Consider the following 918,086-nt stretch of genomic DNA (forward strand, 5'->3'; position numbering starts at 1 on the left):
ATGTGTGTATTTATGTATATGGACTTCTGTTATTTTTTATATATACTTCGTGTGTATATATTATGTAACATTTTGAATTGCAAATACGCCTATTATAATAGGAAATTCCGCCGCCTTTAGACGTGATTACGGTAAGAATTGTAAACCATGCCATACCATACTATATTCCGTGTGACTATACTCATTGGTTCCCTTCAGATGTTTTATGGTCAAAGAATAGTGCTGATTGGTGCACATACAGTGGCGTAGCTATCGTAGGGCCAGGTGGTGCAGTTCATCAGGACCCCGGAGCTCAGGGGGCCCTCTAACCTAAGATTGGGAAAGAGCTTTGAATCGATATGACGTATGGATTTAGCCCACTAATGATAAGTTCGACTCACTGTATCCTGTATCCTTTTCTTATTTCTATCTATATTTTTTAAGAATAATGTAAGTTAAAGTGGGGGTGGAAAGAGGGGGTGAGGGCCCGATTATTTTTCTATGCATCAGGGCTTTTGCCCACCTAACTACGCCACTGTGCGGCTTCTAGAAAATTTATGGTCAATCAGCATTGCAATAACATCAGTAAAATTGTGGATATATAGTGGATAGTGCATCGTCACAAAAGAAGAACAATAAGGCTATCAAAACGTAGAAATATCTATTTTAACTTATTTTTTTATTGCTAGTAAATATTTGATTAAATCAATAACGTAAGTCGATGACTAACTTTGATTCCAATAAAGATCAACTTTATGGAAAAACTTGTCGAAACGATTTTTACAACATGCTATGTCATTAAATTATGAACCTCAACATTATATACATAAGCTTCATTTACGACTTTTAAGTGAATTAACATATATATGCTTCATTTGCGCATAATAATTATGGAAATTAGATATATTTTTGATACCCATGAACGAGAGGCTCATTGATGTGACAATAAGTTTATATGTACCTAATCGTAGCAGTTTTTTAAATTGAACAAAAATAAATTATCTTTAGTTGAATTACTTTATTTATTATTATTTAAAATGATAATACTATTTGCTTCATCGTGTACTCCGGATTAATGCTCGTGAGCCAGTGCTTGTTAAGAATAATTAACATTTCTAACGTGACGACTTACTATGGTTTCTTAGTAGATGACAAACAGTCTTCTAAACAGTCAACAAACAGTCTTCTTCTCGTGTTGAATTTAAGATCGGAATCTTACAAAAGCTATAGACTAAAGACACATATATTTTCTCTATCTCTATTTCTTATATCTATTCTCTTACTCGACACTCTTACCCCATCGCGTATTAATTACGTAACATTTAATTTAATTAAATAATGTGCCTGGTTCGCAACGAAAAGGCAATTTGCATGTGTTTTATTGCAGACATAAAAACCAACCTTTTTTGCGGGATCTATTAATATACTATTTCACAATGTTTAAAATGTTCGCATCAGAGAAGAAAAAAACTAAGTTAATGTGATATAAATACACAGGCTCCCATAACAGGAACATTAAGGACTCAGGCTGAGAACAAGTTTTGTATGTAGCTTATCACTTATTGGGAGACCTGTGTGATAAACGGGCGATTCGAAGTCCAAATTGAAATAAAAAAGTGTGGGACGCGATGCATTCTGCCTATACTCTCAACGTTCTATTTTTAAAAGCCCTTAGAAACAACATTCATTGACTCGTTACGTATTTTTTTAATAAAAAATAAGTTATATTTAAATTAATCGAGTGTAATAATACGTGCTGGACGTAATCGGTCGTTATATTTGGAATAGAGCCGATATTTGGGGTTTCCTATCCGGATGAGCCCTAGTAACTTTAAAAATTTGAGTAGGTTTTTATATGGCATCGGTCATCGGACGGATAAGTGGGCCACCTGAGGTAAGTGCTCACCACTACCCGTAGGCATTAGCACCGTGTGTAATTTTAACCATTTCTTACATAACTAATGTGACACAAACTTTGGGAACTAAGATGACATCCTTCAAACCGGAATATAACAATACTTAGTATTGCTGCTATGCGGCAGAATATATGACGTGGGTGTTACCTACCCAGACGGGTTTGCAAAAGCCCTATCACCAAATGAAACATGATTACTTTATTTTTACTATTTATGTCATACTCGGTGGAAAATACCACGCTGTAAGTTGCATGATTGGGATGAAATTTAGTCACTTGCCTAGCCGTGGGACCTTTATAGGGTATTATTTCACTTTATTATTTAGTTTTGTTGTTGTTACTCTTATTTTTATTTTTTACTTTATTCATTTCACATATCTAAGATACACAATATTTAAACCCAATCCTTCTAAAACATAGAATCAAACTAAAAAATATATTACGATTAGTAGTCTGCGTAATTATCTTATGTGGTCAGAATTAATCCATTCATCCTCGTAAGTTAAACTAATGCCTACTTAATACACTCACACACATACACAACACGGTTTGCACCCATGTAAGCATAATACGTATAGCTATCTATCTTATCTATCTATATCTACAAGAGCTTATCTATCTATATCTACAAGAATGCCTCCGTGTTTAAATAAGTTCATGTTGCGTGCCAACTGCCAAATGATATTTTATCACATCTATCAATAAATGTACCCCCATAATTTAAATGTATTGTCAAGAATACACATGTCGGTAAAATAAGTAGCTGTAATTCCCGACATGAGTATACCAGTAGATGGCATAGTGAGTATTACTAGTATACATTTGCAAGTAAAATTGCATGCAATACTGCGTGGTATGGGCATACCTTACCGTCGAGTTCATTCTTTTTCTTTTTAGCATGTGGTTTGTTATTGACGAACGACGTCCATTAATCAAAGCGTTGAATATTTCTTTTAGAGAAAATTAATACTTTTATTAAACATGTATTACGCATGTACAATTATCCGATCACGTTTCACAAAACATTCAAAATGATAATGTTTTCTAGGCCTAACAAGTTTTAAAGGCAGACATTTTAAAACATGGTTTTTAAAAGGATGATTTATATTAATATTAAAATATATGGACTTATCAGACGACATTCTGTTTAAATTAAGAAAACATTAAGATAAACCAATTAGCTAAGAACGAGCGTTAATACTCGAATATCAGATGCCGTATCGTGAGATCAAGTTGACGAAACAAGTTGCAAACGATAAGCAGCAGTAATGCGATATCTTGACGTCTAAACTATACGGCTATACAACGCGTATACTTTTATTATTTGATTTATGTATCAATCGCTCAAACTTCAGCCAATCGTAATACATAGCTAGACATGTGCCGCTTCCAAGGTGCGCTAGAGCTCCCGGTTCTAAGCCTTTCGTATCCAGTCGGGTTCCACCTTCTTTAGGTCATCATTCCACCTAACTGTCGTCTACCGATTTTGCCGATCCGCGGTCTCTGTTAGTTATATTAGTATAAAATAATTCTTTTGAAACACAATGTGCATAAAAAACACACGATTTTCGTGTCATCGTCCGTTTTTTATGCAATCTCCAGTGCAGGCAGTTAGCCTAGCCTAGAGGCAGCGAACCTACTAATAGCTTTGCTCCGTCTATATAGCTTAGAGAACATGTTTGTACTAGGGCTCTTGCTAAAAATATTTATCTTATATAAATATTGAAAATTTTTGTTACATTTGTTAGTTTGTTTTTATTTTAGTGAATTAGCGTATCGCGTCGATTTGGAATTATTTAACGCATTGACGTTTTGCTTGGGAGGTCAATAGCTTTGTCAAAATAAACCAAATCTAAAAGAACATTAATTTTGAAAATTGATATAATTAATTTAATCACTCAATAAATTCAAAAAACGAACAACACACGATCATTAAAAAAAATATCTGTGGCCTGGGAGCCAAAAGGGCAAACAATAATAACCGTTACTATTGTAAGACTTCATTAGAATTTAATATTTAGTATTAAATTTTATATATTATCTGCATATTACAGCTGACTATCTGTCACTTTGTATAATAATGGTTATAATATTATCTTTTTATCTGGCAACATAAATATTGACAGATACTCGTCATGGCGGGAAAATCGATTATATACATCTATCATATATAATTTAATTATTTATTTTTTTTAATTAAAAAAAAAAAGATACCGTAAGAAATATCGTTTTATTTCTAAGTTAACGAAGTTTTTCACAATTGGTAATTAGCCGAGAAGGCCCAGTTGTTAGAACGCTGTACGTGTATCTTAACCGATTACTGCGAGTTCACCCAGCGAGAACCCAGGCAAATACCACTGAATTTTCTTGTTCTTAATTTGTGTTTATAATTCATCTCGTGCTCAGTGTAGTATATACGTATGTATTGTATTTGCATAATCAACTCTACCTTTAAATGTATCTCACGTTTGGCCAGCTGTGGAAAATGGAAATGTTCTTTTTATTTTTTTATAGCAAAACTTCCTATAGATAAATCGCGTAAAGTTTTAGATTTTTTTCGAAAATTTTATTATTAATTAATATTACAAATTAATTTAACTAATTTACGTCTGATAATTAGCACAAGTTGCTTCCTATCACCTATAGCTGATACCCGATGATATAGATATACCCGATATATATATATATATATATATATATCTATATATATATATATATATATATATATATATATATATATATATATATATATATATATATATATATATATATATATATATATATCGGGTGATATCAGCTATATTATTTTACTACTATTATTAAACTACTCTGAGCTTGTGCGAGTGCGTGCACAAGCTTAGAGTAGTTTTTTGTACATATTACACAATATGTGCTAAAAATAAAATAAATCTTAACAACCCAGTTAAGATTCCTAAAAGCCATGGCCGTCATACTTTTGCTTACTAACGCAATTTCGATAAATAAGGATTAAAAAAAAACTTTACTGAAGTAAACTGAAAAATATGTAATTTCTTTAAAATAATCAGTAGCTTAATAAAATCGTCATTAGGGAAACCAGCATGTTTTGAATAAATTCCTTGCCTTCATATTCTAAGAAAGGCGTTGTGAATAGTTTTAGCACGAGAATCATACTTTTTGCTTTAATAGTTTGTCAAAAGCTTTATAGATAAATAGTCAAGATTAACGTTAAATGCAGTATGACTTATGATACAGATATTTAGGAATGATCTCATTAATACATAAATATATATATACATTTTTTTTAGAAAATTAGGCGGTCTGGGAAATGGGCCTCTTGTGTTCACCACTGCCCATACAAGCATTGGTGCTGTGGAAAATTGACTCATTCTATATAACTATGGGTGTCTTCTGTTCTTTTAGTTTAATACTTTCTATAGAAGGCCAGACATAAATGTGATGTTAATATCGCGGGTTTGATCCCAACCCTTTGAATTTTGACTTCAGCCACATCTAGTACAAGTTTGACACATACGACTAAATCATTACTAATTTCATCAAATGAAAATATCTTCTTTTTTAAATGAAAATTAGTAAGTGCGTTCATAAATACGTTACGTCGCTGTGATATGACACGTTTGGCGACATCGTGCGTCTATAAACAAATACAAACTTTCAATAAAATGACTTGAACCTATTTGAGCAGACAACATACATGACACCCGTGGAGTTGTAGACTCTTCAACTGTGAAAAACCTTCAAACCTATCACACCAAATTATACCATATGATCACCAGTTAAGTATCAGAATGTTGTAAATAGGTTTAGGTTATTATTGTTTCGTATATCGGATATATGATCTGCGTTTTTAATTCTCTATTGGCGGCTTCCTCACATGAAATTTTACACGGTGTGAACGTATTTCGACCAACGGTTATTGACTTTTTAATGAATGACTATTATAGAAGCCAGTACCGACTTCAGTCAATAATATATTTTTTCAATATAATTGAAAATTATATGATATGATTTGTATTAAGCTATTTTTATTTACGGGGGAGTACTTTACTAACAGTATTTTTCGCACTCTCCTATATATCACTATCTGACATTATTTTACGAGTTAAATTAAATGTCTATTAAACTCCTGGTCCTTATTAATAATTAAAAAATAAATATTAATCACTGAGTGAAGGATTACTGTATGTTGCAAATGAATATGATAATTACCTTTCAATATTTTGAAGATCGACAAATCTTACTAACAAAGTTTTCGTGTATCTATTAAAGTTTTGGCAGCGTCCGTTTAGACAGACAGACAAAATTTCTGTGACTAAGTTAACATATTAAGCAATTTAAGAACACACGAAAAGGAAAGCATGAACAAAGTATGTTATAAATATGCTTATATCAACACCTTATCATTCCACACATGCCGGCAGACCACAATAGTTATAAAATATACATTTTAAGCACTGGTTATTGTTTACCGCGATATTAATTCGTTATCTACCGATAGTGTAACATTGATTAATCAAACTCGCATCAATCGCCTACCCGGCATTAGCTCATCAATGTTGTCTCCGACTATCCACTTTGAGAATGGCTCAACCATTTTTAAACGTTAATTAAAACAGTTTTTGTTCATTCGTAAATAAATTGACTTATCTTCTTCGCCGGTAATTCAATAGACCAGTATCTTAATGAAACTTTTATTTTAATCTAGTTATAAAATTCATTAGTTTTGTAAGTTCTATTATGATCGCTACACGAGATTTTTTGATAATTAGAAGAAAAGTTTGTTCATCTATACATATAATAAAATTGGATTGTCTGTTTGTAATATTAAAATAACCCATTTTTACTAAATGCATATGTATGCATACACGGTACATATACTAAAATAACATTTTTTACAATTTTTGTCTGTCTGTCTGTTTGTTCCGGCTAATCTCTGGAACTGATTTCGACGGGACTTTCACTGGCAGATAGCGGATGTAATAAGGAGTACCTTAGGCTACTTTTATTTTAGAATTATATATAGAATAAAAATAAAATCACCCTACAATATCTAAATAACTTAAATAGCTTAAATTCAAATAACGCGCACAAAATCGCGGGTACAGCTAGTATATAATAAATCGGTACAAAAAAAAATGTATCTCCATGACCTAAGTCGACGTGAATGTAATTGAAGCCTCACCTCATGTTTTTCTAAGTTAATTTATTCTGATATCTGTATTAAATAAACGGGCAGATGTTTGTTTTATAATTTAAAAAGAAACTAAAGTTTAAGATAAAACAGACGTTGCTTATAAATCTATCAATTTAGGTTTTATCTGACGATGAGTTGACATTGCTGAACAATTGGACCACTGATTAAACTACCAGGCAATTCTCAATGAACAATAAATGATAGCTTTTACGTATTTGGGTTTATAAAAATGTTAGTGTGTATGTGTAATTGTGAGTGTGTTGCTTACATGTTTGCATGTGTGTTCTTACGTGTGAGTACTTTAGAGTCAGTCAGGATGAAAGTACGTTCTTGAGTGAGTTCAAACACGTATGCAAACATGTATGTAATAATCTTAAGTTTTAATTTTTTTTAGAAATTAATATACCTTCACCAAGCTCTTTTGCGTTTGATTTTCGCAATAGAATTATGAATCAGTTTAACTAGAAATGAATAATTATCTAATTGTTGACTATAAATCATATATAATTTCAATAAAAATCATGTCAAGAATATGTAACATAAGATACAAGGCTAAAAATCTTTATGCGGTTAGAATAAATGATCGGAAATTGTTGGTAAATAATGCGGTTCGCCTCATAGCTAAAATTTCTCGTGGTTTAAAGCATATTTCCATAAACTGTGATAATATTTAAGTTCTTATTGATTAAATAATTCAAACATATATATAAATTAAAGATTAATGGTTTAACTTAAAATTCCATCCAGACTCGACGCCAGGTACTTAAATGATAGGACGTCACCCTGGGGCAGAAAATAGATGAAGATGAGGCCTTTCGTGTCCTGTTTTTAGGAGGACGGTACCCAGGATGGCCTTGTTCTATCGCACTAACGCAGAGTGAAGGGTATGATTACCTTTGCACTCTGAAGACAGCACCGCCAAACCACGAGCAGACCGATTCGATCCGTGTCGAAGCCGATCATCGCGGTGGCTTTAGTTAGTGAGAATAAGTTTTATCTTGCAGAAGATATAGTTTGGTAGTCGTTTCTCAATATATACTTGAAAATCTAATAGACATGCGTAAAAACATAAATTATTTTTTTTGGAACTTTGACCTGCACGCTATTAAAACAAGGAAATTAGTTATTCTTTTGTGGGATAATTTTAACGCTTTTACAACAGGATGCCAAAACGTTCAAAATTATTTTATTTCTAGGTCAAAAAAGGCATCGGAAGACCTTTTGGATGGTAAAGATTATTATAACATTAACGACTTTAAAGATGACAGCACGCATTGAGAATGAAGCGATCGGTGCCCATTCCAAAATTTATAATTTTCCACCGTCTCAACCAAACCAAAGGTTGGTTGACCTATTGTTATAATAACAGCATGGAAGGTTATTATCACTCCAATCCTTGTTTAAGATATGCGTGTTCTAACCATATCATCTCAGCTAATATTAACACTAATCAAATTAAAAAAACTTCAACATCATAATCGAATTGTTTTTTTTTTCTAATGTATGTACATACTTAAATGCAATCAATCTCGCATTAAGTAACTGTGACTCATTTATGTAAGATATATACTGTTGCGAACTATTCTGTAAGCATTCTACAGTCACGTCGTTTTTATTTATATTTTTATGATTTAATGAACGTAAACTATATTAACACCATGAAAACATTTTTTAAGTGATAACTTCTTATGGGAGGGTAAACCGCTTCGTTACGTAACGCATTACGGCGCCAATCTGTGTGGCTTTTTCTACCTTACGCATACGGCAGCGGTAGGCTCCTCCTCTCTCACTGTACCCCACAGCGCTAGTCGTATTTCGGATAGCTTAGTTATCACTTCTATCGGGCGTCCCAAGACGAAAACGTTTTTTTTTTTGTTAATCCATTGAGCATAAAAATTGTCGACAATCTAAAATTCTAAGTCTAAAATTCCCTAACCAAATATATTAAAATCCTCATATAAAAACAAAATACAATATAGAAAAAGTAAACGTGAATACGGAAATACGCCATTAACTAGAAAATGGAAACACATGTTCATTCCCTATTCCCATTCTGGTATTCGGAGTGTGTATTAGTCTCGCAATCCCTCAAGAAAAATTTCAGGCGCAGAACTAACAGTACTTCTTGCTTTCCGACGCACGGGATTAAAAATCTTCCTATCTCCCATCGGCTGGAGAGAACGTTTTGACAGAACAAAACAATAACTATTATTAGCTCATCAAAGGCTTTGAATCTATGACCCGATTTCTTGCCGCGTGAGCTAGCTACTAAACGAAAAACAGCGCATCATTAGCACATCACGATAGGCGAAAAAATCCTGGGTACGGTCATTATTTTATTTTTATATATGCATGTTATATAATATTATTGCAATCAAACCAAATAAATTTAACTGATTGTCAGTTTAATGATTACATTTTGATTTAATATAGATCTTGATTGTTCTATTATTATTAATTAAACTTTAGTCATTTGGTTTATATTATAATTTGTGAAACAAATAATAACAGTCTATTTTATTATTTACATAAGAATTATTAACACTAAGACCTAACTATATATATATATATATATATATATATATATATATATATATATATTTCAAGTAAAAATTAAAAATAGTTACTGTATAAATCATGACCACGTGCAATGGTGGCAAGAATGCTAGCAGCATCCGATCCTCTTTGCAAAAAACCAGCTCTCCTATCACCAGTTGAGACAATAAGGCGAAGAAATCATCAAGGTTTTTGCAAGTGTAGCGTTTGCTATTGTTTTTATATGATTATTTTTTTCCGTACTAACTGTTAGGAATATATCTAAATCTCATTGTCTTTTGTGATTTAGTATATGACAGTACGCCAGAACGCTATGTTAGAATATAGTCTTAGAGGAATTAGTATATTAAGTAGATATAATGAATAAACAGTTTAAAGTGGAAAACTTTTTATAAAATTGAGGTAGGCCACCTGCATAAAGTGATGTGAAGTTTACAGGTAAAACAGTGTTTAGATTTTGTGTATTGTATGCAGTGATATACACGCAAATAAACAAATACATTGTATTGTAAGTTACAAGTTGAATAAAATAAATAACGAGAGGTATCATGGGACACCCGGTTGGAACGAAGTTATATTGCTTTTGCTATATATTATTTATTACAATTTCATTAGCAGCCTGTTTCAAATTCCCCACTGCTGGGTAAGGCCTCCTCTCAGTTTGAGGAGAAGGTTTCGACCATGCTGCTCCAATGCGGGTTGGTGGAATACACATGTGGCAGAATTTCTTTCAAATTAGACACATGCAGGTTTCCTCACGTTGTTTTCCTTCACCGTCGAGCACGAGATGAATTTTAAACACAAAATAAGCACATGAAAATTCAGTGGTGCCTGCCTGGGTTTGAACCAGAAGTCATCGGTTAAAATCTCAGCTCTCTTATATTACAATAACAAACACAAATAATTAATTAACAAAGTTTAATAATTATTAAGCGACATTTTTTTTTTATTGAAAATCCCGTGTGAATTAAATCAATAACAAAACATAAGGTAAATATTGTAAACTATATAAATTAGATAGAGACAGAGAGAAAGAAAAAGAGAGGGAAAGGTTGCCTGGAGGCCTAACGCTTTTCCTTACGTGACGATTACTGTCTGTTCACCCAGTAAGCCGCGGAAAAGAACTACGGTTCAATACGAAATAAATAATTCAGTAAAAGGTAAATAAAACACATAATTGAAAAAAAAACTATATTTACAAATGAAATTTAAAAAAACATTTAAAAAAATAATCACGGGACAACAAAAACACTTCATACAAAATAATACGTATATATAGTGTTGGAAAACAAAACACGATCGATTTGATTATCTATGAAACGCACCGATGTCGTAAAAATTAAAAAAAAAAACAACACAATTATAGTTATTAATATATTTATTCATTTATACATTTTCACATTTTAACAAATATCATTACAGCCTAGAAAAATTATAACTTTTCGTGTCATAAAAAAAATGAGAAGAAATAGTTATTAGATAATAATTAAATCGTGATAAATAATACACACATAATAAAATAAATATTAATCGATATAAATATTATTTTCGACGAAAAACTAAAAAAAATATAAAATATACCAGGGCGCTCAAACATATTTTAAGCGAGCAATTATATTGATACTTTTGCTGCCAAGGAAACGAAGGTATTCAATATTATTTCTAAGACGATAAAAATATTTTATTTAAATATATTTTGTCTTATGGCTATAAAAAAGATGTATATGTAATTATGTTTCTAGCAATACAAACTTCAAATAATTGCCTAAGCGTACGTTTTAAATAAACCTTAATGTCCAAATCTAATGACAATTTCATTAGATTTGGATTTTGGACCTTCGACATAAACTCAATCCAAAACAAAAATCACCTTTAAAATAACATATATAAAAATATATTTTCATTTCAATATTATAATTATTAGTGTTTTGTAACTTACAAAGCCATGTAGTTATTTAAGGGAAAGCACGGTTCCTGGAAACACAGTTATCTAGTTCAGTATACACTAGGTATAATTGTAACTATGTAAGTTGGTTTTTACAAGAAAGTTTTCTAAATAAATTTGAATACGTTTAAAAAACCAGTGTTTGAGATATCATAACTCAAATTCAAAAGCAATTCAATATAATTTATACAATATATAAATCAATGCTTACTAAATTATGCTATGAACGCCCCAAAAGACAATTATTATACTTAGATTTAAATGTATATTATGAATACAATTCATAATTTATCAACAATTTACATAATATATTATTACTATAAATTTATATCGTGCCGTTTAATCTTTTATGATTTCAATATGTTACATATTTATCTGGGTTTATATGTTTAGGTTGACCGTCCACCGAGTAATTACCGCTATTAGCGTTACACCATAATTTTATGAACATTATACTTGCAACATTAACTAATTTATCCAACAATCATTTTTTCAAATATTTAGAATATAAAACAAATGAAAAAAATCAATGAAAAAATCTTACTTAACAATTAAGTATTTTCAAACAACCAAAAATTGATTTCTAATATTAACATTCCTAAAACATTTGTCTGCTTTACTACAATATTTAAGAGGAATTCATTTTCCAAGTATAAAACATAATACGCGTGGAAATTATTACTGACAAACATCAATTAAAAGTTGTTGTGATTTCAAACCCATGAGCAGTGAACGGTTCATAGGAATAATAGTTTCAAAACATCTTCCTAGATTGCATTGTGAATATTTCTATGTGTCTCGATAGTGTTTTCTAGTAACTTCAAGGGCCCTTACTTACCCCGGCGAGTGCGCCAAAGTAAGGCGAAGTAAGCGAGCAGACGAAACCCGACGAAGAGTAAGATCATGTTGACGACGTCCATAGTGAAATCTTTCTGCAACGTAAATAATTAATATTATTAATATCCTCAATTATTGTTTGCTTATTTCCTGATTAACTGTTTTTTTTTTTTTAATTAGAAAATAATAACAGTCGAAAAGTTTACCAGTAGTGAAAATTTACCAATTCAAATATAATTAAACCGATCAAAAATTGCGTGCAACCAGTACAAGTAAGAGAAGAGAAGAGAAACAGACAGAGAGAGCCTTTGTTGTCAGAAATGTTACGTTACATACAGAAATATTGGAAGTTTCTCAAGTGAGTTTAAAGTCTTAGCTCAAAATCTTACCTCAGAGAAGCTTAGTGTTGTTAAAACCACTTCTCCACTAGCGGGACAGGTGAAATTCTCTCTGGTGCAGGCGATACTCTCAACTCCAGACCATTGGTTCACCAGTAACGCTTCGTTACCATATCTGAACCAAGACAGATAAGATATCCAGCCTAAATATGGTGGCACCGATCTGGGAAATTAAAGAAAAATTTTGGATTAAATTGTCTGTTTTCCATATCACTTAAAAATTCAAAACTAGGCAAGTCCTAAATTTCGCAGATATGTAAAATCTTACCCGGAATTCAAGAAGAACCCTCCGAACAACATGAACGGGATGATGATTGGTGGTCCTACAGAGGCCGCCATGCTCACGCTGCTGCTTGCGCAAGATATCAGGTAACCTGAGAACCATGTTTGATTATAAAATATGTATCTAAGCAATTTATAAACCTTAAGTTATTTACCTCATAGTAATTTATTTCATTTCATATTATGATTCTTATTTCAACACTCTATTTGCATTTTTTTTTAATTTTATATGAATCCTTTACTTTCACATACAAAATGTGTGAAAAGTACATATACATTTACATTTTGCTGATGATACTTCTTTAATTTTTAAAATAAAAAGACGTCTTTCAATATATGACGATGTGAACAATACTCTCTCTGAAATAGTAAATTGGTTTAGTGTTAATAATTTAATGTTAAATAGTAAAAAGACTAAATGTATTAAATTCACTACTCCCAATGTAAGATGTGTCAAAACGTGTGTACGTTTAAACAGGGAAGCATTAGATGTTTTAGAATCAACAGAGTTCCTTGGTATGACAATAGACTCTAAGCTCCCCATATAAATAAATTGGCGAATAGACTCAGCTCTGCCGCCTATGCGGTAAAAAAAATTAGACTTTTGACTGATGTGGATACGGCTCGCCTTGTGTACTTCAGTTATTTCCATAGTATAATGTCGTATGGCATCCTACTCTGGGGTAATGCAGCTGACATTAATACTATTTTTGTACTGCAGAAGAGGGCTATTCGTGCAATTTATAACCTGGGCCCAAAAGATTCGTTAAGAGGTAAATTTAAAGAAATTAAAATAATGACTGTCGCTTCTCAATTTGTTTTTGATAATGTTATGTATGTACGCAAAAACATAAATGATTTTCCCAGAAATTGTGACGTACATTCTGTTAACACTAGGAACAAGAATAAACTTGTTACTCCAAGTACTCGATTACACAGGCTTAGTAACTCTTTTTTGGGGCAATGTATACGTTTTTACAACAGGATCCCAGAAAATGTTCAAAATTATTCAATTATAAAATTTAAAAGAATCGTTAAAGAGCGTTTGTGTGCTAAAGGATATTACAACACTAATGACTTTTTAGTTGACTGCACACCTTGGAAATGAAATGATCGCCTCCAGGCTGTTTCAAATAACTAAAATATAATTATCATTGTACATGGAAAATGGTTAAAAAAATTAAATATATATATCCCGCTAAGTTTCTTTCGCCGGTTCTTCTCAGGTCTGAGGTGCTAAATTCTGAACCGGTGGTAGATTTTTGACAATCAATAAGCAAGTGTAAACACTTCTATATTGAATAAATATTTTTGACTTTGACTTTGATTCTACGTATAAATATATATATATATGTATGCGTAGAATTGACTGAGTTTCTTTTCAGTTCTACTCGATAGTATATGCACAAAAATTATCGCAAATAATCACCCCTATTACCTTCTAACGGGAATACGTCGAATTACCAATAATCCTGTATATATATTGTATAAACCAATTTTTTAAACAATCTGTAATTGTGAATATGTTTCGTATACCTGCACGAAATTATTAATAAGATTATATGTTTTAAATAAAAAAAAAATGTTTATCACAGTTCACAAAAACTTTGCTAGCCAAAAAGTACACTCTAATACGGTTAATCATATTCTTAATCCGCGCTTAATTTAGTTCGTTGAACTCTTCACGTTGGCTGTCAACAAGCTTCACAAACCACTAAGTAACGCTTCATCGCGCCACCTTATATTTTATTATCAACCTGCCTTATATAAAACGCTACGGTGTAATGGAATGCCTATTTTTCTGTATTTCGTTCAATTAGAAATAGATAAAATTCTTACAAAGTAACGATAAAAAAAAAGTTCTCTTTTTTTAAATAAATGCTGGTTCTTACTTGAAATACACGTAAAAAAAGTATTTTGTAATTTACTTAAAAATTTAAGTCAAACATTTATATTACCCAGCCCTAACGACAGGCAGTAAAATTATCTGCTAGTAAATAATTTCCTCTTGGAGAAGGCCTGGAGCTTATTCCGTCGTCCAATGAGGATAAGTGAATAGAGGCAGAAGTCATTAAAGTAGAATTTATCAATGATAAGAAATAAAAACTACATTAACAAGTATAACAACCAAAAGGTCGCAAGATACAAAACCGCGTAGTAAGTAATCCTTAGATCTACACGCGTACATATTTTTAGAGTTACGTATATACAATTTAAAAACGGAATCCTTTTAGGAATACTTTCTTGTTTAATTTTACTTTGGTAATCGGCCACAACCTATTTTCACCGAATCTCCTGAACGAAAGCTATTGAAATTTTCTTCTCTCACAGATTTCAATGACCCAATCATAAAATACACAAACGTATTCTGATTTTTGAGGTAGAATTATGGTTGAAAAAAAATCAACAGCTTCATGTGGCATATAATACATTTCACTGGGTGCTAGGTTTTTATTATGTTAACTACCAACTCATCATATTCTACTCGTGTGAAAGGTGAGTGACCCAATGTAACAGGCGCAAGGGACATAACATCTTAGTTTACCAATGTAAGAAATTATTAACACTTCTTATAGCGACAATGTCTATGGATGGTGGTGACAACTTACCACCAGGTGTCCTTTTCGCCAGTCCGGCTACCTATTGCATAAAAAAATGAAACAATAATCTAATTACAAATACAAATATATTTTTTTGCTTTTTTGATTAATGTGTTTAACGATTTCATTAACACCGTTATGTTTCCTACTTTGTAGCTGAAACGTCACATAAGAGCTGGTCACAACTTCGATCATGGCGCAAGGAAGCTTCACATAAAAAACTACATTGTATAATAAAAAAGTTGTCCGTTCCTACTACGTACGAGTATAACTCACACAAATTTACCCTTATAACTTCCCCTTTTAGTTACAATTTCCAAAAATCCTTTTTAAGTGAGCGTCTACGCCGCGTAAGGACGTTACGAGTTTGCCAAGTTTCAAGACGGACCTATAGTTTCAGCGATCCCGTTATGTCAGTCAATGGTAATTTGATTATTAACATATATAATATATTATACGCATATATATTTATACAAACCAAATTAAGTCATAAAATCGTTAAATAGTTGAAAAACTATATTTTTGTTTATTCCACCAACCCGCATTGGAACAGTGTGGTGGAATATGCTCCTAACCTTCTCCTCAAAGGGAATGGAGGCCTTAGTCCAGCAGTGGGAAATTTACAGGCTGTACATGCACATGTGTGTATATTTATGTTATAAAAAAAAACTAATTAATTATAATGAAATATTGTATCATTATCACTGAACAAGAAAACCTAAACATGAAAGCTTATAAAAAAACCTATCAGACATACATAAGTTGTTGATTTCCTAGGAAACTGTATTCAGTACGGAACACTCTCCATACGTGTTCGACTAGCACTTGACAGCTCTTATTATTTATCATATTAGCGCGATTAAAGTGCATCTAATATATTCCACATAATATAAATTACGCTTTCAGAGCCGCGACTTTGATCTCGAGTCTTATTATTACTGTAATGGAATATATATTAGTATTTAATTGATAATAACGAACTCAATAATTAAATTTACATTTTAATTTTCATCAGAAGTATTTAAATATATATAATATGCTTGTAATACGATTTTAATCGCTCTATTGACAAACGGTTTAAGCAGATAATAACCATTTTGTTATTATTACGCAACAATTCATACAAGTTAAGCAACATTTTCAAGTTTCTAAGTCTTAAGTACAAATTAAATAAATTACTAGTACACAAATAAGACATCAACAGACCTACTTATGTAAAAAATATTTTATATAAAATGTTTGTATACTTTTTGGGCGTTCCAAATTACACTATAGTTGAATGTTGATGGCACTATTGCTTAATAGATCGGACCCTTGATTTGAAAAAACCGGTTTTATGTTACAAGAACCTCCGAAGGGCCGAGGCTTTTAAGATTACGTAAAACTAACTAATAAATTATGTGTCTTTTCGTATCGTCAAATCATGTTATTAATTTCTGGAAGCTACTAAACAAATGAATATTAAGAATGTTTATCAAAGTATTTTTATACTGCTTAATCATTTTATTAACCCGCATGCGTTGAAGTATGAGAAAAAATCGGAGCCTTATTTGAAATTTGTTAACATATTATTGATATCAATATTTATCTTTTACTTTTTGTAAAATGAAACTTTTTCTTAAGAAACGGCATCAAAACAGATGAATTACTAATTACAATTTTTTTTTTCGTGCGTGTGCTATTATGTACTTTTAAAATAGTTATTAATACGTATCGATAAGATACAATAGATCATCATTTGACTTCAACTTTAATACGGTTTTTTATTTTTATTATGTTACCTTTACACCACCTTTACCCACTTACCTTAGGGCCGTGGTGCGTCACACCACCTTGCCCTGTAACAGCTACGCCATTGGTTGTTTAATGAATCTAGAATTAATTAAATGTGTTAACTTACCAAACGAAGTAGCAACGTTGGTGATCAATGCGGCCAAGCCTGATGCAATGAAGAACCTCTCCGGCGCAGGATTGAGGCCTATCATGTAGTAGGCTATGGTGGTGAACACGAGTGGTATCGTGGCGAAGACTGGCGCCTCCGCCAGGGTCTTCGAGAGGAAATAAACATCAGCTCGATACATCCCCGAATGGTGTTCTCGGATAAATATCGGCAATTCCGAACAGAAGACCTGAAATATTTTTTATATAGAAAAACGTGATGCCAATTTTATCGTTTTTTTTTTTGTTTTAATATTATTGCAGTATTTACTTGTGTAACTTTAATTTATTGTCAACGTTGAAAGATATTTCATTATAATACATAAACATATACCAAGGGGAGTGGAGACCTCGTTTAGCGACTCGACGATCAAGCATAATATAGTTATAAAGTTATTGTTATATATTATGTTATTTTACCGTATAGATTCACCACTTTTTTTTTAATATTTTTCAATATATTGATATTTTATATACATGTATTATCTTTAACGAGCCTTGGTTGTATTTAAATATATATAAATATTATTAACAAAAAAAAGATGTCCGAAATCTTTATAAAAAATAAAGTAAATTGTCACACTCACATTGATTACAGCGAAGATGTTCTGGAAGGTCATGTTCGTCAAGAACATGAAAATCGCTCCATTAATATTCATCACACCATCCTGGTCTAGACGTTGTCCAAAATAAATAACGCCGATAAGTAATGATACCATCTGAAAATAATACGTCATTAAATTTCTATAGTAAATTTCACAACAGAGCAATTTCATATAACTACTTGAGAAACTCGGTAAGTGGAAGTAGGATTACATGGTCATTAAGTTATTAAGCGTTATTTCATTAAATGGTTATACTTGGTTCATTAAATGTCATGTGTTTTTAAACAAATCAAAAAACTAAAATATTTATCGCTTCACTGCCAAAATATCTTCCAGGAATTCGCATATTTTTTAAATTGATTGCCAGTATAAAATAATACTCAATTAAATCCATTATTTTGGAAATTGTCCTGCGTCGGAAGTCGAACCTGTTTCCCTTGGGTTTTGCAGCCAAGCTGCTCTGCAATTAATCTTTGCATCGTTAAATTCTCTGCATGATATATGTATTCGTTTTGCCTATATCTTCAGAATATAAAATATTATTTTTATGATTTATAACATACATAATAATTAATTAATAATTAAATTCTTATCGTGAATCACTTCTTAACCTGTTCGTTTTCTTACTAGATAGCCTCAAGTTCTTTCCTTAGTTGTTCGATAACTAAAAAAAAAAATAGCTAATAGAAGAATAAAAAAGTTTTCTTACAATTGTTTGCAAAAACCGCACTTTGATCAGCATAGGTTCCTTAGTAACGGAGAGCCATGAACGCCACAGTACCGCCCTGAACTGCGCGCACCACGACGCCTTGTACGGGGAGCGACGCGCGCGCATCGACACCGCGCTCGACCACGCCGAGTCCGCCCATCCGGAGGATATTTTACGCTATGTATTCAAAAATTAAAATTATTTTTTTCTCTTGACTAAATTTCAACCAGGACGAGAGTCTCAAAGTTATTTACGCAGAACATTACAGGCCACAACAATAGGCGCAAACACTAAGAATGTTTTGATTGTAAAACGTAATAACTTTTTATTGCTCTGGGTCAAGAAATAGCCAAAGTAATAAAAAAAATGTACCGTTTCTAAAATACGTTAGTAAAATATCGATTCGTTATCAGGACAAAGTTATGGTCGTTGCCAAATATTCAGTGTATTTTTGCTTAGTTACTTCTAGTTTAATTAATACCAGGATATAAGTATTATATATGCGGGGTGTCATCTTTGGCCTTTTACCTCATAGTACAAAGCATTTTCTGCTTCAGCTGCTAATTTGCAGCCGTTTTCAGACTTTGCAAAGGCAGTGCACACGGTGTCTATCGTGTGCCGTGTAGTATCCTCTCGGCCTGGAACTCCAGCCAGAAGTTGGATATAATGATCTGCAGGGTTGTAGTTGGCAGGACACGCTGCTCCAAGTCTACAATACATTCCATTCATCACTATAGTGCATAGTTTTATCTCACGTTAAATTATAATATTGTAAGAAAAGTGATAAAAAAGAGATGTGTCGTGGAACACCCGATTGGAACGAAGTTGCATTTGCTGTATATTACGTTTCAAGTAACAGACAATAAAATAAATTAACAACATTTGGGAATATATAAATGACAACAAAATTTCTGTGTGAATTAAAAAAAAATAATTATATAATATTATATGAAACCGTATACAATAGAAAGAGATAGAGATAAAAATGTCGTCTACGGGGGTCGTAACGTTTTTATTTCCTTAGATGACGATTTCTGACAGTTCAATCTTCAAGCCGCATAAAAGAACTTCGTTCCATAAAGCTTTAAAAGTTGAAGTCGAAAATTAAAATTGAAGATATATTTCATTATATGTTTCATAATATTATTTAATATTAAATACTTACTCTCTGAAGAACTCAGTAGCCTGATCTGGTGATCCGAGGAAAGCTACTCTACCATCAGCCATGATGAGCAATTTATCAAACATGGCGTACAGTTCGGAAGACGGTTGGTGTATCGTTACAACTATGGTTTTGCCTTTTTTCGCTAAGCCGCTAAGTACCTAATAAAGAAAACATTTGCCAATATTTAACATCAAATATTATTGCTAACTAAAAATGAAGCGTCGTCGTTGGTTTTAACCTTATAAAAATATATTTAAATAAGTATCAGCCCGTAAATGTTCTTGTGCTTAGCTAAGGCCTCTTTTTGAAGAGGTGGTTTGGAACTTGTTCCAACTCGCTGATCCTGATGAGTGGTAGAATTTCACATTCAGGTTTCATCACGATATCTTTCTTCACCACTGAGCACGACATGAATTGTAAATGCGAATTTACACATGAAAATTCAGTGAAGCTTTCCTGGATTTGAACCCGCAATCATCGGTTAAGATGCACGCGTTATAATCACTCGACCATGTTGGCCTAAAATATGAATCGTTAACTCGTAATCGTTACTCAACTTTAATTGTCAATATTTTCATTGGACTGACTTGACGAACTAAATAGGCCATGCGAACACTTTTCAGTAATTAACTGCTCCTTTGTCAATAAACGTTGGTCTATAATGTAGAACAAATCATTCCAAACACCGTCAATGTACTGGGAACTATGAAATTTAAGGTGTACTTCCTTACCTTCGCCTGGTTCTATAATTACAGTACACCGTTGTCATAAAAATATATTTTATAGTTGTCGAATATTAATGTATTTCTGTTTCTGGACAGAGGAACGCACGTGGTGTAACTTGTCTCTTACCTGGATGACATTTTGCGCCATGAATGAATCCAAGCCAGAGGTGGGTTCGTCACAGAACATAAGCGGAGGGTCCGTTAGAACCTCGCTTGCGAAGGAGAGCCTTTTCATTTCACCACCAGATATACCCTTCAGTCGTCCGGGGATTCCGATTACTGTGTTCTGACACTTAGTAAGCGCCAGCTACAAAAAAAGAAATATTTTGTTTGAATTTGTGTTTTTTTAGTAAGTAATATAATTACTAAATAAAACAAATTCATCAATTCAACTCAATTTTATTTTTGTATTGTCATTTTACTACATAATCAGACGTGACACAATTTCTGAATAATATGGATATTTCTTAGAACATTCGTCTAACTTTTGTTCATGCTAATTAAGCTTTAAATTTAACAGTATCGAACAGAACAAATATAAATGATATTTTTTTAATATGGTAATATTTTTTATTCTAACATTACACTTATTTTTGATATTCTGATAGATTTAATCAGGGTTCTCTGAATAGTTGAATTACACCTAATGTTCACATATGCCTTTAAAATTACGCTATTTAATATTTTATTTATAAATTGCCACGTTGATCTAACAACCAATTTAAAAGACTGTAGATGCTAGGTTCAATCAATCGATTGAGTAAATAAATGGATAGGTGTTAGACTATTCCGACGTGAAATTCACAGGAAATTCACTGAAATTCACTGCAATTTTGTAGTGTTTACAGTCGTGCACCTGAACTGTTTGGTCGTATCGAATTATAAGAACGGAAATATATCTCTATATCTTTCATAATTGTATACAACCATGTGTTCAACAATAGTGTCTTATTATGTTTTGCGCATTTAACTAGTCTCCCTTTAAAATTGCCAAGGCTGATATCAGAGGACATTGACATAATTTGCTTAATTAATTATTTTTTATTCTAGTTGATTTATTTTTGGTCTTGAAGAAATTTACACAAAATAGAATAAGTGTGTTTTTGTTATCACGCTTACGATTCAACCATCAATGAAACAGCAACTTTGAGACGTATAAAAAAAGAAAATTTAGTATCATTGAGAACTATTTCGTAATCTAGCCACAGGCTAAATTAAATATATAAAATTGGGTTGTTAAAGTTACATAAAACAGACGAGCAACTTGACAGATATCGTTTTTAAAGTAGGCGAACGCGTGCAGTGATACAACACAATGGGATTATGTCGTCCATACTTCTTCGGTTACACGCCTTTAATCCAATTTCGTTACACTATATTTTAACGACCCTCATTATATGTGATAATTGTTTATCACAAAATTACATCATAGTTACTTCAAATTTTTACTTAGCAACAGAATTAATAAAGGGCACATTGAGACATTCATTAATGCTAATGAACATAGTCTTTGTGTTATATGACTGTATTGAATGTTCATATACGATTGATATACCTAATCATTTAATGTTATATTATTTTCTTGAGAGTAGTCAAGCGTAATAGTATTAAATAACACATTGTTGAACAATATTGCCATACGCTCCAGTTCTCTATTTAAAATCTATACTCCAAGTTATTCGCGTAATATTATGTGCAAAATTTATGTTAGTAAATCCATTATTGTTTCGATTTCAAAGGGCTAGTAATGCTGGTATTGTAATAGTATTCTTTACCATTGGTTACCACAAATGATAGTTACATTGTTACGGTTAAACTTTATTACTCATTTTAATAAAATTAACTTCCACTCATGATAGCAGAAAAACTATTCTGTAAGACAAAATGATACACGATGTTCGATCCGATTTTAAAATATTAAAAACGTAATTGCCATTTTGATGCGTGTTCCTTCAAATAATATAATTCCATTTTTTGACTTGACGAATATTACACGATTAAATTAAATTCATAGTTATCAGTTCGACATTCAGAGACAATTTCTGTGTTCAATAAAATTACTTGACGTTTCCTTACAAACTTGAGAATCCACTTTTAAGATATTCACGCTATTTTATCATTAATATATTATATTCATTTTTTGTGTTACTAGCCTTATTTTTTCTTTAACATCCGTGATACCGTATTGTGCTTAATTTCGCATATCAAAATAGATATCCTTTACTGGAAATTCATGATACAACTTTGTCGAATTTTATGTCCATTTCTTATAGGCGTACAAATAAAAAATTATTATTGTAATGAAACCCGTACTTGTTACATATGATATAAAAAAAACCTGACTAGTTTCTTTCGTCGGTTTATCTCAGGTCCGAGATGTTTATTTCCGAACCGGTGGAAGATTTTTGCCCATGAATAAGCGAGTGTAACGCTTCTGTTATGAATAAAAATATTGACTACAGAATGTCTCATGAACGTTAAAATTAAAACATAAGATAACCGAAGCAAGTACATATAAAAGGTTTCTTACAAATATTATCTATTTAAAACGATATCTGTGTCTTTAAACAATAAACTTTTTGTTAATGAAAACAAAGAAATGATTGATTTATCGAACGGTATTTGTAGGAAATAATTTTTGTTATATCAAGTCAAAAGTCAAAAGTCAAAAATCTTTATTCAATATAGAAGTGTTTACACTTGCTTATTGATTGTAAAAATCTACCACCGGTTCGAAATTTAGCATTTCGGACCTGAGAAGAACTGGCGAAAGAAACTCAGCGGGATATATATATTTTTTTTTTTAACCTTTTTCCATGTACAATTTTAGTTATTTGAAACAGCCTGGAGGCGATCATTTCATTCCCAAGGTGTGCAGTCAACTAAAAAGTCATTAGTGTTGTAATATCCTTTAGCACACAAACGCTCTTTAACGACTCTTTTGAATTTTATAATTGAATAATTTTGAACGTTTTCTGGGATCCTGTTGTAAAAACGTATACATTGCTCCAAAAAAGACAGACTGGCGAACGTGCTACCTGATGGTAAGTGGTCACCACCACCGATAGACCGGTACTGTAATAAGAAATGTAAATCATCTCTTACATAAATCGCCAATGTGCCACCTTGGGACCTCTCACCCTTCATACCGGAACACAATAATACTAAGTAATGCCGTTTGGCTGCAGAATATGTGACAGGTAAGTAACAGTAACATTCATTAGAAAAGGAAAATGTGAGAGGAAAACCAGTCATTTAATTTATATGGTATAGAATTTTATGTAGAATACGTGATGAATTGCTGGTTACGTGTGAAATCATAAAGGTAATAAATTTTATATAGGGTTCCTATAGCAAAGTTACAGATGTGCAATTATGAAAGCCATAATATATTTTGTGTTAAACAAACAAACACGGTTCAAAACTGTATCTTTTAAAAGATTTTATTTAACTTGCATTGTCGTTTATCAGTTTGTTTTGGTTAAATGTTGTAATTGAATAAGAGCAGCTTCCACTTATCATACGGAACTCAAATTTTGCGTGATGGTTCATATCCTATGACAATGAGTTTTAAAGGCAATGAATTGATTCTATACCCGAACTCTTCAGCGGTTTACAATATAGACGAGAAAATTTGTATAAATATTTCATCATGATAACTTTTTCTAAGTTTCACCATGACATGACTGTATTGTACTGCATTTGGGGTTTAAAACAACTCTCCATTAACAACACAGACACGAAATTTCGTATCGGTACATCAAGATTTGCTCCTGAAGAGCGAACTCCTCAATGATTAATAGTACAGACACGACATAACGTATACGCTCAAACACAGATTCAAGCAAGGATCGGGCCATTGAAAATTTATAGGGATTTTGTGGGAATAGCCACCGTTTCTGTGATTTGTCAGATGAAGATTATCACCACGAATTAATGAGCTATATAATGCATTAAATATTTTTGAATCATAAAAATAGGACTACACATATAATATGAATAATTCATCCCATATTAAATCTCAAATAAGAATCACCACCAAATTGAATCCGACATATTGAAATAATTAATTAATATATATACATATATATTTTATAGTTCATACTTTACCACACATTACATTACATACAGGTAACAATGTTGTTTTTTTATTTATTGGCATATAATTTAAATTACGTAGAAAATAAAGCATAATATATTAAATGTCAATCAAAGCTGTTTTTGCTTTAGTGACATTAACAAGATTGAAGTCTATGAAATAATGAGCGAATGATGGATACTTCCCATCTCACTTTTTTAATTTTTATTAAAAGACTCGACTACAATTTTATTGAACAAAAATATAATTTATCTTACACGTACAAGTCTTAACGATGTTATTACTTAAATTTGTTTGATATTAATCTATATGTGTATTTTATATGTGCATCAACTACCATTTACTGATACCATTGTCAATCCTCACTGACGTAGACTTAATGAACACTGAGATTTTTTTTTTGTAACTTAGTATGTATTATACACGTACAAAGTCGGGACGGGCTATTAGTATTGTATATAATATTGTTTGTTTTTTTGGTTTCATGGGCGATGAAAGTAAAATTTCATGGTCCGATTTGTGACCCACTTATATGTGACATTTCTGCTACAAACTGGCACACATTATGTTTTTAATTAAATCGGTAAAAGCTTTAATCAGAAAGCCAAAAAAATATTATCGTTTATCAAGGCTACTTCGATAACAATGTCCAAATAAAATTAATATTGTATAAATACGGCTACTTTAACGATAAAATGATTTAAGGCTGTTACAAACAAAATCTTATCTTATAACTTTTACAGGTGACTAGGAGGCCATATTGTTATTATTATTAAAATAGAACTAAAATACTGCATTCTTAATGGTATTCGGTAGCGTTTTTTTTTAATTTTGTTTTGCTATTAATGTAAATAACTGTACAATATACGTTTATTTGCCTTTTCGTCGCGCGTCACATAAATGTTAATTTATCTTGAAATAGACACCTAGATGAAGTTTTAATGAACAATTTACCTGTTACGTGTAATTATTATAAATATAATACCTACGTTGTGTGGGATCATAACTTTGTAACAATAGATTTAATCGCAAATTATTCAGTTTTAAAATAATTATTGAAATAATTTTCAAATAAATAACATTCATTCGATGTTTGATATTTTATTTTAGCTTAAAGTTTTTAAAGTGGTCTTGAGTACTTATAATGTGATATAAAGTTATCAATTTTAGGTTTTAATGCACCTTATAAGTGGAATTTATATACAAAACCTGTTATATACTTTATCTTTTACAAATTAAAAGTTTTTTGTAGAAGGCAAACCTGCGAAATGACCGTATTATTCTTTGTAATCTTATCCTTCAGACATCGTCAAAGATGAGCTACTTCTTACACAGTCAGTGCAACCTTGAGATCTAAGACGCTATAGACATATCAACTTGTGCCTGCAGTTACCCTGGTTCATTCACCATTAATGTCGGAAAACATTACAAAGTATTCTAGTCGGTATAATAAGACCGTTAAGTGAGTCGCACCTATGGCGACTAGCCTGCACATATCTTGCCAACGGCAATGGTTTTTTTTAGAAATGCAAGCATGTATATTGAATAATAAAAATTGCAATAACAGTTAGTATCTAATAATTTAGGTAGATGTTGGAAAGGATTTAAAAGTGAGTGCAAGGGTGATACTCACCCAGACGGATCTGCAAAAAGTCTCTGAAACTACCAAACCCCGTTTTACCTCCTTAGAGGTGGACTTTTGTAAAAGCCGGATGGATTTTGTGACTAATCAGTAAGTAGTATTTCGCTTATGTATATATTAACTTATTACCATTTATTACAAATTAACATATTTATACATATATATAATATATTCGTAATGGGCACTATCCTGTTGTATATAAAAAACAGATTATAGACAAAGATGATAGACATCATTAATTAAAATAAAATTATATTATATTTATAATAAAATACAAATGTTAAAATTTTATGCTAAGATGATGTAATAGGCAGGTAGATTTGCATTGAGAATAATTTATTTTTAGAAGCTAATTTTAATAATATGTTTTTTGCAGCCGTTTTTTTTTTTTTTAGTTTTTATCGTTTCGGTTAATTATCGCCGAGATATATTTAGAAAATAGCAAAATAAAGATATTTGATTTAAATTCATTTAGATATTAATTATTTTCCATTTATAGTATCGTTAGTAGGTTGGGACGATTTTGTAGTAATTTTTCTTTTAAACAAAATTTTCTTAGACAAATACTAATTTATAATATACATTTTTTGGCTTAATTTTTGTACATGTTACTGTACACAGTAGGAGTAAATTTGTAGTAACAATTTTCGCCAAATTGTAAACTGTCGAAATATTATGAACGGTGCATGCAGTTATGTAACTGAGATTGGGATTTTATTTAAACTATAAACACAAAATTTATCTGTCTAGACTTACTCTAAACTTTATCTTATTATAACTAACGTTCCATACAAGTTGACCTTTGATTATTTATATATCTAGACAGAGGTTGGCACTAAAAAAAAACGGAAATATACGAATATCTGGGTTTGCATGCCATGCAGCCGTTTGCAATTCGGTACAAAATTACCAACATTGTATCGATATTTGTTAAAAAGTAAATGTTTTTATTTTTTCTATTTAGTTTACTTGAATAGATTATTTAGAAAATTAAAAAATACGTACTTCAGATATGACTTCTTGTACTCGACGCATGCGCTGTGCGTATGGTATATGCCGATCCATTCGGACGAGTGCCTGTGAATAAAAAAATTATTAATAAATAATACTTATTAGTAACAAATTAAAAGAACTTAATGTTCTGCTATATTCGTTGCTACATATTGGTGTAGATACTAAATAAAATATGTTTATTGTTATAAAATAAATGATCTAAACAGAAACCGACATGGCTTAGTGGTTAGAACATGTCAGTCTTAACCAACGATTACGAGTTCGCATGTGACCACCAATCCGCATTGATGGAATTAATACCAAAAACATAGTCAATACGATAGGAGGCCTTAGCCTAGCAGTGGAAAGATGAATACTTCATAATGTTTATTACTTTTTTTTACTTTTTTATGTTAATTCACCAGTTATTATGTAAATCTTGAAAGTAGGTTTAAACAAGTTTTAAATAATTGATAAAGCTTAAACTTGCTCTTTAGTCGCCGGTGTGAATGCAACGCAATACCAACTAAATATAATTCTTCAAATTTATCGCCAAAGAAAAGCTCAATTCTCTAAAGATTTTAATGAGTAAAGCCGAGTCTTATATCGTGACGGCATACGTCTGACGCTCTCTTATACCGGCACCGGCTCTTTCCACCGCTTCTTGCTGCTCCCTACTCGCAATTCCCAACGAAGTATAAGCTCCACGTGCGTACGTGGTGCGTATACTTCGTTGATAATATAATTATTATAATAAGAAAAATTTGCTTAACAAATGAAAAACATAATTTATTAATTTCAATACCCATCAATTTAGATGTCTAAATTGATGGGTATAATAAACATGGTGTGACGGCCAAATTTTTAATATTAATATTTTAAATAAATATACTTGTAGTCATGCGCTTGCAAAATTTTTTAATTTCGTATGTATATCAAACGTGATGTATATATTAATCATAATTCATATTTAAGACAGGCTAATTATAGGCTTATGTGATTACGTACATCAATCAATTGAACATTATCAGACAATATTTTACATCTTATATTTTAAATACTATTAGTATGTAAAAAATTACATACACATTTTCTCAGGTTGACTAAAGAAACCAATAACCTATTATATAAAAACTACTAGACCATAAATAGTGTTCATTATTATGAATACGCGAGTAGATTAGATGTATTATTCGAAGGAAAACAGCAGTCACTTAAAATAGTTTAGATGAAGGCAGAGATAAAACGAAACGTCAATATCTTGTTCGATAACATAAATGATTCTATCCGGATTAACATTAGCTGTTATAATCGATTTAGGAAACATTTATGAATTTTTTTGAGATTCTGTGCTGAAGCTGATCTTGTACAAGAAAAGGATTTTTATTAGAAAACATTTAAAAGTTTAATTAATAAATAAGTAATTCAATGTATTTAATCCCGTGGTTGGTGAAGTTTGTATATCTTGCAGGCCACGTTCTACGAATCACCTATTTGTCTTTCGAAACAAATAAAAGAAAGTGATCCTCAATAATACAAAACTAATCGAAATCGTCGTAATCCAATTGCAAAATACAGTAGAACGATTATCCGAACGCCGATTCACCGAATCGCCTATAATTCGAATAGGTCCGGTAAGTAATTTTTATGTTTTGTTAAGACCTGATGGGGTTGCAACTTACTCGATGTTCTTACAACTCAAGTGATCGTTATTGGAGAATTGTGTTTGTTAAACTTAATAAAGTTTATTTATTCTATGTGTGACAGATCGTTTTTCTTTATTGCCAGTCTATGTCCGATTATCCGAATCGACCCCGGTCCCAATTAATTCGGATAATCGGCGCTCTACTATATATAAAATTTTATAACTAACTAGCTAAACCTGCGGATTTACTCGCGAGTAATTTGATTTTTTTTACCTATAGCACACAAATCGTCACCCACGAGGGGTGAATTAAAAAAATTGTCTATGTCCCTCTTCTCGACACAAACTATCTCCATAACAATTTTTATCTAAATCATATGGTTCAGTGATTTAAGCGTGAAGAGGTAGCAGACAGAGCAGAGCTATAATATTAGTATAGATATTGTAAATTGCTATCGAGTATACAGCTGCAATAATTGTTTAGTGACAGAATAATTGCGTAATTAGGGGTGCACCCATATAGAATCATTGAGCCATTATTTCTCACCCAGAAATGGAACTGCTTATCAATATCCTAGCGATACTAAAGTGATAAAGTGTAGTTTTATTAGATGTAAACGTTGCTGAACTATGTTTCTCGGGTGAATCGGCACTGAACCATTGTAACCGACAACAAATCGGTCGCTGTCGAATGTTGAAAACCTGTTCGAGTATGTAAATTCGTTTCGAGATAATCTTACAATATGCCTACTTTAATCTTCTAAATACATTTTTGTTTATTGTCATGTCGACTTATTTGAACAATTTATAATTTAATTTAAAAAAAAGGGAAAACTACAAGATTTAACAGTTGGGCTATTCTGTAACAAGAAACTCGAAACTCACCGCAAAACACGAGCTTGAAATGTAAGAATAACTATAATAATTAAAATAAGATACATGTATCAAACTGCCGTATCACTGTAAGTCGGTTGTCAATATTTCACGAGTGAGATACGAAGTGTTTTCTTACAGAATCGCATTGCAGATCTTGTACTTTTAACATTAAGAGAAACTTTAAATTAATTGAATCAGATGTTTTAGTAAAAAATAAAGTCATTTCTTAATCTGCTTAAAAAAATAAGGTTATGTGATTGCCCGTATTTTTTGTAAACAAGCGATTTTTTTAAAACCTACACGACTTTCTTTTACCGCCTTTAATGCGTGGATCAAATCTTGCAAATGAATTTTAAATTAGTTTTAAACAAGTTGAAATTAAAAATGCACACACACACACTTAGTAATGCCAATACTGTCGTATATTTTTTATTCGTTTTAGGTGAATCTACATACGTGGGATCAAGTAAAAACTTGTTTCTTTTTATGATTCTTTCAAGGAGGTAATATATTAATTATGGAAAAATTTTACTTACTAAAATATTAAGTTAGCATGTAATAAAATCGGTGACAAGGGTGTAAACTGTGATTGGATGGGGAAATACTGCTAACGTTCTTTTGAGCCGAGATGGCCCAGTGGTTAGAACGCGTGCATCTTAACCGATGATTTCGGGTTCAAACCCAGGCAGGCACCACTGAATTTTCATGAGCTTAATTTGTGTTTATAATTCATCTCGTGCTCGGCGGTGAAGGAAAACATCGTGAGGAAACCTGCATGTGTCTAATTTCAACGAAATTCTGCCACATGTGCATTCCGCCAACCCGCATTGGAGCAGCGTGCTGGAATATGCTCCAAACCTTCTCCTCAAAGATAGAGGAGGCCTTTATCCCAGCAGTGGGAGCAATAGGAAAATTTACCGGCTGCTAATGAAATGTAAAAATGTATCACAAAAGCCTGTTAGTATATTTCTATTTATTCATACTAACACTGACTGGTTGCTTAACATCTTACCCTGAGGCCATTTTAAAACAGTGCATTCATAATAAGAACTATTATGGAAACAAATAAAACTTACCTGCCTTTTATATTATTAGTATGATATGAAATCTCTTACCTCTGTATTCGCTACTTTAGTGACGAGTATAAAACAGTTATTATTAAGGTGGCTAATTAAGGTGGTGGGGACGGTAGGATGATCAGCTAATCTCGGTGGACAATGATATCTTAATCTTTCTAATTGTGTACTTTGAGCTCTTTTTATTAGACTCTCCTCAGCTAAATATCTAATTCGCATCCGAATCCGCTAATGCTAATATTCTTGCCACCATTCCACGCGCTCATAATTTGTATTGGTAGTTCTGTTGTTTATTTGTGTACACCTAGTTTGAGTCCTTAATATAAAAATAGTTACTATCAAAATTATCAATAAATGTTTTTGTACCTTCTGATGTAACCAGCGCCGATTGTGAAAAAAATCATAGCGATTTGCTGGTACGATACGGCTTATTATCACACAAACTTATACATTATACACTTAACGCTATTTGTATAATTTACAGTTACCGTATATGATTTTTGAAATTACTTCCACTTAAATACCTTCTTGTTTTCTTGTTTTTCTAAATAACATGTCATTATGCAAAAAAAAATATATAACAAAACCCTAACAAATTAATGACGAGGCATATTTTGTTTTGATCCATTGATATTCGAATCTGTATATATGTGTGTGCATGTTAATTTATCTATAAGTATGTGTGTGTGTGTGCGTGAGCGTAGAATGAGCGGCTTAAAATAAATGCAATATTAAAGTTTACGTGACTCGTCTTTATCAACTAAGAGTGATGATCATGATTGCACAATATATACTCATATAATTATTTTAAAGCTAGTAAGTCGTGATACAGGTACTAAATAAGTTTATAACATAACATAACATAAGCAGCCCGTAAATGTCCCACTGCTGGGATAAAGGCCTCCTCTCCCTTTGAGGAGAAGGTTTGGAGCATTTTCCACCACGCTGCTCCAATGCGGGTTGGCGGAATACACATGTGGCTGAATTTCGTTGAAATTAGACACATGCAGGTTTCCTCACGATGTTTTCCTTCACCGCCGAGCACGAGATGAATTATAAACACAAATTAAGCACATGAAATTTCAGTGGTGCCTGCCTGGGTTTGAACCCGAAATCATCGGTTAAGATGCACGCGTTCTAACCAGTGGGCCATCTCGGCTCTCAATAATAATACGTTTACAGGATTAAACAAATTTTCTTTCTTAACACATTTCAAATTATATTCAAATAATATTCTTAAATAATTATATTATTATTATTATATAAGTATATCATCGCAGATTTAACCTATAAACAAACTGGTAGCTATGAAAATATTCGTATAAGTTTCCGGCGATTCGTGCGTTATATGCGAGTACGACATTATGAATGGAATTTATTAACAAATTCAAGTTATTTACGAAATTCCTGTTTGAATTAATTTAAAGTATACATACCTTTGAAACTGATCGAGAGTCAAGGTGTCTGCGAGCAGTCGTAAGGTGAGTCTACATAAGATTATTCTTGATATAAAACCATTTTAAGTGGATTTGAAACGCATCTTAGTATCTGTTTACTTAAGAAGTCATGAATGTTTTAAAATAAATAAATAAATATTGGACAACATCACATACATTACTCTGATCCCAATGTAAGTAGCTAAAGCACTTGTGTTATGGAAATCAGAAGTAACGACGGTACCACAAACACCCAGACCCAAGACAACGTAGAAAACTAATGAACTTTTTCTACATCGACTCGGCCGGGAATCGAACCTCGGAGTGGCGTACCCATGAAAATATTGAGTTTTAATTATATTGTATATTTTCGAGACTAATGCCGAAAATATGCAATTATTGTACTTAACAATGTACAAATATCTATAATTTTTATATTAATAATGTATAATTTATAATACTATGCAAAATAAAAATACTACATAAAATAAAGGATTTATTTTACATTATAATATGCTAATTGCGGTAATAACTAGCGTTGGACTGAATATATAACTCAGTGCATTAGTTGTAATAAAGCTACCTACCTACCTATATATTTTTACTATTATTTATGTTTTTTAAGATGACGTCCGACAGAGAAGTATGGAAGAAGAAGACATGCTGCGCCGACCCCAAGTAAAATTGGGATAAGGGCAGGAGAATGATGAATGATGATTAATGCTTGCACACAAACCACAGTACACATTAATATAGTTTAGTTGGAAACTTCTGCAGGGGTTTCTAGCTCGAAGTATATTTCCTACCCCCTAAATAAATAAAAGAGTAACTCAGTTAATATATATTATATTAACTAAGTTGCTTTTATATTTTGATTTTGTACGTCACGGAAAGTACATACTGTTGGTTAGCAGTTCTCCAAAGTATTGACTCGTAATTCCGTGACTACTGTCGTAATACTACCGTAGATGTATAAAAAAATATATTTCCTCAATTATCTGGCTTCACTTACCTAACTTCTTAATATATATTTTTGTCTCATTCTGATGAATTTGTTTTACGATTTTAAAATTTAAATACAGAGTATATATTTTGTCGCGTGATAGATTATACCTATCAACCGGACGGCGCCGATATAAATTACCTATAAATCATAAATAATTACACAGAAAAGCAAGTAATAATACCTTACAGCAATAGCACTGTGTTATAATGACATGATAGGGTTATTGGACTCCTTGGAAATGACACATGCACTTCGCAACTTCGGATAACCAGAAGTCGGAATGCGGTTTGAGAATAAGGTAGGATTTAACATAACACGATATAAAACCCTTACCGTAGTCGTTTAAAAATTCTAATATGATTTAAATGTGTGTGTGAGAGAGAGAGAGAGAGAGCTCCTCTCTCTCTCTATCTCTCTCTCTCTCTCTCATTATTTTTCATGATTGGTTGTTGTAGAAATTGCAGATATTAAGACCTTAATAATGTTAATACAAACTTCTAATAGACAATGACCTATTTTTCCTTATAAGAAATACATATAATGCAAACATAAAGAAAATTAAGATTATATAGAAAAATTGTTTTAAATCTAAAACATATTTTCAACTAGCTGAGCCTCCGTAGGCCGACCTTACCCGGATGAAATTTATACAACTTTACCTTTAGCACACAAACCGTCACCCCAATTTGATCCCCTCGAGGGGTGAATTAAAAAATATAGCCTAAATTTTTCCCCGGGACTCAAACTATCTGCATACTAAACTTCATCTAAATCGGTGCAGCGGTTTAAGTGTGAAGAGGTAACAGACAGAGTTACTTTCGAATTTATAACATAGAATATATAATATAGATGTGTCATGTATCGGTTATCTGTTTAGGTTATGGTTTAAGCAAGCCGGAGCAATTACTGTCTGAATTGACGCAGTATTGACAGCTAGACAGACACACGCAAACATATGAGTTTAATTTCCACGTTTGTAATTTAAATGGAATAATAACATTTAGTGACAGAACTGTCTTTAAGTTCTCAACTAACACATTTTTTGAAATAATATGCTACTCAGGACTTGCTTGTTATCAATTACAAGCGTAATTGATAACAAGCAAGGCCTGAGTAGGCTATTAGTCGTTCTTTGATACTTTGATTATTATTTATATGTCTAGATAAACTGTCAAAGCTGACTGACTAAGAACGCGGCGAAAAATAAAGATGACGCTAAGGACCACTATACTGGTAAAGTACTACGACGTTTGGCGAATGTCAAATATAAAAAAAAAATTCGTTGGTTTTAGTTATTTAGTATTATTCTGTAGTATTTGTATTTCAAAGTAAAATTAATTTATTATAATTCTCTAAGGTGATATTTTTTGCCTTTAGCAGTGACATAATTCAAAATAAATAAGGAATGTAGTAATAAATAAGTATTATATTATTGAGTTATAATAAATATTAATTTCAACAAGGGTAGAGAGAGCGGCATCGGAGAGCGTAATGCCATTTGCCGTCTCGGTCGATCACACGAGGCGGTCTTGCGCCCAAACAAAACAAACTGCTGATACGTGTAAGTTTTTACAATAATCGTGAAATTTCTCCAGTACAACTTGCTTGCCGCTGAGATTAAGTGGCTTGTTTTTGCTTCCGTACCCAAAACATATGTATATATAAAACTTCACTCACCTGGAAAATCAAATGTTCTCGCACAGTCAGAGTGCCTATGAACAGATCCTGTTGCTGAACATACGCTGATAACGCTGCCATGGCTTCAGGAGTAGCAGGTTGTCCATTCAGGGCTCTAGTCCCGCTGGAGACCACGCCACTAGGGGTTCGGAAGGTTAATGTGTTAAGCAGCGTGGTCTTGCCAGCGCCAGAGGATCCCATGAGGGCGAGGAGTTCGCCTGGATACGCAGCTCCATTGACTGAACAAAAAAAAATACATACATATATACTGTAAATGTTAAAGAAATTCCAACGACGCTTTTTACACTATCCTGTAGGACATCATATACATATATCGATTTCGTTAGACGAGAAACATTAACGATTATCGGTGAATAACGAGCTGCGCTCTCAGATATCGTTTCAAGTTTTATGCTTCTCTAATTGCATTCGTAGAACAATTCCTGGATACATACAGGTATTCATGTAACATCTCGCCGTCTCACTCTCTCTGCATCTGTATGAGAGAGAGACTATATTTGTATGTCACATACTACGTACGTTTTATTAATATATTATAATGCAATGATATTAATCAAGAAAAGGTAACATGCTTAACGATATATTTTTTAAGTTTGTTAAGGGCAGTTTATTTGTGGCGATCAATATCAATACAATGTGTTAGCTGATACATATTTCGCAACCACTCGACGAGTTCTTAAAACCCGTTTCTCCCGAAACGTTTAAGTAAATGGTAAATGCATAAATGGACCCAATAAGAGTACCTACAAATGCGAGTATAAACGTCTCTCAATATCATAAGTCTCATACTCTTTTCTTTATCGACTTTAATTTGAGTATTATTTAAATATTAATAAAAATTAAAGAACAAACATTAGCCTTATGACCTCCACTGGTTTCAGGAAGCCTGGTTCATATTTTACCAGAGAGAAAGGAAGAAATAGGAATTGCGATTAAACGTGATAATGCTGCCAGCATTTTTAACAAACGCGGTCATGGTTTGTATAGAAACTGTTTTTATTTTTTTATTTGTAGCCTTATGTAAATAATTCTTATGTAATGTAATTACATAATATTGTTGTATAAACATAAGCACTACTATATTCAGAATTAAATAAATAATAATTACAATTTAGTATTCATTAAAAAGTATAAATATGTTTAAGATATCCGTATCGTATCCGAAGCGTACAAACACGAGCGACAGTTTAAAAAAAATGTGCATGCAATTTCACCCAATTAAAATTATAAAGTGATCTCTTGACAAGATGGACCATTATGGCATATAACAACATATGTGCTTTCAATTTAAAACGTTTTATACGAGTTTAAATCTTAACACTGATCTTGATAACGCCTAAGGATTCATCATTTTTGAAAGGTAATGCATAAAAGTAAATGGTTTAAAGTTTGAATGCACCTTTGTAAGCCTAAGCTTTGAGTTTAAGTTCTCAATTTTATTTTGTATTTTTTTTTTAAGTAACAAATCTCTAGAGACGTCTTTTTCGAGCCTCTAATGTATTTTAATGTTGTTTTGGTTGAGTTTATTTTTAAAGAGTTAGAATATTCTTATTACCAGGCAGCATCACATAATAATTACAGAATTACAATTATACCTGTCTATCATAGTGTATTTTTCATCCTGATTGTGTGTTGTCTTTCATTTCTATTTGAAAACAAGCTAAACGATATTAAGTAAGTAATTTAATATATTTAAAATTTACCATTTCTAAGTAGCTGTTTTCTCTGCTGGAACATGCGGTCAGATGATCCTCTCCAGAAGTTCCAGAACTTTCTGTTTCTCGACCTATCTTCTGTGGCAAAGGCGTTGACGTCAGCCCAGTTGTATGTAACCTTCTCCGCACAACCAATAGCTCCATAGCTTCTGCTCTGAGGAATTGCCAATGTGACCTCTCCACCACTGGCGCGAGGTGAATCGTTCGGTGAACTACCCTGTACAAGCAAAATAATGTTACACTTAACATTTATAGCTATCTACAACATATTTTATACACCGATACAAATAATATCACACGATCTTAAAAACTATGATGAAAAGTTTCAGACCTACTTCTTTATAGTAAACAGCCTTTAATTGTACTGGTTGGTGGATTAAAACCTACTTTCCTTTTAAGGAGTTTATTTCACCGCAATAAACGAATCCACTCCACGAATTTCATCAACCAAACGCTTGTCTTGAGAGCCTTTCGAACTCATTTCACCACGCTGGTCAATGCGGTTTTGTGACAGAACTTTATTCGGTACATACAGGTTTTCTCATGAACTACTTGGCCATCTCGGCTATCATGAAAACGAAAGCGAGACAAAATAAGTTTGTCACATGGGCTTACGTTAGTAACTGAAATAGCACTGGGTAAACCTCCAATTAGAACATCGGTTAATATTACGCCAAAGGGTTTATGGTCCATATCTATGTAACGTTATTTATAATATAGAAGGTTATGAAAATCACGCATGCAATTATGTCACGTAAAGAGTCATTGGGTTATACTTTTGTCCATAGAATTTAAAATTGGCGTTGACTACAATTTCATGCCTCGAGAATCATGTAAGTAGTAGCTTTGTAGTCTCATCGAATTATGAAAGTGAAGAAATAGATAAGTACTTGAATTTGCACATTCACTTGACCACTTTAATATCTTCTATAAAGTAGTTTCATTAATTATATAAATTAGGAATATAATATCTATCAACATTTAACCTTTATTTCTTTCATTTAAAGATCTACTTGAAAAGCTTGAGTACTAAATCAATGTTTACCGTTAAGTGGACAGATCAATCATTTGTTAACCATTTTCTTCAGTCCTTTATGTACCAAAATATGATGTTCATGATAAATAAAAACTAAACACGTACAAATTTTAAATATTTTTTTTTTTTTTTTTAAATATAAACTCAATTCGAATATTTAATGATTAACATTAAATACTGTTTTAAATAAACATTAATAGACGCTGATACTAATAATTAGGTACACCATGCGTTTTCAGATTGACACTTATCCAATCGCAGGATCTAAACGACTGTATTTAGCTGACTTGATATGTACCAAAGAATGACAGATTGAAAGAATTTATTGAAATCGAAAATTGAGAACATTTTGCAGATCCACCGTGTAAATGAACAATTCACAAATCAGTATTATAATTATTCCTTACATCGCCATGCGTCACCAACCTTGAAAGCTAAGATGCTGCGGTTGAATCCAATCTCGGTACAATTGTCAGAAGTCAAAACATATTGTAATTTTTATTTATTCCGATTTAATTAAAATACATAATTATAATATACGAGGTTTCGTTGTGACAACCGAGTTATAAGGTAGAAGTTGTTTTAAAAAAAAATCGAATCGTTAATGACCGTATAAATATTACCTTCATAATAAATAAGTCAGGAGTTAGGACTGCTTTGAAATAATTATTTTCAGAACAACAACATAGCATTCACAATTGTCATATTCGAAATTTACCCTAGTATAAGTTTCATGTATATTTGTTTAGTAGTTTTTCAGCCATTGCAAAAGAGTCTCTTAATTTATTAGTATATATTTTGTTAATTATTTATTTTAGCACCGATATTAATTATTTAGTAAAGAATGAAATATATTTTTTATCATTAAAAAATCTTGCTTAATTTACCTTATCATACAATATAAAGTTTAAATAATGATTTCATGTTTATTCACTTTTATTTTAAAGAGATTTAACGAAATATCGAAATCAATTAAGTTTTTGAAAGTACCGTTACATTTTCGAAACCTGTACTTGATATTGTGATTCGAATATACTCATTTCGGGTTTTCAAAAACCTTACTTTCAAGTTACAATATAGTAAAAATTACGAAAGTAATCTTGATACCATATTTAACAGTATCGAAACATAAACATGTTTTTGTACAATCCGTTTTTCTTGCCTATGTTACTTGATCTTGAGGCAAGAAATCTGTTTATGTACATTGAATGTCACTTATGATAGTAGAAATAAAAGAAGAAGAACAATAAGAGACAGAGTACGAAGCTTAGCTATTTTGACATTTATGATTGGTTACATTTATGTATCTTTTAAATATCTGAATACCGAGTTAAATATATAATGTTTGTATATTATCGTGTTATCAAATCAAATTAAAGTCTTATGTATATATTATTAATATTAATTCAGTCAAAAAACAGCGTTTAATATTTTACCGCTTTTGAAAGTTACGTAATTATTTCAATATTTTGTTTTTAAATCTTATTTGGAATATATATATAGATGAGTGTATAGGATATATGGACTGACTGAAAAAAATCCAAAATAAAGCGATTTTACTAATAACAATTTCAAGCCGTAGTTTTACGAATTAGGCTCCAAATTCATCCCTGTAGCAACTTTTCGTTAGACACAATTTAAAAAGACAAGACGTTAACGAAATCCTACGCGGTCTGAAGTATGTGATCGGTGTATGGGGCAAGGTACCCTTCGCTAATAAATCAATAATAACAACACCAATTCCAGAATTATTTTTAACTAGGCTTATTAATAAATGTATGTCTTATGACAAGATAACGTTAATAATAAAAAAAGCGTGGTAGTGTCGTTGATTTTCAGACAAGATATATATGAATTTAATTGTTTATATAAGTTTATTGAGTCTTTCATTAAAATGTTGGATAAGAGAATCTATTGAGTTTCTTGTCAGTAAAAAGTGCTTGTATGAGCCTTCTTTAATAAAGAATATTTTGACTTGATCTGATTTGTTTTGTATAACTTCCACCTTATTTTATTTCTTAATCCATGTCCAAGTTCAAATAACCACGACGCAAAGCCGTAACGTTCTCGATTACTCAAATGTGGTAACCTTATCCGAACATTAGAGGGGCCGCTAATATCGATCAATAACCGAATACGATGTTCATATTGCGTGCGACTAGCTAGATTAACCAACGACTTGGTGCAAGCGATTTGTGTCGTTCCTTCATTTAAAAGTCACTTTTCGATATTTAAACTACGAAACAGCTGATGAGGCATTCAAGTATTTGCTTTGTAATATATTATTTTATAATCTTTCATAGCGAAATATAAATTTGATGTTATTTTGGTTGGCAGGGCCGGCGTTTACTATCTAGGCGCCTCGCGGCTGGTCATGCATTCGGCTCATTTTTATTAGAACAGGGTCGAAATGGGCCGCAATTGCCTAGCTGGTTCTAGGGCCGTCTTGACCCTTCTGGGGCCCTGGAAAAATCGGACGACCTTTTCTTTCGTACGTAGCGTAAGTTTAGAACGGTTTAATCGAGGACTAACTCTAACAATAGCGGCAGAGGATCGAGGTGCATAACCTCAATAATCTACAGGATGCAGAAGGCTCCAGACATCGCACTGTTGGTTGGCTAAAAATATTTGAAGACGCTCAAATCTTGTCATAGATCTTGCCCACGCTTCTGATTATGCTGGAGCAGATCGTTCTCCAAAAAAATAAATTTATATAAGTTTTTTAATCAAACTAAATCAATGAATGAACTTTGATTGGAAACTAAGCCTAGAAATATGTAGATAAATTCAAAAGTTCCAATAGACGGGTTTTTATTTATATTGAATTCAGTACCACGATTATCGTCAGTCTGGAAACAATAGCGTGTTCCTTAATGAGCTCTGTGATTGATAAATCTTTTAATTAGCAGTGGATACCGATGAGTTCCTGTACCCCGTATTTGGAATATGACGTTTTTCGAGTATAATACAAGTAAGAGCTCATGAATTCTTTTTTAATGTATAATTATAAATTCCGGAACTGACTGAGTCAAGAATATTAAAGTTTTTACAGTCAAGGAAATGTACGACGCAACGACAACATTAACATATACCTAAAAGACAAAACAATGTATAATATTAAATATCTTTTCGGACACAATATTTCCAGTTAGAAAACTAGTTTAATTATTAAATTAACATGAGCACGGTGAATAAATTAAAATGCGGTAAGTTATACGAATACGATAGAGAATTATGCTTAAAACAAGCAATAATTGTGTAATATTCACGCTGATAATGAAAATATTTGAAATAAGTGAATAAAAGATTAACATGCTAATGGGCTTAAATATGTATATTCGTATAATCTTATTAACCTACCCCTAATTTATAAAACACTAGAGAGGGCTTTCAGAAGCCCTAACAGTGAACAATCATGCTTGATTGATTGTTCAAATAGTTTTTTCTAGGATTTTTAACTTTGTTTGATTGTACATGTAGATTACTAATAAATTGTATGTTTTAATTAGTTGCATCCGATATAATATTCGTATAATATAATACATACGTATTCAGATATTTAGGTACATCTATTTATGTTAAAGTACCATTAATTTTGAATATTATTATAATAAGCAACGACCCTAATATTATTTTAGTAGTTATTCTGTTAAGATGTTATTATAAGTACAGAATTGTAATGTATGAGGTCCTTCACACTTCCTTGCCTCGAAGACTCATTAAAGCTGTGATTTCCCCTAAATAAATTACAGCTCGTAACCGATTGCTGGCCCTTCGGACTATGATGTGATATGTGCCTACATATTTGAGTATTGAATATTATATAAAATATATTTTTACTTTTACATATAAAGTTACTTTAATATTAAAGTGAAAGTAACTCACAGTTTTTTATTTTGAGACTCTAAAACAATAACAATAGCAAAAGAATATCCGTTAGTAGCATTATCTTCTTTGTTCTTAACGCAAGTTAAATTATTAACAATACCAAGTCACATCACAAAAAATATGAAGATATAGTTAAGGTCGTTACTCAACACCTTTTAATTTTTTTTCCTCTTTCGATAAAAGATCATGGTCTAACGCCGACACGGCGCCACCATACAACGAATTAGTAAGATTATATTTTTAGTTATCATATTAATATTTTTTTAAGATTTTGAAGTAACTATTTATCTTATTGTATTTATACTTTTGATAAATATCTATTTTTATTCATGAATCATAGAAGTCTACATTTAAAATTTATATAACAAAGCTATCAGCCTGTTAAAGCCTGTCCCCCTTTTTGATGTGAAGGCTAAGGCTTACTTCGCTACGCAGCTAAAATGCTGGCTACGGATCACAGGTCATATGAAATATTTTCATGTGAAACATTCAGGTTTCCTCGCCATATTTTCCTCACACACATGAATTATAAACACATTAAAACTCAGAGGTGTTGGTCCGAGTTTTAACACTCCAACTCTCGGCCATCTCGGCTAGTTTTTTAAATGTATCTGTAACTTTTATGAGTCAATCATTTCCATTTGTTTTCATTTGTACAAAACAAAATTGTTCAATTATCGTAAACATAATATTTAATTATTTATACGTGTATATTTATTTAAACCACTTCTTATAGTAACCACAAATCTACTGGGAGGATGCCTTTTTTTACTTTATTAGTCACGAAATAGGATTATACTAATAATAAGATTTTATTTATATTTAAATTATTATCTTAAACATTAGCTCTAGTGCGATTGTGGAAATATTTTAATTCAACAACGAATCGCTTTAATATGCAAAATATTCATGGTGTATTGAATTAACATTTAATAAAATAAATATATTTACAATGCTCACGAAACATCGATGTTTTATAATTAAATGTCAGATTTTATATAATGATAAAGGCAAGGCATAAACATTTTGTGTTAATTTATTGTAACAGTTTATTAACATTTGTTTTAAATTTCTTTGTAATCTAAAACCTTATTTTATGTAACATCTGTACTTGTTATAAATACGTAGGTACGGAATAATATAACATTTATTTTTATTATAATGTAGGATTTAGTCACGAAATAGAAGATTATTCGAAACATCTTAAAGCAGGATATAGGCGATTGCTTCGAATTGGACACAATTAAATGAATTGGTTCGGCACATAGGCCAAAAGCGCTATAAATGCTTCTATTCTTGTGGATCTATGATATGAAACTAGTAGTATGAAATTTGTTATAACATGTATCGCTTGACGATTATTTTATGCAATGAATACGTAGTTACATACTTATCACTTCCAAGAAGGTTCCTTATTTCATCTATTTGAATATCTTTGAATTAAATGTATCTTTTGTTGGAACGAAATCTTATTTATTCAACACGGAAATAATATTAGAATATAAAGTACATTCTTTAACTCGTTTTTTATTAGTTTCAACGATTCCACAATAATTTCACATTACATTACGATAACCATGGAAACCGCTTGAATTTTTGGGTAAAATGCCATACAAAATATCCATCAGTATAAACACCATGCGGCGTTAAAATAATGTAAAAAAACATCTTATTAATTATAAAATATGAGCCATAAAGATGAGCCACAAGTTTTTTTTTAAGTGTAGTCCATTAAACATTAGTTCAGTAAATGTTACTTTCTTGCGTAAATTATATATGAAACAAGTAACATTCAAGAAAAGTCAAATATAGTAATTTAATTTTCTCTGAATAGATTTTATAACTTATCCTCATAATTTGGTGACATTAGAATAGAGACACTGTTTTAAAACCAGCGGAACGGGATCATTAACAAAAACTCGTTTTACTTTTTCTATAACTTGGCCACTAACGTAGACGTAGATACCTTCCGATGCTTTAGCCTTGTGTTAGAGTCGCCGTATCTATCCAAATAGCGTGGGATTTGAATCACTAATGAAACTATAATGTATTCGCCGGACTTGATTGTAGCGAAGATGGGTACTAGTTGTTTGATATATAAATAAAATACGTAAAATTAAGTTTATATGAGTCGCATCGCTCATGTGCTTTTTTAATAAAAACAGACTGTGCCGGACATAGACCCATACATTAAATCATATTCAAATATTTTTTTATTAAATTATTACTTAAAAGTCAATGACCACCATTAGTCATTGACGTTGTAAGAAATATCATCCATTCCTTACATCGCTAAGGCGCCACCAAATTTGGGACCAATGATTTTATGTCTCTCTATGGTATGGTACCTCTACGCTCACTAACCCTTCAATCCAGAAATCAACAATATAACTTTGGCAGTAGAATATTTGATGAGTGGGTGCTACCTACTAAAATAGGCCGGCATAATGATGTTTTATTTAAAGTTAAGCTAGAATTACAACTACAGAGACACGACTGTACATCGTAGGTTAATATATATTTATTGTTATTCACAGTAAGCTATATGCGAAAGGATTTGTATAAATTATATTATGTAGTATATGAAATCTATTTATTACAACAAAAAATATTGATATAAGCAGGTTTAAAAGCATCTTTGATATTTTAAATTAAGTAAGACCAAAGTAAGGTAAAATTGGGTCTACTAAATAAATTAATAATATTTGTTTAAAATAATATTGTCCATTTTTTAATGTGATGTTCTAATAATAATGTATTACTAAAAATCATTAATAATATAATATATATAATTAAATAGACAAATATTAGAACATCGAATATAAGTTAAAAGGATGTCCGATAATCTCATAGTTAATAAATGAATTACATTAAGTATGAGTATTAAAAAAAGGAACCCAAGTTAGAGCTAAATGAAAAATTACCATACGACAGAGCAGAGTTGAACCGGTTTACATTTCGTCTGGATCAGAAAACGTTCCTTAGCATTTAATAATTTAAACGAATTTCGACCAATGGAAGTCAAATAATTGAAAGTAAAATTATTTTATAAAACTAAGTATATAGCACGTGGTTGATATTCAGCCTTTTTTAGGAATAGATTTTGTACACAGTACCTTTCCAATGATAAAAGTTCATTTCACTTCTCCTTATGAAATACTTATAAAATATTCCATTAATACATATTAAATTATTCGATTTAGTTAAATAGCCTTTTCATTATTTTATATGTATGCGTTTAATTTATTTTAGGCGTTATTTAATACTATTTACTTTATTATCTTAAAAAATTAGTATCTACTTAAATATAATAAGTAAAATAAATATTATGATCGCCCTTCGTTGTGAAATTTTATAAATAATATAAAATAGGAAATTTTCAATTAAATATAAAAATACTATATTAGTATATTAGACGCACAATAAATATTTTTAATTACCTGGGGTGAATTGCTGTAAGTCACACGTTGATTATCAACAGACGAAGAAATAAGAGGCTCATGCTCCTCACCTCCGGCAGTCATTTTGAATAACTTTTTTAAAAATAAATTCGAAAAAAAATAATAATTTATTTTTAATATATCACAAACATGATAACACTATTTATTCTGTTTAAAAAAGTCACACACGTGTTTATGGTAATATTTGGTTTGGCGGGAAAGACGGTGCGTGCGTCTGTCAAGTGATGTGTAACGCTAGGCGGTACGCCCGGTACTGTGACCGTACTCAACAAATATAACAGTCTCAACATTTCTCGCCACAATTCACACATTTAAATGACATAGTTAGTTTAATTTCTTATATTTTACGTTTAATTTTTCTGTTTGACGATCTTATAAATGATAAGAGCAGATGACGTATCGCACTAAAAGCATCTAAATTCCTTTGACTTATAAAATACATTTCGACATTTTCCTTATTTAAAAAATAATAATATTAGGAAATTTATTTCAAACAATTATTTAATAGTAAATTAAAAAAATAAAATAAAAGCACAGGTAAGTATGTAAATGTTTATTCAAAAAAAAAAAAACATATTTGAGATAGCAAATAATTATTCGGTAAATTATTTATACAATATTTTTAAGAATATCCTTTATTTCTTTCGATACTCGTATGATTACAAATGACACATGACAAAGGAACTATTGTATGTAGACTTGAAATGTTTTATGAACCTTAATAATAAAATGCCTTATCAATATATATGTTATGAATGAGTGGTGACCCATTCTCATTCATAACTAAACATTGGATTCTATACGTTTACAAGGTAACATAGCTTATATATACAGAAACAAAAAAAGGCGCAGAAATAAAACCTATTTTTAAATCGAAACGTGATCAACTATTTGAGTCACCTAGTACAAGAATGTTTAAAAAAAAAAAACTGTCTTATGCTTATGCTGACTTAATATGCAAATGTATATAATCCGATGTCTTTACACAACATAAATCTTACGAACTATTTCACGAGACATACACTTTCAATAGTAATATTTGGTGAATATTTCTTACAAAAGCTGGATATTTTATATTGGAATCATGCTATTCATACCGAGATATTCACAACGTACATAAAAATACACTTTCAAACTAAATATATTCATTGTAATACGTAAAAAATAAACAAATAACATAAGTAGCTTCATTACACGGAACGAATTTATAATTAAATGTTGACAGCCGTTATGCCAGAATATTTAAAACAATAGTGACAAAACAACAACATAATATTCATCTAATCACAAAATATTAATTAAAAAAAAAACTTAATAAAATAAAAACTAATGTTGCGATCAATACGAATGACGAACATTTTTATTTCATTACCTGTTAATTTTATTGTATTGGCTGCATAATATTGTCTCATTTTCCTAAATGTGGAAAAAGCTTTTAAAAAAAAAAAAATTATCTCTTTCAGTTACAACGAGGCTGTCAAATATATATTTTTCGAAGCCATGTATATATCAACGACTACAACAAGCGCTCACGTGCCGCACATTTTATACATAAATAAACCAGTATTTACATTGCACATACGGTTCGTGTACTTAAACGTAATTTTTAGGTTATTTAGCACTGCATAGGAAGAATTGAGTTATGACTATTTACCGAATACATTTGTTATAACGATTGATACAAACTATCTCCAAACATCGACGTTTAAACTCGAGATGTGACCAAGCCACCCGAAACCCGTATATGAACACTTTTTGCTTTATGTTGAGTGAGGTAACATCTCCGCGTTGGTCACTCTACAAAAGTCGAGATCAAAATTGTACATAAGTACTATGTAACGGTGTTTTGAGGCACGTACGCATGTCTCGGGTTTAGACATTGATGTCTGCACAGCTATATTTAGATGGTAAATATGTTAATAAGATAATTACTATATGAAATAGATACCAGAATTGGGGACGCAATTCGGACGTACTTTTTTATCTTTCTCCAGATATACATCTATTTGTTTTATAATACGCATCGAAAACAATCAAATATCAAATAGTAAAGTTTAAGAAAGTAAATAATGTAATAAAATAAAGCGAGAGTTCATTCAATTGTTAAGATTTAATCAGACAGCGTGAGCGTAGAGTTATCACGCTTGAGTTTGTAAATATGGCGTAAACAAATATAAATCTTTAACGTAACTATAAACAGAACTAATGAGTCTCATCTCACTAGCAGAAGTACATAAATGTTTAAACTTATAATTAAACAGTCATTTGTTTATCAAAAACATCTTAGATGCGCTTTTGTCTTTTTTTGTGGTTATGAGAAAAGTCTTAACTTCCGCAACCGACTGCGCAACGTGTACAGTCAAGTTCAAATATTTTTAGGATTTTAATATTTATGTAACATGAAATGATTAAACTAGAAGCAACAAAAGTACCATAATTATGCATTCATTACTGTGATGGTCGTTTTTGTCAAGTACTGAGTTATTACGACGCTAACGATCTTACGCTTCAACATCGACACTAAATACAAGCTTAGACGACAGCTATACATTTACAACAAAATATTTTATATACCTAGAATTAACCATTCATAATATTGAGAAATCTAATTAAACCTAATGTTCTTTTTTATTGCAATAGTCATTAAAGTATTAAAAAAATCGAAGTAATGATGACATCACAAATTTAAAATCATTAAGTTTTTCGACATTAATTTAAGTTTTTTTTCTGTTATAAAAATACAAATAATGTAATGTAATTATAATCTAGAGTCTAGACTATACAATTTTTATATTTTTATTGTGATATCTACAACTTTATTATCAACTGCTGCTCGTTCCGATTTCACTCAACACAGCGCACGCAACGAAATCTTTCAAAAGGAATAATTTTCCCCCGTTTTGATATATGGTTCATTGATACTCTGCTCCTATTGGTCATAGCGTGGCGTTATAAATGCTATACCTTTCTCGATATATGGACTATCTAACATTGAAATATTTTTACAAATCGAACCAGTAGTTCCTAAGATTAGCGCGTTCAACCAAACAAACTCTTCGGCTCTGTAATATTAATAACTTATGTATTTTAAATTTACAGTTTCTGGTATTGTTTATTTTAAAATTGTATTCAAACATCAAATGTACTTTATTCAAGAATGCTCTTATGACCACTTTAGAATCGTCGTTATCATTGTTCTCTATTACAAAAAAACCTACCTAATCTACACATAACTTTCATAATCCCATAAAACATTTACTTCGCTACACCACATTTTGTCGCTTTCACGCACATACGTTAATTAATTAGGTTAGAAAGAGACAAACTTAAATACTGCCATAAGGCCGAGGTTGCACAACGTTGTTCTTTTCCTCGACTTCGTCAACAATCTTTACTATTTGTATATTATGAAATTAAATTTATATTAAATACAATTAACGAACATGTCTGTGGACCTTGTAATTTTAAGATAAGCACGAGTTCATTATTAATTTAAATTATTAAGATTAAGACTTGTGTAATCATGCAAATAGTAACTACCGAGTTTCTTGTGGGCTATTCGCGAAAGAATCTAATTCGATTTAAAAAAAAACACGATTCAATATTGCTAGACGTGCCAACTAGCTTATCACAAGTGCATATTTTAATAAATTTATTTTTATTACATTAGGCTGAATATAATATTATCAATGGTTTAAAATTAGAAGTAAACCTTTTGTCTTGGTGCCTTTGCCGTTCAAGAAAAATAATATATAGAGACAACATTAATATTAACTGTCGAAATAAGTAAAAACTTATCCATACGAACTAATATTTAAGATTTATTATTTTTGTATAATCTTTCAATGTAATATTAGTATTATTGTTTAATATTTGATCTGTGCGCAGATGTCCCGCTCAGTTTAAGGCCTATTTCAAAACACATAATATTTGTAAACATTACAAGTATTATCTCTGCCGCAGACATGACTGATAACATTAAATGCACGCTTTGTAGAGATATAAGTGGGCTCTTAAATATACCGTTTTAATTAAATGTTCAAAAAGTTAATTACATTATATTTTCTTCATCACATCACATCTCTCATGACTGACTGACTGACATTCAGAGCCTAAAGCCTGTAGGTTTAGAAACGTTTAGATTTTTTTTATTTCAACTAGGTGAACAGTAGGAAAAGGTTTTTGACAAATGTCTTGAAAATACGTGTTAAGATATTTGTATCTAAATGTAAAAATGCAAATTCTATCAGCGTTCGAGGATATTTGTGCTACGAAATTTAAATGGTCAATTAAAAAAAATGGAAACACGCGTCGCGTCAAACGGCAAACAAGTAATAGGTAGATCAGGCAACTGAAACACTCCAGCATTTTGATTGCCATATTCTGACCAAAAATGAATAACCATTCGACTGTTCAGTCAGATGGTTCTTAAGACGTTTTTAAACTGTATAGAGCATGTGTGTTTCATTGCAAGTTGTCTAAAAAGTAAACAAAAGACGACCACACAGACGTTTTGGTGTGAATTTTAAGTTCCTGATAACACTCGCATCGGAGCAGTGTGATGGAATAAACTCTAAAACCTATACGCAAGTAGAAACTATTTGCCAAGCACTGGTACATAAGAAGGCTGTTACTTTACTTTTTAATGAAATTCAATCAGGAAATATAGCTTCAAGTAATTTATATTTTTCCAAAACAAAATATACCAACAGAAGCATCTCAATTATTTTGTATATAAATATTAAGTATGAACTTTAAAAAATGTATGAATTTGATACAATTATGTCAGACTGACCACGGCCGTCTCACATATCTGTAACCAACACGTCGAACCAACCGCATTTATTCTATTTTTAACATATTCGCTATTACTTTGGTATCGATAAAATTTATAAATCAATGATATATCTGCAATATAATACGATTGAAAAAAAAAATACAGAAATAGGACATTCATTTTTAAACAAACAGGATTAATCGGACAAAGAGTAACAACTTTTAAATCTTAAATTTGAATATTAAAATTATTAATTTGTTTACAATTACAATAAATTCATAATTGGAACGGGCTCACCTCACCAACTAAAAGAATGAAGTCGAAAACAAACTATTTTGATTTAATTATTAAAGCAAGAGATCTTTCAAATAAATGCATCGAAACAAGGAACCACTACATTCATAAAGAAACCTCACGCTCGATCAAAACTAATTTAAATAGTCCTATTTCAATATATATTTTTTAAAGGTATTCTAAGATCAGTCCTTCTAATACCACAAATGTGAAAGTGGAGCAAGCGCTCGTGTCATTGTTTACGGGTTTGAATAAACATAGACTCTGGTCTAAAAGTTTGATCCTCTCTTCTCAGGAAGTTTTGGAACTTACTCCACAACAAAACAAGTCAAATCTAGCTCCACGCAGTTTAAATGTCACAACTTGCTTTACGGTGAAGAAAAATTCTTCCAAAAGTGTTCATCAAACACACATTGGAGTAACAAAGGTGGTAGAAGGACATGGTCAAGAGAACAGTTCCCAGTTAGCCCAGCAGTGGGAAACTAGCAGGCTGTTATATTTTACTCTACTATGTTACAGATTACTCGTTTCTCATATGTATTTAAATGCATTATATCGCCGCTAGTAAAACAACAAAAGGTTAGACTCATGAAACTCCGTTATTAAATTAAGAAGGAAAATAATATAAAGAACATCCTCAATTCTGATATCTATAAAAAGCACATAAAATTCGATAAAAATTTAGAGGAATTGAGTAAAAAACGTATTCATATTAAACACGAGTGCTAAACTAAATTCCAACTATCTTTAAATACAAGCTAAGTTTCGTAACAAGTGGTTCAGTACACGACACCATGAGGTAGCCTGAAGTTATTAAAAAAAAAAAACTTACGAACAAAAACAATATGATCCTAAACGTTTAAGATATAATACTGCTACAACTATGATATCTATAAGTTTTAACCTTAACAGGATTCGTTTTGAAAAGCTATAATAGTACTAGAGACTCGCTGTTAAGGGACACAGCACAAGAAATGTTACGTACAGAGTTCGAAGAACGTTGCGTCGTTACGTCAAGCTTAAATGCCCTTTGTTACCACGTATTAGAGTATTTTATTGGTAAACCTTGCAATATTAAATTATTTGTAAAGTATTTAAGTTTCTTTCATCGGTTCTTGTCAGGTTCGAGGTTTTTTTTTCGAACAGGTGTTGAATTTTTTAAGATCAATAAGGTAGTGTAATGCTTCTATATTGAATATAAACTTTGACTTACGCAGGATGACGTAAAGTCCTTGCGTTTGTATTGATAAATATCATTTGTACTGCGGCTTTTTACCAACATTATTAAAAATAACATCTTTGTTATGTCGCAGCTTTTGAAGTGTCTTCCTCTTTATAATAAAATACATCGATATGAGCGTGGATCGTCAGTGTCGCGGTCCATAAGACCCGCACGTGCAACAGAGCGCGTCATATGCGGCGTCCTGCTCACACAATTTATCACCAGCGAGTCTTTAATACTATCATAATAACGTACGCTACTTAACATATTAAGAATGAGAGCATTTGCCTAAATAACATGCTAGAATGAGAGGGCAGAGCAACGACGGTTAAACATTCCATATAAATATAATTTACGAACCAAAATCACTTACATACGAATATCTTAAAATTAATTTTCAATAAGATATATTGCGAAAATTCTAACGATCTGTTTCCATTGTACATTTCGAATCGCACTCGCCCAACCTAATCCCAGCGCTAAATAATCAGTCTTTCTAAAACCTCACTTCTAGGCTCGTGTCGATTCATTCGGATTTCAATCTGCATATACCTTAATCGATTTTAATTTAAATGCTTACACGCGATAGAATCCAGTGAAAAACCGTGTATTCAAAGTAGAGCAAACATACTCCTACACACTCAAGGCCACGATCTTGTCCATATTTACCAAACTCGCATGTACGTATAATACCGTCAACGTCACTTTTATGAATTGATCTATTTAAATAAATGGAAACAGATACCTCTCGACAAACCGCGTTTATATCACAGCCAAAACGACCGTCGCAGCTCGATGCCCATCTTATAATGATCCATATACATCACGTGACCACATTTTTATATAAAGATATGCTATAGATGCGCTATATACCGTTACAATTATACTAAATGACGCTATTGATCTTCAAATGGAATACTTTCCAAGCTATGTAAATCTAATTTACCGCACGATAAGACCAAAAATGTGTATATAATATATATACTTAGACAAATACAGATTACATAATCACATTACATAATTATTTTAATTTATATCATTTCACAATAGGTAATTTTTATTTATTAATTTAAATATAGCTTTTAGTATGTATGTGTAATGAATCGTTAATTTATTTTCATTTTGTTCTCTGGTGTTTTATAATCTGTGTAGTTTTTTTTTTATTGGCAATCTTAATATAATTCCGTACATTAGAAATTTATTTAATGAATAATCACAAATATTGAAATAAATATGTCTCACAGATACAAAATACCACAATACGATGTCAAATTTCATAATTAAGCGATAATGTTACTATGTCATTATTCTAATACGCTAGAAAATTCGGTAACATTGTATCATACTCAACAATATTAGTTATAGATTTATCAACATGATTAAATTCGCATAAGATTACATCTACAATATTATATTAAAACCAAGCGAAATGCCTATATTGTGATATCCGATAATAAGCCTAATGCATATAGTTATAGAGTCCATAACGGTCACTGAAGTTCATTTACAAGGCCCAAACTCGGACCTGACGCGCACTGCCGGCCCTTGCAATTTGAACCTAAGCGTATAAGGAATGAGGTCCTCGTTATTTTTTCCTATTCACGGTCTTATACATTTTCGATAACAACGTATACCTTATACAGACTCCTGCGGTATTCCAAATTCAAATTTAACACACACTTTTGTTCGAATTAAATTTCAACCATAACAATATAATATCGATCGGGGAGTTTAAATTTCGAATTAAACCTCGAACACGCACTGTTTGTACAGTCTATCAAATCTGAAACTTTGTTTAAAGAGTAAGATTCACTATTCAAAGAGTTTTTATGGTGTTTAGTTTTCGAATATAGTTTATCGCACAATCATTCGAATTTGAACCTTAATTTATATAGAATAAGGCTCACTCTTTAAAGAGTTTGCGGGGTGTGTTTAGACGGCTGCCGTTTGAGCCGCCTACTGACGGGTCACTGTCAGTTGTTCTTGTCGAAGTTATGAAGCGCCCAGTTGAAGGAGGCCGTCCATGAGTTCTTGACGGCTTCGATGAATTTCAGTCTAAAATGCTCCATCGCTTTCTCTTCGGAGAGGTCCATTACCTTGAGGATATAGGTTTGATATTTTTAAGAAAATATTAATTAATACTTAATCACTTAAAATATGAAGAAAAACTATATTTGTTATTTATTTTATAATATTAATAATACGCCTAATCCTGTTATATTTGCTAGTAAATTACATAGTAAAATAGTATGGAACGAGAACTCACCAAAGTTTCTCTAAGGTACTGCAAATCCTTTTCCGAACTGAGTTCCGGCAAGCCGGTGGAGATCATCATTGAAAACAGCGATAGGATGAGATGTCCGTGCTTCCGCAGAATTTTGAACGCCTGGCCAATTAAAAAATATATATGTATTACAGTATTAAACAAAATCGGTTGCGATACGATATTTTGTAAAATTATGATACTACCAGAAAACATGTTGGAAAAAATGGCCTTATATGTATAAAATTGTTATAACTTTTCAATTTATGAGGTTATTTTCAGCCTTAGTACCTGGATACTGTTTCGTATACTATTCCAACGATTCATGATGATGTTATGAATTGATATTCTGTTGCAGACCGTCCAGAGCTTAATAGAACAGATCATATTTTTGATAATATTCTTTTTATATTAACTAGTTGTCGTGTAATCGACCGCATTTTAGAAGTCGGTCGTTTGGTATTGGGCATAAAAAAAGCCTGTAAGAAATATTAACCATCTCTCACCCTGGCAATGCGCCACCAACCCTGGGAACTAAGAGGTCACCTCAGAGCAAAGCAAAACCAGAGCAAAGTGAGAGCAAGGCGTACCGTCTCGCAGAGGTCGCGGAAGATCTTGAAGTCGAGCTGCTCGTGCACGCCGCCGCGCTGCCCCTTGTTGATGACGTGGATGAAGTCGTGCGTCAGCACGAACGGGACGCGCTCGCGCTTGAAGCCGTACTTCTGCTTGAAGTGCCCCAGGAAGTGCCCGAAGTCGATGTGGAACAGCTGCCGGACCGAGCCGTTAGTGCGCACCGAGCCGATACGAGGGATGGTCCCACCCCCAAGTACGATTTTGTGTTTTTATAATTATTATATTTGCGTTTTAATTAAAGGAAGAGTAAAGATGTCAACAATTCGATAAACTTCGACCTCGAATCGAAATCATCTTTAAAAGGCAGATCTGAATAATCGACGGTATCCACTATGTATTTCCTTAATAAATGTAAAATATCGTATTGGAAGTAATCGATGTTGTTATCGGAGATTTGGAAGCAGAATTAAAGTGAAGCACGTAGCGGTAGCAGCGTCGGGTACCTGTCCGCTCTTCTTGACCATGATGTTGTCGGGATGCCTGTCCGCGATGCCCAGCACGTAGGTCGCCACGCAGTACCCCGCACAACTCATGGTGAACTCCTCCACCGCCTTGTTGAACGACTCCTCGCTGGGGTTCTGCTTGCGGAGCCATTCTGTAATCAGGACGGTGTATTATAGTAAAATAAATATGTTCACATTTTATCCGTCCGAAGACGAAATATATAATTGACTCATCTTTGCAAACTTAAGTTACATAAAAAATTTCTTCTTCTAAATATCAAAATGTATAAAAGTTCTATTAAATAAATAAAGAATATTTTTTTATAATTATAATAAAGTATATGTTTTCTAAATTAAATACTGAATTATAAAAATTCTGATTACAAAATGGTTCTCAATTCAATGGAGTGTCATTACTCTATTGCGGTTTAAACAATCACAAAAGATCGCCGCACAAGATTCTCCATCGCATAAACTAATATAGAATGTAGGGCGTGAAAGCAGGACAGACATACCCTCGCAGATAATTTTAGTCAAGTTGTGACACTCACGGAACAGGTTGGCCTTGGAGATGGTGGAGGCTGCATTGAAGAGCGCGCTCTGCTTCTGTATGTTGGCGACCGTCTCCGCCTCGTCGACCACCTCGATCATACCCACTGCGTACTCCATCGAGATGCAGTTGTACGGGTTCAGTCTAGAAACATTTACATCGCATAAAACTAACGTAAAAAGAGAAGCCAGGGCAGCAGAACTATATGTAATCAATATTTAACCGTTGATAACTTCAATGAGAATAGAAATCGAAGCATTTGGTCCATTTGAAGCCTATTTATCGATTACATTTTGGCTAAGGGTACTGAAGCGTAAACATTGCATTCATTGGGGATCGGAAGTAATGGCCCATAAACTACCATAAAACGAGAACATAAAATTACCTAAAATCATATCCTGCATTCTTCCACAACCTGTCCATGATCCTCAACATTTGCAGCGTGAACATGTCCTGTCGGAGATCATCTCCAATCTTTAAGATAATGCGGACGTCGGATCCCGTCGGATCGACGTTTTCGAATTCGAGTAAAAGGGGACGCATCTTGCTGTCCATCACTCGACATCTTTCAGGCCTAAAATAAATAAGTTCGTCATTATTAATTTGAATTATAATATAAGGTTTAATTATGTTATTTTTTTTTTGGCTTTGTTCTCATAGACTTGTGAATGGGCCAGCAGTCAATAAGCGGTCCGCTCATGGATATGGGCAGTGTAACAAATAGGGGGCGACGCACTTGATCCTCTTGCAGACGAGGCTGGGCGTGAGCGGCGACACGAAGTCGCAGAGCGTCTCGACGCAGTGCTGCTCCTGCAGGTGCTGCTGCAGCGCCGCGCGCGCCTTGGAGATCTCCTTCTTCTTGCGCACGCACTGGCTGGCCCCTGCGCACGCCAACAATCGCACTCGGTCAAGTTAAGCAACAGAACGTTGATATATTATATGAAGGCCACAGTCCCCATCATTCGATGTGATATTTTGAGCATTCCTCGGAGTCGGAAAACGTTATATTTGATATCATTATAAACACTAGCGCATTTGCTGCAAACTAAGAGAGCACGTTTGATTCTTGTTACTGCAGCGCTACAGTTCAATAGTTTAAAATTCTTCTGAACTCACATTTGAGCTTATCCAGGCAGGTGATCTGCCGCATGAGGCTGTTGATGTGGTCTTGACAGCCGCGACAGTACGCCTCCAGTACCAAACCGAAGCGTACCGACACCGACGGCACGTGCATCTCAGATCTGATGATGAAAATAAGTATTAAAAGACTTAAGAAACTTACTATATTTTGTTATAATACATATTTAACAATACTAGACATTCAAATAAATAATATTTTAGCTGGCATGGCATGTCAATCATGTTACATTATATATTACCTTAAATGCCAGAAGAGATAATGTCCGATGGTCATGTTATTGAACGCTCGTTGCAACAGAAACACGGCAAGATCGCACATTAGATACGACTCATGTTTCAAAGCTTGGACCAGTTGCAAAAGGTATAGCAGGAGATCTTCGTCACTGTAATAAGGAAAATGTAATTAATGTGGCTATTTAATTTACGGTGCTAGAGCCGGTAATTGTAATTTTTTAGTTATATTAAGCAACTCCATGGCAATAACGCGACATTGTCAGTCTGTTAAATCCATGTCACCCATTGAACAATAACCCAGGTATTAAGTCTCTAATGGAAAATAAGCTCCAATGAAAGGCGGTGTACGTCGAGATGAAGGAAAGTATTTGCGCCTCATACAATACCGTCTGCATAGACTCAACAACCCCTATAGTTACAGGTAACCAGCGTAACCCTCAAAAGCATTCCAAAGGAGAATTAATATCGGGTATACATATAGCCAGCCGCAAAAATGTGACATGCCTTTTCTTACAGTGTCATAAAACAGTCTATAGTCTATCCTAAAGTAAAATAAACAACTTGTACATTGAATTGACGCGATGTTTGATCGAGATATTTAAACCAACTATGATAATAATTATAGATTCGCACCAAAAATAGAGAATTCTGCGCAGTTAGTTGGTCGGGGTAAGGGGTCGACCGGTTGAGGTGATCATCACTAAAGCGTATAGCCAGTACCTGATCTTGGCGAGGCACTCGACAGCGAACCCTCGCACGGCGGCATCGGCGTAGGCGTAGTCCAGCAGCTCCAGCGCCGACTCCACGCGCAGCATGGGCCACGACGCCAGCGAGCGGGCCACGCGCGCCGCCTCCGAGCGCTCCGTCCACTCCACGCACGACAGCAGCTTGGGCAGCAGCTCCGGGGCCAGCTCGCGGAAGTACTCCCTGGGGGGCGGAGGTTTAGATGATATCATGGACTATGTGTTTAGAAATGTTCATGGAACATCTGTCTGGCACCAAAATTAAGACAAAAAGTTTTGAAAAAAAAGATCAAGAAAACCGCCATCATATATTATATATTAGTTCTTACCTCGACGCCCAAATATCTTTCTTTTCCTGTTCGTGCATTTCATACATAGGATCCTTTTCGGCGGTAGCTCGAAGTTTCTCGAAGTCCTCGCTCAGTCGCGCCATCACGTCTGGGGAATTGTTCTCCAGTTGATCCGCGTACGCTTTGACTGCCTCTTGCTTGGGAAATAATATTGGGTACTGACAGTCGTAGCTGTAAAACATAATACCATTGATTACTTATGGTTCATATAAAGTTTTATTAATTTACAACAATTCAAAAAACTTCTATAACATACTATTGAATAAAGTTATTTCAAACTTCTTATAATTTTTAGTCTATTAATTCTCAATTTTCTTATTTACCATTCATCGGTTACCTTATATATTTGTCGTCCGTTAATGGACTAACACAAATATTATGACATTTTAATAATAATAATAAGAACTGATGACAGTTTAATAAATATTCCACTAGTTTAATATCCAAAACATATGAAAAATGTTCAGCTAGCTGAGTATGAGTTCCAAACTTTTTCCTCAAAATAACAGGATGATGTGAAACATTTACAGGGTGTTCATTTAAGGGCGATGGTACATAAGTGATACCATATTCCACCTTCCACTCACTTAGAGAAGCGTACTTGAAGAGCAGCACAGGAATCGATGTTGGGGTTGGAGACCACAGTACCCAGCGGGTGTAACAACAGGTCGTCCCCCTGCGTCTCGTCGGCGACGTGTGTCCACATGAACAGGGTCACTCCGTCCGTACGGAGTTGTTCCTTGTAGTCGAAAATCATTGTGTTTGCCCAAGCCAACCTGTTTATGGCGTCCTGCAATACAAAGTAGTAATTAAGAATTTTAATAGAATGTTATTGATGTAGATTTCTGGACTCAGTACATACTAGATTTATGGACTAAATACGACTTAATAAAGTGTAAATATTGAGTATCTCCCCAGATAATTTGAATATTACTAGAAAATTAGAAACTAGGCAATTTATTTTAATAAAAGAATACTTAGAACTATACAATATATTTTTAAAACAATTTAATTTAATTGTCTCTTTGAATATTTTTATGTATTTACCTTATTCGCGTCTTTCCCTCTTCTTTTATTCTTGGCTTTGGATATCTCATATATGACGAAACAAAGCCTCGCCATTCGTGGAACATTACATACTTTGATCGGAAACTGAAGTTCTTCATCCCACTGTGCTTCACCCTCTTTCGAAACAACTGCTAATCTGGTCTTCTGTGGCTCGCATAACGACTTGCCTCCATGGTAGATACCAGCTTGGCAAACAACCTTTAAAATAAAAACGTATAAAATCCCCCCTGGTTCCAATAACTATTATGATAATATTTCTAAGAATTTAAATCCTAATATTTATTTTAATAGTTTTACTTTTTTTTTTTTAATTCACGGTCATTAACATTGGAGTTATTTAAACAATTGCTTTAATTTTTTTTTAAATTATAATTAAATAATTATTGTCAGCCAATATGATAAATAGAACATGTTAATCTTAACTGCAGAATACAGATAAAATCAGTTGTGGTCGTTCTGCATATTTTCATATAATTATTTTGTGTTATTAATTAATTATGAGGATAACTGCAGTTTTTGGGTTGAAATAACCATATACTGTTATATGTTACCATATATGTTACCTCAACAAGTCTGCCGGGATCAACGTTGAGTCCACCGACCGTTTGTACCATACAGGAATAATTCCTCTCAATCTTCCATGACGACTCGTAGTTTTTCTTTTTCCTTATTGTGTTAGATTGTTCTGAGGCAAGTCGCCGTCGCTCGGATAGTGAATAATATTGAAACTCACAAGCAACTGCAAGCATATGATTATACACAATCAGTATATTGCTGAGCCGAGATGGCCCAGTGGCTAGAACGCGTGCATCTTAATCGGTGATTTCGGGTTCAAACCCAGGCAGGCACCACTGAAATTTCATGTGCTTAATTTGTGTTTATAATTCATCTCGTGCTCGGCGGTGAAGGAAAACATCGTGAGGAAACCTGCATGTGTCTAATTTCAACGAAATTCTGCCACATGTGTATTCCGCCAACCCGCATTGGAGCAGCGTGGTGGAATATGCTCCAAACCTTCTCCTCAAAGGGAGAGGAGGCCTTTATCCCAGCAGTGGGACATTTACGGGCTGCTAATGCTAATGCTAATGCTAAAGTATATTGCTCTCCTTCATTTTGTTACCATTTGATCAATACAAATATAAAATGTCTTTTGTCATTTAGTGCTTATACGAATTGTTTGACAATCCCAGTTATTTTGATTTTCAACAATTACATTTTGGAATCAAGAATAAATTACATTTTTAATTAAGCCAATCACGTTTCTAGGACAATAAAACATTTTTAGTGTATTATCCCCAAGGAAACAATATAACTAATACGAATCGAGTTATCGTGCCCTGCTTATTTTATTAAGTATTACGCGTATTCAGTCTATGCAATAGAATATTAGTAAGACCAATTCAGTAAAGAATCAATTATGGAATATTCATATATTTACTTCAATATAACATAACTCACCGGCTATTTTATCCATACTGACAGTCATGACTTGAGGGACACCATCTCGTGATAGCATCTCTTGTATATAAAGGAACTGTATAAGGGGGTGGTCGCCCAGCAGGTACTCTTCCCGCCCGCAGACCTACAGCCAAACGTAACACAGATTTAGAATAAAATATATTATACATATATTTTGTAGACAGCAACAACAGAGGAATTAAACTGCTTTATTGTAACGATCTGGTATTTGAACCCAGAACCTCATCTGCTGCCCTGCTAATAAACTAGGAGGTAGGAGGGCAAATAGAATAGGGTAACAAAAGTTTCAAATACTAAACTCTATTTTCATACCGACAATGCAATTAATAAAACTTTATCTATACTAAAATTATAAATGCGGAAATAACTCAGTCCGTCTGACTTTCTGTTGCTATTTCGCGGCCAAACCACTAAACCGAATTTGACGAAATTTGGTATAAGCAAGGTTGAACCCCAAGGAAGGACATTGGCTCTTTATTATGCCTTACACCTGACGACAAATCGCAAACGCAGGCGAAGCCGAGGGTGACAACTAGTTTAAAATGTAAAGTCTATTGTACTAAGCAAACTTTGAAACATTAAAAATCTTTTCTCACCTTGAGCACATAGTTACGCGGATGTTCTCCGCGCATGTTCAGCGAGTTCGCCTTTTTTCTTAGTATTGTTTCTATATGCTGTTGAGGCGTTAAGCCAACTGGCACGTTTGATGTAAAGGAAAACTGCAATAAACGACATACTTGATATTAGTTTTGACAGAAATATTAGAATTCGATTATTCTCTGATATCGCCCCCAAGTTCTTATAACTTTGTCATGTTTCATGAATATACATATCCTTTATTACATTCCGGAAAACAATTTTGAAAAAAATTATAGCGCTAATTATTTAATTTAGTAAGTTCAATGTATTCTCTCATATTATATATCGAATCAATTTGAAATATTATCATATAACTATATAAGCCAATTTAATTTAAGAATTTATTCAAAACCTCTAATCTGCGACATTGGACCTCCTTCTGAATTATCTATATTTTATAAATGACACTGGCTTCGAACTATTTTTTATACAGTAATGTCATACGTCAATGATTATATTGCTAAGCTATGTAACGATTTTGTTACCTAATTTATAAGTAATTCAATAAATCAATAATTGTATAATTGAAATAAATCTCATTATTTCTCAATAATACGATTTTGGTTAAACCTATAAATCGTTTTAAAAAAATGCTCAAATCACATTATAAGCTTCAACAAGATGTAGATGGAGTTGAGCCAGAGATAGAGGAATCTTTACATTTCGAACAATTAGGTGAGGCTGTGGCAGAAGAAGAGCAAAAAGAAATAGTTCCCAATGCTTTACCATATCCAGAGAGGAAGCTTAATCGATCCGAAATAAGCGTTCGTCTGACTCTGCTTGGCAAAACAGCTGAAGGCGATGGGTAGTTTCGAAATTTTCCAACTTTTTAATAGTACTCATTTATTAATAGAACTCATTCTAATTTTTTAATAGTACTCATTTATAGAAATTCTGTCGTTTTTTATTAGCCTACTTATTTATATTTGTGGACGTCTTTTAAATATATAAATCAAAGTTTAATTTCTTAACTGATTTATTAACTACATTAACACCTTCATGGGTATGATGGAAGAAATCTCTTCTTGTATTTTATCCTTTGTTTTCTTTTGAAATACGAACTACAATGTACATTTTATATGTTTTATATGGATTTTCATCATATTTATTAGACATTGCGACAGTACTGAGGCTGACGTGTAGACATCAACATGATAAATCGCTAACAAAACCCAATATAATTTATTAAATGGATAAAGTACGTTACGATGATACGTAAATACGTTTAAGTGTACTATTTAATTTTACAGCTACACGTATCTAAAGGCCGTATGTACTGGGATGGGTTTAACAAATATCAGCGCGATTAAATCGTTCCAACATTTACAATTCGTTGATGTATCCAACAACAATTTGACTTTAGAAAACCTTCAAGTTGTCACAGAACTACCATTTCTTCTTCTAATTCATGCTGATAAGAATCTTCTAAGCTCGGCTGGTTTGAAAAAGACGAAGTACATGCAAGTGATCATTATGAATAACAATAAAATAACTTCTGTGCGTGATGTTTTCCAACCAGAGCTATGCACATTAGAAGTCGGCTACAACAAAATTAGAAGAGTAGATCTACATAGTATGCCAAATATAAAATGTTTAGACTTTCGATACAACTTGATCGAAGACATCTCGAATTTTGATTTTCCAAACTTAGACAGTTTATATTTAGCTGGTAACAAAATTACTAGTCTAAATGGTATAGAAAAATTGCCGAATCTAAGAATTTTGCACGTGAGAAACAATCCGATAAGGATCTTAAGCGGATTCGACCCCGAATTAAAGAAATTACAATACGTAAATTTGCGCAACTGCAAAGTTTCAACTTTAAAACAAATTAAAAAGTTACGGGTTAGTACTCTTGATTAAAGTAAGAATCTAAAAATGGATATTGATTACGTTTGTCGTGAATTTTATAAATAAATGTATTTTTATGTTCTTTAATTAGTTGTGATTTATGACATTTTAACCATAAGCAGTTTTGACTTGATACTTGCTATTCAATATTTCCACAACTAATAAATAAAAGAGGTAGTCTTGTAATATAAGCGACATTTTGATAGTATGGTTTGCCATTCCAAAGAGGTCGTAATTTATTTCTATAGGTACTACCCGCACTAGATACTCTTGTCGTAAGGGGTTGCCCTTACATGGGTGGAATAGGCGAAGAGGACGCAGAAGTAGGTGTCGAAGAAGAAGATGAACAATTAAGAATAGAAGTTCTTGCTTCACTTCCAAAGCTTAAGAGGCTTAACAAAGGAACCATTACACCAGAGGAGAGGTAAATGGCTAAAAATATAAATTATTTTCTGGCCTTTGGTGTTATATGGAAGTTTCTTTATGTCTAACTACACTAAAGGTTAAACCTTGTTTGATTTTGCGTAGGCAACTTTTAGAACCTTTCTTGAAAATTAATAGTTTATTATTAATTGCCTAAAAACAGGACTGAAGCTAAGGAACTTATTAAACAATGGATAGAAGATGGTGAGACTAATGAAGAAGAAATATTGGAAGAACAGCATCATGATGACGAAGAATCAAATGTTGACTAACATTATTTACTAAAAAAGTTATTACATAGAATATAGTCCCTGATTTTTATTTGAAATCTTTTATTTTTTATTTTATTGTACATAACTTTATTTTTTTATGTAATTATTAACATTTTTAAGAATTTGGTTTTTGTATGGATGCTTTATAAAGTTTTCAATTTAGGTGTGTACAGCCTGAGCCTCCAATGAAAGTAAGAGTTGAAATAAACAAACAATAGATTTACATATTAAATGTTATCTTCTAATAAATAATAACTCTGTTATAATATGCAAGTGGGCCGACATGGCCCAGTGGTTAGAATGCGTGCATCTTAACCGATGATTTCAGGTTCAAACCCAGGCAAACACCACTTAATTTTCATGTGCTTAATTTGTGTTTAAAATTCATCTCATGCTCAGCGGTGAAGGAAAACATCTTGAGGAAACCTGCATGTGTCTATTTATATTTCAACGAAATACTGCCACATGTGTATTTCACAAACTGCATCGGAGCAGTGTGGTGGAATATGCTCCAAAAACCTTTTCCTCAAAGGGAGAGGAGGCCTTAGCCCAGCAGTGGGAAATTTTCAGGCTGTTAATGTAATGTAAAAATGTATCACAAAAGCCTGTTAGTATATTTCGATTTATTCATACTAACACTGACTGGTTGCTTAACATCTTACCCTCAGGCCATTTTTAAACTATGTGCATTCATAATAAGAACTATTATGGAAACAAATAAAACTTACCTGCCTTTTATATTATTAGTATGATATGAAATCTCTTACCTCTGTATTCGCTACTTTAGTGACGAGTATAAAACAGTTATTATTAAGGTGGCTAATTAAGGTGGTGGGAACGGTAGGATGATCAGCTAATCTCGGTGGACAATGATATCTTAATCTTTCTAATTGTGTACTTTGAGCTCTTTTTATTAGACTCTCCTCAGCTAAATATCTCATTCGCATCCGAAAGTCGTTGACTTCCGAACTTCTTAAACTATCAAATTCATTTAAACCTGAAATAAATTTTTAAACATTGTCAGTTAAAAAGTGATAGTCAACATAATAACTAAATCATTTCATTCATATATTTTTTTTAAATGAATTATTCATTCCAAACTATATATATTTCAAGATATAATATTAATGGTTACTGCTAACTATATTTTATGTTTAACCAAGCAAATTAACTTGGATAGTTTTATGTAATCATGAATTTCGGAAAATTTAAAATATCCTCTACCTTTTCCAATTAAATGACTGATCTGTGTATTCAATAAGTGTTCCCCAGGCCTCTTGATGGATCGCTCAATTATCATGAGCACCCCAAACACAGGCCTAATATCACGGACCCTCTTGTTTTCATCGTCTACCTCTTCCGGAACCGCTAAGGAATTTATGAATTGGAATACATAGCCAGACATCTCATGCAGCATCCCAAATAGAGGCTGCTTCCCCGCCAAGTCCCATAACTCCTAAAAGTTTAATTCATTTAGATATTTCTGTCCCATTGTGTTAATTTTATTTTTTTCAATAAACATTGTATCTTAATATTTATAATTATCAAACAATTTTTTTTTTATAAGGAACAAAAAATTTTCATCATTTGTATCTAAAAACATTTGTTGTCATAAATAAACAATATCATTTTTCACTTAAACTTAGACATAAAGTTAAAAAATCAATGACAAAATGTATTACATTTTATTAACAATCCTTTTATTTATTTTCTTAACAGCTTTTACAGCTAACTCATTTCTTTCCAGCCATAAGTGGCTTGATAATAGGAAAACAAACTTAATTATCTACTTTCTAAATATTAAAAGTCAAGTTATCTCTGTACACATTACACAATAGTTTGACCTAGTTCTCTGGAGCAAAGGAAACAATGTGTTGACATGCATCATGAGTCATGTTGATCAAATCTACAACTACTTCTACTAACCTCCTTAATATCTTGAAGAGTTGCATCCCAACTGACTGTCACAGGAAGGTATATAGAATTTGGCATCAGGCATGTTAACTCAACATAATCGGACGGCGTGGCCGACCAATAATCCCACGTATATGGGCAACTCGGTGCGGGAACCATTGTTTTGGTATTATTCTACCAGTTCACACAAATATTGTTGAGATATACAACATCTTAACACTTTCACTGATAAACGACTCACATAGCAACCGCCTTGTTATTTTTAACTGAAAAATTTATGCGGTAAACATTAGTCATTTAAATTAAAACTATGATGTTGAATCATAGCATTTCCTGGTATTTTGATTAGGGGACAAATCGCCATTCGAAAAGAAACTGTCAATGATATTACACAAACAACATCGATTAAAATGTCATAAACACTCTTTCTCTCATTACCTCTTTATTAAATGTTTACATAATTTATAATATGACACGATCCAATAAAATCACTCAAATATGTTTCTGAGAAGTTGTAAATAAAGATTAAAGATTACGTGCAACATCTACGGCAGGTACTTATTGTGAAAAAAGTTGAATGAATTGCTTATGGTAACAAACAAATATTTTCTTCTGAATCTGTTATTGACTACTAATGCTATCTCTACACGTTTATCTTTTTGACGTAAATATTGTAATGGTCTTACTATATACAACTGTTATTACCGATATGAGTAGATCAATAAATAATCATAATATTGAAATTTCATAATGGTTTAAATACACAATAATAATCGTCAATTTATGAATTAAGTTAAGACTAATTCAATTCAGAAATAAAATATTGTTTTTTTGAATTTATTAATGTTATCAAATCTTATTACAAAGGAAAAACTATCCTTTAATTTTGTTAATATTCAAAATGGTTTTAGAGCTAAATATTAGTTTTTGTATTGTTTTATTGAGAAATTAACTCGAATGAATCTTAACCTAAATTATGGCAATGTCGAAAAAAATATCAATGACATATAACTCGTGATAAAAATTTTAAATTTTGGATATTTAGGACTTGAGATTTGTCATTGAAGGTTATAGCGACGTTATGTATTTTGCATAAAATGTTTGAGCATTCAGTTAAAGTTCCCAGACATTATAAAGTAGCGGCAAATATTTTTAAGAAAGCTTATACAGAAGGTGGCAGTGTTAAAACTTTGTTGTACGACGAAAAACTTAGGCATTTTGTAAGTATATGTATAAAAATATAAATAAAACTTAATATATATTAAAGTTTGAAGGGAAACTTGTATAAATTATATGTATTTGCAGAGAACTAATGTGCTTTACGCCCTCATAACAGAAACTATTAAACATGCTGTCGATATAGAAAAGATTTTTGAGACTTGTGAAATTTTGACAAAAGAACCGCGTTTAGATCCTTGGCTGGCAAAAGTTTTAGCCGCCGAATTGCTTTATGGAAAAAAGGCATTGCCGGGAAAAAGCAAACCTGAGCTAACAATATTGTCTTATAAAGAGCAGTTAGAAAAAATCATACCAGAACAACAGGATGACTTGAAATCTAAAGGTAATTTTTTTTTTTTTCTTTTACAGATTAATTCTGCAATATAGTACAGCACAATGGCTGAAAATAAAGAGGGTCCTCTGATACCGAAACAAACACGGATGGCTGCTTTGGCATTGGCAAATTTATTTTTGTACAGTGTTGCCATGTTTACATTGCCATTTGTAGCATTCTTTGGTGTTCGTCACATGCTAACTGACTACTATCCTGTAGACACATTTATACGAACTTGCTGGTCTGTTGTTTCAGCAGTAGTTGTAGTGAATATAATAATATGTCTTTATGCCTATAAAGCGTATCATGAAAAAGAGTATGATGAGCATGGCAATGAAATTGATCAACATGATTATAAACCAATAACTGAGCCAGAAAAAAGTTCATTAAATGTGAAACAGGATTGATCATGTTTCAGTGTCTTAAACATTCCGCTGCACTTTTGTTCAGTATTACTACCAAAAAATGTCTTTGTATCACAAAGTATGTATTTAAGTGCAAATAAATAGTTTATTTATAATAACCTCTTTTATTTAGTAGATAAATATATTTAGGAAATGAAATAAAAGTAGTTTATATCATATCATAACCATAATAAATAGAGAAACAGAATAAATTAAATACTTGGTGGATTTATAACTTACTAGCTAAAACTCTGTATGCATTGCAATACCTCTTTATTTTATTTATATCTAATTTTCTGATACTACTTGTGAATGTATCACCTATTGTATGCATGGTACTATCAGAAATTCCAATACAATCTAAAAAGTTTTAACTGTATGAATTGCAGTACTTGGTGTAGACCGAAAAACATTGTTGTCAAATGTATTCAGGTATTTTTAAGCCATCTTAAGTTTTTTTAACACTTATCTTAGACAATTTCTTTGAAATGAGTAGGATACACTTTTTTTATTGTTTTGTACACAAACAATCTTTTTGTTCTTACGAGTTAAAATAAGTATTATAAATATAACAAAAAACTAGATGTATATTAGTAGAGCACAATAGTACATATTACTAATGATCACTTGTTCAGTTGTTCGCAGACCTCGCTATGTGAGAATAAATACAAACCTGTTAGCCACTTCAGATGCGATCAGGGCCTTTCAAGATGAAGGCTACAAGTTCATTAGATGCACATCAGGAACGTACGATGATTATTTGCAGCAAATTCAAAGACTAACAGAATATGACTTTACTCAAGATTATCACATCAAGACCATGTTCGTATTCGCACCGGGAACCAAACTACATGAACATGATTTGTATTTGGAAAATCAAATTATATTGCAAGATAAGGTAAGTTATTATAATGATCTATTAGTAAAAAAGCTAAGCATAAGACAAAACAGTTCAGTGTCGTTTTCTCTCCTATTTTCTTATGATAATCATTTGACAAGTAGTAGTTTTGTTTGGTAGTTATTTACGAGCTTCAGTGTTATCAAAAAAGGAAATTGGAAACAGACTTATTTACTATCATTTGTGTTAGAGTTTGAGATCAGTTGATATAAATAAAATATTGCTTAGTATTTTCATAATTTGTAGACTAACATGCTTTAATAAGTGTCTATTTATTTTGATTTTTACTTTTATTTTAATCCAACATCATAGTTGAGGTTTAGTTTAAGTTGTATTTTTTAGGATTGAACATAAATGACTTTTTCAATATGCTTTCATTTTTTTATTTGTTAATGGCGTATATTACTTGATTATCTTAATCATTAATTAACCTACGTTTAGGCCACGGCTCTCGCAGTGCATCTCTTGGCGCCGCCAACAGGAAGCACGGTGTTGGACATGTGTGCAGCTCCCGGTATGAAAACTACCCAATTGGCGGCGTATTTAAGAAATCAGGTAAATAATTATTGTATTTTATTTATGATATTTGTAACTAGTCCTTTTTAATTGAACTATGGAAGGTAGTCTGGCAACACCATATGGTTGGTGTACTCTATGACTGAAAGACAATGCGCCGCCATAATTACAAAATTACTTTCCTTTCCAACTAACAAATAACAATACAAAGTATATAGTAGATGATACATACTTGGGCGTATCAAATTGTCTAGTCAGTTCTTTTAATGAATACCGAACTTTGTTAAAATCCTTAAAATTTATCAAAAATAATTGCAGTATTACGTAAATTAAAATTGAATACACCTATATAACAATAGAAAAGTAACTTTTTATAATCAATATGGCTTTTTTAATTTTATTTTATTTAACAGGGTAAAATTTACGCCGTCGAAAGAAATGAAGACAGGTACAAAACTCTTTGTGATTTTGTGGAGAGAACGGGTTCAAAATGCGTAGAGACCCTACATAAAGACTCGCTAGAAATAAGAAGAGGTGATTGTGACGATGTTGAATACATTCTTCTGGATCCTAGTTGTTCAGGATCAGGTAAGCTGAAAAAAATGAAGTGTTCTAACTTACTGATAGATAAACGAGGAGAAAATTGTGTATTTGCTTGTTTTTAAATCTATCACGCTCGATTTTCTGATAAAGGTCAATTAATATGTGGAAAAATAAATAAATTGTTTTGTTTTCAAACTGTTGACACTGTCCAGGTCATGAGTTCATTAGTTATTGTTTGAACTAACAAAAAATGATAGATTGAGTAACAGATAATTTATAAATATTATAGATGTAAGAAATGTTGGCGCCAATGGAATTTATTTAATTAATTAAAATAGAACTATTAATTTTATTTATTGCTGAATAAATAAACATAATGGTGCCAGCATTTAAGACATAGTGTTTCAATTTATGCCTTGCGAAGCGATCAGAATCTAGTTAGCTTATAATATTACTTATTATATTATGTATTCATATAATATTATATTATTAAATCTAACTTTGCTTAACATCATTTGCCTTAATCTTTAACTGTTAAACAGTGACAGATGACCAAGTAATTCTTCATAAACTAGATATCTATAAGACATAATACATAACTTAAATTACTCAATAGAATAAGTACATGTTTAATTAATTATGTGATATTTTATGGTGTTAAATAAAGTACATTTGCTATCCTTTTCCTCTTAGGTATGGATCTCCATGTACACAACTATATCGAGGACACAAGATTAGCTAGACTAACTTCACTCCAAGAAAAGTTCTTAAAGCACGCAATGAATTCGTTTCCAAACGCAAAACGAATAGTATACAGTACTTGTTCACTATTTCCCGAAGAAAATGAAAGGGTCATAACAAACGTCGTTAAAACTTCGAGAGCCAAATGGCGAGTGCAAGACGTGAAAGAACTTCTAAAGGGTCAATGGAATAATTTCGGTTCCGGGATGTATGGCAGCATGGGAACAAGATGTCTATATGCGGTTCCAAATTCAGATTTCACTACCGGCTTTTTCTTAGCAGTCTTAGACAGGGATCCTAAAGATATGGAAAAGTCACAGGAAAGTGCAGTAGAGGCGAAAAATCACAATAAAATGAAAAACGAAGACACTGTTATAAAAGTTACAGAAGAAACCGATATGCTCTCTGAAATTGAAACAGAAGAAAAGGACAATAATAAAAAGAAGAAGAAAAAGAAATTTAATGTAGAAGATACTGATTGTCTTGCCTCAAATATCGAAGAAGAGTCTGCTGTGCAAAATGAAGATGAACCAAAATTATTAGAAAAACGTAAAAAGAAAAAGAAGGAAGTTTTAGGAATGTCAAATGAAGATAACGTAGATAATACTGAAATCATGTCTGCGGTGAATGAGGAATGTAATGATGTAGAAACGAAGAAAAAGAAGAAAAAAAAGAAAATCAACGAAGAAGCATCAACATCTGAACAACAAGTTGTAAAGCATGAAGATATAGAAATTAAGGATTCTGATAGTTTAAATGATAACAATGAAATAATGAAAAATAAGAAAAAACGAAAATCTAATATAGAATCGACAATAGATTTAAAAGAAAACCAGGAGAACAGCGTGTACACTGACGAGCCAGAAAATATAAATGAAACAACAGAAACTAAGAAGAAGAAAAAACGAAAAAGTAATGAGGAATTTTCAGCTGATATAACAAATGAAGAACGTTTGAGTAAAAAGGCAAGTAAAAAATATAATATTGAAATCCACGAAGATAACGTTAATGACATCACTATAACTGATAACAATGAAGAGCCCATAAAAACAAAAAAGAAGAAAAAGAAAGACAAAACGCATCATTTAACAGAAAATTCCGATGAAGTCAATGAAAAAACCGACAAAAAATTAAATGAAGATGAAAATGTTGATAATTTGAATAAAAAGAGAAAAAAAAAATCGAATAAACATGTCGATAATTCCGAAACAATTGACATTAGTGCAGAGGATGCAGCTCCAAAAAAGAAAAAAAAACGCAAAGAGTTGTAATTTAAAAAGTATTTTATTTTATATTTTTCTAAACTCTAATAAAAAACGTAATTGAATCAAATTATTTTTCTATTTTAATTATTTGATAATAGTTTTGATGTATATTATACGTTTATATCAGATTTCAAATTTGATTAATGCGGCTTATCATACGTGAATTGTATACCGAAACCTAAGAATATTAAAAGAGGCAAAATGATGATTTTAATCCTATTGCATATTATAAAATGTGAATTTCTGTAAACCACCTTCATTCAATATATAAGCAGTACACTTATTTATTGTTTGCCAAGAAGAAAAAGAAAGATGTTTATAATTCATCTTGTGCTCGGCAGTGAAGGAAAACATCGTGAGGAAACCTGCATGTGTCTAATTTCAACGAAATTCTGCCACATGTGTATTCCACCAAGCCGCATTGGAGCAGCGTGCTGGAATATGCTCCGAACCTTCTCCTCAGAGGGAGAGGAGGCCCAGCAGTAAACGAAGACTTACGAACATATGTTATCACTTCATAGGAGTTTATCAAACGTTACAACAACTTAGTTCCCCTGTATCTATGCCGTCCACTAATTCACGTTTGTCTATACGTCTATAGAAATAATTAAAATAAAATCTGTTTGTGATTTAGAAATAACAGCCCATTCTTAATTAATGTGGCTTTTAGGGAGTTACCATAAAACTAAATTATTTTTTCATTCAAAAAATCGTTTAAATATTATCGTCATATTCTGAATTGCATTCTGGCGAGATCATCGATTTTGTTAAAACTTAATAGTTATGTACACACATATCGTAAATAGGAATATATTTTCTATCTTAAAAGCTAATGTATACGCAAAGTTACTAATAAAGATATCGAACCAAATACTCTATATACGTACGTATTTTTCGCTTAGATTAAAAAATTGTTAAAAACATGTTTATCACATGTTGATATCAAAAAAAAAAAATGGCATGTAGATATAGTAGGTACAAGGTAGGTAATATATAACTCTTTAGAGAAATAAATATTTAATGTAGTCACCTACTTAACTGTTAAAACCCGTGAACTCTACCAAGTATGTAATAGGTTACATTTTAAACACTAATAAAAAATATATCGTTGCTGCTACACGCTTGTTTTCGTGTCACGGAGTCGTGCGACTCCATTTCGAACGATCAATCTAACCGCATATTGTAGATTTATGATTAACATGTATTTAAATGGTAATAAAATATTACAAAGTTTTTTTTTTAATGTAGGCTAGCGACGCCTTTATAAAATGACTACATTATTTTATTACATAAGTACTAAAATTTAATTCTTTTTTTCAACTATAAACTTGTGTTGAGATTGAGTTTAACAATAAATAGGTAGTCTAGTTAAGATTGAGGTGGGACGAATACATATGACGTTCATTGAAATTATATATATAACTATACTTTTTAAAACCTATTATCCTTTGAAGTCCATCGCAGTTCAATCGGTAAGTATATAAAAAAGCACGTTGCATGGTCAGTGGGCACAAACTATAAGATTGGGCTTAATATAAAAAAAATATATGTTTATAATGTACCTATATATTTATAAAATTTATATCGTTTGATAAAGAATATTCCCGTCTCAAATAATTTGAACAGAAGCTATCGAAAAATTGGCAAAAGTCAGGAAATAACCTGAATTTGCTAAACTATAAGCTACTACTAAAACTAATATAAATAGAAAAATGACTTGCTCGTAGAAATAGATTGAAATTCAGCTGCAATATTTGCCCCCGACATATTATCAGATAACGTTTAATTAAAACTTGCAAGAATACAAAAATATCATAAATCCTCAACACTTCTATACTGTACTTTTAAAATTTATCAATAGGCATCAAAAGTCAACTATGTGCGTTTAAAAATGTTATAATAAAGGTATAAGGTATTTTAAAACGGCATTTAGTGCTTAATATTTAATCGTTAACAATATACAACATGTTTGATATTATTTGACCCTAAAACAAGCTACAGATACATATTTAATTAAACTTTTTTAGGTCTCTCAAAAACGACTTAACTTACGTATCACGAAATACTACCAGACCGGTAAATAGACTACCTGATGGTATGGCCCGCACCACCCACCTGCAAGTCCCGATGTTGCAGATGTCATGTAATCACTTTTCATCAGATGAGCCTCCTGCTCGTTTGCCCCCTATAACATAAAAAAAAGAATTATCTAGTAACTAACATAAAATGGCAAAAGCAGACTGACAATTGAGCCATGTGATTGTTAGTAATAATCAATAACATAACTATATTATTTCCATAAACATCCAATATGGCAGTCAGAATCAAATTATACTTTATTCAAGTAGGCTAATAGAAGCTAATAGAAGCTTTTGAATATAATTTTACAAAAAAAAACAGATATGTGCATTTATAATACCTAGGTGTTAATAAGAACATACTCATTAAATAATTTATTTAAGAAAAAAGCGTTGATATTACTTTCTAATTACTTATATCTTTTCTGTAAATACCTGCTCATTATAAAATAAAAACGTGCTTGCAATACAGTAGATATTGATATATTTTTTTATCTAAGCAGTTTTTTTAACAATTATCTTTTCATTAGCGTTTATCGTCTGTGCTAACGTAGAAGTTAAACGTACAGACCCCGAATTGGCTCAAGGACGTGAAATCAAAGTTACAAAATAATAAAATTAACCTCGAAACGAATTTATTGTGACCTAAATCGCAGCATGAAATACTAATTAAGAATGAACATTAAAACAATTAAGACAAGTGGATATTTATTCAGGACAAATACCAAATAAAATGTTAATATAAAATTAGTATATAACTTACTTTTTTATTAGTATAAATAAGATCAAATGGCTTTTTTTTTAATTTAGAAGGTGGGCATCTTAAGCCATACCTAATTGCGGGTTTAAGCCCCGACAAGCACCACTGAATTTATAGATGGATAAATTTGTATGTATAATTCAACTCGTCAAAAACAACGTGACGAAGCCACACGTTGACTACACGTGTTAAATTTCATTGAATTTCTACCACATGTGTATCCACCAAACCGCATTGGGGCAGCATAGCTCCAAGCTTTCTCCTCCTTTACTCTTTTTATAAAGTTGTTCTTATAACCAAAATTGTATTTAACTGAAACTAATAACACGAAAGGTTTGATTGTATACCAGTCATCAGCTCCAAAAGTGTGCAGTTCAGTTCAATAATTTTCTTGGAACAAGTCTTGACCCACATACATACTAACAGCTAAAGTTGTATACAAGCTGTAAAATAGTTATTATTAAATTGGACCTACTTACGCAAAACAGAACCAATGAAAAGATTTTTTTTATGAAAGAGCAGTTTTAGTTATAAGTAATATATAATATTTATAGATGTGTTATGATACACACACATAATGTATTCGAATAATATTTACATACACAAGAGATTTGTCAAGTGCATCATGCTACGATTAAAAGAAGACACCTAATTTAAATTAATAGGAAACGGAATTATCACATACAAACAAATTATATGCGCTTGTTATAATTGCGTTCGGAAATACATACCCGTCAAAGTTACAAAACTGGTCAAGTAAAGTTTATATTGATTTTAAAATGTTGATATATACTTTAATAATTATTATTACAGTATGTTCCACGGCGTAAACCCTCTGACATAGCCTTCTGGCATATTTTTGAGATTTAGTCATAGACAATTTTACTGTATTTTTTAAATATTATATTCCTAACAGTTCATTTCATCTAGATTTTCGAAGTACCTAAAGTATTTTAAAATAGAATTAGGTATAATAAAGATCATAATTTTTCTAAATTAGATAGTGCTTGTATCTAAGTTAGAAAAATTATGATCTGCCCTTTTTTCGTGTAAAAATAACGTGATATTGAAATTGTTTATTTCTGCAGAGATTGCCAAGATATATGCGTTTGACATAAATAGCATATAGGCTAATACTTCTCAGTCAACAACTTCTATTGCCTAGCAACGAGATGCTGGGCGTGTCACGCAGATGGGCGGCGCTATATGCTTACTGTATACGCCAACCAATCACGAACGGATGCGCAATTATTATGACAGTGTCAGTCACCGCATGTCACCAATACTTTTTAATAATTAACATTCGAAATTATGTTTTACTGCCAACGTAGAAAGCTTATATTAGCTTGACAATATATTTAATGGTTTAAAGCTTCCGTTATTGGCTCCCTTTATATCGATGACACCCATCAAATGAATAGTTATAAAATTTATACCTACGTTTTAAATGATCTTGTGATGGGACAAGTGCGTCTGTTTGTGGATTAATGTTGCGGGTTCGAATCCAGACAAAAATCATAAAACTCAAGGGTATCTAGTATTAAGCACTTTTGCGAAAATGGTTTGGATCTTACTCTACCACGTTGCAAACTCTGATCCACCACGTGCACGTTTCCTCACGATGTTTTCCTTCCACGAATAAAAAATAAAAAATTAGAATCGGAATGCAATGGCACTTACTGCGGGTTCCAACTCAGAATTATCGATTAAGATTCACGTCTAGTAACCACTGGGACATAACGGCTCGGATACCTAATATGCATATCTACTAACTCGTTGACTGTAGTTGCTGTGTGATTTTGTAAATCATTCCGTGCACTGTTTACATATTTTCCTACTTCAGCATAATAGGTTTGTTTTCATAATATCAGCAATGTTTGTTTTTTATTATTGATTAACTATTTTACCTTTCATGCAGTTATAAAATAGATAAATACCAACGTGTCTAATATTTATCGCCCTTCATTAAAAACGCTACGAGAGCTACGAATGTGCTACGAAATATCTGCTTACAACTATTTTACCCTGCTGCGAGTAGCGGCGGCGCTTTAAACAGGCAAACCTACAGTTCAAAATCAACACCCTACTACAGTGTTCGGTCAAAAGGGTTTGTAAGCCAATATAATTACATTTAGTTACCAGCTTATTGTCATCGTAAAGTGATTCACATTTCATGCTAAGCCAGCGTATGATTGAATCTGAATCATTACAAGGTCAAAAGGCTCGTAGACTTCCTAAAAAAAATCATAACTACAAACACGTGCAGTTTTGAAAAATAAGATAAACTCGCTAAATAATATACGTTTTTTTTTTAAGTAAATAATCTTCGACATTAGCCTAATTATACGTCTACATATAATGTAATAAATACAATAAGCAGTTAGAAATTGTATCGTTTATGCAAATATGTGTGGCACGTATGTATGGAAAGTACCTACTTGAACGCAATAAGAAGAATTACCGTATAATTGGTTATTATTATGCACACTTTGCTCTAACTTTGCACGCTCAATATAGAAAAATATATATAATTTAAATAATGTACCGATATAAAACTACTCAAAACATGCAGCTTTTGTGAATGCAAATATAATATATGAGTATATTCTTGTCTACCCATCTATGATGCCTTTAAAATTAAGTATAACAGTCAATTACAGTTAACAGTTTATATCCAACTGCTGGGCTAAGGAACTCCTTTTTTGAGGTTTAGAACTTTCAACAAAATAGCGGCTTGGTACTTTCAATCTTATTATCATCCTGTAATCAACTATTAAATAAACTTGTTTTCAAATCAAATATAGTTCCTATATATTAATAACACTTCTTGTTTCAGTAACTTAGTTAAGTTTACATAACGTTATAAATTCCCTTTAAGACTGACCTTTGAAGTCTTAACCGAACATTAATATTAGGGATTTGGTAAATCATTATTTTTTACATATTATTGTGTTATAATTCGAATAAATATTTGTACATTTGTTTAGTTACGTCTCGCGATTTTACTTGCGTCTATTCTGTATTGTAGGTACTGTTTTTTCACGAGTGGGTGAATGGAGTCACGAATGGACGTAAGGGAGTGGCACCCATAAACATTGGTGTTGTAAGCCGATATAATTTTTATAATTATAGCCAGTATTAGCCGTACCTATATCGCCAATGCACCACCAATCTAAACTAAGATGTTAATCATGTATATTGTGCCTGTCACACTAGTTCACTGACCCTTTGAACTGGAACACAATAATACAAAGTATTGCTGCTTAGAGTTAGAATATGTAATTAATAGGCGGTAACACCGTCCTCAATAATATAATAATAATATATGAATAGTATTTAAAGTTAACGCAAAAAGAGTTTTTCACATCTGACAGGCAGTACACGACTAGCGCGTTCGAACAAACAAACTCTCTATTTTTTTTTTTATATTAAAACAGATGCAAAGCCGATTCGAAGAACTTAACAAGTCACCTTGCGTGTTCGTTGAAACGTGAAAATCACATTAATTTAACGTCTGAATAAATCAATTTAATATTGTCAAAGAAATCATTTAAAAATAGTATATAATAACCGTAAGTTAGTCAAAGTGTGACATATTTCGGAAATAATATTAATTATTTTTTTTAATTGTTTCGTATAATTTTATTAATTAATTACATAAAAAAGTGCACAGTTCATTATATAATTACAAAACATCAATCTAAAAATGTCATAAGATTGTAACTACTAACTCTGTCCCTAGTACGTTATTCGATAAAGCCTCTTTCACACATATCGTAAGCAAAGATATGTCTTTGATGAACACTACGAAATTGAATGGTTTAAAATTTATTAATAAATTAGTTAAGACTAAATTGAGACTAAGAATTAAAATTTAATCTTAAATAGAAATGGAGGTACTCTTTTTTAATTTTAGTTTTAACCTAAGACCTCAAGAGTTGCAGCCGAGCAGACTAGACCTTGGACCAATGTCCATTAGGTGAAATGATTTGTCTTAATGTTATCATGTTGATGATAAATTTAAAATATCGCGTGATATGTTTGTAAACTACCATCAACCATCCATCTTCATCAATTTTATTTTATCAATTTGCATTAAAAATATTTAATGTTGTTAATTTGAAATTATTATTTAATTCTTGATAATTCGTATGTAAATATAATTTTTCTATATTTTTTTATAAAAAACTACTTGAAATTTACTCTTTTGTTTATTATACATTTCAATACGTGCAACAAATTACCTAAAATTATTAAACATTATATAATAATTACCAAATAACAGTTAACGTAAAAAATATGAGCACGCCACGTGAAATAAAAAGTACAATCTAGCCCTATACATAACCACGACCAATTGACCGAGAATGTTTACAAAAACGGCAAGACCGTATCCTATCGATATTATAAATTAAAGTTTTATATAATAAATTATATATTTAAAAAAATGTGTAAACTTCTTTAGACATAATGGTTAAAAAAAAGTATTAATCCATCAACAATGCAGTATTTCATACCTTCTTATTATATTTTGTTATATGTACTTCCATGTTATTAAAGTTAATACATTAATAATAATGAACTAAAATGTGTATGAAATCGTTATATAAAAAAGGAGCACAAAACAATTAAATCCATTATTGTAAAGCACACGCGCCGCTAGAACGTACACGGGGGCGGTGGCCGCCACCCCGCCTCGCTACCACCACAGAACAGTCACTCGATCCCTTTCTCAAAACATAACCGGACGACTATGCCGTTCAAACTCCTTTCACACACATTTTATTAAAATAATAATGCCCATACCATAGTGGGCCAACGATTTATGCCAATAAGTGTTAAATCAGTAATTATTTCAGCAAAAGTAGGGCGATCGTGAATAGGGAATGCTTTGTTTTGGCGGCAAATCTCGGCCATACGTTCTGATGCTTACTTTGATACGTTCGATGTAATATTAAGCTTTGTGATTAACTGTGATTATCAGTACGTTCTCAGTGTTCCAAAAGGTAGTTCATGACTTCTGAAGAACCAATGGCGTCTGCGGCTGTGGTAAGTAAGCATTTAATTGCTAAAACTATTAAGTAACCTACTAGGTTACTTTTAAATTCTAATTCTGACTAGTTTTATTTTTTAAATTAAATTAAATTAAATACTTGCTTTGTTATACTGCTAAAATTGTGCATACTAATACTAATAATTTATTAATACGCTTTTTTTATGCTATTAAAAATGTAGGATTTCATTATTTAAGTCTTAAACAATTTACGAAATTAAAAAAGTTAACGTAACACTAATTTGTAATAATTTTCTTGATAACTAGTTTTTTTGTAAATGCGAGTGAATCATATTATTTTTATGGTTCATAAATTACTCACAAACTACTTAAGTATCGAAATTAAATAATTCTAAAGAAAATCGTGACTACAGTTACTTAGTCATGCGGCTAGGGCTGAACTCGTTATCTTTATCTGGTCGATCTTAAATGAATAAACGCCAGCCGAATATATTTTAACTCAAAATAAAATCAATATTAAGATGAAGAACTTTGAAAACGACTTTAATATTTAATGTTGTGTCGGGTTACCTTTTTTTTATCCAAGTTATTGTTAATGTTTTATTTTAATTAAAATAATTTAATGTTTCTATAAATCGTTGAATATAGTTTTAAAAATGATAAATTAATATTTTTACTGTCAAATGTAGAAATTAGTAAAAACATTTATTATTTAACAATTAAAAAGTTAATTGTCAGCTAAATGTAACATTTATTGCTTTACATTTAATTCTAAATTGTAACATGACGATTCAGTACTTGTATTCAAGTATTTTTATGACTACTACTTGAAGAAAGAATATTTTGATTTTGATATAAATATATACATTTAAAGCTCCTACACTATGCGTTATATAGCAAAGTAGCAACGTAGGTATAATTATTATAAATTTTCATGAATGAAATGTATCCATCACATGCGTAGTATCTATCAGTTGATAAACGAAGTAGGCGCAACGCGAGGCGTCCAGTCGACGGCCGAGAGGTCCCGCGTGATGTCGCGTCGAGTAACTAGACCGCGTCAAAACCTCCGTCCTCAGGTTGCCGCAGAACCGGCTCCGGCGCCAGAACCGGTACCTACGACCGAACAGGACCAGCAACCACCTTCCGATGACGAAAAGTCATCTGAATGGCGTCCCTCCCGTCCAGCATCACCACCTCAGAGACAAGATGACATCTCCGAAGGCTCGGAAGCCACGGTTCGTCCGGTGAGACCGGAACCGACAAGCCGCTATGCTAACCTAAACTACTGGAAGGCGAGAAGGGTCACTTTTTACAGAAATGGAGATCCATTCCATCCTGGTGTCGAATTCCGATTTAAATTGGGGAGGGACTTGGTATCTATGGACGCGTTACTCGATAGATTGTCGGAGAGGTTGGAACTCCCCAGAGGAGCGAGATTCATCTTCGGAATGGATGGTGATAGGAAGTACCGACTTGAAGAACTGGAGGACGGAGCATCATACGTCGTTTCTTCGTATAAGACTTTTAAGGTAATTTTTTAATATATTTTATAATTCCCGATGTCACAGTTTCTTATATCGCAAACAACAAATTGTTTTAATAACAGACGTATCATTTAATACATTTTGCTACATAATTAGCTTTATGTGCGTGACCCTTAATATGGGTTACGTTTAATTGTTTAATTCATGCGAAATTATTTACATATATATGTTTAAGTATGTATATACGACACATGAAGTACAGCTTAAAGCTTCGATTAAAATAATTAAGTGTGCACGGTTAAAAAAGTGTACAATGTTAACAATTTTGACAGATGGTATTTAGGTAAACGATGGCTATAGCCTGGCGAGGCCGCGTCCTTGTGATGTGGGTCACAGGATAAGAACCACGCACCGTCTCCGACATTTGCATTTTCATTGCGCACCAAACTTTACTCAAGTCGCTAATTGTTAACGAATACCGCCCAACAATAAGTCTATTATTTTCCATGGAACAGGAAATTATACAAACAATTATGCGGACTGTTTGGTTGTTTAAAGTAGCTTAAGTGAAAATAGTTTCGATGTTGCCGACTAAGAAATTTCTTTGATCGTATTATAGATTATTTTAATAACTAAAAGTCAAGAATTATACTGTTAAGGCAATAAAAATAATCATTTCTATAGTTTTAAATGAAACGTGGGTTTATGAACGCAATATTCTTTACAATTGAACGGCTTACGTGGTACATAGAGCAAACTTGGCAACGACATCGAGCCGAGGGCAATGCACCACCTTGCACTTAATATGCACCAAGGCAGTTCAACGCATAACTTTATACGTAATTTATAAAAAAAAACCACTGAAGAAAATTTTCTCGAAGATTTTTTATCAACAAGAAATCCTACTATACTTAGGCTTATTAGTAATGCTTTTGATAACAACGTCCATAATTTTAAATTAATATTCACAGTTTGGGTAATAAAATACTATATATAAATCTATATTAATAAATGAAATACCGTTACCGTTTAACGTATTACCTAACTAAAAAAAATATCAAACCAATATACATAAAACTGATACCGGAAGATGCAGTGCGTTTCGAAGAAGGTTTTATTTTGTGCACGGCATACAACGTCTGCCGACGGTTTTGACATAAAATAATTAATTAATTAAATTAAATGTTGGTTATGAACTTGTAAGAATGGTAGATTTATTTTTCCCTCTAGGTAGAAAAAGATTAATGAAATATTGAGCTTAGTGGTTCATATATGACTTTTAAAATTAATGACTAACGTAGATTTTCCTTCATAACACATCTTCGTCGCAACTAATGGCGTTTGCTCAATTATACCTCTGCAGAATTATAATCTGTCATAAGCGTTATCGAAGAAAGCTTGAATATATGAATAAGTAAACAGAGAGGGCGGTCACCGCAGGTCGTTTGTTTTCTAGGTTTTTGTAGTTTTTACATTGAGTGAGTGAAGGCGTATTCACGCAATCGCGAAATCTTTCAAGTCTTACATCATACAATAATTACCAAAATTACTTATTTTCTTTTTAAGTTTTTGTATATTTATTTGCTTATTTATGCTCATTATATATTTTATTGGCCCTACTACCAAAGAAATAGTAATGGTGAGCAATATTTATATACTTATAATCTTTTTCATCTTAATAAACTTGAAATAAAACTAATCAGATTCTGAGAAAGCCTATTCATAAATAATTTTCTTAACGTGAATTTCCCTTTATATTTATCTCACCAATTTTGATAATTATATTCTTGAATAGAATAAAAAACTAGGATGGAAAACTAGGGATTCGTCACTTGTTTCTGTTTCAATGTAGCAACGATTTTTGTAGGATCTATCCATATTAAAAACTATAATAATGTAATTAAGTTTCGTTCAAAACTATACATCTTTACATATAATCGTATATATAATCTTTTTTTTTTTAATATAAAGTTATTTACATTAATAAGACATGCATACGCATAAATAACTCGTTTATCTATCTCCTTTTTTATATCAGAATTAAAAAATATATGAGCATGAGATGACACCATTAAAAATAATAATACAAAATTAAATTAGCTATATTTTGCTAGAACGCCGTAGCGACGGACGTCGTAGACGTAGAAGTGACGCACTGTGTAGCACCGTAGCACTTTGTAGCACATGATGTTTTGCATCTTATAACTTGAAATAATTCCGAGTAGATTTATAGGTAAATTGTTTATTTTACGTATCGAAGAAGAAAAAATGTGTTCTTTATTTTGTTATTGTTTGTTTAAGAAATAGCAATATAAACTTTTTTTTGTACTCATCAACGGTCTTTCGAATCGTATAAGTATCATTCACTGACTTTTATAATAAAAATCCATTAAAAATTGCAAACATTTTCTATATTCACGTTTCAATATAAACTCTTTAGTGAAATTGCTTTTATCACTATTCGATGTGAATTTATTAGACCTAATAAGCTATTAAATATCGCTAACACAAAAATGCGGCGTCTTAACGATCGCATGAAGTTTTGTAAAGTCATTTCGAAAGCATATTTAATTTTTGCCTGCCACGTTAAACATGACTCACACAGTTTACAATATTTTTTTATCATTTAAGTTACGAATCCACTTATTATTAGTATCGTAATGTTATTTTGCGAAAGCATATAGCCTTCCTCCCAAAATAATCTTTATTTTATAAATTAGGAATCAAATCAAAAATCTTTTCCGTCCGTCGTTCGTCATAAGCATGTTTTATAACATTAAAAAAAAAATTGAAATAGCCTAGGAATTCCTTCTCAAGGTGTGAAATCCTCTAAACATTCATTAGTTTTGTAATCCTTTGACAGATAAACGTTCCTTAACGATTCTCAGAAGTTTGCAATTCAATATATTTGAATGTTTATAGGTATCCTGTTGTAATAGCGCATTGTGCCACACGATTATTAACCCTGTTTAACGGGGTAATACTAGCTACAAACATATGACTGTTTCGAGAGTTAACAGTATGAACATCAGATGGAAAAACATTTTATGTTTTTGAGTTACATACATACATAAAAATTGTCAAATAACGGAACAGGCCGGATTTCGGGGCGGATACGGCACCATAGACCACATCCACACAGTGCGGCAGATTACACAGAAGTCCCATGAGTATAATCGGCCTCTGTGTCTTGCATTCGTGGACTATGAGAAGGCCTTTGACTCGGTTGAAATTTGGGCTGTTCTGGAGTCCCTGCAGCGTTGCCAAGTTGATTAGCGATACATCCAAGTGATGAGATGTCTCTACAAGGCCGCCACCATGTCCGTCCAAGTACAGAGTCGGCAAACGAATCCCATACCATTGCATCGAGGAGTGAGACAAGGGGACGTTATTTCCCCCAAATTGTTCACTAATGCAATGGAGGACATGTTCAAGACGCTGAACTGGAAAGGGCGTGGCATCAACATCAATGGCGAGTACATCTCTCACTTGAGATTCGCAGACGTTATAGTCATCATGGCAGAAACGCTGCAGGACCTACAACAGATGCTGAATGAGCTGGCCGATTCTTCTACGCGCATCGGCCTACGGATGAACTTGGGTAAAACCAAGGTCATGTTCAATGAACATGTTCTACTGGAACCGATTGCGATACACGGTACCGTCCTCGAAGTTGTTCAAAAATATGTCTACCTCGGGCAGATATTGCGATTAGGTAGAAAGAACTTTGAGGATGAGTTGAATAGAAGAATTCAGCTAGGTTAGGCAGCATTTGGGACACACACACATACACACACATCAGCCCGCATTCGTCCACTGCTGGACATAGGCCTCTCCAAATGCACGCCACTGTGGTCTATCTTCGGCAACTCGCATCCAGCTCCTGCCAGCCGTCTTGCGCAAATCGTCACTCCATCGTGCCTGAGGACGTCCTACACTACGTTTGCCGAGACGCGGTCTCCACTCTAGAACACGTTTTCCCCAACGGTTATCGGTTCTACGACAAATATGGCCAGCCCACTGCCACTTCAGCTTACTAATCCGGTGGGCTATGTCGATGACCTTGGTTCTCTGACGGATCACCTCATTTCTGATGCGATCCCTCAGAGATACTCCGAGCATAGCCCTTTCCATAGCACGCTGAGCGACTTTAACCCGGTGGACCAGCTTTGTCGTGAGTGTCCACGTTTCGGCTCCGTATGTCATGACGGTATGTCAATTCCCAGCATTTGGGAAGTTACGACAAATCTTCACATCGTCGATCCCACAGTGCCTTAAGACGAAAGTCTTCAACCAGTGCGTCCTACCCGTCATGACATACGGAGCCGAAACGTGGACACTCACGACAAAGCTGGTCCACCGGGTTAAAGTCGCTCAGCGTGCTATGGAAAGGGCTATGCTCGAGATGATCCGTCAGAGAACTAAGGTCATCGACATAGCCCACCGGATTAGTAAGCTGAAGTGGCAGTGGGCTGGCCATATTTGTCGTAGAACCGATAACCGTTGGGGAAAACGTATTCTAGAGTGGAGACCGCGTCTCGGCAAACGTAGTGTAGGACGTCCTCAGGCACGGTGGAGTGACGATTTGCGCAAGACGGCTGGCAGGAGCTGGATGCGAGTTGCCGAAGAAAGACCACAGTGACGTGCATTTGGAGAGGCCTATGTCCAGCAGTGGACGATTGCGGGCTGATGTGTGATATCATAATAATCTTACACAAAATCTTTTATTTGAAACAGTATTTTTAATTCAAAAACAACATGTATAGACTTGGAAATACTTATGAAAAGTTCACATTGAGAACTCAGAGAAGACTTTACGTGTTTCTGGATTGATTTTGATATTTGATTTGTATAAAACTTAAAAAGTAAACACATAGACTATTAAAGTTTTATTACATATCGATTAAAGCATATATTGCTAACTAGATCATATCAGACAAACACCATAAAGAAAGAAAATGATCCACAAAGGCGGTCTTATCGCCTCAAACGATCTAACACACAACCTTGGATAAAATAATTTTGATTACTGAACAGATAATATCATCTTAATCAGATTCTTATTCATTATTAGACTTTTAATTTTCTAATATCGTATTACAGGCGAATGATTGAATGATCCTTTTTACAAAAAAAACCTTTTTACGAAAAGTTTTGGCTGTCAACTGATATTGTTGGCTGTTGACAATACAATCAATGTCATCGAAACCAATAAAAAAAAATTGCGTCATTCATTATTTTAAATAAACTACAAATACACTATGCTACAAAGTTAATAAATAATATTAAATACCTACAATTAGTTATAATAGAAATATATCCAAGTTCAAAAACGAAACAATACTTACGTGTTAGGATCGCATGAAAATGCATAAGTTGCACTTTTCTATAGACCATTCTATCGACGGGTGTCGAAATTAGGGATATAGGTCAAGCATCGGATAGTGTTTAAAGGCTAGTGCATGATATTGCGAAATTACAAGGAAGTTTGTGAACGTTTAAACTATCGACTTTATCGTTTGTATGATCTACGTAAATACATATGTATATTCGTTATTTTGACAAAATATTAAAATTACACTTTTTGTAATTTGCTAATCGATTTGAAGTAACAATTATAAATGTTGAATTTTTTAATATATTATCGTTCGATAAATTACTTTGATCGTTACGAAATAAGCGAAAACATTTTTAGTTTTTTTTTTTGTTATTTAATCATTTAAATACGAATATTTACGTTTTGTTAAATCTAGAAGAGAATAAATGTTCATTTAATTTATAACAATAATTTATTATGCGCTCTGTGTGTCAGGTAAGATAGCATGCACCTTAACCAAGTAACGACCCTATTTCAACGACAGGGAGTAGTTCTTCCGATATGTCAATGTCGTTAATGTTGTAAGTATCGTGTTAAGCAAGGCGCATCCATCAATACCAAGCATAAACAACAATTATTTAACAATGGTAGTATGGTGGCAGAAAGCTAACCTTCAGTAAATGCATTCTCGAGAAGAATTTGACGTTTGGTAGAAAGTTTTGAACTTCTACCAAATCATTTTCCTTGCAGTGTTATAAATCACTGCACTGACACACAATAATAAACTGGATTTGGTCAGGCAAATAATGGTTTGGTAAAACAATTACATTCTATACAATAATCAATTAATAAATAGTAATTCAGGAAATGAGATCAAGGTTCCACGTTCCAACCTTCGCCTAATTTCACTTATAATTTTAAATGCGTAATCCTGAATTAGCTTATCGAGTCGCGTGTCGCTCGAAAGCCTTTCCTTAATATTTTGAACACGTGAGACCCCCATAAAAGTCTTAATTGTGTAGTAGGGTCTCGATATATATCGGCTTTGTACCATAATGTTCGGTTAAGGGTTGCGTGGATAAGCCGAGAGTGACCTTGGTCGCCGTCCAGCCCCTGCCGCGCCAAAGCGGTATTCAAATCTAAATAGTCGTTGAAATCCAACCGTGCTATGCGCATATCTTTATCGTTTTAATTTGTACTCTATTTCTATCAGCAAAGGCTGCTTCTAAGCTTATACTTGAAACTGTTAGGTCGTTTTGTAATGTGTAAGTAGAGCTTTGTTTTGTTGGTGCGGATTCATCAGCTGTTGTAGTTGGGTCTAGTACCCTATATGGCGGCTTGCAACAACGACGTATCTCTGAAATCGTTTTTACATATATTATACAACTAAACATATCCAGTGAAAGTGCCGATATAGTGACAGTGATACCCATAAAAACATATAATATTCAAGGATTGTGTAGGACTCTAAACAAACAATATAAAATATTTTTTTACATTAATCCTTTTATGGTTTCTCAGTGCTAAATTTTAACGTATTATAAATATTACTTTCACTAGTTATATTATCGAGCCCATAGTCAACGTAATTTCAATATATTATTATACAATTAATAAACAATTTACATAATTAAATACACCACGATACACTCACCAAAAAAGAAAACTAAAAGTAACTATCGTATTAAAAAAAAAAACATATTTATTCACAAAGTGAATTATTTAATACCGATTAACACTGTTATTTACATTTTCAAAATATATTACAATGTAATTCAATACAACATACCTACTTAGTTTCGAAATAAAATATCTTATATTTATTACACGTAAATGTATATTTTAAAAATAGTTTTAATTATTCAAACAATATAATAATATATGAAAGCATATCATTCATGGTTATTATATTTTCTTAATATCATAAAAAGTACACGTTGTTACGTGACTTGAGAGAAACATTCGTCGCGTGTGAAATACGATATTTACCGTCGACAGCCCTAGAAGCCCTTATAACGTTAAATATATCGCAAAAATATATTTTCTTTGTTACATATTACGTGTCGCGAGTTGAATGCGTATGAAATTGACGAAAGGCATTAATAAAAAGTTAATACTATTGTTGTCGAGGGTATTCGTTTTTTTTTTTTAAATTCTTACGACTTACTTTGTGATAGGGCTTTGTGTAGGTCTGTATTGGTCACATCAGACATTACTGCCACTGTTTGACACATACACTTTGTACTGTTGAGTTCCAGTGTTAAAGGTAAGTGAGCCAGTATAATTACAGGCATAAGGTACATAACATCTTAGTTTCCATGTTTAGTGGCGCATTTGCGATGTAAGTATCGGTTTATATTTCTTCATGTGGTGACCATATTCTATCAGGCGGTCCTTTGCCTGTTCGCCAATTTAGCAAATATAAAAAAGACCTACCTCGTTGTAATTGGTTATAGACCTTGGTTCTGTAAGATATATGAACTATTATTTCAGGCCATATATGGTTAGTTAGCTTAGGCCCCTTGTGTATGTAGTCATACTGTCTCACTATGCAAACCGAAACACACCAATACAAACTATGTTTATTTGGTAATAATGACGACTAGATGAGTACAATGTCGTACTATCAGTCTAATGTTTTTTTTATTACGAGTACGTGTGTATTATCTATATGATACATATAATTTTTCAAATCTAGTCAAAAAGAACTTCAGTTTTCGGGTTCTGCAGCAACAAAAGATAGGGCTATCTAGGGCCGACTTTCGTTTACCAAAGAATCAGTCAAAACTGTGTTTTTAATTTTATATAATCGTTAGGCTAACAAGAAAATGTGTGACCTGACGGTGATTGGTTACCACCGCCCCATAGCCATTGCCGCTGTAAGAAATATAGAACACATCGCCAATGCGCCACCAACCATGGAAACTAAGATGTTATATTCCTTGTGCCCGTAGCTACACAACCTCACTCACACTTCGAACTTGAAAACAACAACACAAAATTCTGCCGTTTTTCAAGAATATCTGCCATGGTACTTACACAGAAGGGCATGTACAAAGCCCTGTCACTAAGTTGCTTCTCGTAAGAAATTAAAAAAACTTAGGCGTAGTTGCTCTGGCTCCCAAGATTATCTGCTCTGCTCTGTCTGCTCTACCGCCAAGTTATACAGTACAGTACAGACCGAAGAGCACGTATCCCACTGCTACGAATACTAGCTTGGTCTACCTATATCTTTACTGCGGCATGAAAAATACAAAAATAAATATGTGTTTAAAAGACTTTCCTATAAGTTAATTTAATTGTATCGTGGCAGTCAATCTCAATCCAGTTAATTACCTTTTGAAGAAGTTGCATATCTAAGTACCGACAATTTATAAAATGTTTATATAAAAATTGTAGTCGCCCGTTTGCATTTTAACGGTTGGTCAACGGATATATAAAAAGTAGCCATGGCAAATTTCATCAAATTCGGTTAAGTGGTAAAGTCGTGAAGGCGTAACAGACAGACATACACAATTACTTTCGCATATATATTAGTAAAGACATATTTCAATTAAAAATTGTTTTTTTTTTTTTAATATAGGTATTAATACATACATTATGTACTTTACAGTTAAATTAAAGTAGATATATTTTTTTCCATTTCACCAACCAAAACAAAAAAAATGTATCTTATCAATTGTTGTGTCTCAGTACTACTAAATTAATGTTTGAAAGTCCTGTTAAGTTTTTATGAAGTCTCTCGCTTACGTATTATAAATAAAATATTTTTATTTAAAATAATTTTCTACTTTATATAGTTTACTCATAAAATAGCCATATAGAATATATGGCTATTTGAGTAATAAAACGAAATTACAGATTCAACAACATACAAGTTGTTAAAAAAAATTGTGACCTATTTATCGGTAGGTCAAATATAATCACACATATGATTATATTTCAAATTTATTAGATAATATAAAATCTACACGGCCGCAGTTAATCTCTCAAGGCGACCCCAAGGTAGAACAAGCGGCGAGCACCCGTAATTTTCTGTTCAAATCAAGTATCGTAAGGTTTACACTTTGTATGCAAATGTCCGCGATGCACCGGATGGCTGGACCGACGTCACTACCGCATATGTATAAGCGTAAACAATCACAGTCGCCTTCATAGCTACTTTATGTTAAAGCAGCTGCTTAGTTCTGAAAAACGATAAATCTTATTTATTAACCGATCGCGATAAGTTTTTGGACACTTTTGTTTGGTTAAAATAAATAATTTAATATTATATTCAATCTAACCGCCCGTCTCGACTTCGTCCGGGTAAATAAGAATTTTTATAACCACACGATGTCCACCTACCGGGTCCAATCTACACCATCCTTGGACTCACAAAAAATTCGTCCAAATAGGTTCAGCCGTTTAGGACGAGTTTAGTTATATAAACACGTACAGGAGATTTTTAGAAGATAAAATATTAAATAGTTTATTTTACGGTTACATAAAAATTATATAGGTAACCTATTATTCATAAACATTATTTGCAAACCATAATAGTGATGTTGTCCAATATTTATTTATTTATTTATTTATTTATAATAGTAAGCGTAAAGTATCGCTATCACTATCTTTAGTTTTCTGTGATGTATAAAAAAATGTCCAAACCGATTACAGCCACGGGCAGGTGATATTATTATATTACATAAGTGCGATGTATGTGTACAAACTCAACTACACTTATTATTATCTCACTCTCAAAATCCGATGGGAAGTCAAATCCACATGACTGGTATGAATTCGGACGCAGAACTTACGCCTTTTTATCCAATAAGGGAGTATTACACTGTCAACTTCGAAAGTTCGAGTGCATTATCAAAATTTACAAAAAAATCCAATAACGCTATTATTTACCCTTATGTTGGGATTTTATCCCAGGCGTTCTTGGTCTGCAATCTTATACCTACGAGAGAGTGGAGACTAAAACAAGAAGACTTTACATGTTAAGATAAACTTTTCTAAGTAAATCCACTCGTGAACAAAACCTGCACTTGAGTTCTTGAACTTGAGTAAAGGTGACGAACGCTACTGACATTTACAGACTATACAAACGTGTTTATGCCTTCTCATTGATAAATAAAATAATAGTATACATTTATTCAATGAACATAATCAAAGAACTTACCGCACTTTCTTAATTCACATTTTTTTTTCTAGAAAATATTCATATAATTGTACCGATAAATAAATAACTTAGTAATAAACAGAAATTAAAACTTAAAAAAATTAAAGTGTAATAAAATCTTAGCAGCTTTTAAACTTGCATTAGAGTCTAATAAAAGTGTGAATTGGGCTTTATATTAAACATTTAAATAACACAAATAGAAAAGTAAGACACAAAAGTGTGGCGCCCGCGCCGAAGCCGCTGGTGCTCGCCAGCTAGCTCGATGCTGGACAGCGACGAGGAATTTCCTTTCACTGTCATATCACTGCCAGTTTACACACCAGAGCCTCCTGTGAGTATACTGACTAGTCGATTTTATTAACACAAAAAAATAGATCAATCATATATACGATAGAATTGTCATAATTATATTTTCTTCGCTGAATATAATTCAGCTTATAATGTTTCCCTTTCTGCGCGATAGTTTTTTCTGTTACGAGCAGATGTCATAAAGCCCTTGCGATATTGGATGTCGTAGTATTGCACATCAGAAATATTTCAATTAATGTTTTTATAATAACAGTTTACACGAGATGTTACAGTATCTTATTCATTTGTCAGTAAAAAATCTAGTTAAAATCATACTAATTCCATTTGTATGATTTTAACTAGATACTATTCCAGTATACCGTAGAAAAAAATATTTCGGATTCGCGTGCGAACAGCAATATTTTCATCTAAATAGTGTAATTAAATACGAAATATTGGTTAAAATACGCAACAAAAACGACAACATTAGGTATTTATTACATACCTACACCTACACACAAGCATACGATGCAAGCATAGTCGACTATTATGTATTTATCGTTGATGTGTAAGTGTACGACCAAAGTATGTTTAGTTTACATCAGAATAAAAATTATTTTTTATCTTTTCATTGAATTTTCGAAGTTTGAAATTTGAATTTTAAACACAAGACTTTATACACTGGAGCGATAAACGTATTACAGTTAATAATAGCATGTCATTTAATTTTGAAATTTTAAAATCTCCTTCGTCAAAAGTTGGAACTGTTCTTTTGACGAAGGAGGTTTTATAAATCTATTTCTCACAATGGTGGACAGAAATACAATATTTAAAAATTATTACCCATTATATATAAAGCCTATATATCACTAATCTACTTACTAAAACAAAATATTCCACGCTTAATTACCAAAGTAATTAACGAATATTTTACATGCTTGTTTTGTTTTATCATAATCTAATGTTTCTTTATGCATATTTAAATACTTGCGTGTGTTTTGTTGATTCTGAATTGTAATATTTATATGTTTTAATAACGAGGTGTTCTGAAAAATATAAATAAAAACAATTCACAAATTTACCTACGTATATAAATTTCAAATTAACATTTTCGATAACGCTCGTTAATACAACTTTTGCCTTACGTCACTATTATGCAATACAAAGAAATCATTACAGAAAGACAAATCAAAAACATTTTCATTCGACTTGAACCCACAAAACACCGCAGCGCGCGGTTCGCTTGCTATGCAGCAATTTCTGACGTGACCTCGTCCGCGACAAATTTTCTCTTCGTTTACACGTGAATAAGTCGAACATCAACATTTCACAAGAAATTTTCCTTAGTTACCTAAATCTTAGTAACGCTGAATGCGAAGGGCTCCGAAGGCCGCAGTGATTGTATGTTCTAATTACACGCATACGACGATAAGAGTTGTCCTTGGCGAACGGTCAGTACCATCGGCCAAGGACGTCAGCATAATTTGACCGTTATCGTGGCGGTATTGTTTACCATCGTCAGTGGTTACTCGTCAGTTGCTCAAGTCGGTTGAATTTTGCAAAATATCGCGAATAAGAATTCGGTACTACGCTAAAAGCGCAGTCAATTTGCATATCACAGATAATATGGTAAGTTACATTTGTTTTGAAAATTCCATATATAAAAATAAATTGACAATATTTCTTTAAACATATCAAAGCTCCTTCGTATCGATGTAAATGTGTAGAGAAACAATAAAAAGTTCTTAAGAATTATATGCAAAACAACATTAATCATACAATGTTTTCTTTATAAATTCTTTCGTTAGCGACGCAGGTAACTTAGCATTTATTTCACGCTAGTAATGTAATACTTCGCATGAAATCGGCCATCATAAGTAAACTAGGTTAAAAGCCGTGGTATTTACAAGAAATAAAAAAAAAATATTCATCGTCTTCGACTAGGTTAGCGAAATTCTTGGTGTAATACCCATAAAATAGTCGAATAGACGGACTTTGAATGCCTAAAAATTTAAATATTATGCTTATAAATTATTATTAAGAAGTTGAACTTAAATATTTGGCTTAAAATTTATTTAAGATAAATAATTAATAATTAGTTTTAATTTTAATTAAAACTTTTATGATTTTTTTAAAAAATAAAACCCAAAACTATTATAGTAAAGAATATTTCTTGTAACTTTTAAAATTCATAGAAAATGGGCGTGAACATTTTTTGTCATTTATAAAAATAACTTATAATTGATAGATCATTTACGCTTAGCAAATTTCACAATTAAGCCTCGTATTGCTTGCTCGGTCAGCATAATATACGAAATTGTGTCAGGGACGCAACTTGGATCTATTTGGTATGATTAATACAATTAATTAAATCTCGAAAAGATATTCTGTCAAGTAATTTTGTAATATAAAATTAAAAAAGAATACAAAAATGAAACATAAAACTTGTAATTTAAAGATTGGCATCTTTTTTTTATTTATAAATATTTAAAAAAGAGAACATTCATTGTTATAAACAATATACTTATGAGTTATGACAACTCTATTTAAAACCTATTACAATTAATGTATTATTTTTATACCATTAATGACCTATATGATTTATAATATAGTTTATATATATGTGTGTTATGTATGCAGGCTGCCAGTTACGGGAAAAAAAACGGTATGTGGTACGGCGGGACGGCGACTGGGACGAGCGGTTGGTCCCGCGCTGGTACACGCAAGCAATCCGTCGCTGAATCTGATGCCCCACCCCCTGGTGGTGGCAAGTCTACTAGTGGAAGAGTAATTAGGATCATAAATAACATGGATCATTCTATTCAGGTAAAATTCATTAAAATATTGTTATTTTTTTAAATTTAATTATATTGTAACTAAATTTTACAGTTAGATACTAATAGTAAAAAATAAAGTTCATACGTACAACCTCTATACACACACACATGTATAAACGTATAACGATCTTTTGCAATGGAAACTTGTCACACTAAACATATTTTTGTGGCCGTTTCAAACATGGTATCAACCTTTTCTTGTATACTTTTGCTTATAAATTACACCGTGAATGATTTAAAAAGATAAAAATGTTGTATTTTTAAAAATACATGCAGATCATTTGTATATTTTCATTGTTCGTTATTTAATAAACAGTTCATTTGAATAAACTAGTCGTTTGCTTCGTAAAATTTTATTAGCAATTCAAAGGATACTTTATCGCCTGACACGTTAAATCGTAATGTTGCACGAAACAATTAAATTTGAATTTCACTTTTATTCTTTTAATCCACACCGTTATCAGTAGCCCACCGAGTGCCATAATAACTGTGACTGTAGAATCGTTTTCTTAGAAATTTGTATGTGTTTTAATAAGACATTTTCAATAAACCAGTCCTTGAGTTTGTAAAACTATCGTGGCTTTAGGTCTTTTAGCTATTGAAAGCTATTATTATGACTTCGTTCCGCAATGAAACAATTCCGTACGGATTAATGGTGTGAATTAATTACATATTTTTTTTAGTGTCGTGTTTTGCTCAATCTTCGCACGACACAACCATTTGAAGAAGTTTTAGAAGATTTAGGGCAAGTTTTGAAAATGAGCGGAGCAAAACGAATGTACACAATTACTGGACAAGAGGTAATAAAATGCAGCGTTTGTGCAGTCGTGAAGCTCTTACCATAATACATTTGAAATTGGCATGTAATTGATGTATTTTATAATAATTTGGATGAATTATTTTCAATTAGCGGTAGGGCCTAGCCTAGATTTTGTATAGGGCGTCCCCTCTAGGCGGATAAGTCAACCACATCCGTGGTGCTTATATCGCGCTTGAAGACTGTGCAAAGCTTGTAGTTTATTTCAAACATATTGTTAAGTAAAGTTATTTTATCCGGCTTATTTTTTGTTAACCAGGTTAGGAGTTTTTCTCAGCTACGCAATGAATTCGCCGACGTAGAGACATTTTATTTAGGTACAGCAATGGTACCATCGGCTCTAAGTCCGGGAATAAGTGCTCCACTGCCAATAGAATCTCCGATACGAAGGTATTTATCAAATTATATTAAAATTAAATAGATGCTATTGTTTGTAATTGTGGAATATCGGGAAATGAAAATTATTTTGATTATGATAACAATTTACAAATCATTTTCGTATCTACTTTTTTTAAATAAATCTATTTTATAATTATTTTTTTTTGTAAAACGGTTTTTTTTCGAACAATTTAATATATTAAAACAGATATTAAATACATAATATTTTTTTGTATACACAATGTATAACTATAATTACTGCACAAATAACGACAGAGTGCAATTATTGTCGGAATGCTAGCAATATAAATAAAATATAAGCTAAGGCGATCCCATTCACTGAGTAACGGAATAACGAACTAGTCGTTTTGCCACCAGTGAGATCAACGAAACGATCTATAAAATTTTAAAGAGATGACAATATTTAAAATGATTGCCTAAAACATATTTTGGTTTTAACCTAGATCACGTTCAAGAGGAAATGTAGCTGCACTGCCAGTATCCGAGGACACAAGAGGACGGCGTGCGAGGAGCAAAAGCCGTCCAAGAGTCCTTTACGCCCCAGAGGGAGAAATTATCCGTAACTCAGGTATTTGTTGTCATATAACGGTTAAATATATTGTTGCATATATTTTGTATATATGTATGATGTAAAATTACGTCTTCAGATTACACCCTTTTAGAAGTACTGAAAGAGGAACCCATCAGGGTGACGATTCGCGGATTACGACGAACATTCTATCCGCCTATCCATCATGCGCCGATCGACAATACGCCCCCAGAAAAGAAAATGCAACTCGAATGGGTGTAAGTAAAATTAATATGATAATGGTGATTTTTTCCAACGCTGTCTCGCACGAACTCGTCTAACAAATAACATGAAACGGACAGACATGACACAGAATAACGGTACTAAAATGACTATGAATATATTCGAATAAAGTAATGTTACGTACATATTACATATGTTTTCACCTTTAAAAACGTATTACTTTGAATGTCACCTATATCATTTGTTAATTTTAAGGGTTTAGTGATAAGTAACTACAAGCACAAGGGACATAACATCTCAGTTCCCGAGGTTGGTGGCGCATTTGTGATGTAAGGAATGGTTAATATTTCTTACAGCGCCATTGTCTATGGGCGGTAATGACCACTTACATCAGGTGACCTATTTGCTCGTCCGCCTACTGATATCATAAAAAAAAGTTGATAGTGTTTTACTATTTAGAAATTTGAGAAGACCTCTGCCCTACATTAAATACTTAACAAACTATACCTTAAAAAAAATATTAAGTCCGTCCTGAAACTAAGACTTTCTTTCTAAATGAAAGAAATTGGTGGTACAATAACCAAAAAATCTTAACTCTTCTTAATATTAGTATAACTCAAAATAGTATGTCATAAGTTAAGCAGCACTGTTATATTATTTTTATTAATAAGCAATATGAACTAAGTCCATCTAAAAGGAATTAATTATTCGTAATAGGTACGGCTACCGTGGGGCAGATTCTCGGCGCAATTTATGGGTTTTACCGACCGGAGAACTGTTGTACTACGTCGCCGCGGTTGCAGTTATGTACGACCGAGACGAAGAATCTCAGCGACACTATATTGGACATACGGAAGATATTCAATGGTAAGGACTTTAGGTATAAATAGTTTAAACGGAATTCAAAATATTGTTTAAATATTTTATATAATCGTCATAATACTTAATGTAAATGTATTAACGGCAATAATTGGAATAATATATTATACGTCTTAATTTTCTATCTTCCATGTAATCATTATTTAAAATAATATTCATGATTATAAATAAGAAATTAATTGTCATAATAAAGAATAAGTATATTTCATCATAAAATAAAATATTTTTTAACAAACTACAAAAGTCTCAGTTAAAGTTGAGAACTGATTATATTATTAACAAAATGACTTTATTGTTTTTTAGACTTCTGGTTCGATGATAACAATTTTGGACTATCCGGGTAATTTATTTAATAATATGTTTTATGATTTTAAATATTTAAATTTCAATCTGTAGTATGGAACTTCATCCGTCACGGGAGTTAGTAGCGAGCGGACAGCGTGCAGGTCGCGGTCGGCGTGCTCAAGCGCACGTGCGAATCTGGAGCACGGACACGCTGCAGACGCTTCACGTGTTCGGTATGGCGGAGTTTGAGGCTGGCGTGTCAGCTGTGGCGTTCTCGCAATTGGTGAGTTACATTAGTTTTCAGTTTAATTACTTAAATGTGAGTATGATTACTATGTTTCCGCCAATTTTGATTCATTGATTTATTTTTTGATTGACATAAAAATCTATGGTGTTTGTGTGTTGGTGCGCCCAAGCATAAAGCCGAATGTCGTGACGGGAAACGACATGACACCTCTTAAGCCATCAATCAAGTGCGACGCACTCGCTCTCTACTTCCTCGTACTACTTACTTAGTTCGTTGATATACTTATATTATTATAAGATAGATATAGATATTATAGATAATAAGAAAATTTGTTTATTGTATAAACGAGATTCTAAGTTTTTATTTAACTCCATATTTTTTAATACTTTTAATTTTCAATTTGGACGTTTCACGTCTTTCAGGCGTTCTGCGACGACTTTGTAATTTCAAATCTGCAGAGTGATGTTCACGTTTTTTTATAAATTTGTAAATGCCATAAACTAAAAAGATGATAATTAAAAAAATATAAGTATTATGACTTTATTTTCTTATTTGTAGTGTAGTTTTTAATTTTATTGTTCTACTTGTACTTCAATAAAACATAACAGAACGAAAAAAAACCACCAAAATTGTGGGTTTCTAAAAATACAACGGGTAATTATTGTTTTTCCTAATCTTTCCGCTAATACTAATACTAATTTTTTTTCAGAACGGTGGTAGCTACGTGTTAGCTGTTGACGCTGGCCGTGAAAGTATTTTATCGGTTTGGCAGTGGCAATGGGGACATTTACTTGGCAAAGTTGCGGTAAGTTCGCTTACGTGAAATGCCTGAAATGTAAATAATTTTATTGTACTCATAAAACCATTTTGTTCAATTGATACTGAAATCGAATAAAAATCTACTAGGTTATCCTATAGCGTACTTGCATGAGCAAGTACGCTTCGGATAACATAGTTCTTTTTTTTTCAAATTTATACTTAAATCTTTTAAATGTTTGATTTTTCCGCGGAATAATTTCGGTACATCAGTGAGGCGAGGTGGTCTCTAAAAAATCATTCGGAAAAACTACTACTTACACTCAGGAGTTCGTAGCGCTTACGGCTGATATTATGCATATAGTATGTATTGAGAAAATTTAAAGAGTCCAAAAGGCTCTTAGGTTATCGATACATAAGGTTAGGGTAAGGTCAACATAAGGTTTAAAATTCAATAAATGTATTCGTTTTGGTACTGTGTGAAGTAGTTCATGAGATAAGAATATTAAACATAGTATATGTAATATTCTTATCTCATGATTAGTTGTAGAAAAGTTATGTTAAAAGTTTATTCTTCCAAATTTTTAGAAAAATGCAAATATATGAAACTTTTAAAATTGACTGCAAAACACCACTATAATTTACTGCGAAAACAAAAGGACATTTTAGTTTTATAGCCTTTGTCATACATAAGTTCCGGAGCTCAGTATACCTATAAATGACACGTTCGCTACGATGCCGCTACGTGAAGTAGGGGAACTACATGAGCGCTACGAAAACATGTCCTTACAAAATTCAATTTTAGTTTCTATGTTCATGCAAGTATAACTCAAATTCGATTAACAAATAAAAGATCTGAGTTTACATGGAATTATTGCTTAGCAACAAAAGAAAACGGTGGAAGTTGAGATTGACACAAACCTTTGATATTTTTTTAAAACACAGTCTTAAATTGTGTGTCTATTTTATAAATGCTATAATTATCGTCATATTATTTATAATATGAATAAATAATTTACAAAAAATAATAATAAGTCGACCTCTCTTTATACAACATTTATTCTAAATACGTTATTAAGATTTTTATTTGAACTATGACTGTATGTTTAAAGTGTTTTTATAAATAGAGATATTAAATACAAGTAAAAATATGATAAGTATAAATCTATGTCCGTTACTTAATTTAATTTATGTTTCAGACCCTGCAAGAGGAACTTACTGGAGCAGCATTTCATCCTCTCGATGACAATTTGCTGATTACACATGGTAAAGGACATCTTGCGTTTTGGAACAGGCGAAAAGATGGATTTTTTGAACGAACAGACATAATAAAACCGGTACATATACCTACTCAAATTTAATCAATGCATTCACATTAACATATAAAGTTTAATGTCGTGCATTACTAATAAAGTGATGTGTATTTACTTTTTATCGGTTTTACTTTATCGATTCATTTTCTCAGCCTGCTCGCACACAAGTAACGGCTTTACAGTTTGAACAAGACGGTGATGTAGTGACTGCTGACAGCGACGGATTTATAACTATTTATAGTGTTGATAGTGATGGAGCGTATTTCGTTCGGATGGAGTTCGAGGTATTAAACATCTAAAATTTATAAATTTATTATCAATTTTTAGAGAAACTCTTAATATAATACATTTAATTTAAGGCACATATAAAAGGCATTAGTTCGCTAGTAATGCTATCAGAAGGAACTTTAATATCGGGCGGAGAAAAGGACAGAAAAATTGCAGCTTGGGATTCCTTGCAAAATTATAAAAGGATAACGGAAACAAAGGTAAATTATGTTACTGAAACCATTTTTTAAATTCATCAGATTTTATACCAAAAATATTTCGAATATATTACAACTTTCTAGGAAAAATTATTTAATTCTTATTTACTTAAAATTGTTAAGTCAATAACGAAAACTGTTTATATTATTTCAGTTACCTGAATCAGCAGGTGGAATTCGCAGTATTTACCCACAGAGACCTGGCAGAAACGACGGTAATTTATACATTGGTACAACTAAGAATAATATAATGGAAGGTTCCTTACAGCGACGATTCAATCAAGTATGTAAAAAAAATTTAAAAGAAACACCCATTACTTTTGGGATCAATCATAAGTCAACATAAATTATCATAATTTCATAGGTAATATTTGGACATCATAAGCATCTAATGGGAGTAGCTGTTCATCCCGATGACGAAATGTTTGCCACTGCTGGTCATGATAAAAACATCGCTCTTTGGAAAGGTCATAAATTAATCTTTGCTACGCAGGTAAGTAAGATGAAAAAGTACATTAAACTTAGGTACGTTTCTTCTCATTTACTGGGTATAAAATAATAGCCCTTACATTACTTTCAATAATAATTAGTTTTATCAACTGCATGCAGATTTACTCACGGTTTTTTTCTTCTATTTATAATGATATTTTTTTTATTAATTATATTAATTTAATTATATATTATTAACAAAAATTAAGCACGGACAAGTCTTCGTTGTACTCATCCGGAATAGCTTAAAGCACCTATTGGGTTATTTTTTTATCCCAGTAAAGTAAGAGATCTTCATTGTACAACTAACATACTGCTTCTAAATCCTATTTATATTATATACATTTTGTATAGGTTGGATATGAATGCGTATCCTTAGCGTGGCATCCTGGAGGTGGCGCTCTAGCTGCAGGTAGTACAGAGGGGCATTTAGTAATATTAAATGCCGAAGCTGGAGCTCACGTTGCTACTTTAAGAGTATGCGGCTCGCCCTTAAATTGTTTGCAATATAATTCAGGTAAAATTCTAAATGAATTTTAATTTATAGTAAACTTTTTCCAAAACTGCTATTTTTATATTTATTTTCTAGCTGGCGATTTACTTGCTATTGGATCACAAAATGGAAGCATCTACTTGTTTCGTGTATCACGTGATGGTTTTTCTTATAAGAAATCGAATAAGATTCGGGGTGCACAACCACTGGTCCAACTAGATTGGAGTCTCGATGGAAGCTATTTGCAAACTGTTACTGCTGATTATGATCTGTCATTCTGTGAGTATACAATATTTTTATATAATTATATATATTCCCGTAGTAGCAGTTTTCAAGGCTGCAAATTCGGGAGTCTTGTATTCAAACCAGATCAAGCCAATAAAATTCTCAGTACCTCAAAGTTTGAAAACACCGCCAGTGTTAACACTATCGTGCATAGAAAAAATGGTAAAACCGTTGATCTTTTACTTATTTACTTGTTGACTTCCAGGCAGGATTTTTATACATCATATATTAATTAATTGTATTTTTATATTTAATTTTTATACATTTTATACATCAACATATAAAAATGCAAAGTCATGTTAGTCAAATACAATTATATACGTATGTATATAACATGACTTTGTATTTTTATATTTTAAAAAAGAGTACAACTGAGTTTCTTGCCGGTTCTTCTCGGTGGAATCTGAATCCTAATTCCGAACCGATGGTAGCTTCACTTAACATAGCTTGTTAAATGACGATTCATAAGTGCTTACAAGTAAAAGCCTAAGTAAAAACCTGAATAAAGTATATTTTGATTTTGATTTTCTTGCACCTCAACTCTCTTTGTCGTCGGTCGTGTCAGACCGCCTTTTCATCTAAATTGCTTGCCGGATTATAAGACGAAGAAAATAAAAACCTCATCAGTATTTATACCTCACTTGAGCACTATAATACCTCCTGTACAGTTGGTCATTCCCGTTGTTAATGAAATCGATCATGAGGATGTCACATATACAATAGCTTTTCCCGACTAACTGTTGCACGGCCTAAACTATAATGTATTGGATATAACATTAACATTTCATTTTTAGGGGACATAAAAGCATTGTCACCAGAGAAAAGTCCTATAGCAATGAAAGACGTAAAATGGTTTACATATAATTCAACAGTTGGATTTTTAGTGTCGGGTAAGTGTATCAAAAAGCTTTAACAATTTTTATTTATAAAAAAATGTATAAATGTTTTTAATATGTACTTTATCAAAACAGGAATGTGGAATAACCGCTTTTATCCTATGACATCACTTATAACAACTGCTAGTCGTTCTTCTGCCCATGATCTTCTTATAAGTGGTGATTCTGATGGGTATTTACGCCTGTTTAGGTGAGACAAAATTTTTATCTATATTTTTTAATATTTTATAAAATGAAACTCCTTCGTCCATCTTTTCTTAGTGGTAGTGCTTTGTGCATGCTCGTCTAGGTAGGTACCACCCACTGATCAGATATTTTACCGCCAAACAGCAGTACTCACTACTGTTGTGTTCCAGTTTGAAGGGTGTGTAAGCCAGTATAACTACAGGCTCAAGGGACATAACATTAGTTCTTAACTTAGTTCCCAAGGTTGGTGGCGCATTGGCGCTGTAAAGAATGGTTAATATTTCTTACAGCACCATTGCTTATAGGGGATGGTGATCACTCATCAACAGGTGGCCCAATTGCACGTCCACCAACAATATCATAAAAAAAATAATAAAAAAAATCAACACTGGCGCTAAAAGCCACCAACTGTGGTATTTAACATATAATACCCATTGACCCTACTGCATTACTTGCTTAACAAACTTACACGCTTTAAACAGTAACACGTGAATTGATATTATGTAAATATTTTTAGGTATCCATGTGCTAGTCCAAAGGCAGAGTACAATGAAGCAAAAGTGTACTCGGGATCAGTTTACTCTGCTCGATTTCTGTTTAATGATCGTTGCATGGTAACTTCTGGTGGATCTGACGCTGCTCTCATGTTATGGGAATTGGTAGATGATTAGCAACTAGCGGCGCCGGGGCTGCGACCACCGGCCGTCGTTGTGGCGCCCCCTACTCCCTCCCCACCGTCCCCTGCGCTGACTATGTACCCTACGTTCCGAGTTCTGAATTTCGAAGAGCTAAATTAAACGGAATAGTGGATTTTGGAGGATATTTCTATTTGATGATACAAAGAGGAGATACTGACGAGAATGTATGAACGACGTATTTTGTCATTTCATATTTAACGAATGAAGGAATAATTACTTTGATTAAATAGAAAAAAAAAATACAAAAAAATATTAACCACGACTACAGAGTCGTTACAACTAAAAGAAAAAATATTATAAAATATATTTTGCGTCATATCACACACTGCCATTTTAAAATGCATGAATAAAATAATCAAATCATGCATCGAAATTAACACATAGAATTTATTCAAAATAATTGGCTTTTAGATATTTAAGACATTTTTTTGTCATGAACAAAACTTAGTAGCTATTAGAGGTTCGAGTGTATTTTTGAAATAAATAAATAATGATTTGTCAAAATTTAAGTATTTATGACTTCTAATATTAATCAACGATTGGCTCTAAAGTATAGGCTTATTAACAACTTGAAATTAAATGATGTTATATTAAATAATATAAATGAATTTCCAATAAAGTCGATTAGTATGTAATATGATAGAGGCACAATTTCGATTATAAACTTCTCATAAAAGGGATTTGATACTGTTTACACGTTTGCACAATTATTTTATACAGCAAATGTTTGTGGCGGGCCACTTTCATCTGTAAAAAGGTCAAGTTCAATTTGAAACCGACTAATATACACATTATATTAAGTGTTTTCTACGGTCACAATAAATCACGAGTTACATTTTTTGTACGTAAAGTCCGAAAGAGATATATATGCATTATTTTCTTTTCGAAAATATTTGTTAAAATATATTTATCACAAATTGTTTTTTATCTATTATGATGTTATCTGTATGAAACTGTTCTTAATCATCAAATAAATTATGTATTTGACGTATTATTATTGTTTTTCATACTGTTGATTCTATTAAAGTAATTACTCTACACATGTTTGTGTTTTATTTATGCAAATCGCTATCGCTCACAATTAAAGTCTGTAAAGTGAATATAAAATATACATAATAAGTTAATAAAATATTAAACAACAGCGAGTAAATCTCTGACCACTAGGCAAAGTATTTATTTATTATTATTATAGGCCTATTACTATAGGCCTATCGATAACAATGCAATTATCATATGAAGTTGTGACTTCTGTAATGTAAGAATACTTGTAATCAAGTTTGATTTTTAACAAAATAGTTTAGTTTATTTTTAGTTATGAATCGACATAGTTTTTCCTAATATATTCGGAACTCTCTACCAAAATTATTAGCTAGCCTACCAGAAAATATTTGAAATATTTCATGTAATATCGATTTTCGGTTTTATTTTTTATAGTCACTAATATATATAATTATGTCATGTCATTATGTATACGAGCTGTCAATGTCACTTGCGATTTTGTGGTTAGAAATTTACTTTTAGTGTCAGTCGAAAAATAATCAATAATGTTTTTTTGTAGTCATTACTTAGAACGTAAAGACCACGTAGCTGATTAGTACAAGAAATATCAAAATATTGTGAAATACCAAAAGTTCAAAATGAAACCACGACCCTGTGGATGTAAGGGCTGCAGAACGTGCCTTGTTTGTGAAACGTATTACGGCGCAGATGGTCTTAAAAACACAATACCTCTTGATAAAGGGAAGAGTTATGTATACTGTCCCCTGTGTGATAAAGCGTGGAGCGGCTGGGATATAGACCTGTACAAACAACATCCAAATCATGAAGGTGAATCGATAGAATATCCGGGCGTTTATATAAAGCTGGACTTTATATCAAAAGCCGAAGAAGATCAACTTATAAATAATATCGATGAAGTTCCCTGGGACATTTCGCAGAGCGGGCGGCGTAAACAAAACTTCGGGCCAAAGACTAATTTTAAAAAGCAAAAGATTGTAGCTGGTAATTTTGATGGATTTCCTAAATTTTCCAAATATTTACAAGATAGATTTAATGATGTCGACTTACTTAAAGGTTATGAAGTGATTGAGCAATGTGCCTTAGAATATGATCCTAATAAAGGTGCGTCCATCGATCCTCATATAGATGACTGTTGGATATGGGGTGAGAGAATTGTCACAGTAAATGTCTTATCTGATTCTGTCCTCACTATGACACCTTTTAAAGGAGATAAAAAGAAATACAATCTGATTTGTGCGGAAAGCTATCCACCTGTAGTTCACACCGATGGCAGTATTAATTTAGAATTTATAGATAAAGGACCAAGTATGTTAGAAGTTTGTAAGCCACTAAAAGACAATGATGTAATAATAAGAATACCGATGATAAGGTAAGTTAAGTTTATCAACATTTTGTAACATTTTTTATTTAGATAATAGTTATCTCGTTCATATGCGCTAGCTTTCATTGCTTAACCAGTTTAATTATAGAATTTAATGTGATATATAAAATTCCTGTTGTATAATATTGAATTAATACTTATCACTAGTATACTAGCTGCTCTAAAAAACAGTGTTGAATTCAAATATTTATTATATAATAATTCAGGACTCTTTATAATTTAAATTATATATTTACAGGAGATCACTTCTAATTATTTACGGAGAATCAAGATATCACTGGGAACATGCTGTTTTAAGAGAAGACATTAAAACAAGGAGAGTGTGCTTAGCTTACCGAGAGTTCACTCCACCATACATGAACAATGGAACTCATAATGTTATTGGTCATGAAATCAGAAATAAAGCAAAAAATTTTTGGGATCACCAGGAAAGATATAAAAACTGTTTGCAAGATATAGCTATAAATAAGTTAAGTATATAATATACATATAGTTTCTCTTAGTAAACTTGCCCCTGATGCAATTATTTAAATCAATTTACATGTATTGTACAACATTTCTAAATTAAAATGTATTGTGTCTTGAAATAACCATCTTTTATTTCACATTAAATAATCAACACTATAAAAATGTGCTACATACTATAAAATGTACACAGTGCAACCTTTGCTATGAAACAAAACTTTATAAAAAAAAAAGAATAATAAATTATTATTTATGTCAAAATAATGATAAATACATATTTTATTATAAAATCTATGATAAAATACAGCTAAATAAATTAAAATGAATAAAGTAATTCTTCATTTAAGCTGTACTGCACTCATGATGTGCGATATAAACACTATCTCCTATATTGTCCTCTGTGCGGTGTGTACTTTGTTCGTTCTCTTGCCGCGCCAAAATCATTTGCTCCTTAATTTTCCAAGTTTGTAGTGTCTTTTCACTTTTCATCTTCCGGATGCATCTTGCTAAAAGGAGCGCAAATATAACGCCCAATAACTGAAATTAAGAATAATATTAATTATTTCATGTAATTTGTTTAGAGTTTTGATAAAATTCTATCAATCAGTTTTAAAGTACATATTAAAAAGTTTTAAAGTAGTATAAAAAAATATGTAAAATAATACATGTGGAAGAGTGCGAGGAATTGCTTCATTTATGTGCTAGTTAATCCAATACTAATGAAGCTAATGTAAAATAAGAAAGTATTCTCAAAAAGCAAGTTTTAAGTCATGAGAAGTGACAACTTCAAAGTTTATCTTTGAAATTGTTTTCAACTTGTGTTATTGTCACAATAGAGTCATTGTATTTTTTTACTAACTAAACTATATACTGAGTATTACTACAGAGTCTTCTGGCATTGACCCCAGTCCCTACTCTAACAGCCTTCTGGCATGTTGTCAAATATTATAGATACTCAAATCAAACTCGAACTAACCAAAGACAAGTAGATTTAGACATAGACAATTTGAATAACTTTTGCTAATTTTTACATTCCTAATAAAATTAAGAATAATGTATTTATGATTTTACCTGTATAAACATAACAGATACACCCAAAACGCCAATCACACTAGAGTTCTGCACGAACAAATTGACCAGCGCGGCTTTGCAGCTGTTAGCCCTCATAGTTGTACAGAATTCATCTCCTCTTGTGATACAACAGGTCTCAGGTACCTTAACTACCACTTGGTCACCATTGACATGAGTAGACACGACCACTGTTGTTTGGTTAGATGAGAATTCCATTCCGACGTAATCCAAGTAGGAATTGCTTCCGCAGCAGTTCAGCTGATGAGAATTTGAATACATGTAATTGATGAATAGGAGCTTTCTTTGGGTATAATTTAATATAGGAATCAGGCAATGTCAAACAACCTGACTAATGAGCTGTAGAATGAACAGAAACTATGAAATGACAATGACCTTTAAAAAGTCAGAAGTTAAATTGTTTTTTATCTCTTATATCCACCATTTAGACCTGAACAACGTGTACTTAAATAATTGTTGGGATGGTAACCGATTTACACGAGTTTGCATTTGACTCACCCTATCGCTCTTGACCCTCGGTTGAATGTAAGTAATAGGTAAATTTTTAAGATTTATGAAATAGATAGGCGGTGAAATAAATTGACCGCCTGTTAGCCTTTGCCAAAAGGCGTTGGCCCTCCAACAAACTCAAACCACTATTGAAACCACCAATACGCCACATGCTATGGTATTTAACAATAAAATATAAACACTGACTTACTCATTCTTTATACTGCAATCATTTTGATAGATTTTTTTTTTGTTTGAATATACCAATTAGGTATACTTATAGGAAAACTTTTAGATAATATGTTACTTACGCAAACTTGTAAACGGTCAATCTCCATTGCAATTTCTGGATCGGCGGCATATTTTGTTACTGGTATATAAATGTAATTTCTCAGTGACTGTGTGTCTAACGTAAATGCAAGTATCACAACAACCAATTTTCCTATTAACATCAGCGCCAAAATAAATGCATACTGAAATACAAGATATATTTAATTATACAATTGATTTTATTTTAGCCAACAAATGGATTCGTCTCAATCGCCAACCGACTGAATTATTGTTTTATGTTTATGAAAAATTTCATTTGCAATTTATTATTCCTCCGACGTTTTTATAAGATAATTATTAAAAAACTGAGTAAATGGGCAGTATTTAACAAATCGTAGAATCGTCTAAGATTCAAAGTACAGTTAATATAAAAAAAGTTACAATATAACATACCAGGTTGACCAAACATGTGCTTTGTTTTAAGCTACCAAAGAATCCAAATAGAGTGACGATGAGAAGGAACATGCCCATGATAATGCTGAGAATAGAGGGCGTAAAGAACCGGCCCGTTTTGGCGCTCTCGTAGAAGAACGAGAATGTGTGATAGTGGGAATATACGGAGAATCCCAGGACGATCATTAAACCTGCTATTATCTGAAAGTTAAATCATAATTTATACATAATATTTATTCCCTGGCATATATATAACTAAGTACTTAAATACTTTCTTTAGATTCTTTAGATTCTAAAAATATTCTTACAACATCATTCATAATTTTATAGTATTATTTAATGTATCATAATATTATATGAAAATTAATCGAAATCTAACTAACGAATTTTCATAACTTTCCATGGCATAATTTGAAATAAATTTGTCAGAACGATCCCTATAAAGAATCAAGACCTAACCTTATTGTCGTGAGAGAACTCGATATTCTTTACTTTTTTTATTCTAAAGGCATCAAAAGCTACAGAAGAAATGTTTATTACATTGCGTATGATTGACCAATGTATTGTTCTATAATTTTTTTTACAATAATACCATTAAAAAAAAATTGTAACAATTGGGATGTAAGAATTATAACATTACCTTTTAATCTTATCGGTTTTATATTCTATTTTTTTTAATTCGTGGTTTTACGAAAGTTTTCAATTAATTATACATATAACTATATGATATAATCCACTATATAATCCATTAAGGATTATCTTGTAGCCGATGATGTTTGGTATTCATTTGTTAATTAAAAAGATTGATTAATAAAGGTAGTACTTATATAATGTATATATACTTAGATATAGAAATAATACGTCATTTTATTAATATTATAATGTTATATCAGAAAAACGAATAAATTAATTTCTAAAACTTGTTAATAAGAAATTTACTTATAATTTATGCTCTAAGTAAACTCGCATAATATATTTCCGAAAAGTCGAATCTGTATTTTGGTAATATTACTGTATTTAAATAAAATAAACAGTAATAAAATTATGATTGTATTTTTAAAATAAAACGTGACATACAAGTAAAATTAAGGCAAATGGCAAGCGAACTAATTCATACTCCAATGGCTGATAACATTTATTGATTCATCCTTTGATTATTAATTTGACAAACAAAAAAAATTAATGGATTCATCATTAAAATACTTATCTATGAATGCTATTTACATTGTCATTTTTTAAAATACTTATGAAATGGATCACTAGATAAAATCATATTCGATAAACAATAAGGTGCTTTTCGATTTTTATAAATAAACCAGCCAAAACATTGAATGTAATTTATGCATCGTAGAAAAAATGTTTTATAGTAATATAGGTATTATGAGTTTGATGCAGGAAAGTCTGGGAGTAGATTGATTTAATTCTATATGATTTAAGATTCACATTATGGTATTATTGATATATCTAAATTATTTTCTATATCAAAAAATATGGTCAATATTATTAAAAGTGTAAAGTCTTAATCCAATTATAAAACTATATTTCGATATATATAGACATAGAACTCAGTACAAAATAGAAAATCATAATAACCGGAACAGCTACGGGTAATTGCCCTGTATGTTCTTAGAATCATATGTTATTGATAGGTAAAGTAGGTAAAAGCACTTCATAAATACGTATCTCTTGTTTCGTAACATATAAATATAGTTTCTATTTTCAGAATAAACTGAGTGAACCATCCACAGTAATTAGTATGAGTATAAAAGATATAAACAAAAATCCAAAGAAAAAGGAAAAATTTATTTATTATTAAAGATTATAAGGTTGTCAATGAAAATAACAATTTCTATGGACGCAACTTATTACTATTTATATATATGAAGTATTTGTAAATTTGTATTTGTTCCCAATTTATTAAGTTTATGTTTATCAAGCCTTTTTTTTCGTTAATTTCATAACATTCTCTGAACGCTCTCCCTTTTTCTAGGATATATTAAATCTACTCGCTCAATATTGTAATAGTATGCAGCCTGTAGGTAGTGTATCGTAAATCGAGACTTACTACTTCACAATTAATACCTTTTATTTAAATATTACACAATGATATGAGAACTTTATACAATTATATACTTTATTGTTAAAAATACTTACAATAAACATAGTAGTAATCGTCAACAACAGAAATCTTATAGACTTCATGTTGTACTCAGTTTCAGTCTTGGTAAACTTCATTTTTTGTGTATTTTGAATTTCCATTATTCACTTTAAACAGCACTCTCCGCCGTACTGTGTGCACTGAAACCACAAATAAGGTATCGAGCCTCGTATCTTGATAGATGCTGATAACGCTTTTATGGATATTCGGCCAAAGATTAAAAATTCAACGAAACGATTATCATACACTTTTATCAAAAATCGTTGACGGGAAATATAAATCAGTTATATATTTAATGATAATACGCTAATTGATATAATTTCGCTGGATATTCGACTTATTTTTGTACGTTACAGAAGTAATAACATTACGAGTACATTGGGACTGAATAGTAGAGTTTAATATTAGCTCGGCATTGTGTAATATGAAACAATGATAATGGAAGAATAATATCGTAGCGCGGAAAATTCTAGAGAAGCATAAACTGTGAAGAAAATCATCATAATAAATTACTACAACAAGCATGTCAGTCACCACTCAATCAAATTCACATATACTTACCAATGTATTTTGTTTTTAAATTTCGATGGGATTTCTTTTATCTCTTCGAAAGGATTTTCCAGTATCAATGAATTTATGTTACACATTTTGTAACTATGGATACAATTTTTAACCGACTTCATCAAAAGAAGGAGGTTATCGATTCGTTTGTCTTTTTTAAGCGACTTAAAAAAACGAACGAGGTTAACAATTCGTTTATATTATTTTTGTTTCCTCAGAGCTCTGTCATCTATGTACCAATTTGTTATTTTTTTTTTGTTGAGAATATACGTCCCATTTGGTAAAAGTGAAATTTGAAGTCGATTATTTTTTTGTTTGTTTTATTCCAGAATACATAGCTTACACATATTTTTATAGTTAAAATACATTTGAATTATTTCTATTGATGACTTAATTTTTTTACTGATAGATAATCGATAGGCGCTGTTTATTAATTTAATTTAAAAAAGTTCTGTGAAATAGCGAAAGGACAACACCTTTTCAGATACTTGAATACCTCAAAATAAACTTCTTGCAATCTTTGTCTTTTTTAAAAAGTCGCCCGATAAACTCTATCTATAATTTCAAATAGTTAAATATGTAAGGATAGATTTGGAAGGATGTAAGGATGGTTATGTAATTCACACTACTGAGAAAAAAAAGAGTAACTATTGAGTTTCTTTCCGATTCTTCTCGTTAGAATCTACATTCCGACCCGATGAAAGCTTTACATTTAATACAGTTCCAAAAAAAGTAAAAGTAAAAGCGTGCTTATAAAATAAAAACCAACTTGATTAAAGTATATTTTGATTGATTTGATTTAGGAGCGTCAATGCCGTATTAACCGTTTTCACGGGACTTTTTAAAGGGATTATGATGATAACATATTATTCAGTTAGGTACTTAAACAAAATATACTGTATTAAAATTTAAATTCTTATTAATAGGATCTATTGAAAAAGTCCTAAAAAAGCTATATTATTGATAATAATATTACTGATATTTCGCAAATTATTAATTGAAAATTCAAAAATTTGAATTGTATAGTGAATTGAACGCTGTTTTACATATAAAAATGAGTTTTAAGTTATTTCTATAAACACTAAATAAACTAAATTGCCTTCTTTTGGAATATCGATAAAAAAATGTATTCTCATATTAGTAATGATTACCAAGCTACATGCTCAATGGTTCAATGGCTATATATGGCTCAATGGTTCAACCTTAATGGTTCAAACTACATCGTCAACCGAATAAAAATATACGCAATTGTGAATATTAAGTCTTTGTTTTGTAAAAAAAATTTTTTTTAATTTAAATTACAATTAATTATTATATATTTATTTTTTCCAAAATTATCTATCAACATTAAAACGCAACGCCCAAAATCGCTCACAAAGGGACGTATCGCTCGTCGTTGCATGTCACACACATACGCACACGCAGTACACGCAAATAAGGCTAAAAATGACAGAATTTGAGGAGCGACAATTGGAATAAGCTCTGAAATACCTCTAATGTGAAGCTTACTATTATAAATGGCACGTTATTTTGCTGAAACAAATCTTTACAAGATAAGGTTATAAATTTGGCAAAAGATTTGGCTCTTTGGTCGGTGACCCACTAGTATAAAGGCATTATATTTTTAAACAGCAGACAAGTTGAATCATTATATAATGATTCTAACGTCCAAATGATATATAATCTACTAATTTGTGCTCGTAACAGATTGATTTAAGAGTTAGACTTTGTATTATTGTTTTTCTAATTGCAATAACTGAATATAAAAATAAAATCAACCTAGAAGTAAGTTTGTTTTTATTATATAAAACAGAACGAATAATTTGTTTCTTTTATCAAAAACACAAAATTATTAAACCGACTTGTTATTGACTTCTTGTAAGTCTAGTGGATAGATAAATATGTTACAAAAAGATTAATAGTTTTACACTATGTAATCGTATCCGTCATACACGGATATTGCTCATATTGTTAACAAATTCTTTTTAATTTTAAATTTTAATAACCAGAACTACTTATTTATTTTTATTTTATGATTTAGGTTGACGGACGAGCAAATGGGCCATCTGATGGTAAGTGAAAGAAATAGTAACCATTCCTTACATTGCACATTCGCCACCAACCTTGGAAACTATGATGTTATGTACCTTGTGCCTGTAGTTACACTGGCTCACTCACCCTTCAAACCGGAACACAACAATACTGAGTACTGCTGTTAGGCGGTAGAATATTTGATGAGTGGGTGGTACCTACACAGACGAGCTTGCACAAAGCCCTAATACCAAATAATGACTGGCTTGAAAATTACGTTACTTACATACAAACGTCGTAGATATTATCGAGCTAGAATGTTTTTGTTTTTTTTTTTATTTAATTTGATACAATAATTAGATATAGTACTGAAATATGACTTAGGAAATATCTTCGCATCGATCTATATTATCGTCCGTCTGTGTTGTTCGTTCTGTACAAAGAGGACCTTGTTTTATAAAGTACATACGACCGGTAAAGTTATTTATGTCGATAAAACACAAAACAAAAGCAGTGTAGGCATGATAATACTCTGATCCATATTGATATGGCTTGATAGCATTATCAGTTATTCATTTAACACACGAACGTAATACTTATGAATAATAAAACTATGTACTAAGTATGAAAAGTTCGAATAGACACAAAATTAATCAATGAAATCATAAACGTGCAGCATTTTGTGATTTTTATTTTTTATTATTATAGGTACTTATTTTAAGTACGAGATACGGCTTCGTAATTTCAGGTTATATTAAATAGGCGATTACTTTTCCTAAAATTTAGGTACATATTTGCTAGCATATCTAAATCAAGAAAGTATTACTATACGTATAAATATTCTCGTGTTGAACCCTTAGTTTTACATTTAGGTATATAGGCTTAGCACGAAAGTTGATGGACCGCGTTGCGATAACAACTGTTTCAAAATATAATATTTTAGGGTCCTTTTTTCTTATGACATACCATCTTAGTTCCCAAAGTTGGCAGCACATTGACTATGTAAGAAATGGTAAAAAATCCATACGGTGCAAATGTCTATGGGCAGTGGTGACCACTTACCATTAGGAGGCCATTTGACTACATGCCTAAGGAAACCATTAAAATAAATTATATTGATAACATAAAACATACATGGATGAATAATTAGATATAAGTTGTTGATTTAACTTTCTCAATGATTACATTCAGATTTTTTGTTGAAACATATTAATAATATATATTAGGCTCAGTACAATGTTAGGTATATAATTGACCAGCGACCCGCCCCGGCTTCGCACGAGTGCAATGCTGATACTAAATATACTACAGAATGTCTAACAACGTTCACAGTTTTTCAGTCATTAGACAATACAAACCGCTATGTCCCTGCGTTTTAAATATGTAATATCTTCGAAAATATTTATTTAAATTACATACTGTAAAGGGTCATATTGATCTATATTAAATTCACAATGTATTTAAGGTACTTAATAGGATAAAAATTAATGCTGTATTGCTTTAAATCGCTTTGAAAATAGACCTTTATTTCCCGTAAATAGTAAAGGATAAAAAATGATCATTGTGTGTTTATTCCTAAGAGATGGACATATACTATCACAGACTTTTTTGAAGATCTTTTTAAGGTGTACAATACTGTAGTACATTTTTTTGATCTTTCTCGTAGAGTTAAGTCAGCGTTTGCAATGTAAGCGCAAAAAATGTGTTTATTTACCACATCGCTTTAGAAACCTCTAAAATTATCATAAAATTGAATCAATCTATTGATTATAAAAAACCACATCAAAATCTGTTGTGTAATTTTAAAGATCTAAGCATATATAGGGATAGACAGCTGTAAGCGATTTTGTTTAATACTATTTATATAATGATAAAAAAAATTGACGATTCAAAATTGTTTGTAAAATCTTACTTGAATAAAGTATAAAAACAATGTTTGTGTAAAAGCAGCAATTTATTTAAATTAAGAGAATTTTATTACAATATGGTCTTTGAGAATAAGTGAGAATGAATGAGAATAAAATGAAGAATCGCAAAAAAAATCGAGTCCTTCAGTCTGTATTGATGTTTTATAATTTAAGCTGTTCATAAATTGAATAAAGTAGCGACTTATAGACCTAAATGACACAACTGACAAACATAAAAGAACGCCGAATATAGGAAAATCATAAACAAACAAAATGTGTTTAAATTTTATTTAATAAAAATATTACATTCAATTATAATCGCGATAAATAATAACATAGATCATATCGAATAAAATAGATAGTTATTTCAATATTCATATCACTTTATAATACAACTTAAAAATTTTAATCGTAATTTCAAATTACATTATAAAAAAAAAAACAGTGTTCTATTTTCAAAAATAAAAGTATTAATAGTATCCAAATGTGTTTGTTTAAAAATTAATTATTACTATTTTATTCATTCTATAATATTCTAAAATTAAAGTGATACTCGGGGCTGGATTATTCATTAGGCATTTAGGCAACTGCCTAGAGGCCCTGAGATGGTTAATCCGATCCTGGTGATAATAATTAGCATTTTTTTTTAAATGCTATTTTCGCTAAGGTATAAATATAAGCCTCGTTTTAAAAATAAAATATGGTCCACAATCACGTTTAATAATACTTAGTCCTGTTAAACGAAATTGATATCTACTTGGAATGTTAATAATCTCTTAAAATATTTACATAATAAGTTGATTTAATTAAACAATAATTTTAATTGAAAAATACATTTTGTACTTTATTTTTCTAACTACTTGTAAAGGTTAAAATGTGAGGGAAAAAAAACGAATAAAATTCTATTTATTTTGTGTACAATTCATTTTTCCCGTTCAAAAGAAACAACGGACGAAGTATATTCGTTCGTTATTTGGAAAATGTTTGGCCGTATTAAGCGTTAGTTTGTCCATGGAATGGGACATAAACAATAGGCGCGATTTTTTCCTTCTCGGGATTAAGAGAAGTGTACGCGTTGACCATGCGCTCCTGAATCTCCCATCGTCTGCGCTCGCGCTCAGACTTCGCTTTACGAATGGAACTGGCCAGCGAGAATGAGAATAAAATGCCGATAACCTAAAATAATACAAATAAATATATTTCAGATAAAAAACCCTTAGAAACCAATTTGAATGGAAATTATAGGTTTTTTTGTAGATAAAAATCGTTGCATACCTGAATAAATGCAATCGTCATGGCGCCTGCACCAAGCAAGCCTGCGCTCTGGTAGATCAAATAAGTGATCCTGGGAAGGCAGCCATTAGCATACAGTTTAACACACTCGTCAACTTCTATGTCCCCAACAACTTGGTAGTGTGTCTGAGCGCAACAGGAGTAGGGGACAGTGATGTTGGCCACGGAGATACCAGATTTATCAGTGGGTACTTCACCCCAGTCAAGGTAACTGTCAACGCCACAGCAGTTCAGCTGAAAATGAAATACACAAATAAAATGTCATAAAGCGATTTAAAGCAAAAACGTCACTTATTACACTTACAACCTTTTTCATTTTTGTATCAGCCGAGATGACCCAGTGCTTAGAACGCGTGCATCTTAACCGATGATTTCGGGTTCAAACCCAGGCAGGCACCACTGAATTTTCATGTGCTTATAATTCATCTCATGCTCGGCGGTGAAGGAAAACAAACGTGAGGAAACCTGCATGTGTCTAATTTCAACTAAATTCTGTCACATGTGTATTCCGCCAACCCGCATTGGAGCAGCGTGTTGTAATACGCTCCAAACCTTCTCCTCAAAGGGAGAGGAGGCCTTTTAACCCAGCAGTGGGAAATTTACAGGCTGCTAATGCAATTACAAAATGGATTATTTATACAACGTAGTTAGTTCTCAAGTAACGTTTTAGTCAAATTAGCGTATATATTTTTACATACCCTGCTTTGAATAAAGTCGAAGGCATCGGTCACTTCTGGTTTGTTGTAATACGAAGGTAGTGTCTCTCTCAAATTGTCGTCCAACATATCTGCGACCTGTGAACGCAACGTGTACGCAGCTATGGCAGCTGAGATTTCAAGCACCAACACCAAACTGAGGATAACTGCAAACTGAAATTTACAAGGCATGCTAGGGATTTACTTCTGTAATTAAAATTAAAATAATAAAAAACGCCGTCGTGTAGTGAATAAAAAATAATAATATTCCGACTTCATTAAATACATTTATGTTCAATTTCCCTAAAGGGTTGTACGTAGTGTATTTATGATAACAATTGTTTCAGATTACCTTAGATTAGAAAATATACCTACTTACTGTAGGTATATTTTCCCTGGGAACATTTATACCGTTACGAATTCGTTATTCGATGTTGAAATAAATGAAGTTAGCAAGCTATATAGGTAACTCTTTATTTAATATACACTATTACTGATTTCATATATATATGATGTTCATTTAAAGCCCAACAGTAGTTTGATTTTATTACGTAATGTTTTTGAAGGTAGAAAATTAAAAATACTTGTACATGCAGTGGCGGACGAAGCCCGTTAGAGGTCCGGGGCGGCAAAGTTGAATGAGGCCCCCCATTCATTCATGGATTCCTAAGGAAGTACCCACTATAAAAACGGGGATTCCCCATATTGGACGCGTTCAGCAAAGTTAAAAGAATATTTAGAGTGTAGTGTTTTGATCTTGTTGAAATTATGTAAGTACTAAGCACATTTTTGAAGTCTTGTTTTGGATTTGATCAGGGGAACGTGGATGGACTTGGGAACCCCCCAAGACTGGAGGCCCGGGGCGAACCACCCTTTCCCCGCCATGTTTGTCCGCCACTGTGTACATGGACTCTGATTACTAACCACACTTGTGATTCAAATTACTACTGTTATAGGAATTGTACCAACTTTTTCCTTTGAAAGAGCGAAGTTAAAAGATAAGGAATGGTCCTTATCTTTTAACTGGTAATTTAAATGATAATGGTATCATATTTGCACTATATATCACAGCTGTTCTACTATCATACAAAAATAATCATCATCAACGTGAATCATTATTATCTATTTCCTTGGTATTTCGTGACAATACAGTACTTTAATAATAATTTAGCAAGACAATTTCCCTTTATAATTTATCACTTTGTTGCCTTTATTGTATTTCTTGTGATCGTTGCAGTACCTTTTAAAACACAACTTAAAAAAATAATCAATAAATATAAAAGTAGGTACCACCCACTCATCAGATATTTTGCCGCCAAACAACAATACTTGTTTACTTACAACTAATAGTTGTTTGTTACAACAATAGCATTGTTGTGTTGTTAGTATTACAGCGTCAATGTCTATGAGCAGTGGTGATCAATTACAATCAGGCATCCAATTTGCCTTCCATCCACCTTCTCGTATATCATAAAAAATAAACCTCTCGATCTAAAGAAATAAAATCTCGAATCGATGCGATTTCCCGTCATGTCTGTGGCCTCAATTCACGGTTTTCTTCTTGTGGATGGTGTGCCATTTGTATCCTTGTGTATCCGCGGGGCATCTCAGATGGAGGGGTTGAATACGGTACGGATCAGATCCACAATTCTCCTTCCGATCATATCCTTTTTGACAATGCGTAATGTAGTCCAATAAACCTTCCGATAGTTGAATGTCCTAGAGTTATTACTTTTCAATTGAATTTATATTGTTGTAGAGTAATATCAAATCGAACTGTTATTTGCAAACATACGTTTAATTGTTTTATAAAAAAAAAACGTTTTGTGTATTTACAATTTCCAAATATCTTTAACTTACAATGTTAACCAAGCAGGTACTCTCCTTTAAGGCACCGATGCAACCAAACAGCGAAACGAAGAGCATGATGACTCCAATGACGATGATAAAGGTCGCTGGTGAGAATAGCTGCGTGTCCAGGAAGAATGATACATCATAGTAGATTGCGTAGATCGTTGTACCCACTGAGATTATTAGAGCTGAAGTGAGCTAGAATAGAAAATATACATGTGAACAACCATCGGAACATATACGCTCGTTATATATAACAACACTGTAAAAATATGTAACTTTAAAAGGCAAAAACTTAAAATCAAAAATAAAAGCTAATATACCGAATTTTAGCGGTACTTCTAAACACTCACATTACTATGTGAGTACGAAGGCCAAGGAAGCCAAAGTAAATACATACCCAAGGGACGTAACATATTAAATCTATTAGTGTTCACCGAATATATAATGATAATAGTTTATTATTTACGTAACGGCATGTCTTCGTAGACACTCTTAGTTAACAACTTACCATAGTCTAGCTCATAGCGAAATAGAGGTTGTTCCGGTTCTTAATTTTTTCGGCCCTACATATGTTGACAATAAATATTCATCTGTTTAGAGATAATCACATCTTTACTTTTGCTATGGGCTATAGTTTTACAAAGTTACTCCATCATATATCGAAATAGTAAATAAACTACCTCACGTAAACTACTGCCAGGACAATTTAGGCTAAATAGGCAAGAAAAGATAATGTCTACGTGAAGACTGGGGAGAAGCCGTCATCGCTACGCGCACCTTCTTCCCTTGTTATAAGCCCCGTTCTTAGGGTGATTATCTGCACCCCGTGAACCTCTCTAGCTTAGAGGATAGCAATCAGACTCTATAATCGTCGACTAGTCCCACATACACATACCACCTCTACACGCGGGGACACGTAAATGCATTTTTCGATTTTTTGTATGAAATAAAATTATGCGTTCAAACTTATGCAGTCAGACTAAACTTCATATTATGTCTTGGCTTTTATAAAGTAATATCATATAGTTTTTATTTACATAAGAATTATTAACATCAAGGATTAAACTTAATTGTATATAGTTAAGGACTTATTTAAATACATATTTTTAAATTCATGTTTCATTTAGCTGTGAAGTCAATGCTCTTAATACTTGCTAGGTGGGTGTTTAATGTAACACTTTCTTTAAATTGAATTATTTATATAAATTTTAATAAATTGACCTTAAAATAAATAAGAAATAAAAAAACTCTAATGCATACATATATAATCTAATGAGTACATTTATCCAAATAAACATGAATACAAGACGTAAAAATTTGATTATATACAGCAAATTATTAGAATAAAAAAAAATTAGAGGTAATATCGACCTTGCGACACTTACAAGGGCGTTAGCGGTTATGCGGCTATAGTTTGTAGGTACATGGTTATTGATTTTTCACGACTGACATATCACATGCATTGTTTACAAAGCAACATGATAAAATGGAAACCACATGAGAATTATTACTTTGTAGAAATACTTTTCTTTTCCTATAAGAATTGAAATGAATCATCATTTCATCACATCATCATTGAGATTCCGTGAATAAAAAATATTTAAAAAATCTTCTTTCGAGATACTCAATGAAAGGCTGAATTTGTTTTCAAACTATAAAATTGTGTTACTGTGACTAACGCTTGTATTGTGACTTATATTATTAAAACTTAGCTTAGAAGATATTATTTAGGAAATAGTTCAGTACGAATGGAATTTAGATTTACGTATTCCTTGCGATTTGATAATAGCACAGATTTATTGTGCGCTAATAACAGTTCTCGATTAATATATCTTTATTTATAATACAAAACTATTCCGCTTAACTACCCACTTATGTATATCCACTTTAAGTTTATTCCCAACGATCAAATAACATTTACGTCGACGGTCAAAACGCACTTTTTTAAATTAAATTAAGTTCAAATTTTAAAACTCAAAATTGCGGATAGATTTACATGTATAAACTGACACCTCTCTCTCTCTGTTACCTCTTCACGCTTAAATCGTTCAACCGATTTTGATGCAATTTTCTATAGAGATAGTTTGATTGTCGGGAAAAGGCAGGTTCAGCTAGACGTTTATAAGCACACATTAGTTACAATTTTAAAAACTATGAGTACTATGAGAATGCTTGCATATATATGAATGGTGATGCTGTAAATCTTCGTTCTCACGAAATTCGATAAAAATGTCATAGTAACTTAATTCGAACTGGTTTAAAAGTTATAGGTTTTTAAATAGTAAGAAAATTAACACATCTTCAATGTTGTCGGCAACGTTACCCTACCAAAATCTCGCAAATGTTTGTGAAGTATGTAACCAATATTTTTCCTTGCATGACGTCATATGGATATAACGCATACTCACCGTAATAATATGAATTAACACGTCATAATTATATCTAAGGTTCTCATGTGATTCAGTTTATTTTGTAAGCGCCTCTGTGCTCGCCGGAATCACTAAGCGACTCGCAGGAGGCCCGCGCAAATTTGAATAGATACTTTTTTTAATATCAAAAACTGACTGACAAGTCACATACCCATGAAAATTAGCACTGCAAGAAATATAAACAACTTCTTCCACTGTTAACGCGCTACTAGATCTTTAAATAATTACATACAACATATAACATATACTACTAAAATTTCTGTAGGTTGTATGTAAACAATACCTGATATTCTTTTGAGTTTTGATAAACAGTCATAAAATACAAAATCAATACGACTGTCTATAATTTCTATATATATAAAGTACTACTGACTACTTCCCAAGTGCTTATGTTAAAACAGTTGAATAATTTATGGCGTATCAGTATCATTGAAATGTAAATTGTATTGCGATTTGTTTATGTTATCTTGCTCTTTATTTTCATTACGGATAAGAATGGTTACAGTCCTTGTATATCACGGTTTCATATGTATTATTAGCTTTGCTGATTATTTAAAACAAAAAATATGTAACATTTTAAAGAATAGATACTAATTGTTCTTATATTAGTGGTCACTGCCAAACCATCACATATATGCAAGATATACTAAGTACATATTACGTAAATCTTTTGGCACACGTTGGCTATTTTTGCTAACTAAAGTCATAACAATTATAAATATAGTTGTATATACTACTCTAATACTAATTCTTATCCGAGATGTAATCTTCAGTTTTGGCACATTCCAAATAAGAAGCTGGAGTTGCAAACGGGACTCCGGACAACCTGTAGTCACGACTTACAATAGATATTTTTGTTATAAAAAGTGCATAACAAACTAATTGTAAAGAACTGTAAAACATTTATAAACAGCGGTTTGAGTACCCCATATTATAGTAGTATGGTATTATATAGTCAGTAACGAAGAAGATCTTATCAAAACGATCTGGTAGATTCCGATATAAGCGCGTTCAAACAAACAAACATACTCTTCAGCTTTATAATATTACTGAAGATTTTCCTTGTGACCGATTAAATCAACCTTCAAATAGAAAAACACGGAGCATTAGAGTTGAAACAAAAGTTGAAATAGAAATTCTGTGTTTTGTTTCTTTTATTAAACACAAAGTACTCTCTTATCGATGACGTCATGTTTCTAAACATAATAAAAATATTGATACCGCTATTAGTCATTTATTATTATTAATAAAACTTACACAACATTTACTGACCGCACTGGGTTTAACGGGATAAAGTAAAACCGATTAGAACATAGGCTGCTCGGACTATATATTAAAAGAAGACCCTCATATAAAAATATCATTGCAAGAACCTTCGATACCTACGTACTGGGTAATACAATCGAGTTTATACCGAATTGCTATAATCTACGCTATACCTGAAACGATGCCACATCACACACTGATAAGCGGAACAAATAAAATTAAATAATGTACCTATGTCGACAAACTCACCACGAAAATAGCTGTAACACACAACAGCATGTACTTTATGCATCTCATGCCGACTTCTAGATTATTCTGCGCCATTTTAGCACAATCGCAATGAACTTTAACACCTTCACTGGACGACAGTTAACAATACACTGAAAATTAAGGCGACACTTTTCAGGATCGCTATCAACTGATATGCTATCGCGTGCTCGACTCAATGACAACTAAGTTGTTTTAGTACGACTCAAATTTTCTTCGGCCAATTAGCGTATGTATTTTGTAAGCTATGGTAAATACTAATAATACTTCGCGTTAGTGTTTCCAATGTTGACGGCGGTGGCCTCGAGTTCATTGGTTAAAACAAGTGACGTCAGAGCTACCCACATTGTAACCACAGTAAATATGAAGTCGTTAAAGGAAATTACATTTAAAAAACGTGTAATTTGTTTGCTTTGTTGAAAATATGATGCATAGTAGTGCTCAAAGTATGAGTAAATAAATTATAAGTTAACTGTCACTCAATTTGTATGTTTTAATATTAAAATATAATGCGGAATACGATACAAAACATTTCATGTATTTAAAGGATTTCAAGCGGTCAACAGTACCTAACATAAGACTGGACCACCGTTAGACACCAAACATGATAATTGACGGGATCGCGGCTTCATTTCCGGGCAAGCATCACCGATTAATTTATGCGATGTAATACTTTTTTAATAACATCTCTCATATATGCGGTGTAGAAAACATTGACAAAATTCTGCCAAATTATTATCTACCAAAACATACTGAATCAGCGTAGTAGAATAAACTTCTAACTTTCACCTGAACTAGATAAGGTTATATAGGTATTACTTACTAAGAGTGTTACCCGCTAAGAATTACAATAAGTGTATGTAATAAAACCTCTAGTGCGAATATGCATCTCTGCCAATAATCTTGAAGTGAAGATAAAAATTATTTATTAAGTATTAATATAAATTGATCACTCTTTGGGATTGATTTCTGCAGACGTCTGTAGCCAGGTTCACCTCTTCATATATTCTGCCGCCAACATCAATACCTAATATAGTGATTCCAGCTTAAAGGGTGAGTGAGTCAGTATAAGTACAGGCACAAAAAACATAACATCTGAGATAAGATCTCAAAGTTTGTGGCGCATTGGCGATGTAAGAATCTTCCAGTTTCAATGTCTATGGGCGATGTTGACCACTTGCTAGAAAAGAGTACTAGTACTTCTGAGCAACTACTGAGTTTCTTGCTGATTCTTCTCTGTAAAATCTACTTTCCGAACCGATGGCAACTTTAAATTTAATTCAAACTGTAACATGCCGATTGAAAAACTGCTCTTATGAGTTCTGCTCCATTTTCCAGTCCACCTACCTGTTTTCAGTACAAAATATGTTGTTATCAAATAAAATCCAATTTAAAAAGCAAAATCGAAAAATGTATCAATAGGTAGCGACATCTTACAGTGAATTTGACTTATTTATGAAAACTATATGTCGCCCGCGGCTTCTTTCGCGTTTTAAAGTTTGGTCGTCAGGTATGAAGGCATAATAAAGTAGCTTATGTCCTTCCTTAGAGTCCAATCTTGCTGATGCCAAATTTTATCAAATTCGTTTCAGTAGTTCAATTTCATTCGCACTTACAATAATAGTTTAGAAGCATAGATTGAAAAGAAGTAGATAGGTACCACAATACATTGGTTTTGTTATAAATTAACTATTCCATTTCATCACCAATGTGACCCCAACCTTAAGGACTTAGATGTTATGTTCCTTGGGCCTGTAGTTAAATGGTCCATCCCAAATAAAGTACGACAGTAACGTAAAATAATGTCGTTATTTAATGGTGACACTATAATATTTCACAATATTACAATATTTATTGCAAACAATGGTAATACAACGACAAGAACAAGAAACACATACGATGATATTGCACAAATCTAGCGTCCTCGTCCTCCCATCCGGTAACTGTCAAGGCTGATAGGACAAAACGAATGAATTCAAAAAAAATTCAACAAAATTGATAGAGCTATCTTTCAGCTACGAGTATTTACATTTGATATGACAAATCTTCCTGAAATAATAATTCTAGATTATATGTTATGAATACGTTTATAAATATATTGAACAAAAAAGGATCGAAATGAGATCCTTGGGGAACACCAGACGGAATAGGAATGCACTATGATGTTCTGAACGTTACCACATATTATATGACTGCATGCTACTTCATGGAAATGTATTTTTAACCGTTATAGTAATTTTGTATTCCTTCTTACTATATTTTATTTTCATAATTATTACAAAGGTAATTAGTTTTAGAGTTTAATCTAAAGCTGATCGAGATCAACTTTCTGATTTTATTAGATTTTATTAGATAGTTATCTAACTATCTAATAAAATCAGATACAAGATAGCTATCTACAAGATAGCTTGATCTTTTTGACAGATTTAAATATTTCTGATCGACATAACTTTGCAATGACGAACATATTATTTTCTTAATTTAATGATTTTAAAATTTGTAAAAATATTTAAAAAAAAATACATAAGTATAATACAAAAATAAGTTAAAAAAAAAATTATTTCTAATTTTCATTACGTATTCCATCGTTCCATCGACTGTTATATATGTTATATTTTCTGTTTCTCATCACTAGCCCGTTTTTCAAAAAGATCAAGCTAACTTGAACAGGGTATAATAATCGTACTATAATTTTCCTTTCGCTACTAATAACTATGACCACCACTTAAATAATAATCAAATACACACACAAGGCTGCATTAAATAGTCGTAGCCAAATAATGACATTAGGGACAATTAAAGAATATTTCTATTTGAGAACTAGTAATTGCTTAAATGTTCTGTTAGTCAAAGTCAAAAGTCAAAAATCTTTATTCAATATAGAAGTGTTTACACTTGCTTATTGATAGTCAAAAATCTACCACCGGTTCGGAATTTAGCACCTCGGACCTGAGAAGAACCGGCGAAAGAAATTCAGCGGGACTTTTTTTTTAACCATTTTCCATGTACAATTTTAGTTATTTGAAACAGCCTGGAGGCGATCATTTCATTCCCAAGGTGTGCAGTCAACTAATTAGTTAATGTATTCGTAATATTTCCGAAATACACTACTTAACAAAAATATATTTAACTATTATTTCAAATATAAAAATAAAATAATTTAAACGTAATACATAAATCTGTCATATATGTATAAAATATTCCATATTTTACAGATTGTGTACTTTTTTTTAAAGTTTTAGGATTTTTAATATAAAGGCAATCGATAATTTGAATATATGTTTTCCATTCTTGAACTCACGTCTTGATATTTTTTTTTATTCATAAACATCCTAACTAAATAATTATTAGTCAACAATTAAAAGACATATATTCCATAAATCTATCTTAATATTATTTGTTTATCTCAACAGCACGATAAAAATATTAACAAAGAAAACAATATATATTTATGTTACAATTTTATAATGTTTTTATTTTATTTTAAAATACACCTAACAATTAAAATAATAAGTGTTAATTCTATTACTTTATGGAAACTCTCTCTCTCGTCTCGTTATGTTAGCCAGCCATACAGCACCAGCAACAGCTAGAGCCTAAAAAATAAATTACAGCATAAATCTCAGAATCTGAGCCATGAATAGATGTGACATTTAATTAGAAACAATAAAAAATAGCATATCATTTGCTTCCCCATCCAGTCCCATTATTGTTATTATATTGTTAAATATTATATTGTTAAATCCAAAATCGGTGTTGTAGGTGAACTAAAATGCGACTTATTTATAATAAATGTTATGCCAAGAGCAAAACTAGTTCAGATCTTTGTAATAATGAATAATATACGACCGAGACTTAATATGCTCTGCAAGAAGTTATATATCAACAATAACAATGACCTAAATAATGCAAACGACTACGACGAACGGCAGACTAATATCTATGGACGTCTCTGAGACATGTTTAATCTTCAAATACTTAAGAAAAATATCTATTGCATTGATTATTACCCACCTGCATTAAAACCAGAAAGATTCCCGATATTCCAATAGCTGCAGCATGTGACTGAACCCAGTTACCGAAGGCTTCGGAACATCCAGTGACGTATGCAACGGTTGTGTTGCAAGTGAAAGTATTAATAGCACCATAGACGTGATTGCAACAGCTTACAGGAACACCTCGAGTCACGCTGGTATTCAATGAACTCAGCCAATCGCTTGAGTTGATCACGCCACAACAAGTAAACTGAAAATTTAATACAAATATAATGTAGAAACTACTACAACTCGCCCATCAACCTCTAATTGCTTGGGAGCTTAGTTTACCAGGCAGCAGCAATTTGGTAAATATGTGATATGTTTGGATTCAACGCTGAGCTCGAGATTAATTTTGATAAAAACAAATTAAGCGAAATAACATTCAAATTCTTAGGATAAGTGCAAGTAAAATTAAAATCTCTTAAAAACTAAATATTATCGTATTCTATTCTCGAAGCAATTTTCGCTCTTGCCCGAAACAAATTTTTGATTTGCCTTTGACTACATCCAAAGAAGAAAAAAAATTATGACGATAATTTAAAAAAATCTATAAGTTAGAAAGTATTGGGTATTAAGACGTTTCACCCTTTTCCTTCTAAATACGGAATTTCAAAACGTGATTTCAAAACTCTTAAATTAAACTCCATGTAAAACCTTATTTCCTATTTTCTACTAAATTTCTTTGAAGAATGTTTATAAAAATACGAAGAGCCTTACATCGGACTGTACTTCATCCCACAGCTTGGTGACTTCAAAGTTTTTGTTAGGGCCATAAAGATCCATGGTGCTGATGAGCTGCTTCTGCACGAGTGCCACTGTGTTACCGCGCAACACATATCCTGCGATACACGCTGACAGTTGAAATATGAACATCAACAACATAGATCCGGCAAACTGAAAAATGTGTAAAATTTTGTAAGTACTCAATAATCACATGATACGAGCTGATAGATATACGAAAATTTCAGATTGCCTTTAATCCTCCATCTACATACTTTAATTTCATTATAAATCATAAAGATAGAGAGAAGACCTTCACAAAGACGAAGTATCTGTTCAATTACGTCATGCATTGATAATATATTTTGCTATTATTTTAGTAATTAAATGAGAAGAAAGTTTAAAATAGTTGGATACATCTGTTTATAATTCTCATGAATTTTGAACATGTGAGAGGTTTTTCTTTCATTTATGATATTTACGCTTAGCAATAAAAAAGTAATCTCCTTCTAAGTAGTCTACTTTATAAGGAGAAGCTTTGAGCAAGCTCAATCTACCACTCTGCTCCTTTGCTTTACTAAGTATTGTTGTTTTCCGACTTGAAGGATGAGTGAGTCAGCGTAACTACAGGCACAAGGAACATATCATCTCAGTTCCCAGGGGCGATGGCATTGAGTATGTAACGAAAGGTTATATACATATAGGTTCATACGGGGTCAAATTCTATGGGCTGTACCGACAACTACTATTAGGTGGACCATTTGCCTGTTCCGTGTTTTCATTTTTTAACGTATGTTATAAAAAAAATATCTCCATAAAAATCATAACATTTACATATTTCGTATTGTAATCAGATGTCATATTGCAGCGTTTATAATACTTATCATAAAACAATGCGAATTGTTTTAACTTAGGCACTTGAACGAAATTAGATAAATGCAATATCGATGTATTTCAAGAGTTTGCGCATAAAGATACAAATTTCAAGTATGTGCATATTAAAATCTACTAAACCTATAACTATTTATTTATTTTACATTCGCAAATAGTTAATTAGTTCTAAATATAAATTTCTTCGATCTGTCTGAGAGAAAAAAAATTGGAACTTGTAAATTTTTTAATTATATAATCATATTCGTTAAAAAAAAACATTAAGCCGAAAACCAGACAGTGCGGATGTACCTAATGCTTTTTATTTATTTCATATGAGTACATGTATATGGAACTTCCCTTTAAAATAGAACAAGAATAGGTACAATTCTATAACGGAAATAGGCCGTTCGTCGCCCAGACAATAAAATGTAAATACCAACTAATTTTAGTCGTGACTTACATATGAGCTGAAATGATTATTTAAAAAAAGAATCTTTAATTATTAATTTATTTAAAACATCTTAATAACGGCCTAATTAGGTCTTAACTTACGTACGTATCTTTAATAAATGTTAGATATTTTTTCTAATAAAGACTACTAAACTGAATTACATTATATATGTATTGTATAGATTTGTTTTTATCTGTGGTCACTTACCGCTAGAATCATGTAATAGTTCTCCATAAATGCTCCGTAAAAACCAGCAAAAGAAATGAGGAAGATGATAATACCAGTCGCGATGCAAAACGCGGGAAGGGAGAAAAATCTTTCTGACAGAAATTCATGGTAACCATTGTACGCGGACTGCACAGAACTACCCACGGATAGTATTATAATTCCAGTAACCTGAAACATACACTGTTAATAGCACTAAACACTTTATATAGATACAACGTTTTTGTAATCACTTCACTTACCAGAAATAGAAAATTAACTGTTATTAAAGTATATTTAACGGTGGTGAATATTTTAGCTAACATTTTGGCGCAGTAAGAGCACAAACGTTGACTTCCACGTGACAAGTAACCGATGTATAGTTTTCTCTTGGATATTTTTATCACTATTATAATCTTGATAAGGAAAACAAGCTGATTTATCTCGCGCCACACTCCCGTTCAGCGGTTTGACTATTCGACATTATTGTGAAATAATAAAGCGACCTTCAATGTAAAGTATTTTAATTATAATAAACTTACTTAAGTAGATAGTAGAATTGTTTTACAATTTACAAAATTACAGATTTGAAACAATAGTTAAAAACGAAAAAGGATTAATTCGAAATTAGATTTTTTATTTTTTTATCTTTAATAAAAACACTACCGTAGGTTGTGTAAGAAGCAAAAGTAAAACATAAAATAACTCAGAGCACTCCACAATTCACTATAAGATATCGTTTTGTTTTCATGCAACCGTTCAGACGTTACGATAGGAACTGGTACTAATTAACTAAATGTACATACATTTCTGTACATGTATTGTCATTAACATTAACATTTTTATCAAAGTTAGTGTTCACTCGTCGTCTTCACTACTAAGTTTATGTATTATGTATGATTCAACGGTTCATTTAGCGTATAATGTCAACTTTAAACTTAAAATAATAAATATATTTAATGTTTGGCAAATATTTAAAAGCTATCTATATCTGAACTATTATATAAAGCTAAAATGTTTGTTTGTATGAATGTGCTAATCTCAAGACCTATTTTAAAAAAAATGTAAGATAGCGCACTTATTAATAGCCCAGTTATAGACCGACCGACGATACTTGGATGTGGAAGAAATAGTTTATTATAAGCCTGTCAATTAAATAATCACAGAAATGTTGAATTTGATTTTCGCACATTACGTAAGCGTTTAGATCACGCAAAAACAGAAAATACTTCAACTGTTTACTATTTATTACGTCACACAGACTGGAGCTCTACAAAATCGTTAAATAAAAATATGTAGGGTGCAGTGACCAGATTACATGAACTTAACAAAGGTTTTTGAATATTTAATAAAATTACTGGATTTTATAAAACATAAATAAAAACCGAATTCTTGTATTTCAAATACTCTTTTCATTTCATTGAATATTTACTAAAACTATAAATGTTTTACCTAATAAAAAACAGTATAGTAACCATGCTTAAAGAAAATGCACATATGTATTAAGAACCTACCTGTGTATAGTAAGAAGCTTATGTCAAAAATAAATAATACCAAACAAATATATTTAATTTATCTTTGTAAATTCAAATAGAAAGCGTTACTATCTAGGCATTAGGAATTATTGAATTGTGTTTTATAAACATTCAACAAAAACTTATTTTCATTCTTTCAACGAAATAGGGGAATTCAAGAGTATCGAGTTAATCTATAGATCATAACGTTATACTAAGCTGTACTGTTATTATAAATACGAAAGTAACACGGTCTATTTTTCTTAAACGCGAAAAATATAATCCATAGAAAATATCGATCGGTTTGCGATTGCCTGTGTACTTTTCGATCTTTGCATAAGGTATCGTAATTAGAAAAAAAAAAACTGTATTTTACCTAATGATGTAATGGATTCGTCTGTTCTATTGTAAGTTATTAGTATATAGTCTCTAACTTCATAAAAACGTAACGTCACGACGCAGAGCGAACCAGCTCTAAATGCTGGTAATCATTAAATAACCTACACTTTAATTATAATTCTACTATTAATAATGATACACTTCATAGCAATTAATGCAAAAATCAATTAATAAGTTTTAAGTCAACTAAATTTCGTATATAAATTAATGTTGTTTGTCACATGGTGTCACATATAATATCTATTTATTGAATTTTGAACTGTTTATGCAGTTGAGTATTTAGGATTCAAGTTCAACTTCTTCAAATCTTGACCTGTAAGCCAGCCATGCTGCCCCAGCTGTTATTAGTACCTGTAACAGATTGAGATTTAAATTGATTTCTGAAAAGTAATTATATTATGTATAGAAGTATTACAGATATGAATTTCATGGGTACACCGTACGGTATTACGTCATAATTTATATAAATTTGACATTTTAACTTGTATAAATTGACAGATAAGATAGCTATCAATTTCTCAAAGATCATCGCGCGAAGTTGGCACTGTTTACATAACGACAGAATGTTAAAAAACAATATGTTAAAAAGTTACATGAAAGATTCTTCATTACATTAAACTTTTCAAATCTTGTCTGAGATCATTAACGGAAAAGTTAAATGCAATGAAGTTAAAAACGTTTTACTATTAATTCCCTATATACGAAATATAATATAATTATTACTCTCTTAAAATTATCCGGCATAGACCCTTCGGCCTTCCGCCATACTGTAAAATATAATAAAACTAATTAAAGACAATAAGATTTAGACTTAGATAATTATATTCCTTTTTAATTATTGGCCATATTCCCAATAATAACGACCATACCATTATCATCACTAGAACTAACCTGTAAGCTTGTGACAAAAGCCCCAGTGGCGCCAACAGCATAGGCGTTATACCCAAGCCACTCTCCAAGTACGTTGGCACACCCAACAGTGTACGCATTTGCCGCTGTACATTCGAAGGGTGATATAGTACCATAGTCAATGTGACAACAGCTTATGGGTATTCTGTTATTGTTCCAATCATGGCGACCAGCGATGCCACAGCATTTGAACTAGGAAAATACATTTAAATATACATATAATTAGACCTAACTCTACCTGACCTTACTTCTATACCAAATTATAGATTTATTAATATGAATTAATTATACTCTATATTTACTATCTATTCTAATTTTATAAGCCTGAAGAATTTGCCTGCTTGTTTGTATCTGCTATCCGATTCAGATTATAAAATATTTTGGCGCTAAATGTGCATTTGTTAAAAGAGTTTAAATACGACAACTACATATATGTACATATGTACATATACCATATTCCTACCCACAGATACGAAGTTTGTCTTACTACGACATAACTAAAAGATTAAACAAATCCACGAACATAAATAAATCAATCTTAAATTAGAAATTGGACTTATATCATAAATATTATATCTATGTTCTATATATCAGAAGTTCACTTGGTAATGCTTTGTACAGGCCTGTCTGGGTAGGTATTACCCACTCATCTCATACATCTACAGGCACAAGTGACATAATATCATGGTTCCCAAGGTTTGTAGCTGGCCCAATTGCCAATTGAAAACAACATTAGTTACTAATTTTTAAACCTAAATTATAAATAATAATAAAATGGACATAATAATGTTAATAAGGTTATAATATAACAATAAAATGTAAATACTGTAACTGAATTTACAGCGATTTGACAACTGATTCCCTTAAACTTACTCCCATCTGTAAATCATCCCAAACAACAGCATTCTCTCTTCTACTCTCATAAAGCTGTAGACTTTGTGACATCGGAGACCTTATCTCATTGGCTGCATCGTTTTGGAGGCCAAATCCCAGAACCGTAATTGTAATCTCGAATATGAGAATAACCAAAAGAAGCACAACATACTGTAAAAATATACGTAATAAATATTATTTAAACCCATCTTATTTATCTTAATGTATCAGTTCAATAAATACTGTATGAAAATAAGAAAATAATATAGATAGGTATAATTATAACAATAAGTGTTATTTCTCTTAAAACGCTACACTATATCTAATCATAGACATTATGACGATTCCATAGACAATTTCTACTTTTAATAACTAGTAAAATATATTCCTAACAATATATATCACTATATTGAAAAGATAAAAAATGAATGAACCCCTTCAATAGCTGGCCAAAGAATTTTTTTGTTCGTAAGAAGTTTTGGAATTTACTCTCACACTGCTGAAGTGACCTTGCTGGGCACATGTGTGGCGAAAATACCTGGCGATGTTTTTCTTCACCTCTAAGTACGAGATGAATTATATACTCATGAAGCACAAGACAACTCATTGCTGCTTGTCTGGATTTGAACTCGCTATCTTCTTATAAGATCCACACGTTTGATGAACTTGGCCATCTCAGTTATTATTAAGGAAAAGTAAAATAATCATTTTGCAATCCTAATCGATTAATATCAAGGCCATAGACTCGTAGATCACAAAATCAAAAGACAAAGTCAAAAAATTCTATTAAAAATATGTAGAAGCAATACACTTATTGATTGTCAATAAAATCTATCACCAGTTCAAAACTGGCTAATTGAACTCAGCCGAACTTACATTGTCAAGCATTTATAGAGAACTGTCATTTTTCTCAATTTCTTTAAACTTGTAAACACTTTACTAAGTTAAAATGCCTTATAAAATAATATAGCTACAATAAGTGAACCGACTATTTTAGATTATTGTTTCGGTAACATATTATGTATCTTTATAATTTTAACACTTAAATATAATATACTTATTGATGAATACATATAGATAAGCCATGTAGCTACTTAATAGTCTACAATAAATAAGATCACGTTTTAAATAAACAAATTTCTAATGTCTATATACAACGTATTACTTACCCCAGCAATAAAGTAAAATTGTTCGGAAAAAGCTCCATAAAATCCAAGTAAAGAGACAACAAAGATGATCACAGCAGTTGCGATAATAAAACCAGATAAAGTAAAGAATCTGTTTGTCATCAAGGTATCGTACTGATTAAAAGCAACCAGAACCACGACACCGACGATCAGAAGAGTTATTCCAGTTAGCTACAATAAACATTAATATTATAATAAAAAAAATTAAAGGGAATTTATTACATAAATGAAAAGACGTTTAGACAACTGCTCTTACCAAAAATAAACCATTTATGGCTGCTAACAAATACCTTACTGATTTTAAAAATTTTGGTACTTGCATTTTTATGAGACGTAAGCACTTATTCAAACAAAACGTTCCGCGGACTACGAAAATATATGTGATAAGGTAACTGAAACTGTGATGATAATATTATATCAATCTTATAACTATCCCATATCTAAGTTATCTTGACATATTTCTTCTAATCTTAAGATGATTTTAAATAAACGCTTTTTAGGATTCATTGATTTTTTAAATATAATTTATCAAATAGCGCCGGGCAGCGTAATTTCGCATATCTGTATTAAAAATCTTCAACTTTATTATCACAGTTTATGTTTTATATTATTATGAATCAAAATTTAACAAGGTTACATATTTTTTTTATCAATCGATGCTAAGAAGAAAAAGAATATATTTTTTATTTACATAAATAAAAGTAAGCAATATATAGAATGGCAACCTTAAGCAATATAACGTAAAACTGTTGTAAGCTGGTAACATTGACAATTGCTGTATTAGTTTCGTGGTTGCTGGCTGTAAAATCTTTGCTTCATCCAAAATAATAATTTAATTTGGCGGTAAGCTTACAATATTATTCGGAATTTGAAACTTATTATTATAGAAATATATACTCTTAAATATGTAACAAAAGAAAGTAGTTGACGAATTTCACTATCGTTGAAAGTTCGTCTGGCTGAGTTAACAACGCAAATCGATGTTTTGGCTTGTAATATGCGCAGCGAAAGGGACTAAAAGCTATTCTTTTGTTCCAGAAAAACTTTTATAATCAGAAAAGAAAATAAAGTGATTTAAAAATGGCTATTGGTGCAGGAATGTCTTGTGTGAAGTACTTGTTATTTTCCTTCAATCTGCTATTCGCCGTAAGTAATATTTTTCCTTAACTTTTTTACTTGAAGGTACACAATATGGAAATTTGTAACTTACTGAATATATTTATAAGACGTGTCCTTTAAATCTTAATGAAGTTAGAAATGCCTATTTGTTTATGTTATTATAAACAAATAATATTATGCTGAATTATTGCACAATATAATATTTCGTATTAAATCCTTTCTACGAGAGGTTTACTAATGCTAATATTTAATTGAGTTTTAAAAACTTGTGTGACAATAATTTCACTTGTGACATTCGTAAATTACAGTTTTGAATTTTGCTAACATATGGCGATGCATATCACGTTTTTTAAACTGAAAACGAAGGCCACACAAATTTTATGCATTAATTTATCAAAGCTGTTTAAATAAAATCAAATCATTTCAATAATTACTGTCCTTAAATATACATCATAATAATTTGCCCTGATACATAACAATTCTTTTTAAACATTTAAATTAAAAAAAAAAGGCAAAGAAGCAAAATTATTATTTTTAAAATATGACAAAATCTAATCTTATAATAATAAAATGACCTGCTTTCAATAAAGTTTTGTACTGATTTTGTTTTTGTTTTTAGATAACAGGATTGATAATACTGATAGTTGGTGCCAAATCAGAAATCAATGCTCATCCCTATGTTAGCCTAACGGATGAGAGTTTCTACACATCAGCTCCGGTTATTCTGATCATCGTTGGCCTGATTGTGTTTGTTGTTGCCTTCTTCGGATGTTGCGGTGCTGTTAAGGAGAACCATTGCATGATTGTTACTGTAAGTTATTTTTTTTTTAATATTGACTTAATTTGTTATTTCTCTTCAAATGTGAACACTCTTTTTTAATCAAAGTATAATCACTTTCGACTTAGTAAAGAAAACTAGGAATTCTGTCAACGGAATGTGTCATTCGTATACTCAATTTCATTAGTATATTGGAATAATGCTGAAATAAAAAAAAAAAAACCTACTATGACAATAAATGATAGCAAATGATTCCAAATTGAAGCTTCAGACGAACAAAGCCATAGGCACAATATCATCGGTATTATCTATATTGGTATTATCTTGTTTTTATTGCATGCAGTACTTGTAAACAATTCCATCTGAAATGTCATTCCGAGTCTTGTTTATTTTACATTGATAACATTATGAATAATACGCTGATTCAGGTTATTGTATATGTAGAATGATTCAAGCATTGAGACATATTTATAAAACATCTTGATTCAATTAACTTTCTGGTATAAATTGTGACATTTTTTTTTTTTATTTTAAATATAAGAGCCATCTCTTTTTATTTTAAAATGGTGAAGATTTTTCATATGTAGGAGTCATAAATCATATTAAAATTAACAATGCTCGGCCACCCTTATGGTCAAAGTTGATTTATCCTGCTAATACCCCAACTCACTTATGTATTTGACTCTACCTATCGAGGTCTTCCGTAAGATGAAACTCGAAACTCACACTCACTCACATCTTAGAATGTAATATGTGACATTGACTATAATAATTGAGCATACACGTAACAAGATGACGTAGACTTAGGGAGACCTAAGTCGGCTGTCAACATTACGTGACTGAGATACGAAGTGAATTCTTACAGAATCACACTGCTGGTCTGTAGGAACACAATACCTTTCTCCAATGTCAAAGAGACGAATATAATTTAAATAACATCGTAGTCATGTTTCGTGCAACGCGGTAATACAACATGAAATATACTTGATGAAGACCTAGTGGCGCATCGATCTCTTTGGCTTCAGTGGTCGTGGGATCGATTATTGTGATACATGTGTATGTACATACGTGCTTGGTCGTAATAACTATCGATCGTTTAAACTGTACGTAACCCATCATGACTCATATATGTGGGTAGACTGACCGTTTGTTTACCTCGTAGTATTTTAAATAAAAATAATATTAACAACTTAGCGGACATTGATTAATACTAAATTCTTCGTAATTTGTTTCAAATTACGAACGATCTTAATTTCAAAGACATTATTAAAAACTGTCATAGTTTACCTGCGCTATGTCGTAAAATGAAATTAAGATAATCACAGTTTATTAATACCCTCATTATTGTTATTGAAATGAGAATTCCTCATTAATTATTACGAATGAAAATAAATAACTAATTGATCTTTCGAAAACTAATGCGTATTTAGATAATGGAGTCCAGCAATATTGCGTAATAATTATAACATTATTGGTTCTTTATGAAGTCCATTCTCTGTTTTTGCTATCTCATTATGATAGCGGAAATCGGAAATGTTTCTACTATTCGAACAAAACACTCATATTTATACTCATTGAGCCGTTCTAATGGTCAAACAATTGAATAAACACTAAACTATACTATAACTTATTATGTATATATATACGGAAAAAGCTGAGACAGGATCGAGGTACATAAAATAATAAATAACTAGCGAAACTTTTCCTTTAATCAACAGATTTTAATAAATTTCGAAACCTATGACAGGTTTTTTTATTTAATTTCATTGTAAACTGACTACGCCTGTTCGCACGATTTACATTTGGTTTTTTTTATACAGCCATAGCGCCGCTCTCTAAGTGACCAGTAACTTATTTTGCTCTCTAAAATATTTTTTTTTTTAAATAATAACAATTTAATGTAATCAAGAATCCTCTTTATTTTTTTGCTCATCTACGGTTGGAGCTCTTCAAAATGAGACCATAACCGACTTTATGTGCAGCTGTCGTCCCATAATCACTGGGACAAAAATCGGCTTACGCTATTAATATATAAGAAGAAGCAGTCTGTACACGTGACATGAAACTTTTGTATCAGAAATGCTTCTTAACATTACATCGTACTCGACTACGTTTCATTAAACAATTATATCGTGATATCCAGAAACCAAAACGTTAAATAAATTGCTTATCTGTAGTTACGCGTTTCATGTACGCGACGAGATTGGCTTTAGTATAACTTAATAAAAAAACAATAGTATCAAAACATTTAAACGCAAATCTCCATCCAGTGCAGAAACTCAGTAGTCATACATATATCCATTAACAAGATACTCCTTACAATTCATCAAGATATTATAATTTTAGGATTAATTAATCCTTCGGTCAAACTTTTTTAACTAAAAGAATTACTTTCGAATTTCGTTTTATCGGAAAATATATCCAAATATCTTTCGACGATAGTCCGACAATATTAATTTAAGGTATGATTAATGATATGTCAAATCTAAGATCAATAGTAAGTATCCGCTTTTCGGAAGCTTCCTCCTTTTTTAATTATTATTATCTAATCTATAAGCAGCAGTCCTAGATGTTTGTCTGTGTGCTCAGATTGTAGTCTGATAAGAGCGAGGAATTAGGTTAATTACACACTTTTTTTTTGTCTTGAACGATTATGTAAAAATGTCCGGCATGACTCACTATTTAAGGCATAGGTTAAACTTGAAGACAGATAATTTAGAGTAAGTCTTCGTCTTATCTCTATGTCTACATAGTATAAAACAAAGTAGCTTCCCGTTCCTGTACGTTTTGGATCTTTTAAACTGCGCAACGGGTTTTTAATGGGATTTCATCAATAAACAGAGTAATTCAAGAGGAAGGTTTATATGAATAATATTATACATTCATATTATGGTCGAGATAAGCCGAGGATTTCAACTTTGCTGGCTGGAAAATATAAGAATGTTTCTTTTCATGTTTGTTCATTAAGCTAAAATTTGTATATAGCCTTATAATTATTGTACCCGTATGAAGCCGGGGCGGGTAGCTAGTAATATAAAGAAATGCGTATTTATATTTTGCATAATATTTTTTTTTGAAGACGCTGTATCAAATCAACCTGTTCCTAATCTCAATCCATCAAGAGAAAGTTTTTGTAAAAAGACAAAATATGTATCACTGATAATTTGCTAATATATAGATATGTATGTATATATTTTAAATTTCCGCCGGCGATACCGTTGCGATTACATATATATTTATATAGTATCGCGTCTGACCATAACGCTCGGGTGTCTAGACCATGGACATAATTATGCCACAGCAAGTAATTGACCGTAGTTAATTAGCACAGCACCTTGAGTACAATAACCGAGGGGTGCGAGTGCAGACAATTCAACTGGTCGGTATGAAATGAATACTGACCCTACAGGTTTACGCGTATATTAAATTGTCACGTATATTGACATTTAAGTGGATTATGGAGTTATTGAATTTAGTAGTATTATCAGTTTAAACCTTCTTAATGAATGGAAATGATAGTCCTCTATGCGTTTAAGTATTTATCCAATTAGGATGTAACTTTGATTAACACCTCTTGTTCCGCGTACGCCAGCTTGTCTTTATAGAAGACAGCTTTGACAAAGATATGTCGAAAGTTTATGTTCAATCGGTTGGATGATACTTGACAAATACTACGTCATATGATAAATATCATTTTGTTAATTTTATTATGAGATATAGATGATTTAAAAATAAAAAATGTTCAGGTATAAGTGTGGTTATATTTATACATAATGTAAGATTTACACTTGCACTTGTATATTATTGTTTCAACGACAGATTTTACGGCGGAAATCCGATTAGTTAAGTTACAAGAGTTCATTATTAGGGCTTCCGTTATTCAACTATTAAACAATACGAAACACGCGACATTTCTCATTGCCCCACTGCTTCTAACTTAAATGCCTTATTGTGCTTAAAGATTGAAGTTGAACTTTAATTTTGAAATTAAATTAAATCAGATCCGTTCTTTGTTTGTCTTAAAAATTAAGTATTTCACAAGAAAATTTAACGTTTGTATAATGTACGTACTAGCGAATGTCAGGTATGCGTTTTAATGTATTTTTATGTCACTTCATCAATGTCTCAGATCAGAACACCTATTTTACTGTGAGTATAGATAAGCATCGCGCCAGAAATCCTTACGCTACTATCAGACAACATACGGATGAATCATCTAGCACTCATACGGAAAAAAACAAAGAATTTCATTCATTTATACTTACATATAAATATTTAAATTAACCATTCATTTAGACGAAGAGCTTAAAATCACGGACAAAAGGTATTATTTTAATAAATAACATACAAGCATTTCGCCGTGACGAAGAATATGATTTGTTTAAGATCTAAAGGACATTTAACTCCCTTGTAGTGCAATATATCGTGTAGTATTACATATAACGATTAATTACAGACCACAACATAGATATTATATATCGGACTAACTCTTTTGTAATTTTATCACACGTATCTGGATCGGGTCAATATAGAGAAATTGGGGGGTTTTCTGATAAGAAATAATCAGTAGGAACTTGAATTCTGGAAGTTGGCCGTCTTCCATGCTACGTAAAGCTGTTGACCCAGCGTTAAAACTCTCCGATCGTGGCGGATCACAGTCCCATCGGATTATGAGAGTAAGGGAGTGTAAAGTACACCTATGTTTGTGTATATATGTTTAAAAACGATATAGACTCATTGGCTCCGTTGTAAATGGCTGCTATGAAACGGTCAATTTGAAACGGAGGGAAATCAATCAATCATTAGTATTTATACCTTTTATTAGTAGTTTCGATCGCTTGGGTAAACATTTTTGTACCCTTTTTTCTTTGTTGTGTAGGAACGTTAATAACCTCATATCGATATCCACTTGACTTTTCGAGACGTATTTCAATGCTATAAGAGTTTATTGATGATAGTCGATAACTTTTTTATTTTCTACGTAACTTTAAACATTTTAACTTTTTTAAACTTACGTAAATCAGAGCACCGTGTATAATTGTTTCTTTTTTTTATAATAAAAAAACTTATTTTATTAAAAGTGAAAGTACGATTGTATGTATGTCCTTTATTTGCATTTTAACGTACGGGTATGTCTTGCAAGGCTATCGCTGTCCGCGTGTGTGATGAAAATCAGAACTTAAAATGAAAGTATGGATTTTCGTTAACTTTAGAAAAGAGGTAGCTTATACTCTGACTTGACACAGCCTACTTACAATCCCATTACCCTTCTCCTAAACGGTGGAAACTAGTAAATATACCTTTGTAAAAAAGTTAGATGAAAATAACTGGCATAAAAGTATTAGCGTAAATTCTTAAGAATCTAACTAGCCTCAACTCCTATTAAATGTATCAAACGATACATATGTTTCGTAAATATTACGTCACGGTGTCTTCATTAACATAATTGGCCTGCATTAAAGTGATTTCGAGCAAAACTTGTTTGACGACATGACACATACGACTGGACCGTACGAATATCGTTATTTTATAAATTAAATGTTGCATTATAACCGGTAAAAACGGTAAAAAAAAACTGTTTTAATATGCCCGAATTGCTTTCGCCGATTCTTTTTGAATCAGAATATTTATTCGAATCGGAAATCATAAATCGTTAGTAGATACGTGTGTATGTAAATATTTAAATGACCTCTTCCTACAAAGTTGGACTGATTTCGATGATATGTTTTTTTTGGTGTATATGCGTGGATACCAGGATGGTGGAGAATTGAGATTCAGTATCTTGGTGGAGTTAGAGATCCGGTAGATGGCGCTGCGATCGGAAAGTAAATACATCATATTCGTATTTAACTTGGACTAAGCCAGGAGAGCCGATGTAGCCCAGATGTTAGAACGCGTGCATCTTATCATCATATCAGATCATACCATATATTTAGTTGGAGACACAAAAATAATCTGTAATCTGAAAGGCTTTTGGCTACGAAAGGTAAAATTAACAATATTACTAGCAGTTAAAAGTAGATCGCGAGCAATTGTAAAGATCAGAATCCGTGACCTTTGACACCGTTGCTCGTCTCATCTCCTAAACGGCCGCTTCCTTTTCTTTAATTTGACGTTAATAGGTCCATTTGAAGATGTGCCTTTGTGTGTTTACGAAAGGTGTTGTGTGTCATTATCTCTTCTCGTATAGGCGATCTTATTAAATATCGAATTACTATATTTAATGAGCGAAATTCAAGATATTTACAGTATAACGACAAAAACGATCGAAATTTTTATGTACAATGATGACGATCGCTAAAAATTAAACCCCGGTCATATCACAGCTGACGAGAATTGCAGTAAAACTTGCACAACCTGATCGTGCAAATATTGAAATATAACCTGATTAAAACAGCAAGTGCAGACGAATAATTAATTGTCCAAAGAAACATATGAACATTATCAACGAGTCTATACTACATTTTTGTGGTTACCATAATTGAAAGGTTAACATATGCTCAATACAAGGTCACACAGATAAATCAGTCGAGTATTACTCGTTGGTTTCATAGGATATATAAATTCAAAACATATATTATTTTTAACCCAACATAATAGATGAAAACTATTAACCGCTGAGTGTCTTGCGGGTTATTTTCAGTTGTATCTTCATTCCGATATACGATCCCAAAAGATATCTTAGTTGTATATATAATTTGAACAAGTTCGTTTGTCAAGATATATTTTGAGACTAACGTTTTAGAAAATAGGTCGGTTTTTATATATAATTCACATCAGCATTAGTGCGGTCGATAAAACGGCTCAGCGTTCGAGAATATTCTTTTTTTAGTAACACATATACTCGTATATTTAATACTAGATACACTGTATTCATTGATTATGTATTGTGCTCTCGTCTCTCTCATCTAAGAAATTAATTGGGTATAATCGATTAATTACTTGTATAAGGTTATTACGTATTGCGTTAGTCTCGCCAGAGATATCGGACGTATCTAGATACATGTTTTAATAACATCAAAAACTACATTTGAGGCTGAGAACTAGTAGTTAAAAACCTGTTATGTTTAAAATCATACTGTGACGTCATGGAATGACATTAAAACCTTGTTTGTTTGTTGCATTGTTATATTATTATACGAGCCATGACAATAAAAAACACGCTCTTGTCAATGTAATGTATTAAAAACTCGGTAATATATACCAAATTAATCTAAACTCGAAATATTTACTATTGTTTAAATGTAATCATTGCGCAGGACAATTTTTAGATTTAATTTAACTTATTTTGTTAGTTACATAAAACCGATGCAAATTTATTCGAAACGCTTAGAATATAATACTTAATTGAAGCTCTAAACATAAGTGAACCTAAAAAAATATTTTCATAAAAATAACATATGAAATCGGTAGATATTCATTAACATATTTGATTTATATACAGTATCGTGTATATATGTGTTTTTATAACGAACGGACACAAGTGCTCCGATAAGAGCTGTTTTCAAAGCACTTGTGATACGCGTTTACGATGCTCGCTATCTAGTACTGAAGCTGAAACATAAATAACTACAATGTATACAACTATACATGTTCATAAATCAATGCACTTAAATAATATAATTAATATTTTATGCTCTTCTACCGTTTTTTCTGATCCTTCTAACTCGACTTATCTCAAACTTTACATAGTAAAACAGCTAAGTAACGATAAAATATTTATTTACATTTCACTCTAAGAGGTTAACTTTTAAGTCCGGTAATGCTAAGTATAAATAATATGTATTAAAACTAAAATCAAACTTAATATCCGCGAGATTTTAGTGTTATATGTCGGTATATGTGTTTAAAAAAATTTTATAAAGCAAGTAAGATATAAAATAATCGATATTCACAATGAGACACTCGTGTTATCGATTTAATTGTATAAATATTATGTACCTATTACGAACAAGAAGGTTTATAATTATGACTAAAGATGTGATTCAGCTACTATCTGTAAAATCCCTAAGTATAATATCGATTTTATTTTCCTTAATCGTTCGCATGAACAAACCCTTTGGTTTTAGTTTATTAAATTTATGATTAATCAAAATATTCTATTTGTACAACGTATAGACATATTTATTCGCAATTCAATTCGCAAATAAAAAACGTATTTATATAAGAATTATTAACGTTAAGGCCTATAAACTATATACAACTAAAAATTAAAAAATGTTATTGTACAAATCAAGACCGCATGGAATGACAAACATGCTAAAATGCATAATTTCCTCGTTGGCCTCCTCTGGCCAAAATAAACCATACCTCCTCCCACCAGCGGAGGCAATAAGGTGAGGTGTTATACTTCATTAAAAGCTTTTCGATGCCAAGAGATATTCAATATATCATAAGAATACAATTTGTGAAGGCAGTTTTTTTATATGGGTAGGCGGATGAGCAAATGGGCCACCAGGTGGTAAGTGGTCACCATCGCCTATAAATAATGGTGCTGTAAGAAATACATATAAACCATTTCTTACATCGCTAATACCCACCTTGGGTACCAAGATGTGATGTCCCTTGTGCCTGTAGTTACCGTGCTACGTCACCCTTCAAACCGGAACAAAACAATACTGAGTGCTGCTGTTTGCCGGTAGAATATATGATGAGTTTCAAGGAAACCTGCTTGTGTCCGATAAGATGGCATCTGTCACATGTGTATCTACCAACATGCATTGAACCATCGTGGTAGATTATAAGAGACTTTCGCCCAGCCATGTACCGTTCCCTTTGAATGGTTAGTTTTACAAGAAAAAGTCAAGGAGAAACATTGCTTAACATACAGTGCAGTTTAGTATTTTATTTACCTATATTTTGCAATGTTAAAGATTGTTTACATTTTTTTTGTAAAAACCCAGTAAACTTATATAAAAAATTATCAGTTTATTTATTGAGTTCGATCGTGATATTTATTAAAATCGGTCATTGTGTGTATTTAAAAAATGCAAATGTCTTAACAATGGAGCGATGCGGTTCATTGATGACTAACCTTGGCAAGGTGACTTTGCAGTTTGCTCCGTTATAACTAGACTGTTACTGTGAGAATTATACGGAACACCTTTTAAAAACAATGTATGCCCATTGATTGCGCCTTTGGAAATCATTGTATATGCAGAATGTGTAATTAAGAATCGAATAATTGTTGTAGTTTAATTAAATTGGAAATTAATGATAACTTGTCATAAAAGCAAATTAATGCCTCAGTTTCTCTTGAGTCGTAGATTTCTTTCAGCACGTAATGAATTGCAAACTGGTACATGACAATTCTATGGAGCTTGAACGCACCTGAACCTACGAACTTGGTGTCGATATAGGTATTCTAACCACCAAGCTATCTCGTCTCTTATATAAGACGTAACGTAAAATAGTAATATGCAGCTACGTGTCCCCTCTTAATAGATAACAACCGTACCTACTGCAATTTATCTATCAAAAACTTGCTTCTTAGACGTACATACATATTTCAATCGACTTCAGACATAAAATTTAGTTTTTTGTTTTATCACAAATCCATTCATTTTATAATTCAACAAAGATTCATCATCTAATTATTATTGTGACAGATCCATTTAAAAAAAAAAATATACATATGCATTTGTACTAGTCGGAAAAAGTATGCCAAATAAAATAATATTCATTAAAGTTTAACAAATGATTAAACAACTAATTACAATAATAATTTTATAAGTACATAATAATGTTAAATAAATAGTTTCGGTTATATGGCTATAGGCTTACTCGCTAACACCATACAATTATGGATTACTAGAATTAATCTGCTTTGGATTGGTGTTAGATAACCTATGTCTTTTTCTGACAATACCCCTGGAGTATATGCAAAATTTCATCATTATCTTTTAAATAGTTAAGACGTCAAAGCATAATGAGCTAGCTTCCTCATTTATAATTTTATATAGGATCTCTTTCGTTTCCGTTCTTACCGATAAATGTAATCAATGTAAACGCATAATTTCACAATGTTCTCCTTTTTAGTTTTCAGTGTTCCTGCTGATGATATTCATAGCTGAGCTGGCGGTCGGCATCGCTGGTTATGTGAAACACACGGAGCTTGAAACATCCATAGTCCGGACCCTTAACGCATCGATCCAGCAATACTCGACCGACCCGGATATCAAGAAAAACTACGATATTATTCAAACTGATGTGAGTTAAACTTACTTAAAACAACATACATAATTCGACCTTAGATTAGGAAAGTGGACCTAACCTTGTGGACCTTTTATACCGGAGTGGACTCTCTTTATTAGTTTATTTATTATAGTATATTCTGCATAAATATAGGAAATTAACTATTTAAATCGGTTAATTAGTTCAAAAAATATATATATATCAAAGGAAAGCAACGGAAGTCGTTTTGGTCCGAAGAGGATTGTCTTGTGTATTACTCTAAAAAAGTGAGTTTAATTAATATTTAAGTAAGTACATGAAAAAAGGCGGATAAATGGACTAACTCCTAAAAACTAAAAATATGAGCAAAACAAAATATTTAGCTGTAGAATTTCTGTCATGGCCTTACCGAGTCCGCCGTGAAAAGGCTTGGTACACAATGGTATCAAATGTACACGAAATAAAGTGAAATTAACTGATTCACAAATAACTATTGTAATATTATAATGCGTGTAATAGTTTCCCTTGACATAGAAATGTTCTGCAATAAAATCATCGTGTGACCGCGTCAACTTCCTGTAAAATCATTCTTAAAATACCTACACAATTATTTGTATTGTGCATTAAACTATTATACATCTATTATGTAAAAAAAAATATTCCGTTGAAAAAATACATACTTCATATGATTTATTTTGTAATCAATATAAGAAGAAATTATTTATCACTTTGGAAAAATGTAGTGAATCTAAAAATTTAAACCTGATGTATTTTCATGTTTTCGAATCATTTAAACATCAATTCTGTAACAGTCAATTGTTTTTAACGAAGTCCTTGGAAGCCTTGAGTGTAATACTCCACTGTCACTGAGATATAGTATAATGCAAATTAACAATCATATATTTCTCTTTGATAGTCAAGATGGTTCTGTCTCGGAGTTTTTACATCAATAATTCGCTAGTAACCTCGTTCTCCGCGATGATGAAAAACTTGGGAACAGTTGCCTGGATCAAATAATACAAGTGTATTTTACAATGCAGTGGTGTTCTGTCCTCGAAACAGTAGATAAACTCCTAGACCGAAAAGGAGACCTCTGAAGACTAGAGTGGGTTTTGTAACTGTACTACTTTAATGAAGCTTAAAAGTTCATTTATGTCCAAATCATATAACGATTTGCTTATATGAGAATTTACATCTAAAGGTTAACTTTTTGGGTACATCGCAAATTCACACACAAGATAATTGACTAGTAGAGAGTAAAATTAAGAAACTATACAGTGTTAACTGAATAAGCGCTCCTGATTTAATTTATACTCAATTATACAATGTACACATTTTTTGAAACTCAACAGATGCAATGTTGCGGTATCTACGGCGTGTCGGACTGGAAGGCGAGCGGACAACCCATCCCCGCCACCTGCTGCGCGGGACAGGAGATCACTAACAACATAACCATCGAATGCACTCCGGACTCCCCCAGCATCCACAAGAAGGGCTGCCTCGACCTGATCCTCAACTACATGAAGGAACTCGCGCTCGTGCTGGGTGGAGTTGGACTTGGAATTGCATTTGTGCAAGTGAGTATCTTCATGTAGAATTAAAATCAGGTCAGATCGAGTAATCTTACACCTATAATTGTTTAATTTAAAAAACCGCTGACTTTCTTTCGCCGGTTCTTCTCAGATATTTATTTTTGGCAATCAAACAAGTGGCGTAAAGATTTTGCATCTCATGATCTCACCTAATGTGACTTTCTCGTTGAATTTGCCAATCTTACACTAAATACCTTTGTGACTCTTTGTTCCAATAACAAACCAAATGCGACTTATTTTCATAGTAGATTAACACTAATAGAATATCGAATATTCTGCGCGATCCTTTAGTCGATAAAAATAAATCCAGTATTCGAAAGATTTATGTGGTTCTTACATGATTTTATTTAATCAAATAATATAATCATATGATTATCCGGTAAATCGCAATATTAAATTAGTAAAAAACGTAAATAATCAATTTTTATGCTCAGCTGTGAAGTACGCATAATTCTACATACGACAGGTTGCACTTTGTTACCAGTAACAAAAACCTATTCATTATTTTTGTCAGCTTGTTTTTATTTTTGTCAACAATAAATAAAGTTTCATATTAAAAAACCTATTATTTCGTAATAAAAATAAAAGTATTATCTGATAATTTATGTGGTGCGTTGTTTCAGCTGCTCGGAGTCATATTCGCATGCTGTCTCGCTCGCTCGATCCGCAGCCAGTACGAGACCGTCTAGATAAGTTCGGCGTCATCAGTTTTATAGCGATTCCATAATAATAATTTATGTATTAATTGATCTGTTCATAACATGTTGTGATTAAGTGAAAGTCTAATATTACAATATTTTGTTATTTTTTTAATTTGTACATTTAATTTTATAATTAATTATTTTTATATTTTATTAAATACAGATATATTTCAATAGAGAAATATCTCAAGACTTGTATACTTCATTATTATCAGTTTAGAAGGCGTGAGGCACAAATATCACACAAGTGTGCTCAGGATAGAAGACTGATTTTCGAATAGTAACGGTTTCAAATGCCAAATCAATTTCATCACATGCACTTCGTATGATATTTAATGTTTTAAATTTAAATATTTAGAATTTAGTAAATGTATTCTACTGTCTCTTCTACGTAGATTCGTGCACGATGTTTGTATTGGAGGAGGTTTATGAGATGCAACAGTTTGAGATTTATTTTGTATCAAATTTTGCATCTTATAAACAATTTTTGGAGCAAAGTATATTGGAAGTGTTTCTTAGTATTTATATTTACATTAATAAATCTGTATATGGTGGTAGTTGTTGTTTTAATTATTATATTATTTAACTTTAAATAAATGTAGCCATACTGAAACTAGAATAAGTAACTGAAATTCTGCACAAAATCGGTAATTAAACTGAGAAAGATTTTTGTTCGCTCCAAAACTTCATACATGATGCCAGAGCGGAGCTGCAACTTGGTGAGCCGTGCTAGCCTTGTATACACGGGAACATTTTGTAAATAAATTATTTTGTGGAGATTGTAAATTAATGATTAATTTAGTGCAAGAGGGAGGCATAGTAGGACGAAAATGCTGACTGATTTTTTTTACATTACATTAGCAGCCTGTAAATTTCCCACTGCTGGGCTAAGGCCTCCTCTCCCTTGAGTTCTCCTCAATTATTATACCATATTCCACCACGCTGCTCCAATGCGGGTTAGTGGAATACACATGTGGCAGAATTTCGTTGAAATTAAACACATGCCGGTTTCCTCACGATGTTTTCCTTCACCGCCGAGCACAAGATGAATTATAAACACAAATTAAGCACATGAAAATTCAGTGGTGCCTGCCTGGGTTTGAACCCGAAATCATCGGTTAAGATGCACGCGTTCTAACCACTGGGCCATCTCGGCTCTTATGCTGATGTGCTTAGCATTACCATGTAATTAAATCGCCGCCCTGGTGCAGCTCATCTGCGATTTTAATTTGTCTGCACTAACTTGCAGTCCGACTTCGTGCTCAGGGAGCCTAAGTATGTAGGCACATTTTGAAATAAGAGAAATAGAAAATCATAGGTTTGGTTTGAAGGTCATAATAAATAAGTTGCTTGGATTTTCGACTAAATAAACACGCATTTCAAGTTCTCTTCAAGTTGTGAAATTTAACGCTGACGGTGGTGAGATTTTAAAGAATATAAAGTCATGATTGAAACAGCCTACATCTTCATGTTATTGTTGAAAGTTCTCTTTCGCTCGTTATTACTGAATCTCGCTAGAACTTTATTCCCAACTTAAAGTTGTCAGTCTTCATCATCAAATATATTTAGGCAAAATGACATACCAATTAACCTCCGATCAAGACAATCCTTTAGTATATTATTTGCGTACGTTACATAAGTCACTTAACATATAATTAAGCAACACGTGTCGTGGCGTAACGAAAACAGTAAAACAACATTTAAGTGTCTAGTTACACACATTTTTATTTTCCTATTTTATACCATGATATAAATTTTAACAAAGGATGATTATAAGGGTTCAGTTTATGAACGTCAAGTTACGAGGAACATCAGTCGCGTTGAGTACAGCTGTTGTCTTGCAAGCAACACATTTCGAGTCACAGTATAAAATAATTTCAAAATCACATTGACAAAATATATCCCAGTCACGAATACAGATGCGGTATTCTTCTCATTTTTTTATTGTATGTCGCAAGCATTTGAATCTCACAGCACCAGTTTCACATAAACGAAATTAAATTCTAATTCTTATCTTTTTTTCACAATGGTATCACCAAAACATTCATATACACGCGACATACACTTCGCTAAAAATTACACGGCTAAGTTTTTTTATACTTTAATTCTAGGGTTAAGACATACATTACCTAAACAATAAAATAACTTACAATCTAATAACTGTTTACACACTAAACGGAATATTTTAGATAGACGAGTCGTTATATAATCGGAAGTGGAAGCAGAGAATGCCTGGTTAGGTTTTGGCACGTCCGGTGCAACTAGTTACACATTCAAACATACCAAGTCCATTACAATTGTTAACATATTCAAAATTGTTATTTTCAACTCACTTTGATATGTTGATTTCATAAAAAAGATACTCATCACATATCACTGTTGAATTTAGGAATCAGGGTCACTTGATAGTTGAAAAAATTGCAATGGAAAAATATTTTTCAAAATCTTCATTGAATAAATAAGTTTTATATAATAAAATACTATGCTGGATGAAAGTCTAATATATATAAAATAACTCACGTACAAAAAAAATTGCCACAATAACTATATTAATTAGATACATAATAGAACTGAACAATAATTGCACTCCTAATACATAAACAATTGAAATTCGATAGATTTCGAAATTTTATTAAATTTACTATCTAAACAATGGACCGAATAGGTACGAAGTTAACTAAATCACAATGTTTTTATATAAATTAAATATCGAGCTACAGATATTAAATAAACTCGATACCTTTAGAGACTGTATTCATAAGTACTATTGATTTCAGAAATGACGACTAGATCCAAAGAGCTCATTTAATTTTTACCTGAATGCTATACCAATTATAGAAGTACTTATCCTAGCCTATTTCAAAGAATTTGTTCAAAGTATGAAAAAATACATTCTAAATAACCTCACATTTCAGACTAAAATTCACAAATAATGATTAATGGTTTTGTTGTTGGAAATGTAAAATGTTGAAATTTAAATAGAATCAGCTCTCAGTTTTTGTTTTGTACACATTGTATTCATATATGTTGTTTATCAAATACAATTAGAAAGCAGCTATGACTATTTTGTTTGGAAACTTATAGATATTTTTGTCTTGGACTCCGTTTCTAAAATGTCATTTGACATTTGTACCCAGTTTCATTAATACAAATTTTAAAACTGCGAGTTTGTTCTCTATGCGAATATTTATAATGAAAACAATGACAACTTTAAAAAATACGTCATTTTTATTATTTTCATTGTATACTAAAAGCGAAAGATTCATTTATTAAAACAAATTAAAGATACATCCATAACTTGAAATTATTGGCAAATATTTGGAAACATCGAATTAACAATGAGAGACATTGCTTCATGTACTTGCACATAAGAGTAGTAACTATTAAATAGTTTAGTTATGTACCGACAAAGTGATTGATTGATACAAACGAGACAATTCATTGGCAGTCGAGTAGTTATTTAATAATCTTATAATTAACCATCCAAATCACATATCTATACCAACCAATTACAAAAGCAATCAGTACACCCTGCAATAGACGAATGCTACTAATTCCCATGAAATATTTGGGAGAGATACTTAAGTAGTACAAGTTACAAGTGTTTGAGATCGACACATAATTGTGGCATAAATTGACCCAATCACTTTTAAGCCTATGTAGATATATGTTTCGTTTAACCTATCGCAGTATTCGTATAACACGGGCGATATAGGTCAACAAAAAAAAATTTATAACTAAAAAACTCGTCGCCTAAAATAATAGTCATACCGTTTCGAAGCGATAAAAATTCACATTAATTGCAACTAAATATTGACAAGCCATTCTAAAGGTACGCACTTTTTTCAATGTTTTAAATTGTAAATAGTTACTTTTAAATATTATAGACTTTCGTAATATTTAGAAATATCTAGAAAAACATTTATACTGGAGTAAAATAACAAGTGTTTCGAAAAAACAATTGAAAAACATGCATACCAGTAAATGGGTAATGTTAGCTTATATTAACGTGAACAGGATGGAGTTAAAACAGAGTGGTATTGAGTATGATAGTTTTCCATGTAGCAGGCAAAGCAATCATGTCGCATAACGCTTAGTCCAGAGGCGCGCGATACGATCGTGTTCTTCTCTGTTTTGAAGATACTGCGTCGCAATACTGCCCACTAATGGATCAGCTGAAATATTAAATGTTATATCAGTTAGTTGCAGTAGTTAGAAGAAAGGAATCCTAACCAAAGATCACAGGTTCAAACCAGACGAGCATCATCAAATTTTCATTGCTTAATCTCTATTTTTAATACATCTTGTGATGTTATACGAAGCTGTGAGGCAACCAACATGTGATGAATGACAATTATCTACATATGTATCTACCAATAAGCATTAGAGCTGTGTAGTGGAATAAGCTCGGACCATTCTCTTTAATTGGAGAGGTCCAGCATTGTCGCATACTATAAAGGCTGGTGCTTTTATAACATTATCAAAAATCAACTAACAACATTAATTTTTTATTTCTGTAACAGGCATGACAACCATCAATAATACAAACACAGTCTCACATTGATAATGAGCAATATAACTATTTTAAATGAAATAAATTACATTTACATATATAAAGTTGTAACAAATATTAATCTGAACTTAACTTTAATTTTATTTACTATAAAATTTTGGGTATTTCAAATTGTCATTGTAAGACAGAAAAACGTAGATCTACTTGATTGATGTACTGACATGTGCCCGACTGAGACACTGGCTAGCTCGAAATAATTTTCCATTCAGAACATGACAAATTCTAAAAACATATTTAGAACATGATAACTCTCACTAATGTGTAAATTTTGGCTTTCTATAGAATCATTTGAGAACTCATACAACTATATGCACATAATGTTTATCCAATACTATAAATAGCATCATATCATATCATAATAAATATAATACTGTCAAAATAAATACAAAGTTTTTAAAATGAGGAGCTACCCCTTGTAAATTGTTCCATTACTAAGCTAAACTAAACTTCAAATTAATGTTATTATTTATAATTGCTCCAACACTACATTCTACTTTGGCATGTTCAGGTTAGTAAGTTCAAAGCAGGCTGTTTGTCTCCTGCTATTTTATAGTAGTTAAATAAAATCTTTATATTATTCTAATCCTAATCAGCGGTAGCTGTTTGATCCTTGTAATGATATAATATGTAAGTTAAGTGACAGTAAGCAGATATATATATTTTTTAAGATATTGCTCTCATCAACATGAAAAGTGTTTATGATATAAAAACAAAATGACTATGTTATGTCTATGTTATTGTTTTATATTTTTTTGTAAATTCAATATAATATTCGATGAGTTCATATTCCTAGTAGTACAATAGTAATATATTATAAGTATTATAAACCTGAGAAAATTATTCAATGTATGGTTAATTAAAAAAAAATTATGATAATAAATTTACCTGGATTACAATCAGTCAAGAGTGAGCATATGGACAGAAGAACTTTTGAGATAGTCAAAGCTGGTGACCAGTTGTCTTTAAGAATATCTAGACAGATCACTCCCTGGCTGTTGATGTTACAATGGTATATCCTAGTTCGGAATGTCACCTGAAATTATTATCTATTATTTAAAATTGAGTTGTTTATATGTTTTGTTGACAACTTGTTGATAAGTCTTATCAAAGCCAATACATTGTTAAATCTTTATAAAAATTCAACTAATACTAATATTTATTGATAATACTAATAATAAATGTATAAATATAAACATATATCTTCTTAAAAGAGAATATAAACTATAAACCATCCAAATATAACCAATAGTTTAAGAATTTCATTAAAGAGATTAGATTAATTATTCGAGTTTTTACAAATATTGAAAATATTTTATGTCTTAGCAAAATTATTTCTATTAAGAAAATATTAGTTCTCTAAATTTTCCCATGTCTTTTATAGAAAGGAAATAATTTATAATTTAATCCTAAATATGATAAAACTAAGTATATAAAAAGGTTTTTAAATAATATATATCATTTTGTTAAATTTAACTTGCCTTAGGAGGTTTGAAAGGGTATTCTGCTGAGAAATGAATGTCGAGAAAGAAGACTCCACCTTCATACACTGAGCCTGGTGGTCCAAGGATTGTTGAAACCCACTCATACAGGTTATCACCTTTTGGTCCCGCACTGCAATTTGGTGGAGGGTCCAGAGTGATTTCAGCCAATTCCTTTTGAATCCTTTTTGCAGACGTACCAAGTGCTTTCGACATTTTTGGATTTGGTTTATTCTCCTTAGATTCTGGTTTATTCTCCCCAATAGCTCCGCTTGAATTGCCTCCGCCTCTGCCGCGTCCTGTGCCACTTCCTGATGAACCAGATGCACCAGACATTATCTAAAAGCATCAAAAAACTCATTCTGCTAAACCAAAGAGCAACTTGTTAGTAAGCCAATATAAGCTTGTGTTAAGTATATGAGACAACACTGACATTACATAAGTCTACTATTTACTACACCATTAACAAAATCACAAGAACACAATGACCTATTTAATACATAAAAGTGAAATAATGAGAATATTAAATAAAAAAGTAATACAAAAAGCAAAAAATAATATGAACGAATTTATATAACATATTCTGGTAATTGTATTTACTAAATTAAGAACCTGGACCTTTATCAACTGATATCAAGACTAAGCATTAATGAATGTGTTTAAGTTATATTGTTAAGAAAAGTATTAGATATTACAAATATAAACATTGATGTTTAGACTTTTTTTTTCAAAGCAGAATATCTTCTTTTTTTTTAAACGAATGAACAATGACTAATTACTGAACATAATATAGAGACGATTTATCACTTGTTTTGGAGGATGGAAGTCTTCAACGCTTTGATTAAGTATTGAAATAAATAAAAAAAAAGTATTTTCTTGTAAAACATCAGGACATCTTTCGAACAAAGAAATTCTTCCTTCGTGTGATTAACTCCCTTCTCAAGAACAAATAATTAAAAATATATATTATAATTAAACGACAATTAACAAAAGAAAGTAAAATAATTGCCTAAACAAATATTTAATGGAAAAAGATTATTTGTACCTTACGAATAACAGTCGGCCATCTTGTGGGCTTGCGTTATCCGATAATTTACAATTTTTTGGCCAACCACTGTGACAATTCTAATAACTATATGTATCCCAAAACGCAATCAATAGAAGACAAAGGAACCCATCCAGAATATGTACAATTTGTGTTATGATAATAATTCAAACTCCGTGTTAGATGCTCCGAACTGCAAAGCGCAAATAGGCAGCCTGTTACTTTTCCAGAGGATAATATACACACAATTTAAAAGATCTATAGAAGTTATAAAATAACTATGTTATACCTTACTAAAAATAAATGTTGATTTGGCCTGTTTTCGTTAAAGATGTTAGAGCTTCAATCCTCTTCTACCACATTTCGTCCATTTGTACATTACCCTCACCAGCACAACTGAAAGTCACAAACGCACACACGTTTGTCACAAAAACAAATCTTCCTCATTCAAAATTATGCAAAAAAATAAGTGTTAATCTCAATTAACTTACGTGTAGATATATTTAACCTAAGATTGTATTTATTTGAAAAATATTTATCGAGTAATAGATTATTTTCACAAGTTCACAATGCACAACCACTTTCCGACATGTTTATTAAAAAACCGGCATGTTGCCATATGAAGATTTTAACATTAACAAAAAACAAACAAAACAGATTGTTTGGTATACTTTCTTCATGTTTTAATCCATACAAAAAATATTGTAACTAAAATAATAACAAAATATTACGGCATATGAAATAATAAATTGAATAACGTTAGTTATTTAATTAATTAATTAAGGTGCCAAATGAAAATTACAAAGTTTCATACGTATTTTTTAAAATTAAAATAGAACTTCAATGACTTTAAAAAGTATTATGTGTTATCATTGCATATATTTTAATTTTAATATTTGATAGTAAATTTTGAATAAAATACCTGAAATTTTTAATGTTTTAGGATTTTTTGTAATTTTTTACATAAAATTACAATTAATTTTCTTCTTCAGACATTTGTCCCTTTGTCTTTTCATTTCGATTATTTGAGGGAAAATATTTCAGAACCTTGCAACTCTTGTTTTGGTCTGACTCTGACAACTTGAGAGTTTGACATTTAATGTGATCAAGAGTGTAGTGATACCTATTATAATTTATAATAATATTGGTATCATTTGGAGTTAATAAGACTATTTCCATTTAATACATATATTTTAATATTTTAGTTGTAAAGTAAAAAAACGCAAGATGGGAAAACGTCAACATCAAAAAGACAAAATGTATTAATTTGTTAAGCAACAAAACTTTATGGAGTAAATGTTCATTACAAAATTTTATTTACGTATTTATTGTTATAGGTACATTACACACACTGAATGGACCACTATTTATGGTGGAAAAAGATCAGGAACGCTTATAGAAGAGGACACATCATTTAAACGACTCCCTTTTGATCACTGTTGCTTATGTTTACAACCATTTAATGAACCATTCTGTGATGCAGATGGAAATATATTTGAGTTGCAACCCGTAATACCATTTTTGAAGAAGTTTAAAGTTAATCCTGTGACTGGAAAGGTAAAAGCATGGTGGTAGTGTTACTAGTTTGAATTTGAATAGCTACAAAATTAAATAATCTAGCTTAATTTATATAAAAACATATTCTTACTTATAATTTTTGTCATAATATTTTATTATACTTATTACAAACATATGTAGTTTTTATTGTTTGTTTATGTTGAAATTCAACATGACCAATAATGCTATTTATTTTCTTTTAAGATCTAGTTAATTTTCTCAGGAATTTCATTTTCAACTAGAGTGAAAAATATAGTATAAAATTAATTTTTAATTGACTATGAACTAAATGCTTGTTAAATATTTTTTATATTTACTTTCAGAAAATTGACATAAAGAGTTTGATCAAACTTAACTTTTTTAAGAATTCAGCAGGAGAATACCATTGTCCAGTATTATTTAAACCATTCACAAAGAACTCTCATATTGTTGCTATTAGTACCAGTGGTAATGTCTACTGCTATGAAGCTGTCGAACAACTCAATATCAAAGGGAAGAATTGGAAAGACCTCATTAATGACACACCATTTACAAGAGCCGATATCATCACTATACAGGATCCTAATCACTTGGGAAAATTTAATATATCTAATTTCCATCATATAAAAAACAGTTTGAGGATCGAGACTGAAGGTAACAGTGCTTTTATCAAATTGTTTATTACAGTATATATAACCTGATTAATATCAACTGTTTTTTAACATTTAATTATACACATACAATATAATAATACATCAATTATAAATATTTAATATGAATTCATATTGCATCCAAACCTTCTCCTTGATGGGGTAGAAGGCCTTAGCCCAGCATGTTTATTTACCGGCTGTTACTTTTTTATATTGATTTTACATGTTCTATTCTAACTACCATGATACACTATGCTGTAAAAAACCTGAGAGAAGAATATTCTGCTTAATTGCAGTGTTACATATGGCTGCAAATAAGCACCTACATTCCGGAGCATCTTTAATATAACTATAATTTATTAAACAGTAAACAATAAGATATTTTCAATTAGCATACATTTTATAATTCTTACTAAGTGTATGTTTTATATATGTTATGTTTATATTTGAATGAGGTAATTCAAAAGAGATTAAGTCACCTTTAACACTTTCACAGAGGAGATTGCTCTGAAGAAAGATCCCCATGCCAGACTAAAGACTGTATCAGCTGAGACAAGGGATATCCTACAAGAGCTTGACAAAGAATATAAGGCACCTGAAAATAATGAAGTTAAAAAGGAGGAAGTAAGAGATCTCTTGCTTATGTTTTACATTTCATTTTCATTAATATCTGCCAAGATTAATTTATATATGTGTGAGCTGGCAGTAGGTGAGACATGTAAACTGTATAAGTCAATTAAATTATACATGCTTAGACCATCAGCCAGCTTGAGGAATGGCATTCTAGAAAATGCTTCAAAATTTCTTCAAGATGCCTTTTTTGACATTTGTGTTCAGTTACTACTGAATACCTACCTCAATTAATACTCTTTCTACTCTTATATCAATACAATTCTGCTAAAACATTTTGTTAACACAAAACCAAAAAAAAAATGAATTAAAAATTTCCATTGCTTTTTTATTGAATTGTAATTCCTCCATCTCCATATCATTCCGCTTATACACCACTAAATCCTTTGTACAAATCATAATTTGTAATATTTTTATTTTGCGTGGTAAATAACTATGTTTTAAATTTTCTATAGTTAGCAGATAAATTCAATGCAGCTCACTATTCAACTGGTATGGTGGCGGCAAGTTTCACATCAACAGCCATGGTACCTGAGACAACGCACCAAGCTGCTATACTGTGTGAGGATGAAGTTAAATATGACAGAGTTAAGAAAAAAGGTAAAGTATTTTAGCAAAATAATGTTGTTATAACCCTTAACCAATAGAATGAATGAGTGGGTTGTACCCATCAAAATTGGTCTGTACTGAGTGTGAGGTATGGTGAAAATGAATACATTAGAATGAAAAAAAATATTGTTTGAAAATATATTATATAAAATGGAGAGTATTATATTTACGGAGTCCACACTTTCTTCATTTGCTACTTTCCTCTGGTAATCGACCCGACGACGCATGCGAGACCCCAAAAGACTATGCATATATATATATATATATATATATACATTGCAATACTTAAGTTTTTTATAAGATAAAAACGGTGTATTGGAAATTAGATAATGTCATCGTTTTATGTTAACTATAACATTATTTAGATTTTTAAATGCAACTTTGTTAATTATAATTTTTTTTAGCTAAATAAATCGTATATTTTATTTTTATTTGTTTAAGGATATGTAAGATTAGTAACTAATCTCGGACAATTAAATTTTGAATTATATTGCGACGTGACGCCTAAAGCTTGCGATAACTTCATAAAGCACTGTCTCAATGGATACTACAATGGAACTAAGTTTCATAGATCGATAAGGAACTTTATGGTAAGTGTATAAGTAGAGTTTGCATAACCCATATTTTAATAAAACTTTTAACATTTCTCTGTCCTTTTTGTTTTTCATAAAATTAAATTCATATTTAATTTTCATAATTAGAGAAAATTAAATATTGATGAAGTAGATGATGAATTCACTTGACAAAGTTTTTGAGGCAATTTGTATGAAGTTTCATTTGGTTATTTAAAAAAGGAAGAAGTTATGTAACTATATTCCTCTATGATTAGATTCAAGGTGGCGATCCTACTGGAACAGGTTTAGGCGGAGAGTCTATATGGAAAAAACCGTTTGAGGATGAACTAAAACCGAATCTGCACCACACTGGGCGCGGTGTACTCGCTATGGCCAACTCTGGTCCCAATACAAACGGTTCTCAATTGTAAGTCGATAATATATTGCACCCTAAATATCTTATTGTTATTTAATTCCTAAACAATTAAAAACCCCAATATTTTTTTTACAATCCATAATTAATATATTTTAGATCTTGACCAATGTCTCAATGCAAGGTTAACTTAACTACTGCCATTTGGAATAGACTTTACAGCTTAAAAAACAAATCCCGAAACAAACAGAAACTTTTTTTAGTTTCAAGCAAAGTGTTTTATTATATATATACATATTGTTCCAGCTTCATCACATTTCGCTCCTGTAAACAATTGGATGGGAAGCATACAATATTTGGCAAATTAGTTGGTGGATTAGACACATTAAGTGCAATGGAACAGATTGAAGTAGATAATAAAGACAGGCCTATACAAGATATTATCATTGAAGTAGCTCAGGTTTTTGTTGATCCATTTGCTGAGGCTGAAGAACAGGTGAGTCTGACTTTACTCTTATATACATATATATTTACTATACAACTGTTTGCAAATATTTTTTCGTCTTTGTTATTTAACGATAATTTGAAATTTTTGAAGTGACAGTATGTATTTAAATTATTAAAAGTGATGTTAATGTAGAAATCCATTATCGTTAAACATTACATCATGCAATATAATCATAAATATATACTTTAACATTATGCCATATTTTTATTGCTTGCTTAGGTATAAACTGCATGTTAATCTTAACTTTCTATACCACTATAGCTGTAAGTTCATACTACTCATTATATCAACTACATTTATACATATGTGATAAAAATATATTTTGGGGTAGCAATTTAATCATATCAGTAATTACTTATTATCCCTGAAATTATTCTGTATATTCAAAGATTGTTATATTTCATAGCTTGCTTTGGAAAGGGCTGAAGAAATGAAAAAACGCGCAGCAGAACAGGAACTCGGTGTTAAACCAAAAAAAGGCTCAACACAACCTCTCAAAGTATTTAGAGATGGAGTCGGTAAATATTTGAATTTACAAGAAGAACCCTCAACAAGCAAACCATCAGTAAATCAAGAAGTTCCTGCAAAGAAAGCTAAAAAAGATGGTAAATATAACTTTGGAACCTTCGAATCATGGTAATAAAAATAATGAGTGTATATATAGTAATAATAAAGTATATTTCAACATTACATACATTTATTTCGTACCCCTAATACCAATATTAAACAAGTAATTCATACTAATCTTATACAACATAGAATGTAAATTAGTACAATATTGTTAACAATGTTAAATCTTATAATTATGATACATGATTTGATAAATACTGATGACAACTCAAATACTAGAAATATTTACAAAATTATCCTTTGGAAGCATAGCCACTAATTATTTATGTTCGCAATCCATCCAACTAGCTTTCATGGTGGCTGTAAGCGTATTTCTTTTGTAGGTCAGTGTACATACCTTCACACACCCCAGGTACACAGGACATATTGATAAAACTTTTAAGAATGTTTGTGTGCTATAAAGCTATTTTATATATGATGTCGTGCCCTGGTAATAAATGATTAATCCAGGCCATTTAAGAAGATTAATTACAAACACAATTTGTCAAAAAAAAATATAAGGACTAATGTATTTATTTCCAAATCAGTTGATTTTTGACAGTCTATTAGCAAGTATAATGCTTCTTATAATAATAATTTTATCTTCAATGAAATATTTAAATAATTACCACAATTACTTCAACTTGTTGTTTCAGAAACTACAGATTACTACCTTATTCATAATACAATTAATATAATTCTAAAATGCATATCTTTTTCCTTTAAATTTCTAAACATTACAATAACATTTGCTACAGGCAGTAAATCTGGTGCAGTAACTTAACTAATTGTCAAGAATGGTAAAATTCAAACCTTTCAGTTAAACTGCTATTTAATTAAAATTCTGACGACGACGAACAGTTCTCTGCTTGTCAAACCTCATTTCCATTTCTTCCAATACTTTTGGTGTGTAACGGACGACAAGTTTTACAGATCCCACGGCCTGTTTTAATAATTCCACAGCCTTTTCATGATTTTCACCTTCTACTGACACACCATTGACAGATAAAAGCTGGTCTCCTCTTTTTAAGCCTCCATGACGATCAGCTACACCACCGGGTATAATTCTTGAAATATATATGGGGGAATTTTGTTCCTTGCCACCCATGACGTTAAATCCAAGCCCCTCTTCCGTTTTAGGAAGTTCAACAACGCGGGGATGAGCATGGCCTTCTGCTGCTGCGAAAGCTGCTACTGTCGCTTTAGCTGTAGCAGAAGCCCGAATATCCGCCGAACCTTGAATATCTACTGTCTCATATACATGCTCATAAACTTCTCTAACAGCATTTAAAAAATCACTTTGAAGCACTTTTTGCAATGCAGCTAATTTTGTAGCAGGTACTTCGCCACTTTGTTGAAGTTTTTCCAACAGTTCTATTGCTCTTTTAATATCTCGTGCTAGAGTCAATTGCTCCCCTGTAGTACTCATTTTTAAATTTGATGTGTGTAGGACTTTTAAATGGGCGTGTTTATTACTGATGTACTACTTCTCAAGTTAATCGATACGGATACAAAATACATTTACATTATCTGATCTGCCATTCTGTCAGACTTAGCTGTCACTTTGACAACAAAATAAAATGTACATTTTCTACATAATATCTAATGTTAATGACATTTTCAGCTATATACGATACTGAAAACAAGAATCATAATATCCATTAATATTTTGGAACATTTCTTATAATGTATTAATATTATTTACATTTAAATGTTTTACCAAAACGAACGAATATTAGAACGCAGCCCAGGACAATAGTCACAAAAAAGGACAATTTGTAAATGTGATAGTGACAGTTTGTCAGGTGTGCCAACAATTAAGAATTTGCCATATTTGGCTAATATTTTCGTGTATAATTTTGGTGAGATAAGTGTATATTTATAGCATCTTCTATACGAGAGAGCTCATTTTTACATTTCGATGTATGAATTAATGTAAGAAAAAAAATACTTTATATATTGTATTAGTGCGTCAGGTGTAAGAAGATTTCGTTACCATGGATGACTTAGGTAAGTAAGCTGTTATCACCATATAACCTGTTTGTCTCGCTCTCAAACCGAATGACGTGTTTTATTTAGAAATGTAATCACCGTTTGTTTGCAACTGTGAACAAAGATTTTTCACTATCCTAAATATTAATATCTAAATTACACGTACTTTAAAAATGTAAAACAACAATTATTTCGATCACTTAACGTAATAAACAACAACTGAAATAATAATTTGTTTACCTGATTTCAAAACACTTACGAAATTTTAATAAATTATCATTTTTTCGTCGAACTACTGATATTACATGATAAAAGATAAGACTTATCATTTTTGTGATGCATAAAATGCTATCACAGTTTGGGTCATTGACCTTTTTCTATTCAAAAATAATATTATTTTTCGTAAAAATATAAAAGTTAATAGTAAAATATGTTATATTTAATATTTCATTTAAAATGAATAGTGTCTGAAACTAACGAGAAAAATAAATGATAATAATAATTATTTTATTTGGAATAGATTAAAATGAATTGGGTACAAAATTGTGGGAATTAGTATATTAAAAACTTTTGTAATTGCTGATAACTTAAAAAAATATATGTAGATGAAATTTATAATTCTAATTTTATTGTTACATTACATTTAGAACACATGTTAAATTAGATGTTTATTCTCATTACAGTATTCTTTCTGAATTTGGTATTTAACAAAATGGGTAAACAAATACTATAAAAATAAACATGTAAAGGCAAGATGCCTTATTGTCAACGTTATCATATGATGAAAGTAAATACTTTTGTAATATGGATCCCAATGAAATATGCTAAAATGCTTTTTAAACAAATAATTTTTCAATTTAACTGAAAACAAGTAAGTACTGGACTTATTTTTTGTCAAACTCTTGAAGAATTGTATCTCATTTATTTATCAAAGCCAATAGAAACTTGTCAATCATTTCTAGTGATTTCTGGTTTAGACCTCTCTTTAGTTTATTGGTTTGTTCTACAAATGATCAACAGAGTGCTAACTAGTGTGTTGATTGAATAATAAAATATGTTAAAATGTTATATTGGTATGAAAAAGGGTAAATATCTACATGTGTTAAAGCATGGAAATGATCTCAGTTTTTCCTTTTAAGAAATGCCAGCCCACATTGTGGAAGGACTATTGTCTAAAGAAACAATTTCTTTGAGAAACCTGTAGACTCAGCATCTCCTGTGATTAATATGTAAACACATTGTGAGCTTGTCTTGTATAGGACTGACTTCCGATATTTTAACTTGCGCTTGACTTGATACTGAACCTGTATGCAAAGACAGTGACATGTGTCAAATTTGATACAAATGTAGGCTCTCTTGATGTATGGTTAGCTTCTTTCAGATATCTCCTTACTGTCCATGAACTAACAAACAACCTCTAACTTGTCTCAGCTCCTATTGTGGGTGTTCTATTAACGAAAACTTAAATCCTCTTGCAATATAGCAGTGACTGAAGCAAATTCTACTGAAAATCCAATTTCGAATAAGAAGGCATGTAACCGACGAAGATGTATTTAATTTAAATTCAATTAAATATCGGAGTATCTGGTAAAAGAATTGTACCTGTTGGCTACTGTGAGGTGTTTAAAGAAGGATCTAATGGAGTACGTAGTATTACGCACGTATCACGGACAGCGAGAACTAGGCGTCAAAAGGATTAACGTTTTACGAGAGTTATTCATTCGGTACTTTCATTCGGATGAGATCATTTAAAAAAATACTGCGTCGATTAATATGATAATGTCGTCATAATGAAACGAATACATTAATCCTACGAACTTTTTATGCGTTAATTTATCTATGTGTTTTGAAGTAACATTGGTTGCGAATAAAGTCGACGATTTATTTACATGTATACTTATAGAATTAATTAAAAAAATATATATATAAGAAGTTGAAGTTACTAGTCATAGACATTAATGATTTATCGAATATATTTGTAAAGTTACTTAATATGCATTTCTGTAATTCTCATGCGAATAAAAGAGTCGTTTTATTTTGGATTATTTAGATTTAATATTTAAAAATGTACAAAACATAAAGTTTACCTTAATAATTTATTATTTCTATAAGTTTATTAAAAATAAACTTATAGAAATAATTTATTCATAACCTGATCGTAGTGGACAAAGATTTTCGTAATAGGTACTTTACTTTACCTTGTGACACATGAATGATGGAATGTTATGATGTTGAAACGAATCTGATTTTATAGAATATAAATAAATGAATTATCAAGCATCTGTACCAAAAAAATAAAAAGCTTATTGTAACTAGTACTAAAGGATATATTGAACAAATTATGATTTCTTTAATTATTTTTTTCTAAATTATTAATATGCTTATTACAAACGAATACTGGGTATCTAAACGAAATACTGACGGACTCACGACGAGATCCGATTGACTTGAAACTTAGCATAGTTACTCCTTTCGCGACGTAGACGCTCAATAACAACAGTCTTTTGGAAGTTGAAACTTTAATTAGAGGTAGTGGGAGACCCGTACAAAGTTGAGACGGACAACTAATACACATATACAAATACTCTATTTCATCCATAACAGAAAAAAAAAAAAACAAATAAATAACATTTGACAGCAAATTGACGCGATACCATTGGTCGAGAGCTTGATTAATCTATTATATTCACTACGGATTTGCAAAAAATGGCGTTTTGAACGTCGACGAAGCTGTTATCGGAATTTTGGAAGGAAAATTAAAGTGGAAATAAGTAATAAATAATAATAATAAAAGTAATAAAGTAGTAAATAAGGTTGCATTATAAATAAAGATATATTAATCATAAACTCTTAGTAGTGCACAATATCGCTGTGTTATTAGCAAATCGCATGAAGTACGTAACAATACTTAGGTTTGTTTATCTTTTTTCCTACTCCCATTGGAATAGGCTATACATATATATCAACATATACATACACATACGTACTATTCGTTGATTACCTCGTTGGTATTGTGGCTAGCTTGATAAGGCCTCGATTCTCGAAGTCATATTGAGTACCCGGTCCGGAACAATTATATAAAATTTTTGGGAACAGCCAGGCGTCTGGAAGCTGTCAGTGCTTTCACCACGCGCCTTGGAAAGTACGTAAATCATACGCCTGAACTGTTTCCGATCGTGACAGATTGCTGTCACATTCATTATTAGTGCAAGGGAACAGGGATTCCGCCTGTGCTCCCTTTAAAATAGCTGCCGTGTCTGAAATCGACCAGGAGGTATACGCAGGATTATGTATGACTAGTTGTCGCGCGCAACTTATCTCGCCTTTTAGGGGTTGATCGTCAATTGTTAAGCATAAAAAAGTAGCGTATGTCTTTTGAGTTTAACCAAATTTCATCAAATTCGGTTGTGGTTTGGCGGTGAAAGAGCAACAGACAGACTTATTTTCCCATTTATAATATTAGTAAAGATGTTATGTAGTTGTAGGTACGATGATATGTCTTCTCTTTTACACTAAAATCAACATTGCCAAAAATCTAAGTTAATATAATAAAATATATACAGAGTATATATGTATATTTACATAACTATTTTTATTTAAATAAACAGGAATCTATTGTACTTGTTTAACTGAAGATTTTTTTTTTTGTGCGTATTGAGGGTCGCTCTTCTATTTTTTATAATTATAATATATATTTATATATATATTTAATTTATAGTAATACCTATATATAGTATAAAAAGTAAGGTTTATCTCAAAAGCAAATTTAAATGGGTTAAATCCATTAAACATATCTTATGTGATAATATTACGACAGAAAAAGAAATCCCTATCAATAAAAAGAAAATTTTTCATGGTCACCTTCTATAAAATGTAATATCGCCGTTGCGTAAAACAAATCATTATTGCTTTTCATTATATTGGCATGATTAATGACCACCTTTGATGCTACCCCACCCAGTAATCTAATAAAAAGCTAATGGCCGCAGGACAAGGCCAGGCATCGATAGACTTCTAAATAGTAAATATATTTATATAGTTTTTTTGCCGTTACTAACAATTCAACTCAAAATATTTTTATGGCAAAGAATATATTTTTTTACGTGACCTATATGAAAATGCGTGTGTGTGTCATTACATACTAATCAAAATCAAAATATACTTTATTCAAGTAGGCTTTTTTTACAAGCACTTTTGAATCGTCATTTAACAAACTACAAGGTTCGAAATGTAGATTCTACCGAGAAGAACCGGCAAGAAACTCAGTAGTTACTCTATTTCAACATTTAAAAATACAGTCATGTTAGTTAAATACAATTATATACATACGTATATAATTATCCTGTATATATTCTTGCAGTATTAACTCCACGCTTTTTTATCATCTGTATAATCTTGTATTGAATAATATGCCTTCTTTACCAATGTATTTTTTACAAATGATTTGAATTTATGAAACGGCAAAGTTAAAAATGTTTGCGGAATTTTATTATAGAAAGGGATACCTTGCCCCAAGAATAATTTATTGACTTTGCGGAGTCGGAATCTTGGCGTTCTAAGCTTATCCTTACTTGTTGTGCACATACGATGATTATCACTGATTTTATCAAAGTGATCAATGCTACTGTGAATATAAATAATATTGTTCTAAATACATTGTGACGCAACAGTGAGTATTCCTGCTTTGTTAAAAACATCCCGAAGAGAGTCTCTAGCTCTAAGATTATAAATAGACCTGATTGCTCTCTTTTGTAAAATAATAACAAATTCAATATCTGCAGCATTACCCCAAAGGAATATGCCACATGACATAATACTGTGAAAATAACCAAAATATACAAATATTGATAAATATCAGTTTGTTGTCTAACTTTTCTAACCGTATGCTGTGGAGCTGAGTCTTCCTGTCAGGGACTAATTCTATTCTATTCCTAAAAACACCGTAGTATGGGCTACATCAAAGCCGCCGTTTAAAGATATATTATACTTTTGCTTTCTAACATTGGGTAGGGTAAAAGCTACATATTTTGTTTTTTGATCATTCAAAACTTATTTACTGTAAACCAATCGTATATCAAATATCAATATCTGTGATAATGCACCGTTCACATCGTCATAGTCAGTTTTTTCCTGTCCACCTTAAAAATCAGTGAAGTGTCGTCAGCAAAGAACACTATATCTCAAATACCTTTAACATAGAAAGGAAGATCATTTATATATACTAGAAATAGAAAGGGATCCTTGTGGAACACGCATTTTTTAAAGAAGATCCAGAAGTCAAAGAGTAACTTATGTCCGGCCTCTGAGAGTATGCGTACCTAACTCTGTTACTAAAGAAGCCTTTCAGCCCAACATACATAGCTATATGTTATGTATACTGTCTGTTGGTAATTCATATTTTAGATTGGAATAGTTTTATACTTTTTGAAGTATGGCGATGATGGGTATTGATTTAATTTACTTGAATTGGTTTCGCAGTATATGCGACAACTCGTCGTGGCGCAATGATTAACCTCTAAAGGGATCATCTTCATAAAGGCCCTTTAAATAGCATTTAGATATTTATATACTGTTATTGTAATGTAGTCTGTAAAATGACTGCATTGATTTAAAAAAATACTGTAACTTTGAACCGTATTTTTTAAGATCCAATATCCAAAGGAATTGATAAATTAATTCATTCGTCACATATCTTAATGTTAACTATAAGATCAAACGAAATCGGCCACTCAGAAACAGACACCATGATCCCAATTCTAAACGAACTGATCTTAACCAATGACTTCAGGTATGATCCAATAAAATACTTTAACGAACGTTATATTTTTAGGAACATTGGTCTAATTGTCATATAGTTAGCTTTTACAACTTTGGACTTTTATCTTGCTGACTTTGGACAATTATTACTGGTGTTTTCTATAAATTCTTATAAGACGCTCCGAATAAGGATGTATTATACTTGTAGGCCCACAACAAAACAAAAAGTTTGCGTTTGATCGTGTCTGTGAGAGTGAAGGAATAGATAGTGCGTCTGTGTTTTTGGACATATTTGTGCACTATATCTTCAAAATGGGAATAGTAAAACAAATAAAAAACTTTTCTGTTTTGTTTGAATGTTATACTAAGCCTGAACATTCTTATAAACGTAATCAAAGCGTCATTCAGGTTAAAGAGTAAAATGTCCATTACACATCTTTATTAAGCTACGTCAAGTTTGTTCAGATCATGTTGAACTCAGTCCTTGTCTTCGTGTTTGTTGTACAAATGTCCGTAATCAACATTTTATTACGCTAACTCACTAGAACCTTAATAATAGTTACATATTTAAATAAAAGTATTGATTAAAAGTACTCTTATAAATTAAATATATGACCACCCGAGTTGTCGTATATCTTTCCCTTCATTACATATACCGTTAATACAACGTAACCCCAACACGACAATGGCTAATTATATTATTGATGTTAGGGTTGCCAGGAGACGATTACGGTTTAATTGTAGTTTGTAAAGCAAGTATTATATGTACATATTTATTTCAATAAATAGATTTTATAAGATTTTTTCATTTGAATCGTTTGTTTATTTGGATAATATCGGGTTGTTTAAAGTGTGGCAGCCCTAACTATTCCCCCTTAACAATTAGCCTGATTATCTGTTGTTCAGGTTCGTTAGAGACTGTTGAAATACGTGAATGACACACCTACCTCATAATAAACTTATCACATATTTCAGTGCCCTGTTTAGTTTATTTCAGATTTCAAACATTTGACATTTAACTAACGAACTTAACGACAAATTGAAAAGTTCACTTCGAATGCTCGCTGATTTCGTTGAGCAATGGGTATCTGGTTCGAATAAATGTATAACTTGACAGTGGTCTTTCCTAACATAAAATTCTAGTCCTGTTATATGGTTTTTCTTGGCGATTACATTCAAATGCCAACAGACCGAGATTAAACTGTATTAATTCTTTAATTCTTGTGGCAATTGTATAATGTGTAACTGTGAGCTCATGAATAAACCTGAAAATACAAATTGCGTCATAGCACGTCACGGGCAATTTTCTGATGAGTTGCGTGTTACGTTCCCGATGTCAGTCAGTTCGACGCGTACACCGTACCGTGTTGTTTGATAACTGCGACATATTTCCACATCAGCGGTAACTCAGTTTATACTTATTCGTTAAAGTTTATATTTGATATTAATTGAGAAAGTTCTATGGCAAGCGCATCATTAATCATTTACATATATTTCAATTGAATGTTGCGAAACAAGGTTGGGAGTTAAAGCAAATTTTCTATCATCTAAATCTAGGAGATTAAGCCATAAGGTCAAGTACCATGTTATTGCTATGCCTTTTATGTTTTTGATAATGTTGATTGGATCTATCTTTGTTACGGTTACCCTTGGTTGTTTTGTTCTTGGCACAGTTTCAAAACTAGCCGAAGTCTAGACCGTTTGTATATGGCATCAATGACCTGCACCTCGTTAGCGAGATTGTATTAATTTAAAAGATAAAGTGATCTGGTGACCAATGATCGATTCAACTACGGTAAGTTACAATTTTGCAGAATTCCATTATACTTTGAAAATTATGTTCTTCCGTGCCTTTAGGAATAATATTTATGAAATATTATTCTGGTAAATGGTATCTAAATTAGTGCTAAATTTGTCACAGTTCCGATCATGTGTCATTATCATAGATTTATATTTTATAAATAGACAATCTAAATTGACCTTTGCTGTTAACTAAAATGGTTTAAGGACACTTATGATTTAAAACTGCGAAGGTGAAAATTGCGTCTATCACGTGCCATTTTCCTATTTGCTAGGTAAGTGGGTTGTGTTAGTACCGCCGCCGGCTGAGTCCAGAGCAAATATTGACTTCCTTATTAGTGCCCTCGAACAATAGATGCATCGTAAAAACGACTCATCGTTAATTTTCGAATTGTTGGTTTAATTAGCTTTGCGATAGAAATCATAAAAGTTTTCTGGGACGCGTTCGATTTTCTTGTTATTGAACGTTTTAAGGAACGTGTTTACGAGTTTCAGTATACTTTATTGTTTGTATAAGTGAATAGATCAACAGTTTTAACTCCATGTGATTATTTTAAAATGAGCATTACTACAATGGTTCAGAAAAGGTAATTTCTCAACTAGAAATAAATTTAAACTGATATATAAGGCATATTACACAATATAATATTATATTCATAATAAAAAAATAATTAAAACTATTTTGTTGAGTTCCCGGCATTAATTTGTTTGTACATTATTGATAGACTCTGTATTTATAATGCTGGAAAAGAGTACTGAGTAACTATTGAGTCTCTAGCCGATTCTTCACCGTAGAATCTACGTTCCTAATCGATGGTAGCATAAAGGTGCTTTTATAAGCCTACTTGAATAAAGATTATTTTTATTTTTGATTTTAGAACGCAAAGTGTATTCTGTAACAACTCGCACGTCTTGAAATGTTGAAATTGCTATTTTGACGCGTCTTTAAATACAATAATTAATATAATCAATATTGCGTATCGCTTTCTGACATTACACGACTTTGTTCTACGGTTAGTTTCGAGTTTGTTCTTACTAAATAGATCTATGTTTTTAAACTGAGTAACACCTAGACGAAGAGAGAATATGACTCGAAAATAAAAGTAAAAAGTGTTATGGTTAGTGGTGGTAGGGCTTTGTGCAAGCCCCTCTGGGTAGGTACCACCCACTCATCAGATATTCTACCGCCAAACAGCAGTAACCAGTATTGTTGTGTTCCGGTTTGAATGGTGAGTGAGCCAGTGTAACTACAGGCACGAGGAACGTAATATCTTAGTTCCTAAGGTCGGTGGCGTATTGGTGATGTAAGGAACGGTTAATATTTCTTACAACGCCATTGTCTATGGGCGGTGGTGAACACTTAACCATCAGGTGGCCTATATGCTCGTTAGTATATTTGAATGGTTCTTTGAACAAACTAGTCATTCTCTATAATTATATCAGGATAATAAATACTCCGCTCGTTACGTGGTCTAACTTAAAATATTCTATATCGTTAGCTCATAGACAACCGATATTTGCATCCGCTTATTTACTTATTTAAATAAGACAAGACTTTGAAATGTTTAATATATCATCCACATAGAAATTGTAAATACTGCTTGTTCGATCTCAAATCATTTACAAAGTCATAATACTTTAACATCCTATATATATTAAATATTGGGTAATAGCTTTACAATTTATTTTTAAAATTGTTGTTTAATAAAATTGATATGTTGGAATCTGTAGATGTATTCTGTAAGAAGAAATTCGAAACTCACCGCAAAAGAAATTCGTGAAATCAGAAATGATAAGTGACATTGACGAAAATTACTATGATAGCATACGTATCAAAATGGCGTATCACCCGCAAATCAGTTGAGAAGGTTTCATCAGTGAGGTACAAAGTGAATTTTTACAGAATCGCACCGCTGATCGAGATATTTACGAGACCAACAAAGAAACATTTAAATAAGAGAAGGTTAATTTAATCTATTATATTTAGCAGAAAACAAAGTAAGTTTAAGTAAATACGATAATAATAAGTGCGCACGAGTTTGAATCTTTTTAATTGTTATTTATGATATTATTATAGATTTAATCGTCTCGTTCAATTGCGATTTACTTGGAATAATAGAACTGAGATTAAAATTAGCATAAGATAAGAAAAGAAGATGTAAGCGATCGATTACAATATCACCATTTAACATTCATAGTATTTCTTAAGCTTTGGGAATACATTAAGAGATTTTGTCAATACGTTGAAGTCGTATCAATTATCAAAATGTCCCATCCACGTCGTATATATTTAAACCGATCCGTTGAAGGGAATTCCAAAAATTCATGCAGTCCGTCTTACTCAATAGAAGTTACGGTGAAACTTTCAATCACGAATTCCCGAGCGGTAAATTCTAATTTAGTTCTTCGGTCCCGTCTCGTAAAGATCTTATGAAGTTTAAGCGTTATATTGTTTTCCTTTGATTAATTTACTTGTATTTAATTTATTTTTAATTATTACATTATGTCACCCGATTATTGACACATTTGTTTTTTTTTTTTTACTTTACGTAGGTGGACAAGCAAAGCCACTTGATGGTAAGTGTTCTCCAACGCTTATAGTCATTAGCGCTGTAGGAAATATTAACCATTTCTTAGCACAGATGCGACTCCAACTCTATGACCTAAGGTGGTATGTCACTTGTGCCTAGCGTTTCACTGGCTCACTCACCCTTAAACCGGAACACAACAATCCTAAGTATTGCTGTTTGCCGGTAGAGTATCCGATGAATAATATAATTTATAATTTTCAATGCTTAACGCTCCGCCTTGTATATTAAAATTTATTTATGCATGACTATATGATTTATGTGATGTAATAGCTTATTTTTAAAACGTGGTCATTTTAAAATAATTTATATATATTACAAACAACATATATTCATTTATAGTATGTTATATGTATTAAATGGCGTTATTTAGTTGTGGGAAATCTATATCAGAAAGACGTTGAGGTTAATAATTGTATATATTTTTATCGTTTAAATTTTAATTAAAAAAATGATTAAAAAATTAGGTCGGTCATTTGTTTTATTTTTAATACATTAATATTGCGTATATTCTTTATTAAATTAGATAATCGCTATATGTATGACAAACCCTTAATTTCATGGTTCTCAGCAAATCGCACTGTCAAACACATCCGGCTATACGATGCGCACGAGTCACTCGGGGGGCTTCCGCACGTCACTCTCACTCGGTCACATTTCTCCTTTACGATGCTCGTTAGAATGAAAGCCACAGCACTTTGATCTAACGCTCGACTAAACGACTTCTCATAAGCGACGTTAATTACTCTTTAGTATTTGTGCTGGAACTAAATTAATTATAACCCCTATATTTCAGAGAACATGCCGTTAAAATATTAATAAGTGTTATACGGTTGAACAAACATTATATGTTGTAACTTTTTACGGCGGGTGTTTATCAATAGCTAGAGACAAAATTACGACTCGACTTAGAAAAGGCATTGTATATCGATTATTGTAATAATTTTTTGGTCATGTTATTATAAATAATCTCCAGCCGGTGTGGCTGGAGTACCCTGAGTCGGCGCCGGCGTCGCTCGCAACTCTACGATACTTTAGTTGTGACTGGGACGCGTTGACGAATACTCTGCTCGCTGCACACCTTGCTTCGTCGCCGCGACCTCGCCCTCCTGACATTGTGTCTTACTTATCACACATCGCTTATCGACTGCCGATACGAAAACATCGATATAAATTACGTTATCACTAAAATTGCGTCGGTTGTGTACTTGCGACCTCGAGTTATTATTTAAATTTCAAACATAGGCTTATCAGTCTCATTAAAGGAAAGTTGCGGGTGATTCCTGTCATAAATATTACTGTTTGTTTACTCGGATCAAGTGTAGGCTGTGATTATGGTGCGCTAACCGTAGTGTTGTTCCCGTGGGTGTTTTAATTCATAAATTATCATCGCTATTTGCCCAAGATGGATCGGACAATGTACGGCAAGGTGCTGCCAGGCACTTATTACCCGTTTCGCTGCGCGATGAAGGAGAACGGAATATCGCCGGGCTGTGAGTATTATTTTCATTTAATTTAATATTAAACATAAGTGGTGTAATGTAATAAATGAATGTTACTCGTGCGTTTGTTTACTATCACGTGTCAGTGTACAGCGAGCGCGTGTTTTAGTTACAAATGATCGCATTCACTTACGGTTTCACTTAACCATCCGGTACGTTTATTTTTATTATAAGCCACGGAAGAGCAGCGTAACCATTAATGAATAGTGCATCATTGTATTTATTTACTTTATGATCGAGTGAACTCGAATAGAATAGTAATAATCTTTTGTGTATATCGTGATAGTTGCCAGGTTTTTATTTATAGATTTTATATATAACTCCAAAACGTCACGTATGTTCGGAACATGTTTAGAGCTAATTGTAGTTTTTTACGTACGTAATATTTTCACTGATAAAATCGTGATGAAGTCATCACATTGTTGTGATATGGATTAAAATGTTTTCAATGTCAAGTTTAAGATATATATTCTTATATTCCTGGTGGAAGAAAGTGATAACACGTGCTACAGTTCACTCGAAGAATCTAATAGTCGTTTACTTGTTATGATAAAGAAACGTTTACTTATAAGTTTTGATTCAATTATCAAGGACGTAAGTGTAACATTGTTTGTTCTTTAAATACCTACTTATGTACCGTCGTGTCCGTAAATGTAACTAAGAGAAGACATCACTGTTGCTTGGGGAAAGTATGTACTTAATGTTTCTTGAAATTTATAGTTTTTTTTTTATGTTCTGTTACGTACTGTTACACACTTATCGGTAGAAATATCAGATTTTTTTACTTCAGTGCCTGTTAAATTGCGTTTAAAGTTACTTTGTTTATTCTTATTAAAAAATATTTCCAGTTAATCACGTTTTGACGGATTTTGTTTTTATTTGATATGTCGCTATGGATTAGCGAATTAACGACTTTAAGAGCTCTCGACACGGCATGTTTTGATCAAACCTCATGGATTTCATTGTTCGACCACCCGACGATTTATGAATAAAAGGTACAAGGAGTCGTCAGATCATGTCTTTTACAGCAAATGTCAAGTATTCAAACCCGCCTCTAAAATTTATTCTAGATGGTTCGGGTCAATGAAAAATTTATTAATTTTTTCTTTGCATGATTTCAATATAAAAAAAATAAAAAATATATTGTAATTGTTATGTTATCTGTACTATATTGTCATTACGCGTGCACATAGTTTATTGTATTTAGTGGTTTTATTTCAAATAATTATAAATTATTTAAATCTATATACCTTCAATGTTTTATGTCTTCGAATATGAACCAGTTTATTTTCTTGTTTCTATTAAAATAGTTTAAATAGCATGCTCGGCCGTTTTCCACGTTATACTGCCTTTTAATCGGTGTATCTAAATAATGTTATTCTATAGCAGAATACATTTAATGTGTTGCGAATTAAAATGTAAATTTTATAGTTAAACCGTTGGTACGAAATCATGACAAAATAACTGAATATATAAATAATTAACGAAGTGTAGAGACAGATAATAAATATGTTTTATCGGTTATAGAATTAGATTAATGAATTCTTTTACTTTTTTTTTTATCAATAACATTTTTTTAGCATTAGCAGCCCGTAAATGTTCCACTGCTGGGATAAAGGCCTCCTGTCCCTTTGAGGAGAAGGTTTGGAGCATATTCCACCACGCTGCTCCAATGCGGGTTGGCGGAATACACATGTGGCAGAATTTCGTTGAAATTAGACACATGCAGGTTTCCTCACGATGTTTTCCTTCACCGCCGAGCACGAGATGAATTATAAACACAAATTAAGCACATGAAATTTCAGTGGTGCCTGCCTGGGTTTGAACCCGAAATCATCGGTTAAGATGCACGCGTTCTAACCACTGGGCCATCTCGGCTCAATTTTATCAATAAACGGACCATGAAAACTGCGGGCAACACATACATTAGCTACCCGTCATGAGTTTTACCGGTATTTTTTTTATTAAAAAAACATATCCTGCAACCCGATCGTAGCACCTATCGGATCGAATCTAAAACATACACCAATTCATAAACACAATATTTTTTTTATCAATATAGGTACAGTTTACCAATTCAGTGATAAGCACGACTCCCGTACATAAAAATTATATTATTTATTTATAAGTTCTTATTGACCACTACAAGGTTTTTCAGATACAATGAATCATTGCGATTTAAGGACGAACACCACATGTTCTCAACGCTCTTTTGTGACCATGATAAATGATAATTCTAGGAAAATGCGTTGTATTCAATAACGCGTTTAATTCATAAGCAGCGAACTATTTATATAAAAAAAAATATATTAAGTACTTACTATACTGTTATCTGAAGGTTTTGTGGTTTATAATTCACGAGAAAACTTTTATTCGTCAACATTTCAAAGAATTAACGACCGTTTATTGTCAATAATCATTACATTGCTTGGAAGTTTTAATGAGTTAATGTGTTCTATTTTTTTAAATATGACTGGTTTGCATAATAAATGACGTCTATAATTATTATTTTTTATAATTTAACTTACGAAAGTCAACATACAGGATATACTTGGAGTCAACATTAAAAATAAAAGTTTTGTTGTAATAAACATTTAATATTTTATTTTAAAGGTGTGTGCATGAAATGCGGATTTTTTTTAACTTCACTTAATAATGACAATGGCTTTAATTTAAATTACAAAATAAATGTACACGTAATTTATGTTTTAAGTAGGTGGTACCCACACGTAATATTTTACTGTTGCGGTGTTCCGTTTTGAGTGAGAGCCAGTGTAACTACAGGAACAGGGCAGTGGTAATATGAGGTATGATTAGTATTTATTACATCACCAACGTCTATGGGCAGTGATGACCACGTGCCATCAGAGGAACTAATTGCTAGTCTGCCTTTCTAATCAGTATAAATCGTTATATTAATATTTACAAAAGAAATTGTAAAACTATGACAAGTTCGAAATTTAGATTCTACCAAGAAAAACCAACTCAGTAGTTAATGATACTGTTTTTGAATGTTTTTTTACTTTAGTATGTATAATTTCAACTTGCAAATCTCTTTATTTATTTTAAATATTTTATTTTCTATTGAATAAATATTGAATATTGTTTTGGACTGACGTAACAAAACAACACGATGACGGGTCCAATTATCCTGTTATTTAATATCTGCGTTACGGTTGCGCTAGCAAGTTGATATGCAAAGGTGCTCTAATTCATCCTGTCGTCTGCGCACTGCGACGTGGTGTTAATTACATGCGCATATAACTCACCTGGCATCTGTTTGTATCATTATCACAAAGTGTCTCGACCTTGTCATTATGCACGCGTGGTCAACTTGCAAAACTATTAAAATATAAATCTAACATGTGGTTCCCGAGGAAATTTCATGTGCAAACTTGGAGATCGGAGATTTTTCCACGTTTCCACTAGCTATTATGCTCAATCCTTTAGGATCTTGGGAATCTCGATTCTGAAACACAAGGATCGTGATGCGACGATGAAGGAAAACATTAACAATAAATCCCTTTTAAATCGTAATTGTTTTAACTCAACGATACCATAAGTTTAATACATTAAACGAATGCACTTCACATAAAAAATATCACGATAAAATTAAAATAAATTTGTTTTCCGTCATATTGTGTAACGGTAGTTATTTCGAATTGCCTCATAAAGATAATAAAAATAATGTTATATTTAACTGTTTCAAACTTTCTTTTTACCAAGAATATCACTTATCACTTTACTGACTTGGTTGAAGGGCTTCATGCAAGGTTGCCTGTGTGGGTACTATTCATCATACATTCTATCGCCTTAGAAGAATGAGTGAGCCGGTGTAGTTACAGGCCCACGGGACACATTTTAGTTCCCAAGGTCACCAACCTTGGTGATGTACTATTTACAGCACCAATGTCTATGGGCAATGGTTTCTACTTATCTTCAGGTTACACGTTTACTACAAAAAATACTATATCGCCTTGACACATTCTGCTGTCATAATATAGCAGGAAAGAGTATATAATTCACACGTTTAAAGGGAAACCTGTTTTCATTGGGCCGTGTTATTTTCAAGCTCGTGTATAAACGCTGACGGCTGACCTTAGTGAGGTCGGGTGACATAATGCGCGAGCGTCGCAGATGGTTTTGCTCTTTTTATCCTTGTATAGTTTTAATTGTTTGTATGTCCATATGACACGATCATTCTAATTGTTCTAATTATTGTAATCATTCAATTAATTTATGGTAATATCGGTCAATGCCTTTTATAATACTTTATAGTAATAAGGCAGTCCCAACTATAGTTGGAATTATAATACTAACGATACGTTTCATCGTAAAGGCACCAACATCTATCAAACATAACAGCTAGAGTTAAGAATGCCCATTGCACCTGTAACAGAGAATTACTTCGTATTGCTGTTGGGCCGAGGAATAAGTATTGAACGGATAATAACCATCCTGGTAAGCCTGCATAAGGCCCTACCTAGTAAAATGGTATGTCGTGGTAGTTCGACTTTGTTTTACCAAATATCAGACAGATATGTTAATGAAAAATCATAATATTATAATCGAAAATTTAATTAAAATTTAATTTTGAATGTCAATTACGTCTTATATATTATAAGCGTAAGCCGATTTTTGTCCCAGTGATGATGGGATGATAGCAGCACATGAAAAAGGTTCATTTTGAAGAGCTCCAGCCTTAGATGTGCAGAAAAATAAAGACGATTATTGATTGCAATTTATAAAATTGTTATGATTTAATAAATAAATTATTTTAGAGAGCGGAATAAAGTTACTGGTCACTTAGAAACAAATGTGAATCGTGCAAACAGACGTCGCCAGCTTACAATGAAATTAAATAAAGAAAAAATCTGCTATATGTTTCGAAATTTGTAAAAATATGTTGAATTGCCCATTTTACCCACTAGTTTGATGTTAATATTACTATTAAATTAAATAATATACGATCCGAAAATATTTCTCTCTAAAATTTCCAACACAACTAAATGTTAATATGCTTCAAGTTATCAGATAGATTTAAATCGTACTTAGGATATACTTAACATACAATAATATATGCTAAACATATGTTTGCCTTATGCGAAGATATGAGCTTCATTAATATTCCGGGTAATGTGGCAAATTAATTAAGTATTCCTAGATCATAGCGAGTCGTGTGGTCTAGTCCTTTGGGATTATCTTGGAGTTATTTCAATAGATCTCAGGTCCTATGTCTTCATGCCGCTTAGGATATTGTGTGGCACCTATTGTTTGAATCATATGTTGACTTACAATATTGTAACAGGGAAGCAATGCTGTTTGATTACATAAGTGTGTATGTGTTACATATGTGTGTTAAGATATGTGTTTGTGATTTTATTCGGACGATCATTTTTTTTAATTATAATAATTTTTTTAATTGTTTGTAGGGTTTCGTGTAAACCCGTCTCGGTATATCAGCACTCGTCACACATTCTACCCCTAAATGGCATAACTTTTTAGTTCTGAAGGTTATTATGTTAATATATGAGCGATGTAAGGAATGGTTAATATTTCTTACTGAGCAAATGTTCATGGGCAGAAGTAACCGCTTACTATAATGTGGTCCGTCTACCAGTCCGCCGAATTATTGTAAAAAAATCATGTTAACATTATTTTTTTTTTGTATATGAGATGATTGCTATAGGAAACGTCATCATCATAATAAATTCTCTAGTTTTATAAGATAATCTATGCTTATATTATAAATGCGAAAGTTAATCTGTGTATTTTTACCTCATCACGAATAAACCAAAGATATAGATCGTTACGTAATTTGACATTGAGCTAGCCTGTGTATTCATTAGTACATAGGGATATAAATGACGAAGTTTTTGAAAAACAAATGACGTGGACAGAATCGCGGGAACACCTTCATGAATGAGTAACAAACATTATACCGAGGTCAATGTTTGGCTTTTAAGGAAGAATATCCACTGATCTGAAGCATTTATTTCTGAACCGGAGGTAGATTTTTTAACAATCAATAGGTAAGTATGAAGATTTGAATTTAGAAATAGGTTTTTTCTTGTAGACTTCTCTTTCCAATTATTTCAATCTCTTATATGCCAGTTATTTATATGGCGTAATAAATTCTTGAATTTGCGAAAGCGAAATAATTCTTAAATGTTCATTTATCGTTTGCGATATGTTAAGTTTGATTGAAACACTACCATAAGTTTAAACTAAACTTCCAAGACCATAAACAATATGAGAATAAACAATTATACATTATCAGAAAAGGCCTGCTGACTCATTCCACTACGGAAGGTCAGCTGAGACGAAAGCCTACCAAATAGGGTTAGCAGATATGTTGCCCGGTAACTCGATATACATATAGAACTATTAATACCTACGTGAATTATATACATTCATATATCATTTTTAGTTTCTTTAATGATATTTTATTTCGTTGTCACTTTGGAGAAGAATACTGAAGAGATATCTGTAAGCAACAGAGAGAAAATGATTAAATAAAGTAATGCTTAATCTATTAACAATGTATAGCCATAAATCTTTAGTTTTATGTAAATAATCTATTTTGTTATTTGATTATAGCGTTCTTTTGTTATTTATGTAAAAAAAAGTTCAGTGTAAAAATAGGATAATACGCAATTTAAATGTATTAAACCGATTTTTACTGGGTGATTTTTTATTAGGCAAGTACAAGTGATTCCTAAAATACTTAGTTTAATATAAATATTAGGCACGATGATATTATTTCAAATGAATTATTTTTATTAAAAGCTTTAAAATACGAGTTTTAAAGTGGACAAATTCTAAAATTTATTTTCCCAGTCGTATAAACTTTGTTGAATTGTGTTCGATTTCCAAAAAAAAAAAAGATTATATAAAACCACAAGAATCTCAGTTAGTGTTTTTCTGTGTCATAATATTTTAAAAATAGTTTAAATGCTACTATTTTTAAAATGCTATTAAAATTAAGTTTGGGCGGACGCGATCGCGATTTTCTAAGACCATTTCACTTTAACGCTTGCGTAATAAAAAAAAAATGTGTTTACTATCCCAAAGGAATATGTACGTATATCGTTTGCGGTCTCGGTAGAGTTGTCGTTTATATTTTATCGACTTCTTTTATTACAGCTCCACGTGGACTCGATTTATTTCAACATAATTATTATATTTATACGTTCCACTATATTTATTCTTCTAGGAAAGCACCACGAACATATACATATTTAAAAAAAAGGGTTAAATATGTGCCTTCAAAAACGTTGATGCCAAATAAAAATATACATAAAAAAAATCTTTTCCATAAATTTTAAATTGACTAATAAATTCGACTAAATACAGATTCACTTCAGCTTCCAACCAATGGAATAAAAAACGTTTCTTATATTCTGCAATAAAATGTTAAAAATAAACCGCGACGATAATAAAAATTTTATCCAGTTTTAACTGGCAACATAAAGGTTCTAGACGGTGTAGATAATATATTGGCCGAATAATTAACACACACAAGAATTGATTACGAGTGTGTTCTAAAACTATCCTTTTATTTTAGGCTCTTTGTTTTATTCTAGCGCTAATATAAATTTTAACAGATTTTATCTCGCATAAAAACTGAAACCTTTATAACGATACCGCCAATCAACACGAAGAGAACCCAATATCTCAACACAAGTGCTCATAAAGCTGGATACATTTAAATTGTTTTGGTTTCGTTTCGCATAATTTAGTGTATCGTTAATCGTCTTGATGGCCGTTCGTTTGTTACAAAGAATTGAGGATATTTATTGACAAACACGTAACAAATTATAAAGTTATCAACTTCTTGAATTTTCTTGATATTTTGGTTTTTAGGTCATGTATTCATGTTATTTTATAATATAATATACTTACTTGCTTTTATCGTTTAGGTATGTTAGATCAAGTGAGCTGGTTTAATTTTTGGTACGATTGGTTTATCACAGTTGTGCTGTCAATGAAATCTGTTGTTAGTTCTAATTAATTAAAATTATTAATATATATATGCTCGATGAGAAAAATATCTTTATTAACGTATGAATAAAGTAAACAAAAATTAAACTTTTTAGTGTAGTCGTTAAATTTATATTTCACTCAATGTTGACCTGTATATGACCATGTGTGGAATTGTATGTGATAAAAGCATGAGCCACGTTTTGGATTTATTGATCCAAAATTGATATGTTTTTTTTTTTTTATATTTTTTAATGGCAATTTTTAAGTTATGAACGTTTTATCCGTTTATTTTAACATCTAATACGTTTTAATTAAGTATGTTGCTATACTAATTAAGCCTAGACTATTTCATTAAATATATTGCTAGGTATTCAGGCGCCCGGTTTTTACCGAATCCGTAGCATCTGGAGCGACGCACGTGTTTCATTAAAAGTCTTTGACCAAGTGAGGATTGCTTAGTTTAGCGGAAAAAAAATAATTATTTTAATTAGAGATTAGCCTAGAATTAAATTAGGAGCAACTGATTTTTTTCGTAACCAAAAACGGCGACTATAAGTAGATACTTCCTATCATATCTTTTCATAATGTTGCTTAAGAGACTAACCAAGGTTTGCGCATCAACTTCTGCTCTATACCGTCTTCGACGCAAATAGCTGTACTATAATATTGAATGCCGTTTTCAGAATTCAAGCATGAACCATTTACATTATAAACACATTATTAATGAATATCAAATATTATATAGTTCTATTTTTAAATATATATATAAACTAGTTGTCGCCCGCGTCTACACTCGCGTCATGTGTTACGTATATAAAACAGTAGCCTATGCCCAGCCTTGCGGTTCAAGCTTGAAGCAATTTCATCGAATCCGGTTCAATGGCTTGGCCGAGAAACCGTAACATACAGACAGAGTTACTTTCGCATTTATAATATCAATACAGATGGTTTAATGAATGGACTCATAATTTTGTTATTAAGTATAGTTTTATATATGTGTGTATCTGAATAGATAGACTTGCTTGTTATAAAAAGGTCAATAACACTGACTCATTCAGTACAATAATTTTTCTGTATTGGTTCCTTGCCAATTAGTTTTTCATTAGCAACATTTGTGCTACGAATGAGTTAGGATGTTTTTGTTTCAATCGCCTCTTTTATATTTTGTATCAATTTTTTTATTATTGTTTTAATTCTTAGATACAAATTAAATGTTTATTTAAATCTATTTTTTTAAAAACATCACATTGTTGATTGCATGTAAAGCAAATATATTGAATCCAAAAATGATTTTCAATAGTTGTCGCCCGCGGCTTGCGTCCGTTTCAGGGGTTAGTCTTCAGGTGTTATGCATAAAAAAGTAGCCTATGTCTTTCCCTGCAGTTCAAGGTTGCTTCATACCAAATTTCATTAAACTCGCTTCAGTTGTTTCGCCGTGAGAGAGCAACAGACAGACAGACAGATAATTTCTCATTAATTATAATATTAGTATAGAGTTAGACTTTTAAAAACGATTGTCTTAAATGCGTATAAACAAAACATTTACATGAGATATCTTGAAATATTATTATTGACAAAAATATAATTTACTAAGTTAACGTAATAACAACATAAAATAACTTCAATACGGATTAAAATTTTAAATATTCTTGGAATAGTGACAAGAACGCAAACAGCATTTGTACATTGATTCATAATTACAAATATATTATTTTTATTGGTAACAAGCGATGTATTGATCGATATTTATATTCAACTAGCTGAATCTGTGGGTTTACACGCGTATATTTTATAAAACTTTAACTATATCACACAAATCTTACATTTACCCTTCCCGTCCTTCCTTGGGACGACACAAACTCTTTACCAAATTCCATCTATATTGGTTCAGCGGTCTAAGCGTGAAGAGGTAAGAGTTACTTTCGCATTTTTAATATTAGTATAGATCAGTGATGGCCCAGTGGTTAGAACACGTGCATCTTAACCGATGATTTCGGGTTCAAATCGAGGCAAGCTTCACTGAACTTTCATGTGCTTAATTTGTATTTATAATTCATCTCGTGCTCGGCGGTGAAGGAAAATATCGTGAGGAAACTTGCATGTGTCTAATTTCAACGAAATTCTGCCACATGTGTATTCCACCAATCCGCATTGGAGCAGCGTGGTGGAATATGCTCCATACCTTCTCCTCGAAAGGAGAGGAGGCCTTAGCCTAGCAGTGGGAAATTTACAGGCTGTTAATGTAAAAAAAATGTAATAGATCAGTAGATAAAATTTCTTGTAATAGTTAATGTTACCTGTTCTCCTACTGCTGGTAATATGATAATTTGTTTGCCTTAAACTATAAACGATAGTCTATTAACGAACTTTTCTTACATCATTCGACTTATAGTGTGTACTTTACCTATAGTAATTAAAGTACTGTAAGATTCTACTCCGTAGATGGTTTTTACTTTGTAGGAAATGGCTTCTGAGAAAATAATCATTGAATAACAACGGAAATTTCTGAATAGAACAATGACAGCTTTCATTCTCATGAAAGTAATTAATCTTCTCGTGCAGTTTTAGAAAGTGTCGTTTCTTAGGTAGAAACTCCTTTATTTCCTGAAACTAATGTATGTACTTTTTCACGTGTATTTATATACTGCTTTCAAGTGTAACTCGTCTAGTAATTTCCGTGTGATTATGATACAATTTTAATTGATTTTGGACTTATTATTAAAAAATGGAGTTACTTATAAAAAAAATTATTTTATAATAGCTGTTATTCGGTTGATATTTCCGTTCCTCCATAATGTTTTCGCCACCTTGTGTGTTGTTACTACTATGTTAGTACCATGCCAAATATGTCATGTAATTAGACGAACTGGTAAATGGGCCAACTGATGGTAAGTGTTCACTACTGTTCAATCACATTGTTACTTTATGAAATATCAACCATTCCTAATATTACCAATACATCTCCAAATTTGGGAACTAAAATGTTATGTCTCTTGTGCCTGTAGATATACGGTAAGAGAGCCCACTTACCCTTAAAATCGGAACACAACAACTCAAGTATTACTGTCGGGTAATAGAAAATACGGTGAATAGTTGGTAACCTACCCAGACGGGCTTGCTCAAACTCCTACCACGAAGTCCACCGTCACCTTTATGCAAATTGTATAATATGCCATTCATCCGATTAGCGACATTAACGCATTACGATTTTTTGTGTCCCTTGCCAAGCTGTCTGGCCAAGCTATATGATATACTTTTTTTGTATTCGAATATTATATGATGAATATGAAACATACAAAAATGGCAGATTCAGTTGCTTGATTGATGGGCAAATGCTTGTCAACTTTCTCGAACGGGAGGGGCTCTTCTTGATGAACTCCTTCTTCAAGAAGCAGCCCCAAAGGAAGTGGACGTGGCAAAGCCCCGACACTATGACCAAAAATGAGATCGATTTCATCATGACGGACAAAAGGCACATATTCAGAGACGTCTCAGTGATCAACAGGTTCAATACCGGTAGTGATCACCGACTTGTCCGAGGCTCTCTGAATATCAATTTTAAGGCCGAGCGCGTCCGTCTGATGAAGTCTACACTCCGACCATCCCTGCTCCAAACCATTGCGGGATCTGAAACGTTCCAGTCAAACCTGGAGAACCGATTCGCTGCCGTGAAAACCACAACAGACGTAAACCAGAACCTCAAAAATGTAGTGAGAATTCTCAGGGAAGAAGGCACGAGATTTTGTAACATGCAGCGTAAGGGCAGAAAGTCCAAACTTTCGGAAGAGACTTTAGGGCTAATGAAGAAACGTCGTGAAAACCCACCTGTCACTTCGTCCGAGAAACGGCAACTAAACCAAGAGATCAGCAAGCGCGTACGACACGACCTCCGGTGCTCCAATACTCTTACGATTGAAAGAGCCATCGAGCAGAATCGGGGGTCTAAGGTGTTCGTACAATCTCTTGGAAGAAGCCACCTGACGAAGTTGACCACAGCAAGTGGAGAAGTCGTTTCTTCCAAGCCGGCAGTTCTTTCGGAAGTAGAGGACTTCTACGGCCGGTTATACGCATCGCATGCATCTCGACCTGATCCCGAAAATGAGGATGCTAGAGCTACATTAACACGCCATTTCACCGAAGACCTGCCAGAAGTCAGTATTGGCGAAATCGAGATTGCTCTTAAACAGCTTAAAAATGGAAAAGCCCCAGGAGAGGACGGCGTTACAACAGAGCTATTGAAAGCAGGAGGTAAACCCGTACTGAGGGAGCTCCAGAAGCTTTATAACTCTGTCCTCTTCGAAGGGAGAACTCCGGAGGCGTGGAGTAGGAGTGTGGTCGTCCTGTTCTTCAAAAAGGGAGACAAGACCCTGCTGAAGAACTATCGACCCATATCCCTAATGAGCCACATCTATAAGCTGTTTTCAAGAGTGATCACGAACCGTCTTGCGCGAAGATTCGACGAATTCCAACCCCCGGAACAGGCCGGATTTCGGAGCGGATACGGCACCATAGACCACATCCACACAGTGCGGCAGATTATACAGAAGTCCCATGAGTATAATCGGCCCCTGTGTCTCGCATTCGTGGACTATGAGAAGGCCTTTGACTCGGTTGAAATCTGGGCTGTTCTGGAGTCCCTGCAGCGTTGCCAAGTTGATTGGCGATACATCCAAGTGATGAGATGTCTCTACAAGGCCGCCACCATGTCCGTCCAAGTACAGAGTCGGCAAACGAATCCCATACCATTGCATCGAGGAGTGAGACAAGGGGACGTTATTTCCCCCAAATTGTTCACTAATGCAATGGAGGACATGTTCAAGACGCTGAACTGGAAAGGGCGTGGCATCAACATCAATGGCGAGTACATCTCTCACTTGAGATTCGCAGATGACATCGTCATCATGGCAGAAACGCTGCAGGACCTACAACAGATGCTGAATGAGCTGGTTGATTCTTCTATGCGCATCGGCCTACGGATGAACTTGGATAAAACCAAGGTCATGTTCAATGAACATGTTCTACCGGAACCGATTGCGATACACGGTACCGTCCTCGAAGTTGTTCAAAAATATGTCTACCTCGGGCAGACATTGCGATTAGGTAGAAACAACTTTGAGGACGAGTTGAATAGAAGAATTCAGCTAGGTTGGGCAGCATTTGGGAAGTTACGACGAATCTTCACATCGTCGATCCCACAGTGCCTTAAGACGAAAGTCTTCAACCAGTGCGTCCTACCCGTCATGACATACGGAGCCGAAACGTGGACACTCACGACAAAGCTGGTCCACCGGGTTAAAGTCGCTCAGCGTGCTATGGAAAGGGCTATGCTCGGAGTATCTCTGAGGGATCGCATCAGAAATGAGGTGATCCGTCAGAGAACCAAGGTCATCGACATAGCCCACCGGATTAGTAAGCTGAAGTGGCAGTGGGCTGGCCATATTTGTCGTAGAACCGATAACCGTTGGGGAAAACGTGTTCTAGAGTGGAGACCGCGTCTCGGCAAACGTAGTGTAGGACGTCCTCAGGCTCGGTGGAGTGACGATTTGCGCAAGACGGCTGGCAGGAGCTGGATGCGAGTTGCCGAAGAAAGACCACAGTGGCGTGCATTTGGAGAGGCCTATGTCCAGCAGTGGACGAATGCGGGCTGATGTGTGTGTGTGTGTGTGATTGATTTGCTACTGGTAAGTCTGTTTATGGTACTATTTTGCATCGATTTCTGACATCAGAACAGCTGAGATGTTTTGCGAAATGTGAAGTAGATAATGCAAAAGAGGACTCTCAATTACTTTCTTAAATAGCTTGTCTATTGCAAACCCGCTGCAAACTCGGATGAATAAATAAATAAGTTGTCCGATACTGGTTTCGTATTTTTCAATTACTTTCTATTACTCGAATAATTCTAGAACATGTTACGTAGCGGGATGAAAATTTGTTAATTCAATCATGGCAGGTATAATTCATGATAAAAAAATATTTTTTTATAACCTCACAAAGACTAAACCCCTGAAAATAAGCTTAGATAATAGCATAGACAATTAATATACAAAAAAAAACTCATCACGTAGTCTACCGTCAAACAGGAATGCATAATATTGTTGTGTCCCGGTTTGAAAGAATCTTAATTCCCTATATTGATGGCGTATTGAAAATTTAAGGTATTGTTTAAATTTCTTTCAGAGCCAATGTCTATGGGTGGCGGACTTTCAACGAGGTGGACCATTTAGTAGTCTCTTTACCTATTTCAATATTTAGAAAATGATGTTCACTCAATTTTAATCAAACTTTTAGTCTACTGAGGCAATAAAGATTGTATTATTTTTTTTCTTCCCTCACCATTAAGGGCAAGAATTTTACAACACAGGAATAAAGCATTTAGAGTCACAATTTAATAATTTAAATGCAACCTTTTTATTACCCTTGAATTCGATTATTTTTATGTTTTAACCGCATTTATAAGGTCCTTAGTTACTGCTTACGGACATAACCACCGAACCATTTTCCGACATAAATACCTTCAACCTTCACCTTATATCAGGTAATGACTGCAATGCATTCAATGCAGTATAATCATTCATATATGAAAAACAAGAAATTGGCAATGTATCACCTTTTTTGGATTAATATTATTTTTGTCGTCCTTAGTCTATTTTCCATCGGCCTCGTGTTTGTAATGTAAACATTGGGAAGCGTAATGTTTGGTAAAATACTGATATCGGACGTAATTGTTTCTTTGACACAAATATATTTTAATTAATCATTACTTATCACATGACACGGTCACTTCGTCCATATATATGTAAATATTATAAAGCTGGTGCTAGTTTTTGTTTGGTTTAATCTTTGATTTAATCTTTCAATTTTTAGAAGGGTTATAAGTTACTAGCGCAACGAGTCGCACGGGTGCAATTTATTGATAAATAAAATGATATGATATATATTATTAGTGATAAAAAGATTAAGAACATTAGTTCCGGAAAGTATCCCCAACATACAAACGAACAAATTTTTATGATATTGTTTTTGACACGCCGAAAATAATGTTTCGTTTTAAAATAACAGTATATTTTTAGCGTAAAATGAACATTTATTTTCTTACTAAAGTCCAGTCGTTCAGCACCTAGCTCGAAACCCAGGAAACGTCGACTGATGACTTTTCTTCTTAAAATACAGATTTGTTTCGTCCACTGAAACCGGTGAGCGGCCTCATTAAGACCCGCTCTCACGCCAAATACTCTCCTACATCGCCCTTTATTTCTGTCACTGTATTCTTATTTTTGTAGCTTTGTAAAAAGCCCACTTTATCATATTTTCAACACGATCTTATCCGCACTTCCCTAGTCTGACACACAAATTTTTTACTACTTTGCGTGTTTTAAAATATTATGGGAAGTGCTTAAATATCGTAAAGTTAACGTCAAGAAAGTGAATATTTTTGATTTTACGAGTTCAATAACATGTTTGTATCTTATATATTAATAGCGTAAGCCGATTTTTGTCCCAGTGATTATGGGACGACAGCTGCACATAAAAAATCGGTTATGGTCTCATTTTGAAGAGCTCCAATCGTAGATGTGCAGAAAATTAAATCCTCTTGATTGAAATTGTTACGATTTAACAAAGAGTTAATTTTAGAGAGCGGCACTACGACTATATCAGATGAAAAATGAAAAACGTAAACAAAATTAATGTAAATTGATATCCACAAACTCCAATTCTAACTGACATCAAAGATTTCATTTAGATAAAGTTTCATCATTTTGGCGCCGAATGTGGATGAGTAACTTGCAGTTTACAATGAAATGATATCAAATTAAAACCTGTCATAGATTTCGAAATTCCTAAAAAATATTTTGAATAAACGCGAAGATTCGCGGGAGACCCACTAGTTTCGAATAAATAATAGAAGTTATATATTCTGTATGAAAATCAAATAATCCAACTCACGAAATGATAAATATCATAAATAGTCGCATAAATTGTACTTATATTTTGTTAGATACCAACCCACGTAGGGACGCAGGGTACTATCTAACAAAACGTAGCGACATCGGGCATCATTTACGTTTCTTGTTTATAACCGGACTGACAATTTTTAATCGACTATCAATAACTAAATAAAAACTTATTTTAAAAATGCAACAAAATATATCCGACCTGAAAATATAAACTAAAATCTCCACAACAATATGGAATCTTAAAAAAAGAACAGTTAAATAGATGTTACTCCTGACAGTCTCAAATTAAAAATATAGAAGCTCGAACTAAGGTAAATCTTAAGATTTACCGTAGTTTGAACTTTTACAGTAACATATAGATTACAATTTACAATATAAAGTACTACCACCGGTAATATACATTATAACTTTAAACAGTATATATAAATCTTGGTGGTAGGGCTTTGTGCAAGCCCGTCTGGGTAGGTACCACCCACACATCAGATATTCTACCGCCAAATAACAGTACACTGTATTGTTGTGTTCCGGTTAGAAGGGTGAGTGAGCCAGTGTAATCACAGGCACAAGGGACATAACATCTTAGTTCCCGAGGTTGTTGGCGCATTGGTGATATAAGGAATGGTTAATATTTCTTACAGCGCCTTTGTCTAAGGGCGGTGCGACCACCTACATCAGGTGGCCCATATGCTAGTCGGCCAACCAATGCCATAAAAAAAAAATTGTGTCGCACTTTATCGGCTTTTAGTTTGAAGAAAGAAAATAGAAATATTTAGTTACTTTGTAATTTTTGCAACTGTATAATAGCGCCATCTATTGGTTCACGGACTTAACATCTTGTTTTATTCGTGACCTTATTCTTCGATAGCATTATTATTGCTCCTTGAAGTTCAACATCTTTACGCACGATGGCGCTTATCGCAATAAAAAAAATAAACTACGCAAATAAACAAATTATTTTTATGGAGTACATATCAATTTTTATTTAGTATTTTATTAATTATAACTTAATTAAAATATTATGGACGGCATTTTTTTTCGTTTACCTATTATAAGCATTATTGATCCATAACTGACCTAGCGCATTTTGTCCCAGTGTGACGTCACAAGTTCATTAACCCCGTTCAACACAACCCTCGAAAAGACTATAACACCACTAAAATTATTTTGAACAGAGTTTGTTCATGCAAGCACTAGATTATACATATAAAAACATCCCGATACAAATAATAGAAATTCTAAGTAATTAAATTATTATTATTATTTACGTGGATTTTTAACTCCGAGAGCTACGATTCGTAGAATTCCAATAGTGCGGTAAAAACTAAATCCAGTCAGAATTTCCAATCGATTCTTGTTATCCCGACATTGAAATACAAAACATATGGCGGGAGAACGCATTCCAGTGCGAATATTCTGGACTATTCATTCAGTACCGCTTTAATCCTTGAACAGAAAATAGTGTTCGAATTTTAAAGTTTGGTGATCGTGCGCTATTTGTTATATTTTTTTTTTTTTCAAAATGGCAGGTGAGTTATTTTGTATTCAACCATCTTTTAAATTAATTTAGCTTTTTTATTTTATCTATATTATATACAGTTGTTAAAATTTTTATTATTTTTTTGCAAAAAAATGGCACCATTAATAAAGTCCGAATGGATTCAAAATAATATCGATAGTGGTGTGGCAGAATGAGGTGCTACTTATTGCCAACTATCAAATAATCAATGAAATATATTTTTTTAGTGTGGTATTAATAGAATATTTAATAGTAATCTATTTATCTAACACCATTACTTACTTACAAGATGCTGTTAGCTCTCTTGTTAGTAAACAGGCGCGGCATACATTCCAATGCAACTCTATAAAGGAAATTACAAGAAAATATATGGCGTTTTAGGACAAAAACTCCTGTTTTAGTTTGTATAACGATGTTTATGTTTATATCAAGAAACATATATCTTAATAAAAAAACGATTTGCGACATTTTATTTTTCAAAACTTTTAGTTTACAATAACAGTTTTAGATTTCATTATTAAATAAGCTATCTGATGATAAAAATCTGCTTCGCCTTTAGACACGGACATGGCAAGAATATATATATACAGACAGGTCCCTGTTCCATTTTTTTTTCTTTGTGTCTTACGGCAAGGCAGTTCGGGCAAATGGATCACCTAGTGAGTGATAACCACTGCCCATAGACATTGGTTTAGTATGAAATTGTAACCATTCCTTATATAGCCACAACCCCATGGTTGTATCTAAGAAGTTATGTCCCTTATGCTTATAGTTACACTGACTAACTCACCCTTCAAACCGGAACAATAGTAGGTTGAGCTGTTTGGGGGTAGAATATATAATGAATGCTTGGTACCTTCCCAGGTGGGCACGCGCTAAGCCCTACCAAGTACCAACCACTACGTTATAATGGAAATAGTAAATATTTAAAACTTTAAAGTAATAAACATCTTGAAATTATTACGATATGTTCGTCTTATATGTGCTATCATGCGATATGTGTACGCGCACAGCACAGCCCATAAGCTTGCTATAGCAGTTCAGTATACAGAATGCCTGAAAGCGAAGGTGTGAAAATTTCTAGGGTCAATTCTGTGACGTACATATAATATCTCGAAGAAGCTTAGAGTACCTCATTTTTTTTTGTTCAAATCAATCAAATATAGTTCTTGGCCGTTTATAAAGACAATTATTATTATTTTTAGGATCATGATACAAGATCTTCTATTACGAACAGTTTGTAATTAATGCTAAAATGCTTAAACGGCCTGTGTGTTCTTTCTCTTATGATAAGAACCTTGAAACTTGATTCACACAAAAAATGAAAAAACGATACTACCGCGTCTATTTTTAAAAACGTTAGAAGGTATATTGTTTTTTGTAATAAACATTTGTCAAGAGATTTTAACGCCTTATATATAAATAATAATTAAAATACATTTTGTTTGTAGAATACTTAGATTTTTTATATGTCAAGATAGAGTACCTACACTACAAAAATCTAAATCTTAAATAAATAAAAGTTACCTTATTTTAGTAGTGTGCGTGTACTTAGTCGCCAACTGTTGGCCACTGGCTATCTAGTCACAGTGACAGTCTATCTAGACATAAATAATCAAAGCTACAGTAATATTTAAATAAAGTAAATGTATGTGATTTTCATGAACAATATACACATGATTGTAATTGTACTTAATAAAGCAGCGAGTTTTTTGCCGGTTCGTCTCTACATTGACTCGTGACTCATTTAGTATACTCTAAATTTACCAACATTTGTAAATTGTATTTACTTGACGAAACATATTTATCAAAATATATTACTATAAAATACTAATATCGTAATTATTTTAGTATATCGTAGTATATTTTATTTCTTGTTAAAGTTTTCAAATAGGCGGACTCTTCAGATAGTTCAAATTTAGAGTAATTATTGTAAAAAGTACGTGAAGCCGAAAATGTTTGGTTTAAAAATATATTGTTATGTGATATATTTAATAATAGTTCTTCATAACTAATAATTTTTAACTAAGTTTTTATTCACGACATGCTGTTCGAATTTTCGGTCGTATTGGATGCCATGGTCGATATCGAAACCAAAGTGTAACTAGTCATTAGTCAATTTTCTTTATTAAAATTAGTAACATTTTTCAGTAATGTTGTATCTTGAAGTGCAGCGTGTACACGTAATATATTAATTAATTATTCAACCTTATAAGCGAATTACCAATTGTGTTAGTATATCTACTAAATAATAAATAAATAGCTTTTAGACTGTTAATTTTTTTATTACACATTTCGATTAAGCTATAACGTAAAATAAACCCACATAGCTAAATATATTTAAATAAATTAATGATAAACTTTAACTAATATGGTCAGTTGTAAGACGAGGATTTCAATATGGCGACATTAACTTTTTTTTTTCAAATAGAAATTGAATCTTAGAAGTATATATTTTCTTTCCACCATCTAAGTTTAACTAATTTGCTGATTGTATTTTATCCTTATCTATTACCAGCGTATATAACGTAATGGTATTTTTAATTAATTAAACTAAATTTTGTTTATCACGATTCAATGTTATAATGATGAGGCTATTTCTCATACACGCCTAAAGTCAAGCTTCCTTACATGGTCATCACCCACTGAATTGATAAAGGTGGTTTTATAAAAGTCATAAATTAATTCTCAAATCATAATTATATAACACCGGTTACTATGCCTTAATCCTTCGATTTACAAGAACTCGCGGTTTCTCTGAAATAAAGTATTTAAAATGTTTAAAATGTGCCTGTTAATCTATGTCACCTCTCAGCTCAGCTCACCTCGGATATACCGAAGTTTGTTTATGGTTTGTTGGGCATGGGAGCGGCAATGACCATGATTCGTTACGGTTTGTTCTTCGTCATCGTCATTAAAACGCTTTTGTTTGTGTCGATTTTAAAAGCGTGTAATTTTTTTTTTTTAGCATATTTTACCGCTTCGGGTACAATCAAGCTCGGTCTCACCGATATAGGAAGCAAACAGGAGAATTCTTTGAAATGCCGATCGCGTCCCGCATTACCTTTCGCGGTTGCTTCCGAGAAAATTAGCTCGAGATCCGCTACGGAGCAGGCTGCGACCTTCCAGCCTGGACACTAGTTACGGACAGATATGTTCGTCGCCCACACGTCCCCATTTAACGCGTAATTCCGTACCACAATGAATCGAAGATCGCTTGAAGCCGTCCCACAGAATGTTACGCCTAGGTACAGCGTCCGAACCTCGTCAGTCGTAGCTTCGACATCAATCCGTTAACGCGTGAGCCTTTCCAATACTGGTTCATTGTCTTGGCGTTTATAAGTTAAAATATTGAATTCTTATCGGATATTGTGAGTGAGACTCTGTTCTGAATCGATTGGTAACAGTTAATGATATGGATGTGTGAGACGAATTAGGTAATTAGTGTTGACGGCGCGTGTGTAATACTCCTCGGTGACTGTAACGCCAAGTTTTCTTTCAACAAGAGTAATTACAAGCGAAACAATACATTTATACATTATTCATAGGCGGTTGCTTTTGTCATTTTATTTTTGTTAAATATTATTAAATGTTGAAGTAATTGTTTGGCCGACATTTGAGATTCTAGTACTTTCGAACTGCTGATTGTATGTATTATAAATGTCAACAGTCAATCAAATCATGAAACCGTAGCATTTAGGCGCCCCGAGTCTTTATTGTTTATGGTCTATAAATAATGAGGGCATAGCATTATACAAAGGGACAATTATCTTACAAGATTTATGTAGCCGTATAACCAGATACAACAACTAAGTTAAAGCATATGTATTATTTTTATTTTTACAAGTATTAGTTAAATATATTCGAGACGCCTCTGTTGACACTTGTCTGTTTAAATTCTTATCAATACCAGATAATAGACTCCGTTTAGAACAATATGTCCGTGTATCCTCTGCCACAACCTTCTCGATACGGTGTGAAATTTGACGTAGATCACTACTGACAGCTTCATGCATTATTCATTATTGTCGCTGTATGATGCTTGTAAACAATATTTCATAATGATAACGTGTTTTTAAAAATAGAATGTGCGAATTTCGAAAATAGAGTTTCAACATAATAAACTTCAATGATAGCGTGTGATATGTTTTTGAAATATAATTTTGACTACGTCAGACGTGTATTGACACTGAAATATTATAATTTATATTTTCTATGAGTAAATATTGTATATGGTAACCCAAACACGCTTAAAAAATACCGTAGCTACTACATACTTAAATTAGTAAAGCAAAAAGCTCTGTATAATCTTAATATTTAAGTATTATATCTCCAAGGGTGAACTTCATAATAAAGTAGAACACAAATCAACTTGATCCCAAATCAATCAATATATTGGATCTTTATTTCTTGACAACGTCATAGTTGTCTGAACGGAAACATGAGTCAGATTACCATTTGAAAGAAGTATTAGCAAAAAATAAGGCATTAATTTTCCGGACAACATACTGTTTCGACTGTTTTAGAATTTAAACAAATGAAATAAAGGACAAAGAATTGATTAATTTATAGCATAAATTTAAGCTTCAGTGGTTTGTTTCGTTTAGTATTTTAAGCGGAAATATCCCAAAACAAAATTAAATTTCAATTTTCTAACTAAAAACAGCTATGACAGTATATCATTACGATAATATGATCTTCAAAGGCTTTTACGATTTATTGCTTTTATTTAACATACAGTAGCCTTGGACCTTACGCCCACTCAGAATCCCACATGTCGTTTTTAGTATCAATGGAATTGATACGGAGAAAAAATGTAACGTCAAAATAACCTAAGCTTCAATAGCGTATTGGTATAGTGGTCGACCGACTAAGTGAAAGTCGCAGGTTCATTAATTCCTTGGGTTCTTCGTACCCACTTCAGACCAAGTCAAACACTTATCTGAATGTTGGAATATTAGTAATGTAGAATGTTGTTTTTTTTTTTTAAAGATGTATGAAGTATCAATGTCTATATTAATAAAAGAGAAAAAGAAGGTTTTAGTATAAATATCAACGCTTCACTCGCTTTGAATTTTCACCACTGACGAGACAAGCGTGAAATTTATGTTAAATTGTACAAATTGTAAGAACATAAAAATGTTTGTTGATTCTTGATTAGATAAATTAAGTGAGCAGTTCTTTTGACAACTGCTTAAGTCTTTTGTTTGTAAATAATTCACAGTTATTTTTTTATAGTTAATACCTTTGTCTTTGTATATGGAATTTGCAAAAAATAAAGTTTATTCTTTAGTAAAGACTACATAGCATATTTAATGTTGGGTCTCCCTAGTGAGCATGATACATACTCCTGTCAGCAATTGCAAGAATAATACAAACTAATTTTAACTCACAATGCAGCACAGGATCTAAAAAGTTATATCGCCTGTGACTACAATTAACTGACATTTTTTTATAAAAAAAAGTCAATTTAAAAGGATAGAATTTAAACAGAACATTTAAATTGAAATTTCAGTTAACGGCCTAAAATTAGGAGAGTCTATGATTAAATATTTTACAACCAATTATTTATTTTTTTCGTTATCTTTTTATCGACTTCGAAACTAAACAAACGTTTTCATAGGGATGCTTCCGAAAAACGCCTTGTAACAATTCTGCCATCCGTACTCGAAATGAATCTTCTTTAATAAAATACTGGTCGTTCGACGATATTATTTATTATATGGTACATTGAAATAAATGTTAAATTTTATCACATGTGAATAAATAAATACAATGAAATCCTGTTGTAAGAAATTTTATATAATTGTATAAATATTGTTTGCAATTTGGTCAGAGAAGTCTTGAAGAATTTCGTCTTAAACCAATACTGTGGATCAATTTTGTTTCGAGTCGTTCCCACGAACGTAATTTTCCCGGGGATAATCAAAGCTTGACACGCAACGCTGTGCCACTAATTATAGGAAACAGTTTTCAAAAATGGAATCCTCTATTTTTAAAAAAATCGTGGAATTTGTATAACTTATTTTATAGTTAAGATGTTAAAAGATGGAGAAAATCTCCGTCTGTTTCTCTGGCTGATGGTCATATTTCGAATCTTTCATTTTATTAGGATCTAGTTTTCGGACGATAACAAATCCAAAATAATCTACGACATCACTTCATAAATGAATATTTTAAGATTTGTATCCATAATATTTAACTACGAATAGTTCTCGGATAGCTTTATAAAATTATTTATTATCTTTCGTAACTATGTATATATATACTCCATTACATATTTTTAATTTTATTTACGTTAACGTAACGTTCACGTGAGTTTCGCTGGGTTTGTAGGGCGTCGCCCGCCCACCACCTCCGAATACAGAATGTTTATGTAATTAGCAACTCTATTGTCAATTACAAATATGAATAGGCCTTAACATTGGTCTTTGATTCTTTATTATTTTATATATGTTTGTTCTTTATTCCCATCTGCCTTGCTTTGCCTCTTCCATCGGTTACACAACCCGGCTAAAATATCAATGGATTTTATTATACCTGTCAGAAACCTATTATACTTTGAAATTATTTAGGTTACAGCCTATTTGATTTTCAGGTTAAAGTAAATAGGTTAATGAAGTCTGTTGACGATATTATGAAATATAACGTCAGTGGCATCAACCTGATGACCGGAATAGAACGTCGCGTAACGTTTTCGCCAGCTCTGTAGTGTGACCGCGCTATCATCCGGTATCGCTCGCGCCTCAGATAACCCTTCGTCTCACACACCAAATTAACCAGTCTACTCCTAGTCGTAGTCGTACCACGACTGCCTGAAAATTTGATCTGCTGCGCCTTTTATACCCCACACGTGAGGGATGGCGTCCGTGCGCACGCGCTCCGCATCCCCTAAATCTGTCTCGTTCTCCCCCGTGCTAGAGAGAAAATACAGTGTACAACGTGGATCAGTGGAAAATTCTGAACTGAACTCAACGGATTGGAGAAAATATTTCAGTGATTTCAGTTCATATCTAGGTAAGTGCATATTATAGCGGATTAGTGAGTGACCTGCAATGAGTCAAGTCGCTTTTATTGTACGACCTTGTTCTATATCGGTAACGTGTTACTGGAGCGTTTGGGAGTCGATGCCGTAAACAATTTGCGCAATCGCATGTAATAGATCATAAATCTTTTAACCGATTATCCCAATCCACGTTTTTCAGAAAATAAAAAATCAATATAAAAAAAAATATATATTCTTATTCACTGTTATATTAAGTTAAATTTTACCAAAAAGGATTCTAAAAATTGGCATGATATATATATATACTTGAAAAATGAAAAGTTGAAAAGCCTTGAAAATGCCCTCAAAAGACCTAAAACCATCTTTATGTCCAATGCGAGTTATATATAAATAATTCGAAGTAAACACCATATTCACACAAAGTCAATCATAAAAATGCTACGATTTGGACCAGTTTAGACACAGTTAATATATATACATTATATTATTTATGTAAGTGAATTATTACGACCTCGTTAATAAGCTTTGTATAGATGAACAACAATTTATGTTCCTATCAACAGTAAGCTGACATTTAGAAGAATTTTGACATTTATTGATATTTAGTCTGTGGCTTACAAATAAATAAATTAAAGTTAAAGTAATGAGAATCATACATTTGGTCAATTTCTAAATTAAACAAAGCGCGATGGTCGATATCAGGGACGTGTCAACTTGCAGATAACCTTGCGGTTTGCTATCGTATAGCGAATTGATCGGTCTCACAGCATTGTATTGACAATATAAATCACATTAAACACTTTCATCGTCTTCCATCGAAGCTTATTTTCACGACTTCCCTTATCTAATGTCTTATTTAAATAATTTAATAGTTTTCAATTTACTTGATTTGAATAATTGATCAAACGAATAGATGCAACATATAATTGATTATTGACTAAAAAAAAACCATTATATTTAAATATAAGTATATTATTAATATGTTAAATGGGTTGGTCTTGATTTCGTCAAACTTGGTCTTAAAAAAGAACGAAATAATTAAGAGTTTGGCAAAAATATATAGTTTTTATAATAAACAAATACTTTAGAAATAATCTCTACAGTTTCATATGCTTATCGGGATTAAGAGAATCAAATCTAAAGTCTAAAGTGTCTAAATGGTAGCATAATGTATACTGCGAGAACAATAAAGTAATAGAGAAAATAAAAAAAGATTTATATATTCATACACACATATTTTTTTAAATAAAGTTCATAAAATCAAAGAAGTGTGAACTGATTGATGAGGAACAGGTAAAGACGTGGAAATAAATGTGGAAGTGTATGTCGAAGAGGGTTTTATAAACATAAAAGTATTACCATTTTATTGTATAGAAATATTCAATAAAAGTAATCATATAACAGCTTTATGATTATATATATTAGATAAGGTTGTTTTAATTCAATAAATAATAATTTATTATTAATGAATGAGAACATGTGATTACCATTGGTTACGATGATTGTGGGTTTAAATCAGGGCGAGCAACACTCATGTTCATGTGGTTAATTTGTGTGCATAATTCATTTCGTGCTCGGCGTTGAAGTAAAACATAGTGACCTACATGTGTCAGGTGAAGTACTGCCACATCTTTATCCACCAACCCACATTGGAGCACGGGATGAAATGAGCTCCAAACTTTCTCCAAGTGAAATGAGGCATCAGCCCAACAGTGGAAAATTTACAGGCTGTTTCCTTATTTTTACTTTTATTTGTATGACTTCAATTGTATTATAGATAAACATACAAAGGTTGTTATTTACAATATCAAAATGCTTCTATAGATTAAATTTACGTATTAGTTTAATAAAAATTTGATCAACGTGATTATTGTTGCTTATAATCGATTTTGGTGTTATTTTATTATATAATTGGAAATTGGAACTAAAACAAAACTTTTATTAATTTTCACATAACATAACATTTTATCACAAATACAAAAAATTGTCCCAGAGCACATAATCATTTGGACTTAATGAACACATACTTAAATGTATTGCTTTCTTACAAAAATGTCATCCAAATATAGTGCCTACAAAAATATTATTTCTATTACACATAGTAATATATTGCTTTTAGAAATAAGCAGGCGCTCGAGTGTATTACTTCGGCTGCCGTTTTTAATGACATTAACATACAATTCCACAGAAACACGCATATACATATTATTTTTTACATTAATATAAGTTTAAGTAAACGAATTTGTTGACATGTTTTATGCCAAAATACATAGTTACATGACAGTCTTGGTACTTTGACCTAAATGATAGAAGTTTATCAGTTGGTTTTAAGATCTTCATTATTTATATTACTTAATTGTTTGATTTTTGATAGGATCCTATCTTAAATTAGGAAAGCCTTGTCATGTATCTTATCTTTGCTATTTAATCACAAGGCAGTTGCTTAATAAGTAACTTTTGTAAGCCGGTATCAGTACGGAATGTGAGAACCTACAATTTTGTTCAATAAAATATTTTATCATTACTCCTACTTCATAGATAATTCTTTCTTTGATCCATTCAAATGTATGTTTAAATAAATTTGCTTAAAATTTTATATTATTGTTACAATAAAGATTAATTCAATTTCAATTCTTAGTTTAATGGCTTTTAGTTGTGCCACAGATAATAAATATTAAACAAAAAGTGTAGGCACCACCTGCGTCAATACATTACCTATATACCTCATCCTTAACCTACGACGTTATTCAATCCATTTCTAATAGTATCTTTTTTCGTGGCTTTTATTTGTGCCGGTAGTGCACAGATTATTTTGCCAATATCTCATGCGAGTCATACTATCTTAGTATACTGAAACTATTTAAAGTTTATTACAACGTCAATTTTATTCTTTTGATAAAAAATGACCGACGAAGGACCAGCCTAATAATTGACAAGATATACGAGCTTATCAAAATTTGATAAAAGTAACACTTTTCAAACTTAACTGTTCGAAACAGTTTGAAAAGGCAAGAACAAAATTATAAAAAAAATTAACAGCCATAGGCTTCTTCCTGAAATTGTTTTTTAATAACACTGTAGGACCTTCAATCACTTGCCATTTTCTTTTTTGAAAAAATATAGATTAAACATAATTACATTCATATTAGATGTTATGTATTAACATTTATAAATTAATGAGGCAATGCTTGAATGATCAAAGTCATTTATGTTATGATATTATATTACATATTCATGTATGTAACGTATATTTACATAATTTATTATAAGCGTGAAGAAATAATATAAACTATATATTTGAAGCGTATCCGTGTACAAAATAATTTTGCATAAACTAAAAGCTTAAACCAAACTACATGAAGTATTCTCGTAGACATTACATAGGTTTGCCTTTTAGGTGTTCAAAAAAAAGTTCATGTCTTTGTCCTATATCTGACCGGTACTCAATAAACATACTAATTCCTTGACTCAAAGCCCATAACAGACAAGCGAGACAAATTCCGCAAAGCAAGCGTCATACCATGACGCGTCGTCATTATAACAGCGCCGTCAGCACGACCATTGATGAGCTTCCACCTTCAAGCGCTTAAAGCGCTTTACCGACAAATACTGAGTAAATATTTATTTATTTATTCAATTAAAAAAGATTAATTATTTAATTAAGAGATTTAGTAATATTATTATGAAAATTATGTTTAGGGTCGTTAGCCAAAATAAACAATTGTTATTATCAAATGTAATGGAGATAGAATAAACATTGGTAAGTAATTGATAACTTGATAAGTACGGGAAATTAGCGCTTTAGTCAATATAAATAGTGAATTCCTCAATATCTGTGAACATAAAAAAAACAATGTGTTAGGCCGTGCGTGATTTTTGCGGTCTGCGCTCGAGGTGAATCAGTACTGCATAAGTCCATAAGAGAGTCGCGCGCGCCTTAGCGTTTGAGGGCAAAGGATATTACATTTATATTTAGAATCCTTTAAGCCGCCCTTTATGTGTAACTTATTTATTAATTGAATAAAAACCCTTGCGAATTCTTAGTGAGCAGTTTTAAAGTGTGAGATTAGAGTACCTCCTTAAAAATAACAGTTTTGTTTTCAATAGTTATCGTAAAAATGTCAAAAGCACATTATTCGGTAAATGACGATGTTTACGGGAAAATATTGAAAAGTCATACTAACTTGCAACCTCAAACGGATTACGAAGATGTATACGAAGCCGTCGAGGGACTAGGTACTTTTTCAAAATTTTTCATATAAAAAAATCTAATTTCAATTAATTATCTTGTTAATACAATAACCTAATTTTCATTCCATAAAAGGGTCATTGACTTTGAGTGACAGAAACCATAAAAATTTAAGTGTAACGTTTTTGACTGAGAGCGTTCTGTCGTATCTCATGAACAATGCTCTTCTATATGCAAGTTGACCGATAAGAATTCACGAACACTATGATCATACACCAATTTTGTCGAATGTGAGATTCGTTTGCTAACTGTACATAAGGTTGTCTTAAGAACGTTGAACTCATCCGAAATAAAACTTGTTTTTTATTATAATCAGGACAAGGATGGACGAGAATTTTTGTACGTGTTTACGTAAATAATAATATACGAAATAGAAATATAAAAAAGCGTTAAACACTTTAAATTTTTATGACATTTAAGTTAATTGTGAATGCAATGCGAGTTTATTGAAGCCAATTAGAAGACCCTCGATTTATTTTAACTAACATGACATCATGACTAACGAACCATTACACTCGTATCTGAAATGAGCCAAGTTGATGTTACTTTATAGTTACTAAACATTACTGATAAGTATATAGTTTCTAGGAAGATGTTATTGTAACAATAATAATACACTTTGTCGTATAAATAATATAATGATTATCATTAAGGGTTTATAGATAAACCAGCTGTCTTTCCCAACTTCGTCCGGGCGAAATAAGATATTTTTTTCTTCCCACACGCGGCCTCACTTACCGGGTCCACTATGAAGCATCCAGGGATCCACTCTTTTTTGAGAAATTGGTCCAATCGCTTAGGAAGAATTCAGAGCAAGCAATGCTTGTTTTAATGTACACTTTAAACCAATTGTATTAACGAGAACTGTTTTACCGCCAGTACTCTTTATCATAATTTACAAGAACATTTCATCATTTTGCAAAATAAAATTTAATGTAAAGCTACCACCGCACCGGTTTGAAATGTAAATTATAATCTCAGAGAACCGGCAACAAAGTCAGTTATTCAAAAATATACACATGTAATAAGCGTATGTATGTCGCTACACTGGTTTATGGTTAGACAGTGTAATTAAGTGCTCCAGGTGTGTAACATATTAGTTCATATTATTGCCAGTGCATTGTCAATTTAAGAAATGGTTTAGATTTCTTATAATACATGTACATGGGCGGAGATCACTTACCATAACACTTTCTCCTCAGGGAGTGGGAGTGGGAGGTTTTAGCCATATATAGGCATTTACTATACTATATGTATATGCAATTAAACAGCATTAAATATGCTTAATGTTGACAATGAATTCCGAATTTTATTAGTCAGTATTATCAATGAATCAACTAAAATTGATCAAATAGCTTTATTAATTTTGAAATATAACAATTCCAGATGCCCTGCTCGCTGACCTCCAGAACTCGATAAACCCTGGCAGGGTTAGTAGTCCCGGTGGTAGAACAGGATCACCTGGCGGTCGAACCAACTCCCCTGGCCGAACCGGTTCACCCCTCGGTCGTGGTAGCTCTCCGGGACGATTGAGTTCACCTGGAGGTAGCCTCAGCTCACCAACTTCAACCGGCTATGGTTCTATCAATGGCTCAAGAAATATTAGTTCGGACTACGCTAAACCTGCTTCTGTAAGTATTTGAAATATTATAAGCCACTCTGCCATTTATATATTTTTATACACACAGTTAATTATTATACAGTTAATTCACCTTTAATTTGTGTGGGTAAATACTACATAGAATCACTTGTATTTTATTCCCCCTGGGACACACACAAAACAACACAGAATAACAGATATACTAATATTGTTCACCCTAAGCAATCTCCTTCAAGCTTTTATCCGAAGTAATATTAAAAATATGTGCGAGATCTCTTAACAAAGGTTTAATTTATTAAATATTGTGTGACTTATTGGTGCTTATTACATTGTACCAGATCACTGAAGTTAAACAATGTGACACGACTAAAAGATATGCTATCCTTATTAATCCCACACATACAAAAGAGATAGCAATGCCGATAGCCGTTGAATTTGGACTAGTTTATTTTTTATTGAAATTGATAGTTTGAAAATCGATTGCAAAGAATTTTATCTATGGGTAGCCAGGCAGGTCTTTACCCTGATAAGACTTAGGCTTATAAATGATACTTTAAGAGTCTTCTTAAGTCTATGAAACCAAACATGAAGTATATATGAGACTCGATAAATATTTACTCACACGCGTCGGTAAATTCGTAAAAATACCGGATTGAAATCCATAGAAACCAAAACAAAAAAAAAAAGTAATTTCGATTGATCTGCACCGCACCGCAAATATACTTTATTTAGCACACCAGGACAAATAAAATGGTTTTACTTTTATAATTAAATGAATCAAACGTATTTTTTAAAACAATTTCTCATAGGTTTAATGAGAAAAATATTATACAAATACCTGAAGATTCTTTTCTAAAACCTATCTGAAGGAACTTCACAGGATCATATTGATTGTTATCTCTTTCTCATGCTTACACTTTGAAACAACACCATTTTAAACATAATAATTTTTGGTCCGACAAACGAGGTTGAGGTTCCATTGCGCAGGAAAAATATTAGTCATAGACAATGTAACGACAATATTATGTCAATTGATTTCCTTCTACAATAAACATTTAATATGCTTAGTAATACATAATAATACAGCAATATAAGTATATTGATTAAATAAAGGAGACAGATCAAATCTATTTAAGAGTTTCATAGAGTAGAGAATTACAAATCGAAGTGAGAAAGATTTTTTTTTAAAAATAATTAATAGCAAATAAGTTACACGATTATCAATAGAATATTTTAAAAGTGTTTAAATTTATTAAAACTCTTAATGTTAAATGTTCGCTTTATATATTACAAGTTCTACTACAATTCGAATTAAAGTTATTTTATTTCTCTGTAAGGATATTGTCAAGACGACGAGCGAGCAAATTCTTTTGTGAGAGCTCTGTCAATAAAATTTATGTTATCTTAAAAATAACCATACCCCCTTAAGATTCGCGGAATTCCGATGCGATGTAGACTATCGCGGCTTTAATTCTCAGTAATAGGTATAAGCGGTTTATATTTTATCGAAGCTTTTGTTCTATTCGAGTTTCATTTGTGTTCATCAGACATTCTTGTAAAGCTTTCATCGTTAGGAAATATATCTACATCGGAATATTTTAAATTGCTGGCTTTGGTCTACATTTATACATAATTTATATTAACATAGATCGTATTTAACTTGGCTTCGTCATCATTTACTCTATTGACATTCTTTGATATAGGATCTTATAAAGACAATGACAAAGAAGAAATTCTAAAAAGTTTAGACTGATTGAGAAATAGACTTCCTGACTATAAATTGAAAGTGGGCGTAGTTTGCGACGTATCTATTGCTTCTACTACATACAACGGCTACTCTTGTTTTACATAACATAGAATATTTACATTAAAATAAGTGAAGCAATTAAGTTTATTCAAGCCCCGATAATCGTTAAAAACAAAACCAGTTCATGAATTAGTCTGTTTCAAATAAGACTATGCATCTTTTAAAATTTCGAGTTAAATTAACGGATTTCGATTATTATTTTTACCCATATAATAATTATTCGTTTAAATGAAATTCCAGGAATAAAAGCGATCTCTGGATTTATTAAATTTAAAACTTAATCGACGAATTGGTTAAAAAAATAATCGCAACAGAAACAACTGCGACTAGTTAAAATTCCAATGTCATGTTTTAAATAAAATCAAATTGTATTTTATTCAATTTTACCGCCATGGTAGTTTTTTCTGTTTGTGTTGAAAATATTCAAACGATCTTACATACATACATTAGCAGTCTGTAAATGTGGAATACACATGTGGCAGAATTTCGTTGAAATTAGACAAATGCAGGTTTCCTCACGATGTTTTCCTTCACCGCCGAGCATGAGGCACCGCACCACGAGATGAATTACAAACACAAATTAAGCACAATTAAGAAAATTCAGTGGTGCCTGCCTAGGCTTTAATCCGAAATCATCGGTTAAAATGCACGCCTTGCCAACTCTGGGCCATCTCGGCAATGATATTACCATTTATTAAAAGTATTTTTTTTTATATTCGTTGTTTAATATATTTGATGTACCAACATTTATTATACATATTTCGACATATTTCTTATTTAACTGTAACGGATAGAACGTATGTACGAGTGTATCGAAGATAATATACGAAAGATCAAAATTACTACTGATTACAGACCGTAACATAAGTTGAGTTACAATTGTCTCTATACTTAACTTTTCTTGGAATTTGTGTCACCTAATCTTATTACAAACGTATATATGTATTGCTTTCATCCATAAACACATATCATACGCAAATACAACACTATTGAATGTGCTGTATTTAATATGAAAAAGAAGTAGATATTGATGTGATTAATTAAGATTAAACAAATAAATAATAGAAAACATAGAAGTTTTGCTTCTTAAAGAAAATTGATCGTCCTTAAACTGATGCATAAAATCAATCTTTAAATCTTAGAGAGTGTTCTGTATTCATTGTGTAGTACTTGCTGTACGTGACTGATGCACAATTTCACAACGCAAAAACCCTTTTATAATCATTACAAAAACACACACAAAGAGTCATTTTTTTCTTTTTAACAAAGCGTCTATAATAACAGGACTACATTGCATGTCAATGTCAACAATGGAACTCATTAGCGGCACAGTTGATAAATCCCGCTCTCCTGAGCGATATATTTGTTAAGGTGATATCAGACGCATTCACTCTGAAGAACGTTCACTCGAGTGAATATTCATTTCTATGCCGAATGCCAATATCCAACATCGTTGGATCGGTTCGCTAATGAATTCATTTGTCACTTTTGTTTTTTTTTTGTTTAGGCTTGTTACTTTAAGTCAAATGAAAGAAAAATAAATCTTCTCATTCTACCTTTAGACTCTAGCGTTATTTAGGTTTTAATATTCGATTTACCTTCACAAAAAATAAGTTAATACTATCGACGCATGACGGTGCTAAAAAAACAGATTAGTTTCAAAATAACACGCACAATAGGAATAGTACGAAATTCGCTTGCCTTTTTGTATACATATGTATACTTTACTTAATATAGTTTATTAAGTATATAAATATAAAAATATAAAGCGCCATCTAGTTTATATTAGAGGAATCGTTTAATATACTAACTAGTAACAATATTAAAACGATCTGGAAAGTAGCCAGCGACTGGCAACATTTAATGTAGATGTCGCTAAGCTTTATAAAAACGACGTTGATGACGTCAATTGATGAAGATCTCGTTACTTAGGAGCAGGGATACTATGGATTTCCACAACCGTAACCGACTTTATCAGCTATCCGAAATAAAATCTATCCGAAACTGTCACCTATAAAAAAGTCGTTAATTATAAAAAAAATGTATAGTGTTATACCTAAGGGGTTTTTCTGAGATATCGAACCTCATATCGAATAATAAACCTACAAATAAAGTCGTACTGCTCCATTAAAATTATTTCTTTGCAGCTTCAAAATAATCTAATATTCGGAACTGTAATCGGATCGTCCGAAATAATTTTATATTCGTAACCGTATCTGAAACCGGTAAAATATTATTCACATATCCGTATTCATATCCAGATCCGACATTATATATCCATAACATCCCTACTTAGGTGTAACAGTACCTTCGAAATTTCAACCTATTCTGTTCTTGAAAGGTTTCCAGCTTATTCCAACGCGCTAATTGGTGGGGGGGGTGTATGATAGAAATTCAAAGATCGAAGCTTAAATTTCAAATACCCTAGACTAAAATCTATTCCAGATTAATGTGGTCATCACGCTCATAATTTATTTTAAATGCGGACGTGTGTACGTTAGTCACTCTCTTTTAACAAAAGTTAATCTCGAATACAGTTTGTATAAAAATCACGCCAAACGAACCTGTAATGTACTTATAATAAATTAAATAAATTATTTTTTGATAAAATACTAGCATTGTAAGTAAAATATTTTACGATCGCTAATAAATACATAAGTTTTTTTAATTATGATTCAAAAGTGTTTGTAGTACCGTGTTTGCCTCGTTGGTCTTATGAGGATATAAGGGGATAGTTCTCAAGGTCGTGTTTCTAACCCAGCGCTTGAACTCTTTCCGTCCGTGTCGGGTTTGCGATCACATTGGACTATGAGAGGGAATAATTTGCAACATTGTGCGCTATAAAATATCCTGCGTGGTTGACTGGTATCCCTCGACATTGGCCAATGTTCACAATTCGGTCAGGACAATACCATTGTATTTATCAAGTATCAAAAAAATATATCGCATACTGTATTGTATGTACTATAATAATAATCGAAATATCTTTTTGTCTACAGCCAACCTACCAAAACACAACTACAGTTCACGAGAAGATTGCTCCGGCCAAATACAGCACAAACTACATTAATGCCCCCGGCTACGGCAGTCATTCCCCTGGGTACAATAGTCAGTCTCCTGGGTTTACGAGTGTGTCACCTGGCTACGGGAGGACCACCGGCCGTGCCAATTTTTCGGAACTTGACACTCTGTTGGATGACTTGAGCAACGCCAGATACGGAAATTATGCAGAGAAAACCACATTAACCGAAAGAAATGGTGAGTGTTCTTTATCTACTTATCTGTATATTTTAATTTATTTTTCTTCTCATTTGTCATGTAATGACATCAATAATATAATAAGGATGTCTCTTCCAAGTCTAAATGAGATCACTATTTTAGCGATTAGTCCGCTGTTGTACATATTATTTACATACATTTAATCCCTAAAAGATTTACGTGTAAAAGAAAATTATTTTGTTAAGTGTTTTCTTACAAAAATATTCGTTATTAAATTGTTGAAGTGATTTGATATTATTGTTTTAAGTAATTTACGGTTCAAGTCAATGTTTAAATTATATACGCTAGATATGAAGATAGTTCTAAAACACTCCTTAATATACCTTTGAGTGATGTGTTACTCATTTTCAAGCAGTTCGTAAACTCGATATGTGATCGAACGGAAGCGTTGTCACTTAAGATATAATTATAATGCCTACACTTAAGTTAATCAAAAGAGCTACAACTTAATGTAATGCCTTCTTTATTTCTTCTTTCTATGACATAATACATATTTTTTTAAATGAATGACAAAATATTTTTTATAAAATTGAGTACACATAATCTAATTTACTGTCATAATTTTTAAAATATTAACTTTCACTACTACTACTAATAGGTATTTTCCTTATAACTAAGAAATGATTGACCATAATTTCGTAGGTATACTAGTCCTAATTTATATTACGAATTAAGTTCAATTTTTAAATTAGGGATTTATTTAACCTTAAAATTTCAATTAAATTTTACCCTTTAATTGAAACTGATAAAAGTATTTAAATGTATTCAGGCAATCGTTACTCATAGTTCAATTAAAATAGCATAGAATTATAATTCCGGTCATAATAAAATTAAATAGATCACATCGCAGCCCACATACATAGTGGACATATTTTTGGCCATATCCTGAGCTTATACCTATAAAAAATGAATGTTCTCGTCGTCACTACCAGTTTACTTTATGGTAACGTATATGGTATTTATGACTTACCATCAGGTGGACCATGAGTCCGTTGGCCTACGTATATCATGAAGAGGCATAGTCTTGCATGTAAGATTTTCTCGTGCCAAAACTTTTGCACTTTATTAATTCGTCTTTGTAACAGATCGTTTTAAAAAACTATCAAATCAGATCGACGTTGCGCAATATTTTATTTTTTACTATGAAGTGCTCTTTTCATCAAACGTACAATCAAAAGTAATAAAATATAAGGAGTGTTCCTTAATTCTCAATAAAAATAATATTAAAACTTTCTCTTTATACTATTATGTTACTCGTTATAGACATACGTATGAACCATTTATACAAAGTTGTTGTCTTTGGCAAGGCCGGCTTTCCCTCCCAGACACTGAAATAGAGCGCCGATTTAATTGCACGTTGTTTAGCTTTTGAATTTATGCGCGTGCGCCGTTTGTCTTTACTTTGAAGTGTTTTATTTGCTGTTAAATATGTAACAAATGTTAGCTCAACTTTATATACTCTTGTCTTAAATAAAAAGTGTATTCAATGCACTTTTTTAAATAACAACTCCAGAAAACTTTTATTAGGAATTCAATCTTTTTTTTTTTTTGTTAAATTGGGCAAAGGATTTCTTAAGCGGAGAAAAAGCGAGAATTTAAGATTTTCACATTGAATTAATTGACGAGTTTCTGTAAACGTGAATAGATATTAATTATAAGGAAAAACTTCTAGAGATTATTCGAAAATCCAAATAAAAGAAATAATAACTTTTATATCAAAGATGATATAATAATACGTGACACTCATTTAACCACCAATCTTACAATATGGTCGCCGTAACGACATCTGGCACTGAGCTGACAGCGAAATTTCAACACACACGACATTGAATTGCTCTAATGTTCTCAACATAACTATAATTCATGGAAATCCAGACTCTGTAACAATTTAATTGCGTTCAACTTTAAAATTATTGTAACATCTTCGAAAAATTCATATTTTTATACTAGTTTTATTTTAGAAGATAGTAGCAGTTTTTTTTTGCTAATCTTGTGTCTAATTGCATGCGTTGAATGAAATACTAAGAGGCATTCTTGTCAAGTTACTTCATATTTTTAATATTTATATTGTTATTACTTGGAGACATTTACTTCAAAATAATTTAGTCCTAATACTATACTGGGTGACTTTTGCACCTAATATATGTGTCTGTAAGATTGCGTTAATTAATTATTTACAAATGTTTAAAAGATCAAACAGAGACAAAACATGGACCAGTGATTAGATGACGTGAATCCTGACCGATGATTCTAAGCACCACTGAATATTCATGTAATTATTTTGTATTTAAATAATGTGAACAAACCTGCATTTGGCCTATGAGATTCACCAACCATCGTAGCAGCGTGGTGGAGAAAGCTTAAAAACTTATCCTCAGAAAGGAGAAGAGGCCCAGTAACAATGTTCCAAACGCGTAATGTTTGAATTAATAATATTAAATTAATTAAAATCCTGCAGGATAAACCAACGAATAATATAATTATTTCAAGATCGATATTATCGGAAAGTCGTCCTCTGAAGAATATCCTCTTCTATATTGTGAATCATATAATATGAGGTCCATCTTATTTAGTACTGATTTTAATTAATTAATTATTACCAATTTTCAATTGACCGTCGTTTCTTGTATAGCTTAGATTATTTTTTTAAATACTTTTTGGTATGGAGTTTTAATAAACATAAAAACTGCTCCAAGTGTTATTTTTCTATCCCATATGTACGCAAATACTTACCTAATTGCATATCCTTTTTATGTAGGATTTGGTTAGTAAAGTATTGATTTCGTTTTTAATTATTAATACTAAAGCCGTAATAATAAAAGAAGTATAAAAACCGTCGAAAGTGTTCAGTAAGATTAAAATTAGCCGGTCTTTTTGGCCTCAAGGTAAAGTCTTTGAACCGCAAGTTAAGAAAGAACAAAGAGGCCGCAAAACGATAAAATAAAAATTGAAGAAATATGTTTCATGTTTTTATGATGATAATTACTCTTATTTTTCTTTGTCTCACGAAGGTTTTATTTTATTTTTCTTTGAGTGAATCTTTCAATACGTATGATGGAGAATATATAGAATGACAAATTATTTATGGATAAAATATATCACTGTCTGTGTAAATAAAACCCTTTATCCCAATGTTGAGTAGAGAGATCAGGTTAATATAGAAACAGTTATACATATATTATTATTATGTTGATATAAGTTAAGACTGACCATTGGTACGTGTGGTTGGTAGAGGAGAAGATCGTTAGCGTCTCGCCTTGGTGTCGTATCCTCTGACGAAGGCGGAAAACGTTCTGCCACCCATGTCTCCAAGTTATGTTCGTCAACTCATTACTTAAACACAATTACATCTTATAGCTAAATAACTATCATTATTTTTTTTTTATAAAGTACACTTAATAAAGGACCAACAATGTATAAGACATAAAATAATGCGTTACAGTCATCTTTTTCGGTTACAAACACACAACGCTAGTGGCCAATAGTTGGCCAGTGAGTACACACACATTAGTAAAGATGTATGTATAGCTGTTATGCACACCAAGATATTAAATTTAGCTCGTTTGTTTTAGTTCCTTTGTAGTGTGACACTATCTAGAAGTATAAATAATATAAGTAACAGAGTGGACAATGACAGGCGGCTGCCATGCATAGTGCTACGCCAATCTATCAGTCCTCTTCATCAGGTCATCTAAAAAAAACATCTAGTCTATCCAATATTATGTTAAAATTGTGTTAACGTAACATCGCCCCCCCCGAGAACTTGGCAATAAGCTTTCTCGTTACCCTTTTAATTATTATCATTGAAGCGAATTTAAGCGTTTTCTTATAGTTTTGGCTTTGGTTTTAGATATTTGTTTTGTTTCAATGAAACGCGTGCGATCCATGTTTTTCTAATTTGTTTGATATAATACTTGGCAATGGCGAAGAGGCGAGTTTCAATCTGAATAATTAACTATTAGGATCTATTAACAACTTTAACAATTATTAACATTAACAACTTACTGGTGATTTTGACAATTAATGGTAAATTAATCGCCAATATACATTGTTGCCTATATAAACTTTAGGCATACTTTGACTTCGCGATAGGGCATCGTGCAGGCCCGCCTGGGTAGGTACCACCCACTCATTAGATATTGTACCGCCAAACAGCAATCCAGTGAGCTAGTTTAATTACAGGCATAAGGGACATCTTAGCTCCCCAGGTTGCTGACGCGCCAATGTCTATGGGTGGTGATGACTACTTAACAGCAGGTGGCCCATTTGTTCGTCCGCCTACCAATATCATAAAATACGAAAGACGACTGCATCTCAAAAAGCTCGTAAAGCCGTTGGTCTTTTAACATTGCGGTTCCGATACGTTCCCAATTCAAATTTGATCGAACTTCGACCGTAACCGATAGTTGTGTTGGTAGAATAGAAAAACGGCTAATTTGGCAATGATTACGTTTCGATTCGATTGCGATAACGTTTGCGACAACTTGTTCGCAGAATTTACCTCCAAATCATGAAAATGGTGAATTTACCCCCCAATTATTATATGTCCCGAGCAGTTGGCTAGTCTTAGTCTCTCTTGACAACAACCGACGTCACCAAAATAAATAGAAGGACGTCATTAAAAAAATATATATGTCAAAACGAAATGGAACTCTGGATACTATTTTATCACGTGATATACAAGGCGTTACAAGTATCGCACGATTGCATTGAATAAACAATTTAGCGGTGATGTCAGCTTAATCAACTAACGGCTAATCGCATGCTTGCTATAAATAGATTTTGCTTATAAAACTGCAGCTGCTTGATACCTAATCGATGTTAGTATCTTTTGACTGCGATTTATCCAAGATTAAACAAATAAACGCAGATTTTGGCATCTGATATTCGTAGTAGATGTATTTGGTGCTTGATAAAGATTTGTATTATTTTGGTATTGAATGAGTAGGACTTAACAAACAAACATAAAATATGTCACTACTTTTTTTTTAAAAAATTCTTCTCGTATTCTGTGATGAAGAGAATCATCGTGAGATAATTCATGATCATAAGGTCCATGTCTCATCGTCATCAATTTCATAACTAATTTTAATTAAATTTTACCATCTTTGTAAGAGCATTGGATCAATTAAACTCCAAACCTTCTCATCAAAGTGATTGGAGGCCTCAGCCCTGTAACTGTCATACATATTTAAATGTTACGTTCACTACTTTACTTTTTGAGACGAGTGACTCAAATTATGTATCTGAATTTTAAGTAAGTTCAACAACAACGATTAGATTTCAATTTTGTACACATTATTGGTGTTGATGACAATACATTCTAGTGTAGTATATTTTTGTTAGTAAATCGATTAACTCATAATTCCGTAAGTGTTATTATAAAATAAATACGTCTTAACTACGGTAGTACCTACTAAATAAATATAGGTAGTTTAGCTCTGTAAGCTTATTACTCAGATGACAGTCATCAAGTCTTGCCCGCTGTCATACGAATGATGATAATGGACAATGATAATCATAACAGCATTATACATATACAACAGCAACATTCAGAGTATTAGTATCTATATAATAAAAGTAGGTAAAGACAAAACGAACAGAACATTATTCAACTGTGTTTTCAAACGATTTCTCAATTCGATTGTACTTTTTTATCTATTGATATGTTTGTTGTCTCAGAATTTCGTAATTAGTGCACCTATTTGCGAATACATTTTTTTAGTTTGGACCCATTTAAATTTGAAGCAAAATTATCACCCCTAAGGATGAAAATATACGGGATTAAATTTTTTACGTGCTCTTATTATTTTTAATTTCCTTTCTCAGACTATTATTTATTTGATGTTGGGTTTTTTTGTTTAAATTTGTTTTGACTACCATTCTGGATGACGGATAAACAAGTATTCACTCTATTCTTATTTCTTGTGTCACTTAAAATAATTGAATTCAGTAGATAAATATTTTAACTGTGAGTGAACTATCATTATCTCTCATTCATTCATTAGACCCGATAGCTCAGTAATGGTTATTTAATGAAACAATCTTCTCAATCCACCTGTTTCAGTTCTCAAGAAAAGTCATGCCAGTTGAATGTATGTTACGTATAGTTGCTTAAAATGTTTGTTAAAATAAATAATTGTTATTCAATAACATTTTTTATTGTTACAGATGGATATTCTCGTACGAATGGAGCTACTAGTCCGGCTTCGACGAGACCCACCGTAGATTCTCTATTGGATCAACTAAGTACCGACGTGCCCAATGGGTAAGTCTAAACAGTAAGACTATATCTGTTTAATAAGACAATTCGTAAATATCCTTCAACTGAGATGTTCTTAGTTCACTTTGAGTTAGTTAACTAGGATAAAAATGATGTGACTGCAACAGCTCTAGATCTCGAACCTGAAAGATAAATGTTTTTGTTTTTTTGCCGTCAAGAAACGCTCAGTTGGCCGGAAATTGGCAGTGTTTATACTCCAGTGCCAGAATATATCTAAGGCCATTGGAACTGTGCCTGAACCCTTTCCGATCGGATCGGACTTCCTGCGCACTTGGCTAGTCACCTTTGAGATTTCTTTGATTAATTTTATTAAATCAAAAATTGGAAGGCAACCTGACAACCGTAACGCCTGATATAAATGGCACTGTAAGTAATATTAACAATTCCTTACATTGCATATACGCCACCAATATTGGGAACTAACATTCGATGTTCCTTGTTCTTAATTATAAGAACTGGCTAACTCTGGCTCGTTCGCCCTTTCGACCGGAACACAAAACTTATAAGAACTTATTATTTATAAACACGTGTTCCGATGATATGTAGGACTAAATAATAATAAATATATACATGTAAATATACATTGAAATGAACTAAAATATAGCGCACATCATTACATAATATAAAACAAAGTCGCTTGACCACTGTTTGTCCCTATATATGCTTAGATATTTAAAAATTACACAACGGATTTTGATGCGGTTGTTTAGATTGATTCAAGAGGAAGGTTTTATACGCATAATACATGCTCAATATAGTAGAGAAACACTGATGAGTTTTAGAGGTTTCTAAAGTGATGTCTTAAATAAACACATTTTTTGCGCTTACATTGCAAATGCTGGCTGAACCCTACAAAATAGATCTAAATATTCAGTACACCTTAAAAAGATTGTGATGGTATATGTCTATCTCTTGGGGATAGCCCACGACAACTATTTTTTATCCTTTAATTTTTACGAGAAATAAAGGATTATTTAGGAAGCGATTTTAAGCAATACAGCATTCATCCTTATCCAATTAGGTAGCTTAAATACATTGTGCATTTAATATAGATCAATATGGCCCTTTACATCATATTATTTAAATGAATATTTTCGAAAATATTTCAGATTATAAATGCAGGGACATAGGGGTTTGTATTGTCTAATGACAAAAAAGCTGTAAACGTTGTAAGACATTCTGTAGTACATTTAGTATCAGCATTGCACCCGTGCGAAGCCGGGGCGGGTCGCTAGTAAAACATAAAGTAAATATAATAGATTTAATAGACCAAATAATTATGACTGACAACGCAAGACGTGCCAAAGGCGTGTAACGAAGTCAACTTTCATAATATTCTCGTTTCGTTGACATGTGTTTGAGTTAAAGAACTGCCAACAATATACATATATTACAGAAAGCATCAAAATTTTGAAATTGACTACAACTGCCAATATTTCTCAATGCAAGGAATATTCATTTATTTTTTAATAATATTATATATAAATTATAGGATAGCATTATTGCATCTACTTGGTTGTAGCTTTGTGCAAGCCCGTCTAGATAGGTACCATCCGCTCATCATGTAGCTCCAGGCATAACTGACATAAAATCATAGTTCCCATAGCTTGTGACCCCTTGGCTATGTAAAATCGTTAAAATTTCTTACATTAGCAATATCATTTGAAATAAAAATATGTTAAGAAAAATGTAAGCGCGTCTATCACTTACAATAATGAATCCTTAAAAATGTTTACCCGTTATTTATATTAAACCAGAGGAAAACCTTCCCGGTATTTCACTGATTGACAGTTTTCATCGGAATTCCGAACATTTATTTTTTAATTATTATTAAAAAATACTCTAAATTTATATTAAATGATATTGTCCATAAGCAATAAATCATCGAAACAATAAATATTATAACTATAAATAATTGTATTTCACATATATCTCATGGAGGAGAGACCTTCGCTGAGCACTGGGACTTTTACAAGCTGTTATTCATACAAACTTTATTGAAAACTATTTTAAGCGATCAGTTTTTTACTACAAATACATTTATTAATAAGTAACTAAAAAATGCCAAGATTCAGAAAATTATATCATTTTTCCTAACTATATATTAAGTATAATACTTCTATAGTGAATTTGATTTGATTGTCAAGTTAAATTCTACCACCCGGAAAAGAAAATACCCCGACTTACTAAGTACTCATCGGGCATATTTTTAGTAAGAATCTTAAATTTAAATCTTACTTTAGTCGATGTCTTTAATCTATGTAACTATATTATAAATTAATAAATTAAATTACAGACTGTGCTATCGGTCGATAAAAATATATATTATGTAAAAGCCTCTGTAAAAATGTACAAACTCAATGCCTCCAATTCGAAATCAATTTCACGTGTCTTCCAACATGGCTATGGACAAGTGGATATTGGCGCGTGCACGGAGCCGTGTGGAAACGTATTTTCGTGGCGTATCCGCAAATAACGCGCTACGTCACACGCTTGGTGTAATAATCGCTAGGCGATTGGCCAGCTGTCTTGTGGGACAAGAAATATATATTAGGGTAGTGTCAGAACGAAAGACAATAGTCGTTCTCATAATTCCTTAGATACATTTAAATTTCGTAGCGACACTTAATTAATTTAAACGTTTATGTTTGTTTAAATTGTATCTAAATGTACATATATGATTCGTATTTGGAACTTTCTTTTTATTTTCAATGTATTTTCTTGTCCTCCATAGAGTGTAAGCAATTTGTAAAATATTCTTTTACGACTTTAACCCACCTCAGTGCAAGACCACGTTGCATTGCACTACTATTTCGAGAAGTCCAAAGCGTGGGTACCAGGTGCAATATGTAGAATAGGTAGGCGTACGGACAAATGCCCAGAGATATTGCATTAGCAGCCTGTACTTTTTTCACTGCTGGGATAAGGCCTCCTCTTCCTTTGAGGAGAAGGTTTGAAGCATATTCCACCACGCTGCTCCAATGCGGGTTGGTGGAATACATATGTGGCAGAATTTCGTTGAAATTAGACACATGCAGGTTTCCTCACGATGGTTTTCTTCACTGCCGAGCACGAGATGAATTATAAACACAAATTATCAAATGCAATACAGTGGCGCTTGCCTGCCATATCAATTTCGTAGAATATCTGATGAGTGGATGGTACGCACCAAGACGGTCTTATAAAAGCCCTACTACCGTGCAAAGTACATAATATTTTAGTTTGAATAATGAGTTTCTAAAGTTTTTCTTACAGAAATAGAGATCAGTTTTCAAGGCGTTAACAGAATTTAATGTATATTTTGTCGTACATTCAGATTTATATTTAAAGGACCCTGAATATTAGTTCGCGTTCGAGCAGATGTTGATTTACGATTTCCGCCTGCTGTCGAGCTGAAGTCGATATGTAATAAAATAGTTGCCATTCTAAATCTGAGCGACTGTTAGAAAAGTTCATTGACTTTTCCTTATAGTCGAGAGTATGTGTTTGCGAATTTATTTTATTTCAAACTTAACTTAGTAAACGTGAAGATAAATCTTTTAGATTAATTAAGGTGATTATTTAGTTCTTTTAGTTTTAAACTTTCGACAGTAGGTTAGTTTCGTTTCGGATTTAACGTCCCCTCGAGCATTATTCAGGCCACAATTAATCTTTTAGTTTTACATAAAACTGTTCATTCATGTAAAAAGCTTAAGTTTTATTGATTATTTATTTATAACATTTACTAAAACATGGATTAAAATAAAAATATAACGTTAATTATATTGCACACAATCACTTAACTAAATTGACAGGACTGGTTTACACCTTACTACCCCTCCAAACCAATCAAGTTACAGTGACATAGGTAACAGGGGAAGCTAGAAGGTAGTGATCAACAGCCTTTAAAGTGAAATACCTTTTAATCCTGTAATAAAATATATATTAGATTAATTTAGTAAAATAACTATACTTAAAAGATAAAACCAAATTAACGATAAAACAAATTACGACAAGAGTACCAAAATGTATAAGTTATTTCATGATAACACTTCTAACACTCACTATATACATAAAAATTGTTTAAAAAAATTTTTAATGGTCGTAACCCGATAGCTTGTACATCTGGGTACAATCGTAGTCTCTCAAGATAGCCCTACCAAGAAAGACGATATATTTAATTTACATCATACTTAATCAAGGAAGGAAATAGTTTAGTACTGATCATTAAAATAATAACAATTCAATAAAATAATTTTGCAATTTAAACTAATTATTTATTTACATATAGTAAAAAACAATCCTGCATACGCCTGATGAATTCGTTACAATACATTTCGTCATGCTTACGTTTTAATATCAAATAATATTCTATAAATCAACTTCTGGAACAATCCAACCGTAATGATAGTCTATATTTACATTGTAATATTATAATAATTGTTCTTGGCACCATAGACTCCTGCGCACGTCTCTGAATAATTAGTAAATAGCGTTTCTACGTTTAATACACCTGGCTAGGCATTTCCGAATGATATATTAAACGAATATGTTTTCATGTATTGTTAGGTATATGATTTACTAAATTGTTCATTTGTAAGGATATAAATCAAATCAGGGTGTGTCTGTCTGTCACGAAGATTACCATAGAGACGTAATGCCAAGTACATATTCAGCCAATTGGCCAATACGTCGTTCTGTAAATAAAGCTGAAACAATCTATCTGTCTGGTTATTTTGATTGATATTTATTTTAATGACAGCTGTCTCCGTTCGGAAATATATCAAAGTAGTTGTCGCCCGCGTTTTAGAGGCTGGGTAAGCTTGGCGTTAGGTGTAAGTCATAAAAGAGCCTATGTCCTCCCTTGGAGTTCAAGCTTGCTTCATACCAAAACAGCTTAGTAATTTGGCCGTGATACAGCTACAGACCGACAGAGTTATATTGGCATTTATAAAATTAGTATAGATTAGCTTAAACTTTCACTACCCATGTTGGCAACGCTTTGTAAACCCCAGGAATGGTATTACGCTTCTAACAATGCCAATGGCAATTTATATATAGAGGCGATCACTTAAAATTAGGTCCACCGAGTAAGAAAACGTCTGCCTTCCTGCTATTAATAATAAAATATCATAATTAGTTAATCATTTGTATACAATACTCTTAAACCTATTTTGGATATTAAGATGAGTCGTACGATGATCATTCAACATTATTGGATCGATATACGTAATCTATGTTATCTATGGTATGTGGAAAAAGTGATATACCGAGCATAGATATAATTATATCTTGTGTTAAGAAAAGGGGTAAAAATAATTTTGTAATTAATTATTTTATTTGTTACCAGTCGGGCATCAGTATCCCCAGTTCCGCCGTCATCGTCTGGCACCTTACCACGGCCAGGAACCAAGCAGGTTACGGTGACCGTCCAGGAAACCGTGGTAGAACCGGCGCAACCTCCGCAACCGCAACCGCAGCCATCAGTGGCCGCAGTAACGACAGTTCGTCACCATCACGCTTCCAGTGCTACTAAAGAGCTTGACGATCTCATGGCGTCTCTCTCTGACTTCAAGGTTAGTTAAACCTAGTATAAGTTTAGTAAGGCCTAGTTCTATTAGGGCTTGAATTTTAACGCTCGGGTACCACATGCCAGGGATTCAAAAAGATAGGGCAAGACTTTAGGGCCGTATGCGTAAGGTTGTGAACAAAATGACTTGAATTTGTATTTAAATATTGCATGCAATTATTATATTATGCGAACCGAGATAGCCCGGTGGTTAGATAACCTAAATCTAAGACGAATTATTGGTTCAAATCGACGCACGCACCACTGAATTTTCATGTGCTTAATTTGTGTTTAAAATTAATGTCGTTCTTAACAGTGAAGGAATACATCGTGAGGAAACATGCATGTGTATACTTTCTTTGAAACTCTGTCACTTAAATTAGCTTCTGACCTTTTTAAACAGAGAGGAGACTACACCGGCAGTGCCTATTACTTTCGTTTTTTTTTTTTTTTTATATAATGCTATATTGTTATCCAAAATATCATCAGTTACTTCGTTATACCTTTTCCAGTGTATATTGTCATAAACAAATATACTAAGCTCACCTAAGGTTAGAAATTACGTACGGCGAAATCACATCTATGAACCTTATTGTGCAGATAATCAAGGATTATAAATCCTGAGAACACATTTAAACAACATAATTGTTTGGTCGCGTTGGTATTGTTATTGGTTGGCGAGTTCACAAACTCGATTCAAACTCTCAATAAATATTAATAGTGTTTTTTAACTTAACATTTATTATTACGGCTAAAAATTACAAATGAAACCAAATATATAATGTAATGACATTATATTTATTACATATACGTTTGATTTCGATGTCTATTAATAATTCGTTTTAAATTAAACGTTTATATGTATAATTAATTATGTTGTTTAGAGTAATAAGAAAATCTCAATTTGAGGACAGCGCCAGCTGCCAGAAAGATACTTGACCTGGTATCAAGAACACGATAAAATAATTCAGTGAATTGAGGTCTTCGCTATCTTAATCCGAATTTCATTCATGCACAATGTCAAAAGTTTCAGCGATGTGCCAATTTTATATTAACTTATCTCTGTTTAAATTAATTTTATAATCAGTTATCACATGAATCATCATTGTAAGGTGTTATATAGGGCGGCTGCTGTCATGGCCACCTCGGCACACTGCACTACACTTTTCCGTTTATTATAATATTTACTACTCGCCTTTCTTGGTCCACGGCTATTTCCAGCCTTGTGAGCAGTCGTCACTCCAGCACTCGCGTCGTCTCACTCACACCCGCCGAAACGCTCATATCTAAAGATAGTACGGGTGTTACATCACAGGCGTAGTGGGGCTGTGATCTTATAATATTAGAGTACATAGACAAAGATTTCACTAGCACCGCATTCGCTCCAGACCGCTTCGTTCGACCAGTTACCTTCAGTACGTTACCGCGAAATATAAACTTCGAGTTGGACTATCGAAGCCCAAATCGAAGTTTCATTGACATTGATCAATTTCTCTACTGTTACCAAAATAAATAATAAACTCTGGATCTGCTATATTCGTTTTCAAATTCTTAGGTAAGCGGTGCAGGTGCAGCTCCAGGGGGAGAAAGCGGTACCCACGTTTACCGAGAGAAGCGTGCTTGGCAGGAACAATACCGCAGCAACCCGCGGCAACCCGAATCCGCATCTTTAGAACATATGCTCGGATCTCTCCGAGCAGACATGAGCCGTCAAGGAGTACAAACCCCCCAGAAGGGATGCTGCAACGCCTGCGAGAAGCCCATCGTCGGACAGGTGGATATGAAGCTGCAATACGAAAGTGCAATATAAATTGTTAATAGTGATAACGGCCAGTGAACATTTTAACGGTTGTCTGTCTCAGGTCATCACAGCGTTGGGCCGCACTTGGCATCCGGAACATTTCACATGCGCTCACTGCAATCAAGAATTAGGCACGAGGAACTTCTTCGAGCGCGACAGCAGACCATACTGCGAGCCCGACTACCATAACCTCTTCTCGCCGCGATGCGCTTATTGCAACGGACCCATTCTCGACGTTAGTGTCAACGGCCAAACTATAATCTGACACTAACGTTGACAGATCATTGAGATTTCGTTGTCTTTCGTTTACAGAAATGCGTGACAGCTCTCGAGAAGACTTGGCACACGGAGCACTTCTTCTGTGCTCAGTGCGGCCAGCAGTTTGGTGAGGAGGGATTCCACGAAAGGGATGGCAAACCATACTGCCGGGCTGACTACTTTGATATGTTTGCGCCCAAGTGTGGTGGTTGCAACAAACCTATCATGGAAAACTACATTTCCGCCCTCAACACTCAATGGCATCCAGACTGCTTCGTCTGCAAGGTCAGTATCTCTATACTTGTAACACACTCACGGAATCAATCGCAGCTGGTAATAAATGACAGGTAGGTACAATATTTACATTACAGGAAAAATTCCCTACGCCAGGTTGAGTATACTACCCAATGTTTTCTAACAAGTTCGTTTAACTACTGAACTGTTAGAAGAATTACAATAACTTAATTGATGTTTTGGTCTCCCAGGACTGCCAAAATCCCGTTAAGGGAAAAACATTCTATGCCATGGAAGGAAAACCGGTATGCCCAACTTGCGCCGGTGTAGATGAAGAAGAATAAAGGATGAAAGCCTTTCCCCCCTCAAAATGAATGCCCTCCCCCACTTTTTTTACAGCTATGCTCGTCGGCATGACGGAGAGATGAACTACAAATGAATGAACATAAACACGACAAAAACACAGATGCTATTTAATAACAATCGCAATAATTTCTAGTCTTTAGCATATTTCATAGGGAATCGTAAATTATGTAATATATTTTTGTAATATTATTGTAATGTTAAGGTTTATAAAATAAAGAGAACAAAAATTAAAAAAAAAATAATAAAAAAAATAACAACAAAACAAAATGATAATGAAAATGAATGGAATAGTGGACAGTGTCGTGTCCCTTCACGCATTGACCGCCCGTCAAGGTCACCTGCGTACGCGCATCGTACGGCAATGACCTCTTATCAATATACATATATACATTGTTATCCACCCGGAAGGTCGATGTCTAAAACTCAAAGAAATGGTAAACGGGGTCAAGTGCTAGGCGTGTAGTGTTTCCCGGCGGAACGTTGCCGAAAATAAGTCGCGTATGACGTCACTGGCGTCGCAGCCACACCGGCTAATGTGGATCGGGCCGATTTGTTTATGGGCCAGCCAATGATTCTCTATTTATAATATGGTGCAGTCTTTATATGCACTATCGCTAAGCGCAAAGAAATTAGAATTTAAATAAATTGACTCGAAATAAATGCATGCATAAAAAAAAACATACATATTACAGATTATATAAAGAAAAACAACTTCAAAACGATGTCTTTTAACGTTCGCAAATAAGTTTCATGAAAATAGATTAATGTTTAAAAAAAAAGTTGATAGATAAACGTAATATCGGTGGATTCGTGCCAATGGCGTGTTACAGGAAACTAAATCAAAAGGAGCAATTTAACAATGTCGTTATATTCCTGTAATAATAACACATTTATTTGTTTTCAGATTCGTTTATTGAAATCGCAATGAATTTATTACATAAGTTACGTTTTTGTAAATATTTTTACAAACGTTTTCAACATGCCTATATTTTTTGTTTAATCTCGATTACTAGTAAATTTCTCACTGAAAAGTAATATAATAAAATGACTAATTACGATTTATAAGTGTTTGTAAAAGCCTAATTAAAATAAGTTACATCACATTTTTATATTACATATTTTATATACATTATAGATTATTATGACATAAGTCAATACCTATAGGTAATGTTCGATCATACGAATAGCTACAAACTACAAACACATTCTTAATTAAAATTTCAAATAAACCTTGATTGTAGGTGGCTAAGCGGATTATAACATTGTACAGTTTTAATAACGACGTAAGTCGTAAGTCACAATACTGGGCAAAACCTTTTTTACGTCAGTAGGATCATATATATAATAAAAAATGATTTCACATCAATTTTTTATTATGTATGTAGAGATAGATGAGAATTTATCAATCGATTATTGAAAGATTTTATAATTTAAGAAATCCAATTAGTTAATTAGATTTCTTAAATCAATTAGTCACGGCATATTTAGTGAAATCAGTTTTATTCCTAAGGCGCGCCCAAAGGCTTAAAATCAAAATTATGATATAATAAAGTTGATAGTATCGTTGAGAAACCGAAAGTTCACATAGGAGCGATCACCACTAAGCCTTATCATGTTTATAATTCGTTCAAATTAAATATTTAAGCAAGAAGTTACGAATACTAAGATATTAATTGATTTGGAACTTGGCTTGTTATTAAACAGACTAACTGTCTGTTTCGGAATGATAAGCAAAGTTACCCTAAACTAATCTGACCAAATAATTAACCCTATTACGTCATCAGGTGACGACGACCAAAAGCTAACCTTGACCTTTGAGATTAAATTGAAATTATTTAAACTGTCTCCGACGAGCAGTTCAGAAACTTGAGGTCATAATTTTATTAGATCTCCTAAGAGATAAATGACTCGCAATAAAAGCAAAATTTTGTCAATCTGTTACATTCTATAAAGTTTAAAATTTCAGTCAAACTTAATGTTCTGAAAAAAATATATATTTTGTTAAATTTGACAAGCGTATTTTCTGGAACTCCAAATTTTCTAAAAAATTACTACAAATTAAAATGTGATTGTACTACATTATTTTATTTAAAAAATATACTAAAATAAAATAACAATAAAGAACATTTATAATATTTCAGGAATGCCGTGAACCTTTCCACGGGGGCTCCTTCTTTGAGCACGAAGGGCAGCCCTACTGCGAGACCCATTACCACGGCAAGCGGGGCTCGCTGTGCGCCGGCTGTCACAAGCCCATCGCCGGCCGCTGCATCACCGCCATGTTCCGAAAGTTCCACCCCGAACACTTCGTCTGTGCTTTCTGCCTCCGACAACTCAACAAAGGAACCTTCAAGGAGCAAAATGACAAACCATATTGCCACGCTTGCTTCGATAAGCTTTTCGGATAAACTCTATAGACGCCGCTTTCCTATAATTACTTTTCGTTATCTGTGGACTTTTATGTCAATACGCAGCGGATGTTCATATTTCTTAACTCAGGATTCGAAATGCGTAGATTTAAATAAGCGACTTATTTTACTTTCTGCATATTATTTTTAGAGAAATGTATAGTAATAGTCTATTCAAGCTTTAGTAATAACAAAACAACGCTATATAATAAGTGAACCACGGCGCAGTAAAGATAGTAAATTATTTTATACTTTTAATAAGTGGCACAGATTAAAAACTTTATTTAAAAAAGGTATTCTATTCTATCTTAAAATATGTAATAAATATTTCTTACAAAGAAACAAATTTCGCATAAAAAAAATGCCGTAGATAATGTTCAATTATATCTATATGATCAAAGATTAAAAATTATAAACTTGCTCACTTATAAGAAATTCTATTGTGTACATATATAAATCAATTAATAAAACTTTGAAAGTGCTCGGACTGTGTCGTAATTGACGTGTGTCAAATTGAAGGTATTACAAATAAAAAAATAGATTTAGTTATTAACATGTGATTAAATAAAAATGGTGTTCGAAAATTATGGTACTACTTTGAAATTAAATGTCGTTAAATGTATTGTGATTTCCTAATCTCGGTCTAAATAAGTCACAGACGTTGATATATAGAAAATGTGACGTTCTATAAATTTTAAAATTCGAAATATAAATAAAAATGCTATCTATTTATTATTAAAGTATATATATATGCTAGCATTTCGAAAAATAAAATTTTATGATTTATTTCATATGGCAATGAAATAAATTAGGATATAAGATGATCCAAGTATATAAAATGTTGGTTTGTAATATACATTTATTATAATTTTTACTCAATACTTTTTTTAAGTTCTTATCTTCCATTAGATTAAAGCTGTACAGTTTATTGCTATTGTTTACAAGTTACATCATTACCGTAATTATTGAAATGATGACATTGCACAGTATCTGCAAAACCTTGTAACCAATCAACGATGTTTTTGGATGACAGTTTGATTTTGTTAGCCAATCAGCTTTGAGTTACGTTGCCAAAATGTCTTTATTGCATTTACCAGCGAATGCGGGAAATAATGTGACACGTGACACGTCTGAATAATATGACTACTATTAAGAGCAAAATGTCTAACTCATGTGTTATTTGAAGACCAGGTATTTTTAACCTTTCGAATGTAAATTAATAAAAGTAGAGATTTTTTGTAATTATTTAAAAAGTACTAAACATTAAAGTTATACCTGATAAAGCAGCGTGTTTCGTACAAGGTTGTTAATACACAGTCTGGACGTTTATCGACGGTGTTGATTGTCTTAATATAAATAAAAATAAAAACCCCAGTTACAAATATATCGCTTTCAACAACCTTTTCACAAGGTTTGGGCTACTGTGCTTTGCCTATATATTATACGAGTTTTATTTTTATTTAAAACTTGTACTATTATGTTATCGCTTTTAGATTGATAGGATTGAGTGCCAAACATCGATAGGCAGTTCCTACTCACGGTGAACTATATTTACTTCGAATGTTTTATTTACTTTCTAATACCATTTGAAGAAACCTATATTTTGTTTTAATTGTTATCATTATAACTATGACAAGATTCTTAAATTTTAAGTAAACCTACAATTAATATTTATTTTATGAAACAAAGTGTCTTGTCAAATTGAAAATGAAAATTGTAATATTTTATTTCTACTACTTTTCTTGAGTAACGCAAAAGTATTGCAACATTCAGACAAGTGAATTACAAAATATTAACAATGTATCTTCGACTACTACTGTAGTAACTACTGAAAGCCATAAAAATAAATTAATAAAATGTAAAAAATAGTAAAAATTAATTGTAAAGTCAAAAATGCTGTATATATTGTTATATTAATGTTTTGTCTCTATTCACCGTGAGTAGACTCCATTTTCTGATCGGCTCGATAACTGTGTGTGTGGGTTACATTAACCACGAGAAATGAAGGTTAGATTATATAAGAGACAAGTTTTTATTGAATCTGTAATATTTTAACAAATATATTTAATGTTTTTTTGAATATCTGTGACTTTTATTTTTAATAACTTGTAGTTCTTCTTGGTCATAAAATAACACTCGCTTGCTTGTTAGATCGGAATGATTGTATTTAAAAATGTGTCAGTATATATACAAAAACTTACAATAAAAAATAGAATAAGATAATTACACTGGATATTTATAACTAGTTTGTCCAAAGAAAACGCTTACATTTCTACCAATAAAAACGAATACAATTTGAAAAGGATAAATAAATATTATCATTCAGCCAATTTAAAGTTATACTAATGTATAACTTATTTACTAACTTAACTAATTAAAAGTTATACTAATGTATTAATGTATTAATTGGCTTTTAATTATAACTTTTAATTTCTAAAATATGTTCAACTTTAATAAGTAGAAAATATTTTCGTATGATTTCGAAAGAGCGCGACGGGTGAGCGCCGTATTCTCTTACCCGTTTTCGCACTATATTTACGAAATGCAGAATTTTGTTTGATTACTCGGAGCGCGTCTCTGGACAATGGTATATCGACGATCGTATGTGATTATTATATAAATCCTACAAGTGGAAAGACAAACAAAACAGCAGGTTGAATTATGCAATTTTATTCATTTCAATCAATACCGCATTTAATAGAACGTTGACAAAAGTTGTTAAAGGCAGTGAATCATATATGAGGTGGTACACCTACATGTGATGTCAATAAATATGATTTATTAAACTTATAATATTAAATTGTGTCTTAGGAGCGCTTATGCCGGATTAGCCGTTTTCACGAGATTTTTTTAAAGGGATTGTAAGCCAAATATTTATCAGTTACTTTTAAAAAAAATACTGTACTGTTGAGTCTGAAAAAAATTTTCAGTGTAAATTGCTGCTGTTGAAAATTAGTTGTAGGTAATGTATTTCTGTTAACACTCCATAAACGAGCAGATTGCCTTCACTAGAATGTATTGACAAAAAAAATGTATTCCTACATAATTATTGAGAAAAAAAGGAATTTAATCGTCGCTTACTACCCTCACACATACATAAACATAGCTAACACCTGCACCAAAAAAAAATAAAAAACATGGTAAATATCCCGTTTTAAATATTGTTAGTAATAAAAATAACCATGTTAATTTATAATCTTATATAGACATAGCTGTTTTCTACTGCCTCCCTGTACAGATATAGCGCGGCTAAGATGTTTTGACTTCAAGTATTTATTTATTCAACTAAAAATATGTATATTTAGCGTACAGAAATGAAAAAGATTAAAAAAAACTCAAGCATATAAATTACTTAAAACAATTTATTAACAAACCAAAAATAATAACGTCGAATTTATCTTTACAGAAATGTATCACCAAATCATACATATTGAAATAAATTACTTACTCAGTTATAGTTCTTATAAGTCCAAAATAAAACACACTTTTAACAAATTAAAATTCGCGTCAATATAAACCTTACTGTCCGCGCCCAAAATGAAAAAAGTATTGGGTGCTTAATAATAGAATTTGTGCGCTTTTGTTTTTTTTAATTTGGTTTAGCCAGTTGACTGAGGAATCTCCTAAATATATACATACATACATATATTTCTGATGACAATATATTTTAACCGACTTAAAAAAATGGTTGTCGATTCTATTGTATTTTTTATTATTGTTTAGTTACCATTTGTAATTACACTATCAGTGTCCTTAACGGTGAGGGTAATATTATTCTTTATAGAATGTAATTTTATTCATTAAATCATACAAAATGTGGACTACTGGATTAGTTTTGACGAAAATCTGAATTTCATCCGAAGATTGCAAGTTCAAACCAGTTTCATTTGCTTAATTGACTTTGTATTTGTATGTTTATAAGTTATTACGTGTTCAACGATGAAGCATAGAATGGCGAGGACCTTTGAAACCTGCACGTAACAAATATCCACCAAACCGCATTGAAGCAGCGTGGTGGAATTAGCTCTTTACCTTTTCCTAAAATGAAGAGTATATAGGCCTTAGCCTAGGAGTAGTAACTTGCATACATAACATTTAAGAATTACAATTAAAATATAAAATAACTCTACTTCAGTTCTACTTGAATAACATTTTGGTTTTGTTTATTTTTAATAAACTAACTAAAATATACGAAAAAAGTATTTATTAAAGGCTAAATAAATAAATGTACACGATAAAACAACAACAGTTACACACGTTACCTTGAGATTACTAGAATTTTCTGTGCCAATCGATAGTGGTCATCAATTATTCCTTATCGGCGGCATCAACATTTCCAATCAATGTATAATGGTTTTAACGTTGGGTTTTACGTTGTTTTTCAGTAATTTCCCTAAAACCGTTTTATATGACTTTAATTATTAATAAAGTGACTATGACTTGGTAATTATTAAAACTATCTTTAATGTTTTACATGTGACGAATCAATATAAACGAATACACCTCCAATTACTTTCAATTTCATTTAAATGTCGTTTAGAAATACATAGTTTTTTTTTTTTATCTAAGCGAGAAAAGAAGGATAATATAAACGATTTAAGCGAAGAAGCAAAATACTCATGTCTATAATTTTAACCCTAGTAGGAAAATAGTCTACTTGTTTGTCTGCACGTCATCGTTACTCCATTATCTCAGTATTTACTTACAGTCTCAGTATTTTAGGACGGCAATCGATATAGATTAAGAAAGTACTATCTACTTTGATACCACCAAGTTGTCTTTAGTGTAAAATATATGAATAGATTAAAATTAGGCCAGTGACGTAATCTTTCATTGAAATACATTCAATAAAGTAGATATGATATTATAAAATACTAACATCATCATGTTAATAATGATAAAAAAATAAAACAACAACATTTTACAGGATAACTTTTATTTACAGCACTTATATACATCCCTACATTGACACTACTCCCGATTTATTTATAAACAGAAGCTTATTTCAATAATAAATATATAATATATTAACTTATTTGTCATTTATTAAGCTTACCTAACATTTATACTTAAACCAATAATTTGTAAATATTCTTACAAACTAATCAGTCTTTGGTGAGAAAATGCAGAATTTTCTCCTACGCTAGGCCTGGAAATAATTCCGAGAAAGATTCACACCAAAAATCTGATAAGTCCATAGTTTCGTGTTCACTGAGCGGCGACGATAATGATTCATAACCTAAATCTGAGCTTAAGCTTGTGTGCGAAGGTGAAACTCTGAGATAGTTCTCTTCCAATGACTTCGGAGACAATGTCATTGGCGATAGTAATTTCATGTCACATTCAATAGAGATTTCCGAACAATTATTCGTTAATGTATTAAAGTCTGTGTCCACATTAAACACGGGCACTTCTTCAACGACTTGATCGTCACATGGAACTTCCACCGTTACGCAGTCGTTAGCTTCGTAACTTGCGTAGAACATGTCACCTTTGTCACCATCTTCTTCTTTAATTTGTACTTCGTCTGTGCTGGGGTAGGGATGTGCATAAGAGTGCTGCGCTAATATCCTGTCAACATCATGTTTGAGACTTTCTAGGATTCCACTTTGACTGGATTCCAGTTGCTTTGTTGAGGACCCCACCACTTGATTTCCTTGAGTGCACTCTCTACTGTCCCCAACTTTGATCTGTTATATAAAAAAAAAACACAAATATTAATTAAAATAAATAATGAATGACTATATATATATTAATTATTTAACAATATTACGTTTATAATAAAAAAACAAAACTGCAAATGTAACAGTAGAACTTGGTATTGTAATGGTCCTCTAATAGGGAAATGAAAGGTTTTTGTTGATGGCAAAACTTTGTATAAAATTGCATCATTCATTTGAGCAATCAAAACAACCAGACTCACTTATGCATAACTTATTTGCATAACTTGTTTTTTGCTTCAGTGGTAATGATTTATGTTGCCTTGAATTCTTTAGACAAGCCTAATATAAAACTCAGTTGTATTTTACAACATTAAGTAGGTATATTGTCACAACTAAATGTAAATATATTTTTTTGTGTGATGAGATATTTTACTATTACTTGCATTTAAAAAAGTTTTTTTTTGTTATTCTTTATTGAGCCAGTATCTTTCTAGTCTATATTAAGTGTAAAGTAATAGTGAAAGAAATAATTATATCATCGATATGTCACAAATTTCTTTGGGTCAACTTAACATGTTATAGAAAAATAAGGTGTACAATTTTTTAGATGATGATGTTATAGTATGGTGATGTAATACTTAAGCAAATATCTTACATCTTCAATCTCTGCTGCAGGGCTTGTATCAAATTCTTTGAGAAGTGAGTCGGCAAGCTGGTGAAGTGTGTCGAGGTACTCTTCAGAGTCGAGATGGGCGAGGAGGTCTGCGAGAGGAGGCACATCGCCAGCAGCAGGCGCGCCGCGCGGATCGCCGTCGGGTGCCCCTCCTGATATTCAAAATACATATAAAAATGCTATAAAATATGATCCTAGGTTCATTTAATTTTTCACTTATTCTTCTCACATCTAAGAGGATTGTCAAAGAATATTTATTATTGAACGCTGATTCGGAATATATCATTCACCTTTAAAAGTATTGTTCGTGAATGAACAATACTTTCAAGCTTTATATTTAATAACAAAACCAAATAGGGTAAAATTTTAATTGTATACATACAGAAAGCTAACACACACATTAGTAGTGTTATTGAACATTTTCTATATCTCTGTAATCTCATGAAGTTGTAATAAAATAAATAAAAACAAACCTTCTGCTGAGGTTGAGACTCTGCTGGTCTCGGGGTACCCGCGACGGTCCGCGCCGCGGTCTCGCTGCGTAGCGTTGCGTTCTCGCTGAGCAGACGTTCGTTCAACGCCTTCAAGTTCTCAACTTCACTGACCAACCGCTCATTCATATCCATGCATTCTTTAATCCGGCTCTCCATTTCATCCATTTTAGCCTTTTTTCGATCTCTCGAAGTTTGAGCCGCTACACGGTTTTTCAGCTTCCTGAGTGATGTAATAAAAGTTTATTGAATGTAATGTAATTTAAAAATTATCATATATATGTATTCTATAATTCAATACAACAAGTACATGTAGGGGTTATAAATAGTTAGATATAACAGTTTAGATCGTCAATAATAGTGTATAAAATTAACATAACGCGTCTATAGTTTTGTTTGAGATCAACGATATCGTAACTTTTTAACAAAGTATACAAAATACATTTTATTTCTGGCATACTACATTCTTTGAGTTTTGAGATAACTTTATCTTGCATCTATCTGAATATATCTTAATACCTATTTCTAGAATAAACTGACTGACACGCAGGCAATTAGTTATAATCCGTTTATCTAATATCTACCGGTTATTACTAAATTGACGTATATTATAATGACTCACTTTCTTTGCATTTTTTCTTCCCATGTCAGATGGTCCAGCCTTCGTTTTCTGGACGGTGGATTTGGACCCACGTCGATCACGACCTTAGACTCCATATCATCCACCGCCAGATAACTATTAGGAACTGTGATAATAATTGGTGCACTCATTTTGATAGTGTTAGTACCGTAATATATTAACACACCGAACTTGCATCAGCTCTAATTTGTATAAGACGATCGCATACTCATATAACATCAAATGCCACACATTTGCTAGAAAAAACTTCTATGATATTGTTTCGTTAGAACACAATAAACACTTGCGTCGTACATACTCAAGCTCATGTCAAGCAGTAATGCGATTTTACTGTTCTCGAAAACGCGTACGTGCTATTTTGTGATTGGTGTATATTTCATGTGGGCGTATCCGATAAGGAAAAATATCGTACTTTAGAAAGGGATACCAATATGAATACTTGATGAACAATAAGTGCTAATAACATGACGCAAGTTGCTAAGTAAACTGAGTCATAATAATATTTAGATAGTTTTTTTAGGGAATCCTTACAGTTAGAATACAATGACCTTTCTTTGAAACATTATTATTCAACATTATAATATTGACAGTTGTATACTTTGTAAGCGTTCATTCTAAATTATCTCAAGTTTATTTTTATTGCTTAATTATGTGCCTAGCACTAAGCTTTTAATAGTCGCTTTGGTATTTACTATAGCCAGGTGTTTTGCAAAAATAATATTCTCTTAACTTCAAAGCTGAACTGTATCTTCATTTATAAAAATATATTTTAAGAGAAATCAATGATTAAATTGAATATTAAAAAACAGTATGTAATAAGGAAAAAATAAATCATAATTATCGTAAGATTTCGTCATTCCTAAATTTAATCCTTATATATATATATATATATATATATATATAAAACATTAATAAATGAGGTATATTACTCAGTACAAGATGATATAAATGATAAAAAAGCGTGGACTTAGTAATAGATTTTTCACAGGATATATATAAATGTAATTGAACTTTGTAGACATACTCTGTAATTGGAATGATGCAAAAGAGTAACTACTGCGTTTATTGCCGATTTTTCTCGGTAGAATGAAGAATCTACTATTCGAACCAATGGTAGCTTTACATTTATAATTCTACCTACATGGCGAACCAAAAGTGCTTTTATGAGTCTACTTGAATAAAGAATATTTTGATTTGATTTGAAGTTCGCTATAGATTCGCTATAGATATTAGCCCTTAGCCTTCTTATCTAAAGCTTTTCAAATTTAACTAGTTTTAATTTCCTATTGACGATGTTAGGCGGCTGGCGTAAATCAGTGTCAATCAATCTACAGAAAAAAACATCCTATTGTGGACAAAGCCGATGATTTGGCCGAATGTTCGGTCGGACATTACTTAGTACTTATGACCGTTGTCTCAATTAAATGTAGTGTGTAGAAAACAAAAACTTGTCCTCCACAAAGATCTGGTAAGAACGTTGTTTTATTTTCAGATTAATTATAATGTTGCATGAATCTATCAACGTCTGCCAAAAGAGCACTATATACACTTACAAGATTTTTTTTATTTTTTATTCTGGCATTTATTTGTGCCAAGAGGGCACAAATTCTTACAAGATTTATGAGAGGGTAAAATTTGAAGCGTTGTTAGCCACGTAGTAACGCTTCAGTATAATATAAAAACGGCATAGAGGTAATCTAAATATTACCATCTTAATACTTACTTTAATTTTCTATTGAATATTGTCTATAAATGATTACTAGTTTTTTAACATTTTTAATGATTTTATATATATAAAATTAAAAAATATATATCCAAAGGATAAAATAAAATAAAGAGTTGGCAACTTGATTATATATGTCAAATGTCAATTAACTGCTAATAATGTACCGTCTGTACCTCTAAAAAATACGACTGCTTTCTTCGATTTGAGTGATATTTAATTGATTTAATTTTTGAAAATAAGAGTTCAGATATTTGAAAATACATTCGAAATGGCTTCAACAAGTGCAGATTCCCAATCATCGATAGCACAAAAAACTTGGGTTATGGCTAACAATATAGAAGCTGTATCCAGTGTTGACGACATTTATCGTTACGACAAAAAACAACAACAAGATATATTAGCAGCAAAACCATGGGAAAAAGAGTATGTTAAAATGAAAAAAGAAAATATCTCTAAATTTTTTTTGAACTACTAATTGTTATCATTATTTCAGCCCACATTTCTTTAAAGACATCAAAATATCAGCTCTAGCTTTGTTGAAAATGGTTATGCACGCTCGATCGGGCGGTACTTTAGAAGTAATGGGGCTGCTTTTAGGTAATATACCTGTTATTATTTCTGTATTCTTCTCTAACAATTGTAATCCTTAATATTGTTTTGTCTATATTTTTATAACAGGTAAGGTCGATGCAAATACTATGATAGTGATGGATTCGTTTGCGCTGCCTGTGGAGGGTACAGAAACTCGAGTAAATGCACAAGCACAAGCTTATGAGTATATGACTGCTTATATAGAAGCTGCAAAGCAGGTTAGTCATCTAATTAATACAATTTATTCACAAGGATAGACTTTTTTCAAAAAGTAATCTAAAAATATAGTTTATGCATTATATATACATATTCCATGTGATTAGCTTATAGCTCGGCCAAGATTAATTACTAATTATATTATAATTACCATTCAGGATGCAATTTTATGCAAATCTGTATTAAATATTATTGATTATTCAAAATCTCTACTAATCATATGTCAATTCAATGTCAATGTTTATAAATTTTTTTTTCTCTGTTATGGTTGGAATAGGCTAGAGTTAGCTAAACTAGTAAAAGAATGTTACTACTATTATTCAGCATATCACTGCTAGACTAAAACTTCTCACAAAATGCACCACACCTTTTACTTTTACTTTACATTTATTGGTGCAAAGTTTTAATTCACATGAGACAGCAATTTTATTGTTATTATGTAATTATTTTTTCAAATGTGAATTTATTTTATTGGGTTTGAAATTAAATACATAATATAGAATTATAGAGTGAAAGTAACTTTGTTTCAACCGAATGACTATTGTCATCTGTCTCTAATTTTTTTTCCAGGTTGGTAGACATGAGAATGCAATTGGCTGGTATCATAGTCATCCTGGATATGGTTGCTGGTTGTCCGGCATTGATGTCTCCACACAGATGCTTAATCAAAATTTCCAGGAGCCATTTGTAGCTATTGTCATAGATCCCGTCAGAACTATCTCAGCTGGAAAAGTTTGCTTAGGTGCTTTCAGAACATATCCTAAGGTTAGTTACTTATTTATTTATTTATTTATTTACTTATGGTTTTTGTTATGATATGTCATTTATTTTCTTTAATATGTTTTTGTTCTTATTAAGGGCTACAAACCAGCTAATGAAGAACCCTCTGAATACCAAACTATACCGCTCAATAAGATAGAAGACTTTGGAGTTCACTGCAAGCAGTATTACTCATTAGAGGTATCATACTTCAAATCATCTCTGGATAGGAGGCTGCTGGACTCCCTTTGGAATAAATACTGGGTTAACACATTGAGTAGTTCTAGTCTGATTACAAATGCTGATTACACAACTGGACAGATATTTGATCTCTCTGACAAGCTGGAACAAAGTGAAGTTTGCTTAGGTAAAATATTTGTATATTGTTTTACTTAGTAATATATATTTTTTTTCTAAAAATTTTTTTTTTAAATAATCGTAATAAATATAATATACATATAAAAATGCATTATCAAGCTACAATAAGATCTTAAATTTTATTCCTAGAGTGAAGTAGAAGTACCAGATAAATTAAAAATGTAATAATAATAAAAATATTAATCATTATAGGCCGTGGTGGCTTTATTGTTGCTGGCGCTGACCCACATGAGAAGAGAACTGAAGACAAATTAGGAAAGGCTACAAAAGACGCATGCAAGACTACAATAGAAGTTATTCATGGACTTATGGCACAAATGATTAAAGACAGACTTTTCAACAGTGTCAGCGGTAGACCGGCGCCCGCGACGCCTATGATTGAGTGAACCTAAACTATTTTTATCTTTTAATTAAGAATTTATATCAAGATGATTACCTGTATATGTGTGGACGTCACTTGGCACTTAAAAACTTCGTAAATTTTAAATGTAAGAATTAAAACATTTTGATAATATAATTTGTTTGACTCAGTACTTTTGATCTCTCATTGCCATATTAATGTGGATGAAGTGTGATTAATCTATAGCTTATTCTTATGGCAGTAGTAAAAATAAACAACTATGGCCTTAAATTGCCTTTGTTTGATTCAATGTGGATTGTTGGAGCAAAGATATTATTGCAACCTTGGAAGTAAAATTAAATTGGATACAAGTTGTTATAAGGGGAACATAATAATATAAACAAGAACTCTTTGTGAATAAAAAGCATGACAATTAGCAAATTGATTAAAAAATGTAAAGATTTAATAAGTTTATATCCTGCCAAAGTATATCATAAATCAAGTCTTATGTTACTTGACGCCTATAAGATATTCTTCCTGAAATGATCCTTCACTGATTCCATGGTATAGAATAGCCCATATAATGTAATATAACCTTCATCATGGCTCCAAAATAAATAGGGATTTGAGGTAGGTATGTTCATAGATTAGATAGGTACATATAACATTGTTTGTAACATAATGTTACATTATTATAATGCTGAGAATAAAATAAAACAGACCAATTGATTATATAAACATTCTCAAATATTTATTAACCAATTTACATAAAATCATTATCTTTATGTACATCTTTCATAGCTTTAGTTATACATCAAATAAAATCATAACATCTCACACGTGGAGGGCCTTCTAATCAACCAGATACTAAGGTAAAACAAGCACCAATATGCGATATAGTTTGCCAAGCTCTCTTTATTTTATGAAAACCATGATGTATTTGTTGATGGAAGCTAGGTTTACATTTGTTTGTTGAATTTTGTATTTAAAACACTTGCGCGGTCAAAAGACACTGCTGCGATTCGGTATCAACAGTTATAAATTCAAAATATTCAAAAACGCTTCATTGTGAAGTTTACTTGAATAAAATTGACTTGATTTAATTTTTCATGTTTGAATTCTTCGTCTTTTCTCAAACATTTAAACATATAATTGTTAAAAAAAACTGGCTTTGCATATAATGTATAGAATATTATAGCGTAATTGTGTATTCAGAAATACTGAACTGTATTAAAAACGATTCGTTTTATTTAGAATATAACAAGCAAATGTAAACGTTGCGAAGAGTCAATTAATTATTAGATAAACTTTATTAGACTGTTATTTAAAATAAACGATATTTTTTAAATAAAATGTGCTGTTTAATAACATAAATGTAAATAATTAAAACACTAAATCTAAACGTAAATGTCCCAAATAAAGCAATTCGTAATGAAAACCATTACAGGCAATTGTCTCATCCAGAAGACACCATCACTTATATACATGTCACTGAAAAAAAATCTCAATAGATTAAAAGGAACGATTCTATACATAATAAAAATCAATGAACATTAAAGCTCTAACAATTAAAACACAATGAAAAATAAATCTCAAAATATCCTTTTTTCTCTAAAATGCAAGAACATGGTTCAATATGACTTAAAAAAAAAACTAGTTTATTAATAATCACTTAATAAATAAGAATGAATGACAATTTTCTTTCAAACAGTCCTTCAATCCGGTCCGATCACCCGTTTGACTCTGGCAGGCGTCCCCATTACATATACAAGATCAATGACTATGTTTTTTACACAACTCCATAGAATTTAGAATATTCTAATGTATCACACATTACATAATAATGATAGTTTATATTAATAATTTATTAAGTACATTTCCACGCGAACCATTCTCTTGTACATCTCACTATACATCATTTATGTTACATTAACAGAGTTTTATGTACAGCATGAGACAGGAAGGATGATCACGCATTGCCCAAATCATTTAACAAATAAACGTTTCATATAAACATGTAATAAAAGACTGAGATTAAAGTAATACTGAAACAGTAATGCCGCCAATCCACAGTGACGCGGACTTTGTACGGACACACTATACACGCAAATCAACGAACTAAATGTAAAAATACACGTGCAAAAGGAGTGCGCGAGCGGCTGTGGGTTGGCAGCTTAATGTTTTAATTCAATGATGAATAACGCTAAAAAAATATAATTTTGCAAGTTCGAACCTCGCAGGCCAGGGCTTGGAAATTATTATTTTTAGAATCATATTTATAAAAAAATATTTAGTGATTGTTTCAAACTGCCAAGCAGCTTGGCCCTCGTAACTCTATTAAGACTTAAATAATTCTTTCAAAATCTATCTAAAAGTGGAATGTTAAACGAATCTATACCGTGACAGCTAATCTACGTTTTCACAGACTATTAGAAACTCAGTACTTATGTTCATAGTATTGACAGCTTACTAGTTCCGCAAAAATAAACAAAGCTGCCATTAGAATTCAAGATTTTTTTACAACCATTTTGCGCCTGATTTTTATTTATATTGACACTTTTTCTACCATATTCGACCAACCTTAGGATCCCGTTTTTATTTATTACATTAATATACAAAATTACGTTTTATTGCCATCGGAAAATGAATATTTTAGTTGTAATATTTTATCCCACTATCAGGTTATAAGAATTTTACCATATGTAAGGTATTCCACCCCTCTTATTCTAGTCACGTTAGTGTCAATTTACTATTAACTAGGAATCCGAATCAGAATTTCTGATGTTAAAATAAAAGCTGAATATCATAAGAACCTATTTATTGGTTTATGAAAATTGTATTCGTTTATTTATTTATATATAATAAATATGTTTTTATACTATTATAAAACTTTAGTTCTTAAAACTAAGCTATGTCTGAAAATACCAATTAAATATACATGTACAATTTAAAGAATATAATCTATTCGTCAATAAGCTTTATTACAGAAGTTATATTTTTAAAAAATCTTTACAAGTACGCTTTTCATTGCATTTACTATTGAATAATTGTATTATCCACTATAAGAAGTAGTAGAATCCATTTGTATTGTTGATACGATCAGATTCCCACTAGGTCATGAAGGCCATTCATCTAGATTCAGCTTATCTATTTTAACTAGATGGGGACGATATTATTTGTGCAAAGACAGTATAATCATAACTTATAAATGTCATGCGAAAAAAGTAGTGAACAGTCTTTAACATAACTGAATTTGTGTATAGGTTGAATAACAAGGCACGACACAAATTTACTCTCGCAACTTCAGCAAAAGATTTTAATTATTATCTTCCCTTAATAACCGATATATAGTACAGTCTACTTTTTTCATTTGACATTTAAGTATAATTTCATGTCACAACAAGTTCATAATTATTATATGTCCAGAGTTGTTAAGGTATAAGTAGTTTTTCTACGTCGACTTATTCATATATGACCACGACTTAGTGGAAATGCTTCTAATTTGCATCGTTCTAAAACGTTTTACCCAACAGTGGGATAAAATATAAATCATGGTTAATTAATTTAACGTGTCCACCAAAGGTCTGTACAAGCACAGTGTCCGCAGCTCGTCGGGGCCGTGGTGGGGCGGGTGCCCGCGTCAGTTGAACAGGTCCGGGGGGAAGTTGTTCACTTCCGCCTGCTCCAGTATGGGATTGCCATCTATGTTGTACGATACTCTTATCCGTAGTCTGAGGGGTGTCTGTGAAGGAATTCAAATGGTATTTTATTTTTGTATATTCACACATACTTATATAATTTTTATATTTATGATTGTAATAAGTTAATAAATAAATATATTGTATTAAATATACTGAAATGTAATCACTTCTCATAATAAAAATTACCTTTGAGGGATTGGTTATTTTGAGTAGCTGCGTTATCTCCCCCTGTGGCGTTAGCACTGTCCCCGACGGAGACATCATGTCCAGACGGAAAGTCTATAAAAGTAACAATTACACATTCATTAACAACAATTTAAAATTAATTACTTAATTATTTGTGTCTTATGTCAAACTACTTTTTTGTCCCATTTGCTGTCGAAACACTTGGCCCTTGGAGTAATGGTGCAAAAAGCTTCATCAAAAGTATAACACCTCGCCTTATTGCCTCCATTGGTGACAAGAAGGCTGATTCGTTTTTAGCCCAGAGGATCGGAATTGCGATTCAACGGGAAAATACTGCTAGCATTCTTGCTACCATTCCACGTGGTCAAGATTAATACAGTAACTATTTTTAATTCATATTTGTATATATATTTAAGTACTTAAAGTTATCAATTCTTATGTTAATAAATATTACTTAATTATTACATACATGCATACTATTATATTTAATTTACACAAAATGTAGTTATTGCAAAGGTACTTGAAATTGGGAAGCCAACTTTATTTACTGTATTCTATTCCAACCACGAGAGGACGAAAGCGAAATAAAAATAATTTGACTTGAATAAATAATCTATGATATTTATTTTGGATTTGGGAAAAAAATGCATTTTGAACGTCGTCGAAGCTGGTATCGAAACTTTGTAAGTAAAATTCAAATGGATATAATTAGTTAAGTAAGCAAGCAAATCACATGGAATACATAACACACACACAAAACTAAGGCTTTTTTTATCTCCCTCTTCGATTAAATTCTCTTTTCTTCTCTTCTTTGATTTCATCCTGCTATTGGTTAACTTCTTTTAGTGGACTCGGACAAACTGACATTTTATTCGATACGCAAAGGCAGTGAAATATGGTATTATGCGTTTTTAGGATGAGATAGACATGTGTCGTCAGTGAAAATGCGACGAGTGGTGTCAATTTTGAAAATCGTATAAATATGTCGTGATGGTATTCTCAAAAGTACCATACTAGTGTTTATATGTATATGGCAGTGCTCACCCGCGGCACGGCGGCCTGGAACAGGAAGTCGGTGATGGTGGTGGCGGCGCTGGAGCGCGCGCGCATGGTGAGCGCGGCCGTGTCGCCGCCGCGCTGCGCCACCAGCTCCACCAGCACGCCGTTGCGCTCCAACGCGCGCACCACTGTCTCTGAAATTACATTTTACACGTCGTATATTTCTTATAATATAAGCGATTCAATATATCTATTTTATTTTAGTTTAGACGAGCAAGTAATAGGTCCTCTTGTGATAAGCGGTCGCAATCCTTCTTAAATGACATGGCGTGAACTTGTGATAGTAGTTGCTCACCTTGCGGTTGCACGGGAGGCTGTGCGGGCGCGAACAGGCCGTCGAGCAGTAGCGACGGTGTGGCCATGTTGTTGTTGGTGACGCTGACCGCCGTGGTGGGGGTGGGCACGCTAGGCGTGCTGAGGTCCAGCCCGCTCAACAGGTCTAGGATGTCCTATACGATTTGAAATTATTCTTAAGATTCATATAGTATGTATTAATATGTATATTACAAAATATGAGATGGCCATTTTCTAGAATTACATATATTTTTTAATTTTAATTAGTATATTTTAGTTGAAACCTACAATTATTGTCAGTTATTTTTTTTCCAAAAATTTGTTCCTTAACTTATTAAATATTACTATTTATGAAACACTATAGTGTCTTTATAAAAATATACTTACATTAGTCGTAGAGTTATTATTAGTAGGAGGGGCAGGGGCATGTTCCATATCACCGTTCGATAAAGGTTCTGAACCGATTATCAAATCCAGTAGCGCATCCTGAAATATTAAGCACGACACAAATGAGACCTAAAAATATATATTAAGTAGAGATATTCCTTGTGCTTCTATGGAGTATATAAAGCACAAGGAATATAAATAGATTCAAAAACCATTTCTCCCTCTTCTTCATTTCTATCGTCAAATAACGCAAGTGAAAAAATCGAGACGAGAGACATCTATCGGGCAAAACATTTTACCTTCGTTACTGATTTTTAAATAAAGTTTACTGGTTTGTTTGAATTCATCCGATGGTCTCTATCAAAAGACGTCCCCTCACCTGCTCGGGCGGCGGCTTGTCGTGCTCGGGCTCGGCGTCGTGCTCGGGCGCGCCGGCCTCCATGGGCGGCATGCGCTCCAGCAGCGCGGGCCGCAGGTGCGCGTACTGCCTGCGGGCCGACCGGGGCTGTTACACCTTTTTCAATATCAATACTTATATTCTATCTCCACGGACAAGTTGTCCGTGCCTTATCCGTCCGTGTTCTATCACATCAGCAACGCAATTTAAATTTGGTTTCTTGGGATTCTGGGTTCCTTGGTCGGTCTGGATGGTATTCGGCCAGTCTGTTTACTATCGGATTCATCGCCATTTTCAGGTTGTCCGTTATTAAACTTTTACGTTAATTTCTTAATGCTTGCGGCAAATTACTAGGTGGTGAGTAGATCCCACCGACACTAATAAGTATAAAGATAATTTCTCACTTGTACAGTTGCGACAGCTCGACTCCTCTCTGCTGCAGCTCGATGTGGATGTGGGACCCGAAAGTGTCGATTATGACACGGATTTTACTGGAAATCAAATTGAAAAATATAATTTACATTACAAGATTATTGAATATTTTCTAACAATGTTAAGAAAACTTTTTGTATAATATTTGAATTATTGCGCAGTTTCGCTCTCGTGGTCGCACATAAACTATAAAATATTTCAATACATAGATCCTCTATAGAAAAAAGTTTATTACAAAAAAGTTAAAAAAGTTAAAACACAAAAGGTAAACTCAACTTTATAATATTATTAAAGATATAAATAATAATACATGGGAACTGTATAACGACACTTGTGTTTAAGTAACCGATCAGCCCACACCTCCAAGGCGAAACTGTCGGTTTACCTATTTAAAACTAATTTGTAATTCGTAATAAACCTTTGTTACTGAGCTACTATTTTTATTTCGATTAATCGTGATGGACCCCGTACCATTGAACACCGAAAAGGACAATGGTAACGCTCAGCCATCGCTGCCGCCGTCATACATAATATTAGACCGTAAAATTTTCAATTCTTATAGTATTAATAATTGCATATTAGCCCTCTAAAAGTGTGTGGTAAATATCATTTTAACTCACTCTTGGCTTGGTTTCGTCGTGAGCCTCGTGGATAACTTAGCCAGCGACAGCAGCAAATATTCCTTGGTCGTGATCGAGAGCTGCGTAGACCAGAGCAACTTTTGGTATATGTCTATAACATACTCTTCCGATGGACGGGTGAAATCATCTGAAATTATTTAATTATTAGAATAACCACTATCAACTAATAAAAAAAAATATTATTAAAACATTTGTACCTATTAAAACTCAACTAAAAGTAGAGTCCACGACATTTATTATATTATCCCAGACGACATTTATAGATTGTTATTTTAAGACTGCTTCGATTAAAAAAATATCTCACCTACGCCATCATCGTCGACCATTGATATGGCATTACTGGCCTCTGATACCAACATGTCTCCGTATTCGCCGATGGTCCATGCAGCTACCTGTAAATATAAATAAACGTCTCAACATTGTAATCAAGGATTTAATCTACCAATCAGGGTTCGAAAAAATCCGATTTTTATAATAAATATCAAAAATCCGATTTTTTATATATATCTAGACTAAGAAAACGAAGCGAATTTCATTTTGTTAACACTTAAAAATGTGAAAGGTATTTGTAAAGTAATACAAGTGTGGATATACCACATTTTTTATTAAAAAAAAAGTAACAAAAGAATTTGAGAAAGTAATTTTAATGAACACTTAAAAAACAAGTACCTTTTATTATTATATCTTCATTTGTTTGTGAGATAAATCAACTAATTTTATTTTAATATTAATTTGTAATCGACTAATCATAAAAGTAATCATTCAGAGTCAGGCCTTAATAGATCTATGAGTGTTGTTGAGAAGATAGGATAAAATCTATTGATATATATCAAAATAAAAATCAATTTATATCGTGATATATATCATGATATATATACGTGAACCCTTGGTAGCAGGGCATACATTATTACTTGGTTTTTATTATTGGTAATTGATTTATTCTACCTTAAGGTTTATTTTGTTGGCATAATTGAGGATAAAGAATATATAGAATAATCACAATTCAAATCTAACTATACATTATTCAAGCGGTTATATTTTAGACATCATTTTAATAAAATTCTCTACACATAAAGCTACCGTCGGTTAGGAATTTACCTTATGTTGAAACTCATACAACATTTAATATTTATTATTACGTTACATAGGAATCGACGCAAGTCTTTTATAAAAATGAATAGGTTTTTAATGTATAATTAAATTATTCTCCTTTGATAAGTTTAAAGTTTGATTCCATAGCACCGAATAAGCTGCTTTTCAATACTGAAATAATTCTCCTGAGTTTTCGTTTCATTATACTATGATGCATGTTTACATATAAGCTACTATAACTATATCTTACTACTAACAATATTCAACTCGTATTGATTATTAGTGATAAGATAGATCTGTATCGCGTGGGTATGGACCTGCACGAGCGGCTGCTTCTCGGTGGCGTCGGCGCAGACGGCGGAGCGCTCGAGCGAGCTCCACAGGCGCATGGCGGCGTAGGCCTGGCGCTCGCCCGGCGCCGCCGACACGATCTGCAGCGTGCTGGACACCGTGTCGTCGCGCAGGTAGTTGCCGGCCTGCACACACAGTTAATAGCTGTCAACCGGTGCTCAACGATTGCGTTTATATTTGTACACGCTCTTGTTAACTATAATATCATCTGTACCATGTCACTTCTTAACCCTCAGGTTTAAATGAAATTATTATTCAAATGTACTCCTTTCTATTATTAAAGGTATGTAGGTATGAGCTGGTCTCACCTTCAGCAGCACCTGGAACAGCGTGTCGAGATGCCACTTGCTGGAGGGCGCGTATCTCTCGGCCGCCAACACCATCGCGCTGGAGCAGTGAGCTTTGAACTCCGGGTCGGAACGTTCGAGGAACAGTAGCAGCTCCTTCATCATAGCGCGTATGTTTTGACTGTTGATGAGCGCGAAGGACAACTCCATAGCTCGACGGCGGATCGATACATCTGGATCCTAGAAAGATAAAATTATTTTACATAGATTTTTCATGTTATGAGTAGCTCTTTGTTAATGGATTGTCGATATTAAATCGGGCTCGAAGGACCAAAACTTAAAAGCTAGGGATATTTTTAATAAAGTCGTTTATACGTGTTTGATTCTATCTTCGTATATTTGTAAATTTGCAAGTGACGTATGTGATAATCATTTATTTACCTTCCGGGCGATGGTATCATTCACATAAATCAAAAGTCATAGTCAATAAGTTTTACTATATAAAATATGAAACGGCTTGTTTTGTCCGGGTAAATACTTTAATCAAAAAGATAACTTTAAATATAAAACGTTAATATAATCTGTTTTCACAAAACTTACAGTCAAAGCAGATATTAAAATGCTAATTCATTTTTGATAATCAATTTGAATTATTATTATTTCATTCGGAAATAAATTTACAAGTACCAAGAATTCTATTACATTTATCGACTGTATGAGTCATAGCTAGATTCGATATAATTGGCAATTATTAAATTGACATCTGATACGACCAATTATAATGGCACGACACACGTTCACATCCAGACCAACACGCTATTCATTCTCAAACCAAATAATCAATCATTAAATCTATAAAATAATTACTATGAATTATATAGTTAACACTAAATAAAGCATCCTGTATATAATTATTTCATCTGTATATTTAAAGTTTTAGAAGTTCCGATAAAGGTATTATTTCATTAATTTACTTTTGTGAATTATTTTTAGAATGAAGTAAGATTATTTCAAATATAATTAAATAAATACAGAGCGATTTACATAATATTATATGTATGTATATATTACCTTTAAACATTCCAATATGGTAGTCCGATGTCTCTGAACAGCCGACGTATCGACATGAACGGTCCTGAGCAGCGTGTTCAAGGCCACGTATCGAATGTTCTTGTCGTTGTTCAGAAGGAATCTCCCGAGTATGTTGATGGCGAGGACGCGCAAGCTACTCTCGGACTTAATGTCCATAATAGAAAGCACAGTTTCGTATAATATTGTGTTGCCGACGTTCTTGCTGGTCTCGGTGTTGGTCGCGACCTGCGCGAGGATGTCGTTCATGGCTTCCGACGCTTCGGCATCGTTCTTGCCGAGTATTCGAAGGAGACGTAGAATTTTTACCTGGAATTTAAATACAATATGAATTTATTGATTTAAAAAGTAATAAAATTCTACTGAAATCATTTTTTAGTGTAAAGGTGTTGAATCGTTTTATAGTTATTATTTGTTTTAAATTATTTGTCTGCATTTGTACAGGTGTTACGGCTTTGTTACTGACTAACTGTGTAGGTTACATGTCACGTTACCCAGGTAATTTATTCTACAGCTAAACAATTACACAAATTTATAATGCTGTATTTGAGGGGTGAAGGAGCCTATATAATTATATAAACAGGGCTGACAGGTTGTCTGTACAACAGTTCTAAATTAAAAAAATACATGGAGAAATGTTTTACCTGAAGGAATGGATCCGACACTCCACTGACGTCATGTTCCGGCGAATAACCGGCCAAAATTAAGTTCTTCAATATTCTCACCAAGTTCGGCACAATCTATAATGATAGCAATTTTGAAAGACACATAATTTTTCTCATACATTACCCATTTGCACACAAAGACAAGTAAAGCTTTAGATATATTTATATTTACACAATAACGATTCAGGCAGAGATACTAAATACTGAGTAAATGAAAAGTGAAATTATACACTTATATACGACATAACAAAGGCCATACTTACATCGAACATACAAGAGTTCAAAAATAAAGGATACTATCTATATACTAACTATATATAAAATATATTAAGTATTATTTGTCCAAAGTCTAACCCCGTTACCATTGCAATTTAGTCACATATATTTGTGCAAATTTCAAACGTGATTTTAAAAACTACATTATTAATATAAATCTAGAATTATACAATTAATTCGTGTAATTAGTACGGTGAATGATTAATTAAAATCTTTAAATTTTTACTCAAAAATGTATCTAGTGTATACAGTAAATTAAACTTACTATTGCTAAGTTATCAATAATCAACCTATATTTACTTCGACAATGAGAGGAAACCTACGGTTTTTGGGTAAAGATACATAAGACAGATACATAAAGCTTAACAATTAACTTCCACCTGAATTAATACTGCAATAGGGGGGGAGAGCCTATCAGTCCATTATTTAATCAGAATTTTATTTATATGGGTGTCAATTGTGTGCACATTTGGTTTGTTACATGTTTTGTTTGGGAATTTATACTTTCTTTCCACATAGTATAAGGTCTTTAATGATTGAACCTTTATTAAATGAAATCTTTAAAAACATTCATATATATGTATATACAAAGCTTTGATTGCGATAATGCTTTGCTGTCATTTTCATTATATAATTTTAATTTTTAGAATTCGTTACCTTTAATATTTAAATGTTTAAAGTAGCTATTTCTATATTAATAGTACAATACTTAGTCTAAATCATCATCTACTTCTTAATCCAAATATATTAAGTTTTTTTCTTATGCGATATTCCATATATCGAGAATTTGTTATTTAATTAATTTGAATGTCATTTCTATTTCCAATTTTACTATAGAAGTTGAAATATTTAATTTTTTGTTGTTATTCTTTATGTTATTGTTACAAAAAGGTTGGTCTATGTGTTGACAAAGTATAAATCTCCTTCACTTTCAGGCAGCATTCCTCTCTTGGCCATTGTTCTGTGCACTGGTTTGGTATATTTACGTTATATATTCATTATCATCGTTTAGTGTAACTTTCACTAAATAAATAGTTGAGCTACATTCGAGCGTCGACAAATAACTCTTTGATTTTTTTTTAATAACTATATTTTTATCTTTCTTTATCATAAAATCATCGAACTGCATAAATATAATATCATATAACACTATATTTATAATATCACCCTGTTTTAAAGGTCTCTTGGATACGGAAGTCATCCATTTAATTTCTTTAACGATAGAGCGAGACAGATGTACTAGTAAAGGTCACGAATCAAAGTTCAGAATTAATGGACTGTCAGACTTCCGATGGGCCTACATACGTATACCTTACATACATAATAACCAACATTAAGTTATACATTCATGCGGTTTCCGAATTTAGCCTGTTGACATTACAATATTTAAAAAATGAAACCTTTTTCGAACACCGCTAATATAAATATTTTTATTACACTGGCAACTTTTCCATTTAATTACAAATTAAAGAAAAATAATTATGTATATCGATTACGCTATAGTAGTCCTTTTTGTATATGTTTCAAGGATTAGTATAGCGTGTTCATAGTCAACAGACTAAATTATAGTGCAAGGATCAGCGGTAGTGATTACCTCGCGCTGTCCGCTCTCCTACGGGACAACACAAACAAAACAATATTAGTATTTTGATAGCTGTACAAAACTTTTTAAATTTAGATATAAATACTGATCAAAAACTCAACAATTACAGAAAACTTATATACAAATTCAAATAATATAATTATTAATTTAATCAATAATAAAATCGATGTTTGATTAATGTTACACATAAATCGATTTAAAAATAAAGACAAGGCTGGGAAAAAACAAAATTAAAGAAAAAAAAAAATTCACATAAAAAAATGAAAGTACCGATAAGTGATCGTTATCAAGCGTGTTCGAAGCGAGATAACACACGACGTGTTCTATTTACAATAATTTTATCGCAGCCATATTTATCGCACACCTACTGTCTATGAATCGCAATATGTATTAAAATAGTTAAATCAAGTTCGAGGTTGACTTTTATCGTTATATTTTTATATAAAACTGTTTAAACCATAGAACTTATTTTATGATGAAGAATATATTGGAAAAGTTATATTATAATCTTTGGAAATGTTTTTAAATTATTTCCTTGGAAAAAGAATAATAATAGAGATCGTTAAAATATGAATCGTTTTTGCTCGAAATATATCGTTCCTATTTCCATACAAAGTTTACATAATAGTGCAGATTTTTGAAAGATCTCCGTTGATCGAGAACATAATTGCAGCAAAAATGTTCATTAAAATCTATCGCCAGTACTTTAACACGACAATACCTTGTATTGATGTTTTACGGTTTTGAAGTACGAGTTAGGGACAGTAAGTACAGGCACAAGGGACAAAACACAACGTCATCACATCCCATCCCACCACGTTTGGCGACGCATTGACGGTGTAAGGAATTGATTTTATTTCTTACAATGTCAATGTCTATAGGCAGAGGAGACCACTTACCATCATGTGGCCCCCCATTTGCCCGTCTGCCTTCCTGTTCTAAATAAACAAATATATATATAAAATATTTTTACTGCATGTAGCCGAGATGATTTAGATTTGTTGGTAGGTCTTTGTGCAAGCCCGTCTGGGTAGGTATCACCCGCTCATCATATTCTACAGCCAAAGAGCAGTACTCAGTATTGTTGTGTTCCGGTTTGAAGGGTGAATGAGCCAGTGTAACTACAGGCATAAGGAACATAACATCTAAGTTGCCAAGGTTGGTGGCGCATTGGTGATGTAAGGAATGCTTAATATATCTTATAGCGTCATTGTCTATGGGAGGTAGTGACCACTTACTATCAGGTGGCCCATTTGCTGGTCCGCCTACCATTGTCATTAAAAAAATTGAGAGGAATGTCTGGTGTTACGCGAATGGACAGAATAAGGAATGAGTACATAAGAGGAAGTTTGAAAGTGGCACCGGTAACCGAAAAGTTATGTGGAAGCCGACTGTCATGGTATGGACATGTTATGCGGAGGAATGAGGACCATATTGTGAGAAAGGTTTTGAGCATGGACGTGGATAGATAAAGAGGAAGGGGACGATCAAAGAAGCGAGGAATGGATCGTGCGAAAGACGATATGGTTGGAAAGAATGTTACTTGTGTAATGGTGTCAGAGGGAGAAGTATGGAAGAAAAAGACATGCTGCGCCGATCCCAAATAAAATTGGGATAAATGTATGAGGATAATGATATAATATTGTCACGTCTAATATTTACAATAAGAGTAAAGTCCTGTTAGATAACTATGAACGAATAATCAACAAGTTGTTATACGAGACCGGTGTGCTCTATCGCCCTAATTATAATTTCAAGAGCGTAAAAGTGTAGAACTACTAACTTTTAACATCAGACTGGTACTGTAAATTTCTCAGCAGAAGAACTCTTTTATTAGCCAGATCCGGATTTTGCACCTAGGACTTAAGAATCTGCGGTTTTTCTAGCTATGCACTAGAGCAGTTCTGCTGATAATAATTTAATTATAGTGGCGCGACTCTGCTATATCTTTGGGTTATTTTTTATCTATTATTTTGTAAATTTAATATGCAAATGTTTTCCCCATTGGCAACATTTACTTTGTAAAAAAGTATAATATCTCTTATTCACGATTAATGAAAATTGAAATTGAAAAAAACGACGCCCGCTTTGATCGTTTTCCGGTTAAGACTGCATCGGAAATTAAATTTCGATCGAATCACGTTCAACAACATGAATCCAGATTGATTGGATGAGAGATGTACTTAGACGTTATAACCGTTTTACGAAGACGTAACAATTGCAAATGATTTAAGTAAATACATAACTTCACTCGCCGTACGAACAGTTATGATACTGTAAAATGTTTCATATAATTTGAACTTATTTTTTTGATACGTAGAAGCAAATTTTGACTGTTTTTAGAACATTGGCATTAGGTGCCTTTCAAATATAATTTATGCGAGTTTTGTAACAAATGGAATTTCCTGAATTTTTTGCAAATATATCTGGTTATAAACGTAATTATTTCATTCATTAACACTGTAAACTTAAACTTAACTATTAATTCAAGCAAAATTATCCAATTCGATTTTAATATTGAAAAATCTAAATTAATAATACGTATATTATTATACATACTTCTAATTTATTAATACTATGTCTACATGTTTCAAACAAAAACAAATCACAAACTTAAAGCAATAAAGTCTAAATCGGCTTACCTTCTTGAAATGGTTCAGTGTATCCGGACTGTTCTCACACATCTCGGTGATGAGCGTCACGCCGGTAATAAGGACACCTGATGAAATTTCAAAGTAAAATTTGAATCTGTATGATATATAAAAGGCTATGTCTACACTGATGAATTGAGATCTTAGTTTTAGTTGTAAAAGAAAGGACTTTGATATTTTTTATTTTAGTGGCGGCATTATCAATCTTTAACTTCATCTAATTAAACCATTGGACGTGACATTCAGTTAAGCTTAAAATATTTTAGCCTAGCTTATGAGCTCATTTAAATCAAATATTTTAATCTCCAAACAATCATGGTAATCTATAACTTTTATCTTTTTTTTTTTTATGTACACAGATGATCGAACACAACGTAAACTTTACTTTATAAAAAAATTAAAGTGTACAAAGAAGGACTTCGCTTTATAGATCTCTTCCAGACAACTTTTGAAAGCCAGATAATAAATAATGGAGTTACATCTATTAAAAATTAAATAGAAAATTAAATTTATTGAATAATTTAAATGATCTATACAACGTCTAAACGTCTAATCTAAAAAAAATAAAATAAACACGTAAACTATAATATTTTATATTTTATTAATTGGAAAGCGTCGCCTTTATTACGGTGTAACACGATACAAAAGTAACGAGACGTATTTTTAATCCCATATCCACTACAGTTATCAAGCACTTACGTGCCGTTCATTATTAAAGTCGTTATTTTTTTTATTGTTTTATTAATGTTGATTATTATTTTTTTCTCCAACGTTCTACGCTTATTATATAGTATAATATAATTAATTATTGAAATACATATTGATTTAATTATGTTATTAAATTATAGGTTAGATCAATGCCATGTGTGGCATAATCGTACGTGATCATGCAAATAATTAGTATACAAAATTGTACAGCAAATTGAATAACGTGATTTATATAAGTTTATTTTGCGGTGATATCGTGGCTATTTGGAAACGGTGTGAAGTGGTGATTTTTATTGGCACATACAGCCATAAAAAGACAAAATAATGGTTATCTTTATATTTTTTATGGCTGTTATTAATTTACACGATTTTTTGGGTGGTCACAATTGTTTGATTTCACTGAGTCCTTTATATTGAAATACATGGTTAAAATTAATGTTTTCTGATTCGATATAAGCCTAGCGCTGTTTTAAGGTCGTCTGAACATTTCCAGCATAAAATGATAATAATGGTTGTAGTTTTGAATGATAGACTGTTTGATATCATCTGGTTAGATACGAACAACTCATCACATAATCCACCGGCAAAGAGCAATACTATCCATATTGGTGTGTTCTGATTCAAAGGGTGATCGAGCCAGTGTAACTACGGACATAACATCTTAGTTCCCAAGGTTGGTGGAATATTGGTGATGTAAGGAATGGTTAATATTTGCAGCACCAATATATAAGGGTGGTACTGATTACTGATTACTATCAGGTGTCCAAATTGCCAGTCTGCCTATCATATAAATAAAGTCAAAGACTCTTAACAAGTTGAATATCAAAGATTTACTTAATTGTGCTATCTTCTGAATACTATAAAGCCTCCAAATGTGAACTTCAAAACTCAATACCAATAAATATTACCATGCAAACAAAAAGTGTAAATTAATAATATGCCAACAATGTTATGTTTTATTTGACTGTGGAGTTTTGGTATGTCGCTCTTCCTGGTAACACTATAAGAATCTCAGAAGATAACGGACTGTGTAAGTGTGTTAGCGTTATACAAGAACTATAATTTACCAAATCATATGAAATATGTAAGTTATCTGATTAATCGCCCCGTGATTACGCACCGAACAACGACAAGACCATTATCTATTTTCGGTTATAACTCAAGTCATTCTACCCCCTGAAGGTTCGTATACTTGTTATAAATCTGTTAAAATATCAGATCACAGTCGCCCCAGATATATTGATGTCAAAATATTTTTAATCTGTGATTTGTCACACTTATTTCTTTATTTCATCCAAAGACAATATATGAAATTTGACAATTAGCAAGAGGTATTAAATATTCATTCAATGATATACTACTCTAAGTTACGTAAACGATGAAATGTTGTTTGTAATGAAAGATTGTTTAAGAAATAATGTAACCTTGAAAGTTCGTCGGGGAACTTGAGAATTGCTAAAGATATCAAATATCTATGTTTAGCGAATTGTAATAATTTCTTATTACATTATCATTATTCCGAATATATGAATATTAATTTAATCAAGTTTAACAATTCAAAACTTTGATCAAAGTGTTTTGTATTTTACATAGTATTTTATTAGAATATATTTACATAATTATATAATAATGTTGATATATTTAATACTAGCTGAACCTGCGGCTTTACCCTTACCGGTTCGAAATTAATAAAACTTTACCTATTACATACAAAACTTCGCCCCCAATTTAACTCCCTCAAGGGGTGAATTTAAAAAAGTAGACTATTCCCTTTCCCGGGACTCACTCCATCCTAAATTTCATCCAAATCGGTTCAGCGGTTTAAGTGTGAATATGTAACAGATAGATTTACTTTCGAATTTATAATATTAGTATATATTTAAGTCTGCATATATTTAGCAAATTGTTTCGTCAATGTAACGAAATTAACTATATTCAAGTAAATCCAAAATATATAAAAGCCAGTACATTAAACAATGAACATACATTTAATTTTAAAAAGTACGTTTCTATATTACGGTATAATACAAAAAAAAATGTAAACGTCATACATAGTGTACTCGAATATTTTTGAAAAACTATCGATTTTTTTACTCACCATGATTCTTCTCCGTCAATAAACTCCTAGTTGCCGGTAGGAACATTTCCATCAGATCTGGAACACGTCTGATGATTCTGAATGCGCATAACGCTGCCTTTTTCTTTATGTAGGCGTTTGGTGATTTGATCAATCTTTCCACTTCGGAGGCGAGGTCCCTTGCCATCTCTGGTGAAGCGATGGCGCCTAACGTGCATAGCGCTAAGCCGACGACGAACTGTGTGTTGCTATTAAGGTCACTGTTGGAAAAATAAATTGTTAATTGGGATAATTATTAGGAACTGCGAGTTTTACTTGATTCAATTAAATGAATTTATCCTTATATATGTATATGGCGCTTTCCTATCAATACTGATGACATAAAGTAGAGTAACAGCCTGTAAATGTTCCTGATGGTTTTCTGAAGAGATATTCCAAATAACCAATAATACTTTTATATGTATGGTTTGCTAGGTACACATGCATCTTTTCGCTCTTCTTGTGTCAATATTTAGGTTTTCTAAAATTGAATAATCAAAACTTATGTAGTTAGACTTATATGGATTGAGTATATACTAAAGTTTAATCGCGACCTTTGAACAAATAACTTCTTGAGTTTAAAGCTTTTAGCACACACAGGAGACTCCTGTAAATGGGTAAAATAAGAGATTAAAATATTCCTTAAATGCCATATTTAATGCACCCGGTAAGAGTTCAGGCGCAGAACCAATGAATTGACGTGCCTTCTGAGGCATGGAGTTTAAACACTTCTAAATTGCTGACCTAACCCAGGTCCTTGGGACCAGCGGACTTATAACCTATCCACGGGACCGACATAGCAGTCATTAATAGGTTACGATCATTAAATACTGAGAAATTAACAAGAAATCAATAGCATGAAAATACTTTTCGACATGCTACCGATAGCGACGCTCGATAAAGACGTACGGCGGCTAAATTATGCTAATTGAGTACGATGGCTCACACTTAGGGCCACACTCGAAAATAAGTAACAGGAAAAAGATATGCTTGGGTAACTATTGCTATAATGTGCTGAAAGTATTCGTATTTAATACTTTAAAATAAATTTGCAATACAAAAATAGTGTTATTTCTTATTATTTTTCTGAAATACACAGTTGCGCCAAATCGTCCACTCAAAGGGTTGTAATGTTTACTTTACGTTATTATTGATGTAGTTGCATTTTTTTACAGGTAGTATAGTATTCTCAATTTTGAGGTTTACTGTTGACAGTAAAAAGTTTAATTCCATATTCATGTCTATTTTAGTATTTGTATGCGATTTTTACAATCTATGGTATAAAATCAATTACCATTATTCAATGAATATCAATTTAAAAGTTTCGATTAATTGATACCGGTTATGACGGTACATAATCGATTAATCCTTAAGCTAAAACGATTTAACAAGACTTATGCATAGTTGACTATTAGATAACTTTATTTAAAAGAAAGAATAATTATTCTTCTTCGGAAGAATGTAAATCCTGAACCGGTGTTAGCTTTTAATTCAATTTTCGCTCATAAAAGCCTACTCGAATAAATAATATTTTGATTTTGATTTATTGAACGCGAACAGGTCTTACCATCCCTTTTACACTGTGCGTAAGGAAGAAGTAACAATAATTATCTAGCGTCGATTTAGTTTAGAGATGATTTACAACAGCATCGACGATTGCGTTCATCAAAAAATGAGATCAGCTCCGCAATTGGAAGCTCATATAACAGTTGTATTAAGAATTAAACTTTTTTTCTTCGCAACCGGTTTCAATTTAAGCGGTAATCAGAGCGAGACCGGTTCAAAACATGGCGCTCAGTCAACAAGAACTAACCCCTGCCTTCGTCTAGAGCGTTAATAGGGTGTCACGTTGAGACTCATAAACGACCGCATCAAATTAATTAAATCCGTTTACTTCAATTACGAAACATTTTTCTTTTACGATTTTTTTTTTTAACTTAATTATTATTTCTCATAACTGTCCACATTATATACTAGGAAATATATTTAATTTTGTGTACAAAAACCTTGTTTCAAAATGGGTAAGTAAAAAAAGATTTAGATCATCTAGTTTCTGAAATACATCAAAATAAAAACAGCAACGAAAAGTAATTTGATGTCAAATTGAATGAATTTTGAAAACTGATTAAGAATATATAAAAAAAGATTCGATTAAGAGTTTAATCTTTGGAAATAAGATAAGCAATATTGGAATATAAGAAAAGTTTCGATTAAAGAGTAAAGAAGTTGTACTGTAATAAATACTTTCTTCGTGTAAAACATTGATTTCATTAAACAATTTCTAAGTGCCAAGTAAGTTTTACTTCGAAGCATTGTACCTAAGTTTATGTAGCTCGTTAACCCTTTGTAACTTTTAGGAAGGTCACAAGGCGCCATTCCTTACGAGTTCAGATGAATTTCGTATATATGTACGCGTTGTTTAATTATAACGATACAAGTTGTAACACAATTATTTTGTAATTCAACAGTTACGTTCCCTATATTGAATTTCAGATGAAGATTGATTTCCGATCAATATCTTTGTTTTTATAAAAAGTATTATTGAAATTGTAATTTTATCAACTATATTTATAAAGAGATGGCTCAGTGGTTAGATCTCACCCAACGATCAAGTTCAGGCACGCACCGCTGAATTTTTATGCTTAATCATCTCGTCGACATAGAAAAAAATCGTAAGTTTGCATGTCTCGGATGAAATACTACCACGTGTACCCACCCTCATTCATTTAAATCCATACCTGCAAAACCACCGATGCTATAAAGGTATCATTTATAAATATAATTTCAAACATCGTTTTTTATATGATATCGGTAGGCGGACTAGCAAATAGGCCACCTCATGGTAAGTGGTCAGTGTGGTCACCACCGCCCACAGACAATGGCAAAGAAATATTAACCATTCCTTACATCACCAATGCGCCACCAACCTCGGGAACTAAGATGTTATGTCCCGGTAGTTACACTGGCTCACTCACACTTCAAACCGGAACGCAACAATACCGAGGAAAGCTGTTTGGTGTTAGAATATCTGATGTGCGGGTTCCTACCCAGACGGGTTTGTACAAAGCCCTACCACCAAGTATAGATATAGAACATGTTCTGCCGTGAGTTTACAGAATACTTCTGGTGTACTGTATTTATTTCAAAGGTACACATACTTATACTTGTGAATACTAACTTAATTGTAATTCTGGTCACTTAAAAGAGCAACCATACGAGTTTCTTGTCATTTCTTCTCGCTGGAGGCTGCTCTCCAAGTAGTAGAGTTAAAAGATTGAAGATTTCAAATTTATTGTAATGTTGATTTTATTCAAACCAAATACAGTGTATTTGGTTAAAATTGGCGTTTAATTTAATGAAATAAAATGTTAATGGTTAATTATACACTATAAAAAAAGGCTATATCGTAACCTAGAAACCTATTTTTATACGGTTAATCTTACGCATTCATTACTTAATCTCTTCACGGTCGATTGAAGTGTTTTTACTCTCTTAAACTAAATTAATAGTAAAATTTTAATTAAATTTTGAATGTATGTCTGTTTTTTGTTCTGGGTAAAAATATAAATTTCTATAGCGTATTCCAATCGAATAAGGAATGAAGATAAACAAACCACTACTAACAATTCTTGATTGATATATCATTATTTCAAATACAACCCTTAACTACTTATATTCGATACGACAATTTTTTCTCATATCCTTTTGGAATATCACAGCTCATTCAAAGTCTCGACCGTGATATCGCGTTAATTCGACGTAAAATGTTGTTTATCTGTTTCCCTGTGGTTGGAGTAGGCTTATAGAATAAAAATATTTTTATAGTACAAATAAAATTATTTAGTACGTATAAATATATTTCTATGATCCGCTCCGCATTGCTTCACCCCCATTAAAGGTTACTGCTCCGCCCCGTGGGTCGTATTGCGTGATGTTATATAGGCTCTCTAACGCAAACATTTTTCAAATCGGACTGTAAAATTCTGAGATTATATACTCTTGCGTTTATCTTACTTCCGATTAAAATTATAAATGCGAAACTTTGGATAGATGGATGTTTGTTACTTAATCATTCAAGAACGACTGAACGAATCTGAATGAAATTCGGAACAGTTCCTTTTATCCCGGAAAAATGTACCCAACACCTGTAAAGTGCAAAAGCGATAGTGTTGTATTGAACTAAAGGGTTAACAGTAAACAAAAATTAAAAATTCTGATGACAAAGATTATAAACATATATTTTTTGTTCAAATATAGTAACATTTTTTTTCAACTGGTTTAATCGGTGTTGGGAGATATGCTTCGAAATTATATGGGGAACATTACGTATTGACGAGGATATCACCTATTAAGAATCACTTTACTGTACCAGATTAATGTGTACAATTTATTGAAGTAGCTCATAATATGTAAATGGACACTTGAAGGGAAACCATATAGTGTTGTAGCGGAAAAGTCAAAGACATACATCGGGCGCGCCTTCCCTGATGTAGAAATATTAAAAATTTCTGTTCAGCGATCGTTCCTTTCGAAGCAAACTTATTATATCATATCGATCATTGGATATCCTAAACCTCCAAGTTTAAAAGAAAAGCCACAAATTGGAGACAATACCTATTTATTATAATCTTTGTTGTAGAAATGACTTTTTGTTGTTTCGGGAACCCCACGGAAATCCTGCTTTTAACGTTACAGAATTCGTAAAATAAAATGTTAAACAAAAATAAATTTAAATAGTTTCACTATATGCTTTTTGTAAGCCAGCTGGGAAGGTACCGCTAAAGAGCGGTGTTTTCCGTTTTTAAGGGTGAGTAAGCCAGTATAACTACGGGCAAGGGACCAATTCTGAACCCTAAGACTGATGGCATATTGACGATGTAAGGAATGGTTAATATTTCCACTTTCCATCGGGTGAGCCATTCGCCCAGATCGTCTACATTATTAAAAAAAACATACGACCGCCTTGATATCTGAGAGTTCTAAATTATTTTTCAACCCTTTTAGCTAGAAGACAATTATCTTCTAGAAAAAAGTGTCAAGTTTGTCTTGCAATTATGCAACAGACAAATATAAACACTTGTTATTTTGTATCGATTTTCTCTTGTCCGCGGGTTGTTTATTATGCTACTGGTAACTCGATAAACTATGAGGATATATAGTGTCTAAAAACATATTTGATTTCTATTTTCAATTTATTTATCGTTATATTACTACTGGTTCAAAATAAACATGCGTTACATTAAACTATTCGAGAATTTTTTGAAAAAAACAGTGGAGCACATATTCAGATCATGTTTACGTGCAACGTAACTCTATATGTAACGTTTGTGTCAATCGTTTCTGCCGTAAAGAGATTCTAACTCTCTACTTACTACCGTTACGTAGTTTGTTTCTTAATGATCACACCTGATCCGTAATTATCAACAAAAACAAACAATTTTAGTTCGATGCCGTTTAGACGTTTTAAAACTGTCGTGCGATTAAAATTCCCCAAAGTATACTAACTACATATGTAACTACAGGGGTCGGTGACCGGTTGCCCGTAGAGTTATTTCAAAGTTATTATTCGAATTCGCCAAACATAATATACAAGCAACTTATCACATAACTTAATCTATACTAATACATATTATAAATGCGGAATTAACTCTGTTTGACTGTTACGCTTTCACAGCTATAACAGTGAACCGAATTTTATGAAATTTCGTATGAAGCGAGTTTTAACCCCAAGGCAGGATATTATTAAGGACTTTTTTGTATGTAGCTTAATTAGACCGGAAATACAAGCTAAATGTTCGGAAAATACATCATTTAGGTGACGTTATTTCTGTAATGCATAATTGAAATAACTAATACTAAACCATTACACGTAAAACTTATACCAGATGATACAACGCGTTTCGGATAAGGTATTAAGTATTTAATATTATTAAAACCAGCCTTAAATTTAGTTAATTTACGAGACGTCGTTGAATGATAGTTATGTTCTTGTTTTAAATAAAGTATTTCCGAATATACCGAGAAAGATATATTCGTTAAGTTTCATCCGTAAAATGTTACAAAAATTAAACTCATATACAAACAGTAAGACTCAATTTAATATCATTTCTAAAATGTTAATAATGACGACACATTGTAATCGCACAAATACTGACTATATTCATATGAAAATAAATATCTACGAACGTCAACCTATAATTACAATGTACGATGACAATTATTTTAACTAGCGAGGATGGAATCTAGACCATTCGCGGGAGAAACCAGTTGCAAAAATAAACATATAGCTCTCTTTCTCTATCTCTCTAAATTATATCTTTCTTCTCTGTTTTGTAACGAAACGTGCCAAAACGTGACGCGTCCTTAAAATTATAAACTCATTTTACCTTTATCTGAGGATTTTATTTCAAATATCGTCAGACACGTTCAATTCTGAAACGTACAATCACACAACCCCTAAACTCTCTTCATTATTCGTCTATGAATTTCATCAAAACAATAAATCTTCTCGAAATACTCATATTTATATAGCTCAGAATAATTACGTATTTTTAAAATGAAAACAAACTATTTATTGTATACACTGAAATAATTTCTTACTTAGTTGCAATTATATTGACAGAATCACAGAAGCCGTAATTGATGTTCATGTAACGTAATTATATATATATTTCAATTGCAGGTACATATATAGCTTGTACTCCATGTGTGGTTAACCGCGCAGATTGATGTGTTCAAACCAATCTTATGTCGCTTGTTTACGTATATATTAATAAGGTAGAGTTATCACGTGCATTGAATATTCATTATCAACGTTATATATCTACGTAGGTATATGTATATTTACACTGTATAACAAAATATTATCTAGAAGTTAAGTTTAGGAAAGAACAGTTTTAGGTGTACAAAGAAATAAAACGAATTTTATTAACTCAAATACATTTCAATACACACTCACGCACATACGTCGTTGATACATACGAACAAAAAAAATATTGCAAGATTCAACATAGAACATATTCTAAAAGTATTGTTCATTATTATAAATTAAACAGTATAAGGAAATTATTGATAAATCAATGTGTAACGAAGCGAAATAAATAATCCTACTTATAAGTCTTATTTCCGCATACTCTACAAATTTTTGTAATCTCTCCCTCTTCTTAATGTCATTTACAAAATTTTCTTCAAGAAAAAATCTATACATTATACGAGACTTCGAATATTTATTACGGCTTTTATTTATGTAATCAAATTTTATAAATGATTATAAGTTAAAACGTAATCATTGAATAGGTCTTCATCTATTTTTATCCACAAAATCGTTAACGTTATCCTTCTCTACACTTTTATGGACGACACATTTGAAACAATAGCGTTTGTCAGTCCCCAGAGTTCTAACTTCACACTATATACATACTAAATTATATGATTATAGGTTTAATTATGAGTCAATATATCAGCGGATAAAACACGTCGACCATAAACGAAGACGGGTTTTAATTACTTCAAGAACTTTTTAATTTTCTATTGCATAATTTAGGTTTTTAATTCATCTAGTGCTTAGCGTTTCAGGAAAACCGCATCATATCACATGTATCAAGCCACACTGGAGAAGCCTGGTGAAATTTGTTTACTAAATCTTCTCCTTAAGAGAGATCGCCTAATTGTGGGACACTTACGATCTGTTACTTTTATATGTTTAACTGCTATCAAATAAAATCATACAAATTTTTATATGAGTTAATGTAACTCATTTTACATTAGCACCTACGACGACATTTTAACAACGATCCAACCCGCATTAGAGGAACTCCTCTCAAAAGTGGAGGAAGCCTTAGCCAAAGTTGGAACATTTACAGGCTGATACTTTACTAACGACACCAATTTCGCATGATTATCGCTATTACTGACATTTGTATCTTTTATTTCAACTTCTAAAGTGTTATATTTCAAATAATCCTTCGACTGTCTTATTCTCCACAGTAAACATCATCAAAATCCTATATCACAAAAATATTTTTATTTAATATATTAGTATTATAACTAGTATGGATTTGACACTTACTTTTTCAGACAATTGGTGATCAGCAAATGTACATCTTGCCGTTCATCCAGCAGCAGCATGGCGCCCAAATAGCCCACGCGCTTGTCCGTGAAGCGGGGGCTCGCTATTAGCTTCAGGCATTCCAGTTGACCGAAGTGTGCTGGATAGCCCAGCATATGAATGTACAGGAGTTTCGCGATGTTTCGACATCTGTTTGAGGTTCGGAAAATAAGGTATGCTGAAATTAGCTAGCTTCTTCGGTCTTTGTCATAACTTGACACCTAATCCCAGATGGGCTGAATCTTGATAATGGTAATATTTACAAATAGAGGGGACCAGTAAACATAAAGTAACCATTTGCATGTCACCAAATAAAAGGGTTGAAATTACTTTTCCGGTTCCGGAATGATAAAACTAAGGAAGATAACCGCCCCACATCATCTCTTCCCAGCATTAAATGTTCGACTACTCGAATGGATAATGGCACCAAGATCAGAAAATATTCGTTAAATTGATACACGAGTAATTTCTCCCTACCTCCAAACACTATCTTCTTCTCTGAAAGTGGATCTAATGTACGCGCATTCCTTGTTAACGACACTTCTTTCTTCAGCAGCTGTTCTAGCTGCACGTATTTGTCGGATCAGATCTCGTAACCGTGTTGGAGTCTGCATCCGCACTGAAACCGGCGCGACTGTTACGGACGACACACACACAAAAAAGCGTTTATCAGTGCATTTGTTAAGAAACTTAGTATAAGCGTGATGGATTGCATAACGAAACTATTAAAAATGTGTCACTTTTAAAGTACGTGCAACCAAAAGTTGGAGAATTAAAAAAAATACACATACATACATTTTATTTTATAAGTTTCGTTAACATTCCGAAATTATAATAGAATAAAGAAATTTTAAGCTTAAAAGGCAAGCATGATAAAAATAAAATAAATATATTTCTTCAAATATATTAACAACAACATTAGTTTTACTAAAGAAGCTATGGAAGCATTAAAATCTGTTTCAGGGGTTAAATAAGGCAAGAAGAACTTTAAAAGAAATTGTTAAGATAGTATAAATTATGCTTGCTACAAATAAAAGAGAGCAATCGATTCTAAAACTACCATTTAAAGAGTATAATGTACACTTTGAGATGCACTAGATGCATTTTAAACTAGTGTTTACCTGTTAATCAGAATCTAATGAAAACGAAGGTGTACTCACCTCTCTCTATGGCCTCATTTACCACTTGTTTTATGGTGGCAATATTGAAAGCTGGGTTAAACCTGTGAAAGAAACACTCTGTTAACCATAAACAATTAACCTCTTTGTAATTTAATGCTAGATTTTTTTCTTCTATTTACACGGGCATATGACTACACTCCACCTGATGGTAAGTGCAAGTGGAGTCCAAATGTGAAGACGGCTAGTACTGTTGGGAAGAATGTACTATACTAGTCATCCTCGCCATGCCATGCCAGCCCGGTAGGTACCTTTTCGCGCAAGGTGCCTTTTCGCGCCTCGGATAGATAGGTAATAATATTCTATCATTTAAGACTTAGATGAGGCTATTGTAAGTGCAAAAGGTTTTATGTGAAAATTATGTACCAATGTGAATCAGTAATATTATTTTGTTACTTTGTTAATTTATTAATTGTATGCATGAAGTTACATAATTTATACAAAAGTTACCAAAGAATTAGCAATTAATTAACGCGTTAGAACGCGTGCATCTTAACCGATGATTTCGGGTTCAAATCCAGGCAGGCACCACTGAAATTTCATGTGCTTAATTTGTGTTTATAATTCATCTCGTGCTCGGCGGTGAAGGAAAACATCGTGAGGAACCTGCATGTGTCTAATTTCAACGAAATTCTGCCACATGTGTATTCCGCCAACCCGCATTGGAGCAGCGTGGTGGAATATGCTCCAAACCTTCTCCTCAAAGGGAGAGGAGGCCTTTATCCCAGCAGTGGGACATTTACGGGCTGCTAATGCTAATGTACTATTTTTTATATAAGAAAGTCATCTGTTCATACTCTGCAAAATGTGAAGTACATAACTTTTAAAAACAAAGTTTTAGACTAACTATACTAATATGTAAATGAACATAGACTTTGTTATCAATGTCACACATGGTATAATATATTATTTTTTAATTTAATGATTTTTTTATGGCTCAAACAAAAATTACACCAAAGTGTTATTACAAGAGCATGCATTATAAGCTTTTTTTTGATAGTTTTACTTAAAAAGAATAAAAATATGTGTTCAATACACTTGCTTATGTATCTACTGTCATCTATCTACAGAGTCAAAAGCAAAAGTTGTTTTTTTATAGGAACATTTAAGTCAAATTAAAAAAAAAACATAATATGTTATAACAAATAACACTAACAGACACTGTAATATATAACATATACATTAAGTACAAAAATATATACATAGCAAAATAAACAATAGGGCCTTCTGTTATGAATGCTACACATATTGAATGTCACAGCTTTGTCATATGTACAATAGAGCACTGTTTGTTTATATAAGTATATGAAATCATGTTTTGATTTCAGTTTCAATTTTAATTAACTTTTGTTTTTATCCATTAAATTAGATAATAAGCTATAAAAAATACCTTATTAATATTAACAAAGTAATATCAGATTGGATGGAAATTAATTCTTAGTCATAAACAAACACACATTTACTTTAAATACTTCAGAGGAACACAGAATTCAAATTACATAGTCTATTAAGTAAGTAAGATTTGGATGTCTATATGACAATAACAGAACTTAAAACCATTCAAGATGTGAGGTACGGATTGTGAAGAAGTAACTGGTTAATATATGTAGAGATAGAATATTAATAGTAAAGAAAAACATGACTAAATTGATCAAAATTGATGACACCCAACAATAATTGTAATTTAAAGTTTTTCAAATTGCAATAAACCTTTAAAAAAAACCATAAATCAAACTATATTAATTCATCATAATAGAGTATACTGATTTTACGCCTGTTATATGAAGTGAAGTGAGGAAATACAAATCATTAACAGAGAGAAAATCCAACTAACACAGATCCTAAATAAACAGGATAGGGTAAAGTGACTGAACATAATCATATTATACCAAATTAACAACAATGAAATTGTAAACAATGATCACTAGTATATAAAGTTACATAGTTCTATTGGACATATGCCATTGATTGTGTTTGCATAAAAATGAATAAATTTAAATGAATAATGGGTAAAATGTCTAGTATACCGGATTAGGTTTAAGTAAGAAGCCGTCAATTTATTGTTATTATTAATAAATTTTAAATACCAATATTTTATCCATATGAATACTATATTATTTAATAGATAACAATACATAATATCATGTAATATTTATTAAAATAATTATTGTTTGTGACTACAGACACAAGGAACATAACATTTTAATTTTCTATTTTGCACCATGCATTAGTGATTCGAATGATTTATATATCTTTGATCAGGCTTATTTGACAGTCCACCTACTTTTATGGCAAAAAATATATGTATTGTATGTAAATCAATAGTCAAAACAAGACTTACTGATATATATGATATATAAATATTATTTGCAAAGATAAGTATACTTTCACTTATTAAAAAATAAATTGAATATGCTTGGGTTAATAAAATACAATTTTAAATGAATAATAAACATATACAATTACAACAACGTACAAAGTACAATTAAATCACGCCCATTTAGACATTATTTTAATACAATAAATTTACAATTAATCTAAGTGATACTCATATATTGAACTTGTTTCAAAGGTTTACTGTATATATAATATGAACAAATATCATAAAATCATATAAGTTCATACTTTACTCATTTTAAATATAAGTACTAATACTACTAAAAATATAAGTAATTTAATCTATTTCAAGATAAATTATATTTGATAAAATTCTAAAAAATGAATATTCTTTAAAAAATATGTGTCTTTTTGTATGTTTCTAATGACTGAGCGAGACTTATAATGTAAACAAAAAAATTACCCAGATTCGGAGCCGTTCATCTTGAATTCTTCGAAGACGTAACTTATATTAGGACAAGTATTCCTTGGTGATTACGAAGACAGGATAAATATCGGTCTTCAAAATGACAGGTGTGAAATAACTTACGTATCAAAATCAACTTTATGGATATTTTAAAACACTTTCGAGCACATAAATTATAACGTAAGAAAACTAATAATAATTAGGAGGCTTTAGTCAGACTAATAACCATTTTATCTTGTCACAAACCATAAAAATGCAAGTGAAATCGCATGCCACCTCCTATACAATAATATCATATTTTCACTTCAACATTAAATTGGACCACGATATTTGCCAGATTCCAGTTTTTAAGAACTTATCACTGAAAACTACGAATGAATCTTTTATCACAGATTTTATTCAGAAATATTACGGCAGCCGCCAGCTGACATTTCCTGCGTTGCAAGAAATTCAACATGGCCGATCGACATGACATGACTCGCAGCCTACTCGTTCCCGCACTCACATATGACGTTTCATGTATACTAGTCAAATCATGTATTTTTATTTTATATTTTCTGTTTGTAAATCTGATGAAGATATTTATAAACAAAAATAATTAAAATATAAAATATAATAGTTATTGAAAGTATATACAATTGAACGACATATATTTATAAGAGTTTGTTATGATTATCCAAAGTTGACAACACTTTGATAGATATTTAAAAGAATACGTGGATATCTTTAGTCTTTTTCCGTAATCCTATTATATATACCACAGCAATTTAAAATAATGGATATAGAGTATTTGTAAAAATGTAGTACATCTAATATTAACTTGTTGATAATATCGAAATAGTCACACTTAATTATTTCTTGAAATCATTCACATTATATTATATTTATATCGTATTTGTACATTCCAAATAATTTTGCGACCTACCTTCTGTTTTGTTCAGGGGGTAATACACTCCAATCAACTTCGTACATGGGATAAGCCATGATTGCAAAAAGATTTTTCACAAAAACATAAAATTCACAAACACATTTCACAAGTATGTCACGCTAGTTTACAAGTACAAACTGAAGCGTTATCAGAGGTGTTTTATCAGGTGCAGGTGCTCCTCAAATATCCAGTAATTACGTATCTCTTATCAAAAGTACAATTTATCACTAAAAAAGGATAGCAATATACACACGGTTGGTTTAATATTTTATTTTCAAATGTCAATACTGTATGTACAAAACAATGGGCCGAGTCACATCATTATCTAAATATGAAAGCTAATTATTATTCATTGTATTAGTAGCGCGAACATATAATAAATATGGTTGATGTCACAATCGTTCGGATTTATAAATTGTCGTCGTGATTTCGCGCCGGTCTCTCGATACTGTTACGTTTCATACAATCTACTAGCCACCTTATACCTTCATCAACTCCATCTCTGAAAAAATAAATTTAATTTGTACGTTTAATCAATGACATTATGTAACAATTTACATATTTTAATATCGAAACATTTTAGCAAAATCAATGAACATGTAGATTTAGAAACAAATACCTTGACCTAAAAACAATTATTAATGTAAGTAAATATTTTATGTATGTAAGTATTATTGTACTTGAACATATTACTAAGAACTAAATAATATTAATTACCCAGTCAAGGCAGATGTGGCCATTAGCATAATGTCTCTAGCACCAATTAAGTGGGCATTTTGGTTGAAAATTGGCTTAACTGTATGCACTCCCATACAATCTGGAATGTCTTGCTTGTTAGCTAGCACCAAAAGTGGGACCCCAGAGAGATGTTCCGAAGCTATCATTCTGTCTACAAAATTAAATATATGATTAGAAAAAAAAAATAAACATTACACATATAAAAAAAAACTTCTGAGTTATTCAAATTAGTATAAATGAAAGTCTTATTGAATACACTTGTTACGTAACAAAATGCATACCTAATTTTGTATAATCTACTTTATTATTCATAAAATCAATTCATCATCATCATCATCAATCATCAGTCAATTTTGTTTAAAGAAACAGTAAAGGTAATATTTATGTGCAAAATATATTATCAATAGTAATAACATGAATTATAAAGAAATGTTATTATATTATTGACTTATCTGGTGTGTGTGTCTATTCAAATATTTTACTATAACCTGTTGTCCTTGCTTTAAGAATTTGCGTTTTAATGATTATTGTATTTTAGGAAAGTACTTATGTCGTTAAATAAACATTAATGCAATAATTTTAATTGGTGTCTGTACAGTAACAATATTTCGTATTGATTTTCTTGAGTTGAAATGGATTTATTATTGACACTTGTTTTTCTTTTAAGATTTTACCTGATTTTATTTATTTTAATTATTGTATCATAGTACTTATGTGGTACATAAATAAAAATAATAACAAAAAAGCATAAAAAAATGTTTTTTTTTGTTTATGAGTGATTTGTTCGAATAAATCATTAATAATTATAACTATTGCACACAATGAAACAGTAAAAGTATTGGAAAACTGGATCAAACCATAAATTCTAATTTTTTAATATATGCAGTATTCAATTCAACTCTTAGTTTAATGGCTTTTAGTTGTGCCATAGGGCACAGATTACATGCAGTATTATTTGTTGGCTCTCCTTGTGTCAAAACATTCATGAGGTTGTCAAACATTCTCTAAAATGTACATTTTTTTTAGTAAAGAATTGGGCTGTTTTATGGTCTACTAATACAAAAGATAACAGGATAATAAAAGGCATTAGTACTGCTCGTAAATAAATTACACATAATGTTCATTTAAAAATAATGATAAGTATTTAATTGTTTACATGTAATAATCATATTGTTGGAGATATTCTATGATGTTGTGTATATATTATATACTTACCAAATGTTTCTTTGGACTCTGATACTCTTTCTCTATCTGATGAATCCACAATATAAATAACAGCATGACATTCTGCATAATACTAGAAAAATACACGTAATTTAAACATTGATAATTAATTCAATTAATTTATTACCCAATACTCACTTTGTCCCACAGTGATTGCAACTCCTGCTGGCCACCGAGGTCCCAAAAATTAAGTCTAACTCCATCTACATCTATTTTCCCTATATTTAGTCCTACTGTAGTAGTTATTCGACTTGGGTTCATCGCTTTATACTTTTTGGTAAATTTCGTTTTAGTAGCCTCCAAATATGTCTAAATAAAAGTGTAAGCAAAATAAATGATGCGTGAAAAATAATAATATTTTTGTTTATCCAAATATAAGAATTTTGTATACCGTTTTACCCGCATTGTCAAGGCCTAAGATTAACACACAATATTCGTCTTTTTGAATAACATATTTATAAAAGCCATGAAGTAGTGTATACATTTTTAAACATTTTAAATATAAATTCTGAAAACTCTAAAATAATAAGTTATTACAAATATCAACTAAAGTGCAATGTAACAATTAAAGTAAATTTAAAATCAACAAATGCAAATAAAAATATCATTGACAAATTCCAAATTACAGAAATGTGATGACAAATTGACTGTAATTGACAACACTATTCATTTTTGACATTGACATTTGACAATATGTTGTTTTCGGTTAAACTACTAATTGCCATTTTATAAAATCCCAACATGTCCATATGCAAAATACATAGAAACACACTCACATTAAAAAATCATATTTACTTATTGTATATTTAAAGTTGTATTTATTGTCTTATCGAGTTTTATATATTATTTTATATTGATGCAATAGATGCAAAATATGTACCTAGGTAGTTAACTAACAATAAAGAAACAAAAAAAATCGTTTATATTTGGCACTGTCTGTCAATAATACTAATATATATTTGAATATAAAAATACAAAATAAAATATAATTATGCCTCCTAAAGAGATGAAAAAAGTATCAAAAACACCGATACTATCTGAAAAATCAAGTATTTATGGGGAATTTGAAGATGATTTTGTTTATCCTTGTTCTATCAGTCTTTCCTTAATACTAGAAGGTATCTCGTTCGGTCCAGGCGATTGGATATTTTTAATTATTTTTAATGGCTTAATTTTATCTGAAATAAAATGGAAACATAAAATGGAGGTCAATTTAGAAACATTGCCTTTAGATCTAAAACTATCTTCTCACCAATCCCTAATTGCGGAGCAGCCTTTAATATTTATTGTTCGTATCACTGGTGGAAAAGGAGCTAAAGATCCGGACCCTTTATTAAATGCGGATAATAGAGCTGGAGCCACTGTCGATTTATTGCCTTTGCTAATAGGTGAAGAGAAAATTATATTAAAGGTACCTTTATTAATAATAAACACAGGACTAAGCTCAGGTTGTGCAGTATATGTTTGTGCTAAATTATCAGGAGAAACGAATAACACTAGAATTCCTCTTATGATTACAATGCTTTCCGCTCATTGCCTTCCCGTGGCTAAAGAAGGAACTGTTTATTTGAGTGCAATCAGCCTTAATGAACTTCACGATCCTATATCTTTAAATTTTGGGATGTCGTTAAGCAGTTTCAATGCATCGAAAATAGTTTGGGCTGCCGCAAGCAATGGTGGACTAGCAGCTAACACAGCATTCAATATTCCATCTGAAGATATTTATATACCAAAGAATGTCAAACCAGAGGATAGTGATACATGTAACTCAGTTTATTGGAATGCCATGAATCGTGTTCTTATAGACCCTCAAAGATTTCGAGAAAGAATAAATTCCGAGTTTTTAATAGAAATTGCTGGTGTGCCCAGATTTGGCAAGATAGATATTAGAGGGCGGTATATGGCATTTATAAATTTAGGAGTATTGTTAGAACCTGGTCAGTTTGGAGTTACAGTTTGTGCTAAATTATTATATTATAATGAAGCCGATTTACCTGAGGCGGTTGGTGGTTTATTAGATCTTCCACCAACTAGCGCCCAAATTAGTGCACGTGAAACGGATTTAATCTTAGACGATTATGGACATGAATCATATATTTTATTAAGATTTGATTTATTTGAGCCACTTACTGCTAAGGCAAAAATAGCATCATTATTTGAAATTATAGGGTTTCCGCCACCTCAAGGTTCTGCGGTTCTTCAAAGTGAATTAGGCATAGAAGCTAGTCATGAAGATCCTATCATTGATGCAAGGCTGATAAGAAATGAAGGCGGGGCATTATCTGTGCACAAAGAGTTAAATAGTTTGACTTGTAAAGGTACATTACTGATGAATCAAAGTATAAAGAGAACAGCGGCTAATCGTCTTCTTTTTCGTATTAGATCTATGCTTAAACAGTTCCCACCAGGGGAATGTTCGAATATTGAATTACAAGACATAATTACAGCTCAGCACGCAGCAAGTCGCCGCGCAGTAACATCATCATTTGCTCCGCAGCTGCCACAACCTATGCCATCTTCGCGGATTGCTTCAGCAAGAAGTCGGCTAGGAGGAGACAAAAGAATAGCTGAGGCGCATATTGACAAAAATTTAAGAGCTGCTCCACGTCATCCTAGATCACTTCTTTCTAAAGCTTTGCGTTGTTTAGAAGAAGAGAATGAAGCGGCAGCTCGCGATTATCTGTTGGAGGCTATAAGTTCTCAAAGTAGAAATAGATATTTACTATGGATGTTTGGAGGAATAGGATATAATGATAGGCAAGGTGAAATATCTGCGGCAGCTTTTCGTATAGCTGTAAAGGGTGATTCCTCAGATGGTACTACAGGAGCTATCGGTTGGGCCGCGTTGCATGCTTTATATCATCATAACAATAATTTTTATGCAGCATTCGTAGCAGCTCGTAAAATGAGAAAATCTTGTGAATTGCCTAGAGAATGGAAAAAGTTCCTTCAACGATGGGTAGACACAAGCGGTGAAGAGGAAATTTTTTGGATGCCTGGTTTACTTAGCGCTTATAATCCTATGTTGATAGCTTCAGCTTTTTTTCTTTGCTTGAGATGCTATAATTTTAGTGAAAGACTTCTTATTTGTATAGAAGAGGGTTGTGTTACACAAGGCTCACGCTTACACTTGAAAACTAAAGTTACCGTTGATATATTTTATTTACGAGCAGCATCATTGATTCTCCGTCGCAAATTGGACAAAGCGTTACAGTTAACAGAATTAGGAATTAAAAAATTTGGTCCCTCGGCCATCATGTCTCAAATGCATGCTACTTGCATTACATGTTTACGAGGCTGGGATGGAGAATGTGAGAAAGCTTTTACCGAAGCAGACAGGACGGGAGTTGAGCCCTGTTCATGGTTACTCCTACAAGCAGCAATAGGCGGATTACAGAGTAATCCGTTATCTGCACTACAACGTGCTGCCCGTGCGCATAAAATTGCTCCATCGGCTCACTCAGCTCTTGTTATCGGTCGTGTATATGCGAAAATAGGAGAAGATAGTTTAGCTGAACGATGGCTATCCGCTGCTGTTAAATTAGAACCATTGCTAGCAGATGGCTGGGCATATTTAGCCCTATTAGCGATGTATGATAGGAATATTGACAAAGCACGAACATTGCTCCGTACTGCGAAACAAGCTGGTTCTGTAAGCATTGAAATAGAACAGGAGTTGAAAAAAGTTATGAAAATTGTCCGTGTTAATGCACTACCGGACTTATTAGTAAAGGATTTATGTTTTTGTGAATATTATTAGCATCATAGAACATACGAGATAAATGTGAGGGACTTTACCGTATTATTGTTAATAAAGGAAATAAAAGTTATTTAAAATGTGGTTTCTATTGTGGATGTCTATTAAGTGTAATGGAGGAGTAGGTAATCAGAATGTTAATTGGTTAAACCTCTCCAATTGCCGGATGAACTTAATTAAATGATCTCACTTTGTAATGTTTTGCTTCATTGGTATTTTATTTATTTTTATAGGTAATTTTAAATTTTTCGACACATGTGCCTCTGATATGTAAGAAGGATTTATTCTTACAACATAATAAAAATCTTTAAGTAAAAAAGAGATAAAAATGAAGATCGGAACAGTATACAATTATACTTAGTAACTAAATCAATAAAGGCAATAGAAATAAAATCGTTTATTAAAATAATAACTAAATCCAGATAAATTGACCGCATTTAACTAGTGTTGAGCAAACCATTTACATAAAAAATGAGTAAGTTTGAACTTCCTAGTCATTTTTTTATATCATGTTGTCTATAGTTCCCATTCTTTTTCTTACATTATGAGCTAAAGCGAAAAATATAATAGACCACTTCACCGTACCTACCTATACCTATACATATACGCGTTCATACACAAGATAATATAAAATAGATATTTATTGTTATTTTTAAAAATCTGGCGGTATTTCTTACATAAATAAAGCTCAGGAAGAAAGACGTTGATAAATATAGAATTGTCACTAGCTATTAATACATCTTTAAGCCAGTCGTAACGCTTGTGAACTTATGTCGCCTGCAAAACTGGGTTACGTTGCGCCATGCATAACATACCTATGCGGTATATATAGTTTATCAACACGATAAGCTGATAAGGCTTACACATATCAATACGGAAAAATTGTATATTTTCTCGGAAACTTCGCCCTATATGACCATATATTGATCAAGAAAATTGGCGAAGATTAACTGAGACACTAGATAAATGTCGAATTAATTCTGTACGCCGGTGTGTCGTTGCACCGTCAGTCGTGAGTTACGCGAGCGGAGCGACATACAAACATTCCCTGAGGTGGAACAGCCGCGACCGCTTTGTTTTGGCTTTCAACCGAGATCTCGGACATGTGAGCACGAAACACAATGGCTCTCTCATCGAATTGCTGGAAATATCTTGTGCTGACCTTCAATATTTTGTTCGCTGTAAGTCTTTCATTTTTGTTTTATAAATTGAATAAAGTCCGGCTTTTTATATTTCCCGTTATGCTGATTCAGCGTCGTTGTGTTGTCATAACAACTCGGAGGGGAATTCGTTGAGTTATTCTACGTCATATTCAATTGTTTGTTTTTTTAATAAATACTGAAAGTATGAATCAAATTATAAAATATTTTTAATAAAGTTTGAAATAAAGTTTTCTTTTGATTCTCAAATATTAACCAACTAAATTAAATCGTACACTTTTCTTTATAATTTCCATTTCAGAATGGCGCTAGTTGTAATAGTAATTTACGCGTAAAACATTGTAAGGAAGTGTCATGAAAAGCGATCTTACGCCGTTCACTTAAATAAGTAGCGTAAATATAATGTCAACAAGCTTCTATTGTTTTTTAACAGATGTCAGCAGTGGTACTTTTTGGCGCTAGTGGATTTTTTTTGTACCGGCTTTTTATCTACCGCCACTTCATTGGAGTAACCGTAGAGTACCCAGCAATTTTATTGCTGATGATGGCCATCATTACTTGTTCCATTGCCTGGATCGGATGGAGAACGGCGAAATCCATGCATCAAATTCATGTTATAATGGTAAATAAATTTTTAAATACGGATATGTCGAACTTTTGGGAAAATTTTGGATCATTTTCAAAACCAACGGTTAATTTAGGCACTTGTCACGTTTATAAGTTACATATACTAACGCCATCTGTTATTATACTTATTTGCTATTTTTTTTGTACGAATTTATTATGGTCAAAGTATTTAAAAATATTTACTTGTTTCCAGGCGGGTATCCTCATCATTCTGGTTGTGATCATAGAATTCTCGTGTTTCGTGTGGGCGATGGTGGTGTGGGACAACATCGAGATAGACATCACGACGACAATGACGTCATACTTTATGTTGTCTAGTGAAAACAAAGAAACAAATGCGGATTCCGTTCGATGGGACAGATTGCATGTTAAGGTATAATTATTTTTAAACATTTGGAATTTTGTATAACATTGTTCTGATACTAGTGACCTAATTGAATTTCGCACGTGTTAAATATTTATGTATTACTTGCTAAAACTTTACAGAAATATTTTATAGGGAAATACGTTTATTATCATTACAATATATTTTGTTTTTATATCGAACGTCTATTTCGACGGACAGACATATTGTTTGTACTTTCTATATTAATTGTAATTGTTATAAATTTTTTAAGTGAAATTTACAATAGTTTAACGATTGTTTATCATGAACTATCAATTAATGTATGTATTTAAAAAACGCTGTCATGTAGATAAATGCCTAGTAGTTATATACAAAAAATGGTATGAATACTTATATCGAATCACAGATCTACCTCAAGTAGGTTGTTTTTTATTTGGAAGTCTACCCCTCTATAATAATGCATCAGTTACTACTTGCTGTGATAGAGAATTATAGAAAATAAATTAGAGACATTTCGAATTGTGATCAGATATATTTACCAAAAATGAATTTTGTCCACATATATACCTAACAGCATATTAGTAATATAATAAATAAATTTAATGCATAGATTTGTTGTGATAATGCACCTACTTCATTACATTTATTTCGGTATGTAATGATTGCTATCAGCTGTACTTATACGTTCTATTATATATGTATCTATATTGGAATTCGTTTCGTTTGTGACTATCCTTTGTCGACATTCTCGTTTATACTTTACTAGCACGGGCATTGTACACGCTCTGTCGTAATAATGCCCAGCTCACATCGTATTATTTGGTCATATTATTTCGTTACAGCAGTGTTATGCACTTTAAGTTTAATTTTAATAGAATAAATTATAAACTAAAACCTTTTTAACGAGTTAACCCTGCATGAATATTAAGTACGTAACTTTTAATGAATAAACACATCAAAAAGTTAATCTTTGCAGTGTACTGTGATTAAAAACTTTGAAATTTATATAACTCTTTAAAGTGAACTCTACAAATTATATATGTATAATTTTTTATAATTATATTTTTTATCTTTTCAGTTTGAATGCTGTGGAGTGAATGGTCCTAACGATTACAGCACGACTGGTCACGTGCCATTTTCGTGCTGCGGCCAAGGACCATTGGACTCTATCCAGAAACCATATACCTCAGACTGCTCAACACTGTACCAAAGAGGTTGCGGGAACTTATTGCACGACTACGCAAAGAACCAGCTGTTGATGGTTGCTATGGCGGCGCTCACAGCTTCTATGTTGCAGGTTGGCACTAAATATTCGAATTTGTATAACACTAGCTGAACTTGCGCATTTACCCGCGTGAAATTTATAAAACACAAACTTCCAACGCCCGTATACTGTATACAACTTCCACCCCTTAGGGGTGGAGTTTCCTAAAAACCTACCTGCCAAATTTCAAATTTGTTGGTGTTATAGTTTCTGAGATTTCGTGATTAATCAGGAATGGTATTTCGCTTTTATATATACAGAATATAGCTTATTTTACTGCTGAACAGTACTACTTAGGGTAAGGTTTTTATAAGTGACTAAGAAAGAGTAACAAGGGTCATAACTTATTATTTCCCAAGATTAGTGGTGTATTGGCAATGTAAGGAATGAATAAAATTTCTTTCAGCAACCACTATTAACCAACCGTGTTTCCGCAGTCCGCATAATAGTTTTTTTTAAAAATTCACAACATGTGTAAGTCACACGGTTTTAAATGTACAATGTGATACAAATAAGAGATTTTAATGAATACATCTATCTGAAACAAGTTATATAATATGAAGTCTGTATCTAAATGAACACGCAATCACGCATCACGCGGAATTCATTAGATTTTATCACGCTAGTTATAGCGTGCTAACATCTTATATCCAGAGATGTATATAATTAGATACAAGGGTATTATATGCAGTTACCATATATTCTATATGGTATTTAAAGACCGTATTCACAGACTAATACTTCCATTATTATTCTTTTCCTTTCAAGACACAAATCATTGGTAGGGTTGGTAAATATATTTTTAATGACTTTAATGGCATGTATCACAATCATAAATGTTGTAAGGTTTAATTGCTATTTATTTTTATGTAAGCACACCTTTTCTTATACATACCAGTACATAGATGCAATCTATTTTTTTTATTTTTTTTATGGCATTGGTTGGCGGACGAGCATATGGGCCACCTGATGGTAAGTGGTCACCACCGCCCATAGACAAAGGCGCTGTAAGAAATATTAACCATTCCTTACATGTTATGTCCCTTGTACTTGTGATTACACTGGCTCACTCAAAATTTAATTCTATTAACGAAATAATTTTAACCACCGTAGTGTTATGGAATATTAATCATAATTTTATACATCTAATCTAAATTATGTGTTGCATGCATAAACCTCCCCAAGGATTGCTTTGTTTTGTCTCGTCACGTTAACAGCCTACTGATGTCACACCGACATGCATATTAATATCAACTTGTGAAATGTACTTGTGACCTACATAAAAGGACTATTGTTAATTATTTGGTACACGGGTATAAATAATATCCTACGTATTTAATTACGCAAGCTATAATTTATTAAAATGGTTATTTGAAAAAAATTAATATAATAAGTAAACTACCAACTAACATTTCAAATACATATATAGGTCTGAGAAAATATAAATTGTTAATCAAAAAATTCACGAGTCGTGGCGGAAATTCTCATCGGAGTCTAGCTAATTGTGCAGAAAATATTATTGTTCAAGTGTGTTAGTGTGTGTGTCTGTGTGCGTGATTACAGGTGCATTTCTTTACCTTCACATTTTTTGAGTAAGACACGGCCGAATATAGCTCAGGCACAGAACCAACTATTTGACGTAGCTTCCGAGTTTCAGAGATAAAAACACTGGCAACTACCGAACTCCAGGATAACTTTTTAATGGTTCAAACCGGGCTTGGTCCAGGGACACGTAATTTGCAGTTTTATAAGATAGTGTCATTTTGTAGCAATGAAGATCTTTCACAGGTATCATACCTGCCAATTATATGGGGCTTACTCAATCCCTGGGATGGTCGTCCTCTGCTCAGATAGAAAATAAAAACAAGCAAGCACATCGAATCAAAAACTGTCTGTGGAAATATAACAAAATAAAAAAATAGAAAGAGATAGGCTGTCGTTTAAACATAACGCATCCACGTGATCCTCCCACGTGATGCTCTGCTCGCATTTGGTAGAGGGAAGATACTCCTCTTAATTCACAAATCCCAGGCAGCTTACCAAGGAGAAAAACTTGTATCAATCCCGACCCTCTCGGCATTATCGAGTACACATTTGGCTGAGTTCAGCTCATGAGGAGTTATTTATCTAGATCCCTGCACATCAGATTTTCTATCAAACGGCAGCGTGAGCCAAAAATGTATTTGGAGATTCGGATCTGGCAGAATTGAACGTTTTATTAAAATAAACATATGTATACCTTACACAAATTACAGATGGAATCGAATTATCAAATAGTAAAGATAAATAAACCTTAGATTTACTATGCTATACTTCAAACAGTGGTTGATTAATATTTATAATACAACACCATTCCACTTCGGTTAGAACGCGTCTATCTTAACCGATGATTAAAGGGTTCAAACTTCAGCTCCACTGAATTTCCATGTACTTAAATTATGTTGATAATTTCATCTCGTGCTCGCCGGTGAAGGGAAACATCATTAGGAAAAATTCTGCCACATGTGTATCCACCGATAAGCGGTGGAAGAATGGGGTGAAAATAGCTCCAAAAACCTTTTCCTCAAAGGGAGATGAGGTTTTTGTCCAGCAGTGGGACATTTACTTTACTTATTTTTTTACAAAAGAAGGCATGTGGCGTGCAGTAAAATAATATATTAGCACAATTTACTTGATGGTGGGTTGTATTATAATATTTACGATACAAACATATTAGTTACTAGCCGTTGCTTGCGACTTTAATCTCGCGTGATTTTAAGCCTCAAAAGTAAGTGTATTCTATAGTTGATATATCTGTGTATCTTTGCGTCTGTCGTGGCATTGTAGTTCCCAAATGGATGTACACGTTATGATTTATTTTAAAATTATTTTATTATAATAAAAATTTTAAAAATCAAATTTATGTGATCTCTGGCGTTAGTAGATTTACCCTCAGTAATATTTTATCTCAAATATCTTTCATGTACAGATTTCGATCAGTTATGATGTTTAGATGATAAATATTTTTACATACCTAACTATTTAAAAAAATGTTTTTATTTATTTATTGAAATATGAACATTATCAACTTATCACTAAGCACATACAATTAAAAAATGGTGTGTAGGTAACATTCAAAGTGACGTCTTTAAAAGAGTATAAAACATTGTATATAATTATCTAAAACCGTAATACTACAAAGATTTAAAAAATAACAACCTGTAAAAATCCCACAGCTGGGCAAATGGATCTCCTATCTTTACGAGAAGATTAGGAGATTATTACACGACGCTGCACCAGTGTTAGCAAACGACGAACTACGTAACGTAAATAATAAGGGTTGGTGGATAATACCGATTACCGGAGGATGATGATGGGTTCTTTACGAAATAGAGACGGGATCTAAGTATCACCTTTAAATCTGACATAGTTATCTAGAACATTTCTAAATATACTAGAATTTTTAACCCAAGCTTTCATAAACGTTTGATGAGTAGAAAATGTAGTTTTATTATATTTCCGCGTAGGGCGCTGCACGTTTCTCTTGTTAAATTTTGTAACATAAACTGGCGGATAAAATTCACTGCTTACTCGTAATCATAATAATATGCCAATTTTAAGTTACATAAAATATTCTAGTCGCATGTTCTGTTTTCAGATTAAAATTGCGGTCATTCATGCAGACTAACTGCATTCCGACCTCAGCAAGTAAATAAATACTTACTCATAACTTAAACGTAAATAAGCATGATCGTGTATTTGATTCTCAACCCGTGTCTCGTTGCTTAGTGGCGTATTTGAATCGTAGAACAAATAAATGTCAATATTTTTTCCGTCAAAGAATTTCGTAAAGTCATTGGTCCTGAATCGGTCATATTTTACGTAATAGTTATGAAACAGGTACATTTAATAGCTGCGTGGAAGGCAAACGACTGGTTTATGAGTCTTTTGAGTGTAATTAGAGGCTCAAGGGTCATAGCATCATAGATCTCACGGCTGGCAGCGCTTAAACAATGCACGGTACACCTCATTATAACTTTGTTTATTGTGTTCGGTCTATACACTATATTATGTAAATGTTAACGTAACGTTACTTATTATGTTGTTATGTAACTAATGTTATATACGAATTTATCCCTTTTAGAGAGATTGAAAGTAAATTTCTTGTTAAAAATAAGACCGTGAAGAAATTTAAATTATATTAAAAAAAATATTACAATAATATTTATCATTTAATTTTTTTTTATAAATAATAATTAGTTTAAGTCTGCATAATATAAATAGTACGCTTATTACTATTATAGGTATGAAGTGCCCGTTAGTAATAAAAATTAGCCGGGTAGCTAGGATATTATCAGTTTCTCGCCTGTATTATACATGTATCACACATATAAACCTTCCTATACCCATGTAAAACTGGGTCGTTAGAATACATAAAAAATATACTCATAAATCAATCAGATTTTTGGTGAAAATTGCATTAAAATCCTTTGCGTAGTTTAAAAGACCAATGGACACAAACGGCGGGCTACGACTTTGTTTTATACTATGTAATAGAAATATTAAGGTAAACACATTGAAAGTTATCAATTGACCAAGGACTGATTTCTCTTAAAATCAATTATCATTTCTTGTAATTCATTGATTATTGTTCCGTTTGTTAATCAATGAACTGGAAAAATAAGGATGTTGCATTATATTTCCGAACTAAAAATATCGAAAAATTCTTTTCTGTGTCGGAAACGATATTAAAAACTGATAAATTTAAATAACTAATCCGCTCAATTGTTATTTATGTAATTTTTTCATTATAATATTTAGTTATATTAATTAAATAAACCTAGTTCATATTTAAATAAAATCTTCACAGCGTTTCTAAAGGGTTTCATAATACTCAATTAATATAGAATAGTAAAACTTGATTATGTCAATATATGTATGTACCTACATATAGAAAAATTGTCTATACATTATTAGAAATGCACCACAAAGGTTTTATATATCTATACGAATCTACAGTAATATTATAAGTGCGAAAGCAACTCTGTTTGTTTCTCTGACTGTTCCTCTTTCACAGTCGTGGTGGGATTTATGGGAGGGCAACAGGGGCAACTCTCCTAGGGCTCCTCTCATGTGAAGGAGAGCTCCATCTACCATCTAGATACCAAATGTCTAGATATAGTCAAATTATGTATATTATAATATAGTATAATAATGGAATTAATTACAGTTTTAAAAATTACCGATAGAAGTAAATTAAAATATTCAAATTAATTCATAATATAATGTTAGGGTCCACGACTCTGTTGCTCTAGGGCCTCCTTTCCTTTGTGCCCCAGGGTCTTCAGAACTTTAAATCCGACTCTGTTCACAGTCAAACGACTGAAACAAATTTGATGAAATTTGATATGAGACAAGTTTGAACTCCAAGGAATGATATAGGTGACCAAAACCATACAATAAGAACGAAACCGCGGTCAACAACTAGTCTTAGATAAAAAAATGAACTCGTTATATATGATACAATAATTCTTGAGATTTCCTGAATAATGCATCAGATCATAAATAAAAATTTAACGCTTGTCGTTACTCGGACAAAATTAGTATTCAGTCGCACGCGATTTAGTGGCTAAATTTGTGCAGTGGTAAGGTCAGTCGTGCAGGTTGCGAATTGCGAGATCTCTTCTTTGAATTGGTCTGGCTAATAAAAGTTATGGATTTTTTTATTTCGAAATCCTCAGTGTAGATGGTAGTGTTACAGTGGCGGAAAACACATGTACAACTATTTGTTTCTAAGTGATCATCAAAATTGGCCATATTTGTAGTGTCAACAGGCGTTTGATACAAAAAAAACTGTAATACCTTCAGATGTCAACAAAAATTTATATATATTAATATAATTTAAGTTTCGTCAATCAGCAGTACTTAGTATTGTTGTGCTGCAAATTGAAGGATAAGTGAGTCAGTGTAAAAAAAGGCATAAGTTACATCTTAGTTCCGAAGTTTAGTGCCGCGTTAGCGATGTGAGGGTTGGTTAATATTACTTACGGTCTACGCAGTAGTGACCGCTGACCATCAAGTGACCTTTCGCCCGTTCTACCTATACGATGAAAAAGGAATTTCACATAGTCGTAGAAATAGAAATAGTTAACTATTAGAGTAGAAATGAGCAATTAACGAGCCTCCGAGGCCTCAATTATCCTTATATCTTACAATTACGCGGCATGTGTACCTAGTGCCAATATCATTCCAACAGTCATTCGTTTTCATGACTAATGGAATTGAGTGACTCAGTTATACGTTTCATGCAAACATCAGTCATTAAATTAGATGATAGTTTCTCTCTCTCTTAAATCTTTTATATAAAAAAAATGATATACGGCCGGTATGCTCCGTTCACTTCAACACCATTTTAGCGATGATAGTGCAAGTTGGCTCATTTAGGTGTGTATTTTTAGTGGATATGGATTTTATACTATTTATTTTAATTTACTCGCCGCTAGATGGCGTTACAGCACATTAACTTGTCGTTGAATAACCTGTGACTGGAAAGCGCGTAAAGACATCGGTCCAAGCCTGAATTTTACGGAGGTCGTGTAAAAATTTGCGTCCATTCGGATTATATATATATATATATAGTGAGAGTAATGAGAGTAACTTTTTCCTGTATTAAACTTAAAGTAAAACTAATAGAAATAAATATATTTTGTAATGCAATATATTAAATTGTTACCCTCTACATTACAAAGTAAAAACACTTCTGACTGTTCCTAAAAACAAAAGTTAGTAAAATATTGCTTCACATAGGACCAGTAAATTTAAAATTTCCTGAAATTAATGCGTTCAACTAAACAAACAAAAAAACTCATCAGTTTTATTTAGGCCTAGTCCTATATTTATATACTATGTTTAAGAAACGATTCGTTTTGCAGTTTTTACGGATAGTGAATTATCTTCACGTTTCATGAGTAAGTTACTAATACTTATAGAATAACTAGTTGTAATGAAATAAGCTACAATTACGCCAGTTTTATATCTATTAATTCATTTCAAACATCTAAGCCGGAAAATTGTTAATTGTGATCATCACAAGTTCGCTAAACGTAACATTGTCAATCATGACCTCACCACGCCGTAGTGGGTAGTGGCCTCCGCGATTATGACGCTCTCAGCTCGCCACGAAACTCAAGGTAACGCATTGTTTTATTTAATGATCATCACAATCACACGATTAAAGATTGGTTTTAGATTTACATATTTATATAAGCAAAATTGATAAAACATTACATATAATACAAATAGAATAGATACAATAGATTTGCTCGTTAAACGTTATAACATTGGGTTATGGGTATATATATCCGTAATTGTAGCTCTTATCTCACTGTATGTTAAGTTTGACGAAATTATTGTGTAAATTATGCTTAATATTTCATTGTAAATAATCTCTCATAATAGATTCTCTTGCAGGAAAATATATTTTGCTTTAATATTAGGATTAGGTAGGTTGGAATAAACATTAACATATGTATGTTTCGAATCTTTTCCCTATCATGAAGTTATGGTCGTAAAATACGCTTTAGGCCAAGGTCATCATAGAATATTAAGAAAACTGTTATAGCATCTACAAAAGTACTACTAATACTCTAATTCAAGGATATATTATACAAACGTCCGGTAATTAATAGATGCAGTTAAAATGGCGTATAGCAGAGATCAAGGCCGCACGGCCTACTTTTTTTTCAAAGTCGAAACCTTTTTTTTTTAACAATGATTAAGCCAAAGGAAAAACAGTAAACAACAAAACTAGTATTTTTTTTATTTACTAGAATATTTTGCCTTGAATCGTACCTGACCACAGGTATCTGATAAGTTGTACACTAAAATGTAAGGTCACTCCCGTTGTAAGGAATATAAATTGGTTAGGTAAAGTAATGTGAGCATATTTTTTTTAATGAAATATAATGATAAATCTTGATTTAAATAAAATGATAAACAAAAAATTTGATTCAATATAGAACACTCACACTTGCTTGTCGCTAGTGAAATATACATCACAGGTTCGGAAAGAAATATCTCAGTTATCAGATCTGAAAGAAAATCAACGGGACTCTATACTTATCCAATAATTAGTATTCACTGTTAAAATATTTTTTATTTTAATCGTTTTTTTTATTTTATATATATTTTTTTTTTATAGTTCGATTATTATCTAAATATCATTCTTGTCCTATAATAATTTAGAAGCTGAAAATGGCGTACTTACCTTATTCTTTACATAATAAACTGGCTACCCCGATTCCACGCGGGTACAATAGGGTCTATGTACAATTTTTAGATTGCAGTACAAAAAAAATGTTTTTTTTTTTTAAATTTCCTGCTCATTATTTATACTGCTGCATTATACTTATAAACCATCCTCTTGAATCTCTCTGCTTATTGATGAAAAACCGCATTGAAATCCGTTGCGGAGTTCAAAAGATCTAAGCGTAGGAACAGACCACGGGAAGTGATTTTGTTTTATACTATACTATGTAGAGATAATACCTATTTTAATAATATTGCATGGCGTAAAGACCAATAATAAAAAGTGAATCATTTGCTTATAAAAACTTAACCGTGTTTATTTTACCCGAGACAACAATGATAATATACGACACTCATATACAATAACTCTTTCGTGATAACATGACTCGAGAGTCGAGATAGAATAAATCATTAAAAAAATTAATTAATGTGTACAGATCATACAATAAAATTCCTTTCAGTGTTTGCCTATTAAAACATTTTAATATATTTATTTTATTTGAGGTTAAGTAATTGTAAACAGAAATAATAAATGGATGCCATAAATAAATAGATCTAGATTTGCTAAAACAAAGTTTTTAAAATGAGTTTTACTTGATAACTACTTGTTAAATTATTATACAAGTATTACCATTTTAATTAAAATATTATTTTTACACTAATATCGTGTTTTTTTATTATTGGCGAATTACCGACACTATTCTAGAAAGGTATAATGATATAATCAGGGAAGTCAGTCAAGTCAATATTAAACAAATCAAAAATAATAGTAATGGGAAATGGTAACACTTAACGACGGGAGAGGCTCTTTGCTAGTTAAGTCACCGATGATTCTACGAAGCGTAATATTTTATTATTGTAGTAAAAAGTGAGTGAGCAACTACATGCGCTGCGTTACAAATATTTCCTGGGATAATGATAATATTATGATGATTATACCAATTGGTTCAATGATGGCTATTCTCAATAAACTGTACACATATAATGCACAAGTGTGTGCTGGCAATTCTTCTAACTTATAATGGTTATGATAAATTCCCGATACAATTTCGATCAACTTCGACCAGGACCGGATTTGGAGGTCTGGAGGCCCTGGGGCCAAAAAGGAGTGAAGGCCTTGGGCAACAGAGGAGTAGAGGCCCCTAATTATTATTTTACAAATTAATTTGAGTAATTTCATTTATATCAGTTCAATAATTTACTTACTCTCCGGACCAGTGTCTTTTAAAACAGTAATTATTAATATTATTATAATTTGACTACATCCAGATTGCTTAACATTTATTACATTAAAATTCTTAAATCGTCTGAACCTCTATCTTGTGAAGGCCCCAGGGCACTTGTCCCGGTTGGCCTCCCTTAATCCGGCCCTGACTTCGACTGAATTGCAACTGGATCGTTGCGTTACAGTTCATTACATTAACAGCCCGTAAATTTCCCAATGCTGGGCTAAGGCATCCTCTCCATTTGAGAAGAAGGTTTGGAGCATATTCCACCAAGCTGCTCCAATGCGGGTTGGTTTAATACACATGTGGGCGAATTTTGTTGAAATTAGACACTTTAGGTTTCCTCACGATGAATTATAAATACCTGGGCTTGAACCGGAAATCATCGGTTAAGATTCACGTGTTCTACGCACTGGGACATTTCGGCTTCTAAAAGCCGTTGCGTTAGAAGATTAGGAAAATGGCTTAACGGCAACGATTACCTTTCGATTCGATTTCAATAAACTGACATTTTAGTAGAATTTACCTGCATTCACTATTGCCTCAATCTTATTATGGCGGGCGATAATCAAAGAGGAGAAAGTGAAACGGCTTCACTTGTTGAGGCACGAGAATGTAAATACTGATTAATATTAATAATACTTTTTGTCCGTAAAACAGAACCACTTTTCGTAAGATCGCCGCGTATTTGAAATACAAGATATTTATATTTACACCATTATAGACTAGCTATTAGAGCAACGAGGAAATTAATTAAATATTTACTAATAATAATACAATGTAAAATAAATGTTCATTGTTAGACATTTTCGTTCGTAATATAATTTGTTATTTTGTGTTTTTTTTCCGAATATAATGTATATTAAACCGACAGCATTTGATTAGTTCAATGAGTCTAATTTTTATATGACTAAGTGGCAAAGATACAACCTTGCTCTAAATTGGATCAATGCGCGAGCGCAGTGACGTAATCGCTCTTCGTTATCTTATATTAGACATGACACAATTACAATCTCACCAAATTCAGAGGGAAATACACAAATGATCATATATAATTGGGTATTTATTAAAATCAAAATGAAAATATAATGTGCTCATTTAACACTTTATAATATACCACGATGCAAGTTAGCACCATGTCGGTATATATCGAGAAAAACTATCCCATCAAAAACATAAATGTAAAAATGAGAGCCAAGTCCAATATTATGATATATACCTTGGTCTACGACAAAAGAAGTCTCGTGAACAAGACATTCGTAGACAATGTCGAAATATCGAGCTCCACCAAATAAAAATAAAAACCATGGTAAATATCCCGTTTTTAATACTGTTAGTAATAAAAATAACCATGTTAATTTAAAATCTTATAAAAGAAGTGAGATCTAAATGGGTGCCAAGTTCAATGGTCCTTCCTTAAATTTATTTATAATGATAAACAAAAAACTTGACAAATAACTTAGGATAATATATTGTAGCCTAAGGTCTATCTTGGCTTATTTATGTCAAATAGTTTTTGAGTTATGAGGAGGTCAAAAGTGGCTCCGAATGGTTCGTGTAATATTACACACGGTTCGGATATAATTACGTAATAAACCTAATATACAATTCAATATATATATTGTGTATAAAAATAAACAATAATATTTGTTTAATTTTTTAGTGTCAAACTAAATAATTTTATATTTAGTAATTTATATAACTTAATTTTCTAGTCTCACGCACCATGACATCTTAAAAGCCAGAGCGTCACTCGCTGATACTAATGGTCGCCGATAATTAATAATAATTAAATATGAAGGGCGTGTCATCATATATACAGTGAATACATCTATGTATAATATATTATGTGGTATATTATAAATTATTTTAGATGTTATTTTATTTACCATTAAATTTTATTACAAGGTATAGAGCCAACCAACCCCACTTTTAACCCCACTCTTTTTATAACTCGTGAGAGTTCGCTAAGATAGTGTTTAATGTTGTGATAGTATTGATCAATAAATGGTAGCATAATGATCGTTTGTGGTTTGAGCGTTTTGTACCAATTCTTGAGCGAAATCATTCGTAATGGCGCACCCTCAAACCGCACCGGCGCACCCGTTTTCCCGAAGGCTTTACTGCTAATTTTTAGGCAGATGCTGCAGCTTACGTTATTTTAGAAATGTAATGGTATCAACAGTAAGAGTCTCAATGGCAGGCAGGTAGCAGCTGCGGCCTATGGTATCGTTTTAAAATCCCCCAGCCTTTCTTGTGCCTTTTTTATTCTATGGGATAAGCGAAGTTACAATATTTTTTTAAAGTATTACTTAATTAGCTACTTATGCAGGTGGTCCAAAATAACAACAATTTTATCTAGAATTTACTTATTTTTGTAGATCACATGAAAATCTACTCATGTGCTACATTTTTAAGTGATTACAGATTTGTATACTTCTCAGGAATACATATACATAGTTAATTATTGTATACAGATATAATAAGAATAAAAGTTTGAATCCACAAGGGCAATAAACGATATACGATATACAACGACATGTAGCGATCTACCGAAGCACATCTCTAAGTATCGAAGTCTATCACAGCGTTGAAACACTAGCTCATAATACGAAGATTGGTTCAACAGAGGATGTTATCCAACTGCTCTTATTAGATGCTATACCACCTGCTACTGCGTGGGAGCAAATTTACTAACCATTTGAGCGATATATTCATGTCTCTTTTCATCTCAAATAGTAAAAGAGGGACAACACTATTAGTCTGAGTTATAGTTAGTGTTCATTTTGATTATAGTAGCAAGGCACTGATGAGCGAGGATGTCAATTTAAAGAGATCACCTCCGTAGGGGATCGGGAGGACAAATGATCGTGTGTTTGATATGAAAGGGTTATATTATACTTTCATTACAATAAAACGGTTGCTAACGAATCAGAACTCGTTTACATAGTTATAATTCGACTACGATTTATATAAGGAGGATTTGGTTGAAAGTAGTATCAAAAAGTGTTACTGTTTTTCGTATATAAGGATAACCTAAATGCTAGAAGCGACATTGTACCAATTCGATATTTAGATTGCTTATTTTTGGGTGGTTTCTGTCACTGTTTTGATATGATATTTCATCAAGAATTGGTTCGATTATTTCCGAAATGTATTAAAAAAACTAAGACTGGGAATAAAAGCCATGAAACCCTCGGGAACAATAAAAAACAAACATTACGAAGAGATAAGTAACACGCGATGTGAATCATGCTAGATAATAATCATTTGATTATAGTCAACGGCATTCTTGCGAGGACATAGGTCGGGACAATTATTTAATAGACTTTCCTTGCTATACTATGACCTCAGGTGATCTTACCACATAAATTAATACATCAAATGCTTAAAAGTAATTAATGTGTACTACGAGGAGAAGTCTTAGCTAATTAGTCATTTCTCCCTGACAATCAAAGAGGGAGACAACAAGATCAGGGTAGGTGTTGCAATAATAAACTTACATACTAAGAAGTATGTATACTTTATTCACATATAAAATTAATAATAATCAAATAAAAATATCTATATGTATTCCTACTTTAGACCAAGGAATATTTCTAAAGCATCTTAATAAACTGTAATTAATAATAAATATAATTTATAGTCGTCTGGGGTAATTTTTAAAGGTTATCTTGAATGACGATAACGTTTTGTATTCTTTAATAATGCACGAATAAAATATTCCATGCATTGATGACTAATTATAAAAAGTTAAAATCCATAAACTACATAATTCAATGAAGCAAATTAGTTGTAATAGTATTGGTTATTTAATTAGTTTTAATATTGGTGGTTATGTTTCTTAGGACAAATAGTGCGGGCAATGGTAAGTGGTTACCAACGCTTATAGATTGGCTCGGCATTTTTTTTAACCATTCCTTACACGCCAATGCGGCACCAACTTTGGAAACTGAGATGTAATGTCCTTAGTGCATGTAATTATTCTGGCACACCCTTCAAACCTACAACGAAGGACGTAGACTACTTTTTTATACCTTGAACCTACATAACTACGGCTTAAAACTGCGGTTAAAGCCGCGGCTGTAAACTAATTTTTAATAATTTGGTAAATTAAGTTTAGACTATGAATCAATTAAAAATATACAATAAAATAACGTAAGTTAAAATTATTTCAACCTAAACTTAAATTTCAATGGTTAATTGAATTAAATAATTTATGACCGCCAAGCTGTTTCTTTTAAAAGTGATCGTTAAAATGTAACTCTCAATTGAGTGTTCTTGTGTTTGCTTTCAAAGTAGTCATTGTTTCTGTCTGAATGTTAATTGTACTTTACGGTGAGGTTCAAATTACTTCCTAGAACCTCTTACGATAGAAATAATCACCTAATAGTCATAATGAGTATGGTGACCAAATCAAGGATAAATAGAATAGCAAGTTTATACATTGACGGACTCATAAACTGTATCAAAGTTCAGGATTACTATCGAATTAATATTTTTGATATGTATGCAAACTTTTTAGATTAAATAAATGAAAGTTTCAAGACTGCCCAAAACTCATAAAAAAAAAAAGATGAAAATAAAATGTATGTATAGTCTCGCATTCGCGTAATATTGGAGTTAATTTTAAAATTAATAAAGTATTTTTAATCTTTTTTTTTCATTTGCGATTTCAATTATTGTTAAAAGTATTAATTATTATTAGTCTTTTAAAGTCAACAAAAGTTTCGTAACCATAAATATGGATACTTTGTCCGAACAAGTCGCTCAAATTGTGGCATTGGAATGCTTGGATCTACTAAAGATTGCTAAAAAATTAAATTTAAACCAGTTTACGGTTTCTAGAGTATACCGAAGGTTTGTAGAGACAGGTTCTTACAATAGGATATCCGATACCGGCAGAACTCGAGCAACCACCCGTCGTGATGACCGATTTATTGTTTCAACTTCCCTATGAAATCGTTTCCTCACGTCAGTAAACATCAAAACAGAGCTGAATGAAGTGCGTGGAGTAAACGTAAGTGCACGAACAATAAGAAAGAGGCTTAAGCGGCGATCCCCTTCTTAGACCAACAAATGATCCGAAGTTGTTTATAGCTCCCAGACGACCGCGCTTCAGATTAAAACCCCGTATTACTATGTATGTATGTTTATGACTAGTGCGCCCTTATACACCGGAATACCCACTAAAAAACCAGCGGTACCATCTCCATCTCTTCGGGGCACGTCGCGGGATTGCTATCGTATAGTACCATGAGGTTCTGGGTCGGGCTCTTAAAGTCATTAGAATTTTTCTCGGTGTAAATGTAGGAACTTGTAATTAATCTCCCGTTCAAAGTCATTTGTTCTGCATTGCACCAGAATATCAGTAAAGTAAGGGAAAAGAGTGAACACCTTTATTTAGATTTATTTTTGGTTATAACTTTTGAATTGATTAGCTTCCGCCAAGAGGACATTGTATAATTCAATAGATTTAAAGGTTATAATCGAAAATGCGTGAACGTCAGTCCATGTGTGTATTATTGCAGTCACAGCTCGTAGACGTATAAAATTCTTCATGGATTATTGCGCATTAAAACGAAGTTGTAAACAAGGAAATCGTTGTCATTGGCCATCACAAACACAATAAACGTTGCCTTATACGTACGTATGCTCATATCATGCCATGTTTACAGAATAATAGATGCATATTTGTTTCATAGCAACTCTTCTAACATTTGTTACATATACATGAATGAGAAAAAATATCGTATTCATAACGGAAAAATGTCTGACTAACCGAAGTACTATTTAACATTCTGTTTGGAAAATTATATGCAAAATATTGCTACGTCAACATCACCATATCAGTCCTTACCCAAGGATTTCCACGATGATCGATCTTGGATTATCCAACGACGTCGCGACCCTTACAAGTTCGTGAAATATCACTTAAACTATTATATTGTTCATATACTTTATTATTACAAAGTATACTAGAATTACTTAAAGCTATGTAAGATTTTTCCTTAAACCTAAACCTAACCCTATAAATTTTTAAGAAACCTTAGCCCAAAAGGTATAAAAGCCTTTAACTTTTATAGGCTTTTATACCTTTTTTATGTAAATAATAAAGAGCTTCATTTCGATTTGAACATTACTTACTAATTTAAATCCTTGAAAGCTAGTCCAATAACGTTTTTAATATGACACGGCTAAAACTGAAAACTGATTAAAGATCCACCTCCATTAAGAAGTTTTCATTTTTATGGAAACTAAAATTGCATCATAAGTTTTTGCAAGAAAATATTTTTAACCAGATGCCGAATGCTTGAATTGAAGTTACGTAGGCGACGTTATTGCACATTCCGTCTTTCACGTCCGTCACATTTACTGAAATTCAAATACTTTCTTTATTCTTTCTACGATCACACTATTTCGATACATACGTGTAAACATACGTATGAACGATCGTATTCTTTCAGCTTTTATTTGTTAATTAAAATCTATAAAATTTGTTGTAATCTTAAAAAAGTTGTCACGAAATCTAATCGATGTAAATAGCCTAATACGTTGAGTGGATTATTGCCCTCTTTGTTCAAACATTTATGAGACTACAGACACGCAAACACACGTCACCATAACAATAAGCTATAAACAGTGGATTTAAAGCATGGAATTATTTTATATTGCGTATTAATGTTTTATGTATATATAAACATTATATATCTATACATAAATATGATGCAGATTATAGATACGTCTTATCAAAATGTCGAGAAATTTTATGGATTCCAGTCAGTGTAACTTCAAGCATATGGGACATAACATCTTATTTTCGAAGGTGGGTGGCGTATTGACAATGTAAGGAATGATTAATATATATGTATCTTATGCCGCCAACGTCTATGACCGGTAGTGACCACTTAGCATCACCTGTCATAATATTTTCTAATAAAAAGTGTTGAATGTCAATCAAAACTATTAAAGACTCATTCTTAGAGCCTTGGATATATATAATTTATCTTACTTATTATACCTTCCTACGCTCATTACAGGATCCTAACATTAGCGCGACCAAGTGAATTCAAAGCGACTTGCTTGTATAGCTACATTACAGTCTGCAGTATTTTGTCGTTTCGATGTTCTATGATTGTTTTTTGATTGATAGAAGTAAGAAGCCCAACATTTTTATATACATAAAAAAAAATCATAAATATAAATAAATATATTAGTTTTAAAATTTATTGAACACACATGTTGCATTTCTATGATATCGTGTCAGGTAACATTTGATTCTTCATCGCATTCTTTACTTTAGATTTATCGTTTGAAAACTTCAGTTCGTTCACATAACAAGTGGGCTTTGTGTACTAATTGTTTGAAGTCATTTCTATTATAAGTTATTGTATCATTAAGTAAATAATGACGCTCTGTGTTGACTAAACCATAATATTTTCCTTTCGGTGACGTATAACGTACGTATTTCAATGAGATGGTATTTCCAAATTACATTGTCGGCCGCGTCATTGGTGCAGTGATTCAGTTTGACCGTGAATTTATGTGTATCATCATAACGTAACATTGCGTAAATGTCTCACGGCTAATTATTAAGGTTGTCTTCTCTTGAGAAAAATGCTTTGAGCCTCTTCTATCTCGCTTCGCATAAACTTCCTATTAGTCCAGAGCTCCGATTAATCTGATTTTTGGTATACATGATCTACCGTCGCACCGATAATGAGTATGGTGTTAAAATGCGAGAATACTCAAATAATGTCATAGACACAGTTCTGTCTCTAGAGTGTTGTTATAAAATTGAAAGCGTATGTACATTCCACGCTTATCCAATGCAGGTTTCCTCGCGACGTTTTGTTTCACTGCCGAACTCGAGATATTTTCGCCGTATTCTTACGAGACCTACTATACCTTCCCGAAAGGTCATGACTTAAAATCCGGAACCTTGTTCTTGACATGTATTGTTACGCTAGTGATAAAGGGTAAAACTACATGTTTTTTAATATTTCGATACACCTTTTCCCCAATGTGCGACTGCGTATTGCGTTTACACATATATATAAATATACCTATATATTCATTTAAAACTACACACACGTAACATCTACATAATATATTAAATATTGATATAAATATTCTTGTTCCAGAGCACGGGTATATTCTGCACATTCTTCTTGGCGCACGCGATCAAGGAGAAACGAAGAGCTTCCATTAGGCATTCGACGTCAGTACGAGAATCGACATTCGCAGCACCCGACGACTCCTTGCTGGCACCGACAGCCCCCGCTCCAACCTTGCCAAAGTATTAGAATTATAATATAAATAAGTTATTAGTATATTCTAGATTTTTCGAATTGTATTAATGTTAGTAGCTTTCAACAATCGTTATACTCGTGCTGAGCCAATCGGACCAATCTTGCCAATCACACGAGCCATCGAAAAAATAATAAACTTACCAATGTACTTATGAAGAGGGAAGCTAATTTTACATTCAACCTTTCGTAACAGAACATACATTGTAAATAGATTAAACAATTAAAACATCATTAGAATTTGTATAAAAAATAATGACATAATATATTCTTCTGTAAGCTGTATTAAGCTGTATCTTTAACCGAGTGAGGATAAAACTGAATTAAGGGTTGATTTCATTTTGTATAAGGTATCAAACTCAATTTTATAAAATCTTTCGAATAAGATAGTCCAGACTAGTGGACCTTAAGTACTTATGAAAAGTTTAGAGAAATAGCAGATTAACATTAGTCCCCAATATTACTAGAAGGCTACCCTAGATTGAGTCATCGAACACTTCCTCGTCCGAAACGAAACCTATAAAAAATAAAACAATCTTATTTTAGAATAAGCAGTTATCTTAAAGTAGAAGACGAATACGAATTTGATAAAAGTTAAAAATACTTTTCAGTGGGATTCATAGTTTTTAAGATTACCAATAAGCAATTGTGTCGCAAAGATGTTTTTGGACGAGAGAATAAAATTTTATATAAAGAAAAATATTAACTTAATAAAACAATAACCGATTTTTTTTTTTTTACAATTGGTGCAAATAAGGACGAACTATAAAATATTAAGGCCTTTATTAATGTCATACTTTCAATTTCGTAACGATTAGGTATTTGATGAAATTGAAATGCATTTAACAAAATAAAAATCTTATGGACGGCAGGCTTTAGTCATGTTTGAGAATTAATTTATGATTCGAATTGACTTAATATATGTATGATGAGTTATATGATTTTATGAATAAACATTTACGTTCGACGCTATTTTGATGCGTGTAAGCTTGAAGAATTACTATATTTTTTTTGGTTTGGCTTTTGCCAAGAGGGCACAGATTATTTTGCCAAGGTCACGTGCGAAAGAATTATTGTACTTTTATTACCTATTTGTGAATATGACATATCACTTTCTGACATTTCATCTCGTACTACGTCGAGTTACAAGTTCGTTTATTTAATCGTAATCTTTAACATTAACTATGACATTCTAACAAAAACTATGACATTAACTTATAATAATGATACTAAATCCATTTTTCGTCCCAACGGCCTAAGTATAAGCCAATATGGTTGAACTACCTGCAAATTTTGTAATACAATTGTGGAATGCTCGAAATCTTAAATGCGTTTAAATAATGTTAATGATTGCTTATATTTTTTAGTAACTAATCTGCTTTTAAATTAGTGATGTTTATCAGCAAATGTTGTATGTAAAAAACGACATACGATACTCGATGGAAAATGTTGATAGCCGACTTACGATCATTCCTATTTCCTTGGGTGTTTATCATAAACATTAATTAACTGTTATTGTCAATGTCACTTGTCACTTTTGACGTTTCAAAGTCGAGTTTTGCGTACAGCCTATTCCAATTGAAGTAGGAAAAAAAAACAGACCTTAGATTTACGTATTGCATGGGATTTGCTAATAACTCAGCTATATTGTGCACTACTAAGAGTCGTAGTGAATATCATAGATTAATCAAGCTCTCGACCAATGATATCGCATCAGTTTACTGTCAAATGTTGTTTTTTTGCCTTTTTTCCTCTTACGGTTGAAATAGAGCTAGGTATATTTTTAAAGAATAGTTCGTTTAAATCGACTGCCATTTCGGTCATCAATTAACTCTTAAAGTCTTTGAATGATTATAATTAGAATGTCGAAAGAAATATGATTCAAATTTATAATTAAACGTAGGTATATCGTCAATTGTGCATTTGTTTGTCCAAAGACAATAATAAATTTAATTAGTCAGATATAAATATTTAAGGGACTAATATTTTATTATTATTTGTTCAATGCTTTTAATAAAATTATACATAACGGTTTCATAAGAAATTACGGTAATTCTTAATTACATAATCTACTATCATTATATATCAGTGGGAAATTTGATACACTTTTTCTTTTTCTACTGCCCTGGTTAAGGATGAATAATATTTTTATTATATTAAATTTTTGGGATTTGATCATGGAGGTATAAATACCAATATCTCGTCTTGAGGCACTAACCAAAATTTTTTCGCGTTTTAAGTAGGCACAAGTAATAAAAAAGGTTGTAATTGAAAAAAGTAAGAAAATTAAGACCCAATTTAAAATCGGAAAATATTTTTATATTTATAAACTTGTATTATATATATATTTATATATTAGAAACCATGGAAACAGCAAATGTCGAAAATAATATAATACTAATATAACACTACATTATACAATATCAGTAACGAGTAAGATACATGATAATTCAACTCAACAAAAAAATTAACAAAATGATTCATATCGGTCAATTTGACTGTAAGCAAGAATTGTATTTTGTAAACGTTTGGTATAGTTTTAGTTTTATTTTTTTTCATATCGACGACACAATCAGGGAATACATTAGAATATACTAATAGGTATGTACTATAACTTGTTTGTAGATTTATTGTAGATAGAATAATAAATGGCTGTCACAAATTTCACCTGTAACTTTGTCACAGATAATATTATAGTTTTTGTGTGTTCATTCTAATTATATAATAATTCAAAATTCATAATCAGCGATAGCAACAAATGAATAATTTTATAAATTAATGATTATTATTATTATTATGCAATATTTTTTATTATTTTTTTATATTTTACCTGCCAGGATAAGCATGACCTGATGTGGAATAGGATGTAATTAATAATAATAAGAAGAAACAATGTCCGCGTTATGTATTAACTTATTTCTGTCTTGTAGAACTATCGACAGTTGACCTGGAAAACTATTCAGGATATCAAAAGTACTATCGATATATCGATTTTATTATATTATCGATAGTATCAATAGTATTGCTCATGGGGATACTATCGACAGACTATCGATAGACTACCGATGCTACTTCGATAGTGGACTATTGGTATGCAATACTAACTTATTTATTTAATGTACGAGCGAATGATTACATAATATTAATAAATGCTTTATTTGTCAATGTCGTTCAAATACTATTATCGTATGACTATTTATTGTAGGTACTATTATATGCAACTAATTACTTACTACTTACCCTCATTAACAGGATTACATTTCATAAGTCTTTACGATTTAACCTCAATAACTGTTTAAATTTATGTTTATGGTTTATAGTATGTGATTATTCTTAATCTTATATCATGCTTTTTTCAAAGCGGTCACCAAAACCTGTTTTTTGATTTCGTAGTCCAAACTAATATTGTAAGTGATAAAACTTTTTACAACGTCATCTGGTATAAAGATAATCTTTTGCAAAGCTTAGCCTTAGGTGTAGATGGAATTATTTTTGTATATTTTTTTTATTCAGAGTTTGTGCTTCGTTCAATTTTTGTTTGTGTGTCTTATGTCAGAAGTGTCATAAGCTAGTGTCTTATGTCAGCGTGTTGTTTGTAATCAAACTACCAATCTATCTAAACATAATTATTTTCTCAAAGCGTATCAAATCTTTATTATTCTTATGTATGCACCTCGACGATATGGTTGTTAATTCGCTTTGTATAAAGCAATATTATTCTTCTTTTATTTAACCATAGAGCCTAGTAAAGATATTGACAGAAAATTTGATTTTATAATATTTCTTCAATATTTATTATTTTAAAGCTTATAGTACTACAATCCTTGCCTGTGTACGATCCAGATCTAAATGGTGCGAAAATTGAATGTCTTTTTACTTTTCTGGGTTATAATCAAATGCATTTTATCGATAAATTGTGATAGTTTGTTTTTTTTTTTCTGTGTGGGGCAATAACATCTAGCGAGGACCGTACTCAGTCTGATCCGGAATACGCAACGAATTTTAGATTTGTTTCTATACGAACGACATTCGCTGACGTTATAGTAGGTAACTGACGTATTAATACTACTAATACTGGCTTTGTTAAACGATGCGATATATAAATATTAAGCCTTACAATATACAAATAAATACCTATATTCAATAAATATTTATATAGATAAAAACATTTTTTTTAAGTAGGTATACCTATGTTAAGATCGATTTGATAAATATTTTGTAAGTTTTATATTGGAATATTAAAATAAATGACAAAATAAATGTATATTTTTATTATTTTGTGTTGACCTATTTTATTATCTAGTTAAAGATGTTTTATACTTAAGTACTTAATATGTATTATAAATTATTACAATTATAACATGTCATAATTTTATGTTTTAAACTTTGAAAGAAATTGATAAATCTTATGAGCTATTTGCAACCTGACAAGTTATGTAATACCTATGAATGCTATTGTATAAGCTTTAAAGCGAAACCAGTTCTGACTCAGCATCCATTTCAAAATATCTCAAGCATTGCCATTCGGGACGCTGACATATTATTATTATTATACTACTTGTAGTATTACATTCGTTTTAAGTAATAACAATCATTTTTTAAAATAAAATATTCAAACAAACAAAGGTCCACATTAAAAAGTCCCAATATATTTTATAATTTTCACAAAATCATCGCAAGAACATCGTACATCATAAATAGTATACTGGGTCATGTATTCCACATCGCCATGTAATAATCTAATGACTAAAAACCTTTAGGAGTAGGAGAAATAATTTATAATAGTTATATACAGTTGTTTGGGTTAATTTTTAAAATTTCCACAGATAAATAAGGAATATCAAAGTAAGTATAACATTTTTTTTTTAATATTTTGTATGAAATCGGTAACAGAATGAAGGGCCTGTTAATGGAAAGTGGAATACACGTGTCGGCTTACAATTTCATAGCCTCCAGATAGACTTTCTCTCGTAAGGTAGGTAGTTATTGACGAAGTCGCTTTATGGTTGAACCACGCATCGACTTTTTAACTCGATGAAAGCGAATTGAGAATGTCTCGAAAGCTGTAAGTAAATAACTGATGGTGTTCAGTTTTTATCATATATACTAATATTTAAATGCAAAAGTAACTTTGTCTGTCTGTGTGTTGCTCTTTCACAGCCAAACCATTGAACTTAATTTGATGAAATTCAGTAAGAACCAAGCTTGAACCCAAGGAAGGATTTATGATATTTTTTCATGCCTAACACCTGACGACCAACCCCTAAAACGCAAGCGAACCCGCAGCCGATAACTTGTATTATACGTATATAACATCAACACATCGTGATTAACTTCTGGGGTATGACCTTCAAAACATAGGTAAACGTTAAGAGTTAAAAATGTATTGCCCAATTGAGGAAAATATTTTTTTTCCGTATGGACGATTATTACTGGTACAGTATGTATACTAGCATTCAAATATATTTCTACTTCGATAACGAGTTTTATTAATAATAGTTTCTTTGAGCTTAGGAAAACCTTAGTTCAAATACTACTTCTTTGTTGCTTGTTGTATTAGATAAATAACGCGGAAGTCTAAATTATACTGACTCATTTAAAGGTAAAGACAGTAAAAAAGGTCATTAATAAAGAAAAAACTGATGAAATGCTACGATGAACAATTACTCAAGCTAGACGGGCGTTGTGCTTAGTTAATACATTTATCAATTCATTTCTTGAAAGCCCACAATTGTATTTTATTAACGTATCTACATTATGTAATCACGAAGTCATATGTGCATATGTAATCGAAAAGTGTCAACAAAATTAATCTAGAAAATATATGATTAAATAAATGGCAATGAAAATAATTATTTAAATTACAATATTATAAGTAATTTATTATATTGTAATTTAAATAATTATTTTAACAATATCTGTAACAAATCTATAACTGTTATAATTTTATAAAAATAAATGTAACGTTGTTTAAATGGCAGAAATAAATAATATATACCTATTTCAAAAGGATCTAGGGAAGATCCGCAGCTTTATATTGCGCTCTAAAGTTAGTAGTTAAATAACAACTACTAACCTAACCTTTGACTACAGAGTTAAAAGCTTTTCTTAGTAGTATAAGCAAATATTCTTATTTCAAATGTTTTTACTTTTTAATAAATTATTAGGTGACAGAGTTATAATTTTATTTTTAAATCACAAAATTAAAAATCCAAAAGTGTACGACTCATGACGCTTTTTGAAACAAAAAAATGCAAATAAAATAAAATTTCCATTTAACTTTATCCAAATCTTGATTCAGTGTACTAACAAGAGTTAAAATAATAGAAATAGGTGTTGTTAAATCAAAGTTAAAATAATCGAGTAAAATTATTTACTATAAAAAACTATTTTTACCTCATTTCTTAAAAAGATAATTTTTATGACACTTCGCATCATGAGTCGTGCAATAACAAGTCATTTATAATAATTAACTATAGAAATTAGTATTTTAACGTTTAAACACGTTTGGGATAAAAGTTTTAGCTATAGGTAATTTTATTCTTGATTTGACATTTGGTCCAATCGGTTCATGCACAATCTACGTTTCTTATCTGCTGTTTCATTTATTAAAAAAAATATCAAATTGAGATGAACTAGAATAGGACACGGCTACACGCATCTAAAGCTTAAATGCAACGCGTGCGAATGAGACGGCCTATAGGTGAATGAGGGGTCACGATTCATGAGTAACCGAGCGGGTCGCGGGGAGGGGTAAGCGTCGCCATCGCGATCTCCCGTTTATTTTCATGTAGTCGCTTTCGATACACCAAAGAAATAAGGTTGTGTCGCTCCGTCGAACTCGTAAACAAGTAAATCCGTGAGTGACCTCAACTTGTGTAGTTTTGTGTGTGACTCCGACGCTGTGAATTCAAAATGGGGTGTGGAACGAGTTTTGTGAAATATGTGCTGTTTTTCTTCAACCTGGTGGTCGCGGTGAGTTGGGGTAAAGGGCGGGAGAACCGGTTTTGTTGTTACGATAGACGGTGGTCAGCGGACAGTGAAACCCACTGTTTGTTCGACGTGGCCCGATGCCCAGCTAGTAGTTAGGGAATGTAAATACAATTCAAAGGACATACATTTATAGATTTTATCGATTTAAATTACGGATATTTTTTTAATAAACTAATAGCTTCAAAATAGGCTAAAACAAAACTAATTCCAATGATAAAATTATTAAGTATAAAATACTAAGCAAAGCAACCCTTAACAACAGTAATATGAAATATGTACACATTATTCACTTTCTCTGTTGCACGCAAGAGGCAAATTCCAGCGAGAAAAAGAAGAAAGGTCGGGTCTTCGGTCCTACCTTCGTCAAACGTCTGCTTACACCTATTCGTCCTTAACTTGCGTCCTTTGAACGTAGCCGCACTATGATGTAGGAATGTAATACGTACGTACGAAATGTCGAAATGTATAATGGGCGTCATCTATAATTGATTAGTATTGTTGTTATTAACTGTTTTATTTCATATTGTTATTTTCAATAAAGTCGTAACAATAATATAAACAAATATAATTATCAAAACAGTCACGATAAATTCACTTTAGATTTCTATTAAAAGTCTATTAAAAGCTCTTAAGTAATAGACATTTCTCAGTTTTATTTATTTCTCAACCATCTTTATTCTATACTCTATTCTTATAATAAAATTAGTTCTTATTTTATAAATATTATTATATTATTATGTATGCATGATATATGTACATACATACATACATTATTAAATAAAGTGTATAAGAAGAATAAAAATATAAGGTTGTCTAAATACGGATTTTTTATTAGGCTATGGAATATGTAAAGTCCCCTAAAGTATCCGCTATCGTCACGCCATGAGCGCTAAATCAAATAATTATTCAAATGGTATAAGATTTAGTATGCCGTCATGAATAGCATTTTTAAAACCATCGTAATAAGCAACATGCAATGACTCAATACTATACAGCCACATGACATCACGTATGTTTATAGCCAGTCTCTTATTGTACGCTGTGATCACACACGTCACATGCACATTTGCATCATGTGCACAATCCTAAGCATTGTGTCGAATGTCAACGTTCCTAAGAATTGTAATTTTTTAATTTATTTTAAATTATAATTGGTAGAATATGACGGCCGACTCGACTATTTTTCTTAAATGATGGTAAGGCGTCACTTTAATACAAAAACATCCCATGGGTGTCAGTTCTATTAATTTTAAGTTTGATAAAATAGGTATTCGTGTAGTTATCCGCGTGTGACGTCGAAGTAAGTGTATGTTGAATGTATTTTGGGCTAGCAACATTCCATAGGGTTTCTCCCATCAAATACCACCTGTTTAATATTATGGCATTTTGAGTATTGGTAACATTATATCTTCACTCATCATTTCACTTTTGTAATACGTTGTTTTGCCTTCTGTGCATTTTCCTGCTATTAATATTAACAATGATGTCACCCTACAACGGCTACGGTAATACTGCCAAAAAATCATGTGCCTCTGTGTCTGCGAGTTTTGACAAACAAACATACTATCACATTCATAATAATTGGTTACTTAGCTTATTTACGAAATTCAATTAAAGGTCTTAATTAATGTAGGTCATCCTTTGGAAAGTTGCCAGCTCAGCCAATAGGTGTACATTATATAAAGCACGAAAGTAGGTCACGGAAAAGTCCTTAAGGGTTTCCAAAGGACCATGGATCGCGCTTCAATCGAACGTGACAGGATGTATAATTTTTTTCCTCGTTTTAATTAAGTATTCGTTGACGAAAATGGCGCTGGAAGGTTAAGAACTCTCGAAAAAGATTGAGTAATGTATTCTATATTCAAAAGCATCTTTAAATTTCTATACTCGTATATCAATATTAAGATCAAAAGGTTTCATTGAAATTTATCAATGCTAAATACGTAAAATTTTATTGGTAACAGATACGCGGTTGAATATTATTAGTGATACCTATAAATAAAAATAAATTATATATTTTATACATTTGATTTGGAATCAGACCTTCGTAACTAAATAGAAACTGCGCATAATTTTATGGCCCTTTAATTATTTATAAAAATAATATACACATGTATAACTTCTTTTTTGCATAAGACACTTTTTTTTTAAATAAAGTTTTGACTTATTTTGAAAAAAACGTAATAAGTCAAAAATGGTTTACTTTTGCATTATGCATATGGGGGTTAAAATTATCGCAAATAGTCACCTCTATTACCTCCTAACGGGAATACCCTGTATATTAACCTTATCACTAGTGAAGTGACTTTTTATTTATAATACATTGACTGATTATTTATTTTATTTTTTTAATTTTGTCTTATAATCTCCACAGACTTGTTGCCTTTGTATCTGGTAGAGTTTAGAAGTTTGATGCGTTTGCATGTTTTTATTTCCAAGCAGCATCACAGTCGATTTTTGGATTGCAATCTGTCAGATTTCTTTGCTCGGTCGTTGTCAGTGAGTTTTATTGATATTCTGGAATCCTAAGCTGGTCTGGATTGTATTCGGCCATCCTGTCAATGATGGGTCTTATCCCTGTTATGGAAGCCATTGTAATGGCCAGATCTCTTTGATGGTCGTAGATTGTACTCTATTCACCAGTTTCTGCGCCCGTTGTCGCTGTCGTCAGTGTAATATACAAAGTTCTACATGTGACGCGTCGTTGTAACCATATTGATTTTTGCATACCCTTCTGTCAACTTCGCGACTTCGGGCTATTACTGAGAATTACTAAAGAAAAACTTATTAAATTTCTACTCTCCCTGCCAGGGGTTTGAATCCAGGCACTTGTGGTCAGCAACCTTATAAGCTAGCCGCTAGATCAACGATGCAAGCATATAATATAATTGTGAAAAGGTTAAAGTTGTGAATAACCTTCAATGGTAACTCAAAGACTCGTAACTGTCACTTGTTCGATCTCGCTCGGTAGGTACAATTAAATATAAATAAATTGCAGTAGAAGAATTATTATTAGACCCTGTACTACTTTCGAATTGAATCAAGCTGTTCTAGAATTATAATATGTATTTTTGCGTATATTCTACATATTTGCTCTCCGACAGCACTCGATGTGCTCTCGGAATATTTAACTATGTACGCCATTTCTAGTTGTTTTAACTTAAAGCATTAATTATTAATAGAATATACTTAACGAAGGCTTAAGTAAATTTTAATCTTACTCATAAAAAAGAACATGATATACAATTTTGAATACTTTATCTTGTACCTACAACCTACCATAAACTCCAGTATATATACGACAATATTACGGGGTCTAGTCTGGATTTTCTCCCACCTAGAGAGTCTCCCAGGAGACTTGCCAAATACGCTGAACATTTCATAAATGTGTACGCAAACGATGATGATCTCTCTATTCCCTCACTCTCATAATCCGACGGTAACCTAACACGAGCAGAGTTAGTTCAGACGCACGACCAACGGCTCTACGTGCTTTTCGAGGCATGGGAGTATAGATATTTTTGACAGGTAAACCTAATAACTGCTTATCGGCCTGACCTGATTTTTAAACCTAGGACCTCGGGACTTGCGGCCTTATATACACTAGACCAACATTCATAATTCATTCGGTCATAATGCTCAGTATGAGTTGCATTTTCTCTTTAAAATTATGAGAAAGCAATTATTCTATCGACTCCCGCATTACCTGTTGTATAGTGATGGTACTATGTCAGAAACCGTCACGCAAGTTTCAACAACATAGAGTTTCAAGCCGATCAGGGAAATCATTCATGAATGTTACAGAAATAATTAATTTCTGTTAAATAATATACAATAATTATGGCATTTACCTAACATTTAATCATACGTTACATATTATATGTATCAATCTAGACGATGAATTATTATATATAGAAAGAACGTAGGTGATTTTATCAGAAAAATCTCATAAATTACAATAAATATTTTGCATACTTGCAATCTGTTGATAAAATGTCACGTACGTTTTACTTACAAGTTACGATTGAAGTTGTAAACGTGATGGAGTGGAGGTGACATCATCGAGCGATCTCAGACGCCGACTTGGCGCCTGCATCCTTGCAAACATCGACTTTAAATATATATATAAACTTAGATATATTCGCTATTTAATACTATGGACACAATCGCTTCAATTCTTTAAGTTTTATTTGTAATGCGCTTTTAATGATGATGGTGATAAGTCTGTTGAAACAATATCTTATTAGTAAGATAATATAACATTAGTATTATAAATGCGAAAGTTTTGATGGATGGATTGCTTATTATTCAATCACGCCAGAACGGCTGAACGGATTTAAATAAAATTTGGCGAAAAGATAGATTACGGTCCGGAATATTACACTTTTTATGCCCAAGGCCGCCACATACTCTCCCTCAAACCCACACACAGGCGAAGCCACGGTCGGAAATTTAAATGAATTTAGCTCCCGTGACTAAAAATATTACTGTACTTTTTAACTACAAATTTAATAAAGAGATTGCAATGTATTTAGTTCTGTTAAATTAGTTAAATCGTATTAAGAGATACTTTACTTCGGCGCCAAAGTAGTTGTTTCTTTTAGTTGTTTCAATTGATTTTTGCCAGCAGGACTGGACAAGGAATTTAATGTATCAGACCCTTAAATAAATCCTTTTGTCAAGTGTGTAATATATATCACAGATTTTAAAAGAATCTTACGAGTTCTTTCATTTTCGAACCTTTAGTAACGTAACATTCGATAAAATCATGTAAAATAATTATTCAAAAACCACATTTAAATAAAGTATATTTTGATATAATTGATAAGTCGCAATTATATCAAAATAAAACTAACTGGCTGGTCGGACTGATTGCAATTTAAAGTATTCGGTTATCTATTATATTGTTGGGAGTAAAGGAAATTTGAATAACATATTTGCATTTAAAATACTACACAAAAAGTAATATATTGGTTAACACTATTTTACCACTACTTATTAAACAACGATGGTAGTAGGAATGAATATATATATATATAGAGTATTAAACTACAAAATAACTAAATCGAGTCGACTTTATTGTATTGGTGTGCGTGCGTAGGTACGCTTGACACGTCATGCCAAACGTCATACAACTTCAATAGTGTGTGTGTACTTAGTGGCCAACCGTTGTCCAATATTTTTTACGCTTTTACAGCTTTTAGAATACATCTAGACAGAAAAAATAAACAAAGCATATACCATAAATAAGATTAAAAAAGGTGACATTAAGAAGCCCGATAAGGTAGTACACACCAATAAATATATTTTTTTAATTCTAACTAACTAGTTGTCCGCAGCTTCGCTCGCGTTTTAAGCGTCGGTCGTGAGGTGTTAGGTATAAAAAGTAGGCTTTGTCTTTCCTTGTCTAGAACCCCAAAATATCTAAAATTGCTCCATACCAAATTACCTCAAATTCGGTCAAATGATTGGCTGTGAAAGTACAACAGATTGAGAAACAGACAAAGTCACTTTCGCACTTAATACATGAATATAGTGTAGTATATGTACTAGTAATATATATTAGTTTTTGTTAAATCGTCGTTATATGTCGAACTTACGTCACTTAACAACACTCAGTAATAACTTCCAAATGTCGGTCAATTTAATGATTTTAATTTAATTACATGAATACGATTGTAACAGTTCGTATAATAACATATTTTGGCAATTGCGGTTTCATTGCTATTGCATAAACTTTAAAGTATTACTGGTTCAATTCTTATCTTTAACTAACTACACTATTAGAAACCTGTTCTGTAATAGACTTCTAAGTATCGCAATATCTACTAATACTAAAAAAAACGGATGTTGCGCACACAACCTTGTCATATAACAAAATATTTTACTGAAGTGTTCTAACACATTCTTGTGCAGATATATTTGCTGGTTATTGTTTTATTTGAATAATAATAAGTTTTACGAGGTTTTTCTCTTAATTTGGTTTGACAGCTTTTTTTCCAAACTTCTTTTACCAATTTGTCAGTGTTAGAGGTCGCTTTAGCAATGAGAAAGTTATTCTTATTGTAAGACACAATTACAATGTAATACTTGATATAAGATATTATATGAATTATTATTTTCTGTATTTTATAGACGCGTATCTGTCACTTTGTATATCAATTATTATAATTTTATTTTTACTGTGCCACAAACAAAAAACCTTTTTAATATGGCAACATGAACCTTGATAAATACTCGTCACGGCGGGAAAATATATCTCTCGAATATATATTTTCATTGCGTATCAATTAAATATTACTTATAATTCATAATACTATATCTGAGTTAAGACCAAGTTCTTACATTATGTTATCTGTTCTTTACATTTTTGCCATTAAATATAAACAAATGCTTAATTATTTAATATAAGCAATTTATTACTTTTTGTCTCTGGAGCTTATGATAGATACTATAAAATATTTATTACGGCGTATAATTTACTGTTTTAAGTGGTAGAATGAAGTCAGCGTGGATAATTGTCGCCCCTATGGCGCCGCTTTCAACCCTAAATGAATATTTATCGGCATTATTTGATGGCTGCTTACTTGTGGTCGTGACCTTGTACTCAAATATATATGAATGCAAAATTTAAATTAGAAACAGCTACCGTGAAATTGGTTGCTTACGTGTTGAAACTTGAAAGACTCGGAACGTCGTTTTCAAACATATTTCGTTTATTCACGTTGCGCTAATTTAAACCATGATAATAAAATAATGAGTAATCATAAATAAACTAGTCGTTACCCACGACTACGTACGTTTGGTTTATATAATATATAATTACATACGTGTATACTTCTAATTAAAATTTAAATATATTTGCAGATACGATATTCAATACGACTCGCGCGCCCTCTATTATACGTTTATAATATAATATGTTTTTAATAGAATACTATGCCGGAAATCTTTACGAAAGTGTTAACTACGTTTCTAATTTCGACTTAATCGTAAATCTATAAAATACGATAAAAATATACATTTTTTTATATATATATAATAAGACATTAGAAGGTTTTATTAAAGTATGTATTATAATATTAAAATGTAATTTTTTTTTTAATTCTTCTTAACACGAGACGATTATCATAAAACCCGTTCTAAACGGATTCTTTGCTTGAGGAAAATACCGAAGTTCAAGTCCATATTCCGTAGGCGTGGTTTCAGAGAATTTATGATGAATCTGTAAGATATATTCGACATATATATATTTAACTATAATACGCATATAGATACATAAATTAACATATGGTACTACGATTCTATTTATTTAACTATTTATATCAAACTTGATTTTACTTTCATTTATGATTACAATTTCGCTAACCTTCGAATCGCCATTTTTTTACGAATTCATAATTACGAGTAAGTCTTCACTTCTACCATTGCTATGAGCTATAACTGTAACGTTTAAATAAATAATTACTCATTCTGAGTACTTATATAAACATGAAAGAAATAAATAATAGCGATTTGTATTGTTTCTCGTTACAGCGCTAATTCTCGGTAATTACCTGAGCCAGGACGGATCATTAAACAGTATTTTCCATACAGAGGCCATGGGTAGTGGGTACGTCCAAAGGACTCGCATAATTATGTATGAGACTTGTAAAGCACGTGACCTGATTTCAATGACTACTCCTTCCGTGCCGGTGCTTTTAGTGCAAAATTAAATGCCGATAAAGACGGAATAGCAACCTATTAATCAGTAGCATCTCGACCCGGCTTCGCACGGGTGAAAATAATAATAAAGAAAATGATAAGATATAAATATAATTTATACCTTATATACTACTTGGGTATAATGTAGCTTTCTAACAGCGAAACATTTTTAGAATCGGATCATTAGTTCATACATATAAACAAACTAACTTTAGCTCTTTATTATGTTAGTATATATAAGACATGTGAGTTTACTATGTGTGCGTATAATATTATTACTTATGTGTATAATCCTAAGATATCGAGTAGTACCTTTAATTAATGTTTGTTATTTATGTAGATAGGGGAAAATATATTAAACAGTCATACAAAGTAATAAGCTTGTATAATACGATTCAATACATACATAAAATAGATGTTCCTGAATTTATATAATTATAGGTAATACCTATGTCTGAACAATAAGCAAATACTTACTACATTACATATTATAAGGTGTAACTACAGGCACGGGGGACTTAACATCTTAGTTCCCAAGGCTGGTGACGCATTGGCGATGGAAGGAATGGTTGATATTTCTTACAGTGCCAATGGTCGTCCGCATACACATATATATAACAATGGCAAAATACTAATTATATATTTTTTTTCAAAATAACTCTAATTCAAATGAACTCTATACTCAAAAAACTTGTGGAAATTTCCATGATAAATGCCTTATTAAAATAATGTCTGTTTGTTGTAATCCGCTATTAAATATTTCCTAGAGTTGGAACGGATGATTCCTTTGTTTATATGGAGTAATAATTTTTATTGAAGGCCTTGTTTCGTTTCATATAATATATATAGGATAATTCTATATAGGACAGGTACAATGTATGGATAAAAAGTTTGATTGTATGCTCAATCATTGAGAAATTTTCTGAACTAAAAACATCATTGTAGGTAACACGAATGTGGAGTTACGTTTATTATTTAACGCGGGTAATAAACGCACGGGCCAAGAAAATAATATTATTATTGGGTTACATACTTTAGTTAGAAGTAGTTTCCTGACCGCCCGTGAACAAAGCTCACATCCTATGAGTGTTCCAATCACAGTTAAATTTACATTAAATTTCTCATTCCGGACACGTTCAATTTAAGAATGTTCTCACAATTAGGGAAGCGTTCCTTTCTCATTATTATAATAATAAAATTATTATAACAGAACATGATAATATTTTAATGTGCTATCAAATGCGTAAAAAATAAAGTATATTTTACTTTAAGATTCTAAGAAAAAAATTGTACTAAATTAGAACGAGTGAAAAAAGGTATTGTGCCTCACAGTAAAGCTGACTGGTGCTGCGCTCACTGCCGTGGACGTTAGGCTTACCTGTCCTTTGTCTACCCTCGTTCACCTCATTGTCAATCGGTCGTTGACTTCTTATGCAACATTAGAAAAAGTTGCGGAACACCTGGGTTGTATAGATGCTTCGACTACAAGGTGGATTCTTAGAATGTGTACAATGTATTGAGAAATTTACAATCCAAAAGATTTAATATATTAAAATATAAAACTTTGGAGTAAAGGCAAAACAAAAGAGTGTGAAAAAAGATTGCAATTTATATAATTATACTTATGTGTAGTTTTATTTTTACTATAAATTAATATATTTTTCTTGTTTATACAATGCGCGTTAAATGAAATTATACAATAATTATAGTACTAAAACTCACCTGTTGTACCACGCGGTAAAAGACCGTCACTTCGTGGGACATACTTTCGATCGAAATGTGAAAAAGTTCTATTTTAAGAAAATCTAGGTCGGCCAGAGGTTAGCGACCCCGCTTTATAGGTTTTTCTCGTCGTGTCCAACGGGAGCACCTTGCGATTCCATTGTGATTGCAAAACAGTGATTTGTATAATTACGATTATAATAAGTGATTATAATTAACAAATTAACGATTCATTTTTTTCCCCCGATTGATTACCCTAGTCCTGAGTAGAATATTCATAATTGCTACGGACGGAAATTGAACCTCATCACAGTCTCTATCGCTGCCGTAAGGCCCTGTGTCATTCAGTGATCAATTCAATCGGTACATCAAATTATTTACTATATAATATTATATATATACATTTATAAATACTTATGTTTAAATATAAATGTTTAATACCTGGCCAATACAATGTAATATGCGACACAATTCCTTACTGCTTTTCGATATAAATAAGTATTTTTTTCTAGTATTGCTATGTTATTAATATATATGTACAATGAAGTACAAATTATTAAGGTTTTGAAAAAGTAGGTAACGAAAGTTAATTTAATTATGGGTGATGTTTTCGTTGACCTGTTGACCTAAAAGTGTATGTCATAGCTTATTAATATCTTGATGATGAATAGCTGTATTCATTGCTATTTTGCTATTATTGGCGTTGTCCGTTTAAATCGATACTTCAACGAAATTATCTTTTGGATGTATTTCCATTGTACATACATGTATCTTTTTTAATTTGTGGCCCAACCAATATAGTCCAGTGAATCTGTTGATGTAATCCTCTGGATATTAGAAACGGTTCCAATATGTTCAGTCTAGGAAAAGTATTGGAGTAAGTCGATTTTCTTGGAAATGTTCTTAGTCTTTTATTTTTTTTTTTTTTTTAGTCATTAGCAGCCCGTAAATGTCCCACTGCTGGGATAAAGGCCTCCTCTCCCTTTGAGGAGAAGATTTGGAGCATATTCCACCACGCTGCTCCAATGCGGGTTGGCGGAATACACATGTGGCAGAATTTCGTTGAAATTAGACACATGCAGGTTTCCTCACGATGTTTTCCTTCACCGCCGAGCACGAGATGAATTATAAACACAAATTAAGCACATGAAAATTCAGTGAAAATCCAGGCAATCCTGCCTGGATTTGAACCCGAAATCATCGGTTAAGATGCACGCGTTCTAACCACTGGGCCATCTCGGCTAGTCTTTTATATAACGAACGAATAAAAAATATAAAATATTTTTTAAAACAAATACGGCCTTTGTAGACCGTTTAGAAATATTTAGAGTAGTGTAAAAAACATAATGCTATAATTAATAATTATAGGATATAATTGAAACTTGATTTGAGTTTTCAACATTTAGATAACGAATAATGTTGTAACGGAAAAAACAGATTTAAAAGATGTTCTTGTTCAAACATCGAAAATGAATGTCGTTGATATGACGCAATGCGGATGCGCAGGATTACTCTCCGTCTCCACTATACTCATGTCACGAGTTATGCAAACTCAAACGGCTGTGAAATATCTCGGTCACGCTGGCCAAAGCCATTGCGTGACATCAAAAACGTATGCCTACTACACCCGTGTAGAAGATAATACTTATGTACATACTTTAGTTTTTAATTGCTAACCACGCTTTTTCATACTTTGAAATACCTATAAAGCACTCTTTGAACATATACGGAGATGGATAAATGTGCCACTTAATATTTATTTAAACATTGATTAAAACCATAGAAATGGCGTGACCCGATTGTATGTGGAGGGAAGAGAAACGGGAGCCTCGGCGCACCTTGAGAGAGGCCTATTTACTATTGGCTGACGACAAAATACTCATGTTGGACATAACAACTGATGAGTGGGTGGAACGTAGAAAACGCTTTTGTAATATTAGCAAAAAAAAATGCTCAGGAAAAAATCCTGTATAGCAACAGCAGACAAAAGTAAAGTCATTGTATTGTAGATTTATTTCTAAAGTAATTAGTAATACTCAGGTCCGTTGTTAGTTGGAGCGTGACTCATTGTAGTTATACCGATTACGTTTTAATGGTCAGTGGGCAGTCAAGTCCAGTGGAAAGTCCACGTTGGGGCTTATCGAACATCCGACTATGTCATTTCGTCTAAATATAGAGGCCAATGTCGATATTAAGAGATTTTATTTATTTGGGAAATTAACAATTATTATTAAGCTTAATAGTGAAAAAACAAAAATATAAGAAATAGATAAATCAATCGAGTTTCCACTTACAATTAATACAAACAAATGACAACTTATATTAAAAATAAAAACAAAAACAGAAAGTGTAAAAAGCAAAAATGAATAAATTAAATCTCTTAATATCGACTCTGTATTTAGACGTAATGACATATATAAATAATGCTATGTTCTAAATATGATTTTTCAAAGGTTTCACTATTTGTAATATTTTGTTTTAATTTAAGGAAAAGACGAAACTATAAACGCGAGGGTCGCGAGACGACCAATTAACCCTCATTGAGATTAATTGTGCGAGTTAGTTAATGGAGTAAACGACTACATGTCAAAATACTCACCGTTGTAAGAATTGTATGTGTAAATATTTCATAAATAGCAAAATGTTGAGAAGATGAAGCATATTAACAAAAATCATGGCAAAGTGTTTGTAAGCAAAAAATTTTGTACGAAGAAATTTAAAGATGAGTCAACGTATAACGTCACCATTATAGAACAAAGGCAGTTCTGTTCTGAAAACTGTTTAAATATATTATTTACATAAACAAAAATAAGAGAATAGTTATATCTTACGTGTATACACACATAGGCAAGGACGCGCACACAAGCTCATAATATTTTTTTTGGTAGAATATCGGCATTAAGTGGGCGACGCTCGTACTTACAAGATGTCTTAATGTGCGTGAGATGGATATGGATGGAATAAGGACGAAACCTATCATTAATAATAATAAATTAAAAAACATTAATACAAAACTCAAAAAATATGAAAAGATTGAAACACATCGAGTATAATTTGCCAGCAAAATAAATCCTTGGACGAACAACGAACCAGTTCTATCACAAATAGACGTAAATAAATGAGATCTCGCTAATTTTAGTTTTTGCTCCAAATTATTTATACTTTAACAAAAACTTGTTATAAACTATTTAAGTTACGAGACACGCCAGGCGCTATATTATACCTAATTGATTTAGTTGGTAGACGTGGGAGAAAAAATATTAGAACTACTTATTTTCCTCTCTTTCTGTCTAGTTCTAAATATGTATTTCGAAAAACTTTAAAATTCTGTGATAAAATGCAAGTGATGTTTAAAAACATGCGATACAAACTAGATTAGGATACATTACAATGACCTTAACAATCGAAATTAAGGAAGTACGCTTGTTTTCGTTGCTCAATAATGCCGCTGTCGTGACGATCATTATTTTAGTTTTTTTATGCTTAATTTCCAACACTGCGTTCATTTACTTTACCATCGTTACTGTCGCCGAGAATAATTAGTATTATATACGCCGTTATTGTAGCCAAAAAAATAACTATAGGTAAAATACCTGAATTTTAATCGAAGATTGAACTTACATGTGCTTAATTTGTATAATATATATCATACTCAGCTGTGAGAGAAACTATAGTGACGAAATCTGCAAATACTAGATGAAAATCTGCCGTAGGTATGTAGGCCTCATTCACAAATCCGTATCGACGTTGTGCGATGGAATTAGCTCCATAGGTACTTTCTCTCCATAAAGGAGCGGAGCCCTTAGCTCAGCAGTTGTGCTAATATAACTTTTCTTTTATCAATCAATTAACAAATATGATCTAACATCTATTGTTTCAACAGCATTTATTCTTACATTAGTCATCTCACGTATACCAAGACGAAGATTTTTAAGCACGAGCGTCTTTTGATAGTGCTTAGTTTTAATTCAAGTAAAGTAAAGTCGGTTAGTGTCTTCGTAACATGCCCAGGTGACTCGTTATCAAGTTTAAATTAAAAATATTTTTAAACAAGTCCTTGGTTTTGTTTGTATTGCACATTTCAGCGAACGTGTAACATTTTAGTTCAGAAGATATTGCACTAAAATGTGAATTTATCCGGCCTGCAATGTGTTAACAATTTTTGAGGTCACACTATTAATAATAGTTTCAAGTATTTGTATTGTTTTGTATTTCAAAATGGCTGAAATAAATTGAATCGGTAATTGTTATAAGAAATATTTTGGAAACAAAAAACAAATGATATAAAAAATATCTGCTATTTTATATTATTAGAATTTATAATTATATTCTTATATTTAAATGTGTGAACAACTCAAACGGGTGTATAAATAATAAGGATCTGTATTAATACTCGTAATTTTCTTGGCTTTTCTACACAATATGCCTTCCTATTGAATCACTTTGTTTTTTGGTGAAAACCACATAAAATCTGTTGCGTTGTTTAAAACATCTAAGCGTGCAGACAGCAGGAAGCGACTTTACTTAATAGTATCTACAGATGTAAAAATAAACTTAAATCGAGTTAATTAATTCCCGTTCGAAGTTGTATTTCCAATATTTGAAATAAAAGTCTCCGATTTACTTTTGAGTCTATGTTTGTTTTCAATATTGGCGTTACATTTCACTTTAATCGGAAAAGGCAATGCTAATATATGTATGTATTGAATAAATACTTCATAGTCTCTTTTAAACATTAGATTACATAAATATTATAATATCACATTTTTGCTTTGTCTATGGAATTTATTCGGCGAGAAATTGTAGATTACATTTTGCAATAAACTAGTCTGGTTTTGGTCTAGACTTTAAACTTGCTGTTGAGTTTCAAGTTTCGCATTGTTGCATTCAAGTAACTATTGTTCAAATGAAGACAAGATATCCATTACAAGGAATGTAAGTCGTAAAAGCAAAAATGCACACCAGACATTTATTAAATTTTTTAGGTACTTAGAGTACTCGTCTTTTGTATTTTATTTATTAGTCAAATTATTGAGGGTCATAGTTGAATTAAATAGATCCGTTTTAAAAATTTTATTCTATACTATAATGTCACCAACACAGTACTTTGTGTTAACTGTTTAAAATATTGCAAAGTTTGACTCACTTTTCCCGGATGTTGGTAAATTTGATAAGAAAGCTCATAAAATTACAACATTTTCATAGATGATTGATACTGACAGTATATTCTTTAATTCTCTGGTAAAAACTTTGGTGTCTGACGAGTTCTAGAATTTTGAATTTAGGGAATTACTTTGGTTTTATATTTATTAAGGTTGGAGAAAATTCTTTTACACACTTCTTTTTTTTGTGGAATTTATTTGGGCACAGATAATTTCACCTATGTCACGTGCGATGGAGAAGACATGGTGGAGATTGAACGGTCACTTTTTTGTCAATTGCAATTAGTTACATCTTGGATTTAACTCCGCTTTGTCAGTGGCTTAACGTGTATACATGGTATATGTTGTTATATCAAAGTGTCTGCAGGCGATCGTGTGGCTATTAATACGGTTTAGACGATTTAGAACGATTTGGCGTATGTATTTATACCCGTTCACCGCCCCGTGGTGCTTGTTTATTAAATTATTTCTACGCTCTTAAATACATTTAATTTTTTTTTAATATTACATCATCAAGTTTGTTTGAATGTATCAAACATTAGTCAGCCTAATTTTATGTTAATAATTTATTTAGTTTATATGCATTATTTTTTATTTAAAGACAATAAATAATATCATTTAATTGCAAATAATAAAATTTTATATTGCTTTTATGTTAAAACCGAGGTATTTTTATTGAATAATCCAAAATTTTTAGCGTGAATTTTTTTTATCATTATTTATATTTACATTTTCGTCGTAATATTAAAATACGATTAAAAGTTTTTATTAATTATGTATTTATGTATTAAGATCTAAAATAAAATTCGTTTAATGTAGATAATGTTTATTAAGCCATTACGTATCTACTAATGATTGGAATAATGCAGTTTTTTAAAAGGAAACAAGTTACAAATGCCTTGAAAATTGCGGATATATTTTTTTATTTCAGTCGAAAAGTTTTTTCAAGTTAATTTAAAATAATTGAGCTATTGTTATTGCAGAACTTTATCGTGAACTTTAGAAAGAACTGACTTATAAATTATAAATGTAACATTTAAAACAGGGATGAAGGGGTCTGCATTTAACTGCTTTCAGATGCTGTTGTTTCGGATTGTTTTCAGTTACGAATATTAGATAATTTAGAAATTGTAAAAGAGAAAATTGCTAAGTAACAGAGTCAACAAGTCACTTGTAGACTATTATTTAATATTAGGTATAACCACAGCCACAATTGAATACAAATAGCCATAAAAAAACAATATTTTAAAATAACGTATTTTTGTTTTAAAATTTTCTCTTTCTTATGTAACAATTTTACATCATATCATTAACATCGATTGGTATTTCCGATGTCCAATTAAGTGGTTACAGAACAAATGACAATAGCTTAGTACCATCTAGATAAAACTGGTGACCATCTTCAGTCAGAACGTCCTCATTCCAGTAATTGTGTTACGATGACTAATTAGTTCTCGCTATGAATTGAAAACAAGAGCCAAAATATTTTATTTATTATGAATGAAAATCCGATTTTTTATCTAACAGAGCAAGTGATAAAAATTTGTAGATCCCCTAGACAATGCAAAGTATTTTTATTACTTATTGTTGATAATTATCAAATTATTGTAATCTTTGAAATGGTTTGAATTCACTTTAGTCGAATAAATGATTAATATTACTATCCAAATTAACTGACGTGGTATATATTAAAAAACTAAAAAAAACTTCATTCTTTTTCATAAGCTAAAAATAAACTGTTATAAAATTCTTCGATTTTTTATTTACGTTATAAACGTACTTTATTTGTGTCCTAAAGATTAAGAAACTAATCGAAATCCCTGTGAAATATGAATTTTATAAAGACTAAATACTTTATTTGATAATTTGATAAATTGTTGTGAGAAATTGTTAACAGTTGTTATGCGAAACGTATCTCTCGTGTTTTAAAAACAATATAAATCTTCCGAACCGATGTGATTTGTACACCCAATCAAGTTAAATAATTTCGACGCGAAGTGAAAACGGGCAAATGTTTGATCTTGAATTTATTTCATTGTATCTATTCGCCACTAAAATGTTAATTTTATAGTCTAATAAATTATTCGATTTTAAATACCGACGATTGTACTAATAAACTTGTTTCTTTTGGCTTGAGATGTTATTTTTTTTAATGGTTCCTTAGTGTCAATGAACTTGTAACCGTCGTTGTAACCCCGGATGATAATATCCCGTTTATTGTATCACGTCAATTGTGATAATAAAATTACAGTTTCGGATGATATAATTTAAGAGCCTTATTAATTATAATTACTAAAACATTCGCATAGAAGTAAGAATTTATGATGTTATATTGAGTTTATATTATCTTCGCACTCATCGTCGTCTTAGGTAAAGCATGTTCATAATAAAGACGATCGTTATATATGCTCTAAAATAGTATACTAGCTAGTAGCAAACAGGTCAAATGCATTTTAATAGGATGTGTGTATTCCAGGAATCTAAATAACTTATGCCTCCAGCCACCAAAAACCAGATACGGGATTAATATTGTATAATCTTTTTCAATACAATAACAAACACTTGGCTTGTTGTTAATAACGAACACACTTAAGTTTCATATCGTTTGAAGTCGCGACTATATTTCTATGTTCATAACATACTCTACATTCTAAATTTTACAACCTTAAACGGGACGTATGACTCTTATCAGTAATGTGATGTTACGAGCGACTCGTGTGGAACTGAAAACTCATTACTAAGTCATAAAATTTCATTCTACTCCACACTGTATACTATTTCTATGCCATTGAATTCATATTGGTAACAGTTTGCTATCAAGCTGATTTAGACTGCTAAATATATTTAGCTATCTCTGTCTTAAAACATGAGTGTAAAAGGATAGCATTTGTACTCAACTTTTTACGTCGCTTTAATATGTTTATACGTTTTTATTAATACGTTTTAAATTTTTCCACAACGGGTAAAGTGATAAAAACAAATAGGTTTGTTTAATAAACATGTGCGGTGATCGTAACGTTGATTAGGAATAGTTACTTATAACATTTTACCGACCTCGTAGTTAAGATAGACATTTTGCCGACCTACGTATCATGTTACGATATTCATAGGTCATGTATTATATATTACATAAATACCTGTATTTTTTACAAGATAAATAATAACAATGTCTAATATATAAATATGCTCTACTAGATTGATAATTCAATATCTCAGCAACGGTCCAGTTACGTCTTATATTGGAAAAAAATCATAGGACCAAAATTGTAAAGCGTAATAAAAGTATCAAAAAAGTTTAGTATCACAAAACGGAAACTTGAGTTATCGCAAGAAAGCAAAATTAACCCCCTTTTCAAAATGGCGGAGAAAGCTTATAGGGAATCTTGATTAACAATTTCAAGTTAAGCTTTGCCAGCTTTTCTAAACAATACCCAGAAATCTGCTTTCACGCCTCACTTGCATTTTAGGCCCATTTTTCCGAATTAATAACTGAACTTATAATCGAAAACACTCAATTTAATAAATTGACATTATTACACGTATTAACAGCGAGAGTGTTGTGTAAAATAAATAACAATACATTAAACATATTCGTCTGCTGACCAAGACGTTAAAACAGCTGCGTGTTATGCAACAACTTCAAACATCTGCTAGTTTTTAATCCTTCACGTTCAATGCGCTATCTCAATAAAACGTAAGAAACAAATTTGTCATTTATCTCGCTAATGCAAGGATTAAATTTGAATGCTCCATCGTTCACTAAAATAATCCTTACTGCTTTTAACATAAGCGCTTTGAATGCGTCTGTAAATGTTGAAGCAGACGGAGCGATGTGAGTAATCGATCGTCTCAAGCAAGTTTCTTACGTAATACATAATGAGAGAGGCCAGTATTGTTTGCGTATTTTCAATATTTAAAATACTTGGGTTCGTTGTACGGTTGGCCGTTTTGTGTAAATAGCACCCGGCAACTGGATCGCTGTATTTTTGTTTCAGGTGTTTGAACACAAAAAGCGTTCGTGGTCTACTTTAAATTTACACATCTTGACTAGTGCGTAATAGCATAGAGTTTAAAATTAAATGTCGGATATAACAAGTTTCTTACAGTGCAAATGTTTATGGGTAACGGTGACCACTTACGTCCAGTAGGATATATTATGAATTTTATGAGAATAGTTACTTGATCATTACGAAACCTTATAATTATTGTATTATGTTGCATCTCTTTGAAAAAAATCATCGATTTTGGATGATAGGAGGCGAATCATTATTCGCCTAAATGTAACAATTTGACAGAATTAGAAGACTTCCTTGCTCCTATCTCTTTTCATCTTCTCGCATAATAAGAGACAGCAAAATTCTATATTATCACAGCTAAATAAATAACAATTCATTTTTATATTTAATATCCTACGTATGTGATATTTGAAATGTTAGCGTGGACTGTACTAACCCGGTACTAAACAGAAATAGTGCAGAATCGAGTAATCGACACGTCGCTTCCCACTAGGGTTGCCAACTCCTAAGAAATTAATATATCTTGGCCAAAAAGCGGGACCAGTCTGCAAATGGCTATGCATTGTATTTGCACGACACCTGTGCACGTGCACATCGCAATGCGTGGAATTTTATGTCATTTAAATGGTATTTCTGTTTAACTTGGCTAGGTTTCCTATAAAGCAATACAATTAGCCGGGCCTTCCCCCGCGTGGAGAAGGTTAGCAACACTAATTCGCACCCACATTCAGAATTCAGCACTGAACTGCTTGACGACGACACGTAAAAACAACACAACGACAAATAAAACGACTACTAAGCTGGTTTTACACTAAAATTTTACACTAAAATAATTGATCATCTCATATAAATGGCATCATATCAGATCAAATTCTTTTTTAAACGCAATAGTGTTTTTTTTTCTCTTAGTAATATTAGTTTTTTAGAGCTGTAGGTGCGAACGTTTAGTACTTAAAATATTTTAAATTCATGCAACCAAATATAAATAGTTTTTTTATAAAGCAAAGTATCAAATATTCATATAAAAATCAATTTGATGGTCAGTGAAGTTGCGTATTTCTAATTTTGGTTAATTGGTAAATTTTAATTTTATCGTAAGATATATTTTTAAATGGTAATGACTAAATCGATAATGGATGCTCGAGATAATAGTTTAAAAATAACATTAAAATATATTATAACTTATCTGTTCTAAAAAATTTCGTCTGTCTGTCTTTGTTACCTCAATCAGGCTATGTTAGAATCGGGATTCAGTGTAAAGACGAAACGACAACTCGAAACAAACGTAGTATTATTTGCATTTATTACTGTCATCATCTGATTACTGTCAACATAAATTAAGTTTAATATTTATGCTGAATAAAAGACTAAAATCATGCCTCCCCTATTATCCTCAAACATTCGAAAGAGACAGTGATGATTGTCAAATGAGCTTAGTATAAAGATTGGAGAAGACAAATAGAATCATTATCTCTTAAGTTTATAACCCATAAACCTTTACGTTGGTGCTATTTTTAAATCTCTTGTGCCACTTTTATTATTATATAAATCCTTGAAACGGAATAACAGATTGAATCATGATGTCATATGATAAATAAACGATTCGTAAAATTAGACAAGATGATTGTTATAATACGAAACTCAATTTCTTTTTTTTAAACCTTGAGTGTTGCGCGGTCATTGTCTAATATTCAGCCCGTTTTAGTTGTGGAAATACTTTTTTTTTGTATTGCAATAATACGTAGAACGTGCTGTATGGTCTGTGGCTTGTGAATTTTTTCAAAGATTAGATATATTTTTTGTTTAAGTTATTATAATCATAATACGTAATTTAGTGACTGGTCATTTGTAATTTATCTATGACCACGTCTTAAATATCTATAAAAAAACTTTGTTTTAAAAGATAGAAAAGAATAAAATGTTTCTGTCAACTTTTAGTAATTTTTTTTTTAATTCCAATGTAATGTATAAATAGTATTCTTCTCACGTTCGATATTAATTAACAACGTAATGTTCTAGATTTTATATTGTTTTCGAGTTTTTGTTCTATCAAATCGTTTTAGTCGTAATCATCGTTATGATCAATATTAAGCACCTACTAGTCGAAATGGCAAAGGTTGTATGTATATAGAATGTATAAATGAACACCAATACCTACTTTGAACGGCAGGCACGCCCGCTGGGATTCCATCTACATGTATAAAATAAAATATTACACTATACAAAAAAACTTGGTGACTATGATAATTTTGGTCACGCTGACTAGATACGAATAAAAACTTTGTAGGGGGTCTTTAGTAAATCCTGGAATCAGAAATCAATATATCATAATACCACTTTTAGTTTAAACTCAGAAAAGCTAAAATAACTAGAAACTACTTTTACTAAGATATGTATTTTCCTTCAACAGCTGTTCGGTCTGGCGGTGATCGGAATCGGTGTCGCCGTGCTGCTGAACTGGTCTGTGATCAAGCAGGAGTTGCAGGGTCACTTGACTGTTGCGCCATGGGTGTTCATCATCATCGGAGCGGTGATGTTCGTTATCGCCTTCTTCGGATGCTGCGGAGCGATACGCGAGAGCCATTGCATGGTTGTCACGGTGAGTAATCATTTAAATAATGATTACAATTTAAGTTTATATAACTTAAATTAATTGTATTGAAATTTTAATTTTAATCATCTTCAATTAACATTCCGTAGATGCCATAAATCTATTTTAAATCGTCTCGGTCTATAATTCAAAAACATTTCAAATGAAAGTAAAAGAAAGTTGAAGCAGAAAAAATATTTTAATTACAAATAAATAAATAGCTCAGCATGCTTTTGATTACGTCATATTTATCACGTATTCGGAAAGACTGACATAAGTATAATTAGTTCACATTTTAAAATTCAGTATATAGCTTCAATATGTATATGTGTGTGTGTGATGGAATTTTTAAACAAGCGAAAGAAACAATCGTTTCTATTTTGTGACGTGGTCTGGTCTCTGATTGTTACTCAAACAAAAGCCAGGTCGCTCTCTACAAAGAAAGCCACTTTCCACTAACTCCTTAACAATGTGCTAATGTGTATGTAAGGTTTGTTCTTAACCGTACCGACACACAATATATACATAGTGTGCGTTAGAATTGCGGTTTGTGTAACTAATACCTTGATATTGATCTTGAATAAGACGATACAATGATATCTGTCTTATTCCTCTGAACTTAATGTGTATTTAGATATATAAGGAAGGAAATTTAAAGTTGTCTAGAAATAAATATGTCTCATTTTTTGAATTAATATAAGGGTTTATTTCCAAAGATTAATATAAGGGTGATTCAGAGTGGAGTTACTCTCGAGGTCGTTATAACGAATGACTCACTGTACGAAATATTGATTAATATATTTTATGATATGGCCTAGTCACATGGACCACATGATGGTAAGCGGTCACTACGGCCCATAGACATTGGCGTTTTAAGAAATATTAACCATTCCTTACATCACTCACCATTCAAACCGGAACACAACAATGCTACGTGTTGCTGTCTGGTGGTAAAATATTAATACTTCTTTTTTATCAATATTTTTTCTCGTCTTCTTGATAGCATAATTGCATCTCAAAATATGTAAGTTTGATCTGAAATGTACAAATTCAAAATTAAATTATACTAGGTATTATTAGTACATGTCGTCATCGGTACGAAAAATGTTCGCAGCTTTATCTTAATCGGTTGGTTAAAGGGATTTAAAAATCGGTAGCGAAACCCACGCAATATGCTAATATGTAAGTTACATAAAAGCTTATAAAATGTTATAAATAATAATATAAAAATGTAAAAAAAAATACTTGTAATATATTTCGCTAAAATTTGAATTTAGAAAAGAGTTTACTTGTTACATTTCGTATCGTATCTTGTTATAGTAAAGACACACTTTAAAATCGAAGCTGCCTGAGGTGCCTTATAAAAAAAAGTAAAAATCTACGTGAATAATTGATTTGATAATCGCGATTAAGTCGGCTATATTTTTTTTAATTGTTTTCAGTACGCTATCTTCCTGCTGGTGATCATCATCGTTCAAGTGGTGCTGGCTGTTCTGATGTTCACCTACGCGGACAACATCAAGGAAGCCCTCGTCAAATCCGTTAACTCCCTGTTCGACAAACGAAGCATAGATCCCGCTGCTGAGACCGTATTCAACAATCTTCAAGAACAGGTAATTTTGTGATTACTATGTTTAAATTGTATTTTAATGAACCTGCTTCACTCATAATAAATGTTATAACAATTACGCCGTTGGGTCTTTTGCATTGTCGATCAAAGTGTTGGTACTAATATTATAAATGCGAAAGTAACTCTTGTCTGTATGTCTGTTGCGCTTTCAAGGCCATACTACTGAACCGAATTTAATGAGATTTAGTGTGAAGCAAGTTAGAACCTCAAGGAAGGACTTAGACTTTTTTATACATAATATCTAACGACCAACTTCTTAGACGCGAGCGAAGCCGCGGCTGACAACTAGTCACGAATATAAGAACAGCCTACATATAAAGGAAATTAACACCTTTATTACTAGTAATAATAATATTGAGCATTGAGTTTTTCTTTAACCTTCTTGTTAATGAAAAACATTTGCATTCTGCTTAAACACTCCCTCTGTAATCTCTACTTATATTTTAAAGAGGTAAAATTTGTTTGTTTGTTTGTTTGTAGGGGATAATTTCCGGAACCAATTCAATTTTTTTTCTTGTATAAAAGCCGTGTTACTCCTGAATGCTATAGGGTTTAAATCATATTTATCTTACATAATTTTCTCGTGCGAGGCCGAGGCGAGTCGCTAGTCTGCCATATTCTATTAAATATGGTAAAAACATATGGAAAAATATATTTATATTTCAGCTCAATTGTTGCGGCAAGAACAGCGCATCTGATTATGGTCTCATCCTGCCCAAGTCTTGTTGCTCCCGCTTGGGTACCGTCGGCAAAATTCTTGCAGACCAGTGCACCATCGCTGACGCAAATAGCGACGGCTGCAGCCCGCGAGTCGCCGACCTCTACGAGATGTGGAACAAGACTATCGCTGGTGTCGCTATTGGCGTAGCTTGTGTTGAGGTAAGCTTATCGACCCTTAGAAGTATTTTGATACCAATGGAATATTACCAACTAGAAAATGCTCTACTACATAACGAAAATTGCACAACATGAAAGTTCCCTTCTCCCCGACATCCATTAGCAAGACACCCGATATACTACAACTAACTAAATTAACTTTTATACTGTTTTTTAGTCTTCTATATTTAATAGTAATTTCGCAATATTGAATTTGAATCTACCTAGTTCTGAATCAGCCTCTGTCGACAGTAAAAGCAGAGACGAAGGCCTTATATGATTTTTGTACTATTCCAAGTGTGGGAAAAATCATACGGAGGCGTGAAATTTTGCAGATGTGCTAAATAGTCAGCCGATGTATGGGCCCAATGTTACAACATTCATATATTAAACAGAACTTCGGTAGATTAATGGATATTGTATTCAGGTTTATCAATTTTAATACAGTTTAGAGAAAATGTTATTTTTTCATATTTGGATAACTGATTTTGTGCAATGGTTAAGGAACTAATGGCAAGAAAACATCACATGTCAATTTAAATTTAATGGGCGAAGAAGTTTTTTCTCTTTGTGCAAGTTATATTTGCCAAACATACATTTTATTATAAGAAATACTAATATATATTCATTCTCACCTCTAATGAGAATATTTATTTTGTAGTATATTCAACTACACTGCCCCACTCCAATTTGATGAATTAAATTCAACACATGCCGATTTCTTTGCCATGTTTTACTACACTGTTAGGGATTTTTCATTCGTACCATTCGGATATACAAATACTATTTCTTTCTAAATCGGACATGACCTAAGTGTACCCTCATTAAATGTAATTAAAAATCCATTGGTTTCAGGACCTCTCCTCCGTTTGAGGAGAAGGAAAATTAATGTAATAATTGTAAATGTTATGTTCCAGGTGATCGGCGCCCTGTTCGCGCTGTGCCTCGCCAACTCCATTAGAAACATGGACAGAAGGTCACGCTACTAATATTTTGTACATTAGAGCTGGTACCTATGACACAATTTTTTGGTTCTTTTTTGGCTACTTTTGACGGACTGTGTTCACTGCATGGCGGCGGTTTATGATCAAATCACATGGTTTTGATTGGATACTATTACACTTGTGCTGTTTTCTACGCATAAAATTAAAAAGTACAAACATTTTTTGTTATATATGTTCATTAAATAAGAAATTATTAAACACAAGTGTAAGAGTAATTTTTCACTAATGGTTTTTTAATGCAATATATTTTGGATGTTTATATTTTCAAGTTACTATTTTATGGCTTCATGCTACTGCCATTTTGTATCACAGTATACTGTAACTGTGGGTTAATACATAACAGTAAGTATATAGCTTTTGTAAAAGTATTTATAATCTGTTGTAATGTGGTGATTAGGGCTGAGGAGTTTCTTTATTCAGCATCGTTTTATTTCATTTTACAAAAATTTTATGATTGCAAATAAGGGCAGAATAATTTTATAAGTATCTATTCTATTTTGATTATTAAAATAAATACATATAAAAGTCTAAAGTATAAAGCAAGTCTTAGACATTTTGATGGTAAGTTATGAAATATGGATGCTGAATATTGAACAAAGAACTAAATTTCAGAAACAGTTAATACAACTTTTTTATAATGATTTTACTTTATACAAAATATTTAATTATAATAAACATTTTAAATGATGTATGTTGAAGAAATAAACTTTTTTTTAAATTTCTATTAACTGTTTCTAAACGAGGAATCTCAATACTTAATTGTATGTGTATTGGGATATAGCTTTACTAACAATATATGTTCAAATAACTCTTGTACTTCGGACAATTGACACAAAGGGTAAATTAAAAATTACACAATAATAAAGATAATTAAACAACTAGTACGTACAAGATCGTTTACAAAACATTAAATATTACCAGCGAAAAGATTTATCAGTTTTACTGGCAATTAATTAATTTTAATATCTTCTGTCATTCAAATCTAACATTCTAGACATCTAACTGTTGTTAAAAAACCAATCAGCCTTATACTGTCTAGTACAATAAAAAATAATATTAACATTCCAAAAATTTTGATTATTACTGAATTATTCTTTATAAGTCAATGACTTATATTTGACTAAATATATAGTTACATACATATATATTTATATACTGGTATTGAATGACCACAAAGGTAAAAATATTATGGGGTAACGTAGGAATGTAGAGTACCTTAGAAGACTAAATAATAATAACAAAACATAGTTTTAACTTTGGAATAAAAATCAAATATATTTGATTGCTAACTATAAATAGTTAGACTTCATTTAACATTTCGTCATACTATAGTAATAGACATTGATATATTTTAAAAATAATCTAACATATTATGAAAGTATAACATTTCCATAAAGCATATTAAAAAAATATTTATTAATTAAAAGCGCATTAAGCTTTATATTAAGCATATAACAATATGCTTTAGTTTTCGTGATGTAATTTCTTATATAATATAGAGTATGTTTAATAAACATTCTATAAACACATTTAAGATAAAATAAATTATATTTCAGTTAAAACAAAACTATATAGGAGAACAGTTAATTGATTTTTGATTATAAATGAATGCCAAAATTCGATGCTCATTTTAGATCATAAAATTTGTAACTTGCCATTACTTAAAGTTATAATAAGCTAAATATTGTGCCCTAATTTTGATGTTACGATTATTCAGAATAAAGCATTTAATTAAAGATTTTGTTTTTTATTCTGGTAACATTGCTGAAAGTCATTGAACAAGTTTATATGCGGAATGGTGAGTAATTAATATTTTATTGAGTTTAATTTTACTAATTGCATGCAATTTGTGTGAAGTGATCATAAGCTATAATTAAAAATTTAAATTTTAATCGTAGCTTTTGATCGTTTCATTGAATATTATATTTGAATCTGTGTGAATAAATGATGTAACTTTGTATAATATTGTTACTTTGTAAAGTTTAAATGTTCTGGATATTAATAAAATAATGTACAAAACTTGTCAAGGATTTGGATTTACTAATTACAGTTTGCACGAATAATAAAATAATATGTCACAATGTGGAATGAAATTTGTTAATAATTTTCTTTGCGGTACCAGTACAAGTCATTTTACTATTTGAATTTAGATTTTTTATATTTATTTATAATTGTATATTAATTGTCCCATTTTAAAATTACAGGTACGCTTGAATTACGAGACATCACGATAAATAACTTCAAATAAGAACAATCAACTTAAATAACGAAACAGAATACCATAAAATATTATGATTATCTAAATGTTAAGTTATTATTAAGTTGATAAAGCCCCACCTCATAATATTTTCGAATTCCGAACTGTTACCACTACCATAAACAAAATTGTTTTTTTTTTAACCAGAGACAATCTAATACGGGACCTGATAACATTGTTTTTCTTTCTATGTAATATACAATTTAATTACGTTTAAATTAAAGCGACTATAATTCCATATAATCACTGTCTCTACCTTAACTTACTAGTTAATCGATACGCCGAAAACATTACCTACACGGTAATGTAGTTACGACATTTTTTGTTGGTTATTCATTAATTTTAATTGACATAACGTTAAAAAAAATTAACGCGTTACACATTTTAAATTTAAGTTAAATTAAAATTTTGTTACGCGTAATTTTATGAAATTTATTGAAAATAGGTATTATATAAGTTAGTTAAGCGACTGTTTGTAATATTACAATTTAACTGAAAATTATATAAAAGAAATATTTTATTAATCGAACTTTGTAATTTTTAATAATTGTACGTCCAATATTAAATATATATTCATACTATAAATGTGTTGAAATTTTTATGCATTTCTATATTATTATGACGTTATTGATTATTATTGAACGTTCTCTTAATGTATTAAGTATAAGTATCGGGAGCAAATGTCTGTTTATTAATGTATTTTGAATCTCTTGTGCATTTCCGATGATACCGCTTTTGTGAATGATTTACATTGTATGAATAAATAAATTTCAACAAATAACATTGTTTTTTTTTCGAGTATGGTTTATCCAGATTTGAACAACGAAAATTTTTTTTTTAATTCAAATCGGAGTTCATTATAGAATTATACATTTTTAAAGGGTTATAATAATTTTGAGTCAGTTGGAGTTATATCACCACTCTGCAGTGGTGATATAACTCCAACTGACTCAAAATTAATTGTTCTGAAAATCAAGTACTAGCTAACTGGTTACCAGTTCCGGTATTATTTAACTAAATATACCCAATGATCGGCAGTCTTGCAAAATTCTAATTTGTATTTATTAATAAATATTTTTTATTTATAATAATCATTACCCATCATTCGTATTTAGTTTATAGTAACATTTAAAGGAAAAGTTTCACTGCTGAGCAACGGACTCCTCTCCATTTATAATCACCATCCGCCGGTCTGCGGAACGTGGAGATCTCGAATCGGATATAACGATAGTGCCATAGTCTACCTATCTAATACTTTGTTCAAGTCATATCGGAATAGCATCTTGGATGATTCCATCCAATATCCCCACATAAAAGAAAGAAAAGAACTCGGATATAAAATATGTTTAATACTAGCAGCTTAATTATCGAGTCTTGTCTAATCTTAGTAAAAGTTCGCTTTGATTAATTTTGTGGGCATGCTGTCATCCGCGTCAAACTATTTTTCTCTGGTTCAACACTACAACATACGTACACGAAGTTGCTTAAACTCGTAGTGCATATTTAGTTGTCACCTCACAATTGCCATGGCGTAAAGTTCAAATGTCAGTGCTCGATTCAGTTTACTTTCAGCTGTTTTATTCACCGCATGTTGTTGAACCATTACGCCTTTTTCTAAATTAAATTAAATTTGATGCATTTTGGTCTATATAATTTACATTTATTTACATTGATTTTTTTAATCAAAAAACTTCCTTCTTTACATATATAAAAATGTGGTAAAAATCAAAGTCTATTCAGTAGTTTTATTTTAATGGTTTATTTTTCGAAAAATGAAACTTAAGTCGTCCTCCTACATGTTTCACAAAATGTCGCTTAAATCAATAGCGTTTTAAGTTTTAACCGTCGGTATGATGTCATCATATAATTTTTGATGTCATAATATGTATTGTATAGTATATGTATGCAGTCGCCGCTATATATATTTCTACAGCACGATCTATTATTATTTAAATGTTTATTAAGTACATTAATATGTAGTTATATTTTAATAATTGTGTACTACTATCACATATCTTATTTTGAAGTAATATGATTAATAATCATATCTTCACGTTTAGTTTAAAACAATTATTATTTTTATAAATCCTAACTTTACATTAAAAAAAAAAACACCAACTAATTCGTTATTCTGAATTTGGTAATTATAAAATACCCAATTAATCTAAATTATTCTGTGTTCACCGAATATATTAAAAATTCATTGGTGTAAAGAAAAAAATATAAAATGACAGTTTTATCTTAATTCTATTCCAGTATATTATGTATACAGCTCAATGATGTTACAATATATTTTTCTCTGACCTCTGTTGACGCGTTACTATGAAGTATGAACTGAATAAGAGGCCAAACTCAACCTACGAGATTATTGTGAACTGTTGTGGAAGGCATCGAGATTTAAGAGCCCGAGTACCATCAAACGTGTACTATAGACTTTACATTGTTTGTCTATGTCTTGAACTTCTTTGTAATCTGTTATTTTGAGGAATACTCAGCCTGACATTTTGTTGAATGTCAATAACTTTGCTGTCAAATGTCAGTATCTCTGTCTCATAGTGGAGTAAAGAGTAGATCTAAAATGCAATTGCGCTTGTCAAAACGAAATGTTTAGACGTTTGGGAATGTACGTACCATCGTAGTTACTTATTCCACTTTCGAATTTTATTTTCGATTTCTGGTACAAATTTCCAAGTGTTATATGTAATTTCTCGTTTATTTATTATAAATGTGATGTGAAGAATTTTCTCAAGAATTCGCCTTTTATTTAAAATCAGTGCAATGACTTCGAAACTTTCGAAAATGGCTATTAAAAATTGTTGTGTTGTGTTTATAATTTTCGCTCTCGCGATAGTTCAAGCGGTCGGCTACGACACAGAACTGTATGAAACATCTGCTTGCGATAGTACAGCATGTTTTGACGCTCTTCACGGAGCTCTCGGCGACTGTTCCTGCAATGTGGATACGATCGACTATTTTAATAACGTAAAAATATTCCCTCGAATACAGAGCCTGGTAACAAAAGACTATTTTAGATTTTACAAGGTCAATTTAAAGAAAGAATGTCCATTTTGGGCGGACGATAGCAGATGTGCGATGAAATACTGTCATATTAAAACCTGTTCTAAGGAAAGTATTCCGGGTTTCGAAAGCGGCTATGAAAATGAACAAGAGGAGGAGGTGCCAGCTGCGAAGTATACAGAACAGGCGCAAACCCCGTGTAACTCTGATACCGACCATGATCCAGCTCTTGGTTACTTGAACATGACTTTGAGTGCAGCAAGCCAATATGAAATCGCTAAGTGGAAAGCTTACGACGATTCAGTTGGTAATTTTTGTGAATGTGATGATAAAGACGTAGAAGCCGAATATATCGATTTATCTTTGAATCCAGAAAGATATACAGGCTACAAGGGCCCCTCAGCACACAGAATTTGGAGAAGCATTTATCAGGAAAATTGTTTTCGTCCTAAATTGAATCCATATCAATCATTTCCATATGTATTAAGTTCAGATTTAGGCAATATGTGCCTTGAGAAAAGAGTATTTTACAGAGCAGTATCTGGCTTACATTCCAGTATCAATATCCATTTATGTTCAAAGTTTTTACTATCAGAGAAAAAGTTAGGATTTGCAGCTCCACCTGAAGGTGAATGGGGGCCAAATTTGGCCGAGTTCCAACGTCGTTTTGATCCATCGCAGACATTTGGGGAAGGTCCAAATTGGCTAAAGAATTTATACTTTGTATATTTGCTTGAAATGCGTGCACTTGCTAAAGCCGGGCCTTATTTAGAACGGGAGGATTATTTTACGGGTAACCCTGTAGAGGACGAAGAGACCAGAGATGCTATACGTAATATGATTGGTGTGATATACACATTTCCTGATCATTTCAATGAGTCTTCAATGTTTAATGGTGGTAGTCAGGCTGGGAAGTTGAAGCAAGAATTTCGTGATCACTTTTGGAACATATCACGTATCATGGATTGTGTTGGATGTGATAAATGTAAACTGTGGGGCAAACTGCAGACCCAAGGTTTGGGCACAGCACTAAAGATCCTCTTCTCTGGTCAGTGGGACAGTTTTGAAGGAGATCCAGATCAAGGCAAGCTAATGTTGCGGCATAAGTCCCATAAACGTTTACAACGGACGGAAATAGTAGCATTATTTAATGCATTTGCTAGACTATCAAACAGTATCAGAGAACTTGAGAACTTCAGGCATATGCTCAGGTATGATAATATTTTTATTAAATATAACACAAAATTAATCTTATAGGATTATAAAATTATATTTCATATAGATATGGAACAAAACACTTCTGAATCAAAATAATTGCTATAAATATTCCATTTTTATTTCTACTCAACTATAGAGAAAACTATACAGATTTTGTGGCATATCTATTACATGGCATGAGCAATGCGCATGTGTGTGTGTGTGTCTAATAACAGTACAATGCTAACTTTTCCTTTCACTTGTGCAACTATGTTCTGATTCATAATGAGCATAGTCTTCGGATACCTTGCTTTGCATGTTATGTTAAAAACAAATGCAGTAGATCCACTGGTAATTGGTTATTATCTTATTTATTAAGTGAAATTAAAATATGGAGAAGTATAGTAAGTAGTTACTTGTTTTGATAAATATTAGTTTCTTATTAAATTTGATAATATTTCCTGATATGTATAAAAGTAGATTTTTTATAAAGTAAGGTTTAGCTTCTTGTTTTCTATATTATGATCAAATAAGAGTTTGTATCAAGAATTTTTTTTTATAAAACCGAATTAAATTTTCCGCTAATAATTGGCGTTCAGAAATATTTTTCGATTTCAAGATGATTATTAAACAGTTCAGAAAATGTTATCGCTCGTTATGTACGTCCAACCGCCGACACGTACTGGAGCAGCGTCAAATAGCTGCAAGTTCTCCTTGTTCAGCAATTGGACATATGAAATACTGAGTGGGATTATTATTAGTATATTATTAACGATGTGTATAACTAAAAGACACATTATCCTTTTTGAATGTTTTTCTGATAAAGTTTTCGATTCTAACAGAAACGGTACTGGTTTTAGTAAAAGTTGCAACCTACGGCCTAATTACTATTTCAATATTAAATCCGTCAAAATAGGTAGGATAGATTAGCTGAAACATATAGACAGTCCGACAGACAGACAGTAATTTTTTTTTATTACAAACAGTCGCTTCAATTGTTTTTTATTTGTATAGATATAACCAGAATCGCGCTTCGACCTAACGTAGGAACAAGCTTTATTGTATGTCATACAATACAAGTTATTTCTTAATCGTCCGAATCGATGTTCGACTTTCAAAATAAGAGATCGGTGTTACGATACTTATTAATAGCGTAGATCCGTCAGTGTAGATAAAGGCCACCTCTGCTACAGCCTATTCCAATCGAAGAAGTTAAACAAACCTTTGAGTTACGTATTCCATGGGAATTGCTAATAGTTCTTTTTGAATATGTCTTTATTTATAATACAACACATAATTTCACTTAAATACTTTTATCCATTCTTATTTAATGTCGAAAGTTTCGATATCCGCTTCGTCAACGTATAAAACGCCGGTTTTTAGGAAATCGATAACGAACATCATACCCGCTCGCGACTAATGATATCGCGTCAATTCGGTGTGAAATTTTGTTTATTTGGCTTTTTTCCTCTTGTGGTTAGAATATGTTATAAATATCTTCAGTGGAAATTAAATAAGGGTTAAAGCGCCAAAATTATATATTTGGGAAATTGTGTTTAAAATTTCGTAAGGAAATCTCGTTTTCCAAAAATACGATTTAGGTGTGAAGGGAAATGGGGTAGGTATAATAAGACACGTCTGCACTGTTTGACAATGTTTTTAATAATGAATATTAAATAATCAAGTAAAGCTGTTCGTTGATTGAATGAGTGGTGAGCGAATGTGAATGAGTGAAAGATTGAATAATATAATGAAAGAGAAATCTATTATGTATAGAGGCTTGAATTTTTGTATATTCCAACAGTCCCCCTCAAAAATACAAGTTAATATAATATAACAATACCATAACATAATTTCTTTCATTACTCATTTTTACAAATAAAATACTAACTATTTAGTTACATAAACCATAGTTTTATTTATTAAATAAACTCATTCCTTCATTTACTTGATTAACACAAAACATGAATTATTTTTCAAAACAAATTTAAATTCTTTCTTAATTCTATAAATCTCTTGGAAGGTATCGCTTTTGTGAACATGTCAGCTAGTTGATTTCCTGTGGAAATAGGTTCTAGCTTTATTATTTGATTAGCGATTTGTTCCCTAATAAAATGATATTTTATATCTATGTGCTTAGATTTTTTGTGATTTGTGGGGTTATTGGCAATACATATACAACTATTATTGTCTTCAAATATTACAATAGGCTCTGTTATTTGTATAGAAATACTATTTAACAATGACCTTATCCAGACTGCTTCTCTCACAGCCTCAAAGAGAGCCATGTATTCAGCTTCCGTTGAAGAGACGGCGACAGTATTTTGTTTTCGTGTGGTCCACGAAATTGTACAATTATTAAAGGCCTTAAACAAATAGCCAGTTGTACTATTTCTGTCGTTCTCGTCACCTCCCCAGTCGGAATCTGCATACCCACTTATTATCTCTTTATATTCAGATTTTTTATAAACTAATTTTAAATTAATTGTACCTTTAATGTATCGTAAGAGATGTTTTAAATATTTCCACAACTCTTCGTTATTTTTAGATTGATATCTACTTAATATATTAATACAAGCACAAATATCTGGCCTTGTGCAAAGCATTGAATACATAAGGCATCCTATAACATTTTTACAAGGTGCATCATAGTGAGTGTCTGAATTTAAAGCTACAAAATTGATTTTAGAAGGAAAAGGTGAATTCGATGGATTACAATCTTTCATAGAAAATTTATTTAGAACATTTTGCAAATATGTTGTTTGATCTAAAGAAATTGTATTAGTTGTTCTTTGAATTCTAATACCAAGAAATAGTTTTAAGTCCTTCAAATCAGTCATTTGAAATTTTTTGCATTAAACTGTTTTTAAACGCTTGTAATAAATTACTATTTTTAGTAGTAATAATTAAATCATCAACGTACAGAACTATATACACGTTTTTATCTATACAATTTTTATCTAATATGTACAGACAAGGATCTAATTCAGAGTTCTTAAAACCCATTTCCTTGAGAATGAGATCGAACCGTGCATACCAACACCTGGACGACTGTTTAGGCCATACAATGTTTTATTCAATTTACAAACCTGGTTATTACTTGCTAAAATACCTTCCGGTACTTCCATATAAATATTTTCTTTCAATATACCATTTAGAAACGCGGTTTTAACGTCCATGTGGTGTAAATGTAAATCAAACTGATTTGCCAGTGCTAATATAAATCTAAAAGTAGTTATCCGAGCCACTGGTGCGAACGTTTCGTGATAGTCTTGTAAATACTCTTGAGTGAAACCTCGAGCAACCAACCGAGCTTTATAACGTGTAGGTTCACCAAATTCATTATTTTTAATTGTAAATACCCACTTGCAACTTATAATATTAACATTTTTCGGTCTAATGACTAATGTCCACGTTTGGTTGCTTCGAAGCGACTCAATTTCATCCTGTATAGCGTTCAACCACTTATCAGAATCGTGCCTATCGAAAATATTCTTATATGATGTAGGTAAAGATTGCGTATCATTAAAAAGAGATAAAAATAAATCAGGATCGTGCATTTGCTTATAATTCTTTGGGGGTAATTCTCGAATTCTTTCGCTACGTCTTAAATTAGTGGTATTCGATGAACCGTCCAACGAATTGTCATTAAAAGAATCTTGTTGTTGATCTATTTTTAGCTTTGCCGAATCAATTTCGGGCTTACTAAATTTTGAAAGGGTTTCAATGTTGTCACTACTGCTACGTGTAGGGCGTGATTTTTCAAAGTTTAACTCGTCAAAAATAACATCGCGAGCTATAAAAACTTGATTATTTTCGATATTGAATAATCTATAACCGTTTGCATCGTAACCGATCAATATTGACTTGAAAGATTTCTCATCAAATTTAGTTTTTCTAGCTTTGTTATGAACGTATGCAGTAGATCCAAACATTTTTAAATGATTTATTTTCGGCCTTTTACCATGCCACATTTCGTATGGTGTTTTATTTATCAGAGTTTTAGTGGGTAGTATGTTAATTAAATAAGTAGCTGTTAAAACAGCTTCACCCCAAAATATTTTATTTAATTTCGCACTTGTAACCAATGTTCGAGCCATTTCGGTTAATGTACGATTCATTCTTTCTGATACACCATTTTGCTGTGGGGTGTAAGGAACCGTTAAATGATACATTATCCCTTTGTCAACACAAAATTCTTTGAATTCGTTTGAAAGGTACTCTCGGCCATTATCGCAATATAAATTAACAACTTTAGAATTAAATAAATTTTCACATTTTGTTACGTAGTCTTTCATACATTTATATGCTTCAGATTTAGAATGCATCAAATACGTTACTGTATAATGAGTAAAATCGTCAATAAAAGTAATAAAATAATTTTTATCATCAAATGTAGGTGGTGTAATAGGACCACAAATATCGGAATGAACTATAAAAAGTGGCCTATTTCTGACTGATTTATCTTTTGATTTTGCAAAGGGCAACCGCGACTGTTTACCAAGTATGCAAGACTCACATAATGTATCATTAGGCATAATATCATTAATTAGGTAACTATCATCAATTAAGTTTTTTAGAATGTTAAATTTATTTTTGTTTAAGTGACCTAGACGCTTATGCCATAGTTCGTAAGATGTAGAAGTTTGAGACAAATTTAAATTATGTTGAGATCGCGTATGCACTTGAAAAACTAATTTAAATAAATTATTACTGATAACACTCGATACTAAACACTTGATACTATTGTTAATATAAACACTGTTATTTTTAAATATAACAACCATACCTCCTTGTTGAATACGATATACAGATATTAAATTACATGGCACGTCCGGCGCATATAATACATTATTAATCGCCCCTTGAAAACCTAAATTAGTAGTGACATTTATTGTACCTTTACCAAACGCTTGAATGCTTTCATTGTTCTTAGCTATACCAATTTTAATCGGTATTGTGAAGTCTGAGTAGGAAGAAAATAATTCCTTACTATTTACAACGTGGTCAGTTGCACCCGAATCTAAAATGAAAACAATATTATTAATATGATATTTATAAGAATTTGACAACTTACACGTTGAAAACATAAATGCGAAACTGTCCTCGTTATCGTTTCTGATTTGCAAAGCGCTCGCAGCTGCTGTTTTACTGCCGCTACTACCTCCATTTTGTTGTAACTTTTTGAAAAATCGACAATCCTTCTTCATATGATTTCGTCGTCCACAATAATCACAATATAATTTTGAAATTTTATATGATGAATTTCCGGTGTATGACTTCTTTTTATAATAATTATATGATTTCCTTTTATCGAATCCAATTTTGTTCTGCGATTTGAATTTATTCGTTGATGTATGTAAAACTTTGAGTTCTGTCGTCGTGGTATTCTTTAGTTTGACTTCGTGATCTTTTGCTAGCATATTCTTCTTAATCCACTCATTATCTGGTATTGGTGGTGGTTCTTCGTCAATAACAGGCAATAACTGCATTTCTTCTAGTAGTGACCTTATACGAAACTTCCAAGTACTATAGCGATCACCGTTAAATTGTTGTATATTTCTTTTACTTCTCGAATCCATTTTGAGTAACACTTTTACTATTAATTTTAATTATTTAAACAACTTTAAACATGACCTGGGCCCATAACCTGAAGGGAAATGGGGTAGGTATAATAAGACACGTCTGCACTGTTTGACAATGTTTTTAATAATGAATATTAAATAATCAAGTAAAGCTGTTCGTTGATTGAATGAGTGGTGAGCGAATGTGAATGAGTGAAAGATTGAATAATATAATGAAAGAGAAATCTATTATGTATAGAGGCTTGAATTTTTGTATATTCCAACAAGGTGCGTTTCATTTTTTCCTTGTCGTTTTTTTTTTCGATGTTGTGAGAAATTGTGTAAGTATAGACATACTATGTGGTATTCGTTCTATGACTAATTATTATTAATAACGATCGAAAGTAAATAAATTTATATAATGCATTCATTGTAAACGTAAGCGTACCATCCAGTGGAGACAGGTAGGCTTTCGAAAGTATCTACCGTGCCAACCCTAAATAAATTAGTTAAGTATTAACGAATCGTGATTAAATAATAATTAACATAATTATGTTCAGCTTAAAATAGCTCGTAAATGCTAAGTCGATTTATCCTTTTAATTATGAATTTGTTTATTTACGTAAAACAAATTCGTATTGAAAATGCAGTAATATTACAGGAATATTTTGTTAACTCAAATGCTATATTTACTATTCTATGAAGTTAAGTAACATCCTGGTATTATCCTACCCCTGGGCAAAGGCCTCCTCTCTCTTTTGAAGAGAAACCTGTAGAAACCAGATTTTTATCTGCGTCATTGTTATCTTAGAGTAAAAGGTCACCATCGCCTTTACATCAGAACAATTGATACTGTAGGAAATATTAACCACTCCTTACATCGCAAATGCGCCACCAATCTTGGTAACAAAGATATCATATACCTGCATGTAGTTACACTGGTTCACTCAATCAAAAACCGGAACAATAATACCAAGTGTTGCTGTTTGCCGGTAGATAAATATTGATTGGGTGTGGTACTTACTCAGCCCTATCACCATGTAAAAACGCATTGAACAGCATTGATATATGCGGGTGCACCCGTAAAGTGGGTCATATACAGGCTTTTGTTTTTTAAAACTGTACATATAATAAGATTAATAATATACAGAGGCATCTTTGCAAGTTATATTTGTACAAAATGATGGCAGATATAAATAAAACATTTATCTACAAATAATTTTACATGTAGATTTTTATTCTACGTCAATACCTGTTGGGTGATTTGTTTTTAAAACTCGCTTTAAGTATTAATCGTTTATATTTAACATTAAGATAATAATAATGGATGGAAAATGCTGGTGTTTGTGTGTTTTTCTTATCATGGAAAGCGAAAAAACTCGTAAAGTGCATAGCCGTTAATTAACGCCACTTTTAATTTGACTAGCTATAGTTGTTCTAGATTAACTAAACTAATAATGATAAATTCGACCTTGCGATATTTATTTATACTAGCGTACAAACAAATATTTTACATAGTATAAAACAAAGAGGCTCCATGTTTTATTTTTATCTACAAAAGATATTTTAAGGCTGTGTTTATTAATAAACAGAGTGATGGACGAGGAAGGTTTATATGTCTAAAACATGCATGTTAGTAGTTAGTAGAGAAAAGCCGAGAATTTCAACTTTCCTGTCAGACAAAAATCGAGAATTTTTCTTTTTAAGTTTATTCTTGAATCTAAAAGTTTGATAGAGACGTGTTGTATCCGTGTGATGCTGGGGTCGGTGGCTAGTTACAGATATATAATAGGTCACGGGGCTTGGTTGATATTTCATTGCAAAAATAATTGGCGTACATGCAACACCGTCAGGCTTTCCGAGACACGAGAAAGAATCTACTATCAACTTCCAAACTCCGAGCGGCTATTGAGAGTTATTGACAAAAAAAAAAACAATAATGTTTTATTTGCTCCGAAGGATTAAAAAACTAACGAACGAACGTAGTACATACATATGTACATATTATGTGGTAATGGTTATGGAAACCAGGAAAACATTAAATTAATTTGTAGAATATCTCGGTTCTTTCCTTATGCAGTAACAAATCTTTATTTATAAAATAGATAACACATTACATTTAAAAATCTGTAGTGAATTCACGTGGAGCTTGTTTTTTTAATTTGCGACGACCCGTTGTTGACAACTTACCTTTTTATAATTCTGTGTTCTGCTTGAGATGTTGACTGAGCCTGTTACACAAATTATAGTTGATTGGGCATTATAAAATAAGGTTATTTCTTGTTCTTCAATCCTCTCCTCTGATTCCGGCTATTATGAATTCCTCGATGGAGAACTCCATAATTAGACCAACGAGCATTATTTTAAGTCATTATGTATATCTATTTTGTTAAATAATTTAATTAGTGACGATTTCGGTCACGGCGCCCAGTCTCATAGGAGACCAACTAACTACGCTCTCCGAGGCACGAGAGCGTACACATTTACAACTTCCAGGCTTCGGGCTCTTACTGAGAAAACCCAATAACTTTTTGACAGCTTCTCTTGGGGTTTGAAAGAAGAAATTCGGGATCTGTGACCTTAAATCGACCAACGAGGCAGTCATATATATCGTCATATATAATGTTTGGCCACTAGTATATATGTATGTATATATACTAGTTGGTCGAAATTCAACCGCAATTCATGGCTAATAATATCAAAATAATAAGATACATTGATTCGATAAATTGAAATAAATATTAGGCTCAGCTGGACGATACCTTGTAATTTTTATAATTAAAAAAAAAATCAAAGAAATGTCAATATCAACTTGTAATAAACGTAAACTATTATTTTTTTACTTTACATAATGTATTTGTAATACAGATTATGTATAAAGTTTAGGTGTCTGCGTTTCATTTTTATCTTCGCATATTAATATATAAATTTTAATCGACAAAAGATTCGTATCACATGGTTTGTTTCATTAGATATAATAATGTCAAGAGTCATTGGCTATAAATATTCTATCGAGTCGAGGGATATGAGAGCGATCGCGTTGCAGGGAGGGCTAACTCGATAACAGAGGCTAATCTGACTAATGCAGTTCTATGTATAGACTATTTCAATAGATTATGTAAAAAGGGTAAACACAATCATGGCAATCGGATAACCTTTATGTAAAAGCGATACAAAGAAAATTATACCTTTTATAATGTTTTTATTTTTTACGGTCATACGTAGTCGGATCGACAAATGGGGCGTCCGATGGTAAGTGGTCACCATCGCTCATAGACGTTGACGGTGTAGGAAATACAAAACATTGTTTATATCGCCACAGCACCAGCAACCTCGGGAGCTAAGATGTTATGTCCCTAGTGCGTGCAGTTACACGATATTATGGCTCACTCACTTTTCAAACTGGAAGACAAGAATACTAAGTATTGCTGTTTGGCGGTTGAAAATCATTAGGTGGTAAATTAATCAAACGGGCTTGCGCTTAGTAAATTTTTCCTATGAACTAAATTTTTGAAATGAGCCGAATTATTAGCAAACTTTAAAATGTATTCGTGTATAGTGCATAGGAATTCGAACCAAACAAAATTTCTTTGCGAGTTATTTGGCAAAATTTCTCAACGGAAGAATTTAATGACGGAAAAACTGAATAACTTGATTCTAAATTTGTAAGGTCTAAAGCTCCTGCCTTTGGATCTGCAGCCTTATAAACTAGCTAAAACAAACGAACGAAACAATTACAGTTACTAAAATGTATAAAATAAAGTCCCGTTTAAAGGTTACACCAAGCTTTATTTTACAATTATTTTAAATTATCTAAAACAAACATTTTTTGAATAAAATCGTATAATCGAGTTAAAATAAAATGACTGTAACGATTCAACGCTGTTGTTTATCTAGACGTTAAAATAATATCGTATTACCGATCAACTTGTCTGTCTTTTACATCATCATTAGTAGTTATACAAATATTGGGAACCATCTCGTGGTCAGCGGCATTTATCTTAGGCGACGAAAATATTACAAGTGGTCCAGACTTGCAGAGCTTCACCACCTGTAAATTCGCCTACGTTGTAATTATCACGTAGGTGCACTTATCGAATTACTCACTGTAGGTGACGAATAACTGGAACTTTGATCGCGGTTCGAAATCCATTCCTACTTATATAAATACAGTTTTAATATTATTAAATTCCATATTTGAATATTTTCATTATAATAAGTTTAAAAATAATTGTTATGTGAAGAGTGCACGAATTTCGTTCAGCTCGAATTCGAAGATATTGCTCTATTCCATATATGAGATTCTTTTTTGCCCCGGACGAGATATCGCTCTGGTTGATGATAAAAATTAAAAAAAAAAACAACTACTAGTTAACAATTAATATTTTAGAAAAACTGTTACAACATCACGTCTTCATCAGTAATCAATATCAGAATATTAAAATAAATAATTTGAGGCGACTTAATTACAAGTATACTCGTTAAAGCGTTATTATAATATCATTTTAATTTTGTAACAATAAACATTTTTTTTTTTCAATGCTTGTCTTGTGTAATAATATTTTCTCTTTGTGTTTAAAAACACAGAACCTTTAGCTTATGCGACTAAATGTTACAATGAGGTAGAAAACAATTGTTGTTGATTCGGTTGGATATTGCTTACAAGATCTGTGGTATTTTGTGATTGATAAATGTATTGTTCGAGGCTCTTAATACAAGGAGTACGTACGATTCTCGCCTCACGTAGGATGCGACTCTGATTCACTCAAGTCTTTATTTATTTATCGACTATACACTAACGTGTATTTAACGTAACGATGACGTCACGTGTTGCATGCGAATTGCTTCACAGTAAAATAATTATATTTATGAAATTGTTACTATTCTTAGTTTATTTAGGATTTCTATTTACCGGTAGAAAATTTATAATGTGTTTTTTCAAGTATTATAGTTTAATTTTTTTTTAATTTACAGCGAATATAGGTACATAAAAAAGTGTGTCTGTCTGGACTTTGGTTATAGATATCAGTAATCATATAATATAATATCCAAAACATTTGTGATTAGTACGACTTGAACTTCGGTTGACACCGTACTTTAGAAAAATATACTGTGATTTTTTAGGATATTTATTAACAAGGAGCTTATTCTATTAACTTACTTCTCTTGGAAGGAGTTGATTAATTCAAAATAATATATTTTATAGAAAAACTGTATTAGAATATAAGAATTTCCTCACGAATCGGAAAAAATATTTATGTTTAATGTTACTGTAAGTTAAAAATAAGTCAGTCAGTCAGTAATTACAATGTTAATTACGTCGTGGTTATAAAAATTATGATTGTTGTTGGCCACGCAAGATCGTTTAATATAAATTTGTCATATCTTTAAAGATACTTCAATTAAATCGTATGAGCGATTTATTTGTATCTGTTTCGTTTGAAATTAATAATCCTTTATATTTATTTCCTTATCGTATTGTTGACACATTAATGGATCGGACTGATAAAAATGACAATTTAAAATTTAATCATTGCGAGCTAAATAGTTTTGTCTGTAAATATTTATCAAAAGATAAAACATTCATATATTTAAATGAAGGAATATTTGTATTGTGTCTCGATATATTTTAAAAGAAAAAAAAAACGTATTTGAAAATAGAATTTCAATTCTAAGTTTAATTTTGATGACAATTATGTCACCTATTCTAAAGCATGCCTTATCACCGCTTGTATGTATCGCACGCACTATTGGTAGAAGTGTTTATATGGCAACCGGGCAAAATACTAAATATTGAAAAATTCCAACAGTTCTCAAACAGAAACGCAGAAGAAGGGCATATTTGGAAATGTTCCAGGCGACGTGGGCGCTAAGAAGGAACTATGTTCGGGCGGAGCCAAACCGAAAATATGGAGTTAAATGATTACGCGAGGATTCAAGTTATAAAATAATTTTAAAGTTTCAAAGTACAGTTACGTATCTTCGACACTTTCTCTTAACTCGTGTTTCATGTCAGATGGTGTTCGTTAAGTGTGAAGCGATTATATAATTTAAATGAAATGTTGTATGTGGTTTCTATCACTATATTACAATGTTTAAAAGGCAGGTCTCTTTCCTTTTAGCAAAATGTGACTGTAATCTTTTGTATTGTTATTTACCAATATGGTAATGCCTGTGTTTTTTTTCATGGAAATAAAAAGTTTCTGTCGAGCCGACTTGGTGGACTGAAAGCAATATAATTTCGCCACGGCAAACAATCAGGCACGTGTTATCTTAATTGGCAAAGTCAAAGCCTTTATTTATCAAACGTGCTGGTTAAAAATAATAATAAAAAATCACTATAAGAGTGGTAACACTAGTGGTAGTTTGTTTTTTTTTTAATTTAGAATTTCTATATTCATACATGAGGTTATTATTAAAACTGTTTTAACTTCATAACATTGTATGATACGGTTTGTAAAACGAAAGCGCCATTATTTAAGTATTATTATTTTCTCGTTAGTTGTTACGAAACAATAGTTTTTATTTAGATCGCAGATTATTATAGATAATGATACAGTATCATCACAGTTTTAAAACCAGTGAATAAGAATTTGTTAAACAATGTTAAGCTAAAGGTTGACAGCGTATAAACAATTGCAGCATTATTAAAAAAAAAAAAAACAGTTATTTTTTCATATTATATTATTTATCTATATTCAAAAGATCTATCGTAAATAAAATATTGTTTTAATCAACGAATATCAATTGTGATTTTAATGATACCTAATTGATTTATCAATATTAGTATCAAAACCGGTCTCGTGTATCCATCCATTGCCCAATTTAATTGTGAGTTTTTGAGAAGTAATTATCATTAGAATATGGATCCGATGAAAAACATGATGTCATTAAACGCCCACTTCGTAACGAAATGTTTACTAGTCGTTTGACAGTTGGGCCACGTGTGAAAATTCGTTTCGCAGATGAACAAAGCATGCAGTCGTATATAATTTTGGCTATATTTTCAAATTATAAATTATCTTTAGCTGTTCCAATGTTTCATCATATTTAATTCTAATTCCTTTTTTAAACGGGCTGACGTAATGACATAAACACACGTTTAGGTCGACGTTGATTGTTCCTTTAGTAAAATTTATTTTTAGTTAATTTTGTCTCTATACGATACGAATTTAAAATATATTTATTAAATTACTTAATTTTCCTCTAGTCATGTAACTTTGGAGTGCTACGGTAAAATTATGCAATAGTTGTTTTTTTAATACAGCTGAAGGTTCATATTTAACACTAAATATAATTTCAAAAAAGAACACTTGCTCGCTTACAGTTTTTTTTTTAATTAAGACTTACGTTAAATGACTAAAGGTCAATCGTATAAGGTTTTACTGTGTTCTGTGACATTCGACTAATTTCTTTAGCTGTATACTATTCATAAGTAATTTATTCAATTATGATGGACATGGTATTTTGGGTAACGTTTGTAATTAATTCTGATATTGATATTTTTCAATAATCCTTTGAACTTTAAGTGATAGCACCTAGTAGAATTTTTAAAATAAGAATATGTGTCTATGTGTTATATGTAGATGTAACATGTTTTGGGTACATAATAAATATTCTATACTTATCTTTTTTTTTAATTAAAAAAAAAGATAAGTATAGAATATTTATTTTTTTTAATTAAAAAAAAAGATAAGTATAGGTATCTTAATTTCCTTTACAACTTTTTTTTAAATGACCTTTTTTTAATCTACTGTTTCATGTCGATTGTTTTTGACTTCGCCTTTTTTTTAAAATAAGAATACTAAAATTAAAAATACCTATGTTTAATTCTGTCATGATTATTCGCATGATGAGCGAAAATGATCTTTTTTAATCCAAATGTCACAATATCGATCATAATTAATTCATATTTGTACAAATTGGGTTTTAAACTTACAATTAAAACCTTTTTATAAATCAATTAAATAGTATCCGGTTACTACATTCAGTTCACGATTTATTTTGCTTAAGGATAATAGAATTGTCTACGAGGCGTAATTCAAAAGCTACCTAGGCTTGCTACTAACGCTTCGAAAGTTACGAATGACGAAAAGTTAGAATAACGTGTGAAGTAATCAGATAATAGAGTTTTAATTAAAAATGCTACGACATTGGACATGTTACCCGTAAGCAAAACGAATCGTTTTTTTTTTTTTAATATAATATCCGGATTTAATGTATAGGAAAATAATTTATATATAAGAGATAACCTCTGGAAATTATCAGCTTAAGGTATTAGTTACAAATAGTTTTGTTTATATGTAAAGTGTTTTGTAAATATTGAATGTTTTATGTAAATCGAGGTTTAATTTTAATATATTGATTATAATATTATACGGTGTACTGGATGTATAGTACGCATTAGACATTTTTTATTACAATAAAAGTTCTCCCTTTATTTACCTTAAGAAATATGTTATGTAACTAAGTTATTTATAGCTGTGTTTTTACATTAATGCTAACACTGAGTATAAAAAGAATGACTGTGATTATTTGAGGTCTATAAATTAACAGAATATAACATGACAAGATTTGTTTAACTGTTTTTCTTTAATAAACTTTTAAAATTTTAATCCTTGTTTTTTTGTGACGTGTGGTTTCCCGCTTACAGATACTAACATAATAACTTGTGTTGTCATATCTGAAAATAGATTTATGTTATATAACATATAAATTTAATGGTTTCAGGTCCAATGAAGAGAAACAAGCGTTTATTATCTGTGAGAAGTTGGCGTGATTGGAAAAATATCGCTTATAATAAAAGCTTTAATATATAGTATTATAATTGTAGAGATAGAAAAAAAAGTTATCAAATAAATATTTCGCTGTGGTAGTTTTTCATTACTATTTTTATATACATACTTGTTTCTTTAAATATTGAGTAGTTTTTTTTTTAATTTTATTATAGGTAGGCATATTATGGTCACCACTGCCCATAGACAATTAGTACTGTTAGAAATATTAAGCATTTCTTACATTGCATGCTTAACATCTAAGTTTACTAGCGAAACTTAGGTATTAAGATTTTATGTCTCTCGTGTCTGTAGATACACTGGCTTGTATCCCCTTTAAACCAGAAGAATAGCATTAGGTGTAGCCAAAATATATGATGAGAGGGTAGTATCTATCTAGACGATTTTGCACAAAACCCTACCGCGTGGAAATTAACCTACGTTTTTTTCTTCGTAGCAATTTCCTGCAAGGTTAATATCATTTTTTGCATTGCGTTTTTTTCTATGTCTTAATAGGCAAGTTAATTTATTACGTAATAGTATATCTACGAAAAAAAAACAAAAATTAATGCGTTTATTTCACATAAAGACAGTTCATTTCAAGAAGTGTTTAAATTTCAATAATTTTAATTAAATACGAGTGTCACCATTTTTTTTTTTTTTTTAGCACAGGGGATTAAGGTTTGAAATCAAACAAATGTGTCATTTGGGAACGGAATCGTTTATTCAACCCATCTGCAATAGTAGACAATTAAAATTATACTGTTACTCTACGTTTTTGTACTGTTCAAAGTACCTACCTATCTCAAATATTTCTATGTCTTAGGTTAGAACGAACTAACGAATGCACCCAATATTGGAATACATTTTAAATTTTTTTAATTTTCTTTTTTTTTTAACCGATTGTGCTCGAAGTTTCAGCGGTAGTTACAAATCACAGTACTTTCTGGATCCTACAATTATAATGAATACAATGTTTTAAGTATATATAGATTAGGTATAATTTATCATAAATAACATCATGCCAATTATAATAGCCATGTTTAATAAAATACCTAAACTGACCGAGGATGAATTAATTTCCATAGGAACAGTTTTACATTAAATAATGTTTATAATGATTAGGATCCAAGAGATTTACTTTAAATAAAATATTGCTGTGTTTACACTCATAATTCATAAAACTTATATGGAATTCGAATACACGCAAAAGTTTGCACCTTCGAAAATGTTACAAAAATCGTTAATAGAAAATTAATACAATTGTAATTTTAATACTAACAACATAGACATCTACTTAATAACCATCTCAATATAAACCTTTGGCATTGAACAATTAAAAAGTGAAAATGAAAAAAAAAAAAAAACATCACCTATGCTTACGTAAATCTAAGGCGTGTATCCGAACTCTACTAGGGGCGTACAATATATTCCAATTACATCATACTATAATATAAATACTAATAAGTTCATATTTTAGATATCGATCGAGTCATTATTCGTTTATATTTATTAATAATAATAGGTATAAATCTTCCTTATTGTCTTCAATATTTACTATAAAAACAAAGCTGGTTAAAATAATATTGGTCAAGAAATTAGTGTCGCAGCGTAACAAGTGGTGGCAAATTCTGTAATTCTGTGAAAAATCGCTTTGGTTCCGCCATTAGAATAACTACAATTAATAATAAAAGCCGCAAATACCTACAAAATTCACAAGGTTCATAACCATATTCAATGAAAATACAATATAGCAAAAATTCGTTGCAAGTATCGATTGATTTGTCACAATATATTCGAATTATGTTTTCATGGAACGGAAATTTAAACAATTCAAACGCACGACAATTAAAATTTCAACATTTTCGTATTAAAATAAAAACTAGATTGAGTCATAAACTGATTTTATTGCTTTCCTCTAAATCATTCGATACTTGCGAACTTTTCATTCGAGATATTATCAAATAATACAGATTCATGATATGTACCTAAGTATACACAAATAATCTATTAACCGCAAAGGATACAAATCAATAAATAGCATTCAATGACGTCATAACATATATATACACTTAACATACTTTAGTACCCTTCGATTTAATGGATTTTTAAAGATTATTCGATTGTTATAGAATGACTATTCTTTATAATTAAGTTTTTAATAACTAACTCGATACGTAAATTATAATAATCGCCAATATTTACATAAGTACCTATTAATAAAGACCCGGCCTGGCTGTGAAAAATTGCCTTCTTAAACCGGCTCTTAGTCTTAAATAAAAGTGTCGTCCGGCCGGACCTGGCTCAGAGAACATAACTCACTCTTAGTCCAACATTAACACTTCGTTTGTTTAGAAAGGAATCCATTTAAATGTATACGAAAATAAGTGGGACTTACAGTATATACAAAAATATCACATTACTTCGAGGCCGCAGCTTTCTTTACTTAGTCATTACTTATTACGTCTTCTTACCTAATTCATAGTTTTTGGTTCGAAGCGTAAGCTAGACATCGCAGGAAGTAATCAACTGTTAATAAGGTATGGAGCTGTTATCTTTTATCCAAAGCAACCATTCAAGCGCAAAGGATGTTCGCCTGTACGTCTTACAATCTAGCATCCAGCTTACCCAACCAGAAAAATAATTACATTCAATCAGAATCGATTTCCCGACAAACAAATCAAACCGAGCGCCAACTCAAAACTAAACACGTCTACGCCTCATCGCCTCTGTCCTTCTCGCTACCATCTAAGAAGAACATCAAGACTAGGTGCGCGTCAATAATAAAATCGTAATACGACTACACCTAAATCTAAATCGACAGGGCGGACACTAAAGCTGCAGCCTTGCGGGCGCGCTACACTAGTAACTATTTGGCTCACGTCACATCACTAAGCGAACTACGAGTCGCCGTACGAACGGGGATATCACAAGCGAGCGACGTAGAAAAATATATATCGCGGCGCGAGTCATCTATTCGAGACAGTCTTTGGCGTCGGGGGAGGATCCGGATCCGGCGGAGAGGTCGTCGAGGAAGTCGAAGGTGGCGACGGCGGCGCGCTCGGGCTCGGCGTAGCGCACGAAGAAGCCCTCGCGGCCCAGGATGGAGGGGCGGCGGTGGCGCGGCTGACGCAGCGCGCCCAGCCCGCGCACGCGCAGCGCCGCCGCTGCACCAACACACGTTAGCGCCTACGAGCGACCGCCCGCTGGACCAACCGCGCGCCTGAGCCGAGCCACCCTCGCTCGCACTCGCGCCGACCGACGCACCGCTCCGCCACGGGTACGGCTCGACACCCCGAGCGCATGTTATCAAATTTACTCCACGAAATACTCGTTACGGTTCTGAACATTTTTCTTTCGTTGGAGCGGTGCGTCTGTTATGACATCTACTCGAAATGAGGCGAGAGTGAGATGGTGCGTGTGAGTGAGAGCGGAAATAGTGACGTGGCTTGTGACACAAACAATATGACATTTTGACATTGATAATATAATGTTAATATTATGATCGATGAAACTATTTTTTATAAAAAATTTAAAGTTTAGTATATTCTACGTGTTATATATAACTGTTACTTTCTTAGTTCATTTTTTCATAATATTTACACCAATTAATTTAAAAAGACATAAATTAACACATGTAAAGCATCAATAAAAATTAACTTAAATTAAAAGTAAGTCTACCACCACACTAAGCCATGATAACAGATCTATATTGCATTCGAATTGTATATAATTTCTAAGTCTATTATAGAATATTAAAATACAGTTTCACTAGTTAGCTTTCCTTATAATATTTTACTATATTAAATAAAATAATTTATAAGAAAAAGACTCACTATATTAATATAAACATGGGAATCGGAATAAATTAACACTAAACTATATATTTAGTATTAAAATTCCTAGAAGTTCGTATTGTAATAATCATCGTTATATTATTTTCAGCTTTAAGATTAGGAAAAAAAATATTAATTAAAGAAGTATCTTCTTTTACAGCTTGAAACTAATTATCAATTATGTCTTGTAAAGATAATTAGTTTAAGTGTTAATATATGAGATAGGATATAGATAAAAATTTCTTTTTTACAATAATAGTGTATTAAGTTCTAAGACCCGTTCCCTTAACTGAACACATCCTAACAATGCGCATGAAAGACATAGTGAACAATGAAGACAACATTTATCGGGAGTAACACTTAGGCAAGGCTAGCAGTAAGGAAATTTGGCATTACGGTAGCTTCTGTTCTGATTAAAGTTAAAAAGACTCCTATTGTACCATAACAAACTAAACATTAAAGTAATAATAAGTTATCTTTTAGCAAACACGATATTATTGGTGAATCTAAAATCTAGAGCTTACCATTGATCACGAAAAATTGTCTAATTTCTAGAATGTTAAAGGTACATATAGGAATATTGTTAATTGCAATTGTTTCCTGACTTTTAGCGATGTCTATCGCGTCCCGTATAATCCTGTTACTCCCCACAACACACAGACAAGCTAGTAGTATTTACCGGTCTTCTGTCGGCGGGAGCGATGCAGGCGATGGAGACGGGAGTACGGCGGCGGCGGCTCCGCGGGCGACGAGCCGCACGACGACGGGGACGAGTCGCTGGACGCCAGCATCACGTCAAGGAGGTTCGCACGAGCCTGGACGTCATCAAGCAAATCATACAATCACAGCAAAATTCAAAATAAAATTCGCCAAGAACCTTCAAATGCTCTAGTTCCTTTCAGAACTATTTTGATAAATAACATTATATATCTTAATGGAGACTGTTGTATTAACAAGTTATAGATTGAATATTTAGAAAATTGAATAATGATTTAGGAGTTAAGATAATAAATGGAACGACTAAAATCTTAAAAATTGCAAATTCATTAAGTTCGAATTAAATTAATACCTTAGGATCACTGAAGTCGATATCCTTTTCAACGTGGACCCATCCCGTAGGGGCCCATAAAGCGTTGTCCTTCTGTGCGTATGATTTCTCCTGCTTCTCCTCACCTTTGATTTCGGCCGCTGCAGTTGCACCTTCACTTTGTCGAATCATTCTGAAAAATAAATAAATCGTAAGTAAACACAATATATATTATAAATTTAATTACAAGGTTTTGATAAAACCCTACCTGTTGAGTTCTTCAATGACATCTTTGGAAGTGGCAGCTTCATGAAAACTTAGCGTATTTTCTTGTTTAACGATTATAGGTTCAGGAGTTGAAGTCGATTGGACACCTGCTCGACTTCTTTCAGCTACAGGAATTTTAGACCGTACCCTTTGCGGCGAGGATGGTGGTCTTTTCCCTCCCATCAGTGTAGGTATTCGACTTTTCTCACATCTACGCCTTATTTCCCTATGACTTCCCTCATTCTTATTACTTATTATCACAGTTTCAGCAGTTGATGTGCTTGTTGTATTAGATTCAGTCATTTGTGGGGAGCTAATTTCAGGTGACGAGCTCTCCTCTTCTTCAGGGACGGTACCAAGCACACCTGATGTACGTCTACAAGCATTTAGCACTTCATCGACAAGGGATACTTCATTTTCACCAGAACACTGAAAACTCGCCGATTTCACCAAACTAGGTTCTATCTCTCTTTCAATTGACGTTTGTTTATTTAACATAATATTCATCGTGTTTTCTTTCAATGCGGAGTTGTGTTCTAAATTTCGACTAGATTCAATATCACATGATTTTTCATCTTTTATTGAATTTGGTTGATCTAAATCTGTAGTGTTGCTAATATCTATGCTCTTATTTATTTCATTCTTTCTTTGCACTTTCAAAAGATGGTGATCATCTATTTCATTTTCTGCGTTTTCAACTCTGGATAAATCGTAGAAATCTTCCGATTCTGTATAAGGATCTTCACGTTCAATAAATCTAGGAGTTGATCTTGGCTCGGATACACTATCACAATACGCGACCCTTGTTCTATCGATAGGAACGACATCGCACGAGTCATTTTCAGAAAAGCTGCCAAAAGAATCTGGTCTTTGCCTATCTTCAGATATTTCACTTCGTGGGTCAACGGAATCTTCATCGAAATCAGCTGCGGCATAAGGAGGAGGCAGTTCACGTATTTCTGATACAGGACGGGATGACATTGAATCTGACTCCTCTCTATCTCGGCAATATTTTTGCTGTTCCGCTATAAAATTTAAAACGTTTTGGAGTGCTTGTTCACGGTCTTGCAAAGCCATTGTTTGGACATCATTAATTCGCAAATGATTCGCTGGATCTGCAGTTGTTACACCTTTTGAGGAATTGGATGCTAAGCTCTTTGTGCTTTCATATTTTACTAGGCGATAAAAATCTCGTGTGAAATCGAGGCCTACGTTAGCACAATCACCATCCTCACTTAAAGCAGTACTCGAACGTTTATCAGGGCCATCAGATGTGCTTGACCAAGAACCACCAGGGGAATGTGTACCTGTATACTCCCATCTCTTTTCCGAATTTTCCGTGTCGTCTGCTATTCTACATTCATCGATTTCTACCGTTGCAAATCCACAGTCATTCCATAAACAATCGCCTACATCTTCCTCTAATTCTAGTGCATCGTCTTCTCTTATACTCGGGAGAGTTGATAGAGATATTTGACCCGGTGTAGTTATCTCCGCAAAGGGTGATTGCCTATCCCCAAGGTCTTCACACGATAAGGATAAACTCCAATCTTCTAATTCGGCTCTATCGTATTCCAGGTCTGCTAGATCTCTATGCCTTTGCTGTAACGCCGATCTTGCATCATCTAATTCTAACCAATGCTGGACATAATCAGCATCATACTGAGATCCATCAGCGCGATCATCGAGTGTACTTCCCCATGAAACTCTTTCTGAACTAGTAGTTGACGCTATGGCCGGTCTTCTTAGAGGCCTTTCTGGCGCCGGTTTCAGATCTAAAACTAGGACCCCCGAACTAGGCGAAGGGGTATCAAGACAGCTAGTGGGACAGGTTGTGCCCGTCAGTAATTTCAAGCATAAGTGGGAGTCTGAAAAGCTTCTCACAACATGCTGAAAAGGTAATACTGGTCTAGATGGTGGATAGCTGCCTCTAATACCTGCAAACGCTACACCGATTGGGAAATAAATATAGTCAGCTTCAGCTAGTATTCTAGCATGACGACGAGATTCTCTAGGGTTAATGGAGACGATGGTTTGGTTGTCGGTTTCGTCCGAGGCTTCGTTCAGGTCGGGTAGAGCTCGGTCGGCCGCATGATCGCTCTGCCTCGACGCATCTGCTTGAACGTCACTTGACATAGTGGAGTAACCTTCGTCCTTCGCGCCACTCTCGGGTGATTCCGCCCCCGCCTCTCCGTTTTCTTCTTCTGTTCCCTTTTCTCTTGTTGCACCTGGAATGCCAATTTATTTATTAAATTAACTAGCTAAGATATATTTTATTTAATCAAAATGAAATGAGATGTATAGATTGGAATAATATAATTACTCAAATGAATAAATAACAGTAAAATTTTATAATTGAATTGAATACTAGAAAAATGTGTTAATAATAATTAATGTCTCTGGCAGATAATTATACTCTAAAATATATATATCACAGGAATGGTACTCGTAAAATATGAGATATTTTAAATATCGATAAGATTGGTTGAATGTTTTTACCAGTAGCGTGGTCGCAGGTAACCGCGGGTTGCGGTACACTAAGGCTGAGGGTGGCGGGGCGCGTAGGCGGAGCCCACAGTGTTGGGTCCACGGCCGACAGCGCGCGTGCTAAGTTAGCCGGTGTTACTTCCAGGCCCTTAAAATATAATTTGATCATGTGACATGTCGTCTATATTTGAGTAGGGTAAAACGGCTATTAGCTATCTGTGATAAGGCGCAGTTAATAAAGTGTGGTAAATTATAATTTATAAAGAATTGATTAACTTTGCTCACTCTATCTAGAGGTTATTATTGCTTTTTAAAAATACTATTATAAATATTTTCCTCTCTAATTAGGCAATCGTAAACCTTTTCGGATGAGAATAGTTTAGTGGTTTTGAGATAAAAATAACTTTTGACTTTGTATTGTATTGTATACATAATGTGCAATTTGTACATGTTGAATGCGTTAAATTTAATTAAACTTATAAAATAAGTTTAATTAAAAAATTTAATTAAACTTATTATTTGATTTTTATTACTTTTAATTCAGTCCAGATGTCGGCTAAAATTTGATGACGGCGCTTGTCGTCGTGGCTGAGAGGATGTGGCTGCGGCACTGGAGGCGCTGGTGGTGGCGAGTCTCTAAAGGAGACCAGGGAACCACAGGATCCCACGTCTACAAGGTGTACTGGTAAAAGATTGGTGAATGTTTATAATTAAAACATTAAAGTCACGAACTGTTTCAATAGTTAGAACAAGTTGTTGCATGTTTTATGATCTCACTTATAATTTTCAGTGATATTCCGCTTTCATCGACTGCTACTCATTGGTCAAAAGGTCAAAGGTACAAAAGGTCATTTGTTAAAAATCAGCATAAGGTAAAATTAAAAACACTTGTCTGTTCTCATTAATAATTTTGAAAAACATGACTTAGTTTACAAGATTACATGTAGATTCCTCCGAGAAAAATATATTTAAGAGAAGATACGCTTTTTGTATATCCTGTATCTGTACCTGTAGGTTTTAGGAAATTACTGTTTGTAACTTACTACCTTGTAGATCCCTCGGCGTGTGTGGAGTGAGGGGGGTGTGTGGCGTAGCTGGAGATGGTCGAGGCTGCGGCCGCAGCTGTCTCACGAGGAGCGAACTCAGCGCGCGGTTCTGTGTCTCAAGCTCGCGAATCCTTGCGCGTGCGCAGCCCAACTCCTCTCGTACGCTCTAGAAACATTGGTAATGTCTATTTAGTATAAATCATATTTTTATCAGATGCGTTCAGCAATTTTTTAATGGCGCTCTAGAAGTTATTTCTTTTTTTATTTAAATCATTTATTTACATAAAGTATTTTTAAAGATTAGGAATACATCCGAAAATTAAGCTATTAAATAGTTTTATTTATATGCGACTAGTTGTTGCCAGTGGCTTCGTTTATGTTTAAGGGGTTGGTTGTCAAGTATTAGGCATAAAAGTCTGCATCGTTCCTTGGAGTTCAAGATTGCTTTATACAAATTTGAGACTGGTTTGGCCGTGTAACAGCAACAGACATAGAGACAAAGTTACTTTCGCATTTATAATATAAGTATAGATTAGTCTGACAATACGTGAGCATCCTACTCGAAAGTCCTTAAAAAATCCATGACACATCACCACGTTCGCTAAAGACAAGGCTGCGCTCACTCAGAAATAATTTTAGTTAGAATTGTCAAAAGAGTAAAGCGTCCGCTTTCGGGGTTGTAGATTTAATAACACTAATTTGTAGTTTTTGTGAATATTATTTTTGGTAATTGAGTTAGTTAAATAATAAAATCGATATTATATTTATGCTGTTTAAGTATAGGATGCATAAGAATATGATTTTGTCATTTACATTAATTTAATGAAAAGCATCCCGCGTCAGTCTTGAAAATAAACGGATATATTTTAATTATGCTTCATTAACCAAATTAAATTCGAGTAAGTAATTGACGGGAGGTAATTAAGGGGAGATGGGAGATACGGAAGACATCATTCTCAGTGTTGCCAGTTTTGAAATTTACCAAAATTGATGTTCGTCACAGACAAAGTTTGTTTATTAAAATAATTTAATTAAATATTCTCTTTTAATGTAAATTAAATTGTAATGAAACTTCTACTTAGATTATCAACAATTTTCGTTAATCCAATCTTTAGGGAGGTAGGTTGTTTTGAAGAAACCACTTTTGATTAATATTTTTTATGAGTTTGTACTTAAAATTTTAATAATAATTTCTATTTTATAATAGTCGAGAACACTAAGTTAAGAGATATATACATATCTTCTTAAGATAATATCGTGGGTTTAAAGAACCATTGATGTTTACCATGTGCTTAATTTGTATTTTTAATGAGCCTCGTGCTCAGCTGTATAGTGAAAATTTTATAATATTTAGCCTGTTGTGGGGAAGCGTTGTAGAATTGCCTCCAAAAAAATCTTATTCTAAGTAGACTTTGCTCATTTACTTTGCTTATTATAAAGGACGATCCAAAAAAAATGTAATTCCAAATCCATTTATTTTCTTTCTTCGCGAGGAATTACCGTTAAACATTTGAATATCCCCAGTGCAATATCTCGACCTTTTTAAGTCGAAAAAAAAAAACATACCAACTGGCTACCAGTTCTATCATGAGGTCATATAATAGAACACATGCATTTATTATAAAAATGTTGTTTACGATACATATTTTTCAAAAATGCTGATAAGAATATCGCTCCGCTTTCAATATACGTGTAGTGATGTCTTTATAAAATTATCCAATCATTAATGTAATGATATAAGTTATTCTATACCATCGTTTGATGTAACTATCGTAAAGTAATCAACGTCAAATAGCAGATTATATTTGATAGATGTTCACCCCTCGTGCGGAGTTAATTGTTGCCATATACGTATGGTGACTATATTATATTACATACAATAACTATAATTATGGAGAACTAATAAGTCATCCCTTGGAAATTTAATGAAGTTTATTTCATTACGATTATTAGTGTTAAAATTATGCGAGATATTTTTGAAATATTTTTTATCTGTGTCTTTGTGTCAGTAGCATTTTTAAGGTTGTTTATTGGTTTCCGAATTTTAGTAATTTTTAAGACAAGGCCTTTCTTAACCACGTGACCACGAACACTGCAAAGTGCTCGAAACGTCGGGATGTTAAAATAATTAATATACGCGATTAAATCCGTTAAAAACTAGTTTTATTTCAAAGGCCTTTTTGTTTTTCCTTTATCTACAATATCGCTTACATAAATTAACAAACTAAGGCTTAACTTATAATATATACATCAGGAGAAATAACAATAATTATTATACGTTGAATTAAAATTATATTTCACTTTAGCAATGACCCAAACTGAATCAACAGTTTGAAATGGTCCCAATTGTCACCACAAGCTGCGTCATATTTATTCGGAAAGTTCGCGGCGAAAACGAACTATCACGACGGACGTTTACGGTTCGGATTTAAACACAAACGTTCACATTATCTGCCAGATTATGCCAAGATTATAGTGGTCCGGAGGTTCTGTGAAATTATTACGGTGCCAGCTTAGGCCAAAGTGTCCCATTTGAAACGATTTATGTGCGAATGTGTTGCGAGTAATCCATGGTTGAAACGAACCGCCTATAATTATGAGAAAACAATTTCCTATTCCCATCTTAATGCGCCGCAGGATTAAGAGATTCTGTTGCGTTTTTGCGAGGTAGTATTAATTTAAAATTTGCGAGTTTTTTTTAAGTAGCGTTTTCGAGTACATTAAGAGATTATTTACTGGTTTGCAGCTTAGCCTCGTTTTAAGGGATATAGCTTTTATTTAAAGTATGTTTTATACCTTACATTTGTTTCGGTGAGTATATATTATTATATTTGTGTCATTATTATTCGATTATTCGACCTGGAAGAAGATTATTATAGTTGGGTGCTGTGACGGGAGTTTCCTTGGACGAGTTTTAAAAGGTACAAAAATTCTTGTCTGTACATGCGGTTGAGGTTGTAACGAAGTTGAAGTTCACGCGAAGTATTTTTTATTGTGTACGCTGTTTGGAAAGAAGTTTTTACCTTCTGTGAGAGAAGGGCTCGTACAACTTGCTGCGCGACATCATCCAGTCTCTTTTCGTGGTCACTGTCGTGTACACCTGTCGACAATGCTGTAAGCTCGTTGCGTAGCCTTTCGTTTTCCGCCGACAACGCCGACAGTTGGCTTTGGTAGTGCGCTGCTGAGGCCTGCGAAGGTAATGGATTTGTCTCTTACTACACCGGAATGCTCCGAAGAGTATTATGAAAAAGGTTTTTAGTTTTCATGATAAGTTTTGACGCATATTTTGAAAATATTTATTGTTTGTCGTTTTTTGTGCATGTAATAGTGTAATTCTCAAGTAATATTATGTAAATGAAATAAATAAGAAATGTTGAGCGCTCACACAAACCCGAGAAATTCAATTAAAATTATTAAAATAACCATTCATTGCATTCATAAATATCCCTGTCATTCACGTCGCATCTTCACTCTTGTTGTCATCATTCATTCTTACTTTATTTTAAAAGAAAATATCTAATTCAAACATTTCCATCAAGATATTACACAAAAGCTATCCATCACCGGCGGGCGGACGTCAAAATCGTTTTTCGTGTTTAAAAATACACCGAAAAGGGCCTATCATTCGCACTCTTAATTAAGCTAGCCATAGACCGAATGAAAATTAAACAAACCATTTTAAATTGAACCACCTTTTTGTCCTTTCCAATTAAAAGTGTAAACTGGACACCTAAAGCATAGAGGTCCCGTATCGTTGGATGTAAATACTCGTTTAAAAACATCAGTCCATTTAGGTAGGTAACCCAAAGTGTTAGAGTTCAAATTGTCCGAAAGATTTGAAAGTGAGTTCGAGCAAGAGGTTTTCATTAGTCATTGAGGGGAGGGGAGACAAAGGGGTATGAATCTGTTTGTACGTCTGTCTGTAAAAACACGCGGTTGATACGGTTGGTAGGGACGTATCAATAGGAGAAATGTGCATTTAATTTCGTACAGGTGCGGGGACTCCGAAATATTCCTTTGTTCCATGTGTCCTTCGTAATTTTACGCTTTTGTCGTTATTTTTTAATGAACTAACCGGGAAGTCGTCTAGAAAAGTATATTTACGAATTTTTCCTTTTCCTATTCAAAGTATAATAAGTAATTAAATTGAAGTTACTTTCATTAGAATATGAACAAAGATAAAATTTCGGTATTTATAAAAGGTATTAATTTTACCGCTTGCTTATGTATTTACATTATATGTTACGTACGATACGATATAGTTCATGAGAGTCTATAAGTCAAAAAATTACATACAAAAATATAGCAAAAAAAAAAATAAATTAAAATCTCCATCGAGAAATAGTTCTCGTTTCTAATTTGATTCGTTACCACTTTTGATTATGCTGAATAATTTCCTTATTTAGTGTAAGGTGTGGCTGATGTAAGCCGCAGATGTTCCGCGGCGAAGCAATTAAACTGTATCGGCTACGAAATGGCTTTTCCATCAAAGACTCAAACGATTCCGTCTCCGCGTCTCCATCGTGGAGTTCTTAATTAATTTGGATAAATAATCCGTCCAATTACTTATTTATAAGAAAATGTTGTCGTGTCGTTTTCAATATAAATTGTGTTTATTTATTAAATGGAATTTGAAGTTGTAATATCGTAAATTCTAAAGCCTCTAATAAATATTAATTTACAAAATTAATTTTATAGTTTTGTTATATTTTGTGCGAAGAATATATATATTATAAGTGCGTTTGATGTTCTTTGAGAACATTATTATAACATTATTATATAGCATTTATTACTATAGAAATATATATACTATATGCAAGGACTCTAGAAGCTAAGACGATAGAAAAAAGCATATGACCTGTCATTCTATTTATCGAGGACGTAATATTTTTCACATGGTACGAATATCAAGACTAATTTAAATTAAAAATTGTTTCATAGATCAGAAAGGATAAATGTAAAAACCTTTTAACCCCTAATTGACTTGGTAAAGACATACCCGAATATTATAATCTAGGAAGAGCAACTCTAACAAAGAATGCTTCATTTTTCATATCACTTTCACGACCATCCTTTGTGCATTACATTGATTGGAATATCGAAAAACTACGCCAAAACTTGCAATTCATGTGATAAATGAGGGGGTGTGTCGTCATAGTGATAGTTCACTATCAACACAAGCCGTGTTATTAAATTTTACAACTTTAGTAATATAAATCAAAATCAAAATATACTTTATTCAAGTAGGCTTTTACAAGCGCTTTTGAATCGTTATTTAACAAACTATTTAAAGTAAAGCTACCACCGGTTCGGAATAGAGATTCCACCGAGAAGAACCGGCAAGAAATTCAGTAGTAATTATTTTTCAACATCTAAAAATACAGTCATGTTAGTTGAATACAATTATATATGTATGTTAAGTCTCCTGCCTGGAAGTCAACAAGCATTAACTCCACGTTTTTTTATCATCAATAATAAAATTAACACAACCACCAACACCACCATATAATAAAATTAACACAAGGCTGTCCGTAGATACAGCCTGTCAATGTTCCACTGCCTTACAAAGGTGAACTTTTCTCTTATTGGCAGAATTTAATGGAATACCTACATGCAGGTTTCCTCGTGATGTTTCGATGATGAACACGAGATGAATTATGCATACAAATTCAGAACATGGAAATTCAGTGGTTACTAGTCGCAATCTTTGGTTAAGATTCAAATGTTTTACCTACTGGGTCATCGTCATACTTTGTATACATAATATATTCCAATCGAAGAAGGAATAAAGATAAACTAATCTGATATTTATAATACAACACCATTCCACTTTTCTTCATTTTAATTTTTCTTACAAACTAACAATGACAGCAATGACATTAAAAACTTTAAGGAATAAGCATGCCTTTTACACTTAGTACCCTTTGACAGTTTTTATTTTTTTAATTCTGATACGTACAAAGGTGTTAAATCAATAAATAACGTAAAATAAAACGAGAAATTCAATTCTTTAAACTGAAACGATTTTAAACCAGAGTTTTACTATCATATCATATCATTATCGAACAAATTGTAGAAAATAATTTTATTCATTCAGATGTTGTTTATGAACGTACTTTCATGGATGATACGCTAATAACATATGTATTTAAGTGTTCGCACTCGGAAGTCTTACATAAACTATCATGATTGCGTTAACGGCTAAATTATAAAAACAAAGGTGTAGCGCCCCTGGCAGATAGATAATTCATGAGAATGAAAAAAAAAAAAAACATTAGGGGCTCGTGTCTAGGAGCACAGATCTACATTTTAATTACTTTACTTTATAAACTTTTTACAATATAATATTAGTGTTGTTGCTTTATTTGCATATGTCGCCGCGAAAATATTTTTTCTATGATATATGTGTATATTTTTTGTATTTTTGTGTTAATTCAATCTAATGTCACTAGCGACCGATATCAAAAATATTTCAAAAAAATTAAGCTGTTTTTTTTCTTTATTTTGTCAAAAACTACAAACAAAGTGTTTTTAATATTACTTTTTTTTTCATTATTTAACGTATTCAATTGAAATATTATGTCAAATAGTCACGCCAAGTCCATAATCCATTTTATATAATTTCGTTGATTAATTATATTTTTTTAATTTAAATAAGTCATTCGTTTGAAAACAACTTGGTTTACACGTATTAGGATTTAATTATTTATTTTAATTTTTGTAAGTGTTGCCATATAAAATAAATAAACATAGATATTAATCATGGCTCTTTGTAGTGATTACCTTTGCTTAGTGACGCGTGTAGAGGGGTCGAATGTCCGATTGAGTGTTTTTGTACATCTCCTAGCTTTGCTATGAAACTTTTTTTTATTTAGTTCGCAATCAGTTAAAAGTCAACTGGAATTGATTGACTTATTTTGTAGAGTGTACCTTATCTAGATGTACAGGACAACTTGTTTACACGAGGTATTATACAGCGTGTTACATTTGTAACGTTTTATGTACCACACGTAAATTTGAATGATAACAATTTCAAACTTTTATTCTGCTATTTATTACATTACCTAAATAGTCTTAATCATACTTCAAGTTTGATATACATTAAAGACTACGATAAAATTGAATACATAATATAAAATTATGAATACAAGACTGTGTAAATTATTTAATCAATTAAGACTTCTATTCACGCGATTAAAATTTATGGTGAAATAAAACTCACATACATATATATTAGAAGTCTGAAAACATTACGCTCCGTTTTTCGCCCGTTGTTATAAATGTTCTTGAGAGAACACCATTCATTGAATACCATTTAAATTCAATAGATATTGTGTACCATTGGATCCCTTAATTATTGGTTGCAATAATTGATTCATTAGTCACAATGGCGCTCCTGTATGCATCAATAGTTGCATAAATCTTACTCCGACGAGCCGATAGCTTGGCACAACAGCCACTGAACTAAGTTCCATTGTACGCGTCTTGTATTGCTTAACGATATTGTCTAGATTTAAATCCTTGGCAATATTATAAAGTGGAATTCGTTGTACATAATGAATAAGTACTGCGGTTGGATTCTTTAAGAATTCACTCCGTATCTCACACGTGAAAAGTTGACAGCTGACTTACGGTGATATGCTATCTTGATACTTGTATCGTTATTAGTATTATTGTCTTTGTCGCGTATCACACACTAACATTTCACGACTGTATTGAGTTGATTGTGTGAGTTTTGGTACGATTATTATGTTATAGTTTATTTTTATATTTTAGACCTAAGAAGCTTTAAACGTAAATGTCAACCAAACTAGGCAAGTAACATCTACTTACTGTATGCATGTAATCCAAGTTTATTGTCCTCTCGGTAGACTAAGTTCCGAAAATTAATTTACAAAATTACGTTTCAAATGTTTGTAAAGAGCCAACTTGAATAAAGTTCATTTTGATTGATAGAATGACCGCACCGTGTCGCCTGGTCCTATGCACCCATGCTGATTGGTTTCGTTAGTACCTCGGACCCGAGTTCGGGAGATGCGGTAACTCAATTATGAAGATGCCGCTGTTCGTCTCCTCTCGCAAAAAGCGCCGTTTGCAGTTTACAATGCAGACAATTCTAGCTAGATTTAGGACCACTTTCCACCGGTTGAGAAGCGTTGCGTTGCAATTATAACGATTATTTAAAGGATGAAATTAATTGTATTTTTATTATGTTTATTACGCATATAATACATGAAAGCCTAGTTTTCGTTGTTTGACTTCTTCTGGGAGTGATTGTGCTTCTTTTTATTACTAATCGATTAATTGTAATTTAAATTAAACTATGAAGTTTGTGAAGAATGCTGGCATTCTGATATTAAAGCCGTCAGCAACGTTGTTTAAAATTATTTCAGTTAAATCATTACGATATCGGACACTTTAAAACCGTAGTCGTGTTAAAAAATAATTGTTTTGCTATACCCGGCTACAAACGGTGCGCAGTCAGACAATGTCCTCGCATACCATCCAATGTTTCAATTCGGAATTTTCCCGTCTAGTCGTGAGGAATTCTGGAATTTTACAAGCGTTTTCGGTGCAACAAAATTCAGACAATAAGTGTTGTATCCAAACGCCGTATCAAGTTGTATGTTGTGCGCTGTCACGCGTGCAATTTTAGTTATTTCGTTATAAATGCACATAGTTTAAATTCGTTTAGATTTTTTTTGTTCGTTTGCTATACAGGAACAAGAATATAGATTGCTGTTTCAATTCTAAATAACTTTTATTTTTATAAATAAATCCTAGTCTTTGTCTAGACAAAGCCTAGTCATTTACTACAATGACTCTAGTGTCATTATTGTAAATTTACGGAGATAAAGTTTTTTTAACAACTCTTATTTTTTATTTTTTTGAAATGGCAACACTATCAGATCGTCGATAATTGATTAACAAAAAATAAAGCAAATCGTTTGACAAACAGATAAGTAAGAGGTATTGAATTATTTTATTTTTGTCTATTTATATTTTTTGTATTAATACGTAAACAAGCCTCTAGTCTTGATCTCTTAATATGATAATAATACACATTCTAACTGTACGTTCATACATCTCGCACAATATTTTTTAGTGTTTTATATATTTTAAAATATATCGATAAAAAATAATTAGGAAGTATTATCTATTGTTTTATGTTTTGACATTTCTTATGGCTCTGTGGTCTAGGTAAACTAGTACGTAATCTCTAAACATCCGTTTACAAATAACGAGCAAACACGAGCCAAACACAATTAGAGCGCGAGTGTAAATTTGAGATGCGCGGCGGGGCTTTGATAAAATGATGCACCCCTACTGTGACCGGTGTTAGTGATGCGATATGTAAATGTCGATACTTTTTTTTTGTATTAATATCGATTTGTATTTAATCTTAAATACGGTTAAGGAATATAATATATCGCTACATTATTCACAAAATGCCATTTTCTATGTGTGCAAGTTACCATTAATTTGTGATCAGTGATTGAAATATAAACAAGATGATTAAATAGAGCAATCTGTTATAAAACTATAATTGTTATTAACATTGTTTCATAACTAAATAAATAATACATTACAAACTTATTAGACTTGGTATTTATGTATTTATTATATACGAATATACAAATATTTAAATACATTGCCCAAAAAACCTTCTTTAGTAAATATAAAAATTCTATAAATTTTAAATCGATATCGATATCTATATTATATCGCAGCACTATCGCCGTGCCCTCTGTTACTGCGCCCTTGCACTTCGGAAGGGTGAAGCTGAATTATTGTTTAGCGGAGGGAGCCTTTTAAACCGGGAAACCCCAGTCATTGTGCATAGCCGATTTCCCGCTTTCCGCCATTTTAATGTCCTTACACTGGTTATAGTCGGTTTGTATGTGTGCGTAACATTATAAAAAAGGTACTATTGACAGAATAGAATATTTGACGTTATTATCTATTGTCAAAGTAGATGAGACAGCGAAGGACCATTTTGTAATAAGTACACTTAGTATTAACCTTTAATTATTTATTTAGATAGAGTTTCACACTACAAATCTTTAGTTTCTTTGTAGTGCCAACCAATAAACGAGCCAATTTTTTTTATCTTGGTGTGCGTTACACTCGCCAAACGTTATACTGCTTTACTACTGTTCGTGTGTTTTTGTTCTCAACTTTGACAGCCTATCTACATACATATATAAATAATCAAAGTTACTAACTCGTATTTTATTTAAGTAAGTTTTTGATGATAATATGTAAATAATTGGTGATCAACCAAAATTGTCTCTACGATTATAATTTTTTTATGATAGTAAAACTTACATAATTTGAAAAATATCGTGTTCCACTATTGGAGTAAGGCATTTTCTAATGAAGGTAAAATTTTCTTTGAGTGTATTTAAATGTGTGAACAATAAAAGGTTTTTATTGTCCAAAAAATAATCAATTTGATATACTTAATACCATCAAAACTAAAAAAATTAACACAAATGATTATTTTAATCTTTGTAGTTTAGATCTGTATAGTGAATACAGATTGATCATTTGAATGTGTGTGTGTGTTCTATGTTGGTGTAGTGTTCCTGTCACAATTTAGTAGTGCGCGTGTGTGGGTGTATTTTTTATTTCGTCGTCACTCGTCACAGTTCAACTCGTAGCATCGAGTGGATATTGACGTAGGGAGACTACCGGCAGATGGTAATAAGTGAAATAGGTTTTTACACCAGTTAGTTGGTAACAGCTTTTAGTTTTCGAGTGTGTGATCGTAGTTAGTACTTAACTTTTTGTTGTACCTATTCATTTAAAGCCATTTTTCAGTACAAAACAATTTTTTTTTAAATGGTTTTATATATTAATAGTAAAATTATGAACAGAAATTTAATCATAACACACCAACTTTTAATATTAAATTGGTACCAAGTATAAGTATCAATTATAATACGTTACTTATTATAAATACAATTTGCAAGCGTTAAACTGATATGAAAAAAAAAAATAAGGTAAATTCTGTAAATATAACATAAAAAACTTTCCATTCCACAAATCCGAACCTTCAACATTATGAAATATTAAGTCTCAAATTGTTCCCCAAATATTCCCTAAGCTGCCAAATTAAAAATTCACCGAGGAACCCGGTTGTAAAATTCGTCCATCGTAAAATGATCTATCATTCAGAAGGTAACAATATCAGCCGCAGATGTTTTACAAGTGGTCGTATTCAAGGCAGGAATCAAATACAAATATTCAAAATATTTCATTAAACTGGACTGTTTGTCCGTCCCCCCTCATGTACATGTTTGAATGGTACATTATATGGAAACTTTACCCACGCTTGGTCTGAGAATATTTACTTTTCTTCAGTTTTCGCAGACGACACGTACGTACACACACATTGATATTCATATTATAATTATATTTTTCTTTAAACTTTGAAATAACGAACTTATTAATAAATTTTATTTGTATTAAATTAATTGTGTGAGTTAATTATTGAACCGCGAAAGGAATGTTTCGTAAATAGTTATTAATTATACTCAGACATATTCTGTACTTGGTATTTATATCAAAATAAAACGTCAAAAATGTATATATATATTTCGATAGTTTATATATATATATATTTCGGTAAGGTTTGAGTTTTTATAATTTAACTTTAATTAGTTTCCGTAGATTATAATCTATCCAAAAGTAATGCGTTAAATTGTAAGCAGTATGTTCAAATTGTTCACAATCTCGCGAAATAGATTATAATCTAAGGGTATTTACAATTTTACGGTGACATAAGATACAAAAAACTGGTCTTAATTTTCGTTTATTTCGATGCGCGAATTGTAATTGTTTTTGATTAATACATGTAATAGGGTTCATTAATGATAGTTGAGTATCTCGCTGGGTTGTCTCGATTGAATCTAAATTCCAGTGATACCTTTACATTTGAACTTGAATAAAGTATCTTTTAATTTATATGTAATTCTGATAGATAGACATAGAAAGAAAAGTTCACTTGGTGGTAGGTCTCTGTGCAAACACATCTGGGTAAGTACTAGGTACCACCCACTCATAAGATATTCTACCGCCAAACCGCAATATGTATTGTTGTGTTCCGGTTTGTGTGTAAGTGTGAGTGAGCAGTGTAATTACACACACAAAGGACATTATATCTTAGTTCCCATGTTAGAAGTGCATTAGCGACGTAAGAAATGGTTAATATTTCTTAAAATGCTAAAATTAAATCCTATTGAATACTGAAATATCTGCAATTTATATAATCAATGGTTTCATCCGAGTCTTAGTTTATAATATTAGCTTGCTTGTTATTCTGGACGGTTTATACAATTGTTTTTGAAGCTTCAACTGATATATTTATTTGCTATGAGTAACTGTTTACGGAACGCCTAGCGGTGTTCAGGCGTAGGTTTGATGCTGAACCCTTGGGCGTCTTATCGTCCCCACACTGAAAATAAGCTTCACGCTTATTTGGAGGGGTAAATAAGAATATTAGTAATCCCACAAGAACAGGCTTTGCTGTTATTTATAGTAATTAAAAAAAAAAACTCCAAGTGCGTGTAGTTAGTTTACACGATATTACACAGCTGATTATTTTGACGTTGAAATATTGTTTTGTTTACAGTATTGGTTTCCAAAAGTGAAACATGCTGAAAACCATCAGAGAGTATGAAAAAACAGTGTATTTCCGTATCGTTACAACATTTACAACGGACAGTCGGTCATTGTTGCTCCCCGGAACCCCTCGGAACGTCGCATTTATCTGCGAATTTGAATGGCGAATGCGAATTTTGATTTTTCCATTTCCCGTCACTTAGACGATTCTGCCAGGCTTTTATTGTGTACACGCCCCTATTTTTAATATCAGCTCTAAACATTTTCGAATTGTCAGAACTCGGGGGACATTTTGAATAGAACTCTGATACTTGATATTCTAATCTTGATTTTCTCAAATTATTAACCAAATTGAAAACATATATATCTTATTTTTATAAATAGAAAACTTTATCTTTAATTTTGCCAAACTGAATGATTAATATTGAATAATTCAATATAGTCAAAAGATATATTATTACATGAAACAATATGCTCTATAGTTAAGTAAGTACTACAAGTATAACTACTAATATAAACAAAGGAACAATCTCTCTAGATCTGAAATAAACTTATAATGTTAGGAGCAATTTATTAATAGGAATACAAAATGAATGAAACTTTAGTGGCGAAATGAGACCATAGTGAAGAGTACCACTCAATTTTAGCAGACTTATTAATCTGGTTTGTCACCAAGCAAACATTAGGTAAGCACCACTTATAGCAAGAAAGGACCGCGCCACTAATTACGCAAAAAACATCTCATCCCCTTTCAAACACACCGTCGTTCATAATCCCTCAAAGAACGTCCAGTTTATGAATGGACCAAACTTATTAGAGCCACTCACCCCCTCCCCAGGATGCTAAAGTCGTTCAGTAAGAAGGGTAGTCTTAAATTAAAGGAGGTCTATATATACTGGTGCGGGTGCGGTACTTTCGTAAATTAATTCCTCTATCTGGAGGGGCAGCTATAAGCTATAATCCAAAAATGATCGGCTGTCCCCTTGCGCCGCGATAAATGCTCTTTAATGTGGCTAAATGGCCGAGTGGCGAAAAATATTGCATAAAACTTAGCATCAACGGGAATCGAAAAAGATAATTACCTCGTTATAACCAACCTTACTTAAATATTGTTTATGTGTTAAGATAAATATTATGTCTCTTTCTTTCAAAATAAATTTAGTATTCGAAAGAAGAAGACAGAGCTAATCAACGCCTGAACGACGTTAACAGTTAAAGCCGCATTTTATTAAATGACACAATCGATTTAAAATAAAATATAATTGACAAACAAAACCTGACAGAGTTGTACAGCCTGTGTTTATATAAAAAATACACATATCGACTAATTTTCACGATATATAAAGTCATGTAGCATTCTTATATAAGTATATGAACATGTATTTAAAATGTTAACTATAAACGAAGCTAATATTTAATAATGCATTTGAATTTGTTACAGAGGAAAGTGCTAGACATGCAGTTTAGACGCAATTTCAATTTTACCCGAACAAGCTTTGTGTAACGTCCGTGAACAAAGCGAACTCTACCACTGAACTGCGTCCAAATTACGTTTCACAATAAATAAATACTATACGTGCAGTATTGTTTTATAAAAGTCAAATGTAAAGTGTTTAGTTAAAGTCGCTTCTCCTTTTCTAAGGACTGGGTATATTATATCTTTATTTATAATATTATTATATTCGAATACGAATTTCCACCAGCTTCCCTTGTGGTAATTTTTTTTTCGGTTGCTTTGAAAAAAGTTCCTTTATGTTATACATTTTTGGTGAGCTAAGAAATCGGTTATATTTTTTAAATAATTTGCAAGACAAGCATTTCATAACGATTTTCTTTTGTTTTTAAGGCGATTTTATTTTTGTGGAAAAAATCAAAAGAATATTGAAATAATATCGTTTTCCGTCTCGCGTTTTTGAATTTGTATCGATAATTATGTTTTAATATTGACAAATAACCATGGTTTAATCGTTTTTATTAAGGATTAAATTGTTACTTTTTTTTTAAAATAAATTTTTAAAGTTGCATTTTTGACTTATTTTGAAAAAAGTTAAGAAACGTGATAACTCAAAAATGGTTCACTTTTGCATGATGCATATGAGGGTTAAAATTATCGCAAATACTCACCCCTATTACCTCCTAACGGGAATATGTCGATTTACCAATAACCCTGTATGTTACATTCATTATTTTAAATATAGCACAGCGAGAGTGAAGTTTAAATTATTCTTAGCTGTAACAAAATAGTAGACTACGTGAGAGGGAGGGAGGGAGAGTTTCGAATATTAAGTATTCCATATCCTTTTCTGAATCCCTGACAACATGAGAAATTCACTTTTGCATTTATAATAATACTAGTACCTCTCGCTTCGCCCGTTTGGAATTCAATTTGTAACGAAAATGCTGCAAGAACTTGTAAAGACCCATGTATCTTAACATTATCCCCTGAAAGTGTAGAAAAAGTAGCCTACGTCCGTCTTTTGAGTTCTAGGTGGTTTCATAACAAATTTTATCAAAATCAATTCAGGCAGTTGCTTACGCATTTATAATATTCGTACAAAATATTATTAGTGTTGAATGAACTGTCAATATTCCATGCAAATAAAAGATTCATTTCGTATTGCCGACTTTGGCGGTGATTCTAATAATATAGAATGTAATTTTGTGATATGAGAATGAATGTTGTAATGGTACGTACCTCCAGCGCGGAGGATAAAGAAGCTTTCTCCTGCTTCAAAGTTTCCACGCGGCTTTTGTATTGCAACAACGAGCGCACCGTGTCCTCCATCCTGTAACAAACGACAATCGTTAATTAAATAGATGTATAAAATTGTATGTACATATATAAATAGGAGATGAATGTGTGTGTGCTTGCGTAAATGTCAAATGTTAAATTCCTACACGGAAATGTATATATGTATATATGTATAATTTAAATTGTTTGTTATTATGAATGAATGTATTCTTTATCATTCGTTCTTTTATACCATGTCTACTAAACATTTTCGTGTACGTTTTGGTCAATAAAAAAAATGTGATAGTCGTCAATTCATGACGATCTTAATACAATTGTTTTTATTTAATCAGAGAATAACAAAAAAAAATATGACAGGTTTTTTTTTTATAAAAGCAAAGGAGATACATTTTGCGTATGGACAACTAAATTTATTAGTATTATAAGAACAGTTTTATTTACCCGTAATATACTCCGTAATCAATATTAGTACAAGTACATATATCAAAATCAATCAAACAATTTAAATTGAATTTCGTATTATTATTTCCATAGGATCATCCGGTTAATCACTGATTACCTCCTGTGAACATTGGAAACACTTTATAAATGAGTTACTTTATATAAACGTTTAAATCTTTTTATGGCTCTTATAATCCAAAGAATTTCCCAAGTATACATTTGTATTAAGTTGTTAAGCCGAAGTTAAAACAAAAGGTGTTGATGTTCTGTATCGTTTCACATTATGCGACTGGATTTAACTCGCCCGAATAATCCTGGGAAAGATTTGCATATACTGAATATAAGCGAGAGAGAAATTATAAGGAAAGATAAAAAAAGTCAGAAAAATATATTATGTTAAAATGTACCGTTAGCAGTTAAGATACTTGGACTCTGGAGTAACATAAAATATTTTTTATTTATTACATCTTTTTACATTAACAGCTTGTAAATTTCCCACTGCTGGGCTAAGGCCTCCTCTCTATTTGAGGAGAAGGTTTTGAGCATATTCCACCACGCTGCTCCAATGCGGGTTGGTAGATACACATGTGGCAGAATTTCGTTGAAATTAGACACATGCAGGTTTCCTCGCGCTGTTTTCCTTCACCACCGAGCACGAGGTGAATTATAAACTCAATTTAAGCACATGAAAATTCAGTGGTGCTTGTCTGGGTTTTGAACCCGTAACCATCGGTTAAGATGCACGCGTTCTAACCACTGAGCCATCTCGGCTCTTTTTTATTTATATACCATTTCATCTTGTTACGTTGTCGTGAGACACGCGGTTGGAACAAAGTCGCTTTAGCCTTATATTATGTATTAAATACCAAATTTACTTTTCTATTCATAATATTAGTAAATATTCAATAAACTATTGCTCAGACGACATGATACGAATGTCGTATTAATATCCGTATTGTAATCAATTTTAAAACATAGTCCGTGTAGTGTATTCGATTGACAGTTCGCAATTTTAACAACTCAATATCCGTTAGTTAAAGTTTTGTTATCAAACATTTACTAAGTGATAATTCGAAAATTTGCCTTTGATCAGACGTTTCTAATAATTACTTGAAATATACGACTATATAATATAGTTTCGTTTACAGAGTAAACTAGTAAATCACTAATTTTGAGATTATTACTTGTGGTATTTAAATTGCAAGCACTAAGGGTATAATATCTTTTAAATCTGATCTTTATGATCCTATACCTCCTATATATCCTATACCTGATCATAGGTTGGCGGAATATTTATGCTATTAGGAGTGATTTTTACTTCTTGCAATACCTGGCTATGGGTTAAGACAACCGCTCGTCACCACTTTCTTAATAAATAAATAAATATGAAGCAATGTTAGCGTAACTTAAATTTTCGATAGTTATAACTTTAAACTTCCATATTTAATACCTTTTACAGTTTAAGTAAAAAATAAACAAAATATTTTTATTTTTATTCTGAATGACATTAAAAAGTATAATTGTTTCGTTATTTTGGTTACAAAAAAACATATTTTAAATTCGAATAAGCCGCTTTTCTTTGGCTACGAAAACGAGTTTTAGAATCGGCTCAGGATATAATTCTTTGAACAAAAGCCTTGAATAATTATTTCACCCTCCTTAATTATTAATACACCGTTGAGAGTCGAGATTACCGTATTCAGAGGAATGGGGTTACTGATGACAGTCTAGAGCTTCAATTCTTAAAGAATTACTCTTAATTGTAATAAACGATAACATAGTAACTTATCGAAGGAATAATTTAATAGAATTAGTCAAATTCTTTTCTTTAAATATGCAATGAAATGTCAAATTATCCACTAACTTTTTTTAAATAAGGGTTTTTTTTGTTTGAAGGGCTTGTAGGTGAAAGTGTAGGTCGAAAGATGGTTCCATTCCGTTAATAAATTGATAGCATTGTTTGAATATTAAATATATTTCGATATACGTTTAAACTATTTTATTATTGACTAGCTGTTCGTCCGATTTCGTACGGGTAAAATCCATACAAAGTTATAACACCTATTATAAGTGAGGGTCTACCTCGCGAAAGGAGTTACTATGCAAAATTACAAGTCAACCGGACCTATAGTTTCGGAGAACTCGTGTTGAGTCACTGGTATTTCACTTATATAGTACATATAAATATATATAACCCTTTTAAAGTTGCAAAAAATGTATAACTGATTATATCAGTGTGATAAAAAAAAAAAAACAATATTCATGAGAAGTCGACAGCACATTTATTCAAGTAAGAGCATTTTTAAATTGAGAAGTAAAACTTGAAAAAAAATATATCCTCACAAAATAGCGAAGTAGCTGCAAAATCTCATTCGAGCATTATACTTTTACTATGAATGCAGAGGTGGTAAAATTCAGCGGAGCGAATGGGAACAAGATGGAGACCGAATGAATGAACTTTTTCAATAACTCCGAATGGAAGTCTGCGAGCGTGATGCAATATCTTCTCAATATCTTTATCTGTGAAAATATTTCATTAGGATACGTATTTGAATATAGAACATGTGAAATTAAAAATAAATGTACTTCGAACAAAAAAGGTTTTATTTTTGATAATGTGTAATGTTATTACATCTTAATTTCAAAGTCCAGATTTCAATAGAATTATATTAAATGTATGAAATATTACAAATTAATAAACGTAATTAATAGCCCTAATTCACACCTAAACTATTAATCTGATTGGCGTGGAATTTTTATGTTTCAATTGCTTAGAGTTTTATTTATATTTATCAAGATACAGCTAATTAATTGTTATTGTCAAGAGTTTCGGTTATATGATTTATTTTTTTACATGAAAGTATATATATGAAGTGATATTATAACGTAAACTTTGTAATGTGTTAGTAATCTCAATATAAACCTGTCTTATGTCAGGTATCATTCACGAGGATTGAACTTACCTTTTTCAAAATATAGTTGAGGTTAAGATATCAAAAACAAACAAAAATTACACGTTTGATATTTGCTCTCGATTTATTAGTTGGATTTGTATGTTATAATATTATTGTTACAAAATATTACTTCTGGAACTTTCCTTTTCAGACATCTCCATAGACAAGATGTATTTTTTATTTAATCAAACCTTGCGAACCAACCATTCGCGCGTAATTCGCGGTTACGTTTCGTATTTCCCTCGTGGAAAATCTAGAAAAAATGCGTTGTACTCGGGTCGATCAACCGAAGTTCGGCGTCCGTGGGCTTATTACGTTGTAATTTAATGGTTTTTTTTACTACGAACGTTTTTTTCTGACGGTTTTACGGCTCTCAGTCACGGCAATGTATCGACCGGAGCGTGGCGTTTTGAATATTTGTGAATATCTGACGTTGTTTTATCGTAACGAAAATTCATCACCGCGGTCATGTTTTATTTAGAATTGATCGCGGAAACTATTTCGATATGTTTTCCGTATTTCACAAAAGCCAATTTTGTGGTGATACATATGCAAAAAATAAATGAAAAATGTTTTTTTTCCTAGATAAAAATGGACGCTTAGACTAATAATTCATGTCTCAAAATCGTATTTATAACCCTGCCCTGCACATGGTGCTCACGGTGTGTAATCTGGCAACACCGGACGCAGCGCCCTCGCCCGTCGCGACAAATTACCGCTCACCCTTGACCAGATGAGCGCCGTAAATCTAGTTCACTGAGCCTGGCTTTAGGATTTAAATGATATAAGCTATAACGCACTATACATTTTAATAGGTACTCAATTGAAAAGGGATTTTTTTATGATATTATTATAAATATTATACTCGTGACTTAAGTACTTCACGTTTTACTTATGCTGTATTTCTATAGGAGGCTAGGTGACAGCCCTAATTATAGTTTTCATTTAAAAAAAAATTGATGTCAAATAAATTGGTTTTAATAACTTAGCAAACAAATCTGTATGAGTTTCATTACTATACATAAAATAAAAAAGACACAGTGTAGTACAAAATAATTTTGATAGCTAAACAAAGGACGTTTCAGACCACATCTAATTTGAACTCATTCGTTTGATCAGAATAGCATTCAAATTGAAAGAAGTCAACTTTAAAACGAATTAGAGTCAACTATTGAAACAAATTATGACTTTCCACGTCACAATCATCTTTAATTTTTCAATTATTTGTCAACTATTTATTTCATTTGTAAAATTGAAGTTTATATCTCATATTTATTAACATAACTTAACGTAATAATGAGACTAATAAATGTAAGCATTGGGAGTCACCGGCCCGTAACATACACTGTCTCCTAGTTTAGTGATACAGGGCCTCTTTGATATATGTAACTTATTGATTTGATTTGGAAATTGGGTGTCAATAATACTTTTACATATACAATTAATAAATTTTGAGTTCATATAGATTGTAAAACGTGTGGAGTTAGTATCCCTTGTGGTATAAATTCAATTGTATACGATTTCGAGAAACAGAAAACAGTAAAGATATTGAAGTTACACTCCGCACCAGTAAAATAAAAATTCCAATATGTTCGTTTAAACCGATTCGAATAAAGTATATTTGAAATACGATTTTTGTTTTTAAAAATTAATCCGTTGTTCGTTTACACCATAAACGTCTTTCCAGACAAGTTTAACTGTCTTATGTTGGCTACACGCTTTGACAAGCCAAATTTAGGACCATTACTCATTGCATTCGCTGCTGGTTGGTTTTCGAGGAATAGCATGTGCAATTAGTTTCAAATTTTAGGGTATAATGCGCCTAACGATTTTGGTAACGTCGCCAACAAAATCGTACAATATTACTATGAGTCGAATAACAATTTTGATAATATTAAATGTATGTATGTGTGATGCATCTTTACTTCTGATATATTATAATGCAATATACGATATGTTAAACGCTACATTACATACATTAGCAGCCTGTAAATTTCCCACTGATGGGCTAAGGCCTCCTCTCCCTTAAGGCCTCTCCCATGAGGCCTCTCACGCTGCTCCAATGAGGGATGGTGGAATGAATTTCGTTGAAAATTAGACACATGCAGGTTTCCCTACGATGTTTTCCTTCACCGCCGAGTACGAGATGAATTAGAAACACAAATTAAGCACATGAAAATTCAGTGGCGCCTGCCTGGGTCTGAACCCGAAATCATCGGTTAAGATGCATGCGTTCTAACCACTGGGCTATCTCGGCTCAAACAAACTATAATATTTGTTAATTATCAGCGCAATCAATAATATAATGAGCTTTAATTTTTAAAGTTGTTGCAGAACTATTTGTCGTTTTCTTCTTCTTCTATAGTTATTGAAGTGAATTCAGGGTTTTTTTTTTTATTAAATATATTGTATTACGTTCTGAACTGTACGGTACTAAATTCAGCCGAACTTACACGCAAGACCGTTCACGCAACTCTGTAATGACTACTTTGACAGGTGAAAATGAGCTCAGTGCTATTGAGTGCGATTCGTGACACGGTGATTCATAAGCGAACACTCCAAGTTTTCCTGGTAAAAGGAACTTTGAATATTCGGTAATAAGCAAATTGAACAGAGGAAGTTTTTTTAAAAAAATGATATAATGATTATTTGACTACATATAGATAACTTGAAACAGTTTTTAACTTTAAATGGAAAGTAAGCCTTTAACCGGGAATTAATCTCCTAAAAAAACGGAATTTTCCAAATCAAAAGAGTTCCCAGGTAACAAATATAAAAAACAAACATCTGACCTCATAGCAAAGGTTAGGAAAATGGGAAAAACTGAGAAATAAATAATATGTTTCATAATTATAATATGGAATTGATAAGTTGGAATATGCTCCAAACCTTCTCCTCAAAGGGAGAGGAGGCCTTTAGCCCAGCAGTGGGAAAATTTACAGGCTGCTAATGCTAAAAAAAAAAGTTAGAAAACAGGTAAACATCTTGTATAATATTATACATTACCTTTACAGTTCGAGCTCATCACCACGCATATTTTACAAGTAGGTAAACGGCCTAAAACGGGGGTATGGTTTTTACATTTTTAAGCATTTGTGAAGTGGGTCAGCGCACCTGCGGCTTATTTCACTTTGTATTTTCCTTGTTACACGATATAAAAGTGACGAAGGTTTATGTAACTTAACAACGCACACATACTATATTAATATAATCATAATCAACATTATTTACATGTATTTTAATAATAATTTAAATTTCATATAATTCGTAGGAGAACAAAATAGTTTATACACCAACCTTGGGAACTAAGATATCACGTCCCTTGGCAGTTCACAACATAACAATCCTGAGTACTGCTGTTGGGCGGTAGAATATCTGATGAGTTGGTGATACCTACATAAATAGGCTCGCAGAAAGCCCTACCACCCAGTAGGGCTATATATAATAATATAACTATTAATAGTTACTAACTATTGGTATTCGTACATTATTAAAAACGTTTTAATGAAAATCATATAGTCAGTGGTAAGGAAGAAAAGTTAAAGCGGCAAAATAGTTCTTTTGGAAATAGAGATTTAAAGTTAAATTAGTAAATCTCATTTACCATTTTTGCGTATTTTGTTTTTTTGGTAAAAATATAGACTTTAATTTTTACCAAAAATTCAAGTCGTCTATATTAATATTATAAATGCGAAAGTAGCTCTGTCTGGTGCTCTTTTAAGGCCAAACTACTGAACCGTATTTGTTGAAACTGTACGAAGCAAACTCGAACTCTAAGGAAGGACATAGGCTACTTTTTTGTGTCTAATACCTATGGAGCAAACCCTAAAACGCAAGCGAAGCCGCAAGCACTAGTTAGTATATATTGTTTTGAATATTAATATTATATGTCAAGACACCTGCGTCACGTGTAAATAGGGGGTGAAGATGGGTTGCCATCGAACCTAATGAGGGTAAGGTGTGTAGGAAAATTTCTAATACACTTAAAAGGCTTTCAGTTTTGATTCTCATACCTTACGCTTGAAAATTTGATGCTGAAATATTTGCCTTATCAGAAGGTTTTCTTAGAAAAGTGTAACATTTAAATACCATTACTAAAATGATGCTTTGAGTTTTCTTGATTAACATCGTTAAATAAATAAATTCGCAAAAGAATACATGTTTAAAAATATTACTTAAAATTTATAATAATAATATGTTTTTTTATTGAATGTTTTTCTGCCTTTATATAATCAAATAGGTATCATTGCCGGTCGTTAGGTGATTGGTTTTTGTTTAAATCAATGATAAATATTTGAGAGGAGGACATTGTTACGCGATATTGGTAAATTAGATACTGAACAAAATCCAGCCACACAAAATTCAAAAGTTATTCTATAAAAACCTAACTTTACTGAGACATGATAAAATTACGGGGATCATTGAATGCCGTGAAGCGTCATAACTCTTCGAATAAATTTACACTCAGTTCCAACGAATATAAGTTTGAAAATCAGTTCTAAAAATTTGCTTTTTCTTATCTTTATGTTTGTTAAGTCATTTGCAATTGTGGACTTACAGTGCTCTTTTATGAATGAGTATATTCGTTTTCGCTTACCGATATTTGATTTGAATTGTTTTAGACTGGGTTACTATTCTCAAATTTTACCGTCAAATTGCAATACTAAGCTATGTTGTAACTATATGCGCAAGGCAAAACATCTTAGTTCCCAAGGTTGGATCGCATTGGCATTTTAAAGAACGGTTAATTATAATACACTAAAATGCCAAGTCAATGTGCGGTTGCCTCATAAAGTGTGCCATATGCCCGTCCGTATACCACATCCAAAAAAGGTATTTTTATAGCTAAACTTTAAACCGCATCAATAGTCACAAACAAAACAAAAGATCGGTTGACAAACAGAAGAAACAAAAGATACTGAAATGTCTCGTCTTTGTCTTTTTATACATTAATATTATAATATTAGCAAACAGCTTAGTCTTAAATTATACCTCATTAACAGGTCAGGCTAACGTTAGCTATAACGAGATCATTATCAGCCAGAAATCGCGTTCTTAAAGTAGCTCAGTGACCGTAAAATGTAAAGAACATTCGTAACAAAAAGAAAACTCGGCAAAGGAATTCTTATGAAAACAGAACATAAAAATAGCTATTAAAATCCCAGGACACATACCACGAGAGTCCTACAACTTCATGGGAACAATGGCTGGGCCATTTTCTTTTAAACCGTGCCTTTACTAGTGAGGCTCTTGAACACGCTCCTTGCTGAGCCTGTGACACAATGTGGCGTATTAAAAACTAGAATTAATATTGCCATTGTGACTTTTATAAGGCTTTGTATCTATTTCAGAAAATAATAGCTATAACGCTTTATTTACAAATAAACTCTATTTCTTTTATAGTTCATTTTTTTTTAATTAATATCTCCCACACACGCTTACTTATGTTAATATGTAAGTAGTGCTAAATGACATACATAATATTTTATTTAATAGCGTTTGATATTTATAATTAATGTTATTAAATTATTTCTTTCATTGATATAACGATTATGTACGTTAGTAGTTTATTTTTAATGGTGAAATGTACACGCTACGTCTTATCGCTTAGCGCCTCAATCTCCGCACTTACTGCTGAGTCGGCAGCGGAAATGACGTGACGTTGAAGTGTTTTATAGGCTGTGAACTTGGTTATATCCCAGTTTCGCTCGTCTGTCTGCGACAAATCGATACACAATCTGATTTATCACGAGCAGGTGAAGACGTTTCATTGGAATTGAAATTTTTTAATCTGATATTTTCTTGTGACATTTAAGTATAAAATAATCATTATTATTATTATTGAATGTTGCGAAACATATTTAATAATAATAATAATATATTATGTTGGTATTTTATTTTGATTCCGATTTTATCCTCGATTTATTTATTATCTGAGATAGACGGTATTCTGTACCACCAGGCCACAACCTAAAAAAGTGTAATAATTATTATTATTTATTTCAACCATAGCCACATATAAGTTTGCTCAACTTTAAAGTATCAAACTCGACTCGGGCTAAATTTATTTGTATAATATATACGCATCAAGTTTTGATGTCAATCCTTAACGATAAATTCACACACACATTTTAATAGCAAAATCTCACATCACAAGAGCTTCCAACGCTACACATAAAGAGGACCGCAGGTTCCAGTAAAAAGCTTCTAAACACCTTTGAAGTTAAAAGGATTCCTGTCAATATGCTTAAGTAAAGTAACTTATGTGCTTATCGCTCGGAGCCAGGAATTCCGATTAAGACGACCATTTTGCTTTGAACTGGTAAGCTCTATTCAGTTTTCACTTTGTTCGGATTTTTTCTTAAGTCTGTGTGAAGGAGGAGATCAGCTTTACTTGGTTTATTTTACCAATTAAACTAGGAATATTTATAGTATACTTATTATTCGAGTTTATAAATAATCGATTTTATTTCTATTTAGATTAAACATATTGTTTTTATGTGTATTTATATAAAAAAAATTATATACGTATTCATGAAATAAAAGGTGTTTTTTTTACTTTAAAAACTTGCATTTTTATATTATTGATTATTATATTATATTACGTAGAATATTACAAATATTAGTGTTTTGGAAATATTAATTTTAATTCTTAATGTACATTATTTTTAATATTATATTTATTTTATCCTAAGTGACTCACGCTGAGTCTAGCTGCCATAATTTTTACTTATAGAATAACTGAACAACTGTAACTAAATTAAGTAACTGTAAACAAATGTAAGATCTGTATACTTTTTATTAATCCACCAACATATTTTGTTTCTTACAATTAAATATATATTTACGTTACGGTTGTCATATTATATATTAATTTGAAATGGAAAGTCTATTCCGACTGATAATAATAATAAAAAACACAAAAATAATAAAAAATAGACGAAAATAACGGCTAACCGTAACTGTCATCCGCACACTATCTTACGAGAAAATATCGGGTACCAGGGGTCATACCTGGGCATTATCCGCATCTGCGCCCTATCGGCTAATATCGGTGACTAACGCCCACTTCGGATAGCCGAAATAGCCGATTAGTGAGGTAATAGCCGGCATAACGAGCTAGCCGCTAATACTGCGGCTAATATATAGCAATACTACAATTGTGCACGAAATGATGATTGGTGTAATTTGAGTCCGTTTTTCGTTTTGTGGTTTTCTACTCATGTATACGTCGTATGTATATGTCATTACTCTTAGGGGTAAAAGTTCGTATGTAAAATTATGTGCACTTAACAAAGTTCTGCAGATTTATAGTATTGATTTCTATAGTTACTGCGTACTGACATTTAACATTTATTTATATATTTATTGAAAAAAGTTACACCATCAACTTATCACTAAGCACTTAATATTAATATCTGATGTTGGTATCATTCAAAGTGATACGTCTTTAAAGGTGTAAATAACATACGACTTTTTCAAGTTTTAAATTGAAAGTAAATTTTTACATACGACCTTTTGGATTAAATGTAAAATATTATTAATGCTACAATAATATAACAAATGCGAACGTGACTCTGTCTGTTTGTCTGTTGTTCTTTCACGGACAAACCACTGAACTGAATTTGATGAAATTTTAAATAAAGTAAGCTTGAACTTCAAAGAAGGACATAGGCTTTTTTTGTCTGCAAACTGACGACTAGTACAATCATATACAAAAATATTAATAATTGCATTGGAGGACTTTATTGTATTAATAATTATTGAAAGTTTAAAACATACCTACAGACGAACAAACAATATATTCATCCAAATAAATTATTTCTAGATAAATAAAAACTAAGTACCGATTTTTTTTATTTTAATGAATCACAAAATGATTCAAAGTTCGTATTTTACGACTATATAAGTTTAAAGGCGTTTTAATTCCACACATCAGAAACGAGATTTTCCACCGTCGCACGCCTTCACATAATATGTTTTATTGCTGAATACAGAGTTATTTACGCGAATTAAAACAAAGACGCCATGTTGCCTCGAAAGTTCTCGAAGATTCTCATAATGAGAGCGACGTGTGATGTCGCGATTATATTCACGTGCAGACTGGAGATACGACTTTTTTAAACTAATACAAACATTATGGATATAATAATAAGTACATTGTTATTATCTCAAATTAATCTAGAAAAGTCATAAGTTAAAAAAATAATAAAAAAAGAGGTTAACTTTGCCCCCAAAATAAAATATTGTATCCTAACTATTGTTTACTTTTATATGTTTGATAGCATTATTTAACAATCATTCCATATAAACTGTATTATTGTTCATTGTTACTTACAAGCTGTCGTAAGTCTGCGTAATCCCCAAACTAAAAACGTCCTTAAGAAAATTCCCTCACATTCGTCTCGTCTCGAAATGAACCTTTTAAATTAAGGATTGTTTCAAACGTTTCATTACGGAGCATTCAGCTCAGAGTGAAATTGAAGAATTTAAGGAGCAGCCCTTCCAAAGCGTCACGTGTAACTTCAAATTGTTGATGATATTTGACGTTGAATTATACTCGTTCTAATGTAACGTGAGACGTTGAATACTTCAAACTCGAGGTTAGGAGATGTTTCGTAAATAATCAAGAGTATATGAGTATTTTCGTTCCGTTTAGTTTTAAACGAGTCTCTCCTGACCTCTTCGCACATCTCCGCTTGGATGGATATCGAGCCTTAGAAATGTTTACACGCACCAGGTATTCTACTGGCAAACAGCTGTGTTTTGTCTCGCTTTTTCCTTCGGTATGAAAGGTGAGACGGTATAATTAATTTTGTTATAATTATAGACTTGGCATAATATATTATATTATGTTGGATGGTCAATATGCTTTTACAATTATTGTCTGATTTGTTATTTATCTTGATGTATATTATCAATGATGAAAGTATGCTATTTTTATAGGATAATGTTATTATTTTAATTTTATAGTTATGCATCATAAGAATAAAATCGTTTGATCGTTGTTTGGTTGGTTTAAAGCCATAATCATTCATTCAATCATTAAAGGAAAAGCCGATTAACTTCCCACTACTAGGTAAAAGCCTCCTATCCCTTATGAGGTGAAGGCTTGGAGCTTACTCGCAGGTTTCTTCAAGATATTTTCCTTCATCGTCAAGCATGAGATAAATTATAAATACAAATAAAAATAATAATTCAGTGATGCTTGCCCGGGGTTTGAATTCAGATTCATCGGTTAAGGTTCACGTCTTGTAATCACTGGGCCATCACGGCTCCTATGGCATCGACTAATTGAATTATAAGTTAGTTATATATTTATTATATGTCGTTGAAATTGTAATAATAAAAGCAGTAATAGTTACTTAACGTCTCTATTCGTCGTAAAAAGCACATTATCCTCACATTAGTTCCCTCATAATAGTTTAAAAAGGGGGCTAGAGGATCACTTGGAATCGTCGTTGTTGACCGCGGCGTCTGGCGTCTTGGCCTTGATAAGGAAAAACATATAAATGTAACAAGTTTCTTAGGAAGAAAGGAACATAGTACAATACTTTGGACTAAGTTACGAATCCTATTTATTTGAGTTAAATGTAAAATAAAAATATAATTAATACATTGTTTATAAATAATAATAAATATCTTAAGATTAGTGTTGCCAATTTAAATTATAACTATTTACTCTGTATAATCTATTTAATATAGTATTTATTGGAAATTGATTTTTTTTATAAAATTATTTAATAGGGAAATAATATTTAGTTGATTTTAAAAATATATACTTACTTATTTTCAAACTTCGACTTTGCAAGCTACGCTAGAAACTGTTCTGGGTTTAACTCGTGACGAATATTCCTCGAGATATCACTTATCTAAGTCGATTTATTACGAAAACCACAGCGTTTTTCGAGTAACCAAATACTACTTGAGTTTCAGTCTTTCATCCTATAATAGTAAAACAATATATATATATTTTGGTTGTGTAGTTTTTTTAATTATAAAAATTAATAAATAAAAATTAAATTTATATTCAGTATGATAGTCAATTGATAACTTTAAATATACATTACAATTCTAAAATACCACCATACATTCCAAGTCCACTGACTCACTCAGAATTCAAACCAGAACACAAATTGTTCAGCTCAGCGGTAGGAAACTAGAAAAGAAATCGAAGTAAGGGTAAATAAATAAAACAAATTTCTATTCCTATATATCCTATATATCTTCCTTAAATATTAGTTTATTATTGGAAAAATAATGCAATCGATTGAATACGCCACCTGCTGCCGTCTCCGCTCGGGAGGGAGGGACTGAGAGATATAACGAGATCAGAATAGTGTATCTCGTTCTTGTAATTATCACGAGAAAACTAAATCAAAATAAAATTATGAAGAATGTTAACAAAAAAAAAAAATCTCTATAAATAAAAAAAACATCAATTACATTCACAAAGAAATCTATGCAAGTACATATCTACCATAAGAAAAGTTGTGTTACAGATTTATATTTAAAAATGGAACGTAATTTATTTATATTTTAACTTATTATAATAGGTGACTTGATTGATTTATAATTCCAATTGAAAAATAAGAACGCATACATCAAACTAATATAGAGTATATTACAAAGGCACTAATTTACTGGTTGTCAAAAAAAAATATCACCAAAAAGATGGTATCTGTGGTATACCACAGATCTGTATAATTTATTTAACTGTCCGTCACTCGTTTAATTTCTAGAGTATGTTACCTTATAAAAAAAATCGTGTTCAAAAAAACTTCACTTGAACGTTCTTGAACAATTTACTATTGACAAATATCGAGCGTTTTCTGGGGTCCTTTTGTAAAATCGTATACATTGTACCACAAAGGAATTACTAACTCTGTTTCAGGTAACAGAGGTAACAAGTTTATGTTTGTTCCTTGTATTAATAGTGTGTACGAACTTCTTGAAAATTCATTTATGTTTTCACGAACCTAGTTGTGGGAACACTACATCGTTCAAACCGAGTAATTATAACTAAATCAGTCATTTTAGTAATCTTCGATAAGATTATCTCAGCGAATACGCTGGCAGGTCATTAGGTGTCGTTTATGCAAATAGTTCTTCAGCCCCCTCGCCCTTGCCCCCGCGTCTCGGAGACTTCATTTATCACGTGTCCATCAAACGTCTTAAGATCATATTAGACGTGCTATGGTAATATTATACTTTGAAAACGGTTACGGTATAATTATAAATTATCTATTCGAAATATAGGTTACACACACATAAAGATAGATAAAGATATACATCACGATTCACGCTGTATCTACTTTTGTCTATTTCTTTTTATACACAAAAAATTAATAGGTATTTCACGCTTGTATAGGATGAGACTGACAAATGCTTTCTAAGTCCAAATTTTATGATATTAAGAATTCATTGGTTCTTAGCATTTTGATAAAATAGTTATATAACTTTTTGTAGTTATCAATTCGTTGTAGTAAATTTGAGGTGTATCGATGAAGTTATTTTCTTATTTAGTTGAAAATAAATTATTACAGATGTAGTAATACTTTTTTTGTAGCAAATGGTTGCGAATTATTTTATATGAAAAAAGATAAATTAAAACGTTTATTATTAATAATATGGTTGTATAGGTTATCTATAAATTAATTAGAAATAGCAAAATATTTCAAAGAGTTATTAATGATTTACCTTGTTAATCTTTAATTATTGTGTTAATATATATATTATTTAATAATTGAAATATGATTACTATAAAATATTGAAATAATATCCAGAGTAACAAGAGTAATAAATTATTAAGACCATTCAAAACTATTCTTATTCCAGTTGGTTATTTTAAAAGGCAATGCTTCTTCAACTTCAAGAGATATTCCTTTCCCCATAATAAAGTCTTTTAACGTCGACACAATGGAAACGGGTCAAAAGATTTTCTCACAATAGCTGGCTTTTGTCCGTTCACTTCAGGTTCAAGTATTAACTTCAGATACGTTAAAAAACCTCACGTCTCTGGCAATTTAAAAACCAAAAATGGCTACGGAATGCTACGGTTTTCGTAGCATACGCTACGGCGTAGATGCTCTATGGTTTTATATTTCATAATAATTATTAAAAATACAATGTACAATAGATTACCATTACATGGCCCATTTTCTAGCTCGCCTACGTGTATAAAAAATAATAAACTTCAAATCTCCAGCGTTTTTCCAGTAGTGTGATATTTACGGAACGTTACTTATTTATAATAATAACAATAATATATTTAATACGAGCACAGGTAACGGTGTAATAAATCCACGCCAATCATACGTACGTCATCTCCCCTCGTGCTGGCTAATATATCACTGCCTTCAATAACTTAAGGCGTGTGATGTACGAAGTTTCATGTTACCGGATGGATAAGAAGACCATTGATAAACGATGTTTGCATACACGATCTTTAGTGAGTTAATTTATTCCTTTATGTATTTTATATATAACGTATATATTTAACATTGTAGATAAAGTTTGATAATAAAAAAATCATAGTCCATGTTTTGAATTAAAATTATTCTGTGACAAACCTTAGTTGTAGGGCTTTGTTCAAGTCATTTTGGGTATTATTAGATACTATCCACTCATCACATCTTCTACCAAGCAGCCAAGCATTAGCAGCCTGTAAATTTTCCCACTGCTGGGCTAAAGGCCTCCTCTCCCTTTGAGGAGAAGGTTTGGAGCATATTCCACCACGCTGCTCCAACGCGGGTTGGCGGAATACACATGTGGCAGAATTTCGTTGAAATTAGACACATGCAGGTTTCCTTACGATGTTTTCCTTCACCGCCGAGCACGAGATGAATTTTAAACACAAATTAAGCACATGAAAATTCAGTGGTGCCTGCCTGGGTTTGAACCCGAAATCATCGGTTAAGATGCACGCAACCACTATTCTAACCAATACAATTCTAACCACTGGACCATCTCGGCTCAAGCAGCAATTCTGTATTGTTGTGTTGCGATTTGAAGGGTGAGTAATTTAATGTAACTAGAGGAACAAGCGTTTTAATAACTGAGTTCCCAAGGTTGGTATCATATTGGAGATCAAGAAATAATTAAAATTTCTTACGGCACCAATGTCTACGGGCGGTGGTGACCACTTACCAACAGGCATTCTGCATGCCCGCCTTTTCATAAAAAAAAATAATATTTTTATATATTCTTTTAATTATATAATAATCAAAAAGGTATGTATTTATAATTGTTTATAGTTTATATATAACTGGGTAATGTTTACTTGTTTAATATTCAAGGACCAATTTGTCATCAAAAATAGAAAATATAATATAAATTTCAGACTCCCAGTTGTATTTATGTTACAGTCGGAACTCTTTTCTAGTCAAAATTAATCTCGGCTGACAACACACGCTTACAGAAATAAAACTAATTCGACCTAACCCAGTTAATTAGTCAAAAGCTTAGTTAGTCAAAAGTTTTTATTTGCTTCCACATAGTTCAATTGAAAATTAACTTTTTCTTTTTGCTTTTTTAGGGTGATTATATTCTTCAATGTGAATGACTCTAACTAGAGGTCTGTATTTTACTAACAAATTTCAATTGAAGTATATATATATATAAAACCAAGTCCATTATTCGTACATCCATGTTTATGTTACAAATAACGCGATGAGAGAACGGATGTTGTAGATGTGCAAAATTATATAAGCATCCGTCCCAGGTGAGTTGTCTATTTCCTTGGTAATATATTATAGCATAGACGTTACATTTATTTTGTATCTTATTAATATGTTATTATGGACTATTTTATATACAACAGTTTTCGAAATTCCATTTCTAGATTCTTAAAGGCTACATTTTATAATATTTAATTTTATATCAGATTTTATGTAGAATATGTTTGGGTAATAATTAAATATAATTTAATTTCTCCTCGTAAAAAAAAAAAAGATTTTGTAACATACATTTAAAACTAAACAAAGAAAACTGAGCAACAGTTAACTAAGTCCTCGACTTATGGAGTCAGACGTCACACAATAGAACTTAAGATGGAATTAAAATACATACAAAATACCGAGTAATTTTGATTTTAAGAATGTTTGATATATTTTTTTTTCACAAAATTAATGTATTAAATATATTCGATATACTTACTTTATTCAATAAAATACCTTAACAATATGAATTAAAAATTGGCAGTAACTGTTTTGTTTTTAACATATCAAGCATTTCGTATTCAATTATTCAATTGAGCAGTCCCGTTCCGTTTTACGTTCGAGTCTACGACACGAATAACGTCGTCGAATGTTCGTCGATCACTGAGATCATAAACAGAAACGCAAAGCTTGGTGTAACATTGAATTTTATGATGAATAAGAAAGTTAGATACTTTCCTTTTTTTAGGTAATGTTAGGTATTTTGGTTTATATTAAACGATTTATTCTAATCTATACTAATATTATGTACGCGAAAGTCTGTCTGTCTGTCAGTCTGTTGCTCTTTTACAGCGAAACCATTGAACCGAATTTGATGAAATTTGTTATGAAGCAAGCTTGAACTCCAAGAAACTACATAAGGACATACTTTTTTATAGCTAACACCTGAAGACCAACCTCTAAAACAAGCGAAGCCAGGCGACAACAAATACTTTGGTTCTGAGAAAAAGATACAAATACATTTGAGTATACCCTTACATTGTTAGGAATTATGTTTTCTTTCACTTACAAAATTGTAATTTATTGTTGATTGTATTTATTTCTATTATGTAGTTACGTGGTTGAGGAACGAGAAACATTTAAAAAAGAAGTACTTTTTGACGTTTACAAAAACAATTACCTAAATATATTCCCATAAAGGAATTGAGGTTATGCGTTTCGTAACTACGAAACAATATCAATGGTTATGTTCCAAAGTTTTCAAACAAATGCGACGCAATGAATGAATTTATTATTTTCGTCATGTAAACTAATAAGGAAGGACGAAAGCAAGTTGGACGCCTTATATCGTGATGGATGCAATAAATATTCCCTATCCGTCAAACTTCAAAGGTTGTGATTAACTCATAAAACTCTGGCCTATAGCATCCCTCTGAATTATAGTCGGTTAAGGTGCCCCGACACGCTATCCGCACGTATTATTTATGGGGCTGAAGCGTCCTGTTTTTTTATTGGCAGATTATGAACGTGTTTTTTATGCACTTTCGGTTCAATAATCTACCGCGTCACGTAGATTTTACTTGGTCACGTGTTGTGTTTTTTCCTTTGCTTGCAATAGAAAATATATTAATATCGGTTAAGATTTGCCGTCAAAGACTCAGACTTTATAAACAGTTAATATGATAAGCGATAAAAGGTAACAGTAGTCGTGCGATTCGTAAAAAGAATATACATAGTATGCTTATATAATTTATGTTTGAATAATTAAATTTAAGTGGTGTATTTTAAGATTGTCAACTTTGTCAAAATATTAAGCAACTTAACTATACATAGCTTATATAAATATTCTCTAATAGATGTTGGAACTATGCTTTGACTGCGAAGGATCAATATAGGGGGATAGAACTAGCGACATCGACAAACGGCTAAATCTTTGTAGAGCAACTAAGCCCATATTAAATGTGTTTGATCACACATTGAACTAGATTTAAGTAGATACAGAGTGAACGAAAGAACTGAAGCCTTTAACAAAAGCAAGTTAGGTAACAAGCGACAAACGACATCATAAGCTGTTCTCGGAGGCGCAGAAAAATTGCGTCGACCCGACAACTCTAATTAACTTTATTCATCAAGACTAAGCGTGAGCTTTATTTTGTGAATGAGCGGACGCGGAAACATACGAGGTAGCGGTTTAAGATGAAGTAGTAAATTAAAAGATTAAATCTTAATATTTTGCTAAGTAATTAATACTTATATATGTATGTATAAATGTAAATTAAAGTTAAATGTATATCTTTAAAAAATGTTCTTATTAATACGCAAATTTAAAGTCTGCCATAATAGCTTACAAAAAAATTAAAAACTTAAAAAAAAAAGTAAAAAATATATTTTTATTTAGAAATTTATTTTAGTTAAAAATTCGCTTCCGCCTTCCCTGTGATTATGTCACAGTATGCCGATGTTTCCTCAGCGCTTACTGACGTTCAGTGTAATTCATTTATCTACTTAGTTTACAGCTTATAAGTACCTTGAGGAAGACAAAGCCGGCGAGATGAGATCGAGTCGGATTACGAAACTTGTATGTAATTATGTTGATGAAACACGAAAGAAAATTAAAAGTTTTTAACTATGTTGAAAGGAGGTTTTGAAGTGTTGCCATAATTTGAATTACTTAATAGTTAATTAAATTAATATATCAAATTTCCATCCAAAAATATGTAGCAGCAATCATTTATAATTTGGAGATGATTTTTCAACGACCACCTAAGTACTGTTTCGAATTTGAATGGTGAGTGAGCCAGTGTAATTACAGATATGAGGGATGATATCTTAGATTCTAAGGTTAGCGATGTATAGATGGTATTAGGTACGTTTTATATTTGCCCACTTGCCATCAATAAACCTTGTAATACGAATAATTTCACAATTTTCATCTCAAAACTACTGAAAATGTCTTTAGAATGCTTTCACGCTGTCATGATTAGCAGAGTCGTTATTTTTAATTGTGGTTTCTATATCGGTACTAATTAAGTCCTCGACGCAATTATCGCTATTTAAATATGATCTATTAAGAATCCTTAATAGCATAATTATTTTACGATTGTATTTTAAAGTAGTTTCTGGTTGTGGCTTCACGCTATTTCTGTACCTTTGACAACATGTACACAAATGATCTTAACGATCAGTTGACGAGTTAGGACGTGAAAGAGTAACAAACAAAATACATCACTTCCTCATTTATAGCAGTAGCAAGGATTTGGTATAATTGAAAGGTAGCGTGCCTCCGAGATATTCGTATAGAAAATTCTCCTGGAAAACAAATCTATGAAGTTCCAAACTTTTTCTCTATGGAGGAAAGGAGGTATTTTCTTGTAATCGACCGTAGGGCTTTTTCACCCACTCATAATACACCCACCAAACATCAATACTTAGTACCGTTGTGTTCCGGTTTAAAGGGTGAGTGAGCCAGTGTAACAGGCTCAATGGATATAAATCTTAGTTCCCAAGATAGGTGGATCATTGGCGATATAAGGGATGCGTAGTTTTCTGACAGTGGTAATATATATACATATATATGGGCGGTGGTGACCATTTGCCCTTAGATAGTACATTTGGCCGTTCGCTAATTATTGTATTATAACAAACGAACGAGACATTAACAGTCTATTACTTATTCTGATATTTCTATATCTGATAATATTATTAAAAAAAAAAAAACAAAATAAAATTGTTTGAAGAGCGTAACTAACAAATAAACTCACATTCCCATTCATAATAGTAGGTAGGATATTAGGTATAATTGAAAGGTATCGTGCTTCTAAGAAATTCATGTGAAATATCCAACATCAGAATATGCCTGTCGTTAAAAATATCAACAAATCAAATCTTATCAGTAAACTAGTGAACCCACGAAAACGCCTACGACAAAATGAAATATTTTCCTCCCCATCTATTGGTATGGTGTAAAATATAAGCGAATGACTTGAGACTCCATATGGTTTACTATGTTTTTACTTAATTATATCCGAATACAGAATATATATTTTTATATTTATGTTAATTTTTGTTTTTAATTAATTTATTGTCGTGCATATATTAAGTTTTATAAAATAACACACCTGTACTCGTGTTATAGGGTTTGGTCGGCAGGTGTAAGACTTCAAGCTTGCTTCATAACAAATTTCAACAAATTCGAATCATTGTTTTGGCCGTAAAAGACTAACAGACAGAGGTCCTTTTTCACTTTTAATATTATTATAGATTATGATTTAACTACATTAACAAAATGAGACTATTAATCTATACCAGATTATATATTAGTATTTGTTGACTTTTACGCAGATTCACAAAGTTAAGTTAAAAGGTTGAAAATCCGAATTAATTGTCATTTTGAAAATGTATTAACCATTAATCGCTTCAATTAAAATTAAGTGATATTCTTTCTTACAATAAAAAATAAGCGCAAGTAGAGCCTACTCGAATACATATTATATTGATTGTAATAAATTTAAATATTGCTGTTGATTTATCGAGCTCGCAATTGAGTTCTTCAGAATCTCGCTGAACCCTTTGACTGGGGCCACTCAAAAGGGTTGAGTGCTCACTGACGGCCGCAACGTTTGTCCCAGTAATTAAATATTTCAACTGATTAACTACGCAAAGGACGAAGGAAAGTGGTTTAAGGTGCACGAGGGAAGTATTATTTTTAATTTTCCCGTGACGGACCAAGATTTAGGACTGACGTTTAAGAGGGTTAAAAAGATTTAGCGGGAAGGGGTCGGAATGGATGTTCTTCGGGGTAGTTATTACCCTTGATATTAATCGGATTATTTATTGAAGGGGAACGCTGTAATCATTTTTCAGTATGTGATGATTTTTCTAAAGTATCTCGATAGACACGAAACGAACCCTTTAACCATTAAACTGCCTAACAAATAACACCCAACGCTGTGTAAATCAATCAGCAGACTTCGTAGGAATCATTTATTTCAATGAATCAATGTATGTATGTATAAACTGTCACTTCTTACAGCTTCATAAGGAAAATATTAAAGAAAAATATTAACACTACATTTACGTTATTTATTATTAATTCGACTTATTTCAGAAAGTTCTATACTATTTATACTCTTTATAATACACCACAATACAAAAATAATAAGATAATTAACAAAGTTTAATTATATTTCAGCCGATATCCGTCAGTGGATTGAAATGTCGATGATGATTTACTTCAAATTCCGGCTTTGTAACTCGTTTCATAGTGCGGTATAACATCGTGAAGACTTATTCATGTGTTATATAAATTTCTGACGCAGAGATATTCAACTATCCCCTGGTAAACAAATCGAGGTCCCAACTTTTTCTCTAAGTAGGAAAGGAGATCTTGTCTTGTTCTTAGTGGTAGGTATTTTTAAGCCCGTCTGGGTAGGTAGAATATATTATAAATGGGTATTCATAGTATATTCTTCCGCCAAACACTTAGTATCGTTTTGTTCAAGTTTGAAGGTGAGCTAGTCTGTTCAACTACAGGCACAGGGGACATAACATCTTAGTTCCCAAGGTTGGTGGAGTATTCGCGATATAAGGGACGGTTAATATTTTTTACAGTCAAGAATAGCACTGGGATATTAACATTCTATTGCTGTTATAGCTCAAACAAATAGTTCAATTGTCAAGTGAAAACAATGAAAATAAAAAGGACGATCTTAAACAATTCACCTCAAACAATACAAGCTGAATAAATGTAGTCTGCTAACTTCGCATAACCGTTGTTCAAAACTTCAACGTTGAAGTTTAATTACAGGACTTCTATGAAAGGGATTCGTCGTCCTTAAGGCTTGGCTACAAAGTCGAATGTGGCGAGATTTTGACGTGTTCAAGAATCCATGAAATGTTTCGAGACGGTGTAATCAGGTCCGAATGCTTGATGAAGCGAGCTATCCAAGTTCCGGGATTTAATTATTTCACGGCTATAAACATTAATTGAATTGTTTTAGACGTATTATGGGAACTTCAAGGAATCTTGATGAATATGCAGAGTGATAAACGGAAATGACCAAAATAACCGTCGAGTGAAATTCGAAAAATAAAATAAAGCCGTTTTTAATCGATATTAAAAGATAGTATATGTTCAATTCGTCTCTATGGTTGTATATTTTTGTGTTTTAGTTTATCATTCGATTTAGATGGTTATTTTTGTATTGGGTTCAGTAGAGCTCAGTGGTCCGATCTCAATTTCTTTTGTATTGAAATTGAATAGTTTTTATTTGAAGCCTACATTCAGGAAAATATTAGAAGTAGGTTTTCATTTATTTTTATTATGGATTTTTCTTGTTTGTTGTTATGTAAATATTACGTTTTATTATTAATAAAAAATATTTATATATAATGTCCACATAAAAAGTGTAAGAGTTAGTAAATTCACAATACAATACAGACCTATAACAAATACAATCACAAAATCTGTTTTTGATTAGCGAATGACCGACAAAAAAAATCGATTTTAATACGAGAAATAGAATCGATTCTTAGATAGAATATGTGTACGAGTAACTGATTACATACGGATGTTGCACATTATCACGTTGTATGTGTATACGATGGATACCTGTAATAAAAATGTAACAATATTAATAAAATAAACATTATTAAATCTAAGATAAAGTTATTTCTATACTTATAAATCACTTAACTGAATTAATTAATCACTGGACACAATCATTAGTTATTGTACTATTAAATGTTCTATAGTAGGTGACTATTCTAATGCTGTGTCTAGACCTTCCGAGTGTTTCAAACTGGTTGTTAATAAACTTTTTCCATATAAACCTTCAAGTATACGTAGTATGTCACCACGGTGATATAAAATAATTATATGTATTATGATATGAGAATTGAATCAACGACATGACTGTGTTGATAGGACTAACCCTAATCGTTTAGCTATTAAAGTTCAGTTAAGGACGTAAAGGTTTAGAATTAGAAGACTAGTTTCTCAGATTTCAACAAAATTCAAATGAAACGCGCGGTGTATTGAAGTGAAGCTATAAAAGCGAATACAAAATCGAAAGCGAATTGCCGATAGTGCGAAATGACGCATCTTATTGTTTATAAAAAATATGAATACAAATTATTTATTGTTATATACTATCTGGAAAGTGTATTAGCTTTTGTTTTTAAACTCTAACTGCCCTTTGGTACTTTATTTGAAATTTATTAAATACAAAAACAATAACAATAAAATCTAATTATTTTTTTATAGGAAAATTATTATGATATGATTGAATTTTTCCATTATAATACTATTGAAGAAGAAAGCCTTTTTATATTTATTTCTCGTATAAGATGGGAATTTCACTTAAAAAAAGAAGGATCCCTTCTTTTTAAAGTAATATTCCCATCTTTGATCAAAATACAAACTTCCGATAGCTACCAAGTTATTCTTGACTTTATAGAAAATTTAATTTCCTCTTTCATGAAATTCTTACTGGATATCGAGAAGAGGGCCGGGGGAGGGGAGAGGGGCGACTCACGAAAATTATAATAAAAGAGTCATTCTAAGTATTTTGATTTTATTTTGCATATATTTTATGATAAAACGACGTTTTGTGATGAAAGTGAATAATTGTAGAAGGATGTTTTGTTGTCCAGTTACAATTTTATTTCCGTTGACAATTATTTATTATGTTATTGAATATACTTTTATTTAATTTCTTTTATTTAACACGACTAATTTCCTGTTAAATATTGGCCAACTCTAAGCATTTTTTTTTTTCAAATGAAAAGACAAATATGTGTGTATCTCTGTGTTTATGTGACTTCGTAATTAGTCAAAATACTTTGTACCAAAAACTTGAAATTCAAGCTGGTCACTTCAAGTCTAAATTTAAAGCGGGTGGAACTGCAAACCCTACCTACAAGAGTCGTCCCACAATTATTAGTCTAGGTTTATATAGACTTGACTTTCAAACATTCAATTAATATTCCAAACGATTCACAATTAAAGGATCGTAAGTTAAATTAAAATAAACAAACATTTCTCTGTATAATAATACTGCTAATATTAGAAATAGCGCCCTTAAATTATGCAAGTGTATTTAATTCTGCAGATCTCGTTAAAGTACAGAAAACTTTTATAATTCTTAACTGTGCGTAATTCGTAACTTCCTTAAACAAACCATGAATATTGAAAGCCGGTTAAATACATTAATCTCGGAGACGATGGATTCAATTTTATGGTGCAATAGAAATGTTTTAGTTATTCTTGCTTTGCTTTGCGACTTTGCTGTTTTTATTACAAATTTAATAGTGATATAAATTATTCAGTATTCTGTGCCCCTAAATATCACGTTATTGGCCCATTGAAGCTGAAAAATAAACATATAATCTAGGCTTGATATTTATTATAAGTAAGATTATGTATCGATATAAATTATTATGAATATTTATTCAAATATATACGTGAATGTATGAGATTGCATAGAAATATAACCAGTGTTATTAGAATCTTACATACAATCATACATGTAATAAGATTGGAGTGTCTGTTTGTAATATTAAAATAACCGCTTTTTACTATATGCATATGTATATGTACACGATACATATACCAGAATAACATTTTTTTACCATTTTTGTCTGTCTGTTTGTTCCAGCTAAACTCTAGAACTGTTTGTTTTTGACGGGACTTTCACTGGCAGATAGCTGATGTAATAAGAAGTAACTGAGGCTACATCGATAACTTTTTTGTTAATTCAAACGCGCACGAAGTCGCGGGCAAAGCTAGTTATTAAATATAGATTAAAAAACGTTGCTATAAAACTTTACAACAAAGTCATCGTTCATGTGTGTATTTTTATGAATGTCTGCGTAAATACGCAGACATCAATAAAAATACACGTATTATTAATAACGAAGAAATATAATGGAATCGAATCTGAATTGTTCGAGATATATTATCTCGATTATTTACACTTTGATAGATCAACGTGGATTTTTGTTTGGGGGAGTAATACGTACGTACAATGGTATCTGGGCGGATATAAATTATGTTAATCCATCCAATACTATTTTTGGCAACATATTCTTTATTTCAGATAAGCATAATAATATGCCGCAATGTCGTAACCGAGTATAATATGACAAGAGAAAATTAACTCTGCCAAGATTTTCTGGCAACGAACAATCGAATCGTATCTCGGCGTTGTCTATATTAACATTTCGGTTCAATCTCCAAAAAAGGGTCATTGAACTTCTTTTTGGAAACAATTGAATAGATCTGTCTGCAGATCCATATTTTATTCACGTTTTTTTTTGCAGTAGTCGCCGTATAACGTATATGTTTACGTAATTAATATAAAAGATGAAAAATAAAAGATCAATGACTATGTCTCTAGTTCTACAACAATTTATTTATATTTGGAATAGTATTATATTCTATTTTTATATATAAAATGATGATCAAATTATAAACTTCTATACCGAGAAGAAACAGGAAGTCCGGGAAGTAGTTACTAGATTTCCATCAATCATAAGTATGCGTCAAGATCTGTTCAATCGTGGAGGCACGCGCCTGCATATTAAATTATCGGAGTGAATTAAAAAAACAATTGAATTCATACTTTTTTGCTCAGTTTATTGGGATATAAATTTAGCTATATAAGTTGTGGGCTCTCTGATGGTAAGTGGTCACTATCGGCAAATGACATTAGCGCTATAAGAACTATCAGCCATTTCTTACAACGCCCGACCGCTTCTAACATTTGGAACTAAGATGTTATCTCCCTGTAGTTATGCTGGCTTACTCACCCCTGATGGCAGAGTGGTACCCACTGAGACGTACTTGCACAAAGCTCTACCACCAATTTAACGTGAAGGCCTTATATACATATGAGTCTCATAAATATCCAGGTATATAAATATGTGAGATATGTGAAGGCGTCTTTAAAAACTAACAAGTCTCTAAAATACTAACAAAAAAAGTTTCTCTCTATATAAGAAAACGCCTTTCGCCTGTAATTTGTGTCAAATCGTATTCTATCAGAAGCTCGTTAAAGTCCGTAATATTTTACTAAATACGAATTTTATACCAAACAACTTAATGACAAAATAACTTTATACCCGAAATCTTTGAGGGATATTCGCTCGCTCAGGGGAATGGTAATTTTTGGACATCTCTTATACATTAGCAAAGTCGTTTTTAAGTAATTTATTAAATTCAAATGAGATGAAACGCTTCATTAGCTTATGCGCAAGAAATATTAAATCAATTAAGGCCTTAATGTTAATAATTCTTATGAAAATAAAGTCTTCGTTTTCTTTTGATTCATGAAATAAAAACACATTTTAATATCTGTATAAACAAACGCTTTTAATTTAAAAAATATGGACATTAAAGTTATATTCATGTTTTAACTACGTAGATTATGTCAAAAATTAATAATAATTTTATTTTATTTTTTATTTATTTATTTATTTATGTACCAACAGAGTATACAGAAAATTATATAAATGAAAATTGTGTACAAAGGGATAACTTATCTCTAACAAGAGATCTCTTCCAGAAACCCTGAATTTAGTGGAGATTATTTGTAATACATATTTATGGTGTAGGTACAATATCAATTAGTTTTATATTATAGAATTCAAGTAGACTTAGCGATAAATGAATATATTACACACTAAATACAAATATATACATAATATATACCATTATCTATAATATATATATACATTCAACTTACATAGATACAAAAAAATATATATACATACATATAAAATAAATTAAACTTAAGTGGCAAGAAAGTGTTGCTTAACTCTGATTTTAAACGATTTTATCGTAACATTATTATAGAAAATATTATCTGGAAGAGAGTTCCATAGGCGAGCGGCAACAACGGAAAACGAGTTACCATAGGAAGTAGTATTAAAAAATGGTACCTCAAGAGTTTTCGACGCCACACATGCGCGTACTGGTCTTTCACGAGCAGGACAAAACAGAAAACGCTCATGTAGGTAATCAGGGCTACCATGGTTTAATATATTAAAAAGAAGCGATAATATGTGCAAGCTCCGGCGAAGTCGGATAGGAAGCCACTTTAACTGACGTCGAAATTGAGAAATGTGATCAAATTTGCGCAGACCGTAAATGAAACGAATGCACAAATTTTGAAGTCTATCTAGTTTGTCAAGTAGCTCTTCATTCGCATCAAGATAGCAGATATCAGCGTAGTCCAGGATGGGAAGAAGAAGGGATTGTGCAAGTAATATTTTTGTTTTAAAAGGAAGGAAATTCTGCAAACGTTTTAGAGAATGCAGAGAGAAATGGACACGTTTACTGACTTCGTTAACCTGAGCTCTCCATGATAAATTGCAATCTATGACTAACCCCAGATTAGTAGCTTGGTCGCTATATGCAATTTGAGTTCCATCATAGACAATTGATGGTACAATGTCCCAATTAATTTTGCTACATAACTGTCTGGTACCTATTACCATTGCCTTCGACTTCAAGGGATTAACAAGAAGCCCAAAGGATGTAGCCCAGTTCTTAATTTCAACAAGATCATGATTGATATCATGTATGGTCGAACACAGATTTGATAAGGTGGCGTGTCTATAAAGCTGTAAATCGTCTGCATAGAGATGGTAGTGAGAAGAAATAACTTTGGTAATTTCATTAATGAAGATTGAAAACAGAAGAGGAGAAAGTACGCCGCCTTGCGGAACGCCAGCAGAGAGATCAGCCCAGTCCGAGGAAGCCTCATCAGACTTTACCATCTGCCGACGACCACGAAGATAAGATTGGAACCAATCAATCACAGGCTGAGCAAAGTTAAGTGAGCGAAGGATACCAAGCAATACATCAAAGTCGACTGAATTAAATGCATTGCTAAAATCGAGCAAAATGAGAATAGTAAACTCTCTTTTGTCCATAGCGAAGCGAATGTCTTCAGTGACTTTAAGCAGTGCGGTGGAAGTACTGTGACCGGAACGGAAACCGGATTGAAAAGGACTAAGGAGATGATTATGTGTTAGGAATTCTGACAGTTGCTTATGTACAACGTCTTCAAGGATTTTTGATAGGATAGGCAAAATAGAGATGGGACGAAATTGTGAAAATGAAGAGGGATTTGATAATTTGGGTAAAGGAATCACATGTGCTAACTTCCAAGCTGTTGGAAAGGTATTGGATTCAAAGGAAAAGTTTATAATGTGGGTAATAACAGGGTTTAAAGAGTCAAGAACAGGTAATAACATATCCCGACTAATGTTGTCATTACCAACCGCCTTGGAAGTGATAGATAGGATGCTTCTCTTGACTTCGCTCTCTGTGACTGTATGAAAATTAAAAGGAATACAATCAGGCGTGATGGCGTTCGCCATCTTTAACAATGTTTCAGCCTTCGTAGAGGCTGAAATTGTTAAAGGGGGAGTACAAAAATGTTTATTTAGAGAATTCAGATCAAATGAATGTTGAGAAGATTTTGAGGGATTACCCACGCCTAAAGATTTAAAAAATCTCCACATTTGTGAAGTAGACATTTTATCGATGGAGGAGTGGATGAAACGGCGTTTAGCATCTCTACACATCCTATTGCAGAGATTTCGCAATTTTTTGTACGTCGCAATATTAAGGTCAGTAGGATTCCTTTTAGAGACTCTCTTGGCTTTGTCACGTTTTGCCATAATATTTTTGATAGTTTGAGTGAGCCAAGGTGCAGGTAGATGTTTTATCTTAATTTTCCTAATTGGAGCGTGCTTGTCATACAACTTTGTTAATGAATCATTAAAATAGGCCACCTTATCGTCAACATTCGTAAACGCATAGACGTTACTCCAGTCAATGTCATTGGCGTCATAACATAAATTTTCAATATTTAGATTTTTCATATTGCGTCTTATAATTGTTTTAGTCTTGCGCTTTGAGAAGGAGAGTTTATAGCTAACGAAGAGTAAATCATGGAAGGAGAAAGGAGCTGTCAGCTGACCATGAGCTGACACACTGTGAGGGTTGGAGACAATAACGACATCAAGAAGAGACGGAGTACAATTAGGTGAAAAATGAGTTTCTGAGAGAGGAAGAATAGTAAAATTAAAAGAAGACACGATAGATTTTAGATTTGTCGCTCTGTGATCATTTTTCACGAGACAAGTGTTAAGATCACCCATTATGATCACATGTTCATAAGAAGGTGATAGTTTCTCAAGAAGGTCTTCAAAGGTGTTAAAATAATTAATATTTAAGGAAGGACAATAGAGGACCCCTAAAAGGAGTTTAGTGTGATGGGAAGAAATTTCTATGAAGAGGTATTCAAGGATGTTAGGGGAAAGGTTTGAGGATTGTTGTATTAACCGAAAGGGTATATTATTTCGTAAGAAAATGCAAACACCTCCCCCTCTCTGAGAAACTCTGTCATTACGAATTAGAGTGAAATCCGGTAAAGTGTAAAGAGTTGAAGGAAGAGAAGGTTTTAACCAAGACTCAGAAACAAGGATACCGTCGACCTGCACGTTGCTAAATGATGCGAGAAAATCAGAGTAATGTGCCGGAATGCTTTGCGCATTTATATGTACAAAATTAAGACAATTAGAATTGCAGGAAAAAATAGAATTTAATTGTGAATCAACCGTCAAGCCTTCACTATCAAAAGATTGATTATGGCTAGAAACACTACGGAAATCATCAGAGGAGCATGAAAAGAAATCATCATTTATACAAGCATCACTTAAGTCAGACATATAGATATAAAATAAATATTAATATATAAATATATATACCTTAATCTAAATAAAAGAAATAACAAAAACAATTAAACGAAATAAAAATACTACTAATCACAAGCGAAACAAATAATCTCCCACATTATTTGTCCCTGGCTTAATAAATACATAACAAAAAGAGAAACAAAAAAAAAAAAAAAAAAGTCTATGCTACCTATCTATAATTATACAAGCACAATAATAAATAAAAGAAAATAACTTAGATGACACAAATATTTTGAAATTCTAAATAGCAGCTACAAAATATAGAAATTAGATAATATCTGTTTAAAATTTATAATACAAAGAAAAAGAAACATAGCTGCTTATTCATCACAAAAATAAACATTTTTAAACAGAATATCCGAACGCTAATCTGCTGTCAAGCGTGTCAATGTCAGTTGTCACACGTCAGTGTTTTGACTGTTGTTCAAGTCTCTTGTCTTTAAGGTTAAATTATACTGTTTAAAGAAATTGACGAATTTTTAGACTACCGACTCGTAAATAAGAGTAACATATTATTAATTGGCAGCAAAAAACCATCTACACGGACACAAATACATAGACACGGGTGACTGAATGAATGGCAGACAGCAATTATAGTAATATATGAGAAACCTTTACTTTGTAGTAACTTTAACCCGCCGAGATCTTGTCTTCTGGTCCGGCGCACTGGAAACTTGAGGAAACTTTTCGCAAAGATCCTTTAATTCAGCCGATGTAAGGATCTTTTTACGGCTTTTATCTGGAAGCGCCACAATGATTACTCCGTCAGATGTCCAGCAATTTTTCAAACCGAAATGTTTCCGAGCAGCAACGAATAATTCTTGCCTGGGCTTAGTCAAAAATTCCGATATAGTAACTCCAGACCCTTTTAGAGATGTTTTAGAATTCCAAACAAGATTTCTGTGCTTTGTGGCAATAAAACGAACCAGTATTGGTCTTGGTTTTTCCTTCTTTGTGCCAAGACGATGGCAGATATCCAGCTGTGAAGAATCAATACTAGTCAGCTTTAATTGATTGTGCAACACGGATTGAATCTTGCTCTCCACTTGCTCGTCAGTACTCTCCGGCAGACCGTGAAAAAGCAGCACTCTGCTGCGGGAACGAGCTTCCTGCATATCAAAACCCACCGAGAGCAGCTGTAATTGCTGACGAAGCATACTAAGGGACTTCCAGATTATATCTTTGAAAGCGGCATAGTCCAAGGCGAGAGAACTGAAGTCTCCAAAGGTAGTGGTCGGTGGTTTAGTGCTTCCTTGTGCTTGTGTTGACAGTGAGAGCATTTTATCAAATTGATTCATGCGGGACTCGAACATTTTAACAATGTCATCCATGTTCTTGCTGAGCTGGTTATGTAAATCCATTGTACTTGTATTAATGTTGAGAATTGATTGTGAACCAGGTAATGTGGGAATTTATATTAACTTTAACACTTCATATATTATTATTTGCATAAAAATGAAATTTTAATGAAATAAAAACTTAAGAGCAAAAATTTTTGTTGTTGATATTTCAACCTACCGCCAACCAAAAAAGTTAACCAATAAAATAATAATAATACTATGAAATTAAATAAGTAACATACATAGTTGGGCCAAACATTCTCCTAATATATTTATCGCGTACATCACGCAAGGGTCGTAATTATGACAGACAGACAGACAGACAGAAAGGGTTGCTAATTACATTCTAAACGTCAGACGGAAATTAAACGAGCGACGTATGCTGATCACGTAATTTTTTTTCATTTACATTACAAGATTGATTTAAGCCTGTAAAATGATGGTATTCTCTAACACGGCGGTAAGGTGGACTCGCGTTACTATTGTGTATAGTCAAGTAAATCAATAATTTACCTGACCCTTAAAATGCAAAAGTCCATTAATATACATTTTTATAATCGAACAATTTTATTAATAGTATTTTATGGGCCGGTGTAGATTAGTGGTTTAAAGACGTGCGTTGAGAGAAATAAACTTGATCTCACTATTAGCATCATTCGCCTCCACTTCGAAATGAAAGGAGGTCTTAGTCCAGCAGTGGGTTTAATGGCTGTTACTAATGTTATTTTATTTATTAAAGTTAAATTAAACAATAAAAATGGTTGAAATAAATAAATATGTAGTTCATAATTCGCTTCGTGCTATAAAAAAATAAGTATCATATCAGTGTTGCCATTCATATAAATGTCAATGAAAATAACAGAAGTCAGCCGGCTTGAAAAGCGCAATCAACATGGTTTGTGAGCTAAAGTGTTGATTGCTAACATTGAACCGAATATGGGACGAGAAACACGGTTAGCTTTGAAACAATTTTTTATATTCTATATTTTTCTATAAAGTTATATGATTATATTAATAATGTATGCATTTATATAACGTTTGATTTGTTCAAATTCAAATTGGATTTTATTGAGACTGGTAATTTTAATTGTTCCATATTTCAATCTTAAAAAAAATACATGGTATTTTCGTTGAACTTATCTTATTTGAAGTATCTTACTACAAATTTTTGCCCGCGGCTTCGATCGCGTCTTAGGGGTTGATTGTCAGTTAGGCATAAACAGTAGACTACAATTCACACAATATCTTTATAAATGATAGCCTGTGTGTTATTCTAATGTAAAGCTACATTGTTGAAAGATCCATTCATTCATCCATTCATACTTACAAATTTTCGTCTTTACAATATTACGATAATGTAAATTCTTCATTTTAATTTTTCACTATAAATAATAATTTTAATGAACCAAACAGTTTCTACGAAAAACCTATTTACCTACTAATTATTTGTTATTTAATAATAAAAAAAAAAACGTCACAGAGATGTAAGAACCTTTATTAAAAATGTCTACATCTTATCTCGCAATTTCGAAATGGCATAAAAAATTAGATTCTTCATTACTTAATATTCTCCCGGGAGCCCCTTTAAAGCATCCCCCTAAGAGCCCGTGTTATGTCATATTAAGAGTTAATTATGCTTGTACCATGTTTTTCTGTGAACCTCGTGTACCAAGATTAAACATGTTTTTTACTTCATTGCATGTCTCTGGAGATTACGGTCTTATGAGAGATTTTATTGAATAACGCGTACAGAACGAGTCAGCGATCGACGAACCGTTTTTATTAAAATTGACGTATGTTGAATATGATCTTATTTAATTTGGTCCTTATGTTAATTGAAGAAAGTATATTTTTGAATACGGTTATTTTATACATTTACACAGAAACATAAATTGCATGTCCACAAAAAGGCAAAAGTTCATAACTTTCATTGTCAACATTTATATAGGTAGGTGGACTGACTGACTGCCAACTTGGATACCTGATGGTAAGTGGTCAATACTGTCCATTGATATCGGTACTATTTTATTTTATATAAAATATCAACTATTTTTACAGTACAAGTTCTGCTTTACTTAAAGATGGTTTTGTATTGACATAACATAATGCCTAAATTAGTTACAATTTTATTGATATATCGATGGAATTTTAACAATCAGTTTGTAAACCTTGTAAAATTCATTTATATCATACACCGAAATACACGTGATAACAAAAAAAAATGCTAATATATATATTTTTTTTTATGTAATATAGGAAGATATATGTATATTAGGCACAAGTCCAGTTCACAATTTGTACAGAGTTCTAAGTTAAAATAAATGTTAGCTTAATATAGGGTTCCCAACAACACTCTAAGTAGTAAGATTATATTTAAGTTTATTCTGGTAAAAAATAAATATTTTAAGAATATAATGTTAACTATGAAAAAAAACAGTAGTATTAAATTTACTGAAATAATAGTACATTATAATTGTACGCATAATATATTATATACATGAAGTAATTACAGTTAATAAATAACGATAACATAATAAGAATAATATAAGCAGATAAGTATATCTGTGTTGCCAACTTTAAAAATAAAAACGCGTACAACACTGTACATATCACGGATATTTTGTGTCAGTACATTCAAACAAAATTAAACGTTCTATTTTATACAAATTATTTTATATTTCGAATTAAGAACGCTGGCAACCCTAGCCTTACATGATAAAGCACGAGGCACTACGCCAGCTATTTTCTTCTCCCTGGACATTCTGCTACCAGCAGTATTCAACTACTTGGCATAGTTCTTATAGCATTGTATAAATAGCCAATATTTTAACCCAAGATAGACGGCGAGTTCATTCAAATATAAAGGCAATTTCACACAAGTTATGTGCTATAAATGTTATTAAAAGTTTTACTTTCATTGAAGAGATTTAGTGCTTACTCGACTATACTGCTGTCAGTCTAAGATGTAATTTCGTGTAACAGTGACGTACTGTAAATGAAATATAATCAAAGAACGAAATCAAATCTACTTCTAATTAAAAATAGTTTCTATCAAGAGAATAATTATAATAAACTAAATTACTTGCTGGTAGGGCTTTATGCAAGTCGGGGAGGTACCATCATATATTCTACCGCCAAGGAGCAATATTTTTATTGTTGTGTTCTGATTTGAAGAGTCAGTGAGCCAGTATGAGTATAGACACAATGGACACAATAACTCAGTTCCCAAGGTTGGTGGCGTATTGCAGTTGGAAGGAATAACTTAACTCTTACATTGAAAAAGCAGCATAAATAAGGTGCTTAGTATTATGTAGAGGAGCGGGTACTCAGAGTCAGTGAGCAATGGTGACCACCGTAGATACAAAACTACAGATACTAGACTAACGTAAACGCTCTTTCTGCCCCGCTCTGTACCCTTTTATGCTTACTGATATTCACTTGTATCGTGATGTTTTCTATTAATAAAAGTATCAGTTAAAACAAAAACAAATGTAATAAAACTTCAAATAGTACACAATTATTTGAACATAACATCCGACTTCGGAAATGTCTACGACTGTATAAAACTTTTCGAAGCAATTGGCCCGAATACTGCGTTTGTGTGATCTAGTGAAAGACAGTTCGTTCAACTCTTTTATGATAAGACATGCTTTGGTCGCGACTTTGTATGGATTTTATTTAGCTGTGATATTCTATAAGAAGTCAATTCGTATCTCACTCGTGAAATTTTGACAAATGGCTTGTGATGATCTGAATCTGCGGTGAGTTTCGAGATTCTATTTAAAGAGTACCTCAACAGTTCAACTTTACAGGCATTTCTCGCTACCTCTGAGAATAGTTGAACCTTTAAATTACGTTAATTAACGTCAAAGTATCAAAATCAATTATTTAATATAGAATTCTAACAGATAATAACAAATTGTTATTATTTTTCTTAATTTATATTAATAATTAGTATTTAATAAAAGATTAGCGAAATATATACATTAATTTGTACATTTATATGATTGTAATTATTACGTTAAATTGAATATTAAACCTGTTTGTTAGTAAAAAAAAAAATAGAAATTTTGTATTTTAATAACCCAGACAGGTTTTTTAATTCTAAAACACTCTTGAATGAATGTTCCTTTAAAACCGCTGTTTATTTAATATACGGACGCTCCGAGCCGTAACAAGCTAAATCTCTATTTAAATAAAATAACATATACATATAATGATCTTACGATATAAAAGACGTGTATCAAAGAGAGTCCTATGCATACAATTCTGCGAGCCATTTAATTGGGTACCAATGTTTGTCTGTCTTCATAATATAACCCTGTTAGCAGACCGTTTGCATTTTGTCGGAACGTGAAATTGATGTAGAATTTATTGATGCAAATTCTTTAATGCATTATTGTAATTGTTGAAATATAAACACATAATTATAGTAAACTTACTTTAGGTTGATATTGTTCGTAATGTTACAATGTTTGTGCAGATTGATTCAGTATATATCTGTACTAAAATTTATTAAAATATATAAGAGTTGTATAATAAGAGAAGGAATAGTTACTTGTGTAAATTTGTTTGTAATATATAAGTTTTTACACTTCATATTTTAAGTTTAGATTTGATATGAAAAAATAAAAAATCAATTACAATTTTATAACAGCTCGTGTTTTAATACCCAGGCTTTGAGCAGCCCTGTCTTTTTTATTGTTATTTTATGTCATAATAATTATATTATTATATAATCAAATCAAATTACGTAATTTTACAAATGTCTGCATTTTATTGCCAGACACTGAACTGTTTCTTTTAGATCGATATCACTCATCATTTATTCGAGCAGAACAGTTATGGTTTGTATTGCTGTAATACGGCTTGACTGAGTGAGCCAATATAATTGTACACAAGGGATATAACATCAGATATATATCCTATGTATTGGTAGGCGACGTATAGATAATGAGATGTACACGGTACTTCTTGACACTATCAGTGTCTATTGGCTAAAGTGACAACAAAAAGAGTAAGTACTATGTAAACGGATCCATTCGACAGTCACGACCAGTTAAGCGATTCTGTAAGAAGAAATCCGACACCGCAGAATACGATCGTTAAACGTCAGAATTTCGCAACATTTGACTTTAATAAGTATAAAATTTATAGGACACACGTATCAAAATGCCGTATCAGCGTAAGTCCGTTGTCGACATACACAAGTGAATTCTTACGGACTCACACTGTTGTACGATAAAATGTAAACGAGATAAAACGTCGGTCTTATAATGGGTCGTGTTTGCTCGACCCTTCAAGCCACTGGTTTGCAGGATCTTACTTTATTGATAAATTGTATTTGCTTCATGTTAGCAAATGTTTGACGATATCGGAACTTACAGCGGGTTGGATCGCTTTGATTCGATTATATGAATACCTAATCATATTTTCTTGGTAAGGGTTATTGGAGAAGTTTTAATGATAACAGAGTTTGGATATTAGAAACGTTCTTATATTCGTTAAATTTTAGTTTTGTACATTTATATAGGTTCTGATATATATTTAGATTTAAAACTCTATATGGAAAAGAATCGTGGCATAAAATTTATGTCAAAAATCTCTTTTAAAGGATCATATAACACAATAAAAAATATCTTTCGAAAATACCTCTATTTCACGTTCATATTATTTCAAAAGCCATAGTTTTTCGTGCGACCATTTCCATGGTACCATAAAATAAACATGCGATATCAAAGGACGGTTCGAGTGGGTGAAAACAGCCTAAACGCGTTTACGGAGTACATTTCATTTTATATCAATGAGTATGCGGACTACTTGCTATTCATGCTCTCCTGGTCTCTGTGTTGATTTTATTTTGTTAGTTTTTCATTTGATTAATCTTTTTTAATTACAGTTTCAAATTTCATTCCATAATTAAAAGTGAGAGGAGCATCTAAATATCACGGCTGGACAAAGGTCTCTTTTCTCCTTCAGAAGTAGGTTTGGAGTCTATGCCATGACGCCAATCCAATGCGAATTAGTGGGTTGAATATATCCGGCACGCGTCTGTTTGATATGCGCTTCATATATTTACATTACAATTGTTTAATATATCTTTTAACCACTTGGATATTATTGACTTGTTATTACCTTCTAGATAACTAAGATCAGGTTCAGGCGCGGCTTTACCCGCGCGAAATTTATATAACACAAATTTCCAACAATCTTAGAAGGTGGAGTTTCGTAAAATCCGTTCTTAGCGGATGTCTACGCCCTATAAGGAACTGACCTGCCAAATTTTAAATGCCAAATTAATCAGTGAGTGGTATTTCGCTTTTATATAAATTAGATTTCAATTTAATAAAATTACTCTACGATCAAAGAAGTTTATACAATTTTTACGTTCATGAGCGCAATAACGCTTAGTAAATACTCAACGTTTCAATAAATGCTCATCGGGTCAGTAAACGTTCAGTGTCAACAGTTAACAAAAACAGGCGTATCTAAAAGATGGCCACGGGCGAGTAATATCCGGCGCTACACAAACACAGTGTCCGTGTTCGGTGGAAATGCTAGAGATAAATCGGCAGTTTAATCATAAAAGATTACTTACTTGTTAGTTTATTGTTGCACGAATAATGACTTTATCTTAGATTTTGTGTCGCTTTTAGTAATTAAACACTACTTTAGTAACTATTGTTATAATGTTGTCTTAGATTTTCGCGATTATTACACATTGAAATAACGTTTATAATATTCGTTAAATAATATTCGTGGTCACGGGCAGACTAAGGTGCTCGAAACTGCAAAAAAAAACACTGCAAAGTGCTCGAAACGTCGGGATGTTAAAATAAAATAATTAATATACGCGATTAAATCCGTTAAAAAACTAGTTTTATTTCAACTATTGTTATGTTTTCGATATACATTTATAATATAGAAGTTTTTTAACTGATATTATCAATCATTAATATTCGATATAAAACGGTTTTAAAAGCCTGGTTTAGGAACACACATACACTAACTTATACAAATTAAACCATAAAAAATAGATAGAGACAAAACAATCGAATAAAAAAGAAATTAAAATAGGCTCATCAAAATTCTTCTTTTTTATTTATTACGCGATTTCAATATAAAAATAAATATATGTATAGAACAGTACCTTCGTTTTTTTTTAATATGTAATTATAAAGGGCTATTTCAATATTAGTAGTTAGCAATATTCAAAAAAGCAATGGCGTCCAAAATATCTACGATCATTAAAGTTTCTTAAAATTTAAAGTAAAAGTTTTAAAACATTTAAGATAAATTCTCTCCCGAGTAGCTCGTTGACGCAGAACTTTGCAGACAGAAAGGAAAATTCATAATAAATTGAAAATATTCCCCTTTTAAACAAAAAAATGCCTCACTTACCCATCTCTGCCTTATATTACAGATTAAGACGAAAATTGGGATGACGTATTGCCTCCTTCATAGATAGCTATATTTTTTTAATTTTCTCAAACAAGATCAAGGCATCAGATTCGATTATAAAGCCAAGATTCATGAAATTTTATTAAATCAGGTTTGGGATACGCAGCTGGAGTTCTAAACGATGCATTTGTGTCGAGAAATTCATTTTCGGAAGTGACTTTTGCACAGACTATAAAATATGGATTACAATATGATTGCATTTTTTATCTGTATAGCTTTACGTCTGTTTGTTTTTGAATAATCAATGAAAAAAAGGAAGTATTATATTGACAAAGAAATGTTATAATCTATTGGAATTAAATATTTAAATTAAAAAAAAAAACAAACAAATCAATTAAATTTAATTGTGATATGAAAGTTAGAACGAATTAATTTGCTTTTTATAATAAGAAATGATTTAATAATTGTTTTATGTTACTAGCTTTTATTATAAAATAATTGCTCAATCGCTAGTCCACGCGAAGTCGGATGAAATTGGTAGTTATTTCGTTCTTCATTTATAAAACCTAAACAATAACAAAGATTATAAAAAGCTAATGGAGACTAGAGAACGAAACATCTAAACAAAGTAACATACAAAAGTAAATGAAATACTTTGTTTTACGAACTTGCAATTGTACTGAATAATTGTTAAACCTACAAAGTAAAAGAGGTCCATTATGAAGGGAAACATTAATAAATTTCCCCGCTCAATGACACGGCTTTTTTCTTTTAATTTCTTTTCTTTCGACTTTATGAAATAAGTTCTTTCAATTTTTAACGAGATTACGTTTTACGAGAGAAAAATTGAAGAACGAATTTTGAAGTGTGACTTAATAGAGTTTTTCTGTTGTTGTAAATTGTTTGCTTGTTATTTTTTTTATTATATATTTCAGTATAAATCTTTTTTTATGGATTATGAAGTTATATACTCGTTAAAAATATATCTCTAAAGTAAAAATGCGTTATTTAATTTTTGCGTCTTTGTTTTGTTGATTTGTTTACAAAATTACAAATTGGCTAAAATATATTATTACTAATATAAAAGCTGTTAAAAATATGAAATGTTCTGTATATATATCTTGTAACTAAACATCGTGCATTTTAATATAACGCATAACTTAATTATGTCTTTCTACGAATAACTGAATCAACATCAACAATATATATATATATGTATAATGTAATATTTAAAAACTTCACTATTCATGACAAAATAGTGTAGCTACCCTCTCCTACACTAAACCCGACGATGTGCCGTATCTGTGCATCTGTCAATTATAATCTGTGGGGGCGGGAAAAATCGCATGAATGTTTTATGAGAGTCAATTCAATCAGAATTCTTATTGGCGAATGGAATTAGCTTGTATTGAGTTTTATGAAATTATTGAGTAAGTTCAGAGAAACTTTTTGATGGTGAAATAAATGATAAATAAATTTAATGATATATTTAAATTGTCAATATATGTGCAATGTCAAGAAAAATATTTTGCTTTATAGTCGGAGAAGTTTAGTTTGAGAGAAATATTGTCTGATGTAAGAATAAACTAAATAGTATGAATCGTATTTTAATTTAAGTATAGGAAGAAGAAAAAAAAAAAACTATATAATTTAAATCGTTAATTTCTTTTTTTATTGTTATTCATTTTTTTTTTCTCTGTGTGTGAGGTTCCTAGGACGACAGCAAATGCTGAGTGATTTTCCTTTTTGTGGCATCGTACTGCTGTGTAGGCAGCATTTTGTTTTTATTTATTTATGCCTCTTTTTATAATCTTTCTTAGATATTATTTAATTGTTTTGTTATTTTAAGTTTTTGTTTTTTTTTTTTTTTGTTGTTTTGTTTATGTCACTGATGTCTCAAAACGATGCTTACAAATAAAAAAAATCCTCTTCTTCTTCTTAAATATAGGTACATATAAGTAACTCCTGAATTTCTTGCCATTTCTTCTCGGTAGAAACTACTTTCCGAACAGTTGGCAGCTTTACGTTTAATTCAACACTGTAGCATGACGATTCAAATGTGTTTTTATGAATCTACTTGAATAAAGAATATTGTGACTTTGATTTAAATAATTAGTGCTAAAGATCAATGTATACTTTTCGATCAAATACTCTGGATACGAGTGCACCAATTGGTGGTAGAGCTTTTTGTAAAGGTCGTCTGAGTAGGTACCACGTCTTTAGATATATATTCTGATTCGTTTGAAAGTCAGCGTAGCTACAGTTCCCAGGGTTCTTGGCACATTGGCCAGGTAAAGAATGGGTAATATTTTTTCAGCGCCATTGTCTATACGCGGTGATGTCAACTCACCAGCAGGAGGCCCATTTGCCTCGCTATATCATAAAAAAGATTATCAAAAAATAAATTTATATTGATTCTTCCATTCGTGCGTTGATATTAACATATTGCTCATTGTAAAGTGAACTATATGAGTATTAAAGTTATAAACTATATCTATATTTTTGTTATCATTATACTTGAGAAAATTTCAGAACGAACGTCAAAGCATTTGATACAATTTCAAACAAATAAATATTCAGAGTTACATTTATTAAAAGATCTAATAGTCATTGTGCATTTTTTATTGTCGATGTAACATTTGATTTGTTTTAAGATTTAATAGTATGTTTCAAGTTTAAAGGTTTCTATTACATTCGGTTAAGTATTCGTACTGTATATTTTCACTGAATTATCCGTTATTCCAACAACGTACAGCGTTTATGTAGAGTACATTCTGTCACATATAACATCAGCTGAAATGGGGCACAGTCGGCCACATTAGATATACTTTACGTTAGCTGAAGTATTTAATTTTTTTATGTATGTTGAAAAAAAGATTCAACGAACCAAATAAAAAAAAAGAATAATATCGTGAGTGAGTAAATACACACCATATATTTTACCATCAAACTTCTTTCGTAACTGTTTTTTTGTTCAAATCGGTTTAGGTTTAGCCGTGAAAGAGTATAACACGTGACAGACAAACCGAGTAACTTTTGCATTTATATATATTATTATCGTTGAAACGTCAGAAATGCTTCAAATTTTATAAAACGTAAAGCGTTCGAGTTTTTATAGAATATGACCGCAAAATAAAACAGAATTAATTGTAACAACTAAAATAAAAAAGTTTCACGTTACACGAATATTATGCGACAAGAATGCTTTCTAATATAAAGTTAATTATTTCTTTACGTATTTATGTAGCGCACTGTACGAGAGCAGTAAATCAGTCCTCGGTGTAATGTTTATTCATGAAACTCGACTGAAAGTGAATCTTTGTTTTCATTTCGCTAGGCATTGTATTCCGGATTCAAAATTATAGTCTTATAAGCTTTTTATTAAAAAAATAGTATGCAATTACAGTGAAAACACTATCTATCTCGTTTCACTGTACTGTCAATTCAAGTTAGAGCGAGACAAGTATGTTTACGATAAATATTATATAAAAATGAATTGACAATGTTATTATATGGAGTAAACCAGAACTTCGTTATCCATACGCTTCTTTCATTGGAATTGGTCTATCCGTCTCGCTTTAACATATTTGATCGTTTAAAGTAAGAAGGAGATATAAATTAAAATATTAAAGCGTTTCATTATCAAATATTAAAGCTTCACATACTGAATACAATATGCTTATATGACTGGAATCACTTATTACAACCATCTCCCTCTAATATATTCAAATCAGTGCAATAAGAAAGAGACCCAAATCCTGGCCTGACCCACTTCCTTTCAATCCACCTAATGCTACGCACTTCCTATAAAGGCGGAGTTCTTGTTATCGCGATTTTGTAATAAATTAACAATAAAAACATATTAATTAATGTCATTCCTAAAGCATTTACGAGTTTTTAAATTTGATAATTTTAATATTCATAATACTTAATCTGGACTGCAATATTTTATATTTAAATGATTATATAAAGAAAATAAATTTATTAAAATCAAAGAAATGTACTGGATTATTGCAAAAAAATCATAGATCTGGAAATTATAGCATTTGCAAAACACATACAATATCGGTTAAAGGTGTATGTCGTTAAACGAAAACCGGTTATGATTTATGTAAGTTCATATAAACTATGAAATAGTTCTTATTAGAGATTTTTTGTTTATTTACAGAAAAGATTTCAATACTTATATATAAATATGAAACAAAATTAGGAAGTGTATAAACAGTTATTAATCATTTTTTTTATTTTTTGTAATATTCAAAAACGCTGACACTGTGACCTCAAATCATATCCGCTTAACTCACATCCGCATAGCGCCTTAGCGACCGCCTCGAAAAAAAATAATAACACTTTGAATTCGCATTTTTTGTCGCTTTCCCGCCTTCAAAAACATTTTACATTCAAATTTTACTTTCAGCCGGATAATGTCGCGAAATTACGAATATCTTTGAAAATACTTCGAAATGTTTATGTTTTAAGTCAATATGTAGAATAAAGATTTATATATTGACTAATTTTAATATGGCAACACTTTTATCTTTATAGGAATCGGAAAATATCAACGCAAAGCATAAATGACCCATAGGGGATCGCCACTCTAAATTGTTCCAGACCGACTTACGATACGCTTCTTTGATAGGTTTATAAAAATTGTCTTGTATTGAAAGTAATTGTAATCAATGTCACATCACTGATTGAAGATACAATCGAGTTCTCATAAACAAGGCCGATGCGTAGTTTTTTTCGAACTAATATCAATATGTCAATAATAAATAAATATTGGACAACATCACATACACTACTCTGAGCCCAAAGTAAGTAGCTAAAGCACTTGTGTTATGGCAGATCAGAAGTAACGACGGTACCATAAACACCCAGACCCGGCCTTCGAGACTCGGCCGGGACTCGAACCCGGGAATCGGAGCGGCGTACCCATGAAAACCGGTGTACACACTACTCGACTGCGGAGGTCGTCAAATCATGTAATCACCGCTATGTTTAATTTAAGGTAATTTCAAGAAGTAGTAAGTCTCTCAATAAATATATATTTCTTTCAAAAAAAGCCTATTGCCTAGCACTTTGTTCTAGCGAAAATATTTATTAACAAATTATTTTATAACGTTACTAGTTTGGCACTTTATCTGATTGGAATGTACAAACATATTTTGTAATCATCATTCTCAATCACTATTACGAATTAAGTTTATTTTTATGAATAAACTAGCGATATTTTTTATTTGAATTCGATAAAATTCAGTAAAAAAATTATATAATAATATTATAGTTTATTTACATGGAATTTCGGATACAGAATGAGTGTATCAGATTAAAAAAAAAAAAAACAATTTATTTTTTAATTACAATACGAATTTATTTGTACAGAAACGGTTGAACCGCAAGTTAAACAATATTATTACAGACAGAACACTTGTTTAATTTAATAAAACCACTCAATGTTTCCAGACAAAAGATACACCATTAAGATTCTCCACCGGTTCAGAAACGGAAAACATCTGAAATGAATATTCATTTTGCATTGGAGTGATTTATTATGTAAAACAACGGCCATATTGTTTGCGGTGTGAGACATAATCACGTTACAAATTATATTCGCAACAAAATATTCTCGGATTCGAAATTCAATTGTTTATAAAAATTATACTCTATGTCGTGCAAAACCAATAATTTTAATTAAAAGTCACTGATATGATTATAGTAGTAACGGGTAAACTCGATGACGTCATTTGTTGTTGAATTCACGTGGACAGAGTCGTATTGGAGAGAATGGGAACTGTATAAGGACACTTGTGTTTAAGTAACCGATCAGCCCACACCTCCAAGGCGAAACTTTTGTTTTGTCTATTTGTAATTAATTTGTAAATTCGTAGTAATAAATCCTTGCTAATTCCTACAAGTTTAATTTGATACATCGTGTTGGACCCCGTACCATCGAACACAGAAAAGGACAATCATAACGCTCAGCCATCGCTGCCGCCGTCATATATATTACCAATTAAGAACACTCTGTATATGTAATACACAGAGATCACCAATGAACTAATGAACTTTTTTTTCAACGACTCGGCCGGGAATCGAACCCGGGACCTCGGAGTGGCGTACTCATGAAAACCAGTGTACAGACTACTCGACCACGGTAGTCGTCTATATTATTCAATAACTGTTTGCTGAACATAGGAGAGCTATTAGCAAATCGCATAGAGTATATAAATCGAATATTTGTTGATTCCTTCTTCCTTCTCCTTCCTTCGGTTATTAAACGCTTAAAGGGTTTTTGTCAAATCGGACTTACTATAGATCATGATTATGAATCAGTTAATTAATCTTCTTTTTTCTCTTTCTGTCTTTAATGATTCGACATTCAAATGAGGAAGACGGAGCATCGCGTACTATACAACAGCAACACAACGTTTATTAGCAACGCTATGCGTATATTCATATTCGCACATTTTTTATATTAAATAACGAATCACTACTTGATAGCATTAATGGGGATATCATAATATTTTTATAATAAAAATATAATACAAATATTATTTTTAATTAATATTGATGGTTGATCTAATTAATATAAATAAAATTATCGATTAAAACGATTTTGCACAAAGCTCTACAAAGTCAAAGTCAAAAGAGAAAAATATTTATTCAATGTAGAAGTGATTACACTTGCTTATTCATAGTCAAAAATCTACCACCGGTTCGGAAAACACCTCGAACCTGAGAAGAACCGGCGAAAGAAACTCGGCGGGATATATATATTTTTTTTTTTTTTTTTTTCTACGTATCCTACGTTGTGGTGGTGCATTGTGCAAACTAGCCTACTGCATTCTACTGCCAAACAGCAATAATTTTGTAGTTAAAATCTTCCCATTGTATAAAACGTTTTATCAATATATATAGTAAAAGAAATACCAGACAAAGACGAAATCTGTGATTTTGCATTCAATGAGATCGAGAAAACATCGCAGTATCCTTATACCTCATTGCCAGTTTCAGACGGCATTTTATTGGACATTGCTTTCTTTGAACCTTACCCACTACGGTGGATCGCGTACGTTTTATTTCACAAATGTCATAAATGACTGTTTCATTTGTAATTTACTTCATATAACTTATTTTTATAATTTAAAAATATATCTAAAATAATTCATTTCCTTATTTCAAAACAAAACTCGTATAGATTATTTATTTATATACTCTATTGTCTAGTAAATCGGATTGGTAATCAATCACTGTCATTAAAAAAATAATTTTATCTGCATTTAATAAGTTTGAATTATACTTAAGTAAAGCCGCAGACGAAAGTTAGTGACGAAATAAAAAACACTTTCACTAACGAGTCCACTTCAAAGAACTCAACTGAGCATGTTATCCTTTGTTATAAAATAAAAATAAAACGCAAGCTCGAAAACGGTAGTGCGCGAGACGCCTCAACTAGATGCTGGGTCCGGGAGTGTCGGATACTGCGACAATTTATGACGGGCTGACGACGCCTAATTCTGGAAGGTTCTCATTAAACGAGGCTAAACGCGCACATTCACTTATTGAGACTGTTTTTTTCTCTCTTTTCTACATTTATTTACGATTTTTTATCCAATGTTGCCTTTGAGCGTTTCATCGCTTTCGTTCCGATAGGGATTTCAGTTAAGATACGAATAGATGAAAAACTATTTAATGTAAAGACTCTACGGATGTCGCTGAAATTAATAAAAAAAGTCAAAAGTTTCATTCCTTTTTTTAAAATAAAAATATAAAAAAAAAAAATTCTAATGTTATAAATATTATTCGACTTAGTGTTCGTGATTTATTGAAATTAATATCGAAAATATATATATTACACGTAAGGCTATTACGTTAATTTCTTCTGTAATCTAATCAAAAATAATTATATTCTTGATGCCTTTTAAGCATGTGCACTATTCTTAGATCGCTTAATTAACTTACTTTAATAACATAATAAAACATTCTCGCTAAATTTGAAAATATTTTTCAACATGAAAGAAAAACAAAACGAGTTTGTCAAAAGCAATTAACTATTCAAACAATGACATTATTAATTAACATATTTCAATTACATCGAAACGTTTAATTAACGTACACAAAGTGTGCACTATTCGGTTTAATTCACACTTTACGACTGAGCTATAAAGGTGCGTACACACGTAAGCGACGCTTCAAAGCCAAAAGTCATTTACTCGCGCAGTCTATAAAGTTTATACTCGCATGATCATTCGTAAGATAAATTCGTAAATTAATTTCTTGGTAGCAGTTCAAAATATATCTTAAACACTCGTTAATATGACACATTTTAGTTTGGTACACATTCAAGTCACGCCTTAAAATAATGTCAATTTATCCTGAGGTCATTGCGCTTTGGTAAATGGGTCAGATAGTGACAATTCTGGGTCAACTTTGGATTTTCAAATGTTTTTCCGTAAATGAATTATGTTGGACTCACATTCCGGTTACGTACGAAGTCCTAACAGGTCCTCGCGTTTATTTATTACGGTCATCACTCATAATTGTGGGTAATTTTGATGAAATGACTTTATAACTTGAACTAACGGAGCATTGTTTGAATAAGTATTAGAAAACGAAATAAATTAAAGTCATTTATTTTATGAGCGATGTAAAATTTATTGTTTTGTGGTAATTAAGTGTAATGTAATTCGTTTTTATTTCACACGAATACGTTCAGCTAATTCAGGATACAAAACTAATTTAACTAACAAAATCAGGCTACCATTTGTTATATATTTTATATATTTAATCCTGATATCTATATATTGCGAGGTATATTCTTTGTTATCGTAATTTCAAATAACTGTCATTTTCAAACGTTACTTATTCTTTACTTGGTGGTAGGGCTTTGTGAAAACCCGTCTGGGTAGCTACCCTCAATCATGAGCTATTCTACCGCAAGCCTAGTGCAGTTTGGCTGCAATACTTAGTATTCTTTGCTCCCAAGGTTGGTGGCGCATTGGCGTTGTAAGGAATGGCTAATACAATGGTCCACATTTTGTCCGTCCGTATACATATAAAATAAAAAAAATTGTATTCGAATTAGATTTAGAAACCGTACTTGCTTTGCATATAAATTATTATAATCAAACAGTAAATGACAACAATAATATATTTTACAGTTGTGAATATTTTGTTGTTGTTTGAAGTACACAAATGGCGTAGCCAAACTTACGAAGAATAATATTCTTCTAGTAGAAAAACGAGTTCTATTCAAATATAAACAATGATCAAATTTATACAATCGAATAAAATCGTATTAAGAGTTAACAATTTCATTAAACGGAAGTAAGTTCCATGAGATCGCTCGTTCGTATTGCGTCTGCAGCGAAGTTAGAATCTTTTGGATATGGCAAATTACTAAGCTAAAAGATCTCACCAAAAGTTCACAGGTTCAATCAGGGATAAACGAATATCATTAAAGTGCTTTAAATTTTCCTGATAATAAATCTCATTTTCTACGAAAACATCGTAAAAAAAGATTTATCAATTTATAAAAAGTATTTCATTTGTGTTTAGAATGCAATAGAATTATACATCAATTTTGAGTATTTTGTATCGTAACGACTTTTTCGAGTTTCGTAATAATATATGATTAATATCAGTAACGGTAAATGATGGAGATGGTACATACTCCATCATTTACCGTTAATGATATTAATCATATATTATTACGAAACTCGAAACATTCAAGTGCCAATCAAATGTACAAGATTTTCGAAACAAATGATGAACGATGATTGAAATACGAACACAAAAAAATACTATTTTGTAGTTATGAAACCAAAATTTACTTAAAATAACAAATCTGTCACAGCTTAGTACGTATATGGACTCTTCCATATGTATGATCCGTACGTAACTAGTAAGTATATGTACTCTTCCAAAACACTTCAATAAATATTTTTGTCTGTATTTGAGTGTGTGATTTCTATTATACCCACCTGGACGAAGACGAAAAAGTCATATAATCTTATAATAATAATAATGGTGATTTGTCCCGTGTGAGGGGTACAGGTTATCTTCTAAATTTGGTTAAGACCCAACACTGATTTTCAATACGATGTAACGACTGTCATTGTGACATATACATACATGCATTTTTAACAACATACAGCTAAGAATCACAAGCGATGTATTTAATAGTAAATTAATAGATAGTTTAAACTTATATACCCTATCCGACACTATCTAAATCCATGTTTAGTTTCCGAGTACCCGCATGAGCGCGTTTAACTTAAATTGTAACAATCGCAGATCTGAACTCAAGCTGGGCTTAGAAATAGTTATGTCGGGAATCTCTGTATTCCGTATCGGATTAGATCTTAGACTACTAACTTTGATAGAGATTATCAAGACTAAGGAATATTCTTCTAGTAATCGTTGGGTATGAGATTTTTAATAAAATAATTTATTTCATAAACCAATTTGTGAGTTATTATAAATACCTCAAAAATCACTGAACAGATTACTATGTGACATACTGAAAGACAAAGGCATATAAATCGATCAACTACAATAATAATTTTGACGGAACAAAGGTCGTAAGTAACACCAAGTTACCTATGAATAACTAAATCTGATTTCAGCTCAATAAGATTATTTAGAAACGAATAGTTGAAGGTAAATTACTAAATTGACTATCTTATAATATTCTGGCATATCTACACGTGGGAATTGTAAGATATATTGGTCATTATAATAGTAGCCAATAATTTAATCTAGATTATTATACACCTTAAATTTCATTGGTTCTCCGACTTTTGATATTTGATCTGACCAATAGGAGTACCTATTCATTTTTACTGGTACTGCCCACGGCTTGTGGTGTGTGGTACTGAACTCCTGACATTTTCTATGCTAAATTCATAACGATCAGTTGATGATGACAAAATGAATAAACTCAAATTTAAATTTTTAATATCAGTTAGATTTATATAGATACGATAGCGTTCCTTTTTCAAAAATGTAATTGTTGAAAGGAAAGGTTGAGCCCAAATATTTAAAAATACAGAACCGGAAGTTCTTTAATAGCGTAGCAATATGCGCATAAATTTGTTGGAGCCGAGTCGTCTGGTGCTCTCGTAACTTTCAGACTTTTCGCTAGTTTAACGTTTTCATAGTAGGAATAACATGTTGCGATCGAACGTGCAGTGACAAAGGAGATTGGAAGAGATTAATGCATAACTTTTTAATGGACTTTGAAGTGAGGCGAAGATTGTAAAACAGGTTTCATAAAAAAATATGTTTATTCCGTGTTAGTGTTTGAGATCGCATTGTAAAATCTGTGAAAGAATAAAAAACCTTTTGATTACGTCTTTGATGGGCATAAATGGTGCCCATCAAAGACGTCGTCATTATATCTTTGATATTTCGTAGTGAAAATAACTATAAATGTTTATTTTTTTTTTCTTACTCAATAATTACTGTCTCATAAAATGCAGTTTTTTTAAGACACAATTTACTTAATATGTTGCTTAATCATTCTAGTATTAACATACTGATTCATAATAGAATCAAATCGTTAAATGCCTAATAGACTGTGAAACTCATACATAACTAAAAGTAAAAAAAAGTAAGTTTATACGGAGTTTTATTATTAAATATTGAATATAAATTAATATTTTCAACGAGGGCTTGTCAAATTAATCCTTCAAGTGTTCCATAAAGAGCTGGTTCAGCTATTGTAGAGGATACTTAGAGCTCTCCGCATTTTAGATTAAGTGATTTTCTCCTTCAAAGACTCTTGAAATGGAGAAATAGCTGCCATACCTTTACAGTTCTTTTAGTGTAATTTAAACTCTAATACGAATCTGAAGATATTAATAGATTTATTTGGATTATATTTAGGTTTAGAAAATTAAAAAAATATGATATGATATGATAATTTTATAGAATCTTTATAAATGATCAAAGGAATCTTAGTTTATCAGTTTTTTGTAGTTTTGATTTTGCTTTTATACGTTTATATAAAACATGTTTTAATACGACATTACAAAATCAAATTGTCGATCATCGAGTCAAATAACGAAAATGATTATCTAAAATCGATTTTCATTCGCCAGTAAAATGGCCACGGGAAATCGTTGATCGGAAACGGGAGGGCAGCCATTGTCTACCGGAAGTGGGTACGTGCAGTTGGGCTGTACTGCCGGAAATGGTTGTGGTGTAGTGGGCAGTCACCACTCTCGGTTTGTGATAGGGGGATGTCTCATTTCAGGGTGATAAAATTTTGTACATATTAATTTGAATATCGTTCTGTAGTAAACATATATTTCCTTTGTGTCTCAGTTGTGAAAAGTTATAAGCTGACTTACGATGATACGCTATTATGACTTTTAAAACTTTAATTTTAAATGTTATTATTGTACTCAATGTCTTAGATCACTTTCAGTCATTTCAAGATCATGTTTAGCAGTTTGTTTTTAAGAGATTTATTGTTAACTAATTCCGCCTGCGGTTTCGCCTGCATTTGAGAGAAAAGAGAATGGGGTACATTTACACGTGCTAGGTACCTTTTTCCAGGATGTGTCACTCCAGACAATTATCTATCTTTGGTTTGGGCCAGATTTAGTTGAGATCCGTGGCCTAAATGAGTAACAAACATGCATCTATCAAAATTTTCGGTTTATTGATTATGACGAAGTTTATATTTAATTTTATTTTTATGTATGGCAAGACGGTGGGCGGGCAAATTAACAAAAATTACCATTTCTTTAAGAAGAAAAACAACGCAGCAGTGGTATTGTCATGTGTGATGTGGGCACAGTGAAACGTCGAAGCTGATTGATATGGAAATAGTTTATAATTACAGAAAAGCAATAAATAAAAACGGAATAGAATATTTAGAATCAAAAGATCTCAGAAAGTTGCCATATTTTTTTACAATCGAAACAATTTTTAAAAGATAATATTAAAATAAAATATACACATTTTTAATAGACTACTTTGTTAATTAAATACCTCGAGACAGACAAATTCATCCATATTCCATAAATGCAAATCGGATTGACGTTTTACTAGCTATCCAGAGTACTCGGAAGTAATTAGTGGATTCTGCACAACTTGAGCAGTTAAATACTTTCTTCATTAAAGTAATGGCTCGTGTTTACATCGACTTTGCTTCGTGATTATGTTACAGAATAGGCGTGTTAATGTGATAAGTTTTTTATTGTGTTCTGGTAACACCGTGATGTGTGATTAATTATATGATACAAAATGTAATGCGTGAAAGATTAATTGTTTTATTATAACTTTACAGGAAACAATGACTCGACTTAAATACCGGTAAATAATGGGGATGAAAATGTTCCCATACGATGATGACGTCGAGGAATTTTGAAAGTTTTTTTTTGTTCTGGCAATGTTTGTACGCATTTCATGTTTGCTGTATCATAGCTTTTTTTTTAATGGATACAATTTTTATATTTCTCGTACACAGAGGAATGTAATAAGAAAAATGAACTCTTAGGCTTTTCTTAGACTTCTCTGACTGTATTTTAATCTTTTCGGAAAATAATTAATGAGTTAGGATAAAAATAGTTCGCTCTAATATATCAAAATAATATGTGGGATTCCACGTTGAATAAGGAAGATCGTTTATTATTTTATACATCCATATTTACAGAGGTAGTAAGTTCAGTTCGCGCTTCCGAAACATTCATTAGGAATGCAACGAAGTGTTAAGATCGGCTATTATCTCCAGGCGAGGTTAATGGGGCAGACGCGCTTGTCGGAATACTTTTGATAAAAACATCTAGAGTAACAATATAGTTCCATTACTGCATTTACTTAAAAAAAATACAAGTGACAATAGGCATACTGAGAGACCGGTAATCATTAGAGAAGAATACTTATTGAGCATACTTTACTTTACTTTATACTTTAATAGTAAAGGAGTAAAGGATGACTTCGGATTTATTATTGTGTTCTAGAAGTCATCAGTGCACCTGTGATGACTTCTAGAACACAATAGGAAGTAACATTTGGAGGGTACAGGACTGACGGAGGTCTCAGTGCCGCAAGTGGATGTCTATTCAAAATCATGCAGTTCTCTGGCCAATGTCTATGGACCTATGTGACTAAATACATTTAAAACAACAATTTCTCCTATTTGTTATAGACGTCATCGTGTCATGTCATTTTCACATAGGAAAGTGTAATAACATTCGCAGAAGCCGTAAAAATGCAAATTTACTCCAGTAATCGCCGGCTACACCCTTGATTTGACGTGGAACTGCGTATTTTTGGGTTAATTGAAGCATAACGGTAATGAAACGGAAAATATTTCATCATAGTAATATTAGCGGCGGAAATACATGTCATTTATAAGCAACATTCAATGTGCGTAGAGTGTTAGAGAAATTACGTAATTATATTTTGGTACATATAAATTATCTTGTCATACCGAAAACAAACATTAGTACGATAAATGGTCACATGATGGTACTGTAAGATAGTCAGTCAATGTTGTCAAATTTGCATTTAAATATGGGGTCACGTGACGTGTCTTGTGCCTAAATACATATATACTATAGGTGGCAAACGGGTAGAAGGCTCATCTGATGGAAAGTGACTACCAACTCGAAAAAACCGCCGGCGAAACCTGATATTTTGTATAACTGATATGGAGTCCAGAAGGGTAAAGGGACAAAGCCTTCTCATCACAAAAACGAATAAAAAGAGTTATAGAATAATAGTATACTACCGTGCTATTCTATAAGAACTCTCTAGAAGAAAAACGACAAACAGTGACGCTCTAGAAATAGTGACGCGTACCTTTATAGTCACTTATCACATTATGTCATTTCACCATGTTCTCCATCATCAAGTTCTCACTGAGTGTCAAATCATAATTCAAGCTTCCATAGCGCAATAGTTTAAGGGCTGCTATTGTCATCTCCACTACTAATGTACATTTCCCATTGGAAACTGCCAATATTAAAAAAAAACACATATATTCTCACCGAATAGTATATCTCAGAGAGATAAAAACATGTTTAATATAAATCACGTGTTGTGTAAGTTATGAAAAATCAATTCGTCATAACTCCTGATAAACACGGAGAAAAATACAATAATAAAAGCGACGTAAACACAAATTGCTCACTAAGGACATACAGGCGTTATCTACGAAGGAGCCGGCGCGGAAAGGCGATAACCGAGAGAAAAAATGATTGGAATTGTCGCATAAAATAAAAAGCAACTTCTAGCTGGGGTAGATCCCACGCGTTACGATACTTTCGTTCAATATACTTGATGTGTATTCAACCTTTGCCTTACATATAGTTTGGATACAAAAAAATTAAATAAAGTCTTACCAGAGAGCATGATGAACTCTTTGTAATAAATTAAGTAAATTCTTTGTTGTCTGTACACATTTTTTGTACTCTAGGTTATATGCTTACCTGTAAAAAAAAACAAAATGTTAATAAAATATGATTTATATATAATATAATTGGTATAACACATGTAAATATTAATCTCAATTCATTAAAACTTTTGCAAAAACGGTGAATAGATCGAGTCTTAAATAAGTAAAGAACTTTAGAATAAGATAAATAAAATGACAACTATACGCGTACAATTATAATTCAACTCTTCAATTATTAAAGGAGCAATACAAAAATAGCAAGAACACAAAAGTCTGTAGAGATAAACTCGTAATAATAATGACAGGAAAATAAATAAATATATCTTCGAAAATATTTTCACCAATTAATGTCACAAACCAGACTCCTGCAGGCGGTTTCAGTTTTGAGCATTAAGACGTAAAGAAAGAAGATAAATTTCAACGAAATCCATGACTAGAGGGCACAACACACGAAGGCCTTATCCCAGAACACTCGTTACTTGTCAAACTTCTCTGATAGGGCGCGTAAGGGTATAACGGGTATTTGAGTCCCACGCCGACGTTTTTCTACTGATTTCCTTGGAATTTCTATTTAATGGAATTCATGGCTTGCGGCTATTGTATGCGATAACAATGTCAGAGCGTGTGTGTTCGCTTATTTGAGTTTATTTGCATGAACTTCGTGTCATTGAACCGTTATCCTTCCAGACATTTTAAATAAATTCCGATATGTATGTACGGTATGTATCTGTTGTTCTTGTTTGACGACAATTATGATTTATTATATTTATTAATTTTGTAATGCGAAACACTACTCTAAGGGCTGAAGATTTTTATATATATTTTTTAAGTTTTGCAAAAATCTAAAGCGTTAGTTATCTACTGATATTATTAATCAGTCAATCATATATTGCTATTATTAGTGATCCTTATTACAAAAATACACTACAATAGAGAAAAATCTGTATCTCAACTCATATCGGTTCGGAAAAACCGTTGAAAGTTGGTTACACAGGGTGGTTGTGCGAGCCATAGTTTTTTTTTAATAATCGCACTGTTGGGTTTTTCCGGACGTCAAATTGGTGTGGTTGTAATTTAGTTATATATGTATACGATATAATGAACAAAAGTCATATAAATACTATCAATAGATACACTATATGTCGTAGAATTGATCCTATATGTGCAGGTATCCTCACAATATTTTCCTTCATCGCAGAGCACGAGATGAATTGTATACAAAAGTTGAACATATGGAAATTCTGGGTCCTCACTTGGGTTTGAACAATCTTCCACCACCACCTCGGTTCTTTTGCATAGAACAAGTAATGAGACCGAAATGCATTTGCGGCGCATCTGTAACTTGAGAGAGAATTTATTGCATTCTTGAAACCGTTATTAATGAACATAATATACTAGACAAGATCTAGATCGCTAGAAAATTCCAGAAGCCGTCTAAGCCGTCTGCGTTTATACTTCACATTTTGCTTCTTACCGTATCTTTTGATTTAAGATATTAATTTTAAATCTAGAGCATTTACTTTTATATTTTTTTATAGAACAAAAGATCAATCATTATTTTTTTTAAATATACCTAACATTTAGTATACTAGTTCGTGTCCCGGAAAGGACATAGGCTATTTTTTTTTAATCATCCCCTAGAGGGAATATAATGAGAGGTGAATACTTCACCAAAAAATGCTTATGTCCAAGCACTATTAAAAATACTTTTGAGAGTATTCATATTATTCATAAATTAAATTTATCATCATTTACAGTGAGTTTTTATGAAATTACGCAATTAATCGCGTTTACGTTTCCGCTCGACTATTACCTACTGAGTTTTTTGTTTAACACAAAACAATACGTTTTTGTCTCGTTTGCAAGTTAAATAGTATAAACTTGGAGGACGACGCGTCCTTTGAATAAATTCTTTTCAGAATAGTTTTAAAAGTTACGAGAAAATGTTGTTAATTTTATATTAAATGCTTTGTATTACTTACGAGCCGTTTACTGACATCAAGCCCTTAAAGTTACTAAAGGTTTTCGTCCGCTTAACGAACGAAGCTCTAATAATCTTTTATATTTTCAAGCATGCTTTAGTGACAAAACTATAGAAAAAATATGTTACTTATGTTAATAAATACAAGTGTATGTATTGGAAACCGTTATAAATCATTACAATGCAAATTGCACTTAGTGCATAAAAACTCGATGGCAACGCACTTTTTCCGTATTATGCCATTAAGTTTATTTTGACGTATTTACAAAAATCAAACGCAATCTAATGTTGTCTTAGATTTTCGCGATTATTACACATTGAAATAAAACTAGTTTTTTAACGGATTTAATCGCGTATATTAATTATTTTATTTTAACATCCCGACGTTTCGAGCACTTTGCAGTGTTCGTCTGCCCGTGACCACGAATTTTTACAATGCAAATTGCACTTAGTGCATAAAAACTCGATGGCAACGCACTTTTTCCGTATTATGCCATTAAGTTTATTTTGACGTATTTACAAAAATCAAACGCAATCTAATGTTGTCTTAGATTTTCGCGATTATTACACATTGAAATAAAACTAGTTTTTTAACGGATTTAATCGCGTATATTAATTATTTTATTTTAACATCCCGACGTTTCGAGCACTTTGCAGTGTTCGTCTGCCCGTGACCACGAACACTGCAAAGAGCTCGAAACGTCGGGATGTTAAAATAAAATAATTAATATACGCGATTAAATCCGTTAAAAAACTAGTTTTATTTCAAACGCAATCTACATATAATGTTTTTTTATGAGACGATGATCAATTAATGACAGCAAAAATATATTTTTCGTTTGCTACACGACAAAGCCGATCACAAAGCTAAGCATCTCGATTCATTCAAGCATCGTTGGTCGGACTTAAGCCATTTTTATAGATTAAAAACAATTATTTTACTTAGTCTTAAAATTCCAAGTAAGTCTGCTAAGTGTCATTTTAGTAAAAACAAAGAAAAATTACAGCCAAGAGTGTAGAAAACAGATGTTTCAGTGGTCTAATTAATGTTGTTTCAGCTCTGTGCCTGACGGAATTTCTTGGTCGGAAAAATAGCTTCAGTTTCAAATTATCAAAACATTATTTTATGTTGAACATAGTTTTACGAAAAGCCTAGTCTGTGTCAAAGGCCTCGGATGAATGTGGCTTTAGTTTCTTTTTTCAAGTTTTTAGTTACCATGACTGCGTTCATGAATTAAGTTCATAGAAAAGTAGGAAATTCAACATTCGTTTGAAACTAGTGATGTAAACTTAAAACGAAACATACATGGTATAGGAGTATGTTTTTAATGTTCTATTGCTGGTCAAATAGTTACTAGTAAGCAGTATGTACTATTCGCACTATTGCAGATATATTCTTAGGAATATATCGAATATATATTAATATATTTGGTTAGCCTAATGTTATATATGTTATCTAAAATCATTTTCTTGAATCTCAGGAGCAAGTGAGCTCGTAATTTCAAGACTTAGTTTGTCAAATTTTTCATAAAAATTTCTTCTATATCAATACGTGTATAAAAAATACGTGTTTAATAATACTCAAGGTTTTTAAAATATATTTATAATAATAATATTTGTATATACGTACAAGATCAATTTAGAAATTTTTCGCTTTATAAAACATTTAATGACTATAAACGTTCATATTTAAATAAATAAATATTGGACAACATCACATACATTACTCTGATCCCAATGTAAGTAGCTAACGCACTCGTGTTATGGAAAATCAGAAGTAACGACGGTACCACAATTAACTTTTTCTACATCGACTCGGCCGGGAATCGAACCCAGGACCTCGGAGAGGCGTACCAATGAAAACCGGTGTACATACTACTCGACCACGGAGGTCGTCAAATTTCATCTAAAATCTTCATAAATCCCAGTTTCACTTTATTTAAGGCAGGTCGGACATGCAAAAGGCGTGGTATTTAATCAGGTTAGGGCGAAAACATGCACATAGCAATATGTAGGAAGGCGGATGAACAAATGAGATACCAGGTAGATAGGTAGGTAGCACTGTCAGAAGTATAATGGACTTACATCATAAGCTTTACCACCCACTCATCAGATATTCTACCGCCAAACAGAAATTATATATACTTAGTATGTATTGTTGTGTTCCAATTTTAAGGGTGACTGAAGAGGTCACTCCAGGAACAAGCGACATAGCATCTTAATGAGGTGGTCCGTACCGTATGTCATTTTACTTATAATTGTTAAATCAAATTATTTTATTTTAATGTGTCTGATTTTTATTGCCAGCCATCATCACAATCAGAATTTTACGATTGCAAATTGATTTAAAAAATGCATTGAACTCTACATCGACGCCTTCTTCAGACCACATACTGATTTACCATTTCGTGCGAATCAAATATATAATAATAAACAATATTACTGTTTAGAGGTAGAATAGATGGTTAGTGGGTACTCAGAAAAACTTCTACCGATAGAAGTACATAAATACCATCTCTTAGTTTATTAAGTTCTATGTGTTTCTGATGTATGTTTACGTCAGAACTGTATTCAGTAGTGCTATTTTGTAACTAACTTTGTATCGTACTAACGGTGATACACTTTTCTAACGTGATGTCGCAGAACCTCTTGTTTAAGTGTTAGTGATATGCGATAATCTCTATAATAATTATAAAATGTATATGATACACGTATCAAAGTGGGATATCCCCGTAAGTTAGCTGTCAATCTGAGTTAGATACGAAGTAAATTCTTGCAGTATCGCACTGCTGCTGTGAGTTTCGAGTTTGTTCTACTCGCATTTAGTAAGTACTTATAATAAATACTTATAGTAAGATAATTAAAGTGATGAACACCACTTTCTACGATAAATTTTTAGTAAAACTTAGATTATATCAATGAAATACGACCAATGCGAGAGCTTCATACTTAAATTAGTAAAATTACATTTTAATTCGATTTGTCTTGTTCAAAGTATACATAAATTATATCGTAGAGCGAACGCCTAATTAATTATTTCGTTAGCCGCTATACAAAACCAAAATTCCACCAAAATCGGCTTAACGGAAGCGTATCATTCAAATATACTAATGCTTCTTATTTATTGAGTATAATCCGTAACAGTCGCCCAATTTACGTGAACTCTTACCCGAAACGAATTAGTGTAAGGCCGGTACCATTTATAATTGGCAGGATAAGTGCTATGCAAAGACTCCTGCCTGTTAATTTAAGCCCCTTGAAGGATCTCTAAGAGGTTTCACTTGAGCATCAAATAAGGCCCGCTGAAGTGGCCATGTTTGAAACTCTGCCCAGTTTAAGATGAGACGCTCTTGCGCTTGGCGTTCGTTGTTCTTGAGGGCGGTAAAAAGGGTTGGTAGTTAGAGTGGTGTCTCCATAATCTGGTCGTACTCATGAGGGTGCGTCTTGACCGCAGTTCCCGTCTTAGGCTCTGACATACACACTGACATAAATTGGATGTTCTTAACGATCGAGCCGACGATAGTCGTTTCAAGTGAAGGATTTAGTATCAGAGGTTCGAGATGAACTTGCTAGTATTTCTCTTGATTATATCGTATAACTTTAGAAACAAATTGTGCCTTGACCTGTTTATACAATATATTTATTAAAAATGTCTAGTAAGTTTGACCATTACCTGAAACCCGACTTTTCGGAAATGTTTTACAGGTTATGGGTTAGGTTATGTTAAGTTAATACGCAGCTAGATCGTGATAGTTTTTTAAATAGAAGGAAAATATATCCACAAACATTTTCTTTGTTATGCGTAAACTAAACCAAGTTTGGATGATTTGAAAAGATTTAATTGGAAAGTGGCGTTTGGCGTTACGAATGATTTTGATTTTTTTGACGTAGAATACAGAATGCTCTTACTATGTAAGGGAGTTTAATTGCAATCTTATATTCTAATTAATTCTTAGATTTTGTGCAAGCCTGACTTAGTAAAATAAACAAATAACTATTATTAGTTTATAAATAGTTTTTGAAAATTTTATATAGAATATATTGCAAATGTTATATAACGCAATAACGCGGAGAAACTCCAAAGAAACAGTGAGCAATCTTTAAAAAAAACTCACAGCAAAAAGAAAAAGATATTTAAGTGAAAACGTAAAATAAAAGTAAGTGCTGAAATCTCATCACATTCGCGATATAAATCGACGCCGACGGTTGTATTAATTCATTTCCTCGCTATAAAACATGCTGCGTCTACGTTATGTCCGACAGCGGCACTTTGCACATAGAATGGACTCATCGCACGTGACTTTTCACTCACCTTCAAACGAAATACAAATGGCAATTGAATGTGTTAATGTATAGTTGTGTATTTCTGATATTTTCTAACATCATTGTAAATTTTATTAGATGTACATATGTGTAATAATTATGAAGCAATCAAGTGTCAAAAGATTTTCATTTTTAGCCCAGTCGATGTGTTAAGACCATTTAGGGCGTCATGAATACAAAGAGTTTTTGAATAGTGAAAAAGAAAAAAAAAAGGTTTTCGTCTCCGCAGTCATTGTGTTTTGGAGCATTTGAAACGCTTCCTAAAACTTATTGTCACGAATAAGCTTATTCGAAATATATAAATTTAGATTATCTATAGTAATATTATAAATGTTATAGTAACTTTGTCTGTCTGTCTGTCGCTCTTTAACTGCCAAACCAATAAACCGTATTTGACGAAATTTGGTATGAAGCCAACATAAAATCCAAGGGAGGACATAGGCTTCTTTTTTACCTAACACGTGACACCCAACTCTTAAGATTTACATGTTAGGTTAGGTTAGGTTAGGTTGGAATGGTAAAAGTCCAAAAAAGTCGCCCTTTTATAATAATTACATTTACCAACTCATGTCGTTAAATCTTAGGTTTTACTGGAAAATTTTAAGATTTACCTTAGTTCGAGCTTTTACAGTAACATATATAAATACTGTATTCAGTATATATAGGTATCTCTATCCCAGTGGTTAGAACGCGTGCATCTTAACCGATGATTTCGGGTTCAAACCCAGGCAGGCACCACTGAAATTTCATGTGCTTAATTTGTGTTTATAATTCATCTCGTGCTCGGCGGTGAAGGAAAACATCGTGAGGAAACCTGCATGTGTCTAATTTCAACGAAATTCTGCCACATGTGTATTCCGCCAACCCGCATTAGAGCAGCGTGGTGGAATATGCTCCAAACCTTCTCCTCAAAGGGAGAGGAGGCCTTTATCCCAGCAGTGGGACATTTACGGGCTGCTAATGCTAAAAAGGTATCTCTATGTTAATTAGGCTCTCTAAATCAAATAATAGTATTCTTATTACTCAAATCGGATTCGACACTGTTTTTCAAATTATATTTAGTAGCAATTGTATAAGCGATTCCCAATAATGGCGAAAAGATTTAAGCTATTACATCGAAGCCGTCCATCAGTTCGAAGCTAGATTTACGAGTCGTAAGTTTATAACCTCTTAAACTGGAACAATAAAAAGTTGCGCCATAAACGAGACGAATACAGGATATACGGTATAGCTTTATTGAGTCTCGAATATACATATCATTGCTGAACGAAACCGGATGCAATATAAACCGAACTTTTGATATATTTGCAATAAAAAAGCACCATATAAGATATAATTGTAAATTTAAAATTGGTGAAAATCATCTGTGGTTATTATGGTATTATAATGGTAAGTGGTCACCGCCCATAGACATTGTCGTTGTCAGAAATGGTAACCAATCCTTAGATCACCAATGCGGCCACAAACCTTGGGAATTAAGATGTCATATCCTTTGTGTCTGTAGTTACACTGGCTCACTTACATTTCAAACTGGAACACGACAGTAATAAGAATTGCTGTTTGGCGATAGAATATGTGATGAGTTCGTTGTACCCACACAGACGGATTTGCACAAAGGTCTACCAACGTCTTTTTATTAGTAAAGAAACCTAATATCTAAATACTCATTTCACTTGATCGCAAAGGTGTGGTCACATCATTTATATGTGTGTACAAACGACGTATCCTTTACGCTGCTTAGCACAGGTATGACCTACCCTTAATTGAAACTACTCGAAATATTTTTTTTTTTTTAGCCGCACAGTTAAGTAAAAAGAAATCTCTCAAACGTTTCCTAAATAAAGATAAAATATATGAATTTGTTCCGCGTCTTTCGAAAGTGATTTTATATAGAAAAGCAATTCCGTTCTCGTTTAAGGGCGAAATGATCTTTGTGATATCGAAATGAGTCTTATTTCTTTAAAAATAAGGTTGTTATTAGTAGATATGGTCTTTTAGAATTACTGATATCTTAAAATTAAGCTTGTACAGGTGGAATGGACTTGGATAGTTTATTTATTGAGAATATGACGTTTGTAACTTCATAAGAAGTTGCTTCAGTTTGTCATGTACATATTCTAGCTATTTAAAATGTAATTATATGTTTTTCTGCGCAGTTTCAACTATGTAACTTGTTAATACACTGCTCCTGTACATCTCAACGTGTTATTTTATTTTCAGTCGAACAACCAGCAGTAAATACAATTGATGTAATCAAAATTAAAAAAAAATACGTTTCAAAATTATCTTGACAAATGTTCTACTACTTACAGGTAGTATCACCATTATTAATGTATGCCCAAATTCATTAAAATATAAATTAAACATAACCAATGATTAGAAATAAGAATTTAAATACATTTTTTTAATTATTATATAAAAAATAATAATTAATAAAACCAATAAGATACCATTAAATTCGAAATGAGCACAAATAAAATTTTTACAATTATAACCCAAACCTTTCTCGATAAATCTAATGCGTAAAATGTTTTTAAATCGCTTTACATATAAGTATGGATATGGATTACATATTACTGCGTTATTTGGAACGAAGTTCTTTTACGTGACTTCAGTAGGTAGATTGAAGTGACAGAAATCGTCACGTAAGCCTTATCTAGACGACCTTCCCTTTTCTTTCCTTTTCTCTTGTATACGATTTTATACAAAACTCTTTAAGCAGTTTTTTTGTTATTGTTTAAATTCACAAGGGATTTTTAATAACAATTTTATCATTGTCAGTCCAACTTTGGTAATTTATTTTATTGAGTCTATTATTAACACAATATACCAACTTCCTTTCAACCGTCCCATGACACCTCTAATTAATTATTTATTAATGTTTTTTTTAATCCAACTAACATTTATAAGTTATGTTAAAAAGTGTCAAAATAAAACAAAGTTCAACAAGAAAATCGATCAAAATTCTTACAATTTGGCGGCTGTCAGTACCAGGAGCGCAGAGCGTTACAGGAGATCGTCTGGTTTCCATAACTACGAGGCTCAGCGGGCTGTGAACGTTCCATTATTTCACCATCCATTGTGATTCGGCAGCGATTTGCAAATATTCAGAATTCGCAACGCGTTCACATCATACGCGAATATTTTTGGCGTTCCGATTTTATTTTGGTAATGAATGCAAGCTGCGACAGAGTAGAATAAAAACCATGTAATTAAACTTGGAGCGAGGTTGGTTTCGACGCGTCTTGTTAGCGATGACAACTTTTACAGTGAAAGAAATTATTTTAAAAATTATTTTCGTTTTTATTACTCGATGCTGGAATTTCGAAAGTTCTGTGACAAATTCAAATATATAAAACAATATGCATTACAACGTGCTATTATAACTTGTAACGAAATTCAGTGGGGTTCTACTTTATTTTACAATGTTTTTATTAGAAACTAAAACTGCAACTTGTAATCATAAAGCCGTACGTACCATTGTTCTACAAAAGCATTACTGTGAAAAATATAACATAAGTAATAAGGTAATCTTTTGTTTTAATTATATGAACTTATAAATATATTACATTAACGAACTATTTACGAATATATTATTAAGTATATATGAGGCAGAGAAGGTGGATATATTAATTATTTTAAATATATATCATAAGCAAACATTAAGGCAAACGTTAAATATTGTACGAGTACGGTATTTGTATATTTTGCGGGACCAAATAACACTTTGTAAAATTGTGTATTATTACAAAATGTATTTTTACAATCATACAATCACATATATAGTTTATTATATAGACGGTAATTTCACGACTAGTCGCCAACAATTATCACGATTTCTCTATATGCTATAAATATTGAAGAAATCTTCCACAATATATTTTTTCGGAACGTTCTGATAGCGCGATCCACAATCGGGGCCAAGTCCAGAGTTACGAGGTCACGGCTGTCCCGTAAATCGGCACAGTGGAGGACGTTCCTTATCTCGGGATAGATAAGTAATCCCTTTGTTTATGTGTGCATATGTGTTTATATCCCATCCCTATTTGATATGTTTGTGTGTAACAGTAACAGCTCATCCTGTAAATATCTCATAACTGAGAGAGCTTCTATTGCAGAGACGGTTTGGTACTTATTTTATCACCCACTCATAGCTCCACTGGCACCAGGTTCAATACTTCCGAAATAATATGAAATACTTTTCACAGTACACACGATATTTCAGAACAATAGATAAAAAAAATACAAGATAATATGTACAAAGGCAAAGAAAGCGATCTGTTCAGACTAACCTTTGGACTGGACGTAGGTATATAGCATGTAGGGATCTTCGAGATTCTTTGCCGCTTAGCACGTGATTACAAATCTCATCATTTAACCGAATTTGAACCTACAATTTCTGCACAAGGTCCTCGTGATCCCTGTGCCGATACTTACGATATTGGTATGTAATATTTAGCTAAGAACTGTTTAAATTATTACTATACGAGGTTCCCTAAAATCTACAGCACTTTCTTGTTCATATTCATCGTCAAAAAAAATGGTCACAGACAATTCTAAAAAATCCTTCCATACCTAAAAATTAAATTAAATGTAAATTAATTTGAATATCTTATCTATTATAATCAAATCATTGGCTTAAATTATTACTGGCTTGTGTAGTTGCGGCAACACCCAAAATTCAAACAGACAGCGTGACTTGGTTTACTGACACGCGGTTAGGGAGTTCGTCTGGCTTAGTGTACATGGCGTGATAATGTTGGAAAACGAAGCTTTATTAGAAACCAGACAAATTAATTATCATACAAACTCTCTAGAGACAGTAAAATTATATGAGGTTTATCTATGCTAACTAAAAATACAGTTAGTAAAAATAGCTGTGGTACCAGGGATACATAACCAAACAAAAATTGAAACTAAATATAACAAAAACAAACAATGAAATGGGCTCCTGCAGTGCTATTCTGTAAGATTTCACTTCGTATCTCGCTTGTGAAATTTTGACAACTGACTTACATACGCCATTTATGAATTTTAAAATTATTAGAGGCAACGTCACATATTATACGAGTTTTGCGGTGAGATTCGAGTTTCTTGTTACATAATAGCCCTACTGCTTTAGAAAGTAAAAACATGTTAATGTCCTAAAGCTGGGCCAAAGCCTCGTCTTCTATTACGATTTAAAGCGATTTTAATTAAACCGATCCAATGTCGTTCTATGGTAGAATTTCAATCGATACATTAAGAAATACATTTATTTTAGTAGCGAAGCTCTATGTTTTTATTTATTTGACTCCATATTCATTTAATGATTTACTCGAATTATACACTCTTTTGCATCTGCCGGGCGTTCCATAACGACCATTTTTTTATATAATTATGTATTATCATTTCAGAACTTGACAATGATACAGTACCGTACTTAAATCATTCAAGGATATATTATGGTACCTTGAGTGTGGTAGTTTGTAACCGGTGCGTTCTGTTTAATTAATTAGTGGTCGCTACACCGTCTGTTCAGCAAATAAGGTTCGTGACGATATAGTGACACACGGGTATTGTGAAACTATATTAATAAACTGAATATGTGTTTGTGTTATTAACTTCATTTTATTCATTTATGTAATGTGTTGCAAAATGTAAAAAGTAGAATTAATGCTACACGAACTCTACAACAGCTGCTGGACGTAAGAAATGATATATGTATGTATATATAATATTATGACGGGAAGGTAATGGTCCAAACAGAATTTTAAAATGACAAATTGAATATTTTTTAGTTATAATAATTATTATGGAATCTGCAAGTACTCACAAGAGATACAAATATAGTAGTCAATGACAAATTACATTCGGACGTTTGTTCAGGATCAGAATCAGATGTCACCCTCGCTTAGTAAAAAAAAAATTATGTATTTCTTTTTTTTCCACTAAGATTATTCACTCATGTTAAATAATGATATGACATGCCATTCATGTCAGATTGGTAAGACGATTGGTATTAAAGAAATTTTCATGGTTCAGGAAAACTATCATGGTTTTGGAAAAATAAACTGATACAAGAGGAACCTGCGAATGAAACTTGCAGGTCATATTTAATTTAACCTGGCTTCCTGCATAGCCGTATGTATTCTTGTTGGGAGCAAATATTTATTCTCTAGGATATTGAAGTTAGACTTATATGTGAATCGACTCACCTCTCCGTGAGCGACGTACGCAATTACTGAAACAATTGAACAGTGTAAACTTGGAATTGTGATTCGTGACTTACCAACAACAAGCCGAGTACACACGTACACAATGATATGTATATTCAATTAAGCGTTGTAGTTGTGTGTACGTTGTTAATATATCTTGTCTTGTTATTTAATTAAAATTATTTTGACGTTTTTACTAATTTTAGTTTTTTTTCTTCTCATTTAATATCTTCCTACACAGACTTTTGTGTACCGTGCGTGTGTATCAGTTTTGGTTAAAACATTACTTCTTAATATTCTTATAATAACTAGATATCCGTATAGTATATTGAAGGACAAACATACAAAAAAATATCGTTTTTGATTGGTGAATGGTTTAGTAACGCTTATATTACTGAGCTAAGAACGGAAAGATCGATCGGTCGATTATAGTTCGGCGACTTCGTAGAACGTTTTATCGTTCAATAGTTGACCTCGCGGTCGGACGCCTATGCGATCGACGAAAACACATCTGCGATAGGTCACATTGCAGAGTGTACTAGGATGACTGCTGACAGAGGGAGATGGCGTGACATCTTGAAGAGAGTGACATTAGACACTTCATGACGAACACGAAGGCTTTATAAAGAGCGTATCGACTAGGAAGATAAGAGAGACTTACAAATACATATTGGTTGCGATATTATTTAATAACTATCTCAGTTACTAGGGAATAATAAAAATTACTCAGGGGTGGTCAATATTTCTTACAGTCTATGGGTGGTGATGTTCTTACCATTGGGACATTTGGAAGTCTACGAAACTATTTTAAATAAAATAAAAAACAATTTTAATTGGAAAATATGTATTAGGACTTAAATGTACTTAGGACTCCTTAAGCGACGACTGACAATTGAACTTGGAGCGTTTTAAATCAATTTACTATTGTAGTTAATAAATAAGTACAATGTTATATTAATGTGTAAACTTAGGAACACTAAGTTAGTGAAAGGTTTAAATATATACTGTTAGAACGCGTGCATTTTAACCCATTATTTCGGGTTCAAACCCAGGCAGTCACCACTGAATTTTCATGTGCTTAATTTGTGTTTATAATTCATCTCGTGCTCGGCGTTGAAGGAAAACATCGTGAGGAAACCTGCATGTGTCTAATTTTATCGAAATTCTGCCACATGTGTATTCCACCAACCCGCATTGGAGCAGCGTGGTATATGCTCCAAACCTTCTCCTCAAAGGGAGAGGAGGCCTTTAACCCAGCAGTGGGAAATTTACAGGCTGCTAATGTAAATGTAATGAATAAAACTATGAATCAAAGGTGACTGGGATAACTTAGATCAATCAGAATACTCTATAATATACTATAATCTTAAATAAACTCTTAAATATTCAAATAATAAATATATAACGCACATAATCGTAGCTGTTTCAAAAAATAGGTTCTTGAATACAATGTTGTTCGTTCATAGCACACGCAAGCGTGTGACTGAGCTCTTTCAGCTTTCATGAAAACTCTGAACAGTCCTTATCTCTAGTGCTGGTGTGTCTAGTTCTGTGGACGAGGCCATTGAGTAAGCGAATCACTTTTTTTATTTTTAATATTAACAAAACAAAAGTTTAAAACTAAGATATTGATATAAATAGTTTTTCTTTAGTATTTAGATTGTTGATACGAAATAATTTGAAAAAATTATTTCGTAAAAACCCGTAAAAAAACCAGTAAAAAAAATTTTTACTGGTTCAAAGTTATTGGTTTGATTGTATAGCAATCGATTTTATCTTTTATTTTCTTATCCGTCCGTAGTTATTTAGCTGTACGAATGTGGATTTCTATGAAAATGTACAAAGCCATCAAACAAAGCAATAGTTTTGTCTAGTATAATAAAGAAGGACTGAAGCCTTTCACTTAAAAATCCTCTTATTTCATCTGCAAACCCTCATCTACTCTGACTATCTAGCTATTCGTTTATTATAAAAACATTATCAGTAAGAATAGTTTTGTTATACGCTAATCTTATAGCCTGACTGTATCGTGAGGCAATGTATTGGAATCATACCTTAAACCTTTTGCCAGCTCAGCGGTTGGAGATTACCAATATATTCCGCAACTCTTTTGCGGTTCGTCTAGACTGCCTTTGGATCCTTTATTTTGTATTTCAATTATTTAGCGATTTATAGCGTCTAGATATTTCCTTTTGAGAGTTATTACATGAATGCGAGTGTAGCACGTAACCACCCATTTCAAAGGCCTCAAACTGCTATTCAGAGGCAGTCGATCGGAATTGTTGCTCGCGGGCCGGCTTTTACAAGTTCTGGCGAAATTGTGAGCGAATCGATTTTGTATCTTCCTCTTACATCTGGCTAGACAGCTCTAGGGTTTGTGATCTTGTTTTTTTTTCAACGTCACTCTGCGCTTTAGTGCATCGGATTTAGATGTAGTGATGTTCTTGAATTCTGCTTTAATCGGTTAAAGTGAAATGTTTCGAGAAGTTTATTTCAACTGATTCCTGTTTGTAAATTAAGGTTGAAGATATCTCAACGGGTTGCTCAATATAATATAAAATAATTTTATTTTCAATATAATACTCGTACAAATAAATACACCAAAGAACATATATGTATAAAATACAGACGTAAAAGATGTACCCTTCTCGTTAAGTCAGACCTTTACATTAAGGTCAACAGGTATACGAAAATAAAAAATGTAAATGATTGTATAAAATAATAACTAAAAACTTCACTAATACTAGTAATAAGTCTTAATATGAAATTAAATATGAGAGTTGAATAAACATATAGGCTTAAATTAAATTACATTCAACAAATTAAACTTAATGTTGGCAACATTGACATGACCCAATTAGGTAAACCACTGTATATGTGTATATGTTAGTCAGGTGTGTGTTACCTAATTCTATTTTCAGTGGTTGCAGTTGAAAAAAGTGTGCTTTTAAAAAACCTACTGTCGAATATACTTTGGAATCATGAAAATTGCACTCAAATCCATTACTAAGAATAAATTCGACGTTTTATTCATCGACGCCGAAGGCTCCGGCAATAACGTCAGTCGTTGAATTACGGAAGGCCGGCGATAAGCCGAATAGTAATTCCGACGTTCGGCGTTCGGTCAACGGCTCATTGCTTGCATTGTTCGCCGAATGTCAAATGTCCTATTGTTTTTAAATGACAAAGCCTCGGGTTTTCGGACGTTAATTTTCTTTCGTTTTGAAATACACGTGTGATCAATTATATTCAGAGCTTGGATGAAGCTGTCAATGAACTTGCATCTTCTATTTTCAAAATATTTGTTTTTTATTATTAATAATCAGCAAAGAATAACCAAATGCCGTACTGTAAGAATGTTAGTGTTAGTGTTATCCGGCATCAAAAACGAGGAGCTTCTCAATTCATATATACATATATACAAATATTTATATAGTTTTTATGTATGTCATACGCAGACAATATCTTTTATAATTTTGATCTTTGTATATATATAAATTCGAATTTTCGTTTAAAGTGAAATAAAAAAAATACCGCAACGTAAAATATAAAAATACGCTTTACAATACCTCATATATATTTTAAATTAACTGTTAAGCTTTACAATATTTTCTCGTAAATAAATTTTTGTTATTGTTACTTGAAACGAAATGTGGACTCACACAACAATACATCCGTATTAATTATTTCGCAAAATTCACAATATCTGATTTTAAAGCGATGAATTAATTAAACGCATATGAATATGAGATGAATGCCTGTCGGAGGGTGTCAAATAAACAAAAGCCTGTTGGCATACCAGACAGACACAAAATACGTTTATGTATTTTACGAAATACAATCTGATTGATATTGTTTACAATACATTAACTATATATGAACGACAAGACGAAATCGCGGCTTTGAGCGCGTAGAGTTAAGTGGATATATCGTGAACATTTTTCAATAGCCTACAGAACTAATTTTTTTTTTATTTGATAGGTGGCAAACGAGCAGGACGCTCACCTGATGGAAAGTGATTACCGCCGCTCATGGACATCTGCAATACCGGGGCGCTTGCAGGTGCGTTGCCGGCCTTTAAGGAAGGTGTACGCTCTTCTCTTGAAGGTTCCCAAGTCGTATCGGTTCGGAAAACCGCCGGCGAAAGCTGGTTCCATAGAGTGGTCGTGCGAGGCAGAAAATGTCTTAAAAATCGCACTGTTGTGGATTTTCGGACATCTAGGTGGTGCGGGTGTAACTTTGAATTTTGACGCAGGTAAATTGAATTTCTCCTTGTAAGTTATTGACTCTTAAGAGGTCGTGATTTGAGATGACGACGTGACGTGAGAATATGAATTATTGATTTTGAAATTCCAAATCGAATAACTTTACTGAACAATTATTTACGAAACTAACATTTTAAATGAAGCTCGTCCTTTCAACCACTTGCAGTTATCATTTCATGAACGATATTCTTAGGGTATCCTTGGGAGTGATCTTAAGGTATCTCTGGTATCGGATTTGACTTGTTCACATAAAACTCAAAAAATAATAATAACAAAATTCATGTTATAGATTTAAAAACAATTCATACCGTTCCTTATAATTTTGTTTACAGTAACATAGCATTATATACTAATGCATATTTAATATAAGCTTTATATATATAAAGTGGCAAATGTAAACTTTTTATATAAAGGCTAATTAAAGTTACATTATTTATTTCCACGCAGTAGACGCCGAAACGGTAATTAAATGTTTAATTGGTTATTTGAACTTTGTAAATTTTCAATGTAATTCCAATAATCCTAAATTGATGAATACAGCGCCGTTCATTGCCAATCGTATTATAAATTTCCATATATATGTCTAAGTAAATGTAAGGCAATATTTTTAGATTAAAAGTGATTTTGTATTTTTTTATAACGTTGGTAGAGGTAAATATGCCTGATGGTAAGTCATATATTCTACAGTCAAGCAGCAATGCTTGGAATTATTGTGTTCCGGGTTTAAGAGTGAGCCAGTGTAACTACAGGCACGAGGGACATGACATCATAAACTATGTAAGGATTGGTTAATATTTTGTACATACATTTAGTATTACTTTTTGATCTTCGAAACTATAGGTTCAATCGACTTGAAGTTTAGCTTAAATACTCTTTTCGTGATGTAAACACTCGAAATGATTTTTGTAAATTTTAAATTCTAAGGGCGAAATGGGAGAAGTAACTTTGCATGAATTCAACCCGAGCGAAGTCGGGACGGATAGCTAGCAATATATAAGATTAATTTGATCAATTAGTCGTGAAACTATCGACGGTTTAGCGGATTACAATTTATATTATTGTTTCAAGGGATTAATATTCCATTTGATCGGATCTCGAATTCAATTCGAATTGATTGATTTATATCAAAATATATTTGCTATAACACGCAAAACGCTAATTATTGGGATACGACACGAATCGATAACAAAGTCTATTTTTTTTTTATTTACTGAGTTAGTCTATTACTTGGTAGGTCTTTCACGTCAAGGTATCTCCTAGTAATCATATATTCGACTGTTGTTTCGATCTGGATATTCGTCCATGTGCGGTGGTAAAAACTTACCATCAGGTTGCCCATTTATTAAACCATTTACATTTATTATTGTAATTTGTTTTTTATTAATTTTAAATATCGAATGATAGAATGTACTCGTCGTTGTTTTAATAAAATTTTTTTATAGAAAGTTACAAATATATCTATAATTCGAATGTTAGTAAATATGAGTATAAAAATGAAAATTGTATTTAACGAGCGAACCACGAAGGTTGCTGTAAATAACATCAAGCGGAAGAATCGCGAAAATTATGCGTTCTCCTATCCCTCTCGCTCCGGTTACGTTACACGTTTATAAAAGCTTGCCGTCTCGCGTACACTTATGCGATGTTGGCGAAATTTGTATTTATGGTTATTGAATGGCGATCATTTCGCCTGCGTTTTTTATGTTAAGCCAGTGAGGAATATTATAGATCAATTTATTTAACTTACTTATAAAATAGTTATCGTTATATAGCTTAGATGTAAAATAATATAAAGTGTACATTAGTCATTATTATTATGGTCTAGAAAGTAATTAAATATTCTGGGTCAAGTCCAGTTCGAGTTTGTTGAAAGTTGTTAGGTTTTTCAAAAAAGAAAGAAGAAGAGTTTGTAAAAAGTTCGATAAACTTTACTAAGATGGTATTTTTTAATACATGTTATAGCTTCACAACAACATGTCAACTAAAAAAAGCGAAACAAAACCACAAGTATGTTTGTAACTGAGACTTATTAAATTATTTTTTCGAGGTAAACTAATTTACTCTAAATTTATATGAATCTTATCAGAACTGATTTTGGGTTCAGTAAATAAATTTAATAAAGAGTAAAATGTAAATATATATAGTAAAAATAAAGTATAAAAATCTATACTAATACTGTAAACGGAAAAGTAACTATCTGTCAATGTGTTAAATTTTCACGACCAAATCACCAAACCGATTTTGAGGATATTTGTTAAGAAGCATGTTTGAACCGAATGAAAGGACATAGGACTTTTTACACCTGACATCGGACGACCAACCCTTAAAACGCGAGCGAAACCGCAACAACCAGTACTATATAATTGACATTAAATATATAATAGAAATATATAAATATATATATTTATTTATTAATGTATTTCTTAAAATTGATTTGAAATTATGAATTGTCAAAGTTAAAATAATATTTACGATTAGATAAACCTAAGTATCATACTCGAAAGTTTAGACCAGTGACATTAACACAAGATCCAAATTCACAGCTCAACAAAGCTAATGACCTCAAATGTAAACAGCTGGTGACGTTGGATATTAATAAAATTCCGATATGAAAAGGTTTGCATTGTATGCGAAGTCACGTTCCACAGGTTTTGCCTCTCTGCAGGAATTGATAATGACATGTCGGATTTGATATTTTATTAAATTAATTAATTATTACTTTTAATAAGTATTTAAATTCATTTTGATTAGTAAAATGTCATGATGCTGCTGACTCTGCAGGTGTGTGCGTCACACCCACACACGCTCCTTGTCTTACTCTTATAATCCGATGGGATAATAAATTCATTACGACCGAAAACAGTCCAACTATAAGAAGCGCTCTAGCTTACATATTAATATATAATAAAACCTTGTACGAAAAACGCTGCGTCTTCTGATATATATTTTACATTTGTTATGTAGCTTTTTTCAGTTAGGCATTACACACTGCTACTCCTATTGGTTTGGCTTAGAATTATAATTACAAATTCAGCATATAAATTTAGTGGTGTTTGCCCCGGTTTGAACTCAGACTCCTCGATTGAGATTCATATCTAGTAATCACTGAGCCACCACGGCTCATTTGTTAGATGTAAAGGATGAAGGTTTTCAGAATGCAATAAGTTTAATCATTTTATATCAAATATCAAAATATACTTTATTCAAGTAAGCTTTTACGAGCACTTTTGAATCGTAGTTTTACAAAGTAAATTTAGTGAAGTTACCACAGCTAGCAAGGACCGGCAAGAAACTCTGTATTTACTCTTTTTCAACATTTAAAATACAAAGTTATTTTAGTTAAATACAATAAAATTATATATGCATATAATATATCCTGCCTGGAAGTCAATAAGAATTAGCTCCACGCCTTTCGATCATCTATATAATCCTGTATCGAATAATATGCTTTTTTATTTATGTATTTTATACAAATGATTTGAATTTACGATTAGATTAAACTAAGTATCATACTATGAATGGTATACATTTGCGATAACGTGAGTCGCGATGCGGTAGCTTCACGCTGAATTATCCGCGCTACGGTCACACCTGCGCAGCCAAGCGAGATTGTAATAACAAAGAGAATTTGCTGTGACTGGGTCGTGCAGTTGTGGTTGCCACTTAACAGATGAGTCTACTTTGCGGTCGTTGTGGTTTCTCGTGGTATTTATAATGTTGTTATAACATTTATAGGTCAGATCGATACAATAAACCTTCCAAAACGAGTTTTTTTTATATATTTTTTTTAATTGAAGTGGTTGTGTTTTATCTCTTTGACTACTTTGTATCGCTTCTCTTATTGTGATTAGACATTGTTTTCGCTCTTAAACAAATCAAGACAAAATCAAAATATAGAAGTATTACATGTAATATCATTCAAATCCGAGAAGAATAAGAATAAAACTAAAGAAACAGTGGGAGAAATTACACGATTCTTTTATTTTTTCAAAGACAGTGGCTGTTACTGCCAGTGCTAGTCATTATTAACAGTATATATTTACTTATAGGTGGAAATAACAACCCCTTGTTTACATATTGTGTTGGTGACATGATGTCATAGGCAGCTTCGATATACATTGAGTAGAGTGTTTATCTCTTAATATCATAAACGAATAATATTTTAGGATTTTTTTTTTAATTTGTATATAACGCTTCCTACAATAGTTATAATTTTATTATACACTTTATATAGTTTTGCGCAACTTCATGTGCGTTTGAATTAAACAAATAAGTTATTGTTGTAGCCTAAGTTACTCCTTATTACATCAGATATCTGTCAGTGAAAGTCTCATCAAAATCGATCCAGCCGTTCCAGAGATTAGCTGGAAGAGACAGACAAAAATTGAAAAAAAAAATATAGTAAAAAGCGGTTCTTTTAATATTACAAACAGACACTAGAATTTTATTATATGTATAGAGTATAGATGTAGACGACATAATTTGAGACCTAAACAATAATTTGAGAACATATATTGTTCCTTAATTATTCTGTGCGATTTTGTGCGACATATTTCAAAAATTTCTTGTCCATATATATACATTAAATGGTCTAACAAAGTTACAATATTATACACAGCCATAGGTCGCAGTTAATTGATATATTTCGGAGGTACAGTGCTGTTCTTAAAGTCATAATTTCTCAAAAATCTTGGATTGAAATGATTTAGATTTTACCAAATTAAGAAGCTCTATTTATAGCTTAAGCTTTATTTTTGTAGCCAACCAAAATGAATACTTCATTCTGTATTTGAAAATTTTAAACAATATTGGTTGTATTTTATTAGTAATTCTTTGTTTTCCATCACTACTAGTTAAATAAATTTATTTTAAGCTTCCGTATCACAAAAACATTTCACCCGTTCCACTAAAGCGATTTAAATATTTATAAAAAAAGCAGCTGTGGAAAAATCGTTACTGTATTCCACGTAACGTAGGCGGTAACAACTTCATAACTTTCAATGATTTTTTATCCGGTTTTGCGGTTTATTTACTTCTAAACGGAAATACATTGAACAAATACATGTCGAATGAGGATAGTCGTTTCATTTTCGATCGGTATTGTAATTATACGGAGCAGGAATTGTCGATGACAAGTCATTATTATCTGTGATTTGTCAATAATTAAGAACTGTTTGTCCAATCGCTTCAGATAATTGGGGGATCCTGGGGATTGATGATATAATATATATACGTTACTATATATACCACGATAACGATAATGGTGTGATTGTATAGAAAAATTGCGAACATACCTGTATTTATTAATACATACATATGTGTTTTAGCAAATGATTCGTTTAAGGAATTTGATGTGTAACATCTTCCGTCTCGCTTCTGTAATATGTGGGACTCGGGAAAAGTGACGGAAGTGTGTAATACGAAGCTGGAGAAACGCGGGCTATTTGATTTGACCAATGAGTGCGCGGTGCTAAGTTGGCTATCACATGGTAGAATCCCATTCTCCTTTTTTTTATAGTTGTAATGGAATATGCGTTTGTCTTCCATCTCACCTGATGTAAAGTGTAGATGAAGACGAAGGTGGTACACGCCCATTCAAAAGAAACCTTTTACTTTACTCTTAAAGGCTCCAGAGTTCAACTTATCAGGAAAAATAGCCGCAGGCAGGTCGTTCCAAATTTTGGCGACTCTCTCCAAAAACGAGCTGTCAAACCGTTTAGTTCGAATTTTGGGTATGTCTACAACGTATGGAATCCTAAAGGATATAATGTTGATGTTGCTTATAACCAGTGAGATGTCAATGTTACACGTTATACGCGACAACAGTCAGGCTTGTTTCTCAAACTTTTTAAAAAAATCCTTTTTTAAAAACGCGCAGCCGTGTGTCATTCTTTACGTAAAATTGCATATGTAATTGACTAAACAAAAAATTGCTTTTTAATTTTGTCTATATATGATGAATAAATTTTAAATACATTCGAATATCTAATATTTGCAACGAAAACGCAACGGATATCACAAAGTCTCGAAAGAGTCTACGCCTAAGACTTTAAAATGTTGACTTGACAGACCCCATCAATCTTTAACTGCTTCTAATACCCGTTAAGTTTGCGATAATTGCAATTCATTAATTGCAGTCAATCATGTTCAAATTAATGTAACACTCAATCCATAACTTCTCAAGATTAGTATCCATTAGGATATTCACAATATTCATAAAACCTATTTGGCTTCGCCCCAGTTAAGTCAAAAGCTTAGGCTTCTAAGTGTTACTAGAGCGTGCTTAATTATGCAAAGGTATATGGAAGGCAAGTCAACAAACTTAAAAGTAATGCGATCATAGTAAACGTCTTAACGTATTAGGGTTTCTGGGTTGGAGTTAATTTCACCAATTTCTCCGTTAATTATTTGAAAGACATTCGTAACTCAAGAGCTGATTATGATAATTGTGTTAAGTCGCAAGTGTAATGGTGATTGACGCTCTTATCTGTAGTTGGTGAAGAGAATTAAAAATAGAATTATGAATTTAAAAAAAAAAAAATATTATCGAATTTGGAAAACTATGAGAATGGACAAATGTATAAAATTCATAAAGATGCAGATATAAATTGAGATTATTACATTACATACACACATTTGTAAATTTCCCACTGCTGGGTTAAGGCCTCCTTTCCCTTTGAGGTTTAGAGCATATTCCACCACGCTGCTCCAATGCGGGTTGGTGGAATACACATGTGGCAGAATTTCATTGAAATTAGACACATGCAGGTTTCCTCACGATATTTTCCTTCACCGCCGGGCACGAGATGAATTATAAACACAAATTAAGCACATGAAATTCAGTGGTGCTTGCCTGGGCTTGAACTCGAAATCATCGGTTCATCAATCAATCATCTTGGCAGATTATTATATATCAACTATATATATATATATATATATTTATACTCATCTAATTGACGCAACCCATTAATGATTTAGCGTACAGAGACGGTACTGTTCTTGTGTAGTAGACACACGAGAATGCATAACTACTTTTTTTTTTTAAACGTCCAAGGTAAAATATATTCAAGCTTAATCAGAAAGCAATTAACATTTACATAACGTAAACAAGATCCTTATAGCAAACCATTCACAACATCAGCTAAGCACACGTACCTAAAGCCTAGCACACACTGTTACGTGACCGTACAGTGTGTCAACAACCCCGTAATGTGTTGTAATGCGCTTATGTGACTTTGCCGTGTCATTATCGAGGACATATTGTTGTAAAACTATAAACGGCTTATAAACTGATCTTTCCAACTTTTTTATTCTACTCTATATTGATTATGTTTTTTTTTTAATTGTCATTTTAATACTCTCTTTTCGACGACCTCCGTGGTCGAGTGTGTACATCGGTTTTCATGGCTACGCCACTCCGAGGTCCCGAGTTCGATTCCGGCCGAGTCGATGTAGAAAAAGTTCATTAGTTTTCTATGTTGCCTTGGGTCTGGGTGTTTGTGGTACCGTCGCTACTTCTGATTTTCCGTAAATCAAGTGCTTTAGCTACTTACATTGGGATCAGAGTAATGTATGTTATGTTGTCCAATATTTATTTATTTTTTCTGCCATTTTGTTTCGTGCGATGGGATGGCAATCGACTATAGCCAGCGATTATAAGCTGAATCAAATGTTTAATGTGCTATCCAAGGCACTAGGGAACGAATACAACTATTTCTGAGAATTTCTTGACAGATAACTTCTATCCCGAGTCAGAGTTTGAATGAAGTACCAATATTTAGTGTCTAGTTTATAAGTTGGATCTAAATGCACTCAATCGAGACACTAGATGGTTAGTTTTGATTCATAATTATTATTATTTACACTACCTACGAGCGATGCTGACCAATTACCACCGAGTGACAGACACCAGCGCTCTGTTAAATATTTAAAACGGCGTATCAGCAATACAGTCTTTAAACTGTAAGATCCTTTTATTTTTCAGTTACTTATACAAGAACAAACATATAAACCATGGAAGCAGATACAATTAAATAATAAACAGTCATATGTACGTTAATCTTTGCATCGTGAAATGCCAAGTCTTTTCTAACAATAATGGATTTCGATCAGGTATTTTTTTTTCATTTTCCAATGATATCAAGGATTACTGAGTGGATAGCGAATCCGCGTACGTTCTCTTATTTTTGCATTTTCGATGTATTCCCCTGAGCTAATGCAGTTTCAATGGTTTTATAAGTCGAAAGTCGATAATGTTCGGATTACACTAACCTCTTCAATTTATTGGTATACCTATCTGTTTATTGGCTCCTAATTATTACTTTTGCAATACTGGATCTTAGTTTGATGTCGTTGGAAAATAAATAAAACATTATATTAAATGCCAACAGTTACATTAGAATAACTTGAACTATCTTAGTGTTTTTTTTTATAACCAATAATTACAAAAACTACACCTAATTACCAATATACCCACAAAAAAGAACCCACAAGCTTCGCTTAAAATTCACGAGTTCCAACCACTGCGCTTCCCGAACATCGTTTGTTTTCGATTCGATTGAGAATTACAAAGATGCAAAGAATACGCTTAAATAAAAAATACTTTTGCTTAAAGTAAAAAATCCAATAAGAAAAACGCTTTGAAATTTAAATCGTCTAGCAGATCAAAATTCTTGACATCCAATCAGCGTCAAATACCGATCTTGATCAAAATCGTCGTGACAAAAACGAACGCAAAGCGATATAATTATTTGCCATTTCTGTTCGTGACAGCAAAGATTTCGGTATAAATCTAAGCAAGCATTAAAAAATAAATAAGGGGACAGGAGTAAGCAGGATGTTGGTCCGGCTTTTAGTTATGTTTGCTTCTGTTTTTGACGGTAATGCGAGAAATCTGGTAAAGTAATTTTACGTCGTGGAAATCGTTTTTCGTTTGAGGTATCAGTATAGTGGTACGGCGTTCTAAATACCGAATTGATTAATTATTGTTTTATTTACATTTATATAATAAATTAAAACGTCTTTAAATTTTCATAAAAATAGAAAGTTATAAAAAAACAAAATTGAAAAATGATCAAACTTCCATTAAATGGCGAATGATGTTTCTTTTTCAATTTACAAGATCTACTTAATAGTAGATGCTGTAATCAGTATAATATTACAATAACAATATTTTTTTTAGTTTAAGTAATAATTTAAAGTATAATCATTAAAATTTTGTGAGTATCTGTGAAATTATAAAACTTACTTTATCAATGTGTGTACAATTATTAAAAAAAGTTACGCATTATTTTTAATGTTTACTAACCATATATTATCCATATTGCATATTATTTGCAACTAAAATATCAAAGTGTCACGTAACAGCTCAGCAAAATGTCATTGCCACCAAATACCGTAGAAGGTTCTCCCGCCATTTGCATGTAGATGGCGCCAAAATTCCGACCCCTCGAAACTCGGCTAAACTGATTTAAATTTTCACCACAGACTATAACTGAGTCTTTGTAACAACACAGATAACATATAACTTGTATTTTTAACTCCGTTTCGGGGTTTGGAGTTGAAAATATATTTTTTATCATGTAATCTTACAGTATTGTTTGAGCTTCTATTTTAATTTCATTTTCAGTTGTTTAATAAATTATAAGTTTATGAATAAACTTTTGACAAGAGTGGTTTTATATTTTGTAAACATTTTTTTTTTCACACGATCATATGAAAAAAAAATTACGTATTTTTTTAACATTTCGGTGGTTTAAATCACAATATTTAACATCAAGGCTATAATGGGGCATTAATCTTACCCCAAGTGCCCCTCCATCCTGACATGCCCCGCAATTTGTAAAATTTTGTTGCTACATATTTCATACTATTCTTAGAAAAAAATAAAACCAATATTTAAAAAAAAAACCGTTCCTGAATAGCATAGAAAATTATTTATGTATATATTGTTTCGTTTTGAAAGTATAGTTTAAAAAGTATATACTCAGTACTTACAAAACAATTTACGTTGAATTTCCATTTGCTGTATTAAAGTCATCTTACCTGAAACGAATAAAACATATCAAATACTTAACTTATTTTTGGAATTATGTGTAAATACTTTAGATTATTTTTTTATGGACCTATCTACTTGGATATCTATTGTTTTACTTGTCTGATTTCAAATAGTTGCGGTTATTATAACCTATACGGCGGTCAAAACCATTGACAATATTGTCGGTCTCTCTATCTTGATCGAACTACTAGATACATTTTAATTTAGCATAGTATACATACCGGAAAAAAACATTTAGGATATTGTCATTGTCAAAAGCGTGCAGTTTATCAATTTTATTCGGTGGTAGGGCTTTGTGATTTCTGTGGTACCACCTACTCATCACAAATTATATATCATCAAATTGCAATACTCATTAGTGCTCTGTTCTAGTTTGAAATGTGAGTGAACCAGTGTTACTACAGTATGTACTTATCTCCTGTGTTACTTAAAATCTTAGTTCTCAAGGTTGGTATACACTGACGATTTAAGGTATGGTTAATATATCATCAGTTACAATATCTATGACGGTTGATTTACCAACCTATCTATATAAATATTATAAAGAGGTAAAATTTGTTTGTATGTAGTACCTACAACTAATGATCTAATTCTAAAATGTTTTTCACTAGTAGAAAGCTGTTATTGCTAAGTTATATGATATTCACATATCATTTTATTTAATATTAAATTGAACTAGTGAGAAGCCAAGGCGGGTCGCTAATTTAAAAAAAAACGTTGCAAGCTTGGTGTCATATATGACCTTGAAATTTTACACTTAGTATATGTTGCTCTTACATTATAATTTTGTTACACTATGGCCAGTATTTAAATTGATATCTTATGATATCTATTTTATATCTCGCGTTATAAATCTGACGTATCGTAAAGTTATAGTTTTACGAATGTCAACACGTATAAATCAATGATATCGCCCGACGACCGCACGTTACGTTACGAATTTATGAAAGCTATGGTGTGTGACGGGGCATAAAATGTAAATGATTGCCCATTGATTTCATAGCATTTATATGGTCTGAAATCGAACCTGTGAGTTTACTGTAATGTGGTGTCAGAAGTATAAAGCCTAATGTTTACTGAATAATTTTATCTGTGGCATTAGATTGATATGGTATTATACAATCTTCAGTGATGTTCCGAAAATAATTGAACTGTGTAAAACAAATGAACCCCCACGTTTTATCTCAGCTGAAGAAAAGACGTAATGCTTTACCTTTGTGACTCTACAAATATTCTGATATTTTTTTATTAGAAAAAGTGCATTTGACTTAATCATTAAACGTAGTGTATCTAAGTGTTTTTATAATTCGAATGTCTGTATTACTTTTATTTATTTTTATTTAAAACCACAGAATATCTAAAATTGATATATATAGTATTTTAAGCTCATACAATAGACAATATATGCTTTAGATAATACTCAAGAGTATTATAGTAGTATATTATCTATTCTAAATCTTTGGAGATTTTGACCCGACTTGAAGCTTGTGTCACCGGGCTCGAGATTAAGGCTACTTAATAAACGAAACGAAAATATCGTGTTTTATTTAAAAGTTCCATTTAATTGTTATTAACATTTTTTTCATAATATAAGGAATAATAAAATAATATGAATATTTCCTAGGAAAGTGGTTATATTTAAATTTAATCTATTCAATCTTTTTCAGAACAATATTTCAATTTAAAACAAAAAACAATTTTTAAAACAAAATATATACATATATTCGATTCGAATTCACACTCTGATTGTTTTATAAATTGTAAATATATTTTAAAAGGGTTTTAACAATACACAATCAAAAAATACATTAAACTATAGAATACAAAAATACAGAACAACCAATCATATGCCCAACGAATAGTATTGAATACGCATCGACGCATCATTAGGCATACGACACACGTGCGTGCTCCCACGGGCTTATAACGTTAATTTATTCGTATTCGCCATTATTCGTGACCATGATCATGATGGGTTTGACACAACGATATTTGGACAAGGGTTATAGAAGCGTTCGTACGCGAATTTATGCTGTTAGCTGTTTCGTTTATATATTTATACGTGAAATAAATCTTTCATGAGAACGCGCGTATATGTATGTTTTTCAAATAAAAGTAGCCAAATTAAAAAAAATTATATATGACATAATTACTTTCCATATTCGGATTTCTTTTGAATGATTTTGCATGATTTTATCAAGTCCTATGGAAGATCCATTTCCGAAAAAACTTGGTCGTTGTATTTTCTATACAAGGTATAATCGATATAGAAAATTTATTTACAATTAAATTGATAAAATATTCCATTTTTTCGAATTATTATACTCGTGAAATATTGAAAACTGTCTTACAGTGATACCTCATTTTGATACGTGTCCTATAAATTTTATAATTATTATTGTCAATGATATACGACATATCACGTTTTGGCATTTAAAGCTCGTGTTCTGCTGTGAGTTTCGAGTTTATTAGTTTACAGAATAGCCTAACTGTTGAGAAATAATCAAATTAAAATATTCTGTAATCAATTATGCTCTTGAAATCATTTTGTTGAATTAAATACAAACAATAAAACCATTAGCAGCCCGTAAATGTCCCACTGCTGGGATAAAGGCCTCCTCTCCCTTTGAGAAGGTTTGGAGCATATTCCACCACGCTGCTCCAATGCGGGTTGGCGGAATACACATGTGGCAGAATTTCGTTGAAATTAGACACATGCAGGTTTCCTCACGATGTTTTCCTTCACCGCCGAGCACGAGATGAATTATAAACACAAATTAAGCACATGAAATTTCAGTGGTGCCTGCCTGGGTTTGAACCCGAAATCATCGGTTAAGATGCACGCGTTCTAACCACTGGGCCACCTCGGCTCTTTAATGCAAATAAAACATTCTAGTTATATTTATAATCTGCGCAACAACCTTAGACGGATTCACTGAACGATATTGATTTCAATATGACATAGATCAGTGAAGATCCACTTAGTCTATGTATATGATAATATGTTAATTATATTTATAGATATACTAAACAATAACTACCTAGAAAACGTCACACATCATAGTTTATATTGCTCGTAGACTGAGTGAGCCAGTGGAATTACATGCACAAGTTACCATCGTAAGATTAACGACTTAGTTTTTTTTTTAGACCAAACTTCCATAGTTTATAGATGATTTAAGTAATATTAATATTTCATACATGGGCAGTTTCTGGTGACCATAAGATGATCAGTTTCGACGTCTACTCGCTTATGACAAATATTAAAAAAATAACCCATAAAAAGATTTCGTTGAATTGTTGTATATAAGCAATTTATTCCCGTGTTGCCAGGTTACAAAGTGAGTTTGCGACTTAATTGGTTTCCTTTATATAGCAGTGTTGCTACTTGCTTTGAAGTTAAAGATTTTATTTAACAATTTAGCGAAACACATTTCACGTTTAATAAAATTAATGGACGAAGTTTTTGTTAAAAAAAAATATTTTTAAATTAAAATCACACCACCAAATGTTGGCTTTTGGGATTTTTGAATATTCTTTTAAGCAACAGCGATTATATATAATGGTATGTTTTGATGTTAGAGGTGAGTGACTGTGAAATTAGAGGCACTAAGAAAACGTCTTAGTTATAGAATTATTAATTAATGGCCTATGAGTAGGGTTTGTTGCGTCGTTTCTATAATTTGATTATAATTATTTAAATATGCCTACATATAAATTTTAGGATTACTGATGGTAATATGTAGTATTTATTATATGCTAGCAAGCTCTATGGTTATGACGTTTGAATATCTTGGTGAGAGGGATTTGTGCAAGTCCGACTGGGTAAGTACCATCCACTCATTAGATATTCTACCGCCAACAGCTTTACTTAGCGTTATTGTGTTTCGGTTTTAAAGGCAAGCGTAACTGCACAAGCGACAAACGTCTTAGATCCCAAGGTTGGTGGCAAATTGGTGTCATGTGAGAATTAGTTAATATTTCGTACAGCACCAATGTCTATGGGCGGTGGAACCACTTACCATATGGTGTTTTATTCGCCCGTCCGCCTAATTAAAACATAAATAAAAACATTTTGCTCTATTGTGCTCAAAAGTTGGATAGCAATACAAAGACCACGTATTCACGAGGGACAATATCAGACGGCAATAATTATAAGTCCGTTATACTGTCGAGACGTAAATATTACTAAATATTCTTCGAACCTTTGGTAAGTCCAATTGATAATATGTTTAGTATTGATATTCCGGCAATAATAAATTGGTCTTAAGAGCGATGTAAATGTATGTAATTCAACTAATGACAGTATCAGTCATAAGTACATTATTATTAAATTAAAGTATAGTATACTCTTATACGAATGTTCGTAAATGAATATTATTGCGTAGTAAAACTTCATGATAGGATATCCTTAATTTGACATTTAATTTATACTCTTCACCTTTTATAAAAATAATAAAAAATTGCCACTGACACACGTAGGTAGGTAAATAATGATTTCAAGAACGGTAATTTATATACGAGCAGAAAACAAAATCTTTACCTATTATTATTATATTACGTCTGTTATTCGCTGTTCAAAAATGTTAGAGACTTATTTATTTAACTTTAAAATAATAACATGAAATAAATATATACGCTATAAAAATCTTAAAAAAGAAATCTTAAATAATAAACATTTTTTAAATGTTTTAGGTAGAGACGTTGTAGTTGGATAAAAATATTTTTTAAAATATAAATACGAAGCCCGTGTCACTTTGATATATGAATGAACTTGATTTATAGTATAATAAATCATAAATTCACGGTTTGATGCATACAGAACAATGGGCGTAATAATAAAACCGTTTTTAAACCGCAGGCTACTTCGGTATATCGAATAACCGTTGCAAAATTTTATAATTTACTGACTAAATTTCAAAGTTTCGGGTTAGTATTCCAATGCGACTGTGATGGAAATGTGTTTGTTATAATTCGATGGAATTGAGTGTTCATAAATTTGTGATTAGTTGAATTCACAGAACGCACTTAAATGTTTGAGGAGCACTGTTACAAATGACGTATTGATTTCATGGTGATTAATATTTTTAAATTAAGATAAATAGCCACTATATCCGAGTGGTTCTAGAATTTCAACTAAATATTTCAGGCTCAAAATTGTGCAAGCACTAATGCTTAATTTCAGTTTATTATACGTCTCGTGCTGAGTGGTTAAACTGAGCTTTTAATTTTTGCCACATATGTATATACTCATTTGAGCTTGTAGTGAAATATCTATCGGTGTGGTTTTGAAATCTCCTATCCTTCTTAACAGTGGATAGTTTTGCCTCGTAGTGGGATATTTATTTAGCCCGTCTTGGTAGGTACTACCCACTCATCTGATATGATAACGCCAAACAGCAGTACTGAGTATTGTTGTGTTCCGGTTTGAATGGTGAGTGAGCCCGTGTACAGGCACAAGGAACCTAACATCTTAGTTCCCAAGATTGGTGGCGCATTGATTTAAGAAATGGTTAAAATTTCTTACAGCACCATTGTCAATGGCGGATGGTGACCACTTGCAATAAGGTGGCCCATTTGCTCGTCCGTCTAGTTATATTATATTCTAATATATATATATATTTAAGAATCGTCATAACAAGGTCTGATATGATAACGACATGACAGTGTTATGTGATAAAAGGTTGTTTTTTTTTAATGAAAGTTTAAAGAAAAAGAAATCTACTTAGGTAGATACCACAGACTATCGCGAAATAGTAGCACATTGCATCGCTAAGTCCGCAAGTCACGATTTTAAGGGCGAATGAGTCAGTCTTATAACACGCCCAAGGGCAATAGGTAGTTAGGTACCGTAGCTATGCGCAATGCATTTGACAATTTATGTATTATGCATGTCTATGGAGATACGACCTCATACATTTCATAGTTTATATGGTTTCCTTCAATTTACGAAACAAATATATGGCATTTATTTATCAAGTTATGAAGTCTATATGTCCTTCTTGAAAATAAACGAATAACTTGACATTTTTTATCATTTACGACGGCCATTGTCAACATACAATTTTGGGTTTGAACTCAGAGCCTTCGAATCTATAGCCCTGTAGTCTAAACTTTAGACCAACGAGGAAGTTATAATAATCATGATATCTCTGGATTCCATGACATGACTTAAATTCAATTGATAGTATAAAATTATATGTATAAAAATTTAAAAAATATATGAATTCATTCTAATCGTAAAATCCTTATTTGCGGATAAAACCTATTCCATATCAGTCCTCGTTTGTATTAACTATTATTTATTTCCATGAAGAATTTAACAGCGCGGATACCCGCATCGTTCTGAATTAAGCGGATGTCCTAATAATTGCTATTATTTACGGGAATACTGTTACACTATAACGTAATACTAGTAACGTGGGGTCTCTTTGTACATTCCTGTATTTAATTTATCCCTGATGTTCTTTTAAAATAAATCGATAAAACACCGATAAAAATGACTCGTATTCCATAATAATAACAATATTTTTTAAAGTACGTAAGGAAGATATTAATATTACAGTTTCATATAAAAAATGTATAAGGTGCGCAATATGAGTACGGTGGTTGATCTTGATATCATCTAGACAATCAGGTCAAATCGACTTCGATGTAAATTTAAATAAATTAATAATAAATTGGTACATTCCATTTATCAATACGTAACATAAATAATTGTATAAGTACATATATATATATATAATGGTTTATTTTAAACGAATGCATGTCTAAGATACTCGAGTTGATACGTTTTACCAGTTTAGTTGGCAACATAATACGACAGGCATAAAATTTTCTGCCAAAATATTAAAATTTAGATGGAAATTTCATGGCATGCAAGACATTAGCTGTCCGCCCCGTCTTCGTCCGGGTGAAATAAGAATTTTATTTATTTTTATTTCAGAACGCAGTTCCGCCAACTTGGTCCAATCCACCAAACTCTCCACTCAAATACATGCACACGTACAGAAGAAAGAAAAAGAAGCGACGTAAAATAATACATGGAACTCACTCCTAGACGGAGCTGCAGTACGTCAACATTTATTATATTTAAGCGATCGCTATGATAATTACCATGTAAATACAGACATGATAAAATCAGCCACGTATTGCCAGTAAAAATAAAGTAAGTATTTATAATGTAGGAATATAAAACTGTATGTGTGAAATAAATCATGATTGAGCTAACGATCGAACTTCTAAAACTACATTACATATATTTACCAATTATAAACAATTGTTAGACCCTGCAGGGTTTCCCGTTCGAGAAATCAACGAATAAAGCAATAAAGAACGAAATAAGGGCGGAAATAAATGTCCTTTTCTAATCTCAAGTACAAGAGCAAAGAACCTATTTCACACTAATTGGGTTTACTAAAAGCTTTCCTGAAAAACTTGTTATAACGACTTGTGGTATATATATCTATATATACACATATATTTATCGTCGGTGTCTCTGTTAGTGATTGTGTAAGTACACGAGACCATCAACAAAATATATATGTTTTTTTTTTTTTAATTTTAGTTTATAACTATTCTAGAGTCGGTTAGGTGACGTTGTTATTAGCATATTTTATATCGAAGGATTATGTTTATTCTTAATAATATATTAATAATTTTTAATATTGAACAACATTACATACATTACTCTGATTCCAATGTACGTAGCTAAAGCTTGTGTTATGGAAAATCTGAACGACGGTACCACAAACACCCAGACCCCAGACAACATAGAAAACTAATGAACTTTTTGTACATAGATTCGGCCGGGAATCGAACGCGGGACATCGGAGTGGTGTACCCTTGAAAACCGGGGTACACACTGCTCGACCACGGAGGTCGTCAAATTATTCATATAAACAATTTATTTAGTCAAAAATAATGTATCCGAAGCATTTTATGTAATGTATGTAGTAGTAGTATGTAGACAAGTTATATATCAATTTAATTATTCATCCTTTTCATCATTAAAAACCGAGATAGCCCAGTGGGTGTAACACGAGATAGCTTAAAGGTTTTACCACCAAACCACACTCGATTGTGATGGAATAGCCTCCAAATCTTTCTTCATGAGAAGATTCCTTATTACAGCAGACGTGGAGTACGATTTTTTTTAATATTTTAACTTTCTATATTCCATAAAGTTGAATTAAATTTTCCTACCATGTAATTACTCGAGTAGCATGCATTAATATAAACGGTCACTGTAAATAGCCCATGCATTTCCATAAGCCCTAAGATTGATGAACGAAGGCGAAATGTTTTATTTTAATCGTTTTTCCGAAGTCTCGGTGTAATGGCGTTAAATAAATTGATGCAGCTTGCGCTGAATTAATGCTATAATTACCGAAGTATTATAAGAATTATATTTCTAGTTACGTGAATTCCGTTTTAATGTTATATAATTTTCATGATTTGACGTAACTTTATAACAGCGCTTAGTTGTTGTAAGTGCTTATTATAAGCACTAGGTTTGAATATCAGTGTTTAATTTAAGATTAATTCATTTCGTGTTCTGCGATAAACTTGTGTCAAAAGAAGTTCAACAATATTTATCAACCAACCTGCAGTGTAATAGTTCGGTGGTAGCTATGATTCAATACATTATCCGTAGGGCAGGAGTTCAACCCAATTGGACAGTTTAAAAATAGAAGAAGCGTATTTCTTTTTTTTTTAATTTGTCAGGATAGCGAATTTATTAAGGTATGTTATATTGTTTTGATATTGAAAACGATATTCCCTCTAAATTTTTATGAAAGTTTATTGTAAGTCCATACAATTTTCATTACAGCTCGTTCATTGAAAAATACCAATCTGCTTTCGTCTAGACTTGCTTAACGTCTGAGACAGGACGCCACCGGCCTCTATGAGGTGTATTAAACGTTATCGAGAAAAACTAAGATTTTTATTAAACTTTGATAAGATTGCGTTATTTCAATGGCAAGTAAAGTAAATATGAACACATGGTTGATTTAAATTTGTGCACTAGAATAAACTCTATATTACCGTATATATTTTTATAATAGATTTCTATTAATTTTTCTCCCGAAATTCCGATACTAACTTCGCCAACATTCAAAAGGTTATTTTTTTCTTATAATTTTAGATCTTGAGCAATTATGTCAATTTTCAAATAATTTTATCTATTTAATTTATTAATCCTCCTGTCTGAATCAGTTTCAAGTAATTATGGTTAATATAACAAAATAAACGAACTTACAAAAAGTTAGTAAATAATAAATTCATTGAGGTTCTCAATAAAGAGGTTTTATACATAAAACAAAACACATTAATACAGTACCTATATTTGATTTGTTCGATTAATATAAAAGGATAGTATTTGATCGAAAAAATTCCAATTTAATCAATATCCATTAATCCATTATCGATGCATGACGAACAAAAGAAAAGTCATATTTACATCATAAATATGTATATAACAGTAGCAAAAATCGTTCAACAATTCCGAAAGAAAAACCTTCCTGCCATAAATCAAACTTAACATTGGAATTCCCATTTGGCTAATGAGAATTTAATTTTTTATCCAAATAAAGGAATTTTCGAGAACACGAACGAATTTAACTTATGTCTATTGTTATTCGTGGCATGAGAATTATTGGTAGGGTCCAGTGGGTGCGTTTGGGTACCACCCATTCACCGTTTAGTTCACCAAGGAAAAGCAAAGCTTTTTAGTGTAACGTATGGAAGGTGAGTGTGGTATATTAATAATAGGTATAAAGGACATTGTACCTACCTACATAGGTATATATACCTATATCTTACATATATAGTCCTTTTTTATCAACAATAGGGAGCGCTCCTTCTATATATTGCGATAGTTGGTTTATGTTGTGTTAACTATACTGTTAAAAAAAGAGCCGAGATGGCCCAGTGGTTAGAACGCGTGCATCTTAACCGATAATTTCGGGTTCAAACCCAGGCAAGGCACCACTGTATTTTCAGGTGCTTAATTTGTGTTTATAATTCACTTCATGCTCGGCGGTGAAGGAAAACAAAACGTGAAGAAACCGGCATGTGTCTAATTTCAATGAAATTCTGCCACATGTGTATTCCACCAACCCGCATTGGAGCAGCTTGGCGGAATATGCTCCAAAACTTTCTCCTCAAAGGGAGAGGAGTCTTGGGAACAGTGGGAAATTTACAGGCTGCTAATGTATTAAAAAAAACATTGACTCGTTAGTTTCCCTTCTGTTATGACAAAAAATAGTATGAATAACCATTATTTATATTAACTAAGTACTTAAATCATGAACGCACGATGGCAGTAATGTTAGCAGCGTTTTACTATTGAATTACAATTTTGATTTTCGGTGTGGGAATTGAACGAGTCTTTTTTCTCACTCGGGGATGCAATTAAAGGAGGTGTTATGTGTTTTAGAAATGTATATTAAAAAAGGTGCGTGTTCTTCTGAACGCATATAAGAAGTTTACGTCATCTGCGTGATTAAAAATAGTTTTTAATTGCATGCAAATAATTCATTATAATAAAAATAAACTACCTATTAATAATAAAATGAAATACAATCTAAAATTGTAATAAATTAAGTATTGTAAAGTAAGGTGTGGTGGAGTTGTCTATTTGAAGCGATATGACTCCTAATTGGCGGTTCAGGGAGCACATTCTCTATGGATTTTACGTATCTTAAAAAAATAATAATCATTTTTTATAAACTCGCCCGAAGAAGGTATAACTTCAATAAATATTATAAAGGCAGAGGTTTGATTTAACTTTGGTATCAAAGTTTCACCAATTACCATATTTGGAATTTCAAAACTGACAAATTTCATTCTACCAAATCTACCAACTCTCTCAAGAGACGATTTTTCGAAATAACTGTAACAATTTTTTACTCATAAACAAAAGCATAGTGCCTAATTTCCATATTTCTATCATAAACATGGCGATATACATTACAAACATCATATCATCAACATCAGCTATTCAACCCACTTAGGTTTTTTTTTTATGGTATAGGGGGCAAACGAGCAGGAGGCTCACGGCTCACCTGATGGAAAGAGATTACCACCGCCCATGGACATCTGCAACACCAGGGGGGTTACAGGTGCGTTGCCGGCCTATGATAGGAATTTCAAAAAAAAAATTTACACCTATCTTACTTTTTAACATAAACTTAAATACCGATTTTTATTATTGTAACACATGAAACTTCCATATAGACTTTTACGCAAATTTTAACCTTTTTAGGGGATGAATTTAGAAAAACATATAAGGTTTCCTGTGCATATTTTCCACCTGTTAGACTAATTGGCTTAGGGTTGAGATGTATATGTCTTTTTAAAATTTTATTAATCATATCGACATCCAATAATCAATGAAATAACGGCAGACACTGTTTGATTTATCTAGATCGGATACTTTTTAATCAAGTTCATTGAAATTGTCACGCGACGTGCAATCCTTATGTGTAAAATGACCCTCCACTCCCCCTAAATCAAATAATTTGTACATTAAGAACTGGCAACTGGAAACTGGAAAAATAATTAAATTAAAATGTTTCCAATAAAATATCTATATATTTTGTTGGAAACATTTGAATTTATTATTAGTAATAAACTTTTATTATTATTAGTAATAAATGTCATCTTTTGATATTCCTTATCATTCTCATGTAGTATCTATATAGTATCTATTCAAGTTTATCTTATTATTTTATATTAATTAATAATTGTTATTTTAAACGACAAGATCTTTTGGCCACGCCATGCTTCGCTGGTGTGTGTATTTGTTTGATATGTGTGTTAAAATCATCTTAAATGTAAGATTCTTTTTATATATATATATTTGATACTTTGATTTTATTTTGTTTTAAATACGAATTTGATAATTTTGTATACGACCCTAAAAATCATTAGTCGTACGGTCGTTTACGAAATATTAAAATATGAAATGCGCTTTCCCTAAACTCGAATGTAATCGTAGTTCGGGCTGTTCATCATATTCTGACGTTTACGGCCGCGGGCGAGGCTTTCAGAAATCGTAAACATTTGGTACAAAAGTTAACGAATTCTGAAAATATCGGCCCGATCTTAATTAGGTGCCCAAGTTATTATGAAACTCGGTGTTTTTAAAGGTCGCGATAATTATCCGAGTTAATTATGTCTCTGAGGTTTTCGTGGGGGTGAAAATATTTACAGTTACATGGGAATGTGGAATATGTACGACATTATTATGAAATAGAAACAAATTACTGTACGTTGTATTTAATTAGCTTTTTTTTTAATTTGTGTTTTAAAAATGCTACGTGTTTAAATAGCTATTTATGTTATATATAATGTTTAAAATACCTATTATAAATTATTTTTAGTGGCCTTATACTACCTGCATCTTATGCGCTCATTCATCAGATGAATATTTAAATATAAATAATAGTTTGATTTATTGGGCTATATACTATATCAGACTACGACCAATAGGAGCGGAGTCTCAATGACAAATGTTACAAAACCGGGAGACAATTACACAGGAGCTTCCAAAACATATATGACAGAATCTGTAATATAGCCGAGCAAAGTTAAGACGAGCTGGTAGTCATTAAATATAATTCTAAATGCAACCATTAAATTTACAAGTAAGAAATAAATCAACATTAAATTACCCCTTATCATAGAACCTAGCCTAGAATTACCTGAACTGTAATTTGAGTAGGAAATATTTCGAGAAGTCTAGGAAGTAGACTAGAATTACAGCCCGCAGCTCAGTAATCTATGTAATCCGTACATCGTGAGTCGGGATAGACAGGCGTCGGTTCGCCTCAATAATTACCTGGTTCGGAATGATAGTTAAAACTTCGACTTGTCTAGAACTAGCTTATTAAGAAATCGATAACCGAAATCGTCTGTGCTGAGCGCAAATCGATTTTTTATTTAACCGAAATTACAATCAAATTATAAACTTGATAGTTTATTTTCTTGATATAACTTAAAAATGTTTTGATTTTACTATTATTGCAAATAACATTGCAGATGCAGGGGTTTTCTGTGGTCAGATGAGCCTGCTACGCGTGTATCCACCAATCCACATTGCAGAACCTTGGTGGTATAAATTCCTAACCTTCTCCTTAATCGGAGAAGAAATCTTTGCGAAGCATGGACAATTTTTTTATAATATTCATAGGTGGACGAACGAATGGGTCATCTAATGATAAGTGGTCACCACTACCTATACACATCAGCCCTTTAATTACATTGGCTCACTCACCCTTCAGAACACAAAAAGACAAAGTATTGCTGCTTGGCGGTAGAATATGTGATGAGGGTGTAATACCCACCCAGAGCTAGCACAAAGCCCTAATACCAAGTTTACAGATGTTACTTTAACAATATTACTTTTAGAGTTATTTAAAAAATACAGACACGACCTTTATATATTTAAATATATACAAAAACGTTCCATTGCCTATAAAAGGTTATTCACTAAACGTAAAACATTTAAAAACAATTTACTCTTATCGGCAAACGTACAATTCACCGCAAACAATCGGAGTACTTTTTAACCGATTGTTAAGGAAGTGTTATTTACTCCGGTCGAGTTCGCTGAACGAGAATAGAATACTAAACATCTTTAATAGGTACAAGATGCAAGTAACGCCTGCTGTGTTATTTTGCTGTTCTTTTTAGAAACTACTATTTAACCGACACCGCAATTAAGAACGATAATGAATTTAATGTTTTACAAGATAATTTTGAATGAATGTCACTCTAAAACTTTCTTCAAAAAAAATTCTTTTTTGGAACGATGTTCTTTTGACAATGACAGAAATCGTCATCCATCTCCAGATGACCTCTGCCTCTCTACAATATACTTTTTTTTCTATTATATACAGTTTTGTATGATACTATTTAAACTTTTTGTTATTGTTTAATTCATGCAAGTTTTTTTCATAACATTATTATTTATTACACCAAACCAACCAACTTCGTTTCAACCCTCCAACGACACCTCCCGTTCTTATATTATTGTTTCGTTCTACAATACTAATTATGTAATATTGTATATATCTATATAAATGTACAATGTTCTGTCTGACTGACTATCAAACTAGAATACATAGATACTTGAAATTTGGAAGAGACTGTTAAGCATGTGAAGGCGAATTATAAATAGGATTTTGCGAAATCATAACAAAATATATAAATGTCAAAGTCTATTTGTTTGTTTGATACGCTTATACGTCTAAACACGAAACTGATCAATTTAAAATTATATTATGATTATATTTAATATTACTTGCATACACTTTGTGAGGAATTCTGAAAATGATATAAGTTACTTAATCCCTCCCCCTATCATCTCACACGGTGTAGCCGCGTGTAGATTTTATATAAAATGAAATTAACTTTATCCAATCAATACATTAAAAGTATCATTATTTTGCACACGATAAAGACTTAGCTTCACATTTAATTCAACAATGTGACATGACGATTCAAAATAGTTTTAATGAGCCTACTTGAATTAAGAATATTTTGATTTAGATTTCATCATTTAATCAATTTGAGGCACTAAAAATCTTGAATATATCTTTTATAATAAATCTATGTAATTCATTCCATAATAAATTTTACTAAAAGCTAAAAAGACTTAAATTGTTTTGTGAATTATTGAAATAAAGTTAAAATGCAAAATAACAGGATAACCGACGTCACATCCAGCGCACGGTGCGCTCTGTCAAACAGAATTAGTTTCAGATTAGCTTAGCAGTTCTTGACACACCCTCGTTAGAACGTCTAACCCTAAAATGTTGCTGGATTTTGTAATTAATGTTTCTTTTTTTTTTAACATTTCAGGAAATATAAAATAACACAAGCACAAGTCAATTGATCAAAAAAATTAGTCAATTCTCAAGGAATATTAAAAAAAATATTTTGAAAAAAGAAACGACGTTTGAGAAATGTTTAATTTTTGTGTATAGTTTTTTTTTTTAATCTTAATTATTTTTAAACTTGAATTATTTTCATTTAATATTAAGATGAATTAATATTGTAGTATAGTTAAAGTGAAGATTAACCTTAGCTTTTCGAGAAATTAAACTTATATAATTAAAAAAACATTATTATTATTATAATAAAGTGAGTAAGTTTGAAACTAATGGCGTTTATTTGCCAAAATCGGATGAAGCATTCAAACTCCGCATACATAAACACATATCCATATAACGACTGAGTGCAGTACGAAAAGTAAGTTAGTTAACACGATGTAACATCTAAACCGAATTCCACTTAAAATCCTGCCTTCGAAATTACTGAAACTTTTTCGTCTGTCAAACACAATTAGTACCGTGTTCGTTTCGCACGAGCCATTTTGACTTAACTCGTTAGAACGTCGCATTTATGACAGACAAGCGTGAAATTTACATTCATTTTTAGAATTACACTTTTTAAAATTAATCAATTATTGTAACGGTTCGTGAGTTAATAATAATGATAATATTTTTATGTTAGCGTGACATAAGTTGATTTTAAAATGTGTTAAACGTACGTTTATTAAATAAAATTCTGTGATTGTTAAAAAATCTTGAAGAGAATATTGTTCCATATTTAAAATCAGGATATAATATTAGTTCAATTAACTTTTTAAAAAGGGAACGTCGTAAAATTTTAATTATTATGCATCATTAAACGTAAACAAAGGAAAAGTACTTATAAAGAAAATAAATTATAAATATAAGTATAAATGGTGAAAATTATTAAAAATTAAACTTAAGAAGGACAATCCAATTACGGGAAGGTCGAAGGGTTGATTTTAATGAGGTGCCGGCGTTACCTTCTAATGTTTTAGGTAAATGTTTGCTGAAATCTGCTGACAACAGTTCTGATTAGGCGCTCGTGTTTGAACTGCATTGTTGGGAAACCTTTGGAAAATCATGGCTTTGGTAAAATTTGATTTTAGTAACGAGATCAATTTCGACACGTTATATTAGTACTTTAATTTAAATTTGAGTTAATATTTCGGTTTGTGTAGGTCAAATCTTGTAAATTAAATTAGAATCGTTCATGTCCCTCGAAGTTGAAATTTTTCATTCACCTAATTCTATATTCAGGATTACACCCAGCACTCCAGATGAAGGAACTCCTACCAACATTTAAAAAAATTGCATTTAGTAATATTTTTCTATTCGAGTTCATTTATGTGAAATATTTTTATTGAAACAATTTGATAAATTTAAAACATGTGAAATTATTACTAAATCTGATAACTTTGTTTTATTATACTGGATATTTTTTTTAATTTCGTCTGTATTTTGTCCGAGTAAATTGTTGCGTATTGGTATAAATCATAATAGTATATATAAATATAGGCTTGAAATCGTAATATTGAAATATTCAGTACGGGTAAGCGTATTCAAGTATTCAGTGGCGTCGGTTGCGCTATACTGTTGACATAACGTATAGATGGTTCATTGTGACTTGAGCAAACATTGAGGATTATTGATAGGCAAGGTTAGTTAGGAAGCATTACCATACTCTGTCTTATTTATACAGAAGCGGCTTAATTAATTTGTGTATAATAATTTTAGGTATTGTATAATATAATATTATATATATATACTTATATATATATATATATATATATATATATATAAGTATATGAATATTATTCTATTTTTTATATTTAATAACAATTAAATCAAATATATCTCTGATTTCAAATAAATGTTTTGTTAAGGTTCTATATTTATACATATATCGTTTATTTTTGTAAAAAACTGTCTTTTTTGTAAATTTTCTTAAACAACTAAGAGACTCAAAGAAAAAATATAATAATTAAATTTGTTATGGTCATAACGTTTTCTTTCGTCTATTTTTAAATAATTTATACTAAATAGAAATTACATTAGAGATATGAAACCTTAATATATTTTAAATTTCGAATATGATTTAAAAAAAAAACTTAGAGTGACATTTAAACAAACGCTGTCCATATTCATCAGTATTTCAAGTAAATGAGCGCTATAAAGCCGGGACCCAAATGAAACCGTATATCTTTCAGTGTGTAATTCAATTATACGCAGGAATCACATCGTCGCTATATAACAGGTGCATTTTATACTACCGCCTATGGAGCCCTTGTACCATAGTTTCAACGTGGCTCAAGTCATGGAATACAGCGATGAAGGAAAGTAATTAATGAAACGCGAATGAACAAACCTTGTTACTTGGTAAACTCTATTTATAAATTTGTATATAGTTTTTACGAGTTACATAATGACTAAAAGTTATATATAAATAAATTAATAAGGGCCCAAAGTCGCCACGCGAGTCACCTTTTAAGCGTTGTGTTCTGTTTTGATCTTTTTTATTCTTATATCTGTAGCTCGGCAGATATGTTGTCCGTTAAAACTAAAACATAATTATTTATTAACACAAGTAGCGTTAGGTTTAACAGGTGGTCTTATCTCTAAAGTACCTAGTTGACACATGGTATTGATTTTTATATTATGTCCAAAAAATCGCTTTTTCCTATGAATAGTGCCACACACACAAGCGCTCTATAAATCCTTGGCCCCTCCAGACTTCACCGCGCCCATTAACACGGGCCAAGTTAGATTTTATGCGCCGCGGCCAAGAATAGAGAAAACAAACACGGAATTTGGTAAAGTATTAGGACTTCTTGAATGTTCTTTTGAATCGACTTTAAATTGTGATAAATATTGTATCGTAACTGCGGAACCACGAGTTTTAATCTAAGCCAATGTTTAAAGTTCTGTAGGAGTTACTAGTAGTTTTGGTACCATCTATTCAGTAGTCTACTACATCAGTATTGATTTCAGAGAGTTCTTGTTCGAATTTTAAGTGACCCAGTGTATTATTTAACGTACACACACGAGGGACGTGATGTTTAATGAATATAAGAAGCAATTAAACAGTCTGTGCGACAGACTCTATAGGTAGAAGTCACTATCTAAAGAGTTGACAATATTTTCAGAATTTTTACCAAAAAAATAAAACGTAATAGGTTACGTAGTCAGTAATTCGATTAAATTCGAGAACATTCGAGGAAAATCTACTAGAAAGATGAAAAGCTACTGCAGAAGTATTGTATACAGCTGTATAAAAGCTAAGCTTCGTGTTCAGTACGATTCGTGTAATGAAACCATTTGAGAATAACTCATTCATAAAGTTAATTAAAGAAATTTGGATTAGATTATATTTTATTGGTGCCAAGGTCATTTAATTTGGAAGTCAGTTTGTATAACCAAGTCCCTAAACTCTACTATATGATAAGCCTGATAGTTGAGGCAGGCCCAAACTGAATGGTGTGAGGAACTGGAGAGAGGCGAAGAAGATCCAGCTGGATATATTTCCATAAGGCAAAACCGTAGCTTTAACACCGAATAGGATTTAACACACACACAATATCTCTCTTCCTGTAACTTTTTGGTAACATTAATGGAGGGGGAACTTTGAATGAATTTTACCCATGAAAAGTCAAAACTTGCTTTATTCACAACGTTTATTCGTAAAAATTATGGAATAGAATAGACGAATATTTTTTTTACAGTACGACTATACCGAGACTTTTTTTTATCAAGTATTGGTGTCGTGGATTAAAATAATTATAAAATGGATTAAAATAATTTCATGAATTATTTATTTCATTAGATTGGATTATTTTATTAAATTTAAAATCCACTGTCCTGAAAAAACTCCAAAAATGTCCGGCTATGTCAAAACAGGCTATGCGTTATAATGATGGCTTTTTTTATTTATAAAAAGTTCTTTGAAATCTGATATTTGTTGGCGAATTTGATCTTCCGTGAATATAGAGAGTCCTCGTAAAGTAAAATTAATCGCTACATACTAAGTTTCATAAAAAAGGTATAGTTAAAACTATGGCATTTACGGGCGTTTCGCTTTGACGATATGAAAGAATAAATGGTCGGTTAGATATAGCGAATAACAGTTCTGCTAGTGCAAAAGTCGTGTACTACTATCATTTTAAACATGGATTTCACGCTTTAAGAGTTACTTCATACATTAAATACTATGAGACTGCTACCAGCGCTACAGAGGGAAAAATATGAATATCATACATAAACCCGACAATGTGCGAGACCGACTCGAGTACGACGGGTTCCGTATCACTCTTCGTATAATACGCGTATCTATGAAAACAGATAAAACAATAATAATAAAAAGTAACATAACATCTTCGTTCAAAAGTTTGGCGTATTGTCGATGTAAGGATGATAAAAAAATTCTTACGGCGACAATATCCATAGGCGGTGGTAACTTACCATCAGCTGGTCAATTAGCCCCACCACCTACCTATTGTACATATAAAATACACTTTAATCAGAACTAAATCAAAATGATTATATTTTGTTTTGTTAAAAAAAAAATTGATGCGGTATAACACACATACATTGTTCCAGTATTGGATTGAAATGAGATGCACTGCGTTAATACTTGTCCCGATGTTGTACCAGTGAGAGCACCTGATCACAGATTTATTACTGGGGGTTAAAAGATTGGCGAGGTTGACACCTGCCACCGTAGTGTTTTAATTTGCTATAAATAAACGAAATACTTCTCCTTAGACATGCTTCTTTTATAGTTGGATTGGAAGATCGATTGGCTTGGAGCGACTAACTAACTAATCTAGCAAATAGAATCGTGTTTTATATTCACAATAGGATACAACATTAACGACCTGTAATCTTCCCACTGCAGCGCGAGATGAATTATAAACACAAATTAAGCACATGAAAAATCAGTAGTGCTTGCCTGGGTTTGAACCCGCAATCGTCGGTTAAGATGTACGCGTTCTAATCACTGGACCATCTCGACTCTTTAGGATAGGATAACCCAATCGTAATTAAAGTGTTATTTCATAACGACTTTGTGAAAGTCCGCCTGATTTGGTACACATTTGTTACTAGTTTTACCGGTAATCTGCAGTATTTAGTATTGTTGTAGTAGTTTGAGTGAGCCAGTCTAACTGCTGATATGAGGGACATAACATTGAAATAATAATTATTATATTAACATTGAATTGTTAATATTTCTTACAGTTTCAATGTCTAAGGTTAGTTGTCATTTACCAAGGGCCGGTCAATTGTCCGCCTAAATAATAAAAAAATGCTCGCAAATACTTTAATAACGTGTTTTAAATTTAATAATACTTGTGCACTTTTTAATCTTATATATATAGTTTAAAATTGAAGGCATAAATTCATACTAGCCATCTTTAACACAATAACAAAACTGTCGAACGACCGCGGCTATATTTCAAGATGGAGGCGTCAATAAACGAACAAAAGTTGGTCACAACAATGCTCTATACAGAACGCCATCTTTAACCGAAGCCATCACTACACATCAATGTATAGTGTTCGGTCTATTGTTCCAGAAACGCGTAGTCGAGTAAAAAGAGGTACCTTTAATGCAGGCCATGAGAGACAGCGTTGGTTAGGATACAGTCGACAAATATTATAAAATTTTTACTTTACTAATATTATTTAAATGCGAAAACATCCAAGATGTTTGTAACTCGATTGTAACAAAATGGCTGAACGGATTTGATTGAAATTTGAGGGTACGATTATAGTACGGATTTGTTTTTTATATTTATCATGTAAATTTTACTCCACTTGATGGTAAATAGTATTGAGTCCAAACGGCCAGTACTGTCAGGAATGAATGAACTGCACTAGCCGCCCTAAAGTTGCTTCATCGCGCCTCGTTTGAACGAACCCAGGTTATGAGTGGGGAACACGTATGCTGGTAGAGAATCGCATTATTTTAGCGGTGCGACAAAGAAAAGAGTCGACAAATTTCTTCGTGTCTTTATGTCACTGTTACGGTGAGATCGAGGTGGACAGTACTTTTAATCCCGGAAAAATTGGTAAGTACTATGACTCGTTGCCGCTTGTAACTTACAACCCAAGATTACCTTTATACGGAATCGACGGCACGTGGTCGCAAATTCATGCCACCACAAACCGATTAAGTTAAGGCCTACAAAAGGCTCTAAACCCTTGAATGCTAATGGGACGCCATAGACCCGCAGTGAATAAGACGTACAAACCGATTTCAAAAGATACATTTAGTGGAAGGTTTCGCATTTCAGAGCGTATATAAAACAGTGTTATATAATATAAACGCTGTTGTATTTATGTTATCTCGAAATTATTATATATTTTTTAATAACTATTACCATAACTTTATAGTATTTATATTGTAAAAAAATCGTATTAAATAATTTTTGATATAACATGTACATTAAAAGTAAATTAACATGGTTATTTTTATTACTAACAGTATTTAAAACGGGATATTTACCATGTTTTTTTATTATTATTTGGTGGAGCTCGATATTTCGACATTATCTACGAATGTCTTGTTCACGAGACTGATTGACTGACTGACTGACTCGTGAACAAGACATTCGTAGATAATGTCGAAATATCGGGCTCCACCAAATAATAATAAAAAAACATGTACATATGTATTCCAACATAGTTGTAAAAACGTCGAGACAGCTCAGCAGTTAGAACATGTGATTCTTACCCGAAGAGTATATCTTACTCGAGCAAAAAACATTGAATGTTCGTTTGTTTTTATGTTTATAATTAATTTCGTGTTCGGTGATTAAGAAAAACATAATTAGAATGACTATATGTGGATGACATAGTACTACATGTGTCGTCCAACCCACATTGAATTCAAATGAAATGAACTCCAAACCTTCCTTTAGGGGGGAGGAGGCCTAGCAGAGGAACTTTAAAGGTTTTTTTTTTCTTTTATGTGTAATTATTGTTTCTATTAAATATAATACAATATATTATATTATGCGTATATGAGTACATAATAAAAATAGCGATATACAAGACAAAATTCACCGTAATATAATTTGATTATGTGGTTTTTCTGTCTCACCTTTAAGCCATTTTTTTAATTAATCGATAATTTTACTAATTGAAACTACGCCTTGTACTGCGTTGTTTAATCAAGCATATTACTAATAACTAATAATATTTATTAACTAATGATATTTATTACGATCTATTCCACACAAAAAATCAAAAAAAAAAAATTAAAAAAAAAATCTTATCAAGCTCAAACTTTTACTTCAAAATTAATATCGCATTTCAACTGTTTCCACTGACAAGCTTTTCGTAAATATTGAAATTGGAAGTGGGCATTTTGTGTCGATAAGCAGTGGAGGGTTTTGTTTATTTTGTGACTAATATGCCGATAACGTTTGGAAGTGTTTGATGAACATACGCACGTCCTATTGATATGGTAATTTCGGTTTTTATGCAAACTCAATGTTTACTTTAAGGCTTTTGAGTGAAACTGTACTACGTTAGAGGTCCCTTTGACAATGGTCGATCGAAATTCTGTCTCCTTTGTATGTCATTTATAAAGTAATTTGACATTTAGTGTATCGTCTTTAGATAAATTAAGGCATAATTAAAAATAAATTATTTTCGCCGATTTTGATATGTATTAAAATTTATTAATAATATATTATTACAGATGTGATAGATAACAATTATTTAAATATGATTATAAATTCGAAGGTAAAGAAAATCGTTTGTAACCTAAAGGTTCGAATATCAGAGGGACTACACATTTAATATTTGAATAGCGGATTCCCTTCGCAAATAATTACACAAATTAGGGGAGTTTTACGCACACGTTAATAAATTATGAGTAGAAATTTTCACCTGATGCATAAAACCAAATCTCATGGAAATCTAGTGTTTATTGTAAAGCTTTAAAGTTTATAATTGCTTGCATATAATTTATGAACTCGCTGACTTATTCTGTAGTACACGACTTATAAGATAGAAGTTTGGATTAGCCGTCAAATATTCATAAAGGATAATAATGTTTGCCAATGCCTTGATGGGACGTGTTCGTAAAGTAATTTGAAATTGCTGGATGATATTTTGTTTGTGTTTAATATGATATTAAATATTTGATCAGAATAAAACAGTTACTACGAATTTGTAATTGATGCAGTATTTTTTTATGGATTCAATGCATGAATCGACAGACAATTTAAAGGATATACAAAAAAAATTTCGACACAAACTTTTTTTTGGTTGTGAATTCGAGTATAAATTTTATGGTCACCAGCATAAAATACAAAGTTTCTGCTGACACAGACACAGGCAGATAATAGTTTTCACATTTAACATGTCTTCTTTAGTACTTTCGTCTTTCTATACATAAGTACAATCAAATTGTACGTATCATGAACGTATTATACATATTTAATATAGGTAGGCCGCACATAGATATTGATGCTGTAAGAAATATTAACCATTCCTTACATCGTCAATGCGCCACCAACTTTGAAAACTAGATGTCATGTCCTTTGTGCCTGTAGTTACACTGGTTCACTCATTCTTAAAATTGGATAATAAATTGTTATGTTAAGAATGAGTGAGTTAGTATAGACTAAGCATTGCTATTAGACGGTAGAATATCTAATAAGTTGGTGGATCTTATGCGGATAAACTTGCACAAAGCCCTACCACCAAATATTACCTGTCTGTCTATCTGTTTGTTCCATACAAATCGGATAAAATGCAAAAGGTATGGTAGGTAGTAGTACGATAAGGTAGGTACGTAAATGTGCTAGCTTAAGGCTCAGAAGTATTACATAAAAACAATTTCTTTATACCTATTATATATTATTTATATAAGTGTGCTCTAAATCAGAATGTCTTAAGTTTGTTGCGCGTGATTGTATCAAATATTTTCATATAAGGTGTAAAAATGTTCTGAAAAATTAAGTATTCATATTCTCAGGTGGGGTAACCGTTACGGGCTAAGCATTGGGTCCTCCATTTTAATCTCCATACGATAATCGAAGGGTGGGCGACATCTGCGCTGAATCTGCATAAGTTTGTGCTTCGCGCAATTTGAGAAGCGCCAGCCTTTGAATTTATATAAAGCAACGTATACAGGTGTTCACATTCATCTTAATATATAAAAAAGTATCATTGAATGATTGCATTATAAGAATACGTTTAACACTTGTTTTAACAAATATAATTGTTACGGTTTTTTATTATTTATTTTTATAGTTATCTACCAAAAAATATATTAGATACATTTTGATTCTAAAAACGTTTATTTAAACTTTAAAATACTTGCATTTTAAAACATTTAAATTTCGAAACGAATATAATCTCGTAAAGAGATAAGAATGAACACGGCGACAAATATAAAGTCTAATATAATTTCCTCTTGCACAATTTCTCTTTTGAAATGTAAGCAAAATAATATAAAACCTCTTTCGTACTTTAACTAACCACGTCAAAAATGCGACGTGTGCTTAAAACAACAACAAAAAAAACAACCTGTATACAAAACGGGCTTGCAGTCCCCTATTATTATGAGTTTTCCCGAATTTTCCCTCAGGTTTTCATTAGTAGGGTGAGTTTTAGTGAGTTACGCAAACAATGGGAAGGGTGCAAATGGCAACAAGCTGCAAGGTGCAGCTCTGTTTTGTATTAAATTTTATGTTTGTCTGTTTATATTAGTTTACGATGTTTTTCGCGCTATATTAATACACGCGTTTAGCGACAAAGGCAAGCATTATATACATAAAGAGAAAAATTGTCATTCGTATTTAATTCTCGTCTTTTGTAATTCTTATGTGCAATTATTATTAATAAACATTCCTCGTGAATCACTCTGTTTATTGATTAAAAACATTAAAATCCGTTGAGTAGTTTAAAAGATCTAAGCGTAAAGACTATACTATCCACTTTTATTTGAAAATAAGTTTTTAAAGTTCGCACCAATAGCGAATTTCAAGCCTTTGGTAGTAATTTGAAGAAAAGTAGAAAACCCGCTTTTTTATCCAACAATAATCTGGATATTGTCGGTAATGTACTGCTATATATGTCTATTGCCGATTTTTAAACCACTGTCTTAATGAATATACTTTGCGATAAAACTGCGTGAATGTGGTATGTGATGAGGAAATGTTCGTGAGATGTTTTTTGGCACGCTAACCTAACCTAATGACAGTGTTCAGTCAGTGGTGGTCGTTGGTTAGCCATAATAAAGTTGCAGATTTCATCAAATTCAGTTCATTGATTTGGACGTTAAAGACAACAGACAACAAAGTTACTTTCGCATTTTTAATGTCTGTAAATTTCCCACAGCTGGCCTAAGGCCTCCTCTCCCTTTGAGGAGAACGTTAGAAGCATATAACGTCTGCTCCAACGCGGGTTGGTGGATTTAGTATATATAATAAAAGCCACAATATCCTTTTTAACACATTCCTAAAATCTATACATACTCTTTGCTCGATTATGAATATTTAATGAATACCTTCTTTAATAGTTTTATTCTGTTTTGTTAAAACATTTCACATCTAGCAGTAAAATAAGAAAGAAGATTAACTTAGCAATAACAATTACCATACTTCGCAGAAGAAAGGTGTAAATGCGTTTACTTTTCAAACTCCGCATCTAATTTGCATTATACAATATTGAAGGTGTGATAAGCAGAATATTAATGTTACTTTAGCTTGTTTAATATGGAGCTTATGGAGGCGTTTACGGAATAATAATAATATTATGTAAGTTTTGACAAATTATTTTTTATTTCAAACCACTGGTTGTTCTGTCAATAAATGGGTTATTCTTAAAGCAACATAAGGGAAAACTCTTCAACAAAAAAAAAAAAAAACAAAAAACAAAACAACATCTGTGACTTTCGTATCAAGACAGACATGACAATAGATATAGTCGCGTAAAAGATAAACAAATAAATTATGACATTTGTTTATAAATAAGTTAAATAAACTATAAATGTAAGTTATAAAATGAAATGATAAATATGATAAATCGATAAAAGATGTCGAGATGTAACGTTGTTTATGTAATTCAGTGCTTATGTAAAATTCGATGGTCAACTATGTAACTTATATATTAATAAATAAGATCTTGTTTAAGAGCACGAAACAAAAACCTCTATATTTTTAGTACAATACTGTATTCTCAGCTTTTACAAATTATTCTTAGGAGGTTACTTAAAGCAAGAACCACTCAAAACTAATAAAATGCAATGCACTGTACTGAAGTACAGATACTTAGTTTAATAACGTTTATTATTATTTTTAACTTTAGAATTGAAGCTGAAAACTGAATATCTTAAACTAACGCTTGGACTAAATAGTATCAGCGGAGAGAAATAACAAGTTAATCCCATTTCATACGAAGTATTTAGGTGTTCGTCCTGAGTTCGTACGAGTGGAATTCCCCCTCCCACTTTCCCTTGAATTTGAAATTTCCAAAATTCCTTTCTAAGTGAGCGTCTACGTCGCGAAAGGACTAACTATGCTAAATTTCAAGTCAATTGGACCTATTGTTTCGGAGATCTCTAGTAAGTGGTACTTCGCAAGCGATAAATATACCTATATATATTTGAAATGTATATTTAAACTTCGCTCTTAGTATTGCAATTATTTTTATTATTCTTTGGTTAATTTTAACCTTTGTAATACGGTAAACAGGTGTAGAGATAAAAATAAATAAATGTTTTTTTTTTTTTTTTCTATACATATAAAATAAGTAGAACCTAATTACTAATAATTACACAAGCTAAGATGGTACATTACAGTGCGTTGAAATATAAATTAAAAAGTAACTTGTCCGGTTGTACGCTAAGTGGAATCTTTAAACTTTACTCAAGTTATCGCCCCAGGACACCTGGAAAAGGTTTGAGTCTAGACGGGAATATATGCATAGGGTGACATCAATTAGCACTTACCTACGGAATTGTCCAGTATTGTATGCGCTTATTTATTTATAGTTAATTAAATATTTTTTAATTCTTCGATATTAATCTATAAACTATTTCATCGGGGCAATAAACCATTATATTAGTCTATAATATAATAATGGTTATTGTATATAAATTTGCATTCCTTTCTGAAGTCGTACTGTAAGAACTAACAGCATGAAAGCCTTATAAATTAGTATATTAAAGTAAAGTATTAGTTTATCATCCGTGCACTATGCTATAACACTTTATGAATATTTACTAACAGAGTTGTACATCGACAGGCGGCTTGCCTTTCTTGGGAGCGCTTTTGATGTTGATTCGGTTTTCCAATACCGGTGGCATAGAAAAATTCCCTTAGTCAGCTCTTATGATGGAATAGTTTTAATTTACCACACACACGAATTTATTCGTCGTTTAAATAAATGTAAAATATCTTTTTATTAATATCAGGAGTATCCTTACCATTTGCAAAAAGTATGGAAACCCTACGCGAGAGACAGTTTTTTTAACGGAACTTTTAAGTGCTCTCGTTATTTGTTACAAAAGAAATAAAGTATTCAATTAAGAGTCAGTTTTCATGAACTTACTGCGACCCTCGCTCTGTATTCTTACCTGTAAAAGAAAAAAAAAGTTTATTTTTTCACATTCATATGTTAGGTATACGATTTTGGAAATAATGAACGGACTTTTTATTTATTTAACGAAGGCAGACGAACAAGTAGATCACCTAATAATAATGGGTATTTAACCTATAGATACTGGATCACTCACCTCTCAAACCGAAATACAGCGATACGGAAAAATATTGTTTGCCGATTGAATAACTGATGGTACCTACTGGAATAAATGTGTGGTACCTAGGTGTACTTACTTACTTACTTAAATGCTCTACCATTACTGAAATTATGCAATATAATTTATATACATTTTATAATAGTGAAAACGTCAAATGAAAAAAATATATACTATAATTTAATATCAGCATCATCTAAAATATTTTAGTTAAACGATATTTTATATATATTTGTATATAATAGCAGTGCGCGACAAATGTATATATCCCGTAATATATAATATAATTAATATGTCTTTATGAAGATCCAACGCTATAAACAATGTTTTCAAATCAATATATATCTTTAAGATTGTTTTAGTGATTTAGACGTGATGAGGTAACAAACATACATAGTTACTTTTAAAGTATTAGTAAAATATAGCGTAGTTTTACAATGCGTTGTGTTGTGTGTCAAAAACAAATATGTTCGAGCCAAATAGGAGAGCGTGACAAAAGCTTTTTACGTAAAAACATCAAACGGTGCGTGACGTCACGTCAAAGGTGAACTGCGCCACAATTGGGGATAGGCCCTGTTTATAATTTAACATTTAATATACCTAGTTTGATCAAAATATATAAATTACTAAAGAATATTTTTTATTTATAAGGAATCTCTAATCGTTCGGGTTTATATTTGTGTATATAAATTAATTTAAAGTATTTTTAAATTTATTGTATTTTAATGTAATGAATATTATCATAACACTTTACCCTTTAGACTAAATATTCTGAATGCGTTCTCGCAGTTTCGAAATAATCGTATTCAAAGCATAATTAAATAATTACAACTTCATATAGACATATTAATTTAATATTCTTCAATTGTTTTATTTATCTATTATTTTTAGTATTATTATTAACTTAATTTAATTCTACGTGTAATTTTTAAAGGCGTATTAATAAAAAAATAAAACAAAACAGTCAATGTTTTACGATAGAAAGCTCCCACAATTATTGTCCTAAACGATAATTGGCGCAGGAAGCGACTCCGGCGCAGAGGAAAGGGATGATCATCCAATGAGCGTTAAGTGATCAATAGATCATGGGTGGTCGAGTGTACTATAATGATGATATTGCGTTTAAGCTATCGTAACGAGTTTAGTTATACATATACGTATGTATTTACACATACTGGTAACTTTTGACCCTTCGTCCTCGTCGATAGTTTTGACTGTCATGGCATGATTCCCACTGAAATATCATAATATTCAGTCTATGTCATCCAAATATCAAATATATGAAACATGTGTGTATGTGTCAACGGATAGTGTCCACGGCGATACATATTCCGGCCGAAATAAATACTTATTCCTTTTTTGAAACACACACATTTGCTCTACACATAACATTATTTTTATCGTAACCTCTCTTCTAGGAAATGAAAAGATTAAAACGGAGTAGTTCACTATATTTCCATAACCTCGGTTCCCGTGAACCAGGTCGTAAAAAATATAAATACAAGTACCGACTGAGGAGTAAGACACTCGCACTAACGATTCTCTAATGGCCGTAGTTCCTGAGCGCTCTCAACCCTTAATACGCAACGGGAAAAGTTGACGCTATTACCTAAGTACCTTCTACATTCAGCTTAGTACTATTCGTATATACGACTGTTTTCTCATGGTCTTTCTAGATCTAAACGATCTAGAAATGATTTGAGTTTTTTTCTATCAAACAATACTTCTAAATTATATTCCTGTATAATAGTCAACCTTACGAAAGTAAACAAGAAGGTCAATAGTAAAAAGTTTCTATATTCAACGTTTAAAAAAAAGAACAATCACATGTCAACTTGTCATGCCCGTTATTTCTATCTTGATATAATATCTTAAATCACAATTATATTTCTTAGCCCAGCATTCAAGCTTAAGTATTAAATATATAATAATTTAAATTTAGAATACAATGTTATTCTTTGAAGTATATCTTTTGTAAAAATATCTTATAATGGTTTGTATTATTTAATAGCTAGCATTATATGGTTGCCTTTAACGATTGTATTAACTGCAACGGTTATTACGTCACAGGTTGATCATATTAAAGCTTAAAAAATATTCCCGTTTCAATTCAATCCGAGAATAACTTCGAGACGCAATCGTGATTCTTCGTGCGTTTAAATCTGTTTAAATAATACGAACGAAAAAAAGAATTATAAAAGATAAATTCTATTTTCTTTGCTTCCGAATTACGAGTGAACTGGGGTGCTTCTAGTTATTGCTGCAGAGTCGTTGTCAAATGCAAATCAGGGGTGTCTTTTCAGGGGTACTGAAATATGAAGGCAATAAACAGCAGCCCGACTATTGGGAACACCTGACGCGTTGGTCACCCTATTACCCTATGTTAGAAATTTAAACAGTGAACATTTTTTAAGTTATAATTAGTTATTTAGTTGCATTCAATTTCTTATTACTTATATAATTACAAAATCTTATTACTTATATAAATACAAATGTCAAATGACAAGATCCTTAATGTCAATAGGTACTTTCTCTGAAAAAGTGTGAATATGAATAAACTCTTATATATTTTTGGAAATTGTAAACCTGACATTCTATTATAAAAGTATTGTATCAATTACAAACAATTTATACCAGATCTCTATACCAGGCCTCTATACGTTACAATTCAGGATACAGATAATATGAAACACACAGACTATTTAAAAAGTCAATTGTAATGGCTTTCGAAATTGGCTTACGTCCAAAACATTTTTCAATGCTTTGTATTTTTTTTATTAACCATCAAACGAAATAATTTCGCGGTAATTTTCAAAAGAAGAACTCCTAAACGTTCGATGTATGAGGATTTTTAATCTGTCGACGACTATGATTCATTTGACAGTTAATTGCACACGGCTATTATTGAAAAATGGAATTCGAAAAAGAACGCTAATTGGACGTATTTTTCAACCTCTTTGTAGGCGCCCTTGGCTATTTTATCGTGTGTCGAGATGAATTTTGCAATTACGTTCCTAAGGGCACTTTGGCAGATTTTTAAACGATTATTTTTGACTTCATAACATTCTGGACGGCATTCATCGGTATTTCTCCGCACAGTTAAATTTATTTTTACCTCAATCGTAGTATTTTTTGTGTTCGTTTATTTGATTACATTTATTGCACGAATTTATAATATTATAGTGAGCAAAGGATAAACTAAATCCTGCCAATTTTTTTTCAGTTTTTCTGTTTGTTTTTAATCAATGAAAATAATTAAGTTCCTTTATATAATACAAATAAAAATAACATTCAAAGCATAGCGTTGAAGTTTGAACAGTCTGCAACCTAGGGCTCGTTTTAATTTAATTGTCAGGGCGAGGGTGTCTTAACGTTACCCTTAATGCGGACATTTGCATGACAATTGCTCTGAAACAAACCGGACTTCCGTTTTAGGATTTACGCATCCGATGCTCTGTTGAGAATTTATGAATATTTATATCTGGATAGACGCAGTTTTGTAATTCAGATATAACCGATATTTTTATCCATAATTATGTTTTGAATGTTAAACCATATATAAAACCATGTTTTTTCTTAAAAAATTTAAAGTATCTAATGCTTTTTATTATATCTATTAATTTTAAAACATACGAAAACAACGACACGTAAATATAGTATGTAAAAAGGAATGAAGAGCATTTTTATAAAGTTTCAAATTATTTTCATTATATCTTTAGGCTGTAAAATGCAATACCTTTAGCATAAAAAATTGCTTAATGTTAAAAACTCTAATAATAGTTTTTTTTTTATATTTACCTATCATCCTTTATGCACTCGATGCTAAGTAACAAGTTTTACTGTATAGCAGTTATCGCCCGGAGCGAGAGGGTGAAACTAATTCAGTTGCGGTGAACTGTTTTGTTCTAGGGTAGGTTTTTTACCATATTTGTTTAGTCGTCTTTTTATAGTCTGTTGTCTGTATTAATTAAAAATAATGCACGGTACATTAAATGCGATCAGATGTCGTTTTTACGAACAAAATAAAGATGTTCTAATTTTAAAATATACAATTTTTTTGTTATTGCAAAATGCAAATGCAAAATGCATTTGTTATATAATAATAATAAGTATTTTAATTATTTTTTAGTTATTAAAACTTTATCTATAAACAAACTATTTGTATTTTGTAACAATCACCGTAAAATTGACTGTTGAAGCGAAAAAAATTACTGTTGTTCAAAATTAGCTTCGCGTTTTGATGTTTTCCTGAACGGTTTAAGTCATAGCAGCAATTCCCGACGAAGATAAGTCAGTAGATAATATTTAAAAGAGTGCGCAAAAGTAGCTGCACTCTCTCTCTCTCTTTCTAATTACTCTCAAAATCTGACAGGATGCCAATTCGATATGACTGGGACAAGTTCGAATGTTGGACCAACATGTTACTACTACAAGAAGCATTGTAATGTAAACACAGCCAACTTCTAGTTGCTACTGGAATAATTTTACCGTAGGATTTCAAATTGAAAGCTGTACACAGGTAAGTCATAGATACGGCGCTTATTATAGATTATTTAAAAACTTCTTGCATTACATTATTTTTTATTCTTTATGGAAATAAAATCATGTATTTCATTTATTATAAACACATCCCGTACAATACGTTCAACTAAGATTCAATTAGTAGATATGTTTGTTACAATACAATACCGCAAAACAGACGCCGTTAAACTAATTTGTCCTTGTTCCTTCAACGCTAATTTCATAACTCAGATCCTTGTGGAACATACATCATTGCAAGCATTTTGCTTTGTCGTCTGCAGGTCATATTTACTACGAACGTATAGTTACCTATATCTGTTCCCGTCGGATGTATAATATATTTTCTATAAGAGGAGGATAGTATCTTTATTCGTTTTTTGAAAATTTATAATAATATATTTCAAGTAAAATTGTCATAGATATTTTTTTAAATAAAGATTAATTAATAAATTTCATACGCTTTATGCACTAGACAGACGCTATATATTTAAATCTTCTGTTATTTTCTTAAAAAGGTATAAATTTTCTTTAAAAACCCTTTTTAGTACATAGTATTGATATTTTTTAATTTTATTCATTTGATCGCATCGGGCGTTCGGAGTTAACCCTTTGTACACTATAATGAATAAGGCGCAAGACAAAGTCGTACAACTGATAGATGAGTTAATATACTGTCTGAAGAGACTGGCTTTGAAGTGTAATTAGGCTCGCTTATCTTTAATTAGCCAGACGGTTGATTATATTAAACAAGCTGTTCTATTTGATAGTTAAATTAATGGCAATAAGCAGTAATTTAGCTACTGTACATTTTTATAAAACACTTATAATATATTAAAATGAATAGTTAGCTCATGCAATACGACAAACTTGTACAAGATTAGTTAGCCTCTTGGGGTTATGGTACCATCGAACCTGCGACCACATTAGACGAGAACCGTTCAGTTTGTATTAGTATTTATTTTTTATTAATTAAATTTTAATATAACAATTGCACCTTAATTAATTATTTTACATAAAAACATATTTAACATTGAAAAACTTAAATATATTATATAACTACAACAACAAATGAAAACAATAATTCTTAAACAATTTAATGGTCAAGAATTACCAAATAAAAATGATAAAGAAAACTAAACCATTTTAGTGAGCATAGGTTATATGCCCTAGAAAAACGTGATCTATGTGCAATCTTGCCAACTTTAGACACAAAGGAAATAGTTGCAAAAAGATTAGACAAGGGTTATAATAAAATACCGTTTAATAGCGATAAAATGGCAAAGACTAATTACTTTTGACGTCGTTTATTAAGAAACCGCTGCACCACGCTGCACTAATAGAGTCTTGCCTGACATCCGCCATCTTGTGACATCCGCCATTTTGTAGACGCTCGCGATGTGTGATTAACGCGAGCGACTTAATTACGATTTCTAACTTGACACGAAGTAATTTTGGTAACATCTGCCACTCTGTATGAATTTTGTTTGTTTGGCTGAAACAGCTACGAAGTCATATACGTATCTCTTATCCAATTCTCGAAAAGCGACATATTCTACTTTATTTATTAATTTGGATTTTACATAACCAGTTAGCTATCGTAATTTTAAAGCTTTGATTATTTACATATATGTCTTTTTTTTGTTTTGAATGGCATTGATTGGCGGACGAGCATATGGGCCACCTGATGGTGAGTGGTCACCACCGCCCATAGACAAAGGCGCTGTAAGAAATATTCATTCCTTACATTACCTATGCGCCACCAACCTTGGCAACTAAGATGTTATGTCCCTTGTGCCTATACTTACACTGACTCACTCACCCTACCAACCGGAACACAACAATACAGAGTATTGTTATTTGGCGGTAGAATATCTGATGAGTGTGTGGTACCTACCCAGACGGGCTTGCACAAAGCCCTACCACCAAGTAAATGTCTAGATGTCAAAGCTGAGAATGCATCGAAAAAATAGCGGCCAATAAGTACACGGACACTAGTAAAGCAGTATGACGTTTGGCAAGTGTCGAGCGTAGCTATCATGCCAATTTAACAACCATGGCTCTTATATTTTAGTTCTTTTGTAGCACGACAGTCTGTATACGTACGTAAATAATGTAAAGTGAAAATTTATAATCAAAAAGGTTTAATAACAAACGCAAAAATAAAAATATTAACTTCTTGAGTTTTTCTTTCTGTGTAATATATCTTCTAATACATTTTGTAAACCTAATCCTGTTTATATTGAACAACAGATCAAACGGACAAATAAAAGAAATACTTCAAGCGGAGAGGGCCCGTTTGAATACGGCATACATCAAGAAGCCCTTACAAATGAAATAGCTAGGGACAATTTCTCAAGACAGACAGTCCTCAGAGGGACACTCAAAAGAATCCGTCCCTTATAACAGTAATCTTGGCGATTATTAAAATAACATATCTTATGAGAAACTAAGGTACGCATCCTGATTTCTTAGGGTGCATCTTTAAGATGTGAACACGCCTATTCAAAATACGCCAATGTGTTTGTTTATTACATTATTATAAAGAAAAATCTATCTTAAAAATATACTGAACACTTTTACTGTAAAAAACTTAATATGTATTTGATAATTGTAAAGTTTTTTTTTTTTTAATTTAGTTTATATGTATAAAATATGTTAAAGTATTAATTTAAAAAGGTAACACAAGTACATTTCTTTTAATTCATAAAAAAATCTACCTTATCACCGTTCACTGTTGTATAAAACCGTCCAATAGTCGCGTAAGGAACGCTTACTACCTACTAATATTATTCCTGCCTTCGTGCCTTGCATTCTTTGTCATTCTTCATAACGATAGCTTTACCCACCCTTGGATTTTTATTATATAAGGGATCATACAAAAGTTATTTAAAATATAGCGCTAATGTATCAAAACGATAATATTCGTCCAATATGTTACATTAATTTAAATTTATAATAATACATAATCTATGTGTATTATTGTATCATAGATAATTATTATTGTTCTTTTACATAATATTTAATTTTGTTAATAGGAAAATATTAGGAATCTTACATAAGAAAGAAAGAAGGAAATTTTGTTTTAATGCATCATATAAATGTATGCATATAATCATAGCAAAAAATATAAAATATAAACGACTACTAGATATAATATATTTAAGTATAAATCAATATCTGAAGTCCATCTGTCTATTTTCAAATTACTTAAGTATACTTTTTATCAAGTAAACTAGGGAAAATTGAAAACGCATGCAGTCACGAATCACAAGTACTAGGCTCTCATAAGGCACGGGAAGTTTCATCTCGGCTCAGATTGCAGTGCTCTCGTAGCGTCTGTCACTCAGCGAAATATTTTTCTTTCTTATGAGAGAAAAGTACGAAAATTCTAAGTCGGAGACTTTCTGAAATTTGCTCGTCCTCATTTCTTCGTAGTAACACAAATTGTATACTTTTAAACGTGAATATATCGTCTCCTATACGTAAAGTAAGATGAATTTTATAATTTAAATAAATTATTATAATAGTTACGTTATTAGTAAAGAATATTAGTACAGTTTTAAATAGCGAAAAATACCAATTGGCTTATAAACGAATTAATTTCATTTGATACATAAATGAAATTAGATTTTATTTGCATAAAGCAATATTTGTCTGTTGATTCCAGATGGTCATGACAATAAAATCATTTTAAATTTGGAACAAATATTGTTCGTGATGTTATTAATTAAAAATGAAAATATTGCGTGTGCCTTTATAAACTATTATATTAAAAAAAAAAAAAATATTCATGTAAAACTTCTGCGGTGTAAGAGATCTAAGAGCTAATATCAAAAGGAATGCCTGTTAAGATAAAACTCAGGTTTACAGCTTCAACAATAGCGAGGGCATATAAAACTCATCTATATAATGCCCTGAGCTATTTGTGTAGTATCTCCACGTACGTGTCCATAAATCCCAACATTTACCGCGTATTTTAATGACCATTTTAAAACTGTCTTGCATCTTTTCTCACAACTAAGTAAGGTGAGGCAATAGGATTTTTATGACCGAATAGCAAGCAGACTTTGTTTAACATGTTTTGTTTTTTTTTTTATTTATTTTAATGACATAGGTGTATCTTTACAGCTGACTTATAGCCTTCTTGATTATCCTATAAGATTTTTTGGTATAAAGTTATAAACTATACTAATAGTGAGCCGAGATGGCCCAGTGGTTAGATCGCGTGCATCTTAACCGATGATTTCGGGTTCAAACCCAGGCAGGCACCACATGTGCTTAATTTGTGTTTATAATTCATCTCGTGCTCGGCGGTGAAGGAAAACATCGTGACGAAACCTGCATGTGTCTAATTTCAACGAGATTCTTCCACATGTGTATTCCGCCAACCCGCATTGGAGCAGCGTGGTGGAATATGCTCCAAACCTTCTCCTCAAAGGGAGAGGAGGCCTTTAGCCCAGCAGTGGGAAAATTTACAGGCTGCTAAAGCTAAATACTAATAGTAAAAGGTTGTATAACTCTCAGCCACTGAGATATATTCAATTATATAATTATTTAATGTAATAGATACTTTTTGGTTTCAATTCTTAAATAATAAATGAATCTAAAGATATTTTTATTTGACACTGGCAGTAAGGTAAAGAAGATTTTTTCTTGTTGGAATATATGCGTATTGTGATTTTTATTGCAGAAATATAATCATTATAAACTGGCATTGTTGATTTATTTAAAATCCTCGTTATCCAGATTCTGTGTCATCATGTATTTAAATTCATGTTTTCTTTTAATAAATTAACTTAAATAATTCAATTCTAACAATGTTATATACGTACATGTGGAACTGATAGCCTCCTTTTTTTTGAAGACGGTTAAAAATCTATACATCTTATACCACCTATATTATTTAAATCTAAAAACTCTCTCATTAAATCCAACTTTGATAAGCATTTGTTTTGACACCATTGTTACCATATATACTTACTTATATAAATGAATTATCTATTGATACTAAAATTTATTACAAATATGTAATAAGTTATTTCGTTTTCCTTAATATTCACGATTCAATCGCCCTTTCGATACTCAATCATTCATCAGCTACGTCATCAGATACCTTTTCACTTCGAACACATTATCTGAGTTCATTAACACCTATCCGAGTTTCTTCAACTGTTTTTGATATATCTTTCTGAAATAACTTATTTAAGTGTTTATATAGTTGTAAATATACAATATGCATTCAATAATTTGCTAAAACATCAACTTCATAAGGGCCAAATTAATCTTTAATATCACTGCTTAATGGTTGGTTAAAACCTTTTTCAGAAATATTATCTTAGATTTTTTTTATTCTCTGCTATTGTTTCATTGGCTTTATATTTCGTACAATGACATTTTAGGTCTATTATGTCGAAGCCAAGCTTTTCATAACTAATGTGAAATGTCAGCTATTTTTGTATAATCGATATTCGACTGCAAACAATTTTTAAACGACAGTCTTTGTTTCATAGAAGTATTTCACATAATTATGCCTTAGCTTAGGTTTGCATTTAGTAATAAAAGGTTAATTTACAATTGTATCTTTGTTGTTGAATTTGCAACATTTTATTTCGATTGTAACATTTATGTTATTAAAATAACATGTATTAAAATTTAGTTTTATAAGTATATTGTCTAGCTGTCAAGAATACGCTAAAAATTAACGAAGATTAAAATCGCTACTGAAAAGCTTGATTGCATTCTCTTAAGCGCGTTCACTTGGTTTCGCGTGTTTTGTTAACGATATATTTCTTGACCGAATATTCGGTTGTAGTATTATAAATTTAATTATTTCATTATATTCACAAAACAATTAACGCTGTTTGCTTGTTGAGTTCAAGCTCTCTTCATACAAAAAATCATAAATTTTTTTCAGTGGTTGGTCGCGAAAGAGCGACAAACAGACAGACAGAATTACTTTCGTATTTACATACTCAAATAATAAATCCAAAAATTGATGCAAATTCAAAAATATTTGTCGTAAAGATTTCTTAAATAAAATATTTGATTTTATTATAAATAAGATGTAACTATTAATCGTTTCTTTTCTATATTACGAACTTCTGCTTTTTTTCTAAACACCCGATTACACTATTTAAGTCGTGATTGTCATTCCATACGTAATACCGAGATTACAAGTATATTAGTTCGTAAAACGTGTATCTTTATTAACACTTGATTATATTTACAAAAGATATGCTAGACAAATGAATGTACATATATAAATGGATTTTAATACTTCTATCTAATTCATAATTATCATTCCGCTCTACCATATAATTGGTTATTTGTGTCTATATATGTAATCCATAATAGATTAAAGCGGTCGACTGTTGGTTTTTTTTCGTTTGAACGCTTTAATCTCCAAAACTATGAGCCTTATTTAAAGAATAAATTTTGCATTTAATAACCCAATTCTCGAAAATAGCTATATGCCGTTCAAAATTACATTACGAACTACGGGGGTAGAGCGTGACGCTTAAAGAATAAAACGAATCCTTTTTTTTATTTAGAGACATTTTATTCACGCATGAGAAATAAATAATAACCATAATAAAATAATCTTGACGATGAAAATTGTAAGTACATTGAAAGTCACTTAGAGACTTGTATGTATCCTTCTCAACAAACTCTCACTAAAGGTCAAACCCTCGAATCGATAGCACACGTATGAAACAGGGTAGGTCGCGAGTACGCCGTGAATACAAATCAGTGTGTTCCTGATATGGTTATAAAGTATTGAGTACTGGATGGTGTAAGGTTAGATATTATACGCAAGATTTTTTTTGTTTCGTGTCTTAGGCACTTACACATGTAAGCCTAATTTTTTAAATTGTTTTACTTACTATGGATTATTGCACGACTAAGTGGTATGTTTATATGTGTGTGTGATTGTACGTATGTAATATAAATGCCTAAATATAATGAATAATAATTAACATTAGATTATTCTGAGATACACCACACGCGGCAAAATAATGGGGTTTTTGTCGACTCATCTAATCTTAAAATTCATTCAAATATCTTATTGCCAGAACTATACATATATTATGTTATGGTGAAAACTCTATCCCGCTCCATATTTATGTGTTAATCTGCATATTCCTGCAACGTTTAACCTTGAAAATAGTAATAGTTCTGACTGTAACATATACATACATATACTAAATCTGTGTGTGTGTGTGACGTTATATATATAAGCTGAATAATATACATTCGAAGTAAATGCATATATTTGTATTTTTACATTTCTAGAAAGTTAATTCCACTAAGGGTTACTCAGACGGGCGTGATTTATGCCGTTTAGGGATAAATTTGTTTTAAATGTAAAATTACGTTACATGCAAATGCGTGTCTCCCCTGCAGTTTGTTAAATTGGGGGTATTTGTTATCCTGCCTCTATGAACTAGTCTGGTCGCGATTTAATGAACATGAACGTCTTTTACGTGTAAATATACTATGTTGATGTAATTTAATCTTGTAATATGACGATTCATAGCGTAATTGTGTTAACATAGTATTTTAAGCGTTATCTGTACAAAAACTAAATATTTAAGCTTTTCAACAGACATTAAATTGTGTATATCATTAGTATTTATGGAAATCGTTACAAATATGATGTAACTATTGTTTACTTGCACTCGCTAGATCTATACCTTAAGCAAATTGTAGTAATTATATTTAGGCGGGTAACCCGGTTTCTTAAAAACTAATCGAGTAAAAGAACTAGTGTCATCGTAAAAAACAACCCTCGAAGCTCAACTGGAAAATAAATCTCAAAACCTCTTTTACACTTTTATTCACCATAATTATATTTTATTTTTGTCATCAAAATATATGTGACTAATTTCCATGTGGCTTTCAAGTTCTTATGCTTTTTTTACAAGAAGGGTTCTCTCTATTTGACCAGCGATCTTAATTATCACGGACAGATAATTAAATTGCGTGTACACAGATAAAATATAAAAGATTCAAGCGTTCCTTTCACGAAGCTAATTGCGATCCATATTAGAGCAAACAGTCAAATGAAAGAACGACAAGGAGCTGTCTCGTCATGTTTAAGGTTACTACTGACGAACTGAACTTGTCAAATATGTAGTCTTTATTATTATACATATACGGTCGAGATTATAATAGGAAATAGTAGAACAGCGGCAAATGTGAAGCGGTGGAAAGTTGTGACAAAGATGAGGGGGCGCGTCCGTTTAATTTCCATTGACAAGTGTTGCTAGCTCAGAAAGACTGTTTTATCTTTGTTGTTATGTTTATATTTTATCTGTGGATGTATAATTGAAAATTAAAAGTGTATCCTAATAAACTCTATTTTTGTTTAAGCAAAACATATTTGTGTTTTTTATTTTTTAAATTTATTTTTGAATATTTTAGATTTCCGTAAACTGTTATAATTTCAATAAGGTATTTTAAATCTAATTGAAAATTGTCTTGACATATAAATACTATTATTAGTGATTTGTTTCAAATAATTTAATTGTATACTTAAAACATATGACATATAATCCTAATATGATATGTCACTTGTGGCCTAAGCCTATTGCAGCCTGTCCTTTGCACTAGCTTGGTGTGGTTTAACAAAGAGATAAATTTAAAAATGGAATACATTTAGTATTCCATGAATTAGTTTTATTTTAAATAAGCAGATATGTAAATTCACGCGTACGTCGCACTTTTAATGTTCACAGTTATACATTGTTATTCACTTGTAAATAATAATAAATAAATCTTATTTATATAGTTAAAAACTTTTATTGCATACCATTTAAAACACCGTGAACTGTCAATTCAAAATATAAAATCAATAACTTCGAGATACAGATTAAAAAAACATACTTAATATTTATATAGATTGTCATTCGCTTTTCAAAATAGATATAAAAACTCTTTTATTTTGAACATAATGCTATAACATTAAAATTAAACTATTAATATCACTTCTTAAATTTACTTATACTGTTACAAATTGTTTTATTATAGTTCTTTACAAATAGACTCAGGGTGTTTTTAATTACAAAGAATAATGAGTAGCATTATGCTTAACGATCTCTGAAACGTACAGACAAATGATTTTATAAATAGACACCCCACGTACAGTTACGACAGTTTATGTGTCTTCTACGCAGGCGTACAAAGAGTTGCATATCTTAAGAGTATTATAATTTAGCTTAATTCATTATTGCTTTGTATTCATAAAATAACATATGTTTAAAATAAATCTATCGACTGTATGTCAGCCGACCGTTATGAGATTTTAATTTAGTCCGTAATGTTTGGTGAGCTTCTTGTTAAAAGTACATTTGAATCCTATGGTCGATATAGGTACAAAGAGTGCTTTATATATATGTTTATTGAAATCTTATCAAGTCGATAATGATATTCAATATACTCGAATATCATTTTCAACTTTCCCAGTGCAAAGGCTTTGTGCTATTCTGATGGGTGGATAACTCCCCTTGTCATACTACATACATACTACACCGTCAAACATCAATCCAATGCTGTGTTTCGATTAGAACGGTGAGTGAGGTAGCGGCAAAATTAACAAATCAGTTCTCATGTTTGATGATGTATAGTTTTATTCTTCCTGCAGTGACAGTGTCTTTCGGCGAAGATGACCATAGACTATCAAGATACACATTTCTTTATTTGAACTTTTCGACAATAATACAGAATTACAAAATGAATGCCGAACCAGTTTACGGATATTTAAGTGTAGGATATTATCCTACACCATATCTATATCTATATAGGTGTGGAGGAAGCTAGTCGACACATCGGTAAAAGCATTTCAGGACAAGCACGACCTTCAGTAATGAAGCATACGAAGAAGAAGAAGAATCTTATAACTGCGAAAGTAGCTATGTATGTCTGTATGTTACGCTTTTACGGCCAGACCACTGAACCGAATTTGATTAAATTTGGAATGAAGCAATTTTGAGCTCAAAATATAATTAAAAAATATATTAATAAATTATATTTTTATGTCCGAATTGACATCGTAACGATAGCAATAAAAATATCAAAACTCGATGTTTCATTGTGTCGACCACGTGTACCACAATCTTTATGATATAATGTTATGCTTATCAATAAAATAAAGCAACCAACACACATGTTAACCATCATGTCTAGTGATGTACTTGAATTTATCGTAATGATGCTGTACTTGTTTGTATCGCAATGATGAGCATTGCTTTATTATGAGTGGATATTTTTTCTACGTGAAGGGTCAATTGAGGTCAAAATTTAAATAACTTTTTTCATCATAATTAATATGACGAATACTTAAACACAAAACTTGAGTTATTGAAGTATTAGTTATAAAAACAACTGAAACAGATTATGAAAAACTAAAATATAGTGTTACCATAAATAATATTCTTAAGATATAAAAAAAAATCTTAGATATATTTTCAGATCAACACTTTTCATTCCACTTCAAGTACAGAAGAGCCGATCTAAAGTTACCGAAATAATTTTAGATCGTAAAATAAAAACAAGGGGCAAAGTCCTTAGTTTCGGCTTACAAACAAAACAGACAATTACTGGAGGGGTGACATTATTGTGCTCTCGTATCGGATTCCTTGACATCTCAATTTTACAAGGCAATGTTTAATTGGTTCCACTTCAAGACGAAACTGTAAAAGATTGGGAAGACAGTCGAATAGTAAATTCTTCTAAGGTAGATCTTATACGTAAACGTACATCGACCATATGACGTAATGATAAATTTATTTATACCCTAGTCGAACTTGCGGCTTTAGTCGTGCGAAATTGATAAAACTTTAACTCTAGCACACAAACCGTCACCTTCCATTGTACCCCCTCGAGGGTGAATTAAGAAAATAGCCTATCTTTTCTCGAGACTCGAAAGCATAAAGAGGTAACAGGCAAAGTTACTTTAGTATTTATTTATAATATTAGTATACATTTTATATAATACTATAAAATAAAGTAGCTTTCTATTTCTGTATCTCCACTTTCTTCTTCTAAGCCACTAAATGAATTTAGACACTATGTACACTAATAGAAAGAGCAATGAACGAAGATTTGTATATTATATATATTGTAAATATTTTGTGCAAAATGGATGAACTATGACGGTTTTCCATGCAAAAATCTACTTTCGTACGCTTACATGGCGACGCTAGACAATGTACTTAAGACTCATAGGCCTTAAAAAGACTTGTCTGTTATCTTCCAAGGAAAATAATAATAATGTTTTTCATCTATTAAAAATTAGTAAATAAACTATCGGTTATTTGCGGAGCCACCTGCAGTTATCCAAATTTGAATCTAATTGCCTTTTTAATGTAAGTTTCATAATAAAATTATTTTCTATATTTCTTATATATGACATTTTCATATAAATAAATAAACATTATAAAATCATTATAGTTATTTAAATATTTTCTGGCTTAACGCACTCCTCATTTTCTTTGTTATTATATTACACCCAAGCGGAACAGGGTCGGGTCGTTAGTATTATATATCTCTAATAGATATACACTACCAAAAATATACAACACTGATATCGCATAACTTCAGGTATAACTAACTATAAAACACTATCAGATCACCCACCGCAATCAAATTTCGTGATTATGTTAATTTATTAATGTACTCAATGTTATAAATAATTCTTACAATAATGAAAGATAAATGAGATTATTTGATTTCATAAACTTTAAAAAATTAAGTGTGTTTTCTTTACGCCCAGAGGTATTGAATTCCTTCACCCCTCTTGTAAGGGTGTTAGGAGGGAGTATCAAATGACTTATTATTTTTAACCAAATGTCCACCGCGACGTTGTTAGTATCGATATTTTATTACCACTGTCTACGAAATATGTATCTATTTTCTTTAGGTAGACGGACAACTGGTGGTTAGGGGTACCAACCCCCATAAACAATAGCGCTGTGAGAAATATTAAGTATTCATTACCTTGCCAATGTGCCACCAACCTTGGGAGCTAAGATGTTGTCTTTTGTGCGCGGAGTACTGACTCTCTCAAGCCGGAACACACAATGTTAGACGGTAGAATATCTGATGATTGGATGGTAACTACCCAGACGGTCCTGCACAAAGCCAAATAAAGTATCTAACCACAAATTTAGTATTACTTTGAGGTAAAATTGAACTTCAAAATATACTAATTTCAAACTTGCTTGCACAGACTGTTTCGAAATCTTCCTTATCAAAACCTTTCTTTTTTAATTCCAGTCTTATTATTCTCTACAAGTATCATCATTAAGAAACTTTGTAGTTGCTCAAAACTTAGGAGTTAGTTCGTAACTAGCCCGTAATCTCACCCTCGATCTTTCAACGTATGTAGACTTAAGTACGTATTATTACGAACGGGCAAAGCCGCACGAAACACTCAGTTTAAAGTATTGATCCTTCAGTATGGGTAGTCTTATCTAATTTCTAACTCCGGCTCGAATAATGTACACTCTATATAAATTAGATATGCTTAAGTAAGCGATTCAATATACGACGGAGGGATGGAGATTTTTATTATCCGTTGTTACGTGCAGTTCAAGTACAGTGAACTACATTAAATTATCTTGCATCATATGTAGTAACGCATCTGTTTTACTATCAAATCCCTTTATCATATTTTCATCCTTAATAAATACGACATAGAGTTCAATTTAAAATTCATATTGCACATCAGCGAGATTTTCTTATTTTTTATTTCAGTCGTTATCTGGTTTCGATAAGGTTCAATTTATATTGACTTGTTTTGTTTAGAAGGATTCCTACTAAGTCCCGTTTATTATTTATAAGTTTTACGATGGAGGGGGCTCTATAAATAGACAACTTGGATTAGGTCGGGATCGGAAGCTGAAGTTCACGGTTAAAATACTGTAGAGGTAAAATTGACAAAATAATTTGGTGGGGAAAATTGATTAAAAAATAACCATGAATAACTGAAAGCATGTAATAATGAACTCCCTTATAATGATGTATAAATAAACACACGAGAGGTGACGCAACACTCAGCGTCTAAACTAATTAGTTATTTTTCACGTGTCACTAAAATGATTGCGAATATTTAGTATTGGATAAAGAATAAATTGAATTTTTCATAATAATAATTATATTTTTTATTATTAATAAGTTTTTTATTTATTAAACAATTTTAGCATTATACACGGTCCCTCGTAAATTTAAATTAGTAATGAAATAAACATTTCTTGCACTTAACACTTAATTGGCAGTTTAGCGAGCAACTTCATCTAGTATGTAGTTTCATGTGCTATGAGCTTCATAAAAAAAACACGTAATATATTTTTAATTTTGCACCAAAAGAAATATAACTATAAAAATAACTAACTAATCTTTTAAGCTATACGTAATGATCACATTATTTTCCCCCATATCTATCAACAACAGAAAAATAAGCAAAACAATATACATCACGCGTCAAACAGTATCATTTTTTACGATTACGTTACTAGACTACCAATACGTTGAGGTAAGGAGTAAAATATAGCCCGTCAGGGAATAGAACCCCGGCCTACCACACTGTACGTGACTGCACTGCGAATTTACTTTCACCGATAGCAAAGTTATGTGTCTAGTAAAAAAAATACATCTGCAAAATATGTATATTTGTACCTTTTTGATTTATCAAACCATTTATTTTAAATAATAGGATAACTACATATAAACGCACGTGGTGTTAGTAATTTGAACATTACTTATTTAAAATCAGACCAAAAAACAATTAAATTAGATGCGATTTAGACATCGTTCCAACTCATCAATATCGTGGTGATTCTGCAAAGTTAATTATGTTCATTAGTAAAAGTCAAAAGTCTAGGACTATGTCGTAACTCGACCTGAACGGTATTGACACACAAATTAAGCTATAACATTATTATAAGAATATTGACAGTGCTGTCTGTAACAGAATGTATCTTTACGGTCTAACTCCTCACAAATTTAAGACCAAGCCATCAACTTCAATCTCGTTTTCCTATATTATCAAAGAAACTAGGCCATGCGATGAAAAGTGGACAACTGTATCAAAAACATGGACATTTTTGGAGAAATTCTCGTCCTATTTTTAAGAAGCAAATACACCACCTGAACTGAATTGTCCAGTTTGAAAATGCTGGACCTTTTTTGTGGGCGGAGGTGTCATATCAACCACTTTAATGGAAATAGTCATTATAAATGGAATTAGTTATATCTTTCACTGATAACGTAATATCCCAGTGCTTGCGACCCTTTGTTATTCATTATTCTTTTGCGATATTTATTGTAAATAATCAGAAATAATTATACCGTTTCTAATCGCCATCCTATTATTTTATAAGATTTTCTAAGATTTTCTTTATTTTCACCTGGAATCGGAGCTGTATATTGCAACTCACCCAGTTTTTCCAATTAAACTGAAATTTTGCGAGCACCGTCGACAGTGAGGCTAATGCAATAGTATTTTCAGTCTGATAATTGGTTCAAAATGGTTACCAAGTAATAGCTTCCATTTTGTTATTTTTCCCGTGGTTTCTGCAAAGTTACGTCTGTCGTAATAACGAGCTGACTCGTGAGCTCCGTCATTATTTCTCACAGTTTAAATCCAATCAAAAAACACGGATACACAATAAATATATGAACGCAGACAATATCCAGGACTTCCGTCTACAAATACTTTAACAGAGAAGTGTTCTATGTTTTTTAGACCGCAATAATCGTTTTATCTCGCCCGAGAAAATATTTTGACGGATTGAATTTGTTTTTCTTGTGCCACCGCACCAGATGCGAATTCACAGCAGTGAGTGACACTAAGCTCCACTTCGGTTTACGGATCACTGCACATAGCTTCATTAGAAAGCTTTTCTGGTGAAAACTGTTGTGATAAAACACTGAGTTCGACGAAACAAAAGTCTATAAAATTAGAACCGTATTACTTATATGAAGCAATTTTAATTTATAAAAATAAAAAATAAACACAAAAAAAGATCCAGCCAATGCCAAATTTAATATAAGTTATAATAGAAATGGAAAAAAATGAGCCCAGTTCGAAAATTGAGGCTTAAATGCTTAGTTTCAACATAAATCATATAATTCGTAACTATGACAATTATTTATCTGTCTTTGTCTCTTTTTAACAGCTCATTTACCATCTAATAGATATTCAACAGTGACCTTAAACAAAACTTTTAGTTTAACGCTAATTTTCTAAAATAGTTTTTATATTTTTCTTTTGAATATTTCAAAATGTGGAGCGTAGTTACGATTTATAATTTAGGGAATTGTTGCCAAAAACAATAGTAATAAATAAACTTTATCTTGTAAAAATCCTATATATATTTGTGGGAACCAAAGAGTTAAATTTATAATTATTAGGCGTTATTGATTAAATTAAGCTGTTTTGTATTTACAGCACGATAATCGCTTTAATGTGCGATATCAGTACGTGCGCTGGATAATCGAATGTATTCAGCTCGGTATAATTTAATGACGCTATAAAATCGATTTACAATTGGATTAATCGCTACGTAAATGCACTATCAAAGATTTTGTCTTGTCTAATTAATGTATCTGTGCATGGCGTTTATATAAAGATTATAACAACGCTTATATTACTAAGATTTAAAGATTGAACCGAAAATTAAACACTATTTTTAATATTATAAGCAATTGAAATCTGTTCAGAATCGAGTTTGAAATCGCGTTTGATGATCTTGCGCGATGTTGGAGCAATTTCTCAGTACGGTAATTAACGAAGTTTAGTTCCATTTTCAAATTTACGGTGCCGGTAATCAGGACGATGTCATTGGATCGCGATAAGCGTTCTTCCGATTGGTCGATGGGCCGTAACTGTTCGAAATTCGAACTTTGGGATTTACGGCTCGGAGACCGTTATAGATTCGACCCAATTTGCTAGGGACCTGGGTGTTTGGAAATTGAATTTTTTTCACCTATTTTCGTATCTTTTAAGTAAATTGGTTTTGTATAAGGGGATTTGAACTTCTGTTATAGTTAAATGACTGTCAGAAATAAAACTACTTCGATAAACTTAATCGTGGCTTGTATAGTTTTCTAGGACATTACTTTGTTTATTGGTCATGCTCATGTCTGATATTGTTAAGGAGTAGTTGAATGAATCTCATCTTATGTTTATACAGTTCCTTGTTACCTGGCAATCTCTCGCTGTGCTGCATGTAGCTTTCCTGCGAGCCGCGATGCATCAGCTTCGGCGGCGCGCGCCCGCGCCTCCCAATCGCCGCGCGCGCGCCTCTCACGCTCCGCATCGTTGCGCGCCGCACCCTCGCGCTGCAAGCAAATCACAAATATGTTTGTAAAAAGTACTTTAAAATTACAGTTTTTTTACATTTATTAAGTTTAATCTTTTACTAGAGTGTCATGACGAAATATTAAAATTAATTCACACCTTTTATTTTACTACATATGACAGGATTACATCACATCCATCTCTTTACAATTTTCTGGAACATCAATAAGCTTATCTTTTATGTTCTTTGAACAGTGAAAACCATATCCGAGTCTGCATCCGACGATGCGGAACCGTCGTATATTATCGTCAAACCCGATAAAAATCCAATTTCGCTGTGTCGTCCACTTGCAGCATCACTTGTCTACAGAGGAAAACCGTCGACACATGTCGGTATTTGACAAACGCTTATAATATATAACCTGTCTATCAAAGTACAAACATTGCTATTTGTTATGTAATTGTATTTACATCATTTGTAGTACATACTGCTACATAACAACCGACCGAAATAGTTCACTTATAGAAATATTAGAACTCAACAAGGCTCGTTTTAATTGCTCAAGTATCAACCTATACACGAAACGATTCACACAGTGAGTTATGTAGCTAAAATTGCCATTAATGGTACGAGTTTAACACAATTATTATCCCGGTAACGCTCACGTTTAATGGGCAAAACAAACGTTCGCTACAGCGTTACTGAGATTTACCTGCTGTTTAGTTAAGCGAAGATTTTGTCTGGGTTTCAAGTCAGAGACGTAAATTGAGAAATTATAATTATTAATTGGAATATTTTACTTCATCAGCCGTGTAATCACATACGATAGAAAAGTAAATTTCACACAATTGGGAAGATATCTCTTCCTAAAAATAATCCTTACTCTTATTCCACTAGGTTATTTTAATCAGATAAATATATAAACATTTGGCAGAATTTCATGCAACACATGTATGTATTCCGACACAAAGATTTTTATCAAAAAAAAAAAATGACGTAAGGGCTTATTTCAACAATATAGGTCAAGATATTGCTTCGAAGCTTATCGCAACGACATTCAACAACACGCTTCAGGCCATGGATTGCAATGGCTTCTTAGCTCACTTCCTAGCTTAAAGTTTGATGAAGTTTTAATTGAAAATTAGCCTTGGCGGTATCTTGGCTTCAGTTCATTTGGTCCCAGTAGACCGGGAAATGAAATATATTTTTGGTCGCCCAAGTTATTAAAAACGAAAGCGATGTGGTTACTACGATGAGATGGCGTTTTTTACGGTCAGTTTTAAACAGCGACTTTGCTTGTGAAAAATAATGTTATTAAACTTTTTTTATTCATTCGTTAATTTTTTTTTATTTCAAGTTGGTTTAGACTCGTAAATGGCCCACCTAATGGTAAGGGGTCATCACCAATAGACATTGATATTGTTAAATGAAGTCAATGTGTTGGGGTGGTCCAGTGGTTAGAACGCATGCATCTTAACCAATGATTGCGGGTTCAGACCAAGGCAAGCACCACTGAATTTTCATGTGCTTAATTTGTGTTCATAATTCATATCGTTCTCGGAGGTGAAGCAAAAATCGTGAGGAAACCTGCATATGGCTAATTTCAACGAAATTCTGCATTTGTATCCACCCGCATTGGAGCAGCGTGGTGGAATATGCTCCAAACTTTCTCCTCAAAGACAGAGGAGGCTGGCTAACCCAGCAGTGGGAAATTCAAAAGCTGTTAATGTGTGTCCCTTGTGATTGTTATTTTGCGGTAGTATATGTGACGAGTACCTAACCAGACAGGTGACAAAGTCCTACTTGTTAGTAAGGTTATTTTTGTTATCTAAAAAAGGAACACGAATATTCTATATAATAAGTCAATAACTTAAACTGATAAGTCACAAAAATCATAAAAAGTGTACAGTGGTATTATTGTACAAGTTATTAATCTATTTATATACATTAATTAGCGATACGACCCGGCTTCGTACGAGTACAATTTATTAATTAATAAAATTATATATTTTGCACCTTATAGCACGTAAAACGCTTATTATTAGAATCATAAGTTCTAGAGTTTACCCCCTAAATAGAAACAAACAAAATTGTAACATTACATTTAAGATTTTAACAATATTCATCCATAAAAACAAAATAACTAGCGTGACGTCGTCAAGTAACACTCAAGTACATATTATGCCTGGTCGTTTACTTCAAATGGAAAAGGTTATAATAGAATTGTTTTTCTTAATCAAAAACTAATGAAGCACTCCGTCGAAATCGTCCAATACTTCACACCTGCCAAGCTGTCAACTGTCAAGTTGACGTTAACAGAGGGCGAACGACACGCCTTTAAAATACACGTCTAAATGTAGCCCGTTTAATATTATTTAGAGAAACATTCAAAATATTGTATTTCTTAACGATTATATAGTTTGTACTCAATATATTATATTATTGGTAACTGTATTTTTTTATTTAATATAAACAATATATCATTAACATACACGTGGTCTAGATATTGAATTCTAATTATCGATAAATTCTGATAACAGTCTTCCTATACAATATACAAATAAATAATATATAAATAAAAAAATATAAATAAAATGAGGTTTTATTTTTAATTTAATAAGTTTATTACAAAATGAAAATAACTTTATAAAACTTCCATGACACAAGACAAGCTAATGATAATATAGTTAAAAATATACGACTATCACACTGGTACTATGTTTGCATTCATTATTCGATATATTTTTCATCACTTCATAAAAATTCGGATTTAAAATATTTCATATCACGTTTCATCTATTTTTATAAATATGCATCAAGTATCTCCTTGCTAAGGTTTTGTTGATTGATGGCCTCGTCTCGGAATAACGAGATTTTTTATTTTAATAAACAAAACCATTTATTAAGTCAGAAATTATACTTGAAACTCGTCGGTATGATTTATTAATGTTTTATATTACTTATATTTTTGTAAATATTTTCGAAACACAGAGATAAGCGCCAGCGGCAAAATGTGTAGGTATAAAGCTCTATATTTAGTTTCAAAAATTAAAATATAGTCTAATGATGGAATTAAATTGTATATTTGAACCGAGCAGGACTGAGAAGAGTATATCACCTTCTTTTTACGTGTTCGTATCTCAAGCACATTTAAATGTTTTAATATATTATGTACACCATGACAATCAATAAATATTAAATTCACGCTTTTCCAATTGTATAGAACTATTAAATTTATTTTTTAACACGATGTTTTAATGTATCAATCGGTCAGTTTTGAGGTCAAGTTTAAAATAAATTTAAATTACATTTAAATTTTTACAATTAAAGTGGATCGACGAAAAATTTTACAATTAAAATAATTAAACTATTTTCTTCTTGAAGTTTTTATTCTTTATGGGATTTAATTCTTTTTTTTTTTTATAATTTCATATAGGTAGGCGGCCTGGCAAATCGGCCACCTGATAAGTAAGTAACTAGGTAAGCTCTTAGACATTGGCTTTGTAAGAAATATTAACAATGACGTTGGGGACTTCGCCAATGCAACGCCAATCTTAAGAACTAAGATCTGATGTCCCTTCTGCTTGGCTCACACTGGCTCACGCTTCTAACCGAAACACAACAATACTAAATATTGCTGTTTGGCTGTAGAATATAAGATGAACGGGTGACAACCTAGATCAAGTATACGGAGCACATATTAAAGTAAATATGATCAGACATTTATAATAATTCCGGAAAGTAGACCTCGAATCTGAGCAGAACTGACAAATGAAACGGCCACGATTTTTTTCTTTTATTCTACAATTCTTTTTTGTTTTCAATGTAAGTATATATTTATATGTATATTTAATACGACCATGAGTTCTTCGTTGATTTATGTACAAAGGTAAAATGGTATTGTGTGGAAGGTGCCTTTTAAACGGGTTTCTTTGAATGAAACTTATAGTAGAAGTAGGTTATGTGATTGAAGATGTGAATAATAGTTATCTATTAAAGTGTCATCATCCATAAATAAGTGTACAGGATTTGGTGAGGGTTTATTGCGTTTCCTAAAACAACATTTGCGAAGAGTAAACAAATCTGTACGTAAATTTGAGAACATGTGACATGCACTAATCGCTCCCAAACTTCTAGTAAAGTCGCGTCAGAGAATTTCCCAAAGAACTTCACCCTTCTTAATTCCTGTCCAAATAAACGCAATGACAAACTCCGAAGACTTGGTTTGTTTAGGCGTTAGGTATTAAGCGTTCCCCCAAAGATACAAAATGAACATACAAACATACTCGTCAAATATTAGACTAAAATTTAAAATCGGTCCCTATTTTTTATTAAAAAAGTGTTTTAACTGTATAAATTTGCCGATTTAAAAAGGGAAGGTCTTTAACTATAAGTTTGTAATTATCGACAATCTGTTAATTCTAATATTATAAAGAGGTAAAATATGTTTTTTTGTATACATATATCCCCAAAATAAATTATATATATTTTTTTAATTGAAAACTTCGTTAGGCACTTTTTGGTAGGAGAAAATCTTATAGGTTCACGTTACCGATATGCTTATGACTGGCGCATGCGCAGCGCTTAATAGCAGTATATCTGTAGCTGTATAGCTGACGTAGGTATTGGGCAACAATAGTGTTAAAAGTACTAAAAGTTCTAAGTTTTCACTTCTATCGACTGTCCCTATAACTGCCATTTTTTTAACTGATAGATAGCAACAATGTTCCTTAATACTATAGTGTATAAATTCTATTAATATATAATTGTCATTATAAATAAATTGCATCCGTGCTCGGGGAGGATAGCCAGCGAACAATATTTCTTATTAGAAACTCAATAAGAATGTATTAGAGTTATCTCAGCTGTTATCAATGTAAACTTCTCGATTTGTAAAATTGTCACAAAGACTCCGTTTTCGTTTAGCAAAATGAAATTATAGCCTTCGTCGATTCAATTCATCATTTTCCTTGTAAAGGATATGATGACGTCATTGATCAAACAATGACTTGCGATTGGCCGAAACGCCGCCACGTGACCGGCACGCGCCGTCTTTAGCCGCCAAATTAGATAGGGGATCCTTTATAACATAAAAAGTGGAATTTACATAATGTACGGCGAAAATGCACATGTTAATTGGGTATAATCAAAGGATCCCAAATGTTACATGTCCGATTAGGCAACCTAATCGTAAATTGCCTATAATCTCATGGTGATGACGATGCTTATATTTAGTACAAGTAAATGATGGAAGACATTTTAAGTTTTGGTAAGTAAACTATGTATGCTTTAGAGTTCAAGTTTGCTTCATACGAAATTTTATCTTCATTGGTTCAATGGTTTGGCTGGGAATGAGCTACAGACAGACAGACAGAGAAGATTTAGCCACTATGTTACTTTATATAAATATTAGTAAGTAAAACACAACTTAACGTTGCTGTACTTATTAGCTACCTGAGAGAATCTACTACGTCGGCCTTTGGAGACTGTGTCGTGAAAGTCTAATTGATGTACTAATCAGGCGCCGTAAATGGAGTTGGACAGGTCACACTCTGCGCAGTAAATGGGATTATATTCATAGAAGTTCTTGATTCGAATCCGTATGGCCAGTGTAAAGTTTGTCACCCAAACTGACCTGGCGCGCGTTATATTAGAGCTGAAAAACATCGGCATGACTTGGAGCGAAGTGAAGCGAGCTGGCCAAGTGAGAACTCATGGAAATCCGAAGAGGGAGATGAGACTTATTACGTATTAAATTTACAGTAAGTGCAATATTAGCAGAAGTAGTATAGAAATGTTATCATAACTAAAAACTATTATAATGAAATACGTAAAGACTTTTGCAACTAAAATCAATTGTATTTTTTATTATTATTAATCAATATATTTTTAATCTCCCCTTTATTAAAAAGTGAGTCATCCCTTACACCCTACTCTATCGAACATTGCATTATAATTCCCAGATTCCCTTCAGGATTATTCGTAAATAAATAAACATGAACCAGTCGCTTTATACTTGTATTCTTTAAATATATTCGTTATAATTTAATAACATAGTTTGTGATGTACAATTTTGAGGCTTAAACAAACATTACATAACATAGTAACATAGTTAAACTTATGTTATAAACAGATATAATTTAGTTGTTTTTTTTTTATAAGTTAAAGCTACTGACCCGTAAGATGTAACTTACATATTATTGTAGTTTATAGTTTCAAGTCGAACATAGGTTTATATGTTTTTATATGGGTATGCAAATGTGCAGTAGGATCACCTGATGGGAAGTGATTACCACCATTTGATTTGTCAACACTCATATAGGGATAACTGTTAAAGTTTTCTACATTCGACAACACTGGCGAGTTTCTATTTACAAAATGAAAAATGTATTCAATTATAATAATTGATACAAACGTTAAGAAACAAATCTTAGTCTTAATTTGAGACGTCTTAAGATTCGAAAAACGAATATTTGGAAAGTAAATATAATATATTTAAAAGTAATATTTCTCCATAATATTGGTTGAATAGTTTGCGTCTAACCGATACCATGTTAATAAAAAAAAAGACTTTAAAAAAAAAATTGTATTTTACATTTTATATCAGTAATATGATACTTGTAATATATGTCAATAAAATGAGTATTATATATTTTTTAATATTTAACTTACAGAGATGTTAGAAGCAACAACGGACGCAATCACCAGAATGATATTAGATAGGTTTCAAGTCAAGCGAAATATTGGAATCCAAATGTTCAGGAACTGGAAATGCAATCACAGGCATTGAAAACGCGAATATAATCCATTGGTAATTAATATTTGATTGTTGTTGAAACATCTATTTAGGAGTATTAGCAAATCATTCAACATAATTTTATTAATACATATTTGGTTTTTTATTGTTAATTTTTAAGCATGGCAACATTCTGCATTAAAGAGTTGATACAATGAAAACAAAAACAAAAAAGTAATGATGGGAGTTTATAATCTGTAACAAAGAAGTTACTCGACAGAAAATATGTTATACTAGAGGAACCAGCGGTTTTATCCGCGCTTTTATAAAACTTTACCTATAGCAAACAAACCCTGCCGTGGTATGAATTAAAAACCAGTAGCCTACATTTCGGGGATTTAAACTATTTCCATACCAAATTTAACCTAAATAGGTTCAGCGGTTTAAGCGGGAAGAGGCAACAGACAGAGTTACTTCCGCATTTATAATATTAGTATAGACTGTGAGTTTATAAAGTATAATTATTGAGTTCCCTGATTTTAAGAGATAACTTTTCTAAGGAAACTTGAACTTAATATAGCATTTTTTGACATTACAGAGAGTTTTTCTAGACATGAAAAATTAAGGTTCGAAAGTTTAATCAATATACAAGTACTTTTTTAAAACATAAAATACACAGATCCTATAATAATTTAGAATTAGCATTCAAATCATGAGCTGTTTCTAAGCCAGGGCATTTCAAGTCGGGTTCTCCGTTTCCTGATATCGAAATAGTAATCGATGTTAACGCTTGTAGTGAATAATATTACAGGCATTGAGCCACTGGTCAGTGTCTGGGTATTGATACGATCAGCCCAGTACGCTTCGACCTTTGATTGGACCGAACAGCTAATTATTGTAGAATTGAACCTACGGCTGACTGGTGTTATGTAATCAGTATAATTCAAATTAGTATTATAATTATCGGTAATTACGTAACCGTGTTAAGGTTTAACTAGACCAATTAATTTTGACAAAGTTGTTTTGCCGTTTCTTAGATTTGACATAAAACGAAATGTTTTCGTTTTACATAAATACTTCTATACTAATATTATGACGGGGTAAAATTTGTTTATTTGTATGTGGGAGATAGTCTCCGGAACTAATTAACCAATTCTAAAAAAATCACTAGTAGAACGTTACATTATTTCCATATGCTAAAGTATATAAGTTATATTTGTATGATATCATTTTCTTTAATAATTAAACTGCGTTCGTGCGAAGGTGGGGTTAAACTACAAATATATGTTATTTTTTCACACAAGCTATATGTTCAGTATGATAGGCACTAATTACTTATAACTCTTATACATGATGAGTCTAATGTAGTTTATAATTATTGTCGATGGTTGGTTGGGATTGGTTCCCGAAAGGAATCTTTCCCGAGGAGTTGTTGAAGACGGAAGTCTAAAGCAAATCAACTTTTTCAACGAACGGAATATGTATTAAATCCCATATAAGAGGCTGGAAGTGACGTTTAGTAAAATATATAGGCTTTTAATTAAAATACTGAGAAATTACAGGCACAAGAGATATAACCTTTTATGTCCCTTAAGCTAGTGGGACATTAGTGATTTTAGGAAAGATTAATGTGGGCAGAGGTGACTATTTTCCATCAGATGGCCTATTTGTCAATCTGCCTACCAAAAAAGACTTATACCAAATGTACATGAACAGTATAAAAAATGATGTATCGCATTGCGATCTATCAGCGAGTCAGTTGGCTCCGGATCTAGTCGGTGTGAAAATCTAACAAAACACATTTTTGTATATGATATGACACTATACAAGGGTTCGTCAGAATTAATCAGTGAAATGGTTAATCTACCATGACTCGAACAAAACCAGTGGTCGTCGGACCTGTCGGTTGAATAGTATTGAAACGGCCAGATACCCAGTGGAACCGACAGATGCGTTACAAACGATTGTAAGCGAGAGATGTGTAATGATTACGCGGCTCAATTAGGATGATTTCACAAAACTGTATTCCCTCGTGTAAAATGGAACGTATTTAATTAACACTCTTATTAAATCAAAATCAAAACATTCTTTTTTTCAAGTAGAGTCGTATAAGTACTATTAAATTGTCTTACGTTATTAAATTAAATGTATAACTATTACCGATAAATGATGCTACTGAGAACCAAGACATAGCTCAGAAAAGCTTTATTGAGTTGATCATAGATATACATCAAAGTGAAAAGTTTAAGTTGACTGATTATGGAATGATGTTCTTTTTTATAATATACTTCTGCTCAGCGGGACGAGTAATATAAAAAGAAAATATGTAGGACGGATCTCGGAGCTCGATATAAAAGACAAACCAATTCTTAGTTACTTTACTTTTTAAGTCAGGAAAGCAAACAAATTATTTAATTAGATTTTTTTATTAATACGTTAAATGGAAATTTAGATTCATTTATATTAATGATAATGTTTATTTTTTATTTGAGACATTTCAACTAGACTTCCAGTAAGCTGTGCAAAGTTCAACCTTAAATCAATTTTCTTTCTCATATTAAAGGAAATAGTTCACATAATAATTTATTCATTCATCAAACACTGAGAACTAAATCCTCCTTAAGTAGAATACCATCGGTTTAGAGCTGAGAGGACAGGAAAAACACTATTTACTAAGATCCCGCTCTGAGGGTTATAATCCCAAGGGAGTGTGTACTGTCAGCAAAAAAATTGCGGCAGTAAATAATGGTTCGCTTTTACGAGCTACATTTATTATGCTGCTATATATTGACAGGGAATTGTAATAATTTATGTGTATTTTTGTATGATCTGACTTTAGTACAAGTAATGCGATCTAGAATTTTTGTAAATATAAGAGATTTAATCACCATTAAAACTTCATAATTTGAACCAATAATTTATCTTGTTATACTGACCTTACTTAAACGTCAAATTAATAAATTAATAAATCGATCAATAATTATCAGCGTGATAATTATTCATCGATTAAGTTACTGATTATATTTGGATTCTGAACTTCTATGGGTCTTGATTTCTATGAGCGTCTACATGTACAAAGCATGGGGGGACCTCCCGTGATTTGTTACACCCCAATTATAACTCGGGGTATGTTAGGTATGTTAATTAATGCCATAGATAGAGACAAATTTATTTTTTAAGTTAATGTAACTGTAATAATGTTTGCCAGTAATAAAAAACAAACTATCGATATGAAATAAATGAAAGCATGGCAAGAAAAGAAAGCGATGACGTCACAATAAACAAACAAAATTGAGGAATTTTCCTGAAAAAAAAACCACATCTTTCAAGACAATAGGATACATTTCACGTAAGTATTTAAAACTTATGTATGTATTTCATACATTCAGGACTAAGTAATACTATCACTTAGTATTCTAAATGAAAAAGTTCTGGTTTTAGTTCTAAACTAGTGAATAGAAACTAAGCAAGTATCTTAGCTCTAACACTCGGAAGGATTGGTCCACGACAGAGGCGGATGACTATTACTTGTGAACGTGACGGCAATTCTTAAAGTTTATGCATACTTGCCGTATGCGGTTTATAACGTTTGCATAATGCAGTTTCCATGTTCCCCCAACGGATTTGTGGTGTTATGGTTTCATAAATGAACTTCCCAAATGTTAGTCTTGGATGTTCATAATGTTACATGTGAACCTACTTTTTTTTTAAATCGTAATATTCCTTATTTATGTGATCATAAAAGCACTGTTACAGAATTGAATTAAATATAACAAACTATCACAGATTTTTTCAAAAAGATTCGACCGAGGTGAAACAGCAAGAGAATCAGTAGTTAGTTACTCTTTCCTACAAATTTGGAAACGGTTAAAAATTACAATTAAATCATTATATTATTTCTTTGATGATTTTATTACGTTAATTACTTTCGAATTTCATCTTTGTGTTTTTTTTAATATCAGTCTTTAAAAACTATACCGAACCACAAGCGTTTTGAATACAGAATAATTCTGCCGACGCTACAAAATCCAAAGTTTGGATGGCTTAAACAAGGGAAATTTGGATAGTCGCAGCGGAACGCACGGTCCACTGGGTGTTTTTAACGAGTCCACTGATCGCTAGAGACAATGCCCTTCTGTCTGGTTTAACTAATTGCTGATTTGTTTCAAATTTTTAAATGTCAGGTTTTGGAACGGTCGTTCTATTCACGTCGATCGGATACGTGTACTAGTTGCTCATTTGTTTGAAGTCGAGACTAACTTATTTTTGCAGTGCTTTGGAAAATTGCTACCTTTTTTTTTGAACAAATGTATACGTTATTTTTTAAAACTATGTCATAGATAATGATTGACTAACATCAACTAACCTTGGCGACTATTCATTGAAGACTATATATTATATATTCAACAATTGCATCTGTGTTGTGTTGCGTAGCGGGCTGGTCTGTCTTGAGATTCGCCATCGTGGACAAAATTCACAGGAAGACATAATTCAACATAAGCTTTAAAGATCATTTATATCATCTATTTAATTCTTTACATCCATAAAAACTAAAACAATATTTAAGCTTTAACGCATTTGGTATACAGGTGTGTGTAATAAAGGTTTTGTATATAAGTAAGATTACTGATCATATGTTGACCGATTTCGGTCACGACGACTGCGGTTAACTGCACTCTCAATTCCCTGATTACCTCTTATAATCTTATATACAACACTATCCTACTGGATGTGGTCTTGTATCGGATCGACCAGAGACTTTAAGCGCAGAATCAACTGCTTCACGTGCTTTCCGAAGCACGGGTTAATGAACTTTGACAACCTCTAGACTTTGAGCTCGTATTGAAATGTTCTCAAAGGAAACCTGAAGTTTGTTCTCATATTTTTTGTCTTTATAAGCTAACTTAAAGACAGACAAGACCGTCAAAATTACAGACAAAGGCTCAAACCTAAACCAATAGCAGAGTTTTTCCTATTAGTTTTGGATAAGAGTGACTCAAGTTAATCCATTTGTTATTAATAAAAAAACCAACGGCTATTTTTTTATACGTTTTAAAACATTCCCGTCAACTCTTTCATCTTACGGTTGACGATACCGATGATAATAAATCTCGTGTAGGGTCTGCAATACAGATCGCTATAAAACTGTCACCGATATATCTGCTTAATGTGCTGACGAGTGATATATACCACTTGCATTAAATATTTTAATGGCACAAATAGATTAACGTAGTTTTTTGATGGCGGTTAAAGGTAATTTGAGAAAAAGATATTTTACGATATAAAATTGTTTTGCAACGCTAACATTTGTCAATTTTATTTTAAAACAAAAATAAACATCTTATAAAATTAATTTAATCATACTTTGAATTTATATTTGTGCGCCAAACATACCTCTTTTGTTACATATAAACAATTATATAAAATATAAATTTATACTCAAAAGGATCAGTACTCCTTCAACAAAAAAAATATAAACAAAAGAGAACAGTTACATGATGGCGTAATTAAAATATCTCATGTAAACATCGAGTACTGTATTGTACTGTGTCAAGTATTGATTCTGACCTAGAGAGAGACAAAGTTGACTTCAAAATTAACAGTATATTTTAATAACATATATTTATACAATACCTTTATGAAACAGTAGGTAATATTGATTCATATTTTATTTTCATTAAATTTTCTGTGACTCGAAATTTGATAACCATATGTGTTTTGGTATTATTCTTTATGTGTTTTCAAAAGTATAATTAATAATAATATCAGCGATACAAGCTCTAGAGTTACTTGGTGCTGTTAGCTCTAAACCTTCACGAAAACAGGGGTCGATATTATCCTGCTGGGCAAACAGAAAACCTCTGCATAAGTATTAAAAAAAAAATTTATACTTCGACTTCGTGTACAAAAATAGCACGTATTATTGTCACTTTAATTCCTTCACAATTGAGCTTCAAATTGTACCACACATCAAAGTTACCCCACAGAAACAAAATAAGGGTGGATTTGCAGAATTAAATAAAAAACGCACCAAGCTGGACATTGAAATGGTGTCAGCTATGTTTTTGGAACTTCTCCTAATGGTATTATTATGGAAGCGTATTACGATTGCGACAGTTTGGGGGGAACCGCCTTCTGACGTCTGACTTGATTACAGGGAACTCGGGAAAGAATTGTCATTTATTGAACTAGAATTGTTGATGAAGACAACGTCGATATGTAACATCACTTATCGAAATCCCTATAGATTCACTTCTATAACCGTTTATTACATGAACTTTTTCACTTATACCATACTACTTAAAACTATTAATAAAACTCAATTGGAAAACATCTTTATTCATTTGCTTAATATTATTTAAACCAGAATGTAAAATACTCAAATTTTTTTGAGAGAAAATTAGCAAAAATAGTAAATAAAGGATGAATAGGCCAAATAAATTACAAACACCATATAATTGTTTTTTAATTTGGGTCGAGTGAGCAAATTCAAGCACGAAGAATATAACATCTTCGTTGACGCATTAGTGATGTCAGAGATGGTTAATATTTATCACAATACCAATATAAAACCATTTTCTAACAAGTTAAGAAATGTTTAACTATGATTGTTAAACATATTGTTTTATTTTGATTTAAGAGGAAGTAATTAAGGCATCAGACACACAAATGGTCGATGAGTCATAGCTGAGTACTCGCGCTTCGTACATAACAGTGTGGTAATAAATCTAACACGATAAATCAATATTTGAGACTCACTAAAAGCACCCTTCTGTTTGTACAAATGCAATTCATTCGACTTATACATGATGCATGGACTGGACTGAAGCCGATAAGGACTATTTTCGCTTAAACGAAAATAGCCCTTTCCTTTGCACATGACTTAAGCCAAAATACCCCTGGTGTTTTATTTATAGTTTACATAAAATATGCTCTTCGAAATCAGCAAATGCATTGAGCAGAAATATGCGCCGTCGACTACAGACGTGTAAATACGTGATGACCACCTATGAAGAATACCATTACTAAGTAAAATACGTTGAAATCGTATTTGAGCGCTTCACGATTTATTTATCATTCTATATGAAGAAAATCTTAGGAATCTTTGTTTTTTTTTTTCAATAGGTGCAAAATAGGACTCTGACTATAGACATTAGCTTTATAGAGATATATTTGTAGTATCAAAATCCAGTTTAAGTTTTAATTTTGTATTTATTCATTATCTTTCAAATAAGCAGTCTATACTATAAAACTTCTTAACACAGAAGGTAAGTACAAGTTTTAATAAAGTTCATTCAGTATAAGTTTTTTAATTTAACAATATGTAGGCATTTATTGAAAAAATAAGTATGAGAACATTAAAAGATTATTAAGTGAAACGCATGGAAAAAAATATAATACATCATATCGATAGTCAGTACTGATGTGAAACCAAATAACCAAGCAACGTTTCATAATATAACTCAGGAACCATTAACGATAATTCAAAACGCATTTAATTGATTAGCACAATGATCAAGTTAAAAAGCCGTTGGCGTGGAAAGCGGTGCCCCTAACGCAATTAAATGCGTTTGACACAAGTAATCTGCGAGTGATATCCATGATAGTTCGTGACATTTTATTGGACACGGAATACTTTGATCTTACCGCCTCGCGTTTACTATTGGCAATTATGTACGGCGATATACGTAGGGCTGTCAATTTTTATGAGATCAAATATTAACGTCCCTTTGTTTTTCAGAAAAATATATGGCAAATCAATAAATAATCGGGTTTCTTTGGAAAGTTATTTTTGCTTGATCATTTTATGTATATATATACAGCGTAGTTATAAGTTCGAGGAACATAAATATTCGTATGTAATATGTTTATGATGATTTTTTTTGGAATCGAAATTATGAAGAACTTTGACTTTTAAGATGGCAAGAAAAATCAGAAAGCAAGGTCACCGAAGAGATTTACTTATATGGCTTGGCGCGCACTAATCCGATTTTTCAAATCGAGTCCGTTAGGGTTGGAGCAACCCGGCGCTAGTGATCGAGTAATCGAATATCTCGTATTGGAACGGATATTGAATTTTCCCGCGCTCATCCCGGAAGTCGTGGCTCCTTACATCTGATTGGTCGCCGTCGCGGCGCCGGCCTTTTTATCTTGTTTATGTAATACGCTCAGAGTAAACAAACTATTTCTCTACAAGTCCTAAGAACTTTTTTAGTGATATAAGATATGTTTGTTAGATAATTGGCACAAACATAAGTATATATATTGTACCATTGTACTTCCATTAATATGTGAATTGATATTCACAGTGAAAAAGCATAGAGTAGTTAAATATTAGACATCAGAGGAAACTCTGCTTAAAAACAGAAAAATAACAGTAAAGTACCAATTAAAAAAACAACGAAATCACTTCACGGCTAATTCATAATTTTGATGAAAAAAATATTTTTTTTTACGTTAATTTTCAAAATGCCATATTAATCGTGACAGCGAACACGTGTCAGATGTAACTGATAAAGATCAGATGGCCCAGTATGACGAATGATTGTGAGATACTGATGATGGATAAATTTTGCGGAGTGCGTGATCGCAACCCTGATCGTGAATGATTACGTAACACGTGATCGGTGTTACATTAGACCAATGAATGTGTTATCAGATTATAAAATACTGTGACGGATAGTGTGACTTTACAACAATATCATTTCAATTACTAATGCTTCGTTCATAACGGTCTTAAATAGAACTATATCCATACAAACTATGCAAGAAAAATTTACTTGGATATTGTTTGTGAACACTATGAATACTGATTTGGTTCATCAGGCTAACCTATGCAATAAGTATTGGATTAGGTTATGTGGTGCTGAATGCAATACAATATATGAAATATTATCAAGTTTTAGTATTATAAGTGGCTCTCTTTATCAAATCTAACAATACAAAATACAGGCTTACATTGATCTATTAAAATAAAGAGTCACAGTCCATAGACCAGGTGTCAGAGATTTTAAACAAGATAAATATTACTATTTTGCTCAGCTAAGAAATTATCTAGAAGCAGTTCGATAAGCCTATTATGAATATACAAAAATTTTCTTCTCCCCTAGTCCCAGAACAACCGAAGAAATTTTAAGCCATGGCGACTGACTGTTTTTAAAATAGTTCAGTCTAAATGTTACGTGATATAAGATAGCGCTAGAAATATCTTGAATTATATTGCTGGTATCCAATTAAATAGTTTCACGAAATATTGAAATTTTGTGTCTTTTTTGTACCAAAACCGTCAAATAAATTGATCGAGAGGTCACGATTAGTATAATACCTATTATGAGATAGATTGAAATATTTTTAAATGAAGTTCATTGTAGCTGATCGTTCAATATATTCCTACCAAAGAATACTAAACTTTCTGTCGTCATAACGTCAAAATGACGTCGCGAGATAGTTTGAGTTTTTATTCGAAATTCAAACTCTGATAAACGCCTTATATCTATCTATCCTATTCCATTTCCAAAAGCACTTAAAATATAAGTGCTGTATAATTTTATGGAACATACAAAAGTTTTAAGCGTGCAAATAACGAAAATGCTTAAGCTACACATGGCAACATAATTACCGTGGTTAACAATAATGTTGCCAACACATCCTAACTGAGTTATGACGCTTAATGGTTGAGATGGATAAAATTGGCCCTGATGTTACAGTTACGCTTTGACATTCTCGTTTTAAGTGCCGTTATAATTCTTCTAATGTTCAAGAGCTTTTGACAATACTAGCGTTACGTAAACGCTCGTTACGTAATATATTCCAAATTAAGTTACGCTTTGAAACGTTGTAGCTTATTAAAGTCTTGCGAGCATTTTATTGATCCACCAGTGAATATGGGATGTGATTCATTCATTTTGCGGGTTTTTAAAACGATATCCTAAATACATATACTTTGTTTATATTTAAACAGGTACAAAAACGTAAGTTCAAAATTAATGGACCTACGTAATACCTATTTTTGTCATATATATACATATATGTATATCTGGTTTAGTTTCCAAATTTCAAAATTCTTTGACCGATCAAAATGAAAGGCAAATATGTATCTATAGTTTTTCATGGAAAAGTCTTTTATACTATCTACGTTGTTGTAAATATGACAAATGGAATAACTACACGTACAGGATGACGTATGCCGGGTTTTGCTAGTATCATATGAAAGGCAGTGTCCAAGCTGGCTCACCACCAACGTATGGTTTTAAGTGTATTTATTTTTATGTAACATATATCAATACTAGCTGATTCTATAAATAAATTTATATCAAAAATATCTTCAAATATTCCAAGAAATGCTACTAGTAAAATTTACCAATATTAACGACCATTATTTTTATGCTATTATTATAAATCACGTTGATACAATTGCTCCAATTTCCAATCAATCCTCAGATTTTAATATTTTTATAAGAAAAAACCTTCGTATAATTAATCTTTAAGACGAGTCAAAACGAAACGATAAAATGGCATAATATTAAAATAAATCTGTCGCATTCACTTGAATTATTACTCCAAAATGTATCAATAATACGTTCTGTGACATAAAACAGATAATTCGGTCCCAAACATTGTCACAACTTCAAATATATCACCATGTAAGCAGCGTCTAAGCAAAAAATATTTTTCGACAAATAACATTGATTTACACACTTTTTCGTGACACAAATAACGCTCTTTTTAATGGCGTGTGTATCAGCGTTGCGGAAATTCCTGCAATAAAGTTTGGATTTATATCTTTGGATTATATTTTGAAAATAAAGTGGTTTTATTTTATATTTATACGTAATTGCTGATAAAGTTGATTGACCGTCAAATTAAGTGATCGTATTAGGATCAGATAAATGGGTTACTTAAGGTTATCGGCAAATTTGCTTACCTCTCCTTAAAGGTGCGTCGAAATTTATAAATAGAACAATTTGGAAAAAACTATATACTAACATGGTTGACACCGGAGACTCTGGTCTTGTTCAATTTAGATAAGTTGGTGCCCATCCGTAGCCATTAATGCCAGTCCTTTCAACAACTGCTATTCGAATTGTATCTTAATTCCGTACACATAAAGTCTAAAATTACACAAATGTCAGAAACGTTACAACGAATATTTGGCACATTTAAGGACACATTTACTAGGACTGTTCCTTTCACTATCACAGCAGTCTTTCTTAATATTATTAATGAACACAGCGTTTAATAAGTCTTTTGTTAATGTCACTTCGTCCGTACACTTAATCTGAAAATTTTATACAAACAGTTAAATATTATATTATAAGAAAACAAAAAGTTAAACAAAAATGCCAATACATTAAATAAAGAAATAACTGATAACAAAAATGATAATAATTTAGAAATAAAAATCAGTGTACACCCATATAAAGTTGAAATAAAATATTTGTCGAAGCAACTTGTTGGATAACTTGGGTATTGTGTAATGCTGTGGTGTGATTCAGATAAGCGGATTTGTTTATTTTGCGTTTACGAAAGCGTCCCAAAAAGGGCAAAGCAGACGATCTTGCTTTCATTCAAGTCCGCGCCGCCTACGTGCGCGTGGGAGAACAAGTAAATGAATCAATGTAATCGTATCAATGAACGCTGTTTGACTTTCAAATGCACTACTTGAAAAACATTTCAATAAACTATCTATTATTACTTCAAATAAATAGTCTTCACATCAAATACCTTATTCTAGATTCTAGCCTTAAACAGAACACTATCAAATATGCAACACTAGAAGTAAATTAGATTCTTGATCTCATTGTAGAACTATTTGTGCGTTCAAACATTCTAAAGGTTCTATTCTCACGATCTGTCAGTTGTAATTTGTAAATTTGTTTACTAGGCTCGTGTACAGATTTATTATTATCTGTGATGAATAATGAAGGAACATGAATTACACCCTAATTAACGTCACTATCTATACAATCTATGGGGTAGTCCAGTAAAACCAGTGAGTCATCAACCGTTGCAGTTGTGTGTTTTGTATTCATTTCTATTTCCTCGTTACGTTACTTGTGATCGATAAAAGTGGAATGAGGTGATTTCGCAACAACTATATTCTCGACTTATTTCAAATCATCGATTTAAATAAATACTGTTTTACATTTTATATATATGCTATATTGTTTGTTCATAACATAAGTTCACAACAGACATTTTATTTGAATATATCAAATTAGATTCTGTCTTCTCTTTGATATAAATATTTTTTTATCTCAAGAAATTATTAATTAAGGTTTCAAAAAGCCTTCAAATAGCCTTCTAATTATATTTATAATAATTATGACTCCGAATGCATGTTGTTTATAAAACGGTGCAATGGATCGATTTTGATAATTTAAAAAGCGTCAAACGAAGGGTTGTAGCCCCTAAACAGAAAAACAACGATTGAATTATGAATTAGTTAGTTCTTTTTATTGAAACTAAGTTATAACTTCGAAACGAAAGTAAATTAAACATCTGCTATAGGTTTTATTTTTGCAATTAACTTTAAATATCGAAATGTAACTGAAAAAAATTTCGTTTTTCAATTTGTGGTACTTTGTACCAGGCTAAGAGAGAATATTTTAACGTTTTGATTAACGTATTAAGCCAACTCTGATTAAAAATGTATTTCAATCACGATCTCATTTGTCGGCAACATCGAATCAGTTTCTCCGCGATTTAATTATTCTACCAAGTACACGATTTTCATTACTCCATAAACGAACTAATTATCATTTCAATTCATGTGGGACTCATTCGTACGTGGGTGGTCATAATTTCAACTAAATATCTATTTTATCTAAGCGATAGTTAAAAAAATAACATAAAAAACAAAAGAAAATTATACTAATATAAATACGACCAAATAAATAATAGTTCACCTTGAAAAACTGATACAAAATAATTTTTACTCCTTATCAGTCCTTTTTCACGACGAAAACACGTGATTACTTTTTAAATATATATCACGAAATAATATTTCACAGAACGTTTTTCGTGCTCAATACAAATTTTCGGCGTACAGTAACACAGTTCCTTGACCTTTTTAAGTATATTCAAGGTCGAATACGATATCACTGAACAGAATTATTCTTTATATTTTACAAAATAGGAATTGTTTATAAGCGTCCCACACACGATCGAACCAGCGCTGTTCCGTCTCACACCGACACGTCCGCTCCGCTCGGCAGCCGACCTCACACTGCCGGTCTGTACAAGGAACACTTGCCCGCACTCACCCTTATTTTCGGCGCTCAGAGGGCGCAACTTATTTGGCCTCTTTGTTGTATCCCTAAGAGGGGTAAATTATTACGGTTTTGCGATAACATAATAGAACGCTGCACTAAATAATCGAAAGGATAACGCTTTTTACTGACCGTTAAAATATTGAATTTCCCTTAACCGATCGTAATTTGTGAACGAACCTTAAATGATTATCTATTTTATTCAGCTATGATTTATATAATATACATTTTAAACTTAAGTCTTTAATTTTAAACTAATTATATTAGAGTTCAGCCTAAAACATAATACAATAGAAAAATCGTGCTTATTCTTTTGACCGCTGAAGAGTTCATTCGTCTATAGACAGTTCTGGATATAGACTGACGTCAGGCTTTCCATAAATGTGCACTATTATCGAAACTTAACCAACATATAAAATTTCACCACAGTAGGATAAGACGAACTTATTCTAATGATAAACTAAATCACATTGCGAGTTACATAAAAGCTTTTAAACATAGCCAGTATGATTTAAATTAACCCTAACAATACATTGTAAACGTAAAATAAAATATAATTTTTTCATACAATACATCGATAGATATTACGTTACAAGTTTATGAATGAACTTAATTACATCAAAGCAGCTGTGGACAGAATGCAGTGGACGAAAATAGATTTAACATAAGTACACACGAAAGACGAAGTGAACCATACCGATGATGTGAGTTAATAAACAATAAATTTCTTTATCACGTTGAAAATAGAGGTGATATTCGAATACACTAAATGTTATACAGAAAGTATGACTTTAATGATTATTGTACATGAAGCGTGGGACCACCGCGTAGTGCTTACTGAAGACAAGAATGTATCAAACGTTTGTCGAAAACAAGCGGTACTATAGAAGCAATTAAAATGACGAAAATAATATACTAGCTTGAATGCTTTTCATCTTTTGTATTGTTACAGACAACTTAAAACCTTTTGTCGTTATACGTCGAGATACTTTGATGATCTGATTATGATGATTAATGAAGTACATAATTACTTATTACTATTGTTTAAAAAATCACTGTGACAGTTAATATGAAGGTCACTTGATACATTCTAAATTAAAAAAAAAAAAAAAAACTCTTCCAAAAAATTAGCTTGAATAACGGCTTTACATAAAATTACAATCCAATAAAATTGAGATGTCTATCTTGGAGTTATAACACCAAAAACACCAAACGCAAAAATATGTACATATAAAATATACCGACGAAATGAGAAGCTAACAAGAAATTTTTGAAATAATTTAAAAATACTAAATAACCAAAGAGTTTAATAGAAACATAATACCTTTTACTGTTTCAAGACCAAAATGCATAGTTGAAACAGGACACTCCTTTGATTTACAGCTAACAGGGCAACTTAGAAACTCCATTAGATTCAAGCGGTCTGTATCTCGTTGCGTTGAATTTATTGTCCAATGAATACAAAATTATTGCGAATTTGTGATAAATGATTTTGCTACTAGCTTAATAATATCATTTTCAAATTATTTTTTGGAATGCATTTGTACCAAAAATTAAATTAAGGAATTATATATGGAATTATGTTATAAATTGTTTAATTTTACAGTTAAGCCTATTTACTATTAACTATTCATCACGGTGCTTCCTGTAGTCGATCGATCCGACCCGGATCATTAGATAACAGGTAGATAAACACGAAGAAAGCTTTAAGTTAATAGTGATAGACTAAATGGTAAATAAATAAGTTTAACTATTGAGTAAATATTTCATAGTATTTTGTAAGCACTTGTGATTCTAAAATATAAAAATCAATATCATTTTGGAAACCATGTTAATATTGAAAGTGGAATTCGATATCTTTTATGAAATTCGATGAAAGTAAAAAAAAAAAAGTAAAATTTGTAAAATTCACATTGCTTGGATAAGCTCTCCTCTCCTTTTTAAGAAGGAGTCTGTAGAAAGATTTTAGGAAAAAAAAACGATGAAGAGTAGACAAATAAAATCAAAATATATACCTTGTTCAGATATGCTCTTTCATAGAATTTTATAATTTATTATTTTGGGATTAAATTAAACTTAGAGCTACCGGTTCGAAATGTATATTCAACCTAGAAAAACAAGCGAGGAATTAGTAGTTAATTTTTAAACCAATTAAATAGCGTAGATATGGTAAATAAGTACAAGTATTAATTTATTCGCATTTTTATTATTTAAATCATATTTAATCGAGTAAGACGCCTTATTTTTCTAATAGCGACCGGACTTCGCACGGATGCAATTAATTAAGAAAGAAAATTATATAATATAAATATCATTTATTTATAGTACTTAGGAATAATGTATTCTACTAAAGAAAAAATAATTGTTTTGGATCATTAGTTCCTGATATTATAACCTTGCATACAAACAAATTTTACCTTTTTATAATATTCGTATAGAAGTATGAATGAATTTATGAACGAAAATGTACATCTTTCATTTAACCGGTACCTTAAAATTTAGATTAATCCTAAACACAGATTACTGTATGAGCTCCCGCAGTCAATCGATCCGGCCCGGACGGCTAGATAAGGCGCGGATACACTATCACCCGCAGCAACGAGCCTTTAATTCTTTATGATTCTCGAGGAGATATGTCTTGCACTGATTGCGATGAAACATAATTTGTATTTAATTATCCTGAGAAACAAATCGAAAACTACGCGATGGAATTATATTCTGATGTTTGAATTTTCACTGACAGTTTTTGTTTTGATAGTATTGAAAACATATTGTGACTGTCTTTGGTAAAATGATAATCGTTAAAGTTCTCATTCGTTTCAAAAACGTCGTAGGTGCCTTAGCGATGATAACGTATAAATTACGTTACTATTATTGTCTATATATATTCTAGTTTCTCACTCCATATTTTAATTTATATAAATATGCTCGAAAAAGAATCAATGTAATGAGCAAATTCTTTTATAAAATGATTTTATAATTATTTTTAAAACGTATGATTTTTGTAAATACTTCAGTTACTTTACTAAACAACAAATTTATGTCGCTCAATAAGATAATTATTTCCATATTCATTGACACCTACTTTCTCAGATAACGTTTGAAGCTTTCACGAAATCAGCTTCAACGGTGTTTTTTCGTCAGAAAGGCAGCCAGTTTGATGGATCGACGGGTTTACTGCCCTCCGTAATGAGCCCAGTAATCGGGCCCAGTTTTATCTTGCATGCTTGACGGATGCCGTTGGATGTATGCCTAAATTGACTCGGTATACGCCCTCCGTCGGTGATTGCCCGGGGGTTTATACACAACCCATAAGGTACAAGTAGTATTTTGTAGATCTTTTCATGATCGTATATGACGAGCAAGAATTCTTTTGAAACATATTTTATTATAATATGTACTTGTAAATACTATACATTTTTAAAAAATACTTGTCGTACTTATTGTTTTACTATGTAACGCTAATACTACTAAAATCTAATTTTCAAAGATCTTCGCGTGAATGTTGACCGAAGACGACGGGTTCAAATTCTTGATTATCAAAAACTTAATTTGAGTTAGTAATTCATCTCTAGTTTGGAGTAGAATAATGGATAATTGATAAATTACTGGTATCCGTTTAAAATATGCCACTTGTAGAATTTATATACTTTAACTGACTACATAAATATATCAGAATTAGTCAACTAAATATTAAAATCTTCCAAATCTTCAAATATATCTGAGATATTACAAATACAGAGCTATCCTCTAAGAAAAACGCGAAAAACACCACAAATCTGATCGAATAGTGATAAACTAGGATGATAATAATATTTAAAGGCCACAAACATCAAAACAACGAATCGCCGCAAGTCGGTTTTTAAGATTTCACGAGTAAAATACGACGTAAGTTCTTACAGAATAAAGAATTGATTTGTTATTCTCATGTCTTATTTGACACTCGATTCTTTAGTGTTTTGTGTTTTCTACGCAGTTTTCCTTAGTTATTACTATTACATTATTTGTATATATAAAGTTACTATTATATTTGTCACCCTAACTCACGAACACTATTTAAAAAAACAATTGATTTACAGGAACCACCTTTATTAAAACCAAACAATTCAATGAACTGCATTAATACTATTATATAATTATCCTTATCACACCACATTTATAACCACATACTAACATACGATCGTGTGAAAAAGATTCCTCGCATAATAGATATTATGTTTCCGCGTAAATTTTACACATCCGTAAGAGACCCGTCCTAAATGTATATCAAAATGAAATTCAAAGTGGTAGGGACTGTCAAGGTTCAAATATCTGTCTAGTAAGTGACGTGAAGTATCTACTGAAATGTGAAAAATCTTGCAAATATTCTAAAACTGATAACTGTTTCTTGGATTTCGGTCTCTATTCTTATGTACATAAAATGTATATTTGCTTTATTATTTATTATTGTAAGTATTTAGGAGAATCAGTACTATATCTGATCATATGCGTTGTTTTGGAATACAACGTTTAGATATTTTGAAACATGGAATTTATTTGAATAATTTCTAATCCAAAAAGGATATATGTATCATTTCATATGTTTGGACTCTAGTATGTAAGATGATAATTAGTTAAATTGCCGCAAATTATATGTATATTATTAAAAATACGTCTAGATGTGTAATCAATGATAACTATGACCGATATAACTGATTTGGACATTCTAAATAGTTCCAATAACTAGACTTGTCAGAATTGTACAAAACTAATAAGGTTCTCAAATGATGCGTAGAAGAACAAATCTAACGCAAACCTAAATCAGGATGTTGAGTGGTTTCTGATGGAAAGTGCTCACGTGTAGAGAGAAAGAGAACATTTGAAATTTACCAATTATGAGATCTAAGAAACAGCAAAATTGTTTGATCACTAATCACAATTATAATGGATATTACAATTTTATACTTCAATTAGTATAATTCTAATCATCTCCCTCCATTTATATCAATTGTAACCTACATAAAGAGGACACGTTCTACAAATTAACCTTGTTACAGATTGTCCGAGCACTAAGACCATTGTCGCGCAATTCTTCAACGAAATTAGATCCATTGGACAAATTTATATTAGATTCTCGTAAATTTTATTATGAACAAAGGACGTTTCTACGAATAAACATTCTAGAGTAAAGTAAATTTTGTATTCAGTTTTTTTCAGGCGTTTTGGATAACATTTGATTTAAATTACGAAAAAAAAATTAATTACTGCAACCTTCCAAACAAGATTATATTTGGAATAGTACAGTCAAAAAAAATTGACGAATTCACCCATTTTCTGACAAAAAAGGTTCATATTAAAATCAAAGGTAATAAATTTTCCTATCCACAAAATAAACTATATTTAATAAAATGGCTTTAAACAAATCGCGTCTTTGTCAAATTCACGCGATTCACTGACGCTCCTATTTTACGATGATTTAAAGCTTTTGGTTGTAAAATAAGGGTTTGGTTACAAGTAATGGACGCGAATTAATAATACAGTTTCTTATTTCTAGAAACAATACCAAATATTGTGTTTGAAAATACTTAATAGAAAATCTTGCCGATAAAGCTATTAGCTGTGATTGTGTGTAAGAATTCATAATTCTTCGTATATATTATGTATTGTCACATAATAATATGGTGTAACAAATAATGATTGTTATTTTTTCAAATCAGTTCATTATTATTTATCTAAGCTAAAATATTTTGTCTATACAAAGCTTAGAATCGAATCTGTAATATTCACATCGCTAATCATCTCGAATACCATTGAACTTAGAGGCTTTAAAAATGGTATACCTGCATCAAAACAGGTACTTGCCCCACGAATTAGTCAAGCAATCTTCCTTCTTATCCAGCATCGAGCACAGCTTGGGAAAAGTATATATGTACAAACATCATTAAATATGAATCCGAATAATTCAGGGCAGAACATCCCCGGAGCTGTTATATCTCTCACTAATACTCCAAGTCTAGTCTAGACCGGCACGGGCGGGAATGTTAAACAAGGGTTCCGTATCGAAAAACATCAGTATAATATATCTCCATTATTCCAGTAGACGGGCAACGTCCCCGCTATTCACGGTATCGTGTACTGCCTGATTCGTTATTATCGTCTGGTATTTATTTTTCATATCGATACTCATACGAAAATGAGACAACAAAATACATTTAACAAATATTACAAATGCGAAAGGGAGTTTGTTTGTTCGTCCTACTTACACGAATCGCCTCAATCAAACGAATATTCGACAATACCTTCACGATTTTTGACTGATATTGTAATACGCTGTGTTTATAATTGAAATATGTTTTGGTCATGACGTGAAACTTTTGGAAATGATAAGTATGGCAAATATATTCACAAATCTACAGGGCAACAGTGTCGGATAAGTTTTAAATTGTTCTCGGCTGAGGCAACAGCCTTAGCCTTTCTATTTTTGCATTCTCCATAAGCCCATCCAATTAAAATACCCTCCAGAAAGGCTATGAAATTACCAATCACCAAAAGCATCCCGAAGAATTATCCCACAATGAACACACGTCGAATAAGAATGGAAAAAATGATGACAAACGAAACGAAAAGAAAAAGTTCCACCAGTTGTCGTAGATTACATCGAGAAGAACCGGTAAGAAATTCAGTAGTTACTTTTTCATCAAACAAATGATGATAATGTCCATTACATTAATTTTATTCAAATTTGAATAAGCTCTTACAGTGGATCAAACTTTATTATTCTCAGTAAAAGCATCGTATGCTTTGTAGTATTAAATTACATCAGACGGTATGTTGTAAAAATATATAACATTTCTACTCTCGACATTTTAAAGTACGGTATAGAAAAGTTCCTTCCACATATTTCGAAATGCGATTTTTTAATAAAGCTTATAGAGCACAGTCGACGGTCTCTCTCGTCATAAATGCTACTTTCAGCAATTGTGGTTAAGGGTTAGTCGATTTTAAATAGTCAATAATTTTCACAAATTCTTTTATATTGTTTTTTTTTTATAATATTATTATTTAGCGAACAGGCAAGGGTTCGCCATCGCCAATGATCCAACCTAGGGAACTGACGATATGTCTTTTGTGTCACTACAGTTACACTGGTTCACTCACCTTATATACTAAGAAAGGTACATTAATAGGTAGATATTACTGCTTGGTGGTAATATACCCTCATTGATATTTATATATATATATAAAAATGGGTTGTGTCTACCTAGGCCGGCACGCACTTCTGTGTACTACTACCAAGTAATTTACTTTGTCAAAACATAGTGTTTAAACCCAATATGGTAGTGGATGGTAGTTTTTATTGTAAAAAATAATATACTTATTATTTTTCCTAATAAAAACTACCATCGGTTGAAAATAAAATACCGTTATTTGAGGAGAAACGGAGTACGGAAGCGATTGAAAAATAAAGGTATAGCATTTTATAAGGAAGCCCAGAATGTATACGATGTTTAAATAATATACTTGAATTCAGACATAGCTTCATTAATTTTAATGAAGAATATATCATTTCACATTTATATATAGAGTATTTTACCAATTCTTCTTGATATCCAACGGTGGAACGATATTCACACGATGTGAAATATCTCGGGTCATTGACACTTGAAGACTGAACAACGACTTATAAATTGACCCACCTAGCCGTGCTTCTAAATTACTGAATAATTTAACAGCGAATCGATTTTCATCAATGCAATTTCCTATTCATATATAAACCAACCGCACTACAGACTGTATTAACAAATCGATTTTTAAAATTATAAATTAATCAACATTATTATTATTAGTCTGGGTAGGAAACAACTACTCATCAGATATTCTACCGCCAAACAGCAGTTCTCGGTATCGTTGTGTTCCAGTTTGAAGGGCGAGTGAGATAGTGTAACTGGAGAAACAAAATACATTACATCTTAGTTGCCAAGGTTGGTGGCGACCACTTACCATCAGGTGGCACATTTATAGGTCCGCCTACCTGTACCATTAAAAAGGTAGCTTTTCATTTCATTTCTGGTTTTAACCGCGATCATACCCATTGACAATGCTGCACCTGTTATAGTCTAAAGCTGACTGTTATTGCATTCATTTAAATCTCTTTTTTGTTCTTCGATTAACACAAAACTAGAATTGTATTTATTTCAACTTTAATAATGCGATCACAATCCAAGACTTCTTCAAGAAACTTCGTTTTCAACTTGTCTTAAATGCTATATAAAAAAAAAAAATTAAATTTATACAATACAAAAGTATCGAAGATCAGCCAAGTGGGACTGCCTTTTTTTTACCAGGCTATAACATACCACGTTACGATATGACCACGCTGAAGGAACAAAGTCGCGAGCTTAGCTCGTAAATAAATAAATATTAAAGCGGACATCATGAAAGATGTACGACCAATATACAACCTGTCCGAACATAAATCGTCTATCCCGGTATTGAAGTCCAATAAAAATATTACACATACTCATTTAATATAGGATCAATAATCTGAGAGGACGTATGCTTTCAAAAACATCGGTATTTCTAAGTACATTCAATTTTAAATAAGGAAATGGTAAACGTCGGATTTTTAATATAAAAGTTTATTTAGCACATAAACATATTATACATCAAGTCTTACTCCATACTAAGATGACACAATTAGTTTATATATATATCGTATTACATAAGACAGTAATTAAACATACTATAGAGAATCTAATTAATCAAACTCTAATCAGTTTGCTTCCAAAATGAAGGCGATTATTAGTTCGATTTGTGATTTCAGATTTGCGTTATTTCTCTTTGGTTATTATCATTAAATATGTTATTTTTTGTGTTTTTGATTGAAATGTACAGAGAGGAACTATTGTCGTATAATGAATCAGAATTGAAAGTCATCATTTTCTAAAATATTACACCCAAACTAGTGACAATTATAAATACCGAACTATACGCATTGGATGTTAATTCAAAACAAAGAGATTCCACTGTTTTCTTTCAACCCTCAAGATAAAAGCATCATAAAATTTCCATTACTACCCACCCGGGCGCAAACGGTCGTTTGGCCCCGTGTCAAAGGTTAAAAATGTCTACATAAAATGTAAAATAGTGTAAAAATATCCAGTAAACAATACAGAATATTGATGGGCGTGGGGTTATGGGAGAGTTTTTCAACCGTTACGAAATGTTACTTCCAACTAGGAGATAAATAACTATCGTATAGATGATAAGTATTTAAAGTGACAGTCCTACTTGCTGGTAAGATTCTTAAGAAGGTCAGTCAACGGCAGCAGCAGTTCCGATTGTTGAATAACTTGGGGAAGAATTTCATCCGAAAAATCCAAATTTCCACAAGATTAATTGTAAAGAAAAAATAAGCAAGTAAATTCTTATTTGAGATCCGGTCATCTTTGGCAGAGTTATTAACGAATCTAGTGATACACTAAAACTGAAAATCTCTCAAATTTTATATATATGCTGCGTATAGTAAATCAGTTTTACAAAATACTTTACAATTATTCAAATTTATAATTTAACAACAAATAAGTAAACTTTTTGTAACAGTAGCGACTCATTTCAGCATTCCGACAAAATGGCGTCATAAATTACAATAATAATTAATAACAATAATCGAAAATCGATAGCAAAATGTCATTCTATAGAACACATTGGCCAATTTAAGATTCATAACATCAGTAGGGAAATTGGTTGCAATGAAAAGGCAATTTCGCGGGGTCCCGATCAAATAAAAGCAAGACTTGCACTCATAGTAAAACCGTGTTTAATGTTCTCGAAGCGCCATTAAAGCGCCTCCATAAAACACCACTTATTGTCCCATGAATATTTTAAAGCGTTTTTGTATTGCTTTTGTGTTATGTGTTTACTTGTCCCCAAATATACGATGTGAAGGAAATTCAAATATTTACGGGTAACGAAGGTGTGTTTACAAATATGGATGGAAATCACATTAAAACGAAGCGTAAAAATATCCCGTGTTTATTTAAAAAGAAGTATATTTAAATAATTCAAATACACTAACTGTTGTTTGTGCAATGCTGTGCAAAAGTTGCACTATTATCGATGTTTTTTTAGTTACACTTACATCGCACATAAAACTGTCTGGGTCTCGTCACCTATTATTCTTTTTTCCAAACATTTATGCAAATATCAAAATTATAAAAATGGATATAAAAATATTGGTCCAAAATTTGGTCTAACATTGGCAATGCTCATGACAAGGACATAATCATAATTTGGCGACATTTTCGGTTACTAATATATTAAAATATTTCTGAATGATCGGTTTTATCTACGCTCAATTGCGTTCAATTAATTTTTAACGTATTATTATTTTACAGATAGAAGTTTTGCTAAAGAGTCACTATCAATCCATCTATAAATAATAGCAACAAATGAATGACGCGTTGCTATTGACAACTATGCATGGCTCATTTGCTCGGTATTTCATTACTTCTGTCTGCTGCAAAACTCACTTGACGAGGGCCAAGTGACCCTAAACATTGACAATATAACACAACACAAAACCATTGTAATATAAACTTTAAATCAAACGGAATAAAGATTAAAACAAGAGAAACTATAAATTAACAAAACGAGTGACAAAGTTCCAAATTAAATTTGCCGCTTGAATATGCTAATTTGAATTTTAATTCAATTGTAATAGTGATTAGTAAATATGTAAGTAAAAATCGAATGGATAGATTTGATAGATAACAGGTATTTGTTGTAGATGTGACCGCAATTATGCAGCCGTTTAATGTAAAACTGAGATTAATAGCTGTTGGATTTTAGTTTGAAATATTTAGTTATGAAATTCTGAACGGTTTGAATGGTATTACAATCGGAGAATTATCTAATAGATCGGGTATCACTGTAGCTATACACGCTAGTTTATTATTATCCCTGATGTTTCCAACAGGTTTTTGACTGTGCATTTTTGCAAACCAAAATAGTGAATCTATATTTATAGAAAACATTTAGTATATAAAAAAAAACTCTATTACAAGTATTTGGTAGTTTATTTTACAATTGCTTATTTTTTCTTTATTGCGAAGACCAATATATCAAGCTCACCAATGAGAATTTAAATTAAATAAAAAAAAAAAAAAAACGATAAAATATCAGTATATAAAAAGTTAACAAAAAGTATTTTTTTTACTTTGTCTTCCTGATATTATATAATAAAAATATGTAGCTAATTTCAAAAGAATATATAAAAGCAATAAATCTACATTTACAATATATAAATCCAATAGGAAAGGTTTTATCGTTTACACATGATGAATTCTCCGAAAAATCAGTACATGACGCTCAAGGTAATCACCTGGAAACTGTTCCCTATTCAGTCTGAAATTTTACACAAAAAAGGTCCAGGGTGTCTCCTCGTATCATCTGTGACCAGCGAACAAAAACACTTAGAGTTAACAAAGTTATATGAGAACAGAGAAGATAGGTGAAAGAAGGGAGGCCATGATACTTTGGTTTAGGGACAACAACGGCGTGTTCGTTCAACCATTATTTCCGCGTGATTTGACGTGTCATTGCCATACCTTGGTATGGCAGATAAAGTTGAAAACGAATCAAGTGTACAGAATTAAGAGTCAGTTTTATGTCTTTTAATATCAATATCCTAATAAGTGATTTTGATTGGTTGAAAGAAAGAAAAGTACTAAGAGTAAACAAGAGGTAATTTAAACAAATACTACTATAGACAAAAAAATAATAATAAAAGAACATTAAAAAAATGTAACACACAACTCGACCAAACTAAAACCTGAATAACATTTATTCATGTAAGGCCTGCTAAAAATTTCTCGTAGACTCTTCGTCGTTCCATTTCAATGTATTAGAATGATGTTAATATCATGAAAACAAAAATATAAAAAAAGAATTCGTTTCATTTTAGATTGGTTGGTCAAACGTCTTATGACGAATTTTCTGGTTCTAAGTAGTAAGCTGAAAGAATTATAGAATAGTAAAGAAGGTAGCGGGAAGCCTTAAATAATAGATTATTCGTTTTTATATCATATTACTATATTCTCTTCCTAGTATTTACTTTATCAGACTTTCATAGTTAACATATAAATCATTAAAAAATAAAACTGTAGCTGTGTATAAAAATAACAATAAGTGAATTAAAATTAAAATAAATATTTCATTTCCTATACATTTAGGATATCTAGATATATCTATAAATTGCAAATACGCCTTTACATATAAATATAGAATTTATATAAATTTATGCCACGCACATATCGAATACAGATACTGAATATTAGGAATACATCCATTTAATCTAAAAACAACGCATAGCCAAAAAAATGATCTAAAATAGGAATTACCCATTTTCTATTATAAAACGTATATCTTACGAGCACATAGTGATAAAGATCAAATTTAACACTAAGCTTTAAAATAATCAATACTATTGATAATACTTATCGTTTGGCATATATATCAGTAATATATTTCGCTTTAAATCTGCCTGTAGAATTGTATCCGGGCTGGGCTTTTTCTGTTATAAAAAAAATTGCCAACTTAATCCATTACGTTGCTCCATTAAGGTTTGTCCAAAATTCTCATGCAAAACATGCATCATTTCTTCGCCATGTTTTTAATACAGGTCACACATAACCGCAGTCATCATGCTTCTTCCTAATTATATTAGCTCAGCTTTTTACATTTAGATACAAGGAATTACATATTTTAGGTATATGATATACTTTTTCATCTAATATAAAGTTATGAGAGAATCGTCACCCTAAACGATCAATGCCTCACGCACTTAGTTGATGCGAAAAGAACATAAATCTGCCACCTTCAGAAGTGCTGAATCACGTTAATAAATTTCAGGAAACCGAATGACACCCCTCTTTGAAGCGTACAACGGGCCAATAGAAATATTGAGGGGATCACGAATTTACGATAAGCCTGTCCCCAGTTTTCTTGAATCGATTATATTGGACATTTTACAGAAAGATTTCATGTCAATCAAGACGGTGCAAATGAAGAAGTTGTTTTCCACGTTTTTTTAGCACTCTTCACTTAAATGTTTTACAATGGAACATATTTGAGAAATTTCATATTTAGTTGTTCTCGTCAACATTGACAATTATGATATATCGTTTAAATATTTTACGTATTTATTTATAATAAGTGTATGTCTTGCTCAATAATAAACAATAACAATAAACATTATATCACACGATTTACGATTCTACAAATGTTAAGAAGGTCTGAAGTCACAACGTACTATAAAAGCAAAAATAATCAGTGGTGCAATTGATTATGCTGAAATGAGTATTACAATCTTACTTAAAAAGAAAGTTCTTATGAAACGCTTATATTATAATAAAATTCACCTTATCTACAATTAATTAAACAGTGTTCTATACAGATACCGCTATGATATCTTCTATATTACTTTTGTCAGCTGTAAGAAATTTATTGCTGTGATTCGAATTAATGATTGTGCACATCTCCTTTACAGAAACATCAAAATTTAAAAACAATATCTGTACACTCTTCATTTCTACGTCTTTTATTACTGACATGAGGTTTGATGCCACTGATGTATCCATGTGTTGTAAATTCATTCCATCTACTATAATAAGTGAATCGGATTCAGCGTCTATGGATGCTTTTAATATCTCTCTTCTTAGATGATCTGCAGCACAATAATTCAAACATTCTGGCAGCGTGATTACGATCACGTTTCCCTTGGCTGCACTGAGAGTGCTTACTATTATAGGCGGTCTAGCACTTGAAAAAAGTAACAAGAGAGCATCAATAACAACGCCCGCTACAATACCGTATTCTAGACCAAGAGATAAACATATACATATTGTAGTAATTAATAATATGAGTTCTTTTTTACTGGTTTTCCAAAGTCTTCCTAATATTTTATAATCAATCATAGTAAACATTGCTGTTATTATCAAACCGGCTAATGAAGCCTTTGGTATATAGTAGAATGTTGAAGTTAGTAGACTTAGAGCCGAAATTATAAGAAGGGCTGTGAAAATTCCTCCTGCCGGTGTTTGCACTCCAGAAGCATTGTTCAAGGCAGTTCGAGTGAAAGAGCCTGTAGTTGGCATGCTCAATGCGAATGATCCTATTATGTTACATAATCCGAGAGCAATCATCTCTTGCGTTGCATTTATTGGAGCTCCTCCAGCAAACGCTTTAGCAATTGCTACCAATTCTAAAATAGCGACTAAAGGTAAAATTATAGATTGTGGTCCTAAATTTTGCACCATATCAGTAAAGTTGTGGGTTTCATTTCCAACGACAGTGCTGAACGGTGGCAGTTGAATTTTAGGCAAACCACTTCCGATTTCTCCAATTAATTTCAAAGATTCATTGCCAGTAACCGTTTTTATAATATATGCAACGATTATACCGATAATTACAACAACTGCGTTACGACCAAGAGACACAAACCACCGAATTTGTTTACTTAATTTATCATTACGGCAGCAGCCGTCTCCAAGTCGTTTTAATCCTAATAAAATAATTATAGTAACTATTCCCAGAACAGAATCCCGTATATTAAATGAAGAAATATTTTTTAAGAAATTCAATACTGATTCTGCAAAATAATTTCCAGACGGGCCATTTAAACCAAATAAAGAAATCAATTGAGCTGATGCTATTTGAAGAGCTGCCGCTGTTGTAAAGCCACTGATGACAGGCATTGATATAAATTCAACTAAAAATCCAAGATTCATTACTCCCATTGCTAGTATAACCCATCCAGATAGAAAAGCCGCAAGCACAGCATAATCAGCTGAATAGCCAGAAACATATTTTGCTGTCATTGCTGCCATGATTGCTGTTGGTCCAACGGTAATGTCCTTGCAACTTCCGAAAAATAGATATACGAATCCTCCCATTAGTCCTGCGTATAGACCATATTCAGGGGGCAGTCCAGCTACTACAGCATAAGCGATACCTTGAGGTATAGCGGTTAGTCCGACAGTAATTCCAGCTATAATATCTTGAATCAGTAAAGTTATATTGTACTTTGGTAGCCATTGTATGATAGGTACGCGTGCTTTCACAGATTTTGCACTACAAACGTTTTTGAAACATTTTTTTACTCTTTGTCGAACTACGCGGTCACTTTTTTCCGTGCTTCTTACGACAGTCATTTTTATAAAATGAACTACTTAGGACTGAGGCGTTAAAGATTTTACTACTGTTTATATTTATGGCAGAATGTCTAAGATGGTTTATCTTTAAGATCATACATCAAAACCATTTTATCCTTATCTTGTCATCTTACAGATATAAAATTTTATAATTCAAGATAGAATGAATGCGCACGTTTCATATCTATTTTTTATTAATAAAGTTCCAAAATAATTTCCGCGTATATTTAAAAGGCTGTTGTAAGCTGTACCTTATAGTAAATACTGATAAATTCCAAGATGTCCCATGTAAATATTTCATCAACTCCGATTGACTCATAAAGTGCATCATTGTTCAAGATTACCTTTGAATTAATATTTTTGATAATATATAGTCATAATTTTTAGATTGAACTAAATTAGAATCTGCAGCTCAAAGACAAGCTCGTTTAAGATTAGCGAGTGAACATCTTAATTGGACTAAAGATCAATGGGCCTCCATATTTTTTTGGTTTTGCTATATTTATAGTATTTGTTCAAAAAAATTGAATGCTATTCCTGTATACAAACATACACTTAAGGATATGATACTACGCTGTTCTAAAGTTACCGAACCAAACTGTAGGTTTGTAAATCGTAAAAATTAAAAAAAAAAAAATATATATATATATATATATAGTAAATTATTATATTCATTCGTAGTATTATTAAGATGAATTTCTATGTTGTTTTATATTTCAAAAATAAATGACGCAAACGCATTATTTTTTGTATTAGATAAAATTTGAAAAGATAAATAATATATTACGTCAATTCAACTTTAGTTTAAAGATTTCATCGTGATTGTGTATTTTACATAATAAAATCTTAAACAGGAAAAGAAAATACGTTGAGAAACTGATATAAAACTCAAGATATCAAATCAAATCGACTTTAACTTTTTATTCGACGCACATGTTACAGTATGCTTTGATAATATCGACGTTCGCTGTATTTGTGTGATAGGGCAGTGGGTTCGACCCCGAATGAGGCAGATAAGGGTGATGGAGGAGCGCGTGGTCATGCATATGGCTCAGGAATTACAGAGAACTGTATTATCAAATCAGTTGCTTATGGAAAAGTGGACTCTATTGCTAAGGCACTAAGTGTTATGTGTAAGAGAATGTTGCCAAGTTAAGTTGTAATATACGCAGCACAAGAGTTTTCTGTTGGTACGTTAACAGCAAAGTATTATACGGACGTGGGTAGTTGTTTGCAAAATAGATTAAATTTGCTGTATTTTTTTCATACTAAAATTTATTAATTTAAATCCATTTATTCTTAACGGTGTTAAAGAGCTATGGAAACCACTGTGGTACTTGGTTGATCTTAAGTTTAAATCTCACTGGCTTTACTAATAATAATGAAATAAATACAAATATAATTATTTTTTGTAACTTAAACATTTATTTTGTACGAGTAATTCGTCCATTAAATAGTGTTATCATAAAAACAAGTTCTTTAATGTAACTAAGACTTGTATGTCCGATTTAATTTATTTACGATGTATAATAATTTACACTTCACGATAATTTAATTACTTGACGTTTATTTTGATAAATTAAACATACTTTATTTTAAGTAGAATCTCGAAAACACTTTTAAGCGTACATTATTATTTTAATATTGTATTTAATTAAATATTATTCAAAATAAAGAGTCAATTCATGTCAATTAACCGTTTTTACCCCATCAGATCTACTCTAGTCAGATCTTCAGATGTTAGAGACTGTGGTTAATAATACGAGTATTTTTTTAAACCTTCTTGCAAAATTAGTTAATTGGTATTAAGTACCCTAAGTAAAGCTGATAGATATTTATAAAGTCATAATATTAATCAATCATAATCACTAAAGACTTTTTTCTATTAAACTATTAATTTAAATACTTTAAAGTTACTTAGGCTCAATGAAGAGTTAATGAAGAGGGGAATTTATAATCAATCATCGTTTAAAGAATACTTTCTAAGAGTTTTTTTAAGGCAAGGGTCGCATGGTTCAAAAAAGAGGGACATATAAATTAATAATATTAGTATTTTCCTCAAATAAATTATTTATTTTAACATAACTGCTGTTTGCGTACGAATACTAAGTTGGTGCAATATGTTTGTTTGTAAAATTTTCAACAGTCAAAAGTATTTTTTTATGTAATAGGAGGCATATTGGCCTTAGACTGATGATGAAAAGGGATTACCACCGCCCATGGACATCTGCAACATCTAGGAGCTTGCATACTTTTTTAGCCTTTAAAAGATGATAGTTTGCAAAACAGGTGTTTTGGAATTGAAATTATCATCGGCATAGGGAGTGATAGTGTACACAGAAGTGTACACTATCTCCTACTATAAATAGTTTGTCCTGCTCAGTTCGCTAATCTCCATTGAGAAAGGTCGCCGTATTCTGAAAATTAGTATCACTATACTGATAACTTTACATTAAAAAGATCTTATTTTAATAAATATTTAATGAATACTTTGTCTTTTTTAGTTACAAAAACATGACACGACTTGTGAGATGTCACAAAATTGTAGCGTTTGCCAACATATTGTTTGAGTCACACAGACGTTTTAGTATCAGTTTTAAAATCTATCAGACTTGAAGTAAAAATCAAGAATTGCTTACATGAAGTTGATTAGAAGTAGAGAAACGGAAACATCCTTTTGCATCGATTGTATAATATTTATTTACTTTCTCCGACAAAATTCATGTTTTAAATATGTATTTTTAAGTACCTACATTATATATAATTGTTATATGCTAACGATGTTAAAAAAATATTGTATTATATTAAGGGGACTACATGAGCTAAATGCAAGTTTTATAATGCAAAAAAGTATATGATCCAATGCAGTAAACCAAATGAAAAAAATATATGATAATCTTCAGGATACATGCTAAGTATTTGTTATTTTGAAAACATGATGTAATTAATTTGGTACGATAGAAAAAAATCACAAAGTTACCTCTAAAAAGATCTTTTAATCAATAATAACGATACTTATATACGTTCCATAATTCTGGTTTTTTGTCAGATTATTCTACAAGCAATATACTATTTAACCTGGGTGTCACTTTTTTAGTAAAATCAATAGATTTTTTTTAAATCCGATATTCTTATTTTCGAACAAAATGCGTACGCATGTGTGCGTAAACGCCGTGTACAGACAATGCCGGCCGAGGCCTGATGCTATACAGACGTGTCAATCTTTTCGCCGCATCATTCATTACGTTATGAGATATTTTTTTGTAATTTTAATTGTAAATTCATTGTTTCATGTTTTCTTATAATAAATTTTATTCTTTCTTGTAAATAAATATATTAAGTTAAAATAGTGTAGTAGTAATTAGGTATTTGTTTTTTTATTATATTATTTGTTATAAATTTTAATTGTGTAAATATGGGAAATAAAGTGAAACGCGTGAGGAAAACTAAAAAACGTTTATATAAATCAAGCGCCGAACATACATATGAACGATATTAAAAGGTAAGAGTATTTAATTAGTAAACATATTTTTTTTTTTTATAAATTATGAATATTGAAAACATCTATTAGAAAAATGTGCAATCAGTTCGCATATAATCAGATTTTTCGAGCCATTCCTAATAATTACGATAGAGTATTTGGTCAAAGGAAGGAAAACATCAATTGACTTTCATGGGGATCAAGTGACTACATTCGATCCCCATGAACTCGAAGCATTTTTTTTTCATTATAACTACTATGACATATTAAGATACATATTTTTTAAATACATAATTTTATAATTAATAAAAATGTAATTATTAACATATATTTATTTTTTACAGAATAAAGAAAGTCGAAAACAATAACACGGAAGCTATTTATATTGCGTAAGAGTTTAATTTAATCGATTGTTTATAATAAGAATTAAAGTTATGTATGAACTAATTTTAATAATAATAAAAAAAAGTAAAGTCGTAACAAAAAAAATGTAATTGTTGTGAACCAGAGAACTAGAATATTTAGAAGTGTCATTTGTACGTAATTCATAAATTTAAATTTTTTTGTAACGTCCGCCATATTGGATTGAATATAGCAGCAATTCATGAATCGTTCATTGTCATCGAGATTAAATATGTGTGCCAACTTTCAGCTGAAAGTGGGTGTAATATTTATTCCAAGATTCCAGGAAATATGTAATAACATTAATACATACAAGTGAAATTAAATAAAAAAATTAAAAAAAAAATTAACACTAAATGTATTTTTTTTGTAGTACTAAATATAAATAAAAATATTTTATGTTTAATTAAAGCAGTTTTATTTTTTAATCATTTTCGAATAACAGTCATAAGCAATACAAATAATAAATAAATAAATAAATATTAACATTTTTTTCTAGTAAATATTTACATATTTTTTTTTTTTAAATTGAATATATATTTTTTCTTTATGAACCAATATTAATAAAACGAACAAATACTACGCTATATGTTACCCCACGGTCACTACACTACAGATTTCGAACACTTACGATTTTATTATATAAATAGATCATTAAACTTGTATAAAATGTTAAAAATTGGTATGTTTTAATATTTATTATAAGAACTAATTGTGGTATAATAATGTAAATAAAAGAAAAAAAAGGTTAAAACTAACTGTCTATTTTATTGTATACAAAATATAAATAAAAATATTGTAAGTTTAATTGAATCAGTTTTATTTTATAATCATTTGTTATCTAAACTAATCTTTTGTTATCTAAACTAATCTTTTGTTATCTAAACATCGAAAGAAATAAAAATAATTCTGTTGTCCTATCTATTTTTTATGAGATTTATGATTGATCTTACTTCGCTCGGTTTGGCGCCATCTATTAGAATATTTGGGCGTAATCTCGTTACCTCGCTTAACCCTTAGTACACGGGCTTGCCGTTTTTGTCGATTTTGTAAGTGTGTGCGTGCGATTCTCAAGGGCACTTAGCTCTTGTAGTCCTCTTAAAATAAACATTGATTTTGAAAACGTATTATAAGTAAAATCACCCCAGTCACCGTCGTCGTTACCGCGACAAATGCAACTCTGGCGAAACGTCGAACAAAATTTTACCTGACGTTTCAACCTTAAAACGGTTTAACCTTTTTAGGTAACGCTTAAAACTCCAGTAAAATATAATATCGAGATACATTAAATACTTCGTTGAAATATAATGTATGTTTTTCAAGCAAAATATGTAAAATGTTTTATTGACGAGCTTCTAAGACACTGTATTAACTCACATTCAACCCTTTGATTGCAGAGGGGTGTCGCTAAGACCAAGTTGCGTGAACTATTATCTTACTTGATATATAGAGGAATTAGAAGCCATTCAGAATAAAGCCGTGCTTTGAATCCGTTGCTGTGCAAATGATGAAAGTTTTGGGGCAAAATGGAGTGACAATAATACGCGAACAACAGGCGGTTTCTACGTGTAAATTGTTTGTTAGTACATTCGATATTTAAAAAAAAAATTACCTCTTCGTATATCAAACGAGTTAAGAAATTTAATTTATAACTAAAGTAAAACTTACAATATTTGATATTTGATGCCAGTCTAGCATTTACCTGAAACGAAATTAAAATATCATTAGTTTGACTACAAATAACGTATAAATGCTAAAATGATATATATTTATCCCCAAGTAGCAAATGTTTAAATTAAATATATAAAGATGATTGTAATATTGCTATCAAAACCATATAACCCAACCAATTCACACCAGTTTTTCATACAAAGCTCACATAAGCGTAAAACAAGCTCGTGCTGCCGCTGCGGACCCGTAGCTCATCTACGATTCATTAAGCCGTCTACGTCAGGCCCTAATTCCTTGCCCAATAATAACGGGGTATTAATACGGTGTTTGTTCCGTAAACCGTGTGCGGTGGGCCGGAAACACCCCAGTCGTCGATGAAGGGTTTGTTTGCTTTTCAATAGTTTGATATTGACGGGTAACACTTTCATGTTAGTTGGGATTATGTATCCCGGGTCTATGTATTATAAAAATATATTTAAAATAAATTAACGTGACAAAGATTTAATAGACAAGTTACACTCAAAGAGTAGATCAAAAAATTATTGAGTAATAGTTTTGAGGCCTCAATTCTGGTAGTATTATACCACATTCAATATATGAAACTGTATCTATGTTGTCAATCATTGATATATAATTAATCAAAAAAGCTTGTGTTGGCCCAGTGTATAGCTAACATAGATCTTATCCAAAGATCGTGGCTTTAAATCCGGAAAGTTACGCGTAGTACCGTATATAATGTATTTGTGTTTCAATTTTCCTTTATAACTTACCTCACGCTCTTGGCTAAGCAAAACAAATCTATCCGTGTTCTATGAGATTTTGACCAATGTGTCATCCACCAGCCACCATGGCAGTAGTCGAGCTTGTTGGAATAAGCTTTAAAACTTCTCTTTAAGACATTGCCATGTCCAGAATTGTGATTACTATTTTATTTTTTTAACGATGAATTACTTTGATTTTGTTATCGATAAACAAATTCAATACTGTGACGTGTTATCGTTATATTATTTTTAATCTACATAATATGTCAAACATATGTCAGCTAAGTTAAACGATAAGGATAATATTTCAGAAGCCGGAACGCTTCATCTCGTAACTTTACGACTCTAGCCCGAGTAAACTAGGCTTACATCAAACCTCTGATTGCGCATTAGGGAAAATTGAATTTGATGCTCTTTTATTTTTCCCGTGTCATAAAGTTGAACGAATGATGAATGTGAGTATCGTTCACATGGATGATTTTGTGCTTGAATATTCGTTCAAATTTTTACGTTACTATTTTATAATAGAAGCATCCATTTTGACGGATGCGACATCCACAGCAGCAAAAGGGTTGTATATATGTATAACATCAATCGTATTATATATAATATTATATAATGAAGTCTTATGAGAGCTACACAAGCATCACAGTTAATCAGTTTTTAAGATCAGATTAAAAAAAATGTAAAGTATTTTCAACTAGGCTTACGTTTAATTTCGAACATACAAAAACTCATAATTCAAATACATTTTTGAATATAAACTTACAGTCAAAAAGTCAAATAAATTGGTCTTTAATACGTTACAGTAAGGCCTACCACAAAATAATTACTTTAGTATTGATTTTCCTCTCAAAGACTTTAACATCGATATGTGCCAACATGTGATGCAACCAGCGAACTCCCGACGGTAGCAGTAGCCTTGACTGCCAAAAACCTACGTCTAGACGAGCAAACGATCTCCACTCGTGTATAAATCGTCAAAATTATGCGAATTTTCAGTAGAATTTTAACGGCCAGCGTCGAATAAATATCTTGAACATATATCCATACTGAATAAAAAAGAAAACTAATATTTATCTCGTAACAGATAATTATTAAACTCAGACTTTATCGCTAGAATGAACGTTGTTTTTATAGTAAGTACAGTTTTGCATTAAACCATAGCATTGTTATGGGTGAAATTGAGGTGGATATTTCGCTCGTATATATAAATTAAATTATTTGAAGTAACTGCATAGTATAGCAAGTTACAACGTAGTAGATATCCGTGTGAGTCTTCTAGAGCAATAAGAATTAGAGAAAAGACGTTTTCGGAGTATTAGGACTATGTACACAGCTGGAACATTTAGAGTAGTACTACTTATTATATAGGATTCCAATAGATTTTAATTGATTGAATTTTCATTATTAATTTAAAATTATAAATAAATATATATATATATATATATATATAATGGATATATGAAATCTTGTTCTTTAGATGTTGAAAAAGAGTAACTACTGAGTTTCTTGCTGATTATTCTCGGTAGAATCTACATTCCGAACCGGTGATAAATATACTTAATATAGTATGTTAAATGACGATTCAAAAGTCCTTGTAATAAAAGCCTACTTGAATAAAGTATATTTTGATTCACAATCGAAGCAGACATTTTTGGTACCTGTGCCAGTACAATATAAATTTAAAAAAAAAAGTTGATTCTTCGTTTTGCTCTTATACGAAACCATGTTACTGACGATATATAAAACAAATTGCACGTTCTTCCGTTTATTTGTATCTGCCACGAGCAAACCTGGGATATGATTAAGTGGAAGGTAATGGCGGGCTTGATACGGGGAACCGAATGATTTGTTTCACTCGACTGTGGCCAACATATTATTTAAATATTTTGTTTTATATATGTTTCACGAAATTATAAAAAAACGATGTATTGATATATCGTTTTGTGTAAATATTGTACCCAAAAGCATTTAAAGTTTATGTAAAACATACGAAGGCTTCTATTTATACAAGAAATCGTAAGTTCGTTCCTACAATAATTATGTTTTTAATTTTTAATTTTTTAAACATATTTTTTTACAATATATATCATCATTTCATAATTAAAACAATTGTATTATACTTGTGACACGACAACTCCTCGACCAGAGATAGGAATATATTAATATTTTTAAAACAATATAAAAATTGATCTAATGCAATTACATTAATAGGAATTCTTAATCATAAATGTCGAAGGCTGAACCCAGTTATATATATAATCAGCCCAGACGTGGTAACCGAATGCAATAACCAGTATACCATCGATCGCTAACAAACATTACCACAAGTGTCAATAGAACAATGCGACGCCGAGCGGCAGGCGTTGTATCTGGACACATACATCGACTTCACAGAGCCGGTAGCTTTATGGAGAAGGTAGTTTCATATTGATATGTTTATTCTCTAATATACCTTAATTTTACTAACACATTGGAATCGTTTTGTTCTAGATGACGAAGTGGATAACAAACATATATCTCAAACAAAGATCACTGGTTTAAATCTAGACAGCATCACTGTTTCAACGTGTTAAATTAGTTTATATTTACTTAGTGGTAGGGCTTTGTGCAAACCCGTCTGGGCAGGTACTACCAGGCAGGTTCTACCGCCAAACAGCAGTAGTTCCCAAGGTTTGTGGCGCATTGGCGATGTAAGGAATGGTTAATATTTCTTACAGCATATATGGGTGGTCACCACTTACCATCAGGTTATATCATAAGAACAAAAAAAGCTTATAGTTTATTTCGTGACTGGTGGAAATTAAATTTAATTGTTTTCAATGATATGTATATCCACCAACCGATATGGGAACAGCGTGAGGAGATTTAAGGCTGGTGGTCGCATAACTAATACTTGGATCACAACAATGTAAGTCATTGCTTACGTTAAGCGGGACTTTTAAAAACAGAACTTCAAATCATATATCTCTTTCCCGCCCGCTACACAATCTAAAGTATGAAAAGGATAGTAAATAATGTATTGAAGTTTCGTAGAGCCTTGTAATAACTACTGGAATATCGACCGCTAGCATGTTACAAGGGGCGATCTTCAGTGTCAACGCAACAATGCGACGCCGGGCGGCGCGCTTGTATCTCTATGTCTATCAATGTTTCCGGTATGACGTGAAGTTATGGATGCGGTAATATGGTTATTATCGTTTTACAAATACATAAAATTATAAAAAGAAAGCCGTATGCTTTGCGTAAGAATGGGAACGAATATTATGGACTTTTTTGGACTGAAACTATAGGTTTTATGTTCACTGGAAGATCTATTGTAGTCACGACAAAAGTTAAAAAATCATATGCAGAAGTTACTATCGATTGAGTTTGAAGTTTCCTAGTTTTTTTTTAAACTATACTTCTATTAAAAAATAATTAGATATTTTTTTTTATGATGCGCGCGCACTAGCTTTTATGAAAACTACGTAATGAAGTTGTTCGCTAAGCTATCAATAAAGTGTCAATAAGACAACTTTACACGTTATATTTCTATCTCACTCACTCATGAAAGCAAAATAAACTATCAACTGTATCGACTATCTCACTCCAGTTCTTTTATAATTTTATTTGCATACAATTAAAAACTATTTACTACACTTTATTAAGCTTTATGAAACATTTTTTTAATTAAACCACAAAAGTATAACTTCTCACGTAAGTAAGAATGCGTACCTACCTTTTTTATTGTTCCTGAGCGTGAATATTGTGCCTTAAAAGGCGCACTGCATAATGTTAATTTAGTTATAAATGTTTTGAGTGCAGTTAAAATTAAAAAAAATTTAATCTTTAATCTTTGGAAGTCTTTGACAACTGATAACCCTCTGAATTTAGTTCAAGGTTATATTGACCTCGGGTCCTTAAAAAAAGTAACGTTATTTTTAAAAATACATTCCAATTAAAGAATAAAAAAATGGTATTTTGATAAAATATTTGCATTGAAATTGTCTTAAAATGTTAATGCTAATTAAGGATCCACATTTTAATTACTAACTTGCATATAATGACAGCGTTTTTATTGAAAATTTGATGAATAAAAGTAAATTTATTTTTTTATGCTCTACGTGGCCAACCTGTATGCCAAGCTCATGTCAATTCGTTTGAGCTGTAAACACAAGAAGTTTAATTTCAATTAAGTCCTTTAAATGCTTTCCGTAAATGAAAACATTATCACATCCAAGTAAATAGTTTACCCGCCGAACGGGCGCCAATAATTCGAGCCTAGCTACAATTATCTCCCGCTGTCAATACCGTACCATCCAATTTCGGCTCCTGTCACTTTTTAATTTAAAAAATAAAATAACATTCGTTTAAAAACGGATTTAACATTAAACTTAATTGTCTTATACCTCTTACCTTTTTATTAAAAAAAATATATATCCTTAAACGCTTCTTAATTGAATTTAATTAGAAACGAAAATTTGTATTTTAGGATAAAAAATGTTAAATATTAGTCGTGTAATTTTTAATAGAATCATAAATAAAAATAATTATAATTCAATGTTATGGTTAGAGTAATAATTACTTGTTTATGCGAATATCAAAGCGTAGAATACTTTTTATTTTGAAAAGTTAAACGATTTAGCCAAGTCCAGACTAATTAAAAAGCAATTTTGATTCACGTCGGTTTGAAGCTCCGTCATACGAAGTAAATCACTGGATTTTTTTTTATTTAATTTAGATTTTATTTATTTAAAAGCAAAAATTCTTTAATGAACAGCTTTGTACACGACTATAGACTAATTTTAATTAATTTTCCAGTTTATTTGTTATAAAAAAAAAACAATTCAGAAATCAAAATTCTAATGATAAATATCACCAACGTAGATACACCATAAATTTCAAATAATTGAAGCGAATTCAATATTTCTCACGCGGTCCGATTGTATAATGCTCGCTTCTCTATAGTTGAAATACTAAAAGTGAAGTGAAAAACGATGATAGCTCGAGCAGTCGACTCGACGTCAGAAGGCGCACTAAGATCCTAGTTGCCTTAAGACCAACATATACAACTCTGTCGAAACGACATGCGAATTAAACAACGTATGATCAACGGATTAAACCCAAAATAAAAATAAAAATGTCATGGGACCCGGTTGAAATGTATATTATGATTGAAATTACATTGTTGTAAAAGTAAGGTGTGACTTAAAACAGTATCAAAAATGGGTTTAGATATTGTTTTATAAAACCGTATATAATAGAAAGAGACAGAGATAGAAGAATAAAGAGAGAGAACGGTCACATCGATGTCTGACGTAAAATAAATTAGTTTAAAAAAAAGGGTGTGTCCACACACGGTAGAAATGAAACATATTATATATAATTTTTTTTCCTTTGTGTTTAAATCACAACGACTCTAAACGATTGTCACTGTAATATTTAAATATTTCAGGTATTTGCCAAGTTGAATAATAATATGTATTTTCACATCCCTAGGGTGTTGTTCACTGCAAGTATAATCAGCTTTGTGTCAACACGAATAGGCCGGTACCTACACATGATTATACCAAATCCTGACACAATGCGTAGCGACACTAACATATCACTTGATTAAATAAAAAATATTTTATATTTTGATCATTCATATATAAAGTTCTTAAACTGTTTTACGACATTAAATTAATTTGGTGCTCAGTAAAATTTAAAATATCGAATGTTTTAGTAACATTTATATCACGTCAAGAGCCTAAATGGGCCAGTGGTTAGAACGCTCGCATCTTAACCAGGCAAGCACCACTGAATTTTCATGTGTTTATAATTAATCTCGTGCTCGGCGGTGAAGGAAATGATTGTGAAGAAACCTGCATGTGTCTAATTTCAACGAAATTCTGCCACATGTGTATCCACGAACCCGCATTGGAGCAGCGTGGTGGAGTATGCTCCAAACCTTCTCCTCAAAAAGGAGAGGAGGCCTTAGCCCAGCAGTGAGTAATTTGCATGCATGCAATTATCCGTATTAATCCTTACTGATATTATAAATGCGAAAGTTTGTATGAACAATTATTTATTTCTCTTTCCTCTTTCAGGCAAAAACTACTAAACTACTAAACTATCGATGTTATTGAAATTTTACAATACTAAAAATACATCAGAATAACACTCATACTATTAAATTATAAAGATATTGTGTGAATAATACCTTACAACCAACCACTAAAACGAGCGTAACCACGAGCAAAAACCAGTTTAAGAATAATGGAATTGTATGTTCTTAAATTACTAATATCCGTATTTACTCCTTGAATCTAACATAGTGTGATATACTAGTGTCACTAGTAATAAAACCAGAAGTAAAAATACGACGTTCTTACTTTAAGTACGGATAACATTCATGTTAATAATCTTCGTATTATACCAGAGTTCTAAATATACACTCCTATATTAAGAAATTATATCGTAACTCAAGACATACTACAACCTTGAACCAGTTGCTGTTTATCCAGAACGCAGACTTCCCGGCGTCTGTCTTTTGTTTTCATAAGAATTAATGGAACGTAACTTTTCGCGTAACTATTTTTATTAGATGAAATCGGTTGATTTAATATCAGCTTCATGTGTTGCATAATGTCCTTTTATTTTACGACATTTTTGGTATCAAAATTGTTGATAGTTAGATTCATGATAATTTTGATGATTTGAACTTCACGTAAATGCATGAGAGTCGGTAGAAGTCGTAAGAATAAATCTATACTAATATTATAAATGTGAGAGTAACTCTGTCTGTCTGTCTTTCACTACCAAATCAATGAACCGAATTTGACGAAATTTGGTATGAAGCAAACTTTAACTCCAAGGATCCTTTAATAGGCTGCTTTTTCTGCCTAACACATAACAACCAACCCCTAAAACGCGAGCGAAGCCGCGGGCGACAGCTAGTGTTTTAAAAAGCGTGTAGATAAGTTCGATAGTGGACATGGTATTTATAGTTATTTTTTCCATCATATATATTTTTTACTATCAGTATTTAAAACGGGACATTTACCATGTTTTTCTCTTCTTGTTCACGAGAACAAGACATTCGTAGATAATATCGAAATATCGAGCTCCACCAAATAAAAATAAAAAACATGGTAAAAATCCCGTTTTAAATACCTATAGTAATAAAAATAACCATGCTAATTTAAAATCTTGTATATATTTTTTTATTATATATGTAGACGGACTAAAAAATGGGCTACTTGATGGCAAGTGGTCTCCTTTAAGAAATGATGCGCCACCAACCTTGGGAACTCAGATGTTATGTCTCTCGTGCCTGTAGTTACACATTCTCAATCACCGTTCAAACCGGAACACACTGTTAACAGAGCACTGCTGTGTGGCGGTAGAATATATGATAAGTGGGTGGTACCAACCCAGACAGGCTTGCACAAAGCCCTACGAAGTGCTAAGCATATTTATAAATTGAATATTTTATAAGGATTACATAATAATATCAACATAGAGTAAACGAATGATTAAATTGCCAAGTGTTATCAAAACGCTAATGCATAATATATGTATAACCTAACGATAAATTATACAATGATAAATGTTTCCACCATCCCAAATTGCAGCGACGCGGAGTAACCTCCAACTTTCACAAGGCTTTTATTTTACTTCATACAAAACCCGACAAACTAATTAGCATCTATCAACAAGTTTACCAATTAGTAAAATCTGTGATATATATCGTAATTGCTTTGTTAGTTCATCAGTTTACAGAACTGTATAGTTCACTTACGTAGAAAGTATGAATAAGCAAAACGCTTAAACAATTACTCGGAGTCCGTCCATCCCTCGTCAAGACATGACTCGGTTAAATATACTCGTTTAAATTTTGACTTTCTGAATGACAGGGGTACGACGGCCGTTTAAAATGTATTTAAAGTATAATTTTTTAATAAAATAAAACGAGTGTTATATTCGTTCGTCATATTCTCGAAAACATATTATATGATTAATTGCTTTATGTTAACATTTAAAGCTCCACTGATTGAAATAAGTAAAAATTACAATTTTTTTTTATAGAAGCGTTTAGAATATCATAGATCTTATCCGATAAAATTGGATATTGCTACTGTAAACATTTTATCTTATTTGTGTTTTTATATATCGAGCGCTTAGCAGCACAAGGAACATGCGCGTGTAGGATGAATTTCAGACACATGTATACCCATAACCTTGGAGTATTATCTAATAATTTCCTTCTCTATTAGAACTAGCGCTTCAAGACGATTCTGAACAACATATACTATTACACATTTAATTATCCTTATTAAAACTTAAATGACAATATCATTAAAAACACTACATGAATTTTCATTAATATCAGTCAGTGAAAAACCCATAAAGCGACGGAAATATTATTATATCGAAGCCAGATACAATACGAGAGGAAAAAACTATAAAATGCAGGTAAATCCATTATCTGACGCGTGCACAGGATATGTGCCGCCATTTTTCATCACAGATGGCGCTGTCGTCTGGATATTTTTGCGCGATGCGCATTTTTACATTTATGTTCCATGTAGTTTTTTTCATTAAATACACTTTTTTATAATTGACTAACGACGTACCTTTCGTCACAGAAGTTGTAAATAGACGTAACTATATTTGTATCGAGGAGTATTTTTTTAAAATATGCCAGTACTATTTGATCTTTATATATGTTTACCAATCTGTGGAGGTACCACCCACTTACCACATATTCTACCGCCGTACAACAATACTCAGTAATGTTGAGTTCCGATTTGAAGGCTGAGTGACATAACATCATCTTAGTTCCCAAGGTTTGTGGCACATTAGCGACGTAAGGAATCATTATTACACGTGATCATTTTTATAACAAGTTAGTGTAACTTATTGATTCTATATGAACTCGTTTGTCAATCGGTATATCTGTCTTGTTGAAACAGAATTAAAAAGAGTTTGCTAGATCAGTGCGAACTTATATGCAAAACGTCAGCTAGCGTCATCAGATTTTATCTTTGTTAGTTAGTTTATATCTAATGTCACTTATCAGGTTTATCAATGACTCTTGATAATATTTATATTTGTAAAAAATAATATTTTATTACTATTAAATGAAAATAGCAAAAGTGATAAGAATGAGAACTTATATAACTTTAGAAAGCTAAATCCGAACCACGATTTCTGTGTTGGTAAGTCGACCAGGATCAATTCCTCCAAGGGGTGAATAAAAAATGTGGCGCCGAACAGACGACAGGCTGTTAAAATTATCATAAATGTTTTTAATAGTAATAAAAATATATATATAAATAAATAAAAATCAATTATCAAAATCATTTTATTTCGTTGTTTCTCTTGTGTGTTATTTTTAAATATATGTACAAAAAATATATGTAAACATATTCGTTATGAATCTTAATACTTATATCTAAGCACTGGCACGAAATTAAAAATTAAAAACATTATAAGTGTATACAGTATTATTCTCAGTGTCTTGCATTTGATTCCTATAATAATTATTATTTTGCCAAGAAAGCTTACGTTAGTGAAGTTAAGTCAGTCACAGCCTGTACATGTCCCATTTCTGGATTAAGGTTATCTTATTTAGAGGTTTGAAGCTTATTCCACCTCATTGATCTGGTACAGGTCTCTAGATAAGCATGTGCCGGACTTGAACCAGCAACTATTAAGATTCCCATATTCATACCACTGAGCCATCTCAGCTAACATATAAATAATTTGTGGCAAACGCAAAATAAACGATTGCTACACACAAACGACAGTGTAAACGCAAAATACGATACAAGATTTGTGTGAGGCTGAAAGATAGTCAATAAAGCTTCCGTCTGATCGGCGCCAAGATCTTTAATCTGTAGGAGTGCCGGAGTTATTGACGCCTACTACACCCTAAATCTTATGACAGACTACCAAATAATATCGAACACGTTCAAAATATTACAATGATCTTTAAACATCGAAACAAACAATAATTCTATATATTTTATAACATTCTTGTGTAAGGAAATAAGTGCTGTCAATGTTTAATAATAAAATTATACTATTATGATAATAATTGATATTAAAATATAACAATGAACAAAATCAAAATAATATCATGCTTTATTCGAGTAGGCTTTTGCCATTGTATTGCACTGAGTCGTATTAAATGTCTGCCTCCGGTTCGGAATGTAGATTCTATAGAGAAGAGCAAGAAACTCAGTAGTTACTTTTTTCCAACATTTGAACTACAAAGTTATGTCAGTAAATTCAATTAAAATTATATAATACAAACTATAATGTACTGTATAGTTGTAGTAAAACTCCTTCAGTTTAATTCCAGTCTGATTTGCAGGATGACTGAGTTACTTCATATGTTTATAATTAAATGACTGTAATAATATTGAATGTCATCAAATTGCCTTGCTTTATACGAGTTCATGTGTACATTTGAAAAATATTATATACGCATAAAGTTTTCATGTAAATCAGGTACATTTTCAATTGGTACTCATAATACTTCAACTGCACACGACGTTACCGTCTGCTCGGTCCCACCAAATCCTTTCAATCCTAAATGCCCATTATAACCTAATTGTCCTTTCACGCTATTCATTCTGTGGCCTTTTAAGATTGCCACAGTCGGAATAACTAACAAAGGAAAGGCTACACTGCGTTTTAGCATTTGCATATGAGTTTGAATGTCGAATGGGCAATTTGGTCAGTCTCCGGTGTTATAAGTATATTATAGGTTGTCAGAATAATATTTCTTCATATATTTGAGTCCGCTTTACACGGCCTCTATTTGGGGATATTCAGTTTTATAATAAGGGCGACTATGTATGTTTTTTTTTTTTTAAATCTCTTATTAAACGTAATGGACGTTTGATTTTTTCTCATATTATTTGTGAACTCATTGATTGATTATTGAAGAAATATAAAAAAAAAAACATTCCCTTATCGCTTAAGTGTAGGTATTAATAACGTTTAAAAATAAAACGTCAACAATTTTCAACGCCATATGTTTTATCGTTGATCGCGAGATATACTGAATACCTAGTTCAGTTCTTTACGATTTCGATCTTATCTCCCAAAGAACTTTATCACACGTAAGAAGCAGGATTTGAATTTGAATATATATTCATAATAAACTCGTTGTATTGAAACAAATGAAATACAAATGTCAAAGATTACAGCACGCAGAGGGGTCACATAAGTCAACTGTACATACACACAGTACTCGGTCATATCTCTTCCACTTCATTACTCCGAGGGTAACATCAATTATGTATTCTTTGACCCGCTTTCATTCTTGTTCGTATCGTGAAATGTAAGAGACTTATGTGTTAACGTGCTGAATGCACTGAATATAACTTTGAGATAGAACATTTTGTTATTTTGTCTTTTGTTTGTTTGTCAATATGTGTTGTTCAAATCTTGAAACTCAATTTTAATACAATACCACTTCGATTTCGATCCCAATCAATTAAATAAATTAAATTTTTGCGCGTACAAGATGAAATATATATTTTAAGTTAGCACCGCTTCAGAATTTTGATTTTAAAGAGAAGAATTGGCAAGAAAATCAGTAGTCATTTAGACGGTTGTACTTCTTGCGGAAGGCAAGCAAAACAATTCGTTTTTTTTTGAAAATAGAAACCGTGCTTTGGCTGTAAATTATTCCCAAGCATTTTTGACCAGAGGATCAGAAATGCGATTCATCCCTTGCATTCTTGCCACCATTCCACGCGGTCATGATTTTTACAGTAACTATTTTTAATTTTTATTTATATATAAGGCTTTCGTATATAACAATTATCAAAATAAATTAGTAAAGCGTTAAGTATATTATTACAAAGTTTTAATACTGAATATATACAAAGGCGTATGACATAGTAAATGGCGGCTTAGTACAGCAATTCCAGCTGAGCAAGGAAACCTTTTGTTCGTTACCAGGCAATCTAACGAGACACGTCATCACTAGATCGTGGGAATGGGTTAAATCCTGGAAAATTTTCTTTATATTGTCGTCCGTAGCTAATTGCAAGTGTAATCCCGAGTTTTCCCTAGCAGTAGGAACGCTTAGAGATAAATGTTGCATCCGTTTCTATTTATAAAATGACAAAAGAGTATGTAATTAAGAATGTTATTGAAATTACTTACTAAAAAAAAAAAATATTAATACGAATAATTAATAATGTTTAGACAGTATTCCCAGTGGTTACAAGATGCCATTTTTTTTCGATGATTTGATTTAAGTATTAAGTACTTAATCTTATTGTTTAACTTGTAGGTAGTTTATTAGCAATATAATGCCTTAAACTAAAATAAAATTTGAGCAATAATTAAACGCAGTACTTCTGAATTAATTATCTGTGCAGTGCGCGAAACCAAATTTCCCATCTGCCATTACATTCTAGGGTTGCCAGATTATTGTGTTTTACGATTAAAAAGACAGTACTAACATTAAAAAATAAATAAACATTACGTAACCTCTAAACAATATAACGCAAAGTGACCGGTATTTATTGCGGTTTTTATCAATATAATCGGAGTGAAGAGGAAGGTTTATGTGTACTATACATGTATATGGTAATAAAGAAAAGGCGTGAATTCCAACTTTCCTAGTCTTTAAAAAAATTAGTATTATAATTTTTATGTTTGTTCTTCAGCCGTATGAATCCATGACTGGTTGCTAGTACATTAAATACTTATTAGGATATATTACTAGATAAGTTGCCATCTGTATTTAGGTTTAAAGATTATTTATTCTCATAAAGACAATTACATCACTTACACGAGAACACAATTAAAAAAAATTAAAACAATTTACAGATATTCGTTGTCGTACTTACATTTTCCACTGTAGAAAATAACATACAAATCATGAAATCATCAAACACAACTACGATTCTACATACTTAGACAGATATTTTTGTAATAATGTATTGGGTCAGCCGCTTTTTGAATATATCGAACGAGTCAATATTTTTAATGTCTGAGGGTATATTTATCTACACATACACGTTTTAAGTTGTATATGTCCGGTTGTTTACAATTACGAAACATTATTTATAATTTAAAAATAGAATATATTGATACAACAAAAGGATGAGATAAAAATAATAAAAAAAAACTCAACTTTGCCGATAGAAAGTTGAAAAACCAATGTTACGACTTAATTAACTCGGTAGAACAACTGACTGACGTTGATGCTATCTTTCAGAATTATCCGCTCTGAACCGAAGTAAGGCCTTAAGTCATTAATTATAGTGTTGGCAGCCCTGTATCGGACACGCGTTCAGGCGTTAATACGATACACCTTGCTGTGGCGGTTTGTTAATAAATAATGACGGTAAACTCGTCAAACAAGGGGTAAACATTGCTTGGGCAAATAATTAAATGGGAAATTATGGTGAAAAACCAACGTGAACCATGCATGTTACGTCACTATGAGCTACGTCACTGTAAAAATTTTTTCTGCCATAAATTTTTATTGAGATGAAAATATTTTTAATGAAAATAAATCAATCTACTCGTCAAAAATGTATAACCGTCTTTTTCTTTTTTTTATGGAATATAGGTCACCTTATGGTATACGGTCACAACTGCCCAAAGAATATAAGAAACATTATTAATATTAACAAATATTTATCATTCCTGATATGAGGAATGATGCACCACCAACCTTGAGAACAAAGATTTTATGTCCTTTGTGACTACAGTTACTCTGGCTTAACCATTAAACCGGACAACAGCAAAAAAAAAATGGCGGTTGAATATATGATGAAGTATAATCATTTAAAGCCCACCAAGTATAATCATTTAAAAAGACTTAACTACCAAATACTAATTTAACAAAAATCGGGTCTTTTTTTTGTAAATACTCCTCAAACGAACAGATAAATATTCCAAAGTGAGTTTCGGAAGGTTGCAACCAAGTGACGGAGATCGTTTGAAAATTTTCAACTGATACACAAAGTTCGATATTTGAATATCAAATGTAAACAGCGCCTGGAACACGATGCAGACATTTGTCTTACTGTTTGTGGTACGAAATACGGATGTCGCTAGACAACTTCACTCTTTGTATTGTAACATAATCTTATAACTTTAATGGACCAGCATACGAAATATTTGAATTTGAAATAATCTATATCTGTACATATAATAAAATTGGAATTTGTCTATTTGTAATATTAAAATAACATCTTTTTCGATTTTTGTCTGTCTGTCTGTTTGTTCCGGTTAATCTCTGGAACGAATGGACCGATTTTGACGGAACTTACACAGACAGATAGCTGATGTAATAAGGAGTAACTTAGAATACAACAATAACTTTTTTGTTAAATTTAAACGCACACGAAGTCGCGGGAACGGCTAGTTATAAATAAAAATAGTGTTATTTGGTCAAAATATTTAACGAATATTATAAAAAATAAATACTAAAACTGATTACTTGGTGGTCGAACTTATTATATTCATATATACTCATAATAGGCGTAAATTGTATCGTAAAACTTAATAATTTTTTAGGTCCGGTTTGAATAGTGAGTGAATTAATGTAACTACAGGCACAAGAGATGTATATCAGTTAGGTATATCAGGTTAGTTGCGTATTGGCGATCTAAGGTACGTTAACATTTTCTTACAGCGCCAATGTTTATAAAGGTGACCACCATAAAGTGTAAGTGTTCACTATGCTTTAAAAAAAATAGGTTAAATTAATATTCAATCCCAAATTAATTATAATTTGGATTGTATTACACCTCTGATACGTACGTAAGATTTTTTCATGTTTCTTCCGTGTGTTTATAGCAGAAATAAATTGTAAACACAAATTAAATAGATGAGAAGTGAGTTTTGTGCGAATTTAAACCAGTTAAGCAAGGACGGTTAAGATAGCTCTTGAGCAAAGATTTATCATAAAAAACTTTTCTATTTCATAGGAAATATGATTAACGTCTCACAATCTATAAGGGTACTGCTATGATTCAGAAGCCCTTAGAAGGGAGGAAAATTGTTTCCTCGATCTACGGCCCTTGTTACGCTGATTCACGTTTATTGAGATGATTTTGAAAAGACATGAGTAATTTATTTGATATATTGTATAAAAAATAAGAATAAAACGAATTTTTTTCTTAGTATTCTTTATACCGCTTCCGATTGACAAGCAACACATTTTTATAAATATATTATTGGATTTTCTGAAAGAATAAAAGCGTTGATGTTAAACTTATAAAAAAATATTAAAAATATTATACGACTGTTTTATCTCTGATACTTTGGATGACACCAAGCTATGGACGATATGCTGCCGACTCTTAGTTGAATCAGTCGCATTTTTTAGCGAAATACCACTCAGTGATTAATCACGAAATCTCAGAAACTTGAAATTTGTCAGATATTTAATAGATATCTGCAAAGAACGGATTTTACGAAACTCCACCCCAAAGAGGGTAAAACGGGGTTTGGAATATTGTGGAATACTTTGGATTAGTATGTTTGCATTTGGGAATTATCAAACAAAATGTCTGTGCATTTATTAGTATAAGGTTTTATAAAATACGCTTTTTATTATAGTCTCGGTGACTATATTCGAGAAGTATAACTCAGAAGCTACCGGCTTGCTAGTTATAGATCAAAAGGCTATGAAAAACGTACAGCCGGGCAAATTATACTAGTGTTGTTTTTAAATATAGTAACCGGGCTTTAGTATTGAACGTAAAACAAAATACATTGAACAGTTGAAAAGTAATTCTCTTGGCGATTTAACCCACTGCACCAGTAATCGTCATAGCAACGAAACAAAGGCTACCTGTCTCCAAAGTATTAAACTATCTGAAACCAGTCGGGATCCGGCACTAATGTACAAGTTGGAGAGCCGTCCGTCTAATCCGACACCCAACAAGTTTAAGCCTTAGTTTATATTGATTCTAGCTATTTACTAGGATTTGTGGTACTTTACTTTGGACGAAACAGACAAATATGATTATGGGAAGATTTATATCAACCTCTCCCGACTCTTGAGCAAAAAATCGAAACGGACTTCTTATTTCAAAATAGATAAAACAAAGGGTGTGATTTTATATAAATAGTTTACTCTATAGTTAGCCGAGATGGCCTAGTGGTTAGAACGCGTTCATCTTAACCGATGATTTCGGGTTCAAACCCAGGCAGGCACCACTGAATTTTCATGTGCTTAATTTGTGTTTATAATTCATCTCGTGCTCGGCGGTGAAGGTAAACATCGTGAGGAAACCTGCATGTGTCTAATTTCAAAGAAATTCTGCCACATGTGTATTCCACCAACCCGCATTGGAGCAGCGTGGTGGAATATGCTCCAAACCTTCTCCTCAAGGGAAAGGAGGCCTTTAGCCCAGCAGTGGGAAATTTACAGGCTGCTGATGCTAAAAAAAAAATAGGCGTTATAATTGGTTTCTACTTATTATTTGCGCAAATAGAAACGAACGATCATTTTAAAAAGCATTATTAATAAAACCTTATTGTTGCCTTAGCTCCTTTGTTTATAAATTATCGTTTAAGTATGTGCAATAATCTATTTGCTTGCAATACACAATGCAACAGCAATACTAAGTTGCGTTACTTCGTTGAGTAAATAAAGATTAAATGGTAACAATACAACCAATCATGTTTCTAGTTGAAACAGTGGCTTCGGCTTGGAACTTTGCTTGAGACGAAAATGTTCAAAGAATTTGTATACATGCCTTTATCCCCAACATTACCACAAAGGGGAAAAGAGTATCCTATTAGCTGATATCTGTTCTTCGGGTTCAAGCTTGCTTCGTACCAAATATTAGCAAAATCGATTCAGTAACCGCGAAAGAGTAACAGACAGACAGACATAGTATTCAACTATAATTATTATTGATAATTTGAGGAAAAAACATCACAATTTAAACATTTTTATATCCAATTTTTTTTAATATTGGTAACACTGAAGATCGTCACTAGCTTGCAAACAACAAAAAAAATGTTGAGTAAAAAAAGATTAGGTACCTTTTGAGCTGTTTTGTCTTTGCCTATTTATGTATTGGTATATACATATAGCAATAATCACAAGTACGTCATAAGTCGAAATGCTTCTAGAAAAAGTGCAAAAGAAAAAAAGTCAAGTTATAAAAAAAATACATAAACCGAGTAATCTCAATGCGACTCAAAGGCAACGCGAAACTCATTTGCAATCCAATCTGAGAACTCGTGCACTGTTAGTTTACTTACTGGAAAATCTAGATTCTAGACTTTTCATTCGCCGGGAATGTTTTCATTCTCGACATGTTTTGCGTTTTTCGTATAAACTTCACAACAATTGGTATGAATGAAATATAGTTTTGATGAACGCACGTTACATTAAAAAGAAAATACAAGAATTTTTGTTTCTTAGAATTCAATGGGACCTTGTAGGTACAAATCAATGACCAAATGTAGAAATAGATTCAATGAAAAAAAAGGTAAAAATATTGATTAACATCCTTTTTTTTAAAGTAATTACTAACGACTTCCCTTGTAAAATAAAGATACATATTATCACTTGAATTAAAATATTAATTACTAAATCAACCGTAAATGTTTATCATATTACTATTAATATTATAGTATATTTTCCAGATGGACTTGTTTTTCCGAAAATTCCTTAGTAACGAATGAGTCTATGGGGTTAAAAGGTAATTAGTATGGTCCTAACTAACCTACTTTACTCCATCGCTTCCAATCGGACTGTTACCCCTCTCCGTGTAGCTGTTAATATCACTTCAGGAATAGCGTCACTAACCATGTCATTATTTATTATATCAAATAGATTTCAATAGAACAAACTTCAAGTAGTTCTTTGTACCTTTACATGAGAAAGTAGGTCAACAGTTACGAAATTTCAGTTTTCGAGATATCACACAAGATTCTCCGTACCCGGCCTCATTTACCGTTTTATAAATAGCTAACATTATGTGTACTTAAAATGTTGTAACATATTCATAATCACAATGTCTAAAATTTCATTTCAAATGTCGCACACGAGAAAACAGATTTAATCTCGTTATAAGAGCTGCTTCAAGTAACAAGATTAAAGCGAGTGAAATTACACAGTAATTGTTCGATAAGTAAGTATGATATATTTAATATATATATATTTAGTAGTTATTATTTAGGTATACAAGTCTTATTTACTGTAACTTTACAAACGTAAAACGACAACCACGAATTCGTTTTTGACTCTGATCTAAAGATGTCGGAGAGGTCTATATATTTAGCAATGGATGAACAGAGACTTCGGGTAATATAGGTTGACGCTGTACATATTCGAGAAAATTCTACATTGTTGTCAATTCTTCATTTGAAAATTCCTGCTAAATGTTTGTTGTGCTACAGTAACAGTAGCTGTAGGATGATTTTTTGACAGGGCACTCACTTAACAGTTAAAGTCTAACACTGAATAAATTAATACAGCCGAGCTGGCCTTGTGATTAGTACGCGTGCATCTTTACCGATGGTTGTCGGTTCAAGTCCAGACAAGTACCACTGAATTCCCATATGCCTGTGTATCCATCAACGTACATTTTATGAGCGTGGTGGAATAAGCTCCAAACCTTCTTCCCTAAAGAGAGTGGAGGCCTTACTTTTACTAAATAACAAAACTTACAAAGTCTTGGAGTTTCCTTTTTTTAATATCCTGTAAAGACAAAACGCATCCTCCTACAAATTATACCATATTTATGGTTCTTAAATGCACATTCGGTAACGTAAATGCTCTTTTACATTCAAATGTTCGCGTAATTAGTCCTGAAATATGTAACCGTTGCGTTTTAGACGTTCGCTTAAACTGTTTTTAACCTCAAGTTATATGAATTCGTGCAGTTCAAATAATTGAAATTTATGGGTACGTTTTAAACAATTTTACAATAATTCCTGTATTCAGAATTCCCCTTTATTCGACCTGCGTTTATCTAATCTATCTGCAGCAGACCAGGACTAGTGTAGTGGAATCTACACCAGTAATGGGTGAGTTTTTCAACGCAGTCGCGGTCCAATGGTATTAATGTGGTTTTCTTGCCGTATTCAAATTGAAACATTGACAATAACTGCAATAGAAGTAAACGTAGACAATTTTTTGTGATAAAACTCTGAGCAACTCTGACGGGACGTTAGATAAAATGCTCGAAAGAAAACATGATTGTAATTTTTTTATATAATTGGTAGACGGAAGGCCAAATCGGTCACCTGGTGGTAATTGGCGACCACCGCCCATATACATTGACGCTGTAAGAAATAATAACCATTCCTTACATCACACTAATGCTCCGACAATTTGGGAGCTATGTTATGACCCTTGTCTACACTGGCTCACTCACTCTTCAAACTGGAACTAGATTGGCTGTTTGGCGGTAGAATATTTGATGAGTGGATGGTACCAAAGCCTACACAAAGCCTCACCACCAAGTGAATTGAATGATTGTAAAAAAAGTGAATGATAAATAACGAATATGAACATTTTAATATAGTTTAGTAGGACTAGTCTTATCTTGATTTCATAATTTTACGATATTTTATCTAAATTGTGTTCGATCGATCAATAATCAGGTTTATGCTTCAATAAAGATTTTGACAAATGTTAGGGCGTGACGATAAAAACTATGGTTCGTGTTTAACTTCAATTAACTATTTAAATTTAGTGCTTGTTAGTTTTTTTTTATGGGTTCGATAAGAATCGTTTATTTAAAGGCCGAAAAAGTGATCGCAAAATCGTCTGAAAATTTACAACAAATAGTTAGGTGTGTGATTCAATGTGTAAAATTAATCAAGTCGATCATTACCATCTCCAATTATTTTGGCACGAGATGAATTAGTTAAACTATTAGCGCAAATTAACAAAAGTGTACTTGCCAAGATTGTAAACTATGATACGTGTTCTCTTCACTGGACCATCTCTTCCTGATTATGATTTAATTTCCTTTATTCAGTATAGAAGCATTACACTTATTTATTAATAGTCAAACTAAACACTACCACCGGTTCGGAAAAGGAAACACCCTGAGCTGAGAAGAACCGATGAAATGAGACTCAGCGTTTTTTTTTTTCATTGAATATATCATAAAAACAAAAAATATTTATCGACGCTTAACTAGTTCACCCGATGCATATCATAATACAATCTGATTCTGTTTTTAATAACACAAACTACAAAAAGAAGAAATTATTGATTACTGATTTTAGCCGAATTCTCAAGGGAAACTGTTTAACTGCGCAGGATATTATACAAGTGCCCTCTCATAATTAGATTTGATGCCAAATCTAACACTGATTGGAATGGTTTCACTTTTATGTTCTTTGGCACAACAGAGTAAAAACTGCCAACTTCTAGATATAGGAAAAATATCAGTCTATGAGAGCGTTAAATAGGAAATTTATCTAGACCAATTGTTTTTTTTTTTACAACTAAGGCATTTTTTGTTTAAATGAAATATGATAATAATGCACATTTATTTATTGGTGATTACAAGTTTGCTCATTCGACTCACCCTTGTCATTTTGGTCGGAAGGGTTATTTGCTGGACGTTATTCGCACCTGCTACTCGACTAGACAGTTAGAGGTGGACGGTGGGTATAAATTAATTTAGCGATTTATTACACCTGGGTGTACGTACACAGAGATGCCAGACTTGGGTTAAGCTTGCATAAATTCAAATCGTTGTCATTATTAAAACATTATTGGTTATAATAGTACTGTTTTGTGTACTTAATATTTTGAAATTATTTCAATTTTAATATAGTTTATTGATATTTTATTACATTCATAATATACATCGACAAGGTATCAGACATTAAAGGTCTCTTGATTCGATTTCCGCTCATATTTTAATAAATGACTATTAATAATGCATTTTAATTATAGAATTTAGTGCGAAATGAATTTTAAAGTATATCGATGATACGAGTACATAATTCAATCGTTGTGTTGTTTTCAAAATATATTATTAATGCAACCATAATCAAATTAAAATAAAACAATAAAGAAAAAAACAATGACGCATCTGTCTCTGGATAAAAGTGAGATTTTTAATTAATAATAATTAATAATCAATAATGTACTTTATTAAATAGAATAGTGTAATCGAAATAGTTATATCCGAAAGTACTATTTGAGTTTCTTGACGGTTTATTATGGAAGATTGCAAATTCTCAAAATTGCTCATTAAAATGTTTTTATATCTATCCATACAAAATTCATTATGAAAGTCAGAATATTTCTTTTTATATGCGTTTATTGTTTTTCGATTAAAACGAATCTACAAACATCGAGTTTTATCTTTGGAAAATTGTTTTAATTTTTCATCCAGAATACAACGAAAATTTACCGAAGCTTCTGAGATAGAAAATTAAACAAATAATTGAAATCCTGGTTCGTTGGTTTTTGTTGACCAGAAAGTTACATCTTAGCGCCCCTGGTCACCCTCTCGCTTCAACGGTCAGTGACCGGTCCTCCCGTGTCGCCCTATCGCTTACTCTTACTTATAAATTTTATTTAAATATTATATCTAATATAAAATAGATAAGTGAAGAACGAAATAATACTATATTTAAAGTTAGCTAAATATTTTATAGGAACGTATTTTGTGGAGTTAGGTTTGAGTTTTATTGTGGGTGGTTGCAGACCTCACTGGGGAAAGTAGCACGCACTCGTTTGTTGGACCCAACAATGATAAATAATTCCATATTGTGAACTAGTGTAATTACATACTATGTAATTGTATATATAAAAACACAAAAACATAGTTGGTCTGAATAATAATAGAATATAATACTATCGATATATAAAATATAATATAATTGGACACATATCATTTATTTAAATAGAACATATTCCAACCATAAGAGGAATAAAGATAAAAAAAAACATTTGAAACCGAACTGACGCGATTTCATTGGTCGAGAGCTTGAATTAATATATGACATTCATTATGGATTTTCGAAAAAGGCGTTTTGAATGCCACGAAACGAATAACGATAAATCAAAATTTTGTTTAGTCACGACAGATATTCGTATGATGTGAACTTTCAAATTGCACCAGCGACCGTTTCTCGTTAGCACAGTTTACCAGTATTTATAGTGATAGCTGCGTCAATTGTCTTTAGGTTATAATTTACAAAGTCTATTGGCGAAGGAACACAGAGGTTAAGCCAACAGAGCAAAGAGGTATTAGTCACCTAATCTGTGCCTTGATAGTCAATGATTTCTTTACACATCAGTGTAACATATATGCATTTAATTTAATACCAAAGAAACCAGCCGGCCACGTAGGCCATATTATCGTGCACTAGAGCGCAAACTCAGGGGCACTCTTTATTCCCTCACTCTTATCAGGCGATGGAATAGTAAATCCAACGGGAACGGAAAGAGTTCAGGCGCAGTCCAACGGCTTTAGATACTTACGAGGTACGAGTACACACTTCCAATATCCAGACTCTGAGTTGGTAGATTTTTCTCGACCGAAGAACTCAATTAATTTTCATCTGACCTGGGATTTGAACCCTGAACGGCGAGATCTGTGGCCTTATATCTAGCCACCAGAAAAACGAGACATTTAATATTTATATGGATATATATTTAAAGCAATTCAACTACAATTTATTCATTAATGTCATATATTTTACGTATGTAACACATATAACAAAATTTAATGTACCATAACCCATACAATATATATTTATGATTTTCCCTTTAAACGGATTAATTAGAACCGGTAGGAAATTCAGGTGTAATGATGGTTTCATGTTTAAAACAAAGTACAACCCTTCATTAAGGGGTTCGGAGAGGGATCTGAATAAAAGATACACGTGTGACCCCAGCTTAAACAAGTCGGTGTGGCAGACGCATTATAATATTATATCTAATTAATGTATTATATATGAAATAAAAGTCATATATTTGTATTTACTTACTTTTTACTGTAAGTGATATAATTAAATTTTAAAGTAAATCATTATTATAAATATGAAAGTAGCTGTCTGTAACCTCTCCACGCTTAAGCTGCTGAGCCGATTTTGATAAAATTTGTCATGGAAATAGTTTAAAGTTAGGCAAGGACATAAGCAATATACATAATAACATAAATAATATCATCATGATAAAATCCTAATTAATATTATGAATGCATAAGTAATCTGTGTCTTACGCTCTCACGTATTGACTTCTAAACCTATTCTCATGAAAATTATACTTTATAATAAGGTACTGTGAAAGACATAGGGCATCTATTGAATATTATCTTATATTGTCACAGCCCCTCACAACCACATAGGGTGCCATTGAAAATCAGCGTTGAGTTCTTGGAATCCAACTTGGAAGCTGAATGGTACACCTTTAGGACACGCTAAATATCACTGCTTTGTTTTGTTGTAATTAGTTTAATAAAATAATTATTTAATATGTTTTTTTATTTTCTTTTTTTTAATTTTTAATTCTTTTTATAATTGTGTCGTGTCGTAAATAAAATTTCTTTCTTTCTAGAACCCGCATTATCCCTTGGCCTTAGTAGACATAAAACTAGTAGTTAAATAATTTAAAAAAAAAAAAACAATCATAGCTCTGACTTCGAGCTACGTAATAGTTTAAAAGCATTTCACGTCGATACAATTTTATAGTATTAATTCGAACAGTTCCATAATCCACATACGTCACAAAATATAAAGGAATATCCTCTCCGATCCTTTATACACGAGATTTAAATTGTAGCCCGTTAATAACTCACGACTGGACAAAGGCTCTCTTTATAAGCAGAAGGCTTGGAGCTTATTTCGCCAGGCTACTCCGATTTGATTGGATGGACTCAAATTCAACCGACATGTGAAAATTACCTCTTGAGATTTTCCTTCACCGCCAAGCGAATTATAAAAATAAATTAAACATATTAATACAATTATTCCAATATAATAATACGAAATAGAACCCGCGACTTTCGGTTGAAATCAGCATAATTTATCTTGTAGGCCATTGCGCTTTTATTTGACTTGCACGAGACTTATATTATGGTTACTATTGCAACAATAAATTTGAATTTAATAAAATTTATTTCACTTTAAAATCAAACCGCAATACGTCAAAACGTTCAAATTAACTCGACCACCGCACCCGCAGGGCTTTGTGTGTAAAATTAATTCCCAGATTTGGGGGAAAATGACAAAATATACGCATCCACTAACCGCATTTATTTTGACCCCTTGACGAATACCACACCTGCTCTTATAAATATGTCAAAGTATAACTCGGACACGTGTTATGTTATGGTTTGACTGACTGCTAACGTAAAGGTGTATTATGGAAAATTCGATAAAAAACTCTGTTATCAACAGTCGGTTCTTCTTTACTAAAGGTCATTTTCAATTATAGAAATTTAAAATGAAGATTGGCGAGTTTTTAATCAGGCTGGTTAGCCTATAGGCTACGGTGTAAAATTTTCGTAAGCCGATTTTACCATGACTAGAGACTTTTGTTTAGTTTATTACTATTTATTTAATAGCACTACTACAGATGTTTTAATTACATTTTATGAGAATTGAATGAACGTATCCCTAACTTACATTCCATGCTTGATTAATCACGTGACAGTCTTGTAATAACTAAATAAATGAGTAACGAAATTGTGTAACCATCAGCCGGTACATTTGTAAATAAATCTCTGTTTTTAGAACTTATCAAAACAATTTTTAAATTCAATAATTTTCTAAAATCTATCACATAATGATAAAACACTACGATGCGTTTTTTCGTTCTTACACATAAATAATATTTGAATGTTTAGTCTACAATTTAACAGTTTCTGTACAGACATTTACTTGTCTTTTAAAATAAAATATAAAACATATTGTATTACTTCGAGCGAAGGATTAAGACTGTCAATTTAAATTTTTTTTTTTTTTCTTGCCAGTAAAACATCTTTTTAAGGAATTTTATGGTAATTCAACCTCCTTTAAGCATTTATCGAATAATGTTGCTTTTAAAAGCATAAGCATTTTAATATCATTCGAAATACGAATAAATTTATTAAAATGGTAGTAGCACAGCTAGGTTATATTAATAAATCTAATCCCCATCTTGGTCACGCTCGTTTACTTCTTAATTGTGTCTAGGAACATTGTGTTTTTGATTAGTTAAAAGTAAAACGCAATATCTGACAATTAAAAAAATTTAATTTAAATATTCAATAAATATTTACTGTCTCGTTAAGAGGTTAAGTTATTAGCAGGAAGATAAATAAGATTTTCTTTTTTTTTTAAGTTATAACTTTGAAATTTACAACGGTATAGTCACTTTCAGTCAGATCACGCGAATTTAAAGAGCAATTATATGCATGTATAATATATATGTTTATAGATACAAAACTTTACAATTTAAGTTTGCAAATAGATTATAAAATACAAATAATAATAGGAAGGCATATTAAATATATAGTTTTTTAAACTAGCGTAATTTTAGACCCCAAATTAATAATAAAAAAATGTCATGGAGAATTTCATAAACAGTACATATTATTATATATTTAATAAAAACGATATTGTCAGTGTTACATATATTGTTAATACAAGAATTTTGTCACCTACATTATTTTACTTCTTAGCGTGAAACCCTCGCCCCGTACTTTAAGCAAACTTTCTAATGTTTTGATTTCAAATGACGGGACACGTCTAATATTTCGTTGAAAACCCTTTTATTACATACTTACCGTGAACGACGTTCAATCAAATATAAACCTTATTGCATCGAAATAAAGTTTACGCGGTCGAAATTTACGTTTGTATGTTTAAATATGCTATTAGAGGTATTTGGTTGTTTTGACGTCTGTTCGAGGAAAGGATAGATTCATTAATTTGTGGTGTTTCATTAATTTCTATTTGAAATAACGCCTATGATTATAAATTAACTTTCGATATTAAACAACTTCAAAAATTACACGAAAATCTAATCCTATTATCTATTCCTATTATACTTATCTTTATCTATTTTTTAAGTAATATTTGTAAAAGAGCGTAAGGCTCATCTGATAGAAAGTGACCACCGCCCTTTGAGAAACAAGTAGTTTCCTTTCCTGAAGGTTCTCACGTCGTGTCAGTTTGGAAAAACCGCCGGCGAAAGTAAGTTTCATAGCGTGATTATACGAAGCATAAAATGCCTTCAAAACACTCTGTTGTAGATTTACGCACATAAAGATGGTGTGTATGATATTTGGAATTTAGATCGATAGTATGTACGCACATTTTGCGTTTCAGCTCATATTTGCCTAGAACTCTTTATGTTATTTATTAAATAAATAAATATTGGACAACATCACATACATTACTCTGATCCCAATGTAAGTAGCTAAAGCACTCGTGTTATGGAGAATCAGAGGTAACAACCACAGACACCCAGACCCAAGACAACGTAGAAAATCAATGAACTTTTTCTACATCGACTCGGCCGGGAATCGAACCCGGGACTCAGAGTAGCGTACCCATGAAAACCGGTGTACACACTACTCAACCACGGAGGTCGTCAAATTTATTAAAGGTCGTGAACTACGTATTTAATAGTAATTTGTAGTTCTAAGTTCTTAAATGTTCTTTCAGAGGGGAGAAACGACCCCATGGGTAGATAGGGGTTAATAAATTTTGTAAAATGTTTCAAAACTAAACTATTATAATTAATTATAATTTATTTTTATTATTAAGAATAATACGATTTTTATTCAAACCATATTATTATCTACAAATGGAGCAATTAATCAACTTAGGACAATTTTCTATTTTGTAAACTTTGTTAAAATAAAAATATTCAAATTTAAATCTCGTGTTGTTTACGAACGTAAATAAAAATAAAAGCTACTTTTTTTTTTTAATGAAAATAAAAAGGTATCCTACGTCATGTGGTTTCAATAGCACAATAGCGTCACCGTACAATGGGTTGACATGGAAATATTATGTCGTACTATGGTAGTATCCTTTGCTGACAGACCTATAACAGTCAATATAAGTCAGGTAGATAAGAGAGATCAAAAAGTTTTATCACTTTAGTATTCATTTTCGTTTGTCGATTTGACGAATAATTTAGAAATAAGACCTTTAGAGCTATTCTGTACATGAAACTCGAATCTCACCGTAGAGCACGAGTGTGAAAAGTCAGAATGTGTTAAGCGACATTGACTATAAACATAAAATATATAGGATACACGTATCAAAATGGCGTATCACTGTAAGTCAGTTCAGTTCAGTGAACATTTAACGAGTGAGATACGTGTATAAGTGTATTCTCAAAGAATCGTATTGCTGGGTCTAGTTTTAGTTAATGACAACCTGATTGATTGATTGATATCAAAATTAAAACCAATTTTCTATTAATTCGTGACATAATGATGGTGTAATGATGGTGTTTATGAGCAGTGGTAACCACTTAACATCATGTGACCATTCGCTCGTTCTATTACAGATCCAACACAGTGTTAATGTTTATCATTTAAAGGCAAATATTATATAAGAATTGAATAGCAAGCTGCTGTATATTCTCGAATATTCTCGAATGAGATTAACAGTGTAAAAAGGATAATTAAACGAGTTTAATATGCATGCAGACCTAACTTTGTGCATCGTCTGCATCCAGATGCAAATCTATGCATTGTCTTGCATTAAAATGTTCCTGAATGTTTTGTGTAATCTACCTACCTGTTATATTTATGTATATATGAACGAAATAGTAATATATTATATATATTCTATATACAATTTTATTATAAAGCGGATTGTATACTACGTAATGAAAGACGTCTTGTTCGAAGCCCAAAATAGTACCCAATGGTACGTTTAAATGTTTGACTTATATTTAATAAAGTTACGCCTTATTATTAGTATTTTTTGACATCTAATATCACCCACTGATCTGATGATGACACACTCACAATATCAGATCAGTGGGCAATCAGTGGCTTGCATGTATAGCGTAGAATTATGTTTTTTTTTTTTGTTGTATTTAATTCTTATAGTTTTCCACTTACTATGTATGTTTGGGTTAGTCTATGTACGTACGATATGCTCGTACATTAACATAGCAAATTTCGTCAAAGGTTATATAAAATAAAAATAACAAATGCACTAGAATTGACGGAACAAACCTTCAAACCATTCGCAAAAAAGAAACTCATAACATCCATTGAAATAGGCGTCATAAAATATTTCTCATAAATGGGATTCCCTACATAAAATAAGCAGCGCCGACGTATGTCCGGTGAGGGCCAATAATCAGTATGAAGAATGTCCGCCATTACTTACAGGAAGTGAATACGGGGGTCCGAATATGGTGTATATAAGGATAATGTTTTTATTACTTTGGTAATAGATAGTGGATTAGTATTTATATATGACCAGCTAACCCATAGCATATAACTTAATAAGTAATTAACTCAGAGATCTTAAACATGAAAATCCTCGTATCCTCTATATCAATGTTGATATATTATCAACTTTACTTGGTTGTCTTTTTTGCTTTGGTGTTAGCCCAGCAGTGGGAAAATTTACAGGCTGTTATACTTATTTAAAGTAAATATGATGTGTCCTTGCAATTGACATATATGACAAATTTTATACGAATCTGTCTAGACGTTTGAATAATGAAGTTTAAAAAATTTTGAAGGTTGAATTCTCAGACTGTCACTACAATCATCATCAAAATTATATCTATAACACATAACAATAAGGATTTTATTATTCATAATAGTTTATAAGTAGTTGTGCAAGAAGCTTCATTAAAAGTATAACCTCGCCTTATCGCCTCCACGTGACAGGAGGTTCAGTTTTTGCCCAGAGGATCGAAATTGCGATTTAACGTTGCATTCTTGCCATCATTCCACGCTATCAAGATTTATATAGTAACTATTTTTAAATCATATTTGTTTACATTTATAGAATTAATATTAATAATTGATATTATTTGAGTTTAATGTGATAAAAATTACAAATTTATCTCCGGAATTAACAACATTTTGTAAGTAGCTATATAATAAAATTTTAACTCAATTATAGTTAGTCTTTAGATATGTTTAGAAAGATTTTCAAATCTGAGAAAGAGTCAAAAAAAATACAGTTGTATATCTTCGCTGGAGTCGATCGTAGTTTTCAAGTTGGTCCGTTTGTTTTAGTGCGTCACTCTATCTAAGCATATACTTAAATGATACAAAAACTTTACAGAATCGATTTTTAAGAGTTGGTTTTATTTACTTTAATACGTTAGACTCGAGGAAAAAAAACTGTCACACAAAGACGGCGAGAAGTATAAGACGTATAAGACGCGACGTAACTTTTCCATTAAGCACAAGCGAGAACCGAATTCATAACCTTTAAGCAGTAACACGGATAACTACACCCACTTTAATGTTGAGTTTATTCACCTTACAAATAAACAGTAAGCTTAATAAAATGTTAAGGGATACTGGGTCTATAGATATAATTAAAATAAATACTTTTTGCTGGTTTCAAAGAAATATATTTCCAAACAGAAAAACCCTTTAGATAGCACTTTGTTATTGGAATAATTATTATTTAAATATCGTCGCAAAACACTTTTATATTAAGGTGAAGTTAAAGAAACCTGTTCCAGCATAAATATTCAGATTTCTGAACATCTTTCTCGCGCCGCCGCAAAAAAATAAACAGCATTTATTAGTGGCAGTCCGGGCGAGAAATGTTCTAGAAAATATATATACTTATGCATTCAGAGGTGAAAAATGTAAACGTTGATATTACGAGGCTCGGTGTTTTTGAATTAAAGAACACTTAACTTTTCCAAAGGCGTTTTAATTTGGAAATAATCCGGAGATTATATTCACGTGACTATTCAAGCGTGTCAGAAGAAAAATGTCTATTAAAAATAATTACTTATTTATTGATAATTATTTTAAGCTGATTCATGAATAGAAGGAAATTGTTTTGAATTCTGTTCATCGTAGTATAATTTTAAAATGACTGATTCGTTGGTCTGTTGACTACTTTATATGGCTGGAGATTTCGACGGTATAATCAAAAATTTATGTAAAACTAACACTTATACGCTAGTCTTAATAATATTTTGATGTATATATTTATTGATATATAAAGTAATATGAGTTCCCAGTTATATATAGGGCACCCAAGTACAACAAATAGAACATTTATGTGGATACTATATTACAATTGTTGCAAATACACGTATTTATCGAATACGATTCCGCACATCAATAGTAGAGGTCATTGACATGTGTTTGGAAATCCAAAACTACAACAATTACTTTGTTTTTGGCCTAATAGTTGGAGAATATAACAATACGATTGCCACCCAAACCCTTAGTTTTTAAATAAGATTCCCAGAAAGGTTGAGGAGCAGGTGCGTCCAACACACCACGAATTTATTGTTCCTCGTCTCTTGGGCTCAGCTTTGATGTCACAGAAATAGCTGCACTCGAATTTTATAGTTTGCGGTTGAATTAACAAGACAATAGACTGAGATAGTAGTTGTAACCGTCTATGTATAAAAGAAATAGGTACACTTATTTAGGCGCGTGAGAAAGTCTAATTCTTCGGCGTTATTAAAAATATTTAAAAATTGCGGCCCAATAATTACAATAAAATATTAATTATTATTTTGGTAAATGAAATTTCTTCATTTTTTATCAATACTATAAACATTGTAAAAAAAGATAAGGTGTGAAGTTGTCTATTTCGAGCGACTTGACACTGACAGTTTAGCGAGCAACTTCATCTTGTAGTTAAATGTCATCATATGCGCGCGCATTTTAAAAATTCACTCTCATTTTTGTTTATTAACGCGCCTAAAGAAGTTTATGTGCACCTATGTTTAATTATTTTACAATATAATCTTTGTTCAAAAAATTAAACAAATTTAATGTCAGATTTAGATTAAAACAAAACTGACCTAAACGATATAGTTTAAAAATATTGTAAAGTAGTTCTTCTATCCATTTAAATATATACGTAAATCATACTTAAAAAGAGCATTATGCTGCCTTTGTGAGCCCGTCTGTGTGGGTACCACTCACCCATCATATATTCTACCACCAAACAACAATGTCTTTCCGGGTGGCTTGACCTATCTGCTGGCGTGCCGCAGGGTGGCATCCTTTCTCCTATTATTTTTTCTATTTTTATAAATTTTCTTACTTATAACATCGACTGTTCTTACCATTTCTACGCCGATGATCTGCAACTCTATATTCATACTAAGTTGGAGGATATCGATTCAGCTGTAAATAAAATTAATCAAAACCTTACTTACATATATAACTGGTCTAATAAATATGGTATCATGGTAAATCCAGCTAAGTGTCAGGCGATCATTGTTGGTAGTTCGCGTATCATTTCCAAGTGCGATATTTCTTCTTTGCCAAATATCGTGTTTAATAACAATATCATACCTTACTCTCAAAATGTTAAAGATCTCGGACTGCACATTGATTCAACTTTGAGCTGGAAGGTGCATATTAATGAAGTTAGTCGCTCGGTTACCGCCACCTTAAGGTGTCTCAATAGATTAAGAAATTTTCTCCCTATTAAAACCAAAGTTTTGCTAGTGCAAGCCCTTATATATCCGATCATCGATTACGCTGATGTGTGTTATGTCGATCTCAATGAATTTTTTTTTAAACAAACTCGATCGCCTCATAAATAATTCCCTGCGTTTCATCTTCTGCCTTCGAAAATTCGACCACATTTCCCACTGTCGAGCCGAACTCAAATGGCTCCCTATCCGCCAACGCAGAGATTTACGGCTACTGTGTTCTCTTTTTTCTATTCTTTTTGACCCGCTTTCCCCTGATTACTTAAAGGATAAATTCAAATTTCTTTCTGACAATCACGATCGACAGCTACGCTCTATTGATTCTCTCCTTCTCTCTTTTCCCAGTCACTTCTCTGGTTTCCTAACTAACGCTTTCTCCGTCCAAGCTGTCAGATTATGGAATAAACTTCCGGTAGAAATTAGAAAGGCTTCTACTAAGGCATTGTTCAAGCGTCGTTTACAGGATCATCTTATTAAAAACCTCTCTTAAGTTTCTCCTTCTTTCTCTCACTACGCTCTGTTTTTAAAATTTCTATTATGTCTCTGTTAATTATAAATGTGTATTCTCATGCATATATATAATATTTTATCTATGTTTCTGTTTCATTATTATTATTATTATAGTATTTATTGTAAAATTTATTGTTACCGCCTTCATGACTTTCTGTTTGGCCTAAAGGTTGACTGGTAGAGAATGCCTTCAGGCATTGAGTCCGCCTTTTGTTCCAACTTTTGTTGTTGGTCAATAAAGTTTTTTAAATTAAATTAAATTAAACAATACTTAGTATTGTTGTGTTCCAGTTTCAAGGGTAAGAGAACCAGTGTAACTAAAACGACACAACATTTTATTTCCCATTTTTATTTATTTATTTATTTTTATTTTTATTTATTTATTGAATAAGGCTTACCAACTAGAGTACATACACAAATACAATTAGCAAAATAACATTACATATTTTCTTTTTGTATATAACTCTAAATTAAAGGCATGCACAACATTTTATAACAATAATAAATTTTACTAGCAACACACTATTATTTTTTTTATATAAGTTTAAATATTAAAAGATATTTACTACACGCTCTGCTAAAATAGTAATATTAGATAAATATATATATATTTTTATAAATAAAAAGTAAAACACTACATGACTTTTTAAAATTGTACATTTTATTAGAGAAAATATCTATATCAGGATACTTGCTAAAGATTTCGTTATAGTTTCTTAAAATTTTGTTTAACGGCGAGTTTTGCCCGAATTTATTGTGTCTTAAATAAATGTAAAATGGCTGATAATTATTTAATCGCGCGGAACAGCGTGCAATTTGCAGTAGGTAGGTAGCGCTTGGGCCATGTAAGGAATGCCTAAAATTTCTTATAGCGTCAATATCTACGGGCAGTGGTGACCCTTACCACCAAGTGGTCACTTTTACCCGATGGCTTACCAAAAATGTTTACATTATTAACCCAGTATACACATATTCACCGCTACAGTAAAATTAATTATGACAAACAGATAATCATAAGATATATTTGTTAATATGATATCCTGCCCTTGTATCATATAACTCATTAAGCTCAAACAATTACAAGGCGTAAGATGATGTAGGAGATAATATCTTACGCACTCGCCATTTAAACGACAAAATTTACTAAATGCAAGATTATTAAGTACAAAATGTTATAATGTATTTGGTCAATAGAGTCTCTTGAGCAGAAATCTTGGAGCTTTTTCCACTACAGATGTAATGTGACAGGATTTCATCATACGCATGAAGGTATTCTCGAGATTTCCAGTTTTCATCCACAACACCTCGATAATTCGAACAACACAACAGCGCGATTTTAAAGGCTATTTTTCCTCGCACAACCACTCCGTGGAACCAGCTTTTGTTAGTTATTTGAACCGATGTCACTTTAAAAATATCAAGGCATAAATCTAGCTGCCACCGTGCACGATGTGAATTACAAACACAAACTAAGCAAATAAGAACTCTTGCTAGGATTTGAACCGAAAACATTTAGTAAGATTCATATATTTTAGACTATATCGGAAAGAACTCGGTTCTAGTTAAATCAGCGTTTATTTCACCCAGTGCGTACACGGAAGAGACAAGCATATTAAGATCTTGTCAGTTAGGGACGGGTCATCTCGCGTCGCCTAATTGAATCTTCTAAGTTTGATTAGAAAGGGATGTTACGATTATTGCCCCACTTGATTACTTTAGTCAAATAGCATCCGTACTAATGGTCGATTTGGATAAACTTTAACTGTAACTGTGAAAATAGTTTGTACCGGTCTCGTTTCTTTGTAATTCCCTTTCTTTCTAACAACTTTTAAAGTATTTTTATTCGTCAAAGCTTTAGTTAACAAGTACGAGTAGCATCGAATGGACTTCAATTTTTCTTTTAAATATATATAAATATTTTGTTCATGACCAAGTCCTTATGCATTTAGACTTTCTAATAATCGAATATAAGGGTATGAAACGAACAAAATAAAATAGAATAAAGACATCCCACTCCTCTTTTGGGCACTGTAAATATGTTTCTCTAAGTAAAAATACCTTAGCACGGCATTAAGGAAGCTGAAATAGCCATTAAATATTATTACAAAATAATGCAAAACACCCAATTAACGAACACAGGTGTGACATTGATGGAATCAAAACAAACCAGACGTTTGCAAATATTTAGGTGAGGAGCAAAGTGCTGGACGTCATCCAAGAATACTTTAGTTTTGTCAGTTCAAACAAAATTAATACTTAATGTCACCGCATACAACTTAAATTAACAGTCATTCGAAACCAACTTACGACTTTTTCTTAAAAAATAACTCAAAACATCATCCAATGCAATCTAAACTTAATCTCAATAGCGATAAAGATACATTTTCTGCAATAGTAACTAAATGCAATATCAGTGATATAGTAAAAGCAATATGAAGAGCAAAACATCCGGCTCGGAGGACCATCTAATCGCATCGGTCACGCACATTCCTGCGCGCGCGCCGCCTTTGACGCATACCGCGTGGGTAATTAGGATCCAGGATTGATTCATTTCCTTCGGATATTTGTTACGGGTAATGCTCTACGGTATCAAAGGGTAATGCAAGACATTTGTTTATCATTATGTTACTTCTGGCTTATAAAGATAGCGTATCATGTTTCAATTAATTCAATAATTTATAAACTAACTTTATGATATAATTTCATACTTTTAACTGGATATACTATAAACTGGGTGGTTTTTTTTAATAATTTTTTTTAATCGAAATTCTTAAAAATATATATATTTTAAACATTCCCAATTCTCCCATAATATTAAATATAATATTATAAACTTTTAAAGATTTTTTCTACGTCACCACAAATCTATATCACGTTTGACCATTAAAAGTGCAGACTGAATTACACCTTTACACCCTGACCATTCCACACATTACATTTTTAACATTCCCAGTCCACCTTTTCTTATTAAAGGTCGCATGTCTAGACGAATCTATGGCGATTGGAATTTTAATTAGTACGTTAGTACGTGCGCTTACAGGCGATATATTTAACATACCTTTGATTAAGTATTAGTAAGATAAATACACCAAGCTATTTTTTTATCTCTTTTGTTACTAATAAATTTAATTAAAAAAAAAATACCGGAGAGTTACTTGACAATTTTAATTTTTCACCCGGATTAAAACGTTAAAAAACCGGACTTGCTATTAAATAGCAAAGCGCAACACTAGTTTTTTTATAGTTATAGGGTTAATTTATTTTCAAAATGCAAATGACTTAATTATTTTACAAAAATCTTAAAACCGATTTCAACTTATACATTTTTAATAAGGCAAAAATACTTTAAAATACATATTGTCATAAAAATATAAAACACTTCTTTAATAAACGTCTGACCGAAGATCACACATCCACAATAAATTTAGAATCGCAAAACCATTAAGATAAGTTAACAAGTAAATAAACTTAAAGCTAATCTCCAAACTTGAGACGTACGTGGAATATAAGTGAAGTTTAAACTTTGAACATACATCTTATGAGAGCGTTAAGTTCGAGGTAGCATTTACTACGTTCGCTTCACGTAAGATGGAAATTAAAATGACCTATTTTTTATTTGATGCGAGATGGTCGAGTACCTGATACGTCTGGATTTAAATTCGGTCAGAGCACAATTGCAGAATTCATTGCTTAATAAATTGTGTCTCTCTGAATGTAAAGATCGTGATGAAATCTTCAGCAGACGGATGAAATTCTGCCACTTTTTACAATATCCATCAACGCACATTAAGCACACATATAAATTTCAAAAAAGCACCGTATAAAATCAGCGGTGAAATGAAATTTGCCAGTGTAATTTACTTCGTTTCAAAAGCTATGAAAAACTGGGTAAAATTTCCTAACTTTGAATAATTATGTCAACTTCTGGTAACATTAATATATACTTTTTTTAAGTAAGCTGCGCTATGTATAAATAACGAGAGTTATACATAACGCTTACAGTAAATTAAATACTAATGGTATATAATGTAGATTTAGTAATTATAAATATATTATATGCTATTCTCATATTATATTTGGAGCATGATTTCCTAATACAACAATTCCTTGTATCGTAATATATTAAAAAAAAGAGCGCGCGATCGCCTATCATAGAGGCTTAAGTGAGATTTTTTGGCGCGAAGTTTTGTCGCTTCGAATATACAATTATAGGCTTTTGGCTGTTTTAGTAGCTTCTGTTATTCGTTATTATTAATTCAAATTAATTTATTTAATGATAAGCAAGTTATCATCTCGAATTATAGAGTCAGATAATTGCTTGAATATTCTTTTTAAATAAGTAATTTTCATTTTTGATCCGTAATAGTATGTTATAATACATATATATATATATATATTATGTAGTATATAGCTATCATCGAAAGCAGTGCACATACTATAAGCGATCTCTTGCAGATGTCTGCGGCGGACGGAACACCGAACGCTTATAACTCAAACAGTCTGGCGTTGGTCAGACTTGTTTACTAAGACGTTTGAGCCCTGAGGCGGACACTGTCTTCACACTAAGCTGTAGACAGGATGACTATGACAATTGTAATAAAGTTTGCTAGACAGATTTATATACGAACATCATTACAGATAAATTTATACTAATGAACGAGAACTTAACCAACGTATATAAAACTTAAGCGAAATGAGGCAACGGGTTTCTGAGAATGTTTTAGTAAATCAAATCGAATGCATTTTATTCGATAAAACTTTACAATAAAGATGTTTTGAATCGACAATATTTCATATTTCAACTGTACCACCGTGTCCGAATGCTTCCTCTAGCGAGAAGGAACGGCAAGAAACTCGTAAGGCTCTTAGATAAACAGACTGATTAGCATTGATATTAGAACTCACATTTTTTAGAACTCACGGAACTTTTTGTTCTTAATCAGTGTGTTATTTATCCAAAAAGTATTTAATGATATTACATAAATAGCTTCGTTTCGTAGTATAGAATACAACTGACATAACAAGCATAAATAACATGTTCTTGTAATACATTTATAAAACATATAAAGCATATACATCTTAACCGGTGATTTCGGGTTTAAACCCAGGCAGGCACCACTGAATTTTCATGTGCTTAATTTGTGTTTATAATTCATCTCGCGCTCGGCGGTGAAGGAAAACATCGCGAGGAATCCTGCATGTGTCTAATTTCAACGAAATTCTGCCACATGTGTATTCCACCAACCCGCATTGGAGCAGCGTGGTGGAATGTGCTCCAAACCATCTCCTCAAGGGAGAGGAGGCCTTTAGCCCAGCAGTGGGAATACACTATTCAATATTTACAGGCTGCTGATGCTAATGCTAATAATAATAATTATAAGCTATATAATCTCGAAATATAATAATCTATGGAAATCAAAGTACTAACTGGCTCTGAGATAATTTAGTCAAAGTATTTCTTTTTATCAATTCTACGCATTATTACGGATTTTCTTGCCGGATCTCCTCGTACTTTTTTCTGTGGAGGTACAGGTCCTTTCATAACGATTCTAAAGGGCTCATAATACTTTAGCAAAGTATACATTTGCACAGCGTGTATTAAAGTTCTTAAACTTTATACCTTTGGATTTATATTTTTTTAATAAAATACGTACGAGCGAGAAGTTCGTTAACTTCAATTATTGTAATTAGATATATCTATCGATAAACGAAATAAACATTTATATAACATTGCTAATATTTTCTGTTATCGATTTAATACCACACAGAAGTGATAATATTTCTGCTTTATAGCGAACGTACAGCGCAAAAATTACAGATAGGTGGAAACGAATTTTCCTTTCCCGGTCTGGCTGATCAAACCCGTCGGGAGTTCGATTGTCGGCGGAAAATTGATTGGAAACTCTTTCATTGTTTTGCGTACGACTGCCGAAAATTAACCAGATTTTCTTTTTGACTTTTTGTTGTTTTTGATTCGTTAGAAATTTCATACAATAGTTTCGAAAACCTTTTTCGGAGAAATTATTATTTGTTCAATATATAATATTTCTTGATAAAGTTCTTTATAATTCAGACGGCTCCATTGATTAGATGTCGGCGAAATATCTAATGATCTTCCGTTTCGCTCTAACCCATTCAATTTTCCTCTGCAATGTTGAGTAGAGAATACCTTCTAGCCTTCTTAAAAAACTTGAGCGATGAAGATGTTTTATAAGCCAGACGATCAAATATACCACATGAAAGTAATTTTTTTTTACATACATCCACCAGGTAGGTAAATGACTCCACTCCACCTGATGGTACGTGGTAGTGGAGTCCAAACGCGAAGACGACCAGTATAGGCACCGAGTATAATCTGCACTAGTCGTTCTTGACTTGACTGCCCGCAAGATGCCTCTTCACGCTCCCCATTACATTGTCAATTGTGCTTTGTGTCTGTAATTACACTGGCTTACTTACCATTAAAACCAGATCACAGCAATATAAATCTATACTAATATTATAAATGCGAAAGTATCTCTTCACGCGAAAAGCGCTAAACCAATTTAAGTGATTGGCAACTTTTTAAGGGGTAAAATGAGGGGTGACATTTGGTGTCTTACAGGTAAACTTATATAAATATCGTGCAGGTAAAGCCACGTGTTCAGCTAGTAATGTATAAATGAAAGAATATTTCATAATTTCTTTGAACACTATTAAGACCCTGAAACTTTCCGCTTCATCTCACAACAGACCCGAGTTCTTATTGTTTTTGAATTTCAATGATTTTAAACTTTACCGGTAGTTTAGTATTTTTTGTTGTTTTTCTTGCGATTCTTTTCTGAATATGAACAGAAAAACTTTTTAATAGATATATCTTATAACGAATAGAACATGAAATTTCATTTGTCGTTATTCATTTTAATGAAAAGGTAAAATAACAGCCTGTTTACATCCCACTGCTGGGCTAAGACCTCTTAGTTGGAGAAGGTATTGAGCTTATTCCACATGTGGCAGAATTTCATTGAAAAAAAATCATGTTTTGACAGTTGAGCTCGAGATTAATTATAAACACAAATTAAGCATATTAAATTCAGTGATGATGTCTGGTTTTGAACTCGCTCATCGATTAAGATGCACAAGTTCTAACCACTTGGCTACCTCGGCTCATATTTTATGTCAAACATCAAAAGTTGTTTACATTAAAGCGTAGAGTATAATTTAATTAATATTAACGTTTTAAACAATTGAGCGCTTTAAAGCGATTTACTGAAAGTAAAAAATTGTACGATATTTTTCTTTTATACTAAAATTAAAACCTAAACGTAACCTAAGGTATTTTCAAAAGACAAAGACGCTCACGATGTGCGTATACTATAAACTGAATTTAATATAATTTATACTTGTATATAAGTACTCATTAAAAAAAAAGATATAAGTAGGCGGACGGGCAAATGAGTCTAATGGTAAGTGATCACCATCACCAAGCCCACATATATTACTATGGGAAGAAATATTAACCATTCCTTACATCGCCAGCGCACCACCATGTGAACTAATATATTCTGTCCCTTGTAGAATATCTGATGAGTTGGTGGTAACACCCAAACGGACTTACACAAAGCTCACCACCAAGTAAATAAACCGCTCCTTAAAATTTTCACAGGTACATTACCTTGGGTGAGCATAATGGCGTCTCCCAGTAATTGTTTCAATTTGAAAGGTAATATCAAACAAAGGGTAGGATTATACACCCCGTCAGTAAACAAAGAATCAATCAAGCCTTACTTAAATCTCTGTAGAATCTTATAATGTAAACAATTTTAATAATGGTTCCAGTTAAAATTGTCTGAATTTACTGATTGTAATAGAAAATTGGTCTGCGTTTATTATTTTAATAAAACCGTTATTAAGCGTACTATTTTAATGGTATCCTCTGAAACTTCTGTCGTATCTTCGGAGATATTTTTATCATTGTCGATATAAGTTAAGTACATACTGATTTTTATTGCATCGTGACACGATGGCGTTACTTTTTAATTTGTTAGTGTTATTATGAAAATGTATTGAAATATTATTTTTTTAATTAATTCTTGTGCAAATAAAATTTCGAATATTTTTATTAAAAACAGAAGCAATACATTTAATTATTGATAGTTAAAGTAAGACTGGCCGCTGATTCTGAAAAAATAATACTCTGACTTGAGAAGAACCAGCGAAACGAAAATTGAACCACCGTCAAAATGGCGTCAATTAAACTGGCGCCTCCATTGTTCAGTAGTAATAGAGGGTATAGTTACATGACGTGATTATAATTCTGCCGTCAATAGACTAGATGTTTCTGTGTGCTAATTAATATTTAATTTTACCTTTATAAGTTTGTTCTGCAGCTTCGTGACAGCCATACGCTCGCGTTGGGTTCGTCGTTTTTCTTCTTCCAACTGATCCTCCAACTGTTTTATACGTTTTTCAAGAAGTTCCTGTATAACAGAAATAAAAATAATATTAATATTACGAAATATTCTCTCAAAGTTTTAGAGTTACAGAACATTCAACGTCTTCATTAATTTGGTGAAGTACATTTATGTTTAGTTTTATTATTATATACTTTTACGGTAAAGTCTGGAATTATATTTTTAACATAAATCTCAATAATACGTAGACAAGTTTTCTTAATAAATCTTTCTGATGGAAAATAATATGGTTGAAGTTAACTGTCGCTGCTATGTTTCTTATAGTTTTAATAAGTTACTTAGACGTAGTCACTAAAATTTAATTATTTTAATATCGATGAATTCATTTTAAGTTAGTCTCTCAAACATTGGAAATTAAAATAACGAGTAATAATGCCTAATACTTTGTTCGTTAATTTTCCAAAAAATGTTAGCAAGGAAATGTGTTAGCTGATGGTTAATGATCATTTATGGCTACGGACTCTATTATAAGAAGAAAACATAAATGGTCTACCAACCACAGGACCTAAGATATGTTGTTATTATATCCGTTAATAATCTGTACAAATTAATGCTGTTTGTCTATTGAATAACTGTATATATGTATATATTTTTATGGCATTGATTGGCGGACGAGCATATGGGCCACCTGATGGTAAATGGTCACCACCGCCCATAGACAAATGCACTGTAAGAAATATTAACTATTCCTTACATCACCTATGCGCAACCAACCTTGGGAACTAAGATGTTATGTCCCTTGTGTCTGTGATTACACCGGCTCACTCAGCCTTCTAACCGGAACACAACAATACAGAGTACTGTTATTTGGCGTTAGAATATCTGATGAGTGGGTGGTACCTACCCAGCCGGGCTTATTTTTATTTTAGATTTTCGTTGTGTTCACATAATAAATACATCTCATCACATTCCATCTCATACTCCTTTGTCAAATAAGATTAGGAAATTGTAGGATTTGCAAACGGATGTTACGTTTGCAGCCTGTCAAAAGGATTTACTTCATTTCATTGAGTTGAGGAAATTATGTTATTAACAACTCACGAGACGTCCTTAGAACACAATGACATAAGCGAAATCTATATCAATAAATAAAATCTATCTATCTCATATCATGTTCTAACATACATGAAAATATTTTAAAATATAAATTAACATACAGTTACTTAATATATAATACATGTGATATATTATATAAAGGTGAAGAGTATATATATATATGTCACGATTTAACATCACGCTATAGCCCAGGGCGGCGAAAAAGCGACATTAAAAGTTGGTAGACGCTCGCGGAACCGCCTCTATAAAAATAAAATCATTGTTATCTTTGTGAACACTAATTGTCTGTTTCCTTATTTATAATGAAAATGAGGTTTTTCCTAAATCAACTTATTAAATTTTTTTATATACATATGTATTGTGTATTTCGAGCCAGTGATGTCGTATAAAGATAAATTTACACAACTTTGTGACCGTGTCTATACGCACAATTTAATCATTCCCTATAATTTTAAACGTCATAATATGGAGTCGCTATTAACATTCAGTGGATGTCGTATAATTAATTGTTGAACCTAGCGGCTCATTAACAAACGACGAATCCGAACAAAGGCCTGCCCTTAAAACTTTACAAATAAATTAACGGATTTGAGACTCTATATCATTGTAATAAGGATGTTTTGATTTAATTTATTAATAGATGAAAACAAAGACGCTGAATTTTAACACAGAGTAGATCCAAATGAAACACTTTTTATAAAAAAAATTACTTTCTTTGAAATCATTATAAGCGCGATACGTTTGTATATGTAACGTTTTAAAATGGAAGCTTTAAGACTCAAAATAGGGTTACTGTTTTTTATATTTAGTTAAAAGGTCTTAAACGTTTAACACTATTTAAGTTTAAACCTTTGAATTTGTACAAATTACTTTTTTTATAACATTGGTAAACATGATCGTAAATGGTCACCAGCCCATAGACACTGGCGTTATAAGAACCATTCCTTACATCGAAATGAACCACTAACCATAGGAACTGAGTCACGTTTTGACGGCTCACTTACCCTTCAAACTGAAACACTAAAGTATTGCTGTTTGGTAGTAGAATATATAAAGGTACCTACCGAAAGGGACAAAGCCCTATCACCAGGTAAGTGAGCATCACCTATGAATAAGTCTGTTAGAATAAGTCCTTACTATTGAATTCTTGAGTATTTCTTGATATTAACCATTAAATTACTGAAGTCTGTGTGCGAGTCTAAGAAAAAATATATGAACAAAACCAATATTAAGCTATTAAAGTATTTTTAACTATTAATATTTCATTGGAAGTCACGACAGATAAAAAATATTTAACATTTAAAAAATATCAAACAGCCATATATTAGCTGTAGTTCTTTATCTTTCTAATTTATAATCTGTGACACAAACTTGGTCGACCTCTGGCGCCACAGGACGCATGCGTTATAAATAATAGCTGTATGCGAGAAGGGGATGAAATCTTTTGGAAATGTCGCTGAATTAATGGCCATAGTTATTAGATATTGATATGGAAGACGTATTCTCACTTCCCTTTATCATATATCAGGAGATTACCTCCGAACATTGTGCTCAATAAATTTCTTTCGTATCTATGTTATGGTTCTAAAAAGTAATGAACTTTGTTTTGTTTTCTTCATTACAATCAAAGTAATTTTGTTCGATACAGCAGAGGTATTCTGTAAACTCACAATAAAACATGATCTATATCTATACTTGGTGGTAGGGCTTTGTACAAGCTCGTCTGGGTAGGTACCACCCATTGATCAGATATTCTACCGCCATACAGCAGTACTCAGTATTGTTTTATTTCGGTTTGAAGGGTGAGTGAGCCAGTGTAACTACAGGCACATGGAATATAACATCTTAGTTCCCAAGGTTGTTGGCGCATTGGCGATGTAAAAGATGGCAAATATTTCTTACGACAACATTGTCTATGGGCGATAGTGGCCACTTACCATCAGGTGACCCATTGCCTCATTCGCAAAATTATTTTATTTAAAATAAAAATTGTCGTGCAATATCAAAATGTGATATGCGTCATTTACTGTAATGATTATAAAATGTATTGGAGACTCGTATCAAAATGGCGTATCAACGTGTATCGGTTATCAACATTTCATGCGAAAAGCGAAGAGAATTCTTACAGAATCGCACTGCTGTTTGTTATATGCACATCGTTTTCTCATACCGTTTTTAAAACATCTTGGGCGCAGACTTGCCTGGGTGGATACCACCATGTCGCCAAACAGTATGACTGTGTTTCGGTTTCATCGTGAGTGAGCTAGCGTAATTAAAAACGTAATCGACATGATACTTTAGATCTCATCTTTGATAGCGCATTTCGTGTATCGAAATCATCAGGACGTAAAGATACTTTTAAATATTCACAATGCGAGTGTCTGGTGTCTTGTGATCTATTAACATCTGAAAGAACATTTCCTTGTCCAATAACAAAATCTAAATAGATATATAAAATTAAAATATTATTTATAAAAACAACGTGCGGTTTTATAAAACAATGGTTACGTTAATAAAACTTTATTTCGGGATGTGAACATTAAAGGTGCGGTCAAAAAATTGTATTTCATATTCGAAAGACCATGCGAATGAATTCGCAAACAAGTACGAGGTTGTAATATTATTCAAGAAAAAATAATAACGTACGGTTTTATAAAACAATGTTTACGTTAACAAAACTTTATTTCGGGATGTGAACATTAAAGGTGCGGTCAAAAAATTGTTCATTTCATATTCGACCATTTTTCATATAAGACCATGCGAATGAATCCGCAAACGAGTTCGAGGTTGTCTGTCAAACGCGTGTCAAACGCATAACACGTTCTACAGAATACCATTTGAAACTACACATCGTGCTGAAAAAGTAGCGAATCCTCACCATGTGATTGTTTTTTGTTTATATTTTCAATAACAGCGTTACGAGTATCTTAAACACGCAAAACAATATTCAAGTTGACTTTAACATCTTTGAATTCTAATTTTCCATGCTTCACTTCATGACACAGCTTAAGTCCGCCTAAGTAGGTGCCGCTCGCGCATTACATATCCGTCAAAAAATAACACTCAGTATTGTTTTGTTCGTCCGTGAGTGAGCCAGTGCCACACTGTTCAACTAGGTATAAGAGACATGACATATTAGTTACGAAGGTTTGTGGTGCATTGGTGTATTGGCACCAATATAAATGGGTGTTGGTGTACACTTACCACTATAGGCCCATTTGCTCGTCCAGATACATATTATACATAAAAACAACCTTCTAAGACCGGGATGTAGATTGTATTGCGTAAAACCAACTTAAATAATCTCAGTAGTTATTCTTTATAACTTATTAAATTATATAAGCGTGTTAATCATATACAATCACATATATATTTGGCATCAAAATCAAGGAATATGAACTCTACGGATCTCTATTTTCCCTATTTATTACATACGGATATAAATTCATGAGTACGTTATGTTTGCAATAATTATACGGATAACTTGTAGTATAACATGAGAAATCATAGATCGTTTTATGAAGTAAATAAAACTACATTATCCTTGATCGTGATTAAAGACTCTAAACTAAAGGACAACGTTAAAAATTGCACAGGCATTTAAGTTAAAGTTTATTTAATAGTAATTAAATGACTTGAAGTTCTTTGGAAAAGTTTCCCTAAGCTTGACAAAGTAAACTAGAACGACCATTAAGTTCAGCGTTCAAGTGTAAAAAATAACGTTAAAAGAAATAAATAACATTAAAACGGTGCAGCTCTAATTGCTAATGGAGTACGTATTATAATATTCATCTCAAATAATGATCATTATTTTAACATAGTATATTGTTTCTTTTGGTTGTTTATTTTCTTTGTTCTTTATAATAAAAAAAAAAAAAAAGAAAATAATTTTTCTTTTTTTTTTTCGTTGTAGTAGTAAGGTAGTGTATGACGAAGATGATACCACTGGTTTTTGCGGGTTTTTTTACCTTCGATACTAGTGAGTTAGATATCTTCACACTTCAAGTGAGAGGGAAGCATAAATGTGTTTTCTAACAAAAAAAAAACGTATTTATTAAGATTCTTTTTTTAAATCTACACCACGAGCTGTATTCCAATAAATAAAGTTTTGGAATATTTGAAGTCACTACTTTTTCTGGTATCTTAACCTTAAATGTAGAAATATATTTTATTTATAATAAATATCAGTGACGTATTTAAAAAAATGTTTCAACTTATATAGGTAGACTATTCGGATTAATTAAAGCCTGTAATCATATAACTATTCTCCGAATGAGTATACTGCAGGAATCGTCAACAACGCCCCTCGCCGGCCCTCCATAATTTTTCATCCGCTCGATAAATTCATTCCCGACCCAACCGAGATGTCAGCCAGAAAGAGACGATTCACTCTTTATCCAAATTTATAAATTACTAACCCGCCCGTGTCGCTCGGATAAATTAAACTTGAGCAATGATTTCTTTATGAATTAATGTAAATAAATTGTACCTATTAAAACATAGAACCCATTCTATTCGAGGCCTAAACTCATAAGTCAGGGGATGATTGCGTAAAATGCAAAAATCTCTCTCAAATAACTTTTATTTTAATATTAATTAAAACTTTATTTATTCTGGATGAAAGATTAAATCACTTACAAAAATTACTACTTTTATACAAAACTTGGCCTCTATCTGACCTCTGTGAGCTCAAAAGGTTGCTCAGGAAAATAGCTTTTAAAAGGAAAGTTTGGAAGCGAGAACCATAAAAAGGTTTTTAAAAAAGTATTTATAGAGTTCCATCACCCGAGTTACAGGCCGATCTATAAAATGCAGGAATCGTCAACATTTTTCGCTTCAACTCATCCCGAGGCATCATATTTCACCCTCTCGAGATGCCAACTATAAAAAAGTCGAAACGATTCGGTCCGTATTCCTCCGTCATTTAAATATAGTTGTCCTGGATTATTAAGTTCGTTACAAATTGTGTTGCAATTATTTTGTGACTCCTGAAAAGTGATCATTACTTTTATGGCAAAATATTTTAAATTATCATTCTTTTATGAAGACTATTGTTCTCTGAAAATTCCACTATACTCACGATTAATAATTAAAAAAAATCTTTGCGAAAACATATCTAAATTTCCATGATTTTTCTTCTTAGACAAACAGACGATCTCAAGATATCGGTTTCTCTTTCTATTTTTATATAGATAACAATATGCAATTGTAATATTATTTTCGATTGAAATATTGAATAATTTAAAGAGATTATCTACTTCGATTTCGAGAAAATTAAAAATTCCTCTTTAATGCGCATATATTTAAAAAAAAAAATTAAATAGATTTATCATTTTATCCATTACTGATCTTTTATATAGAACTAAAAGTACACAAACAAATATTTCCATTTCGTCCTCCGAGTCGGTGGAATTAGATGACCGCCCGCTTCACAAATCTGAGCCCATTTTTATTGTTCGCCATTGTCACTGCTTCTGTCCATTTGTCTACGTGACGAAGGCTCTATTGTATCGAGAATTTCGCCATGGTACGGATATATCAATTAGGGAGTTCCAGTTGTAGAAAAACTTTATATTTGTAAATAATAAATAAAAATACGCAATCATTTTTATCGTTAGTTGAGAATAATTGACTTGCAAATGAGAATTAATAAAAAATACAAATTAGAAAAAAAACGAGTCGTTACGTTACAATGCTATAGCAATGTATCATTGACTAATTAAACCAAGTCCACATAACACAATTTTATTGTAGGCAATTATTTTCTGGTAACGGGTTAAATATAAAAGGATTTTATATAGAGATATGTTTGTACCTTTTTATAATTTATAACTTGTTAATTTATCAACCCAATTTATTTTAGTGTACGTCTTTAACAACATCTCTAAGCTAATATTACTGGACACTTCAAACAACAGTCTCGAACTAATCAAACATACGAAACAGACAAATTACAAACATACAAATTTAATGTGGGCTAGTAAATTAAATACACTCGTCCCACATCACCGGCCCATGAATGGTTGACAACAACTGACGGCACCGACCACTCCCGTCGGACAATGGAGGATTAACCCGACGAATTAAACGAGGCCCCGTGAAACCTTAGCGGCGTTCTGTGTGGATTAAGAAGTAAGCGTACTCCGGGCTTAATATAACGAATCAGAAAAGGTTATTATCACCTGGAAATTTATTCTTCAAGGCATTGAAGTGAGAAAGACAAGAAACGTCACAACATTTTTTTTTTAAATAAACTTTTAAGGCTGTATTTCTATAATCGAAATGTGGATGAATATTGAAAGTAAAATTTTAAATACCCGTTAGGTTAAGTAAACATTGTTTACAAGAGCGAGAAGTAAGATAGATGTAGAGAAAGAGAAAGAGAGCTATATACTTAAAAGTTTTACTTCTATCAACGTGCACGGTGACGCACGTGCAATTGTTTCATTTTTAATATTAACAATGAGCTTGTAAATTCAATCATGATATATAGAGCATTATTAAAGAAATAATAAGATTTATGAAACCCTTAATTAAATAATTTTGCCCTCCGTCATTGCTACTTAGTATTAACCTTTTAAAATATGTTCAGATTTTGATTATCTATCAAATCATGAAGGCTTCACAAGTCGTAGGTAAATCTGAATCATAGCATATCTTCAATACATGAAGAACTATTTACCAAGCCTCTAAGCCTCGTTCCTATCTCAGCAGAACACGCCTTAACCCTAGGGCTTGAAGTATAACATTTTCAGGTGTTCTTGTTTCTTATGACTGTCATTGCCATGACGTCCCGCTATCGCTTATGATTTAATGGTAAACAAATTTGAAGTCACCCTCTTTCATCCATCATTAGCGGACAAAGGCTAATCTAAAGCGGAGAGTACTTCATCACGGGAGATCGGCACGATAATTAACACGAGATTACAAAGATATATTAATATGTTAGAGACCTAGTTGTTGCCCGCGGCAACGCTCGCGTTCTAGGGGTTAGAGAATGATGATATTCCTTGGTTTTCAAGCTTGCTTCATTATCATACCAAATTTCATCAAATTCGGTTTAGGAGTTTTGGATGTGAAAAAGCAACAGACGGACAGAGTTATTTTAGCATTTATTATTTTAGTGTAGATTAGTGACTAATAATATGTTGCTACCGTTCATTATTATTAGTAATTATTAATAACGGTGATCCTAATATATATTGTAAATGAGATTGTGTGTTTCCAAAGTTCGGCTTTAATGTTGTACTATCGATTATCGCGAAATGCTTTTAAATCTTATATAAATCGTATATTTTATTTATTAAATTTTATTTTATTAAAGCGAGTCTTTTATGTGTGTGTAATAGCTTTTATCTTTGTGATATATGTACATATATGTATAAAAGAGTTTCCAGGACTCATTATAAATCTGTATGTCTATATACATAGTAAAAAAACATAATGTCCTAGCCTTGACTATAACAGAAACTATATACAAAAATGATTTTAGGCAAAAGTTACATACCAACATTATTCTATATGTAAATATCATAATATTATTATATCACATCGTATTTTATTATATACCAACTGACATTCTACGAGCCGAGACGTATTATTTAATAGATCAAGTGACCTCTTAATCTGAAGTCCCAATAAGAGAGTAGAGATGTGTGTTTGTGTGTGTTGAACAACACATGATTGAAATAGAGAGCTCTTTAAGATTGATCGCCTCATTTTGGCTACTAGTTTTATTTAGAATCAGGATAGTTTGACACTGTTGTAAAGGTGATTTTTTATTTTTTCCTATTCCATGATTGGAGTTCCACTTTTGAATTTTCCAGTACGTTTCAATTATAATTAATTACATATGTGGAGGTGAAATTAGAACTATTCTTCTTAAACCTTCTTTTGCTGAACTGTAAGATACTTTTTATTATATTTTTCTTTTACAATCAAATCTTTAAGGACGTTTTTTATTAATATCTTTTATATTTGCTTCGGTTTGCTTTAGTTGGTGGCTGCATTTTATATATTGCCTATTCTGCTTTATATATTGTATATCGTACCGCCAAACAACATTACTCAAATTATATTCTTGTGTTCCGGTTGGAAGAGAGAGAGAAACAATATAACTACTGTCACAAGTTGCATAACATTTTGTTAATGTAAGAAATGATTATTCTTTCAACGCCAATGTGTATGAACAGCGATGACAGGTAACCCCTTATAGGTGATCCAATTGACGGGTAATTTTATATATTTATTGTCTTGTTATATTTTTGTTGGCAAATGAGTCTTATTGTTTTGTTTTTTTTTTGTATATAGACAGGTAGGACTCGTTATATATAATTTTAAATTTGACGAATTTATTGTTTTTAAGCATCAAAGACTATAAATAGTAATTGAGCAAGATCAACAGCATCACAGACTCATTTTCACCGCCATCGATAGTCTACATAAAACAATATCGCTACGTCACACAATATCGATTCCGTTCCGGTCCGGTTCGTACCCCTTTGTAAACGAGCTAGTTTTATCAAAATACGCAAATAAATGAATACATTTTAAACAAATTGTGTTGCGATTTAAGGCTAAATGTAATATTGTTTTTCAGTTTAAAAGTTCGTTAAAAGTTTAATGCGTCGGCACCAGTCGTTCGAACCGATTCCACTGTTTTGTGCTGAACGTGAATGGAAATCACGGTTTAATTGAATTTAAAAAGTTAAACGTTCATCCCTTTTTAACACGACTGCGTTAAAAAAAGTATTTAGTTTTTACGGTTTGTGTATCGAATGATGCCCCTTTTTATTGTTATTTTATACAACAGTTAAGACGTAATATTCGAATTTTCGAATTTTCTGTCGCTTTTAGTTTGAACGTTCGAGTTTTATGGGTTGGTTATCAGGTATTAGGCGTAGAAAAAGGTATGTCTTTCCTTGAAATTTAAGATTTCTTTAAAGCTAATAATAAATGAATTTCAAATTCGATTCAGTGGTTTTCCCGTCAAAGAGCGACAGACAGATAGACAGAGTTACTTTCGCGTTTATAATACATATTATTATTGTATTAATTTTCGTGTTTGTTAAAGATACGTGTAGTTATGTTATAGACACAAATATTAAATGTAAAATGAAATAGTCGAGATGCGTCGAAAGCATTCCTTTTTTAAAAATTGAATTCGAGTATACAATAAATATTATTAAAATTAATTTGAATTTATTGAATGAAATTCCAAAATTGAAATAATAACGACACATGAGCACATGAACGACCTATGAAATGTTTACAGTTATATTATTTTCGTGATGCAAAATTTCCCTTTTCTCGATACAAGTAGAAATCTCACTCAACAGAAACTTTTTTTCCATTTATTTCTTCGTAAGCAGTCCCCTTGTCCCTTATTTTCCATTTGGCTATTGGGCGTGTCAGGGTCTGATTGATGTATCCTAACCCTTTAGATGGCTCTTTAGGGCTATGCGATTGTTGTTAACAGCAAAATAGGGTTTGAAACTAATAATGATACTAATGCCATTTTAATAATGTTCAGTTGGAGAGAATTAGAAAAATATATCAAAAGTAATCTATTCATTATAGAAGGTATTATTTATTTATCGATTCATGTTTATTTTAATCTACAATTCAATAGAGAAAGTTAATAGGTAACAATATTAAAGATAATAGTTTAAAAAAAAAAAACAAGTATTTATATAAGCCAGTAGCTGTACCGTTAATATTTAAAAAAAGGTCTGAAGTACACATAAAACCTTTGAATAAAAAACGAGGTTCCATCTTTTAGGTCTTATATAAATTCAATCACATTTTAAGCTACCGTCAGCTGGACTTGGTATATGAAAAAATTAAATGCTCATTCCATTTTCTAGAAATACCGATGTGGTTTCGAAGATTAAAGAGAATGTGAGTTACAGACCGGTTTTTAATTTTTTTTTTTCTCTTTCTTGCAGTCATTTTCGCTTCGTCTGAAAACAAAGAAAGTACGTGTCTACTCCAGTATCGTTTACCACTACGATGGAGATACATTTGTTAAGACCCACCTGCGCTGTGATCTAAGAACATCAGAGAATGGAAATGACATGTACCCGAAATTTATTTTTTATGTATTTTTTTGTAATTAATATATTTTCTATATCTTATAGTTATTTAATATGAAAATCATGAATAATATTCATTTATTTTATTTATTCTTTTAAAATACACTAAACATACACATAGATCAAACCAAGTATTCATTTTCGAATTCGATTTAGATAAAATCCTTTGGATCCAAAAATTAATCAAAGCTACATATTTCCAATATTAAATCGTAAGTCTTATTTTATATTTTCAACATAAATTCCACTAGGGGGCGCTTTGCAGAGTCTGGGTGGTGTGTGGATGACGTTTTTACTCATGTACGTCCACACAATGTCGTCCGATGACGTAGACTTCAATACATTTCTGACCAAATATCCTACAAAGTAACTTTTAAAGAATTATGTATTAACATTAAGTCCTTAAATACATACAAATATGAATTAAAAAAAAAGGTTACTATATAAATCTCGACCGCGTGAAATAGTGACAAAAATCTAGCATTGATTTGAATCGCAATTCCGATCCTCCTGGCAAAAAATGAGCCTGCCCTCCTGTCACCAGTGGAGGCACTAAGGCAAGGTGTTATACTTTTAATGACGCATTTTGCACTACTCCTACAAACCTTATTATTTATTATATTGTCTATTAACTAATTTGTTATTTAAAATACAGTAATATAGATATTATTTTATAAATATTTTGCTCGTAATTTTAATGCCAATTTTTATTAAGTCACTTTCAGTTAAGTCCTTGTTCTATATCTATGTTCCTGGCTAAGACAAATGATGCTCATACAACATCTATTCTCCTTTACATTGCATTATGACTCTTATTTAAAGGGCAATAAGCATCAACAATGTCGCCTTCTTTCACCAACAAAATATCTAAGTTTACATACAAATTTGTGTAGTTCTATCCCCATATAAAACGGTTTGCACTCGTGTTCCTTTGTACCGAATGTATGTTATGAATTGTGAACACGCTAGATTTCTTTGGAGTTTATATTTTAATGGCTAAACCAAAAGATAAACAAGTACGCAGTTTAAAATATTTGTCTTTCTTTTCAATGAAATATTTCAAACTAATTTTAAAGTAGAGTTACGTGTCTTGTTTCCCTTCTAGCGGTTTTTTTCAAAGTGTAAATTTTAATGTATTTTTTTTAACTTTGAACAAGACGTAATTTAAATTATTTGCCTATGTGTGCGTAGATGAATTAATTACGTTTTTTCATTTATTTATATACGATAGTAACATTATGATGTAAAGTCTAAATTAAATAATAAAATAATTCTTAAGATTGAGACAGCAGGGCTCAATAAGGTTTAAGTCCGGACAAACATCTCTGAATATTCATATGCTTAAGTTGTGTTTATTGGTGAAGTAATACATCGTGAAGAAAGCTGCTTGTATCGGATGAAATTATGGCACATGTTTAAGTTTGACTCGTGTACCCACCAACCCTCATTAGTGCAGCGTGGTGTTTTAAGCTCCAAAAACTACACCACAAAAAGCCTTAGCCCAACAGTGTCACATTACATTTTTTTTAGCATAGTAAACATCCAATTGTATATAGTACATATATTTTTTAACAATTCTTATAATTCTATCAATTCAAATAGCAACAAAGCTACATTAAGTGATATTAATGATTCTCTATTAAGGTTTATTACTGCGCATCATTACGATAATAAACCTTATTTTATACTGTATAGAGATTAAATTCGTGTAGATATTTCAAGACAATTTTTTCGAGACATTGTATTTTCTTATTAAGATGATTTGGACTAGAGGATGTAATGATAGCATATTGATGTCTATACTGATATAATAAAGCAAATATTGTTTGTTTGTATGTACATGTATAACCTCTGGAACTAATCATCCAATTCTAAAAATGATTTCACTGATAGAAAGCTACATAATTCCTAAGTGATATAAGGCATGAATTATATTTATATCAGATCATTTTCTGTATTAATAAATTATAACGATGACCAAAATCGACCATGATATGACTTGAAAATTATTAAAATAATAAGTATTGGATAGGTTTAAACGTTTCTTATCGACATTCGTACTGTTAGCCCGAGAATTGAAATTCACTTAAACAAAATCTTTCATTAAAAGTAATTTATTTAATGGATTACACACATAAAATAAAAGTCGGACACCCGCTCTTTTCGCGATATGAAAGTAGACTGACTGTCAATCAAGTAGCGTCATATTGAGCTACTTATTAAATATACAGGAGGAATGCTTATGCAGTATTTACCCCTACATACTAGTACAGTGCACCAAATGACGGGCTGTTTTCTGCGACTTTATCTATGAATGAATAATTCTTTTTTTTTTTATGGCATAGGTGGCAAACGAGCAGGGGTCTCACAGTGACTACCACCGCCCATGGACATCTGAAACACCGGGAGGCTTGCAGGTGCGTTGCCGGCCTTTCAGGAAAGAGTACGCTCTTTTCTTAAAGGTTCCCAAGTCGTATCGGTTCGGAAAAACCGCCGGCGAAAGCTGGTTCCACAGAGTGGTTGTGCGAGGCAGAAAATGTCTTAAAAATCGCGCTGTTGTGGATTTTAATGTTGATCTACTGTCAAAAGGATTATAAAAAAGATTAAGTCTCACACGATTAATGGCAAAAAATAAATCTTTTAAATCTAATCAACATTATTGATTAAACGTCTAATGCCAGTTTCTATCATTCACGTCAAACATGTTGAAAACGCTGATTTCGCTAATATTATTACTGACACAAGATACATTAGGATTTAGATCCCATGATTGGTGTATTAATCATTCAATAATAACATTATTATAAAGTATATATTGACAGACGTATAAACATCAGACACTTAATACAATCACAACGTGGTAAATGCTACATTGTTCGTTACAAGGCCTCGTCTAGTCTCGAAGGAGTTAGTTTGAAGCATACCACGCTGCTCCAGTGCGAAATGGTACCACACATTTAATACATTTATATCCAACACTATTATATAATTAGTACCTCGAAACGGAATGAATTACAAAAACAAATTAAACACAATTAGATTCCATACCGCCTGTTAAGATTTACCTTTTCTAAATGACGTGTTAAAAAATTATATATATTATTGATTTGATTATATCATACCTTAACATAGCCGCCATGTCTATTGCCGTAATATAGATCGGTCTGTCTGCTAAACATATTTAATACACTTTCACATAATATATTTAGCGTCACATATCTATCACATCACTCGAACACTTTAATTAAATTCGTGTCGATGAATAGAAATAGGCCAAATGCATCACTACACAAACAATATGCTTAGCGAATCATTTAAATTCCAACGCACAAATCACACGCGTTTTTAGCTAATTGAAAAATAAACAATTAAAAAATTTGATGTTGATACAGTTTTTAACATCTGTTTATAATTTATACGCAAAATTTTTAAACGTAATATTTTGATATGCAGCTATGAATAGTTCATAATTATCATTCAAATTATATTACAATAAAACATTTATAATTGTTGATTTCAAAACACTCGTCGACCGACTTAGTAAAATCCACGGACTAACTCTTATGAATATTATTAATTATACTAAAAATGTTGACAAAATATCAAACGACATTAAATGTTTTGGAATGTATGATGAGATACAACGATTTGTTTATTTTTTTTATACAGGAGGTTTATTTTCACGCTATGGCCACGACGAATCATTTAAGACTGAATTTCTTGTCAATTATCATGGCCAGAGTAGCGTGTGACAGAGATGGATCCTCATTTTATTGTTTTTTTTTTAATATAAATATATCTTCAACAGATGGTTATATTTATAGATAAGTTTTAATACAAATTTAATAAAATATGCAAACACGTATTAGAAATATAAATTTATTTAATTCAAATAGTTTATATAGACACATTGGCAAATTCATCGGTTAGAAACTAGTGATATTGGGAATATATGAATTCATCATTCCATTATCAATCTTATGCACTATGATTTTATGGCTCTTTTTCCTGTGATAACACTGGCTCACTGATCAGGAGTACAACAACAGCATTTCGGGGAGGAAGAATGGTTTAGTTTGTGGGTAGTACCTACACAGACAGTCTTGAACAAATCCCCACCACCGAGTTTCGACTTATAATAAAAGAAATATTTTATATGTATGTATCAAATTAATACAGAACATACACGCAACCTCTAAGCAGACCATCGGGAATATAGGTATGAAATAAAATAAAAAATGATTTTTAATTTTTAATTAAATTGCTAAACGTAAATATTTTTTATGTTTTAATCAGATTATAGCATACTTTCGAAACAAAGTAATTATAAAAAACATCGTAATTATTATCATTACATTATTGATCAAAAAAACATCTTCTACATAGTTGGAAAAGGTACGGGGGCCGCGAGGCGTGCCTTACCTAAAGGCCCCGACATGGTTAATCCGGCCTTGCATATGTACAACATAAAAAAGGCTAACAGCCATTTCTTTACAAACAGTCGTGTATAATTATGGTAACAATATATTTTTATAATACACTAAAACAGGTTATAAAATTATTATCGTGTAATACGTCTCTTATTTTACTTTACTTACTAACTTTACTCTGTGCTCAAATACTCTGTGTCGATTTGAATTTATATCTCATTGAGTCCGCCAAGCAGTGAGTGGACTATTGTGTGCGAACAGACGTTTTACTTATATAGAACATTGGTAGAGTAATAACCCGTACATTATCGTACGCTTAGATATAGTAAAACTGTAAGACTGTCACGTATGTGGAAGTCAGGAGAAATAATACAGAGAGACAGACTATTCAAATTGAAGAGGAATATAAGTAAACAAACCATTGATTTAAGTTGTCCATACGATCGCTAATAGCAGAGCTACTTTGCACTAATAATACTTGATTAATATATATTTATTTATAATACAAAAATATTCCACTTAACTACTTATACCTACAATTATTTTACTTCCAAAGTCCGGATAACAGCTTCGTCGACGTTCAAAATGGCATTTTTTCGAAAATCCATAAGTAAGGATCTAAAACGTAAACTAAATAAAAATTTAATAATATTTTTTCTGTACAAAAGCAATGTTGCCAGCGAAAAAATCTTCATTCATAAATCGACACCACACTGACATAGCTACTCGATATAGTACATCCCTACCACAAAAACTCTAATGCGTCTGAGATGACTGTAACCACGAATTTCGAAAATTAGCTTCGCATCACGCTATGCGGGGGTGTAAGGGTGCACGTACACAGGCCAGCGCTGAATGAGTTCGTAAATTAAAAAAAAAATAATACTACTAAAAAAGCCTATAGAATATAATATAATATTTGATTGATCACCTGGTTTTGTGGGACTTTGTAATAAAACACAATTTTAATATTAAAGATGCAATAAATATACAGAAAAGTAATCATTTATTCCTTATATGTAGTTATATTCCTACTAGCTGGACTTGCGGCTTTACCCGCGCGAAAAATGTAAAAGTTTACCTATACCACACAAATCGTTACCCCTATCAACTCTCAAACTATCTCCATACTAAATGTCAACTAAATAGGTTTAGCGTTCTACGCGTTTACAAAGATTTACTTTCGCTTTTAACATATTAATATAGTTTAATATTATATATACAAATATTATAATTGCGAAAGTAACTGTGTCTCTTTACGTTTTCACGGCTAACGATATACCAATGAACCTGTTTTATTAGTTAGATATTGAAATAGCGTTAATCACACAACAAAATTACTTCTCCGATTATAAAATACCTGTCTGTGTCGCACTGAATATTTATTTAACCTGTTGACATAATTGGAGTGTTTGTTTATTCTATTGGTGGTAGGGCTTTGTGCAAGCCCGTCTGGGTAGGTTACCACCCACTCATCAGATATTCTACCGCCAAATAACAGTACACTGTATTGTTGTGTTCCGGTTAGAAGGGTGAGTGAGCCAGTGTAATCACAGGCACAAGGGACATAACATCTTAGTTCCCAAGGTTGGTGGCGCATAGGTGATGTATGGAATGGTTAATATTTCTTACAGCGCCGTTGTCTGTGGGCGGTGGTTACCACTTACCATCAGGTGGCCTATATCCTCGTCCGCCAACCAAAGCCATAAAAAAAAAGTTATTGTTACAAAAAACTCTGTAAAATTACCAAAACAAAACATTCCTAATGCTATTTTAAAATTATTTCGCAACTCCAACACGAGAAATCTACCGAATTAAAGAGAATACTTTTCATTTGTTTTTTGAAGAAATTGGAACGTCTTGATCTAAGCCACAAATCAAACTTGTTGGTTAAGAACTACTATAAAATATGAATATACTTAAGTAAATACAATTAAAAATAAAAAATAGCTCTATAATCACGTGAAACGGAGGCAACAGTCGTAACAGCAATTTATTTTATACTTAATAGTTTGTACCTTAGCATAATTAAAGGAATTAAAAAAAAAATAGATTTTAAGATATCATCAATATCCTCACGTACATTATTTAATATCCGTTGATCAACAACACATAGTTTTGAATTGTAAATTACGTTACATAAAACCCGTGAAGTTTTGTCTAGTGAGCGATAACCTTTAAAAGCGCATCGCACCAATTACAGCGAGCGTTGTTACAGACAAACGGATTATAGAGGGCGTGCCTCAAAGAGATCCATTTGCGAAATTTGTTTTTCCATTACTCAAATTGGGTTCGGGTGACTTTTGGTTGTCGACAACTTGAGGGAGATCTATGACGCTTTGAATATGGTTTTGACATCAACCGGTTTTTTTTAATTGTTTTTAAAGTAAGGCGGAAAGTATAAGTATATACATGTACTCGTATCTATATGTATTCACTAGACTGAAATTTTATGTTACACTTGTAATACACCAACATTGCATTGGAACAGCTTGGTGGAAAATGCTCCCAATCGTAACCCCGCAGTGGAGCATTTATTTTACAAAAGATACTGAAGCAATTTTAATTGGACTTACTATTAACATTTAAAAATATACTCAATCAAAAGACAAAATATCAAAGACACAGACGACATCTTTCGAGATTGTTATTCATGCTTCATGAAAAGATTGTAAGTTATTGTTGGAATTACTAATATCTCTAGACTTTCAGACAGGATATATTATACTTATGTATATTATAACTGCGAATGTAACTGGTTCTGTCTGTCTGTTACTCGTTCACAGTGGTAAGGACCATTAAGCCGAATTTTATGAAATTTTATAAGAAGTTTGATCTCCAAAGAAGGACACAAGCTAAAAGGCGAGCGAAGCCGCGTTCAAATAGTGTTATAAAATTTAATTGTAATAACTGACATAACTTTGTATTCAAAATGTTGGAAACGAGTACCTTCTGTGTCTCTTTCCGGTAAATTAAAGCATAATTATTAATTATGTTGTTTTTTTTTCAATAATTACTTTAGATTTACGTTATATCAACTATCTTTTGTTGTATTTTTTTTAAATATCTATCTATGAAAGTAAAAATAATAATAATTTAAAAGAAATTCGTCACACACGTGTCCGTTACGGCACATTGAAGTCTACTTTCAAAACTAAAAAACAATGTTCGTTGGACGCTGGCCAGCTCTACCATCGTCGTATTAATTATAACACAGATGGCGCTGTACGCAGGTGGTCTGCGTATATCACTGCTATCAAAATCAGCTTTGGACCTAAGAGCTAAATTGACAGCAAAATTGCTTTTAAAGTTGACAAAATTAACAACAAATCAAAACACTAACCAGGCTAGTAGGCGCTTAAGTCATTTTAAAATTAATCGATCATTAAACAAAGACTTTTAAGAATGTAGAGTCTATCGAGCAGAATATATTAAACATTAATGACATTAATGTAAAAAAAAATGTGATTTTAGTATTTACGAAAGATTATAATTACTCTTTCACTGCTAGTAAAGTTTTCATCTAAAGTTTAGTCAATAAAGAGAACCGGACATCTACATATATTATAATATGCTCTATAGGTAGCAATTTTCGTAATATTTACAAAATCAAATTAAATCAAAATAAACTTTATTCGAGTAGGCTCTCGTGTTGAAATTTCATTCAAGAAAACTTCAAGATTCAAATAAATTAAATTTCGGATTGTACCGACAAAAAGTAAATTAAACACAATTGAATTATTTTCTTATCAAAGCCGTATTGTCTGATGAAAGAATGAAAATGATTTGGGCAAGCACTACTTGATTCAAGTGCTAAATTTGTGTTTATAATTCATCTCGTGCTCGGCGGTTAAGGAACCATCTTGAGGAGAAATGCACATGGCGGTTGATCATCAGTCGCAATGAAGCAGCGTGGTGGAACTAAAACCGAACCTTCTCCTCAAAAAGAGAGATGAGACCTTTGTCCAGCAGCGAGATATTAACATTACTTTACTTATTATTTACCCTGCATGGAAAACAACAATTACTAATTCCATACTTTTTATCATCTATATAATATTTTGTCGAGCAATAACGATTTGTTTGAAATTCTTTTTTATATCAAACTTGAAATAAAAAATGCCATAGACAAGTAAATCCAACGTTCCTAAAATAAACCGCGAAGTTTCTGAATGGCGAAATACTTTGAATTCGCAGGATTAGCGGTAAAGTGCATTTGGGTAGAACAAAGGACCCGGTGTTGTTCTGTTTTAGTAAAACTACTCTTTCATTAAATATTTATAAATTCATTGTATCCAATCCCATAAGATTTTCATTCTTAAATATGCTATATTATAAGTTACATAGGTAAGAGGCTAATGGGCTATCCGAGAGTCACCACTGCCTATAGACAGTGGTACTTGAAAAAATATGAATCATTCCTGTTATCGCTCAACCTTGGGAACTAAGTTATTTTATCCCTTGTGTCCCTGTTATGCCTGTATTTGCACTGGTTAAATAAGTTTAATTCGCATTTGATTCTTCTTCCAACAACTATTCTCAATTATTTTATCGATATTTAACTGTAGGTGTTAATTTGTCTTTATATCGTCACCTTGTGTTCATATGCGAATGTGTGATGTCAGAATACCTTTAATTTGTCTTACTCTGACGATACTCGATTCACTCTTCCTTTCATCAGTAATTGGACATTAGAATGAAGAAGACGAAATTGTTCGTGTAGCTACACAACCGGTTTACAACGTTTATTAGCACGATAAAGTTTTTCCATTTTGTTCCAAATTTAAAAACAAAATTATTCGTACCATTTCGAATGATGCATTAAGTAATAAAAAATGGCAACCTAAACAATCGCTCAGAACTCATACGAATCGATATTTTAATCACAATGAACAACGAACAAACATCAGCTGAGGCCATCTATTAAATGACAGTTATCTGCATGATTGATTGCCTTTGCATGCAAAAACGCGGCTGAATCTGTCATGGGTATGCAATATACATGGTCCATTGATAGGATTAGTCCCTATAGCCCCAAGGGTTAGTACACATCATCTATTTCTATACATATTTACTAATTTTTGGTACAGTTAAATTTTCAACTGATTGTTTAATACCTTTTTCATTTATTTTTATTTAAAACAAAAACTGTTTGGTTTTTTCGCCAGTTCTTTTTAGGTGCTGTTTTCTTTTCCGATGTAAAATATTAAATAAATGCATTTTAATTAATAGTAAAATCTCATAAGATCATAAAACAAATCTATCAAGTGTATGTACTAATATTCAAATAAATGACGATATGCAAAAAAGCAATTCTTGTAGGTATCTCCAATATTATTTAAAAATGTCTAGTAAGGGTTAAAAAACTTCAATTTGAAGACCGTCTGCTAGACTAGACTAGACTATCTAAGTCACCAGTCTGCGAAGATAATTAACGTTGATTGGTTAAGCATGAATAGTAACTATAGAGTAGAGACTAAAGGTTCCGAGGCTTTGACAATCAAGGCAGAAGACAGTGCGACAAAGACACGACTTCTTAAGTTTTACAAACGAAGAGACTCGAACGCTTTTGTAAAATGTTAAAATTAGTAATTATTTTATGAGAAATAAAATGTCCTTTTACTGATAAAAATAATAAATTTCTACGTAGAATTTGCTGAAATTAGTATGAAGCTAGTCGAGGAAAAAATTTTAACTTCGAATATAAGATTTTACATTAAAAACAGGCTAATTTATAATGAAAAATAATTCGCTGAAATTTCTGAATTGAATTTTTTTGAGGCAATCGGTGAGGTGTCCCCGAAGGTCACGTTCAAAATTTTTGTTGGCTGGGAAGATATCACCAGAACGCTGCTTGCACCCTTACCCTTGTTGTACTTAAAACAGGGCTGGATGGCTTTTTCTGCTTCCTTGCACCTGCCATATATCTGCTTGTGCGTGGGACTTCATAGCTTTTCTATTTAAAATGTTCCTTGTTAAGGTTAATAAGATCGTGAGTTCAGCTATTACTTCAAAACATATTTATATATTCAAAGGCACGAGTGTACTTAGATTTATTAAATTATGTTAGATATTCCCTTATTCATTGAATTTGGTACGTATTGAAGATGTTACTAAAATTAGATTGAGTTAAAAAAAATGTCTATGGAATATCTGTTGGCGTATATTTTCAACATAACAGTGTGCCACATAGACGATGTACGAAATAGGGGTATTATATAGTTGCATATAAAATTTAAACTAGATATCAAAGTTCTATTACAAATAGACGTAACAGTCGTATTCTTTACAGCGCCATTGTGGACAATTGCCAAGCCAGTCCACAGAGGCACGAAGTTTGTAACTTTTAACAAATTCCACTTGAGTCAAGCACTTCAACTATGCTATCTGGGTATGTCTCTAGTGAATTTAAGGACGTTTTAATTATTTATTTTTGTTTATATAATATCAAACAAAAATAATAAAATTACGAATACGATATTGGTAGTTTTTTATTCAATAAATGTACATTTCTTTATGATTAATTTTATAGATATAAATGGATTATATGAACTTACGCGATTTTGAAATCACAATCATCGGTTAAGATTCACATGTTCTAACCACTGGACCATCTCGACTCAAATTTACAATGAATTATTGAAATAATGCTTACCTTTATTTTATTTTGTATTGTACGCGTCAAATCTAACATTTATTTCGTTATAACGTATTTTAAATCACATTCCTATTGCTTCATAAATATCATTAATATAATTTAAAATTGTAGCTGGAATTATTATTTTATAAATCTGAAACTCTGTCTGTCTGTCGGTCTGTTGCTCTTTCACGGCCAAACCACAGAATAGAGTTTGGGTTGGGATAAAACAAGCTTGAACTCCAAGGAATAGGCTACTCTTTATGCCTTACACCTGTTGAACAATCCAGAATAAATATTAAAAACAAAAAAAATAGACACTTACATACACTAAAATACATCTGTAATTCTCTCCTTGCCAATGTTAGGTAACAAAAAGTGAAGTAGCAATTAACAACAATCATTTCAAGCGGGTCATTACTCCCGCATATCGGAGGAGCCCCGTCTTCACGGCACATTACTGCATCAAACGCAAGGCACATAACGTATGGGCCACTTTAGCTAATGCCCCTGAATAGGACGGAGATAGACAAGCAACAAATGGGGAACAGTCGTTACCCATGTTATGGTTATATGCTATTGTATGGTAAGGGAGGAAAGCAGTGCTAATATTTAGAGTATCTATGCCAGAACCCTCAGATTTTAGTGTTTATTTGACATGGAATCATAAAACACGATGTTACGTTGGAGTTTTTTTTTTATATTATCTAAATTAAAAAAGGCAAAGACCAAACAGTTCAGGACATTTTGCTCCTCTGTTTGTCAAACGATTTTTTTATTGACAAGTTTAAGCATTATAAAAATTAAAAACTGGAAATAATTATTTCTTTATTCAGGCAAATCATATGTTTTCTTAAAGTATTCAATAATATACGGTAAAATTGAGCGTAGACGAGTAGATTTAAACTAATGTAAACTACCATATCGAAGATATTCTTTCTGTTATGACTTGTAGGTACTTAAAATCATAGTCTCAATTTTTAGCTATTTAATTTATTTTATCACTACCACAGAAACATTTTCTGACACACACATCATCATCCATCGTTTCGTCTTGTATTGTCAAATTTCTCGAGGAACTCCCAGGATTATCTTTGTCGTCACTTAAAACGGTGCTTTCGTTTTGAAGATCTAATATCATGAAAATAATAAACATAATCACCAACACCGTCCAGACCATGTAACAATTATCTTCTAAAATCCAAACGATTTTTGATGTTAATAACATTTGCTTCCAACAATTTTGTTCCGTCATCAAAGGAAATTTCGAATTTGTTAAAATTTTTTGTAATCTTCAATTCTTGGCGTTCTAGTATTATGTACAAATCACGAAAATCACAAATTCTGGATTAAAAATAACGTACCACTCGCTAGAATGGGTTTCTCTAGTTTGACTTACTTTCATTGTTTGATGTTGTCAAGTCAAAGATAACGAAGATTAACTTGTTACACAGATAAAAAAGAGACGATTAATCAAGCGTTAAGATTCGTAATTTATTCTTCTAGTTTTTTAAAATCTAAATTTCAATTTCGTGACTTGACAAATATTTAAATACGTGTGAAATTTTTTGAATGTTAATGAATTATTAATTCATTTTTTTTATTACAGCTAATGGGGCTGGCAACTGGACTGCCTGATTTTAAGTGATCTTCACCGCCAATACCATCAAACTTGAGAACTAAGAAGTTACGTCCCTTGTGCCTGAAATGACAAGTAGAGCTGGTTAAGGTAAAATAATTGATCAATAGGTGCTACCCACCCGGGCGAGTTGACACAAAGCCCCATCAAAAATATTAATTAAGAATGGATGTCAATCGACAAAAACAAACTTACTAATAAGCAAGTTATAACAAACATATAGTAAAAACCACATTAATGACATACGATATACAGCATACGCTAACCAAGCGAACTAAAAGTCAAATCACGTCCAACAAACTGTAGCCTTACCATTAATATTAATATCAGAATTATGCTCCATAACGTGTTCTAGACAGCAATATTGGAAAGCAATTTTCATAGCTTACTGATCCTTTGATAGTTGTGGGTTTTTAAACCGAGGTCTCCGAGCAAATAGCGACAATTTTATAAGCATCTTTCATAAAATCTCTATAATATCTTCGACGGATGTAAAATTGATTTTAATTAAAACATTTCCAGCGATGCAGCGGCATTTGCAAGATTTCGCAAAGTAATATTATGTAAAGTGTCCATAATTAACAGCGTTATATCAGAATTCCGTAAAGCTATATCTGCGTTTGATAGACAACGAATAAACCTTCTCTCTCTTATAAAATGTAACTGACAATGGAAATGCTTTATAGAATTTCATTAGGCATTTCGCTTCGAGACTAATTTAGTTTTAGGGTCATTAATTCACTTACGCCCTATCTCCTTTGCATTTCATCTGGACGCCTTTGAAACCGTGATTTGCATTCATTTAAATGAGACCATTCTAAGACCTAATGCATTAAATAGCTCTAGAAATTTTCATAATACTTGTTTTCGTTTATGCGATTATATTAAATAAGTTATAATATACCAGTTTTCGCCTAGTGGTCGAATCAACCATAATCATTACTAAATATTTTTAGGAAAATATATGTGAACTTACTTATCAAGCTGTCACTTCGATAGTTCATAGATTGGTAGGACTCTAAAAGCGTGTAGACTGGGCATAAATGATAGTAAATAAGGTTATGTTACCAATTTTTTTTTCTTGATTATCTCGTCAATAGCAACCATACACAGAAAAAGAAAATCAGCAGAGAAAAATGTACTGTAAGCTATTCAGAATATTTAAACACACCCGTTACAGAACACATTCGTGTAATGTCAGAAAGATACGCATTGACTATAATATTTACTAGCTGTGCCCGCGACTTCGTGCGCGTTGTTTGAATTTAAGTTATTTAGATATTGTAGCGTGATTTTATTTTTATTCTATATATAATTCTAGGATAAAAGTAGCCTAAGTTACTCCTTATTATATTCGCTATCTGCCAGTGAAAGTCCCGTCGAAATCGGTTTAGTCGTTCTAGAGATTAGCGGGACCAAACAGACAGACAAAAATTGTAAAAAATGTTATTTCGGTATATGTACCGTGTATACATATGCATTTAGTCAAAATGGGTTATTACAAACAGACACTCAAATTTTATTATATGTATAGATAACATTTAAATTATAAACGCATCAAAATTACATAGCGAGTTCTTACAGAATAACACTGCTGAACCGTTTTGTCCTTACCTATCTTTAAATCTTCTGGAATGATTTCGATGAAATTATTTTGGGTGGCTTCGGGAAGTACCTGAATTAAATTATTATTTCAGCTGGACCAAGTCGAGACGGGCAGCTCATTTTCTTATACAAAACTATGTACATACATTGAAAATTATAAGATCACATAATCCGATACTCCAATAAATCCACAAAATATTAAAACAAGAATAAATCATTATACACACATTCCGACATTCTCATCTTTTTCAGTCATATGATATTATAACGTTATATACTTTTCCATTCTCTGATCTGGAGGAGGGTTGGATATAATTGGTCTGATGCACCTTAATGCGTATTTAGTCGCACCCAAATTGTTTTTGAAAGCTTCTATGATGGCTGTCTTTGTAAGATTGTCTCAGAGATTACTTCGTGAAGAGGGATTTATTTATTGATAGAAGTGTCGTTTAGGCTTTGGGGATGTTTTGAGGATATAATGAAGTTTTGTTCTGATACAAAATATATTATGTTCTTTAGATACTTTAAAGTCAGTTGAGACTGAAAAAGCTACGTTACTAACCTAAACATAATTCGGATTAGCAAAGAAAATATGAAGAAACTTACTCGACTACAGTAATTAGATAAAGTCCAAATTTATAAAGTAACTGATTCTAATTGAATCGAAAAATACTTTTCATTTCATATAACCTAGTTTGACAAAAAGTCATCGACTTGATGTTTGTAATAATCATTTATGAAAAATATTGTATTTGTTATACCATTCTTGGGAGCTAAGATGTTATGTCCCTAGTGCTTGTTACACTGGTCCACTTACGTAAATCCGAACACAATAATACTAAGTTTTGCTATTTGTCGGTAATATTTAACATGATAAATGGTATCTAGGAGGGCACCAGTAAGCCCACCAAGTAATTAGCAAGATTCTACCATCGGTTCATATGCTGTGTAGCTTATGAAACTTTTTTTTTAAATGACCATACGTATTCCAAACAATAGGAAGCCTGTAACTGTTATTATAATTTATAAATTAACTAAGCCATCTCCTTTCAACTAATTAGTAGATAGATAGACAGACCGCTAGACTACACTGGGTGTCAAGTTATTTTGTTTCGGTATTGATCGATCAAAATATAATAATGTCTGTCTGGAAATGTCACATTATACAAAAGAAAGGTCTGGGCGTCTTCTATAGTAACAAATTGGTAGAGTTTGAAATATTTTTGACAAGGGATGAAATGTTTTATACAAGTCGTATTTTATTGAAATGCGACCCTTCAGTTTACTGATTTTTGAAACTTGGTTTATTAGCGAAAGTTATAGCAAGCTTCTATTCAGAAAACTTTTTTGTAATAACGAATCTTATTAGAACAACAAATTTGAAATTACTTTTTTTATTTCAAATATACGCAATTGAATATCTTTACTGTTACTATTATGAAAATTCTGTTATTTTCCCGAATTGTACATACGTACATAAGCTTTTTATAAATTATGATACTATTAAGTGAATTAATATTTTTAAAAATAATATATATACACTTACATACAAAATAGCGTTATTATTCCTCGAATGATAAAAATAAAGATATACTACCAGAAAGTGTTAATGTAAATGCGTTACTCTTTAAAAATTGGATTTTACTATAAATAGAAACAAAATCGACCTTACTCTTCATTGTGCATCCAATATGTAGATATAAAGATACAGAAATTGTATTTAGTTAACAGCGCCACCTACCTTGTCGCCATCAAATTTCTCCGGTTCGTCACTACACGCTCGTTCGCGTTTCTCTCGCGATCCGCGTCGCGCTAGTAGCGGCGTTTGAGGTGGAGACGCTAGCGCCAAACTGTTCCTAGCACTACCTGGTGGTGATTTTATGAACTCAATTTTCCCTCCTTCAACGCAAATGTTAGGGGTTAAGGGGTACATCGGCGACATAGCGACATTTGCGTTCGCCAAGTGATTATACATTTGGTTGTCTTCTAGAGGGAGCGACTTCGGCTTGTTTTTCTTGCGATAAGACGAATCATAAGCTAATACTTGTGTTTTCTGCTCCGGATGAACCTGTCGGACCTTTCCGGGAGGTCGATCGGGTGGTTCCGGCGAAACACTACCGTCAGTACCAGGGCTCTCGTTTCTTTCATTGTTAGATATTCTGAAACAAAGAAAGTGGAATATAAAAATTATGTAATTTTAATGACAAAGTCAACAATATTGACGCTAGTCAATGTTGTTACAAAGCAATTAAATTCAACTGTTAGTGTAATGGTGAAAATCAATAACCACGTTTGGCAGCATAAGATTCTGGCGCACGAATACGTTTCGAATATTTTCACTAGATGGCGCTCTACTCTATCACAAATACTCAAAAATATATTTTTAAAGTAAAATGAATTAAAACTACTTCAATATCATTGTCAAATATATGTATTATTATAATAATAACTTAAAATAAAAAAATATGTGAATAAATGCAAAAATATTTAAACTTATAAGAAAAAAAAAGTGGAATTGCTGAATCGCGCTATTGAAGTTTTCAATGTAGCTTGGTATATATACAAGCGTGGCAGTCGACTTAGTGGAAGTGTATTCTTTAGTGTGATGCCACTACTGTCCTTAGATCACTAGCTCTAGTTAGAAGGTCTACAGCACGTGACGTCACGCGCTCGTTGTCAGGCGACGCTTCTTGTAACGTGCGCTGCGGACGATCGCCCGCGCGGCTGCGACGGCCCGGCGGCGCACTTTCCTTGGGCGGCCTCTCTAAACCTTACGCGGTTTTAGTTAACTCGTTAGCTTAGCTCCGGTTTAATCTCGAGCACTTCCATAATATGGCGGCGAGAACACACTCGATTGCCAGTTTTTTAAAGTATATTTTAACTTATGGAACATTTAGTGAGGCACTCATCTTGATACTTTATGCATTTAACCTTTATTATATAACTATAACTTACTTGATAAGATAAAGCTATTTTATCATTAAAAACGACTAAGCTTGAAGATGTACTTATTCAGTAACTTTGATTTTATATAGGCTTATTGTCTTTTAAATTTATTAGCTATGAAAACAAACTACAATATTGCTGTTATAATCTCCTTGACTATCAGGAAATACTACTCTTGGAAAGTCTTTAATTATTATTTATCTTAGGTCGCGTCAGGGTCAGTCGGCAGCGACCAAGTGATAAGAATTTCTATCTATTCCTATCACCAGATAGGCTCTCTTTTATGTTTTTGCGCGCGTATAAATTCCTCAAACATCGTCAGTACAAGAATAATATTAAAGTATATACAACTTCTAAACTCAATATTGCTTAACAAAATTACTTATTGGATTATTGGAATAAAAAAAGTCCTTCGAAGCACGTCTTGCTATCACCGAGTCTCTGAAATATACTCCCTGAACTTTCAAGTGAGATGATCACGACGATGGCTTTGTACAAATTTGCCGAAAGTAATGACAACGCCTTCTTTTCCGCATTCTATCAAATCAGAATTACAAAATTTAATTGACGGAAATTGAAAGTCGCAATAAAACCAAACATCAAGATTAGGACAAGTTTATATCATAATCACAACAAAAAAAGAGAAGTCCAACATACATATATTTCATTACAATTACATCTATATCTATCTTCTTAGATCAAAGAACTTTGTATTGAGAGTGAGTTCATTCCAATAAGTATAAATCATAAAAACAATTTCCAATAACATTTCAATTTAAAAATCCATTAAATTCTAAATACGAAATCTGAGATATTATCGTCACGTCCCGGTATGTTAAGATTAACGCTTGCTATGAGATATTCTTTCCGTGTTAGCCGTAACGTAATGATGTTATCATAAAATATTTTACTAAAGATTACTAAGCAAACATTGACTTAGGAAACAGAAGCTAGTTCGTTTACATTTTTCGCTAAAATAACGACAATCTCATTTCCCGCCAAATTGTTTTACCACAGATATAATAAAGATAATGATCATTTTTTTTGTTAACCTTATTTAAAATTATTTTTAAGGTTAACACAGACTAAAAATATACAGCGTGTATTTAATTTTTTTTTGTTACATATAATTGTTTAATCCATTTAAACTTACTAAAGTAAACATAAATGATAGTAAATTTAAATAATACTATCATAAATGAGACCTCATGATTCCACGAGCATTAGCGAATCTATTATAATCTTTATATTTCTATATACAAGAACTATTCTCGATTACATTATATATTTTAATAAGGCATTCGACCACTTCATACGAACCAAAACTGACATGTAATATGGTTGTAATAATAAATGGCTCAGTAATCTGACTGGCGTGAATGCATTTGTGGTTATTATTGCAATCATTATAAAGATTGAGTTATTTATCTGAATACAGCTTAAACTTAAGAACTTATATTTGTGCAACATTTGATAATAAACAAGTTCAGATAATAAATAATAATTCTTAACGGAAGATGATGACAGTTCATTCTTATTATAATACCATTTGAAATGTTTTAAATCATTAGTAATAAGTATGTATCTAACAAGGTTAATTTGAATGTCATTGCAATTAAAATATGGCAATAGTGTTATGATTAAGCACTCCACATTAAGTGATTACCTCCACATTACATTGAATGTATTAAATTCTAAAGAATAAGTATTTATATTAAAGTTCTATATTAAGAAAATAACCTATAAATGAAGCAAAAAGTTATCGTTTCAACTTTAAATTCGTGAAATCGTTTTAATTGACTCTAATTTAGGTAATTATATTTGCATATCAATCATAATGATATGTATTTTAAAATGTGTGGATATCTATTAATCCCTGACGCAAAAATAAATAAAATCTCCAAACTACGAGAAAGAGCTCATCATGAATCGTTTGTTTGCGGCCAAAATATATTTAGTACGTCTAAATACATCCCTGGGAACGGGAAGGAAGCGAATATTCGTTATTCAAAACATCATAAATCAATATTACCACACGCCAAATTGAACATAATGACTTACAAAATATGAGCTAATTTAGTAAATACAACTATACTATAAATAAGTACAAGCTAATTTGAACCGCAAAGTTTTGAGTTATGATCTACTTTAGCTTGGGGAATTGCAAACGGGAATGCGAGCGCTTCCATAGTCAATATTTTCGTCAAGTCGCGTCAATTTATTTCTTTTTTGACATGCCTTGTGTAACAACTAAGTATGTGGAGTTACTCCGAATTGTTTTTATTCAAAGTCAAACATTGTCGTTTATTTATTTAACACCAATGATCACGTTGTGACATAATAAAACATCACAAAAACGATTATCCAATATGACAGTTATTTATTTCCCATAATATATAATATTGTTATTTTGATTATTTAAGATGTTATGTCCCTTGTGCCTGTTGCTACTCTGGCTCAGCGTATCACAAAATAAAGACATTATTATTGTTATTAAGCATGTTCTGTAAAATAACATACTCAAAACTCACCACAGTACACGATCGTGAAATATTAGAAATTAATATTGACTGTATCAAGTATGCATGAACTAAAATACCCAATCATCCTAAGCTTCCAGCTTTTCGACAATAACACTGCTGTAGTGGTATTCTGTAAGAAGAAACTCGAAACTCACCGCAGAACCCGAGCGTGAAATATCAGAATGTAATATGCAACATTATTATAAATATAAAATTTATAGAATACACGTACCAAAATGAGATACTAAGTGAATTAATAAAGAATCGCACTGCGGTTAATAATCAGCAGGTAGTTTTGATCTATGCGGAAATAATAGCTCTTTAATTTTCTTATACTCGCAGTTTGAGTGGTCGACCGGTGACACGGGTGACTGATAAAGCAGTCAGCAGACACATCAAAGAGCCAAATCGAGCCTCGATTCGGGACTCTTTCGTGTATTTCGTTCTATTGCGTTTTTTGCCTTAAATAACTGCTAAAAGTTTAGTGAAATAGAACTATCAAAAAACAAGTGGGATTCGTATTGTGGATTCTAAGATTGGCGCATTCAACAGACTATTAAATAAATGCATTATATATTAGTAAAAAAAGTAATATATAGGGTATATAACTTATTAATAAATAGTAGAAGTACACTACATTTATCTTTTTTTTTTAATTAAAATAATATTATAGTTGTCAAACTGACATCCCATGACGTGTTTTTTTTAAATGAAGGTTTAATATTTAAAATAAAATAATTGAAATAACAAATGTATGCTACATTAAGTTTAGTTTAGTAAAAACAACGAATAACAACTTGACTTGCTCATTTAAATCATAATTAAAATTTCATACCTCTAACCTGTACGTCATATTAAAAGCTCATCCTCAACATGGCCTACAGCACTTCCGCTAAGATGACGTCATACCCCATTACGTTGAACCTCACTCAATCGTATATACTTCAGCGACATCATATCCTGCTACATATAATATTATGTACATTGTATAAAGTTTAAGGGTTGTCACGCATTATCGAAAACTTAAAAAAATATATTCTTTAACATTAAATATTTTTAAGCAAACCCAGTTTTTTTGAGCAACCCCAAACCCGTGTTGCGTTAAACATTATCAAAATTGATTGTTTTTTTCTTAAATAAGTGCTCAGAATAGTCCGTTGTGTTTAATTTGTTTTTTTTTTTTTATTGCATAAGTGGGCTTACGGGCAATTGGGATACCTGGTTAGTGATCACCTCTGCCCATAGACATTAGCGCCGTAATTTTTTTTTTCATTCCATACATCGCCGATGCGCTACTAACTTCGGGAATTAAGATACTATGTCCGTTGTGCCTAATGGTGTACTTCATTGAATTACCATTGCAAGAATACAGGACAGACATACGAGCCTAGAAATATATTTTTTTATGTTTGTTAGTTTTCAGCTAACTTTAAATGGACACGTAGCAATATCGTTGACATAATACACAATTTCAATTTTATGATAATTTGGAAATGCTGTTTCTTATCCAGTCTAAATCACTGTATATGTAATGAAAACGTAAAATAATATCAAATATGTAATCATAACACAGAGTAAAAAACACTTCAAAATACACGACTACAATAAAACGATACAAATATTTGTTTTAGAAAATTTAAACAAACCTCAATTAATTTTACCAAAATCAATATTTCGAAATTATTTCGTCTGGTAACCCTGTCGTATCCCTCTTCACTAAAGAGGCTCTTGCTTTCAACGCTGAGCCAAAGATATATGCTACTCAGTAACCTTATATATTTAGTTACATTAATAAGCTCGTGAAGAGCTTAGATTAAATATATTTTAAGTTATTCGCAAGTTGAAGATGTAAAAGTAGATAAAATTCTAAAAAATACTAAAGGATTTGACAAATGACTTATGCATTAAAAAAAAGTAAGGAATTATGTTTGCAACAATCATTATTTTAATTGAGTTGATTCAAACGAGCGCATTATAATCATTACATAATTAAAACATAAATCCAGAATACGTTCCAAATTTAAATTCATTCGAATAGAAATTAAATGAAGATTTTTTTTATGTCAAATGCCACAAAATTAAAAAAAAAAAACGCTGTTAAATTAATCAGAATAATACTCGGTTACTTATCAGTATTATCTACGTTTAAAATAGTCATGAACAAAGTCATGAACGAAGAAAATATTAGGAGCAAGCGGTTCAGAGATGTCCGAAGAATTCTAAGACTTTTATATATAGAATATAATTTGAACTAAAATTCATAAAACACTTTCATAAAGCTCGAACATTAACATAAAGCTTTGAATATATGCTGAAAGACCAAGTTCAGAGCACATCTATAAAGATGTGGTCACGAAGTGCCACATTTATTTGAACGTATAGTTAACCTAAGTATTTAAGAATACTACCTACTTGGTAATGCGAAGTTAGATAAGAATATACGACTGAAAGGAAGGGCTAATAAATTGTTTATTATATTCTTGCAACATAATGAGTTAATCTAATATGTGTTGAGAAACTCCAGCTTGATTTAACGACTGTATGTCTGTAATTATAACGGTATTAAAACGAATTTGCTTTATGTATAGTATATTTTAGTACCTCTATTATCACGTTGATATCGCAAAATGTGAATCTGTAAGCGAAATGTGGATTGAACTGGAAATAACCGGAAAGAACTAAATCAAATATATATTTGTATAGATTTATATTTCTTTTATATTTAAAGTACTTTTATAGTAAAGTGAATTATTATTTATCTTATAATTAACATAACTATGTGCATAGTTATGTTAATAGTAGGCCTTAATTAAAATTATTCTTTATTATGTAAAATTATTTTAACGTCAAATATTTATCGTGCGTTGTGTGCATGCCAGTGAGACACGAGCCTTAATTCAGGACGTAATGAGCGTTTACCGAGTCTCATAAGTATTCTCTTTCAATATTACAATGTCTCTTAAACGCTATAGTTTAAAAGCCCGGCCTTTATAAGAAATACCTGTTGTGTTAGTGACCTCGAAAGAGGTTTCATTCTATATATAGTTTTGCACTATTTTTTTTTAATGCATATGACGTAATATTATTTTAAAAACTTACAATATCTTGGGCTGAGGCTACATTTATTTTTCACTACGATTAAATTATCGTTTCGTTACGTGAACTAATTAAAAAAAAATGCGTAGTAATGTTTCACAATCATGTTAATTCAAATAACATTAAAAAAAAATTCATAGTGTAAAAACTTATTCGACTACTAGGTCCGCTCCTTAATTTATCACCACTTCGCGTGTCAAAAGGCAATATACATCTAACACTAACTAACTTTATAATTATAAACTTAATTTATACAATAACAAAATCCAAATCCTAATAATCTTATGCAAAAATTTTAATATACATATTTATAGCATATTAATTATTCATACGATAATTTTGTTATTCATAAATTTATTATCTATATGATTGGTTAAACAATGCTGTCTCTCTCTTTCGAGTTTCTATTAATGATGTCAATAAGAGAAAAAACATTTTATTAAAATTCCAATACAGAACGTGTATACTTAAGTAAAACGTTAAAATATCTATCTATTTAAATAGATTAAACACAATATAGTTAGCGCATGGATTTTATCTATGGACGCTCACCACAGATACAATAAAATGCATAGCATATGCAATCGACACAGATAATCTAAAAGGACTCTTCGTGTTTACTTGATGATTCAATTACGAACGAGAATTCATTTTGTCCATTTGTGTTCAGAAAATAGAGACAGCCGACTTCTGTTGCAGGCGCCGAGATACGTAATTAGTAAGATAACATCTCCATCTTTGGTTTATATCCTTTTTTTATGGTAAACACTTTTGTTTATGCGGAATATTTCTTAAAATACTGATACTATTAGGTATACTTTTTATTCTGTTTTGTAGAAATGTTAACTGTGCATATATAGTTTATTAAAATGGATTTTATTAACTTTAGAAAATACTCGTAAAAATAAAGTTTAATAAAATTATTGTTTGTTAGTTATTAGTACAGATGCACGTTCCGAAACTTTGATTAAAGTCGGACTAAGTCATTGCTAATCTGAATGCTCATTGGTCGCTTATTACGCAATCCGTTTTCATCGACCAATGACCATTAAGGCCAAATTCGCTAATCAAACTTTGACCAGCGTTACAGTAGCTGGTAGTTCATTTTAATTTTCATCAGAAAAAAATAGTAATAATATGTGTTAATTCTATATTAAATCAATTTAAATATAAGTGAAGGTTTTCTTTTCTCTTAATAAAAGTAATTACCGGCAAAGTGCTAAAGCAAGAAATCGCATACTTTCAAGCTATGTATTTAACTTTATATGAATAAAAAAGATAATTATATATATTTTGCTCGTTTGATTGGGAGTTGCGATGTCTACAAATACTATTATTATTGTATTTTATTAGTAAAGCGGTGAAAAACAAAACCTAATATCTTTTGCAATCCAGTTATGCACCTGCCCTAATAAAATGTTCATGTTAATAAAAAATATAGTATACATATAGTTTTTTATTTGTTAAGACGATATGACGGCTCATATTATTTTAATATAAAACACTAATTATGTATAAACAAATAAATACAAGGAAACATCACTATGTTCTCGTAAATAAAAACAAATAACAATCAGGCGGTCAGATATATTATTTGTATCTTTGAATATATCGAACTTAATTAACGATAATTACAAGAATAAATATATATATCGAGTTATTATAATAACAGTTCAATCTATAGATCTTATTGTATACGAATGAGTAACCTCAGCTTTAGTCGTCGACGTCATTTAAGTGGTTTTCGAAGATTAACAAACTTTAGTAAAACCTTATTGAAACTGCTAACAGAAAGTGCAAAAGGGATTATAAAATGGATTTGTTACTGACTACCTATATAAAATTTTATATCCTCATACACATTCATAATCCCTTTATAATATAGAAACACGTTTTAATATTTCCAAAGGAATGTTAGTAGCAATGTTTATATATATTAAGAAATGAGTATTTCATAAAAAGGCTTAATAAAAATTCCTTTATCCTGTTACGTAATTGGCGCCCCGTGACGTTTAGTCCTTTGTAGATGAATAAATGATAATAAGGAATTCTTTGTTTTTTATAAGTCTTCAACTCGGCCTATTAAATTTGACACTTCGATATGTAAATTATCTTTTTACATAAATAATGTAATCTGCCTTACATTATGCTGTGAATTTTGTTTAATTTACACTGATAATAACAGCCTTTAATGTCCCAGTACTGAGCTCCTCTCCATTTTGAAGACAAGGTTTGGAGCCTATGCCACTCTAATGAGGTTTGGTGGATACATATGAATGAGGCAAAAAATCATTGAAATTAGATGCAGGTTTCCTCACGACGTTTTCCTTCACCGAGCCACGAGATGAATTATAAACACAAATTAAGCACATGAAAATTCAGTGGTCTGGGTTTGAACCTGCAATCGTCGGTAAAAATACACGCGATGTATTAATTGTAAATGAGGATAGTTTTGTCGAATGACTAACTGAAAAAACTGCTGAATCAATATACATGAAACTTGTAGCGAAAAACTTGTCACGAAAAAGTACAAAACATAATATATAAGTAAGGACTTTGTAATTTTATCCGTTCTTCACTAAGACTATTGATTTGACACCCGTGAATTTCACGTTACCACTTCTGATAGTGCCTTTCCATTCGTCCGTAAGCAAAACGAAACGTTTCTTGAATATAGTAACCGATCCTCGAATCTAACCACAAAAAGACCAAGTATTTATGTTAAGTCGATAACTGTAGTGATTGAAAATTATTGTGAGGAATCTAGCTTATTTTGGACACAATTGTAAGCCAATCAACAATCAGGGACAGTGCTATTATATGTATTTTTTTAATAGTAGTATTTAAGGCAAGTAGGCAGACTAGCAAATTGGCCTGTACCTGATAACAAATAGTCACTACCAATTATATACATAAGTACTATCAAGAATAACAATCACCTATTGCTTCATCAATGCACCACCAAACTTAAACACTGAGATGTTATGTCTGTAGTTACACTGGCTCACCCATCAAATCGTACCACAAGGACATTAACTTTATAGCATTGTAAACGGTAAAATATTTTAAATGGGTGGTACCTACAATACTAACGACTACATTCACAATAATTGCACTTGTCTTAGAACAAGTCGATATCCGCATCGCTCGTTTAAAAAGATCTTATTTTATGTATTTATTCTACCTTGTACATCATAAAGAAACATTGATCTGGTATTGAATACGTATTATTTATTGCAATCGTTGAATTATTATCATTGAGAATTCTATTACAATAACATGCTAGGTTCTTTATATTTTTTTATATACGTTTGAAGTTTTTGTTCAGTTAACTCTAATTGGACATGTCCTGGCGAACTTAGAACTTAATTATTTTCCTTTGATATTAGAGTAGGTAAGCTCTTGGCCAGCTGCGCAGTGTATAGTGTGTAAATCCTGCACACACGCATTGATAAATCAGCCTTTCCGTTCCCGTTTTTTAGCATTAGCAGCCCGTAAATGTCCCACTGCTGGGATAAAGGCCTCCTCTCCTTTGATGAGAAGGTTTGGAGCATATTCCACCACGCTGCTCCAATGCGGGTTAGCGGAATACACATGTGGCAGAATTTCGTTGAAATTAGACACATGCAGGTTTCCTCACGATGTTTTCCTTCACCACCGAGCACGAGATGAATTATAAACACAAATTAAGCACATGAAATTTCAGTGGTGCCTGCCTGGGTTTAAACCCGAAATCACGCGTTCTAACCACTGGGCCATCTCGACTCAGTATCCGTTCCCGTATATCAAATCAAATCTAATAGATTTCATTCAATTAAAGTTTACAATAAAGCAATTTTGAATCGTCCATATTTCAACTCTACCACCTTTTCAAAAAGCTGCCTCTATTGATATAAAACGGCAAGATACTCGCGTAGTTGCTCGTTTAAGTAACCATAAGATTCATAACGATTTTAGTACCTATTTTCAATAATTGTTAAAAAGTATTATTTTAATGAATATTAAGATTATTGATTTTGTTTATAAAAATAATATATAATAACATAATAATATTAAAAATGCGAAATTAAGTTAGTTTGTTACGCTTTCAAGTCTTAACTCAACCGATTATTATGAAATTTTGTAGGGGCACAGAAAAGGACATAAGGGTATCACCTGATTCCCGACCCCTTCATCTCAGACTCGGGTCGAACCTAGTAGTGTATCTGTAGCTGATGATTAACGAGAAAGTTCTTAGCATAACGTACGGTTGTTCAAATACAAGAAGCCGGCAAGTTTTGTTATTATTGCATCCAAATTTAATGACACACAAACATTAAGTGTATACAAGCAAGTAATCAACAGGCAGCGGTAAATGTACGTCAATCAGCACACCACAATGGTGTTTCGTTACTAAGCTCCACTGACAGAAACGAATACGCGAGTAATGTTGCCTTCGGTTTGCGCAATACTTACCGCAGTATTGTTATGAAAATTTAAGAAACTACCTATTACACGCGATTTCGTTGCGCGATATTTGTAGTATATACACGCCTTTATTTTAATTAAGAAATCTCTTTAAGTTTACAGACTTTATTTGTTGAAGTTATTTAACATGAAGTCATTAAATATATACAAATATTAATTAAAAATAATTACTGTATATAAATCTTGACCACGTGGAATGGTAGCAAGAATGCTTGCAGTATTTCCCCGTTGAATCGCAATTCCGATCCTCTGGGGTAAAAACGAACCAGCCCTCCTGTCACCAGTGGAGGCAATAAGGCGAGGTATTATAACACTTAAATCTTAACCAATTGACAATGTGAAGGAAAATATCGTGAGGAAACATGCACTTGTCAAATAATACTGTTACATGTGTGTTACCAGCATTGGAGCAATATGGTAGAACAAGAAACTTTCTCCTTATATAGGGGGGACTTTGTCCAGCAGTGGGAAATATAACAAGACATAATTTTTGTTTTAAATGTCCATATAAATGTTTCAATATTTATTTAATCGTTCGTATCAATTAGTTTGACTCTAGCTTTTATTTAATAAGATCTTATGCTATCAATTATTAATACTGATTAGGAATTGTTATATTACCAATTTAAATTGCCACGTAAATATAAACTAGTATATATAGACAAATACCACCTACATAATTTGCACGAATTATATTACTAACGTAATTCATAATTATTTATTGAATGAATTCCAGTAAACAACGATAAAATTATTTAGCACCATGTTAAATGCAGTGGTTATTTAATTTTAATTTAATAAGCTGGTTCAAGTTGTGTCGTTATAATTTGTAAATAATCCGCTCAATATTAAAAGCTTGATGTTGAAAATAAATGATAAATGATCAATTTGGTACAACGATACCATAATTACATTTTATTTTTATGGTAATTGATAATCAATTTTCATTAATCCGTCCCGACTTTATACGCGTTAAATTTAAATTAAACAAAATTAGTACCCATATTTAACATCCTTACGGTTTAAATATCCAAAATGTTTTCTTAACAAACAACTTTATAAAACAAACCTGTGATATTTTCAACTAACTAGGCTCAGTAAATTTTGACTGTTCATTGATTGTCACTACAAATTATTTTATAAGTATACATTTACCGTACATAAAATATTTTTTAAATGTAAATAATTACGTAACGTCTTATAGAATTCTTGCACTTGATTATTCGATAATTTTCTTCGAGCTGTTAATACAAGTAACTGTTACGAAAACAATTTTTTTTTTAGGTATTATAATTACTTATCCTAAAGCAGTATATAAAAAATAAACGGTATATTAAATATTAACAGATTCCTTAAGTTTAACAGTGGAAAGAGCTGGTGCGAACTCGTCTGATTACTGCCCAGTTGCTCTACCAAACATCAATTATTGTTATGTTTCCGTTTAAACCGAGTTGAGTATAATTAGAGGTGGTAGGAACGTAACATTTTAGACTCGTTTGACGGCACATTAGCCCTGTAAGGAATATAATTTTCTAGAGTGCCAATGTCTATGAGCAGAGGTGACTGACCTTCAGGTGACCTATTTAGTCTTGTATATATATAAAACAAAGAAGGTCGCTGGATCTTTTCAATTGAATTCTTGAGTTTTTCCGACTCTGATAAATTAATCTTACATTATTTCGAAAGGTGAAGCGACTTGTAACGCGGTAGATATTTTATATAATTTTAGAATCGACTGCCTTGTTGATCTAGTGTCTAGATTAAGGCCGCGAACCCGAGATCCTGGGTTCAAAGTCCAAGTCGTTCCTATTGAAAATTTACTGGGTAAAAATTAACAGCCCGGAGTTTGGAAGTTCAGAGCCTCGGAAAGCACGTAGAGCTGCGCCTGAACCCTCTACGGTCGTGTCGGATTTGCCCTCAAATCAGATTACGGGAGTAAAAGAACAGAGTGCAACTGTGTTCGCGCACGCACACACACACATTGCCGTCGAGGCCGAAATCGATTAGGACGAAATTATCATCTTCATATGATTTTAAAATTAAATACTGTTCTGTATATTAACTACGAAATTTTACCAAAAATGTATTCGTATAACACTTTCTAAATGAATTAGAGAGTTAAACAAAAAAGTTAAACTTTAAAGGAAAACATAAATAAATAGAAATTAAATTAGATTTAGTGGCAATTATAAGTAACACTTCCTTAATATTATGAATTTCGAAAGTGTGCGCTCTCGATTCGACTGCCTCTGTATCGTATAAAATGTAAATCAATTTTTATTTACAGGAAGTTGTAAATATCAGATTCGTAGCTCAATTAGAAGTTAATTGTCGGTCAAACACATCCTGAACTCTTTTTCATAACATAGAAAGCGTGTTTTATACTTAGATTAGTAGCTTTTTTAAATCGGCCCGACAATTTAGATTGCAATTTAACTGATTAGGCGGATAGACAAATCTGCTAATACCTAATGGTAAATGGTCACCACCGCCCGTAGACAATGGCCCCTGTAAGAAATAATAACCATATCTCACATCACCAAAACGCCACTAGGGAACTAAGATGTGATACTTTGTGCCTGTAGTTACACTGGTACATTCCAGAACAAATCATTATAAACTTTGGCAGTAAAATATATAACGAGTGGTGTACACTTGGGTAGAATTTAGTATGCATTCCAAAAAAAATCTGGCCACAATAGCCAAAATAGATCAGGAATACGTCATCACTTTGCGATTTCAATGTTGGTATTACGTCGCAAAACAAATGAAACCGCTTAAGATTTCGTAATAATGAACTTCAACGTTTATCTTAATATATTTAGAAAAATACACACATAAGTGTGGTCTCATTAACGTATCTTACTAATTACGGTACAGTTCAACGCACTTGCATCGAGTAATATCTGAATAATCATCCTTACTTTATCGTCATAGATCATAAACTTAATATTGAAATGGCATGTGCACAATGTATGCGCTTGTATTTTATTAATTGACCCATACCCTCGATTACATTCAACGTGTGACTAAAAAAAGCGTCGGTCAAGTTCTGAGAGTTTCAAGAAATTGATCGGCAACAACGCCGGTCAGTTAGATCACTGTTATCGTTGAATTATTAAGTTTATATTATATTACTATAATTATAATCATATATATAAAAAATCGAAATAAAGCAACTACTTTAAAAATTATGACCGTTTAAAAACATGGAATTTTAGCAAGAATACTAGCAGTATTTTCCATTGTAGGGCAATCGCAATCCTCTAGGCGAAAATTCGTACCATTTGTTAGTAGAGCAATAAGAATTGTTACATAATTATTAAAAAAAATAATGTCATTTCCAAGGAACTCTGTTCTGTGGTTATTATCGAACAAGAGGCCACCGACTTCATATCGTATTGTGTAATCCTCGCTATATTTAGTTTATTTTGTAAACAGAGTCTTCAGTGAGATGTGTCAAACGATTTATATATAAAAATAACAAATCAATAAGTATGATTGACGACCTCCGTGATCGAGTAGTGTGTACACCGGTTTTCATGGGTACGCCACTCCGAGGTCCCGGGTTCGATTCCCGGCCGAGTCGATGTAGAAAAAGTTCATTAGTTTTCTATGTTGTCTTGGGTCTGGGTGTTTGTGGTACCGTCGTTACTTCTGATTTCCATAACACAAGTGCTTTAGCTACTTACATTGGGATCAGAGTAATGTATGTGATGTTGTCCAATATTTATTTATTTATTATTTATTTATGATTGTGTTTGGAAACTCTTTTGGTGAGTTACAATATAAAAACGAGCTGAAGCGCCACTGAACTTCCATGTCTTACCTTAAATGTATTCAATTCACCTAATGCTCGGCTTTTAATAAAAACATTCCGAAAAATCTGCATATTAAGATAAATATTTAACGAATATATCCAGCAACCGAGCCGACATGGCGCAGTGGTAGGCGCAGTGGCAGGCGCCAGTGAATTTTCATGTGCTTAATTTGTGTTTATAATTCATCTCGTGCTCGGCGGTGAAGGAAAATATCGCGAGGAAACATGCATCTGTCTAATTTCAACAAAATTCTGCCACATGTGTATTCCACCGACCCGCATTGGAGCAGCGTGGTGGATATGCTCCAAATCTTCTCCTCAAAGGGAGAGGAGGCCTTAGCCCAGCAGTGGGAAATTATCAGGCTGCTTATGTAATCCAGCAACCCATATTGGAAGACCAATTGAAGCTCCAAATGTTTCAACAGGAGAGGAGGCCTTATCTCAGTAATGGGATATTCAGACACTACGGTAGGTACTATTACTGGTCTAATATTTTACTACACTAGTTGTTGCTCTCAGCTTGCGTTCTAGGGGTTAGTTGTTAAGTGTTCGATATAATTTAGCCTAGGAAGGTCGCCTTGGTATTCCAAGCTTCATCCAATTCAGTTTATTGGTTTAGCTGAAAGCGAACAGACAGACGGAGTTACTTTCGCATTTATAATATTAGTATAGATTAATATTACTCCATGTTGTCAAAATACTGCCAGTCATGGGATGTAATTTGTTATCTGTTATAAACTTAAACCAGAATGAAGCAACACAACTGTTTGGCGGTGGAATAATAACTGCTGGTAACCTACAAAAGTACCTACTAAGAAATGTGTGCATAAAGGTCTACAACCAGTAAAATTATATTTATTTATTTATTTTATTCGATAATTTGTAGAATAGAATAAAATAGATAAAATGACAAGAAAAAGCTTACTATATGTATGCGATAACGATAGATGGTAACTATAAAACTATATACGTATTATAGTTACCATCTAAAATCATTAAGAGTAAATTTCTATAATTATTTACTTAATTTAAGGATGGTAAAAAATGTCCGCAAATTTCTTTCGTTATTTCGTTCCGACTCGCACTTGGCCGGCCTTTTTTATTTATCTATTTCTTTGTCACTGAATGTCAAAATAAAATCTTTTTTATCTGTGCTTTTTACTCACGCACTTTAATTGGACATTGTCGACTATACTTGTAGGTATAATGACGGTAAGTCGCTATGCGTAGTCGCAGGTGTGTTCAATCTTATCCGCATCAATCTCGCAGGGAGGAACGACCGACGAAATAAAACAAACAAACGAGACAGACGGCCAGTTCCCACGGTGTCACGACATTTGAAAGAGTCGGTTTTGAGAATCGACTCCAAAAAAGTATTGAATTGTCAGCCGGTGGAAGTACGAGTAAGTCATTGTTATTGTTTATATTTTTGAAGTTGATTTTTATTTTTAACGTGTCATTCGTGGCGGGAGACATAATATGGAATTGTATGAGCTATATCATATGTGTGTTCATTTATATATAAGTGCGTTTAGATTTTGTTATTTTTATTTTTAGCAATATAATATATTGTGAATATGATTTATAATGATTCAAGCGTCAATAGCGCAATGGTTTAAGGGCCGCCTAACGATGTGAAAAGTCGCAGGATCGATCCTGACCTCTTCGATTTTTGTCGTCGAATATTAGTAATTCCATAATGAAATTAGCATTGCTACAAATCTTCATAAATATATAATTTGACTAGATCACTAGATTGCTATCTATCAGTTTTAGCATGGTAAAGAAAACGTGTATTTAGGTATATCTTTGTCCAAAATTGTCTGCTCATGTCAATTTCAAAACTCAACGTCCATATCCAAAAACCGTAGCAATGAAATCGGTGACTTGCTCGTTATTTATATTATAATAAAACAGATGCGTCATTCGATGTAAATTCCGAGTTCCCACAATCCGAAATGCGGAACAGCCGACGGGGACCGCAATCTTATTAAGACACAACCCAGTCCCTGACCTACACGAGTGCACGCACACGGCACAGTAAACGACCACGCGGTGTGGATGTCAATTTAGCAAAGAAAATAAAAATAAACAGACGTAATGGATTAATGTAAACCTTATGAAATGAAAGATTTATGTATAATTTATGTATACAAACAAATAAGCATGTCTATATGTGACGTCAACTGCATTTTTTAAATTAATATTTGCAGGCAAAGAAGAACACGTGAAGGTAAATATGTGCTTTCCGTATCTTTTCCGTGTTATTTATTCATTTTTTGGAAGACAAAACAATTAGAACACACGCAATTAAGACATCAAATAAAATTAAAAACACAAACCAATCAAGTCTTCACGAATAAGTAAAACATAATTCTTAATAATTTGTAAAATAAATAAATAATTATATACACTTAAACCTCCTTGTCACAAATATTGGATATTTTTTATTATTCCACTTATAAAGCAATTTTATTGCGAGTAAAACTACGGAGCTTATTACAATAATAATATTGTCCTCCTAATCGAATTTCAAAGACTAGCTACACACACTACACAGATAGGTACGAGTGTGTAAATTGTATGCAGGATTCACATAGTCCGATGTAAAGCCAATCCGACACTACCGAACCAACGGCGGAGTCATAAATATATAGTTAGGACTTAGGCAATGTATTCAATAAAAAATAAATAATAGAATAGTAGCGATATCCCAATGTAATTAAGGAATTTCTAATATTCATAGTTACCCCTCTATTTAAGCTTATAGCTTGTGTGTATAGGAGTGGGGACGACATTAGCCCAAGGGTCAAGGATCGATCTTGCGACTTTTTACATCACTAGAAGGCCCTTAAACAAATAATATTAATATAAAACTTACAAAATCAAAGATAAAATAAATATTTGAAAACAAATTCAATTAGTATTTTCTATTTCGATAAATGAAAAAAAAAACATTTTCAAACATTGTTTGCTGATTAGAATTTTTAATTTCAATTTCATCTGGAAAATATATTTTCAAAATATAAAAGAACTTGAAAGCTAAAAGTCGTTTTTTTTTTATAATAAAATTACTCTTGATCTAGAAATGTTTGTAAGTTAAGTTTCCTTTGGATTTTTCCTGGGAGCCTCCACGAGACACTTCAAAGGAGGTATCAAATGTTGATATTATTAATCTTTGACAAAATCAACAGTCAAGCTGTCTGATTCGCGCTGTATTTTCTGTATTCGATTTTGAGAGCCGTGCTGATTGCTAAGTGTTTGCTTTTAAACAGAATTAGTTCCACATCCACGCCAGATTCAGCGCGAGTAAACATACCGACGGGCTAACATTCGCTCTTGTAAATGTAATTCGGCGTTCAGACATGCGTACTTTCGTTATATTGTTTACAGTTTGTTTATTTATATGCAGTTTATGTTACGTGAGTTTAATGCACTTGGTAAAAGTGATGTTTCATATCGAATCTCGTCTACATCGGAGCTGTTGTTTCCGCTATTTTGTTCGGAAATGATGGCGATGATCTTCTGGATTCTAGTAGGAAGACGCTATTACTCCTGATACAAGTACTTTTTATTGCTACGTTCAGAATATTAAAGAGAGTAAGCAGGCACTATATATGTTAGAAGCCAATGTTATGTCAATGTGTGATGATATTGTACTGGAGGTAAAGTTATTTGAAAAATACATAGCATGGGTTATTTTACCGTTACGGCTTTTGGTGGGTTAGTTTGTGTAACAGGTGCTTTATAATTTTTGTAGTTGTATCTTTAGGCGCGTTGTGACAAAATTATGATGGTACATTTTTATGATGTGTGATGATGAAGTCGAGCCGTGCAAAACATATAATTGTACTAACTAACACCTTTATCGAAAAAATATTTAAGTACACTGATTTATCCATAGAGATAAAACACAGTGGAAAGTTAAGAACACCAAAATGGTGCCTATAATTCTATCCTCCACAGGAGATATACCTCTCACTCCTCATGGCAGTTTAAAATCGCTGAAAATCCATATATCCATCTACATGCTTTTACAGAAAACTGTAATTTTAAATAAATGCCGTCTTGTTAGAAGTTTTTTAAGCTAACTTCCCTAGTTTTGCACTTGGCTCAGGCCTGTGCATGGTTATATTATCCTTTTTCCAGAAAGAAAAGAATTAACTATACCAATAATATATTTTATTTTTTAAAAATTCAATAATCATTGTCTTATTTTAATTAATTATTTGCATATTGCTTGAACATCTCACGCGCGCACGTAAGAATATACACTTTTTTTTATTTTTTAGTAGACGAAGGAAACTCTAATTGTTATAGGATATAACATATATGATAGTATTTAAACGTGGAAGCGACAATGTATGCAAATCATTCACGCTCTATGTATTATAATATCTAGTCTAACTAAAAAGGTTTTATATATAACCAAACCTTATTTAAAATATGATATTAACACGTTCAGTATTGCATCTGACATGTTATGGTACAATGTTAGACGTTATTCCCGTCGTCTGACTCAACAATTGTTCTGCGAAGTTTATAAATAACACTAGTAAAGTGCCACTGATTGACTCGGAACGTTCCTACACGGTGTGTAAGATTTGTGTTAAATTTGTTCAATATTACCAAGTTCCTGACTTCAATACTTTATACGTTATCAATGTTATCAAGTATGTTCTTTCAAGAATATTTCAGACGCGCTCCGTAACAGATTCGTCATATTCCAGATAGTATGTAAATTGCCCGGGTAAATATTTCATTTTCAAAGGAAAAACCAAGATATCTTTATTTAACCTTGCCAGAACCCATTTTTCATAATGTTCTGTGATGAAAAAAAATGTGTCTTAGAGTTTCTTTCGCAGCGTTCAAATTTGTCAAATAAAAAGCCATGATTTGTAAACACTAATTCGAAATTTAAAAACGTTCTTTTAACGAATTTACATCAAGCGTAATTAAGTTACTATTTAATTTATTTAACATTTTACTCTACATACTACAAGTAAAATATATTTCAACTATAATAACTAAGTATAAAAAGCATGCTCATTCATTGAAGATATTATTTGAGGAGTGAGGAGGCTCTTTTCTAGAAGGTTACCAATTTATATCGTTTCGAGAAAAACCCTGGCAAAAATATTTATACATTTATTTAAAAATCTTTTTAAGAATTTCATGTTGCTTTTGTTTTAAAAAGAAAGCTTGATATTATGGCAATAATTTCGATCGATAAAATTAATATAATACGCCATTTATTCGATACTGCTATAATGCGGTGAAAGTCAATTTATATCTCGATATTATTATATAACTTTATTATACGGTTGAAGTATTTTATGTTTGCTTTTATTTTTCTTGTCACACATCTCGAGTACATTTATGAAATTGGTGGATATGTACTATCTAGGCGAGAAAGCTATATTCAACAACACAAGCGTATTTTAAGTGTGTTTAAAATTAAGTTTATATATACATCAATTATAATATTATTGTAAGATTCTACATATAAGCTATGCTATGTTATAGCTATGTTTGTAAGCCTGTAAATTTCCCACTGCTGGGCTAAGGCCTCCTCTCCCTTTGAGGAGAAGGTTTTTGCTGCTCCACGCTGCTCCAATGCGGATTGGTGGAATACACATGTGGTTGAATTTCGTTGAAATTAGACACATGCAGGTTTCCTCACGATGTTTTCCTTCACCGCCGAGCACGAGATGAATTATGAACACAAATTAAGCACATGAAAATTCAGTGGTGCTTGCCTGGGTTTGAACAGGAAATCATCGGTGTTCAAATCGAAATCAAGATGCACGCGTTCTAACCACTAGGTCATCTCGGCTCACGCCTGCCACCTATTTTATCAGTGATTGGTAATTTTTACAAAAATCTTTCAACTAAAAGTTTGATTTGTTCGATTTGAATATTAATCGATTGGAATCGAATAAACGGAACAATCGAATAATGCGATTATTTGTTTTTTCTACGTCATATTAAATGTAAAATGATTTAAATATATTTAATAATTTAATTAGAAAGTTGAAGACATGTATTAACAATTATAATTTTGTAAATATCATTGTATCATAAGTATTCTTTTAGAAATTTTATTATAAGATCCTATTAAAAAAAAAAAAACTATAGATTCTATTGGCATTGACTAATTCTTCGAATTGCCAACACGCCGCCAGCGAAGAAGCTTTACTTAATCTTATACTAGAAATAACGATCGTTAACTGAAACTAATCCGTAAGGACCATTCCATTCCATATACTAACGGAATATGTTTTTGTTTTTTGGATACAAACTCTAAAAGCGACTTCATTTAGTTTCATTGTTGTAACCAATAGAAACGAACAAAAAACAATTGAAAACGTATGAATTAGATCTGAAAAGACACCCTTTGGATTTCTTTTTTGTTGTTTTGAATATGATTTAAAAATATTTTCCAGTAGATATTGCAAAGATAAAATGTGACAGTACTAACTAATTTCATATCCTTAAATTTAAAATACGCAAAAAAGAGATAAATATATTTATGTCTCCTTCACCCATATACTTAAACAATCTCAGAAATGTACACCATTCCTCACATAGTCGGTTAAATGTTTGTGGCTGTAATTAAACTGGCTTACTTTTCAAATCAGAACACAGTATCACAAAGTGTTCTTGTTTAGCCGTTAAATAGCTGATAAGTGGGTAGGAACAAAAAGGGTTACCAAAAGTGACGTCATTAATCGTGTATCTATTAGTACTGTATAATAAATTGTATATATATTATATTTGTCTTATTTTATAATCGTATTAACACGTAATAATAATTTAAAATTTTTAAAATATCTCTTTCGCAGAATTAACGAGAGACAAACGAGGCAATGAAGCGTTATAAAATTGAGTTCGCATTAAAATATTTCATTGGACCCTCAAAAGTCGATTTTATCTCATTTGGCATTTCAGACGAGAAACGTGACTCCGTATCGTGTAAAATGAAACGATTTTGATTGAACTAAAAAAACTACGGCACGTTCGGATTCGACAAGACTTTGATTTTTTTTACCTAATTTTATGAAGCTAGAGGAATTGCATGCTACTAATTTTATAAATGCGAAATTTTGTGAGGAAGGATGAGTAGATCTATGTTACCCTTCCGTGTAAAAACTACTGAATAGCTTGGAATAAAATTGGTTTAATAGATAGAGGTAGCTTAACACATTACCTACTAAACACCACCCTTACCCCCTTGACACGTGGAAGTACCCGCGGATATAAGATAGTAATTACATATATATATATCGGTGCTGTTTCATCCGCATAAAGGTCTTTGCACACTAGACGCCTCCTTTCGAATCAACGTAATATTTTCAAAATTAAACAAAAGAAAAATACAATACGTGGATCACGCGTTCATTATAGAGCATATATTTCATACAATTGTAGAGTTCAAGAGTCTGCGGAAATATAAGTGTCTTATTCCCTCACACTCATAATTAATCCGACACTACCAGATAGAGTTCAGACGCAAGACCAGCTTCAACTTTCAATTTCTCGATAGAAAAATCCTATGCACTTTAATCAGGCGATCCTGGGTTTCTACCACGGTTCTAGGGATATGTGCCATATAGACAACCACTATACTGAGTCGGTCGTCTCTTCGGCATTACAATACATGAAATAATTTTACTACAACCATAACGTTACGATGCGGCTAATGCAGCCAATTTGGCAAGCTTCTCGTAATTAAGTTAATGAGAGGCATTTAGTTAATTATTATTCATAGATATGAAGCGTGTATGTTTCAAATATAATGCAGACAAAACCATTAGGCACAGCTATGCCTGGTGGTTTATAAATAAATATAAATATGTAAATAAATATTGGATAACGTCACATTACTCTGATCTCAATGTAAGTAGCTAAAGCACTTGTGTTATGGAATATCAGAAGTAACGATGGTAAGTACCACAGACACCCAGACCCAAGACAACATAGAAAACTAATGAACTTTTTCTACATCGACTCGGCCGGGAATCGAAACCGGGACCTCGGAGTGGCGTACCCATGAAAAACCAGCGTAAACACTACTCGACCACGAAGGCCGTCAAAATAACGTACTGTCTAATACTGTCAAGTTTGTCAGTCATAGCATAAGGTATGATTCTCCATGAGTCTCCATTTTCAGTTTTTATTTAATTCATTTAAGAAGGTAGACGTATACCAAGAGGTTAGTGCAACTTTTGCCCAAATACATTGGCACTGTAAAAATATATTTCTCAATACAATAATGCCACGCTTATGATAAACTAGACACCCTGGCTTCGCACAGGTGCAATATATTAGTAAATTAAATGATGAGATAAAAATATAATGTATGCCCTATGACACACCGGAATATTCTAGATTTCAGCCGTTTTTCAAGTTTTTTTTTTAACTGGATGATTAGTTTCAAAGGCGTGTGTATGGAGGGGACATACAATGTTTTTTTCTTTCTTTTATATCTTTAATGTTCGCATGTAAGGTGTGATTTACCAATTTGATAAAATATATAGTATATTTGAATATCAGCTCGCTGTGCACACACAGTGTCTTCACCGCGCGCCCATTTCATAATATATTCTCCTTTCCCGCGCTTTCGCGATGTGTGTCACTCGAGATGACAGATGCATAAATACACAGATAATATATATTTATATAAAATATAAATCTAATACTAATTAATAAGTTATTATAGATCTGTGTACACTACAATATCCTTTCAAATCCGTCTACAAGTTAAAAAAAAAACTTTTCACCGAAAGTATTCCCAAGACGAAAACTCAATGGTTTTCTTTATTATTATTATTATTGAATGGAATTGTATTGAATGGAAAAACAGATATGGAGTCACTAAATCAGAAGCAAAACCAGCTGCCCGCAACATGTATCTCGCACCTTACTCAAAGAACCGCTAAGATTATTGTGTCGATAAGTAATGATTTATTGAAATGTGAAACACAAAAACTTGTCAGATGGGTAGAACATTAAATTTAAAATAACACCCATGCTACACACGTCGAATAGCGGTACATAATCGTTTTATTGCTACACAATACATCGATTATATTTATTCGTATATAAACAATTTGGCAGATATAATTTATATCGAGCTTTAATAAAAAAAATTTAAAAATTACCATTTAAAAACATATATCGATTCGAGCCGAGATATTTAATAGCTATAATAAATCGATTAATAAATGATTACTAATTAACCTAAGCTACTTTAAAGGATAGACGAAATACGCTTTACGTATAATTCACTAAAGTCTCGTCATAACGTCGGATAAATGGCAATAAATATGTAAATGCATGTGAACCTAGAAGGTTGTTTTTAATTATTATTTGCGCGATTGGTGATAAAATTTTAGCTATAGACTGGATTACCATTAAAATAAAAACCTTCGGGGGCTATTAAAGCAAAACATTTCTTATGAGTGAGCGGTTAGTATTTACGCCAACATGCCTACAGGTTAAAGAATAGTTCGATTGCATTTGCGTGATGTGAATCATTTATTTTAAGCGAATAATAAGCGAATTAAGCAACATTGTATAAATAAAAATTAATTAATGAACTCGTTCGAGTTTTTCTTAAGAGTTAACAAGGTATAAAGTGCATAATTTTTATTTATAGAGTTGCGTTTAATGTTTATAATTTTCAATAAAGTCGTTACTAGTCGTAATGTCGAGATACAAATCGCGTCATATCACGAGTGATTTGTATCTCGACATGACAATGGTATCATCGAATGACACTTGATTTAACTCTATTCACAGAATTAAACCAGAAACTATTTTAAATCGAACATATTCTTTATTCAAATTAATTGTCATGCAAAACACACTATGGATAAATTTTAGGCTACCACTCGAACGAAATGTAGATTATATTAGTTAGCGGATTTGTTTTTTTAAATATAATCATCATATACAATTAAATTTATTTAACATGTATGAAAAAACCAAACATTACAATAATAAATATAATAAGTTTTGAGTCGATTGCCATTGTTCTTTGCCACGCAAATTGTATGACGGTTTCTAATTAAAAAAAAAAAAAAACAATATAATATATGTTATAAAAACTCACTTATTTTACCTAATTAAATATATACTAAACTTAAATAAATTTATTATTAAAACATTATTATCTAGTTAACAAGTTTATCTTTTTTTTTTATTTTATTCGTTAACGAAGCTTGATGTAGCCGTTGATAATGAAATTTGTATAATTCATTGGAAATAAAAATTAAAACATGTCTTAGGTCATTCAAGGTTCCGTACTTATTTTAGTTGAGTATTTAGGTAGTTAGGTTGTCACGTACTTGTATGTAATATTGGGGAAAACGTTGATCGTAAAAAGTTTTTGACCTGAAACATCTATTCGAGTGCCTTGTGGGACCTTCTTGTAAGCCGTGATGGGAAACAGCGTGACGCTCTCTTATTTCACTTGGTATTAGGGCAAGTCCGCCTGGGTGTATACCACCCAGTCCTCATATATTATATCGCCAAGCAGCAATATTTAGTATTGTTGTGTTCCAGTTTGAAGGATGAGTGAGCCAGTGTAAATACAAGCACAAGTGACGTAACATCCGAGTTTTCAAAATTATTGGTGCATTGGTTGTGTAAAATTTCATACGGTGCTAATGTCTATCGATAGTAATGACCACTTACCATTAGGTGGTCCATTTGCCCGTCTATCTACCGACGGCATAACAAAGAAAAATGGTCACGTCCCCTCTCCGTCGTCGCACTCTGCTACTACACCTTTTGTGTGCGAGGCGAGTGTTGTATTCAATACATCTCGTTGCTTTATGTAATATCAGAAATAATAAAAAAATATATATATTAGTTATATTTACTAGCGGGACTCCTGATTAATATATCAACTTATACTCATTGGTTTTCTTTATTAATTATAAATTCTTTCAATAACCATTAATTTAAACGTTCCACATCTGAAGTGCGCTCCGTGAAGGGCACCTTTTTTCATATATTAATAAGCTACGGAACTCCAAAGGTAGAAACCGCCTTAATTAACATATCTGAATAAAAAAGGTTTATTAACCGACTAGTAACGGAGTTAATACGTGCCCGAGTTCATTGTCGCTGTCCGTCCTTGTGTATTTTTAGATAGATCTTGATATTTTTGTACGTCACACGTTACGCTTGTTACTTGGGAAAATAATCAAAATATACTTTATTCGTCTAGGTGTCAAAAAGTATCACAGTAGTCTCTGGCACATAGCTTTACATTAAATTCAATGTAACAAGACATGTCATGATCCTAATGTTAACTTTATTAAAGAATATTTTGATTTCACCTCATATATGACATATGACCTATGAGCATCGTGGTGGCAACTTCCTCCTTCATTTATCTTTGTAAATAATATTTTGATTTCATCTCATATATGACATATGACCCACAGTGGAGCATCGTGATGGCTTCTTCCTTCAGGTGTCAGAGGCTTATGGGCTAAAAGAAAACTGGTCAGTATAAAGAGCTATCGAGACTTTGTTCCTCTCATACCTTTGTTGAAGTAATTCCTGAACTCAATCCCTCCACTGGCATGAAATGACACGTTACTTTTTTTCATCAAAAATTCGAAATAACAAGTGAAAATGAAAACGCCGTTGTACACTACCATTTTACGTTGTCTTTTGTACCTTTATGTTATTTTTTTTTTTTTAATTTTCCTCTGATACTTTTTCGTACGCTTCGCTCGTTATGACTTTTATTCATTTCTTTTGAATTGAATATTATTTAAGTGAGTTTATTCTTTGACTCTATTGTACGTCGGTATCTATATTAATATTATAAAGAAGTAAAAATTGTTTGTTCGTACGTAGGTACGGAACTAATAATCCAATTTTAAAAATTTTTTGGTGTCAAGCTACATTATTTCTGAGTGATATAGGCTGTAAATTATATTTATATAATATAATTTTCTTTATTAATAAATTGCACCGTGCGAAGTCGGGACCGGTCGCTAGTCTTATATAAATGTATTTATGTTATTGTTCCTATGTCATCCAATTGAGTTGATACTTCGTACAATTTTTGTTGGAACGTGCATTAAGGTTTCTTAGGCTTAGGTATGATTTTAGCAATAAGGCCTATTTAATTAGATGTTTAAGAATATATTAGCGTCAGCGCAATTTATGTTCGGTATGTAATATGTAGGTATGTAGAAGGTACTTAATATATGTATTTTTTTATTATTAATATTTACAATGCCATGAGACCACTATCCCGTTCACGTTATCTTGTACTTTAATAGACTGTAATATATTCAAGGTCCGTAATGGCTTCTTATCAACGCTTGCTTTCTTGAGATATTGCAAATGGGTAGGCTTCGCAGACGGTCGTAAAATATATAATTTCAGTGTTTGAAAATCTTTGAGACAACTTTTGATATTGTCTATACGTGTGTGCTAGTTATGATAATTGAACGTAGATTTTAACCGACTACGGATTTGCTTAAGAATATTATGTGTTTTAAATAATTCGTGTACGATTTTTAACACAGTATTTACATATTTTATCGCTAACAATCATTTTTGAAAGTAAGTGCGAAAGGTCGTATGTGAATTCGTATGTAAATTTTATATCAACTTCCAATCGATTTAACTGCAATATAAAAGAATACTCGAATATTTCTTCATATAATACTAAAAATAAAAACCATCAACAGCAAATATTCTGCCATCAAAGATACTTACTATTGTGTTGTGTAATACTTGTAATTGTTGGTGAGGTGGCGTAACAGGCACAAAGGCAATAAAATCTTGGTCCCAAGGTTGGTGGAGCATTGGCGATACAAGGAATGGTTAATATTTCGGACAGCACCAATCATTTACCCGTCCTCCTATGTCATAAAAAACTAAATTATGCTTTCTGACCGATTTCGGCTACGGCAATCATCCTCAAAGGGACGAAACAACTACGAAGGACCAATTATTTATAGTTAATAAATACGCTCTCTATTCCTTGTCTCATTCGACAAAACCGATACGATCGCAACTGCAACTTAAAGAACACACATAATAAATAGTTTATCGCAATAAACATAAAGCAATTATTTCAATAAAATATATCAAAATAACTGACTACTTATTAAAAAACTGTTAATCGTAAAACCATAAATTAATTTGTTCCGCTACTCACCTGTCGTCATAAAATTATTTCCTACAAATGGCTGTATAAAATGCGCTCATCGACTTCCCTATCCGACGCATGTTTTTAAAACAAGAAATAGAGATCAATTGAAAAGCAGTAATGAACGTATAATTTCAAAATGAGGACGTTTATAAAAAAAAAACGATCCGTTAGGCATGCGCTGCCGCACGAGCCCGCAACATCTGCTTGCTGATTGGCCGGCTTTTTGTTCCATATTCGAAATAAATCGAGCGTCTTCATCTTCAGGTTTAGTCAGTATGTGTGTAATTACGGTGATGAGCGGACGTGTCTCTCACCTGCGGGCATTCCTAAATAATAGCTTTTTTATCGACAAAAATATATTTTATTCAATAAGCATCATATTCTTAAAAGGAGATATGAATGCATTCAACATCGTATACAAAAGTATTATTACAATAACCGATTTTCTGTAAACGGTCGGCAATCAGTTTTTTGACTTTAAGTTTGTTCGATTGAATATGCAACAATGTTTCGCTGTGAAATGCGTCATTTAAAAAAGTACCTTATTATTTTTTATTTTATTATCGTATTCATATTTTTATGTTGCAAAGAGATATCGGCATTCGGAATGCATTTATTGAAAGAGATTTTATAAGCCTAAATTTTCTGTAAGAGAAATTTGTCTTGGAAACTTTTAGATTTTTTTATAAAGAAAAGTAAGATATATCATTTACAATTCCCTAATCAAGCCGCATATTGACTATTTGATAGAAATTTGGGGAACGGCAGCTAATTCAAACTTAAATATAATACAAAAATCTCAAAATAAATTAATTAAAATATTATTTAACTATCGTTTTCGGACACCAACACAAAAGATTTACACGGACACAAAAATTATGAATATAAAACAAACATACAAGTATTATACATGTATATTAGTACGAAAAATTTTAAACCGGGTCATACATACTATTATCATACTATATATACTATATCATACATACTATATAAATTACAAGTGCAAAAAATTAAATTACGAAATGCTAATAATCTAATATTACGCCCATCTAGAACAAATTACGGTAAAAAGAACATTGAATATGATGGTGCTCAGCTATATAATTCTTTACCAAAGGAAATAAAGGAGGCTAAATCAATATTAAGTTTCAAAAAACTACTCAAATTTCATATCTTAAAACAAAAAATATAACTTATTTACACCAAAATTTAATTTAATTTTACTTTAAAAAACATAATAAAAATAAAAAAAATAATAATAAAAAACTAAAAATAAAAAATATTAAAAAAGTTAAATAGAATAAAAAATAATAATATTAATAATTTCATGCACTTACACTACAAAACATACTAACATTTATTGATATACACACATATATACCGGCTTAGGTAATTTGTTTAACATTATAAACTTAACTTCCATATCAACAATATCCATCAATGCCACTTCTGGTACTTATTAATCTATGAAGTTAATAATTGTAACATGCATGTATACGGTGTTTATATTTTAATGTAAGATCTGTCTACCCTCTTTTGTGTGATATTTTATTTTATCTTTACTTTGTTATCTCTGTACGCTTCTTTTATAATTGTTTTATTTTATATAGTTTCTCAGTAAGTGAAATATATGTATTTCTTTTGAGGAATTAATAAAGTCTCCAAATTGAAATTGAAAAATAAAGACGATTTACTGATTATTTATTTATACTTTATTGTACACCACAAGATACAGATTAAAATATGTTACAAGAAAATTTTACTGATTATCGATGTTTTCAAATTGGCAATCGGTTTTGGCAATTTTTTACGTTCAATCATAAAAATTATTAATCTACTTAGTAGTAGGAATATGCCCAAATTATCAAATACCTTTTATTATCTTAAAACGAATGCTTAGAGCTTAATCCGCCACCCCAATATACAGCAATTTTATTGGTATACAATACACATGACACGAATTCTCATTATATTTTCTTTCACAACCGAGCTCAAGTTCACAGGAAACTTAGTATAGACTGTTGGAATTTGAACTTGCTATCTTTGGTTAAGATGACGTGCTCTATCCACTGAGATATTTTGGTTCTTATTTAACTTACACAATTTATATAAACGAGAACTCAAACATATTACAAGCTCCTCCAGAGTTCTTTTATGATTTAGTAGCTTTGTTTTATTACAATATCTTATCATAACTAATTATTTCTATCTGGCTTATTATGAAGTGTATTCACTTGACAGCCATTCCATGTCTCGGTATCAGACACACTTGCGCGACCAAGCGAAGCGATCGCGATAATATTCTTTCATAACTCTCTATTGTTAAAGATAAGACTAGTAACTACAACACAGCTACAATATTCAAACAGGTACAATTTTACGTAGAGTTAATTTAACTATAAAAAAATATTCACAAAATTTTCTCGATAAACTATTATAAACTGTCAATGAGGGAATCATAATCGCGACCTCCGCCTCAAACATTTGTCATATTATAAAAAAGCTACGGAACACGTTCAAAAAAAGAACTCACGTCGAGTTAATATTTCTTTTAATCAAGTATTCGAACATGTGGAACACTGATTAATGATTTTTTCGTCGAAATTTTATTTATGTTAAATGATGCGGTTTTTTAAATTAATTAAATGCTTTGTAATGAATATAGATGTGAATTTGACACTATTTAAAATAAAATAATTCATGTATGTTTCTTTTTTCTTTTATAAAGTAGATGGCGGACGGTCAAATGGGCTCAATGGTGGTAAGTGATGACCATTGCTCATAAACATTACCGTTGAAAGAAATATTAACATACATCTTTGCCACATCGCCTATCACCTACCTGTCACTTGTGCCTGTGGTTTCAGCACACATGCTAAAAAAGTCTATATCATATGTGCGAAAAATAATCGTTATAACATCCAAATCGCAAGCAAATCCTGTATAATGTCGAGATTTTTAATCCTCTATTAAGATTTTTCGCCTGATATTGTCCTATAACTCGATAACCTTTAAAAAATATGCTAAAATCAACACACGACTATTGGACCGGCTACCAGAAGCGGTGATTATCCAATAAAACTAAACCGTCAATAAATAAAATGTGATTGAAACAGGAAAATCCAATAAATGCACAAAACATTACAAGTTGTCGCTCGTTCTTTGATGTGACGTAGACGGAATGTCTCGAGTTTCGGACGGACAGACGGACAGGTCGCACCTGCCTTCACTTCCTGCTCAATGCTTTTTTTTCTTCCCGTGGTATTTCCTGAACGCCCTTCTGTTTCACAGTGTAATTACGCAACAGATGCTTTCGTGAAATTAATTCAATGTTATATAAGAAACCGTCATAAGGAATTACAGTGATTACATATTTTGACATGTATGTTAATGTCATTGAAAATGTGGATGAGGCTTTTTTACGTCAAGATGTCACGTGCTCTATATCGTTTCTTTATGATGATGACGTTCTTCTGGGAAATATCAGTGATGGCGGTCTTTCTCAAAGATGACTAGACACCTGTTCGCAATATTTTTTCCTTCATTTACATTGTCTCTAGCAATCTACCTAATAGGGAAACAAATCCATCAAAATAGTCTCTAGTCATCTGCATCTAGGGGAACAAATCCATCAAAACGGGAAGGTTCAGGCGCAGGACTGACGTCTTTACGTGCTCTCTGAGGCTCGATAGGGTACACTCTACAAACTCTCAAGCTCCGAGCTGCTACAGCTCTTATTATGAACCGAACTGGAGATTAAAACAAGCAATCTTAGTAGCTAGCCCCTATACAAACGAGGATTTCCAGGAGTTATTTTATATTGAGTCTTTCGCAATTTTTTTTAATATAAAAAGGTTTTGTTAGTGAAATTAATGTTAAATCAAATTTTTACTAGCTTAGGAATTTTATGGAGTTTAGTTCTACATCGATTAAAACGAGATTTGATTTTTTCTTCTGGTTTTCTCTGAGTTATCAACTAATCTGTGCAACCGTTTTATTGTTCGCAGCGAAATGACTTACAACTGACCAAACTACTTTCTTAACTCTATTCATAAACCTTTTTTAAACTATATGAAAATCGTTTGTGTTTTTCATTCGAGTTCTGTACATTCGTATTCAACATTTCATTCCCACACCGATGTTTCTGCGGTGGGAAAATTTTCGAACAATGATTGACAATTTCGTCTTCCGTCCTAAATTTTTTGCCCCCGACTGTACTTCACATTTTTTTAATAAGAGACGCAGACTTTTGTTATGCGGCTTAACTTTATAATTATATTTTATAATTACATTATATTGTACAGATATTTATTACGAAAAAGTAAGTAAATATTAAAATTATGAAGTAGGACATAGTTAGTTTAAGGTTAGCCTATATAGGTAGGTAAGTGGAGAGTACCTACCCAGACGAGCTCGCACAAAGACTTACTGACGGTCACCAATCAGACACATAGGGCAAATACCCAATTGTCCACGAGTGGGAAACTATTTGAAACAAAATGTTGACAATTTTGGCACCACGCTTTTTGCTTCCATTCTATGTGTGTACTTGAGATCAGCAAGGTCATACAGTATATTTGCACACTTCTACAATCAAATTTTCTATTTGCATTACCATACAAAGTTATAGAAAGTCTTGAAATTGTATGGTGGCATGAAGGAGAGGCGCGAACGGACGATAACGTGTTATCAGCTTGTTCTAAACGGATTGCCGATGCAGAGCCGACTTATTTGCAACAAAGGGCAAACGGATCAGAGATGAGGAACACTCGACGTATTTAAAAAATGGTGAAAATACTACTGTATGAAACACGATGTAAACGTCACATTTCAATGTGTTAGTGTGAGATGATTCGAAATTCAATTCGCCGCGAGTCGGCGCAATGTGCGAATACCTTACACTTTATAGAAATAACACACACACACACATTGATATATTATATAACCGTACCTAGTAATAAATGACATCATTAGTCACATCCATCATTAAAATTAATATTTCATACAAAATGACAGGATAATAATAACCAATTTCAGAGTCTATCGCAGGTTACATTATTAAAGATTCCATGCATTTTTATACAAAATTAATGTCGATGAAATACACTCGGGATTAATTACAAGCATTAAAAATATATAAAGATGACACTCCACTTTATTGAGTTTAAATGTTATATATAACTACAAAAACATGAATTTTTTCACAGCAATATTCTTAATTAAAATTTTTAAAGTGCGAAGCGTTGCTGATAATAAATATAGCTAATATTAAGAACTTAATTCTTCTTGATAGAAGTTTTATTTATATTACATTTAGTAGTTTTTTTAGACATCTTCTCTTTTGTTAGTATAGTTCAACTCACAGAAATATCTAACGGGTATATTTTAAAGGCTACATGAAGTTACAAAAAAAAGTGTATTACATGATTCAATTAAAAAGCATTTGGAATAAACCATAAAAAAGGATGATCGTAAACCTTCTTATAAACCATAAATATTCTTACAGGATGTTTTGGTAGCGAGGGAATTACCGACCTTTTTTTATTCATTATTTATTTTTGAAATTAAATGAACGAATTTCGCAATTGCATAAAACCGATAAATAATTATTAACTAATAAAAAATACTCAATTCAAAAAACGAACTCCACATCTCGACGTGCACAAATAATTTGATGCCATTTTCTTACAATAGCCCTCTAAACGACCAGAAAAAGTCCATTCAAAACACATCAACTGCAGCGCTCTTTGAAATTATAGAAGTTTAAATAAGTTTTTAAGCTTTATCATACAGTATTATTTTCGAGCCTCGAGGCTTCTTTTTTTAGAGCATTCATTTAAATCTCTTTATTATAATTTATTCTTATATTTTACCCACCGATATGCTAATAAATAAAATAAGTATATATACTTAAAAAGAGTAGCTAATTGTATTAATAAAATATAATAATAAATATGTATGTGATTACACCTAATATTAAATAAAAGCCTTCAAACAAAGTCCAATTAAAATCTTGTAAATAATGTAATATCCGTAACCGAAACTATGCAAAGCAATCGGATAATCCGGAATAATTTCGTATCCGCCACCGTATCTGAATCAGATAAAGTATTATTCATATATCCCTGATCTACACATACTCCCATATCCATCTTTATTCATGTTATACAATTTTGTTTCGTAACGCAATGGTAACCATCCCTACTATCGATAAAGATATTTACGGTAATTAAGAATGTTCAAGTTACGTCTCCTATTTTCTTTCAAAATATTATTTTTCTAAACAATGATGAATGCATACAAAGAGGTTCAGTAAATTTATAAGTTTAGAAGTTTTATACTTTATATTTGATAGTAAGTCATTATAAATTGACATTACAATTCATGGTGTCATGGACTTTTAGCCTTTGGGCCACGCAATATAAATACGTACAGTTAGCAAAATTAATAATTTTGATATTATTTTTCATACATTTTTTTTTATTAAATTTGTTTTAACCTTTTATTTAGAATAAATATCTCTCAGTCATCGCTGCGCCATATTGGTAATATTTTTTTTTCATTTAGAGAGTTACGATATTTCGTAACACATAACAAATTTAAATTATTATAATATATTATAATTTAAGCAATGAGTGGACATATTTTATCATATATTATGTGATATTAAAAAAAAAATATATGAATTTTTCTAATAAATAAATTTTATTAATTATACACACAGAATTTGATAAAAATACCTGATAATTAAAAGATACTTTATTATCTAAGACCACATGTTCAACCTTAATCCCTTAAAATATAGTCGTAAGTTTGAATGTTTATATAAGTGGGTCCTATAAACATTCAAACAATTCAACTCAATTAGATTCTACAAAATATGTGATTACTTTCACTCTTCACCAACGACTTTTTTGCGCCAAAAACGTTTCACTTTGATACGTTACATAAAAAATAATATAACTATGTATACATAATTCTGCTGACGTTAGATATTATTGGAAAGTAATTACGAATGCAAGGCGAAACGGGCGCCCTTAGCCCTGCACAGTTTTGTAACCCAACGCCGCTTGCATACCCAATTAAGATCTCTTGTCATTTCCTACACAAGTGTCGGTTCGACCGCCGGCATGACAATCTCAAATCTAATTTTACGTAGTATGTTGTAACGATGTTTTGTAACGCGCGAAACACCGAGACGCGTCGAATATATTTTTGATTAGATCTTGTTATCGAGTACATTTAAACAGAATTTTTAAGCGTTCTCAATATAGTGTATAACTAAATACATAGTTAAAAATACATGCATACATTCTCAAATATAAATGATTTACAATAAAGGCTTATCGCATATTAGCGCATTATTCAATCGAAATATTTAAAAAGAATGGATATAGAATTTCAAATGGCGTATGAAATATATTATTATATTATTATTTGTTTTGCAAGTTATTTCTCAAATGTGTGTAAATAACGGAGCTAATACATTAAGCGCCTTTAAAGTTTCGAATCAAAGTTAAATCAAATCAAATCAAAATATACCTTATTCAAGTAGGATTTTACAAGCAGTTTTCAATCATCATTTTATTTGGATGATTGATCAATGGAGTTTACGATTTAAACAGTTCTGTTTTAATCGTAAACTCCATCGCTTCAGAAGGTAGATTTAACCGAGAAGAACCGTAAAGAAATTCAACAGTGACTCACCAGTGAAGAAAAGGGACGACAATACAAATAAGAATAGAAAATGCATTTACTATCTGTGGTCAAAATGATTTTTAGTTATTGTCTATATGAGTACAATACGTACTTAAATATTACGAAATAAAATATTCCTATATTACTTCTGAACAATGAAGCATTCTAATAACGAAATATTTATTAAAATCGGTTCAGCTGTTTCAAAAACGAACAAATCTCTATAATAAATATTAAAAATAAAGATTATATTTCAAAAAATATTTTCCAATTTTGTTATCTTTTCTAAATGAACTTCATAATATTTATAAATAGTACCAGGCATGCATAAGCTGTTAGAAAATGGTAGATAATTGATTCGACGCTGATTGTATCTCTGTTAATCACAAACACGATTACTAGACTAAACAAGTCTCACGTCTGTCCGCCTCAATTGACATATTTACCCACGTAATGTATTGTTACTGTGGATCTATTATTACATGCGAGTATTCGATTTGATCGAATGTTATCTTATAACAAGAAATATTTTCTATCTTTCGCGTATCGATTCATCTGAGTTTTTTTTCACTTTACACAGCTGTTGAGGTTGGAACGTGCACTATTGTACTAACTGAACCTGCAGCTCTACCCGCGCGAAAGTTATAAAACTATACCTATAGCCCCCAAACACTCAGCCTCCTATGTATCGTGAGGGGTAGAATGAAATAAATATAGCCTATGTCTTGCTCCAGGACTCAAACTATCACAAAAAACAATTTTCATGTAAATCGGTTCAGCGATTTAAGCGTGAAGAGGTAACAGACGGAGTTACTTTCGCATATATAATATTAGTATAGAAGTATAGGTTATATTGTGTATTTTTATATAAAGCTTTATATATATATATATATATATATATCTATAAGTTTGTAGGTAATTGTCAACGTTTACAAGTTATTAAAAAAAAAAATGTTTAGTAAGGAAAATTTTAGTGCCGATAAATGTATGTAAAACAAATTCAATATAAGTAATAATAATGTCAAAACAAAATTTCGTGATGGTTTTACAAAAATTGTAAAAACATAATCTGACAACAACAACAAATAACGAAGAAATGGAGTCATTAACCAATCAGCGCATCCGTCAGCGCATAGCGTTGATATTAACCAATCAACGCTCATAGCGTGAACGGTTATTTGCGACTTGACTAGATAAGCCGGATTTTTGCAATGATCCTCATAATAGCTTGTACGATTACGAAGATCTTAGATTTCATATATCTGGTGTTACGACATGATACTAGGATAACATAATATCAGTGTCAAATATAATATCAACGGCCGGATGTTTAGTTTAGGGGGCCCTGGGCTAACAATACTTAATGGCCCACCTAAGGCATATCTGAACGTAGACTTGAATTAAATTTATTGATTGGGTTTGATCAATTGCAGGACTCGCAGGGCTGCAAACCATACGATCTGTTTAATTTAATAAATTTATCGATTCTTTCGCACTATCGTGTATTTTTGACTTTGACTTGACTTAGCTTGAGGAGGCTTGAATCCACGGGGCCCTGGGCTGAAGCCCAAAATGCCTGGTAGATCCGGCCCTATCAGTACGTATACAATTTCTGCCGTAGCCCAAATCCGTCAAGAGCACATATTCATTGACGAATGAAATAGTATTTTTCAAAAATCGAAAGAATAAAATTTTATTATTTTGTGATTTTATTTTGAACAATTCCTATTTTATTTAGTGAATCTGTAGCGACGGTTTTTACGGCACGTATTTGGGTCGACATCGGCACGATCGTATTTTATTCATACGGCGTACATTTTACATTTTGAAGATGAGTCTGCGTGGATTTTTTCAATGGTCCTCGTAAATGTAAATAATGATTTTATGAAATGTAATAAAACTTTGAATGATGTGTCTTAATCGGTGTTATGTAAAAATAAAAATCGTTCAATGTGACATTTATTTGTCGTAAAATGTAACTAATGTTTTTTTATACTTTTATGTTTGGGTGAATGTGTTGAACTTTAAACGTTTATTTAAGACTGTCTTTTTGCATTTAAATACAATATTAATTTTTTTTTTGTTCCAATTATTGAATCCCTTTTAATAGCTACCAATTCTGATGGTCATCGGTCGCGCGTTCCTGAAGGTAATTTTTTTTTCAAATTCCCATTTTGTACATCTTTTTTTTATAAATTGAATCGAAATCGATTTTTTTTTAAATAAACAAAATAATAATTTAAAAATTTAAATCTATACTTAACATAAATTTTATAGGTTACATTAAATTTAAATATGTATCTAATATTATTAATATATTTGGTATGGACCATCTTCTACAAAATAGGTATTATTATGGGTACCTATTAAAGCAGGTCCAAATTCTACTTTTCCAACATCTGATATTTATGTATATCTTCTTTACTTATGTTTACATAAAACCTTATATAATCACCAAAAAATATTTTCTGTTCTTAATTTGAATAATAAAAAAAAAATTTAGCCAAGGCGGCCAACGCCAAAGGATAAAGATTAGATTAAATTTCACAAGTGTGTGCGCCAACATAAATGCATTTTTTTATTACGCTCATAATTCGATGGCACAAAAATACGATACGAAACTGCTTAACATGCAACAATCTAACTGCATCAGACTAACGAGACAAACAAATAGTCTTTTTTTTTATTTATAATAAGTTTAGAAACAATGTAGAGAGTAATCTTAATCATATCTTCGAAATAGTTTTAGTTTAATTTTCCTCACCCAAGTTCTTTCAGCTGATACTAAGTGTCAATACATACCTGTAATGAAAAAAAAAAAACATTTAATAAAAAAAAGAAACATTAAAAATATTGATATAAAGTTCAATGATCAAATAACAATAATGAAAAATATGCAACGCGTTGATATTCTGAATTACGTCTTAAGGAACATATCCTCGGACCTCTTTTAACCTGAAGACAATGAATCCAGTATTGTCCCGCAATAAAACAGAGATGAATAAACAATTAAAGGCCACCATATCTTAAGATAAACTGCTTAACCACTTAATTGAAGACAGGTTGGCACAGAACATCGATTACAATGGAAGTGAAATTTGGTACGAAAATATTTTTACTGCCCTGTATAATAATTAATATAAGTTTTTTTGTAGAAATAATATTTAAAGACACAGCCATGAGACTGTATTTTAATAGGTTTGTTCACTAGGAAGGAAGTATAGTGATTACGTAGGCTAACGACTTCTGTCCTTTTCAAATTAGAAGCTTATACGACCACGCTGCTTACAGGATTGGAGGCTGTGGTATTTATTGTGTATGGAGACTGTGGTTGGTGGTGTGTGGTACATGCTCCGGCAGGTGTTTTCAAAAACTCATTTAAGCGTACAAAAACTTAGCAATGCGTATCTGGATTTCATTTCACGATATCCAGTTATTCATACACATTTTTAATAAAAGCTGAGTTTCTCTTGTCGGTTTTCTCAGCCCAGGGTATTTTCTTTTCCGAAACGGATGTAGTATTTAATTTGACAATAAATTGGTAAGTCAAATTCTTCTATGTGATTTGATTTGGACTATATGATTGCATAGCTGCAATACCTACCTATGTATATAAAACAATTACGTCATCGATCGATCGATCGATAAATAAACTTGATGTAATTTCTAGAGATTCACTGTTCTGAGGCTGGCAGGCATTTTTATGCTCGTTCAAGCAGCAAAAATGCCTTTGTTTGGCTGTCACATAAACTACGATAAGGTAGAAGCGTACATCATGAGAGGTCATCACCCGGTAAACGAGACCGCACGGAGGCGTGCTCTCTGCTTTTTACTTATTATATTTTATCATTATTGTTTGTCTATAATGATGAATTTCGAGCAGATTGATAGCTATTATGATAATTTTAACTTTAACTTGTAATGTCACTTAATATTATTTTAAGATATATAACCGTCAAACAGAGTTACTGAGCATTTTTATGTCCTGAATTCGAGTGCGAGGCCTAGTGTAACTGGCACAAGGGACATAACATCTTAGTGTCTAATGTTGGTGCACATTGGGATGAGATGTCTTATTTCTTTTAAGTGCCAATATCTATGGACAGTGGTAACCACCGACGATCAGGTCCATTTGCTCATCCGTCTACCTATAGGTATTTAAAAACATTACAATCCATAGAGACTACTCTCTAGTAAATCAGCTTTTCTTAAAAATGATGTTCTTTAACTTTAAAGACAATGATCAGTAACCCTGTAAAACAAAACCGTTTTTTGTTGTTTTTTTCAGTCTTTTAGCTATCTTTCGAGTACCTACACTGACATCTGATCCGGCCCCCTGCAGGTCATCGTGACCTTTGGGTCAGGTTTCTTCTGCCCTTTAGTGGCTGCTTCGGTTCTGAGTAACCTGACTTATCTGTATCTCGTAATATTGTATGCGAGCAGTATTCCTTTATTTTGATTTTCAAAAACGGCCTTTTTCGCTTTCGATGGAACTTTTTATACGATTTGAATAATGGTCGTGTTACTCGTAAAATGTGTTACTTTGTGCAATTTAAGGCTTCTTAAATCTTATTGATTTTGGTGATTATTTAAATTACTACAGTAAGATTCTCTTTGACACAAAGACACTGTACATACCGGAGTTAACTAATATCTTTACTTATATAATAAATGCGAAAGTAACCCTTGTCTGTCTGTCTGGTTAAATCGATTTTGACGAAATATTTAATTAAAAAATATTTTTTTAGTCATTGAGAGGATAATGTTGGAGATGAGGGTTGTTTACCAGAAGTCACACATAGTCTTCACAAACAGCATCCCGAGCTGGCGAAGCCATTTATTTCTATCTGTACTTATATATCATATACAAATACATTTAAATATTTAATAACGTTGGAAAAAAAATATTGATCATTTTATAAAAGTTCAATAAAAAAAAAAAACGAATCATTTTCATAAATTATGAAAAGATTAAGTTGTCAATTATTTTTATTGGGCAATAAATTTTTTTGTCATAAATATCGTTTTTTATAAATAAGTAATAAATTAAACACAATAATAATATACGAATACGATTAAATATACATTAAATAAATTTATGTTCAAATCTGTCACGTTCTAATTTTAAAATATATTTATAATAATAATAAATATTGTAATTACTTGTTCAATTTGCAATGTTTAAACTTGATAATTGCGAATTTGCAGCGTGTTACTAATTTTTTTTCCCCCTGTTATTCACAAATATCAATTTATTTCAACAATAAACAATGTTCCGTATGATGCAAAACGCTGCAAATTTAATAGAGGTTACAAAATGCTACAAACATGATAATTGCAAATTTGCAGCGTGTTACTAATTTTTTTAACAGTGATTTTAACAAAAAACGCTTTTCACCCCTTTTCAACCCTTTCCCTTCAACCCACGACGCTGCAAAACCACACGGTAAGTTATTTTACCTTACTAAACAAACCTACAAAATTTCACCGTGTTACGAATTTGTTAGGGATTTTAGGCTTTATTGACTGGACTATGTTGGGCAATCTCTCCTCTTGTTAAGGAAAGCATGGAGCCTAAGTCACCACGAGTATCCACTAGAAGTGTATGAATTGTGCAGCGGTTCACTCAACACATGCACGTAACAATGTTTTCATTAATCAAGCATGTAAATATAACCAGAAATTTGTTTGCTCTGATTTGAATCAACGATATTTGATGAATAATGGTGAATCTTGCTTTTAAAATAAATATAATTGATATTCGTCAGCTCGTAACATAGTTGGATCAATAGTTCAGTTAACGTACTGAACGTATAACGTATAACGTATCTTTATAAATTAAAGCCTATGTGTTATTTTGAAGTATTAGCTATATTATTGTTAAGTTTCATTAATATCAATTCAGTAGTTTTTGCGGAAAAGAATAACAAACATCCATATACATACATACGGACAGACTTTTGCCTTTATAATATTAGAATAAGGATAAATATTAAATAACAAAATATATTTTTTAAAACTAATAAAAAAAACGACTGATTTATTTACAAGATAAAAATACTAACTATGCATTTATCAAGATTTAACATCTAATATTTAACAAAATACAGTAATTAAACGTATCATTAAGTATCCGTTATTTACTCATTAATATAATGTGAAATCATCACTGTACTAAAACTACTGAAATCAAAATATTAAAAATAACATATTCTTCGTCTAAGGCGGGTATTTTCTTACACTTATTTGATACTTGTTATCGACCATGACTTCGCTTTCGTTTTAGGTGTCCAACACCTAAAACGAAAGCGAAGTCAGCTGTTGGGTACAAAAAGTAGCTTACGTCCTATCTTGGAGTTCAACCTTGGTTTGTATAAAATTCGGTTCATTGGTTTGACAGAGCAACAGATAGACAGACAGACAGACTGACATTCGCATTTATAATATCAGTATAAGCCATGTAGAAGTCCAGCAAATACGATAAAAAAAGTAGATGCTCAAATATAATAATTAACCCAGACATTCACACAGAAAACTCACTCGCAACCTCCTCCGAAAGACCAAACGTTCCACGATATTTATTTCACAATTTGAATAAACTTAACGAAAACTTAATCACATAGAGCATAAGCCGATACACAGGCTACGTTAGATTACTCGCATTTATCAAAGCTGAGGCTAACTGTAGGCCATAAATTCCAAGAATTGGCTACACGGCACGCTCTGTAACCTATGTCAGCTCCGTAAGACCGTCCAGATATTATTTATTAGGAAATTCGTTTTAGAAATGTAATATATCCTACGGCGACGGTTTATTTAATTTATTTCATTTAAATTATAAATGAGAGGGTAATTTTACCCGCTCGTATTTTGTTTTACCAATATTTATTAAGCATGAATTAAGGCATGGTGGCAATAAACTAAAATATACTTTACATACGGAAAGCTTACCAGTTTATGTTTACAAAACTGCCTACTTTTTTCGGTCTATGTATTGCTGGTGGCCGTAATGGCCTCTCTAGCGTAACCGAGCGGGGATGCGAGTTAATATACTCAAGGCAGGTGTTAGGAGCCCACTTAAGGGGTAAGGGGTGTGCTAAAGATGCCTCTTATAAGGCTGGACCTCAGCTTAGGACACCAATGCCATAACCGAGGAATGATGTGAGCATTTTACGTTAAACGCGTAGGCGTCGTCGAGTTGTGACGAATACGTTCGGTCTAGAGGTTAGCTTATAACTTGGGTTCATTTTCCAAGTGTCGGGCCGAAAAAAATTCAATCAGCAATTCTCAGTAACAGCCCAGATATTCGTAAACGATATTACACTTCCATGCTTCGGAAAACGTGCAAAGACTTCGATCTAAAAACTTAAACCCACTTTAGTCGTATCGGATTTAGCATTCCAACTGAATATGAGAGAGGAAATAGAGAGTACATTCGTATTCATGCACATACTTGTGCACCACATTCTATAATACCTGTGCAGTTGCCTAATCTGTCTTGTGAATGGCGTCGATCAGAATCGCTAAGAATATCTTCATTGATATTTTTGAAGTATGACACGACTTCATACATATTTTAAAAAAATGGCATATAATAATATGCCATTTTTTTATAATTAATTGATTTTATTATGTTAATCATATCACATAAATTTCCATAAATTCTTAACATTAACATTATTTTAACATTCCGTTAAACATTATTTTAATTTATACATTTTAGTTTTTTTTTTTATTATTTTATTTTTATAAGTAATGCAAGATGCTTAAGATAAAACTTGATATGCGAAGATGTTATGAGGCCATTATTATAAAATATTGCTTCATCCGTATTTTTTTCAAGCTCACATTTTTTCTTTATTGTAACAGCTACTACAAACAGCTGATTATAATTAACACATTTTCGGAATACATGAGAAATATTGCAATGTTTACATTTTGAAAAGTGGGTCGCTTCGTCAGCTCGTCACGTGGTATTTAGGCTTATAACATATTTAGTTATTTACGCAAGAGTTCAGTATCACAAAGAGATAGCCCAATTACTAGAACACGGAAATTTGAACTGATAGCGGATTCAAACGCAGACGTTGTCCACTTATCCGCTCTGCGCCTTGTCCTCAGAGGAGAGTGGAACAGTTTATTTACGAATGTGTGATCGTTGCAGATTAAGAGGAAGAATAATTTACTTTATATTTATCAAACATTGAAAATGTATCAGCGAACGTACTTTCTTAAATATGGCCGACTTTGGCAAAATCGATCTCCTAACCGATCGTCATCATCGTCAAGAAAGAGACTATCAGAGCAACCTTTGAAAACATTATAAGAAATAATTCGCTAACGATAAGTTGCAACAAAACCAGTTAACTCTCTGAAACTTCCTTTTTAACAAAATATTTTATTCCCCGAAAATTTTGAACTACTCTGAGAATCTTCATTTTAGTAAAATATATTATCTCTGACAGCTACGGAACTAAATGGTCATAATTACCCGAGAAGTCCTCTTCATAGCTTACATTCTGGGTTTGCGTTTCACATATTTCTTCCAGGATGTAAATTGAATAGCAGAAAATATGCAAATTGCTTTTCCGAGATATATTAATTCATATATTCTTAGACTTCGTATAAATACGATACTGTAATTTCATTATATATTTCGAAACTCAAAGCAACTATTACATTAAACGAAAACAGTTATATTATAATTGCGTCTATAAACCTTTGCTTTCACTGTAATCATAAAATAGCAAGTGCGAACTCAATCAAGTGTTTTTCACCGTGCGCACGCGCAGGTCGTTCGAATCAAGCGATTAGTCACAGATTGCAGTAAATCACAATTGTCGTTGAGCTACGAATGGGTTTGTAACGTTTTACAATTAAATTATCTTATACAAAATATATATTATTTAAACAGACAATTACTATAAGAAATGTTTTGGAGATACATTTTTTTTTATGTGTTAGGTGGGCGATGATCCTGCCACCTGATCATAAATGGTCAACACCGCCCATAGACAACGGCGCTGTAAGAAACATTAACCATTTCATACATCACCACTGCGCGAATAACCTTAGGAACTAAGATGTTATGTTCCTTGTGCCTGTAGTTACACTGGCTCAGTCACCCTTCAAACCGAAACACAACAATACTGAGTACCTACTGCTTCTACTGCGGTAGAACATCTGACGAGTGTTCAGTACCTACCTAGACGGGCTTGCACAAAGCCCTACCACCAAGTAAATACATACATAGATGGGGAAAGTAAATCACTTTTAATACAGGTATTAATTTTTTTAAAGGCAAACGACTGGTTGTCGACGTCGCCCATATACATTGGCACTCTAAGAAATATAAACCATTCGTTAAATTATACTGAAGTTGCAGATCATAAGTTTTTAGATGCTGTAACCCCATGTGCTGGTAATTACACAGGCACACACAATCTTCAAAGCGGAATGTTGGTGTTTGATAGTAGAATAACAGACGAGAGTGTGGTCATAATTAAAATATAATTAATTCTAGTAGGCTTTTACAAGCCCTTATTGAATTAAGAAGAAAAACCGGCAAGAAACCCAGTAGTTATTATTTTCCAGTAGGCAAACGTAAACGAAAAACCTAAACAAAAACGTAAAAGAGCCGAGATGGCCCCGTGGTTAAAACGCGTGCATCTTAACCGATGATTTCGGGTTGAAACCCAGGCAGGCACCACTGAATTTTCATGTGAAAACATCGTGAGGAAACCTGCATGTGTCTAATTTCAACGAAATTCTGCCACATGTGTATTCCACCAACCCGCATTGGAGCAGCGTGGTGGAATATGCTCCAAAACCTTCTCCTCAAAGGGAGAGGAGGCCTTTAGCCCAGCAGTGGGAATATTTACAGGCTGCTAATGCTAATGCTAAACGTAAACGAGTTGTAACTTCGGCGTTACTTACAAAGCTAAATTATTGAAACGACTAGAAAATTTTAGTCAGAAATATTACTTTTTTGAACGGTATTCGTTGCAATCACAACCTTGAAATTTTACTCCCATCACGCTAAACGAAGTTTCACTTCAATGAAACCTGTATTTTTATGTTTAAAGAAATCGTCGGAACTAATTGTAGGCAATATAATCTTAGTTAAAGTTGTTAAAGTGTAATCCAACGACTACGCTTCGCTTTCTATTGACGTTTCTTGGAACTGCGTCACTGTTTACTGGTTCCACTAGCTGATCTTTTATGCAGAAATTATCATCTTTGAGCTATTCGTAATTAAACATATAATCTATATAGGTATGTATATAAAAGCGAAATACCGCTCACTGATTAATCACAAAATCTCAGAAATTATAACACCTACAAACTTGAAGTTTAGCAGGTAAGTTCCTTATAGGGTGCAGACATTCTCATACACCGGATTTTACGAAACTTCGCCCCTAAGGTGGTAATACGGGGTTTGGAAGTTTGTTTTATAAATTTCGCGCGGGTCAAGCCGCAAGTTCAGCTAGTTTATAAAATACACTAGCTGCGTGCCGACTTTGTCCGGGTTGATTAAGAATTTTATATACTACCCGATTGCAACACAACCGGGTCCAATCTAAAACATACAGAGACCTACTCAAATAAGCAGAAAAATTCTGGCATAGCCCATAACGTACGATAGGTAAGCAACATTAATGGCGCCTTTTAACACTTTCCAGTGATTGACAGTTAGTTGAAATTTAACTCTAACAAAGGTATGGTACCTTTTTATAGCAACGATACTAACGTGTTTTGTACATAAGTAGTTACCAGACCCGGTTTCCCACGTATAGAAAATGGGTCTGAACGTTATAATTTAAGGGAAAATGTAAAAAACTAATTTTGTCTTTCTTTTGGGTCAATAGCTCACCAAAGTTTCATCAAAATCTAAAGAATGGTATAGCCACGCAACACAACATTAAATATTATTTGTTAATAAGAAGACGACAGATATTTACAAATTTAAATGCCAAAGAAGTGGTTCTAACCAAAACGCGTGCATCTTAACCAATGATTTCGTGTTCAAACCCAGTCAAGGACCACCGAATTTTCATGTGTTTAATTTTTGTTTATAATTTATGTCGTGAGGAAACCTGCATGTGTCTAATTTAAATAAAATTCTGCCACATGTGTAGAAGCGTGGTGGAATATGCTCCAAACCTTTTCCTCAGAGGGAGAGGAGGCCTTAGCCCAGCAGTGGGAAATTTACAGGCTGTTAATGTTATGTTTGTTAATGTTTATCAAATAACAGCTCAAGTTTGTACTTAATACCTTATCCAAGCTTTATAGCTCCGCGGTCATCAAGCGCATCAGTCATGGCTTTGCGGCGCATTTTCTTATAGCCAGCGCCTTTACCTCATTCCTACGATGCCCTAATTATATCTAATAAGCCTTAAATGTATAGTTATCTGTATAAGTAATACTACAGAAGAAAGAATAACGCTTTAATATCACTACGCAGTGAATGATGGTAATGCATGACTGTTTGTTACTAAATATTTTTTTACTGAACCACAGATAAAATCTTAAAAGTAAAGAAATTCCGAATTCGAAATTTGAACTCGAAATTTGATACTTCTATGAAAGAAATACTTGTATGAAAAGGTGCGTTTCCTCGTTTGTTCTTTCACGCGGCAACGTGAATTTTGTGTGAATATGGTTTATTGGATGAAATTTGACAAAGGTTATATTTTTATCCCTTGATCTTTCCCAAAGGATACTATTTCTACTGTTTACCCGAAACTTGTTTATACATTTTATTAATGACAAGCATAAGGTGCCACCTTAATATGTCAGATATTAATCTGACATATTAAGGTGGAAGCACATGGACATAAGGTTTTTTTAAATATATGCCTTTGTAAAAATACCTCCGAATTCCATACTGCTAATGCAGCATCATCAGATAACTCATAAAAAAAACAAGCAAATAATTGTTAGTGGTCCGATCAAAGCCTTCAAGATCTTCAGCATTAGGCTAACGCTGGTCTTAAATAGAATCTTGACCAACGAGGAAGCTATTTTCAAATATATTATACCGTTGATTGATAATCACAATTAACAATTGTATATTAAACGTTTTGTTGCCAGTATAGGCATCGAATTGATTTGATTAAACTTCCTTTTCAAGTTCAAAATCACGATACGAACATTAAGCAGCAATGTCAGAGGGCAATAAGAGTCTTGAACGTCTTGATTCTGAATGATGGAATGTAATGACTTAGTCGTGCATCCTCAAGTGGCTTTATTGCCTATTTTAGAATGTGGATTCGATATTTAAAAATTAAATACAAATTCCAACTTAGAATTTTTTTTTGTTACATCTGCTGCTCCAGAGACATGTTGTGTATATATCTTTTTTTTTATGATATCGTAGGCGGACGAGCAAATGGGCCACCTGATGGTAAGTGGTCACCACCGCCCATAGACAATGGCGTTGTAAGAAATATTAACCATTCCTTACATCACCACCACCACCAACATTGAGAACTAAGATGTTATATCCCTTGTGTCTGTAGTTACACTGACTCACACCTCAAACATGAACACAAAGATACCAAGTATTGCTGCTCGACAACAAAATATAAGAGGGGGATACGTATATAAAGATAGCTAGTATAGAAGATAAATATATACCTACCCAGACAAGCTTGCACAAAGCGCTTAAATATACTTACGAATTGAAGTCACAAAAATACATAAGCCGATTTTAGATCACTCAAGCATTTTTCTTTTCGTATGGTTAACATTCTGATATTTTACAGAGAAAAGGAGATCAAATAAATTAACAATAAGATAAATAAAGTTTTGTTTTAGAGAGTTCTGTAGAAAGCAACTCACGAAGTCCACGGTCGAACAGACTGATCCTGTGTTGAACCACGTTATATCAAGATAGCTATTTAAGTTATCTAGACCGTTAGGAACCGAGATGGATCAGCAGATAGAGCATGGATCTTAATTGAACATCGTGGGTTTAAATCTCAGCTAATACAAATAAACGTTAAAGGGATTTAGTTGTTTTATAAAGCTTCATGGTCCAAACGATTCTAATTGAAAATAATTGTAATTTGTATAAAATAGTCGTATAAAGAGTATGTGAATGTTTCAAAAATGTTTGTGCTGGATCATCGAGAAAATACCTATTTAAGTGTTCGATGGAATTCTGCCACAGGGCCATCTTTGGAATCCGCTTCTTACCCCAAGAGAAGAATCTTTCCCCAGCAATACGATTTTTACGTACAGATAGACAGTAAAAAGTATTAGTAATGAACGAGAATGACAAGCACGGTAAACAATGCGTTGTTATAAAACATAACTCGAAAGTCATCTTCAAAATAAAAAAAAAACCTTAGTTGCCTTACATTCATGATGTTTTTTTGTTTATTTATTTTAATTAAAGTATTTTCTGATAATAGTAAAAAAAACGTGTCTTTGTTGACAAACAGTAACTTCTGTCACCAGGGCTTGAGGTATCTCCACTTAAATTTTATCAAAATCGGTTCAATAGACTAAACATAAACACAAACATAGAAGTAATTTATATCGTTAGAAGCGTTCTCAGAGGAGGCCTGTGCAAATAATTAACTTAAGCATTAACAATAAAACTGATCAGTTGGGTTTGGTACTTATGCCTATGAAAATAATAATGATATATTAAGCAGTTTCCAATATTAATTCCAATTATAAAACGTATTATATTTATTTTATATTAGAAGCAATATTGCAACATTAGCTGCCTCTAGAATCTCAATATTAGCAAGTATCCGAAGGCGATGGCCATCGATCAGATTAGTTCTATGTTAAATCATATTAAATCAAGATCACTATCCGGTCTAGGTCGCTCCATCAGACATAACGGTTGAGATCTAGGATAAGCCGTGATAAATTATCTTCGTAATTAACATGAAAATATTTACTCTATTATATAAATTAAGAAATTATTGTATTTACGCTGGTTTTAACATTCGTGATTCATTAATTTGCAAGTCGGTGATAAGAACCGCGATGGACCAGTGACTACAAAAGATGATATATATGTAGACTTCGGGTTCAAACTCAGAAGAGCAGTTTTCATGTGCTTGATTTGTGTTTATGATTAATCTCGTACTCAGTAGTTAAGACATCGTAGACTTGGATGTCTCAGGTTAAAATCTGCGACTTTGTATCCATCCATCTGCACTAGAGCAGGATTGGATAAAAACAAAATCAATATCGATATGTACTTTATTCAAGTAGGCTTTTGACAAGGACTTTTGAATCACTACTTTACAGAACTATATTAAATAAAACTACCACCATTTCGGAATGTAGATACTATCGAGAAGAACCGGCAAGGAACTCGGTATTTACTCATATCCAACATTTAAAAAATCAATTAAATACAATTATATATAATAATCTCTAATTCTCTACAAGAGAAGAATGAGCGGGTGACAACATTTACTTTACTTTTAATTCTAAAATATTCATAATTATAAAAAAATATTTCGAAGGATTGAGAAAATTATTCCGATACACACATATAAAGACCACGTGAAATCAATATCTTTATTCCTTAAGCGTTCTCACGGTGCTAATCAATCTCAACATACAGACATAATTAACAACATTAACGAAGAGATGTTCAGAATTAAATTGAATTAGACATAAGCCGATACTGCAACAGTGCTATTCAGTTTCAACGCAGATTTTATTTCGCTCGTGAAACGTTGAAAATCAACTACCACTTCACACTATTTTGTGGCGTATATAGCTTAAATATTATGATTATTTTGGTCAATTTGGCTTATCAATTTTTTATATTTACTATCTTGATCTGCGGTGATTTTGAGTTTGTTATTAAAAAAAAAAAGTTTTCTATAGACTGTTTTTGTTTTTGAAAATCTTTGTAATAAATTATAACAGTGTTTGTTTTAATGTTATAATGTTAATAACTAATATTAAACACTCCGAAATTTGGACAGAATTCATAATTTTAGTTCGATGACAGGAAAATTAGATTATGTAAACAAAGATGGCGACTTGACGTCACTGCCTATCTATGGATAAAGATAAGAACTGAAGTGGAAAAGTGGGTTTCGGTACTAGAAACAATTAGTATTATGTTCTCTCAGATTGTAAAAAACGGCAGATCGAAAATTATATTCGCTTTTGGTGCTTCACTATTATGGTCCGCAGGCTTTTTCTGGCTTTTTTTATAATCTGAATTTTAATATTTTTCATTTATTTTATTAGATTCATAACTGTTAAAATCCTCAATAATGCCCAAAATATTTGGACCCTGAAGCATAAAACAGCTCTGCCCATTTGAATGTACTTATTGTTATGGTCCAAACATTTGCGCCATTTTTCCGTCGCTGTTATTTATTGAGTTAGTTCCTGTTAGAGTCCATAATCTTATTGTTTGTAGATCACTGTGATATTGAAATAAGTCTACTATAGTAACTTCCTTACGACGTCTCACATAAAGTTTCTTAATTAAAAAACTTATGTTTTAAAAACTGACATTTGCGTATCATATTATGTATTTTGATGTCCTTAATAATGGATTCTGAGCTGTTGTGACTGAACAATCTCAACGCGCCTTGGTTTACAAAAAATAATGACACACATTTCGTTATGGACTTTTTGAGCCAGTCAAAATGCGTGGCAGGTTTTTAAGATTCACAACGCGGCTAACGATTTTTTAATGACATCAAAATAATAGGCGTTATAAACTATTTATTCGCATTATTATATTCGGTATTTTAACATAGTATGTAATGTATATCCCTCAGCTGAGCTAAGGTTCCTCTCTCTTTGAGAAGTTAGGAGCTAATTCTAAAAGTGGTGGCAAAAGACTACTTGAATATAGTATATTTTGGTTTGGCAGGCGAACGGGTAATTGTGTCTTCTAATTGTAAGTTATCACCTGCCAGTTACACTAACTCACTCAACCTTCAAACCGTACCACAACAATACTAGATATCGTTGTTTGGCGGTAGAAAATGTGATCAGTGGTAAAAAGCACTACCACTCATTAAATCTTTATTATCTGTGAATATTTATTATCTGTCTGTCATAATATGCTTGGTATATAAATAACGTAGTGCGATTTAGCGAACACATCGCCCTGACCTACGCGATCTCAGTACCGGTCGCACGGGTTACCATATACGACACGCCACTCTTCCTGTCTGTCAGTGCGTGTGATTTTTATATTATCCTTGAATACATGTCGAGATTCTACTTATGACTCATAAGATTGTAACTATATATATAATTGAACCGTAATATATCCGTCTGTATATAACTTTGTTTTTAATAATAAATCCGATGTTAACATGATGTATTATTTATCTTACTGATGTCATCTGATTCTGCACAGACGATATTATAATACGCAAGTATACATCACTCGAATCTACGGTATGAATTTCTGGACAAAAAGACTTTAATTTATTTATTCACCTGACAGGAGTTATTAGCCAAACAGTGGGACGTTTACAGGCTATTCTGATAACTTTATATACAATTCTAAATTCTAAATATTTAGAAAAAAAAAAACGAATGATTACAGAAATTCAATGGACGTCGACCGAGAATTATAAGTTTCACAATTAATCAATTAAAAATGTTTATGAAAAAATATTGTTCTCTTTGCAAGACAATACAAATGCTTAATACATCAAGTGAAACTGTATTACAATCAAATTATAACATTATATGAAATGTAATCATAAACCAATGAAAACGAAGTAATCCCCCTTAATGCACTAATTTACGACTGCAAGATCAAGAAAAAAATGCAACAGACTTAAATTCACTTTTAAACACGACATAAATCTTTGAACTATTTATCTCCCTTTTTAAGTTACGTGTCGTATAAATCAAGCCTTCTGATAGTATTTTCAATGCCTTTGACCGTGATTTTCAGTATATTACTTCTTAATACTATATACACCCTACCGAATTAAAATGATTTGATGCTAATTTAACCTCAATTATGGAAATAATAAAGTTTATAATTCTGTAAAGTGAATTGACATGTTGTGTGTGGGAATTGTACATTTTTATTTTCACTTTAGTATCGCATTTCAGCGCTGTACATTGCGCGTCAAATTGGTGTTTCGCGGTACATAATTCGCGGCCAGTTGTCAATGTAAAGCGTGTATAAAGTCAGTCTCGCCGCAGGCTGTATAGGCCCGGTAATAACAAATTAGCCTGGGGTTGGTGACTCACGGGTGAAGGGTGACCATATTGTGTTACAAAGGGTTGAAAGTCAATGGATTTTGTTTCTGAGTACGACAGGATTTTAAGTGATTTAAATTTATTTAAAAATGTTTTAAAAGTTGATTTAAATTGTAAGAGTTCTGTAATCTATTGAACAAACTGAACCCGTTTAATATCAATTTTCTCTGTATGTCGCAGTCTGTTTTCGACAAAAAAGTTGAAATTGGGTTTTCTGGTATAGAGTTACTTCAAACGCGGACACCTAATAGTTCCAGCGGTATATTTATATGTATATAATTATTTTATCACTAAACGAATTGTAATTTTGTCGATTGTGGATAGTGCGTCGAAGCTTCAACATATCAGGGTTATAAGAACGTTAATATATAAAGCTGCTGTTATTGGCTGACAATTAATAGCAAAAGTTTTATATTTATTTAAATGAGGAATTGAATTATTAGGTAATTAATATACATAAATATATTTTATATTATATTTTAAAACACTAAGAACAAAAAAGAAATATTTTGTAAATTAAATTGTATCCGATTTATACAGATAGAACTGTTGTAAAAGCCTACTTGAATAAAGTATGCTTTGATTTTAATTCAAAGGAAAAAAGGAACCCTTATAAGATCACTTCGTTGTTCGTCTGTCTGTCCGTCAAGATCCTATTTTCAGGAATGCGTAGAGGATAAAGTTGAATTAATACCAAATATTGAAGTCTGTAGTCCCTTAGAGCTGTGAGAAAGTCGAATTTCCCATACTTTAAAAGGTAATTGAAACCTATATATACCTAACCTATACTTTCCGTTGACCTAGAATCATGAAATTTGGCAAGAAGCCATATCTTGTAGCACAAGTTTCACACAAACCCAAAGTAAACCAAATATTTGTAGGTATGTCAATTAAATGTGTATTATGTAGCGGTGCCCTTAGTGTACGAGTCCGACTCGCACTTGCCCGGCTTATTTTTATATGACATACGTTCTGTGCTATAATAATGTGTGGTTGTTATTCGAATTTTAAATATTTTCTCTACGATATTACTCAAGGCAACATTTAACCAATAGTCATTCGAATAAAAAATTAATGCTAATGTTATTTGACAGTAATCCGATTAAACAATATTTCATGCGACAACGCGCATGCGCAATTAAGTGGTTGAAATATATAAATCAAAAGTATTTAATAGAGTTATTTTGTAAGAAGGAACTCGAAACTCACGGCAGAACTCGAGCGTGAAATGTCAGAATATATGAAATGTAAAATTTATACACGTATCATATGGCGTGTAACGTTTCACAAGTGAATACTTCCAGAATCGAAATGCTGTAATGTGAACTACAGTTCGTTTATAAATTTGACCATAAATTTATTTATATTAAGCTATAAGAGAACCGCCACCTTGGACCAACCCGCATTGGAGCAGCGTGGTGGAATATGCTCCATACCTTCAAATCCGGGTAATATGTACTATGAACGACGAAAGGATTATTTAGAGAGGATTATAACTTTTATATGAAAGCCATTACATTGCCGAAGCTCGGTGGAATAGGTATACTAAGGGGTAGGATATCGTGCAACCCATCTGGGTAGCAACCATACACTCATCATATATTCTGCCACCAAACAAAAATACTTAATATGTGTTATTGTGTTCCGGTACAACGGACATAACATCTTAGTTACCAAGATTGGTGGCGCGGTGAAGATGTAAGAGATGGTTAGTATTTCTTACAGTGGCAATGTCTATAGTCCGTGATGATCACGGACCATCAAGTTCTGATATTTTAAAATAGAAATCAATAAAAACATTAAGCATTTTTTCTTTCTTTAATCAAGATTGTAAATGTCCGCCGTTCGCTTAAAGCGCTGTCACAATAATTAACTGTATTCCGGTTTCTGTCCTCGCATTAATAATCACATCGATATATACTTTTTTTTTTAATCTACGCCGGTGGCGCCAACGACCAGTTTCATGTTCTTTTTTTAATTATGTTTTTATTGAGTTCAATTAAAAAAAAGTGCCATTTTTGTTATTTACGGAAACACGGAACGGTCGAATGAGATATGTTGACATTGAAAACAAGTCGATCGATTTCGATTAGATAACGCTTAGCTTGATTAAGAAGGCGAGCGTAAGAAAGCAAAAGTTTTAATTAATTGTGTTTTAACTAATCAGGCATTATTTATATCGGACTCGTTTGTTTTCGACTAGTTTTTAGAGCTCTACATTCCGAGTTCTTAATACTAACTGACAAAACATTTATGCTTTAATTAAATAAATTAGTAGTTTTTACCCTACTCAATATTAGAAAGCAAAATTATAATATAGCATTTTACATTTGTACGAGCAAGCGCGTACCATTAAGTACTTAGGTTGCATTTTCGTTGTGACCGAATTACTTCACTTTTATAATTTACGCTTATTTTTTATAAATTAGTTCGCTATCGGTCATCAAGAGTACTGCGCGTATCTCACCATTCGCATTCCGCCATTAAATTAATTACAGACTAAGTTCTTTTATAAATATATATCTTAGAGTTTCTTACACATACGTACGGACAACCCGTACATTACAACGCGCTAAGTACGCGCTTGCTCGTACAACATTTGATTATTTATATGTCAAGATAGACTGTCAAAGCTGAGAACGCGTCGAAACTATACTCGTATAGTGGTCAACTGCTTGCCACTAAAAAGACACACTCTAGTAAAGTTGTGATGACGTTTGGCGAGTTTCACGCGTAGCTGTCACTCCGAGATAACAAGGTTGCAGTGCGACACGTTAGATATATAAATAATATAAGCATTATAATGAATGAACTCGATAAAACTGATGCTTGTACGCAATATCAATTTCAAGGTAATAGATCATATAATACGCACGTGGTGGACATCCAGCAGTCTATCGCGTCTCTAGCCTTCATCAGGACTAATTCGGGCTCAATAAGAGCAGGAACGTCAATAATTGAACGAGCCCTTTTTATTTTTTATTTTTTTTATCTTATTTTATTTTAGGACTTTTGTCCAATCCACAGGTAGGTCAGTCCCATTGTACTCTTTTCCTATGGTTTTGACATTATTATTCATAGCTATTAAGTAGAACTCCAGGAGCATAGCAGATTCTGACGAAGGATCTGCTAGAATACTTTGAACAAATCCAAAATTGAAGGAACCTACATTTAAACTAGATAAGAATAACTTTCTCTGATTCTGAGTCTTGCCAGTCCTTTTTATTATTATTTTTTTCTGATTGCACACATTACATAAGTATTTAAGTTATTCGAAACGCTGTATGTTAACATTTTTCTCTCATTCATTATCCGATTCTCCAATTCGAACACCTGTATAAATATGTTACACAAGTCTATTTTATTCTTAAAGCAATACCAATACCCAGTACCATACAATTGTAGTTCAAAAACAATATTTACATAGAACATTTTTTGTCAACTGAATATACATTCTACGTCAAGTTACATGTAAGCAAGAGCTTAGTTTCGTAAGCCCTGCGAACCTAGAAAAATTAGAGGAGGTTTTATTGTATACAATATTAGTAGACGGTTTGTTTAGGCGTGACGTTCTACTTCGAAGTTGTTTTACGCTTTTCAGATTTGTAAAATGTTCGATACGCTTCGTTATAACTAGGACAAGCATGTGGTTTTGTTTGTCTAATATTATTTAATTAATTGATTCATGTGTAAGTAAAACGTGTGATAAACATTTTTTGATTATTTAGTCTAACTAAGAATAATATACAAATATTTTTCTTTAAGTAATTTTTCGTCGATAATTTTCGAATATGTTAAATTTTCGTTCACAAATATTTTTAATTTAGTAACATATGAATGAAGGGTTGAATGGAATAATGAATTAAGTCGATCGAGAGACAAGTATTTCATAAAAATATATATATATATTAGCCAGCATTGGGATTATACTAGGATATAAGTTTTAGTTTCTATGTAGTTTAAAATTTAAATATTTACACATCACAATATCATAATTGAAGGATTATCTAAATACGGTGAAATGAAAAACATACACATTATACACTCTTGAAAATATACTTAGATAAGCTCTTACGAGCAATTTAGATTCGTTCACTTTAACAAATAAATCTAAAATTACAGCTGACAAAGAACTCAGGAGCGTACTGGTTATTATGAGTCATATTAATAACTTGCTAACTATTTACTATTAATAACTTTAAAATAAAAATATATAAATCATTAAAATCTTTTCAACATTTTAGTTTTTATTTAGTTATCAATTAATAAGTGAAAGGTCATTGACCTCAAGCGATGTTTCCTTTTAAGTTAAATTTATTTCTGTTGATATATAGACTGATAAGGAATTCACCATAATTATGTTTATGAGGCAAGCCTTACGAACGGGTAAAATTACAACTGGATCAACAACCAATAAAATTGAGCCCCTCATTCTCATTAACAAAACATTTGAGCAGGGTTCACGTTATTTTGGTGGATTAACCAAAATTTTAAGAATCGTATAATTATGAAGATATTTGTCAAAAAAACGATCAAGTTGAGATGGTCGTTTACCAAATGAAACACAGAATACTGAACAAAGCGCGCATCTTAAATATTTACACAACGGTACATCTTTGTAGGATATGTCGCGTTTTAATTATTCGACACACTTTAGAAGGAATTTCGGTTAGACTCAGACGTACAGAGCACATTTTAAAAGGGAAACAATTTTGATAATGTTTACATTTCACATAAAGTAGATGTAGAACATTGTATGTAACTAAAATGTAAATGTAAACGTAAAAACCTGTTAACGTCTCACGGCTGGGCTAAGGTGTCCTTTTCAGAAGAAGGTTTGGAGCGTACTCCACAATACTGCTCCAGGTGGAGCATACATCGGGTTGTTAGATACGCGTGGCAGATTCTCACTGATACGTGCAGATTTCGTTACGATGTTTTGCTTAACCCCTGAGCACGTGATGATTTATAAGTACACATTAGCAATAAATTCAGTGGTTCATTCTCCTGTAACGAAATTTACATCTAGTTAGTATATCTATTAGAGATAAATATTCTTTAACTGTCTTTGAACCAATAATAGGCACGTATATGTATTAACAGCTGTGCCCGCGACTAAGTGGGCGATTGAATTTAATAAAAAAGTAACTGCAAGTTAAAGTCCCGTCAAAATCGGTTTAGCCGTTCCAGAGGTTAGCCGAAGCAAACAGACAGACAGACAAAAAGTTAAAAAAAAATCTTATTTAGGTATATGTACCGTGTAAAAATATGCATTTAGTAAAAAGCAGTTATTTTAATATAACAAAAAGAGACTCCAATTTTCTCGTATGTATATAGAAGATATAAGTATCATGGTTTTTAATACTGTTTTTCGCAGCACATCAACTTCTATGTCGTTTAACCAGTCACCATGATAATCCTCTAAGCTACTGGCTTTTGCCAGTAATCTACAATGTTATGTAACGAACCTAAACTCTCTAACTTATGTCTGTATGTTAAAATATTTTTTCGTCGAAGTAGAAAGTCCGATTTGAGGAACCTTATAATTGGATATAGGACTTCATCCTAAGGATGGAATAGGATCAGAATCCCTTTGGCGCAATGTAATAGTTACTAGGTAATGGGATGAACTTGATTATGTACTATCACAGCACTACCAACCTTAGGAACTAAGATGTTATCTACCTTGTGTCTGTAGTTAAACTGCTCTACTTTAAGAAACATGTGAATAAATCAGTATATAATCAAAATTAGATCACGTGAACCTGAGAGGCAGAACTAGTACATTTCCTTCGTGTAATCTCAAGGGAATCGAGCAAATTCCTAGCGTTTTTTTTTGTCGTGTAACAGACTCTCATCACAATTTTTTTCCCATATAAGAAAAACTTCGTAATCACATCCCAGCACTATTAATCTGAAGGTCGGAGAAAAAATGATAAATGATAGGCCTATCCTGAATATCTATGTGTGGGTTTGTGTGATGTTCCTTCGGTATAATGATAGCTTTAACGTTCGTATGTTCGATTCCTATTTTAGACAATTATCTTAATAATATCTAAGAGCCGAGATGGCACAGTGGTTAGTACGCGTGATGATTAATTTTTTTCGTTATTGCAGCTTCCTACCATATCAATATATTAGTTTAATTCTATACTACACTAATCGTAAATTAATGACGTCATACGTGATAAACGTTCAATAAGATCACCATTAATATTGTAAGTATATTATATCTATATATCTAGCTATATAATATGTCCGTTAAATTTGCATTTCAGGGGACTACTAAGTATAAAAGCGTGGAATTGGTTTCTATTGATATCTAGGCAGGATATTTAAAAAAAATATTGCTCTTTAATGACATACTCTGTAACTAAAATGGCGGAAAAGAGTAACTTCTGATTTTCTTGCCGGTTTTTCTCGGTAGAATTTACTTTCCGTTTTTTAACCGGTGGTGGCTTTACATTTAATTCAACACTAGCATGATTCAAAAGTGCTTTTAAGAGCCTTTTTGCCTACTTGCATGAAGAATATTTTGATTTTTGATTTTTTCCACGCACTTGCTTCAATCATCGTTTACAGAGACTACATATGTGCTTGCTTATATAATCAATTGACACAAAAAAGACTTTCAAACCCATATTCAAATCGAACACTTTAAATCATTGACGATCCATATCAATGTCAAATATTCCAAGAAGCAGGTGGTCTCGTTTCCAACAAACAAATACATCAAAGTCAGAAACAATAAAAGAGATAGCCAATCAGTATGTTAGCTACTCGCGCATGCGCACACGATCATGATGCTATGGCTGTCCAAAACTGCATTGTTAGAGGTCACGTCGCCATGGTTTTATTACATACGTTATAACATTGTTTATATACTCTGTTACATTATCTCACGCATCACGTTACATGCAATAAACGCGTTAAGTCAAAAGACGTAGCGTTCCGTTTGACGTATAATATGAAATTCACGCTTGACACGTTCTAAATTTAAAAAAGGTGAAACCGTGAAGCACGTCTACTTATATATATATATATATATATATATATATATATATATATATATATATCTACTTAATATAATGAGAAAGTATCTCTGTCTGTAACCTCGTCCCGCTTAAAACGCTGATTTTTTCGTCGGGTTTTCCCAGGTTTGAGGTGTTTAGCTTCGAACTGTTGATAGGTATTTGATAATCAATGAGCAAGTTTAAAGGTTATATTCAGAATAAGGATTTCGATTTTGACTTTGACCTAATTATATGGATTATTTACATTTATTGTCCCGAATTAAAAATATTATTTAAATGTACATAACATTTCGCTATTGCTTAAGACTTAATTTTATAAAGAAGTTCGCTTTCTCATGAAGCAGCACGTATCTAATATAAGCAGTTTCTTTTGCTGATGTGAAACGCAAGAAATCCACAGCCAGCACACAAAGGACAGCATCCACACTAGTCAACATGAAACGCACACATTGATGATTGTCCATTACACATATATCTTCCTTCATCTTAATTGCGACATCAACACATCTCGAAACGCACACAGGGACGGTATCTTATAACACATTCACACGGTAGACACAAAAACTCGAATTACACATAACAATGATAAAAGACATACAACGCACACATATTAAGAATTCTCAGCAAATATGACAAGTTTACAAATTTCATAACTGCTTTATAAGGTTTTGTTATAAATAGTTTACTATACTTATCAGTTACATATGTGCTGAATGTTTTCACATACCATTTTATTAAATCGTTCGATACATGTCTAAGATACAGCTAAATCAATATTACTAACTTTTTAAGCGATAAAAAAATTCTTCTTTTCATATTTAATTTAATGAAAATGCTGTGCTTAGGCTGTGTTACGAGTTTTAGCTACGTAGGGACAAAAAGTTGTCTAAAGTAAAAGGGCAGGCAATAAACTACTGCGTAATATGAGATCTTCAAGTCATCCAGCCTGGCTAGTTGGTTCTTTGTTAGGTATTGTATCGACGGAAGCGCTATGTGTGCGCAGACCTTTAAGCGGAATAAGAAATATGATTTTATTATGTGTTAATAATGCTTAAAAAAAAGTAACTTATTACCATCAGCTTCTATGAACTGCTATTTATTACCTGTGAACAAAAAATGATTATAAATAATTTTCAATTATCAATTAAGTTGTAATTTAAGGCTGTATAGCATATGCCTTTAGCAGTGTTATTTTACAAATTATAAAAAACACATTTTTAATCCTACAATTTGAAGTTAACGTGTCCAGAAAATTTAACGGGCGATCGAGGCGTTAAAACCGAAATAAGGCGTGCCTTTAGATAGACAGACCAACGGTAATCTATACCAGGCGTAATAAACATTTTATTACATGTTAAAGCTAAACAAGTAACGGAGACTTCGCCTGGATACGAATAAGACATCACCACACATGTCATGTTGCAAATAACAAAGACATACTATTTTTTTTAAATCTAAATTAGGTTGACAGACTGACAACTGTACCAACTAAGTGGTCACAATTGACTTTGGATATTAGTGCTGTAAGAAATGTAACCTATATCTTATATCGCCAATACACCACCAACCTTGGAAACTATGTAATATATTTTTAACAAACCCGAACACATGTATTGTTATTTGGTAGAATATGATGAATTAATGGTGAATCAAAGGTGGTTATGGTCGAAATCATCATCATAACTTGAAGTAATATACATAAGGCTAAGGCCTTCTCCACATTGGAAGAGAAGGTTAGGAGCTTATTCCACCACGATGCACCAATGCGGGTTTTTGGATACGAATGTAGCAAAATTTCACTGAATTTCCTCACAATGTTTTCCTTCATTTCGGACCACGATATGATTTATAAACACATATTAAGCACATGACAATTCTTTGATGCTTCTCTGGTTAGAACCCGCAATCTGTCAAGATACACGCGTTCTAACCACTGGTCATCGTCACTTGACATTGCGAAACATTCAGTGCCCTGTTGCCATACCTAAAACCCTCAAAATTGAGTTTAATTTTACATTTAATTGAAAAACAGAAAGCGTAGCACATGAAAGGCGAACGCGTCAGTAAACGCGTGACCACAATCGACGAATCTTATACAGTCGTTTTGGTTAAAATTAAGAAATACTATCTGTATCCGATACACGTATGGTAGTGATTTATACATCTCATATTTTAAATCATTAATAGAATTCCATATAAATTAATTTGATAGATTATTCATGGTCATAAATAAATATAGAACGATAACAATATATAGAATAAAATATTGTACAATTATATTAAACTCGATATTTAGAATTTATTTTACTATAGACTAAAAATGAAGCCTATGAAAACGAACGTCTTCCACTACCACCGATCTATGAGGCAGCGGTATAAATAAACGTCACGTATTCCAACAACATATAGTTTAATTGTGAAAAAATGTATGCGTGTAAAAAAAATGTATATAATCATGTAATTAGGATCCTGTACCTCAAAAGTATAAATCAGTCAAATTGCTCTAGCCGTTTTGGATGAATTAAAAAAAAAAAAAAAAACAAAATATACAAGAATAAAAACTCGTCGTACATAGCATTCCGTTTAACCGAAGTAGGTTAATAAATATAATATTCGAAAAAATATAAGCATATTCCTTCAATAACTATATATATATATTAGCTTACTACATATTATTACTATATTATGTATAAATAAATTCACATATATACCCATTATATATCAGATATCAAGTTTAATATAACATAACTTCGCAACAAGCATATTGTTATTGTTAAATATATTACAAGCATTTGTCAAAATCAGGTTAATAATATTGGAATAAAAAAAATATGTCAAGCGAATTTCGACCTTATATCAATGTGAAATAATTGTTTAAAGAGAATTTAAGTTGCAATGTTTACTATCTCGTAAACTTCACTGTTAATTGGACTTCATGTTTGGTGGCTACGATAAATATAACAATTGTTAAACAAATTTGAACTTTAAACGTATGGATTGAAGGTATATAATTGTAAGGTAGGCATGTACCACCTCAACTCCCACGGGTTTCGAGGTATGAATCGCGTGACTTACGGTCCACAGCATGATGGTGAAATAGATGGCTTTTGTTTAAGGTCGAAACCTATGACATCGATTTCCTAATTTATTGACGATTGATTAAAGGTCAGTTTATATTAAACTATGACTTACAAAATTTCCCAAAAATATGTTTCGATCGACATAATAGATATCCAAAGGGTATTAGAAATTAAATGAATCATTTAGATGATTTCGTAAATCAAATACAATAGGAAATTCAAATATGATAAAGAAATTACACGTAGATACATTTTTAATATTTAGTTTTCTAAAACAGAAATGAATATAACGTCATTATTATATATTATTATATGTGTATATATAAGTCGATTTGTATGAATGGCAACTCAATAATTACTACTACAACCATTCCATACGAAAATTATAATTTACTCATTGGCCCAGCAATGATAAGCTAACTTAAATCGGGCTTTCTAACGAAAAAATACATTTGTATACAGACATAAACTGGAGAGTATTTCATTATACAATATGTATCAATATTATAAATTGCGAAAGCAACTCTGTCTGTCTGTTGCTATTTCACGGCCGAATCACTGAACGGATTTTGATGAAACTTACTTTTTATACTTAAAACCTAACGTAAAATGCCACATACGCCCCAATAACTTATCTCGCGTTTTAAAGCGCGTTTTAATGATTTAACAAGATCAAAGCCATGAAAACATTTACAATCAGACTTACATACTAATTCCTAATATCTTTAAGTATATTCCGAGTTCATAGATGTACTGAGAGTATTTTAGTTTAAAGGTGGTTACGGAATGTATTAAGTTGCCTAGAACCAGCAGGAAGTCGTGCGGCTGAAACACAACACGGGCAACCGTTAGAAGGCTACGGGTGTGATTTACAACTATATTAATACAGCCTGGAGACGAAGGTGATACTGTGTTTTGAAAATTAAGATCTGTGTTTGAACTTTAAGCTACTTTTATGATCAACGACGCCCCAAGCAGTATTTATAATAACATACGTTTAGATTACAACAAATGTATCTCACACAATTGTATAATCTTATTATATATGAATATAGTTATCGCTCGCGGCTTCGCTTGTTTTTTAGTAGTCATCCGAAGTTAAGTATAAAAAGGAGCCTATATACTATGGGGTTGCTTCGTACTTAATTTAAAAAACGTAACCAAGTTACATATGTAGCGTTTATATTTATATATAAAATAATAAATTGGAAATATTTATGTACTTTTTGCGTGAGTCTTGAATACGAACAAAAATAACTGTAGCAACATTGTTATATTATGTACATAATATATTATAATGAAATGCAATTTATTTATTAATTATAAAATTCTAACTATATTTAGACACAAGGTATACGTATACATTTATGACATACATACACACATATTTTCCAATCACCATGTGTTTACGAAGCTTAATACAAAAATGTAAGAATTGTATGACAATCTGTCATACGAATGGGTAGGTACAGATTTATATTTAGGAGGTATATTACACAATGGCTTATGCTATTTTTTTATAAAAAAAGATAATCTCAGATGACCACCGGATGGTAAGTGGTCACCAACATCCATAGTAAATAATCCATGAGAAATATTAATCATTCCTTACATCGCTAATGCGCCACCAACCTTGAGATCCAAGATGTTATGGCCCTTGTGCCTGTGGTCAAAGTAATTCACTTATCGATCAAATTGAAACATAAAAATAGTAAGGATTGCTGATTTATTTAAAAAATTATCACCCTTTTTAATTATTGACTTCCCTTCCAAATAAGCTTTATGATTGTGTTAAGAGTGGGGACGACAATAGCCTCAGTATCGAACCTGCGACTTTTTACAGCGCTAGGCGGCCCGAAAAACATTTCACTGTTGGTAATATAATATCTGATGAGTAGGTTGCACACATACCTACCACATAAGTTAAGTATTTTGAGCAAATAAGCATATGTATGTGTGTGGTTTCTGCTGACCTACCCCTGAAATCATATTTTTTTTATTTTTTATTTATTCGTTACCACAGTTTACATAGCATATTTAAGGTTGGGTCTCTCAGTCTCAGTCTCAGTCTCAGTTGGGTCAGTGAGCATGATTCATACTCGTGTCAGAGGGACCCACTCTTCCATAACATGTTGTGTTATATAAGCAACCAAAGAATAAACAAACTTTTAATTAATATTAAAAAAAAAACAAAGAAAGAAAGAAAATAAAGTAAAATCATAAAAAAAAAGATAACTGAACTTAATAATTATTACAAAGTGCAAGTGTTTTTTTAACTCAGTATAACTTATGACTTTACTATGTATATTATTAAACCAAACTTCAACACGAACTAGCCTGCCTGCACAAGAAACTTGGGCAGTCCAAGTCTAATCCTCATAAGCAGAAGATATACCTAGGAGTCTTACAGTGTACATTAACAGATTGTTCATTTAATCGTAGAAAAACTTCGAAGCATTAGTAGTAACTTTTATCACGCCAATATCCATGAGCTAGGAACCATACCATCATGTTGCAATGCCATCAATATCAAAGGCCAATGCTGAACCTCAGGGAGGTTAATCTGATGATGATTACAGTGTTCATCATCCTAGGAATACGAAGCTTTCATTACAAACACCGTTACATTAAAAACAAAACCTAGAGAATGCCATCTGCCTAGACTAGGCTGCATTATGAGACGTATTACCGATTCGCGTCACCGCCGACCACTTACCTGAGGCGGGTGAAATTATGCTTGAAAAATTTTAAATTACATTTTTAGCATTACAGACGATTATTCGTCTATCACGAGCGAGATTAACTTTGAATACTTTTATCCAATAGTAAAAGGTCTTATCGTTTCATATTTCGACGGTGAAATTAAATTTTGTTGCCATATCTTGTTATGACTGTTTATTGTTTTAGGATGTGCGAACTTTAATCATGATTAAATCTATACTAATATTATAATGTGGTAAGCTTTGTTTGTTTATATGTAGGGAGTTATCTCCGGAGCTAATGATCCAACGCTAAAATTAAATTAAATTTATTTATTTATAAATGTTATATCATAACATTTTCATTATTATTTAAAGGTATACTGTATTTAAATAATTAATATCACATAGCGATTTTGTTTGATCGTTTAATTTTAGTTTATTTGTAGACTAATTCTGTATAAATTTTACAATTGCTCTTAACTGATTTCCCGATGAGTTAGAGATTCGAATTGAGGCTTAAATTAAATCATTCACCCCCACGTCATGCCTTTTAAGTCTGAAATGCTTAAACATCTATCAAAAATACACAATCACAATATAGGATATATTTTATAAGTAATAACTTAATATTAAAAAGAAAATCCATTACTTAAATCAAATTCCCAAATAATATAAAACGTGTCCTTAATTTTAGTACACTTTTTTATTTGCCTGTTTTGTATTCTAGAAGTTTCTTAATACGATAGAAAATTATTTCAAGGACCGAAGTGATTTACTGCTAATAGAATTATCTAGACTTCAGATAAGACATTACATTATGGCATAGAACCTCCTTACTTATTAGCTAATAGCCTATAATTTTTTAGTAGCTAATGTATCTATATATTTTGATGTAATCTCCACAATCTAAGCGTCTGTGCTTGTTTAACTTAATTGCTAAGTTATTTTTCCTCGCTACTTTTATTAGAGACATTTATCTTTGCTTCGATTTTAGTAACTTAAAAATAATATACACTTAATAAAAAAATATTTTAAAATAGATAGATACTTTAATTGTTTTTTAATTATCCCCTGTAAAAGTAATTGAGGAGTCAGGAGGGATAGCTAGTATTTTATAAAGAAAATGGAATTAAAAAATCAACTTTAGTGAGTTCAGAAACCGAAGCAACGCCAATATACTTAATGGAGTATCCGACGTCCATCTCAGTAGTGATTGAACTAACATGTTACTACGTAAGCAGATTTTGGCTTGTGATGTTTTGTGTCGTTTTAAAATAATTATGATTTCTTATATACTTTGGCTTGCTAGTTTGTAAAGATATTCATCATCCTCCTGCCCTTATCCCAATTTTACTTGGGTTCGGCGCAGCATGTCTTCTTCTTCCATACCTGTCGGACGTCATCTCACAAGTAACATTCTTTCTAACCATATCGTCTTTCACACAATCCATCCATCATTTCTTGGGTCGTCCCCTAGTTTGTAAAGATCTTATTCATTTTAAATGATCATTTTCGTAAATAGTCAAAATACATTAGTACAAACACATTTTAAGGAAGAATCGACAAATCCTATTAAAAAGATATATAGAGTCTATTTAAACGACTTAAAATCGCTTTCATACGAATCTATTTAAGTTGATCAAAATATATCTATCTATATCTATGAGTAATATGAAATTCACACATAACACGTCCACCGACGTGTCTCACATGAATTATTTATCTAAGTGTGAGTCTAGCTTACTCTAACCTTAATAACAAAAGTATCCCTCAAAGCAAAGAAGGAAATATCAATTTATTAAACAATGCTGTAGAGTCGGAGCGTGCACAATAATATGTAACCGTTCTGTGCACACGTGCACACACAATAAGTACGTAAAACAACAAAGGCACATCCCTTCGTAATCCCTATGAGCCTAGTCTGTGGACCACCCGAACTAGAGAGCACTTCATCGATATTAGTGCAGCCCTATTGTATCGATTCTTTTGTGACAGAGGATATGCTTGTAAGGATGGAATGTATTGTCTGTTAATAAGTAGTTTATATTAGGTATAGTGATATTTTTCGCATACGATTTTAATTAAGTTATCTATACAATGTAATCCGTTTTTGTATATGAGCAAATCGATACGAATATTATAAATGCGAAAGTTACACTGTCTGTCTGTACGTCAGACTTTCTCGAATGAACCACTGAACAGAATTTTATGATTTTTGTATGATGCAAGATTAAACCCCTAGGAAGAAAATAGGCGCCTTTTTACACCTGACACTTAACGACTAATAAGTACAAAAGCAAGCAACAATCAGTTTGAGATTTAATTTTTCAATAAATAAATTCTATTAGATATTTAAGTTTTTTCGCCGGTTCTTGAGGTCCTTATTTCCGAATCGGTAGTAGATTTTTTCAATGAAGAAAGTATAATGCTTAATAATAAATATTTGAACTTGGACTATACTACTAGCTACGTATATATAAATGCAGAAAAAAAAAATGATTTATTTAATTGTTATTTAAATGAATTCAAAGTAATAACAATATTTTATGTTATTATTTAACGACGCCATCGCTAGTGAATATGAATCAAGCTGAAAATTAGCAAAGAATTTTGCTGTAGATAACAGAATCTGGTTAACGAAATCTTATTTCTTCTGGTACATGAATCAAACAAAAGTTTAACGATATAATTTGAAATATGACGCTCTTAACCTCATAGCCGAGTTATGTGAAAGGTTTATTCCCGAACTTAGTGATAGGACTTTGAGCAAGACCGACTGGATAGGTACCAACCAGGCATCAAATATACCGCCAAGCCGCAACGCTTAGTATTATTGTGATCCAGTTTGAAGACTGAATGAGCCAGAGTAACTACAGGCACAAGGGACACAGCATCTTAGTTCCCAAGGTTGGTTGCACATTGGGGATTGAAAGTTTAGGTGATATTTTTTTTCTACGCCAATGTCTATGAGGTGAACACTTACCACCAGGTCCATTTGTCTATAAAAAAAGAAGTCAAAATCATAATAACTTTATTCAATACGGCTTTTTTTATTTAAACTTTGCTCCCTCTTTTATTAGACACTAAGTTAAAGACAAACGAGGAAAATCCATCATGGACGCCTGGGGATGGAGGGCCCAGGCAGTGCCGGCCTCTTACCGGCTAAAAACCCCGCTTGCCATCAATAATTGCAATATTTTCTAATCTCATTTTTCAAAGTAATATTAAATTTACCACGACCGAAAACTTACGAGAAAAACCGCTAAGAAATTAATTATTCAATCGCTTCACAAACTGTCAAATTAGTTACGAAACTACACTCATTGCCTTAATTACACGATACGAACGCATATTGAAATGCATTATGTAATTTTTTTTTTATCTCAACCGAGCCAATGACCTGAGAACTCTGAAATAATGCGTTGATAACGTTAATGTCACCTATAAAACTACGCACCTTGTACACGAGGTGATGTTAAATATTGTTCGAAGCGAATATAGCACATAGTGCCTTGGTCGTAAGGCTAGAATCGTTTGTGATAAAATTGTTTAATGATCGGTAGTCGATTGTATGTAATCTATAGGGGCGTTATGTCAATACATGTTGAGTAAATATGAGTACAGTAATAATTGTATGAGGATGGTAGTTCCGATAGAAGTTTTTTATCATCAATAATGTTATAAATGTATTCATTTTCAATAACTCGCTTAAAGGCGTTAGTTTTTACAGGCTCCAGCTTCGCTGTAGGTACGATGCAGTTAATTTTCTTCCAAGCTCATTACATTTTCCGGAATATGACTTAATAAGTTGAGAGAGCATGAGAATACTTGGGTACAGTTTTGTGCAAGCCTAGATGGGCTTACCTACTTTGCTACCTACCCAGATGGGTAGTTACCACTCATGGTGGCCCATTGGACCGCATTGGCTAGGTATAACATAAATAAATTAACCATTATTAATTTGCAAAGAGATGCATGTGTGTTATGCGCCCAAGACACCAGTAGCACGTGAATCTCAAATTTTGATTATTGCTTAAAACCCAGGCAAACCAATACAATTTATATAACACCTGTGTCTAATGAAAATCTGCCACATGCAGATGCCACAATTAAAAAAATGTTGTCGGAATCAGTTTGGCTAATCTATACATATAATAAAATTGGAGTGTCTGTTTGTAATATTATAATAACAGCTTTTTACTATATAGTAAGTATGTATACATAAGCATATGCCAAAATTATTATTTTTTTCAGTTTCTGTCTGTCTGTCTGTCTAACTATTTGTTTTGGCTAATCTCTGGAATGGCTGAACCGATTTTGACGGGACTTTCACTGGCAGATAGCTGATGTAATAAGGAGTAACTCCAACAATAACTTTTTTGTTAAATTCAAACGCGCCTGAATTCTCGGGCACAGCTATAAATATAAATAAAACTCAAAACACGATGAAAGCAATATAATATGTGACACAGAAATGTTGAACACCAATTCAAACTTGGAAATGTCACTCTTGTAGCGCCCAAAGCCAAATTTTACTTCGAAAATATTTCACACACGACAACACTAAACTCGTAACCGGAGTTTTTAACACAAAGTATAACATATTGACATTTAGTATGGCAACACCATTAATATTCTCTTATCGCGTTCAATATTTTCATGTGACTTCCGTAGTCTCGATTCGCGGTATCGATAAAAAGAATACTTGTTTAATTACGATACTCGCGGTCCAGGGATTCGTATCGAGTCGATAAGGATAAAATATCGATGAAATACTTCCCTATGTGCAGCTTGACATGTTTTATAGGCTATAAATCTTGACGCCTACATGTAGAAATATAGCTTTCTCGTCTTTGGGGTTTAAGTAAACGTTTTCGTAATGGCTTATTTGGTAATTTAATTCTAACTGCGATAATTGAGTTGTTACACACTCGATTGAGCTTGAAAAAAAATAATATTATTCATGTTATATTTCAATTAAAAATTAATACTACTCGGCATACTATATATATTTAAAAAACGAGTGGTCGCTTATTGTTCGAAATTTAACCGACTTTTATTGGTAATATAAATTTAAAATACAGTTAAATAAACTAGACCTTGTCATTATTTCAATTATATACTAGTTGAATACAATTGAAAAAAAAAACAACTTTGACATGACTTGTGTTGTCACGCCTTGCTTGCACTTCTGTAGTAGGTATCGAAGGCACGAAATGCTTACTCCAAGCGCTTCTGTTATTTATATAAATCTAGGTTTATTAAAAAATATTTTAATTTGAAGTCATCGATAACTACATTTTTTCTCTTCAGAAGTACTTTCCGTACTTAGCACTTTTTAAATTCTGATTTTGACCGCAATACATACTTTTATAAAACATTTGTGTATTAATACGGTCAAATCTCGAATATATTATATGTTATAATGGCTTAAAGGATTCGTATACATACAAACCTGCTACCAATAAGTTAACTATACTGTATAATATGAAAATGCCTACGTATCATAACGTTTGAATGAGGAGTTAGAATTTCTCTCACATTTCTAACAATCTTAAAATCAATTGCCAGTACCTATAGCGTGTTCCGGAAAATCACAAAATGGGGACTATTCACATTCATGGAATTTTCATACATATTCCGTAAGTCTAAGGTTTGTTTTGGCGTATTCACAATCGACTGCGGACACCCACGCCTGTTCTCAATGGAGTGTCGCAATTGCGATGCGTGTGAGTGACTTAATACGTTTTGATACTTTGTAATTTTTTATCATTGTTATTTGAGAATCAAAACATTAAAACGTTTTAGTACGTTACTTGTATTATATTATTACTTCAGTCATCAATACTAATTATTTTAATGCGAAAGTAACTCTGTCTGTGTGTTGTTCTTTGGCGGCCAAACCTGAACCGAATTTAATAAAATTTGGACCCGACGAAACCGCGGGCGACAACTAGTATGGAATATGTTAGCGATTTGCATTGTATTAAGCATATTCTACAAAGTTTGCCTTATAAACGAGGATATCAATCTCAATTTCAACGAATGATTAAACCAACTTCCACAATTTAACGTTAGTTTCGAATTGAAAAGTAGGATTTGAATACAAACCTTACAAACCAAGCAACAAATTATGAACTTGATAGAAGAGTAAGGTCAAGAAAAGCAAGAGGTTTTTTTAAAAAAATATATATTGATTTCTTTCTCCACCGATATTATCGATGTTTTGACAAACTTTTAGAATTTCCTTTTCGTATAGGATGTCTTAACTAAAAATATTCGCGTCTTTGTATAGCAACCGTGTAAACCGCCATGTACTTACGGACGACTTCCTTTTATATAAATTGTATATTTTTCTTCTTTAAGATAAGTTAATTGATAAGAGTAATTTAACATAACCGACACAATACGGGTTCTGTCGCGGTTACAGAATACAAGTGTTTACGATATTTATAGTACGTTGTTAAACTTAAGTGATATTGAAACAACATTTTAGGGTACCCGCATATCCAGAAGTAATAAAACACGTGACATACATATCTTCTATTTTTATAGTATGCGGATAGAAGATAAAATGATACATTATAACGAAGGAAAATAGTACCGCTTTTACGTTTACGACGCATTACTGAAAGATCATAAGAGTCAAAAGCTGATTATTCAATACTGACAATGTTGAACGGAGCAGAAACAACACAAAGACTAATCAATAAGGTATATAGATACTTTGTTTATTATAACAATTTATTTTCTTATATACATATATACTAAACACAATTAAAAAAAGCTGTCCATATCACAAATGTATAAAATGATTACAAGACTGGTTACAAAACTAACACGTTGAATCGCAATTATATCTCTGGACCAATCAGCATATACATCAATACCTTTATAAAAACATGTCATTGTTATGTATATATATTATATTATAAGTATATATATATATATATATATATATGATTTCGGTCCAGTAATAAAGTATGCGAAAGTAACGCCTACTTCATGTAGTGCGTATTATAATTAAATGTGACTATTTTTCACATTTTGTGTGACTACAGTTGTTCCAACAATATTGGAGAAACATTTAAATGTATTTCAACAAAACAAAACTAAAAATTCTCAAATTTCAAACATTAAGTCAAAACAATAGACTAATAACAACCTCATTCATATAATTTAATAGACGTTATAGTAAATACGTAGGTACATTATAGCTTAAAGTATTAACTCACGCATTTAATATATATTCTTAACATATATGTATAAATAATCCTGGCTCCTAAGCAAATGCGTAAATACATTCACAAGTCAAGAAGGTCAAATGCGACACACGCTTATTTAGTAATGATTTGTAAACAAAACTATTACTCACGTCACGATAACACGTTTGTTGACAGAACAGGTCTAATTGTTCTTACAGTTACTAGTAATATTATTTTTAAGAATAATATTAAGCAAATTATACAATTAAATAATACCTACTATTTGATTGATGGGTTATATTAAATTGAAATAAAAGTAAAAGCATCAATTCTACCTAAATATAGCTCAATTCGAGCGCCAAACGGTCTAGCAAGACAAATAAACATAATAATACGACAATTTATTATATAGAATACACAAGTAGACATATTATTTAATGAACTAAATGTACAGTTCTTTACATCGCTTATCAAATACATAAAAACAATTTGAGCTTAATAAAAGTACCAAGATTATTTAAGTTTGGTATATCAGGCGCGCCACACAGTCTAGAGAGGTAATGGTTGCTCAATACATACTACATTGAAGGCGGTTGGTTTTGCACCAGTTTCATTCTATGGGCACAAGCGTGGGTGTGAACCACTCATCATGTGCTTTGGATACGTACTAGAGATGATTGTATCGTAGAAAGATAATAAAGTTAGGAATGTTAATAAGAGAAACTGCTATTACTTTTTAAGTAAAATTAAAGTAATTCATATTTCGAAAGTTTGAATTGTTTTTTTTTTTAATTCAGGAAAGCAAACAAGCGAATAGCAATGATAAGGCATCTTTAGCCATTGATAAATGTCACTTTTTACGACGCCAGACAATATTAATCTAATAAGTTACATTCCACAACTTGCAAACGTCTTCAATAGAACAGCTGTACAAAGTATTGCTGTTTGCCTGTTCATAAAAATTGAATGTCAAAATTCAACCGAAACTCCTCAACAAAAAAAAAGTTTTTATTAATCATTGAGGGAACATTTCAAGTGTTTGTAAAGAGTATCTTAGCTTTATGTTTAATACAGTTCTGTAAAATAAAAACGTTTTTGAATAAAATAAAGTTTGATTATGTTTGATATATTATACAATGAATTTTAAAACCAAAATTTCTCACCGGTGACTGCACTGGTTTAAACCTACAATCGCAAACCACTGAACCATCAATAATACTGCAATACAGACAAAATAAAAATAAACACATTATACAAAAATCTCACCAAAGATGTACAATCTCACATGTAATTTTTAATGCATGAAAAAAATTAAGTTTATCATTCGACACGATATAATTCACGCCTTACATTTTCGCAAAAGATGAAAGCAAAGAACCGACTACTTTCATATAAATGTGGGGGCTGTGAGACCATGCTTATACAGCAGAGCTTGTATTAAACGAACGGTTTTGTTACGTATCTTGTTTACTCATGTAAAGGCAGTAAATATGTCGAGTAAATAAATTAAATCTGTTTGAGTACGGTATACGGACTTTAGTTAACGATTTTCCAAGTTTGATTTTAGAACGGATAAAGGATTTAAGCTCATGTAGAAGTCAGACTTTAATTATTAATTAATAAAATGATTGTTTTATTATTAAAAGTTCAATGTATTTTAAAGATTTTCGATTAATATTTTACAATGCCACGAGCAAACCATTTATAAACAAAATGGCTGAAACAATTTACAAAACATTGTGAAAAGGATCGAGTGGTTTAACCGCGGAATTCGATGGGATTCAATTTTCATCTCAGATCAGGATCCAATCTAAAACTGCAAACCTCTCGTACAGAAACCATATATATGAATATATTGTCAATTTCCATCGTATTGAAAGTTAGATACAAAGGTTTGAAATACTAAAACGAACTATTCGTTACCGAAGGACCCAACGAAAAATACCTACGATTCCAAAAATTACAATCTTTCAACATTTTGGATTTAAGTTTAAAATATTTATTAAAATATAATCTTAACAATACACATAATAAACGGAAATACAGTCGAATTGAATTTACAATTTTTTTTATTTTTTATGGCATTGGTTGGCTGTCGAGCATATGGGCCACCTGATGGTAAGTGGTCACCACCGCCCATAGACAGAGGCGCTGTAAGAAATATTAACCATTCCTTACATCACCTATGCGCCACCAACCTTGGGAACTAAGATGTTATGTCCCTTGTGCCTATGATTACACTGGCTCACTCACCCTTCTAACCGGAACACAACAATACAGCGTACTGTTATTTGGCGGTAGAATATCTGATGCATACCTACCCAGACGGGCTTGCACAAAGCCCTACCACCAAGTAAATTATAGATAACTTCTCTCAATTAGATTTCATTCCTGTCATATTATGGTCAGGTTAGAAAAACACTTCATATGAAGTCAAAATATTCTTTATTCAAGTAGAGTTATAAAAGCACTATTGAATCGTCATGTTACAGTCTTAAATTAAATGTAAAACTACCACCAGTTTAGAAACTAGATTCTAGTAAAGTAACAGCCTGGATATGTCCCACTACTGGGCTAAGGCCTCCTCTCTTTTTCAAGGAAAAGACATGGAGCTTACTCCACTGCTCCAATGTGGGGTTGTGGACACATGTAGCAAATCCATCATATTTAGGTTTCCTCATGATGTTATCCTTCACTGCCCACTCGAGATGCATTATAAACACAAATTAAGTACAAAGAAATTCAGTAGTTCTTGTCTGGGTTTGGAGCCGCAATCATCGGCTAAGATGCACGCGTTCTAAAAACTGTGCTATCTCAGTTGTGAATCTTGTCAAATGTACGATTAATTAAACATGACTTAATTATAAATTTGAAATTCAATTTACATAATATTATCAATTTAAATAAATACAACTGTCATGTTTCGTACACGCGAACCAAATTTCTTTAAGCTTGATCAAACTGCAATTCTGTCCTGGCTGTTTACCGAAATAAAGTATGTAATTACCAATTAATGCATACGAGAAATCAATGCTGCGTACCGTAATTTAAAATCACTACTTTACCACATGTTCTAACCACCATATTCGGGTCTTCAGCCAAACTTAGTGCATTTGGAGACATTTTTAGTCATTGCAGACCCGTTATAGTTGATCAGCTTGGTAACTTAGAGAAACCTTGTTGTAAGACCTAAAAAATTAGTAGCTTTATTCGTCACATAAACTTTTATATCTTAATACCTTTCTTTTCTCGCTGGAAAACGCGTTAAGCGGGCAACCGATCTCTTATACCTAAATTGTTTTTTGACACAAATTTTCTTCGACCTTCGCGATATGCAATGATACACTTTATCTTTTTAAATATAAAATATATTCAAGCTATATATATATATATATAGAAACAATTGTCTGATAACCTCTTTTGTATTGTCTGTTACTGTCAAGTAAAATATAATAATTTTACATACTATATTTATAAAGACGGAATTCATCAATCTTTGTGATTTCATTCATATTTATTACTAGATGTCGCCCGCTGATTCGCTCGAGTTTTATAGGTTCGTCATCAGGGGTTAGGTTAAATAAGTAGCCTATGTCCTTTCTTGAGGTTCCGGCTCGCCTCATATCAAATTTAATAAACATTGGTTTGGCCATGATAATGTATCAGAAGGAGACATTCGCATTTATAATATAAGTACAGATATTAAGCGAGCTTCTAATTTCGAGGAAGTTTATTGGACAATTTTTTTAGGTCCCGCTTAAAAAACATTTGGTTATCATAGAAGCCAATTAATCTTGCATAATCATTTTGCTTTGGTCGTAATGAGGGAATTTCTAAAGCAAACGCAATTTTACCCATAGATATTGGTCATGTAAAAACTATATACTATTTGATTTGTTAACGCCCGACCAAGCGTAAACACAGACACACTTTGTGTTACTTTGGCGGTGGACTAAGTGGTGTGTGGGTGGTACGTACACAGACAAGCCTTAAAGACACTGCATAAGGCTAAGTATACACGTATATGCTATAACGAAGAATCTGTCGGAACGAATACAGCATTAAAGGGATCGTATTTGCGTCAGAATTGTTGCACTAAATTTCGACTTAATTTTTTTTTTTTCTTATTTAAATTATAATTTTTTTCGAACAAAGAGCCGCAATGGCCCAGTGGTTAAAACCCGTACATCCTAACCGATGATTGCGTGTTCAAACCCAGGCAAGCACCACTGAATTTTCATGTGCATAATTTTACTAATTGCGAAAGGAAAACATCGCGGGCAAACTTGCATGTGTCTAATTTCAACGACATTCTGCCACATGCGAATATGCTCCTAGCCTCTTCAAAGAGAGAGGAGGCCTTAGCCCAGCAGTGGGAAAAATTCACACTGTTATTATTCTATGAACAAACAATAAAAAATCCTTCCTTCTTCGTATGTAGATACGTTTTACAGATAGCAACTGTCACTCGTACGTTTCATTACATGAATGATACTTAAACTCGTTTGAGATAAATATTTGCGCGTACTCGACATGTAGGCGACGTCGTGTTATCTGTTCACGCAATTGGGTTACTTAATTACAATATTCGACTATCGCACTTTCTTTTTACATTTCGTTTTCACTTTTCACGACTAACATTATTTATTTATTTAGGTGTCGCTATCGCTATACTTTTATTCAATAGCCTTTTTTAAATGTATCATTTTGACTAAGGCTTACAAATATTGTGTCATTGAAATGTCAATTTTAAAAAACTGCAATAATTTTTTTTATGGGCAACATTCGTTTGTGTGTTTAAAATAAATGGATTATTGAAAGACGATGGTGTTCTCCAGACCGTTTTTGGTCACGGCGATCTGTTCACGGAGATGAGTTACAAGTAGCATGACTATAAAATTAAAAAAGTTTGTGTGCATTATGACAATATTTATCATTATTGACTGCCACTTTGATCTATTCTAGATTTATGGCCGCAGTTACCAAGGTCCTGGGTTAAACCCCCAGATTGGACCATAAACAGTTACTAGGTGTTCTATTGAAAAATTCCCATTACGTAAAAGCCCGGTGTCTAGGAGTATGCTCCCGTGTCTCGAAAAGCAAGTAAAGCCGCTAGTTCTACGACTGAACCCATTTCAATCGTGTCGGATTTGCCGTACGAATTGTGAGAATGAGGAAATAGAGAGTGCACTTATGTTTGCGCACATGCATCTGAACTTATAATATGTCATGCGTAATTGATGATTTAAAGAAATCGGTCAGGAGACAACACCATAGCTCTCAAGCGATACAAGAATCCAACATTAATATAGTTATGATACGATTACCTAGCTTTGTAAAACAATGAAGGAAATAACGGTTAGAAAAAAAAAGTATTGCGTGGCATTCATAAGTTCACACCACTGGGTCAATTAGACCCTGACCCAATGGGTCAAAACACAGTGGCACGATAGCTGCTAGCTACCGTTGAGCTCAAGCCGGGGCAAGGAGGTATACCTCGAGGCCCGTACCCAGCTTGAACCATGACCAAGTAGGAAGAACCCCAATCAATTTATAAACCACTAATTTTCAACCTACGGAAAAAAATAATGTACAGTTCCATGCACGAGAACAGTTTTGAATAATAATCCTAATAATACAAGACGTCATACGATCTATTTATTCCTTAGACTAACTGCTTCTATGATAAGCTCGACAGATGTAATCTCTTGACAGTTTAAGTTAGACGAATGAGGTATGTGAAGTTGGCACCAATATGAATTGTTTTAGACAAATTTGCCAACGAGATTTATGTATTAGTCTATATAGTATTATAACTTATAAGTATATAATATATGTTGTATGTATGCTTACTATTATACCTATTATATATATAAATATACTACAATTATTGTCATTATAATGTCGATTTAATAATTTTTTTACAAGGCAGTAAGTAGTTATATTATATTGAATATATATTAGGTAATCAAATTTGGAAGATGCTTTGGTGCATCAATATGTACGTAATCACTCACACAGGTGTACTCTCTATTTTCTCACAGTAATCCGTCGGATTACCAATCTGAAATTACCGGAGAGAAATTAGGCGTACTACCGTATTTGCATACTTTACGACGCACGGTAAATAGCTTTGCTAACTTGCGAACTCCGACCTGCAAAATTCCTTGACAGATTACGAAACCGGTACCTAAAGGTCAGTCAAACTCATAAGCTAACCAGTACAAAATCTATCTAAGATTTTACTCCCAATATTATTTTAGTATTGTGTGTTATTCTATAATTTGCACATTGTATAATTTTAGTTTAGTTTTGCATTTAGTAGTGAATTTCATGAATATGATACATACTACTTACTTATTGGTAGGCCTTTGTGCAAAACTGTCTGGGTAGGTACCACCCACATCATATACTCTACCGCCAAAAAACAATAGTCAGCTTGGTGCTCTCAAGATCGATGGCGATCAATGGCGTTTTGGTATTGTGACGAATGGTTTTTCAACGAAAATGACTATGAGCGATGGTAGTTACTCACCATCAGGTCGCCTAATTGGCCTATAATCGTAGTTTATGCACTAATTTCTCTACTCAGAGAGTCCAGTGGTTGGAATACTTAAGTGTTAAAACGCTGCAAGTTCAAATCACCACTGTAATTTTTTTTATGCTAAGCTTGTGTATCATTAGGAAACCTGCATATGCCATATGAAAATTTAAAACACGTGCATCCCAGCACTTAGTTTAATTTAATTTTTTTACTTGAATCACCCAAGCGATTCCACTGCACGGATGCACTACATATCTCCAGGGGTTTCTTCTATGAATAAGGCCTTGACCTTCGTTAAGATTCACGTGTACCGCTCTGTTAAAGTGGATCATTATATTAAAAAAATGGACATTTATGGTAACTAAGTAGTTTTAAAACTTCAACCATTACAATATTATAATCAGAATACATTTAATTTAAACGGAGCGATTATTAAGCAACGGACGCGGTACTTAAAAAATAGGGATAAAAATATCCAGGCTAAAAGAATAATGGATTTTGTGATTAAATTAATAGCTTTTTTGTGATGAAATTGACTTTATAATTTAAATTCATAAACTGATATTTATGAAACCATTAAAATAGGTATTATATATTTAGTAATGTGTTTGTCACATTCGTCTATACAATATAAAAAAAAATACAATTAGTTTATCTATATATAGGGGATGATTTCCTGAACTAATGATTCAAATCTAAAAATGTTTTCACTGGTAGAAAGCTACATTATTATTTATTATGATTATGAATTATATTTATATATAATATAAATTATTAATAAACAGGACCCGTGCGAACCCGGGCCAGGTCGCTGGTACATAATAAATACGTTCAAGTTAAATGAAATTATCTTTAAAGGTAGACTATGTCATAAAATAGTATACAATATATATTTTTTTAAATTTATTAACGAAAATCAATAAAATCTATACTTATAAAATTGTTTGTTCTAACTTTCAATGTACAGCAAAAAATGCTGAGTCCAGAAAGATGCAATTTGGAACATTGGTTCATTTGATAGCATCTGATAAGAAAAGATTTTTTGAAATATCAACTATGAGGGGTGAAATGGAAGGGGTAGCTGCATGAAATTATTTTACAAATGATAGTTATTTATGATACACCATATTTAAACGATAAAGATATATTTTCTCTATGTTTATTGCATATATATATAATGTAATTGTGTATGAAGATCGAAGTTGTAAATTTTTCCCGCCAACCTTGATCTTGTCAAAGTGCATCGTAATAAACGATAAATCGTACCATATCGAATTACGCACGATATGACGTCATAAAACAAATTAATCGCTTAGTATAATTATAATTTTCATATATCGAATCTCAATTATATGAGCGTCATTTAAAAAAAAATACGACTTTTGTGTCTGGAGGTAACTTGTATGAGTAATAAAAGCAATATAATAGTTTTGATTGAGTTATAATTTTATCAAAATGTACTTATTCTTGTTATCTACTTAATGTAATTGAATAAATGGTTCATTTCATTGAATCGTAAGGAAATTGAAACGTGTTAAGAGTACGATATATTTAGCACGCGGCAGGCGCCGTAATGTTTTGTACTTACACAAACAGTGCACACCGAATGACGCAATAGGTATACAGACAGCTGTCTGATATCAGTCTAAATCTTTGAGTCTATATAATAATAAAATTAAAGATTTATCAATTCCACAGCGTGAGCTAAGTACTTGCAATAAATTTACTAGCGAAATTAAATAACCAGTTTGATATATAAACTAATCAAATCATAAGTAACCAATTGTCACCCGCGGCGCCTCTCTCGTTTTAAGGGTAGGTCGTTAAGTTTAAGGCATAGAAAGTACCCTATGTCCTTCATTAGAGTTTAAACTTGCTTCATTGCAAATTTCATCAAATTTAATTTAGTAGTTTTAGAGTTACTTTCAACAAGATTTTTTACAACATTAAAATTTACATAACATAATTAACATTTACATTAAGCCTTTAAATTTCTCACTGCTGGCCTCCTCTCCTTTTGAGGAGAAGGTTTGGGACATTTTCCAGAACGTTGCTCCATTGCGTATTGTTGGATACACATGTGGCAGAATTTCGTTGAAACTTAGACATATGCAGGTTTCTTTATGATGTTTTCCTTTGAGGTTTCTTACCGAGTTGTTTTCTACCTTAATATGTGTTTCTATATTAAATGGTCTATCTTTTATTTGAAAGGCTGATAATATGAATTAATGGTATATAAATGTAAAGGTATATAAATTCAATTAAATGTCCTTATGTTTGTTTTCGATGGGTTCGCGATTGTGATAAAATTGTTTTTTTTTTTTATGAGAAATCATTTTCTGTATAACGAACATCTGTTTGATACTTTTGCGTGTGTTGTGAACGTTTAATTAATACATATCAATATTTGTATAATGCAGGCTTGTGCCGTATCCAGACCAAATGAAAATTGTACTTATTTTTAATAATTCTGTTGAAGTAGGTACGGCAATCGACACTTGTACCTATTATTTAATACGGTTTATTTATTTTAGATACACTTTAGGCAAATACATGGATCTATAACTAACACAAAGTGACTTAACTATCGGTCATAAATGTTTAAGAGCTTATTTGAAACAGGACACCCACGCGATTTCACAAGAGTACACTAAAGGTTCTAAGCAGAGTTCTGTGATTTATTTATAACGAAACATTTTATGATTTACCGTTGAAAAAATTTTGTCTACTTTCAAAATCTTACGGATAAAATATTTGGACGAGGCGTTAACCAGAAGCTGCTATTAGATTGATAATTACGAAGCAAAAGAACAAGTAACGGATAGTAGGATGAAAATGACAGATTGATTGACAGACCAGTGTTTAAATAAAAAATATAAATCCACGTTTTAAACTACGACTCGAAATAGTTTATCAAAATCAAAATGAAAACATACTTTATTCAAGTAGGCTCATAAAAGCATTTTCGAATTGTCATGTTACAGTGTTGATTTAAATTTAAAGCTACCACCTGTTCGGAAAGTAGATTCTACCGAGAAGAACCGGCAAGAAACTGAGTAATTTCTTACCGGTTTATATAAGTCTAATAAGCATTAACATAAAACAAATAGACAAAGAAAAGGTTTCCTGCAAATTTTTGCGTCAGAAACATTTACGAGGTTGCATTTGAACCTATCTGTATGTGATTTTTTTATTTACATTAAACCTTACCTATTTATACAATTAACACGCTTATTATATCATTAATTAATACTTAAATATGTGCTAAATGTGCCACATTGAAGAAATTACAATGAAGAATAAAATTTCATCTCGACTATAAATCTTATATCAATGCATATCGAATGACGCAAGACCATTACAGACTCCTGAAGACTGTGATGTTTCTGTTTATCGCTTGTAAATCACGCGATACACGAGGTATTTTAGGATGATACGTGAACAACTCCATTGTCAAGTGCAATAAAAATGTCAAGAAAAAAAAAACAATTTTAGTGTTGGCAATATTTAATGCCAATATATTAAAATTAGTATTATCTAACAAATATACCTAAAGGATTAACTGTTTCAGTTAAATATATTAAACTAAAAATTGTAGGCAACTTCATAATGTGACCCTAACGAGACAGTAGGCCTATATGTCAAACTGTATCAATCTGGGATATAATAACGCGGGACAAAAGTTGATATTAAACTGACGCTAATTTGAATAACGTATAATACGTCTATGTTCTAGATCTAGACTATAAATTATTTAAACTAATTTAAATTTAATCATTTTAACTTAAGGTACATTTTAAATCGACTTCCAAAAGAGGAGGAGGTCCTGTATTCGAGGCGTAAATTATTTTTAATGTTACACTGTATTGGACGATTTATTTGTCATACCGTGTAACAATGAAAACAGCAGCCACATAAGCCTGCATCCACGTGCCGTTTCATTTTACAACTTTTTAATTTATGTCAGTTTCGAGCTTCGCTTGAAATTTATTATTTCGCCCAAATACAGCTAGAAGGTTCCGCATTGGAATTGTGTGAAATACTCCTTAACGAAATGATCGAGCGGACAGTTATATCGGCAACTTCCGGCAAGAATTTATTCCGTCTCGACAGAAGAAGAGTCGGTAAGTTGTTAGGAAATAAGCTAAATTTGGGTATAAAGAAAAAATCCCAAATTGTTTTCAGTGGAGATATTGTGTCAAGTCAAACTCAAGTCCAATGACGCACTCGATCATGTCTACGAGTCAACTGCATTGACTAAAATTGTTGAAATAGTTAAAGACGATAACGATGAATACTTTAGACATTACAAAAAAAAAAAAATTCTTTTTTATTAAAAAAAAAAGCTGTGGTAAAGGTTTGTTCTCTTTCTGACACTGATATTTTGGAGCACGTACAACACTTTCATACTAAGTCGTTATGTATCTGTTATGATTTTGACGGCGATCGCTTCGAGCGACAATAACTCTCCGCCTACGTCATATGTTTTTTAGGTGAATCGATAGAAAACAATAAAAATAAGCAGCTTCACAAGGTTAGTATTGTATTTACTAAAAACTAAATATAAAGCTTTAAGACAATTTAAAATATTGCGCCCACTGACAGGATGGCTAGTACATTTTTTGCACAGATAATCGAAATTCAACGTCAATATAAGGTATATTATTATTTTTGCAAACAGTCCTCAGGGTCGTAATAAGTAGAGTAGCGATTTCCTTAATTCAAATATTTTTTGTTCAAATAATTAAAAAAGCCTAATCAATTACGATGAACTTTTTGCTGGTAAATGTACTTATACAAATTAAGTCATCGTCTGCGGCTTCGCTGGCGTTATAGTGGCTGGTCGCCAAGTATTAGAGGATAAAAAGTAGTCCGACCTTGGAATTTTAACTTGCTTCATAATATATTTCACCAAATTCGATTTAGTAGTTTGGCTGTGACAGACAGACAGATAGAGAGAGACTTTTGCATTTATAATATTAGAATAGAAGTATTATATCGACCCCTTAAAAATTATCAAAACATTTTAATGACGGAACCGCAACTCATAATTTATTGAGTCACTAAGAACACGCGAGCGTAGGACGCGCCGGAAATATAAATTTGATAACAATATGAATTTCACGATAAAACTATTAATAATTATTAAGTATATATTTCCGTTCAATGTGACATATAACTGTTGATATCAGTGTGACTAAATATATCAAATTCTAATTATATTTTATAGAAAATGAAACTTTTATCAAGTTCATTGTTATTGTTTAATATTAACTTTCATTGCAATCGATAATGTATTTTTCAAAGAATATTTTCAGTTGTTAAATAAGTAAGTTGTAATAATAAGTGCTATTTCCCTCTCTGTTCAAGCGAAAAGGATTAGGAGGTACAGGATTAGTCCACGGAATGTCTCGAACCTGGGACTGTCATGTTAGCGACGTTTTTCAGTTTAAGGATATTGGGGCTTAGTTTAGATTACTTGTGGACTTTCAGACATAATATATAATTGCATTTAATTGTATGTAACTGACTTAACTTTGTATCTAAATGTTGGAGAGTAACTACTGAGTTTCTTGCCGATTCTCCTATGTGGAATCTACATTCCGAACCGGTGTTACCTTTACGTTTAATACGATTCTGTAAAATCACGATTCTAAAGTGCCTGTAAAAGTGTACTTGAATAATGTATAATTAGATTTTTTGTTAAATAATATTATATTGAACACAATTTAAAGCCCCTATTTTTTATTATCTATGTACTCAATCATTATTTTAATAATTCCTAAATTACGAACAAAACATTATCAATTATTTTTTGTATTATTTATATACTAATATTATGCTAAAGTATCACGGTCAGTCTGTTACGAAATTTTGTATAAAGAGACCTTCAACCACAAGAAAGGACTTAGGCACATATCTACTTTTTACACATAACACGTGACGATCAGACACCCCTACCTAAAACGCGGGCGAAGCCGCAAGCAAAAACTAGTCACTTACTATTTGTTATAAATATCTGACACTAATTAATTCGTCCCACAAATCCCTTATAAATAACTATGACTGCAATTTCTAGAAACGGAAATTGATAGTTGCATACGAAAATCTACTCTAAATCATTCGATTACGGCCTAAAATATATTGACACAGCGTAACAATTGGCATTACGTATGCCGATAGTTTGGCATATAGTTCGAGTGCATTCATGCTCAATGCCAAGGTCGGGGCGTAAAGAATTTATTCAATGAATAGATGTAGAATTTCATATGCACATTAACTGTATTCGCTGTCGACGACTTTGTCGGAACAATGTTTGTCGAGTTAAATTTCAATTCGTAGTTTTGCGTCCTCGCTTTCGGTAGCTTTAGATTTATTTTGCTTGTTGCGAGAGTTATTTCTTGGGTTGTTTTGTACTAGCTTGTTGCTGTGATTTTGGAAATCACAGCAACAAATTGGTTAGAACGCGTGCATCTTAACCGATGATTTCGGGTTCAAACCCAGGCAGGCACCACTGAATTTTCATGTGCTTAATTTGTATTTATAATTCATCTCGTGCTCGGCGGTGAAGGAAAACATCGTGAGGAAACCTGCATGTGTCTAATTTCAACGAAATTCTGCCACATGTGTATTCCGCCAACCCGCATTGGAGCAGCGTGGTGGAATATGCTCCAAACCTTCTCCTCAAAGGGAGAGGAGGCCTTTATCCCAGCAGTGGGACATTTACGGGCTGCTAATAAAAATAAAAAAAAATACTGTAAACATTCTTCTTGAAATCAAAAACGGCTACTCTACACAAGACAGTCACGGAGTCTCGTATTTTTCTATTGTAATATTATAATTTTTGTGTGTAGGGCGTAATCTCCGGAACTAATGATCAAATTCTAAAAATTTTTTTACCGGTAGGTATTTTATTCCAGAGTGCTAAAGGGTATAAATAATATGTTTATAATGTGATGTGGGCGGGTCGCTAGTATATAACATTTTAATTTGAATGGGTTATACTTTTGATGTCTTATTGTTGCTTTATGTTTGTATGTTATCTTATTTTAATACTTACTTAGATATAATATTGTTTTATAGGTATGTTTTATTATAAATGTAAATTTGATACTACAATATAAAATAAGTAAATATATATTTAAGCCTCAGGAAGCGCAGTTGAAGTCTTTATGTGCTTAAATTTTACATAATTTAATATTGCTCGATGTTAAAGGAAAAAATGTAAAATCGTGTGGAAAACTACATGTGTTTGATTTAACTCCGCCGTATGTATATACATACATATGTCCACCTGTACATGAGCAGTGTAGCGGAATTAACCAAGCCCTCTCCTTGACCGACATTCATGGCTGTTAGTGTACTGTTTACTTTTTTTATTTGCGCAAATTATGCAAAGGTGTAATGCTAAAAGGCGTTCTCTTCCAGTCAACTCTAAGTTGAATGGAGAAAATAAACTATAAAAATATATAAAAAAAAAATTACACATAACAAATGTCATTGGAAACTCTTACGATTTTGAAAAGTTTTTATTTTTTATTTTATTACATATTTATTTTTAGGCCGACGGGCTAATGGGTCACCTGATAAAAAGGGGTCACTACTACATTGACATTGGCGCTGTGAGAAATTCTAACAATTCCTCGTCATTCGTCAGTCCGCCATAACCTTGGAAACAAAGAACTCACCTCACCTCACACTCACCTTTCAAATCGTAACACAACAATACTAAGTATTTAGCGTTGTATATAATTAGTGATATCTACCCAGACGGGCTTACAACCAAGTAAAAGTTAAACTAATATTGATATCACTTCATAATCAGTCCCAGTTTATTTCAGCATCAATGGAATGCAGAATAACAGACGAAAAGGCAATCTGTAGCAATCGTAAGACATAAATCAGATAACAAACATTTTAGTGAAATAGTGCTGCCAATTGGCAAATAATCCTTCGATTTACGGGGAAATAAATGTAATAACGGAGTAACGATCGGAATCAGGGGTTTACGAGGGATAAATAAACAAACGTAACCATATTTTATCACAAGTGTTTGCTCTAGTTTGAAATGAGACTGTAAAATATTATCAAATCAAGAAAAAGCCCCTGTAATTTGCTTTATAAGTATTGACTTATTAAAAAAGTAACAGTCTGTATATTCTTTGGTTTAGTACTTACTCTAACACACATACACACACATCAGCCCGCATTCGTCCACTGCTGGACATAGGCCTCTCCAAATGCACGCCACTGTGGTCTTTCTTCGGCAACTCGCATCCAGCTCCTGCCAGCCGTCTTGCGCAAATCGTCACTCCACCGAGCCTGAGGACGTCCTACACTACGTTTGCCGAGACGCGGTCTCCACTCTAGAACACGTTTTCCCCAACGGTTATCGGTTCTACGACAAATATGGCCAGCCCACTGCCACTTCAGCTTACTAATCCGGTGGGCTATGTCGATGACCTTGGTTCTCTGACGGATCACCTCATTTCTGATGCGATCCCTCAGAGATACTCCGAGCATAGCCCTTTCCATAGCACGCTGAGCGACTTTAACCCGGTGGACCAGCTTTGTCGTGAGTGTCCACGTTTCGGCTCCGTATGTCATGACGGGTAGGACGCACTGGTTGAAGACTTTCGTCTTAAGGCACTGTGGGATCGACGATGTGAAGATTCGTCGTAACTTCCCAAATGCTGCCCAACCTAGCTGAATTCTTCTATTCAACTCGTCCTCAAAGTTGTTTCTACCTAATCGCAATGTCTGCCCGAGGTAGACATATTTTTGAACAACTTCGAGGACGGTACCGTGTATCGCAATCGGTTCCGGTAGAACATGTTCATTGAACATGACCTTGGTTTTATCCAAGTTCATCCGTAGGCCGATGCGCATAGAAGAATCAGCCAGCTCATTCAGCATCTGTTGTAGGTCCTGCAGCGTTTCTGCCATGATGACGATGTCATCTGCGAATCTCAAGTGAGAGATGTACTCGCCATTGATGTTGATGCCACGCCCTTTCCAGTTCAGCGTCTTGAACATGTCCTCCATTGCATTAGTGAACAATTTGGGGGAAATAAAGTCCCCTTGTCTCACTCCTCGATGCAATGGTATGGGATTCGTTTGCCGACTCTGTACTTGGACGGACATGGTGGCGGCCTTGTAGAGACATCTCATCACTTGGATGTATCGCCAATCAACTTGGCAACGCTGCAGGGACTCCAGAACAGCCCAGATTTCAACCGAGTCAAAGGCCTTCTCATAGTCCACGAATGCGAGACACAGGGGCCGATTATACTCATGGGACTTCTGTATAATCTGCCGCACTGTGTGGATGTGGTCTATGGTGCCGTATCCGCTCCGAAATCCGGCCTGTTCCGGGGGTTGGAATTCGTCGAATCTTCACGCAAGACGGTTCGTGATCACTCTTGAAAACAGCTTATAGATGTGGCTCATTAGGGATATGGGTCGATAATTCTTCAGCAGGGTCTTGTCTCCCTTTTTGAAGAACAGGACGACCACACTCCTACTCCACGCCTCCGGAGTTCTCCCTTCGAAGAGGACAGAGTTATAAAGCTTCTGGAGCTCCCTCAGTACGGGTTTACCTCCTGCTTTCAATAGCTCTGTTGTAACGCCGTCCTCTCCTGGGGCTTTTCCATTTTTAAGCTGTTTAAGAGCAATCTCGATTTCGCCAATACTGACTTCTGGCAGGTCTTCGGTGAAATGGCGTGTTAATGTAGCTCTAGCATCCTCATTTTCGGGATCAGGTCGAGATGCATGCGATGCGTATAACCGGCCGTAGAAGTCCTCTACTTCCGAAAGAACTGCCGGCTTGGAAGAAACGACTTCTCCACTTGCTGTGGTCAACTTCGTCAGGTGGCTTCTTCCAAGAGATTGTACGAACACCTTAGACCCCCGATTCTGCTCGATGGCTCTTTCAATCGTAAGAGTATTGGAGCACCGGAGGTCGTGTCGTACGCGCTTGCTGATCTCTTGGCTTAGTTGCCGTTTCTCGGACGAAGTGACAGGTGGGTTTTCACGACGTTTCTTCATTAGCCCTAAAGTCTCTTCCGAAAGTTTGGACTTTCTGCCCTTACGCTGCATGCTACAAAATCTCGTGCCTTCTTCCCTGAGAATTCTCACTACATTTTTGAGGTTCTGGTTTACGTCTGTTGTGGTTTTCACGGCAGCGAATCGGTTCTCCAGGTTCGACTGGAACGTTTCAGATCCCGCAATGGTTTGGAGCAGGGATGGTCGGAGTGTAGACTTCATCAGACGGACGCGCTCGGCCTTAAAATTGATATTCAGAGAGCCTCGGACAAGTCGGTGATCACTACCGGTATTGAACCTGTTGATCACTGAGACGTCTCTGAATATGTGCCTTTTGTCCGTCATGATGAAATCGATCTCATTTTTGGTCATAGTGTTGGGGCTTTGCCACGTCCACTTCCTTTGGGGCTGCTTCTTGAAGAAGGAGTTCATCAAGAAGAGCCCCTCCCGTTCGAGAAAGTTGACAAGCATTTGCCCCCTATGATTTCTGCTTCCAAATCCATGGGGTCCTACTACCGATTCGCTACAATTCTGTACTCCCACTTTAGCGTTGAAGTCCCCCATGACAACGTTGTAGTGGGTTTTCGTGGTGGAGTGGAGGGCCCTCGATATATCATCGAACATTTCCTCCACTTCATCGTCCGAGTGTGTCGAGGTCGGTGCGTACGCTTGCACCACCTTGAGGCTGTACCTCTCGGTGAGCTTTACAATGAGGTACGCTACCCTGTTCGACACACTGGAGATTTCCACAACGTTGTCAACTAGGGACTTATTAACCAGAAACCCAACGCCTCCTTGGGATTGTTGGTCTCCCTCTCGGAAGTACATTAGGTGGCCCGATTCGAGGGTTACGGTGTCCTCTCCCTCTCTACGGACTTCACATAACCCTAATATGTGCCACCTAATTTTCCCAAGTTCCACCTCGAGTTGCGCTAGATGCGAGTCAAGCCGTAGCGTGCGTCCGTTGTACGTCGCCAGGGTCAGTCGGTTGTGGTGGCCTCCCGTAGCCCGGTGATTCTTAGCACCCCCCATCCCGCCGTTACCACCGTCGCCACCATGACGAGGAATAGCGGGACCGCCGGGAACTGGGGGCCGTGGCTTACCTGTTTTTACCATTTGGAGGTATTGCCCATAATCGCCACGCTGGGCAGGCGGGTTGGCGATCGCAGGACGCAACTTTTCGCACCGGTGACGCTGCTGCCCGTTACCGGCCTGTGGTACTCTAACACGCTGCTCAAAATCGGGACACAAATGTCACGTAAGTTTACCCGACGCAAGCAGGTTTCCTCACGATGTTTTCCTACACCGCTGAGCAAGAGATGAATGATAAACACAAACGAAGTCCATAAATGTTATGTATATATGTGATGTAATGAACTTAAGTGTTATTTTCCCAGATTTGAACTGACAATCTTCTATCAAGATTGTTGTTTTCTAACCACTGGGTCATATTCGTTTTTAAAAACTAACTGAATATTCTCACTGATGTTTGTATTTTGTTTTGTTGTATCAATTTTTTTTTACAAAACAAAATATTTCTCGTATAAAAATAAAATACGCGAATCGTAAAATTCCGGCAGGAAAGTCGGCAAGAAATAACGAACAATTTCAAGGCGGTAAGTAAGCAAAGCAGTTAGTCTAAAAATTTACTATCTCACGACTGCTAACTAACATTTCTGGGTAACAAGAAATGTTTAACTTTGAACGTGTACACTCATCGTTAAACCCTATATCATAAACCTATTTAAAGACATTTAACTGTGCTATTTGACCTCGAATCACACGAGAGGACTTCCGTAGTAGTTCAGATTTTATCGAAGGAAATGTCAACGAGTCAGTCTCGATCGACATGAGCAGAATCCTTAATTGAGTTCATTTAAATGTACGCCAACATAAACTCTGAATGTAACCTAAAAGTTAACCCGGAGTACGACCGGTGACATTTAATTAGTCTTACAAGTTTACTAAACTCACTACTACTAGGCTTGTAAATAAAACGCATACGACTCACGTATAAACTACTCAAGTAGTGGGACGTTAATGACGCATGTATTTTTTTTTAATCTATAATCGTTTAATACGGGCAATTGAACAAAACTATTCTGACATATTAATTTTTGTGGCCTTTTGTCAAGTGTAACTGGTTTTTTTTTTATTAATTATCATATAATAATGTTATTTATTTGTACTTTAAATTGTAGATATTGCGGATTATTACTTGTGGTTACGGTATGAGAATGAATATTATTTAAAAAACGTATACATTTATTGTCGGTCGATACCGTGTCGTTAAGACTGGGTAAACAATAAATATGCTTTTCGGTCTTCGTTTAGTCTATGTTATTTTTTAAATTTTAAAATAAAAAGTAATTCATGCCACAATTTACCAGGTTATTGATAGATTGTCTATAAATATAGAAGCATGTCTCATTATAAGCTGTGTTAATGTATTGGACATATAGGGTTGTCACACTTGTATTTTTTATTCTTACAAATAATTTCAAATATAATTAATGAAATGTACGTTATTTACTTTGTTATTTTTAATGTTATTATATATGACAGAATATATTTAAGTCCATGATCATGCTTATGTGTATTAATATCACTTGTAACACATGTGACAGATTATCACCCGAAAAATACAGGTGGAACGGGTACAATTTGAAAAAGCAATCTTCAGATAAATTTTAAGCGTCTAACTACTGGACCATTTAGATGTCACTTGTCACATATTATTTATTTAAAAAAAAAATTATTTTTTGTCAAATCATTGACAACCCTGATAAATGGCCCGTTGAGAGTAAACGGGGTATGCAAATCAGGTTAATATCTAGGCTAGATTATGTCTACGTCGAACATTGCTTCATACCGGCTCGTTAGGTAATCGTCCTCTCGTCATTACTCCACCATTTATAGTCAACACGCGGTAACTACCATTATTGTTATTTTGTCTGTGGATATAGATGTAGAAATATATCTTCAACGATTGTGAACAATACATTATTTAGGAAAACGAAGTGAACAATATTGTATGTTTATTAATTGAATTAAAAAAGGACATCTCTTATTACTTTGAATTCTTATAAAGTATTATACAGAACGTTCTTAGATCTTGTTTCAGAAACATTGAAACGGTATTAATGACACTTGATCGACCAATTTAGACTGAAAAACAAGAGGGCCTTAAGCATTTAGTATACCAATATTTATTATTAAAAAAAAGCAGATGAAATTCATGCTTGTTACGTAAACATTCTAAATTTAATGCGCAACGTAGATAATTATATATTAAAACCTTTTCAAAACAGAACACTATAATACGAAGTACTTTTGCTCTGCGCATTAAATATGATGAATAGTATTATTTCTACAATTATCGTAATTATTTCCTCCTAAAAGACCCCGGGATTCAAAATTATCTATTTTGGAATAAAGTTCAATCATTTGTGGGGCATTTTTTTATTATACCCTTTAATAAACAATATTAGATGATGAATAAAATCATACATCAAGAAGTACTGCGTCACTACGCAATTAAAGAAGTCAAATATGAAATAATTAGATCGTTGTTAGATACGAGGTTGTTACTGTTAAGTATCTCGCGGCTTAAACAAACTTTGCATGTAAAACGTTTTATCTAACATTCCGCCTACATCTCTGTTATATTCTATCATTTATCAACATCACGCCTTGCCTGCTCTCAATTCGGGCACAGAGATATCATATCAATATTAATTTATCTTACTTTCTACAAGTCGAATAATTTCGGTGTTACTTTCTGATGTAGGAAAGAATTCGCTTTGTCATAGAGACACGTTAACGATTGTGGGTAGACAAGTATGTTATCCTGTATTTATTTGAATGCATATATAGACAGCCCCGTCTTGAGCACAAGCCCCCGACCTGAAAGTGTTGTTCTGGCGATCTCCACTCCCCCCAAAATGAGTATAAGATGGTCTAGGGCGTCTCACGGATGATCCAAGACTTTACCACATTGACTTGATCGGTGAGGCGTTTTTGCACTCCCTGCATCCTTGATTGAGCCGAGTAATAGTTTTAATTGGTAGTATTTAAATATCAAGAAGATATTGTTTTTATAACCACAGTATAGAATACCACCCTATGCTTTTGACATCTAAACAATCTCGTCTTCTTGGCGCATTTATTAACCGTCTTAAAAAAGAAGTATGTTATGTACTCGGTTGTTTTTTTTAAACGGACTAAACGCGAAAAACATTTCACGCGGCTTACAGTAGGGGATTGACAGGAATCGTCACTTCACGTAAGCGAAAGGCGCTATTCGACCTTTCCCTCTATTGTCTTTCTCTATTTCTATTTTATACGGTTTAATATAAAATTATTTTCTGGTATTGTTTTTTTTTTTTTCTAATTCACATGCGATTTTAAATAACAATTTTTGTCATTGTCTTTTAATTAGTTTCACACGTTGTTAATTAATTTTATTTTGTCTGTTATTTAATACGTACCTTATATATATAGCGAATATAATTTCCTTGCAACCGGGTGTCCCACGATATCTCTCGACGATTTAATTTTTTTTATTTTTGATACTTAAACTTATAACGTTAAACGTTATTTTATGAATCGATTTGGAAAAAATATTCTATTCTGTTTTGGATAGTAGGTATCCGTCCCGTTCAACTGATCCCCTGAAGCCACACATTTCGAAAATCATGTGATTGGATTCCGAATATGCACCTGTGTTTATCACCTGTGCAATATAATATATCCTGCGCACTTGACTACACTTCCTTGAAGATGGCCGTCGTTGATTTAATTTAACGTAATAATTTTTAAAAGAATATTCGATTCAAAATACTTACATTGCACCAATTCCATACAAATGCATTTAATTTAGAAAGGAAACCAAATAAGATGAGCTCTCCCGCCTCCTCTATTTCGTGTTAAACTGCTTCCGGAAGAGGAACAGTGAACTGCATAGAAGGGCCTAGTTAATTTTGACAGTTTCATATTCAAATGTAACTTGGCGCGTATCCAAAATGGCGTCGGGCTCCGTTTTATTGTAATCTTTATTATTGTGTTACATTTTACGATACATTATTAGTAATGAGTTAGAGGGTGTTTTACGATGTTTTAGGGTAATTTACATGCATTAGGAATCTTAGATAAATAAAATGTAACTATTTTTAGATTATTATTACGACACTGAATAGTAACAATTATGTATTTATTTCGAAAGCAATTTAAAATGCATGTAAAGAAATATTATTAAATAGATAACTTAAAAAATATGAAATGAAATGAAATTCCACTAGGTTAGTATTATTATTTTGGTGTCTATTTTTTTGTAAACCTTTTTACAGGGATAACATAACTATCAGGCGGGTCAATTTCAAGACTGGCCTTGGCTCACGCTTGGGCGTGATAGGTTTATAAATGATAAATTGACAACGACGATGTGAGAAACTTTAGAGTGAGACGTGTGGTGTTTAGTAAGCTTTTTGTAGAAGTGCGAAAGTGGAGTTGGGCATTTGGAGAATGTTGGTTGTTGGAACGTTGGTCTTAAATATTTTTGGGATAATGTCTGTGCTGGAGACAAGTATTGATACTTTTTTACTTTAATTAACCAAAGGGTAAAATGTGACCCTAATACTAAGACTCCACTGTCCTTCCGTCTGTCTGTCCGTCACCAGACTATCTCATGAACCGCGATAGTTAGACGCTTGGAAGTTTTCACACATGTATTTCTGTTGCCACTGTAACAACAAATACTAAAAAACACAATAAAAAAAATGTTTAAGGTGGCTTCTATACAACAGACATGTTTTTTGCCGTTTTTATAGAGAATGGCACGGAACCTTTCGTGCGCGAGTCCTTCTCGCACTTGACCGATATTTTTATTAAAGTGGCAATTCTATATATTTCATAACTTTTTCACTTTGGGTACTCGACAGGTTGTGTGTGTTACTACAATATCGACGATGAAACTAAAACTGAATGATGAATATAAAACGTTTTTTTTTTGTCTACTACTGTTATGTCTGGTCTTATGTATTGTTATAACAATAAAACCGATTACAAGATTTAATCTCACGAGATTTTACATCGATTGATAATTTGGGTTTACAAACAGATGGAATGTTTTCAAGAAATGCTTCTAATTATACAGCCTATATCTTGTTTTTTTTTTTTATATTTTTATCTTTGTAAAGCTTATAATAGGATTTAAGCTTGTTTTGAATGTCAAGATAAACATTTCGCGGTTAGAACACCTGAATTGTTTGATTTATGTTTAAAATTAATTTTCTGGTTCGTCGGTGAAGGAGAAAATCGTCAAGAAATATGTACGTGTGGGATCTAACACATGTGTATATGCCAAACGTTCTTCGTTATAAGAAGAGGCATTGAAAAGCTATTAGTTTGACAATGTGTTCGTGTGCTCTTTTAAGGAAATATTACACTAATTTGTCGTATTATAAAATGTAATCAGTGAAACAATGTCACTTGCAAACGTGATTTAAATCGCAAACTGGGCGTCACTTTCACGGTAATAAAATAAACGGGTCAGTCAATCTTGGCGACGGACTATACTTCGAACGGTTGTACGTTAAGCGATGTCCACACCTCTGTGTTTTATTTTCAATACAATTTTTTGTATTTAATTGCGCTATAATATATATATATAACTTATTGTAACATTTAAATGGTTTGACATATCTGGTGTAGGTACCATTCCCACCACCACCTGTTACTGATATTGAAGTACACAAATAAGCATAGAATTGAAACTATATGAATATTAAAATGGTTTTTTTTCTGTATTTCTATCAAGTCATTAATTTACATATATACTTAATTTATTACTTGATAAAAATAAAAACGAAATTAAAATTTAAAAAAGACTAACAGCAAAACATTTTACATACTATTCTATAAAATTATTTGTTTTTATTTTAACATAAATTTAAACGTCAATTATAATTGAATCGTTTAATAAATCACGAAAATTCAAATTAATTATTTATAAACCTTACATTTTTAACAATAATAAATAACGTTAAATTACCGTAACGTATTAGGATTAATAACGAAACGGTTGAAATAACTGTTATTTACTGTTACGCTTTACTAAGCTTACAATAATTATGAATAAGTAATATCGTTTAGTGAACTAGTATCTTCAAAAGCAATTTTCTTTGTCAGCAGTGACATTTCATTGATCTTTTAAAAAAAACCTAAATAAAAATTGAAAATCGTATTTTTTTGCGTTGGAAACGTTATTGTGATTAAGTGTGAACACACCTTAATGTTTTTAAGACTAGTGAATGTGATGAATCCGTGATACATAATTCGATGTAAAAGTGATCTTAACTGGACCTTGTCAATGACCTCCTTATCTTAATATCATAACAAGATATTTTACTTTCTTTCACGTTATTTCTATAAAATTAATAAACGCACTTTAAAAAAAAAAAATTCAAGCATTTATTTATTACTAGTTATCGCTCGTGGTTTTGCTCGCGATTTAGGGGGTTGGTCATCAAGTGTTAGATACAAGAAAGAACTCTATGACCTTCCTTGGAGTTCAAGCTTCATACCAAACTTTATCTAATTCGATTCAGTGATCTTGAAACAGCAACAGACAGACACACAGACAAAGATCATTTCTATTTTACAATAATAGTGCAGATAATTACTTCAATTGTTATTATGTGTGGAATGAAATATTGGAAATAAACATGCAACCTGATCCACGACGGGTGTTTTTTTTTATGGCTTTGGTTGGAGGACGAGCATATGGGCCACCTGATGGTAAGTGGTCACCACCGCCCATAGACAAAGGCGCTGTAAGAGATATTAACCATTCCTTACATCACCTATGCGCCACGAACCTTTGGAACTAAGATGTTATGTCCCTTGTTCCTGTGATTACACTGGCTCAATCACCCTTCTAACCGGAACACAACAATACTGAGTACTGCTGTTTGGCGATATCTGATGAGTGGGTAGTACCTACCCAGACGGGCTTGCACAAAGCCCTACCACCAAGTAAAATACATACAGCTTTTATTTGACGAGCCTTTCGAACAACTTACAATATTGAAAACTTTAGATTGTATTATCACCAGCCCCTATTGTGTGTGCAAAATTTTACAGAATCACTTATGTGTAACTGGCTTAAGCAGCAAGCATTATTTGTTAAAAAAATACAATAAATAGGTCAATGACCGATGTGTATGAAAATCTAATTTAAATAAGTTCAATCACTTCAACGTTAGATAAAGCCTAAAAATACGATAACAAGTTATCTAAACAGACGTGACGTGGTAAGGCTTTTTGATAAGTGAGCAGATATAGATAAATTTGTTTAATATATTATCACCGTAGATGACAGGGGACAATGACACATTGAATTTTCTTATTTTAATTATTTTTTTAATCTGGCAATCTTTAATAACACTAATAAGTAAGGTCAGTTTAATTAATATATACTAATATTATAAATGCGAAAGTTACTACATGTGTCAGTCTGTATGTCTTTTGTTACGCTAAATTCGATTTTGGTGTAATTTCTTATAAAACAAGCTTAAACAACCTAAGAGATGACTAAGTCCTAAAAAACCAGGCAAACCGCGCGCAACAACTAGCTTTACGAAGTACAAAATTATATTATAATAATAACTAACGTAACTTATTATCGCATTGGATATACTGACAAACTAAATTCTATAATTAAATATGCTTGTTAAAACTAACTTAAATGAAGTATATATTTTTTATTTCATCACCATTATGACAAAATTAAACCTTACATATATAGAAAAGTTATTGTATATATAAACCTCTTATATATTTAAAGGCTTTTTTAAGCACTTTTGAGCCTTTATTTAACAAAATGAATTAAGTGGAGCTACCACCGCGGTGGTAGCTCCGGTGCACCGGTTCGAAATGCAGATTCTAAGAAGAACCTAGAAGAAGAACCGCCAAGAAACTCAAGTAATTACTCTTTTACAACATTTAAAAATCCATATATAAGTCAACCCACCTATGTCAGCTTCCCCTTTCGTCTGCCCTTAAAAAAAACTTGCCAAACTGTCACCCTTCTTAGGGGTAATGTTTAAAACCTGACTCATCATTTAAAATTTTAAACGTAGATTTAAACATAGTCGACGCAAAAATATTTTACGTCACGAGAACGGCAACACAGCAAAAAAATCCACTATTAATCGTCGTAAGCCCACGCTGACATTTTCTCGGCTTATATTTTAACCGTTTTAAATCCTCGTTTATTTCGCTAGCATTCGAATAGGGGATGAAACGAATGTTATTTTAGGCAAGAATATTAAAGAAAAAATTAAAAATTACATTCACTAAAAAGCACATACTATGTTTTGGTTTTGTATTTAATGAGACTTATACATGTAATTGGTGGAACATAGTGACTTATGAGGTTATTTTCTATTACATCAACTTTGAAACTTTTTCTACATTTACTTCTATACTAATATCATATTGCGAAAGTAACTCTGTCTGTCTGTTAAAAGCCACTGAAACCAATTTGTATATACCTAACACCAGACGACCAAACCCTGAAACGCGAGCAAAGCGAACGACAGTTAGTTTATTATAATCTTGTTAAAAATCAACTCAAAAACTCCAATTTAAATAACTTTTGTTATTATTACTTTATGTGGGTAAAGGAAACTTAAAAAAAGTATACGGTCATACAGGCTAGTGGCATATGCCTAAACGTTGTCTAATCAAGGCATTCCAAACTCCGATATCTCTATCCAAAGAACGAACACCAAGCGATTGTTGAAATCGACAGTTTAAAACAGCCTAATTGCACTACAAGTAAAAAATATATAAAGAGAACGATCTCCGTATCGATATAATAAGTTAATAGCCATCGCAAAAAATCTGCCATTCATAATCTTTGACACCTCACCTACATTATTTAATAGGATAAACTTCAAACCCTATCACAAAGACATAAGGTTTGAAATTGGAAAAAAAAAATTAAGTACACGATCGTGTTTTCGATACTGCAAATGTGGATAAAAAACTAACAATTGGTTTTAATGGAAGTCAATTATTAGTTGGATTAACAGTATTTGATAATGTACATCAATTTTAGTCACACTAAATACGAAACCGTAAGATCTATCCATCATCTTATCTGGGATTAATACAGCATCGTTATTGGAGATTGTCTAAAAGTAAAAGCCTATTTATTATTATTTTTAATAAGTTTTTGTTATATATATCCCTGGTAGAATTAGGGCCACGGCGGCAAATATCAAGACTATTCAACAGCTTAGGGGATAGTATCGTAAACTATTGGAGCGAGATCACCGCTAACTTCCTAATTCTCACTGATATGTAAGCCTTTAAATATCCCACTGCTGGGCTAATGACTATTTCCTTTGAGGAGGAGGTTTGGAGCTTATTCCACCACTCTGATCACGTGGAAGTAGATGCACATGTGGCAGAATTTTGTTGAAATTTGATACATGCAGGTTTCACCGCGATGTTTTCCTTCAACATCCAACACGAGATGATTTATCAACACAAATTAAGCACATGAAAATGCAGTATTAGCACTGGGCCATCAAGACACATTTACCATTACTTTTAAATATAATCTATGTAAAGAATAATCTTGAAAGATAAACTTAGATATTATTTTAAATATCATTATATTTATTATTATTTATTATATATTTCTTTTAAATCATCCTATAAAATAACTCATCTCTTGTTAAGTTTGTAATTAAAATGTATAAATTTATAGTTATATAAAAATACAAGTTTGCAATAGACGTCGTTTCATCAGTGTCAATTAGGTATATCACACTAACTCTTGGCCGCACGTTACTCACTCGACATTCGTAGTCATTGTTTTATCAGCATAAAACCTTTACGGTATTCGTGTTTCAAGCTATTCCTGTCATTTCACGACGATCCACTGAGACATTAAGCCGCGAAAGTTAACAAACAAACTTTCACGTTTAATACTAGTTAGGATTAATGTCTATTCTGTGTGTGGATCGAAATGACCCGCCTACTCGCATTGTAGTGGCGTGGCGTATAAACCTCAAGCCTTCTTCCCAGAAGAAGAGTATGCTTGAGCGTAGTAGTGATATATCTATATAAGCTGTTATAGAAGCTGTTAGTTTTTCTGTATGACTATATCTATACGAGTAACTATGGAGTTTCTTCTCCTTTTCGGTAGAATCTACTCCGTATCAAAATCGCTTTTATGAACGTACTCGACTAAGATATATTTAGATATATTTATATATTCATATGTCCCGTAGAATAAAGAAAATATTTTATACGATCATATTTTATTGACATAAGAATCGCCTTTTTAATTAATTTATGCAAATAACTTAATTATTACCTTCATCGAAACTGTTTCTAAACACGTTTTTTTATTCATAATGATGTGATTATTAGGAAATATTTTATGTAGCTTTATTATGGTGATGCCAATTATAAAGAAAGAAATATTAAAATAATTTTATAATCGGCAAAGTTTTCAAAGAATTCACACAAAAATAAGTCAGCTATAAATTCATATTTATAACTAAACATTAAAACGAAATTATACCACTAGCGACCCGCCCCGGCTTCGCCTGGATGAAATTTATTTATATAATATAAATATAATTAATACCATACAGCTCAGATATAATGTATGCTTTCTACTAGGAAAAACAATAAAATTAGATCATTAGTTCCAGAGAACAACCTTTACATACAGAGAGAATATTATAGATAACATAACAATTTTTATGTATTTTAATTTGATATAAAACAGTATGTATAAATTATATTTTAAATACAAAAAAAAAATAGTAATTTAAAATATTATATTGAACGGAGAGTTTAATCATACAATTTCCATGCTAACTCTTTGTTCCAAGGTGGACATTTGTTTATTTTTTTTTTATTTGTTAAAAGAGGTTTGTTATGTGATACTCGAATTCAGAATAACGGAACTTAATTAATTTTACACGAATCTCGACAATCTCGTCTCTTGGTCAGAATATAAGTAAATGGGTCACTCGTACGTGTGAATGCTAAATATGTTTATGATAAGGCAATTCATATATTATATGAATCTGTTATGACGTTGTAACGGTTTTTGTGATAATAAAAAATTTTAACAAACTATAATAAAATGTATCTACGGCCTTATAAATTAAATGTTTCGTGTTAATGTGATCTCAAATCGGACTTTCTTAAACGTCTTTTACGCTAATATTTTTAGTATGTTGTAACAAACGTAGAATATATACAGCTAGATGCAAACGCGGCTTCGTCCGCTTGGAATTAATTTTGTTAAGGAATTGCTTTGTTTTTAATATTACGGATTATGCAACATTACCCGCTCAAAGGTTGAATAATGTAGCTATAGCCATCGTTGGGGCTCAAGCTTGCTTTGCACCTAATTTTATCAAAATCTATTCGGTGGGTTATCTGTCGACGGTAAAAGCCAAACAAAAAGATAGCCACATTCGCATTTATAATACTAAAGTACAGATATTATAATATATAATTGCCTAAAACTACATAAAAAGAGAACGATTTCAATCGTCTGAAAAGACACAATCAAATTAGTTAGTAGTAATTAGTTTTTTTTTTTTCAATTTATTACATTCAATTGCATATATAAATGTCCAAACAAACCGAGTGATCCCGTGATCAGTAAATCACGAATATATCGAACATTGACTTTCTTAACTTGATCATATAAATACTTTATATTTTATAAGTGTACTATGATAATATTTGTTAAAACGCAATTAATTGATTGGTTGTTATATACGCAACAGTGATTAGCGTCGACGGTATTGGTCGGGATTTTCGTCGATAATAATAAAAACATTCTCACCGTACCGGAGAAACAAATGAAGTTTCTTAATTAAGCGCCTATTGTATTTTATGTTGTTCAAGCTATAGTTCATTGCCCCGCACACTATGAATAGACTTTTCCACTAATTGCATAAAGTCATCCACTAACCGCCGTCACTCACGTGGATTATATCGCTTCGTATAAAAACATCTTTATATTTAAGTATAAGTAGTATTTATATAAAAAAAAACACGACTGTAAACAATTTTAAGTAAAAAATTGTAAATATTATGTAGGTGTAATTTTCCCCTTGTAGTCCTCTAGTTTGTTTTTTGTTTCGTTTATATTTTCCTCTATATATAATTATGCAATATATTACAATTATATATATATATGCCTACAAGTAATTTAATTTAACGTAAATCTTAATATTAATATTGTACTTGCTGTTAAAATTGATTTGCGTTGAATGGGATTTCCTGTTTTTTACTTTTTTGTTAATTATAAATAATTTTTTTCTGGTCTAAACTAATATATAAATAAAATATCAAAGAATATTCACATAAATATAGTTTTCAACATTCAACAACAAACACTATGTTCTATTTGGAGCTATATAATATATTAGTTGGCCGGTAAGGGCTGGTCGTCAAATTTGCATAAAAAGTAGCCTATGTCCCTTCTCTGCCTATACTCCTTTGGAGTTTGGAGTTTAAGCCTGCAAAATTTTATCAAATTTGGTTAACTGTTTCGGATGTGAAAGAGTAACAAACAGACTGATAGACAGAGTTACATTCGTATTTATAATATTAGTAGATTAATTTCCAACCCATAATACGTTAGTTTTGGATAAAGATCCATCTTCTCTCGGCAACTACTTGGAATTTCGTCTCATCTGTGTGAGAGTGGACACTGGGCTTTATTTTGTGATAAACACATCGCATCGTTAAATGAATACTAAACAAATAATCATGCACTTGAAAGACTAAGTGACCGGATCTGAACCCATGACCTTTAATTATGATCAACGTGTTCTAAGCAATGAGTCACAGCGTCTCATTGGTATTGACCACAAAAAATCACTAAAACATAAATACGTCAGCATGGCATAACATTTTTCAAGAATACTCAAATAAAAGATTTTAACGCACAAATAGGGGAATCCCCTTTTAACTATTATAAGGGAATATGACAATGTAAAGGGGCGAAAAGGAACATGCGTACTCTATGACTAATTGTTAATCATCCCCTTCCATCGTTGCATTGGTTAATGTATTTTAATATACCTAGCTTATGACCTAGGTCATTTTCATCTCAAACATTTAGTGTTAGGCAATATTCATCACCCAACGCCTCTTATACAACCAAAAACCATTTTCAAACCAAAAACCATTTTCATCTTATGTAGAATTGTATAATTAACCCGCTGTCTTCATCAAATTATCCTAATTTAACTGTCATACAAAAAGGAATTGTTGTAAATAAGAGCAGTTTCTTGATAATGTTGTCAATTATTTAGGATGGGAAGTCATTCGGGCAAATTGTCGACCGGATCGACATCACCGTTAGACACTGGCGCTGTTGGAAATTAATTAAACAATCCTTGTAAGTCGTAAAACTTCGCTCCCAACTATTAGAACTAAGATGTTCCTTGTGCTGTTTTTACACTGGCTAGCTCATTCTTCAAACTATACTTCATATATTAGCATCTTGTAAATTTCCAACTGCTGGACTAAGGCCTCCTCTCCCTTTGAGGAGAAGTTTTGGAGCACATTCCACCACGCTGTTCCAATGCGAGTTGGTGGAATACATATGTGGAAGAATTTCGTTGAAATTAGACACATGCAGGTTTCCTCACGATGTTTTCCTTCACCGCCGAGCACGAGATGAATTATAAACACAAATTAAGCACATGAAAATTCAGCGGCGCTTGCCTGGGTTTGAACCCAAAATCATCGGTTAAGATGCACGCGTTCTAACCACTGGGCCATCTCGGCTCATATACTTCATCCGTATAAAGTATTTCTATTCGGTGGAATCAAGGCTTCGCTACACGAAGACGCATATAAAATTAATCAACCATAGTCGCATCCATATTAATTTTATTAAAACTTTATTATGCCCACTGTAAAGAGATAATTGTGATAACTTTTAACGTTATACCAATTTAATTAATTCCAACAAGATATCTCCATTAAGTTAACCGCTCGTAAATCAGCGCCAATGATATGCCAAAACTTTTGAATCATGAAGTATTTAATTGAAGCTTGTAAATGAATCGCTGGAATACTTGGCCACTGGCCAACAGGTCAAGCGACACTTGCGCAATAAATGATTTTTGTCGCGTGTCTAATATTAAAAAGAATTTTTTGGCCGTGTATAATTACGTAAGTAGATATTTTAATAACAGTTTGCTGTGGCTTATACGCCCCTAAATGTTATACTAAAATTGTGTACTTAACCGAAATATTTAAATTCTGATTAATTTTTTACCTTTTTTCTTGTCTTCAATGATACCACGGTAATCTATGTATATCATAACTCTCACGATATTCGAATACAAATAATTCCCGCAACGTACGACTTAATTAAATTGAAATTGTAACTTAAATTGAATTAACAATTCATTATTTTAGTATATTTTTTTATTTATTTTATATACTTTGCCTAGTGGCCAGCTTATAAGAAAGGAGGTCCCAATGTCCGGCATTCAAAATCAGGTTTGAGTCTTATTGAGTTTTTTCGTTCAGAAATTAAAAGGAGCATGGAGGTTAGCACTACTGTGCTATATCCGGTCGTGTCACGTTGCCCTCTTGTCTTTATTAGTGTAAGGGAATGGACTAGTCACTTGTGCTTGCCCACACAGAGCAATTATCTTCTGTACATATTCACCATCAATACAGTATACAATATCAACGTTATGTATTATATTTAGAGTGGGGGGGAGACACTATAACTTTATACTGACAAAACTTTTATCTTTTAAATTTTTAATATGTTATAACTATTAAGTTTCTTCCCAGTACTAACTACTTTCCGGTTCTTCTCGTTATGCCAAAACAAAGATATAACATTATATTTTGATTAAAAATTAATAATTTCCCAGCGTATAATACTCGTATTACCAAACATTCACACGAGAAAAATAAGACCACTGTAAAAACTGTTATAAATATTATAAAAATATTTATATAACAACATTTATCAAATATTAACACATACGTACATTGCGTCACAATATATATATATACGCTCATATTAGGTATAATTTCGCAAACTTGCAAACATCGGAGACCATTATAAAAACATTGTCCTGTCTGCGTTGCGAAATACAATAACATTATTGCACTAAGCATTTTTACAATCACAATAGAACAATTTGTCCGTATGTAAATAAAGCATTCGTTTCGAGACAGACACGTAATGTATAATAACTTATATAGATTTTTGATGTGTAACATCTTCATACTTGCTCTGCGTGAGAGTGATTTCGTTAAAAGGGACGGAAGTGCGTAACATGAAGCGCGGGAAAGCGCGCGCTATATGTTTTGACCAATGAGCGCGCGCGTTTGAGTTTTTTTCCATATAGAGCATATATTTCTCGTGCAAGCCACTAAACCCACGATGCTGTTCTATATACTTCTTTTACTATAGCTGCACAGTAGTATAGAATGCACAATTATATGCACAACATTAGCTGCACAATCTATTGTGTTTAGAAATGACACAGATATAGGTAGGTGACCAGTGTTTACGCAGCAAACGTACGAGAAAGGAGGTAGTCCGATATGGACACTTCTAATGCCGTCAACATTTACCCGCAAACTTCTGCAAACTTTCGTGAACAAGACATTTGCAGATAATGTCGAAATATCGAGCTCCACCGAATAAAAATAAAAAACATGGTAAATACCCCATTTCAAAAACTTATAGTAGTAGAAGTACTTCTATAGTACAAGCACATTTAAAACGGTGTCAAATCTTACCACATTATTCGTCAACGTGAGTCAGTGTTTGTACATTTTTCAACCTACGACCTTCGCTTAAGATCTACGTGTCGTATCCACTGGGCCATCTCAACGATAAGTGTTGGTTGATAAAAATTCGAAGTCGAACTATTTGCGCAATGAAAAAAATGTTTATGTTTTTCCACGCTGTATTTCTTGAGTGCACTTTTGTTTTTTATTCCTTTAGCGGTCTACGTAAGGATTAGTTACACTTGAAATATAGGGGAAAGTGCCGAGCCGCATAACTCATAATTAGCGCGAGTCGAAGTGTATAAGAATAATTACATGAAAATAAATATTATTTAATGTTTTTTTTTTTTTTTGTATATTTCTACTTCTTATAGAAAAGTCTAGGGAGAGCTTTGTTTTATAATATTTGTTTGGAAATAATCCTATCTTAAATTTACTAGGGTTGTCACTTGTCCCGGTTTTTGAATTTGCGCTATTTTAAGTGGCAATCTAAGCGTCTTCTAAGCGTACACTAGCTTTAATTAATTAAAGTTAATGATGATTTTATTCTCAGAAATAATTGTTAATCTTACAGAGAAGTCTGATTAAAAAAATCTTAACGTTATTTCAATTTTTTCAGTATTATCTTGCTTGTTACCGATGAATCTATGTTTTGTAAAGGTCATTCAATCCTTGATTACAATGCATTTTTTCATCTCTACCATTAGGAGTTATGTATAGACTGTAAGTAAGTACGAGTGATTTGAATTTCGAACGAATTGAGACTAATACCAACATTCAGAACATTATATCTACATTAGTAATAACGTGCCTACTTGTTTTCTGAAATCTAAAATATACCTAACAATTGCAATGAACGACCTGTTTTCAATGTGACCCCTGAGTTATAGCTCTGCCTACGCGGTAATTATTGTTAGGGACATGCTTTATTACTAGGGCTGTCACCTGTCCCGATATATTACGCAAATGCAAAGTCCCGTTTTTAAACTAATGTAGTCGTGACGATCAAAATTGCAAGGTATAGTTCGATTGAATCGTAAATATTTAACTTATAAAAAATACGCAAAGACTATTGCAAACATTTTTTTTTAATTTACTAGATTTAGATCCAAGAAAACGTCAATATTTAAATCGAGTTTATTGGATAATACCATTAAAGGTAAATCATGCGAGCGATAAATAAACATGTCTTTCAATTTCCGCGATTAAAACACTGCAGGACAAATTGCCATAAACGACTTCATTTTAAAACAAGCTACTTTATTTGGTTATTATTTATACATTATTTAATGGCGCCGGCGTGTAATCACATTCTAAAATTGCGTGTTTAATTGAATTTCCTCAAACAAAAGAACAAAGGTTTTATTATTTTTCACGTTAATTATTAAGTTATTATCGCCAGCATCTTTAAAGGCATCGATATTATAAAAATCAAGATATTTAGTCAAACTGAATTATCCAGAATAATAATACACACGGCCTTAGATAGATTCATTTGCAGGTGTTTAGTTAAACAATGCAGCTATCTTTCAAAGTCAAATCAATGATAATTGAGACATAAAAATCTGTATTTAACGAAATATTATACATTTTAACGCTGTATAAAGTGGGGAAGCAGGGTTAGATCTTAGAGTTCAAGTCTCTCCCAAAAACAACGTGAGTGACTAATCTTAGTGATAGGTCAAGGCCCTTGCGAAAATCCTGGATCATGAATACATGTGTATACATGTGTATATAAAACTCATAACTTTAAAAGAAACATTATACAGTTAATACAGCGATTTAGACATAATTGTTTTAATAAATTGATATTTTACACGATTTATTTAAATGAAAAACTCCAATCGAAATAGTTTAAATTATAACATTATACTTCACTTAGGCGAAAACTGCTCAATTTAATATAGTCCATCGATCTATTTTGGCAACCCTATTTTGCATATTAAGCGTCAATAATTCATAAACAGATCTTATCTACAAGGCCTAAAGTTTGGAGTAATAGGTCCAAAAATCTAATTCAATTGAAATTCCATAACATTGAATCTAACTACAGAGTTCTGGATAGCTAAATTATTTATAGTAATGACTTGCATCTTGTCACATTTTGATCTGTAGTTGTAAACAATATGCTGTTATGTGTTTGTCATTGTCTTCGCAACGTATTGTATTTATTTTTAATTATCATTATTGCTAATCAATACTCATTGTTTCGAGAAAAATAGGACTCGTACCTTTTTGGTTTCCACCTTTTTATGAACACTCCGAACATGTTGATTGAATCCAAGACAATAATTCACAAATATAATAGCACGACAAACATCACTAACGCACATAAAAAGTCTATTCACTAACACAATAGTTAACACCACTTGAGAAAAAAATCAAAATAGCAAAACGGAACGCGTTTTTGAAAAAGAAAATAAAACTGGTCTATGAATCGTGCACGTCAAAACGTTCTAAATTTAATCACCCCATCGCTGTTTACAAACAGAACTTAACCGATAAAATTGTAAAATGGAACACTCAGTGTCATGAATGAGTTATCGATGCGGTCAATGATCGATTCGATCGATTTCGTTTTACAACGAAGTTGAAACGTCAAATTGTATTCAATATATTCACACGGATGACACCGCACACGTGCACCCCGCGCGACGGATGCAAGGCGACTGGCTGGCTCACTTGCAATATGCAGCTGGTGTATATCCCGGTGGCTTTGTATTAATAAATTTTAGATGTCAACCGCTCGCGAAGCTAGTTGAGGCTGAATGGAACGCCGTTGCAGTCTTTGATTTGTGATGGGGCATTTATTCTGCCATGCAAACAGTTTATCTTACTTAATCGCTGAATTTATTGAGAATTTTGACAAATGCTTCGAATTTGTTAGAAAATGTATTTCGTTTTGTAACGAAATTGAAACATCGAAATATGTGTAAAACGTATCTGTTCATATTTCGTAAATTAACATTTTTAATATTAAGTATAAATTAGGTAGATATGACAAAAAATAAAAAACAAAAGTATTACTTTCATTGTTCAGTGTTCTAGAAAGTCTGAGAAAATGCAAATTGAATAGTGAGAGAAAAATCGAGTGTGAGAAAAATCGATATCTCGTAAGAAAGTAATGAACTGGGTGACCCAATTCCGCAGAAAGGCATCATACCTACAAGAAGAACGACTCCATCGCGGTTTTTAAGTCCAATACACTCTTAGCCTCAAGCCATTTTAATAAAACACTAGAAGTATGGAAGTAATTAGAAATAACAATACGATTTGTTGTTCGTATTCTGAATAAAAGAAAAAGATTCATCCGCTTCTGTAATTGCAAACCTAAATAATATATCAATAGTACTATTTCTAACAGGCTACGTTTAAGATTACATCGGTTCTTAACAACCCGATGACGCAAATGTAAATTGAGAACCTTTATTACATTTATCGCAAAAAAAAAATGTTAAATATTTGTGTTTCGGGTTTTGTTCAACTATTTAACTCAAACAAATTTAAGTTTAAATGAGTATTTACTTATAGGACAACTAGCCGTGTACTATTATGGGAGTATCCCAATATTCACCGAATTTTCTAAACTATTTCGTACCTAAAAAAGGACAAACTTCCATATAAACTTTTAGCCTGAATGTTATTCCCTTTGGCGATAAATTTTCAAAAAAACTTACCAATTGTTCACTGTTCATCTTACCGCCATCTCGCCATGTTCCGTAAGGAATTCCTGTGCCAAATTTTATCACGTATGACCCACTATGGTTTAGGCTATACGTTGTGTGTCAGTCATTATATCAACATGAAAAGCTATCAAGACATACAATTTTGTACAATTGTTTAAAGATAAAGAACAATAATAATAGTGTTGAGACGTTTTGATCTCCACGTTCTCATGTCAGTTGGCATACAAATGCTTGTCGAACTTTTCTCTATTTAACTAAATTTGATACATAACAAACAGTATTTAAAATAACTTATTTTGCAATTCGATTTTGCCACATCGAATAAAAGTTCAATGTCAATTGATAACAATATTTTTTTATCTATATTAAATAAATAATTCAGATTATTGTCTTCCGACACACGCGTTTTTATTGCCTTCGGTCTTTCCCAAAATTCTTGCTAATAATCTTAAGTCTAAATTCAGCACTTCTTCGAAATTAAAATCTTATAACTATGATAATGTCGTTCGGCACGGTAGCCGTTCTCTAGGGAGAATGGCCAACTACAGAGGACACATTATAATGCAGAACTTAGTGCACAAACACATATACACTCTCTATCCGATATGACAGCAAATTTGACACGACCAAAAATAACAACACCTGTAACTTACAGACAGCTGCTGAATTTTTTTGATCAAAAACTCAAACTTGAAGCCCTTTGAGTTGAGCCCTAAAACTTAACATCAGCTAAAGACAACTAAAAGTTAATAATACAAAGTTACTTGAAATTAATAAAAAAAGCAGGCACATTAAAATAACAGAAATCAAATTATAAATAAGATACAACGGATCGCGCATAGAGTAGAAACAGAAATTAAAAAAATAAATATCTTGCCTGCTGCACACGTTGCTACGAATCACTTATGTAACCTCCAATCAACCCGTCCGTATTATTCCGATCACGTTGATCATCCAATAACAAAATTTTCGTTCCAATCAATTCGGATGCGGAGAGATGTTTCATCGAAACAATAATGCAGTATTGCGATAATTTCAACTATATTATAATATAAATTTGACTCAAATATAGTATATTAAGATTTAGACCAATCATGTTTGATATTACATATTTTGAAAGGTTTCAACACAAATATAACAATTGGAATCTGATACGTATCTAGTTAGTTATACAGGTCTTGGTCCTGTGGTCGAAATTCGACTATAATCATCATTTAAAATTTGAGGACTACGTAATACAAAAAAATATATTTAACTTTTTTATTTTGACTATTTTTTAACAGTCACGGAAAAAAATGGCACTGAACAGTTACACCTTTGCCTATTTATGTACACATGGTATAGTCTATGACATTAGTGTGATCGATTTGCGATATTTATTGAAAGAAGGTCGTAAGCGAAGCTATCATCAAGTAATAAAAAATAAAAATTAGGTCAAAAGTAAAAAGTTGCGAGTCCAAGATTAACTGAACTTAAATTAGTTAATTATAAATAAAGAAAATTAACCGTAGCAATAGCTTGTCTCAAAAAGTTACTGTTATTTTCTGAAGACGAAGTAGAAAAGCGGACGTTGATATTTTTCAAACGGTCTTGAGAAACTAGGTCGCGCGGTTACCCCTCTTGGGAAATGTCAAGAGAATTAGTTAGGGCTACTGAGGCTACTTTCGTTACATAGGTTACTACGGCCATGGAAAATGCAAGATGTGTTTTCTTAAGGCGTTTTTTTTAATAGTCTTCATTGCAAAGAGGTCAAAGGCGTTACTGTAGGTATTCACAGGACAAGATGAGATCTTTGAGTTTAAAGATCATAGTTATGTACATTGAGACAATTTATTATTTACCGCCAGTAAAACTTAGCACTTACTGTACCCGCGATTTCGTGCGTGTTTGAATTTAACAAAAAAATATTTGCCAGTGAAAGTCCCGTCAAAATCGGTCCAGCCGTTCCAGAGATTAGCCGGAACAAACAGACAGTCAAAAATTGTAAAAAATGTTATTTTGGTATATGTACCGTGTATACATACATATGCATTTAGTAAAAAGCGGTTATTTTAATATTACAAACAGACACTGTAATTTTAATATATGTATAGATTATTGTGTTCCGGTTTGAAGGGTGTGTGAACCCAGGGTTGGTGGCGCATTGTTTATTTAAGATATGATTAAAATTTTATAAGGCGCCAACGTCTATGAGCAGTGGTGACTTATTGGTGGATCTGTTGGCCATCCGCAACCAATGCCGGTATAAAAAATATATTAAATATTCATAATGATATATTATCGCTAATTTAATAATCACTGTTTCTTTAAATAAGAAGACAAAATATTATACTACACCAAATATTTACAGTATACTATTAAATCAAGCTATCTCTTTTTTTTAATCGTTTTGTTCATTCGAAACGTGCCGTCTCTTTCCTACAAATGAGAAGGTTCATTTAGAGTAAGTAAATATCAATTTGAAATATCATTTAGATAATTTTGACGCTTTGTCGTAATATTTCATTGTTTTTTAATTTCAATATTTATTTTGTATTAATTGGTTTTGATGTTTGTGTGTTGTGCAATATGTCGAAATATTATTTGTTTATTTAGTCTCTCCGAGCCGAGATGACCCAATGGTTAGAACGCGTGCATCTTAACCGATGATTTCGGGTTCAAACCCAGGCAACCACCAATGAATTTTCATGTGATTAATTTGTGTTTATAATTCATCTCGTCCTCGTGCGGTGAAGGAAAATGCATGTGTTTAATTTCAACGAAATTCTACTAACCCAGGAGTAGCGTGGTGGAATATGCTCCAAACCTTCTCTTCAAAGGGAGAGGAGGCCTTAGCCCAGCAATTGGGAAATTTGCAGGCTGTCAATGTAAAAATGTAATGTATTTAGTCTAATAGACACAACATATATATATACCTAGACTTGCGATTAGTAAGTTCATGAATATAAAAATATACTTTATATAATATATATATAAGCTAAAAATTGTGGCTCCGTGCACTTTTAACGAATGAGTTTCTTGATCTCAACAGTATTCACAACAAGATCCCCATATTATAGCAAAATCAATAAAATAGACGCTCTACGTTTATCTCAATTTATTTTCATGACATTTATTCATATAAATATATAATATAGTAAATGTTACCTTATGAAATAAATTTGTTTATTGTACAGCAATATTGGAATCATTAAAAGAAATATGGAAGAATGAATACGAAAACAATTACTGTACCGTAAAATATATTGACAATATAAGCATACATATATACTTGTGGGAGAAATACTTATATATATACAACTAGTTTTCATCCCGTGTTGGGGGGGGGATCAGTCGTAAGTTTTAGGTATCAAAAGTAGCCTAAGTCTTTTAGTAGTAAGTTTGTTCAATGGTTCAATTGTAAATACGCAACAGATAGACAAAAAGACAGAGTTACTTTCGAATGTATAATCTCAGTATAGATGTACTTTATTGACTTAAGTTTTCAAAATCGAATTCGATATATATAACAAATAGTAAGCTACTGGTAAGTTTTATAACGTCAGTACGGACTGTTAAGCTATAAAGTATGTTCATATTTTGTCTATGTCCTATTATCAACATTGTCGGGTAGTGAGTGTCAAGAATGTATGACTTGAATACCTAACCTACCAATACCTAAGATGTCAGAACGAATAGCCGTATAAGTAACAGTAAAAAAATATTGGAAATGAGTAACTACTGAGTTTCTTACTGGTTCTTCTCACTGGAGCCTACAATCCAAACCTGTGGTAGCTTTATATTTAAACAAATTCTTTAAAATTACGATTCAAAAGTTTACATTTAGATTTTATTATTTATGTTTATATTTGTGTGTGGCAACCCTAAGCATTGAAATTTCGAGTGGCTTCGCCAAGCTATTATTATAATGAAACTACTTTAAAGAAAACTAAGACATTGCTGCGCTTTCTATATGAGCTTAATAAAATCATTATAATTTTAAATTAATTTAAGTATTCGCTATTATTGTGTAATTCTAGGGTTACCGATTTCGTAATAATTTAATATAATACATTGTTAATCTTAACATTTTTTTGATCATCTATACAAATAATTCAAAGAGTTAATATTATTTTTATTTTTATGTTGGTTTCTGGATTTAATTATCCAATTCCAAAAAAAAAAAACACTGGTAGAAAGCTAAATTATTGGTAAGTTTTAGTATAGTATAAATGATATTTATATCGTATTTATTATTAACGCACCCGTGCGAAGCCAGGCCGGGTTCCTAGTCTATTATTAAACTTACCCGTATACGACACTTACGTGATTTCAAACCAATTGCATGTTAAGTAAATCTGGCTATAGTTATTATTAAAACAAAAATACCTATTATTTTTACTTTTGCCTGTCTGTTTGTTGGACAAATATATTAAAAAAAAAAATGTTAACTGGTTAATTAGAGGAATTGTTCCAAGATACCTATAATATTGTTTCTATTATATATAAATCGGATAAGCCTGTTAAAAGTTACATAAAATATACTGACATATTTATGAAATGTAATACTTTAACTGGTAAAACGCCTGCATCTGTAACACGGAATAAAGTGATCGATGGGACATTTCTTGTTATAAATATTTAACTCAATAAAAAAAACTTTTAACCCGTCACGAGTACGTTATACAAAATGGTCCTAACTCCAGCAGGTAGCACGGCGTGCCGTTTTGTCCACTAAATAAAATATGCAGTGGAAACATGCGAGGTCGTGTAGGCCTTATACATACTGTTAATAAATTTAATATTCCATCCAACTATCAGCTTGTAAAAACGTGCTATTTCAGTATATACCCAAGGGACGTAATCCATTAAAATAATTTAATTACAGAGAAATTAAACTATCATTATTCATGCATTATTCAAAAGAATAGAAGATCTAACTATATACATAGATATATATAAATAAAAGACTACTTGTTCGCTTGCGTTGTAGGTGTTGGTCGCCTGGAGTTTGCTCTGTACAAATGTCATCAAATTCCGTTCTTTGGTTTGGCCGTGAAAGAGTAACAGACGGACGGAGTTACTTTCGAATTTACGATAGTTAAGATTTAACATTTGTTAAACGGTCATACATTGCCCGAAATAAGGTAAGAATAGCCGCTGGGCTCAAGTTCAAAGGCTAGGTCGAGTCGATAAAAGTCGCTAAACCTGCCTGCTTTATGGAAGTGCTTTAATTGCCACTCAAAATTTATAGCACTTTAATAGAAAAACAGTGAGTATTATATAAATAGATACGAACGAATAAGTAAATAACTACTCTAAAAAAAGTATTCAAAATATACTTTATTCAAGTAGACTTGAATCATCAATTCGATACAATATTAATTTAAAGAAATTACAATGATACATTTTGTTAAATACTATATCGTTAACACAATACCCAGCCGTCTCCTATGTAAAAGTTTGTTTTTAAAATTTTAATTAAAATTAATAACTAACTCGACTTTCTCGTCCTATATAAAATCACCTTTACACGTGATTATTCGCAATTGCTGTAAACGAGGTCTCGTGACCATCAGAGCATCGAACCTGGGACCGTCACGCCATGCTCCATGAATGGTTCTGGAATTGCGGTAATCCTAGGTTATTCGTTTACGGCCTGGAGCTAGATTTTATAAAATCTAGTATTTGACAAGATCCTTGCACAAGAGTATTTTATTACAATTATGTAACAGAGACAGACATTCTAATAATCAAATTAGTAATTACACACTTTACAAGATTTATAAAACGTATTCTGTTTTATAAATATTGCCAATGTATTATAAACCATTTGTTATATATAAATAAAGAATGGTTTGTATTATGGTGTATATTAAACCATAAATATTTTAAAAAACAAAATATTTATATATAATATATTGCTATCCCACTCTATACGTTTCAAATCATTAATTCGTACAAATTAAAACATTTAAAAATTATAAAATTAAAAATTGTATTACAATTTATAATATTAATCTTAAGATAACACAAAAGTCTGAATATTAAAACTAAGTATGAAAATTTTACCACGACAGTATAAGCATCGATGGTTCAGTGGTAGAATGCTCGCCTGCCACGCGGGCGGCCCGGGTTCGATTCCCGGTCGATGCAGTATAACTTTTTTTGTATTCTATTTTTTCTTCCTATTATTATTAATTTAAGATAAGTATATTACTTAGATATTTTTTTTAAAACTTAATAGTTTGTTTATTGCGAAGACACATACGAAACTACACAATACTAAAATATTTTATTTTAATTAATTATAATATGAAAACTACTCTAGTTACGAATTAATAAAAATTATAACAACGATTATATTTTAAATAAAACCCTTAAGACTTAATATACATCACTCACTCATCAACATACTCATAAAATATTTAAATATTCTGCACACGGTCAGTTAATTTCGGAGACACATCATCCAGGTCAGTTAACGATTGCAGTTAAATTTAACCAACCTACTTAGTTCCTACTCTTAGATCATCGGTAAAACCAGATCATTATAATTATAACATATTCATATAAATATGCCTCAAACCGAAATGAACGAGTGGTTAAGACATTGAAATTACGCGAAGGATGTGAGTTCAAATCTGAGCAATGTTATTTTAGTGTTTAATATATTTATTTTTACTTTAGGTATATGTGTGTTCTCTAACGTTTGTGATCTAACGTTTAATTGATTACCAGACGTATAATAAACTATCAAAATAGTTAAGTCGTATGACAATTATGTTCAAACTGTTTAGATATAGTTGAGTTCCTTGTCGATTCTTTACAAAAGTTTACATTTCACAAATATATTTTTATAACACGTATTGACATGCAAAAATTAAAATTATATATGCCATATTTTCACACTCTATCTCAACATCCGATATGGTCTAGTGGCTAGGATACCTGGCTCTCACCCAGGAGGCTCGGGTTCGATTCCCGGTATCGGAAGATTTTTGATTGATTATTTTTTTCTAAAATATTTTTTTAATTTGTAAAATAAACAATAATATATTTTTATTTTTCAAGTAATATCATTTTTTAAAAATATGTATTTTGCGAAAATGATGGTTGAGCTCATTTTTACAACGTATATTTATAACGGTAAGCAGTTTTAGAAAAAAATTATATTTTTATAATATAATATATTTTTTTACCTTTTGAAATTATTCTCATTCTTTAAACAATAATAAATCGTAAATTTCTCTGACGCCAGCTATCTGTTTATAACATCCTGACTAAGTTGCGTAACATAATTAGCATCATACCGTTACAACCTACCCCACTACCGTACACTTCCTGGTGGGTAGCGATGGGAAGCGAACCGTGTTAGCAACTCAACCGCAACCGGCAACCAACAACTACACAGGTTACAAATTAATTATAAGTTTTTACGGATTATCTTAATCGTGTCTAAACAATCTTATTAAATTATTAAATATATACTGGAATTATAGCTAATTGATTTCTTCAAATTCAAGCAAAAATTACCGATCCGATTGGCCTCGAAATTTTACACTACGGTAGACTACAGTTACAAAGTAGATAAAGGCAATTTTTTTTTGCATTAAATGTAAATTTCTTAATATATCAGCGAGAAAATCCTGTTAAAGCTTGTCAGTTTTTTTAGCTACCGTAACGAATCTTACGTTTTAAAAATATCAATACTGATATATTTTAGAATAATCAAAATTTGTATCACAATTTTATAATGTATTTATAAGAATATTTAATCCTTATGATTATAATATAATTTCACGATCCAACGTTTCTTTTAAGAAGAGACGGAAAGCCTTCGTCAACGAAACGAACCAAAAAAAAAACTGTCACATATTGGTAGATTTTTTCTTACACATCTATATTAATTCTCAGACATAACCTACATCAAACGATCTAGATTTTTTTTTATAACGTCTATTGAGCTTAATAATAAGACACGGATATCTCATTACGAAGAATGTTTAAACCTTAGATATCGCAATGAATTACTCATACGACTGTTACGATGTATCGAATGGCAGAATTCCTTCCGTAAGTGCGGTTTGAAGATGTTATTTTATCATTTAAATACTTTATTACTTGTGTCGTCGATGTAAGTGTTCGTGTAATCCACTAATTTCTTGTCAAGGGCAATAAATAAGTTGGTTTAAGATTTATATTCGCGTGACCAGTTCTGTGTTTATAAATTATCATAATTTCAACACGCATACAAATATTTCGACTCCAAGTCCAATACGAAAAACTTTACAATTAGTATAGCTAACAAGTACATATTTGTTCAATATAAAATATTGAATGTATAAATAATAATTACTAACAAAGAGTATAGGATTAATTATTTATTATAGTCTGGAAAAGGTAAAAAAATCATCAGTTATAAAATCTTTGCGTTCCATAATTTGGTAGTTTCCCTTGGAAGTTCAAAATGGTATTATCAAAGTACTTTCATACAATTTGTATGCACTATTTAACCCCCTCAGGGAATACATTTTGAAAAGTCCTCTCTTGGTGCTCGACTACGTTCCATAAGGAATGCCTGTGTAAAATTTCATCTCGTTAGACCGAACTGTTTTAAATTTCCGACATAAAGATTGCGGTCAATAACACACATAAATTTTCGACATTTTATGACGAAGACACTGTGAAGATTTTCGACTAGTGTGTTTTTAAAGAATTACTTCACAAGCTAGCTGAACAATACCTACATTTTTTTTTTCAAATGGTTTAATCTATGTTCGGTTCAATCCATCCGTTTTCATTTCAGAAATAAAGAATAATATAAGCGTAATTCTCTACGGTGAATTATGATAAGTTTGCAAAGAATATATAATTTTTTTTGGTTATAGTATTGTTTCAAAATAAGAGACTTATATTTAAAATAACTTTAGAGATTTTACAAAAGAAACCACTACTTAACACAATGAAATTAGCACTAATTTATGTTACATTTGCAAATATGCGACAATGTTTGAATACAAATTTACAATTTGTTCGCGAAAAACATAAAATAAAGTGAACCTTGGACTTTAGTTTATTCTAAACCATTTCCGTGCGTAGAACTCAACATTTTTTCTTTATAGAGATAATTTACTTAAATAGTAGTAAGACTAATTGCTGTTAATTAAAGGGCTTGTGTAAAAACTAAAAAAACTGTAAATAAACTTATTTTTTATCATTAAATCTTCAAAGTTTACATATTAAATACACTTTTACATATAAGTAATTCTATATTTTACAAACTAAATATATAATTTTATTTAATCAAAAACATATTTAAAAATCTGTTAGTACGTCAAAAATCAAAATGAGAAAAAAACATCTGGTAAGTTTCAAATCAAGATTTCAGGTAAATTCTGAATATATATTTTTACAAGACCAATTTGTCCGTCTTTAGTCTTGTTAACAAACAACAGTCATATTTATGAGCAATGCAATAATGTGCATAAGTCTAATGTCATGACATATCTACAATTGAATTTATTTCAGTAAAACCGAGAAAACCTCTAAGTGATTGACCTCAAAATCACTAGGTTCCTTATCAGTCGATACTAGGCACGTCAGTTCAGTCAATGTTACCTTGTATTCCCTAGACCATCTACGACTACAGGAATCAAGCTCAGTACTGGTAGAACTAATTTAATAAGAGTTTTAGTAAGTGGTTCGTTTAATGAATCAATAAGGAGTCTTTAATATGGTGACCTATTAAACTTACTGCTTAGAAATTATGTTACATATTGTATACATGGTGTTCTGTTTTAATTATCTTACTCATTTGTGGTAAGTAAAGGTATATGTAGCAAAACCAATACAATTCATGTGTATCTTGTTGTCGTTCTTATGGGAAGACATCCGTTTCTATGAGAAAATTCCGCAGATATTTTTCATTTGGCCGATACATCAATTCAAATCATTTATTAAATATGCATTATTAGAAAAAGCATATTATTCAAAACATGATTATATAGATGACCAGCTGTGCCTGCGATTTCGTGCGCGTTTGAATTTAGGTTATTTGAACATTGCAGCGTGACATCATTTTTATTTTATATATAATTCTAAAATAAAACTAAGTTACTCCTTATCACATTAGCTATCAGCCAGTGAAAGTTCCGTCAAAATCAGTCTAGCCGTTCCAGAGATTAGCCCGAACAAACAGAGAGACAAAAATTGTAAAAAATGTTATTTTGGTATGTGTACCATCTATACATACATATGCATTTAGTAAAAAGCGGTTATTTTGATATTACAGGACAGTTAATTCAGAATTGAGACAGTTAATTTAATATATAAGTGATACGATAAATCCTTTTTTATTAAAAATGATCATCGAGAAAGTTCACAGAATTATTTTGCTTTCATAATTCTAATTAAAGCGACAAACGTAAGTAAAGGTGTCTTAATTAATTTTTTTTATCTCTTTCGCTCATTATTTCTTATTATAGTTATTACTCCGTTAAGAATGGCATGAAGAGTTGCAATTATAGTGGTTACCTCAACACATTTGCATACAAATGGAACGATTTCACCACACCTCGTTTTATGATTCTTTGTTTTACTTTTGCTCGTTCGCGTACATGATACAACCAATTTATTGTATTTATTGGCACCTAATAACATGTGAGACTGAGGCTCGTGGAGGTGACAGAGTAAATTTAAAGGAACCTCGGACCTATGTACGTTTATTTTATGGTAAGGCTTCGTCTGGGTAGGCACTATCCACTCAACATAAATTCTACCGCCAAACAGCAATACTTTGTACTTTTGTGTTCCGGTTTGAAAGGTAAGTAAGCCAGTGTAACTACAGGCACAAGGGACACAATAACCTAGTTTCCAATATTTGTGGCGCATTGGAGATTAAGGAATGATTAAACTTACGGCGCCAGTGTCTATGGATGGTGGTGACCACTTATCATCAGGTGACCAATTTACCGATCGGCTTGCCTTTTATAAATAAAAAATACGTTGAATGAGTAATGTAAATGTAAGGTGTAGCTGTGAAATGCATAAAAAATGTCTCTATAGACTTCGTGATTTATAATGAAATTATTATTTATATTAAAATAAACTTAACGAATATATTCTAATTTGTATTTTTTTTTGTTGTCATTACTTTTAGTCGTTGCACTCACACTAATACATCTTGTAAGCACGTGTATCACTCATACTAATGCACGCCAGTAATTATTTAAAATGGAGGGGTGTGCTTTTTTAAGTGAATCGATCTATACCATTATTAGTCTTCGTCTTATAAAAAAAAAAAAAAAACAAAACATAATTATAAGATTTAAATTATAATTTTATTCTTGAAATAACAGTTACAGAACACTTCTATATAAATGAATCCCTATTTCCTTTGGTCATATTCACGTCATAACCGATTTCAATCATTCATTAAAATTAAAAATTATATAAAATTGCAACAAAGCGAAGCCGGGGCGGGTCGCTAGTATATAATATAATCTTTAAGTTGTCAAATTAACATAAAATATAAGTTAAATTGTCTATGGATTAGCGCTTATTATTAAAACTAGTTTGTCCTTGAAGCGCGTCCGTGTGAAATAGGCCTCGAGTCTGCATTCACTCAAGCTATGATAATGATTAGTGGCCGTTTTATTAAATCGATGTAAAAATCATAATTGTCTAAAATAATTCATAGATATAGACAACGATGCACGCTACAGATAAAAAATTAGAACTTTTCCTTACAAAAACAAATCTCAGTTTAATCGTAAGTGAGGACAAATTCTGCCTATTTATATACCAATGGAAATAGGAATAAAGATAAACAAACCTTAGATTTCATGCGATTTGCTAATAACTCCTATATTGTGCACTACTAAGAGTTTATGATTAATATATATTTACTTATAATATAACACTATTACACTTAACTACTGTTACGAGACTAGCCCTAGCCTCCAATACGGTGCTACGTCATAGGATATCATAATTAATAATATCATTAATAATGTCACATTATTATTATTATTACATCAATAATAATTTGTACAACTTTAGTTGATATTATTTTATAACATTTAATACTGGCATGTAACACTATTTCTTATTTTAAAAGTGATTGAGCTGTCATAAGGAAAACAATTGGATGATTGTGGGGATGGTTGTAAAAATATAGAGAGAGATTGAAACATCATGGTACAACATAATTTTATTTTGCCATGCCGAACTACTGAAATTACACTGCTTATTTTCCACTATAATTTTACTTCCAAAGTTCCGATAACAGTTTCTTCGACGTTCGAAACGCCATTTTTTCGCGATAGTGAATATCATAGACGAATCTCTCATATTATTGTTTTTATTTTTAGTACTTTTTTTGTGTTTAGTTCTAAGATTTCTGTATTTGATATATTTGGGGTGTACAATAAAGTAAGTTATCAATGAATCAAGCTCTCGACCAATGATATTGCGTCAATTGGCTGTCAAATATGAAACTGGGTCGTTGTGTTAGAATACAAAAACATCTGAACGGCAACCATGTCATTTCGATTCGATTCGATACTGGAATTGGAGCCCGATATATGTGCAACTGCTGCCTTCTCTTCTTTTCTAACGAATTGAAGATTATTTCACCAGGCTGCTCCAATGACAGTTAGATACACATGGCGATAAGTTTAACTGTTTGTTTTTTAAATATTATATCTTTTTTTTTTATGATATCGGTAGGCGTACGAGCAAATGGGACACCTGATGGTAAGCGGACACCACCGCCCATAGACAATGGTGTTGTAAGAAATATTAACCATTCCTTACACCACCTTCATCATCAACCTTGGGAACTAAGATTATAAGTCCCTTGTTTTTTTTTATGGCATTGGTTGGCGGACGAGCATATGGGCCACCTGATGGTAAGTGGTCACCACCGCCCATAGACAAAGGCGCCGTAAGTAAAAGTAACGTAAATATTAACCATTCCTTACATCACCTATGCGCCACCAACCTTGGGACCTAAGATGTAATGTCCCTTGTGCCTGTAGTTACACTGGCTCACTCACCCTTCAAACCGGAACACAACAATACTGAGTACTGCTGTTTGGCGGTAGAATATCTGATGAGTGGGTGCTACCTACCCAAAAGGGATTACACAAAGCCCTACCACCATTATATCATTATAACGAATTAAATTGAACTCCCAAAAATCCAAAGTGTGGGAATTGTAAACAGAACTTCCTTTATTTAAATATTCAGTTTAACCAACGTTTAGTTACGGATTAGAGGAAAATCTAAATTTATCACGTCATTCCGTGCCCACGATCTGTTACAGTTGTTAATCTGAGGTAGCAACAACGTGTACCTAAAGCTGGCGCCTTTTTTATATATTTTTTTTGTTACAGAGTAGTCTGTGGGTTATAGATTTTCAAATTCGCTATTTGATTTTTTTTTAATTCCATTCAATGAAACTCCTACAAAAGTAGAAATTATAACATTTTATTTATGATAACAACGAGTTCTTTTCACTAGACTTTTTTAAATATATAAAGTTATATTTATGTGTACCTATATTTATTGAAAATTGTTTTGCAATATTTTTGTCACGCCTTCAAATTTGTAACCTTTCATAGTAATTCGATCGATTAATATTACGTGAGAACAAACTTTAAACTCGACTTAAAATTCATGGTGAGACATCGATACCTATAACATTTAAAATAGTTTTTACTACACTCTATAATTGAGTCGAGCGTTTAGTATCCGTTTCTAACAGAATATCGTTGCTCGTTTAAGACATTCTCTTAATCTAAAGTCAATCCTCCGCCTACACTAACCGAAGTGAATTCTGTTTTCTGACGTAATACTAGGTGAGAGACAAACTTGATAACGAACCGTGTCCCGCCTTGAACTTTGCTTTTTAGCTTGTTTACTAAATCTATCAATAAATCTGAAGGCCTCTAATGTTATGCCGTGACATACGCTACTTGGTTGAAATATAATTGTGTTTACACAACACTTATTGCCTATACATTACAGCATAAATAAATAATAGTTATCATGAGTTATGACATTTAATGGAATGACTCAACTTGTTTTCAAGTTTGTTTGTTTATTATTCTGCCAATCCTCTTGTTCAGTACGTAACAGCTATCTTGGCACAGTGGTTAACTAGCATAACGAATCTGGAGGTCTTGGCTTGGAATTCTATGACCGCGTAAAATATACATTAAGTTTTTCAGTTAAAAAATCGAATTGACACACTCTCTAGCTTCGGAAGTATCTAAAGCTTTAATAGTCAATAGATACGATTCTTTTTTATTTCTTTTAATCATAAAGATAGAGAAAATACGTATAACTGCCTACATCCTACAGTTGAACTCTTTTCGATAGAAAGTACCCTGTTTTTTTGTGCACACATGTCAACTAGACCACTTCCGGCAAAAATAACTTCTTTCAAAACTGACAGCGTGATCGGTCACTGAAACTCGTCTCTCAGTAATTTGACAACATAACAGGATACTTTTCAAGCGTTTTCACCATTATTGACCATTTCTAAAGATTTCCCTTGACTGGCATTGCGTGGCATAACGGGTCAAGCATTCATTTACTTAGAATAATACGAAATTTACGCTTGTCATTTAGTGTGTAAAATGAGTAAAAATTCGAAGAGTTTCTTCTTATATAATTATAACAAATATAAAAAAAAAACATTCTATTGCACCTTTTGTTATAAATTTTATATATATATTAGTTTAGTAGTTCAAAAAAGGTCTCATTATTTTATTTATAAATTTGTTTCATATCTTACATTGCCAGACGCCACAATCTTGCATATAAAAATATAACAAGGGCCGCGTAGGTAGTTTGTTTGTCAAAATGTCAATTTCTTGGTGTGGATATATTATTCTTTCTGCACAGATATGCTGTCCGTGCCGTTGTTATATCGCATTATTTAACATAGTTATATTATTTAAATGTGCCTGAATTTTATTGAAATGCAATCTATCTAAACTACTTAACTATTGTACGACGACGACTCCTATTTTGATTTCGGGTTTGAGTATTGATTCTGGATTTTTCAGCCGGGTGGATGGTATTTGGCCAATTAGTCCAAAAACTCTTCATTTCTAATATAGTTCGTCATTTTGAGATTGTAATCCAGAATCCCCTAAGTTCTTGCCATGTGTGCCCTCTTCAAGAGTCCCTCATATTAGTAATTCCTAGAAACCGTCATTATGAATCATTATAAAAATCATTCAAGCCTCGTTATAAACGGTCAAAATTGCTTGTCAAATATGAAAAATACACTGCTTTGCTCGACAGTCAGTTAGCAGCCTAGGGTGGTCTTAAAAAACATCGTATTATTTAGTTAAATAAATGTAAGTAGGTTGTCAAGTACTACTTATGAAATTTTAATAGCGTTGCGGCGTCCGAGTTGCTCAGCGCTGTGAAAAATGCCCACAAATACGACCTTGAGCTATTCTTTTAAATATACATATTAAACATCAATAGATATTTGTAATGTATGTGTTTGTTTCCTCTTGAGTTATTATCACTGAAATATTTATACTTTTATTTAATTTCAATTGTTATTATGTGGTCCAATCTTACAACGGAATTTAGGGCCAGTTCTACACAACTGATTCAACCGAAATTTACTATTGTCATTTGTTTAAATGTTCACCGAATAAAAACATTTGAACGGACTTGAAATGAGTCAAAAATGATTATGAAAATCTCAATTCGGTTGTATGTTTGTTACCTAAGACCTCCGACGTTTATGAATCGAGTTGAAACAATATTTTTTCGTTAGGTATATGTACTTCACCTTCGATCCTATTTAAATTTGATGAAAGTATAGCCTAAGGATAAAAAAATCGGGGCGAACTTTTAAGGACTCGAATTTTATTTAAATATTATTTTCTCAGAATACTATTTATGTATGCATGGATGTATGTACGTGTTATACGACATACGAATTTGTATTACTGCCATTTATCTAAATAAGTGTTGTTACTAAGCAATTCTTGACAGAGAAACGCTTAACTTTTAAGAAGCTCGACTGATATAAAAGGTTATGCATCGGCAATTTATTTGAACGTTTATTATGATAATCGTAAATTAGATTTTATTTAGGGATTACTTCAGACTATAATTTTATGAAACATTCTTAAAGATATAGAATCTTTTATATTACTAGCTGTTATCCAATCGCTTCATAATAAAATAGGAAAGGATACCAAAGGACTGCTGGAATCGCTAGTAAGTGATCACGCAGCCCTTGGTATGCTGCCCATATTTTTACGAACAACTTAATTCTTAATTGAACACTTTATGAGTTAAATTAATAGACAAATACACTTATTAATAATCACAATATCCGCTTATAAATTAAAAAAAATGCAAGTAATATTATAAATAATAAGTAAGATCAAAGTCCAGTTAACTAATATACCAAATTGATAAATTACAATTCATCTTTTTAATCTGATGTTAACCAACGTTTAAGAAACAAGAGTTTAATACATAACAAGTTCGTGGAAAGACTTCCAGCTATCATCCCAATGCACCCAATAATCACATTTCAGTTAGCAAAGCGAGTTGTAAATCGTTTGTTTATTAAATTGTACACGAGTAGATTGCGATTTATGTAAAGAATAAACGTGTTTAGCCTCAGGACACCGGCAATTCTGCGTTGCGAAATTAAAGCACGCTTTTATAACCACCATCTTAAATTGCCTAGATTTTATTTGTGTAAGATAAATCGCCTCGGTAGGAGATTTCAATATTGAAAATGCCTTAAAAATATATTATTCGTGCATTTTTGAAATGCATGTTGATTACATAATAATATTTTTTTAACATGATAAGTCGAACAAATGCTAGCTTTGATTGGGAAGTCACTAGCTCCTCAGAGGAATATTGTGAAAACAATACAATCCTATGTTTCCCTTCTGGATCATTACAGAGCATACGTGAACAAAGTTTAACTGAGTTTCCGAAGCTATCTTCACACACGACTAATTCCAATTGAAATGAAATTGCAAAGTTTTAACTAACTTTGGAAAACAGATTCATAAACTCAAACCAACTTCTCTAATACCGTGTGTGTGGGGAGTTTTAGGGCTTGGTACTTGGTGGTGGTTTGTGCAAGTCCTCTAAGTGGGTACCACTCATTCATTACATGTGCTACCGCTAAGCATCAAGACTTATTATTGTTGTGTTCCGGTTTGAAGGGACATACCATCTCAGTTCCCAACGTTGGTATATATTTCTTACAATATCAATTTTTATGGGCGATGGTGACCACTTACCATCAGGTAGCACTAGTATATTATATTCAATTCCAACCACAAGACGACAAAAGACAAGTAAAGAATTTGACGTCGAATTGACGAGATATGTTTGGTGGAGATCTTGAATGATCTGTGATTTACATTATTGATCTGCAAAATAATGGCGTTTTGAACGTCAACGAAGGTATTATCCGAACTTTGGAAGTAAAATTACTACTACTAAAATACTACTAGTATAAAATAATATTGTATTATAAATAAACATGTATTGATCAAAAACTGTTAGTTGAGCTGTTAACAAATGGCATGGACTCCGTAAATCTAAGGTTTGTCTATCAATATCCCTTCGATTGGAATAATCTATATGTAACGTAATTAAACCTTACGTAAGTCAGCCGTATTCACATAATATCTACTAAAGAAAGAAAACAAACCTATCATCAACATCACAGATAATAAACGTTTAGTAATAATAACCGTATCTTTAGATGACCGAAACAGGGGAGCGTATCTCGTCCGTGGATAATTATTCGATAAGAAATAAAATAAAAAATTATTCGTGGGGTGGCCACCCAGCGTGAAGCCCTCCAAGGCTGTGAGCTTTACAAATAGAGAGGGCCAATTGCCAATTAAAATCACAGCAGGTGGCCGGCCAGAGGGCAGCACTAGCTAATGGATTAGTTCGTGTTGGACCCACACGTGGGGTCCAACTAGGACTAAGTGTATACTATTAAAGTCGATTATAAATTGAATCATAATTGTTTTATAATTTTAAACTCGCATTGTCCCTCGAGCGCGGAGTATTACATAATAACTGGCGGTGAAGATAAGAGACGCTTTTAAAAAGCCAAGATGAATCATGATTAATCAGATTATTGAAGGGTTAAGGGCCTCAATTAGATTGATTAATGGAAATCGTCTACTCAGCGCTTTAGCTTTGTGCTTTTTTATTTTAATATGATTCACTGATAAGCACGAATATAATCCTTCCATTTACAGAATATGAACGAGTTGTCGATATGATTTTTTTTTAAATGCAGTACAATAGGCGTATCGGAATGGCTGACCAACCAGTACCGACATTCCTCATACGTTTTTCTGAAAGCCAGTGTAATTATAAACCAAGGGACGTAACATATTGGTTTCCATGGTTACGGCGGATTAACGGTATCGAACAAAAATATTCCATAATCAAAATATTCAAAAAGGTTTTTATAGGAACTTGTGAATCGTCATGATACAAGTTTAATTAAAGGTACCACAGGTTTGGTATGTTTCTTACAATGACTATATTCACGTGTGATATGGGTGACCACTTGGTACATACTATTAAGAAGCCCACTTGCACGAATCCCTTCCTTTTATAAGTAAAAAAAACACGAATATATATTATACATCATCTAATCACATTTTCGATTTAATTGATAATATTATAAATGCGAAAGTAACTCTGTCTGCCTGTTGCTCTTTCACTAACAAACAGCTAAAACGAATTTGATGAAACTTCGTATTCGAAGCAAGCTTGAATTCCAAGAGAGACCATATCTTTCTTATTCCAACCAGTAATTAATGCGATTAAAATCCTACCTCCAAGAGACAATCACTATTACTGAGAAGAAAAACCTTTGACTTTACATACAATAAAGTAATCTCACAAATACACATAAATGTGAAACTCTTGACGTTCTATTTATTATACGTCTACGTTCTATTTATATTAATTAATTCCGCCATACAAATAAAGAACAAACGAGAACATTGTATAAGAAATATAGCGACTTATAGACGTCTATTGTCGTCGTTGGCCATATTTGGAAGAGGACAAGTACAATATTAATTATTAATACCTAATATATACGTACGTAGCTGACAATACGATCCATACAATTCAATTACTAGGTAAAAGTTTAATCGTAACTAGAAACCCGCCCCGACTTCGCACGGCTGTAATATAATTATGAAAATTTTATGATATAATTATCATTTATACCTGTAGCACTCACGATTAATGTAACTTACTAACAGTGATTTTTTTTTTAATTATTCATTAGTTCCTGAGATTACCTCCTACATACAAACAAATAAATGTTACCTCTTTATAATACAACAGATATAAATAAGATATAAATTATCAAATCACTGGATTTATGGAATTATTAAAGTAAAGGAAAACTTCATGTGAATATGAAAATCTGCCACATGTGAATCCACTAACCCGCATTTTAGCAACATGGTAGAAATAGCAAAAAATAATCTCCTCAAAAAGGATGACACCTTAGCCCAGTATTGGGATATGCACAGGCTGAATGCCAGAGATAAAAAAAAATGGCACATAGGGTAATAATTTCTAATGTTTTTTTTAAAATAATTTACTATCTGGTAAGTAACGTAGCCTTGGTCATTGAAATTTATCTAGACACAACAGATAGTAACAGTTTCACATGTGAACGCTTCTGATAAGAGTATCGATAACACGATCGTACGCGGAGAATGGGTTAGTTTTCAAGTTTATTTATGTATTTGAAAAGATACATCAACAAATAAAATCGTTATATTTTTAACTTGGCCTTTTAATAAAATTATGTATAAAAAACCGACCAAGTGCGAGTCGGACTCGCGCACGAAGGGTTCCGTACCATTATCTATAAATAACGCCAAAAAAAATTTAATTTCATTCTTTATTTTTAAAGTAAATGTATAACTAAATATTCTGTGATTAATTCAAGCGTTGTTGTATCGAACAAAAACGAGCATCTGTCGTTAATATTTGTTGTTATAGCGGCAACAGAAAAACATCATCTGTGAAAATTTCAACTGTCTAACTACACGGTTTTTGGGATACAGCTTAGCGACAGACGGGCGGATAGCGGAGTCTTAATAATAGGTCCTTGTTTTGCCATTTAGGTACGAGACCCTAAAAATTTAAAATAGTGATATTAACTCAAATGTTATTAAGTACAAGATTGTGACATAAATAAAATAATAGCGTGAAGTCAGTATTTGTTGATTTCTAGACAGGAAAAATATTTATTACTTGTTTAAAACAAAATTATTAAAAAACGCTTGTGTGCGAATGGTTATTATACAATTAGTTAGTTCATGGTTGATAGGACACCTTGGGAATGAAACGATCGCTATTTGTGGCTATTTCTTTCCATATTGAATATTTGTCAATAATAAAATTGACAAAAATCGACCCGCTGAGTTTGTTTCGCCGGTTCTTCTCAAGTCATGTTATTTCACCAAAACGGTGAGAGTATTTAATTTGACAATCAATACGTAAGTGAAATGCTTCAATATAAAGTAATTCCATTTGGGATACAAGTAATAGGGACCAATAATAACCGTGCTTTACCAAACGGATAACAACCATCTATATCTGTGCCAAAAACCATTCAGATCCATTCTATTGTTCTGACGTATTTGAGATACAAACATCCATCCAAATTTACGCATGTATAATATTAGTATTATGTTTTCTACTATTTTAAATCAACTACACTATGACCAGTTATCAATACTAGACGCATCTGTAATATACATAGAAAGATAGATGTTCCTTATCTATGTTTAATCATTCAAGTAGGCTCTTACAAGAACTTTTGAATCGTCATTATGCAGAATTGTAACGATATTTAAAGATACCATCAGTTCAGAATGTCTCAGTAGTTCCTTTATAACAAAAAAAAAAACATCCATATCTGTAATAAAATCATTTGACAACATCGTCTTGAACAAATATTGTTCATTTAACAGGAGAATTTACCGTTGCATAAAAGTTTGATTTCTAAATCTTCAGTGGAAAGGAAGAAGTGCTTCCAATTGAAATTGCTCCATTGCTAGAACACATTCATTTAAGCCAGCGATTGCGCGCAACAGGTAACTTCACTTCAATTGAAGAATAAAATCCCCATTAAAATTAAAGTATCATTTTATCGGGAATAATAACGGTTTCCTTTATCTATGAAAAAAAAAAACATTATAACCAATAATTATTACCTAACGATAAAATTTGCATTATACATACATAGGTTTTTTACTATTTCTCAAGCCTCATAACATTTCACTGTTAACCTATTGTAAACTTTCAAACAATAGAAACTGCCACACAAACGTACTTACACTACGCACACTTGTATGTTTATAAAAATATAATTTTAAACTCAACGGTATACGTCTGCTTGAGACACATATTGTTACACTAAATCACAATGTCTGTGGTGCATAAGAATTATAATTATATTTTTAAAAATGGAACGTTTTTTATAAATGGCAGACAAATGTCAACGTCACAAAGAGGTTTTATATGGTAATAAAATGAAATAAATGCTTTCATAACAGAGCCACTACTCTGTAATCGTTAATCATTTATCGCAATACTTCATAGCTCGCAACCGTTTTAAAAGAACAAAGAAAAATAAAAGAAAGTATCAATATGGTCATTGCTGTTTGAGTTTGACGATAACACGCAAATAAACACAAGTTCTGAAAGTTTAAGCTAAATATTAAAAAAATAAGGACAAAGAACATTCTAATAATAAAATTAAATAAATTTTAAAAATATTAAAAATAATTACAAAATTTATATAATACAATAATATCTCTAACGACTCATACCTACGGTAAATTAAAAAAGAAGAGACGCATTAAAAACAGTATTTTATCGTTAACATGGAGAATTAATAGTAAATACCTAAATTGTAAAGTCTAACCGATTAAATGATTTCACAAACTTTAAACTTGTAATTGTAAATATAAATTATTTGGAAACAAGCGATTAGCGCTTTCAAAGCGCTAGAAAATATGTATACGTTTGTCTCTTGAGCTTCGTGGGTATCCGCCGAGAACTCGATTTTCGATAAACTTAAAAAAAACGAGACCTAAACAGCTCCAAACTTTTTAAATATATCTAATGCTGTATCGAAAACGATGTCGGCGTGAACTTTCTAACTATGATGTCACTTGTTATACAATATTATTACACGCCGGTCTCTAGTGTAATCAATTATGCTATCATATATCTAGGGTGACCATATATATATGGAATCAGTCGGATAGTCCTGACTCCATAGTAATTATCACTAAGTTAAATTTTATATACATTATATAATTTATAATGAGCCATATATTTTTTAAGCTTGTATATTTTTCAGTATCAGCCACAGTAGGGACATAATTCCATATTTTTTTTAATCACACAGTTTAAAAAAATCAGTCATATATGTGTTATTTTTTACTTAGCATAACAAAATATTCAACCGTTACCTTATTGCACTATACCGTTTTACGTGAATAGACACGATATTTTCGTAAATATGGTCACCCTAATCGTATAGAATGGTTAATTTGATATCGTTATTAGTTTTAGTTGACGGTTCAAATTATTATTATGCGCCATGTTAACTGAGCATCATTACAAAACAACATTATGTTTTACATAAAAAATATACCAATTTATGAAGTAATGCTTCTAAACACATTTCACTGGGTGGTATTGCTCCGTGCAAGGCGGACAGTGTAGGTAACTATCATGATATATTATACCGCCAAAGCAATACCTATTCAGTATTTTAAGGTTGCGATTGGAAAGATAAGTGAGCCAGTAATACAAAGGCACCAGAGACATATTTGTTTATACAAGTAATAATTAAATACTTATTTAATTATATAAAATTTATGATTCGTGGACTTCCTTTGTGGTTGTATTTAACTATTCTTCAAAATTAATTATCTGGAAACGATAAAGCAAATTATTGCAATAGTTTATTTGAATTTAAGTCTGATGAGATGGCAGTTTAATATTATGCTTTGAATGTAACCTCATTTTCAGTTTACATGGTTTCATTCTAAATTCAAAATTTGCGAATGTGTTTATTTTAAATGTGAAAATTTTAATGTATTGAGTTAAAATTGCAATAAATATTGTAAGAGTTTTTGATTATTTTACGAGTAGAAGGAAATTACGTGGCAAAATCAGTGACATAGTGACTAATGTTGCCATAAAAGAAAAAAAAAACTTCCAATATTTATTTTATTTGTTTTCATTTGCAAATAAACATTGCCTACTTAATATAATGTACGTTACTATTCTCGAATTCGCGTTTTAAGATTTTTTTCTTTACCCTACATCAACAAAATATTCAACACGTTTTGGCTCGGGTCAAATAAAAAATATTGGTGTCGCAAATTCTTCCCGTCTTTGTGTCGCGTCCAATCTGCGGTGCAGAAATAAACAATAGCCTTATATTTTCTTAGTCATTGGTTAAGTAGGTGACGATTTACTTTTTTTTTTTTTTACTTATTTACTGACATTCATCAAAATGTTATTTTTATTTAAGTACTTTACTACAAGCACTTATGAATCGTTATAATATATGGTAATTAAATAGAGTTAAAATAATATTCATACTGTAGAGGTACTCTGTAAGAAGAAACTCGAAACTCACCGCAGAACACGAGTGTGAAATGTCAGAATGTGTTTGATATGTCGACATGTTCTATATTAATTATTTTACAAAATTTATAAGATACACGTATAAAAATGGCGTAACACCGTTAGCCGGTTGTCAAGATTTCACGAGTGAGATACGAAGTGAATATAGAATCGCACTTTTGCATAAAAATCGAACACTACTATTTTTACTTTTTATCATAAATATAATCTTATATTGCAAAACATATTAATATCGAAACAAGAAAGATTGAAAAAAAAAAACCCTGGTCATATAATAATGTCAGTTCATACGTATGACATACCTAATCAAATAAGCTTAAATAATCATTTAATTAAATTTCATTATCATCATTAAATTCCCATTTTTTCTTACAACTCTTACTCTTAGTCTTTCTTTCGTCGTATAATACATTGTAATTCTCTTCTCGCAGATAAAATTTCTAACAGTCTTAGACCATCAATATATTATTTGATTATTTTATCATTATTGCCATCCACATTGATTGCAATAAAAACATCTTTAAACGTAACCTTAGCCGTTAGTAAAACTATTAATTATTTTTAAATTTTGCAACATTTCTATACGCCAGTACGATTTTTATTGAAAAAGTTTCTAAGTGTTCGAAAAACTGACTTCATAAATGCTAAATTGACCATTAAGAATCGCTTCTATTTACGATCTCTGTGAAATAGATTCGCAATTCATTGACTCCCATTTAACGAAAGTGTTACGAATGTTTAAGATTGTTATTTTTTTAAATAAAATGTTAGCACCGACTCTTTTTTTTTTTTTTTTTATGTCATAAGGTGGCAAACGAGCAGGAGGCTCACATTCAAATATCGATATATATAAAGAATGATGTTGTTTAACTGTTTCGAATTAATTGACTTCGAAACAGTTGAACCGATTATTATAAAAGTATATGTATATTTTATTGGAGGTTTTTAATGACATTCAATTTGTTGCTCCTTGTCACTAGATTGCGCTATCACACTTCATCTTCTATTGAATCAATCGCTATGAAAATTGGGATAATACACACAGACAGAATACAGCAGAACCTCAGCCAGGCTTTTCCAGTATGACCATGGAAGACTTACGTCTGTCAATTACTTAGATATTTATACCTACAGTTTAGACTAAGATTATTTATATGCATATCCAAATAAAGTGTCTGACTACACAATAACTGAAATAAAAAGCCAACTTTTTTATCTTGGTGTACGTGACAGCTACGCTTGACGCGCCAAACGTCATGCTACTTTCCTAGTGTGCGTGTGCTTATTGGCCAGCCGTTAGCCACTATTTTTTTTAACGCGTTCTCAGTCTATCTAGATATAAAAATAATCAAATAATTTAGTACATATTAATGATTATTAGTAGCTTAATTCGTCCATATTTATAAAAAAATGAGGAAACATTTAACTATATTACAAACTTTTTTTCGTTTTTTTTTTTATTTATTTTATTTAACGCTCATTACCTTATACGACAAAAAAGTTACTAGGCTGTTTTGTCTATGTCTATTTACATACGACAGACGTAATCGTCGACTAAGTCGCAATAAGGCACTAGTATGTCAAAACAAAAACGTGTCCGAAACTAAATATCTATCGTCGCCGATGTAGGCTGGTATCGTTTTTCTTGCCTGTGCTCACAGCGCGTTAGCGTTTTTTCGAATCCGACACCAGCAGGCCGTCAGCTGACTCAGTGGAAACAAAAACCACACAACCGACACATAGCAACATACTTTAATATATTGAGTACATTTAAATTTATCAATTTACAAACTTAAAGCTTGTAATATGCAAGATTATATGGATGAATAGATGACCCGTCTCGACCCGGATTCACACTGTTACAATAAGGATCTATGTCATCATCATCACCTGTCATTGTTGACGACCTCCGTGTTACACCGGTTTTCATGGGTACGCCACTCCGAGGTCCCGGGTTCGATTCCCGGCCGAGTCAATGTAGTTAGTTTTCTATGTTGTCTTGGGTCTGGGTGTATGTGGTACCGTCGTTACTTCTCATTTTCCATAACACAAGTGCTTTAGCTACTTACATTGGGATCAGAGTAATGTATGTGATGTTGTCCAATATTTATTTTATTTATTTTTATCACCATATCAGTCGTAAGACGTCCACTGAATAGGCTTCTCAAAATGACTTCCACCTTGGCCGGTGAGTAGCGACCTGCATCCAGCGATACCCCGCGGACTTGACCAGATCATCCGTCCATCTCACGGGGGGACGACCTACGCTGCGCTTCCCGGTACGTGGTCTCCACTCGAGAACTTTATTGCTCAATCGGTCATCAGTCCTTCAATGTACACATTTAAAATTGAAAAATAAATATAAAAAGAAATGCTTGTTAGCTTCCGACTATTGCCGTTGAAATTCTCAGCTTTTCTCTACTATAATAAGCATGTATTACATAGAAACCTAACTTTTGAATCGCTCTGTTCATTGATTAAAACCGCATTAAAATCCGTTGCCTAGTTTAAAAGATCCAAGCGTACAGACGGCGGGAAGCGAATTTATTTTATACTGTATACATAAAAAGTATGTGGTGTTCGTTGATTATATTAATTGGTGAAAATTGTAACTACTGTGACTATGACTCTTGCTTATACAATTATTGTCCCTGGTTGCAAATTATGACCCAAAGACTGAACAGGGGAAGTAATTAATATGTCGTACATGAGATATCATATTAAGTTGAGGATAGCTAGAATTCGTGAAGATTAAAAGAAGATTAAAAGACAATCGCTGAGCTTCGAGATACGCATTGTTATTTTTGGGTACTACATCTGTTCTTTTTGTAATTCCACTATCCCGATTCCTTACTGATGTTTTCCTATGCCAAAGGTTGTCTTTAAGAGATTTCTTAAAGCAATAAGGCCGCCTTTGTGTACCTTAATGTAATAAATTATATTATTTAACTTTCTTTGTATGTATTTTTGTGTTCAATAAAGACTTTTTTCTTTGCTGTCTTCTGATATGTTATGTAATACATTTTGAAATATGACCATCTTATTCTGTCTTCTAACGGAATATCAGATATAATCAGAATACTTTAGAAGCAGATGTTCTGTACATGCATAGCAGTCATTAACGAAGGTATCTGCACGTCTATAGTAATTAATTGAAATTTATCGAGAAGAGCTCGTGAATGTTGTGATACTGAATACAAAATAAGATTAAAACATCCGTTATACTTGAAAATATGCTAATTTTATAGAAACCTAGGCCTAGATGCCGCTATAATGTGTAAAAATTATCGTATCGTTGAATAGACATAATTATTGGACCGCCTCGTTTGCCGAGATGGCCCAGTGGTTAGAACGCGTTCATCTCAACCAATGATTTCGGGTTCAAGCCCAGGCAGGCTTTGAAACACTGAATTTTCATGTGCTTAATTTGTGTTTATAATTCATCTCGTGCTTGGCGGTGAAAGAAAACATCGTGAGGAAACCTGCATGTGTCTAATCTCAACGAAATTCTGCCACATGTGTATTCCACCAACCCGCATTGGAGCAGCGTGGTGGAATATGCTCCAAACCTTCTCCTCAAGGAAGAGGAGGCCTTTAGCCCAGCAGTGGGAAATTTACAGGCTGCTAATGCTATGCTAATGCTCGTTTGTCTAGTAGCACGATATGAAGACACAGATTTCGAGATTCAGGGTTCAAATCCCAGATAGGCCCCGTAAAAAGTTATTGAGTTTTTCTGTCAATTCGTAGTAAAAGCCAGGAGTCTGGAAGTTTCCGTACCTCGGGAAGCACGTTTACTTATTCCAACCATAATAGGAAAAAAACCAAATACACAACATTTGACACCAAATTGACGCGATATCATTGGTTTAGAGCTTGATTAATGTAAAAGGATTTGCGAAAAAATGGCGTTTTGAACGTCGGCGAAACTGTTATCGAAATTTTGAAAGTAAAATAAAGTGGAAATAAGTAATTAAGTGTAATAGTGTTGTATTATAAATAAAGACATATTTGTTAATCATCTGTTTGCGCACACACTTGTGCACATCACATCACATATGACCAATAAGGTATCCTACTATGTTTGAAAAAGTACTTCAAAATGTTGATTTTCTAATAAAAAGCCACAAGAATATATTTCGGCAAAATAAACACGCTTTCTTAAATTAAATTTTAAACCTTTTTTATTCCCACTAAAACGCTGTCAGTCATTTTGATGACGTCATATTGTTAAAAACAACAGTCGTGTATGTACGAACGGTACTAATTCAACGTTAACGGCTATAAATATTTGGTGTTTTTTGGGAAAATAATGAATTACAATCGCTATCGTTAGAGTGTAATGTACAAATACTAGCTTTAAAACTCTAGAAAAGTTGTTTATTAAAGTGCCAGATTATATTAAAATGACAGTTTTTGCCTATCTGACGCCACACCATGGCGGCTCGTGTTTTTTAGGTCACGTGATATACGGACTAAAAATTACGACTCTTAATTTTAAAACAATAAATTAATAATGCGCTTATATTACTCAATATCAAAATATTGAAGGATATTTCTAGATATATGAATTTTAATTTTTATTAAATTTCAGTGAAATTTTAACCGATGATCCTGATTTCAAACTTTAATTTGTGTTTATAATTTATCTCGTGCTCGATCTCGATGAAAGAAAACATCGTGAGGGAACTTGCTAATGGAAAATCGGAGAGGGGTCTAAGCCCAACAGTGGGATATTTACAGGCTTTTTAGATTTTCTTTTATTATATTATAAAGCTGAGGAGTTTGTGGGTTTGTTCGCGGTAATCTAAGGGACTATCGGTCCAATTTGTTTTTTTTTTTAAAAAGGATGTTTGCGATGAAAAAAACGTTTTGGTTCCCTATACAAGTGGCGCATCGGTGATTTAAGGAAGGGTTAATACTCTTTACGGTGCCAATGTGAGCATTAAAATCCAAAACCAACTTATATAATAAGAAAGATGTGTACCACGGCTAATCGTTACATCGCTAAGGGGCTTAGCCCTATAAACCATTAAGATCTTCTGTTGCCAATACCTATTAAACGCGAACTTTATAATTATTCTAATTAAACGTTTTAGAAAGTCTACCTGAAGCAAAATAAAATGTGGGATTTTGTAGTGATTACTTTGTTAAAACCTGCCCTTTGGGGTCAAGACCCTCCCAAACGACAGTCCTGGATCCGGCACTGATTCCTACATATATATATGTTCATACATCTTACTTGCCGCTAATGATAATAATCTAAGCCACAATTAAAAAATAATAATATAAACGCTAATTACTAATCCACAGACAATCAAAATATTTTTACCAAACTGTTATTCTTTTTAATACGTTTAAAGTCGGTTTAAACTATTAATTTAAATAAAGAACGATAATTTTACAATGAAGTTAATAAATCACTCTAAATGTTTTTTTTTTACCTATTTTTAATTCAAATTAAATTTTACGATTATACTGCCTAATATTAAATTTATTTTTATTAGCCTCGTTTACGTAAAAAAGTAGCCTACTTTACATAGCTGTAGTTTTAGATTAATTTATTTCTTTACTTAGTAAGTATTTATATATAATAATTACAATTAAAATAACCTCATTATGCAAATACATATGTACCTTTATAATATAGGTACATTTGTAATAAGCATACATTAGTCCGGTTTTTCTGTTATTAAAAACAAACAATATATCTTTTTTTTTTGCTTATGATGTTTGTATCTTTACGACTCGCTTATTATCGAAATAGACCAGGTGTTTGTGATGTTCTATTACAGCTGCTAGTTGAAGCAGGTGAAACGAGAATAAATGCTTAACCTTTTAATTTTAGAATTTTGTAATAAAAATAATAAACAAACGCTGACAGAACCTCTTTGACCGTTTTTATGTTACAGCTGTTAGCTTAAGACATAATTATTATTTATTCTATTTTTAACAATACATAAATACAAAATAAAGGATATTCGTTTTAAATGCAAATATAAGTCGATTAAGAAATGCATGCATATTTTACCACTAAATTGCTGCTATGTGTATCGAAAAATAGAAAAAATAATAATAAAATAAAAATTTAATCTTATGTTCGGTCAAATACAAACTACATGTTTGTACGAAGGTGTAGCGCCGGCTTAATCAATTTAAGTGCAAAAAATCTTTTACTATAAAATTTAATGTACAACAATACCAACGTAACCTAACGTCGTTTTTATAATCTCCCTAGTTTTAAAATAAATTACCGTATCTTCGATACTTTATATGATCGTAAAATTACATACCAATATTACATTGCAAATAAGAATATAAACATTAAATAATTAATTAAAGACCGTTACTAATAGGGTTCTCTAAAATGTTTCTATGCAGTATTATTTACCACCTTTGCATTAAAAAAAAAACACTCATCATAAATTGTAACTTTAACAAAAAAAAAAGATGTTATAATCCTAAAAATGGTTTATACATTACCTTTTTGGTTTCCATTTCTTCATCAAAACTCCAAACATGTTGTTACGAAAGCTGCTATCAATATCCAGAAACACCACAACACTTAACACCGCCTACACACAAATCTAGCTTCCTAATAAACACTAATATATACGTCACTAACTTCTGAATCAAAACAAATAAACGCACAAAACATTAAACTTGCACTTTAGGTCATCCCAAAATACCTATTGACCTAGACACACTGAGCGTCCCATATCTAAGAGGACGCACAATCGATAAACTTATCTTATTTAATAACACTTAACTAAGGGATAAATTAATATTACAAGTGTTATTTTGAGTCATAATTTCTCATTTCATTATTAATCCGCAATCGATCTTTTAATCGGAATAATCGATGCAAGGAAACATAAAATTATTACATAAACACATCCGCCGTTTGTCAGCGACGCGACCGGACTGAATCGGAATCGAGTCGACTAACGAGTTGAGTTTTTTATCGAGTTTTACGTAAAATCTGTCGACACTGTTGGACGATCAGTCGCTATTCAGTGTGAACTGAGATGAGAAGCATTGTCGATCAGCTGGTTGTTTGGCGCCATTTTGATTTTTTTACGACAAGTTGATGACAAGTTATGTATTTAAGCATAATTTAATTATTTATTAAATTTAATTGTTATATAGTATTAATAAAATACTTAGAAATTGTAATTTCAAATTAATTATGTTTAAATGAGCTTTGCAGATCAAAATTGTTGTAAAACTTCACCTAAAATACAGTATTATGACTAATATAATTATTAAAATAAAGCAGTTTATAGGTAAATAATTAATCTTTAGGATGTCATTGACCTATGTTGAAATAATCTAAATTCCACAACGCATCTGTGTTAACAAAAGATTCTTTTGTTTAAAACATTATCATATTTAAGAAACCCCTAGTGTCTGGCTGATGCCGACTAGCGACCTGTTTTTATGTGTAGTGTGGGCCTATGGTAATCCTACTTTAAACAAGTAGACTTAGTTTACAGGTAGATGATATCAGTAAAATTTATTCGTAATGAGGTTTTTGCCGAAAGTAAACCGTCAAAACATTCAACTTCAAATTTTATCTTATTTTATTTTTACACTTATGTTAAATTATAAATTTCGATATTTTTTTACTATTTGAAATACCTACTTAACATACGTTAAGGTGAAAGTACTTTAATAAACTAATCCAAAACAAAATAACCCAGATTTTAATATATTAATATTTTTTTACAATTAAAGTTTTTTTATAATACTATTTTTTTTTTTTGTATAAGATGTTCTTTTAATCAATCCACAATTAGAACTATATTACGTAGTGAAATTTATCCTTATTTTCGTATTTAAAAAAATGAATAATATTCATAATTTTGCAATGCTTATACAAGCATCGGTGGTTCAGTGGTAGAATGCTCGCCTGCCACGCGGGCGGCCCGGGTTCGATTCCCGGCCGATGCATGTTTTTTTTCGAATGTAATTTATTTTTTTCATGTACAAAATAAAATTGCCGTTTACTGTTATACATTTTTGGTAAAATATAGAATTTCAATTAATAGCCGCATAAATATTACTATTTAATATGCAAACTGCGTAAACGTGAACATTTCGTTTAATTTTATGTAATTTGTCACCCTCGGTCCTTTGAAATGGATAGGGCATTAACCTTGACCTTGAATGTTATAAAGGGTTGTATCGATTAAGGAAATTTATAGTAAAAGGGGTGGTATTCATTTTTAGATATTTTATATCACAAAAAGGTATATGTATGTTTTATAATGTTAAAAATTTAGTTTTTCGAGAGCTTGATTAATCTATGATATTCACAGAGGAGTTGCAAAAAATAGCGTTTTGAACGTTGAGGAACTGTTATTGGAACTTTGGAAGATAAATTAAAGTGGATATAGGTAGTTTAGTGTTTAATTACACTGTGTTATATTAAAAAAAAAACATGTTTTCATTAAAAACTTTTTTTATAGTGTACAATATTTTAGCGAATCGCACGATATATGCGCCGTTGATGCGTCAATAGTTTTTTTGATTTTTTTTCAACTTTGCCGATTTATAAATACAAATCGTTTGTGAGAAAAAACTAATAAATGAAGCATAAACCGAACTAATTTTTGTCTTCTATTATATATAATTGTATTTAACAAACATAATGTATCTCATATGTCGAAAAAGAGTAACTACTGAATTTCTTGCCGGCTTGCGGAATCTGTAGTAGCTTTATTTTTAATATAAGTAGACGACAATTAAAAAGTGCTCGTAAAAGTATATTTTGATTTTATAAAAATTAAATCCGGTCAACTCTACTTTTACTTAAGAAGAAGATTTGGAGCTTATTCCACCACTCTGGTACATATATTTCATCGTTACAATTTACCTTACGGTGTTCCCATTAAGCGGTGAACACGAGATCAATTATACACACATGCATACTCAGCTGTGCACGCCCAGGTCTGTATCCGCAATGTTTATTTTTAAGATTCATTCTGCATGTTCTAACTACTGCGCCATCTATGCTGACTGTAGATCACATCGTAGAACTTGATATCAGGCACAACAAGAGACCGCGTATAAGCGCTGACCTGGAAATCTCCCCTTTAACCCAAAAAAAGATATTTAAAAGACCTTGTTCAACAAAAAGCTTTAAAGTTATTAAGCAAACATTTATATACACATAAATACGAATCGTATATTGTCATATATCGATCGTCGTATATATTTTAAAAAAGTGGCGTGAATACGTGTATTTAAACAAAAATAATATTCTATGATTAGGAAAATGATTCTACATTTTCTTCTACGTTTTATCGTTTTATAGTCTTAATTGATTACAATAACCCTTAATATAAGCTTATAAAAAGAAAAGATATATTACACCAATTAATATTTGGATATCGGTTAGGCGCATCTACTGTGTCTTCTCATTAATGGTCCAACTTGAACATCATCAGCGAGTCACCACTAAGGCACTGTACCCTAGATATACACGGGGCCTACATAATATGAATTTAAAACGTAGGTCAAGTTAAAATACCCAATTTTTAACCAACCTTTACGATCGGCGTATTTCCGTGCAATGAGCTACGATAGAACATTCTAGAAATACAAGTCTATGTAGAACTGAGATAAATGCTGGATATATTTAAACAGCTAGGCCTAGCTCCGAGCTAGTTATTCGCTAGAGCGACATAAACGGCACGTGAGCACGCGTCACGCTTTCATTCCGTCATTAACTCTCCTACTAACAAAAAGTTTTTACTCTACAATGTATATGTCAATTATACAGTCTTATACAGATTATTTATATTATACATGCATAAGTTTGTATGTTCGTTACGTGATCACGCTCGTCTGGATAGTTTTGATTAAATTCGGTTGCTTTTAATTCTTAAATAATTATAATTCACTACTTTTTAATTAATGCACTGCAAAACGGCTACATTGATTATAATATTTTGATAGACAAGCATTTATATAGTATTCAAATAATATGTAAACATACGGGTGGCACATTTTTATTAAATATTTTGTGAATTTAAAAATAAACTAAATTAAATTATCTTAAGCGTCCTTCGCAGTAAGGTCTCTTTCCAGGTATTCTGTGAAAAGAGTGCCGGCGAGAGACAGACGGTGTGCGTAAGCTAAGTAAAAGGGATCAGCATTTGGTAGCGGAACCCAAAAAATATATAACTTACATAGTAAAACAAGTTATGTTTTTATGTAATGCTTAAAATGATTTCACTTTTCAAAGAAAAGTTTTCAGTTCAATGTTAAATGCTGTGTTATATTAGTTTGAAATTTTAACATCTATAATATTACCCGTAAAAGATATATAAATAAAACATTGTTAGTTTAGAACTTAAAAAAGTTATTTCACATGAAATATAATCATTGGAATATATAAAAAACATCAAATAAAATATGTTACCGTAAAGCTGATTACAGACGGCGCCGCAGATAGCTTGTAATGCTCTGTAATGCTCCGTGACTTTTCGTGACAAAAAACGCTTCTAAGCTTATAAAGCGTCTATAAACGAGACCAATTATATACAACACATTCACGCTGGCTCCGCCTAAGCTGAGTTCTTGCAAGAGAAGGAAGGTAAAGGTAGTTCTAGTAGAAAATACCGTTAACGTAAAAACTGTGTTTACATAAGCACGTCTTCTACGTTGAATAAATAAATTTACATTTGAATTTCGAATTTGAATTAGGACGATCTCATCACATCCTCCGCCCTCACGTTGGCTCCCCTTTACTAAGTCGAGTATTCGATCTCCCAACTAGAAGTACGAAACGAAACGATTATAATGGCCGCATTGTGTGTTCAGAGCCTAACGCGTAGGGTTATGACATTTATCATGTCAAAAAAAAAAATCTATAGAACAATACGTTTCTTAGATGCACAATAGACATTCCTTTTTTCATCCCAGTAAGATAAAAACAAATGTTTTGATATTTAACAGTAGTTTTTAACGTCGCGTATAGCAACTATGTATTTACTTTTACCTATTTGTGAGCTGTATTATAATTATGTATTGTTTTTTACATACCAGTATGAATGGTCATGTACTTTTTTTAATTTATTTAATACACAATTAATAATTATTATACAATATTTAAATGTTAAATTCACATCTCCTATTTTATTCATTCGTTTGTCTGCTAATTTTCTGAATTCAAAATTACTTTTTTAACAGAAAATATTTATATATTATTTAATCTTGCAGGCATTTTTACACGCCTATAAAAAGTGTAATGATTTCGGGATTTATGTTTATTTGCATGTACGTTTCTTTTCTACCTTAACTTTCCAGTTATCATTAAAAAAAATATATATATCGCATTCACGTGTTTTTTAAATTCGAACTTTTAGTTTTTTAAATTAAACCAATGACTACGTCTAGTGAATAAATAATTTAAAAAAACCAACGTTCACGATAGACCTTGCAAGTTTAACTATTTATATTTAAATATAATTCCAATTTAATTATAATTTCCCTCCAATCGTGCTACGGACTTGTGCTCCCGAGTTGGCGCCGGTCTTAACGCGTCTTTTCCGGCAATCCTATGCATTCGGCGTCGTCCCGAACTCCTGGAAGACTGCTTTGGTGCATCCGATCCCTAAAAAGGGCAACCGCTCAGACCCGTCCAATTATAGGCCTATAGCCATCACCTCCTTGTTCTCCAAGGTAATGGAGTCCATTATAAACTGCCAGCTCCTGCGGTACCTAGAGGAGTACCAGCTGATTAGCGACCGCCAGTACGGTTTCCGTCGGGGTCGCTCAGCCGGTGATCTTCTAGTTTACCTTACTCATAGATGGGCGGAAGCAGTTGAGAGCAAAGGGGAGGCATTAGCAGCCAGTCTGGACATAGCGAAGGCCTTCGATCGCGTGTGGCACAAAGCGCTTCTTTCGAAGCTTCCTTCCTATGGGCTTCCCGGGAAATTATGCAATTGGATTACCAGTTTTTTGGCAGATCGGAGCATCAAGGTCGTTGTCGACGGTGCATGCTCTGACTTAAAATTCGTCAATGCTGGTGTTCCACAAGGCTGCGTTCTATCACCCACTCTGTTTCTTCTGCATATCAATGACTTGTTGCAAATCAGTAACATTCATTGCTATGCAGACGACAGCACCGTAGACACCTCATACACCGGCCGTGCTAATATTTCTCGGGAAAACGTCGAAGAAAACCGGAACAAACTTGTATCTGAAATCGAGTCTTCGTTAAACAAAGTCTCGAACTGGGGTCGGCTAAACCTAGTTCACTTCAACCCCAAAAAGACGCAAGTTTGCGCGTTAACTGCTAAAAAAACACCATTTGTCGTATCTCCACGATTCGAGAACATTCCGTTAGCCGCTACAGCTAGTATCGGAATACTTGGCGTTGATGTTTCGAGTCTCGTTCAGTTCCGCGGTCAATTGGAAGGCAAAGCCAAATTGGCATCAAAAAAGCTTGGTGTGCTCAGCAAGGCAAGACAGTATTTCACGTCGGCCCATCGTCTAAGACTATACAAGGCGCAAATTCGGCCTCACATGGAATACTGCTCTCACCTCTGGGCGGGTGCTCCCCAGTACCAGCTCCTTCCATTTGACCGTATCCAACGTAGAGCGGCTCGAATTATCGACGATCAAGCCCTTTCCGATCTGCTTGATCCTTTGGCTTTGCGTAGAGATGTTGGATCGCTCTGCATCTTCTACAGAATTTATCACGGGGAATGTTCCGAGGAATTGTTCGAATTAATCCCGGCTGCTGAATTTCACCTTCGGACATCTCGTCAAAATTCCAAATATCACCCGCACCACCTAGATGTCCGAAAATCCACAACAGCGCGATTTTTAAGACATTTTCTGCCTCGCACAACCACTCTGTGGAACCAGCTTTCGCCGGCGGTTTTTCCGAACCGATACGACTTGGGAACCTTCAAGAAAAGAGCGTACTCTTTCCTGAAAGGCCGGCAACGCACCTGCAAGCCCCCCGGTGTTGCAGATGTCCATGGGCGGTGGTAGTCACTTTCCATCAGGTGAGCCTCCTGCTCGTTTGCCACCTTATGACATAAAAAAAAAAAAAAAAAAAAAATTCAAGTATAACCTATATCGCAATACAAACTATTCGCCCTTATAATGTCTTTATTTAAATGGAGTATTTTATTAATCGGCGCTAGTCGTCTATCTAGGTTACTTGAGTGACATTTAACAGATACTATAGAGTATTGAGGCATGTCAGCTTTAATTGGCGAAGCTTCACTGATCCTTACCATAGACACGTTATTCATTCAACTAAAAGTTTAAAACGAATATATACATTTTAGATTTGAATTTAACTGTAATTTGCAAACTGATTTATATTTCAACATTCAATTACTCCTCATTGGTCAATATTAATTAAAATATTTAAAATCATGAGATTGATGAAATATTTACTTAGGGATAATTAATCCTGTGGAAATCATTGTATATCGAGCACTCGTTTATCGACCTGGCTTGACATGTTTTTTTTTTGTATATAGGTTATAGTAGATGCGGTAACAGCCTGCTTCACTGGGCATAATAAAATAGGGAGAAGCATCAACGGAACACAAAAAATAATACCATATAAATATCTACGTTTACAGTCTTATACGGATACGTTCAAACGTTTCTACGTGATTTGAGCACAACCAAAAAAATATTTTACTGTATGTTAAATTCAATTATATATAAAACGTGTACAATATACAATACCGCATTATATCCAAGTCCCAAGACATATTTTTAATCCAAGATAGGGTATAAATCTATGCTTTTAAGTTCCGACTGATGACAACCCCACATCACAGGCTTCATGAGCCTTTTGAGGCACGGAGTCATAACATCATTCTTTGTTACAGACGACAATTGATACTAATGAGATTTTATTGGTCCGATCGAATCGAATCCAAATTTAATATAAAGTATGTTTAAAAAACAACGGGGCAGATATATGTACAAGCCCAAAACAATAAGAATGCAAAAAAAATTACCCTTTTTATCATTCATAAATGTAACCTTAGTAAACGTTTTACGAATATTTTATACGATTTATATAAATAAACTAGATCTTGTATAAGTATATCTTGATGCTCTCCTATTCTCTGATTTCGTATCGGATATAACCATGAAATTATATACAATTGTAGAGAATAAAGATACCGATGCCTCGATAAAATCGATTCGATTTCATTCGATATATAATTGACAGAATAATGGTAGACGTAGGATATGTTTATTCTATTCGTATTATCTATCGATTATATTAATAAATCTGAACTATCTGAACGTCCTGAGAATCACCAGTAATTAGAATGAATTTATGGAAGATCGGAGTTCGTTTTGACTATCTTAATAGCGATGCTAAGATTATTTTGTAAGCTTATGTTCGTGCAAACATTTCGACATATTTTATTTGTCATCATCATATAAAAATCGTCATATAAATGACGAAGGTGGTCTTACATCACAACTACCATGAATTGATTTTATCTTCTAGGAACATCAGAGATAGTTAAGTAATAAACAATTGTATAGTTTTGGTCGTGTATAAATTAACCGATTAACGCAACGATGATCTCGGTAAAGATTACACTAATCGCTCTCGTTATTGTATCTCTCGATTCGAATATCTACTCAAAATATGCTGACGTCACACCAGTCAATAGATTACGAACCCAGATCATTTAATCCAAGTGACCATTTCAAAGAGTTACTACATAAATAATAAATAACGTGATAAGACATCATAATATCAAAATGGCTCTAAAACCGAGACATCGTGGATTTCGAGACGCTGCCTGAATGTGGTGCTTTATAATTTATGCAGATGAATATACGAACCAAATTAAAAACAAATACTCGAAAAATGGCAAGGATGAAAGTCTGCGGAGAAATATTTGAAAAAACAAAATGTCGTCTCCAAAATATACACGTTTGTTGGTTAGCATTTAGAGGGTCGACATTTTCAAAATACATCAAACAATTGCTTTAAGTCAACATAATTATGGACATACATCAAATAATTATCTTAAATAAATTTCTATTTTATTCATGTTCTTAACACGTCAATATTGTAGTATTTTAATAAAAAAATATCTTGTGGAACCCCAAGGCTGAAGCTCTGACGGCCGAAATCCGATCCTAAATATTGGAACAGACAAAAATTTGATAAATTGCACTTGAATGGTGTATTTTTATTATCAATAAGGTTACATGTTCATATTGAAAAAAGAACGGTTTCTTATGATATTGGGATCTACTATGAGATGCACTGGTGTAATCTTTATTTATTTTAAACGAAAAATAAATATAATAAACAGCTAAGCCTTTTCGGTTAGAAGATTAATATAACAATTTTTCTAATCAGTAAATATCGGTACTTATAGTAATGATGTGTTGTCTAACTTTCATAAATGCCTATGTATATTAAACTGAACAAAGTGGTGTTCAAATAAACTACAGATCCTGCGGTAATACAACGGCTTTTGCAGTCCCGATATCCAACACTGTTGTTCTCTTTCTTCTTGTCGATTTGGTTAATTTTTCAGTAGTAGTAGATGTTCTTGTCGCTTTGGCTGTAGTCAATTTAACTTCAGTACTTCTTGTCATATCAGACGTAGGTTCAACTTTAGTAGTAGTTGGTATTTCTAGAGTAGGAGATTCGAATTTAGTGAATTTTGTAGTAGTTATATCATCTTCTCCATTTATGTCATTAGTTTTTAATTTATTAATAGTTGTTTTAACATAGTCTGCTGTAGATGTATAATTGATTAGGTCAGTATTTATATCGATAAAAGATTCATTTGAATTTATTTCGTTTATTTTCTCACTTGCACTTAAGGCTAGTTTATAGTCATCCTCACCATTTATTTCTGTAACCGGTGTGTCGGTAGTTCCATCAAACTTAACCTTTAAAGTTTTCTTACCATTAAAATACTGAGTGTCAGTTAGATTGATGATATTTTGATTTTTTATAACTTTATCGGTATTGTATAATAATTTACTATTTTCTGTGACGTGATTAGTTTTTGTATGATTTGTTGTCGTATCAGAATCTTCGATTGAGATATTATTTAGAATCGTTTCCAACTGATCTGTAAGTTCATCCGACATCATTTTTATCTTTTTATTCCAGTTTAAATCACCTCGATAACAAGTTTGCAAGCAATCTAGTTTTTCTTCAAATACATTTCCTATGTGAGGACATCCGGTCCATATAATTTCGTCACAGTCGTTAATAGCTTTGTTATAAACAAAAGCTTTAGTAGCGTTATTGTTACAGTTATAAATGTTCAATGGTTTGACGTACTTTGCTGAAAGGTTCAATGACATACATATTATAATAATGTTAAACATATATTTAATCGAACATATAAAGAAAATAATACATAGATCAATGATAAGTCTGTGAACAAATTAATTAGCAAAAATTGTATATAACTGATAACGAAAATTATCTGATAATTTTCATTATCAAAATAATTCACACAATTAAATTAATACCAAACTGCGTTGGTGGATACATGTGGTAGAATTTCATACGATACGTACAAGTACTCTCACTTTTATTTCCTCCATCGCTGAGCACGAAATTAATTATAAACGAAAATGATCTTGACAAAAATCATTGGAGCTTCTCCATGATTTTGTAATCTTTGACAGCATTACGCTTAGTAATGCTGTCAAGATCAATGTAAAAAATTACGATTGAACAAAGTCTTAACAACACTAGTTAGAAGCAGCTCTAATGGCATATAATTATATTATATATATATGACTAGTGTTTAATCAAATTAGATTACATAATTTATATGCTTAATATTTTATGAAAAGGCGAGACGTATATAAAGGTTGATAAAATTTGATCTTACTTTTTACAGCTGCGTTATAAAATCCTGTTTTACTTGTATCATATTTAAAGTTATAAGATTTAATGCATAGATTTATACAATCTTCTTCTGTTTCAAATTTGTTATATGACGGACATCCCCTCCACTCCTCTAATTCACACCTAGAGCCGGGCTTGTAGTATGAGAATACTTTAATTGGTAGTAAATTGCATTCGGATGTATTTAAACTTTGAAGGCAGTAGTCTGGTGGTGCTGATGAAAAATTATTTGAAATTATTGATTATTTCAAAAATATATTAAAGTAGTTCAAGGAGGCTCTATGTGTTACTTTTTAAAATTTTATAATATATATACTATACAACGTTCACAGCTTTTTTGTCATTAGATAATACAAACCGCTATTACCCTGCTTTTTAAATCTGCAATATCTTCAAAAATATCCTGCTATATCATGCTGTAAAGGGCCATATTTTTATAAACTACCATCCCCTATTCAACCTTAAAAGGGAGTTGATTTATAACATGAATAGTACACGTTCACATCATCTATAGAGCATATATTTTAAATTTCAAGTCTCTCTCTTCAAAAACAGGACTTTCATACAAACTTCCAAACCCCGTTTTACGCCCTTAGGGGTGGAGTAAAAATCCGTTCTTAGCGGATATCTACCTTCAAGTTTGTGGATATTATAGTTTCTGAGATTACATATATATTTTCGTGATTTACATATGTACATAAATGTATATAGATTATTTTAATTTGTTTTTAGTTATTATTTTAATTCAGACAAAATTTTATCGCTTAATTGATATTTAATTAATTTTAAAACGTAATTAATTTATTGTCTTTTATTTAATACATAATATATATCTCTATATGTTTCAAGGACAACTACTGCTACTTTTTTTCAAACGGGTGTCCCACGATACCTCTCGCTGTTTGTATACTGTCAACTTGGTTGTTAACAGTATACGCGCTAGGTGGAATTTCTGTTCATCAAATTTTATAAATCCGATTGTCATAGCAATTGGTACAATTAAACACAGGGTTTAAAGCCCTGGAAGCCCTCGGGCAAGAGTGGAATGAAGGCCAGTTTTAGGGCTTCATATTACATGTATAAATATATGATAATATCTTACCGGCATATATTTTTTTTATAGAATTAATTACAACACATATTTTAAGCAACCAACTTTGAACGTTCTCATGTTGCGGAGACATTGTGCATGCATAATGGCCACTATCGAGACGGCAATTTTCCTTAATTACAGTTTTATACCGTATTCTGAGTTAATTATTTTTTAATTGCTTTGAATTTTAATTAGTGACTGATATTTGTTTCAAAATAAATTGAGTAATTATGAAATTTCGACTTTAAGCAATAAATAAGTGGTTATATATTGATAATAAATATATATAGATACTAAATATGTAGAAGTTAAAGTATCAAAATTAAAACAGATGCATCGGCCGGGAATCGAACCCGGGCCGCCCGCGTGGCAGGCGAGCATTCTACCACTGAACCACCGATGCTGATACTATAGTTATGGAAATAGCGGTATAGTCGTCGAAGCTTACCAATATGTCATGATTAATTTTATAATTATATATAAATATGAAACAATCACCAACCAGCATTGGAGCAGCGTGGTGGAATATGCTCTATACCTTCTCCTCACAGGGAAAGGAGACCTAGCCCAGCAGTGGAAAATTTACAGACTGTTAATGTAATGTAAAATATTTATATAAGAATTATTAACTTTAAGTCCTTAAATATATACAAATGTGAATTAAAAATAATAACTGTATAAAGCTCGACCGCGTGCAATGGTGGCAAGAATGCTAGCAGCATTACCCCGTTGATTCGCAATTCCGATCCTCTGGGCAAAAAACGAACCAGCCCTCCTATCACCGTATAGTGGAGACAATAAGGCGAGGTGTTGTACTTTTAATGAAGCTTTTTGCACTACTACTCCAAGGGCCTCGACAGCAAATGGGACAAAAAAGAAATTTACACAGTAACTATTTTTAATTCATTTGTATATACAAATATAATTATCAATAAAAAAAATTACCTAAAAATATTATGTTTTTTGAAAGTCAGTAAAATACTACAGTTTTGTACTAATAAATAATTTCTTTATTAATACATTGTCGATGTAATGCGACCACAATGCCATCTATAAAGTAAAAGATGAACTAACATCGCCCACTATTACAAAGTAGACCAAGTTCAAGAAGTTCCACTAAACTATAACAGGTGGCGCTGTCGCAACTTTAGTAATAAAAAAAAACGATATGGTACATGTCTCATATTCGTATATTTTTTTTAAAAACAAAAAGGATTCCTACGAAATATGCTTAAATAAATAACATTAATTAAAAAATAAAATTGGCTCGCCGGTTCGTGTCTTTTGTTGAGATCGATAGAAATTTGTTTTTTTTTTTTGCTATGTCACTTTTGTCCTGTATGTTCCTTTTATATAAAAAAACAGAAAGTAAATTTTCATGAATTAATTTAGTAATTATGTACCTTAAAGTATGTGAAGTTTACTTTCTTGGCCAAACAATCAAAGAGATACTCCAAAACTCTATCAATGACACAATATTTTTGTACAAACGTTAAAAGATTTTACTCTTAGGTATCTAATGTAAAATGAACCTTAAAAAAGGTTTACGAGAAATATCATGGTACATAAGTCATGGTAAAAAACCCTTCGAATCATGTTTATGGTTGACTATTTGCTTCCGTTCTTGAAGTATCTTCACATTTTGATTGTTTCATACACCAACGAGTCCACATTGCACCATGGATGGATAACCAGACCTGGTGACAATAATAATATATTTGTTTATTAAAGACATAATATATGTGTTCTATATTTGAACTTCAATGAAGTCTTGCAATTGAATTTATATCTAGTTCCACCGTATCGATATATTTTACGTACTAGGCACGAATATTTCACCCAAACAATTGGGATGAAATTTTGTACAAATTTTAGGTGCCGGTAACTCCACATTTTTCTCAACTACACTCTTTCGTACATCAACTAAATAAAAGTGAAATTACTGCTATATGTATTTACATATATATGTTTTGGTAAGTTGTTTTATGAAATTGTTAACTTACTTGATTTGTTAAATGTTAAACGCTTTAGACTTATAAATAATTATTGTAAATATTTCGCGATATTCAATACGCATCCATTTTTATATATTTTACGTTACATAGATCGCGGATTTCTGTTTATTATTCATCTCGTACTAGGCGGTGTAGGAAAACATAGTGAGGAAACCTACATGTGTTTAATTTCAACGAAATTCTGCCACATGTGTATTCCACCAAATCGCATTGGAGCGGCGTGGTGGAATATGCGCATTAGCCCAGCAGTGGGAAATTTACAGGCTGTTAATGTAATAAAAAAATAACATCGTGATAAATACCGAAGTCTTAAATAGAAAACGTCCTAAACTTCATATACAATTGAGAATAAAACTTCGAATCTGTCCCCTTAAAATAACATACGTGCTATCCATACACCTAATACAAGCTGATAACAAACCACAAACGGTTATAGTGATTGCATTAATCATTTTATTACGTATTACTTAACACGAACGTGTATTTCAAATAGTGCAATCAAGACCTCTCCTCAAAATCGTCGTATTAACCGGCATAGTATCTCTGCTTCTAGAAGAATTATTTAAACTAGTGGTCGCTGATTGGTCGAGATTCGGCCGTTATTCTTTGCCAAAATAAATATAAAATAAATTGATTATCTGTAACTTATCTTTCAGATAGGAAAAATGAGGCTCAACTGGAGGATACATTTACATTGTAACGATAAAAAAAGCCAAATGTCAAAAAAATCATAATTGATTTTGAAGTTTGTTGGGACCAGTGTTGTCATCTTATTAATTTAATGTAAAATATTAGCATTCTGCTTTCCTTCTGCATAATGCCGTCTCACGAAAAAATAGATATAAAGTTTTTGCTTCACTTAGGTATACACATGCACTTTCATAAATAACATGGCATTTAATTATTTTGTTGAATGTATTAAAACCATTTTTAATTTAATAATGATATTTTCTATACAAATATAAAGAAGAGGTAAAAATAGTTTGAAGTAGGAGGCAATCTCCGGAACTAACGACTGAGCACAAATAATAATTGTAAGAAATATATTACCATTGATATAATCAGCAGAATTGAAACGGTCATCACCCTCTTCGTCATATCTCGAAACAGCTCTATAACCGGACTACTGCAGCCCATGTCGTAATACTGCTTCTTAACTTTGCAGGATTCTCTTTCCCGCTCCTGCACCAGCTGGGAGCGACTTGGGTCGTAGTTCGGGCAGCATGAGATAGGCACGTCCGGGGGGAAGAAGATAGGTAGATTTGGGTTCCGATAATCTTCTGAGCTATATACTCCACAGCAAGTTAACTGAAAATTGTAAATTTTTCTAAGTGAATTCCTTACTCAATTCTTACTTAACCATATGTACCTATATATATTTTTAGTGAATAATAATATTGACTTCGTGTAATGCTTTGTACGTTAAAGGCTACTAAGCTATTTTTTTTTTGATAAAGGTAGCTGGACGAACAAACGGGCTACCTAAGTGGTCACTAACGCCCATAGACAATGGTGTTTTGAGAAATATTAACCTTAAAACACCAATGTGCCACCAATCTTGGGAACTAAGATGTTATGTCCCTTGTGCCTGTAGTTACACTGGCTCACTCACCCTTCAAACCGAAACAATACTAAGTACTGTTTGAAAAAAAATAACCCTGCTTAATCGTAACTGAGGACCAAACCGACTATTTATAACGGTTACGTTACCATCTCGATTATATTCCGATCAGACTTTAACCAAACCGCGACTGGATTGTTGCGTTTGTAGACTAGCTACTCGGCTGATTGGCAATGATTACATTCCGATTCGATTACGATAGACTTTCAAATTGTTAACAGAAAGCCTCGTGCCTCGAGGCCCGATTGTGAGATGAACTTTCATCAGTTACCTTTGTGACACAAAACTCTGCTGTGTTGAAGTCACTTTGACCTTTTTTATGCTATAGGTGGCAAACGGGCAGGCGGTTCATCTGATGAAAAGCGACTACCACCGCCCATGGACATCTACAACACGACCTGTCACCATTTCGCCTACCACAGCTGACAAGATATTCTTCTCTTCTTTTTCCAATTATTATTATTTAGAATTCTAATTAAATAAATTAGAATTCGTGTTGTAATCATAGTACTAAATATGAATCTAATCTACGAATATCGATTAGTAAATATTCTAAAAAGTTACGTACATCGTTTTGTATGGTGGCCCAAAGCTTCACGTATCTTGGATTATCTTCCCGAGACAATTGGAAGGACTTTGATAGAGATTGACTCAGCTTAACTTCATCCTCCTCGCGTATCTTCATCGTCACACCGATGATGATTGACAGGATGATGGCTAGGATCACTAGAACCATGGATCCCTGAAATTCAAGTTATATGTAATTAATAATATACATTTTATATATTAAAATTTAATCCGTCAAGCAAACTATTTCATAAAGATTTATACTCAGATTAATTTAGTTTCTTTTTAACATATTCGAATATTCTAGTTACAAGATTTGACTAATTTATAAACGGTAATTTAAGAACCAGCAATCGCGTGATATGCCGTTCTTAACCACGTAACGTCGGTGTTTCTGAACTTGAACATACTATAATTCCAAGGTTAAGTGTTATTTACCCTGATTTTCTTGGAAAAGCGAGATAAAGAAAAATTTTAGCTTTTAAATTGACGAAAGCAATTACGGTTATAAAATCAAATTCGTTAAAAACTAGTTTATTATTTAATTTGAAAATAATCCGTTTCGATTCATGATAAATGAACACTTTACGACATAGGAATAATACTGAAAAATTACTGAATTGATACTTTAAGAAATTATTTAATATTTTCTATAGAAGCGTACATTCACAGTTTATAATAATTGTCAGGGTATAATTTTCCTATATTTTGCCTTTGCCTTTGAATAAACTCATGCGTACGTAGAACTTATTAGCGTAGGACCATTGGTTACACCGACTATATACAGCGAGTGATTAACGTTCTTAAACAACTTTAATATATTTTGTCAAAAAAGGTCGGCAATTTTTTATATAAGGTACATATTTTTTCAGATACATTTCAATTTCTATCCGACTATATTGACAAAGAGCCGAGATGGCCCAGTAGTTTGAACGCGTGCATCTTAACCGACGATTGCGGGTTCAAACCCAGGCAAACACCACTGAATTGTCGTGTGCTTAATTTGTGTTTATAATTCATCTCGTGAAGAAGGAACGACGGTGAAGGAAAACATCGTGAGGAGACCTGCATGGGTCTAATTTCAACGAAATTCTGCCACATGTGTATACTCCAAATCGCATTGGAGCACGTGGTGGAATATGCTCCAAATCTTCTCCTCAAAGGGAGACGGACCAGGCATCCGCCTTAGCCCAGCAGCAGGAAATTTACACTCTGTAAATGTAATGTAATATTGAAGATTTTTTGTCTGCGTAATACTTACCGAGTGAACAGGTTTCCGTTGGTTTCTCAGTAATGCCACCATTGCATAAATGGTGATGGACAAAGTGATTGCAGCGATGACGGCAATAATAATCAGTGCTACCAATCTTCCGGACTGTTCGCTGGAAAATATCTTCATAGCTATAGCTGCGCTCACCGCTACGGCCATTAGGGCAATGGCTTCTATCTGAAAAAGAAGACCTTTTTTAAAAAGTATTGCAATTGATATAGTCCAAATTGCAACTTCAAACTACTTCTCACATCATCAATACGCCACCAACTTTGGGAACTAAAATGTTAGGTTCATTGTGCCTTTAGTTACTGGCTCACTCACCCTTCAAACCGGGACACGACAATACTGATTACTGTTGTTTGTCGGTAGAATATCTGATGAGTGGGTGGTACCTACCCAGACGGGCTTACACAAAGCCCTACCATCAAGTATTCCGGTACTTCTAGGAATAATGTTTTTATATTAAATGTTTTGCAATTTAATGGGGATAAAATCATTTAAGTATTATTCAGCTTCATTTTACTTATATAGTTATGGTAGATGAACTGATGATGGAAAACATTTATCCGCTTCCACACGGCAACCAAATAGCGAATATGTTTTTGAAAACATATTTTTCTGCATAAGCGAAATTGTCGTTTGTTTTTTTAATGCTAATTACACACGTGGCTAAATTGAGTGCACTACACGTATCTGACTACACTACACGACTGTACAGTGTATATATCTTTAAACTTATCTAATAGAATATTTTAAATTTGGTCACTAAACTTAGCTATATATTATTGCGGTTTATATATTGTGATGTTATGAGTGAACAATTATATACCGACCTATCAATTAATCAGATCTGAACGACCAGCATGAAATATACACGACTTTTTTAAAACTATCTATCGCCTAGCAAGAAATAATTGTCAAAACTCACAATATTTATTACACTCAGCAATACGTAGATAATTTTGACACATTTCCCGCAACATGAGTCCCTCAGATAGTGCATTTTGCCCAATCCTCCCTCCACATTTTTGGACGAATGCGGTTGCACCGTCTTTTCTACTGGGAATATAATATAATAAATAATAAATTAGCTTGAGCTGAAATAAAAACCTTAAATAGACAATTTTCTGTCCTACATGTAACAATGTTTTTTGCATCGTCTATATTTTGGTATGTTTATGGTGATTAATAAAATGTGTATATTGCAGTTAAAATAGATGTAATAAGCTAGTTTAATTTTACTCCTAGAATATTATTTGATTTCATTTTTTATTTATGGGTTCTTTTAAACATTACTATTAAAATCTACATGTTCTGAAATAACTTAAGAAAATAAAAAGGTGCATATTTTTAACACAACACTTGACAATTACAAAAATTTAAAAAAATAAAACGAATAATTGGTTCCTTGATCTCATTTTCCAAATAAAAAAAAAACTTCCGGGACTAACATTTACCTGATACTGAGTCCATGACTAGCCAGCAATCCAGTAATGATACAAAGCCATGCTGTCTCCTATTTATAACTAAATTCACAATAGCCCACGGTCACACAAATGCTCGACTAACCAATTATAATGGGCTATAAAGTCATTCATGTGGTTTACTGGTTTATCAAGTGGAATTTTCAAGATATCGACATTTTAGGTACAAAGTATTCATGTTCTATTATAGTGTTGCTAGTTGAGCTATTTTTATCGATATTTTGATCGTAAAACTAAAACTCGAAGGCAATTAAAATAGACTTAATTAAAAAAAAAAAAAAAAAACATTAAATAAAAAAAACACTATGTGCACAAAAATGGCTACATATTATTTTATGTTAAAATCAACGAGCACCATAATGTAGTGTGCAATATTTATATGTAAGATTTTACCCACACATATTAATAAGTAGGTGAAGTTAAATAAAATTTGGTAAAAAGAGATAATTATATTAGACACATTCTTAATTTAAATTTATGTTTGTTATTTATTGCACCAAATAACCGTGCGCTACATCAAAACAAAGATATTTTCCTACGTCAGAGTCCAGCTATACTTTTACTGGTTGTTACTGAGAGTTTTCAACCGTCGAAAACATTTGACTTTTATATTTCAAAATTAATTTAAATTTAAATATACTTAGATATATTAAAATTATCATAATATCCTGTGCTTAATACGTTTATCAAACACAGGATATTATGATACGTTCATTTTGATTAGGGTAAAATTTGTATGTTTTTGTTATAACCGTACGTACAATTCTTTGTCTACGAGTACTTACTGTTTATAGAATAAATCAACATGCGACGATGACTTCTGTCTTCGATATATAAATTACACATCACCATTTTAACCGTTTATTATAACAAAACACAACAATAAACAAATTCAAGATTTAAAACACTTAAATTAAAGATTTAAAATACATATTCTTTTTTTTTAAATAAGGTCCTTTATAATGCCATTATGTCTTTCGCGCTCAATTTCTGCAATGTTACTAGGTTCTTTATTGATACACGACGATACGCGGCAGATGTATTTATTAGCACATTAATATACGTAATACAATACAAATGATGCTAAATAATAAGATAACTATGAGAAACAATGAAAAGGATTTGTAAGTTGTAAAATTAACGTCACTTTTTTCTAGATATGCATGTGATTGAAACATATCGTTTATTATGACTTCTGTCGTACATATTTTAATAAACACTGGCTGGAAATACACTTGACGTTTCAAAATTTTAAAAGCCAATATTATATCTGTTTATAATCTGCGACCTACCTACATATTTTGTTGTTGTTGTGTGCACATCTTAGAGAAACATTGAGAACTATTATTTATAATGAAGATATACATTGCTTTTATTGGTGCTAAGTGAATATATATTAGAATTGTTTTACTGAGCTAACAGGCTATACGCGTTTCGTAATTTCTAAGACAAAATATCGACAATAACTTGGGTAAACTGTTCTAAATTTATTTACGATTTTAAGTTAAAATGTATATGAATATTACATTAACACTGCTTTTACAATACGTTTTACAGACAAATTTATTAGAAATACGTTTCAAGAACGTGTATACTTTGCCGTTAAGCGGTAGTATAACTTTTCTATTTTAGGTTGAAGGGTGAGTCAGCCTGTGTAGATAACAATTACTAGTTCAAGATTTAGCATAGAAGATCCATTGGTTGATAGCGCTATGACGTCGTACCGTGAGACTTAAAATATCTACATATATGTATATACTCTTAAACGTATTACCGAATGAAAAAAATAACTGATAACATGAAACAATGACGTAATTATTAGACGATAACAAACTGTCTGGATGGCACCACCCATTCAGTATCTATTCTACAGCAAAAGGAATACTATCAAAATTGGTGTGTTCCGGTTTGAGGGGTGAGTGAGCCAGTGTAACTACAGGCACAAGGAATAAAACGGAAGATATGGGTAATATTTCTTACAACGCCAATGTATACGGGCGGTGTTGCCCCTTGCCCGTCCGCCAGTATAGAATTTAAAAGTCAGATGGACGACCAGCACCGTTTTAAGCGCAATAAGTGCCCTTTCTATATAAAATTTAAAGAAATTATTTAGAGCGCCTCACTTATGGTCCAAGACTTAGGGGGTAAACTTGTCCCACCCGCCCGGGTATATTACTCCGGATAATTCTAATTTTGGCGCATATTTACTGTTTTCTTATTCATCATCCTATTTCCCTTATCCCAATTTTATTTGGGGTCGGCGCACCATGTCTCCTTCTTCCATACTTCTTTGTCTGACGTCATCTCACAAGTAACATTATTTCCAGCCATATGATCTTTCACACAATCCATCCATCGTTTCTTTAGTCGTCCCCTTCCTCTATATCCATTCACAGTCATATTCAAAGCCTGCCTCACAACATGATACAGATTTTTTACTAATTACTTTTAACCGTTAAAAAAGTCAAAGTCAAAAATCTTTATTTAATATGGAATTGATTACACTTGCTTATTGATAGTCAAAAATCTACCACCGGTTCGGAAATTAACGCCTCGGACCTGAGAAGAACCGACGAAAGGAAATCAGCGGGATATTGTTATTCAATTTCTCAAGTATAGATTTCATGGTTTCACGTACAATAATAATAAAAATATTTTCGTTATTTAAAACAGCCTGGAGGCGATCATCTCATTTCCAAGGTGATTTTCGTTATTTAATGGTCGAAATGGCGATCATCTCATTCCCTAGGTTTGCAATCAACTAAATAGTACTAATATTACTGAAACTTATCAGGTTTTAATGGGTACAGTTTACGTATGACTGACAACTAATTAAAAAAAAAATTACCAGAGTTTTATCGAGGTTGATAAAATTATATCATCATTTTATCAAAATTATGACTTATACTTTTTCTTAATTTATTTCTCAAAAGTTCGTTACACTGACAAGGTTTTAGTGTTACAGAATAGTAACTAATCATCGCACCTTTCAGCAAAGCTTAATAACAGCCTATTAATGTACAAACTTGTATTGGTACCGTCAGAAAAACAATTGCTTTTTCTTTTTAATTTATATTATTATATATTTTAAATAAATTCAAGTATCATATAACTTACTTAAATTTTCTAAGATTGAAATAGAAATAAAGCTACCATTGTTTTTAATGTAGACTTCACAGCAAATTTGACTTTGAAACATGTAAAAAATTAATGTTTGCATATACAGGTAAAATTAACATTGTATGGTATTGTATGCGTAAATAACAAGCTTGTGTACATATGTCCCAAAGGTTTGGAACTTAAAAGCTGGTAACCAGCACGTTGCTCCTCGCTTACACCCTTCATGTCATGAAGACACCTTGCCGGGCTTGTACCTGCAATATTCGGTAGATTTATGTGTTCTAGAGCCATCTTGGAATCCTAATAGGTAACTTCCAGAAAATTGTTATGTACGTACGCCGTTTCTATTTCGATGAGCTATAATCTTTGTATATATATTATGTGTTTCTCAATGCGTATACGGCTGTAAACAGTTTGAAAAAAAAAAAATAATAATAATTCTGTTATGTAAGCAATTATAATAAAAAAAGTAATTTATAATTCAGCCATCCCCATGGTATTTTCTTATAGGATATCGTACGACGCCGATCTTATGTATGAAATACATTTAAAAAATACTAATAGTAATACATTTTGCTGACCATATGACACATCGGGTATTAGTAAACTAAGGCTACGTAGCAACGTATCCATAGCCACCAGACTGCAAACACCACGCACAAAAGGGTACCACCCACGATCCAAGGGCGGAAAATTTGCAATTGCTTAGAAAATAGTGTTCCTTAAACGTATTATTTAGTTCGTAGTTATTGAAATTTGAAGAAAAGACTAGACTTGTCTTTGTTGATTTATATTTATATGATGGCTGTTTGTTTAACGATTTCCAAGAAAAAGTTTAGTCAGACACTTAAACAAAACACTCTAGACGTTTTATTAAAAAAAAAAAACCTAAACTTAAGCCAGGCGATAATATAAAGAGGAACGAATTCTCGTTTACGATCTTAAGAACATTTGAAATATTATGAAGTTTTATTTTATAACGAATAACTACAGCTTAAAATTTTAATTAAATTTACATTCAATATAATAAAATAATAGGTTTTACTAGTGTACTAATATTATAAATTCGAAAGTAACTTTGTCTGTCTGTCTCTTACGCTTTCACGGAAAAACCATTGAACTAAAACTGTATGTTTTTTAACTGATATATTTTCTAATGAACCAAACTTTAACCTCAAAGAAGGATTAAGGCCACTTTCTTGTACCTAAGACCTGACGACTAATTCCAAAAACTCTAGTAAAGCCGTGGCTATGAACTAGCATTTTATAAAGTGGATGATTAATTAAGACAGCATTAACTTTGCCGTTTCATAAATTCAAATAATTTGTAAAAAATACTTTGGTAAAGAAGACATATTATTCGATACAAGATTACATAGATGATAAAAAAGCGTGGAGTTAATACTTGTTAACTTAAAACCATATTACATACATATACATATTTAACTAACGTGACTGTATTTTTAAATGTCGATAAAGACTAACTACTGAATTTCTTGCTGGTTCTTCTCGGTAGAATCTACATTCCGAACCGGTGGTAGCTTCACTTAATATACTTTGTTAAATGACGATTCAAAAGTGCTTGTAAAAGCCTACTTGAATAAAGTATATATATATATATATTTAAACAATACTTTGTCTTCTTCTTTAGAATGTCAAATAAATTACTCATGTTAGAAATAGAGAAATAAGTGTTAAAATAAACACAAGCTAAGCAGTGAGTGAGGTCATTACTAATTAAAATTATTAACTGTTTGAATACTAACCGCGTGTAATAATAACAACGATACTTGCATATTATTGTAGGATTACGAAACAAATTCGGATTTTTTGGTTGAAAATTTACCCCAAGGAGCGAACCCTGTCCAATAGGTGTTATGTCATAGGATGTCGTAATAATTATATAACATTACATATAATGATTATAATCGAAACTATTTATTTTATATTATTACTTATAAAATGATCGTTGTAATTAGTTATTTAATAATTTGTTGAACTTTAATGAATACTGTTTTATTTGGCATACTATTTAAGACTGGCACAAATACATATACATACTTCTTTTAAAAAAAAAAAGATTGATCTGTCACGTGAAATAATGAGATGATTGCAAGTTATTAGAAACTATATGTGTTGGAGAATTATTATCAAGATTGAATTTATTTTGTCATCCTGATACATAAAAAAACGTTCATTACAATTGTAATCGAACTCATTTATAAATCAATAAATGCGAAATCTTCTTTACACTATAAGTTACAAACGTACGGTAACATACAACATGTAACATGTAGGGTTGGCTAATATTGTCAATTTCATGGTTTATATATAACAATCCATCCCCCTGACGAAGAAAAAGGAGGCCCTTATCAAAGTAACGATCAAAGTAAACCGTGTTAATGGTCGAAGTGGACCGAATAAGAAAAAGCCTTGATTTCTTACACTAGCCACTTCTGAATTATCTTCAAAACGGTCTTGAAATATAAACGGTAAGTATAGAAACAGTTTCACAATAATTCTAGCAGTGATTTATTAGCTTTCCCCGAGTGTATATGGTAATTAAACATATAACTTGACCTTGCTCGGTCGTTGACTTTCGTATTTTCCATAACAACTATAAATTGCTTCTTATAATTTGATAAGGAATATCACCTAACTGAACTGAACAGCTTAAATGAACGTATAATTATACCCTGACGTTTTTAATCCAGAACCTATCAACATTAAACTTAAAGATCGAAGGTGTTTCTGGTTACAACCAACCAGGTTACGGAGTGGCCTTATTTTATAGAGAGACAAATAAAATGAATTATATCAATTGTAATAATAAAATAGGCATTAAATCAATCCATTATTGACATTTAAGTACTGAATCGAGATGGCCCAGTGGTTAGAATGCGTGCATCTTAACCGATGATTTTGGGTTCAAACTCAGGCAAGCACCACTGATTTTTCATATGCTTAATTTGTGTTTATAATTCATCTCGTACAAGGTTGTGAAGGAAAACATCGTGAGGATACCTGCATGTGTCTAATTTCAACGAAATTCTGCCGCATGTGTATTCCACCAACCCGCATTGGAGCAGCATTGTGGAATATGCACCAAACATGGAGAATGTTTGGTGCATATTCCACAACGCTGCTCAAAGGGAGAGGAGGCCTTCGGCCAGCAGTGAGGAAATTTATAGGCTGCTGATGTTAAAAAAGTACTGAATCCCACATAATTATTTTAATCTAAGATTTTAAAGTCATAATACTTTGCTTTGAAACATAACATTAGGTCTAAGTACTACCTTTATTTAGAACATAATGTGAAGGCTAACATTGACCGTCATCTGGGTCAGGTTTAGTAGAACTTCTAGGTATTAAAGAAAATCTAAAAAAAACATACATTACATCAATTGAAACTTTACGTTTCATAAGTATTTATTTCTAACAATGGCGTCAGCAATAAGATGAGTCAAATATATAATATCAAAATATGAATATAATACGGATATAATTTTTAAAAATTATAGAATGCTTGCCGCTTTTTTTATTACTATTTTGTATTGATGTTCCCATAACGAGGCTGAGTGAGTCAGTGTAAATATATTAAGAGACTTATAAAGGAGTGCGCTTCTGGGACATAAAAAATAATAGATAGAGGCATTTTCTTTGTTACGAGATATCTCAAATGATATATATTTTTGAATAAGTTTATACGTTCGTATAACGATCGATATCTATATTATAAATGATTTAATACCAGTTTCTAATGTGTGGCCGAATCTTTGGCTTCAGCTTCGGTTTCGGCAACCTCCGGCCAACCTTCGGCTTCGGGAAAATTTGTTAGAAGTTTTAGCCGAAGGAATGTGTGATGTTAATGTGATGATGATGGTCGGAGGTCACATTGAGTTGCACCCCGCTATCGCCTAAAGTAAATTAAAATAAAACAACTTCGTGCGCGCTTTTATCTAATCAATATTATTTTAATTAGCAAGTTCTTGAGAAGACTGGCTAAGAATGTTCTGTGACGAACTTCACTTAATTTGATCTAGTGTTAGTTAAATTGTAAATTGTTAACAAAACATTGTTTTCTTATGACTTGCATATACTTCTTATGATATTGCAATTATTACTTTTATTAAAAATGTGTATTTAATTTACCAATGTTAAAAAAAGTTTATAGCATATAAACTGTTTAGTCTGACTGTGTGCAGTTTGTCTAGCTTCACGGTGCTTGAGAAAAACTGAAACTCATTGAAATTACTTTTAAGTAAATCTATACTTATGTATATTATGTATATATGTGATACCGTCGTTACTTCTGATTTATATATAATACAAGTGCTTTAGCTACTTATATTGGGATTAGAGTCATGTATGTGATGATGTCCAATTATAAATGCGTAAGTTTGCCTATTTTCTCTTCACGGTTAAATCGCTGAAAAAAATTAGACGAAATTTGATGTCGAAATAGAGTACCGAGGAAGTGTATGAGAATACATTTTTTTTTAATTAAGCAATGGTTCAGCTAGTATAGTCAATATTGTAGATGACATTATTTCGAACTGTTTGTTTTTTTTTAAGGAGTTTTTTATAAGCAATCAATCTCGTTGAGTTTTTATAAGCAATCACCATATTTATTTATTTAAAATCATGTATTTTATTCAATTTAAAGTCAATTCTTAAATAAATAAAGGTTATTCGGCTTATATATCTTCGGTATCGGCCGAAAGTTTAATAGCCTTAAACTATGCTTCGGCCAGAAAGTGACCTTCTGTCGGATAATCTTTATGATTATTTTTTTTAATCGATTATTGAGCTAAAAATAATAAAGTATAAAAGAAAATAAATTTATAAATAAAACTAATATTAACAGAAGGGCAGATTAAGTAATTGTGACTCTTTGTCTATTTATTAATTCAAACTTCAGAATTTGCAACCGACTTACGTGATTACCTACTATACCTCATATTGGCAAGCGTTTTACTGTTACACGCCATGACGAAGAAAAACATTGGAATCATGCATTGCATTGCCTCATGTTATTTATCAAAGTTAAAAAAACTACGACTTTTTTCGAAAATAAATTACCCAGACCTGAAGAAAACCAGAAAAAACTCAAACGGAATTTTTTTCAACAATTAAAAATATATTAAAAATTTAGAGTATTAGAAAAAAAAGGAGGTCATCGTCGAATTAACTAGATGAAGTATGCTTGTATATAAAAATAATAAAAAAAAAAACTATTACATATAATATTCCGAATAGACGTAACAACCATCATCACACATCACGACCCATAGCAGATGTATGAGTACGTATTAATAAATACGCATAATATAGATGATGTTAGATATATATATATATATATATATATTTTTTTTTTTAATGTTTATCTAATATATTTATTATAAGAATAGATAACATTAAGTGCTTAAATATATTTACAAATATGAATTGAAAATAGTTACTGTATAAATCTTGACCGCGTGCAATGGTGGCAAGAATGCTAGCAGCATTTCCCCGTTGAATCGCAATTCCGATCCTCTGAGCTAAAAACGCTGGTTCTTCTCGGATCTACATTCAGCTTTACATGAGTTCAAAAGCGCTTTAAACGGCTTTCTTGACTAAATCTTGTATATTTGGCTCTAAGTATTAATAGTCGGGAGAAAAACCTAGTCCAATGTGAAAAAATCAATCTAACAACACACATTAATCCTACAATGTTCTTAAGTCATTGAACGTTGGTAGGAGTTATGGCTCGGAACATGCTGTTCTGTGTATTGACCTCGGGGTGAGGGGACTTTGAAGTGGTCGGATTCGGTCGCCATGGTGATTTGTCGTATTACGCCCAAGAAATAAAAGTGTTTGAAAATATATCGTAGGAAATGTAAATTTATTCGACAATGAGAAAATTAGATTTTTTTAAGGCGAACCGGCTTGGTAACAGTTTTATATTTCTACCTTTGCCAAAGAAATCAACGGTCGTAAGTACAAAGAGTATTTAGTGTTGCAATTAACTTCCATTATAATTTGGAGTAGTTCGAAATTTCAAATTTATGTAAAATTATTTTTAGCCAGGAATTAGCTGCAATGATAAAGATCGCTATTTAAATCCAAACTCAATTGGACACAGCATATACTAACATTACGTCTAAAATTCAGCTCGTGTGTCAAAAAAATTGCTACATCTATAATCGTCAATAATAAGGTTAAAAAAAATGTATATAGCAATGATTTAATTAACGCAAATCACTACTCACATCTCATATTGAAAGTTTTAAGAAAGAGCGCGACATAACGACAACTTCGCACGGACGTATTGTATATTCAAGGAGTTCATAAGATACACATAAATAGCACTCCATAAAATAAATTATATTCTTTATAACACAAGTACACACTGTTGTATACGACCGATGTGTATTGTCGATACGACCGGGAACAGTTCAGTTGCAGGACCAATGGCTTTACGTTCTCATGTGCAACGATGCACTGTAAACTGTATGTTCTAAGATTTCTTATTCCTTGTGCCTGAAATACTATTATAGTATAGGGCACTCGTCCTTTAAGCCGTAGTATAGCAATACCGAGTATTGATTTTTTGCGGTAGCATTATTGATTGTCTGCGTTCTCTGCATTCAACTATCATTTTTTTCAATAATATCCACGGGTTCACAGTTGCACGTGCCTTGTTTTAACTTTTTTTTTTATTTGTTTGTGGCGGTTTACAATTTTCCTATTGACTTAACATCAGCAGGTCTTCGCTGGGGTTGGAGCCAGCCGTTCTTCTCGAATGACGTAGCATTAGCATTAGCAGCCCGTAAATGTCCCACTGCTGGGATAAAGGCCTCCTCTCCTTTGAGGAGAAGGTTTGGAGCATATTCCACCACACTGCTCCAATGCGGGTTGGCGGAATACACATGTGGCAGAATTTCGTTGAAAATTAGACACATGCAGGTTTCCTCACGATTTTTTTCACCGCCGAGCACGAGATGAATTATAAACACAAATTAAGCACATGAAATTTCAGTGGTGGTATATAAGAGGCCATCTAATGGCAAGTTGATCACCACTGCCGATATATACTGCTCCTGTATAAAATATTAACCATTCCTTACATCACAAATAAAGCCCCACCACCAAGGGGATTTTGAATTTGAAATTAAAAGTCATATTTTGGTACATCCTCCAGGAAGGTTACAGTATGAACTTTTATGGTAATCGTAATCGTAGTTGGACCGTGCAGTAAGCATGAATTCATAGATAAATGGAGTAGAAACAGTAATCATGGTATTATTCTCTCAATAACAGATGAATATCGATATATTATGACAATAGTCACGTTGATGTGTCAGTATTCGAGGGTATTCTTTTTTCAAATTAAATTATTAAAAAAAAATAGTCAACAATCTGTAAATACTAAATTTATATCTCCAGTGCTAATGCGAACTTCAAGCTATTCGTCATCTACTAACTTCTCGCCTCGACTTCGCACAGATGGAATAAGGCTAAATAAAATCTTTGTATCGTAAAACTAATAATATATCATATCACTTTATTGGTTTTCGCGGTGCTTTCAAATAAGCTCAGTTAGTATGATTATTTTCGATATCTTTATATATATTGGTTATATTTCAGCCAATTTTAACAAATCCACTGATGAAAACCGTATGAAAATCTGAGCCGTAGTTTTAGAAGTTATCGCGTTATACAGACGGACTTGACGACCAGTTGCGGGATTTCATAATATGCTATGGTATATTCGTGTATTGAGTCAGCTTTTTTTTTTAATTTAATATTTAAATTTATTACTAGGCAAAGGTAAAATTTAAAAGAACATGTAAGGTTAGAAGTACATAAAATTAATTAGAAATATAAGTAGCTACTCAAAAAACGTTATGAATAATTATATTTCCTGAGACTAGTCTGATAATATCTGAATTAAAGCGTATACTTTTTTACTTGGTGGTAGGGCTTTGTGCAAGACCGTCTGGGTAGGTACCACCCACTCATCAGATATTCTACCGCCAAATAACAGTACACTGTATTGTTGTGTTCCGGTTAGAAGGGTGAGTGAGCCAGTGTAATCACAGGCACAAGGGATATAACATCTTAGTTCCCGAGGTTGGTAGTGCATAGGTGATGTAAGGAATGGTTAATATTTCTTACAGCGCCTTTGTCTATGGGCGGTGGTGACCACCTTACCATCAGGTGGCCATATGCTCGTCCGCCAACCAATGACATAAAAAAAGTATATTTTAGCGGATTTTTTAAAACATGGCATACGGAATGGTAGCCTGGCTACCGTAAGAAATGATAAGTATTCCTTACATCGCCAATGCGCCACCACTTGGAAACTAAGACTGCATGTTCCTCGTGATTGTTACACTGTCTCAGTCATCCTTAGAACCTCAAATCCTCAGAACCAAAATATGCTTTATTCAAGTAGGCTTTTACAAGCACTCTTGAATCGTAATTTAACAAACTATATGAGTATAAGTGAAGCTACCACCGGTTCGGAATGCATATTCTACCGAGAAGAACCGGCAAGTAACTCAGTGGTTACTCTTTTGCAACATAAGTCATGTTAGTTAAATAAGATTATACTTCTATGTATGTAATACATCCTGCCTGGAATTCAACAAGTATTACCGGAACTACAATACTAAGTACTGACTTGTCTCATGCTAGGCGGTAGAATATAGGATGGGTTGAGACAGACGGGGAAAAATTTAGCAAATATATTGACACGGATATCAAAAATATTAAATCCTGAGTCATTGCTAAAGGCTCGCTACACTAAATACATGAAGCGCTAAAAGCGCTTGTTTAGAAGGTGATAACGAGATCATGTAATTATTATAAAATAGTACTATAACTTATTAAAAAGGGCTTAAGTATATACAAACTATACGTACTTATTACTATTTGTGAGCTATTTTTTTATGTCATGTATGAGGGAGTAAATATTAATATATTAAATTCATGTTTATTTCAAGTTTACGCTTAATATAAACCAGGAACCGATTTAATCTTAGGATTTCATAATCGTTTCTAATGCATTATGTGTTTCTAAAGCAGTTATAATTTGTTGTTATTTTATATCACTAATGTTGATTTGAAAATTGGTATCTAATTATGTACTTAGTAAGAACTAAATCGACCCACGGTAACTAATTATAAATTGCTTAATTCAGAGAGTAAAATATACATTCCCAATTAAAATTTCATTACGAAAACTGACACATTTTATATACATGCACGTCAATCCATTGAAACTATTTTATAAATAATTGCCAGTTCCGGCAATATTCATATGTATTAAAAAGCTTAACAGTTTGCTGATGTATAAATTAACGTAGGGTAATAACTTAGGTAATAAAAACGATGACGTAGTAGTGTTAAAAGTATATATACGTCGGCGTATTTCATATATTTAATTTAAAAAAAAAAAATCTTTTATAATAGTGGGCACTGGCCGTAAATACAAGATCAATAACCTATCGCTTGTTCCTAGACCAATAATTCATCAGATCCCTATCATACTTTACGACATAACAATTAGAGGTCAAAAGATTTTTAGGGTGGTATTAGTGCGTGATATCAACCCTTCGCACGCGATATATACCACAGGGTACTAAATACCGTACTAACCAAAAATTACCACATTACGCCACCAGCTCTGGCCGAATCACAAGTTGTCGAGACGGAGAGCCGCGCGAACGCGTTTAAAAAAATTAACATTTGAAAATCGAACGTTTATATTCCCGCGGCATTTATTTGTTGTGTGATTACATTTAAAGCGTGTGTTTTTAAAAATAAAGATGGAGGGCTGCGGTATGAATTGTATAAAATACCTTCTGGTTGTATTTAACGCGCTGTTTATGGTGAGTAGTATTTTTATAAAATTATTTAATCATAAGAAATCCTATAGTTTGTTAGTAGGTCGCGTGTTATTTTTGTCGCCTCATGACTGGCTCACCCTGTGATTTCGCGCTTCATTTTATATTTACATTTCGAGGTCGTAATTGTTTTGGTTTATGTTTATTATTTATGTGCGAACGTTTTAAAATACTTAACTTTTAAAAATACTGAAAAAAAATTAAACATTTCCTATTTTGAAAGATTTTGTAAATATACCTTCGACAAAGATTTTTTTTTTTTTTTAGGAACAAGGACTCTAAATAAATATAATAATATAATATAGAAAGTATCGTCTTTTTTTTTTATAATGCATGCAATGTTTTATTTAAAAATAAACATACCAGTTATGTCAGCGTACATCAAATTTTACCACAGAAAATTAATCAATGTTTGAACATTAGTCTTTTAACGACTGTTATTTATTATTCATAAAGGAAGGAAGTGCAGTTTATGCCCACCCTACACGATAAACATGTAGACCTTAGAGTTACTATTTTAGGTACTCTAGATCAAAACAAGATATAAATCATTTCCTTTTTCGTGAAGAAATGTTTATTTATTATCATACGTTATTTATGTAAATTTTTATACTATACATAAATGGACGTTTGAAATTATTACGTAAAAGCCTTGGTAAGTTCTTTGTAGTAAGAGTCTTGACTACAATACCGATTTAGATGCATATTTTCCAGCTGCGTGATATTATGAGGAGACGTTTTTTTTGTATTACCCCATTGAATAAACTACTTAACGGATATACATAAAACTTATACCAGAAAATGCAACGCAAGTCTTAATATTTAATTAATAAACATTACACTTATAGATTGGATCTTTTTCCACCGAATAGTTTCATTTTAATATTTGTTAAAGATTAAATAAATTGTAAACTTACAACTGGTTCGGGATACAGATTAATATAATAATTTAACTTACCAAATTTATTCATATTTGCTTAAATTACGAAAAAACTAACTAGTTGATCTGAAGAATTTCGATACGTATTTCCTTAATATTTCTTGACTTAAATATATATAATATAGTATAATTTTGTGCGCAATTTTGTTAAGATTATTTCCCCATATTCTGTGTGTACTGGAAACCCTGTCTCGTCATTGGAAAACAATAATGGAATTCAAAAATATATTGCAATCCATTTATAACAAGAGATGAAAAAATTGTTATTCATGCCTATTTCTGTTTTAGTTTTAAACAATATTTTCGTGATATAACCTTCTTATCATTTAAACATAAAAGTAACGACATAATAAATTACAATTATCTTTTTTAATAATTTTTGAATATCGCATATTGAAAACATACAGCCTAAATAAGACCTTAATCTTGACTGTATGTAAACTGTTTGTGCTTAGATCTTATTACTAAAATAAATGTTAAATTCTTTTACTGTAAATGAACGTATATATATATATATTTTTTAAACCATTTGACAAGTAATATTGTATCACTAGACTATGACACACGTATTTGTATGTTATACTCAACGTGACAACATTTCAAAGTTTAAAATTCATATTAATCGGTCTGAAAATAAAGTATGGTAAATTTGATGACAAATAAATAACTCAATTTTATTTTTTTAGTAGCGAATGCTAACTTTTATATCGTACACAATTTCTAACCTAAATGTTTTTGACACGACCAAATACTTGCTGTCCTTTTTTAACTCCTCCCATTAAAAAGGGATAGGCATAGATATTCGTGATATTTGATTGTGGTTCGTGATTAAAAATTGTTTACTTGAAAATCTTCTCCATCAGTGCCTTTTTGTGTTTACTGGACATTACTATATTATCTATAGGCAAAACTAAAAGCAATTGAACTAGAAATTGAAGTAAAAGAACACGTTGCATGAATAGTTAAGGAATTAATTAGTTAATCTGATATTCAATTCAATTCACGTATTAGGAATTGTAATGTTCTTTTTAAAAAGTCAAACAAATATCGCAAACAAATACTCTTGATACTTGTTGACATTGAAAAATACAATAGTCTACTTTTAAACTATAAAATAGTATATATAAAAGATATTTGTAAAAAATGTGTATTTAATTGTGTATATATATATTTAATAATACACCTGCAGGAATTATTACTAATTCTGAATCACATAAGGCTCACGATTATTCAATATGCGTCATGCATCATGATCTACAATGAATGACGTAGTCTTGGCGATTAGGCACACATGTACTGCCGTCTCATTTCCTGCATCCCATAATGTGTAAATGGTAGTAAATAGTGCGTCTTTGCTTGATGATATTATTAGAAATTACTGCTTTAGTAAATATTGTTAATACAAATTGTAGACTTTTGTCTCTCACACACAGAGGCCTTTATCAGAGGCCTCATTAAAATGTTTTTTAGTGTGTTGTTGTTGCCTACACTGCCTCATGGATAATTAAGCTCCGGTCTCATATAAATTTGACTAATAAAGCCCCGGTCTCATAAAAAATTGATAAATAATTTTTATCTGTACTAATATTATAAATGCGAAATCGTCTGTCTGTCTGTTAATGAAAAATTGGTATGGAACGAGCTTGAATCGTAAGAAAAGACACTTTTGAACAGATGATAAGTGAATATAATGAATAAAGATTTTGACTTTGACTTGGTAACATAAATCAAGAACGTGAATATATCTCATTGGTGCATCTCCGGATTGGAAGTATCCGGTATCATCGGTTCATACCCACGTGTTTATTTTGGTACTTTTACTTAACGATATGCCATTTGATTGTCAGATGTTTAATGTCCCTTGTGGCAGTAATAACATATGTTCATTCTCCTTTCGAAAATAACATAGCAACAAGTATCATTGTGTGGCGGTAGAATGAATGTACACGAGATGGCCGAGTAGTTATAACGCGTGTATCTTAACCGATTGCGGGCTCAAACCTCCAGGCATGCATAACTGATTCCAAGTTCAAATATGTTTAAAATTAAACTCGTGATTGGTGGTAAAGGAAAACATCGTTAGGAAACATGTAGCGTATAGCATGGTGGAATTAGCTTCAAGCCGCCTCCTCAAACGGAAAGGCCTTAGCCCAGATATGCGACATTTTATGCTGTTGATTTACTAGATGCAACACACCCAGATGTGCCTGCACAACGCCCTTTTACTAACAATTAGGGATTGCTTATTTCAATACAAAAAAAAATAACAAGACGATAACTTAATAAAATTAAAACAAAAATGTGACAAATCAAAGAAAAATAAATAAAAAAAAAACATTAATAGATTTAAGTAAAAGTGAAAATTCCAGAAATTCTGAAATAAATAAAACACGTCAGGTACATAAAGGCGTGACTTCAATTGAGTCACGCGAAGCTACAATCATGTCAGTTATGTTTTCTGACTCTACTTTACGAAGATTCTAGATAATAAATAAATAAATAGGTTAAATATATATGTTTATATATACACATTAACTTCTGATATATATTTCATTTTATCACGAACTCTTAAAAAGGTATAGCAAAAAATGTCTATGTCAGATAAATGAGTTTGTTACAAAAAGTAATATGTAGCGTCTTAAAATAAGGCTTAAACTACTTTTAATTATTATACATACCTCCCAAAATATTTTGCAAACCACATTAAAATCGCCTTTGAGTAATTCTAACCGAAATCCTTAAATCTTTTAAGGTATCAACTACCTTTCGACCTGTACCATAAGAGTTGCAGAATCATAAGTCAGTCACTGATATAACGAGGTATTCATTTATTTACTATTAAGTCTTTGATTATGCAATCAATAAAGACCGGCAGTCACCAGCCCTAGCAAGCAATAAAAAAATATTTATACCTTTATTGTTTACGTTAACTAATTTACATAAAGTGAATTCCACTCCATCGTATTATATAATACAATGCCCATATGTTGTTCCGGATATATTAAACGATGCGTGAAGGTTGATCCAGTTTTTTTAGCACTAACAAAGCAGGCTAAAGTCTGAGCTTTTATTAGGGTTGACACATTTGCAAACTAAAATCTAAAAAATCAGAAGACGTTTCTTCTGTGATTTATACTAATATATACTAAGCCAATATACATAAAACTATATCAATATATCAGAATAGAGAGTCGGTTTTAGTATATCATATATATATTATTATAGAGACATTAGTAACACTTCGTATATTTTAAATCTTGACGTGACGGTCCTGAATTTCAAGTTCCTTTAAAGAATTATTTATTAAATATGTTATAGATGAGCAAATAAATTATACTGTAGTTATAACAAGATGTACGTTAAATTATATTTAAAGATTATGTAAATAATCTTTTTTTACGCTTTAATTATTCGTTTCCCCGAATTAATTGAATATTTTCAAAAGTATCAAAATTAATGACGTACAATGTCCAATTCTAGGTCACTCTTTACTTATCTATATTATTTTTTGATAATTTAATTAAAATGTAGGCGCGTGATGTTGATGAGAAGTTACGGGTACAGGGTTGGCGTGTTAGGTATTCAGAGTATTTAATATTACATAAACATTAGTATTATATTTTTGTGATTAGATAAATGTGTAGCGTTGGATTCGCACATTTTTGTTACTAATATGTACAATAAGAATATATTTCCGTTATATAAATTATTCCTATGATTTTTTTTATATTTATTTACTGACATAAAATATTCAAATTAGTTACTCATCCATAGTAAAACAGGCGCCTTCAAGTGAGTCATCGTACTTATAATCCGGCTCAATTAAATAGCCTAAGCTATCATTAATCATTCCAAAACAAATCGACTTCCGAATTGTACTGCGTTACAACCCATGTGTTAAAGGCATTATAAGCCATAAAAATTCGAAATAGCTCTTCCACCTTCCATTAATCACACTAGTATCGACTTTTTAAATATTCTGTGTTATATGGTATTATTGTATGGGGAATAGATTGATTGAGCGAGGTCGATTTAGGGCGAGTGGGTGTCGCACTTACAATACAATGAATTGCTTTGTGTGGAGTAAGTATTGAACACGATATTTTTAGATTGACTACAAAAATATATTCAACTCGAATATTATAAAGTTGCATTAGGCCATAAATTAAATAGTATAAATATAAATTATGATTCAAGAATATATTAATTTTATTAAAATATCTTTTGAATTTAATAATCGCTTTAAAAATATTTACAATAAATTAAAAGCTAAGATGTATTAAACTGAGATAATATAATTGATACATCAATAAGATCTTTACTGTTCCTCGGAGACTCGTGGGTGGCAGTGAAGATCTTAACCTGTAGGTATGTATGAGATGAAATTCTGCCAAATTTATATCAACTAACCGACAGTAGTACAGCGTGTTATAGCCTTCACTCGTAATCTGTAATGGAAAACAATACAACCATTTATAGTATATTTTTTTATCCAAAATTATTGCGATTACAACAGAATATCTCGTTGGTCGAAGGAATATTTATTCCAAAACAGTTTCAGAAATAATATCATTGTTACTCTAATCATGACATTAGAGGGACCTATAGAATTTAAATGACAATGTAAAGAAAAGGGTATTTATTGTATTTGCCTCTTAGATAAACGAAGCTGATAAATTAAAACTAAACCGTATTACGTTCAAATAGAGTTGGAAATTAAAACACAATAGTGAACAAAACATAGCAAATTATTAGTTGGTATAGTTCAGAAAATGTTTAAAGTAATTCAATCTTTATGCCATTAGCTTATAGCCTAATTTTGTAATCATGTGAAATCGTGTTATTACTCGAGGAATATTTATTACTTGAACACTTCCTGAAATATTGTTATAAATTCAGATCGATACGATTCCCTTTAACTATATCAAAGAACGTACCGACGGTTATTATAACCGATTAATAGTTTAACGTCGTAATTAATGTACAAATAATAGTAGTATAGTTTTCTACTTTTTAAGATGTAAGGCTTCCTGTCTCAAAGAAGAATTTTAATCTATTTTTTTCTAGGCCCATATGGATCAAAAATCATAATAATCATGAAACGCGTTCAGTAAATAAATTGATTTTGGACATTTAATACAACATGTGAATACCAACTGAAGATCTCAAATCAATACACGGACAAAAAATACTGAGTGTTCATGTGTTTTCCTATTTATAATTCACTCCATGCTCCAAAACCTCCATGTGACGGATCAGATTCGCCACGTGTAAATCAAATAACTCGCAATGAAGGAGCTTTGTGGAACATGCTTCAAACCTTCTCCACAAGAGGAAGAAGCTTTGTCCGGTTGTGACATTTACTGGCTGACTTAAACTTAAATGACTATTTGACTAAGCATTTTATAATGGAGTCTGTTAAGTTTTTGTCTCGGCCAATCGAAGCCATGTTTCTTAATCTACTTTTGATGGAGTAGTAGGTAGAAGTATTATAGCGCGTGAGGGTATATACCACCCACTTATCAGATATCCTACTGCCAACAGCAATGCTCATTATTGTTGTGTTCTGGTTTGAAGCTTGAGCAAGGAAGTGTACCGACAGACACACGGGATACCACGTCTTAGGTGTAAGAAATAGGTTATACTTCCTACAGCGCCATTATGTATTGGCGGTGGGAAGGACTTACGATCAGGTGACCCTTCTGATGACCTATATGTTTAAAAAAGATTTTTCTGGGCAGGATAAATGACTCCGGAAGTATAACCTAAACACATTATATTAGAATTGAACAAGCTTTGAAAAATATTTAACGATAAATTTAGGTCAGGTAGAAGCCATTATTAACAAATGACACTTCTGTAACCTACATTCGTGCAGTTAAAGTACGTTCCAAATCGCTCCCTTTAACAATGACAAATCGATGGCCGGGCCACAGCACACGTTGAATTATAAATAATCAATTAGTGTTTAATAAATGCTGACTTATTCACAGGTATACCTTTCTTTACTTTGATGTACTGAAGAACTTTCTGTAACTAAAATAATATTAGCATTCGGTTGTCCGGTAAATACTAAATTATTTGTATTTAATAAGCTACGTCAAGGCCGGATCTACCATATGGCTTTTCGGGCTTCAGTCCAGGGCCCCGTGGATTCAAGGGCCCCCCAGCTAAGTCAAATCAAAGTCAAAAATAGACGATAATGCGAAATAATCCATAATTTTATTAAATTAAACAGATCGTATGGTTCTGCAAACCTCTGCAAGCTGTCATGCAATTAATCAAACCCATTCAATTTATTTAATTTAAGTCTTCGTTCAGATATGTCTTAGGTGGGCCCCTAAATAGTGTTAGCCCAGGGCCCCCTAAACTTACGGTCCGGCCCTGAGCTACGTAATTCAATTGTTGGAAAAGAGTAATGAGATTTTTGTCGGAACTTCTCGGTATAATCTTCATTCCAAACAGGTCAGCTTGAAATGACAATTCATAATTGCTCGTAAGAGATTTATTTATTCCTCAATTATATTTATTTTCTTTAATATTGTTTAAACTATATTAAGTATGACATAACATTATGAAAACTACGTAAATATACTACGGACGAACGGTATAAATATCAGTTAGCTGTCTAACTTTTCTAATCGCGTATGCTGCAGAGTTGAGTCTTCCTGTTAGGCACGATAAATGAGGATTCCACGGAATAGAATCTAATGTTGATCCACCCGTATCATTTACAAATCGTATTATCAAATACGGTAATGAAAACATGTTGAACTCTGTGACTTAAGTATGAAGCAATAGAATCAGGAGCTTCTTTTCAATCAAATGCTTTAGAGAAATCGCAGAATACTCCAATAGCATCCCTTACATCCCTTGCATCGTAAATACCTTTGAGAAGTGCTATTCTCGCATCGGTTATCGATCGACCTCTCGTAAAACCGAAATGCTCGCTATGAAAAATATATTATTTATCGAAATGGATGAGAAGTAGGTTTAAAATAATTTGGACATATTTTTTTTTCGGAAATGAATATTACTCTTAATATTAACGCAGCAAAGAACGATAACTATTTTACAAGATTTTTTTTTTTTTTTTTTTATTGTCCGGGAGGGCAAGTGACTCTGCTCCACCTGATGGTAAGTGGTAGTAGAGTCCAAACGCGACGACGGCTAGTGCAGTTGGGAAAGGTGATCTGCTCTAGCCGCCCCCGCCTTGCCGGCCCGCAAGATGCCTCTTCACGCCTCGCTTGAAGGAACCCAGGTCATAAGAGGAGGGGAATACGTGCGCTGGTAAAGAATTCCATGTTTTGGAAGTGCGACAAAGAAAAGAGTTGCCAAATTTCTTTGTACGCGATGGAATTGATGTCACAGTTAGGCGGTGACATCGAGAACCAGCACGCGTGGACTTGTGAAGGAAAGGGGAAGCAGGAATAAGGGAGAATAGTTCCTCTGAGCACTCGCCGTGACACATTCGATAGAAAGCGCTGAGTGCCGCTATCTCTCGACGCAATTGTAAAGGCTCGAGGGTGTTGGTGACCTTTACATCGCCAATAATGCGAACCGCACGTCGCTGCAACCGATCCAAGGCCTCCAGTAGGTACTTAGCGGAGCCATCCCAGAGGTGCGAGCAATATTCAACGCAGGACCGTACCTGTGTTTTATACAGCAGGAGCAGTTGAGCAGGCGTGAAAAAACGCCGCACCTTGTTCAGGACTCCGAGTTTACGTGAGGCTGTTTTTATAACAGCCTCGATGTGATCCTTTGGATTGAGGTCGCACCGAACGTCGATTCCCAGTATGGCGACTTTGCTATGTATCTCCAGCGTGGTGCCACAGAGGGAAGGAGGAGGGGAAAATGGTGACTTTTTCGCTGTGAGAGCGCACACCTGAGTTTTCTTGGCGTTAAACTCAACAAGATTGTCAGAGCCCCATATGGCGATGAGTCCTAACGTCCTATCGAGCTCAACAACAAGATCCCTCCGTCTCTCCTCAGTTTCCGCCCGTCCAGCCGCTGCGCGTCCGTGGTATCCCCCGTGCACTGTACTGTCATCTGCATAGCAATGTATGTTCCCAAGAGAGAGCATATCATTGATATGCAGAAGAAAGAGCGTGGGGGATATCACAGACCCCTGGGGGACTCCAGCATTCACTACATGGGATTTTGAAGCGCAACCATCAACTAGAACGCGAAGGCTGCGCTTGTGTAGGAAGCTAGCAATCCAGGTGCAGAGCTGAACCGGCAGACCGTATGCCGGCAGCTTGGAGAGAAGACTTCTGTGCCAGACTCTGTCGAAAGCCTTGGAGATATCGAGGCTGACGGCCAACGACTCTCCACGCTTATCGATAGCTTCACCCCAGAGGTGTGTTACGTACGCTAGAAGATCACCTGTGGACCGTTTTGGTCGAAACCCGTACTGACGATCATTAATTAGACAATGATCTTCTAGGTAATGGATCAGTTGGTTGTTTAAGATCCGTTCCATCACCTTACAAAGAACTGAAGTGATAGCTATTGGCCGATAATTTGCCGGGTCAGATCGATCCCCTTTTTTGGGAACCGCTTGCACATTAGCTTCTCTCCAAGAATCCGGCACACATCCTGTAGAAAGAGACAGCTGGAACAGGCGCGTTAACACAGGAGACAGCTCCGCTGCACACTTCATCAGCACTATGGCTGGTATTCCATCGGGACCGCTAGCTTTCCGCACATCAAGTGATTGTAGCTCTGCACGTACATCACGTTGCCTGATTTTGATGTCAGGCATCGTGTAGCCACATGAAGGAATTGTTGGTGGCAGCGCACTACAATCATTGATTACGGAATTATCCGCAAAGAGTTTTGCCAGAAGATCAGCTTTCTCCTGCGGACTGTGAGCTAGCGATCCGTCCGGATACCTGAGCGGTGGCAGCGAAGGTTGACAGAAATTGCTTTGCACAGATTTGGTCAGACGCCAGAAGCTACGGGAGCCTCTAGGTTGTGAAATAAGGTCATGGCCAAACCGCGCAATGCGCTGTGCATCCGCTCTTGTGTATGCCTTCCTACAAGACTTGGAAGTTTTATTGTAGGTTGCTTACATTATAAATATACCTTAATAGGATCAATTGTAGGGTCAATTAGTATCGAATTAATTCAAGAGCACTTTTATTTTCCAATACTCTTCGTATTCGATCTATTCTAATTATTTTCCATAATTAGAAGAAAATATTATATTCATCCGATTTCATGATAATCGAATTTTATTCTTATTTTAAATATCATTAGAATGTAGTCGAGTGTAATTGGGTAAGGTAAGTGTCTAAAAGTTTCTAGAAATCCCTATAATAAAGCTGAATCTAACACACTAATGTCCGTACGTACCACATGTATGTATGTTCAATTTAACTGATCTTAGCTCGCTGTCATGAAATCATTCCCACTTTAGACCTAAATTGCGTCAATTAAACAATTTACTAAAAGACTGGATCTGTTAAGACAGTTCCTTTATTCGAACAAGAATTGAAGTCGTTAAATTATAATGTGTTCTTTTTTTAAATGTCGTTACATACGGTTACATCATATTAATAAACTCATATATAAAGCATATTAAATTCTATTTTTGAGTCTTTATTTACAAATAGTGGTAGCTTTGTGTCGTAAACAGCTAAGAATCCTTTAAAAGAAAGTACGATAACTATACGACTTATATGCTAGTCTAGTAATATAATAAATTTTAATCTAAAGGTATTCAAATTTACGGTAACAATGTTTTTATATTCCTTTAAATAAAGTATATAATACGTAGATACTCACAATGAATGTTAATGTAAACAAAACAACAAAGATATACATATAATTTTTCAGCAATTGTGGTTCTATGAACATGGCTGGATGTTTTTCAACAATGCGCTTAATATAAATGGGTGCTATTAGTTTATGTGACGTCTGTATGTATTTGTTGAAGGTCGAATCGTTTTAATTGAAGAATCTAGTGTGATTTTCCTGTTGTTAATATTTCAGAGTATAATGAAGCGCAGTAAAAGTACATAATTAGTATTTAAGGATATCTTCCGGTAAAGATTCCCGTGGAGTTAAAAACGTCGTCCCTGGAAAGAATTCGTACAATAGACCGTATAGATAGACAAGTATAATAGACAATTCTCAGAGATACACTTAACATTTCTAACTCATTTAAATATTGTCATAATAAATGCAATTTAATTGATTGAAATTAGTTACTACTAAGATTTAGGGTTTTTTTTTTTATTATATATAGTATTCTTCTTGATATAACCTTCGAGCCGAACCATTCATTTAACATTAAATCTAACCTCAATCCATATTTGGGGTCATCCCATAATTGGCAGTGCATTGGCATACAAAGGTAATATTTCCCCATTAACCAAAGCAGGTTTTGGTAAACGTTGAATGCGTGCCATTTCGGCATTCATATTTAGATCAGCATAATAATACTATCAGAACGGTGACAACTAATATAATTAAATTTTGAAATAAAATCTCACAACTTTAATTTACTTGGTCAGTAATTCGACCCACGATCCGCACCGACGCATTTCGGACGTGATATTGGTCAATCCGTTCTTTAGCCAATGTTAAACATCCAGCGACGGCTATAACGTTGATTTAAATTTTTATTAAACTCAAAAAATATATAAAATTAAGCAAATATTTCTGAAATTAATCTGACACATTTAATTATGTTAAATTGATTTATTGTATGCATAGATTGCTTTTATTAATTATTGTAATTCAATAGCTAGTACGTTCTTACTATTTAATAAAAATATAAAATAATCTTTTTTTTAAGAATATTTACAAATAAAAATTAATAAAATAATACAAGTTATCCTCTGGCTAAACGTATAAAAAGTATAACTTCATCACAAGAATATAAAATTAAGACTTTTTTCAATTTGAATGTGACTAAACATAATTTGTACCATCTAGTCTCCAAAAAATTCAATCTAAAACATTTTATAAACGACGGAATTCTGAGGTTACAACCATAAAAAATCTCATGCTTTTTCTGAAATCGGTAAAAAAAGAAATATATATATATGTAAAAAATACGAACTAAATGAATCAGTGGACGTAAAATATGTTACTAGAATTATGTAATTTCGTGCCCGTAATTACATTTGGAAAAATGAAACGCTTTCTTGGTTCATCAAACTGACCCATTTAAACAGTGACCTCTTTGCTGGCAGCTGATGGCGTGGCTCGTAAACATTATGTGTTCATAGTCTGGGATGGGCCGAATGTTTACGGTAATTATAAATAGTTATTTATAACCAGCGAAATAAAAGTTGAGGCCCTAGGCAATGCAAATGTATCTCTCTATTAGATATATAAGTCTCTTGGAAGATAACTATCAAGAGAGGATACTAAATTTAAATGTATTTGCAATATTTAAGTATCTTATGTAAAATTGTTTTTCAATTAAATTTATAAGACTATTCTGTAAACGAAATCAATGCTTTATTTATCTGTTTTGAGTAATTTCCTCAAGCACCACGTGGTTCCGTAACTCAGATCTCATACACATTCGACAGTCAACATAGTCCATATGAACAAATCCGGAATATTTCTTAGCCCTAAACAAATGTAAACAAATATCCTGTTACATTAAAGAACGGTTAGATTTTTATAACCTGTTATGGCATATTTTCTTTCGTCCGGCAGAGAAGGCAAAACTACTTTAACATTTATGAATACAAATGTGTTTTTATTATTAAAACATTTTATATTATACAAAACAATCAACAGCTTAACTTTGTAATTCACGCCAGTTTATCAAATTATTGCGTAATTAGGTATGTACTCTCGGCATCTTCAAATCGGACAGAGCCAATGTTAGAATAACATGAAATTACTTTGTATTCAGAGGCAAGTGGATTGTAGCGAATTCTTCAATACACTTTTGCAATTTAATTGTAGTACTAATGAGCCGAGATGGTTGAATAGCTAGAAAATGTCATCTAAATATTGCGAACTCAAACATACTACTCGTTTCGACTGCTTAATTTGTTTTTATTATATTCATATAGCATAAGTGGGATAAATTTTTGGCCACAGTATGATGATATCCTCTTAACCGATTTGGGCAATGGCGGCCAATCTCTACGAGACTTACTAACTACTTTTATAGTGCACAAGCGTTCGTAGTCTCTTTTTCTTCAATCTTATCCGATGGCAAATTCGATCCAATCTTATCCGACGGCAAATCCGACCGTAAATAATTCTGAGGTACGGGAGTGTACTTCCAACATCCGGTCTGGCCTGCTACTTAATTTCTTTTAACACAAAAATCCAATAACTTTTTCTTTTCAACGGCCTTCTACATCCAACGAATTATGACTTTTCATTTTAAGCAAAACTGGTATTTTATGTCTTTAAGGTTTAATATTTAAATATTATAACTTCATTTCCTTTGTCTCGGAAAACATGTAAAATCGTTGATCCTGCGCTTAATTTTTTTTTATGAATATAATATAGATAGACAGACGAGCAAATGGACTTGTGATGGTAAGTGGTCATCACTGCCCATAGAATCTAAGAAGTTTTAACCATTCCTTACATCGCCAATGCGCCACCAAGTTTTGCTGCTTGACAGAATATATGATGAGTGGCTAATTCCTATCCAGAAGGATTTTGCACAAAGCCTTACCGCTTAGGTACTTCGTACGAGTTAAATTCATACAAAATTAACCCTCTCATCCTGAATGTTGATAATTCCACAAATCATTTCTTAGCGGACGCACATATTACAAATTAAATTAAACTCCCTATTTCATCGATCTAGATTCAATAGTTTTGTCTGTGCGCTGATGGTAAACGATTTCAAAGTATAACTAATGGGAAGTTGTATTCGTGAACTTAAAAACTAGATTTTTTTTTTACTTTATTTGAATCATTATAGCACGTAATGTTAGTAAAAGCTTTTTTCAAGAGTATTAGTGTTGGTACCTTTTCTAATGCTAATAAGATTTATATAACCCAGTTAACTTTGTCCGCTCACGCAATAAATATGGTGTGACCTTTAAACTATGTTTTAAAATACAATATTTTATTCTTTTATTAAACTAACAAACGTGACATGAAATATGGAATCCATTTATTTGTAATTACAAGAATTATTAGTTTCATTCAAAATATATCTATACACACATTATAACAGCGTGTAGATGTTCAACTCTTTTTAAGAAGAAGGCTTGGATCTTTGTCACCACGGTGGTCTGCTGCGAATTTGTAGATGTGTTTTATGTTTCTACACAAATTAAGCACATGAAAATTCTGTGATGCCTACTGAGCTTGCTATTTTCGGATTGCAGGCGTTCTTACAACTTGACTATCTCGGCTCTTTACGTAAATAATGTATTTTCAAGTTCAAGTTGCAGTAACTAGTAGTAAAACTAGTAGTTAAACGACACGTATCTATTTTATTTTCGCCGTTTCCAGGTCTTCGGTATCGTGATCATAGCAGCAGCATGCGTGGACATGGGAGTCATGCGAGACTTCGCTGGGATGGAGACGACTGGTCACGAGACGGATGTCGTATTGATTGTCGTTGGTGTGCTGATCATCATCGTGGCTGCCTTCGGCTGCTTTGGGGCTTGGAAGGAGAGTCCTAAGCTTCTGTATATTGTAAGTCCAGATATTATTATGTATTATTTTATTGTTCATAGCCAATAGAAGAAATTTAGTACCTATGTATTTGTTTGCTTGGCAGGAAATATTCTTTCACCATCTTTTTAGTTTTAATTAAATTAATTTTGACAAACATTTTTGTAGGTTGTTTTTTGCATTCGACCCATATTACAATTAATAAGAGTTACAAGCTTAGATTATAAATATAAGGCAGATAGAGCGCGCGGAACACTTTTGATGCAGCAAAAGCAAATATAAAATCAAAAGCGAATCCAAAATCCCCGATAGTGTGTGTAATAATTAATAATTAGTTTATACGCCATAATGAAAGTAACACCACATTGACGTATAAACAAAATTACGTGTCGTTTCGCACTTTGTTTCAAATTGAGAGAACTCGTTATTCCGAGTGACAGCTAATTGTCTTATCCTTGCTTCTTAGTTTGCCGGATTCCTCATCATCATCATATTATTGGAGTTGTCCGTGGGAATTGCTGCAGCTGCCTTACGCCCGCAAATCGAAGGAACTATGAAGACCCAACTGCGCGCCTCCTTCATCAAGAACAAGTCTACACGAGAGGAAGACTCCACCTATAGGGAGTTCTGGGATCGCGTACAGAGCAACGTAAGTTATAAAAGATTTTTTTATCCAAAATACATCATATTTTGTCCATATTACCTTCAAAATATCGCTTTAATTTACTTTATAACTTTTTACGAAAAATAATTGTGAAGGTTCTTTGACGTTGCAATAATATTGTGACAAATTATTCACAACTAAAATAACTCAACTTTTGACATATAATATGACCATTAATGAAATATAGTAAATAAATTATCATTATTTCTACTTTTCTTTGAATTAGAGCGATAAAATACGAAAACATCGTTTATCTTTGTTGTATTAATTATTATTAAATGCAATTTATAATGGTTAGACGCTATTGAAAATAACAAACGTAGGTTTAATTCTCAACGTAATTCAATCCTCATATTATATTCGGGGAAAAATTTTAGAGGACGCAATAGAGCGGGTCGCGTCAGATTTCCTTTAAAAAATCATAAACGCATGAGTATTAGTACATGTCAGTGTCAAATTTAAATTCAGTGTTATGTTTAATAATAACAATCTAATTTTTTTTATAGTGCGTATAAAAAGTATATATAAGTATAACAACAAGGTATGATAAACAAGGTATGACATCATACAATTTCAAAAACATTAAAAAATTACTAAAATAAAAACTGTGTAAGGTGTTTTCCGAAAATAATTGGCTAAATTCACACAGCGTTTCGCCTTCTTCGTTTTCAGCGTTTTTTCGTATACATCTTTCTTGAGAACGAGTTCACATGCATTCGAGTTCCAGTAAAATACCAATCCGAGAATATAACCCATGCCCATATGTAGAGCATACATTATTTTCCAGCTGGAATGCTGTGGAGTCACCGGCCCTGATAACTACGTAGCCTCTGAGCCTCGCCTGAACCCATCGTTCAGCTGCTGCCCTCCAGATGGCACTGACCGCGCTGATGAAATCAAACGCTCCGATTGCATCTCCCTCTCCAAATACTACCAGGAAGGCTGTGAGGACAAGGTTCTTAGCACCGTACACAGTGCTGGCATGACTGTCATTGTTTGCGGCATTCTCTTCTGTTTTTTGGAGGTGAGTTAATTTTCATTTCAATAAGATAAATGGTTCACTTAGAAGTGAATTAGTGTCAGTTTACTAATTATTAATTTTTACATTATCGATGCGGACGGGCAAATGGGCCACCACGTGGTAATTGGTCACCACCGCCCATAGACATTGACTCTGTAAGATATAGCCTAAGAGACTCTGTAAGATATAATATAATAAATAGTCCTTACATTATACACAGCTTATTATTATTATGTTATGGCCCTTGTGTATGTAGTTACACTGGCTCACTCACACTTCAAACCGGAACACAACAATACATCTAGTATTGCTGTTTGACTGTAGAATATCTGATGAGTGGGTGGTACCTACCCAGGCGGGTTTGCACAAACTCTACCAATTAAAGTTTATTTTCTTTAGGTAATAGGAATAGTCCTCGCGCTGTGGCTCGCGCACTCCATCAAAACCCAAGACAAGGGACGAGAAACCGCTTAAACATATACTAAAGCACCGTACTAAAATAAAATAATTTATTTTTTCACCAAAATGATTAAAAGCGGTACTTTTTAAATAAATTCTTATATTCGAATTGTAAAACTTTTGTTATAAATATATTAAGCTCCGGTTATTGTCTGAAATTGAATGCAATTTATTCGATCACATAAACTAAATATCGCTATTGTGTCATAATTATTAAAACTTTTTTACGAGTAATTCTTAAATACAACCAAATAGGTTTCACTTAGAAAGGCCAATTTAAACAAAAGCTAACGATAACAAATTCAGAACGTACTTTGCATATTTATTTCTATTACTCCTAATAATTTTTTTATTTTTTGGAGACGAAGAGGAAATGCTCTGTATGATGTAGATTAATAAATATATTTGTTTAAGTATATCCGGTAACGATTATTGAAAAAAAAAAGAACCAATGTAACTCAAATTGAACCATTTCACGTAGATATATCCAAGCCTTAAAATAAATCAAGCTTCTGCTTTTTATAAAAAGAAAATAGTCTACGATGAAATTGACCCGTAATTCTGTAATTTGATTTAAATATATATATAAATAATCAGGAGCTTAATATATGTTTACATATATATGTTTTAAATATCTTTAAAAAGTTGATATAAAATAAAATACCCTAATTTTAATTCTTAAAATATTTGTGTAAGATTTTAAAACTAGCACTGAATTTGTTACTGGTGCTATATTATTTGAAATATATAAATAAATATATTTAATTAATAACTAATATTGTTAACATTAATTATTAATTAACTATATTGTCTTATTATTATTTTTTAGTTTAAGATGTTACTTTATTATTGATTATCAAAATCGATTAATTAAAAAGTATTAACTATTAACCTGCAACATTTTAACACTAGCATATTTAGTTTGATAGTGACGTGCGTGTACCAATATTTATCGATTGTCGATAAATAAAAAAAATGTATTGCAATTAAAATTAAATATATTTTTTATGTAATTTAACCCACCTTATCTGCAAGTACAAAGAATATTGTAGTAAAAAGTCTAACAGAGACACGTTATGTAATATTTTATGGAATTAAAATAGTAATGTTAAGAAATTTATGATATTATAAAGCACAGGTTTCGTTGGTTTTAAATATTTTAATCGTTTAGTACTTTTGGAACTAAAATTGTCGTAATTATTAATAGGCATTTACTAGTCAGCTAAGTGTCAGCTAATTAGGTATAAATATAATTTTGAATAAGATATTTACTTTAACATTATATAAAAGCGTTTTAAATACACGATATTTGTTAGATTGTATATTTAAGTTAATTATTATTAATTAATTTTATACTTAAAATTCCTTCCTTAATTGTTATGAAATTAGTAAATAAAACTTCCCTTTTAGTTAAGATAAATTTAATTTGAATGAAATTATAAATGTTAATACATCTTCTAAAATAAACTATCAGTGTTTCTCAATGTGACTTTTATTTCAACGTTAACGACACTCAATTTAGTGAAATCGTGAGTAGAAATAGAAAATACACATTACAAAAATTCTTATTTAATTTATATAATATTGAATGTGTTTTATCGATATATCCTTATCACATCACTAATAATCATCATCGAAATAATCTTACAAATTTTGATATTACCTATTGAGCTATTACAAACGTGTAAAAATGTGTAAAAAACGTGCTAAGACGGATTAAGACTTCCATATTCTTATAAAATAATTAAATCCTCTCTAATTACTATTTTTAATTCTAAGTGGTAAGTTTTAGTGACGACATAATCTTTGAAACAAAACCTATAACTAACGTGCGTCCAAACTAAAAACCATTGACAGTTTGTTTGCTCATTCACATGCTGTTTGCACTAAATTCAAATAAGATCAGAATCAGACCTTACAATAATACCAAGCATTATTTATATACATTTGCTGTTATATCATGTATCTTTAAATTAATTTAATTCATTGAAACAAAAATAAAATCGTTAAAATTTATTGTGATACAACGAAAACATTTTCTCGATTGTAATACTCGATCAGTCACTCAGTATTCATGGACCGTGTAGCTTCTTTAATGAAATTCATTAAATCCATACCTTTGAGATTTTTGTTAACGTAAACAGTTGCTCAAAGGGAAATTGAAACGAATGCAAATTGAAAAATACCGAATTTTTGAAGTTAATCAACGAATTTTGAAACATGGAATTTTTGTATTGAGCCGATTGTTGTTGCGTCAGATAAAATGTTTTAAAAAAATAAAAAATATTCAAAAAAAGAAAATACATTCGAAATTCGAAAATGAACTTAAATCTGTACTACACACACACTATGACAGGACACGCAATATTCAATACAATAAACGTGAAATAAAGGGAAAATAAAATATTATAATGATATACTAATAATTAATTTTTAGCGGATTTTTCTATACATTTTACATTGAATGTACTAATATTTAAAAAATCTACATGGGAAATAATTTAAAATTTAAGAAAACTTATAAATAAATTTGGAGTGAAATAAAAACATTAAGTATCAGTAGTAAAATAAATATCTTATTACTATAACCATTAGTAGACACGAAGTATCGCTCTCTACCAACTAGTTTGTATGCCTCAGGTACCTAGTAGGGGGTGTTTAGGGGCGTTGAAAGCGGAGGCGGTGGCGCCTTACCCGCACGGCACGCTAGTCAACGTTTCACATCAATAACATTCATCAATAATTGAATACAAGATGATATTCTAAAATACAATACAGTTGGAGTACGCGGAACATTAAAGTGAAGAGACAAAAGGAAAATTCCGGTAGTGCGATCCCGTTTCCCGTTCCGTGAATACGTCAAAATGGTTGTCACTTTAATTATTTATATATTTAAAAGACGCGTCGTTTTGCACTACCGATAAATTTACCGTTTTTTATTTTTGTATTCGCTTTTGTTGCTTCAACATAATGTTCACCGCGCTCGATCTGTTTTTATTTTATAATCTAAGGTGATAAAACAAATAAAATGTCGGCAGCAACGCCGAAGATGAGTTTGATACATTTGGTCCCCAACAACTCTAAGCCACATTTATTTGCTACAAAAACTTACAACTAACACGTAAAGCCAAAAAACTTGAACTTAGATCCAAAATTACATTTACACATTTTAATTCTATTTGCATGTTATCGTGCGACGACATTATAACGCTGCCATTACAAACTTGCGCAGGCGCAGAGCATCTCTATCAGAGAGCTAATGTCGTCACACCTAGACTTCTTATTAACAAAGTCCTAAGAAGCAACTTCAACTATTATAAAGAACGACTTACATACGATACATAGTTAATCTATTTTAAAATAAAACTATTTGAATAAAAAACATTTTTTTTATCTGTGGTATCCTATATTTAACGAATTATTATTTTAGCATTAGCAGCCCGTAAATGTCCCACTGCTGGGATAAAGGCCTCCTCTCCCTTTGAGGAGAAGGTTTGGAGCATATTCCACCACGCTGCTCCAATGCGGGTTGGCGGAATACACATGTGGCAGAATTTCGTTGAAATTAGACACATGCAGGTTTCCTCACGATGTTTTCCTTCACCGCCGAGCACGAGATGAATTATAAACACAAATTAAGCACATTTAATTTCAGTGGTGCCTGCCTGGATTTGAACCCGAAATCATCGGTTAAGATGCACGCGTTCTAACCACTGGGCCATCTCGGCTACATTATATACATTATTACATCAGTAAAATAGTTCCTATATGTTTTAGGTCACAGTGCGACAACGAAACTTACGAAAGATGTGTATGCATTTGAATTACGCTTCGTAGCAAATTTTATCCATAACTATCGGTAAGATAACGAATTACTTCTTGACTGACAAGTTGATATGTTTCAAACATAATTTTAGAAATAAGTATATATTGTCAGGAATTATCGTATTAATTTTTTTTATTCTAATCGACGAACAAATACCACAATTTTTTTTTCTTACAGTACAACATTAACACACAAACAATCTTAATATCATTATATGAAATTGTTTTAAAAACGACGACAATGAGATCACAAACTTATACAAATTAAAAAGTGTAACATACAATGAACTATTAAATAAATCAAGAGTACTAAGGAACCCTATAAATGAATACAATTACTTGGTGGGTGTAATGACACTACTATTTCTGTCTCTTTCTGCGATCAGTAATTTGATATTTGAAGAAAGGAGAAAGCATTGTTTAACTACTCAATCGCTATACAACATTGACTAGGCTGATATACGGATACATCCGTGCAAATATCAAGACTATACTCTGAACTGTATCAACATGAATAGGGAATGGAAATATAAACAAAAAACACCCATAACGACAAATACATGTTGGACAAACATTTGTCATAAGCGGGAATCCAACCCGACTACTATTACCACAGATAAGATATTATGATGATAATCAAAGAGAGTTAATCGATTACAGTATTAATGATGAATGTGCAAAGAACAGATTGTATGTTATATATGTATATATATGTGAGTTGTTTGACCGTTGAATCGGTGACCATTAACTTTTAATTCTACTTTTTATCACAGTATCCGCTGTATGTCTTATTTATTTCTTAAAGACATTAAAAACAAATCTAATAATCGTATAGATATAAATATATATTAATAAAATAAGTATCAAAATATATTACATAGACAAAAATGCGTATTCGTGTTGTGTTTATTACATAAGAAATATTTACATTAAGAAAATTTGTAAGAGATTTGACACTCCGTTATTGCTTCGATTGGTGACTGGTTCGTTCGCCAAGATAATCTGAATTTCGACTCCACGGTTTCCCTGTTCTGTCATCTTCCAGATAATCGTAATTAGAGCAGGATATATAATTAAACAATTGCGTTAGATGTGCGATGTGAATTGAACACAATGGGTGACGTACATATAAAAATATGTACCTTAACTATAACTAATTACGATTCAAAATGTGCTTGTAAATTCTGCTGCAGCTTACGACGCTCGATTCGAACAGACCTAGCCATCCATAAAGCAAGTATGATGCAAATAATCTGCAAATAGAAGTACTGTTATAACGTACCTACTAAAAATTTTGTATAATAATAATGTTATGTTGTGTTCAATATTTTATTGCACGAGATGCGTTCTCCATTTCCTCATTCACCACTTGATGGTACGTTGTCACCACCTTGGCTCATGGACATTAAGCCCACGAGCAGATTAACAAGTTATTGGTATCACATATAATAGCAAAAATATGCTTGGGTTTGTCTTCTCATTTGAACCAATATTGGACCAAACATCTGTTACCAAAATGTCAAATAATTTTAATTGTTATTTCAAATATGACAGACAAAACATCCATCAAATCCAAAATGTAAGTAACTAGATAATAGCTCTACTATATTATTTGCAGGCAGTTCTTGGTCAATATATCTTTAGGTTATATTCTCCGTTCGGTTATAGTTCCGATAGTAACAACACCGATATTTAAAACGGTCTTATTAGTATTCAAGATCTCGATCAATGATATCGCGTCAATTCAATCCACAAAAAAAAATCCATGTAAAATGTTGACAAGACGAGACTATTTAACTGGCACTGTCAAAAAGTTATCAGATCTCATGTAGAGCCAAGCTTCTAACTCTGTACTGTAATATCTACACCTTAGTCAAAATATGTGGATGTCTTTATTTTGCTTTATATCCTTTTGTGGTTACATTGTATAGTTATAATACACTATAGAATTATAGATGATTCAGTTGAAATAATGATAACTAATTTCATGAATTGACATTATCATCCTTAACGTTTTCCTTATCAATACTTTTTCAGCGACTTGCAAGCTATAAACATCACAAGTTATAATAACAGACTTAAATTTTATCACATGAACTTTTTTATAAATTGTTTAAATATTGCCGATCTTATATTTCAACTTTAATAAAGTGTATTTAGTGTCTATTAGTTAATTAATAAATAAACTCTCTCAGACCATAAAATTCAACTCACCTCCAGCAATACAAAGATGACGACGGTCGTTATGAATATGTTTCCCCGGAACGACTTCTTCTGTCTTAGCACTTCCTCGCAGCCTTTCAAGTAATATGATTTATCGTTCAAGCAAGTCGAATGTAGATGGCGGCGGGCTCCACCCTCGCGGAGGGGGTGAGCGCGTAAGCAACAAGACGCGGGGATCTCTCGGTCCAAGATTGCATAATCTTCAGGCCCTTCTACGCCACAGCATTGATTCTGTAGAAAAATATATTCAAACTATATCCTTTATTTTTATTGTTGCATTATAAATTGTAATAATACTTACTAGATATTATTTTGGAACTGTATATTTTAAACTATGATTTTTTTTCTCGCTTTTCTACGATATATACTACACTATAATGTGAATTTGCTACAAATAAATAAATAAATAAAATAAGAGTACAAGTAAAGGTACAAAATCATTACTTAAATTCAAAGACCTGGAATGTACCTAGTCAATGGATTAGTCCTAGGCGAATACTATTAACACTATATAATAATTCCAAAAACATCCCCGAACTGTCAAATGTCGGTGTTTACCTCGGATTGCAAGTTATCCCAATACATCTTCTGATTAGAGCCCTCTATGTCTTCAACTGTGGTGTTCTTATAGAAGTGTACGCTGAGCTCGCTGGAACCCCCCACCCAAGCGCTAAGCACTGCGCCACCGACTCCCACTATGACTTCCACAGTAACCAGGAATATCAGGAAACAGGCGTGCTGGAAAAGATATCCTTTTTAAGGCTGATCTTAGAATTTACTAAAACGTTAATTCTGCTTTCCAAAGATTATACAAGTAAGCCTACCATTATACTAAAAACATTATCTTGGTTTAAAAAAATATAAACCAGATCGTTCCAGATCACCATTGAGAGGGAAGCAGGTCACGTACTCAAGTGTTTTAAAAAATACAATTTTAAGTTAATATGGATTGCAATTTAACAATACCATTTATATTTAAATAATTCAAAGAGTTATCTCTTTGAATATTCAGGGTAATTACATTTTGGGCAATTACAGGATACTAACGTACAGTATTCTAAGGTAGTTTTAGTCCTTTATATCATCCAAATTGATTGAATCTATCAATATTTATATCTCAAAGTTTAGGTACCTATTTCACTTCTATGTTAAATAAAAGAGGCACAGAGGTTAAGGAGCATTAATGACGTAAATCCACCTGGCTCGTGAAAACTTTACAAATTATAGATTTGTATAAATTCTATTAATTATGTTTAATTAATAAAGTAGTAATACAAATTGGTATATAGCTGTATACAACTTCAGTATTTTTATATAGAGACTATTACTCTATGCATGGACAAGGGCGATATTGATATGAATAAATTATTAATACATCTACAATACTACTATTGTTTTAAGTGATGGGTAGGCGGACAGGCTAATATACCACCTATTGATTAGTGGTCACAGCCGCCCACAGACATTAGCGCTGTAAGAAATATTAACCACTCATGAGCTAAGATGTTATGTCACCCTTCAAACCGGAATACAACAATACTTAGTATTGTTGTATTCCGGTAGAATATCTGATGAGTGGTTGGTACATTTCCAAGCGAGCTTGCCCAAAACCCTACCACCAAGAATATGAAATTTGGTATATCAAGTAAAAATTTAAATTAAACAGTCTCGTTCGTCTCGTGATCATTATCCTTTAGGCAGAGTTATCTATTAGACGATAGTTCTCTTAGATTTCAATATATACTTACATACTTTTTTATATTTTTATGAACAGACACTAAAAATTAAAACACTGAAACAAATTTAATATACTTCAGAAAGGCATATATTAGGTAACTTAAGTTCGTGACTGTCAGGTCCTAAGCCGTTGTAGCATATATAATAAAAAATTAAAAAATAATATTTATTTCGCAACTTAGACGATAATTAAGTCAGATTAATTAGAGTTAGAGGTAGAATACATTGTGTGGGCAAGTTGCTTTCCATAAAAAATCCTAATTATACATAACTGGCTAAGTACATGGTGCTAAATTTTAATTTTTTTTAATTTTAAGCTAATGTATTCATCTGATTAACGAACTTTACAATATAACACAAAACGTATCGTGTACGTGTACCGTTTACGTGCGTGTTGCGTGGCAGTGTGTGCGTTCTTGTAACAATGTGTGCGCTTTTGCATGGTATACATACAAACATTTGTGTGTTTACAATGAACTGACGATTTTGTATTTAAGGACTCCCTTTGCTTTCTGAAGAAGCTAATCTATTCATATTTATTTATTTATTTATTGTTTTCGGGTTTTCATGCTCGTAAAAATCACTATTTGAGTGTTTTTATATTTATAAATATATATTTGTAATCAAGGAGCTCAACAATCCTTTCGGGGTTTTTTTAATGAAGTTTAAGAACTCATAGTTGCGATATGTTTACAATAATATTATGTGTATTAAGTATGATATAGATCACTTACTCCCCGTCCCGACTTTATAGGTAAAAATCATACACAGCTATCCCCCTTATTTTTCCCCTTCGAAGTTAGACGCTTATCGAACCTACAGTTTCAGAGATTTCGTGATGAGTCAATGGTATTACGCTTGTATTATGTATATGAAGAAAAAATATGATAGTATCTGCGAGCATATTTCTATTCACACGCGTAGAATTTCAATTTACTTTTTTTATGCCATAGGTAGGTGGACTGACGAATGGGCCACCTGATGGTAAATGTTGAGATAAACATTGGTGCTGCAATAAATAATAATCACTCACCAATGATATTCCCCTGGAACGCAACGATATTAAGTATTACTATTTGGTCCTAGAATATCTGATGACTGGGTGGTACATACCCAAACAGGTTTGCCCAAAGCCCTATCACCAAGCAAAACTTTTGAATGAGCCCAATATAGTTTTATTTATATTTATTAACAGTATTTCTTGTTTGATTGATATCAAGCTAAAGTACTAAAGGCATACATGATAATATTTATTTATATGCGATAAAATATATACACGAAAATATATAATGTTATAGAAGTCCACAAAACATTTCTTATACCTTCTTATATATGGGAATTATTTACATAACATTAGATGTTGGTTGAATATCAACGAGTAATAGCTATAACAGTTTGCGAATAAGTCATGGTATAAAATGTGCCTCGTAACTAATTAGTTCGTCTGGTTTAGTTTATTTACTTCCGAAAATGTTCCATAGTTTTCTACCTCTGGAACAGCCGTTATCAAAACAATAATGATATCTAAAGTTTATTTCAGGAAGTGCCAGGAACAGTGTAATCTATTCGATCTTTATTCGCAGTAGAGCCAGTAGATAGATTATCTTCCAATTTACAAGGAGCTCCAAAGTTATTTTAGGAAGTGCACAGAGTACAGTGATGTTATGACGCACAGATTATTAATACAAGAGTGTTATCTCTGTCATCTAACATTACACACAGGGTTAGCTTTTCTGGTGGTAGAACATTGTGTACGTTTCTACGGCTATTTTTGCATCAATTTTATATTTAAAAATAAATGGAACGAAATGAAAGAAACGTCTTTGAGCCTTTTTTTATAAGAGTAACTTTAGATACACATAGATACGCTTGTATTTTATTATTGAGTAACGAAGAAATAATTTATATACATAATAAATAATAACTTTTGTTTTTCTTTTTTATTTTTAATAATGTAAAAACTGTGTTATCTATTAAAATATATTTTATGTATAACGAGATAAGTCAGATAATGTGATCTCCCCGATCCCTTAATAATATGCATATCTGTGTATCAGGGTCCCCAAACTACCTAAACATAAAATTTCACGATCGTTTCGGTAATTAAGTTCGGATACTTTCGCATTTAAAATGTTTATCCGATGACAATTTTTAACAGTAACAATTACTTTATCGAACAAGTTAATATCTTATTATTGTTTTTTTATTATACAAGTAAGGAATGAAACCCTTATTTTATTTTAATTATATTTTTAGAATGTATTTTAAAATTATATCTTCATAACAAATTGACAAATGAACCGCTGAACTTAATATACATGTGTACATCCAATTCACTTACCACGTAAAGTATCTTAATATTTTCTCGCAAGGCACCAATGCATCCCAGCACAGCCGTCACCACCAGCCCGACACCGAGCGTGAGGAGGAAGGACAGCACTCCTCGCGAGAGCGTAGATTGCTGATCGGGCATAGACTTGCGCTCACGCATATTGATCACAGTAACTGCCATCAGTACGAGACCAAAAAGCTAAACAATAAAATAATAATAATATTAAAATAATTAAACAAAAGACCCTAATTTAATAAATATGTTAAAACTACTAACAAGATGATTAATATTCAATTTTCAATAATATTTAATCACCAATACGTTTAAAAGAATCATAATTTCGATACGAAATTGTGAATGACCACATTTAAAAAAACATAAGCGAACAATGAAGTCTATAAAAATGAAAATCGCGTGCAGCATTCGTGTTGCATATTATATTTAAATAGGGTCGATCAATATTAAGAAAATAATTCCATCAAACTTACAATAAAGATAATATTGAAGAGAGCGAGAAAGAACTTCATACAGCGAATACTTCTAGGCTTCATTGTAACTTATACAGCCGCCGCAGTATCAGATGTCCGGTGACGGTGAGGTTAGGAAGGTAAATGGTGGTATCGATCAATGCATTTGACGACCTGCTGGGTGGTAGGTGGTCATTACTGGCCGTGATCAAGTGATAAGCGAAGCGTGTTTTGTTATTCTTTAAATGTTTGTATTCGATTTTTAAGTTAGGTATCTTTCGTTTAGATTTTAATTTTTACATTGATTCAGAGTATATTATTATTAGCAATATATTTTTTTTTTATAATTAACAATTTCAATGGCATAAAATGTGTGCAATAGCAAAAATCTTTCAGCTTTCATTTATAAACATTTAATAGAAAGTTAACGTTTTAAATAAAGAACAATATATTTATTTATTTATTTAAATTATTAAAAAACTGGAACTTGTTCCATCATTTTAAAGAATATTTTCAAATTTATATACATTTTTATTCCTTTTCGTCGTCGTTAAATTTATCACGTCATTTTTGAAAAGGTTGAAATCTATTAGTCGGCCGCTTTGCCTCGTCTTTAATATTTAAAGAAGTAAAATCTAGGGCGTGGGAAAACAGATGTCATTTTACCCATACATCGTGTTTCATGGACGTCTTTGTTTCAAATAAATTGGTAATCAATTATAGTTTCTATTCATCTATAGTTAAGTTATAAAATGGTTTGTAATTTATGGAACGTTTAATCGATCTTTATGGTAACGTTAATTTGCATGTACGGTAGGCGATATTTTCAATTGCACTTATAAATTTTGCAATTTTTCAAACGAAGTACTTACTTCCCTATTAACTAATGTACTAATACTAAATTAGATAATAAACCGTAATTGAATTGAAATCATCACTTCTACACACTATTTAATTTTGTTAAAGTTAAATAAATTCATATTTATTTACTATTTTCGCTTACGTTTTGTTCAAACTTTTAATGGAATACCATGTTTTTTCCTCTGTAAAGAAGTTTAATGAACGCTTGTTACGAATAAAAGTAATTTTTTGATTAAATTATACCTATAAAAAAAAACACATCTTTCTTTCTTAATTGAATGTAAAGTGCACCAATAACGTAATCCCTTAGGAAATTACCAAGCAAAAACTTTGGGAATGGCTACACATTTTGACACAAAACTTAATAAGAGCAAAAAGTCACGTCAAGTTTCTAACTCTATCAATTAAAGAGCCAGATCCACTAGTCCCACGAACTTAGAACGTATACCACGTTGTAAGTTCTACGTGGGACGCTACATACAGGGATAATGTTTTGAGCTTAGTAGAAAAAGCTTAAGCGAATAAACGATGCAATTGTTCAAATTTATTTGCTTTATTTGTAGTTGAAACATTTTTCTCTGTTAAGCCTTTATTAAAACTATAAAACCTGGTTTTATTGCCTCCACTGGTAAATGTTTGATTAGTTTTTCGTCCAGAGGATAGGAATTGGGATTCTACGCGGTCCTTATTTATGTCATAGGTGGCAAACGAGCAGGAAGCTCATCTGGTGGAAAGTGACTACCATCGCCCATGGACATCTGCACACCGGGGGGCTTGCAGGTGCCTTGCCGGCCTTTATGGAAGGAGTATGCACTTTTCTTCAAGGTTCCCAAGTCGTATCGGTTCGGAAACCGCCGGCGAAAGCTGGTTCCACAAAGTGGTTGTGCGAGGCAGAAAATGTCTTAAAAATCGCGCTCTTATGGATTTTCGGACATGTAGTTGGTGCGGGTGAAACTTAGAATTCTTCATTTCTTAGAAGTCTTGATTTATACAGTAGGTATTTTTATTTTTTTATTGGTATGTATTGAGGCCGTAATGTATATAAATAAAATATACCATAGGATAAAAGTGAACATATTTTGCATATTAACATTATTTTTTTAAATTTTTTTTCTTAAGCAGTGAGGCTAGTGATTCAGCATAGATGTTTATCCAATCCGGTTAATTGGTTTTTTGGAATCAATTCACTTGGTAGTAAAGGAAAACATTGTGAGAAAACCTACCTGTGTCGAGCGAAATTCAACTACCAATCTACATTGAAGTAGCGAGTTGGAATAATGTCCAAGCCTTCCTCTCAAGTAGAGATGAGTCATTATCCCAATAGTGGAACATTTACAGGATGTTACACTTTCCCAGAAACAATCCTGATATTAAAAAAACACATCCTTTTTACGTCAGATTAAAATTCAGAGACGAAAAGTTAATTTACTTCAACGTGTGTTTAAATCGACGACTTAAAATTATCATTGCAAAATATTCTTTAAATTAACGGAATTAAACTTCTATAAAATAATGGATTATGCTTAAAAAAAAATTAGTGTATAAACTAAAACCTGACAACGGAAAATTCGTACTCTGAAAAGTAGGTAACAATAATCTTATCCGACGTCCTTATCCACAAACTAAAGTACTAATAAATAGACATTTCACTTGATAGTATTGCTTTGTGCCAGTATTATTGTGTTCGGGTTTGTAGGGTGGTTGAGCCAGTCCCACTCATATTCAGCCATAAATACAGGTACAACATAACTTCTTAGTTCCCTAGTTTAATGGCGCATTAGCGATGTAAGGAATGGTTAATATTTATTAGAGCGCCAATGTCTATGGGTGGTGGTGATTACTTATCATCAGATGGCCCATTTGCCTATACTACATAAAAATACAACTTAAATTTCAATTTAACGCATATGAATATATTTCGATGTTCCACCTGATCCTAGTTGGAGGTTGTTTACACAAATGTCACCTTCTACCGATACTTCATATGTCGATATTTGTTAGTAGTTTAGAAGTTATGCAAGAACAGATGATCATAAATACGGGCTAAAATTATAATCCTCGTTTACGCTTTGCCGTAGTCGAGTAATTCAAATAAGGGTATTTTCGTGCACTTTTGGTTTTAAAATATTTGGCAAAATGACTCTATGCCGAGATGGGCCAGAGAAAACATTAATCGGGAGTAAAGATGTATTTTTTGGATGAAACTCGCCATTACTGTTTGGTGGTAGATTATGTGATGATTGGATGGTACCTACCCAGGTGGGCTTGCAACAAAAATGAAAATGAAATCAACTTTATACAACTACGTTTATATAATCTATATTATAGCCTTTGGTGACTTTTGATTTGTATTTTTTTTTTATTCAAGTGTGCCTTCATGTGCCAGGATATATACCTATATATAACTATACGCATAATATGTATAATAAAAGGAAAATGACAAAATAATTACGTAATTATTTTTATTCATATATATGTGAATATTATTGTAAGAACACTCATTATTTATTTACATTTACAACATGTCTAGTATCTGATACTTTGCACGTAAACTGATACTTCTTTTCTGGAATTGTTCGCCACCCACATTGCGAGTAACATGCATGCTGCCTGCAAAGAAAATATTTCTATAAAATCTAAACTCAGTTTCTATCTATGTCTGTCTGTCTGTAGCTCTTTCTTTCGCTGAACCGATTTTGATGAAAGTTACTATAAAGTAAGCTTGAATTACAAGGAGGATAAGCCAGTGACAACTATCTGACAACAATATGATTAATAGATGCCTCGTTGAGTTATTGTGTATGAAAACACATAGTTCTTAATTCAGATTTAAAAAAAAATGGTAGATTTAACAAAATGTAAAAAAAATATTTATAATATAACCTCAAACCAAAAGCTCGTAATGGCAACACCAACGAGCCAATTAGCGTCTGATCTTAATGCATACAAGATTTCATCTTCACAGCCGTCGTTGTAGAAAGTGGAGGACCTGTGAGAAAATAAGTCTATTTGTAAACAGAATATACAGTATAAACTAAATTTTAATATAAGACACGTCACACCTATTTACTATCTTTCAAACTTTTATAACCTCAATATAATGCACTTCAAACAGATAGTAGTTTTCATTTTTAACGCAATATAATAAATAAATAATATTTTTGTAAAATAAATAGCAATTCTTGCGAATACATAAATTGCCTTGCTAAAATTTTAAATTGAACAAGAATAATAATATTCGGATTATTAAATTTACATTACAAAGTACAGAGAAGTAAGCACGTTATCCAAATTAATAAACAAAGAAAAAAACAAAAGTACTAACTCTACACAAGATCGGTAAAGCTGTTGCCGTGCGTATGCCGTCCTGGCGCGGAAGGCACGCGGACAGCATGACAAGCTGATCTGCTTACGAACAGCTTCGTAATCATCGGGCCCATTAAGCCCACAGCATTCATACTAAATAATAAAAAATACATATTTTATAAGTTAACATATTAGTGAAAATAAACCTAAAAATGGGCAGAAATAATTTTTATTGGCTAAAAGAAGTAGATTTTTTTAAATAAATAATTTTTTTTACACTACTGCCCAAAAAAGAGAAACATGTTATTGGAGTTCTTCTAAGGTCATATATGTATGTATGTATGTATGAAAGTTTCTTTATCCCACCATAACTTTTAAATGCCAGAACAGACTTATCCTTACATTATTCCGAACGACACTCTTTCTACAACTTATAAACCATAAAATATCTTACGGTAATTTGCAAATTATCCCAAAGATCGTTATGCACGATATCGTCAGTGGTGTTCCTGAAGAAGTCTTCCCTCAACCACTCGGACACTTTGAACTCCAGGCCGTAGCGTTGCAGGGACACGTATATTGCGATCATCATTTCCAATATCACCATGATCATGAGGAAACCGATGTACTGGATGAAGACAAGAGAAAATTAGATCCTTCAATTAAATACAATTATTTTTGGAGCCCTTCTTCTTTAGCTATACATATTTTAATTCCGAAAAATCCAAGTTAGGATTATTGAATGATCAATTCTAACCAATTTTATCTTATTTTAATTCCAAAATTTAGCTGTGCGTATATTAATTACAAAAACAAATCTAACTTATGATTATAGAATTATTTTTTTTATCAACTTTATCAATTTCAAGAATGGAATTATTTTTCTCTAATACTGGTTACAGCTTTGAGTATAACAGTATATATAGAATAACTGATTCTGCACTGAACTGCAATTTCAGTACTACACTAATACTATGTAGCGATCTTTTAAAATATGATAGGCAAGGAAACCAGGGAATTCAACATATTCGAATTTACAGTCACAAACGAGATACAAATTTAGATATTTCTATTTTTAATGGTCAACAGTCAGAGATCAACAACCGGATGATACTACTGCTTTCCTAGTACAAATAAAAAATCGTTTGTAAATTAAGCATAAAAATTTCTGCAACTGTTACCATCAATGAAAATCAAGATTTTAAGCACTTAAGGAATGAGTTTTATTTAGGATATAAACAAGCGGATGGGCAAATGGGCCACCTGATGATAAGTTGTCACCACCGGCTGTAAACGTTGGAGCTGTAAGAAAAATTAACCATTCCTTACATCGCCAATACGCCAACCTTGGGAACTAAGATGTCATGCACCTGGAGTTACATTGGCTCATTGATCCTTCAAACAAAACACGACAATACGCAAAATACCTAGGCGAATGAATAGGTGTTACAAGTAAATGGTATAAAATTAATCTTACGAAATATAGTATCTTGACATCTCCCTTCATTGCCCCAACAGATCCAAATGAAGCCAAACATATGAGTAACATGCAGGCGACGATAATGATGATGTCGCCAGTGAATGTACCACTCGCCCGGTCCTCGCCATATTGCTGAAGTATCTTGGTGTCCACCACAGCGAAAATGAAGGTGCATAACGCTACGAGCTGAAAGTACCCAAATAAATACAAATATTATGCCAAACTAAAGTCTAGTTGTGTTCTCCTGAGTGAAATGACTATTAAAGATATAATTTATTGTTCGACTAAAAAGTTAAAGGCTGTAATTATTTTACTTTGAAATTTGTTCATGAAAATATGTATTTTTAGTTATGATCATGACAAACAGAGGAGAATTGGAATTAAACTGTTTTATCCTTAGCTTTTATAGAATAATGATAGATAGACGCCACCGCCTGTTGACATAAGCGTTGTAAGAAATATTATCCTTTCCATAGATCGCCAATGCACCACCAACCCTGGGAGCTCTCAAAACCCTAAGAGAACCACTATTATACTGGCTCATTCATATCGAAACTCAAAGATATGGCTATTTGGAGATATAATATCTGATAGGTGAGCGGTAACCTAGCTTGCGTCTAGACATTTTCATTTTGACGCGAGTGTCAAATAATTATCTAATTAAATCAAAATACACAGTCATGGTGTTTATTTCAATAAATAATTTCAATAATTTACAATAGTGAGCAAAAAACGATCGAAAATTGTGAAAAATATTTTCATCGCAAATTACTATGGGCAAAATTTCGTTAGTGTTAAGTATAAGTATACTTACAATGCAACATCCGTTCAGCAACAGAAGTAGTGTTTTGGCACAACTGCGACTTACATTATTAACATCCACAAACATTTTTATATGTAGACCTTTTTATTGGTTTTACTTTGATACACTTGTTGTCGACCGACCATTTGACATTGACTAAGCTAAATAAATAATCAGTATTAAATGAATGATTCGTTTAATACGATAATTTCTTAGAATACATCAATTCTGACCCATATTATGTTTGTTTAATACTTTGTATATTATTATAAATAATACGTATTATAATGGATTACAAATTGAAGATGAACTTGATTTAAAGCTATAAGTTTTAAATACAAAATATAGGAATAATTCCTATATTTTGTAAATTTATTATAGATATTATATCTATATTTATTGAATAGAAAATAATAATGATCATGGTAAGAACTACCGATTCGCATACGCAAACTAAAACTTGAGATAATACGGTGAAGGACAAATCAAGCTATTAACAGAAGCGTTTTGGCCATTTACCAAGATACTGTTGTAAAACTGTCCCATAACAGACTCCCTAAACGTATAAGTTGCTATTTGGTGCCTTTTTTTCTTTTTTTGTGGCAACACAAAGCCATCCCAGCCGCCGTCCTCCTCAGGTCCGTCTGAAATAGGGTACATGAGGCACTCGCCCCACGTGCTTACGCCCCCAGGCCCCTTACTCGTCTCCGCCAACCAAGATTGGCAATGCTCTGCAGAGTACCGCCGATACAATTGGTCGCCCCGCTAGCTCCTGAGAGGCCTCGTGGAACCTTGTGGACCAGGATTATGGTTACAAAAGTAATATCTTATATATATCTCAAGGCATTATCAGAGAGTTTTTAACAATTTTTAACAAATTTAATAATGTTTTTAACAGATGAAACCTTTTTTTTATAGTATAGGCAGGCGGTCGATCAAATACGTCTTGTAATGGTAAATAGTCACCACCAGCCATAGACAATGACGTCGTAAGAGATATTGACCATTTCTTACATCGCCATGTGCCTCTAACCTTGGGAACTAATATGTTATGTCCCTTGCATCCTGTCGTTACACTGGCTCACTCATCCTACGAACCGGAACTCAACAATAATGCGTACTGCTGTTTGGCGGTAGAATATCTGATAAGTGGGTGGTACCTGACGGGCGTGCATAAAGCCCTACCACCAAGCAAAAACTCCGACAGAAACCAGTTTTGAAGTCGCCTGAATATTTATTTATAACTAGCTACTAAACTGTTATTCAACAACTGGTGCACAGTTCTATGACAGACATCTTTGCGAAAGTAACAACGACTATCATACAAAGTAGAACTCTATCGAATCATTAAACAGGTTTGTTTTAAAACCAACGGCGTAGGCGGTGCATTCATAAACTTAAATAGACATATTTACACACTAATACTTAATGCTAATAATAATATAATATAATAATAATATACTTAAAAAATATTTTAATTTATTGATGATAATATTTCATGAACAGACTCGACCCCGAGCATTTCTTTATATATGGATGCCCACCTCGCTTTCCTTATATAATCAAAGGCGTGCATCAAATAGAGTAACGATGGGCGCTTCATAGATGATTTTAATACTGTTTGTTATCGTTTTCCACTTAAAAATATTAATATGTTTATACTAACACTGTTGTCATACATTACATACATACATTAGCAGCCTGTAAATTTCCCACTACTGGGCTAAAGGCCTCCTCTCCCTTTGGGAAGGTTTGGAGCATATTCTACCACGCTGCTCCAATGCGGTGGAATGTGGCACATGTGGCGGAATTTCGTTGAACTTAGACACATGCAGGTTTCCTCACGACGTTTTCCTTCACCGCCGAGCACGAGATGAATTATTACACACATGAAAATTCATTGGTGCCTGCCTGGGTTTGAACCCGAAATCATCAGTTAAGATGCACGCGTGCTAACGACTGGGCCATCTCGGCTCATTGTTGTCATCCAGACCGATTTCGATCATTGCGGTCAATATCATGAGAGTCTATTCAAATATACAGGATATCTTATTATGTGCGTGCAAAGGTGCACTCTGTAATCCCTCTCTTTCGTAATCCGATGGGACGGAAAAATAGGACGACACGACCGGAAGGAGACAGGCGCAGGACAAACGGCTTTACATGTTATCCGAAGCACAATTTACAATTTAAATTTTTCGATTGAAACCAGTAACTATTTGGTGACCGATCTGGGGTTTGAACTTTGGGTTGTTCTTTGGCCTCATATCTAGCCACTAGACCAAGAGGCAGTCATACTATTATAATCTATACTAATATTATAATTGTGAAAGTAAATCCATCTATCCGTCTGTCTGTCTGTTGCACTTTTAATGAAGCAAGCTTGAACTTCAAGGAGAGACATAGTCTACTTTTGCATAACGCTTGACGACCAATCCCTTAAGCGAAGCCGCGGATGAAAACTAGTAACGTATGTACTGTACTGTAACTGGTAACTGTACTACATTACATAGATAACAAATAGCTTTGTGCAAACACAACAAACATTACGAGTCTTTCCTAAATATAAAAAGAAGTTAAAAACAAAAGAAAATCAAAACTTCTTTATTTATGTAAATGAAAATAACAACAATAAATAAATTATGTGTGTATTATTGAATACATAATTTACTGGAACAGAGCGACGTTGGCTGATACTAGGAAGGTCGCAATTGTAGCGGTTACGAATTTGGATGCTGCATTCATCATCCATCCATTAACAGGACTCCTGAAAAGAAACACAATTACTTATTAATAATTAATTTTTAGCACGACTATAATTTATCATTTTATATAAAAAATAAAGTTCAGATAAGAGTTTTTAAGTAATTAATAATACGATTACTATTATAATGAAAGGAGAATAGATGACTCAGAATAAATTTAAATAGATACACTAATAAATATAAGTCTTAGCATTCATTTATCATTAATAGTGATTGTGTTAAAGATAGAACTTCCTTCCAGTCAATAATATTTTCGAATGTCAGCGGCCAAAACTATGTTTAGCCCAGCTTTATTTATTTTTGTGTAGAAATTTGACAGAATGACAACTAATAAAAACATTGTAATCGTATACCATGTAATGTTAACTTTTAAAGTAGGATATAAACGGGCAATTTTGTTTAGATAAGCATTTTTTGTCTCTCTCCCTATTTGTCTCATAGATTCTTAAGCAATTGTTCGTAAATAGATAATTCATTTTACGAGATCAAACCAGATCATGTTTAGTCACCTTTGCTCTCTGTCTTGTTTGTCTTAAAACTATAAGCAAATTAAATTATGCGGTTCCCTCTAAAAAAAACGTACGCCAGCCTTCTGAGATACCCTGATGCAGAAATTCGATTCGATGCAAAAATTTTCATAACTAACCCGAGTTACATCAGTTAAGAAATACTTTCAAATAAACGATGTATGATGTAGGTGTATTCAATAAATAAAAAATTTATATACTGTATACAAAAATATATATATATGAATGTTTCCATTCTGAACGCAAACAGTAATGTGTCTTTTGGTATATTTAAAGTTTTATGGAGAATGGGTGACGAAAGCTAATATGTGCTTAAATTTAATTTGTGTATTATATACTTATATATAAATTAAATTAATGAATAAAACGAAAATAATATAAGAAATTCGTTGCAATTCTTAGTTTAATGGCTCTTAGTTATGCCAACTAGTCCTTATTTGTGTAACACAATAAACATATTTTTAACAGGGCACAGATAATTTCACCATCGTTCGTTCATACTGCCAATGAAAACAACATAGTTTGACATGACGTATGTTGTTTTTAATCAAAAAGTAGTTATTTGACATTTACCTTTTTTTTCTTTTATATGAAAAGGTAACGTCCGAGTGAACCTAATTTTTTAAATCTTAAAAATCAATGTATCATACATTTTATTAGCATTGAGTAATGGTATTTTGTACTATTTTTGTACTGCAGAAGAGGGCTATTCGTGCAATTTATAACCTGGTCCCAAAAGATTCGTTAAGAGGTAAATTTAAAGAAATTAAAATAATGACTGTCGCTTCTCAATTTGTTTTTGATAATGTTATGTATGTACGCAAAAACATAAATGATTTTCCCAGAAATTGTGACGTACATTCTATTAACACTAGGAACAAGAATAAACTTGTTACTCCAAGTACCCGATTACACAGGGTTAGTAACTCTTTTTTGGGGCAATGTATACGTTTTTACAACAGGATCCCAGAAAACGTTCAAAATTATTCAATTATAAAATTCAAAAGAGTCGTTAAAGAGCGTTTGTGTGCTAAAGGATATTACAACACTAATGACTTTTTAGTTGACTGCACACCTTGGGAATGAAATGATCGCCTCCAGGCTGTTTTAAACAACTAATATATACTTATCATTGTACCTACATGGAAAATGGTTAAAAAAAATGAAAAAAAATATATCCCGCTGAGTTTCTTTCGCCGGTTCTTCTCAGGTCCGAGGTGCTAAATTCCGAACCGGTGGTAGATTTTTGACAATCAATAAGCAAGTGCAAACACTTCTATATTGAATAAAGATTTTTGACTTTGACTTTGACTTTGACTTTGGTCGAATTTTGACCAATGGGCGACCACTAGTAGCTATGTTTAAAAATGTTAATGCAGCATTTCTGTGCTGTACCCTTTAAGTTACTAATAATAGTCCACGACAAACATCTTATTCAAATATTTGTCGAAACGTTAACTCACCAGCTAACTTTAACCAATGACATTAGTGATGGGACTTGTTTTGGATTTATCGAATTTATGGCTGAATAACTAACACGCAGTTAAAATTAGTGATCTTAATTTTCTATAAAAAAAAATAACAATAAAAATGTGGACCTATTTAGGCTTACACAGAAAGCTGTAATTTGATTATTTTTACACATAGGATAAACATGGAGTCAACATTTAATTATTTAGTCGTATCATTCATCGTATATACCACATGTAACGTACTTTTTGGGGAAAACCAAATATCGCGGGCAGCTTACTTAAGCAGTTTATATAAGCCAACAATTACAAATATCGGAAGTTTCCGTATATATTGAACTTTTTTTATCTTGTATATAAAAAAATATATTTCTTTGTTTATTTCGAATTCATTTTTACACCATTCATCTAATTGAATTAAAGGTGTTGCTGTTGATACTTCAGCACGTGGTAGGACTCTGTGTAAGCATGTCTGGGTAAATACCACCCACTGATCAAATATTCTACCGCCAAACTGCAATATCTAGTGTTGTTGTTTCCCAGTTTGAAAGATAAGCCCATGTAACTACAGACACGGGGGACATTACATATTAGTTCCCAAAGTTGATGCATTGGCGATGTAAGGAATGTTTTTTTCAAGGCGCCAATATCTATGGACTGTGACTTACCATCAGGTGGCCCATTTATCCGTCGATCTACCTATGCCATATAAAAAAACCCTCGCATAAATGATTCTGTCATACTTCTATCAACGTTCGATAATTATTTACAGCAACTTTAAAAGAAGCGTTTCAATAGATGCTCTTCTAAATTGTTCTCAGATTTCAAATCTTTTTAGTATTGGGGATTGCAAAAAATCTATTGTCTTTTAAAAACACATATTTTTATTTAATGTACCAAAAATAATTATATAGTACACATACCTACTCATTATATTAGAAAACGGTTTATGTAGAATATCTACCCTAAGTCATCGAATAAGAGTATATTAATTCGCTCTATTTGGTACGCTTAAAAGGAGCGGAAATAGCTGTTACCCGCGAAAATCTATGTAACTCTTAGTCGTGATAAGTTAACAAATAGTCAGAGTTACTTCTGGATTCACAATTTTAGTAGACATTCCATAACAAACTACAGTCATTGTTGACTTCTAATTTTGAAATATATATAAATATATTGTCTATTTAAATGATTAACCTGTAAATATTCCACTGCTAGACTTAGAACTTCTTTATTTTTTAATACTATAGAGACAAAGCTATTATATATCTTAAAAAAAAAATGGTAGAGTCAAAATGGTAAAGGTTCTCATTCAAATTTTTAGAAAAGATTTGCATCGTTTGATAAAGTATTTTTTGGTGTTAGTTACTAAATATGATTTTTTAATAATATGAACTTCTACTGCAGACAAGTATAGTGAGAGAGACAAAAATGACGTAAATCGAATAAAAATCTTTATTAACAATATTGAGCTGAATCATCTTATAAAATAAAGAGAGATTATTTTAGTCTATATGAAACAATTACAAAATTCCGATAACGCCGCAAGCAACGCGACCGCCAGCGTTGCCAGTCTTCTTCGAGTCAGGGTGGTCCGATCTGCCGAAGTCGTCTGCCATCGCGTGAAGCACGACAGCCCTGCCAATGATGTTGTGGGATCCGTAGAGAGCTATCACGCTGTCAGTGAAGTCAATGTTACTGAGCTGCTCGTTGTCGAACTCCACGTTGCCGAGGTCACCAACATGACGGTTTTCGTCTTCAGGGTGACCATGGTCCTTCTGTCATGTAAAAATACATATATTATATAAAAGTATAGAAGTATTGTCTAAATATGGATGGACTGACAAAGTTCAAATTGAACTAAATGTTATAAATATACAAATATTACTAGCTATTCCCGGCAGACGTTTTCTGGGAGATAATTTTAATTTATAACGGTACGAGACCATCCCGACGACATTCCTCACAAAAAAAATCAGGTGAATATTATCATTCTACTAATTTATAGCGGTGATAAATTCCCAATTCTATTCCTATCTAATTGGATTATTCTGACCAAAATGCAATTGGACCCATGTCTTTGTAGAATTCCAAACGGGCTTAACGGAATAATATGTTAATAATTATTAAAACGTTTCGATTCGATTGCGATGTGTCAATTTGTTAGTAGATTCTACTGTCAATGTGTCTGTCAAAATACCAATTGTCATGGCATTCGGTTGAAAAGGTTTAGACGTTGATGTGGTATAACGCAATCTTGTGCGATAAGAAAATGATTCTTTTAAAGTTATCTCCAAGAAAATATATATAAGATCTTTATCAACTTTCATGATAATCGATCAATAGGCATCAAAATCTACTCATTCCAAACAGATAGACTAATTCCAATTCATTTAAGCAATTAAATATTATGATCAGTTACGTGGAGAATTTTTAAATTACACTCCATTTTTCCGGATATACAAGAATTCACTTCACCTTTTGTATATTTGTTGGTAAATTTTCTATTATAATAAATAAATATACTACAAAAAAAAAAATCGCACCTTGTCAGGGTTGAAATGTGCTCCAGCCGAGAGGCAACCGTTAGTGATATCTCCGGTCTCATGGATATGGAATCCGTATTCACCAGGTGGCATACCATAGATCCTTCCCTTTATTTCAACCTTGCCATCCAGCTGGGTGAAAGTCACGTTACCGTGAACATCACGGCCATCAGGACTAGCCAGGCGAGCTACTCCACGGAGTGGACCTTCTGAGTGAGGTACAGGGGGCTGGAAATAAATGAACTGATTAATTCCGTATTAATTATTATTACATACTAAATGAACCATATTTTCTTAGTCTTATCGCAGAGTCCAATACTGAATTATATATTGCTTGTGCCTAAATAGTAATCCTGCTTATGAATTGTTAAATATATACTGCCGGTCAAGAAATATCTCCGACCTGAGAATAGCTGACAAAGTCATAGGTAGTCACGTGCTGTGTTAATCATTGCAGAAAATATTTTATGAACAATTATGTTATATTTATTTATTTGGCCTGAACCTTTCCAGCCAAGTGGATCATCTACAGATGTGCTATCATTTTTAATTATCAACAGATGCACTGTCGTGATAACTGTTTATTGGTGACTGTCTCGCCATTTTAGGAAGTTTACAATTAACTTATAAACCTCAATAGGTTAAGGTATATATAAATATAATATTATGGTATATTCCCCGATCTCGTGTTTATTATTTTCATAAGCTGTAAATAACGAACATTGTAATATTATACCATTGATACTTACTTCATCGTGGGTGTGAGTGTGTGTGTGAGTGTGAGCTCCAACGAAGATGGCTGCCGAAGCGAGGAGTACCAATTGATACATCATATTAACTTATATTTCTGAAAATATAAAAATATTTAATACATAAAACTAAAAACTAAGCGTGTATATTGTAGGTACATAATAATATATAATTATGTAAATAATTATTTACTTTTTCATGAGGATAACTTATGTACTTAATTAAATTACTTTTTTATTGGTATTAATGATACCACAGTTGATGAATAATTGGAAATCCCTTCTTGTCTGTAACGTGTTTAAAAATAAAAATAAATATTAGTTTTAATGACTAGTGATTATATTAAATCACTTTTTTTTATTAAATAATAAAAATATGGATTTTGATTTACGCTTTTTGTATTCCTAATTAACAAAATTTTATAATTACAAAATCAAATTTATCAAAGATATATTAAAAACAGGCTATATAATAGTCTAGACTAAACTTAATTTTTCCTTAAGTAATAAACCTGTCAGTTTTGTCCGTGAACTCGTTTGAAGGTAAATTTCGTCTAGAAGCTTCTGGAATTTCTTTATTACCAACATTTAAAGCTATTACTGATTTGGCACATTTAAAATATACAACTGCTGATATCGATATCTTATAAAGTGATATAAAAATATACCTAAACTAAAAAAAGAGTTAGTATATTATGTACTTAGTCTAAATTGTCTGATTCTTTAAATAAACCATCTAGTTAACACATAGGCATAAATAAATGTTTTTTTTTTTTTTTTACCAAAAATAATTAAATCCTAATTAAATTTAAACTTATATTTTGTTATTTAAATATCGATATTGTATTGATATTAAAAAAAAAAAAAACATTTGGAGAGACACCAAACCCTAAGTCCACAAATCAAAATAAATAAGGAAATAAGGTAAAATTATTGTTACGTAAAGTTGAGAATAATTGAACAGGAAAATTTCATACCTACATATTATTATTGATAACGATCATCGTATCAGATTATTTAATCATCCGAATGAATTGCAGATCAAGGAAAAGCTCGATTGAATACCATAAACAATAATAAACTTATTTTGCATGACAACGTAGTTTATGAAGTCATCTGACATATGCTGATTTGCATAAAAAATAAATATAAGTATTTTTTATAGCAATAAATAATATTGACTTATATGTGACCTTTATAATAATAACCTTATTGGTCGATGTCACTGAAGATTTTTTTTTTATTTTTTTTTCAATTAGCAATCAAACAAAACAAAAACAAAATACGGTCGACGAATTGTGGACAAATGATACGGAACGGCTTTGTCTTTGCCTAGTTTATTTCACATAGATTATTAACTTTTGAATGGTCAAGTTTTATATATAAATACTACCAGCGCTCGGAAATCCTACCGAGATAATTATGATTCTTGTAGAAAATTACTTCGTCATATGTTTAAAAAATTTAAGAATTAACGAATTTGAAGAGGTTTATATGGTTTATTTTTGAAATGATAATAACCTTGCACAACTATATTACAAACACCATAAATAACATTAATTGATGTACCATTTTTAACAAATCTAATACATTTTCCAAAATAAATTTTATTGTCATTCTAATAATAATGACAATTTCTAAATAAATACAGAAGAATAATACAAATGGTATTCCTATATATTAAGTATTTATAAGTATTATTCAACGAGATCAACTAAAAAACTGTAACCTTGTTTAATAGAGTAATGACTACGAAATTGTAATGAAGATGTAATTAGATAAGTCTACGAACAACAGGATACCGCGAGTTAAAATACAATATGGAGCAATACGGTTTAGAGCTTAGTGCATAAATTGTCTTTTCAATTGCGCATGAATATAAATTGACGGTACAAAATTTAAAATAATAGTGGTCGGAGAACACAAAAACTTAAAGAATTTTCGAGAAGACTAGTACATTACTAGTGATCCCTAAAGATCATCAAAGAGGTCATCAAAAAAAGGTTTTAATTTGAAACTCTTCAAACCAAACACTAATTTATGTTATCACTGTTAGAATTCCGGTTCCCTTTCATTTAAAGAAAGGCCTAATAACATACAGTTAATTATTATTATAACTTGGCAGGTACCACCCACTCGTCGTAATTACATTCTGCCGCAAAACATTTGTACTTAATATAATTGTGGTCCGGTTTGAAGGGAGAATGAGCCAGTGTTGGTAATGTGAGGAATGATGAATATTTCTTACAGTAAAAAGTGAATAAAGACACGAAAGCAACGATATTCGACGAATACCTACTTTTAAGTTCTTTTGTCAATTCTACTAGCGATTTGTCTGATGAATTCAATTCAAGCGACACACTCGAATGCTTATCCACTTAACAGCTTCATCATACTTCTACAAACCACGACAATCACAAAGACTAACCATCTGCACAGGAGGTATTATAGTGTACATCTGTGGATGCACACACACAGGTGCATGATACTCCTGTAATAAAATGACCTAAGAAAATCAATGTCAAACGTGACAAGTGCTTTCAAAGTAACGAGCGTTATGCTGCAATTAACTCCACGTTTATTGTCAAAAAAATTATCGTCTGTAATGGGATTCGAACCTTCGAACTCGGAATCTGAAATCTTATGTGCTAGTCTTTTAAATCAAGACACCCAATCGTTGCAATATTGGAAGCAACATAAATAGATTTTAAACAATTAAATCAAATTAATAATTGGATATTTTTCTGGCAAACTGGCAAATGGACCAGACCTGAACGTAGACATTGGTACAGTAAGAAATATTCATTATTTTTCATATCAGCAATACGCCATCGACTTTGGGAACTAAGATTTTAAGGGTCCATCCTTCACACCGGAACACAACAATAACTATAGTTGTTTGGCGGCAGAATATCTGATAAATGGGGAACCAGGCGGGCTTTCACAAAGCGCTAGCACTCTCGTGGGACTCTTGATGTTATTTGGCCGGGTTTTTTAATGTTTTTTGGCCGATAAATATAAAAATAAACAAGACCAGTTAGTTAGACTAAGCAAATATTTAATATTCGTATACTATACTGGACCATCTCGGCTATATTGTATCTATCTATATATGTATAATTATTATACCTATTTCCACTTTAAGTATAAAGCCAATTTAATATTATATTAGAAGAAGGTTGTTAATCAGTGTTAAAGCATTTATCCGGTAACGCATATTGACTCAGCGAATCTCTATTTACGTAATTTACGCCGCTGCACATTTTCTTTATTTGGTAGGACTTCCTATGAGTCTTCACTGTATTTAAGAAACAATGCGTTTTGCTAACGGATGATAGAGTTGTCTACGAAGCGTAATACAAACACGTCGACTTTATTCATCATTTAGTTGTGATATCGCGTGTTTGTTAAGTAAGTTATAGTAACGACCGAATACGACACAGTAAATAATAAAATATTTTTTATTTTTTTATATTTTTTTTTAGCATTAGCAGCCTGTAAATTTCCCACTGCTGGGCTAAAGGCCTCTTCTCCCTTTGAGGAAAAGGTTTGGAGCATATTCCATACGCTGCTCCAATGCAGGTTGGCGGAATACACTAGTGGCAGAATTTCGTTGAAATTAGACACATGCAGGTTTCCTCACGATGTTTTCCTTCACCGCCGTTTTATCCCACCTCCTCGACGGGAGAGGAGGCTTTAGCACAGCAGTGGGAAATTTACAGGCTGCTAATGCATATGTAAGTACTACCCTATTAAAAACATCCAGACTTAAGCTCCAAGTTTATAAATAAAACCCCTACATTTAGATTTGACTTTAAATAGTATTTGACATTACGAGACTGTTTATTTTTATTATAGATATATCAGCACATTTTCATTATCTTTAAAGGTCGTGTCATTGTTACCAATATAAAAATCATTCGTAAATATTTATGTATTTTTAAACGACTTCAAAGTTCAAACATGTGGGGATGCCTCTGCTTTCTCTTTTGAGGAATATTTTGGTTAATAACTCGGTAAATAATCATTATTATGTATAAATATTAATCGAATAACTTTGGATTTATAATTTAAACCTTTTAAATATTTTTTTCTCAAATATTAATCCATGTTTATTATTATGTCGCAATAATATTGCCATCCCTGTCAAACGTACGGTGTCAGAGCGAGATCTAGAGATAGTATAAGTGGTATAAGGGTAAGCACTTATATATGTATATTGTGTCATTCTCTAAATTTGTTTTTTTTTTTTTTTTTAATTAATTAATTATTTCAATACAGTTATATTACCCGACTATTATTTAAAAATCGAATTCAATGAATTTAGTATTAAATTGAAAGCGGCATCCCTACGTTTTCTTGCATACAGGTTATATGTTAATCAGTACATATATATTTAATTTAATATAAGGTCATCAGAAATTTAAACATATATGTTATATTCCAAAGTGATTTTTACTTAGCTTCCTCTAAACGTCCCACTATCGGGCTAAAGCTGGGTTTTTCAAGAGGTTAGGAGCTTAATCCACCTTACTAATCTAAGACGGATATACGAGTGAAATTCAATAAACACAAATTTAGCAAGTAAAAAAATTGTTAGCTTGTCCGAATCTGGACTCGCTGCGTCGCTTATTATTTACGTGCCCTATTTCCGCATTTGAAATATTTTACTAAAATTTCGTAATGAAAATATTCCGCACACCTTGATAAACAAATTCAACATACCTTATGAAATATATAATCGGTGTTATTGCTCCAAATTTTCTAAACACGTTTTAATTGGACGTAAATGAATGGAGAGTTCATACCTTCAACTCTAAACTGGTATTGAATATCTATAATGTATATGGTTTTATGTAATGACTATTTAACTATGAAATAACGTAATTAATTATCAAAATTGTTATAATATATTCAATATTTTCTTCAAACGTATATATTACATAGATATTAAGGCGTTTGTTTGTACATTTAATATTATACGACTTATATTAATTGAAGGCTGCATATAATTATTGAACTCAACAACACAATGAAACAGTGTACGTGAAAAAACTATTAATCTATAGCTATACTAATATAATAAAGAGGAAAGATTTGTTTGTTTGTAAACGATAAATTCAGAAAATACTAAATCAATCTTAATAAAACTTTAACAACTAGATATCTACTATATCTATTTTTTTTGTTCCGTAATAAGATTTTAACTTGAAATTTAATTTGTAAAGTATATATGTGCGTATGTTATATTATTATGTTGTCTTTCAGTCATAGTCGATTTAAACGCGGGCGAAGCCGCAGGCCCAGCAATACGTTATTGAGTAAAATATCGCAACCACATACGCAGTGTAACCGTATACGTTTTAAAAAGATTAAAAACGTAACGTTTAGTTAAAATATTCAGGCGTTTTCTCTTACAAATATCTAATATTTGGATTGCATAATTTATTTAAGTAAAATACTACAAAAAACTATACCTAATTCAACACACCAATACTTATAAAATGAATATGAAAACACGTACGTCACGTAGTTTCAGAAATATAAGATAAGTAATGAATATTATCTTTAGAATTTTCGGGATAAAGTCGTTATCAATATAAATAGTATACAATGTGCACGACTTACCTCGACGATGTCTGATCTCGAATGTCGACAAATTGCACCGTACACATTATATCGTATGGAACTGACCACTATAATGTGATCTATTTTGTTCGACATCACGAGACCTATATTGTGAAAATAACTAACTAACAACAAGAAAAAGGGGTCATGACATTATGGTCACTAGACCGGTTTAAGTGTACGACTAAGTAAGCGGCAAAAACTATGAAATAGTGATGTGGTGAGTCGATAGGGATCGATAATCAAATAAACATCTTAGTTTTTTATTACAAGGGAATAATAAATGTAGACCAATAATGATTGTGTGTTTTGTTTGTGTTGTCAGCGGCTTTGTTTAAGTTCGATTAACTCAACAGATATCTTGATTTGAAAATCGGTTCATTGTTTTTATAATATGATTACATGTTACTTGTGTTCTTATTGACAGCAGACTCTTGTACGAGTTACCGTGTAATGTGGAGGTAGCTTGATGATGTCGTCTTAATCGATTTCGGTTGCAGCAGTCAATCTCAAGGGAGACCAGCCAACTATACGGGACATATCACGGTGCGCAAGTGTGCGCGCAGACATAGATGCACTCTCTATTTTCTCACTCTCATAATCCAATGGAACACCAAACCAGACACGATCGGAAAGAGTTCAGGCGCAGGACCGACGGCTTTTCGTGCCTTCCGAGGCACACAATTCCACATTAAAATCTTAAGGCTGTTATTGAGAATTTCAGCACCACTGAATTTTCATGTGCTTAATTTGTGTTTATAATTCATCTCGTGCTCGGCGGTAAAGGAAAACATCGTGATGAAACCTGCATGTGTCTAATTTCAACGAAATTCTGCCACATGTGTATTCCGCCAACCCGCATTGAAGCAGCGTGGTGGAATATGCTCCAAACCTTCTCCTCAAAGGGAGAGGAGGCCTTTAGCCCAGCAGTGGGAAAATTTACAGGCTGCTAATGCTAATGCTTACAATTAGTAATGTAGTATATGTATAAAATGTAGTATATGTATAAAATACTTTATACATATAATAGTTCTAGATACATGGAGTTATTCTATATAGTTTACTACGCTTCCAAAGTGACACATTATCTTTCGCAATTACTGATAGGAAATTCACCTGAATGGACTAGATAGATTTAATTATGGTGATCAATCAAATCTTTTGTACTAAATAAAAACTCTAAAATAGCAAATTTATAATTTATATATATATTTTACAAAGGAGGTTAGGGAAAAACTTAAGGAAATTAAAAAAACAGCAAAAAATTGAAAACAAAAGAATAATCATTTAACATTATGATATCGATAATAATTAAAAGCAAAACAGCCCATCACTATCCCCTACAACCATGCGATATAGTTTATCGCTAGTTATGTAAATAGTTGATAAATAAATTAAAAAAAGTAAACAAAATTAAGAGTGCATCCGAACAGGTTTGTCGGCAAGTGTGATTTCATATAAACTAATAATAATGATAGAACTGATAGGGTTTATCCGTGTACAAGGAAAACATTATTAGGTGTATTTACATACAATATTATTAAAACATAGGTAGTGTTCATCTGTCTGTTCCGACAATACCCATTCAAAACTTATATTTTACCTTAATGCAGGCCGTTATTAATCAGTTCTATAAAAAATATCATGTATTCTTGTTTTAAGATTTTTTAATGTTGAGTAAGGCAATAAAGACCGCTTCTTAGGTTCAGATCATCTTTCATTGGCGGTGTAAGAAGTTTATACTTTTCTTGTGACAGTATCTATGGGCGAAGATGACTACTCACAGTCATGTAGCCTGTTTGATAACATTCTTGATTAAAATGTCTAAAAAAATAAGTAATTATTAAACATTTTAATTTAAAATACGCCTGGTTATTTTTTACTTTTATTTTATGTAGTAAAGCTAAAATACATTCTTCTTTGTCAAATAAATAAATTGTCTAATATAAATTATTAAAAAAATTACAAATTTTATTCGAATAACATTCTTTATGAACATCACTACGATTCAATCGATCGTCTCTTTCGATCTAAAGTTTTCCTCCTAAGGTCGAAATCAATGCGTATATGTTACAACCGTATGTATATAGATCGATTTTCGAGCCTTCATAGCGAAATTGTACTGTCTCATGTCTATTACTAAACTACATATTTTTGTCAATCCTTTTTCAGTCAAGCGTTCTTAAAATGCTTTTTTTTTCATTTAAATCGAATATCGTCAGTTATGAGCAGACATGATCCACAAAGATTGAGAGGTCAAACCCGGTCAGGCACCAGTGGATTTCCGTGTGCTTGGTTTGTCCTTATAATACATCTCGTGTTCAGCGGTGAAAACATCGTGAGAAAACCATGAAGGTTTCTGCGTGTATTGAAAATCTGCCAAGCCGCATTTTCAGCAGCTTAGTGGAATAATTTCCTAACCTTCTCCTCAAACGGAAAGAGACCTTAGCGCAATCGTAATTATATTTTCAATCTGCTACATAATTAAGTAAATCTTTACCTAGTTAATTACCCAAAAAAAAGTAAAAATATTACAATGAATGATAAAAATATATATATATTTAAAATAAGTTGCACGAAATATTTTAGCTTCGTTCTACGACTGCTATATAAAAACGCAATGCAGATTAGAAGATAAAAATTAAACTTACTAATAATAATATATAATGTATATTAGGTGTCGATATATATATATATATATATATAATTCAGATCGCAATTAATGGAGCGAAACAATGACAATAAAATTCGTAAATGAGAACTGATCTACCTGTTGAAAGAGATACAACTATTATTATTGATAAAAAAGGAGATGGTACCTTTATATTTTATTTATATTCGTACACGAACTTCATTAATTTGAAGTTGAAGTTTGTTGCTAGGCGATCTATCTGTCGTGTCATGGTCAATAGCCTCAGAAACTTCAATTGAAATCAATTCGAAAATTGGCCTTCTGGAAATGGCAGACCCACACCTAACTGCCTTATGCAATTTTTGTTTAAAGGTATTTTTATACTCATTATATTATGAAGAGATAAGGAATCTACGTAAGAGTCAAAGTAATTGTTAAAATATTCATTACATAATTACACTAACTTATTGATTGTCAAAAACATTCTACCACCCGTGGAAAGTAATATTTCAAATCTAAGCAGGGATTGGCGAAAAAGCACGATTCTTTGCAAAATTATTTCTGAGTGCATAAATTATATTTATATCATATCCGTTTTCTTTATAAGTAATTTCCACTCTTGCCAAGTCAGGGCGAATAACTAGTTGTAAATAATGGTCATTATACAAAATCTTTCGAGTACCTTTTTATATATATAAATAATTAGAAAAAAATAAGTGTAAATTAGGTATTACAGATAAAAGTTATAGCAGAAGATGCAGCGCGCTTCGGAGAAGACTTTAGTCTATAGTATTTCTATATAATTAAGCGTGCTTCGCAATTTCCTCAGCTTTTAATTGTAACTATTCACGTGACAAGAGTGAGTTTCGTGTTCTTGTAATATAATGTACTATCAAATTAGCTTATTAACATAAGAATGAATAACATTAGTATAAATATTGACCGCGTGCAATGACGGCAAGAATGCTAGCAGCATTTCCCCGTTGAATCGCAATTCCGATCCTCTGGGCTGAAAAAGAACCAGCCCTCCTGTCACGAGTGGAGGCAATAAGGCGTGGTGTTATGTGTGTTTTACATGTTCGATAATCAAGCCAGCCAACCGGAAGTTGTAAGAAGCAACGACCTCGTTATTTCAAAATTTTTACGATTATGAAGCAATTTATTCAAAGTCAAAACAAAGTTTTAAAATATGCCGAAACTCTTCTTAAACTCGTTGAATTAGTCTTTCCTTATAAGTTTTATTATTCAGTACAATATTTAAACTTCTTTTTAATCTTTATATGGTTTTATTTTGTACTCTTTAATATTTTTATTACAAATATATTTAAAAAAAAAAACATTTATTAAATAAAATATATATCATTTTTATCAGGACCGGATAAATATATTAAAACCCACACTGCCCATTGGCCACATACTGTTAGATGGACTTGTTGGAGCGGGGGGGGGGCGAAAGTAAACAGTAAAGCACCCATAAATACTGCAACCACAAAGGGAATTTTCAAACTTGGTGCTAGACTTTATGCAAGCCCATCTGGGTAAGTGCAACCCATTCATCAGGATATTCTACCGTCAAGCAACAATACCTACTTAATATTGCTACGGTTTAATGGATGAGTGACTCAGTGTAACTACAGACACAAGGGACATAACATCTCAGTTCAAAAGTTAGTGGCATTGGCGATCTGAGGAATGGTTAAAATTTTTTACGGTGTCAATGTCCATAGGTGTTGGTGACCACATACCATCTGGTGGCAAATTTGCCAGTCCGCCTACCTATGCAATAAAAAAATTAAATATAAAAAAACATTTATATAGCCATCAAGGGCTATATATTATATGTTCTTTATGCCTGTGAAATATAAATAAAAAAATATACAAAAATCTATTAACAGACGAATGAAACAATATATATATATTTTTTATTTTAGTACATCCAAGTAATTTATGTTAAGGGGATGGCCCCGAATAAAACCTTTTCTTGAAAGTATTAATTTACAACTTTTCCTTGTACTATATGTTTACATATAATGTTTATTATTATACACATGCCATAATTCTCGAAATAGTGATGTAGTTATTAAAACCGCGTCAGAAAAAAAACTTAAATCTACAAAGGACACACAAATAGGTTATAGGTTAATGTAACGATGTATGATGTACGCTTTATAGCTATTGGAATATGGATTGGCTTTCTTTTCGAATTAAATGTAAGGCCATAAAAACGACGTTGTATCTATTTGTTTTTTTTTATTTAATAATTTATTTTAGGGAGGCAGGCACGCAAATTTTCTGCTTGTTAATATCTTTCTTCGCTCACTGTAAAATTATATAATATAAACAATTTCTTACACCCCACTATACGCATGCTTTCACACGAATTCGAATTCACAAAAATCTATTACTTGAGATTTTTTGTGTATCATCTTTAAAATTGTTACCTATTTAAATCATACTCGTACCTGACTATTTAATTATAATCGATACGTATAATTTTCCTTTATAACAAACACGTTATAATCATTACGAGTCAGAGATTAATAATTTGCGCAGTTCCATTGTAGTTTTTACTTGCATGTGTAATCTTATTGTTGCTTTCCATGCGTGCAGAAATTAGTTCACAACGCAATATGATGGCGAAATAGTTTCATTATGTCAATACAAGATTGTTTTGTCGTACGACGTAAACAAATGCAATTGAGACTTGACAAGGAGAGTAAGCGAACATTTCATTAAAATCAAAATGAAAATATTAAAGTAGAAGTTACCAGTACATATGAATAATGGGTACATACATCTGTCATTCTAAAAGATTATATTAAATGTGAGGTAACCACCAGTTGATATATATATATAAATATAGTCCGATCCTCTGGGCAAAAAAAATTAATCAGCGCTCCTGTAACCAGTGGAGGCAATAAGGCGAGGTGTTATACTTTAAATGAACCTCTTTGCAGTACTCCTTTTTAATGAAACTATTGCCTATATGCTAATTTAGATGCCAATTGGCGAAAAGTGGTTCTGATTGCTACATAGAAATTAATATGTAATAAAACCAAGTACTAATAATGACAATTATTGCTTATTTGATAATTGTTTCCGTACATAGTAAAAAACATAGTCGCTTCCCTATGTATGTCTGTCCCTGTGTATGCTTAGATCTTTAACATTACGCAACGGATTTTGGTGCAGTTCTTTTAATAGATAGAATGATTCAAGAGGATTTATGTATAATACATGCATAATATAGCAGAGAAACACTGGAACTCACGAAGGAATGCGCCAACACGTTTAATTTTCGGTGTGCCTAGACAAATACAATCTAATTTGCTACTTGTTGATGTCTAACATCCACTCTTAAAACGCGAACAAAACTATGAGCCAAAACTAGTTTATGATATTTTTATATAAATGTATATCACGTGCACGATAAGCCGTTTTTACTATCATTTGATTGACATTGACAATGACATTTAAAAAGGTACCTTGACTTCACAACGAGTGAGATATATCTAAGCGAATTATATATCACTACATAATATAACAAGAGCCGAGATGGCCCAGTGGTTAGAACGCGTGCAATTTAACCGATGATTTCGGGTTCAAACCCAGGCAAGCACCGCTGAATTTTCATGTGCTTAATTTGTGATTATAATTCATCTCGTGCTCGGCGGTGAAGGAAATCATCGTGAGGAAACCTGCATGTGTCTAATTTTAACGAAATTCTTCCAGATGTGTATTCCACCAACCCGCATTGGAGCAGCGTGGTGGAATATGCTCCAAACGTTCTTCTCAAAGGGAGAGAAGGCGTTAGCCCAGCAGTGGGAAATTTACAGGCTGATAATGTATGTATGTAACATAATATAAAACAAAGTCAACGCCGCGTCTATCTGTCTGAACGCCATACATTCGAAACCTACCGAAAGGATTTTCATACATCTATAACCAATTCCAGTTATTCCCCTTCCCTTCTTAAATCCCTTATATGATCTAATAAAGAATACATGGATTATGTATATAGCATTTAGTTGCTAACATCTTTCTGTAATTAAAAATGTTTAAAATTCACTCGTAAATGTATATATTTATTGTACAACATCACATACATTACTCTGATCCCAATGTAAGTAGCTAATGCACTTGTGTTATGAAAAAACCAGAAGTAACGACGGTACCACAAACACCCAGACCCAAGACAACATCGAGGGAATCGAACCCGGGACCTCGGAGTGGCGTACCCATGAAAACCGGTGTACACACTACTCGACCACGGATTCTTTGACTTGTATATATTATAGAACAATTCAACCCCACCTCAGGCGAATTCCTTGGTTTTCTGATTCTACTTCATCCAGACTGAATATTGTTCTTGCTTTGAAACTTCGATCCGGACATATTCCACTAAATAGTTTTGCATTCTTAATAACAAAAACTAACACCTGATTGTACTGAGTGCCATAAAGTAGAAGAAGCTTATCATGTCATAGTGGAGTGTGTCCGGAACGAAGTTGAAGGGTCGTTTATGAAATTTGAAAAAGGAATCAATTAATGTAACAGAATTTTGGCTTTTCCTCAATCGGAGGAGGCATTAATGTTGTATAAACTTGTTTAAGTAATAAAGACTGTTTTTTTCAATGCGGGCGGCATGATCATATTTGATCAAACACTCTATAATAAAATCAGATAAAAAAAAATGTATAAATCATTATGTAATAGTTTTCTTTACAAATAAATATACGTTTGATAACATATTCATTAGTAAAGTTCCCCAAAGTTGTATAATGTTAATGTTGTTCAATTTGTTAACTAAGTACTTGGAAATTCCACTGGCACTATTAAATCTATTTTTCGATTATATTTTATCTGTCTCCATATTTCTTATCTGACCACATCATAAATAATCTAGTTATCTTTTTTTCTATACGTCTTCTTCATAGTACGTTAGTACGTGACATTGGCAGAATGTTTTCTGTCCATCGACACGCGCTTCGTTAAGCCATTAAATTAAAAACAATCTACGCGGAATATACGTACGTATATATAATATGACTTAGTCTGTTTTTATGACAAAACATACTCACAGATAATAAAACCAGTCAGCTGTATGTGGTTTTTTGTTCTCTGCATTATAAAAATCGAAAAAAAATATAAAGTTATCTCAGCTCATTAAACGTACAAGGTAGAATTACAGGATATTGTTGTGACATAATGTTATTCTGTTCATAATTCACCGTCTTCGTATGACGCTGATTTAATTACATAAGTCGCCTCTGTTACCTCGTGGAAGCTTCTCGAATTTGATAGAAATATGTAAAAATAATATAATGTAAGTGAAAAATGCATACGTAACTGTCTCCTCGTCGATACGTCCACGTATATACATATTTATCTGTATCGTGGTTTTCAACTAGCATATGTAGCAAAAATACCTTCACTAAACGATCAATTTCACAAAAATATACAAAAACAGGTTTAATATTTACTTTAATTTAAACTTACCCAATGGCAAGGTGATCTTCATAAAATAAAAACATTAGTTACATTGCAAGAAATATTTGCAACCATTTATATATTGTGAAAATGTATTGAGCTAGTTGAACACCTTGATCTACTTGCTTTGAAAGTCAATAGCATTACGACTAAAAGGCATGCTGACTGTCTGTTACATTAAATCAGCATATAGTGTTCAAGAACTGGACCTGTTCTAATTGGACGCGGACCACATCTGTCATTCGCGCTATAATACGTATTATTGATTGAGAGAAAACCTTTTCACATTTTCTAATATGAAGAACAAGTTTCAGTACTATGAATAAAATACACTACTAATTGCAGTCGTGTTCAAATTAAAATAACCCAGATTCCGGATGTAACAAAATTTTATTGTTAATCTGTTGCTATAATTGCTTTTTAACTAAGAATATTATATACAACCTTTTTGAAATTAACTGTCAAAATTAAAATTACCTTTAATTGCGAGATCGTTGTTTAGATAAATAATTAATATATTTAATTGAATATAATTCGTATTGTACGTATACAATTCGATTTATTCCAAAGGATAACTACTGAGTTGCTTGACGGTTCTCGGTAGAATCTATTTTGAGAACTGATTGTACCTTTATGCTAAATTAATCTTCAAAATAATTATTTAAACGTCCTCGTAAGAACCAATTCATATAAATCTTATATTCATTTAAATGAACTCGTTCCATCTATTTGTCAACTGATCATCATCTTTTTTGCGAGCTATGTTATGTGTATGCGAGTTAGTTTTTGATTATTTATATATCTAAATGGAGTGTCGCACTGAAATAGAACTAAATCAAAGATGCAAACTTTATTATATTAGTGTGCGTGAAATCTACGCATTCGTGCAATCTATCTTGACACTCACATGTAAACGAGAATCAATAATACTTTGAACAATGTATTTATGTAAGAATACATTGTTCCTTTTTAAGATATTTTTTTATATATATAAGAATAAAACATCTACTAGAATATAAACCGTCCCGATAAATATGGGATTGTAGGGGTGAGAATTCATTATCTAAAGGGGTGAAATTGGTGGATAGAAAATTTGGAACTAAGTCGTTAGTCGTCAATTTTGATATTTCAATTATTGAAATTAGCCTATTGGCAACGTAACTATTTAAGTCTAATGACCCGTCCCGGCTTCGCTCGGGTGCAGGAATAATGTGTTCTTCTACTAATTAAAAAAAATAGATTTGGAACATTAATTCCGGAGATTTACCCCCTACAGACAAAAAAAAAAAAACAAAATACCACTTTATAATATTAGTAGAAAAAAAAATGGCGAGTTTCTATGACCAAACGTCTGTTTCTTAAGTGTGTGCGTGTACTAATTAACCAACTATTAGCTACGATTATTTTCGTCACCTTTTCAATAGTGATAAGTGTTATTAATATTTAAAATGTAGAAATAAATTTATCATTTATGTATAATTATAATTTATTTATGTACGCGCTTAGAGCAGTTCATATAAGCTCAATGTTCAAATGTAATTTTAATTTTTAAAAACTGACTACGATCGAATTGTAACAAAAACAATTACAGCACAGCAGCATAAGTAAAATTGACTCTTCAGTACCCGAGCGTATCAAGCTTTTAAAGGAACCTTCGAATGGTTAATGGTCCTTACAAAAAGTTAAACAAAAAACTGTGATATAAGGCTGAGTTTTTCACCATTTTATATACTACTGAGAGTACCACAAATTTAAAATTGATATTATTTTTTTTTACCTTTTAATATATCACTGAAATTCGGTATTGCTATTTTGAAATGTAGGCGTCGATTTAAAAAATATTAAATTATTTCCTCGCCACGAAGCAATGATCTCGCTAAAACATGATCCGATTTTTTATACAAATTTAGAAAACATACTTATTTCCAACTACATAAATAAATAAAAAAAAGGGAATACGAAATAAAAACAAAAACTTACCTTTTAGAAACCGTATTTTATCAATGTTTAAATTATCTTAATATTTATTATAATTATATAAACTATATATGAGTTCAATTAAACTTGTCTTATACAAAGTATTTTAGTCGAAATCTCGCAACTGAATTTGAAACCATTTTCATTCAACAAAGTTGAAATTTTGCACTCAATTTGGTGCTGACACACACAATCCATTATATTTAATATATAGAACCAAGAGACTTATAGTTTAACTCTTGGCTAGAACGTATAGATTTGATACGTACAGAAATCTGCATGTATCGGATTTCATTTAGTATCCATCAACACTGATTAAAGCAGCGTCTTGGAATAAACTCCAAGCCTCCACGAAAAAAGAGAGGAAGTTTTTGCCCAACGGTTAGATTTACTGATTTTAACTTTGTATTTTTTATTTTTATACTAAAATAGTGTTTAATTTTAAAATTAATTTTTAAAATAACTATTAAAGCTTGGTTATGAAATCCTTATTTTAAATGAAATTTAGTTTATCTAATTTAAATAAAACAAAATATATTATCATGATACAAATTGTTAAACATACTATTTTTCACGTTTATGACTAATATTACATTATAATGAATTCTAAACTAACTAGATAAATAGGTAATATATTTTGTTAGTATGACAGATCTAAATGTACTTAGCACGTACAAGTTAACCTCGACTTAGCCATGAATATACAGAGTACCTAATAACTAATTAAAATACACGTATCGTCAAACTTTAAATCAAAGAAATAACTACTATTAAAATTAGTTAAACGAATTTAATTAATGTTTTTTAAAAAAAATTGTATTGTTTTGTTTCACTTACCTTAGAAGAATAGTTGAATAAGTATAAGTTAATTCCGCACCTAAATAACACACACTATCTCACTTACGTACAAATATTTTGAATTCTAAATGCACTTTTCTTATAAACCGCTTTAAACTATTATAACAAATAAAAATATATTGCAAACTGATCGACTCTGAACGCGCGTGTCTTACTGACACACACGAAACCTTTGATAAGAAGCCTTCAACAACATGACAAATTGTTACTCGTTGAAGTGGAACAACTTAAGAGGTTACCTGCTTTTTAGAGGTCACTATAGAAATATGACAACATATCTTTTACCTTTTAAAATTATCTGTACATACACCGCTTAATATAATTTATAAATTATACAATAATAATTAAATATTTTTATTAAATTTTTACGTCTTTTAAATTTTTACGTTTGAATATTTGAAATGAACTGTTCGTGCTTATTCTTTGTGTATTATTATCTTAAAAACGAATAATAATTTTATACATTAAATCTTTGCTATTAATACAATATCGGCAATTTAGTGCAATCAAAGCTAACAATTAAACAATTTACAAATAAATTATATTTTGATGTATTCATGACACCTTTTAGATAATTGAATCTTTTCTCGCGGATTGAAACTTTGCTATAAAATTAACAAAGGATAAAGTAATTTTGTAATTAAAATCGATATTAGTATTATGTTTTTATATATGTTTATAGGTCTAACACAAATTCGTTTTAATGTATATATTTTATTTTTTTAATGATTTTTATAATTGTATTATAATATTAAATGTATTCATTGTGACAGAGGTCATATTTGTCTTCACTTGCACCGCCGTATTTAATTATTTGTATAGTTAAGTTTTTAGTTAGTTTTTATTCTAAAGAAAAACCACAGCAATTATTTTCAGATTTAAAGATTTAGAAAAATAAACGCAATATTTAATGCAATTAATTTCCGATATGCTCTTTTTTATTTTTTATTTTTATTTTAAATATTTATACTCTACTTGTTTTTACAAAACAATTTAAATATAGCGAAAAGTATAAACATTTTTATACTTTTTATATATTAATGATTTGTAATAATGAATTTTCGAGAAAATGTATTAATTAAAGTAAACTGTTGGCGTTATGTCGAAAAACATTTTAACAACTAAAAGGTAAGAAAATTATGACCTTAAAACAGTTATAAGAATTTACTACTTTTAACTATTTTAAGGTCATACTTTTATTTCATTGGTGAATATTGTACGATATACTTACGAGTACTTCATAAATTTTAAGACAAGAACGTCTTCAGCAACGATTTCTGTTAAACTTAACTTTTAATATTGCCATTACAGAAAGACTTTGCGTAAAAAATAAGGTTGTCATACTTTAAGACGACCCTTTTAGATAAACGTACCAAGTTTTTTTTCCTTATGTTTATATGCAATTATATTTTTAATGTACAATTATATTTTTAATGTTATATGTGTAGCTCCGTCATTTCCTTAACATTTTTTGTATCTTATCTTTAATTTGTTTTTTTTTTTTTGTTTGTCTGTATGATTCATATATCATTCAGTTATAGCAACATTATTAAACTTTTTAGTCTAAAAGTTCCAGTTAGGTCACATTAACAACAGTGTTGCCACCTTGGTGGTTTTCCCACCAGAACTGGTGTTTTTTCAAGGCTTCTGGTGGTATTTTTTCATTATATAGCGCTTTTATTTTTTTTGGTGGTTTTTAGCGGTTTTTAGATATGTAATCTGGCAACACATTTTTGAGAGGGAAATACCCTACCATTTCGGAATTTCATAATTTCACAATTATGAATTACCACAACATGTCATTGCAGCTATTGGCAAAAACACAAAGTACTCTTACAAAATTCAACCACATCCAACAACATCTTCAGCATCGGCGTCAGCGTCGTCAGAAGTAGCGTCTGCATCTGTGAATGATGACGAAGTTATAGAAGATATAACATTTGATAATCTTGAATTATAACTTGTAAATTTTTTTTACTTGTTTCTTTTGATTTTTTCTACTGATTAGGTACAAATGAATAACAAATTAACATTATTTATGTGGTTTTATTTTATTGCATATACAATACTACTCATTATGTCAAGTTATGTATACCGAATATAATGTTTATGTTTAGTAAATTGTAAGTTAGTAAAACTCTTTAATGCACTCTGGTAAAAAACACAAAATTTTAAAAATACGTAAAATTATATAATTAATAAGAACGACATACATATTCGTTTGTTTTTAATTTAAATAAGGGTTTCTTTGTCTGAGATTTAAATGCAATTTTAGCGGAATTTGGTGTTTTTTTTTAAATCCAAATTTCTGAAATCTGGCGACTTTTTACTCTTGACCTAGCGCCTTAAAAAATTCAAAGGTGGCAACACTGATTAACAATTTGGTATTCCGTTTGCGTTTGAGGTGAGATACTAGGAGTCGTATGTCGTCAACCCTATAAATATGCAGCCAATATAAAAGAAAAATATAATATTTTGTATTGCAAATCTCGTTTTATTGATAATTCAAATTATTAATAATATATATATATACAATATTTAAAACGATTAGATTTAATTGGCTAAACAAATAATTACACAATAACAACTAAACGTAATTACATCTCATTTTATATCGTTATAGACACTGTACAATTAATCACACAAAAACGTCTATTGGTAGAAAAACATGTTTAGTTATGATACAAGCAAAAAATCTTAAATATTATTTTACGGTTAGAAAATAATTTATGTATTTATTTATTATCATTTAACGTAGGAAAATTTTACCTAAATTCATTTATTACTTCCTTAGTTCCTCGTTCTTTTCTATATCCTCGCTCTCATGGTCCTGTACGGCAATCTACGCGGTCGGAGAGAGTTCAGGCACAGGACGAACGGATTTTATTTGATTTACTTAGACATTCGATTCCGTGAGTTGCAAAAATAAAACCTACTCATTGGATTATTGTAACATTAGTATTTTTGTAAACGCTTTAAAAAAATAAAAGTAATTTGCTTTGTCTAAGTCTTTGTTCTACAATTTCTCTAAGTGTCTGCACTAGCTATTTCCTATCTATTCGTAAATAATTTTATCCTGAGTCCTGAAACTACTGAGTCTTGTAAGCTGAAATCGTAAAAATAGAACTAAGATGTATTTAGTAACGTAAGCGTCTGTTAATAAATCAAATATGTACATTTCAACTTTAAAGGGGGATAATTCTAAAATTAAAATTTCAAACTATGTCGCTCAGCGTGTTGTGGCAGTGGGCTGGTCAAGTATGTTGAAAGACCGATGGCCGTTGGAGCAGACAAGTTCTAGAGTAAACACCGCGGATCGGTAAACGTCACGCAGGGCGCCTTGAACCTGACCAATGAACTGAAGGTGGCGGGACTCGACTGGATGGATAAGACGGTGAACTGGGAGCTTTGACGAGCTTTGTGAGATGCCTTTGTCCAACAGTGGTTTGTAATTGGCTACTGACGATGATGAAATTTTAGATAAAGAGTATGTTACAACTCTCACTACTGTAAATTACTCCAATTATCACGACACACTTCTTGACGAGATTCTCTATCAGCACCGAGAACGAAATAATATCCTGATGATGATGAACATCAGGACACAATAAAATATAAACTCATTTATTTGAGTTTATATTTCACTTGAGAGTCTGATCGGACTCTTTCATCAACTCTCGGATCAAAGCTCAATAGGACTTAAATATTTTTCTATTGGATGATAATCAGAATGTTTTGCATTTGATGACAAAGAATTGAAAATATTAAGGTATTAAAGAGATAGAGGGATGACCAGTTTCCGCATTTTACTAGAGTATTTTTAATTAAATGCGTTGTACTTTTTTTGATGATGTCTATAAAATATTTACAGATTTCCTATTTTTTTTTTTCTTTTTGATCAATGTCAAATGAAAACAGGCAATTTAATTAAGAAAAACCGACGGAAAAGCGGTTATATTAACGATCATATTATGTTTTTCTATCTTTATAATAGATATAGTTAAACGAATTCCAATACAACACACAAAGTCCAAGAATAGTTTGACTTACTTTGTGTTTTGGTTACGAGAGAGTTTGTGTAATTACAGACAGAAAGGGTACATCAAATCTTAGGTTATTGTTAGCCACACATTGATTGGTTTACATAACGTACAGTATCAATGTCTATGAATTACCAGATGAGACCTATTCGCCCTTCAACTTTTCTGATGAAATGGGAACAAATCAAAGAAAGAAGAAAAGTCTAAGGTCAAATTAAATATTTCTATCAAGCGACTGCCGTATACTTTTAATACCGGTTCTATTTTATCGTGTCAAATAATGAGCCGAAGTCCTGGGTTCATTGTAATGAACCCTCAATTCTCGGCGTTAATACGTGCGTCATATGTTAATCGTTTAACAGTTTCCGGTGTCTGAGGTTCAGATTTAGAAGCAACCTTTAAGGGAGGAGCTGGTTCGCCTTGCAACTGCGTCAGAGCACATCGAACGGCAGACAACATTTCAGGCGTAGATTTTCTACCACGAGGTGCGTGCGGGCGATGTTGTCTCGACATGCGTTCTGTGGTTACGGTACCTTCTAACAAATTAGAAAACTATTAAGTTATCACAGTCTAGTCATATTTACGGGTGAAACCAATATTCCCAAAATAACAAATAACATATTCTATATGATTTCCTAATAACTCTTCTACCTCATGCACTACAAGCAGTCTTGAAGTATATAATCGTATCTTTATTATAATATAAAAACATTCTGCTTTACTATATACACCCACTTTAATTTTACATGTAGAGTAGATACGATAGAAACTTCATTGAACCCCTACTTTTTCATGTATCCCTAATGAATAGTAGATTCTTTAAAATACAGTCAGTTAAATGTTAAAGTTTATTTGTTTTTACTACTATTTTTTATGTAGTTTTTACTACTTCTAATCATTGGTATAGGCAAAAACAAATTATGTTTAATTAACTTTGTATAGAAGTTGACTCCATAATTTGATGTCTAGTAATTTATGATTTGTTGTAACTTACGGTTAACTCTTGGCCTCTCTCTCTCCATTCTGTCTTCGAATTTCTCACAGCAGCTGCAAAAATAGCACGGGATACCAGGAACACCGCAACAAAGAGCGCCCCACATCCACTTGTTCAAAGTGGAACCAGCTCGCGACCAGACTGTTGGTCTATCGTCATCGTATACGAAGTCGCGATTCATGCTACGTAAAACTACATTTTAAGCACTGAACGATTTCTTTTTCTTCATAAGCTGTCTACAACTATATCTTGATGGTATTGCAATTTTTTTTTTAATTACGCAATGTTTGTTAATGGGTTAAGGTTGTCAACAAATTGTTTTGACTGTAGATGACATTAAATAAAGTGATGATTTATTGCTGATATAAATACTTTTTGGCGTTACAAGTTAAAATTTTATATTTGAAGTTGCTTTTTAAAGGCATCATCATTTCATTTCATCATTTATGACAATCCTTATTAATATTATTAATAAGGATATTCTCTACACTTTGATGTTTGAATGATGGCAACGGTCCTTAAGTTTTGACAATTACGCATAGTCATATATTGTAAGCAATATATATTTTTTCATTAATTAATTTAATTTTGCGTGTCAAGCGGCTGAGTAAGTGACTCAAGTTCTTTTAGGTTAAGAATGGAACTATTTAATAGTCCACAGCTAACCATAGTTGTTGCCTTTAAATTAAAATAACAATATTCATATATTCAAACAATTATTATATTATTATAACCATAGCGAATACTTATACACGAATCAAGTTTTTGTTCTAATATCGATTAACTTTATATTTAACTCCATATTGTCTATGATTTAATTTAGTAAAATAAACGCGAGAATTTAGACGAATTAAAATATAGCGACTATATTATATTATATTATGATAATATAGTTTGTTTTTCGATTTGAAAATCTCAGCGTCAGTCGACAGCTACTATACAACAAGTGCTAACTAGTCTCGACTAATAAAATTAATGGCCGTACGCTTCTAGGCCTGTTCTGATTTTTCTCTTTGACAAATAAAGACGACGTTGCTTAAGTAATCATACCCCAACCAAAATATCTGGGTAGTCATTAATTTTAAAGCATTTACTTGAAAATATTTGACAAATGCAACGCTAATCCAATACATAGGTATAATATATCAATTAAAGTTGCAACTTAAATCGATAGTTATGCTTAAGCTGCAACGTTCTTAACAAAATTAGCACCGTAATTATCAAGTTAATATAACATCATTTTTTTTCTAAAATATGCACGAATTAACTGCCAACTTCCAGTTCGACAATGGCGTATCTAAACGTTTAATACGTCACGCTCCTCAATCACGAGACCTTGGCTGCTCACGACGACCTAATGACAAACCATCTTCATATACATTCATTAAAATATACAAGAAAAAATATCTCTTACCACCTCTACTCAGTACAACAATCATTGACAGTCAGCCATTTGCAAAGCCAAGACGCCTACCGAAATCTGTTCCATTTTTAAAAAGCGCGCGTAACATTCCAATTTAGTTTTTTTCCGAAATGCATCTTAGATTGTATATATTTTTCGGCCAATTTTTGTGGCTCGTTTCCGTCCTTAATGGAAAAAGTTTTCAAGGCGTTCCTGGATATGGCAGGAACTTGTTGATCAAAGCGATACCGGCAATCGAAGATTACCAAAGTAACATTTATGAAGTGTTCATGGAACCTTATTTATACGTAAGTTGACAAATTATTTTATTTGACATACATTTATATCTTACGTCTTTCACATCTATTGCACAAAGGTTGTATTTCCTTGGAACCCAACGACCATTATATGTTTACCACCTTTCAGATACAGTGGTCATACCACTGTATCTAAAAGGGAATCAATAATATCAATCGACATTTAGTAGAATATGTTTAAAATATTACATTATCGTGAACAAATGAAAAGCTCTAATCTTATATTATTTTTACCAATACAGTTCCAATTGAATATCAAAGAATTGAATACAATATAATACTCGTAGTGATGTGTCAAAATATGATGTAAGTTTCTGTAAGAGTTCATTGCACGTTTTTTTTATCTGTTCATTAGCGCTATCCGTCCGTTTTTTTGTTTGATTTCGTCTTCTTAAAATAAAAAGTATTACATTTTAATAAGAACTGCATTTGCTTGTAATAACAGTGTTTCATTCAGGTTCAAAGCGGAAGCACTCTAATTTTGACTGTCAATGTTACTTGGCGAGGCAGAACTTCATATCTTAAATGACAGGATTTTTAGATTTGTGTTTAGTAGTACTAGTTTATGTGTTGTTTTGATCGAACTTGATGGTGCTGCGTAAGGGTGCAGGATTTCTTGTTATGTCTCGCGAGGTTAATGATTCGACCGAAATTAATGTGGGTTTCGAGAGTTATATAATTATAAACTACTAGTAGTCGTTTTGAGGGTTGATCTTCAGCTGTTAAGCATAAATAGCTTCGAAAAAAATTTCATCAAATTCGGTTGAGAAGTTTCGGTTTAGTTACTTTCGCATTATATGTAATATTGTTATAAATTTATTTAGACAGCGTATTTGGTCACCAGTCGAAACTAATTCAGGAGCTGTTTAACCAAACACTGCGAGAATTACAACAGATACAATAATTATGTTTACGTTTATTGTTTTTTTTTTCAGGAACTCGGCTCCTCTTTTCCTCTTGGAAGCGAACGTTCTGATAAACAAATAGAATTTCCTGTTGTAAGTATTAGATGATAAAGAATACTAACACATATAGTTTTGACATTGGAAATTAACATACCTTCGATTTAAGTCACAATTGTTAAATAGCACTTTAGGTTTTGTTAGTAGTCTTATCAGTGTTACCACTCTGACAGATTGGAGAGTGGGCCATAGCCATTCCTATGGACCTAATGGTACGTGGTCGCCACCGCACGTAGATCACTATCACTGGAAGAAATATTAACCAATAACCATTCCTTTCATCACTGATGGAACTTAGGAAACTAAAATGTTACGTCCCTTCTGCCTTTACACTGGCTCACCCTTCAAACCGGAACACAACAATACAAAGTATTGCTATAATACAAAGTTTAGCGGTAAATCTTATGAGTGGTTGACTGTTACCTATTCGGGCATACACAAATACCTTTCACAAAGTCCAACTACTAAATCTTGTATTCTCAAAATATCATGTTTTTTTAGTAAAAGCTTAACTTTTAAATAAAATATATAAAACGTTAGTTAGGTTATATAAAGATATATAACACTGAGGTACAGATGATTTACAATTCGAATCGAAGATAAAAAATTAAAAACAATTACATAATTACCTAAACGTGACTAGCTCATGTAGATTTGCTCATTTTAGTTTTAAGCCGTTACAAGCCTATTACATCAACCTCTACACGACCATAGAGGCTCTTCTGACGTCATATATGTATGTATACTAGCTGTACGTCCCTACTCGGCATACGTAAATATCAAACAAAGATACCCTTCCAATTGCCTTAAATGTGTTCAAAATTCTTTCATAGCGCTACAAAATACTCCTATGCAACAAATTTCAATGGTCTAGAATCTAGATCTAGAGAATCGAAATTTATTGATGACGATTTCATAAGTATATATGCATGAAAAATTTTAATGGGTCCCCATAGGTAGGATCCATTAAAGCTAATAGATAAGGTATCACTGTACATACATTTATATCAATATGAATTTTGCAAGGGATGGTTTTCGGAAAACACGGTCGGTACTGTCAGCAAGAAAACGGCAATATATGTACGTTAAACGTTTTTCATTTTTTTTTTAAATTTTTTTCTACAGCACGAAATGGGGTTAGAATATCAGAAATTATTAAAAACTTTTTAATAATTATCTAATAATAATTTTATATTCACTGTATATACTCATTCTATATATGAATTTACAAATTGAAATGTGTTCGTTTTCAAAATAAAAGCTGTATTATCAAGTATCAAATTTAGTTTTTCGTATTTATATTTTTAAGAACTAGCTTTTTTTATAGGAGCAATTTTTTTTTCTAAAGTTTTTAATAACTTTTTAAATTGACGCCATTATATATTGTAAAACATACGTATTGAATACCCATACAAAATTTGATTCAGATAATTTTGATTAATTATAAAATAACATTTAATTAAATAATTAGATATATTACTTGTTAAAACTTAGGTTCTAGTTATAAATACTGAATAATAGTGTTTTTTTTTTTTTCTAAAGTAACATGCATTTCTTCAAGCCAGATCTTTCCCCATAGCTGGGCAAACTCTTTTAGTTTAGATGTTGTGGAACTTATTCCATCACTCCACGAATACTCAGCGATGCTTGCCCGGGTTTGAACCCACAATCTTTACCAAATGAGGTCATAATATTGTTGTTTTACTACAACAATTATTTTTCAGAATTTTAATGACGCTAAATATTTATAAAAGTCCATACATTATACTTGAGTTTAATTATTTGAATACTAAAAACAATCGTGATACAAAAACTTCCTTCATTAGAACTGTTCCGAGTGTTGGAACTTCCGTGATGTAATTAATATACGGTAATTAAGGATTTATATATTTAAGGCATTTTCGTACTTTAAATATTTAATATTTTGGTACATTTATTTATGTTAACTTACAATTATTTTATAAATAATGGACTAAATGATTTCAACCAAGACAATAACCTTTACTTGGACTAGCCAGGACTAGCGTAACCAATATTCTCTAACATGCACAAGCACAGGAATTATTACCTATTCTAATCAAAGAAAATATAAGGATAAACAAACCTTACATTTACGTATTCCATGCTATTTATAATAGGTCTGCTGTTTTGTTAATAACTGTAGGGTACTGTTCTTAATTCATATCATATCTTTATTTATAATACAACACTGCTTCACTTTAATTTTACTTCTAAAGTTTCAATATCAGCATCGACGTTCAAAACGCTTTTATCGCAAATCCCTAATGAATATCAAAGGTTATTCAAGCTCTCGACCAATCATATCACGTCAATTTGATGTCAAATGTTGTTTATTTGGTTTTTGTCCTCTTGTGCTCGGAACAAGTAACACTCCCATAATCCGATATGACTGGAGAGAAATCAGATCAAACAGAACCAACGTTTACGTGCCTTACAAGGCAAAGGACTGTATAACCAGCCTTAAAAGTCATGTATGCCGAGTTTTTGATAGAAAAGCCCAATAAGAAAACTCATTCTAATTCTAAAAATTATTTGGAACAGAAAATGATGACAATATATTCTTATCATCATTAATGTACTATGCAAATTAAAACAATAGTCTACGAAGTTAAATATCTATGTATTTATTCTAAAAAAAGTCCTATATTATGCGCTCATGATATAATTCATCTAATTGAGTTGAAACTTTAACAATATTGTTCCTTATGTGGTTTTTCTTGTGTGAGTGGTATCCGATAATTGCTGTAAAAAATTTGCAAACAGGAATTGCAACGCTCGAAGGCATCTAAATAAATTATAACATTTTAGCACTATTGTTAAGTACGCTACAATGATTATAGAATGTCAGCCTAATTAGTTCGTTTTTAATAAGACTGTCTTACTGCGTTGCCTTGTTGAAAGGAGCCATTTATGTCTAGATTTCAAAATCCTTATCATAGATCAGTCACACTTTCTATTCCACGATGAACAGTGACATGTGATTTATGTATACATTATTAATATGTATTAAAATTTACCATTGCTCACTCACACAAATCGAAGAATGCTTTACATGTCCTAAAATTAAAAAACAATAATATACATAAAATCAAAACCTAGATCTAATCAAAGATAATGAGGTTACGTACGTACGTAACGTAGACAATTTTATTTCTTTTTTAATGATTTGACATATTTCTTAAAGTCCTAATACCTAATCGGTGGTAGCGTTACCTTAAATTTAATCCAGTTAAAAATCCCTATTGAAAAATCTTTATTTTGATATATAAACAATTAATTTCAAAGATAACCATCGCGTGTGAGTAATCACATCGTCTTTCCTGAGATTTAATGCCGTGTCAAGGATTCATATGATACACGTTAAATCGTGATGACCATGTTGATAGTTACTAATTATAATCTTAACAATTAAATTCCTTTTACTTACAGACTTACATAATTAACAAAGTGATTTTAATAACAGTTTACAAGTAGTTTAACCTATTGTAAGTACATCTAGATATCATAAAAACTTTATCTTCGTTTAATCTTATAATTTTATACTACAGTATTCTAGTGCGTGTTTAGTTATTGTTTTATTTATATACACGACTAATGTATCTGATATTAAAGTCGAATAGTTGTAATCAACACTTGAATAAATGTTACTAAACACCAGCTATAACTAATATAAACTATCTATTAATTTTCATAGACAATTTTTTTTTTTATTATTATTTCGGAACGACTTGATTAAATTACAAGGCAATACAATACAAAAAAAATATCTATAACGTTCAGAACATGTTTATTTTAATGTTTTACATTAATATTTATTATTATTATGTGTAATCATTTATTCGCCCGCGTTCCTATTCTTCATGAAAAAATTAAATCTCTCGAAACTTAAAATTACAAGTACCTCCACATCGCAAAAATCATTAAGTAATCCATCTACGTTTCACATTATTTAAAACGTCATACTGACCTGATTATTATTATGTTGATGAAACCAAAGTGTAAAGCTTCGTAAGTAATATCTCGCACGAAAGCCTGTATCTTTAAACGCATTTGATTTTGCATTCAATTAAATTCAAATGCTACTTTACGATTAGACAATTAAAGTATAAATATTGCAACGCAGCCTAAACATAAACTTATGGCATAAACTTTTTTCTTTATGATATCGGCGGGCGGACGAACAAATAGGTCACCTGATGATAAGTCGTCACTACCGCCCATAGACAATGGCGCTGTAAGAAATATTAACCATTCCTTACTATACCAATGCGCCACCAACCTCGGGAACTAAGATGTTATGTCCCTTGTGCCTGTAGTTACACTGGCTCACTCACCCTTCAAATCGGAACACAACAATTATACTGAGTACTGCTGTTTGGTGGTAGTATATCTGATGAGTGGGTGGTACCTACCCAGACGGGCTTGCACAAAGCCCTACCACCAAGTTAATTATTAACCAATATATTCCAATATATATTGAAATATATGTACATATAATAACAACTTCTCTTTTTTTACAGGTGCCTCAACCAGCACCTGGCTTACGAGCTATTGCGCAATTACAACCTGATGAAGAGTCAGGAGTAGGAGGCGAGTTGATATTCACTCAAATCTTACCTAACGGTCCGGTAACGATCGAAGGAAATGTGACCGGACTGTCGCCTGGTCTACACGGACTTCATGTGCATCAAGCTGGTTCTATAAAAGATAATTGCAAAGAAATCGGGCCACACTTCATAGCTTACTATGTAAGTAATTTCCTTCTGCATTTGCATCATTTTTGTGTTTAATTAGGTAGTAACTACTTATATTATATGCCGTAAGTACGCCCGAAACTTTTTTATGTAAGTTGTATGTCGGATGCCCGATGGATGGATGAATAGAAATATTAAGATATATACGAGACTTAGTGGCAAAAATACCTTTACCTTGTTCACTTAATTTTCAATCTAGTTATATAATATAAACGTTTTACATAACAATAAAACGGTTATTATGTGCCGAAAGAAAACACAGCATCGCATTATGAAGAAGCAGTGTTAACTCACCTTTATATTTTTACTTACGCCTGTGTGTTTTAAGCTGAATCACATTAACCCTTTGCCTTATTTGTATGCTCTGTCACCGCAAGGCGGGAACCGGCCTGTCAAAGTCATTGGAGTATTCACCAGGAAGAGCGTTCCTGCGATGCTGTGTTTTCTTTCGGCACATAATAACCGTTTTATTGTTATGTAAAACGTTTATATTATGTGCCTTGTGGAAAACACAGCATCGCATTATGAAGACGACGTGTTTGATATCTGCTGGTGACAAATAAACACACGCAATGTTGAGTTAAGCAGAATAATTAATGTGTTAAAAATTACATGTCTCGAACATAAGAGTAGATACTAATAAAACCTACAGTCAGTCTTATTATCTTCATTAAATAAAAAATAAATAAATAAAAGAAATAACTTTTATTAATTATTATTTGCTATCCTCCTGCAAATAAAATTCCAATATCTGACTCTATCTTATTTCTACAATATTAGGAATATACCTAATCTAGTCAATTTCTATTCAATGCAATTGTAGAAATTTGACCCAAACAAAAACAAAAGAAAAAATAATAATAATTAATTAAAACAGTCTTTATCTATTATTACAAATAATAAAAAACAACATAATAAATTCTCTGCAACAATTAAAGATAAAAAACATTAACTATAAAATTTAACATACAAAGCCTCCGAAGCAGAATCTAAATTTTAATTATATAATGCCTTATAAATCTACTTGAGATCAAAACAATCACAATGAAGTCATCACATTAAATAGTTTTAAAATTATCAAATAAATTATAATCATATTCGCGTTCCTGTGTATCAATCTCTCGGCAATAATGCTTTCTTAGAGTATTTATAGCTTTCCAATTACCTCTTTCTAAAATTTCCTCTACGGGCCTATTCTCTAGCCAAGCCAAAGAAGCTACTGCTGATCGACATGAACCAGGTGAGGCATCAATTCCTGCATCCTTCAGTACAGACCGCACCCATCCTCCTATTAAAGTCTTAGAAGCTGGCTTTGGTATACCTCTTATTGTTATGAACAGATGCTTTATATCTTCTGTCCGCCTACTTTCAGATGCTTGAATCAAAAGACGAATCCAACGAACTGGACATAAATTAATTTCTTGATTAGGTAGAAGTCTCCAACCAGATTGGCGTCTAGATCCACTATCAGTTTTAGCTTCGAATACTGGCCAAAAACAAATATCTTGTCCATCATCAGTAAAATGTTGTTTTGATATTCTTAATAAAGTTAGGTCGTGTATCCTACGCCCTGACGTTAGGAGTAAGATTGTTGCAGTTCTTCTTGCAATTTCAAATAATGAACTATTGTTGGGGTTATTTTTTAGCCACTCTATCACTTGTCTGGCATCCCAAATTGGTGGTTTAAATGATGGTGGTTTAGAATTGTTGATGGCCTTCAACACTTGTTTCACCATAAAGTTAGAAGATATTACACTATTTTGTCCACAAAATGTTGCCACTGCTGATTTATGAACCAGCATCGTGCCATAAGCTAAACCTTCTTTTAGAAAGGTGTCAGCAAGAAATTGAGCTACCTCTTCTGGTCTGGGCGATTTCGGGTCTGAGCTTCTAGCGCTACACCAAGTTATCCATCTCTTAATGGCTGGTTCATATGTGTCAAGAGTCGAACGACGCCAACTCTTTTTGAGAAGGTCTTTTTCAGCCTGCGACCATGTGGCTATCTTGTCCGCCCACCCCCAATTTTCCAAACCTTCAGAGCTAACTGGTCTATCTGTGGAGGTGGACGCCCTGTTGTCAGGTCCACTAGCGCTCTGTGCAAGTTGGGTACAATCATGGGTTGGTCCAGGGCTCGAGCCTGGAGATCTGCTTTCCAAAAGGGTTGATTCCAATCCGGAGCCACCAGTAGGTAGGTGCCTCTCGCCCTGTTGAGATGACATAGTACCCTTGGTATTAGATTTGGTGGAGGAAATATCCACCCCAACCGATAATTCCAGTCTCTTGAAAAAGCGTCTACGAATATGGCGAAACAGTCTCGTGAATCGAGAGTTACGTAGTCTGGTACTATTGCCGACCTTCTGGACGCAAAAATGTCTACGTCTGGTTTTCCCCAACGCCTGAAGATCTCCCGGGTAGCTAGAGGCAGTAGATGCCACTCGGGTATTGGGCGTCTCCTTGACAGTCTGTCTGCTATGGCGTTGTATCTGCCTGGGAGATACTGTGCAGATAGAATTATGTTCCATTTGTCTAGAAGGGTCAAGAGTTGAAACGTCAGAGACAGCAAGCCTATCGAGTGAGTGCCTCCTTCCTTGCGAATGTACGCAATAATTGTTTTGTTGTCTGTCTGTAGCAACACGTGTGAGTTCCTGAGACTCTTCGCGTGGCCTCTTACTGCAGACAATACTGCGAACATCTCTTTTTTGTTGCAATGCCATAGTTTCTGCTGAGTTGTCCAAGAGCCCGACATTGTCGTCTTGTCCAGTACTGCACCCCAACCGATGTCTGAAGCGTCGGTGGTCAGAAAATGGGATACTCCTACCGAATGAATAGGAGTTGTTAGGTCTACGGCTCCGAGCCACCAATGTAAATTTCTCATCACCCTCCGCGGGATGTCCAATTTTACTTTTGGCAGATTGCGAGGAAATTGACGTAAAAAAATCTGCAGGTGCCGACAATGAAGTCGGCCTCTCGGTATCACGAAACATGCGAAATTCAACTGCCCTAAGAGGCGCTGTAGCTCCCGAAGATTGCAAGTCTTCTTGGTTAACATACTTGTTAAGGCAGTAGAAATTGACATCTTTTTCTTGATTGGAAGTGACATGATATTTTGTTCTGTATCCCAATTGATGCCCAGAAAGTCTAGTGACCTCACAGGAGTCAGAGCTGACTTCGAGTAATTTACTTTCCATCCTAGGGACTCCAAAAGGTCCACAGCCTCCGCGGCCTGTGATGCCAATTTGGAGGGATTCTGGTGTACCAGGAGAAAATCGTCGAGGTACACCAGAATCCGCATCCCTCTCTTGCGTAGAGTCTCCGCGACCCAGCAAGTGACTGCTGAAAAAAGCCTTGGAGCTGATGATAGGCCGAAAGGCAGTGAGGTCATCTGGAGCATTTCTTGTTTGTAAAAGAGGCGCAGAAATGGTCTGTGGGAGGCAGTTATAGGCAGATGAAAGTAAGCTTGAGATATGTCTGCTTTTATCAACCAGTCGCCTGGTTGAAGGAACTCGGGTACTGTTACGTGGCTGATAAGTTGGAAATGTTTGGTTTTCACAAATCTGTTCAGCTCGCGAAGGTCGAAAATGGGTCTGAAGCCACCATCGCTCTTCTTTACTAGAAATACCCGGGAGAAGAAACCGGGAGTCAAAGAAACTGGTTTTTCCAATATTCCCAAGCTCTTCAACTCCTCGATCTGTAAAGTCATCTGCACAGATGGCTTTGTAGCATAATTCTTTGCTACTGCTGGTGAAGGGTACACTAAAGGAGGTCTTTGAACAAAGGGTATCCGAGACCCTGATATAACCTTCAGGATAAAGGGAGTTGCTCCGAGCTCCTCCCACCTTTTCCTGAAATTCTTTAATTGGCCCCCTTTGAACCCCAGTTTGGCGTCACTGTCTTGACTGATTAAAGGCACGAAAGGAAGATTTTTTACCTCTCCCCTTACCTTTGCCTCTGACCTTGAAGTCATTACCCTGAAAATTAAAGTTCCTCCGAGGAGCCTCATATTTGGGTTTCTTTGGGGCTGTGCTGGGGAATGAGTTTGAGGCTGAGTAAGAAGCCTTCCTTTTAAAGGGAGTCACTGTATTTTTGTCTGTTAAGACAAGAGAACTTAACCAATGCTGTGGCCCACCAAAATTTTGAATTAAGGTATTTAATTTAATCTGATCAAATAAGGATGTTTCTGAAGGAGGAATATTTCTAAGTGCCAACTGTATGCATTTGTTAGGAATTTCCTTAATCCACCTTTCCCTTCTAGTCTCTATACACTCAGCCCGCTTACCACATACAACTTGTAATATGTCCTCAGAATTTTTAAAAAATGGTGTTCCTTTACCAACCGCTGAGGTAATCTTTTCTACAAGAGTTGATGCTTTTAATTCTTCCGGAGATTTAAAAGCCCAATCAACTACAGACTGCAAACCAGTCCGAAGCAACTCATTGCTTTCAAATATTGCATTTGACAATGCAGCCATAACATTCTCAGTGCCCGCTAAATAATCTTTTGTTTTACTGAGGTGGCACAATTCATCATTTATTATTAAGTCAGTAAAGCCGGGTGTGGCAGAAAATGATTGTAATGTTTTACAGTATCTCACATTACGCCAGGTAGGTAAGCCAAAATTTTGAAGTAACTTTATCTTGTCAACCCTTTCCGGAAGCGCTGGTTTTATTAATTTAGTTGCATCTATATCAATTGCTACCTGGCCTAAATTAAGAACTGTCTCTTTTTCTTGTGGAAGAACTAAGAATGATTCATTTGCAATCTGATTACCTATACTCTGTGAACTAATAGGATGGTTATTTTGCGAGCCGCCGAGACTTTGCATATAAATATTCGATAAAAATCCTACCTGATTAATGAGAGCTTCTAAGCGTGGGTCTTCTTTTGAAACTCTCCTTTTAAAAGACGGTCTCTCACTCTCCGTTACTGAAGACCCTGACGACGAATCCGAGTCCGAACCGTCTTCGTTCGAAACTATTACATTCGGATTATTTTCCTTATCATTTGGAACGAAACTCTCGTTTTCATTCATTTTAATTTCAACTAAAAACTATTAAAATTAAAAAACACAAACAACTAGGCGGCGAGTAACACACGCAATGACTTTGACAGGCCGGTTCCCGCCTTGCGGTGACAGAGCATACAAATAAGGCAAAGGGTTAATGTGATTCAGCTTAAAACACACAGGCGTAAGTAAAAATATAAAGGTGAGTTAACACTGCTTCTTCATAATGCGATGCTGTGTTTTCCACAAGGCACATAATAAATCAGTACTTAAGTCGTGGTAATAAGCAGACAGAGTCACTTTCGCAGTTATAATTTTAGTACCAATATATAGTCGAAAGATTTCATTGTATGATTATAAAAAAAATCAAAATCACAAACGTTATTTACTGTACGGTATAATAGGAGTTAAGAAAGATAGTTATTTCATTTTGACGTGTCGGTTCTACGATAGTCCATATAACTTTATAGACGCAACAGCTACGGCAGATCTCAATAATAGGCTTGTTTCCACTAATAATAAATCGGATGGCTTTGAGTTTCTAATGATTAACCATGATAATTAGTAAATAAAAAAACAACTTTTCTACAAAAATAATAAAAGATTAATTATATTTTTGGAAAATAAAATCGACAAAATGAGGCATTTAATCACGTGACATTAAACACCAATCAGAGTCGCGTGACGTCACACCTCGCGAAACAAGCGCGGAACGCTACGTTGTTGCTATCAATTATCATTATGGCAGATAAACTGGGGGTACTACTTGGTTCTGGATCTTTCAGACACTCTGCGATTATTGACAAACTTTGTATTTTCAACATATATCGTCTTGGCATTCGAACTTCGTTGGTATACAACCTGGTTTCATGCGCACTTGTGTCTTTACCCATAATATGATACTCTGTATAATTAGTCATATCATTTGGCAACTAAAAAAATAAAAAGAGTTTGAATTATTACATTTTATAAAACGAAAATAATATTTTAACTCAAACAAATCATAAAATCCTATTCTAGTCCTAACATTTTATAGGTTATGTGTGATATATTATATTTGCTAAATTCATTTCTTTTACTATACATTTATAAATAGATATATCAAGTTGTATTTAATACTTACATCGAAATGATCTTCACAGAAATAAATTGTGGAATTAGTTGACAAAATAAGAGCATCTTGCATCCATGCCATTTAACCACTTTATTCGTATTTATTTATTGTTTGGTACGTATATGAATAATTTGTCTGGCGTTTTTATCGTTGTACTTTCACATTGGGGCACCATACAGTATTTATAATACGAGGAATTCATTATTTATTAAAAAACACAATTGACTGTCATACACAAACACGGCTGTTTCGCGAGGTATGACGTCATTCAAGACGCCATGACAATCTTGGCCTTTTTCGCGGTCAATTTCAAGTTCATTTCTAAAAACTCAAAATACTAACTTAAAAAACGTATTTTTCTTAAAATAGTATATTTTTGGGGTGAAATAGATGCTAAGCTATAGTTTTAAACTAATTTCCAAATTTTGTCAACTAGCCTATTGCCGAAAATAAAATTGTATTCAATAACAATAATTACAGCTCAAATGAATTTAAGCACTGTTTCCCAAGGGTCGTCATGGCGGACCACGCGATCAAATTCGTCACGTCGGCGACCTCGGCAACATCAAGGCTGAAGAAGGAGAAACACTCAAGGTCAAAATCGTGGACCACTTGATTTCTTTAGCTGGCCCACGCTCAGTGGTTGGCAGGTCGATCGCCATATCAAAGAGTGAAGATGATTACGGCCGAGCGGGCACGGAGGACAGCGCTCTGACTGGCACTTCTGGGCCAGCTATTGCTTGCGGAATTATTGGCTATTTAAACTAATCCATACAACAATTCTAAATACCAATATTTTTTTTTATTATTTTGTATAAATTAGTAAATAGTTTTTATACATTAAAAAAAAAAAACAATAAATTAAAATTAGATAGATATGATTACTTTCTATTTCATTTATTGTTTTAAGGAATTATCATGTATATATCTGATATTAATGTTACTTTGGATACACATTTTATTAAAAAAATAAATAAAAACCCATATTTTTTACTGATTTATTTCAAGCCAATATAAAAATAATAACAAAATGTTACCATATTGATAACAATAAAAAATTTAATGAGCACCTCATCGTGTTCCAAAGGTAGCCTTAACGTTGTGATGTAGACATAAATAAATAATGATAGTTTCAGAACGAACTATAATGTAATTCAAAAAAAAGACGTCGGTTTGCACCCTAAAAAAGTACACGATTTAAACAACTGTTTGCCATTTTACACAGATAAAAAAAGTTATAACACTAGTCACTTTAAAAAATCTAATTTTAGCAAAACATTATAAATAAAATTTAATAGATCTAAAAAAATTCTATTAAAAATATAGTTTATAAATGCTTATGTAAAGGAAGAATATGGATTTCATGTTTATTTGTGCTTTACAGTTCAAAAACTTAAAAGTATAATTTTATTGCACAGATAATGCTAAAATATTTCTAAAACCAACTAATGTAAATAATATGATTCGACACTACGTTGATATTATGTCGATAGCGCTGGCAACATAGCATTTATGTGTGTTAGCAACACAGATTGACATATTATTAATATAGCGTCATGTTGACTTAGAGCTAATTTATTGGAGGCCAATGGACGCGACTAAGCTATCCACCTTTGCGATGTATGCCTTCTGTGCGTCTTCCTTTGACAGACCCTTCTTTCCACTCCACGCCTCGAATTTTGCTTTACCCTTAAGGTCGAACATGCCAGGCTTATCTGAAAAACAAAAAAGCAATAAATTATGAATGACAATATTCACCAGATTCGGTTCAGTGTTAATTCCGTAACTTCAGAGTTACTATATTAGATATAGTTAAGATTAGCGATATATGCGATAATTGGGACTTAATATATTTTATTTTAGAGTTGATGCCATAAAATAATTTGGACTTATATAAATAATAAGCCGACAACATTCATAGCGTTCATATAACATGTAAGTGTATATATTTAAACTATTAGCGTTGTGTAATAATTAGAACACGTGAGAATTATGCTTCATAGCAACACTAATTAAGAATTATGGTTAGATCACTAATTTTACCCGTAGAAAATATGTTTTACATCCTACCAACAATGGTTTTTACGTATTACCTAAACGTATATCAGGGAGTATTGATTTTTAAATGATCCTTAAATATATACAAATATGAATAAAAAAAAATACTGCATAAATATTGACCGCGTGGAATGGTGGCAAGAATGCTCGCAGCATTAACCCGTTGAATCGCAAATGTTCGTATCATACATACTATGACAGATTTGTAATTTTACGATTCAAAAAACTTACAAAATTTTAAATAAAAAAATGTGTTTTGAATTTAAATAATTTAATAAAGTACAAAAGAAATTCAAGACATTCTTAAAACTAGAGGCTAGTCACCTCTGTTTGTCTATTACTATTGTCATTCGATGTACGCTGGACTTTGTATGGATACTTGGGTTTGCTTGTCGATTATGGGAGGGTGCGGTTGAGTTAAAGACAGAAGTAATGGCTCTCATGATATAATTCATCTAATTGAGTTGAAACTTTAACAATATTGTTTCTTATATGGTTTTTCTTGTGTGAGTGGTATTCGATAATTGCTGTAAAAAATTTGCAAACAGGAATTGCAACGCTCGAAGGCATCTAAATAAATTATAACATTTTAGCACTATTGTTAAGTACGCTACAATGATTATAGAATGTCAGCCTAATTAGTTCGTTTTTAATAAGACTGTCTTACTGCGTTGCCTTGTTGAAAGGAGCCATTTATGTCTAGATTTCAAAATCCTTATCATAGATCAGTCACACTTTCTATTCCACGATGAACAGTGACATGTGATTTATGTATACATTATTAATATGTATTAAAATTTACCATTGCTCACTCACACAAATCGAAGAATGCTTTACATGTCCTAAAATTAAAAACAATAATATACATAAAATCAAAACCTAGAACTGATCAAAGACAATGAGGTTACGTACGTACGTAACGTAGACAATTTTATTTCTTTTTTTAATGATTTGACATATTTCTTAAAGTCCTAATACGTAATCGGTGGTAGCGTTACCTTAAATTTAATCCAGTTAAAAATCCCTATTGAAAAATCTTTATTTTGATATATAAACAATTAATTTCAAAGATAACCATCGCGTGTGAGTAATCACATCGTCTTTCCTGAGATTTAATGCCGTGTCAAGGATTCATATGATACACGTTAAATCGTGATGACCATGTTGATAGTTACTAATTATAATCTTAACAATTAAATTCCTTTTACTTACAGACTTACATAATTAACAAAGTGATTTTAATAACAGTTTACAAGTAGTTTAACCTATTGTAAGTACATCTAGATATCATAAAAACTTTATCTTCGTTTAATCTTATAATTTTATACTACAGTATTCTAGTGCGTGTTTAGTTATTGTTTTATTTATATACACGACTAATGTATCTGATATTAAAGTCGAATAGTTGTAATCAACACTTGAATAAATGTTACTAAACACCAGCTATAACTAATATAAACTATCTATTAATTTTCATAGACAATTTTTTTTTTTATTATTATTTCGGAACGACTTGATTAAATTACAAGGCAATACAATACAAAAAAAATATCTATAACGTTCAGAACATGTTTATTTTAATGTTTTACATTAATATTTATTATTATTATGTGTAATCATTTATTCGCCCGCGTTCCTATTCTTCATGAAAAAATTAAATCTCTCGAAACTTAAAATTACAAGTACCTCCACATCGCAAAAATCATTAAGTAATCCATCTACGTTTCACATTATTTAAAACGTCATACTGACCTGATTATTATTATGTTGATGAAACCAAAGTGTAAAGCTTCGTAAGTAATATCTCGCACGAAAGCCTGTATCTTTAAACGCATTTGATTTTGCATTCAATTAAATTCAAATGCTACTTTACGATTAGACAATTAAAGTATAAATATTGCAACGCAGCCTAAACATAAACTTATGGCATAAACTTTTTTCTTTATGATATCGGCGGGCGGACGAACAAATAGGTCACCTGATGATAAGTCGTCACTACCGCCCATAGACAATGGCGCTGTAAGAAATATTAACCATTCCTTACTATACCAATGCGCCACCAACCTCGGGAACTAAGATGTTATGTCCCTTGTGCCTGTAGTTACACTGGCTCACTCACCCTTCAAATCGGAACACAACAATTATACTGAGTACTGCTGTTTGGTGGTAGTATATCTGATGAGTGGGTGGTACCTACCCAGACGGGCTTGCACAAAGCCCTACCACCAAGTTAATTATTAACCAATATATTCCAATATATATTGAAATATATGTACATATAATAACAACTTCTCTTTTTTTACAGGTGCCTCAACCAGCACCTGGCTTACGAGCTATTGCGCAATTACAACCTGATGAAGAGTCAGGAGTAGGAGGCGAGTTGATATTCACTCAAATCTTACCTAACGGTCCGGTAACGATCGAAGGAAATGTGACCGGACTGTCGCCTGGTCTACACGGACTTCATGTGCATCAAGCTGGTTCTATAAAAGATAATTGCAAAGAAATCGGGCCACACTTCATAGCTTACTATGTAAGTAATTTCCTTCTGCATTTGCATCATTTTTGTGTTTAATTAGGTAGTAACTACTTATATTATATGCCGTAAGTACGCCCGAAACTTTTTTATGTAAGTTGTATGTCGGATGCCCGATGGATGGATGAATAGAAATATTAAGATATATACGAGACTTAGTGGCAAAAATACCTTTACCTTGTTCACTTAATTTTCAATCTAGTTATATAATAAATCAGTACTTAAGTCGTGGTAATAAGCAGACAGAGTCACTTTCGCAGTTATAATTTTAGTACCAATATATAGTCGAAAGATTTCATTGTATGATTATAAAAAAAATCAAAATCACAAACGTTATTTACTGTACGGTATAATAGGAGTTAAGAAAGATAGTTATTTCATTTTGACGTGTCGGTTCTACGATAGTCCATATAACTTTATAGACGCAACAGCTACGGCAGATCTCAATAATTGCCGAAAATAAAATTGTATTCAATAACAATAATTACAGCTCAAATGAATTTAAGCACTGTTTCCCAAGGGTCGTCATGGCGGACCACGCGATCAAATTCGTCACGTCGGCGACCTCGGCAACATCAAGGCTGAAGAAGGAGAAACACTCAAGGTCAAAATCGTGGACCACTTGATTTCTTTAGCTGGCCCACGCTCAGTGGTTGGCAGGTCGATCGCCATATCAAAGAGTGAAGATGATTACGGCCGAGCGGGCACGGAGGACAGCGCTCTGACTGGCACTTCTGGGCCAGCTATTGCTTGCGGAATTATTGGCTATTTAAACTAATCCATACAACAATTCTAAATACCAATATTTTTTTTTATTATTTTGTATAAATTAGTAAATAGTTTTTATACATTAAAAAAAAAAAACAATAAATTAAAATTAGATAGATATGATTACTTTCTATTTCATTTATTGTTTTAAGGAATTATCATGTATATATCTGATATTAATGTTACTTTGGATACACATTTTATTAAAAAAATAAATAAAAACCCATATTTTTTACTGATTTATTTCAAGCCAATATAAAAATAATAACAAAATGTTACCATATTGATAACAATAAAAAATTTAATGAGCACCTCATCGTGTTCCAAAGGTAGCCTTAACGTTGTGATGTAGACATAAATAAATAATGATAGTTTCAGAACGAACTATAATGTAATTCAAAAAAAAGACGTCGGTTTGCACCCTAAAAAAGTACACGATTTAAACAACTGTTTGCCATTTTACACAGATAAAAAAAGTTATAACACTAGTCACTTTAAAAAATCTAATTTTAGCAAAACATTATAAATAAAATTTAATAGATCTAAAAAAATTCTATTAAAAATATAGTTTATAAATGCTTATGTAAAGGAAGAATATGGATTTCATGTTTATTTGTGCTTTACAGTTCAAAAACTTAAAAGTATAATTTTATTGCACAGATAATGCTAAAATATTTCTAAAACCAACTAATGTAAATAATATGATTCGACACTACGTTGATATTATGTCGATAGCGCTGGCAACATAGCATTTATGTGTGTTAGCAACACAGATTGACATATTATTAATATAGCGTCATGTTGACTTAGAGCTAATTTATTGGAGGCCAATGGACGCGACTAAGCTATCCACCTTTGCGATGTATGCCTTCTGTGCGTCTTCCTTTGACAGACCCTTCTTTCCACTCCACGCCTCGAATTTTGCTTTACCCTTAAGGTCGAACATGCCAGGCTTATCTGAAAAACAAAAAAACAATAAATTATGAATGACAATATTCACCAGATTCGGTTCAGTGTTAATTCCGTAACTTCAGAGTTACTATATTAGATATAGTTAAGATTAGCGATATATGCGATAATTGGGACTTAATATATTTTATTTTAGAGTTGATGCCATAAAATAATTTGGACTTATATAAATAATAAGCCGACAAAATTCATAGCGTTCATATAACATGTAAGTGTATATATTTAAACTATTAGCGTTGTGTAATAATTAGAACACGTGAGAATTATGCTTCATAGCAACACTAATTAAGAATTATGGTTAGATCACTAATTTTACCCGTAGAAAATATGTTTTACATCCTACCAACAATGGTTTTTACGTATTACCTAAACGTATATCAGGGAGTATTGATTTTTAAATGATCCTTAAATATATACAAATATGAATAAAAAAAAATACTGCATAAATATTGACCGCGTGGAATGGTGGCAAGAATGCTCGCAGCATTAACCCGTTGAATCGCAAATGTTCGTATCATACATACTATGACAGATTTGTAATTTTACGATTCAAAAAACTTACAAAATTTTAAATAAAAAAATGTGTTTTGAATTTAAATAATTTAATAAAGTACAAAAGAAATTCAAGACATTCTTAAAACTAGAGGTTAGTCACCTCTGTTTGTCTATTACTATTGTCATTCGATGTACGCTGGACTTTGTATGGATACTTGGGTTTGCTTGTCGATTATGGGAGGGTGCGGTTGAGTTAAAGACAGAAGTAATGGCTCTCAAGTGTAGTTAATTTATTTGAATATGAAAAAAAAAACGAAACAAAGAGTAACTCATTATTGATTAAACTTTACTATCTGTGACTTAACGCAATAACATTAATTACTTTCGCGTTTTATACTTCAAGGTTCCTTTAAATTACTAATAATTCTTTTATTATACACATTACATGAATTTATGGTATGAATCATTAAATAATGAATCATAATTAAAAAATAAGGTCGCGGACAGTGTGTTTACCAGAAGATTAAATTACAGAATTATAGATTATTAAGTAAGCGACTGAAAATACATATGTCGAAATAAATACGCTAAAACCCCGTTGCCCGACCCGTGGGTCGCGAAACTATGCATGAGTTGCCTGTTTTAAAAATGAAACAAAAAACGGAATATTTTGTTTTAAACATAAAGTTATAAATTGCACTTTATGTAATCTTCTTTTAAAAAATACAATATCACAGGATAATAACATAACTTTAAAAAAAAAAACGAAAGTCTCGACTTATTGCAAGTATTAATTGGTGATTTACACGAGTGTTAAGTGATCAGTTTTAAGATGTGGTAGTTATTTATTTATTTATTTGCGTTAAATAAACTTTAAATTAAATAAGTTAGAGGATTTTTGTATGAATGATATGAAAATCTCAAAATGCTGTACATAAGTATAACAGTTTTCAAATATCTATTTTATTACATGTAAATTATATTTGCAAATATAAGGAATATATATATATAAGCTAATCGAAAGCAGGCTATATCCCCCTTTAAATCCTAATCATTTCCGTGCGAAGTAAGTACTAATCGGTTATTACCTAACCCTATCGGAATCTGGCTATTAATAAAACAGATTAACTATCGCCAGTCGTAAAACCGATACATTATGATAAAAACATGACAGGTATCACGAAATTATATTAAATAATCAGCTAAGTCCTAAACAGGAAATGAAATAGTTACGATTTGATCTTACCTTGGTTCTCGGTAAATAGTAAATAGAACAATAATAAAACGCCACTCTTGGCCAGTGGAACTGATAAGGGACTTTTATATAACGTACATCAGGTCAGCCTGAACAATCTATAAAGCCTAAAAAAATCCTCGTCATTTTCTTGTTGATTAGAACACAGTGAACCGACTTAAAATAAAGTGATAAGGGCAAGTAGGTCTGAGTAAGTACCATCCATTTTATTCCATCAGATATTCTACGGCCAAAAAGTAATACTTCGTAATGTTGTGTTTCGATTTGAAGGGAATTAGAATCTTAGTTCCTTACGATGGTAGCGCATTAGAGCAGAGATAGCCCAGTGGTTAAAACGCTAGCATCTTAACTGCTATATCTAATCTTGATTGCGAGTTCAAACCCAGGCAAGCACTGAATTTACTTGTGCTTAATTTGTGTTTATAAATCATCCCGTGCTCGGCGATGAAGGAAAACATCGTGTGGAAACCTGCTTGTGTCTAATATAAAACCTCATTGGAGAAGCGTGATGGAATATACTCCAAAACCTTCTTCTCCTTCTCAGCACAGGGAAATTTACAGACACTTATTGGTACAGGTTAATAAATCTTACAGCGCCAATGTCTATGGTCGGTGATGAACACACACCATCAGGTGGGAACAACTAGGTATGACGGATACAAATAGCACAATCTTGTCTCTTAGTGACTTTGTAAAGATAAAATAAAAAAACCTAACTTAAAAATAAATTGAGTCATTACCGCTCAGAATAGCCAGGCTCATCATCATAATTCGAAATAATTAAGCACCGTACCCAAAAACTAATGAATTGTTTTAATCATTTAAAACATCCCTAGAAGACTTCAAATACGCATGTCATGGAGTTAGATCCTATCTAATACTAGCTGAATTCCAGGCAGGATATAAAGTTATATTTGTATTTAACAAACATAGCTTTGTTTTTTCATGATATAGGTTGGCGGACGAGCAAATGGGCTGTCTGATGATGTAAGTGGTCACCATCGCCCATAGACAATGACACTGTAAGAAATATTAGCCATTCCTTTCATCGCCAATGCGCCACCAACCTTGGGAACTAAGATGTTACGTCCCTTGTGCCCGTAGTTACAGTGGTTCACACAACTGGTACTGCTGTTTGGCGGTATAATATCTGATGAGTAGGTCGTACCTACACAGGCAAGCTTGTACAAAGCCATGCACCATGAATGTTGAAAAAGTTAAAAATACAACTTTTATGTTCCGAGCCGGTGGTAGCTTCACTTAATAGACTTTATAAAATGACAATTCAAAAGTGCTTTTAAAAGCCTACTCGAATAAAGTATACTTTGATTTTATCTGTTCTTACGTTTTCTTAACAACATTGTTTTTTTCATGACACTAATGTGTGTGTTTACACCTCTGACCCTTGACATTAGTTATTACAGCAATATTATAAATTTTACCACTGGCTCTGTGACGTCATTCGTTATTCTATATACCTGTATAGTGTAGATTAAATGAGATGTAAAGTGTAGATTAGGACTCAATAGTGTACATTAAAAAAGATCAATTCTGATTTAGAAGATTTCTGATATTTTACATTTTTATTCAATAAGGCTCTAACAAGCAGCTTTAAATTGTCATTTTAAAGGTTTTTAAAATATATGTGTCTTCAACCCAATGTATGTAGATACTATCGAAAATAACCGACAAAAAACTCCAGTCGTTTCTTTTTTTAAGTATATAATTTATTATTACAGTATTTTTTGTGATAGAATTTAGTAGTACCCAATCTGTAAAGATTATTTCATCAAAATGACGTAAGATGGAGACGTCAACGGGAAAAAAATCTGTTCACTGAACTATGGGGAATAAAATCGTAAATACGAGAAGGAAACACTGAAAATCGACATAGTAGCATTCATATGGATGAAAATCAGAAATTGAATAGTTCTATCATTAAACTAGGTAAAACGTGCCCTTCGAAATATTGACAAGTGTCACTTACGTAAACGAAGAGTATTTCCTGTTAAGTATAAACTCTGCAAATAGGAAAAAGACAACACCTAAACCCACAAAGTACATCATTGCATTAAGAATATTCAAAAAGAAATCTAAATGTCACCGCTTATTTTATACACTGAGATTTAAGTTAATTTAAATATACATGTATATTGTAAATTTATAAAAGCTAAATGAATTAAAGTATATTTTGTTTAAATATATCCTCATGACTATGCAAATAATGTTTTGTCGAATAAAGAATAAATTAATTATCATACAATTGCAAAAAGAAAACATATTTTTTCATTCAACTTTCGCTTTAGTGAAATTATTAACTATATTCTTGTTTAAATAATCCAGGACGATTACTATTTTCAAAAAAGTTCTATTATAATTATTTTTTCTGTCTAATTTTATATAAACTGAAATGGCAAATACCGGAACTGGCCAATATTGAACAATTGGGAGGGGGTGTTATTTAGCTTTTTATTGAAAGCACTTAACTCCATAATGTATTCTGATAATAAATACAATTATTTATGTACGAAAGAATTAGAGATTAAAAATTTAACCTTTTAAATAGGTTGTATGGCTTAATCCTAGGTATGTACCACTAACAAATAATATGCTCTACCACTAAACATTTTCAACTGAGGCTACATCAATCAAGTAAATTGATTTTATATATTGATCAGAACGCATCTTGCAAATTGCAGTAAGGACAAAATAAATCGGATACCTTGTGAATAAAATCTGACTCATAATACTCATGTACATCTCTTAGTAATAATTATATTATTAGCATGTTGTTATGCAGTGAAATAATTATATACTAATTAAAAAAAGGTAAAAATTGATTAAGTAAACAAACTGGTGATAATTGTCTTGGAAGGTCTTGACCAATAACCTTACCATTGTATCTGGATATTTATACAATGAGGGTTATTGAATATATTAATTAATAAAATTCAATATTTCATATACAAATCTTTATGATGTAATATTGCAATAATCATAGTGAGTGTTTTAACATATCTCAGCTTTACTTGAAAGAAGAATCTAGAATCTAATAAAACGATAAATAATAAAAATAATAACTAAATAGTCAAGAAGAAATATGAATTAATGGAGCAACTATGATAACTTCCACCTATAATGGTTCCCAATAACAGAGTGTTAAAAAATTACATACTTGCAGGGTCGGCATCTCCAACCGTTGCTTGCTTGAAGTATGCATAGAGCTCTAGGAGATCAGTGTCACTGGGAAGGGTCTTAAGTTTCTTAACATTGGCAGCAGCTTGGTCAAATTGCTGAAATTATAAAATACTATATTACTGTTTTATTCTAAGAGTGAATATATTTTTAGCTAGTGGTTTGGGATTTGAAGAGGTTATTTATAAAATAACTAAGATGACATTATATATTTTATTCGAGGTCTTACAAAAATTCTATTCAAATAATTTACAAAAGATAAGTAATGCATAAAAATTACTATCTTTTCCTGCACAAGCATTATTAGTACAGGACTAAAAAATATTGTTTCTTTATTACTTTATTATTTTTAGAAAGGTAACTAACTTAATAAAGATTTTACTTTAAAAACATTCACAATATTATATTTGTGAACACATTTTATTGCATATTACATATTATGTGTTCATAACATACCTTCAGACTATAGCAATGTGACTTTGAATTGAACCCTATCAGACCTCTATACATTTAACAACACTTAATATAAGTACACTTACCTCTTGGAGGGACATGATTGCTTGGTATTTCAGCAGTTACTTAATCTATAATCATAAAAAAATAACTTTACACTACAAAAACCGATACTAAATAATATCAAATACCTACTTGCCAGTGTACATTATGATTAACATCACAAAAAAAGTATAATAAATCAACTTGAAAATGTATAAACTCTTTACATGTAATTAAAAGCATTTACTCATTGCGGCGGTAAAAAAAACTCATAATGGTTAAATTAACTACACAAACTTACTGATAAAAATTTGCGCGACGAGCACTCTCAACGAATGTTCGTATAAAACTAAAGGCAAGTGGCAACTGGCAAAGCCAAAGCAAACCAAACGTAAAGGTACCGAATGAAAACGACTGATACACTACTTGAACAGTAAAGTGACCTCTCTAAATTGACTGCTATAGCGTCGCGTCGAACTGAGCTGACGTGTTTCATTTCTGTAGGTAGCTTGTAATAGGTGCTCGATAACTATGTTTATAATTATTAATTTTATTATTACATTATTATATAATGACCATTAATGAAATTAGCTACATAGTAGAATTTATAAGTACTCCAAGTCAATGTCAATAAAGATGTCAATTTTGAAAAGTCATGAAAAGTGACTGTAGCTTTTTTACAGAAAGTGAATGGTTCTAGCATGGTTCTAGCAACAACAATAATGATAAATGAAAAATTTGAAAATAGTTGTAAAAATCATCAGTTTATACTATTATTATTTTTATATTTCTAGAGCAGTTAGTAGATTTTTTTTTCAATTAAATTACTAAGTTTCTAGCTTAATGTAATTTGAATATAAAAAAATAGACAACAATTTATTCGGAGTTTTTTTAATTAATATATTTACTGGTTATACTCAAAAAAACTGCCGAGAACCATACCATTGCCAAACACGTATAGTATATCGTACAACAGGGTTGGATATAGTAGCAACCGGGACAACCATGCCGGGGCCTCCACAAAAGGGGGGGCCCCACAATAGAGATTCAGAGCTCTGAATCTAACCATATGTGCAGCTAGTTCCTCGCAATGGAGGTGACATTAAAGTTATATAAATAATATTCACGAGTAATATGTAATAAAATGGCTTTAAATTAATTACGCAAAACTTTATTTCGCAATTATGCCTATGAATAAATAAATAAATCAAAGAATACACTTAATATATATATATGTTGTAAGGTTGTACCGGATCGATTGTACATAATGCGACTATTTAATTCCCACCTAAATTTAATCCTACTCCTCGGAGGAAGGCTATACCAGAGGATCCATTCTACTAGTCAGAAAAAGAGATATCAGACATGAATATGAATAATTTTTTATACGTTTGCCTCATTTCCTAGCTATTTTATAAATGAATAGCTGCCTGTTTTATACATACGGGTAAAATTTACGGAAAGATTCCGGGCATGGAAGGGATAGTTATATAACTCATCCCGCCGTAAAGAGAATTTCCAAAAATCCTTTCTTAACTGATGCTTACATTAGACAATAAATCCATGGTTCAAAATTCTGATTTCTAGGCTGAGTAGTTCTGGCTGCTCGTTAATAGTCAATCTGGACAAACTTTTTTTTTTTTAAATATAGATCACTCTTTCTATTTGCTTAGTACCTCATTACCAAAAAAAACCGTTGTACTTGGAACCTGAATAAGGACAGGAGTCGATATCGACTATGAGAGTGTCAACTTCAACACATGTGTGCTTGTGCACTATATGTTCTGCGCAGTAAGCTTTTATTCCGTGAAAATTGCTGCACATATTTCAGCATAATGGTTATTATTCAGACCGGTTAGTTGGGCATACAACAATCCCCCAAGCAGATACAAATAGAAATATTAAAAATTGCATTGAAAAAACAAGGAAAGCCCCGCTGAGTTCCTTTCGCCAATTTTCCTCAGGTCTAAGTTTTTTTTCGAACCGGAGATAAATTTACTTTTGACTTAATTAATTACTTATTTATTGAAATCAATAAGTAAGTGTATCTAATGCTTCTATAGACAATAGAAAATTATGGCGATTGATTCAAACTCGGTCTCCTACTAGACATTAAAACAGGAAAACAAACAAACATTTTTGAACCTTATAAATTATATAACACGATTGCTCTAAATGAATTAATTAATCAATAAATGTATAGCCAGCGTCACATCGAAATTGGGAGGATTATAACGATACTTCATTAATTTAAATATTTTCAATAATTTTAAAGTTACAGAATACTTCAAGAAAGCCTTATGATGAGCTCTGAAAACATCGAAAATATTATTTTTGGGTAATCGTGTATTAAGTTTAAAACGTTCGTATTTGATATCTTGTACATTACTATGATTTTAATTATAATTAATAATAAATATAACGTAGGTTCACAGCTAATAAAAACAAGTGTTGACGTCAAAGTGGTTTATTAAGGAAACAAATCTTAAGTTTAAATTATTATTTAATAATTTTATAAACTTACAAAATCTTTTTACAGAACATCTCAAACGTATAAATTTCGAGTAAAAACAATTAGAAAATGAGAATGTTGAAGGAATTTCTAATTTTGAATTTCATGCATTTCGTTACACAACCTAACTAACTTACAAGATAATTTAGTTTAAGTTTAAGCGTATTTAGATTGTAATTTTTCAGCCATTTCAATGTATTGCTTCTTAGCATCGTCTTGTGAGATGCCCTTGCGACCAGTCCATGCCTTGAACTTAGCCTTGGCGATCATTTCACTGGGCTCAGCTGAAAAATAAAATATTTTTTTGTTAAATACTAGCAACACTTGAATTAATTTGTAAATCGTTGTGCAAGAGGTGTTTTTTAAACTTTTTATGTATATAAACTACAAACCGATGTTAACATCGCCGGATGTAGCCTGTTTGTAAAGAGAGTAGAGAGCGAGGTTCTCGTTGTCGCTTGGCCTGGTCTTCCAGTTCCTTACTGATGCAGCGACTTTTTGGAATTGCTATAAAGTAAATGAGGATATAAATATTAGGGTTTATTGGAAATAATTTTTAACGAAACTTTAAATATGATAAAACATTTATCAACATAAATCAGATTTTTTTTTCGAATATTGTATATTCTTATAATCTAGGATAAGATCTTACCGAAGATATAGATAAACACCTAAATTCGACTAAATGGTTAGCCGGAATAGCTTAATTCATATTACTTATAAAAATACTTGTTTTCCGAACATTTGGATATGTACTTATTTATCTGTCAAAGAATCTTCGTAATAAACTGTGATAGCTTATCGCAATTTGCAGAAATGATGGATTGTGTTTGATTCCAATAATCACCTATATATAGATAATTTTAACGTTATCATAATAATATATAATACGTTCGAAAATAAATGTAATAAACCAACAATTATATTTTTATTTAGGTAGCTTAATTTTTTGTTTTTTTTTTCTTATGTTTTCAATAATATTAACATCAAAATAATTAAATTTAAAGTAAAAACTATTTTGTTATTCTTTTAATATTTATTTTGTTGCCACATTTAAGTAAATATATTTATATATAAATTGTAGGTACCTACATTGTATTAATTACGTAAGTCAAAAGACCAACGTTCTATATAACATTTCCTCATATGACTTATTCAAAAACCCATATTTAATTCTAACAAACAGGTAAATATAGAACGAATTTAAAAAAGATAATATAATACTTTAATATTTCGTCTCAAATATATACTGTCAAGTACTTAGGCCCTAGTAGTCCACCGGGCAAAAGCTTCCTCTGATATCGCTTACAAAGATTTGAGAGTTAAATTTGAGTTATTATATAAATCTACATGGGTCAAAATTTATCAAATATGCCTCATGTCATTCCTTTACCGCCAAGCAAAAACACATTCCTTATTAGAATAAGGCGTTACATACATCATGGATATTCTGTCTTATTTTAAATTTAGCGGATTTTATTACATTGCTTCGAAATATGTACTTATATGTAATAACAGCGCTAACTAGCACTGCTTAGGCCCTTGGAAGACTGACTATTTAATCGCATCAAAAATGTATGTGAATCGATTTTCTATTTTATAAATTGTATGAGACGTAACATGTGTTTAACATTTATCGTCAAAAAACCACAATATACCATTGTAAGCCCTGCAATAATTTAAATCTTACAAATATTATAAATGGGCAGATTTAGGATGTTTTTTACTTAATAACTCCAGGACGGCTAAACGGATCCGAATGAAATTTGGCATTGAGATAGATTATGATCTGCTATTCCAGATAGTACATAGTTTTCTTTTTCTACTTAACACATGCCTTCCTCTTCACGCACGGGAAAAACTAGTAATTAAATATACACCGAGAATAAGAAATAAGTACTGTTACCAAGATATAAATATCTCCCTACATATAAACAACATAAGTATGTCGTATAACCTAAATGGCTTTTATTTATTTTAGTTTAGTCTCCTAATACTATAATATGCTAGTTTATTTGCAAAGTTTGTATTCCAAACCGGTACACTCACCTCGTCAAGAGACATTTTGGAATGTGGTGAGATCTGGAAAAGAAAATTATATATATATTAGTAAATTATATATAAATAAATATTTGCCTACTTAATAATAATTATGAGACAGCGCGTGTGAAATTGATGCATAGAACTTTAGGGTGAATGTCAAAAAGGTGCTTGGAATAATGAATGACGCGGGCGACGACCGATGTATCAAATCACCTTTTTTGTAAAATACTTTATTGTATTCGTTGGATACGTTTTGACAGTTATTTAGCAATAATTACGTTTTGGACAAATGAGAACCACTAATGTCATTTGTTATTGATTTAAAAGGATATCAATTAGTGTTCTCATGAGAGACTTAATGATCGTTGTGCTTATAGAGACTGAATAAAATATTTTTTGTTCTGGCTATCAGAACTTACATTTATACCAGATAATTTATATAGATTGAAATTATTCTATGAATTTGATGAATTAAATATTTCTACCCATATGGAGTTATAACATTGTTTCTATTATTTAGCCAAAATAGTAATTGATTATATTTTGATGGATGAAATAAAAAATGCGTTTTAAAATACAACTCTTCATTTCATGATTAATTCAATAAAATCTAAAATAAATGTACTAGATCCAAAGCACGCTATCTTTTGTAAAAAAAAAATATATTTCCTAACATATTAACATGATTTGAATTTAGTAAGAGAATAAATTGAAAAAAATATAACAGGTGCAATGATTTTACTTCGAACTAGTGGCGCACGCGCACAATGTTTGCGGTATTCGCGTTGGACATTCCTTGGGTTCGTTGACCGGTATGCCGGTAACGGAAACCAGGCGTTATCGCACTTTCCAACACTCATCCATAATATCGTAGAAATAGAAATACAAAACCGAAGGATTAAACACCGTTTAAAAAAATAATAACCCCTACAGGGCCCTACACTAAGTTCAGACACAAAACATATATAAATAATATGTACAGTATTCAAGTAGGCTCTTTTGACATGACATTTAGTACCTAGTATAATACTAGGTATTATTTTTTATAATTATTAATTATTAAGTACATATCTATGTATTTATAACTTAAAGACTCAATGTTTATATGTAAGTCGTAAGTAGAATAATACGATTCGTACTACAAAGACTCAAGTTATCAAAACTAAGATATCCATATCTAAAATAAATAAAGATTTTAACCAGAATATACGAGTAATCAGACAAATAATTGAAAAACAAAAACACATGAAAATCTAAATTAATTAATACGATAGAGTTAACCCTAGTGACCCTAGTCCCTTATTTCCGATGGTCGTAATATTAATTGTATATTCCATCCAACTCGACATTTCAACCTTTATCATTTTCACTTAAAAACATTTTTCAAGAGCTACTACTGATGATATGCTCCTGATCAATTTAGACCACGGCAACCAACACCCCCACAAAAGCGACTTAGATATATTAGTGTACTAGTGTAGGTATCCACAAACACGGGTGCACCGGCTATTCTCTAACTCTCATAATTCGTTGGGCTTCCAATTAGAAACTACCAGAGAATCACGGGACTGTAAACATTGGCAACTTTGAAAATCCGAACTGCTATTGTAACCCAATAACATTTTATTATTTGATCCAAATCTAGGATTTGACCTAGGAAATCGGGCGCCATAAGCTAGTCAGTAGATCAATGAGGCAATAGCTCAACCTATACATAGTGTACATAATACTATTAGTCCAAAATAGAGCCGGTAATTCAAGTCATATTAATTTAAAACATTAGTTAAAGTTGTAATACTCACCGGGGGGTAGGATCGGATCGAAAGCAACCAAGAAAATGAATTATTTTGACGCGGATCTCTCATTAAATTTTCAAACCCAGGCCCTTATCGGTTTCGCCGATTGTAATAGGGTTGTCAAATTTGAAATTAGTCGTGTTACTTGAAAACAATTATATCGTTACACATGTAAAATTTGTTAACTATAGAAGTCAGCATAGTTAAATAGTTAATAATGATGATAGAAATAGTAAATTATATTGTTCTTCAATTTACTAAAACTACTAACTTAAATTTTAAAATAAATATTGAAGTGATAAGAAGAATCCATATACTTAGTTCCAGTAACTTCGCCTATTAGATGTAAGTAGTTTTAATTGAACGGATATTTGAATTGTAATAGGTATTATAAAGATCAGTTCGTCACCCTAAAAACGTGAGTTTGCTGAGAAATTATACATATAGTAATAAAAAATAATTGTAAATTGTTCCACAGCCGGAATTCTCAATTCTTTTCTTGAAAACAAGTTTCGCAGTTTATTTCAACACACGGATGCAATGCGGTTTAAGTTACGAGATAAGAATATCGTAATACTATATGTATGGAAAGGGCTAAAATACTACTATAAAAACTTTATTCATCATATTTCTATTTATTAATGTGTTTTAATTATTTAAATTTATATTAAGCGACAACCCTATGGCATATAAGTAACGGTCAAAAAATAAAATTGGATCACTCAAATGTAACGTCAAATACATATCAATAGTAATCGAGGAATTATAAAACTTATTACAATCTTATCGTCTTTATCTGTTAAATATATTTTATTATTGGACTCAGTATAAATCAATCAAATCAATCGTTATCTAAATTGTAGTTACCACAGGTCCGTGAAATTACTTTTAAAATATTATTCTGCGCCGGCGTTAGTTATCCAGGCTATCACATTCGCGATTCGTGACCCTGGTCTGAAAGCAATCGCCATCTTCATGATTGAATCACCATTGAGAATGTAATAAATATGAATAGAAAAGAAAAATAGGTGGAAATATGTGTATCAAAACCAGCCAAGTCCAGTTTTTATTTAGATCGATACAGCATCTAACAATCTGCGGTCTATTAAGCTAGAATAACTAGTCAATAACGGTTACATGACTTATTTACTAAAGTAAGTTGAACATATTTTCTATTAGCCAAGCTATTACTTGTATGGTTATAAAAGTAAAGTGCGCAAATGCTCACCGCCCCGGCTCCACCATTTCTCAAAGTCCTTTAGAAACTAAATAACTAAACTATTTTAATTGTATACTTTATCTTTGGTTTATATTTTTATGGAACAAAATTATTTAAGCAGCTTACACATACCGCCTATTATTGATATTAAATATCTACATATTAGCGAGAGCGAAATTCGTTCCAAGTGTTCCATTCCATGATAATTCCCTTTTTTTATTTAATGTATATAAACACAAATAACCAAAGGGTGAAACTATAAAATTATGGTTTTCTTATTGTGGGAATAATTAATCCATTTAACTTATTTAACAACCGTTTAATCGTTCATTTCCGCTCTTCGATTCCCTGATTAACTATTTTATATGAGAAATCAAATAAAACAATGTATGTGCAAATTACGAGTTGAGCTGATGACGTTAACGTTACTTAATTATTCACGTTATAAAATAACAGAAATACAGTTGCACACCACGACGAAACAGTTACAGTAATGGTGCACCACATTTACATAATTGGTGTTAGAGCTTTGTGGAAACACGTCTGGATAGGCACCATTGTCGTTATACCAGTGACTACAGGCACAAAGATCATAACATCTCAGTTCGCAAGGTTGCTAGCGTATCAGCAATAAAAATATAGTTAATAGGAGAACTATAAAGTGTAGCAATATCTATCGGTGGAGACCATACGTAATTTAAAATAACACAATAAAAATTAAACATCAAAATGTACGAAGGCAGATAATCCTCGAAACGGTGAATAGAATTGTCAAAGGAATTAATTAATTGTATTATATACTTTGATGTGAAACATCTATTTTCGTGGCTTGTGGGTGTCTCCGACTCGTGTGCCGGGACGGCAGACGGCATCACGCTCTCTTATGCGGTCATTCCCCTCTTCGCCACCGCTCTGAACTCCCTTGGAGGGTGCGTGGCGCGTATAGTTCGTTGATATATATTATTGTAATATAAAAAAGAATCCTTATCAATTATAATATTAAAGGAATATCGTTAATTATTTAATCGTATGAACGAGAGAATGATAACACTTTCTCTGTCTTTAATCACTGCGATAACGTATTCGGTAATCATTACGATATGAGTATTTAAATACAATAATTTTGTAATACAATAAAATAATAGTATAGGTAAAAGTAGTTACTTGTTTGAATATTACTATTAAGTTAAATTGTTTATTCGATTCATAAATATAAACGAAATTATAAATTAGTACTTGACATTTTTATGCCGCCTCTTTTATAGTTACCATAAATTTTCAAATGTAATTTTATATATATCACTACGAAGTAGGTCATCTTAAGTGCTTACTGTGTTGTGTTATCTGCTGGAAATTTTTAGACACACCTAACCCACGCCCGCTTTATAAGACACTCACAGGTACCTACCTACTCGTACATTAGAGAAATAAAAAACATTTTTCAAATTTACTTCCAGGAAAGCGACGATAAAATGGGTCTTCAGACGGTAAAAAGACACTTTTGATGGTACTTTTAGATGTATAAACGACTTCAGACAAAGCATCTATAGCTCGGTAGAGTGCGATCTGGCCGAGAACCTGAGATTCTCTTGTAACTGTAATGAAACTGGAGTTCAGAAAATAAATGTTTCACAGTAGATCTAATAGTGAGGCGAGCTCTGCCAGAATACCCTACCGAGGAACGTACATAGTTTTAATAACGGAGTAGCTAATAGTATCGACAATAAAACAGCCAAATACAAAAAGTAATGTTGTAGAAACTAAGAAAATAGAAGAAGATAGGGTCAGAAAATTAGGTATCTTTTATAAATATATAAATATTTAGTATTTAGCATAAAAATAATTAAAACTATATAATAAAATGATTTTTTATATTCTAAAAGTAAATAAATGCTGTACAAAATATATTTATATAATGTCCAAAAAACAAAATTATACCACTATTGACATCATAACAGGGATTCACCGTCGGCGTTCATGTACGATGTATTGAGTCCGAATGAATTATTCGTGATGATAGTAAGATATCTGACGGACTGACACTGGCTCTCTGGGATCTGAGACCTGGTGTCATATCAAAAAAACTATGATAAAACGATAGTCGAGAGACGGGAGAATTCATGTGATAGGATGGGTGTTTCATTGATCGTCCAGGTAACCAAAGATACAATTCAACGAAGAAATTTTGCACTGCTTTACAAAGTGTAGTGGCTATTTGTACTTAGGTAGTTAATTTTTTTTAATTTTATTTCATTTAATTTGAAAGTGTAATAAATGAAATAATTATAGCTATATATTCAGATAATTAAATCCAATGGTCCACGGTATGATTACTGTTTGATAAGAATCTTATAAGATACCTTAAACAGTCCCTATTTGATATCTTAATTACACATGTCTAATCTATTACGAATATTATTGACGAAGCGATTTGGACGATTTATTAAAACTAATGTCGGCCCTTTGCTCGAAATTCGATGGCTATTTATTACTAATAAAAATGTGACAACATAATTCTAATATATTGTTGGATTACGTTCATTTAATTTTAATACAGATTATTTTAGTCGGAGCACTTTACCCATTTAATTGGAATTTAATTGTACAAACCTATTTTGTAATCATTACTATCTCTCTATTATGAGTTTATGATTAGGTTTGTTATTATAATTTTTAGTAAAGAACTTCGATAAAAGTTTGATTGTTATAAAATATATATTATTTTTTATCTACTTTTCTATGTTCTGTGTGTATATAATATTTCGAGTTGATGAAAAAATCAAAAGTTTGGAAAAATGAGGATTTGTTAGACGAAAATCGTATGAACTTTAACTCCATGGGGCGAATCTCACACTTTTACATGCTCTCAATACGCTTTTTACTTCTAGTAAAAGGCCTATTGAGAGCAAAATTTTGAGAGTAAAATTTCCTCCTTCTTAGTATATTCTTGTGTGTTCAACATGAACACACAAGAACATACACACAAGTGATACTGACTGATATACATATTATGGGGCTATTATAAAAATCATGATATATTTTTATAAATAGTATTACAAATTTGCTAATTTTATTAATCGAAATATTAACCGACCAATAATTTTAATTTGAATTGTACTTTCACTGGACGCATACAGTAACATTGTAAATAATACTGGTTAAATTATTAAACACGCCCATTTCGTTTAAAATTCCATGCAATTGTAACTTGTAAAGTTATTATTGCCGTGAAATCATAAATAATAGAGTTATAATTTAATGAGTATAAACTTGCGACATAAGAATTATATTATTGAATGTTTTATTAGTATATAAAAATACAAACTTTTTTTTAAGCCATATTTTCCCCTTTGAATTACGATTCCAATTTTCTGGGAAAAAGGAATCGGAACTCATGTCATAGGCAATTCGCATATTATTATAAATCTATGATTCTTAAACTTATAATGAATAACTAACATATTATGTTGTATAATTGTTATCGCATTATCACACACGAAAACCTTATTTTTATAGCTCATGATTCACGGCAATTTATAATAAGAACTTACGTCTGAATGTAATTATAAGATTATACGGCAAATAAAAATTACTGAGCGAGAGGTTTTACAACACAGTCGCAGAACACGTTCAGAAATAATGAAAATGAAGCATTCTGTGCTAAAGTAAAAACGAGGCACTCACTAGCACACCCTTCTCCCCGATCGCCCAATCCTAAACCTAATACTGCAAATATTGCAAATTAAGAGAATATGTTTTCATCATATATGAAATCAACATGTATTTAAACACAAAAAATATCTTTAAAATTTAGTAAAAATTAATACAAAAACAAAAAAAATAAGAGCATTGGATTATGTTATACTCAAATGTGAAAACTATATAATATAAAATCTACAAATTATTTTTTATAGAATATTTACATTTACATTTTTGTCTAAAAGTCAAAGTTATTAATCTTTACAAAAATATTAATCATACTTAATAAATTTCATAAATTTACTATAAAAATAAATAAAGAAAAACCAATTGTGTTTTTCACAACAATAAACTAGGAAAACATACATGGATGACAATCTCAACAAACAAGGTCTCTCCCGATTCTTTGCAAGATAGTACATACAATATACTATACGACAAAGCAAAATGTATTGGACCACCTGAAGGTACCTCAGTAGGAAAAAGTTTTAATCACGCAAATCGATATAACCGATATCAAATAATCGGTGATATACAAAAAAAATCGCCAAACAAATAATCTTCGTATATGTATATAAATATATTATTAAAAAAAAATATTTTAACTCACACCCGTAGCATAAAAATGGAATCTCTTTGTCTACACGGTGAAGTAAACGACGTGACATACAAATAGTATTGACTCGCTATTCCAACAGCCTTGTTTTATTTAACTTGTACCCATATTGCATTTTTTGCCGCTTATCTTAAAAAATATATATTCAGTGTTCGAAAATCGACAAAAAATAGACAATAGTCATACGTTATATTATTTAGTTAAGTTGGTTTTTATATACTTTGCGGTTAAAAAAAACGACAAGGCCATTTTTTTGGCTTATATCATATTTGGTAGAATATCATGTAGGGGTCGTCCATTAATCACGTGATCTTTTTTAGCATTTTTTAACAGAATATGGATGAATTTGAAATATGATACCATATTAATGATATAATGATCCCTAGGTACTTGTTTAGCTACCGGTGTAATTTTAAGTACAATGATATGCTCGAGACCCAAAAATTGAAAAATGTATTAATTTAAAGTAATTCCCACAGTTTTAATTTTTGTCAATTCAGTTTTAGTTCTTCAACACCAGCCTATGTGTAAATAGTTAAATACAGACATAAGAAAAACATGTTCAAGCTAAATATGTTGCCAACATTTTGTATACAATTATATTAAAGTGATTAGAAAAAATTGTAGATTTATATTACACATTAAATAAAGTGTCGCTATTAAAAATATTTTATTGATATAACATACATATTAACTTTATGGGATAAGACGACTTCAACGAAATGTAAGTATAGATATATAAATAGGAAAAAACACATTTAAATATAATAAATACACCAGTTCATTGAATATTTTGTATTATTTGTTTATTTTATAAAACTTATAATGCTGAGGTAAAAAAAAAATTGATAAACAATCTCCTATTTACATTAAATCGGTTACAGTTGTTTATATTTCTAATTTTCGCGGCAAAACATCTTGTATTAATTTTAAAGCCATACGAATAACGTTCTGAAATCGATTACAATTAGTAGCTGCATAAATAAGTGCCTATTTTTAATATTTTCGCAGGAATATACGTCTTGGCAAAAGTTATAATTCAACAAGACCGAAAATAAAAAATAACATAAAAACGTGTTCGTCAACCAGTACGTTCACTTTAATTATTTTATGATAAGTTAAATAAAATGCAAATAATATATCAAAATAAATCTCTGAAGAAAAATCAACAAAATAACATTCTGATTGCAGTCGGTAAATACCAATCACTGTGACCGTGACTGTAATTCTGCACATTCTACCATCTAATTAAAACATCATAAAACCTATTATCATGTCATAATTTCAGAGTGCTGGAAAATTAATTTAATATCTAAATATATCTTTGGACTGATTTACTATCAATAAATAAAGTTTATCTTAAAAAAACATGTAGGTAGTACGATTATTTCAACTGATCTCTCTGCGTAATACCGACTATCAAACATTTACTCGCAGCTTTATAATCCACGAGTGTAACATATTTACTCTTTTTATCAAATAGTTTATTGCCTCTTATCGGTTTAGAACGTAACCGTTATAAACCCTATTATAAAAAAAATAGTTAATTTATTGGTTAGTATTTATGCTCGGCAGTTTAGGTAGCTTACACACTGACAGTTTCAAACGATTGGGCTGACGACTGATTCAGCGACGAAACCTTACAAATGTGATACGAAGAAATTCAGTTATGAAAGACCTTTTTCTATTATATATTTTAAAACAAAAAATATCTATAATGTTCAATGTATGCTTATTTATTGGTGATATAGATGGTTCGAATGTTCCGTAACTGTTTGGTAATAAGCCTTCCATTAAAAATAATTGGCTTCCAAGGTTATAACCAAATTCAGTATTCGGCATTAACCTAAATGACTAAAATGAATAAACTCGTGACTGTATTATTATTACTTTTAGGCCTTGCTTTATAAATGAGAAAGGAAGTATTTATGTCTGACCAAAGAACCGAATTTAATTAAATTCGTATAAAGCAAGCATGAAACCCAAAGAAGGACATAGGCTACTTTTTATCCCTAACACCTGGCAATTGATTCCTAAGGCGCAGGACCGGACCGTAAGTTTAGGGGGCCCTGGACTTAACACTACTTAGGGGCCAACCTAAGACATCATCTCAACGTAGATTTTAATTAAATTGATTGAATGGGTTTGATTAATTGCAGGACTCGCAGAGCTGCAAAGTATACGATCTGTTTAATTTAATAAAGTTATGAATTCTTTCGCATTATCATCTATTTTTGACTTTGACTTGACTTATCTAGGGCCCCCTTGCATCCACGGGGCCCTGGGCTGAAGCCCAAAAATCCATATGATAGATCCGGCTCTGCTAAAACGCAAGCAACTCGCGGGCCACAACTAATTTATTCTATACTAATTATTATAACAGAGTTCTCCAACATGCTGTCAAATATAAAAGGCAATGAGACAATACAGAATGCAAGAAACACGTTTTTTAATCATGTATCAAATCCTTATTGCCTTTACATATTTTATGATTACAATTGTAAGTCACTTATTAACCTTTCGTAAGTAATAAGGTGAATCTGATTGTCGGATTAAAAAAATTAGGTACCTATATCGTTCAATGATAATAGCTGCTTTATAATGAGAGCTGATTTCGATATTCAAAGCTATCATATTAACATCAAATTGATGCTATGAGCATCATCCAATAAAATTAAAATAGCAAAGTATTGTTAGAAGTGCTAAACTTAGGTACAATGTACCTTGTATTTTTGTATTTTTGTTTAGCACTGCGATCGCAGTTTGATCATAATTATTTCTGAAAATGTTAGAAAAACATCTGAATATGAATTTGTTTCAAATATATGTTATCTAGTATAATTTTCATTTATTATTGATAACAATAAAGTCGTCAATAACCAACAAAAGAATAGATCGGGAAACGATTCTTATAGACATATATATATTGACATCCCTCTGACATCTCACATTGGTAATAAGCAATATTTACAATGTCCTCGGAAAATGTGACATGGCGTCCATTCAAATAACGCGCTACTGCTTTATGTCGCTGATGATGATGAATATACAAGATATATCATAATAATTATAGAAAATGTAAGTTGATGTTATGATCTTTTTCAATACACTTCAACCTGGCTTGAAGTTTTAAATGGCAAGTTCAAGACCAAAACCCCAAGTTCACTGAAAATGAAATAATTAAAACAACACATTTCAATTGGGAATTATATTAATATACGTTAATCAGTGTTTTATCTTGCTAATGCAGCGATGTAATTACATCTTTATCGAAGCCAATCACAAACACAATGTCCTTAACGTGTCGTAATGACATATTACGTTACATTATCGGCGTCTTGTTTAAAATCGCTTGAAGCTTGTATTTTGTCATATGGTATCATCATGGGATCTGTGGGGGGCATCGTAACGGTCGCTGCTAGCACGGGATTCGACTTCCCGTCTTTCAAGAGAAGAACCTTTATGAGCGATCCTTCGCCCGCTTGTCCTGTGACGTTTCGGAAAAAAATATCAGGGTTTAAATTCTCGCCGAATATCTCCTCGACTTTTGCGGGGAACTTGAGTTGGTTGCCCGGTGATATTAGTGGAACCTGGAAATTTTAAAGGTTATTGTGATAAATACATGAGATCAGAAAGAGATGGAAGATATAGTTAATGCAACATAACTAGGATGAATAGCTGATATACTTTGTATGGGACAAAGTAACTGTACCGTAGATAACCTGACGTAGAATTCATAAATATTACATCATTTTATTTATTTTGTTGAACTTGTTGTTGTATTAAGAACGGACGAAACAAAACTCCCAAAAATACATTAAAGAATTAATATTAATGGATTCATGTTTTGTTTTTATTGAATATTTTTTTTTATAAAAAATAATCAAGACAATAAGTAAACGATTTGTGTTTTTTTAATGTTGCCTATTTTTCCACAATAAAAAGAAATATATAAATAAGAAAAACAGTGTAAAATACCTTGACATAAGGGTTATAGACCTTATAAGCTGTGGAATGAACAAGAAACAATATGGAGAGGCCTAATACAGCTTTATCGGTCGACGTGTTCTCCACTATCAGTGTCACGCGGAAAACTGGCCCCAGTCCCTCGACCTGAGGAAAGTAACTTGATGTATAATAAACACGACTTTAAAATATTCTTCTATTCAAACAGTCTATTATTTTATCAAATCGATTAAACTGAAATTTACACGTTCGCAATGTAGATTTTTTTTTCGAGAACCGATAACAAACTCGTTAATTACTCTTTCAAAGCTGTTATGGCTCAGTGGTTTCAAGATTTGAATCTTATCCGATGATTCTGAATTTAAATTGGGGTTGAATGTATATGCTTAATTTGTGTTTATAATTAATCTCAAGCTCGGCCATGAAGGAAACCACAGGAGCTGTGTGTTGGAGTAAGCTCCACACCTCCTCAAAATGGAGAAGAGGACTTTGCCCAGCAGTGAGACATTAACAACTATTACGGGTAGACTACGGTTCCTATAATCGTAGACATATCATTTCGGCTAATTTAGACTCGAATAGTCCTTAAACTGATTTTATCCAAAAAGTATGATATTGTTGTCTTAGATTTTCGCGATTATTACTCTGCCCGTGACCACGAACACTGCAAAGTGGTCTGCCCGTGACCACGAACACTGCAAAGTGCTCGAAACGTCGGGATGTTAAAATAATTAATATACGCGATTAAATCCGTTAAAAACTAGTTTTATTTCAAGTATGATATTGATTAAATAACAACAATAAAACAATATTAACATAATATATTTATTTACACTTACATCAAAGTAATCTCTATGCAAATCATCGACTGCTAAAACTATGCTTTATATCATTTGAAATCTACGAGTATAGATATTATAATAGTAGAGTCATTTATATTGAATAATTGCGAAAAATATAAAAATGTTTTTTTTTTTAATAATTTGGTTTTAACATAAGTTTGATAAGTTATAGTTTAAAAGTAGCAAAGCCATTTATTAGGTTATTCAAAGGTGCCTCAGCGCCAAGAACTTATTATTTTGTAGACGACGGCGACTATGATAAAAAATTTTATTGTCAACACGTTCGAACACATTCATAAAAAAAATAAACACTGTCATAAAAAAAAAAAAAACAAACTAGAGAGCTAAGGATTCTTATTCGAGACCCAATTATTTTATTAACCATTTACACGGTAAGTTACAATGTACATTATGTGAGACCTATTAAATTATTATTTACCTTATATTATGACATTACGTTTATAAAGACAGCTCTAATAAAGGCAAGAAATCTAAATATGGTGACTGACGTAATCAAACGATAATAAAAATATGTAAATAAAATTGACGACGTGACTAATTGACGTGTGAGTTTATTAAAAAATATCCGCTTCCAAAGACGAAAAACGCAAATGTGCATTAAATATAAAGATAACTATTATATAGTGCAGCATGACATTTAATACCAATAAGTATGAACGTCATAACAAAATATTATGAAGAAAAAAAAAAAGAACGCAAAATATATCTTTGGAAAAAGAAACAAACAAAAAATACAACCTAATGATTCGTCTTTTTTTATGGTATGGGAAGGTGGATGCAACTGGGCCACCCATAGAGATTATCGCTGTGAGAAATGTTACTGATTCCTTACATCACCAATGCGCCACCAACCTTGGAAGCTATAATGTTACGTCTGTAGTGCATTTTGTTAAGCTGGCCAACTCGCTCATCAAACGGGAACGCAAAAATACTAAGTATTGCCGTTTCGCGGCGGAATATCCGATGAGGAGGCACATACCCAGAGGGCGTGCGCAAAATCGTACCACCAAGTAAACTTCGTACTAGCTCAAAATCATCCACATCCATACCTAACAGTCTTCTCGTATTGAGGCATTAATCTCTCTGGATAGGATGTACTTACTATGTAAGATGTTTATATAACATATATTATGCTATCGCATTTCAACACTTTTTATCGGGGCTTCACTGATATACCCTTATCATCAGTTTAGTCTTAATAATATAACACAAGTATTGCCGTAGGTTATGAATACAAAATTAAACGTAGTTACCATATAAAAAAAACTATTACATACTATTCAACAATGACATATTTTAAATATATATTTTTTATAAAATATTTGGCTGGGTAAAAAAAGGGACAGAGCTATCTACGGATGATTTCACGTCTATAGGTCACAGTGTTATACCGATGCTTTCAGTAATCTTCATGTGATTAACGCATAACGAAAAAAAAACATCATTTAGATATTTGAAGCATTTTCAAATAAGAGAAAACGGTAAAAGTTGTCTTATCACAAATGGCAAAAAGAGTTTGTTGAAATCGATAGACTGTTGAGATGACAAATGATTATATGATTAATCAAGTTTCTTCACCTTGAGAGATATCACAAACATTGCCGGAAAGTGATGCTGTATCATTACAGGATATTTGAGCTGGTTTGAACGAACTCGCTAAGATTTCTTTATATTTGCACAAAAATAGAACAACACAGAGATCATTAACGTGCATGCAATGTTGCATACTCCTATAGAATGTAATTTTTTTATACTATATGCAAGCTCATGTCACCACAGCCCGAAGACAACGTTGCTGTATGAAATCAATATGAACAATTCCTTATATGACCAATGCGCCACCAACATTAAGAGATAAGATTTTTTATCTTTATTTAAAAGTAAACCAACCATACAAAGTATTGCTGCTTGGTGGTAGAACATATGTTGAGTTGTTGGTACCAAACCAGACGGCTCTAACCCAAAGCCCTACCAAGTAAACGTTAACGTATCCTTATTGCAAGAATTCAGAGCGACATAGGTTTGCGTGCGAACAATATATTTATCTCCCTCTCACAATCAGGTGAGAGATCAGAGATGACTGGAAATAAGTCCAGGAGCAACGGCTTTGTATGCTTTCCAAATCAGAAAAGTGTAAACACTGTCAACTTCTAGATTCTTACCTACTTAATAAAAATATTTCGACAAAAACATCCAATAGCTTTATAAAGACCCGGTTTCAGTTTGAATACTAGTCTTCAGAGTCTACGGCAACATAATTTAGAAGCTTTAAATAATTCTATAAATATCAATTATTTATATTACTAATCAGCTATCGGCGCTTCGATAACAATTTCGCCTGGATTACCCCAAAGTAATTTTCCATTCCGATACTGTTATCAGGTAATTGAATATATTAACGTTTCCTAGTCAATATTTTTAGGAACTGACTGTCCGTTCGGCGTATTTCAATTTGGAACTATTTATAATCATAGTATGAAACCAAAGTCAAATTTCAAAAAAAATGTTGCTTACTCTCTTAGATTCTTTAAACGCAGTCACAAATCAAGAACTCGTCTACCAAAACGTTTAACGTTTTGTGATGGAAAAAATCGGGACGCCGTCGCCCCAACGTATGGATTATCAGGTGCCTGGGGCCGTGGGCGTGTGAGGGTTAACTCACCCTTCAACCCGTAACACAACTGTACTAAGTATCGCTGCGTTAATATATATAATTAGTGGAAGGTGCTTACACAGTCGACCTCGCGCAATGCCCCAGTCGCAGCCAGGTAAAATGCTAGACCAATAATTAACTGTTTGGCAAAGATAGGAACTAACATCAATTTGCTATTAATAATAATCTCATTAGTAAATCCTTACTCTAAAATCTATATCATAATTTAATATATATTTTATATAATTGCATAGCTTGAATAATATCTGGATCGAGTAGAAATAAACTAGTTCTAAGTAATTTGAACAAATTTTTATTTTAATAAGTGTAACTACTGATTTTCTCGATGGCGTTTCGCTATTGAATCCGTATTGCAAATCGGCGGTAATGCTCAAAACTACTTATAAAAAACTATTTGAATAAAAATATTTTGATTCTGACTTATGCTCACAATATATGAATTTCCTTACGACGTTTTCTTTCAAATTCACCTTTCCTCACTTCTAATAAAGTATTTTGTAGATCTGAGACCATCATCGTCTAAAGTGACATCTTTACCTAGTCATGAAACAACCATGAAATATTCGACCCATTAAATTGGCAAATTAATTGTTAAATCTTGTATTATTATTTATTTATATATTTACAAATTAAAAAAAAGCTACAAAATCTGATTCTCAGAAAGTTATTGGTGTCAATAATTCTACAGCTCCCAACTGCAAACTGAGACCTTTCTTGGACGAAAGGAAACTATCTACTAACTCATCATCATCATCATCCTCCTGCCCTTATCCCAATTTTACTTGGGGTCGGCGCAGCATGTCTTCTTCTTCCATACTTGTCTGTCAGACGTCATCTCACAAGTAACATTCTTTCTAACCATATCGTCTTTCACACAATCTATCCATCGTTTCTTGGGTCGTCCCCTACCTCTATATCCATCCACATCCATCCTCAAAACCTTTCTCACAAGATAGTCCTCATTCCTCCGCATAACATGCCCATGCCAAGACAGCCGGTTTCCACATAGCCTTTCGGTTACCGGTGCCACTTTCAAACTTCCTCTAATGTACTCATTCCTTACTCTATCCATTCCTATCCTATCTACTAACCAACTATAATCCTAAAAAAAACTTAGAATTATTAGTATTCGCTATCGATATTACATTGTACATTAATGCCATACCTCGGCCGACAATCGTATCGGCTCCATATTACCGGCTCCAATAGAGTTCTCTGACTTGGTGTGAGCTTCTAGAAGAGTCTTTGCTGACAACAGCCTCAGTCTGTTCAACTCATGTTGGAAGTTGATATGCATCGCTGCAAATACAGAATTTAAACATTACAATATATTTAAAATATATTATACATTTACATTTCTTAATTTATAGTGTAAAAAACTCAATATTAAAAATAGCTACTTTACAAATGATGACGGTCTGGAATACTATGGCAAGAATGTTAACAGCGTTAAGCGTTGAATTGCAATTCCATTTCCAACGTTTCCTGACATCACTGGAGGCAATTATATTTATATATATAATTGCCTTATATATATATATAGTGTTATATGTTTTAGTGTCGAATACAAAACACTAAAATTATTTAAGTTAGTGGTCATGAAATCAAATCTCGGGGTTTTTTTTTGATTGAAGAGGCAAAGGGCCACTGTAAGTAATCAGTAGTTATTAACCATTCCTTAAGCCGTTAATGAGACACCACCAACAAGATTTGAAATAAGAGATTTGTCAATTCTTCCGTGCCCATATGTCATAAATAATACGACCTCACTCCCCACCCTTTGATCCGAAATACAGCAATATCAAATATCATAGTTAGGATATAATGAATTATAGTAATTCAAATTCTTCTGACCAAAGAGAACAAAGGTTTTGCTTACGTATAGCATTCTCTCGCTCCCTCATAGACTGTTCTAGAAACAGCTTCGACTTCTTGGGTATGAGCCATGGCTTCTGACCGACAGTCGCACTGATGGTCGGTTCGATACCCGCTGCGTGACCGTTGAAGTCCGCCGTTCGCTTCAGGATTTTCAACATTAAGTTTCCATCTGAATGTTTTAAAAAAAACATTAAGTTCAAAAAGCATTACATATTTTGGGAAGCTACTAGTACCTACTTATAAGATGTAACACGAATTTGGTAGTATCTAGCTTCAACCATAAGATGTGTTATTATTACAATAACTATACTGAAATGTTATCAAGGACAAAGTTTACTTTTTTAAAGGGCCACATCTGGTAATATCAAATAATAATAAAGACACTATCTAATCAGATTCATTAAAATATTCCCATAGAGAATTGCTACTTTTCAACTAGTGAACCATAATTCAAAAGAAAAAAAGTAAGAAGGGAGGGAGGAGGGGATTTGTATATGTAATAAAATACATTGTTATTTTATACTAATACTAATAAAGAGGTAAAATTTGTTGGTTTGTGTGTAGAGTGTATCTAGGAACTAATGATTTAATCTAAAAATGTTTTCACTGTTAGAAAGCGACATTATTCTTGAATTATATATGGTATAGATTATATTGATATCAAATCACGTACGTAAATTTTATTTTTAACTTTTTAGAACATTAAAGAAAGGCTCGTGTATAAAAATGTTTTCTTTTTATTCATTCAACATAAAATTAAAATACTGGTGGACAGAATTTCGCATTTACCAGACCTTAATGCTTATTTTACAAATGATTAAATACGTGAGATACGATTATGTTTCATAAATAATAATGTGACTTACTAGCGGTTACGATGGTAAACACGTGCTCCTCCTGACCGAGCTGTCCGAACTTCATCACCGAGACGACATCTGATAAATATATTGAGGTTAAGTTAGGAGATCATTCTCTGGATGTAACACAAAAGTCTTTTACTTACTTTATTTGTTGATATAACTATAATTATATAAGTGTTTTCGAATAAATATAAAGAGGAAAGTAAATTACAAATTACTTTTACCTCTTATATATATAGTATCCCTGCGAGCCTTCCCCTCGTACAGATGAACGTGTCCGGAGCTCAAGGCCACGGCCGTCAGCGTCACTCCCAAATGCATGATCGGCAAAAGAGTCATTGCTACGGGACGATGCTCTAGCGATATGGACCATACTTTTTTACCCTAGAAAAAAATTAACGCGAAATCATATAAAATGAAAACAAATAGGCCTGTAGTTTTGGAGGAGCAGAGCAGAGCAGAGACCTTCCCCCCCTCTCAAACCATATGTGTTGTTAGAGCTGACTAAATTCCGTTATGCACATCCATCATCAGGCTCTTGGGTAGGTCCCACCATATGAACACTCATATGATGGCGGCGAACGGGTTAGGGATAGAATTAGACAGGTCGACTTGATGTTAATGAAATCCTATTTCAATCCACGACGACTCACCACACTTCCCCAATCGCTACAGTATAACTGTGCAATGTATATTGCTAGTGTGAGTTGTATTGCTACGCTCATCTATGTAGGCACACGCACACTAAGTTAGATGACAGAAGAGATTCGTAAACAACTGGAAATATGCTCTATTACATATTCCTCATACAATTATTTTGCATGCGCAATGTCGTGGAACAATAAGTTCGACTATAAACTTTCTGGAGCTTTATTATTTTGATCTTTGAAAAGTTGTTACTAAATCAAATGCTAGTACATTTTAACAATAACAAGTTGCTACACAAGAAACAATTTGGATTTACAAGGGGTCGCTCGACAACTGACGCTGGTGTTGAGCTCGTTAAAAATATTTACAGGGCCTGGGAGGAGTCACAGGATGCCTTAGGGATATTTTGTGATTTATCTAAGGCCTTTGATTGTGTGCAACATGAAACTTTGGTCAGGAAGCTACGTCATTATGGAATTAGGGACACTGCACTCAGTCTTCTGATTTCGTATCTGAGCAATCGCATTCAGAGGGTTGATGTAAATGGAAAGAGATCTCCCGGGTCTCCAGTTACTGTGGGGGTCCCTCAAGGATCAATTCTTGGACCATTTCTCTTCCTTGTTTATATAAATGACCTGCCACATCTCCTAGGTGATAAACTCGAGATAGTATTGTTTGCTGATGATACTTCTTTAATTTTTAAAATAAAAAGACGTCTTTCAATATATGACGATGTGAACAATACTCTCTCTGAAATAGTAAATTGGTTTAGTGTTAATAATTTAATGTTAAATAGTAAAAAGACTAAATGTATTAAATTCACTACTCCCAATGTAAGATGTGTCAAAACGAGTGTACGTTTAAACGGGGAAGCATTAGATGTTTTAGAATCAACAGAGTTCCTTGGTATGACAATAGACTCTAAGCTCCAATGGGGCCCCCATATAAATAAATTGGCGAATAGACTTAGCTCTGCAGCCTATGCGGTAAAAAAAATTAGACTTTTGACTGATGTGGATACGGCACGCCTTGTGTACTTCAGTTATTTCCATAGTATAATGTCGTATGGCATCCTACTCTGGGGTAATGCAGCTGACATTAATACTATTTTTGTACTGCAGAAGAGGGCTATTCGTGCAATTTATAACCTGGTCCCAAAAGATTCGTTAAGAGGTAAATTTAAAGAAATTAAAATAATGACTGTCGCTTCTCAATTTGTTTTTGATAATGTTATGTATGTACGCAAAAACATAAATGATTTTCCCAGAAATTGTGACGTACATTCTATTAACACTAGGAACAAGAATAAACTTGTTACTCCAAGTACCCGATTACACAGGGTTAGTAACTCTTTTTTGGGGCAATGTATACGTTTTTACAACAGGATCCCAGAAAACGTTCAAAATTATTCAATTATAAAATTCAAAAGAGTCGTTAAAGAGCGTTTGTGTGCTAAAGGATATTACAACACTAATGACTTTTTAGTTGACTGCACACCTTGGGAATGAAATGATCGCCTCCAGGCTGTTTTAAACAACTAATATATACTTATCATTGTACCTACATGGAAAATGGTTAAAAAAAATGAAAAAAAATATATCCCGCTGAGTTTCTTTCGCCGGTTCTTCTCAGGTCCGAGGTGCTAAATTCCGAACCGGTGGTAGATTTTTGACAATCAATAAGCAAGTGCAAACACTTCTATATTGAATAAAGATTTTTGACTTTGACTTTGATTAATTAAATAGTATCGTTGTAATTTTAAATTAAGTCTGTCTTTTTTTTTTGAACGAAAGCTATGCTTGATAAGTTTATCTTTTAACCTCATAAGGTAATTTAAAAACATAAAAAAGTAATAATTAGAGCAACTTTTTCCATAACCCAATATCTACGGCGACATGAATTAAACCATGTACACATGTATGAGTCGAGACTAACGTTTGGGTTGAGCTTCCCACCCCCCACGTTTTTCCTCGCGGAAAATGCTGGAGTGTATCTTCGTAGATTTATTGCAAGCGCTAGCAGCAGAGTTGTTATTTAGCTACAATATTATACCTTTCTGCTGTAGCACGCCAAAGTGCCGTCGGTCGATATGACCATAACGCTATTGTCAGTCGTCATCACTTCCATAGCGACGATGTTGTCATCCGTATTGAAAAGGAGACGACCCTCCTTCCACTCCCTCTTCAATAAGCAGACAGATTTTTCTCTGAAAAATAAATATACCGTGGTCTAAAACGCAAATTTATTATAATTTGTTCACAAGTTTTGTGAGGTATTCAAAATCAAGCGTGCAGTAACGATATAAAAAAATAAAAAAACTTTTTATATTAATCATTAAACTGAAAAAAATATTTATCACATCAGGATGTGTTGTCAAGTCAACGACAATGATAGACTTACTAAATTATAGAGTTACTTATATTAAAGATATTCGATAAATTAGGAAATAAATATCTTCCATAGTACGGTATATGATGTATCTTAATTAAAGGTCAATTTAACGACCACATTTCAACCATATTCCCGCTTTTCATCCCATGTTATTAACTGAAACATCCTCAACATAAACAACCGCCATTCCACGTTTGGGTGTTTTCGCAAAAAGTTCCACAAGAGCGAGTTAGAGCATTGCGAAATATTTGTGAATAATATTAATGCAATTTCTAAGGTGCCAATGAAATCAAATAACAGTGCGTATTACTAGATTCACCTGGTAGCCACAGTTATTCGGTAGTCAACATTATACAGGCCTGTTGCTACTATCTGATACGGTGTTCTCTTGACTGTACATAACCTTGCCTGCATTACACGTATAAATATTTTACATTTAGACAATTGCAGTCAGTCACTTTTCAGAGATAATAAGAAATGTATTTTTTTTTATAAATTACAACAGATTAAATAAAATTAACAATATGTGCAAATTAATTTGGCCGGCCGCAGATATAGTTTTAGGAATACAAGTGAAAAGTGATCGAGGTTGGTCAGGCTAGTGATGCCAAAACGGATAGTGAAAGGGATTACGGAATTACAATTACGGAAATATATGATTATCTTTGTTTATTTTTGAAGTTTTTAGCCCCATCTGAAGAACAACCAGAGCCTACAGGCAAGCTCTGTGATCTAGTGATCTCACCTCCCCAAATAAGAAGTTATAAGGCGGGGCGCCCCACCGATGACCCCAGACTACACCATACGGACGAGGCGCCCTCAACGCGTGGCAATTTTCGCCTCTATATTTCACATGAGCTAATGCCTCGGACGGTCTAAATTCAGGCCGGCCAACTTAGTTTGCCCTTTCTATACTATAGTAATTCTCTAATGCGTTATCAAAAAAGGTCGTATATTTTGACAGCTTTAAATTGTTATAATAACAAAACCTACCAAATGAATTTGTGTAAAGGTCTGTGGATCGAGCACAATCAATTCCCCATCTTCTGTACCCAGAACCAGACAGCTCATTGCATACTTGTCAACAGAGCACATTCTCAAAGTAGTCATACAAGATATTTCTGAGAGGGTCTTCTTTGGTAATTCTGCGTTATCCAAAAATTCAAGCTGCTGTTCGAGGGTTAGTTCTAGGAAATGTCTTGATTGAACTGAAAGAACTTTTTGTGGCATGTTGTGCAGACTGTCTGTGAGTGCGTAGACTTTCTCTTCCTTATGGTTTACTGGATCTGTAAGCTGAATATAAGAAATTGTTTTATATTTGAAAACAAAACATAAATCTATACAAATATTATGAATGTGAAATTAGCTCTGTTAAGCTTACACAGCTAAACCACTAAAACAAAATTGAGGAAATTAGGTATAAAGCCAGCTTGCAACCCTAAGGAAGGATATATGTTACATTTTTTACCTAAAGCCGATGCATGGCCTCCATAACACACAGGCAAATATGCTGGCAAATACTAGTATAGATATTATACTTATGTAGATATCTCTAAGAAGATTTCTCAATCCTTAATATAATTACAGTAGAACAGTACATTTCATTTATTTTATAGGTACCACATAACATATTATTTTGGACCCACATACTATCATAATTTAGCTTCTCTAAGAATTATTATTATTTGTATAAATGGCAGCCCAAAATTTTAAAATACACCAATTACAATACTTATAAACTGACAACACTGCTATTTTTACACAGGCATTTTGAGAATAAAAAATAGGACATTATTTAGCCTTTTAGAATAAGCACAAATTTCAAATTAAAACTTTAGTAAATAAATATAAAATACTATTAACAACCTGTTTCCAGATCTCCATTTCACTGGAATTTAGCTCCATAGTTGGCAGATAATACTTGTAGAATAATTTTAAGTTTCTATAAATGTAAATACATGAAGAAAATGCAACGGCAATTAGGGGTAATGTTCTCGGTGTAGAGTCGCTGGTGTAGATACTTTCCACTCCTAGTGGTAAATCTGGTAGGGCAATATCAGATAATTGCATGGCACCTTTAAATATCTGTAATAGTTCATAAAATGCAAAATAAACAAAACTAAAGAAAATTTTATATTTAATTATTTGTTGAATGTTACACCGAAAGCTAAAACAAAAATGCTTAAAAATAAAAATAAAAATTACAACTCTGTTAGTATTTATCAGTATTTAAATTGGTGGCATTAAAATCATATCATAAAATAACTTTACACATTGTAATAAATAAGTTACCAAGCTTAAATTATAATCTGTAAAAAAATATCTGCATTGTGATTCTTGTGATAACAATTAAAATAAAAAAGTAACAACAGAAAACAAAAACTGTTTGCATCATTTGGAAAAGATGATAAAATAAAAAATACCTTTAATCTTGGTCCCTCTTCACCTTTTCCTAAATCACCAATAATAAGTTTATATTCATTGTCGTTTTCTAAATCAGTGAGAGTCAAATTAGAAGGTAAGGAATTAATATCTATATCGTCTGTCGCTGCTTCAACGTCTAACCAACGGCTCATACCTCCCATTATCACTCTTTTAAATATCTGTGTATTTATTATTATTATATTTTATAATATTAAAAAATATATAATTTAGTAACAGCCAAAAGTGAGAGCCTTATTTTTCGGAAAATATATTTTCATTCTTTGTTTTGTATTTGGTTTCCTTAGCAACCATTTCACAACTGACATTATATTTTTTTAGCTTTTCCCATTTGATGAAAGGGCAAACGCATACCACCAATCTGCATTGATTTTTTGATTAATTGTAATATACCTTATTTTTTACGTATAACTCACATGATAGGAAATTTTTAAAATATAATAAATTGTCATACATACATTTTTAAATTGTTAAAGCATCATGCACACATTTCTTTAATATTAAGCTTCATAATACTTTAACATACTAAATTAGTCAAGCTATATCTTAATAAACGCATATATACAATTTCTAAAAATGATAACTTAGTTTAACTATTTAATTTTTGGGATGAAGTAATTTAGTAGAAAATCTGATAATCTGTGTCAAATAAAAACCGTTGTTCGGATAATTGACACTGACAATTTCATTATGACATTGACAATTATTTGCAAATGCTAAGTTAAAACTTCTTACCGCAGCTGAGTTTTGTTATTCTGCTATGTTGAAATTGTTTTACTAAAGTTAAAAGTTATTTAAATGTAATATTTTCGCTATGTTTATATGTTCTAAAAAGAAAAAAGTAAGCTCTAAAAGATCTTAGTGTAAACAAACATTCGTGGAAGTTGTAAAAATGGTATGTGCTGTTTAAATTTTGTTTCTGAGTTTTAACAGTTATGAACTTTTCTTAATAGCCAAAAGGTATGTATATAGGAACATTATCATTTGCTTGTTTTTTTTTCAAAATCCTTTAATATGATGTAAAGTAACGTCGTAGTGTAAACAATAAAAATATATGATTTTAGTTTTATGCTGACAATACTGTATGAAATCATTAATGTACTAGTTACACTACACAAAAATGTTCTATCTCTTTCTCTTTTAAACATGTAGTTAAACAATGTAAATATTAAATACTTAAACACACATAGACACTTTAAAAAGCATAGGAAGTTCAGTTTTATTAGCTCAGAGATTGTGTACTCTAGAAACACTACCACAATGTTGCAACATTACATAGATACAGATTGAAAGGTTTAGCATATCTTAGAGGATTTCATCAACTTATCATTAAGTATACAGGATGTTATAATGTTCTAAGCAATTTTAGATTGTTATTGGTAATTTATGGTCATTATAAAATACATGAACTATTTATGCTCAGGCTTAAAATAAATACTGCATTATTAAATATACTAACATACTTTTGATAGAATTTATAAGTTTATGTCTATATGAATATTCTTTAAGATGTTTATTAATCACATTGCTTTTAATTAAGAAACATTTATTTATAAGGATGCCATAAAACAGATATAAAAAAGTGTTGCAAAGAATAATATACCAATTAGATTCTAACTCAACATGCAACTAAAAGTTATGTAAATAACAGAGTATCCTTAAAAGAAAATCAATAAAAAAAAAAAAGTTAAGATTCACTAACAATTATTAATACAACTGTACATGTGCAAATTTTGTTAATTATATATAAAATAATAAAGACATTCAATATACTGTTAAAAGGGCTTTATATGCACTTTTGCAACAACTCACCAACTTATTAATACTCTGTATTGCTGTGTTCTGGCATGAAGCCTCTGGCTTGCCATAATCACTGGTACAAGAGATATAATATTAAAACTACCAGTTGGCAGTACATTAATGGTGTACGCAGTATTATAGAATTTGCAGGGATGCTTACATTCAAGTGATCCATTCAATTGTCTGCCTAAAGATAAATAAAATGGATTGTATGTCTTCACTACTACAATTCCTATAAGATTTTTTGGGAGTAGAGAATAACATTATGTTTTTTTTCTTACATGTGCCACCTTGACAATTGTTTTCATAACAAAATTGACATTGTATGTATTGCCTCATTTCTAGAATTAATGCATACAATACATACATACAATTCAATATATTGAATTGAAGAAAATTATAAATTTCATTGTATATCTTTATTTGATACAATTGTCCTTGGAAGAAGAAACAATCAAGTTATAATTATTATTATTAATAAAGGGACGACAGTTACTTATCACTTAAATACAGAACATAATTTATATGATAAAATAAATTGAAATCTTATTAAAGTGACTTGAAATATTTAATTATAAAGTCAATAATATCATAAGTGAGTCATTTAGAGACAAAAATCGAATGAATCATTAATAATTTATAGTAATAATGAAAGTTTGAAAATTGATATAAATAATTAAATTTTGGCTTGATGATGTGAAATATAAATGATATGATTATTATCTGTTTATATAAAAAGTCTTGTTTCACATATGCATTACTGTACTATATATTAGCTTGTGATCAAAGTTTAAATGTACTCTATTCCAACCATAACAGGAAAAAAGCCAAATAAACAACATTTGACAGCGAATTGACAGGATATCATTGGCTTATCTATGGTTTTCACTATGGATTTGCGATGGCAAATGGCATTTTGAACGTCGACGAAACTGTTATCGGAATTTTGGAAGTAAAACTAAAGTGGAAATAAGTGGTTAAGTGGTATATTTATAATACAAGAAAATAAATAAAGATATATTAATCATAACCTTTTAGTAGTGAACAATATAGCTGAGTTATTAGGAAATCGCATGAAATAAGTAAATCCAAGGTTTGTTTATCTTTTTTCCTTCTTCCATTGGAATAGAAATAGTTAATAAAGGATTAAGAATTAGTATAATAATATGTATTCAGTAACCACATAATTGTAATCGTAAGCAACAGACAGCTTAGGATAAATAGGTATTATTTCAAATAACGACAGTTACTTTCGCGATGACTCACGCCAGAAGGAACTCGGAGAGTGGTTTCGCTAGTTTGGTTTTTATATTATTTTGTTTGCTGATCGTAGATGAAATCGTTTTGTTCGTTTTGAGTCACAAACCGGTGTGGCTTATATATTCCCGAGGGCTCACGTGTGCTTTTAAATAAATACTTACCTACTTGGTGACTTACATATGTACCTACATTAACAATCTATCCTCGAAAGCCATAAAACACAGCATGTCCTTTTGTTTCAATTAAAGTTAATTTTACTTTAATTTAAATTACATAAGAAATATTTTAATTTAAGAATTAAACAAATGAGTAAATACATTATTAAAAAAAAAGAACTTGATTTGCCAATTTCAATCAACGTAGCTTTCCCTTTATTTATGTAAAAGTGTTACAAGTTGTTTCCCTGTAAATTAATGGACATTAATATTAAGTGTTATCACGCAATAACAAACATATCAATAGATAACCATCATAGTAAGGAACATACCGTACGCTTTATGAATTTCCGTTCATTTGCTTCCTAATTAAGCATGGATAGAAAAACAGTTAAAATGCCTTCTATCCTTACCTTCGAACACAAATATTGGACTATAAATAAAATTCTATAAATTTAAAACAGAGACCTTTTAATTATAATCATATTGAAGATATTTTGCATGGCAGCTTCACAGCGGTTGCTAACTGCCTCATTGTTCTAGGTAACTAAAATTCTACTTATATGAAATCTTAATGATGTATCAATCAAAAGTTATTGGAGTTTTTTGACAATAAACTCTCAGTAACTGTAGTTAGGCCTCGGAAAGCACGAAAAGTAGTTTATCCTATGCCGGATCTCTGGCCCTGATTCGCATTACCATTCCGTCGGTTTTAGGCAGTAAGTGAATACAGAGTGAGAATTTTTGTTCGCAAACTGGTGCACTATAATACTAGGTTAATTCTTAAGATTTGCGGCCGTGGTTTATCCAATGAGGAAAACTATAAGCATAGCTTTACTATAGCTGATAAATATGCAGTCTCGTACAGGTACTGCTTAATTTTATACTTTAACTGAAAACGTAATTTATGATATACCATACATGAAGTTCAAAATGGCGTGTTTTTATTCAAGCGCAGCACTTCCCATGTATTTTATCCGTAAACGCATTATACTCTCAATCTCCATAACTTCACAGTCGCTCAACGTTGAGATTAGCAACGGTTCACCGAGACCGATAACTTGTCACGGTTTTATTATACTAAGCAACTAAAATATACTTCGAGTTATTGATTGAAACGGTGTTTAAATCCCTTTCTACAACTTTCGGCAACTTGAAAATTTGGTCCGGATTGGCGACATGAATAGAGCCTTTAAAGCCAAACATGAACTATATCTATACTAATATTAGTAACAAAAGTAACTCCGTCTGTTGCTCTTTCATAGTACTGGACCGAATTTAATATGAAACAAGCTTGAACTCCAAGTAAGGACCTGGCTATTTATTATGACTAACACCTGACTAACTAAAATGCGAACGAACCCTCGGGCGGCAACTAGTTAACTATATTTAGATATTGTAAGTTGATATAGGTGTCCAAAAACTAAGCTCCAATTTATTAGTGAAATTACATACATAAAAAAAATATATATTAAAATTTAATAAAATTTTAAATTTTATATTTATATATAATTGTCATTATTTAGCTATTAAAAAAGTATTCTTTTTTTTTGCTGTATTAGCAATATTGCAATAGGTATTCAGAACAAATATCATGCAGTTTATTTATAGATATATCATAAACGTTTTTTAAACGTATTATAAACTAGAGATGAAACGGATGACTGCGGACGGTTACTATCCGGCCTCCGGTCATTCTTAATAGCATCCCGTCGAATGAATACCATCCGACCGGATAGTGCATACCTAATTTTGCAAAGGACAAAGCATTATTATGCAAAGGTTTTATTAATTAATGTTACAAAGGTACTCTACTTTTATTATTCCATATATCTAGAATGTAAGGGCCTGTGATTTTTGATTTGATAGTCGCTATGACCCAGTGCCTACAAGCTCTTGAATTTTAACTAAATGTTGCAAGTTTATACCTGGTCAAGCTGTGCTTCGTGAGCTTAAGTATGTGTTAAATTTTCAACCCACGGAGACAAAAATAAAATTTGTTAGATTTAAAAATTGCATTACGATTATTAACGGTGTCGTCCATTTAAATATACTCTAAAGCAATTTCCGCAATGTTACATGACCAAGCTTCGGAATAATTGAAAGGTAGCCAAATCCTTTCATTACATAATATTCACTTTCATTGGGATGAATATTTTTATTGGATACATTTCACACTATGTCCTGATTGGCCAGTATTAATAAAGTTACGTTATTCAAACCAATTAATATTCATATCGAGCTATTTCTAGCCTATCAGGCTTCCCAAGAGTCGTAAGGTTTGAAAGTGAAATCAATCATACGGCGTACAGTACGATAGACTAGAGGAGACCAGTATCACGTAGTGATTGTATACTCTTTGACTAGTAAGTGTTTTGTTGAAAACGTTAATGGTTATCTCTATGAACACGGGTCGGAGATAAAAATAAATGTCTGGATACTTATTCAGCAAGTGCGTTAAGTATTGTTCCAATTCATTGGACAAAGATCATCGAACGATTTATTATATACGGTTGCCGTTTCTACGTCTTAACAGCTAAGATTAGACGTCGGAGAGGTGATAACGTTCACTTTACCAGTAATAGCCAAATATGATTGGCAGTTAATTTCGCCACGCTTCTAGAATATCAATTTTCTCGCGATGTTTTCATTTACATCGAGCATGTTTATTATAAACATAAATAAAGTACGTGATAATCAGTGGTGATAAGCTATGACCTACGTGTTCTATGCGCTTTGGCTCAATATGTTAAATTATATTGTTTTATTTCTGCCGCTTAGTAGTAGTAGAAAAAGTCAATCTTAACCGATGATTCCTGTACGGGGGGGGGGGGAATCTAAGTTGAAACAATGTGGAAGGGTTAGCCCAAAAATACTCTACGGTTGGACATTTTTTTTTTTTAGCATTAGCAGCCCGTAAATGTCCCACTGCTGGGATAAAGCCCTCCTCTCCCTTTGAGGAGAAGGTTTGGAGCATATTCCACCACGCTGCTCCAATGTGGGTTGGCGGAATACACATGTGGCAGAATTTCGTTGAATTTAGACACATGCAGGTTTCCTCACGATGTTTTCCTTCACCGCCAAGCACGAGATGAATTATAAACACAAATTAAGCACATGAAATTTCAGTGGTGCCTGCCTGGGTTTGAACCCGAAATCATCGGTTAAGATTCACGTTCTAACCACTGGGCCATCTCGGTTGGACATTAACAGACTTTATTGTTTTAATTTTAGTCACTTTCCATCAGGTGAGCCTCCTGCTCGTTGGCCACCTATCACGTAAAAAAAAATGAAACCGATGCATTATTTAAATAATTATATATAATATTATTATTATTAATCTGTCTTTGCTAGATGAATAATAGCTATTATGATATACATATACCTTCCATACAAAATTAATGTAATATTACTACTATAATGAATTTAAGTTCCACCTTTATTAATTATAAACGTGTCAATTTCGCAACGTAAAAGCACTGAAGACATACGTTCGCTTAGAAGATGTGTCGATGTCATTTGTATTCCAACATCGATGGCGCTATTCTGTCAGAAATCACTTCCCACCCGTGAAATGATAAAAAACGACTTAAGTTGATACGCTATTTTGATAATCGCTTTTCACTTTCTGATATTTCACGGTCGTGTACTGCGATGAGATGATTATCTATGTATGCTATAGAAATATATAACTCTATTCTGTTTTATGCTATTTGTTGAAATTCTCGGCACGGAGAGTCCGCATACGAAGTTTTAACTAATAAATATATTCTTATGTATACAGATGGTATACATAAGAATAATAATATTAATATATCCCAATATTAATATTCAAAAATCAAATATTATTTTTTCAAGTAGGCTCATAAAAGCATGTTTGAATCGGGATCGGCAAGAAACTCAGTGGGTACACTTCTCCACCATTTAAATTACAAAGTTTGTCAATAAAATTCAATTAAAATTATATACATATATCCTGTCTTAAATTAACAAATACTAAGTCCAAGCTTTTTTATAATTAATATAATTTTGTATTAAGTGACATAAAAGGCATTTATATTTTTTTTGACATGTGCTTTAAATTTTTGAATAGGGCAAGTTAAAATGGCTCATCTTATAGAAAATAATACTTAATATCAAATGTAGTCTACGTGTGTAGTAGTACTATAGACTGAACTTAACTATAATTAAAACTCTAAAACCGTATTTAGAACTAGCAACATTTTATTTTGAAAAAGGTTTTATATGTAAATAAAACCAATTAAACTATGTACCACCTCTATAAAATAATCAATGTTTCGACGATGTTGACGATTTTACACATTCAGAAAGTTAATTTAAAAACTCAATTATTTTTTGTTGAACGCGTATCTCTATGACAGTTGTTTGTGACACAAGATCGCACTGTTTGTTATGTTGTCTTGTTTTCTAAAAATACAGATAAAAAAATTAAAAATATTAAACAAAGTGAATGATAATAATTAATCTTTACATTATAATTTTATTCTGAGTAATAAATCCTTGGCCGCATTAGTGATTGTTTAGTTAGTGTCTGATTACTTATCACGTTGCTTCCGTTTTGGAATTAATTAACGCAAACTCACTGTGTAATATGAAATCATACATTCTGGAAAATATTTATTCGAGCACTTTGATACTTTACAATATCAGGCTCAGTTAACGGAGAACCTCGAACCGTTGTTCCATTGACGCTTGTTTGTCAGAGAGATTTTGTACATGGCTTTAGTGTCATGTTCAAACGGCCTTACAAAAAATATCGCGTGTTATCAGACTCCGTTATCTCGTATCGACGTCACGATGGCGTTTGACTTTAGAAGCACACTCTAAAGCTACGATCTGTCTATAATTTTTCACCATATTATATTGTTTTTAATGTTTCCTTTGCCTTGATTAATGATCCGAACGAAATAGAAAGCAATGAATGCAGCAGAGTGACAAGCGGTTTGCGTTAAATTTATGAAAAGATTTATATAAAATATTATAAATTCTGAGTTTTTATTTTTTATTTTTTGCAAATCGTGCCGCCAATTTAACAATATACGGGAGCCTGGGTAATAATATTTTAAATACACATCTAATAAGTAAAAATAAATGTTTGTATGACCTCTATGCGTTCCTAAACTATTCATCCGATTGTGATGAAACTTTTCCGAGGTGTAATGAATACACCAGAAAAAACACTAAGAAAACAAGACTTTCTTTATATATAATACTACAATACAAACGTTTATACAAACCAGTATTATACCCGTGCGAATTCTGGTATCAGTAACATTTTAAAAACATTGTATTCATTAATTCTCACTTACATAGTTGACATCAATCTAACAAGCTTTATTTATGTCAAAAATATACAAATAAGCCTCTTATGATCCTTTGTCGAATAGTATCGTTCATATTTTCAGTTATCGGACTTCGCATCCGCGTTTTGTATCCTGTAGATAACTTGTGAATTCTGTATATTGACCCTGTCAATCTAATTAAGGAAACCCGATGAATGACGCTGTGTTAAGTAGGTGTAGCGTGTCTTTCACACTGGACATTGAAACTCGTATTAAATCTACCAACATTTAAATGGGCTTCCCTCCATCTGTACATCTTTTACATATACATGTACTGTAAGAGTATAAAAGGAAGCATAATACCGAAATAGATTTTAAAATACTGCCGCCGGTATTCAATAAAATTCTATTGGTACATTTATTTATTGCATTTACCTCTTAGAAATATTTTTAAAGAGACGTAATTTCGCTATAGTCTTAAATATTTATGCTAATACGTGTCGCTTTAAAAAACGTTGATAAGTTTTCTATATTGTCTTGGGTCTGGGTGTCTGTGGCACCGTCGTTACTTCTGATCTTCCATAACACAAGTGTTTTAGCTACTTACATTGGGATAAGAGTAATGTATGTGATGTTGTCCAATTTTTTTTAATAAATATACAGAAGTAAAGTTGTACAACGTGAAGTTATTGCAAAAATATAGGCCTCGACAAAATATCTTACCTTTACGGTCGACATATTGACGGAGACGTGCTCGCGAAAAGCATTATGCGGTTAAATACCTGGAGGTTTGTTGACTCTGTTACATTCAGGGTTGTCCACCTGTTCTAAGTAACGGATTTTCGTTTGTCGGTTTTATGTGGCAGTTAAGAACGAATCGATTACAGTAGTCGAGACATTTTAAGATTGCCATAAAAGTGTAATTCTACGCTTTTACCGTTTCACTTGAGTTCTGTGTGCATTTTCTCTCCAAAGTGGGTTACAGAAATGTACAAATTTCCTTGAATTAATTAATTGGCAAAACTTCATTAGAATTTTACACCGGTAACGCCATTGACATGACAACCTGTTAACATAAGTCGTTTATTGTTATGCGTTAAACATCCTCTGTTACGAGTGTGTGTTGCAAAATAATCCTAAACATTAGCTTTCGACTCCCGCGCAAGGACATATCAAAGTGATCGATTTACGATGCCTGTCGCGTCTACGATGAACGGACCTTCGGGTACTCCCACATAACATGATGTTAAAAAATAACCAGTTTTTACTGCCTCTCTTTTCATAATGAACGCTCATTTAATTATTGTAATACTATGATTTATAATCGTCTATGCCAAATGCAAGTAGTAAATTTTATACATAACTAGCTAGTCGGCCCGGCTTCGCATGGGTGCAATAAGTATCTGTGTTAATTTTTCAAATTGAAGAACAAACATAAAAAGAAGCAGTCTTGTTATTTCTTCTGTCTAAGAAAGTTGAAATTCCATGTATTGTACAGATAAATCATCCTCTTGAACAGTATGTTTTTAAAATCCGTTGCGTAGTTAAAAAGATCTAAGCGTACAAATGGCGGGAAGCGACTTTGTGTCATACTATGTAGACATTATTAGTTTGGAGTTGGAGTAAGACGGAGAAACAACAAAAGTTAATTGCAGTTAGCGCGCTTCGAGTTTCAATTAAATTATAATTTAACAAAAATGATGGTTCCTTATAATTATTGTATAATGTACATGAACTTATTAACGCTTTGAGAATTGTATGTCTCTTAATACGGCATATATATCTAGTCACATACGAAGGCGCGCCCCGCCCCTTTAAATTATCGGCTTTTATTAATATTAAGTGACGCTCGTCCCTGTGACTTAGTGTGCGTGAGACGATTATGTACATAAATGTAAAGACGGAAATATATATATATATATATATATATATATATATATATAAATTTCTATAATTGCCTTTGGTTTTAAGGTTTACGTGTAGTTTAACGAATAGAGGCACGCCTTCGTGATTGAATAGATCTATAACTAAATTTTATTAAACTATTATTAAACTTTTTAAAATTCATTTTACATTATTTATTATTTTTAATTTCTCATATGTTATTATCTCGTAATATTATGTAAGTATATCTCTCAAATTTTGATAAATTCGAAATCAAAATGTTTTTACGTTAGCATTCTAGCTGATTTATGACATAATGATACAACACTGAGATTTATATCTGAGGTGGTCATGTTATCAGGCAGTGAGAGTAAATCTCATCGTGAGCGCTGTTTTTGAATATTATGTTATATTAATAACTAGGTATCTGTCTAGTAACGTTCGCGTTATGATTATAACTTTCCAATTTTGTTTATGCGCCCTGGCACGACTAAGCCTATGCAAAGATACAAGCTCAATTGAAGGCTTACATAAATTATGTAAAACTAATGTCTTTAAGATATATTCAGACAGACATTTACATTGCATATAAATATCATATATCATTCAAAAAGGAAAAATAATAATCCTATATATATATTTTTTTCTTATGATATAGACGGATAAGCAAATGGGCTAAGAAATATGTATTAATCATTTCTTACATCGCCAATGCGCAACCAAATTTAAGAAATAAGATGTTAGAAGAAATCCCTTATGGCTGTAGTTATACTGGCTTGTGCCTATAATAGTTATACTGGCTTACTCATCCTTCATACCGGAATACAACAGCACTGCTGTTTGGCGGTTGAGTAACTGATTAGTGGGTGGTACCGAACAAGGTAGGGTTGCAAAAAGCTTTACCACAAAGTAAAAAATAAAACATAAAGATAAAATAGACCAAAGGCGCGGACTACATGTTAATTTAACAATAAATAACATAATTAAACTTATAGGTTGCTGTGACGTAAACCATAATGATCTCACTATCGTAAAGTTACCATCTAAGTTTTATATTGTGGAAAGATTTATATTAAAATATTTTCAAATTACAAAACAATAGTGGTGTTAGTGCGAATATAGATTTTATCTTACTATACTAAGTATCGGGAATCCTGCGTCTTACTTTATCTAAGTCTTAGCAGGACTTTGTATTACAGTTAAAGTTATTTTAAGACTGATGTTATTTTTTTTCTTTATATTTGATAATAATTTTATAGTTGAGAATCGTTTTTCGAGTACACAATGAAATCATTAAGGCTTACCTGGTAAGGTAAACTTCTTTATCAACGTAATGCATTATGTCACATAGTAAACAAAGGTAAATCAATATTTAAACTTCAGCGCATGTAATTTGGTCAACTACACTTGCCTGATCCTGTTTTGTTTCCAAACGATATAGAATTAATAATAGTGCGTTATCTTGTTTATAATCTTGTTCAAGTCGTGCCAGGAGGTGCCAGGAACTGAAAAAACTAACTAGCCCCTACATGACTCATCTTAGTGTGTATTCGTTTGCTAAAACTGAAAGTAACGGCCGCGCGGCCTGCAGACGGCATATCAGACAAATATTGTCAGCGCCATTTTTTTTTAATAAGAATCTTATAAAATTATATAAAAACGAATATTTGATTGGATTGCAGGTAGAATAATCATTCTGTCTCAATCAAATTTTATTTTAATTAATTTTTCTTACGCGTGAAATATTTTACAAGAGAAATTTAATAATGATACAGTAGCGTTATTCATGAAAATATTCGATGGATGCGAAGGGCTCGCGTCCAGAAATAAAAACAATGAACTACACACGACACTTCTGAAAGAACTAAGAACGCCTTTGTATTCTTGGTAAAACCGACAGGCGTTTTGCAATTAGCGGTTAATGAGGAGTTCATTCAAGGCCCCGAAACGCATTCCGATCGTAAGCACGATTCTATATATATATATATATATAATCGCACTTTAAGATTTTGCAACGTATTACTGTTTACCATGACCAAAGTTGAGCAAATATGACTGCCTACTTTTGATGTTTAAGAAATATATCATAAGGACATTTTGAATTATATAAAAAAATTAAGCAAATTTTTAAAAGTTTTTAAAGGCAAATTTGAATTTCATCATCTCTAACATACTTCGCACGAACACGGAAATAGTTATAATGATTGACGATTTTTTATACGTTGCGTAATTCATTAATGGAATATCTAAATAAATTGTGATCGAAGGAAATCAAAATATATTTCATTTATTATTGTTAAACTTGAAGCTATCGGTTGGTTACCGGTTCGGAATATTTTCCATCGAGAAAAGCCGCCAAGATTCTACTCATGTTACAAATACATTTTCGATCCTTATCCGACTGACATACGTATGTACGACGCACAAAGGACATCTTAGTTCACATGGTTGGTGGCGCATTGGCGATGTAAGGAATGATTAAAATTTCTTACGGCGTTATCTGATCATCATCATCGAATGTCTTTGGCAGTGGTGGCCTCTTACCATCAGGTGGCCACCTAAAATTTGTCATAAAAATAAGTAACACAAACAAATCCTTTAATTTATTCGAATCATATAAACGGAAAAGTAACTCTGTGTCAACCACAACTCTGAACCGGTTCAGATGAAGTTTGTTATGGAGATAGTCCCGATAAAAGACAGGATACTTATTTTTAATTCACTCCTCGAGGGTGTACAATGTCTGGTTACGTTTTGTGTACTATAGGTAAAATCGTATAAATTCCGCGCGGGTAAAGCCGCATGCTCAGCTAGTTATAAAACATTACATCGGAGAGTTTCGATTTTATACTTCCAGAGAAGTACTACAGTAGTGAGAAAAATAATCGACTTCTATACAAATTGACGTAGGAATGACGTCCGAGCTCCGTACTTGTGTGTCCTTTTATTCGCTTTGGAATATGTAATATATCCCTGGTATGGCTGGCACTCAAGCTCGGACTGTATTACCAAGCTTCGTACATTACTTAGTAAAGTCAAGTCTAACGACTAAAATTTACCTTTATTCTAAAATAATATAGTATAAATTTGTAGAATTACAACATACTTTTTTACGACTTCAATAATAATTATCTTAAACTGAAAAAAAAAAATCGCACACTATTCAATAAAATAAATAATATTCTATCTATCATTACAAAATAAATAAAAATACTAACTCTATATAAAACCATACAGGTCATTGACATTTATTAATAATAAGTTTTTCGTAGGTAATTAAAAATAATATATTTACTTGTAAATTATTATAATAATTAGAAATGAGTCATTTTGTGAACGGTACACATATGTTCGATCTTGGTTTTACTCTCATTGCGCCCAAACTAGTTTCACTTTGAATATTCATGGCTATTCTAGGTGGCCAATAAGATGAACTTTTGTCGGTGCTACTAATGAGTTTTACGCACAACTTGATTGATGTAAACGTTCACTATGAGTACATAAACACAATTAATAACTATTCCATCTTTCGCGTTACTATTTATGCGTCTTGAGCAAAGACTTACGTTATCTCGAATCAAATTGGTTTCGTATTAATTAATATCTAAACCTCGCTCGCTTCTAGAACATGTTCAGAAATCAACTTTTTATGACATCGTTAAAAAAATATTACGCAAGGTTTTAAGTAATCCAATCGCACGTTTGAAATATTATAAGAATGCGAACTTTTTAAAACTGTATCCCATACACTTCAAACGAGTTGTACAGGCTAATTACTTATTTGGATCGTATTTGATTTTTTTTCTTTTAAATAAATGGCGCGCTGCGCACGGGTATCGCAAGGTTGAACCTAATGTTAAATAAATATACTGAGAATGTACTTTTCGCAAATTGTAAAGTACTTCGATTTAGGAATTTTTTCAAAAAACAGTAAAAGTTACTATTATATATATTACAGGATACTTAATCAGTTCTATAATTGTTTCTAGCAGTAACAATGACATATACTTTCGTCAGATATCCTGATACAGACTTTTTGGGTATTTATTTAATAGAGTTTCTTACCGTTTCGTCTCGATAGAATCTTCATTCCGATGTGATATATTTAATTCAATTCTGTAGAATGACGATTCAAAAGTGCTTGTAAAAGTCTACTAGAATAAATCACATTTTTTTGGCAATCAATAAGTAAGTGTTATGATAATATATCGAATAAAGATATTTAGTCTGACTTTAATAGTTCCGGTTTTGATTGTAAAATTTCTTTAAAATACCTAATGTCGTCCATGATTAATTTGTGATTAATAAAAATAAAGGTTGGTCAATAAAATTTATTATCTTATCTTGAATAATATATATGTAGAGAAAGATATATTTTTCACTGTCAAGAACGCAAAACAAAACATTGTTATATTAATATTAATTAAGACATCGATGAGATACTTACTTAAGAGATAAAGCTATTATTGATGACTACTCCAAGCTTTGCCGTGTAGTTCCGGCAGAAAATCTTACAACCGACTACGGGATTTTTGTTAGGTGAATAAGTGTATCATATAAATGCAACGGAACCTATACATTTCACAACCGTGGAAAACCAACTCACAAACATTCCCAAGAAGGAAGGCCAAAAAAGTTTGCCAAATGTTTTTTTTATGCAGGTAACACTCGATAGGGACAAACCAATATTGATCTGATTTTATTTGATTATGACAGACTAAATTAAAGTTTATTAGATTTACGAGTAAGACTACAATTTAACATCATGATTTTGAATTTTTTGGTCGTTCGTATATTCTGCTTTAAATATTTCAACGCCTCGATCGTTCAAAGATTTGACCATACAGAGATTTTAAGACATGATACGGATTTAGGTACTTTTTACATGAATCCAGTAAGTAGTTCGAAAAAAAAAAAAACTAAATTATCAAAAGCTAGTGAGGCTATTTAGTTCCACCGATGTATCTAGTGTAGTCCGAACGCAGTTTATATTTAAATTATTATTGTGGGAAATATTGTAGTTAAAATAATTGGCTATTGAATAATTTCGTCAACATTACAGCCGTCGTGAAAATTGGGGTGTCAGTGAAAGCGTTAAATATAATAAGCCTACCAATTGTTTACTTCCTCAAACATTTCCGCCTACTCATCAATACAGCCATGTCTAGTTCCCATGCTATTACAAGACGGTTGCGTCATTTCATTACCTCTCATTGTCTCATTTACTACCGAAATTAGATAACATCTTGTCACTGTTCTTGGGAACATTTCTTCTCGCTTTCCATATATAAAAGCAACGTAATTCTTCCTATTGTCCGTCCTCAGTTCGAAATTCTATAGATCACTTTCATGTTCTTTATTAAAAATACACCAATTTAAAATCATAACTTTTTTTATTTTGTATAATGACGTATAATAATGATGATGACAAGAGTTTTACGTCTTTCTCCGTTTAGTATATTAAACAATTATATTTAATAGATTAAATTTTTACGCAATGTTCGTGTCTGCTATCATTTAAGGGTATTATTTAATACCGACGTCCATGCCATACGAATGTCTTTCGTATTTGGTAAGAACGGCACGTTCCTATAAGCTATTAAACGCAGGTAGTCTATTAATATTCGCCTTAACACCCTAACGGGTTGTGAAAATTGCACTTTCTCTTTTAGTGTTTGTTGTTGAAGCAATGTTTTGGCCCTTACGCATAGAATTGACTCTTTTATCAATTACCTAATAATATCTGTTAATCCTATCGAAGGAATTATATTTAACTTCGAATTTTACACACAGGCTATTCCTACATAAGGACCACTGTCGAAAATCAGACTACTTCGGACCTGTATCGATAAATACTAACACAAAACTATTGATTTCGCTTTTTTTTTGCTCCTTTCTTATTGTTGTCAAAACTGATTATTACTTTATAACAGATTGCCATGATAAGATATTCAAAAGATTTTTGATTCGATTTTTTTGAAATCTTAAACGACAATCGATTGTCGATGGTCGTATATTACAAGAATATATAGAAACAATCCAATTTTTGTGTATAAACCAGAAATAAACAGACGTAAACAAATAAAAAGCCACCCGATATGCGAATGTCAACAAACAGACATAGGGTTAAAATAAAAGTTATTTTCGCATGTATCGAACTCGTATTGAACATTGTAATTATCAATCAATTCTAGTGAGCAGTTTACTAATAATTTAAATGAGAACAATTTGAGGTTACGTGCTTAGAAACTTTTAATCCCAAAATTCGTATTGCTAGGTAAAAATGATTATAAATCAGATAATTTAAGTGTGTCGCACAGCAATAAGACGTATAACGGATAGTACATAATATTCAAGTGAGCAGTGTAGTCAGAAGCTAATAGTGTAATACTATGCACGACTATCAGCTTCGTCCTTGTTGCGGAATGCCTGTTTGTTCTTAGTTTGTGCAATGTTGATAACACGGTAACTCTAGAATCATTGCCTCATATTAGAGTTTTTACGTTTAAAAGTATAATCATGCTTCTTCTGGAAACTATTGTTCGAAAATTGAAATGCTGTCTACAATTTTGATTTTTTTTTATTTATTGACGTTACTAAGACGCTAAGATGATATGTATAA

The 918,086-nt window shown here is 32.1% G+C and overlaps 36 protein-coding genes and 4 non-coding genes across 69 annotated transcripts; 18 read left to right on the forward strand and 22 right to left on the reverse strand.

The window, feature by feature from the left end:
• Window positions 1-11,219: 11,219 nt before the first annotated feature.
• On the reverse strand, window positions 11,220-45,640 carry LOC125064517 (protein white). The gene is made up of 13 exons (XM_047671611.1): window positions 45,399-45,640; window positions 37,023-37,251; window positions 35,299-35,537; window positions 27,595-27,666; window positions 20,976-21,155; window positions 20,124-20,281; window positions 19,487-19,667; window positions 18,959-19,135; window positions 18,232-18,363; window positions 17,607-17,835; window positions 13,093-13,198; window positions 12,816-12,987; window positions 11,220-12,521 (listed from the first exon to the last, which is right to left on the reverse strand). Exons 1-13 carry the CDS (start codon window positions 45,480-45,482, stop codon window positions 12,420-12,422), a joined length of 2,061 nt encoding a protein of 686 aa, XP_047527567.1. The 5' UTR covers window positions 45,483-45,640; the 3' UTR covers window positions 11,220-12,419.
• A 7,286-nt stretch (window positions 45,641-52,926) lies between these two features.
• On the reverse strand, window positions 52,927-66,275 carry LOC125064809 (phosphatidylinositol 4,5-bisphosphate 3-kinase catalytic subunit delta isoform). Its single transcript, XM_047672044.1, has 20 exons — window positions 66,153-66,275; window positions 65,727-65,980; window positions 65,025-65,256; window positions 64,568-64,797; window positions 61,212-61,334; window positions 60,595-60,718; window positions 59,700-59,875; window positions 59,116-59,334; window positions 58,656-58,858; window positions 58,048-58,239; window positions 57,696-57,902; window positions 56,981-57,124; window positions 56,718-56,842; window positions 56,338-56,482; window positions 55,987-56,175; window positions 55,603-55,745; window positions 55,052-55,203; window positions 54,566-54,742; window positions 53,979-54,098; window positions 52,927-53,808 (listed from the first exon to the last, which is right to left on the reverse strand). Exons 2-20 carry the CDS (start codon window positions 65,871-65,873, stop codon window positions 53,686-53,688), a joined length of 3,171 nt encoding a protein of 1,056 aa, XP_047528000.1. The 5' UTR covers window positions 65,874-65,980; window positions 66,153-66,275; the 3' UTR covers window positions 52,927-53,685.
• LOC125064810 (leucine-rich repeat-containing protein 23-like) lies at window positions 61,719-63,800 on the forward strand. Its single transcript, XM_047672045.1, has 4 exons — window positions 61,719-62,059; window positions 62,505-63,099; window positions 63,354-63,529; window positions 63,692-63,800. The coding sequence occupies exons 1-4, from the start codon at window positions 61,845-61,847 to the stop codon at window positions 63,798-63,800; spliced, it is 1,095 nt and encodes a 364-aa protein (XP_047528001.1). The 5' UTR covers window positions 61,719-61,844.
• A 422-nt stretch (window positions 66,276-66,697) lies between the features above and the next one.
• On the forward strand, window positions 66,698-71,666 carry LOC125064900 (28S rRNA (cytosine-C(5))-methyltransferase). The gene is made up of 6 exons (XM_047672209.1): window positions 66,698-66,934; window positions 67,020-67,275; window positions 68,306-68,568; window positions 69,010-69,123; window positions 69,498-69,672; window positions 70,321-71,666. The coding sequence occupies exons 1-6, from the start codon at window positions 66,812-66,814 to the stop codon at window positions 71,637-71,639; spliced, it is 2,250 nt and encodes a 749-aa protein (XP_047528165.1). The 5' UTR covers window positions 66,698-66,811; the 3' UTR covers window positions 71,640-71,666.
• Window positions 71,667-80,519: 8,853 nt separating this feature from the next.
• Window positions 80,520-103,534, forward strand: LOC125064801 (echinoderm microtubule-associated protein-like CG42247). Its single transcript, XM_047672033.1, has 19 exons — window positions 80,520-81,017; window positions 94,385-94,570; window positions 95,265-95,381; window positions 95,658-95,788; window positions 96,241-96,365; window positions 96,445-96,583; window positions 97,266-97,415; window positions 97,824-97,995; window positions 98,669-98,764; window positions 99,915-100,052; window positions 100,181-100,312; window positions 100,388-100,516; window positions 100,668-100,796; window positions 100,878-101,006; window positions 101,357-101,519; window positions 101,592-101,774; window positions 102,575-102,670; window positions 102,752-102,866; window positions 103,380-103,534. The coding sequence occupies exons 1-19, from the start codon at window positions 80,520-80,522 to the stop codon at window positions 103,531-103,533; spliced, it is 2,982 nt and encodes a 993-aa protein (XP_047527989.1). The 3' UTR covers window position 103,534.
• A 1,503-nt stretch (window positions 103,535-105,037) lies between these two features.
• Window positions 105,038-106,543, forward strand: LOC125064874 (alpha-ketoglutarate-dependent dioxygenase alkB homolog 4). The gene is made up of 2 exons (XM_047672167.1): window positions 105,038-105,949; window positions 106,200-106,543. The coding sequence occupies exons 1-2, from the start codon at window positions 105,198-105,200 to the stop codon at window positions 106,441-106,443; spliced, it is 996 nt and encodes a 331-aa protein (XP_047528123.1). The 5' UTR covers window positions 105,038-105,197; the 3' UTR covers window positions 106,444-106,543.
• Window positions 106,544-106,715: 172 nt separating this feature from the next.
• Window positions 106,716-111,167, reverse strand: LOC125064875 (23 kDa integral membrane protein-like). Its single transcript, XM_047672168.1, has 5 exons — window positions 110,882-111,167; window positions 108,728-108,928; window positions 108,316-108,477; window positions 107,498-107,755; window positions 106,716-106,963 (listed from the first exon to the last, which is right to left on the reverse strand). Exons 1-5 carry the CDS (start codon window positions 110,984-110,986, stop codon window positions 106,769-106,771), a joined length of 921 nt encoding a protein of 306 aa, XP_047528124.1. The 5' UTR covers window positions 110,987-111,167; the 3' UTR covers window positions 106,716-106,768.
• A 5,150-nt stretch (window positions 111,168-116,317) lies between these two features.
• LOC125064626 (CD63 antigen-like) lies at window positions 116,318-123,443 on the reverse strand. Its single transcript, XM_047671778.1, has 5 exons — window positions 123,171-123,443; window positions 119,233-119,421; window positions 117,376-117,546; window positions 116,660-116,911; window positions 116,318-116,560 (listed from the first exon to the last, which is right to left on the reverse strand). The coding sequence occupies exons 1-5, from the start codon at window positions 123,243-123,245 to the stop codon at window positions 116,378-116,380; spliced, it is 870 nt and encodes a 289-aa protein (XP_047527734.1). The 5' UTR covers window positions 123,246-123,443; the 3' UTR covers window positions 116,318-116,377.
• A 3,186-nt stretch (window positions 123,444-126,629) lies between these two features.
• Window positions 126,630-130,258, reverse strand: LOC125064641 (tetraspanin-4-like). Of its 3 annotated transcripts, none has more exons than XM_047671797.1 (6): window positions 130,140-130,258; window positions 129,737-129,946; window positions 129,477-129,665; window positions 127,943-128,119; window positions 127,203-127,433; window positions 126,630-126,784 (listed from the first exon to the last, which is right to left on the reverse strand). In XM_047671797.1, exons 2-6 carry the CDS (start codon window positions 129,797-129,799, stop codon window positions 126,719-126,721), a joined length of 726 nt encoding a protein of 241 aa, XP_047527753.1. In that variant the 5' UTR covers window positions 129,800-129,946; window positions 130,140-130,258; the 3' UTR covers window positions 126,630-126,718. The 3 variants fall into 3 exon arrangements, with proteins under 3 accessions (XP_047527753.1, XP_047527752.1, XP_047527751.1); XM_047671796.1 differs by having other exon boundaries at window positions 129,737-129,979; XM_047671795.1 differs by having other exon boundaries at window positions 129,737-130,258.
• Window positions 130,259-131,620: 1,362 nt separating this feature from the next.
• Window positions 131,621-134,704, reverse strand: LOC125064905 (leukocyte surface antigen CD53-like). Its single transcript, XM_047672213.1, has 5 exons — window positions 134,612-134,704; window positions 134,338-134,526; window positions 133,169-133,339; window positions 132,278-132,487; window positions 131,621-131,737 (listed from the first exon to the last, which is right to left on the reverse strand). Exons 1-5 carry the CDS (start codon window positions 134,675-134,677, stop codon window positions 131,666-131,668), a joined length of 708 nt encoding a protein of 235 aa, XP_047528169.1. The 5' UTR covers window positions 134,678-134,704; the 3' UTR covers window positions 131,621-131,665.
• Window positions 134,705-135,076: 372 nt separating this feature from the next.
• On the forward strand, window positions 135,077-149,275 carry LOC125064739 (CD63 antigen-like). Its single transcript, XM_047671932.1, has 6 exons — window positions 135,077-135,198; window positions 135,394-135,501; window positions 136,094-136,285; window positions 146,291-146,461; window positions 147,778-148,002; window positions 148,641-149,275. Exons 2-6 carry the CDS (start codon window positions 135,436-135,438, stop codon window positions 148,704-148,706), a joined length of 720 nt encoding a protein of 239 aa, XP_047527888.1. The 5' UTR covers window positions 135,077-135,198; window positions 135,394-135,435; the 3' UTR covers window positions 148,707-149,275.
• A 1,148-nt stretch (window positions 149,276-150,423) lies between these two features.
• Window positions 150,424-156,441, reverse strand: LOC125064593 (ubiquitin-conjugating enzyme E2-24 kDa). Of its 5 annotated transcripts, none has more exons than XM_047671720.1 (6): window positions 156,306-156,441; window positions 156,104-156,210; window positions 155,815-156,007; window positions 154,770-155,108; window positions 154,177-154,324; window positions 150,424-152,893 (listed from the first exon to the last, which is right to left on the reverse strand). In XM_047671720.1, exons 4-6 carry the CDS (start codon window positions 155,103-155,105, stop codon window positions 152,796-152,798), a joined length of 582 nt encoding a protein of 193 aa, XP_047527676.1. In that variant the 5' UTR covers window positions 155,106-155,108; window positions 155,815-156,007; window positions 156,104-156,210; window positions 156,306-156,441; the 3' UTR covers window positions 150,424-152,795. The 5 variants fall into 5 exon arrangements, with proteins under 5 accessions (XP_047527676.1, XP_047527679.1, XP_047527678.1 ...); XM_047671723.1 differs by having other exon boundaries at window positions 154,770-155,080; window positions 156,306-156,425; XM_047671722.1 differs by lacking the exon at window positions 155,815-156,007 and having other exon boundaries at window positions 156,109-156,210; window positions 156,306-156,425.
• A 489-nt stretch (window positions 156,442-156,930) lies between these two features.
• LOC125064786 (RING-type E3 ubiquitin-protein ligase PPIL2) lies at window positions 156,931-161,353 on the forward strand. Its single transcript, XM_047672012.1, has 9 exons — window positions 156,931-157,073; window positions 157,152-157,371; window positions 157,695-158,004; window positions 158,497-158,624; window positions 159,086-159,230; window positions 159,681-159,829; window positions 160,069-160,220; window positions 160,473-160,662; window positions 161,081-161,353. Exons 1-9 carry the CDS (start codon window positions 157,042-157,044, stop codon window positions 161,312-161,314), a joined length of 1,560 nt encoding a protein of 519 aa, XP_047527968.1. The 5' UTR covers window positions 156,931-157,041; the 3' UTR covers window positions 161,315-161,353.
• On the reverse strand, window positions 161,233-162,839 carry LOC125064787 (protein lin-7 homolog C). Its single transcript, XM_047672013.1, has one exon. It carries the CDS (start codon window positions 162,710-162,712, stop codon window positions 162,116-162,118), a length of 597 nt encoding a protein of 198 aa, XP_047527969.1. The 5' UTR covers window positions 162,713-162,839; the 3' UTR covers window positions 161,233-162,115.
• Window positions 162,840-163,165: 326 nt separating this feature from the next.
• LOC125064456 (paxillin) lies at window positions 163,166-227,497 on the forward strand. Of its 7 annotated transcripts, none has more exons than XM_047671482.1 (9): window positions 163,166-163,293; window positions 205,021-205,265; window positions 210,041-210,299; window positions 216,492-216,588; window positions 221,933-222,158; window positions 223,707-223,925; window positions 224,014-224,187; window positions 224,265-224,495; window positions 226,952-227,494. In XM_047671482.1, exons 1-9 carry the CDS (start codon window positions 163,281-163,283, stop codon window positions 227,216-227,218), a joined length of 1,731 nt encoding a protein of 576 aa, XP_047527438.1. In that variant the 5' UTR covers window positions 163,166-163,280; the 3' UTR covers window positions 227,219-227,494. The 7 variants fall into 7 exon arrangements, with proteins under 7 accessions (XP_047527438.1, XP_047527437.1, XP_047527435.1 ...); XM_047671481.1 differs by lacking the exon at window positions 163,166-163,293 and adding an exon at window positions 174,517-174,913 and having other exon boundaries at window positions 226,952-227,496; XM_047671479.1 differs by lacking the exon at window positions 163,166-163,293 and adding an exon at window positions 199,225-199,396 and having other exon boundaries at window positions 226,952-227,497.
• A 4,640-nt stretch (window positions 227,498-232,137) lies between these two features.
• Window positions 232,138-235,018, reverse strand: LOC125064893 (X-box-binding protein 1). 2 transcript variants are annotated; one of them, XM_047672199.1, is made up of 4 exons: window positions 234,668-235,018; window positions 234,047-234,268; window positions 233,537-233,708; window positions 232,138-232,908 (listed from the first exon to the last, which is right to left on the reverse strand). In XM_047672199.1, exons 1-4 carry the CDS (start codon window positions 234,814-234,816, stop codon window positions 232,357-232,359), a joined length of 1,095 nt encoding a protein of 364 aa, XP_047528155.1. In that variant the 5' UTR covers window positions 234,817-235,018; the 3' UTR covers window positions 232,138-232,356. The 2 variants fall into 2 exon arrangements, with proteins under 2 accessions (XP_047528155.1, XP_047528156.1); XM_047672200.1 differs by having other exon boundaries at window positions 232,672-232,908; window positions 233,537-233,706; window positions 234,028-234,268; window positions 234,668-235,014.
• A 1,539-nt stretch (window positions 235,019-236,557) lies between these two features.
• LOC125064962 (COP9 signalosome complex subunit 5) lies at window positions 236,558-238,869 on the forward strand. Its single transcript, XM_047672320.1, has 6 exons — window positions 236,558-236,834; window positions 236,905-237,008; window positions 237,090-237,220; window positions 237,789-237,983; window positions 238,077-238,344; window positions 238,548-238,869. The coding sequence occupies exons 1-6, from the start codon at window positions 236,680-236,682 to the stop codon at window positions 238,739-238,741; spliced, it is 1,047 nt and encodes a 348-aa protein (XP_047528276.1). The 5' UTR covers window positions 236,558-236,679; the 3' UTR covers window positions 238,742-238,869.
• A 580-nt stretch (window positions 238,870-239,449) lies between these two features.
• LOC125064961 (AP-1 complex subunit gamma-1) lies at window positions 239,450-269,782 on the reverse strand. Of its 10 annotated transcripts, none has more exons than XM_047672312.1 (20): window positions 269,644-269,782; window positions 265,898-265,959; window positions 265,215-265,356; window positions 264,699-264,887; window positions 256,613-256,851; window positions 253,798-253,874; window positions 251,147-251,164; window positions 249,256-249,351; window positions 248,594-248,920; window positions 247,544-247,762; window positions 247,202-247,360; window positions 246,097-246,184; window positions 245,772-245,919; window positions 245,124-245,210; window positions 244,702-244,810; window positions 244,323-244,421; window positions 243,937-244,090; window positions 243,627-243,775; window positions 242,583-242,675; window positions 239,450-242,437 (listed from the first exon to the last, which is right to left on the reverse strand). In XM_047672312.1, the coding sequence occupies exons 1-20, from the start codon at window positions 269,700-269,702 to the stop codon at window positions 242,336-242,338; spliced, it is 2,616 nt and encodes an 871-aa protein (XP_047528268.1). In that variant the 5' UTR covers window positions 269,703-269,782; the 3' UTR covers window positions 239,450-242,335. The 10 variants fall into 10 exon arrangements, with proteins under 10 accessions (XP_047528268.1, XP_047528266.1, XP_047528267.1 ...); XM_047672310.1 differs by lacking the exon at window positions 251,147-251,164 and adding an exon at window positions 252,055-252,093; XM_047672311.1 differs by having other exon boundaries at window positions 265,215-265,371.
• A 118-nt stretch (window positions 269,783-269,900) lies between these two features.
• On the reverse strand, window positions 269,901-272,160 carry LOC125064963 (ADP-ribosylation factor-related protein 1). Its single transcript, XM_047672321.1, has 5 exons — window positions 272,000-272,160; window positions 271,747-271,917; window positions 271,600-271,681; window positions 270,364-270,535; window positions 269,901-270,148 (listed from the first exon to the last, which is right to left on the reverse strand). Exons 1-5 carry the CDS (start codon window positions 272,090-272,092, stop codon window positions 270,055-270,057), a joined length of 612 nt encoding a protein of 203 aa, XP_047528277.1. The 5' UTR covers window positions 272,093-272,160; the 3' UTR covers window positions 269,901-270,054.
• A 439-nt stretch (window positions 272,161-272,599) lies between these two features.
• On the forward strand, window positions 272,600-275,368 carry LOC125064693. Its single transcript, XM_047671876.1, has one exon. The coding sequence runs from the start codon at window positions 272,600-272,602 to the stop codon at window positions 275,366-275,368; it is 2,769 nt and encodes a 922-aa protein (XP_047527832.1).
• An 817-nt stretch (window positions 275,369-276,185) lies between these two features.
• On the forward strand, window positions 276,186-300,762 carry LOC125064910 (23 kDa integral membrane protein-like). The gene is made up of 5 exons (XM_047672219.1): window positions 276,186-276,546; window positions 276,959-277,147; window positions 277,346-277,525; window positions 278,577-278,795; window positions 296,419-300,762. The coding sequence occupies exons 1-5, from the start codon at window positions 276,487-276,489 to the stop codon at window positions 296,578-296,580; spliced, it is 810 nt and encodes a 269-aa protein (XP_047528175.1). The 5' UTR covers window positions 276,186-276,486; the 3' UTR covers window positions 296,581-300,762.
• Window positions 300,763-303,366: 2,604 nt separating this feature from the next.
• On the forward strand, window positions 303,367-330,892 carry LOC125064578 (CD63 antigen-like). 2 transcript variants are annotated; one of them, XM_047671689.1, is made up of 6 exons: window positions 303,367-303,558; window positions 324,591-324,779; window positions 326,213-326,383; window positions 327,067-327,279; window positions 328,194-328,285; window positions 330,485-330,892. In XM_047671689.1, exons 1-5 carry the CDS (start codon window positions 303,499-303,501, stop codon window positions 328,263-328,265), a joined length of 705 nt encoding a protein of 234 aa, XP_047527645.1. In that variant the 5' UTR covers window positions 303,367-303,498; the 3' UTR covers window positions 328,266-328,285; window positions 330,485-330,892. The 2 variants fall into 2 exon arrangements, with proteins under 2 accessions (XP_047527645.1, XP_047527646.1); XM_047671690.1 differs by having other exon boundaries at window positions 328,194-328,252.
• A 2,217-nt stretch (window positions 330,893-333,109) lies between these two features.
• LOC125064727 (ero1-like protein) lies at window positions 333,110-349,199 on the forward strand. 2 transcript variants are annotated; one of them, XM_047671915.1, is made up of 2 exons: window positions 333,110-334,766; window positions 349,047-349,199. In XM_047671915.1, exons 1-2 carry the CDS (start codon window positions 333,316-333,318, stop codon window positions 349,093-349,095), a joined length of 1,500 nt encoding a protein of 499 aa, XP_047527871.1. In that variant the 5' UTR covers window positions 333,110-333,315; the 3' UTR covers window positions 349,096-349,199. The 2 variants fall into 2 exon arrangements, with proteins under 2 accessions (XP_047527871.1, XP_047527870.1); XM_047671914.1 differs by lacking the exon at window positions 349,047-349,199 and adding an exon at window positions 346,127-346,644.
• Window positions 349,200-349,792: 593 nt separating this feature from the next.
• On the reverse strand, window positions 349,793-721,984 carry LOC125064936. Of its 2 annotated transcripts, none has more exons than XM_047672252.1 (13): window positions 721,552-721,984; window positions 612,653-613,070; window positions 585,346-585,456; window positions 503,299-503,435; window positions 373,076-373,166; window positions 360,777-360,941; window positions 357,754-357,919; window positions 357,241-357,389; window positions 356,720-356,855; window positions 354,222-356,448; window positions 353,996-354,146; window positions 353,606-353,741; window positions 349,793-352,257 (listed from the first exon to the last, which is right to left on the reverse strand). In XM_047672252.1, exons 1-13 carry the CDS (start codon window positions 721,587-721,589, stop codon window positions 352,064-352,066), a joined length of 4,119 nt encoding a protein of 1,372 aa, XP_047528208.1. In that variant the 5' UTR covers window positions 721,590-721,984; the 3' UTR covers window positions 349,793-352,063. The 2 variants fall into 2 exon arrangements, with proteins under 2 accessions (XP_047528208.1, XP_047528209.1); XM_047672253.1 differs by having other exon boundaries at window positions 352,144-352,296.
• Window positions 721,985-729,070: 7,086 nt separating this feature from the next.
• Window positions 729,071-729,141, forward strand: Trnag-gcc. The gene has a single exon. It is a non-coding gene; the product is annotated as a tRNA-Gly (tRNA).
• Window positions 729,142-729,909: 768 nt separating this feature from the next.
• Trnae-cuc lies at window positions 729,910-729,981 on the forward strand. Its single transcript has one exon. It is a non-coding gene; the product is annotated as a tRNA-Glu (tRNA).
• Window positions 729,982-754,612: 24,631 nt separating this feature from the next.
• Window positions 754,613-754,683, forward strand: Trnag-gcc. The gene has a single exon. It is a non-coding gene; the product is annotated as a tRNA-Gly (tRNA).
• Window positions 754,684-765,055: 10,372 nt separating this feature from the next.
• Trnag-gcc lies at window positions 765,056-765,126 on the reverse strand. Its single transcript has one exon. It is a non-coding gene; the product is annotated as a tRNA-Gly (tRNA).
• A 1,111-nt stretch (window positions 765,127-766,237) lies between these two features.
• On the reverse strand, window positions 766,238-772,522 carry LOC125064742. Of its 4 annotated transcripts, none has more exons than XM_047671939.1 (6): window positions 772,469-772,522; window positions 771,128-771,255; window positions 770,188-770,373; window positions 768,928-769,101; window positions 767,789-768,046; window positions 766,238-766,420 (listed from the first exon to the last, which is right to left on the reverse strand). In XM_047671939.1, the coding sequence occupies exons 1-6, from the start codon at window positions 772,488-772,490 to the stop codon at window positions 766,322-766,324; spliced, it is 867 nt and encodes a 288-aa protein (XP_047527895.1). In that variant the 5' UTR covers window positions 772,491-772,522; the 3' UTR covers window positions 766,238-766,321. The 4 variants fall into 4 exon arrangements, with proteins under 4 accessions (XP_047527895.1, XP_047527893.1, XP_047527896.1 ...); XM_047671937.1 differs by having other exon boundaries at window positions 771,128-771,258; window positions 772,469-772,508; XM_047671940.1 differs by lacking the exon at window positions 772,469-772,522 and adding an exon at window positions 771,657-771,704 and having other exon boundaries at window positions 771,128-771,258.
• Window positions 772,523-784,475: 11,953 nt separating this feature from the next.
• LOC125064857 (23 kDa integral membrane protein-like) lies at window positions 784,476-801,465 on the forward strand. Its single transcript, XM_047672144.1, has 5 exons — window positions 784,476-784,684; window positions 799,095-799,280; window positions 799,726-799,908; window positions 800,711-800,947; window positions 801,344-801,465. The coding sequence occupies exons 1-5, from the start codon at window positions 784,622-784,624 to the stop codon at window positions 801,416-801,418; spliced, it is 744 nt and encodes a 247-aa protein (XP_047528100.1). The 5' UTR covers window positions 784,476-784,621; the 3' UTR covers window positions 801,419-801,465.
• A 4,920-nt stretch (window positions 801,466-806,385) lies between these two features.
• On the reverse strand, window positions 806,386-812,096 carry LOC125064858 (23 kDa integral membrane protein-like). The gene is made up of 5 exons (XM_047672147.1): window positions 812,009-812,096; window positions 811,530-811,718; window positions 808,010-808,189; window positions 807,443-807,682; window positions 806,386-806,481 (listed from the first exon to the last, which is right to left on the reverse strand). The coding sequence occupies exons 1-5, from the start codon at window positions 812,069-812,071 to the stop codon at window positions 806,386-806,388; spliced, it is 768 nt and encodes a 255-aa protein (XP_047528103.1). The 5' UTR covers window positions 812,072-812,096.
• Window positions 812,097-815,335: 3,239 nt separating this feature from the next.
• LOC125064856 (23 kDa integral membrane protein-like) lies at window positions 815,336-818,580 on the reverse strand. Its single transcript, XM_047672143.1, has 6 exons — window positions 818,449-818,580; window positions 817,632-817,820; window positions 816,609-816,782; window positions 816,174-816,307; window positions 815,732-815,837; window positions 815,336-815,458 (listed from the first exon to the last, which is right to left on the reverse strand). The coding sequence occupies exons 1-6, from the start codon at window positions 818,521-818,523 to the stop codon at window positions 815,375-815,377; spliced, it is 762 nt and encodes a 253-aa protein (XP_047528099.1). The 5' UTR covers window positions 818,524-818,580; the 3' UTR covers window positions 815,336-815,374.
• A 6,058-nt stretch (window positions 818,581-824,638) lies between these two features.
• On the reverse strand, window positions 824,639-826,590 carry LOC125064860 (superoxide dismutase [Cu-Zn] 4AP-like). Its single transcript, XM_047672149.1, has 3 exons — window positions 826,493-826,590; window positions 825,744-825,971; window positions 824,639-824,975 (listed from the first exon to the last, which is right to left on the reverse strand). Exons 1-3 carry the CDS (start codon window positions 826,574-826,576, stop codon window positions 824,721-824,723), a joined length of 567 nt encoding a protein of 188 aa, XP_047528105.1. The 5' UTR covers window positions 826,577-826,590; the 3' UTR covers window positions 824,639-824,720.
• A 20,490-nt stretch (window positions 826,591-847,080) lies between these two features.
• Window positions 847,081-848,333, reverse strand: LOC125064861. Its single transcript, XM_047672150.1, has 2 exons — window positions 848,112-848,333; window positions 847,081-847,653 (listed from the first exon to the last, which is right to left on the reverse strand). The coding sequence occupies exons 1-2, from the start codon at window positions 848,290-848,292 to the stop codon at window positions 847,433-847,435; spliced, it is 402 nt and encodes a 133-aa protein (XP_047528106.1). The 5' UTR covers window positions 848,293-848,333; the 3' UTR covers window positions 847,081-847,432.
• A 1,237-nt stretch (window positions 848,334-849,570) lies between these two features.
• On the forward strand, window positions 849,571-862,498 carry LOC125064859 (superoxide dismutase [Cu-Zn]-like). Its single transcript, XM_047672148.1, has 4 exons — window positions 849,571-849,821; window positions 850,766-850,828; window positions 855,334-855,561; window positions 862,195-862,498. The coding sequence occupies exons 1-4, from the start codon at window positions 849,645-849,647 to the stop codon at window positions 862,450-862,452; spliced, it is 726 nt and encodes a 241-aa protein (XP_047528104.1). The 5' UTR covers window positions 849,571-849,644; the 3' UTR covers window positions 862,453-862,498.
• Window positions 862,499-862,668: 170 nt separating this feature from the next.
• LOC125064694 (acyl-CoA-binding protein homolog) lies at window positions 862,669-864,435 on the reverse strand. The gene is made up of 2 exons (XM_047671877.1): window positions 864,410-864,435; window positions 862,669-863,470 (listed from the first exon to the last, which is right to left on the reverse strand). Exons 1-2 carry the CDS (start codon window positions 864,433-864,435, stop codon window positions 863,260-863,262), a joined length of 237 nt encoding a protein of 78 aa, XP_047527833.1. The 3' UTR covers window positions 862,669-863,259.
• A 205-nt stretch (window positions 864,436-864,640) lies between these two features.
• On the forward strand, window positions 864,641-867,101 carry LOC125064695 (superoxide dismutase [Cu-Zn]-like). Its single transcript, XM_047671878.1, has 3 exons — window positions 864,641-864,658; window positions 866,048-866,275; window positions 866,799-867,101. The coding sequence occupies exons 1-3, from the start codon at window positions 864,641-864,643 to the stop codon at window positions 867,054-867,056; spliced, it is 504 nt and encodes a 167-aa protein (XP_047527834.1). The 3' UTR covers window positions 867,057-867,101.
• A 171-nt stretch (window positions 867,102-867,272) lies between these two features.
• LOC125064863 (acyl-CoA-binding protein homolog) lies at window positions 867,273-873,882 on the reverse strand. 2 transcript variants are annotated; one of them, XM_047672152.1, is made up of 4 exons: window positions 873,757-873,882; window positions 873,500-873,544; window positions 872,941-873,058; window positions 867,273-868,003 (listed from the first exon to the last, which is right to left on the reverse strand). In XM_047672152.1, the coding sequence occupies exons 2-4, from the start codon at window positions 873,512-873,514 to the stop codon at window positions 867,864-867,866; spliced, it is 273 nt and encodes a 90-aa protein (XP_047528108.1). In that variant the 5' UTR covers window positions 873,515-873,544; window positions 873,757-873,882; the 3' UTR covers window positions 867,273-867,863. The 2 variants fall into 2 exon arrangements, with proteins under 2 accessions (XP_047528108.1, XP_047528109.1); XM_047672153.1 differs by lacking the exon at window positions 873,757-873,882 and adding an exon at window positions 873,609-873,626.
• A 2,161-nt stretch (window positions 873,883-876,043) lies between these two features.
• Window positions 876,044-879,890, reverse strand: LOC125064862 (acyl-CoA-binding protein-like). Its single transcript, XM_047672151.1, has 4 exons — window positions 879,813-879,890; window positions 878,017-878,049; window positions 876,360-876,474; window positions 876,044-876,251 (listed from the first exon to the last, which is right to left on the reverse strand). Exons 1-4 carry the CDS (start codon window positions 879,873-879,875, stop codon window positions 876,124-876,126), a joined length of 339 nt encoding a protein of 112 aa, XP_047528107.1. The 5' UTR covers window positions 879,876-879,890; the 3' UTR covers window positions 876,044-876,123.
• An 8,653-nt stretch (window positions 879,891-888,543) lies between these two features.
• On the reverse strand, window positions 888,544-901,205 carry LOC125064798 (Bardet-Biedl syndrome 1 protein homolog). Its single transcript, XM_047672030.1, has 11 exons — window positions 901,044-901,205; window positions 900,487-900,705; window positions 899,614-899,913; window positions 898,940-899,028; window positions 898,282-898,435; window positions 895,806-895,965; window positions 895,588-895,656; window positions 894,723-894,890; window positions 894,009-894,142; window positions 889,319-889,453; window positions 888,544-888,930 (listed from the first exon to the last, which is right to left on the reverse strand). Exons 1-11 carry the CDS (start codon window positions 901,203-901,205, stop codon window positions 888,658-888,660), a joined length of 1,863 nt encoding a protein of 620 aa, XP_047527986.1. The 3' UTR covers window positions 888,544-888,657.
• Window positions 901,206-918,086: the final 16,881 nt, after the last annotated feature.

This window comes from Vanessa atalanta, chromosome 6 (assembly GCF_905147765.1).
Source record: "Vanessa atalanta chromosome 6, ilVanAtal1.2, whole genome shotgun sequence".
In the NCBI taxonomy this organism is placed as follows: Eukaryota; Metazoa; Arthropoda; class Insecta; order Lepidoptera; family Nymphalidae; genus Vanessa; species Vanessa atalanta.

Bases quoted from the DNA above. Each gene is read 5' to 3' on its own strand.
- LOC125064517 (XM_047671611.1), bottom strand. From the start codon at position 45,482: ATGACTGCCGGAGGTGAGGAGCATGAGCCTCTTATTTCTTCGTCTGTT. The intron at 18,364-18,958 runs GTAAGAAAACTT...TATTATTTTCAG, and splicing joins TGCGGTTTTTGCAAACAATT to ATGGTATCATTACTTATCGG. The intron at 12,988-13,092 runs GTAAGATTTTAC...TTAATTTCCCAG, and splicing joins GGGTTCTTCTTGAATTCCGG to ATCGGTGCCACCATATTTAG.
- LOC125064810 (XM_047672045.1), top strand. From the start codon at position 61,845: ATGCTCAAATCACATTATAAGCTTCAACAAGATGTAGATGGAGTTGAG. The intron at 63,100-63,353 runs GTTAGTACTCTT...TTATTTCTATAG, and splicing joins AACAAATTAAAAAGTTACGG to GTACTACCCGCACTAGATAC. The intron at 63,530-63,691 runs GTAAATGGCTAA...GCCTAAAAACAG, and splicing joins ACCATTACACCAGAGGAGAG to GACTGAAGCTAAGGAACTTA.
- LOC125064809 (XM_047672044.1), bottom strand. From the start codon at position 65,873: ATGGTTCCCGCACCGAGTTGCCCATATACGTGGGATTATTGGTCGGCC. The intron at 65,257-65,726 runs GTTAGTAGAAGT...TTAAACTTTTAG, and splicing joins CTCTTCAAGATATTAAGGAG to GAGTTATGGGACTTGGCGGG. The intron at 58,240-58,655 runs GTGAGTGGAAGG...TATGTTTTACAG, and splicing joins CTTCAAGTACGCTTCTCTAA to CTACGACTGTCAGTACCCAA.
- LOC125064900 (XM_047672209.1), top strand. From the start codon at position 66,812: ATGTTTGAGCATTCAGTTAAAGTTCCCAGACATTATAAAGTAGCGGCA. The intron at 67,276-68,305 runs GTAATTTTTTTT...TCACTTGTTCAG, and splicing joins GGATGACTTGAAATCTAAAG to TTGTTCGCAGACCTCGCTAT. The intron at 69,673-70,320 runs GTAAGCTGAAAA...TTTTCCTCTTAG, and splicing joins TCCTAGTTGTTCAGGATCAG to GTATGGATCTCCATGTACAC.
- LOC125064801 (XM_047672033.1), top strand. From the start codon at position 80,520: ATGTCGCGTCGAGTAACTAGACCGCGTCAAAACCTCCGTCCTCAGGTT. The intron at 95,789-96,240 runs GTATTTATCAAA...GTTTTAACCTAG, and splicing joins ATAGAATCTCCGATACGAAG to ATCACGTTCAAGAGGAAATG. The intron at 101,520-101,591 runs GTAAAATTCTAA...TTTATTTTCTAG, and splicing joins TTGTTTGCAATATAATTCAG to CTGGCGATTTACTTGCTATT.
- LOC125064874 (XM_047672167.1), top strand. From the start codon at position 105,198: ATGAAACCACGACCCTGTGGATGTAAGGGCTGCAGAACGTGCCTTGTT. The intron at 105,950-106,199 runs GTAAGTTAAGTT...ATATATTTACAG, and splicing joins ATAAGAATACCGATGATAAG to GAGATCACTTCTAATTATTT.
- LOC125064875 (XM_047672168.1), bottom strand. From the start codon at position 110,986: ATGGAAATTCAAAATACACAAAAAATGAAGTTTACCAAGACTGAAACT. The intron at 108,478-108,727 runs GTATGTTATATT...CTTGTATTTCAG, and splicing joins GCACATGTTTGGTCAACCTG to TATGCATTTATTTTGGCGCT. The intron at 107,756-108,315 runs GTAAGTAACATA...AATTCTCATCAG, and splicing joins TTGACCGTTTACAAGTTTGC to CTGAACTGCTGCGGAAGCAA.
- LOC125064626 (XM_047671778.1), bottom strand. From the start codon at position 123,245: ATGGCGCAGAATAATCTAGAAGTCGGCATGAGATGCATAAAGTACATG. The intron at 117,547-119,232 runs GTAAGTTAAAGA...TGTAAATTTCAG, and splicing joins GTACCTGCTTGGTTAACATT to TTTGCAGTTATCCTCAGTTT. The intron at 116,912-117,375 runs GTATGTAAAAAT...TTTCATTTTCAG, and splicing joins TCGACTTTATTCAAAGCAGG to CTGAACTGCTGTGGCGTTGA.
- LOC125064641 (XM_047671797.1), bottom strand. From the start codon at position 129,799: ATGTTAGCTAAAATATTCACCACCGTTAAATATACTTTAATAACAGTT. The intron at 128,120-129,476 runs GTAAGTGACCAC...CACATTTTTCAG, and splicing joins ACTATTACATGATTCTAGCG to TTTGCCGGATCTATGTTGTT. The intron at 126,785-127,202 runs GTGGGTAATAAT...TTTATTTTTTAG, and splicing joins TCTTTCTGGTTTTAATGCAG to GCTCTAGCTGTTGCTGGTGC.
- LOC125064905 (XM_047672213.1), bottom strand. From the start codon at position 134,677: ATGCAAGTACCAAAATTTTTAAAATCAGTAAGGTATTTGTTAGCAGCC. The intron at 134,527-134,611 runs GTAAGAGCAGTT...TGTTTATTGTAG, and splicing joins CCATAAATGGTTTATTTTTG to CTAACTGGAATAACTCTTCT. The intron at 132,488-133,168 runs GTAAGTTTAAGG...GTATTTTCCTAG, and splicing joins GGGATGATTTACAGATGGGA to TTCAAATGCTGTGGCATCGC.
- LOC125064739 (XM_047671932.1), top strand. From the start codon at position 135,436: ATGGCTATTGGTGCAGGAATGTCTTGTGTGAAGTACTTGTTATTTTCC. The intron at 136,286-146,290 runs GTAAGTTATTTT...TCTCCTTTTTAG, and splicing joins ACCATTGCATGATTGTTACT to TTTTCAGTGTTCCTGCTGAT. The intron at 146,462-147,777 runs GTGAGTTAAACT...GAAACTCAACAG, and splicing joins ACGATATTATTCAAACTGAT to ATGCAATGTTGCGGTATCTA.
- LOC125064593 (XM_047671720.1), bottom strand. From the start codon at position 155,105: ATGTCTGGTGCATCTGGTTCATCAGGAAGTGGCACAGGACGCGGCAGA. The intron at 154,325-154,769 runs GCAAGTTAAATT...TAATAATTTCAG, and splicing joins ACCCTTTCAAACCTCCTAAG to GTGACATTCCGAACTAGGAT. The intron at 152,894-154,176 runs GTAAATTTATTA...TTAATATTTCAG, and splicing joins CTTGACTGATTGTAATCCAG to CTGATCCATTAGTGGGCAGT.
- LOC125064786 (XM_047672012.1), top strand. From the start codon at position 157,042: ATGGGAAAACGTCAACATCAAAAAGACAAAAT. The intron at 158,005-158,496 runs GTAACAGTGCTT...ACACTTTCACAG, and splicing joins TTTGAGGATCGAGACTGAAG to AGGAGATTGCTCTGAAGAAA. The intron at 160,663-161,080 runs GTGAGTCTGACT...TATATTTCATAG, and splicing joins TTGCTGAGGCTGAAGAACAG to CTTGCTTTGGAAAGGGCTGA.
- LOC125064787 (XM_047672013.1), bottom strand. From the start codon at position 162,712: ATGAGTACTACAGGGGAGCAATTGACTCTAGCACGAGATATTAAAAGA.
- LOC125064456 (XM_047671479.1), top strand. From the start codon at position 199,240: ATGGCGTCCGTGCGCACGCGCTCCGCATCCCCTAAATCTGTCTCGTTC. The intron at 205,266-210,040 runs GTAAGTATTTGA...TTTTGTCTACAG, and splicing joins ACTACGCTAAACCTGCTTCT to CCAACCTACCAAAACACAAC. The intron at 210,300-216,491 runs GTGAGTGTTCTT...TTATTGTTACAG, and splicing joins CACATTAACCGAAAGAAATG to ATGGATATTCTCGTACGAAT.
- LOC125064893 (XM_047672199.1), bottom strand. From the start codon at position 234,816: ATGAGTGCACCAATTATTATCACAGTTCCTAATAGTTATCTGGCGGTG. The intron at 234,269-234,667 runs GTGAGTCATTAT...TACATCACTCAG, and splicing joins GAAGAAAAAATGCAAAGAAA to GAAGCTGAAAAACCGTGTAG. The intron at 233,709-234,046 runs GTCTCAACCTCA...ATTTTGAATATC, and splicing joins GGTACCCCGAGACCAGCAGA to AGGAGGGGCACCCGACGGCG.
- LOC125064962 (XM_047672320.1), top strand. From the start codon at position 236,680: ATGGCTTCAACAAGTGCAGATTCCCAATCATCGATAGCACAAAAAACT. The intron at 237,221-237,788 runs GTTAGTCATCTA...TTTTTTTTCCAG, and splicing joins ATATAGAAGCTGCAAAGCAG to GTTGGTAGACATGAGAATGC. The intron at 238,345-238,547 runs GTAAAATATTTG...TAATCATTATAG, and splicing joins ACAAAGTGAAGTTTGCTTAG to GCCGTGGTGGCTTTATTGTT.
- LOC125064961 (XM_047672309.1), bottom strand. From the start codon at position 269,702: ATGGCTTATCCCATGTACGAAGTTGATTGGAGTGTATTACCCCCTGAA. The intron at 256,852-264,698 runs GTAAGTGTCAAA...TTTTTCCAACAG, and splicing joins ATCACCAATTGTCTGAAAAA to TGACCTTAATAGCAACACAC. The intron at 252,094-253,797 runs GTAAGCCGATTT...TTGTTTATTTAG, and splicing joins CACTGAACCATTTCAAGAAG to AACAGGAAGGCAGACGGGCA.
- LOC125064963 (XM_047672321.1), bottom strand. From the start codon at position 272,092: ATGTATACACTACTTCATGGCTTTTATAAATATGTTATTCAAAAAGAC. The intron at 270,536-271,599 runs GTAAGTATATAA...TTAATTTTGTAG, and splicing joins AGAGTCCAAAGAAACATTTG to ACAGAATGATAGCTTCGGAA. The intron at 270,149-270,363 runs GTAATTAATATT...TTATTTTTTCAG, and splicing joins GCCACATCTGCCTTGACTGG to AGATGGAGTTGATGAAGGTA.
- LOC125064693 (XM_047671876.1), top strand. From the start codon at position 272,600: ATGCCTCCTAAAGAGATGAAAAAAGTATCAAAAACACCGATACTATCT.
- LOC125064910 (XM_047672219.1), top strand. From the start codon at position 276,487: ATGGCTCTCTCATCGAATTGCTGGAAATATCTTGTGCTGACCTTCAAT. The intron at 277,526-278,576 runs GTATAATTATTT...TTATCTTTTCAG, and splicing joins GGGACAGATTGCATGTTAAG to TTTGAATGCTGTGGAGTGAA. The intron at 278,796-296,418 runs GTTGGCACTAAA...TTCTTGTTCCAG, and splicing joins TCACAGCTTCTATGTTGCAG to AGCACGGGTATATTCTGCAC.
- LOC125064578 (XM_047671689.1), top strand. From the start codon at position 303,499: ATGGGGTGTGGAACGAGTTTTGTGAAATATGTGCTGTTTTTCTTCAAC. The intron at 303,559-324,590 runs GTGAGTTGGGGT...TTCCTTCAACAG, and splicing joins TCTTCAACCTGGTGGTCGCG to CTGTTCGGTCTGGCGGTGAT. The intron at 324,780-326,212 runs GTGAGTAATCAT...AATTGTTTTCAG, and splicing joins GCCATTGCATGGTTGTCACG to TACGCTATCTTCCTGCTGGT.
- LOC125064727 (XM_047671914.1), top strand. From the start codon at position 333,316: ATGACTTCGAAACTTTCGAAAATGGCTATTAAAAATTGTTGTGTTGTG. The intron at 334,767-346,126 runs GTATGATAATAT...AAATTCCAACAG, and splicing joins AACTTCAGGCATATGCTCAG to TTCTCAAACAGAAACGCAGA.
- LOC125064936 (XM_047672252.1), bottom strand. From the start codon at position 721,589: ATGTTCGGAGTGTTCATAAAAAGGTGGAAACCAAAAAG. The intron at 503,436-585,345 runs GTAAAATTAAAT...ATTTGCTTGCAG, and splicing joins TGCAGAACAAACTTATAAAG to CGCGAGGGTGCGGCGCGCAA. The intron at 352,258-353,605 runs GTAAATACTACT...GTGTTGGTGCAG, and splicing joins CTCCCGCCGACAGAAGACCG to CGGCGGCGCTGCGCGTGCGC.
- LOC125064742 (XM_047671937.1), bottom strand. From the start codon at position 772,490: ATGTTGATTTATTCTATAAACA. The intron at 770,374-771,127 runs GTGAGTTTTGAC...CTTCTTTTTCAG, and splicing joins TGCTGAGTGTAATAAATATT to ATAGAAGCCATTGCCCTAAT. The intron at 766,421-767,788 runs GTAATATATTTC...TATTGTCACCAG, and splicing joins TTCTGCTGATTATATCAATG to GTCTGGTTATCCATCCATGG.
- LOC125064857 (XM_047672144.1), top strand. From the start codon at position 784,622: ATGGAGGGCTGCGGTATGAATTGTATAAAATACCTTCTGGTTGTATTT. The intron at 784,685-799,094 runs GTGAGTAGTATT...CGCCGTTTCCAG, and splicing joins TATTTAACGCGCTGTTTATG to GTCTTCGGTATCGTGATCAT. The intron at 800,948-801,343 runs GTGAGTTAATTT...TATTTTCTTTAG, and splicing joins TTCTCTTCTGTTTTTTGGAG to GTAATAGGAATAGTCCTCGC.
- LOC125064858 (XM_047672147.1), bottom strand. From the start codon at position 812,071: ATGAAGCCTAGAAGTATTCGCTGTATGAAGTTCTTTCTCGCTCTCTTC. The intron at 811,719-812,008 runs GTAAGTTTGATG...TTTATTGTTTAG, and splicing joins TCTTCAATATTATCTTTATT to CTTTTTGGTCTCGTACTGAT. The intron at 807,683-808,009 runs GTAAACACCGAC...ATTTTTCTACAG, and splicing joins GGGATAACTTGCAATCCGAG to AATCAATGCTGTGGCGTAGA.
- LOC125064856 (XM_047672143.1), bottom strand. From the start codon at position 818,523: ATGTTTGTGGATGTTAATAATGTAAGTCGCAGTTGTGCCAAAACACTA. The intron at 816,783-817,631 runs GTAAGATTAATT...GTCTTCATCCAG, and splicing joins ATGTCAAGATACTATATTTC to TACATCGGTTTCCTCATGAT. The intron at 816,308-816,608 runs GTAAGATATTTT...TTTATTATTTAG, and splicing joins GGGATAATTTGCAAATTACC to TATGAATGCTGTGGGCTTAA.
- LOC125064860 (XM_047672149.1), bottom strand. From the start codon at position 826,576: ATGATGTATCAATTGGTACTCCTCGCTTCGGCAGCCATCTTCGTTGGA. The intron at 825,972-826,492 runs GTAAGTATCAAT...ATTTATTTCCAG, and splicing joins ACACTCACACCCACGATGAA to CCCCCTGTACCTCACTCAGA. The intron at 824,976-825,743 runs GTGCGATTTTTT...TTTACATGACAG, and splicing joins CACATTTCAACCCTGACAAG to AAGGACCATGGTCACCCTGA.
- LOC125064861 (XM_047672150.1), bottom strand. From the start codon at position 848,292: ATGAATCGCGACTTCGTATACGATGACGATAGACCAACAGTCTGGTCG. The intron at 847,654-848,111 runs GTAAGTTACAAC...CTAATTTGTTAG, and splicing joins AGAGAGGCCAAGAGTTAACC to AAGGTACCGTAACCACAGAA.
- LOC125064859 (XM_047672148.1), top strand. From the start codon at position 849,645: ATGCATCTTAGATTGTATATATTTTTCGGCCAATTTTTGTGGCTCGTT. The intron at 849,822-850,765 runs GTAAGTTGACAA...TTTTTTTTTCAG, and splicing joins TCATGGAACCTTATTTATAC to GAACTCGGCTCCTCTTTTCC. The intron at 850,829-855,333 runs GTAAGTATTAGA...CTTTTTTTACAG, and splicing joins AACAAATAGAATTTCCTGTT to GTGCCTCAACCAGCACCTGG.
- LOC125064694 (XM_047671877.1), bottom strand. From the start codon at position 864,435: ATGGCTCCTTTCAACAAGGCAACGCA. The intron at 863,471-864,409 runs GTAAGACAGTCT...GTAACTCTGAAG, and splicing joins CCTTTCAACAAGGCAACGCA to TTACGGAATTAACACTGAAC.
- LOC125064695 (XM_047671878.1), top strand. The intron at 866,276-866,798 runs GTAAGTAATTTC...CTGTTTCCCAAG, and splicing joins CACACTTCATAGCTTACTAT to GGTCGTCATGGCGGACCACG.
- LOC125064863 (XM_047672152.1), bottom strand. The intron at 868,004-872,940 runs GTATGTAATTTT...TTTGTTTTTCAG, and splicing joins TGGAGATGCCGACCCTGCAA to ATAAGCCTGGCATGTTCGAC.
- LOC125064862 (XM_047672151.1), bottom strand. From the start codon at position 879,875: ATGAGAGATCCGCGTCAAAATAATTCATTTTCTTGGTTGCTTTCGATC. The intron at 878,050-879,812 runs GTGAGTATTACA...TTTCTTTTCCAG, and splicing joins CGATCCGATCCTACCCCCCG to ATCTCACCACATTCCAAAAT. The intron at 876,252-876,359 runs GTTTGTAGTTTA...TTTATTTTTCAG, and splicing joins ATCCGGCGATGTTAACATCG to CTGAGCCCAGTGAAATGATC.
- LOC125064798 (XM_047672030.1), bottom strand. From the start codon at position 901,205: ATGGGAGGTATGAGCCGTTGGTTAGACGTTGAAGCAGCGACAGACGAT. The intron at 900,706-901,043 runs GTATTTTTTATT...GAACTATTACAG, and splicing joins AAGAGGGACCAAGATTAAAG to ATATTTAAAGGTGCCATGCA. The intron at 899,029-899,613 runs GTAGGTTTTGTT...CGTGTAATGCAG, and splicing joins CCTTTACACAAATTCATTTG to GCAAGGTTATGTACAGTCAA.